The sequence below is a fragment of the Crocodylus siamensis genome, chromosome 10 (assembly GCF_052110815.1).
Source record: "Crocodylus siamensis isolate JL-2025a chromosome 10, ASM5211081v1, whole genome shotgun sequence".
Taxonomy (NCBI): domain Eukaryota; kingdom Metazoa; phylum Chordata; order Crocodylia; family Crocodylidae; genus Crocodylus; species Crocodylus siamensis.
In genome coordinates, this window is record NC_143404.1 from 7,174,564 (window position 1) to 8,292,851 (window position 1,118,288).

General features: G+C 43.2%; 3 protein-coding genes and 1 non-coding gene across 6 annotated transcripts; 3 read left to right on the forward strand and 1 right to left on the reverse strand.

The window, feature by feature from the left end:
* Nucleotides 1-60,366: 60,366 nt before the first annotated feature.
* SPOCK1 (SPARC (osteonectin), cwcv and kazal like domains proteoglycan 1) lies at nt 60,367-564,236 on the reverse strand. 2 transcript variants are annotated; one of them, XM_090064910.1, is made up of 12 exons: nt 564,132-564,236; nt 563,814-563,981; nt 374,320-374,365; nt 269,649-269,763; nt 232,171-232,303; nt 168,845-168,959; nt 103,039-103,059; nt 88,401-88,517; nt 80,332-80,553; nt 78,897-78,959; nt 69,927-70,064; nt 60,367-66,949 (listed from the first exon to the last, which is right to left on the reverse strand). In XM_090064910.1, exons 2-12 carry the CDS (start codon nt 563,979-563,981, stop codon nt 66,759-66,761), a joined length of 1,329 nt encoding a protein of 442 aa, XP_089921036.1. In that variant the 5' UTR covers nt 564,132-564,236; the 3' UTR covers nt 60,367-66,758. The 2 variants fall into 2 exon arrangements, with proteins under 2 accessions (XP_089921036.1, XP_089921037.1); XM_090064911.1 differs by lacking the exon at nt 103,039-103,059.
* A 247,695-nt stretch (nt 564,237-811,931) lies between these two features.
* Nucleotides 811,932-812,003, forward strand: TRNAC-GCA (transfer RNA cysteine (anticodon GCA)). Its single transcript has one exon. It is a non-coding gene; the product is annotated as a tRNA-Cys (tRNA).
* Nucleotides 812,004-896,268: 84,265 nt separating this feature from the next.
* Nucleotides 896,269-1,017,774, forward strand: TRPC7 (transient receptor potential cation channel subfamily C member 7). 2 transcript variants are annotated; one of them, XM_090064574.1, is made up of 12 exons: nt 896,269-897,039; nt 934,878-935,060; nt 958,047-958,211; nt 968,035-968,251; nt 981,260-981,493; nt 986,848-987,112; nt 1,000,454-1,000,649; nt 1,005,792-1,006,013; nt 1,009,640-1,009,720; nt 1,013,816-1,013,869; nt 1,016,261-1,016,336; nt 1,017,293-1,017,774. In XM_090064574.1, the coding sequence occupies exons 1-12, from the start codon at nt 896,287-896,289 to the stop codon at nt 1,017,433-1,017,435; spliced, it is 2,589 nt and encodes an 862-aa protein (XP_089920700.1). In that variant the 5' UTR covers nt 896,269-896,286; the 3' UTR covers nt 1,017,436-1,017,774. The 2 variants fall into 2 exon arrangements, with proteins under 2 accessions (XP_089920700.1, XP_089920701.1); XM_090064575.1 differs by lacking the exon at nt 1,013,816-1,013,869.
* Nucleotides 1,017,775-1,097,292: 79,518 nt separating this feature from the next.
* Nucleotides 1,097,293-1,098,884, forward strand: SMIM32 (small integral membrane protein 32). Its single transcript, XM_090064949.1, has one exon. The coding sequence runs from the start codon at nt 1,098,354-1,098,356 to the stop codon at nt 1,098,672-1,098,674; it is 321 nt and encodes a 106-aa protein (XP_089921075.1). The 5' UTR covers nt 1,097,293-1,098,353; the 3' UTR covers nt 1,098,675-1,098,884.
* The last annotated feature ends 19,404 nt before the right edge of the window (nt 1,098,885-1,118,288 follow it).

The following is a 1,118,288-nucleotide window of genomic DNA, read 5'->3' on the forward strand; positions in this document are numbered from 1 at the left end:
AAGGCTTTGCTGAACAACTTGCTGAAGCCAAATCACTCTCACTCAGCAAAAAACCAAAATTCCTTCAATAATTCTAGTAGTGTCACTCAATAAAATACCCCTGTACATAAAATAGGTGAACAGAGATCATCCGTTGTCCCCTCAAAAACAAATGTTGCTTAAAAGTTACCCATCTTATCAACCAGCATTGACTTCCTTGCCAAACCCTCCTCAAATAGAAACATAAGAGAAACCAGCATTGACGTACCCTTAGACCCCATAGATGTCCCTCCTTTTTTCTCCTGTTTACTCTCAAAAGATCTGAAGAACATTTCTCCTCCTCCTCCTCCAGAGTTGCCAGGAATCCCTAAAGCACTTCTTGCTCACCCTCGGACCAGAAAAGACCCTCAGTGCCCTTTATCTTTTTGTTCTGTTTTATAGCTCCCAGGCTGTCAGGTATTCTTAGGGGACCTTTTCCTTTCTCAGTCCCCTTTCATTCAAGGTCTGAAGTGCCCCTTTCTCTTTCCCAGCCCCCTGTTTATTTCTTGACTATGCTCTTCTGGTCTGATAATGACCCTCCGCACTTCGCTTTGAGTGGCTGCTTCAGGCTCTTCCGAGTTAAAGAACAGCAAAAAGAAACGACATCTGCTTCATGTGCGGTGGCTGTATGCTAATAGCGTACCTGGCTCCAGAGTCAATGACTTCAGAGAGGGGCATCAATCAGGAACCTGTGCCTAGTCCTATCTGTCTTGACCAGTTTAAGAGACCTCTCAGCAAGGGCATTCTGTTGGACTGAACTGTGAAGAAGAAAACCAGCTTCTCTCCCTCCTTTGTGCCAATGAACAATCAGTGTCCCAGTGCAACTGAGAGACATGGCTGGGTCATGAAAGAGCTGCGCTAGGATTCATTTCCCTGCCAGAACAATGCTCAAGCTTGCTCCACTCCCTCCCCCCCCACGTCCTTAAGCCCTCTCTAGCAAAAGCCCTTGTGAACACTTGCAGACAGGCAGTCCTTGACTTACAACATTTCGAGTTACAACGTTTCTAAATTGACACCGTTTCAACTTTCTGACGTCAGTTTCAACTTTACAACGCTTGATCTGATGCCACGGCACACCAGCGAACAAGTCTGCTGCATCGCCCATCTCCCTGGAGAACATCTGTCCAAACTTCCTTGGACGCTTTCTTTAAAAAAGCAGACCAGACTCCAGAAAAACCTGCAGCCAAGACTCCAGCCAAGAACCCTTCAAAAAGTCCAGCAATGTCACCTCAAAGAAGTCCTTCCAAATCAATATGATTGCTATTTACAATATAAATACATTAATGTAGCTGTATTACTCATCTATAATTGATCGAGTACAAAATTCTGGGGTATTTTTGGTGGAAATAGGGTATTGGGCCTTGGTTCAGGAACCAATCCCCCGTTTATGACATTGTTTCTTATGAGAAAATTGGTTCCAAGTTACAACGTTTCAACTTAAGGTGTGGTTTTCAGGAACCAGTTGTGTCATAAGCCCAAGGACTGCCTGTATGCAGCTTGCGGTTTCATGAGCCCCTCTCAACACAGGGCCTAGCACTAGGAGTTCTGCCTTGGACCATCCCGACCCTGCTCCAGTACTAGTCTTCAGTTCAGTGTCATTAGGAGCCTTGTGAGAAAACTAAGAATCATAGCAAAGTAGGGCTGGAAGGGATCTCAGGGGATCATCTGCTCCAACCCCCTGCTCAAAGTGCAATTGTTTCTATCTAAGCCATCCTAGATAAGTTTGTCTAACCTATTCTTTAAAACTTAACAAACAACGCCTGCTCACTGCTACCAGGGATAGAGCCCAAAATATGGAAAAGGACCCTTGAACTTGCTACAGGTAAAGCAGAGGAATGGGGACACTGTCCCACCACTGCAAGGACAGGAGGGATAACATCCTTTTTCTGTGGAAATCTCTAAATATCCTTTCCCAGGGCACTTGAAAATGAGTGTTTCTGGGAATGCAGAAAAAGACTTTAGTAGTGAAAAGCATTATGCTAGTTGAATTTAATTAGGAAAACCATTAGGGCTGTGAAATAGGTCTCACCTCTCCTGGTAAATATGCACTGCACAGGGTCATTTATAGCAGTGTATTTGGAAAGCCAGCTGAAATAAATCTTACTGGCAAGATTCAGACTTTTACCAGAGAATGTGCAATGGGCAAGTGAAGGTATTCATGGGAAAGTGGGGCTTTGCCTGCATGCTACCACAGAAGTTGCGCTGAATGCTGTGTGTGCGTGTGCGCACGCGTGTTCAGTAGTTTTGAAAAAGCAATTCAGATTACAGTCGGTTCCTGGTATTTTAAAGATTCTGCTTCTGTCCTCCTCTGCAATCGAATTACAACAGGAATTTTATCTCATCTGTTTTTTTAAGGGCTGTGAAGCCCTTTGCTCCCCACATCAGCAGCAGGGCTGTGAAAGCCAGCACTGTTCCTGGAGCCCTCTTTGCTTTCAGGATGGGTAAGCAAGAGAAGCTGGCCGTCTCACCCCATATGCCCTAGAGCCCCGGCTGGTTAGCTAGACAGCTGGCAGGAAATCCCTGCTGCCCTTTGTGCATTTGGCTCTCCCTCTGGCTGCGGGGTGGGATGTGCTTTGGGAGAGGATGATGCAGGCTACAGGAGAGGGCACATGCCATCACTGCAAGGATAGAGCAGGGTGAAAGTCCAGCATGCGCCTGGCAGAGAGAGGCCAATGGAGCAGCCTGAGCTGGCAGTGCCTGTGAACATCTCTCATCTTTTCTCCAAAAGGAAAGAGGAGCTTTAATGTAGGAGTTGAGGCTGGAGGGGCATTTGAAATAGAGCCGGATAGATGTGGAATTCCTCTTGGATATCTGGGATTTATGCTGTGTCCCCAGTGAGTGCTCTGCACTGACATGAAGGTGCTGTGTGTGTTTGTACATGGGCTAGGCCCAGGGATGGAGTGATTCCAAAGTGAATTCCCCAAAGGCCTTAAGAGGCTGAAGCAAGCTAAAAGGGAAACCCAAACTGCATAGCCAAGAGGACGAGCTGGACAACTGGTTCCTAGTACTGTTCATTAAACAGCTCTGGTGGTTTGATCCCATGTTTGTGCCCTGTTCTTTTTCCTACAGGCATTTCTGAGCAATGGCTATGTGGTCTCATGACTGTGCAGGGAGGAGGGGAATGGGCTGCTCCATGGAAATTAATCTGGATGTGTACAAACATGACGGAGTCGCAGATCCTGGCTGACCCACTCTTGTGTATATTGGCTTCATGGGCTGAGACAGACCAGGAGCTGTATGTGCAGCAGTGAGGAGGAAGACCAAGGGGAGGGATCCGGAGGATGTTTGAACAGCAGAACAATTGCACATCTGCTACTGATGGGGAAGACGGTGCAGGTTGTGTTTAGAACGCAGTCGGAAGCAATTGCAGAACCATTTGCATTTCTGGATGCACATGTTGTCCTCTGGCCAAGTGGTTGCTTGCTATGCTGCCAGAGAAGGGCTGCTGGAAAGAAAGGGCTATTGACTTCCTGCCATTTCAGGAGGGGATGGGAAATAGAAAGCATCCACCTGAGTCAGCAAGGAAGTGAAACCACAGCTGCAGCGTTGAGGTGGCCAACAAGCTACGAGGTGTTATCCAGACCTGGTTGGGAAATGGCTTGCTTATCTCATGCAAGGTTTTAACAACTTGGAAATAAATGTTATCTGAATTGGGATGAAAAGTTGAAATGGAAAGTTGGATTGGGCCAGTGATTTTGCTGAAGTCATTTTGGAATAATTTAAAGCTAATTAAGGCCACTTAAATTTGAATGGGTGCCTGCACAGATGTGTGGTAAATAAATTGCTTACAACAAACTGTTCAAACAGCTCTACCATTTGGGAAGCTAAACTGGGAATGACAGGGAATTTAAGGAATTTAGAATATAGCTTGTAGACAGTGATTCACAAAATGTGTAATTTTTGCGATCTCCTTTCCAAAATGAATTTGTAAATATTTTTTTTGCTCTCCCTGCGATCATAGAATCCCGTGAAAAATAATCCCTTTATATTTTATGTCTGAGTTTTTTGTGACACAAAATACAATGATAGATTAGATTGGTATGAAAAAATGCAAGATGTTCAAAATACGATGACGTGTAATGGGTTCTCTCCCCCACCAAATCTGAATAGCTGTGGAAGGAGTGCAGTATTTGGGGATGTACATGCTGTGCGTGATAGTTTCATAGTTTCATAGTAGCTAGAGTCGGAAGGGACCTAGGTAGATCATCTAGTCCGACCCCCTGCCTTAGCAGGAAAGAGCACCGGGGTCAGATGACCCCGGCAAGGTGCTCATCTAACTTCCTTTTAAAAATCCCCAGGCTAGGAGCCTGCACCACTTCCCCTGGAAGCTGGTTCCAGGCCCTAGCCGCCCTGACTGTGAAGTAGCGCCTCCTAATATCTAATCTAAACTTACCCTCCGCCAGTTTGTGACCGTTATTCCTGGTCACTCCTGGCAGCGCACGGGGGAACAGGGACTCCCCCAATACCTGCTGATCCCCCCTGACCAGTTTGTAGCAGGCCACAAGGTCCCCCCTTAACCTTCTCTTGTGGAGGCTAAACAGATTCAGGTCCCGTAGCCTCTCCTCATAAGGCCTGCCCTGCTGACCCCTGATCATACGAGTGGCCCTCCTCTGAACTCTTTCCATATTGTCCACGTCCCTCTTGAAGTGTGGCGCCCAGAACTGGACGCAGTACTCCAGCTGCGGCCTGACCAGTGCCGCATAGAGGGGGAGGATCACCTCCCTGGACCTGCTCGAGATGCATCTGTGGATGCATGACAGGGTACGATTGGCCTTCTTGACTGCCTCCCCACACTGCCGGCCCATGTTCATCGTGGAGTCAATGACGACTCCAAGATCCTTTTCCGTCTCCGTGCTGGCAAGAGGGGAGTTCCCCAACCTGTAAGTGTGGTGCCGGTTCTTCCTCCCCATGTGCAACACCTTGCACTTATCAGTGTTAAACCCCATCCTATTCTCATCCGCCCACCATTGCAACCTGTCAAGGTCAGCTTGTAGCCTATTGCACCCTTCTAGTGCGCCCACATCCCCCCACATCTTAGTGTCATCAGCAAACTTGAACAGGGTGCTTTCTACCCCGTCATCCAAGTCACTGATGAAGATGTTGAACAGCGCGGGCCCGAGGACCGAGCCCTGCGGAACCCCACTGCCCACATCCTTCCAGGTCGAGAAGAACCCATCCACTACCACCCTCTGGGTGCGGCCCTCTAACCAGTTGGCGACCCATTTGACCGTGTGGGCATCGACACCACAGTCTCCCAGCTTTTTGATGAGGACAGGGTGAGAGACAGTGTCGAAAGCCTTCCGGAAGTCCAAAAAGACTACATCCACAGCAACCCCTGCGTCTAATGATTTGGTGACCTGATCGTAAAAGGCCACCAGGTTGGTCTGACAAGACCTGCCACTGATGAACCCATGTTGGTTGCCCCTGAGCATGCATTCCCCGGCAAGGCCCTCCTGGATGTGTGCCAGGATAATTTTTTCAAAGAGCTTACCCGGGATTGAGGTAAGACTAACTGGCCTGTGATTTCCCGGGTCCTCTTTTTTTCCCTTTTTGAAGATAGGGACCACATTGGCCCTCTTCCAGTCCTCCGGCACCTCGCCAGAGCACCACGAGTGCTCATAGAGCCGCGCCAGGGGTCCCGCAATGACCTCGGCCAGTTCCTGTAGAACCCTAGGGTGAAGATCGTCCGGACCAGCGGACTTGAACACGTCCAGCCTCTCCAGAAGTACCCTAACTAACTCCTCGCTAACCCCTGGCCCAGGCGTGTCTCTCTCGGGGCCCGAGGGGGGCCCAGCAGGGAGGTGGCTGAACTGGTCCCTACTTAGGAAGACAGAGGCAAAGAAATCGTTAAATATGTTAGCTTTGCCATCTGGCGTGATGACTAAGTTGCCCATCGTGTCCTGCAGGGGCCCCACATTACCCGGGACCCTCTTTTTACCCCCTATGTATTTGAAGAAGGACTTCTTATTGTCCTTAATCCGGGAAGCTAGTCCTATCTCCAACTCTGCCTTGGCCTTCCTGACTGCCCCCCTACATCCTCGGGCGACTGTAACATAGTCCTTCTTGGTGATGACCCCATCTCTCCATTGGGTATATGCCTCCCTTTTAGCAAGGAGACATTCCCGGATGCTCTTAGTGAGCCATGGGGGTTTATGTGCCCTCCTGCTCCCTTTGACCCTTGTTGGGATTACCTCCCTTTGGGCATGGAGGATCGTCTCCTTAAGGAGCAACCACTCACCTTCGACATCTGATTCCCTTCCCCTCTGGGGCCTCAGCGCTTCCCCAACGATCCTCCTTAGCTTGTTGAAGTCAGCCCCCCTAAAGTCTAGGGCTGTTGCCTTGCTGCAGCCCTTTGCCACCTTACGCTGGATGGTGAATTCCAGCAAGCGATGATCACTGTCTCCCAGGTGGCCCATCACCCGCAGCCCCCTCACCAGGTCATCACCCGTGGCCAGCACCAGGTCCAACAAGGCGTCTCCCCTGGTGGGACTGTGCACCTCCTGGGTTAGCTGGAGGTCCTGCACTCTGGCTAAGAACCGACGTGAGCGATCAGACTTGGCTGACTGCTCCTCCCAGCAGATGTCTGGGAAGTTCAGGTCCCCCATGATGACCACATCCTTAGCCCTCGCTGCCTCTGTAAGCTGACCTAAGAATTCCTGGTCGAGCTCTTCTCCCTGGTTGGGAGGTCTATAGTAGACTCCCACCGTTAAGTCTCTCTCCCCTGGACTGCCTTTTACTCTAACCCAGAGCACCTCAGAGTGCCCCCCCTCTACCCCCTTGCTAATTAACGAGGAAGTATATTCCTCCTTGATGTAGAGTGCTACTCCTCCACCTTTCCTTCCTATCCTGTCCTTCCTGTATAGCCTATAGCCCTTGACACTCACCGCCCAGTCATGCGATGAGTCCCACCACGTTTCTGTGATCCCTACTATGTCAGGGCTGGTGACAGCTAGGAGGAGGGCGAGTTCCTCCTGCTTCTTCCCCATACTTCGAGCATTCGTGTAGAGGCATTTGAGGCCTCCAACGGTTGTGCCCACTGACCCCCTAGTCTCAGCAATGCCCCGTCCCCCATCGCTTACCTGTTTCTCCCTTTTGACCATTGGTCTGGGCTCGCTGGCTGTTGCTGGGCCTGAAAAAAATGATCTAACGTAACCGCTCGCTTCTCTGTTGTTTTCGGTAATAGAACTACTTTATACCTTGTTTCTCCCATCTCTGTACCTTTCTTGGCTGAGCTACCTTTATATAGTCTTTTTCTTCATGTCTCAGCAGCAAAGAGAAGTCTTCCAGTGCAGGTATTTACACCACATTTCTACCTTCTGGTTTTTGAGTACTGCACTAAAAATGCTCAAAAATTAGTTCCTGTGGAGTTCTCTCTATCTACATTGAACTAATGGCTTTGTTGCTGTCCTCAGCATCTCAACTTTCCCCCATTTAATGCTTCTGTTTTTGCTTTCTTTCCAGAATTACTGGAGGGACTGGAAGTCATTCAGACTTAATGGTCCAAAGGAATTTGTGTGTGTTGGAAAATCCTACTTGCAATTGTATCTCAACTTCTGTAATGTTTACTTTTTCACTGAAATCTTACACACCTCTTGTTTTGCATAACAGTAAAACGTTCTTGCCCGTGTATTTTGGCATTGGTTTCAAACATACGGGAGGTTCATAACTTGTTGTGGAGGGTACGTGATCCTAAATAAAAAGAGCGTTGTCAGCCATTACTCAACCCTGTGATTTCTCCTTTAACTCAAAAAATGATTTTTCCCCCCCTACATTAGGTAGTACATTTTGTGCATTTTTTCTTCTTGTTTTCTGGCTCTCTTGAGCATAAAATGTATTCTGGGAAATAATAAATGAAAAGATAAAGAGTTGATTTAGTGTTGAGCAAATATTGGAAGGTGATTTGTGCACGTGATTGGAATTTATTTGTTCTGCTGTTATGTAACAGAAGAGGATTTGATGTCATGGCTAAGAATATATGTGGAAGAACTTACTGATAATGATTTTTAATGTCAATGGAACATGAATTAAAAATTGGCAAGTGCAAGGCAGATTTATGGTGGTGGCGGTGGGGAGAAATTTGTCATTCTCTGGAGGTCGCTCCCCTTAGGAGGCACAGGAGTTATGGTGTGGGTTGTTGCAAACAACCAAGTGCCAAAAATGAGGCAAGTTGGACAACGGAGAAAGGAAATGAAAAAAATAATGCTGTTTTCCTGTGAAAAAGGTCTGTCTTTTGCCTATCAATGAAGCTCTTGCTTTTTTTCTTAATTTTAATACAAAAGTAAACTTTTTAATATGAAAAAATAATACAGCCCAGACAGGTGAGGGGAAAAGTTTTGTTCAGCAGTCTTGCCTCTATTCCTGGCTCTACCTCTGACCTTACGGGCTCCACTTCACCTCACTGTTCCCCAGTTTTCCTATTGATCCAGTTGGGTTGATGATATTTCCCAAGAAAAGCTCTCAGCACATCCATTAAATATAGGCTTTTCCCTCCCTCCTTTCTTCATGGGTCTCTGAAAATGTTATTAGGTTTCGTGTGATTAACTGAGGCCTGCCATGCATTTCCTTTTATCTACAGCGGCAGATGATATTATTAGTTTCCACTGGAAAATAGGGAATAAGTGAAAGTGAAGAAGGCTTGTGTGTTGGGGGTGTAAGACACAGAATAAGAGGGTTAGAATAGGATTAAAAGGGAAGAGGCACGCTTTGATGTACTTTTCAGGGAAGATATTTGGGGAACATGAACCAGGCCAAATTTTCTTGACAGTTACAGCCTTTTCCCAAGTTGAATAGTGACCTAATACGGATACGAGCAGAGAATCCCCACTTGTGGGAAACTCCTCACTGGTGGTAGCATGGTGAATCAAGGGCCTTGGGTTTGCTCCCCACTCTCCCCCCGTGTGTCAGGGCAAGCAGAGAGTCGAAAGGAAGAGTTGCATTGTACCAGAGCTCTGTCACTGAAGTGTTTGTTAAAGAATTTGGACCAGAAATCCCACTTACAGCACCTGACTGCTTGAAGTCACGAGAAGTCAGAATCAAGGAGATGTTGCCAGATAGGTCCTCCCCGTAAGCTCTGGTTAAAGAGAGACTCTGGCCCAGTGTATGCTGGATTTGTGTGTGTATATCACAGGGTAATTAGAGGGAAAACATAGTTGCTTTGATGACTACCTAACAGCATGTGTAGGTGGGGAGGCAGCCTTATTAGTAGGACAGGAATGGAAGTATGAGAAATGGAAAAAGGAAGGAAGTCAAGAAAGGTTAAGAAAGGAGGATAAAAAAACAGGGCTTGAAAAAAATAAATCAAGGATTCCAGGTGGGAGCATCTGTTGATGTCCAAATGAGTCCAAGTGAAAATAAAACTGTTTCGCTTGTCTTCTCTGTTTTATTAATACTGAAGTATGTTTGGACCAAATCCCAAAATGGCTCATTAGACAGGAAAACGGAGAACAAACTTGGATTGGGCTTTGAAATTAAAATGGAGAAAATTTGGAGAGTGCTAAAAAAAAGAAAGAGTGCACATAATTCAAGAGGGAGAGGCACAAAGCTGTGAGTCAGCAAATCGCTTCGGCCCATACTTCCATTTGCCTGACTTTGGTGAATAGGGACAGATCTAATGTGTTTGAAATTAAGTGCTTTGCTGAATCAGGCCCTATCAGGCCTGCTGAAAACCAGTGAAATGGAGCAAGGAGCTGAGGGGTGCCAGTGAGGTGGTGAACACATTTCATTTCCACTGACCTTCAGGGCAGTGGAGGTGGCTCACCACCTTGCAGGATTAGTTCCTAAGTGAGTTTTCTGTGCTTCCAAAGTTGATGGTAGATATGAACACAGGCCACTGCTCTAAAAGTTACAAACATAAGAAAAAAACAAGTAAATCAGAAACTGGAGGAAAGTCCCAGAGGAATGAAATTAGCAATTTTTTTTTTTTTTTTTTATGATAAGGAAGGCATAAGGTAATGAGAAATTTAATAAAAATATCGCATTGAACATTTATATTCAACCCTGTTTTTTATATATAGAAGAGATGTAGATGAAATACAGGATATTTAATATCAAGATTTATGTATGGGGTGGAAGATACTATAACAAGCTAGTTGAACTGTCAGACCTAAGGAGGGTCATCACTTTGGTAGGAACTGGAAAAAGTCAATAGAAGCAATTGATTTCTGGATGAATCAAAATGTGTCAAAAGATGTCAACTCTTGAGGACAGAAAAAGGCCTCTTGGCAAGAGTCACCTATGCTTTCCTCTTGATAAAAGTCTGTTGAAATTATTGATAATGAACTGTTGGTAAATTTGCAATGAAGCTTTAAAATTATAATTTAAGGATAGAGTGATTATTTTGGGGGATAAAAGAGTTGTCAAGTTAAGGGAAATATAAATAAATGGTCAATGTTTAGCAATGTGGTGCTGCTTGGGAAAGAACGTGTCTACTTAACACAAAAAGTTGGGGGATTTTTTAATTTGGTGTAAAGTATATGTTGAACTTCAAAGAAAAGAAAGATCATGCTTTTAAAAATGTGTGTGAAGCCCTATAATAGATTTGTGTGTAGGAAAGTTACTACACTATACTATATACAGAGTTAGATTAGCAATAACTCATAAGCAATAAAAAAGAAAATTGGAAGTTTGGGAAAGCACTTCATGTTTCAGGCTGTTACTGGTTCTTAAGAAGCAGCTTTCTGTGGGCTATTGAGAGTTGAGGATTTTTTTGCATCTTCATTTGGATCTGTAGTACTGTGGAAGAGAGGATTTTGGATTAGGTGGATCACTGGTCTGATTCATTAAGCCAATTCTTATGCTCCAGATTTACCCTTGGCTCAGTTTTCTTAAAGTTAATAAGGTAAAATGTATGGCTTGCCCTGCTCCCAGTAAATTCAATGGAACTATTAAACGAATAAGGTACTAAGGGTGGAAGAATCCTGCCCAATGTGATTTATGAAGCTCATGAAAGTTTTAAGAAGATTGAATTATACTGGAATTGTACATCTTATTCTTGGGTGAAAAATTAAGATATATTAGTATGATTTAAATCCCTAGATTTTCACTAAATTTGAATTATGATTGAGCTATCCATCTCAGCAGTGCTCTTTCTGTCATGAGGCCTTGGTGAGGATGGATAGATAGGAAGAAACTGTCAGGTTGTTTAAGTGCCTTAGGAGCAATTAGTTGAAAACCAAATAAATACAGATGTGTGGAACTTGCGGATCTGCAGTCTTCCTCTATAAAAGAAATGGAATTTGATAGCATGGCAAGGCCTGAAGTTAGGAGAAACAAAGGTGGGACGGCTAGGTCTATAAAGGAGATTGTGTTTAAGGCTGAGAAAAGTTTTTGGATTTTTTTTTAATTGTGGGGACAGAGGTTAGGTAAATTATAAAATAAAAGAGAAAACCTGAAGATGACTTTTCTGAAAAATTAAAGTCTATTGTTCACCACAGTTCAGAAGTGGACATTACACACGTGGTAGAAAGGGGAAAACTACGGGTATTCTAGTAACCAGCAAGAGCTGGCCAACACTTAAGAAACCAAGGCCAATATTTCATGCAAAGAAACTATACCTAATACTAAAACCATGCAAAGCTTCGGGTGCTGATTCAATTTGGAGGAGATTCAGCCCAATTCGGTGGTCAAATATCTGAATCTGAATCCAAATTGAATTGGGAGACCAATAAAAAAGTCTGAATTGATTTGGAGAGCTTCGGAGAGATTTGGAGATTCGGGCAGTCCCTGCTCGCTGCCGCAGGGAGCTGGACCCAGACTCCATGCTGGTAAGTAGGGTGTGGGGGAAGGGGACAATGGGGGGGCCCCCTGCCAGGCCCCATCCCCTGCCTGCTCCCCCAGCTGCCCCACATGGCCTCAGTGCCCTGGCTCTTAAAAAAACAAACAAACAAACAAACAAAAAGACCCACACTCACTGTCAGGGCTTTTGGGGGCTCATGGCAGAGCCCCCCAGGCAGTGTGGGGTGGCGGGGAGCAGTGGGGATCACCTCCCCCCTCCCAGCCTGGCAGGAGCTGGTGAGTGTGGGTTTTTTTGTTTTTTGTTTTTTTTAAGAGCTGGGACTCTGGGGCTGGGTGGGGCAGCCATCGATGGGGCTGGGAGAGCGGGCGGGGGATAGGACCTGTTTTGATTCAGAGGTTCAGCTGATTTGGTGGTGGCCAAATCTCCCAATCAGATTCAGTTGAATCAATTCAGGTCAGTGATTCGAATCGCCAGATTGAATCTCTGTCCCCTGAATTGTCTGAATCCGAATCTGAAGCGAATACTAACCACTTTGCACAGGCCTAGTTTACACCACTCTTGAGCAAAGTAGTAATGGTAAACAGAGGTTAGCTTAAACAAATTGTAATTTTGGTGTGCTTTTGGTGTCCTATATGGTGGTTTTCATGACTCACTGGAATTCTTGCCTTTACAGTTCAGTTTGTCTTTATAGTCATAACATATAGAAGCAAAGGACTATTCATTTTTAAGGTTTTTCATGCTGAGGGTTCTTCGATGAGACATCCTATTGGTGATAATGTAAGTTTTTTATCTGCTTTGACTCCACCAGCTCATTAACCCAGGCCACCAGAAAGTCTTTTAGTGGCCATATGGATGAACTGTCACACTACTGACCTAAGTTTTCGTATTTTTTAATGAAAGAGAAACAAGAAGTTTAAAAGCAAAACTAAATTTTCATGAAAAAGTTCAATGCTTTGAAATGGATCCATAATCCATTAAAAAATTTTGCAAATTTTATACCTAGAATTTGTACCATACCAAAAATATAAAACATTGACAAATCTGCATTTACTAAACGCATCATTTTTGGCATAGCTATGCAGGTGGATAAACAAACAAACCCATGGATAGTTTCAATGAGAGTTTTAGTTTAAAGTTTTGGGAAGCTTTGCGAAACCCTGAAAAAGTTGATTGTGTCAGCCATGTTGTGAATCGAGTTACAGTTAAAGAGCTGGTCTCTTTGAAAGAAAAAAAAAGTGCAAGAATGTTTGATCATCCGTGTTTACAAGCTTCTCGTGCTGAGGTGCAAAAGGAAACAGAAATGGTGCCAGGGTAAGGATATAAGGTTCTGCACTGGGTGGAAATGAATCTGTCTCTAATCTGACTCAAGAGCAACTGGGTTAAAGAAAGGATCTAGGAAGAGAGTCAGTGCATTTGTATCAAAGTGAATTACTATGCAATACGTGCTATGTACATGCATTCTGCTTTGACCTTGGTTTTGCTGCTGAAGTTTGATCCTGTACCACTTAACCCAGTGGGTACAAGCTCAGTAATCTGGCAGTTGAAGGGTATTGCACGTCTTACTACAGATTTAGATTCTCTTATGTTCCCTCTCGAGAACCTCCTTTTTACAGGATGCTTATCTGCACAGGAGCAAGCCCAAGGTCTAAAATAGAACAACCACTTGAAAATGCCATGCAAAACTACTGTACAAATTACCAATTCAAAGGTTATGAGTAGAAGGGAGCTGTTCAAGGGAAAGCTGTATCGTATTTGAAATCTAGACTGACTACATGGCTTAAGGGGGCAAAATTTAATTAAATGCCTAGAGCCAGCCTGAATTGTCAGGGGTAAATCTAAATTAAATATGATTATGAAGTGATCTAATAGAATAAGATAAGTTTTATATAAATTAGACATAGCCTGCATGAGGGGAGCGAATCAGCTGAAAGTCCTTGGTACATATCAGTCTTTGTGGTACAAAACAAAAAACATGCCCAATGTTTGATTAGACAGGTGAAAGAGGCCAATAAAAATGATTAAGAGAGCCCACCAACAAAAATTTAAGCTATTGAGACTTGGGTACTAGATCATATGGAGGTAGGGAGAGGGTTCCTGTGTAATGTGACCTTAGCTATGGAGATGATATGAATTATTTCAATGACTAGATCGGGGTGGGCAAAATGTGGCCCGCAAGCTGGATGTGGCCTGATAGGCCCTTCTATCTGGCCTGCAGGGCCCCTAAAAATTAAGAAAATGTATATTTATCTGCCCCGGTGGCCTGTCATGCAGCGCTCAATGGCTTGCCAAAACTCAGTAAGTGGCCCCCGCCCGAAATAATTGCCCACCCCTGGACTAGATTATACATTAGTTCTTTTCATTGCAGAAGCGATATGCCTGAAAGAAGACCGAGGTGGTTACTTTAGTGGTGTTATTTTGAAGTCAAGCAGAAGTTATGGCAGGGTGGCAACTCGGATGACATAGGCTGTTGCCTATGCAAGCACATACCTCTCTGAATGAGTTAGTTTCTAAGATGCCATACTTTCTGACTAAAAAGAAGAGAATTTGATGCAGAATTTTAGTTTCCACCCCAAAGTAAATGTAATGGCCACATCTGGATTCCCACTGAAAGACGTCACTTGTGATCACAGACGATGGGAGGGATGGGGGGAGCTGTCTCTATTAAACCAGAATGCTCCTTATGATTAAGCCAGGTGTCAGATCAACACAATAATCCAAGGTTTTGATCGTTGTTAAAAAATCATTTCAAAACACTTTGTGTGCTGCAGAGAGCAAAATGTAATTACCCTGTGGCCACTGTTTGAGTCAAGCCAGTAACTAAATTAAGATAAAGTTGGACTCTTAACAGAACATTAAAACTAGCACCACGAGTAGGCAAATCAAATCAAAAAAGGCATCACTTGGATGAGAGCATGAGTGTTGTTATGGTTGGTATCACAGATGCGGCAGCCAGTGCTCTTCTAATTAAAAGAGCTTTGTGGAGGAGTCCAAAACGTCTTCCATGATATAAAATAACCTTAGAAAAAAACTAAATGTGTACAGAGAAAATGAATTTTTTCCCCTCAGCCAAGTGCCCTTTGAATCATAGTGCATGTGTTGCTTATTGTACAAGTGATAGATATCAGCTCTGGTGTTAAGAAAAATATATCAAGAAGAGTTCCAGTGAAGAAAGGAAAGAAACCACCTTGGATATATAAAATGATATATTGTACCAGTCTTTCAGGAGAAAAACACATGAAGGAAGTCTCTTATTGGAGGCTGAGTGAGTCAGAGGACTAGTAAAGAGTATAAAGCTTTTCCAGTTTCAGGCGGCCAACTTAATTCCAGTCCAGACTGCTGAGACTAAAATTGTTACTGGGGATTCAAAGGAAAAAGTTTTGTGGTCTCAGCCCAGTAAGACAGACAAATCATTGCACAATTTTCAGATCAGAATAAAAGCGTTGGTGACTGGCTTGTTGGTGGGCTTAGGAGCAATTCCAGAAATGGAAGGATCTGGCGTTTCATATAGCTAAACACAGTCCTTCCAGGTGAGCATTTATGCACGTTGGTTATCAGCATAGGAAAGCTTGCACAGCCGCTGCCTGGACTGCATGTGTTCCATGGTTGAAGAGAGACTTTCATCCTCCCTGATGACGTGAACATGCATCTATTGCTGTGTACAAATGGGAATACTTCCACGCGAGAAATGACTTCACATCGTCAAAAAGGAACTTTTATCTAGGTTGGCTGCACAGGGAGTCATGCCACTGAATTTCACAGATAAGTGAAAATCAAGTGGTAAGAAATCATTTGATCCAGCATGGGAATAGAGTTTGGAATTAAATCATTTTGAAAATGGGTCACCACAGTGTTGGAGGTCACGAATGGCAAGAAAAAAGACTGAGACAGGAGAGAGAAACAGAAAAAACAGTTTATTTCCTGCCCCTCCTAGCCTCCACTAAGAGGAGAAGAAAGTATCAGTGTTTTGGCAGTTCTCTCTTCTTGTTTAAGAAGATGTACTGTTTTGGGCACTTATTCCTCAGCTACCATTTTTTTCTTGGAGAGTATTTCCCATTGTGCTCCCCCTCTAGCTCCCTGAAACTACGGTGAAACAGAATCATGCCAGTAGATGTTACTGGTAGCTGAAGGAGCCCAAGGCTGAGCCTGTGTCTAAAAAGTCCTGTCTTGCAGTTCAGCATGTTCTCTGCAGAAAGAAGATTTCAGGAAGATGGGCTGATGGCAGCAACTTGGTTGACTTGGTCACTACATTTCAACATGCTTCTCCCCTAACCCAGTCTCCCCAGAGCAGCTTCTGCCAACAGCTGTGCGCCAGGGGATGTCGGCTGTGACATGGCTCCTTGTGGGGGCAGGACAGTGGCTGGGCAGGGACAAGCCTGAGCCTGCTACTTATACCTTGCAGCACCCTTATTTATTTATTCAGTGACTGCAAATTTGCGAAGCCAAGCAACAGCCACCTCACAAATTTGTGAAGCCAAGCAACAGCTGCCTTTGAACTTAGCTGAGTTCAAAGTTATTAATCCACCTCTTAGTTTGTAGAGGGGACACTCCTTGGTGATGTGCGGCACTGTGTGCATCTCTCCACAAGTGCACAGTGGGATAGCACTGAGGCCTTGGTGGTGAAGCTTAGCTATGCAGGGGCCTCGGCCTGTTCTGAACCTGTCTAGCAGGGACCACTCTTACCGTGGTAGTTCAGTGCCAGCGGGTTGTCGAGTGGGGTTTGTCACGAGGAACTTGTTTGTGACTTCTCGTGATTCCCATTCCTGGATCCAGAGGTCTTCTTCAGACAGATCCCGGGGTCAGGGAGGTTGCTCCATAAGGGGCGTCGTGAAGGAGGGTGGGCCTTGGATGGATTAATCAGGTCATTGTAGAGTAGTAAGTAGGTGCAACATGAATAGTTTCAACCAACTTTTGGGTCGTCATCAGTCAACGGATGTGTGGGGGAAGATGTTTGCAAGGGTGGGAAGCCAGGGGAGGGGAGTTGAGCAGAGGGTTCCAGTTAGGATGTGCGTGGTTGCATTCAGCTGAGTGTCAACAAGATGTACGTGCGATGACTGTTGCCAGACAAGTGCACAATACTCTGCGGCTGAGTATGATGGGGCAAGAGCTAAGGTCCAGAGTGGTGTGGCTTCAGCTCCCATGTTGATCCAGCAAGCTTGGCTAGCAAGTTGTTTCAGGATTTGATTCATTGCTGTTTTCTTTAGATGTTTTTGGAAAGTCAGAGTTCTGTCTCAAGACACTCCCAAATATGTTGGGCAGGGATCACGCTTCAGTCTCTGGCCACCTATATAGAAGTTAAGTTCTTTTTTGGCACTGGTGTTGTGGGGATGAAATACACTGGATAAGGTTTTGGCAGGACTCGGCGTGAGCCATCACGTGGTGCAGTAGTCTGCCAGCTTTGTCGCATCTTTGTTCAGGGTCCGGTCCAGAGTGCAGAAAGATGGCGCTCGAGTGGCGCAGCAGATGTCATCAGCATAGATGAACTTGCGAGATGTCTGTTGATATATCATTTATGTATAAAACGAACAGGGTTGGGGCCCGCACTGAGCCCTGTGGAAGTCCACTGGCCTGTCCCCCTCCATGTGCTTATCCCCTGCCCAAGGTGGACTCTGAATCATCTGTTTATGGAGGAGTGTTTTGGCGACTGTATCAATCCAGCTTGGAAGTACTCTTGACAGCTTTAGAAGTAGGCCAGTGTGCCGTACTGTATCGTGGGCGGCTGTGAGGTTCGGTAGCACTACACCCTTTAAAAGATATCACAGCATCCTGGTTGAGAATCACTGATCTGGGTAAAGCTACTAGGGTCATCTCTGTATAAAGCATGCACTATAAATACAGGGCAGGGTGTGGGGAGGGCAGAATGCCAGTTGGCCAGGCTTGCTATCCCAGCTGAAGGCAGATGGGCACTATTCATGATTGGAGGAGGCAGTGAAATCCATTACTGAGATTTAGAACCATTTCCCTCTTAAGACATCAGCACCCCCCTCCACCCGCACTACCTCCAATAACTAGAAGTCACTGGTGAATTTAACTATCTTTAATTCAAATGGCTGTTTAAGAAGTTGAAGAAAAACAAGATAAGTAATTGTAACTGGTTGGCCTCTTAATTTTGTAAAGAGAAATTTGCTTCTTTAGCTCATTCATTTGAGTTGCTTGGCTCATGGATCTCCTAATTACTTTATTTGATGGCCTTACCCTATGCTGTAATTGTTCTGTAGCTTCATTAAAGGGCATAGGACATCTAGTTAAATCAATTAGCCTTGCCTCTGAGTTCCAGAAGAAGAATTTCTTGCTGTAAAGAGAAAATCCATTTGTTGTTTAGTTGTGTATTGGCAGGTTTCACCCACGCTTTGTAAACTCTATTTGAAGTCCAAAAGAAACCTCACTCCCTGGGATGCCATTGTGGCAGCTAGCATAGAGATGAATTCATATTTTGTTGGAAGATGCTGTGTCAATCAAAAGTGGTAGGGCTGGGCAGAAGTTGTGCAACATCTACCCAGCACCCAACAGTTGGAAACCACATACATGTAGGGCTCAACTCTATGAAATGCCAAGCAAATGCTCTGAAGTTCTTATCTTCACTTGCTCAGTGCCTGGTAGGATCAAACCCTTAAATAATACAGTGATAGATGCCTTGATTAGAGTAGGCAAAAATGCTCAAATTCCAGGGAGGTGAGCGCATTTTTGCCTTTCCCTGGATCAAGCCTGGTGCTGGCAGTTGACATGGCCGTGCACTTGATTTCCATTTTTATTGCTACTGTGCTAAAAAAATGTACTTGTATCTCTGTTGGCATTCTCATCCCCATTGTTAGCCATGACCTACAATGCCACATTTTGCTGCTGCAGCACCCCACTGAAATTGCATTTCTTAATAAGGAGCTCCAGCTATGTGGAGTTTGGAAGGTACACTACAAAAATGTAATAACCGCTTGTTCACCTGTCAAAATGAGAAGTTAGCGTAGTTGTTGCTTCAAGCTTGAGTTTTTGCTGCTTCTCTGACATATTAGACTCAGACTTAATGTTAAATAAATCAGAATTCATGAAAAAGGGCTGGTGCTTTTTATAGCATTAAATGGATTTTGAATACTGCAGTGAACTGACAAAAATGGCACTTGAGGCAATGTCTGCACTGACTACAGACCTTTAGACGTAGCACTTGAGCAGATTTCAATACATTTGCAAGTTGGCTTTTCAAATATCTTTATATTTCTTTCCCCGAAAAGATCATGAATGCAATTTCCAGTCATTTGAAAAAGACCAAGCATAAATACATGCAACTATTAAAACTAAAGTGATTTTGTAAAATGTTTCGTACATAGCTTGTAACATGTTGTTACCCCTTTATTGTTTGTAAAGCTCTTGTAGAAGCACAAAAATATAATTTTCCCCTGTCATCCATTAGTGCCCTTTTCTGTTCAAAGATTGATTTTTTTTTTTTTCTCTCCTTGTGCTTCTAATGAAACCTTCAATTAACACAGCTGGGATGATAATTAAATACAAATGATCTTAAAGCTGGCCTTTTTAATAGTCAGTTCTTGACGTGTAGGCATATATTTTATATTTATACAATAACAGCTGAAGAAAACAAGTGCAATTACGTATTTTCAACAATATTAGCTGAAAAAGAGGTTTTGGCACTGTAAAACCATTTATATTATATTAATTACAGGAATCCAATTATTCAAGGTATTCTCTCACTGGAAATCTCTGTAGTCTTATTGGTGACCCTGCCATAGGTGGATTTGGCCTTTTAAGAAATCTGAGGAGGTAAGGCTGCTCCCAACTGCTCAGTCAGGATTGCCCAGCAGAGATGCAAGAAGCTTCTTACTTCGAAGGTATAAGACTGCTGTTATCCTGCCACGCAGTACAAGGCCTTCTTAGCAGGAAAAGTTATGATGAGTGAGACTGTGAGCTGAAAGCTAATAAATCTCTTGTGCCAAATGATGCACAAGTGTTTTTAGAAGAGACCTTCCATGTATTAGGAAAAAACCTCTCCTCTTCTCCCCTGCATTGAAACCATGCGTGCCACATTGGGCTGGTAAAGTCATTAGAAATGTCTTAGAAGAAATTAAACAATTGATTCCCTGGGTCGCTGCTCATAGTGTAAGTGTAGGATTTGCCCTTGCCTCCAACTATTCTAAACCTAGGAAAAGATAAAAGAGTGGCAAAGAGTGAGGGGTGACTACCTGACCTCTACACACCTGGGGGGGACGCAAGACGTGTTATAGGAAATTTGAAACGCCTCCGTCATCCGTTCAGCTCGGCTTCCTCAGCCCTCTGGAAAAAGACTGCAGCTTGTCCAGTTGCTTTGTTTCTATCACATAACAATCTTCCTTCTCATACATGAGAAATCCTTCGATCTTTTCCATAATAACATTTGTATCTTCCCAACTCTCTGCTGCGCGTGAAACTCTACTCCAGCCAATCACAGCACGGGCTGCCTGTTTCCACAGCAACCATCAGAAATGGATTCATTTGAACCAGTTTTGGAAGGCAGAAGGAAACTAAATACAAACCGGAAGTCCTTTTGCTTTTCGGTCATAAAATGATATAAAGTGTGCGTGTGCTGCCTCTGTATTTATGTACGTGCACAGATTTCTATCGGCAGAGAAAGAGCCGTCAGCGGAGCACAGGAATCTTATGAAAGATGTGTAGCCACAAAAAGGAAAAGCAGATACACAGAATAGTTATTACACTGAAAAATTACAGTGACACACTATCTCTCAGGCTGGGTGTCAGAACTTGGATAGAATAGTGATGATAACTAGTGGACCCTTAGACATCTGGGATTACTGTTGAGCTCTCATTGGTTTGCTAGCCATCATATCATACATAATACAACTACAGAAAACCTAAACCTTTAGGAAAGCCAGATTTAAACTTGGAGTTGGTTCCTAATGTCCTAGCTACTGTCCAGATTAACAGAGGTGCTGGTCCACTATTTGAATAAATGCTTTAAATGGAATGGATCATGAGTTTTGGGCACTGGAAAGTGAATCCATTTTGAGCAAAGTGTTCTTACCCAGAGAAAGCTGTCATGTTACAGCCAAGCTCTCTGATACCGGCAAATTTTCACCGAGGAGAATGCCCACGATTGCTGCTTCACAAATCTCGAACGGGCCTTCATTCAGCAAGGACACTCCTCCAGAGAGATTGATCGCACTTTTGAAAGAGCCACCCAGAGACCATGTGAAGATTTGCTGCAGTACAAAAAGAAAATCCCCACAAATCATTAGTTACGACCTATCACCCTTCCCTGGAACCTGCACGGAAAATCCTCAAACACTTGCAACCCGTACTAGAAGAAGACACCAATTCTTAAAGAGATCTTCCCAGAACCACCCATGCTAGCTTTTAAACAAGCACTGAACCCCACTAACCTCATCACCAGAAGCAAACTCTCTATGACCCGAACCACACTGAATGGATCCAGACCACGCCAGGACAAGAAATGCAAAATCTCCCAACACATCTCCACCACCCCCACAATAACTACCCTCCACAACAAAACCATCATCATTCCTGGATCCTACAGCTGCACCTCCAGAAACGTTATACATCTCATCCAGTGTATTAAATGCCCTGATGGAAAACATGTTGGATAAACCAAACAAGAACCGTGCACCAGGATGAACGCACACTGGAAATCTCTCAAAGACAAGAATACCCAACCACCCATGGGTGTACATTTCTCACAGGACAATCACTCCCTCTCTGATCTCTCAGCTCTAATCCTTAAAGGGAATGTACAAAACCCCTTTCGCAGACAAGCCCATGAACTTCACTTCATAAATCTACTGGATACAAATAATCGTGGACTCAATATAGACGTTGGGTTTATGACGCATTACAACCTGCCTGACATCTGATTCACCAGGTGCCTGACCTTGCCTTTTACACTTTTCACCCCTTTTTCCTAATTTCCAGCAATTTTCTTTTTCTTTTTGCCTCTTTGCTGTAGAGTCTCCTTTACTCACCTTTTGGGTCCCCTCTCCCCTCCCCACCCCGCTTTCTTCCCTCCTCCCTTTCCTGCTCTACCTTTTTGTTCTCCTAATTTCTACCTATTTACCTATTTAATCTCAGTTCTTGAAGTCTCAGAACAGCAGAGACTCCCTGAGCCTGAAGAAAGGTGATTGTGCCCGAAAGCTTGCTAAGAACTTTTTTGCAGCTACTCAGTTGGTCTAATAAAAGATACCGCATCTACTCAAAAAGTTTTGTCTGCCTTGCCCAAAGAATGTTTTCTGTAGGTCCAGGTCCAGCCTGAGGTTAGTCGGTGGGAAAACAGCTTCTGTATTGATGTACCTGTCCTCTTGAGAGCCTCCAAGATCTCAGATACAATGGAGACAATAGTGGGTGAGAGCGCACTTAGCACCCCTCTGTGCTGATGATATGGATGTGATGCTGGTGGTGGTACGTGAAGAACTCCAGCTGCTCCCACTCATCACAGTGTGAAGGTGGTAGGTGTGTGCTTCTCTCAAGGACCCTTTGAAAAAGAGAGGAGGGTTTGACAAAACTAAGTCAGTCGAGATACTCAATATATCTGAGATAACAATATGTTCATGAACGTTTCTCCTATTCTTCCCCTCATCCTTTGGGTATGAGTCTCATAGTGGATGGATACAGGACTTAAAATAATAGTGTTTTGTAAAAGAGGCTTTAAAGAAAAAGTGGACCTGTGGAATAACAGAGCCATATTCCCCATGGCAGCGAGTCACATCAGGAGGTCATTGATACGTTTATCTGGTGACTGACACACTGATCCCGAGTCCCCGTTCCCCACAGCCACCCTGCTCTGGTTTATTGGTTTATTCTGTGTCAATGACAAGCTGACACTAAGCTAATTGCTAGCTGAATCTATCCTTCGCTCATGCAAGCGGGGATGTCTAACATGACCCAGCAACTTCAGTACAGTGTATTGCCCCAGGGCAACTGTGTGCTATACTGTTCAGCTGGAGGGAATCCCATTGACCTTGTGAAGGGTCAGCTTTAATTAGGCAGTAATCTTCAGGTGGTTTATATACGATGCTGACTGCTGCGTTGCATGTACTGTATACCCCTGGTGAAGGTCACTGTGGCCAAAACACTGCATTGATTTTACAGCTGTATTTTGAATAAAGGTTAAAAAAAGTGTCGTACAATATGAAGTGATTATTGATTTTTCTGGAAGGCAAGTGAGAACTGCAGAATGGCTATCCTATCGCTCACTGAGACGGGGTTTCTTTCTTTAACTTTTTTTTTTTAAATAGGCCAGCATGTTTCTACGAACAAGCACTTTGCGGTCATTATTGGTTAAGCAATTACCTCGGGTTATGTGACTGGGTTTAAACTGCAGTTTTATTTTGACATTCTCCACAGCACCACCCACCAGATCTGTATCTTCAACTTTTGACCAGCTCTACAATGCAATAATATGAAATGTAATAATTCAATAATAAACCGAGACGAGTGCAAAGCGAGTGAGATCATGCCTCGCTGTCATTCAGAAAGTAAAATTACAAGATGCATCATTCAAAGTCAGTTCTTTTTTTTTGAACTCTGGATGCAAAAATATATGTGCATAATTTGTGTATTTAAATGCTCTTATTGTGTGCACTAGCACAGTAATTGCATATGCCGATAACCAGCCAGCCACCTAGCTGTGGACACCTAATTACTATGATTACACACACACACACTTACAGTAGTTTTGAGAGTAAAAGAAAATAATTCATTTGTGGGCCTGCAGTCCTGCAAATCATTTCCCCACATGACACTATCAAACCTGCAGAATTTCATAATTAAGCAACAGTTATAGAGGCAAAAGAAGCACAAACCAACCTCCAATGTTGACAGCTAGTGATGCCCAAGCTCCAATACTCTTGACAGATAAAAAAAAAAAAAAAAATCCAGTAATGCTTTATTTTAGGTTGACTTATAGTTATGTGAACTCTGTGACACTATTCCTTTTTTTTTTTAAAAAAAGCCTTACTTAACACATTCTTGGTAATTATGCTGCTAGCACATATTCTAGACTATTTCTTAATAATGATGATTTGAAGATATCCAAATCTTTAGCAGAGCCTTGCAAGCTTATCCTGAAAAAATGTATTGCCTCGGCTGCAAAATTTTCACGCTATCCTTCAGTTTGATCATTATTGTCGAAGGAAAAAAAAATATTGGTAATATGTTTCCATAAAACATTGCTAACTAGTGTGAGTGGGGAGTGGAATTTTGCAAGGCTGACTTGTTTGCTGGTTTCAAAGACAGAAATAATCCCATATTTACAAAGTAATTACATGGTCCTTCATGTGTAATAGCTAGTCTGCCTTTGGAAGGTATTCATCATATAATTAAATGAACAGTTACCCTTTACAATACTCCTTTCAGCAGGTAAAGAGTACTTGAAATTTGCGCACTGTTAAATACCCAAATTCCAAGTCTGGTTAAAGTGACAAACAGCTTTGCTATGTCACAATTACGTATTCTCTCCATCTGTTTTTCTTTGAAATAAAATTAAGGTGCATGAGTATTTAACTAGACTTTGTTTTCTTTTCTCGTTAACCGATGTGCAAAGGAGGAGTTATTTCTCAATCCAAGGATTACAAAAGAATATTGCAAGCTCCTGAAGTGTGTGCCTCACTGGTGTACTTGCTCTAGAATACCCCAAACCTTTGCTCCCTGTTTAGAAGATTCATAATAATGATGATGAGTTTTCATTCATTTAGTAAAAGGAGGAGGGAGAAAATGAGGCTAGAAACTGAAATGACCTTTTGTGGTAAGCAGAAATGTGCCAGCATTGAAACACAATTATCTGAAGTGCCTGTGGGTACCAGCTTCCTGTTGATAACCTGTTGTTCTAATTATCTGCAGAAATTCATGGCAGATGTTTGTGACTTGAATTAATTGGCACTCAAGAAAGATTAATCAAAGGGGAAAAAATGGATCGGTAAACCCTAAGAAAAGCCCATGATGAAAATGGAACCAAAACCGGCCAGTCTTCTCCACTCTTGCCATGAAAACTGTATTTATATGTGAATGCTTCAACTTTTCTTAAAGTTACTGTGTTTTATTGCATTCATTTAACCTTTTCAGTGATCAGAAATGCAGTTGGTTCACACTTCCACCTCTTAATCTGTTTATAGCCCCACAGACCTGTGGGGAAGGAGTAGTGGCCAGTTAATCAAAATACAATGCACTGAAAAGGTCAAAATAGTCCAGCATACTCAATATATTTTTTCCCAGAATGGGGAGCATTAGCATTCTGTGTCCTCATGGACCACAGTGTAATGTCAAGGACTATAACATCTGAACAGAAAATAGTAATAGGCAATAGATTCTCTTGACAAAGATTTTAATTAGAATGAGTAATGGTAGAAAACTAACTAGTTTTCTTATTGGTCTCATTGTGGAAGATGCATTGTTCTGTTAAGTGGCTCAGGGTGCTCAGTTTTGTGCAAAACAAATGGTTTGTGTTATGCATAGAATTAGCAGCTCATCTGGGGAAAAAATGGTGAACGTCTATGGATTTCAGAGAAGTGGGGTAGCTTAGCTTCCTTCCAAAGAGTAGGCTCTGTAGTCAAGGCTAGACACGGGCATTGGTGAACTGGGAGGCTGCCCAGGGCTCGGACAGAAAGGGGACCTGCAAATGGTAATTTTTTTTCTGTTGTCTGATTATTTATTATCATTATCTCTGGCAAAGGGGAGCCCAATGCTAAAAGTTTGCTCGGGGCCACCAAGAGTCTAGGTACCGTGCTGTCAGTAGTGGTTCTGGTCATATGCCGTAGTTACAAGTCAACTATGTCTGACATAATTTTGTGGCCAGGTTAATGATGAAATGCCCTCTTAGGCTCAGATTAAAAAAAGAAAAAATCCAGTACCCTCAATAGGGTACTTCTGTAAGAGTTCAGTGCCTGTGTAGCCACAAAAGTGTCCAGGCTTTCAAAAGAGCTCATAATGGCCACTGCCCCTAGCTATAGGAGCCCAAACTGGGATAGCAGGGGGCTGAGCACCAGCCTCCATTGAGATGCCTAAAGGGACCTCAGAAGATCATTGCCCTTGCACCAGGCAGGAAAGGCAACTGGGGTCAGGTGACCCCAGCAAGGCAACTGCCCAGTCTCCCCTCGAAGATTTTGAGGGTAGGTGATTGTACCGCCTCTGGAGGGAGCTTATTCCACAGTCTGGACACCCTAGCTGTGAAGAAGTTTTTCCTAATGTTGAGCTTAAAATGGTCTTCCAGGAATTTATGGCCACTACTCCTGAGTTCCCCCAAAGGTGAAATGCGAGTTGTTCACCAAGCGTTGATGTACACCCCTGATGTAGCAGCAAGTCCCCTCTCAGCTTTCTCTGTTTCAGGCTGAAGAGTCCCGGATTCCTCAGCCTGTATGGCTTGCCATGCAAGTCTCTGATCATATGGGTGGCCCTTCTCTGGACTTTCAGCTTTACCACCTCCTTGTTGAAGTGTGGCGCCCAGTACTAGACACAGTACTCCAGCTGTGGTCTCAGCAGCGCTGAGTAGTGGAAGAATCGCTTCCCTAGTTTTGTTTTGGAGGTGCATCAGTTGATACATGCCAGGGTATTATTTGGCCTGTTGCCTACAGCGTCGCACTGCCAGCTCATATTCATACTGTGGTCTATTACCCCCAGGTCCCTTTCAGTCATGGTGCTGGTCAGTTTGGCATTGCCAAGCCTGCAGGAGTGTAGGGGTTTTTTTTGTCCCCACATGGAGCACTTTACATTTCTCGATGTTGAACTTAATTTGATTCCGATCCACCCAACTTGCTAGTCTGTCTAGATCTGTAGCCTATCTTCAAGCCTGACCACGCTTTCCCATAACTTGGTGTCATCCGCAAACTTGGCCAGTGAGCTCTTCACCCCCACATCCAAATAACTGATAAAGATGTTTGGCACCAAGTTCTATCTTCAGGCCCTTGAATGAATGGTTTGAGTTCCAGAAGGGTCAATCCACCCTAGCTTCCATCATGAATCTGAAGTTACATAAACACAAAAGAAGAAATAATAATAAAATTAGACTATCTGTTTAGGTTTCTTCCATATGGCTAATTTAAGGCATGTTGGTTTTAACATTTTCTTCTAAATGACTTGTCTAAAGTTATATAATTAGTCAGCGTTAGGGCGGGATGAGGACTCGGGGACTCCTGATTCGTAGTTTAATGGTTCTCTACTTTGTGCAACAGGAAGTTCAATTGCAAAAATAAGTATTATCTTATTTTGTATCCCAGTTTGTGTATTGAATGACCCATTCCTCCTTATTAGGGATGCAGCTGGTGAAACAGTAGTCGGAAATAAGTACTGACCTTTTTCGTTCTGTCCTGCTGACCGACGTTCCCTGCAGACGTCTCAAAATACTGTCATTTTCCTCTGTCTCTTTTTTTTTCTTCTGGGTGTCGTTTTATTGATTAGTTGTTCAGCTACCAGTTAAATCTGAGGCTGAAGTAATTACTGTGTCTTTGTCTCATAAAGTCCTGGGACCCAATATATTTTAATGACTTTTTCCGCCCCCTCAATGGATATCAAATGACTTGGTGATGTTGGCCAGTTCTCCTATGTGATGCTAGAGACTGGTTACAACTTGTTCAGACAATATAGGGCAAACAGGCCTTTTACAGGTAATTAACATTCATAAAGATCAGTTACCCTTGCAGTTCAGTTTTGCATGCTGATATTCAGCTGGAAGAAAGAGGATCTAACAGTCCTTGTATTACAAATGCCGAATTAAAACACTAAGCCCAGCTCAATCTGTTTGTAACAAACCTATGTAGATTTACTTTGCACCATGCATGAATGTTGAGGTTAGATATCTTGAGTTATTTTATTTCTGTCACCAGTAAACTATGACTTTAATTTAGTTCTGGCAAAATATGTCTACAGATGTCTGCAAAGCTCAGTTGTCTATTGTTGGCTCCTATATCTCAGTTTAAGAACTGATACCTTGATCATACCTAGGGCAGCTGAGCTTGTGTCCAAAAAACATCATCAAACATCCAGGTGTGACTTTTGCATGCCAGACGCATGGACTTGACCCTGTTGTTCATCTTAGTCTATCCCTCCGCTCCATTCCAGAGGAAATGAGACCCTGCCTGTACTGCACATTCATCAGCAGTGCCTCTGCTTGTTCTGAACATGATTTATAGGAAACCTATACCCATAGGAAACATTTTGAAGGTGTAATGGGAAGAATCTTTCCAGTGTGTTGGGACAAACTATGGGACAATAGTTAGTTCAGTTTCTTCAGTGTGGTTTCTTCAGTCAGATTTCTTTGTGTGACCAATATTTGAGCTATACCCTCATGTACCAAAATCAGGACAGCACTTATGCATAGGCTTAAGCAATTTGAAGAGCTGGAGCCTTTTAAAAGTAAGATATAAAATCCTCAGCTATATTGTATCATATATATTATGAGTTCCTAAATATATTTAAGAAATTGCAGAGCATCAAGATGATGATTAGATTGTTTTCAGACTTTTCTCTCCATTGGCTGAAGGTAGTGTCTTGGACTCTCGATTACAAAATTAAGTAAGACAGATAAAAAATTGGAACGAAACCTTTGAATTAAATATATTATATATAATATATAACTATTGTATATAATGTGAAGGTGAAGCAGGTCTAAGACTATGCAGACAAAGCAGCTTTTATGAACATATGATTGATTACAGACCTAGGGAGGCATCCCAAATAAAATGGCCTATTTGAAGACAAAACCTAAAGCTTCTTCCAAATGCAAATCCTCCCTCAAAATGAACTGGAATCAGGAATTTGGACCTGAGCTAGCCTCATCTGGCAGACAAACGTTTCCTGGCGTTGGTTGCAAGAGCAAATCATTAAGGACAATTCTTGTTGTTTTGTTATTCAAAGAAACTCATTTATTGGTATGTTAATTTCTGCAAATAAATAAATCTGTTGGGTACAGACTGTGTGCAACTGTTTTGTGAAGTAATGACCATCCTCATGGGTCAAGTTAGATCTGGGAAAATAGTGGGAAGATTTAAGTGCGAACATATTAACTAAATCTCATTAGTTATCAGATATCCTAGTGGTAATTAGGTACCATTATATCTGTGTTCTGGTCCTTTCACTTTGCAATGAAGGTTCTGGAGATTGTTTTTCATTTGCATTTTCTTTTATTTTCTGTGATAAGGAGGGTATGTGTAGGAAGCAAACAATACCAATAGTATCAAAAGAGACATCTTTTTTTTAAAAAAAAACCTACAGAGGGACCAGGGACCTCTTTCTGCTTTTGGATTTTTAACACATTGCCTGGGAAAGTTGTTAGCAGGCTAATGGATATTTTTCACATTGATAAATGCTTTTTAAGTGGTTGAATTTGCTTTTGTAAGAACTGGTGAATAAATAAGGACATAGGAAGGACAAAAGTCTTTCCACCAGAAAAAAATGACTTTCACCCTTTTTATCACTAAAATAATCTAAAGGTGAGAAACATGACCAAAGTAGAGTGTTTATTTTCTGGAAGAAAGATGTGCATCCATGGATTGTGCAAAGGACTTTGTTATTGGTCTTCTGGAGAAAGTGCTAGGTCAGGCTTTAGCTTAAAACCCTAGTGGTAGTGAGGCTCTGCAGCAGTTAGCATGGCAGTGCCTGACTCAGGGGTGTCCTTGCGCTAAATGGAATCCTTAGCACTGAGTCTCTCTACAGGGAAAGTTAGACATCCAAAGAAAGGATCCTCAAAAACCTGCTCAGTGGGCAGTTGCTTAAACTAGGAAAGTAAACAGTGCACAGGAAAGGGGCAGGGCTTATGTGCTTGACCGAGGACACCTAGGAAGAGCAGGCATGTTGCTCCTACATGGCCATGGGTGTCTGGTGCCCCCTGAGTCAGGGAGGGGCACATGCCCCTCCAACACCAGTCAGCAACCGGGGGGGGGGCGGGTCTCCTAGTAGCTGATCCAGCTGACCAGGGGAGGGGGGAATCTCACTCACCATAAAAGTGGCTGCGTCGCTTCTGCAACTCCTGTGGCCGCTTCTGGAAGCGGCGTGGCTGTCTTTGCTCTGCTCCCCTGCTGACGCTGTCAGGGGAGGGGGCACAGGTGCTCCCACCTGCCCCCGTACCAAACAGGGAGTGTGGCCTGACAGGGGGTGCACATGCACCCCCTATGTATCACCCCTGCACGTGGTATCCTAAGCTGTGAAACCTCTCCAGGTGCTAGAACCTGAATCAGGTGAGCAATTTAGGTAGCCGGTGTCTTCTTGTCTTATCCCATTTATGATGAAGCTGAGAGCAAGGCTTCAGGACAGTCAAAGGCCTAATGGTTGCCGACCTCGTCTGTGAGGTTGGAACCTTTTTTGCCTATCACAGCTCTGCCCTGTTCCCCAGTGCCCCACTGGAGTGCCCTGGCCAGCAGGCTATCAGTAGGAATCTACTTAAGTTGCAGTGAGGATCTTTTTGGCTGGTCGCTCATGGAGCTGATTTCAGGGCCTTTTCACTGTGATCCTGCTACTCACCACTGACTAGACAAGGGGCCCCAGTAGCCATGGTCCCCACCAATTATTGGTCGAGAGGGCTGTCCATCATGTGGCCTTTCCTCTCACTGCTGATTGGCCAAGAGACCTGTCCCATTGTGTGACTCCACCCCTTGCCGTTGGTTGGAGAAGGTCAGGGCCATGTGACAGGTAGCACTCTCAGCCAATCATTGGCAAAGGGTGGAGGGGGCAGCTGCCATCTTGGCTGCTCCCCTTCCTGCTGGTGGTTCCCCGCTGCCCCTCGTGGATTTTACAGACAATGCCCAATTTTGCAGTTTCCACAAAATCACAAATTAAGTAGGTCCTTAGCTATTGGCTGCTCTATGGTGCTTCTTTCCTGACCTTTTCTGTTGGCGATGACCCACTTTCTATAATTGCCTATTGACTGTGTCAGAGACATGGCAGTTATCATTGATGTGAGTTCAATTTCCTTAAGCACTAAATAATTATCTGTTGCAAAATGGAACAGCTCTAATGGAAGAGACTGAGAGAGAGCTCATAACTCTTGACTTGGCTCACTCAGCCTGGAGTGAGATGCCAGACTGGGGGCCTCTCCTTAAGCCACGTGCCTGTCCTTGACATTCTCTCAGGCAGCTCTGCCCAGCATGCTGGCTCCCAGACATTTCATTCTTATGCACCTAATTCCTAATCCCCCAACCCTGTTGTTTATACAGGGGGCCTACCTCTGTATTCAGCCAGGCAACAGGGCACCTAAGAAATAGATGCTGTGAGGTTAAACACAAATCCCCTTTGTGTCTGTGTTCCTGGACACAAATACAAATACGTATCCCACTGGGACCTTAGGTAAGCCCAGTATAGATACCAACCCACCAACTGTTTGACCTGACCTAGTAAAGGGGCACCTGGAGGGGTTGAATGTATTTAAGTCAACAGGTCCTGAAGATCTTCATGCTAGGCTACTTAGGGAATTAGCTGGAGTCATAGCGGAGCTGCTATGTTTGAGTACTGTTTGAGCACTTGCGGTACTCAGGATGGGTCCTGGAGGATTGGAAAAGGGCCAATGTGGTCCCTGTTTTCAAAAAGGGGAGGAAGCAGGAAGCGGGTAACTATAGGCTGGTTAGTCTCACCTCTGTCCTTGGCAAGACCTTTGAGAAACTCGTTAAGGACTATGTTTGTGGGGGACCAGCAGGTAAAATGATGCTAAGGGGCAATCAGCATGTGGCTGTAGCAGGCAGATCTTGCCTGACTAACCTGGTTTCATTTTACAACAGGGTCACAAAATGTTTGGATGAAGGAATAGAGGTAGATGTTATTTACTTATATTTTTAAAAGGCTTTTGACACAGTGTCACACCCAATTCTTATAAATCAACTGAACAGTTGCAATGCAAATTATTACACAGTCCAGTGGGTACAAAATTGGCTTATGGGATGCACCCAGAGAACGGTGGTGAACGGGTTGGTTTCTACCTGGAGAAATGTGGGCTGCTCTGTCCTGGGACCGGTACTATTCAATATCTTCATTAGTGACTTGGACGAGGGAGTAGAAAGCACCCTGTCCAAGTTTGCTGATGATACCGAACTATGGTGGGGGAGGTACACAAACTAGACGGCAGGGAGTGAATCCAGACGCATTAGGCCAGGCTAGGAAAATGGGCCAAACAGAATAGGGCTCTCTGAGTCGTAGTGGACTCCAAAATGAACATAAGTCACCACTGTAATGAGGTAATAAGTAAAGCTAACTGCACCCTTTCTTGCATAAGTAGGTGCATCACAAACAGGTCCAGGGCGGTGATGCTCCCCCTCTATGTGGCACTGGTTAAGCCACAGCTGGAGTACTGCATCCAGTTTTGGGTGCTGCACTTTGGGAGGGATGTGGATGGCCTGGAGAGGGTTCAGAGGAGGGCCACTCATCTGGTTAAAGGCCTACAGAAAAAACCCCATGTGGACTGATTGGGAGACCTGAACCTCTTCAGCCTCCACAACAGGAGGCTGAGAGGTGATCTCATGGCTGCCTACAAACTCATGGTGGGGGGGAGCAGCAAGAAATAGGGGATACAGCGTTTACCAGGGCACCTGTTGGGGTAACTAGAAATAATGGCTACAAACTGGAAGAGAGAAAATTCAGATTGGACATCAGGAAAAAATTCTTTACAGTGAGGGTTGCCAAAATATGGACTACGCTTTCAAGGGAGGTGGTGCTGTCCCCTTCCTTGGAGGTGTTTAAAAGGAGATTGGACAAACACCTGGCTGGGGTCATTTGACCCCAGCACTCATTCCTGCCCAGGGCAGGGGGTTGGACTCAATGATTTAATAGGTCCCTTCCAACCCTAACATCTATGAAACTATGACATAACTTTCAGTGACTACCTTAAGAGCTGCCAGTATTAAATCCTAAGATACAGAAACAGGTTTTGCTCTCGCTAAACTGAACAAGCCAATGAAGGATACAGACTCTTTTGTTAATGCACAAATGCAGGAAATATGTTCCTCTTATCTCACTAATGGCTAATCGATGTGCTCCCCATCTTCCAAAATGTTTGAGGTTAGTAGTGAAACTGCAACAAGCAGCAAGCTTGCTTTGCACTCCAAATCCTGCAGTGCATTTCCTCCATCTCCTCCCCAAATTGTGTGTTTATTGAATTGTTACTTTTTTGACATGAACAGATGGTTCCAACTGGCTGGCATCTGCAGAATTTGGGAACAGATTGATGAAATTGATAATGACCAGTTTCGGCAGCAGATGGCTTATAGACAGATTTCTGTGTAAACTGACAATGTTGCATTTAAAGAGAAGGTTCCAATGAACCCACACATTACAGCTATGATTACAACATCATTTAGACCCTGAAAAATGGATCTAAGCTTAGCATAAGCATTATGTAGTGTCTAAGGCAAAGGTTAAGAAAGATTGATTAGATAATTAGCATTGCTTTATTAGCTTTCCACCACATCTGCACGATGTTCTTACATAAACATTCCCTGCCTAAAATTGCAATGATGATAGTTTAATATTTATTATTCAGATAGGACAGCGCTCAGTTCATATTATAAAACATAGTTCTTTCAGATTTTAGAAGGCTCATTTAATAGAAAATTATACACAGTAAAATCATGAAATACTGAGAGGGGGGAACATCCCCATGCTGGGAAAAGGATCAGCTGGACTACACAGCGAGGGTTTTCAAACATGCTTCTGCTTGTTCAGATTTAACAGCACTTCAGGTTCCAATATTGACTGAGATTTTCACAAGATAACGGTGCTTCTACAAGCATGGAGAAGGCTATCCGCCTGCCATCCAGCAGGGTTGAGTGTAGGCTCTGAACATAGGTTAGTGTAGTGTTCTCCTACTGGTAGCATGCTGAGTCCGTTGTTGCTGTATATTGTACCTTTAAATCTCCAAGAGTTTGTTTACAGAGATTTGCTCGAGTTTAACTAAAATGAGCTAACCGCGCTCTCCCCCCCACAAACTATTAAGACTGGTGCAAAACAGCTTTAAGGACACTCATTTCAATACGCTTTGATTGATATAGATTAAGCTAGTTCTTACTGATTTAAGCTAAATTAGCTGTGACTGCAGAGTGGCTGCACTGATTTTAAGTAAATTAAAAATACGTGTTTGTTTAAACCAGTGCAACTTGTTTAAACCAGTGCAATGAAGCCTTATGAGTGCTGTTAACTGGATGTTTTGCTTTGGTGTGCAGAGTCCTGGAAGCAGAGGCAGATTAAGGCTTATTAGGGCCCTGGGCAAAGAAAAAATTGGGCCCCCCTCCTGCCACGGTTGCCTGACTCCGGGGGGGAGGGGTTACTTCCCCTCCTGGTGCTGCCACTGCCAAGGGCAGGGTAGGTCTCCCTGCCTCGTGGGGGAGGCTAGGTGGACCCAGCTGGGCCGGACTGGGGTTGGGGGAGGCACATACCCACCTCCTCCCTGTCTCCCTCCCTCCGACCAGACATGGACATACATACACAAACACCCACACACTACTCTCACTCACTGCCTCCCATGCACATGGCCACAAATACAGACGGATGCAAACACTCTCTCTCTCTCTACCATGAAAACACACTCACACTCTCTCTCTCTCTCTCCTGTCACTCATTCTCTGCACATGGACACACACACACACACTATCCCTGCCATGAACACACACACACACTTTCTTCTCACAGGACCTTCCCGCTGGCCAATCCCTCTGGGGACGCTTTTCCTCCCCTCTGCTGTGCCTCCAGCCCTGAGTCTTCCCCAGGAGGCAGCACATGGGGGCAGCAGGGAGCAGAACCTGGGGCACAGGGGCATGGCAGCAGGGTGTGGGGGCAGCGCAGAGGCAGCAGGCACCCCCCTCTGCCCTGCACCTGCTGGATGGGCTGCCCATGGCTCCATCTCGCTCCCTGCCACAGCCCTGGATCCTCCAGCCCCTGCCCCACTCCCTCCCTCACCGTGCAGACTTTGATCTGCACCCTGATGCCCCCCCATTAGACTTACCTGCACAATGCTGCCTGGCTGTGTTCCTGGCCATGCCCCAAGTGGGACTCCTTGCAGGACAGACTGCTGCCAGTAGCCCACCTGCAAGTGAAAACCTGTTTCCAAGGAAATCTAGGGATGGTGGGTGGGAGGGAGAGAAACCCAGGCAGGTGGGCCTTTTGATTGGCAGGGGCCCCTCAGCCCAGGCCCATGCATTAATCTGCCTATGCCTGGGAGGGCCGAGGAGATGATGTGGCAGGAATACTGGCACTGCAGACACCTTCAAGATCTTCAAAACTACTTTCAGCATCGGTGCTACAAAGTTCTTGCCCTCCCTTTTAGAGGTAGATGTTATGATTGATGTGCAATTTTCATGGGATTAGAGTATATCTAACCATTTGATACCAAACCGAAATTGCAATGGTAGATACAGAATTGAATCCTGCTGCAGCAATTTGTGGCTGAAACCAGCCTGCGGAAAATAATTGTTCATTGAAAGAAAAGGAAATATTCAAATTCCTGAGACTTTAATCCATAAAGTCTCATAAATATTGGGTTGAATTGCTGCATGAGAGGCTCTTTAAGCATAGAAAAGAGCCCAGCATCCTGCACAATAAAAACTGTATCAAAATGCTAAGTCTAGTTTATTTACATAAAGCATTTCTATTGCAATTTACTCTGGATTACTTTCCAACACAAATCACCTTTGCTTGCTTATGCAGCCTTTGTAATAACATAAAGGTTCTTGCGGCTTTTGTTTTAGGCATGATCTGCTTCCATAGTAATGCTCAGAGAAACCTACCTTCCTAGTCACTGCTGCAATGGCAGTTTCTTTGCTTCTTTCCTAGTGCCAGGAATTATGCAGTAATCCTGTTTCACTTTTATCTATCTGGATTTATTCAACTAGGTAAGCATAGACAGGCATCACCTCCACTGGATTCAGTATTGGTTGCTACAAGTGAGAGGCGGTAGAAATAAGTGAACTGTAGGGTTCACATCTAAACTTCCAAAAGGGATTTACCTGCAGTGGACTGAAGGTATAGTTCAGTGCACTGTACAGAAAGGAACCAGCTGAGTGTAGGTCCTGGCATGTTAGATCAGAGGTCTCACAGAGCTATATAGGCTACATGCATGCCCTGCACTGAGTCAGTATTGAACTGGTGTGCTGTAGTACTTGGACATGCTCGAAGTGTCATACCCCTCTTCGTTGCCGTGGTGTTTCTGGAGAGCACAGTATGGATCTAGAGCTTGAACACTTTGAAAGCACTGGGCTGTTCAGATCAGGAATCCTGGTTTTTGCCTGTTACAGGGACATGCTATTTGGCTTGACTATGCTGTAAATTTACTGCAGGTAGTATGCAGGTAGTAAATTTACTGCGCAGTAAACTAATTGACCACATAGTGTATGTGTCTACATGTGCATTTATGCTGGTTTGAATTCACTTCACAGTAAGTTACTGTGCAATAAACAGGAATAGGCCGGCGTCTACACGTGCGGGTGTTAAAGCACATTAATGCTGTATGTGGACTGACTTAGGACTAACATTAGTCCCAAGTCAGTCCACACATGGAGCGTTATTGCGTGGTAAAGTGTTTACACATGCATTCCAGCACAGTAACTAATCAGATGTAAATTTGATACCTTCATGGTGCAAGTATCAAATTTATGTTCAAGTCAGTGCAAGTCACAATATTTACTGCGCAGTATGGGTGTGCATGTGGGGACATGAGCCAGTACGGCACAGTAATTTCAGTTACTGCACAGTAAATGCACACATATAGACGCACCCAGTTAGCGCCTGAATGTGTAGACGGTGATGCTTTACTGTGCAATAGATTAGTCTAGACTAATTTACTGTGCAGTAAAGCATCTTGTGTAGACAGCCACGGTATTATTGGTCAGCTGCAAAATTCAGGCTGGGATCCTGTTACCCCACCCTTGACTTCTAAGTTGTTTCAGTCTGGGCTCACCCTGAACTTCTCTTTGTTACGGTTCCCCACACGCCTGGTCTCATCTCTGCCAGGATTACTTCCAGCACTGATACAACCTCATCAGTGTTATATCTGCTGAGCTTTGTGGCATATGCACAGTATTACTGGACATTTCTTGGGGTGGCTGGAGATGGAAAGGAGTATAATTAACATGGACTTATGGGCAGAGTTGTGCGTGCTGACCTTCCCACTGTTCCATAATGTATGTGCAGTAACACTTACTGCCAAAAGAGCACGTGCCTTTTATGCACGCACATTTAGCAGTCCAAAAAAGCTGTGATGTGTGCTGAATTCCAGTTCGAGTCCCCAATAGACAAGCTAAATATTAACATTTCATAGAGATCTATAAAAGGACAGTCAGGCCTGTGCTACTTTTTTTTTTTTTTTAGCAGGCACATCAAGGCTTATTTTATGGCCATTATAATAAACAAAGCCAATAAAATATTCTTCCTCTCTTCCTGTTTGCTTTTTCCCCTAACCTACTGAATCCCCGGAGCGCTGTGAAATCGAAGTTCATCTGTGATTGATATCGACAAGAAGGAAACTAAAAATCCTTTTATGCTGCTTTACTGGTGGTGTTGGACCGTGTCGTAAGATTTATCAGTTAAAGAAAGGAACATTGCTTTTAATAAATACATGCAAAGCAGCAGCGCAGAGCAGCTCCACAAAAGAGATGGAGCCTTGTTGGAAGTTTTGCTCGTCTTTGAACTGCTGCCTCCAGTCGAGAAAGAGCAGAAGCCGATCAGCCATTTACAGTTGTTCTTGTTTTGGTCTTCATATTGGACTGAGTCCCCCAAACAAAGTTTTCAGGAACACGCTTCATCTTAAAGGCGGCAGTGTTTAACATCATGACGGTTCTCTGGTACTGCGCCTGACGCTGTGGTGTACCTCAGGATCATAGGGAGAGGGGAGGCGGGGCCAACTAAGAACCTAGTCCATGGACCACGAAACAGGAGCCTTGCAAAAAACAGGAGTCTCATTGCTGAGTCTCTAAACTAACTGGTTGCGCGCCAGTGCTTTTTCATCTCTTGTCCTTGGTGGAGCCCTGTAGACAAAAGGGCTCCGTAATGGCAACCGATTACTGTCGTTCCATTTTCTAGCTTACAAATACCAGGCATACAGCTCCTTGAAGAAGCAAGTTTACAGGAAAAATAGGTGCATTCCAAGTTCAAATGCTTGCTATACACATAATCAATAAAAAAATATTGGTTGCACTTTAAGCATCTCAAATAAGGGTTTAATTTAGATTTATTAGGGCAGGTGTTATTTAATTAGCCATTGATTGTGAAGGGGGTGTAGTCATGTGGAACACCTACTTAATAAGATATATAAGCAGTTTGGAAGGGGAGCAAGGAGTTGAGCTTAGAAGCTTTTTTTTTTTTTTTTTTTTTAAAAGAGCTCATTGGAAGAAGTGTCAGTGTTTCTCCAGAGAAGTCCTTTGTTGTTTTGCAAGAAAAGTGGTGTGAAGATTTCATAATGAATACATTGGCTAGCAGGAGGAACATGAGAGAGTTTGGACCCTGGGCTCAGTGTTCTCTTTACCACTCCACTGGCCCGTTTTTTGGCTTGATTATGGGAGGTGCTAACCACACAAACAGAATGACCAGGTTCAAAGACCTTCATTGGCTGTATATGTCTGCATCCTTGCTCACTGGTGCAGTTTAAAGGCACTTGGCATTTATTACACAGGCTGTGGCTATAAATGCTGTGGCTGCCCATGCCTTCAGCTTGCATGGACTTCAGTTAGGATTAAAGGTGTTGGTCCTTTTGCAAATGGTGTTCAGCAGCTGCCAGGCTCTGAGGATCTGGCTCGATCTTTTCTGCACTGAAGTCAATATTGGCAGCTTTGCTTTTGATTTTTCTGGAAGCAGGATTTGCCCCTTAAGCCCTGGGAAACATCACCTTATTGAGTGCCAGCCTGGCTTTGTTGAGGCTTCTGGGTGTTCCCGCACTGACTTCACAGGGACCAGCTTCCATACCCCATATCACAGTTCATTGGTTTTTAAATGAGTAGAATATCACTTAGGCCAGTGTGGCAGGGCAACCTCTAGGGGTGCCGTGACCTCCCCTAGCGCCCCCTACCAAATCGTGCCAGATCAAGTTTTATGCACCCTCGATCTCACCCACCACATCTTTGATATTAATATGTTGAAGGGAGGCTGCCCTTTTCCCCTTCCTTGGCACGGTGTCCGTCTTGCTGTACCGGGGCTCTGTTCAATTGCCTGCCTGCGCCCTCACGGGCGCCCCCTCGCGGCCCTTGCCGCACCAGGGCCCATCTCCCGGGCTCTCGTAGCCTGCACCGGGGCCTTGCCCTTATACCGCCGCCCTCCTGGGGCTCCTCAATAAGCTCGCCCCCTCCCGGGGCTTCTCCCATACAGACAGTGCCGCACTGGGGGCCTTGCTTGCGCTTCTCGCACTCCCCGCCCGCACTGGGGGCCTTCTCACAATGGGGCTCAGGCGGCCTCAGCCTTACCTGGCCCCAGAACCCTTTCCTGGGTCTTACGCCCACTGGGCTCCTCACAACAGGGCTCAGGCGGCCTCAGCATTACCTGGCCCCAGACCCACCTTCTCAGGTCCTATGCCCCACTGGGGCTTCTTCCCAACTGGGGCTCAGGCGGCCTCAGCCTTACCTGGCCCCCAGACCCTTTTCCCTGGTCCCATGCCCCACTGGGGCTCCTCCTGATAATTCCCCACACTGAGGCCAGGGTCAGGACACCCCAAAACACAGCACCCTCTGCAGCACCAGGAACCCCCCCTCCCCCCTTCTACTGGGGGAGCTCCCTTGAGGCCTCCTCCACCCCTACAGCCTCACCCGGTCCTCCGGTTGTAACGACAACAACAAAACCAAAACTCCCACCCCTGGGTTCCAACATCAGTTCCACGCCAACCTGGCTCCCTCTCACGTATATCCTTACCAGGGTCTCCTCCACCCACAGCTGTCAAGCCACTGCTCTCCAGCCATCAGGCTTCTCTATTATACTCTGCTCCAACAGAACTCCCTCTTCCTCATAGGCTGCCAGCAGAGGAACTGACTCTGGCCTTGGCCTTCGCTGTTTATAAAGGCCAGGCCCTGCCCCCTTCTGGTCAGCTGACCCACTTGGTTGTCTTAGCAACCGCCACCTGTGCTGCCCTGGTGAGTGGCAGCTGAGTCCATATCCCCTTATCCAGTAGCAGGTACCCTAGTGCCCTGCTACAGCCAGATACAGGCATTGCACTTTTACCAGTAGAAGAGAGAAGAAACTGGTCTATACCCATAATGGAACAGAGGTTCAGCCCGCATAGATTGGGTTAAAAATGGCAGCACCTGGTCTAAGATTTGTCCACCACCAAAGGGGAAATGCATGTGCTGTTCACTACCGATCTAAACTTACAGAAAACCCTCCTAACTTGGATCAATTCTGTCGTGGGCTTTTTGAATGCCTGTACCTAGCCTTAGTAGCCATGTAGGATTTGTTAGCTGGTGTTCATGAAAAACTTTTGCTCCGCAAGGTATGCAAATGCTCAGCGTACCATTTTCTATCCTTTCTCGCTGACTTGCTTTTGAAATCGTGCTGGCTTACACCTTCAGGTGGCAAGGAGGTTATTGGGACCTTCTTCCATCACAGCATCCCTCAGTGAGAGTTTGCTGCTCCCGGGGACAGAAATATCTCCCAGGCATACACCCCCCGCCACACACACACCCTCCAGTGCAGTCCCAAAGAATAAATGAGGACACCGTGGTGTATGGCAAGTGGGAGCAGACTACCTGGAGGACACACTACGCAGGGGTCTTGTCCTTCTCTGGGCCATTCAGACACAGCCCTAAAAGGTCCGTGCACCAGAAACCAGCTCCTGGAGTCCCGGGATGATGTTAGAAGTTTTATCTTCAGCTAATCTATCGCTGATTTGAGAGTGAGCTTCAATGACTGAAATGACTTATTGTTTTTCCCCTGCTGGGGGGGGGAGGGAACATCGTGCAGGATTTAAAAACATCAGTATGAGCCTTACCGTTGACTCGGGAGAATGCCCCCAACTCCTTTGTGTAATATGGGCTATAGGGTCTAGTATACGGTAATCGTGGTAGGCCAACGAGGCTGTTGAAGGCAAGTGGACCTTGGACTTGCTAAAGCTTGTCGACTGCCTGCCTCCCAGATATTGCAATAATATTGCTGGGTAATGCTTTTATGGGCCACGATATCTCAAAGAGTTTTGCCTGAATTGCCGCATGTCTAACCAGCCTGTGCTTTCCTAACCTTACAATGGTTATCCGCAGCTCATTGCCTCATTTTTGACTCTTTCCTCCCCTTGTCTCAGTACTTCTGCTCTCATGCTGCTTACTGTAATAATTGTTATTCTTCAGCTGCATAATCATCTCCTACGTCACTGTTACATTCAACCCCCCGTAGCGTCTTGCACCTTTTCCCAGAAGATACATGCTTGGCTCCTTCAGTACATGTGTTCATCTCCACTGAGGCTCCATTATTTTGTCGCTCTGTGCTGCATGTAGTGCTGTCCTGCTTCTTTTCCTTTATGTTCCCTGTATCCCGAACTGCGCAGTATATCACAGCATATCACGCTGTCACCCCTTGCTATACCCATTTGCCGCGGCCCCTGCTCCAAGACACTATTCCACCTAAACCATCAGGTTGATAAATTATCAGGCGTCCTCGCATTGCACCTCGCATGATCCATAGACCATTCAGCAATTCACATTTTCCCTGAACATGAAACCATCTTTTTCCACTACAGACTGGTATAATAAAAGATGTGTTTAAAATGGAGAGGGTTTTCAGTGACAAAAAGCCAGAAATGATTTACTCACACAACCTAGTCTTATTTATAACTAGAGGTGTCTTTTCTTGTGGGGTGGGGGGGGGGGCTGTGGAGGAGGGAGTGGGCATGCTAATACTTAAGATTTCGAGGTTGGGGAGTGGAGGGTCAAAAACTAGTTTGACTTCACAATCCAATGACCTGAAGTAACCTGAGGAGGATGCAGGAAGCAAATGACAAATTACCCTTTGAAACGTGTGCATATGTCACTGCGATTAAATTGGGCTCGGAAATTGATTTCATGGTATTTGCCTCCTATGTCTAGGTAACGGGCTCAGCTTATTCAGCTTGTCAGCAATTTGGGGCAGGTGCCTTTCTTCCTAGATGGTTTTGGGTGCTACGTCAGCCACAGTTTCTAATAACCAAGTGCTAATAAGCTCATTGTTAATAGTGATCAATCATATTGTTAACAAGGGGCAAAGAGATGTGTTATTACATAAACCAGTTCCACAATCGCAGAATCCACCAACATGTTTGATGCAGCTAAATTATGAACATTTAGCTTTGCTTTGCAGACCTAAGTGCTCTGCATTTGAAAAGGTTTTGGTTTTTTTAGTGATCAGGGCTGCAGATTTGGCACCTGCTGGTGACGAATGGGTAGGGTTCCCACGTTTCAGACAGGCTCAAATTTCCACCTTTCGCTACAGCCAGGCAAGGTCAGAGGAATGAACAGGGCAACACGGGAATATCTCAGGGCAGAATTTGGCCCACTGTTTCAGCCTGCCTGCTTGTAGACTCCAGGTGGCAACAGTACATCAGTTATTCTCTTTGCTACCTTTCCTAGAGCTGACTCCTTTTTCTGTAGAGTCCCGTGGTAGGACTTCAGCGAGTCCAAGCTGGGATCAGAGACATCGCTGCCAAAAAGTGAGCCTGTAGACAAGATCCGGTAGTTCCTCCTTTGCTGTCTCCCCATGTCCCTACTGGGCTCTGTCTCCAGGCAAAATGTCTTGTCCTTCTAAGTGTGTAATCCTCTTGGCCAGAAGAGACAGCACAGGGACTAGCAGGAGGAAAGGAGAACAAAAGCTTGTTTTGGGCAGCAGTAGATACATGGCTTGATCCAAATTTCCCTGTAGTTGAAGGGGATCTCTGTAATGACTTCAGTGAGCTGAGACTCCAATCCATAAGCACAGATCATCATATTGGCTCCAGAAGAACATGCCATTTTCCTATCACCTCAATGAACCTTATTAGGTTTCTGCATTCCTTGTTGGGATACTTTCCCCCTTTTGTTAGCATTACTAAGCACTCGCACACTTACAACTGGATCCTGCCTATGTACCCGGTCTTTTAGATAATAACAGAGGCTGGGAAATACCTGATATGGGGGCTCTGAGAAATTGTGTATTATTATGGAAGTATTTCTCCCCCATAAGTTGTTTCTAAGCAATTTACAGGGGCTTAGTTCTGATGCTGGATATATCTTCCCTTCTCTTCACTTTCAAGACTTAATTAAATTCCCAGAGTCAGGAAAACAGACTTCATCATTATTAATCATATTGTCCTTTCCCTGTCTTATATATAAAGTGATTTTTGTTTTATAACAATGCCATGGGGTCATGGTTTATGTGCAATATTAGCATCCGGTGCAAAACATGCTTGGGCTGTTGATGGAAGTAACATTTTCATTACAGAAATCACATCACAGTAGCAACTGCCCTGTGTCAGGATATATATAAACCTCTCAATAAATTCCGTGTCTCCATGATTAATATCACCTAACCAGAGCCCGTGTGATATAAATGGATGCCACAGCAAACCTACCTAGTTAATAGGTTCCTTTAAGCAGTTAAAATAGGTCTTATACTTTTATTTGGTAAAGGGTGTTTTCATTTATTAGATGAATTCCCCTGTTTCAGCTATTTAAGAGGATTTTCATTGTACAAACAGGATTCTAATAAGCGTACACGCTATGAATGTTATCCTTGTAACCTTAATAAAATATTCATTTCAGCGGGCTTAACATATAGGGATTAAGCTGTTGTTTAGCGAGGTGATAAGTACAAAATCTGCTCATTTTTCACAAAATAGGTCAAACATATCAAAAACAGCCCTAACATTGCTTAATCTTAACTTCTCCGTATTAATATCCTGCTTTCCTTGGGAAAACTGCTTTGGAAAGAAAAAGTTTTGCAGCATGAAATTGATGTTTCACGAGCCATGGTTCATTACACACCAATGCAGAAAGCCCTGTAGCTCCACTCCAGCGCGGACGGCAACGGCGCATGTGATATCCGTGTCCCGGGAGCTGCTGCTTCTTGCTGACAGAACAAACAAGTTTGCTCCTGGCTCACGGCTCCGGTTGAGGAGTAACACAACTTCGGGGCCGGGCCCAGTGACAACACCGAAGCAAAAAGCCCTCAAAATAGGCCAGCTGTGGCTGATAGTGCTGCAGAGTCACCGGGTCAAAAAGAAATGACGGTGATTAGGGACCTACCTAAATTTTCGTGGCGATTGCAAAAACCAGTGGTTTCCGTGATCACTGGAAAAACTGGCGTTTCCTATGATTTTGTGCGGAATCGTGCTGCCCCCCCCCCCGCCCAATAAAAGGTTTCTGGGATATGAAGAAAGTGGGGCAATACCTGCAGCCGTAAAGCACGTAGTTTGAGAAAGATCTACTGAGAGGCTGAAATAGTGATGCCGAATCAGCGAAGGCGCCAATCAGGAAAGTGAAAGGGTTTCAGCGCCATCTTTTAAGAAGCAAGATGCAATGCTGCAGCAATTCTGCAGTACGGAGAGGGATGATTTGCTTCTTGTTCAATTAGTGGTGTGGAGCAGGGCTTCTGGGGCCCCTTGGTCAATCAATGGTGGTGGTGGTGGTGGCGGGGGGGGGGGGCGCGCGCCCTGTGAAAAGGCTGCAACATTGGCTCTGTGTGCTGCGAGTGGCCTGCAAAGATCCCGTTGTCTTGCTCTGAGTTGGGTAGATCCCTAATGATGACCCTGATGCAGTACAGGAGTCAGGTACTGGTGCAATGCTGCAACTGCTTTCAGGATTGAATTAAAGCTGTTTAGAGCCCTGAGGCTTACGGTGCTACAGGCCCCTTTCCTGCCTCAGTGGTACTGCCTCTTGGCCTGCCCTGAAGTGTTTGTAGCAGGGGCAAAGCCCCTCACACCAGAACAGCAGCAATCTCACCCACCCCAGGAGCTTCAGGAGTCATAGCAGGGATCAGCTCTGCTTGCCAAGGAAATGGATATTGCATCCGATTCAACCTTTAGCACTTCCCCAGGCAATTGAGGGCCTCTGCTCTCCTTTTTATTTTATTTTATTTTTTTGCTACACTCTACCATTGGGCGTTTGCAGGGCAGTGAGATGCATGTGACCATTCATACCACTGGGGGCCATTGTCTAAGGCCCACTCCAGCCTCAGGCTGGTGCCTCAGCGCCAGTTCTGCCAAACCACCTGTTCAAACTAGAGATGAATTTGCTAAAGATGAAACTTGCAACATCACCCCAGGACTCCAGGAGCAGGTTTCCTGGTGCACAGACCTTTTAGGGCTGTCAGAGTGGCCCAGAGAAGGACAAGAGCTCTGTGTAGCCTATGTGGCCCGTTCCCACTTGCCCTACACTGTGCTGTCCTCATGTCTTTGGGACTGCACTGGAGGACCTCAATGTGGAGGGGCCTGATGGCCATTGTCATCTTCCCCTGCCTGGTGCAGCCCAAAATGTGGCTCTGGCATCGCTCTCTGCCGCACTGCATCTTACAATCACTTGCTAAACCTATTGCAGACATGATCAGGGTCTCAGCTTTGATGCTGCCATTGCTTGGGTTCCCTTCTCTTCCCCTGCCTGCTTCAGGATCTTACAGATAAATTACTTCGGGGAGAGCTTTTTCCTTCTCTGGATCATTTGGCTTCATTAAGTGACTGTAAATGTCATAACATCTCCAGATAGCAATGCAGCCACCTGCCCAGAAACTCAGCTAGCGCGTCACCTTTGCTCACCATCACTCATGCAGCACTTCCTCAGTCATCTTGATGACCCTGTTTTCGGCAAGAGGAAGTCTCAGAAATGACTGGCTAATCCCTTTTGCTCAGCAAAACGTGGCCGAGACGCCCCTCTACCTTCCCCTTGACATTACCCGGAGAACATTCATTAATGCCCTTGCTGCAAAAGCCACCAGCCATCATCAAACACTGAGCAGCTCCTAATAATAAAATCATTTATTCATCAATCAAAAGTGCAGTGCTTCTAAAAATCTTTTCAGCCATAATACCAGGAGTTACCTACGGACCCAATGAGGGCTCAGGGAGAGGCCTAAAATGTGCCAGCATTTATAATGCTGGCGTCTTGCCACATCTGTACGGGTGACATCATTCCTGGGCATCAACTTTTTGCCAGCTTTCTGCAAATCTCCCGGCAGTCATCTCCGTTTTCATTTATCATCAGACTCTAGTAACTGAAACAATCTAATCGCTCCTGGGTCTCCCTGTCAGCAACGATGCCTGCGGAGATGTGATACTCGCCTATTAACAGGACCACGTCCTTTGGGAGGTGGCAATAAAGGCTGAAATTGCCATTAGCTGTAATTATTCCAGCAAAAAGATTCTACTAGGCTGCGCTGTGGACTCACGCTGAGTGATGTGTGCCCAACCAGCTTGTTGTCCTACAGCACCTGGGGACACCAAAAGCACCGGTTGCGTGAGACTGCAGCGCTACCAGGTGCCTGATCCCTCTAATCCCACACTATCCAGTTGCATTTTATATTTTCAGCTACTTCTGCATTTGTTCTTTCCACGTGAACTGCTGCTGTATTCTGGTGGGCTGACATAAAACCCTGTATTTCTCTGTGTTTGTTTCAGGCTTTGAGTGGGGCCGGTTGCTCCATCCAAGTTGTTGCATCGATTATCGTGGTATTTTATACCCTGTTGGATTGATATGGACTGGAGGGAGGTGGCAGGGGGAGAAGGGCTGCTTTCCTCTGTGCCTGGGATCTCTCAAGTATGAAAATAACCTTTGCAGCAGCAGGATGTTGGCTGCCATGTTCCCCCTGCTGTACTGGTGGTAGGTTAAGGTCTTACGTCTTGAATTTCATGTCAGGGTTGTTTTGCTAAGAGGTTAGACAATAGATGCGTAAAGAATGGTTTGGATAGGCGTGATCCCGCCACAGGCAGGGGGTTGCACTAGATGACCTCTAGCGGTCCTTTCCAGCCCTACTTCTCCAGGATACCCAGGGAATGGCAGCTCTGGCAGGCCTTGATGAAGTGAATCACTTAAGCACATGCTTAATATTGAGCATGGAGGGAATCCCATCGACTCTAAAAGGGTTAGCCATGCGCTTAAAAACACTCAGCTGCAGAAACGGCTAGAAAGGAGACCAAGAACCAGGGTTTGCTTTGTGATACCTATGAATTTCCTGCCTAATTGCAGTAGTTGTACAGGTTTTCTTGTATTGCCCTTCCTGTTCTGGAAGCAAGCTCTCGAGCTGATTTGTTTTAATGAGCTTCAACCTCGATTTCCATGTCAAGAGTGCAATTATTCTCTGCCCAGCAGTAGTGCTCTTAGTGCTTCTATGGTTACAGTGATGATAGGTGGATCCAGAACTGTCTGATTTGCAGAGGCAAAATCATGCCCTTATTGGAGCACTGGAGAATATCCTTGGAAGTCAGGCTCCTTCTTATCACCATTGAGTTTTACCAAATCGGGCAAACAAGACAAGGGAGCATGATTCTTTGCTTTGCATGATTCCAAATTTCAAGGGATAGTGTAATGAAAATCAAGTATGTGAACAGAAGGTGTGAGCAGCACAGGCTTGCCTGACGCAATCACCTGTCAGGAGTGGGTTTAGCGTCTTAGGGAAACTGCTGTACTGGCTCAGGAGGAGCTTCTTCCCTTGCTGTCCCAGGAAAAGTGTCTGAACTTGAATCTGTTCGAACCTCATAGCCATAGGCTCCCTACACTGAAATGAATTCAGCTGGACCCCTTGGCTAGGTACAGATCTTCAAAAAGCCCAAGATGGGATTGATCTCAATTACGTAGTTTTCTGGAAATGGCGTAGACTGGGTTTTGCCATTTTTAAGCCAGTCTGGGTGTGCCGAACCTCTGTTGTGTTATGGCTATAAACCAGTTTCCAATCACTTAAACCAGTAAAAGTGTAATGTCTAGCCCTCATGGTTCTGGGAACAGAAATGTTGGATAGTAGTGCACCAGAAGCTAAGTATCACCTTGATTCACAGGCAGAAAAATGTTCCTGGATTTTGTAACAGCCACTTCTCCCATCTGGTTTGTCATATAAGTAGCTGCTGAAAAGTAGCAAGAGCATGCAGGGGATAAATATATGTGAATTTAGCAATTAAGTTTGTATTCCCTTCCTGCATGCTCTCCCACAAACTGAACTGATCTGTTTCCTTTACATGTTAAGGGAAGCATGAAACAAATTATTTTATGGCGAAAGTTTGTAGCTGAACCTTGAGGGACTACTAATTAGTGAGTTAATATGTACTTTCCTGATGTCTAGGTAAACACTTTTTTTGTTATTTGTAAGAGCTCCCATCACATTTATTCAGCTAATTACAAAAAAATCCCTTGCAGGAACCATTTATTCCAATATTTTTTGATAATTCAAAAGCAGTTCCCCAACTATTCGTAAGGAAGTAGAAATGTAATCTATTTATTAGCACATTGAAGGGCTGGTTGGAAACGAGGCATGGACTGTGGAGTCATGCTGAAAATAGAAAACAGAGATATACTGTGCAGAAAGCTGGGAAGGGTAGGGGTAGGGAAAGAAGCATCTTGAAAAATTGTACTAAAAAGTCATTTGTAAAGTTCAAGGATTAAATACCGGATTGCATGCGTCGTATGAACACTCGCACCCTGGTGAGACCCTTTTAATGCCATTAGCAGAGGGCCATGGATGTGCATTAGCCCAAAATAAGTTCTCAATAATTGCTGTTTTTCAATAGGCTTGAATCAACTCCCATCACTGTCAATGGCAAACCTCTCCATTGGCTGGGCGGTAGAGCAGCCATATTGAAAACGTCCCACTGTAGGCCTGATTTTCATTCAAGACAGGAAAGAGGTCATAATGTGTCAGAGCTTTGCTGTGAGAGATGATCACTGCATCCAAAAATGCCCCCAACTCTCATGCCGAGTCTGCTGTAAGTGGTTGGTGTTCTTTCGTTCCCTTTCCAGGGGAGCGATCTCACAGCCCTTTTTTTTACCTGTAGGAGAGACCGATGCTGCACTTGACTTTCCCTCTTAAGAAAGGACAAGAGGAAGGGGGGCAATGGGAAAGATGGGAATTCCCCTGTTTTGGACCCCTTCTGTTCCAAAATAATAGGCTGGATCCTCAACAGGTTTAAATTGCATCCATCCATTTGGTTCATAGGCACTGCGTTTAAGGCTCAAGAAACCCACTTGTTCAGTCCTTGGGAGTATAGAGTTTTTATTTACTATATGCAACCTAGGAATTAAGCAGCCAGGTTGATCTTTATGGTGAACCTGCTGTTATAGGATAGTTAATTCTTTCATATACAATTGATTCACTTTTATTATACAAAACTGCATCTTTAAGATGTATATAACTACCTCTATGAAAAGAGATGATGCTATTAGTTACATTGATATGTATAAAGTCCTAAAAATTTGCTTCTAACTCCCAATTTCCTATACCCCAAACTACAATTTAAAGCCACATAAAGATAGTTTATAGTACTCTTAGTGAAATGTTCTTCTTTTTCTACATAAGTACTTGTAGAAATGTGACTGTTACTCAGTCTTTCATCCCCCAAATATTTATTTAAGCATACTTTCACCAATACAGTCTCAACCTTCAGCAATGAATTGCTACATAAAATGGGTTTTCAGGCTGTGAATAAAGCATAGGTCAGAAAACATGAAACATTTTCTAGCATTGAAATACTGGCCATCTTATAAAGTCTTCTAAAGCAGACATGTATATTTTTAATGGCATACACTCAGAAGACCCACCTCATTATTGGATTTTATTTGACAAATCATGTTGCTAACAACTGGGAAAAGGTTCCTGAAAGCACCTTGCTTGTCTTATCTGTCTCTGGTATAATATAGTCTGGTCACAGCAGTATTCGACACCTTGCAGTCTTAAATATCTTTGTCTTCGCAGCACCCTTGTGAAGTAGGGAAGTGTTGCTTTTCCCAAGCTGCAGATGGAGATTCAAGTCCTAGTGAAAGACAAAGGCTTCGTCTCTCAAGGTACACATCTAATTCTGAGCTGGAGGGAGACACTCGTATCTTTTCAGGCTTCTCAGCTGTGAACTCTGTCCCGAAAGGAGGTGGACAGACAGGAGGATGGACTTACATTGTAAACTAGCCCACGGGTCAAGACTGGGCAAATTAGGCAGTTCTGGGGGAAAGTCCCTCTTAATATAACAGTTCTTTTGCAATATGGTGGTCTATTTATCAGAGGCTTGTGCTCTCATGATTGCTATTGTAGATCTGTGGTTCAAACAGTGGGTGGATGTAGGGCTCAAGGACTGGACTCTTAAGTCAGCTCAAGCCCCATCAATGAGCTGTGGTAGAGTTCATTCTTGAATTGAGGGACTGTCGATGAAGATGACTATTGTAGATGGTGGTCTTGTGGTGGCAGTAGAGTTCTTAAGCACATACCGGTTTGTGTACTCCAGGTCAAAACCTGAAGGACCTTCTGCACACTACCCTGCCTTAGCAACCATATATGGAACCAGGGAGTCTTGCATGGGAAAAGACAAATTAGCTAAGTAACTCAATAAAAGCAAATTGTGAGCTTCCCAAAGCACAGAAGATTAGATGACTGTACTGCACAGAAAGGTTTGGCCTTTTAAATGATCAGATACATCCTGAAGATATGATTCTCCCATCTCATTGAGTGCTGTATTGACCAAGAGCTAAGGAGTAATATTGCTGGAACCTAACAAACAATTTGTCATTGTTAGCAGCAAAGAAAAGGTCAGTTCTGTGGGCCCACTTGAAATCCAAGGCTGCGCTTCATTTTAATTATCAAAAGGAGGCTTTTTCACGACCGGTTTTAAAAGAGAAGGTACACAACCAAACACGGCAACACAAAGGCAAGGCAAGGCTGTTTAAAGTACCTATTCAGGCTAATTATATTTAATAAGAACATTGCGTCTTAGTTCTGCCTGATCTAACAAAACTCAAAGCCTCCTGTGGACCTTTCAGAGGTCTAAAATGTGAAGAAAGTATTGGTTTTGCAACCTGAAAAGAAGCAGAGACACTGCGAAGTGAGCTGTTTTCTAGGAGAAGCCTTTAGGGAAAATACACCTAATTTCTAACGCAACTCAACCTGGGAGAAGTATAACCGCATCTATAGCTGAACCAACAGTGGGATCAATGAATAGGCCAGAGAATGCCCCAAATATTACACGTTATTTGTATTTTTTACATGCTATGAAAATCTCAAAGGAAAAAGTGTCCCAGAATTTTGGGTTTGAGCTTGGAGACACTGGCTGCATCTACGTGTGGCTGTACAGCACTTTGGAAGCCCTAAATGACGGCAAAATAAGAGCCTGTACTGTGCTATGCTGGCCGCACACTTATTTCGTTTCTATGTTGCCCTAGTGATGTGCTATAACAGGGGAATGCATCGCTACGATGACATAGCTGCAGCATTGCTATTCGTGACCACCGATGTGACATCACCATAGTGCGTTGCTATGGCAGTGAAGCGTCTTGTGTAGACGCGCTCACTGTGAACTTAAAATTCTCTGCGAACATGAAAACAAATCATGCTGTCAAAGATCATGTATTGGAAACAAATTATGCTCCCCAAATGTGGTTTGGCAGTATAATTGATACACTGTGAGTGTGCAAAATAACTGGGAAAAAAAGCAGAGGGGGAACTCACAGGATAAATTATTAAAATTGGAAAATAATGAACACGTGTAAATAACACACACCAACAATACAGATAAATTACTGTGTGATAAACTGTAAATAATCAGAACATTTCAGGCCTGACATGGGATTCCTCTTCAGGGAGCAGTTGTGTTGACAAATCTGGAACAGGCTGAGGAAGGGAAACGAGGCGGAGAGGAGGTTCCTCTGGAATGCTGAAGATGTCAAGAGCAATGAATTCAACTCTGGGATTCTTTGCTCACAGAACATAACTTGCATAGGGAAGGAAAGTGTGTGGCAAACTGTAACAGGGGGAGGATTAACCCTGTTCCTAAGAGGAGGTTGAAGGGGCTCGGAAGACAAGCAGTAAAGTGAACATGGGTCAAAGACGGGGCAATGGCAAGTACTCGCAGGGTTTGGCTGAGGTGGTAGCACACTGGGAAATGATTAGAACTTCGTGATCGACCTGATGGCTGGCGACAAATAAGAGGACTAGGAGGGAGGCAGTCCCTTGCCCCCTGGGGCACCATGAGAGACAGAAAGGAATGGCAAGGGAAGCTGGCGCAGAGAAAAGAGACGGCAGATAAACCACTGGATGGATAAATGCCAGAGTTGGGCCCATCAGGTGAGTATATAACCATGGTGAGACCCACTCATAAAGAGGTGAGGAAAGAGAGGTACTTACCTTCATAGAGGCCACCAGGTAGACTGGTTCCTAGAGGAGGGACGTTCGGACGACCTGTAGAGAAAAGAAAGTTATTAAGGAGCTGACCTACAGGCAGGGAGCCTAAGGGAACAGGGAGTTAGTTATCTAGTTGCCGCTACAGATTTATGGGGAGCACCACAATAAACCACTTCACTTTTACTTTCTGTGCAGGGTGATTGGCTAACCTATATCTTGTTGGGGAATTTACTTTCTCATTTTTCCATCAAATCAAGGCGTGGCAGGAGAGTCCCCCAAGGAGAGAGTTCGTTAATCACTCGGAACCCCGCCACAGAAACCTGCTTTTGGTTTGCAATATGGCCTCTGCCCTAGTTAAATGCAGGGGAGGTGCCAGCACTGTTTAACATCCCCATGTAGATCAAATGACTGATCTAATAGGGCTAGGCATTAAATGCTGTTCTACACATGAAGTTGTAGCCCTTTCATGAAACTGGGTAAGCCTCCAGCAGGTTGTAATCATACTAATAGCATTTCCTGTGTGGCAAGAAGAATATAGAACAGGCTTGTTAGTATGCAAGTGATTGTGTCAGTATAACTATACATTATATTATACACATAAAAGAAAGTCATAGTTATCTCACTAGAACAATCTGGCTGTGGCCCAGGCCTCATTCATACAGAGGTACAGAAAAAGTGACATGGTGCTTATGTCTATTTGACAAACCCCATTTTTATGTAGGATTCTGGTTGTGATTTGGGTTAGGTGAGAGGTTTAAGGCTTACAAGTCTAGCCCCTTTAGGGTGCATGCAGATGAGTGCACATGTGCGGTTTGTGGTGCTGCAAACCCATTTGCGGCATCACAAACTACATGGCACACATGCACACATTTGCCTTGCTGCTAATTTGCAGCACAGTGGGGTTTTTTTACATTGGGATCCCCTGGTGTCCAAAAAAACCTGCCAGTAAAAAGCAGGGTGGCACGCATGGCAGCAGTGTGTGGTGCCTGAAACCAGAGCCTGGGTAGCCAGACCCACACTCTGGCTACTGGCCAGGCTCTGTGCACCTGGATTGCTGCTGCTGCAGCCTCAGGAGGCCCCCAGGAGCCCAGGTAAGGGTGCTGGGGTCATCCCAGGTGCTGGTCACAGACTCCTCTACCCCGCCCAGGGTAATTTGCTGCACGCCAGAGCACATGTACAGGGTTGTTCCCTAGGGACAAGTAGCAGTGGTACAAATATGTGCCACTGCTATTTGTCCCTAGGGAAATGCATGCTCCCACTCATGGGGACGTGCCTTTAGCATCCTTGCCTCTCTGTGAAGATAAAATGGGCCCTGTAGGCAGAAAGCACAATCTCTGGAAAGATGAGACATTTATACCAGTGGGACTTGCATTGCTCTGTGCACACTGGCATAAATGGCACTGGCATTCACAGTGGACCAAAGAGCAGTTTATTCCAGGAGGTGTCAGTAAAGCCTGTTTGCCCTGAGCAAGTGGCTATGCCAGAATAAGCTGCATACACGACACCTATTATGAGAGAGTTTTACTCCTGATTCTTTCCAGGGAAATTCTATACCAGATTAGGCTAAGGTACCCCTGTGTTGGGGTTCATGTTGTCTCTCTGCTCCCTGTTTTATACCAATGTCAAAGTCAGTTACCCAGGTGGAAATAAACTGGGTGTCCAGACCCTCAGAGTAGAGATAAGACAGCTCCTCAGTTGCTACAAACTGGCAGTGCTCCATTAGGTCTATGGAGGAACACTGATTTACAAGCTCCAACCTGACACCAGTTCCATGTGCGTAATGCCCAGTGAAATAGGTGGGTCTCATATACAAAACTTGAAGGCAGCATGAGGCTCCAATAATTTTTCTCCCAAATGCCTTTGTGGCTTAGAAATTCATAGAGCTCTTGACAGCCCATCTCTATTGGTGAGCTCGCAAATGGTGTCCGCATTATGTGGCTGACAATCCCAGGTATAAATCTCCTGTCTGAAGCAGAGCAATTTCTCCACCTCCCAAATTTTAAACGCTCGCTTTTAATTTATCCTGCTGAACAGCAAAAAAGAATGGCTCTGTTCACCTACCTTTCACAGCTAGAATAAACTTCTTGAGGGAAGTTTGGAACCCGCCCCCCCCCAACACACACACACACACACACGCGCGCGCGCGTGCGCGTGCTTGAGCATCACATGAGACTTTCCAGAAGAGATCATCATTTATAGGCTGCTATTCACACACTCATCCTCACAACATCCCCCTTGGGCACAGCAGTGCTATCATCATTTTTCAGAAGTGCGATCATCTTCATTTTACAGATGGAAAAACTGAGGCATACAGAGAGGAAGTGGTTGGCTAAAGACTTCACAGAAGTCAGAGGGATTTCATTAGCTCCAGGCTAGTGCTTCCGTTCAAGGATAAGCTGTCTTCTCTGGTAAGCATGCAGCTGCTGAAGAAAGGTATGATATGAGGGGGGATTAGTGCCTCACTAGTATTAACAGTCCCAAGGAAAGATAATGCAAGAGAAATCACTGCAGTATTCCACTTAGTGGAAGATCATCTGGAAAGCACACCCAAGGGTTGTTTCTAAGTATAAGATTGTATTGATCTATCCTTCTTTTGGGATGCAGACAACACAGTAGAAATATATTGTACTTCCTGTCAGTGGTGATGCATAAGGGGTGCAGGGGGGTGCACGTGCACCCCCTGACAGGCTGTGCTCCCCACTTAGGTGATGGGCGGGGGGGCTGGTAGGAGTGCCAGTGCCCCCCTGGCAAGTGCCAGCTGGGGAGTGGGAGCACTGGATGTAGCGCCGTGGCCACTTCCGGGAGTGCTGCAGCTGCTTCCAGGAGCATCGTGGTCACTTCCCAATTGGTGCGATCAGCCATGGGGGACCCCTGCCCCATTCAGTGGGATTGGCCATGGGGGCACTGTCCCCCCAGTTGGTGAGACTGGGGGGACCCCCCCGCTCACTGCGGGGCATATGCCCCCCCCGGCTAAGATGGCACCAGTCACCCATGCTTCATCTCAGGATAAAATGGGAACAGAAAATGACATTAAAATGCAAGCTATCGTCAGTGATTTTTTTCATGGATAATCCTCTTCAGTCAAACAGCACAGTATCCATCAAGCTATGCCCAATTTCCACTGTGATTGTTCCCAAGGAAAGACTTTAGGTCATATTGAGCATAAAACACGTTAGGTGCCTTTGAGAAGAGCAGACTGTGCAGTTTTCTGCAGGTGTCTAAGATGGACCTGCAGATTCTGTAGTGTATTCACCTTGTCTTGGCATTTACACTTGGGCAAAGTTGATAGAAATTGCAACCATATCAGTTAGGCTGTGACTGTATGCACACTTTGTAAAAGCGTAAACGAGCGGGCACTTGGAACCAGGTCTGATGTTTCCCAGCAGGAGGAGAAGTGGCAAAGGCTGGTGGTCTTAAGCTCAGCAAATATCTGGCTGGAAGCAGAACAAAGGACCACCCAAACACACACGATCTCCAGAAGTTTCACAGAACACAGTCTTTAGGACCTGAAGGCCTAGACTTAACCCCAATAGGCAGTGGGTTGTGATACTGCCTTACTCCATTTTAAAAGAGGATTTCAAGAGACTCAATTAGCATGGCCATTAATTAATCAATTATATAAAATAGATGAGCAATCAGATCTCTTCTTAAGTGATGCTATTCATTGTTAAAAGTTTAATTAACTTGCAGGCTCCTGGAGGGGGAAAAATAGGCATTTGAGATTCAGTTAAGAAACAATGATCTTGAAGTAGGATGAAAAATTGACGTGAGCCCAAAAGAGGAAGCCATCTTAGCGCTGAAAGGACACACTTGCCATCATGTGGAGGTGAACCAAAAAAACTCCAGATTTACTCTTGAACACTGCAGACTCTGAACTGACCAGTTCACCAGTGTAAAGACAAAGTCCACCTCTATAATGGAGCATATCACTGCTGTTCCTTGAGAGCCTGGTGAGAGCTCGCTCGCCATGCGTTGCAGAACAATGTCATGGGCTAAGGAATAATACAGCAGCACTTCTGCTTATGAGCTGTACTTGAATTATGGTAACATCAAGTGTTCCACTAGGAAATTGCTGCTGTTAGCTGAACATGCATCTTTAGAAAGGCTAATTTATAACCACCCAAGTACATAATGGTTTGGGGAAAGTCTTTTGAATTGGATCAAAAGATACTTGAATATTGATCTTAGCTCTGGAATGGGACTTGTAGCTCAGCATATGCGCTGTAGTTTGTGGAGACAGACACCTGATTAAAGGCTCACAAATTTATTTAATTTTACCTTTGCCTAGTGCTTTTTTGGATCAGTTTCATGATTTGCCTACAAAGTCTGTTGAGCTGGTTGGCCGGGTCATTTGTGGAAGTTTAAATCCATATTCATGCCTCTAGTTTGCATATTTGGGCATTTATCCATATTTGTGATTTGCATGGAAAACCAGAACGAAGAGAGCCGGATTACAAAACAGCCAAGTTTCTTCTGACACACCTTCCGATCCAGAGATGCCAGCTTAACAGAAGGGTGTGAACTGAAGGAGTTAGAATAATTATTTAGCAGATTACATGGGATTAGTGGGGGGGGGGTGCAGTTTAAGGAACTACGAGGCTAAATATCAGAGGAGACCTGGCCGGGGAAGCAGAGAGCTACTGAAAACGAGAGTGAACTAGTCCGAGGGATGTACCTGAAAGGTAACGCCCTTCTTCTGGTCCCTGCATACTGCAGCTTTGCAAGTGCCTGTGTCTCTTGTAATAGCCAGTCTGTTTTCAGTTCAGATGCAGCCTGTTACAAGGTGAGGGCACGGACAGATGAACGCATAGTGGGTGCATCTACATGAGGTGTTTACTGCAGAGCTGGCTAATGAGCTGTGCAGGAAAATGTTAGCGTTTACATGTGCACCCCTATTAGGGTGCACTAAACTAATAAACACTGCCATAGGATGGTATTGCTCAGCATAGTTAGCGTACAGTGGTGTTATTTACTGTGCAGCAATGCATGCATAGAGGATGATAGGAGCATGCGGGGGTTTCAGTGCAGGGGCTGCCTGCTGGCTAGCTCTTCACTGTAGCACCGTTATCCCCAGCCAGGCCCTCTGCAGCACAATGAGCCAGATCAGAGCAGCCCTGGGCTGGCAGGCTGCCCCCACTCCCGCGTCCCCTGCCAGCTGGGGCTGCGTCACCCTGGCTCAGTGTGCTGCGGTCCTAGGTGCACATGCACATTGGCAATGCGTAGGGGATGCACATGGGTGCACATGCACCCCCTGGGATTGGCTGTGCACCCCCTGGTAGAGCCAGCCATGGTGGTGGTCCTGGGCTTGGAGATCAGTGCTTGGGCTTTCCCTGCCCCCACACCTCCCCCCTGCGTTGGCTGCTGGGGGACCCCCCACCCTCCTTCACCCTCCCCCCCCATTGGTGATCTGGTGCACTCAGGAGGCACCAGTCACCCATGCACATGCAAATGGTGCACCCAGGAGCAATAAACTCTAGCATGAACTGCACCAGAGTTTATTCAGGCACACTAATTGCACGTGTAGATGCACCCCGTGTTCACTTTTCCTGGCTCCCGAAGAGACAGGGATTTTCTTTGCATTCTGGGCATGGGAAAGGAGCAGGGGTGGTTGGATTTTTGTTTCTGTTTTGTTTTCCTTAATCTGAAATAAAAATGAGGAAGACTGGAAAACACACAGGCTTTCGTTTAGATGTAGAAAACCTAATATAAAGCCATGTGAATCGTGCTCTGCCTGCTTGATAGGTATGATGCCATCTTGTCCCTATAGGCCTATGCCTCTGGGTCAAAATCAGAAGCCTTCATTGACATTTTACTTTATTTGCCCCTTGTCAGAATTTCAAGGCTTACTTCTTGGCAGCAATAGCAGGGAGAAGTGAGTGTATTTATAGGATGCAAAACAAGGTGCTAGAGGTGAGCAATTTGGGACTTTTTGGTAGGAAAAAAACAAAACAAAACACAGACTAAAGGAATCCAGAAAAGTTTGCAGACTCTGAACTGGCTTTTCTACCCAGTCAAAAATCCTGCTAATAGCTCAAGTGTTTCCCCATGGGTCAAGTTTTTCTTTTTCCCCTTTTTCCCTTATAGCACTTTAACATTATTGGATCACATGTCTACCATGTGGGAATCATTTAGAATAAAGGATCGAACATTTTAGACAGTTTTGGAGGGGTTTGGTTAAGGATCTGCTCACTTGTGCTCGGGGTCAGGTAATTTAACATCCTGCCCGTCACTTTGTCACCATCAGCTGAAGTACAAGCAAAGCAGGTGACTGACGTAGCATCATTTTCAAGCTAATTCTTAGCAAGTTCCTGACCCCTCATGTCTCATTTCCCTCTTGTGATTTGAGTTACACTTCGCAAAAAATACTTGCGACGCAGGGCAAGGTGGCTGCCTGTGATTTCCTGTATTTGGGATTTGCTAAAAAAAGATGCAATTACATGTTAATCTGATATATATAGAATGAGAGATAAAGGCGTCTCTAGGTTCTGTGCATTAGCTGAGTTTCTCCTTCCACTTGCCTGTCAAGCTATTGCGCTTGAATTGCTGGATATCCTGGTGTATATCTTGACTCAAGTCAATTTTATACTGGAAAAAATTGCTTTAGTCAGGTCTAACAATTTTCTACCCATCCCCTGAGAGTAAATAAATAACAAGCCAAAAGGGACTGTAGTTTCTGTGAAGATAAAAGACAAGATATTAAAAAATAGATCAGGTGCACTACAGTGGGCCTGGCTTGTGCGCGCGGTGGTGAGGATAGCCTTGGCCATGCTGTGTCCTGGATGACCCTTGACTGTAAACTTGAAGGAGTCAGGGCTTTCTTCTTATTGGCCTGTCTAGGGCTTAGCACAGTGGCAGAGGGCTATCGCTTGATAATACAAATCATACATTCTCCTCTTCAAGGTTTCTCAACAATTTCTCTCTGCTATTATTGCCCTCCTTGTTGCCTACCTTTCCTCCATACTTACTTTTGCTCCTGTTCACTCTGTCAGCTCTGCAGCTCCTCCTCAAACTCACTTTGTCTTACCTATGACTCCACCACCACCAAAAAACAATCTCTCCATATGCTCTCTTCACTGGACTGAGACCTTTCCTCTTGCCTTGTCCGCGGAGATCAATGTCTTTACTCTCTTTGTAGTAAACTATATGCATTTATGGTGTTAGAGAGAGAAAGGATGGTTCGATAAGTAGGTGCTGCTGGCATAGGTGTGACTTGCGGGGGCTGAAGTTACTTACTTGATCGGCTGTTGGGATCACGAGTAACTCTAGGTGAGTCACGTGGGATCACTCTGCGAAAGGCTTTTGGTACTTCCGTGATGCCTCACTCTCACTAAATCTGAAACAGCAATCTGCCAAACACCCCTGCTCAGCTGCTGCCTAGCTTTGAATGAGTCTGAATGCCCTGCGCACCTGGTTTGGATATTAAAATGATCTAGGACCCGGAAGCACCGTATCTCAGCATGCTAGAAGCACCTGGGGTTATACAGCATTGAGCCACTGAGCACCTAGGTTGGGCAATAGCCGTGTGGAAATGCGGAGTCTTAACCCAGCGGTTTAAAGCATTCACTTGGGATGTTGGAAGACTGAAGCCTAAAATGCAAAGGGATCCTGAAGCCTCCCACATCTTGAGTTACTGGGTTAAACCACAGAGCTCTACTGTTTAGCCCGAGAGCTACTGGCTGAACAGTAGCAGACATGCTATACCATGGCTCTGTGAAAGGAAGGAATGACACCTGCGAAGACCTTGCTTCCTTTAAAAAAAAAGGGGGGATATTGGTGCCTAAACTCTCGAGAGGACTGAGATTTAGGGCACAGCCATCCAGTCAGGGCTTAGTGACCACTGCAGTTTTTCTGGGCCTCAGTTCTTGATCTGGAAAATGGAGATAAGAGTACTGTCAACCCTCAGGCATTAAAGGTGCGGTGGTGCTCAGATAACATGGTAAGAGAAGGCCATGCATAAATGGCTAAGATAGCAGACAGGAAGCCAATTTGGTAGGGCCAGCCTCGGGTAAGTCCTCTTTACAGTCCCTTTATGCTGATGAAGATGTATGGAAATACAGTAGAAAAGAGATGGGGAAACTATTTTCCATGGACTCATTTTATACTTTTACTGTTGAGGGCTTAAAGTCAACACAGTCTTATAGTGAAAATAAGCTTCACTGGATGATATTAATTGATTTAATGACTCAGTCATGCACACACAACAGATATTTATACAATTATGAATTATAAATGGGTTTTGTTGTTTTTCCTCATTGTATATTCATTTAATTTTAGCTTGATTTATATTGTAGATAATGATGTTAAAATGCCTCTCTTTACAGCGTAGCCACGTAGTCTCTTCAGGAGAGACTTATTCAATAGAAGCTCCTGATTTGCAAACTTAATTAGGGAGGAAACAAGATTGGAAAAAATACTAAGTTAATTAGTTTCTTTAAAAAAATCAGTTTTTAATACACCCAGTTTTTGGTTTTTGCTTGAAAGTACAGATTTCTAAAGACATGACATTAACTTCACAGATTAACAGCCAACATTGGACAGAGGTACAGGTATAAAACTGAAATATAACATACACCATCCACTTCAGCACATGATTAAAATGCTGACTCAACACACTGCAGTACTTTGAATCCCCATAATTTAATAAAACAAAAGGCAGGCAATAAGGAATGGCAGACAAATTAAAATTTATTGAGACAGACAGAAATGCAGCTATTTAGGACTACAGTTAAGCATTTACAGGTAACCAAAGAGGTTAGCAAAATATTCACATTCCATTTAACTCCGTATGGAAAAAAGCATTCAGAATTTACTATGCTATTCTAATTTACTATGAGAGTCTACATTCCGGTTACAGTAGGGACATCAAACTTAAACACGTAATATTTGGATCTCTCCTTACAGTGCTACACATTTAACAGTAACGGACATCAGCAGCATTGAGAAAAGTATAAAAAGACCAAAAATCACCTACTGTAGAAAGGGCTCTTTGATGTGGAGTATAGTATCTGTACAAAGCAGTCTATGTATTAAAGAAACTTGAATGGCATACAGAAGGGACTGCAATGAAAGCCAGAGAGTGGAAGAAGCTAAGCTTGAGAGATCTGCGGGTGGGTAGCATTTGCTACTCTCAGATCTGGTGTCGTTTGCTGCTCGGGGGGGGAAAGGATGCTACAAAACTTCTAATATCAACATATTCCCATGCCAGAAATGTACATTGAGACTACAGACTAGGCTGAATAGGTAAAGAGAGCATTCACTAACAAACCGTGTGGTCTTTAAATATAAACTTTACATTTGAAATAGAAACTGTAGAATAAATATTAAATAAATGCTTCCAATGGTTTAAATAATAGCCCTCTCCTCCTTCCCCCCGCCCTCCCCCAAATAAAATTCACATCCTTGTAGTGTTGACAGAAAAGGCTGAAAGCAACAGCAGAAAAACTGCGCTGGCAAGTAAACTCGACTTGGGCCGTCCCTCAGCCGTAATGAAAAACCCACCTAACGCTGTGGAACGGAGCGGGACTCGGGAGTGCTCATCGCGTAAATCATCGGCATCCTTAGTGCCTGTTCCCATCTCTCCCTTTTGGAGGGTCAGTGTTTGGAGGCAAATGGACTATTTGACTTTGCAACAAAAACGGAAATTGAAAGCAACCCGGGAGCATCTTAACTACCTCTTACACGTCCCGGTTGTCACTCAGGACAAACACGAGAAAAGGGAGGCTTTATCGGCTGCACTTTGCCATGGCCGCTGGCTCTGGGAACTGTGCACTAAATGCCTCATTTTTTTTAAGGACTGGCAAAGGACTTTGGGTAGTGCCTCTTCTAAACTTTGTAGGAAAAAGCAATCGAAAGAAAGAACTCTGCTTTGTCATCACTCAGTTGAGAGCTTGATGGAGCCTGAACCATGGCTGTACTTTGAAACTATTCACATTAAGGTGCCGGCAAGTTACCGACTGGGCGTACTGCTGCATTTTCCAGGAAACAGGGTGACTGACAACGTTAAAAAGTTATGATGAGTCAAGCTGGTAGACCTTTAATCTCCACCGGATGGTTTTCTACAGACTTCAGTGGAGTTTTACCCCAGCTTGGACCTTCATTGGAGTACCCCCAGCCAAATATAGTTTTAACTTCCTCTTCAAGGCAAAATAGCTCTATATACCATGCTGAGCAGAATACAAGGCCTTGTTTTTTTTAATATATGTGGAATAGTTTCTTTAAATGATACATGGTATGCTTTGCTAAAATAGGTCAGTGAAGTTGCTTTCCTTGAATTATGGCCCAGAACAGAAAAGTGCTTAAGCACGTTCTTCAAGTTAAGTGTAATTAAATAGTTTCTTGAATAGTCCTGAACCTTGAATAGACCTGTGAGCCTAACAACAGCAAACGGCCTGTTTGCAGAAGTCTCCAGCAAATGGGATCACACAGGGTGCTCTAGCAGCAGCTACCCAAGGCCAAACTCAGCCTCCAGTTTGTGTGCAGACAATTCTGTTGATAATTGCTTGACTTTGTGCAGGTACATCTGTGCACAAGTCTCAAACAGTAATATATTCAGTTTTGCTATGTTAGTTAGTTAATGCTTTTTCTGAATATAAACACAGCTGCCTGTGCCTGAGAGACTCAGGTGATTAGCAACTGCAGTTTCAGGCCATATGCTAGGGAGACCGGAGATGCAGACTTAAGGGCAGTGGAGTGGCAGAAGGACTTGTTCAATGAAGCCGCAAGGCTGTGCCTGCCCCCCGGTGTAAGTAGTACGAGGCGGTCACTACTCCCCTGCATTTCTCGGCAGGGTTCCTGATCACGCAAGGTGTGTATGAGGGGATTTGATCCCCCTTGGGGCTTTAAATGATGCATAGTAGTTTGTCAGTCTGCTGCATAGCTGCAATGCTCGGAGGATATTGGGGTGCTGTCAGTTTGCTCAAGGGACCGTTGTGTGGGGTTAAGACCGTTTTTTGTGACAGGAAGTAGCCTTCTGATTTTATGTTAAGTTGGAAGCTCCTCCCACTTTGACAGTGAGGCCAAGTGCAGGTGATCTTGAAGTCCCGCACCGCAGGGCTCATGGGCCAAAGGCAGAGACAATTTATCTGGTTAAAATAAACCCCAGCATGAAGACAGCCATGACATGCAAGATGCAAAAATCCTGGATATCAAAAAAGGCAAGTCGAAAAAAATGCTGGATAAATTCCAGACATTTCCAAAAGTGGTTTTTCAAGAGCTAGAAGCAGGAGAAAGGGATTCAAAGCTAAGTTTCTCGAGACAGTTACCACTCGTTGGCACCCGCAGGACTTCTGTGGTTGACCTCTCAGCGGTTCTTCAACCAGTCTAACTCCAGTGAAATCAATGGCATCACTCCAGGTTAACAACAATGAACGAGCTCATGATCTTGACTGTTTTGCTGCTTTTGCCGCTCATTATAATGACAACACAGAATGGTGCTGCTGGGTCAGATACAGTTTAGTCCCATCAATGCCTTGACAGGCCTTACGTGGCGTATGAATATCTAAAGGGTCAGGAGAAATTAAAATTCGCCACGCTCCTCCAGTCCTAAAGTGCAGTAGGTTCCCAAGTTGAAGCAATGCCAACTACAAAGTTCCCCAGGTGGCTGCACTTAGATGCCCAACTTTCACCTACGCTTTGTTGTGACGGGGATTGGTACGAGGTGTTTCAGCACCAAATGGTGGGTACCTACAAGACTTAGCCCGATCTGGCCCATTGGCGCTCTCTCTATAGCACTCAAAGGATGGTGTACAAACATAAAAAGTCAACGCTAAAAGCAGACTTACCAGTTTCACAGAGGAGAGCCAAATAATCACCTGGACCATGCAAAACAGTGGCTGTATTTATGATGTTCACCTGCACGCTCTCCCCACAACTTCAGTGGAACCAGGCATTCATTATCGAGCCTGAACCAGCATGCAGAGGTGATTTCATGCTGTCTGATTTGAGCTAAATAGTAGGCCCTGACACACAGAGGAGGAAGAGGGCGAGAACAGCAATGAGCTTATGAACTGCCTCATCCTCGCAGGTACGTGGCTCTCGGCCCAGTGGCAGGATGGGGCTGTACACAGCCAGCACACAAGAAGGACTGGTAGAGTTGAAAAATGGTGAAGAACAGGTGGGATCATGGCTCCATCTCTGTGGAGGGAATATGGAGGCACAATGCCTTCCTAAGGTTGCTCCTGGGGTAGAAAGGCGGTGTGTTATCTCCTATCCAAAGCTGACCCAAATCTTGCCTAAAAAACCAACTGCCATGAATATTGTAGGCCTTGTAGTAAACCTTTAAGGCCAATAGTTTTTGTTAAGAGCCGAGCCCTTGTAGCATATTTGCAGGTACAAGCTAGTTGTTATATGTCTTTCCTGATGATGTTTGCTGCATACACGATTCCTACTCTCGTGTCGTTTTCCTGGTTTGTTGCATCACTGTACCGGCAAATCCCTTGAAAATGGATGTGAATGGTGCCTCATTCTGCTCAGCTATACAAATTATCACTACCTTGATGATCGGAGCAAAAAATGATTCATCTCCTCAGACAGGCTCCTTTTGTAATGACCAGATTTTCTTTCTGTAAATGAAATAGCAGGCAAAGGCTTTGCAACAACTCTTTAACCATAAATCCAGCTTTTGTGGGGGTAATTATCATCAGCTGGAGCCTCTGTGTATTTCTGCTCTGTGTATTTATACACACGCAGCCCCAGGCCAAATACATAAATTGCACAGCTTAAAATGTTTTAAATCTCAGCTAGCAGCACCCCATGCCTGTGAAACAATATCAGAGTCCATTACTATGTCGGTATAATAAGATCACTTTAATGCAGTAGCTTTTCCAACATGAAGCCATAGGGCTGGAGCCTGAAAGTCCTCAGCTGTGTAAGCACTTGCAGTGAAAAGGAAGCGTCTTCAGGCCTTTATATGGAAACCTTTAAACAACAGTTTTATCCTCGATCATCAGAGCCCCAGGATAAGCATAAGTGGGACACACAGACCAGAAAAAATGACCTGGGACTCAGCTTTCATAAGAAAAGTGAATTCAGGCTCCTGGCCTAGGGTGATGGGTGAAACATGCCGCTTGCTATATGAAATCTGGCATTTACAGTGGCAGGTTTCATTTAGCAAACTGGACCTTGAAGTGATATTTAAACCCCCCCAAAACTAATCGTGGAAGAAGCAAGATAGATAAGCAGGCAAAATACTGCTTACATAGAGCAATGGCCTGGGGTTAAACTATATTGCACAGCTGCTTTGAAAATGTAAGTCAGTGAGTTTGCAGTAAAGAGAAGACTGTTGAATGGAAAGCTGAAGTTGTACTCTGAAACGCTACTGGCCTAATTCGTTTCTGGTATAATAATACCACTGGCATCAGTGGAACTACTCATGTGTTAGGGCTACAGGAATTAAAACCTCTCGTGGAGCATTTTTGTCCTCTTAAGTGCAAAAATGAATTTGCAACAGAAATATATTTCCTCCCTTAACTATTCGTACATACTGTGTTTTCTGATCATCTGCACTAAACAGCAATGACAGAAGACGTGATAAGGTGCATTCACTTTATCAATGAATTACAACAGGAAAGGACAGGAAAGAATGTCACTGCAGCATGCTGAGCTGCCGCGGGAGAGATATGAATGAATGGGAGATATTTAATGAATTACAGGTTTCATTTTGATAATGTTCTTTTCTTTTATAGATATGTATGAGAACCTCATATTAAGCAGAAGAGATGTTCGTCTGAAATATCCCTGCCTAAGGTAGTTTCTAAACAGATCAAATAAATATTAACTATTTAAAATAAAGCAAAGGACAGCTTATTACTTTTGATGCTTAGTGCCTTTGACAGCTTCATTGCATTTGAATGGGGAATCACTTAAGAATAAATGGAGCAAAGGCAGATCTACTGGCCCGTTGTTCAGGAAACAGAGGCCGCTCACATGAAATAAGTGCAAACCGGTCCCAAAACAGAAGTGCAAGATCTGCTGGTTGGGAACTGGTCACAATGATCTAGAGATGCAAAGCAGTCTCTACTCAGGCCCTTAGAAAGGGGGATGTAATCCCATCCTCCTCCTACATGGTCTGAACTCGGCTGTAGCCACAGGGATGTAGCGTGTTTAAGGGGCAAGACCACATTGTGGTGAACAGGGAAACTTGTTTTCTCACTAAACGATCTGATCCTGCACCTTTCAACCACCTGGAGTTTTGCCATTGACTTCAGCGAGGGCTGGACTAATCATTCTTAGGAGAAAATCTCATAAACAGGTTGCTTTCTGATGTTAACCCACTAGCAGTAGGGGAGTAGGGAGGGATGGCTTACTGTACAGAGGTGACTTGCTCTTTAACGGAAAATGCCGAACGGAGGAAAGAAACCGAGCCACCTGCTTTTCCATACATCCTACCATTTTAAAGCAAAGCAGTTGCTTAGAGCATGATCAGAAAGATTCAGTTAAGAAATTCAGTTTTGACAAAACCTCTCTGATGTTGATAATATAAAGAGGGCTTCTAACACCTGCATTGGTTTGCCGAGCCCCTTCTGCCTTTTGTTTTTATTTCATAAGATATGTTGAACAAGCTTTGCAGATGGGGGTTAACCTATGAAATTGTTGTTGAAACAAAACTTATTGCCCTGGCGATGGACCAGAAAAAAAAAAAAGGGAATAAAACGTATTGAAAACAGTAGCTAGTTGGAAAAAAACCCCCATCTCCGAAATTATATATACTGTACAAAATTAAACAGTGGAGCAAGAATATTTTGTGCCTGGTATTTTTAGATACAATTGCAGAGATATGAAGTGACTTGCAATATTGTGCAAACGTGAGTCCTCCGAACTGTGGGAACTACCATATATAACCAATTTCATCATCCTTATCATCATCTTCATCTTCATCATCCTCATTAGCCGCTCTTACATGAATCTTCAATTTCCCTTCTTTGTCCTTTTTTGCTGCTTCATGTTCCTCTTCAAGATCATCCAGCAATACGACAGAACCACCGCTGCCAAAATCCCCTGAGGTTTCTTGTTCTTCTTCTGAAATAGGTAAGAGTTAAAGGTCATTCTTTTACCCAGCACCTCCAAAGACTTTTGAATCAACATTTGTTAGTATCCCTATTATTCAAGCTACTTCAGTTTTGGCACTAAACTGATTTTTAAAGCAGGAAATTTTGCAAAGTACTGCACAAGTGCATATAAAAACAAGCATTCATCTACTGTGTGTACAAAGCCACATGATTGGAAAGGAATGAATGGAATTTGATAACAGGATTAAGAGTGAGATACAGAGCTTTGGATCACGAGATTTCTGGTTGACATCTGTCTAAGGAAAATGATTATTATCTGATAATTATTTGGAGGTATATATGGAGCGAAAAAAGCCTGTGTTTTGTTACTGAAAATCCACGGTATGTGAGAGACGTAGTTTCCTTTCACCTGAAAAGTTCTGAAATTCAAAAAAAGTCATCCTGGTTCAGGATGAAACTTTATATTTCCAAAAATGGAATGAAAGGAATTCAAAAAATGTCAACACGCTGCAGACTGAAAAGCGACAGGAGAGGGTCCAGTTAGTCAATCCAAGTGTTTTATTCTGCCCATTTTAAAATGCTTTGTTTCATTTTAAAGTATTAATTGAAACATACTTTTATACTAGATTAAATTTAAAAAATGAAAACTTATCCTGAATAAGAAAACTGACATTTTGCATTTGAAAATATTGAGATGAAACCTTTCCAAATGTGTCAACCCCCAAATGTGGGGTTCTGTTTCTGGCTGGGGAAATATAGGAATAAATCCCTGGAAAGAGGGAATCCCCACCAGGGAGCAGGGGCTCCCTTCATCTTCCCCCACGCCCTCCTCTGGGGTGCCTGCACCATATATTTTGTGAACCTGAGCCTCATATTTTCTTGTTCATTTGTCTCTGCCCAAAGTGTATGTTTGTCTTTGCCCTTACTGAATCCCCTCTTGCCCCCTGGACCCCCTCCACAGGTACCCAGGGGTGTGTACCTTATTTACCTCGGATCCCCAACCTCTCCTGCACATGCGCTATACCCCAATCCAGTTCTTCCCTTATTAAATTGCGTATGGTCCAGTTCTCACTGGTGTTTCAGCTCTACTCTATAGGGGAACAGGAGGAGAGCTGCTTCCCCATAAGCGGTTACCCTTCCCATAGTGCACCCACTAAATCCCTTCAGTTGGAGAGGGGTACCACCCAGGTTACACCTGACATAACACAGACCTAAGACCACCAGTAAAGCAGGGGAACCAGGGCAGCCAATGTCTTGCTTCTCTAAAACGTTGCCAATATACCTCAAGAGGTCCCTAAGCCACCTACTACAGAGGAAAGCAAAATCCTCCACTATCCACACCAATCTGACATGGGGTAAAATTCCTTCCTGACCCCAAATATGGTGATCGGTCTGACCCTGAGCGGAGGGGCAAGACTGTCTAGCCAGAAACCTCCAGTTTGCTCCTAGCAGGACAGTCAACACACCCCAGCTGAAGTCCCCAGCCTTAAGTGCTAGTGCGTGCTGCAGGCACACTGGTGGACAAAGGTATGCAAGAGTGGTCCTCCTTCTACATCTGAACCAGGCCACTAGATAAATTTAGGCTGATCTGCATCTTCTCGCGCATGGCTGCTGCCTGCCTGCTTGGAGTACATGTCTAGTTGGTGTGGGGACAAGCTGGCAAGCAGGACTCTGTATGCTTGGTTTTGTAACCACAGATGGAAACACCTCCCATATGCTCATGTGTCTACTGTAATTATTTAATTGTATTTGCATAGTAGTCCATGCACCTACTGACTCTGGCACAGCGACTTCCAGTATCATGTTGTTTTTAGATCTTCAGAAGGTTTGCTTTCTCTGCTGTTGCTGGAAGCAGAGCAGCCAAACCTACCCCCATAGAGACCCACTGAAGAAACTCCACTTAAATCTTGTTTGCCTAGTTATAGGGCAGTGTGAGCATAAGGCCCCTGGCAGACATTACACTTAAGACACAATTAACCACTTAATTGCATTTTAAAGTGTAACCTGGCTACACGTTCATGCCTTTAATGGCACAACAGAAAGCAAAACCAGCTACCAATTCATTACATAAAACAGGTGAAATCATTTTGTGCCTGGCTTCCATCACACTTTAAAATGAATGTGAGGTCAGGTGGACTGCTTTGGGTCACAAATGGGTCCCGGTGCGGTCCCTTGCAACTGCCAATCAGCTGATGTCCAGCAGGATCAGGACCACATTGGGGCCCAAACCCAGGTGCGATCTTTGTCAGCTGCTGATCATCAATGAAAATAGTTCTGTGTCTATTGTACTGACAATTTTAGCATGCATTCACAGTCTTATAAATATGTCTGTCATGCCTGGCACCATAACTTCCAATATCACCATGTTGCTGGCTCTGGGTCTGATCCTGGCACTGACAAATAGGGCAAGATTTGGGTCTGATCCTGAATCTTGCAATCACATATCCTGGCATGCGGGAGGTGCAACTGTTGGGATTGTGGATCAGATCCCATCGCGCCTGTAGCTGAACATCTGTCAGCAGCCTAACTGTACTGCAGCGCTGACAGTTTTAAAGGACTTGGTTGTTATTTTATAAAATTTCCCATAGTTACACTTTGCGTTCTTAAGGAAGCTCTTATTTATGAAGCTTCTACAAGAGTGTATGCTGCTGAATAAGGAACAATACAGGTAACAGCCATGCACGACAACCTCGCATCCTTATTTTAATAACAGTTACTATATTTCCAAGCTGGTAGCAAAACCTTTTCTCATTTATTGTTGTTCCCAATTTCATACTTTAACACCTGACAGTCTTTTGGAATGAAAGTACATGAACGTGCAGCCACCTTTGGACTGTGAACAGGAAAATGTGTGACTGCTTTTGAACACTGGTAATTATGCTTCCTACACTGTCACCTTTTTGTTATCATAGTTCATCTTACCGCCGTGGCAGGCCTTACAACAAAGTTAATTTCTCTGTTATCTTAGAAAGGGTGCCGTTACTTACCACAGCTGACTGTCCCTTGTTTTCTTGAGCCGGCTATCTCATTTCCATACTTATCAACGCACCAGCACTGCCCTGTACTTCCATGGCATTGTGTTGCTTTGTAATAGCCTTCTTCGTTGCATCGCGGAATGAAAGCACCTAAATAAAGCAAACCACATCGTTTTTATAGGGGCAAGGGAGACAGTAGACCATTGTGGACTCATTTCTCATTTATACTGAGGCATTTAGCACTGCTGTGGTAGTATGAAGCGGCCACACAGTACACTTAAGTGAGGATTTAGCATTATTAGCGAAATCCAGAGTTGGGCCAATCTGTAGGGGTTTTAGCTCAAATAACAGGCTCTTTGGGCCTCAGCTCCTGCTTTAACCTGTAACAAGCAACAAATAAAGTCAAACCATAAAAAAAAAATGTTGACAAACACACTTGAACTGGAAGCCTTTGTATTAGCTCCAATTCCAAACATGCTTCTGCTTTCTGAAAAGTGCAGAGGATTTTCTTCTTTATGCTTGAAATGCAAATGCATGTTCTGAAGTAAGGGCCTCCTAACGTATTACTGGGTGGTTTTGTTTCCTGTGGGAAATGTCTTCTTTCCAGATGCTCCACCTCATGGCTGGTAAAAGTGCAGGGCCCCCATCTTCCTTAACGGTGGTAATATTTTGCCGTGCTATAGCACTGTTTTTCCAAGGGTCTCAAAGACATCGGTGGAGTTAGCGTCACAACACCCCTGTGAGCTGTGTAAATGTTATTATCATCTTCACTTTGGCTAAGTGCAGGCAGTCAAAAAGCCCAAGGCTGAATCGAGTCAGTCTGTGCGGGTTAGTCTAAGCTGTGTAGATTGAACTGATAGGCAAGTGAACAGACATTCACTTCTGATTCCAGAAATGCAGCCGCATGCCTGCAGTGGCCCAGGCCAGAAGCAGGGGGTGGGGGTGGGGGGCAAGCCGACTAATGGCTGCAATGTTCCAAGCTGCAACACTGCAAACCAACATCGGGATGCAGTTTAGTTTGCAATGGTGCAAACTCATTTAAACCCCCAAAACTCATATACGTGTAATGTGTGATGCCATTAAGCCACACAAAGGGAAATTTCTGTCACGTGTACGTCATGACATCATCATGTGTACAAGTGCCCTCTGATATACTACATTCAGCAAGGTTTCTCTGAAACCAGTTTTGGCCATTTTGAAAGCAGTGTATGTGCGCTGAACTTCTGTTCTGTTGCAGGCTTAAGCTGGTCTCAGATCACTTACACCAGTTGATGTGTAACTTCTGTCCCTAGCCTTTATGAGCAAATCTGTTGTCTGTTCCTGGTCATTGTGTAGGCAGAGGCAGCAGCTATATCTGTGAGGTCACTTATTCTCTACGACTTCTTCCCTGAGCTCTGCTCGTCGGTAAAGTTGAACGTCTTTAATGTGGGAAGAACTAAAAAAAATCACTGTTGTCCAAACCCAGATAAATTCAGCGAAGAGTTATTCAAGAGAAAGTGGAGGGGAGAATCTAAGGCACACATGTGCTTTAGGTTTCAGCTCTCATTGAGCGCTATTGGTCTGTCGAACGCCTGCTGGGCGACAAGAATTTGATTTAGGATCAGGTGCTCTTTATTCACAGGTGACTCTGGGAGGATGTGGTTCTGATGTGGACAAATGATGAGAACGGGCATGTTCTACAGCGCAAGGCCGCTTGTGGGAGACCGAACCGATTACCCCCTTGGACACAGCCATGAGTGATGGGTGGTGCATTAGCTTCTGTGCCTCAGGTACAGTCCCTGTTAGAGTAGTTCCTCAGATACCCATCAGACACACCCGGCCTTTTCTGTTTCTTTTGTTGTATGCTGTATCAACCCTTCAAAAAGTGCAGTGTATGCCCCCCATATCCTGTCCAACTACTGCCAGTATTTAGCCAAGGTTAGGGCATAGCTCTACACCCTCACTGATCTTCCCTGCCAGATTGTCACAATTAATTTTGCTGTGTTGAGGACCTGATCCTGAATCCAGATAGTCCTTATGCAACCCCATGGACTGAGGATTCACTGCTCTCTGTTTGCATCTCAGAACCGGTACAACTCATCACTGATTTAACTTCTCTGTAGATCTCCTTTTGGCCTTAAAATGCAGTTTCCTTCCAACTAGAGCCATAGCCAGCCCAAAATTAATTCCAAATTTCATTTTAATTTAAGGCCTTTCAACTGTTTATCAGATCAGTCTTTGTGTACCACGATAATGAACTCTGGAAGGTATCTGCCATCTGCTTGCTATTTAATTCGTAACAAATTGAAGCACAAGTCCAGACTTATGACAAGTTGCCATGTATAAAAGAAACTCTAATGCTTTTCAGGGATTGGAAGCTGAACAATACAATAGTTTTAAAATTTTTCGTCTAACAAAGCCCTTATGCATCAGCCTGTGAGAGAGTGCTGCATTCTTGAGCCTGCAGACAGGCAAGCTCTCAAGAGAAGCCTCTTTCATTGTTCGCACCACTTTCAGCAGCTATAGTGCAAATGTGCTTCAGTATGAAAAAAACTCACTTGCCCTTAGAGATCAGTTAGCTCTGTTCCCCAGAGAGATCTGCATAGTCTCTTTCCATTCTTTGCCGGTTGCTTCAGTTTCAAGCACCGAAAAACAACCTCTATTGTCTCAAATGATTTTTGAGAAAGTAGCTTTTCCCTTTGTCAGAGATGCCAGTGATTTACTGGTTCCACAATGCTTTCTTTTAACTAGTTCCACGTATACAGCATCTCTGCATATTGTTCGTGTGCGTCAAAAAGGCTATTTCCACTGTATTGGCCATTGAAGAGGAATGAATCAGGAAGCACTGCCCAAATGCCATGCAATTACTTATATAAAAGACATACAAATGGGAAGCCAGTCACATATATTATGCATCCACGAGTTTCCCCATCTAATCCCACTGCAGCTATTAAAGCGGATGTCCAATTTTTAAATGTCAGAAATGTAGTTCTGAAACATGCGAGCATTTATCTTTTTCTCTCTGACCTGATTTTAGTGAACATTTTAACACTTATTAACAGTGCTGTTTCAACCAGCCCAAGCAGTGGTCTTAGCACGTTTGGATAGAGATGCCATTGGTGTGTTCATATACGAGCAGAACTGCAAAGAGGATGAATATTCCTGATGATCAAAGGCTCGTTTGCTTTATTATTCACATTCTAATAATAGAGTGAGTGTGCTCAGCCATACTGCTTCCGAAGCTCAAATTCACTGTTAAGTCACTTAATTCAATATTTACCCAGAAAGACTTTCCAAATTCATGCCTATTCCTCTTCTTATTTAAACACTATAGGCTCCTATACATGTGCAGGGAGGCTGCGCTGATGTGGTATAATTACAGTGCCTCAGAGCAGACTTGATTAATCGAGTCTGCTGGAGCGTTGTAATTACCGCACTTCAGCAGACTCCAGCATCACGTGTATCAGTGTCCTTGTGCTGAAAATGGTGGCAGGGCACCACCACCATTTTTCAGTGCAGGGATGCTGATACACGCGACTCTCTGGGCACTTCTAATTAGTGCGGCTTTCAGAGATGCACTAATTAAAGCACCCCAGCCGCCCCTCTGGAGCACATGTATAAATCCCCTGAGACCTAGAGAAGTTTATGTAGCTTAGATCTTCCCCTGGTATAAAATGACATAACTGGAAGCAATGGAGTTATATTAATTTACATCAACCGATGATCTGGCTCCAAGTACTGATTAATGCACGAGTCTAAATGACGTGATAAGGGGAGCTAGTACTTCTACATTTAGATTTCCTAACATAGTATATTACAAATGAGTCTCAGAATTTATTTTTTCCAGAAGCTTAATTACATCTGTTCTTTGCATCAAACCTGGATATTCACGACGACGGGCACTCAAAAAGCATCAAAAATGCTTTGCATTTGTTGCAAGTGACACAGGGCGCATCTACATGAGACACCACGTTGCCATAGTGACGAGCTACGTGACTGTAGCTCGGTGCTACAGTGACGTAGCATCACCGGGCATGAACCATGACTTGCTTAAGCAAGTATTAAATAACTGTGTAGTAACAACCGCGCAGTCTGCTGCACATGTAGACGTGCCCACAGTGTAGAAAAGCAAGGGCCCCAGCTCTCTTTGTGCACAAGTGAATGAGACGCCACTAACTTCAAGAGTCTCACCGTTGGTGCATTTAGGCCTGTTTACCTAGGGCTCAAAGCAGGTCAGGGGATGATGCATAGGAGAAGGGGAATTTCCCTTCTGCAAGTGGAATGTAGGTCCCCAAGGCCCTGGCTACATGCTGATTGGTTAATCCCGCAATAAATTTAGACCAGCCACATGGAAAGCAATCACATGACAAAAATGACTATCCGGCTATCAAAAGAGCCAACCAGCTATAAAGTTAGTGCTTGAAAATGTGTAACAACTCTATAGCTGGTTTCTACCCAGCTTTGATTTGAATGGGTAGCAGGGCCCTGATTTCTATGTGCTTTTACACTGAGCCTTTCAATATCTAATTAAGAAGCTAGAGATGGGGCAAGCCTGCTGATGTGAGGTTGCATATGTGAGGTTTGAATGCTGCAGTCAGTGTACTGACCAAGCGGCTGAGTACCGAGATTAGCACACACACTCCCTAAATTCATCTGCTGGAGACAGTGTCACCAAGACGGTACATATCTATGAAACAAAAATGCCTCTAGAGGAATCAGTTACGTAGTGACAGAGACATACCAGAGCCGTACCCTATGACTTTCACACACCTCACATCATATGAATATTTTGATCCCAGGTTTTAGTTTGGCCCAACATAAAAAGAGCAGTGTCAATCCTCAGTTCTGTGTTTATGTAGCACTCATCCCTGGAGGATCGGCATGCTTGCCTGAAGGCCCGAGCCCTCACAGCGGGGGGTTTGGGAGGGAGCCATCTCACTGGCTATACCGTTCATTAAAAAAAAGCTGCCAATCATTTGCCAATCAAATGAGTCACAGTTTGGTTTCAAAACTCCTGCCCCTCCCAACTGTTTCCTCCTTTGTGTCTGCCCCTGTTTGGCTCCTGCTCACCCTCTCAGCTTCCAACCTTATTACGTGCTTCCTTTTGGCTTGGCTCGACCTCTCATTCGCCCTTCCACCCTTCTGCTTCAAACCTGCTCCATTCCCACGGCATCTCTGGTTCTCCTTGCATTTGAACTCTCTTCCTATATCTGAATTGGAGACTAGCCTTCCCAGAGCGCGGAGTTTGCCACTGGAGCGTTCTGCAGTGTCCGGCCCGAGTTTCCATCATCATTCTTGAAATGATTCTCACCCACCGAACTGGGAGAGAATTGTGCCTATGCCGCTGCCATTGCTTCCCAGGATTGAAAATGAGCAATCATGAACCAGCCTGGCATGCGTACGGCATACAGAAAAGAAAGTATAGGCTGCTCAGGATACTTTGACGAGCGCTAGCTGAGACTATGGGAGACGCTGGTTTATTTTCTGCTTTGTCACAAACATCTTGTGTGCTCCGGACAAAGCACTTAGAATCAGAGCGACAAAAGGGCTTGTGGGCTTAACCAATGCGTTAGGTGCTTAAGTCCAAAATGCTGATCTTTAAAAGCCTCACTGCCTAACCCTTAAGGTGCCAGAAGTTTGTGGGTGCCCGAGTTTCCAATTCTGCTCCTGGGCGTGCCTGTACAGGGCTTAGCACTGAGCTGCGGATGCGACATCATCCAATGACTTGTCTATCTCAGGCTGCGTGCTAGTGAGCTTCAAAGATGCGGTCCTTTGCCTAGGTCACCTGTTGAGCATCCTGGTAGGCATTCTCAGAAGACAAACCCAGCCTGGATGCACTGGGGGCTCTCCCATTGCATCCAGTACCTCTGTGGCTGAAGCCACACGTAGGCTGTAGGCAGAAGACATGGGCTCCCTTGAGTCACGAGGCCTGAGGGTATTGTGGGGTGGAGTAAGAGTGGCACTCTCAATTCCTCCTGTTGCCACTTCCCGTTTTATTATATTTGGTTTTCAGCAGACCAGAGAGTAGAACTGAGATATTTCTTCTCCCATTTGAGTGCCTTAACCAATAAGCTATAGCATCCTACTTGATTTCTCTTTTTTTCCAATCCATTGACTATTTACTTACGTCATGCAAACTGGAGCAGCATTGCAACAGCTAAGTCTCCTTTGTGGATTTAGCGCTAAGACTTTCTCTGCCTCAGTTTCCTGTCTGTAAAATGGGTCCTTTCTTCACAAGAGTATAATGAAGATAAATGTGTTAAAGATGATAAGGAGCCCAGCTAAGTACCCAAGATTGACAGAATTTCCTGCTGAGCAAAATGGTAGTGTGCCTATCTCTGCGTTAGCTGTTACCCCAACTAAAATTGCTTGGATAGGCTGCTGATGGAAGTAGAGGTTTATTACCTTGGTGATTCAGGAGAAGTATTATCAGGCTGCACAGACACACTCTTTAAAAGTACCGTCTCTACAGTTAATTGTACCCTAGATATATCTGGTAGGTGCAGATGCATAGGGCTGTTTACTTTTTAATTCAGTCCCCTGGGAAGACGGATTGGATTTGAAAGCCTCCAAATTCAACATACCTAATGGCAATGGCTTTGAAGTATTCTGTTGCAATTGTCATCTGTTTTGTAAAGCATCAAGGAAAAAAATGCCCAAAGACCTCGTTTTTCCTCAATGAGCACAAGTTTACAAAAGTCTTCCTTATACACAGTGTCTGGAATATAAATATTTCACTTAGCGTGTCAGAAAGAGAGCAGGAAAGAGAATAATTAAAAGGGTAGCCTCTCTGATAGTACTCATATCTTATTTTTATCTTCATTGCTGCTACAAGCAGCATTTTTGTTTTCCATTCGCATGCTTTTTTGCAACGGAGGCAAGGGAAAAAAACATTGTTCTGCTCTGTCTAAATAGCAATGTGATCAGATAAGCAGCTCACAGAAGGGTGTCATTATGCAGGCATACTTTCAAGGTACTAGCTGAAGCAAACAGTTCCTTTCTGTATTTGCTTGTAGCCTGTACAGCTCTATATGACATATGCCTGCTGATTTGCTAAACTTAGTTGATTTTATTCTTTTCTTCAATCCAGTGGTCTTTGGGTATTGGGGCTAAGTGAACATTATACACTGGTTTTATTTTGCCTGCTCCTGTGATATGATCACTGCAATGCAATGTTCTATATTAAATAGTCATTATTTCTCCCCACATCAGAACAAGTCATCTATTGCTCAGCCTGGACAAGAGTTATTTCATTTTGTAAAGAACAACAAAGGAGGAAGAAGCAGAGGGCTGGATTCTAAAACCGAGTGGTTATCGACGCTCTGTTCCCATTAGAAACGATTAGGAGTTGGGATGCCCAATGTCTGAGGTGGCTTTGGACATCACAGCCATAAAGCCTCCACAAGAGACGGGGAGAACAACACAGCGACTTCCTCTGCAACAGCCTGTGCCTGACCTGGTGCGTGCAGAAAACCGAATGACGTGTTTTTGTTCCATAGCCATGAAAGTGCGGGTGTCTTAGCTTTGACACGGGCTGGTCGTAACCGTGATGCAAATACATTATGGCTGAGTGACAGGGCTGAACTGGATACCAGTTGGCCTCTAGGAAAGTTTCAGGTTCCCAGGTTGACAACCAAGTATAATGGCATGCGTCTGTCTCGAAACGGACCTGAATCAGGACCCAGAGTTTCAACGTTACAGGATTCTGGGAAATCTTAGATTTACTGGAAATGTTTCCCCACCTTTTTACCCCCTCGTCCAAGTTAACTGAGTCGGCCGGAGCATGGAAACTGATGCACTCTGCACCATCTGTATCAGCATCCTCACATGTCTCCATGCTGAAAAAAAGGGCGGTGGGGCGGTTTGAAATACAAGACATTTGATGAGCTTTAGTTCAAAGTGCCCTGCTGCCATTTTTTCAGCACGGGGACACACAAGAATGCTGATAAATGTGACGTGCAGATGCTTTTCATTAGCACGGCTTGCTAATTAAAGCAATGGCGCCACATCCTGGAGCATGTGTAAAAACGCCCAGTATCTTCAATGGGGGAAATTCTGCATTTAGGAGGAAAAGAGCTGGAAGGGGCGTCATTTAGTCCCGAATATAAGCATCTTGCTGTTTCATTTCTTGGCATAAAAGGCCTATCGCCTCCTACTCTGGAGGGTTATTTCACTTGTCTTCATGGCCCCTAAAATTTTCAGAGTACGCTGACCTTGGGCAACTGTGTGTAAATGGACATGGGTGGCTAATCTGCCTCTGCGGGTGTCAGATGGGGGTATGTAACAGCGCTGCACTGAACACAGAGCCAGCTTGCGTGTTGTGCATTTTGCCTAATTATACCTGGTTAAATATTTACGGACCAAATCTTAAGTCAGGCAAACTCCCAATGACATCTCTGTCCTTACTGTAACCAAGTGCACTTTAACTGGCACCAAATCACCTTCACTGAAATGTACACGTTTGGGCAGAAAATATACTAAAATAACGGCGAATAGACAGAGCAATAACATTCAACATTAGTGACACAGCACTACTAATTTAACCATGTGGCTGTTCAGATTTTAAAAAACCACACGCTACTGTTTTATACAGGGTTCTGAGGCTAGAAAAAGCTTATTGCAGCAAAAGATTTAAACGTACAATTAGAATAAAATGTAACTCGCAAAAAGTACTTCTTATCTTGTGTCTGGAGGAATCTGAACTCTTCTTGACTACATACAAAGCCACTTTTAACCAGTCCTAGGATGTTTGAATAAAAATACATATGCTTGCAGTTGTATCCTCCAGGCGTACTGATGTAGTCGCCATCATAACACCTGCTACAAGTGTTGCTGTCTCACTACACGTTTAATTTCATGAAGTGCCAAGAACACGCTGTAGTGTGGTAGTCCCACCTCAAAGCATTAGTTTCTAATTGCAAAAGTATTACTGCATGTAAAATTAACAATAATCGCTGAAGCTTGAATGAGTTATTTAAATGAATGGCAAATAATCGAACTTACCCAACAGACTCTTCCCTCTACTTAGCTTTTGAATCCTGTTCATTTCATTCTGGCACGGAAGACCTAAATAGAAAGCACGAGAGTCACTTTCCAGACGGTCCAGGACAGGCTCTTTAATGACTGCCTTTGCTGCTGACACGAAATACAGGCTGCTGCACACCTGAGAACGAGGGAGCCTCATATGCTCTTACTGTACAGCAAAACAAATTTATGTCATTAGCTCTACTAATTAAAAAATGCACACCACGCTATACTTGCAAATAGTGTATGGGGGCCATTTTGGTTGTCAAACAGGTTTTCCTTCTCTTCAGTGAGCTGAAATAAGGTCAGGTTTCTAATTTATGGTTTGTAATAAGCTAATTTCCACATTAATACGAAAACAAGTTCATCTGGTTTCTGTTAGCAATAAAACACATTCCTAGATTTTGAGTGCTAGCAATTTAATTTGCTGCTTTTTTTTTTTTTTTTTTGGTTTCAGCACTGCAACTCATTTAGTCAGGGAGCACTGATAATATTCATCCACGATATTTGCCATCGTTATACTATAGTCTTTTTTTTCATGAGGGGTACATATTTTGTTTAATGCAATGGAAGATGAACTTCCAATTTGACATGACTGGCAGGCCAGTCAAGGCAACAGAAAGAGGAAGAGACCTAGGGAAAGATATTAAAAAAACCCCCCAACAATACTATTTAAATGTTAAAAAAAAGAGAGTGAGAGAAACCAGAAATGGTTCCTCATTAAAGAGAGTTGCAAGGCATTAAACCACGTGGTATTATTTTGTAATATTAATCTGACTGAAGGGTATAACAGAGTGACAGGGAACAGATTCTACAATAACCTTATAGGAGATCATTATAAACAGCAATTTTCCCCAGTGCTTATATCACAGCCATCTATGTCGTTCTCTGTAGCTATAAGAACACGTCACAAAGATGGGTAAACGTTGCTAATTCCACTTTCCAGATGCCTACACTGAGCCACGGGAAGAACGAAGACAACGTTTGCAAACTTGCTTAGCTAAATTAAGTGCCTAATTCCAGATTTGGGCACAGACATGCAGGGGCTGAGCTTCAAAAGTATGAAGCAGCCGGAAATCCCACAGATCTCATGACCAGACATGGCTTCCTCATTATTTCTTAAAAATCAGCCCTATCTTATTGAGGCATCTTATCATGGCATCCAAGTTTGGGAATGTGTTGCCTGAGGCTTCCTGACATCCTGTCTAGTCCTCTGAATCATGCATGGGGAGGACGGGCACCCCAGGTAGTAAGTTGATATCTGTCTTATCTAATCATTACTAACACCACCAGTAATAAAGGTAGAGTGTCTAAAGATCTGATGCCTTTACTGGATGGCATTTGCTGCACTGTTTCAGCATCCATACTTGATGTGGTCTACATCAGTTGTACACCATAAAACCAAACGCCTTACCTCCTGGCTTCTGGAAGCAGTAGCACCATTCGTTGTTTGAAAGCTTTCCGTCTTTGAAGGAGTCGCAGGAGTTGAAGAGGGGCTTAATGCACGGCTCGTACTTATCAAGATAAATGGCATTGATCTCCGAGTGATCCAGCAAGAGGTCATAGTTCATATCGAGTTTGTTGAACATCCAGCCTAACGAATCCTTACAGATGGGTAGTATGCTGGTGTCAAACCCTAGGAGAGCACAGATAAACAACCCCCTGCTGAGTCACAACACACACCCTCCTTCATGCATCATTTGGAAATTACAGCATTATTTCTCTTGCCGGGTCTTTTAATTGGAATATGGAGCAAATGTCTTCTCAGATTAACCCTTTCTTACCCAGCAGCACCGATCCGATGCAAAGTAAGAATGAACGAACTGGTTGAATCAAGTCAAAGCGGACGGGAGCCTGATCCGAGTTCTGGGGCAGAATGCCACTGGCGTGTTGCAGGGGGAAAGAGGTTGGGCATCCCCAAGCCTTACTCAACATTAACCCAAGCCGTTGTTTCCTGTGTCCCACCCCGCACTCCCCCTCATTTGCAAGTGGATGTAATGTGTTTGCTTCAAGCAGGTAGAGCTGCAGATGCCCCATGAGAGAGGCTGCATGCACTGTGTTTGTGAACTGGTTTGACTCACAAAGTGTAGGAATCTCGAGGCACAAAGTCCATGTCCAGGAGATTACCAGGCCCATTTCTCACTCCCTTACCACATTATTTCATAGCTTCCTTTCATCTGCTATGTCCCATCCAATCTTCCTCCATCAAGGCCCCACCCAGATCTGCTCTTGCCCACATGGCTACCCTAATTGCCTGCCGGCCTCTTGTAATCTATGCTCCTCATTGATTGGGTGGCCAAGACTGATCGGCTGGTCCTCTTTTGTTTGAACTGCTCTGAAAACATCACGATGCTTTGGAGCCCTGGCGTGTGATGGTTTTTCTAACTCCACAAAAGCAAACCAGCTGAAAAGGCTGTACATCTGCACCCCTGCCTGCTCCTGTCTACTCCCGTCTGCCGTAACCAGCACCACAGAGAGAGAGTACAAGTGTATTTACAGTGCATGCTTGTACTGCATGCCTGTGTAGTTCTGCAGGGCTTGGAGAGACAGCATTTTAGACGCTCTTGGAGAACATTTTAATCATCCAAATGCCAACCTGGGATTTTTTAAGCCAAGTCTTTAACAGGTCTCATTTCACTTCCTTTTTCAAGGCTTGGCACACAGTTAATTAACCCTCACAGTATCCCGAGGGTGCAGGGCAATATACTGGCAAGCTATAGGTAAGAGAACAAGTGAAATAGAGAAACACGATGTTCCAGCTTATGAAGTCTCCCACAACACACAGATGCTAATGAGGGCTGTGCAGGCCCACAATGCTCCCTAGAGGACATACACGGGGCACCTTGCACACGCACTCCAGTATACAACCAACTGTGTGTAAGTGGTAAATCAGTGCCTGCCTTTCGGTGACGTTACTTTCCATGCAAAATGATGATTTTTTATTCCCTTCATCTACTTAAAAACCATCAGCTACTCTAGGCACCATTTGGAGACCACTCAGCTAGACACCATCTGAAGTGCACTTAACTGTGCTTGCCTTGCGCTGCCCTACTAAGCATGTTCAATAGACCGCACTGTGGCGGTATGAGTGTCTGGGGTAACACAATTGCTCAGGCGTGCATGTTAATCCTACAGGAAAAAAACACAAGTAGCTGGCACGGGTAGAAGAGGCCTTGCATTCAACTATCTAGTCATTAGACTACTTGCCCACAGGAGGGTTTGAATCTACATGTTCCTGTTTCCAACCTAACTCGTCTAACATGCAGACTACAGACTAGGCACTTCCCAAAGCTTCCTCCAGCCCTTCTTTTGAAGTGGCTCGCTGGGCAGCCAGGTGGGGAAAGCATGTGAATCCAGGAGAAACAGAGGAAGGGTGCCTCAGGAGGCTGAAACTGCGTCCTAAACAAGAGATGGTGGTGGGTTTTAGACTAGGTCTCCCACATTCCTGGAGGGTAAAATTAGCTAGCAATAATTTGCTTTATTCACTGATAAAGTCCACAAGTGGCTTCAAGACAAGGGCTAGGGAGTCATTGAAGCAATACTCATTCATGCCATGGTGGTTAGCTTGGAGGTGGGTAATGCATCACTACTCTACCTTCCCCATCATTGGGGCAGGGGGGGGGTGCAGAAGGGAGGGCAGGCCTAGACCATAGCTCTCCTTCTCCTTGGGCGAGCACCCAAACCACTGGGATAGAAGAGGTGCTGGTGTAAGCAATCCTCCTACTCCATATAATTTGCAGCAGGTATGTGTGTAAGGTGCACCTGTTCTGCCACTGCTGGAAACAGAATCCAAAGTGTGTGTCTGGAGCCACAGCTTGACCTCCTCAGCAAGGCCAGTAGGACTACCCCTTCCTGCTCTGGATGGAGGGGGAGGGAAGAGCAGGGGGTTAAGTGCCATGTTGGGGTGTTCCTATTGCTCAGGGAAGCATTTATAAGGTGTGCTGCATACCTTGTCTAGACTGTTCACCAGTCTATCCAGCTGCTTTCTACCAGGGCCCACCCTCCACGTGTGTAAGGGAGAGCTTGCCCTTAGCTGGGGACAAAGCCAATGGCCTGGCAGGACCAGATGCCAGCATCTCATACTCCTTCACTTGCTCCCTGATGATATTCATGTATTATTTCTATGACTTTGCTCTCTTCCCTCTTGTATGGCCTTTATCTTTCCGTGTAACGTGTACTCAGGGACACAGCAGCAGCAACAGCACGTGGGTGACAATGCTAAGCTGAATGAGCAGATTGTAAGATAATGACTAATACGGATAAGAAGCTGCTTTGTGACACATCAGAGATGCAATTATGGAAGGTCACTTATGAAGAAAGTTAATTATATTAGTTTAAGGAACACTCTTCTGTTGGAATTTTATATAAACAAGGGCGCTCTCCCAGGCTTTACAAGTTAACATTTCTTATGGGGTCTCCTCTAATAAACAGTGCAGCTTATAAGCGAGAGAGGGGATATTGTAAGCGTTTAGATATTAGAGTGATAGATGCTCTGGAAAACCCTTGGATAGATGGCTATTACTAGTGAAAAGGTTAATACTACAATGGCCTTTCAGGATGTGGATGAAAGTGAGATGCAACAGCAGTTTCAATCTCCACTTCAAATTGCCTCTTGATAAAAGTTACTTCCAATAAATCACTTGTTTTGTTGCTAATTCTGTAGCTGCAGTCAAAACCAAAGAAGCTGAAACCCAAACCTGTTCCTCCCAAGAGGCTCTTGCAGGAATTCAAGTGGACTCTGAGTAAAGTACATGGGGTTCACAATGTAAGACGCGCATCTAATGAGGCAGATCCACCACCCTGCTGTGGGGATGCCTTCAGCACCTTGCAGGAAACTGTTCACAGTACTCCATTGCTTTTACAGAGCAATCACTGCTTGGGCCTACAAGCCTTTGGGCTCCATAATCCATTTTCACTTCCCGCAGCGTAAGATTAGGCAGCTTAAGGTCTTAGGGTAAATTTGCTTATAAAGATGTAGCATGCCAGACAGATGGTTTATTGGCTTCTGTAGTGACTCTAGTTTTCATTTAATGCTCTAGACCAGTTGGTTTTCAGTGGTCTGTGGATGTCAAAGGGGTCCATGAAAGATGTGAATACCCACACTTACAATTCAAAGGGGTCTGCACCCCCATTCAAAATTTCCAAGGGGGTCTGCAAATGAAAGAAAAGCTGAAAACCAGTAGTCTAGACTCAGCTCTGGAGACCAACGCAATAGATTGGCGGTTCTTGACCTTTGAAGCTCCAGGCAACTCTCTTTAGATTCAAAGCAGCCCTCAGAAAATGCCAGTGCTCAGTTTTCAGTTGTTTTTTCTGACTACAGAAAAACACTAGAGCAATTTTTCAGTGGCAAAGAACTCGGCAAGATCACAACAGGGCAGAATGTTTGTCATATTATGGATGCCAATTTGAAATCTGTGGGTTTATCCTGTGAACCATGCTTGCACACCTACCAGTGCTAACACTGTGTACTCAGGGCACCCTTGAAAGGATCTCAGAGCACCTTGTGGCATCCTGGTTGTGAATCCCTACAACAGGCAGAAGCAGCTATGTGAATTTTTTTTCATGCCCTCCTACCTGTGTCTCAACCCTGACCTGCAATGGTCGCTATGCAGGCTGGAGAGAATAGCACCGACTTCATATTCATTCAGTTCTTGGCTCCTCTGCACATACTGCCAAGAAGGATGCCAATTAGTGTCAATCGTGGCAGTGGTTCTTCTGATTTGGACACCTGTTCACTAGGAGCTGGATTGAGACCATTACATTTTACACTCCATCTGACAGCTGTTCGAAGAACTAACAACTTTCGTTCACTGCAAACCTGGAAGGGATTCAAACAGGCGACCTCCATGTGAAAGGCTCCATATTCCGTTAATATCTAAAGCAAGCCGTCTCCTCAGAATAATAATATTAAAAAAAAAAAAAATCCTTTAAGTGAAATTCCTAATTAAAAATAAATACACCTTCTGGCACATAAATTGCTTTTCTTCCTCCAAGAAGTGACTTATCTGAGCCAAGTTTACTTTATTAAACTATACTACAATTAAATTAACACAGGGAATAATTAACCAAGTTTCCATTATCATTAAAAAAAAAAAGAAGAAAAAGTAGAATTCCTCAGCCAGGCTCTTTTCTATTGCATCAAGCTTTGCTGACTGTAAAGGAAGAACAACTCCCATTCCTACCAACAGACCAGCTGAGCGGGTATCTGGAATACAGGAACTTTACAAATTAGCAACAGCCCCACGGGCAATTTGCATCTGATCCTAGTGTCTAATTAGTTTTATTATTTCCTTATTTCAGTGCATGTCTGCAAGGTGCTCATATTAATATTATTTATGGAGGTGATGCCAGCTGTACAGAGAAGAAGACAGTCCCTAACACAAAGGGTTTAGTTTAAGTCACAAAGGGCTTGTCTACACGTACTCTGTGCTACGGTGACATGGCGATCACGCGGGTCTACACATCATTGGCAGCTACATTGCCCGCTAGCAGTGCGCTCCCCCGTTGTAATGTGCCGCTACGACAACGTAGCAGTGAAATCTAACCATGCGCCATGTGCACGGTGCAGCAGGGGCACTTACTGTGCTGTCCAACAGGAAGTACTAAAGCACAGCGCCACAGCAATGTTGCCATACGGTGATGTGTAGACATGCCCAAAGGCAGATATTACCTTGCATGAAGGCCTATTTTTTGAAACAGCACAGTTACCCACCTCTTTTCCTTTCACGAAAGGAAAAAAAAAATAGGAGTGAATGTTTCCTCCCCACCCGCTTCACCCGAGGGTGATTTTAATGCATTCAAAGAGCTTATTCTCCCTCACAGTAGCATCTTGAAAATTTAATGTAGCACAGAGAAATCTCCGCTGGAAGCACCTTTTCTAGACAGCTGATATGTCCAAGGCATCTTAGTCATCTCTTCCCACCATCTGTTCCTTCTGCTGCCACGGGGGCATACCCAAAATGGATTACTTTGAAGATACACATGCTTTTTAAATCTCCACGTGCATAAACAAACTGGTTCAATTTAGTGCAGTGATCAGGCTGTGGAAGGGGAAGGACCATAAACAGGGGAATAAAATGGATTGTGCATACATCAGGAAAGTAGTGCAGGGTTTCCAGTGCTTCACATGTTGGCATGAATTTAGGTCAAGACTTGCTTCCATTTTGGTCTGTGGGGAGTATGTAGACCCCCCTGACTTTTGCTTTGGATGTTGAGAACCATTTTAGATTCTCTCTATTCTCAGAAATGTTTGAAGTTAACATTAGATGAGGCAAAATCCAGATGCCTTTACTTTACGGGCACACCTGAACATCCCCCTATGTCACAGTAGAGGTGCGCTACATCACCGTATGACATGCTGTGGCAATGTAGTGATCACATGAGCCCGTGATTGACACCTACTTTGCTGTAACGGTGTGCTCCCCCATTTTACTGCTCCCACTGTGGTGAAAACTAACTGTGTGCCACATGCACGGTGCAGTACAGGTTCCAAAAGGAACTACTAAAAACAGCACTGTAACAACAGTGCCGCAGGGCAACATGTAGACTTGCCTTATGTGTATTTTCCGTGCAACCAGGGAAAATCAGTGGTGTAGAATTTGGCCTGTATAAGGATTAAGTTGCAGATAAATAGAAAAGGTTCACTTTTTGTGGCTTGCCATAAAGATTTAGGCGTGCCAGTTCTTAAGCAGTTTGTATAATAAGCACAAGAAGAAAAATAATATAAGGAACAATATCTGGAAAATACGCCAAATTTGTAGGTCATTAGTGTACCAATGAATGGCTGTTTAGATGAACCAGGAGATGACCAAGGCAACCTCTGACATACAAGCTCTGTGGAAGCAAACTAAATGAACACAAGATGACAAAAGGTTTTCCCTACTGAAATTGCTTTGAGGCATCCAAACTTAAGCATCTTGAGGAACCAGTTTGGTCTTTAGCCCATGGCACCTGTTTATGCAGAGCTCTAAAGTCATCTATGCAGAGAGTGTCCTTCAGTATCTTAATAAAGCAAGATTTAGAGCCTTGGTCTAGTTCTGGGCCCTAAGGGCTTCAGGAGAAAGCTTATGTCCTTGGATCTTTATACCCTTGGACCTGATGTAAATTCATTTCCTCAAGCCATTACAAGATTCATTCCAAACTGCCTCTCTGCACAACTGTTTGGCTACATTTCCATAATAAATTCATTACTTTGCCATGCTCTTTAAGAAATAAGAAGCTCACAGTGTTTTAAAGCTACATGCATGGCCATTTATGTGTAACTGTAAATAAGCTGGAAATGTATGGAAATGCACGGACATAGGAGTTATCAAGAGAGCTTATTCGTGCATTTGGCTTGTATCGCACAAATTTGATATAATTATTCTGCATTATACAAACTCTGTTTGCAGTTTGGAGCACTCTGCTGCAGGCTAGACAGGCTCACCAGAGTAAGAGGCAGCAGAATGGTGTGCAACTCTTGCTGCCATCACGAGATAGGGTGGTGAGAGGACCCAGCAGTGAACTGGCACTATCTCTGCCCTTTCTCACCACCCATTCTTGCAGAATTGTGGTGGGTGGAGGGACTGAAGTAAGCAGAGTTTCTTAACCCATGCCTGCAATCCAAAAACCATCAGGATTTTATACCTTTTTTGCTCATAACATTTATCCTCACCGTGACAGACCTAAGAGGAGACAAGCTCATTTCAGCTGTTTAATGAGCATGACCTCCTTTGCTAACCACTGCGAGAGTCTTTCCCTCTCTGGTGGGTAAAGCACATCAAAATCAGTCATGTTGGTTTTGCCCATAGGGAATAAACATCCTTGCAATTATTCATTTTGCTTCATTTCTTTAAAAGGAGCCGATGCGAAGAAGGTGGACTAAGGACCTGAGCAATGTCTGCTAACATCTTTTCCCAGCACATGCAATATTCAGATTTTCCTGCCTTCCATCAGCTAGTCTCTCCAGCTCCGTGCTTGTCCTTTAGATACTTCCACCCCATTGTCATTTCTGTGAGGTACGCCTAACCGGGTACAGCAAAATGAAGCTTAAACAATTTTAAAGCCCTGGTATAACTTCCTTTATGTTGTATTTTAACTAAATCCTTATTGCTTCTATACTGCATGTTGGCTCTGATCAGACAATGTGAAGAAAAAGTGTTGTCATCTGCTTGACTAGTACCTGAATAGTCTGTGGACTTAACAGCAGATTGACCAACTAAACCATGATGTTTGCTTTTAAAACCGTATAGGCCAAGAGTACAGTGACCAATTGTAACTCTCTTTGAGATCAACAGGAGCTGCAGATGTTCAGCATCTCTCAGGACAAGGCCCTTTATATGATGTTACCACACTTGCTTCTTAGTGCTTGTTTCGATGTTAGTCTGCTTGCCTCTGGGTCCTTGACACTATATGTCAAGACCAGCGACTGCAACAACTGCTCTGCCCTGTGAATGGCGACAGACGGTGCGAGCTTGCCCAGAGCTTTAGAAAGTGTTTTCTTACTGCCTTGCGCCGTGTCTGAGCTGGTTGGCTTGATGACGCGGTTGGCATCCTCGTGAAGTGCTCCGAACCAGTCCTTTAGTCGGGAAGCAAGATTCCTTAGCTCCTTGTCTGTGCAAGCTATTAAAAGAACAAAGATACAAGTTGAATCCTGTAAGCTGACTTTAATGAAAAAGCAACTGTTATTTGTTTTCAGTAGCACAGCCCCTGCCTCTTAGAGTCTCGATGTAAAAGACAAAGGGAACGCGAGACAATATGTAAAAGAAATATAAATCACACTGAAAAGTTTCAACAAGACCGTTATATCCTCTTTAGTGCTAAACATGCTTGGTGAGCTAAGATCCAACCGACACATCCATCTCTCCACAAGTTCTCAATCAGATGTATGCAAGTATTTAAATAAGGGTGTCACGTCTCAGGGTTTTACAGAGGAACATTAGTCCACCATAAATGAAGAGAGTCTTGCCTAGAAGTACTTTTAGAAAGGGAAACGAATGGAAATACTGGTAAGCACTGTCTCTTTCCTTTGAGTGCTCATTTATCTGGTTAGTCCAGTGGAGATGGTACCAAAGCAGAGCCCACTCTACCTGGAGATGTGTCTTAGATGAAAAGTGACTGGAGGACTACTTCTCTAGAGGGAGCCCCCCACCACTGGAGAGTCAAGCACAGCTAAGTCTTAGGCTTGGGAGTGGGAGCTGACCCCATCAGTCAAGGCAGTAAACCTGAAATCCAGCCTCATACTCCTCTTTATTTTTTCCCCAGGGAAGTGAACTACTTACAAACAAGGCACTTCCCTGGAGGTCGACACGCCCTTGAATAACAGAGGCACTTAAATACTCACCAACCACAACATAGTGCCACACAGAGATATCACAAGGTAGCTGAGAATACCCTAAATCATGCGCCGGAGTTTCAAGGTGCAAGGCAGTGCCATGTGTGACTCCCGCAAGCTAGCTCTGCACATAGCAGCTCCAGAAATGGGAGTGCTACAGGTGAATTGGCATGATGCTCTGTTAGGGCTAATAAGCCCTACTTCTCAGCACAGCCATGGGGGAGGCCTGGATTAGTACAGCCACATATGCAGAGCTAGCTCAGGTATCTCTTCACAATGCAAGGTGGACGTAGCTTTAAACCAGGCAGCATGGGGAAAGTTGTATTAGTAGAGGGTAGAGGGAGGGAGCCTGACTGAAGTGAAGGGAAACATGAAGCCTTGCTCTACAAGAGAAGCCCCATGGCTAAGACCAGGGGAGTGTCTGGTCTCCCAAAAAAGACTTCTGAGAGCACTTTTAGGCCAAAAACCACAGCCTGGATCACTGCAGAAGCTCCACCATGAGCCATGGGATTGAGAAGGGAATGTGCTTTGCCTTTTATGCCTTCGGCACAGAACAGAGGAGATGCAGAACATGTGTGCGCCACGGCAAAATTGTTTCCAAGCTCAAGGACTTGAGTACGTGCGTACCCATGGCAGAACATGTGCATGGACAAGCACCTGAAAGAGAACAGGATGCTGGGGATAATTTAAAACTCATGTTTCATTTAGTTTGAGGCTATTGTCACAACATCAGGAAATCTGTTCCTTAAAGAAACCTGCCATGTGCTTCCAATCTACCGCAAATAAGACTTGCTACCTCCATAGGTTGTCATAATTTCTTTTTGTTAGCTAGATAAAAGGATCTAATGCTTGCTTCCCTTATGAATTTTTACTGAGAAACATCTAATTTTTCCATAAATTTCAGTCAGGAGATTAACGTCCAGCCAAAGCCAATATTTCTTAGGAAAAAAAGCTACATGAGACACCACTTTCTGTCAGAAAAAATATTCCTGCTTCTGCATCATCTTCAGTACTTGAATTCACAGATTCAGACCATTTTATCATTCTTGCCAGGAACTCATTCTAAATTTTAAAGAACATTTCTTAGAATACAAAACAAGATTTTATGCAATAGAAGCAGACATCCTTCACGGAGTAACCACAATATGTCCTCTCCAATTCACTGCATATTTTAATATTCCTCCCACTGACTTAGTTAAGAATGAGTCCACTGCTTTCTTTCCCTTGTTAAACTCACTGCTTTGGTAGCTACATTACTCTGCTATTCTAAGTAGTTAGAAAGAGTACAAGTGGGCGCATCTACACAAGATGCATAATGCGCAGTAGCCTAATTCTACTGCACATTAGTGCGTCACAGCAGAAGCCGTGCTAATGTGCTAGTGTGCAGAATTAGTCTGTGGTGCATTAAGTGTCACAAAAAGACCATGTGCCTTTGCCACTGTGCAGTAGCACTGGCTATTGCACGTTTATGTAGCACTTCATATTAGAGGTACTAAATTTAATGCACGGTAGCAAAGGTGCATTAATGCATGTGTAGACGCGCCCAGTGTACCATTTTTTTTTTTTTGCTTCGTAACTGCTCTCCCCACAGTGCATTTGGAACATAATCTTCTCCTTGTTTCCAGGCAGGTATGACTACTTAAGAATGTAAATTTAGGGGGTGAAATGTAAAGTTTTAAATTTTAGTATGGTTTTTTTTCCTATGCATCTACAACTATAGATGGATTTTCTTTACATTCCTAATAAAGACAGAACACAGACCTCACCAGTGCACTGAGGTTGAATTGAGGCAGGAAAGGGTAAGCTCCAAAGAAGAAATGTTTTCTGAAGGCAATGAATGTGTAGACACAGCGGCCTGTCATGGAAGACGATGCAACTTTTAGGCATACTGCAGCTTTTATTACTTCAGAGGCTTATATTTGATCCCCTTTCATTTTATAACACACTTATATTTAAGCTTCTATTTTATTCAGCACATACTACTTCCTTTTTGAAAGGAGAAGCAGCAGTCCTTGACAGTTGAGATGTCTGAGATCTGTCTTTCATTTTTCCTGTAAAGGGCAGAACTAGTCAAGGTAAACGGATTTCCCATTTTGGACACTGCACATAATACTAGTGAAAGGTGCTGGTTTGCTGCCAGAACCTGAGAGAGGTCCTCCATCACAGAAGAAATATAGCACAGAAGCAGCAGAACAAGCTCCACAATCAAAAGACATCTTGGCAGTATGCAACCATGACTACAACAGTCCACCTCTAAAGGTGAAAGAGAATAGAAGAAAACTATATTTTACACATAGTGAGTATCTAGAACAGTGGTTCTCAACCTTTGTAGATTTGAGGCATCTCTTGTGAGACACGAGGCACCCTTCAGAACAGGCCAGATCTTGGTTTTTTGACTATGGGAAAATAAAAGAGAGTTTTTTTCTGTTGCACAGAATTCAGAAAGATCACAACAGATCAAAATCTGGGGGTTGGACCTGATGATCTGTTTAGGTCCCTTCCGACCCTAAGCACTATGATACGAAAATGGGCACTTTTACTTGTGCTGGGGGGGAGGAGAGGGGAGCGGCCAGGTGTCGTTAGAGTGATTCTGAAAGCCACTTTAATTAATGTGCCACCCTGTCTCCTGTATCAGTGTCCCTGTGCTTAAAAATGGCAGCAGGAGTGCTTGAACTAAAGCTTGTTTGACGAGCTTTAGATCAAGTGCCCCCACTGCCATTTTTACGTGCAGAGACACTGATACACGAGATGCAGGAGGATGCAGGAAGGCAGCAATTGCCATGCTCCAGCAGATTCGATTAAGTGAGTCTGCTCTGTCACACTGGAATTCCAGCACATCAGAGCAGTCCCGGCACTCGGGTAGAGGCGCCCAATGTTTTTATCATTATAAACTTGTTTTTAGACTTTGAGAGCTGCTCCCTAACAAGTGCAAAGACATTATGTGAGGTTAGGGCTAGAGTCCATGAATTTCCTCTTTAGGCAGAAGACGGAGTAGATTTACATCTTAGGCCCCCTCTACATGTTATAGCTATTGCACAACTAACTAGTTAATTGTGCAATTACCTTGAGACCAACGACACATACAAAGTTCCTATTACACCATAAAAAGCTCCAACAACCAGCTATAAAGTTAGACCTCAAAAATATGTACTACCTTTATAGCTGGTTGCTATTGTACTTTAATTTGCACATGTAGCAGGGGAGTATCATGGCCAGCCGGGGCTGGGAGCCCGATAACTGAGGGGACTCTCAGACCCAGCAGCTGCTGACTGTGGGTCCTAGCAGCATACTTCCGAGTGCTAGGACCCAGCTGGATCCCAGCAGCCATGAGGGGCAGCCGAGATCTCCCAGCCCTGGGGATGTGTAGAGCCCTCAGGGGTGGGAATCTCCCAGCCCTGGAAGTCTGTAAAACCCCTGGGGCTGGGAGATCGTGGAAGCTGTTATATTTGCCATTGCAGGGGGAACCTGGGATTGGGCTTCCCCAGCACTGGCAATAAGGCATGATGGGATCTAATGCATAATTGCAAAATCATGCTGCCTGCCATGCATGTGTGCAGAGGGGCCCTTATAGACTAACTAAATAAGAGATGTGTAGGTTGGTCGAAACCAGGGACGGGCAATTATTTCGGGCCAAGGGCCGCTTACTGAGTTTCAGCAAGCCATCGAAGGCTGCATGACAGGCAGCCAGGGGCAGATATATATTAATCTTCTAAATTTTTTAGGGGCCCACAGGCCAGATAGAATGGCCTGGTGGGCCACATCTGGCCCACGAGCCGCATTTTGCCCACCCCGGTCTAAACCATGGGAATGGGTGCTTATCCCATTCCCTAGATTAGCTTTTCTAAGCCCTGTGTCCTTCAATGGGATAACTGCTTTATTTCTTGCCTCTCTCAGCAGTGCCCCCTTTTTTGCCTCCCCTCCCCTGCGCTTTTCATTCGAATCCCTGCTTTACATTGAGAAGCCCTGCTTCCTGCAGTCCCTTCACAGTATTGGATGAAACAGACCTGCTGCTTACAAAAGCTTGTGCTTACACATCTCTGATTTAGTTAGTATGTAAGGTACAACTTTATCCTGCTTTTTACCTGACTTCAGAAGAACATGGCTAACTTACTCTCAGCTGTTTAGACCACTGAAGTCTCAATGATTTCAACTGGAGACAGGCACTCGAAGAAAACAGGCACTCAAACGTCAGCCTTCAGCCCTGAGCCCATCAAAAATGCAGTGGGGTTTTTCCCAGTATAGAATGATGTGGGTCAGTGCAGGTTGGCAGACCTCACTGCTGTCCTTCAGCCCCATCACTGGAAGTGCCGCATAAGTTACGGTGCCAGGAGATCCTTGTAGGCTGTTTCCCTCGGTGCTCTTAAGGACAATACTAAAACGAGGAGGAGGACACGGTAGGCAAGTTGATGATGCTAAAGGGATCAGCATTCACTTACTCATAGCTGATCCTCAAGTTTCTAAGGGAAATGAAGGAGCAACCACACTCTCATCCCCCTCCCTACCCCCATGCAGCACTGATAGAGATTGTGTCCATGGACTAGCAGAACGCTGCTGCTGCTGCGGCTCTCTCCCCTTTTGTGCGTCTCCAGGCCATATCCACCAGATCTGTCTTCTCCTAAACACCCATGAAGAGGAAATACTTGATTTTCGCCAGATACAGCATGTCCCGAGATGAGATGCACGCCTTGCTTTTTAATAGCAGAATGAAGAAAAAAAGATTTTTCCTTGAAAATACCGGGAAGCAGCAGTAAGTAGCAGCTTCTGTAACAGAAGCCTCTGCCGGGGAGGGAGAAAGTGTCTGCAGCCAGCAAGTAGAAAGCCCTGCACGTTCGATGTGCTGCCCTCAGCAAAGGCAGAAACAGCTATTACTGTATTTCCTTGCTCATAATGCACATTCCAATTACCAGCAGCTGAATTTTTGGGAAAAGGGATGTGTTGTATGTGAGAAAATACAGTACGGCTGTCATTTTTTTGTCCAGGCATTTCTGGCTCTGGTAGGAAGGTGGGAACTGACAATAAACTCATAGCTTTTTTTATTTTTAATCACCCAAGAGTTCCAATTACAAATGCAGAAAGTTATTGTGCTTTGCCACCCGGGCTGTAGACGCTTCACAACTCAGATGAATAGCTGCTTTTCCATTCTTAACAAGGATTCACCAGTACGCTAATGGCACTTCAGCTTGCAGAGTCAGTTTTGAAGAGGAATGATTAGAAATCAGGGATAGATAGTTAGTGATGTGTAGCTAGAACATAACAGAGCTATATCTGTAGAGTACTTCCCACAGGCCTCTCTATCCTAAACCATGCATATAAATACGGCCTTGACTACTGATTGCATTAAGGAAGGACGATTCAGTAGTCTAGAAAGGAGTAATCAAACCCAATGGCACAAACCTGAAGCTTATGAAATATTTATTTTGTCAGGGCAGCTTCAGGAAACCTAGGCTGGAAGTCTGGATGACTCAGTGCATATCACTATGCCTCTCTGACATCTTCAGTGCCAGCTATGTAGGTAGAAAGAGCTTCATGGACTTTAATTCAATAAGTTACAGGGAAAAAAATCAAAGAAAATATCCTGTAGGGATATTTCACTTATTCAGATTTGTGTACTTTCAACTACAAAGACAACTTTACACACCAGAGAATTAGTTGGTGAGTCAAACAGACTGAGGGCAGTTGCATTAAGTGAGCTGTCATATGCAGAGTACCGCCCTGCAGGTGCTAAGCCCCTGATGGGAGCTGGGGGCTCGGAGAGCGTTTCTCCCGAGGCGCTCAGCAATATGCAGAATTAAGGCCCAATTGCACAGCAATTGCTCAGCTTTGGCAGAGAAAGAAGAGTTCTGAACATGTTTAACTAAATGGGCACCTGGTCTGAGGCATGTCAGCTGCTGGCCTGGGAATCTCTGTCATTAAATGGCAGCATGCAACAGGGTCCAATAGGCAATATAAATGGGACAAATCGAATAGTGACTGATAGGTCAGGCTGGGAACATTTCATGGGTATGGCTCCTGCTTCTCAGACACTGGGGTCCTTTGGCTCTGAGCTGCTTCAGTTTTCCTTGCAAAAAATCTATCCCAACCTCTAAAATTAATACTCTGGAATATTCTAGGGGCCAGTTTTTGCCTTGTGGTGCACACGGTCCCCATGACATCGGTGCACTAGCACCGCGTGGCTGCTTCTACCGTTTTGCTGAATTAGCTCAAAAACCTCCTTTGGCTTCTGAAAATAGCACATAACGAGGAATTGGGAGCCTCTAGTGTTACGAAAAGCGCTCAGGGATGTCTAAGGACTGCTCAGCTTCCTCATGAAATCAGCAGCGAAGTCTGACCCAGGACTTAGCACGGTTGAGGAGTACCCCGTCATCTCTCAGCGATGTCAATCAGTGTCTTGCACAACTGGACCCTTAATGAAATGCCTTGCTCTTTGACAAGCCTCTCAAATGTTATGACCTTTGCTACTTTCTTTTGGTGCCCGGGGAAAAGGCACTTCTAAACACGACTTGACAGGAAGCCCAAAACAGAACCTTTGTACATGAAACTTGGCCTTATGTGACATTTTGAATACGTGTCCTGATATTGTGAGACTTTTTTTTTGGGTATGCTTCTCATGGATCAAGGAATATGATATCATGTGTCTCCTGTGGGACTACAATGGTTAGAAGCATAACCCTTTGGTGAGGAAGAAATATAAGCTCAAGGTCCTGGTAATCTGTAGTCCTCAGACATCCCTGGGCACTCTTCATCAGATCAGAGGTGCAAATCCCAAAGTCCTGATGCCCTCAGAGGGAATTTCATGCTGCCAGCCTAACCTTTTCCTGAACTTTCAATCAGTCATCGGATTCTTTTTTGTTTCCTGCTTTAAATTGTTTTGTAGTGTTACTGTGCACTATTAATCAAAAGAGTTTTGCATTTTAGCCCAGCTGTATCCGCAATTGAGTGGATAGACATTGTTTTCTGGTATCTGGCATCTATTTGCTTCAGAAGAGAAGGAGTTGGCTTCAAATAATCCCCTATCTATTCTGAAAGCAACACCATATGATCCTACTTCACTTCCTATCTTTACAAGAAAATATGGTAGCGGCATGCTTTTGAACCAAAACACAGCGGAGGTGCTTTAGTTCAAAAGTTCACCACTGCCATTTTCCGCATGCTGACAGGTATTTCGTTGCAGCACAGTGTGGTGTGCATCAGCTCACGTGCGAAGCAGACTCGGTTAATTGAGTCTGCTCCAAAGTGGCGGACTTTCGGTGCATCGTAGACAAAGAGGTATATGTATAAATGCCCACATAGCCTAAAATAGCCATTTTTAAGCTGCATTAAGGGCGTGCATGTGTAGACACATGCCTCTAATGCAGTTTAAATTGGGCTAATCTGCATTTAATTTATGCATTAAATGACCATGTGTAGACATGCCCACTTAAACTGTAGGGACATACCTCTCTTTTTAGCCTTAACTTCCACTTACCATGGGGTAAGAGTGTGCCCGGGGGCAGCTACCAGAGAGAAGCTGACACACATTAAAACCCCACATTTATATCCCTTGCGAAGTTGTGTGTTTCTAAGCATGCTTAACCAACAGGAGATGTCTGTATAATTATTCCCATTTTTACCTACTGTGAGATTGAGAGAGAGAGTTTAAGGGCCAGATTCTGGCATCTCTACTCAGAGTGAGAAGTCTTGGCAATGGGACTCCTTGTGAGTGCAGTGGAAAACTGTGATCGGGGTCCAGGCTATCGTCTGTGCAGAAAGCAGGGATATGTAGCACGTGAGTTCAGAATGACCGTGGTCAGATTAATAGACATCACGCATCACAGAGTCATCACTCAGACCATGATTTTAAAATAAGCACCGAAACTCTTGCTTTATTCCTCAGGGTAAGACAATTTAAATATTGGCTCGGCATCTATTAATTCTTAACAAATTGAAAACGTTGCTGTCAGACACCTATCTTCCCCCAAATAGAAATCATTAATCCGGCCTCCTAATGGAATGCCTTTAGCCTGCTCTAACTCAGTTGGGCTCAGGTTTTTTTAGAGGACTGCTTCCATTAGAGAGTTTTTCAACTCCACATCACTAATCCAGGAATGGTGCTGAAGATAAACAGCCTGGCAATTGCATTTTATTCTTTTAGAGGAGGACTTTCAGAAATGCTGTTAGGGAAGTCAATGTGGAACTTGAACTGGGAATTCAAAAATACAGCATCAGGCCAACAAGGAGCGCTTGTGAATATCTCCCCTGTGAAGAAAACCTTTAGTAACATGATTATACAATTCCAATCCAACAAAGCAACTTATGAAATTAATAAATGCTGACTAAAATGTTTCTAATTCACATGCCCATTAACGCCGAGCCAACCCAGGAAAAGTTTCCGTTCCAGTGCTCTACCATTTCCAGCAGGAGGATTTCACCTTGACACATAATTCTGATTTTACAAGACAATGGAAGCAATCTCCAGTGCCTGAAAAATGCCTGAAGTAATTTGAAGCAGTGGTTCCATAATGGGGAAATTATCTAGTTCTGATTTATAAAATGTGCGCATAATCAGATATGTGCCATATGGTCTCCCCAGTTAAGCGTTGATCTATACAGCTCACTTGGCTTTTTAAAAATAATACATTTTTGCTAATTGCTAACTGCTGTACAAGCTGGTCAGATGGAAAGAGTTGTTGCTTTATAACATTCAATGAGAGTCTTGGACAAAGATTCAAAAAACCAGTTCTTTACTGTCTGAAATCCCAATCTAAGCAAGCTCGTCTGCAAACTTTCTCTGGGCTAGTTTCAGGTGGCTTTGTACCGGGGAAGAGAGAGAACAGCAGACATGGAGAAGCGAGGAATGAAAAATAAATGCTGTGAGAAACATTTATGTTTCTTCTGTGCCAAGATTATAAAACTGCAATCACAGAATCCAGGTAGGGAAACCGCCCTCTACAAGGTGGAGCAAAATATGCTACAGGAAAGATATACACTAAAATATTTCCAGCAGTTTAAATGTACTTTTCTGTATTCTTTATATCAGACCTAAACTCAGTTTCATAGTTGCCCTTTTTTACCTAGCTCTTCTCTTCAGGAATATACTGCATTCGGTTTCATGACAGCTGTGTTTACTGCCTCTCTTTACAGCAAAAGCTAAATTCAGTCTGGCAGATAAATATGACTTGGTGAGGCGGTCAAAGATCGTCTTTACGTTAATGCTGGCACCATTCTCATTTAGACAGAGGGCTAGACAAAAGGACCTACTATGTCTCGCTCCTACCTGGTCTAAGAGTGATCTCACAGCAGTTTTAACTTGGTATAAATCCCTGTCCCCAAACTCTTATAATCTCAGCAAGTGACAAGAGACAAGAGCAAATAAAGTCAGACAAATGGGGGGCGGGTGTTAGGTCAACTGGACGACAAGATACAAAGGAAAACACGTGCCTGTATAATTGGCAGCCATGCTAGTGCATCATTGGGAGCCTTGCCACTACTCTGGTTGATTCTGGGGACCATGGCAGCTTCCATGCGTCATGGTGAAAAAAAAAATTCCTGGACCCAGGGGTCCAGCTGGGAACTTAGGCACACACCCAGGCTCGAACTTACAACTCTACAGCCCCAGAGGGGGCACATTCCCCTCCAGGGCAAACAACCAGGTCAAAATGAAAGTCTCTCCCATGTCTTTGCCTTCCCCAGCCCCACAGTCACATACGTACATTCACCCACCTCCAGTCACACACCTTGAAATGTCACTCTCCTTAAGACATCCAATTAGCTAATAGAAACAATACCAGGTGACCCAGCTAATATGCAATCAGGAAGCACAACTATACTTCATAATTGAGGTGACCAGTTGCTTAAAGTGAATCACGAGTGGTCAATATTCATAGAGAACTTTTCTTCACCGGCTGGCTGAAAATGAGTCTGCCGAACTATTCAGCAAATTCCCACATGTAACAAGAAAAAACTCCTTTTGATCTGCCATTGATTCACAGGCAGAAAAAAGAACTGTATTTATTAGAAATACCATCCATAACCAACAGTTTGATCATTTGTACATCATTTCTACAAGAAGCACTAAGAGCACTGCTATTTAATTTCAGTGACAATGCGATACAGCAAAAATTCATGCCGAACTGTTCAGGGTTCGTACCTTTGTTGATTTGTCTAGGTGGAAATATGACATATGCGGTTTTAACCATTCAAACTGGAAAAAAAGAAAGAGAAAAACTCTGTCTTTCTCTTCTGTTCCTCAAGAATACTTAAAACAATAATCAGGTGCTGAGTAACATATTTTAATGGCAAAATGTGTACAAGTGCACACCATTTAAATAGTGAGATATAAAAACCGTCTTCTCATTGTCTGGGTCTTGACAAAATATAAGCCTGAGCTTTTACATTAAATGGTAATTTGAATATGCTCATTTTCCAAATGAGAGGAAAATGCTATTTTAGTACAACACCCACTAAAACCTGTATTATCTCTTCCAGATGTGTCAACAATTTCTCCTGCTTGTACTGGAGCTGCATTGGCACAATTGACTTCAGAAGAAAAGAAAAACATATTTTAGTCTTTCCATTTGAGACTATGGTTTTGCTGCCAACGACACAGCCCCACTATGTCTGGCATACTGTGAAATTAGCTAATGCTCACGTCACATATGGTGTCTGATTTCAAAAGACACAAGCAGATACCAACTCCAATTTCTTCCTATGCCAAATGGCTTATGTGGCTTTTCCTTGAAAGAAAGATCTGGCCTGTCCTCTACCTTATTTTAAATGCCAAATGAAGGGATAAAGATGAATTTACAACTCCTCTTGCAGGTCAGAAATTACATATAGTATAACCAGTATAAGTGACCGGAAACTGGTTCAGATCTGTAACACAACAGAAGTTCAGGGCACATAAACCACTTTCAAAATGGCCAAAACTGATTTAAGATAAACCTAGATGGATGTAATATCAGACTTAACTGATTTAGGTTAAATCAGTTTATTTAACTTCTTTCCCACATCCCCTTCAGGTTCAAGTTAACTCACAGTCCCCCAGCATCCCAGGATGCTTTACCTCTCCCCTACAAACCCTTCCTCGCAAAGTGGGCTAGCCTTGGCCCAAGCTATCTGCTTCAGCTGAGCAGGAAGATGTACTCTAGCGCCCCCCAGCTTCTGGCCTGGGTCACTGCAGGCATGTGGCTGCATTTCTGGAATCAACATGTCTGTTCACTTGCTTATTGGTTCAAGATACTCAGCTTAGACTAACTTGTGAAGATTGAATTGATTCAGCCTCAGGCTTTTTGACTGTCTGTGCTTAGCCTGTGTGTGTATGTGCATGCACCATAAATGCTAATAGTACCATAAAAGTGCACCATAAATTATGAGAACTGCTCCAGAAGTTTCTACTAGAATGACTCTGATAGAAAAATGCTCTTGCCATAGGACTATTTCAGCTTTGTCAAAATGTTTGTTTGGATTTTCCTTTGGGAAATCTGTAAAGAAATTCGAGTTAGTATGACGTTAAACTTTGCCTGCTTTGCGGGGTCTGGTGCCTCATAGATGTTTCAGTTTGGATGGTTCATGCAATAAGTCTCTTCCATGGGCCCTGCTCGTTGGCCCCACACTACATCTTCCAGAATACATTTTCCATGACAAATCAGACAGCTCACCCAAAGTTCAACATTTTCATATAGTGTCATTTATATGCCTATTTTGGACCAATATTGACATACTGGAATTTCCTCAATTCTAGAAATTACGCACCTGCACTAATAAGATAATTACCTTCAAAATTATCCAATCGCTGTTGGCTGGGATATAAGGAAGCCCCAGTGTATTTATGACAAAAATCCTAGTTAGCTGCGAATTTTCTATTGCCTTTTAAGTAGCAAACATTTTTTAGTGTGTGAGTGGAAAGAGAAGTATTATGGCTATCTTTTCCATGGGGAATAAGGGTATCATACCAGTACCTTAAGGACAAGTTATTTGTTCCATTGGAAACATACTTTGCCAATCCAATACATGAAAGAGTTTTATTTAAAATCCCTACTGTGACCCTGTGACATTTCATGCCATAGTTGTCCTCAGATATATTTGTCATACAGCATTCTCTGGATTCAGTGGCTATCCTTCCACGAAGATGACACCTATCTTGATAACCACCTCTGATCCTCCTGTCACTTATTATGCCTAGTAGAGTAAATAAATCAGAAGACGCCAAGATATTGTAGCTGGAGCTATGAGATGAATGCACGAGCAGCTAGGTTATTGTGCACAGGAAATAGGCTTTGATTTCAAGTTTACATAGAAATGGTGCGTTCAAGAGACAAAGCTCAGATAAATCAGTATAGACAAAGATCGAGGGCTGTGCTTTCAAAACTAGAACGTGAAGCACTGCAATATTTTCAGCTTCTCCATTTTCCTAGCTCTTAATTTTAGATGCCTTTGTGCTAGTGTTAGTTAATAGTTAGTTGTGCCAGTTAATTATGTGGGCATGTTTAAAGTTCAGCTCAGCCAGACACTCAAAGAACCTGGATGTTTATCTGAAGCTCACTGGCAACGCATAGGGGGTGCACACAGGTGCATGGGCACCCCTTGAGCGTGGCGGTGTACCCCCTGAGAAAAGGCGCTGCTGACACTGCTGGCAGCGCCTGTGGGCATTCGCCACTCGCCACCACCCCTCCCGCCCCCTGCCGACAGTGCCGTGGCCACCTGTGGGAGCTCCCCACTTGCTGCTGCCACCATCCTGCCACCGACGGCACTGCCACCACCTGAGGGAGCTCGCCATGCCCCCCCAGCCTCCAGGGGCCTGCGGCATTCATGCTGAAGCTCATATAAACTCTATGAATATCCAGGCCTTGTGAGATGCTGGCTGTTATTAGTGCTGTCACAAGGATGCTAGCTTCTGGGTTTGGCTTGGCCTTTCAAGACTCAAACGCTGGGCTGCCCTATTCTTTTCTCATTTAAATCCTTCCCACAAAGTCCCTTCTGCCAGACAAAGGCAACCCCCCGCCTATTTTCACTGCTGTCAAGCCTAAACCAAATAGACCCATCCACATGTGAATGTGGTGCTCACTAACTGTTTGACCTTATTCATGTAACCATATTCTTTCCCTACTGCCCCTTTTTGTCCACTACCTTCACATATTGACTCAGCTCTGAATACAGGACCCAGTCTCACAGAGACTCAGGCCCGTGCTTAACGTTATGTACTGTGGATAGTCTTATTGAAGCGAGAAAAGCTAATGGGATTGTTCTTTTATGCTGATAGGCTCACCTCTTGTACCCACAGTCCTCGAGTTTTCCATTATTAAAGCATTTTCTCTGGTGGTTCCAAACTTAAGTATCAAAGAGTTAAAAAGACCTGCTGAACTTGTCCCCAACCTCAGGAGATTGTTTTGCTTCACTTTTGTCAACGGCACAGAAAGAAATTTTAGATTTTGATCTTCAATAGCAATGTTCTGAATCACAATACTTGGAAATAACTTGGGTACTTGAAGATAAGGACGGTTTCTGGTTTGCACAGAGCATCCTGTGATGAAAATGGCCTTAAGCTTGAGAAAGCATAATTCAAGTAGTAACATTTGTATTTATACAGTGTTTGAGGAGATGTGGGAAATGCCAAGTGTTTTTCATTTTGAGTGGAAAGGCCACAGCCAACAGCATAAATACATATAGAGAAAACAAGAAAAACAGCAGATAATTATAGAGAATTTGTAAAAATTGCCCATGTTAAAGTCTAAAGTCTATAAAATTTCTTTAAAAAATTAAAAAGTGCCTCTTATTCACTGAAAAAATAACGTACAAAAGAAAAGAAATGAAATACAGAGAAAATGTACTCACTAAAGTTCCTTTTCCGTGTCCCTGTAAATACAAGTTGGGCAAAAAGCAATTAAAAAAAAGAAATAAACTATGAAAACAACCCATTATCATGAAGTTCCAAGGCAAGGCATGATACTGTTTTTATAAATTTAATATTGCTTATTCCAATTAGTAAATTCTGGAACGTTTAACAGACTAAAATTGCCTCTTTTAAGCAGGGACTTGTTCATCCTCACACATAAGTTTTTCAGCATCTGAAATTAATGAGACCCCAGATGGTCAGCGTTTTTATTTTTATTTTGCAAAAACAATGTTTTTGTAATTTGTTCCCTTTATTTCCTGCCCATGGGAAATTTAGGAAATAAAAGTAAGGTGCTGTCTTCAGTGAGTACTTAACTAAATAATAAAATATTAATTCTACCTATAAAGAACAAAATAATTTATTTTAATGTGAGCTGTTTCTTTTATGTGATATTTGCATCACTTAACAATGCTTTGCCAACAGATTATATGCATTAGCTTTCAGTCCACACTGAACACAGCAACCTAGTATAATACCATACATACCTCTAGCCACAGCACCATTTAGTTTTCTAAGCCTTATGTGCACACGGGCTGCCTATACATGTGCTTGGGGTTGGGGGGTGTTTTAATTAGAACAGTTCCCAAGAGTCGCTCTAATTAAAACGCCTCATCATCATGTCTAGTAACCCCCCTCATGCTTAAAAATGGCTGTGGGCTGCTTTAGCTAAACCTTATTGAATGAGGTTTAGCTAAAGCACCCCACGGCCATTTTAAAATGCACGGAGGCTTAATAGATGTGACAATGACGCAATGCTAGAGCATCTTAATTAGAACATGGAGCAGACTCAATTAACTGATTAATCGAGTCTGCTCCAACACGTTTCAATTAAAATGCAAATAAGCATTTGTATAGGCGATTTCTAAGGAAGCAACAGATCCATGGGAGTGTTCAGGGGGACAAAGTCAAGAAACTGAATAAAAGATGAAGACTAAGACAGGAAATTAAAGGTGAAATGGAATATATGAGATTTCAAATAGGAAATGTTAAAAAAGCCCAGAAAGATTGCACTGCAAAAAAATTTTGCTTTCTGAATCCTACACTCACTATATAAATCTGAGAAAATTACCAACTGCAATGGATTTATCTGAAAGTAGGTGCTGCAGAATAAACTAACTAATATAAATAATTAAAAACAAAAACAGGTTTATTCTTTAAAAGTCCTTAAAAGCAGGGGACAGACTAGTCCACAAATGAAGCAGTACTGTTGGTGGATCTTCTTCTTCCACATGCCCCCCCCCCGCCTTCTGGAGGGAACACCTCAATCATATTACTCTTCATGCCTCATAAAATTATGACTAAGGCTTTTAAATGATTCTCCCCAGTTATTATGGTAATTTTGTTACTATGTTTTGCACAGTACTATGGTTACTTACCTTACTTGCATTCCCCTATAACACGGGGATTCTCAAGAAGCAAGGCCTATTATAGAATATACGTACTCCAAAAATCAGTATGCTTAATAGTTATAGCCTCTGTAGTCATCATTTGAAGAAAAATGATGATTTTTTCTTGCTTTTGAACTCCCAGAATTCCTTTTTAGACTAATTAGACTGCCTGTTACCCTGGACTGGATTTGAGCCAGTGGGTTGGGATTCTGTGACGTTACCGGTGCGTAACTGTATAGCTGTTTTGCAGTGTGCGCTGTGATGCAACAGGTCTTGGATTTTCTTAATCACTCTCATGTTCTGAATATCCCTATGTTACGTGAGGCCTCGTATGTGATTCACAGTCATCATCTGCATGTGGCAGTTTTCAGCAGGGCTTGAAAAATTCCAACAGCTCTGGCCCTAGGACAGTGCCTAGCAGCCCTGCTCGAGAACAAAAATGTGACCACAGCTCCCAAAGCCACACCTCCAAACTCATCTGTTTTGCAGCTGAATTCATTCCCTCCCTCTGAATAAATCCAGTCAGTGGCCCACTCAGTTCTGCTCCTGCAACTCTATCAACTCTAGGCTGCTTAGTCCAACCAGTCCTCCTCCTTCCCAATTAATTCTATCAAGAGTCCAGATCAATCAACTGTCCCATCCCACCTCCTTTCTCTGCTCCTGGGTCCTTGAGTTAATCAGTGAAGTGTCTCAGAGCACCCCTTCCCTTAACCCAGGGAAGGAATCCATGGCCCCTTTCTCCTATTAACTTCACCCAGGGGAGTGAGCATTTCAAGCCATGCATACAGCTACAATTCAATAACTGTTTCCCGAGTTTGCTGTTTGCTCTTCCAATTACTTTGATCCCTCTGTAGTGCACCAGAACATCAGACCATGATGCTTCTACACTGAAATAAAACTGTGCTTTGAACTCTGAGTGGCTGCCCTGCATATTTCAATCATTAGCACATTTCTCAAAGAAGATACTAGGGTTGCTTTAGCCTTGGCAGGGCAGTCCATGACTCTTTCTGAAGGATCTGCATTAGCTAGTCTGTAGCAAAGTCTCATGCAGCTAGTAATACAGCCAACAATTTCAGAGTAGAAACATGATGGGATTTTCATCCTTTCTGCGTAAGGTACAAATGCTTAGCCCTGTCAAGGCAGAAAGGCAGTAGTGCACACTTTCTGCACACTGCATGTATGCACTTTAATCTCCCCTCTACCAGAGTGTGGCTCAGGGACAGACTGACTTGATTTAGATGAAAACCAGAAACTTACCCAGCCTTCCATCAGTGCTTATTGCAACCAAAAAGCACAGTTGAAATGGACAGTTGAAAGAGAGATCAAGTAGCTAGGGGCTCAAAGAGTAGATTATTCATTCTCTAAATACAATATTTATATCTCAGGGAAGCACAGATTTATTAAGGCGGGAATAAACCCTGATGTGCCCCCTTCAGGGATCTTAGCATTGTGGCATGGGGAAAAACATAGAATTCCTTTAATTGGAGGGTGATTAAATGAAATGGGGGCTAAGTGGGTCCTCAGGGAACTCATGGCCAGCCCTGCACTCTTTAGTGATAATAGGTATTCCTGGATGTCTGAGGTATAACAGATGTAGCCCAGATAATAAACCTTCTCCATTTTACCAGCAGGTTGGTTGGGTGGAGTTATTTCCATGCTTAATAATAATAATAATCTGTTTAATAATAATAATTATAGGAATCACAGAAAAATAGGGCTGGAAAAGACATCACAAGGTCATCGAGTCTAGGCAGGATCATCCCTAACTAAATCATCTCAGCCAAAGGTCTGTCTAATCTGCTCTTGAAAGCTTCCAGGGGTGGAGATTCCAGTTTCTCTAGGTAGCCTGCTTCAATTGTTGACCACCCTTAATGTCAGAAAGTTCCCCCTAATCTCCAACCTAAAGTTCCTCTCCTGCAGCTTGAGGCCATTACTGCTAGTCCTGTTCCCTACAGCCATAGAGAAAGCCCATGTCTATCCTCTCTATAATTGCCCTTCAGGTATTTAAAGATGCATCAAATCCTCCTTTAATCTTGTCTTCTCCAGACTAATTAACCCTAATAATGGTCAGCTTCTCTCCAATGCTGGCATCACTTGATAATCCATGTATTGTACAGCAAGCAAAGAAACTGGACTTAGATGGATGATCTAGCCCTTCCTTTGAGATCGCAGGTGTGACAGGTGTAGCTAGATCATGAACCAAACCGAGAGTTTCATGAGGTTGGAGGAGTAAACTGCATTAGTCAAGCCAGTGCCACCACGATCATTATCATTGGCTGATTTTTGATTACTCTTGAGACTAGAGGAATTGCAGGATACATGCAAGACAAGGAAATCAAGGGTCCATATTTTATGAGACCTTCAGTCTAGATCTCCACTGAGGCAAGACTTGTGACATTTCTCATTGTTTACTGTTACAAATGGGTATCTAAAACACCAGGAAATGATAGTGAGGTGGCTCTCTACTTGTCAGAAGCTGAGGAAAAGTACTTCTCAGTTAGAGGACCTGATATGGCTAGGATCTTGGGCCTTCCTTCAGTGACAACTCTAGTTGGTACTCTAGATATGCTCAGTAATGAGGCCAGTGAAGCAACCCAGGACAGCAGGGCACCTCGCTAGCAACAGACAGTCCAGTAACAATGAGAGAAGTCTTTCAGTACTGCATGTGCCCCAGTCTGGTATCCTGCACTTTCTCACTGGCAGTCATCTTATATATACTGAGGAGGATGACACTGAGGTTTAGCGACTGAGCTTGAGGAGGTTACACGTGGGCTCTTTTCTGGCCTTTTGGTTCCTTGTATAACACTGAAAGGGACTATCATGGGGCTTTTTTTTTTTTTAGATAAATCAGAGGAAGAAGCTCTAGTTCACTTCCTCTTACTACCAGGATGCTCCTTTCTCCCCCAGCTCTGAGAGCCATTACTAGCTGAGGAGGAAGAACACTTAAAGTCCACATCAGAGGAGCAGGTTGATGATGTGACAGGAGCACGTTTAGATGATAATTGTCAGTTTTCCAACCTGAGTAATTTGGGCTTGAAAAAGTATGTGTGGATTTCTTCATCAAAATCATTTTCAGACATGCCTCCTTCAAGTTTAACATTTTCTCTGAGATCCACTTCCAACCTGAGCACCTGCCAATCCTGTCCGAGACCCAGGAGACAGTTGAAGTGTCCCTTGAGAGGCATTACAGCATTTGAACTGCAGAGATATCTGCTCAACAAAGCAGGCAGGACTGGTACTGGGTTGTCTCTCAGCAAAAACACATTCTCAAAATAAAGGGATGAAAAAGAAAGGGGGAGGGTGGAGAGGGGAATAAAACACAGAATTTTTTATTAAATTAATAATGACCTACCTATAATTATTTACAAGCAATAGGTGAATAAACAGATTTGGACACTGCAGAGTTCCACCTCCAACTTGAGCGTATGGAGGCTGTGCAGGAAGAAAGGAGTCCTGGTGGTGTTATGCGTCATACGTCACCTGTTGGAGTCATGAGGACACTCAGCCTAAGTGCAGACGTTCGGGGGGGGGGGTAGGAGGAGGTTAGATTGCATTAAAAATGGCCATCTGGTCTAAGCTAAGTTGGGATGGGAGGGTTGGGGGGGGACAAGCAGGCTCAGGGCAGGAGTTTGTGGGAGGCTGGAGGGGCAGGCGGTCCCTGTGAGGGGATGGGGGGACTGGCAGTGTCTGTAGGAGGGATGAGGGGGAAGGTGGGATCTATCGGGGGATGGGGGAGCAGTTAGGATACACAAAGGGATGGGGCAGGCAGGATCTGGGGCGGGGATAGGGGGTAGGCAGCATCTGTGGGAGCATTTGGGGGACAGGCACAATTTGTGGGGGAGTGCTGGGGGACAGGAGGTTTTGGTGGGATAAGGAGAGCTCGTGGGGTCCATGGGGAGGGTTGAGGGGGCAGGGACTATTTTTAGTCCTCCAACCCCTTCAGCAGAACTACCCCCCAGCCTTCCCACCTCCCCCCCACCAATACTTATTTGCTCAGCTCCAGGCAGTGGGAATACTGATACAACCGGTGGCACCTGGAGTGGCTTGTGGGATGGGGGGCATTGGGAAGGGCTACTTGGTTTGTGGGACCAGGGGGTGCTAAAAATAGCCTGATGCTAGGTGGAGGTAGGAAAATTGCAGGGCTTTTCTAGTGGCTGGGCTTTCTCAGCCCTAAGGCTGCACACGTAACTGTACAGAAGTTCCATTCACTGGTCTAACCTAGAGCAATTCAGTTTGAGTGTACATCGGTATAGGTCTATCTGAGACTGGTCTGTGTCCATGGAACGTCGGTATTGTACGAGCGCTGAGACCAAGTCTAAGTGTAAGGTTCACATCGGGGTGAACTAAGTTAAATTGGGTGGTCATTTAAAATCCAATCTAACCTCCCCAACCTCCACAAACATTTGCACTTAGCCTCAAGGTGGAGAGGTCTTCAAGAGAATCCAAGCACTGGCATCCTAGATGGACAGGTAACACTAGTAGAATCCACATACTATTCCCACAAGGGCTCCAAAGACCAGCTGGGTCAAGGTAAGTACCATACTAGGTCCTTCCCCGATAGTCATAAGAGACATTGCTTAAATGTTCCAAGTTTGACCCAGAGATGTGAGCTCTCAAAAAGTATTAGACATGCATTTCTGAGCTGTACATCTGCCTGGTGACATATCCCCCATACTGAGCACAAGAAGCAAACAGGGAGATTCACCTCAGTTTTACATTAACCCACCATCTTTATTTTTTTTCTCAGAGATCCTTGCGAAGTGACACACAAATACAATTTGTGCATGAGCAAGATGGAGAGACAATTGCAAGTCAGCATATGTGGCTAGAAACTATTTTGCTCCTCTATTAGCTATTTACAGCACACCCAGCTGATTTTTATTTTACACTGTTCATATCCATGTGTTTATTTTCTGTGTTTCTTGCTGAATGCTAGCACATTGGCTAGCACCAGGGCTTCATTAAGATAAAACATAGTCATGCAATGAACTATTCTAAAATGCGAAAACAGGCAAGTCTAGAAAGGGAAAATGAGGAGTAACTAGGCACCATAGGGCGCAGAGTGCTTGGAGATGTCCCACAGGAGCTTCCTGCGCAAGTTGTTAGGAAACCTGATAGAAATGTAATGAGAAAACACAAATGAGACAAGACAGATCCCCAGTGGATTGCACTGGTCCCCTGGAAGATGACCAGAAATCTCTAGGCAGCTCTAAACCTTCCACCATCAAGTAACATATGAAGCAAGGAAGGAAATATATAGTGGCGATGCAGTATAGATCACAATGCATTGGAATAAACTGATTTAGTAAAATTTAGGAAGTAAATAAAGAGCATGAAACTAGATGGGATCTAAGACCTGAACCTGACCTTATTTCCATCACATTCATAGCTGTAAAGCTCCCTTAATTTTACTGGCATTACTTCTGATTGACACCACTTAGAAATCAGAATCAAATGCCTGGATTCAAATTCTAAGGTCCTGAACTATGACGTTGTCACTACAAGGCCATTTACCTGGCTGGTCAGACCAGCTTTTTACAATTTTTTTCTACCCTTATGCAGGCCTAGTGGTGCACAGATGCAGCAAACTGGTGTAGAAGGGAGGCAGGTGGTATCTGGAGGTCATATTCAGTACCCAAATTACTGCGCAGTACAGGTGTGCGTACACATGCATGCATGCCTGTACTGTGCAGTAAATATGCTGACTTATGCTGAGTTGGGCTTAAATTTGATACCTTCATCATGCAGGTATCAAATTTATGCCTGATTAGTTACTGTGCATTAACACATGTGTAGATGCCTTACTGTGCAGTAACACTGTGCGCGCACTGACTTGGGACTAACTTGGGACTAACTGTCCGAAGTCAGTCCACACACAGCATTAATGCACTTGAATGTTTGCACATGTAGATGCTCGCCTATTCCTGCTTACTGTGCAGTAAATTCAAGCTGGCATAAATGCACATGTAGACATGCCCACTGCTGATCTATGTCCTGCTATATGTACTACTATCCTTTATCTACTCAACTCAATTTAACAAGGTGCAGAAAAGCATGAACCCATCATACTAGTGAGCACCTGGCCTTTTAGATACTGGGATGATCAATAACTTTTTCAGCATGGAGCTGGAAAAAAAATCCTCTCACAGCAGTTCTGTGAAGAAACCCTTATAGAGATGACAGTGATTTTCCTATCCTTTTCTGGGTATTTGTTTATTTTTAATGTCCTTTAGAAAAAGATTGGATTGGTTTTGTGTACTCATGGACATCATCATTTATTGATGATTTTTTAATTTAAATATTAAAATATTTAACAACCAAAATAAAAGGAAAGGAGAGATCAAATCTATGCGGTGATACTGAAAAGATAAAGGAAGTTTTTGTGAGACAGGAGTTTGTTTGGAACTGCAGAAGAGAAGATTTTGAAAGCAGCCAGACTACCAGAGCAGTATTTTAGGGTAGTTGTAAGCCTCTGTATGAGCAATTATTCTGATCTTTCCTTAGCTCAGACACATATTTGAGTGAAAGAGAAAAGAAAAGAAAGAAAAAAAAAAGAGAAGGGGCTAGGGGACAGGGAATTGAGGGGAAAAAAAATCCCTTTCAGATGCTTAGTTTATGATAGTTTAAGATAAAGTGAAACCAAGCTGAATCTAATTTAAACTGTAGTAACTCTAAAGAAAATTAAATGGCTGGAACTGTACCCACTGAAAGAAAAAGCAAGGGAAGAGCAATACGTTGGGAGCTGGCCAGCAGCCCTCATTTAAATGGAGATCTTGTGCGGTTCTTTCAAACCAATCTCCTGTCAGTCCTCATAGGTGCTGTTCAGAATAATTATTTAATCAGAGTGGCCATGGATCAATGCACTCGAAGTGTTTGCAATTAACAAATTTTGTAAAAGGTCTAGCCAGGCATTCTTTATAACTAAGGCTTCGGCGCTCCAGATAAAACTTTTATATTATGCATACCTCATCAGCTTTACAGTGAAGCCCATCTCATTGTGAACAGTTTAGTGACATGCAGTCACTACCAGATTTCCTGGTTGTATATAGGAATTCATTGCATATTGAAACAGCTATTATGCCTAGGTTATTTCCATTATTTTGCGTTTGTCTGATATTCCACAGTTTAGGAATTGTCTAAGGTACTTTAGACCTCATTCTTTTGTCACTGTCGATGACTTCGCATGAGTACAGCCCATTCAAGGTGAACCTCAGGTGCAGCCGGGGTGGCACCAGCCTCTTCCTGGTGGGTGGCCTGAGGTGGGTTAGATAGAAATTTTTTTTGGGGGGGGGGCTGCGCTGCACTATACAAAGGTGGGACATGGGCACTGCGGCCAGGCTGCACCGAGAGCACTGCGCCTCTGCGGGCGGGAGTGAGATGAGCTCAGTGGGGTGGGTGGTGGTGGCCCAGGGGGACGGTGTGGGGCTCGGACATGGGCAGTGCTGGGAGGGGTGGATATGGAGGGACTAAGGCAAATTTTGGGGTGGCTAGACCCCCCCCAGCCCTCCCCAGCACCGCCCCTGGGTGCAGCAGACAGAAAACTACACACGGTGTGTTTCCTAGGGCTCCAGGGAAATTCACACCACCTTCAGAAGGCAAATCTTGGAACCAAAGTTTAAAATTCATAATGCTAGTTGCCTCTGGACAAAAAATGTATAAGCTGACTAGACACTGAAAATCAAGGACTGAACACCAACACTCACGTCATGGCTCATTATAATCTACTTGCTACCTGCTAGTCTCACTTCCCTTCACAGGTGTTATCAATTCTCTCCCCTTTTTAATGGCTTCAATCTTCCACTGATCAAGCTCTCCTGAAGAAGAATCCCTACATCCAAAAGCTTGTCTAAATCTATCCTGACCATACAGTTGATCCATTTAAAGATATCTCCCACAAAAATCCTGGCCTCTTGCATATCTCCTGGACCATCATGGCTACATCATTTGAACACTATCCTTTCTTCTGCAATTTTCTCTTCTCTTAGCTAGTACTGGGAATGTCTAGAGGCCTGAAGACTGCTTTCAGCCTTGGCTGTGCCTGCTCTTTCCTCAGACCCAAAGAAGAATGCACCACATTGGAAAGCTTGCTTAAGACTTTCCCGACTATTCAGTTGGTCTGATAAAAGGTATCACACACAAAAGTCCTTGTCTCTCACCTATTTCCTGGACATCACTCAGGTACTACCACAATCATTTATCTAGTCTTCAGAAAACCTAATTTTGTGCTCTCTGAATACCAAGACTCCCAATATTTTGAAAATATTCTGTTAAAGAGTTAATGATCTCTTTTCACTTGTTCTTTTAATGCCTTTCTGCACTTGGTTAAGGGACTGGCATCTACTTTTTCTATCTATTATGAGGTTTTAAGACACCATCACCCCAGCTCTGAGGACAGAACAACATTTGCTATGACTGTTATCTTCAGCAAACATGGCCACTGCCTACAAGGAATGGAGTCCTGTTCTTCTGTTGTCTGCTATAAACAGCCTTGGTGTTTTTGGCATGCTAGACTCATTCCAGTGACTTTAGACATTTAAAGGCATGAAAAAAATTTTCTGACTAAGATAAGGTAAGGAAATCATGATTACCATACCTCACCCTGCACATCTGCGTATCATCCAAGAGTTAGAAACTATATGTATTTTCATTCTGCAGAAGACAATATGCCAAGCTGTTCTCATCTACTCCTCCGTTGACCCATGTGGTCACACAGGTATGGCTGACAGCAGATTGGTGCTGCCCAGTGATTGTCCTATGTGGATAACAGTGAAAACTATTATTGTTTGGATGGTAAGTTTGGTCCCAAAATGAGTCAGCAGGCTTGACAATCCAACCTTGTTTAAAATGCAATTTGTGCAATGGCTTAAAATACTGACATTATATTCAGAGGGAGATGAGTACGGCTAATTAATGGTACAACCTACATGTTAAGATGGATACATTTACCTATTAAACCAATTAAGGCGATCCTGGGTAAGTTGATTTGAGGAAGCTTTTATGTTTCCCTTGATTCTAATGATAATCTTTCATCTGGAAAAAGAAACACATTAGAAGTTGTACATTTGTAATATGCATTAACTGAACAATGCCTTTTGCAGAGTAATCTGAGGTGGTTTGGCTTGCTAAATGGAATAAGCATTTTCATAGTGATGCCAAATTATCTGTTTCATTTCTGATAACTGCCTAGATAAAACCTTACAATTATTTCTTGCTCTAAAGAGTATAGATTGCTCCTTTCACCACTCATTAATCCCCATCATGCCCTCTGGCTATAAGCAGTACCCATATAACTGATAGGTCCATGCTTTTAGCATGGTGTTATGAATGACTTGGGATTTCAGACCATGTACAAAGAGATGCTTTGTAGCGTATGGAAGTAAAAAGGCAATTCTGCTTCTGATCTGCAGTTGGGAAATGACAAACAACAATGAACGGAAGATGTATTTGTACAAAAAGTACCTATTAATAGGAAAGAAGGGCATTATTTCAGGAAATAGTTTACTCAATTTTACATACAAGTTGCTTTTGTTATCGAGGACTACTCTAAATAGGAATAAAAGCAATGTTTCATTGAGAGGATGGATAACTTTTTCTAAGGCAGAGAAAAAGGGAAGGAAGCCATCTTAGGATAATCTATAAAAATACATGTAGTTAAATAATTAACAGACTCTTATTAAATATGTGCAGTTAAGGCAAAGGACAAAATTGGGAATAATCACTTAAGATTCCATGAAAGTCTTTGGCATGATTTCACCTGATGTTCTGCTGAAGTATAAGTATTTGGGGAATTTGCTCTTGGCAGCAGATTTGGCATTATGAGCTATATCTGGGTCCAGAAATGTGTTTGGGAATATAAAAGTACATGTTAATAAAATGGAGTTTGACAAGTTATTTTTATCATTACTTTTGCTTTCTTGGTGCCCATCTAAAACACTAACTGGATAGGGAGATTAAATTGCTAAAATGCAAAGAGGTCTCAGCTGACATATATATATATATATTCTACTTCTTGGAGTGCCTCCTATACCACAAAGGGAGCTCATATCACAAATGCAATGAATTTGCCATTGACTCCAAAGGGATCACTAAGATCTTGTCTTATCTCTCGCATGATGACCCTTGAATTCTTATCTGTTTAAATACCTATTAAGCCACTAGTACAATATTCCAGATACACCACATATGAAGGCTTGCACAAATATATGATGAATGTGGCATCATATAGGTGACATTCAGACTTTTGTGAAAATGAAAATCCTCCCAACTATCTACGAAAGTGCAAAACTTCTATAGACTTTTTAACCATTAAAATGCACCCCAAGCATTCAAATCTAAAGTGAATCAATGCTATCTTTGGCTGTGTAAATAAATTAACCGGAAGAAAAAAAATGAGCATTTTCGTCAATTAGTAAAGACAATGTTAAGCTGTCATGCAACAATTGATTGCAGAATATACTGCTGCACATCTGTAGAAGAAAATGTGTCATTTAAGTTTACAGCAAACATAACTGATGTTTAAAATTGGATATAAAATTAGACTTCTAAGAGCAAATGGAGCTTTGGCTTGACTGGGAAAAATGGCTGGTTTAATACATATATAAATTTTAGAAATAGGTACAGTAATTATTTCCTTTTAATTTATGCATGCACTCAAACATAGATGCAAGGCATGTATATAAGCCTCTGGATAACAACACTTGCTGGTTAAAAGAGTTGTTCAATTTTACTGCAAAGGTGAGGAACTTATTAACTACTGAATAGTTATTATTCTAAGTAAATGGCTCTGGAGGATCTCTAGATCTAGTCCTGCAAGCCATGTGTGTGCCTTTACAGAAGGGGTCCCTGGATGGATGCTGTATGATTTGATTATCTCTTATTCCAAATCTTTCTTTTTCTCCCTTTAACAAAGCCTAGGAAATTAAATTAAAATAAAAAGAAATGGCTAGCAGCAATGCAAATGTTACTCAAGCATTCAAAAGCCAGAACATACCAAAAAAGCTTGGTCTGTCAGTGTTTGTTTGGCTACTTTGTGCCTTTGATGCATTTTCTTTTGTTTCTCTTGTTAAATATAAACCTCCATATCTATCATTTTTAATAATCCAGAAAATAAAACACTCAGCACAGCCAAGCAGGCCACGGTAACAATCCAGGACAAAAACCAACCCTTAACATTGGCATTGCTTAGACTTTTGGGTGATTGATTTTGCAAACTTGGTTGAATTGGCCTTGCTTTTTTGGTTTTATTTTTTGATTAATCTGATTTTGATGTTAGTGTGACAATTTAATAACCTTAAATTGCCCATATTTCCATTCACAGATATACTGACAATCACATTTCTATTACGCCACGTCTACCTGGATGTTATCATTTTCTAAGTGCTTATACTGCCCCATCAGTGTAGAGTCAGAGCAGTGGTAGGGTTTTGGTTTTTGTTTTTTTAACTGTAAAAGGTAACACTCCTGGTACAAGTGCAGCAGTCACCTCATGTCAGGGGAAGCATGATTCACAGGTAATGTATTTTCAATAACAGCCACAAGGTCTCTTCCAAACCTCCTGCTACTATCTTTTCTTCTCCTTGTGGCTCTTTTTCTTATTAACCCATTCTAAGATTTCATCTGGAATAAATTAAGTAGAGAAAATATAATTAAAAATATGTCAGCTAGTTAATGACATTCTTTCAATCAGGCTCCATGGAAGTCAAAGGAGTATACAGAACTAACACAGATAAAATTAGCTTTGGCTTCCAAGCTTATTCCAATTCATGGCCCACAATAAGAGGCTTATCTACAGGTGCATGTGTGAAATTGGCCAATCCATTAGACCAATAATTGCTTATTGTCATAAAGAGTCGCGCTATATATCCTTTCATAGTGGGCATGTTGATAAGTACTAAGTACTTATCAACTAAGTACAGCACAGAGAAAAAACAGATCCTGAGAAAGGCACTGTTAATGTGGCAACAACCTGCACCTCCTTTGATGATCATTTTTTATCTGTGAATATGTGTGCACTATGGACAAGTCCTTTATGAAGCTTCTCAGTGTTAAATCTTGCCCAACTGATCCCTTCCAAGGACTACTAAGAAACTGGTCCACAGAGACCCCCGCAAAAGGAAGGCTTTCTCAAAACTACCCCTTGCAACACCTTCCTTTTAAGAATTAGATCCCTACCCCTCCCTTTGGGAGCAGACTCTGGAAAACAGATTTTGGATTCTGCAGTGTCACCCCAGCTGGGAGCTCAGTACAAATCTTATGGCATGTATTTCCTTATCTTCCATTCTTTGTCCCACAGGGATTCATGATTAATGTGATGCTAATGAAGTACATTTGTGTTGGTGGAGCCATCTCCTAGTCATTTCAGAACTTGTAAAAGGGGTGAATTCAGCAGTGTCAGCTGGTTAACTGGCCAGTGATCAGTGATGATGCCTTGTCCCCAACCCCCAAAGCAACATGGATTTTTCCTCGCATTAGTTTTAGAATTGGAAGTTAACTAAGTACAAATTATGCTAACTTTCTTTGATGAAGCAAAATACAGTATTATCATGCAAATGTCAGTCTGGAGATGCATTTGCTTCATTAACCATTAATTTCCTATGTAGCAAAACCCCCAGTTTTTCTTTTTTTAAATTTTATTTTAAAACGCATTCTTCCCCGTCCCCAACCATTTCTGACTTTTTCTCTCCCTCTCTATTCCCTATAGATAAGTATAAGTGAGCTCAGACTTAGGATAAGCTTTAAACATTTTTATTTTGGTAGCAAGTTTTTGGTTTTGGATATCCACTGTTTTATATTGTATTAGGTGTGTATTGATTCTTACTGTTGTATATTGTATTATTATCATTTTCTTATTGATTGTTATTGTTTTATGTGGATATTGTATGGTTTAGGCCTGTGTTTATAGTGAACCAAAGTCATGTCAAGTTTCCATTTTATATGTCAAGCTGCCATCTTCTGTCCTCTGTCTGGGCATCCCATGTTGCAACTGTAGGAGTCATGTATCCCTCCCATGTAAATTGGTTCTCGGATGAATGAGAATGATTGGGAATGATTGAGATACAATGGTAGCAGGCCTCTATTGAACAGCCTGTAATGACTGGGCCATCACCTTGCATTGATTCACCCAGGAACCACAGACCTCACCCAGGAACAGAGACAAGACCAGCATTTGAAAGACAAGAGACCCTGCAGAACCAGTAACTTTCACCATTACAGACACCCGAAACTGCACATCCCTGCATGAAGCACACACGGTCAGTATGCCAGGGGCTGACCCTTGCTTGGGTATGCCTCCTGTCACTAGGGTCACACAAGCTCTGCCCCTATAAAAAGAGGCAGTGAAGACAGACCCAGTGGGACACCCTCTCCATCTGGACCAGCGCCATGCTACACCACCTATCCACCCAGAGGCCCTGCCAATGACCCCCCTCTGGACACCTCCTAGTGGACAAGGACCCCTTTCCAGCCTGGATAGGTAGATATTACCCGCATACCTCCTCCTACAATTTGGACTCTCTCTCTCTCTCTCCTCCTGGACTTCAGTAGACTTCAGCCCCTGCACCAAGCCTCTCTAACCCCTGCTGCTATTGCGTGTGTGTGTGTGGGTGGGTGCAAGGGAACCAATAAGACATTGTGTCACCATCTCCCCTGTTCAATAAAACCACTGTCATTTGCAACCCTGAGTTGGGTCATGTTTTACTAAATCCCATTCCCTTCCTTATCTTAAATTCCAGCCTCATTCTCTCTCTCAGCTCTAGCCCCCATCCCTCTCCACTAGTTTCTTGATCTCCTCTCAATTCCTACTGCCTTTTCCCTGTGACTTTCTGCTGCCTTTCTCTGCTTTCCTGTTGCCCCTGCTGCCTTTCAGTCTCTCCTGCTGCTTTTCCTGTGATTTTCTGCTGTCCCTCTCTGTTTTCAGACTTCCCCCACACCTTTTGTAGTCATCCCCTCCCCAAAGCTTCCCAGCTCCTCGTGGCTGTCCTGCAGTTTTCTCCAGCAGCTGGAGCCTTTCTCCAGCTCCCAGCACCTACTGCCGCTCCCTGCAACTTCTCTAGCTTCCCCAGAGCCATCCTCTGGCTCCCCACATCTACAGCCCCTCTTTAACACCCACACTTTCCCTAAGTCCCATTTTCCCTCTCCCCACTTACCTTTTCAGCTCGCCCGTAGCTCTGGCTCCAGTCTCAGCCTCTGTGCCGGCATCGCTTCCCTGTTCTGCAGGCTTTGGGCCGTTGTCTCTTAATCAATAAAGATCAGTTAACCTAAAGTTACCCCCCAGCTTCAGTTCTTCAGCCCAGGCCCCTCTAGTTTACCAGTTCTAATCCTGGTTCCGGTGATTTTCATTTCCAACAACTTTCACTCCCTATACTTCTACTTTCTTACCTTAACCTGTCCCCAGCTATCCCAAGTACACCAAGCACATACATACATATCACAATACCCAACTTAGAAACTCACTTGTATGTGTAGGTGGGTGGTATGTGTGTAAATTAGTGAATACACATATATATATACATATATAGATATCACTGTTTGTGTGGTATATAAATTAGTAATCCACATATGTGTATTGAATGTGAAGGTGTTGGTAACTGATTCTGTCTAAAGTTGGTGTGTGTAGCGTGTATGGGCTCAAACTCGTGATAGGTGTGCATGAACCTAGACTAGTGATTTTGAACGTGTGTGTATCTGAGTTGCTAGTGTGTATATATATATCTAATGCACACAATGCCATATATATATGGCATTGTGTGCATGATATATGAATTGGTGATCTGTGTCTAACTTCTGGGGTATATAGTGTATGTGCTTGAACTGGTGATAGGTATCCATGTGCCTAGGCTGGTTTGGATGTGTATGTGCCTGAGCTGGTAGCGTGCATGTGTATGCACCTAACTGATTTGTGTGTTTGTATATATGCAATTGTGTCACACCCTCCTGTCTAACAGCGCAATATTGAGATCCTGAACGTTGGCCTGACCCCACAGGCCTACACCTAGACCATACAAGAACCATGTATGCTTTTGTAGCAGTCCTGTAACTGCAGATAGAATTACAACCATATTTTCTTTTCTATTATCCCAGCTCATTCCTTGTGCATGCTCATGCATCTGACCTTGAAATTCAGTTTTTTGGAAATGTTTGGACTCTTATATTGCTGGGATCCTTTGACCATAGCTGACTTTCTGACCCTGGGGCAGGGGCTGGACTTGATGATCTTCTGGGTTCCTTCCAGCACTATGTCTATGAAGTCTATGAAATGGTTGTGCCGGTTTGCTATGATGTTTTCAGAAACAGGACAAAAGAGTCACAAGAATATCTTAAGCAAATCCATTAAAAATTCAAATGAGGGGTTTATATAGATTTTTCCCCCTATTCTCCAAGCTATCCCTACAACATGCATTGAAGCCAATCATCTCCCTTAGAATGCCTGAATTTGATCAAGACATGCAGATGAATGAAAGGTGGATACAGAATCATGAAAGGAAGACGAGAGCCAATGAGATCTACTCATCATCCCCCAAATAATAGCTAATTGAAGGCAGAGAAGCATCTTTCAGTTGGTATGTGTGCATCCTCCACTTCATTCTAGTCTCCCTTAAGAGATGGAAGAGGACACTCTTCGGGAAAGATCTGGGCATCTGGGATCTCTCTAAAATGTAGTTGAGGGATTTGAAATGTCTCATAGGGAAACTAAGGGGAAAAGCACCTGGTGATTCATCTGTCTAGGGAAAACACTGCCTCCAGCTAATGTATAACTAGTGACCAAAAATGAGGACATGGGTAAATCACAATGAGAGAACTTAAAGTGTTTTAGAAGTGTCACGGAGCTTATAGTAAATAATGCTTTTAAAGAAAAAGGTAATCACACAGCACTGAAAGCTTCTCATCTTGCCACCTTTCCTTTAGATCATATTAGCGCTGTGCATCACTACAAGAAAGAGCTCTTTGAAGCATGTGTACTCTATCTCCACTCTATTCATCATAAATGCTTTTTTTTTTTTTTTTAAAGAAAAGCTCACTTTACCACCACACACAATTTTTTTTCTTTGTGAGATTTAATTCGTTTCCTATAGAAACATCAGGCTGCAATCTGTCTTACCAATTCAGGTTCACACGCCTTGCTGTGTTTAGCAATGATATACTGACACTTGTAAGATCACAGAAAATAAAAGAATGTTATTACTAAGAACAGCATTTTGCATTTCTGAAGGTACATATGAAAAAAGACCCATAATCTTCCTTTAGTAAGAAGAAGATAGTGCTGGCTACAATTAGGTTTCAACTTCCATTCTAGTTCCTTCTTTGAGCTTATATATAAATTTCTTAAGTAAATTCTGAAAATTCGGAATTTTTTCTATATTTGGTTTCATCCAAAAGTTTCTTTTTTACTGTAAAAAGAAAATCACTTGAGAGATTTTGAAGTTACGCCAGCATGAAAATCTGCTCCCCCACTTTGTATTTTCTTATTCATCATTATACCATGATGATTACCATGACACTTGAGTGTGTTGCCACATTCAAATGTTTTCAGACTAGGAACTTTAAGCTTGGATTATTTAATAGACTCATTTAATGAGATTTAACCACAGGGTGCAAAAATAGATCAGCAGTTTAAATGAATGATATTTAACTTTAAGGCTTCTACACATCTCCATATGATCCATCTTTCTGTTCTTTGATGGAATTAAGGGGACTGACAAAAACAAAACAAAAAAAACAACCAACCAAAAAACCAAAAAAACCCAGCACTTGGAAGCGTTACAGGTGGAATATCCCTTCCATCTATGCTTAAAACTGTTACACTTAAACTATGCTTAAAATTATTGTACAGAGACACACTGTACAAATGAGAAACAAGGAAACACAAGAGGTTGACACCATTTTAAAAGATATTTTAGGTGGGAGACTTCAGTTTTTTTGCCAAGAAAGACCTAGCTAACCCGTTCTAAATCACAGATACCAGTGAATGCCCCAGTTGTGCTGTCAGATTTGCCCATTCTGAGATGAATGATGGTGTGAACTCTCTCCTGGGGAAGTCCTTCCTTGAGACCCTGCACACGTGAAAAGACTGACTTATGCTGAGCTCCTACTGAAGTCAGGGAGGTAGCATGTCACTGTAGTCTGCCCATTGGATTTGACTACTGGCGTAGGACCTCAATTACAATATATTACTGTGCAACTTATTAGACCATCAGTTTCATGCTTGATGACTTTACCTTTTGGTTTTTAAATAAAGAAAGATCTAACATCCACTTAATTAGAAGAAAAGTATCTAATTCAGTTAAACAGTTGAACCATTAAAAAACAAAGGTGGGCCAAATTATTTACAATGTAAATGGTGCAGCCACCGAAATGCAAATTCATTTACATTCCGATTAATTCAAGATGGTTCTGCAATTATGTTCAATCACAGTCCGTCAATACAGTTTTTTATCAATTGTCCCCTTAGATTAAGTAAAAGGGGTTCTCTTGCACGTGTGCTGTAAACGGACTGTCGCATGAATCAATGTTACGTGTTACTCAGGGACAAAAATAGCAGCAAGAGGGTGAAAATGAAAGAATTAAATGGAAATGGCAGATTTAGGGTGAGAGCTGATTTCCATGTTGGATGGATCTGGAGGAAAATTGGTCATGATTTAGGTTGCAGTCCTTCTTCTCTTTCGCAAAACCTAAGAAATTAAAAAAAAAATCTATCTATCTATCTATCTCACCTTCAGCAGGTGAGGGGTGTGTGGGTGTGTGTATATATATACACACTCCCACACCCACATACATACACATATACACACACATACACACCTCATCTGCTGAAGTCAACGGTTCCATGAAAAGGATGGCAAAGTGCATCTTAAAAAAAGTACTGTGTGGTCTAGGGATATCCTCTGAGATTGGAAGAGCCACGTTGGCCATGTCCACATGAGTGTGGACATTTGTTTCCCTGGGGACAAGAAGCAGTGACACAAGTTACTCCGGGTGGGGTAGGGGAGGTTGGGGCCTGCAACTGTGCTGGCCCCAGAAGCCGTACCTGGGTCCTGGGGCTCTCAGGGAGTGGCAACCACAGCCCAGTTGTGCAAACCCATACACAGTAATAGTGAAGGAGAGAGGTTCTGTTCGGCGCCTCTTTAGAGCAAAGTGACAATGCTCTGCTTATTCCTGATGGGATTCTTTGGCAAAATATGGGAAAATAAATGATTATTGCAGATTTCAAATGTGGAAGTGAGAAATATTTAACAAAACTCACAAGCATAAGTCGTGTTTATTTAAAAAAAAAAAAATGCCTGCTGGAGCAGGATGTGATATTTCTGTAGCATTCCATGCACAAAATAGCTCCTCTTCACAGCTACATCATTCACATCCTGCACAATATCATCCCCTTCCTGGCAATTAGTCTGCAGTTAAGTGAATGTAACTGAGAGCAGAAGTTGGCCCCAAGTCTTTGTAACCCAAATTAAAGCAGAGAAAAACCCTCTGATGAATTCAATTATGCTATATTGTACTGTCAATATAATAAAGTGAAAATGTTATCTCAGCCTACAAACCCTTCAACTGTATGAGAGTATTGCAGGAATTAATTTCTTTATCACAAATATCCTTAATTTAGATTTTTTTTAAAAGGCCAAAGCATTATACTCCCATATATCAGAAGCGTGTTTAACAGGAAGACGGTGAAGTACAAAAGGATACACTAGCGTATGCTTACACTAATGAGCAGGCACAAGATAGCAGCCTAAAGCACTGCATAGGAATCCTTAAAAGCACTACAGGGGTATAAGTTATGTATCAGCTGTAATCAGGAGACAGATATACGCGGCAAAGCAGCGTAACATACACCAATCTGGTATTCAGTGGGAACTAAGGGCACTTGCAGAAGTTACATTTTTTTGTGTGGTAAGGCCCCTGAAAGTGCTTTACAGCCATAATGCAACAGAAGTGCACAGCTGCAGAGCACTTTTGAAATGCCTGTTGCGTGAAAATTTAACCCTTGTTAAATCAGCTATTGCTCGAATGTGCTCCAGGGTAGAAAGCCTTAGGGAACTCCTGTTCAGGTTCCCTGAAAGGGTTAATTCGGGTGATTCCTCCTGCATCTCATGTGCCTTTGTGGGGCTGGGCTGGTGCTCATGTGGCCTGGTGCTCAGGTGGGCCTGCCACAGAGAGGACACTCCCTGAGCCACAGGGGAGGGTGTGGAAGGGGGAGGGTCAGGGTGGGGAAAGGTTGAGGACTATTGTCAACATGCTCGCATCAGGCGCTGGGTTAGGGGGTAATCTGAGCCCCCCTGTCATGCAGGAACAGTCCAGTTACCCCTGCTTGGGTCTTGGGGGGTAGTTGGTCCAGGCCTGCAAGGTGGGGGGCTCAGATTCCCCCCACCTTGGTCCCAGCTCCCAGGATGAGTGTTTTGACAGCATCCCTCAAACTTCCCTCACCCTCTCTCTCCCCCATCCCCATCCCACTGCTCTGCTGGCCAGAACAAGCAGGGCTCAGCCACTCTCCCCCACCACCCCATACCTCCTAGACCTTGCATTTGCTGACTCTCAGCCAGCTCTGCCTCCTGGGTGGGGGTATCTCCCTGCAGAGACCCACTCCCCACCTGGAGGAAGCCCAGAGAGAGCAACCACTCTGCCAGCTGAAACCCACAGGGCCCAGCCACTCCCCACCACAGCTCGCTTTGCGACAGCACCCTGTCTCCTGGGCTCGGCCAGTGCAGGGAGGAGATGAGCACCCCCCGCCCCCCCAAAACACCCAACATCTGTTGAACTTAGGGTGCAGATTTTCCTCCTCGGTTCACTCCTCTAGGGCAGTTAGACTAGTTTTTAATTATCCCTGTGTATATGGGAGCAGAGCAGGGTGAGTTGCGTCAGCTTGAGTCCTGACTTTGGCTCAGCAAGAGTGGGAGACAGGGCAGGACTCAGTTATTGTCCTGAGACGGCTGGCTATATCTTTGCAATATGATACAATCTCTCATTGGTCTCTCCGTTACTGCCCTCCTGTTCCTAAGCTGAAACGATACAATTTTTCCAACCTGAAATCAGATCGGTACTTTCTGTTTCCTTAAAAACAGATATTAATCAATAACCCTTGTACCCCATTATCTAAAACAACACATAAGGTATATCATGAACAATTAAAACTTCTATTTGAACAGATGCATCTATCAACAGCTCAACAGACATAACAAGGTTAGCCCTTTATGAGCTAAGATAAAACAAAGACAGAAAAGGATGAAATAAAATAAGCTATTGCAGTACAGCTTCAGGTTGAGCATTCACATATATTTTCAAGGGATGTGCTGCAGAGCTGAATATCTTTGGCTATCAATCTGTAATCACATTTTCCATAATTGAATTTCCTATTATCCTGGTTTCAACAAGCTGCTTTTCTGCTAGACACTTTTATAGCAGTTGCATTTGTTATGCATGCTTATATTTTACAATGCTCAAAAAAAAAAAAAGAATCAATTGCTGCAGAGTTGAATTGGAAAATAATTATTCCAGTTGTTTAGAAAATGACCAGATGCCAGGTCTAACTTACCCCTTCCACACACTGCTCAGAGGAACACTTAAAAATAATTTAGTGTATTTAAATTAGCCAAAGAAATACATATTTCATTAGCTAGCATTGCCTGTCTGAACTCTACAGATGTTCCCAAATCTCTATGTTGCTAGCCTTTTAAACACAACGACCAATGCCATGAAGGAGAGGTTTTGCATAAACCTCTGCAAAAGCATATCCACAGCTTATTCCTGTGACCAGGTTCCCCATCACTGTTTGCATTCCTTCACTGGCTCCTCCTGTCTCCTTTGCATCAACCATAAAGCTACTAGTCAGTGATTTTAAGACTTCTTTATGGCTTATCACCCCAGTCCCATCATCCCTCATATGCTTCAGCCTTTTCTCTGCAAATGAGTAGTTCCTTCATCATCCGCTCATCACATTTTCAAACTTTTTTCAAGCTCTCTGCCATGCTGCCCCTCCTGTTTGAGAAGCTCTAGGTAAATGACCCCCCTCCCCCCCCCCTCAAATCTCATTGCTCCTCTTAAAATTTGTTTTTACCCTGGAAAAAAAAACACCAAAGAGAAAACAACCCCCCACCTCACCACGCTGCAAAACGCAAACACTTTGGACAATGGCTAGGCATTGGACAATGGCTGCTGCTATGCTGTGACCTTGTCTGCCGCTCTGCTCAGCCCTATAATCTCATTGTTTTTCTGTATTCCACTGTTTCCATTCTCCTGCTTATATACTCAGATGTTAAGTTGTTTGCACAGAAAGTATCTTTCCGTTCTGTGTTTCTATACTGTCTAGCACAAGGAGCATCCTGTTCCACGTCAGGAGCTTCCAGGTGTTGCTGTAATATGAATAGATAATAAGACTCATTCAATGAAGAAAGATGTCTCTGAAAATGATGAATATGATGTTTAGTTACTTTTTGAAAGGGATACACATATTCTATGGGTGTGACAATATAGTATAATCTATTTCTCAAGGGATGCATCTACACATTCCAATTTAAGGTGCTTTAGCCCGATTTAAGGTGCATTAAAGGCATACGTCTACATGCGAGCGACCTTAATACACTTAAAAATGGTGATTTTAGGGTATTCGCGCAGAAGCAGGTGTCAAATTTAGGCGCAAATAGCTAAAGCTTATTAATACATGTGTAGATCTGTTAACACGCATTAATGCTGTGTATAGACTGACCTGGGGCTAACTTTCCCACGCCAGTCCATGCACATGGCGATAATGAGCTTTAACGTGTGCATGTGTAGACGTGAGCCTAAACTGCCTTAATGAGCATGAAGCTAATGCACATTAAATTTAGGTGCATCTAAATACATGTGTAGACACACCCAAGATGACATAAAAGAGTGCAAGTCGTCAGGGGCATAGACGAAACACAGAACTCCTGAAGCTGTAATCTAGATTAAATCTAGCAAAGTCAGCAAAGTAACTCTATATATGTATAGGTATAGTTAAGAGCAGAATTTGGTCCAACGTCGCTTTATAGGGTATAATTCAGCACAGAATGTGACCCATATTTACTTAGAAAGGTGATGATACTATTGCCACATGAAGTGTCAGTGCAGACATTATTGGATGTGTACACATTTAAATGATCTGGGAGAATTCTCTCAGGTTTGTTCTCCTGGTAGAAAAGCCTATCAAGAGACACCTGAATGGACATTTGAATACTGAGCCCCTGAAGAGTAGAGAGCATGTTGTATTGACATTGCACAGCCATGGGGCCTCTGTACCCATATCTCAGGGGGTGCAGTCTGCTTAGAGACAGAATGGCAGCAGTGTATGGGACATCCCTGATCAGCTGACCCAGATTTTTGAGGGTCAGCCTGTGCCTCCCTGCAGCAGTGTAGGGACTCTGCTAAGCTGGAGCAGTAGAGTCCAGAGACTAATATGCTGTCTCCTGGGGTGGGGGGTAGGAGCAAAGTACCCTGGGATGCTGGAGGACTGTGTTGTGGCTTCTCTGAGAAGAGACCATGTATATACACATCTGCTCTTCCAGGAGTGATTTAACTCTCCTCTTTCCCAGGTTATTTTTTCTTCTGGCATGGCCATTTTTGCTTTGAGAGAAAAATCTTGAACATCTATACACTTCTAATGGACTCTCCCAGGAGAAGCTAAATATCTGTATATGACCATGGTCTCTGTCCTAGAGGACACATTATTGGTTAAGCCTACTTTCTCAGTTTATTCTCTCTCCCAGTTATCTCAGACTGATTTCAAATTATAACCAAAACCTACATCTTTTGGAGAACTACCTTTAATTACTGCTCTTTTCCTATTTTGTACAAGAACATCTACTCTTCCAGGGAGAAGACCTGTGCAAAGGAATGATAACTATCTCCAAATAGAAAAAAAAGAAAAAATATCCCTCCATCATTTTGCAGTTAAATGAAGAAAAATACAAAGTAACTTGTATAGGTTTTTTTCAATTTTAAACTACAGTTTTTTGATGAGTTGTCAGTTTCAGGACACTGGAGGCCTTTTGCCCCTCTCTGTGAGTGTTGCAATGCAGAACAGTTGAGGTATTTAACATTGCATTAGGGCTGTATGAAGCTTTGGGTGCTGATTCAATTTGGAGGAGATGCAGCCCGATTTGGCGGCCGAACCTCCAAATCCAAATTGAATCAGGAAACCAATAAAAAGGTCCAAATAAATTTGAAGCTCTCCGAATTGATTCTGAAAAGATTTGGAGAGCTTCAGACAGCTTCAGAGGTTTGGGCAGTCCCCACTCGCCGCCGCAGGGAGCTGGACCTAGATTCCGTTCTGGTAAGTAGGAGGTGAAGGGGGATGGGTGTCTGGATGAAGGGGGAGGGGACCATGGTAGGACCCCTGCCAGGCCCCATCCCCTCCCTGTTCCCCCAGCCCCGTGACTGCCCACCAACCTCCGCCTGCTTCCCCAGCACTGTCAATGGCTGTCTTGCTCGGCCCTGCAAAAAAAAAAGCCCCACACTCACCAGCTCCTGCCAGATGTGGGGGGGGTAATCCCTGCTGCCCCCCACTACACTGCACTGCATGGGGGGCTCTTCCATGAGCCCGCATCCCCTGCTCGCTCTCCCAGTCCCATCAATGGCTGCCCTGCCCAGCCCAGTCCCAGTGTCCCAAAAAAAGCCCCACACTCACCGGCTGCTGCAGCGGTCATCAGAGCTTCTGGGGGCTCACGGCAGACCCCCCCCCATGCAGCACTGGGCAGTGGGGAGCATCAGGGATTGCTCCCCCCATGTCTGGCAGCAGCCAGTGAGTGCGAGATGCTTTTTTTTCTTTCTTTCTTTTTTTTTTTTTTTAAAGAGCCAGGATGCTGGAGTCAGGCAGGGCAGCCATTGATAGGGATGGGAGAGCAGGCAGGGGATGGGGCCTGTTTGATTCGGAGATACAGCTGATTCAGTGGTGGCCAAATCTTTGAATCAGATTTGGCCAAATCAATTTGGGACAGTGATTTGAATCACCAAATTGAATCACTGTCCCCCAAATCGGCTGAATCCAAAGTGAAAACTAGCTGCTTTGCACAGGCCCACATAGCACCATGGCAGCAACACAGAAGAACTGTCAGGTCTTAGCTGTCTTAAATGATCTTCTTCCATTTGTTTTCTTTGTCTTTTGGATGCATCAGTAAAAGCAGATCTGAATAAATTTACATTTGTATATCCAGAAGGGACTACAGCTAAGCATGGGCAGCCTCATACAGAACACTGCTACCAGGGAATTACAGTGACAATGCAAATAATGGCAGTAAAGCCCATTTAACCATAACATGGGACATAATGAACAATTGACAGCAATTGTCTTCAATAAAGTGCTCCTGACCTGCTTCACAATTCCATCCTTCTTCTCTAATCATTTGTTTGAGAAAGTTTTGCAGTTGATTTCTTAACAGCCACACAGGCATTTAACAGTTTATATTTCCCATTAATTTCATATGTAATAATAAGCATCACTTCTCTCTGAAACAGAAGAGCTGTTGTTTTTTTTTAATAAATGATGAGAAAGCAAACTTTCTGACTTTGTGTTCAGCAGAGCTCAACAATCTCATGGACCTTTACTTTGATAAGACTCTGGCACAGAATGAGGGAAGGCAGTGAAGTATGGTAGCTGTAATTAAAATTGTGTTATGCTGCTGATCCAGAGGCAGATAAATTCTATAAGCATTAAATTGCATCAGTGTGTTAAAAAAAAGCATATTTGACTGTTCATTTCCTGGTAAGAACTACATCACTGTAACGATGGGGAAACCTATGAATCTGAAATGCATTGCAGGAGTTCACAAGTCACTTAAAATAAATAGGGGTCTAGATGCCTCCCTACCAAGAGACCTAAAGCTTTATGTAGAAAGCAGTGAACCAGTTTAATAACAATTACAAGCAGAGATGATTCACACACTTGCAGACTGCTTGATTGGGACAGTGTTAATCCATGTTGTTCCATCCAAAGTGCGGAAACACCAAGGTTTTCTAAGGAGGAAGGCCACAGGCTCAAGTCAAAATGTTTTGAATGCCATTTTTCAAAAAAAGATTGTCATTCGTTGAACAAATTAGACTAAGTGAAAATGAAGCTTGTATCAAATGTCACCATGTGGGCAGGTTCCTCTCTTTGTTCTGACTTGAAATAAAAATACCTGGCTGTCCTCCTGGTGCATTAATCAAAAACATTTCATCATCGTTAAGAGTCTAATAACAATAAGTTCCACATGGCCTATTATAAATCAAGAGCCCTGTTTACTTGTCAAATGTATTTGCAAGTCCAAATTGGCTGGCATTTTATGTGAAAGCTACCCTTTCATCATATTTATCAGCCCATGAAAATCAGAATAAAAAGTAATCTGTTGCGATCTCATCTAACAACACATTCTTACCCAAACACTACCAATTAGTCACAGGGCTGGAAAGGTAATGTGAAGAGACTAATTAAAATGGCTTTACAGAGGAAAGCACGTTCTTGCATTAATAATAAACTGCAATCGCACCATGTTTCAACCCAAATCGGAGTCAAGAGTTTGTATATAATGCAAATGCTGTCTATTGGTTACATTTCTGAACAGAAGGGATGAGAAAAAGTAAATTCACATCACCATGCCTTTCTTATTCAGGCACATGTGTTCATTTTTATCAAGAAATTGCATGTTGCCTCATTTACTCCTGAAAATTATTTGGCATTAAAACAGCATGGCACATCCCAGAGAGCTTACAGACAGGACTGAACTCAAAATACTTCAGTTGCATGATCGAGGATACACCTGCCTTAGAAAGTACAGGAAAGAATGGAGAAGAGAAGAGGCACAAGTGTCTTCATTTTCCCCCCCATCAGCTCCACAACTGGGGGAGCTATGAGGGAAAGTTATTCCTCCCTTCCCCTTAATCATGCCTTACCTGCTCTCTGACTCCCCCAAACCTACCTCCTTTTGTACAGGGTCAGCTAAGGCCAACTTTTGAAAAAAGCCCAGAACAGGCTTTGACCTGACAACTCCAGACAAAAAGCAACACCTCAACCATTCTGCTGCCATGGCCATTTGCTGGAAACTGGAAGAGGACACACCTCAGAAGGTGGAAGAGAAGGGGTAGGCCACAGAGTAAGTTGCTTACGTTGCAGAGAGGCAGGTGGTACGCAAACATTTTCTAGGGAGAGCCTGTTCGGGCGCATGTACATGTGCGCCCTGCTATGCAGGTGTTACTGTGCAGTCATTTAGTACTTGCTTGAGCTTTAGTACTAAATGACTATGCAATACCTGCTGGTACTCGGCAGTCCTGGCGGTACGCAGGTCATTTCTGACGCTACCGCGCAGTAACAAGGAGCTACTGCAAAGTAGCGGCAGCATCACAGTTAGTGCCCACTGAAGCTATGTTGCTGTATCTATGAGTTACATTGCCATAGCAATGAGTTACCTCACTACAGCTCATTGCTAAGGTGATGTAGCATCTCCTCTAGACATGTAGCATCTTGTGGAGCATCCCATGTAGGACACGTGTGAGAGAACTAGGTCAGGGAATCTTCATGCGTGTAAGCAAATGGCTTTGGGGAGAGGAAGAAGATGCCTACACATATATTATGGCTGAGCCCACTGGATGCAAGGTCTTATGAGGAGTGAAGCGAAGATTTGAGCTAGTGAGCATACGTTATGTTATATATGTTATGTTTTACGTTGTCCCTGGGCAAGACAACCAACACTTCAAAAATGTTTTCTTTTGTTGAGGCCAACAGAAGTTTCTTTAGCTAAAAGTTACTCTGAAAACACAGACATGGAACGTCTTAATGTGGAGATTCTCAGTGAAAAATGTTGCATTGTTCAATTCCAGTGCTCTACCTCTGGCATCTTTTAATTTCTTTCCTGAAAATTAGAAATTTCAACAGACGTTTAATTTTGAAGCTTGCATGTATGCTTTGACAATATATGCATCTCCAGACTTTTGCATATTCAGTGAAGCTTATGAAAGGGAATAATATACAAGTCTTCCTTTCACCATTATCTTTCATTTGTGCTGCAGTTTGTGCGTCTCCTGGCAGATAATTTTCATTTTGTAGGTATTTTTTCTACTGTTAAGATTCTTTTTTAAAAATATATTCTTTCTGAACAGTCTACTTTTAATTTCACCTTGAAAAGTTTCCTCTTACAGAATTTCCTGAAAGGTACCAGTAATGGTTTGTCGGCACATGGAACTATTCAGAAATGCCTGTTCAGTAACACACATATGTCATCCCTCTACCTTTCAGGAGTAACTCTACATGCTCATGCTATTCACAGACTTCTCTTATAGTTAGAAGATTAAGTGTGAAAAAGCATTTTGGGGAAATTTAATCTATTTCATTAATTTTTAATTAATCTACTGTTTACAAACTTCAGATTTAGACTCAGCTGATAGTCAACTATTCACTGTCATCTACCTGTGATACTCCTGATGAATCTGATCATTTCTAGATGAACAGGTTCATTTTCCCAGATTCAATTCAGGAAGAAAAAACAAAACAAAACAAAAGAGTGGCGTACAAGGCATACACTTTTACAAGGCAGCAAAGAACTGAGTGACTGGCTTCCCTAACTCTGCCATGTATTGTCAAGCCACCCTTCAAAAAGGTTGAATGTTTCAGATATTAGAATATAGACTCATAGAAGATTAGGGTTGGAAAGGACCTCAGGTGGTCATCTAATCCAGCCTCCTGGTCAAAGCAGGACCATCCTCACCTAGATCATTCCAGCCAGAGCTTTAAGTCAGGCCTTAAAAACCTCCAAGGATGAAGATTGCACCACCTCCCTAGATAACCCCATCCAGTGCTTCACTAGCCTTCTAGTGAGAAGGGTTTTCCTAATATCCAACCTAAACCTCCCTTGCTTCAATTTGAGACTATTGCTCCTTGTTCTGAAACTAGACAGAGGAACATGTTATCCCAAGATAACATTAAGCAAAGCAAGATAATATTAAACCACTCCTGTAATATTAAAATTAATTTCTGGGTTAGCCCCTCTAAACTTAGTGGGTTCAAGCTCAGATTTCAGTCTTCATTGTAAACCTAGCTGTAATTTATGTGCATTGAAGCTTAAGGGAAGAGGAGTTTCAGTTCCTTCAGTAGTGAGCGTTCAGCCCTGATACGAATGTGAAGCAGGCCATGTGATTACAATTTGGGGAATGTTGCAAGGGTAGGTTCAGTGTAACAGGTAATAGTTGTATCATTTTTCCATTCTTGCCACAATCATTAACACAAAATCAATGTATGTTGTGACATTTTCAGTTCTCATTATGATCTCTGTCACAAGAGGGAGGTTTTTAATCCCTCTATAAATTCGGAGAGAGACAGACGCATAATATGTACTAAATACATTATACATTCTGTAACGTGACCTTTTCACGGTTCTACAGTTTGACTGTCTGGTCACTCCTGTTCTTTCACTGCCTTGACAACCTGAGAGAAACAGCTGGAATAGCACATAATCAAAATACTGAATCTTTAAAAGGTTAACTTCATACTGCAAGTGACTCTCTTTCCCAGGCTCTGCATATAGAGTATTTCTATTCCGGGGATTCAATTTTTGGACACGGGGTGAAACGAAAAAGAAAGGGCACAATGTGACTTTGTTCTTGCAATGGTGATGGAAGTCATAGGGAAGAAGGAATGAAGATTGATGGCTGCTTGCGGAGGGCATGAGACAATAATCAGAAAGCCCGAGGACCAATCTGGATCTACCGCTGCTTCACTGTGTATCCCAGAGCAAGTCACAACTTCTCCATGCCTCACTTCCTCCCCACCACAGAAGTGCTGGAAGCTTTTCTTGAGGCTCCCAGAGGTATTGATCTTGAGCATGTCCCACTCACCTGCTCCTGCTTAGTGAAACGCAGACATGAGGCAGTGGACCCATGCTGTGGATAGTCCTCTGACTGCTCTTGGCTACTCAGGAGACGGAAAGTGCTGGGAAAATTGCATACATATACCCTTAGACAATCATGACCTTTAAAGTGTTTGAGAGCCTCTGATGGAGCCTGGTTCTGAAGTACGAAGTGCACTATAATAAAATGTCATTTACTCCCCAAACATTTGTTGTTAGAAACTGTGAAAGCACAAGTAAAAGTAATCCTTCAAAATGGCCAGTACGACATAAAAATCCTAGTATCATAAGGAAGCTACTGTCCCCTCATTAGTCTCGTTTGTAGTTCTAATTAAAAACATTTGCATGCCATCTAGCACATCACAAGGTAAGCTTTAAGACCCATGACTGAGCTCTTCAGCCATGAGATAAATGCAATAATCAAACAGAAATTCCTACAACACCAGAAAAAGAGGGCAGAAATTCAGGTTATAATGTAACATACTTATGAAGAATTTAAGGATATATTTTTCACAGTGAGATGAGATGGAGGAAGAATTTAAATTTCACCTGATTATGTGCACATCAGTCATTCAAGGATCATGGTCTTTGCAAAGAAGTACCTGACTCCTTTGGAGGAAATTTTCATTCATGAGATATAGGTCCTAGATTGGTTATACCAGTAGTTCCCAGGTGTGGTGTGCTTCCCCATGAGCAGGGGAAGGGCTATTATGTGGGAAACTAGTCATCACTATTCCAGTACAGTGACTTCCTGCCATCTGAAGCCAAAATTAAGACCCCTGAAGGATTTTTCAAGCACAGAGGGCCGCTCATTTGCTTTTTTCTGGTATTGGGTAAGTCCTTATTATACTCCCATTTGTGGATGATGTCAAAATTGGAGAGGAGAAAATATACACAAGCACAGAAACACTGCTCCAAGACTGGAAAGGAAGAGGAAAGTATGGATTGCAAGCCATGCCAGAAAAACATCAGGAATAACCAACATTTCCAGGAGAACTGAGTGGTGTGCAAAGAATACCAGAAACGCAACCAAACATCTGCACCCACTGCATTTAACATGGTGTATTTTCCTTTTGTCTGCTTGGTGATCTCTTGACATTGTTTTTCCATGTAGCCAAACACCATAATTATCACAAGAGATGGAACCAGATGACTGAGGCTGGGAAGGAAGATGAGTTCTCTAGAGAATTTATGTCTTGAGAAGCAGTCGCTAGCAGGAGAAAAGTTTAAGCTGTGTTGGCCTATAAGGGGGAGAGGAGCCCTACATGGGGGTTTCTTCTTTGGTAAAAAAAAGGTATATTATGTATATCACACAGATGTATAATAACTATATGATACATGTATATATATACATATGTGCACTGGGGATATTGGGGTAAGTTTCAAGACAGTTCATTCCTGCTTCACAACTGTGAAACACTCGCTTAGATTACATTCTCCCAGGAGAAAGCACACATCAGAGGGAACCAGCATAAGGACAAAACAGTGCAGTGTGAATCTCTGAGATTTCCTAACAACTGAACAGCTTTGGAGAATTGCAGATCTGGAGGTCATGAATTTTGGCTGTCAACAAGGGAAGGCCACGTGAATATATGGAATTAACACCTGCTCAACCATTGCACAGACACCTACAGCCTGTGCACGGGAAAGTGACTCTCTCTTGGCTCCCCCTAGTCCTGCTACAAAACTCCTGGAGAACGTCCCCTGTGTGCAGCCCAAGTGGAATTGCTTCTGGGTGATGTATGGGGGAGGGACAATGACCAAGAAGTGGTCATTCCCCAGTTCTGGGCAGAAAGGTGAGCAGTCGCCACATGAGCACTGTGGACCCAGTCAGAAATCTTGGCTCTGAAGTGCCTGTACAAGGCTCTAAAGTTGCCTCTCCCAGTTACCCCTCAAGTTATTCTTGTTCATGAAGAGGGACATGGGATTTTACAACTAGTTGCAGTTTGTGAATAAATTAACTTTATGCTCATATGCCTAAATGAGACTTTCAGGGGAATCCTCCCCCTCCCCCCCAAAGAAGCCTCTCTTTTGTTTCTTATTAAGTCAGCAATAATCTCAATTGTTTTGTAGTCCACAAAGCAATAAATAGCTGCCGAGATTAATTAAACACTGAGGAGAGGGTGAAGTGTTTAATCAATCACAAACATTGTTTACTGGGGCAGGAGAGATTGTTGCTGCTTCAAACCAATCCTTGAACTTCAGCATTATTTGTCTTCACTAGAAAGCTTCAAGAGAACATTGACAAACTTTGTATAGAGGGAAGGCATCCAATCATACGGGGAAGCACTCCTACTACCCACCTACCGGCCCTACCCCACTCCCCTCCACCTTCTGGCATTATTTGGCCTCACTATAAAGCTTCAAGATAGCACTGGCAAACTTTGTATAGGGGGAGGGCATCCAATCATACGGGGAAGTGTTTCTACTACCCACCTACCTGCCCTACCCTACTCCCTTCCACTTTCTGGCACCTGTCAGCCTGCAACATGGTTCATGAACCTCTGAGATGCTCAGGAGTTCCAGCCTTTCTGTTAGGAAATTCACAGAGCTCATCCAGATTCATGGTTATCACCAGCAGCCACTTTCCCAGAGAGGGTCTTATCCTTGCCCATATTCTCTCCAGGGAGGTGACCTCTCTCTTACCCAGCACCTTGATTCTAGAGGAAGACAACAGAGAATGTTCCTAAGTCTTTTTGCAACAGAATGTAGGTAGGTAGGCAGGTTGCTCAAAGCTCATGATCTAGGACAAACACAGCTACACACAAAGAGCTATGCTAAAACATCACAAAGGGCTCATGTGTACACCACGATTTTTGCCCTTTCATGTGCTGCAACTGTGTGTCTATTTGTCTGAGTGGGACTTCCTGATACTTAAAAAATCTTCCTTGTGCATTAAACTAAAACTCCCCAGATATAGTTTAGTTTGGCTTGCTGGGAATTAAAGCGTTGTGTCAATGGATTCATTATGTGCAAACACAGAGGCACCCAAAGATGAGTAATGAACCTATTTGTCCACCAGATGATGCTGTGACTTTTTTGTAATTCACTCCTTCAAATTGCTGACAGTTCTGAATTGCTTCTACTTTTTTTTCTTGTGTGGTTTGCTAGCTCCCTGCTTCCACAGCTGTATGGCAGGACATGGGCATGGGGTGGGTGGGGGGCCCCGGGTTGTGGGGGGCAGCACTAGCCTGTCCCACTCTCTTGCTGTCCAGGGACCTGGCTTAATTTGTTTGAAAACCTAGTGTGTGTAAACACAGATGTGATGCTCCAAAATAAACTAGCTTAAATTTTATAAACTTATTTAATTTAATGAGGGTTAAAACCCATGGTGTGTACAGGCACCCAAAGGATGTGAAACCAAGCTCACAAAAATTATTGAAAGCCAGAGTCAATGCTATATCTGTTCTCTAGCTCACAACATAGCATAGACAAACCTACCTGAACTCATTTTCAGTGAGCTAGTTTGGGTAGCAGATGTACTGGAATTGCAACAGCTGTGCCATGTTCTTGAAATGGGTCAGCAACCATTTGAGAATTGAATGTAACAACCAAGGCTTCTTAAAAATACATGCAATAAACTTGGTACACAACCTTCCTGGAAAAATGCTGTGGACATACAAACAAAGTCTCTGTGGGGCTTAATCATGGTGATTACATTGTACATAAATGGAGAAAACCAAGGGTTACTTCCAAAGTGATAACTATGGCTGTTGTCACTGTGAATGCAACACAGGCAGCAATATGTATTTTTCATTTCTATTTATTGAAAAATGTGATCATGGGATCTTGATATGATTTAAATGGGCAGCATTCAGTTTAGAGATGGAAGGAGAAACACAACAGATCTTTAAGGTAACTGGGTGGCAGGAAGGGAATTCAGCAGCATATACAACTCATTTAGTATCATTCTCACTTGCAGAAGTCCCCATTTCCTGAATTGTAAGTACCACATACTACATACACCTTTCCCCCCAAAAATTAGCCACAAAATCTGGGTGTGTATCTTATGCAGGGAAACTGATTTGCTGCCCAGAAGAGAAGCCCCCAGCTTTGAATCTTGCTCCACAATGCAGAAGCAGTGGCATTACTATTCAGGCAGTTAAGGGAGTTAATTGACTTAATAGCTCATTGTTCTTCATTCCACAGTTATTAATGTTAATTTTCCTTTTAAATGGTCTCAATGTTCCACTAAGCAAGCTAACCTCTTTTAGGGAAATGTTGCTGTCTGCTACCTGCTCCTTGTTTCTCTCCCCTTATTTCATAGTCCTAGAGACTCTACCTCTTTTCAAAGTCATATAGCCACCCACAGAGACAGCCTTTAGCAGAATTTTGTTATTCAGGAAAGGGTCAGCTGAAGATCAGGTTCTGTTCCTGTTCTATGGCACTGTAACTCTGGTAATTGTGCCCCCCTTCATTTTACCTTCTCAAAAACAAGGTATCTTATTTGGGGGGATGTTATATGTGAGGAAATATGGTATATACTTTGAGAGTGGGTAGGGTCCCTGTCTTTGTGAAGATGCATGAGTTGAATGGCTTTAGCATCATGTTCTGTCCATTAAAAGTTGCCGGGGTAAATGGCAACTGACAACTATCCCCGTTTTACAGTACAATGGGCTTTCATTATATCCTAGCCCTCAATGGCTACAGAGGTACAATACAAATCCTTAACAAAGACACCAATAACCAAAGGCATTGCCCAGCTGAGTAGCTGCGATACCTTTAGTGGGATTATTTCCCTGTACCCAGGTTCCCATACTGGACCTATAAACTGAACCAAACCATCAGCAGTGTAACAAAACAGAGGGCCTTATCATACTTTTACAAAGAATTGAAAAGAATAGAGAAATGTATATGGAAAAGAGAGCTCAAGCCATTCTGATGTAAAAGTGTTAAAAACACAGATAACTGCTAAGAGATTTCTACATGGTAATGTAGGAAGATGAAAAATCATTGCTAAAGACAGTAAAAAAACTCAACAACCCAGCTAGTTTACTGATCATAAATCATCTCAGTTCACTCAGCCAGTGAAAACACAACAATATTATAGGAATGATTTTCCTCTCGCAATGGTTTTGCCAGAAGTGCAACTTAATTGACTTGATTTACACTGATGTAAGAGGAGAATTAGGTTCCCAGTGTGTGAAAGTCTCTAATTTGTGAATTACCTAACACTGCATCAAACAAAGTGCACCACAGCCACATAGGAACAGAATGCCCATAAGCAACAAATATAAAGACAGCCTTCCACAGAAATGCCACAGAGCCTTAGGAATTGCCTGCCTCAATAAAAGTACAAGGCAAAACCAATCCGTACAGAACAATGTAATGGTGGACAATACCAGGTTATCCATCAAAGCCCCAGACTCTGCACTCTGCAGGTTTTTCTTAATGAAAGGTGAGAAGACAAGCATTTTCATGCAGAGGGAAAAACTGTGAAAGAAAGAAAAAATACCGTCTGCTTTTAATCATTGTAATACTGGGCACCTACTGTATATAGCACAATCCATATTCAAGGCACTGCATGCAAACATTAACAGTTTTTCATACTGTCATCACAGTGTGGCTCTTAGGACATGCAAACAAAGCCTCAATGGGGCTCATTCAGACTGATTCTCTCCATTTAAAAACATGGTAATCAGGTGTTATTTCAAAAGCTGTAGGCAAAGGCTGCTTGTTTGCTGCTGCAGGAAAAAGGGGAGGGGGCATTCAGGAGCTGGTTAGAGCTCCCTGGGTGCAGCTACATGAGACGTTTACAGCAGAGCCACCCAATAAGCTCTGCAGTAAAATCTTTGCGTCTACACGTGCAGCCCTATTAGGTTGAAGTAAAGTAAAAAATGCTATCATAGGTTAGTACTTGTAAACAGAAGTACTATTCTGCAGCAGCAGTGTTATTTACTGTGCAGCACCACACATGGAGATGCTGATGGGCCTGGCTGGGGCACAAGGGTACAGAAACCCTAGCAAGTATGGCAGAAGACCAGCTTGGCTTCCCAGGGAACACTTCACTAAGCTAAAACACAAAAAGGAAGCTTATAAGGAGTGGAAGCTTGCACATACAACTAAGAAGGCATATAAGAGTATGGTTCAGGCATGCAGGGATGAAATCAGGAAGGCCAAAGCACAACTGGAGTTGTAGCTAGCAAGGGATGTGAAGGGTAACAAGAAGGGTTTCTACAAGTTTGTCAAGCAACAAGAGGAGGATCAGGGAAAATGTAGGTCCTTTACTAAATAGGGGAGGCAACCTGGTGAGAAAGGATGTAAAAATAGCTGAAGTACTCAATGCCTTTTTCACCCCAGTCCACATAGGCAAGGTCAGCTCCCAGAGTACTGCACCTGGCAGCACAGCTTGTGGAAAAGGTAAACAGCCAAGAGTGGCAAGAGAACAGGTTAGGGACTATTTAGAAAAACTGGACATATACAAGTCCACTGGACCAGATGGGATGCACCCAAGGATGCTAAGGGAGTTGGCTGACATGACTGCAGAACTGCTGCCTGTCATCATTGAAAACTCATGGACACTGGGAGAGGTCCTGGATGATTGGAAAAGGATAAATATAGTACCCAACTTTAAGAAGGGGAAGAAGATGGATCCAGGGAACTACAAACCAATCGGCCTCACCTCAGTTTCTGGAAAAATCATGGAGTAGACCCTCAAGGATCCGTTTCTAAGCACTTAGAGGAGAAGGTGGTGACTAAGAACATTCAGCGTGGATTCACCAAAGGGAAGTCATGGCTGACCAACCTGACTGCTTTCTGTGATGAGATGACTGGCTCTGTGGATGGGGGGAGACCACTAGATGTGATATACCGTGACTTTAGCAAGGCTTTTGATATGGTCTCCCACAACATTCTTGCAAGCAAGCTAAGGAAGTATGGGTTAGATGAATAAACTGTAAGGTGGATAGAAAATTGCTGGATGAGCAGGCTCAAAGTGTAGTAGTCAATGGCTTAATTTCTAGTTGGCAGCTGGTATCAAGTGGAGTGCCTCACGGGTTGGTGTTGGGGCCTATTTTGTTCAATGGACCTGGAAGATGGCAGAGTGCACCCTCAGCAAGTTTACAGATGACACAAAGCTGGGGGAAGTAGTAGGTACAGTGGAGGGTAGGGCTAAGATTCAGAGAGACCTCAACAAATTGGAGGATTAGACCAAAAGAAATTTCCTGGGGCGCATCCAGATGGGCACAGACATGCAGTATGTGGCGCTGCAGATGGCAGGCATTCCCTGTGTTGCTACTTTTCAGGGAGATCCCAAAGTAAAAAAAACACATGCCAACAAAAAGCAGGTCAGTGCATGTGGCAGCAGCACATGCCACCCAAAACCAGAGATGGGCTGGCTGAAGCCACTCTCTGGCTCCTGGCCAGGCTTTCTGCCACAGCTGCAGCCCCAGGAGACCCCCCAGAACCCCAAGGAAGGCTGCTGGGGCCAGCACAGTTGCTAACTTCAGTCTCCCCTACCTCACCTGCCAAGTGCCAGAGTGGCCATGGTACAGGCGTTCCCCAGGGAGAAAAAGCAAAGGCATAAGGTATTCCCCTCTTACTTGTCCCTGGGGAAACAACTATTCATACTCATCTGGACATGCCAATAAGGTTCAATATGTACAAGTGCAAAGGCCTGCACTTAGGACAGAATAAACCCATGCACCCCAGCTGCAGGCGAGGGACCGACTGGTTAAGCAGCAGCTCTGCAGACGAGGACCTGGAGGTTACAGTGGTAAGTGTGAGAGAGAGAAGAAGCCACCGGGCTCCAAAGCACACGGGCTAAACAAAGGCTCAGCGGCCCCAGGTCCGCAGCCCCAAGGAGCCCAGCAGAAATCTCCCTTACCGGGGTGTTTCGGGAAGGGAGGGGCAGAGAACTCCCATGCCAGTATAAAGAAGAGCCTGGACAGGAAAGCAGGGGGAGCGCAGAACTGGAAAGAGGAGGAGGAGGAGGAGGAGGAGGTGGGGGAGCGAGCCGGAACACACTGTGAGCAACTCTGAAAGTGATGCTGAGTGCTGGTAGGAGATTCTTGCACAGAGTAAAACCCACAGCGGGGACTTAGAGCCAAGTCTACTGACCCTGGGGGGGGCAGAACTGTTTGTTTACCTGCTGGGAGCTGGTGGAGCCCAGCAGGGAGAGTGGTACTGTAATAACCCTAATAGAGGGGCACTATAGACTTTCGCAGTACTGTAATGCACGTAAAAGTGGCACAAGACAATAAGATGGTGTTATAGATGGACTCAAGGTGCTAAAAGAAGTCGTGGCAACCTCCAGAAGAGGCTCTGAGAGAGAGACAGAGCCACCAAAGAGGGACTGACCACATGAAGGTCAATTTTGGTTTAGATATTGGCTGCAAACAGCAGGAACAGGGACACAGGCCAGGAAAGCCTTCTCTGTTTTCTTGTTTTCTTTTTGGTCTTTTGCTGGTTGTTTGATTGGAACCGAGGACACGTGGCAGGACCAACTGGCTGGTCAGACCCCGGTGGAACGGGCGAGGGTGTAGGGCGGAGCCCTCAGGAACGCAGGACCCCGTGGGATGACAGTGAGACTACTAATTGGACTACACGTACAGATGATGAACCAACTCCATTAACATCAAGTCGTGGCAGATGAAATGTAGGCATGTAGATCATCAATCAGAATCAATATCATCCTAGTCGAGTGGCAGACGGTGTCCTACAGGCCTGCAAGGGACTGCAATACTTGACAGTAAGTAAGCTGAATATAAGCCAACAGTGTGCCCTTGTTGCCAAGAAAACTAATGGCATCCTGGTCTGCATTAGTAAGCATGTTGTTAGCAGATCAAGAGAAATGATTTTCCCTCTCTATTCAGCACTGGCGAGGCCACATCTGGAGTACTGTGTCCACTTCTGGGCCCCCTATTGTAGAAAAGATGTAAATAGCCTGGAGAGAGTCCAGTGGAGGGCAACAAAAATGGTTAGGGGGCTGAGGCACATGACTTAATGAGGAGAAGTTGAGGGAACTGGGCTTATTTAGTCTAGAGAAGAGAAGACAGAGGGGATTTAATAGCAGCCTTCAACTACCTGAAGCGTGGTTCCACAGAATATGGAACTGACTAGGAGGATAGTAAAATACTGGAACAGGTTACCCAGAAAAACCTCTATCCTTGCAGGTTTTTAAGACCTGGCTCGACAAAGCCCTACACTATGCTAGTGGAATTGAAGTGTAGTAGAGTTCCACCTTGCCAAGTTACCTCCCTTCTCAGGCACTTTCCCTGTGCTGGCAGTGCAGGAGTTAGCTGGGAGAGGAGCTGCCTCTATGTAAGGAAAAGGTTCTTCTACTTCAGAAGAGCTCCCTGTTGGCCAGTTCTGGTTAGGTTCATCCTTCCCTGAATTGCCTGAACAGTGCAAAAGGAACTAGGGCTCTGAGAAGGCAGCCTGCTATGATCCAGGTAGCAAGGTTCAGGGCCCTTGGAGTGAGTTGGATGCACACTGGCAGGTAACTACTAATGTACTGACCTAAGAGTGAGGCAGGTACAGTGGCCATTGGAGCACTTAGTTTTTTTGGCCTAAAGGTACAGTGTGAGGAGGGTCACAAATATGGCCTGGAATTTCCAAACATCAAAAGCTCAAAGTAAATGTCCTGCTTTTTCCTTCAGAGGAAAATTGGGAAATTCTTTGCTTCAAAAATTGGGAAATTCTAATTTTTGAAAATGGTTTATTTTCTTTTTTTGAAAAGCCACGAACAGAATTGCATGGTTCTGTCTGAATGAAACCTTTTGGCTGATCTATGAAGCTATTTTTAGATTTTTTTTTTTGTTTCACCAAGAAAACCAAAATATTGCCCCCAAATTAAATCTTCTTCTGGGTTTCCAGCTCAGCCAGCAAACTGAAACCTTAATGGGCATGTCTACATGTTCATTAATGCACTTTAGGTAATGCGCATTGACTCTAGTGCCTCCACTGTGAAGTACTAGAAAAAGGCACATTAGCCTATTTTAATGTGCATTACCTAAAGAACATTTTTGTGAAGCTTTAATAACCATTAAAATAAGCTAATGCGCATTAAAGCACACATGTATTTGAGCATCATTTGCATCTAGACATGGGGTGAGAGACCAGCAAAGAGGATGAGAATGCATGGAAATAAGCAGGCAGTTTGAAGGAGGGCAAGGAAAGCAGATAACCAGGGAATCAAATCAGTATTAAAATGCTCCGAATGCTCATCTGTAGGTATCAACCCCCCTGAAAAGACTGAAAGTTATTCTTCTACATGTGGAGTTACCAAGCTGTAGCAAGAAGGAGTTTAGTTGCAGGTCACAAAGCTAGTAGGTGACATGCTAGGAAGAGAACATGAATACTCTGGATCCTGAGAAGAAGGGATAGTTTGTCATGCAGAATATTAACTGGCTATTGGCTGGAGACAGTCATTAAAAAAAGAAATAAAAGCTGATCTCACAAATTCAAAAGGGGTAGAGGACATGTGGATAACACAAAAGTCCCTGAGGCAAGGTAGCAGGCTGAAAAGGAAAAGAGCATGAACAGAAACTAAAAAAGCCCAAAGGAAATTTCTTGGTGCCAAGAAAAGGAACAGTGTGGTAGGAGGAAGCACGCCCATTAGTTAAAGCCTGGGACTAGTAGCAGCTCTGGGTTCTGGTCCATGCTCTGGTGGAAGCTAGCTGGGTGAAGTTAGCTGAACTGCCTAACCAATCAGTTCCTTCATTTCACTCGCCCATCCAAAATAGAAGTAATACCTACTTCTCAGCAGGCAGCAGTAATTAATATTAGCAAAGGGCAGGAGACTCCCAGATGAAAGGCACTAGCAAAGTGCAAAGTATTATTATTTCTAATAAAGGCGAGGGAGTTCACTTGTAAGGAGAGCAAAAGGAGCTGGACGTATTAAACACAATAGGCTTAGGAAAGAAATACCAGAGGGAACAAATACGACATAAAAAATGGGGGCGTCGTTCAGGACCTTCTGTGGTTAAGGCCGCGTGGCACCTTTCCAACTTAATTTCTTTATGCAAAATGACTCATTTTTGCATAGATTTGCATGTTGCTAACATGAGACGGCACTTAATTAACAGAACAAATTACGTCTCACTTAGATTTCAATTATTATCCCGAATTAGCTGGTAAGCAAGTATTCTTGCTCCTTATCTCTGTGCAGGCCTTTGTACCATGCTCATCACCAGGGTGTCCAGGCAACTCTTTTCATCCTCACTTGGATGCCGAGAATCTGGGTTTGCAAACAGCTGTCTGGAGGGGGGGAGGAGGCTTTGTCTGAGGACTGTGAAGGGGGGAGGAAAGTCCTGAGCAGAAAACAGAGCCATGGCTTCCTCGCATGATGGCTTCCAAATCGCATCTCGGGGCGTGTGTAGACGAAACTGGGGGGGATGTGTGCACAACTCTTTAAAGCAGGTTAAATGCTTTTGCACTGCTTTAGCGGTGTTGGTGTTTGCATGTGTCGGCGGTGTACTGCGCATTACTTCCAGCCACCATAGCACATTCAGTGGCGTAATGCTGAATGACTTTGCCCTAAATCGAAGTGGTGTTTTTAAAAACCCACCGCTTCAATTTTGGGCCCCCGTTTTGTCTACACACTCACTACTATGTTAACTGGTCTAAACTAAGGCTTCAAGGCTGAGACTGCAATGAGGTTTGGGCTTCTAATTCCCTTAGGCTCTTCTGTAAATGCTAGGACTAGGCCCCCTTGTAGCCTGTTTAACAACCCAGTCACAAGACCATCCGGCCGGCTCCGGCTCTTCCGGCTCCGTTCTCTCGCATTCACTCATTCGCTTTCGTTGTGACCGACAGCGTGGGACCCATGGCAAAGCCTCGTATAATCTTGTTAAAAGCTGGCGTACTTGACTTCCCAGACTGAAACCTGCGCTTGTCTCCTCAGGGAAACAAACGCTTTTAAAGAAGCTTTGGACTTGTAAAATGACTTAAACAACTGTAACAGCCAGGCTAGTAGTCAAAGAATCGGTTTCCTACCTCCCACCAAAATGACTAGAATGGGGGGTTATGTTTTTATGTGCCCTTATACAAACCCATCTACAGCTTTATTTCTTTATTGCCGACACGTTCTCAAGGGAAGCCTATTTCTCTTTCAAGGAGCCGCGACTTTAGTAAGTCAAAGTATCCAATTGCTAAAGGAGGCTTTGCTTCACCTTTCATCATTGCGATCCTGCTGTGGAAGGCTAGCTGTTTTCAAAGGAGCAGCGAGGTGAAGGACAAAAACAAATGGCAATTATTCCGAGACTGCGAAGAGCTTGGAGGCTGGTTTTCTCTCACATGCGAATTACGGTAAGAAAACAGAGTGGTCAATATGTTGCTAAGCAAAACACGATAGTGCTCAAGACACTAAATTCTGTGCTGCCTTTGTCTGCCGTACTGTGAGCTACAGTGAGGAAGACTGCCACGGTTTTGTTAGCTGGTTGCTAGGGAATATTGTCTGAGAACGTATCCACAGTCTGTACTGGTGTCATACTTAAAAATACTCATTATTTCACGATTAATAAAAACACTAATGCTGTTTCTGTCCTTACCATTCCTCTGAAATCAGCCTCTGAACTACCCCTTACTAACAGCTTGGCTACTTAGCTAAAATTGGAGACATCCCCCCCATCTGCTATTCAGCCTACGTTTATGCAGAATCTCTCAGCGATTACTGCTGGGTCCAAACTATAACCCATTTAGCTCTTGGTGTACTTCCCAGGCCCGAACAATATAAGAGTGTGAATATCATCCCCAGTGCTTCCAGAGATTCATATATAGAGCTGGAAGGGACCCAATGGATCATCGTATCTGACCCCTGCCCCGGCAGGAAAGAGGACCGAGGTCAGATGACCCCAGCCAGGTGACTGTCAAGCCTTCTCTTGAAGACCTCCGGGTTAGGTGACAGGACCACCTCTCTTGGAAGCCCATTCCAGATTCTGGCCACCCTTGCTGTAAAAAATTTCTTCCTAATGTGCAACCTAAATCTGCTCTCCTCTAGTCTGCACCCATTATTCTGAGATATACTGCTTATACTGTTAGCCTGTACCATTATGTATAAGAACAACTCTGCTGCATTAGAACTGGTCATGTGTTAACTCATCAATGGATTTTACTGAAAACAAAATCATTTGAATACCTTCAGAAGTCACCAAACAAGTGAAATTAAATGGCTGGTGGTAAGATTCAACTCGCATGGGGCTGGGCAGGGGGAATACTGCTGAATAAAAAACAAAACAAAAAACAAAAAAACATTCAACTTCATTCACAAGTTATCTATATCCTTCTCGGTCCTTCCTTGCCTTTGTTTGGTAAAAATTCTGGGATTAGTCTTAGAAGGATGCTTTACACCACTGCCTTGAGATGAAGGTTTTTAAGAACATAATTACACTGTGTTGATAAAATCTGTTCTGTAGCTTTGTTGTGATACAAGAAATAAATAATCTCGCTAAGCAGTGAATTCATTCTGGATCAGCAGTAGCTACTCAATGACCTTCACCAGCTTTTAGAGAATGAAACACCACCCCGGGCTTGTTTAAACATGAGATAGTGTAACATTTTTTACTTTTCCAGGGTAGGTAGGTGAAGTCTAAAGAGTGCAAGACACTTGCTTTTCACAGCCATGCCCTCCAATATCATACGGACTTTCACCAAGGTCTGAATTTCTTTTGAAATATAGAGACCTCACACAAGAACAAATCTCCTCCTGTGCAGCTTAATATCCTGTCTTCACTTGCATCTTTTGTACTGCCATTCTCTTTATCCTATACTTCAATTGCACATACCGTCTTCCCTTTATTGAGGGTTGCAGTTAATCACCTGGTCCCATAAAGTACCACATCAATTCTGTTGTGTGCATTCTCGGTGTCACAAATATAGCCAAGTACCTTGTGCCCAGAGACTCGGCAATAACACATCACCTTTATACAGCCTAGCAAAACTGTCATGAAAATTATGCCAACCCAAGAAAAGAATCTATTCAATCACTCTTTACCACGGTAGTGCTGGTAATGAAAAAATAAAATACCTGCGTCTTCCAGACTGATTCAAAAGAAAAAGAAAATCCCATTACTTTGAGCATAAGAGTGAGTACGATTTTGCATGGCTGCCTTTGCAAGGCTGCCTTTCCAAACCTTTCAAAAGCAGCAGCTGGCTTTTGCCTTCTTAGATTCCTAGTTTATTTTATGCCCACAAACTACCTGGATAATAAAGGGTCTATAAAATGTTGTGGGAAAACAGACTCTGTTTTTCTCTTAACGAACGCTGAATAATGTGCCCTTAAAACCATATTTATACAATCAGCTGAATCTTGATAGCACGAAACATCTCTTCGTAATGGGTCTTCCTATAACATTCATACCCTTTACTGTCATTGTAACTGTTTGGGCCCAAGTCTGTCTGTTCGCCCTATGTTTAAACAGTGTCAAGTACAGCAGGAATCCTGATCTCTCAGTCGCACTACAGCTGAGCCAAACTTTTTAAAGAAAGTTGTAAATTCTCCCCCCAAAGTGGTTTTGGTTGTTTCAAAGCTTTTCATAGATTTCATAGACATTAGGGCTGGAAGGGACCGCGGAAGATCATCGAGTCCAGCCCTTTGCCCCAGGGGCAGGAAGTCAGAAGGGGTCATAGTATCCCAGCAAGATAAACATCCAAATGTGTCTTGAAGGTGTTCAAAGTGGGTGCCTGAACCACCTCCGATGGCAGGCTGTTCCAGACCTTGGGGGCTCGGACAGGAAAGAAATTCTTCCTTATGTCCAGCCTGAAATGGTTGCAGAAGAGTTTGTGACCGTAGGGAAGTACAACTGGAAGGACCCTGTGGCCACGTCCCCACAAGAGGAAACGTGTGCTTTGCAGTGCCTGAAAAGCTTTTGAGGCACCACAAAATGCACACAGTCCATGTGATTTCATTGTCAGCGTGGGGCCAAAATACCAGGAAATCCCAGTATTTTAAAGAAGTGTGGAGAAAAAAAATAGCATGATGCATGTGGCAACATGTGCTGCTCAAAACCGGAGTCTGGCTGGCCTGAACCACACTCTGGCTGCTGGCTAGCCTCCGTGAACTCAGATGACTGCTGCCACAGCCCTGGGAGGCCTCCAGGACCCCAGGTAAGGCTGCTGGGGCCAGCCCAGGTGCTGACTCCACCCTCCCCTACTCCACCTGGGGCAATTTGCTGTATTCCAGAGCATGCATGCAGGGGGGCGTTCCCCGGGAACAACTAGCAGTGGCACAGATATGAGTCTCTGCTAGCTGTCCAGGGGGAAATACACATGCACACTTGTGGGGACAAGCAGGGATGGCCCCATAAGGCCATCTTATACAGTCCACTGTTCAAGGCAGGACCATCCCTGCCTATACTGGCCTGGTCAAACGTCTGTCCAACCTGCTCTTGAAAAATTCAAGGGACGGCGATTCCACAAGCTCTCTAGGTAGCTTGTACCAATGCTTGACCACCTTCCTGGTCAGAAAGATCTTTCTAATCTACAACCTAAATTTCTTCCTAATCTACAACCTAAATCTGCTGAAGTTTAAGGCCATTGAGGGATATCAATCCACATCTTATAACTATGGGCTATAATCCCAGAGTGACTGGACAAAAAGGGCTAATGACATAATGCCTTCTTCTTGGGTAGTTTTGTGAATCTAGTTCTTCACTTCCTTTACTTTTCTTGCACGCGCATGAAACAAGGCATTTCATGTAGTATAAATATGATTTTTTTCAGTTTTTGTTTTACCAATAAACATTAACTCCCCTCCTTCCCCCTTGCCCTCCTCCCCCAAAATAAAACACAACCAAATCCCAGAATACAAGTTTGATTTGATCCAAACAAAGTTTTTAAAATTTATTTTTGGGTCAACTACTGAACTGAAAAAACAGTTATTCACACTGATAAGCACCATATTACTATTACTGCTACTGCTTTTTGATTGCATTTCAATTTCCATGGCTACTCAAAAATAAAGATTTCCAAGTTATGATTCCTTTTATCTATGGTCAATTCTGTCTAGTTTTCTAAGACTATGACAAAATTAAAGCCCAAATCAGACTTGTTTATATTTATGATGGTAACTTCATTCCCTGACGTCCCTGAGTGTAGTGAAACTCCTTGTGTGGCATGCTTTAAATCAGGGGCAGGCAATTATTTTGGCTGGAAGGCCACTTAATGAGTTTTGGGAAGCTGTCGAGGGCCGCATGGGTAGTCCCGCCCCCTCTCTGCTGCTGTCACCACTGCCTCTGGGCTGCCCCATGGGGCGATGGTGGCAGTGCAAGGGAGCCACAGGGCAGCCCAGAGTGGGCTCTGGGCAGCTGCAGCAGGGAGCACTGAGCAGCGGTGAGGGGCCACTTTTCCCCCACTCGGAGCAGCAGTTTCTGTCTGGCCAGTGCTGCTGCCTCCACTGTTTAGCATGAGCAGGCAAGTCTGGAGCAGGCGCAGAGCCGGGCTGTGGTGTGGGTCCCCACTGGTCCAACAGTGGTGGCAAATGGAAGAAGCTGCCACTGCCTGGTCTGCTTAGAAAGACAGTCCAGCCATGGAGCCACCCCAACCCTGCTGTGTGCTCATGGGACAGCAGGATGCGCCATGGCTGGACAGTGCCTTGACCAGGCAGGGCTGAGGTACCCGCTGTGGGCTGGACAAAGCCCCTCCATGGGCCGAATCTGGCCCAGAGGCTGTATTTTGCCCACTTTTTCTTCAAATGCTGCTCTCAGGATAAATACACTCACTACAGGCAGAAAAAATATGTATTAGTTTATAAATTTGACTGTTGAAACTACAAAAGTAACTTTTAAAAGAAATGCGATATACTGCAAAGTACAAAATTAGTACATCCCTGTTTTTGCACTGAGCTTTGCATTCTCTTCATCAAAAAGCAACCTGAACGGATAAGGCTTCCACCCCACTCTCTGTTCTACTTAAAAATGTGGTTTAATTATGCATTTCCTCCTGGATACTAATGTTGTCTAGAGTATCTACTGTATATTCTGTAGAGCATCCCCCATATGTCTTTAGTGATAATCCATTCCAAAGAACCAGATCATTTTTTGAAATATGCTTAGGATGAAAACAAATTTTCCCCCCAAAATTGTTGGACAAAATACAAGAAAAATAAATGTCATTTTCCCTTCTAATTGTAATGTTACATGAATAGGTTGCTTTGTGGGGGCACAGTCAGCAATGACTTAACTTTCAAAGGTGATGAAGAATATGACAGCATCTTACAAATACCCAGAGCAATGCTGCAAAAATGCAAAATGAAGGGAAATCCCATGCATATTTCATATCACGGTACAGATTTTTGTGTTCTGGCATTCTTCCCCAGTTTTCATGCCTCCTAGGTAACTCTCAACAATTAGACATCCACGAGTTATTTCTCCTAGTCCCTTTCCAGCTCGTCAGGCCCTGAAGAAAGGAAATTCACTCAAAAATAATGACAGATTTCACAGCATCACTTAAAGCCCACCTGACTGCAGCTGCCTTGGAAACTTCTGAGTATGATCATTTATTTTGATTCAAGCCTGCATGAGCCTAATGCTGAACAGGGTCTGCCGGACAGAAGCACCGGGAACGAAGCAGAGTCAGCTGAAGTGTCATTCCAAATGCCATGAATCCAGTGCCAGAAGCTAAAGCTTAGGGCCTCACATTACGAGGGGCCTCTAAGCCAGCACCCGGGCCGCCAAGGGTTGGCTGCTGGATTGGAAGTGACTGCGGACCGGCAAACCGCGGCCCCGTAGAGCTGGGCGGACAGGCCGCGACTGCTCCTGCAGGGCCTGTGGCAGACACGGTTGAGGTTTGCACCCCCCTGCCCAGGGTGGGGAAGTAATTTTACCTGTGTTCAGGCTGTAAATTCTGGCTGTGGGGCTCTGCACACCGGTCCGCAGTTTGCTGGGCCGCAGCATGGAAAGGCTGGGAACCCCTAGCTTAGGGCTCCAGCATGTCATAATCAGGCCCTGCATGAATTGGCTTTGGTTTAGGTCTGACCACATGTGTGAGTTAGGAGGATGAAGTAATGCACTGATGTTGCAATCACTGTGACTACTAGCCTCCACACCTGTGCCTGCTGGTACCTCAGTCTCCCACCCACTTCTTTCCTGGCTACCTGTTATCCCAACATAGCAAGTTGCCCTAAGTTCCTGAATCCGGGAATGGAGACTGGGTTTTATTTGCCCGTGCTGTACAGAACAATGGGGTTGTGCTCCTCAGGTGGGAGCTAGGGACTGGACAGTGATAAAAATAATAAATAAGAATTCCAAAGCAGTGCTTTCTCCTTCTCTTCAGAGAGATTTAAGCCACTTCATCAAGCATGACAAACAGTAGGAAGAGAAAAAGAAAGGAGAGACATAGCAAGGCACAGCAGAAGACAAAGCCACCAGGGCCATGGTCTGACAGAGCAATGAAGCATACATACGACTTTGGTCATGGGAACAGTTCCACTAAAACAAAAAAGAAGCACGGTTTACTTTACATGTGATGCTTCTTTAGTGAACAGATACCTCCTGACCGTTTTCTTCTCTAGGGGAATGACTGGGAGTAGAAGCAGTGCTCTTCCATTCACTAGCAGATGCCTTCCCAAAAGACACCCTTGAACAAGCCTGTTCAGCAGTTGCTTGGTAGCAGATGGGGGGAAGCTACGAATATCCATTTTCATCAGCATCTGTCCATCTGCAAACCTGCAATGCATCTTAGCAATAGCCAGCCCCTTCCTCCAGCTAGGAATCAGCACTCCAAACGGTGTTGGAAATCACAAACAAAAAAGGAGACATGGTGGACCCCAGAATCCATGGAGAGAGAACAATAACTAAGAAACAACCGTAAATGAGGTATTTCCTTCTTTCCATTGTAAAAGCCATTAAACAGTTGGGGTCTGACTCCCATTTACACATCTGTGGCTGAAAAATGGCCCTCTGAATTCTGTTCCACAGCTTCTATCATTTATATATAAAATTCATGCCATGGATTGAGTTACTTTCCTTATAGCCATCCACCACATGGACCTATGTGGCTAACAAAGCCTGTGTCACATAACAGCATTAGAATATTTCATATGCACACTGGCTGGTCCTATTTGGGGACAATGGCCATTTGGAGTCATTTCTTAACACACAATCCACAGAAAACAAAATGCACTTGTTTTGTCTTTTCATGCAAAAAAAAGAAGGTGCCTATTTATTATGAAGTCACACTTGCTCTTAGGACAAGCTTTTATCTGGTAAACTGCCCTGCGGTTGTCTCTCTTATAGCATGAAGGAGACTGCCTCACTTAGATGATATTCCTTCTATTTTCTGTATGCGCAGGACACAGCGACAATATTTGCAGCTTGTATAAGAAGTAAACAGCCCAAACCTGAACTTAAAATCACGAAAGATCAATGCAGCATTTGCAACCTGCAATCTGCCGCATGAAATGTGATTTAGTTTGACTCGGTCTTAATTTTTCCTATTGACAAGGATTGTCTGATAAGTCCAGACTTGCTGTTATGGGTTATGCTTATAATTTGGACAATAGCAAAGCTGCCCGGTTGCGTGTGCCTGATAATTCCTCGGCCCCGACTAGCTCTGTAAACAAATTGAAAAAAGACAATAAGAAGATACATAAAATTACCTTCAGCTAAAGGAGATTGAATTGAGGCCGTGGTTTACTAAATCTGAGCATAAAGAAGGTTTCATTGTGTGAACTCTATGTTTATGAATTAATCCAAAATGCCATTCCACATTCACCTTTTTTTTACTGATTAATCCCTACATTCTGGTCCCTACACTGTAACACAAAAGTATACCCTAACTTACTTGATGGAGAATTAGTAGGGGGGTGGTGAGCTTCCTGGACAGCTCAGTCAGCTTGGTTTTTAGAGAGGCCTGATACCTGCAGTTTCCAATTGAACTGTGAACCAGTTGAGGCTACTTGGGGAGCGGACTGGCAAGCAAATATACCATTTTAATGGGTGGAATCTAGGGGCGACCACTCATTAGAGTGCTTCATTTGATCCACTCTTATTTTCTTATCTTGCACCCCTGTCCTGCAATATGTAAAGTTATACAATGCTAACTTAACCCTGATTTTTTCAGGGATGAACTGACCCAGTTTCGCTTCTATTTACCCGAGGCCAGACAAAACAGTTACAGCAGACTCAGCTGAACGGCAGTAAATCGCTCCCAGAAAACAAAGTAAAAAAAAAGACTCATAATTCACTGGGAGAGAGTGCATGGCTGCCCATATAAAACCATGAACTACCAGGAATCAATTTACTGGGACCAAATTCTGTGTTTGTTTACAGTGCTGTAAACTTGGAGTAACTGCACGAAGGTCAATAGAGTCAATGACTTAGTTGGAGCTACTTCCTCCAGGTTGATAGTGGAGTAACTAAGAACAGAATTTTGCCCCTTTTGGAAAAAAGGAAAAGAAAAGGATTTTTTTTAAAATGGTAGTATATTTTTCCTTTATTTTACTGGAATCATTTGATTTTTGGTCAGCTCACTAGAAAAACACAGAACTGATAAGCACTATAATTTATTTCACAGTTGGGTTCTACAGATTCAACAAAATTTTGTCTTGTATTAAATGGTGGTGAAACACACACAAACCTACTGAAATCAATTGCCCTGAGAAAGAAAGCTATCAGAAATCAGCCTTATTTATTTGTTTTTGCTCATTACATGAGAGATTTTAGTGCTGTAATTATCATTATCAGTACCAAAACACCTGCTGGTTCAAGCTGATGCTTCCATTAACACACTGTGCTACTTCACTAGTTTCCTGTTGGTAATCCAAAATCAAATTACTTCCTGTCTGAAAATTATTGTAAGTTGTGGGTGCTAAGTGTGTATCATCTATGTGTATCATCTTCTAGGCTCTTCTTTACAGAAAGGGGGAAAAAAATCAATAGCCATTTTAGCATTTTGCTTAATAAGTGTTTACAAGGCTCTGATTACCATCTAGCTGTCTGAGAACACCCTCACAGTGTGATGTGGGTTTCCATTCCCAAAGGATGCTTGTATTGTGTGCGCGTTAAAGCAGAAAGGTATTTGCAAGTTCAACACTGCAGAGCAAAACAGTTTAAAGAGAGGACTGAGCCAGCCTGCCTGTCCTCTGCTCTAACAATGTCAGGAAAATTGTTCTGACTGCATCAATTACTAATGGGATGCTAGATTATTTCCCTGTAGAAATCAACACTAAAATGCAAATCCGCTGGTAGGGAGCTAAAATCATTTCTCTTCTTAACCATGAGCTTGAAGAAAGATTTAGAAGGGGCATGGCTGCCTAAACTAGTAAATGACCCAGGAGGCACAACATGGTAAAGGTAACCATGGAGGCCCAACTCCTCCACCAAGCCGTCCACTTCCCAGGTTGCTTCTGGCAGCATGTCTCCCTAGAAAGTCATGGGCTCCAAGCAGTTCCTACTGATTTGTGACCAAGAAGAAGGTTCACTGAGCAGACAGTGCTTATCCAGGAGACAATCTCTTATTTGGGTAATCCTGTTGGGATTACATAAACACCACACATGGCTCTCTGCCATGTAATGCCAGTAACCTACCTATAAAGAGATCTCACCTGGAAAGGGGGAGGAGACAGAGGAGAATGCCTGCAGTATTTACGTAATGCAGTTAAAAAAGGTTTAAAATATATATACAGGCAGTCCTCGACTTACAACATTTAAAAATTGACCACGTTTCAACTTTCTGATGTCAGTTTCGACTTACAACGCTTGATCCGATGTGACACCACGCCAGCGAACAAGTTTGCTGTGTCACACATCTCCCTGGAGAACATCTGTCCAAACCTGCTTGGACACTTGCTTTAGGGAAGCAGACAAGGCTCCAGAAAAACTTGCAGCTGAGACTCCTGAGAAGACTCCAGCCAAGGACCCTTCAAAATGTCCAGCAAAGTCACCTCAAAGAAGTCCTTCCAAATCAACATAAGTGCTATTTACAATATAAATACATTAATGTAGCTATATTACTCATCTATAATTGATCAAGTACAAAATTCTGGGATTATTTTTGGTGAAAACAGGGTATCAGGCCTTGGTTCAGGAACCAATCCCCCATTTATAACATTGTTTCTTATGAGAAAATTGGTTCTGAGTTATGTTTTGACTCTTAAGATGTGGTCTTCAGGAACCAATTGTGTCGTAAGTCCGTGGACTGCCTGTATACGTATATACATACATATATATACATACATATATATAATTTATTTATTTTTTTACAAGAGTGGGGGAAACCTTAATTACTGTTGGGATTGAGTCTGCATCAAACACATCAAGGCATGTCATTGTCTTAAATGAGTACCATGGTCTACCACATCCAGATGTTTAAAAACTACAGGCAAAGGTCAAGATGCATACTTGGGAATCTCTCAGACATCTCTACAGAACTTTAAGCTGCCAGCTCAAAGCAGAAAGAGACAAAAACAGGAGACAAAAGGACCAGAGATTGATTTGGGGAAGATGCAAGGCTCTGCCTAGGATGGGCAGAAAAGATGCTGTAAATCACATGTGAAGAGGAATTAATGTGCCTAAACTGGTACAAGTCATGGCCTAGGGCAGCAGACAGCAACTATTTCAAGTCATAACCCATCTCTGGTCCAATGTGGGCTGGGGGGCTTGGGGGCTTGGGTGGTGCTTCAGCAGCAGGGGGCTTTCTTTGCACCTGCATTGGGCCAGGCAGATGGGAGCTATGCCTGTGCCACCACTGCTTCTCCCAGCCAGGGCACGAGCACAGTTTCCAGCCAGTGGGGGCTGCACCAAGGCTGGTCAGCTGGAAGTGGCTCCACAGGCCGGATCCAATCTGCGGGTCACATGTTGCTGACCCTTGGCCTAGGGTTATGGCAGCAACCTTTACTTGATCATATGCTTTCTTATACTTTCCTTACCAAAGCAGGTAAGGCTTTTTGCTGTTCCAACCAGAACTGAATTTGACTCTCAAAACTGGGTGCCATTGTTATACAAACAATCCCCAATATTAAAAGGTAGACAGAGTCAGTGCCAAAGCTGCATGGGGAAGCAGAGGTTCCTACGCGTTTGAACAGTTATCAATCTAGTGCAGTCCAACTGAGGACAATACACATGAGCTGAGGATCTGTCCCAAAGCCTCAAACAGGAAGGGGCTTCCACAGAAGTAAAAGCATCTTTTTAAGTTTCCTTCGAGTGTTTGGAAGAGGTGTTTCTTAGCCTTCAGATGGTAATACAATGATATTGGAAGCACCATACCCTGCTGGCCCTATTCCCACTGTGGCCTGTTATCGGTTTTTATTGGTGCAGGTGAGTTATGTCCTATGTTTGGTACCTACATCTGAGCAGGGTTGGAGGCTATATTGCTGTAGCTCTTCCCATATCTTCTTAAAGGGATGTATCTTTATTAAAAAGGGCAAATCCTGTCGACAGTGATGTTGCCACCACCATTAACATCACTTCCATTCACTAAGTGACTGAGAAAAGCCAAGTGAGCAGTACTGTGCACTTTGATGGTTCTTTTCTCACCCCTCGCAGCTTGCCTGTCGTTTTCACCTCTGAAGTACAGAGTGAAGTTGTCTGCTATATTTGGGAAGCTGCTGTGGTTTGATCACATCAGAAGCAGAATGTGCGGTCAAAGTGACAGTTAGTCAATGGATGGCATCGTCCCCAACTTGTTATCTGTCTAGGGCCTGGTATGATCAATGTTTCTGTGCTTAGTTTCAAAACATTTAAGCCAGAGCTAAATGCAAAGCAGTTCCCGTGGAGGACATTTCTTTCTCCACTGCAAGCTCATGTCAAAGTGGGCTCCATTCCTACACACCAAAGCAGCTCCTTTGAGTGATTGTTGAAAGTAAACAAAATATTTTAATTTATTCTCTTTGGTTAAATATTTATAACCTAGTGGGGGAAAAAAACATTCAGGTAACACAGGATCAATTCTGAGTTTATACTTCAAACCTCATAAAGAATAGAACAGCCAGGCCGGAAAATAGTTAGAAAAATGTATTTGCTTTCATTTATGTAAATCAGTGATATTGCTGATATTATTTTTTTCCTTGCTTAATGTATGCAGCACTGAGCAAGGAAAAAGGCAGGGCAGAGTGAATAGGGAGGGAAAAAAATCCCTGAATATTTGCTCAAATTGGAAAATGAATTTTGATTTGCTGTGTTTACAATCTTTTTGTATTCATGCTCTGTTAACACTTGAGCACTTGAGCTTTACCATTATGAATATTCTCTCACACACACTCAAAATATGCTCAAATATTTGCAAAAAGCACATTCAGAATTGTATTGCTTAACCAATTAACCATTCAGACTAGGCTAGTTAATTATATAGGCATCCAATCTGGTGCTGGCAGGCAACAGAAACAGCATATCACAGATAACTTAACTTATCCAGGGCCTCATTTTGCAAATATTTCTCCCATTATCTTTATTCAGATGACCAGCCCATTGAAGACAATGAGTCTACTAACCTGAGCAGTTAAGACTACTAAACCAGCTAATGTTGAAAAATGGTTGGGTGTGTCCTTAAGGCCTGATCTTGGTAGGTGCTCTGTGCCACCATTCAACTCCCATTCAAATCTTTGAGAGTTGACGGTCCATTGAACTTGTATCAACTTGCATCCGGATTAGAACGAGGCAATAAATTGCACACACGGAGCCAAAATATGTCTTTCATTTGTTTCACACAGATGTTTGTGAAGGGACCTTATAGAATAACGTGGACTAGTCTAGATGATTTGAGGGAGCTCTTTCTTCCCTTTAGAGAATCCCTGCAATTTTTACACAATAAAGTTGTTGCTCCAAGGCCTGCCATAATTAGCCAGCAAAAACATCAAGGTTTATGTCAACTTTGACCATTCCAGCTTATGGCTTTTCCATTTCATATTGTGGAAATTCTTTCTGTCCCACTTCTGAGATACAGCAGAGTCCTCCGCTGCATTCTGGATGGTCTCAAGGTGAAATAACATTGATTAAAGATGTTTTATTGAATTTGAAGGGAGACAGTAATTGCTATTGATCACCTTGTTAAATGCAGCTGGCCTACAAATCAATGCCAAAAGATATATGATTTGATGTGAAGGAGACAGATATCATTTCAGAGTGATCTGAATGGCAGTGGGGCAAGTTCCATGCCTGCCGCTTGCCTGTACTGTGGATAGGTTTGGGCGATCAGATTTTGAAAATGGAAAAGTGGGGGTTTGCCATACGGGCACTGGCTGTCAGGGCATGTGGTGGGAAGAACCCACATACTGTGCCGTTGCTGTGGGTGTCGTGGAGGGGCACTCAGAATAGCTTTTAAGCTGAGGTGAAGGGTCTTCTCTGGTAGCTCGCTCCAAATGTCCATCTTCTGCTTTTGGGGCAACGGGCTTTGCAGAATTCTTGGTGGCTGTCACATAAGCTTGGACTTCATTGCATCTGCTTGACTTTTGTCAAACTTATTACAATAAAATGAATTTTCCTGCAGATGACAGAAAATTTAAGGCCAGGGTTGGATACGATGACTCATTCCATGGATCTTACTGAAAACTGCTACTTATATCACAAGATAAAGGCATCAGAATTTGACCCCATGGCTGAGGCAGGGGCCCCGTGTTCTGGGTACCAGCAGGAGATGGGTCCCCAAAATGGTCAGCCTCTACAGAAGAACGAGAGTCATCTCTGCGGAGGCCATGAGCCTCCAAACTGCCTTGTGGCTTTTGCAAAAGCTGCTTTCCCACTGGTATTTTTGATTGCTCCTGTTTCCCACATGCCACATCTAGGCATGGCTCAAACTGCTATGTACGAACCATCACAAATCTGAAATCTTCATGGGAATCAGGGGCAGGAGATAGGATCATGCTGTAGAGCACAGCCTTCCCCAAAACTACCCTGCTTGATATAGGCCACCTGCTTGAGGGCTGAGCTATAAAGGGGAAACATGCCAAGGAGACAGTACTTATTCCTCTGCATCTTAGAGACACTTGGTTTCTATTTGTCATGGAAATGAGAGGGTGGGCATCACCTGGTCCATGAAGAGTAAAAAAAAAAAAAAAAATTCTCATCTGCTTTTTGCTTTATTTTAATTAAATATTAATTGCGAAAACTTACTTCGTTACCCACAGACAATATCCGGCAGAAATGAAAAAAGTTAATCTTCCATGCTTTTCAGGAAGGGAATAATAAAGACTGATTTTCTTGTGTGAAAGCTCTTAGGCAAATAATAATAAAAAAAATTTGTACAGATGCTACACAATTCAAATTTGCTTAGCTAAGGGCATTTCAAGTAACAAATTAAAAAGTGTAAACTGCATGTTAATGTAGTGGACAATTTTTGTTTTTTGCTTTTCATTAACTTGCGGATCTGAGCAAACTACAATTTAAAAAGTTTTGAATGATAACAATCATGTGTCCCTGGTAGAAAGCCGGATCCAAAGCCAAGTGAAATCACAGAGAATCTTTTCCTCAAGGGTGTTTGCATCCAACAAAACACTTGGTATCCAAAGATCTGAAAATGATTTGCCAACAATTATAGAAAATTCACAGCCTTCTCAGGAAGTCAGTATTATGACACCTTCTTTATTTTTATTGATACACACACACACACACACACACCTCTATGAGACAGACCATGAGGTATAAAGGCCAAAATGTTCAGAAAGGCATGCCTAAAATTAGGCAGACACCTCAAAAGGAGGTTACCAAAGCTGGAGGAAGCTGCCAATAGCTAACACCTCTGAAAATAAACCCACTGACTGAGCTAAGCAAGCATGACTGCCTGCATTTAAACACCTTAAGCTTAACAACATTGGCCATAATGGCTTGGCAACAATCCATGAAAGGTGTCAGAAATGAAACCTGGGAGTCTAGACCAGGGGCAGGCAATTATTTTGGGCGGAGGCCTGCTTACCTAGTTTTGGCAGGCTGTCGAGGACCGCATGGGTAGCCCCACCCCTTGACAGGTGCCCCGCCCCCTGGTCACCATCTTGGGACCAATGGCTCAAGGCCAGCACTGGTGGGGCCCAGAGCAGGGCACAGGCCGGCAAGGGTCTGTGGAGCCAGGCTGGGCTGCACCAGCAGGGAGGAGGGAGCTGGTCTGCTCCATAGAGCCCCTGCTGGCTGGGACCCCACACTCCTGCCACACTGCCCTGGGCCCAGGACACTGGTGCAGGTCCTGTGCACCCACTGGCACTCAGTGCCCCCCAGCCCCACAGTATAGGCAGGGACAGCGGCTCAGCCCTGACTCCCTGCTCACCAGCAGAGAAGAAGCTGGTGCTGAGTGCAGGGAAACGCAGCCCCTCGCCTGCCCCATGGCCAGTGTCCTGTGTTGCAGGCACTCGCAGCCCACGCGGGGCTGTCTGGAGCAGGCACAAGCAGCCTCATGCAGGCTGCAGGTGGCTGCATTGTGGGGTGCTGGTTATGGGGTAGGCGAGGGGCCACTTTTCCCTGTGCTCAGCACCAGCTTGTAACCCTCCCCACTGCCAGCCTGGGAGTGGGGCCAGGTTACAAGGTGGTGCTGAGCACAGGGCGGGAGGGGGAGAAAGCAGCCCCTCCCAGCTCCATGCCTGGCACCCCCTGCTGCAGCTGCTCACGGCCTGCCTGGTGCTGCCTGTGACTGCTCCAGACAGCCCTGTGCAGGCTGCAAGTGCCTGCAGCATGGGGCTCAAGCCATGGGGCGGGTGAGGGGCTGCTTTTCTCTATGCAGGGAAGGAGCACAGGGAAAAGCTGAGCATGGGGGGGAAGCAGCCTCTCCCCACCCCATGCCCGGCACTCTGTGCTGCAGGTGCTTGCAGCCCACGTGGGGCTGTCCGGAGAGGGCACAGGCAGCCTCACGAGGGCTGCAAGCAGCTTCAGTGCGGGGTGCCGGGCGTGGGTGAGGAGGGTCCACTTCCCCCCGGGTTCCTTCCCTGTTCGGGGTCCCCCCCACCCCCACTTACCTGAGCTTCCTGTGCCAGGGCAGCCACATGCTCCCAGCCCACAAACCCCTGCTGGGGCTTCTGTCTGGGGGGCAGGGCCGGGCAGGCCCCACTATTGTTGGAGCCCACCAGGCTTCCCCTGGGTCCTACTCCCCTTGGTTCCTGTCATTTTTGACAGGAACCAAAGGTAGAGAAATATTAATTTTCTAAATTTTTTTTAGGGGCCCCACAGGCCGGATAGAAAGGCCTTGCGGGCCGGATCTGACCCACAGGCCATATTTTGCCCACCTCGGTCTAGACTAGTGTCCTGGTTGCACCGCCACCTTACAATCGTCAAGAAACTTTAGTTCACCAAAATTAGCTTCTCAAGTGTAAAAATAAAATAATAAAAAAAAATGACCAGAAGTTTACTGTCTAACTCTTCCAGAATACATGTTATTAAATGGGTCAAATTTTAAATACTTTGCCACTGCATATGGGTCCTAAGGTTGGTGGCTTTCCAATAACTAAATAGTTAGAAATAATTTCCAGGTGATAACTAACACCTGAAACCAGTGATTCACAACTGTGGCACTCTGGGGTACCATGAGATCCTTTTAAGGGTGCTGCAGGGTGCTTGCTACACAATCACAGCACCGGTAAATGTGCAAACACTTATATAATTCACAGGATAAACCAGAGATTTCAAATAGGAACCCATAGCATCACAACCATTCTGATCTGTTGTCGGCTTTCTAAGTTATTTTCAAGAGAATAATTGCTCTCTTATTTTTCTGTAGTAAAAAAATGAGTGAAAACTAAGAGCTAGTGTTTTCAAGGGGAGTCTTTAGTCAAACTGGGGGTGCCTTCAAGCTACAAAGGTAGAGAACCACTGCCTGAAACCCATGAAGGAGAGACAATGGAAAGGAATTTCATATATAAAGAAAGGACCACAGCCAAAGAATTACCTTGCATGCTAATTAAATGAATCGTGTTGCATATTAATTCAAATTTAGGAACTAACTCTAATTCAACCACAGTAGCAAATCAGCTTTCATTTTCAAAGGCTTTTAAGTGATCCACTTTAATGGGCATGGGTACTTAAAAAAGTACATTTTAAGGTCAACTATTTGCTGAAAACGCAGTTAGAATGTATATTCAGTTACAATATTTCAAATTCTGAACATATCACTGAGTTGCAAGAGTTATTCACAATCGTGTAAAAGAAATAACACAGGGCTTCCGGATCAACCATGACTTCTATGAAAGAGACTGAAGGATGAGCTTCCTGGCGTTCCCTCTGAACACCCCCTCTTCCCCCATCAGGACTGATGGATAAATGCCACAGTTTAGACTCTCAGCTATAGAGGTTGAGAACACAGGCACTTGATTCATTTCACCAAGACTTATTTCCTATCACTTGAACTGTTCTCTCAGCTCCCCTTAGCCCCTTCTGGTAACAACATAAGTGAATATAACTTTCTTCTGCCCACTGACCTTACATTTCCCTCACCAAGACAACAGCATTTCCCTTCTACGTTGCCTGGAGCATTTTTGCAAGGTCAGAAAGACTTAATATACTGATAGCGTGCATAAAGGGATGAACCTAGTTTGAATTATTGCATCTCTTCACGCTTCACTGGATCTGCAAACCTGATGGAAACAAATCAAAACCGGTATGCTGGGAATACAGTACTATACTTCCTCAAAAACATGAAAAGAGGACAAAGTCAGCAAGAGATGCACGGGGACTTTAAATATTTACCATCCTGCTGAGGCTGCTGTACTGTTAATGTGTAGGGTGACCATATTATTTGGAAGGAAACCTGGGCTGGGGGGTGCCACACACACACGCACACACACGCATGCACATCTCCCCTTCCTCCCTCGACTCTGTGCAGCTCAGCAGGGTAGGACCGAGGTCTGCGGCCAGGCTCCATCCCCTGTGTGCAGAGGCTGGACCCGGCTGGGAGCAATTCTGTGCAGTGCACCCTGGACTCTACCAGCCCCTCCTGCGTGGCCAGACGGCACCTCTCCCCTACCACTGGCAGCTGCCTGGGGCCAACACATGCAGTCTAGGCCTTGGCAACAGCCTCAGCAGCAGGGCATGAGATGGCCATCCCAGCCTGCCCCACATGGGTGCCTTAGCCCCGGCCCTGGCCCCCTCCCCCGGTCCAACCTGCTCTGGCCAATCTCCGCCCCAGGCAGGAGGGGTGGTGCTCAGCCCAGCCTGCCCCACCAGCCTCGAGCTGCTGCTCAAGAGGAGCCAGGTCAGGCACGTGCAGGCAGGGTGGTGCCACCAATCTGCGACTTTTGCTTCAATTTTAGCCAACCGGCCAGGATGCCAGGACAGCCTATGAAATCTGGGACCGTCCTAGCCAAATCAGGATGTACGGTCACCTTATTAATGTATAAAAGTACTGTAATAGAAGTTGTTCATATAAATAAGCAGCAGGTAGATTCTAGAGCAGAAGAATTGCAATTAAGTATTCGTATCTGCCAACAGAGAGCATAGCCATCACCTTAGGTTGACTTTTTAATGAGAAATCTTGCATGTTCAGCTCGGGATTCCTGTCTCTGTAGGGTCAGAAGAACTAAAGCATATGGAAGAATAAAACTGGTATGGCTGTTTCTTTTCTGAAGTTCTTTGTTAATGTGGGGAGCTAGTAACTTTTGTTAACATTAACTGAAAGTAGCCTTAATTATTATACAAATAGTTCTAGGTGAGGTATACACAAGACCTACAAGTATGGGGAGATTTAACATCTTAAGTAAAAGCTGTCAACATGGATGGCACTAAGAACTGTATCTACTTATTTTGCTAAAATATTGCCTATATTCATTTCATAGTGTTAGACAACATGGAAAGTGCTCTCTGAAAGGGCAGTAAACTTCAGTGCAGAGCACAAATGAACCTCTCTCTCTAAGTAACTGAGTTGGAAATTAGCGGTGATCATAGATGTATATTGTAAGGTTTAACATGGTTGTGAATAATGAAGCACTGCTCGTGTTTTGATAAACGTCAGAGGTGTAAATGGGCCTGAGAAAGAAGGAGGGGGAAAGCATTTGTACTGGCTCACACTTTTGAAATATTCCATTAGTAATTCAATAGAACCAGGACTGCTCCAACTCTCAGAGGAACAAGTAAAATTCAATTTAAAAAAATGAAGCGTATGGTTCTGCTGTCTCTTCAAGGATTTAAGTTTATAGCGCAGAGCTATATCCTGGGTATTTGTCATTAAAGATAATCAGCCTGGCGCAGTTTTTCTTCCATCTTGTGTTATTTTATTAACTCCTCTGTAATAACAGTTACTACTGTAAAACAAGATGCACTATTAATTATTAGCCCTGAATTTCATTTTCTAAGTGGAGTTGTTTTAGAAGGAGCACGGTGGAAGGATAGGGAAAAATGACTCAGACACTGCAGTCAATTGTTACCTCCGAGCACATACACTTAGATTGCTTTCCTTTGATGCTGCTGCCAAATTCATTCACAAGCGTATATAAAAAAAAAGGTCATGACATTTAGAATAACAGTAGTCTGGAAATTAAATGTTCCTTTACATTTTTAATTTCTGAAAGTAATTTATTATGGAATAATATTTTAATATGATTGAATGGATGTGTAAAGATTAATGCAAACTGTGTTTAAACTGGAAGTTCACAAGCACATATATTTAACCTTGTTGTATAATAGGCATAAAAAAGTTAATGCAGGAGCTCAAGGATCTAAATTTCCATTTTGCTGGAAGCCCTTGCACTGAGAGTCTCTAGTATTTTTCCACTGATATTCCTGGTAAGGTATCAGCTCCCCATCTTTTTCTCCTTAACATTACGCTCATGTCTGACTGGATTTCACAAAACCACTGTCTAATAAGGGATGGAACTAGGGTACGATCTTTCAGGTTGAAAAAAACCTGCTGATCCAAGAATTTTTCTACTGTGTATATCAATTCAGCAGGATAATGCTAATTACACACTTACGCTATATAAGGGAAACGAAAATGGGGGCCTTTTATACAAGAGTTTCTTCAAAGAAAGATAATATCTTGGAAAAAGCAAAGACGACTTCTTGATATGACTAGGGATGGGGGAAATAAAACAGTAACAATCAACCAGAACCTTAACTGATAACTCAGACTGAGGCCTTTTGGAGGTTTGAAAACATGCATTCATCTAGAGAAAACAAAAGTTCAGTTTTTTTGCACTCTGCTGATTTTGTGACCAGACAGACTGTGTCATGGCCATGTAGATCTCTCAGCTGTCTGCTTGAATACAACTCAGGGAATAGTCCTTCAAAAACACATAACTGTCGGTTGAGGTTAAAAGATAACCTTCAGGAAATGTAACAGTACTCAGATTTACTTTTTTGGGGATCAGTAGTTAAAAAGTAATATAATCACATGAACCTGAGTGGGTCTGACTAACCTCCAGCCAAGGATTTGGGTAGGGGGACAATGCAAACTTTTTTTTTTTTTTTTAATTAATTCTACTGAAGTTGCAGACACAGACTGATATATGGGTTTTAGTAACATTCCTAGGGAAAACCTGCGGGAGCTCTTTGCTTAAAGATTGAGAGCACCTCAATGTTTGGTCTAAGATTCTTGTACATGCAAGAGGCCAAGTGCAAAGGTCATGTCAAGAGCCCGAGTATAAGTCAGTCCAAGGAAGACTTAATTGGTATATAACAGGCATGTTGACGGGTTCAGAAGAACACGTAAGATACACAAACTTAGCCCGTACCCTTTGACATTTGATCATTTGAGCTTTGGAGCCAAATTCTTTTGGGGGTATATATCTAATAAAGTCCATGGAGCTTAGCCTCCTAACCATTTATGGACATGCTCTGGGTGGGGGGAAGGGGAGAGGAGCTGCTCTAATTAAATCGCCTGGAGAGCCACGTGTATCAGCATCCCCGTGCTGAAAAAATGGGTGTGGGGGCACTTTAAATAAAGCTCATTGAATGACCTTTAGTTAAGGCATTGATGCCACCATTTTTCAGAGCAGGGACGCTGATACACGTGATGCTGGAGTGCAGTAATGATCACATTCCAGCAGACTTGATTAATCTGTAACAGCGCGTCGGAGCAGCCTCTTTGCATGTTGCCCAGGAGGCGCCCAGGAGTTTATAAACACATGGCCAGATTCTGCCCCCATTTTGCTTATCGAATGCACAACGAAGGTCTGTGTATTGAGTGGCTGCAGAATCAGGAACCTCGGACAGTAAAGACCAGCAGTGTAGGCAGCTATGACTGGCAAGGCACCACCTAGAGTGTCGTCTCTACTAGCTAATTTTCAGAGCTCATGTCAGCTTAAGAGGAAAGCATCTGTTTAACCTCTCACCCAAAGATATCGTGATCTAGTAGCAGCTGTCACAGAGTACTGTATAATCTTTCATTCAAATTATGATGCCAGTGGTGACTCTCATGGAGAATTCTGCCTGTGTCTTTAGCTGGAGCAAATTTTTCATGTCCCTTCAGGACCTGTTTTTTTGCGAATGTACAAAGGGCATGCTTACAATACTAAACAACTGCTCAGCAAATTACATAAGACTGGGCAGGGTCAAAAGCTGGCCTATGCAGAAAACATGACTTCAGCACTTATGCCCACAAACCAATGGGTGTTGACACAGCAAAATTTAGCATTTACACACAAATATCTTGCCTGAACCAGGCTTAACCAGAGAGCCAGAAGACGCCCTTTGTTCTTACCACTATCTCCAATTCACCAGTTCAAATGCAGGAGCACCATGAAGCTCAAATTTGCCATCAGGAAGCACCATCCAGGAAAGCAGTTGCACTGGGTTACCCAATCCCAAAAGATAATGCTTTGCATGGTGCAGTTAAAAAAAAAAAGGAGTCAAAACAAGAGCCTGGGCTTCAGAATATGTCCATCCTGTCAACTTGGATTGATCAAGATAAGGGTTATTAGAATTTTTTGGTTGTTTGAATGAAATTGAAAGCCTAAAATGTCACTGACGATTTATTAATTTGATACTACATTTGATAAGGGCAACAAAGAGGTCATATAGGGAGCAGATTATGAAAAGAAAAGTATGTGGGTGGGTGTGTCTGAGTGAGAGTGAAATTGTGAATAGACAATTTATCATGAAAAGATACCAACCGCCTTGTAAAGTAATATTAAAGCCATACACAATATTACAGACCCTTGCTATCGAAACTTCTTCCTCTAAGTTTGATCATCTAAGTCATATTGATGACTTCCAGAAGAGGGAACAATGCTAGACTGTCAAAATCCTAGCTAGAGAATGTTGCTTCTCTGTTCTAGATGGAAAATAAATCTTTCTAGATCATTTCATTTTTATTTTACAATATTGAAAGAATGTCGACACATTAAAAAACCCTTCACAAATAGGAATTTTATTAAGGAGTGCAATTCCAGTGAAATGACACCAGTTTTATGTGACAAATTCTATAGTGTTTGGAAACAAAACTCCCACTGACTTCAAACAGGGTCAGCCTGGGTAAGAGAAAATACTTTAGGATCTGATTGTCTGGCATTTTTCTTGAGGAAATGTTGGGGTGGAATGGATATAGTGAGGATACATCTTGGTGATATATAGTGGGCATGTCTACATGAGAAGCTAACTGCACAGAAGCCTAATAATACTGCACGTCACACCATAAACAGTGCTAATACGCTACTGCACAGTATTATTAGGCTCCTGTGCAGTAGTGTGCAGTAATTTAGTACTTGAACTTAATGCACACTAACTGTGGTGCATTAATGAACGTGTAGACATGCCCACTGAGATCTAATACTACCAGGTCTCATGCATATAAACCCACCAAAGCCAAGCTGCTCTATATCACACGAGCTCTTGTTGTGAGAAGCATGGAAGCTCTAATGCTGGTCCTGCTGTGGCCACTTCTCAGTGGTTTTTCAGAGGTGTGGTATGAATAGAGCATCAAGAGTCCAAAATCTAGTATCTACCATACAGGTGCATGAACCACGTCTGGGTTCCTTGTTAGCGATCACAGCAAAGGCACTATGGGTTAGAGAGACCTTATCTAGACTATGCATTGGCCCCTTCCTGTTCCACAGTTACAAAGATGGTTTCAAATTCTTTTTGCAAGTGCAACTTTCCTTCATACTAGGTCGTTTCTAGGTGGCTCAGGATTGTTACCATGGGTAAATAGAGGGCTTAATTAGCTCGTGCGGATCCCTTCAAACCTACATACAGATCTCACATAAGCAGTCAGAGGAGAGGAGATTCTTCCTGGTTTTTTATCTATGGGCATTCAGTATCAGTCTTTTATTCTACTGGAATATCATCCGCCAAACTTCAAATGCTTGCTTCCACATTCAATACTTCATACCTCTTTTCTGAATATATCAATATAACTCACTCAGCAACTAGTACTGCTAGGAAGGGAGATTGTCTTTAGAAAGCAATAGTCTCACATAGTTTATCATTTTTATATCTTCAAATAAGATTGGCCAATGTTTTAACTTAATATTTTTAGTATTTTCACTCAACAATAAGATCGGCTACAGCACAATTCCCCAACAGTAGCCACAATGTGGGTGTTAGTTTTACTGCAGCTAAGATTTTTGAAGGTTCACTTAGAAAGCAACTTAGAATTTGTAGTGATTATTCATGAACTAGTAAACTAACTAACTTCCTTAACACTCCCTCAAACAAGAACTTTGTCCAAAATGCTTCAGATAAGCAAACTTCTTTCCTGAGATTTCCAGAAAGCCAAGAAATAAACAGAAAATCAGAAAATCAGACAATGGCTGAACTCACCTGCCTTCTCAGCCTTGTGCTTTGGACGGTCCTGTCCTGGAAGGCACGGGCAGGGCCCCTCACATCGTGCTGAGATAGTTTTGCCAGAAGTACATGCGTGGAACTCCAGCTTGCACTGTAATTGCAAGAAAGAAAGAACGGGCATTCAGCACTTCAAAGGAAGCATATAGCCTCTGAAGCCAATAGATAAAGTCCTGCAGTATGGAGACTTCACTGCTCCTATGAGGGAGTTTTAGTAATTCATTTTACATTTCATGAAAATTACTGCAGATTCCCTTACTTGTTGTTTAAAATTACTATCCACAAACACTGAGTAACCATCCAGCCTGTAACCCAACCCAGAAATGGAATAACTTTATTAGACAAGCAAGTCTTAAATATCATAAAGTACTTTTCTCTATTCCCTTCAAAACTTCCCTGGAAACTTGCACTGATGGGGTTATAGGTTGTCTTTGGCTAGGGACAGAAATTACACATGAACTGGTATAAGTGATCAGAAACCAGTTCAAATCTGTAACACAACAGAAGTTCAGTGCACGTAAACCACTTTTAAAATGGCCACAACTGGTTTAAGATAAACCTGGATGATACAGTGTCAGACTTACCTGATTTAGCTTTGATCGATTCATTTAACTTCTGTCCCAGATCCCCTCCAGATTCAAGTTAACTCACAGTCTGCCAGCATCCCAGGATGCTTTGCACTTCCTCTGCAAGCCCCCCTTTGCGGGTGGGCGGGCTAGTGCCAGTGTTCCCTCTAAGCTGTGTGTCGTGCACGGCCATGCAGGCGCACCTGGCTGCATGGCATGAGTGCACCAGCACGGCTAGGCAGTTAGAGGGAACGCTGGTTAGTGCTCCCTGCCCTCCGCTCCCCGCCCCCTGCCCCCACACTTCTGACCTGGGCTACTGCAGGCATGTGGCCGCATTTCTGGAATCAAAAGTGAATGTCTGTTCACTTGCTTAGTGGTTCAATCTATGCAGCTTAGATGAACTTGGAAAGACAGAACCAGTTCAGCCTCAGGCTTTTTGGCTATCTGCATTTAGCCTTTAAGGTCAAAATTCAACTTCTTTAGGGCAAGGAGACTTGTTCAAGATTTGGCATTAAGTGGGGGAAGATGGAGAAATTATTGTTCCAAAAAATAGATGCGCCCTTGCTCTATCATAATAATGAAAATAGTCCAATTCTTGCTTTTGGGGCCATTAAAAGAGTAATAGGGCAGGGGTTGTATTGTATTTTACTCCATGAACACATACTATATTTCATGAGTGATTTCCTTCTAAGAGAGTGTCTTTACTATTGTCCTCCCTCTGTAGTTTTTTTTTTTTTTGAGGATATGTTGAGCATGGCATCAGGAAGAAGTGTCCTGTCACACGCACAATATACCTCACTGGGAGGAGGTATGAGGAAAAGGCCTCAAATTTATCAGACAGCACTACTGCTGGAGGGAAGGGCGGGGGGGGGGTGTTGATTACTTTATTATAGTTACAAATAAGCAACTTTGGAAAGCAGAAATTAACCAGCTTGGAGCACTGTTTCACTCAGAAATCGAAATGCTAAACTCAGCCACTTTCCTCGAGCAATTTTACCGGAATAGGAGCTGTAAGATTTCACGCAGGGGGAGGTTTTGCCTCTGGGTCACCAGTGTCTGCATCTCCATCTTCCAAGCTGTGCAGGCTGTAAACAGTGTCACAGAGGCAAAACCTCTCTCGTACATTTGGATTTTATTTCAGAACTCGTCTCCTTTTAAAAGGCAGACCTATCTGCAGAGACATGCTATGGTTTGAAATGTGTAGACATATCAAAAGGCTTAAGGATGTGACACCATAAGGCAGTAACACTAACCAGTCAGAATGCAGTGGCCCACTGTAGCTCCTGGAGCTACCCCCATTGAACAAAATGACAGCACATTCGTCTAATATTTTGGTACAATGAAAGCAGAGAGAATGAAACAGGATGTTATTGCAAGATAAATGCCTCCTCCTTTGAAAGTACTGTAATGTCTTGGCTTTGCCTCTGTTTATTTTGGTTAAAAGAGCTCAGCTTTGCCTAGGCTTTAATCTAGCAGCAGGAGACCATTATCCTGCAACTGCATCCTATTCTGTTGACATTATCTCCCTGGCCCATTCTGAACGTCAATGCGTCCTGGTGGTTGTGCGCCCTGTGTGATGTTCTACCCTTCTGATTTAGAAAATGCACGGACACACACAGGCAGGCGGCTTAGCTCAGCTTGCGGTTTCCTCTGCCGGGTTTGCGAATGACTGTGGGAACTGGATGTGCCTATTTTTCATCTTTACAAAAAAGACGTAAACACAATTGCTTTATCTCAGACGTTTCTCCAGAATACACAACAACGAAGCTAGCAGCCTAGCGGGAAAAGGAAGAGTCCTTGATTCAATTTCCTTGTCTCCCATCTTCAAGATGCTACTGAGAATACAGTAATAAATCTTTCCTCTGCAGCTGGGGTTGATGATTTAATCCATTACAAAACATCAATTAATTACATATTTTATTATGTATAATAAATGTAAATGATGTGTCTTAGCATTAGCAATTATAATTCAAGTACTTATTTATCCTTAAGATGCTGAGACCCATTTCAAACCCATTATCTCACTTAGTTAAAGAAAGAAAGATAGCTTCATTTAGGGAAACTTTTGTGGGGTTGTCTTACCCACCAGCAGAAATGGCAACCCAGCATCTTAATGAGCAAACCGCAGGTGGATTAAAATAGGGAAGGTCTATAATAGAAACGTACTCAGTAAGGATAAGGCAGCTGCTGGTGAAGTCCCCAATCCTGCAAACACTTAAACATGTGAGTAACTTCCTTGCATGATTAGCTATTCTTGTACAAAGTTACCTACCTGCATGATGGGGTAGGTGGAGGGAAGAGGGGAAATGTAAGAATTGCTATATTCTAAATACAGAAAAGAGTCAAGTAGCTGAACTAACTGGGACCAGAACAGGATCGTAAATTCAGCGTTCAGTTAATATAACACAATATAACTCATTTAGATGCATAATGTACACAAACACAAACAGTTTGTGTCCTTCTAGTCACCAAGCTTTCACTACTACCACATATCACACGGCTGGCGACATGTCCTGCATTTGGGTAATGACGTTTGGATAACTGACTCTCTCTGACATTCAGCTAGAATGGTACCAGTTACAGCATGGGGCTTTGCAGTACAGGGCTCTGCCAGTCCTTTTACACATTTTCATCTTTCTCAAGAAAACCATGGAAACATTTTATTTGCCTTGAGTTTTCCTTTTGTCTTACTTGGATCACTGCCTTATTCTTCATCTAGAAGCAGCTACCTTTTAAGGGCGCTACCTATATCGAAATGGGTGGAGTGCACAGATAGACTGGTCAGACAGGACCTCACATGGAGAAAAAATACAGTCTACAATTGCCCTACTACTGCGTCTCAAGCACCTACTCTGGACATGTTCAAGAAGCGTTTGGATGATCATCCTGCTGGGGTCACTGGACCCCAGCTGACTTCCTGTCCCTCGGGCAGGGTGCTGGACCTGATGGTCTTGCAAGGTCCCTTCCTGCCCTAATGTCTACGAAATCCATGAAATCAAATCCAGGAGTACCTCATGGAGATATCTCAAACTTCCCCAAACTTGAGAGCCTGCATCATTATTTTACTGCTCTTTGTTGTGATTCTCCTTTGGTACCACATACCGGTTGTACACGATACACTGCGTTTCCTTTTAACTTTGTGTATGAAGCTACAGTTGTCTAGAACGATCCCCAAGGCCCAGAGAACTGCTCTTTTACTGCAGATGGGATCGGCTCTGTTATTTCTTGCTAAACGTGTGTAGATATCAACAAAGCACACAAGGGGGAAAAATGGTAAAACTTATTCATGGGAAGTTCATCAGTTAATTTATTCAACTCAGAAGTGGGAAATTATTACAGAGAGTATTTTGGTTCAAGTGTTCCTGTGAGAATCCTCTACCCGACTTGCGTGATGATTCCATTTTTATTGTCAGCAAACTTAAAGCCACGTGTTTTGCATAAGCACTCATATTTTAGGGGGAAAACAATCAAATGGCTGCATACAATTTATTCTTACCTATTATATACTTTGCTACATTAGCCTAAATTCTTGCTTGTAGGCCTCTGTCTCCTGCCTCCTACCAGAAGAAACCATCCAATATGTTCTTTCAAGCAAACAAAGTGTCCCTGTTTCTCAGCTTTGGGCTCTTGAAGGCCAGATTCTGATCTCTCTGACACCCTTGTAACATCACTGAAGAGGTACTCTGATCTCATTTTGCACTGTTGTATCTCTGATTAGCTCATCTGACTGCTGGCATTAATCTTGATTTATCTGAAGTAAAGGAGATCTGAACCGAACTCCTCAAGTCAGAAAGGGTATGGGTATATTACCACCTTGCTGATCCCTTGGAAACTTTACCTTATTTGCCTTGTGAGTTGAAATGCAGGTTCTGAATGAGAGGAGATGAATGCCAAGATGCTTTGGGTGAAAGCAGACAGAGCGAATGCAGTAAACAGAGCAAACGACCATGAAGTCACTCCTTTAAAATACTGGTGCTGACTTTGAATGTGATGTTACATTTTATAGGTGCCTATTTACATGTCATTATAAAAAGCTGAGCGCTGAATCCTGCTAGACGAGGTGTGTTAAAACTCTGCAGTTTGGCAGCGTTCAAGCTAAGCACACACCGAGTGTTCGTGTAACACCCTTCACCTTCTTTCTTTCCTGCAGAGAATTACTTCACCGTTGCCTTTGTTTTACGGAAAATCTTTTGTTCACTCCCAATGCGTCTCTTCTAAACTCCAGATATACATAACAAAAGCTCATTATTTTCTGCCTTATCTTTTGCTTACTACCTGCCACAGGCAGAAACTAAAACTTTTGAAAATTACAGCATGCATATATATTTTAATCCAAGGTTTCTTTATATCAATATTTTTTTGCCTTCCGTATCTGTCTGAAAAGATAATTACAATCCGCTGAAATTCAGACACCCCTTCGAGAAAGGGTTGTTTGTTTCCATGCATTTAAGCAATGTCTGCTGTTGCTGCTATAGCTATGGTCCTATCAGTATTTCCATCAGAAACCCCTATCTCCTAATGTCTCGCTTACTGAAGAAAAAAAAGAGTCATTATATGTTACGCTGAAAATACGGTGACTCGGCCCAAAGGCCATGTACTTTCTTTTCTTCTTAAACTGGCCTGGTAGAAAATAGTTCTTTTTTTTTATTTGGGAAAAAAATATTATTTGTTGAGATGAGGTCCCCTCTTCTATCTCCATCTGACACAGACATTGGAATAATATACTTTACCTGAGAGTCTGCAAGCTTTTAGGATTCAGGCCCTGGTTCTGCAAAAAACCCACTGACTACACATGCATAAGTGTTTGCAGACTTCAGTGGAGTTAAAGCTGATTTCTGTACATCAGCTCAAGGAAGAGCAGAATATGGCCCAGATGCCTTCTGCTGACCACTGATGTTGCACTGTCCTCCCCATCTGTCTGTCTCCACTTATCATCTCTTTTCTCATACTTAAATAGCAAGAGCTTTGGGGCAAAGTCTGCCTTTTTCTCTTGCATTTGTACTTCACTCAGCACCCCTGGATTCTGGGGTGTTAATGCAATAGGAAAAGGAACAGGGAGGTTGGTAAAAAAGCCATTTCTTTTTTATATAAAGATGGCTGCCCCAGACACGCATGATAATTTACCCTGCCAAAATGATCATATAAAGGATTTGTCACAATCAAGTCACTGATTAAGAGCTCCATTCTCCTAATCAGTGTACACAGGCCCCATTAATATTAATACGAGCTAAACATGTGTATCAGTGGTAGAATAGCCCCCTAATTACCACAAGCAATCTATTGGGTAAATATGTATTTAGCCATTTTTTAAATGTGTCTTATTCGCGGTTTTGAAGGAGATGTTACAGCTAGCTGGGTCAGAAATCCTGTTTGTTTTAGGGGCTGTGTATAGATTGACAGGGAGGGCCATTATTATGTGCCAAGTCAACAAATACCCATTCTAAAAAGTCTCTCTTGCTCCATATTTCTGCAACGGACTGGGGATTCATAACCTACTAGAAAGAGAGACCAGGTTTCTAAGAGGCCCTTATTAAAACAGCCTGAACACTTACTTTATACAGCTGAGTATAATGACTCCCAGGTAGTTCAGTTACCAGTAGCAATGAATACAGGGCAGAGGAGATGTCAGTGCAGGCTGTACACGTCTGCCAGAGCTTTGGGTTGCTGGCAGATGCTGAAGTCCCGACCGCTGTATCTTCACTGATATTATTACCCAGCAGCAACCACACCTTCAGCTGTGGCACACACATATGGTAAGAGGCAAAGGCAGATCTGTTTCCATATGTCAGGTCTGTTTCCATATATTTCCCGCAGAAGGACTGTGTATTTATCTTACAAGCTGGTAAGTGGATTGACATAAAGCAATAGGTTTATAGTTAAATGCTATCCTGCTGGTAAGAAATAAGTGAAGGAGAAGAAACTGTAGACTTAAGAAGACTTAAGACTCCACTGAATTTCCCAAGTGGAGTAATTTTTGAAGAAGCAGTAAAGCTACCGCTGGCAGTCATGTTGAACTGTTTCAATGTTCCAGTGGCAGAGCTGGAAACCAAGGAGATAATCATGTACTACTGGAAAACTGCTCAGCTGAACAGAGCAAAATCAGCTCATTTTGGCTCCTCCGGACAGATCATCCAAGTAAAAAATTCTGATTTAATACAAAATAAATTGCCCTGAGAAACAGCTAGATATCAGGTCACTCAGTGTGAAAGAGGAGTGTTAAAACATATAGTTAATTGTATCAGTCTGAAGACAGGGCATGTAAAGGAACAGCCAGGATGCATCAGTCTAAAGGAGCTTAGAAGACCCAGGGTACTTCTAGACGAGCGTGCACATGTGGTACGTGGTGCTGAAGAGCCATCTGTGGCACCATACACAGCACACGTAGGCATTTCCCATGCTCCTAATTTGCAGTGGGGGGGAGGGGGGGGAAGGGAGGCTGACACTGGGAGATCCCGTTGCCAAAAAACCCATGCTAGAAAAAAGCAGGGTGGTGCACATGACAGCAGCATGTGCCACCTGAAATTTGAGCCTGGCTGGCCGTCAGTCAGGCTCCCTGCTCCCGGAGGCCCCCAGGAGCCTAGGTAAGGCTGCCATGTGCCGGCCCCAGCCTACCCTACCCAACCCCACCTGGGGCAGCTTGCTGTATGCCAGAGCACGTGTGCAAGTACAGTCCTGGGGACGAGTAGCAGTGCCGCTGCTACTTGTCCCTGGGGAAATGCACATGCGTGCTCACGTGGGCGTGCCCCCAGAGCCCACTGTAAGCCTTATGAATGCAGTGTGAAAATACACACTCATGCACTACTCCCAAAACAGACCAGTGCTTTAAGTTACCACACTGCAGCCTGATGCATGGTAGATGAACAAAGTGTTTTATTAACAATGGGAGGATCTGTTCTTGACAACATGTAAGTCTTGTCTTCACACTGACCAGGTCAGAATACACCTTCTTCCTGGTGAAGATACATCCTTCTGGTTAAGTTTTGCCCCCCCTGAAATGAATGGGGGTCCTGACAGGTCTAGAACATTGCACCTAAATGGCAAATACAGTTATTGCTTCCATGAGTTGTCCTATTGCTTTCATTCATAGTATGTGCTACTCTGCTTGGTAATGCTTTCAAGAAATAGTCCATCAGCAGAGCTATTTTAAAACAAACTTATCCTATTCTCCCAATTGCATAATGCTTCTTACATGCACAATGAACCTGCAGGAGTAACGCTTCCTGGTTGCAAATGTCTAACAGATTCCTTTCTGCGGGATCCACGTAATAACCCCTTCAGCAAGCTGCATATGTGAGTTCTCACCTATTAATACATTTAACTTCCACACTCCCAAAAGAGTAATTACTTTAACTCACCTCACTATTGCACTTAGTTTCCTTCCTTTAAATATTTTCTTTAAATTGCTTTTGCTCCTATCAAACCTCTCTCTATTTTTAACTATTCATAATTAGAAGCTGACAGTTCCCAGCTAATCGTGTTATTCAAAGTTGAAGCAGGCTGCTTATAATTCCTGTCTAAAGTAACACTGTCTTAGCATTAATAAAAGGAAAATCACAGCAACATGCCTGAGTAGAAAACAATTGATGCTGCCTGATATCCACTGCCATGTAATTGAGATACACTCCCATGCGATTGCCACTTACCAATCAAAATGAGAACAATGATTTGTCATTTTTACTTGTTTCAAATGACTAAAGGAAATCTAATTTCTCTCATGGAGACAAGGCATCGGATAATGTGAAGATAATCAAGGAGTAACGATCTGTGGCTCGGCACGCATTCCAAAGCTCCAACCATCAGCGAAATGACTGCGCCCATACGACATAGGGAAGGCATGCCATGACCTTCAGCTTCCACCAATGCAGGGAAGTATTTGATTCAGATTTGGCCAATTCAGAGGTCAGTGATTCGACTCAGAGGTTCAGATCACTGTCCCGAATTCGTTCAGCCGAATTGGCTTCAGAAGATTTGGCGCTGATTCAGAGAGGTTTACTGATTTGGATCAGCTGGGGAGAGGCAGGAACAGCCAGGCAGGTACAGGTTCTCGCGCAGCTCCTCCGGGTGTACCTGCTTCTCCCCGGGTAGGGGGAGCTGTGGGAGAAACCTCCATGGCTGCCCTGCCTGGCCCCACCCCTGCCCAGTCCCAGCACTTTAAAAAATAAAAAAAAAAGCCCCACACTCACCGGCTGCAGCAACAGTGATCAGGGCCTCTGGGCACTCATAACAGAGCCCCCCCCACACAGCACAGGGCAGTGGGGGGCAGCAGGGATTGCCTCCCCGCTTGGGAGCTGCCCCATGGCAGGGTAAAGTGGGGCCCAGCATAGTAGAAACCCTGCTTCCAGAGCTGCTGTGGCTGCATCCTGCAGCCCCTGTCCTTCTCCCCAAGTAACAAGCCCCTCCCACCCCGGCTGGGTGGCTTGTCCCAGCCCCAGCCCCAATCCCTCCCTACCCCCGCCCCCAACCCCAACAGATTTACCAGCTGGAGGTATCTGTGTCAGCTGGCTGTTTAGTATATCTACAAAGCCGCTAAATCTACAAATCTACCTTTTCCAAAGCTTTTCTGAATCTATTCAGAGCTTTTAATCGGTCTCCCGATTCGACTGAGATTTTGAGATTCACCCCGAATTGGGCCGAATCTCCTCCGAATTGAATCAGCTACTGAAGCTTCATGCAGCCCTAGCTGGTACCTCTTCAGGATTTTGTCAGACCCATCACCATGGCATCTGAGTATCTACAGTACTTCACATACAAATCTCCCCTCCCCACTGTAGCTCAGGAGACCTGTGTAATCCCTGAAGGATTCTTCAATTAGGAATATTGCTTCTAAAGAGACCTGGAGAAGTTTCATAGGTCTGGATACTTGTACATTGCTGTGATGGATTTGGAGTTGCTTCCATGTGCACAGTATACTTGTCTGATAAACAGTGAGGGTGCACATCCTGCACGCCTGGGGTGTTGGGGGATGTCACAGGTCAGTGCTTGATGAAGCACTGACTCTGAGCACACAAATAAGTTTTTGTGATGTAAACAAGGGTGGGGGCTTATAGCGTGTCAGCTGTAAGCTGACCATTGCTTGCCCTTGTTCCACTGAAGGGGAGCTGGCATTTGCCCTGGGGCAGGAAGGTACACAAAGGCAGTTACCTTGGAGTGCCAGCCTCATTTACCTTGCAAATAGTAATGAACCAAACAAAAAGGAGTTTTAGGATTTTAGGATTACTGTTGGTTGGCAGTGAGAACCTGGAAGAAGAGCCAGAGTGACCACAAACGGATTCACTTTAAATTAAAAGGAAGGATAAAGAAAAACAGGTCTACATCTAAGGTTTGCTATTTCCAAAGGCCAGACTTTGAAAAATTAAAGGAACTAATGAATGCAATCAACTGGACTGAAGAGCACAGGGACTCTAGCATTGGAGAAGGCTTGCATTTTCTTTCAATTAAAGATGCAAAGACTGCCTGCAACTGAAGCAAGAGTAAAAAACTTGTAAAGAATCATGCACTGCACCCATCTAACAACTTCAGAAGTGGGGATCAGTAGTCAGCAGAAAGCATGTCAAGCATGGCATCAGTAAATTGGTCAGTGAAGAAAGCTGCCTTGGAGGTCAGAAACATAGGGATCAAGTGAAAATTGCTAAAAGTCAAGTTGAGTTATCCTTGCAAAGAGCCTTAAAATACATAGTAAAAGGTGCTTTAGCCATAAAAATAAAAGGAGAAGAGGAAAAAAGTAAGGCTGCTGTGCAGTGAGAATGGGGTTGAGATTAAAGATAGCCTACATAAGGCCCCAAACCTAGATGAATAGCCTCAGTTTTCAATAAAGACAAGGAAGTTGAATACAGCAACAAAAGCATAATGGAGGGTATCAACATGGAAATGAGCACATCCAAGGTGAAAACAGAAATGTGCTCAAGCCAAGGGGACTGGATAACTACCATCTCTGGATTCTGAAAGAAGTGGTAGATGAAACTGCAAGGACTTGTAATGAATCTATCAAATCAGGGGTAGTATTCTATGCCTAGAGAACAGCAAACATAGTGCATATATTGAAAAAAAAGTGGGATAAAGTGAAAAGAATCTACATGCAATAGTATTCCAGATTTTGAAACAAATTTTGAACTAAAGAATAATTTAGAACAGTGGTTTTCAACCTTGTTTCATTTGTGAACCCCTTTGGAAATTTCAAATGGAGGTGCAGGTCCCTTTGAATTGTAAGTGTGGGTATTCTCATACTTTTGATTGATCATAGTCGTCTTTCATGGATCTCAGACATAGTCTGTGGACCCCCCGTGGTCTGTGGACCACACTTTGAAAACCGCTGCTCTGCAAGATGGAAGTTAGTGGACACTGGGACAAAAGTGAGCAATATGAGTTTACCAACGATAGACTGTACAGGACTAAGCTCACATCTCTCTCTGCTCACTGAATTTTTAGGCAGGAAAAATGTGATAGCTATAATCTACCAAGACTTCAATAAAGCATTTAATGAGGTGCCACAAAAGAAATTATTTACTATGTGGAAGAAAGCATGAATACTAGAACTGTCACGCGAGTCAAGAACTGGCAAAAGGGAAATGACAAATGGGTTGACAACAGGGGAATACTGCCCAGGATGGAGGTTGTGTGTGGATGTCCTCGAGAATCAGCCTTGTGCCTGATTTTATTTAATATTTTCAGCAGTGACACTAGCACAAAAATTAGTCAAGACTATTTTGTGGGGGAAGAAACCCAAAGATTAGACCATTCGCTGCCGCAAGTACAAAGACTCCCACCTTTTCAGTCAGGTAAGTTGTGCCATAACCACGAACAAGCTGTCGGGAGAAGGTCCAGATTGTGGTGTTAAAAATATAGGCAGTCAGGATACACTCATAGCTGCACAGAAAAGTTCAGTTAGTTTTCCACTTCCTGTGAAGGGCAGTCCTGTGGGTAGCCAGACCTTCACCCAACATTTCTGCATCTTCACTGCTGTGCTCAACTCTTTCCTGAACAAGCAAAGCAAACATGGCAGTCAATGACCTACAAGAAAAGGTTGATCTACAAGTCAGAAGACAGTAGGGCGCCCTTGTGGTATGGGAAGGCATTCAAATTTATGACTTTAACCCTGGAAGCTGTACCAGCAGATAGGTTTACATTGCTTGAAATGTCCTGATCCCATGTCACTCTTTGTCAGTTTTTAAACGGAGTTATAGCTCTGCCATACCTGCCAAGCTAGCATGAGATTTGAAGGTTTTTCTCTTTTCACACTTCTTCACCAGTAATAAAATGCAGCAGGTCAACTTGGCCCTCAGTAATACCTTGGGGCGATCTCATTCCTCTCAAATTATGTCTGTCCAAGCCTCCTAGCTTACAGAGGGTTTGCTCAGATGTCACTGAGGGCATCATTTGGCACTCAGAGTCTTTTATTTTACTTGAAAAATAAAGAATACATTAGACTTTCAGAACCCAGAGGAGTTTGCAACGAAAAAGATGCTTTTTTTTGTTGTTTGTAATTGGAGCAAATGTGATAGGGAACTCATATAAAAATGGCACTCGGAGTTCCATATTTCCTGCTGAGTAGCATCAAAATATAAAAGCGGAGACTGTACTTTTAATCAACTTCTCAGAATTTGTAAAGAATAAAGCAAAGCAAAAACCAAACCTAAATGCATCAATTGTGGGGAAAGACAAACACCCAGAGAAACAAAACAGTTGGCAGTTATTAGTGAAGATGCTCGGAGAATATATTTTGGAACTTAGCAACCAATAAAGACTAAGCTGACTTCAGCTTTGAAGTTAAAGCTTGTAGCATTGTTTCTGATTTCTAAAAAAAGGACAATAGCAACAAACAAACAAAACTGAAGAGGGGAAAAAACAGCCAACCCCGTTCTGGGCCTGGTTTCAAGGCTCACTGAATGGACTTGCTTGAAAAATGCCCATATAAATAAGTTGCGTTAGTCTGTTTGCTCAAAAATCATAAAACTGCAGCTAATCCTTTTGCAGTGTTGCTCAGTTTTGGCCTTTTAATAAATCTGCCTTAAATGAAAGATGAACCCAGGCAGCAAAACACCTCTTTGGATGTTTTCAATGGTTCAAATATGCCATTTGCCAGGACAAGCTCCAGTGGTAAACTGAATATATAGAAACTTGGAAAATAACAATCATCCTCCATAGGCTGTATTTAGAGGCAGGCAGTTGGCATCGTCAGGAATTGACTTATGCCGATGACGATAACGTTCAGACAACCTGAACCCCAGGCACGAGGGAAGGCGCTCCAGACTGCAAGTCTCCTATGAGATGCAGATGGGTCTTTTCCTTTAATGCATTGAGGGCCTATATCAAATTATCAGGAAGCTGCATCTGCTTAAGTAAATCAGTGCAGTTTCTCAAGTGTTGAAACAAGCCATTTAACTCCTTCTTTGGGGAGTCTGATCTTCAGAATTTGTGCCTCGTAGATATGACTCATAATATGCACGGTAGTCGTGATCCCTGCTTAACTGCATTCTGTGGTGCAATTCAAAAAGAACAAAAACACCGACAAACTGGCTTGAAACCTACCCTTTACATAAGACGTCCTCACATTAACGAGGGCAGAACAATTTTAGTCACCGACAAGCCCACGCAAACCTGATGCTATCAGAAGAAACCACAGAATGACACTCATTAAGGAAACTGCTCCCACTTCAATAGATCAGGGTGTCTGAAGCTCCTGGTGCCTAACCTCTGCCCCTGCATCCCCTTCCGTTTAAACTGGCAGTGGCAGCTGTCACTCTAATCAAGTCAGAACAGGAGCATTGTTACCATCCTCATCAAAACCATGCAAAGTTTCTAAAGAGAACCCTGTGGGCATCTAGACACGTGCTCTGTGGTGTGTGTGTGTGGGGGGGGGGGGAGGGAGCACTTTAATTAGGGTGCTCTAATTAAAGCACTCACAGCAACACGTGCATTCAGTGTCCCTTGCTTCAGAATGGCAGTGGGGGCACTTTACCTAAAGCTCGTTTCACGAGGTTTAGTCAAAGCAGCCCCGCTGTCACTTTGAACATGGGGATGCTGAATACACATGACACGGTGGGCTGGTGCTGAGCATGCTCCAGCAGACTCGCAGCGGACTCTAATTAGTACACGACAGAGCAGGTCTCCATCGTGTGTATACATGCCCTCTATGTACAACCATCATCTGCTGTTGTCTCTACTGTTTTTAAGTACAAGACTGTTTTTCTTTTCAGTACAAATTTATCATTAGGCAGGGCAGAGCAAGGAGCAGCCAAGTGTTCTCCGAAGTCCCAAACTGTTCAAATATTATTTTCTCTAGGCTGATCACACCCTTGGGAGGGTGCTCTAAAGGGAGGAAAACTGATCTCCTCTTCTGTGGGTTATTCTGTCGTCACTATTTCTGCTACTAGTGCCATAGCAAGTGGGGGTTGGGAGTGAGTGGGGCGATCACCCTGGGCACTGAAGCAAAGGGGCACCAATAGGCGCTGCCCAGCCGGCGCGGGTTCAGGATGGAGCCACAAGTGGCTTGTTTGGGAGTTGTGGCGATGGGGGAGGGCAGCTCCCACCAGTCCATGCACTCCCGGGCAAGCCCCCCGGATCTGTGCGCAGGGCATGGGCGGGTTGCCATTGCGGGCTTTGCCCTGGGCACCAAACTTCCTTGCCATGATACTGCCTGCTACTGGGCCATCTCATACCATTGGAGCTATGCTGCTGGACAATTCTGACACGGTTTTGTGGGCCCTTCCAGTGCTCATCTTCAAATGGGATTCCATGGCCGACCAAGGAAATGAGGGAAAAATTAATTCAGCCTCAAGAGTCCCTAAGTTTGCGCTCATTCTCCTCCCCTGGACTCCTGCCACAGGTCCCTGATGCTGCACAGCGGGGGCCACGTTTGGGATGTTGTTGTGCAGATGTATGATGTCTCCTGTTTTCTCCACAGCCCAGGAAGAAAAGGGTCCCCAGCATGCTGATCATCTGTGCAATCTTCACAGTGTGTGTGTGTGATGGGAAATAATTCAGTATGGGACATCTCTCGTGGCTCTCAGCTCAGCTCTTGGTGGTATATGGGTCGGATACTGCCCGCAATACGAACTTAAAAGTGTAAACGGTGCTGCTAGAAGAAGCACGGGGGCAGAATTTGGTCCTAGTACTGGAATGTTCAAATCCTGATAGGTTTGTGGTGCAAAATGTATTTAATGGGTACATCTACAAGTCACGCAGAGAGATTAGTGGTTCTGCTGGTCTTCAGTATAAGTCCGGCAAATCTCAGATTATTAGGATATTTCAAAGGGGAACGGATGTTTTAAATTCAACCGTTACCGGCTCCCCCCCTGCAAGAATGGCACAAAGTACAAAGGAGAAAACAGGTTTTCCAGAGACCTGCCAAATTTCAGCATCTAAGCAAGCATCTCCACACAGCTCTTCTTATACACTGCTTCTGAGCCACAAATCCCCTGTCCCAAGCTTCCCTTGAAGACAGCACTAATTGAGCCTGCTACATGAAAGTGATTTGAAGCGATATAAGATATGAATGAAGACAAACTCATTTTTCTGTCATTGAAGTCAGGATTAAAACCTGAGGCTCTGGAGATGAAAGGTTAGCATGTTTATGTTTCATGTGCAATGTCATTTACTACTTAATTGCTTTGATCAGCTGAAAAAAAAATCACGGAGGAGGGGAAAAATGTACAGCTTATGTTTAATATTAAAACATTTTAGATTTTTTTTAAGCTTGACTATGCAGCGCATATTCTTTTGGAGAACTATGTAGTCAAAAGGTGAGAAAAATCATATTTTTCTGATGAGAGGGTTTGAAAGAAAGCTTTCTTTTACCATTGCATCTTCTTCTTCTGTCTGCTATAGAAAGCAAAGGCCTCTAGCACTGGTGTAAGCAAAACTATTGGGCAAACTTTTTTGTGGCTTTGTGGTAGAAACAATATAAAAAATGAGGGTCATGTATTAGCTGGGTTCCTTTTAGATCTTTACTTTCTTAGTGAGAGGCTAGTGCATTTCTAGGTATATGTGAATGCACACGTGCACTTTAGATGTTTTACCCTGTTCAGAATTACTACTGCCCATCTCTATCATGGGGAAACCTGGCAACTTTTGTCAGGGCTGCATGAAACACTTTGGTAGTTCATGGTGCTCCTCGAGGAAGCTGACATGGAAACGACAAATGCTCGTTTTACAATCTCTTGTTTAACGAGCTGAATAGCTGGGAAGAAAAAAAATCCCCATTTATAACACAGTTTTGTTTTCAATTTGATTACTTCAATGAACTTGCCAGATTCTCTGAACTGTGCAAGACTTTGTCCGTGAGTCATTGGAGGAAAAGGTCAGGGATCCTTGGGGAATATGTAGGCCCCCAAAAGTTTGAACAGCTGTAGCGTTCTAATACTGTATTCTGCAGCAGGCGTGCTTCCTAAAGAAAAGGCTTTTCCAATTTTCATTTTCAGTGCCCTCCCTCTCACTCAGGGTCAAGGCACTAAATTTCTCAGGAGAGAATATACCCTAAGGGCATTTCTAATGAGAACTTGTTACAATCTTGGTGCAACACAAGGTAAGGCTATAAATGAATACATGTGTTCAAGCAGAGTTTGTAAGGCAATTATTGTATGTTCAATAAACACTAGCCAGCTATCAGAATATTTCCTAATCCTCAATAAAAACATTTTAATTAACTGGTATTAAAGTAATATAACTATCCTATTAAATACGTCTTTTATATATTCAGGAGGACAACTGTGCAATGATATTTGCATTTATATGGTTCCTTTCATCCACAAAGGAGTCAAAGTCTTTTTACAACTACTGCACAAGTACTGAAATGCAGCCAACTTTGCAGTAGAAAATATCAGACATAACACACCAGTGTTATGACATACTGGTTATGGCAAGGAAGGGCAGATCATTTATAGTCCAGGGCTAGCTAGATTACAGTATTTAATATGCACACTATAACCATGCTATAAGGATTAATGTCTCTGTCCTTTGACACAACATCTGATGAAGTGAGCTTCAGTTCAAGAAAGATTGTGTTACACACACACACACACACACACACACGTTTGTTAGCCTGCAAGTCTACCCTGCCTTTTGCAGAATCATCAACCAAAATATCAGAGAGAGACAATTACCACATTTTAAAATGATATATTGAGGTCAGGTATAAGCATTACATATTTACTGCTATAAGTGATAGGAAACCGGTTTATAACTGTAACAGAACAGAAGTTCGGCACACAGACTGGTTTAAAAATGGCAGAACCTGGTCTGAGATTTCCCTCCCAACCAAAGGTCAAATGTGTGTTTGGTTCACTACCGATCTAAACTACACCACTTACAGAAAACTGCGTAACTTAGATCGATTCTGCCTTGACGTTTTTGAATGTCTGTACCTAGCCTGAGATATAGACTGCTTTTATTGACTCAAGGTGATATTGAAGCAGATGAGTCAGAGACGGTCTGATCCAGATGTTTAAAACTCTCCCTCTCTCATGCAGAACGCATTAGGACACTAGCACGGAGCACTTCGATCAGGAAAAATTCTATGAACAACACGTCCTGTAGAGAGTTTAGACAGAAGTCCATGGTTTTGTTTTTGCCATGGTATATTTTCCATTGTCTGAAATTGATTTCCGGTTGTTTTTTCAGAAGTGACAATTTCTTTTTCATGAACTTCTGATCATAGCTACATAATTAGAGATATATAAATTGGTAAAATCAATTCAGTCTCACTCTATTTGGCATCCTTCCAAAAACAAGTTGGAATCATGAAAATTGTACAAATGCATATTCGGGACCCGTAGGGTAGTCTGGACACTACCATAGCAGCAGAATTAATAATTCTTGAAATTAATATATTCCTGGTCACCAAAAGGTCACTCTGTATGTGAGGTTTGTGACATATATCCCATTACTCTGCACTATAAAGCCATCAGGTATTAGTGAAAGTTATTAGTAAAACTTAGGTGCTATCTCTTGAAAAACTCCAAGGTTCAGAAGGTTAAAAGTGTTTCATTGCAATAAGACGTACTATGACCTTATAAATATTAATAGATCCTTTGAACTGGAAAATGTCTCCTATTCAGGCTTTGATGTAACACTACACTAACAAACTAAATGAAATACAAGAAAATTCTTAAAATATTTTCCACCCTAAAAACCCCAATAAACAAGTGTTTGCAAGCCATAACTGCATGCTTCAAAAATCCATGACGAGCAGTTGGAGAGTTTATCTACACGTGCAAAGTCTATTCAGCCTGTTAGGCTGGGATTATTTTTTTCCTAAACAAAATAGAATAGTTTTGTAGTTGAAAGCTACACCTGGTTAATAAGTTACTATGGTTCAAATAACAGTCATTAAATAGCCACTACTGTATGGGGAGCATCCAGTTCAGCACCTGCAGTGAGAGATTTATTAGTGACAGTTCCACCATTTTCTTTCAAAAAGGTATTTCATGATGTACAAAATATTAAGGCTCATATGTTACTGTTACACATTCAGTTGTCCCATTAGACATCCATCCATTTATCTGCATGTGCAGTTACCGTGATTTAATATGTATGCTGTACATTACATTTTTTCCAAATGGCTGAGCCCAAAGCATGCAGTAGCAGTTAGCTTTGCTGCTCCTAAGCTATGACTGCCTTTATGGCACTGATCATAGCTCTTAAACATATATGTTCATTCTTGAAAATAAGCAGTGCCTTTTTAGAAGAGCCCCATTTTATGATCACATGGTAGATCACATGGTTGATCCCAAATGACAGCATATCACCTGCTGCCTGAGACAGCTGTTTAAATTAATATTGTAAATTAATACTTAAAGACTTCCAAAGTTACTCCTAAAATTCATCGGAGGTTGCTTTTAGGAAGGGTTGTTTTTGGGGGGCGGTAAGACTATTTTATTAAACTGCTAATGATTTCAGCCTTTCAGCTGAAACAGGGTTGGATGCAGCTTCTACAATAGTTTGGAAATGTAGTACCTGAATTTCCTAAAGGGGCTTGTTTGTTAGATGCATGGAGCTCAACTCCAGGCTTATGCGTTTGTTAGGATATACAGAGTTTGCACTGGTCAGTACTTTGAGAAGAGACTTCTGAAGAAAATCTGTGTCCTCCAGGAAGTGGTATTATTGACTGAATCATGCGGCAGTCTTCCCTCAGACTATGAAAGCATGCTTTGTGCTGTATTATGGGTAAGTCAAGTTATTCACCACTCTGGGACATGGAAGGCCTCAGAAAACTTTTCAGGAGAGTTAACTTGAGAACCCTGACTCCATTCCACCTTGGATAACTATCCTAGCATTTCCTGTGTAACTCCATTGAATCGCGGGGGGGGGGAGGGGGTGTGTGATTATTTATTTCCTGTGCTGAACAGTGATATATTTTTGCTGTGTCCAGCTAAATAATTGCTGACTTTCCCAGGCCTGGTTGAAGGGATTCCTCTATATTCAGTTAATGCAGGTTATAACCTGCTTGGGGGTCAGTCTAGAGGAAAGAGGATTTAGAATCATAACAGTCCAAACCCACCCATGGTGTAAGGTTGTCCGTCCCAAGCATAAATCCTGGCCAACAGTATCACTATTTATGTTCCCTCTATAGAGGAACATGCTGTCTGTGCAGCACTGAGACCAAGTGACCAAGGTAGAAGACAGATTAGTGCTCTTAGATATAGCATGATCGACTCCATCATCTGTACTTACGACTGTACTTAGGTATCCAGTCTGGCTGTACTGTAATAATCTCTGCCACTGTATTATTTTGGTGAAATGATCTTGATATAGCTGAGGAGATTGAGAGATTTTCCCTAATACCAGGAGGCAGAACATGCTGAAACTCATCAAGATGAAGTGCAAGAAAAAGATACAATGCTTGGAAAAACACTATGCAGTGTGTGTGTGTGTGTGTGTGTGTGCATGTGGGGGGGTACAGTCAAACACCAGAAAATTCCTTGGGCAGTGGGCTACTATGGCCTAAATTAACGCAGCTGCCTAGATCACCTATGCTTCAAATGACTCTGCTCCTTAAGCCATGACTAGACCATAAAAACACATCTTTAAATCCTGAGGAAGGGAATGACACATGCAAAAGAACATTTTAGACCAAGGGCAAGAATTGTAAAGATTTGTAGGGGCCTAACTCCCTTTGAAATCTGGGGGCAATACCGTTACAAATCTGGTGGTATGCTTACCCACAGCACATTTACTCCATGGTGCTGGCACTGGATTTACAAACCAGTCCTGTTACCTTGTTCCAGGCCAGCACAACCTTTCTGAATGAGACTGACCATGACCCCTTCCATTCAATAATAGGCTAATTTTAGTGATACACAGTGATAGCAGATAAGACTAATGAAAGCAAGCAAAATAACTACATAATCCTACTTATCTGCCAGTTCTAGGGTTTCACAAGGAGATGGTACATCCAACCAGTATGCAAGCACCACCTCATGGTTCTTACTTGAGTCAGGATGTCAGCAGCCTTGAAGGTTGGGGGTCAATACCCACCCTGCTTGACAGGAGGGGCAAGGTGGGTCAGTGGTACACCCGCTGCCCCTGGTGGTCTCGAGATCCAACCTTTTATATTTTTTTCTCTGGATGACTCTTCATTTCCAGGGACTGTTGATTGGTTTCCCTGTGGTTGTCATGCTGTTTATGTTCTGCCCTGTCAGCATAAACCTTGTTTCTCAAACACATTGCATGCACACATCTTAATTTGGTCATTTGCTGGTGTCTTAATTTTGGGTATTTCTGGTCTCCTAATGCAGTCTTTCCACCAAAACTGGGATCCTAGGAGCTGTTTGCCAAGTTACAGCAGATCACAGTGACCTGATGCTAATTCTGCATGTTCCTGTCTTGTTAGGAGTTTCAAGGGAACAAAGTGCTTGTTTTGCTGCTGCATGTTTTCAATTGACCAGGATGTATGTGCCTGCCTGTCTGCTAGCTTCAGACTCTTGGATGCTAAAATGCTGAGAACATGAATCTTCACTACAAACAGACTTCAGAAACCAATTAACTGTTGCCATTCCCCTGGACCATTGTTCTAATGCATGCTAATTTCTAAAAGCAAATCTCTAAACCTTGTTCTCAAGCCATCACATGGTAAAACAACGTTCCTTTGTAGCATCCCAGTGAGGGGAACACATGATATAGAGCCTGATGCTGAGGTAGGTCATTTCACTCCATGGTAAAGCTGCCCCTCAAAAAGTGAGTAACTGTATAGAATGTAGGCACAGTGTACAATGGCTTCTCCCACAGTACACCTCATCTTGGGGTATCTCTTTGCTCAACAAAAACTGCCTCTTCATTCACCTAGCAGCCTAACACTGTAATTGTAACTGGGGGTAGGTAGTTTGGGAAAGTTGGTCATTTGCCTGCTACTAACTGGGTGCATCTACATGTGCAATTAGTGCAAAGGGATAAATTTTGGAGCAGTTACAGCCAGAGTATACTGCTCCAGGTTGCAGTGTCTACATATGTGCCCAGGACAGCAGCAATTTGAGCTGGGGTGAGGCAGTCCTGGGTTGGCAGCAGGCATGGGACAGGAGGGTCAGCCCTGGACTCTGGGTGGTGGCATCGGGTAGCAGATGGGCTGGTTGGGGCACAAGGGTGCTGAAAGTGTGGAGCCATGTGGCTAGGCATCAGGCAGGAGTTTGGCCCCCAGCTGGCTGGGCTGACCAGGTGCAATTTATGCCTGTGGTCACTGTCCACGTGTCTGGTTCATCACAGTTAATTACTCCACTGTAAGATACTACTATCTTATGGCAGAGTTCATTTACTGTACCTTAATACCAGTGCATATATAGATGGTGATGTTTTACTGTGGAGCTAATTAGTCTACTCTGCAATAAAGCGCACGTGTAAATGCATCCACTATGGCATACATTTACCACGGAGCATAATATGAGTCAATTTACCACATACTAATCACAGTATACACCTGTACCCTTAGTAGACCACGTCTTTAATGCCCACTATGCTGCTAAGGCTGAATAATATTAACTTTTAGGACTGAAACCTGAGTGGGATATGATCTGGACTGCCTGACTTGCAGACACTTAATGGTTTATAACAGATAAGGAGTGCTTAGATCTGGCTCTTTGTCAGCATCTACATTGATCTTGTACTTTATAGAGTATATGCTATATTTTTGCAGCTCTGTAAGCTTCCTTTGATGAGAGCTGATAGAGTTCCTGTGGCACTGAAAAGGTTAAATATCTCATTTCACAAGAATGGCTTCTGCTGAGTGAGATTACTAGCTATGAAACAAACATTGGTGCTTTTATTGATGAACACTTCGAGTTCTTAGAGAATAGAAGAGGAAAGTGCTATTCATTTCAGCTGACATCCCACTCACTGCTCACACAGATAGTTTATGGTGTATACATGCCTTTAAAAAAAAGTGATTTTATTGAAATTCTGAAAATAAATATATAATTCAAGTTTAAGTAGGAGCCAGCATTTCCTTTCATCATGTGCCCTGCCTGGTAGATGAATTACTGAACATAGTGCTGAATCCTAGGCATTTGGGTTGAAGAGTTGTCATGGCTCAGACCAATATATTTGGGAGACTGAGGAGGATCTCCTGGTGAATTTTCCTTCAGGAGAACTGCCTGATCCTACAAATCCCCCACTACTGTGTAATAAACATTGGTTCAGTCCCAGCAACATCAGGTCTCGCTGAGATATGTGCAGATCATGAAGGATATATAAATTGAAAAGAATGACCTTCCTCCTCTATAGCTCTAAGGCTGCTTTTGTTCAGACCATTTGGGCTAAGTACAGATAGTCAAAAAGCCCATGCTGAATTGACTCAATTGTTGCAGGTTAGTCTAAGCTGTGTAGATTAACCAATATGCAGGTGAACAGACATTCACTTTTGATTCTGAAAATGCAGCCAAATGCCTGTACTGGCTCAGGACAGAAGTCAGGGGGCACTGGAACACACCTTCCTTCTCAACTGGAGCAGACAGCTTGGGCCAAGGCTAGCCTACCCACCCCATGAGAGGGAGTTTGCAGGGCAAGTGCAAAGTATCCTGGGATGTTGGAGGACTGCAAGTTAACTTAAATTTGGAGGGGTTCTGGGACACAAGTTCAGTAAACCAATTTAACCTGAATCAGTTAAGTCTGATACAACATTATCTAGGTTTATCTCAAACTGGTTTTGGCTGTTTTGAAAATAGTTTACACGCACTTAACGTCTGTTGTGTTACAGATTTGAACCAGTTTCCAATTCCCTTATACCAGTTTATGTGTAATTTCTGTCCCTACCCACAAACTAGAGAGAAAACTAGAGAGAAAACAAAATGTATCTTCTTCATTCATGAATTACATCACATAACCTAAAACTTGATATTAAGCAAACTATAACTCTACAGTAATTTCATAGAATCAATGAGTCAGAAGGACCTAGACAGATCATCTAGTCTGACCCCCTGCCATGGGCAGGAAGGAGCACTGGGGGTGGCAGGGGTCATAAGACCCTAGCCAGGTGCCTATCCAGTCTCCTCTAATTTGAAAGCCGCCTCTAAAAAATACAAGGTTACTAGCAGATATTGGGATATAATTCAACATTAGTGTTTATCAAACCTTCTAGGTTTTTAATTTATATATTTCTTTTACAGACAGAGAAACTATGAGCTTTCCTTGAAGTACTCACAATTTAAGGCAAACTTCTCCTTTTCTCTCACACACCTTTGAAGAGCCAATGACAGACACTTCTGAGCTAAAACTGAAAAACTATATTATTTAGAAGCTGCTTTGCTCCTACATTTCAAACCAATGACTTTTCTTTTCCAAGGTCCATTAACTGTCTTGTGACTTAAACAGGGATAATTAAGTGTTTTCATTCCTACATTTTTGTTGTAGCAGACCCTTATGGAGACATGAGTTCTATGCTTCTGGTAAGTTCAGAAGCCACTCTTAGAATCATAGAAAATTACGGTTGGAAGGGACCACAGGAGGCCATCTAGTTCAACCTCCTGCTAAAAGCAGGGCCCATCCCTCATTACAGCCAGGACTTGCTCAAGCCAGGCCTTAAACACCTCGAAGGATGGAGATTGCACCACCTGCCTAGGTAGAGAGGTTCCAGTGCTTCACCACCACTTGCTGCTTTTGCAACATGATCCAAAAAGGGTTATGGCACCCCTTCTCATAGACACTGAGTATGTGGGAACTCGAGGGCCCTAGCTTCCCCTTCCCCCCGGAAAATGGTAGGGTGACCTTAATTGGGTGGGACAGTTCCAAAATGGGAATATCAAGTCCCGGTTCTGGGCTGCATGACTCTGCTATAATGTTTGTCCTGAATTCCCACTATTGTACAGGGATTCAAGTTTTCCATTCACTGCAGAAAAACATGGGAAACTGGTAGAGTTCCAGCCTGCAAGGGGGCTGCATGGAGTAGGATGCAGGGGCCTCCACATGCATGTGCGTGTGTGCACATGGACAGAAATACAATGCCAGTCAGTAGTGGAGAGCAGCTCCCCCAGCTGCCTACAGTCAATTGCGGGGGGGAAGGGGTGTGTGCAGATTGAGGTCCCCAGGGTGAGGGAGGAAGTGGGGCAGGGACTGAAGCTGGAGGCACTGCCTAGCCAGGGCAGTGCATGGGGCCCAGGGCTGGGGTGGGGAGTAGCACAGAGCCACAGGTGGCTCACCCAGGGTGGTGAGGGGGGTAGCTCCCTGCTGCTGCATGCATTCCTAGGGAAGGGGGCATGGGAGGGCATGTGCTCTCCCAGACCTGTGCGTGGGGTGTGGGTGGATGTGGGCTACCCACTGTGGGCTCGGAGCTCCTTGTCCTGCTGCCCTCCCCCAAGGAGCCCCACACCACCATGGGGAGGTGCCCCTGGCCTGCTTGACAGCAGTGGGGATGGCAGTGCAGAATTGGGTCCACCACTGCTGCAGGGCAGGCAGAGTACTTTGCATGACAGCGCAGCCAGTGTGGGGATCCCAGAGGAAGAGCAGCAGGGTAGGGAGCCCGAATCTGCAGTGGGCAGTCCACATCTGCCCCTGCCCTTCCACGGGCTCTGCTTAGCTGTGCTCTGGCTAAGCCGCTGGAGGAGAGAGGCATCATCTTAGGTCCACCTGGCAAAAATAAAAGTTGGCACCTATGACTCCCCTGGATCTGCTAGTGCACAGGCACAATGATTAAGTGAGTGGATCTGCTCTAACTGAGTGCTCCTAGGCTCCTCAAGGATGGCTGGAAGAGTTAGCATTCTGTTGGGTGAATGTGTGTGGCTTCCCTGCCATTGATATCACAACATCTAGATGCCTACGAGGTCACAGATGGCATTGCACAGATATGCCCAATAGTATCTCCCACTGGGGTAAAGCACCCCTCATCTATCTTTTAAGATATGAACACACAACACATTTAAACTAGTGTAGTTTCCATGAGTATACTGACCCAAAGTTAATTACATCATGACCAAGAAGCAGCTATTCCAGGATCGCTGTTCACAACAGGCTGTATCGCCACTAGTTAAAAGAAGCAGGGAATAGATGCTTTGCCCACAGTAAACAGCTTTGCAGGGATAATTCTGGACATTTGACCCAGTGTAACTTACACTGGTTAATTTTGCCCCTGATTTTCCCCACCAGATTCAAGTAAATTACATTGGTGTGACACTGTACCTCTCTTATCAGCTCCTTGGTTACAGTGGTGTGAAGACTGATCACACCAGAGTAAACCAGTGGTGTGTCCAAGCCTGAATTTAATTGTAGACTCCCACAATGTTTTGATTATTTTTCATCCTAAGGAAATAGAGCAAAACCTTCTAGAAGATAGCCAGAAGGTACAGCTGAGAAATTGAGCATGATATCACATGCAATTGGAAGGGCGGAGGTGAGCCCAAACAAGACAACCAAACAAAGAAGACCAAAAATGGAGCAGGAGTCTCAGATTAGTATTCAAGCTAAATGCAACCAGATTTAGACTATGCTTCTAAATTTAAGGAAAGGTGTAATCTTTAAATTACTGCATTGGAATTTACTGTCTGGAAATGAAAGGCCATTCGGCACCCCATCAAGGACTTATATAATGCAGAAGAGTTTTCTTTGCTCGATTTTGTCAGCGAAAGATATATTTAAGTAATAAAACACACTTCCAGTATTAACTCTCCTAAAGAGACGCTATGATGATAGATCTTAGTTTTGAAAAAATAGAGAGGTCTGGGTACAGGCTTCCATTTCTCTTCTGTTTCCATTACTGAGGGATTTTTTTTTTTTTAAGAAACAGAAATGTTTTGATACCAACTTCTTCAGGGCTTGATGAAGTGCAGTCTACAATTGCCAGGTCTGTTCTTGAGCACAACCCAGCTATACTCCATTCCAGTGCAGTGCATCAACTCAAATGGCTTTTCATTTCAGTTTCCCTGTGATCTAAATTGGCTATGTATGACCTGCAAATGTGCCCAATCTTCAGGCTTCAGACTGTATTCTACAGTACTTAACCTCCTTGGAGGCAAGATACTCTTCTATGTCTCTTTCTCTCTCAAGGATGTTAAACAAAGATTTTAAAATAGGAATTTATGTCTGTACGGCCGGATATTCTTAAAATAATTTAGGATCTGAAATTAATAGGGTTGAGTCCATTGACAATTTGAAGCCACAATCTACAGGAGGCATTGAGCACTCGATCTAATATAATTTGTGTTTAATATGACAGAGGGTTCCCCCCCCCCCCACAGCACAACACTGCAATCAGTCGTAGGAACCCCTGTGAATGAGATTAGTTAGTACAGTGGTACTGTGCATTCTGCAATGTGTAGTTTAATATCTCTGGGTATTCTATATTTGAAACTAATAAATAGCACCAGTGTTGCTTTTCCCTTGTAATCATGTCATTTCCACAGATAATTAATCTCATCAATTATTTCCCTCTATTTGCAGCTTTTCAAAGAAGCCATCTGTAAAGCAGTTAAGGAGAGTAATGGCAATAACTTAGGGCATTTTTGAGTTACTAACTTTCACTTATGGCCATGTTATGAGTAGGTCAAAAGCAAAAGACTGTCCATGAAAGGCCAATGGGCAGTTGATTAGGATGTAGGTTGAGAAGTCCTCTTTAAAGGAAGTTATTTATAGACCCAACGATCAGGGGTTAAGTACATGTTGAGCCACATCTGGCCCCTTTTCTCTATTTTCTCTTGTCAGGTCTATCTGTCAAATAGGTTTACTGAGGCAATTGCCCCTGTGTTAGAGGGGGAAGAAGGGGCTGGGCATCGCCTCACTGGGATGTCTATAGGAAAAATGCCAGAAAAAAGGGCAGTTCCTCTTAGAGTTCCTGCAGAAGACAGCTCTTGCGCTACTGCTGCTGCTACTACTAAGAAGAATGGCATTATGTATTGCCCTTTTTACCATAATTCCTTATAAAATACTCCTCAAATCATATTGTATGCACAGTGATGAAAATCATACACCCTCGGTGATGATGATAATGCCATGTGGTATTTTCCATCATATGTTCTGGACTAGTGTCCAGAAAATGAGAGCCTAGATGCCACATTATGAACTATGCTGGGCCTATGCCTGGCATGGGGAAACAGCAGAAGTTGAAATTTCTGGTGCTTCCTTCCCCTTTTCTGCGCCCATAAAAGGGACTGGGCATAACGGGTGCTTGTACACGTGACAGGGCTTTAGTCCTTGTTGCTTTCTGTGCCCTCTACATTGAAATGTTGACTTTTTAATTGAAATGAGTTTTATTTTTCCATCACTGTGTATACGTTATTGTCTTCATAGCAGTAGGCACCTACTGAGGGCAGAAGCAGGGAGGGGCCCTATCCAGCAAGGGGCCTGATACTCTTTTTTTTTTTTGGGGGTGGAGCCTGCCCACCTCTCCCATGGCCAGGGTCCCATTAATCGGTCAGCTCATCCCCCGGCTATAGGAGAGGCAGGCAGGCTCTGCAGAGAAAAGGGACTGGGCCCCTCACCGCTTCTGCCTTCAGCAGGCTCCTACAGCTGCAGGCCTCCTGGGGCCTCCTGGGAACAGGCTGGTTTGCCCCATGGGCAGTGTGGGGGAGGTGGCTGGTGGGTGGCCGGGTGTGGTGGCAGCTGGAGAAGGCAGTGGGGATCGTGCATGGGGTGCTGGAAGCCCGGGCATGCTCGGGGAAGCTAGCAGCCTGCTCAAGCAGCCCCCTGCCAGCCTCCTGCTGCCTCTCTGCACTGCCCACAGGGGAAGCCAGCCCATTCCTGGGTGGCCCCAGGCATTCTGCCAGCTGCAGGAGCCTGCTGAAGGCAGAAGCGGGGCAGGGTGTGATTCTTTTTTTCGGTGGAGCCTGCCTGCCTCTCCCACAGCCAGGGGGCGAGCTGAATAAGGGCTGCAACATCCTAAGTTGCAATATTGCAAACTAAACTACATTTGGATGTAGTTTCGTTTGCAATGCTGCAAACTCATTCAACCCCCCCCAAACTGACGTACATGTAATGTGTGATGTCATTAATCCACACAAATGGAAATTTTTGTCACATGTACAAGCACAACAATAACACCAACAATGTGGCCTCTTGGGGTACTCAACAAAATATTTATTGTCACCGCCCTCTGGTTTCATTTAGGGCTCATCTTGCTCCACACGAGCTGTTCCCCATTAGAAAAGGAATGGCTCCCATTGTTTCAGTAGGGAGCAACACAAACACCACTTCAACCATTTGCATCAGCCTACCAGCAAGGGCAGCTAAAGCTGAAGTGTTAAAGTGGATTTCTGATAGACATTTGACAGGGTCAATAGCATGGGTCAATACAGAAATAAATCCTACAGGTGAGCTAGACCCTTTTTTTCTTGGTAACTTGAATTTCAACTTTAGGGTCAAGAATAACTACTGCTTGAAGACATTTCAGAGAGATAGAGGATGAAAATGAATGACACTCCAGTGGATAACAATTTAGCTTCAGTAATAGCCCAGTTACCATGTGGAACCATGCTTGAAACTTTTTCTGGCTTCTGCCTCTCCTGCAATTGTTTCCAGTATTTACAGAAAATGATCCTATTTGCAAGCTTTGTTCTTTTAAGGCCATTCTCTTAATTATTTTTGCATTATGTTCTCCTGGAGCAATAATGGAAACAGAAGATGACATTGAACCAAAAAAATGGCTGATGTTACAATGCTGTTTTGAATCAACTGACTTAAAAATATATATCTTTTAAAAAAAACAACCCACACAGAAAAATGGAGTAAGTTTCCTTTGATGTCTAGAGAGGCAAGTAAGCTTGTGAGAGTCCTGGATTTTTTAAGTGGAAGAATGACCCTTTGGGACACATTTATTTGCCAAAACAAATGCAGGTTTGCTGAAAATAGGTGTTTAAACAAAATGGCTTTTTTTCAAGGGAGCCGGGGGGAGAGGAAAATAGGCCCTCATTAGAAGTCTGTCAAGGTACTGAAATAGTTTTTAAACAAGACAGGTCAATTTGGTGAATTACACTAGCTAAAAAATAAGAATACACTCGACATGTCAGGGCTGGTGATGGTGACAGTTATGGGCTCTGACTCATGGTCAGGGTGCCAAGCAAATGGTCAGGAGCATAAGGCAGATCCAGGGCAATAGGCCAACATCAAGGGACAAAGGTCAATAATATGGACATCAAGTCCAAGGATGACAGCCACAGATGGGGGCCAGGAATTAGGAAACAGGGTTAAACCAAAACCTGAGTCTGGAGATTTCAGATCAGAGGCTGAGGCTGCACAAAGGGGTAAGAACTTGGGAGTCCTAATTCTGTTCCTAAATTTGGCCGGTCATACTAGCTCTACTCCATCTAGGATTTTCTCTGTGCTAAGAGCATCCCCAGTTGGCTGTTGAAGCCAGCAATAGCAGGGGGCCCAAGATTAAGTCCTGCGTCTTTTGAATGTCTGTAATACTGTTAGTACGTGCTGGGAGCATTTTTGCTATAAAGCACTAACATAATCATCAGAGGTGGTTGGAAAACAGAAATTCTGACATTCTGAAATTGGCTGCACTGAAACGATGTAATTTCTTGCAAAACAATGATTAGAAAAATCAATTCCTAGACATTGAAATGTTTCACTTTGATAATGTTGAGACATTTTAATATAACACACAAGATTGTATGTATAACAGAATATTAAAATCACTATTGAAATCAAAGTAGTGCATGCATAGGCAACCCATCAGGAAGTGGGGGGGGATGTGTCCCCCCCAGATTTTTGTGCTGAAAAATCTGCATGGGCTTGCAGCTTGGCCAGAGCCAAGGCCTGGCAGCAGTGGTGGTGCTGCAATTTCTCAGTCAATGGGGTGGGGTGCGTGGCTGCAGACTGGCTGGACCTAACGCCAGGCAGCAGCGGGGATGGTTCCGGGGGTGGCAGCGCAGAGTTGTTCCCCCCACCCACACCCACTGTCAGCACTTACACTTACTCACTGTCAGCCTATGAATACAAGAACATGGAAAGAATTCACTTAACTGCTTTTCCACTGAAAATTCTGGAAATCATCACTTTCCCATGAAATGTTTCAATTTCAACAAAACTGTCTTTTCCAATGGAAATGACAATTTTTTTTTGTCTTTTGTGGGGGGTAGGGGTAGCTACCTCAGGTGAATAGCAGCAGTGGGTAGATGCTATGCAAGCTTCTTCAGAGAGCTCTACTAATGCACCACAGGCCTGCCCTTTTAACATCCTGCTTATTTAGCACTGAACCTCTGTGCAGAAATGACCCACTGTGCCAAATTATGCCATATTACAGAGCTAATGGAACAGCGAGAATGACATCCTGCTTTCCCATCCTCTTAAATATCCATCGCAGCAAGGAAACCACAGTATCGCCAACAACAGGAGAGTCCAACTTTTAACTCAATTTTCAAGATAAAATGTAAGTAACTTATTTTTTCTGTTGCCTGATGTATAGTAGCAGCAATGATCAGTGGATCAGGGAGCTCCTGGAAATTAATGACGGGCTGGTATAGGAGCCCTTGGCTTTAAGTTAAGACCCCAACTACTTGGACTATCAGTCACTGTCAGGAAATAATCTCTGTTGAGCATCATTCCTTAAGTTAGTGCTGTGGATATATACTGGGAACTAGACTGAGACCATCACACTCATTTCATTACAGAGTAGAAGGAGCTTTGAGCTTAGGTGAGAACCAAGTATATAATCAGTCCCTTTAACACTGTGGGTGCTGGTGCTCTTTAAAAAAAGAAAAGACAAAGAAAATGTACATTTCAACAGATAAAGAATCCTTAGTAAAAAAGGACTTGGGTATGTAGTAAAAAAGGACTTGGGTATGGCGAGAGGCTGAGTGCTCTGACCTTGTTCAGCAAAGCACTTCAGCATACCCTCCCATTTACAAGCACAGATATTCCCATTAACCTTAATTAGATCCCATGCTTGGGAGTCCAGGTGTTCAGCACCAGAAGCCCTGAAAAATACTGCTTTTGTTTTGGGCTGTAATTAAGGTCTCTGAATCTATTATTCCTAATTTAGGGACTGCAGGAGAACGAAAGCTGCATTAGCATTTTTAGGTGATGAAAATACTTGTCATCATCTTGTATCATTTGAGGTAGGCAGAGAGTGAGCGAGCTCTGGAAGAGAAGACCGCTGTCCTGGGTAGCGGAGGCAGCCTGGCCCACAGAAACCTCGATTTCAGTTCTCCAGTTAACCAGGGCCAACCCACCCTTCCTGCTAGCCCCTATAATGCTCCTGGGAAAGAGTAGAATAATCCTAATGTAAAACAGAAGATTTGAAAGGAAAAGATTCAGTTACAGGGAAGGCATGTGCTGTGAAGGATATATTCATAGCCATAAGCGAACACAGATTATGAAATCATTTGGCTCCAGGTCTAGAACAGTATATCCCAGTATGAAACATCAAAACTAGAACCCAAGTTCAGGATGCATCTGATTTCATGGCCAGTCAAACTTATAAGGAGAGAGCAAAACATTCAGATGTTGATATATTATTTACAAAATACATAAGAACGGTCATTTTCTGAGTCAGACCAGAGGTCCAGCTAACCCAGCGGCCTGTCTCGCACATTGGCAGAGAGAGGATGCTGAAGGGGAGGGTGAACAGGGCACAGACAGATTTTCCCACCCCCCTGCTCGTCTCCTGTTGCAGCTTCCAGCATTTGCATTAAACTGTGAATCTCTAATGTGAAATATTCCCTGGAACAGTCCGCAAACATGTTGCTTTTGCTGGGAGCAGATGTAATCTGCAGAAGACCAGGCAGTCAGATCATGGCAAGTCTGCATTAGAAGCTGCAGAGTCTGGCCCTTTGGCACCACCAGCCTGAAGTCCATTTGCAGAGGTGCTACTTCACTGTGTGAAAGATGTTGTTGTTGGGGACACCAGATCTGTGTGGGGTGCAGCCTCTGAGCACTGCCTCGTCTCTCTGCCTCTTCACATTGATGCAGAAATTGAAGCAGCCGTCTGAGCTTGGCACTGGCTAAGTGCAATGCCACTTCTGAAAGCGCTGGCCTTTCTATTAATATTTCCCTACATGTTGGGACTTCAGATGATGAAATGTAAATGCAAACAATGCTACATCTAGGCCACAGTTTGAGACAAGATGTCCAGTTCCCTCAAGTACTAAAGTTGCCCTTATCTCTTCTGCGCTTTACACTCTCCATGGTACCTCAGAAAACTTTTCTTGAAAAGACATTTTAGCACTTTTTCCCCTGCTCACTTATTTTCTAAAAATTTCTTTGACCTGATAACACGGGTCACTAAAATTCTTTTGAGATGTCTGCACAATCAATCTGCAGAAATTCATACCAAGATCTTACGAACTCCAGTATTGAAACTTCAACTTGGAAACTTCCTTCTTCCTTTATTTTCCTGTCTTTTCATCAGCATTTTGTGAGAATAAAAGAATTCAAGCAGCTAGCCCCCAAATGACCCTTTCTAGATCCTTGTCTCAGTCTACACATATAACAACAATGAAAGACAGGCAGTTGCATTGAGAAGATGATACCCTCCAGTCTTAACTTTGCAAATATATATATATATATAGAGAGAGAGAGAGAGAGAGAGTCTTTGCTGAAGGAACGATGTTTCCTATAGTTTCTCCCAGAAGAAAACCAAGTAATAGATATATCATATATATGCATACGAATTGAATCAAGAGACCCTTTAATTTCTCCAAATCGAACTGGAACTCTCCGAATCCATTTGGAGAGATTTGGAAAGATTCGGACATAGACACAGCTTTAAATGTTTTTTCTACATACCTCTAGGTACCAGGTGGCTCATGAATACTGCAATGCTGGGGCAGATGGAGCATCCCACAGGCACGGAGGGGGCTCCCCAGCATGTTCGGCAGCAGACCCAGAAGTGGACCAGAAGCACTTCCACTCCACTACTGGGTCCACCGCCACGCATGTGGAGGGCCCCCCCTGTGCTCCTGTGGGACTCTCCATGTGCACCAGTATCACAGTGTTCGTGAGTCATGCCTGGTACCTGGAGGTATGTAGAAAAGACATGTAAAGCTGTGTCTGTGTCCGAATTGCTGATTCTCCAAATCAGCATTGAATCTTCAGATTCGGATTCGGCCGAATCAAACCAGGGACAGTGATTCAAATCAACAAATCGAATCACTGTCCCTGATTCAGGCCGAATCTGAATTGAATAGGGTGCATTCCTAGTGTGTGTGGGTGTGTGTGTGCATGTGTGCATACATGCATAAACTTGGTTTTTTTCTGGGAGAAAGTATAGGAACCATTCCTTCCGCAAAGACCTTCCTTTTACTGAGATTAGATTTTTTAACAGACTGGAGCAGACTTCTACACGTGAAATCTGCTATTTACTTGTGACTAATTATGTTCTTTACTCCAATTTATTTTTTCTTATAGCTCATAAACTAAAATGTGTCAAATAAAGTGCACATGTCATTTAAGAACCTTTTGGGCTATATCCCTTGGGTTCTATCAAACAAAAAGCATACAGATAGTAACTGTGAAAACTGTTATGTATTTTGCAATGATCAAGTGACCACTGATGAAAATGTCAGGAGAAGGGTAGCTGAAGTGTTACTTTCAGAAAGGAATCCCTCCATGGTACAGGGATTTATCGATACAGATCTTCATACAGCCACTGTAATTGATTGATCACCCCAAAAAAAGGAGTAACAATGTTTTTCTCCTTTTCCAGACGTGGAGAAATAGTTTTACTTATGTATTTTCTGTGTGAGAGCGTGTGCATGTGTATGCAAGAGAAATTACTGAGAAGCACTTAAAGGGAAGAAGTGTTATTTGCATTTAGTTCTGGGTAGAAGATGCAAGTTTCCCTCGCTTTGTGTGGGTACTGTATATGCGAACTTGCTCTTATGCGATGACACTTTTTATACCAAAAATGAGTTATATGCCAGGTAAATTCACTCTTATGTGACTGGTGTGGTGGAAACCCCCAGTCAACTGCTTTGTGCGGTGCATTGTGGGAGTGACACACACCAAAATATAGGAATGCTCGTTGTCTGCGACATGTAGTTTTGTAGTTGGCATCCCCATTATGGCTTCTAAGCAGCTTGCTAGCTTATCAGTGAGTACCAAAATTGTGTTGTAAAAGTAGTAGAAATGGGTCTGGGGGTCAGTATAGTTGAGGTCTTGGAATGTATCCCTATTTGTTACATTGTAAAATGGCTTCCCTTTATGCGAATTTGAGTTATGCGCCATTTTCCAGGAACGCATGTACAGCAAAAAGAGAGGGAAACCTGTATTAACGGTCATTCTTATCTCTGCTGCTGCTAAGGTCCATCATTTTGGTTCAGCTGCTGGGAGAGTTTATTTTTACTGTGCACACAAATGTCCTTCTATTGTTCAACAGTCTTATGGCTTCTAAAATGTAGTTGTTGTGGAAAATTAGGTAATGCATGAGGAAGTAACTACAGACAATCTTATCAGAGGCTTTGAATATCAGCTTAGAGAGCAAAACTGGGCTCTTCACTGAAGGGGTAACTTTGCAGAGCCATGACACCATATTAGTGGCAACCTGTGTAAATATACAGACAGGAGACTGCGTTTTAGGCTGGTCAGAGCTCTTTGTGGGGTTGTACTTTTATTTTCACATATGCCTTCATCAGAATGATCAGGTCTGTCTCTGTTAGGTGGAAAGTGCTTTTTCTCCCTTTACCAACAAGGGAAATGAGGTAGAGAGAAGGTAAGTGACTCAGTCAAGGCCACAAGATAATGGCAAAGTCCATCAAGGTTACAAGATAATCAATGGCAAAGTCTAAAATGGGTCCTGGTCACCAGTCCACTGACCAGCAGAACTAGAGATAAGTCATAGACAAACCTAGCTTTGGAGACTGGGGGTTTTGCCTTCACTTGAGTCAGTGACAAAATGATTAACGGCTTCGCTCTTCAAAATGGAAAGGCATCGATTAAATCAGAGTAACTGCCGATCATAACTTTGCCAAAGTTCTCCAGCAACTTTCAGGGGTCGCTCCTCACCTGCTAACACTTCTGCCAGCATCCTAGGGTAAATTCATCTTCTAGAAATACTTAAGGAGCTGGAATCAAAGCTCTTCTTATTACCTGATGGGGCCCATAGTTAGGAAGAAGAGGCCTGACATCAATCACTACAGTCCTGAAACTGTTTGGGCTTTTGTTGAGGAAAACCGATCCACCCCAAGACACTACACTGTCTGTGACAACAGGGGCTACATTCTGCAGCCAGGTGCCCAGGTTCCAAGGCAATGGTAATATTTTCAAGGTATTCCATTGGCATTTATGTAGAAGAATCAAATAACGACTAAAATGGAGGTTTATGGCATTTGGAAAAGACTGAGAGGTGGTTTTGGGGTTGAAAGCTAAGCTCTGGGGGCTGCCCCCCCAGATCTGGGGGAACGTTTGTTCACCAGAGCACCCCAAAGGATGACAAGGCCTAACAGTTATAAACTCCTGCAAGACCATTTCAGGCTGGACATAACGAAGAATTTCTTTACTGTCCAAGCCCCCAAGGTCTGGAATAGCTTGCCATTGGAGGTGGTTCAAGCACCTACTCTGAATGCCTTCAAGAGAAAATTGGATGTTTATCTTCCTGGGATCCTGTGACCCCAGCTGACTTCCCACCCCTGGGGCAGGGGGCTGGACCCAGTGATCTTCCGAGGTCCCTTCCAGCCCTAATGTCTATGAAATCATGAGCTGGGTGCTTCTGTTAACATGACTAATAAGAAATAGTTGCCACTGTTGACAACTGAATTGCCATCCTTTCATAGTCAACATCCTATTAAGATGACAAAAATAGTTCGCAACTCTCAGAACTACAGTTTTAGTGTCTCTGTCAAGCCAGGAAGACAATAAAAATTTAACTCTGCACATAGTTCATGTTTTGAAGATTCTCTCTGGAACCACAAGGGCTAGAAGCATTTTTTCTAAATAAAAGATGAGGATTTTTTTTTAACACAAGTGTGTGGTAAAGGGAACTTAGTGGGTAATTCCCAGGCCACAGAATAACAGAACAAATGAGACTCTGAATGGACATCAGAATGAACTTTCTACAGGTCTGTCATTCAGATCACAGTGGTGTATTTCTGATGTATTTGAGTAGCTGAGAGTAGGTTGGCCTTGTCTTTGAGACCAACATTTACAAGGTAAATCTTCACTTGACTTAAATGGACCTATGATAATCAATACCCGTTTGTGAGCTGCCTCATGAGCATCCAAAGTAAGCCCCAAATTCTGCTACCATTCGGTCATCACCAAAGCTCAGCAGCATAAAAACTTGGAAGGTTTTTTCACACCCTTTCTTACACTTCCAACCGTAACCAAAAAAAGGTTGTCAGCCCTGTCTTGATTCTCCATCCACAACTTATTTTCTTTAATGAGGCCATTAGTCCCACTTGTTTGCTCCAGAAGATTTTCATTCATATATGCTTATTGGTCCACTTCATTAACTACTGATACTCATTTATCAGATTTTCCAATGAGTACAAAAATTGCACTCTCGTTAGACTATCTAGTTAATTGTTTCTGAAAAGTGCTTCATCTCAGAGATCAGACCTTGAGCCCAAATGACCCTGGATGCAGTGAGTAACTTTCATTATTCATTTTTCTATTTATAGTGTTCCTGACATAGCAATCTAGGTTAATCACACAATGCGCATTAAAAACACTCAATTCAGATTGACATATCAGGAAAAAGGGTAATGAGAAAGATTGCCACTACCCACAAGGGGATGAAGAGGATGTTGTGAGAGCAAGGCAGCCCTCACTCAAAGAAAACCAAGGTTAATACACAGCCTGGGACAGGAATAGATTGTTGGTAACTTTGGGAAGAGCCATTTTCCTTGAGTGGAAATCCTAGTACAGGGGACATCAGCAGGGGGACAAAAGACATATGGCTGGTTCCTGAAGAGGGAGAAGCCTCCAGCAGACCTTGGATTCAATACAAGTTCATCAAACATAAAATGGAAACATTTGGGTCTCGATGAACTGGCATGTTTAAAATAAAACTTTAAATCATCAATTTCTGATCAATTCTACTCTCAACCACCCCCACTCTCACCTCCGTCCAGATTACCCAAAATAATATCAATCCATATTATTTTACTTTTTTCTTGTTCCTTAAATCTATTAATTTCATGTAACCAATTTGTGCATTACTAATGCAAGCCAACTTTGCTGATTTGTGCATATATATCACACAGTATTTAACATAGGAGACATGCATGTGTCCCCTGCCTCCACTGTGGCTTCTTGTCACAGTTTGACAACTCACAGAGAAATATCAATCTCCAGATGCATTTTATTGTCCAATTATACTGTGGGGGCACATTTGAGCACAATGATGATGCATCAAAAATGCACACACTGTTCCCGTTATTGGTTAATGGAAACTGTATGTGTGCTACCCCTCCCACACAGTGTTTCAAAACTGTGCCCCACAGTATCATTTTAAATAACTCATGTATTCTACATGGTATAACCCAGTTATTTAAAATCATTCTTTTACCTCGTGTGTTACAAAGGAGCAAAAGATAGTTTACAAAGAACAAATCTTATGGCTTCAGTCCCTTTGCATTTCAGTCTTTTCTTTGGCATACTAAAAATGTAAAGCAGTATGTATCATTCAAATAATCTAATTTTCCAATCTACCTTTGTTAACATTGCTGGCTGCAGCCAATTACAAATGCCTTAAGGCCCACAGCCTCATAATCATAGTGCGACAGGTCAAATTTTATTGTTTGCTCCATTCATCATAGCTGACACACTAATTCAAAGTACACAAGACACACGGTATACTCACTACTTCTTGCTGCTCCCTGCACACCTGTTGTAATTTTAATGCAGAAGGTTATTAAAAAGCGCATTGTCTGCTGTCATTTCAGATTGCTCTTCTTCCATGCATTTCAAAACACTGCCCATAACTATGCTTTTCCTCCTACTGTAGCTAACTTTTTTTACTGCAGTTTAGGCAAACACATCCGAAGAAGTCACCACTGCTGAAGTTTTCAAGCAACAGACATTTTTCTTTTAATCTGTTGTAATATAGTAATAGGTATTCAAAAGCTCGACACAAATGGTTATGGTGCACTATGGTGTTCACCTGCTCTGCAAAATGATGATCGTAGGCCATTATTTTTGACTTATATGCCTGAAGCTGGGCACTTAAATCCATATGTAGGCATGCTTTTAGTTCATATTTATGCTGTTTGCTGAATTATATTTAGATCCCAGGTCAGGACAACTGCTAATGACTTGGATCCGATGGTGTTGGAGGATGGTACTTAAGCACGGGCTTACTGAATTCCATAGGGTTTCAGCAAATGCTTGAGAGCGCTTAATTACTGAATTGTAACTGAATTTACAGAAGTACTAAGCATCCAAGAACTCCAGTGCGGTAGAAAGTATAGTAGACATACTGCCTAGAATAGTGAATTTACCAAGTAGATATGGTCTAAGTGACTTGATTTGACAACAAAAAGTTTGCCCCTTGAAACTCAATCTTCTCCTCAAGCCATTCAATGACAAATCTCCTTGACTGGAAATCTGGAGGATGTTCTATTCTGTTCTATTGTGCTCCTTTATAGGTTCCTATTCTGCCCTCCTCACTATTGTATTTGTATATCATCTTTGCATTTACATATTGCAAAGTTATTCAGGGGAAAATTCAAGTTACACTTTGTATGTATCATATTTTCTTGTATACAACATGCACTTTTCCCTCCGCCAAACCATGTCCCCCTCCCCCCCCCCCCCCAAAAAAAAGCTGCAAGAAACTGCAGTGTGAATTATATGTGAGAAATATGGTAAAAGCAATTTCTGTCACTTACCAGGCAAAAGCAAAACTAAAATCTGCATGTGATTCACCTGGAGTAGAACATTGAGCAGGCTCAGCTTCCTGTTGCTACTCAGTTACTTATTACAAGGAAAGATCTTTTTTCTTCTTTCTGCCTTTTCAAAACAAGGTGCATATCTTTTTCTGTGGTGTGTTGCATGTGAGATAATATGGTACTCATAATAACCAAAACAGCAGGCCAATAACTTACTAATTATAGTAACAAGCATAAAAGAGACACCATACTGTAATGTCCCTGAAATACTATTTTCTTGAGTTGACAAATAAAACCTTTCAACTCTGAATAACAAGAGCAATATAAAAATAACAGGTTCAGGAATAAAAATATGGAGCTAGAAACTGACCAAACACATTAATCACAAAGGAGCCTGGCTGTGACGGACCATGCTCCTAACAGCATAGAAACAATTTGTAAATTGTTTCGGATGGAACAATACAAAGGGGAATGGAAACAAACTAAAAATACACCTTCCCTGCTAGATGACATTATAGAGAGGGGATAAATATTCCTGTGTCACTGCCAGCTTTTAGCACATGGCACAGCAAAACTTAAATCAGGCTTCCAGCAAATACTTTAAAGGTAAATTGTCAAATCTGATCCCTCCATCCCTCCTTATATCTGGTTTTAACTCCTTATGTCTCTTGTCTTTCCACCAGAATGGCTTGACTTAACAATCATTTGATAACTGAGAGCAGCTGCATATGGCAAAGAAGGGTGCAGAAGTAATGGGAAGAGCAAACTTTAACAGTTTCATTTTTTTTTAAACCCGTAACAGGGCATTGAAAGAGAACGAATGCCTTAAAATTTGTTAAAATTGATGTCTTAAAAACTGATGCACAAAAACTGATGTCTTAAAGAAATTATGAAGGATACCTAGACAATTTCTTACCCTTTGAAACATATCTGCATCTGATCATCGTTACTGCGTAAGCTACCTGAGGCAAATCTATTTGGTTCTGTCCTAATCTACCAATATTTTAATTGTCAAACTGATTAATTTGATCACTCTTCCTCTGTTCTAATGCATTCTCAGGCTCAGGATGAGTAATAATTCTGCTTCTTCACAGAAGAGGTGGACTGTACAGGAAAGACACAGCCGTGAACATTACTGAGTAAGTTTAAGCTTAATTTGCAAACTTTCACATGTGTTCCCTTTAAGTCCCACCTTGACCTGACCTCTTCCCTGTGATTTCTGCTATTTTTAGGTGCCATATATTCCATCAATAGTAAGACTGAAATTTAGAGAGCAGGATCTGAATGGCTACGCACTGAACAAAGCAGAAATGACACTCAGGTGTGAACAAAAGAAAGCATTTTAAAGCTAGCACCTCACATCCCAAAGACCTTAGTTCAATATTATTTCTACTGTGGCACAACCCAAAGGAGGCAGTATTGTGCTATGCCCTAGTACAAAGACATAACATGACACAACCTCTGCTCCAAGGATCTAATCATTTAATTTAAATCCAGAGGTCTGATTTGTTGGGTGAGTTGAGAGTGGTGGCCCTATGGATTCGTAGATGCCAGGGTCAGAAGGGACCTCAAAGGATCATCGAGTCCAAACCCCTGCCAGTGGAAGGAAAAAGTGCTGGGGTCATGTGACCCCAGACAGGTGCCTGCCCAGTCTCCTCTTGAAGACCCCCAAGGTAGGGGAGAGAACCACCTCCCTTGGAAGCCCGTTCCAGATTCTGGCAATCCTACCTGTGAATAAGTTTTTTCTGACATCCAAAGTAAACCTACTCTCCATCAGCTTGTGGCCATTGTTCTGGTTATTCCAAGGGGTGCTCTGGTAAACAGAGCTTATCCTATTCCCTGCTGCCCTCCCCCACCAGTGAATGTATATACTGCCACAAGATCCCCCCCTCAGCCTTCTCTTGTGGAGGCTGAAAAGGTCCAGGTCCCTCAGTCTTTCCTTGTAAGGCCTTCCCTGCAGGCCTCTAACCATATGAATGGCCCTCCTCTGGACCCACTCGAGGTTGCCCACATCCTTCTTGAATTGCAGCACCTAGAATTGGACGCAGTACTCTAGTGCCATATAGAGGGGGCACATCACCTCCCTGGACATGTTCGTGATGCACCTACTAATGCATGACAAAATGTGGTTAGCTCTGCTAATTGCTTCCTTACATTGATGATTCATATTCATCTTGGAGTCAACAGTGACTCGGAGATCTCTTTCTGCCACTTTGCTGCTGTGGTCATCCCCCAGCCTATAGGTGTGCTAGTGATTCCTTCTCCCTAGCTGCAGCACCTTGCACTTGTCCTTGTTAAGCTGCATCCTACTGTTCTCTGCCCACTTCTCTAACCTGTCCAGGTCCACCTGGATTTGGTTTCTTCCCATCAGTGTGTTTACTTTGCCCCAAAGTTTGGTGTCACCTGTGAACCTGAACACAGTGCTTTCCACACCCTCATTCAGGTTGCTGATGAAGATATTGAACAGTACTGGCCAAAGGACTGAACCTTGGAGGACCCCACTGCTCATATCTTTCCAGGTCGATACTGACCCATCCACCACCACTCTCTGGGTATGACCCTTAAGCCAATTTACCACCACATGATTGCGTAATCGTCTATGGCACAGCCGTTTAATTTGTTTATAAGAATAAGATTGGTCAAAGGCATTCTTAAAGTCTGAGTAGGTGATGTCTACCTTGACACCTGCATCTAAGCTTTTAATGACCTGGTCATAGAAAGAAACAAGGTTAGTTAGACAGGATCTACCTGCTATGAGTGAACTCATGCTGGTTGCCCTTCAACATCATATTACCTGCTGGACTCCTACAAATGTAATCCTTCATCATTTTTTCAAGGGTTTTCCCAAGAATAGAGGTGAGACTAACCAGTCTATAGTTATTTGGAACTAGATGTAGATTCATATTCTGTAGCCAGTGTTGTAAGCAAAAGACAAAGTGGCACACAATCTGTTCAGACTCCCATCTGATGTTCCACCAGTAGAGAATTAAGTGAATAAGAGGCCCCATCACACCCAGTCCTCACCTGGTCCATACTGGCCTGGAGAGTCTCCCTTTCTTTCCAATGCCAGAAGCAGTAGAGCCAGCACTCCCCGCCTTCCAACACTGGAGAATAACCTTAGCAAAACAAAAACAAAGCTGCTTCTTCTATGAGCGGGGGGCATGTCTACATATGCATTTACTGAGCAGTAACTTACTGTGCAGTAACCAGTTTTTAGGCCAGCATCTACATGTGCAGCCATTAAAGCACAGTTACACTGTGTGTAGACTGACTTGGGACTGAAGTTAGTCCCAAGTCAGTCCATACACACGGTGTTACTGTGCAGTAACGTGTCTACACATGCACTACCACACAGTAACTAATTGGGCATTACGCAGGTATCAAATTTACACCCAAGTTACTGTGCAATTACAGGTGTGCATTGTATATGCATGCTTACTGCACAGTAATTTTCTGTTACTGCACAGTAACCTAAATTACTGCACAGCAAATGTGCATGTGTAGATGTGCCCAGAGTGCTCTAAATGGAAGTAGGGTCCATGGTGGAAGAAGTCAAATGATTTTCTTTGTGCAGACGAAAAGGATTCAATAAACGCCTGCGTTTTCAGACAAAATGGTAAATAACATTACTGTTGACCATGGCAAGTTCTTTCCCCCCCAGAACAAAGTGACATTAACAAGCACATTGCTGGACAGAGCATTGTGCTTCAATCCACATTAATTTCTGATGAATTAACAGCACTGACAGGCTCTTGCAATATGACAGAGTAGGAGTTGCCCAGTGAAAAATAGCTCGGTTTTTCTGTTTGTTCATTGATTGCACATGCCTCCTGGGTAAGGAAAGCAACTGTGTTGACTCTAAAAGAAACAGTCTGTTTTTCTTTTAAAAAGACTGCTCTAACACTTCAACTCTTTTTTGTAAGGCCACAGAGATGCCAGATGATACTGGACATTAGCACACCTCAACACATGTCCTTTTTTAAATACATAGGGGGCAAAAAGAAAGTTCCGGGTAATGTGGGGCCCCTGCAGGACACGCTAGGAAATTTGGTCGTCACACCAGACGAGAAAGCCAACATATTTAATGATTTCTTTGCCTCCATTTTCCTGAGCAGGGACCAGAACAGTCACTCCCCTTCTGGGCCCCCCTTAGATCCCAGGGGAGGTGCATCTAGGCCAAAGGTTAGTGAGGAACTAGTTAGGGAACTTCTGGAAGGACTGGATGTATTCAGATCATCTAGTCTGGACGATCTCCACCCTAGAGTACTGAGGGAATTGGCTGAGGTCATTGTGGGACCCCTGGCATGGCTTTATGAGCACTCGTGGTGCTCTGGTGTGGTGCCAGAGGACTGGAAGAGGGCCAATGTTGTTCCCATCTTCAAAAGGGGGAGGAAGGAGGACCCGGGAAACTATAGGCCAGTTAGTCTTACCTCGATTCTGGGCAAGCTTTTTCAGAAAATTATTCTGGCGCATATCCACGAGGGGCCAGCAGGGGAGATTAGATCAGGGGCAACCAACACGGGTTCATTAGTGGCAGGTCCTGTCAGATCAACCTGGTGACCTTCTATGAGCAGATCACCAAATCCTTAGATGAGGGGTAGCAGTGGACACAGTCTTTCTGGACTTTCGGAAGGCCTTTGACACTGTCTCTCACCCCGTTCTCATTAGGAAACTGGGGGATTGTGGTGCCGACACCCACACAGTCAAATGGGTCACCAACTGGCTGGTGGGCCGCACCCAGAAAGTGGTGATGGATAGGTCATTTTCAACCTGGAGGGATGTGGGCAGTGGGGTCCCCCAGGGCTCGCTCCTTGGGCCCACACTGTTCAACATCTTCATCAGTGACTTGGACGAGGGGTAAATAGCACCCTGTTCAAACTTGCTGATGACACTAAGATGTGGAGGATGTAGGTACGCTGGAAGGAAGGAATAGGCTACAATTGGACCTAGACAGGTTACAAGGGTGGGCAGAGGAGAACAGGATGGGATTCAACACTGACAAGTGCAAGGTGCTGCATGTGGGGAGGAAGAACCAGCACCATACCTACAGGCTGGGGAACTCCCTTCTCATCAGTACAGAGGCAGAAAAGGATCTTGGAGTCATCATTGACTCCAAGATGAACATGGGCCGACAGTGTGGGGATACGGTCAGGAAGGCCAACCGCACCTTGTCATGCATCCACAGATGCATCTCGAGCAGGTCCAAGGAGGTGATCCTCCCCTTCTATGCGGCACTGGTCAGGTTGCAGCTGGAGTACTGCATCCAGTTCTGTGTGCTGCACTTCAAGAGGGATGTGAACAACATGGAGAGGGTCCAGAGGAGGCCACTTGCATGATTGGGGGGCAGCAGGGCAGGCCCTACGAGGAGAGGCTACGGGACCTGAACCTGTTCAGCCTCCACAAGAGAAGGCTGAGGGGGATCTAGTGGCCTGTTACAAACTAGTCAGAGGGGACCAGCAGGCACTGGGGGAGTCCCTGTTTCCCCGAGCACTACCAGGAGTGACCAGGAATAACGGTCACAAGCTGGTAGAGGGTAGATTCAGGCTAGATATCAGGAGGCGCTACTTCATGGTCAGGGCAGCTAGGGTCTGGAACCAACTTCCAAGTGAAGTGGTGCTGGCTCCTACCCTGGGGGTCTTTAAAAGAAGGTTAGATGTACACCTTGCCGGGGTCATTTGACCCCAGTACTCCTTCCTGCCATGGCAGGGGGTCAGACTCGATGATCTGCTCAGGTCCCTTCCGACCCTAGAAACTATGAAACTATCAAGACAACAGCCCTCTGGAAGTAGTAAAGCTTATAGATCTTCTGAATACTACTGACCGCCTACATCTCTTTATCTGCTCATACAATAGAGAGTATACTGGCTGACAAATGCCTTTGTAGTTATGGGGCCCAGTAGGGAGGTAGGCAGAGGAATATGTACATTGGCATGACTGTGGCAACCATCTTGGTGAAAAAAAATGGCTGCTCCCAGGAATCACATGATTGCAACCACGATGGCGGCATGCTGGCAAGTGGAATTTGCTGCTTTCCCTGTGTCCCCAGTGACCAGCCATGTCACTATGCTCCTCATTACATACAGCTAGTCTCTTTTTATGACCAGGTTACAAAACGCCTCGACGCAGGAGGAGGGATGGATGTCGTATACTTGGACTTCAGGAAGGCCTTTGATACGGTATCCCACCCCATACTGGTGAACAAGTTAAGGGGCTGTGACTTGGATGACTGCACAGTCCGGTGGGTGGAGAATTGGCTGGAGGGTCGCACCCAAAGAGTCATGGTGGATGGGTCGGTTTCGACCTGGAGGGGTGTGGGCAGTGGGGTCCCGCAGGGCTCGGTCCTTGGACCGATACTCTTTAATGTCTTCATCAGCGACTTGGATGAGGGAGTGAAATGTACTCTGTCCAAGTTTGCAGATGACACTAAGCTATGGGGCGAAGTGGACACGCTGGAGGGCAGGGAGCAGCTGCAAGCAGACCTGGACAGGTTAGACAAGCGGGCAGAAAACAACAGAATGCAGTTCAACAAGGAAAAATGCAAAGTGCTGCATCTAGGGAGGAAAAATGTCCAGCACACCTACAGCCTAGGAAATGACCTGCTGGGTGGCACGGAAGTGGAAAGGGATCTTGGAGTCCTAGTGGACTCCAAGATGAACATGAGTCGGCAGTGTGACGAAACCATCAGAAAAGCCAATGGCACTTTATCGTGCATCAGCAGATGCATGACAAATAGGTCCAAGGAGGTGATACTTCCCCTCTATCGGGCGCTGGTCAGACCGCAGCTGGAGTACTGCGTGCAATTCTGGGCGCCGCACTTCATGAAGGATGCGGATAATCTGGAGAGGGTCCAGAGAAGGGCCACTCGTATGGTTAAGGGCCTGCAGGCCAAGCCCTACGAGGAGAGACTAGAGAAACTGGACCTTTTCAGCCTCCGCAAGAGAAGGTTGAGAGGCGACCTGGTGGCTGCCTATAAGTTCATCAGGGGGGCACAGAAGGGAATTGGTGAGTATTTATTCACCAAGGCCCCCCCGGGGGTTACAAGAAATAATGGCCACAAGCTAGAAGAGAGCAGATTTAGATTGGATATTAGGAGGAACTTCTTCACAGTTCGAGTGGCCAAGGTCTGGAACGGGCTCCCAAGGGAGGTGGTGCTCTCCCCTACCCTGGGGGTCTTCAAGCGAAGGCTAGATGTGCATCTAGCTGGGGTAATGTAGGCCCAGCACTCTTTCCTGCTTATGCAGGGGGTCGGACTCAACGATCTATTGAGGTCCCTTCCGACCCTAGCATCTATGAATCTATGAATCTATGAACTTACAGTTCATAAAGGGCCCAATTTGTGGGAGTTGTTCAAAGCCAATATAAAGAGGATTTGGGAAGGGAAGGTTTTCAATTGTTTTTCAGGTAACAGGCAAAATCATTGTGGGTGCAAAGGGAATAAAACCTATTCCAACAGCATTCAGTAGCAGAAAAAAATGAACCACTAGGATTTGCAATAAGGCTGTGGTATTTGTTGAGCTACAGTGAGGTTGTATGCATGATTAAAAAGTCACTTGCCACCTGATTAAGAAGTCAAAGTTTCACAGATTTCATTGTCTCAGAGAGCTTCCTTAGCCTAAAATAAACTCCAGCACCCTGTAAATTGTGGCTCTGCATGAAGGGCAGAGGTGATAGAAGGCCAGTTTTGATACAATAAGTGGCATAAAGACAATCCTATTTTATAATCCTGGTATTGTAAATGCATGGGAGAGAATATCCCTCAGAAATTATGACACAGAAGGTCACACCATGGGTTCTTGGGAATGCAGCGTTCCCTTGACTCTCAGTAAAAAAATTTCAGATTTCTTTTAGCACTTGAATGGTGCAAATGTTTGTCCTCAACTATGACATGAATGAATGCTGAATACAGACAGCAGGGTTTATCCCAGAAAAGTGTGTTTACATTGATTTCTAGTATTTAAATTAATACATTTTTTAAATAAACTCTGGCTTCATGTTAACATTGCAATAGGCAAACTCTGGTCTCTGCCACAAATCCATAAATCTGGAGTAACTATAGAAAAAGGAGAGGGGCAGTCCTGAATTTACACCTGTGTAAGATTAGAATCTGGCCTCTTAACTCGGAAAAGGTGCTGCGTACAAACTGGCTTCAGCAGTAAGAAAAATAGCTGGGAGGCAACCCTGGCTAATGTGCAGGATTTAGCCTCTTGTATAAATGAAGATATAGGAAACAACATCGATAGTGACATTTGTTTATGGTATAAAATGTAACAATGCATATTTTATTACTGTCTGAGTCAACATTTTTCTAAACACTTGCCCTTTGCATGCTTTACATAGAGTTGTCTTTGATCGTAAATGAACAATTTGCTAGCAGCACTGCTGAAGAGACAAAGGAAACTATTATATGCTAGTCACTCAGGTATGGCCAGGAACAAAGAGATAAAAGAGAAGAAACATTGCATAGATTAATTCTTGGAGCCGGGGCTTTCTTGTCTCTTAACAGACTTGGGCCTGGAGGTCTCTAACCTTGCTTAACAACTTAAATTAAAATGCACCTTCCAAAGCCCCTTGGAAGCCCAACAAGCTAGAACTAAAATATGCCTCGCAGAAAAGCAAGGTATCCAAGCCTAGTAAATGCTGAGCTGGTGCAGGAATAAAGCCGTAAAACCTGCCAAACAAACATCGGATACTGTAACAATTTAGGGAAAATGAAACACTCCGCTACCGATCACATCTAAACAGGGCCTAAGTTTGTGCATAGCACCACGCGGATATAATTCACTTTGACCTCTCCCCACACTGAGACATAAGGGTTTCCTCAGCCACTTCAGTGGCAGGGGAATTCTGACCAAGAGGTAAGGGATGAATTTTCAAAATCGCAGACGGCACTTAAGTACCATCTGTGCTTTTTGAAATCCATCCCTGAGCCTCTTGCCTATGGTCACCCGATCTCTGCTGGAATGAAAAATCCAGCACGCCGTGTTTCTCAGTTCTTTACTCATTCTGTTAAATCACTGGTTCCCACACTGGGGTGTGCAATCCACTGAGGATCCACATGGGCACAATAAGTGCTCTGTGGATCATGCTGTCCTTGCCCCCTCACCTCTTTTCAACTGAATTTTTAAGAATGATATTGTATGGCAGTCCATGAGCAATGCCTTGGGTTGACACCAGTCCAGAGGCACAGCTGGTGCTCAGGAATGGCGGCTGTAGACCACTCTGAGAGAAATGCTCTTGGACTTAGTTTAACTCGGCTTCAATTCACACGTTAGAGTTGTGTGTTGCTAAAAAAATCCATCCTGAATTTATCACTAGGGTAAATGGATGCAACACCCATTAAGAAGGAGAGAGGGTGGTGTCCAGTTATTCCAGGACTGAAGCTGGCCCAGTCACTGCTGAATAGGGCCTTCTTAGCTCATCAGAAACATGACATAACACATGTTAATGTTAGCGGATAAAATCCCATAGAAATGTGGCGGAGGAAACAGAATTGGGTCTATTTGAGCACATGTTATAACCCAAATGTCAGATCATGCAAAACCCTCCCTGGGTTATCCAGTGTAGTCTTGGAGTCATGTCCGTACTTAGACAACACTCCCATGGCAAGCCAATAGGGATATTGCTTACCATGGAATACTATCAAGTATTTTAGGACATTATCAACATCATGACTGATTTTACAATGTGATGTAAGACATAGCCTTTTGAGAGAGCTTTCTTTCCCACTCTTCCTGCGGCTTTTTGTGGGAACTATCTGAAAGCTGGGAATGGTGAAGCTAGAACTGGTCAAAAAAGGATTTCCATCCTACAAGGAAAGCTGACATTTTAAAAGAAATAACTTCAATCCAAAGTATAATGACTATCAAACACATTGTGTAAATAATGCTGGCCAGTTTTGATGAAGTTGTGCTGCTTTGAACAGGCAAACCATTTAATGTGGACTTCATTACATTCATTTGCACTCATATAATATTGAAATACTAACACTGACGTTATATACAACCATTGTAGGTTGTTATTATGTATTATAAAATAAAAGTCCAAAGGAAATGAGTTAAAACAACAAGTCAGAAAGAAATGCTTGATGGACTGAAAGGACACATTTCAACCTTATCAAAATGAAATGAGAGGGTTTCAGTAGTTCATTAAGACTTTCCCTGAGAGAAAATGTCCTCAAAATCAAAGCGTTCTTGGCCAAACATATGGATCTCAATAAAACTGTTTTCCCCCAGTGTTAAATTGTTTAATTGAAATTTTTGGCCAGCTGCAGGGGAGGAGCAGAAGACTGCACATAGGACAGTCCAATTACTGCTATGCAGATCTGGACTGCCTTAAATACTCTACTGTGAACTACGGGGGGGGGGGGTGGGGGGGGAGATCACCTGGATTTATAATTTTATGCTTTTTTTTATTAGCAAATCTCAAAGCACTTTATCCTTCATTTGCAGATGGGGGAACAGAGAGGTGTGAAATGCATGAAAGTGGCAGGGAGGAATTGAACGGTATCTCTCTGCTGGGCCATGAGAGATAGCGCTGGTCTTGATATCTGGTGAATACTGGTCATTCAGAAGGCAGATTCTAAGCTCAGGAGAACAGAGCATGCACATTAAAATAATAATAAAAAAAGAACAGACGAAGAGAGACAATTTGTTCCTCTGCTGCCCACCAACAAATCTCATTTTAACTAAAAGAAACTAAATCATAGGGGATCTCTGCTATATCCCCAGTTTTTTTTTATTGTTCTTCACTTGTTTTTCAACACACCTATTCATCCTCTTTCCCAGATCCCTTATTATCTTCTCTTCTGTTATCAGCATTTATAACAACAACATCATTCTGGACAGATAACTCCCTCCATTTCTTAGTACAGTGAAGTCCTTGCTCCTAACGCTCGCCATAGTGCTCATGTTTTAGAGGTACTGCATTTAGGGTTAGCGACACTGGGTGCATCTGTACATGTTTCTATACGTGCAATTACGGCGCCTGAATAAACTGCAGAGCTTCTTCCTCCAGAGTTAATTTCTCCGAGTCCCAGGTGTGCTGTTTGAACGTGCACCCAGGGGCAATAAGCTCTGCAGTTTATTCAGGCAAAGCATGTGGATCCTGGGCAAATCAGCCTCAGCTGGCAAGGGGCCCAGGCGGTCAGCCTGCCAGCCTGGGGTTGCTGCCCCCCGCTCAATGTGCTCCAGAGGGGCTGGCTGGGGCATGAGGGAGCTCCACTGCAAGGTTAATCAGCAGGCAGTCCCCACGCTGAAGCACCCTCGAGCCCCAGCCAGCCCCATCAACGTCTACATGTGCGCCGCTGCGGAGTTGTTTACTCTGCAGTAGGATAATACTTACATTTACAAGTGTTATCCTGATGTAGAGTAAATTAGTGTAACCAGCTTAATAGGGGCACACGTGTAGATGCTAAGACGTTTACTGTGTGGCTGATTAGTCAACTGCATGGTAAACATCTTGTGTAGGCACTCCCAATAAGAAGTTAGTTAGAAAATGCCCATTCACTGGTTAAGTAAGGCCAGTAATGGAGAAAACTGTGACAAAGAAAAACTAGATACCAGCACCAGAGGCCTACACGACATCTTACAGTTAGATGGGATATGAAACTCTAAGTTATGCTGTTATAAATACCAAACATTTGGAATCTTGGCAAATACCGACTTACTGGCTTTCTGAATGTGGAGGTTGCCTTCATGGAGAACGTTCCTTTAAATATTGAATTTAGCAAAAAACATAAAGCTGAGTTATTTGAGCCAATGCTGTTTCTCTGTCACAACATGGTTTCTCTCTTGTTTCCCTTAATATCAAATCTGTTACCTACTGCTATGATAACGGTAGGTAATTTTTCCATTTTCAAACAAAAGAGACATGATCACAGGCTTAATTAGTTTGCAATGATTTAATTAAAATTTGCAGAACAACAATGTACCTAATTACAAGCATAATAATTATTCCAATGTACCTTTCAATCTTTTAAGGGACTGTTAGTTATTGAGGTGGTGTGTTTTGTAATTTAAGTTCACCCCTATTTTCATTTTCTGATTAGTTAAGTGCACTCATCGTCATGTTCAGGTAATTGCTTTATTAACTAGCTTAATTAAACTTCCTGTAAAAGTGACAGCTATGCAGTTATTCTTCTTAATGTGTTGCTGACAAAAGTGCTAACTAATTATGTAGCATTCTTTATACAGTTTAGCTACCTTGCTGGCTTAATTCATTACTATTTGCAAAAGGCCCTTACAACCTTTATTGGAAGGTGCTGCAGAAGGACTAAATATTGTTAGAGCATAAGAAAGAGAAGCTGGTATCCAGGGAACAGGAGCCTTTCTTTACAAAGAAAATGTAATAGTGAGGGAGAAATACTGCATATTTCAAACCTCTGCACTTCAAATAATAACTATACTGTCTATTTTTCAAGGTTTTAGCTTTTTAAAATTAATTAAAAGACCAAGGATTGAGGGGTGTTCTTTAGTTGCCAGAAAGTTTATATTCTGATATGATTATGCCATTCCAAGCAGTGAGACAATCCACCGAAACCATCCGAGGTGCACACTGAGGTGTGGAATGGCAGCCTCAGGTGCCTCTTGTATTTGAAATTAGCTTGCCCTAGTGAAGGATGATTTCCAAGAAGTTGCAAAATATATTGGGAACAGAGCTTCCCGGCTCACTGTCTGCAAAAATAGCAGATTATGTTCACTTGGATCTTCGCAGTAGGGTTGGTGGACAGAGCAAGGACCACAACTCTAGTTCATCATGGAGTCAGGGGAAGAACAGAGAGTGGGGAGAGCAAATTGTCAAAACTGCTCAGGGAAAAATTGACAGATGCTTAAAATGGGCAATTTGGGTCAGATTTTCAATAATGCTCAAATCTCACCAACTCCCACTGGGGCCATATTTTCAAAAGATTTCACTACTAGAACTGGGCAGGAAACTGGTCAAGACTTCAAATATTTTTCCATCCTGCACTTGGATAAAACACAATCTTTTGAAAATATTCATAGAACACGAGTGTGTGTGCTACCCAGGGGTGGATCTAGTGGGGTGTAGTGTGAAGTTACACCCCCCACTTTCATTCTTGATCTACTCAGACTTTAAAATCAACTGTCAGGGTGGAGGAGAGGGGGGAGATAGTGGCATTTCTATTCTGGCAGCATTGAGGGATTCAACTGACTTCATAGCTCCCTGATTTCTGCTAATCTCTCTCCACTCCATAGATGTCGATGATCCTCTCCCCTTTCTGGGGGCCTAGATGTACTACTATTCAAACTATCCTTTCTTCTGCAATTTTGCTGTCTGATAGCCATTCCTGGTAATGTCTCTTCTATTTCACAGTCCTGTAGATTCTTTGCAGTTCTAGCTAAAAGGCATAGAAATAAATGACAGTGAAGTACTGGAGGCACTGTCAAGACCTTCAAGTAGACTAGATTTTGTTCTATGAATGTAAGAATGTAAATTTAACTAGAATGACAAAGGGACTAATGAAATAATATCTTTATACTATTTTGGCCATTTTTGCCTAGTTTCTTGTGTTTTTTAAACTTAATATTTTATCCAGCAAATTAGTGAATATTCTAATAAAGCTGTGTTTGTTTTGATCTTAAATGGAATAATATAGGACTAGGCCCCTGGCATGTTAGTAAAGCTTCTAGTTTCTTTCTAACTGGAGAAAAATATATGTCATGTTATATGTGATATGTTATATATATGTCATACGTTATAACATATACCATGTGTTATAACATATATACGTTATATACCATGTTATAACATATATGTCATGTTATATATTTCATCGTTTCTAGGGTCGGAAGGGACCTGAGCAGATCATCTAGTCCGACCCCCTGCCATGGCAGGAAAGAGTACTGCGGTCAAATGACCCCAGCAAGATGTGCATCCAACCTCCTCTTAAACACCCCCAGGGTAGGAGCCTGCACCACTTCTCTTGGAAGTTGGTTCCAGACCCTAGCCGCCCTGACCGTGAAGTAGCACCTCCTGATATCTAACCTAAACCTACCCTCTGCCAGCTTGTGACTGTTATTCCTGGTCACTCCTGTCGGTGCTCGGGGGAACAGGGACTCCTCCAATGCTTGCTGATCCCCCCGACTAGTTTATAACAGGCCACAAGATCCCCCCTCAGCCTTCTCTTTTGGAGGCTGAACAGGTTCAGGTCCCGTAGCCTCTCCTCATAGGGCCTGCCCTGTTGTCCCCTGATCATGCGAGTGGCCCCCTCTGGACCCTCTCCATGCTGTCGACATCCCTCTTGAAGTGTGGCGCCCAGAACTGGACGCAGTACTCCAGCTGCGGCCTGACCAGCGCCGCGTAGAGGGGGAGGATCACCTCCCTGGACCTGCTCGAGATGCATCTGTGGATGCACGACAAGGTGCGGTTGGCCTTCCTGACTGCCTCCCCACACTGCCGGCCCATGTTCATCTTGGAGTCAGTGATGACCCCCAGATCCTTTTCTGCCTCCGTGCTGACAAGAGGGGACTTCCCTAACCTGTAGGTACGGTGCCGGTTGTTCCTCCCGAGGTGAATCACCTTGCACTTGTCTGTGTTGAAACCCATCCTGTTCTCGTCCGCCCACCCTTGTAACCTGTCTAGGTCTGATTGTAGCCTGTTGCATCCTTCCAGTGTGCCCACGTCCCCCGCCATCTTAGTGTCATCAGCAAATTTGAACAGGGTGCTGACACCAGCCTGGACATAGTGGGGATTACGGAAACGTGGTGGGACGCAACGCATGATTGGGCCGTGAATGTCAAGGGCTATAGGCTGTACAGGAGGGACAGAACAGGAAAGAGAGTTGGGGGTGTGGCACTCTATATTAAGGAGGAATACACATCCTCGTAAATTAGCAAGGAGTCAGGGGAGGGGCACTCTGAAGTGCTTTGTGTTAACGTACAAGGCGGTCAAGGGGAAAGATTATATTATATACAATCTTATAAATATTATATATATATGTCATGTTATATGTTATATATTTCCATGAAACCATGAAAAATATATGTTATGTTACATGTGATGATGTGCCACACTACCTGCACCCCTCTTTCAAAATCCTAGGTCCTCCCATGGTACTATTCCTACAGAAACAGGAGTGCAGTGGCTAAGGCACTGGCATGTTCTGTGTAGTTCAGACCAATATCTTGAATGTCATCTATTATACCCCACCATTGGGCTCTTAATTATTTGAGCGTCCCTCTTTGTCTTCTGTTTGACCCAAAATTCCTTCCTGGACTTGAGAAACCCTCCCTCAGGGTGAATATTTAATTGGATCTGGTCACGAGGACTTTGTTTCAACATAGTGCCTTTTTGCCAAAAATTCCCAAACTGCTCTAATCATTGCCTACTTGCTGAATTCTTGGGAATACCAGGCCATGCTCATTTCCGAATTAGCCTTAGTGACCTTTCCGCCCTTCTCCAGGTGATCCTTTACTCTCAAGTGCAATGGGGTGCTAAATCACAGTTTCATCTTACATCAGTGACTCTCAGACAAAGTTAGTGTATGTAAATAGCTAACATATAAAATGCCAGTAGATGGTGCTCACGAATATACAGCAGTTACTTCGTTTTATACGACCAATAAAATTTCTTCTTCTTGTGCTCTGCAAATGGCTTCTTGTGAGCTTCTTTCTATCCATAGCTTAACCTTCATGATCAGTGTGTAAACATACACTCTCTCCCAGGAATTAACAGCACTGTAATTAACGGGAGGAAAATTATTCCTTTCCCATTTAGATGTCTGTAAAAAATAGCAGCTAGCTGCACAGAACTTGGAGCAGGTTAAAGCGCTATCAAAGTTGTAAGTAGGATTGTATATAGCAAAATAATAAGATGCCAGCATCTTTAAATATTTTGCAATCCAGTTTGCATCAGTGGAAGGTTTTATTAGTCAGACAAGATTGAAAGCCTTGCATTTAAAAACAGCAAAATTAAAAAAGATATGTTCCAGTTAATATACTGGCACTAACATCCTGAGTGTCTTGCCATTTCTACACAGCATTTCTACTTACCAATAGAAAAACCCCCCCTCAGGAGTTTTCTGAAATACATCTCTCTAAGGGCATAATGCCTCAGAACAATTCCTATTGTCTTACTTGTATATCAGCATCTGAAAATTTGGAAGTATAGAAACTAAACAACCCAGGAATTGTGCAGACAATTTTGCTAAAACAGCCCCTGATGAAATTCACTGAAAAAGGGAGGTTCAATGTGAGTAAATGTTGGATGGAAAATTAATGTTAAGATGCTGTTTCATGAGCGATAATGCTGCAACTGGGGGGAAGTATGCTAGTGGCATTAACCCTCAGTCTGAAGACACACGATAATGATCCAGCTTTTCTTTAATATCATTTCCTTTTAATTCATTTTCCCCTCAACTGACAGTTCAAAGAGAAGGAATCAACAATTCCCAATACAAACATAAGAGTTTTTAATGATACCCCCAAAGTCCCCATAAACTCGGCCAGGGCGGATTCCAATACAGGTAAATAGAGATCAGCTATAAAAATCAATAACTTACGTGCATCACACTTCATGCATGGTTTTAGGACCAGATGACCACTACATGTATTCAACTGTTCTGACAAGCTGTAGATACTTTCAGTGCTTCCTATATGAATTTGGAAACAACCTTCTCATTTGTCAGGCACACTGTTATGTTTGTGTGAATTAGCTGGTGAAGAGGCAGAACACATGCTGCCCTCCTAAGTACGCATTTCATACATGCATAAGCTAAATAGTACAGTACTTGCACACTTTACATCGGGGTGCATTTCACAAGAATTTGTCACTACCCACACAACCTGAAATAATCCTTGAAAATAACATTGCACTGGAAAGAAAAAACCAACAAAGAACATCAAGCTTTTAGTGACCTGGGGGTGAGAAGGTTTACAGGAGCAATGACAGTAAAAGCTTTCCATGAAACCCTCAGGCCAGTTCTAAGAAAGGAGCTCTAACTCCTTTATTCATCAAAGTTATCAGAAAGCCCTGATAACTACTGACAATAATCATTTTATTTGTTAAGATGTAAAAATGTACCATTTCATTTTTGTAGCAGTCATCTGGAACCATTACAATCATATGGAAAATAAAGTCATTTGCAAGGGCCAGAAGACAGAATAAAGGCCAAACTTACAAAAGCAGCTCATACTAACATAAATTTACATGAAAGCAAAAATATATACATAAGCAAAATGTCAGTTGGGTGATATTTCACAGCTGCTGGTCATGCCTTACCAAGGACTTACAAAATCTGAATTCTGAACACTATGGGCAGGCTGCTAAGTGCCCAGGTGCTGTCCCAGCTCAAAGGAAGTACCCGCCGGATCCAACTCTTCCTTGAGCCCTCTGGGGCTTCCAGCGCCACGTGCACTGTTCCTGCTGCCTTCTCCACCCACCAGCACACCCAGCTGCCCTCTCACTGCCTCTCTGCACTGCCCCAGGAGCAAGCCAGGCTGTTTCTGGGCAGTTCCAGGCCATGGGAAGGCAGCGGGGATGGTGCATGCGGTGCTAGGAGCCCTGAAGGGCTCTGGGAAGAGTAGGATCCAGCGGGTCCTGCCTCCAAGCTTGGGCAGCACTTGTGTAGCTAGCAGCCTGCCCAGGTGGCCCTAGGGGGGCCACTGCCGTGGAGGTAAGAACCAGGCCCCACTGCAGCAAGGGGCTGCACAGCCCACCTGCAGCTTGCGCAGGCAGGCTCTACTGGGAAAAAAAAGCAGGGACCTGATTCCTTTTTTTTTTTTTTTGTGGAGCCTGCCTGCCTCTCCCATGCTCAAGGGGGGTGAGCTGCAGGAGGCAGCACCCAGCCCAGTCCAACTGTTCTCCAAGCTTGAGCTGGGGCATCACCCACCTCTCAGCAGCTTGGGAAGGAAAAGGGCCCCTGCAGCTGAGGGTCCGCTTGGTCTCCTGGCAGCTCACTCCCTGGCTGCAAGAGATGCAGGAGGGCTCCGCAGAGAAAAAAAAAAAAGGATTGGGTCCCTCACCACTTCTCCCTTCAGCCTACCTCTCTTGCGGCGGAGGCGTGAGCTGTCAAAAGACGGCAATGTTAGAAGTAGCTACGTTGCAAACAAAGCTACATGCGGATGTGGTTTAATTTGCAACGCAACTAACTCATTTAAATCACAAATAAAACGCTGTACATGTACAGCTTGACGCAATGAAACCACAAAAACAGGCAATTTTTGTCACATATACAGGCGCCCTATTTTGCCATGTATGAAGCCATTGAAAAGAGCGCTCAGGATATTAGACTGTTTCTTCTCATCCTGATACACAATAGGAAATGGCTCTAAGCAGTAAGATTTTAAGTGACAGTTCTGGCTTCTAAAGAAGAGAGGTATTGTTTAGACTGCCAATTGAGTCTAACTACAATTAGAGAGCCTATAGAAAGGAGATAGAAGGTACAGATGCTGAGCAAGCCAACTGACTTCAAAGATACGAACTTGCAAGAGAAGCTGCAACTTCTGTATAAATCACCAGAAGAGAAATTAAAAAAGTGAAATTACCATTTTTTGTGGTGGTTTGATTTATGCTGCTTAAAGAAAACAAAACCATCTATGAAGTGGATGTTTTACAAAGCCAGAAAAAAGTGTACAGCCCTCTCTGTGGTAGGCGTTAAAGGAGAACAAATGAAGGCAGCTGGGAAAACTAACAGGACTATTTCCAGCTCCAGAACAAGTATCCATTGCAGATTTTCCCAATCCAGACTTCTACTGTCTTTAGTAAATGCCGGAAAAGCTTTCTTTCTTGGAAGAATTTTATGCCAGTGTGATGGTGCTCACGTCCTTCAGACACCGTTTCATTTTCAAACCACCACGCTATAAAATCCCAAACAGCACAGAAACAAATACAACTAATAAAAAACTCCTCTCTTAGTAACTTGATGTACTTGAAAAATATATACTTGAAAACCAAATCCTACCCACCCAGGCAGCCAGTTTTCCCCCATAAAATAAGACACGTGCAAGAGACTCCATGACTAGGGTATCAGCTGCCTATGCAAGTTGCTCAGATACTGGAAAGATGGGAAGCACATTAAAGCCTATGATTTCTAAGATTAAGTACAAACATTCAAAATGCCCCTGGAAGAAGTGCTAACTGTTGTGCTTTACTTAAAGCGCTGTATGTTAAGAGTGCGAGTGAACCGAACAGATGTTCGCTGTTCAGTGGCAGGGGCTCAGGGCCTGTCCACACTGGCCACTGGGGGTGCTCGGACAGGCCCCCCAGAAGGCTGCTGAAGTGGCCTCTCCCCCCCCGATGATTGTCAGCAGCAGGTGGGAGGGAGAAACCCTGGACCCCTTTTCCCCACCCCAGGCTCCCTGGCTGGGCATCCCTGCCCAGGCTGCATTGTGCCACAGTGGCAGCGCTGCTGTGGGGGCAGAGACCCTAGACCCCTTCCCCTATGGCCCCATGGCTTGGCTGCAGCATGCCCTGGGGCTGGGACAGCTGTGGAGAGAGAGACCCCCACTTCGTCCCCCCTGGCCCCTGTCTGGCTGCAGCTGACAGCCGGCCAGAGGAAGGAAGGGGGAACGGGATCAGAGGTTATCAGATTGACAGCCAAGGGGGTGGGGCAGGGCCAGATGGCATTTGGGCAGAACAAATGACCTCTGCCAGAGGCTAGGGCACAGCCCTGTGCAATACCACCTCGGATGGTGGCCATCGCATTCTAAGTTAACCCTTGATGTGATCTGGCACAAACTTTTGATAAAGCGCTCTAACAGAAAGCGCTTTACTCTAATACCTCATCTATCCAGGGTTAACTTACAGCGCGATCTGCCATTTTCAGGTCGCTCTAAGAGCTGTGAACTTCTGTTCACTTATGGCTTTAGAGTGGTTTCTGCATGCTTAAAGCACGATAGGTGCAATGTCTGTACACAGTCCTTAAGGCTACTTTGCAATATAGGATTATGCATTTCAAACTCCTTTGTTCCCATGTGTGGAGAACCCTAAATAAAAACAGCCACCTAGTATGGTGATGGCCCGAATAGCAGAGAGAGCAAATCTCGTTTGTCAGTCATGGCCTGATTGCAGAGGTGCTGAGCACTGAGGAATCCTATTAGAGAGACTGTGGGTGAACTGAGCTTGGCATTTTTGAAAATCAAGTCAAAGTTTAAGTCCAAGGTGCTTTGCGTTTCAGTAGCAGTGTGAGAAGGCTGCCCTGACATTACAACCTGAGAGGAGGTTTTACATATGGATATTCTCTACAAGTATGATGGTACCAATTTTTTTTAAATAAATTCAGATAGTTTAAGGCTAGAAAGTATAATTATGATAATCCAGTCTGACCTTCTGCTTTATTAGACAACCTCACCCAGAAATTCCTGCACCAAGCCCATAACTCCTGTCTGTGCCACAGCATAAAAAGAAATATATTCCATTTTGAACTGAAGACTTCTTTCTCAGGAACTCCACAACACTGGACATAGGCCTCTTAGGTCATCCATTCCAGTTCTCTGCAGTGCTGCAACATTTATCTAAGTAGTTTGATTTATTTGCCCAATACTCCTCCTGGAAGGCTGTTTCAAAATCTTACTCGCAAGTGCTTTCTTCTAATCATCAGGTGAGTAACATTCTGGCAAACCTTTCTTTTAGCTCTGAAGACTGAAATCATGTAGGGATTTTCTACTTTTTTTCTTGATGAAAAATTAAGTTAGTGCAAACTCAAATTTTCCTATGGGAGAATTTCAATTTTACTATTTTTTGTTAATTTTCTATTAGGACCATTGAAACAAAAGGGTTTGCTTTGGGTGACACCACCTTGGACCTAAATTATTTCATATTTTTTTCAAACAAAATTAAAATGCTTAATTTTGACTTGCTTCAGCATCAGTCCTTTTTGCCAGACCTCCTGCTTCACCTGGCTTGGGGCACTCAAACTACCTAATTCTCCTCTATAGGCTGGACTACATCTGTCACGGTGTACTGCACTCTACCCTCTAACTGAAGTATTCCAGTGCATGCTGGGAACCATATGACTGTGGTGCATTACAGGAGACAGCTAGAGAGCCCTAGGTACCAGGGCCATAGGGCACTAGGGCTGTGTGAAGCTTTTGGTGCTGATTCGATTCAGCCCAGTTCGTGGCTGAATCTCTGAATCTGAATCAGAGGACCAATTAAAAGATCCAAATCCAATTGATTCAGCAAAGATTCGGAGAGCTTTGGCAATTTGGGCAGTCCCTAGTGGCTGCAGCAAGGAGCTGGACCTGGACTTCATGCTGGTAAGTAAGGGGCAGGGGAGGGGGACACCTACCAGGTCCCATTCCTTGCTGCTCCCCCAGCCCCCCCGATCCCTGCCTGTTCTCCCAACCCGCCCCCATGGCTGCCCCACCCGCCCCAGCTCTCATTTTTTTAAAAAAAAAGCCAGGTGCTGCCAGGCAGGAGGGGTGATCTCTGCTACCCCCCCCACTGCCCTACACCACGTGGGGGGCTCTGCCATGAACCCCTCCATAGCTTCCCTGCCCACCCCAGCTTTCAGTCCTTTAAGAAAAAAAGCCCAGACTCACCGGCTGCTGCAACAGCCTTGGGGCTTCTGAGGGCTCGTGAAAGAGTCCCCCATGCAGCACGGAGTAGTGGGAGGCAGCGGAGATCACCTGTCGTCCACTAGGCAGGAGTCAGTGAGTCAGGGTTTTTTATTTTTTTTTAAGGGGCTAGGAGCTGGGGTGGGTGAGGCAGCTGGGGGGGGGCAGTGGTCAGGGGGCTTATGGCAGAGCCCCCCATGTGGCATAGGGCACTGGATGGCAGCAAGGATTGCCCCCCTGCCTCCTGGCAGCAGCAGGTGAGTGGGGGCTTTTTTTTTCCCCCAAGAGCTGGGAGCTGGGAGCTGGGGCTGGTGGGGCAGCCACTGAGAGCAGGCAGGGGATGGGGCCTGTGTGATTTGGAGATTCAGCTGATTCAGCTGTGGCTGAATCTCCAAATCAAATTTGGCCAAACTGATTCAGGAAAGTGATTCGAATCACTGAATCGAATCATTGTCTCCCGAATCGGACAAATTTGAAGTGAATACTAGCCACTTTGCACAGGCCTAATAAGCACCAGGACCATAATTCTCTTGAAATACTGTGAGGGGGACATAGGCTAATGTCAAACAGAGTTGAAAAACAATGTTTCTGCATTTTCTGATACTTTTTTCCAAAACTTTCTACCATCTATTTTGATATTCTCTTTTTTATCATGAATCTGAATGAAAACAGATGTCAAAATATCAGAATTTCCCCCAGGATGGAAAATCTAATTTTCCGCTTGCTCTTTTTAACAGTTTGACATTTATTTGCCAAAAGTTGTCCTTGAAAAAAAGGGCAACAAAGCAGAACTTTTAAAGGACACTCCTAGTGAACCCAAAATGCTTTGTGGCCTACTATAATTGTATGCATCATGTCAGAAGATGTATTACAGCTATATACTGTTGCAGCGTATTGCAAAGAGCTACTCAGTAAAGAGCTGCTACAATGGATCTTCTTCCTGATGAATAAAGGTCAAACCCATATGCATTTGGTTGATAGGACTGACATGGCTGTGGAGGGATTTTGGATTGTGGCACAGGAGATTTCAGTCCAAAGCCAAATTATAGAACAACAACCATATGTACAATATATGAAAAATATGAGGTTTCTGTGATGCGGTATATAATGCAAGCTATCACAATTACTATTCTACTGTTTCTCTGGAAATGGCAGGAAATATGGACAATGACTAGAAAAACGATGCAACTTTTTAACAGAGCTGTATACCATACGTAGTTGGTTCATTTGAAAAGTCTGACAAAAACGTAGCTATGTATCTTCCAATGGCAGAGACAAGAGCAACTGGTAACTAAACAGACAATAGATAAAGATGAGTTAGAGGTGTTTATGCACAAGTCTGATACCTATCAACCAACGCAACAAAAGAAGTCTTGTGAGAGGTATGTCTTTCACAGAACAACATGTCAACAAGAGATGTCATTTGACAGTCTCATTACAGCTGTTAGACTCCCAGCTTAGTCACAACAGTTAAGAGAATCTACGACTTTGGCAGTTTTGTATCAAAAAATGTTTGGAGCTAATGATAAAAGATAATCAGAAGAGCAAATAAAAGATCCAGAGCACTGGCTGAGAGATATAGCTAAGCCAGCAAAAACAGTATGAATGCATATACAACGAAAGACGAGGTTCTTTTGGTAGATGTGGTATCTTTTATTAGACCAACTAAATAGTTGGAAATTTTGCTCTTTGCAAGCTTTTGGGTGCAAACACCCTTCTTCGGGCATAGGGGGAGTCTGTTGGTGTTAAAAATGGTATTTACTAGAGACTTCTCAAGTAAATCCACCATTACATGATCCAGTCCCAAATATCAGGGAGTCATGTACAGCTTTGACAGCACTATCCTACCCCACCCAACTAATGATGAAAGTTTCTATGTGATGCCTAAGGTGGGTTACCAATTTTAGCTTGTCATTTCAAGCACTTTGTTCAGCAGGCAGGTCAGAGCATTCATTCTGTCTGCATATATGATTGCAAATCACACTGGATCAAGATAGAAAGGAGAGTTTCTGCCTTTGGCCATATAGCTTGTTGTGCTTGAGATGCCCAAGCCATGGTGCATGCTATTATCTGTAACTGTGTATATTAAAGGATGTAACACTTCACCCTTGGTGCTACAGAGAGAATACAAGCTGTAGTTTCACTGATCTATACTACTATGCCCTGTTTTCCTTTGCTACACTTCAAGCATTTCTGCTTGATTTTCTGATTTTCTTATTTTGGGGGTCATCTTGAACATTTAAAGGTTGGCCTACCGGCTGTCAAGACTCACTCTGGTAGTTAGGAGAGAAGGATCTGTCCCCAAAGATGTTAGAGCCATTCCCCAGACATAATTTGCAGTGCCTGGAGCATGATGTATAAACATAGGACACTGCACTATATGAAACGCAGGAAGCTTAATTCTGACAATGTGAGCTTTGGACTGCTGAATTAAATATGGCTGTGGCGCTGGCTTCTTTTATTGAATCAACCCCTAAGGCAATCGTATTTTCAATATACCACAGGGTCAATTTAAAGCCACTGAGGTATGGAAGTATCTTGTTTAAGGTATAATGTATGCTGTATATTGAACACAAGAGTATTAATACTGGGACTTAAATAGACTGCAATACATTATCCATGCAATGAGAAATCAGTCAGAAAATGATGTTATTACCAAATTACATTGCCGTTCCAAGGACAAATCTGGCAATGAATACTATACCGAAGCTTAGTAACTACTATGCTATTAACCCATAAAATGCTATACTTGCAAGTCCATATTTCCCTGCCAATTTTTAAAGAATTTTACTACACTGGAGGGAAGTTAAAACGTAAGAGGAGCATAAATTAAGAGGTTCCTGAAATGGTACATTCAATTAGAGGTTGCTGTTTTCCAGAAGTATTTGAAGTGTAAAGTTATCAGCATATGCTTATATTCAGAAATACATCATTTGAAATCAAACACTGGTATCTAAAATTCCTTTATAACTACTTATTTGCTAAAACTGTGATTTCTCTGAGTGGTAACTTGGCTGATCACCCAGTTTCTATTTGCAAAAAGGATTTACCTTGGCAGTGTATGTATGTCCATCAGAACCACAGACAGGGCTGCCATGCATCGCTGGACACGGCTTGCATTTGGCTATATTAGCTGGTCCAATCCAATGTTTCTGGGCCAGATTTCCTTTCTTTTGCCGAAGGCTGGAAAATAAAACACACCTATTGTTGGAACATGCCTATATAAAACAGGAGTGCAAGCTTGGCTTTTATTTCCTATATTAATTTAACATTTTGAAAGTTGAATATAGTCTCTAACTATATATGCTTCTATCCCAGAACAGGATCTATTCTAGGAGACACTTTACAATGCTTAGATAATTCTCTCTAAGTCTCATGTATTGTACTGAATGAATAACACTTGGCAACTACATTTTTTTCACGTCAAACAACTTTATTTATAGGTATCACACAATCCTCACAACATTCTTGGAAAGGAGGAAAATAAATCCTGTCATATCTATCTTATAAATTGAAGAAATGGAGGAACAGTGCCTGATATTCAGTCCTGCCTTGTCTTGTGCCTAAAAAAGGTGCTGGTTCAAGGGAAGATTTAGATGTCCTTCTGCACCTGGCTACACTTGCAAATCAGGCAGGTGGACATCTAAACAGAACCCACTCGGTCTGCAAAAGTGTTTACAAAAACAGCTAGGTTTTCAGAATCTCTTGTAGACCGGATAAATAACTTACACAAAGCCATCTATAGTCAGATGAGGCCGACGTGATTATATAAAGCTGAAGCTATTAGACACTTCTTAAATATGACTCTAATGACAGAATTAAGGTTGAGAGTATATGGCTAATAGGGCTGTGTGAAGGGGGCAATATTTGATTTGGATTCAGCCTGATTTGGGAAAGAGGGATTTGATTCGCTGATTCGGATCACTGTCCCAATTCGATTTGGCCAAATGTGAATTTGAAGATTCGATTCTGATTCAGAGAATCAGTGATTCGGCCATAGACACAGGTTTATATATTTTTTCTATGTACCTTGAGGTACCAGGCACAGATCATGAAGGCTGAGATGGTGGGGCAGATGGAGCATCCCCATGCATTTGCTGGCAGACCCAGACCACTTCTGGGTCCACTGCTAAGCATGTGGGGAACCCTCTCGCAGACCTTGGCTCGGCAATCAGCCATGGGGGGACCCGAGGTGCCCCCCCCCCCCCCACAGACCCAGGAGGTGTGAATTGCTAAGCCGTGGGAAGGGCAGGTCTCCCATCAAGCACATGGAGGACACCCCTCCTTGCCGCGCAACGCTTCATCTGCCCCACCATCTCAGTGTTCATAAGCTGTGCCTGGTAACTCGAGGTACGTAGAAAAAACATATAAAACTGTGTCTATAGCTGTCAAATCTCTCCGAGTCTCTCCAAATTGAATCAGAGGCTTTCAATTCAATTTGGAGAGATTAATGGGTCTCCTGATTTGATTAGGATTTGGAGATTCAGCTGCCAAATTGGGCCAAATCTCCTCTGGATCGAATCAGTGACCAAAGTTTTGCACAGCCCTGCTGGCTAAATACAGACAATCAAAAAGCCTAAGGCTGAATCGATTCAATATTTGCAGGTTAGTTTAAGCTGTGTAAATTGAACCAATAACCAAGTGAACACACATCCACTGGAAATGCAGCCACATGGTCAGGTCAGAAGCTGGTGGAGAAGACAGACTGGGCCAAGGCTAGCCTACCTGCCCTATGAGGGGGGTGTGCAGGGGAGGTGCAAGGCATCCTGGGATGCTAGGGGATTGTGAGTTAACTTAAATCTGGAGGGGATCTGGGACAGAAGTTCAATAAACTGATTTAACCTAATCAGTTAAGTCCGATACTACATCCATCCAGGTTTACCTTATGGTTACTGGTTTTGGCCATTTTGCAAGTGGTTTATGTGCACTGAACATCTGTTGTGTTACAGATCTGAACCAGTTTACGATCACATATACCGGTTTATGTGTAATTTCTGTCCCAAGCCTATTAGAACAATTGTAAGGCAAAACACTTTGAAAACAAATACTCATATCTTAAACTGGGCTAAATCTCAGGGTCCTGGCTACATGTGATATTGTCAGGACATTTTCATTGGCTGAACATCCTACTTACATCTGATTTGTTTGACCCTTCAATATTCTGTTGGGTGTGGACTCCTCTGTGACATGAAGACAAGTTTCCTACTTCTTGTGTAGCTTGAATTCAGCTCTTAATAACAGCAGTCACTTTCCTAATTTCCCTTTGGCTTGCAGAACTTGATTATTAGAGAAGAGAGGTATACTTTTGCAGCTACTTCTGCATGCTCATTTACCTCACATGGGAATAATAAAAAAGATGCTTTACTTGAACATGTTGGTGACCAGCTGATTATTTAGCCTTATTTTGCTCCCACAAAACACCACAACGTTGCATCTTCTAGAGTAAGGCAAGTACAGAGTGCCTCAAAACCCTAGCCCTCATTGCCTGGTGGCTGGAGAAAGTCTAAGAGCCATCACCCTGATAGAAACACACCCTTGCTGAGGCATTAGGCAGTCAGCAGCCATTATCTGTTGCTCTCTGGCAGAGGCTATAACCATTGAGGCACTGAATGTCTGAATTCAGTTTGGCCTTTTGATTTTGTCTTGATGGTTTAAACGAGGGGTGGTAGGTCATGGCCAGCCTTCATGCCTCCAGACTCTTGCCAAGGTGTATGTGTCAAAGGTCTTGGCGACTAGGCCTCTTACACATACACTATGATCCAGTGGATTGACGATTGCCTACTATACAAATCCATGGCTACTGTATATATATGTAAGTATGAACTCAAAAGGAGACTTAGGTGTGCATGTAAAATCAGGTGTGAAATTTGGGGTTCATATTATGGAAAAAAAAATCCAGCTACAGTACAGCAACTCAACTTATCACTGTCATCACAGAACCCATACCCTGGGGACACTGTGAGCATTCCCAAGCCTCGTCAGTGTTTCAAGAATTGTATTAAATCACTAAAGAACACAAAATTGTTGCTGTGCACTGTATGAAGTACTTATCAGAAGTATACAGTTGTAAGCCAATGAAATGCTTCCCTCATAAACAACAAACAAGGGTTGTTATCAATGAAGCAGACATGTTTTGGCCACACATACTCATCTTTAACATGTCAAAATAGCTTAGGTAAGGGCAAGGGATTGGTTTCATTGCAGACATGAAGGAAAATAACCACCATCAGGCCACCTTGTTTCTGCACCATCATATAAAACACATCAAAGAACAGCTGAACTAGAAATGCATTTCAAGGCATCACTGAAAGACTTTATCACAGTTTTAGAAAAATATATATGGCTACATTTTTAAAGCAATTTCACTGTGGTTTGCAATTTGCTACTCAATCCAGACTCTGATATAATGTCACACACAGCCCTTAAAATAATAAAAATTCTATTCTTTCATTTTGGCTCAAGTTTTCTTCTAAACTAACCTTTGTCACAGTGATAAATAGTACTATTAGGAAGTTTGTGTCCACAGAAAGAACCTCGTCACAGTATCATAAACTACCAAAATGAAAGCCTACAGTCAAAGTCAGAATTCCCTTGTTATCTTGAAGGTCTCACAAACGACTTCAATCACTTTAACACTGCATTCAAATACCCATCATGTCTGCTGGAGTTGCCATTACTAATTACCAGAGATGGGCTAGATTCTTCAAATGCAGGCACCCCTAGGTTGTACGCTGGTTTCGTTCTGAATTCCCAGGTCCAAACCAGTCTGGACCCTAGATCTGTGTGTGCTGGGAAAAGATGTGAAGAGTAGGAATGGAAGATAAACAGGTGGTACAATCTCCTCTCCTTTGAGCAGCTTTAGTGCTCCCTGCCTGCTTCTACTAGTCTGCAGTCTGAACTGGACAGAGTTAAGGCTGAGGAATGACTCATTCCCTGCCAGCTATAGCCTTTCACTTAGCTTCCATCCATCTTCTCCCTGGAGGCAATTAATTCATACATTGGATCAGATGCTCTTTCTACACCCCCATGAACGTGCACAACTTGTCAGAAGTAAAACTGTGCTTGCTTAGGAGCGACTCCCACTTGCGTTCTGTAGCTGGGATTAGCTTCTAATTCTCTTTCAGGTGTAATATAAAACTCTACTGAATTTAGAGCTACCTACCTTAGATACGTCCTCCTTTCTAGGATCTAGCAGCCAAGGTGACTTGAGGTACCTGAGCCACCAACTTTCAGGTTGAAAGAGAATGCCAGATATTTTCTATAGCAGGTTCACATTTTTGAACCCCCAGAAATATCTGATATCTTTGATTCATAAAAGTCCAAAATGTGTTGGATCTTTGGGACACACTTCAAAGTCCATTTAGTCTCCTTAATTCTTCCTGGACACATGTATGCACAGGGTGTGCATACTGAATAGTTAGGGAGTTAATGAGAATGAATCTTCTTACTTTGATTGAACTGTATGTCAGGAGACATGTTAAGTTGTGAACAGTCATGGGCAACTGGTGCCCCCTGAGTCTGGGGGGGGGTGGTGGGCAGCATCCACAGAAACCAGCGTCGGCATCAGGGATGGGGCTGGCAAGCACCCACAGAAGCCACTGGCAGCATCAGTGGTGGGGACAGGGCTGGCGAGCACCCGCAAACACCACCGGCTGTGGCAGCAGTGGGGGATGGCCCTGTCAGGAGGGGCATGTGCCCCCCCATGCTCCCCCTATCAGTCACCTATGTGAACAGTGGTCTGGATTTTTTCTGGATGTGGTGGTAGAGGCACAATGTTGTTCTTCAGTTAAATTTATGATTGAGACTGAAATTTTCAATAGGAATTTGTCATCCAGCTGCTGCTGAAAATCTCAGCTTTAAAATGTTAAAAAAGACTTAATTCAATTCTTATTCAAGCAAATGAAGCCAATATAAAAATTTTGACTAAGTTTTGGCTTATGATCCAATATGAATTTTGCCTTCCAAGGTTCAAACTAGGTATGACTTAACTTCTTTTATTTTATATCAGCAGTTTCACCTTGGAATCTCCAAATTAAGGAAATGTTAAAGCTGCATGGAGAGTCTGTGGCAGTTTTTAACTAAAATTATTGTGTACAGTTCTTTCACTTGTAATTTCAAAGAAAACAGTGAAACTTAGTGGAAATGTAGGTAATTTTATCACTTGTGGTTCAAGATTATATTAATTTAAATTTAATACTTATTTCTATTAGAATTAGTATTTCGTCATTTAGTGACTTGCTGTTAACAATTACCCTGTTCTACACAAAAATTAAGTAGCATGTATCATGCTCTATCAACTTCAAAAGTGTCATGAATATCTCATTTTCTGGAGCTGTTTCCGTTACAAAGATTTTTGTCTTTTCAGTTTTACAAGAAACCCCATTCATTTACCTTTATCTAGCAACCCTGCCCAATTCCAGTTGCATACAAATTCAGAGTCAAAATATGATCCGTCAGAAAGCAGAACCTACAGAAAAAAAAGGTTTTCTTTCCTTTATGTCTGTCTATTTGGGGATGTTATCTCATATGTGACATTTATATTATCTCATGGGGTTAAAAAGACTAGCTTTTGAACACCCACAGGAAGCTTCCTATGGTATTTTGCTATACTTCTTGCTGAATAGAAACTTTTCAAGGTAATGTCTACTTCTGGAGTAAATGGAATTCATAAATGACAGCTGAAAAAGCTTGAATACTAATATCCCATGATTTTTTATTTATGAATTTTCATACTACTGACTACATTATTTTTCAAAAACCCATTTTGCTACTCTATTGCATAGTCTTCAGGAACACCCTTGAAGGCCATACACGCATTGCAGGCCCTTGCAGCAGGTGCTATGGGTAACAGGCTATGTGTTACAACCTGACCTACACTAGACCTATGTAGCAATGACGTAGGTAAAGCATGCACTGTAGACAGTGATTGATAAGGTGTATTAACAAAACATAAGGAAGCAAAAAAGGACTGGCAAAGCCTCAAAGCATAACCAAATATAGGAAAATTCTTGTGTTAAGCATAAAGTCTGGTTTGGACTTTTCCAAAGCTCAGCAAAAAAGAGGAACCAAAACAGCACAAGTCCCCCAGGGCACAGAGAAGCCTGACCAGTGGACCTTTTCCCCCCTTGAATCCAAGGCTACGTAAGCACTGTCTTTATTAATACAAATACGTTTTTGCTATTATGTTTCCTAATAAAGTTTTTGAGTTGTGACTGGAATAGTCTCACTGGTCATTAGTCTCACTCTCAGCCCCAGTTAAAATTTAGAGTAACACCCTGATCCTGATTCTGCAAAGCCTTCCAACATGGGCCTGATGTTATTACTGTGAGCAGTCCATATGGGTCAATTTATGGTAGCAACTGGAGACTTGCATAATTATTTGCAGGATTAACACTTTATGTTCCATTCTAGCAAAACTATTAAGCACATGTTCAATATTACACTTCAACCTGTTGGGGTTAGAGAGGTAATTCAATTGCTTAAACAGTCTTAAATATTTTGCTAGGCTGGAGTCTAATGAACCCAGATGTTTTTGAATGCAGGGTACTAAAAATCTGATTTTGGTCCACCAATGCCATTCCAAAGGTGGTCATGAGACATCTCTGGAAGATCAAGAGGTTTCAAGAACATCTGCTTGTCCCTTTTTTGCCTGGCTTCCCTGCACACCCCACTCCATTCCTCATCTCTGACATAGTTCAGATTTTAAGGTCAGTTTCTAAAGTAAGATTTCCTCTGGGGCTAATAATATTCTCTGCCCTCTCATCCTCAATCAGAAAAAGAGATAATTTAATTTGTTCATTCATTTTAAGTCACTTCAGCAGCTCACTGAGTCCAGGGGTTTTTTCTCCCAGTTTACTGAGAATGATAGAAACTCATATAGCCTTAGGGTCAAATTCTGCTCTCTGCAGAACTGCCTTGAAGTCACTGACAATTCTTGTGTGTGAAAGCAAGAGTAGGCTTTTATCCTATCCACTGTAATGACTATTAGTGTGTAGCTGATTTTGAACTACTTTTATTTAGATCTGTAGCCTTCCCCTGTATTCCTTTACGATAGCTCATTTTCAGGTTAGGTCCATATTCCTGAAGATTCCCTTTCTTCTGATGTTGAGACCATTTTTACTCTCTCATTGAGAGAGTTTTAGGAATAGAGGAATCTCCAAGCCTTTCATTGTTTCACACAGCAAATGCAACTTAGCATTTTAATAGCAATTTGTTTAACATGCATAATGAAGAGGTGGCTGCACACAGGAAATTTCCTGGGCTGCTTGCTGCTGCAGTTGTGGCTCAGTTCATGGTACAGCTGCAGCATTCTCACTTGTAGGGGTTAATGTGTGTTTCAAAAACAAATATATTATTTAAAAAGTAAGGTTTTGTCAGAAGCAATAGCATGCAATGTCATTCTACTTGAGGAAAGTCAAATTCATTTTAGTCAGTAGCTCAACCAAAGAGCAGAAGCTGATATTCTGAAATGACTGTAACTCAGTCCGTCTCATGTTTACATCAAAATGGCAGTAACTACTCACTTCCTAAAGATAGGACATATCCTTCAAAAGTAAGCGGATGTTTTTCAGTGGTGATTCTTGGAAACGCTTGATAAGATTCTTGGATGTTTTTCAATTCTATAACCCCTAAGAACACATCAAATATCCAAACAAACGAATTAAAACCCAGACAAGAATATTGGCTACCGTGAACTGGCAGACTGCAAATCTTTTCTTAGCGGAAGGGCTTATACACAAACACTGGGAATAAGTATTGCCACACCAATCATTCTGCCTATGGACAAATGTGCTGGCTATTCCTTTCTGCTGAAAACTTAATTGATTCTAATCAGCTTTAAGATTCACAGCTGAATGGGCCTACTGCTAATCATTAGGGGAAGAAAACAGCAACCTGGGAACAGAGAACCTAGAAACCAGTGGGAGCACTGGTGTAAAGTTTTGGAGCATCACAAGGAAAACACACGCAAGTCAATCCAATTGTCTACTACAAACAGCAAAAGGGAACAGAAACGTAATTGTCCGACCAGTTCTACTATGGACAGGATCAGTCTAAATAGACATCACCCTTCATTAAGCTTCAAAAAACAGATTTCACCAACTACTACAATGTGGAGGGTACAGAAGACGTTGTGGAGCGGTCTCCACAAAATGTGGTAGAGAGTCTGGAGTATCTTTATGTGCAGAATAAATATGGAAGATTCTAGTAATCTCTAACCCCTTGAATAAAAATCATTTCCTGTTCGTTTTTTTATTTATCAGGCAGAGGACAAGAATCGGAGCCACGTTTTGGTGTCACCAGTTCCCTACGGTTGGAGTCTCCATGGAAAGTTGCCATGAAATGAACTGTGATGTACTTGAGAGACAACCTTGTTTAGAAAAGCACAAAATTTAAAACCTTGTAATATGTAATGAGAAAATAAAAAAATATAAGAGTTTAATGTCGAGACGACAGCCTATCAGAGAACATGGACTTACGCTTTAACTAGCTGTATAATTTTGCTGCATAATATAATTACTTGAATAACTTGGAAAAACAACAAAGAAATCATTTTAAGTGGGAAATGGTATCAATAGACAACATGATTTCCCATTTCAATTAATATTAATCAAAGCAAGGTTGGTTCAAAATAACTAACATGTCAATAGTATTACATAAGCCACCAAGTTCACGTTTTTATGTTATTGCATTTGTTTTTACAGCAGCAAATTCAAGTCTGCTTCCAAAGGAACACTAATGTTAATAAAGAAACAAACAGCAAAATGCATGTAGTTCAGACTGACTATACATAAGGTCTAACGTCACAATAGCATTCATCCTATGATATTTTTAGCCTTTAAAATAAAATATTCGTTAAAAAATGGTGCATAAAATACTATAGAGAAATACCTCTCTCCTCTTCAAACATGAAATAAGATTATGAACCTGAGATTTCTACTATAAATCCATGAGGTTTTTTTATGAATGTAGTTACAGCGATCCTTTTTTAAAACAACCAAACCAGTTCATTTAAAATGTGCAGTCTCTTGTATGTGAAGTAGTTTGTGTTTAACTAATAATTTGCATTAGTTAATAAAAATGTTTATAATCTGCCTATTTTTGCTACCAGATAATGGACTCGGTCAAAGTGGAACACTACGTCTTGAGAGACCAGTTCTCTTTCTGCGGGTTGCATCTTTGTCTCAGTTCCAGACTCAAGCCTTCATGAAAGCACAGGTCAAATGCAAAAATGTTGTATCCCTCAAATAGCCAGGAAATTCAGCCTTGAGGTTAAATTTACAGAAAGCCTATATATTTAATATTGTAAAAGTCCCAGTTAAGGTACTCAACCTTCTGCCAAAATGAAATATGGTGAAGACGCAAGAAATCAGTAGTCACTCACATTTCTAGAGGATATGATTTGGTGGTCTAAGTTTAATTTGAAGTGGACCTTCACCAAGACACGAAAGCAAGTAACCAGGGCCATAGACTGAATGGGCCACATAAACTACATTACTCTTTTCCTTCTAGAAATAAGACACCCCAAACCAAGCCAAGGACACATTGTAGGGAACCCCTGTAAAGACACAGCAACTACTATTCCTAGTCTATAGATGAAGAGAGAACCTCAGTCTTCTGGTTAACAAATGAAGGACCTAGTTCACTGAAAAGGAAACAAAAAATATTCTACCTAGTCAAACATTCAATGGAGTACAGGGGAAGAGCACAGCAATCACTCTGTAAGCACACAAGTATTAAAATGGATATAGGGCTGGGGAGCATGATTTACGAGGGATCTGAGCTTATTTAGTTTGGAGAAGAGAAGACTGAGGGGGGATTTGATAGCAGTCTTCAACTCCCTGGGGGGGGGCAGGACGTTCAAAAGAGGATGGAGCTGGACTGTCCTCAATGACGGCAGACAACAGAACAAGGAGCAATGGTTTCAAGCTGCAGCAAGGGAAGTTTAGGTTAGATATTAGGAAAAACTCTCTCACCAAGAAGCTGGTAAAGCACTGGAACAGGTTACCCAGAGAGGAGGTGGAATCGTCATTCATAGAAGTTATTAAGACTCAGGCAGACAAAGCCTTGGCTGGGAAGATCTAGCTGGGGATGGTCATGCTTTAAGCAGGGGGTTGGATACTAGATGGCCTCCTGAGGTCCTTTCAAACCCTAATTTTCTATGAGTCTACAATTCCACTAGAATCATGTTTTCAAGGAAACCAGGCAACAAAAAAAGAACCTGATTCCATCAAACACTTTTCTACTGACTAAATAATGCACTCCATAGTACTGGGTGTGTAGCAGCATTTATTGGTATTACGACCAAACCCAAAAGAACCAACTGGAGTTGAAGCTTCTTGGTGGGAATGTATCCATGTGTGTGCTCTGGCAACGTGGGGCCCTGAAAGCCTTGGGTAGCAGCCGTGCTCTTTTGGTTTGGCTGCTAATTTAGCAGTACTAAGAGAATTTCCAAAAGAAAGCAAACAGGAAGTCAATGGTGTTTTTCAAGAGTTTATAACTCAGTTAACCTGGGATGGAACAAGGTTTTATGGCATCTTTAGCTGAGGACTTTCTCCCTGTGGAATTTCGAAGGTCAGCTGCAAATAAAGGCAGAGCGTTTAAAAAAAAAATCATAAGGATCACAAGTTAAAAGACAAGGGTTGGTATCAGTTCTCCTTCTTGTGAAATATATACTTTCCAGGGGTGCCACATAAGCACAACAGCAGCAGAGTTTAGCGCAAAGTGTTACTGCAGCTTGCATAAGAAGTGTACCTCTTCACACTGCTGCAAAGATGACAGCCGCCCAGCTAAGATTCTTACCTGGCTCCCAAGAGTTCAAGGCTGGTTGGAAAAATTTGGACAGATTCGCTTCCTAGTGGACGATGGACTCGAGTTGATAGTAAAAGCCTTGGCAAAATGGTATGAATTTTGCTTGCATTTCATTTCAGAGAAGTGAGGGAGGGGGTGCAATGCTTTGCGAATGTTAAAATTCCTCATTTGGTCCCTTGCAGAGTGAAATGTCTTGGGTTTTCATTTTTTAAATCACTGCACTTTTCACTCAGTCACAGAAATTATATGCAGAATAGAAAATGAAAATATTAGCTTTCAAACATACTTAGGTGCTTTTGAAAATCTCCCCTATAGTTCACAGATATATAGTCTGTGGAAATGGGACTCAGGAGCAATAATCACTGGCTAGGGGCAGAAGTTACACACACACTGGTTTCTGGAATGGACCTAACTGCCTCCCCTCCTCCTTTCTGAACCCCGCAGGAAAGCTTCCCGACCAGTGGGAGCCCAAACATAGTCTTCTTGAACCACAGGACAAACTCCATCATTTCTTCCTTCGAAACCAGTGTTTACTGCCAGCCAACATGCATGAGCTCCATGTCAAACAGGTGATCAATATTACTAAGAAACTGAGCTTTGTTCAAATAGTAAAAAAAAAGGAAAAAAAAAGGCTGGATGGACAATGGTCCCAGATTTTTTTCTTCCAGAAGGATTTACTTCTACTGAAAAGTTAGACAAAGTTTTGAGAGTTAAGACAGACTTAAGCATATTGCACATGTGAAGTGATGCATTGTTAGAAGGAGCCAGTCTGAAATGAAGGATCTGTCCTTTCTCTGTCCCATTAAGGAAGTGTATCATTATAAAGATAGACCCAGCAGTCCTTGGCCTGTTTCTGTCTTCCCACTCCGTAAGTAAGTGGTTTCTCATAGTTTTGAGGTAGAGAATGACAGATTTGGAATTCGCCAGTATAAATGCCAATGCTATGTTCTCTCTTTATATCATTTTTGTTGTACTGGAGCTCAGAGCTAAGACTCATTTCTACAACCTTTTAAAATTTTTTATGAGTACAGCTTATACCTTGAGCCACCACCAGAATCATTTAATCATATTTCAGTTGTGGGAAGAAAATAGTCTACTTGTATTATATTGATAAAAAGGATACTATGCCTTTGAATTAGACGCAATCTCTTCATTTAATACAAACATTGTAAAATGACTGTAGACATAAAGAAGTCATTTCTTCACCTGGATTTTATGCTCTCTTGTACAAAGAATAATAATGTGTAGATCTGTGCGATCTTTCAGCACCATCCCACTGAACGGGGATTGGGAGCTGACAGGATTGCATGAGGAGCAATGACTCAGTTATCTGAGGCCAGAGGGGTTTTGTGATATGTTTTAATGGACAAACTGTGTAGCTGGCAGAGAAGTTTGACAAATGTGGGGGCGCACAGTGTCTGTCCTCAGGTCTGAAAGAGACACAGACATAGCTTGAGCTAAATAGCTTCCTATACGTTTGTGGACCATCCCAACTGGAGCACTGTAACTCCATCACTTCATTATCTGAGCGGGCAGTGGCTATTAGCATCTTACTGTTGCTTCTTGCACAATTATCTCCATGCAGGTCAGGCCTGACGCAGCAACTGAAAAAATGGCCATCATATCCAGGACTGTCCATATATATGTGAAGATACACAGTGGTACATTGTGCTGACCAGAGCCCCTTCCTAGCAGTGCAAGTACTACTCACAAGTTGCTTCTACAACAAATAGCTTGTGGCAGAAAATGCTAATAGGATTTCCAGTTGCTTCTGAACTTCAAACCAATGATGCCAAAGGAGTCATACCAGAGGCAAATTTGGTACCACATATGAAACCCCAGTCAGGAAACCAATTCTAAATTAACCTTGCTCCTGCCTCCTCAGAAAAGTGGAAAAGACCTATTTTTTATCAAGGTTTAGGAGGGAGGGAGAAGACTCTCCAATTTCCGGCTACAGGAGATGGGAGCAGGTACCTTAAACGGCAGAATGTGGCAGCTGGAAATAGGAAATGGTGCATCTGTGGGTATAGGAACTTGTTTGGTAGGAAAAAAGACTCTTGGAAAAGTCATGGACGGTCCTCTAGTAGATTCACTGGTAGAAGCTAAGAGCCATGGCTTAAAACTACTATCTTTAGTGGGCAGGTAGGCTTCAAAACTACTGTTCCTACAAGACGAAACACTCCAATGACATGCACCGGGATTTCCACTGGGGAGGGGGACGGTGCTGAAGGTGGAAGTCCGAAATACAGGAGAGCCTGAGGTATTTGGGGAATCCCTACAGAATATAGGAACAGCTACCGTTGAAAGTGCATAGGCCCAAACTACCTTGAAAAGATAACGGGCAAGCCAATGATTGTGGAATATGCCACAACCTCCGAAAGGTTTTATACTATAACATGTGATCTCCAGGATCCAGCAGAATAAATTCTGGTTGAGTCAGACTTCCCTGAAGAGTGATGCCTTCTCATGTGGCCCTTAAATATAGGCACTGTACCCATCTAACCTATTTATAGCATTAGTCACAGTTGAAGTTTGGCACTGAATTCTCATTGTAGGGTTCACTGGCTCTGCAACAGCGAAGGATCTTTTTTTCAGTGCCGACATCCTTTTAAGGTGTTATAACTTGGTCTTAATACTTCTTCCTGGCCTGAATCTAAGCAGACTGAGAACTGCTGGAGGTTGTTAGTGCGGTATGTGGATTTCTGCCTCTGGATACTTCAGAAGATATAAAATCCAATTTAAAAAGGCCACCTTGCTTTGTTACGAAGAACACATTCTTGTGCTTGCAGGCCATTTATTTTTCAATCACAATTGCTTTATGATTGGCAACTTTTGGACCTATTGCGTACACTTTAGCACTGCACAGGCATGAAAACGGGCAAGGTGCTCCGAGAGAAAAAATAACCTGCTCTTTTTTAAAGACAATTTTGTCTGCTGAGTAAACCCCACAGATTCTAAACATTTCCATAAGAGATTTATTTTTCTTTTTATCATTATTTTTATATTAACACGAAAGAAAATTTCAGACATAAAGCTATGAAAAATAACATGAAGAGTCTGACATTTCCAGGGAGGTGGAAAGACATCAGGGAGTCCATAACTGCAGCTGAAACCCTCTCTCTAGTAGGCAATGTTTTTGGGATGGAGTGCTGAAAAAACCACAATGTCTACCTCGGAAGATGCCGGAGTGCCGACATGCCAGAGCCCGGAGCAGTTGTTTGCAGCCTCCCAGCAGCAGCCGGCCCACGGAGCCCAGTCTGCTTGCAGCAGGGCTTGCAGCCTCTCAGCCACCTGCTGGGAGCAGCCTGGGCTCCGTGGCTGGCAGCAGCTGCTTAACAGCCCGTGCCACTTAAGAGCCGGTGTGCTGAGCAAAATGGCCTCGCGGGCCGTGCTCAGGATACGTGCTGGGGGTTGCTGACTCCTGCCTGAGTCCCTCAGTTTGTAGTGCTCTCCGTTAGGGCAGCTCAGAATAGTGCATGTTGCACGGCCCAGGAGCTGCAATAGCTTGGAACAGTCGGCCACGCAGTGTCACATGAAGCAAACTCAATGCAGTGTTGGTGCTTGTTTTTTCAATCCTTGGTAATAAAAGGATGGTCTATAGTTTCTTCTGTGCTTTCAACAGCCATCCCTTGTGTGGAATATAGACTGCTGAGCTTATAAGTGCATAATTCTTTTTTTTTTTTAATCAAGGTGACTTGCAAGTCTGCCAAATCTATAGAAAAAGCCTTTTTCCTGTCTACTTTGCTTGCCTTCTACCACTTTATTCTCTTCTCTTCAGAGTCAAGTACTGTTTTTCCAACAGGGGTTTTAGTGAGTTGCTTGCACCATTTGAGTTCAACAAGAGACGTTGTGAGGTAGCAAACACAGAGGAAAGTACTACAGGACTTGAAGGAGGCTGCAGCTTCTTTCTGAGACTCCTAAGTGACAGGAGAATGACACCACTGCCAGGGTACTATTGGTGAAACTCCTGACACCACTACCAGGATACTAGTGAAGATCTCTAAAACTCAGCCCTGTGTTGCTTAGGAGGTATGAAGAAGGAGGATGTACTTGCTACTCAATGGGCATGTCTACTTGTGTATTTATATGCGTCTAAACTTAATGCACCTTTGCTTAAGGTGATTTAGGCACGTGTGTACATGTGGACACACTAATGCCTACTGAGGCCATTAAATATAGGCATGAATTGCTAAGTTGTATTAGGACATGTGCAGAAGCGCTAATATGAATTAACATGGTGTTTATCCATTGACCCGCACCGAATTAATGCGCATTAGTGTGTCTACAGATTCACTAATGTGACTTAGCAAATTACACATAAATTTGATAGCTGCTTTATGCAGCTATCAAATTTAGGCTCGTATAGCCTAAAATCATCATTTTTAAGGCACATTAAGGGCGTACACATGTAGATGCACGTTTTTAATTCTCCCAAACCTGGGCTAATGCATATTAAGTGCGCACATGTAGACATGCCCAATGTTCCTAAATCTTGGGCTTTTCTGCTGCATCTGATACCAGCAGTGGTTGAAGATATTGGCCCCACCTCCAAGCAGCAATTTCTGGAAACAGTCATTTTTCTTCAAGCAAGCACAGAGAGGCATCGCAGGCAACTGTTTCTCTATCCTCAAAGTCCTCCCATAAATCTCCACCGCTCCTCCATAGTACTTAACCTGTACATGAAGATGCTGAAAATTGGGAATGGCTTGAAATGCCAGAAGAATGTGGCTCACACCTACCTAGCTCTGCATCATCTCAACATCCTTTTAATTTCACAAAAATGTTTGTAGCTGAACTAACTCCACTGCTGGAATGAACAATGACTGATTACAGACAACACATTCCTTGTTCGTATACTTGATGGAACCTCATCCCTTTAAAGTATGGGGCCTCACACAAAGCTCTAAAGCCCGTTTGCAACTTCAGCCAAAAAACAGCATCCTTAGACATTCAGCTCCACCATGTTCTGCTTCATTATGTTGATTGTTCTCTTCCTACGGCGAATAATAAGCAATCTTCACGGAAACTGACATATTGCTGGTAGTGACAAGAAAGCAAATGCATTTTTTATAAAATAATAATAATTCATTGCCCTTAAGGCACTAAACCAAATGTTTCTTTTTTAAAATTACTGCACAGTACTTCTGGCTTGCATACACACAGTACTGTGGTACAAACAATTAGTTACAAGCTGTGCTAGCAAAATGCTTGCCCCTTCTGACACCTTTTATTAAGAGGGAGGCTTATTAAATTCTCAAGAAGGCAACACCAGATTCAGCTATAGGGAATTTTACAATTAGTGCCCATTGCCACATAATTCATATATGATTTCTGTACAGAGAGAGACTTATCCAGCCTGTCAAAACAATAGAGCATAGAAAAATAATCAATTTTCCCCTAGAGTGCAGTCACAATATGATGTTAAAGGTTAGGTTGGGGGAAAAAAATTGAGAAAGCAGTTTTCCACATCAGAATAAAATGAATGTTAGCAACATATGGTAATCACATCCACTGTAAATGTTACAAAGAGCAGAGTAAGTTTAAAATCTGATTCTTTTTAGCAGCAAACCAGGCTAATGGTCCTGTTGCTTATTCAGCACTCTTGATTTACAGAGCTCAGTTCCAATATCATGGGTGCTGGAGCATTCCACTGGCGTTTTAAACATAATCACTGGTGCCTGGCCATCTGATACTAGAACTGAGCTACCTCATTCCCAGTCTCCAAATGAGACCTTCAAGGACATTAACTAACTTGTTGCTGGTTACTTCTAATGCGAGGTAATGACAGCTGTGGAATGCCCTAAGCCAACAGGCTGAATTTAACTAATCCCATTAGCCCCTAGTACTGAGTTGACACAATCCTATCTAGCACGCTTGTCCAAAACAGCTAGTATTCACTTCGGATTCAGCCAATTTGGGGGACAGTGATTCGAATCACCAAATTGAATCACTGTCCTCCAAATCGATTCGGCTGCCACTGAATTGGCCGAATCTCTAAATGAAACAGGCCTGATCCCCCACCCATCCTTCTAGCTGTGTCAGTGGCTGCCCTGCCTGGCCCCAGCATCCAAGCTCTTTAAAAAAAAAAAGAAAAAAAAAAGACCCCATTCACTGGCTCCTGCCAGGAAGGGGGGCAGTCCCCACTGCCATGGGCCCCCACCCACTCTCCCAGCCCTGTCAATGGCTGCCCCACCTGGCCTCAATGTCTGAGCTCTTTAAAAAAAAAACAAAAAACCTGGCACTCACTACCACCAGGTAGGTCATGATCCCTGCTGCACTCCATCGGCCCATGCTGCATGGGGGTCTTTGCCATGAGCCCCCAGAAACCCAGATAGTAGCTGCAGCATCCAGTGAGTGTGGGGCTTTTTTTTTTTTTAAAGAGCTTGGATGCTGGGGCCTGGTGGGGCAGCCATTGAAGGGGCTGGGAGAGTGGGAGGGGGATGAGGGCTTGTGACAGAGTCCCCCACATAGCGCGGGAACATGGAGATTGCCCCCACCCCCACCTGGCAGGACCCGGTGAATGTGGGGCTTTTTCTATTTTTTTCATAGAGCAGGCAGCCATTGATGGGGCTGGGATAGTGGGCGGGGGTCAGGAGGCGCTCAGGGGATCAGGCAGGGGATGGGGACCTTCGAATCAATTTAGACCTTTTTATTGTTCTCCCAATTTGATTTGGATTTGGAGGTTTGGCCGTTGAATCAGACTGAATCTCCTCTGAATCGAATCAGCACCTGAAGCTTCGCACAACCCTACTGTCTTGTGATAGTAAGTGGCAAAATTGCTTAGTGATAACATCATCCTCAAATACCTCAGAAGCTGTAGACAAACACACCAACTGCAGGGGGAAAAAAGAATCCTGATATAATCCTAAAGTATTAAAATTTCTCTTTCCTGTGACCTTGAATCATGATGTCTGGCCAACAAAGTTATGCAGCACCCTTTCCATATTCTTCAGATATGCTGCTCCAGATGTTACCCTAACTATGGAGACTCATGCTGCCACTAAAATGCAGTATTGCCATATATTCATGCTTTTGAAAGTGTCAGCATTTTATGGCAGCTTCTACAAAGGCATATTTTATTATGTGAAAAAGCAGTGGGACTCAGCCAGTGATATATTTAGAGATAGTATAAATAACTGGAGTGCATTACAGGTTTTGAAAAAATTATATTTTGAACACCTCTTTTTGATAAATCAGAGATTTTATAAGAAACAGGCAATGCTCTAAGGAGAGGAAAAGTAAATTGAAAAAGTAGGGTCCCTCACCATTTCCAAACCAAGCCTTCCCCCGCTTGAATTGCACTCCATTACTATTTCCCCTTCTTCTTCATATTCCCACTATCTTCCATGCACCTGATTCCTCATCTATGCTTTCCTATGATTTTGACACTCCCACTGTCTTCTGCCTCTCAATCTCCTACTCTTGCCCATGGTGACTTCCACTCATGTTGTTGTTCAGCCAATCCTTTAGTGTCCCACTTCATCTGTCACTCGGGGCCTAATCCTGAGTCAACTCTCATCCATAAACACTGAAAGGATGACCACTCTTCAGGCCTTGTGAACCCTGTACCTTGCTGCTTCTTAGTGAGCTCGCAGTTGCATAACTCCCACTTTCTGATTAGCATTTCTCAGTGCAGTGCTCTTCTGCTCATCAACTCCCTCCCTTCCAACCTTCTCCCCCTTCCACACACACTCTATTCCTGGTTCACTGCTTCTGGTTCACCACACCCTTTCCCCCCAATCTTTTCCCATGCTGTTGGATATCTCTGAAAACAGGGAACCATGCCAGTCTCCTCCACTATAAAATGATGCTCTTCTCTTTCAACTTTGCCATCTTTCTTCCTGAAGAATGTTACTTCTCTTCCCTACCTGATCCCAGTGTCTGCAAACTTCCACCCGATCGCCACCTTTGACTTCTTTCCTCAAGCCTTCTCCTCCCACATGTGATCCAAAATCCTGTTGACTTATTCAAGAATTTCATAAAACTGCCACCACTTTCTTGCCTCTTCTTTTCCCATGGCCAAAAATGAGCTCACAATCTTTCCTTTCAGCTGCTGTCCCAGTAACAGCTGTGCCCACTAATGGGGACAGCTGTGTACAAATGAGTTTTCAAAAATTTTAAAGGTTGTGTTATTTGTTCATGGCTTACACACACATAGACACTTCAAAAATTAGGACAGTTTGGCTTGCCATAGGGTAGCATGTTCCTGTGTCTCTGACCTGGACTCTTTAATTTGAATTTTACCATAAAGTTCTAAACTTTTAGGTAAAAAGAAAACACAGGAGATGGAAGATTTAAGTATGGATACACTGCTAACGGCAATCACCAAATAATTAAGCTCCATATTTTTGGGATGGAAGATGTTAGACTATTACCTACTCCAAAACTACTCTTTTCTGGTCAACTAGGTTAGTCAAGACTACAGAAGTCTCTGAGGAACTTGAGGAGGACTTAACATAAGGTAAATGAAATGCACAATGGTAGATAAAATTTGCCACTGAGAAATGGAAGGAGATGCATAATGAAATGACTAACTTGAACTATTTATACAACTTAACTTACTATAACCTGAGACAAAAACTGCCTTTGTTCACAATGTAATACCCAGCAAAAAGGCAAATACAGAGTTAGGATATACAAGGAATAGGCAGAAAGTCATACAGAAAATAGAGAATTTCATTAATCTTATGATACATCTAGTTATTGCCAGGTCAAAGGATGGATATTAGACTGAAGGGTAGGACTGGTACGTTTTTGTCATTTTTCTGATTGCAAAGTAACCATAGTCTCTTAATGTCTTGCCAAAGCGAGTAAACAAGTAAAATTTGAACCATTCAACATTCTGCTTTACTACCAAAGCTAATTAGTCTTTTGTAGCTGGTGCTAACTGCTGATAACAGCCAATTAATTAGACATTTTTATTTTACTTAATGAAAGAAGATGGGTTGAGTGGTAATCAAAGCTGGAAGATGGAGGTCAGGTAAATTAACAAGACAACATTCCCAGCTGTCATCCTCAACACAGAACATATTTATTAACATTGTCTTATGGATAATATCATGATAGAGCTGTGACAGGCTATGGAAACAAAAGTGTCATGACTAGAAATTACCCTGGTCTGCTAAGCACTATAAAGTATGATTCTGGATGAGAAGTTCATTATCTTTTTAATAGCTACATAAATGCAATATAGTGTTGCAATAAGCCATAACAGAGTATGCATCAGCAGGCACCTGATATGCACTGTAGGTGGCCTGTGAGACACAAGGTAGTCAAGCAGTCAAGGAGTTCACCGGCAGCCTACTAATACATATCCCAGATTGGCTCTTTATTTATAACGACCCTCTTTTTTAACAATATCCAATATATCTTTAGCTTAAGGACCATAGTCCACTTGAACAGGAAGGAAAACAAGTTAAAGGTCATAAATGTCATACTTTGTACTGACCATATTTTTTAAAATTAATTCCCCAGCCTGCTTACTCCTCCTACACTAGTCATAGCCCTGAACCCTGATTGTCAGCAGCACTTTGGGGCCAGTAGAATCTTTCTGTTCAGTTTCTGAACTTACTGGATATGATCCAATGAAATGTTCATTTCATTTCAAACGTTAACTTATTTAATGCTAAAAACTGTTTTGATTTTTTTTTTTTTTTTAAAGAAACAAAGTCAGACTCAACACTACATATTCTAGAACTACTGCACCAAAAAGTTTTGCTGGACCCAAATTACATTCCTTTTTTTTTTTGGTTTGTCAGGACACAAAAATGTTCCCTTTTGGACTGGGAACTCCATTTCAGGATGGGAAAATTGTTTGAAATCTCCAGGATGAAAGAGCAATTTCCCACCGACACACAAAACCAGCACACCTCAGCTAGTTTAGTAAAAGCAGATGGGCCAGTATCATGGAGGCACCTACATTTTTGCGGAACCTTTCTTCTACTGATGAATTGTGAAACCTGAGTTTGAAGGGACTAGCAAGCCACAAATTACAGCCTACAGAACAGTCCAACTCTTGGAGCAAGATGGGAGGAGAAACAGAAAAATGGCCCAAATTTGCTACACATGTTCCCGTTTTTGGACTATTCTTCCTTACAGCCCCCCTACACTTTCAGTTAAAGCTTTACTTTAAAACAGAACTGGGGAAATAAATATTGCCTGGAGGTTTACCTCCTTAAAAATGAAGTGGCTGAGAACCGTCTAAAGCACAATGTTCTAACCAACTTGGAATGATCTTACAAAAGGGAAAAAAATGGATTTCTTTCTTCACATGCCATCTCAAAAATGATACAGAGAAACACGGGCAAGAGATTTGGGTACAACTGGTTCCATCTGGGTCAGATTTGGGGTTACAATAGAAAGCTGGTATAGTCCTAAACATAAATGTCAGGAGACTATCATCCATCTAAAATACAGCACTGCAGTCAAGTATGAGGGAAGTAAAGAGGTAAGAATATCTTTTTTCCCAGTGCAGGAATGACAAATACACACATTTTTCAACAATAAATAAAATATAAGCTATATTATGCAGGTGAAAATAATTGGGATTGCAATGAACTGCACTGTAATGCTTCAGCCCTTCGGGCTATTTTTCTTTTTGATCAAGTTGTACTGGTTTGAAACTGCACAAGGCTGTGAGAGCCGCAAGCTGAAGAAGTTGTTCTTTATTTTAAAACCGTGTCAGATTGGACAGGGCCATGTTGACTCAAATGTGAGAGATAACACAAGCCCTGACTAAGGGGACATAATCATTTCTTTTCAAAGCGTGCATCTTCTGGGCAGGCTGGACAGGAGGAAAACACGGGGGCTTTCAGAGAGCTGTCAGAGAGTATTTATTCTGAGGAGTGTAAATTTTGCCGCTAGAGTCAACACACGGCATAGCCAAAATATTAGGATGCCCAGAGTGATCACATCACTAACTATTCCCAGGATTTGGGGACATTTGTTCTAGGTGCTGTGGAGCCAGTAACTGCTACAATAAACAGTTTTAAGCATTTGCTTTTTCTCTGAAAAGACCAAAGTTGATAAATAAGCATAGAAATTGCTTCTTGCTCAGGATATAAAGGAAGTGGTCTAACAAAAAGGAAATTCTGAGTGGCTGTGATGCTACTGCTAATGACCTCTAGAAAAAGACCTCAATCCTGGTCCATTTGATGTCCTGACACGGTGGTGATGGACACAATGGAAAATCAGAGAATAAGGAAAACAAGAAGTTTTGTAGCTGGCTTCAGTGGAAGTCAGAAAGGGCCAAGAAAGAGGACTCCATCTCCTAGACCGACGAGCCAGTATGCTTCATCGATATCCCCACTTGAAACACGGGATATATTTTTCAGATAAAATAACAAACTATGAAAGCAGCAATGCCATTTCAATTCTGAATAATGAACGCTGAAGAGAAAATGTCCCCTGATACTTTACCACGAACGAAAGCATATTTAGTCTCTCGAGACAGTTGTGGAAGAAAACAATGTCTTATTTTCTCTACTTATAATTTTATAATTGAACATTCAAGTCACTTGGAGCTAGCTACATGCTGGAAACAGTTTGCACGCCCCTAATATAAAATGAACTTGTCATATTATCAACACAAGTAGCCAATCCTCTGATCCAGTCAGTCATAATTTACTCCACTCTCACAGACTGCCCACTGGAGAGTCATAACAGTAGACCAAGGTTACTCTTCCTTTCAGATGAAAAGGAAGTGCTGTATTATGACATAACCATGCTGGGCAGTAAAAGGTTTTGCCACCACACCAATGTTTGAGATTTCAAAAATGTTCCCATTCTGCCTCCTGGTGAAAGCAAGACTTTGCAAAGTATTTCTGGGAAAACCAGAGGTGCATACATGCCTCATCCCAGTAGAGCCAAGTGATTATACTAGGGGCATAGGAAATCATGGTTTAAGATATTGTTCCACTGAATTGAGATAAGAATTTGAACCTTGGAGGCCATCAGACTATTCCTATTCCAGATGGGTTTTTCTTCCTCTCTTCTATCTTTCAACATCTCAGATGAGTGCCATAATCACCAGGATATAGGGAGTTAATCTCTATCTTGCTCTTTCCCACTAGAGTTGTTCTATATTATATAATTAATCGAATACACACTGGACCAGAGACAGAGATACTTATTCTATAGCCCAATGACTAGCGTTACGATGTGGGGACCAACAGTCAAATTCTCACCCTGTTGAAGGTTTAACTCTTTACCAAAAGTACAATAGCTCCAACAAGGAATTCACTCTGGGAAAACCAACAACGCACTTGTCAGGGCGCTCTCCTGAGAGGGGAACATCAAGTTTGAAGTCTGAATCAGAATTTACCCCTTTGTCTCTTACATCCGAGTCCATCCTATTGCTCGATAACAGGCTCCTCTAAGGTGAGGAAGGGCCCTTCTCACCGACCAGGACTTCCATCCTTCCTACAAAACAGATACTTGTACTCCCACAAGTTTCAGTTGCTGATGAAAAGCCATTCTGTCAGAAAATCCCAAATCAGTTCTGATCAATAGTTAAAGCTGAAAGATGATTTCTATTCTAAGCCCTAAATCTGATTACTGTTGCTCTCTCATGTGACATGCAAATGTGATAGGTCAGAAGAGGGCTTTATTTGCACGTACACAGATGTCAGGTTAACCAAGCAGGCTGCAATGATTGTGCAGAAATGATGATCAAGTAAAACCTAATCAAAGAATGAAAAGAGACTATCCAGTATGTGATACACCATCTTGGGTCAAAAATGTACATTTCAAGTATGGTACCTAGTTACAGTGATTGATATAATTGACAGAAGTTACCTGTTAAGTACCACTATATGTTCCCTCCATGCTCCTTAGCATGGAAAATAACTCTGAGGCGTCTGCTGGAAATGTTGATTTTTTTACATTGCAAGCATCATGCATTATGCAGTTACCTGCCATGAATCTTTTATGATCTAACAGTTAAACTGCAGCATGTAAATCCAATGAATTATAGCATAATGAATGCTTGATAATTCTCATTTTGCTAATCTGCAAACTTGATAACCCTCCCCAGAAACCCCAGGATTATTTCCCCTGTCCTTCTCCCATTATTCAGTAAAGATTTAATAGCAGAGATCTGTAGCCAAGTCTCTGGTTAATTATGCTTCATTAATGTTACAGAGGCTCCCACGGTACATTTGCTATTGTTTGTTTATTCTAGATGGTTCAAAAATGCACCCAGTTATACAACTATTGCCTTAAGTGAAAAAAAACAGGAAAATAACAAAAACGCAAAGCAAAGCAAAGCACAAAACTCCCAGCACATGAGTCACAGAAGAAAAGGAAAGAAAATGTTGTCCCCTGAAGAAAACAAATACCATAGGCTTCCCTCTCTGAGCCTGGAAAAATGAGACAGGTTTTACAATAGGTCACAAGAAAAAAATTCATGTGCCTTGTTGGAGCAATAGTGCAACAAATTCTATAATCCAAGGCCCTCCACTAACCTTTCTGACCACAAGTGTCCGGCCCATGAAATCAAGCATGCCGAATCCTAAGAGCTAGAGGACTGGGAAATCATGCAACTCTCACTGGCTTCAACAATGGCTGTAGTGCTTTGCTACTGCTGAACTAATCTTTGTTCTCTCCCTTTCTAGGTTTCCAAATTCATGTGGATGACCTGCATTGTACAGACATCTCTGTGAACTGGGCAGGTTACGTAGGAACTGAACACGCAAGCTCAGAGCTGTCAATGTGATGCATATATGTAAAGCCATTCATTCTGCAGGGGTGGCCTTTTGGCAGCTAATTTATAACTGAAATGGTGCCACTTTTGTAGGCATATTTAAGGAAGCAAAACATTTTGGGTTAATTTCAGACTGGCATTAGTAATCCACATGTCCAGAGCTCGAAACAGACTGTACTTTGGTGGCTCATGTCCATAAATAATGTCATTCACGGTTCATTGGTTGAATTAATCTGATATAAAATGACTAAATTGAAAATCTGTAGGTTGAGCTCTTGATGAGTTCTGGCAGAACACTAAGCAGGCAATCGAAGGCTTATTAATGAAAAAGGAGAATGATGGAAATTGAAAAATTAAAGCGGTGGGAAGCAAGAGATTGAAAGTTAAATATGATAACATAACTTTCACCAAGGAAGAAAATGATTGATATAGTAGGTTTCCTTTTTATTCTCTATTCCGTAACATGGTATATTTCCTTAAAAAGAGCTCCTTGGGATTTAATTACACTGCTCTGAAGGGGTCAATTTTAGGCTGGGTTGAAATGTCCTATGCTAAAGTCCTGTTCACACCACTGGGACTACCCAAGTCTTAGACCTCCGAAGGCAGGAACCAGGGCACTGTGGTGAAAGCCTCCTGTGGCCTCTGCTCCAGGAATGGGCAGACAGTATTCCCTGAGACAGCCCCATGGATGGGCATTTGTGGCTCTAAGGACCAGGGCCTACCTAGCTGGGTACTGACTCAGTGTCTCTCCTAGGGAGATGATAGGTGTAGACAGCTGTTCACATACCCCAGTGAGATTTGCACTGGGTTTGTATACTCATGTACGATATGATAGGATCAGGAAACAGACAGGCGCATACATGTCCAGAGACAGCTGGTGCTATTACAGTGCCTTATCTCTAGGTTAGGAGTGAATAAAAACCACTCTGTATTTAGTAAACTGCACGTAGGAAGACAGACAAAACCCAAACTGCTGTAATCTATGCTGGCAGTGTTTTACTCCCAGTTCATTTACCAGTATGGGCAAAGTGACCCTGATTTAGGCCCTGATAATGTTTGCCTGCTGCTTTTTTATCCCAGCATAATGCTGATTATGCCGGTGTAAATGTTTCATCTGTCCATGCCCCGCGTTGGACTATTCATGGATGGGAGATAACGTTTCTTCCGCAGAGGTCTGGAAAACGAAGCTACCACTGTCCATGGTGCTCGAGCCCTTTCCATGGCAAAGCTGGCTGTGCAGTTAGGTTGGTATGTGGTACACCCCTTCCTGTTTACAGAGGATGAAATTTGGTTGATAACCTAAATTCAGGCTCCAAATGATCAATAGCCCCCCAGTGACTCTTGAAAGAGTTTGTAAGAGATAAATAGCAGATGAACTGTGGGAAATGTAAGGGTAAAATGCATACTATTATTATGCAAAATGAAGATACAATTCCATCTGATCGGTTTAAAACTGATATAATGCTGTGATACGGATATTGCTCATCCTTAACAGATACAGAGCTGTAAACAAAGGATTTAACATACTGACCAGCACCAAATGAAATCAATTTATATGAAGGCCTGATCTGCAAATTTTGCATGATATATATTGTTCATAGTACACACTGCAACTAGACTTTGTAATACTGTTTATCAAAAAGCAGATTTTAAAGAGCTGAACATTTAATACTTTTTCCAATATAGTGGGATGTTGGAAATTGAAGAAAGGCTTTAATAAAACCCCTTCCCTGTAAACATCAATCCCAATCTTATAAAAACATGCCTTTTATTAGAACTAAACAGACTTTTCTACTCAACGCATTCGTGTCCTGGGGCCTCTACAGCAAAAAACCCAGCAATACATTTAGAATCTCTAGTAAGTAGATTATTGTATAAATAGAGAATAATTTACACAGCATTGCTGGTCATTTGTAAGCATTAAATAATCATTTCTGGCTGAATGGATTGCTTAACATATTTTAGATGTGGGCAAACAGCAAAAATATAGAAATATACTAAACATTATTATAAGATGCTCACAGAAATTCCATGGTTAAGAGTCCTCTGACACCGTGGAAAACACAGGGGGCTTTATAGGAAATATATCCTTAACCTAGTGGCCCACAGCAAAACCAGGAAAGACTGACGATTCTGGTTCCCCTGCTTAGCCACAGGGAGAGTCGACTAGCAGCTAAAGGCAATAACAAATGAAAAGCTACAAAGCCAGAGGTCAAAAGTGGTGGGAGTGATGGGTAAGGGAACAGACTGCCTTAGTCTTCTCTTGTGGCTCTACATTTTGATTTGACAACTTAAAACCCTCGATCCTGCTATGTAATCCAGCATCTCTTGGCAATTGGCAATGTAAAACTGAACTATCATAATTATTTTTTCCGTAATATTTGTCTAGGAAGCTTAGACTTTGACTATATATTATTTCATGCCTTTGTCCCTATTGGCTTAATTTGACAGTAAAACAGTTTTCATTTGAGACGTAATCTTGTAGAAAGGAGGACCTTTTCTGACATCCTGAGAGGCAGAAACAGAAGTGAGTTTATACCTAAGTACAAACGTAAGGACAAAAGGTGCTATGATCTCCTTTCCCCAAATATTACAGAAGGGGGTTGGGGTGGGCATGACAGCAGATAGACAAGAAATAAAATCCTGACCCTGCTACAATCAAATACGAGTTTTATCATTGACTTCACTGCGACCAGAATTTCACTCAACATAAAAAAGAATAAGAATCTATGACAGGCAATATTAATGGATGAGAAGGAAAGACATGTTGGCTATTATACATCTCTTGTAGGGATCTATTCAGGAACTGACTTCAAAACAAGGAAGTGATTAAACAGAAACCGAAAAATGAATACATGATAAAGGATAAATGAAACAGATTGTGTTTGGGAAAGAGCTGGATTACTTCAGCACTTTGTATTGCTTCTTTAATCATAATATGGAGGATTAGGTTAAAAATATGTCACTCAAAGTTGGAGGCTGTATCTAACTGTGAAGTTCTGCAAACAACGACAGTGAAGAAAAAGAGGAATGGACATAGAGATATTAGAAATATTCCAGAAATGTTGATAAAGAAAAGGAAGTTAACATTTTTAACATAAAGAAGAAATCATCTGAAAGCTATTAAAGGCATTTGTAAATGTAGGAATGACCTGGAGATAATTGCAAGTGGCAAATCGATTCTTGGTTACATACACAGGATACGCAGAATCTGCAGAACCATTCTCTATAAAGCTTTTGCAAGAGCCCAGCTGGAAGAGTTTGTTTTGTGGTTGGTACTTCAAAGCTACAGAGGTTCACAGAAAGGCAACCAAAAGAATTTGCAGGCTGGGGATCAGGAGGGTTTGATTTAGGAACCAATCTGAAAAGAGACTAAATAAGTGATGACTCCGATGGGGACACTTTATCTACAAATATCAGGAGAGTGTAAGTGTCTAGACAAGAACAAGATTAATTAGCCCAGTTCTCGGTACAATTGTGTTCACCCATATTCAAGAAAGATGAACTCCAAGTGGAACAGCTGCAGAGGAGAATGGCTAGGATGATGAGGGGAATGAATAGCCTGCCTTACAAGGGGAGACAAGAAGAGGCTGTCTAGTCTAGCATAATAAATGCTGAGAGGGAATATGATTGCTGTCTATAAATACATCGGGGGTAAACACCAGGGAGGGAGAAGAGCTTTTTAAACTGGAGGACAGTGTTGGCACAGGAACAAATTTGTATAAACGGCCCATGAATAAATGTAGGTTGGAAATTTCAAACCATCCGGTGAAGCTGTGCAACAGTTTTCCAATATGTGCAACATGGGGCAAATATCCAACTTTAAAATCAAAGGATTGATAATCCATTAAAATGAGGATTGAGAAGCTCACGAGAGGGATAATATGAGGTGTTTGGCTGCAATAGCAGGCAACTGGACTCAAAAACTGAGCATTTCCCAGGGGAAATAGTCAGATAAAATTAAGAGAATAAAATGTTAAGGAACTTGCCCTGCAGTATGTCCCTTTCTATTTAAAACAAAGAAATTAAATTATTTATGAATTTAAAATACGTGTATGATGCAAAAAGGGACAGACCTTTCCTCATTCTATTCAATGCACTGTCTTTTTATTTTACTATCAAGTTTGCCACTTCTTTGGAAAGAAAATAGAAATGGAGTTTTGCATCGTTTTTAATGAGCATGATGATAAAGGGCTAAAAGGAATGGTGTAACTGGAGAATATCTGAATAGCCATTTTATTTCTCTCGGTGCCTACAGCTTCCTCATAGTAAAAGACAGCACAATGGCTGGCAGCTACAAAATCAAAGACAATGACCTTAACAGTAAGATATTCACCTGGGGGGTGAGGTGTTTGGTGTCTGTGAATAAAATACAGCAAGTCCCCTGTTGATAGTCAGCTGAGTCCATCTTTTGCTGATTTGAAAACAGAAATACTTTGTTGTAAAATACACTGTAAAAAAGGCAACATGATACGTTTTTGGCAAGTCTAATATTCAAACATGACACTGTCATTTGAGTGCTCATTGTGCAGCTTTAATGAGTCCTAAAACTGGCATAGGGATATTTAATATTAACTGCTGGACAAATGCCCACAGATAATTAGCAATGGGTTAACCAGGCAAGGGGGAAATGAAGTCTGCTCTGAAGTGGTGGATTGGTAATAGGATATAGAGCACTTAATTTCTAAGTAACCAGTAAATATCCTTCTTCCAACTTCAGCATGTGCTGATACCTTTCATGGGAGACATCTGCACTCCATTTCAAAATACTTTTTGCACGGCTACATTTTTTGTCTGGAAATTTAAAAGTAGATTTAAAAGAAATACTGTGGGGGACAGAACTGTAGTGAATCTGATCTTCCCAAATAACTAATTTTAGGAGTGAGTTGACCCCTAAATCCAGGTCTTCTGAATGACAGTTTTTATTATCAAATTGATAGCCAATGTATGTGAGTTGAATTACCTGGCAGTGCAAAGGGGGTGCTGTTTGGTGATCACATGTACAAGGTGATCATACTGGAGATGTAAAGCCATTAGGGCACATGCCGAATAAACTGTGGAGCAATACCTATTCTGTACGTGGTACGTATATAGGGGTATGGCATTGACTACAAACCCTTGCGTTCGTGTAGTGATAAATAAACCATTTTGGGGATGACTTGGTGAGGAAGTCCAGCTAAAAACATGGCTTAGTACTGGAAACCAAGGAAAATAAGAATGCCAAAAATCTGCTCTTTTTCAAAGTTGGTGAAAGTACGGGGGCCAATCTATTAACTCTGAATTTTACATATGTTAAAAGAAATACATCTGCTTTTGGGGTAAACATTTTTTTTTTCTAGGGGCCCTGCTACATGTTCAAATTAAAGCTGGATAGAAACCAGCTATAGAGTTGTTACATATTTTCAAGCACTAATGTTGTAGCTGGTTGGCTCTTTTTATAGCTGGACAGTCATTATTATGGTGTGGTAATTACTTTGCATGTGGGGCTGGTCTAAATTTATTGCACAATTAAACCGTTAATGACTTTGCACTTGTGGCCTATCTTATTTTGCACGTGTGGCTGGTCTAAATTTACTGTGCAATTACCCAGATTTTTCATAGAGTTCATAGACATCAGGGCTGGAAGGGACCTCGGGAGATCATCGAGTCCAGCCCCCCGCCCAAAGGGCAGGAAGTCAGCTGGGCTCATAGGATCCCAGCAAGATAAGCATCCAATTTGCTCTTGAAGGTGTTCAATGTAGGTGCTTGAACCACCTCCGCTGGCAGACTGTTCCAGCCCTTGGGGGCTCGGACAGGAAAGAAATTCTTCCTTATGTCCAGCCTGAAACGGTCTTGCAGGAGTTTGTGACCGTTCGACCTCATCATCCCTTGGGGCGCTCTGGTGAACAGACGTTCCCCCAGATCCTGGTGGTCACCCCTGATAAACTTATAGGTGGCCATCAGATCACCCCTGAGGCTGTGCTCTTCCAGATAATCACATACGACACGTAATGGGTAGCAGGGGCCTATGTGACAGATGACACTGGCTTACCAAAAAATAGCGATGTGGAGGCAAGTCTGTACACACGCTCCAAGACTGAAGTGCGGCAACACCGACGAAGCCAAGAACCGGGTCTTGTACCTATATTAACTCCTTCCCTCACACTGAGGAAAACCTTTGGTCTGTTTAGGCAAAGTGCTTTGTCTTAGGCCAGTGTAAGTGCTGAGAAATGGACCCTTATGGCGACCCTCATGCCATTTTTAGCTCATTGTTAGGTGAATCAAAGATCCCTTTCAAAAACCGAGTGAGCTGCTCCAAGAAGAGATGCCCTTGAAATGAACTCTCGACCATTAATGCCAGAGGTAGGCTTGGAGAAACCTTTCAGCGTTCAGGAGTTCAGGCTAAACTCTCACATTTTTAAAACTGGAAATAGAGGATAACACCCAAGAACTCCCATGAAGCATGTACAGATTGAGGGCAGTTTACATGGTCATCTCATGAAAGGTATCTTAGCCCATGCACAGAAAAAACAAGCATTTTTTTCCCCCCTTTTCTCTATTATTTCGCTGGAAAAAAACCTCCTGATTTTACCACAGAGTAGTAAAAACCCTAGCATGGTTGGAAGACAAAGCGGACAAAACACTTCTAAACAAGCTTTCACCTTCTCTCCAAGGACTAGGTATTATATGTTGTGTGATGTACATTGCTCTGACCTCAAGGGCTCACTCCCTGCTTGGGCTCTCATAAAAAGGTGTTAGGCACTTCCCTCCCAGACACACAGCATGAGCTATGGTTAAATGGCATAATGTACCACTAATGAATAGATATGAGAAAGACTGATGTGACAATTTACAAATTATGCAAAAAATGAATACCCTACCTCCGTTTAGAACTGGCATTCATACATGATGATGCTAACTCTCGAGATTGTGTAGAGGGTAGAATAAGCCCAAATTTTGACAATGTCCCCCCTTACAATATGTTTATTAAAAACAAAGTCAATACAAATCCAGTTTGTGCATGTGTGTGTGTAAGCATGTACTTCATCGCTTTTTTCTCTAAAGCATAAAGCTAACATAAAAGAGACCAGTGCTTAGTGCCAGAGCTGGGTGCAATTTTTAACACAATTTACTACCATTTTTCAGTTAAACAAGCAGATCTGGTAGCCCAGAAACCTTCTGTAAGCATACACCCCTTTTGTTGAAGTTCTTATATACAAATTCATTTTCAAGGATTAAAGCTCATTTCTTGTGTTTGCTGCGAACCACCGACCAAAGTTCTCCAAGGTGCTGAAACTGCCGACCCGACGAACTCCGTTTTCCCCAGCTCTACCTGACTCTTATAGGTAACCCTGCAACAACAAACTGGTGGGTAATTCACCTTTTCTGAGAAACCCCGGTACAATAAACCACAATAACTTTGCAAGTGTCTGGCACATGTAGACATTAACTATTTAATCTTAATAACACTAGCAAAATCACTGGGTGTGTAATAGTATCCAAACCTATTGTACGAGGCTAAGGCAATCATAAGTTACTGAGCTATTAAGAGCCTTGCCCTTTGAGAAAGAACTGACATTCTCTGCACGGATGCTAGCCATACTGCAGCTGGTCTATCTTTTAGATGGAGAAAGAACGCCTTTCTGCAACCTTAACTGCCATTAAACATGGCTTTATTAAGATTAAAATAGAAGTAATAGAAATAACTAATCTTTCCCTGCAGAATTGGGCAATATTTTTCACGGTGCTCCAGTGTCTCTCCTAGGGAAAAATGGCTTCCTGTTCCTGTTGAGAGATGGAGTAAAACTCTCCCTACTAAGCAGGCATGGCTTTTACCAATTTTTATGGTAAACAGAAGGATAAAATGGACTTTGTAGATAAGGTAGAGCACTCAACAATGTCTTTGAAACTTGAATAAATAAGCAAGAGTAATATGTTGGGTGGTTCCTTATTCTTGATAGAGAGAAGGAAAAGAAATTTTAAAAAAACCCACAACAGAATAACAGTGTCCTATCACTTGTCGTGCTTGGTTGACCTTTGTAGACAATGGCCAATAAAATAGATAGCATAGTAAAACAAATACAATTAACTCAGCAGTACCCTGATAAATCTACCCAATTTTAGTAGGCTAAGCTGAGCAATTTTATTTTTCAGTTCCCAGTGGGACACTGTTTTTCTAAATCCCACCTTCAAAACCAGGTATTTTCTGTGTCAAAACAAGAGAAAGAGCAAGGAAGAGAGAGGGAAAGAAAAAAGAACTGCAAAACACTGTCAAACTAATTAAGGAACAAACCAGTGCTATTCCTATATCTACAGCTAATGACTATCACCTTTTTTTGTATTAAAAGATAAGACATCAAAATATCAACGGCTTGTGTATTCAAGCTTGCATATACAATAGCTTTGAGGAACTGCCCCGTGTAAATCACTGAGAATTAAACAACAGACGGCCCAAGAAACAAATACTCGCTCACACTGGTCAGGCCACTAAAATGTAGGGTTCAGGTGTTCATCACAGGAAGAAATTACCCCCAAAGGAGTGCTTGGATTTATGCCAACACCTCATTAGCATTTCGCACTACTGGCATCACATGAAAACAAGCAAGAGAAAACAGACATGCAAGAGATACGGGGGAAATTAAAACAACGGTGTCAAGGTTTATGGTTAACACATCTAACACACATTTTTAAAAAAGGCAAGTGTTTGTTTAATGCAGAAACAAAAATAAAAGTGGCAATTTTATTAAAAGCCTGGCTCCTTTTCTGGGTGAAGTTTCAGAAAAGCCCAAAGAGACTTTCTTTATACAACAGCCTTCTCTCCATGAAACCAGGCTGGGCACCAGCTTTCTTGCAATGATCAACCTCTTCCCTTCCCTGAATTTGCTTTCCAATGCAATGTAAGCCAAAAAATAAGTAGGCAGATCAGTCCTGGTAGAAATATGCACAGGCTCACATACCTGTTGGGATGGTTTTGCAGCCTTATTTGTCATGGGGCCATCACTAACAGAAAATAAGGTTTTTTGGGTGGTATACACCCTGGATAGTTTACGGCTGGAAATGGGGATTAGTTCACTCATGGTGAATAGATGTAGTTGTCAACACTGCCTCCTTGGTCAGACTAGCCCTCTGATGTGTAATTTAGAAGGACAGATGTTTTATCTGGGAACTTGTCCAAATCTTTAAAAAAATAATTAGTGAGGCACTCAGCACTGGCTTCTTTTGTCGGCAACAATGGCACCGGCAGCACTGAAGAGGAATGCTGAGTAAACATCTGGACTTCTAAATCTCAGTACAGAAGTAGATACAGGGTATGGACAGATGAACAAATTATACTGATTTAAAAGGCCAGGGAGGGGAGAGGGGGTTACTTACCATGCATCAGCTGCTCTGCAGTAACTGTTCTGGGTTTCCACTCCTATCTTGCCTTATGTGGAAGTTAACTGCGGTAATTTATCCGTCTTTAATTTAGGGGTAAGTGGTCCCAGTTCAGCTTTCATTTATTGAGAGACAGGAGCAGGCATGCGGAGCAACTTCTCTGTAGCAAGTCCTCCCTCCCCTTTCCTTTTAACTCAATATCACTTGTTCATCTGTCCAAGCTCAAAACATTTGGAGTTTTGCTGTGCAAGTCTGACCAACTCTGGGATGACAAACTAACTGGAAATCACCAGCGATTTAGATGCATTAAAACAATTGTCCCAGTTATGTTAATGCCTGCTCTTTTTTCACTAATTCCTTTGCTTTCTCTGCTGTTCTCAAGGGAAAATAAAGGAAAAAATGTCCTCCTTGTACGAACATGGGAAGCAAAGAAGTCTTGACGAGGCACTTTGCAAGGCTTCAGAAATTGGGTTCAAAAAGAGAAATTTGAATGGATAAATTATGTCCAATTTACAAGAAAACTTGCTCCACTCTAGAGCATGCCAGAAGGCCCTTTTATGAGCGGTGTGCCTCTTAAATATGCAAGGTATGTCCTTCAGGTCTCTGGCAGACCTTACGCTTAACCAGTTAATCAAAGTTTAATTAGTAACCTGCCCACACCTTCATGCAATTAGTGGTGCAAAAGGACAGGGAATAGGCCACAATGTTATTACACACAATATGCTCCCATCATACCTAAAATTAAACAAGTAGCCAGGCCAATAGGCTGATAGGCGCTCCCAGCCTCAGGGGTGCATCGGAGCCCTTGAGCTGATTGCCTTGCTGCTTGCCGGTGCAGGGGGAGCCCTAGATCATGATCCTGGGATCTGCTGCTCTGCAAGTGCAGCACGGCAAGAGGTTACATTGTACCTTTAACTGAACGTCTGCCAGAGGCTCCAGATTCATCTCTTCCCAGTATGTTTTTGGTCATGGATCCAACCTGACCCAACCTTTGCTTCTGCCAGGCCTGCCTAATTTGCACCGTAAACACCTCAAAGCAAAGAGCTTTCCAACTTGTGTGTCTGTTAAATACTCGACATCCTTCCAGTGTCATTCACAATGGATAAGAAGTTCTAGGGCCAGATTCCTGATGTCCATGAAAGTCCGTTTTATCCGCCATTGTCATGTCCCTGCCCCAGCTTACAAAGTGCGCACCTCAGCACAAAGAAAATAAAACAGCTACGTCTTGTGCTGCTGTTGGTGGTTTGAAAATTAGCTACATTATTCATGGAATAAGCACGCTTTCACTGTGCCGTAACTACTCAACAGGCCAGTTAATCAGCTGCTGCAAATCAGTGTAGCTCTACTTGGGAGCCTCAGCGGTGACATTTGATGTTGCTCTGTTGTTTGCTTGTTTTCTTTTTGCTGAGCTTACGTGCTTTGTAAAGCTGCTGCAGCAAGTTGATAATGATGCACGAAATGGAAAATCCTTTTGAGTGCACACAAACACACACAGAGGGGTGTGCAATGCAATCACTGTGGTGCTGTGTTATTTGATGCTTCTGACTTTACATATACAGATCTGCAGGACATATACAGATCTGCTCTGATCTTGGTTACCCCAAGGAAAGACCAATGTAACTTGATAGAGTGCAGTGGAGTTACTCCTGATATAACTGAGAGTGGAGTCAGACAAACAGGATTCAGGCCAGGCACTGAAGAACGAACACATCCTTGCAAAATGAGCACCAAATTCTCTATTGAAACAACACCATCATTTCTAGTCAACAGAGAATTTGGGCTGGCAACTTTCTTTATTGGTATATCTACCCTCTGAGGCAATTATAGCTAGCTAGAGACTTTGAGAGTAAAAGTCCTTTGGAGAGATACGCACTAGTATCTTGCATGAAGAGTAATTTTCAAAGCACTCCAAAGCTGGCTGGAAAATGGCTGGAGACTTTTCAAAGTAAGTTTTTAATTCTTTTTTTCTGTCACGGTGTTGCCCAAAGTCTATGTGAAACAGCTGCAGGCAGTGCAAAAGTCCTAGAGAGATTGCATTAACTGCCATTACTTCTGTTCTACTTTGGTCAAGTAGTTTGATTGCTTTTAATATACTGGATGTGGAAACAGTCCCAAGAGTATTTGCCTTAGTATGTGCAACATTTATTCACGTTATGATAGATCAGTTCTTTCTGAATGGGAAAGAGAAACTACATAACCTGCAAAACATCATGGTACTATTAAGTACTTCATGTAACCATACACACAACATCACTCTCTAGTTCATTTTATGCTGAAAGCCGTAGTATACAAATGCTTTAAAAAAAAAACAAAACTTTCTGCCATATGGCAGAATATATTTCAGAAAAAAAATGTGGTCCAAGTCACGAGATGTCACCTGAATTCAACTGGATGAGGCTCTCCCCTCAAAGAAGGATTTTTTTTTTTTTCCTATGAAAGTTAATGATTGCAAAATTGATCCCAGAAGTTCAAGACCTATTTGTGTGAATGTACATGTGAGTAGCTCTATTGATTTCAAAAGGATTACTTGGGTGAGTTAAGTTGCTTATTAAAAGCTTAGACATGGTGCTGCTCCAGATTAATTCAGGGACACCCATCATCGTTTTATGCTTTCTCACCATGCCAGTTTAATCCCATTTCTCTGCAGGAAAAATCCTCAGGAATGAAGTTTTGATTATGACAAGTGAGTTTTACATGGAAAGCTCTCAACTCAGAGGCAGCAGGATCAGATTGGGGCAGTCAACAGCCTCCCAAGGACTCCAACAGTGTCACATGTTTGTCCTACTTTAAAGTTTCCAGAAAGTTCACACTGATTTTTGAAGTCCTTTCCCTGATGCTTAAGACTTTGTTGACTCCATTTGATTTTTCTGAACATCTTTCAGTTTCAATCTTTCATTTCCAAATGGTTCCTTTTGGGTGATGTTTTCCAGGGGAGCTGGAGAGATTTAGTCACCTGAGCTGAAGGCACAAGGTGCATATATCACTTGTGCTTTTCTTCCAGCTCCAAAGCTCAGGCTTTAACGCTGCCACAGCTGCTGCTGAACTAGCAGCAGTTTTCAGCAGTAGGTGTGACAGCATTAAAGCCTGAGCTTCAGATCTGGAAGAAAACAGGGAATGATACTCAGAACCCAATTGCATCCCTCCACTTAGTAAGGCGGCATAGCCTCCAGCAGCCACGGCAATGTTCCCATTCCTCCATTCCAGTGTGGAAATCATCTTCTTCGCTTAAAACATACGGCCCAATTTAGGATGCCTAACTTTTGGAAAAAAAGGTTTATGCCAGTAAATATGGTAACATATTTTATCATGGAAGTGCATTGAGACTCTCTTCATATTTCATGGAGTCCCATAGCTACAGTTGTCTAAACAACCCCTTTGCAGTGCTGGTAGGATGGATGTTGTACAGCGCTCTTCTCCTTAGGGGGCCCCATGTTCCAGCTGATCTTTCTGGACTAGTTCCAAACCCTTGCTGGCCTTGATGATTATAAATAGCAAAAGATATTTTTGGCCATGGAAGGAAATGCCATTTAAGTATGAAAAACATGTCCCGAGACTTTTTTTAAATGTTAAGTTTCAAGTTCATTAGGGTTGGTTGTCCTCATTTTATTGTAGCTCATGAAACTGCAGAGACTTAATGGAATGTAACTGGCAGCACGCCCTTACCTGTGTACCAGCTGCTTGCGGCTTACACAAATAGCAGTTTCATAGTCGTGAGTGACGCACACTTTATGTGGGCTGCACTTCACCTTCAGACATGGATCTTTGGATGGATCAAGAGCTATTAAAGACAAAATTAAAAATAGGAGAGTTAGAAATGAAAGTGAAGTGCTCTGCCTGCTCGTTAATTCAAAATAAAGGATATGCAACTAGTAGGAATTCATGCTCCCACACCATTTAAATATATATCTCTACACGGTGCAGTGTAGGCTGTTGCTGTTAGCAAGATACATATAGAACTGGGGTGCATACGGGAGGCTTAATGGTTAAAGGTTGTCATTTAAGGTGTATAACATGATTATTAAAGATGGAGAGCTCACACTGTGTTAGAGTCACATTGTGCATGGCTCTTCATTATACCACAGTTAACAGAATCAGGTCCTATATCAAGTACAGCGTCTACCCTTATAACTTGCCTTTTCAGAAGCTGCTGTTTTATTGGACTTGATAAATTCCATCTATACCATAAGACAACAAGGTAGATAGGAGAGGGATATTACTGCAACTTATATGGGTTATCTCATCTGGAGGTTTGGGGTAGCGTAAAATACACCCAGAAAAAGAAAAAAAGAAAAGGTTAAATACAATATTAAAAGCTTCTTATGTAGAAGAAACCTCCCCTCCCACACTTTTTTAGAAATGTAAATCTAAAGGCTTAAAAACCTCATTAGATGAATTCAATCAAATGTCAGCCTGATGCAAAAATGCCGAAGCAGAAGGGCAGTCATAATAATAAAACCATTGTACATGTATACAGCACCCTGCCTCACAAAGGAAACAAAAAACTTCACCAGAAACACAAGACTTACTTCATAAAGCATGTAAATATGGTCACATCTGGCTGAAATCCCACCACTGTTTGATGGTGCACAGCCATGCCACAAAATAGTGCAGGACTTGAAGAAACGGATGGTAGAGGCCCTAATGAAAACACAGGGGGATTTTAGGGATTGTCAACAGAAAGTAATTACCAAAGCTGGCATGGGGCCAAGACGCAAGGATTAAAACCCCTGCTCATCTGAAAAGGATCTTCCGAGACTATGAATGGCTGAGCGGCCCAATGTTTTAACAAGGGGCTCCTTAAAAAGCCAAAAATCGTCTTTGATAGACCATTTGTCCCAGGGGTGAGGTGCAAATGCAGTTAGGAGGGGTGACCTATTAATTTGTTTTCTGATTTACATACAAAATGCCTTGCCGTAATTCCAATCAAGGAAACAGGCAAGACGTGTATATTATACTGAACTTTACCAGAAAGCGTTTATCCTTTTTCGCTGTAACAAACCGTGCGTGGCATGTGCGTGTGCACGTGTGTGTGCGTAGGTCTTAGGAGCATCCTCTGAAGAGATGCCTTTTTAAAATACATCGGTGGAGTCAAGCCACCATTCGAAAGGGTTCTTCCAAAGCAGGCTTATGAGGCTCAGGAATAAGCCATGTCTGGAGAGGGCTAATTCATCCTTTCCAGACATGGCTTTCCAGGAGGCGTGTGTAGATGAAATGGGGGCCCTAAATTGAAGTGGTGGGTTTTTAAAAACACTGCTTCAACTTAGGGGCCTTTAAACCCTTGTGTCATGTACACACCCACTTACCTGCCTCTGTGACGGCGGGGGGGGGGGCGGGCGAGCTGCTGGCTGGCCGAGCAGTCCCTGGGCCGCAGGGGGGCTGGTGTTTCCCTCCATGGCAGCGGTGGGCCCCCCCCAGGTGGCACCCGCCCGCAGGCACCCAGCTCGGGCAGTTCTGGGGGGGCACCGCAGCTGCAGAGGGAAGCACCAGGCCCCCGTGCAGTTCAGGCAGGCCCTGGGGAAGGGTGTTGGGGAGTTCAGGCTCGCCGCTTTTTTTTCCCCTCTCTGGGGTGGAGCTGCCTTTCCAGGCTGCTGACAGGCTGCCTGCAGGGCTTCCTGCAGAGCCCCTGCGCTGCACAGAGCCCGGTGCTTCGCTCTGTGGCTGCAGAGGCAGCAAACTCCTTAGAGAAGTTTTAGTTTGCTGCACCCCAAATCATTTAAGGCGCATTGTGCTGCCGAATTTGCTACAGTGAGTGGAATGTATGTGCCATACACCACCAAGGCGTGCAAACACCAACATCATTAAAGTGGTGCAAACCCATTTAGCCTGCTTTAAAGTGATGTGCACACATGCCCCCCGTTTCATCTACACATGGCCTGTGACTGTCAGAGGGAGGGAAATCACCTCCAACTCCCCTTCGGTTTTGTGGTAGTATGCTAATAAGTGATCTCTGGAGGCACCAAAGGAACTTCCTCCAGCACGTGGACGACATTGTCCAGACCTGGACTTTGGGTCACACCCAACAGACCAACAAGATTGCCTCTGCACACAACTAAACAATTTTATATTCATTTTAGGCACACTTCCATTTCATCATGAGGTCCCCATTGGCTTCCTCCAGAAGATCCCCCCCGGATTCCTGCTTCTTTCCTCCCTCACTACTTAACTGAAGCATTTGTGTTTTCATTTTCAAACTCTGTTTGTGCATTTCATTATCCAGATCGCTTTCCCCATTCTTGGTAAATGCCCAGGGAATTCCCTAAAATGGCATTACTTAAGGGAAAAAAAAAGAAGAAAGAAAGAAAGGGAAAAAGCTAAGTTATTTTTAAGTTCCAACTCAATTACCACTGACATTTTCCACATAGAAGAGAACGTATTTCTAACAACTAGAGGGTTTCTTTGCTCTCCTGCAGAGTTAAAGTGCTGCAGCTGTTCTACTTTGGTTTAAGTAGTCAGAGCTACAAGCGCTCACCACATTAACACCCATTACAGATTTGTGATGGGCAATTGAGCACAATAGTACATACGTATTTAGTAGAATGCCTTCAGTGCAAGATGCTGGAATTCTTAAAAACAAAACAAAAGCATTAAAAGCTTTTGCTTCTAACACAATTACATTGACGGAAAAGGTAAAATGAGGGGGAAAGGTCATAAGTTTTCTGCACTATTGTTAGCAAATATCAACATCCAATGACACTTAGCCAAATAAATACACAAGGTTTGATGGTCATGCCAATGCCAGTCTAGCTAGGTCAAAAGGAAAAATCTCGCTGGGATTTTTGGTTTTGCTTCCTGGTTCTCTCCTTTCCGAATAAAGGCAAGCATCAGCGTGTTGCTGGAACACATACACGCTTGGATGTTGTTGCTGGTGCCACATGTCCTCATTGCAAGGGGTTGTATCAACAGAAGACAATGAGCACCTTGTATATGAGCTGAGGGCTTATGGTTGCCAAGATTGTTATGTTGCTGGAGCGCATTCTCACTGGCATTGTGTCGGAGGCCGTATGTTGGCTGAAGACCTGCATGTTTGGGGAGATGGGTTTATTCAGGTGACAGAAAGACTGGATTTTGCCAGTTTAAATCAGATCTGTATATGGAAACATGCACCAGAAAGCAACTTCTGTGAAGAAAACTTTGCCAAATTCCCTTTAAAGTCCTGCAAGTAGGGCCTGTGGACTAAATTCAACTCAATTTATGAAAGATATAAGTTTGGCATTTGGGGGAAAATTCAGCTCCACTTCTCCATAGTAATCAGTTGTGGTCTGGCATGAATAAGGGGAGCACAGTTTGGGCCATTATGAAGAATGAGGTAACAAATGTGCCTTCTTTTAAAAGTCCTTTTTTTTAATTGAAGAATTCTAGCCCAACTACTTGGCTTTCCAAGATACACTTAGCACTGCATGCGAGGCCTAAGGCCCGGGATAAAAGAAATGATGCAATTGTACACTAAGCTAGCTGCAAAACACAAAACATATGTTTTAACGTGAATTAAACAAAATGGATGAAATATTCTGCACCAAAATTCACAAGTATTCTGTAGGCCTGGAAAGCTGATTTGGCATAACTGGCAATGGGCAAGGTAAGCCCTGACAATTGCCACACATCATCCCTCCACAGGTGAATGCACCCCACTTGGTATTAAGAAGAATAGAGTCTCATCTTATACCTGGACTGTTGATAATTTATACGCCTGAAAGCCTTGGAATGACTGATGACATCTCTTTTTGCTCTCCATAAGCAAAATTGCAAGCAAAATATGCACAGAGCCAGCTTAGGTACAAAGTTAAAGTAAATGACCATGGCAGGCAAAACAATGTTCATTTTTGTAGACTGTTGGAAAACAAGACAGAATAAAGAAGCATGCCAAGGCCAGATTGGCTCCATCTGCAAAACAAGCCCAAGGATAACTTAGTAGGGCAGAAGTAAGTTTGGAAAGAAACAGGTTGGAGGTGACAGACTGATGCTGTGAAAGGTAACTGGTGAGGATTTCTAGCAGGACCATATGTGGAATATACAGAAGAGGGCTGTAATAGGATATAAAAGTCTAAAGAAAAAACTCCAGTTTGGGGAGCTGTCATTAAGGTAGAGGAGACCACACTGGTCAACAAGGTGACCCCCAGTGCCATGAGGATACCTGATCAGCTGAGTCATTGTGCATCATTAGGAAGGCATAAGAATGCCTTTACAGACTGACTGAGTAGTGCTATTACTTATATGTTCAATCAAGTTGGATTTGGGACTGGAATAGGACTACTGATCATTTCATTCCATCCATGCCACCCCTTGATCAAAACTGAATGTAACATACCCCATTACATGGTACAGGTATGGCACCGAGTACACATGGAAAAATTGGAAATTATCTGAATGGTTGTTTGGTTGAGATACAAGAATAGAGAAGACGTGGAATTAAATGTTGGCCATGTCCAAGCTGGCTTCCATTTCACACCCAAGGCTCACAACTTCTCTGGACTTCTCATCTTTAAAATATGAATGATTAATAATAATAGTTGCAGTACTTCATAGAGGTGTTGTGAGCCTTAATTCATGAATGCTTCAAAAGTACCTGAAAACCCTTCAATGGAAAAAATTCTAGAAGGTGTTGTTATAATGTACTAGAACTAGTACTGAAACAAAATGTGTTGGGCTGATTTTTTGACAATTTTGCTGGGAATGCAGAATGTGGACTCTATGTCTGAAATACGAGGCCACAAACATGATGCAAATTCTGAGAAGGTCCTTCATGCAGTAAGAAAGTTGGGGATGCTATGCTAGTATTAAGCAAGGCAGGCTCTAAAGACAGAACCCAAGATAAGCAATAATTTCTGAAATGTGCTAATCAAAGATCATGCTTTGTTAATCAGGTTTCTACATGACTAAGAGCAGATGCTCATCATCTGCAGAAGCCCCTTGAGAATACAATGAAACATAAAAACTGTACTTCTCATTACAGCGTTGTGTCCTAAAGCAATGAGTGTCAAGGCTATGAAACGAAGAGCTAAAAATACAAACAAATAAATGAAGGTAAGGGAAAGAGGACAGGAAAACAAGAAGAATTTTTTTTATGATGATCTTGTCCTATTGCTGAGTTCAGCTTCATTAAAAATCCACTACCATTAAAAGAAAACTGCAACCATCCTCTTAACATACAGACTGGGATCAAGACATTCACTTTTCTACCCGTATTCCTTTTGGACTCTGAGCACACAATACCACTCTTGAGGCCAGCATTTATGGAACGGTTAATGGATGGGAGACTTCAGTGTCTTCTGCAGATGGTGGATTAGACTTGGCTGAAAACCTTATGCTGGCACATATGTCAGCTGGAAAATGCCGACACATCAGGACTGAAACATTTCATGGGATGCTACAGAATCAGTTGAATGTTTCAGTGCAAGTCTTCTCTCCTTAAATGGACTCCTGCCAGCTGGGCTCTCTCTTTTCCTGCCAGCAGCTCTCCCATGTGGCTTGACTCCCCCGGGCAGCTGGCTACCTGGGGAGTCCAGCAGGACCAGGAGGCCATAATGAAGTGAACAATTCCATCTCAGTTGTCCCAAAGTAAAAATGTTCAGATTTCCTTTTCTTCCTTTTGTGAAACTTTGGGATATTTAAATTTGTGCCCAATGACTCGAAGTATGTGCAGCACAGAAACTGCCAGGGTGCAAGGCTTTCATCCTAGGGTGCTTTTTCCATGCCCGAACCAAAGCCAATTTATTCCAGCTGTGAGCGTGGAACCAGAATTCCAGGCGTAGTCATTAAGGGGCAAAGTACACATGCACAGCAGTGCACGTGAGACTCCATTCTTCACCCAAACTTTATTATTCATACCAACCTCAGTACCTTATTAAATCTATAAATCCTCTGTGGTTCCTTCTTAGAGCTACCAAAATAATTGGGAAATAAACACTAGTGATTGCATCAGGACATTAACTGCCTCCTAAAACTACATTAGTATCTCTTTTCTACATGGCATTGATAAGGAAAGTATTACAAATACCTCCTCTCTGCTATCCAGAGAAGAGAACATTTTGTTATGAATAATACAAATTCTTCTCTCCCCTGCCCGTTCCCCGTCACAAATGGCTGCGAGTTACCATTATAAATCAATGTTGGACAAGAGTGAGATACTTTTCTATTACATTTTATGTTGTTATATATTGTTACCATAAAGGAAGACTTATGACTGCAAGGAAACTTTGGAGTTCAGAGCATGGATATACATACAGAGGGTTGTAATACAAGACCATATTGTAGCTGTGGGTCATGTGTTAATCACAACAGCGCAAATTTATTTTTCGCACATTTGAGTTTGGAAGGGGGATAACAAATATATACCCTCAAAGTATTGCAGCAATGGATGTGAAATCCTGCCAAAATTGTACAACTCATCCATAAAAAGATTTATGGGCTTGACTTTGTTTTTTAGGACCATTCATTTGGGAAATGGAGAAATTCCAACCCCAGGCCTATTTAGTAAGGCTGATATAAAAATAAGCCATGCAATCAAAGAAAAAATGGCAGTATGCAAACTTTTTTTTTAAAATCATTTTCAAAATTGCCCTGCAATAAGTACTATGATCACCTCAAAACAAAAAGACTTTTGGATAATGAAATGTCAAAAGCAGTTGCTTCACACAATCCCCTTGGAGCTGTTCTCAGTAGAAGAGAAAACAAGAACATCTGTTAAGAAAGGTAATATGAACTAGAAAATGGGACCTGCTGTCTACAATGCACACATTCTAGTGAGCTTGGTATCACGGAGAATGATAATAAAACACTGCATCTAGATTAGATGACGCACTGAAATGTAGATAAGCATTTTATGGGATTACATGCTATTTGTTTCTAGCAGTGCCCTACCAAGATACAGGGGCTCTACAACTTTGGAGAAAACCACAACCCCTGCTTGTACAAGCGAGCAATTAGGATGGAGTGAGAAGCCCCCTGCAGCTCTAGAGCTTGTGGAAAACCTGGGGTAAATGGAAAGTTCCTATTCATTATGCTAGAGTGCTCCCTGCCTAGCATGGAAGTATAACAGTGGCTGAGGCTGAAATTCAGACCCAGGGGGCAAGGTCTCAGGTTATTCCCTGACTGTCATTCATAGCTCAGCAGCCTAGCAAGTGGCCAGAGAAAGCAGGGATTAAGCAGCTCAGTACTGACGTGAAGAGGCGTTGGATACTTCCATGGGCAGGAAGACAACATGAAGCAGGTAGCCTTAGGCCGTGTGTAGACAAAACAAGAGGCGTGTGTGCACGACACTTTAAAGCGGGCTTAATGCTTTTGCACTGCTTTACTGGTGTCGGTGTTTGTACTTCTTGGCGGCGTACTGCGCATTAGTTCCAGCCACTGCAGGAAATTTGGCGGTGTAATGCACGTTAAATGATTTGGGGCGCAGCAAACTAAAACTCCTTCAAGGAGTTTTAATTTGCTGCCCCTACAGAGGCGGAGCGAAGCACCAGGCTCCGTAGGAAGCCCTGCAGGCAGCCTAGCAGCGGCCCGGGAAGGCAGGCTCCACCCCAGAAAAGCAGAGAGCTAGATCTATTTTTTTTCCATCCCTGGAGTCTGCCTGCCTGAGGTGCACGGGGGCCCAGTGCCTCCCTCCACGGATGCGGTGCCTCCTGGGACTGCCTGGGCCAGGCGCTGCCTGGGGATTGTGGGAGAACCGCTGCCGCAGAGGGAAGCACCAGCCCCCCGTGCAGTCCTGGGACTGCTCCACCTACCTGCAGCTTGCCATCTCCTCCCCATCGGAGAGGCAGGTAAGTCAGCGGGGTGTGTGCACAACACAGGGGTTCAATCAGGCCTAAATTGAAGCGATGTTTTTTTAAAACCCACCACTTCAATTTAGGGCCCCTGTTTTGTCTACACACATGCTTAGACTCCATACCCCACAATCACACACTGAATTCATAGGCCCAGCACTCATTAAGAAACAAATTATCTCTACTCTTTACTAGGGGCAAGGCACCAGAGAGGCACACCTTGGCTAACCCATGTTAAAAGTTTTACTGTAGCCAGACAAGTTCTAGTTTCAACGTATGGCAGCTGCTGGAGGTTATCTTGCCAGCAGGGTTTACCTTGACTATTGATTCGTTAAAGCAGGAACAGCCCAGTCTCCAATAGAGTATTAGCATATGGTAAGAAATGGACCTTCCTTACCAGCGTATGTGGACAACTATAGTCAGCTGTGTTCTGATCTTTTCTTCTTCACAACATGATAACTTCCAAAGCGTGTGAAGTAATATGTAACAGATGTGTGTACTGAGTGCATACAGCATTAAAGCTCCAAAAATCAGGAACCTTTATGATACCAGAATGAGCCTATGAGTCAATAGATTCCCGTTACAGGCCAAGCTGCTTTTTCTGGTCTACTTGATTTTAAAGTAGTTCAGTAAGGCACAGCAATGACTTGATAAGAACTGCTTTTGCTTACTGCGGCTGGGTGGAATCGTTGCTCTCATATTGTAATATTGTTAATACTCTTGTTTTTACAAAATACTATTTAAAAGAACAGATTAAGAAAAAATAAAAGTATCGTTCGCAAGTAATTACTAATGGGTTTTATTCCGCTCCTGCAAATCTCTGCATAAATCATTCTGCTTCGTTAGAGAGAAGATTGCAGCTACCCCTCCCCCAAATCTAGATGAGAGTATGTCTTCGATTAACACACTCAGATATTTAACTCACATTCTCTCTTTCCCCCCCCCTCTCTCTTTTCACATAATTATGCATAGTAATTTGCATACGGGAATCAATTCAGCTAAAAATTAATTACCACAGGCCTGAATGCTTCAAGCATGTATGTGAATTATTTTCAGTAAATGAACTTCACAATGCAAGAAAACAGCAACAACTCAAGCTGTCAGCATTTATTCAGTCGCTGCATTGGTTTTTGTTTTGGAGAAACTGTAACATTTGAGCAGTTGAAGATATCAGTATCATGGAAAGAAACATCTATTTTCATTTATAGAGGCACGTTCAAAAATCATTTCTCATAACCAACCTATAATTTCTTTTGACACTGCTGAGGGCCAGCCAAGCTAAAGATATTGTAAAGGACTGTGCTGATGTGCTTCCCAACTAACATGATAAGAACCTGAATAATAAAAGTTGGGTTGACAAATGTGTAGAAATGCAATGCAGTTAGTTATAATAGGCAGAGAGGGGAGAGGAAAGATAGGACTGGATGTCGGTAAGAAGCCTGCTGATGGTGGATATACTTTGCTGCATATTATCACATGAATATAAGTATTTTTATTTGCTCGACATATATTATCATTGAGATTTATAACACCCCCCCCACCCAAACCTGCATGCTCTTGGTATACTTGCAAAATGCAGATAGTCTCCGTGAAATACAAAGCACTCTCAGCTCTGAGGGAACTTATCTGAATGCCATGCACTTCCCTGGACTAAGGCTGCTGTAATGCCACATTGTTCCCTGAATCAATTTAACCAGCAAAAACTCAAGGCCTGGTTCTGCAAGGCCCTGAGCACCTTCACTTGTTTTAGAACAGCCTACAAATCACAGAATCAAGTAAAAGTAAAGTAAAGTAAAACTAAAGAATTGCCTTCACCCCTGCTCCCACACCTCCTGTCACAGCAAGTGTCATAGGAAACTATAGATACAGCAAGTTTTGCCATCAGAAAGCAATTTAAACTTAAACTGGATCAAATCCTACTATAGGAAATAAAATCATAAAAGAAAAGGGATTATTGGAAATTGAGTCAGAGTACTGGATACCTGTATTTTAGGATGAGAGAGATTTAGGATCAATAGCCTAGCATATTTACTTACACGGAGTAAGATTTGAATCCTAGATTTACCTGGGGACAGGATATAAATATTATGCTTACAGCTTTAAAATTTATCTTGATAAAGCAAGTGTGCAAAGGAAGAGGAAAAGCCATTAAAAACCGCTGCATGATTGCTTTGTTTTCCAGCTAAAAACAGGTGTGCCTTTCATGATCATGCCTGCAAGCAACCAGCAGATGCAAGCATACAGCACTCTTATTAGTCCAGTAAAGTGTAACCTGGCATCAATACCGCAGTGCTCCCATAAGTTTCAATTGCTTTCTCTGTGTGTTAATCTGTGCTTGGATGTGACTGTCTGTGGCAGCGCTGCCACATGTCCCGGAAAGATCAAGGCCAGACTGGGCTTAAAACACTGGTTAGACATAAGGACGCTGGTCTGGTTTTCCACTTGATCACTGGCATTAGCAAGTTCTGAGGGTACAGACAGGGCTGTGCGCCTGAGCTCCCCGTTTTCTATATGCTTTTGGCATAGGCATGTGGGTCCAGGTGTTATGGTCTTGTGCTCAGCGTCCCAGGGACTCTCTCTCTTTGATACGGCTTCAAGCTGCCTGCGATGTAAGCACCACAGGCCATAAAATGCAGAGAGCGACAGAAGTACAACTTCAGATTATGAAGTCCCGTGGCTGGTGGCTTATAAAAACACATGCAAACATCTGCCCACTCACATACCAAAAGCTGCCTTTGGGCATAATTTGTAGTAAAGGGAAGGTCATGGATCTGGAGAATGCCGAAGGTCCAACCTCAGCCGTATGCTCTCTTTCCAAACAGATCTATGCCTGGGTCAGGCTGCATCCCTCTCCTTCCCAAATCGTTCTTCTCCTCCTCCCAGCCATGTTCTATCTGCCTTTTTCCACGGCAATATCTTAAAGGGCCCAGCTATGAACTTGCTGATTCCAGCTACTTCTGCTTCTACTCTGCTCCAGGTGCAACTGTTCTGGATGCAGATATGTTGCACTTTCAGACTGAATTTTTAACATAGACTGTGTATGGCATGCTGGTTATAAAACTAATTGTGGGAAGGCAGGGAGACATCACTTTGGGTCCAAACGCTGCTAGAATGGTTCCTATGGGTAGCTTGGACTGGGTGAATGCAGAAGAACCGCATGGCCAAGAAAATGGCCCCCAAATCAGACAGTACATAGCTGGCAGCTATGTCCACTCCAGTGATTTGATCCTGAATCTTGTGATACTGGATGTTTCACATAAATCTCCAGCTCCTGGAGGCATGTCCTTACAGCAAAAGATCAGCTTTCATGTTAAACCAAAATAAACTTCCAGTCCTAAAGGCTCCAGAGAAAACCTTGAAAGCAGAAATGCTAACAACACAAAACCTAAAAGGCACAGGAAAACCTCCCGAATGACTATTTTTTAAACATTCTGATGAATCTAAAGTGAATCTCCTAATTTTTTACTGCTCAGGATCGGCAATATGGGTGCATCTATATGAGACATTTACTGTACGGTAGACTAATTAGCTGCACAGTAAATATCGTGTGTGTACACGTGTGGCCCAATTAGGCTGGAAAGTAAACTAATTTACTCCGTAGCAGGATAGTACTTGTAAACATGGGCTGCTGTGGAGTAAAAAACTCTGCAGCAGGATAGTACTTGTAAATACTACAAGTACAAATACTACAAGTACTATCCTGCTGCAGAGTTTTTTACTCCACAGCAGCCCATGTTTACAAGTACTATCCTGCTACGGAGTAAATTAGTTTACTTTCCAGCCTAATTGGGCCACACGTGTACACACACGATATTTACTGTGCAGCTAATTAGTCTACCGTACAGTAAATGTCTCATATAGATGCACCCATATTGCCGATCCTGAGCAGTAAAAAATTAGGAGATTCACTTTAGATTCATCAGAATGTTTAAAAAATAGTCATTCGGGAGGTTTTCCTGTGCCTTTTAGGTTTTGTGTTGTTAGCATTTCTGCTTTCAAGGTTTTCTCTGGAGCCTTTAGGACTGGAAGTTTATTTTGGTTTAACATGAAAGCTGAGCTGAGCAGCAGTGCACGTGTAGACGCTGCCCTAGCTGGCTGGGGCACAAAGGTGCTACAGTGCGGGGGCTGCCTGCTGTCTAGCCTCACACTGAAACACCACTGTGTCCCAGTCAGCCCCTCCGCAGCACGTTGAGCCAGGGGGGAGCAGCCCTCCAACCTCCTGCCAGCTGGGGCTGCTCCAATCCAGCTCAGTGTGCTGCAGTCCTGGGTGCACGTGCAAACAGTGAGCCTGGAGCAATAAACTCTGGAGCAATAAGAAGCAGAGTTTATTGCTTCACATTAATATGCATGTGTAGACATTCCAAGTGCGGTGACTGAGCTGAAAAATGTTCTTCTTCATATGAGCTCACACAGCCAAATTTAGCTCTTATTTAGACTAGGTAAGGCCACATAATTCAGGGGAATTCTATGGAGTTCCATAGATGTGAATGCATCTAGCCCACTGCCTACAGAAAAAGAAGCAGGCAATACTTTGTTCAGAAAACAATGTGTTAAAACAATCATCATCATAAATGATGCACCTTTTCCCATTTTAGATAGTTACAGACAAACATTATCAATGGCTTAGGGCAGAAAAGTTACGTGCCACACAGGTTTGTGACTTGTCATTAAGCAGTTGTGAGCTAAAACTTGACCTGAAAAAAAAGTATAATCATAGGGAAAAAAACCCAAGAATAAATTCAGTTGGTTTCCGATGCACAGAACTCTGTTGTAACTTTGATTAAAAGTAACAGTAAATTATGAGAGCACGAGCCATGGAAGCAGAAGGAAAAAAAACAAGCATAACTGAAGCAAAAATACCTCCGGAAATATAATTTTCCTCTTAATTTTTATATCCTTAAATCTCTGTTGATAATATGTGAACAAAATAAATCTATAATTGTTCAATTTGCAAGCATGTTGTATTTCAGAAACAAAAAACTCTTCATTGTTAATACTGAACACACTCTCAACTGGTAAAAATTAAGTACTGAATTATCAGGTTTTATATATATATATATATATGCACTTCAGCAAGAACAATATCTACTCCATTTCCAGGAAAACTGGTTACATGCTGTTAGCTGTGTATCACGAGCTTTGGAAATTAATATCCCAAAGGCTGAAGAGCCCTGTGTGCATGACTGCTTTGTGTGTTGACAGGCTGAATGCTAGCACTGTTACAGCTGTCGTAATTCCCAATCAGAAAGTCAGCCAGTCCTACGTATCCAGAAGAAAGACACGGTGATTGGGATTCTGTCCCTAATTACGATCATGTGATTTGAACGAAGCTCTATGATCTTAGTGAAGTTCCTCTGGATTTACACCCAAGAGAGGACAGCGTTGGGCCCTCTAATATATTCAGCCAGCGAATACAACCTATACGGGATTGTTTCATACTCGGTTAATGAAATACCATGGTAGGGTCTTCACACTCAGGAGGAAGCAAGGCAACCATGCATGAACTGCCATTAATTCTTCGGGTACTCCCTGCCCTTGGAGCTCAGCTAGTATGTGGCCAGTAGGTCCCAGTGTTGCCCAGTGATGAGGGGAGCAGAGAGAGAAATATTGTCTTCCTGATACCACCACTGACCGGTTTGTGACTTGAGCCACGCTGCGCCTTGCTTTTCCCACGTTTAACGTGGGCACAGTTATGCTCACCCACCTCTATGAGGCGCATGGAGATCCTCAAAGGCACTACACAACCGAAGCAAGGAGTCACTGTGAATGACACAGTCGCTGATTTATAAAGGGATTGCCATAGAAGAGCTAAAATCTGCAGAGCTAAGAGCCGTGTTCATTTATCACAGCAGCTGACTGTTGCCATGGAAACAGGTGCGAGCATTTTATTTCCGACATCAACAAATAAAGACTCGTTTCCATATTACATTAGTTATATCCCACTCCGAGCAAACCACACCACAAACATAACAGAGGACTTTTCAAAGACTGATCTGGCATCTGATACGTGGAAACTAAGTCTGTCATTTCAATTCTCTGGCGTGTGGAAGCAATTCATATCTGGGACACATATCTCAGTGTAAAGCGGGACAAGATAGGTGCCGCTCTGTTCTTTCGTACCTCTGGGAACCTAGGGGAGCTCCTCTGAAGTCAGTGGAGCTTCTCCACATTGAAGGTTGAATCCAGAGTGGTGCCAAACACCTCCTGCGGGGCCCTGCTGGAGTGCAGGTGAGCACAATATGCGTAGCTCACGTGACAATGCATTCGGGCCCTTGAATGATGGGACTCTTAACCAGAGGTAACAGCGTAATCTGATGTGAGGGTTGTTACGGGCACTGGTATCTCAAAAAGGTACAGGAAGAGATTTTTTTTCTTTATACATTCATTTTAAAAGCTAGCTATCCACAGCTCCAAGCTTCCTAGCATCACAAACAACACAGTAAATAAAACTAGTAAAGTTACCATTTCAGCAAGAGCTAAGCCAGATCAACACTTCAGATTGTCTTCTGCCCCTTCATTTTTATAGGAAACTGGTTTTTTGTTGCAAAACACAAATTAATAATGACACTGAAGAAATCAATTCCAGCTCCCTGAAAAAATTCATTACATTTGGGAAGTTTTGAATGAATCAACATTTTTCTAGGATGCCCTATTTAGGTAGTTCAGTTTAAGCAAACCTAGACATCCTTAGCTTAATTTTAGAAGTTGATTCACATTGATTAGGGGCTTTTTGGGATTCTTTGCATACAACATTATAGTATAAGGAGAAACCATTGGTATTACCCCCCTTTTTTGAGACTAGTGACACATAATCAAGGAACCCAAATAGGATAAAGCAAATGAACCATGTGTGAGATTGAACTAGTGATTGGCTAGTTGATAGATGTCATTTTCATCATATTCAAGAGGAATTGCTTTACTAAGAAAAAATGAAGATCCTGTATGGATAATCAGCTGGTATTATAATTGATAGGCTGGAAGCAGTTGGCCAGTGAACTAAATTAAAGAATCAATCAGAGCAATCAAGAGAGTTCATTTAAAGCATCTGAAGCAGAACCTGTGCTGGATGTTTTTAAAGTATATGAAATGTAATTATAGCATGAATTAATTCTAAATGTAGGTTATTGTTAACATGGGAAAGTGTTGTGAATATCTAATCCTATTACTTATTCAACAGCGCAACTGAGATTTTCCAATCTGAAACAAGTTACACAAAGACATTTTTTTCTTTAACTGTTCATTAAAAAAGATACCTACTGGAGGCTCCAAGCTTCCTAGTATTATAAGTAACACAGTAAATAAAAGTACAGTCAAGTTACCATTCCAGCAGGAATTAAGCCAGATCAACACCTAAGATGTTTTTCTGCCCCTTTAATTCCTTAAGGTAGGAAAATACTTTCTTTCATAAAATTCAGTTGCAGTCTTATTAAAGTTGTACTGAAGGCTGCACATTTCAAATCAAAGAGATTCTAAGAATAGTGAAATATCTGTAAGTCCAAACGTTGGGAAATTTGTGGCTCTTACGCACGGAGTGAAAATGAAGGGACAAGATAAACAGGTAATATTAACAGAAAGTGAAGACAGCAAATCTATGTTATAAAAAATGCCCTGTGCAATCAGCGCCTAAAAGACCAAATGTAGGTATTATGCAGTGCTTGCTCTTACAGTGGAGCTTAAAGCCAGCAACAGTGAATTCCACTTATATGTATACTAGGTAAGCATGTAATACCCTTAACTACATAACACAACGCAAGTCCCCATTTTTTCCCTATTGCTTACACTACACATTGCTTATCTGTATATTGGCCAAGTACAGAAATGGCTTGAGTAGACAGGAATGTTCGACCCCGCTCTTCACCTTGTAATGTAACTGAACTCAATCTCAGTGCCTCCAGAAATCATGCAGAGAAATCAGCTGTCAAAGAGCTATTAGAAGCCTCGACAATGGCAGGAGGTAGTCAGCTCCAGGACTGTTACCAGACAGCTGGAAAATGAGAACAGATAGCGACTACGAAACTTGCAACTGACTAGCTCTGCGCGGCTTCAGACTTCCAATAGCAGCCCTGAAACTGAGCAGATCCCTTGAAACTGAGCATTAGAGGCCTTGAAAACATCAGGAGCTAGTACTCAGTTTGGGGACTGTGCCGTGTACTTAATCAGCACGGCTTCTAGTTCGGACAAGTGCATATTCAAGGTAAGTAGAAACCTTCTTTCCAAGCCCAAAGCTACGCGCTTAGAAACAGTTATATACACACACTAGCCAATTGCCCGTCAAGAATGATGGGGTTGGGGGCAGGGTGTAGAAGAGGGTTTCACCCCTGCACTCTGGGTCTGCCAAGCCCATGTCCACCTGCTTCCCCCCCAGCTGTTGGCAGGGCCTGGCGGTGGCATCACTATGCCCCCTCCTCCCCATCCCTGCTGACTTCTGCTGGGGCCCGGTGGAGGCAGTGGAGCACTCCCCAGCATCATGGTGGGCAGGGATGGAGTCCTGCATTTAGCCCTGCCCCAGCTTTTGATTCAGTCAGGGGCAGGGATGAACGGGCTTGCTCCCCCCACCCTCGCCCCTACCACTTCAGGCCTGGGCCCGATTCTCCCCCCCTCCCTGCCAGGGAGGGGCTCTTGTTGGGGTGTGGTGGCAGCAGCAGGGCACTGCCACTGTGCCCCCGCTGCTGCTCGCCTCCCTCCCTCCCCCCACTCCCTGCCAGCTTTTGTCAAGGCCCAGTGGCTCTGCATCCCCCCGTGTCCAGCCCTGCCCCCGCCTCTCACCCTCGGCATCACTTGTAGGTAGCATGATGGTGGAGGCGAGGCCAGCACTGCTGCTCTCGTCTCCTGCAGACTCCAAACGGTCCTCCCTGCCACTGAGTCATTTTGGTGGTGCTCCACTGCGCCATCTCCTGTTGAACGTTTGTGGAGCACTCTGATTGGCTGTTTCAGGCAACCAATCAGAGTGCAAATAAAGCATTATGGACAGACAGACTAAGGTTTTTATAATATTAGAAAAAAAATATATAAAACGATAAAAAACAAATACCACCACCAAGTGCAGGCCAGTATTATGGAACATTATGGAGAGTGTGAGGGAAAGAGATGCCCCTTTTTCAGATACTTTTCTTTGCCAAATTTTATAACTTACAAAAGCAAAACTTTGAGACAAACTATTTACTTCTAATGGTTTGATGCCACAATTTTCACTGAACAGCAGTTGAGTATTGGGCTTCAAAAGTCATTATCAAATCTGGGTATTCTGTAACATCCTCCACTCCTCACAGTTTGTTTCAAATACATATCAGTCCAAAACTGCAGCATTCACTGCAATCAAGTGCCTTTCCTGAACAGGTGAATATTTCACTTTTTGTTTTTTTTGGATTTGGACAATCAGCATCTAGTAGGAACGAGATTGAGAACATCTGCAGCTTAATTACAATGCTGGGCGTTTTTGTTCAAAACTATAATTTTGAAAAGATACTGTTGTAATAAAAGAGACATATTTATCTGGCAAACCATCTAATTAAAACAATCCTGAAGAACTAATCCTGTTACGGAAAAACATCTGAGCTTGGAGCAGTTGTTTGTGGACACTTGAATAACTATCTGGAATAAGTAACATGTTGTTATGCCCCCTCCCTACAGCGAAAGCCCAAGTTGCCTCAGGCAATACAAGAACAAATTCTGTAACTCTGCACTCCGCACGGTAGCTAAAATATCCTTGCACTACAGAGAAACAACTGTTCATAAGAGAATAGCCTGATTTCTGGTACACCTGGCTAAGGCATGGCATCAAAACAGCAAGCTTTGTCAAGTAACTAAGCAACACAGAATTATTTAGGGATTCCTAATACACACAGTTCCTTTTGAATAAAATAGGAATAAAATATAAAGAGAGTAATAACGGAAATGCAATGGAAATAATGGAAGCTAGATATGCTTTGCTTCCTTCAGGTGAATTTATACTGCCCTCCCAGGCTCCATGCACCTGATCTTTCTCACGCTGGAATGCAAGGGAGTTATCACATTGCCTTTAATGGGACTGGTGTTGTGCTCAATATTTGACAAGAGAGAGGTAATGTAAAGGGAAAGGAATGGCATGCTCTGAACTTTAAGGGCTTATTTCTTACATTGGTTAGGGACTATCATTCATAAGGAAGCCTGTGTATAATTCCAAATGAATCTTGTTCACCTCTGGCATGAAAAGATGGAAGAGGGAAGTATAAAGTGCATGTTCCTTCTAGACCTCACTATTCTCTGTGACCAGAGGGAAACGTAAAAGGTCAGTAAGGCATCTTATGATACAAAGGAAAACTAAGCAATGCTAGAGTGGATGCTTTTTGCTTTTGAGCAAGTCCCTACCTGGAAATGAAGATAAGAGGAAAGCAACAAAGTAGCTGTGACCTTCACATTCAGCCTAGAAAGGCATGTTGTTATCTGTACAAGTGCTATGAAGTCCAGGGAACTGAAGAGTTCCTTCAAAGTAATTTATGCATTTTATTCTTTCAAACACATAAAAGTGTTTATAGGGAAGTGGAAATGTCATTGTTTCAAGGAAGGGTGGTAGAGGCTGTCTTGTACCCCCAAATAAAACCCTTGCTGGGCACATATACACGTGATGCTTACTGTGGAGTTGACTAATTAGCTCCACAGTAAAGTCCTAAAGTGTCTACATGTGCAGCCCTATTAGGCCATAATAAATTAATAAATGCCACTGTAGGTTAATATTTGTAAACGCAAATCCTATCCTGTGGTGGTGTTATTTACTGTGCTGCAACGCACATATAGGTGCTAACGGGGCTAGCTGGGGCATAAGGGTGCTTCAGTGTGGGGCTGCTTGCTGGCTAGGGCATCTCCGGAGCACCTTTTGCCCCAGCCAGCCCCTCCGCAGCACGTTGAGGCGGGTCAGAGCAGACTACCCCAGGTCCCCTTCCAGCTAGGGCTGCTGCAACCCAGCTGAACATGCTATGGTCCAGGGTGCATATGCAGACACGGTGCCTGGGAGCAATAAAGTGTACTGTGAAATGTGCCAGAGTTTCTTCGGTCAAATTCATTCTACATGTAGACGCAGACACTGTGGAGCATTTCTGTTCTTTCTCTGACTCCTCCAGCTTTCCCCTGTCGAGTTACCAGTGCTTAGCTGAACTGCTTTAGATATAACTTGGCCGGGAAAATTTACTTAGCTTTATTTGACTATGGTAGAAGCTCATTAAAACTTCTTCAGCCTATAACCATTCAGCCATCAGACATCCTGTCTGCTTTTTGTATTTATAATTGGAATAGGGTTAATTCCATGTCAGTAGATCTCTGCATGGCACATAACAAGGTCTGAAGCGGGGAAGATATAAAGAAACACTTGAGGAAGGATTTGGATCATAGAACATGAACAGCTCTAGAAGTAAGAAGAATGATTTTGAGGTGTGGAGAAAGAGGGCAGCGGTACAGCTGGCAGCGTTAAGCTCTGTTCATGTCCCGATCTCCTGATCCAATGGGGCTGGCATAAATTGTCTTGTTTCCATTGACCTCAATGGAGCGGAGAGCTGGTAGGCTATTTTGGCAGCATAAGAAACAGCCAGTGCCACCTCCAGCTAAGCATTAGGTCCTCTCCATGGAGCCAAACGTGTTGTTCGATACCAGAAAATCATGAATCACAAAATAAGAAGTCACTACTTTAAGGTCTAAAGTATAGGAATGGGGTTTTGGGTTTACTGTTTCAGGTTGGACTATTTCATTTTTAAGCCTACAATGTTCTGTAAATATACACAAAGTGAAGAAATTCATTAAACATAATTAAAGGAAATGTATCTTTTAAATGTATTATTCCAAGTGGATGCATACCGTTAATGTGCTATGAAAACACATTGAAAGAACCCAGATGAAACACTAGCAATAGGTTTTGCTCCAGCATGCAGGACCTAATGAGGGGATTCCTTCCTCTGTTCCTCATACAGTATCAATTTCATGCCCTATAGTTTTTAAAATAGCCCACAAATCTCCTTGATTTGTTTTTTTCTCTGAAGGATGATTACAATATCGGGTGATTTTAATGTGCAGCGAATAGCCAACAAGGGCAAAAGGCATTTAGTAAGCATAATTATATCCTTCATCTTAGAAGTATATGTGGGGATATGACAAATTGTGAAGGTACAGCTTCTGTATTATTGGGAGTCGATACTTTCAACCTGGAGGCAGCTATGCACAGATGTTAATGCTTGTGGGTTTTTTTTCTTTAAGGTTGACAAACATTTCAAAACAACACAGCAATGAAGTATCAGCATCATTGTTTCAGAAGAGAGATTCATATTTCCTCTTTTCAGTGGACTGTCTCATTATCCTCCCTTTGAAGTTTTGTATCAAGCTAATTAATTTAGCAGTCTCCCAGGCTGAGGGGATGATTTTGAAACTCAGCGTGCACTGCAAGTGGTGATTTGTTAGTGTGTCTACATTTTACATCACTAAACTGCTTCTTTCAGGTGTTGTTTTCATATCATCTGGAACTACAGAAGAGGAAGAAGCAGCCACAAGGCTGGGCTATAATGATTTTACCAGCATCTGCCATTTAAATGCAGACTAAGAAAGACAATAGACTGGAAGGGCATCCTGCAGCTTTATAACTATTCATAGTGAGGAGTGCTGATCATGTTTAGTGGTTGTGAAATGTTTGATTTTGGGATGATAAACTTCCCTGCAGATCACCCCAAATAGGTTTTCAGCCTTTTTAAAACTGCAGCGGATTACTGCCTGTACTTTCCGACCCCATAAAATTCTGAACACCCCAAAACTCCCGCTAACAACACTTGCAAAATCAAATGCACATCTTAACACCTCTACATAGCTACTGCCATATAGAAAGGATTAAATCCCTGAAACAGAGAACTATTAAATCCACAAATATCCATACTTCCATTTATTACAGTGGAAGTCTGGATTACATCCTGGCCCACTGAAATCCATAAGAATTTGGCATGTGAATGGGACCAGAAATTTCCCTGTTGACTTTTAAACTGGCCTTTCAGGGTGAATCACAAGATACAGCCAAGGAGGAGCAACCAAAGGACGGAAAAAAAAACACTGCACACTTAAATGGAGAGTTTACTTTCATGGAGGATTAAAACATTCATATTCTATCGATCCAGAAAAATAAAACCAAACAGAAAGAAAAAAAAAATCAATTCGGCCACCAGGCAAACGTTTGTTGTGTTCTGGCCGTGGTAGATCACCTTGCACGCTTTAATGTGCATACTGCCACCAGCGACATCTATGTATGACAATGCCGACTGTGGGAAAAATTGGGGAAAGGCAAGCACTAGGAAGAGCTTGATTCACTGCACTCCTAAAAGAGAGGCTTACAGGATGCGGAAGCAGGGGACGGCCACCAAGGAACAGTACACCTGCTTGGCTCGTGCTTGCAGGGAAGCAGTGAGGAAGGCCGAAGCAGATACTGAACTCAAGTTGGCAACAAAGATTAAAAGTAACAAAAAGTCCTCCTTTAAGTACATAAGGAGACTCGTGGGACATCTTTAAAAAAAGATCTGTTCTCCAACTGTTAAAAAAAAAAACCCCTCACTAACAACAAGTTGTAAAAAGTCCATGAAAACAATCACTTACCATTTCAGTTATCCCACATTGACTCCTTGGTATGTGATGTGAGGCATTGCTAAAAGCTTCCTAGATGAGTAGATTAATTAGTCCTCAATTTCCAGTGGTAAATAAAACGTTCAGACCATTTTAAGGTAAAATAAGCAAAGAAAAAAAGAAAAGGTTCCCAGTCCCAAATCTACTGTGTTGTGATTCTCTTTCAAAGTCTCCTTTCACAGCCCAAGTTGCTGCTGCCTGCAGTGGCAGATTAAGATTTGCTGGGGCCCTGGGCAAACAGAAAATTGGAGGTCCCCCACCAGGCGAGGGCAGGCCCCCCCCGCACGTGCCAGGTGGCTGGGGCTGGGCCCATCTGGCCTCCTCGACGTGTGTGGGGCGAGCCGGGGACAGCAGCACCTCTGAGGTGAAGGCCACCGCAGCCCCAACCCAGCCCTTCCACCCGGCAGGCGCTGCACAGCCAGGGCTGCCGTCCCCCAGTGTCACGGGATGAATCAGGCCCAGGGGCGGCTTGGTGAGGGGGCACAAACTCTGCCACCGCCTGCCCCTCTGCTGACCCAGGTGGGGCAGGATAGGGCTGTCCCACCCTGTCCCAGCGGTGCCGGTGCCAGCGACCACCCGCAGGTGTCAGGCAGCAGGAATGGGGGCTGCCCATGGGGCCTCCTGAGAACAGACTGCCTTAGGGAGCTGCAGCTGCCTGCAGGGAGCCCTGCGCTCCCCACCCCACCCTTTGGCCTTGGCCTTGGCCCTGGCCCTGGCCAGAGGGGAGAAGGCACGTGCTGTCCACCCCAGACGCTGGGGGCCATGCTGCTTCTGGCACCCCAGGGGGCCCTGATTGTCAGGGCCCCTGGGGCTGGGCCCCATGGGCCCATGCATTAATCCACCCCTGGCTGCCTGCAACTATACTTCTGCTGTAAACGTTCCTCTACTGCCATCTCACCCCCTTCTTTATTCCCTTAATAACCTATGAAGGTTACTGATGCAGACACACACATGCACTCCTCTCAGCCAAAACATTCATGCAATCATTATGCTGTAATGGACCCTTAAGGATGGCTATTGCAGCAGACGAAATTCAGAACAGTCCTGAGTCTCCTCTGAGTTGATCATGTGTCCCCTGCCATCGCAAAATGTTGTATTATTTGGCCCATAACTTGGTGGTCTCATAATTTTCCTATGGCATACCTTGCTTATTAGCAGTATAGTTTCCTGTACTGTACAGATACTGTATGGATGCTGTTAAAAACAGTCCTTTCAAGATCATGAACCTAAATGCATGTACTTCAGTGCTGTTCTCTCAAATGATAGCATAAAGAGAATAATTTTCCATATAATGATTCCCTCCTGCTGCCTTTATCACCAGCTCCCAGAGCTCCCTAGAAAAATAAGTCTCACACAGTCATTGGAATGAAATAAGAAAGCCATCCTCTCATTACAGTGTCATGTACTTCCAAAGAATCATTGTCTATAAAATATTACCAGATACACACACAGTAGCGAATGAGATCAGATACCGATCAAAACTCATTTGCACGCTTTCTTAGAAATACAGCTCTTATATTTAAGAGATGAAAGAAATTAACTTTTAACAAATGTTTTCCCCTTTATTTGCGTCTTAGATACCACGCCTTGTAAGAGTATCACATAAGTGATTGTGAGCCCCTTGCTTGCCCAGTTCTCCAGATCTCAAGACATAAATGAAGAACAAGTGATTGTGTAAATTGTTTAGGACTGTATCGGTTGATTTTCAAGCTATTCAGATTCAGTATTATAGGCAGGCAAAAAGCAGGCCCTAAATAGCTGTACAGTATTTTTAAACTAAAATAAAATATTTTTAGAACAGAGAACTACAAGCTTTCCCTTTGCCCCATTTCTGGTCCTTGAAAAATTTTGTTTTCAAATTTTATTAAAAATAAAAGGGGCTAGGCAAACAACGATTCACCAAAACACCCTAGGGGAAAACCAGGAGCAATGGTCATAAATTCCTAGAGGAAGGTTTCAGGTTGGATATAAAGAAAATCTCCTTCATGGTTCATGTGACCAGACTCTGGAATAAACTCCCAGCAGGGATGGTGCAGGCATCTACCCTGCAGATCTTCAAAAGGAGATTGGACACACACGTTGCTGAGGTTATTTGTCCACTGCGGTCTTTCATGTCTGGAGCAGGGGGTCTGGGCCCGATGATCTCACAAGGCCCCTTCCAGCTCTATACTTCTGTGAATCTGTGAAAATGATCATCTTCTCTTGCCTATTTTGAACATATCGAATTCTTTGGAAGTATCCTGCAGTAAATTTTAATCCCGCATTCATATTAGAGACAGGCAAAACCTCTTTTACCCCTTTTCTTTCATGAACGTGACCTGCTGCAAGATGTATTCATTTACAATACCAAGCTACCCACAGAAAGATGTGTAACACTACTTCTATGCAGTATTATATATAACACAATTGTTAGGCTGTCTATACACGTGATGATTTTCACCATTTATAGAGTTCTGAAGCCATCACTGAATACACGTGGGCAACTTTACAAAGTTTTTTAAATGGCGGAAGTCACCTTAATTAAACCTTATTTTATATGTTTTACATGTAAGGCAAACTGAGGTAATGCATCTGAACCTGCTTAGTTCACCTTTTTTGCATGAGTATTTAATAGGGGCTTTTCCAAGTGGTCATTACTAATTGCTACCACCATGTGTAGCTAGCTAGCTCTGGAGCCTGGTATCAGCATGCCTCAAAGCAATCTGCTTTGCGTAGTTTAAAAAATACAAAACAAAAATAAATTATCACCTTTGTTGGTGTTGTTAGTTATTTACTCAACACGCACCTCCCGGGGTAAAGAGGGTGTTCAGATCACACTCGGGGGGTATGTCCAGATGCGCGCACATGTGCAGTTTGCAGTTTTGACCCATCCCAGTGTCAAAAAACCCACATGTGAAAACAGCAGGGTGACGCATGTGGCGGCAGTGTGCACCACCCAAAACTGGGGCCTGGCTGGCTGGAGCCATGCTTCGGCTGCCAGCCAGGCTCCATGCACCAGATCACCTCTGCTGGAACCCCAAGAGACCCCCAGGACCCCAGGTGCTGTCCCCGGCCTCCCCTACCGCACCCAGAGCAACTTGCTGCACACTAGAGCATGCATGAACAGACATTCCCTGGGGACAAGTAGCAGTGGCACAACTATGTGCCACTGCTATTTGCCCTTGGGGAAATACATGTGCACGCTTGCCTGCATTATGCAGCATCCGATGGCCCCTGCCTCCTACTCTACAGAACTATAGCAAGACACAAAACTCACACCAAGCAGGGGAACATCTATTAAGTTGTAAGGCCCTGTACCTAAAGCACTTTAAATAAGTGCTTCATTCAGTCTGAGAATCCTCCTAGCCCAGTCCCACGAGTCTCCTAATTCCCACGTCAAATGTAAAAAGAAAATGTAAAAGGCACGTGAAAAGGAAGAACAAGAAAAGGATGAAAAAGAAGAGGAAAGAGACCTACTTTCAGACCTGTTTTGTGCATCAAAAAAAAGGGGAGAGAAGGGTACAAGGCATTTGCCCCCTCTACCCAGTATCACTGAAAGCAACCCAGGAGCTAACTGCAAGAACGCTGAGCTGGGTTAGCAAGTTAAAAAGAACGAGAAACAAAAGCAGGACAGTCAACGAAACAGAATGTGACTGAGCATCAAAGAGTGTGACAGCCTGTAGTGATCCTGAAACAAGGATGAAATAACTACTTTTCTCATAGGAATAACCCAAATTCTGGAGGCAAATCTCTAGCATGCAATTCAAAAAACAGCTAATTAAATAGCCCCCAGAGAATACTTTGTCTTATGTGAAGAACAAAGGGCCTCACATGCTGAATGCCACGTGCGTTCTTGGTGGATTACTCTTTTAAACCACAAAGACACTGAGATTGCTTTTATATCATCTGAACTTGAATAACTAGGACAGGTAACATTAGAAAGTCTTCTCAAGGGCCCCACCATTAATGGGTCCACTGACTCACGCACATCTCTCTCACACATGAACTACATGGTGGTTGACAACAGCAAGTGAAACATTATAATATCTATTTCAACACAGTGCTATTTATTGGTTCTAATGCTGTTTTACTGACGTACTTCCCATTCCCTACGCCATTCAGCTTGGTTACACAAATCAACCTCAAGACCTCTCACTGCAGTCTGCACCACTCCCTAACGCAAATCTCTGCCAACAAGCAACTCCAGTTCACAGAGACATCCCCAGCTGGCATCCTCTGGTGTGGTGAAAGGTGTGTTCACCACAGAGGGTGAGCAGTGCCATTGGAGGGTGACTAGTGGCTGAGGTTGACCAGTGGCATCCTTCAGGGGTCAGTACTTGGACCAGTCCTTTTCAACATGCTCATCAATGATTTGGATTTGGGAATTAAAAATGAATTAGTAAAGTACATTGACAATACCAAAGTATGGGGGAGTGTGGTCACACTCGAAGACAGGCTGGCAGTACAGGCTGACCTGGACAGGCTCGCGAGGTGGGCGGACCTCAACCTGATGTCATTTAATGCGGAGAAATGTAAAGTGCTCCATCTGGGGAGAAATAATCCACAACACACTTACAGGCTCTGTTTTGCTACACTTGCTACCACCACATGTGAACGAGACCTGGGTGTCATGATAGACAACAAAATGAACATGAGCCACCAATGTGATGCTGTAGCTGGCAGAGCTAATCAAACACTGGCATGCATTTACCGAGGCATCTCGAGTAAGGCAAAGGATGTCATCCTCCCTCTCTCCTAGGGCTTGGTGAGACCACAGCTGGAGTACTGCTTCCTGTTCTGGGTGCCACACTTCAGGAAGGATGTGGAGAAGCTCGAGAGAGTCCAAAGAAGGACCACGCGCATGATCAGAGGCCTAGAGACGAGGTTATATGAGGAGAGGCTAAAAAGCTTGGGACTGTTCAGCCTGGAGAAGAGAAGACTCAGAAGGGACGTGGTGGCAGCCTATAAGTATATCAAGGGCATACATCAGGGCCTGGGGGAGCATCTGTTCACCAAAGCCCACTGGGGAAGACAAGAAATAATGGCACAAGCCGATTGAAGATCGCTTCAGGCTAGACATAAGGAAAAACTTCTTTACAAGTCGAGTGCTAAGGGTTCGGAACAGGCTCCCCCGCAGAGGTGATACAGTCATCTACCCTGGCAATCTTCAAAAAGTGTCTTGATGCCCATCTTGCTGGTGTCATCTGATCCCAGCAGTCTTTCCTGCTCAAGTGCGGGGGGCTGGACCCAATGATCTGTAATGTCCCTTCCAGCCCCCAACAGCTATGAAACTATGAAATGACGCAGCAGAGGATTCAGTACACAATCAAACTTCTGAAAAGCAAGTTGCTCTATGAAACAGGCCAAATGCAGTGACCACATGCTAAATCTGCTTGTCACTAGGATATATATTTCTATAATTTGTATTGTATTGTGTCCACTATTGCCATGGAGAAATGAATTCTCTGTTGGTCTGGCACAACCTGTTTACACAAAATGCATTGTAAATGCTTCATTCCTAAGAGCAATGTCACAGCTGGGTCATGAGAGGCAAACACTGACTAATAGGAGAACCTGGTGTTTCACTTTCTTGAGGAAATTTAGTTAATTATATTGCTACTGAATAACCTGCCAACTGTGAACAAGTGTAATGGGTATAATGTTGCCTGAGTTGGCAAACAGATAGCTCAGGTGCAAAAACTAGTTGCTTGCATTCATCTCATTTGAATATTAACTTAATAGAGAACAATCTAAATATCAGCACTGTTAAGCATTGCACGTCTGGTTATTTTAGCAGAGGAATCCAGCTACAGTCCCACAGTACCTCTTGCAATGCTCAAGAGGCTGAAAGCCCCAGCTGTCCTTTACTCAGCTGACAAAGCTCTTAACTTTGACAGCTTTACAAATGGGCTTAACATACTGAGTCAGGTACCCAGGTTGTAGCCATATTAGTTTAGAGGCAAAAGGAATCAGAACTCATGGCAGAGGTGATATCTTTTATTAGACCAACTAGATCTTTGCAAAAAAATGTCTTTAATTGCAAGCTTTTGGGCACAAGCACCCTTCTTCAGGCAGAGGAGAAAGGATTGTAAAAGTTCTCCCAGGCAGAAATGAAAGTTCATAGTTCAGTTCACAGGAGAGTACAAGGTGTGGTAAAATCCCTTATTTGGCACATTTTTTACTTGCATATAAGGAACTATACCAAACAGGAGGTTTTACCACATCTTGAACTCTCCTGTGAAATATAAACTTTCGTTTCTACCTGGGAGAATTTTTACAATCTTTTCTCCTCTGCCTGAAGAAGGGTGCTTGTGAAATTAAAGACATTTCTCTTTCCAAAAATCTAGTTGGTCTAATAAAAGATCTCACCTCTACCACAAGTTCTGATTTCTGACATATTGAGTAATTCATACTTAGTGCTAGGCTAGAATGAATTTAGTTGCAAAGTAAACTACATAATGAATGCTTTCCTGATTTGCATTTGCTAATTCTCAGACTTAGGCCCACCTTTCTAAAGTTATCTGACACACAATTTAAGTTTGCATCAGAATGCAGGTCATGACTGTTGCAGAGTTCAAGGAACCAGATGATCATAATGACTTCTAGTAGCATGTCAACAAGAGAACAAAACCCTTATTACAGTAGCTAGAGCCAATGGAGATAATATGGTGTCTGCTTTCAGATATGGGTCTAAGATTTGTGCTGATAGTGTTAGTACAGTAACTACGGTGTACACTGTAGATACAATATACTCTATTCTAGTCTGATATGTAGGAAAAGTTGGTCACCCGATGTATAAGAAAAATGGATCTTGAATCTCGTTCAAAATGTGAGCGACTCCCAGATCTGTGCGAGTCCAGTATCTTAGAAAATGATTGATTAGAAAGTAAAAGGGAAAGAATAAAGAAGGCAGGTCTGTTACACCGTCTCCAGAATGAAAAGTGATAAAATGGCAGGAAGAAACTGTGATGATGATGGGAAGGTAGAACTTGGATGCAAGGATGCGGTGACAGCTGTAATTGGGGGAAGAAGCTGGAAAAGGGGAAACATTAAAAGGCTGGCTGCTTTGCAAAGCAGGCATCAAATGCAGAAGCACGGTACTGCCATTTGACTGGCAGACAAAGACAGACTGCTATTTTGAGAGCCTTTAAATGCCGACGTTCCTACCTTTAGTCTAATCGATGAATATATAGTTTATCATCTTGATGTACTGCACAAAGAACAATTTTCCTCATTAATATAAATTGAACTTTCCATTCCAAGCAACTCACCAACAAATTTGAAAGGACTCTAACAACATCCAACACCAGCTAAAGTAATTGAGTTGATCTAGTCAGCACCTTCTAGGACTTAGCCCTAATTAATATGCTTGCAATAATTTTCTTTCTATCATACATTGCAGGATTTTGCATTTCAAATACATCATGAAAAGGTTTTAAGTATTCTAGATAACTTTGTCTGAAGCATAAAGGCTCAGATACAGTTAAAAATTAAAAATCCTAGGATTTATGAAGAACTGACATGCACTTTAGAACTTTATGTGCGGTAAGAAATATGTTCATCTGCATCATAATTTTTTACCATTAGATTACACTTTATTAATGAGATTAATACGTTGCTCTCATTACCCATATGAAAATTTAATCAGACTGCAGAAGTTACTTTTTGCAAATGGTGCCTGACTTGATGGTATTTTTATGGTTGTGCACTAACAGTTGCAATGGGGATCCCAGATACTGAGCCGGGGGGGGAGCATGGTCGGTAAGGGGGGAATAGGCACCCAAACTTTGCAAGTCTTTTATATTTGCTTTTCCAAGTTATGTCCTGAAGCAATACAAAGCAGCATATTGTTACAGCTTTTGACAAGAGACTTTCAACTCCTTTTTAATTATTAATTAATTAATTCAGTTGTCATACTGCAGTTAAATGCCATTAAAAGGATAAAAAAAATATCCTCTAAAAAAGAGAGAGCTCTAGAATTAGAAAAAATATAATTAATGTTGACTGGCTAAAGAACAGAAAACTCCATTCAGTTGACCACTCTTGATTTCAAACACTTACTGGTCCTGAACAATGTAAAAATGTTTTTATATCAAGGTTTGGGTAAACCAACCATTTCAACTTTCAATTTTATATTATTTCATGTGGACACCAAAACATGGAGACACAATGGTGATGCTTTTGACCACAATGGGCATACAAAGAGCGAAATCTTGAGGAATGATGAGCATGTTTGAGGACTTATCCCCACATATTTTGTTTTTACAGAGGGTTGGACTAGAAGGCTTTTGTCCCTATAATCCCATGCTTGCAATTCAATGATTCTATTGTTCTTCATATAGGTATTAGGCGCATCATTTTAAATCCATACATCAAAGTCCAAAAGGGACTTCTATGTACAGGATTAAGTCAGTATTTATGTATACAGATATCAATATATGTATTCATCAGTTATTTATTGGGTTCAGCCCTGTATGTGTTCTTAAAATCTGACTCTGTATCTCTCTCTAGATACAGGGTACCTAAAGGATATTGTAGGAACAGGACCTCAGTAAGTCTAAGTACTAAAGGAATCCTAGTTTTATACCTTGTAAATGTCCATGCCATTCTCAACCAGCACTTTTACCCTTAGCTGTGAGGCCTGGTTGCTTGTTCTCATTTTATATGGACTAAAGTTACTAGCATCTTCAAAAATTTTATACTTATTGGTAATAATCAAAACCCCTTGTAAAATTTTATTAGCCACATTTTACCACGGGGAGAAAAGAAAGTTCGCCTTAGCTACTGTAGTAAGGCATAAAAGGTTAACTGAGGACTCTGGAATCTATGACTATTGGTCCTATGCTCAGCCCATTAAGATACACCTCTCTATCAACATGAATTATCCAGATTATATGGTCGACTTCCATGGGCTGGAAATTTCTGGATGTGAGTTTATAGGCACTTTTAGAAATATTGCACAGTGGCCTCTACTGACTGCGTGAAGGCCTGGGATTAACAGGCCACATTTACACAAGACACTGACTGTGTAGTTGTTACTGCACAGTCATTTACTACTTACGTAAGCACTGGAAATGAACTGCGATGCGATGCGATGCTACTGTGCGGTTGTAATGAGCTACTGCACAATAAGCATCACTAGGCAGCTGCTCTGGGACACTACTGCGCAGTCGTTTAGTACTTATACACAAAGAGGATTATTTTGGCCATGATGGGCATGCCCACACGAGATGCTAAATGTGCAGTAGACTAATTCTACTGCACATTAGTGCATCACAGCAAAAGCCATACTATTGTGCTAATGCACAGTAGAATTAGTCTACTGTGCATTAGCATCACTAAAAAGGTGCACGCTGGCATAGGGCCTGTTACTGTGCATTCAATTAGTGCCTGTTATTACAGGTACTAAATTTAATACGCAGTAACTATGGCACACTAATGCACGTGTAGACATGCCTGCTGTGTACAAGAAAATTCCCTGTACATTCACAGAGATGTGAACAGACCTCTGAATGTGACACAGTAAATCTTACAGGGGATGCTACCTAAACTCCTCAGCTCTGCCAATTAATTACAGATGTACTGGATGCATCTGCATGAGACACTGACTGACTGACTGTGCAGTCATTACTGTACAGTCATTTAGTACTTATTTATACACAGAACTTGTTTATACAAGTACTAAATGACTGCGCAGTCAGCATCTCGTGTAGACATGGCCAGTACATCTGTAATTAATTAGCAGAGCTGAGGAGGTTAAGTAGCATCCCCTCTAAGATTTACTGTGTCACATTCAGAGCTCTAGTCACATCTCGGTAAATATACAGGGCCTTTTTTTGTACACAGCAGGCATGTCTACATGTGTACTAATGCAGTGTAGTTAATGCACATTAAGTTTAGTACCCTTAATAACAAGTACTAACTGAATGCACAGTAACCAGCGCTACTGCGCAGTAAACTAATTGTACTGCACAGAAGCACTGTCAGCCAGTGTTCCCAGGTGGGGGGGGGGAGGGGAGGGCGGGCAGGCAACAGTGCGAGTGCCCCCCACTGAGACTGCCAGATGGAAACTATGTCAGGAGAAGCGGTCCCACAACAACGACTGATCCCGCTGACCTGGACCCGGAACTGTCAGCAGCGCACTGCTGCCCCTTGTGGGTCAGCAGGATTGGCTGCGGGCAACCGACCTGCCAGTCACTGACTGTCCAGTTGGGGGGAGGAGGGGCAAGTGCCCCCTGTGATTCAGGAGGCACCAATCGCTTATGCATTAGCAAAATAGAACTTGTATAAACTCAAGTAGTACATGTATAAACAAGTACTAAATGGCTATGCTGTAACCTGAGTTACTGACAAACTCCTTTTTTGTGAGGCTACTGCACAGTAGCCAAATATTACTGCACAGTAGCGTTGAATCATAGTTTTTACCGTGCGATGTTACTGTGCAGTAGTATTGGGCTACCGCGTAGTCAGCATCTTGTGTAGATATGGTCACTGCATTGTAATTTCAGAGCATACGCTGTGTCTTGCAGTGTCAGCCAAGCCATGAGTTCTATAGTGTCCACCAGATAACACTGGGGGTGAGGAAGAAACCACCAGGGCAAAAGATTTCCTGGAACATTAACATTTGGAGGGGTTTTGTGGGGAAATCCCTACTGTAACAGAGAGCCCTAGGCTCTCTGTTCCTTTGGGAGAAGAAGCAGCCTAGCCAGGGAGCTCTGCAGGCTGGGCAGGGTACAGCAACTGCAGGTCATCAGAGCAACAGGCTAATGGAACAATTAGCAGTCACCTATAAGCAGTCAGCTGATTGGATGTAGGCAGGACCCTGAGAACTTATAAGCCCAAGGCTGGCAAGGGAGTCCTTCCCTGGCTGTCACAGGGGAAGGAGCTCCTGTCCAGGAGACCTGCTTAGGGATGCTGGGCCCACTGCTTTGCTGCCCCCAGGAACAGTGAGGCTCAGGGAGCTTACAAGGTACCTAGGCTAGGAGGAATGCTGTACTAGAGAAGAAAGGGTTGCTTTCTTAAAGGGACAGAGAGCTATGTTATGTTATAGCCCAGGGAATTATGTTTACATGTTGTTTATACTGGTGGTTTGGGTTGGGACTGTAGGGGAGCTGTACGGAGGTCCCATTATTGCTCACAGGGCACATAACCACCTTGAGCCCTGACAGGGGCAGGCTCAAAGCTCCAGGGAGTATTGAGCCCAGAGAAGGCATAGTGCGAGGCACAGAGACAGAGGCCTGGGGCCCGGTGCCAGAGAGAGGCACAGACACACAGAGGCCTGGCAGGCAGGGGCCCAGTGATAGTAGGGACAAATACAAGCTAGAGCCTCAAAGCCAGGTCCAACACAGTGGGCTTAGGCTAGAAGACCTAGTCAGATTAAAGGGGCAGAGGCCGGGAAGGCTGGAGCCCCAACCATGATTACAAGTAACACTTGCAAGGCATGGGGCATGGTATAAGGGAGGATTTGGAGCCACACAATTAGCCTTAAGGTTTTGTGCGTCCTTCCAGGCACAGGTGACTATAGAGGTCCAGCCAGGGGCCTAGGATTAATGACAACTAGTAGGGTGCTGGCGACCCTAGTGGGGGTTCAGTGAAACCAAAGCTACACAGAAATCCATGGGCAGCCTCCCTATTTATCATTATACCATCAAGACATGGCAGGCGAGATGGGAAGGCACCCTAGGAGCAGACGGGGCACAGCTGCCGAGCCTGCAGGGGGCATCACAGCCACCCCTAGGACTGATGTATTACACCTACCCACATTAAAAAAAACACAACAAAAACCAGAGTGTGTTTGAAGAAAAGAAGTGCTATCGAGAAGCAACCCACTGTATGACATTAACAGTACTTTAACAATAGAATCTCAGGCTATATACCACTACATACTGCTGGACACTTGCTGTAGGAAAAAGAGTGAAGTGGATGTATTTTACTGAAGCTCTATAAAGAGAATTCATGCTACCATGAGGACTGCACACTAGGCATATCTAACACTAGAGATGGGCTTATGCTGCAAACCTATAAAAAAATGGGCTGTTCACAAAATGCACACTTTAAATCAGGTTCAAAATTCAAATGTCCACCCCCCTTTGTCACAAAGCTCTGAGAAGACCATCCTTTCTCTTAACAGAATAGCTCAGAATCCTTTCCTTATTTAAGTTTGGACAGGGAAAAGTAATTCATAAAAGGAGTCCAAAATGTTATGGAAGCTGACAAAATAAAAAGGAATTCATTTTTTCTATTTTATTTATGTCCTTGTTTTACATATAGATAGTTTTCAAAGCTGCAAACCAATCCTTTTAGAAAAACAAATGGTTTAAGCAAAACATAGAATGAGTTTAATTTATTACGGACAGTAACATCAAAAATTCAATTCCTGCTGGAAGAGATGTGTGTTGTCAGGTATATTTTTAATGGTTAGGCAAATACCCTGAGGATCATGTTTCTTCCCGCCATTGAGGGCAAGTATAAATGGAAAAATGAGTCTACGCTCCCACTGTATCAGCTTGTCAAGTAGAGTACTGAAGTAAAGGCACCTGAAGAGCACGAAGTGTGAGGGACAAAGCAGAAACCCTCAAGACCACTAGAAGTTTCTTGTACTAGCACACAGAGAGTATCCAGCAGTGGCTTTAGTTACAGGGTTAAAAGAGTTGAAACCAGGGTTACCAATGCGGCAATGAAAAATGTCACTTTGTGTGAACACTGCTTTCAGGATGCTCTTTAATCTTCTGAGATGTGTATGTGATAGATGATCGTAACACAAGTTTTGCAAGACACCATGCAGGAGGTTTTGCTGCTGTGTTGCATCAGTTCTTTTGGTGGACTTCATATTGATTTACAATGGGGAATGCAATGTGGTCCTCCTGATGGCAGATATTCAGGTGCTGGGTGAACAATTCTTTCCTTTTTATTTGGATTATCAAGCACCTCTTTTCCCTTGCACTGCTGTTCAGTTCCATTACATCTCTGCAGTCATCTATAACAATTGAGTCTGAAGTGAAGCTATTAAGAAGAGACAAAAGCATCCTGCTTCATAACTCTCTATAAATGAAAAACATATTCCTAATTTCACATTGGTATTTCATTTATTTCAGGCTTATGAAAGCTCTTGTTCTCTGATCATATAAATGAATAATACCTTTCCATTTCCATTAAGCTTCTAATGTCAACTTTTCCTTCAATATTTGGACTGGAATTTCTGGTTATTTTCTCATATTTTCTATTAAGGATATTTGCTCTTTTATTTGTAAATAAATGTAACAATAAGCAGGACGATGATGATAGTTGATAAAATGAAAAGTCTTCCTAGCCACAGGGTTGTCTCACAGAACATTTAGATTCTACCAAAGTAAACCTTGAAAGGTTATAATTGAAAGGCGCTACACCCCTGACAGGCTTTACAGTGATAAAAAGGGCATGATAATTAATCACTTGCCTTATTAGAAAGATACGTTTCTTCACAATGATTAAAAATGACTACAAGAGCTGATAACCTGTTAACTCCTTAGGAAGACAGCTCTGCAAATGTAAGAGACAATAACTGCAAGTTATGCCACTGACAGAATACAAATGAACTGCAGGAAAAGACATAAGGCCAATGGGAGAGATTATTCTAATAAAACATGCTTTGAAACTACTTCGGTCTGAAGCAGAGGAACACTGTAATGATGCACATTAGCAGCTGGAGAGAAAACCTCAGCAAAGCATCTATGGGCACTTCCAGAGACCTCTTCTCCTTTCAGTGCCATCCCACTACTCCAAATGTTGACAGGTTTCCAGGAGTTCAAAAGAACAAGTGAGAAAAAACAGTTAAGGACTACATACCATTTAAAGTCATTTTTTTCTGCTCCCCATAGAAGTACCAGCAGAGTGGCAGAATGGAAGAGTGGCAGTGCCTCTGTCTTCCTAAGTAGGGACCAGAACAGCCACCTCCCTGCTGGGCCCCCCTTGAGCCCCAGGGGAGGCACACCTGGGCCAAAGGTTAGCGTGGAACTAGTTAGGGGGCTTCTGGAGGGGCTGGACGTGTTTAAGTCAGCCAGACCGGACGATCTCCACCCTAGAGTCCTAAAGGAATTGGCCGAGGTCATTGCAGGACCCCTGGCATGGCTCTACGAGCACTCGTGGTGCTCTGGTGTGGTCCCAGAGGACTGGAAGAGGGGCAACGTGGTTCCCATCTTCAAAAATGGGAGGAAGGAGGACCCAGGAAACTATAGGCCAGTCAGTCTTACCTCGATCCTAGGCAAGCTGTTTGAGAAAATTATGCTGGCACACATCCATGAGGGGCCAGCTGGGGACTGCATGCTTAGGGGCAACCAACACGGGTTCATCAGTGGCAGGTCCTGTCAGACCAACCTGGTGGCCTTCTATGATCAGATTACCAGATTATGAGATGCAGGGGTAGCAGTGGATATAGTCTTCCTGGACTTCCGGAAGGCTTTTGACACAGTCTCTCACCCCGTTCTCATTAAGAACTGGGGGACTGTGGTGTCGACGCCCACACAGTCAATTGGGTCGCCAACTGGCTGGAGGGCTGCACCCAGAGAGTGGTAGTGGATGGGTCCTTCTCAACCTGGAAGGACGTGGGCAGTGGGGTTCCGCAGGGCTCGGTCCTCGGGCCCGCACTGTTCAACATCTTTATCAGTGATTTGGATGAGGGGGTAAAAAGCACCCTGTTCAGATTTGCTGATGACACTAAGATGTGGGGGGATGTGGGCACACTAGAAGGAAGCATCAGGTTTCAATCAGACCTAGACAGGCTACATAGGTGGGCGGATGTGAATAGGACGGGATTCAACACAGACAAGTGCAAGGTGATGCACCTCGGGAAGAACAACCGGCACCATACCTACAGGTTGGGGAACTCCCCTCTTGTCAGCACAGAGGTGGAAAAGGATCTTGGAGTCATCATTGACTCCAAGATGAACATGGGCCGGCAGTGTGGGGAGGCAGTCAGGAAGGCCAACCGCACCTTGTCATGCATCCACAGATGCATCTCGAGCAGGTCCAAAGAGGTGAACCTCCCCCTCTATGTGGCACTGGTCAGGCCGCAGCTGGAGTACTGTGTCCAATTCTGGGCGCTGCACTTCAAAAGGGACGTGGACAACATGGAGAGGGTCCAGAGGAGGCCACTCACATGATCAGGGGACAGCAGGGCAGGCCCTATGAGGAGAGGCTATGGGACCTGAACCTGTTCAGCCTCCAAAAGAGAAGGCTGAGGGGGGATCTAGTGGCCTGTTATAAATTAGTCAGGGGGGACCAGCGGGCATTGGGGGAGTCACTGTTCCCCTGTGCACTGCCGGGAGTGACCAGGAATAACGGTCACAAGCTGGCAGAGGGCAGGTTTAGGGTAGATATCAGGAAGCGCTACTTCATGGTCAGGGCGGCTAGGATCTGGAACCAACTTCCAAGAGAGGTGGTCCTGGCTCCTACCCTGGGGGTTTTTAAGAGGAGGTTGGATGAACATCTTGCTGGTGTCATCTGACCCCAGTATTATTTCCTGCCATGGCAGGGGGGTTGGACTAGATGATCTACTCAGGTCCCTTCCGACCCTAGAAACTATGAAACTATGAAAAAGATGGAGAGAGAGGAGATGGTAAGGGTGGAACTGTAAGTGAGCTTGTATATATGACATAGGTGTAGGTTGTAGCCGTGTCAGTCTAAGGACATAGGCAGACAAAGTTTTTCTGGGTAAATCCAATGTCTTTTATTAGACTAACTCAGATAATTGGAAAAACTCTTCTTAGCAAACTTTTGGGCACAAATACCCTTCGTCAGGCTGACGAAGCATCTGCAGATGGTCTGTGCTGTTCCTGGATGGTGTGGTAAAGCAGCCAAAGAATTTTTTCCCACCATGTGAGTTGGTCTAATAAAAGTTATCGGACTTACCCAAAGAACCTTGTCTGCCTATATGGGAAAGAGACATACAACAACTGATTGCATTATTAGGGCAAAATTCAACCCTGTGCGGAGTGTCCTCTTAAATTCTTAAAACCAGCCTGAAGTGGGACTGAGGTAGGACCTAGAACCTGTGCTGACACTCTGAATAGGAATCAATATAAATTAATTTGATTGTGTTAGCTTGGGGAGAACCCAGCAATTTAAAGTGCCTAGCTGCTTATTGTATAATCAAACTAAGCTGCATTCTTCGTTTCCATGAGATCCTGACATGATGAAACTCAGATTCAGCAGAAGTGTTGATGACAGAGATTTCTGAGCTTGGTCTACGTTACATGCATGATCGAGAGGAATGCACATAACTCCCAAAGACTTTTCCCAGCACTGGAGAGATCTGCTATCAACCTTGAGTCTGACACTATGGGGCAATGTCTTCTTTGGTCATACTAAAGTCCACGTACAGAACATAAAGGGGTTTTCCTCAGGATATTCTTAATGACAAAATACTTTACTTAGCTGGAACAAGAATTGTGGCATCTCTAGTTCTTTTCTTATTTTATACCATATCTGAGACCAGGTAGGTGCCCAAACACTGAGATTGAGCCCAGCACTTCATGAGCAAAAATTCTCTCATAGCAAGATCTTGTGAAATGCATTTAGCCTGTCTTCACTGTGCTGAGGTCTGATCCAGGGATTCATACTTTTATTCACAGTGAGCATGATTCACTGGCCTTCTCCTTTCCCATGTTACCGCCTAAAAAAATTCTTATTATCTTCTTTGTCAAAATATGCAAGTTTGCAATGCTGTAAAAGTGTCTATTAAACAGTACTACTGGGTGCATCTACATGTGTGCTTAACTGTGCAGTAGACTAATTTGCTGAAGTGTAAAGCATCACAGTCTACATGTGCAATGCTGTTAGACCACAGTAAAATAATTTTCACTGCTATAAGATATTACTGTTGGGGACAGTAGTATATTATGGTGGCAACAATAACTGCACCTAAATGTTCATGTAAACACTAGCCAAGGCGTAAATTGTGCCCAGTCAGCCCAGGCAGCTGGGGGGCCAGACCCTTGCCAGCTGCCTAGCCACACAGCTCTGCTCTTTGGGCACTCATGCCCCAGCTAGCCCCTCCACCATCCAATGCTGTGCCCCAGAGCTCAGGGCTGACCGCCCAAGCCTGTTGCCAGCCTAGGGTTGCTCTACTCCAGTTTAAACTGCTGCGCTCCTGGATGCACATGTAGACACTGTGCCTGGGAACCATTAAGTCCAGTGTGAGCTGCACTGGAGTTTATCACGCCACACTAATTGAATGTGTAGGTGCACCCACAGTGACAAAATTCAAGCCTCCAAAAAAATTCTAGCTTTGTCTCTGGATCAATACAATCAACAAAGTATGGCAATAGACGCAGCATCCAGGAGAACTGTGTGTACACTTGTACACTGCCATTGATTGGGCTGGAAGCATTTAAGGACCCAACTCTGTGGTTACAAAAATGATATAGCATGGGGGAAAGGCTGCAGGTGTAAAAAGTAATGAACCATACATACCACAAGTCACGCTGTTGAGCCTTTGTTCAGATGTAGGATATACAGTTTCCAAACTGCCTCTCTGGTTCTCGTTTCTATTCTGAACTGACAACTCCGGTGCCTTTGTTAAGGCACAGTCGTAATGAATGCAGAGAAATTAGGAAACAGGAAGCATGCCACTAGGAAAAGGCACCGATGCCATTAAACAGCACCACTATTATCACCAAAATTAAGGGTTTGCTCTACAGCAAACTCTAGGGTGGCAAACTAACAGATGCTTCTCAGCAAAATATCTCCTCAGCAACACAGACTGCTATGACCCCATCAAACTTGCTCTCTACTCTCATATTACCCACTCTCTACCTGCTGGGAGCTTTCACCTTTTTGGCTTCCTGACTTTTGGCAAGCCATCGAGGGCCGCATGACAGGCAGCCAGGGACAGCTAAATATTAATTTTCTAAAATTTTTAGGGGACCTGCAGGCTGGACAGACTTGCCTGGCAGGCCGCATTTTGCCTACCCCTCGTCTAGTGCATAAGGACGGCTTTCTATCCACATTCCCAGAATCTGGCCATCCAGCAAGTTAAAATCAAGGAGTTATGTAGCAAATACTTACAACCACATGTGTGTAACAGTTGGCCCATCTGCAGTGCAAACCATGTGCCAGTTATTTTGGATTCATTGGATTAAACAGGGACACATTTGATGTCCATAGTTAGTGTTAATAAACATTTTCTTCTCCTTTAATCGCCTCTTCTTTCCATTTGGGGATGCTCTGCTGAAAGAGATGCTGATGTAGCCTTAGACACAAATAATGCTACGGTGGCTTAAATATAATCCTCAAAGTAGTTTAAAGAAATGACTTGCCTGTGGGATTTTTTTTTTAACCTGTTCAGTTAAGTTAATATTGGTAGGCAGAGTATTTAAACAAAACAGCCTCTTTTGATGTGCAGACTGGCAGACTGAGGAAATGTAATCACTGACCTAATCTCAGAAAAGCACTGCAGCATGCACTCATTAGAGCAGTATTTCTAAACCCATGGGTTGGGACCCAAAAGTGGGTTGCAAGAATATATGAAAAAGTCACGAACAAACTTTAAAAAGTGATTCTCCTTTAAAGGAGAAAAACGTGGGCAACCGTGAGTTTCCCTTGCAGGCTGGCAGTGTTCCAGCCTGCAAGGGGCTGCTCGGGCTCCCTGCCATACCTCCAACACTGCACCCCCCTGCTCCCTGCCATACCTCCAACACCCCCCCCCAGCTCCCTGCTATACCTCCAACACCCCCCCCAGCTCCCTGCTATACCTCCAACACTGCCCCCCCCGGCCACACACACCCACCACCTGCCCCGCACACTGGGCGGCGGGGGCCTGGGGATGGGGGGACAGCAGTCAGGAGCAAGGGGCACTGGCAGGGCCAGGGGGCTGTTTTCTACTTAAAGTATTTACCGGGTTGGGACTGGCCATTGATGTTTACAGATGGGTCCTGGTACAAAAAAGGTTGAGAACTGCTGTATTATTACAGCACAATCTTGAGGCTTATTGAGCCTCTGAGTAAACTTTATAAAGCAAAATAAGTAGAGTTAATGTGAGAGAACTCAATGACTGGGATGTCTGGGCACGTGTACTTCCATCGTGATTTCAACTGTACACTACAGAACTTTGATTAGCTTAAGGAACTGGGAAACTTGAGAGAGTGATAAATAATGAACACAAAAAGCAAATAATTGAGGATCATGGGCAACAAACAATCTAGTGTGCTGTTCAGTTGTATTTATTAATTGATGATTATGCATCCAATATCCTGGAGTCCAAATGTCACTGAGAAATTTCAACTTTAGGGCCTCATAATGCAAAAAAATGCTAAGATCAAGATATGTGGATTTTATATGGCTCCTCCAGTTAAAAATATCAATAAATAACTACATTTATTTAGCAATATATTGAGCAATAAATCAAAGGTTAAGTGTAAGTTAAAATACGATTCAAGTAAACCAGGGCCTCACAAATGAGCATGATTTATGTAGTGAATCAAAACCCCTGAGACACTGCCTGGGAGAAGCTCCACACTCTGTGGCCCACGACCACAGAGTTTTACATGGAGGTGGCTTTGAAACAGAAGCATGATTTTTTCACAGGTTGAAGTTAGAGACGCATACACACACATTTCCTCCCCCCACCCATCCCCTGCCCCAAAACTGCATAATCTCAAGCAACATTTCCGCCATATGTGCTTGAAGACCATATGCGCTTTTCGTCTGTCGTGTCTATTTACATCCTAAAAGGCAAACAAAGGCCCAGTTAAAGCACTTTGCCTTCACTCAAATCCACCCTCACCCCAGAAAAGTGACAGGTCTTACTTGAACATCGGCAAGCACACGGTGACCCCGTGCTTCTACTCCAGCTCGGCCCTCTTCATCCCCTCAGCTTCATGATAGCATCGCTCCTGTGGCCACTACTGCTGCAGGACCCCAGAGTGACCAAACACATAACCTAAGACACCTGCCCAATCTTATTTATCTGACGCCCACAGGTCTGGAAGGAAGAAAATCTGGACCTTCCTGTTACGTACCCAGGTATCCAGCCTGCTCTGTCTCACAAAGCAGACCTCCAGACTTAAGTCCTGTGTGCAAATGAACTTCCTTTCTATGAGGGAAGGAATCAGGACCATGCAAACAGAAAACCCTCTGCTCACCGACCTAGCAGGTATAAATTAGGAGCGAGAGCTTGTTGAGCTCTGTTAGAAGTTAGTTGAGTTGCAGGAGCCAAATACTTTCCACGATTTGGCCCCAGGTACATAATGTGGAAGGGAGAGATGCTGCATGTAATATGCTGTGGTATTATATCACCCTCTTGGCTTCTTTAAAGGGTTTAAGACCGCTGTGAGATGCCACACAAGTGGCCCTAGACCTCTGTTACTATAGGCTGTAATGTTACATTATCTAATGGTAACTAGAAATATTTTTGCTGTGATTTGGTATTTCAGGGTCAGCTTCCTGGTCAAATGAGAAGCTGTATCTTTTTCACTGGTGCTGCAAGTATTTGTTCAAGTAATTTCCTGCCCTGAAAGATGAGATGATTAAAAAAAAGCTAGTTAAAAATGGCAAAGCAAAGAAGGCTGCAACGCCCAACAGCCAGTGAGGGGACAAACACAGAAAAAAAGAAGTTATCTTGAGTAACACTTATGAAACAGAGCCACCATGAAATGAAAACTTGGGAGTAATAAATGGAAAAAAAACAAGACCAAATAAATGCTCAGTAAACTCCTTGTGCAAATGCAGAGTGTATGTGAGATTTTGCCAACTGAATGAGTTCTTACAGCTCTGGATAATTGTGATAATTTAAGACTATAATGGTTGGGTGGTTGCCTGGTTGGCTCTTTCTAGTCTTACCAGGCTCATATCCATGAAACCCCCCACTTCCATTATACTTCACAGTCAGGTATAGCCATACATATACAATGAAGAAGCAATTTAAAAAGTTTTTGCAGCTGATGCATCTGGCTGCATGGTCTTTTTTATTAAGCACTGCAATGGAGAGGAAATAGAATCAGTTCCACATTTTACAGAGATACTTGGAAAAATTAGAAATGATTTTATACTTCAAGCTCCACTCGGGTAGAATTATGATGAGGCCTCTGACTAACCAGAATGTCAAACTGCCAGTTGTTGCCTCTTCCAAGATGCTCCCATGCTTGTGCATAAATTATACTAATGTACGTGCATGCTTTTTAAATTTAATGATACACTCAAAGGACTTCTAGCCAGGTTGTATGCATCAGTTTAAAGAAAGAAAAAAAGAGAGCGCTACCATCTTAGTGCTCTAAGACCATGGCAGTGCTAAACAACCTTTCAGGTAGGCATAATCTGGACAACTAGGGCCAAGAGATTTCTAACTGGATGCCTAGAGCATCATGCTTTTTAATTTTTAAACCCATTTTCTGTTAATACTCTATGTGAACAAAGCAAAAGTCTCCTGGCCCCACTCATAGCCTCCCTCCTCACACTTTCTGTTCCTGGTCTCATAGGACTACATTTTTGGATCTTTATTGGCTACTGAAAAAAGAAAAGTTCCACTGGTGTTTTGGATGGCTGATTTCTTGGTGAAAGCAGCTCTCATATTAATTCTGCAATGCTTTAAAAAACCTCTAAGGGTGCCCAGAGCTGACAACAGCCATGTGAAAGAGAGGCAGGGTTATATTTCTTGACACACAGGACAGCTTTATCTAACACATGGAAAATTCATAGATAATTGGTGCCCAAAGTACACATTCATTTTCTTTATCCACTTAGAAAAATTAAACTGCAAGCTTTAAAGCCACAAAGCACTTTCAAATAAAAGAGGTGTGTTGGTGTGCATGCGTGTGATGGTATAGAGAACAGCAACCCTTCCTTTTACTGGAGATAGCAGTCTATCATATCATTTCTTGTTCCTCCTGCCTCTTTGGGTTCAAAGGTATTACACACTTGTTCCACTCCACTCATTTCACATTTTTTCACTCTGCAACAGAGGCCCTTCTCTCAAAGAAATCTTGCATGGGGTGACAAACATCCATCTCTAGAAGGCTGGCTCTGTCACCATGAGAATGAAATGTCAGGGAGTCTCATGCTCCCCTAGCATATCTTGAGCAGATGGCATAACATCAGTCCCACTGCAAAGAACTGGGGTGAAATGGCCACCTTAATTATTCTGATTGGGGGAGTCTCTCTTTTTAGTTAAGGAAATAGAAGTGGGTGGATCAGTAACATTAGTACGACTTCTGTACAACAGTTCAATGACAGTATCCTCTTGCACATAAATTATTGAGCTCTCTATTTTATCATTATCATTAGAAAATACTCTCTACATAGTATAGGGCATACACTATTCTATATATAAATACTAACTAAGATTAAGAGTGCATTGCTACATTGAGGGATATTGGGGCAGATGGACCTGTTAAAGGATAGATGGTGAATGTGGAGAAATTCTGTAATATTGTTATGACAAATATGCCTGGTTCATTTTATTCATCCACTGTTGTAACCTATTAGAACTAAAGTCATTCATTTCTTCTCTGAGCCCAAGGAGTAAGAGGTCAATAGTAGTCACAGCAGCTGAACTATTAAAAACCTATAAATGGACTGACATGGGAGATGCAACAACTGGAGGACCAAGAGCTGGATGTTAGTTTTTAATGACTGCCACTCAACAGAGGGAGAAGGTAAAAAATATTATTGCAAATTGGAACAAAGAACAGAGGTGTCAGGACACTGTACAAAGAGTTTGGGTCGTCTGGAAAATCCACCACTTGGGTCAAAGAAACAAACCATGCTGACAGTGTGAACTGGTGCGGTAAGTGTTGTTTTCCCATTGTAACCTAAAGGTCCCAAGCTACAGGATTTCACACAACTAAATGCTGGATTGTTTGGAGAAGGTTATGTAGATGCAAAACATCTGCATGGCTTACACGAGGGGGATGCATGGCAGGATGTCTGTGTCCTTTTGAACTCTGCTGGATGAATTGTGGTGAGAAATGGGTGCTGAAGCCATGGCTCAGCCTCTGGATATTAGAGTGTGGGGGCTCATCATAAAAAATGTAGAGGGCTGGGGTGTCATGCTGAAAAGCTCCACTCGGTGAGGGACTTTATGAAAGCTGGAGTCGAAGCACACCCCGTGGAATGGGGACTTTTACCCAACCTGGTGAGATCAATAGAACAAGTCAACTGGCATCTGTTAACCCCTGGCTCTTACCTCTGCGATTAGAGAGATATAGTTTGCTGTGTTAGTCTGAAGTCAAGTAGAAGGCAGGGTAGATTTGCACCTTATGGTCTAGCTGAAGTAATACAGACAGACAAATAAACCACAAGCTTTCACGGCCTGAAAGTTGCATCTGATGAAGTGACCTTCAGCCCACAAAAGCTTGGGCTATATACATGCATAGATACATACATACATACTTTGTTTAGTCTATAAGGTGCACATCTACCCTGTCTTCTACCTCATCTGTATGTCAGAGAAGGTTTGCAAATGAGGTGATGAGCTCCATGATGGGGAGAATTCAACTACTGCACATGTGCGTTACAAAACAAAGAATGATGAAACTGGTGATACGTGCCAGCCGGGGGCCTGGTCCCCCCCTGACTCTGCTCACGCAGCTCAGCAGGTTGCATCCACAGAAATTAGACCCAGCATGAACTAGATGATGCTCTGTTCCACATGGTGAAGACAATAGTACACTGTGGTACCATTCAACCTAGTCCCAATGTATCAGTAACACCTATAATCCCAAAGGGCTTATAGCGCTGATTCAATTAACCCTAGCAAGAAACCCAAACTGGGACAAAGCCTAGTTGACTGCTGTTTTCAAAAAGAAAAGAGGCAGGATTTTATTGGAATCAACAGCATATGATCCCAAATTATTAATCAAGTAAGAAAGGAAGTTATATTTCATTCACATATATATAGGCATAATTAAAATAAATTACACTTTGACTGAGAATAGCAAACTACAGTACGCCATCTAGAATAATGAATGATACAAGTTGAACTTTGGTTCAAGAGCAATATTTAGATGAATACAGATTAAGCAAACTGCCCCCAAAATCGGCTTTTTCTCTCTCGATACTCCCCAAAATAACAGCTCTTGGAAAACATGCACAAGGTATCAATTTGTGTTTGAAAAAACAGAGGGCAGCGCCTAAAAATCTGTTCCTTGATGCCTGTGGATGCCAAAAAGTTGATTATAACTATGAATATGGAAAGGTTTCAATACTTCATAACTTGGCAGACAGAATCAGAGCTATACAGGCTCCCACGAGGCAACTAAACATTTTCAATTCCCACTGGCTTCAGTGGGAGTTAAGGGCACTTAGCACTTCATGGGAGATCTTCAGCGCTTTGCAGTATCAAGTCCTAGGAGAGTGATTAATTATAATCAGAATTTCTAATATTTGGTTAAGCTTAATGGCAGTGTAGCTGTAACCCACCAATCACCACCCACCTGGAATAGAAGACAACGTTTTATGTACAGCAAGTCCCAAATCCACAACACTATAAATGACGTTATATGTTTCTCGGCAACGTAGAAAATAAGAAGGGGCCCAGTAACCTGTCCATCTGTACCATCACCAAGCTGTTGCTTTCCCCCATCTCTACTGTTATATGCTACTGACAGGACTGGCACATCAAACCAGCTTGTCTGTCAATGAGCTTTTCTTAAATGCAGAATTTGGTTAACTTTTCTTTAAGAGCAGTTATTTCTGACTGTAGTTGCGAACATGGATGACTGGAAGCCAAGGCATCACAAATCTCAAATGAAGTCACATATCAAACTTTTTCAGAGATTCCTTGTGAGATAGAAATACAGCTTTGTGCCAAAGGAAGTCACTGGAGATTGCCAGTCAGGGCAAACAAAGACTAGAGCAGGTTGTTCACCCATTGCAGAGAAAAGCACATCTGTCCCCTTCCTTCATTGGTGCAGAGAGACCGGTGGCAGTGGGGGGGCTGGACCCAACGAGGGGGGCTGGTCCCAACTGTGGGGCTGGACCCGATTATCTTGTAAGGTCCCTTCCAGCCTGTAACATCTAACATCTCTGAAAAGGTGCAGCTCTCTCCTCTGTAGAGGTGGAAGGGCAGGATTCAACAGTCTGTGCAGGAAATATACTTCTTCTCCATTGCCTGAAGCTTTGCTCCGTGTGGATTCTGTGTGCATCAGGGGGATGCAGGGACCTTGGGGGCGAGCTGGTGGGTCCGTGGTAAAATATTATAGCAGAATGGACTTCAGATGTCGCCCCAGCCCTTTGGAACTTTTCCCGTATCCTTTTGCATCTCAGCAGCATTCAGCTCAGTTACCCAGGCTACACACTCAGGCATTTCAATGCACAATGACCTGAGTGTACCCCTATGTAGGAAGTCGCAGTGACTGGCATTAAACAAGTAGTAATGAGAAGGGGGGCAGGGGAGATAGAGTGGGCGAGTGAGAGAGAAGTCTCAAATAAATACTTTAGCAGGAAAAGTTATCGTAATTACCAAGGCATTAAGAACATAATTTGTTTCTGTCTTATGGAATCCCACTCCTTGATATGTGTTTATGTAATGCATCCTGGTTGGAAGAATTTGTCTCCAGAGATGAACCACATCAGAAGTGTTATCTGCAGTGCATATCTGATTAACGTAACGTTTTTAAGGTAGACTGATAATTGTATTTTCAAAACAGGCTTCAATACCGGCAGGAGCGCAGGCACGTGCTACCCTTGAAAGCATGTGAGCAACTCCACACGAAACAGTGGCCAATTATTCTCATCTTCTGCAATACTGAACTTCTTATTCAGAACCAATTCCCACTGAACTTAAAATGTTGGGTTCATCCCAGCTGTAAATCTGGTGCTTTCACCAGGGATGTGCTCGGCCTGGAGAATTATGCTCACGAAAAGACTGCAAAGTTGGCCGCAAACGGATCTTGCCAATGTAGCTGTTTAAGCAGCATACGTAAAGTCTGGGAGTGGGAGGAATAAACACACATGCGCGCGCGCACACACACACACACACACACACACAAATGCACACACGTAGCTAGGAAACAAAGCAACTCAAAAAGATGCTATATGTAGAATCACAACCTAGTCCACCATTCAGGAAAAAAAAAAAGGATATTTCCTGGATGTGTTTATTGATAATGCACGCAGGGCAGAATAGCAACAGAACTAAGGTAGAAATGGAAAGACAGAGCACCAATGAACAGCAAACCCAGAAGCCTTTGGGAATTAAAGGAATGATCAATAAAAAACACAGCATTTTAAGTTCCCTTTTAAAGTTAGGTTTGTCACTTGAATAACCCAAATATTTACTGACATCTTTTAAAGGATGGTTTCATGGTTGAGAAGTTGGGGCTCAAGAAGTCTCAGTTCTCCTCTGAGAGATGTTACAGATGTGCAGGTAGGGCCTTCGTGTCTCAGTGACCTGCACAGCTCACAGAAATGCAGTATGGATAGATAAAAGACTGAGTGTCTGTAAAGCACTTGAGTATGATAGTAGCAAGCGCTAATGTTCTCTCTTTGGGCCTAAGTGCTAGTTATCAAAATCTGGCATCTTGCTGGTTGTTGGTTTTGGTTTTTTTTAAATCAGGAATAGAAACTGGTAACAGTCCTGGATTTCTCTGACATAGTCCTGTTTATCTACAAAGAACGGAAGCAAAGACCTCTTCCCCCAAGGAATCAGGAGACAGTTACCATGGTCAATATTCCAAGTCTGTATTTCCAACCAGCACTCTATTCATAAAGCTCTCTTCCCTTTCTTGCAGGGTTATGCAGTCAGTTTTTTCTCTGCCTCTGTGTGCCTGCATCCAGTTCACATTTTTGCCAACATACGTGTACTACTCCCTGAAGTGTAACTAGCAATTTTGTTGGTGCCCTGGGCAGAGATGCTTTCTACTACCAGAAGTGGGATGGGGCAGAGGGACAGGAGATCAGGTATACCAGAGATTTTGGACAGGAAGCCACAACGATAAAAGCATCCTGACCTGTTGGAGTCTTTGAGTGCTCTGCAGCAGAAGAATTGCTCTGTATTTTTCCCGTAGTCAATAAAACAAGCAAAAACTAAGAGCTGGTATTTTCCAATGCGTGCCTGGAGTCTAATGAAGGATGCCATGAGAATCAAGGGATGTCTTGAGTCTTCAAGGTTGATAACTGCTAGTCTGAGAAGTTATGTTGTTACTCAGTTATCCAGTTTCTTAATACATTATTTATGGAGGGCATGTTTCCTGTTCAGTTTATTTTTTTCCATTGACTAGAAGGGTTACACTTTCAAAAGCTAGCCTCTACAGCAGGTATTTCTTCATTGGATGTAACATTATAGACTGATTAGATTATGAAGAAGGTTGCTCAGATTCAGGACTATGAGAGAATGGGCAAGTAACGGTGTCCATTGCTTAGGTTCATCAGGACATGGTCTTAAACTAAGAATTCATGTGTCTGAGCATTTCATTTCCACTCCACGCCTATTGAAACACCCCTATAACACAAGCAAGAATATCTTATTTTCTTTTTCTATAGAGCAAACATTTTAAGAAAAAATTTACAGTGCCCAGACTTTGAGGAGTCCACTGCACTGGTATGACCTCATGTCTGTCCGATTCCAGTTTCAAGCCTCCCTCTCCCACTCCCTCCCCCAGCCCCCCCCCAATGCAAAACCCCACCCATTATCCCCCCTTTGGGATCTACTCACTGAATGAATTTAATTTTAGTCTGTGGAGGGACAGCTGTGATATCACTTGAGCTTGGCTCTGCTGCTTTCCTGAATCAAATCTGCACTTTTTCATGACATGCTATGTTCTGTAACTTAACAGGATAAACAGGAAGCTGCAGAATGCCATTCCTGATGAAAGAATTATCTATAATTCAGAAACCTCAAGCAACTGAATACCAGGCAGCGTCTAACTCTTTTCTCTTCTGGGTTTCTCTGCTTTGTCGAACTTTTTAGCTAAGAAAATGTTTTAGGAGATAAGCAGCTGAACAACACACATTTGTGCATGTTGTAGGTACAATAAATATCACGAAACACAGTCACCCTATAGGAGTGACAGGGGAAAAAAGGGCCAGGTCACTCAATCCGTGAGCCTGAAATGAATGCATACAGTCTAACAAAAGGTGGAGATCTTGAAGCTGAAATGCTCAAGATGAGTGTAGCTGAGGCTGAGTGGCGATGTTTGGAATTACTCAGCTAGTCATGCTAAAAACTAGTCCCAAAATTAAAAACATCCAAGTAAATAATTACTGCATATATCTATGCTCTGTACCATCTTCTAATATTCATTCAGAGCTCGCACTCATTTCAAGCACTACGTTATGGGAGTAGAGGGAACAAATTCTGATTCCAAAGTCAAAGTCTCTCGTAATAGTTAACAGAAGTGTTCATCATCTCTATTTTCCATTCCTATTTTCTTTACAGACTCTTCATGTAAATTAGGCCCACCGTAAATGTAAAGTTTGCCTCCACTTAAAATTTGCACTTTCCATTTATCTGACAAGAAAACCCCTCAAAACTGCTCTCCAGTATTCCCACCCCCACCAAAGTTAAAGCTAAACACTTCAGCTGTAATTGTTCTATGCCCAAGAGATGTATATGATTGTAATAAATTTTGGAGATGTCTTTCTCCCATAGTTACTGTCACTATTTACCTCTCTCTGGGCACGTTTACACAAGATGCTTCACTGTGCCATAGCATAGTTACTGTGCAGTAACGCAAGTGTAGGTGTGACCCAGGGGCAAATTTGCTCCCAGGTCAGCCCTGCCCCTAGGGGACTGGCCTGAGGCTACCCCTGCCCCAGGGTTGAGCTGCCTCTATGGCAGCCCCTGCCTCAGGTCTTTAAAAGCTTGCAGGCATTTTGAGCCCTGGGGCATACCAGCAGGCAGCCTGAGGTGACTCCAGGGCAATGTGCCCTGCAGTGCCATACAGCTGCCAGGCCCATGGCATCCAGGCCAGCAGGCTGCTGCAGCCTCCTGCCAGGTCCCAGGCCCAACTGCAGGCAGCTTCTGGCCAGCACGGCCAGCTCCACCTGCCCACCGCCCATGCCCAGCAGCCTGCCCAGAGCCTGAAGGTGTTGTAGGGCATTGCCTCCACCACATGGCTGTCAGTCCAATGCTGTGCCCCTGCACTAGGCACTGCAGGCAGTTGCCCAGGCCTGTCAGCACAGGGACAACTGCATGGAGGCCCAGAAAACTGGTGGAGGACCCCTGATGGCATTGTCCTTGCCAATGCCTATGCCCATGTCCACCACTTGGGATCCCCCAACTGAAGAGAGGTGCCGACTGCTGGCAGCTGCAGCCAGAGCCTGGAGCTCCCCCCAGGAGCAGCAGGGGCCCACTGCAGGGCCCCAGGAAGCAAGAGCAGATTGGCAGGTTACAGGGGTGGGCGGATAAGAACAGGATGGGTTTCAACACTGACAAGTGCAAGGTGCTGCACATGGGGAGGAAGAACCAGCACCATACCTACAGGCTGGGGAACTCCCTTCTCATCAGTGCAGAGGCAGAAAAGGATCTTGGAGTAGTCATTGATGCCAAGAAGAACATGGGCCGGCAGTGTGGGGATGCAGTCAGGAAGGCCAACTGCACCTTGTCATGCATCCGCAGATGCATCTCGAGCAGGTCCAAGGAGGTGATCTGTGCAACACTGGTCAGGCCGCAGTTGGAGTACCGCGTCCAGTTCTGGGTGCCGCACTTTAGGAGGGATGCGGACAACATGGAGAGGGTCTAGAGGAGTCTACTCGCATAATCGGGGGCAGCAGGGCAGGCCCTATGAGGAGAGCCTACAGGACCTGAGCCTGCTCAGCCTCCACAAGAGAAGGCTGAGGGGGGATCTAGTGGCCTGTTACAAACTAGTCAGAGGGGACCAGCAGGTATTGGGGGAGTCCCTGTTGCCCCGAGCACGACCAGGAGTGACTAGGAATAACGGTCACAAGCTGGCAGAGGGTAAATTCAGACTAGACATCAGGAGGTGCTACTTCACTGTCAGGGTGGCTAGGATCTGGAACCAACTTCCAAGCAAAGTGGTGCTGGCTCCTACCCTGGGGGTCTTTAAGAGGAAGATGAACTAACACCTTGCTGGGGTCGTTTGACCCCCGTACTCTTTCCTGCCATGGCAGGGGGTTGGACTTGATGATCTGCTCAGGTCCCTTCCGACCCTACAAACTATGAAACTACGCTCCCACTTCCCTGCACATGTAGACGTGTGCCCAGAATCATTTACTTGCGAGTAATTTGCTCCCGAGTAAACTGATGCCACATCAAATGCATGAGTAGATGAACCCTCTGTAGTGAAGGACACTTCCTATGTAGCAGAATAAGATACAAAGACATTTTTCTGAGCTATAGTTTTCTTGCCAAGATTTTACAAAGACACTTTGGGAAAACATATAAAGGACTAATTGGATTTGAGATCTTATACACCCATCACAGACCCATGTCTGTTACAATTCAAACAAGGGATCTACAGAAGTTTGTTTTGTCTCATAAAAGATAGAAAATAGTATTCTTTTGTCTTAAAAAAAAAATCACAGCTGATAGCAAAGAAAAAAATAAATCAAGCATAGCATTAATCAAACAGGGGATCTTTAATGTATACTGGCTGAAACTGTCCTTTGACTTCAGAGCCTGGCTATAAAGCACAAATGTGTGGAGAAAAGGGCAGGGAAGCAGAGAGGCTACTTCAGGACTCTCAGCAGCTTCATGCATGACCCAGCTCTGACCTTTGTGATTTGACCACTAAGTAGAGTATAACCTAGTACAGCGGTGTCCAACTGGCTGCCCGTGGGCCACCTGCAGCCTGTGAGCGGTTAACTTGTGGCTTCCCAGGCTCTCACCCAGCTGCCACTCCCCGCATCACTCTGGACTTATGCTTTCCTTCCTCCAGTTGTTGCTTCCTGCCATTGTCCTAGTGGGCAGGGCTGTGCGACAACTGGGGGAGCTGAGCGTGAGTCCAGGCTGCGCATAGCAGGAGATTGCACCTGCACGAGACAGTGATGGGAGGGGACTCCCAGTACAGCAGTGGCGGGGATGCCCACAGGTGCATGCATTGCAGTGTGGAGGGAAATCACACCAATGTGCAGGGGTGCCAAGGAGTGCCCACACAGGCACTCGGCCCAGTGGCCTGTAGCTCACTTGGGCTTAGAAGTCAGACAGCCCAGACTTACTAGATAAGGTTAAATTGAACAGAAGAGAACTTGATTCACATTAGAAACTCGTATAGACATCTATCAATGAGCTCCATAAAGTACAATCACCACTAAAGGCATCTAAATCTTCATAGGGTTCACTGCCTACAACTATTTCCCCTTAATTAATAATGTAACTGAAACTGAAACTCCGTTAATAAAATCTGGTACCCCTAATGAATTACAGGCGACCCTCACCATTCGTGGGGGATGTGTTCTCATATCCCCCACAAATGGTAAAATCCCTGGCAACTGGGGGTGGGGGGTGGCACAGCTGCTCTGGCGACAGCGGGAGCCCGGTGGCGGCAAGTGCGGAGCTCCCGAGGAGCTCCTTTAAGTGCATCTAAGAAGCAGGTTCAGCATTCAGCAATCACGAATGCCAAACTGGTGAAAAGTGAGGGTTTCCTGTATACAAATAGACTTTCAAAGAGGTCTTCTCTCCACTGGTGAGATCACCAGAATGGTTACCTACAGGATGAGTATCTCTGATTTCAATCTTTCAGAAATCAAAATACAAAGGAATAATAATATACAAAAGAAAAACCATTTTGGCTGTCTGGAAACAAAATGAGGCTTCAGGTCAGCTTTGTTTTATCTTCTAAATTCAGACATTGAAAAACAGAAGTTTCAACATGAAAAAATTGGCGTCAAAGCAAAACATTTTGATGTTTTCATATTTTGGGGAGGATTTTTTGTTTGATTAAGGCAAATTCAGAAGGAATATGCAGTTTTTAAATCTTTCAACCCAAATACGTACTTTTCAGTGAAAACATCTTTGCCTAAATAAAAAAAATCTCTTGTTCTACATGTAACCTCTTTGGGAAAATTATTTCAGTCTGAGATTTCCTCCGGTTTGCAGGCTGCTAGACTTCAATCATACGGTAAATATGTTGTTCAGTGGCTCTTCTACGGGAAAGCAGCACAGACTTGATTGGTAAGTAAGTTATAGAGCCTAAGGGGTTTAATGAGCAAGACAACAAAGCACGGTCAGACAGGATCTTCATAATTCTAGCAAAGCTAATGTCGGTAATGAATACTTGAAGCAAAATATTGAGACATCACTAAGGTTCTCATAAACACACCCCAAAGAAAAGACGTGTGCAGTAAGTCCAGACATACTTATCAGTGTTATATACCATTAATGAGGTCCCCCGCTGTTTCTGAATTAACTTCACGTGCCCTTTTCTGTAATGTTTGTTTATCAAAAATGCAATGCTATAGTGTTTCAATTTATTTTTATGGGAATTTTAATATTTCCCTAGTTAATTCACTAAGCTTTGTTGAAAAACATCCCAGAGAGCTATGTTAGGCTGAGGTCCAAATGCTGCTGCTAAATTCTGTTTATCACTTCAAATTTCAGGCTTTTACAGTTTGATTCTGATGACTGTAGTGTTCTGTGTTTGGGAAAAAATAGTGATTATTGTTGTGATATCACAACTGAGATACGCAGGAATAAAAACACTCAGTTCAAAACGGTATAGTTAGAATCAATTTGAGGAAGGCAAAACTGTAGGTTTGCCATTACTTAATGCCTGCCCTTACATAAGGGTTTACATTTTTGAAGTACTGTACAAAGATTAGAATCCCTCCGAGATGCAGCACATATAATTACCCCTTTCTTGCACATGAAGTTGAGCCACAGCGTGTCTTTCTGAGTACTCGTATACAGTTCACTTCATTCTGACATTAGTTAGCTAATCATCAAGGTCAACTTCTTCAGGAGCCTGGGCTGGCACAAGTGGCCAGTTGAGCACCCAAACGCGGCAGAAACGCATGCTCTGCTATTCACAGGACTTCACAAGGGGAGTTGAGATGTGCCCCAAGTGTTTAAATGTGGTGCTGGGGGAAGCATAAAGAGATTCGTTATTCAGCAACTTGGTTATTTTCCCCCCATAGTGCTCTGAAACCCCATCCTGTTCATATGAGAGAAGGATTAAGCTCAAATGTGCACATCTCTACAGACCACACATGCTAATCTACTTTGATCCTAAAAAAACCACCTGATTCAGATCCAAACCTCCTGCCTGAATATCAGCTCTTGTTTAAGGCAGACTCTCAATAAAAATGACTGTAAGATACTCAAAGACTGGAACTTCATAGAGGCCTTCATTTGGAGCATCTTAGAAAGACAGGAAACCAAAAAAAACCCTTACAAACTATTCATTCCCTCGAAGTAGGTAGCTGGCCACAGACAGCTAGCTCAGAGAAAGGTGTGTAAGGCCCAGGCAGGAGAGGCGATCTGGTTTATAAATAAATGAATGCATGAATATTCATGAGCTGTAAACCTTTTAAACTTGCTGGACAAGTGGTTTAATGATAAAGTATATCTGTTGATCTGAAGATTTTTTTTTTTTCAGGAATCTCATACATATTCAGTAGCTGGATGTTCCTTAATCAACTAATCAACGCACTCAACTAATTGGAAGTTGATTGCTTGCTGTAGTGAGGTGGAAGTCAGCTCTCTCAGCTTTTGCTGGAGTTATTCTAAGAATGGATGATACCTCGGTTTTATAGCCGTCTTGCTCTTAATGAGTATGTTATTGCCCCTACTAAAACTTCATACCAGCCTACTGATTACTGCAGTTTGACAGGTAGCAGCTGGCTCTATCTCAGGTGGTTTAATATAAACTTCAAGCCTTTTTCTGGGTTAAAAATGACAGGGCAGATTATTACATGTGGCTCCGGATGAAACAGCTACTCAGGGATCCTGTTCCTGGATTACCAAGAAAGCGAAAACATTTAGGAGCTGATCATGCAAGACTTTCTCAGGCAAAATTGCTATTAATGCTAAACTGAGCTCTCTGTTCAAAAGAGCATTTGAGATCAAGATACACATATCCAATCTCAACCGTTTTGTGCCCGGCTCTTGCAACAAGAGGTTTCGCCTCAATGCTGGGGGTGGGTGGAAGGAGGCGTTTGTTTGATTTCACATTTGATTTGCTGGGCATGTTTTTCTTATTGCCATATAAACATTTCGTCTTGAATTGGGCAGCCAAAGTAAATGAGAAGATACTTCTGTGCTTCACCCTCGTGACCAAAAATGTTACAGTTCATAGCTTCTGATGCGTTTCAGTTTTTCTTACTGAGCTCTCTTGTCAACCGTTAGACATAGCAGAAAGCTTTCATTTCAATGAACTACTATAATACCGCATATATAAACAGGAAAGCATTTCACTTGGATTTGAGGAATCAGCTTGAATGCTAAACACTCTCTCCTTAAGTTATTGATCTGAATGACAGTTTAGGGGAGGAAAATTAAATAAAAACTTCCGTAGAAGACATGAGTCTAAAATTCATACATTACTTATTTAGGAGATGTAGTTCAAAGTGAAAGGGAGTCATGTGCTGCCTTTCATTACTGCTCTCCGACGAGTCCTGCTGTCAGAGTATGAAATGGAGTTAAAGGATCCCGTCACTTCGTAACGTATAAACTTCCTCCAGGATCCAACTCTTATTGTTTTTCTTCTGAATTTAAGATTCATGAAAAATGCTGAACTGAACTGACAGCCTTAGAAATTGAAACAGTTTGTGGGTCTACCCCAGAAAACCTACACAGCAGAGAGAGGGCACAGATTGCTTCCTGAGAGGGGCCCCGATTTGGGAATATTACCTCGGCAGATGAGGGAATAGCGGTTCTTGCGCTCATTCAAATTCCAGGGGTTTCTTTTGGGACTGTCAAGACTGCTAATTCATGATGGAGCTTTTTGTATTATGGCTAGTCTAGCCACTAACACCACCAATTTAGGTTCCCGTTCCTGCAGAAACTTATGTAGCTCTAAACCCATCTTCCATGCTCTATGGGCAAATCTTTCCAGAAATGGAGCCGTATGTCCCACAGGCTGTGGAACAGCCAGCTGGCAGTAGAAACTTTTCCTTATGGCCAATTAGAATTGAATAGAAAGTGGTGCTCAAATATCATTACCAGTTGGCCATTCCTATTTGGGCGCAATGAAGCCCTCCATATTTGTACTAATATCATACATTGCCGGGGTGTCTTCTAGGGATCAAATAACTTAAAATATTAACGGTAATATTTACGTTAAATATGAAGTTAAGTAAATATGCCATAAATGAACGAGGTAAAGTACAATGAGTAAATACATGCAGTGGTGCAATTCAACGTGTATATCATAAGAAAAACTGCAAGCATTTGAAGCGACACAGATATACCAAGATGGAGAATTCCTGCTTGATCTGTACTGAGCTTAGAGTGTTTTAAATGAAAGGAGGCTGCTGAGTAGCTGAAAAGAAAGACGGACCTCAGAAGTTGATTTTTGCATAGTTATGTTGTCATTTGTACATGTCCTTGATTTTAGGGGCATGTTGAAGGTAAGCATGTCTAAACTCAACTGTTCAACCAAATTACTTTTACTTTATCAAGTCACAGATGAAAAGCTGTTGCCACATTTGCACTCCTTGACTGCAGCACACCAAGAACTGGGAACAGGATTACACAACCTGGCAGAAGCGTAGCTCTGCATTGTCCCCAGTGCAGGGCTACGCCTTAAAACACACAGCTCAATAATTAAATACATATTATCATTTTCTAATTACAAAACGCATGGGGAAAAAACCCATACATTTTAAGAGAGGCAGCACCTTCATATGCTGTATACTCATGCAGGACAAGAAACCAATGCAAATGCTTTGAGAGCATGTACAATCATGCATCACACCCAGTCCATGTTCACAAGACTTACTTTGGCTCGCTTATACATAGACTGGGAGCAGACACTTGCCAGTCCCAGAAGCTGAGCGGAGAACTCGATGCAAGTAACGGCCGGGGGGAGGCTAACAGGTCTACAGGGTGGGGGTGAGAGTCAGGGGTCTAAAATTACCTGGTCAGGTTGGCAGATGTAGGAACAGCACAGCCCCGAGGGCTTTCCCAACTCTGGGGCTGCACAGTGAAGGCCTTTGGATAGATATTTGGGAGATCGGATGAACCCTTTCCTAGATTGGGTTAACCTGGTCTCGATCTAGTTAATGCAACTCTTTAGAGCCACCTTCAGTTGGGCATGCCATTTTTTGGGCTATTTTAGCACTCTGAATGCTTGCATGATTGGGCAGGTTTAGGTCAATCTAAATGTTAACACCTGTACATACCCTGAACCTGTGACTCTGCTATTTGTGGAGCGGAGCTTTGGATGAGCCTGTAATTTGAAGTCAGCTTGAAAATTGCTCATATTTTGAAAACTGTTTACAAAGTCAGCCTCATAAACCTGGAGAGCGTTTTCTAAGCAAGACCGTACCGCAGCAGGAACAGTAGGAATATGTCCACATTCTCTCCTCTCTAACTAAAACTGCGCAGCTGAACATATAATTTATTGCTACCCTGGGGTTGTAATTTTATTTGTACCATTCTACAAAATTCCAGGGATAGCTTTCTCCTTTCATTTACGCTAAAAGCCAGAACAGCTTTCTGCTCTCTGTTACTCCACTGTAAATCGAAAGCAAAGCCTGGGAAGCCCACTGCATTACCGTGGATTTACTGTGTTGTAACTAAGAGCAAAAAGTCGCCCTAAATATTCTTGGTTATTATGGAATAGGTTTGTAGGAGGGAAAGATATTATGCTAAGGCTAGAACAGGGAAATTAATCAAAAGGGATTAAAGTCAGAAAAATCTGACACTTCCAATCACTTAAACTGAACAAGCAGAAAATCGACACGTCTTACCATGGCTACATTTGCCCTAATCCATTTTTTCAGCAAGAAGAGGTGTAAAGTAATTGCAAAGCTATCTAGCTCCCACAAGTGTGCTGTTGAACAAGAATTAAAATCTGCCAATAATTTCTAAGTTTTTGAGAACAAAACTTGCTACGACAAAAAAGTACTCGTTCTCGTGTTAGTAAATGTCTCCCTTTTTACAGCACCATGTTGGACTCTTTTTTTCCCTAGTTTTGTTGCTATTATTATTTTTTCCTAATTGCTAATTCACTTTACAGCTCAAATAGCTTTACAGTTCATTTCTTTCCTATCTGCCACAGCCCATCACGGTACAGTTTCTAGGTTGCTTTTCAACTGATTGATTAGCTTTCACCTTTCAGGAAACATTGTTTGCATGGGATGGTTACTGTCCAAAACTGCAACATTTAGAAACCTGAACAAGAATATCCTGTCTTTTAGGGAAAGGAAAATAATTAAGATGTGCTCAAATGTTATTACACTCCCTGGAGATTTTTCCTAGGCTTCCAAAGCTTGCATCTATGTATGCTGGCATTGCATACGTATGGATGATTACCTAAGATACATTAACAAAAAGCCTGTGGGGTGTACTCTAAAGAGTTTTTGGTGCAGTCTATGTGCGTTTCCGGAAATGAAAAAGGATCATAAGAAACTGCCTCACATTTCACAGGAACTGTTTGCTCCATTCAGAGACATCTTGGATAACTGCCCAATTCACTTAATTGAAAACCCTTACTTTCCCAATTCTTATTGCTTGCTTATATTGTAACAAATATCAGTTATCTGCACGACAGTTAAGTAAATGTTTGTGTGCAGAGGAGCTCTTCAACTCCATTCTCTACATTGCAACTTAACTGTACTCCTTTTGACCGCATAATTGCTGAAGCTGACCAGGAGCTGTCAATGTTAAGGCTGCTATTAGAAGCATAAAGGTACCCTGTGAAATAAAATAAGGATCCTTAATGAGGTATGAAAAGTTTAGGGCAAGTTCTGAGCATTTGCTTGCATGGAGTTTTTTTAAGTGCACAGGTTTTGGGTTGGTTTTTTTTTAAGTCCCAAGACTATGTGTTAAACAAAGTGTAGTGCAGTTTCAAAGAGGAGCTGTGATTGTAAGAGATGGGCTCTTTCCTTCCAGCTTAAACTATTTAAGGTGTATGAAAGTGCCCAAGGTGCAATGTTAGTGAAGATGGAACTCTATGCAAAAGTCAGAAATAGGTTGTTGAAAGAAGCGGTATCCTCATTCTTACGTGGCCCTTGAGTTTTCAGGCAACAGAGCCAACAAGAATGACAATCAGTGCTATCTGCTCTGGGTAAGGAGATCCAAGTCCTTGAAAACTGCAGGGAGACCACTGAAGCACACCTTGCAAAGGCCACAGTATCCACAAAACCAGTAATTCTAGGCCACTATTAGGCCTTAACATAGTAACACACCATCCAGCACTTTTCAAGCCACAACAGTTCTCGTATGCAGTTGAAACTAAAAACCACATTGTCATAAACCAGTTCTCCTGCAATTCATATAACGATGACACTGTACAAGTATGTTCGTCTGCTAACAAACCACTGCCCCGTTGACCTTATTATTCACAGCCTTTAGGATAAAAAAAAAAGAGGGATGAAAGACCATAGCTACAAAAAAACCATGACAACACCAGCTTTGGGTATTGTAAGACCTCTTTTCTTGTGTGTTGTCAGGTTAATGGATTTATCATTGATAGACATGGCCCCACAGATCATTCTATTAACATTCTAGCCCCTGGAAAGTGCAGAGCCAAATGCTTCACTTCTCATAGTCTTCTTAGTAAAATGCGCTAACAATAGTCAGAGTTACTCATAACAAAATGTACAGACAGTAAATGCACATTTTAAAAGCAAATGTTGGCAAAAATCTTCACGTATTGCAGAAAATTGGAAGCAGTATTGTATAACTTGAGATTGAAAACCGTGAATTTAACACTTTGAAATGTAAAGAAATGTCTCCTCTTCTGTCTTTACTCAAAGTGATAGAGGCACTCTAAATTTACTTAACAGAAGTAGGAAGTGAAGAACATTACCACAGGCAGGAAATATAAAACCATTTTCATAACAATTTGTTTAGCCAAGTATCAAGAGACTCTTTATTCCCAGCTTGTGAAATAGATTACAAACCACTGGGTTTGATTGAATCTGACTAAATGCATATTGCCTTACTGTACATAACATATAAAATGACTTTAGAGAGCTTAATGTGGATGTCAGTCAAAGCAGAGGCAAAAATATAAATATTATGAAAGATTAGCATAATCACAGAAGTCACAACATGCAAACAAAACCTGAATTTCCATTAATCAATGTACTTGTCATTTGGTTGTCGCTATAATCAAACAACATGAATGCTGCAACAAAAAAGGCACTTGCAGGTATATCTAAGACATAATAACATGCATCATAAAAAGACCTAAAAATACAAAAGCATTAATTGTAGTGTGTCAAATCTAAATTTTTCTGCTCTGCATTTAATGTTAACACATTACAATTTCAGCTACTCAGATGTATGATTTCTGTTTGATCCTTCCTGTAATTTGCCAGCAAAACTTCAGTGTGAAAATTGATTTGATGCTACTTTTTCATTTCAGAACTAGTATCTGGAGCACCATCAGTCTAAACATATTATTACCAACAGGGACATGATTTTTCTGCCTTGCTTTTCCTCCCTGTTGTCTTCAGTATGCAGCTAGAAAAAAAAATTCTCAAAAAAAAAAAAGTTAACTGAAAGGGCTTCAAATTTAAGTTGTAGACCAGCTGAAATACATCAATTGTGGTGTCATATTTTCAAGTGACCAGGTCCAGATATCCTTAAAATTGCAACTTATTTATTGCGAATTATAGGTGCTATAACATGATTCTGAGTTATAATATCACACAGTTCTACAGTACCTTTCATATGAAATTATTTGCAAGTTAAAGTCCCAGTCCTCAAGACATTTATAACCTGCCATTGGTCTCAGTCTGGCAAGGCAATTTGCCCAGACAAGTTTTCTGTCTATAAATTGCTTTGCAGAATTGGGACTACAGCGGTCGCTCACAGATTACAGTTGGACCACACCGTGTAAATAAATACCAGTGTCGGAAGCTAAGGCCTGGGGACTTATGCAGTAAAGTACCAGGAAAGTGCAGTCATCTGGGCAATGCAATAGGGAATAGCAGCCAAGTGGATACAAGCTGCACAACAGTAGGAATACTATGAGAATCACAGTTCTTCTCTGCTCCCTTTTCTGGTGAGACCAGGAAAAGTTGCAACTCCCTTTTCAGGATGTGGCTTTTTTCTCCCTTACAGCTCTGCTGGGTGGCATGGACTGGTTGTAACTTTGGCTAACATGCCACTCAGAACTTTCCAGCTCACTCGTTCTCAAGGAAGGAGGAACAGTCCTGAAGCCTGATCTTCCCTAACCAGGCCCAACCCATGATGATCGAAGTAGAAGCTCTGAAGCTTTGCTGGGAGGCCACAGCAAAGTGACCCATCTGGGTGCATGTGGCTGTCACTAGGAGCTGCCTTTTCTTGCTGTCCCTCCCCCATGAGTCGGCACTCAGGACAGTCACCTTGTTCAACTCGCCCAAGTTGCATCTCTGCTGGGAGTGAATAAGGGGGTCTCATTTTCCCTTGTTCCATTGCACAGCCGCCCAGACTCCAATCTCATCCATAACAAATACTGGACACAACAGTCCTGTAGTGTTAGATGCTACACTACCAGTTATTTATAACTCAGAGCGTGCGCGCCAAAGCCCTCTGAACAATACATGATTTGGGGTACCTCGGCAATGTTCATACATAAGAAGATAAAGAGCAAAGGAAGGGCAACACTCAAGCTTTACTCATGTCTCCCCATGGGCAGTCTTCTCTCATCTAGCAATTCCTGGAAGCAGAGTTCTCCAAATTCTTGGGCATTACCCTGTACATCAAGGTAATAAGAAACTATCATACTGCAACACCCTCTATTGGGAAGTGATCTATCGTAAGGCATCTCATGATGACAAGAGATGGTCTTGCATTTGGCAGTTTTGATGGTATGCTTTAAAAATTCATTTTGATTTTTAGGATTAAAAAAATCCACTCCATTATGTATTTGCTGCTCTCCAACCTGAGCCCCTGCCATGCCCTTCTAATCAAGTTGCAGAGGGGCGTGTTTCATTGCCCTTCATCGCCTTTTGCCATCCACCGCTACATTATTGGTTCAGCACATGCAGCTTGCTTCCAAGTATGTGGTTTATCCTTAGGAAATAATTTGGTCCTGACAGGGTTTCTGGGTTGTAGTTCTGGGCAGCTGTTACTTTGTCAATCAGAGTTGGCTCTGGCCTTTGTGCATATCTCTTCTTATTTTAATTTGTTACTTGTTTCATTGTTGCTGGTTCTAGTAACTCCAGGGCTCTAAGGGTGTTTATACACATGCTCTGGGAGTGGGGCAGGGCCACTTTAATTAGAGTGGCTCTGAGAGCTGCTCTAATTAAAGCGCCTGGAGCATCTTGTGTATCAGTGTCCCCATGCTTCAAAATGGTGGCGGGGTGCCTTATCTAAAGCTTGTTGAATGAGCTTTACATAAAGTGCCCCTGCCACCATTTTGAAGTGTGGAGATGCTGATACATGAGAAGCTGAAGACTGCTGGAATGGGGTCACTACCGAGATTAATCAAGTCTGCCCCGATGCACTGTAATTACAGCATGTCGGAGCAGACTTGCTGCTTGTGTATAGGTGCCCTATGTATCCAGATCCACATACAACTTTGCACCAAGTGTTACACCAGGTGGCTATAAAGGCCTCCTTTAGAAGCAGACAAGGTTCTTTGTATGAATCTGATATCTTTTATTAGACCAACTTAAATAGATGGAAAACAATTATTAAGCAAGCTTTCGGGTTCAAAAACCCTTCATCAGGCTAAGGAAGTTTCAGCAGTCAGTGTGTGCTCTTCCTGGGTGGAATGAAAGTAAGGAAGCCAGAGGGTGGCCTGGTCTGCATACAAGACAGGTAGCCAGTGCAAATGTAGACTGAGAAGTCAATGGGTGAGAGACAGGTGGGGGGGGGGGAGGAAGAGAGAGAAGGGGGATGAATAGCGGAGAGATACCTAGGGAGTCAGATGTCAGGCAGGTTATAATGTGTCGTAAATCCAATGTCTGTATTTAGCCCATGATTTTTAGTGTCCAGGAGACTGATGAAGTGGAGTTCATAGGTTCGTCTCTGGGAAGTGTGTTGTAACACTTGCTTAATAATTGTTTTCCAACTATTTAAGTTGGTCTAATAAAAGATATCAGATTCACACAAAGAACCTTGTCTGCCTGTGTCCTTAGACCAACACGGCTACAACCTACACTCCTTTAGAAGCATATTTCTATCCAAGAGTAATTTGCCTTCCCCCCACCCCTAACTTTCTTGAATAGTCTTTCCAGTTTTCACTGATGATTCAGCTTTCCCACGCAACTGAACACGATGTGACAGAAGTCCAATTCCTGTCTAACTTGTACGAGTTCACAAATTGGGGCCTACTGTCGGAAATGATAACATTTGGGGTCCCAGGCCTGATTAAATGCTTCCTAACTTTGCCTACCTCATTTCTAGGTTAGCTAAAGATGCTGTGTACTTTCACTGTCACTTCTTACTGCTTGGCCTGCGTTTAGCCATATGTAGCACGGGCATATTTTACCAGTATATATCATCTTTGACTTTTTGGATACAAGCTTCAATTTCAAAATGATTCTGATGCTTTCTCGAGGCAGCTTCTGTCCTCAGTAAACTGGCTATTATGATTCAGCTGCTTTCCAATAGGCTGGGACTCGGTATATTCAACTCCTATCAATACTTCCAGTACTCTGAAGAGGCAGGTGGAGCTTCTCCTTTTGTGCCTGGCCATCCTGACAGAATGATGGATGCGAGCTCTTTTAAATCTTTGTCTCACATGCTTTGTTCTTGAACTCTTACAGACTTTGTCTTAAAACTGGCTCACAAGTGGATCCGTTGATGCTCTCTATATCTTTTCACATTTTCCATCAAGTAGAAGATCTCAGCCCTGTTTGGTTATCATACTTTTTTGTTGAAAGGTTGCTCTGGATAGAGTCACCTATGCATATTTTCAGTTCTTTTCTTGTGGCATCTATCTATGAGCACGTGTACACGGCTCAGGGCTGAGTGAGCTAGGCTGGGTACCAAAAGAAGTACAGCACAGCACTTTGCTTGGACTAAAATACCTTGCTTCTCAACTGTATTTCTTTCTCCTCTATACAGTCTTCTCTCATTAAGGACTTCCTGAACACAGTGCGATTAACAGGACTTTATACAGAAACATCATTCCCTTATGCCCCCTATTGGTTTGTTGAGCATTGTCTCACAGAGTTGGGGACAAAATGGCCATCTATTATAACAGTTAGGACATGGGAACACAGGATTGTAAAGGGCTTTCTGGGTCATTGTGGCTAGTCCTCTGCATTTGTAGGCAACCACTTATCAAAGGATGCCCCAAAATTGCTGCTTCAAACCCTCACATGCAACATGAAGGCACAAACCAGCAGCGAGCATCCTATACCTAGGGACGCCAACTCTATTTCAATCTATTCTGGCAGGTTTCTGGAATGCCAGTGGGCTTCCCTGCTTGCGTATATAGTGCCAATGTCCTGCCAGTCTAGTCCTTTAAGAAAGCATGTCAATAGAAAAAACTTGGCGGTGAACAAGTCTTTGACACCCAGCTGAACCCAAGAATATTGCTATGTAGTCTCGATCAGCAGCTCTTGGCACTTAATTTGTTAATTAGCCATCACCATACTCATAGGTACACAGAAGATTCGTCATTCCTCCAGTACACATTTTTTGGCTGTTTCAGGAGTTCCTCCACTACACATTACTCTGGAGGTTTTGTGAGTAGCAATGGAAATATCCAAGAGTCCCAACACCCCTCTCTTACCTTTGTCAAGGTAGCAGACTATTACTTATGGTCTGAAAAGGTAATTATAAATCAATTTCTTCACATACTGCTCATCATCCACTTATTAAAGCAACACATCAGAGAGGGGCGTGCAACAGGTACTTTTAAAAATAAATTAGAAAATGCAAGTAGGTTAGGTAATACACAACAAAAGAAACACACTGAGGTGGCAACTACTAAATATTTATATGTACAGCCTTAATGATGTTACAATCTACCATGACGCTGTCAGTAAAATGTCATTTGATTCACTGCTGACTGCTCATCTCTATATGTGAACAAAGGAAAACCTTGACTAAAAGACATAAAAGTTACCAAGCAAACTGACTATATTAACTGGAGATCAATGAAAAAATATAGAAAGAATTATAAAGGCATATTCAACCCCCCCAAAGAGAATCTGAATAATCCATCTCTAACCCCCGAATCTGGATATAAGCTAGATGTGCTATACACGGTGCCTTGCAAGCAACAACATTTGGAACCAGTTCCACTGATAGGTTTTGATTAATTTTCTTTGGAGTTTACAATGCTAATGTGGTTTATATAAGCTTATTGGTACTGGCAGATTTGTCTGTGTGTAGAGCCTTATGCTTAAATTTCATTAAGGATCCCATTGTCACAATGATCTGCGATGGCCAATAAAATACAAAGTGACAGATGTATTTATTTCCTTATGCTTTATAATTCTCAGTCTTTTAAAGGTATTTCAAACAGATGCAAACAATGACCCCTCTAAGAACTAGAGAGAATACTAAACCTACGATGACTAAAGGCATTCTGCTGATGGTTTAGCTACCATCTGCAAATATGCAACATCATAGGAACAATGCTTAAGACCCTTATACACAAATGCTCATCTTCTTAGATGAGAGGAAAACTCTCAATAGCTCAGTTCAGTCAGGCTGAGCCTTTTACTGGGTGTACTTATAGCCAACCCAGACTAGTGGAAGTGGAGGTAAGGTCTCCGACTCAAGCAAATGAGAGGTCCACAAGGCAACAGCCTTTGCCCACTTTACTCAAAGCTCAACCAGACTATCTGAGAGTTAAGCCCACTTGGAAGGCCAGAACAAGGAGACCAACCTCCACATGTAGCTGCAGTCATGCACAAAAGACTGAATTTGGCTGTAATGAAGCGCAATCTATACTTCAGTGACACACTAAAACAAATTAATCCCCTAAGAGTCATTTTTTTTCAGTACCACTAGATTAAGGGTAAATTTTTCAGAAGTATATTAGTCCCACTTCTGAAAGGAACCTAAGCCTCGCTTAAGGATCTGTAAAGGGATTTAGATGACTAAAGCTGTGGCAAAGCACCGAAACTCAGCATTTTGGGGAGCTTAAATACTTTTGGGTCTTATGTACCCTTAATGGGATGTGGTTTCCCAAGTTACTCACTACATTTGAAAATGTCACTCTTTATCTCTCTCTCTCTAAAAGGATTTATAAACTAATTTTTCAGCTTGGGTTGCATCAACCGGGGTGTAATCCAGCCACCCGTTCTCTCTTCCTAGGGCAGTCATTAGAAGTAAACTCCAAGAATTAAGTCTGTTTGATGCAAAGCTTTCCGTTGCACCACATTACCAAGCAGCCCTTAGAAACTGAAGATAAGCAACAAACTTGCCTACAGGAAAACCTTTCATCATCCTAACAACTTGTCTGGCAATCTGTTTACATAAAATATGCTTTTTTATGGGAACAAGGCTAGTAATGTTCAAGTTATAAAATCATTCATTCCTAATTATTTGCACAGTGGTGGGTATTCAGAGTTTTTGCAATACAAATCAGGAAAGAACTCTCCATGAATATTAACAAGAAGTTCTGTAAGGAGGAAATGTGTGAGGCATGATTGGGGAATAGATGGTACAGGATATTCAAAATGTCCTCAATAGTCTACATTTGGTGTTAAAAGTTCAAACTGTAACTAAAAGCTAAAATGTCAATAATTAGATGGAACTTGTAAATATTTTAAAAAGTGTTTTTTTTCCCCAAAGGGCTTTTTTTAAAATATCCATACAGTCGAAGTAGCGCTATTTGAATGAGGATGTTAAAAGCTACTCAGAGGATCTAAGCAGAGTGCATATCTAACATAGCTCTGTATAACGAGACAACATAATGCATCATTTAAGCAAAGTCCTAAATGTGTAAAAAGGACAAACGTGATTCTCCTTTGCCTAAACACTTGTGCAGTCATTGACACCTGTGCAAAGTGGGTGTGAAAAAGAGAATCACCACCATATGACTCTTCCACAGCTATTTTGCCCAGGTGCAAACAGCAACACAAGGCAGTGAAAAATGTAGCCCAATTATTTTTTTTTCCCCCAACAAAAATAGAAACAGCCCTGCAGAAACAGTTTTGTTCTCTCACTGCTTTAATTGGCCTGGCTGTACGTGGGCCCTGAGCTGGGTAAGTGTTGAGCAGCTTCTATAAGAAGTTCTCTATTCTGGTTGATTTGATTCAACGAGAGTTGATGGCACTCAAACCAACATGTGGTCTTAGCACCTCACCGCATCAGGTACTTAGGCAGCGCAGAGGAGTGAAATCCCTTATACCTTGTAGCCTAGCTAGTCTAATTACGTATGCTTCTGTTAAACCTTTGTATATAAAAGTAGTAAGCACTTTTTGTACAATATGTGAAAGAATAACTTGAGGATTTGCTAGCAACAGCTTTTAAAGAAAACCTGGCAACTCCCACTGGTCACCCTGTACTTTCTCAGCCCCATTCACAATACGGGCCTTTGGAATTTAAGGAAAGATCCAGCATCTCAGTCAGAGAATATTCACATTGCCCAAGTATCAACTCCCCTGAAAAAGCTACTTTGGAAAAGAGAGAAGAAAAATCTTGTTATTTTAGATGCTTGTCTGATCCAATGCTCATTTAAACCAATCCTCTATTTCAATGAGAATAGGAGAAAAAGAAATCAAACCTGCTGACCTCCATATCAGATGAAGAAAATTATATATTAATATAACCCCCAGTAGTAAGCCAAGATGCAGGGAAAACTGAATTGGGGTCACACCATCTGGGCAGGTAAAGATAAACCACAAAAGTCCGGATCTGAAAAATGTTCCTTTGGATCTTAACGGCTTTCTGTTGGAAACCCTGTTTACCAACCTGCTGCTGCAGAATTTTATAAACTCCACAGAAGTCCGGGTTCACAAGCCTCTATTTGTTCTTGAAAGGCACATAAGCTCAGTAGGTTCCTTAGACTGAGTTAGTTTCTACTTTCATGGCCTAGATTGCTTTGCAGATCTCAGTTCCTATAGCCTGCTGATCCTGCTGCTTGTCTTTTTGGTCCTGGGACTTAAAATCCTGCATGCTCCTCACTATGTCCTTACTCCTGGGGAGTTTATGGAGCCCACAGAATTAAACACACTTATCAGATTTAGGAAGTTTAAATTTATAAACTATAAATCAAAGAGATGTAGGACCTAGTGGTCCTCAAACACAGAGGTCCTCTCGGCATATAGTGAGTGGCATGATACCAAAGTCCTGTAGCACTTCCAGTCTCACGGTTTTCTTTGCACCAAAGGACTTTATCATTTTAATCCTGGCAACTTTCTTTGATGCAGAAGAGTTTAAGATGGGGTGATACTCTAAATGCGACAGCTGGTTTGGATGGCCATCAAAGCTATTGTAGATGAGACCTCTCAATCTCACAGTCTAGGACAAAGTTTATAAACCCTGACTGAGAATCTGAAGACTTTGTAAACTATATTAGAAGTAAAAGGGGTTCACAGAGATATTAAAAGAAAAATAATATTAAATAACTGTTCACTTAACCATCCAGACATGACCGAAGTACTTGAGATACTGCTACCAAACAAGGAAAAAATAAAATAAATCTCTGTGGAGGCACGTACCTTAAACTGTTCCAAAGATAACACTAGGTATGTCACTTTTACTTAAGTAACATGCTCTATCTCTATTCTTTCAGACTCTCATATCTCGCAAACAACGGGTTTAATTTCCCTTAAACTTCCCAGCTTTTTTTTCCTCTGCCAAAGAGTAATCATGAGAATTCAGATGGAACGGGTTTGCTTTGGAGGCAGCCAAAAATGAAATTACACAGAATTAGATGTAACCTTTTTTTTAAAAATCGCTACTGTAACTCCATCATTTTCCTCGCTTACTACTAAAACAGTTTGTTCAGACTTTTTAATCTTTCATGTAGCTGAAAAAAAGATTTTCCCTTCATAGAATAAATTCATACAATGTTGAATGCAAGAGGTCAAAATGCGCCGTGTTATTCTCCTAGTCGGATGATGCCTATTAATTGAATTATCCCATGTCATTGTCTACATTGTTTACAAAAACTAGAGGCATCTCTAATGCTTCTTTTTCTTCTTCAAATTCAGTGCATTTATGTTTTCTCTATTTTTTCATTCACTCAATCAAATCAGAGGAAGCCCAAGGGAACAGGAGCCCGATTCACCTTGTCATTTAAGCAACACTTTTATGGCAGCTTTGGAGGAGATCCTCTACAAACTCAATACCGCCATGTAAAATGTATTATGGAAATTACACCTCTCTTTCAGTAGAAGGATTCAATGAGAAATAAAACTGTGTTAAAACAGGGTGCTGCTATATCTCTGTTTCCTTCAGCTGCTTTCAAGGCCTGTAGCCATTATTTGCAAATAATAACAAATGATTTTCATTATATTAAACAATTGTTAATACAGCAAGTGTTTGTATGGTCTATGGAGCAGTCAACAGGCAGTAAGAAAGCAAAAACCCAGGATTTCTCAAAAGGAAAGAAAAGCAAGTAGGTGCCCATCTCAGCAAGTATTGGTAGAACAGGGAAGTTAATTTCCCTGGGCCCTCTGGAAAATCAAGACTTAAAGTGCTTTCACTGAGGGCAACAGATCTTCTCTATTAATCGCGGGCTGTTAACACCTGCTACAAGTGTTTAGGAGTCATTTTATCTTCAATTCCCAATTCTCAGCCTTAAGAGCCAAGCAAAACAAATTGCCATGTCCTTATTCCGAAAATCAAGGAGGCATCTCTGAAACATTCAAAAGCAGGTCAGGGTAAAAAAAAAACCCAAACAAGCCAACCTATAAAGCCCAATCTCAAAGCATCTGTAAAGTTGGTGGTGCTGGTTTTATTTCATCATTTAAATTGAATTTAATTCACCTTTAAAAGTGCATCACTTCAGCTACCAACCGAGAGCTTTTTTGCCCCATCTCACTGTAACTTCCACCCGCAGACTCTCGAAAATGAAGCCGCAAGGGATGCTCTAGGAGCACAATCTGCTTCGCGAGGGCAAAAGCTGCTTACGGAGCAGAGGTGCTACAGGAGAAAGAACACAGGAAGTGGGTCAGAAGTTCAACCGATCCCACAAAAACTGTTCTACCAACACAGCCTCCAGGTAGGGTGAGCACAAAAAGGGAACCAGCTGGTCACACAGACAGAAGAGAAACTAAAGATCTCTGTATTTAGTTCCTTCAATCCGGGGGAGGGGGGGGTGCTGCTGGGCTGAGCATCGCTCCTCCTGCCCGAGGTGGGATCAGCTGGGGTGGGACAGGCTCGGGGAGGAGGAGCTTGGGCACTTGTACAGGGTGAACCAGGATGGCTACCCACTGCCGGCAGCCCTGCCATTGCAGCCACTGCTAAGGCCTGGGCTGTGCGTGGCAGTCCTACACAGTTGCTGGTGGCAGCAGGGAGTGGGCTGGTGGGGCCCAAGGGTGCTGCACTGGTGCAAGGTCCTGGGTGGATTGAGGGCAATCAAATCAAAGCAGAGTTGCTAGCTCCTCTCCCTGTCCCCCTTCCCCACCTCCCTGCTTGAGCCCCAAGCAGTGGCTGCAGGCAACAGGCACATGGTCCCATAAGCGAGGCTGCAAACAGCCTAGGGCATCTGTGCCCCACAGGGGCTACACCAGGCTCAGTCCCTCTGGGCTCCCACCCAGCTGCCCATATTATCGCCCCTGCCCCCAGCCCTGCTGTGCTGCTTTCTGCCCACTCATGCCTCTGAGATGATGACTGCCTTGGGATGAGTGCCCCAAGTTTTGCCCTAGCACTGCAGGGGAGAGAACAAGCCCCCATGGGTCACTGCAGTGCATGCTGCTTTTTGAGTACAGCCTGACAGCCGTGGGGGCACCACTAGGACTCAGCCTCCACTTGCCTCACTCTTGCAGCGCCATCAGCTCCTTCCTACATGCACAGCTTGTGCAGCTTTGGGATCCCCGCCTCTCCTTGCAGAGTGAGTGAGTGAGTATTGCAGTATGTGGTTGTTGGGTGGCTGGTGGGTATGTGTGTGTGGGACCCCTGTCCTGGATTTCCTTCAAAATAATAGGGCCAGCCTATGTAAAAACCACCATTAAGAGAACCAATTCAATCCCAGCACAAAAGTGAAATGGGCATGTACATCTTGGAGAGTTAACAAAACCACTTCAGCATAAGCAAATCCCCCAAAATACAATTTCCCAAAATTCTTAGTATATATATATATTTAAATGTAAGCAGGAGTAGCATGAACTCAGTTTCCAGAAGATGACTCCCTCTTTCTCATGCCACGAACAAATTAATGATGGATTAAAAAAGCAATAATGAGGATTTGGAAAGAACAACATTGAGACATACAAACACTGATGATAAAGTCAGAAGCATTAACAAAGGCTTAAAAATATTGGTGTACTGAGACCTTGTAAAGCAGAAGCAACATCTACTCCCTCTAATAAACATTTACTATCTGATCCTGGGCTTGTTCTTAAACAAAACTGAAAAAAAATTAGAGCTGCCTGTTTAATAAAATGAGGAAACCTCCTTTGAGGGTCTGAAGCTAATATGAGATCTCAGATGACTGGATGGTTATTTGCACACATCATCAAACCCGACTGAACATTGCACAAAAGCAATTAACAATCACTTCACCATATTCCCTGTAGGAGTGACCTCCAACAGAAAGGTGGCAACGGCATTATTTCAGCCATGTCCCTGAACCCATTGGCTAACAAATTTACTCCAGCGCCTTATACAAAAGCTGAGGGTTGCACTGACACAATCAGTATTGCTCAATATTATTAATGCCTCATGTTTCTGGCCTCTGGTGTATCTTAATCAGAAAGCTGTAAAAGCAAAAACATTCTGCAATTAAGAGTTGGCAGTTTCAAGGGCTGTATTTCAAATGATCTAAGCTCAAGAAACTAATTCACTTTCTTCCAGTTTTTCCCAATTGTATCCCAATCTCAAACCTTTGTTAACAAACAAACAACCCTGGCTGTAAATTCCTGTAATCTAGCATACGGTTTTGGAAAATCTTTTGGATCTAGAGACTCAGAGCACCTGTTCATCCAACACTTGACTAGCATGGCACTGTTAAAGCATATTCTGGTACTAGCTAAAAAAGAACGAAGGTAGGTTCCTTCAGGCTATATTAGTGTTTCTGCATTGTAAGGAAAAGCCTCGCAAAAGCAGAGGATAATGATTACAGTGGACCACGGACTGAACTTTATAGGAAGACTAGTCAATCCCTAGCAAAGACAGTTTGCCTTTTAAAGATCACTGCTATGGCTGATTAAGAAGTGAGGATGGGCACTTAAAGAATCCACCATTTCGAGAATCCCTGAACAGGTGACTGTAGCAAGGTTTTTATTTTTTCAAAGTGAAGACCTCATTTAAAATCAATTGGTGAAGTCAAGGGGCAGAACTCTTGTCAGCTCTAGATTTTAATCAATGAGTTTTTAAGGTATTTAGCTGTAGATAACAGGTAGAAGGACAAGACAACTCAAGTACTCAAGGATAAGCAGAGACTATTCACCACGCTCTCTCTTACACGGGGACTTAACACCATCATGGTTAGGGACAGACATTCAAAAAGCCTGAGCCTTTGCAGGTTACTCTAACCTGCCTAGGTTGAACTGGTTTGCAAGTGCACAGACATTCCCTCTGGACTGAGGAAATGCAGGCACATGCTTGCAGTGGCTCAGGCCAGAAGCTGGGGGGCACTAGAGCAGCCCTCCCTCCCCTTCCACAATGCTGAGCTGAGGGGGGAGGGCATGGCCAGGCCCAGCAGAACCCTTTGATTAGGGAGGGGTTTAAACCCTGACCCTACCTGCACAGTCCCAGGCTTTTCCCTTCTTGCTGTTCAAGGGGTGGGACAGTTGCCAGCCCCCAGCTAGCACTCTGAGGCAGAGCGGGGTGTGCAGTGCCTGAATCTATTGATATACTGAGCTTTTCAATCTCCCTCTCCCTGCTTCTTCATACCATCTACAAACATGACAGGCAAGGGAGCCAGTAGGGTGCTGATAACACAGCATTTAGCAGCCCATCGAGAAAACAAAAGCCTTTCTCATTAATTCAAGCTCATCTTAAACAGCTTTTTCCAAAGAAAGAATGGAGAGACATTACCAGCTGACCTGTTGATTAGCTCCAAAAACCCCTAAGTGGACACTGTCCTGTCTGCCTTTGTCCTGTTCCAGTGAAATTTGAGACACACACACACACACACACACACACACAGACACCTCTTAGCATTAGCTAGCATACCACGTACTGGCTATGGTCAATGGGGCTGGGGTCCGTGCTGTGGGAGATGGGAGGGAAGGAAGGGGGAGATCCCTGCTTGAGCAGCAAGTGGTGAGAGGAGGTGGGGCAGGGGAATCGAGGCAGACCCTGCTGTGCCTGCAGTCTCTGCTGGAGCTCTAGCTAAGGAGCAGAGGGGTGGGGCCAGCCCTGCTCTCTAGAGCACCTGGGATGCTGGGGGACTCTGGTTTAACTTAAAGCAGGAAGGGGTCTGGGACAGACATTGCATAAACTGGTTTGACCCAAAGCAGTTAAGTCTGATACTACGTTCAACCAGGTTTATCTTAAACCAGATTCAGCCATTTTGAAATTGGTTTATGTGCCCTGAACTTATGTTTTGTTACAGTTTGAATTAGTTTCTGATCATTTAAACTGATTTACATGTTCTCTGTCCCTAGCCCAAAGGTCTAAAATTCAGAGATCTTACAGGGAAATCAGGAAAATAAGCAAGACAGGTACTTCAGTCAGCCTTATTTCATAACAGTTACAAGTGACAATTACTCTTGATGCTATGGCTAGGAAAGATGAACACAGTGGTACTACTTTATTCACCTTTTTTAAGAAATGCAAATTGTTCCATGCATGAAACTCCCACCGAGTTATGAAGATTTGTGCATACAAGAGAGCTGCAGGACTGAACCAGAAAGCATCCCTGAACTTAAACTAACAAGAAGGGAATGGGCAGTTTAAGAAGCTAATTGAATGAGGAAAGACATCTATTTCCTTATATACTTTTTTGTAATCATGTCCTCATAGCCAAGCCCATCAAAATCAATGGGAGTCTTTTTACTGACTTCAGTGGACTTTTCAATAGACTCACAGAATAGCTTATTTGGACCAAGATACTAAACCAATTTAAAGGTTAATTTATACCCAACATTTTCCAAACCTATATATTGTACTGTATTCACAGCAATAAAGTGTGGGGTATTTATAAAGCAATACAAACTATCCCATTTTCAGAGGTATTACCAATTCCAATGATATTCCTGCAGCTTAAAATGTAGAACTGGCAATAACCTGAAAATAGGAATCCACTTTCTAAGTGCAGCCACTGTAACAGTTATCTTGCATTATCAATATAAAATGCTATGATCTGTTTTGCTAGACAGGGGTAAACACAGCCAGCTGGAGCTGGAAGGGACTCAGAGGCATTTAGATGATAGGATGTACCTTCCTATATGTGCTTTATCTGATTCCAAGTCACATTCTGTCCCTTTCCATAGGCAAAAATGTAGGCTACTCCACAAAGTGCCTCAAAACGAAATACCCAGCAATGTCTATAGATTGAAGAACAAACAACAGAAAAATGCAAGGTAAGAATTAAGACAGTGCTGAAAGAGAACTAAAATGAGAAATGATGAGGATTTCTTGAGACAAGCCTATCAGTGGCTGCACACATTTCTGTTCAATTATGCCGACTTTACTTCAGACTTAATATAATTCTACAGCATAATGCTTTTTTATGGAGATTGATGGACATGTTTCATGCTAATTCTTTTTGGAGTTAGTAAGCCTTATTTGCCATGTCAAGGAAAAAATGATGGCAGGCAGCCTAGCAGAAATGCCATTGCATACTTTAAAATGTCATTAAGTTGCAGACCAAATTAAACTATTGACCAAATTAAACTGTTTACCACACACTCATGCCAGTACTTGCTATCCCTGCCTTTAGGGATAAAATGACACCATGCGTGTATCAACATTTATTTTGGATCAACATTTATTTATAATCAATGATACTTAGGCTGCAAGCTAACAATGAACACTAAAGATCATGAATGTAAGATGCAAGAGAGCTTTAAAAACTGCTGCCCCAGTAACCTACTAGACAAGAATAATGGGGAGATGAAGGGGCAGGAAAGGAAATAATATGGGCATAAATCTAATAAACCTTAAGGGGTGCATGTTTGAGCTGATTTAGCCTGATTCTTGCGTCCGCCTCGGCTCCTTTGACTTGCTTTGATTTGCTGGCATGAAGTGACTGTCCAACCAACGGGTCTGCTTGTGCTGAACAGGATGGTCTTGGCTGTGGCAGAAGCCAAAGCGCTTGCCTCAGATCACTACTTAATTGCAGCCTCCAGTATGGGTGGTTGGCTGGAATATCACTATACTCTGCTTTTCAGAGCAGCTTTTGGAGCTGTGGGCAGCTGGGCGTAAGTTTAACTCATGCTAGGGCTCAAGACAGACCTCAGTTGGCCTTTGAACAAGAGTCTCAAAAAAGCTGCCATCTTTGGCATGGGTCATGAGACAAATGCAGTTGAAAGCCTCAGGATATGCCTACAGAGCTTCCCAATGGTCTCGAGTGCATGGCTGCGAAAGCATGGCCCTGTCCACTCTGATCCCAACCCTACCGCTTGGATGCTTCCGTGCAGAGAGCAAAGACAGTTCTCTTCCAATTCTGTGACAGCGAGGTGAAAAAGTCATCCAGCAGTCAACATGGACATGATGGCACTATTGTAAGGTGAAAGGCAAATCCCAAATAAAGAGGAATGCTTATTTCTTCCTTCTGTGCCTGCTGCAAAAATCCTCTAATGATAATGGCATTCTCTCTCTCCTCATTTATCTTGAGTTCATAAAACAAACAAACCAAAAAAGGAAACAAAGGAAAACACAATCAAGGAAACGCAATCAAACTAACTGCCCCCCGCCCCAACACCTCCACAAATATTTTTTTTCCATGTTAGCTCTTAGTTCATGAGGTTCTTGGATTAGGTTCTGACACTACCAGCAGGTAGACACCTTATTCCATGATAGTGAGCACTGAATGCTCTTGTGCTTTGATTTCCATGCTAATCATGCAGGCAAAATACAGCAAATATGATCCTTGATCCAGTGCACTTATTCCTATGCTTCTTTTAAGCTGAAACATCTGTTATTCTCTTATGGATTGTTGGGCAACCTCCGCTACACGCAAGGCTGAATCTGCATAGAATCAATGGAGAGATTTCCCCATTAGCATTTGGATGATTTATAGCAGCTATAAAAATGGCATAAAGCAATCTAATGTGAATAGCTTGGGGGGGGAGAGGAGGGGGAGTAGAGTAAAATTAACAAATTTGGGTTATTTGTCTCCAATCTGAATAATGGGATAGAAAGAATGTAAAATTTACAGATGACATCGGTCTTGGTGGGGTTGCGGGCACCTTGGAGGTTAGAATTAAAATTCAAAATGATCTCAATAAATTTCAGATACTGTTTAAGACCAACCAGAAGATGAAATGAAATGAATCCAAGGATGATAACAGACCACAAACTAAACACAAGTTCACAATGTGAGGTTTTTCAAAAAAAGACAAATCTCAGCCTGGGTTATATTAGCAGGAGATTCATAGATATTACTCTGCTCAGCAATAGCAAGGCCTCAGCTGGAGTACAGTGTCCAGCTTTGGGCAGCACATTTTAAGAAGGAACTAGACAAAATGGAGAGCAATAACAATGAGACGAGATCTAATAAGCAGAAACTATTAGGGAAGGTTGAAAGAACTGGGTACATTTAATTTTTAAAAGGGGAGTCTGAAGGGGGAAATGATAACAGTCTTCATATGTGTAAAAGGTTATTAGAAAAGAGGACCATGATGAATAGCTCTCCAACTGCACTGGACATGTTAATTGGCTTAATAAACACAATTTATTGTTGGTATTAGGAAAAGCTTGCTCATTAAAGGTATAGTAAATGTGGTGTACAGTACCTGTGTGTGGGTAGGTTTTATTTACAGATATTCACAGTTCCAGTACTGTATATATTTTTTTATTGTCACTCCAATACCAGAAACTACTCCAAGCCTTTTTGGCTTATTTCACTAATCACCTGTTTACAGTGAGATGGAATAGTGGGTAGAGGGTTACATTTGTTAAAGCCACGATAGCTAATAACCAGGGATCCTGGTTTTCTCTGTTTAAAAATCTCAAATTCTCTGACAAAATTCTCTTATTAAAACCCCCCAAATTCACATTTTTCGGTTATTAAAATGTGATGCTACTATGTATACAGGTATTAGTTGAATACAATGTTTAATTGATATGTTTACAATTTTAAAGCACTTTGGAAGCCTAACAGCATCTCAATCGTTATAATAAAATAAATTCTAAATACCTATATATTTTGGCATTTGATGTTTTTTTTTTATCATGGAAAATCAGAGCTCCCTCTGCGTTTACCAGAACGTGGGGTCAGCTGTGGCAGCCCCGCTGCTTTGTGGTGCTGAGCAGCCCTGAAATGCTGGTGCCCTGTGCCTGTCCTCTGCAGTCCAGCGAACAAGATCCAGCACAGGAGGGCCGAGAGGCTTGGTGCTGCCACCACTGCTGGGAGCCCCATGCCAGCCACACCACCATGGCGAGGAGCCCCTGCCCACCTGGCAGCAGCAGGGAGCAAAACGTGGGCAGGCAGAGGGCACCCTCCACAGCAGCATGGATGGCACAGGGCTCCCCAGCAGCAATGGTGGCAGCACCGAGTCTCTCCACACTCCTGCACTGGGTTCTGCCTGCTGGGGGGCCACGGGAGCCCTCAGGGGAAGAACAGCAGGACAGGAATCCCTGAGCCCTGCAGCAGGCAACCCACATCTACCTCCCTCCTATGCACAAATTTGGAGGGGCATGGGCCCCTTCCACAGCACCTCCCTGGGAGTGTGCACAATAGCAGGGTGCCAGCCCTCCTCTGCTGCCCCCCCAGAAGAGCTACCTGTGGCTTTGTCCTGTTCCCTGGTTGGGCCCTGTGGCTGTGCATTCCCACCCCAGCCCCAGCCACCAACCCTGACCCTCTCACCATGGGGGCCTCAATCTGCTCCCTCTGCCACCCCCCAAATCGCCTGTGCCCATCCCCCCTACCCACAGACTTATCTGCAGGAAGCCGGGAGAGCTGCTCTCCGCTGCTGCCTGGCTGTATTGCTTGCCAAGTGCATGTGCACATATGCACGTGGCGCCCCTTGCATCACACTCCGGCCAGCCCCAACCAGCCCCACGCAGGCTCGAATGCTTCCAGCCCGCAAGGGGAAACCCACTGCTTCCCAAGCTTTTTTCCTTTAAAGGAGAAAATAAACATTTTTCTGTAGCAAACAGAAAACCTGGACCCTGCTAATAACTATACATTTTCATTAGTGGAAATAATGAGACTATGATCACCCTATTCCTTTACAGACAATGTAAGCTAATGGCAGTTCTAGCAGAAATATACATATTTTCTTTTATATGGCCTTTTGAGAAACCCATAATACAGTAGAAAAGAAAGAAAAATTTGAGCTAAAATGGCACAACTTTGTCACTGAAAGAACATATTAACATGATGAATTCTTTTGTCCACTATACTGCTCTTTATTATGGATGCATAAAAATAAAGCAGACTGAAAAAACTGAACAAACCCACCAGGAGGCTCTGGAAAGACATAAATTAGATTAAATTGCTCTTGTCTTTGTGTTTGAACACAGAAGCAATAAAAAGTAATTTTGGTTCAGAAAAGCTTAAGGTAAACAATAGTAATCTTGGGTTTCCTTTTCATTCTAGCAGGTCTTTTTATCGATGGCTTGTTCTTAATTGCTTTTCTAGTTATCTAGTTGAGTGTAACTGGATGTGAAGCACTCTCACTTAGTTTTATTAATATCTATAAGGCCAATCCTATTTTTGGCAGTGCACTGTGTATTTCTGATTTCCAGGTCCAAAAGGTCAATGCTCCAATTAGTTGCCTCGTATCGTATTGCAAACCTGTGTAGCACTCTGTACCTCCTAACGAATTACCATCAATTACTATGATTATTTATTGTCACCATTAAAAAATTAATATTTGATTGCTCCTTTTGTTCATCTTCCTAAACACCTCTGATGGGACAAATGTTGCCTTATGAGCACATCCCAACACTTTGCTTTGATGCCTTTAAGTCCTGCAGGCTAAAACACTGATAACATAGCTCCCATACAACTGGGGCGGCTCTGATCCATCAGATCGCACGTTCCTCTCCTCCCTGCTCCACCCACCAAATACTGGCTGAAATACCAAAGTACAGATGACAGGGAGAAGTTGGCCATCACACCAAAGCCACACTCAGGACTTATGATGTGAATGAGATAGAAGTGAAACAAAAAGGCAACTGAGGAGTATAGGTGGACTAAACACAGCAAAGAGAAACAAAGCAAAAGGAGAGGAATTCTGCATTCATTTCTACTTGGATTCCTTGTGCAAATTGGGTTTGGAGGTGGGAATGATGCATATCCCCAGATCATGTCCCCACTGTCCTTATGTATAGACTAAACCCTGCGAAGAACTCTTCAGAGTGTCCAGAAACATAAGAAATGTTCCTGCACACCAACCACAACAAGTAGCAAAAGGGTAAGACCTGCACATGGAGGGTCTCCCATGGCGATGCAAACCACTAATTCTTTTTATTGATCCTTTTTTTGTCCTTGTTTTCTCTATGGTGTTTTTTTATGCCCTTCAGATAACAAAGGGGGAGCACTGAGATCGCTGTGTAACATAAATTGTAACACAGCATGGGTTTTACTTGAGGCATTAGTGATAAATAATTTGTATGCAGTCGTAAATAAATCCTTCTTCAACAGAAACTGCTGGGAAGATAAATCGTTCCAAGAAATAGAGGGAAAGTACAACGATGCCTAGCATTACTGAAGGACCCTATATCCCTCTACTGAAGCATCCAAACTGTATGGTACTCCATGGTACATTCAATCAGTACTTGACTTGAATTCTTTAACCAGGAATAGCTTAATAGAGAAGTTGTGATCAAAGTATACAAATACTCATTAGTAGAAGTAGAGAGAACTGAAATATTCTCTATCATACCAGACATCGGCTAGTTGCATAAACGACTCCACACATTCAAAGTTACTTCTCAGCATGACCTAAGAATTTTGATATTCAATTATTTTTAATTTAATTTGATTATGAAGGAAACTAAGCCTTTTTAGACTAAACAAAACAGGCCAGGCAACCAAATCAGAAACCAGAAATGTCATCCGGTGCTTCAGGGAGAGCATTAGATGCCGCTATCCTGCGCACAAATCTGGGGGGCATGTGCCATGGCACCTGGGGGAGCTTGTACCATACACAGGTAAAACAAATAAGGTTGATATCACAGAGGTTAAAGGAGTTTTTGGCTATGCATAATACTTTAAAGTTCAAAATGTAATTTACAGAGGCTAAACCCTTTCTGGTAATCCGCAATTTTTTCCTATATTTATCTACTGTCATATGTTAAAGGAACTCTTCTTTCATAAAATGCCATAATTTAATGCACTGATGGTGATGCTGATTCAATTTTCTGCTTGCATAAATATCTCCTAAATCCCTTATTATGAAAGAACACGGTTGGCCTTAGGTGTAAGATCTCTACATATAATCACTGAGGCAGCCAGAACTAATGATCCAGTAATAACTCTTGTCATTTGATAAACTGATCAATCTGACCTCATACACGGCACCATAACATTCTATATGCACCCATTAGTAAAAGCATTAAAAGAGAAAAGATCTCATGGTTCTGAACATGAATTAAAGGATTATTTAACCGGATGAAAGCAATGAGGGTGAAATTATTTCAAACAATGTGGAAACACTGCTTGCTTCAAGCTGAAAGCTAGAGAATCTGGTAAACAGTCTGATGAAGGCAATTGCTGGATTGTGTTATTTATGGCAGATAAAACCCTAGCAGAAATCAAAAGTGCATGAAAGAGATGCCTAATTCTGTTTCATTGCATGTGCAGTAAAGTTTGCATTTGAGGAGAGAGGCAATATTTATTTTTGTTCAAATATGCACTATAAGGCAAGCACGAGTATAGATGTCTACATTAGGGCTGCGCGAAACAGCACCATTTTGCCTCGACTTCTGTTTTGACATTTTGATGGAACAGTGTGTGGTTTTGAATTTAGTTTAGTTTTGAAAGCACCGTTCTGTTTCGTTTTGTCGAACTGGCGCCCAGTGGCTCGCTGCCCAGTGGAGAGAGGTGGCGTGCCACGTCGGTGCTGCACTCCACCTCCCTCCACTGAGCTCAGGGCCCAGTGGCTTGCAGCCCCGTGGAACTCAGCTCTGTGGCAGGAGGCAGAGCGCAGCGCTGGCTATGCCCAACTCCCGCCACCAGGCTGCTTTCCATGGGGCAGGTGGAGCCGACTGGAGGGCGCCCCGGCATCAGGAGGTGGGCAGATGCTCCCATCGGCCACCAGCCCCATGGAAAGCAGCCCAGCAGTGGGAGGCAGAGAGAGCCAGGGCTGGGCTCCCTGCCGGGCTGAGCCACATGGGGCTGCAGAACCGCTTGGAGCACAGCCCTGGCTCTCCCCTGCCTCCCACTATCTGGCTGCTGCTTTGAAACTCTAAATGTTTTGAAAGTTTTGAAACATTTCTATTGGCCTCGTTTTATTTTGAGACTGTTTTGAAGCCCTTCGTTTCATTTTGATTTTGCTGTTTCGAGCTCGAAACAACTTCAAACAGTGTCAAAATGAAACAGCCAGTAAACTCTATTCGCACAACCCTAGTCTACATATCAGCTAAATACAATGTTACCAGTTAAGCACAACTCATATTCTAGCACATTGTTTATGACTTATTACTTGGTACATACTTGATTTGCTATTAGGCTGGTTCAGGAAAACATGCCAATGACCTTCTATCGGCTCATGCTTCAAACTCTACCTAACTTCACAAGGAGTTGTAGACATGAAATGATGCCAGGACTGGACTTGGATGTGAATAAGTCACTGCATTGCAGGTTCCCACCAGCTTATACCTTTAAAATGTTGAAGTGCTTATATGTAGGGAGAAAGGAAGAAATGATGAATGGGAGGAAGCAGAAGAAAAGACCAGGACAAATTCAGTATGTTGTAGATGTCAAGGCCTGGGCTTAAGACTCGCAGAAAGCCACTGGGGATAGAAACCTAGTAGTAAGGAGCCTTTGTGTCTGCAACAACATCCTCATATACAGTTTCCTCATGCCCTAATTTTTGGCCTAACTCTTTCCTATATCAGGAGTCTCTTAGGTCCTGATGTATTTTACTGCCCAGAGCCTACAATTTTACTGCCCAGAGCCATACTTTCCCACTCCTGAGTTCTGAGTAGGGAAGAGCCTGGCTGGTTGAGACCCATAATGGGAATGTAGTGGATCCTACTTTCCACCTTATTCTGAAGGGCAGGCTTTGTGAACTTTGGACTAAGCAGACATGGGAGATGGACAGTTGACAAGACCATGGTGAAACAACCTTGGGCTAATCAATGATCAATCCAGCCAGGAAAGGAAAAACTAGACTGGTGTGATAACTGGCTAGACTGTGAATGCAAAGGAAGGACAGTGATGGTCATATAAAAGATCTCTCATAAGGAGCTGGTTACCTGTTCTTCCCAAGGCAGGTACTGGTCATCTTCACCAGCAACAGAGTTACTCCTTTACTAACGTTCACCGTAGGAGAGGACACAGGTCCAACAGACTACCAGAGACACTTAGTATTCCTAACACCTCCAGCATCTCAGTGAGCAACTCATGTAGACTTAGAGAGAAAACCTAGCCTTCTAGAAAATTGAACCCAAATCCACTGGACTGTACCCTTCAAGAAACACAATGTGTTACTTCCTGAAAGCATGTATGAACTTGGTGATGGGGGTTAGTATTAGAGGGATGTGCAAGAATCACCTCACTAGCGTGTTCAACCCAAACAATACAGAGCTGAGGTTAAATTGAGTTTGGTTTGAGCTCAGGGAGAGCCTGGGAGTAAGGGAGAAAAAAAAAAGGATACTTTTAAAGAATTGCTGTGATGGGCTTCTTACTATTCTACCTGACTTATATTTATCAGATGTTTCTTCAGTATTTACAAGTTTAATAGCATTTCAGTTCCTCCTTGCCCCCCAGACACACAAAAGAAACCAAAGGAATTAATGAATTAAGATTTAATGCATAATTTTAATCTCCAAACCAATGCAATAATATTATAATTCATTGAAATGAATTTACTGCACATCTATACAATGGTAGGCTCTTTAGATTGTTTGGAAACATCATGTAAATTTACTCCACTCAATGGAAAACACAAACTATTATTAATTTTTATTAAATACTAGTTAATTTACAACCACCATAATTAATATACAAGACAAAAACATTGTTATTAGATTGCTATTATATACCATAAAAGATTTTAATGCATTTTTAATTTAGTCAGCATGCTCCAAATTAATTCCTCTGAATAACTGTTCTTAGCAAAGAAGAAATTGCACACTTTTAAGGCTATCCTTTTATAATTATTCAATGTCTTCTAAAGCCATGCTTATGAATATTTTAACCCTTAATTTTTAAGAAGCTCTTTGGAAAGTGTTACTGTACCAGTTATCTGGGCAAATATTTAGCAAGAGGGACACAAAGGGAATTTAACACGTCCCCAGGTCCTGTCCCCAAACCTTAATATATATACACACACAGATTAATATACTAACTGGATGTGGGTTGAGTTGAAAACTTTGTATTCAGAGCTGACAACTTCTCCAAAGTTTGGAGGTTTAGATCCAGGGTTTTGGTCTAAACACTAATAAATCATAGAAAAGCTGCACAGAAGAGCTGGGAAAATCCAACTACTTCAAAGCTGTGAACAAAGGACTCTTTTCTTCACAGGAATAGCATAATTCAGACAGCACAATAATGCACAGGCACATTAGAAAACTGGCGTGCAGAGGATCCAACGCTGAAATGCTTGACTCTTATCCAAGGCCCTATTCTATTAAGATTTTTTTCTTTTACATACTTTATTTCCACTCCTCTGTTCAGAGATGACTGCTCCCCACCCCCCAACTCCTCCTCACAGCAATACACCTGTCTTGTGCTGCTTGCTCTGCCATCATCACCGAATGCCTATATATATTTCCTCCCTGAACCTCTGATGTTCTGCTAGATTATTAGCAGGATATATGTGCAAATGCTCTTGGGTCCCACTAAGATGAAACAAGCACTCAGATGTCGACAGGCCAAAGGAAGAAAGATGGATCATGGGAGTGACTTCAGGATACAGAGAAAGGAGAATCGCACTTGCTGTGAGCAGCAGTTTCAGAGTCATTTAGTGACACATGTGCATTATGAGTTACATTTTTTATTTCTTGGTGTTGTGAGGTTATTGCCGCTGGGAGAGAGGCTCACAATGCGAATAACTCTTAGTTCTTTCTGGTTGCAAGGCTAACGTTACCATCATATTGTTCTTAACACACCTGCTCTCTCTATGCGAACCCACTGCCTCGTAAGACTCATCTTATCATTGGTTACCACCAGAGATCCTGGTTTTCTCTGATTTTAAAAAAATCCCGAATTTTTGGTTAAAAAAGAAGTAACCCCAAATCCACATTTTTCAGTGATTTAAATGAAACACTAACAAACTAAGATATGGATATACCTAGATCTAGATCAATCTAAATGTAGATCTCTCTCTCTCTCTCTGAATATATATGAGAGAGAGACAGAGACAGAGACAGAGACAGAGACAGAGAGAGATTTACATTTAGATTGATCTAGATCTAGGTATATCCATATCTTAGTTTGTTAGTGTTTCATTTAAATCACTGAAAAATGTGGATTTGGGGTTACTTCTTTTTTAACCAAAAATTCGGGATTTTTTTAAAATCAGAGAAAACCAGGATCTCTGGTGATCACGCTGAGACCAGTTAGAATTCCTCAGCATCTTTTAAGCCCAGGTATACCCATGGGCTGCTAGAACTGCTCTTAAAGGGCGGCTTCTCACTGTGACAATGGCCAAGAGGAAAAGACACCCCAGAGCTGGGTTGTGTTAGCTGTCTCACAGGCTACGTGGGACGTGTCAGAGAACTCTGGGGTTACAACTCATTCTCCCTCAGACCTATGGTCCATGCCTGATCTGGGCTTCCAGCCCCACAGAGCACCTTCATGAGGTCTGCAGGAGTCCTACCCTTGTGCTGCTAATCTGGTTTATCTTCAAGTGGCATGTGATGAAGGATGTTGTTGCCCATGAAAGTCATGCCTCTGAAACAGTCTCTAAGGGTGCCTACAGATGAGCAGGGAGGTTGCTCCAACGCCATTATTGAGTCTGCTGGAGCATGGCAATTACTGCGCTCCAAGAGCCCCCTATGTCTCGTGTACCAGTGTCCCTGTGCTTAAAAACGGTGGCAGGGGTGCTTTATCTAAAGCCATTTTGAAGTGCGGCGATGCCGATACACGGGAAGCTCTGGGGGCTTTAATTAAGAGCGGCTCTCGGAGCCACTCTAATTAAATCTCCCCCGCCCCACTTCTGGAGCATGTGTATGAATGCTCTAAGAGCCGTGTGGGAGTAGAGAGGCTGGGTGTGTGGAGGGTCCCATTCTGTGTGTAGATCCCGTGGATGCGATCTGTCCCACAGTGCTTAGTTTAAAAGAACAATACTGAATAGAATTTATGTTTTGTGAAATAATTCTGTCAACCCGGCAAAAAATATTACCCTTCAGCATACCCCTTCTCTGAGGATCAGGCCTGTTTTTCCATTGGACCACTTGCCCAATCTGTCTTCCTTCATCTCTAACCCTTTTTTCCATTTGGGAGCCGGAGTTCTTGATTGACTGATACAAAAAAAAATATCCTATTTTCAAATCAGATAAACAGCTGCATCTATCAAAAGTTCATCTTCAATGCAATTTCAAAAGCCAACATAGGAGTTTGTAGCAATAGGTCCATATATCAAGCATGTGGCTGTAGCATGCCACATGGCATTCTAACAGGCAATGCAACTTCCTATACAAATTCAAGGGAAAGCACAGTAACGGGGGCTGAAAGAAGATGAAATGTGTCACAGGCAGTGAACCTCAGCTGACAGCAATTTCTCTTTTAAGCTGCAGTATATTTAATTTATTTATAGGCAATGGAAAAATGTTATTGGTACAGCACCATGTATGAAAATACACTAAAGATGTTACTTCTGTGGGAAAGATGGTGAAGGAGAGGATTATGAACAATGCTTGCACAGAAAATGGTCCATATTTTTCATGATAAGAAGATGGAGTGGCCAGAAAAAATTATGAAATTAGAAATTAAAATTAAGTCCAATATATTTTCACAGCCTCCAAGAACATCTTTATTTCGTATTTGTATTGTACTGATTCCCATCCTTCCACGCCATAAAACAGGATCCCACTGAGCTGCCTGAATTACAAATATAGAGCATGAAGACAGTCCCTTTCCCACACAGCTGTAGGTAACCAGTATTTGAAGGCCTGATTTATTTAATTGCCAGAAACTGCATTTAAAAGGATATTCAATCATCTTTTTCATTCTTGCTCCAACTGTACACTAGAAGGCATAGTACACCAGGCCAGTGAAATAACATTTTCAGGCATAATGGGTCTCGTTCCATACACATAACCCTTACACAGCATACTGGATGTGCAAACTGGGTAACTGCCCACACAAATTACCCAGTCCTCATATATACATTTCTGTTTCCATCTATTTCTATAGAGTTGCAAACCTCTGAAAATTAAACCCGAATTTGAAAGCGTTTCTGCTCATGAAAAGCACTGGCTTACCATAGCCATGTAAAATTCACAATGGAGTACTTGACCCGTGTTTCATATGCTTCGTCTCTAAAAGCATCTTTGTACAATGATTTGCAGTTGTTCCAACTACTGCTTAAATTAAAATGGACTGCACTGCATTACGGCAGCACCTGGAAGTGTCATAACAGTTATGGGGCTGTTGGTGTTTTCATGACAGACTTTAGCTTTTCATGGCTTTCCTTGGACATTTCAAATTGCTTCAGCCTGCAACTTATAAAAGCTGTCAGCCCAAGTGTGCACTGGGTTGTTGTTTTTTTTAAAGCTCAATTGTTCATGCCTGGCTCAGAAGAACAAGGAAGAAAAGCCTGACTTTCAGGAGCATAGGGATTTTTTTTCCTTCTAAGCACCAACAGAGAGGGAGATTTAATTACTGAAAATGGAGCTTTTTTGGGTATATGTAACATAAACCTGAAGTTGTGAGCTGGACTGCTCCTGGCATCCTGTGAAGTAGGATAGAAAAACACAACTAGGCAGCTTCTTGCTTTATGTCCCATGCATAGAGAAGGCCTGCACACAGGTCAGTAGTAAAGGTGAGCTTCAGGTTCCTGATATTTCTATTGGATGTCTCTCTCTCTCCAAGTGAGGTTCCCAATCAAGAAATGAACTTTTATACACCCCCCCTTTTTTCTGTCCAGTCAAAACAGTTCATAGCCCAAATGCCAAACGCTTGAAGCCATCCAATAAGCATGTATAGAACAAGTACCAACAAATTCCAAACAAGCAACCCATTGATCAAAACTACAATTGGAGGCCAATTTATGAACAGACAAAAAAGCTAAAATTTGACAAATGGGATATTTTCTGCAAGAAGCACATCCACATTAGGCTTGGTAGCTATACAACTGTTTTTGGTCCTCACTGAATACTGTCTCACAAGGTGCTTTGGTGGGACTGAAGTCCCTGAACTCTTAGGCACACTCTCAGTTCATCGGTGATGCACTTCAACTGAGACTCCCTGCTTGGGTGGTGCTTTAGGGATAATTTGCAATGTATATGAATTATGATGATTACAGATGTGTCCGCTTAGGGACTGCCAGCCTATGCACAAGAGAAATGAAAATTCCCAGTACCATATCTTCTTAACTTGCTCATCAGCTTCTTAAAGAGTGCATATAAAATTAAATTAAAGATTAATTACAGGCACTTGGCATCAATTTCTGCTAGTACTTCATCACAGTTATCTGTGTAGTCTTAGCTATATAAACAGAACCAGTTACTTTCAAAAGAAGAAATAAAGCATTGGTTCAATAACAATTTCTGACTAATTACCAATTCTAAGCCATTTTCAGTGAACTTACAACAGAGAAACCTTATTTCATTTTTATTTATTCTAAGTGACTAATATCAAATCACATACTCAATACTCCCTTGTGTATACACATAGAAGTTAGGCCTGTGCGAACCAGCTAGCATTCATTTTGGATTTGGATTCGGCCAATTCAGGGGACAGTGATTTGATTCAGAGATTCGAATCACTGTCCTGAATTGATTCAGCTGAAACTGATTCTGAGATTCGCTTGCTGCCAAATCAGCCAAATCTCTGAATCACACAGGCCCATCTTCCACCCGCTCTCTCAGTCCTGGCAATGGCTGTCCCGCCTGGCCGCAGCATCCTCGTTCTGAAAAAAAAAAAAGCCTCAAATGACTGGGAACTGCCAGGTGGGGGGGTGATCCCTGCTGCCCCTCACTGCCCCATGGCACATGAAGGGTCTGCCACAAGCCCCATGACCCCCGCTCACTCTCCCAGGCCCCCATGGCTGCCCCACCAGCCCCGGCTCTGGCCCTTTAAAAAAACCAAAAAACCAAAAGTATGGCACTCACCAGCTGCTGTCCAGTGGGGGTGCGATCCCCGCTGTTCTCCACTGTCCTGTGCTGCTTGGGGGGGCTCTGCACAAGCCCCCAGACACCCCATGTTTCCTTCAGGAGCCAGGGAGCCCGGGGGATTTTTGCATTTTTTTCTTAAAAGGCCGGAGCTAGGGCAAGCAGGGCAGCCATGGGGGGGCTGGAAAAGTGGGCTGGGGTCAGGGGCTCGTAGTAGAGCCCTCCATGCAGTGGGGGGCAGTGGAGGGTAACAAGGATTGCCCCTCTGCCCAGCAGCACCCGTTGAGTAGGGGCTTTTTATTTAAATGGCTGGGAGCTGGGGCAGGCGGGGCAGCCATGGGGGTGCTGGGGGAGCAGGCAGGGGATGGGGCCTAGCCAGGGTCTCCCCACAGTCCCCTCCCCCATCCTCCAGACACTCCTCCCCTGCCCCTTACTTAAAAGCTCAGAGTCTGAGTCCAGCTCCCTGCTGCAGCAGGAGGGGACTGCCCAAATCACTGAAGCTCCTTGAATCTTTTCCAAATCAATTTGGAGAGCTTCAAATCGATTCAAACCTTTTAATTGGTCCCCTGATTCGATTCAGATTCAGAGATTCTGCCACCAAATTGGGCTGATTCTCCTCTGAATCGAATCAGCACCTGAAGCTTTGCACAGCCCTAATAGAAGCGTTCTTCTCAGTATTACAGGCAGAGACAATCCGAGCAGGGTGTGGGGCCCAAGGGAAATTGGCCTGTGTGGGGTCCTGCCCCCGGATGTGAGGAAGCTGGCGGCAGATTCAGCGGCAGAGGGGGGGTGGCGAGTGGCCAGATGCACCATCTTCAGCAGCAGATTCGTCAATGGAGGCTGGGGGCATGCTGAGGAGCTGAACATGAAGCTGGTGGCAGTGCAGCATTGCTGCGCTGCTCTGCCTGGCTCTATGCGGCCCCCTCAAAGCACGGGACCCAGGGTGGTCGCCCCGGTTGGGCCCCCCGCTAGAGACAGCCCTCATTACAGGGCAGATCTTTGAAAGAAAAAAATATTTAACTACCATTGATACTACTTAACTTTAACCTATGGAAACAGTACTCCTGATTATTAAAAAAGTGGAAGGAATAATTTAGGTCATTAATTCCTGGAAAGTGATTTGAAATCAGTCAGTTATTGTGGCTATCAAACTAATATTGTGTTTTAAATATCAGTTATGTGTTCACAATAACAGAATATAAAGAGTATTAATATCTAAGGCAGTGGTTTTCACCTTTTTTCATTTGCAGACCCCTAAACATTTTTGCATGGAGGTGCAGACCCCTTTGAATTGTAAGTATGGGCATTCACATTCTTCTGATTGATCATCATCTTCTTTCACAGAACCCTTAGACATAGTCTGCAGACCTGCAGGGGGTCTAGGGACCACAGGTTGCAAAACGGGAATGTAAGCAATAGCAATCTAGGGTTGGCTAAAGAATGAGAACTCTACTTCACAAAAAATGGTGAGCAGTCATCAGTATTGATGCTTATTCTACATTAGGACAAAGCTAGGACACTTTGATTTTTTTTTGGCCTTTAACTACAGCTCAAAAAACAATGTGACCCATCTTAGAACAACCAATTGTCCATCTGCCTGCAATGTGGCAGATCCATGTTGAAGATCTCTGCCCTAACAGCATAAAGCAGGGGCTTGAACCTAAGGGCACATTTACACTGCATATGCACTTTATTGGGCAACAACACCCTCAAACACACCACACTGCTGTGTGGCATGGTAAGTCTGTGGTGTAGACTTGCCTGGAGTGTTACTCTTCCAGGTCAGTGTCCTAACCACCAGACAGGGTTGGGGATCTCTCACTTCTTCTCACCAGTAGTTCCGTTGTGGACCCGAGAATCCACTTATGATTAATGTTCAGTCAGAATGATATGTTATAAAAGGTTTTGGCATTGAGGAAATGGCATTCAAAAGAAAAGGAAAAAAAAAAAGGTTTAGTAAAAAAAGTTACCAAGCAGGTAGCACAGAAAAGCTATAATCACTGAGTTATCTGTAAACTTAACTGTTATAATAAAAAACGTTGTACTTCTGCGCTGATTCACTTGAGACTCTTCTATTAAAAAATCCCAAACATAGAGATTAAGCCTCCTGTGTTTAATTAACTAAGACAATAACACTTAGCAAACTTAGTAAAGCACAGTGTTGGCAACTCCTTGATGGTCAAATGGTGGACTAAGTGAATGGGTTTCTGTATTTCATGAGTTTGATACCATCATATGGAACATGCGATGAATAAGGAACAAGAATAGTGCTTGCAAAAATGCCTTCTATATTCTTTCAGCAGCTCTCGCTTGTAGAAAATTACATTTGAGGACACACCAGAGATTACTAAAATGTTACAAACGGTTGATCCTCCTGTATGGCTGTGAAAGCTGGACACTTAAAAAGATTCACACCCATTAGGGTATTTGAATTTTCATTCTATAGAAGAAGGTTAAAAATCAGAGGGATAATCAAAATCACAAATCAAGAGACATTGACAAGGGTGAATTTAGAAGGAATATGGCTACTTTTAATACTAAAATAAAAACTAAACCAAATAGAACCAGGAAGAAAGAGAACGCCAGCTCCATCAGAAACACTTTAAAATGCACGATGCAAAAGCGGATGGGGAATGGACATTTTAAAGCTCTGCTGTGAAGTGAAAGATGGAAGAAAGTGATCAGCCACTTCCAAGTTTCAGACATGAGTTGAAACAGCAGCACTTATTATTTTGTACTCCTCTGAGATAACCAACTATCAGAATCTTTATTTTATGGCCTGATTGAGGAAGAGGTATTGTGGGTTATACACCCAATCATTGGCAGAGTTAGCAAAAGAAGATGAGTCAAATTTCTCTCTTTTTATGCCACTAGACAACACTCCCTCCTGATATAGCGTAGCAATGCAGGTTAAGCACAAAAATGTACAAACTTTACTGATATTTGTGTGTTTGATATTATACAAATTTGTGGTTCTTTGCATCTTAAATTTGAATGTGCAAGCAGAATATATAACAGTGCAACTATAACATCCACAGCACAGTGCCCACACATTTAGAAAATGTATCAGCATGACCACCTCGTCCCAAAGTATTTTGATTACATCTATTTGAAGGCAAGAACATAGTAGACAGCAGTGGACTTGCCTTCACAATCTCTCTGGCTTGGTTCTAGTCTAATAGTGGTCTATGGAATACAATTAGAGAATTTGTTTTAAAGTTCTGGTCCCTCATAGAATATGTTCTCAGATGTACATAAAGCAATTAATTTTCCAAGAATTTGAAAGAAAGAATAACAACCTCAACTCACAGAAGTGTCATACTACAATCATTACACAAGTGTTCATTTGCACTGTATTAATAAGACTGGTATAATGTGAAATGAGCCCTAGGATTATTTATACATTCCTTTATCGTAGTTGTGATTATCCAATACTAAAGCCCCTGCCACGTTACCCCTGAGATATAATTAAACAGTTAATCAAGTTGTGACCCAGCCACACATTAAAGGAATTAATGGCATCATAAAAAAAGGAACCAGCCACAAACACTATTTCACAAAAAATGTGTAATAACTTTGTGGCTGGTTCCTATCATGACATTAATTGAACATATGGCCAGGTGCACCCCTGCGGCTGGGATCCCACAGCTGATGGGGCTCTGGCTGCCAGCTTCAGGGACACATCATGTGCCCCTGTGGCTGGAAACCAAGATCAGCTGACAGGGTTTCCAGCCAGAGGAGCACGTGGTGCCAGCAATAAGGCATGATGGGATCTGAGGCTCTATCCCATGATCATGCCTCCTGCCATGAACATGTGGCATGGCAGGAAATACGATCATGTGGATTGCACATCCCATCATAACTTTACCTGCACATCTAGCCAGGGCCTACGGATCTGATTGGAGAGAGGGGAATAAGTGACTTAACCGCTGGTCTCAAATTAAAGTCCAGGGAGAACTTCAACATACACAGCACAGTTGATTCTGCTCTCGTGCTCCTTGATGATAGAGAACACATGTAAGAGCCTCCCTTCAAGCAATACATCCTACCATGTACCACACATCCCTCCAGGGTCAGTACCTAGGTGTCAGGAGGCCCGCCAATTCCTCAGCGACAGAAGACGATTTTTTACACACGTTGTACAACAGAACAGCATTACTTATCAGCTTCGGGTAGGTACGTTTCATGAGTGATGGTTGGAACCAGGACTGGGATATCAATGCTCCCCAGATGCATCTTTCTTCCCAACCTTGGGTGTAACAGTACAATGGAAACTCGATCACTGAGTTGAATGACATTTTCAAAATACTTGCTGACAACAGGAAGATAGTTATCAAATGAAAGGCAAGATTCACTGATAGGCCATAGTCACAGAAAGAAGAAGAAAAGACAAGTGTAGAGAGATTGAACTTTATTTACTAAAGCAACATTAAAATACCTTGGTGTATTTACTTTGATCAAAAGTAAACTGAAGTGTAAGAAAATGTGAAAGAAATGAGGTGTTGTACATAAGACACCTTCTTAGCAGAGCCTTAAACCTTTCACTGTAAGTGAACTTTATTATGCTGAATGAATTCTGAAAAATTTGCCTACTTATGCTTCCATTTTAATTTGAGATAGTACAATTACACTTCTTTTATGACAATGACGGTAACATAAAAATGTTAGAGTTTTTAATGGCCTTATTACACATCACTGCAACTCCATTTTTCTAAATTAAAAAAACCCCCTCCCAAATGATAGAGAACTTCGAAGTTGTCAGATAATTATTCAGATTAGCTTTTATTATTATGGTTTTATACAAATCTGTTTTATTAGATGGAATAATAATGGAAAGAAAAATAACTGTGATCCAATTAGTATTTTACTGACCTAGGTATTTAGGTTTATTGGAGATGAATATTTAATTAATTCACAAATACACATGTATTGGCATCTATGGATTTTTTTATCTACTGATTGTGAAAAGTTGTTTTAACTTTGACCCCAGCCTTCAGCCTAAGTGGAGGATAGGACTCCAATTAGCTCCTATCCGAATAAAAAAATAAATAAATCTCTAGGCATATCAACTTTTCTTGCATGTCATTTATTATGATTGACACCATGAAACAGATGCAAAAAAGTAGTTAAGAGACAAAGGACCAAATTCGGCCAGTCCTTCTGTATGTCCACAGAGTTGTATGGCTTTAACAGCAAAGGGTATTCTTAGGAAAAAAGAGTTGACTATTTTGCCTGAGATCCTACATGCTGGATTGCAGCAAAAAGAATGAAGGATCCTGCATTCTTTTGGCATCAGTGGAAACAACATCAAGTCCCATGACATTCTCAAAACCCTAATAACTTTGATGGGAACAAGGTGGGAACCATATGTAGCATGGACTGACCTTTAAAAATCTGTGAATGCTAGTTTCATGGTCACTGAAGTCAGAGATGCTAAAAGAAAAATCAGTAACATTATTGACAAAACTAACAAGAGACCTCTTAACGCCTCCCAAAGTGCTAATGAAATTCTAGACAGAGCAACCTATCGATCACCATCTTCAGTCAAGTGCATTAGCCACAGTACCATCACTGAGAGGGATGCCAACTCATCACCTTTAATGTGGCATTTTATTATAAAGTTGGTTGCATGCAAACCCAGTAGAGAAGGTAGTATTTTTCTTGTAATACAAGACAACCACATACAGTTTGCCTGTGTGGCTGCTGTGGAACAGGAAGTACAATAGCTGCTCAGAATATATTTGATGTCAGGCAGTTTGTTTCATGTGTAATACTTGCGATAATTGTTCTCTGTTGATTTAGTCCACGTCTTAAAACAGTGCTGATTAATTGATGATTTACACACACAATTCATGCACAATTTTCCTATAAAAACAAGTACAATCACAGTCCAAAAAGAAACAGCGATACAAGTATTCAATAGAGATCACCCCGTGAAGCAAACTAATAGAAAAGATTCCATATAATACTAACATATTTATGTGCAGAGACAGGCAGGTACGGCACTGAACAATCTCTTGCAAATAGATTTATTTAGGCTGTTTCGAAAGAACATCTTAATCAAGGCTAACAGAAAATTGCAGGTTCAAAAATAATTGAAGGTTCTGTGATTTTCAGCCTGCCTTGCAATTTTTCCATTACCTATCTATCTATTTTTTTTTTTTTTGGAATGCTTATTAATTCTAGGCTACCTCTGCTTTCCAGTGCTGTGGACAGCTGGAGTCTGAATTTAGCTGGAAAAAAGACAGGTACAATTCACTGAAGAGGAGGCGGCAGTATGAACACAGATACATACATTCGTATACACGAGGTTCTACTGGGCACAAATTCGACCTCGACAGAGCTGCTGGAGTGTGACGCTCCCAGGTTATATATCGCTACGGGCTGGAATCTGTTCTGAACTGGTTGTTTCCTCCTCCGAAGAGTTGACATGTTCAGAGGTTTAATTTGCTGTTGCTGCTTAGCTCAGGGGTATTTTGGGGAATGGGGATGCACCTGAAATCAGTAGCGTCACTCCAGTCTACCTAAGTATATCTGAGAGCAGAGGGTAAACCATAGTTATCTGCAACACGTAAAGAGCCTTACCATCTAGCTTGTTAAAGACAGCTACAGAAAAGTTGGAGTTTTATTGTAGGGCTGGAGTGTCTCTGTACAGTTGGAGTGTTGCCTAGAGACAGCTGACAGTTTTTGAAATAACGTGGACTCCTTATGGATGATTCTGGAAATACTCAACCTCTAAGTATGAGCAAGGGTTTCTCCTCTTATTGTGTCCTTCTGTTGGGTTGTTATCCGGAATAATAATGGTGATTCGGTAGTCCTAACATTTTGAATTCAGAGCATATGTATCTGCAGTACAAAAGTGCATCCCATTATTTCCACAGTTCCTATCTTTTGGGTAATGATGCTTTAAGAATGCCATACGGTAAACACATTGCACACTGTTCCACATTCTTTCCAAAAACTTTAAACCTATCAAAACTTTATTTTGAATTTGTGCATATTTCCAGAAAAATTAATAACATCTGTTTGCCTACTTAGGAATTTAGCATAGCTATTAAAGATAGAAGTGGCTCCCAGCAGAAATTAAAAATAAGGCTTCCTGGGATTGAGTCTATTTTTTTATTATTTAACAGCTTTCACTCATAATATTGGATAAACTCTTAATGAGTTAATTTATTGGCATATTTAATGAGATGTCCATTGTTAGTTATGTTTAATTGTTATGCCAAAACCTTTTAAATAAGAGCATTATGCTAAAAAAAACCCCAAAACGATTCCTTCCCACTGCACACACAAGAATACTGTAAAAACACGTTAAGTCAGATCTGTCAGCTACTTAAGAACTCTCAAATGACCTTGTCAAAAAAAAAATCTTTGATTTATTTTTTAAAAATCCTAACCAAACCTGCCCCTTATACTACCTTTCTTCCTACCTTCTGCATCTTTGACAGACTCCAGTTCAATAATAATGACTACCAATCATTTCTGGGCTATAGGCTCCCCTGCTCTCTGCAGTTCTAATGGGTTGTTAGTACAGCTCAGCTGGCAGCGCTCTCACCTTTGTATTGGATTCTCATAGGTTCAAGGCAAATACAAGAAACCGGGCAGGTTGAGGAGCTAAAAATAAATGAAGTAGAAGAATTCCACTAGATGCTGCCAAACTGTTATAGTTGCCTTCCTTGAGATAGCATGTTAAGCAAAGGTACCTTGTCTCAGTCTCCAGGGACTGCCGTCGCCAAAGTTAGTAGCAATGTGTTTACTTGTAATATAATTTACTTGTCCAATGTGAGAGGAAAAAAATCTGCTTTTTTTCCTCTGAACTACAACCATTAGAAAACACAGATAGAAAAAAACGACCTAAAAAATGTAATTAGATATGCTCATCAAATTTAAATAAGGAAGACTGGTTCAGAAAAGAGCCAGGTGCCCTGCTCAGTCTCCCGTCAACCAAAAATGCTTGAAATACTGACCAGTCAATGGAGTAATGCTGATTTATGTCACTCTAGCTAACTAATAAGGCTGGATCCTCCACATGCCTTCATTAGGCTAAGTCCTGAGTGATAGTGCAGTCTTGCTACTAGGCCCAAGTTCCTGACCTAATAGTCACATGATTCCAAAGTCAGCCTTATCGTTGCTTCAAGATAAAAAACTCTGTAATGGGAATTTGATTAAGAAATCGATGATATGCATGTTAGAATGGAGTGTAGGCCAGTCTCAAAATATGTTTCCAAATGATTCATTTCTTATTGAAACAAATGGCACAACTCCCACAAACATCATTGGAAGGAGACGGGGGTTCCTTTATCAAGCAATCTGATTATGCTATTTGGACCCAAGAATTGGAGAATTCCCCAACCCCCCAACGCATGAATAATGGAAGCTTTTCTAAAGGCAAAGTTAAAGTAGACTGGGTCCTGCCCCTGGGATTATGAGAAGCAATTAACACTGGAAGGTGAAAATGAACTGCATGGAGCTTAATTTCAGGAGGGAAAAGATTAAAAAGAAATAATTTTTTAAAATAAATTATTTTACTGTTGGTAGTGTCCCTAAGAGCTCTAGAATAAGTTCTTCCTACTGTTCCATTTTCTTTATTTGGAAACTGCTAGATAACAAGGCTATTATGGATTATGTGGAAATGAAATGGGAGCAAGCATTCCTTTCCTTTTGTCTCAACATTTGCTCTTTAAATATATAACTGAGGTTTAATTTTCACAAAATCCAAATTTTACACTTCAAGGCTGTACAAACTTTATGTTTTTGTTTTCACGAAAGGTCATCTGTTTCTCAGTGGCCCACTGACTATGAGGTTGCATGCAACAGCACTGAGGCTCATGTTGCATTTTTTATTGTTAAATTGAACTATACTCCTAGCAGGTAAATTAATTTCTTATCTGGGTAAAAAGACAGTAACTTTGGACTAAAGGTACATGGACCTGAACTAAGCAACTCTAGTTTTTCTTTTTATTTCTAGAATCCCTATTTTTTGCACAAGAAATTTTTAGAATATGAAATAATAACTCATTATAAGAGCTCTTTCAGGGTGAATTTTGCTGATGTACAGAAAGGCAACAAAAGGTCATGTAAATCCTGATCTGATTAGAATACTTATGATGGCTTTAACTGGTGCACGGTTATTTGTGGGAAGGGTGAATAACCACCCCCCACTACCCCTTGAGGAGCTTTGTTCAGTCACTCCTTCTAAAGATAGACCTTTCCATGGTCTAGAAACAAAGACTGCACAATAAAAGTAAAAACCAAGCCCTTTCTTTCTAAAGGGACAGCTTATGTTGATAGGTATCCTCATGTAATTTTAGATTTTCTAACACAATTTGTACTTTTTGCCCAGAGTCAGAAAAATCAACAACACTGTGAATAATCTTAGAGCAAGACTGTTCAAGATCTGAGTGGTGATTTTATTTTATTTTTCTCTTGAGAAGATCAAAAGGGTCACAAAAGGGGAAATTTTCAAGAGCACCTGACAGATTTAAGAACACGAGTCCCATTTGAAGTCAACGAGTTTTGTGCCTCCAAATCCCTTAGGTGCTTTTGAAAATCTCCCCCAAAGACTCTTATAAAGCTTGAGTTACAGACACACAGTTTGACAAAAGCATCATCTTTCCCTGTTTTCCCACATGGAAATTCCATTCCCCTTCTGTTCTGTTTTCTCTTTCTCTCTCATACACACTTACTGCACATATACAAGTGCACACAGATATAGGGAAGAGATGAGATGCTCAAATTACCATAAAAGACTTTAAAGATTGTCAGAGACCCTTGAGCTCCTAAAACATAGGAGCTGTTCTGAGGATCCCAACTCCAGCTGTCCAGACTATCTGCAACATTCCTTTTTTTTTCTTCTGTACATAAAACAAATGCCAATGCTCAAGTCTGAAATACAACCAATGTTTCATTTCCCTCACCTCTTGCTCTAGGCCAGGGGTAGGCAACCCAGGCACACATGCCAGAGAGTGGCATGTGAAGGCACTCTGCTTGGCATGTGCACCTTGGGGTGGATAGAAAGGGAGGAGCAAGGGGTGCTTTACCACAACAAGGATCGGGCCCCTCATGGCTCCCCCGCTGTCCACCCCGAGCACACAAACATTTCACAAGTCGAGGTTGTGAGTGAGTGATGCCTATAAAATGATATTTAGAGGTTTGTTTTTAGGAATTAGCTTGTGGGTAGAGAAAATATTGCATTTGAACAATGGTTCAGGGGAATGGCAATGGTTAGTTGCTTTCTAAAAGTCTGTTCGTGATAAAGTTTCACGTTGTTAGACTGTGTCTGAAGCTAGCAGACAAGCATCCCGAGAAACTGAAGATATGCAACACACTGTTCCCTAAAAACCTATAATAAAGATAAGGGACTCTGCAGTGTTGGCATTAGCTCACAGTGACCAACTGCAAAGCCCCTGGAATTTCTAGTTTTGGTAAAATGATCCAATTAGGAGGCTGGGCATGCCCAAATTAAGACACTGGTAAATGACCAAATTAAGATATATGCATGTAATGGGTTTGTGGAAACATATGCTTTTGACCACAGGGTCAATCAGTGGTACCCGGAAATGAAGAGTCATCAGAGGAGAAAGAATGCAAAAGGAGAGATTTCAGAGCAGCAGGGGGGCTCCCAGGGGGGAACCCAAGGCCACCATGGACAGCAGGTGCACTACTATGCTATCTCACCCACCCCACTGGGTGGGGGGGGAGGGCCCTTGGCCCTCAACCTTCAAGGCTGCTGACACCTGTCATTCAAGTAAGAACCACAGGGTAGAATTCTTGTACTAGCCAGGTGTACCATTCTCCTAGTGAAGCCTTAGGAACTGGTAGCTAAGTAGAATCAGGGTGGTTATTCTGTTCACTTTGTCTGTACTACTCCTATCTGTTATCACCATGTACCAATAAAATGCGCCTATTATCAAATGGAAGACGTTGTGGTGGTCTGAGGGCTTGGGTCCACTCAGAACAAGTTATCTGGGTCATAAATCCAGTGACAAGTGTGTGTGTTTTTAGCAGTGTCCCCCAAAACTTTGCCCACTCCTGCTCTAGGCTTTTACTTGGTACTCCCTGTCATGTCATATCCCTTCTGCTTCCTCCATCATTACTGATTCTTTCTTCTCATTCATTCTGTTACTCACACCTATTACTTCTTTTCTACAACCTATTCCATACACTCCCATATTCATTTGTGCTAAAAGTGGAAGACAGACGGGCAGAGGGAGAGCAAGAAACAAGATGAAGGAAAGGCAGTCATCCCAAGTCCATCTATGAGAAGGGGAAGCTTTGGTGGTCCCCTTACTGCAGGCACTGCTCAAAGCTACTTAGATGGGGATCATGGCTTTCTTGTTCTGACACAGACCTACATCAATGGCTGAATTTTGTTCTCACTTATGCTGGTGTGAGTCTGGAGTAACTTCATGGAAATCGGTAGAGTTATCCTGGATAAAACCAGTATAACTGGCACTGGAGCTCTGTACAATGCACATATGCATTTTCTTGCCAGCAGGGTCTTTATTCAGAATACACTTTGCATAGAATTGCATACCATGTGTACATCAATTTTATCTCTTGGGTTAATTGTGCTCGTGCCCCTTTTCTAATCAATTGCGAAAATTTGGTTACACAAATTACAGCAGTGTTCTAAGGCATGCACCAACTTCCCATCCTTCCCTGTGTTTTAACAATTTATGGTGATGGTTTTAAGAGTTATAGAATAAATCTCCACATGATATAAGGCCTCATTACCTTAGGGACTGTCTTTTATCCTGTGCAATTTTGTGGCACTGAGATCACTGAAAGCACTCCAGCCACTATCCAATGGTTTAAATCACAAAACTACAGGAGGCTGGTCATTCTCAGAGGCAGTCATATGATTCACAATTCATTTTTGTTTCAGTTCATTACAATGTCAATCAACTATCAGGTCGTACTTCTGTGTTTATTTGTTTTGTTCTCTGTTCTTACCCGTGGGAGAGGAATATTATGACATGATTTGCTGGGAAAGATTCATGACTGGGAATCCAGTGGCTGAAGGGAGAATTCTTGCATTTGTATGTTGGGTATCCAAAAAAAAAAAATGTTGATCTTAAAATATTTTTCTATAGAGCCAGAGTACTAGATGGATGCATTTTAATAAATAATTTGAAATTGAGAATGATGCAATACTTCACTCATTTCTGACTACTGAAGGCTCATCACAAACATGTTAGATTAGGATAGGGAGTCTACATGCATTTTCCTTTTCTGTTAGAGGCCATCACACACTCATTCAAAGGTAACAACCTACAGGCATACCACGCACATTCTGGCCAGGAGTAAATGGACTGCTGCTAACTGTCAGACTGTTTGTGACGAAGTTATCAGTTCCTATCACTGTACTACTCTATCAATAATTTCAAACATACATGCTTATTGTAAGGCGAATATAATAACTATCTAGTTTGAATTCTCTGGAAAAGAAATGCAGAGTCACTTGAAAAGCCTTGCAAGGAGACATGGCAGTCACAGTAGGATCAGAAAGATTAGCAATTTGAAAGCAAGGCAATTACAAATAAGAAACGGGAAAACAGACATAATTAAAATTCTAAAAAAATCAAAGACATTAGTGTTTCAGGAAATGCAAGATAATAAACAGCCACAAGTAATACCAAGTATAAACAGAGGCATATGGAATATTTATTTAACATCAAGTTACATGTAAATACAGAATTAAAAAAAACAAAACTATACGATGGCTATTTTTTAATTTAATTTTTTTTTTTTAACATGCGGAGTTCAATAATATGCCTGCCTACTTTCCTCAAACCCCATTACTGAACATGAAAGCACAATTAACATCCAAGGAATTACTTTACCATCTAACTGGTCATTTTAATCAGGGTGAGTGACATTCACCCTCCTCCAAGAGTCAAGCAAAAAGCTAACATATCCCAAATCTGAAGTCTTTTTCCAAAGAGTACTTAAGAGGTGGCGTAAAGCCCCGTGCTGAATTATTTCCATGGAAATGAATTTTATGTTAATTGTTTTGACTGGTATAATTATGTATTTCTGAATATCTGACCACAGGGCCGCATCTAGAAAGAAACTGATGACAAATTCTATGAGACACAAGGATAGTAGGTATCACAAAGGTACTGTTTCAATTGAAATACTATGCTTCTGGCAGCTCTAGAATTTGAGACTTGACATGAATGAACCAATACTAGTCAGAGAAACCTGGGATCATATAGCCAATAAAGTGCTCTAAGCTGTGAAATAGGTTAATGATCTATCTGACATTTGCTGGATATAATCCACTAGTTTCAACTGTCCTAACAGGCATTTTGTGCACTACAATTAAAAAAAGATTTGTTGCACTGCACACCAGGAAAGTATCCAAAAGACAGAGATGCTGTTGGTCCAGTCTTTTTGCAATGCACATGAGTATATGCAAAATGGGCAAAAATTGTGTCCTGTGAAGCAAAACACAGGATGAAGCTATTCTAAAAATATATATTTTTGTCAAGAATCAATGAATAGCACCCTCCCCTCCCCCCAGGACTTCATCCCTTTGAGAGCACACCATGGTATAGCTGCGCATCCCAGAGCACAACTACTCTACATTTCTGAATATGGATTACCATGGTAAAATGGCGCATTCAGATTTAAGACCTTATAATGGCCTATCATCTTTTGCATTGCTTTCATGACTGCCTTTCCGGTAAAATGCACTGCCATGGTTTTCTTTATTTCCACCATTCCTTATTGAACTGACATCAACTGTCAAGCATGACACAGGTAACAATATCAGGGCTTTCACTGCGTCCACTGACATTTGGCTGTGATCTCCAGGACAAATTAATTCTGCTACCCAGTCCAAAAAGTGTATTATGTTCTCTAAATGTCAATATATCATCTGTAAGACCTCTCTGTTCACCACTGCTCTCCACATAGCCACTTAGCAGGACCTACAGGTTTCTTGTCTTGCCATACCTGTTGTTTCCAGTCTGTTATCCTGGCTAGGTCATAGACAGCGTTCTGTTTCGTGACCCTGCTCTTGGTTGCAGGGATACTCTGGTACACTAGACTCCTTAGACTGCTGACTACCTTTGCTTAAGGCTGCAAAGTTTGTGCAGGCAGTTTCATTTGTGCAATACACTTTGTGACTGCTCTATCAGTGTCCTACTGCCAAAACTGACATTACTGTGCATTAGCCAGCTCTTTGCAATCTTCCTGATTGTCTCAACACGTCAGGGAGTAGTTTTATGCAGGTCGAATCCTTTCACTTGAGAACATTTTCTCTGTATATTCTTTGCCTCTACAAACTTCGGGGCACTCAAGAGTATGCTCAGGTTCCACATGTCATATTTTAAACAACCTGTGTAATGCCAATTTGATTCAGTTGCTAACATGCACCTTTGAATTATGGGTCCTGGTTTCAGATCTCAGTGCAAGATATTTGTGCACAAACATTGCTGAAAACTGCAGTGAAGTATATTAACCGAATGATAAATTGCTGGAGGCATCTTCTATCAATTAAGACACTGCTTCCACAAGTAAACATTTTATTACATAACTTATTTGTCACAGTATTATTAGAAGTGAACAACATTTGACAGAACAGCAAAGTATGCCTTCAACTTTTTCCCTCTTAAGCACCATATTTTCCAGATTCAATAAATCATCTAGGTCTACTTGTTTGTGCTTTATGTATCGTGCATTATTTTTCATTTGACTCGTCTACACAGGGAAATGTAACAATGTAGATAGGAATGACATGACCATGCCAGTATATTTCTACATTAAAGTGTACTTCCACAGATACTGGTATAATTCTATAAAATTAGCAAATTTTCCCAGGTAGACAAGTCCTAATAGATGATAGGAGTATCCCCAAATTTGACAATCAATAGGGATAAGGAAAGTACCCAACGTCTTAAGTGTCCTTGTTAGTATCAAATACGAAATCAGACATACAGCTGCATTTTGACGTCTCAACCGATCCTTAGTGCATCTCTGAGAAAACTGCCACTGATTTCAAATAACATACACTTGATTGTTAGACAATAAAAACAATAAAATAGTCATTTAACAGGACAACGAAAGTATGCTAAATTACTCATTTTAGTTTGCATGCTAGATCTTTCCCAATTAAAAAGAACTTTTTACGCATGTAGTTTACCACCAACCACAAATAGGACTGAAAGATCATTAAAAAAAATAGCGATCAGCCAACTCCTCTGATTCAAACCACCCCAGAATGTGAACAAATTAGACACAGGAACTACACACTGATTAGTAAGAGAGAGAGCGAGAGAGACAAGACACAGAGAGAATGTGCATATCATGAAATATTTTTTAAAAAGAGCATAGTCAATAAAATTACTACCTTTACCTTGATCAAAGGGCTTGTTTGGATTCCAGTTTCTGAAATAATCATCCTGAATGGGGGAGAAAGTATAACATTTAGAAAATACTTATACAATCTTCCCATTACAATCTTGGAAAAACAGACTAATCCTGCTACTGCCTTCTTGTTTTCTAAGAAAAGCCTCCCACCCCCATATAAGATAAAAAAACCACTAGCAGGATAATGTTCTAACAGTTAATTAACAACTTTAAAAACTTCTGATAAGGGAGGGTTCCAGGGTTGAGCAGTTTAGTCAAATCCTCTCTCAAGGCTGCATTTTCATTAAATAATTTCTATAAACCCCACTTCGTTTCATAGCGTCTCACAATGGGAAGCGACCACGTATGGTAATAATGCAAACATTGTGTTGCTTGGAGAAAGTAATCAATGCCAAACTGGAGTGCTATGGTAACAACATGCAAGTGTAAGCCTTCCTTCCCCCCCCCAAACCTTTGAGCTCAGGGAAACTCCTCCAGATTTACAGTGGTATAATGCAGCACAATTAGGGTGCCTACAGACATGGACCCCACCCCCACCAGCAGCGCTTTATTTTCAGCTCGGCATGCCCCTGCATCAAGTGCAGCACACACCCAGAAGAGGAATTGTATCAGTTTGACCCAGTTTGCCCAGCACCTGGATAGGCTGCACGCTTCAGGGGGGCTTTTTAGCACTTTTATCTAATAGCTGATTCAGACACCGTGGAGCCGGGTCAGTCTGACACCATTCTTCTTTTGGTAATGCGCTGTGGGGGGGAGGCGGGGTTCCACATCTCTCAGCATCCTAAGTTCTAAACTTTAACTATAGCAACCCTTAGTAGCACTGATGTAAGTCTGTATTTCTGCCAGTATTCAGATATGAAATCCCATCTTCTTTTGCAGTTGATAAATCAGCTGTGCAAACATGTGGCTCTGTGTTTTCTCTTTTTTAAAAATCAACTTCTATTCTCCCATAGTTTAGAGCAGAGAACATAGGACCTGACTTAGGAGACAAAGTTGCTAGTGGGTCTGAACCTGTTTCCAAACAAAAGGTTGTAAAAATCTCTTGGCAGAAAGCACAGAAAATCCTGTCGTGCGTTTGACCAATTTGTATTCTGTACACCTAGCAAATGTTTGTATAATGGGTACATCTCTCTCACTCCAGCAGGCCACCAACTTGGGACCCAAAGTATATGGATTCAAGCACAAGCCCCTATAACCGGTTTTTACTATACTCAGGATAGCTTCCTCCATCTTTTTGAGGGGAAGTGATCAAAGCCGAACAAGCTATTTGAGGTGAAGATGCACCTGCATTTGTACAAATGACATTACAATTTCTTGGCATGCTATTCCTGGTCCTTCTTAATTCAGCCATTTTTCTATGTGCATTTTTGACAAGTGCTGATCCTAGATGTCTTTATAAAGCTGCTTCAAAAAATGCCTAGATATTTTTGTTCCCCCCGAGAAGGTAATTCAGAATCCATCAGCATGAATAAGCAGTTTAACTTATTTCTTCCATAGAATCTCTCCTTCCCTTTGCCTCCAGGACAGTGAATGCCATCTCCCCTCCTGTTACCCAATCGCCGAGTTTTATTTGCTCATGCTGGTGATCCTCTTTGCTTTATATTAACTTAAATCATTCTGTGCAATGGGGAGCTGATAGTATAGCTCACCCCATGGACCAGATAGCATCCATTAGACTTAGCCTACAGAACTACTGAAGGAGAGGGCAGATCTGGGAGTTCCCAGAGTCATTCTTCTTCAACGTACCCGGATCCTCCCCTGGAATGCCTACGCAGTCAAGGGGAAGCATCGGCTGTTACGGGGAGCGAAGACAGCTTGCAGTCATGGCCTCTTGCCAAGCAATTGTAAGTTTATTGTTTTGAGCATCCTTTGGGGGGCTTCACCTACTCTAAAAGGGGGGTAGTTGGGTTGCTCCACTGAGTCCTGGGAGAGCAAAATCAGCCTGATACTGCCACAGTAAATGGGGAATTTGTTTTCTTGTGACATCCCCCTTGCTCCTGCATTACAAATAAGGAAACTTGCCCAGCGAGACACCTTGGCCAGTTATGATGTTCAAAGCTAACACTAAAGATGATTATTTACCATTCATTTTATGCACATCAGGAAAGCATTTTAATTGTTTACTTCTAGAGGGCAGGATTGGGTACCCATGACTGAGTCTCATCCTTGCTTTTGACTTGCTTAGCTTTGTTAAGTTGAAAGTCTCATTTTGATACAAGGTAGGGGGCACATCTAGACGTGCGTTTTACTGCCAGGTTGACTAATTAGCTCCACAGTAAAGCATCGGTCAACACATCCATCTGTATTAGGGCACAGTAAACTAATTAACTCCACTGTAGGACAGTAATGTCTGGGACAAGTACTATCCTACAGTGGAGTAATTATGTACACTCAAATGGCCATAGAGACTGCAGCTGGGTCTGGCTGAGGCACAAAGGTGCTACACTGTACAGGGCTGCCTGCTGCCTAGCCCCACACTGTAGCACCCTCATGTACTGGGCAGCCCCTCCGCTGCCTGACACTGCCACCTGAAACCCAGGGCTCACCTCCTGGGCTCCCCTCCCAGTGCAGGGCTGCTCCACAGTGGCTCAAATTGCTGCAGTCCCACGTGCATGTGAAGATAGTGCACCTGGGAAGCATGAACTGCGCCAAAGGTTTTTCAGCTGCATTAATAGCATGTGTAGACAAGCCCAGTGTGTAACCGTAACCAGCAAGAACTGCACCCACCTTACTGCTAAATGTATTGATTATTAATCACTTTTGATATGTTTTTTTTACCTTAGTCATTTTTTTGGTAGCAAAATATTCCTTTACCTACTTAAATATTCTAGGTGTTCATTTTACTGCTGGAATTTTAGTAACAGAAACTGTTAAATAATTCAAATCCCAAGGAAGATTTCTATGTTGCTGGCATATGGAGGAGGGTTTGAAATCAGGATTAGAGGATAAGCTTGATGTATGAAATATGCAGGCACTTGAGAGGAGAGCTATCTTTAATTCAGTGTCAAAGGATCATTTTAAGACAAACACACCTTGCTCTTAAAAAGGGCCAAATGTACCTACTTTTTGCCCTGCATCTATTTCTGCTATTCCTGTTCTACTTCTTTCTTTTTAAAAAGAAGCAGAATAACCATATTGCCTTTAGAACATGCACAAACAGTAACCCACAATAACATATGAAAATAAGTATGAAAAATAAGAAAAACATCTACAAAAACGAAGAAAATGTATTTTATATATACAGTTCATAGCTATATATACATGCACACAAGACACATGATTTAATAGACTGCATTAAGCTCTTCCTTATTAAACTATACTAAAATATGACTTTTTTAAGTGTATACATTATGAAAAACCTTATTTTTTCTAAGCACAAAGAATTTCAACACTCATAGCTACATAATCTTGTTATAGTGATATAAGGGATTACAAAGCAGTTGGACGAAAGAAAACAGGGCTGTCAGAGCTGTAACTGGGTGGATGGTACAACCGGGCTGCTGGTGGCTGCTATTTTTGCTACCTGCCATCTCCACCCTTCCCTGTATCAGCACCTTGGGCTGATGTCCCAGTCCCTACCCCAAAATTACGCTACTGTAGGTGAAATGTTTTGGTGTCCTAAAGGTGCAACTTACCCAGTTATTCCTGTACAAAAGGTCAGACAGAAAGTCAATTGTGTATTTAAGTCCTACTTAAAACTCTGGTTTCAGTGATGTATTGGTGTTGTGTTAGCTCCCTGCAGAGGGGCAAGCAAACTGCAGTGCCGACACAGCTCTTGTTGTCCTTAAAAAGTGTTTGCATAGAATGGCACCAGGATTGCGACCACTGTGGCAAGCAGTAGACATTTACCAGGTAAAAGGCAGAACTGAAAGCGTAAGTCTTTACAACTTGAGCTAAAAAGCCAGGGTTTGTAGCTGGGGTTTGTAACAGGGATTTGTGTCTTTAAGATTAGGCACGGAGGACACAAGATACACTGGAAGTGTCTACACATTCATGAATACACTTTTGCTATTGCACATTAAATTGAGTACCTCTAATGTAAGGTATTAAATAAATGTGCATTAGGCTGCTCTAATGCACAGTAGCGAAAGTGCACACTTTTTTAGTGATACTTAATGCACAGTAGCCTGTTTTTATTGCGCATTAGCATATTAGCATGGCTTTTGATACAACACTCTAAGGTGCAGTAAAATAGTTTTCTGTGCATTAAAGTGCATGTTAAGATGCACCTACTGACCAGCAGATTACATTAGAAGCTATCTACCCATTTCTGAATTTAGCTTAATCCATCATTCCATACAACTGCATGAACAGCACAGGTTTAACCTGTCATCAACCCTCTAATGCCCAGTGGCTTAGGGATGTAACTAAAGTAAATATGTGGCCAAATTCTTGAGCCCCAATGGATACATGAGTATCTGGCTGGGTTGTAGACATTCCTAACAGAAAGTGTAAGTACACGACACTTAGTTGGTCTCATGAACTAGGACCCTGGGCTGCATCTTTGCAAACAAAAAAAGTTTTAGGGTGAACCTTAAGTTTGTCTCTGGACTGCCACATGGAAATCTGCCTTGCAGGCAGAAGTGGATGCATCTGTTTCCCCTTTCTGTCAGGCAGGGTTGAATTTTTCCCCAAGTCAGCAGCATAGCTGATGGGAGAAATGAACTCAGCTCGTGGACAATTAGGTAGAATTCCCCCCCTTCTTCGTTCATCAACATCTCCAAAATGTCTTGGGCCTGTTCAGCACCTTTCCATATCACTAACAAAATGATATCAGTTTATTGTATGCACTTTTAAAACTCAATGAAGTAATTCTAAAATAAATCACAACTATTCATATTACAAACAAACCAGTCACTAAATCTATCCTGCAGTCCTTCGGACAAGATTTCTGGTATTATAAGATTGATTTAGAATTTACTTTAACCTTTATCCAAATAATTCATCAAGAAAACGTAAGTAATAACTGAAAGTTAAGCTTGTATTACACCTAAATGAACAAACTTCAAATAATAAATATACGCGTTTGATAAACCATTCAGATGCACTAGATAAACCAAATCTATGAGATGCATAATAGAAAAAAAGGGGGGCTTTGCAGGATTGGAAATAAAATATATGTTAATAATGGATATTAAGAGTTTAGAATGTAATATACATTATATTGCAAATGCTATTATTTTATTTACAGTTTAAAAGTGAAAACCTACCTCAACTTCCTGAGTACGTGAGCATTACAAATGAGAAAAGAAAAAAAAGAATGAAATCAAACAATAAAAAAGAATGTTAATATTTTCCATTTTTTCCTCTCAGCAAATTTTTAAAAGCATAATCACTAGACTCAGAAGACCTTACCCTTCAAAGTACATCTCTATAGTTTATTATTTTGATGAGCTACTAACATCCATTTTCAGTCATAATTTAGTTATTTCATCAGCTGGATTACACAGCCAAATGCCAATTTGTAGTCACTTTTGTGTCCACAGAAAATATGGGATCCTAAAGGGCTGTTCATTTCCTCTTGGCTTTTAAAAATTTCCTTTGGCTGGAAATGTAAAGTCCTCTTCCACCCCACCGCACACCTAATCAAATAGATTTTTTAAACAGCTTTTATTTCCTCAAGTGCCTGAAGAATTTAAAATAGATTTGTTCAACTGAGTTTTGGTAGTGAAAGTAAAACTGAGCAGGTTTCCCCCTCTATTTCTTTAAGTGATTATGTATGATATGAAGTTAAACACAGGCTTCTGTTTGATCTGTTATTTAACTTAAGTTGTACCTGTTTCTTTCCTAGACCTAGAAAGTTTGTCTAACATCTCAAGAGTTGGTTTAATAAAAGATACCACCAAAGCTTCTTGCATATCACCTGGACCATTAGAGATACAACACCATTGAAACCCTACTACTACATGCCTCCTCCCAGAACTCTGAGACTACAATCCTACGGTAGATGACATAGTTTTTTAAAATAATTTTAAAAATAAAATGGCAATTCTTTGCTGACAGCCTGGACCTATTTCAGCATTTACCACACAAGGAATTTCCATCAAGAGGTATTTTCCTACGAGATCAATGGTAGGCTAGGAGCATAAATCAATTCCTTAATTATATGAGGACTAGGGCTGTGCAAAGTTTCAGTCCCTGATTTGATTTGGTGGAGGTCTGGCCCAATTTGGTGATCCAAATCGAATCAGGAGACCCTTTAATCTCTCTAAATCAAATCGGAACCCTCCAAATCAATTCAGAGATATTCAGAAAGTTTCAGAGATTTGGACATAGACATGGCTTTAAATGTTTTTTCTACATACCTTGAGATACCAGGCGGCTCGTGAATGCTGCGATGCTGGGGTGGATGGACTGTCTGACAGGAGTGAGGGGGACTCCCCAGCATGCGCGGTAGCGGATCCAGAAGTGGACCCGAAGCACTTCGGGTCCACTTCTGGGTCCGCTAGGGAGCACACAGGGGGTCCATCCTGCACCCTCCCGGCTTGGTGACTGGTGCCTCCTGGGTCGGGGGGGGGGGCACCCAGGATCCCCCTGCAGTCAATCAGCGAGCCAGGAGTTGTGGGGGGAGGGGCCAGGGCACTCTCCGGTGGAGAAGAGGTGGAGAAGTACTTCCAGTCGACTTCTGGGTTCACCACCAAGCATGCAGGGGCCCCCTCACACTCCAGTAGGACGCTCCATCCACAGCAGCATCACAGCATTCACAAGATGCCTGGTATCTCAAGTAAGTAGAAAAGACATTTAAAGCTGTGTCTGTGTCCGAATCGCTGATTCTCTGAATCAGCACTGAATCTTCAGATTTGGATTTGGCTGAATCAAATCGGGGACAGCAATCTGAATTGACAAATCGAATCACTGTCCCCAATTTGGGTCAAATCCATATTGAATATGGCCCGTTTTGCACACCCCTAATAAGGATAGTGATTCCCAAAGGGCAAGCTGCTGCCAAATTCCCAAGGCCCATGGGGTGGGATCAGGCTTATGGATTAGATCCATAGATCCATCCTATGGACAGACCTGGCACCATTCATCTGGCCTATGGGACCAAAAGGTTGGGCACCACTTCGTAAGTCTTACACATACACACTTTTTCGGGTGTAAGAGTGAAATGTACTGTCAATTTTATCCAGAAAAGAAAGGGTGCCCAGGTACTAAAAGTTCTTATAAGGAAATGTTATATTAGGGTGAGATTAATTTCCTTTCCAAGGGCCTGGCTAAGGTCCGTGCACTACTAACATAATGTGTAAAGGCTTGAAGAAGAACTCAAATGGTGCATTAGACTTCTGCAGGCTCTCCACATAAGGATATATTTCATTCCTTAACACATGCTCATTCGCATGGGGGAGTGCCACAGACGGACTTGCATGTACATTCAAATACTCTAGACTAGATTCTGCTATCCTTGTTCATATTGAATAGTATCATTTTGTTCAGCACTACTCGTGCAAGAAAGTTTCATACAGTGTGAACAAAGGAATGAAAAGTATATCTTAAGTCAGAGTTTTTGCTTACAACACTTTGAGGTTAATTTTAGGCAAAAGCAGCAGTAACTGAAGATCCAGCAAAACACACTATTTTGTACCCATATCACAAATCCCCAAACCACAGGATGTATTAGAACAGTAACATTCAGGAACTCAGGTATAAAAATGTAGAGGTTGCTTTTGAAAGTTTGGAACTTCCCAAAATACCCAAAATTTACCTTCTACCTGCTTAAGCTTATCGTATGATTTTTAAACTCTTCATATGGATATGGAGAGAAACAGATAAGAGAGGTATACTTTAAAATATGAATATTTTTGGCGGTTTTGACTCAGCTTTTCTGGGGAGTTCAACAAAATGTGGAATAAAGGGCCCCGTGGTTAGTTCAGTCAATAACATGGCAATATGGACATAAGCATATGGTTACAAATGGGTCAAGCTTTTCAATATAGATCATTAAGAAGCATATGAAATACCCTCAGTTCCTTCATGCCAACTCTCAATAAAACGTGATGCTCTTTGTTCATTGGGACAGGCAGGAAAGAGAAATATCCGTGATCCATACAAAACGGACATTCCCTGGGCCACAGGGACTTCTGTGGCGCTCCTGAAAGTGCTGCTGAAAAGCCCACCTTTGCCCGCTCTTGTCAAACCACTGCTCTGAGGATGTCCCCTGATGGATGCTGCAGACAGATCTTGTAAAGTGGGGGCGAGCAGCTGGGGTGCGCTTATCAGCAGGACTTCCACAAAAGCAATAGATATGCCTTTATTCTGGCTCCGACGGCTATTCAAGCCACACAGAATGCTTTCATTCCCTGTGCACTTTTTTTAAGTACTGATCACAGTGAGAACAAGATGCAACCCTTTCAGTGGCTTCCTTCCCCTCTCCTCGCAAACCCAGTATCAGCCTGTGGATGATACCAAGCAAGGCAGCTGCAGTGGGCCTGTCCCACGCATACGTAGAAAGACTCAGCACTGAACGACAACAGTTAACACCTGCAAACATATTTACACTGTAAGCAATTTGGGAAGAGCCAGTCTTTTTCAGCTTATTTTTTTTATCCAGGCAGTACCTAGCACAGTGAGGATATGGTCCGTGACACAAACTCCTAGGCAATGCGATCGGGCTAATAATAACACTGCAACATCACACTGAGACTCATGGAAAGCAAGTATGCATTGCAGAGCTCTTGCCTTACTTCTCTATTGGATTTTTACTACTTTGATTTGGGTAATCAAAAGATGAGATGAAACACATTTTAAGATGATTTACAGCCCTTTCACTGTATCTCACATACAGTTTTTTTTTTTGCTAACAAAAGCAAAATCTTCTTTTATTATTCAGAATTCATGTGTCAAACCTAGCCAGCTCAGATTGATACCGCCATCAACAAAGTCAATCTAATGAATAACCAACCGTATGTTAAATTAAGGACTGAAAAGGCATATTTAAAAAGTGCTAGTTCAAGAAGCTGGTATTAACACTCACAAAAGCCTCAGCATCCATGGCTTTACCCAGTTTCTTACACATATCCTTCGAGGCCCCATCCATTTTTATCAGGACTTAACCCAAGGACACAGGAATACACATGACAATCCAGCCTTAAAGTTGTGTACAAGCTGTGTTTGTACACTGACTGGATTCAAGGCAGCTCCTTAGATGTTTTCCCTGGAGCACAGACAATTATTTTCAGTCAGACAGCGCATAATGAAGTCATCTCAGGAAAGACCAAATATATTGTGGCAAAATGAATTTATCCCCTCTCCTAAAAGGGAGGATATGGAAATCGCCTGCTATTTCATCATCCATCTAGATGATATGTGAAAACTGACAACCAAAAATATGACGGAGGCAGAACTTTTCAGAAATCTCATCAGCCGGGTTTTGATTTGCAAAAAAACAAACCTTGAGTCAGAGGCGGTCCTAATGTACTTTCCAATTAGTCAAATCTGAAAACCCAATGATGGGACCCACCTCTGAAGACAAACCCACTTCCAGGCACTGCAGGAAGTAACATGGTTAAATCAGGAGATGGCAGTCCCCGACTTGTACCCCCTGCTTTACTTCTCTCCTCTACACAATGCGATGAGTGCGGCTTTTCAAAAGGAAGACCCAAAGTAAAAGATACACGAGTGACTTCAGCCATCGTCTCTGGCTTAACAAGGCAGCAATGAACAATCCAGCTGGCACTCAGCTCCCCCAAAGTTTGAGCATTTCCAGAGGAACTCCCACCGAGCTGCCCCCTGTTATTTTTTAGTTTAGTTATTCCCAAACACTTGACATTTGCAGAGAGTTAATGAAGCACAGCTGAGTTAATGCAGAGGCGCCTTCTATACATATTTTGCTCACTTGTCAAAAAGCAGCTTTCACAAGATGCTTTTGTTTGTAACTAGCAAGAAACATCATCTCAATGGGTGTATAAATATTTATGTTTTGTCACATTAATTGCACTTATCAGTTATTTGTATGAACTTCCTATAGATGAGATGTTGACAGAAATAACTCCACAGGAAATCCTCCTCCATCTGCAGCATTCATGCATTTGGGGGAACTGGGATGCTCATTTGAGGCTCGGTATGGCCTCTCCCCCCTGGAGGCCTAGGGAAAGCATACTGGGAAAGCACAGCAATCGGTAAAGCACAACCACAGCTACTCATCTGGAAAACCATCAGATAAACGGGCCTGACCCCGAGAAGTGCTGGATACTCCTTGTGAGGTAGCTCACACTAGGAGGAGGAGGAGATAAGAATCCTAAGTACCCCTCCAAGAGACTTTAGCAACATTGGATTGCAGCCTGGCTAGCATTTTTCTCTTTCATCCTAGGTCTATGATTAAACCTCTTACCCTCATAAAGAGCAGCTGGGAAGGGTAGTAATTACTATCTCATTGCTCTTTTAAAATTAGCTCCAGAAAGATGCAGCTGCATTTTTTTTTTGCCTCCCTCTACCTCGCAGTACAGATGATCCCTCCAACATCCGAGCAGTGTGAAAGCACCAGCTGCTGCTTGCTGAAGTCAATCTAGCCTAGATCATAAACATCTCCCCGAGGCCTATTGCCCATTTTAAGCAAATAGTTTGTGTCAGCAAATTATACACTATTTACTTACTTCAGAGGAAGAGAAAGTATTTTACCTCTCTAGTACTTCTGCGAATAGAGACTTCCCAACAGTGACTATTACCTGGTGTCTGCCATAGTGCCAACATGCTTAAGAGTTGAAGGTCGGCTGGGAAGACGCCTCTGAACATCTCCTGGGAAAGAGGGGACTGGGCATATATCCAGGATGATTTCACAAGCAAATGAGTAGCATATTCCACTGTGATTTTTTTTCATTTCAACTCCGGTAGAAGAAACCTTTGGAAACTTCAGTGATAAATTTCCAAGAAAGGCTGGACATGTAGGAGAATCTACTTTGGGATCCAGTAGCATTAAGCAATAAAAACACAAGAGGCATTTTTTTTCAGGGCGGAAGGGCACTCCAACTGCCATCTCCCAACATATATACCATCACGTCAACACGGGCCCTTTCGGATGCAAACTTTTCAGATGCGTGTTTATGGGCATTTCTTGTTCAGCTGCAAGTGACTGCAAAGGATCTGTTTTCTTAAAATGGGTTTGTGCCTTATTTTGTTTCCTGATGAATAAAGATTACCTGACAAGTTTTGGTTTTTCCTTTAAGAAGACACCTTTTGCAGTCCTTTGCGTTACTAGAGGAGATATAAGTTGTCGTCTCTGGACTCTCTAGTCTGAGTTCTACCACTTTCATTGCAAGGATAAGGTTACTGCAATGTGAGCACAGGTTTCTTTTTACCAAAATATACATATTTTGTTGGTATTAAGTATAAAAAAAAATCTCTGCACACACAAAGCTAACAACAAAGTTAACCTATTTAATGACTTAACAGTGTGCTGAAGGAGATAGCACAGACGACAAAGGAGACAGTACCAGATGACAAATCTAACCTATCTAATGACTTCTTTGCCTCCATTTTCCTGAGCAGGGACTGGATCAGCCCCCCCGACCAAGCCCCCCTCAAGCCCCAGGGGAGGCGCACCTAGGCCATAGGTCAGGGAGGATCTCATCAGGGAACTTCTGGAGGGACTGGATGTATTTAAAATCAGCTGGTCCAGACGATCTCCAACCCCGAGTCCTGAGGGAATTAGCTGAGGTCATTGCGGTACCCCTGGCATGGCTGTACGCTCGAGCACTCGTGGTGCTCTGGTGAGGTGCCAGAGGACTGGAAGAGGGCCAATGTGGTTCCTATTTTCAAAAAAGGGAGGAAGGAGGACCCAGGGAACTATAGGCCAGTTAGTCTTATCTCGATTCTGGGTAAGCTTTATGAGGGAATCATCCTGGCACATGTCCACGAGGGGCCAGCGGGGGAGGTTATGCTTAGGGGCAACCAACATAGGTTCATTAGCGGCAGGTCTTGTCAGACCAACCTGGTGGCCTTCTGTGACCAGGTCACCAAATCCTTAGACGCAGGAGCAGCAGTGGACTTTCTGGACTTTCGGAAAGCCTTCAACACCCTCACCCCATCCTCATTAAAAAAGAGGGGGACTGTGGTGTCGACACCCACACAGCCAAATGTGTCACCAACTGGCTGGAGGGCCACACCCAGAGGGTGGTGGTCGACAGGTCATGTTCGGCCTGGAAGGACGTGGGCAGTGGGGTCCCCCAGGGCTCGGTCCTCGGGCCTGCACTGTCCAACATCTTCATCAGTGATTTGCACGAGGGGGTAAAAAGCACCCTGTTCAAATTTGCTGAAGACACTAATATGTAGGGGGATGTGGGCACAGTAGAAGGGAGGGAAAGGCTGCAATTGGACCTAGACAGGTTACAGGGGTGAGTGGATGAGAATAGTATGCGATTCAACACTGACAAGTGCAAGGTGCTGCATGTGGGGAGGAAGAACCAGCACCATACCTACAGGCTGGGGAACTCCCTTCTCGTCAGGGCAGAGGCAGAAAAGGATCTTGGAGTCATCATTGATGCCAAGATGAACGTGGGCCGGCAGTGTGGGGTTGCAGTCAGGAAGGCCATCCATACCTTGTCATGCATCCACAGATGCATCTTGAGCAGGTCCGAGGAGGTGATCCTCCCCCCCATGCGGCACTGGTCAGGCCGCAGCTGGAGTACTGCGTCCAGCTCTGGGCACCGCACTGCACGAGGGATGTGGACAACATGGAGAGGGTCCAGAGGAGGCCACTCGTATGCTCAGGGGACAGCAGGGCAGGCCCTATGAGGAGAGGCTACAGGACCTGAACCCATTCAGCCTCCACAAGAGAAAGCTGAGGGGGGATCTAGTGGCCTGTTACAAACTAGTCAGAGGGGACCAGCAGGTATTGGGAGAGTCTCTGTGCCCCCAAGCACGACCAGGAATGACTAGAAATATTGGTCACAAGCTGGCAGAGGGTAAATTCAGATTAGACATCAGGAGGCGCTACTTCACGGTCAGGGCGGCTAGGATCCGGAACTAACTTCCCAGAGAAGTGGTGCAGGCTCCTACCCTGGGGGTGTTTAAGAGGAGGTTAGATGCACATCTTGCTGGGGTCGTTTGACCACAGTACTCTTTCCTGCCCTGGCAGGGGGTCGGACTAGATGATCTGCTCAGGTCCCTTCTGACCCTAGAAACTATGAAACTATGAAAGAACTAAAGACTCCAATCTGATTAAATCCTTCCCCCCCTACACACAGTTACTCAGCTTACAGGGTTTGGGCTCCACAGTCACATTCACAAACCCTCCAGTCTTCAGACAGTTACAACATTTCCACTATAAAAACATAAACTCTTAAAAAAACCCACCTCCATTATAAGAAACTTTCCACTCTTTGTTTATAAAGAAGTGAAAAAGTACAAAAGCTCAATTTTATTTTTTTTAGTACAGCAGCTTAGAAAGCATTTTCTCTTATTCCAGTCTGAATTTTTCATCTAATTAGCCAATGTTAGAAGGGCCTAGTTTCTCTCTCGAAAATGAACATTCCCATTAACATCATTTATCCCAGCAGTCTTAATACCTTGCCAGGCCCTGCAGCCGCAACAGCTGTGACTCCATCAACTCTCATATGACTAGGAAGGTTAGACCAGAGAAGCATTTGCTAGTACCCCCAAAATGAGGGATTCCAGGAAGCGGGTCCTTCTATTAGGCGCCATCACAGCGGTGATGAAGAGGAAGCACACCCTATTACTGGAGGTGCCACCTTTTAGAGCAGGCAGGAAAGCAAAGCTTTACAAGATATGCAAGAGCACACTATTGATCTTTCCTACTTATGATGTAAATAAGGAGACACATTTTAGACACTCCTCCATAACCCCAGAGGGTTTGTCATCCTCAGTAGAACTGATAACTCAGATTAGCTGAATTTCTCTCTGGCCAGAAAGATGAAACCCAGCTAACAGGACTCCTAAAGTGCTGCTGGAGTGGAAGATATTGGATGGAAAAGCGTTGGGCTCGCATACAAAATGCGTGCCCTTGTAGCTCCTTCCTTCACCTAGAAGTACTGGTATATATTTCCATGTGTGTCCTTTCCATCAGCCTCACAAGGGGCCTGCATATAGGTTGGGCTTGCTGGCTGCACACAGGTAGGGGGGCTGAAGACTACTTTTAACTGGCCTCACTGCTAATGACTGGCTTAATGATCATTTACTCCTCTCTACCAAATTTCCTCAGACAATCAGATCCTGAGAGAATCAGTATAAGGCTACTGGGCAGTTACCAGCTTCCTCAAACTAGTAATGTCGGGGACTTCTGGCTCCTGCTAACTGAGGGATTTTGTTTTGTATGATCACGCTCCTCTTCCACGTCCCACACAGCAGACACGGCTGGTTCAGCTTCTGACCTTCAGTCACTCGGTTATTCAGAAATGATCATGTCGGAGGGGAAGAGAGCACTGGTGGTAAACAGGAGAACGACATAAGGAAGACGAGGGGAAAGAAGTGGGGAATGAAGTGCCTGGAAATTCCCAATTGTGATACGGAGGCAGACAGATTCGGCTATTAATGCGCCCGTCCATTGTCGGCACGTTAATGGGAATGCCAAGCGCAGCTGCCAGTCCAGAGCAGAGGTGGTATACAACAACCAAGCAGAAGGCACGCACGGGAGAAGAGAGAACATGTTTCAGTACAATAAACTGAAGAAAACTCCCTGTTAAAACATTAAATAAGCATATTCTGGAGCACAATTCGTCTGATAAAGATAGCTCCCTTCTGCCTAGGAATTTATATAGCCCCATTAGAATGGCGTCTCAGGAAAAAGAAATCTCCCCCATAACTATTAAAGCCAATTGAGTTACGCTCGTCTGTGGTGCTCACGTAAGATTAGAATCAGAGCCAAAAGGCTTCTGATTAGTTAGGAAGGAGAAGCACAGATTCTCCAGTCTCTTAAAGCAACTTTGCATTGCTCTCCCTGGGCAGAGCTTCCGTGAAACCATGAACTGGCCAGTGAAGAAATCCTCGCATCGTGCAGCGATTCTTGTGCTAGCCTTCCACTAACCTCTGGTGCCAAGTCAAGAAGCGTCTCAGGAACAGCAGGGGTAACTAGGGCTAGCGTATGTAACGTCAAGTAGCTTTCAGGCCCTAAAGGGAGTGAGGGGATGATGTGGGGACCACAGTGCTTAATGCAGCATCACCTCAGCTCCCACCTCTGGTTTGTGGCATGTGCAAGTTAGCCAAGGCTGCGAATGCAACCCAGCATTGAATGCTAGTACTTTCAGCAAGGTTTGATCCAAAAACGTGTGCTGGATAAGGGGCACGGGATGGGGCTGCAGGACCTATCAGGCCCACACACTAGCCTTGCACTTGGATCCAGCACGCCAGGCCAGGCGGGCGTGGGTGCTGCATGCAGCATGCATCCTGGACTGGCCCCATGTGCTGTGTGCAGCAGACGTGCCCGCTTCACCCCCACAGACCACGTGCAGCAGGGCCGGCCTGAGACCCACCGGCAGCAACACGGACTATATCACAGGACTCCGTGGGCTCGATCTTTGGCACCTTGGTTTAATCCAATCTTACTTCATACAAATCTGACCCCAGCGCTCTTTCCTGCCCAGGGCAGGGGGTCGGACTTGAAGAGCTCCCTTCTGACCCTAAAAATCCAGGAAATCTTTGAAATAATACCACCAGCAGCTGGTGTACATTGAAGTCAATGGGGCAACACAGATGTAGACCAGCTGAACATTTGGACCACAGTTATTTCCTCGTGCAATCATTTGACATACAAGCTCATTTTTCATGTATCAAAACCCTTGCCTTTACATTTCTTTAAATACTTGGGAGAAGATGTTGGTAGATTATGGCCATATAGAGACTCCCTCTAAAGAGATACTGTGAATAAGTCAAATTCTCAGAGTCTTCAATAAGTCTGATACTTAAGACATCCATCCAAATGAAAGCTATTACACACTTTCCAGTTCTTAATTCTTATTCAAAGAATTCAGTGATATACCTCGAATGTGACTGTTTTGAGATTGCTGAAATACCAAAGCAGTATATTAGGAGGTTATGTAAGCTACTGGGAAGATGACTTCATTTTAGATATCCTTGTTGCTTTGAGAATGCGTTTGCTGTAACTGTATGTGACAGATTCACCAGTGCTTTATATCTGAAAATATTTCTGCTGTATTTGGAGAACTGCACACCCATTTAAAAATAAAAAGGAAAGAAACTGCCTCCGCAGTAAATGTGAGGCAATACATTGCTCTCAGTAGTGAAATACATAGATTCATTTTGTATTATTAAGAAAACTAACAAACCAGCCCCCACAAGACACCCCCTCCCCCAACAATCTTCGAAGTGCTTAGCTTGAATTGGTTTGGTTTTTATATTTTGTAGGAGTAATGAGAGTATCAGGTAAAAGGAGCGTTCTCCAAATAGTCAAGTTCTCTGGATGTTAAATTATGAAGAAAATTATAATTATGTTCCCCAGAGATTTACAAATACCATTTGGTTAGCAATAGGGAGAAAAATAGCAGCTGAATAAAAACAGCTGTCTCCCTTTGATGTTCAGTGATATAAAGTTTTGAGAACTAAGGAAACAGTTAAAATAGTTACGATGTTCTCAATCTTTAGACTGGCTTCTTCAAATGAAAAGCTGACTGGCAAAAGACCATCAGCATACTGCTTAAGTCATGGGAGAAGCACACACACATCACCCATTTAATTAAGTTGCATCCATGGGCAAGCTGGGATTAAAACCCAATTTTGGTGAAAGGAGTCTTCATTCAAAAATAAAAAGACAGTCAAATATTTATCCCCTCTTGTTAAAATGCCCCCACAGTTTAACATCTCCTGACTTCAGCTGCTATATGTAGTTTTATAGGGCTGAATGAATAAGGAACAAAATGATATGGTCAACTAATCCATGAAATAACTGGTTATTGAGTAAGAGACATTTCTAGACTTTTTCAGATGTAAACATCAGAAACTCTCTGAGCTGTTACAAATTCCTGGTTTCCATTCTGTTAATTGGTCTTGACACTTTACTCATTTTAAATAAGGAAAAAAAAATGACAGAAATTACTGACAGGCAAAACTGACAGTAGACTTAATGGAAACAACGCATCTAATGTATTTGCATAAAACTCCCAAGAATTGCCATGCTATTCAAATCTTGCTATAAAACAAAAAGTTTCATTCTTACTTTTGCAAACAGTCTCAGTGACTTCAAAACAGAGGAACTCACTCAAATGAACTCAGTCAGTTCATTAGTTATATGACGTGTTGATCAATTTACGGAAGGGATGCCGTTGCTTGTGATAGTAGGAGACTGGAGTTGACAACCCAGGAAATCCCTGTTAGTTCCATTTTCTGAATGATGTAATTGAGTTACCACAGTTCATTAGAGATTCACAAAAACTGCATAATCATATGAATAAACATAATCAATATTACCTCACTTGTCTATTAATTCATGTGAACTAGGGACAAAGTGCTACAGATCATTATGTCCATTCAACAATAAAACGTTCATGCAGTGCCAGGCGAGCTGAAATATGAACTGAGTAGATCCCAGCTTTGTTCAATTCTGTTTTTAAACCCTACCCACTGTTATTTATCAAACCTGTCCAGTCCTATAGTATTATACATTGTACAGAATAGTAATGAATATGCACCAAAACTTTTCTCCCAAGCTGAAATGTCTACAAAAGATTTTTTCTTTCTGTGCCTGTATGAAATCTTCAAGTTTCCTTTGCGTAGAAGTTGGCTATGCAAATAAAAAGCAAACTAGATGCTCTTATTTATGAGAGTCACAGTAGGATAACATATTCCACAAATCTTTCACTCTGTCTTACAGAGTTAATACAACTGGATGAGGATGGAAAATACAGAAACAAAGTGATCAGCAAAATCAAAGTTAGGTCAGTGGTGACCAAAAAAACAAACAAACCTCCAAACCATATGGTGAGACTGCTGAGAGGCATACACTGTATGTGGAATGAGAAATACATCACAAAACCCATCATCACCGTTGTCTCTAAGCTGTGATTCAAGTTACGGTTCCTTCTGCTGGGACTGAAGTGAAGTGGCAGGCCAATACAAAGATATTTGCATTGTCGTTACTGTAACTAGCCTATGAATGGACTGGAGACTTTGATACTCACGACACGTAATGCATTGCACTCAATTCACGATATTTATGAAGAGTAATCCATCTGACAACCCAGACTTCTGCCTAAACCTTCCACTTACATCACATCCTTCTAGAAAGACCTTGCAATGTATTACTCAGGATGCAAGACAACCAGTACAATGACGATCAACACAAAGTAAACACTAGCCATAGTTCCCATAATAGCCCCTGAAAATCTGCAGTTATTTCCCCATTATCACAGTGTAAGGAAAAACTGCAACATCGCAGATAATTTTCAGTAGATGGTGACATTTTAAGTAGAGATTATTGGAAATTTATGATAATAGCGGACCTACCACTGAACTCCATTTAGTGGCCAATCTTTTTGTCTATCAGTTGTCTTTAACGTCAAGATCTGGAATCAGCAATTCACCCCACTTTCTAAAGAATCCCATGTTCAAATAGCTCCTGCTACTAAATACCCAATCCTCTGTGGCAGCATAATAATACACACAAAATAACAGGTTCAGTTAAGGGAAGCCTCCATGGCTAGGAAAAGACATTCAAAAAGCCTCAGCCTGAACTGATTCAATCTTTGCAGGTTAGGCTAGGCTGAACCAGTTTGCAACTGTACAAACATCCCCTCTGGACTGAAGAAAAGGAGGCACATGCCTGCAGTGGCTCAGGCTAGAAGCCAGGGGGTGCTAGAGCAGCCCTCCCTTCCCTTCTACAGTGCTGAGCTGAGGGGGGCATGGCCAGGCCCCATCAGGATGCTCTGATTAGGGAAGGGTCCCCTCCTTCCCTCACTGCTCCTGACCAGTGAGGGAGCCAGCAGCGAGTTGATAACAGCATTTAGTTGCACAGCAGGGAGTTACACAGGGAGTTGATAGCATTTAGCATCCATCAAAACAAAAGAAAAACTTCTCTCATTAGTTCAAGCTCTTCTTAAACAGCTTTTTCCAAAGAAGGAACGGAGGGACATTACCAGCTGAGCTGTTGATTAGCTCCAAAAATCCTTAAACGGACACTGTCCTGTCTGCCTTACACAGACACCTCTCAGCATTCGCTACCATACCACATACTGGCTATGTCTGTGCTGTGGGAGAGGGGGGAATCCATGCTTGAGCAGGGAGAGGTGAGGAGTGGGAGGCCAGGGGGAAGCCAGGCAGATGTTGCTCTATCTGCATTCTCCCCTGGAGCTCCAGCCAGGGAGCAGAGGCGTGGGGCCATCCCTGCTCTGGAGCAGACAGCCCTACCAGAGCTGCAAAGCAGCTGGGATGCTGGAGGACTCTGGTTTAAGTTAAACCAACGAGAGGCAAAGCACCGCTTGACCTGGTACTGGCTATTGGGGATGACCTAATCGGCAACCTAGTGATCAATGGGAAGCTTGGTAACAGAAAACATGAGCTGATCACCTTCGCCACCTGCCGTTAAGCTGGAAAGTCAGTCAGCAACATGGAAGTCCTTGACTTCAGGAAAGCCGACTTTGACAAGCTCAGGAGGCTTGTCAGTCAGGCTCTAAGGGACCACGATCCTAGGGAGAGGGGAGTTCAAGAAGAGTGGTTGCTCCTCAAGGGAGTGATCCTCAATGCACAAGCTAAGTCTATTCCATCTCAGAGGAAAGGCAACAAGAGGGGACAGCAGCCCCCCTGGCTCTCCAGGGACCTAGCAGACCTCCTGAGACTAAAAAGAAAGGCCTACAAAGGATGGAGGATGGGATTCACCTCCAAGGATTATTGTGCACTGGTCTGGTCCTGCAGGGAGCAAACCAGGAAAACTAAGGCTGCAACTGAACTCCAACTAGCTTCGAGCATCAAGGACAATAAAAAGTCCTTTTTCAGATGTGTAGGGAGCCACAGGAAAAGCAAGGGCAACATTGGACCCCTGCTGAACCAGACGGGTAACTGACAACAGACGTCCAGGAAAAAGCCAACCTATTAAATGGGTACTGTGCATCGGTCTTTCATCAGTCCCATGGGATGCTTATGCCCGCTACGGGACAGGGAGGTCCGGGTGAGGGAGATCCCCTGCCCTCCATTAATGCCAACCTCATGAAAGAACTTCTTGAGAAGCTAGATACCTTCAAGTCAGCCAGCACTGACAATCTACACTCCAGGGTACTCAAGGAGCTGGCAAGCATCATAGCCCAGCCCCTGGCATGGATCTTTGAAAGCTCCTGGCACTCTGGTGTACTGCCCGAAGACTGGAAGAAGGCCAATGTGGTGCCAATCTTCAAGAAAGGGAGAAAAGTGGATCTGGCTAACTACAGGCCCATTAGCCTGACTTCTATCCTGGGGAAGATCTTAGAAAAGTTTATAAAAGAGGCCATACTTATTGGACTGGCCGAGGCCAACATCCTAAGGGATAGCCAGCATGGGTTTGTTGCGGGTAGGTCTTGCTTGACCAATCTCATTTCCTTCTATGACCAGGTGACCTATCACCTGGACAAGGGAGAAGAGATTGATGTCATATATCTTGACTTCAAAAAGGCCTTTGATCTGGTATCCCATGATCACCTCTTGGCAAAACTGGCCAATTGTGATCTTGGGTCCACCACAATCTGCTGGCTGGGAAATTGGCTCTGTGGTCAGACCCAGAGGGTTGTAATTGATGGAAGTCACACATCATGGTGTCCTGTGACCAGCGGGGTCCCACAAGGCTCTGCCCTTGGACCCATATTGTTCAACATCTTCATTAATGGTGTGGACACTGGAGTCAGGAGTGGACTGGCCAAGTTCGCCGATGACACCAAACTTTGGGACAAAGCATCCACACCTGAAGACAGGTGGGTGATCCAGGCTGACCTGGACAGGCTCAGCACATGGGTGGATGAGAACCTGATGGTGTTTAACACTGAAAAATGCAAGGTTCTCCACCTTGGGAAGGAAACTCTGTAATATCCTTATAGGCTCGGCAGTGCTACGCTGGCTAGCACTACGGAAGAAAGAGACTTGCGGGTCATCACTGACCACAAGATGAACATGAGGCTGCAATGCGATGCTGCGGCTAGTAAAGTGACCAAAACGCTGGCTTGCATCCATAGATGCTTCTCAAGCAAATCCCGGGATGTCATTCTCCCCTTGTACTCGGCCTTGGTGAGGCCGCAGCTGGAGTACTGCGACCAGTTTTGGGCTCCACAATTCAAAAAGGATGTGGAGAAGCTTGAGAGAGTCCAGAGGAGAGCCACATGCATAATCAGAGGTCAGGAAAACAGACCTTATGACGACAGGCTGAGAGCCATGGTGCTCTTTAGCCTGGAAAAGCGCAGGCTCAGGGGTGATCTTATGGCCACCTATAAGTTTATCAGGGGTGACCACCAGGATCTGGGGGAATGTCTGTTCACCACAGCGCCCCAAGGGATGACGAGGTTGAATGGTCATAAACTATTGCAAGACTGTTTCAAGCTGGACATAAGGAAGAATTTCTTTACTGTCCGAGCCCCCAAGGTCTGGAACAGCCTGCCATCAGAGGTGGTTCAAGCACCTACATTGAACACCTTCAAGAGTAAATTGGATGCTTATCTTGCTGGGATCCTATGACCCCAGCTGACTTCCTGCCCTTTGGGCAGGGGCTGGACTCGATCTTCCAAGGTCCCTTGCAGCCCTGATGTCTATGAAATCTATGAAACCAGGAAGGGGTCTGGGACAGACATTGCATAAACTGGTTTGACCCAAATCAATTAAATCTGATACTACATTCAGCCAGGTTTATTCCAACTGGTTTCTGCCATTTTCAAACTGGTTTACACGCATTGAATGTCTGTTCTGTTACAGGTTTAAACCAGTTCCTGTTCACTTAAACTGGTTTATATATAACGTCCATCTCTAGCTCATTAATACACAATCTATTTCATCTTCTGTAAGACATTCTAAATTTTCCATATGGATTTCCTTGGATTGGAAAAACCTCCTTTAACACTTTCAGCCCCAACTAGATTCAAACAGAAGTAGTCTGACAAGATCATCTATGACCTTCTTCCATTTTTGCATAGACACCTTAGACCTTCAGCTTTACTGAGAGTTGCTAGGCAAAGGCAAACAGCACAAAATAGTCACAGTCTCTAAGGAGTGGAGGGCATAGCAGTGGAAGTAGAAATGCCTGCAAAAAGTGCCACTACTAACACAGTTGCCATCTGATTAGGAAAGCAATAGCCACATGATGAGAGATTTTTCTGAAATGAGGTGGCTTTGTAAGTTATTGACAGGAGTTCGTCCAAGGACTGTGCGTAATGACGCTCAAATGCTGTGATGCTTCTCGCTGCACAGTTCCTGTGTTGGATGCCCCAGAACACCACAAATCATGAGGTAATGGAAATGGAGTGCCTAGATTTACTTTTCAGTAGTATACATTGTCAGAGAGATCCAAACACTACACATCTCTGACATGTACTCAGTGTCTCAGCTTTTAGAAGAGCTTATAATGATATCAATCTAAAGGGAACAACTAATAGCACAACAGTGTAAAGAAATAGGGTGAACGTAGGCTGGCACAATGTATCAATGATGTTGGAGATCTGAAAGCCAAATGGCATTACCCAAGTTCCTCTGTTCTTCTCAAAAGCTGAAAGGTTCTTACACCAGGGCTTGGTGTAACAGGATATTAAAAACAACTACCACCTTTAGTTCACTCTATGCTCTGCATGGCTTTACAGAAGAAGAGACTTGGGGGTCTTAAGTGTGTGCCCATGTGCATGTGTGTGTACGTGTGTGTGTGTGTCTGCAAACCCACTGAAACCCCAGGATAATATATTGGGGCTTTATTAATATAGCTATGCATGTATATACAGATATCTATCTAAACATTCAATGTGGAAAATTACTAAGAACCATGTTGCTCGTGTCTATCGGTGTGGGAAGACTAGCAACAAATGACAAAAAGTTAATAGCCTATAAAAAATTGCTACCTGCCATCTATGCAAGGCGATTATATTTCAAAGATAAACATTTTTTCTTGGAATAGTGGTTGAAAAGATGCAGGTCAAATAATCAATAAAAAAGGAAATAAAATAAGATAAAAAGGCCAAAAAAACAATATTCTGGTTCAGAGAATGGATTCCTAAACTATAATAATGGCCCCAGTGGGAATTAAATGCTAAGGCTGTTAGTGTCCACAGTACAAAATTTCCATAAGGATTGATTCTATTTTATTTTAGCACAAGGCTGAATCTGACTGCCCAATTTTAGCATAATTTGTTCTCCTCGAGAGCTCCATACTATATTGCACAAAGGCAAATTTAGTTCAATGCTCAACCTTTTAAGCTGGATAAATCAGGCTACAGCTCCACTTGCATATGCAATGAACTAGTCAGGGCTGTCCAAGTGGCAGACTGCAGGCTGCATGCAGCTGCTGACGGGTTAGCACATATCCTGTGGGCTCCTGCCTGTCTGCCATTCCCCCTCCCATTTGCTCCTGATGCCCTAGTCAGAGGGGGCTGAACAGCCTGAACTGCACATGTGGCAAAAAAAAGGAGCCTGCCCATACTGCAGGTAAGTTGTGTGTGTAGCTGGGAAGGGAAGTTGGGGGAGCTGTCAGGCTGTGCATGCAACAGTGTGATGGAAGGAGTGCCAGGTTGCTTGGTTTCCACCTTCTTCCAGAGAGGCATGCAGCAACCCCCTTCCATCTATGCAGAGGGAGCTGGGCTGCCTGTGCTACAAAGCTGCTGGTGCAAAATGAAGAACAGAAAGAGCACTGAACAGCTCAACCCCTCCTCTTCTCCTGCCCAGCTGGATGCACCATGTGGGGAGTGGAGGGAGCTAGGCTTCCCAGTGCCTCCACCAGCAGCATGGGCAACTCTGTAGCACAGGAAGCTTGGCTCACCCCATCTCCCAGCCAAGGGCAGCCAGATTGCCTGTTGACTGGGGGGGGGGAAGGGGGTGCAACAGGGCAGCCCAGGTGGTGGCGGCACCCATGTGGCATGTGGACCTGGGGTCTTTGGTCTGTGTGGTATGTGGCTCTCAACTGCCCAGATGTTGGACAGCTCTGGATTAGCTAACAGTTTAATTTGTACAATCTATATTTGCAGTGTCCCCAGCCAGTGGGGGGGAGGGGCAGGAGTGCGGCAGTGGTGGGAGCCTGGCAGCAGCAAGCACAGAGCTCCTGAGGAGTTCCTGTAAGTGTATAAAGTGTATATAAAATGCGGGTTTGGCGTTCACAAATATTTGAAACCGCGAATGCCGAACCTGTGAATAGCGAGGGTTTCCTGTTATCCTAAATGGCCAACATCTGGCACTCAGATCACTTCAGTACCTTGTCCTGCCCTGCCCAAAGCTTCATCTAAAAGTAGCTGGATTTTGTGATGCTGGGAATGGGGAAACTCTGCCTCATGGGCTCTTAAGGCCTAGGCTCCTAAGTCTGCAACAAGGAGCCTGCAAGTCCTGAGAGAATTTCCTTTCATAATACATTTGTAATTCTCATTGAAAAATAAAGGGCAAGCTTGTGGGAATGGCTGCCCTCTGGAATGGAAATCGAGAGCTTAGATCAGTTCCAGCTTCAATGTCACAATGGACTGGGCTCTTTAACAAGAAAAAGGTGTTGATTCCCCTTCAATGTGTATATGTGGAACTAGTCATGTATACAAGAAAAGAAAAAAATACATATCATCTATCCAGAGCTGGATTAGGGCGGCCAAAGTATATCTGCATATATTTAGGGTATATTCTAAGCATACTCTATGCAAGAGTCCATGGCTTCACCTGCATGATCTGAATCTGTTCCTCGTGGAGTGGGAATGTCCATGACTAAGGTATCTGCTGGGACAGTGCAAGGTTTACCATCTCACCTTGGGGAAGGACAAACTTCCCCATACTACTGCTCCCTCTCTCTTTAGGTATAGGGAAAGGACTCAGTTTTCACTTATATCTATATCTCAGAGATCCTGTTAAAACCACCCCAACACAGACGGTGGCAACCAGAGCCACACACAGGTTTCTCTGCAGGTTGTGTTGGTAGGAAGTGTCCAGAGTAGTTTCAGAGTTAACATCTCACTGCTATGAATAAGGTACTTTATGGTTTAATAGCTATTTTTTTTGCAAGTGCACATTGAACATCAATGCATGTTTCACACGGGCCGTATTTTAAAAGTTTCCTTCACAACCACGAGGCTAAGAACAATTAAAAAAATAAAATGATGGCTGAAACCTGGTGTCATTATGGACACCACTTAGCTGGGGCTCTTAGTCATGGATCCATTGTGCTTCTGCATAAGTCTGATGCTAACTGCACCAGTTAAACTATTAGATATGTAGATAAAGAGACTGAGCCAACATACTTTGCAGGACCAATAGTCAATATGAAAAAACATAATCAACTAATAGTTTCGGTTCAAAACTGCTCAGCTGGACTAAGCTAGAATGAAATATCTACAGGCACACAACCCCTGTACTACACTGAGCTTTCATATATCTGCTAATGGTAACAAAGCTTCAAAGGCTAAGTACAGACTGAAAAATCCCAAGGCAGAATCAATCCAATGTACACAGGCTTCTCCAAGCTGTGTAGACTGGATCATGAGCAAAGGGAACTCACATTCATCTCCAGTGGCAGAAGGCATACAAATGCCTGCAGTGGCTGAGGCCAGAAGCTGGGAGGGGGGCACCCCCACATGTCTCCCAGCATGCCAAAGACTGTAGCGGGCAGATGAGTGGGGGCCACCCTGTCTGACTGCCAGCCACACCCCCCCACAACCCCCACGGCCAGCCCCAGGCGAGTCCCAGAGGGGGACACCATAGCATGCCCTGCCTGCCACCACGGGTCAGGCTGCCAAATGTACAACAGTGAGCCCCCAGGGATGCCACCCAAAGACAAGGACTGGGCATGGGGGAGGGCCCGCAGCAACAGCAGGGGCCTGAAGGCATGTGCCTGACAGCTTGTCAGGGGTGACCCAACTCTATAAAATGAAGGAGCGACCAGGCTCTGAGGGGCCTACTCCTTCTCTCTACAAGTGCGTCTGTCCCCGCTGCCCAGTGCATCTTGCCAGCTGCTGCTGGTGCCAGGCTCTGGCAGAATGCTCATGGTGGCCTGCACCAGGCAGCAGGGATGGGAACGCTCCATAGAGGGAAGGAACAGGCCCCACCACCTGGCGTGGCCTCCTGGGATGCCCAGCACATTTTGCTGGAGCCCAGCTCAGACACGCTGGGCAGCCTGGGAGGCCTGCATAGGGCAGCACGCTCCACTGAAGGAAGGATCAGGCTCTGCCACCTGGCACAAGCCCTCCAGGTCACCTAGCACATCCCACCAGAGCCTGACACCAGCCATAGCCAGCAGGAATTAATGGGCAGCCCAGGGGCCTTGCGTTGGGCAGCAAGGATGAAAGAGCTCCATAGAGGATCAGGCTCTGCCACCTGGCACAAGCCCCTTGGACTGCCCAGCATGTCCTAGTAGCTGCTGTTGGTGCTGGGCTCCACCAAGACATGCCAGACAGCTCAGGAGGCCCACATTGGGTGGCAGGGCCTGATCCTTCCTTGTCTGAAGTGCTTCCATCCCTGCCACCTGGCTCAAGTCTGAGCTGTCTGGCACATCCCACCAGAGCTCAGCACCAGCAGCAGCTGGCAAAATACACCAGGCAGCCTGGTGGTGGGGGGGCTTGCACCAGGTGGCAGGGACAAGAGCGTATCATAAAAGGGGGGGAAGCTCCCATCCCATGCGGCCGCCCCCCATACTGGCTTTGAGCTGGGCAGTGTGGTGGGGGGCTCTGTTCCGCCCACCCAGCCAAGCAGGCAGGAGATGTCTATGACAGCCCAGAGGTGGGGCTGGCCCAGCAGACAGGAACTGCCCAAGGCTAGCATACCACCTTGTGAAGGATGCCAGACTAAGGTGATTTGCTACTGGATTTGGGACGGAAGTTTGATACACCAGTCTAACCTAAACTGATTAAATCTGATACTATGTCCATCGAGCCTATCTTAAACTGGGTTCCTCCCTTCTGAAACTGGTCTGTGGTCTACTGAGCTTCTGTTTTGTTACAGGCTTAGACTGGTTTTCAATCACTTATACCAGTTTATATATAATTTCTGTCCCTAGCCCAACAGTTTAAATCTGTCCAAATTGAAAGAAAAACTACTTAACCTTTTTTTTTTTTAACTGACACACTTTCTTGGATCAAGGACAAACATCTGAAGGAGACTGCTGTAGGGAAATGTAATGCACTCTTGAACTTGCCAGATCATGTGCTTTTATGCTTCAACAATAAAATGTCAATACGTGGTATTGCACAGGATGGGATGGGATGGGAATGACACAAAAAAAACGGATGTAATAAAAAATTATTTAACCATCTCAGAACCTTGCTAACCAAGCACCGATGACTCGAGAGAATAGCTGACTTCCAGTCCTTTCCAAGATGGTTCTGAATAGCTCTGTTGTAAACAGAAATTTGCTTCTGATCTCTAGACCTAACAGTTGCTCCCTGTTAAAAGGGATTTAATCATGAAATGTGTCAAAAACAAACCAGAAAACATGTTTACAAAGAAGAAAAACCAACAGCATGATAGTTAATGTCATCTAGAAATCAGCAAAGGTCATGAAAGTCCTACCGAGTCAGAAGGAAAGATTCGAATTCTGATTGGGGTATGACCTTCTACTAAGGTTCTGTTAAGATCTAGTTATTTAATTTTAGCAACTGAAAAATAGCATAAATGTGGAATAGCCCATTTTCAAACCTGTATAGATAGCCCTTTAAAAGCAGGGGACACATATGTTTTAAGTAGTTACTGTACCTTCAAAATATTGGATGATTAAGTCATGATACCAGGAATGCACTGGAAGATTACATAAAACATTGCTACTACCATGAATAAGATTCGGTCAGGTTACTAAAACTGCAGCATCTACAAGCATTATAATTACTTCCTTCTTTATCTAATATTCTCTTCTTTATTCTGTTTCCCTAAAACATGACTCTTAGGTGAACTCCCTTCTTAGAGTCCCCATACACCCTGACAAATTAGAAAAAGAAACGAAAAAGTAATGTGCAATGACATAACCAGAAAGGGGAGAAGAGGAGCCCTAATACTAGCAATGTAGCATACCAAGTGGCTCTGTCCTCCAGAGGTGCAACATAAAACTTCACTTTTTATCTCCCTGGAAACATCTTGAGCCTTCATCTCTCAGCAACAGGGCAGCTTCTGGCTGACCAGAGACCAATCTTATGCCTCCAGCACTCACTCCTGCATAGAGAAGGTGACTGCCAAAGTGGCATTTGATGCTTCTCCTCTGATCCAAGACAAACTCAACTTACCAGAAAGAATGCCACTTTGCAGCCTGGCTCTCAACCTTGGACAGCCCTGGGCGAATTTTGGGGGTAAAGGCCTTGCAGTTGCTGTAGCTGTATGGCACTTCTACAGTACCATGCATCTTTGCTTCCTTATGTCCTCACTTCACTTAGCAAACATCAGTCTTGAGTATTTAGTGTATTATAAATGTGTGTGGGAATGAGAATTTGCATGTAGTGAACTTATAGCCTGCAGTTTGTCCATGACCATCCCAAGCAATAAATGTTTCCAAGTGAATCAGTGGCATAAAAGAGTCTCTTAGTCAGGACTGCCGTCTTGAGACCTTTAATTGAAAAGAACAGCATGAAAATTTCAAATCTGGATCTTGATAAGTTTTTGAAATTTTAGGAGTCTGGGTTCAGGCTTCTCTTTATTGAACATATTGAAGAAATTTGAGGGGAGAAATGCTGCTGGGGCTATTCTGGTGGTCACCCTGACTTTCAGTTATCCTAGCTGAGTCTTTCAGAGAACATTGAAAATGTAGTTTTAAAATATCTTGACAAATAATGGTCTTTTAAAATTAGGACATTACAAACACGACTAGCTATAAAATACTAAGTTCCCTGGCACTACGGAATCATTACTATAACACATGGGGATTAGGGCAGAGGCTTTAGTACTGCAGTTAATATTTTTCTACATTAAATCCAAAATACCCATTTGTACATCTCACTGAACAGCTTTAACAGCTAATAAAACCCCAAATTAGGAAAGTACGTTTCCAAGAGTTGTGATATCACAAATCCCCCAAAGCACAAACCTTCATCTCCACAATCGATTCAAAGTTGCTGCCTTGCATGCATTCAATATTTTTGGAGAGCTAGACAGCAGCAAGATGCAGGTAAATGTGTGCAACTCCTGTACAGGGGCCCGACACAGGTCATATCAAGCAACTTTCAGCTTGAGTGACAACAGTGGTCCATTCCTCTAAATGAGATCGTATTGGCTGTGAGGTCCAAGGACTTTAAAATGTTGATTAAAACATTTAACTTTAGTATTCACGTTAGTTCTCTGAGCGATTAGAGATTAATGTGATTCATATTCTTTGTGTTATCCCAGTCTGCATGAAACACTTTGAAAATGCATTGCATTTATTATAAAATATAAGCTAACAATGATATGCAAAACAGCACTATAATCAACACAGCAGCACAAGGCAGAAGCTGTTATGAATATTGTCAAACCACCAACTGCATATTTTGACAGGGCTTGCTGTCAGGTAGTTAGTCAGCCCAGTCAAAGGCATTATGAACCAGGAAACTATTTTGAGAGAAGTGGTCTCATTTTTATTACTGTGTCTTCTAACAAATAGCGGCAAAGAAAACTGTAACATGAAATCAATAGAGACAAATCTGGCCTAATGCTAATAGACTGGAGAATTTAAACATTACCATGAGGAGAAGACAAATACTCCTTATGGTATGGTCTCCTTAATCTCCCAATTTGTTCAGGCCTGTGTGTATTTCGTAATTTAGAGTTGGTCTCTCTCAAGCACTAGGGTTGCCAAAGACTTACAGGAGATGCTTAAGAGGAAGTTTTACCCTTAGAATGAGAGACCGAAGGCTGACATGCATTTCACATTACAACCCTGAAAGGGATCCACTGTAAGGTAGATAGCAAGGTGGCTGGATTGTTGGACTCAAAGGGTAGTGATCAAGGACTCTATATCTGGTTGGCAGTTGGTATCGAGTGCCGTGCCCCAGGGGTCTGTCCTGAGGCCAATGCTGTTCAATATCCCCATTAACAATCTGGAAGATGGGATGGAGCATACCCTTAGCAAGTTCATGGATGGCACCAAGCTATGGGGAGTAGTAGATATGCTGGAGGGTAGGACTAGGATTTTTAAAGGGCACATCTACATGTGACATTATGTCACCGCAGCAATGTGCTATGGCAACGTAGCATCTGCGGGCAAAAACCACGCTGCCACCGCTATGTCACCCTAGCAATGTGCTCCCTCATTATAGTGCATTGCTATGGCGACACGGGGGCTAAAATAACTGAATGCCACTGGCATGGCACAGTATGAGCTGTTACTGCACTATCCGTTAGCACTTCTGAAAGGAAGTACTAAATGGCAGCACAGTAAGAACGGCACTCTAGGGGCACGTGTAGATCTGGCCAGAGTGACCTAGATGAATTAGAGGACTGGACAAAAAGAAATCCCATGAGGTTCAAAAAGGACAAGTGCAAAGTCCTGCACTTAGGACGGAGCAATCCCATGCACCAGTACAGGCTGGGGACCAACTGGCTAAGCAGCAGCTCTAAAGAAAAGGACCTGGGGTTGACAACAGACAATAAGATGGATACGAGTCAGCAGTGTGCCGTGTTGCCAAGAAGGCTAACAGCATACTGGGTTGCATTAGTGGAAGAGTTGCCAGCAGACCAAGGAAAGTAATTACTCTTCTCTATTCTGCACTGGTGTGGCCACATCTAGAGTACTGTGTCCAGTTTTGGGCCTCCCACTATAGAAAGGATGTGGACAAATTGGAGAGAGTCCAGTGGAGGGCAACAAAAATGGGTTGGGGGCTGAAGCACATGACTTATGAGGAGAGGGTAGGGAAACTGGGCTTAATTAGGCTGCAGAAGAGATGATTGGGGGTGGGGGTGGGGGAGGGGAATTTAATAGCAGCCTTTAACTACCTGCAGGGGGGTTCCAAAGAGGATGGGGCTGGATTGTCCTCAGGTGGGGCAGATGACAGAACAAGGAGCAATGGGATCAAGTTGCAGCAAGAGAGGTTCAGTTTGGATATTAGGAGAAACTCTCTCACTAGGAGGGTGGTGAAGCACTGGAACAGGTTTCCTAGAGAGGTGGTGCAGTCTCCATCCTTGGAGGTTTTTAAGGCCTGGCTTGAGAAGGCCCCAGCTGGAATGATCTAGTTGGGGCTTGTCCTGCTTTGAGCAGGGGGTTGGATTAGATGACCTCCTGAGGTCCCTTCCAAACCTAATTTTCTATGATTCTATGATTTAAAAAAATGTAAATAAAATTTTCTGAGTTCTGGTCTAATGATAATGGATCGATAATGGCTTTTGGCTCAAAACCTCCACTGCATGCATCAGTGGAAGCACTGGGCCACAGCTATTCAATTTACACAACCAGTTGTGTGGATGGATACTACCAAAGAGAACAGATCATTGTGAGGAGGTAGAGAAAAAAAAAAAATCGAAAATGGTCTTCTTCACTTTCTTCCCTACTTTTTCTCTCAAGCAGTCTTTTCCCCTTGCCTCAGGCTTGCTGTTTTCAGCCCCTCTACATATTGTCTCTACATTATTTTAAAGAACATTAGGGCCCAAGCACCTACGAGCAATCCTATCAAAATACCAGCTCATGAAGAGAAGCTGTTAGGATCGCAGGGTTGGCACTCTGGACGGGGTTGTAGTGAGGACTTAGGGGAGCAGCTGTTGGATACTGGCATTTGAATGTATCCAAAGCAGTGTGAAATGGAGTTGGAAAAGCAAATGAAGGAGAAGCAGTACGGTGAGTGAGACAGCAGCAGCAAGACAGGCAGCTGCATCAGAAGAAGAACAGACAGAAGAGCATGGTTCTCAGTTTTCAAATTCCCCTCTCCTTTACACCAGAGCCAGCCTTGGGATTATATCTGGAGCAGCCATTTCTCAGAGAGTCAGGTAGATCCTGGAAGGCATCTTTACATATCTGTAACTTTCAACAAATCAAGAGATACTAATCATGAGATGAGCCAAAAGAACTTAAGGAGTAAGGCCACCCTGAGTTTCACATTTACCCTGAAAGGTGAATGTGTGTGTACCCCATATCAATGCCCTTGCACAATCAAGTGCTACCTCATATATTGCATCTGTGACATGTATGTTACAAAACCAAACTTGCATAAATAGCAAATTCTTCCCCCAAATAACAACCAAGAACAATAAAAGTATATAGGAAAGACTGCTGCTAAGTGCAAGTGGATACAGTGGATGGAGAGAACTTTGTAGAGGCAAAAAGCAGAGTTAAGCAGCCACGTCCTATTGAAAAAACTGGGACAGACCACCAAATTACCCTCCCTTCGTTCTGAAAGTCAGCTTTCTATTTTTGGCTGTATGTCATGCAAAGGCTAGGCTAGGACCAAGAGGAGGAAAGAATAGGGATCTCTGGAAAACTATTTTAACAAATGAAGTCCAGGGTATCTACCAAAATGCCACGTCACTAGTGGCAATGAAAGGAAGGGAATGATCTCAATATATGCAACTGCAATGTCTACATGCATGAGTATTTAACTCTTTGAAAAACAGACAGCAAATGGTCCCCATCTTTCTGCATGATTTGGAAAAATGCTTAGTTTTGCTTCTAATTTCTTTCATTTCATAGTCCATTCGCTATAGATGCAGCATGAAATCCGAAGGGTTGTTTGTTTTTAAAGATGCAATTATGGTAATCATTTACTCAGCTTCTTCATGTATGTGCTGGAGATTTGGAATAGGTATCTTCTGAATTCAGATTTAACGCTAATCTTTTAGGCTGCTTATACACGTGCTCATTGGTGTTCGGATTAGAACACTGCAGTGTTCCTGCAGCCATGTATTAAGCCCCCACACATTTCAAAGATGTCATGGGGTGATTTATCTAAACTTCACTGAATGAGGTTTAAGGCATCCTGCAGCCATTTTTAAACATGCAGGGGCTTAATACAGGTGATGCTGCAGCATTTTGCCTAGAGCAGCTACCTGGGAACAGCTCTAATTAAGACACCCCACCACCACCACCACCACCATCTCTGAACATGCGTACAGGCAGCCTTAGACTCTCTCCTTTCCATTCTCATTGGGAACCAAATCCAAAATCAACTAAAATCAGTAAGATTCTTTGTGGTGGCTTCAGGAGACTTGCATTGACTTCTGGCACTGGGCAAGGGAGCACAAGTGACTGGCGTCTCCTGAATCTGGAGGGGTACCCGCAGAAGCCGCCGATGGCGGCAGCCCACTCAGGGAGGGCACCAGCCGTACCAACAGCATCAGTGGCGGCCATTGCGGGGGCACCAGCCCCTGTGGGGTGGGGCATGTGCACCCCCCTGCACCTGCTACCAGTTGCCTATGCAAGGGAGCTCTTTGACTAAACAGAACTAAACAAAAGTAGCTAGACTATTTTAAATAGCATTGACGTGGTTTTTTTTAAATCCAGAGGATGAACGACAACAATCTATGTGAAATTCAAGTGTTAAGAGACCAAGACAATGTTATCATCTCAATCAGCAAGATCCTGTAATTACATGAGAAAAATACCAAGCTCAAGTCAAACTTGCCCAGTGAAAAGCTCTATTATACATTTGCATGCATTCCCTTCTCTTTAGTTTCACAACCAGTTCCTATTTTCTCAATTGCTGGTTGTAAGGCCCAAAAAGTAGGCTCGTGGGAATAGGACAGAAGTGTAGTATGTAAGGCATGGGAGGGAATTACACTGCATCAGAGCTTGGCTCTGATGAGGTTTCAGCTGGAATGCTGTGTCCACGTATGGACACACCCTTTCAAGAAGAACCGAGACAAACTGAAGAAAGTCTAGAGGGATACAAGAAGAATGAGAAGAGGTTTGGAAAATGTGATCTATGACAAAAGGCTGAAGGAATTATATGGAAGGCTTGTGTTGTCTGGAGAAGAGAAGACTGACGGGCAGGCCTAATAATAGCCTTCAAATATGTAAAGGTTGTTAAAAAGAATCAGTGATCACTTTTGTTTCCTCTATGTCCATGCCATGGTATGATGGGTTAATCTTCAGTGAGGGATATTTAGTCTAAATATAAAAAACCCACTTGTTTTTCTATAATAGCTGAGCAGCGGTACAAGTTTCCTAGAGAAGGCTCCCCATCCCTGAAGGTTTTGCAGAACAGGTTATGCAAACATCTTTCAGGATAATCTAGATTTATTGAGTCTTGCCTTACCACCAGGGGTGACTTAGATAACTACTACTTCCCTGTCCTATAATACAGGGATTTTTCTGATGCCCATCACCTGTTCCCATCGGAAATGACTGCATTTGACTCTAGGAGAAGCAAGTTCAGAATTGTGTTATTGGGTTTTTTTATTTGCTTTCCTCACTTCACTAGAGTGGCACAACTAAAAAAAAAGCAGAGAAAGATCCACTACTGCTGTGGATATTGCGAAGCTCTGCACCTACTGAATGCAGTATTTTATAAATTCAGTGCTACAAGCTGTTCCTATCAGTCCCACTCTTCCTCGCCACTTATTTCAATATTTTTGGTTCTGCAGTTACGGGCACAACAGATGGATGCTCAGCTCTCCAGATAGCAAGACAACAAATAAAAATGAAGAAATGGGTTTCACAAAATTTAAAATGATCCCATATCAGGTGGCAGAGCTGCTGTTACCTTCACAGTTATATCTTACTAAGATCTACTGTGGAGACTTAAATAAGAGAGAATAAACCCACAGTCAGCAATGAAAAACAATGTCCAATGCACTGTATCACAATCACAGGAACTCTAATGAGAGGACAGGATGCTGCATTATAGTGACTGCATCAATTCTATACATTGAGAAGCAGGTCCAGAAATAATTGGGGCCACACAGCAAAACTTCAGGGAATACAAGACAAACTCATCTCAGCTATTTGCTGTTACAATACAACCTAAGAGAAAACCAACTTGCAACCAGAGGTACCTTGACTGCTTCCACAAGTGGCGCTGGAACTAACCCCATACCTACAAAATTCCTTCAGCAGAGAAAGTTTTATACAATGTTTTCAAGTTAGTTCTCAATTTCCATTCATAGAGACAAAGGACTGAAGGAAGCTGCCTGGGCCTTTAAGTCCAAGCAACTATTTTGTCAAACAGACCAAGAAGGTCTGCTTGGCACTCTGCGTCTAACAGCCACAAAGATCTCACCCTCCTTCCACCCCGCCCCCCCCGGGTCTGCAGTGTACTACAGGAAGAAATAAGGACCTTCTAACTTCACCACTGTTCCAGCTGTGTAGGATTTTGAATCACAGTTGCCACACATCTAGTTAGTGTTGCTTCTATGCAGAAGGGATGGTAAAGTCTGTGACTATGGCTTTTATGAACTATACCCAATACTCCAACCACTACAGGAAACTCTAACAGGAAAACCATTACAAAAAACCATTACAGGAAAAAGCTTACTGCTTGTAGACCTTCCCATCCGTGGTCAACGCACATCAATATCTTTTAGAACCATATCAAATTGAATCAAATTTCTACACCATGACTTTCCATTAAATGAATCTGTATTATTACAGCTAAATTGAATAAAGAGAATGCCCTGGTTCCAAGTTCAAAATTGTACATCAACTGAGATCTCAGGAAAAGTGAGTAAGGTCAGCGTAGTTTTGCCCTAGCCTTTATCTATGCAGGCTGCCATGCAGCTTCTGCTGAAACTGAAAGTCACTTTGTGGTCTCATCCTAGATGCTATTTCTCTAAAATCCCCTATTTTAATGTGGCAGCAACGCTACAGGTAATGCTGTACTTTATGCTTTAATGGACTCTCTTCCTAAGTGCCGTAACATTCACATGCTTACTCAGATTGTCTTGAAAACCGCTGTGCTCCTGTGGTTCTGGAGAGGTTAGTAGTCTGCATCTGAAAACATTTGAGTAAGATGCTCTGAAGATACAGGCTTTCTAAAATCAGGTGACATTAACATTTCATGTGTCTTTATTATTACTGTTATTTTGCGTGTACTCAGGAATCAAAGTATGGCTCTGATCCTACCCAGACCAATTCCACTGGCTGGGGCTGATCTGGCGCTTGCTGCCTTTTTGAGGAAGCAATATTTTAAAAAAAAGTTCAAGATAAAAATCAAAACTCCAGCATGTCTTGGGCTACACAATGATGAGCCAGAAAAAAATCCTTCACACAAAACAGCAGCCTGGAGAGCTCTATTGTAAGGTGCAGAATTTATAGGCAACCAAATGTTAGGGTGAGGTCTGGCCTACCCTAGAAACTTTTGACGGCATAGCAGTGTAACCACCAGAGGTGGGTGTGCTAGTATAGCTATAACAGCATTTTGTATACAAGACCTAACTGGGTAGCTGAAGGTGATATGCTGTGGATATGTTTACTAAGCATGAACATCCCCGGTTATGTGCATCAGGGTATGGGGCCCCTTATAAAAGTTTTCCTCTGAGAACAGAACAAAGTTAATGCTGTGACTTGCAGTCAGCTGGCCCCAGGTTTCCTCAGGTGCAGTCCACCCTATGGGGGTTGATGTTTAATGGTAAAACTTGTCTCTTCACTCTTCTCAATGTTGCTGTGTCAAGCTACAGTCACTTTCCTGGAGTGTTCCGATTTATCCTATTGAAATGAATGAGCTACTCCGATCCCCCCATGCCATCCATCTCTACTAATCCCTGACGTGTATTGTAGTCTGTGGCTTCTCTTCACTGTCCCTTGCTGACTTGAGCTAAAAGATGAGCTCCTGGTAGTTCACAACTTAGTAACATTTTTCCTTCTCTATGGCCCCTCCATCCCTACTGCAGGTAGCTGACTGGCAGGTAGGTGTGCCTATCGGCTAAGTAGAGAGTCAAAAAGCCTGAGGCTGATTCAGCTTTTGCTGGTTAGTTTAAGCTGCAAAGATTGAACCAATAAGCAAATGAACAGACATTCACTTAATTCAGGCAGGAAATGCAGCCAGATGCCTTCAGTGGTTCAAGCCAGACGCTGGAGGGCACTACAGCCTGGCTCTCTGGCACGTAGCCAGCATGGACTGTGTGTTCGCTTCCTCTTCCTGCTGCCCCTCAGGTCTCTGGGATTTTCAGTACACAATCACACCGGCAGGACACTGCAGGGCTGCTCATCACTTTCTCATCTTGCTTCCAGGTGCCTCTGGGATTTGTGGTCCAGTCACAGCCAGCAGTAGGTAAGGCAGCAGGACAGGGCAGCTCTGTGCTCAAGAGAAGGTGAATTTAACACCCCCCCCCAGCCCCAGACCCCATCTGGGGTTTGCCTGGGGGGGGCGCTGAGCCAGCTAGTGAGGCCAGCGAGCCAGCCCTCACTGCTCCATCTAGGGAGCAGGTGCGGGGCCAGCCCTGTTCTCTGGAGCAGGCAGCACAGCCCAGCCTAGGGCTGCAAAGCATGCTGGGGCACTCTGATTTAACTTGAACCAGGAAGGGGTCTGGGACAGATGTTTCATGAACCAGTTTGATCTAAATCTGTTAAGTCTGATACTACATTCAACCAGGTTTATCTTAAACCAGTTCCAGCCATTTTGAAACTGGTTTACGTGCGCCGAGTTTCTGTTCTATTACAGGTTTAAACCAGTTTCTGATCACTTAAACCAGTTTGTAACTTCTGTCCCTAGCCATCATGTCTATGTGCATCCCTATAAATACCTGCCATGGTGCCCTGCCCAGAACTGCCACTCCCTTGGAAAATACAGGAAATTCTCTGCCCCAAAAGCCCATGTAATGTTGAACTAAGGACTCAGGAAAAGGAAAAGCTCGTCTGCAGTTGTCAAAAAGTTTGCTTCTGAATCAGCCACTACTCTAGCAGACTGAATAAACAAATCCAGGCATCCATCCTCTCTCTACTGGCTTACTACGCAACCTTGCAGTGATTTCTGCTACTATCCCTATACTTTCGTAGTCAATTCATCTCGTTTCCTTTGGTATCTCCTATAATGCTTGTGCTGTTCCTGGTATAGCAGGGTGACAAACTATGATCTCTGATTGATGTAGCTCTGCTAAAAGAAGCCCCCAAGGTAGATATAGCCATATATGCTAAAGTATGCATACTGTTTTTGGTAGGTAGGGCAAACTGGAATAAGCTACGCCAGTCAAAATCCTAACTAACGGCAAACCAGTACAAGCTGTATCCATGCCAGATTCAGTTTGCTGATATAGTTTCCTGGTCTAGATACCCCAAACAAAATCTTCCAAATGTAGCTGTTCATCTCCTCTTAAAATTGCATCCACCTGGTAGCCCAAAGCTCGCAGCACAAAGTTCTGCATGGTTAGCCAAACTTTTCCTTCTCAGAAAATCATTAAAATATCTCAAACTTAGTACCTTGCAACGATGAGGGGAGGCCGAGCCATTATTTGTAAACCTTCATGACTCTAGATTTTATGACCTTTAACATTTTGAGTGTTTTTCTGAATTTAGTGGTTTTTTTTTCCCCTGGAGGTTTGTTTTAACAGTACAGAGAACTAGACAATTACCTGTATATCTTTTATCTCTCCCTGCAAGGTTCAGTAGCTCTATGTTTTACAAACATCATAAAGATTCCTCTGCAAATGATGATTCCAGCCACAGAATCAGTGTTTACTGGCGATCTTGGCAACTGGCTTTTTCATGTCTATTCTTCTGCCTTCTGCTCCAGTCTGCAAACATTTCTTATATCTCTTCACCTTACTCCAGGTCTTCCTTCTCAGCCTTATGACTATACATCCAACTTAACCTACTGAATTTTCTGTTCTTACTTGCCTATTAAATTCCTTTCCTTTCCACATTGATTTTTATACCTGCAATACATCCACAATTATTAGGCTTAAGCATTTGTTCAGCTAATTTGAGGAAAACAAATTCTGTCATCTCTTCTGAGCCATTTGATGGATTCTCTTTACTCCTTCTGTCTTCCATACGCCCTTGATCTTTAATTACCTGTTTCTGTCGGTTTGCTTTATACACACCATTAAACAATCTGTTTTCAGCTACGCCCACATGAATTGGGGGTAAGTAGACTGGAGTCAGTGGATTTACACTGTGTAGAACTGGTGGAAATCACACCAGAATTTAAGCTAAGAGATTAACTCTGGATGTATCAAGGAGTGTTTCAATCTTTTTTACCACGCTTAGACAAATCCCAACTGGGGACCTTTTTCTGCTGTTGAGCACCAGCAACAGAGCCTTTGGAAAAGCACTGGTTCATGAAGCACTTGTACCCCACAGAAGTAAATACAAGTATGTCACAAAAGCACCCACTCACTCATCTTCTATGTAACACAGCAATGAAGGTGGGCTTTTCAAAAGCGTCAGAGAGCTCAGCATGACACTCCCATTGAGAGTCAAAGTCTTAAGCTTCCTAGCCACCTATTTCAAGCTTTTCCTATTTCAATGACCTAGTTTCCCTGCATAAGAATTTTCAGATACGTTTTAATACCACCCCAATTTCAGATGTATTTATTATTCAGGATAACAGTGCACACAGCCTTTCCTTTCCACAGTTCTGATACTTTAATATTCTCTGTGCTTATCCCCTCTGCAATACAGTGTTCCTGCTATTCTGATCCACATTGGTTACTGAGACCCTTCAACATACCAGACTTCATTAAACGAGACAATATACTCTTTCATAGTTTAATTTCTAAAAGCACAGGCTGCTGGATCCTGATGCCAGCCCAAACCAGGCTATACATATATTTTTTTCTTGTAGATTTACATCTGTAGCAGCTCTGTTTGCTCTCTGAATGTTTCCTTCAAACTGAAGGATTTATCCTGTAAAGGCTGAGTCAATCCATGTAACCTTGTAAGTGTAACTCAATGCTCTATTACCAGTGAGCTCAGATGGTAGTCCCATTTTTGTTTTGTTTGTATCCCAACACAGTTCCACGTGTATATCCAATACAACTCGAGCTCTAGGATTCCCATCTTGTATAGATTATAATCCCCTGCCGATTCATTCCAGTGAAACGTGGATCAGAGTATTGCAACCAATGAGGGATTCTTCTGCTGGTACAGCTGCTCCTTAATCACAGACAACTTATTTAAGCTGTCAGTTCCCTTTCTTTATGGGAAAGGGATCTCTAAAACACTTTCCCCTCTATTATTGTTGCTGCTTTGTATTCTCAGAGTTTTGTTTGCCACGGGATCTTTACAGCCATGTCACACAGCTGTGATCCTACCCCTCATTTTGCAAAGCTGCCTTGTCCAGCTGCGATTGCTGGACGAGGCAGCAATCACAGCTGGACAATTTCATTTATTCAAAATTTAATTTAAATTGAATGCATTTCAAATTGACCGATTCCATAAAAGACAGCAGCAGTATGACTTGATTGTCTAAATCTACCTGCCTGGTGGCAACACTGCTTTTACAACTTTCATTTCCACCTTTTCACAGATGACAGAGCCAACATTCTCCTCATTCCCACATGAACAAACTTTGCTTGCTCTGGCAATTAACTAGTTTAATCTCTAGGCTGCCACCTGCATTTTTATAGGTGCGCAAAGTCACTTTTTGCCTTGTTTTGCTACATACCAAGAACCTGAATTAAAAAAAAATAGTTAATATCACTATTAAATACCATGCAGCTCATTATTGTTTCCAACCATACACATGCAACTGTATCCACGTTCACCTATTGCTCACATGGTGAAGGTTATTCATGTAATATAATTGCATAAGTTGCAAGCAAATCTTTCTGTCCCAATGCATTTCCAAAGACTACATAAACATGCAATCTCTTCCTCTCTTTTCCTATCGCAACATTTCACTGGGATGTTTCTGATTAGCTGTTCCCTGCTGCTGCAGTAAAATACTGCAGAGTGTCTGATGGATGTATACAGGGTGTGAATAAAGACAGTTTCTGCAGCCATCCATAAACCTGACTCATTTAAATTACTAGCTGTCTGCTACCTGAAAGAAGGGAAAGGGGTAAAAAAGCTGCTTTAAGAAATAATTAAAAAAAAGAAAGAAAGACAGGATGAACTTTGGCTGCATTGGTTGGAATTTGAAACGGCATTACTCTGTCCTAATGTATCAGCTCTGATTAAGGCATACTTTTTACCCCTTGTAGTTCATTTCCCAGTGAAATTTTTAAAAAATGAATTAAAGTATGTAACAACATCAGGTTTTCTTTACTTTTGGTGCATTTTTGAGGTACCTACCCAAGATACAATTTTTTTTCATGATTGCTCAACACAGAAAGAAATCCTCAGAAAATGATCTCTGCTCAATATAAAGACATAACAGCAGGAAAGATAGTGAGAATATGGCACTGAAGTGCAGGGCAAGGATCTAGAAGAGACCTAGGAACCCTGCTACTGAAATTCAGCCACCCATATGAAGAGATCCTGTGCTGTTAACTATCCAGCTAAGGACGTGCTCCTTGGCTGGATGACTGACTCTGAGCTCTACCTTTCTCTGATGTCTGCCAGAGATGCCATAAAAAAAGTGTTCTCATGGACAAATGCTTGCCTTGAGAACAGACCAGATTGTAACAGATGCATTATGAACCAATACTTTCTTCAGTTCTTCAGACATGGTATCCTCTTCCCTTTTACAAGATCTTCATGCCAGCTCTAACTTCTGACACTGGACTACCCTATCAGTACAGTCTTTCCCATACGACGTACAGGTTTCCCTTACTTTAGGCTGTACATGCGTTCCTGGAAAATGGTGCATAACTCAAATTCGCGTAAAGGAAACCCACTTTACAATGTCACAAATAGGGATGCGTTCCAAGACCTTGACTGTACTGACCCCCAGACCCATTTCAACCACTTTTAAGGCAAAGTTTGGTACTCACCAACAGCAGACAGTACACAAGCACAGGGTGGCGCTGAATGCAGGGGCGACACGTAGCGGGGGCACGTGCACCCCTTGAGCATGGCAGTGCACCCCCTATAAAAGGTGCTGCCAGCAATGTCAGCAGCGCCTGCAGGTGGTTGCCAGTTGCCACCCCACCACCAACACCGCCGGCGGTGTCTACTGCTGCTACTGGCGGCATCTGTGGGCACTCATGCCGCCACCCCCCCCCCAACAGTGCTGCCGGTGGGTGTGGGAGCCCCCGCTTACCGCCGCCATGTTCCTGCATGCTTCCTGGGGGAGCAGAAAGAGGGCAGTCAGGCAGGGGGTGCCATGTGCAATGTATAGTCACATGGCCACCAGGCAGCCTAGAGAGCAGCTCTTGCAGGTAAGTTGGGGAGGGGGGAGATTGAGGCGCCCATAGGCAGGGAATTTGGTGGAGCTGAGGCTGCTGCCCAGCCAGACAGTGTGTGGGGTTTGGGGCTCAGGGCCGCAATGTTTGGCCACAGGGCCCTGACCGGAAGTGGGAGTGGGTTGCAGGTGGCTCATCCAGGGGGCAGGGTGGAGGTCTAGCTCCGTGCCGCTCTGTGCACTCCGGGGGGGCAGGGGAGACCTGTGGCCACCAGATCTGTGCACAGGGCAGGGACAGGCATGGTCTGCCTGCCCCACTGCCCTTCCCCTGGGGCCTCGACAGCCTAGCAGGTGTGACTAAGCACTGCAGGGAACAGTGGAGCCACGCAGGGATCTCCTTCCCACTGCTAGCTCTGCACTGCCCTGACAACGTGTCCCCTGCCCATGTGGCAGTAGTGGGGGGGTACAACCATGCGCTGCTGCCCCCGCTGCTGCTGTGCAAGCAGGGGATACATTGCTAGGGCAACACAGAGCTCACAGAGGCAAGGAAATCCCTGCATGGCCCTGCCCTGCCCTGCATGCCCGGGCGGGGGGAGTGAGGGGCCTTTCATTTTAATCATGGATTTGGGGGACTTTGTCAGAGAATGTATTTTTTAAATCAGAGAATTTGTGATATTTTTTTTTAATTGGGAAAACCCAGGATCACTGGTAATCAAGGAACAATATGCCATAAATCTAGAAACAAAAGGGATGAATGCATAGGAGGGGAAAAAATGGAAAGGTATGTGTAGCCAGATGCGTTTTTTTGAAGATATGAAATGACCCTGGTGCTGGATTACTTATATATATATTTTCTCTCTCTTTTTTTTTTTTTGGGGGGGGGGAGGGGGCAGAGGAAGTAGTTTTCTCTCTCTCTCTCTCTCACGATCTTTTTTGGGGGGATAAGGCTTGTTTGGTTGCTTTTCTGTTCCAATTGGTATTTTTATCCTGTACTTTTGGTGCCAGTTGGTACTTTTACCTCAGGAGAATATAAAAACATCAGTGACATCAAAAGGCAAATGGCAAAATAAAGGGTTTTTTCTCTTTTTTACCCACTAAAGAGAAAGAAACAACGGGCAGGAGTGGCACGGTCTTGCAGTGGTTCCTAAACCCAGAAGAAAGGGAAGAGAGTCCATGAAGTCCAACAGAGACTTGTACATGATGCTGCAGCATTAGGCGGTGACATAAACCCTAAGATTGATCTTCTAAATCTGGTATGAATTAACTATTGATAAAGAATGGGAAAGATTAAACCTCTGGGGTCTACTGCAATACAACCAGATAAATCCAGACACAATACATAAAAAAGTAACAGATGAGAGGGCAGTATCTTATAGGACACTCCTGTAAAGGTCATATTCAGGAAGTCCTATTACATGGTTATAATAGTCTCTTCTGACATTAAAAAATAATGAATATTGGAATGGACTGAAAAAAGGGACAAATTTCTCAAAAGAAATGTGTGAAATGTTTCATTTTCTTTCACTAAAAGCTTCAATATTTCAAACAAATCCAATGAACTCTACACTCTATTCATGTCATAGAAAAACAAGAGTTTCCTCGGGCTATAAAATACACCTTTTAACTGAACCAGAGTCTTTACTTCTCCATCTAAAAGTTTAGCAATATCAGTTATTTTGCTATTAAAACAGTCAGTGCCCATATCTATCTATCTAAAGGAAAATCCTAGCAACATCTTCATCAAGCTCATGACTTCTGTTTGTGCTGCATCGTAATCTTGAAAGACTTCACATGACAAAAAATCCACCACAGAAAATCCAGCCACAGTTGTTCCACTGGTAAAATAGATTTTATGAAAAATCATGCCTTATTTGATTATCTGAATATGTCTCCAACTTTGCCTTCCAACCACTAACTCTAGCAACAAAACTATGAGCTCTTATTATAAAGCAAACATTGGCAAAAGAAACGATTGACACATTTTTCACTGCGGATCTGACAATATGAAATGCTGGCAAAATATTAATCTTTTGGGATTCTAAACAACCTGCAGGACTATGAGTAAAAACGTAGACTCATCAGCTTTGCCATATGTGAATTTGGCTGGTTGATTCAATCAAATATAAAAGCTCTAGGAAGAGAATCCTCAGACTAAAACTCAAATCTTATCCTTCACAAAGAGTTTCTGACCTAAAAAAATCAATTTATTATTATTATCACTTTCAGTTGTTATATGCCAGCATATGTGCACTGCAGTTATTGCTTCTAAATGACAGTAAATTCTATCAATGGCCAGATCCTCAGACGATGCATTAAGTGAAGGGTTTTTTTGTGTTAATAAGGATAGGCGGCTACACGTTTTCATTTGAAATGGGTCTGTTTCTGACTAAGGTTTATTTTTTTAGTTTTTGTCAAAAATGTTCTCAGGAAACAAGAAACATTGCACTTAAAGAAGAATGTTCATCATCACAGTCAGGGCCATAATCAGTATCAGGAGATAGAGTTACCAAAATAATATGACCTGTATGTATTATTTTGGATTAGCTTATACACATAATGTCACCAACCAACTGCCCTGCCCTCTCCCCGACCCCCCCCAACCCCCTGCCACCCAGAGTGAGGGATGAACTCAGCATAAAATCTCTGGTAAAGTGCTTCTTAGCACGACTGATGCATGGCCCTGGCAGCTGGGGGGGCACAGCAGCAGCAGCGGGAGCGTGGCGGCGGTAAGTGGGGGAGCTCCTGCAGACACCGCTGGCGCCGTCAGCGGCACGGGATGGGGGTGGTGGTGAGCGCCAACCAGGGGTTGGTGACCACCTGCAGACGCTGCTGGCAGTGTCGGTGGCAGGGCAATAAGCGGTGACTGCCCACAGGTGCTGCTGAGTGTCGGCAGTGCCTTTTTGTAGGGGGTGTACTGCCACGCTCAGGGGGCGCACATGCACCCGTGTGCACCCCCTACGCATCACCCCTGCTTCTTAGAGACTACTTCCTGAGGTCTATCCCAGAGTCCCACATTGCCCCAAGTGCAGCAAAGATCAGGCCCTTATTCTTCAAGAGTTTTGCTTTTCCTGGGTCCCAAGTTTGCTGGAAAGGATATTAGGTAAGCCTAAAGAGAAAATACAAAATGGGCAAGAGACAGTGACTTCTGCATACTATGTATGGATCCACTGAAGGGCTTTACTTGCGCCTGGTGCCTCAGATAAACGTGATGTTGTTCCTTTTAAAGATCAGATAATTCCAAAAAAGCCCATCTGTACTTCTGTTTAACCTGGTAAGTGAACATACAAGTTGTCTACACTGGCAATTTTGTGTGCAGTAAGTTAGTCCAAATTCAGTAAAAGGTTACATGTGAAGAAACAAATACTGAAACGTTTTCTAATTTCAATTACATTTATGCCACATAATTAAAATATATGGGCATTTATAGACATGCTTTATGAGGCGGGAGGTGCTAATTAAAAGCGCTCAGAGCATCATAAGTATCAGTGTCCCCACACTGAAAAATGACAGCACGGGTGCTTGAACTAAAGCTTGTCAAATGAGCTTTAGTTTAAAGCGCCCCACCACCACTGAGAGATGCTGATACATGTGACGCTGGATCTGCTGGATGGTGGCAATTACCTTGTTCCAGCAGACTCGACTAACTGAGCTTGAATCCAGCACATCCCCATTAAGAAAATGTTTTGGTATCTCTTTCTTCAACTGTAGCCTATTAATGACTTTACACAAACTTACTGTAATTACAGTGCATTGGAGCAGCCTCCCTGCACATGCGTAGGAGCCCTATGGGGCCTTATGTATGTGACTGAAAGTAGAATTTGGCCTGCTTCCCTTCCATCAACAGCTATTTTTAGGTCAAAGCCAAATTACATGGCTTTAGTGCATTCCATCATAAAATTTAATTGTCTGCCTCTCTCTCCCTTTCATCTGTTACACAGAATAAAGATCAATGTTTTTTTTGTTTGTTTTTGTGTGTCCTTTGGACCGACTGAGCACGGATGAACATATTGAACATCAGGCCTGTTGTCCTGGTGAGAGAGAAAGGATCATTTTCTTTGCTTCTTCTGGCCCGCTGTATAAATCTATAGTGCATTAATCATTTCAGAGCTCAATCCCACTGTGAGGTGGGAACATAGAGTAATTTACTGTGCTCGCATTAGTTTTTTCTCTCATCAGCCTTTTATACAGCTCAGTGGCTGAAAACACTTCTCTAAACTTAACAGGAATGTACCTCTGCTGAGGTTACATTACTACTAGCAAGATGTGAAAATTAATAATTAAGTTCCTATTAAGTGAACATTTATCATATAATAAATCCTGAATTAATTCATGCCATAAATTAAACTACAGATCTTCTTTCCAAAAAAGAGCCAGTACACATACAGGTACTGAGGTGATGAGGCCAATATATGTGCCTAAACAGATTAAGTAAATTAGACAAACAGATATAGGGATATATTTACTGGGGGAACTGGAAGGAGGGATATACATACGGTAGCTTTTAGAAGAAAATCATTCTCCTATTTAGTCATGATGCATTTTTATATAAAACATGGATCTCTCAAATTCATGCCTCTGGACCATACTGACCCTAACTGCCTGCTGCAGACATGGTGCTATTAACCCTTCACAGTATGTTCAATTGCATTGTAACAATCAGTGCAGAAAGTCCTCTTTATCATAATGTTAAGTTGTCTCATTTTGACATGCCCTCCAACTAGTAGGGCAGCAAATGAAGAGGTAGAAGGAAGGTAAAAGAAGTTCTGCCTATGGATGTGCTGGACTCAATACATGTAGGATGCTGCTATCTCCTTCAATTTCTATAAAAGCGTATCAGAATATGTTGTATATTTACTGGCTTGTGCACCACAGAAGCAGACTCTGGGAAGAGAATGCCAGCCTTGGTATTTTCTTATTCTTACCAGAATCAGAGGGCAGTGTTGATTGCTAGTGGCATATACTAACATTTGCTCTCCCAGAAGAAACTCTCCTGGGAGTGGTTTTCACATCTTGCTAGGAGTAATGTAACCTCAGCAAAGGTACATTCATGTTAAGTTTAGAGAAGTGTTTTCAGCCACTGACCTGTATAAAAGGCTGATGAGAGTTCATCTTGGAGTCATCATTGACTCCAAGATGAACATGGGCCGGCAGTGTGGGGAGGCAGTCAGGAAGGCCAACTGCACCTTGTCATGCATCCACAAATGCATCTCCAGCAGGTCCAAGGAGGTGATCCTCCCCCTCTATGCGGCACTGGTCAGGCCGCAGCTGGAGTACTGCGTCCAGTTCTGGGCGCTGCACTTCAAGAGGGATGTGGACAACATGGAGAGGGTCCAGAGGAGGGCCACTCACATGATCAGGGGGCAGCAGGGCAGGCCTTATGAGGAGAGGCTACAGGACCTGAACCTGTTCAGCCTCCATCGGAGAAGGCTGAGGGGGGATCTAGTGGCCTGTTACAAACTAGTCAGGGGGGACCAGCAGGCACTGGGGAAGTCCCTGTTCCCCCAAGCACTGCCAGGAGTGACCAGGAATAATGGTCACAAGCTGGCAGAGGGTAGATTTAGGGTAGATATCAGGAGGCGCTACTTCATGGTCAGGGTGGCTAGGATCTGGAACCAACTTCCAAGAGAAGTGGTGCTGGCTCCTACCCTGGGGGTCTTTAAGAGGAGGTTAGATGTATACCTTGCTGGGGTTGTTTGACCCCAGTACTCTTTCCTGCCATGGCAGGGGGTCGGACTAGATGATCTACTCAGGTCCCTTCCGACCCTAGAAACTATGAAACTATGAAACCCTGGTTATTCCCAGGTTATTTTTCTCTGGAGTGGCCGTTTTTGTTCTGGGGAAAAAAGCCTGAACATCTGTAGACTCATAGTTTATTCTGGGAGAGCAGCAACTTTCCAAGGACAATCTGGATGTCTGTACAAAGCCTAGGAGAGTTGCCTTTCTTTATATCTATATAAGGTACTTGGGAACCACAAGTACCTTTTGTATAGATCCACAAAAGGACACACAAGCCCAACTGTTTACATGCTGAGCACTTATGCAGCTAGTTCAAGCCTCTGCTTTGTCAAGGTCTACAAACCAGGCATTCCTCTGCAGGACCAGATCTGGCTGGCAATGGCAAAGCTCTTCACATAAACGGCTGGAGAAGCAGCTGTGCCTATTCCGCACCCATCCTTGCTCCCCATCCACCCAATAATTCAATAGTTAGAGCAATTCACGAAGTTGTGGGAGGTCTGAATGCAGTTCCCCCCTCCAAACCACATCTCCTACCACCTAGTGAAGCACTATGAACATCAAGTTACCTATTACTGGCGGAGGAAGGCAGGCATATCTCTCTCTCTCTTACATTCACGACTTAGAGTCATATGGCTGAAGGACCCAGACACACAAAAGGCCATGCATCTCTAGTGGACTAGTGATGCAGTTCTTTCTTCTCTTGTGATGAATAACTCCCTTCTCTGTACAGAAAATATAAATAAAGGTCCAGTAGGTTGTTATTTATGTATCTATGTACCTAATAGGCCAGAATCACCACTGTACTCCAGCTGTTCAGTTATGCAAAGCAGATGTAAACAAAGCTTAAGTGGCCAATTAAGAGACGCTAACAGCTGCTTTGTGTTACTAGAGCAGGCCAAAGTAGCTGGAGCAAGCTGGTGAATCTGGCCCATTAAATGTGCATACCCCCAAAGAACCCCAATGGATGCATCATCACATACACAAATTTGCACACTGTAGTTACTATATGCATATTTTGTTCATGTTGGTCTTTGTCCCTTCAGTTCTATCCCATGTCTTCACATGGCAGGAAATGCATTTTGATTCAAGTTTATGATGCAATCTATGGCTAGGAACAGATGTTGCATTTATACCTGGGTAAGTTGTATCTGTGTTTATTCCACAACAAAAATATCATGGGACTGGTGCATACTCACATCACCCTTCTAATCAGGGTGTAGTGGGCAGCTGAAAATGCTGCAACTTTTCAGCCATTGATTTGATGATACAATCTCAGGATAACTGTACTATATAGACTTACCTTGCAATACCCTGGGATAAATTGTTACTATTTCTTACCCAGGAAACATTTTTAGAATTTATCCTGGGACAACGAACATGGATGTCTGCATGGTGGCACTTCATCTCAAGGTAAAAGGGTGCATCTCAACAGAAATTTGACATCTGTTTGTAGCTTATGAGATCTGCAATGGAAATGAAGCGCTGACATATATTTTCTTCCTGCTGCATCACTAGAGCAGACAAACTTTGGCAGTACCTATGTAGACTGGTTACATGGCATGCAGCATCTATGTGATATGGGCAAGAATAAAGGAAAGCAGCAAGATTTCTGTGGTATTGCACACTGAAAATGTATCAGTCTTATTTCAGGTGACTTCAAGCCTTTGTCATTTTGTTCCTCTTCGAAATGTCAGTGCAATGGATATTTTCTGCAAGCAAGAGAACCATTTTACAAAGGGTCACGTCATGCTAACAGAATGTCAAGTGGGAGTGGGGTAACCAGAATCTTTGACATTTTTCTTCAGATGGAAGGAGATGTTTAAGACAAACTGAATGAGCCACATGTTAGGGTCTTATGAGGCCAGGCAAGCCCACTAAGGAAGAGGTAGTGATGTAGTACCACAACACTTTCCACGAATCTCCGGGAAGTTGGGATCAGGAGAACCAAAAGAAAGAATGGAACCAGAGCAACTATATCTGCTGAGAGTTTTCATCTTCTTTGTATGCATAAACTGAACACAAATGTTGAACAGCTCAGAATATTTGCAGACCCTTGGGGGCATAACCTACTGATAATGCCTAGGATGGGGCTCAGTTTGTAAATAAATCCTTCTTCTCCACCACTAATGATTTCCAATTGTGGTGTTTTCTCTGCCTTGCTCATTGCCTATACTTGGGCAGTTCCGTGGAGAAATAGTGATATGCGGTCCACGGTTTAGCTGCAGACAGTTGCCTAGTGATTTATATTGGAATGTCTGTATATTCGCAAGAGAAAAAGGAATAAATCCATTTTATTTTAACTGAAAGTATAGACTTTGCAGAAGGCACAATTTGTACACAACAGCTCCACACTCCTGCATTTGCTGTTGTTTTCCATGCCCACAATTTTTTCCTTTGTCTGGGACTTAATGCAGGGTTTGTTTGCTTTTGTTGTGAGAGAATATGCAATGATGCTTCAAAAGGGTAAGGACTTCAGTACTCTCTTCTAAAATTATTTGAAGATTCTAACCAAACACATTCAAAAGGCATCTCTCAAGTGCCTATAATTACCCTCCCTTCCCCCAAACCATAAGGGTTCCTTTTTATGCCAAGTTTCAAACTTCAGCAATGTTTGCTGCAGCTCTGTTCAAAAAAGCTTAGAATAGTTCCAGAAGGGGAACTCTGCATATTTTACCCTTTCCCATAACTAAGAAACAGGCAAAAGAATGTCACTCAAACTTTTTTGTTTTTGTTTTTTTAAATCATGGTTGGGCAGAGAACAACCGTAAAAAGTTGCAGCCTGATTTAAATGTCATAGAAATTTGGGTAAAGATGGGGATCGGGCTGTAATGTTCACTGTAACACATATTTGTCTATCTTTTGCACACAAGTGAGGGTTTACATAAAAGTGAGGACACTAGTTTATAAATATTTTGTACTCTTGCTGCACTTCACTTCTACCAAGAGATGCCTGTCAGGTGCTAGTGCTAATAGATTACCAGTACGCTAGATTGTACTTGAGTACAGCTTTGGGAATAGAGAAGCAAGAATATATTCAACCACTGAAACATCACAAACATATCGCAACTGAGCCATGCTACAGTATCCATTATGTATCACTTGTATTTAGGAATGTAATAATGAGTCACACATTACTTAATCACCTATTCTAAATGTAGCATCTTCTTGTCACTTTCCCGCTCTTTTTATAGTAATCATCTTTTATTTAAAATGCTAAATGCAATCAAAACAAGCGTATGCATGACAGAAAACAAACAATGGCACTTCCAAACATTAATATGCACCAGCAAACACATAACTGTAATAATAGATGCATAATCTATTCCTAATGTCTCTTATTAATCAAACCCTGTTTATATTAGGAAATCACTGTATTCAAATTAACTTGCCAATATTATAGGTATTATTTATAATCTGAAATTAGGACACATGACATACAGTTATGTTACAAACATGGTATCAGTACAAATAATCTTATTAGAGAAAACATGACTAGGATAAGGATGAAGGTGGAAATAGAATTCACTCCACATACTGGAAGCAAACATTTTTCAAAGTCAAAGTAATTTTTTTTAGTCCAACCCACCACATAATTACCATTGGAGACAGTGAGGACCTGTCTGCTGTGAATACACCCCCTGATTTCAACCAGTTGGCGGCCCTGGTTAAAGCAGAATGGTTACAGGCCCCTAGCATACAGTAAGCTACAATTATCTGTGATTTGCATTGATAACTGTTTACTCTGGTTTGAAGCCGAATGAAGCTGCAGTGATGCAAATAATGACTTTGTCTGTCTGTGATGCAGCTACAGGCGTGACTGATGTGGGGACAAATCCCCAGTGTAGACAGTTCCCCAATTCTACATACGGTAACAGATCCAACAATTGACAATTGTGGTGCCAGAGCATAACCTGGACCTGAAAGTACCAGATATAAGTCTGTGATTATGTTCCAAGGCCTTACTGATAAAGGCTGGGAAAGGATGCCAGATGATTAAAACAATGATTATACGCACAACAACATTTAGGGTGTATACAACACTCTCCAACTTCTCTCTATCAAGTACTGACATGACTCTCACCAAGCAATTTCAAAATGCTCTCAGCATCTTCACAATGCTTCAGAAATAGTATCTCATTTATTCTTGTAATTCCTTTTGGGAGTAAACATAATTATTTCAGGTAGGGATATAGGGATGTTATAAGCCCTTTTGTGCTACCATCATCTCTAGTGAGTAAAGGGGAACAGAATTTGGCCTAAGTTATGAGGTTGTTTAGAGTAATCCAAACCATGACTAGCAAAAGCTAGATTTCGTGGGACACATACTACCAGTAGGGGATGCCTCTAATCACACATTTATCATCATTTATACAGGTGCAGCAGAAAAGAATGGGTGATTATAATAGCAATGGCAATATCCTATCAGTCCTAGATATTAGACATTGAACCCCTATAGATAGCTGACTCAATCTCAAAATGATAAGCCATGTCAAGAAAGGTATGAAAATCATTTCTTTCCTTCAAAGTAAATTGAAGATGTGATTTTAAAATGGTCTTGCATTGGGTATATGAGCAGAATTCTTATTATTCACCTGTCAAAGAAACCATATTATTTAGGAAATACTTGAAGGCAAAACAAACTATAAACTTTTTAACGACACAGAAATAACAAAGGTGACGGCACATCAAAGTAGCCTATTAAAGGTTAGATGTGGCCAACACGGGACACTTAAGTGCTGTGCACTCCAAGTAATGTTAGCAGGACTGGGCTGCAAATGAGCATAATATAGTAAAACATCCTACAAAAGATGACATTACGGACATGCTATGATAATAATTATGCCTGTGTAGATAACTGGTTTTGGTTCAGCAGCCAAGCCAAAATTAAAAAAAAAAAAAAAATCATTTAATCATTTTGGATCTAACTTCCCATGGATCCATGCGGCACCTAACCACAATAATTTTTTTTCGATAGAGCTTTCCTAGTGAAAAACAAAAAAATGCTGCAAATTATCGTTACCATGGCAACAACATTGGTATAACTAAAGCCGATGTCTCATTATTTGTTTTATAGCATTGGTATTTAAAAAACCAACAACATAATTTACCAGTTTGAATCCTAAAACTATAAGCTGAGTCTACCCGCTTATAACTTTTAAGCACAATCCGTGATGGAAACTGCTGTATCAGTCTTTTAGCGGTTTTAATATACTTGTTGAAATGTTAAATCTTAGAGGTCAAACAGAGTTGAAATCTCCAGAGAAGCCTTATTTCAGTAATAGGAACTTTTCTCCTGAAAGACACTGTCTTGCATCTGGCTTAAACATTGCAGTTGTTTAGCTGCACATTTTAAGTTTCACTGATGAATTCTTTAGGCTAGTTCCATTAAATTTTATCTGATATTTTATTGTTATTTTCCATTAATGAGCACTAGCTGGTTTATTCTCTCTCAAGAAAACACCTTCCATCTCAATCAGCTCTTGCTATTCTCCGAGGAAAATGTAAAAACAAACAGAGAAAAAAAGATGAATTTAAAACAAAGAACAAACCTGAACTTTTTTTATCCCCCAGATATGTATATAAATCCCTTGTAAATAAATTAAAAATTGCATTGTACTTCAGATATAGCTAGCATATTTAAAAATACATATTCATGAAAACTATATCCCATTCTCAGTACAGACAAAAGGGAGCATTGGAGTTGGCAGGTCTCATTGTATCATGGATAGGAGTACTGTGGTCTAAATACATGGCTTGGAGCTGAAAAGCTTTAGTCCTGACCGTGGAGCTCCTCACACACCGATTGTCCTTGTTGCCTTGCTATGCTCTACTGCCTATTGGGCTAAGTACAGACAGTCAAAAAGTCTGAGGCTGAATCAATTCAGTCTTCACAGGTTAGTCTAAACTTTGAATATTAAACCAATAACCAAGTGAACAAACATTTACCTTTGATTCTGGAAATACAGCAACATGCCTGCAGTGGCCCAAGCCAAAAGCTGGGTGGCGCTAGAGTACACCTCCCTGCTCTGCTGGAGCAGACAGCTTGGACCAAGCTTAGCTTGCCTACCCTAGAAGGGGGAGTTGGTGGGGGAGGTGCAAAGCATCCTGGGATACTGGGGGACTGTGAGTTAACTTAAATGTGGAGGAGATAAGGGACAGAAGTTCAATAAATCAATTTAACCTAAATCAGTTCAGTCTGATACTACATCATCCATGTTAATCTTAAACTGGTTTTGGCCATTTTGAAAGTGGTTTACGTGCCCTGAACTTCTGTTGTGTTACAGACCTGAACCGGTTTCCAATCATTTATACTTGTTAATGTGTAATTTCTGTCCCTAGCCCTGCAGTCAATGGAAAGGCTTCCATTGACGCACCAATACCAAACATACTGTTAATACTGCTGTTCTTGATATGGCTGCATCTCCCCTTCCAGTATAGTGCTGACGTGCTCTAGGCCTACATACTCTTCTATGTATTTGCAACCCAGTGAGGCAGGGATCATGAGAAAGGTGAAGGAATGGACCACTGTGGCTACAGCAAGCTACAAGTCCTTAGCCACTTGCTACAAAAGTAGCTGAGGTATTAATGAGTACTGATCCTTCTACAAGCTTCCAGTTTTGTCAGAGAGCTAGGCAAACACTTGGTCCAAACTTCTTTCTTTACCAACTAAGAAAACAGTTATTCTACAGTGTCCTACAGGAAGCAAAATTGTGGCATGTAGAGGTGACATCTAAAACACATTAGAGCGTAATATTAGAATGATTTACATGAAGCAGGTTTCAGGCCTTGCTTCTTCTGAAGCCAATCAAAGAATGAGATGTAGATGGCATTATGAGTTGCAAGTTTAAACATAACCATTCAATGGCCAAGTCTACATGAGATGCTGACTGCACAGTTGTTGCTGCACAGTCATTTAGTATTTGCATGCCCAAGTACTAAATGACCATGCAGTAACCAGTAGCATCCATGCACAGCTTCCTGGTGATGCTGACTGCACAGTAGCTCATTACTACCACACAGTAGTATAGCATCACGGTTTGTGCCACGTGACACTACCATGCAGTAGTAACGAGCTACTGTGCATTAGGCATTTCGCGTAGGCGCAGCCACTAAACACTAGTCTGCAACACTGCAAGCATGGCTCTCCATTGTACCATAATTGTTAGAATCAGGACCCATATCAACTAGAGCATCTGTCTTTAGCCTGTCTTTCCCAAAGCTGCTGTTTTATTTGACTTAATAAATTCTATCTACACCATAAAACAATTAGGTATGTAGGAGAGGGATACTACTGCAGCTAGAATTATGTTTAATATCCATTGGAGCACGGCAGGGAAAATTCAGGCACAGAGAATTGATCAAACTAATTCATAAAGAACTTCCAGTAATCAATTGTCGCTAAACTCTGTCAGCTGGGACTTCAGTAAAATGACTGTAAAATTCACACTCTTTTGTAACTCCAGAGAGCAAGTATTTTATTTATAGGTTCCTGGAAAATTCTCCAGGAAAGTCCACTGTTGTACATTTCCCCTTCTTTCTAAGAGCAGCCTCTCAAAACCAAAGCAATTGATTCTGCTTGCCTAGATGCTCCTGGCAGTTAGGTGACACACACTACACTTCTGTGCCTCTTTTCAGGGAACTACATTGTGCTCAGCCAGGACTTCTCTATAGCCAGGACTTCAACAGCTCCAACCTAGACCATGCATCAAACTTTTATTATTTTTTGATCATGAAATCTTATTGTGAGGATTAATGTTTGGAAAATGCTTGGAGGCCCACGGATGAAGCATGCTGGATGGAAAGAAGTAGCAGCATTTATTTCTGTGACTGTTTTAGATGTCTATAAAATCATGACACACGCCACAATTTGTTAGTTTTCTTGGTCACTGTAAACAAGATCTGTAAAACCCCTGTTAATAAAGCAGAAGAAACCAGATGAAAGGCTTTTCAAGGCAAGACTTGCTTTTCTGCGGTAGAAAATATTTTTTCTTCTTCCCTGTTCTTCTGACGCCTCTGTTTTTTCTTGCTGCTTTATTCAGTATGGGTCAACTGCTCTGAATAGAGCCATTACAGTATCTTGCTGTGAATCCAGAGACCTGTCTCTGAGCCTACCTTCAGACTCATGCTGAAGACAATGCCTCATCAGCTGGGTTTAGGAAGCAAATGTGAGATGCAGTGCTGGCCATGCCACTCCCTTGTTGGGCTAGGGAAGTGGATGTACCTTTATCACACCAGCCTGATGTACCATCCAGGATCAGGATGAACCTGCTCCCTTGGAAGAGTAATCCAAATGGGTGTCCTGTGCTGCACACTGAACTGCATTAGACTTGAATTATAGCAAGAAATTCTATGGTGAGGCAGAGTCTGTGCTGGGATATTTTGCAGCCACGATTTAGCATCCATCAATGCAGAAGAAATAGCAGTTTTTGCCCTCCATTATCAAGCAGCAAGAGAAACATGTTGATGGACTTAAATGACTGAAGGTAAATATTAATGTAACCAAGCAACATGTTTCATGTTAAAGAAACTGTCTAATAAATACTGAGACAAGCAACATTATATGCTCCACCAGACTAATGTGCAAGACAGGGTCCATTCCTTCAGCCATCGAAACCAATGGGGTTTTTTGTATCAATTAGGAGCGGGAATAGTCTTTGTAAGATACCTGACTGATTGTGTCGATTCTTGTCTCTTCTGTCCCCTGGCTCTTCTTTCAGTGCTGGAAAGGCATTTCTTCATTGCCGAAGCTACACAATCCAGTTGTAGCAGAGAATACAATATGCTATTTCACAATGATTGCCCATCTTTCTGAATTAACAGCAGGCATTACTGCTGCAGATTCTTGCTGATGCAGAATTTCACAAGACAATATGGGTTTGATTCCCTTTTTCCTTATACTGGTTTAACTTTATTTTCTTTAGTGGAGTTGCTCTTGATTTACTGAAGGTGAATGCAAACAGAATCAAACCATAAGTGTCCTATCAGTGTCCTTAGTGCCACTAACATGTGTTGAAGTAAATATGCTGTATTCAGTTCTGGTCACCTTGTCTGCAAAAGGATGCACCAGAAGTGGAAAGGGTTCAGAAATAGGTAACACATGCAAAAGAATGCAGAGAAAGACTTATTGGAGAGGATATTTAAACAGTTAAAATAAGGTAGTTGAGAGGAGGTGAAGAAGTGATATGACAGAGGCATCCAGAAGTATAGAAAATAAATAGATGTTATAGAGAAGGTCCATCCTAGTTGTTATTGCTCATAAAGGCAAGGGAATAAGAAATGAGGTCCAAAGATGACAACTTCAAAACGGACAAAGGAAAATACTCCACAGGGAGAATATTGAACTATATGGACCATTGGTCTGACCCAGTGTAGCATGATGTTGTTATACTATTAAACTATCAAGACTGGAGATTGGAAACAAGTGGAGCTTAAAGTTGAGCATCACTAAATCAGTATCATCGCTCTTTCCACCTGGACTATTATCAGGCCCGGAGCATTCTGAATATCAGAGTAGGCAACCATATCTGTCCCCCTGGGCACATTTCAACCTACCTAGGACTCACATTAGACCATTCCCTGACTTAGAAACATCACATTTGGAAGGTCAGCAGTGAAATTTCTGCATGGGTAGCTGCCTTAAGAAGGTTAGCCAGCACGACATGGGGTGGCAACTTCAAAATGCTCAGAACCACTGCACTTGCAATGGTATACACCCCAGCAGATTACTGTGCTCCTGTATGGTCCAGAAGTTGTCACACTAAAAAGCTTGACACCATACTTAACAGTGCACTGAGACTCATAACAGGCTGCACAACTTACATACACACAGATGTACGCCATATATTTTTGGGCACTAGACCAAGTGATATAAGAAGACAGACCCTAACATCATCACTGGCAATAGAGGCAAGAGATTATGAAAATCACCTGCTCCTTCAACTGTTAACTGAAGACCCAAACAGATGGAGGCTTAAGAGGCTTGAAAAATCATAAACTGTTTATACATCAAGCCCACAAGCTCCTGGAAGAGATCGGGGATGCTGAACCAAACCTATGGGCAGTAGCAGAGTGAGTTGGCCACTGGGAAGTCAGACCTATTGCTACAGGGTTTTATACCAACAGCAAATGAGTTCCCCACTAGGCACAACCTTGACAGATAAGTGTGAGTCAAGCTGAACAGCCTGAGATCTGGATATAGACACTTCAAAAAAACACTTCACAAGATAAGCATCTTGGGCAGCTCCCTGTGTGAACGTGGAGTCTGCACATTAAGTGATAATACCAGAGCGTGGCTTCTAGATTTGGAAGTTGGTATCTGACACCATATGAAAGAAGACAACTATTGAACTCTCAGTTGAAATGTAAAATAGTTTTCACTCTCTTCAGAACAAATGCAAGTTTAAATACTTGGCCAGGCACCAATGACAGTGGCAACTCTGGCCCCAGTCGTGGACTGGGGCAGATGGTGGCTGCAGCTCCAGCTCTAAGGCTGGCTGAAGGCCAGAGCCATGATATAGGTAGCCTGTGCAAGGGAATAAGAGAGCACTTTATACGTCCTTACACCCATGAGCCTGCCAACAATCTGGCTCTGAGCCCATAAGGTTTTCTACTTCAATAGGTTACAACTAGGAGGGGGGTAAACCTGCTTTCTTTATCTCATAATGCTGTCATTTCTCCAAATTGAAGGTGACTTTGAATTAAAATGACCCCCAAGTAATTAGATTCAATACGTGGAAAACTAAACATTTGCTATAATTTTCCATGTATAGAATATAATACTTGGAGAGTCATCTTAAATTTGTCCCCCCTCCCCCACTGCTGTGGTGGGGAAAGCGGCAGGAGGGGTGCAAGCAGAGGTGGGGGGCAGGCATTCTGACCTCTTCCCCTTGCCCCTTCCCCATCTTAATCCCTGTCCACCTGCTGTCTGCGCTGCCCACAAGCTCCCTGTCCCCACCGCTACAGCTTGCCCTATGTGGCAGCTCCGACTTGGAGCATGGAGTACCTGGTGGCTTCCTCGTGCTGCACACGGCATTCCTGACGATTCCCAATTCCTTTCTGCAATACTATCTAAAGAGTCTAGCCCTGAGCTCTTTAACCCAAGAAAGAGAGGCAGCCATTCACTATATCCTTCTGCATTCAAAAAGTTAAAGGTTCATATTTTAGTCGCGCAAAGGGAACCTGCCCGGCTGCTCTCTCCCTGGCTAAGAAGAACGGCCTTCAGCGCTGAACCTGAATTTGTTCATTTGTGTCACGTGCAAATCACAACTTAAAGGCACACTGTCGAGGCCGGCAGGCCAAAGAATTGACCTGCTGTGCCTGCTGCGATTTTGATCTCATACTTGTGCATTCACAGTTTCTTCCTACTCTGCAAGTTTGCCTCATTCTTTCATCCTTTCCAATAATATGAACTGTATAAGAATAATGCCCTCTGGGGCACACAAAATGTAGGTTTATTGTCAACTTCGATGGACTGCTGTGCCTGCATACAGAAACCAGAAAGAGCCCCGGGAGCCGGGACTAGAATCCAGAATGCCTAGCGAGTGCCATAACCACCCGGCTGGAGACTCGTGCTCCCTTTTGAGCTTTCTCTCCAGTCTATGGAAACTAGAATTCTTTTCTATATGGGATAGAGGGGCAGAGTTCCCTGCCAACACACGCACGTGTGCACCCGACAGCCCTCAGATAGTAGTATGAACCCAAGTCTCCCCATTTTGGGGTGAGATCTTTAGCCACTTGGCAAAATATATAAGAGCAGCTGGCACCACACATAGCAGCTCAGTTGTTTGAAAGAAACTGCATGAATTCCTATACTCTGCAGGGCAGCTAAACCTGAGAGGGAAAAGGTACCCCCAGGTAGACCCTAGTCAGGTGTTCGATGATGCCACCCTCATCAGCGTTGGCAAGCTCCAAGCAACTCCTGAATGTAGGAGGCTCAGCGTGCGGGCTCCTTTGAATCCCATTCCAAGGCACTTCATGCACCGTACAGAGATCTTCAGGGTTTTCAATTCTTCTCCAAGCCCAGCCACCTAAAAATGCTTAATTTCTAGATGGTTCAGTCCTTATTGGATTTTGCCTTTCATTCATCAAGTTGCACTAGCAAATGCTAAGCAGCCTGTTTTTATTAATTATAAAAAGTACATATCCTAATGGGAACATGTAAAATGAAAGGTGTTTCCACCTTGAACTGCTCTCTGAGAAGTAAGTCCTATTAAGTGTTTGGTACATTCTCCTGGGGCTATGGCTGTCCTGCAGAGAATATGATATTAGAAAGGAAAATAACATGCTTCACCACAATCTCAAAGACTTGAGGGCACTTAAGAATTTCATCATATATTATTCCTTTCCTTAGACTTCACTCTGAAGTGCAGTTACTTTGCTGCTCACAAACCAGCACTTCTAACTGTAAAGTTCACTTTTAGCAATAAACCTTTTTCTCACAAAAAAACCACAAAACCTTATATGTGACTTAGTTTAAACTAACTGAGATTGCACCTGAATGATTTATCATCCTCTAATAGAAGGCAACACCTGCCTTATCAGTATAGCTTGGGTATCCACAGTTCAATTAGAATAGTAGGTAGCTGGCTTTTTCTCTGAAGCTAGCTGACCCAAGGTCATTATTGACTGCATATCTATTGATGTGGATTTTTTCCTTGAGAGGTTTATAGCAACACAGAGAAAAACAGATAACACTATATAGTTATACTAGTTACTACTATATAGTCATACTATATATTGCTGTTTTTCTCTGTGTTGCCATAAACCCCTCTCTCTATAGACACACAGACATATATACACATACACACACACCCCTCTATCTCTAGTGTTATCCGTTTATACACACACACAATGCATTTAAGAAAGAGGAAACGCAATAGCAGTTCTGAATGGGGAATTATTTGCTAAAATCCCATCTGTCATATTATGTTGTCCCATCTTTGGGGGCTGAATCTTGCTCACATTGAAATGAATGACCAATTACATACTTTTTACATTATAATTCATACTAGATGTATATGGTAGCTTTGTCTAACTTCCAAAGCACTCTCTTCTCTGATCCCTCTTCTTAAAAGCCCCACAAAAGGAATTTCAATTATCTTAACATAGTAATGCTTCTGATTCTGTAGGGCAGACATTTTTCAGATATGCCAGAAGAATTTTGATAGCCTCTGCTGACATTCTCAGCCCTGAAGGAAGCTGAAGCCTATTGCTTCAAAATCAATTTTTAAAAGAAGACTGGGCTCCTGCCATTAGAAATTCGTGTGACAAGTGACACATGCAGGGGTGTCTGGTGTTTCAATGACCATCTTACTGGAAAGCAGGAATCCTTAACTTCAAATAAAGTGTATATAATGTATATCCTGATCTCCTTCTTGCTTTAGCACATCTGCTTCTTCTCTGGAAGAGACTTAGATCCACCAACTTCAGAAGCACAAAATGCTTTGTTTATCTTTATTTACTTATTGATTTATGTGTCTAGCCTTGAAATTCCTGCCACACCCAGCACAGCTAAGGAAGTGTGAGCCTGTTTCTATTACATTTTATACCATGCCCAAAGAATCAAAAAGTAGATGGAACAAATAATGGGATACAAATCTGCCAAACTCCAATATGGTATTTAAACTCAGAAGTTCCTTGTATTTGCGACTTCCAAAAGTGGCCTTTGGGATTTTGTACATGCATAGTTCTAGTGCTTTAAACACAGTGATAGATACAGCATGGACTCAGAGATAACAGTATTACTTACTTATAACAGTATAACTTATTTATTTCTGGAAAAGGGAGTAAGATGCACCTGTACAAGAAGCTTCCATTCTAATAGAGCTGTGCCACTACTAGGAACTTAAAAGTGCCACCTACAAGCAAAACAGTTATGGTGGGAGGAGGAAGAAACTGTTGTAGACTGGATTTTATGGAGTGTTAGAAAACCTAACTCCCTTTTGAAACTTAAGAACAAGCAGCTGCTTTATTTTTGTAGCCTTTCCTATTTAAACAGTCACCAGAAAAGGAATTCATGCTGGCTCCCAATGCACTGTTTAGTCATTATCTTTTATAAATTTCAAACCACCACTTGAAAGTGAAATCAAAGCATCATATGTGTTTCATTTAACTAAGATTCTCTACTTCCCCTAAGATTTCTGATAAGCAGTGGACACTTCTTTTAAAAAGTGATTAAAATCTATTCTGATCCTTAATTCCTGCAGTTGATATAACCAGTAATACATTTAAACATTTTGGTTTCAAAAGAATATTTTAATTTATGGATCAGACTCACTCTTACTTCAGGTTACATTCAGATTTCTTGGGTAGGGGCTCTCTACACATCACTGTACGATGACATTGCTATGGCACTGTGCTTTAGTACTTCCCCTTGGAAGTACCAAAGCAAGGCGCAGTATGGGTGATTACTGTGTCATGTGGGTGGCGCAAGCTTAGGATTTCCTGGCTTTATCACTATAGCTTGGGAGCTTGCTGCTACGGGGACATTGCTGATGATCATGTGTAGACCCACGACTGCTATGCTGCTGTAGTGCACCATATGGTGGTGTTGCGTGTCGTTACATCACCATAGGGCAATGTGTAGACGCACCCTTTCTAGCTTAACACCTAACAAAGGTTACTTTGGAATTTCATACCAGGACTCCCCTCCTCCTCCCTTTGAGTATCCTTTACCACTTTATCATTACAAAGCCACGATGATTTGCTGCAAACAAGTTTTTCCACTGAGTTAGGGTAAGCTTTTCATTAGAATACCATCAAGTCCAGGAAAACATACAAAAAACTAGAACTCTTCGTTCCAAAATGATACCTTTTATTAGACCAAGTGACATCAAGTCTAGGAGTTTCTCTATTTCTCCTTCAAGCTATTTGTCTCTTTCAAGGGACAACTAAGAGGAATGGTGTGTAACTATTAACAGGCCCTACATAAGCATAGGCACTACAACATCAGGGCCAGGTACAGACATTTCACTTCTACTGGTATAAGTGCTTGGAAACTGGTCTAAATCCGTAACAGTACAGAAGTATGGTGCACATAGACTGGTTTAAAAGTGGCAGAACCTGGTCTAAGATGGACCTGGATAAATATGCGCTCAAACTTAATCAATTAAGGTTACACTGATGCACTGAATTTCCATACCAGATCCCCTATCGATTCAAGTTAGGTCACCGTCAGCTGGCATCCCAGGTGCCTTTGTGGCCCTGCACAAGCCTCTCTTTGCAGGGAGCTGTGCTAGCACTCACCCTGTGCTCAGGTGCTCTGGCCCAGAGCCCAGCTCCGGCTCTCAGAGCAAGAAGTTTGTGGCTGATGATAACAGTAGAGGAGAGGAGGGGTGCTTGGCTATGGCCTGCAGCCTGGTCACACTCCCTGGGGCTGTTCCCACTTGCAGGAGGTCTGGGGGTCCCTGGGGAAGTGTTCAGGAGCCCACTCAGGGACTCTCCAACGCCTCCATGAGCAGGTGCAGCCCCAGGGATCACAACTGGGCTGCAGGGGATGGGAAAGTAGGGTTGCTTTTGATGCCTGCCCGATGCCTGTGGCTGACAATGATGGGGAAGAGGGGTACTCAGCCATGCCTGGCAGCCAGTCAGGGGTGGCCCAGCTGCTCTTAGCAGTCTCTGGCAGCCCAGGGAACCTGCAGGAACACTCTCTGCCAGTGCAGGCAGCCTGCAAGCCCCCTCCCAGCCTCAAGGGTGAACATGTACTCTGTTCACTCCCAAACTAACTTACGTCGCTTACCGAAACCCATGTAAGTTTGACTGCTTTTTGAACATTTGTTCTAAGTCCAGGAAAGCATGATTTGTAATTCACACAAACACACAGACATTTGATCTAGATTGCCAGCACATGCCTATTCCTGTGGTCATTCCTGCTCCTTATATTGATCCCTTTTTATTATGAAAAATAATCACCCACATAAAGATCCAGATAATGGCCTTGTTGCATAAACCGTTTGATAGAAATGATACAATTACCCAGAACTAATGAGGGTTTCCTGAAGTAAAAAAACCCACCACACACAAAAGCAATGTCCTCTGCATGCTGGCAGGCTCTAAAAACAGGCATCTGAGGTCTTATGACTAACTAAATCTCCCTGCACATCCCATGACAGAGGAAGCATGTTCATTATTATATAACATTAAGCGTAGTTTGCTGGTACCCTTCTGGAGACTGAATCTGAGGAGTGGGAGAGGAGACTAGGAGCATGGACCTCACTCTTTCCTCACTCCTTTGCATCAACACATGCCTTTGGGTACCTGCTCTGCTGCCTTGAGTTAGGGGCAAAAATTCTTCCTGGCCCTTTGTGCTGGCTGTGGCAGGAAAAGAAGCTTCCCACTTTGCACACTGCTTTTATGTAAGGACTACAGGCAGGATCTGAACCCCCATTATTGTCCACTGTCTCTAACTAAAAGATTAAGAGTTTACGATCCATATGGAGGTATTGTCTCAGAGAAAGTATAACAGGGAGGCTGTGCAGCTCATGAGGCAGAGAATTAAACTATTCTTAGTCCTGGTCCCAGCACTTCCACTGTCCAGGCTGTGACCTCTGGCAAGTCAGCTCTCTTCCTGCTCCTCAGTTTTCCAGCCTGCACAAATTAGGGTGATGATTCTTACCTCTTTTGTCAGGTGCTTTAAAATCCTATATATGAGCCAGATATTGGTATGATGCTCCAGGAAAGGAACTAGTTGTGAATGTGGGACCCAGGCCAAGGCCCACAGTTTCCCTTTGGCTACAACAGGCATTTCCTCAAGTTCACCATGCATAAGTTTACACTTGTTATGTATTTAACTCCATCTTGTTCTGTATTTCTGAATTGACTTTTTATGAACCTTAAATGTCTTTTTGGTGCACTTGACAGCTACAATATATTTAAACTTAAAGTTTAGGAAAACAATTGTACATTGTTGCTTCTACAACATGACGATGCAACAGCATATAGTACTGATGTTTTGTAAAGGAAAACACAGTAGCTTCCTGTTTAAATCTCTCTCAAAAACAAATAACACTGACTTGGCTAATTGTTAAGACCAGTGATTTCAATATAATTGAATGGAAAGAATGCAGTTAAGCATTTAAGACTTCAATAACCTTCCTAAAAAAATCAATGCTTCTTTTAAACTAGTCTCCCAGGCCTAAGAATTCACTAAAAAGTATTACTCTGCCACATTTTGCATATTTGTTCCCTTCACACAGATTACTTATAGATTAAAAAAAAGAAGTTGTTAAAAAGGATATATTAGGAAAATTCTCTATACAAAGTCCAAAATCAATATTCCTCTGGGGAACAGAATGCAAGATATGATTAGTGCTGGCTTGCATGTGTGTGGCTGTCAATGTAGGATTGATTGCTTGGATGTCTGATGGTAAAGATCAATAGTTTCTTTAAAAAAAAGAAAGAAGCTGAATTCATGGAAGGTACTGGATCTAAATAGTTTATTGGCTTGAATTCTCTCTTTTGGCTAATGGCAGTTCTCATTCACCTGTGCAGTTAATTTGTAAGTTGATTTTCAGGTATCCACTTCCAGAAACAGATTTTTCCCAGGTCTGTTGAAAATTAAAAACCAAAAACACTCTTCTTGGATAATTGTACACGCTTCAGCATATGAAGCCAGTGGTTAATTGGACTTGTGCTATAAAGAACATTGCAATTACTTTCAGTCTTAACTACCTGTAGAAAATAAACTAGATTTGTGCTGCTGATTTTTTCATTTGAAAAGCAGGAACTCCGTATCAGCTCAGATAATCATCCAAGGATCCTGTGGATCATCTCAAGCTATTGGAGTATCTAAACCTCCTATGCTAATCAACACTGGTTTGGATATCTACGGGTGCATCTACACGAGACACATTAACGTGCATTAGCCTAATTTCATGTGCATTATGGATGCGTGTCTACAAGTGTGTGCCTTTAATGTGCATTAAAATGACAGATTTAAGCTAATCACACTTAAACTTGATACCTGCAAATGTAGGTATCAGATTTAGGCATGATTAGTTAAAGCACATGAATGCACATGTAGAGGTGACCCGGCTCTAAGTTTAGTGCCAGGTCTCCCCAGCCACTAGGGGCACATGGGGGGACTACAGGGACTTGGCACTAACTTTAGTGCCAAGTCCCTGCACATGAAGACACCTGCCATAAATCACTTAACACGCATTAAATTTTGTCATGCTTAAATGCACATGTGGACATGCCCTATGTTTACCTAGCCTTACTGTTATCAGTGGAGCTGTCAATAACCCTTACTATACTCCAGAGTCAACACAACTGTGATACCAATATAGCAGTTTATAACGCTCCCATAGCTGTGCTTTCTGGCTGCTGGCCAACTCAGACATCAGTTTAGATTCTGTTGCTATTCTGAAGGTTTCATATGCAATAACTAGCTAAAGAAAATTTCCTTGTGAAAGCTTTCATTCTGAGCTGCTGCAGAAAAAAAGTGGTGGCTACTTGAGACACTGTAAGCCTGCCTCCTTGAAGCTAGATATTAGTATATTCAATCACCTGTCAGGTTAAATATACATACTAGGCCACATTCTACTAACATGTACACTGACACACCACCAGCAACCTCCAAGTCTGGCCTCCTGTGTGCATCTTACTCACGCACAAATAGGAGAACCTGTCACCTGTTATTACAGTTATTTACGGAAAACACTAAATATGGGACTGCACTGATGAGGCCTTAGCAGTCCTCAGGCTTCCAGACTGCATCGTCCACTATAAAAATGTATTGCTTCCCATACAAGTTGCCAAAACCAGTGAAAGCCTTGAAGTCTGATTTCCTGACAAGTTTCCCTCGCATTTATAACTACATCTCAGAAACATAAGATACACAGTACTCATTAAAATAGGACCAGATCTATATATAGTACACAGAGCACTGCTGCAGATTCTTGGCTGCTGGGACTCTGGTATCATGACCTGAGAACACGGTGATTGGTTGACAGACAGGTTTGTATTTCAACAATAAATTTTTAGTTTGTTGGGAAAGAAACAGGCAGATGCAAATACTCGGCTTAGTCTCTATGCATTCGTCACATATGAAAATAGATGGTAGAGAAAGGAGAGACTATCAACTCACAGATCTCCAGAAAGCAACATCAATTTACAGCCAGATTTTCTGTCCTTATCTGCTTGAGGAACCGTGCATATACCCTGCTGCCAACACATCGAACACCTTGAACTGGTCACCATGGTAAAACTGTCGGTCACTTCCTCTGCCCAGTTATTTGGCTCAGTTGTCTGTAAGAATCACCTCTGAGATGGGGCTCAGAGGGTCCACTAGGTCAAACAGGTGAGTAGCCTGCCACATCTTTCACCGCTTTTGCAACAAAAAAGAAAGCGCAACCGCAAAGCACAGAACGTGGTTGTAGAAACTGCAGTGCGCATGATATTAGCATGAGCCACACGAAGACAACGAAGGTAGGCAACATACCTAGCTTACCCAGTTTATAAACGTGCTGCTTTCAACTTTCCTCAAATTTCTGAATGAGTTTGAACAGAAGCTAATATAAAATGTTTAACCACAGACTACTCTGCAGACTGTGGACGCTCTTCCACTCTCCTACGAACATTACAACTACAGCCCCTTTTCTTTTTTTTCCAAAGTCTTCCTTAAGACATCTTTTTTCCCCCACAGATTACTCCAATACTCATCACTGATCCACACTGCCTCTAATATGTACTATTTACTCCATGTATTCTGGTTCCTTGCCTTTTCTTTTTTGGGTACTGTGGAAAGCACCCTTGCAATGCTCTACAGCAGTAGTCTCCAAACTTTTTTGATCGCGAACCCCATCAGTAAAAAGTTTTTGAGCACACCCCCCCAAGATATGTATATTTATTTATTTATAAATTATATACATTTACTACTCATGTACCGTACGTGACACGTGACCATCTGACATATGGACCAAGTGAGGGCGCCAGTGTCAATCTGTGTATTAAATATTAGTAAAGCTTAGAAAGCTTTCTTTCTTATTTTTTTAGACAAAAAATAAATATAAATAGAAGTTCTAATATTTTCTTCCCGCACCCCAATGGATCGTCTTGCACACCCCACTTTGGAGACCACTGCTCTACAGTAGCAACAATGCAGCTACTTCGCTACGAGTCTTAATGTTAGCCTTTGTTGTAAAATCAAATCCATTGTGAAGTGTCACTGTGCAATGGAAACCAAAAAGTTGGCTTGTATTGTAAGCTCTACCATATCATTGCCATATAAATGCCAGATAAATAAGACATATTAGGCTAAATTCTGCACTCAATTCTACCATTACATAATAGCAATGACTTGTCATTTTCCTTGTTTTAAATTAAGTCCTAAAAGACATGTATACTACACCATTATCTTACTAGCGGGTAAGTGGTTTCACTAATTCAGTCCTTCATTGTTCAAAACCAACGCCGTTTTTCATTAAATAAAATGTTGTCACACGTACAAAGCAGCTGTATATTAAACCGAATGTCTCTAATGGAAAAGCTGCAACATCTGTCCACTTGGCTGCCATGCAAGCCAGTTTTTTTTAATTTTAATATTATCTGAGTAACATCATTTTCTTAATTATTTCTTAGATAAAATTGCTTTCAAATTACTTCTTACCGGGGAGACATCTCATGCCTTAGGAGAAAGCTGCACCAGAATTAGACTGCCTGTGCTTAACATGGACTGAGAAGGAAGAAAAAGAAAAAAGAAAAAAACTTTACTTTTACTACAGCGAATGGTGATACACCTTTCTGAGAAACATGGAACGATACCATGACTGTGAAGGTAGACAAGATCCTACCCGTGCACCTTAAACTCTTTGGGGCAATTGTTGTGCCTTATTTTGTATTTCTACAGCATCTAAAAGACTACTGGCACTACCAATAATAATCAAATAACTAGCAATATTATAATTCAGATTAATACCTTCCACTTTACAAGCATGTTTCCGCTGAGACTCTTGAAGTGTTTTATGAATGTTAATTAAGCCTAAGAGACAGAGAAGTATTAGAGTAAAATAAACAGAATTAAGGAGATGCCATTTCCAGGGGCCAGTTTTAAACACAAGATTTCAATTTCAGTTTTATTATGCTTAGTGTTCTGGTCTGCAAGAACAGCAGTGCAATGTTCATAATTATTCTCTTTACGGTATAGAATTTTTAAACACGCTTATGGAAAAATTACCATAAGATTCTTGGCAAATGAACCTCTTAGATAGTTGTATTATACTTGTATTTTGCTTATAATTCAAAAGTCAATCAGCAGTTTGTCCATGGAAAAATAAATGCAGTGCCTTCCTGAAACGAGGCAGACTACCAGGGTAGTCCATCATTATATTACAGTAAATGGCATATTGGCACCATTCTTAGGTGCTCTTGCTATGCCTGGACCAAATACATTTCTCATCAGATTAGAACAATCAGAGATAGGGGAAAAAAGCAAAGCATATTAAAACAATGCCAAATATCCCTGACCAATTGCCAATGACCAGCTTTATTATCTGTGCAACCAGAAATGCAAACAGCTGCCAGGCAAAAAATGCAGATGTCCTGTAAGAAGAGCACCTTCAATTAGTCATCCAGTTTTGTTAGATAAGCTGTTCCAGATAGTTATCTCCAAGACAATGCCTTCTCCTAAAGACAAAGGCTGGGAAAATGGCAAGGAAATACTGGGAAGGAAGTGATCTTTGCTTCTGGTTCATCTCTATTGTTGAGTGCCTTTCAAGTTAGGCTGTTTAAAGGTGACCTCCAAGAGGGAATAAAACATCTCTTTGTGTGCTCCTCTTTTGTTTCTTTCTAATAGCCTAAGAGTGCTTTGCTCCTAAAGATATTTCCCTTCCTGCCCCCAACAAACCAACAACGTCATTGCTATCACTTTCCTACTTTCGAAGACCGTGGTAATTGGAAAGCAAAGGAAATTCTAGCACTACGAGAACCAACAGTCCATGTCTATAAAAACAAAAGATGGGTATATGTACCTGTCAAGGACACGCTTTTAAATGCACCATTCAGCCTCAGAACACCCTGTCAGACTTTCAGCTGAGCCTTTTCCCTTTGTGCACAGAACTGAAGGGTGCTTTGGGCCTGAAATCTTGTCCAACAGGTCTCCTAAGTAAACCTTTGGTCTAATAAAAATATCACAAAAAACACCTGTGTCTCGAGATGCTACATGACTATAGTGACAGCCTAGGAGCCATAGAGATGCTTGTGATGAATGCATTTCAGTGCTAGGAAAAACCCCCAGACAAACGTACAACATCTCTTCACCCGCAAAACCCAGCAATTAGGCAATTAGGCCCTCAACCACATCAGCCATTCCAGGGATTTCAGTACTCCCAAATCCTTCTTCCTTTTTTGGCAGCAGAGCATATCCAATTGGCCAGGCTTAAAGCTTGAAGCCCTTTGCGGGTATATGGAAGAAAACGGGAATTGGTTCTAAGCTCATTTCATTGTGGTAGGAAGAAAGGTGAAGACTGCCTTTCAGTGGGCATTGAGCAACTTGGAAATCACTCTCCTCAAACAGCAGGAAAGATACACTGTATAAACAGGAAAAGAGTGGAATAGTTCCATGACATCAGCTTCGATATCCAATTATCTCTACCCACCTATTTACCTGGGTACAGTGACAGACCACTTAGTTGAAACCCCTCAGATGATCAATACTCATCTTCTTACACTGCAATCTATAGCAACAGCAGAACATTTTCTTACTTTACATTGAATTGAACTAGTTACCCCAATAGAGGATTTCTATCGGAGTAATTCTTTGGTTTGCTGTCAAACTTAGAGGCTTTGATAGATAGAATGGCAGACACAGAGGTACTGGAGCGCGCAAGACTGATACACTTAGAAACCACTATCAAGAAAAAGAGCTTGCAATGGATTAGACGCATCAGGAAAATGAGAGGAGACTGTATCCCCAAGAATATTTTGCACACTGAGATTCGAGACAGCTCTAGAAAGCAGGGTTGGCCTCTATGGTGGTACCACAATGTGTGCAAAAATGATGTGAAGTCATTCAGCATCAACATAGAAAGCTGGGAGGAGCGCACAGAATCCCATCCAATCTGGAGGGAACATCTGGCACCGGGTGCAGCTCAACAGGAAGTGGCTTTGATCCAGAGGATGGAAGCAAAGCGAGTCGTAAACTTGGACTCCAACTCAGACAACATGGATCTGTGAGACTTGTAACAAGCTGTGTCACTCTCGGGTTGGGCTCGTCAGCCACGCGTGGACTCATCAGGCATCTGACTAGACCTCTTAGGCATGATCCAGAGGATCGACGGTTGCCTATTAGAGGCTTTGATATGGAAACCCATTTTATATTTATCGGATGTCTCCTTCTTGGGCCTGAATCCTAAAAAATATTCAAGTGCTCCTAGAAAAAGCTGCTTGCTTAGTGGGATTGCCAAGAGTAGGTACCTAACAGGCATGGATTTCATATAAAATATCCAGTGAAAATGAGCTAATCATTGGAACTGCAGGGGGAAATGAATCCAAGAAATGAAGTGGATTTCAGTGAGACCTCGCTCTTTTAAAAATCCCAGTAGGTGCCCACCTACTCCTTCAGGCACCTAAAGACATTTAAAGCCTTGCCTTCAAATCTTACTAAGAAATCAGCAGTGACTAGATAATCCACCAAAGGAAAACACTCACTCCCATTTACCTCTCTTTCAGTCATCTAATAAGGTGGTGGGAAAAAATGAAAATATAATAGTGATTTTTAAAGTATATCCCCTTGCAAATGACTAGCAGGCATAGCAGGTGCTAATGGAAAGAAAAGCATTTCTAGACCACAGCGGCAATCAATTGATCATCTGTCTAGCAGCTTACTTTACATTTTCCCTGGGTAGCCTTGGTAGTATCATGCACATACCGTTTCTCAGTGTGTATATGAGGAAGACTGCATCCATTTAGATCTGTTTGCAAGGAGTGGTTTTAATTACATGTTGAGTAACAAATTGGGGAAACTGGGGCACAGAGAAGGCAGTAACTGGCCGGGGGTTTTGTGCCTGTCTCTACCTGTATTGCTATCAAAAGATACTGATACAAGCTGTTACTATGCGGCAATTTCATGTGCGTGATTCTGTGACAATACAAACGGCAAAACAGCAGTCCAACTTTAACCCTGTTTCATTCAAAGTTAGGGCAATTTATCTCCTTGTACTACCACAGGATCAAGCACATTAACAGTTAAAATGTAACAGCTGCTGCAGGCTCTGAAGCAGCAGTCCACCCTCCCATTTTAAAGCAGTTTGTACATACCCCAAGGTCACTCAGCTGACTGGTGGCACGGTTGGGAATAGAGCCTACATCTCCTAAATCCTAATCCACCCACCGTACAGGCCTCCTCTGCACAACCTCACTAGCTCTCTTTTTCAGTTGATCTTCCTCCTGACATTTTATCCAACAACCTGCAAATGTTACAACCTACATAATTCTGCCTTACACTTCCAGCACCAGGTTAAACTAATTGTGATGGATTGAAACTCTGACACCTTCACAGAAATGGCCCTGTGCAAACAATGCACCCAATACTTGTGAATCCATGTCAGTCTCAGAGGAATGGAAGAAATGATAGCCGATGAACAGTTCGAAAGGTTAACACATCCAGTCTCTTTCCAATCAAGACAGAACAGAGCTACAGAAAACAGATGAAAAATACCTGGGGACTGGCTCTCGCTCCTTTTTAAAGCAAGGTGACTTAACTCTAGCCCTTTCAGAGAGCACAATTGCAGCAGTGTCTCAGAACAAAGGCAGTTATTTAATTAGGCATGTTCCAACACATTTAGGGCTTTATAGGTCGAAATCAAAACCTTGAACTGCACCAGAAAGCCAATGAACGCTATGGAGAGTTGCAACTAAATCATGCAGGCAGTTGCATTTTGCAACTTTTGCCTGGTTCCAAGGTACAGAACCAAGTAAAGTGTGTTGCAGTGGTTTCATTTCCAGTTGCAACGACCAGGACTCCTTGTCCTGATTATAATCCTAGAAGAACCACCTCTTGTCATCCTTACCTAGCCTCAAGTTTTTTGGGGAGCACAGCAGCTGCAGGAAAACCGATGCCTAACGTTCAGATACAGTATACAAAAAAGGAGTATGCACCCTTCTTAGCTGAGTCAGTTGGCCGACATAAGGGAAGTTGAATACTTTTTGGACATTTAAAAAAAAAAAATCATGATTTGCTTGCACCCTTGATCGCTTGCAAATCCCAGAGAACAAGGAACAGCTGGGTTCAGTTCCTGGAATCAAGAGGAGGGCTTTGGAAAGTGATCTTAAAAAATGTGAAAAGGTTTCTCGGACAGCAGCACTTAAACCCAAAAAGCAGAATTGAATGATTTTGCTAAATTTTCCAAATTCTCACATTTTAACACATTTTATTATCCCTAATCTATATGCCTGTTAGCAATTCCAAGATGTTGACCTGTGATTGTAATTTAGAGCTTATCACCAAAATCTTTCTTGGATTTACTCACAGAAGCAAAATGATGTTCTAAATTAGTCAGTCTAAGTGGAACAGCATCTAATTTAGAATCAAATGAATCAAATTTGGTTTGCAGAGACTCATTTGCAGTAAATATAGTGGGAACCACTCTGATTTAAATCCATCCAGCAAAACACCACTGAATTAAGTGGATTTACCCCAGATTTACATCAGTATGACTAGAGTCAGCAACAGCATTAAAAGAAATCTGCAGAAGCAGCAGTAGGTACAGACTTACAAGTAAGCTCTTTTCCAACTGATCATATTCCCTCCCTAACAGAGATGGACAGAAGTGCACATGTGAAGGGTAAAAATGAGATTAAGATTTCCACCGTTTGGAAATATCCGTTTCCTTATATCAGCTGATGAGACACCCCACCCTTTAAACCACCTTTCCTCGATGCATTATGTAGATGGAAGTAAGCAGGAAAAAAGCCAAATTTTGTAGTTGCAAAGTTGCTGGGATAAAAAAAGGCTGAAAAGAAAGGAAAAAGAAAGGCAATATTAAAATGTCTTCAGTGGATTGCATTATGGTAAACCCAACAAGTCAATTATCAGTTTACAAGGAGCCACTGAACAGGGCATCAGTGTCCTCCCGTGCACAGAGCTAAAATGAGGATTCAAACAGGAAACAATGACTAGGAAACAGGGAGGGCATGGGCGCATATTTTAAATGCACTGGAAGTGTAATGGAAAACAGAGCTTTATCTCCACTCACTGCACTCTCAGTACCCAACTACAACAACCTTGGGGATCCCACAAAGTGGTCAACAGTTTTCTTGAAGATCCTGGCATATGCCTCAAATTCAGGCAGACGTCTCGCATGATATACCAGGATCAACAGGCTCTCTCAGGGTGAGGCCTGTGCCTTGCACTCTGGGCAGGCTGACCCCTGAGTTTCCCAAATGCGGGAAATATGACTACACAATACTGTGCCAATGGGGAATTGCATTTGCGCTTTCCCTCCAGCTTACTCCAGCCTTTTGGCTAAGAGCAAGTGTGACCAAGGGACATCTGAACTCCAAAAACTTTGGGTTTGGGGCCTGCACATTGGAATGCCTGCCAGGGATTTGGGGAGTATCCGAAGTCTTGGACCGAGAAGACTTGCCCAGTGGTACAGCCACACAGACTAGAACGATTGAGCTTGGCTCAGCTGATTTGGAATTCGAACCCAATACCAAAAAAGTTATATAAATCTTACCGTCTCTACTGAAAAATCATAGAGGATATCAAAAATCCCTACTGGTGTGGTAAATAAAAAGTAGTAAAATAAGAAAGAACATATCCTTTATCCCTTGGTACAAGTCCCATGCATTAATAATCAAAGAAATTTTAAAAGTAGAAAAGACCTAATAGATCATCTAATTTATTCCCTCCAAGATTGTTCCCTGCAGCACTTTCATTATTCAGTTCTTTGTTCAGTCCAGTTTTCAATGACTCAAGTGATGGAGCTTTGGTCCTGGGAGACAATTCTGTGTTCTTATAGGAACACTGCCCTAATATTTTACAAGCAGTCCTATTCTGTTTCATGCTCTTTCTACTAATTATATTTCCTTTTTGGTATTTATATCTTTCATCGCTGCTAGACTCTTGGCCCCTGTAGCTGCTGGACAAACCATATATATTTACTTCTTTTAGGCTAAATTAAGCCCATAAGAACCTTTTTAATTTTTATTGCTTCTCTTTTAATATCCTCCAATTTGTCTATACCTGACAGGTTTTAAGTGTTACACACATGGCGTTTGAAGCGCAGCTCTGAAAGGCATGATTATGTCTTTGATCTAACAGATAGCGAACCAACACCTTCATAGATTTTTATTTCTGCCATTTCTCATACCTCATTTGCTAACCACTAGCATCAGGATTGCTGCTTTTCATCTAGCTCCTTCACACTGAATTGCTGTATTTAAGAGTATTCTGCTGCATATGTATTAGATTGCATTCCTCCAGGATATCCAGGTTGTAGCTGGATTGGTCTAAGGGCAAAAGGAATCAGAACTTGTGGCAGAGGAGATATCTTTTATTAGACAAACTAGATAGTTGAAAAAAAAAATCTTCATTTTCAAGGTTTTGGGCACAGGTATCCTTCTTTGGGCATAGGAGAGTGCAAAGATTGTAAAATCTCTCCTAGGTGGAAATGAAAATTCATACTGGCTCTTACTTTGTTATTCCTTACCTGTAATCTGAACTCCTGTTGGTCTTTATTTATTCTTATGTGCATGGCCTCAATCACATTTGCAATTCCTTCCAGCCCAATGTAATCTGTGAAATGTATGAGCAGGCTCTGCACCCATTTCCAGATTTCAAGTTAATCTGGGCCTCATACCAGTCCATCCTACTCCACATGTCACAGGACACCAAGCTAAAACCAACTTCCTGGTGCTCCATCCAAACCATCCTGAACAGTTTTCTCATATGATTTTTGAGGGACAATAAATCAAATACTTTGCTGGATTTTTTTTTTTTTTTGTGTCTGCCAAAGTATGAATTGATAATGCATCCATCATTGCACTGCCAGGCACCAATTACAGATATAAGTAGAAACAACTTTACTGCCAGCTACAACAGTATTCTGTGTTCCTCCTGATGATAAGCTTCATTTCTATATGATGAGTTCCAGAGATGGATTACAGTGCAGAGCAAGAAGAAATGTCATTTTATGGCCTCTTTTCCTATGGGAAAATCTGGGCAAAGACACGTATACTATGACCTAACATGACAGGATTTTAACTCAGCCTGGAAGCAGAGTGACTTTTCCAGAGAACATTCAAACCCTCGTTTCCAGTTGTTTCATGCATGATTCTAACAATCAAATTATTGTAGCGGGGAAAGGAGGAATAGACTCTTGAAAGGATTCAAAACGGACTGTATTTCAACATTTTATGGCTGTTACTTTCAGAAATTCTCTGTTGAACTTTTGATTAAACTTAAAATTGTTGGTAACCGCTTTGATAATATTTTAATCAAGTGTTTAATTTACCTAAAATAATAATAATAAGCCAGATTTGGGGAACAAAAGTAAATTCTGGTATCTCTCCTTCTACCTGATTTTAACCTAAAATTCTGTCCCTTCCTGAAAAACGGTTTCACTGAAATTGATGCATCGTTGCAATACGTTTTGGTTTTAATGAATAAACCCTTTCCAATAAGAAAACATTTAATTACAAATTTCCCAACTTTTACCTGTATATACCTTTCTTTCTCTTTTCTTTCTTAAACTCATGTTGTTGTTCCATCCAAACCTTAACTCTTTCTTATAGAGAGGGGTAGTTACTGGTGTTAGTCTGACTTTAGGCAGAAAGCAGAGCAGTGTGGCACTTTATAGACTAAGGCCCCTCTACCAATGTCATACATGTCATCACAAGCTTATAATGAGCCTGCATGGGTCAGACAGAACAATCTCTACATGAACCAAGAAATGGACACCAATCTGACATGAATACTAGAAAGGCACAAAAACCTGTGGCAGGATATTTTAACCTCCCACGACTCCATCACGGACCTCAGAGTTGCTGTTCTCTGCTGTGTCTGCTTCTCTCCCAAAGACCTGAGAAGGGTACCATAGTCCCTAAAAGCTTATTTAAGAATGCAAACATAACACTTAAACAGTTTTAAATGCTGTTTAAACCACACACGTCTGGGCATACAAACCAATTCAGAATGGTTTAAATATCCTAGAATGTTCACAATTATACCAGGATAATTAGGTATTATCTTGAAATGGTCCTCCTTGAACTACTTCAGTGTTATAGGTGGACACCAGCCTGTAACTAGCGTTTGGTCAGTCCTCCAGGCACTCACACCGCACTGCTCTTTGCCCCCATCCTCCCCAATCCCTGTACAGCAACTGGCATCCCAGAATCCTGAAGGAACTGGCAGAAGAAATCTCGGAGCTAGGGTCTCTTACAGTATCAACAAATGTCCAGGATTTTGCTCGATGTCCACTCAGCACTGAAGCTTTTCCTGGCACTTCCACAGCAAGCTGCTGCTTGGGGCTGGGGGGAGGGGAGCAGGGTGACTGGAAGCAGGGATTACATTTGGGTTTGCTCATGTACCCTGGCAGCTGCAGGCAGGTAAGTCAGGCAGGTAAGTCCAAGGCTTGGGGACTGGGGGAGGAGGGAAGTAAGTGAATGTGTGAGTGTGGCATCAGCAGGGACAGGGGGGCTGCAGGTTGGGAGTGAGGGGCACCAGCATGGTCTGGGGGGTGAGGTACTATGGATCGGGAGTGAGGGGCAGGGCACAGGCATATCACGGCCCGCCCCCCCCATAGGTGTCCTCTTTTTTTAAATTGGAAATATGGTAACTCTATATGGAGCCCTTGTCAATGAGCTTCATGAACTCATGGGAGATGGGGCCTTTGGAAAGCCTAAGGAAAGGCATTTGCAAGCACCTGGAAGAAGAAAGGCTGATCACAGAATTCATAGCTGCTTACAGACATTAGCGAAACCTGAACAAAACAAAATGGTGTTTTACGTTAAACTCAGTGTGCTACCACATCAAGCCCAGCACATGCCCAGAAGAGGGAGTGCATTAGTTCCCTGTAGCCCCTGCCTCTCACTCCTGAGCCACAGCCCCCCAGCTCCCCTCACTCCTGATAGAATAAGCTACTAGATAAAAGTGCCAAAGAGCCCCACTGAAGTGCCTGATCTGTACAGACAGACACTTCAGAGCCAGGTTGAACTAATGAGCTGCTTCTTCCAATAAAGCGCAGTTTGTTTGTTTTTTTAATGTTTGTAAGCAGCCCTATAAAAAACAAATTATATCGAACAAAACCTGATCTCTTTATTTGACAAAGTAACTACTAGGGGTGTACCGATAAAGATTTTTTTGGCTGGTACTGATGGCCAGTATTAACCAGCCATATCTATCAAAACCAATCCAATATGCAGCCCGGCAGCTTGGAGAGCAGTGTGCGGCCAGTAAGTCTGTGGGGAGGAAGGGGGAAAGGGTTGGGGCGAGGGAAGGCGTGTGTGGGGAGGTAGTTTGAGGCCCCCAGGGTGAGGGAGACAGTAGGAGTGGGGCTGGAGCAGAGCTACCCAGCTGGGATAGGACAGGGCAGGGCACAGGATGGAGCTGTGGGTGGCTTGTCCAGGGGACACAGGAGGGGTGGGGAGGCGGGGGTGGCTCCCTGCCATACGTGCACCCCTGGGGGGGCATGTGAGACATGTGCCCCCTGGATTTGTGTGGGGTGAGGGTGGGCTGCCCACTGCAGGCTCAGGGCCAGGGGCTGTGCTGGCCTTTTCCTGGCAGGTGAGCTGAGCTGGGACAGTGCTTGGAGAGGGCAGGGGCAGCGGCAGCACTGGGAGGAGTGGCTATGAGGGGGCTACAGGGAATATTAGGGTGGCTGTAGCCCACCCCATAGCCACCCTTCCTATGGGTGCAGCCATGCCAAAATTCCCCGTAGCCCCCCCCCATAGCCATTCCTCCCCATGCCACTGCTGCCTACCCTGAGCACAGCCCCAGCCCAACCCCCCCTACTGGGAAGAGGCCAGGACAGCCCCTGGCCTACACCAGCAGTGGGCAGCCAGAGGGCACATGCCCCCCATGCCTCCCCCAGAAGTGAGCACTGTGGTAGGAGCCACCCTCCCTTCCTGCCCCCCACCCTGGACAAGCCACCCACAGCTCCATCCTGTGCCCCACCCCAGCTGAACAGCACCTGCCCCTGCCCATTCCCTCCCTCTCCATGGGGGCCTCAATTACCCACTCCAAGCCCGTTTCCTCCCCCATGCTCCATTCCTCTCACAGACTTACTGACTGGATGCTGCTCTCCACACTGCCGGGCTCTATTTCTGGTGGCATGCATGGAAGCGGAATTTATTGGTAACATTATTGGCTATGCCAGCCAAAAAGTTGATTGCTGATAACATCAGTTTTCCTTTTATTGGTGCCGATTCAATATGGATGGATATATTGGTGTACTAACTACTTGGGTGGATGAAGGGAATGCTGTGGATATAGTGCATCTGGACTTTAACAAGTCTTTTGAGAAGGTGCCACACAACCTTCTCATAAACTTTCTCATAAACAAGTTGGAGAAATGTGGGCTGGATAAAACCACTAGAAGGTGGATAGATAATTGGCTCAATAGCCATAAGAAAAGGGTAATTATTAATGGTCCATGCCAGAATGGTAGGAGGTTTTCAGTCCTATAGGGATCTATTTTGGGCCCAATGCTGGTCAATGTGCTTATTATTTGGATGCAGTCATAGAAAGTTTCTTGAGCAAGTCTGCGGATGACATAAAACTGGGATATTAGAGGATGCAAAAGCAGTTCAAAAGGATCTCAACAGATTGGAAAGCTGGGCTAAAGCTAACAGGATGGAGTTCAATGTGGACAAATGCACGGTGCTATACCTCGGAAGGAATAATCAAAAACACAAATACAAAATGGGGGACACCTGGCTGAATGGCAGTTCAATGGAAAAAGAATTTGGGAGTCTTTGTATACCACAGATTCAGTACCAGTCTGCAGTGTGATGCAGCCACACAAAAGGTGAATGTGAGTTTGGGATACATCAACAGAAGCATTAGGTGCAAGATACGGGAGGGGATTCTCTTTCTAGGAGCAAAGCTGGAGGTTCCTGGCTGGAGGGTCTTGCTCCTCTGTTCAGGGTCAGACTTATTGCAATATCTGAGGTCAGGAAGGAATTTTACCCCATGGTCAGGTTCGCATGGACTGTAGGGGTTTTTGTCTTATTCTGTAGTGGGGGCTGTGGCCCTCTACCTGGAACCTCTTGAGCGTATATTGACATCTTATAGGAAGACACTGGCTACCATGGTTTCTCTGCTTTATTTGGAGCAGGGTAGAGTGTAAATCTGTGTTGTCTCAGGGTGAAGGGTAGTCTTATTCAGAGTTGAAATTATGGTTGTATGGGGTGATTTGAATAGGGTCGATCCTACCTCAAGCAGGTGGTTGGGCTAGATCAGCGTTTCTCAACCCATGGGATGCGATCCAAAAATGATTTGCAAGAATATATGAAACAGACTGCTTGGGGCTCCCCATGTCCCATGCATGCCCAACCCAGCCCCACACTGACCCCACACATGGGAGGGCTGGGGCAGGGGGCAGTGGGTCAGGAGTGAGAGGCACTAGGTCGGGCCAACGTTTACAAATGGGTCCTGGTACAAAAAAGGTTGAGAACCACTGGACTAGATGACCTCCTGAGGTCTCTTCCAGACCGACTTCTGCTCTGGTGTGCAGTCAGAACTCTGCTGCCGCAAACTATATCACCAGCATTTGACCCAATCCCTGCCATCCCAGGATGAGTCAGGTCCACTGAGCGGGTTCTGGGTCCCACGCTGGGGAGCTGCCCAATATCTCTGCGGCTTAAAACAGCACTTTCCCCCCAAGCTGCTTGTCAATTTAATTCCACATGTGTGTGCTGACCAGGCTTCAGGGTGTCCCAGGCATTTAGGCCAGGGGTTGAGGGGGGTTACTAGATGGGTAAATGGGGTACCCCTGCTTCTGCATTCCTGGAGGGCTGCCCAGGGTCTCTACAGCTTTCAAACAGTGGGTAAAAAACTTACAGTACTGTCCTTTCTTTGACCAGATTCTGCTTTTTTAGATTAGATGACTTTTTTTTAATAATTCTTTCAACTTTAGAACAAGCATTCACTGATATTTTTATCACAACATTTCAATGTGGCTAAGTATAGCCGCAACTGGTAAAAAAAAAAAAAGCGTTTCTTTGATTTGCTTTCTATATGTTATTACATATCAGAGTTTGAGATTCCTTTGCAGACCCTTTCATGAAACTTTGCTAAGGTAGATTAAACACTTAAAATGTAGGTTTCCCTATACCTCCTGGCTAAAATTTCAAGAGTTTTAGGATCAAATCAAGAACATAGGTACTTTGAGTTTCAATTTAATAGGCACTCAGTGACAGCAGAGAAAGAACTAACTTATCACAAACCCTACAGTACAAGATAATAGTAGACTACTTCTTAAGGTATCATTTCTGGAACTGAAGGTTAAAAATTGTCTGTCACAGACAGTTAGTCTCAAAGGAAGGCTATATAAACCTAACCCATTAGGGAGTCTGTAGGAGCAGACATATTAGAAATAATCACTGGGGAGATGGGTGTATATGAAGTTAAACTTTTTTGTTGTTAATAAGTAGAACATATAAATCTGTGGAGGGAAAAAAAACCCATCTCTTTTTACAGCAATGATGCTTTTTTAGAAAGCTGCTTTATATATTTGCTTTCCTTTATTAGACTGTGTCAGCTCATGAATTGCGGAGGGGTATAAACAAAATGACACATGTTGCAAGTGTTTGAAAATGATGAGAGAGTGCAAGGGAAGAGAGAGGAATTGGACTGGGAAAACTGTGTGTGTGGGTGGAACGTATCAATTTTTTTTTTTGGCATCTCCTCTTCTTCTCTACCTTCCCTCCCCCCCCAAACAAGTGCATTGAGTTATGTGTGACCTTCTCAGAATACATTTTTCTGAGGTTCTACCCTGTTTATAGAAAACAGAATAAATAGATTTTTGTCCAGTGCAGTTCACTGGAAAAAAAAAACTCAATACAAACGCATTTCTGATTATATATTTCTGTGGAAAATTTCCATTTTCTATGAGGCCTCTGTCTGTGCTTCACAGCATATTAAGGAATGGAGTGGACATAATGGGCATGAAGCTTTCTAGTGCAATCTTCCCCTTGTGTAGCATTCAACAGAGACTTAGTAACAGTATGCAAACAGCCTGACAGCTGCTCTAAATGTCACTGGAGAGAGGGCTTGCTTAGAATGAAGGAGTTTTAGCCAACGGCCTGAAACCCTACTCCTACACAAAGGTTCAGGTGCAGAAGAGCATCTATCCCTTTTATCTTTAGACATGTTTCTTTATCTGGTATTCTAGAGCTGCAAACACTTCCCCTTAGGTAGCAGTGCTCGGATAACATACAAAACAGACCTCCGTGTCATTAGCATTCCCTGGAAAGTATAGGGATTGAATTACTGCAACAAATAGCATGAACATGTCCAGTACAGTCTTTTGTCTATTATTTTGGGGAACTCTAGATACTAGGGTTGATTGCTTATGTACTTATGATGGATGTTTTGCAGCTCGCAAACTTGTTCCCAAAAGCACCAGCCTGAGGGACTGTGTCTCAAAAAAAAAACAAAAAAAGGGAAAGTCAAATATGGTGGTGTCCATAGATATTCAAAATGTTATATGAGCAGGAATAAAGTATCATACTCAGGGGTCTGTTTTCTCTTCAATGCATGCACTTAAAGCTCTCGGCTTTAATGAGAATCATGTATCATGTCACAAGGGGGAAAGCGGACCCCTAGGCTCAAGTTTATGAACCTCAACAAATCGTCACACAGCATCTAAAATCTTCTGAAGAAGATGCACGTGTCTCTTATAGCCCTCAGTTGGGCTGAACACAGATCTCTACGTTTCTGTATTGCTTTGAAGAAGAAAAAACAAAACACGTGCCATTTTGTCATTGCTTCTCTTTAAAGAACTCTGCACTTTATTAATCTCTGTCAAACGTTTGGAAGCAGGCACTCACCCTTCCCAACAAACCAATCCAACGCGGCAGGCAGCGCCGATTCTTCTCCAACCCAAGGGTGACATGCTACACTGCTCATAGGTCATCTAATCAGCAGTGAAATAAACAACTGCCAGACCTGATAAAATTTAAGCAACCCACCTGAATGAAGCACGCTGTGCACACCATTGGAAACTGGTGCACTAAACACGCACTGTAGCATTTAAAAGCCTGGCTTTATACTCATATTAACTTAAAGGCTTCCATTTCAATGAAGTTATTTCTGTCTAAATGGAACAGCTTTGCTCTAGGATCATTCTTCAGCCTCAGCAAAGATGTAGTCTTAGGCAAACAAGGATTTATAGTCATCACTGTAACCTGAGGGAAGGAATATTTCTATAAGGTTACAGTCTGCTCTCAGATGTGTGTGTGTGTATTTCCTGTTTGCTGTAGGTTTAAAATACTTGTGGGCTTCAGTGGGCAGGTGGGGAGCCTAGAGTCACAATGTGCAAATGAAAACAACCCGGAGCTAACTCTGAACTTCTCTTTTGGCACAGAACAGGCAAGGACATTGGTGACGTGGAGGGGGTGCAAGCAGGTGCATGTGCACCCCCTGGAAGCACCAGCCGTGAAACCAGAAGTACACCCCCGCTTCAGCATCTTCAACAGCTAGCACTGAAAAGCACAAGAAAGGACTGACCTGTAGCTGCTCTCTGTTTATTTGCTTATATTGGCTCTTCCTAATTGTATTGACTGTTACTTCTTTACCCAGTGGCCCAGAGAGATCTAGGATGAAATTTAAATATGATCTCGAGGGTTTCTGTCCATTTTTAAAATCAGTGCACCTCTTACCCCTTAGCCCCTACACATTGTACCAAGATAGGCTCCCTTTGAGCAGTGCCCACTTATCAGGCTACATTTCTCATTCCCACCTCTAATATTACACACTGTGCCACCAGTTCTCTTCCACAGAGAGTATGTCTGATATAAAGGGTTGAAACTGTGATCCACTTTCAACCAGTCTTCTGAATCATGTGGCTTGCCTTGCATCTTATATTCTGCTGTGCAGCTTAGGGAACACCTTGTAACTCCTTTTAGGGTACAAGCATTATGTTTAGATTGACCTAACCAAGTTAGATTAATTTAAATGACCAGGCATGCAGACATTCACAGAACTTAAACTGTCCTAAAAGTGGTGCACTCACTGTAAAATTAGTTCATCTCAGGAGATGAGGTGGCTTAATCTGGTCTAGCGAAGGCCTGTACACATTCACAACAGAGCCCCACGGCTGTGAAAGCCTAGCCACTCACCCCAGGCCCAGAGCTGTGCTGTTCCTATCACCTCAATCTGACCCAGCTATTTTTAGGCCCCAACTACCTCCCCAGACTTGGCAGCCAGTCCTGCAGACCTGCCAACCTGCCCTGCAGACCCATGCCCCCACCCCCCCCAATACCACCATTCACCCCCTCCCCACCCTCGGGCTCGGGCTGCCCATGCCACTCCCAACAATGGCAAATGCCTGAACGCACCCTATCCGGTGTAGGTTTAACTGCCTTTAAGCCACCTAAACTGAACTCGGGTCTTGCAAGTGCTTATTTGCACCTTTAGTTATACAACACAGAATTGTCATGGTAAGATGAACAGACAACAAAACAGCCGGCTCAGTCTGGATTATCAAAATAGCAAAGCACATGAGCATAGCTGGAGTTTGCTTTTTTTTCTTTTATTTTACAAGTCAGTACTTGTAATTTTTAGTATTTATTCTTTTTTTTACCAAGTCAGTACTTTTCCATGGAGCTTGTTTACCAAGCAAAACTTTAGAAGCGTTTTTTCAATAGTTCACATAGAAGCTTACACATAAAACTCCCATTAGCCGGAGGACAGGTGCCTGCATAATTCTAGCCAGCTTGAAAAGCACAATAAGCCCTAGGTGTTATCCTAGCCATCTGCACAAATGCAGGTTTCTCCTTGTTGTTGACAATTGCTGCATTAGCATTGGCTAGTTTAATGTCTGACACTTAGGTTTACAAGTGGAATTAAACAATTTAGGAGGAAAAGCTATGATTTGGTTAGATATGCAGGTATGCAGCTTTGCTGCATTTTTACATTGGAAATTCAGTAAAGCTGTTGCACTCTTGTTGAATTCCTTTTACGTGAGGTCCATTAGAGAATGCCAGCTTGTCCACATCATTGAGCCTACTCCCTGTTGTAAAACAGACTGAAACCCCTCAATCCTCAGGTGCAGCACAGACACTAAAGCAGGTCCTTTACAAATTGAATGCCCATGTAAGAGGCAGAGGCTAGGAGAAAGGGATATGGCCCCACCAATATCTGGCTGCTGGAATGGCCCCTGAGCTGGTGCAAATTAAAGCAGCCATCAGGTTTTAGGAAGCAATCCAGGATTTGGCCTATTAGCTGCAGATACAGGGACCAGTTTTAATTAGCTCTTGGTTCTCAATTGAGAGCACATTGTATCAAATACTTCCACTAGATTTGAAAGCACCAAGCACCCAGCAGGATTAAGCTTTTATGTCACTGTTCTTAAATGAGAGTAACCTCCCCACCCAAAGTCAGTGGCCTTACTCCAGATTTACACTCCTGCATTTCTTAAAACAGGGGTTTCCAACCTTTTTCGGTTGGTGTATCCCTGGCAGACGGTCAAGAAGCAAAGTCTGCCAGCCAGTCAACAAGAGGGGGGGCATGGCGCAAAACCAGAAGCGCATGCTTCACCGCGTTGCTGCTGTGTACCCCCCGGGGCCTTCCCAAGTTCCCCCTGGGGTATATGTACCCCTGGTTGACAACCCCCGTCTTAAAACATTTTGGCACGCTGGGCCCAATCCTCAGCTTCCTTTGCTGCTAACTGGCATAAATCCACTAAAGTCAATCTGTGACTGGCCCATTGCAAACATAGGGCTTTGGCTCTTACCCTGATTTTCATTGACTAGGAGCCTCTTCTGCTTGAAGGCGACATGCACATACTGTTCACAATCCTACCCCACACTTTATTTATGCAATTTGAGGCAACTCCTGGATTTCTAGTTACATGAAGGCATGGGTGAGTTTAGAAATTTGAAAAGGAGGTGCACATGGTGAGATGCATCATTACACAAAGCCAGACATATTTCTTCACTAGTTAAAAATAAACTAAAAGCTCTACTAATACACTAGGGGCTTAGAGTTGTAATAGTTTAAGACTGAAGCAAAAAAACATATATAACTTCATTAGAATGAGTTAAAAACAATCTGCAGGGCTTTGAAAAAAGAGCTTCGTAACCAGGAGCAGCTAATTTACAGCAGAATTACAGAACAAAGGATAGCTTGACTGGTGGAACAGGAAGAACATTTGGAAGAAACAAAGGGTCATTAAATCCTATGGGATGAAGAGCTTAGAAAGGAGCAGGTAGATTACAGTAAGCCACGAAGTCAATTAGCTCCCTCAGCACTGCCTGACTAGAAACACTGCTGCCACTGCCACCCAGTTTGTTTTAAACTTTGGGTGGAGCAGGAATCAAAGGGAGGTGCAAATCCACCAGTGCACCTCCGCCTCCTCCCTCCCGGATCCATCCTGGCATGAAGGAATGCTTCCAGCGGGCCTGCCAGGACAAGATGCGCAGTATTTGGATGGAGAACTTCCACTGCCTCCAGTATTTCCTCACGCCTTTCAAAAGTCTTACACAGGAGGATGTTAGATTTTAGGATGAATGTTGTAAAAATCGCTCTCAAGCTTAACGTTTACCATATGTAAAGCATGCGCAATAACTGTTATTCATGCAATCAGAAATGTTTTCCTGGATCAATTTATGCAGTTTTCAAACATATATTATAGATGACCTTATTAAATATGCTGAAGCACCACTTACACAAAATCACACAAAAGCACAGTTCCTAGACTGAACCTTCAAGCCGCACTTACAAGCATGAATCACTGCTAATTGCTTCATATTTAGCATTGGAAAAAAAAAAATCACAGCATGGGCAGACATCTCGCACAAACAGCTGTGTAGGTCACAGCTTGGCAAAACTCAGCCACAAAAACAATCACGAAGAGAAGCTTCAACAACTGAAAATAGCAAGCAATCTATTAAACATGGTATTGATAGATCTTCACCCATTTAACATATCCAAAGCAGAGCATTAAAACTTCCTTTTCTTTGTCTTGAACTAGGAGAATTCAGGAATTAATTTAACAACAATGAGATTATGCAGAACATCATGTTCTGTTGTACATTCTGCGTGACAGTCAAATAAATATGAATAAATATATTTGTGAAACAACTTGTGGAGGCTGTGAAGAATTATCCCAGTTGTGTCAATGAACAGGAACAGTCCCTCCTCATGACTTCCACAAAGAAACGCTTTCATCAAATCACATTGCTGTCTGGAAACCTGAAAATAAATTCCCTAAGTTAAAGTGGGTAAAAAATGGCACATGCTGGATCATGCATATTAATAAAAAATATTTATTCATGTAGTTTTGAGATGTTCTGGAGTTTGTTTCTTACCTTGTGCTTATATCTTGTACAGGTAAAAATGAAGCAATTCACAGCCAACTTGGGACAGGGCTGCTTCTAGAACTGCTTGGATAAAAGTTATATCTTCTTTTAAACGGGGAGGGGGCAGAGAGAAGGGGACGACAAATTGTCCACAACACAATTTTGTGCGAGATGCATCCCTTTTTCTGAACAGCTCTAGCCAGGAATAAACAAAAAGGATCTGATTTGCCACAGCCTTCCTACTGTGGATATATATTGCTGCCACGCCAACGTGATAGTATTTCTAACCCATCCACACAAATGCAAAGTGGCTCAATCTGAGGCAGGGAAGTAGAGAATAAAAGCTCAATAGATTTGGGCCTTCAAATTTATTTCTATAAGTTCTAACCATTAAGGACACTTGTACACACCACAAAATTGGTCCTTCAAGTGGCTTAATGCCCTTTTGCACTGCCTTAATGGCACAACTGTTTAAAATGTATGTTTAAACTGCCTGGGCCAGGCTGTTAGCGAGTGCTTATTGGTTTAGCTATATAAACAGAGCTCCACTAGGGACTGGCTCCCCTGAATTCTTCTGTCAAAATGTGAACAGTTGGATGCTACTTAAGAAATGTTTCAGGTCTGTGCTGTTGGGATTTTTATCTGTACTATCAATACCAGATATTGGATCTTTCCAATCATGCACATCATGGTCATCATCTCATCTCAGCAACTGGACAGGAGCTAGGCACAATCAAAAGACCCCAAATATCGTCTCAGGAATTTTCACAGGGATAAGCCAAAGTACCAGGGAGGAGCCAGTCTGCCATTTCCAGAATAGGTCTAATTTTCCTGAGCCCCTGCAGCTTCCTGTGCTCGTAGCTGTTACGTGCCCAGCATCTCTGTACCTGTGAAGGTATACAGAGCTTTTGATAAATCTGCTTGCCTTGGGTAAAACAAAGCATGGTCCCCAGACTGGCGCTTGGACAGAGCAGGGAGCCTGTAATAGAGACACTCAGACCTATTACCTCTAGGAATCCATCAATCGTTAATCCCCACCTAGAATTTTAGAAATCACTGCCTTTTGGTTGATCCTCAACTTCTGCTGCTTGACAGAGCAAAGTAGAAGCTGGCACAACAGAAAAGCAGCCTAGAGGAGTTTATTGGCACTGTCCAGCCAGGTCGGGTGCAGGTGACTGATGTGATAGCGAAGTTTAACGGAGAAAATTAACCTTTTCACTTGTGTTTCGTTAAGTCTCTATTTATGTGCCTTCCACCACTCCCTTCCCTACTCTTCGTTTTTCCTTCAGCATCACTATGTCCTTTTGGTCTGCCTGCTTGAATATTCATAGTCTTTTGTTGGATTCATCTCTTTCAAACTACTTTTCTTTTGTATTTCTTTAGAAACTCACTGGACACAAGAGTCATGGCCTAGCACGCTAAAAAAACCCCCAATTAGCATCTATTTATCATATTAAAATGAATTGATATTTTATCTGAAGACAAAAGTGGGGTTAGGAACCACAGATTTCTTATATATTTGAAGGTGAACTGCACTAGTGGCATCTCAGAGCTACCATGCACTCACGTTAAGTGAACACCTGTTTCCATAAATAGCTCCATTAGATTCCAGTGGGGCTGCTCACATGATTAATGATTGGTGCCTCTTAGCTGTCGCGCATCAGCATTACATAGCACAAAACACACTCACCCTTAAACTACTGATCAAAAAGCCACTATTCTACTTTGTGGGGAAAAAAAAATTAGGATTTTCATCCTGATGTAAAGCCTATATGAAACTTGAATTTTGCCTCTGTTTTTCTTTTTTAATGAAAACTTTCCCATCTCACACTAGCCAATATGAAGGGATTTAGGGACACTCACCTATGATGTGACAGATAGTCTCTTCATACTTAAGTATGTAAATCAGAAACAACTTCTTGAAAGACAGTGAAGTTACACTGGTGCAAAGATTGTGTGGAAGCGAGATCAAGTCTCTGTCTACTTGGAAGTCTTGTCATCACTGAGTTCTGTTACTAGGGAAAAACTATAGTAGGATTAACTACATCATACCTCCCCTCCTCAGATCTCAAAAGAGATGAAATGGGATAAAGAAGTCTATAAGAACTCTCAAGTGGTTTGAGCCTGATGAGATATGAATAAAGTACTCAAAGGGTAAGGTACTCAAACAATCATGCCATTGTTTTAAAACAGAAATCACTATAGAGAGTGACCTGCTAGAAAAAGTGCCAGGTTCAGAAGCCCCCTGTCCAAGTCCTGGTTTTGCTAGTAATGGCTAGGAAAACTTGGGCAACATTCAACCTGCCCCTTTATATACCTCAGTTTCCCCATCTGTAAAATGGGGACAAGGCAACCCAATTCCTTTGTAAAGCACTTTAAAAAAGTATAAAAATGAAGTTTCATTATTCTGCTAAAAATAATGGCACATATGACTCTAAATGAAATCTTATGAACAGAATTATGAACACTATCACATTATTTGGATATAACATATACAATATGCAAACCTCCTCACTGATGGAAAAAGGAATCATCTAAATATATTTATCATCAAACACTTTTATTCCAAGCCATAACGCTGAAGTGAAATACTCAGGGTAATAAAAACAGGATGTGTATGGAGGGGTATCACTGAGCTGTCCCTTTCAAACGACTCAATCAAAGCTGAACCCAAAGAGTTTCTCTTGAGTGATTTAGTCATGTTATTTTTAAATTTGGAGAGTACTGAAAATTGCATGAACAAAGGCTAATAAAGCTAAACAGTAATGGGAAGGCAAGAGGGGAAGGATAAGAACAGCACATTACAAGCAAGAGAGTCAAAAAGGAGTGAACCAAAAGGCAAAACGGTTTTTAAAAACATTCAAATGGAAAAGAATTCTGCTCTGAAATGTCTGCTCTGCTCAATGGCACTTGCTCAATAAAAAACACGCCAGTATAATATGCTGCAGTAATAAAGACACCCGAGTTCCTAACATGCATCTTTCTTGGCATTTAGTTGAAATGGTAAAGTCACCAGTGCATTAAAAGAGGCTTCAAATGAAAGATATCATCTTTCTCCATCATATATAAAGCCATTATATTCTTTTCTGTAATAATGAAATTCCTCTCATAATGATTTTTTCCTCTTGAAAACATAATTTCTATGTATGAAATGTTTCCCTGAAGCAACTTAACCAAAGTGGAGTTTCTGGCTTAGTTACTTCTGTCAGCACATTTACCTTTGTATTATTTTACTAGGAAAGTTCATTTTAGATTATGTTGATAACCATAAACACTTGTCAACTGTATTCAATCTTTCAGCAACATGAAGGGAATGTAATAAGCTGCCTTCAAAGTTTGCTGGCTCAAGTTCAAACTGCAGACAACAATGTGCTGTGCTATCATATGAGTAGCAGGATTAGTTTTAAACTTTCTATAAACAATTTTGGATGAAAAATTATTTTTGACCAAAAAAATAATAATTTTTGCTTAGGGTTTTTCTGACATCATCTTTTTAAATGTTTGCGTTTTAGCAGCTCTGGGCCAAAATGCTTCTTTATGTTTCTGGAAGTCAAACAAAGTCTGGCTTCCAGCAGAAACAGTTTTCCTACCAGTTCCAACACTTCATAAAAAATACTGTCCGAATGAAGCAAAACTTGCAATATAAAGGGAAATAAGAAAATCTCTTCAGGATATTATAGAAGTCTGAGGGCCTGATTATGTAGTACGGGGGGTTTCAACCTTTTTGGATCAGTGTACCCTCAGCTGGGGGGGTGGGGAGGCGGTGGCACGCAGTATTGCAGAGTGGCGGCAGCCGCTGTGTGCGAGCTTCCCGTGTTCCCTGCATCCAGCTGGGTCGGCGGCGCCTGCACGGGATGGTGCATGGTAGGTGCTCCATCCCTGCCCACCCATGCATACCCCCTGGGGCCTTCTTAAATACTCCCAAGGGTACACGTACACCCAGTTGACAACCCCTGATGAGCACATGTTCAGGCAAAGTTTCCAAGGGTTCCTTAAAGTGTAGCTCAGAGATAGAGAAAGCGTAGAGATGGATATAAGGCTTTTTTTTTTTGTTGTTGTTGAAAACTGGCTTCCCGCCCCACCCCCCAAAAAATAGATTACTGGTATTCAAGTCCTCAGTTTCTTGTGGAGCAAGAGGTTATCTTTTTCAAATAAGAGCTGGTCTCAGAGATGCTGTGAGCATTTTTTAAAGGTAATTTTTTGTCTAGTGTTAATACCAGAGTACTGATCCGTGCTCCCATTGTAAACAATAAGAGACATGCTAGCCATTTCAGTAGGAACAGAACAGGGATGGATACTTCGAGCAAGAATGGCATTTGAATAATTTATGGGTTAAATTAAAAACCCTAAGGAAACGATTGACAACATAACGACTTTCCAGAGGTTCCCACTAGGTCTGGCAAAGCAGCTAGTATTCGCTTCAGATTTGGCCGATTCAGGGGAACAGTGATTCGAATCACTGTCCTGAATCAATTGGGCCAAAACCGATTCAGAGGTTTGGCTGCTGTCGAATCTCTGAATCACCCAGGCCCATCTCCTGCCTGCTCTCCCAGCCCTGGCAATGGCTGCCCTGCCCGGCCTAGCTCCGGCACTTTGAAAAAGAAAGCCCTGACTCACTGGGAGCTGCCAGGTTGGGGGTGATCTCTGCTGCCTCCCATTGCTCCACGCTGCATGGAGGGGCTCTGCATGAGCCACCCAACCCCGCCCCCCACTGTCCCAGCCCCCTCCATCGCTGCTCTGTGCACCCAGCTCCGGCCCTTTAAGAAAAAAACCCCCAGAAGCCCCTGACGCACTGGGTGCTGCCAGGCAGGGGGGCAATCCCTGATGCTTGCCACTGCCTGGGGGACTCTGCAGAGGCCCCCCGAAGCCCTAAGGCCACTGCCGGAGCTGCTGAGTTTGGCTTTTTTTTAGTTTTTCTTCAAGGGCCAGCGCTAGGGTGGGGGGGGGGCAGGGGAAGGGCAGCCATGGGAGGGGCTCATGATGCGGGGAAGGGGGAGGCTCATGACAGAGCTTCCCCATGCAGTGGGGGGCAGCAGGGATCACCCCCCACCAGGCAGCACCCAGTGAGTCAGGGCTTTTTCTTAAAGGCCCAGGAACTGGGGCAGGTGGGGCAGCCATGGTGGGGGGTGCTGGAATAGCAGGCAGGGGTCAGGGTTGCTTGAGGGGTGCTGGTGGCGCAGGCAGGGGTCCCCCCATGGTGCCCCCCCACACTATTTACTAGCTCCAAGTCCAGCTCCAGTTTCCTGCTGCAGCAGGAAGGGACTGCCTGAATTGCCGAAGCTCTCCGTATCATTTCTGAATAGATTCAGACCTTTTTATTGGTCCCCTGATTCGATCCAGATTCCACCAAATCGAGCCGACTCTCCTCTGAATCAAATCCGCATCCAAAGATTTGCACAGCCCTAGTTCCCACCTTATTGGTTCTCCTTGAGCCCCACTAAAATGAAATGTTTTTTTTTTTCCAAAATGATGCCTGGACAGAAGCAGCTCATTTGGAAGTCTAGATCCTTGCTTAGTATTTGTACTTGTTTTAGTAGTATCAGGAGGCACAACCAAAACCCAGGTCCCGTGAGGCTAAGCACTGTGCAGAAAGATAACTGGAGAAAATGGTTGCCCAAATAGTCTATAAGGTGAATACACAGGATAAACATGGGTTGTAACAGGGAAGACAGAGAAAAGTGAAGTGACTTGCCTTTGCAAAATTACTTATGGCGCCCCCTTAAGGAGAAAACTCTTTACAATAGTAGAAATAACATTAACAGCCTTTTTCACACTTGACATAAACAGTGTTTGATTTAGGTAATGGGGAACATTGGATTGTCTAATGTAAATCTATTTAAAGAGCAGACAATATGAAAACCAGAATTTATTCTTAAAGCCTGCAATGAACAGGATATCATCCATCAAGACACCATCTGAGAAACTATATAGTGTTTCTTTGGGATAACTCATGAACCATAATGGCAGAAAGCCAGGAGAAAACAGAATACTACTGGAAATTGCACAAATCTGACAGACAACATAACAGCAGGAAAATGAAGGAGGAAATAGTAAGGGGAGAAAAAAAGACCTGTCTAACCATTTAAAAGGATTCTGTGCAACAGTTGAGTAAACTTAACATTGTGGATGGCTTTTTCAACAAGGCTCAATTAGCCTGATTGACTCTTTGTGGTCAATAGGGATAGCATTGATTTTAGGAGGACTAAAGCTAAGTTAATGGCAAATAACTCTGGAAATAGGTGTAAAAGCATAAGTAATATGCTTCTTTACAACAATGCAAGACAGATCCCCAGCTGGTCATAGTGTCATAGCTCCACTGACATCATTGGAGAATCTGTTGCCAAAAATTAGCATGGCACTGTGAGCTGCAAACATGTTACCTGCTAAAGCAAAGCCCTCCTTCCTTCTCCCTCACATGTGGTTTCATACCTAACACTGGCCTTCTGGGTACAGATCAAGTCCCAGTCAATTTTTTGCCTAAACTACACTAAGATTTTCCATCATTCATTTGGAAAAAAATATACAAGTTTAGCTCTAAATTGTAAACGCATTTAAAACTAAGTGAAAGGGCCGTTTGGGATGCAGAGTGCTGCATCACAGGCATGTTGCATGGCAGTGACAATGGGCACAAAACAGCTTGCCATTGACTTTGATAGGCTTTTTTTCCCTTTAATTTTTATCAAAATAGATGTTGGCTGGCCCATGATAGCAGACTCACATTCAGCTCGAGACTTGGCATGCACAGGAATGTTTTTGATGCAAGAGACGATGTAATAATGAATTAAGCCAAGAACAATAATGATCATAGCCCAATTTGAAATGCAGCCTGACAAGCTTGGTATAACAAGGTCATTGCTTAAGCTCCCACTGTCCCCTGCCTTCACCCTTTTAATATCCAAGTTACAAATTTTGGAAAGGGAAATATATCTGAAGAAAAACCTTCCCTTCACATTCATGATTTTCATTTTCACAATTACCTCTAAGTTGATATTTTGCTAATATGTAGATAAAGTATACCTAAAGAGGAGATCAAAAGAGGATAGAGCTGGACTGCTCTCAGTGGTGGCAGATGACAGAAGGAGCAATGGGCTCAAGTTGCAGCAAGAGAAGTTGAGGTTAGATATTAAAAACAATTTTCTTACTAGGAGGGTAGTAAAACACTGAAACAGGTTACCCATGGGGGTGGTGGAAGCTCCATTCTTGCAGGTTTTCAAAATCTGGCTAGACAAAGCTTTGGCTGTGATGATCTAACTGGGGCTGGTCCTGCTTTGAGCAGGGGGTTGGATTAGATGCGACCTCCCGAGGTCCCTTCCAACCCTAACTTTCTACAATCCTATACTGCTGGATAAAGCTACCATCTGAAATAAGGAGATCTAGCTTTCCTGTACATACAGTTAGCCCAATAATCAGTCAGATGAAGGAAAACTCCATACGTTTGCATTCACAATTTCCATGGACTCTGGACAGACTAAAGGTTAAGGCACAGCTAGTGGTTGTGAGAATCCCAACTCCTGCAGGACTTTGGGCAAGTACCTTCAGGAAGGTCTGTATCCTTTCCTTCCAGACTCCAAGGCCCAGAGCTGACTCAATAAGCCCTCCCCAGTCACTTCTGCTGGGACAATACAGCGCTGTACACTGCTCAAGAATGGCCCCAAGTGGCTCAGAGTGGGCCACATCATGACTGCCAGGGAGCCTCAGCATTGTCCTGGGATGAGCACTCTGGGTGATCAAAGCCATCCACTTTGTCTAGGTGCTTGTCCCTGGTATGGCCACTAGGAACAAGTGGGTGAGGGGCTCATTTTATCAACAGCAATCCAGGGGTCACAAAGGAACCCATACAAGCAGGACTTTAGACTGCCTCCGTTTGCCACCTGTGAACAGTGATAACAGCACTTCCCAACCACAGAGGGATGTTGTGAGGACAGTTATGTGCACGCTGAAGACTCTGAGCCCTCTCTCCGCTGCTATAGTGATGGGGGCCAGACAAGTACTTAAGACAGAGAAGTTCTGCCTCATTTCCATGAGAAAAAGAGATTCACCAACCTATAAACAGTAACAAATTCAAGGTAACCAATGATACCAATGGTAACCAATGAAGAAACAGGCCACTGATGTAGAGGGCTTGTGCCTTTGTGCTGCCACCACTAGGCCTTCCTGTCTCTGTAACAATATGGTTCCTGGGCGCACACATATAGCTGTTACTCACTTCACTGGTGGCTGGCTTAAATGAAGGGAAGGTATGGGTACATTAATTCTGTCTTCACTCTCTCTCATTTACAGTCATCTGTCACTTTGCAAATCACCGAACCTGTCCTCCATGGGGGGATTGTGGATGGGCTTCTCAAAGTTCAAGGTTCTTCTAAAGGATGAACAATACTTGGAATGCTAAGCAGCAGCCTTCCACACTTCCATTATATCCCAGTATGGATGCCTCAGAGCTCTGGTTGCTTAAGGAAACTACTCTGAAAAGCTGGAACTTTTACATCAAGTGAGTCACATGCATGGATTCCAGCAAGAGACTTGACCAGCTGACGTCACCAAAGAAGATTCCCTGTAGTGCTTTATTAGTCTATGCTCGGGTTTGCATAAAAAATAAGAGGAAGATGTGTTTTCCGTCCCAGAGGCTTACAACCTCCATCATACAATACTCAACCAACTATTATGAACGTGCATCTCTAAAGGCTGGAATTCTTACTACATAAATTTTATGTTGTGGCATTCACTAGATCTCAAAGGGGTACAGTGAGAATCCCGGCCAGCAAATGAGGTTACTGGCCAACCAATACACTTGCTGATCAAGTCAGATCCATGGTTTCTTGAGGGTACAAGTCTATTAACGCAAGCCCTCTCTGCACAGCCAGAGTTGATCTCAGGCAGGTGACTTAAGGAATGCAGAGACTTCAGCCCCACATAACCATTCACCAAGTGCAAAGCCCAACCATAGCAGCAACACAAAGTGGGCTCTACACATAAGGAAGCAGCAGAGCAAGTCTCCCTATCATCATCCCCCTGCCTCCCAGTGGGGGTTAAATGTAAATTAATGCTGCCACCCCTGCTTCTTCAAAGCACTGTCTGAAGGAGCAACTCCTCAGGGAGCCATGTTGTCATGCATATAGTGGAGAGGTGCAGAAGTACTCTTCTTCTGATCTGTTTAACTGGACCTTATCTAATAATGTATAGACCTATAGCCTTGTCTACTCTGACGGAAACCTTCCAATGTTACAAGGAAACACTACGTACCAAAAACTCGCAGTTTCATATCCCACAGGTAGATTTCCTTGCATTTTGGATATTCTAAAGACACATACATAAAAGACTTTAATAAAGGCTCCTTGAGATCTCCAGGAGTTTTCCCTGAGTAAGGAAATGCAATGTTAAAATCCAAAGTCTGTAACATAATACTTGTTGTGGGGCAGGGGCAGATCTTTCAACACAAAGTCAGACCAAAAGCATGGCTGAACTGCCTTAAATTCATGAGTGCTCTTATTTTGCAGTCATCAGTAGGAAGCTAATATCAGCCTTTCATCACAACAAAGATGCACCACGCATTTGAAGAGATTTTCATTATCCTGAATATACGTTAATCTCCTTAAACATAAAATAGATCAAGCAAATACAGATTCATCCTTACCTCAAAGAAAAAGAACTCCCAGACTATAAGGGAATGCGTTTCCAAGGCTTTAACATACAAGAAGGGGTATTTAGTGTTCAAAATATGCTGTCAAAATAGCAATATCTTTTTATGTTTACTTTTTGCAAGGCAGTTTGCAGGGGTGCAAAGCTTTCATTGTAATAAGTCCTAACAGGTTGGGGATCTTTCACACCTGAATAACACTAGAGAAAGAAGTCATTTTACGATTTTTTTTCCTTTTCTTCATTTTAGTAACAATCAGTCATCTATTATGCATGCAGCTAGTGCAGGAACCCCATTTAGAAAGCCAAATTAAGCCAAAGAATTCTTACAGACAGACTTATATGTCACTGCTGCCAGAAAGACATTTCGAATGGTATGGCTCCTTTGAAGTTTTTGCCTTGAAAAGGGTCAGTAAGTGAATATGTTTTCAAAACTATTCAAGATCTTATTAATGGTGGTTTAACCAGTGCAAAGCAAAACAGTACTAAAAAAAAAAAAAGACAATTCCCTTTTGTAAAATGAATCAAACAGACTACTAGCACTACTTTCTGCAGCTTGAAAATTGGAAAGTTGAAGAACTGAGTTTTGATTCATCTTCCTGAGCAATTCTAGTATATTGTTTCAGAAAAATGCATAAATCTTTGTTACCACAATCAGGTTAGATCACTTTTTAATTCTGCTTGGGTACATTAGACATTGTGATATTTGGTACTACTGGTGCAAAAAAAAGGCAAAGCCAAGGTATCCTTGGGCAATTCAAAACTCTCACAGATGCTAAGGAGAGGTTGGTGTTGCACACTGAAGGCATTTTTTACATGTGGTCCAGGGTTGGGGAGGGGGTGTTTTAATTAGAGTGGCTCCAAGAGCCACTCTAATTAAAATGCCCACAGTGTCTTCTGTATCAGTGACCCCATGCTTCAAAATGGCAGCAGGGGCAATTTAACTAAAGCATATTTGACACAGGGATGCTGATACACAAGACGCAGAAGATGCTGGAGTGTCCTAATTAATTACACCACAGTGAAGCAGCCACCCTGCATGTCTAGACTTCTTTCATGCTACCCAAAGATAGAATCTGTGAATGTGCTGAAGTTGGGGTAGTTTGTTTCCCAAGGGAAATTTCAGCACTTTCATCTTTGCCCCGGGCAGGGAGGAAGTGAAGCTCACCTGCCTCATGAAGAGCAACAGGGTGCACGGGGTTCAGATGGACATCATATCATCTCTTCCAGTGCCTACAGTCGGCACAGGAAGGGAGTGGGTAAAGGTCAAAATTCAGCACAATAATACATTTCTTTACAAATCAAAACTATGATTCTTATTTGTATTGCAGGTGTGTTAGAATCAACGTGAAATCTGCTGCTCTCCTCTGATCAGGTTATAGAACTGCTCAAAATTTCCCAAAGATTTGAAATTTCCCTGAAAGTTATGACTGTAAAAATTATTCTTTTTGTTTTCACCAGCTCCTGTAATAATGGTGCAGACATGCTCTATAAACTACATACTGATTTACTGATAACAGATATATAAATTAAAAAAAAAAAAAAACAACCCTAAAAGGCACAAAACAGTGAGAGCCTCTAGGTTTCCTTTGTCTAGGTTCTTACAGCATTCCCATTTGTGCAGCATCCTCTCTTAAGGGACCAGATGCCATCTTCCTACAATCCCCCCGACTTCTCCCCCACAATATCTCCAGTACCGCCAAGTATTTGGTCCTTAGCATATCTCCTTAGCACTCAGAAAACTGACGCTAGTAAAAGGGATTTGTATATAGGCACACGAGCAGGGGGAAGGGTGAACAGTAATAGCCCAAGATCAACCAATCAAGCTGAAATGGCTTCCAGGTGCAAATCCATATTAACCCATGAGCCAATCATCTGAGATGCCAAAGTCAAAGAGCTTAAAGCCACTGACAGGGGTGGCTTCAGCCTACACAAGCCTGCCTTAATCTACATTGCTTCATTCAGAGCAAAGCAGCTCTGTGTACCTGCCAGGTTCAGCTAACAGGCAGAGAGAAAAAGGAGAAAAGAAACGAGCAGGCCTTCTTGTGTATGCAAGCAGTCACAATGAAACACAAATGAGCTGGAGGGAAAGAGAATGAGTAAATATGGGCAAGAAAAACCATACAGGAAGCCTAAACCGATACGTCCAATACGGAGCCGACCTCTATGCCAAGCAATATCTATCAGCTGCTAACATCTACGCCAAACAATTCCAGGGCCACAGCCCAAAGCCACAATCTTTGCCACTGGTCCATTTGCTTTTGCTCAAAGAGCCCTGGCCAAAAGTGCAGCTACCAGCATCAATGATCTGCCTGCCAAGATCACACGTGCCAACATCGGCACTCAGTCTGCTACGGCTACAGCTATTATTCAGATCTCTTTCGCACAGTAAATACGCAATGAACTGCAATTCAAATCTCCAGTAAAAAGAAAACTCAGAGATTTATTTTCTTTCTTTTTTTGTTCTTCCTTGTTTCCTTTACATTGAGATGTGACCCTCTGAAGCTCTCTCTATGCAAGTTTGGTACATAGTAGTAACTTTAATTTCTTAAGCACCGTGCACTGACAGAGAATCTTTTCCCTTATAGGAAATTATTTTGCAGTTAAGCCACAACAAGTAATTCTGCTGGGAAAAAGAATAACTACTTTGTAGTAAATTTATGGCTCACAAGGATACATACCTAACTACACACCTAACTACTCTGCTGCTAGCATCCTCCTGTTCCTATTCCATACTGCAGTGCCTCCCAGGTAGATTGGTCTGTCCGTGTACTTAGGTGCCCTCCCATGCTCTGGGATCAGCTGGGGAAATTATCATCTCTCCATTGAAATGCTACCTGAAGAATCACCAATGATGCAAAGCAATTCAACTCACCTAGGAGGGCGGTTACTGTATCTCAAGTGCCCCAAGACTCAGGAACTGACTTGACTTGACATTGAAATGCTAGCGGGCAGCCAAGATGGTCTCTTTTTCATATTAGTAAATTCAGTACCCAGTAGCAGAGTATCAGAGCCACACATACTGTGCTTCTAAACATGCAGAGCTCCCAGACTCCCAAATCCTCTTTAGACAGCTGCATGTCCACTCCCACCTGAAGAACTGTTGTCCCACAGATGCCTACAAGATACTGTCAAATCAAATGAAGAAGGGGCTTGGTCCCAGGGTAGATCACATCAAGCCAACGCAAGGGAGCTCCCATGGAATTATGCAAGTGAAAAAGGACCAACACAGGACCTCCAGGAATGCTGCAGGAAACTGGACCAGTGGTGAGCAATGCCATAGAAAATACAAAGGTGACATGGCTCATGTTCTCCACAAGACACTCAAGACTGCACAGCTGATACTCATAGCCAAATCTGGATCAGACAATTGTTGGCTTTCCTTTCCTTGGCCACCATGGTCTAGAGGAGGCCAGTGGAGCTTTTAGTGGGTTTCCAAGTCAAGTATCCTACCAGAATATTCATACTGAAGCTGTTGTATCAGCAGCCAGCCTGAAAATGCTGTGGAAGGGGGCTGTAATAACTATTATGCACTATTTCACTATAGCTGCAGAGGGAGATTTAAACTGCTTTTTCCACAATACTGAGTTCAATTCTCTACCCCTTTACTATTCAACACCCCATTTAAGTAGGCTGAAAATGGTGTTCATGCTAGGACTTTTAAAGCCTTAACATTTTATTTCCCAACAGCATCGTAACCCACAACCACTGGCCACACAAGCTACCCAAGAACCACACTTCCAGGCTGCTTTTTGTCCCAAGATTTTCCCATATATCCACTACATACTCCCCTACCTCACCCCCCCAGGATGAAAATAAAGCAAATGCACTGAAAAAACTGTAGCAGCAGACACACAAACAAACAGAAAACATGCATATCATCTCCCAGTGCCATTACTGCTCTCAGCTGTTAGGTAAAGCTGAGATTTCATGAGGTTAAATGGCCAAATCAGGTTACTGAGATGTTTCAAAATGCAAAGATATTTTAAGTCATCACAAGACATCTGGTTTTACAGCAAATTACTGCACATTTCTATTAATTTTATGTGTACCTTCTGCTAATCTGTAGGAATCATAAAAGAAAATATAAAGGAAACTTTATGCTTTATTTTGGTATGCACACTGCAAAGAAAAACCTCTGTTAAAGCTTGCCATATTGTTAGTATCTCCTTTCCGTTGCTGCATCAGCCACAGGGAGAGGGAGGGAAGTATCCTGGTAAACAATACTGCTACACCTCTTCATTGTCTTTTTGATGCAGACCCCTAGAACTTGCCTCAAGGTAACATCCTCCAATAAAAGGATAGCTTGCAGAGATATGCAAGCAAGTAGGAACCTACTGACTGGTGCCATCCATGCATCTGAAACCTGAAAAGTCACCCAAACATGGCTTATGCCACGCATGGGTTTGAAAACCATTTTATCGTTTGTTAGACAGGGTAGCACTTCAGAAACTAACTGGCTCAGAGGCAAAGGTGGAGGAAACAAGGGTGCAGTGGTACAGCTGACCCCCTGCTTTCAGTCGACCATGCCACAGAAGCACTTGGGGACCTTTTTTAAGTCCTTCAAGTAAGAATCCCCCTTTCCCTTCTCTATAGCAACACATTCCTGCTTCTCCCCTTCCCTTCCCTCATCTGCTGCCCACCACTGCCACTATCTCTGGCTGCCCCAGGAACATAGGCAGGGAAGCTAGGGGAGCTCCAGAGCCAATCCTGCCTGCTCCAGCTGTTCTCTGCACAGAGCTGGGCTCATCCAGGTACAGTGCCAGCAGCTGGAAGGTCCTTCCTCCCTGCCTGGCCCTCCTGGTGTTCTCTGCCAGCCCAGCAACAGGCACAAGGGGAAGGGAACCTGCCTGCTGCTGCTGCAGTCTGTAGCTGAGCCTTGCTCCATGCAAAGCCTGGTGGCAGCAGGGCAGCAGCAGCGCTGAATCACTCTGGCCCCAGCATCCCTGGCTCAGCTATGGACAGTGGCAGCAGTTATTGGTTGGGGTGGGGGTGGATTGTGGGGTAGGGAGAGGGGAGAAGAGGGATGTGCTGCTTAGCAGAGGGGAAGGGAGAAGGGAGGGAAGATTAAGTTTCTCAAGCAAGTAAGAAAGTCCCCCTGCGAAAGTCAGCTCACCCTGGTGTTGGAAGGGGGAGGCTGGAAGCTGAGGTGCAGACATCCCGGCAGGGCAGGTCACTGCTCCCTCAGCCCTCTTCTGAAATCCTGGATCTGCCCCTGAAGAAAGGCACAAGCTTTTGTGGGCAACAGTCTACTTGGTCAGATGCTATGAATGGACTTCTAAGGTGCCACTGCCTCATCTTCTGCCTTCATCTTTAATGATAAGCTAAACATTAGTCTTTTAAATGCTTTCTCTATGCTTCCATTGGGTATGTATGGTCATTCCTTATTAATGACTTTCCTGATATTCCATACCAGGGGTGGCTAATCTGTGGCATGCATGCCACAAGTGGCAGGGCAGCCTTTGTGTGTGGTACAGAGCAGATAGAGCAGGGAAAAGAAAGCAGAGCAGCAGACAGGGCAGTAGGATCAGCATGGCACTTGAGGAAACTATGGGGCATAATTTGTGGTATGCCTGCTAAAATGACTGCCCCCCCTGCTGTTGTATCCCATTGCTACTTATACAAAAGGGGGTTTTTGGGAGGGGGTTGTTGTTTTTTTAAGTGAGAAGGAAAGGGCTTTGTTTTTTACAGAAATATCACATTGCTTCAAACCCACTCAGGCTCTGTTTTACAACCACATTTTTAAGGTCTGTTGTTATATTTTCCTTTTGAAGCCCTAAAAAAAAAAAAGATGTTCAAAGAGCAGAACTTCAGAGGATCGTGGCGAGCTGTTCAGTAGTGGACATGTGCTGAAGTCTGCTTTGTAATTTTTCTGTCTGCTCACGCTTTACTCCTCAGCCCTAAAGTGGGAATACTCTGCAGGCTGCACAGCATGTGGTTATAGACTTACACTTTGCCGGCAGCTTTCTAAATTGCACACTCAACAATACACAACAAGGTTGTTTCACGCATTGTATGTAGCAGAGACTAATTATACCAACATGTTATGTTTAATTAGAAAACAGTATAAATACAAATTTCGGAAGTAGTGTACGCTAGTTAAAAAGGCATACCCTGTTGCAAGAACTAAGCTAACGTATTTCAGCTCTCCCACTGGACTATAATGGCTTTCATATTTTTAAAAAGTTGCTGCTTCATGAGTTTCCCTTGCAAGGACTTCAGGTCTAATCTGATGCACACAATTTCACATTTTATTCTCATTCTTGTTGTCCTTACAGACAGTCATGAATGTCTTGGTCTCTTTGGGGATGAAAATGGGCTAGTAAGTCCCATTCAGTTCAAATATTTCTTCCGAAGTAGTATTCAGAATCCCCTGAAGACTAGTAGAAATGCAGGCAATGAGGTCTAGAAACTTGTCCACTTTGCTGCATCAGCTAAATTCAAAGTTCACACTATCTTTCTTTATTGCATCAAAATACAGAACAAAAGAGATTTGCTACTGGCCATTTATCAACACACACAAGTTAGTTAACCGGATATGATTTATCTCAATATATCCAGGCACCACAGTTTAAGTTTACCTGGTTCTGAACTGTCCAAACTTCTCTCCAGATACTGAAAACGACTTCAATTGTAAAGTAGTTTAACATTAGCTTCCTTTAAACAGAATCATTCACCTCTTGTCAGTAGCCAATGATCAAAAACACGTTTTTTAAAATTCTCTCCAAAAGCCAGGAGCATTTCTTGGTAACAGTGAATGAAGATTCAGTACTGTAGAACCTCCATCCAAAGAGAAGGCAATCCTGTGATGATACATTTATCCAATGAGAATATGTAGTTCTTCCTGTTTTCCATTACACACTTGGTATTAAATAGGATAAGCCTCACTGAACAAAGTATTTGAGAGAAATAATGAAAATGACAGCGATTCAACAGAACACTTTTGTTTTGGGGTTTTGTACAATAAGCTACACTTCCCCCCCCCCCATTTTTGCCTTCTTTTACTCAGTGAGCATATCATTTTTCAGAACAAATTTTACTATTGATCAGTAAATGATCTGTGGCTCACAGTGAATAATGCAGTAAAGGTTGCCTATCAGTACTTCAAATTCTCTACTTCTTAGAATTTCTCATTCTCTTTTGAACCAAATCTCCTTTTTATCCGCCCCTAAATTCAAAAAGTGTTCTATAATGCCTATAGAAACTAAAGGGACGAATCCCATTTAGCCTGAACGTGCCTAAATACGATTTAGACTAAATTGAAGTATCTAATTCCTAAAGACAGGTCTAGTTTGTTCCTACCCAACAAGAAATAAAACCCTATAGGTGCCCAAGATCAGACGGCACAATCTTTTTAGATAGCAAAATCCTTTGTATGGCTCTGTTTGGTACTTATGGACATACCCCATACAAACTCATGGGGGAGGAGGCAGCAGGAAATAGGGGCTATGATGTTTACTAGGGTGCCCATCAGGTTAACTAGAAACAATGGCCACAAACTGAAGGAGAGCAAATTCAGACTGGATGTCAGGAAAAACATGCTTTATAGTGAGGGTTGCCAAAATACGGAATATGCTTCCAGGGGAGGTGGCGCTTTCCCTTTCCTTGGAGGTGTTTAAGAGGAGACTGGACAGACATCTGGTTAGGGTCATCTGAGCCCAGCATTCTTTCCTGCTCAGGGCAGGGGGTTGGACTCAGTGATTTAATAGGTCCCTTCTGGCCCTAAAATCTATAAAATACCTAGAAATGATCCAGTTCTATCACCTAGGCACCTACCACTTACCTAAACTCTACTGCTTGCTATGGGGAACACGCTCAAGTCCCTGGAGAAACACCGTTCATCACTTGACTCTTAACACGCATCAGTTAATCCATTCATCTGCTCCAATGAAGGATCAACTATATCTAGTAACTACCTATTTGGTACCTTAGGAACCTTAATTCACCTTAATTGTTGTGAATTAACCTATCAGGTAAAGGTTAATTCACAACACAAACAAACAAACAGGATTTTATCTCCTTTTCATCCCAGCAGTCAAATGCAGGGCATGAGAAACCAATGTGAGGGAAAAAGAAAAGGTCTTATAGAACTTTTAATAATCTATTAAATGGTATTTCTCAGATTCTGAGCCAACTTGTCTCTAAAATGAAAGCTCTATTTAAGCGTTTGGTTGTCTGGCTATAAAATGCCTCCATTTGACCTTATTATTTCAATATTAGATGGGAAGAGAAAAAAGACTTCAGAAAGTTCACCATATAATTTGCTTTTTTCTTCTTATAAGATTTAGCCAATGAGAAAATGAAAGATTAAGAAAAAACTTAGCCTATATAGAGCTGATAGAGCTTAAAATACCCAAAAGAGGTGCTCTCATGTGATGAATTTATGAACTTATTGAATATGAACTTACCAAATCCAAAATCTGATAAAATAATCACCAACATAAGGCTTCACAGTAACGTAAAGAATGTAAAGATTTTGGGCAGCTTTCTTGTTTTCCTACACTGGTGACATAAAAAACTATTCCCATTCAAAACAGTACTGGCGAGAGCTGACAAGGTAAATGGCACCCATACCCCAAACTATTTTAGAGGTTTTGGTATCTTGGGTTTGGTCTTCACACTGCCTTTAGTGAGCTTTTTAATTTACAGCATTGCTTCTCTTTTCCACCATCCAATTTTATTTTAAACAAGAGTTTAAGAGAACTGAATATCTCATCCTATTGACCATGCAAGGCTTGCAGCTGCGATACCAAAAAAAGAGACTGTAACGGGAAAAAACTCATTTGCTACTGATAATTCACTTGTCATTGTACATAGCACTTTTTTTTTTTTTTTTTTTTTATAAATTGATATAATTATGGTAGAAAGGAAAATAGGACAACTGCACACAGCACTTAGGGACATATCGAAAGCCTATTCAAGGCATTTATAAAGAACTGCACGAGGTACTTTAAATAATTAAAAAAAATACTCTCACAATTCCTCAGACCAAAATCTTTCCTTATTCTGTTCCCTGTAACTGCTTGTGCCCACTATTTTGCTTTTGTGCAGTTGTTTGCACGTCCAAGAGTACTACTTTAAAAAAAAAATAAAGAAAGAAAACTGAAGTGTTTGTTTTAGATGATAAACAAAAAAGTAATACATGGACTTTCCAAAGGAATTAAGGGGCAAAAATAATTAAAAGTGTTGACCAGAAGTTTTGAATAAAGTTGCTCAAATAATTTTTTTCCTTTAAAAAGTTTCTTTTAAAAAAAATAAAATATAAGGCTCTATATCATCTACTTCTAATCCAATTAGAACTCAGGTTTCTGAGAACACACACCATAGTTACTTGGGTGTAAGTTGTAGCTGTGTTGGTCTAAGGACAGAAGAGGTTCTTTGGGTGAATCTGATATCTTTTATTAGACCAACTTAAATAGTTGGGGGAAAAAAGTTAGCAAGTGTTTGGGTTTAAATACCCTTCATCAGGCTGAAGATGTCTCTCCAGCTGGTTTTAGTTGGTCTAAGATATCAGATCCTTGTCCATCATGGTTACTGAAATTCTGGCTGGCCTGCTACACCTGTGCTACCAGTGTGCTACCAGGATCCAAGGACTGACATATAAAGAACAGAAATTCCAGATGGGATTCAACCAAAAGAACAGTGCAGGACACTTCATAATACAAACCATGCTGTTTTTCAAGGAAGAGAACCTCCTTCAGAGAGTCTCACTTAAGCTGAGCTGGCAGCAAGGAGAGAGATTTCTTTTTGCAGTTCCCGTTATAGGGCTTGGTTCCTGATGCCTGCACATACCTTGAAACCAGCACAGCTTTCAAGGAATCTTACTCATTCTCTTTGGAGCTCTCGTGCTTCTAACACTCCCTTATGGCCCTCAGAGGGAGTGTTAGAGCAGGGTCCTGCTATGGAAACTATACTTCCAGTTTTTTCAGATCACAGTTGTTCCCAGCTCTCCAAAGGTGGTTCATTGTATGGTAGCAAATGTAATGCTCGCTAGATTATCATTATCTTGCACCAGAATCCCTTGTGGGCTTAGTAGTGGGACAGGGAGATGGTGCCAAATGAAGCTTTCCCCAGACAACCTCCTCCATATAAGACATCTGCTCAGCAGCTTTTACCAAGGACCAAGAAGCATTAGGAGCCGTTTTATGTTTCTGCATGCAGTCATATTGCCAATCCTGAACATTCAGAAAGCAGAAGTCAAGTCATGAAAAGAAAAGAAAAGAAATCATAGCATTGACTAAAAATCATGAGATTTTGAAAAACAGATTTGTCATTTGTAGGTTCATATTTGCAAGTTTTCCCCACAAAATAAAAACTGAGATTTCATTGTAAGCACGTGACTCCAGAAAGCTGGGTATTTAAGACCACCAGAAAGTATCAAGAGTCGCAGTAGCATCTCAGGAGCTGGCCATGAATGCACTTTTAACATTAACTATATTAGATGCGTGCAGATGTGTCTTTTATACATAACTCCCATACCAGGAATAATGCTACAAAGGCCTTTCCTGTGTCTCCTATGCTAGGGATAGAAGTTACATATAAGCCGCTTAAGTGTACAGAAACTGGTTTAAACCCGTGCCAGAACACAAGTTCAGTGCACATAAACCAGTTTTAAAATGGCCAAAACCAGTTTAGTATCACACTTAACTGATTTAGGTTTATGGAACTCCTGTCCCAGACCCCTTTCTGGTTTAAGATAATTAAGAGTCCCCCAGCATGCTCTGAAGCCCTGGGCTGGGCTGGAGAGGCAAGCAGAGTTGGCCCCAACCCCCTGCTCCCTAGCCAGAGCACTGTCACTGCTCTGGCTGGCTGAGAAGGGGGTGGGGGTGCAAATCTCTGCTCTGGAGTGCAGCCAGGTTTGCCTGGAATTGGGGCAGCAGCCCTTGCCAGGCATCCTCAGACCCTGCATTCCCCATCGCTGCTCCACCGGCAGGAGCAAGTGTGTGGCCAGACCCCAGTAGCCCGATGGGAAGGTGGAGTTAATCCCCACCACTGCAGGGCTGGGGGAGGGCGGCATGGACACCGACAGGCTCTGCTCGTGCACCTAGGGCCACAGCAGCCAGATGCCAGCAGCCTGAAGGGAAGTGGGGGGGTGTTTAATCCCCCATTGCAAAGAGCAGCGGTGCAGGCACCGACATGGCACTGACTCTATCCCACACTAAAGATCCCCTCAGGCAAGGCCCATGCTGTATGTAGCACCTGGGCCAAGTCTCTTTGAGAAGCAGCCAGCAGTGCCCAAGGCCAAGGCAGGTCCAGCTGAGGGGAGGGGGTGGAGGAAGAGGGATAGGACCTGACTGCAGATGTGGAGGTGGATGTGGAGGGGAGCTGAGGCTAATTGCAGAGCTTGATTCACTGCTGCCTCCTGCTGTAGCAGCATGGCTTGGGCTGGGGTGACCCTAGGGGGTGGGGGTCAGTACCTGCTACCTCCCGCCTCCAGCCCTATATGGAGGTCATGGTATACAGGTAGACCACAGCTGGAGCATAGATCCTTGCCCCCCTCTCTCTTCTGGCAGCAGAGCAAACAATTGTGGCGGGTGAAGGTGGGGCCCTTGTCACCCACTGCCTGCTTGCAGCAACTCAAGTAGCTTCATAGAATCATAGACTCAATGAGTTGGAAGGGACCTAGACAGATCATCGAGTCTGACCCCCTGCCAGGGGCAGGAAGGAGCTCTGAGGATGGGAGGGGTCATAAGACCGCAGCCAGGTGCCTGTCCAGTCTCTTCTTGAAGATCTCCAGGGAAGGTGAGAGCACCACCTCTCTGGGAAGCCTATTCCAGGCTCTGGCCACCCTTACAGTGAAGTAGTTTTTCCTAATATCTAACCTAAACCTCTCCTCCCTCAGCTTGTGGCCGTTGTTCCTGGTGACTCCAAGGGGGGCCCTGGTGAACTGACTTTCCCCAAGTCCCTGCTGCTGGCCCCTGATAAGGTTGTAGGCGGCCACAAGATCCCCCCTCAGCCTCCCCTTGCAGAGACTGATGAGGTTCAGGTCCTGCAGCCTCTTCTCACAGGGCTGGCCACGGAGGCCCCCAGCCATACGAGTGGTTCTCCTCTGGACCCACTCCAGGTTCTCCACATCCTTCTTGAAGCTTGGGGTGAGCTGCTGCAAGCCAATCACTGCCCCCGGGCCAGACTGGCCTGCAGCAGACCACTGCCTCTCCCCGCCACTGCCCATGCCCCTGGTCCATGGCGACTTGCCCCCAACACCTGGCATTCCTCCATCCCCCTCCATACACACTCCAGCTGGGGTCCCTGCCAGCCACAGTGGGGATTTAAACCCCTCCGCACTCATACTTAGGCCTGCTGGGGCCTGGCCATGCCCCACTCCAGCATAGCTTCCCTGCAGCCCAGGACTGGCTCTAGCACCCCATGGCTTCTAGACTAAGCCCCTGCAGGCATGTGCCTGCATTTCCAGAATCAAAAGTGAATGTTCATTCACTTGCAAATTGGTTCAACCTAGCCAAGTTAAACTAACCCGCAAGGATTGAATCAATTCAGGCTCAGGTTTTTTGAATGTCTGTCCCTTGCCCTAGAGAAAAGGCACTGGATCTGTATTCCAGTGCTCACAGAAGCAGTGAGGATGATCCAGCCATTTGACTGATTAATTTTAACAAGCTACATGTGACTGTCCAAGTTTCCTGACTGTACATGTCTTGGAAGGGTTCGTGGTTAAGTGTCAAATGAAGGATTTCTTTTGAAAGTCAGTTGCAGGCCGAACGATTTAGGGCATGAAATTCCTGTAAGTCAAAGATGAGTTCATGGACTAGACAACATAGAGCTGTCACACAGCAGTCACTTAGCTACACATTAAAAAGTAAATGACTTGATTACCCTGCTGTAGGAATTTTGACAGCTCCTAACTTTACCATCATCAAAAACTGTAACACGCACTCAAGGCAGTTCACAGTTTTCAGTGGAATGTAAAATGGTAAATATTGAACATTAATTCACAGTTAAACTGCAAACAAATATTGTTAATTGCATTGCCATGGCGATTGAAAGCTCTTGGCATGGAGGGAGGAGAGGGGGTTTTTGCTAGGTGCTATGTACACACAAAAATGAGCTCTACCTCAGAAGAACTTACCATCTCAAAATAAAAGAAGAGACAGTGGATAGAGGCAGGCAGACAGCAGAGAGAAGGGGAATAAAAAGAAGAAACAATAAGACAATACTGGTCACTGCAAGAGACATGAAAACTTGTCTTTTTTTTTTTTTTTAAACAGACATCCCAGGAAAGGAGAGTTAAGGGGTATTTTACATTAAAGTTACAATACTAGAAAGCATCAGTTTTAACAGGGGCAATATTCCTTTGATTAACAGAAGAACATGGAAATATGTGATGCCTCCATGCAATGCTTGCTGTATCAACAAAATGGAGATTTGAGGAAATAAATATTTTCAAAAATGCACTGTAAATAATTGGTCCTAGATAAAACACAATCCTGTTGTTACTGTCAAAATCTGTTGTTCTTTATAGAAGGAATTTGAAGAGGATCCAGGTAATTTGTTTAACAACATATGCTGCCTGTAATAATGGAAAGAACTTCTCAGCTGTCATGACTGCACAGCATTAAAGAGTCTGCAACTCCAGAAACCATAACGAAATGCTTGGATCCAGAGGATTTGACTGCACAATGCTTGACCACAAAACTCTTTACTTTATAGGAAAAATTGTGGGCTCAGCAGATTCACAAAATTTACCTTGGAGTCCATTGTATCAGAAAATAGCTCTGCCTGAAGGAGTCTGTCAGCATAACTTTGCTTTTAAAATGAAGAAAATGCAAAAATAATGATTTTTCCTTTCTAGGTTACTAAGGCATAGACCGTTGTAGCAATACAGAACAAAACCATAACATGATGTTTTCAAAGAAAGAGGACAAAAAAAGCTTATAACATTAATGAATTTTACTTTCCCCTACCATCATTTTTTAACATGGAAGATATATTTTCCCTGACACAGCTCCTCACTTCTGAGCCATTCCTTTAATTCTTCTTGAATTCATAAAATCGTCAGATGCCCAGCTTTTTTTTTTTTCCAAATGACATTACCATATAAATGAGGAAAAGTCAGCAGGTATAATCTTTGGCTTTAGAACTATTCTGCTTTTAGAATGAAATGAAACATTATCTAAACTAAATTCTCAATTAATGTGCACTGTAAGTAGTCTGATTATTATGGACAGTATCTTCATATTAACAATTAAGAGGGGCTTAAATGAAAAAGTGGCACAAAATAAGCATTTGGCCAGGGAAGAGATATATGGCCTTGACGTTTCACCCCCATGCATTAAAAAAAACCAGTAGGTCAAAACCTTCAGCATATTCACTTTACATATCTTGGGCTGAATTCACCCCCAAGATTCCTGCCTACTTCTTGTACTCTTTCTTCATACTAGAAAGAGACCGTATTCTTAAAGAGATCTTCCCAGAGCCACCCATCCTAGCCTTCAAACAAGCACCGAACCTCTCTAACCCCATCACTGGAAGCAAACTTCCTCAGACCCAGAACACACCAAATGGATCCAGGTCATGCCATGACAAGAAATTCAAAACCTGCCAACACATCTCCACCCCTCCCCACCCCCCCCAATCACTACACCCCACAACAGAGCCAGAGCCAGCATTTCCAGATCTTACAGCTGCACCTCCAGAAATGTGATACATCTCATCCACTGCACTAAATGCCCTGATGGAAAATACGGAGGACAGACCAAACAACAACTGCAAACCAGAATGAACGCACAGGGATACCCAATTACCTGTGGGGGCCCATTTCTCACAACAAAACCACTGTCTCCAACCTCTCGGTCCTGATCCTCAAAGGAAACTTGCACAGCACTTTCCAGAGATGAGCCTATGAACTCCACTTCATCAACCTCCTGGATACTAAAAATCATAGACTAAATCTAGACATTGGATTTATGACGTATTGTAACCTGCCTGACCTCTGACTTCCCAGGTCCTTCTCCACTATTCATCCCCCTTCTTTCCCCCCACCCAGCTTGTCTCTCACCCATTAACACCTCAATCTACATCTTCACTGACTGCCTGTCTCGTATGCAGACTTTTCATTCCACCCAGGCAAAGCACACACCAACTGCAGAAACGTCCTTAGCCTGACAAAGAATTTTTGAACCCGAAAGCTTGCTTAAAAATTGTTTTCCAACTATTTAAGTTGGTTTAATAAAAGAGATCAGGTTCCCCCAAAGAACTGTGTCTGCCTACTTCTTGTAACGGCTTTCTCCTGCACCCGACTAGCTTCTCTCCACCCCCTTAGTAAGGTAGCTTTAAAAGGAACATTGCTATCTCTGTCTTGCTCTCTAACATCTCAGGGCTGGCTGGGCACACACAGGACTTGCTCCTGCTCCAGGCTTAGGAATAAGCCTCTCTGAGCAAGAGCTGGGGTTACAACATAGCAATACTGTTCTTCCTATCATTAATATCTGACTACTGTCCACTGAAAGCCTCTTCCATTTCTGCTACAAGACAGAAATATAACTATGTTTTTGCATGCATAAGCTCCTGCATAAATTTCCCATTGGAAAACCCACAGGTTTCCAGAGCACCATGCAGAGGAGAAGACGTCCTTCCTGCTCTGGTCTTCTGTCTCCCGCATAACTCTTTCTTGACCCACAGCTCCCTGCCTCTGTGGCACAGTTGTAGAGGATCTCTGTAGATTGCTGGAGAAAAAGGAGTATGCAAGAGAGTTCTCATTCCTTCTCTCACCTCCCTGTTTGCTCGCTTCTGCCAGCATAACTGGAGAACCCCAGTATTTCTTTTCCAAACTTCAGATTGCAACAGCATGTTAAATATCTAGATTTACTATGATCATAACCTATCAGCAGCCTCTTTTGTGCTACTGATTGCCTTTTGAGAAGAACAACTGTATTCATTTATGGTCTACAATATCTGTGCATCTTTAACCGCTCCAGGTAGTAATACTTATCTTTAAGGATCCTGTGTACACCAGCTCCTGTTTGTAAACATTGTTCCAACCATGCCTTTTTCAAGATGCGCATTATAAAGCTTCCCCATTTTCAGAGCTCCAAGGGCTGAAAGCTTTCTGACCTATACTTATCCTGAAACAATGCTGGGATGATGTCAGCTTCATGTACAATGCATCTAAGCATGGGAATTAAGATGCCAGAGGTGCATGGAAAACGAAAGAGGGAAAAGATAATAAGAAAAAAAAGCAACCTGTTAACACAAAAGAAATTAAAAAACAATTCAGAAAAATCTATGGAAAAGACCTGATAGGAAAAGCAAGAATAAAAAAGATACAGCTTGGATGTAACCAATGGCTGATGGGTTGTAGCTCTGTTAGATGTCTTGTAACTGGGAGCCCTGCCTCTGCTTTGCAGGCTGGCGGTAATTAAGCAGAGCACTTAACCACAAAAACACAACCCTACTCAGCAAATCACTCAGGGAAATTTTCAAAGGCACAAATAAAGCGTGAAGTTACATGTTACACTTAGACCACACTTAGTCTGTGGACTGTTAAGCAGTGTTAAAACTACAATGTGCTGTGAGGAGTTGCACAATAAGGGTTAAAATCATTTTTTGCCTGCACAGCTCTTACTTGCTACCAGAGAGCTGGTGAGCAGGGGTGTGGTTAAGAGCAAAAATACCTGGGATCTACCCCTGCTTTGGGTTGGGAGGAAGGGAGTTGTAAGCTGTGCATCCTGGGATACTGGAGGACTGCAAATAGGTCTTTTCATCACTGTGGAGCAGACTGAAGTCACCCCAACACTAACAACCCAGAGGGAACACTTACCTGAAGTGGCATATCTTTGAGATGTTTCAGAGGGCACTTAGCACAAAAGTTAATGAGCTTTAATGTGTGGACACTCACATTTTAAAGTGCCCTTAGTATGGTCTAAGTGTAACATGCAACTTCAAGCTAAGAATTAGTTACCCAGATGCTATTGCCTTTCATTAGTTGGGGCATAAATGAAAATCCCTCCTTTCTGTATGTACTTCATGCTGAACACATTTTCTATTTCATCTTAGAAAGCATGAGCCAAAGAACATGGAAGTCACTGGAAAGACTCCACTAATTGTGCTAGGCACTGGATTTTAATCCCAATATGAAGGGTTTCCTACTTGCAAAGCTCTTTCAAAACCCGTTTTTAAAAAGACTCATTTTTACAGCATGTACTAAAAAGGTTTGGACAGTTTATAATGAGCCTTGGAGAGGTACCCTGGTGAGTATGAAAATGGATGGCTGCTACTTTACCAACAGCATTTTTAATAATCCATTTTAAGAATATGGCTTTAATCTGAGGGAAGCCCTAAAAGCACTAGGTATTAGGGCTGTGTGAAATTTCGCTGGGTGTTTCGTTTCAATGCTGTTTCAAGCTTGAAACAGCAAAATCAAACCAAAATGAAAGGCTTCAAAGCAGCCTCAAAAAGAAACGAGAGCAGTCAAAAAGTTTTGAGTTTCAAAGCTGGCTTTGCTTGCAGAAACTGAAACGGAGAGCGAGGGGGAAGAGGGAGGAAGGACTGCTCTGATATTGACTGTGTAGCTGGCCAGTCACTGTGATCCTCCCCTGAGGTCCCTTCCTATCCCATTGCTCTGGGGGAGGGGCGGAAAAATAGCTGCACCATAACACACATACACGTCACAAGTTCTGCTTGTCAGCACCTTGAGGTGCATTTTCCCAGAAACCCCTGCACCTATCTCCTTGAAACCTGGCAGGCTTTGTGGCCTCAGAAGGGGCTACGATGCCTGCAGTTTTCATCCAAATCTGCCAAGAAAGGACAAAGTTATAGGCAGTTTCATGCTTCCCCATTATAGCATATGGGTAAAATGTCAAAACAGCGTCAAAACAGTGAAACAGTTTCGACAAAATGAAACGGAACAGTGCTTTGAAACAAAATAAAAAACTTTAAATGAAACACTGTCCCATCAAAACACTAAAGTGGAAATCTAAATGAAACGGTGCCATTTCACACAGCCCTACTAGGTATCATACCAGGACCAAAGAGAGGCCCAATTTAGACTACCGGCTTCCCCATAAGGAAGGTGCAAGCCTAAATGCCACCAGATAATGGTTTAAAACCTGCCAAGGTAACTTTGGCATCATTTCATATATTTGTTACTGTATCATATTGCAAAATATAAAAATTAGTCACAACTGTATCTCTAATTTCACTATACAGTGGCTGGACTGGACCTTGTTCTAGTATTGAAACAACACCAACTAGAAAACTACCTCTTACAGATATATACATAAATATATAAAAAAAATTCCATAAATATAAAAACAGTTATTGATTAAGAAATAAAATTACATCAGTACCAATGATCTAATCTGAGAATACAGTAGATTAGCAACATTTCAGGTTTGTTTTCTGGATGATATTATCATAAATTCTTGATCAGTAACGGAATAACAAAAGCAAAAATTAAAATTTACAGTATGTATTCATATTCAAGAAAGAATTACAAGACAAATGCATTTTACAGAATATTTGTATGCTGAAATTACTGAGGGTTCTTCCTACTCTTTGCGTTCATCTACATATGGTGACATGACAATGTGCTATGTCGCTGTACTGTGTGCTACAGCAATGTAGTGATCACATGCGTCTACATGCGATTGCCTGCTACATTGCCATAGCGGCACACTCCCCAGCTATAACATGCCACTACGGCAATGTAGCTGCAAAATCTGTGTGTGCACGGCTCACATGGCGCAGTAGCAGTCTGTACCGTGATGTGTTTTAGTACTTCCAAAAGGAAGTACTACAGTATGGTGCCACAGCAACATCACCATACAGCCATATGTAGACATGCCCTGTATTGTATTTATTCTCACCACAGCTCTCGAGTTACAGAAATACTATTACACTACTCCCATTTTATAGACAATTAACTCAGTCTAAAAACAGATTTTGGATTTCTTCTAGGACAAAGTCTTTTAATCTTGGAATTCTACAGACAGTCAACCCTACTGTCCCATGTTAAGTACCTGTGAAGTATGCAAATTAATTCTTTGCCCTGGGACAGTGGCTGATTCAAGTTAATCACTATTCAAGTTGCACATCTCCTGGCCTTTTTTTTATGAGTCAAATCTGCCCCAGATTAAACTCCACCCTCTGTTTTTAGCCTTCTGAGCACCGCCTCCACCCACCCTGCCCCCACTGACCCCAAGCACAGTCTCGGTATAGTCTTCCCCGACCAGGAATAGGTTGATGCAACCCATGGCCCCAAGCCTGCCCTCGCCCCAAGCAGAAATCTGGGGGGCACATGATCTAACAAGGTACCTTCCAGTCCTAATGCTTATGTCGCCCCTGCCTCCCCCAGGGTGTTCACAGTGGTGGGGAAATGCACCCCTTCCCCGACGAGCCACCTGAAGCTCTGTCCCACGCCCCACCCCAGGTGGGCTATGGCTGTCCCTGCCCCAGACCCACTCCCTCCCTCACTGCGGGGGGGGCTTCATCTGCACCCCCAGGTCCCTTCCTTGTCACAGACTTACCAGCTAGACACTGCTCTCCAAGCTGCCGGGCTGCATATTGGCTATCGGATCGGTATTGGCTGAAATAGCCGATTAATAATCAGCCATCAGTATCAGCCAAAAAAATCTTTATCAGCACACCCATAATGGAGGCACACTCAAAACAAGGAGGCTCTTCTCCACCCAACTTCTCTAAGCGGCTAGTAGGAAAAGGCATTAATCATCTACTCCCCTTTTTTCTCATCTCTATCATATCCTGCCAGGAGACAGGACAACTAATAAGCCTGTATTTTACTTACCATACGTCTCAAAGGGCAACAGTCCAGAATCACCAATAGTTTATCTAGGCCATTCTCACCAATTAGAGACAAGTGGCCTACCCCACCCTACTTGTGGCATGCCAGTTTCAGGGCCTAAATCCAGGACCCTAAGGGGTTTCCCAGACAAGTCTGGAACTGCTTCCTCGCATACCAGTGAGCATCAACTAATTCACAGGTATTTTTATAGGCAAACCTAGCATTAGTAGCATTGGCCATAAATGATTCTCCTGGGAATCTCAGAAAATCAGTATACCTTATTGCCCTCAGATTTTCATCCAACAGCATGCTGCTTCCAAGACATCAATAGTGGAACTGGCAATTTGTATTAAAAATGCCTGTGAAATCATAAGTGATAAATAAAAATAGAAAATTGAAGGGGGAGGGGGAGACACCAAGCCCATCAATCTGAACATCCAGACTGTGATCAATGTTGATTACATCACTGTACTTGTTTCTCAGAAAAAAGCAGAAGTAGTCCATATCTGAAGAACATAAGAGAGCCTAATCTCCCTGCAACTTATGCATCATCTGCATAAGAATAAATAATGCTCAATGGATGGATTTCCTGGGGAGACAAAGATAAAGTTATTAAATTGTTAGTTTGAATCTTACGTTTAGGCATTCACAGATTTACATTTTTCAGCTTCAACTTTCTATTTTTTGCGAAGACTGAAATTAAAAATGACAAATTGTGGGATTACTTATGAAACACACCAATTAAGAGCTCTTTGCCAGTTCCTCCTTGTCACATGCTTAAGACTTGAACCTCCTGTCATTTGCACTAGTATAACTCGGGAGTAAATTCATTAGAGTCAATAGAGATACGCCATGGTAGCTGAGATGATAATCAGACTCAAGGGAAAAAAAGATGCAGTATCCGTGGAAGCTACCCAGACTATTACTGTATACACAATGGGTGCATCCAGACATGCGTGGCATTTAGTTCCCCGGGGGCAAGTAGCAGCAGTGCACCTTGCACCACTGCTTCTTGTCCCTGCAGAATGCCTGTGCCACATGCTTTGGCACACAGCAAGTTGCCCCATGTGGCTTAGGGGGCCAGCAATATGCTGGCCCCAGCAGCCTTACCTGGTGTTCTGGGAGCCTCTCAGAGCTGCAGCTGTAGCAACCCTGCCAAGCAGAGCCTAGCCAGCAGCTGCAGCATGGCTCTGAGTGGCCTGGTTCCACTTTTTAGCAGCACATGCTACCTGAGCACGCACGGCTTCGGGATTTTTTTTCTGTGGTTTTTTCCGACCCCTGGATATCTAGGAGTAAAAAAACAAAACAAACAAACAAAACAAACAAAAACACAAGTTTGCAGCACCACATAACGCACAACTGCACTCATCTGGATGTGCCCAATGAGTACAATAGGACTAACCCCAGTGAGTTTCTTTGAAGGGAAAGAAGGATCACAGCTAGTTCAGGGTGTAAAACATTACTGTATATGAATATAATAAAACTAAAATGAGTTCATATCTCTTGCAAATACATATTGTAATTATGTATTACAAGAGTGCAATGCAGCTATTCAGTCAGCACTTTTAAATGTTACTTTTTAGTGACAGCCATCTGGACCAAGAAGGAGTTTACTATTCTACTGTCCTTTGGAGTCCAGAAACATTATGCATTATTGTAAGTTTTGCTGCAGTTATCACAAAATTATCTTCTAATATCTATCCACTGAATGGAAATTAAACAGCTATGACTGTGACAGCAGAAATTCTGAGCGTTACTTGAGTGCCTTTAGAGCAGCCTATTAATTATCACTGCTGCAATGAAATGCCGGGAAGCACATGTTCCACAAAATGACATCCCCAAAATCAAGAAGTCAACTAAGCCTTGTCACTGCTTGATTTCACCACTTTAAGGAATATATCTAAAGGAAGAAAGCTATGGAGGGGCCAGAGCAGGGTCTCATTTCAAACCAGAAGAGTACTTGAACTGCAGCAAAATAATGCCTGTCTATGTCCAGTTCCTGTGGAAGACTAAAAAGAAATCTCTCACAAATGAAGACAGGTCCAAGACCTGCATCTCAAAAGGTCACATTTCTTCATGCCAATAATCTCTGTACTCTGGCACAGTCAGTTTAATATTGCAATATCATGCTACTTAAATTCTACAATTGCTATGGTAAAATGTTTGCATGCACCATATATGCAAACACGTAATGAGTAAACGTTGCAGTGGCAGAAAGGCGTTGGGCATTGCTGCAAAATTATACCAGTGTAACCTCCATCAAAACTGAAGTACAGAACTGGAGAGAGGAGAGGTGGGTAAGTTGTGATAAGTGAAGTGCTTGCTATGCGTTTATTTATTTTCATGAAGAAACAGAGACTGATCTCTCTGTACAGCACCTGATAGAGTTGGTCCCTGATCCATTGACTGGGACTACTATAATAAGTAAAAAGAACCGAACAGAAGCACAATCCCATGATTAGCTGGTAGTCACAACAATAATGCAATCCTTATACACACACCCTGAACTCCCAACCCCCAATTAAAGTTAGGCTCCGGAACGGTGAGACACGCATGGGTGAAAGCCCGCCACGCTCCCGCTCCCCTGAAGCACCCCAGATACTCCCCAGCAGCCACAGAGCCCTCCGCTGATCCCCAGCACAGCCGGAGGCAAGCAGGGTTCATGGTGGTGGGTTAACTCCTCGCTGAATGGGAGGAGGTGGCTGAGTGGAGCCGGGCCAGGTCAAGCCCCGCCCAGGCCCCTACTTGGCCCAGCCCCCCCAGGGAGAGAGAGAGGTAGGAGGGGGTACTCACCAGTCCCCCTCCAGTAGGGCAGGGCCCCCCCTTGCCCAAGAGCAGCTTTCCTGATGGCGGGCCCACTGCGCATGTGTGCAGTTTAAAAGGCCCGCTAACAGCAAAAAAATCCCCAGTTAGGCTCCGGAGTGGCGAGAGATGCGTGGGTAAAAGCCCGCCACAACCCCGCTCCCCCGAAGCCCCCCAGAAGCCCGCCAGCAGCCGCAAAGCCCCCCGCCAACCCCCAGCACAGCCGGAGGCAAGCGGGGCCCATGTGGGAGGAGGTTAACCCCTCACTGAGGGGGAGGAGGCGGCTGAGTGAAGACTGGCTGACCTGCTTCACCGGGCTTTGAACTAAGTCAGTTGGGGGACGGGGGGAACGGGGGGTAGTACCGCCACTGCTGGCCCACTGAGCAACCCTTGCAAAGCCAGTGGGCCAAAGAGCTTAAAGGGAGCCCACCCCTGCCCCAGCCCTAGTACAATCTGTGGGCAAGCCAAGAGCCCCTAAGGGGACACTTGCCTGCCTGTACACTAATGCCAGGAGCTTAGAGAATAAGCAGGAGGAGCTCATCCTCCTGCTCAGTGCAAATAATTATGACATCATAGGGATAACAGAGACCTGGTGGGACTCCACCCATGACTGGACCTCGGGTATAGATGGCTATACCCTGTACAGGACGGATCGTGTAGATAAAAGGAGTGGGGGTGTAATTCTCTATGTTAAGGAAAGCTATGCATCCATGCAAGCTGATGCTGGCAACCAGGGTGGACAACTGGAGACCCTCTGGGTTAAAATCTGTGGGGAACACAGCACAGGGGACACAATGGTGGGAGTCTACTACAGACCTCCCACCCAAAGTCCTGAGCTTGACCAGGAGTTCACCCGGGAGCTGGCTGAAGCCACGTGCTCCAGGACCATGGTTGTCATGGGTGACTCCAATTACCTGGACATCTCATGGGAGCAAAATCTGAGCGGTCGAAAGGCATCCTCTCGTGCTTGGATGACCTCTACCTGACTCAAGAAGTCTATGGGCCAACAAGAGGCAAAGCGCTGCTCTTCCTGGTACTGGCTACTAGGGATGACCTAATTGGCAACCTAGTGATTGATGGGAAGCTGGGTGACAGCAACTATAAGCTGATCACCTTCACCATCCGCCATAAAGCTGGAAAGTCAGTCAGCAACACGGAAGTTCTTGACTTCAGGAAAGCCGACTTGGACAAGCTCAGGAAGCTTGTCAGTCAGGCCCTAAGAGACCATGACCCCAGGGAGAGGAGAGTTCAAGAAGAGTGGTTGCTCCACAAGAGAGCGATCCTCAATGCACAAGCTAAGTCTATTCCATCTCAGATGAAAGGAAGCAAGAGGGCACAGCAGCCCCCCTGGCGCTCCAGGGACCTAGCAGACCTCCTGAGGCTAAAAAGAAAGGCCTACAAAGGATGGAGGATGGGATTCACCTCCAAGGAGGATTATTCTGCACTGGTCTGGTCCTGCAGGGAGCAAACCAGGAAAGCCAAGGCTGCAACTGAACTCCAAATAGCTTTGAGCATCAAGGACAATAAGAAGTCCTTTTTCAGATATGTGGGGAGCCAGAGGAAAAGCAAGGGCAACACTGGACCCCTGCTGAACTAGACGGGGCAACTGACAACTGATGCCCAGGAAAAAGCCAATCTATTAAATGGGTACTTTGCATCAGTCTTTCATCAGTCCCATGGGATGCCTATGCCCACTACAGGACAGGGAGGTCCAGGTGAGGGAGATCCCCTGCCCTCTATAAATGCTGACCTCGTGAAGGAACACCTTGAGAAGCTGGATACCTTCAAGTCAGCCGGCCCTGACAATCTACACCCCAGGGTACTCAAGGAGCTGGCAAGCATCATAGCCCAGCCTCTGGCACGGATCTTTGAAAACTCCTGGCACTCTGGCCTTCTTCCAGTCTTTGGGCACCACACCAATGTGGTGCCTATCTTCAAGAAACGGAGGAAAGTGGATCCAGCAAACTATAGGCCCATCAGCCTGACCTCTATCCCAGGGAAGATCTTAGAAAAGTTTGTTAAAGAGGCCATCCTTGATGGACTGGCCCAGGCCAACATCCTAAGGGATAGCCAGCATGGGTTTGTTGTGGGTAGGTCTTGCTTGACCAATCTCATTTCCTTCTACGACCAGGTGACCTATCGCCTGGACAAGGGAAATGAGATTGATGTCATTATCTTGACTTCAAAAAAGCCTTCAATCTGGTATCCCATGATCACCTCTTGGCAAAACTAGCCAACTGTGGCCTTGGGTCCACCATGATCCGCTGGCTGGGAAATTGGCTCCGTGGTCAGACCCAGAGGGTAGTAATTGATGGCAGTCACTCATCATGGTGTCCTGTGACCAGTGGGGTCCTTCAAGGCTCTGTCCTTGGACTGACAACTTATTGTTCAACATCTTCATTAATGATGTGGATATTGGAGTCAGGAGCGGACTGGCCAAGTTCGCCAATGATACCAAACTTTGGGGCAAAGCATCCACGCAAGGTGAAAGGCGGGTGATCCAGGCTGACCTGGACAGGCTCAGCAAATGGGCAGATGAGAACCTGATGGTGTTTAACACTAAAAAATGCAAGGTTCTCCACCTTGGGAAGAAAAACCTGCAGCATCCTTATAGGCTCAACAGTGCTACGCTAGCTAACACTATGGAAGAAAGAGACTTGGGGGTCATCACTGACCACAAGATGAACACGAGCCTGCAATGCGATGCTACAGCTAGTAAAGTGACCAAAACGCTGGCTTGCATCTACAGATGCTTCTCAAGCAAACCCCAGGATGTCCTTCTCCCTTTGTACTTGGCCTTGGTGAGGCCGCAGCTGGAGTACTGCGACCAGTTTTGGGCTCCACAATTCAAAAAGGATGTGGAGAAGCTTGAGAGAGTCCAGAGGAGAGCCATGCGCATGATCAGAGGTCAGGAAAACAGATCTTACGATGACAGGCTGAGAGCCATGGGACTCTTTAGCCTGGAAAAGCGCAGGCTCAGGGGTGATCTGATGGCCACCTGTAAGTTTATCGGGGTGACCACCAGTATCTGGGGGAACGTTTCTTCACCAGAGCACCCCAAGGGATGACAAGGTCAATAAAATAAACTACTACAAGACAGCTTCAGGCAGGACATAAGGAAGAATTTCTTTACTGTCCGAGCCCCCAAGGTGCGGAACAGCCTGCCATCGGAGGTGGTTCAAGCACCTATACTGAACACCTTCAAGAGCAAATTGGACGCTTATCTCGCTGGGATCCTATGACCCCAGCTAACTTCCTGCTCTTTGGGCAGGGGGCTGGACTCAATGATCTTCCAAGGTCCCTTCCAGCCCTAATGCCTATGAAATCTATGAAATACTACAAAATGAATTTATGCACTTTCAGCTAACGGATTTTGGCTTTTGAGAGCACAAAATGCTTTTATCAACCCCTCCCTGTGGAACTGAGTGGGAGGGGAAATGCTGGCTGGGAAACCATATAAAAAGGTTCAACTCTACATTCAGAGTAATGAAAAACGTTTGTAGGCTCAAGGAGGCAGCAGGAGAATGGCTCAGGGCCAGGCTACCACTGATAACAGCACCTGTCCTCTCTTCCTGTCACTCTCCTTGAGGAAGAAGTAGGGGGAAAGAGGTGTGCCATTGCCAATCTAAACCCCAGGAGAATTTCCAAAAGAAAAAGAAAAAGAAACATGGCAAGTTTGTCACAGGATATACTCCCCTTGCTTTCCTACCAACATGCCAAACCTTGACCTTTTACCTGCTCTCCTACACACAGTAATGGCAGCCCTGATTATAGCCAGAAAACCACTCCTCTGGTCACCACACCTACAAAAACAGGAGGCACAAAGCATTGCATTTATGTACATACAAGTGGCTTCAGAGAAGCTTAACTCCTGACAAATTCAGTGCAGAAAACAGGATTAAGTCACCTCATCAAAGACCACTGCAGTATGGATAGACTACTGCACCCTGGGCACTGTTACACTAGTTATCACCATGTACACTGGCAGTGCCCCAATGGAGAATGGTGGAGTAGACATTATTTCTGTAGTTAGCCTTGCTCAAAAGCAAGCCTAATGCAAATGCTGGTTCTTACACTACTGAGAAAACAACTATACATAAGCATGAAATGTGCATCAGGAATTCTACAAATTGGACAGCATGATGGCAAATATCTCTAATGGAAAATGAGACTAAATGACTGCATCCATACTGGCAATAATAGCAGAAAATGGCTCAAAGAACCAATGGATGATTCCCATTGCCCCATCCTGACCAATAGTACCCATAAAATAAGAATTTTCTCCTTCCTTAGTTGAAAGAGACATCACAGTTTACAGGTGACTTTGCCCTGCTGAGTCAACACATGCCATTTAATTTATCATGGCAGGCATATCTATGGATCTGGAGATTATTTTTTTTCACTATGAAATTCTAAATAAGGGCAGAAAACATGGCAGGTAGGGTAAGAAGGGTCTGACCTTATTTTAGTCCTGTGCAACTGTGAGCTTAATTTACAGAGAACCTGAGTTTGTCTGTAGAAGGCAAGATTCACTCGTGGCATGGGAAGTGAACAGAAAGTCCCCTGTGTCTTATGTGTCCGAAATATTTGGTGCCTCATTAAATATTTGCAAAGTCTCACAGTGTTAAATGGATTTAGCTTAAACAGAAGGCAGGGCAGTCCTTGCAAGGCAAACAAATGTTAGTTCCACTTAAAAAAAAAAAAAAAAAAAAAAGTACAAATGGAAAAAGTAAGGGATAAAAAGATCATGCTACTTGCTCAAGGCCACAAATGAAGCTTCTGAAGGCGGGTCTTTCACATCTCAGATATATGCCCTCCCAACAGGATCACAATTTTTGTCCCACTTAGGGTTACATTTGGTCTCATCACTACCCTGGCACAACAGATGTGCCTGTCCACTATATATTCATCTTGAAAGAGTCTCTAAAAGACCTGATAAGACAGGCTGCAGTGACGCACATGATCTGCACCTTTGCCGACACAGTGGCCTTAACCCACAGTCCAAATGGTATGGCAAGTCTTCAGTTGCCAATCCAATCCTTGGGGTGTGAACGTGTGATGCACAGAGGCTGTGCATCAGTCAAACCAATCCAACCCTTATAGATCCAATTCCCCAACCCAGCCAGAGTTCTGCAAACAGGCTGATCAGTCAGGCTGTATGTGGGAGAAACGGGTTTTACTTAGATAGAAAACTCAACAACACAGTAGCAGCTGTGTTGTACATAAAACAGCATGACTAGTCATGCATCTGTGGATACATATGAGCCAAACAGTGCTCTTTAGCCTACACTATACAAACCAAACCCAAGGAAATCAAGAATGCATGAACAACTTTCAGCCAAAAGCATTTCAGCACTAATGACAGCTCATGATGCTACATCAGATAAAGCAAGAGATAAATGAAAATTCAGAAAAGAATCAAACTTTCATTTTCCCTTCTTTTAATTATTTTCCCCAGTCAGAAACAGAGTGGTCAGAGGAGACAAGACCCTGTCTGATAAGAACTCCAGTTTTATTTTAATTTTGAAAAAAATAACTTAAATATTTTCTCATCTGATTTAGGCAAAACCTTTAAAAAATAAGCTGCAAAAGAAGAGAGAATACGCTTTGTTTTGCTTCAGTAAAATGATAAAAGTCTGAAACTGTCCCCCCCCCACCAAAATATCTGTATAATTTCCATCACCTTTAAGGGTATCTAGAATGCCAAGCTGTCATTTCTTTTTTTTTTTTCTGGTCATCTTTTAAAGAGATTCAGGTTTGTATTTGGAGCAAATGGAATAAAGGAACACAGATTTTTCCCGAACAGATTTTCTACTCTTCTAAATGTTTACAGGGCATGAGCTGATTGGTGGAGTTAACAATTAACTACATTTTTAAACATCCTGAATGAGCATTACTTCTCAGGATCATAACATATTTAAGATGCTCAAGTTTAACATGTGAGTAGAGCCACTGACTACTAAAATTCTCTTAAGTGCTTTGATGGATCAGAGCCTTTGTCAGGTTTCATTAACAAGGCTGATGCAATGTTGTAGCATAAACCTAATCCTAATTTTTCCAGTCATTCACGGAGTTTTCCAAGAAACACTCCTATATTGGAATGCATACAAAACACCAGATCTATCCCATCTGCTTATTACCAAGTATATCTAACTGAACAGTTGTGCATCTTCCCTTCCTGAGCTTGTGAGCAGCTGATACTGGAGTGACCAACAGTCCTATAACAAATATCTTTATTAACAAAGCGAGACAAATATTACGGACAAACCTGTTAAAATAACAGTTTATGTACATGGGTATACTCATCTAATATTACGTTTCGCTGCTTCCCTCTTGAGTTACATAAATGGAACAGACTCAACTTGCATTCTTCTAGGAAGCCCAGGAGATGCAGGAATCTAGCCTGATCTTCCAGTTTTCTTCCACAGAATCTGTTGCCCAGTCTTCTCCTTCCTCTTTCCCAAAATCCAACACTCCCAATCTATGCATTAAACTAATTACCATTTACTCAATATCCTTTGTTACAGATAGTGGTTAGGTACAATTTTTTTTTGCCTCAGACAGTTTATTATTCCTCATTGTGCCAACCACACCAATCCCAATGAATGGCCTTGTGAAGATAGCTTCATTATTAGACAGAGAGGTATTCCAGCCTCAGAAACCTTCAGTCATGGGACTTGCAACTAGGAGGTAGAGTAAGCTACCCTTGCTGACGTTCCCAACACAAAACATCATCCCATATCCTATACCTATAACATGTTGGGGTGAAGAATGCTCGAGAAAATCCATTCCACAGAAGCTTTTTTTTCAAAATCCGATTTCATGGAAAGATCTGATTTTCAATTCTTCCCTCTTCTGCATGAGAAAGAGTGACCAGACGACTCTGGATTTCCAAAGTCTTTAAAAAAATTTGTAAGAAAATCATTAAGTTTCTGTGAAATGTTTTCAGATTCAAACCAGGCACTTCTACATTCCTCATGGATGGAATATATGAAAATGAAGAAGACTGATAATACTGGTTCCCTAAACCATTCAGTGTCATTTTAAATTGCTAAAGAAAATATTTAAGTTGAGTTAGTTAAAAAGTAAAAAAAAATCTAAAATTGCCATCCTCACAGAAGTGCATGTCTTGAGGGTATTAGGTGAAGTGCCTAGTCCTGGTCCACCCAAAAAACAATTCTAAAGGATTAAAGGTCTTACCTTTTTCTTTCCAGAACCAAGGTAATTGTTTCTTGGTTGAGAACTACTATACTGTTCTAGAAAAATGATTTTGGCAGGGTGTCTTTCTTCCTTAGTCATTCTAGATCTGATTCTCATTTATACTACACACTCCTTAATGCTCCTTTACGCCGCCAGAGCATCCTAAAGGAGTCTTAAAATAAATAAGAATGAGGCCCTACGTAATTTTTATTTCCTTGTTTTACTTCAGTGCACTCTGACTCTTCATTCTGCAAACATTATTGCCTATCCAAGTGTTTGGCTTTTTATCCCTTTATTACCATGCTCTTGATATTCTGCTTTCACAGACACTTAATCAGAATGATTTTATGTTTTAAGGTAAACTATCTATCTATCAGCTGCTGTGTGCTCTTCAGATCACACAGAGCACAACCAGTTTTCCCTGATGTTTTCAGTGCTCTTTCATACATATCCTTGGCTTAAACTTCCTTTCTGAATAATAGGTCCTTTAAAAAAAACCCAAACCTTTGGATGTCAGAGCAAATTTTAACAGTATTTAAAACCATCATAGCTATCATGAAATCAAACTTCTCTCTAGTTGTTATGAGCAACAGGTACAAAAGAGTAGTTGATGGGTAAAGATGATAGGTGATTTTCATAAGCGTTGTATATAAACCTCCTCATATTTTCTTATGTTCTGATAAGGTTTTTCATCAGTCAGCTTCAACAGTGTTGAACTTCAATCAGGATATTGCCTAAGTAGGATTGCAAGATTTGCTCCATTGTCTACTCTGAATATTCACATCTATTTTAAATTTACTGGAGAACAAGCACACAAAGAGAAATTTAGCTCTATATTCCTGAAATGTTTCACTTACCTTCATGTAGTCCAGAACTAGACCAAAAGGAAGAGAGAAACATGTATTGCACTGATTTATAAGTTGCAGCAAGTTTTTTGATGGAATTTTTTTATGTATAGACAGCTATTAATTATCATCAGGTTGAAACAATAGTATTTGGGAACTAAAAGTGGAACAATTAAAAACACTTAGTATGAATTCCATTACTAGATGTCATCTAAAGTTCCAAGGTAAATGCAACATGATCAGAGAATTTTATGAAAAAGGATATTACTTGGCTTACTGTTACACAACTACAATACACCAAACTCAGCTGCAATTACATAAAAGTACACCTAAAATATATTTCCTGTATAATTTGTACATTATCTTCTAATAACCTACCAAAATACTTGATGCACCAGAGAAAGCAGCTAACTTTGTCTTTTCTTTACAATGTCCAAACTTTGAAATACTTAGGGCCACATACACTGATTTAACTACAGTTATTTCATTAATAGAAGCATGAGGCATCCTGCTCCCTGCAGTATTTAGAATCCACAAGTACCTTAAGAGAGAACAGTTACCACCTGTGAAGGCACTAAATCATTCCAAACCTTACATTTTGCCTAGAGACAGAAATTACACATAAGTGATTGGAAACCAGTTCAAGTCTGTACCCCAACAGAAGTTTAGTGGACAGAAACCACTTTCAAAATGGCCAAAACTGGTTTAAGATAAACCTGGATGGATGCAGCATTAGACTTATCTGATGCAGGTTAAATCACTTTATTAAGTGTCTGTCCCTGAGCCCCTCCAGATTCAAGTGAACTCACAATCCCCCAGCATCCCAGGATGCTTTGCACCTCCCCCACAAACTGCCCCCTTGCAGGGTGGGTGGGCTAGCCCTGGCCCAAGGTATTTGCTCCAGCTGAGCAGGGAGGCATGCTCTAACATCGCCCCTCCTCCCTGGCTCCTGGCCTGGGCTGCTGCAGACATGTAACTGCATTTCCAGAATTAAAAGTGAACATCTGTTCATTTGCTTACCAGTTCAATTTACATATCTTAAAATTATCCTGTGAAGACTGAATCAATCCAGCCTTGGGCTTTTTGACTGTCTGTACTTAGCCATAGTGTATGTGGGCTGTTTAAAACCAACATCAATACAGTAGATATACCTGGCACTAAGGCTTTACAATCACAATTCAATCACCAGACAAGTCCTCAAGGCAAGGTTTTCAAGAACCTCTCTCTAATGAAGGCACTTAAACATACATCCAGAATTTCAAACAAGAGATGGGACCCTAATATCTAATAAGAATTCCTGGGCATTGAACATTTTTGAATCTGCTCATTTTGTTTGGGTGTCTTTTTGAGAGCTGGCCTTAAGAGTTCAATACCAGAAGCCCAAATATGAGCCCAGTGGCCCCTTTCCTACCATCTGAACTCTAGCTTTCTAGCAGAGAAAAGGCAGTGTTCAGACTCCTTTATTTCATACCTATCTTTAAAGACCATCTCTACAGATTAGTCACCCAGCCTGTATTCTCATAACTGGGTTTCAGGAAGGAAGATAACTCCCATCAGGTTTTAACAGTAACAGGAGCAGGAGTCCATTCAGAATAATCTTGCCTTTACAATACATTATTGCATTAACACACATTAAAACAGACGGACGTTCTGCCAAACATAAGGGCCTAGTCTGGGCACCGAACTATGCAAGACATACTGAAAGACAGCAAACCCCTGTACCTTACCATTCCCACTCACATCTTCCACATAGCCAATACACTACAAAAGGCAACAATTCCCACCGGGCCCTATTTGTGCATGTAAGTTGAGAACTCCTTTCCAGACTTCGTGCCAGCCATATCACTGTCTTCACTCACCCAAGATCAAGAAAGGTAGGTGAAGAGGAACTGTTCTGATGCTGGTCAGTTCTACTGACCCCTACACCACGCTGTATCTCCTCCAGTTGCAGCTGTGGCAGTGATCTCACCCTACCAGCATCCCACTGAGTCCAATAGGTACTAGACATCAAAGTACCCGTTTGGCCTTTGACAGGCCCAAGTGAGATGGGACCCTTCAAACTGACAGAGGAGAAATAAAAAAGGGAAAGGGCAATGCTGGTAAGGGTGAGGCATTTTTACATTTCCAACTAGTTCAATAAGATAAAAAGACAAAAAAACCCAAGAAAACAACCCCCCTAAAAATCACTAGACTCCACTCTAAATCTCCCTTCTTTTTAGTTTATAGCTTTGAACTTACTGTAACTTGAAGGAGCTCTTGGCTTGGTGTTTAACTGGCCATCTCCTAATCTCATGAACAGAGTGAGGGGCTATTATTTTTTAATATCTACTTAGAATTCAGGTAGACATTCCTCAGCACACTTTTGAGAATCAGAGAGGAAAATTCAAGCCTGAACGTATGTGACAGAATCTTTAGAATTCCTTCCATAGCCAACCTTTTCTTCTTTTTCTTTCCATTGTTGAATGTGAACCTGAAATGACTATATACAGAATGTGATGTTCCATAAATCTCAAGAATATTAGCTAAAAAATCCTTAAGGAGAGGCATATTTTGCATAGCATCAAGCTTGGAAAATGACAGCAGCATTTACTTAAAAGGAACACCATGTCCCAACTCCCACAGAGTGTAGCTCAGCAGGAGACGCATGCATCACAGCTGTTCAAGCAATCACTCAATGAAGGCAGCAATTGCAAATATAATACGCCATCAATACCTGGGGGGAGGGAGGGTGGGGAGAGAACCTAAGCCAGACAAGGAGTCACCAGCCAATACGTCTTCTACATCCTTCTAACTATATGAATACAGGTCATGGCAAATATATCTTTTTCATTAATGGAAATTCTACTTATATTAAATCCTGTATGAAAGGGTCAACATTAAAAATATGCACAAACAAAGGTGGGCAGATAATGAACCTCTCAGACAACTTGAACTGAAAAACATAATCAAGAAAAGATTTTGCTTGGGTCAAAAAGAATTGACCTAGGTGTTAAGCATAATGAAAAACATATTTTGAATCAGCCCAAACCATGGCATTTGACCCCAAACAAAATATTCTGTTTCATTTTTTTCCATTCCTGAAACATTTTACACAATTTTTAGACTTTTAAGTTAGATAAATTCTTAAACAAAAATATGAAGAGTGAAAATATTTCCCCCCAAACTTGTCAAAACAAGAATGGTTCACGAATTCTGAAATGACACATTTCAGTTTGAAAACATCTGAACTAAATGTTATGATATTTTAAAAAGCTTCCCTCCTCATCTTGGCTGAAAATATTAAACCAATTCAACCTGCCTTGTTTAACAGTTTGTTCCCCATCAAAAAACACATATTTTGGCAAATTTCTCTCAGCTTTGCACACTATCCATATAAAAGTTTGTTTTCCTGCTGCCTTAACAGTCTTTGAAGGTAACTTTGGCTCTCTACTTTGGTTATAGCACGAAGAACAGAAGGGATACAATGGCTTACTCTACATGGTTTTAAAACATGTGCATAATAAGCTAAAGCTTCAGTAAAGTTACACTGGGATGATACTGTCCTGTAGGAGTGTGCGAACCAGGCCCTATTTGATTCAGATTTGGATTCGGCCTGAATCAGGGACAGTGATTTGATTCATTGAATCAGATCACTGTCCCCGATTCGATTCAGCCGAATCCAAATCCAAAGATTCAATACTAATTCGGAGAATCAGTGATTCAGCCATAAACACAGCTTTAAAAAAATATTTCGACATACCTTGAGGTAACAGGCACGGCTCGTGATCGCTGTGATGCTGGGGCACACAGAGCATCCCACAGGAGTGGGGGGGACCTCCACGTGCTTGGTAGGGAACCTAGAAGTGGTCCACTTCCAGGTCTGCCAGAGAGCATGCCAGGGGCACCCCCGTCCCTCCCCCCAAGCTTAGGAATCGGCCACAGGGGGACTCAGGAGGCATCCCCCCGCACTCCCTGGGGGACCCAGAAGTGGACTGGAAGTGCTTCTGGTCCACTTCTGGGTCTGCTGCCAAGTGCATTGGGGAGCTTCTGTAGGATACTCCATGTGCCCAGCATTCACAAGCCACCTGCTACCTAGAGGCATGTAGAAAAAACATTTAAAGCTGAGTCTATGTCCAAATCTCCAATTCTTTCCAAATCTCTCCAAATTGATTCGGAGCGATTAAAGGGTCCTCTGATTCGATTCAGAGTTGGAAATCTGGCCACTGAATCAGGCCACATCTCTGCCAAACAGAATCAGGGACCAAAGCTTCGCACCGCCCTGCTGTCCTTCTCAAAAGCACTGAATTTCAGGTCCGACATGGAGCACTGGAAGAGAAACAAATTGTCAAGTGATATACAGGAAATGGATTTGTTATAATCAAACCAACACCACATAACTGATCTTAAGCCAGCTCTTATTTTCTAAGTAGAAATAAAACTTTATTTAATTCTTCCATTTCTCAGAAGCTTAGAGACTTCTCTTTAATAGTCACATACACAGCAATTTCTCATCTGACTTTGAAAGAAACTGAAAAAAAAAATCAATCATAAATTCTCCACATAGTCTTGATCTGTGTTTTATTTTATTATATAGTTCATGCTAGAGAATATGAAAAGTTAAAAAAATGACAACAAAAATTGTTGTGGTGCTTCATAGATGCTGGGTCGGGAGGGACCTCAACAGATCGTCAAGTCCAACCCCCTGCCTGGGCAGAAAAGAGTGATGGGGTCAGATGACTCCAGCCAGCTGCCTATCCAGCCTTCTCTTAAAGATCTCCAAGGTAGGGGAAAGCACTACCTCCCTTGGAAGCCCATTTCAAACTTTGGCCACCCATACCATGAAGTTTTTCCTGGTGTCTAACTTAAATCTGCTCTCTGTCAATTTGTGAACATTGTTCCTTGTTACCCCAAGAGGCACACTGGTGAAGAGAGTATCTCCGATTCCCTGATGTGCCCCCCTAATGAATTTTTAGGCAGCCACAAGATCACCTCTCAGCCTTCTCTTGCAGAAGCTGAAGAAGTTCAGGTCCCTTAGTCTGTCCTCATAGGGCTTGCCCTGTAAACCCTTAACTATATGAGTGGCCCTCCTCTGAACCTTCTCAAGGTTATCCACATCCTTCTTAATGTACAGTGCCCAAAACTGGACACAGTACTCCAACTGCAGTCTGACCAATGCCGCATAGAGGGGAAGTATCACCTCCTTGGTTCTATTTGTCATGCATCAGCAGATGCAGTGTGGTTAGCTCTGCTGATGATTTTGGCACACTGACGACTCATGTTCATACTTCCTTTGGCCTGAAACACAAATAGTAGCCTCCCCAGGTTAGCTGAACCAAGGGGCCACAAAGGCATGCCTCTTATCCCTCTCCCAATGAGTCCACCACATTTGGTACAATGGGGAACTTTATTGCTTACAGAAAGGAGGCTTTGGGGAGGAGTCAGGATAGGGAGGAATCACAAAATAACCCTAGAGCAAACAGTGTGGGTAGGTAGCCACTGGATATGCATCTGCTGTACTGCAAGCTATATATCTAGATAAGTTTCAAGTAGCTTACTCACAAGTATCATCCAGAGGCTGGTTGAGCTCTCCTCTGGAGGCAGCCAGTTCAATGTGTGTCCAGTTTCAAGAAACTCTTTCTGTCTGGTCAGTTGCTCCCATGCTGTCCAAGATGGCTCTACCCACCCTCCCACCCCCAGAAAGAAGGGATCTTAAATACATTTTCGTGACTTCATCACTAAGATCCCACCAGGAGCAGCCCCATTAGTTGCTGACTGGTACCTTCAGATGACCTGAGACTGACCAGGTGAGAAAGTTAGTCACCTGACCTGCAAGGGCAGGAAATTTGAGATAAAGGGAGCAGGTCCCCTCCTTCTCCCACCCAACCCCCCAAGAATGTCTCCAGCTCAGGTTACCACCCAAGGTTACATGACACAGATGGGGGGAAAGCTGCCTGCCCACCACAGTAACCATGGCAACCCAATTGACAGACAAGTGATAAACTAATGGCAGGGAGAAACCTGATAAGAGTGAGAAGAGACAAAGATGGCACTTTGCAACAGTCCCTAACATGCAAAAACTGGGTTTATGGAGAGCACGCACCAAGTGAGAAAATTTTTGCCCTTGAGCAGCACTTTTGTGCAGAAATAGTTAACTGTTCCGGTATGGGCCATTATATCTGAAAGTGAAATCACTGTGTTACCAAGTGTATGGGGGTGGGGGGGGATGGTTTCTAGGGGATCCCAGGAAAGTGCACCTTTTTGTGGATGCCACTGATTGTGTACTACTTTGGAAATGTGGCAGCATCCAGGGTATGCAAGAGATGCCAGTATGTAGGACTTTGAAGACTTACGTTAATTTGTTTCTAAATATTTGGGCAGATCATTCCCTGTACAATCCTTTTGCAGGAGCCAGGAAACACCATTCATTTCTTCAAAGGGAAAGGCTTCCCACCATCCCACAGGGCTAGGTTTATCTGAATGCTGGTGTCCTGTGCGGAGAACCCTTCTGAGCTATCTTCCTAATTACTAACACTAGTCTCCCTCCTCAAGAGAGCTGTGTTCTGCATGCGGAGACCTTTCCATGCTAACAGCCCCTAGAGCACAGCTAACCCTGAAGGTGGTAAGAAAACGTACCAACCTTCTTTTACACAAGCTAGTTGAACAGACCAGATTGCCAGGGAGGAAATGTCCAGAAGCCATTAAGTTTACTAAGACACAGTGAGTGCATCTACACATTAATACACCATAGTTACTGCGCATTAAGTTTAGTACTTGGATAACCAAGTACTAAATCAATGTGCAGTAACTACAGATACTGAGCAGCAGTGTCAGCACATGGGTTTTTATGGACACTAACTGCACAGTAGCATACTAGCATGGGTTTTGCCCAGCACACTACTGCAGTGTTACTAGGCTACTATGCAGTTAGCACTTGTACAGATGTTACCAGCATCACAGAGAACTCCTTCAACATGAGCCTTAGCTTTGCTACTACTATCCAGTCCTCAGTATTGACTGCAGAGTATTTCATTAAGGCCAGTAATAGCATCTTCCAAAGTTAAGTTGCTACATCTTGGGGGAATTACTGTATTGATTGGTCCATAATGCTTTCCTATGACCAATAGTTTAAACAACACTTCATTTAGATGTAACATAATGGATTACTTCACCAAGGAGAGTAACATTTATTACTAATGCTTCTATTGATCTAGATTTCTGTTATTTGTCTGAATTCTGTTCAGACCACTGTCTAGTGAAACAGGCTAACATTTGGAGTCTGCCAAAAAAAATTAAGCATAAATCTTAACTTACTATATCACATCACCTGTTCTGATCAATGCTTTCTTTCTAGAGTCTATCACTCCTATTAGCCACTGTGAGAAACAGAGTGAAATTTAACTTTTAGAAATCATGCCACATTTCAGGTAAGGATTGCAGGCTAGACTCTTACAGGTACCCTGCAGAACAAGCTAATGTCCATCTTGCAGTACATAGTCACTTTTCCCCCAGAATTCCAAGGTTTTAACATTATTCCCTGCACAACGCCATATATGGGGGGGGGGGGGGGCGCTCACACCTAGTTTATGCTAACAAGAGCCCTGTGCTAACCCAAAAGGCATAACACAAAGGTCTTTCAAGGAAAAGTTTCTACTTGTCTCATCATTTTGCCCTTTGCAGAAGCATTTGGGAAATAACTAGGGCTTTACAGTCATAGAATGGTAATTTTTAAATCAGGGAATGATTTACTCCAGAACACAGGCCTATTTAGCTATATATTAATGATAGCTGTTTCATCTAAGATCTTCTGTTTACTTCTATACTAATGATATTGACTTGATACTACAAAGTTATTAGCAGGATTAACACCATAATTAAAGCTTGCAGAAATTGGTTTTAACTGATATTAACTAGACACAAAAAAGCGTTTACTTTAGGGACTTGTCTGAGCATTAATGGCACACAGAAGTGACAGAGAGGACAGCCACAATGAGAATCCAATGAAAACACAACACAAAAAACATATTAGCCAGAGATTACACTAAATACTTTTGTGTTTTGTTTGTAAATATTATGTGGAACAGATTCTGGCATGTTCTATATCTAGATGAGGTTACATCCACTAACAATGTTCCTGAATGCTGTAAAAGCAGTAACACTCGCATCTCAGAAAGTTGGAAAGTTAATTTAATATAAAAAAGTAGAACAGCGGATAGCTCATGCATAGAGCGCATACGGTTTGGACACATTTGCTGATTAATCTAGTTTGTCAAGTGGCTGATGTCCCAGGCATCCAACAATCAGAAATCTATGGTGGGGCATCAATCTAGGCTGCCAGGAGATTGTACCCTGCAGAATTCGATCCCTTCAGCATCACTGCCACCACTCCCACAGGCTTCTCAAGGAAGAGGAAGAAAAGCCAAAAGTAGCTGGTATCATTGTACTGGGATAGCAAAAGGCCTCAGGAAGGACTCAGATTAAGACTTTTTAAAAATTACTGTAGCTTTCACATGCTCCATTACAGAAGCCATTGTGGTTGTGAGCCAGAAGTTAATGGGGTCTTCTATCGATGTCTCATCTACATAGGTCATATGCATGCACGTACAATCCAACACTCCCAGATTTAACAGAAGACCTAACTACCTTTAATGGGTACCATCTTAGAAGCAGAATGTAAAAAACTGTCTCTTGCTGTGCATGGATACAGCAACTAGCACAAGAGAACCCAGCGTATTTTGGTATGTATTTATAACAGACATACAAAGCCCACTCTCCCAAGTGGTTTGTCATCCTGGAAAACTAATTTCTTTCATATTAAGCTCAAATTTGAGGTTGGTTCTTAATTGGTATGTATATTCAGTGTTTTGGATATTGAGAACAGAGAGATATTTATGCTATTTATGTGCTAAAGCTAAAACAAAAAAAATCCCGCTGTAAAATATTAAGTCAATTAAACAAGTTCTTATGCTAAATGATCTATTAAAAACAGGTATCAATGCAAAAATATTACAAACTAACCATTCAAATTCCAGAAATTCAGAAAGACAGACACTTTTCAGAAATTCTGTCTGCAGAATAATTCGTAGCTGCTCTATAAAAAAAAAAAATCCACACAGAATTAAGTAACTAAGTGGCCTTCTAAAAAACACCTAACCGTTAGTTTACAAGTGGCTAGTCAAATCCTAACTACCTATATACAGAAGGAAAATTCTGACTAGTGCCCACCGTTGGACTCACTGTTGGGTCCCAGTTGTACTGTGTAGTTAATATCGACCAATGGAAAGAGATGGGAATCTGTTGGGTTTGTTACATTGGTAGGGACTGCTACCAATGTACATCTGGGCCACTATCCAATGCCAAGCACCAACTAGCTTTATTGTCCTTTATCCAACTACACATTAACGTGAAACTACCATATTTAGTCAAACATAAAGTGATCCCCAATAATTAGATTCTCTATGTAGAAAATTTATAAATGTTACAATTTTCCAAGTATAGAAGTTAATTATTGGGGGATTTTCTTGGGATTTGCTAAATTCTTTTTAACCCAGCCATGGTGATCCCCACAGCTCAGCACTGCTAAATATTCATGTGTAGTCCAGATACCCCACCCCTCAAAGGATCCATATGCTAATTAGCCACCCACTCATGATTGTACCTGGGTGTTCCTGTCACGAGTCCTGGGATCCTCCAAAACTTTATATGCAGATGACAACCTGGTCCAGCTCCACCTCATGGAGAGCAGGGACACACTGATTATATATGACAGCCTGAGAGAAGAGGTGACAGAGGGATTCCGGGTAAACTGTTTGGGGCCCCACTTGATGATGTGTGCCAGACATTCAAGTCTGGTAAAGAAACCAGAATCATTGAGGGGCAGGGGGGAAGCATAGCTCAGCTGTGAGAGTGAAAAGGAAATTGAAATGTATTAAATGTAGTGGCTCACCATGATACAGTAAGCCACTAGGGTGAGCCAAAAAGATTTGGTGCTGGAGACTGAATGCAGTGGGCACTAACATATGGGCTGCATTGACCTGGGGAGGACAATGGTGAAGATGGCAATGATGGTGACTGAAAAGACTGGACAAATAGGAGAAGGATTTGGGAGAGGGGAAGCAGGGGGAACTGTGCGTCTTTTATGTAATTGTGATGTTTTCAAAGGGATGGTTATGGGTGCCTGGACACATGGGAGCACAGGTGTCTAGTGCTAACTTTGTAACAGGACTAAAATAGTTTGTGTGTGTTTTGGGGCTTTCAAATGAACCACTGCAGTCACATGACAGGTTGTCAGCGGTATAGTTTATCTATATAGCTAGTTGTTTATATATAAATATACTTACTTTGTTGCAAAAAAACAAAACAAACAAACAAACAAAAAAACCAGCATTTTTTGGTGGGGGGGGAGGGGTTGAGCTTGCTCCAACTGCTCTGAGCACCAGCCAGGTACTACAGTACCTCCAGGCCAGTCCTTGCTACCTCTTGGGGGAGTAACTGCCTTTTGGGATGGGGGGCAGGGGTGGGGAGGCTACACAACAAAAAAAAAGTTCCCATCAGTATGCTTGCCCAATATGGGTCATGTTTTTTGGTTATGCTCAGTGTTGGCTGCATTTAATCAACTTCATAGTTGGTTTCCATTACTGAGAACATGCTGCTTTCGGTAGCAGTTTAATGATGGACAGTGTATTTATTGAAGTTTCTTTATATGCAACTATAAGATGAAGAACTTTTTTCCCCTTGCACTGATTGGGGAAAAACACCTTGTCTTATATTCAAGTAAGTATGTTATTTATTAACCCGTCCTTCCCTGCAAGTGTAGAACATATGGCAACTTGATGTTTCACTTTTGTTCACAAGTCATAAAAGTTTATTTAACATCATGATGGTCTATGATGATATCTAAGTCTAACGCGATCTTTTTAAGTACCAATGTAAAATTAGTATCTAATCAGACAGATGCTTTCTGTTACAGTCTGCCCCAATGAACTACAGCTGAGCTTTGAACATTTCTGTCCTAATTTTCATAAGTTGGTCAGCCTCCTCACATCCACACACAAACAGCATATTCTTTTGATTCTTAAGTCGAGTAATTTGGCGCACACTTCACGCACCTTAATTTTTCATTACAACTCAGGATTTGTCAATAAAAGCTTGATAGATATAGCACTTCTGATAGGCACCACAGAGCTTCTGCCACCCAGCAGAACTCCCATATAAAGGTTAAGATGCAAATAAAATGATCTGTGTTGCCAGAAGCTGCATGAATTTACTTTTTGAACAAGACTTTTCACCACCTAAAGAACATGCATGTAATCCAGATATAGCTGGAGAATCTCTAAATTACTCTGCATTATGGTCAGGATGGTCCCAATTAGCAAATGGCTCAAAGATTTTCATAATGGGTGCGTCTACACGTGTTATTAAATTTGAAGTAGGCTTATTGCACAGTAAAAATACTGTGCAGGAAGCCTAACTGGGAAGCACATCAACATGTGCTCCCTCTTGGGAGCAGATTTGCTCCCAATGGGAGGAGCCTGGAAAGAGCTGCTCCTACCCTGCTCCGGCCCCCTGCAGCCAAAGAGAGCTCCAGGCTCCCCCTGGGTGCTAAGCCAGGGGATGGCAGGGAGCACAGGCCAAGTCCAATGCTCATGGGGCCAGCAGATAGCTGCTGCTGCTAGCTGCTGCTGCAGAGCTCTCCTGTCCCATGCACATGGAAATAAATCCTGTGCCCAGGGGGCCTTCCCAGCACAGCCCAGGGATGCCCAGGACATCTGAGGCAGGACCCAGCCAGCTCCAGGCTACATAAAGACTGCTCTGTGCAGCCCAGGGCTAGCTAGGACCTGTCCCAGTCTGAGGCAGGTCTCAGCCAGCTCCTGGCTTTGTATCACGCAGGCCAAAGCTGGCTGCTAGCAGCCCCACCAAGAATCAGAGCAGGCAGCTGGGAAGAGTCCCCTCCCCCACAGCTGTTTCTTAGCCCTGTTCCCTCATTGCCTGACCAGGGTATGGGGCTGGGAAAAGGTTGCAGGGGAGGGGCAGGTCCTGGCTTCCTACCCTGATCCTCCAGTGGGGCGGCTGGCAGCAAGCCCTCAGCTTGGTGAGGATTCTCCACCCAGCTGGAAGCTGTCCCAACAGCGGGGCAGGTAGCTGTAGGCATGTCTACACATGCTTCTACACACATCTAAACTTAATGTGTGTTATCCTAATGCACATTAAAGCAAGTTAGGTGCACATCCACATGTGCACGCACTAATGCACATTAATGCGAGTATGTAGACTGACTTGGGACTAAAGTTAGACACACACCGTGTTAATGCACATTAGCTAATGCAATTTAACTATTCATACATAAATTTGATACCTGTTTTATGGGGATCTCTGCTGAGCTGAGAACTTGCTGCTGCCTGCCCCACTGGTGGGACAGCTCCCAGCTGCTCCGGCTGACCCCAGCTGAGCAGGGATTCCCTGCCCAACCACGGCTCACTGCTAGCTGCCCCACCAGTAGCTCCCCAGTCCTGGCGCTGCTCAACTCCCCACTTCTGTGTGAAGCCAGGAGCCTCACAGCACCAGGATGGGACAGCGGGGCAAAGAGGGGCCTGGTCTCCTGCTGATTAGCTCCCAGCTCCTGAGGGAGCCCAGAGCTTAGCAGCACCAGGACCAGGCCCCCTGTTGGTGTGGCTGACTGGGAGCAAATGTGTTCCTGGTCAGCATCCACACAAGTATTTACACGTACCAACTAATTCAGCAGTAGACTAATTTACTGCACAGTATTTTATTAGCACGGTTACTTTGTGACAATTTACTGCACAATAGAGTAGTCTACGGTGCAGTAAAGCATCTTGTGTAGACTAACCCAATGTTGCCTAATGGTTAGAACACAGGTAGAGCTCAAGAGACCAGGATTCTTGTTCTTGTTGCACCTTTGCCATGGTGAGTATCCCGAGCAAGCCATTTTAGTTTTCCCCATTGGTAAAATTGAGTTAATGTTACCATGCTCCTTTGTAAAGCACTCCGACGTCTACTGATGTACAGTGCCATGCAAGAGCTAGGTATCATCATCATCATCATTTTGGCCTCAACTGCTCTGACTTTATAAAGAGGCCTTCAAGAGGATGCAGATGTACATTTACCCTACTCTGGCCATGTTCAGGCACGGAGAGCAGTGGCCAAGAAGCTCAGGGAGAGCTTGACAACAGCACATAAATCAACTTCCCACTGATGCAACTGCCTGATTCTAATGGGAACTTAAGCACTTAAACATCATTGTGGAGCCATGGAAAGAGGAATCAGGCTCTTCTCTTGGAATTTTATGCAACCTTTTTTACTAAAAAAAAAAAATCTTCTTTTTAAATTAAAATACTTCTTATGCCCAGAATTAAACTAGCCTGATTATATGCTCACCAGTTATCTTCCCTCTATCCTAGGTACTTTCTTAGAAGCTGTGACTCTTCTCAACTTTCCCACTCCCACAATTTTACACTCCAGCTGCTCTCTGGTGATGCACAGTAATCACTCAGAGTCAAGAGTCTGACAGAGGTCTGCTCCATTCAGTGTGCAATGTAATGAAGCAACCCAGTGTAGAACGAGCCCCTTGCACAACATGACAGTCACACTGTAAAAGAAAGGAATGACCCCTGCTGAATTCCTGGAAGAAAGGTTATAAATGGCAACATTTAGGAGTTGGTCTAATAAAAGATATAGGATTTACCCAAAGAACCTTGTCAACATTTACAAGTTCCTCAATGCTGAATGAAGGGAGGGTCTTTTCTGTGTTGCTTAAATCCCACTCCTCTGAAACTTAGAGGCCTGCCTGCCTGCAGGCCACATTGCTCAGAAGCTAGCTCTAGACAGCTATCTCCCTGAGCAACATGTGAATTGTCTGGATTCTTGTCCCGAGGTGCTCCTCTCTTCACACTACAATACTGACCACTACAAGGCCTCAGACTTATCTCACCATTACTGTTTTTATTGTAAATGCCAATAAAGTTCATGGCAAAAACAGATGACTTCACAAACCAATGGCTTAAGGATGGGGCTACAGTGCTTTGGCCTTAAATCCAACTCTGCTTATAACCAATGCAAACTCATCCCTTTCACATGCCCAAGGTGCAGCTAGTAGGGAGTTGCCCCTACAATAACAGTACTGGAAAAGGTTAGAGAAAGCCACACACCATAAACCGGGCCTTATATAATGGAAAGAGGTCTCTAAAAGACAGCAACATGAAACAAAAAAGTATCTTGTGTCAGAAAGAGCTATCAGAAAGGTGAACCTACAGCAAAAAATAATTCAATTGGAGTCCAATTATAGAAAATTATTTGGAAGTTCTAATAGCTATAAGTGAGGAAACAATTCATGACAGAAATTCCAATTACAAAAAGAAATTATCTGTTCTGCAACAGCGATTTTAGTGACATTTATAATACACAAGAAATCATGAAGCTTAATTATTTGAATTTACTGGTGCTACAGATGCTGCACTGAAATCTAATTAAATAGATCCGATAGGGCTTGCAGGCTGCAGGCAACAAATGGGGACTGTGTTGATCCGTGTATTGTTTTAAAAGCAGTTCTTGATGACCTCTAAATAGAAGGGGCGGGGAGGGGGGACGGGAAAAATCGACCTTTACTTAATATAATGGGTTAAATAAAATATCTGCTCACTTTCAAGGAAAAAGAAACAAAATCCAAGTCATGTCTGCTGATGGAGTATCCTAGCAGGTTTGCAAAATTTCTTTAGCTTAATCTTGATTAAAATGGGAGGTATTCTTGGACTCAGAATACAATAGTGCCAGTTCTAGTCTTCCTTTTTTTTTTTAAAAGTATGCTTAAGTGAGAATGTCATAAATACCTCTTTTATGTGAAGGCTAGGACCTGATGGTTTTTCCTTATTCTTCTGACACTTGTAGGTTTTCCTCTATATTCATAAAGTCAGAATATCTAAGCAGCTACAAGTGAGGCTCAATCAAAACAGGAAACCATGTGTATGTCAAAGATTATGATGGCATCTGACCTCCCCTTCAGCCCAGAAGTTGTGGAGGCCACCAGGGTGGCAGAGAAAGATTTTGAATTAGGAGGGAAGCCCCAGTGAAGTCTGAGAAGAACTTGGACTTTGAATACAGGAAGGGAAGGGTCTAGCCATATGATTCTTAGCATTTCCGTTAAGTTCCCAAAGCTGGAATTCTCCACATTAGAAACCAGCTGGTTATCGAGTGGCCCCTTCTCACCAAAAAGATATTAAATTCTGAAGAACCCACTTTGTGTACACTCCTCCATCACTGGGAGACTCCACTCTCGATATGTGCAGATGGACTGAAACATAGATAATGCTCACTATTGCTCCTTTACTACAGCTTGCAGTAAACATGCTTTCTAGTAGATAATGTAAAAAAAATCCACTTCATAGTGGTTGCATCCAGCTTTATCACTGACTACAGAAAAAATCCCGAATAGGGGTCTTCTGTTTGTTATGCACTCAATCCAACTAGGACTCAAAACGGAGGTCTCACTGGAAAAAGGAGATGTGAGTGGCAGATTTCAAACCCTGACTGACAGAAGCCCCTGCCTAAGCAACTCCCAACACCAGAGTGGGATTGTGTGAATACAGATTACAAATTGAGTATTTGTTCTCTTGTTCTTGAATGCATGTTTAAAATGCTGTCACTTATCCAAAAGCCTTTCAAAATGAAGGTAACTTTGTGGGGCCTTGTAGTTTAATGTATTGATCTGATCAGTTCAGCATTGTGCCTGGTTAATTTGTACTTGCTTCAAAAAATTATCACAGTTTTATTTATCCTGTTAGAGTGCTATAAACCAGGAGAACTCCTGCTGCATTGCCAATTTGATAAGTATTTCTGTTCAGCTCCAGCTGATTGATGAGTTTATCTGGAGGTTTATATATATATATTTCAAATGTATTTGCAATGCCTGATTTTACAGTCCCACATATAATATGAATTCTGAAAAACTGCAGTTTGGCCAGGTCTCTATGATGAATGAGATGTTTGGTTTTTTTGGTGACACCTAGATAAAGTTTTCATTCATAATAATTAGCTAGAGGTGAAACTAATATTTGGTGCCTCTAAGGTGGATGCACCTAATCTTTGGGACAGTTCAGAATAAGATCCTGATTTGAACTTGGGGGTGGAGGCTCAGAGCTGCAAATGTCTTTAGGCCATCATGGCCCAGCTATGGAATAAGGAAATACGGCCAAGGATTTCATTATACACTACAGACCCCTGGGTGCCCACCGGGTCTTCTGACAGCCAATGCAAGGTAAAGCAACCTTGAGGCCCCTAGTGGTATATAAAGGGCATCATTTGGTTTTAACCTGTCTCACCTACACTGAACAGCACTTGGGATCTGTTGCTTCTCCATCTGCTCCTGCTCTTCTCATTAATTTAATTAAAACCCGACTTTGAATTGAGTGGTTAGTAAATCTTTCTAATTGCATAACAATAACAGACTAGTTCTTTGGGCATTGTTATTCTATATTACAAAATAGCACATAAGTGGCACATGCAACAGCTTCCACATTAAGATTCAGAGTGCCCAAGTGCTTATTTGACATTGAGGATCTCCAGTGGTTATTCTGGATTCAAGTTAAAATTCATTACCCTCTTGACAATTAAATGGAATTTCCCTGCATATGTCCCATTTTCTGCTTCAGGGTGATCTATGAGAACAGACATAAAAGGGCATCTCTTTTGTGGACAAGTAATGCAAAACACAGGCAAATATAAAACCCAAATGAGCCACCATCCACACATCACTCACAAGAAAAGGAAAATGAGAAAAGATATTCCCTGCAAAGGATACTGTTTCCTTAAGCAGGCCTGTAGGTCAGCAAAGGGGACAAAAGGAAGGGGGACAGGAATCCTTATCAAGAACATCTTGCCAGACATCCCTTCCCACATTCTAAGAGGCCTCTCTACTGAACACTGCTGATACTTCCAGTTCCGGTGGTATGTCAAAGGGAGAGAGAGGCATTATCTCCAAGGCTAGGGACAGACATTCAAAAAGCCTGAGCCTGAATTGATTCAATCTTCACAGGTTAGTCTAACCTGCCGAGGTTGAACTGGTTTCCAAGTTCACAGACATTTCCTCTGGACTGAGGAAATGCAGGCACATGCTTGCAGGGGCTCAGGCTAGAAGCCAGGGGGCACTAGAGTAGCCCTTCCTTCCCTTCCACAATGCTGAGCTGAAGGAGTGGGGGGTGCAGTCAGGCCCTGGCAGGATGCTCCTGTTAGGGAAGGGTTTAAACCCCACCCTGCCTGCAGTCCCAGGCTTTTTACCGCTTGCTGCTCAAGGGGCAAGAGTGTTACCATACCCCAGCCAGCACTCTGAGGGAAAGTGCGGTGTGCTGTGCATACATCTGTTGATGATACAGAGCTTTTCAAACTCCCTCTCCCTGCCTCTTCATACTGTCTGCAAACCTTACAGGTGTGGGAGACAGCAGGGAGCTGGTAACACAGCATTTAGCAGCCCATCAAGAAAACAAAAGCCTCTCTCATTAGTTCAAGATTTCTTAAACAGCATTTTCCAAGGAAAAAATGGAGGGAGATTACCAACTGACCTGTTGATTAGCTCCAAAAAGCCCTAAGTGGACACTGTTCTGTCCCCCTGTCCCAGTGAATTTGGAGACACATACACACAGATACCTCTCAGCATTAGCTAATATACCACATGCCTAGGGTCCATGGGGCTTCGGTCTTTGCTGTGGGAAATGGGAAAGGGCAGGGGGGATCCCTAGTTGAGCAGTGAGTGACAAGGGGAAGGGCGGGGCAGGGGAAGCCAGGCAGACCCTCCTGTGCCACCAATCTCTGCTGGAGCTCTGGGTAGGGAGCAGAGGGGTGGGGACAGCTCTGTTCTCTGCAGCAGCCCAGCCCAGGGCTGCAAAGCATCTGAGACACTAGGTGACTCTGCTTTAAGATAAAGCAGAAAGGGGTCTGGGACAGACATTTCAGAAACCGGTTTAACCCAAATCAGGTAAGTCTGATATTACAGTCAACCAGGTTGTCCTTAAACCAGTTTCAGCCATTTTAAAACTGGTTTATGTGCACTGAACTTACGTTCTGTTACAGGTTTAAACCAGTTTCTGATCACTTAAATGGGTTTATGTGTAATGTCTCTCCCTAGCCCAATAGGCAAAGCTAATGCAGTCAGGGTCTTAGAAATCAAACACATGCCTTAAAACTCCACCAAAAAAGTGTACAAGCACCTAGCACGAATCGCAAGGGGGCAATATCCCTGAGGCAAGGGATTTTGTTAACCATAGGGCTTCAGCATCAAATGGCTCCAGATGTAGAGCTCAGTACAATAAGCTGCAACTGCATGAATCAGGTGGCAAGACCCGCCTTGGAGAGAAAAGACTTTCTAGCTGCATACAAACAAACCACAGGCTCTTTTCTGAAGGGTTCCCGTGGTTCTGGAAGCTCCTGCCCAGTGTTTTCACTTTGGCAAGTATTCCCTGGCAAAAGGCAAAAGCATTTCTACCCTCTCAGTCTGCAAGGAACTCCCCAGTGCAATGCTTAGCTACTCAGGCAGTGTGCTGTAACTAGGAGGCTGGCCCTTGGGGAAAACAATTCACACCCAGCAAGGATTCAATTTAAACACTGCAAAAATTAAACATTTTCCTTCTACCCTGTTATTTCCAGAGGATTACCCTGTCCACACTCAGTCTGAGTTGTACCCATTTGGCATGGCCTCCCTAAGAATTTACAAATACATTTTGTGTCTTGAAGACAGGCTCTCTATAGATGCTATGCTGGTATTAAGATGTGTGCCAAAGACAACAGCTTCTTTAATATCTTCACAGTGCCTAGCACAGTTGTTACTACTTAAACAAACAGAAAAACATTAATTCTGCAGGCAGTTATGGCTTGATACTGCACCATGGAAATCCATGAAAGATGTCACCTGACTCTAAGGATGAGGCCATTAAGTTCTTAAAGCAGATAGAACCCTTTCAGCACTTTGTAAAACAAGTAGAAGATGCTATATTCAAACCAGCCTCTTGCAGAGAGGTGTAAATTGCACCTCTCTGTGCCAGCTGATTCCCATTCTCCCCAGGCAGGACTAACACCAAAATATGTCAAGTCAGGTGTTGCCACTTCCTTTTCTTATGAGTTTACAATCTGTGGAGTACAGCTTTCACTGATGGCTGGGGATCCTCAGGATTGTTAGTGGGCTGCTTAAGACACTGCTGAAAACACTTTCTCTGATGAAAAGAGGCCTAGAAAAAGACAGACAGAACACTCTAGCGCATGGTTTTTGTTTGTTTTTAAGGCTAAATACAGACAGCCAAAAAGCCGGAGGCTGAACTGATTCAATCTTCACAGCTTTCATAGTAGTTTGGGGTCAGAAGCAACCTAAATAGATCATCTAGTCTAACCCCCTGCCACTGGTTGGAGCACAGGCTGGGATCACACAAGCCCAGACAAGTGTTCATCCAACCTCTTTTTGAATTTACCCAAGGTAGGAGCGAGGACCACTTCCCTAGGAAGTTGGTTCCAGACCCTAGCTACCCTAACAGGGAAACAGTGCCTGCTAATCTCTAACCTGAACCTATTCTCCAGCAGCTTCTGGCCATTGTTCCTCATCACCACAGGTGCTGCTGGGGGGAATAGGACCCTTTCTATTTGCTGCTCATCTCCCCTAATGAGTTTGTAGGCAGCCACCAAATCCCCCCTCAGCCTCTGCTTGCTGAGGCTGAACAGGGTCAGGTCCCTCAGCCTCTCCTCACAGGGCCTGCCCTGTTGCCCTCCAACCAAGCGGGTGGCCCTCCTCTGAACCCTCTCAAGGCAGACCACATCCTTCTTAAAGTGTGGTGCCCAGAAATGGATGCCAACTGAAGCTGGACCAATGTCGCGTAGAGGGGGAGTATCACCTTTCTGGACCGGCTTGAGATGCATCAGGTGCAGTTGGCTTTGCTGGCTCATGTTCACCTTGGAGTCAATAATGACTCACAAGGGCTCACAAGGGGAAAGCTCCCGAGCTTGTACATATGCTGTGGATTCCTTCTTCCCAGGTGCAGCACCCTGCATTTATCAACATTGAAGCCCATCCTATTACCATCCACCCACTTCTGTAGTCTGTCTAAATCTAATTGCAGCCTCTCTCTCCCTTTGAGCATGCCTACCTCTCCCCACATCTTGGTGCCATCAGCAAACTTGGACACCCCTTCATCCAAATCGCTGATGAAGATGTTGAACAGTGTAGGCCCCAGGACCGAGCCCTGGGGGACCCCACTGTTCACATCCCACCAGGTCAAGCACAACCCATCCACCACCACTCTCCGTGGTGCGCCCCATCAGCCAATTTTTAACCCATCCAGCTGTGTAGGCATCAATGCCACAGTTGCTCAATTTATTAATGGGGTGAGAGACAACGTCAAAGGCCTTCTTAAAAGTCCAGAAAGACTACATCTACAGCAACACCATCATCCAGGGATTTAGTTACCTGGTCATAAAAGGCCATCAGGTTGGTCTGGCAGGACCTGCCTTTGATGAACCCATGTTGAGGTCCCCCAGGCATGATCTACCCTGCTGGCCCCTCACAGATGTGATCCTTGATAATTTTTTCAAGGATTTTCCCCAAGACTGATGTGAGGTTTATAGGCCTATAGTTTCTTGGGTCCTCCTTTCTCCCTCTCTCCTGGACGGGGACCACACTAGCTAGTTTCCAATCTCCAGGCACCTGGCCCATGGACCACGATCACTCACACAGCCAGGCCAAGGGCACAGCAATGACCCCCGCCAGATCCCTCAACACCCATGGGTGGAGGGCATCAGGGCCCGCAAATTTAAAAAGGTTAGTCTAAGCCTCATAGACTGAACTAATAAACAAGTGAACAGATATTCACTTTTGATTCCAGAAATGTGATTCCAGAAATGAGAGAAGTTCAATAAACTGATTTAACCTAAATCAGTTGAGTCTGATACTACATCCACCCAGTTTATCTTAAACTGCTTTTGGCCATTTTGAAAGCAATTTATGTGCATCGAACTTCTGTTGTGTTACAGACTTGAATTGGCTTCTGGTCACTTATACCAGTTTATGTGCAAATTCTGTCCTTAGCCTAAGAGTTAGTAACCAGATCTGTGGCTACCAAGGAAATCCTAGCCATTGTGTTGGTTCAGGCTGCATAACTTCTTTGTCTGCTTTTGCAGTTCTCCCATTTGAAGAAAAGTTCAGTCTTCTTTGGTTAGCAGCTTTGCAAGCCCAATGCATCACAGAGATGGGCAGATCTAATTATTTCAAGGATGATGGAAATGACACACAAACACTAGTTTAGTCTTCAGACATTTGTAGATAGTAGGATATAAAAACCATGACCAAATGTCATAATTCTCATCACTACCTCCTTTGACATGTTGCAGCACTACCAGTTAGAAGTCATGATGAAAAAAAAACAAACCTCTCTTTCGCAGAAGAATACAAACCAGAAAACAAACACAAGGCATAATTTTCTTACCATCTCCTACTTGACTGTGGCTAGGGACAGACGTTACACAAAAACAAGTTTGTGTGATCAGAAATTGGTTTAAACCTATAACAGAGCAGATGTTCAGTGTACATAAACCGGTTTGAAAATGGCTGAAACCAGTTTGAAATAAACCAGGTTGAATATAGTATCAGACTTAATTGATTTGGGTCAAACAGGTTTAATGCAATGTCTGTCCCAGACCCCTTGCTGGTTTAAGTTAAATCAGAGTTCCCCAGCATCCTGGCATGCCCTCTGGGCTAGGCAGAGCTCTCCACTCCACTCCACATCAGGGCTTCGTCCCCCATACACCCCTGCTCCCTGGCTGGAGTTCAGCACAGACTTGCAGGCAGGGCAGGGTCTGCTGGCTTCCCTGTACTCCCCAATCCCATCCCCCTCACCACTAACCGCTTAAACACAGATCCCTTCCTCCTCTCTGACATAGCGCAAACCATAGCCAGCATGTGATATGCTAGTTAATGTGGTGCAAGGCTCCTTGCAGACACAGCAAGTTATGCCTGGCTTCCTCCTGTCCTCCCCCCATCCCCCCCGCTCACTGCTCAAGCAGGAAATTGACCCCTCCTTCCCATTTCCCACAGCATAGACCCCCAGCCCCACAGACCCTAGGCATGTGGTATGCTAGCTAATGCTGAGAGATGTCTGTCTGTGTGCGTCTCTCTCCAATTTCACTAGGGCAGGCAGACAGAACAGTGACTGCTTAGGGCTGTTTGGAGCTAATCAACAGGTTAGCTGCTTAAGAAGTTTCACGTAATGGAGACAGGCTATTGTTTTGCTAATCAGGTGATAAAGACTGTTAACACTATCAGCCCCCAGCTGGCTTGCTTGCCTGTCAGTTTGCTGCAGACAGTATAACAAAGCAGGGAGGGAGTTTGAAAAGCTCTGTATTATTAACAGCTGCATGCACTGCACACCCCACCTTGCCTCAGAGTGCTAGCCCAGGGCTAGGGGGTGACAACACCCCCGCCCCTTGAGCAGGAAGTGGAGAAAAGCCTGGGACCATGCAGGCAGCCCTCCCTAATGAGAGAGTTCTGACCTGCAGGGCCTGGCCATGCCCCCTCAGCTCAGCTCCCTGCAGAAGGGAAGAGAGGGCTGCCCTAGCACCCTCCGGCTTCTAGCCTGAGCCACTGCAGGCGTATGCCTGAACTTCCTCGGTCCAGAGGGGATGTCTGTTAGGTTTCAAACCAGTTCAGTCTAGCCGGGTTAGACTAACCTGCAAAGATTGAATCAATTCAGGCTCAAGCTTTTTGAATGTCTGTCCCTAGCCTGTAGGACTTCTGCTATACTGTGCAAGTTGAATGGATGGTAGTTAACAACAGGTTTGCAGACCCCGTTTTAACCTTAGGTTCAATCCAAATATATTAAAGTAGCTACATTTTATAGCATAGGGATCACTGGTACATTAATAATTGCTCCCGACAGCAAGTTACTTCCACTATCACCCAAAGTAATGCATCAACAAATATCACGAAGCAGCCTTCATGACACAAGAAAATCCATGAGAAGATCCTTTCAAATGAAGGAAATGTTTTCTTGTGACAGCCCAACAGCTCATAATGAAAACTGTCAGTCATGCCTTCTTATGTTTAACACTTATCTATTTTACACCAAGAAACAAGCTCGCTCCATTGCAAGATGACCAAGAACAGGTGTAAAACAACTCAACAGCAACCTAAAAATTCCAAGAACAATGACATGGAAGAGAAAATAGACTTCAAAATGTCATGGCTTCGTTCATTAATATCAATGAATGTACAGCACATTGTTGGAAAAAAATATTCACTCCTCCTCTTACCAATGAGTAAAGAATGATACTGTAAGTTAGTGACTCAAACTAGCACATACCTAGCTCAAGTTGCAGAGGTAGAACTAGACAAGAATTATAAGTGAGGAATTGCTATTGATGTAGTTTCACCACAACCAAATTCTCATTTTAAAAAACAATTATTTTTCTCTAGGGCTGCTGGTTTGGAGGCACCTACTGGATTGGATTGTATTATACAGTCAAAGACTCTTGAGCAACTTACCAGGGTAAGCTACTGTGTTAAATTAACACACATACTGAGAGAAAGACTGATATTTTCCTATTAGTTTCTTCCTACTCCCAGGAGCAGGACAGTGTACAGGTTGACCCAAATGGCAGAGGTACCACTAAATTCTTTCAATGAATTGCTGCATCCTGATTTCATGACATCATAGCGCATATTACTTTGTTACAGTGCTGAAACCATATGACATGCCATTTGTCAAATTACAGCAATTGCAGCCACACTTGGCTCTTTCCATGCAATCTCTCCCTACCGTGGATAAAACAACATACAGTCCATTACAAAGCTCCAGGGAGGGCTTTGTATCTAAACACAGATAAACAGAACTAATTATTGGGGTTCCTAGGACGTAGCAGAAAACTGAAAATTAGTTGGTTGTTAGGCTTTATCTTTTGATGAGCTTTTCAATAAGATAAAAGCAGTCATGTTTAAATACATGGTTGATAATATATTTCAGCCCTCAAAAATGCAGAATTATAACCCATTTCCTCTGAGTCTGAGCACTTGAAAGATATTTCTTTACATGCATATGCTTATTACCCAGACATGTATTATCCTCACAAGTTTAATAGGGCTAAAAAGCACAGTCATGCTGTATTACCAGTGAACATTCATGTGCTTTTAAAGAAAATGTAGCATTTGATCTTTTGGTTTCTCACTGATTTTCTTTTCCTTTAGATAATCGGTCTGTTATGAGTAGAATCTCAGCAATTAAATCCAGCAAGGTGATGCAATTACTCTATTGCAAAGAAAAGAAACACAAAGTACCGTAGCCACTCTGTCAGAAGCTTTCTAAAGAGTATTAGCTAGGGCACTGAGCAATCTTTCAAACCAAAAAGTATATACAGGTCATTCCAGAGAAAATGATGCATTTGGGATCAAAAGACTCACCCTAAGCAAAGCATCAGACCCACACACTCTTTCATGTTATATATGGTACAACACCAGCTTTCGCTGAAAGGACAGGGGACCTTTAGAACTTCTTTTTGTATATACAACATATGGACTTGATATAAAAAGGGTATGAATGAATCAAACTAAATTATACATGCAGGCACTGAGGGCTCCATCTTGTCGGGCAGGGGCATCAAACGTGCCCCACAGGCTGAATTGGGCCTATACAAAGCACAGCAAGATTGTGGTGCTTGGCCTGACACTGTATGATGGTCCTGAACCATTATCACTCAGTTTAATCACATACTTGAGCAATACAATGATAAAATATTTGCACCAACCTGTCAATTATGGGACTCATAGTATGTAGATTTCAATGTAGATTTTAAACACGTACAATTTCTCTGATACATTTTTATACAAAATAATCTATGCAACTATACTGCATACATGGATAAAACAATGCAATAACAAATCAAGAGATCATGGTATTGCTGAGTTCAAATCCAAACCTGAACCCTAGCCTGATTGTCCTGGAGCTTTAAAACATCTCTGAAAATAGTGCAGGAAGGAGATGCACACAAATATATACAATACAGTGAAACATACAGACACCACCCTTACTTAACAAATTTTAGATATGACCCAAAGTGCATCGATAGCTTCTGCTGATGTTTTTTTAGAACACGGCTACTAAGTCATCAATTAAGTTCTATTTCAGTGTAATCCAGTGGATGTTATTGCAGGAAGGTTGCTAAAAACAATAATACTAAGGTATTACATTCCCAGGCACTTAGTATGCAAACCGGAGCAGTGCAAAGTACAACATTTGGGGTACAGCTTAGGTATGCTGTCAGATGAAACATTAACAATAAAAATTTCTGTATCAAATAGAGTAGAATAAAAGCAATCGAAGACTGCCTATATCTGAAATTAGTTTGAACTACAGCACTGGAAAACACACATACAAATTGACTGAGCAGAAATCCCCTGGTGCTTTTAGGCTTGACCGACACATTTAAAAGGATTAAAACTGCTAAAGCATAGAGTAGGTAACAACTCCCCTATAAAATTATAGTCAAAGGAATATAGTTGTTACATATCATGACCAATCTGAATCGGTGTGCTACGAGAGGATTTATAGTTGGTATGCAGAGTAAACCAAAGAAAACAACTTGAACCAGTCAATTGCCTTCCTATTATTATTTAGAAGACAGTTGCTATTTCTAAAATAATTTTCACACAGCTACAAATTTAGGAACTAGGTCACTAAATGTACAAGTCTACAACTTAACTTGTCATAATGCCCTGTTAATCTACAGTTTGTTAGATTGTGGTGCAAACTTTTAGCTGACAACCAGCTGGCCACAGTACTCTATGCATTAATGCCCTCTGGCTTTCATTCCTGTAACTTGATGAACCTACACAACTGTGTTGAAGAAAAAGACATGAGGAAGACAAACAGAAGGAAAGAAAAAAAAATGAAGATGCAAGAAAGACTTAAGTCAAAAGATGAAGCTGAAGGACAGAAGGGAGAAAACAGTCATGTGTTTGCTTTCAACACCACAGCTGTGAAAAAATCAATAAAGTGGACAGAATCATAGATTAGATAGACAAATAGACACTACTTTTATAAAGGTTGCACTCATAAATGCAGACAATAGGTGCCATCTTCCAGGAGGTTATTTACTTCTGTTTATTTTTACAAAGGGAAATAAAGAAAAAGGGCAAAAGACAAAAATCAGAAAACACCAGACAAGATGCAGAAAATACAAGACGTATGTATAAGACATACTGCAGCAAAGTCAACCAATGATTTGCCCCCAGCATAAGCCCAAGGCCTTTGACAAGCACTATAGTAATAAAATCAAAGCATGTGACCTGGAAATGTAAATTCTCTCTCCCACCAAATGCAAACTGCCATTTGCAGTTTCCTGCACCAGAGATCTTCCTCTTGTGCTCATGGAAAAAAATGTTAGGACCCAGAGGAGTTTTGACATTCAAAAACTTCCCAAGCTGGAGCGCAACAATAAAGAAGGGGGCCAAAGCTAGCCCTTCTCCCAGTTGAAAAAAAAAAATCAGTGGCACTCCACAGACAACTGAGATCTCAGTAACAAAAAGTTTAAGTGCTGAGAAAAATCATTCCAATTTTAATTGGTGTTTGCCTGTGACCTACCATTAATTCTCCTGGAAAAATAAGTGCTGTGGTCTGTTCAGTGTTGACAGCATTCCAAAAAAGATATTTTCAATTAAATAATATGAAATTCAGCTCTGGTGTATTGTGACAACTCCAGCAAGCCAGCTGGTGGGGGCAGGAGGGAGGGAGAAATCAAGGAGACAAAGAGAGAGGGAAGAGCAAAATAGGAAAAGAAAAAAACAAACTAGTGAGGGATGAGGGAGGAAGGGTATTAGAAGGAAAGTGACAAGCCAAGGGTGAGAGGGACAGATAAATGGTTAAGGAAAGAAATTAAATAAATCCAATGGGGAGAATTAAATAAGACTAAAAGCAAAGAAGATAAAGGGAACAGTATCATATTCATAGAGAAGGGAAAACTGGAAAAACTAAGGTAAATTCAGACTTAACAGAAAAGAAATAAAAACCAAAGCCCTCCTGCACAAAAAGGAAGGAAAGCTTATTATTATGGGGACGCTCCTTAATATTATTCTGTAAAATGAAATGCTTCCAGTTGTTGGGCCTTTTCATTTGGGTAGGAATCTGAAGTTACAGTCAAATGCTATGCAGTAGAAAGCCAAGTTCCTGTCTGCTAAGGAATCTTACATGTACCTAAAAAAAAATTAACCCTTAACTCAACACTGCTGTGCCACTCCACATTAATATGTGAACTCATCAGGGCCAAATGTACCAACTGTGCTGAAATAATAATATTCAGTGGATAAGAGGCTTCTGAATGTTTATGATCGATAGGAATAAAGAGAGGTGGTTGATTATACCCTGAATATACCCTAATACCATGCTGAACATGCCTGTTGTCATATTTATGCACAGAAATTAAAAACATACATCTTTTGCAGGATGCTAAGCTGCTGTCTTCCTGTCTCAGAAGTACAGGCAGCTGCACATCCATAAACAAGGCAGGAAGGAGCTTGGGGAACTTCATCTGCAACAGCACCAAAATAATTTTGGGAACAGCATTATCGCTTGTTGACTGGTCACTGTGGAATTTCTTTCCTGCCTGAAGAGTCTCTCTAAACTCAGTCTTCCTAGTCCAAAAAAAGTGCCCAAATATCTTCTCAGTCATATGCAGCCTGTAATTCCAGGTCTTAAATATACTGGACTCTGGTCAGCTGTCAAAGCACAACTGGAGACATGGTCCTGTGGCACAGCTGATTGCTAAAGGTGCTGATAACAGATAAGTAGCAGAAATGCAAACGCTCAGGGTAGGGACAGAAGTTGTACATAAATCAGTTTAAGTGATCAGAAACTGGTTTAAACCTGTTACACAACAAAAGTTCAGTGCACATAAACCAGTTTCAAAATGGCTAAAACTAGTTTAAGATAAACCTGGTTGAATGTAGTATCAGACTTAACTGATTTAGGTCAAACCAGTTTATGAAACTTCTGTCCCAGATCCCTTCCTGGTTCAAGTTAAATCAGTGTCCCCCAGCATCCCAGCATGCTTTGCAGCCCTAGGCTGTGCTGTGCTGTGCTCCAGAGAGCAGGGCTGGCCCCACCCTTCTGCTCCCTAGCTGGAGCAGTGAGAGCTGACTCACTGGCCGGCTCACGCCCCCGCCCCCCCCTCCAGGCAAACCCCGGCTGGGCTCTGCAGCCAGGGAGAGGGGTCAAACTCACCTTCTCCTGAGTACAGAGCTTCCCCTGCTGGCTTAATTAGTGCTGCCTGCAGCTGTGGACTACAAATCCCAGAGGCACCTGGAAGCAGGACGAGACAGGGATGAGCTGTCCTGCAGAGTCCTGCTGCTGTGATTGTGGACTGCAAATACCAGAGACTTTAGGGGCAGCAGGAAGAGGAAACAAACACACAGCCCATGCTGGCTATATGCCAGAGAACCACACTATAATGCCCTCTACTTCTGGCTTGAGCCACTGCAGGCATGTGGCTGCATTTTCTGATTTAAAAGTATATGTCTGTTCATTTGCTTACAGTTCAATCTCTGTAGCTTAGACTACCCTGCAAAAGCTGAATCAGCCACAGGCTTTTTGACTGTCTGTACGTAGCTTCAATGGACAAAGAAATATAGCTTATAAGGGGCTTTTCACATTGCTAATCAAGAAAGGTAGGTAGGGGGAGAAGACCAGTAGAAACACTGAGGTATCAAGCTCCATGTTTGGCCCAAGCACATCTAAAATCACTGTTGCTGTAAACATTGTAAATAATAGCCTCAGCTTTAAACCTCCTTTCCCTTCAAAATCTCCTAAAAGTAGCAGCAGTAATCGTAGTAGATGTGGTGCTTTTTGTCCTAAAGCAATGTTAGTCTTTTTAAGTGACTACAGCAAAGGACAGCAGATTGCACAAGCAGTTGTTGAAATAGGGTGCAGTAGTCACAGAAACTTCTCACAAAGCCTCATTCCAGTTTTGCCACCATATAATTTGTAAAGGACATTTTTGAATATTTCCTTCATGTTCTGGTTTGAAATTATTCACCCTGAGCTCAACATCTGCCTGTTCTAGCTGAGACAACACCTGGCTTTTCTATGTATATATAGCAAAACAGAGGCAATGTGCTGAATAAAATTAGACTTTGCATGAGATTAGAGCCTTTTCCCTGATGAAGACAAGAAAATAAAAAGTCACAGGAGCAAACAATCATGCACAATCAAGAGTCTGACCCCAGTGAAGTCAGTGGCAAAAATCTCATTAATATCCTGGCTCTGCTAAAGCCATTCTTGAAATTATGTATTTTTTTTTCTATTTTAATGATATGAGTAATATGTGAAATTGTGGCTGTACACTGTAACTGGGTGGAGAAAGAGCTAATCAAGGAGTATAGAAGGGTTCAGGAATGAGAATAAGGGAATCAGAGAATTAGGCTTTGTTAAAGAACTGAGGTAGAAGAACTAGAGCTGGGGCACAAAGGAATGATATGAATGTGGTTCTTGGTTAGGGAAAAGGGATAAGGTTAAGCTTTAACCTCAAAAGATGCCTGCCCCTTAATAATATGTTTCACAAGGTAATATAACAGCCATCTTGGTCTGCTCTTTTACAAGTTTTTAAAAAGACAGGATGACAGTCATCTTGTTCTTTCAAAACTGATTTATAAGCAAAAGCATAAAAGTGGATTTGTGTCTAGGGTATTTTTTGGTATGTATTCAAATCTATGGGGAAGCCTGAGAATGAGCCCAAAATGCCTTGTGAAATCACACAAAGTACACCGTCTGAAATCAAGCTCCAGTCCTATTTAAGCATCTTATTTATTTGGAAACGCTCAGTGGTCTGCCTGCAGACACAGACTCGGATTGCGATCCGGACAGATTAAGTAAAAAAGGATCAGGTTAGGTCAACTTGTGCATGTAAGGCCAGCTGCTACATTTTACCCCAAAGGTGGCTGCATTTTAGTACTAGGCTAAATGTGTGATGAGTATAAACATCCATCTTGCCATGAACATTTTCTTGGATGAGGTACACGAGACAGACAGGTTTGTTAACCCACTGGAAAGCCCTTGACTTATGTGGGTTTTTTTTGGTAAATGCACAATATAAATATAAGGTTACCTTTATCAATACAAGAACTTAACAAAGCTTCCTTCAGTTTTATTTTCATAAAATAAAGAGCATTCCCAAAGGCAACAAACAGATGAGTTTGGAATGCACCCACCATCTAAAATATGAATTGAGCCCCAGCTTTAATACTTAGGGGCCTAAATACAAACACAGGGGATACATCTACATGTTCATTAAATTAATGCGCCGTTATTACAGCACATTAAGTTTAGTACCTGTAATAATGCTAATTGGTGCTACTGCACATTAGCATACATAAACGCTTTTTGTGACACTTAATGCACATTAGACTAAGTCTGCTGCATGTTAGAGTATTAGCACGCTGTCTGCGCGACATGCTAACGCACAGTGGAATTAGTCTAACGAGCATTTAGCATCTTGTGTAGATGCGCCCAGGTTTAGGTCATGCAAATTCTTAACTTTGAGCTTCCAAGCAGTCCCACTGAATTTACTAGGATGTCTGTATATTTGAGCATTTGTTTAAAGTATCTGTAGGGTTGGAATTCTGGCCGGCTTTTTTAACAAAATGGGTTAGCATTCTTGAGCAGGCCATTTGCTTGCTACAATTATAGGAGGTGTTCTGTACTAACATGGTCATCATTTAAAGGCGTTTACAAATGAAAGGAACAAAACCAAAAGACAACAAAAACGATATTCCCTCTGACCTGCTGCATGGGGTGCATTCAACTGTAGAGGGAAACCTGTTTTTTCATATCACAGGTTGCCGAGTCCTCACTTTGGAAGACGGTAGTAGGAATACAAGATTATTAGCAATGAACATCCAAGTATCACCCTTTTGCTTTGCATACAATGTTGAATACAATGTCCCCTGAAGCCCGCCTTCCCCACCCCACCCACTGTCAGTGACTCCAGAGGATTTTTTTTTAAAACAGGGGAAAAAAAACACCATCTTTCAAGTTGTTGACTGCTCTAAATCAACCCAATAGAATGTGGTTTCTTCAAGACATGAGGGTTGTCAGGCAGGTAAGGCAAGCAGCTGTTAAGGATTATCCAGTGGTGGTATAGATCGTTAGATGACACCATCTATAAAAGATGGCAGCCCCAAAAATAAAATCAAGAAGAAATAATAGCATCAGAGGGCAGCAAAACTGCAAGACCATTTGTTGCCTCTGAGCAGATAGAGACAAACTACAAAGTGAACGGAAAAATCTAAGCCCTTAACAAAACCCATAGATATTATAGATATTATTTGGGATCATGCAAAGACAAATGCATGCCCTTAAATATACAAGTGTGATAGTCTCCTTGGCTTCAGTAAGACTTCTGGAACATCCTGATCAGGAAAGTACATGAAGTCAGATGAGCACTTAAGTACCTTGTTGAAATGGGACTTCCGATTCGTCCCATTAGCCACATATGAGCACTCCTCACTATATGTAAAGTTAAGCATATGACTAAGTCTTTTAGGTTTGAGGCCTTAATGATTTTTAATTAAAATAATTATTGTCATCACTCTTTGGCTTTTCATCAACTATAGAAGGTCTGAGAAAAATCAGTATACCACTGTGTCATGAAAATTTACATAATGGCTAGTCTGGTATTAAAAAAGTTATAATTAAGTTATTTAATTTAAAAACTTCAAATTTCAGGGAAGTGTATGAAATTCCCATGTTCTCTAGGATGGGATTCCTAATTATTTTGCTTAGGAAATGAGCTATTTAAGTATGTCAAAATGACTCTACACAACCAGCAACCCCCATTAGATTTTCTTTCATGGGAAAAATAGGATTTCAAAGAGGAAGAGATATACAACTACAGCTCCCAGCTTTCAAGAAGATTCTGTTTTGGCATGTAAGTGGCCAGATAAACAGAAACTATGCATCTCCAGACAGAAGATAAGAGCACCTATGGGGGATTACTACTGAATTTCTGAAATATACTGAAACAATATCTTAAAATCTAAACATGATAAAGCTTTATCAGGGTGAGCACTTCACAACTTCATTATAAATAGCAATTGGTCTAGGCTTCAGGTGAAACATACTGTTCCAAGGCTGAACAGTAAATAATTGCAGCTTACGGAGTTAAGTTACACAATTCCGATTTAATCAAGAGTATATTTTAATTCCATTAAATTTTACATAGTATGGCATATTTATATCATTTTTCCTGATGGAGAGTTTGACTTTTACTAATGAAATTTATTCTTGGAACCCAATATCAAGTGCTACATATCTTCAGCCAAAAGCATTAACCGTAGGTTTTGAAAGACAATTTTACACAATGAATCTTGTGATATATAACAAGCATTCATTTCCTGAATTAAATTAGTATATCTGCTTTCTCTTAGCATCCATTCTTTGTTCAATGATCCAAGACAGGTCTGTTCAATTTATTTTCAGAGCATATAAAATTATGCTTGTTAATGAGTTCCTGTCCAACAGGTAAATGAATGGCTTTAGTTAAGTTTCAAACTTACTGAAAAGACTGCACTAATTTGATATTTCCACATATACATTACTAATGCTAAGCATTTATTTAGCACCATAATTGTACATACAATCCACCCAACACTAATATACTTGGCACTTGACTAATGCACGGAAAGGACATTGTCTTTTCCCCAAAGAACCAACAGCCTAATAGAGAAAAAGAGGAAAGAAGTCATGGACGCAGCAAAGATGGAATGGTCACAGTGAAAAGGGGGATGTTTGAGAAGGGGAAGGAAAATACCAAGAACTTGAAGACAACTGTGGAGTCATGTTAATAAATAAGATGAGGTTGAGTTAAGGCAACACAGGGCATTGGTTTATGTCATACCGAGATCAGGTCAGATCAACAGAGAGAAAAAGCAAGGATGCAGATAGCCCAATGGAGGGAAAGGTGATGCTGGAGATATGAGAGGGCTACAGTAGTTGGGCAATACAGGTCATTGGAGGAATGTGGCCAAGTCTATAAAAACTTATCACTGGCCACGTCTACACATGCATTTTACTATGGAGTGCACTAATTAGCTGTGCAGTAAAGTGTCACCATCTACATGAACCTGTGATCAGAGAGATAATACAGCTTCTTTAAAATAAGATATTTTTATTTATAGGTAGGAACAAAGCATGAGAAAATGGAAGATTGCAGAACAGCCTGTCTCTCTCTTATCTAAAGAACTGCTACCTCATAACTGTGATCTAGACAGGCTTAGTTTCTTCACATACCACTTGCATCTCCATGCCTCACAGTCTGCCTACACAGCAAACTGCCTCATAGTTTAGGGATACCTGACGCAGTTACCAATGAGCTAGTTCAGGTATCAGTCTAGCTGCAGCAACACAGAAGTCAATATGGGCAAGTTACCATGCCTCCAACAGCATGGTTCAGTATCCTCTCCCTTCACTACCAGACTAACTGGTAAACAGAACTAGCTTAAGCATTTCTATGCTAAGCTGGAAACTTCAGTGTATACAAACTTTACTCCACTATCCCCCAGAGCTGTGGTTCTCAACCTTTTTCCTACCACGATCCGTTTGCAAAGATCTGTGGCCTGTCCTGACCCCTGGCCCTGTCAGTGCCCAACCCTCAGCCCCCTGCCCCCCTGGGCCATGTTGGTGTCCCTCACTCCTGACCCGCAGCCCCTTGACCCCACCCCCCAGCTCTGCCAGAGGGGCCCCCAGCTTCCCTGGTCCTGCTCAGGCCAGAGCACATTGGCTGCAGTGGCTCCAGCTCATGTGGGTGGCAGCAAAGCAAATCCAGCCCAGGCACAGGCTGGAGGAAGGAGGAAGAGAGGTGCTGCACCAGACACCCGGTCCATAGCCCCTCCCACCCCCTGAGTTGCATCTCTCAGCCACCCCGCCCCACAAGCATGGGCACCAGCCCCAGTGCCGCCAGCCTAGATACACAGATCCCTGTTGCCCCCTTCCCCTGCTGGACAGGGCAGGCACCTTTCCACCACCCCTCTGCCCTGCTGTAGCTCACAACCCTTTGAAATATTCTTGTGACCCACTTTTGGGTCACGACCCACGGGTTGAGAAACACAGCCCTAGAGGTCCTGAGTGCTCATCCTCTGAAGCCTTGAAAGCATCCTTTCTTTCCCAGGAGACTTTTTCACATGTTTCTAGGCTCTGCCCCATTTCAAGTCAAACCAGCTGTATGAGGGATCAAGCCAGAAATCATAAGAAACTGTTGCAACATTTTCTTAACCAATTTTCAGTGGAAGTGCCTCTGTGGCCCATCTTGAGCAGTCTCTTCCCAAAAGAACTTATGTTGGGTAATACTTTAAACTGCATTATAGGACACTTTGATATTGGTCATGTAATGTAACAATTTCAGTACCTTGATCCAACAACCAAACTACCCTGAAATAGAGGTTGCAAATATGGTTGAAGTAATCTCCATGACTATTCTAACACCTGCTTCTACAAAGTCAATATTACAGAGGAGGAGGAAACCCTGTGATGAACCTTTAGGGAAAGGTTGTCTTTGTTAAATAAGGTGAACAATATTCACACTGGTTTCCCAGTGTCAGTGATTCTTGCTTAACTTCCTAGTGATAAAAATGGATTCTAACAAGATCAGTAAAACTGTAGGTCAGCACAGACCATGTTACAAGTGACAAAATGCAATGAGTAAGCATGAGAATTACTGGAGAAACAGTCGCATCATGCAAGTCAGACTTGGACACAGTAGAGAGTGAAAGCCAAAAACAACTTCAATATTCGGTCCCCACTCCCTTGGCTTTTTCTGAATCAGTTATTTTGCCTCTGTTGTCTTGACTATTTCTCCAGGTGTGCTGTTTGCATCTACGTTGACGTTCTAACACTTGAAAGTTGATCGCTCACACATGTGTGTACCCCTACGTCATCCCACTTGGTTTTTGTTCACTGTCAATGCCAACACAAGCTACTCATGTCATGGTATTTGCCTCCCACCCAGATTCCTTCAGGTATACTGTCAACACATTCCCTGGGGGGTAAAATAGAAGACTGACCCCTAGTTGACATGGAGTAGAGAAACCTGAAGTTTCCCTCTGGTGCAGACTCCCTAAAATATCCAGGTGTCATCAGAAGCACATTACTTGCTGAGATTCAACTCTTCCCAGAAGAGAAATACACTGCTTGGCTTGAGCCCATAAGCAATACTTTTTTTTCCCCAGCCTGACTGACCAGAGCTATTTTTCTTTTTCAGATGGAACCTAATATGGGACCCCTCAGCAAGCATGCAATTAAACCAGCTGCACACAAGGGAAAGGACACTGAACCAAAAAAAGAAGAGAGAGATCCCAAGAGCTTATCTACATCTAACCACAACAGTTTGAAAAGGAAAGTAGTGCCAACCAGACATGTATGCGCTTCAAGAGGCAGCTCTTATTTCTTAAGCACTGACATCTGGAGAGGACACTGGCCTACAGTGATACTGCACAGACAGAAGGGAAGGAGAACGAAAAGATAAGCTGTTTTGGAAAGGAGATGTGGAGGAGAATTTGGAGAAAGATGACAAGAAAGAAAGAAGACAGAGAGAAGGACTACAAGAAGTGGTACAAACCTGACAGCAAAGGAAGGAAGTATACAAAAAAGAGTAAGAGTGCAACAGAAGATAAATCCATTAAGCCTGGAAGATCCTGAAGTTCACTGCAACACAGGGCCGGCCCTGAGCTGGTGAGATGTAAGACTGCCCGATGCCTGGGCCTGGCAGGAAGAGCGCATGTCCCCATCTTTACACTTCCCAGCCCAGTGTGCCAGGCCAGAGCACAGGGCTCCTCAAGGGAAGGTGGAGTACACGTGCACCTGGGGCCAGGCAGGAACACATGCACACCTGCAGAGAACACGACAAGGATCTGCAAGACAAATACTGCTCTGCGGTAGGGCCACTAGTACTTTTCCCCCACGCACATTTTTTCAGTAGGACAGTACGCCACTGTCATTGTAACTCACAGCCCTGGTGTCATTTTCAGCAGCGAAGGAGAAAAAGCCCTTTCCCTCACTTGACTGGTGAGTCAAGTATTATAAAAATACAGCCAAATGAACAACAGCTCTTTGGCTCATCTTTACACTTAATGACAGCTGCTTGCATGACTCAGAGGGATGATTCAACTGGTGTTGCCCTCTCCACTCAAACTGAAGTGGAGAGAGAGAAAAAAAGAGAAAGGGAGAGAGATATTTATATTTAAATAAGGTCTTACTAAACATATTTTAGTGAGAAATCTTTTCAAATATTTTCTTTCCTTCACAGCCAGCTTCTTTCCTATTTAAAGCCAACTTCAGATAAAAAAGAACAACCAGCTTTCAGGGAATCTGGAGACAAAGCAAGAAGTCTTAAAGGAGAGAGAAAGAGGAGGTTTTAAAATGTGAAGTGTATTGCTGCTTTGTCATATCTGGGTAACTTATGCTTTCAATAAAAGCAGAGGTCTCCATTCCCCATTATTGTTGGACATTGGTATACCAACTCCAGATATCCAGCAAGCCCTAAAGTTGTTTTAACCAAATAATGCTGAATGATGTGGGTAGTAAACAGCAGCTTCTGTGCTCTATAGGCCCCAGAAGCGACCAAATTACAGCAGCCCTACAACTGCTCTGACAAACACAAAGAACAGCTTCAGGGGAACTTGCTCAGCTACGTCAAGAAGTTTCAGGCCCGTGGTGCCATATTTTCTAACATACAACGTGCCCTGGAATACCAGGCACCGCATTTTTGAAAGGCAGAATGAAGGAAAAAAAGTTACTTCCTTGTACTAAGTACTTGAGTACCCGCAATGAGGAAGCAAAGCCTGCTTGCTCACTGTTCTGCTCCTTGAGAGTCCCATGAAGACTTTATTTCATTTTCCCCCATAAGCAGAAATGGCCTTTACCTGATTTTTGCATATAAATGTGCACTACAATTTCTAGCAGCTGTTTTCTGGGGGGAGAGTGCGTGTTATATGTAAGAAAGTATGGTACCATGCTCAGACCAGCTTGTCAACCCAAGATTAAATTATCATCTTGTCAAGAAGGCATAAAATGTTAACTGCATATCTGTGGGACCTAATCTAGTTTGCATTAAAATCTTACAATTATTTTGGCTGGAGGTGAACTAGGCTAAAAGGCCTTGATCCTGCCAGCACTTGCATGCTTGATGTGCGTGGGCGTGGGCTGTAGGTGGGAAATCATCACTAATTCAGATAATAAAGAAAGCACAGTGATAAGCAGGCTTGAAGTACTGCAATGAGTTATCCGTGTTTTAAAATCTGTGTTGAATATCAATTTATAGTGGAAATGTTAAAATACTTTGTATTTTACACAGCTGCATTTTTAGATCCATAAGATGCAACTAAAAAGCAGCACGCAGAGAGAAAAAGCTTTGCCTTTTCTAAATGCAAAGGCTATGACAAAGGCTTTTCTAAACACAATGGCTATGACATTTATGCAGCCAAGAATTACAGTTTGACTTGTGAAGAATTACTCAGTTTTATTTCACTTTGCAGGCCTGGCAGTCTCTAATCACTGCTTATATCAGCCAGACCTCTGCAATTACAGGTTATTCTGAATATGCAATCACAGATTCCAACACAATAAAAAAAGTTACATCATTTTTTGACACAAGGTTTCATAATTCTGCTCCATTTCAAAGGGCCAGATTCTGAACCCTGGCAAGCAGTTACCTGTGTGATTAGCTCTAGTGAAATTAACTACTTTCTTCAGTAAGTTCTCACCAGTTTGAGCCAGGACTCCTAGTCCTAGGTCCCAGAAATTACACCCGGGACTGTAAAAAGGCGCTGTTTGTTATACACAAAAAAGTAACTTTTAAAGGCTACTGTTCCCTCTCCCCCCATTTTCAAGTAAAGTGGTATTGAGTTGTAGATAAATCTTCCTGTGCCTGGCACTAATATTTTGGATGGAGTTCTTCTCTTGGAAGGACATTATACTTCCACAGATTCGGTGTGCATTCCAAATCTGGAATGACACTAGACAACAGCAAATTTCGTGAAAGGCACAAGTACTGAACAAAAAACACAAAATTCAGGCCATAAGACAATGGTAATGAAAACATTCCTTTTAGATATGTCAAGTGTCAGATGGTAAAGAAAGCAGCAAGACAGTGAAACCCGGGAGTCCTGGCTTTCAGTCTGTCTGAACAGCCAGTAGGCCATACTTCACTCTTTGAGGGAAAGGGAATACTTCCCACCTGTAGTGTTTCTCAGCTAGAGCAGCATGTAGTATACCAAAGCACCTGTCTGCACAAAGAGCTACAGTAACTGAGGACTATCATTATCCCATACAAAGTTGCACATGACCTTCTTACAAAGAAACTAGAGAAACCTGTGCTAGACAAAACTACTATCAGGTGGATAGACAATTGGCTCAATAGCCACAATAAAGAGTAATTATAAATGGACCCATGCCAGAACAGCAGGAGGTTACAAATGGAGTCTCAAACCAGTCTGTCCTGGACCCAGTGCTGTTCAACATGCTTATTAAGGATTTGGATACTGGAATAGAAAACTTCTTGAGCAAATTTGCAGATGGCATGAAACTGAGAAGGACGGTGAACGCCCTGGAGGACAGGAGTGCAATTTAGAAAGATCCTGACAGACTTGAAAATGGGACAGGAGTTACTAATACGAAACTCAATGCTGACAAATGCAAAGTGTTACACCTTGGGAAGAATAATCAAAAACACAAATATAAAACTAGGTGATGCCTGGCTGGAGCACAACACTCCAGAACAGGATCTTGGAGTCTTGGAGCATCACAAACTCAAAATGAGTCTGCAGCGTGATGTAGCTGCACAAAAGGCTACATCAGTAAGCGCATTCGGGGCAAGAGCTAATGAGCCTATTGATGGGAAGGGATTTCTTAGCATGGTTAGGACACCTCTTGAGTATTAGGTACAAGTTTTGGGCTCCACATTTTCAAAAGGACCTGGAAAAGTTAAAGAGGGTCCAGAGGCAAGTGACAAAAATGATGAAGGGCCTGGAAGGCAAGTCATATAAGGAAGGGCTGGAGGAAATAGGTGTGCTCAGTTTGTGGAAAAGGCACTTAAGAGAAGATATGATAGCAGTCTTCAAATATCTGAAGGGCTGCCATAAAAAAAGAGGGACATCTTTACTCTCTTGCTGCAAAGAGCAAAATGTGGACCAATGGCTTGAAATTACAAAGTAGGTTTAGATTGTGTATAAGAAAAAGCTTCTTCACTGTTAGAACCGTAAGGCAATGGAACAAACTTGCTAAGGAAATTGTGGAATCTCCATCTAAGAAGAAGTTCAACAGGCATGGACCAGTGCCTTGGACACTGTCTCTCACCCTGTTCTCATTAAGAAACTGGGAGACTGTGGTGTCAACACCCACACAGTCAACTGGGTTGCCAACTGGCTGGAGGGCCACACCCAGAGAGTGGTGGTGGATGGGTCATTTTCAGCCTGGAGGGGTGTGGGCAGTGGGGTTCCACAGGGCTCGGTCCTTGGGCCTGCACTGTTCAACATCTTCATCAGCAACTTGGACGAGGGGCTAAAAAGCACCCTGTTCCAATTTGCTGATTACACTAAGATGTGGGGGGATGTGGGCACTCTAGAAGGGAGCAATAGGCTACAGTCGGACCTAGACAGGTTACAAGGGTGGGCGGATGAGAACAGGATGGGATTCAACACCGACAAGTGCAAAGTGATGCACCTCGGGAGGAACAACCGGCACCGTACCTACAGGTTGGGGAACTCCATTCTTGTCAGTACAGAGGCAGAAAAGAATCTTGGAGTCATCATTGACTCCAAGATGAACATGGGTCGGCAGTGTGGGGATGCAGTCAGGAAGGCCAACTGCACCTTGTCGTGCATCCACAGATGCATCTCAAACAGGTCCAAGGAGGTGATCCTCCCCCTCTATGTGGCATTGGTCAGGCCGCAGCTGGAGTATTGCATCCAGTTCTGGGTGCCGCACTTCAAGAGGGATGTGGACAACATGGAGAGGGTCCAGAGGAGGGCCACTCGCATGATCAAGGGGCAGCAGGGCAGGCCTTATGAGGAGAGGCTATGGGACCCGAACCTGTTCAGCCTCCACGAAAGAAGGCTGAGGGGGGATCTAGTGGCCTGTTACAAACTAGTCAGGGGGGATCAGCAGGCGCTGGGGAAGTCCCTGTTCCCCCAAGCACTACCAGGAGTGACCAGGAATAACGGTCACAAGCTGGCAGAGGGTAGATTTAGGCTAGATATCAGGAAGTGCTACTTCACGGTCAGGGCGGCTAGGGTCTGGAACCAACTTCTAAGAGAAGTGGTGCTGGCCCCTACCCTGGGGGTTTAAGAGGAGGTTAGATGTACACCTTGCTGGGGTTGTTTGACCCCAGGAATCCTTCCTGCCATGGTGGGCAGGGGGGGAGGGGGCGTTGGACTAGATGATCTACTCAGGTCCCTTCCGACCCTAGAATCTATGAAACTATGATAATCTAGGAATAACCATACCTATGCTCTACTATCAGTATTTCCCTTTGCTGGTTGCTGCATGGAGCTGGAAAGGATTTTTTCCCCCCCTCCTGTTGCTACAGGTGTCAGGGCTCCCCCCTGCACACATGCACACACTGACGCACCCTTGGAAGCACTGGGTGTTGACTGCAGCCAGGGCTAGGAAACTTGACTGGGGTGTGCCAATGCTCCTGCTCGAAACAGACCAGGAATTTCCTGGCTAGAGGGTCTCATCCCTCTACTTAGGGTCAGACTTATCACCATAACTAGGGTTAGAAAGGAAATATGACCTCATGGTCAGAACGGCATAGACTGTGAGAGCTTTTGCCTTCCTCTGTAGTGGCATGCGGCCCTCTTGCTTGGATCACAAGTGTATGTTAACAACTCTCACAGAAGCTGGACAATAGCCACTCTTGTCCCCCTGACTTGCCCATGGCCGATTAGGATGTTAAGCCTTGTGGTTGTAACAGGGTTAACTGTATAGGTTAGACAATGGTATAAAATAGTCTAGATAAGGATGCTCCTGCCTCTGGCACTAGCTTGAACTAGATGACCTCTGAAGGTCTTTTCTAGCCCTACTTTTCTATTACCATAGGAGATTTCTGCAACACTATTCACATTGAAAATGACTACAGGCAAGATTCTTTCTGCTGGGAGAATGAAAGCGGATTCAAGCTCTCTTTCTAAATGACTAATTGGGCATGTCTACATGTGCACAGTTACTGTGCAGTAACTGAAAATTACTGTGGAATATGGGCACGTGTCTGCATATGCGCGCCCATAATGTGCAGTAACTACGGAGACTCATGCCAACTTGGGCGTAGATTTACTACCTGCATGATGCGGGTAGCAGATTTATGCCCGAGTAGTTACTGCACAGTAAGACACATGAAGACAGCTTACTGCACAGTCACCCTGTGTGTGTGGACTAACTTTAGTCCCAAGTCAGTCCACCCACAGCATTACTGCGCTGTTACGCCTCCATGTGTAGACACTGGCATAAAACCCGCTTACTGCACAGTAAATGCAAGCATAGACATGCCCATTAAGATGGTCAGTATCTGTTGTAGCTGCTTTGCACTGATGAAAAAGGGGGCAGAAGCAGTTTGCCCCAGACTTGCATATACTTAGTTGAGTATATACTTCATTGAGTAGCTCAAGAAAAAGCACATACCTGACATAAATACTTTCATAAATGCTGGTGTTAACATGAGTTCTTGCACGTATCTAAAATGTTACACATACATTGAAGAATGTTATAGATTTCTCCATAAGAAGAAATAAAAGTTATCCAAACACTATAGTTGTACTGGTACTGACAATTTTCATGAGCAGAGAACTGCAGAAGCTACAACAGTGTCTGAAAACTCTGGGTAAAGCTCAGCAAAGACCAGGACTACAATTTTCAAAAGTCTAAAGCCCATCTTCAAAAGTGACTTTGAAGCCCAGCCTCCTGGCTTTCAATGATACACATCCTTGAATACCAAAATCACCAATGAAAATAACTACTTAGATAACAATCTTAGTTTTTGTAGCAACAAAAATACAGTTTACATATACAATTATTCCTGTTCAGGGTTTCTATATTTGATTTTTAGCCTGATTAGTAGGGAGGCTACCTAGGGCTTTGGACTTGGCTTTTTTTTTTTTTTTTTTACTGTTTTTTATTATTACTTAAGAACCATAAAAGTTACTTTTGGTACCTAAATGTTTATATGTGAAAAATCGTGACTTCTTATAGCTCGATTCAAACACTATTAGGAGCAACTCCCTTTGAATTCGGAAGGATGATCAGGTTGGGAATTCATAGCCTGAAGGATTTAAAAAGATGTTTGGTTATATGTCTTTTGGCACAGGAAGAATGAGAAAAGAAACAAGCACTAACGCATGTACCTCAAAGCATACTAAGTAAAGGGCACTCATCACAGGAGCAAAATCCCCTCTTTCAGACCTTTCTATTTGCTGTGCAGGTGACACAAGTTAACGAAAGGCATTGAACAAAACACAAGATTGATCAGGGTCAGGTTCACAGGGAATGATGAATTGAAGATGCTCAGGAAAGGCCAGGCTGTCACTCGGTGCTATGCAGGTCCACAAGAGAAGTCACTGATAACCTCCTTTCATGTGTCCCTGGGCACAGTGGGAGTTCCTGTGCTAAGGAAGCACTGAGACGGTGAGCGGCTGAAGCTGCTGTTGATGACAGCTTGTGCTAAGAGGCTGAGAAGAGGCAGGGCTAGCACAGCCATCTGAGCACAGTAGGGTGCAAGCATTGTACAGTTTAAGTGCAGGATAGCATTTACCTTGCCTACGGTGTCTCCTAAAGTAGACACTTATGCTGGACACAAAGCAGTTCAGAGTGAAAACAGGGAAAAATTTGCATGTTTAGAAGTGAAATGGGCCGTTCTGTAACAATGTCAAGAAAAATAAGATTACTGGGGTTGCATGTCAAGTTCCCTCGTCACTTTATACTTCTTAAGTTACTTTTCTGGTCATTCCTCACTTCATCCTTCCCACCCCCAAGGTCAGTAACAATGAGCCTTTTATTTGGAAACACACCTAACATTGTCATCAAGCGTTGACTTGTATAGTCAAGTACATAATTATGCCTAATAAAAGTAGGTACATAACTATACGACTCCAAGCACAGCCCTGGGACACACTGCTTCAAGATCGAAATTCCTTCCATTCCTTCTGCCTGCTCGGGAAAAAGTCATTTAAGCAACCTATGAAAAAGTGCCATCCAGTTGTCTCCCACAAGGGAGTGGTAGTGGTTCAGCATCAGGAGCACACACTCTTTTCTGCTCTCAAGATCTGAATAACACTCACCCGACTATACAGCAAGGCTGCAGTCAAGGGGAGGTAAGGGTGTGCTAAGTCTCCTGAAAGAGTCAAATTAATGCTTGTTAACAATGCATCTTGAAAGGAACAATCCTATACCTTAGCAGGGTTTGGTATGCCAGTTATCAGAGGAACTACTATGCAATTCTGCTTTTCAGATCCATTGAGGTTAGAATAACAGCAGCTGTGACAGTCTTAGACTCCGGGGAATTAGGTCGTTTTGTCTTGTTATCTCATACTTCCAGCAATTAAGAAATATCTGCTTAAGGAGCTCTGTGTTGCACTTCCTGGCTTGATGTGCAGGAATCACGCGAGGTGTGGGCATTTTATTTATTTATTTTTATTCAGAGCCCCGTGCCAAGAGTTCTTGCATAGCAAAACATAAGGCCCTACTCAGACCCCCTGTTCCCACTGCAGAACAAGACAGGCTAATATGATGTTCAGGGAGAATGAACAACCCACCTTATGAGAGGACACTGGAAAGGTCTTAGGAGCAGTTACATCAGAGAGTAAAAAGTGCTACTTAGAGCTATTTAAGCTAAAGGACAAAAGTTGGCACAAGAACAAATACAAGCCAACTTCTTACGAATAAATTTGGGCTTTTAAGGCATTTGAAAGGATCCCCCATGTACCTCACTGCTCTAATGGTAACCATTCTTGCTCTAATTGCAATACTGGAACCAAGGACTAACTAACTATTGAGCTGGAACATGATCGTTACATGAAGGGGATTATATGAAATGGTTGCCTGCAGTAGCAGGAGGCTGCTCTCAGCCACCCAAGAAATCCCTCCTAATTCAACGTTCCTAGCACAGAATTCATTATGCTGCATCACTGCATATAATCTTCCTTCACTCTCAGCTATGGCTTTAGGCCCCTTCCCCACAACTTCTCTCCCCACCCCTCCATGTTCCCAACCACTTATCAAAAAGTAAAGCAAGGGGCAGTTTTATAACTCGGTATAGTACCTACAGAGTTTGTACAGTTCTGCTGCATCCTAAAGTATTTTTCCCCATATGCTAGAAAGAGATGATGTGCAACAACTTCCCTTAGAAATTCATTTTCTTTATCATTAAAGAGAAAAGGCACTTATAAAATTCACTGGTTTCATCCCAAAAAAAACCTGGGGAAGGGAGGATCTGATCTGGGCAAAGTTCCTTGCATGACTCATAGATCAATTGGCTCAAGCGGTTTTAACAGGCTTTAAATAAAAGATGTGACAGCTGTTTGGTCAAGGAGGTACATCTGACAAAGTTCTAATTGCCTCAGGCTTAATGCAAAGGGATGGATAAAGCCACTGAAATGAAATTACCCTTGCATATCTTCGAAAGCTCCCGAAACAGCTGTTGGATGAAATTGTGAGAATGCTCTTGCTTAAGAACATGCTGACAGTAATAGAGACAAACACTAACTTTAAAATACCTGATTCAGGAGGTAATTTGAAGTTGGCTGTTGGCCATACAGGAGTTTAAACTAACTTTATATGAAGTATCTAAGGCAGGAGGACGGCAAGAGAAAGAGAGAGAGGGATGTTGTCCAACTGAAGGATGTTGCCTCAGCGCATGCACACGTGCACACACACTTGCCAGCTTTCAGAAAAATATTCTTGGACCACAGTGGGAGGAGGGGGAAGGTGTTGCACAAAAGGTAACGTGGTCAATGAGAAAAGATGGTCTAAGAATCAAGAGTCTAGAGCTCTATTCCTAGCTAGCTCTGTGACAATGCCTATTAGCAGCAAAATATTAATTTATTAATATCACAGAAGTGCCTGCAGCCGCAGCTAAGATCAGCTCCCTGATGTATTAGCTTCTGTATAGTCAAGTACATAATTAGACCATTCCGACACCACAGAGTTTACATTCGAAAGATGCTCAAAATTTAGACAAGGACTAGCCAAATGCTATTTCAGTTATAGGTAGGTACAACCTGCCTTTTGTTCATTTTTTACAACAAAGTAATAGGTTCATTGTATTGTATTCACTGTAATAGGTTCACCGTAGTTGTGGTTGGTAAGAATACATAAGCTTCAGTTTTCTCATGCAAGAAGAAAGCCCCAGAAAAACATAAACAAACCTTAAACTGAGTTTTGTTATATTCCAAATCGGGGCTTACAAAAGTTGTCCAGGCAAATATAAAATTGTTTAAAACCGATTATCTGGTGTGCTGTTGTGAGTAGACACAGGAAGCTTACAGTGAAGTAGCAAAATGAAGTCTACAGTATATATCATTAAAATGTATAGTTTATAGTATGGAGGAGAAAAAGGTGCTATGAAAGATGACTACATTAGGTATTACAGATACTGTCCAAAATATATAGAAGCAGTAACAATTCCATACATCTAGGAAATGTCACCACTGCTTTGGCAGACATATTTTTAAATCTATATCCTTAGAGGGTATAGTGGACATACAGCATAAAAAACAGTTTCTGACTACCAGAATATCCAATTTGCTGTGACTGGATGGGAAACACAGGTCATCTCACACAGATAAGCATCTCAATGGCAGCTTATCTTTCCTAAAAAAAACCCAAAAAACCGAAATCGTCTAATCTTGACTGTATCAGACAGGCTGCAATAATCCTTCCAGACTTACTGGGAAAGAAATAACACACTGGTTAGACTAGGGATGAACACTATTTTTGAAACAGCCTCTTGCTTCTCCTCCTCCCAAGCCCCACTCAGTTACTCCCTTTCCCCCCCCCCCCACCAAAGAAAGAAATAAATGTTTTCATGTTTAGATTTGAAAATGGGGGCCCTCGCAACTCGTCAGGAGTCTGCTTTCACATCCCAGATCTCGTCCTCCTGAACATTACCTCATACAAACCTCTGTGATTGTGTTCCTCAGGGCTACAACTGCTATCTAAAGAGATTACATGGACAAAAAGAAACCACTTTGCTTTGCCCTCTGGCTTTCTATGTGAAACAAGTGTCATGGTGATATGCTGACAAAATCCTCTCTTATGTTTTCTCACTTTGAGAAGCTACAGTGCAAGGCCATTGTTGGAATGGAAAAAGCACAATCTTAACAGAGCTGGAATTTTAGAAATGGCAGCACATGATTCACCGGACTGTGAAAGAGCGGATCATTTCCTTCTTCTCTACTAAGACGGTGAGTGCGCGGAAAGGGAAAGCGGTACTCAGATGTTATATTTGTAGCAGTGCTAGGTAGCATAGCATACTGTACAGCAAGAGGCTTTTTCTATGCTAATCAAAGCTAGATGAAATTCACCTGAACAGCACAAGGTTTATGGATCATTCAATCTCTATTTTGAGAGCTTAAATGGTGTACAGACTTTGTGCTTCTTCTTTGCATCACAGTGGTGAATTTTTACCTCTCTTTTCCCCTGCCAGACTCCCCATACCAGTGTATTCAGTAAAGCACAAACCCAGCAAACAGAAGCAAATTCCTTTCCAAAAGAATCAGCGGCAGCATCAGGTCTTTTAGTGAATGTTCTGCTTCAACCAAGCTTTTTCCCATCTGTTCCTCCTCCGGTTATAAATGTTACAGATATTTGCAATTACATGAGAAAAAAAAAGAGTGATTAAAATGTATGTGTATTTCCATAGGACATCTGTGATGCTTTTCACACATTAAGATCAATACCACCCGCTATGCAACATGGGTTGCACAATGACAAGACCTCATGGGTGGCTGTTCCCAGTTCCTCCTCTGGCAGCAAGCCAGGAATGGTATGCATGGAAGCCAAAGTGGGCTGGATATGCATGGCAAGATGGTTTCAGCACTGCTGCATTATGAGCGTGGAGGGCCCGGAGGATCTGCATTCGACCTTACAGTCACCTTGTCTTCCTAGGCCTATGAGTTGCAGACCCAGATTGCCCTGGTGGTGGGAAAGCACTGGGTCACAGATGCCCTGGCCTTCTTGTTTATCAATCCTAAATATGAAGACAGCTCCCAGGTACAGATGGCCTTTTCCAATTTTTCAACCCAAAACATGTGTTTTTTTCCCAACCAACTTCCCACGTTTTATCTCAGCAACCAGATAAACGTCACATCTACAGCGGGTAATGTAGTTTGCCACATTTTTTATTCTGCATGGCTCCTTCTGTGGGATTAGGTTTAACTACATCTTGATGATACAAAGAAATTATTCCCATTGAGGTTTTTGCAATCCAAATTTGCTGCTAAAGAGGTAGGTTTCATTTGATCACCTGATAGGTCTTTGCAAAAGCATGGAAACACCAGTTCCCAGGTAGGACGAATCACCTGCTCCAGTATGTGTGGTCAGTATGTCTGGTCCTGCAATGACAGAGCCTAGTTTGGCTAAGACTTCCTGCCTGAAGTTTGGCTATAGTTTTTATTAGCAATAAAAACTATCTGAAATTGTATCATATTAATCTTTATTTGTACTCTGCCCCTCTACAATACTAGGACAATTTGTCATCTTGATTATATAGGGTCATATCCTACTATTGATCCATGTGCTGAATATCTCAATTAAAGTCAATGGAGAGTTCTGTGTTTATAAAAAAACAAATAAAAATTGATATCAGGATATGGCCCTCCAGGGGGGTTTTAGTGTGTGTGTGTGTGTGTGTGTGTGTGTGTGTGTGTGTGTGTGTGTGTACACACACACACACACACACACACACACACACACACACACACACACATGTATTTAATGGCAGACATATCTGTAGAATTAGAAGCATCATTGTATTTCTAGAGTGGCTCTAAAATGTCTCATCTTACCTCTATAAAGCCATGCATCTTACAGATCAAGAAAAGCCTGCCCCTGCCTACTAAAGTTCCTCCCTCTTTTTCTATATCTTAAAATCTCTGTGTTTGATGTCACACAGGTTGTAACGAGTCATAAATCCAATGTCTATATTAAGTCCATAGTTTTTTGCATCCAGTAGATCTATGAAGTAGAGTTCTTGGCTCATTTACAAAAGGTGTTCTAGAAGTTCCCTTTGAGGATTAGAACGGAGCTATCAGAGAGGGAGTGACTGCCTTGTGAGAAGTGGGCACCCACAGGTAACTGGACATTTTTGTCTTTGATGGATTTTTGATGAGCATTCACCAAACAACAACTGCGTACCAGAATGAACAAACACCAAAAATCCATCAAAGACAAAAATATACAATTACCCATGGGTGCCCACTTCTCACAAGACAATCACTCCCTCTTCAGTCTCACAGTTCTAATCCTCAAAGGGAATTCACAAAACACCTTTCGTAGACAAGTCTACAAACTTCACTTCATAAATCTACTGGATACAAAAAAAAAATCATGAACTCAATATAGACACTGGATTTATGACATATTACAACCTGCCTAACATCCAACACACCAGGTAACTTGCCTGTTAGCTGACCACTGGTTTTGCTTCACACTTTTCCCTCCCCTCCTATCTCTACACTTCGTCTTCCAAACTTCCACTCATTTGCATCTTCACAGACTTCTTGCTTAACTTAGTTTTTTTTCTACCTTGGAGAACTCATAACATCAGTCTCCCACTGCCTGAAGAAGGGTGTTTGTGCCTGAAAACTTGTTTTCCAACTATTTAGTTGGTCTAATAAAAAATACCAAATCTACCAAAAGAACCTTGCCTGCTTATATCCTTGGACCAACACAGCTACAACCAACAACTTGGTATATTGAAAAGCATTTTAAATGGTGACCAGTTAATCATTTTGATCCTAATGTGAATTACTAAAAAAAGTACTCTCTTCTCCATCCATCAAGGCAAGTCAAAAGGACAACTAGACTTTAATAACTCACCAACAGTAAGTTGTTTCACAAGATGCAATTAAATAGGAGGGTATAACAAAATAGCAGAGGCAGGAATTATGCACAGGGCGCAAATCACAGTTGTAGCTCTATTTTTCTATTGAAAGATCCTACCCTGATACTGATATGCTATTACACTAATGGTGTGTGTGTGTCTGTGCATGTGCACACACACAGTATGGTGAAACAGAAAGATATATACCAGCCTATGTCTGGTGTTTGGCTTCACCTAAAAACTGTGAGGGTGGGGGGCGGAAATCCTGGATGGTAATTTTAATGATTTCCACAGAATCACACCAGTGAAGAATCTGACCAAATACATTATGCTAGATATATCTCTGAGATTATCTGACATGGGAGAATATAGGCCTATTCATTTAAAGCATATCTGTGTTTTGAGATCGCATGTGGTATAGTGTACCTCCAGAAGGCCTGGATGTTATTCCTGACCTTCCATTAGCTTGATTGATTAGTTCAAGCAAGCCCCTTTCCTGTGTCACAGTTTTCACTCCTGCAATAGGAAGCTACAAAACTTGTCTTTTTGTGTAAAATGCTTTGAGATCTTATGAAAAGTGATTTACAAGAAGTGAGGCACTGTTACAAAACATAATCATCCCCAGAAATTAATTCAGCACTGGACAGCAACTTCAGAGAAAAAGCCAGATTAAGCTCTGACCAGTTCCATTAAGGAAAACAGCAAATAAGCCAGTTTGCTGCTCCTCCGCTGGAGTGGAGATTATTGAAAAGGACTGCAGTCCACTTAGTAGATGTAAAGGAGCCCTCTGTGTTGAATGGAAGCATGGAAGGAATCCATGTCTCTGGGCATAGGAGGGTGGGCACCTCCAGACATCTATGGCTGTTCCTATAAATATATGGTTTATTATTTACTCAATATAAAGTTGCAAATTAAATAGGAACCTAAGAGTTTAATTTCAGAGGATGGGAGTTATTGAGAAAAATATGTTGGTCTTGAAATATCTGAAGAATCAACTCTTCTATATTGACTTAGTGCATGAAACTTGACTAAGTTTTAAAAATGAATATTTATAAGTTTATGACTAGGATTACAGTATGCATTTGCCTTGAAGTAGTGGGCTGAACTTGACTCAGTAGGTCCTTTGCCTCTGTATTGTATGCTCCTCAACTGACTAGCAATAGGTCTGTTGGACAGAATAAGGTTTCTTGAGTAACTTTAATGTGTTTAAGTTTTCTGTGTTACCCTGAATTTTAGTCAGGGTCAGAGAAATCTAACACAATGCACTTCTAGAATGTATACTATTAAGATATTTGAGAATGTTTTGATGTTTGTCAAATGTTTACCAAATATGAACAAAAACCAAGAAGTTTTCTTCACTAACATACACTGACAGAAAATCAGCTACTCACACTTATCACCGATTCAGAACAGTCTCTTCCACAGATGTCGCAACACACAAGCAGTTCAGAAGCACCATGACTGTGATTTGAGCACTTAACTCTGGTAAGCCTCTTAGAAAAATCCCAAACTAGTTTGTCCACTTTACAGATGGGAAACTCAAGTACTCGGGGTTCAGAATACACTTTTGAACACAAATCTTAGTCACCCACAAGCCTCCATCCCATTAAAAAAATTATTTAAAAAGTTAAGTTACATTGAAATCAATAGGACTTGCATTTTAATGAGGATAGTGCGTTGCTGAAAAAAAAAAATCATCCCATTGACTTCTACACTGATTCTTTTGAAAGTGTGCCACTGGAAGCTTTCTAGGGCAGAGACTGTATTACTGTTTTTAACAGTGCAGAGCACAAGTCCTTAGTCTTGGCCATTTCTGAGTGACACCACAATCTGGAGAAGAGAGAAACACACTCGGCCATGTCCAGATGAGAATGGCTGTGCGATATGTGGCACCGCAGACCCGTCTGTAGCACCACACAAGGGCTGTGTGTGCCATCCAAAACAAGAGGCTACACGGCCAAAGCCACACACCAGCTGCTGGTCAGCTCTGAACAGCAGCATTGCTACAGCTGCAACCCTGGGAGGACCCAGTAGTAAGGTGTCTGGGGCCAGCACAGTTGCTGGCCCCAGCTGCCCCTACCCTACCCCTACCCAAAGTAGCCTGCCACATGTCAGAAGGTGCGTGGCACAGGCATTCCCCAGGGACAAGTAGCAGCAGCACAAGGTGTGCTGTTACTTCTTATCCCCAGGGAAATAAACATCCTTGCTGGTGTGGATATAGCCACCATTTCCCAAAAAGTCTACTAGAAAGCTTTTTTTCCCCAAAAGCCTTGGTATGGGATAAAACACCCAAATCAAAAAACATCTACAGAAATAATATTCCACAGGACTGAAAATTATCCCACACATCCTTACCTTTAGAAAGAATCACTCTTCTCTATTTTATGATTATTACCCATAACCAGATCAAGTGTTTGCATGTCATATTCAACAAGCTTAGCTAAGCTGCAATAAAAAAATAAATAAATAAAAACTCAAGGGACTGAATACCTGCAATATATCAAATCTTGGTACATACAGGAGCACTAGGAGAATAATAGAATTTTTCCAAGTCTGAGGGTTCAGTGACTAGACTCCAAAGCGATGGTCATAGCTATGTTATAATATCATGGCTGTAGGGTTTTACACGTAGGGCTTAAACATTTTCAGATGTTTACAGGGAACACTGGTCTAATGTGGAAAACTGGGTGATGAAGTTCTAATGTTGAACTAATGTGGATAGATAGCTCATGAATGGAAAATTGGGTGATGAAGTTCAATGGAGAATTTTTAGCAAGCCAGAGTTCACAGAAGAGAGTTCTGTAGAATCAATCCTTCCCTGTGAAAGGACAAGGGCATAAAGGGAGGACAGCTTTGTTGCCAATGCATTTTAGGAAACTCGGAGCTAAAACAGCTAGTCCATGCACAGAAACGCCCAGATGGTAAGACCTTATATCTATCTCACAACAGAAATAAATAGCATACACTACTTAAGAGATGTACCCTAGATCTCCACAGGATCAAGCATTTATCTGACTATTTTTACTTAGACAGTACATGAGATGGGAGGTGTTCAGTGTAACTGGTTGAGAGCTATGTTTTTCCTTGTCTTGCATCTCAAACTCACATCATAGGCAACACATTCTACATTTAAATAAAGATGATGATACTGCTGGCAATATCCATAGCTACGTGATTACATAGCATACTGATAATATCGCATTGGTTATTTTGGAAGAAGCATTTGTTTTGGTATCAGGAAGCACTTCTATACAATGAAAATGAAGTTAGCTCCTGCACTCTTCTCAGTGACTTTAGTAGTGGTAAAAAAGGACTTTCCTGGTCTTTACACAGCAACACAGTTCCAGCTGAAAAACTAACAGGATAGCACACAGTTTGGACAAGGGGGCATAGGCAGCTCTCCCAACCAGAGATATAAACTAGTAAGAGGTGGACAATATGCCCTTACAAATAAGAAGCTGCATGCATCCAACTGCATTTTCCATTAGCCACTCTCATAGAATCCTTCCATGACTCACAGATATCAGCACCACATTTCCTATTTTTTAGGGGACAACTGTTCTGTTGACCAGAATAAATCGAAAGTCCTCTCTTGAAAACCAGATTTATACTTTAGACCTGGGTCGTCATTACAATTTTTTTCTGCCAATCCTGGACAGAGGACACTGTGAAGTGGATTTATGATAAAGTTCATTAGACAGAGAGAGAACAAAGACCACAGAAGTTATTTAAGTCCACTTGTACCATTTAATAAGAATGATTTTCTGTTCCCCTAGATTACCATGAGGTGGCACCTAAATGACTGATCTACTCCCTGCCAAAACCTCTGTTCAGTAACATAGCAATTATTTTACCCGCAAACTGCATTTTGAAACATATCATGCCCTTGAAACTCATTATATACTAGGTGTTTGGGTCAAATGAGCAATTCAGCTTTTAGCTGCCAGCCTGCCACAACAGATCCATGGATGAGATGACCAATGATCTCCGCTCAGTAGAAATTAAGACTGGAGCACATCAATAATTTAGTGGAAAATATACCCCGCAAGAAAGCTGAATAATTATAAATACAAGAGAAGTATTATAAATAGAAAAGAAACCCCTCAAAGTTAATAAGATTTGAAAGTATACAGAAGGTACCAAAATCACCTTAACAATACTACTGACATGGTCCTTAACATTCCCATGTTCCCCTCTGACTTCGTAAGACACATAAAGCACCATCACCTGCCCCCGGAGCACATGTAAAAGTGCTGTAACTAGGTCAGGTCTAATTAAAGTGCCACAGTGTTTTGTGTATCAGTGTCCCCGTGCTTCAAAATGGCAGTGGGGTGCTTGAACTAATGCTCGTTCAATTAGCTTTGGTTTAAGTTCTCCCTGCCGCCATTTTGAAGTGCACAGATGCTAATGCACAAAACGCGAGAGGCTGCTAAAGAGCAGTAATTGCCACACTCCAGCAGACTCAATTAATCAAGTCTACTCCAATGCACTGTAATTACAGTGCATCAGAGCAGCCTCCATTCTTGTGTACAGGCACCCATTGTTTTTAGATCATGGGCATGATCCTCAGTTGCTTCAACATCATTGGCTTCCATGGAACTACACCAACTTACAGCAAGTTTAGAAACAGCACCATAAGTTTCTTTTAGTCACATGGCACCTATAAAAGCTCAGTCCATCCTAAAAATCTATTAAACTTTAACACAGAGTAACTGGCTGGATTTCAATGAAGCTCAAAATTTCATCCTAGGTCTAGTGGAGACACCATATAAAGAGAAGTTCATACAAACTATCCCAAATTCAGAACCAAGAAAAAAAACACCCCGCATACTTCAATCCACAGAAACGTATGCAAAATGTGGTATGGAAGTGACCTTTAAAAAGAGGATGTTAGAGGCAGTGGGTGGATCAAAATCAGGCAAGTCTCAACCTTATTTGGTGATCATGTTATACAGTTTTGGTGGTCTGATTAACAAGTACACATTTCAAAAAGCAGATAAATGATGAATATTTATTCTACACATCCAACTGTATGCACTTTCCAGGAAGACTATTAGAGAAATAATTGCCACAATTACTCTCTCAGGTTGAAAGCAAAAAAAAAAAAGCAAGCAACTGACATCCAAGCTTGTATTTTAAGCAAATTTGGACCAAAAATTGTGAATCAGAATCTCGTTTACCTAAAATCGGGGGGCGGACCCAAAGAAGTCCTGCAAAAGTAAAACAGATCAATAAAACTGATCTGAATGACATGTATTAAAACAAAGACTCATCTGTCCAGACTTACAACTGTGATCACTGTGTATCAGAATAACCTGACATGCCTACTTTGTTTTATACTTGTCCTGTAGTGAATATCTAGCTAGTGATGCAAGGACAAATAATGCTCTCAGCTGCACCAATTCAACTATTGCTAAGATTTCACCAGTGTTGCTGACAGTGTGAAGTAGCCCATGTCTGTTTTACAAGAATTGAGTTTTAATGAATGCAAGAAGTCACCTCCCTCCTCTACATCCACTGCCAAGCACACATGCATAGGTTTTGATTTGCCCACCTTTTTCCATACAGGGAGACTTAATCATTGCTTGTCATATACTAGCACTTGTGATTCTACCTTCTGTCTTCATTTCTTGACCTTTTATTCACCAAAAACAAAAAAAAGTGTTTCTGTCCCTCTAAAGGCACAGCTTATCCTCCACATCATTATACTTCCTATAGCTCCCCATGCAACTCTTAAAACTGTAGAGCCTACATCCAGAAACATAATAAAAGACTCACCTTTCAGGGATCTGACAAAGATACCGTTTAAATTTGTAATAAAACCAACCCCTATGGAAAAAAAAAGAATCCTATAAAATTTAATAGGGAAAAAGCCAATAGAGTCCTATGCAGCTTGCTTTAAAAACCTGTAGGATTTATTAGAGAAAATTTTAAACCTATGGAATTCTATGGCAGGAATATAACTTGTGATTAAGTTCTACAGGACTTTTCCACTAGGGAAGGAGTCATTCAAGCCAGAGTCCCAAATCACAGCTTTATTTCCATATGACATGAAAGCTAACACTTTGCTTTTCTAGTGACCCATTTAGCACTGGAGTTTCAGTTCATTCATAAGCAAGCTAGATAAATGTCAGTTAACTAAGCACTATGGAGCATCTGTACTTTTTGATTTAATTATTGGAAAGTTAAGTAACATAATCTTTCTCCTTGTTCACAGCAGAAAGAAAAAAACTGTCCAGTTCAAGAGGGACATATTTAGTGGGTTTTCTCTTGAAAAACAATTATGAATTTAGTCAGATCCAGGTCTTACACCTTCCTTGCTGTCATTCAAGCTTCCCTAGATTGCTTTGATAGCTCACCTCAGATTTGTTTGGCCCCATGTATATTCCAGTCCAGTCTCTGTGCCAAGTAGAAACAGCCGTCTATGCCAGACTGCCAGTGTACCTGGACAGCTTTACACAGCCCAGTTCATCCCTGCTGTCAGAAGATGTAGATTCAGCAGACTTGGTACCAAAAAGCATGGGCTAAAACAACTCATTCTTAAGTTGTTACTTCAGGACTCCCAAGACTGGCCTAAAATTCAAGGCTCCTGAAGCAAGGCTCAGGTCTTTATATCCCACGATGATGCATTTTTTTGGCTGGTTTGATGCCTCTCTTACACAGCATAATTATGGGCCAGGTTATTCTTTATAGATCTTTGCATGCAGCTCCATACATGAATCTCCCCACTTCAACAAAGCAAGGTGAAGGAGATCTAGCTACTGTCCCTACCAGCTTCTGAATCCCAAGGAGTCCTGCACACAGCATCAGGAATGCAGGTGGGAAGGAGCACAGAGAGAAAAGTAAGAGTGCACATCAGTCCCCTTCTACTCTGTGGAAGTCAGGGCAAAAAAGACACAAGCACCTGAGACTGCATCTTCCACATACAGGCTCGCTGGAATTCCTGGGTGCAGTTGCAGGGGAAACCATGGTAGCATGGCTCCTCAGAGCACTTCATAATAGAGCAGAGACTGTATGAGGGCCCCAGGCCTAGAGATGGCAGATCCCTCTGAATTATTTACTTGCATAACTGAATTCAGGGTACCGATGTACTCGGCCCTATACAAACAAAGTGACAACAATCCAAATACATAAAATATCTAAAAGAATCTGCAACATAAGCAGATAAGACAGACATAGAGGGCAGCCATGGATGTCACATCTAGCCTTCTGATATAGGCAGGCACACCAGAGAATCCATGTCACATGTTCCATCTTAAAACTAGCTGCTTTGTGACCACTGCTGCTATCGGAGGAAGGGTTCTCCCAGAACCTTGTTCCTTATCATTTCCAAGCTATTTTTGACCAGTGCATATCTATTCACTCATGAGTCAACATCAGCCTTTCACCTATATAGCTCTTTACCTTCCTGTTCCCCACCACCAACTTTGCACTAGAGAGAGCAATCAGCCCTTCTCAGCCTCCATTCTGACAGGCAAAACAAGGCAAACACTTCTAGTCTCCTCTCCTTAGACAGGCTCCCATTTCCCTATTCATCTCACTGGCCCTTCTCTGCTGTTTCTATTTGAATTAATCTTTTCATGAAAATTGGGAGGAGAAATAGTATATAGTATTCCTGAGGACTTCTTACCAGTACCTTGTACTAGATATACCTCACCTAATGTGACCCTAAAATGTATTAGTCTCTCTCACAAACACATTACACTGTTTGCTCAGTCATCCTATGATCAACTAACATACCCGGGTCTCTCAGTTGTTTCTGGATGATGCATTTTTAGTAGATGCTAGAAATTCTTCTCTCTCTCTAAGTGCATGACCTTGTGCTTCTTACGTTGAAGTTTCATCTCATTTCTATTACTCCAGACTTCAAGGTGATCCAGCTCTTCCCACAGGATCTCCCACTCCTCATCTGTATTGAGCATACCTCTCAACTTTCTGGCATCAGCAAATCTCATTACCACACTGCTATTTTTGTGTGTTAAGGGGGCTCATTAAAATATTAAATAAGACACATTTGGGGAAACAGAGGCACAAAAGACATAAAACGACCCACCCAAGACCAGACAACAAGTCAACGGCAAAGATGGGAATAAAATGCAGGTTTCTCTGGCTCCTACTTCAGTGCCTGATTCACTAAATCATACTGCTCATCTCAATAGGTTTGAGGATGGGCCCAAAGTCTAAGCAGGAGGATATATAGGAATAACTATTAATCAGTTCTTGAAAAGACTTCCTCCTTTAATGCCCGGCATTCCAAATCTCTCCAGAAACGACAAGTGTAGACTACAGTTACTTCGGGAAAGCAATCTATTTAAACAAACTATTTTTTTTATGATGCTCATGTTGAATGAGTCTGAGGAATTGGTTACTACACACATACAGTGTATATCAAATCATGCCTTGTTTATTCTGCATATGCAGGCCATTTACACCAAATTTATCACCACCATACAGCATGATGCTATTAGGGACATTAATACAGCTTCAACTTATAGCTATAAGGAAGAAAATTCAAGAAGAAAAATTAGCTGGTAAACAAAACTTGCTCTGTGGCCCAATACCCTACCATGAATGAGCACATTAAAATAAGATTTCAAGCCAAGATGTCTAGCTTTTTTGCTGAAGTTCCTTATCGGGGTTATATTGGGTCCTTTACTCTCATTTAACATTTCTGCCATTTATTCTAGCTAGTTGAACCTATTACCTTTTATATATAGGAGGTATTAATATATAATGTAATAGACACGATTTCCAAGTAGAAGTAACAGAATTAGTTCATCCATATACGTTTGATTAAGGAAAGATTTAATATTAGGGGAAAAAATTATGCTGTGCCTGTGTGCCAAGCCTCCATGAACACCTTGAAATGTTGCAGTCTGACTTATTATTCACAATAATGCAAATGGCTATTCACATACCAAATGCTCTCTCAGGCTCATAAAAATTCACTTCACATTTAATCCTCAAACTTCTGCTCAGGTTCACCATGCAGATTTGACTGCCGGATCAAGGCCTTAAAATGAGGGGTCTAATTCAGCCTTTCCATACTCATTGCCAGCTGTCTTTTACGCTATGCACTGGGAGCGCTCAGCTACTATTTTAAGGGAATTATTTTTCTCTGACACAAAAATACTGTGGACCTTATTTTTCACAAAGCGCCAGATGTTTCTAACAGTTTTCCAACACTAATTATGCAGGCACAATTGATATTACTTACACAACTAAATGCCTGATGACTGACTGATACTGGAAGTTGAGATAGTTACTGACAACATTTCATTTATTCTGGTTTCTTATATAATGCACATTATCAAAGCACCTGTGTGCTTCCCTATTGTCAACTTAGCTATCATTGCAACACACTGGTGAGAAAAGGAAATACTATTATCCCCTCTTTATAAATGAGGTGCACCCACCCAGAAAGGTCAAGTACCTTACCCAGAGTTTTTTGCAGGAAGTTGGTAGCAAATCAAAAAATTGAATCTTGGGCCCTTAGATCCCCAGCTAATGCCCTAATGACTGGAACTGTGCCTATAAGTTTGCCCTTTTTCAAAACCTGACCAGGTATATAGGTGCAAAGTAAGAATACAGTGAATTGGGGGGGAAAGTCTCTTTCTTCCTTAAGATATTGAGACTGGGCCAAAACTTGAGGCCTAGTGTAACATCAGTGACAGAACCAGTTATACCAGGACAGAGATTGGCTCTGTGTAAACAAGCTTGGTGACAGCATGTAAATTAAATTGACCTCTATCCTGTCTCAGCAAATCCATCATGTTCACAACCATCAGGACCTACTCCATGCATGTTGCAGCTCTGGAAAGGCCAGCCCAGCGCTCTTCTCTAGAGGCACCAGAGCAGGTTACAGTTTACAAATGGAAAAATCAAGCAACTCTTAGAAAGGAAAATACGTACATCTTCTGAAGAAAATATACTGAGACAGGCTTTTCTTAGCTATGATTCCTTTGAGAAAGTCAGCACAGCCAGATCAGTATTTCAGGGAGGTCTTTTTTCTTTTTTTTTGGTGGGAAGGAGGGCATTAGAGTCTAAAAAACAACATGTTTAAAATGTTTTCAACTATTTTCAAATAATTGTATATATTTTTCAAGAAAACAAAGCAGAAATTTTATTATAAGAGAGAGAGAGTTTTTATCCGGTTCTTCCAAAGCTTTCTAATGGTGTTCAAAGGTCACCAATTCCATGCTATTAAAGTTCAGACTGCCTTAAAAAATTAACCTGATTATGCGTCTATAATGCAGACTTCAAAGGAGGTGCACTTCTATGCTCTTTTCTCATGGAAGAGTAATGACTATTAGACGGTTACATGCAACCATCCTGCTGTCTTTGCCCAAAAGAAAAATGGATCATACTAAAAAGCCAATCAATAGCTATCTTCCCAGAGCACATTGTGCTGGACCATTGCTTCATAAGGAGGTAGCAGCAATTCATTTCTAAGGAACTGCAAGAGATGAAGGAAGCTTGATTTAAACTTTCAGGTTTAATTATATGCTGAATGCAAAGTCAATGTTAATTCAACATAACAACTGAGATTTATATATGCATAAAAGGACAATAAGTTCAAAGCTACCATTTCCAAAGCAACCATATCTAAGGTCTCTTCTGTGTATGTTAGTCTCAGTTGCCATATACCTTTGTACCCATGCAAACGTCTCTGCAGGCGAGTAATTTTACCTAATTTTCTGAAGTCACGGCTATTACCAAAATCAGGCTTCTGTTGACTTCAGTGGTATAGGATCAGACCCTCTGCCCAGCACAGATTGCAGGAACAGGCCCTGTGGTGTTACTGCAATCCCCATGTGAAGCTCTGTATCCAGCAATGCTGTATGTGGTAGAAGGGCAGAAGAAAGACTTTTCCCCTTTCAGTCCAACAATGGGACATGGAGAACTTGCTTATTCCCCGCATGGTAGTTATTACTATGCAGGTAGGACCACAGCTCACTAGAAGGTTTTGATAGAAAAAGATAGGGATGTTAGCCTGAAGAAATTGTTTTTAAAACCTTGTAACCTAGAAAAAAAAATTTAAGTTCAACACACACTGCTAATATGAGCCATCAGTTTAAAGGGGAAGACTAGAATTCAAAATCTTGGGAGCCCCTTATTAAAGTTTCATTCCTAAATTAAAGGGGGTTGGATTGATTCACCAGCCTTCCGCAGTATTCACTGACCTCTGATACAGCTAACGTGAGACTGGAACTACCAGGGGAAACTCTACAGCCAGGAGACTAAGCCAAATGGTCACAATAGTCCTTTCTGACTGTACAGATCTACTATTGCATATACACACATGCACTAAAATAGTGGCTACCGTATTCATACAGCTTTATCCAAAATTCTGCCATGGAAGAACAACTTTGTCAGTCTCAATAAACACGCATTCCCTCCAAGAGTGTTCATGGACTTGCATCCTGACATATTAAACAGATATCAGTGTCAAGGCAATACTATTTGAACTCCGGATGATAGTGCAATACTGTTACCCATGCGCTTACTGAGAGGACAGTGACTCCACAAAAAGAAGTCACTTAAGTGCAAACAAAAAAATAAACAGAATAACAAGGGGTCTCTTAAGGAAAAAAAATTAGCTAAGCAACCTGCCTACGACACTAGTACAAAAACCCACAAGGAGTTTCACAGTTAAGATTTAGTCTACGGAAAAAACAACCAAACCACACCCCCCCGCCCCCAACCATAGCTAAATGCCATTTTAATTATTGCCTCACTTTTTTTTTTTTTTTTGCAGAGGCAGACAATGTGAAGAAAACAGCACAAAGGCAAAATGTTTGATCCCAAAATTTAAGTTTTTTGTTTTTGTTTTTTTAAATGCAATGCACTGTGGCAAAATCTTCTTAATCTTCCTCCCATATTACAATGGCCAGATGGCTACACTCCTTCATTTTGCACTTACAGGCTCACACTGCAGACATAATGCACAAGTCATGTGCAGCAAAAAAACCCAAGAAAAGATATTTAAGCAGTGAGCTAACCATAAGCAGTCATGTTTTCCCTGTTCCCTCCTGGATAGATTCAAGTGACCTCTTAATGTTACCCCCCAAAAGCTGTGTCAGCACATGACACCGGTACCAAAAGGAGCACAACAAGCATTGCACTGTATCTTCCAGTGCATTACATTAACGGTGCCTCAGCGTATGTCAACTAAGGGAATTCAACACTCAAGTCTTGGAGGGAGGGTGGAGATCGGCTACAAACAAAACAGCACAAAGTGCTGGCACCAAAATAGACTGCAGGCAGTTCGTGTCGCTTTTTGCAATTAACTCAAAAGCGGTTTCCTCGATTTGTCAACCCACAGGAAAGTCCAAGGGCTGAACCGCTGATCAAGTCACCAGTTTTCTAGTACCGCTGGGTAGACAGGAGAGCATCAGTATTTATCACTGTGTGGCGTGAATCGGTAAGCCCCCCCCCCATCCCCATCCAGACACTTCATTTCACAGAAATCAGAGAAAACGAGGGCTGGAAGGGACCTCGGGAGGTCACCTCTAGTGCAACCCCCCTGCTCCGAGCAGGACCAGCCCCAGCTACATCACCCCGACAGAATCATTTCCCTGAGCTCTACAGCCACAGAAACTTCTCTCGAAGTTACTCCCCTAAGGGACAACTGGACACCGTGCACCTACACCGGGGGAGGCCTCTCGCTCCCAAAGGTGGTGGCTGCACCGGGCAACTTGGGCTGCCTCCTCTGGAGGCTGGACCACCTCCCCTCACCGGGCACATTGGTGGCAAAAGGTTGCCCCGACTGCAGCGACCCCCTCCAGCCCCCCAAACTCTGCCCAGCAGGGAGAAAAGAGGAGGAGAAGGTAGCGGCCCACCTCCAAGAAGTACTTACATCCCTGAACTTGTTCCAGTATTTGTCTTTCTCGTACTGGGAGACGGTGCTCAGCCACTGGTCATTGTCCAAGAAATTGCCGCCCCGGGCACTGCCGCCCGGAGGCTCGGGATGCCTGCCTTCCCCTTGCAGGAAACACCACGCCACGAGGACCACTATCCTGGACATCTGCGGGGAGAGGGGGAGCAGGGAGTGAGCAGGGCACGGCCGCTGGCAGGGCCAGGGATGCACCCGGGCAGGGCAGCGCTGACATGGGGGGACGCGGGGCTGAAGTTGGGTGCAAGAAGTTGCCCCGGAGCAGGGAGCCCGGCGGCTTACCTGTGCGGGCGGGAGGAGCGCGGCGGCGGCGGCGGCGGCTGCTGCTGCTGCGGGTCGGAGCCGCTTTGTGCGGGCGAGCGCGGAGCGCGGCTGTGCGCGCCGCCCCGCCGCCCCGCCGCCGCCGGCGAACAGCGCCACCTGCCGGCCCGCGCTGTCGGCTGTAGCCGTTGGGGGCTGAGGTGAGGAGGGACTCGCTGCTGGGAGGACGCGGCCCCCCGCCTTGAGGGAGCAGGGGAAGAATGCACCCCTCTGCCCCGAGGGAAGGGGGGAAACGAACCCTCTGCCCCGAGGGAAGGGGAGAAATGCACCCCTCTGCCCTGAGAGAAATGCGCAAATGCACCCCTGTGCTCTGAGGGAAGGGGGGAAATGCACCCCTGTCCCTCGAGGGAAGCGGGGAATGTACCCCTCTGCCTTGGGGAGAAGAGGGGAGGAATGCACCCCTCTGCCTTGAGGGAAGGGGCGGCTCCCCACAAGCCGATGAAGGGAGCTGGGCAGGCTGAGGGCATGGGGCACAGCCCCTGAGGAGGGACGTGGCCCCGCACCCCCACATCTGCTGCAGGCTGAGGTGCTCTGACCCCAACAAAAAGCAAGCCCTGCTGCCAAACCCAGCCCCTGCCCTCACAAAGTCACAGAGAAGAAGGGCTGGAAGGGACCTCAGGAGGTCCTGTCTAGTCGAGCCCCTGCTCAAGGCAGGACCGGCCCCAACTACATCATCCCAGCCAGGGCTTTGTCTAGCCCGGTTTTGCCCCCTCGCCTCACCCAGTGACAAGGCTTGAGAGCACACAGCGATTTATAATGTATGGGGGAGAACAGACCCCATCACCCCCGGGGGCAGACAGTAGCCACCCCCAGCAGAGAGAAGGGAAATAGAGGCACCACCAGCTGTCACTTTTTCCTGCTTTCAGGGGGGAGCAGGTGGGCACTGGGCTAACTCCTTGCCCTTGGGACCCTGCAATGAAACGGGGAGAGCGGCCACCCATTTGCTACTCCCTTAGGAGGGCAGGAGCTGGTGGAGGTAACAGCTACACCCTCGCAGCTGTTGGCCCCGTCACTTGTGAGCAGCACTGTTGTTACATCTGCCCAGGCCTCGTGTTGTGTCAGGGCTGACGGTAGTTTTACGACAAGTTTAAGCGATGGGTGGTGTAGGACAGTTTGGATAGGGATGATCCTGCCTCTGGCAAGGGTTTAGACTAGGTGACCTCTGGGGGTGCCTTCTAGCCCCACTGCTCTGTGCCCTGGGATTACATCAGGAGCAGTGCCTAGGTTATTACAGACCATGGCAAGGTCTTGGGTCTTGTGTCTAACCTTGCGTCTAGGTTATTACAGAGCGGGGCAAGGTCTCATTGTAGACATCCACATCACAAGGACAATCCACCATCTTCATTCTCAGGGGACGGGAGGAGAGGGGAGCTTGCTCTTCACTAGTTATGTGCCATCCCTAAGCAGGGGCCGTTTTTTCAACTCACCAGCTGTCACAAGCATAGCTGTAAACCCTGTTTTGTGCAGCCATTCCAGTCTTGAAATAGCTGGTTACAGCGGGAAGACCCTCCTTTCCTGTACAATTGATGCAGGGTGAATAGCCACTCTCTGACCCAGTTGCACCTTAGATTTTTGTCACCGGGGAGGTCCAGTTTACTAACTCCAAGTGCTGCACCCATGTCATGACCTCAGTACCATGTTAAAATGCTGGTACTAGCTTTGTGGTTAATACAGCCCCCAATTTTTTGCATCAAAACAATAAAAACCTTTGAGACCATGAAACAATGAGGTTTTACTAATTTTAACTGAGAAAGAAGTTTATACTCACATAAGTACCAATGATTATATTCTCCCCTTGATACACATAGAAGTTAATAGCAGTTACATATTTGCAGCAGGACAAAATTATAGCCCAATAAAAGGTAATAAGAAGAGAGGAGGCCAAACCGAAGTCCTACAGAGTTTGGATCTAAATCCAAATCCAAGCATCATACTTTAATCTTTGTACAGAACTGCCCCACCCTCATCTTCTATCACAATTCAAATCAGGAGGCCTCCACATTTTTAAGATGCTCAGATCTGGTCTCTTTTAATAAATAGCTTCTAAGTCTCATGTGTTTTTTCTGATCAGTCACCTCAAGACTTTGGACTAGCCTCGCAGACTTAGGATGCCCTCTAAAAATAGGACTGAAACAGGGTTACAGTTGCAAGCAGTAGCCTTTTTCTCTAGCTCTAGTGTCAAGAAATCTTACCAACCTAGTCTCTCCACATCATGTAGACAACCCCATCAATTGTTCAAGATTTATGCATCTCTTCATCCCAGTAGGGCAAATGTAACCCTTTCGACTGCCTACTTCGATAGACAGAGCACTAAACACAAGACTCTTAATAACTGAAATTCTCTCCACTCTTCATGGACATCTTTTCCATTATTTATTTCCCCAAGTGGCTCTGTCTGTCCTCTGCCCTGGAGATGATTAAAACATATTGTCATGCACACACCCCCTGCCCCCCACACAATTTGTGAAATAGTTGGGGGGTGGGAAGGCAGTCAAGTAAAAAAGACTACACAAATATCTATTGTTATAAGGTATATTAGCTCTTACATGCTGTCTCCCTTTAGAATAGAATCAAATGTATATTATATTTTATTTCAACTGTTTCTTCAACCCAGGATCGGATTTTCATTTCTGGCCTATCTCCTCCCCCACTGGAGTCAGTGGGCCATTTACTTTCAATGACAGCAGTGAAGCCAATATCGAGCTAGTTTGAATATCATACCCTACTATGAAATGCATTTGTCAATACCACAGTGAGCCAAATTCAGTCTCCCAGTCAAACCTCCAGCGATTTCAATACAGTTAAATTCACTCGGTGTAAATTTGGCCTGATAAGTCTACTGGGCAAAGATTCCAATGAGAAGTTATAAAAGTTAAACACTCTATATTACTTTTTATATAAGTAACATTTACCTAATTACGGCTTAATCCCATATTGAAAATGTTATTAATCTTTCTTGATCCTGCAAAGTGTAGACTCTGTTTAATCTAGGGAGCAATCTATATCATTCAACAGCTGCAGCACATCACCCATGTGTTGTTTATCATTCATGACAAGAATTGAAATACCTAAGTCTGCTGGCTTTTATCACTAGGCAATGCTATAATTGCTTCTAATTGTGATTTAGGGATATAATGCTACATCTTTCCATAAGGGTGGAGGGAATTAGGCCACTGTAGTGGCAGAGCAGGGGAGATGTCTCATTGTGGCAAGAGATCACGGTCTGCACTGGACTTAGGCAAATGACCATCCCTACTTGACCCAGATGCAAATGAAAACCTGATCATACAGGTCAGAGTCAAAGGTCATACATGCTGCTCCCTTGGTACCACTGCTCATAGAACCTGTTGTGTCTTCACCATGTGAACGCCGCGAGCCATTTAGGCTCACGTGGACCTCTCACCTTGTACTAGGTTGTCAGCTCACACAAGTCACTGCATCCTGGTATAGGATTCCCTTGGCTGGGGGGGTTAGACATTTTCAAGTTGTTTGTTAGTTTTTCATCCAAATCTGGTATGTTTTACAGTTGAGAAGTATCATGCAAATGATCTCTAATGTTGATAAGTATGTGCAATAAAGTTGCCTGATTTGATTGCCATGCACAATTCATTGTAACCATGAAAGTCCCATTCTATAAGCTCTCCGGTATGCTGTCCTGGAACTCAGGATTTATATCTGAATCTACAATGCCTTGGTTTAGACTGTTTGCCATTGAAAAACAGAGCGCCAAATCCTGAGTCCAGACCAAGTTTCCTTTATGCAGAAGAAACAACGTATTTAATAAGGCACCTGGTGATTCCTATGTACTAGAGAAAGTCTCTCAGGAACACATCTATACTATCAGAGAGCAGGAGATACAGCTGAAGTATACTGCATTCCTCCTAGGCCAGCAGACAGTTGCTCGGAGAACTTTTCCAGCTGGTGATATTTAAAGACAACTTTGCTTTGCTTTTGGCTGCACAGAACATAAAATCATAACTAGCTACTAGTTGTAGGACTAAGAGCTGATGTTCAGAGCCTTAAAAAGGTACTTAGGGACTTTGTTTCTTTTGTTTTGGACCTGGATTATTATACAAGGGTCTACCTTCCTAGGGGGGGCAAGTGATCCAAGGTTGTAGCTGTTGTCTAAGCAAGCCATGTGATACCACAACAGAAAAAGCTGGAAGGAAAATATTGCCCTCTGGTAGCAGAAGGTAAAGCATGATGATCCCAGCACGTAGAAACAGAGGCTGAGGGGCTCTCATCATTCTCCTCCAACACACATATTTGTAGAGGCCCTTCTCTCATAATCCTCTCTCAGGATTTAGGTGTCATGATCAGGTACACAGCATGCCAGAGGCACCAGTTCCCTAGACCTTGACAGAGAGTTGGCATTAACCACTCTCCTTGCCTGAATCAAACCTGTCTCTTGCAGTTTTTGAAGCAGTGGCTGCTGGCTATTGTGTAACCCCTGAAGAGATATTAGGTGGGTTTTTACTGGCTTATTTCCCCTTTTGTGCTGCCCCTTTCCTCTCTTTTCTAAACCTGCCTACAACAGAGTATCTTTGAAACCATGAATCTTTAAAACGTAGTGAGGAAAAAGTACATTTCTGAACCACACTGAACCCCTTCCACTGGAGACAGAGTAAGTTCTTACATTTTATTGGTATTAAAAAAAAAACCTAGCAGGGAAAGATAAATAAGAGATCATGCTATTACATATACGACCCCTGTGTATCTTGCACATACCACTCTAACTCCCTGCAATTTCCAGGACTGCAGGTTAGTTTTGTTAGCTCTACCGTACAATAGTGCAGAAAAGCTAATTTAACCTCTGCTGGAAAGGATTATCCAATTGTGAAAAGATCCCAAGATATTCTTCCACATTACAGCAAGTCACATTTCATTTTGTAGCTCTTCCTCCCACCCCACATTTAAAAATTCAGCAGAGATTGTCTCCAACTTTATTTGCAACTCCCCCTTTCCATGCCATACAGCAAAACAGTGATATTTGTTTTACTGTAGTAGAATCTGGATCTTCTCAATTTTGCTGTATCCACACAATTACAAGCCCAGAAAAGAAACAGGGCATGTAGCAATAAAAACAATATGTTACTTACAGAGGAAAACGGCACCAGTTATTTTGTAAGTTTTACAGATACTCCAATACACAGGCTTAAGAAATCCTCTCCCTTTGAAATGGTCTAATTTTTCCCCAGTGATTTGAATAAAGGGGGGGGGGGCATGATACTTCCTTTGGCTTTAATAGGAGCCAGATCTGCTTCTACTAAATTGGCTGTCCTAATTCACTGTAATACTGGACTATTCACTAGTCCTAATTCATTGTAATACTGGCATAAATAAATTTAAGATCTTATCTTGGTCTGCAGCTGCTATGTTCATTTGGAGACCAACACAGCTTTTGACCAGGCATGCCATGGGGAAAGACTAAAGAAACCCAAGCAAAAGGGAAAATGTCAGATTATTAATAATTTACCATGAGAACCTGGGGACAGATTTCTGTGTAACATTTTTCCCCCTTTGGCAAAAGACAGCTCACCCACAGATCTCTAGAAGAGGGAAGAGAGAAAAACAATTTTAAAACATAAAAGGCTTGTGTTAGAAAAGACATAGTAAAAGACCAACCTTGCCTTTTATTTTAAACATAACCCTTAGGATCAGCAGACTGATACATGCAAAAACACTCACATGAGACATCCTAGTCAAGTGAATGAGAATGGATATAAACATCAACTGCAGTTGACTGTAGTGATGTGAGCAAGTGGGGAGAAATTCAAAAGGTGTAAGTCCTACATCTTTGACAGATTGTTTATTTGCTAGTCTGTACCTATTTGTCTTGCCTTTTTTGTGTGTGAAAGCTCTTCAAGGCATTGGTCTCATATGGGGTGTCTAAGCACAATGGTGACCCTAATGTAGGGGAGGTCCTTACTTGCTGCTGGAACATAATTAAATACCAAAATCTTAAGACCTTTAAGGCTGTAAAGTGAGAGACTCAACAGATAGAAAATGCTAGTATTAATGTTGCCTGTGCATATGCCTTCATTCAACATTATATCCTACCTTCACTATCAGATGTTATTTTTCCACAGGGTCCCTGCCTCGCCTCTTTCTTTGCACCAGCAATTTGTTCTTACTTTTAGTCTCCTTACAATACTTACCAGCAGGAGCCTTCTCCCTCTCTCTGGCTGTTTGACTTATTTCCCACTTGTCTCCCGCTCCTTCTCTAACCTTGATGTTCTCTAATCCCAGCCAAATAGCTCCCGGTTCATCCCCCGCCTTACCCACATTCTTTACTCAATCAGGCCCAGGACAATGTTCACTAAACTTATTCACAGAATTCAACAGCTTTGACTACAAAACTTAATTTTTTTTCTAACCTTTTTTAATGTAAAGGAGCTTTAAGTTACGTTAGCATCAGACCAGGCTCACCCTCCCATTCGTTCTGCCCATTGCCTTACCATTCTCTCTCTCCCATTCCTACCTTTACTCATCTCCTCTTTGCTACATCATTTGCTCTCTCCCCACCACGCTGTTATACCCCTTCAAGATCATGGTCATTTTCTGCCTTCCATGATGCCTTTTACACTTCCACCTTCTGTCCATACTTCCTCTTTTTCTTTCTTTCCTCCATCACCCTTCTTTTGCTCATTTGCACATATATTAGAATCGTTGCCAGACAAACGACTTTCACAGAGATTATTATACAAGTCAGGAAGCATCACTGTCTGATGGACAGAGCATTCCCAAAGCACCTTTCAGCTTCAGAGGCCAGGCCGGCCCTGGCATCAGCTCAGATGCATATATTTAAAACAACAGAGCTGAAGTTGCTGAGCAGCGTGAAAACAGCAGGAGCTAGGGTTTTGTTGTGCCAAACAATGTTCTGGGCACCTTGCTCAACTTCTCATTAAAAATGAAAACAAAACAAAACACAAAAAAAGTATTGATGTATAAAAATTAAAAATAATGCAGATGAGTCATAGAGGAACTATAATTGCTTGCATCTCTACCAGCCTTTCCAGATCCTTTCTTCCTAGACATTTTCCAGCGGGGGATGATTATAACAATGTGCTAGAATGTAATACTCTCAGTTAATTTAGAAGAGCAATCTTTTGTTTTTGCTTTTTTCCCCCCTTTAAAATGTTTCCCTGCAATAGCGAATACTGATGGTAAAGAGATGAAAGAAAAGATGAGAACAATCCCTGGAGTTTGGAGTCCTCAAGGAAATTACCAAATGTATTTCTCCACCAGCTTAATTCAGTACAGAAAGGCACCGGTTCTTTTGTGCTGTATTGAACATGATAATCCACAATCAAGGGGAGGTGTGAATACAGACTGGACTGGATTCTTTCCCGTACGAGAGTGGGCAGCAAGAGGGCTCTCACTACCTACTCCTCTAGACTAGCTCCAGCTCTGATAAACATTAAGGCAGCTCCTGATCAATTAAGATTGGCAACTGGCATTGATGATATCCCACTGGAGGACTTTCTGAGCAGGGCAAATTTTCCTCACCAAACTACATAGGTGTGGGCATGAGAAGACTTGGGACCCAGCATGTTTAGTTCAGAAACATGCTCAGAGCTCAAAGTCAGAGTCTACAAAAAAAGCATGTAAAGCCACAAATGCTGTGGCAAGATACCAAACCAATGCCTGGCATTTGGGATATAATGCAAAAACGGCAAATCGATCACATCATTTTGCAAAAGTTAGCGAAGCATTGATATCATCAGCAGAGGAAGACAACATATGTGGTAGCTTTGACAGATTCTTAACACAAATCACTGACAGTGCTCAGGAGAAAATGAATGGACTGGGGGAAGAAACCTCTTTATAACAGTCATGTATAGAGGGCCAAGTACAATTTTCTTAATAACACTCCTGAGAGGGGGCAGAAGGAGACCATCTATTCAGTAGCATAGTGTGGGGTGTACAAGTGGGGCACATGTGCCAGGTGCCACTCCAGGACAGGGGTGCTAGAAGGATGAGGAAAGCATGCCTTACCCTGGGGCTACTCACTACAACCTACTTTGCTGATGCCTATATGCAGTCTTGCCTCGCTGTGTGGGCACTTCCTAACACCAGGAAACAGCCACTGCAGGCAATGATTGTCAGACAGTACACAGCATTCTGGGAACTGTAGTGTTGTAGAGTAGCAGTAGAGTTTACTGCTCTTGGGGAAAAAATGACCTCCATATTTTGCAACAAAATTCAGCATTTTTTTTTGCCCCCTGTACATGGGCTCTGATAGCAAAAAATGGGGTGAAAGTTTTCCTTGGCACGCCACTGCTAGTCTAGAGAACTACCATTCCCAGAATACCTTCTACTCTGATCCTGAGCCTGAAATTGAGAGGATTTGGGGGTGGGGGAGATGTTTATCCAGGGTGCATTTTTCCAAGCTATACCTCTGCCTCTGTCTAACACTCCTAGACTATTATTCTCACTTTCCTACCATAGTATTACTAGAAAACACCACAGCTAGAGAAGTGATGGTGCATATCAAATTCATTTTGTTCATGGTTTAGTGTGAATGAATTTAAGCCATTTGCAGTGAAGTATTTATTTAGACATACTTACTAATAGTCATTATCTCCAATCCCATACATTTGTGGAAAATGGTGTCAAAATAATAAAGCACCTACTAAAATGGCAGTGAGCCCTTTCAGCATTCTGCATTATTATATTGCAGAATCGCATCAATGAAACATGGACTACCCTCGATGATATTTTAGTTCAATAGAAAAACTGAAATCAAAAGGCCTGCACTGTTAAACCGACATCAGAGTCACTGGAAAGTTGCACATAAATGACGATGCAGACAAGGTGAAGCAAAAAAACCCCTTAGTCTGGTTGGGCTCCCAGTCCAGTTTGAACTCTTACAATTTCTTCAGAATGATGTTGTTCATGATATACACAATGGGAAATAAGTTACAAACAGCACTGGTGTTACAAGAACAAGCCTGGAAGGTGGTACAGGGTGGTTATTCCAGACAGACCCAGAATGAGGGGGAGAAGACACATATTCCATGGGTGATTTTCCTAGGGAGGGAAGGAAGGTTACCAAGTCCATTCTCAGACAGGGTTCTGGCAGCCTCCAAGGGATTACAGATTACCACAAATATAGGAGTGCAATTTGACCCAAGGGATCCAGAAGTTAAGAGTCTTTGTCTCTCGCTTTCTATGTATAGGTTGATCTCTACTAGGAAACAGGAAAAAAAGCTGAAATGCACAAAACCACAGCAGGGGGAAAGAGAATGAGCAAGCATACAGCCAAGATAATGTCTCACTTTCACATAGTTATCTCAGTTCAGAAAGAGAAAGCCCTAAGATAATGCATTTGTCCCAACATCAAATGGAAAAAACACCCCCTTCCTTTAACTTTCAAATGTCATGCTTTTTGAAATTGGGATAAATTGCTGTCATAGTATTAAGCAGTCTGTTATCCCAGAAAAGACACAATGCATTTTTTGCTTATAAATGAAGAGACTGAGAGAAGAGCTGTAAAATAAAAGGAAGAAACAAGGCAGCATCTTTATCATAACAGTAGAGAGATAAATACCATTCAAAATTAGAGGCTCAATCTCATAACTAGAATAAATGCACCTCCTTTGCACCTTTAAATGCTAGGTCTTTATTTTTATTTAATTAGGCAATTTTATGGTAAAGACCCTTTGCTTTTATGGGAAAAAAAGAGTTTAAAGGAATATAGAAGTAGCATACTGGATAAGAACTACAGAAATACATGCTGACAGAGTTAAAGAATAAGGAAGTAGTTTTGTAGCACTGTATGCAGTGGCCTGAAAGTGTCTGGTATTAATTTATGACTTCACATATAAAATTTTGTACAGCTATTTGCCTCATCATTGAGAAAAAAGTTTCACACTCTCTCTCATGCTGGCAACAGCAAATAGACCCAGAGTGATTGGAACGGGGGGTTCATCCTAGTCCATCTTGCAAATGGCCTGTATTTTGCCTGCTCATGCAAGTTTTTCTTAATTGTCCCCAGCCAAGCAAAAATATCTGTTATTTATCAGCTAAGTGATGAGGCCATTGGGAGAACATGCTGGGAGGAAAGCAGCATAAAGGTATCCGTAATACGAGAGAGATGTTCATGGTAAGTTGTGGGCGTGACATAGGTTTTTGATCTGTGTTTGCATGTAATAGGTGGATGAGTGGAAAAGTAAATAAGATTAACACTTGTACTAAAGTCACTGAGTCTTCAGACTATAGCAACCATACATGCAACACCCCCATGTTCTCTATTCTGATATGTACATTGGTCCATGGGATAGTTCATAGATATCAAAGAGATTGCTTCTGCCTCTGTATCCATGACTATGTTTTTCTATAGCCATGTCATGGCCAATAAGCATGGACTTGGATGAACAAGGGAGACCGAACTTTTCTGTTCGGGCAAAGTAGGATGCTGACGTTTGGTCCCTGGAAGCAAAAGAACGACCTCTAAGCTCAGAAAGAGCAGGCAAAGTCATCTCTTCCATTTCTGCCTCAGTAAGGTTTTCACACTCGCTGATTCTTACAAAAGAAAAGAGGGTTTTTTCTGTAGGCGAAAATTGTTAACAATTGAGAAAGAGGGCTTGTTATGGTTATTTATATACTTGCTGGCATTCAGGTACCCTGGTGCCAATTGCATCATAAGTACATGGAGACAGAATGGCAGCTAGAGTCAGAGGCAGCATCATTTAATAAAGAATAAATCTTGCCAGACATAAGTGGAAAGAGGAAATGCAGTATATGCAATATATTTACACTTTAGTCAGGCATTTGTTAGACTGTCCTGCGAAGTCTGAATTGTAGGGGAGCCTGTTAGGGTAGTCTTACTTAACATGTTCATCAATTACCTGGAAAAGGAAGCAAGCAGCAGAGCACTGAAATTTGTAGCAGATGTTACACTGGGAGGAGTCAGGATGGAGAAAAATGCAGAACCCGGGGAGATGAAATTCTGCGCTGATGAAGGAGATAGAAATCAACAAGATGTATACAAGCTGAGAGTATGCAATTTTAAGTTTACTCTGCAAAGAGCCCCTTAGGGCAGTAATATATACATTACATTTTCTATTCATTTTAATAATTCATCTCTAGACACGGAGTACAGGTTCTTGATTTTTTGCTGAAGGGATACAGCTCCTACCATGGTATAATACAGAAAAAAAAATCTCTGATGAAAATAAATGTGCCTTGTAGATAAGTCACAAGAGATATTAACAATTAGCCATTTACTGGAAATCAAGGTATGTACATTCAATTCAAATCCTCCAAGTTTTCATTCAAAAATGTCATTCACAGAGACAAGTCTGGGTGGAATTTAGTATTTTTAACTCCAGCCATATTCAAATCCAACAGGGATCTGATTTTCAGAGGTCCTGAGAACCTATAAATCGTATTGAAGTTGATGGGAGCTACAGAGATTCTGTACCTTTGAAGCATTTAGAGCCTTATTTTTAAGAGGTTATAACTATAGGCCTTTCATTCTTATGCTTAGATAGTGGAGAAAGAAGCTTTACCCATCCGGTGACTAGAGTGTTAGAAATCAGGATATTTTGGTTCTTTGCTGACTTCAACTATCAATTGCCAGTATGATCTTGGCCAAATCACAAGCAGGTTTTCAAATGGCAGTTGGGTGCCTCTGAAAATCCTGTGATTTACCATCTGCATCTTAAGGCACCTAAATACCTTTTAAAACCTTGGTATCTCAGTTCCCCAACTTTTAAAGCAGGAATTGGAAATGCATCTTTTCTTCCATCTCACCTGCTTAGATTGTAAATTCTTTAGAGACTACGACTTCCCACAGTGGTACCCTATCCTCAGTTGAATCTCCAAGGAATATTAAAATATAAATATCTATAAATACAGTTCATATGGGAATGATTTCTCTTAATACTGCTTGTTGATAGATTTGAATAGATCGTATGTGTGAGACCCTCCTCTCCCTCCCCCCACCACCCTAACACATTAAACCAATAAGTTATAAAGGTGTTTTATAAGCAAGATACTAATGTGGAATCCAATATCTACATTGGACGGATGATAATACAGAGTCAAAATCTACACTATTTGCAGTGAGACAATGTGCAACATCCAAAATAGCAGTAGATCCTGAAAGGAACTGACATCCTCCTAGAAGAAATGTTTTAATCATTGCCATAGCAAGTACCCATTACCTTTTCTCAAAATCAGAAATTTATATCATTGAATAGATTTGCTAGAGGATTAACTCATGGCATCAAGTTAAGATTCCTTTCATAGTTAGTAAAAGTCTGCAACATTATATGCATTTCCCTATCATTAATTACAAAAGCAAAGTTTGATTATGCATTTGTTTTTATGAACAGATAATACAATTTCATTTCCTATTTAGATGTCGACTCAGAGTACTATCCCTATTTAATGGACATGCCTAAATCCCAGGAAATCCAAGAAAGTTTCTAAACATATGAGGATAATTGGTGTCCTAAATAAGGCTGAACTTAATACATGCATTACAGCTCCCCTGACTCGTGGCTTTAGAGGCAGGAGATGTTTAACCACTCAGTGCTCCCTAGTCCAGGGGAGGGCAAACTATAGACTGAGGACCAGGTCTGGCCCACCAAGGGATTTTGTCTGGCCTGTGTGGATCCTTTGGTCCTACCTGGCCCAAGCACAGGGGGCAGCCCAAGCCGTGCCGCGCGTGGCCGGTCCCGCCACCCCTAGGTGCACAGCAGGGCTGGGCAGAGCGGCAGCTGGACCCGCTTCCCAGCAGCCCCAGTGGTGGCTGCTCCTTCTCACTGCTGATGCCACCACTGGACCCAGCTTCACCACCCAGGCACCCCAGTGAGTCTGCCTCGTACTCACTGCCAGGGGTGAGACCTGCACAGGCAGGGTGCACAGCCAAGCAGCCAGGAGCAGGCAGGGAGCAGTGTTCAGGAGTGTGATGGGTGGCCAAGACTGGAATCAGGTCAGGATTATAGGGCAGTGACAGTGCAGGACCAGGGTTGAGCTGTCCTCTGTCCTCACGGCCCTACAATGGGCATAGCTTCTATGGGCAGGGTTGTATGGGGAGTGGCTTGCAGCTCTGCCCTGAGTCCCGGCCTCACATTGTCACCACCTTAAGGTCCTGGCCCTAGACGCAGATCCCAGTCCACCTGGCCACATCCCCTACATGAGTGGGTCCCAGGCAGCCTCCATGGAGACCCCAAGATTGTTGGGTGGTGACAACACAGGGCCAGGGCCCAGGGCAGAGCCATAATCCACTCACTGCACACCCCTGCCTGCAGAACTGGCACCTGCCGCAGGGATCACAGCCCTGCCCTGGGCCCAATCTCCATGCATTTACCACCCCACAGTCTCACCCCGACCCCATGTACCCATCCCACTCCTGGATGTCACTTCCCACCCACCTGTGATCCCATCCCAATCACATGTCCAAGTACAAAGCACAGCCACTTAGGGATTTTGGGTGAACTGTTGTGTGTGTTGGGGGGTGCTGACCTGGTCTTTAACAGCTCATCAAAACTCCCTATGTGGCCAAAATAATTACCCACCCCTACCCTAGCCTGACAAGGTACTTGTTTTGATAGAAGTTTCTGTAAGAGACGTAATGACCACATCACAAAAACCTTGAGAAATTAAGGATAGTTGTCTTGTGCTATCACTATTGCGATGGTTTAAGGAAAAGAGAGGAGTATGGACTGAGAAATATAGTCTGAATATGAATAAATACTGCCTAGCACAAAGATCTAATATACTGTGGAATAAACTCCTGATGGAGGTATCGATAGCCTTGTTACTTGAGACTCATAAGACTGGACTGATTACAGCACTGAAGAATAAACTCCAGGGAGCTATTCTGTAATGGCAGGGGGATGGACTAGAAGACAAAATAGGTAATTTCCAGCAACTTCTAAGCATGGAATGACATTTCTAGCAGCCATTCTGAAAACTCAAGAGATGCAAGGCTGTTTTCAACATACATAACGTTTCTGTACAGGAATCAGAAAAACTCTTGTATGCCGCATATAAATGCACATAGCTGTATGACCTTAATGCAGAATATGATCAGCAATCACAATGATGCTTATAAGACACACACACAGTCACTGCCATGATATTGCCCTTAATATATCTGAATACAAAATGGGATGCTCCTATTTTAGACTACATTCCCTTTGCTTTTTGCTTTCCCCCACCCCCCATGCTATTCAATGGTTAATCAACTTTAAAAAAAAAAATTAAATAGCAGTATCATGGATGGATTTACATCCAATCCTTAATCCAAATCGACTTCCCTAGCAATTAAAAATTGGTGTATAAATATTGTGACATCCAAAAAGCAACCAAAGGTTTACAGTGATTAAAAGTAGAAGGGGGAAATAATGTATTATTCAAGCTTTAGAGCTGCTTAATGCAAGATCAATTTTATTAAGTGTTGCTTAGCAATGGATTAAGAGCACAGATCCTGCATATTAATGCAGGGTGGGGATAGCAGAATCTCCTGTGGAAATACACATTTTTAGGCTTTCCTTGGTCACAGGCAAATGTCTGCAGGGAACTCAAGCCAGCTGGGTACGAACATTCAGCTTGTATGTTGTTCTTAATACTTACATTTCCAATGAATTCTCTGCATACTGGGGTTCTGCACCTGATCCAAATGAAGCAAGCAACAAGCTACCAGTGACGTCACAACAGAGGCAAAATCAAGTCCTCGGCAACATTCAGTTTCAATGAAAACATAATGCTGATACAGGCTGTGAAACTTTCTAATCATGTCATTGTTACATGGATGTGTAACCATTATTTCCATTCAGGAAGGGATGGTAGATATCTGCTCCCAGGTGGCTCACCAGGATCTTCATTGTTTCAAATGTAGCTTCCTCCATTATAAATGGACTTTAAGTCACTTAGTGCAGAAGGCTCTGAATCTCATGTCACCCCTCCCAGCCTGGTGTGTCTGGTGTTGATGCCATGCAGTAGAATAGCCTAGTGTTTCCCAATCAGCGTGCCGTGACACAAAAGTGTGCCATCAAAAATGAACAGGCATGCCACAGAATTTTGCCATGGCAATAAGCTCCAATAGGTATGAGGATGGGGAATGCCTTAATAGGTGCGCCATGGAAATTTTTTATAAATGCAAGTGTGCCATGGGCTGGAAAAGGGCGATTCCAGTGTTTCCCAACCATGCAAGCATTCAGGGTTGTGATAGGAGTGGGTTATTTGATGCAAAAGACACAAAGGTGCTATGAATGCACTGAGGCTGCATTTTCCGAAATGAAGGGAGGAGTATGGGTACAATGAAATAGGATGTTTCTGCATGCGGGGGTCGGTCAGTGATGCGCTAGAGAAGTTTGAACTGAGAATCTTTTCCAAAAGCACTGAAAACACTTCACTGTTCATAGCAGTCCAAGGCCCTCTGTATTTAAATTAAAAACAGTGATGCAACCTTAAACTGCAGCTTTGGAGGGCCACCTCTGAAGACCATAAAAGTATCATTTTGGCCTTCCCTGTATGAAATATAATCTCTGTTGTTTTTTGAAGTTCTTGCTTGCTTGAATTTCCGGTCTTTTCAGGGCAGAAAGGAAAGCACTGTTACGATTTTATATTAGACACTATCTTGGTAAAGACTCTGACTACTTTCTTTCAGCCTGGACTTTTATTACGAGCTAAGATTTTTCTAGCACCTTACTTCCTTGCTCATATAGGACACAGTAGGCATTAGGACTATTGGTTGGAAAGCTACCAAATGCACTGTGTTTTTCCTTGTGCATCTAGACCATTCTTGTGGGACTGAGGTGAATTGGCCAAGACTAGATTACAGCATTAAGAGAGGTAGAACAGTGTACGGATTTGACTCTTTTTTTGGTTATTATCCATTTTACGCATGCAGGTTCTGCCCAACTCAAATATTTCTTAATAGCTGTTCAGTTTTATTTCTTCCTAATCCCCCATTTTCCACCCAGCTTGGGACACCTTTCAGTTTCTGATCCATCATTCTTTTCCCAGGAGTCTTTCTCTATATCATTTTCCTTGCATCTAATTTTAAACAAAATATGTGCAAAACCAGTCTGTACCTCACTGGGGAACTGAGAAGACACACATAGATGCAGAAGTACAATTGCTGATATTTAAACACCAATAATAGTTCAAACTAGTAGACTCTTCAGGACAGTAAGCATCTCTTAGTCTAATATTTCTTAGCACAAAGGGATCCTGTTCTCAGCAGACTCCTGTGCTGTACTATAAACATTATATAGGATAATTATTAGTTGCGGTAATGTTACAGTAACAGCCAGGGGTTCCATTGTGTTGGGTATTCATATGCAAGTTTAGAGTCTTCGCCATAGAAAGGTTACAAGGTGGGGCCTTAAGTCATCAAGCTGATTAAACATAAAAATACCTATACATAAGTAGCCCTATTGCTGTCAGATTACTAAAATAAGTAGTGTTAGATTCAAATTTTTTGCTCCAAAACTCTTCGCTTGGCAGCAGACAGTTATAGGAAAAGGAGTGGACGAACAAAGAGATTAAGGTGACAGTGAAGGGAATACCAATTACAGAGACTCGTCTTTGAAATTGGTGTAGGTCCTAAGTAGGAAACTGCTCTATTTATCTTAAGATTTTGGTAACATTTCATTAAAGGTTGAACACAAAGCCAGTTCAGCATAGTATCTTAATAATACTTTGCTCCTTCTGAATCGTGCTGCTAAGCTGAAATATCTTGATTAGCAATTCACAATCAAAATGCATTTAAACTCTGGGCCACAACAGTTCAGAGACATCTTATTAGTCATGATAGCATCTTCTTCATAGTCTGACCACTCGAGTCTTGAATAACCATCAGGGCTGTTTCTCCATGCACTTGTCTTGATTGGTTAGGCTAGATTAGCACTTCTTTCATGCACTTAAGCATAGATTTATTTTTGGGACCAGCATGTTTCTTTCAATTTATTTCTATTTCATTCTATTCTATCATAGCTTACTATGCTCATCCATCTTGTGGTATGAGACAGCAAATACTGTAAGGAATTGGCTATGTATTGGCTGTGTAACATTAGTCTCTGCAAACAAAATCCAAATTGTCCAATTGCATCAGTCCTATAAAAAGAGAACAACAATTTGGGAGTGATTCTCCTTTAGTTCAAGAGGTAGCACCTTCCTTTTTGGGACAGGATCGACTGAGTTCTATCATTTCCAGACATGGGCATTGGTGTCAGGTGGTGATAACTGATGTCAGAAGTGGCAATGGGTCGCTTACAGTGTATTTAATGAAGATGTATGAAGTATCTGCAATGAAAGCTTTTTCACTTTTTTACCCCCCTTACTAACTTGTTCACTTCCACAGACCTTGTGAAAGATTCTAACCTCTGAATTCCAGGGAAAAGAGAATACTAGACTATTTTCTCCTCTTAAAGATTCAAGGTATTAAGTAGATACTTACAAAGTCTTCATATCTAGTTCTACCTTTGCCACCGACTAGGACTTCACTAGAACTCCAACTAGCTTCCAGCATCCAGGACAATAAAAAAAGTCCTTTTTCAGATATGTGGGGATCCAGAGGAAAAGCAAGGGCAACACTGGACCCCTGCTGAACCAGATGGGGCAACAGCTGACACCCAGGAAAAAGCCAACCTATTAAATGGGTACTTTGCATCAGTCTTTCATCAGTCCCATGGGACGCCCATGCCCGCTACGGGACAAGGAGGTCCGGGTGGGGGAGATCCCCTGTCCTCCATAAATGCTGACCTTGTGAAGGAACACCTTGAGAAGCTGGATACCTTCAGGGCAGGCAGCCCTGACAATCTGCACCCCAGGGTACTCAAGGAGCTGGCGAGTGTCATAGCCCAGCCCCTGGCATGGATCTTTGAAAACTCCTGGCGCTCTGGTGTAGTGCCAGAAGACTGGAAAAAGGCCAATGTGGTGCCTATCTTCAAGAAAGGGAGGAAAGTGGATCCAGCTAACTATAGGCTCATCAACCTGACTTCTATCCTGGGGAAGATCTTAGAAAAGTTTATTAAGGAGGCCATCCTTGAGGGACTGGCCCAGGCCAACATCCTAAGGGATACCCAGCACGGGTTTGTTGTGGGTAGGTCTTGTTTGACCAATTTCATTTCCTTCTACGACCAGGTGACCTATCACCTGGACAAGGGAGAAGAGATTGATGTCATATATCTTGACTTCAAAAAAAGCCTTCGATCTGGTATCCCATGATCACCTCTTGGCCAAACTAGCCAACTGTGGCCTTGGGTCCACCATGATCTGCTGGCTGGGAAATTGGCTCTGTGGTCACACCCAGAGGGTTGTAATTGATGGCAGTCACTCATCGTGGTGCCCTGTGACCAGTGGGGTCCCTCAAGGCTCTGTCCTTGGACCCATATTGTTCAATATCTTCATTAATGATGTGGACATTGGAGTCAGGAGCAGACTGGCCAAGTTCGCTGATGACACCAAACTTTGGGGCAAAGCATCCACGCAAGGTGAAAGGCAGGTGATCCAGGCTGACCTGGACAGGCTCAGCAAATGTGTGTATGAGAACCTGATGGGGTTTAAACACTGAAAAATGCAAGGTTCTCCACCTTGGGAAGAAAAACCTGCAGCATCCTTATAGGCTCAACAGTGCTACGCTAGCTAGCACTATGGAAGAAAGAGACTTGGGGGTCATCATTGACCACAAGATGAACACGAGCCTGCAATGCGATGCTGCAGCTAGTAAAGCAACCAAAATGCTGGCTTGCATCCATAGATGCTTCTCAAGCAAATCCCGGGAATGTCATTCTCTCCTTGTACTCGGCTTTGGTGAGGCCGCAGCTGGAGTACTGCGTCCAGTTTTGGGCTCCACAATTCAAAAAGGATGTGGAGAAGCTTGAGAGAGTCCAGAGAAGAGCCACGCGTATGATCAGGGGTCAGGAAAACAGACCTTACGATGACAGGCTGAGAGCCATGGTGCTCTTTAGCCTGGAAAAGCGCAGGCTCAAGGGTGATCTGATGGCCACCTATAAATTTATCAGGGGGACCACCAGGATCTGGGGGAATGTTTGTTCACCAGAGTGCCCCAAGGGGTGACGAGGTCGAATTGTCATAAACTACTGCGAGACCATTTCAGGCTGGACATAAAAGAAGAATTTCTTTACTGTCCGAGACCTAAGGTCTGGAACAGTCTGCCATCGGAGGTGGTTCAAGCACCTACTCTGAACACCTTCAAGAGCAAGTTGGATGCTTATCTTGCTGGGATCCTATGACCCCAGCTGACTTCCTGCCCTTTTTGGCAGGGGGCTGGACTCGATCTTCCGAGGTCCCTTACAGCCCTAATGTCTATGAAATCTTTTTATGATATTTTATGTATGGTAATAAGTAAATAACACCCCTCGCCTCTTACAAAAGGGCGTGATGGGGTGTGTATGGGAGGAAAGACTCAGAGAAATGAAACAATGTGATCAAGGTCAGAAAGTGATACAGTGGCTTTGTACACATGCTCAAATGATTGGGGAGAGTTCTCCAAAGTTTGTTTACCTGGTAGAGAAAAGGATTCAGAGATACCCAAACAAACATACGTATGCTGAGAGCCTGGAGTGCTGACACTAGGTAGCCAGGAGGACCCTGTAAATACATTTCAGCTGCTCTGAAGGCTCTCTCAGTCCACTTGGAGACAAACGGTAGCAACTGCACAGACCAGCCCTGACTGGATGACCCAGACTGCTCAGGGGCAGCCTGCTTCTTTGTAGGACAGTAAGGCGATCGTGAAGGGGGTGTGCCCTGCTGTCTGCTCAGGTGGAGCAGTAGAGTCCATGAAGTGGACCAATAGTGTCCATTCAGTGACTCACTGTTTCCTGGAAAGGGGGTGGGGGTTGAGAGCAGACTGCTAGAGGACTGTACTGTAGCTTCCTCTCACAAGAGAATGTGTAAAGGACATTCTCTTTGCAAGAAGAAACTCTCCCAGGAGTAATTTAACCCCAATTGTTTCCAGGCTATTTTTCTCCTCGAGCGGCCATTTTTGCCCTGTAACTGTTACACCTGCATGATTCTGTAGTGCTATAAGTGTAGCAAAGCAAATTACAAGTTTAACCGTGCTCCATTCAGGGCCAAAATTACAGTGAGTTCAGCTACATTATATTGCTAGAACAGGGGCAGACAAAAATGGTGGATCTGGCCAATAGCCAGACTCCATTTTCCAGCAGCCCCTGCCTACATCACTGCAGCAGCTCTCCATGGAGACCCCAGGAGCAACAGGGCTGTGGCAGCCCAGGGCCAGGGTCTCCATGCAGACTGACCCAAGTAGTACTGGCAGGAAGCTGCTCCAGGGCCTGGGCCGGGATCTTGTGGTAGTGACAGCATGGGCTGGAGCAGAGTCAATTGACAAAGAATCAGAGGAAGGGCACTCTGAAGTACTTTGGGTTAGATTACAAGGCAGTCAAGGAGAAAGAAACTTAACAGTGGGGGTCTACTACAGACCTCCCAACCGGGGGAAGAGCTTGACCGGGAATTCTTAGGTCAGCTCACGGAGGTAGTGAAGTCTAAGGATGTGGTAGTCATGGGGGACCTGAACTTCCTGGACATCTGCTGGGAAGAGCAGTCAGCCAGGTCTGACCGCTCACGTAGGTTCTTAGCCAGAATGCAGGACCTCCACCTAACCCAGGAGGTGCACAGCCCCACCAGGGGAGATGCCTTGTTGGACCTGGTGCTGGCCATGGGAGATGACCTGGTGAGGGGGCTGTGGGTGCTTGACCACCTGGGCGACAGTGATCATCGCCTGCTGGAATTCACCATCCAGCGCAAGGTGGCAAAGGCCTGCAGCAAGGCAAAGCCCTAGATTTCAGGAGGGCAAACTTCAATGAGCTAAGGAGAATAGTCAGGGAAGCACTGAGGTCCCAGAGGGGAGGGGAGCCAGGTGTCCAAGGAGAATCGTCACTCCTTAAGGAGATGATCCTCCAAGCCTAAAGGGAGGTAATCCCAACACGGATCAAAGGGAGCAGGAGGGCACAAAAGCCCCCATGGCTCACCAAAAGCATCCAGGAATGTCTCCTAGCTAAAAGGGAGGCGCACGCCCAATGGAAAAGAGGGGACATCACCAGGGATGACTATACTGCAGTTGCTCGGGGATGTAGAGGGCAGTCAGGAAGGCCAAGGCTGAGATTGAACTGGGGCTAGCTTCCCAGATTAAGGACAATAAGAAGTCCTTTAAATACATAGGGGGTAAAAAGAAGGCTCTGGGTAATGTGGGGTCCCTGCAGGACACGTTAGGAAATTTGGTCATGTCACCAGATGACAAAGCCAACATGTTTAATGATTTCTTTGCCTCCATCCTCCTAAGCAGGGACCGGAACAACCACCCCCTCGCTGGGCCCCCCTCAGGCCTCAGCGGAGGCACACCTAGGCCAAGGGTTAGTAAGGAACTAGTTAGGGAGCTTATGGAGGGACTGGACATATTCAAGTCAGCCGGTCCCGATGATCTCCACCCTAGAGTACTAAAGGAATTGGCTGAGGTCATTGCAAGATCCCTGGCACGGCTTTACGAGCACTCGTGGTGCTCTGGTGTGGTGCCAGAGGACTGGAAGAGGGCCATCGTGGTTCCCATCTTCAAAAAGGGGAAGGAGGAGGACCCGGGAGGCCAGTTAGTCTTACCTCGATCCTAGGCAAGCTGTTTGAGAAAATTATTCTGGCACACATCCACATGGGGCCAGCAGGGGATTTCATGCTTAGGAGCAACCAACACGGGTTCGTCAGTGGCAGGTCCTGTCAGACCAACCTGGTGGCCTTCTATGATCAGATCACCAAATCATTAGATGCAAAGGTAGCAGTGGACATAGTCTTCCTGGACTTCCTTCAACACTGTCTCTTGCCCTGTTCTCATTAAGAAACTGGGGGACTGTGGTATCGACACTCACACAGTCAATTGGGTCACCAACTGGCTGGAGGGCTGCACCCAGAGAGTGGTGGTGGATGGGTCATTTTTCGACCTGGAGGGCTGTGGGCAGTGGGGTCCCCCAGGGCTCGGTCCTCAGGCCCACACTGTTCAACATCTTCATCAGTTACTTGGACGAGGGGGTAAAAAGCACCCTGTTCAAATTTGCTGATGACACTAAGATGTGGGGAGGGATGTGGGCACACTAGAAGGGAGCAATAGACTACAATCAGACCTAGACAGGTTACAAGGGTGGGCGGATGAGACTAGGATGGGATTCAACACCGACAAGTGCAAAGTGATGCACCTCAGGAGGAACAACCAGCACTATACCTACAGGCTGGGGAACTCCATTCTTGTCAGTGCAGAGGCAGAAAAGGATCTTGGAGTCATCATTGACTCCAAGATGAACATGGGTCAGCAGTGTGGGGATGCAGTCAGGAAGGCCAACTGTACCTTGTCATGCATCCATAGATGCATCTCAAGCAGGTCCAAGGAGGTGATCCTCCCCCTCTACTGGTCAGCACTGGTCAGGCTGCAGATGGAGGGATGTGGACAACATGGAGAGGGTTCAGAGGAGGCCACTCGTATGATCAGGGGGCAGCAGGGCAGGCCTTATGAGGAGAGGCTACGGGACTTGAACCTGTTCAGCCTGCACAAGAGAAGGCTGAGGGGGGATCTTGTGGCCTGTTACAAACTAGTCAGGGGGGAACAGCAAGCACTGGGGAAGTCCAAGTTCCCTCGAGCACTGCCAGGAGTGACCAGGAATAACGGTCACAAGCTGGTAGAGGGTAGATTTAGGCTAGATATCAGGAGGCGCTACTTCACGGTCAGGGCGGCTAGGATCTGGAACCAACTTCCAAGAGAAGTGGTGCTGGCTCCTACCCTGGGGGTCTTTAAGAGGAGGTTAGACAAACACCTTGCTGGGGTCGTTTGACCCCCGTACTCTTTCCTGCCATGGCAGGGGGTTGGACTAGATGATCTACTCAGGTCCCTTCTGACCTTACCAACTATGAAACTATAAGAGTTGCAATATGCTGCCTGCACGCCCCTGGGGTAGCGGATGTCGGCTCTGCCCCGCGCTGTCCTGCTGCCAGATCCTGGTCCCAGAGCAGCTCCCTGCCCAGCTGCGTGCCCTGCTAGTGCCTTTTGGGTCAGGCTCCATAGAGACCCTGGGGGCACAGCACCATCATGGCCCCACCTTGTCATGACCCTGCCACTCCTGGGGTTTACATGGTGACCAGCTAGAGTGATGCAGGCAGGGGCTGCTGGAAAATGGAGCCCACAACACCGAATATTGCCCACCCCTGTGTTAGAAGATCATACAGACATAGCAGTGACATTTTAACAGCTGATGCACACTCCTGAATGATAGCCTGCCCTCCCTTTCTAGAGTGGTTAGAAGATGTATTGGTTGAAACCCTCATTCTGCTCAGCCAAAGTGCCTCCTTAGCAAGTCAATTATTTTCTCAGCTCTAGTTGGGGAATTCATATGATGGAATGGACTATAGTTGATACCTTTATTCTAAATATATTGGATTTTAACCTGCAGTAAATATTTCATCCACTACCTGACCACTGTTTCTCCTGACATGTTTATATAATCTGACTCCTGGGATCACTCCCCCACATATGCACTCAACCCCTCTGCTTCTCATACCCTACCACCCCTCTTCCCACACACGTACTGTGCCCTGCAGTGTCAGGTGTAATTTTTACAAAAGATTAACACAAAAAAGTTGTGTTAATTTCAAAGCTCTACTAGGCATCTATCATTCATCATCCTTTCCACCCACACTACTGCTACTCACTGTCTGTGATGCTAGATAAATTCTATTAAATTTAATATTTCTGTGCACAAAGCTGGATGTGTCATTTGATTATTAGCATGGCTATGCATTTGCAGGGGGAAAATACCCCACACAAAAATACAGGCCTCATTCTGGAACCTGTTCCCACACTGAGTATTACTTATTCACGCTTTCAGGCTCACTGAAAGTCAGTAGTTGTACTCAGAATGTATTATTCAACAAACGAATTGCAATATTACTTCTCGAATATAACTGTTTGCCTTGATAACTGTCACACAGAAACTAATGGCAAAAGAACTTAAGATTGCAAAATCGAGTACTTGCAAATTCAGAAATGCCAGAATTAGGGTTGGCTATGCATCTTAGTTTGGCTCGAGCATATTCACTTTGATGAAGTCTATAATTTCCATGATGCTAAATGATTTCAGAGAAATCTTAATCAGTATGTGGGATGCACAGCCATATTTAGGACTTGATTTACACCACTTGCATTGACTAGCATTTACTTGCCCATTAAAGAGAGACAAGCCCATACCAAAATCCTGACACTGCACCTTGAAGTTCAGTGAAGTTAGGATCTAGGTTGAAGCTCAATGGATTATGCCAGTCTCTAGATTTACCTATAAGCCATTTATAGCCTTAATTCCTCTTTAATAACATTGTTTATCTGGAAGGCAAGATTAAATTTTACTTTTCTGTTTGGCATTTCCTATGTAGATTATATTTCACTGAACATTTCATGGTCGTACACTGGCTTCCGACAAAGGCCATTCTTGCACACAAGATTTCTCCCTTGTGGGATAAAGTTCCATTGAGTTTGAAGAGCAACATCATCCATGCTAGCTTTCATCCTAGACTTGAGATCCTGAGATAAGCCACTGAATATCTTGATGATAAAGACTAGGACCTTGAACTTTATTAGACTAACAAAGCCCCTACTATATTGAAGAAAATAAGTAAAAAAAACCAAAAATGAACCCTTCACTTGTTCATTCTATTGCCTTAATCCACTGTGAGAAAAAGCCTGATCCAAAGACCAGTGAACTGGATAGACATCTTTGGATCAAGCCCCAAAAATAAGTGAAGTAGATAAGAGTTATTATGCTAGATAGCGATTCTAGCACTAACAGGTATTCATTTAGGGAAAACCTCCCATGGACCACAGACAATGTTGCTACTTCCACTAAAAAGACAGGCTTTAGGAAATAAGATATATGCAAATCTGTACTCCGGGTCAGATCATCTGCTGATGTAAACAGGCACAACATACTTTATTGAAGTCAGCGTTATGATGATTTACACCAGCTGAAGATCTGACTCTCTGCTCCAAGCATCTGAACCCCAAGTGGAACAAGAGACAATTTAGATAAGAACAACAGATTTCACCAAAGGGGCTGGAGGAATTGATTTCTAAGAAATAGATGCACTTAGCTTGCCTAAGAGCTGACTCAGGGCCCATCCTGAGATGTGCTGAGGATTGACTTCCATTGACTACAAGGCATAGAATATGATAGGAAATCCACGACTCTGCCTTACGTGCATTTGTCTCTCAAGGAAGGAGAAGAATCAAAGGGAATATAGGAGAGCTGGGATTCAGCAACAGGATGAAATTAAGGAAAAGAAAGCCAAGGTTGAATACCAGAAAATCTCTCTGAAAGGCAAGGTGTAATAGAACGTGGAATACTTTCCCCAAGGGTAGTGATGAAAGGTCTCTAGCTAGGATAATTTAAAGCTAGATTCAGAAGATTCATAGCAAAATATTTTATATACATTAAACTTTAATAGATAGTTCAGCCTTTCGTTTTCATATCAGAGTTATGTACAACATTGTATATAACTTATATTGTATTTTTTTCCAGCTTATGTAGCCAAAGGACCTTTTGTACAGTTCACTTTAAAGCTCAGATTTATATATTTGCAGGGGGCAAACTTACACTGGGGATAGATTACCATGACCAACAGGCTATTTCCATCTCCATTTCCTATTAATCCCTCACCCTCATGCACGGACTGGTACATACCTCACTACTGAAAGAATCTCTTCCCCCCCCCACCCAAGGTGAGCAGAACACGTTATATTGCATAACGTAGCTTCATAAGCCAATGGGCAAAGGTCTTTCAGTAGACATCTATAATACTGTATAGTTCACCCTAATGAACTCATGCAAAACAAAAATATATAAAAATAAGAAGCTATTTTTGCTGCATGGCAAAGAAGGTAAAGCAGGGTGAAGAAAGGAGACTACATTTCTTTTGCATCCATTCCTGCAGTTACAACTACGTTCTTCCATTTTCAGAAGCCAAGAGAAGAGAAATTGAAAGTGACAAATTATGTGGTTTCTTGAAAGTCCCTTTCTCTTAATGTTATTTCTCCCCTAAGAATGCAGCATAGGTGGGAGTGATCTGAAAGAGGCGATAAAAAGCCTGAACATTCTGATTAGACAATCAACACGGCAAACAAACAGGAGACACGGGGAGCTCTGAGGATTGAAATTTCGTTGCACTGAGCAAGGTGTTAAAACACAAAAGACCTATTATTATGGAGAGAGAGCGCACACTTTACGGAAAGGGGGGGGGAAAAAATGTAAAACTATAAATTCTGGTGGTAATAAAAATTATGGTGAAAAAGTAAAATACAGGGTTGGCTGTATCAATGCAATACTTACCGAAAGTCGAGTTTTATAACTGGAAACGTTTTATTAAAAACTGGATTTTTAATCTAAAAGAAGGTTACTTATTAAGGATGACTTCCTAAAAAGACTGAAGTGTTCTTTGTCCATAGAAGCTGTATTCCAAGGTTACCGAAAGGAACTACTGCTACCAGCTGAACTCAGTTAGGGGTCCCCCCTCCCTCTCCCTTTAGTTTTTTTGGGGGAAGGGAGGGAACGTTTTGTTTTTTTGCTTGTGCGTGTTGATGTTGGAAGCAAAGAAAACCTGTGTGTGTTCTGAATGTAAAATGAAAGCTCGTTAAAGATCTAGCAAGCAGTAACTATAGCTGCACAATACCACCACAGCTATCCAGGAGAAGACGACCTATTTGTGTCTATCTGAACTTTGTATTCATCCTTTGATCACAAGAAGAGAAACCTGAAGCAAAACACGAAAAAGACTGTAAGGAACCGAGGCCCTGTATAATTTAATTATGCTTATAAGCTGTTGGACATAAGATTTGTGACAGTGAAATGAAACGTTTTCTTCCCAGCATAAAATCCTTTAACAAAGAAAAGAAAACATGGTGCATGTCCAAGAGATTTTAAGTCATGCTGTATGATCAAGGACTGCTCAGCCACTGCTGACAAGGTGGTCAGTAGGGCTGCCTATTGTAATGCAGATTTCACTGTTCTGAGCCAGATTTTTCCAAAAGAAAAAGGTACTTTTATTTTCATATGAACCTGCTCATAGTATCTGCATGAGAAGAACTGTACTTCAATCTATACTCTGATATCTTTTGCAAAAGCAAATGTTTTGTCATTTCCCCATCTCAGGTATTTATAAAGATCATTCTTGATGCATCTGAGAGCACCCGTTTTCATGCTTTCACTTACAGGCCCATTAATCCACATCTGGGTTGTTTAACACATGCAGGTCAGAAGAGGATCTTAAATTATAGAATGATTACTGAACTGTGAGACTAGACTTATAGTACAGCTATAGTAATGCAAGGTCATCCCATCACTTCTCTTGCACTGATTGGAGTAGTTTGTTTATACAGAGGTAAATGTCCTGACATGTTCAACCTCATTCATGCGTATTGTCCATCATAAACATTACCCTTTAGACATTGGTAAACACTTTAGGAATTGAGACCAGGCTATGCTATATAGACCTAATTCTGACTAAGGCGGTTTTTCCAATATTGAAAAGCATGTTTTTAAATTTACCTTTTCACAATCTGTTTTCCAGGTGTCATTAGCATAGTAAGGCTATTGTTTGCCTGTCGCTGAATGGTTATTACAGTTCATGTCCCCAAGGGCTCCTGTGTGATAAGCGGTCAGTGAAGACCTTCAACTAAAGCCTTAGCCACCACACTCAATTTGTAGGAACATGCCATTTCAACTCAAGATCACCTTTACAGCTACTGCGTCTCACGCAGGAGCCCTTGGGAGCACAAACTAAGTGATTGAAGGGTTTGGCCAACCTCCCAGTCATCAATTGCTTGGTTTGGCAGGGTCCAAAGCTCTTATTACAATCACAATGCCTATCCACCTGTACCTCATTCATAAACCCAAAGAAACTCAGCATTAGACAATCAGATCCTAGGCAGCTGCTCCCAGAGTGTCCAGTAAAAAAAAAAAGGCACCACCATCATCATGTCCTATAGATACTGCTTGGTCTAGATCTACATTGCCAGAAGTTCCTGCTCAGTTGCTACCCAGACTGGTCCCAGGAAGACTGCATTAGCAGCTCAGCTATTGCTAGAGTAAATTCCTATTCTATCAGGCCTGGTCTACAGATGCAAACTCTGCAAACTCAGACTCTGGGTCTGAATTTCTTAGTAAGAAGCACAGGCAGTGCTGTAGCAAAGCGGGGGGGGAGGAGCGCAAGTGGGGTGACCACCCTGGACACTGAAGTAAAGGGGTGCTAACAAGTGCTGCCCAGCTGGGGCAGTGTGGAATGGAGCCTCAAGCAGCACCCCCCACCCCCCAAATCTGTGCACGGGGCAAGGGTGGACTGCCCCTGCAGGCTTTGCTCTGAGCGCCAAACTTCCTTGCCACAAACCAAGGCTCCAGATTTTTTTTGTCTCCCAATCAGAGTGTGTCCGTCTGTCACACACTCACTAACTGAATTTGTGCTCTCTGCATGGAGACCATAACTATGCAATTCAGGGTGACCCACTTTCCTATGACTACAGCTTTCATAATTTACATTCACCATCATTAAAAAGAGAAAATAAAGTAAAACATACCACAAAGATCCCAAACATGACTTGAGTTCCAGTATAGCAACATTATAATAAGTTATGGGTACCAGAACTGGACTTTCCCCTTTCTCTACAGGAGAAACAGAAAACTGCTTTTCCTTTTAGACTTTTTAGCTCTGCATTATCCCCTGAACTACAAGCCAGAGACAGTGCAGTCTTTGAAGCAGAATGCAGAGATAGCTCAATCAAGTAATTACCAATTCTCTGTTTATTATGAAAAGAACACCATATAACTACAAATTATTCATGTTTAAAAACTATTCAAGCATAATGATGTAGAGTGAACAAAAAGATGTTGTATTGTAATAATCTATAGTAATATTGTAGAAATGCCTCCATGTTCTATTTTACGCTACCAGGGCTAAAATATTTTCTGTACAGATAGCAAAAGCAAGATCACGTCACTATTTGAATCAACCCGGAAACTGAAACCATGTTTTGATTTTAGTGGTCTGTGCCTTTGTTTTTAAACACATGAAATTGTTCTGGATCATAGAATTCCTCTGTCTTCTTGGAAATGTAATCGTATATCTCCCCCCTGTGCATTAAGGGTGTGTGAAGCAGGCCCTATTTGATTCGAATTAGGCCCGAATCAGGGACAGTGATTCGATTAATTGATTTGGATCACTGTCCCCGATATGATTCAGTCAAAACTGAATCTGAAGATTCGATGCCAATTTGCAGAATAATGCTTTGTTTATGTCTGAATCACTGAAAAGATTTTTCTACGTACCTCAAGGTGCATGGCTTATGAATGCTGCAATGCTGGGGTGCATGGAGCACCCCACAGGAGCACAGGGGGGCCCTCCACATGCTCAGCGGCAAACCCAGAAGTGTTTGCAAAAACACTGATGGGTCAGCTGGGGAGCATGCTGGGAGGCCCCCCCCGGGTTGGTGATCAGCCACGGGGGACCCCAGTTGCCCCCCCCACAACTGAGGAGGCACCAGTCACTGTGCTGTAGCACGGGGGGGGGGGGGCACCAAAATGCTTCTGATCAACTTCCAGATCTGCTGCTGAGTGTGCTGGGGAGCCCCCGCTCCATGCTTCTGTGGGATACTTCATGTGCCCCAGCATTCATGAGGCCCTACTACCTAGAGGTATGTAGAAACAACATTTAAAGCTGTCTCTATGTCTGAATTGATCTGAGGGGATTAAAGGGTCCCCTGATCCGATTCAGATTCAGAGATTTGGTCACCAAATCCAATTATGCATGCATATCTGACAGCGAGAGAAAAGAAAGTATGTGCTAGTATTTCAGGTTCTCCATTCACTAAACTCAACAACTTGGAGACAAGACTGTACAGGGAGAAAAAGAAGTTGAACAGCTAAGAATTTTCAGCGACAACAATTATAGCCACCTGGGGGTTTACCAAACATTGGACAGGAAATCAAGTCTCTTCAAAAACCAAGTCCATAAAAAAGAATCAGGGCAGTAGATAGAAAGACTCCATCAACAGCCAGCAGCTTATCTCCACCAGAACCAGAAGGAAATGCTGGGCATATCTGGGGCTTGTCAATACACATGTCAACACGCAGAAATACCAAGTAAAAGCTAAGCAGGTTGAAGAAACAAAGGCATCTAGGAGAATCACAAATAACATCGTTTCTGTCTTCTGGGCATTACTGTGTTTTTAAGTAACAATAATGGCAGGATTTGGAGTCATTAACAACAAAAGAGTTCCTGTTTTAAAATATTCATGGTCTGGATTATGTCAACGTGTTTACATACTGTTGTTTCTTAGACACTGTCTTTCAACAGAGGGGGAAGGGCATTGGGGCAAGTCATTCTCAGCACCTATGTGCCCAAGGGAGCCTCTGTGTACAGCCTGCATATCTGTGGGACTATCTGTTGTAGCATACAGGTAATCCTCACCTAACAAAACAATGTTAACTGGGACGACATTATTACATTGCTGATCTGTTAGAGAACATACCCATTTGAAGTTGTGCAATGTTTGGTTACAAAGTTGTCTGGCTGCCGCTGCTAGTAGGTAACTACTGTGATGTAATTGGATTATCTTAACATTGTTTTGCTTAAAGTCCCATTTTTCAAGGGTGTAACTATAGGAGTAGCTGTACAGAGCTTGTGGCGGTGAAGCCCTCAACACTGAAGTGGATTTCCACATTGAAAGAAACTGGGCTACCACTGTAAGCAAGGGGGACTGGCAGCCAAATGTCAAGAACTCGACTGGAAATACATTAAAAATAAATCCATTCTCTGGCTGTGTATAGTTTGGAGTCTGGGAAGGAATGACAAATGTTAGTAATGCAGCAGAAACCCAAGCAGCCCAAGTGCATTTTTTGGAGAGGTAAAAATCCACATTATAGAAAAGTCTTATTCCCTGTATGGCTGACTAAATGAAGAACCAACTCGTACACATGTTCCAACTATTTAGTACCTTCCAGATACCTTGTGACAAGCGTCAGCCTTTTTTAAAGTATGATGAACTGGGAGTTGCTGGAAAAGCTGTGTATGCATATATTGCAAAAGCATCAAGAAGAAAAAAGGGTTGGGCATTATTTCTCACTGCTGCATCACTTACATGAGAGGTCCGTGGAATTAGAGCCCGACTTCACAATCAAAAGACTTTCAGACACTGGTATAAACAAATGCTTTCATCTAGCCTGTAATTCATTTTTCTCTTACCTTGATACAGAGTTTTCTTTAATCTCCTAACATGATGGGGATGTCAGTAGAATCAGTGAATCTGTTTTCATGGCCTTGAAAAAGACCAGCAATAGCATGTCCATCTGAAAAAGGAAAGAAGTGGAGGGTGATATTTTGGGTTTGGTCTTTTTTCCTTCTGAGATGAAAGATTCCCACCCCCCCATTTTCCTCAGGCACCTAGCACCCCAACATCATGTCATTACTGCTCCTATTTTGCTCCTATTTTTCTCCTAACCAGTAGTGACATAGGAACATACAGAAACAGCTCCTGAAGCTTTGCATCTGGTAGAAAGTGAATTAAATCAGCTACTAGAACCAGTTACCTACTCTTTTACTATAATTGCCCCATGCTTGATATCCAGCTCAGTAGGGTTTGCAACTGCCCTCATCTCCTGCATGGAAATGTGGCATGTTGGCAGAGTTCCAGTCCAGTGCTGGTTTAATACCCAAATAGGGGAAATCTGCATACCCCTGGTTTATACCCAGTTGTCCCCCATCCTCTAATTTTGTTCATCTTTCCTCATTTTGCAACACTTGGATTGTATTTTTTTTTCTTCCTAAGCAAACTGGCTTTGTTCATGAAGAACTTCAGCGTGGAGATTAGAAGGTTTCCAGACATCAGAGCAATGAGACTTTGGAATAGCCTTCTAATAGGAATAGTAAGGGGGAAGAAACTTAGCCGCTTTTAATTCAGAGATTGATTAGTTTACAAAAGCAGGTCCCCAAGAGGCATCTCCTAGGGTCACCTACAATAACAGTAAATTGGACTCAATTACCTTGAAGAAACTTTCCAGGCTGTGTTCCCCAGATGGACAGGGGCTGTGTTCTCACGTCCATGCAGTGTATAGGGCAAAACACCAGTAGCACTGCTGACCACGAACAAGCCTGGAAATAGTTTCCTAAGCTCAGAATAGTTTCATGTGTGGAGAGGAGCTAACAGACTTGTTTGTTTGCTGGCAGCTGGAAAGAGTCAAAGCATTTGCTTTGAGTCAAGCAAAATACTTCAATTAGAAATCAAAATGTGTAGGTAGGACTTTGACATATCTTAAGCATTTTGAATTCTTTTCTTTTATATAATGCTAGAAACAATATTTAAACCATTTTAAAAAAAATAAGACAGTGCCACATACTGAAAAAGGAATGCTTTGCTAAAATCAGGAATTCAGCAGTTGAAATGAAGTGTTAAAGTATTAATTTTATGTAACATGCCATCTCTCCCTCTTTCAGATTATCCAAAGCTGCATATCTAGTTTATACATTTGTCTTTTTATATATGGCAGTTTCAAACATTTTCCTAATAGATAATGATGCATAAAGTGAGTGATGGCTTTGCTGAATTACTGGGAAGCCCTATCTCAGAATATATAAAGGAAAACAAGATCCTCTCCTGTTTCTTTATGTTGTTTCCAAGGACAAATCCCCAGTTAGCTATTTTCATTTTTTATCTGTGGATATTGAAATTTTGATCAAATGAGCAGCCTTTCCAGCAGGCCCAGTTAATCAGGTTGTCAGCTGTAGCAAACAATATTTTTGTTGCATTATTTTATGGTAGTAATGGAATAACAATTTTGTGATAGCATGTGTTTATTTTTGGGGTGGGGGGCAGAGGTAGGTCTGATAGGACAATAAGTTTGCAATCTTTGGATACAGTGTGCCTGATTCTATAAATGCCCTTTCTTCCAATGCAAATAGAACGCAAGATAAGAAGTTACAAGATAATAGAAAGATGAAGCCCCTTATCTCCAGGCCTGCATGAAGCAGGTCAAAGACATACAAATTAGTGGGATCTTTTGCCTGTCTGTGTTGTTCTGTGTTAACAGAGAATTAGAACCGTGCATTGCGTTTGTAATTCTTGGAACTGCCAGCAAATTAAGGGGAATGCAATTACAGAGGCTAGTTGGCTGATGCAAAGGTTTCACACTGAAGAGTAAAACAGTAAAATAAATTGTAGTATCCCTTTACCACATGGGAACATAAGAGTCTGTCCAGAGTGGGTTATTCCAGTAGAATTCCAGAAAAACAAAGTCAGTAAGTTACTCTGAATTTATATCAATTAAAAAAAGGCAATGTCTGGCCATGCGGAACGGCATTTGAGTATTGCGTAATACCAGTTTCCTTGCTTATTCTTATTTATTCTTGCAGTCGTCATAAGACACAATCTCTACCAAGAGACAAAGCTACTTTTGCCCCCAGTAAGGACACAACTAGGGAGCGAGGCAGGACTGTGATGTCCTTGAGCAGTGCAGCAGTATCATGCCCAAATGAGGAGTGTGTTCATATTATTGAATAGAGCTAAGGAATACAATCAAAGAAAGCTTGAGTTGAAGAGGGGGAACTGTCGGAGGCTTATCCAGTCCTCTAAACTCCTAACTTCCTGATCTCTCCCTTTGAGGCCAAGCATGGTTGAATTCTTGGGAGAGAGAGTCTTAACCAGACCTACTCCATCATTAGTTGATTCTTTCAATTCTGGGGCATTGTCCTAAAAATTATTACCTGAAATGATTTTGTGCACAAAGCTTAAAGCAGGTATACTTGGGTAATTCTGCCATCAGCTATATACTAAATATGTGCTGGCCACTTCATGACGTACAAAATTTGTTTAAGAATTGTCAACCTCTCTTAAAACTACAAGAAATTTTACAATGCTGGGATTGCAGTGCACACACATATTGCAGAGTAAGGCACATTAAACTGTACTTTTATGCAGAGAAGTGAGTTTCAAGTTCTAGTCCCTAGAAACATATGGCTTGGAAAGGACCTCAACTTTCATCTAGTCCACTGGGGACCAACCTTTTTGGCAGGTGTGGCACAAATTAGTCCTGCACTCCCCCTATGTTCAGCCCCACCTGCCCCCTCCATGGATTTGCCATATGCCACATGCAGAGGCTGCCCATGCCACTTTGTGCAGGGGGCTGGACTAGATGAGGGGTGGCCAGACAGCTCTGGCTGGCTGGCCACCCCTCATCTAGTCCAGCCCCCTGCACAAACACAGAATCAGCTATTCCTAAATCATCCTATAAGTTTATCAGGGGTGACCACCAGGATCTGGGGGAACAGTTGTTCACCACAGCGCCCCAAGGGATGACGAGGTTGAACGGTCACAAACTCCTGCAGGACCGTTTCAGGCTGGACATAAGGAAGAATTTCTTTACTGTCCGAGCCCCCAAGGTCTGGAACAGTCTGCCAGCGGAGGTGGTTCAGGCACCTGCATTGAACATCTTCAAGAGCAAATTGGATGCTTATCTTGCTGGGATCCTATGACCCCAGCTGACTTCCTGCCCTTTGGGCAGGGGGCTGGACTCGATGATCTCCCAAGGTCCCTTCCAGCGCTAATGTCTATGAAATCTATGAAATCCCAGACTTTACATAGGGTAGTTCCTTAGAGGTGAATATGGACTTTAAAAATATACACTCTGCTGTCTAAGGGAGAAGCTCAGTGATCAAGATTAGCAACCTGGGATTTTGTAGTTAAATCAGTCCTGTTTTGAACAGGGATTGAATTAACAGGTATTTTTATAGGTAGTTAAGTGGGGAAAATACTACCCGTCCAGAAAATAGCTAGTTGTCTTTGTCTTTCTTCATTTATTAAAAATTACTACTTCAGCTTCATGCTTACAACTTGGTGGGATGATGTTTCAGATGTTGATATCTCTTGTAAAAATAAAACTACAGCATTCATATCAATTAGTCCTTCAAGGGGAGTAAAACAATTAATTGGACCGAGCTACATTAATACAGACATTTGAGTTTAACGGTTCCGGTTTAGTCTCGGTTCTAAAGACTGCTGTACAATGAAATGCAGAAGGACCAATAAATCCCCAGTTCTCACTGTTAAGTTTCCCCCTACATTTCTCTGTTCAACTAAGCTTTTATTTAATTGTTCAAATTAGCATGGATTCAGTTGCAATATTCATAAAATTATACATACATTTTGAATTTATGATGGGTTCTTCAGAAAACACCACTTGTTTTTCACTAGCCTCCACAAGTAATACAGGCTTTCAACCACGGTCTACTGATTTCAGTTGGGTTTAGATCGCATCATAAGGAATGATGTGCAACACCCTAAATTCCACAGTGCACTTAACCCCATTCTGAAGCCTATCAACATTGCAAAAAAATTAGTGTTAATGAAGCAAGAGGCATCTGAGTAACAGTAGCAGCAAGTCAGACGCACAGTATTTTCCCTCACCGGGCAGATCAACACATATATAGAGTTCTGGGGGGTGCGATCATACCTCAGTGCATATTTGATAGCATCACTGGGAGCTACAGACTTGCACTAAAAGAGGGAAATCTGTAAGTATCTTTATTGAAATGAGCTGTGGTCTTCTTGTTAGCGTAGATAACTAGTCAGGTCCTGTACTCTTTTACAAGGTGTGTAAAGTGTACCTGGAGCCTTGGATAAGCACCCCTGTGGCATACTTTCTTCTGCACTAAACTTAACCCACACACATTCAAAGCTTCTGATGCAAGAATGCGATTACTTCTAGATCACGGTTAAATGTTGAGTCTTGCTGAACTGTGCATTTCTTTGAACTTGACAGGAAATATCTGTCATAAGGGAAATACAAAATTGATTCATGATGCCCTTAGCTGTTTATTTGCTATCATTAAGTGAAGTGATGAGTAACTAGATTTTCACTTTAAGGGTTTTCTTCTAAAAGCTCTTTCTGCTGTAGGAATAATGTTGAGTGCAAGTGATACAACAGTAGTTACAATACATCCCTGTTATAATTCCAGACCCCTGAGTCTCTTCATGGGCATCTCTTACAAGTGGCAGTCCAGGATCTGGGCTTTTCCAAGGTGGGATCCCACAATTCACTTTGCATTTAGATGGAGTTGCCAGATCACTGTACCTTTATTCCCCAACTATGCACTTAGCAAGTTAATCTAGGCCTTATAACCTTCTGTAGCCTTTCCATCAGGAACCCACAATGGATATAAAAAAAACAAAAAACCCCTCCACAGTGCAACAAAGCAGGTTCCTCCAAACTGAGCACCATTTATACTGGATATTTAAAGAAAGAAGAAAGTGGTTAAAACAACAGAAGTCTTGATTGCTGGTAAATGTAGAACCACTGGACCCTGATGAGAATGAGCCCTGACGGAGGCTCTCTGACCCTCAAGCTGCTACCAAGTTTCACAGCCTTTCAGTATCGAATTCCTTCATCGAATCTGGTTTATGCTTCTGCCCCAGGGAGGCCTGATTATTGGATTAACTCAATTGCCAGAATTTCATTGACAAAGACACAGACACCTTCCTGGGGAGAACTCACCCCCCTAGGGTTGCATTAGTTCTTTGCCCCCACCTGGCAGACAGCTTGATAGTAACCATATGGACAGACTGTACAACATTCATAAAAAGCAATAACACACAGATATCTCCCATGCTCTTCCCAAACTAAGACAGCTACAGTATCAGTAGCACCACTTGACCTTTGCCTCGTCTTACCTTCTCTTTTAAAAAATCTGCCCTGACATCTAATACACTGGATGCCAGTCGAGATAAACTCATCACATCAAATCTTAACTCTCCTTCCAAAAGTGAGGGATTGCAGGCTCTCGCAACTGTGCAAACCCATATAGCTGTGCTGACAATGGAGTACATAATTAACAGAAGAAATAAAACAGAAGAAATCAGGCTGTCAGCCTTCTCCAGAAACATCTCAACACATTAAAAGGTGTTGATCTTACTGAGGAAGTTTAAGTCAGTTCCACTAACCACCTAGGGGGGCAATTTGTAGCTTCGCCTGGATATGAAGGACGAGGGAAGTGGCTCTGTAGAGCGAGATTCTAGGGTGCGGGCTGAAAAGTCCTAAGAGAGGACTTCTGTGAGCACCCAACGCTGCTGAGAAGGGAGGAAGGAAAACTTGGACTTTAAGTTCCATTTCTCTTTGCACCCATAAACAAGGTCAGCTTTGGCTTAGCAAAGAATCAGCTCTTATTGCTGCACCACTTTAGCTTTCAGCAATACTTGCAAATTTACACTATAAAATGCCTTTTTTCCCCCTTCCCCCCCAACTCTTTTTTATAGAACCAGCAAAAAAGCACAATTCATCAATTTCAAGCTTTTTACACAGACCCCATTACCACGTTTAGGAATAATTGCTGTTCTTTGAGGGGACTGTAAATAGGAATACTTGTTGCCTGGGAGAGAATTTTTTAGCAAATTTATTCCACGGAAGCTGCAACCAAGAAAACACTATAGCTATCAAGAAGTCAAAAAAGACAAGTAATAAAGCATGTAAATTACAAATTGCAACTATAGAGATTTTTATTTCCAAGACACTAGATGCTTTGAATCACTTACTAGTCCCATATGGGATATTCACATTTCTAACAAATATCAGATGTCCAGTACCCATGCGATTGGGAACTGGAAAGATACTAGGAGAAACTAGACCACTGAATTTTGGTTTTAAAAACTGCCCCCGTCTCAGAGAAAGTAAGCTCTTGAGCTTCGATAGCATGAACCAGAGCTTTCAAGAGATTTTATTAGTTCAGAACAGGGTTTTTCAACCCTTTTGAATCATTGTACTCCCCACCCCCCCCAGTGGCTGGATGAGAAGCAGTGTACCCTGGCCAGAGCTGGGGAGGGGTGCAAGGTCCACCGCTGAGTGGAGGGGGTGGCATGTGGTTGGATGCTGAGCTGGGGGCGGGCAGAGGTGCGGTGGTGAACGGCTAGATGTGGACTGGCAGCAGCTGCCCTGTGCAAGCTTCCCCCACGTCAGGAAGTGGGGAGCGCCTGTGCAGCAGTGCTCTGTCCCCACCTGCCCAGGCATAGCCCCTAGGGCTGTCTCAAGTACCCCTGGTTGACAACCCCAGATCTAGAGTGTAGGAGGTCCCCAGATTTGCATCCTGAACAGGTTTAAGGAATTATTATTGGTTATAGGGTTATTATGAGCACACACAAGTGCCTGCGAGTTATTCTTATACAGTTTCAGTCTTAAAATGGGGCAGGACTGGGAGAGGACATCAGCTGCCTATGGCCAGATTTCCACCAGCTTGAATTCTGAGTATTATTCAAAGATCCCAGCTGCATTTCAAAGCAAAATAATAAAATAAATTGTTTCCAGTTTGTAACTGACCTAGGGACAAAAGCTATATGGGAAGGTTCAAATCTTGGTGTTTCAATCTGATGGCACCTTTCCCTGGCCTTGCCGCCTCCCCTCTCCAAAAAGAAAAAGGTGGTGGGAAGGATTGGGTTCAAGTATTTTGTTTCATTCCTTCTTCTGCGTTTTCCTTTCTTTAAGCAGGACATTATTCAGAAAACATTTATGTGGGTTAAGGCTTTCAAACATTCCTTTTCTGGCCTGCAAAGATTTTACCTAATTATTTGTGAAAGAAGCTTTTCTGCTTCACTTCTTTCAAACTAGTTCTTTTCAGCAAGGAAGTTTCAAAAAAAGAAAGAAAAAGAAAAAAAGAAGAAAAAAAAGAGAGAACAAATACATAGTTTCCAATTTTGCTCCAATTTGCCAGCAATCTTCACTATTTGTATAAAAGTCCAGAGAAAGCAACAATACTTCCAAAAAGGCTTTCAAAAAACAGCTATAAGGGAGAATGAGATAATTGGGCAGCCTGCTTTCCTGAACATGGTGTGTGGGAAAATCATTAAAGTCAGTCAAGTAGAGACCACGTAACATTAAAACCACCACCAAAAAGAATCAAAGTGATCCCCTTGTGGTTTCATTGGAAAGTTTGCCACAGTTAATCCTATTTAAAGCCCTATTTTGCTATATAAATAAAAAGGGATATTTTGTCTGCTGGGTAAGTGAGACATAGGGGGCATCTACACAGAGACCCTGGCATCTACTGTTGAGCCCAAATCCACCAGTTACCCACCCTGTAATATCAACCCCTGCCAATACTGTCACCTCAGTTTGCACTGTTGAGCAGTGGTGCACAAGAGCAGGTTGGACTCAGAGCTTATTCCCTCCCTAGTGTAGATGAGACAGATCCATGAGCTGATTGTCAGGCTTCCCTCACATGCACCAATCTCACAATTCCTTCCTGTGCATTACAGCTCGTCTCCACCACTTCTCTACTCTTTATTGTTATGAAGGCAGAGACTGCTCTTTGACCCCCTGCGCTGGTTAACATCTCATATTCCATCAGGTCCACCCAAAACTAGTGTTTATTGACCTATATCAGGGGTGGCCAACCTGCAGCCCTGGAGCCACATGTGGCTCTTCAGAAGTGAATACACATCTCCTTGAATCTTTGCACAAGCACACGATGGCCAGCTTCCATAGCCATTGCGTCACGTTGCGTGCTTGTGCTAAGATTCAAGGAGACACATATTCACTTCTGAAGAGCCAGAAGTGGCTCTGGGGCTGCAGGTTGGCCACCCCTGACCTATATCAACCGTGGTCCCCTGTTATCCAGGAGTCATATCTGTAATGGCTTGGATCTGGAAATAATATGCCATGACTTCAGCAAAACACAAAGCACATCCATCACTATGACACCATCTCCCAGCCACTAACTGCTCTCGGCATGCAGCTCACCAGGCTATATTACCAGGACTGTTGCAAGTGCATGGAGCACTAATACCACCAGCCAAAGGAGAGAAAGAAGTGCTTTGGCACCAGCACACTGTTTCTGCTACAACACATTCAACAAAGCACTTGGTATTTCCCCCACGGTATAGCCTTCCACTCTTACAAACCAAGGGGAAGAGAAGAATTAAACAGTCCCAGAGGACGTAGAGCAGTCACCTGCTAGCTCAGCTCCCAGAGCAGACAAAACCCCAGAGGAATTCCCTTTCCTGAACACCATTCCCACTAATCTTCTCAAAGCAGTGGCAACAAGGAGTTCGATGCAGCCTAATTATCCAAATAAGCAGATTTTACAGTCAGCACGTAGTTCTCTGCTGCTGTGGCTACACTGCAACCAGTACCAGAGCTGGCACGTTTCAAGCTTGCTTGGGTATATTTGTACTACATGGTAGTGTGTACATACCCTTGCTGAACTTGCCAGAGAGCACTCTGATCCTTTCATTCAAATCCCGATTAAGCCAGCTCCGTAGGTTGACTCTTCTACCCTCGCTGAACTCCACTGATATTAATAGGATATTTCTACTCCAAGCATAAAGAGTGCTTTTCAGAACCTGGGCCCTCAATCTGCTACTTTCTACCAATCCTAATGCAGATTTTATGAAACTCAGAAAGCTGACAGACTTGCCTCCCATGGGGTCCAGTCTAAAGACAGAGAGTCAATTTTTTCTTGAAGAAATAATACTGAGAGCACAAATGTGAGCTCTCTTTAAAGGAAGGGGATAGGAAGCATAGCTAAATCATGAGCTTTTCAGTGACATTAAAACTTAGAAAGGAATCTTACAAGTGGAAGCTTGGCCATATTACTGAGGAGGAATGAGAGTACAGTGTGCATTTAAGGACACAATCAGAAAGGCCACGGCATAAATGGGGAGGCAGCTAGAACAGGTAGAAAAAAATATTTCTGTAAGTATGTTAGGTATAGGAGGAAAACCAAGGACAATGTAGGACCCTTACTTAATCAAGAAGGGGAGGGCGACTCAGAATGGACAATGAAGAAAAGGATGAATTATTTAATGACTTTTCTTTTTTCACTTCAGTTTTGTTTTACTTCATTAGCAAAAATTGCAAAAAATGTAAAGCTATATTGTTGCAAAACAAGCTACTAGCATACTGACATGCAGAAGCATCACAGATGTGTGTAGGAAAGGGATTTTTCCACCCTGTTCAGCAGTACTGAGGCCTCACCTGCAGCTCTGTATCAGCATTTGCACTCCACACTTCAATAAAGATGTGAACAAACTGAAGAGAGGCCCGAGCGAGGAAAAAAAAAAAAAGATTACAGGTCTAGAAAACCTCTGTGACATATGATGGAAGGCCGGATGATTTGGATTATTTCATCGAAAGAAGAGACTGAAAGGGAATTTGATACCCATCTTCAAATAAATACAGGGTTGTTACAAAGAAAGAAGCAATCAACTATTCTCCGTTCAGAGGGAAGAGGACAAGTGGGCTTAAAATTGCAACATGGAAAAGCTTGGTTAGATACGAGGAAGATCTTTCTAATTGTGCGCTGGTTGAGCACCGAGCAGATTATCTAGAGATTGTAGAACCTCCATCACTGGAAATGATTAAGTGGAAAATGTGGCTAGATAAGTGGCTGATAAATGCAGTTAGATAAGTGTTTCTTTAGGAAGAGATGATCATGCCTGGCGCAGAGGACTGGATGAGAGAGGAGGAAAAAAAGGAGAGAGAGCCTACTCTCTTCAGATGAGGCCCGCTATCATTTTCACAATGGCAGAGCTAGAGCAACAGCTCTTTATGGCAAAATGGCACTACCCCTTTTTGGATGGAGAAGGGCCTGGGAGAACTGAAGCTCAGCTAAGGATTTAACTCTTCCCAGTAGTAGCATTCGGTACAGGTGTCACCGATAGAATGGAGATCCAGACCAAAGCAAAAAAAAGGAGGGAGAAAAAATAGTTCTAAGTGGTTTATTGCCACCAAAGGACTTACTAACACACAACTTTGAATTTTAACAGAGTCTAGAATGAGGTAACAGCAAGAAGGTCATTTCAATAAACTCGGGACAATCATTGATATATTAGCACAATGATATTTACCTAGGAAAATTAGCAGGCGAATTTAAAATACAGATTATTTGGAATGAGTTGGGCTGAAATAGAGTCTTTTTATTATTGCCGTGACAGGACTTCCTGTTCTGCACAGATGGCTTTGTCAGTCATACTCTAACAGAGCTTTTCTTATAGCTCTCTAGCAGCCCATCTGCTAGGGTTATTATTCTTTTGTCACAAAGGAAATAACAATTCTTTCTAAGGCACAAGGAAGGATGAAGGTGGCGTTTTTTAATATATTTTTTTAAAGCTGGCTCCTCATTTTTAATTACATTATATTTCCTAGCCTAATACAGCAGAAATTCTGCAGGTGTAAAGAAAGATAATACAGGCCCACACACAGTGTGTGTACATGTGCATTGTTCGTTCAATATTAGTATTGGAGCACAAATCCAAAGCCACCCTGAGAAAGAAGAACGACTTTTTAAAAAAATATATATATATCTCCTTTTTCAGCTAGGAATATTACATTTATTAGGAAATCATAGTTCTCGTGTGTAAAAAAACCCCCAAAACTTCTCAGGTGATTTTTTTCCTTCCATATTGTGCTAATGCTAACACCTTATAAGAAAATATTTGAATGCCTTCATGGGATTCTTTTTTTCTCCTACATTATGTATTAAGTTTTCAAACAAAGCATAAAACAGAGTAAAACAATAAACTCTAACTACAGCAACATTACCAGCTGGAACATACAATTACAGCATTTGGAAGCTGCAGCTAAAACTCGTTGCTTCCTACTGCAATCTACGGGAAACAGCGCAAAAAATAGTGGTCATAGAAGACAATCACATTTACTCTGGGATGGGAGCCCAGTTTGGCAATGCATGGTCATTGTGTGAGTCAAAGACATCCTGTAGTGAGGTTTGGGAAAGAGGGGGAAGCTAATTTACTTGAGTCATGGAACATGCAAATAGGTGAGTTATTCAAGGTTCTTCCACATGGGAGCTCTTCTCTGCATAGGATAGAAAGAGGGGTATATACAGTTTACAGCATCCTGATATAGGGGATAGGCCCGCCACAGTTTATATCAGCCACTTGTCGACTTTAAGTTGTGCTATTATAATAGTTAAGCACTGGAACAGCTTACCTTGAGAGATTGTAAAGACTCCATCATTGGTGTAAGAGCTTATGAGCACCCCCTTTTATTCCTGGCTCTTCCCCTTCCATAGGACAGGGTCTGCTGTTAGCCTGCGTATGCCACCTAAGAATGCCCCTTGGTTTGCATCACACCCCCAGTCCTTTCATCACCCACAGCCCATTTTATCTGTGTGACCTAGGGTCTTACCCTAAACCACAGGCCTGAATGCCCAAGTTCGGGTAAGTAATCTAGAATTTACTAGCCCTTGTTCCACCATTTTCTCTGGGCCTTAGATTAGGGTCCTTTTCTTAACCAGCACAAATCCACAATGCTCCTTCCTTGCTTGGCAAGCTCCCTCTCCACATTGCTCTTTCCAAAACACCTTAGTCTGTGCCTCAGTTGTCTCTACCTGCTGCCTGATTCAGTCTAGGCTACAGCTGTTGCTAGCTGGGTGCTTGGTCACAGCTGGGGGAAGTCATATGGCCCTGCAGCAAGCTTTCCCAGGATGTTACTATGGGGATTATATAATCCAGTACTCCCTCCAATAGAAAGATTCTCTGCTGGGCATCTTTAGCCAAATTATTTTCCCTTTGCGTTATCTGATGAGTGCAAAAGTGCCATAATTATGTATAGACCCAAGGGCCTAAATGGAACAACCCCCCTAAACTAATGGTTCTCAACCTTCTTGGAATTGACACACCCGTCCTTAACATTTGTGATCCAATTTCAAAAACTAATTTACGTATTTCAGTGCTTACCTTCTTGCAGAGGGGATGCATAGTGGGCGAGGAAGGGGTCATTCAGGCTAGGGCAAGCCTGAGCCTGCATTTATCTACTTATCTCCTCATACCTTGTGGCATTTCTCAAAAGATCTGGCACCACCCCAGGGTGCCCAGGTACCCTGGTTGAGAATCACTACCCCCAAGAAATGGTGAATGTGGCAAGAAAATAAAACTCATAGTAAACTGGGAAAAAACCCAAGCCCCATTACATGTCTAATATGTCATAGATTTCATAGATTTTCATAGACATCAGGGCTGGAAGGGACCTCGAGAGATCGAGTCCAGCCCCCTGCCCAAAGGGCAGGAAGTCAGCTGGGGTCATAGGATCCCAGCAAGATAAGCATCCAATTTGCTCTTGAAGGTGTTCAATGTAGGTGCTTGAACCACCTCCGCTGGCAGGCTGTTCCAGACCTTGGGGGTCGGACAGTAAAGAAATTCTTCCTTATGTCCAGCCTGAAACGGTCTTGCAGGAGTTTGTGACCGTTCAACCTCGTCATCCCTTGGGGCGCTCTGGTGAACAGACGTTCCCCCAGATCCTGGTGGTCACCCCTGAGAAACTTATAGGTGGCCATCAGATCACCCCTGAGCCTGCGCTTTTCCAGGCTAAAGAGTCCCATGGCTCAGCCTGTCATCGTAAGATCTGTTTTCCTGACCTCTGATCATGCGCGTGGCTCTCCTCTGGACTCTCTCAAGCTTCTCCACATCCTTTTTGAATCGTGGAGCTCAAGACTGGACGCAGTAATCCAGCTGCAGCCTCACCAAGGCCAAGTACAAGGGGAGAATGACGTCCCGGGATTTGCTCGAGAAGCATCTATGGATGCAAGCCAGCGTTTTGGTCGCTTTACTAGCCGCAGCATCGCATTGCAGGCTCATGTTCATCTTGTGGTCAATGATGACCCCCAAGTCTCTTTCTTCTGTAGTGCTATCCAACGTAGCACTGCCGAGCCTATAAGGCTGCTGCAGGTTTTTCCTCCCAAGGTGGAGAACCTTGCATTTTTCGGTGTTAAACACCATCAGGTTCTTGTCCGCCCATTTGCTGAGCTTGTCCAGGTCAGCCTGGATCACCCGCCTGTCTTCTGGCGTGGATGCTTTGCCCCAAAGTTCGGTCTCATCGGCGAACTTGGCCAGTCCACTCCTGACTCCAATGTCCACATCATTAATGAAGATGTTGAACAGGATGGGTCCCAGGCAGAGCCTTGAGGGACCCCACTGGTCACAGGGCACCACGATGAGTGACTGCCATCAATTACAACCCTCTGGGTCTGACCACGGAGCCAATTTCCCAGCCAGCGGATCGTGGTGGAGTCAACGCCACAACTGGCCAGTTTGGCCAAGAGGTGATCATGGGATACCAGATCAAAGGCTTTTTTGAAGTCAAGATATATGACATCAATCTCATCTCCCTCGTCCAGGTGATAGGTCACCTGGTCATGGAAGGAAATGAGATTGGTCAAACAAGACCTACCCGCAACAAACCTGTGCTGGCTATCCCTTAGGATGTTAGCCTGGGCCAGTCCCTCAAGGATGGGCTCCTTAATTAACTTTTCTAAGATCTTCCCCAGGATAGAAGTCAGGCTAATGGGCCTGTAGTTAGCCGGATCCGCTCTCCTCCCTTTCTTGAAGATCGGCACCACATTGGCCTTCTTCCAGTCTTCGGGCACTACACCAGAGTGCCAGGAGTTTTCAAAGATCCGTGCCAGGGGCTGGGCTATGACGCTCGCCAGCTCCTTGAGTACCCTGGGGTGCAGGTTGTCAGGGCCGGCTGACTTGAAGGTATCCAGCTTCTCAAGGTGTTCCTTCACGAGGTCAGCATTGATGGAGGGTAAGGGATCCCCATCACCCGGATCTCCCTGTCCCACAGCAGGCATGGGCGCCCCATGGGACTGATGAAAGACTGACGCAAAGTACCTATTTAATAGGTTGGCTTTTTCCTGGGTGTCAGTTGTCAGTTGCCCCATCTGGTTTAGCAGGGGTCCAACGTTGCCCTTGCTTTTCCTCCGGCTCCCCACATATCTGAAAAAGGACTTTTTGTTGTCCTTGATGCTTGAAGCTAGTTGGAGTTCAGTTGCAGCCTTGGCTTTCCTGGTTTGCTCCCTGCAGGACCGGACCAGATTCTCCTTGGAGGTGAATCCCGTCCTCCATCCTTTGTAGGCTTTCCTTTTTAGCCGCAGGAGGTCTGCTAGGTCCCTGGAGAGCCAGGAGGGCTGCTATGCCTTCTTGCTGCCTTTCCTCTGTGTTGGAATAGATTTAGCTTGTGCATTGAGGATCGCTTCCTTGAGAAGCAACCACTCTTCTTGAACTCCCTGGGGTCATGGTCCCAGAGGGCCTGACCGACAAGCCTCTTGAGCTTGTCAAAGTCGGCTTTTCTGAAGTCAAGGACTTCTGTGTTGCTGACTGACTTGCCAGCTTTACGGCAGATGGTGACGGTGATCAGCTCGTGGTCGCTGTCACTCAGCTTCCCATCGATCACTAGGTCACTGATTAGGTCGTCCCCCGTAGCCAGTACCAGGTCAAGCAGCGCTTTGCCTCTCGTTGGCCCATAGACTTCTTGAGTCAGGTAGAGGTCATCCACGCACGAGAGAAAGCTTTGCGACCACTCAGATTTTGCTGAGTGATCTTCCCACAAGATCTCTGGGTAATTGAAGTCACCCGTGACAACCAAGGTCCTGGAGCAAGCGGCCTCAATCAGTTCTCGGGTGAACTCCTGGTCAAGCTCAGGACTTTGAGTGGGAGGTCTGTAGTAGACTCCCACCGTTGTGTCCCCTGTGCCATTTTTCCCACAAATTTTTACCCAGAGGGTCTCTAGCTGTCCATGCCGGTCACCAACATCAGCTTGCAGGGACATGTAGCTTTCCTTCACATAGAGAGCTACCCCCCCCGCCCCTTTTATCAACACGATCCCTCCTGTACAGGGTATAGCCCTCTATGCCCTTGGTCCAGTCATGGGTGGAGTCCCACCAGGTGTCCGTTATCCCATTGATGTCATAATTCTTTGCACTGAGCAGGAGGACAAGCTCCTCCTGCTTGTTGCCCAGGCTCCTGGCATTAGTGTACAGGCAGGCAAGTGTGCCCTTGGGGGCTCTTGCCTTGCCCACAGATTGTGCCAGGGCTGGGGCAGGGGTGGGCTCCCTTAAGTGCCTTGGTCTGCTGGCTTTGCAAGGGTTGCTCAGTGGGCCAGCAGTGGCAGTAGTCCCCCCATCACCCCAGCGGGCTTAGTTTAAAGCCCGGTGGAGCAGGTCAGCCAGCCTGGCTGAGAAGAGCCTCCTCCCCAGGGGGGAGAGGTGGAGGCCATCTCTTCCCAGCAGCTCGCTGCCTCTCTCGCCAAAGAGCGGGCTGTGGTCATGGAAGCCAAAGCCTTCCTGATGACACCAGCTCCACAGTCTTTGATTCACTGCGTGGATCCTCCTCTCCCTCCTCAGCCCATAGCCCGAGCCTGGGAGGAGCGACAAAAACACCACCTGAGCTCCCAGACCCCTAAGCCCCGCTCCCAATTCCCTGTAGTGCCTCATGACCTGGCTGGGGGTGCTCTGAGCCATCTCATTGGTGCCCACGTGAATAAGGAGTATGGGGTAGTGGTCTGTGGGCTGGAGGAACTGTGGGATCCTCTCCGCAATGTCTTGGATGTGGGCCCCCGAGAAGCAGCAGGCTACAGGGTCGAGGCGGCAGATTGCCCCCTCAGTGCCCCACAGGATGGAGTCTCCCACAACAAACACCTTTCGTTTTGTCTTGGGGAGAGCAGGGGCAGTAGCTGCGGTTGAGCCTGGGTTGCCTGCGGGAGCTGGCAACTGAGCAGGCTCTGCTGGGGCTGCAAGAGGTGCGAACCTGTTGCAAAGCTCCGGCGAGGGAGGGGCCTTGGTGCGGCGGGCCTTAGGGCCCTTGACCACCTTGGTCCATGCCCCTGACTGGGCAGAGCAGGAGGTCCCAGAGTCCTCCTTAGCCCTGGAGGGAGACGGTGCTCTCCTCTGTGGCTCCCGGGGGAGAAGGGCCTGGCAGTAGGAGTCTATCTCCTGCTCGCAGTCCCTGATGGCACGCAGTCTCTGGACTGTGGCCTGGAGCTCCTCCAGCTGGCGTGCCAGAGACCCCAGTAGGGAGCAGACCCGGCAAGGGGAGGTGGCATGCTCCTGGGCCCCAGAGCCTGAAAAAGGGACAGGCATCCCCTGCAGCCAAGAGCCAGGGGCTCCGTCTGCGTGGAGCCCGGAACCATAGGCTCCGTCTGGGCGGCCATCTCTGAGGTGCCTGATGGGGGGGCTGCAGAGCCCGAGGGGACCCTCGGGGTGTGGCGCGTGCCCATCCGTGTCATGCCTCTGGTAGGCTGACTATGGCTGGGGCTGACTACTCTGGGGGGTCACAGGCAGGGTCTCGTGCCCTCCCGCGCCCTCTCCTGTGCAAACTCTGCGCTAACTCGAGCGCCTGTTTACGCAGCCTGTTCACGCGGCTCTGGTCGCGTGGCTCCCTGGGGGGCTGGGCCTAGTAGGGTCCTGAGCGGGGGCTTGACCCGGCCAGCTCCACGCAGCCGGCCTCCTCCCAGGGAGCGAGGAGTTAACCCCTTCCCACCACGAGCCCGCTTACCTGCGGCTGTGCTGGGGGTCGGCAGGGGGCTCTGCGGCTGCTGAGGGGGTGTCTGGGGGCTTCGGGGGAGCGGGGGCACAGCAGGCTTCACCCGCGTGTCTCTCACCGCTCCGGAGCCTAACTGAGCTTTTTTCCCCTGTTCGGCAGGCCCTTTTAAACTGCGTGCATGTGCAGTGGGCCTGCTGTCAGGGAAAGCTGGTTTCACAGGTTTGGGGGGGCCCTGCTCGGGATTTGGGGGCCCTGCCCTACAGGAGGGGGACTGGTGAATATGTTTAGTGAACAAACTCATGGTGTACAACAGGTATATCTGCCTGTCTGGAATTGGCATCCAGTGTCTACAACCTGCAGAAACAAATTCTTAAGATTCATAACTTCAGAAATCTCAGCTGTGACATATCCTCTGGGCAAGATTAAAGAGAAACAGCGTGGTCTAATATTTGCTGCAGCAAGAAGTTCTGCTTGGTATTATGTACTGCTCAATTGCTGTCCTCATTAGATAAATGGGAACAGAGGTACAGATCTCAACTCTAATTCAAGGCACCAAGAGGGCAGATTCTTCAGTTCAATGAGAAATGAACAGTGACCTGAAAAGATACCTTGCAGTGATTTTTTTTCTCCATGCCAACACAGCTTCAAAGGCGACAGACCTAAGTACACCAGCACAGAAAGTGAGAGAGGTCAAAATGTTTCACTTGCAGATGAAAGTAATCTTTAGTGGGCCAGTCATATTTAGTAGGCAATTTATAAACTAAATATAAACTAAGATATCACAGTTCAAGTATCTACTGAAAATGTACTGCAGTCTTTTACTGCTGCTGGTCTAATTTAGGGTAAGTCTTGTTAGCAGGGAAATAGAGGACATCTCTGCTAGAATCCATACTCCTACCCCAACTTTTTGTACCATAACTATTGGGAATGGAAAAGCTGATTTAACCTGCAGGGCCAAATCCTTCAGGTTATGCTCATAAAAATTTGCATGTACATAAATTCCATTATGCATCTGAGTAAAATGGCAGGATTTAGTCCCTAGTCTTCTATAAAGAGAAAGGAAGCCATTGAAGTTTTCTGAAAGATACTGAGCACTATTACTAGCTCTAAATACAAATTGCTTACCAAAATATCCTGTTTTAAAGTAGTGCATTGAAATTCAAAATCTGTTTGAATTGAGCTTTTAAGTATTGCTCAGTCTCTAATATGATCTCTGTGATTTCTCTCAGGTACTTATGTATGGTTCCTATTTTACTAGAGTTTCGGAGAACCTTACTAGCTTTAGAAAAACATATTTATCATCACAATATGTCTGTGAGATAGGGAAGTGCTATTATCCTCAAAGAAATGGAATAGGTTAAAAATATTTGTTCCCTAAAGATGCAGATTTTCCCAAAAGGATATTCTAAAACAAGTACCTGCCTAAGGTACATATGAAATCCTACTAATCCAGGTTTTTAAGTCCTGTGCTAGTGTTTTAACCAGTGAAACATCTTTGCACATGTAGTTCAACCACAGTTTAGTAAGAATAAGGAGACTAATATGTGAATAACTACTGTATTTCCTCAAAGATAAGACAATCTTGAATATAAGACAACCCCACACTACTTAGATTCTGTATATGGAAAATTTATAAATTTGTTATAGTTGTACAGTTATAGAATCTAATTCTTGGAAGTTTGCCTTAAATTTCTCCCCCTCCCACTACTGCAGTAGGGAATCTGGGGGATCAGGAAACCCCCTTATCCTCTGTCTCCTCTTCTTCCTCTTGCAGCCCCTTCCCCTGACCCTTACTGTCAGACCATGCTCTCCCTGAGCACAAGGAAGTGAGGAGCAAATTTGAAAACATGGGCTATGTACTATGGGTACCTATAGATTTAGTTCATCCAGAACTGACATGTTTTACCTTTTTTGAAACTGCTTCAAGTTTTAGCACAGGTACTCTATGAACACACTTTTAAGTAGCACTTTTGTGCCTACTTATACATAGGAAAACTATGCACACTCTTAGTCTAAAGCCAAAAGACATGAAGATTTAAAGTTCTTTGGTCTGGGCCCCAGCAGAGTAAAGAGCATCTCAAGCCATGATGACCCCACAGCTATCAATGTCAAAGCAGCCATAACTGCAACTATGGTATGATTGCATAGAGGCTTCAATTTTTAGAGAGAAGACTGGAAAGGCACAGGGCAACCCAGTCCAGCTCCACCTTCTGGAGGGCAGGGCCACACTAATCATATGTGACAGGCTGAGAGAAGGGGCAGCAGAGAGATTCTAGGTGAACTGTCTGGGGCCTTTTTTTGTGATGTTTTCCATACATATAAGGCTTGCAAAGAAACAGGAATAATTGGAAATGGGAAAAAAAAGGCACAGCTCAGCTGTGAGAGTGAAGAGGAAATCAAAAGGTATGACAAGTAGTGGCTCACCATGACTTGAAAAAGAGTCTGAGCGCAATGGGCACTACTACATATCTTATTCAGATAGGCAGCACCCACCTCTCTTTGTGCTAGGCTTCCATCAGTATGTTTGGCTAAAATGGGCCATGTTTTATAGTCATAGTTATAGTTGGTTGCATTTAATCAAGGTTTCTGTTACCGAGCATATGCTGCTTTTGGTAGCAGTTTACTGATAGACAATGTATTTAATGATGTTTCCTTATATGTAAATGTAAGACTAGGATCTTTTTTCTCCATGCTGATGGGGTGGGGGGAAACCTTGTCTTATATTTGTATAAATATGGTACTAATTCCCACTACTCCACTGGATAAAACTGCATTATTATGTGAGAGATCAGGCAGAGTAGACATTTCTCACTTTAAAACCTATGAATTACTTTTAAAAGCTATTAATATTTTAACACCTCAGTGTTATGATCTAGAGGGTTGGGGATCCTGTCTAAGTTGGGACCTATTTTGTGATTTGAAGAAAAAGTTCACCTATGTAGCTGCCTACATAGTTGTGTTGATTCTGGATTTGGCTTTGAGCTCCCTCTTCAGAATAGAGTGATTGAATATAATATAATTTTGCTAACTAATGAAAATGAATGGAACTTAATGGAGTTTTACTTTTTAGTAGCTCAGAGCAAGTCCTGCAATGTCTTGATCTATACTTTTTTGTTGCTAAAGCTTGCAAGTGAAATATATCCTTTGCCAGTACAGTGCATCCTCTTGAACTTGGTGTCTCAGAGCATTGCTCTTGTCTGCCGCAATGGGTGTTTGTACTGCTAAACAGGCAAAAAGCCCTTTTGCTTTAGGACACAACTATTTCCATTTGCTTGGTGGCACTATAAGGTGCAGCGGGTGACAGCCTTTCTTTGCATCTGAGAAATATTTTGTGAAAACAGAGTTCCACAAGGAAAATTCAGCTGCCAAAAATCCCATAAAACAAGACAGTCTTTAACAATTTACAGATCCACCCAAATAGAGACTAAGCTGTTAAAGAATATGAAGTGGATGCTCTGTGCGCATCGATAAAAGCATTAACTTCCTGGACTATTATTTGGGATAGGAAGAGTTCTGATATTGTGGTCATCTATCTCTCCCAAGCCAAGCTCTTATAAATGCTGTATTTCTTGTTGAGACATAAGGAGTGCTGCAAGCAAAATATACAAGTAAAATAAAAAATATCATTGCACTAATGTCATCTTTAGGAATTTAATATAGAGAAAAGAATGGAATGAAATGCTCTGAAAGTCTCCTGTGAAACAGTCACCTCACGGGCCAAAACCTGGAAGCATTTTGAGCATTCTGATTTACTAAGATTCTCCTACTGATTCAATGTCTTGTTAATTTACTTGAAGGTGCATACTCTTATTTTTAAAAAAGATGTAAACACACACATACACTGTGCTTCACGGGGAGGCCTGGGGAAAGGGGAGTGAGGGTCTATCCAAATTTACAAGAATTACAGCGTGAATTGTAATTAGCTATCTTTCTATTGCTCTAGTTCCTGAGAGTTTCACTTTTCTTGGTCCTTAAAGAATGATCTGGTCTTTCTGTACTGGAAGTTCCCTACTTTGACAAGGCAAGGAGAAAAATTGAATGCCACCATTAACAGCCTTTTGCACAGATGTGTGTCAGGTTGAACTTTGGTGTCTCATCAAAACCTTTTCCACCATCTGCCAGTAATGGTTGTGGAACTCCATAAACCTTTCAACATTTCCTATTTACATATATGCAGCACTGAAACGCCAACTTCCAGAGTTGCATCCTGGCAACTAACCTACTTTTCGTTTGTCAGTGCCCTTGTTCTTTCTTCTTCTCCATTCCCACAGTTTGCAGCAACAATTCACTTTTTTTCACATATGTAGGTCCTCTAGTCTGCTGAACTCCAACTTGCATTTCAGAACTAATAGAAGATCAGTGTGTGAAACTAAAGCTTGGTGCTCAAAATGATCTCTAGCTGCCTACTCAGCACTGATGTCTCGAACTCCTTATTGCTGCTTGAAAGGACAGAAAGCACCTGAGTGATTACAGCTAGGAATTAGGGTTCCTTTCTGAGGAATTTCATATCTTGAGGTTTTAAAAACAGATTGGGGCTAGTATATGTCACTCAGTATCACATCTTTCCCTGTTCATGGATATTACACAGTGAGCGGAGTTGTTAAGGAGCCTCATCAGGATTCAGCACTGACTGATGATGTTTTTTACTGGTATTTCAAGATAACAGTCATTCTGGGAGTTGAAGGAAAGCAGAATATAAGCCCAGCCATTTTCCCAATGTGGAGAGAGACCTGGGAGATGAGAGTCTTTACTGGGCAGCCTCAAACCTAGTTGCTGTTTGTAACTGAGTTCACGCTTCAGGGGTGGGTGGCACACCACCTGTTAGCCACCTAACCCTTACCCTGCTCAAACTCTAGGGCACCCTCCCTTTCTCACCTTGGTGGGCACTTGGCCCCAATCCAATACTAGGCCACCTCAGGCCATCACAGCCTCAGCCCCTTTTCGCTTGCTGCTTGCCTTAGCCTTGGCCTGGTGTGTCAGGCCTATCTTCTGGGTACTAGCTGGAGTCACTCTTTCAGCAAACAAAACGCTGGCTTGCATCCATAGATGCTTCTCAAGAAAATCCTGGGACATCATTCTCCCCTTGTACTCGGCCTTGGTGAGGCCGCAGCTGGAGTACTGCGACCAGTTTTGGGCTCCACAATTCAAAAGGGATGTGGAGAAGCTTGAGAGAGTCCAGAGGAGAGCCATGCGCATGATCAGAGGTCAGGAAAGCAGACCTTACGATGATAGGCTGAGAGCCATGGGACTCTTTAGCCTGGAAAAGCGCAGGCTCAGGGGTGATCTGATGGCCACCTATAAGTTTCTCAGGGGTGACCACCAGGATCTGGGGGAACGTCTGTTCACCAGAGCGCCCCAAGGGATGACGGGGTCGAATGGTCACAAACTCCTGCAAGACCGTTTCAGGCTGGACATAAGGAAGAATTTCTTTACTGTCCGAGCCCCCAAGGTCTGGAACAGTCTGCCAACGGAGGTGGTTCAAGCACCTACATTGAACACCTTCAAGAGTAAATTGGACGCTTATCTTGCTGGGATCCTATGACCCCAGCTGACTTCCTGCCCTTTGGGCAGGGGGCTGGACTCGATGATCTCCCAAGGTCCCTTCCAGCCCTGATGTCTATGAAATCTATGAATTGTGCCCTGCCTGTGCTCCCAGCCACTGGTCCCAATCTCACCCCTCTGTCTCTGCCTTGTTGTGGGCACTGAGTCTGCTTGGGCTCCATCTGCCCCTTGGCCCTGGTGTCTTTTGCTCTGGGCCTCTGGCCCCTATCTACATCCCTCTCTTGCACACAACCATTCCCCCCTGGCCCTGGCTCTGCCCTCCCCTGGCACTGGGCCCCCTGGCCCTTGTCCAGTTCCTGTCCAAGGAAGGCTTCAGCCTTTCTCTCTCTCTCTCTCTCTAGGCTTGGATCTCCCCCTCAGGTCTAAGCCCCAAATCAAGCCCCCTGGCTGCAGTCAAAACACTGGCATGCCCCTCAGGCACCCCCACCATGGGTTAAACCCCCAGGTGCCCCTCAGATGACCTATCGGGGCCTCCACTCACTCGCCTTTCAGCCACTTCCAAACTACTGATTGAAATTGTAACGCAAAAGTCAACCTTCTGGCAAACACAACTAAATAAACCCCTCCTGGGTCCAAACAAAAACAGTGGCAACTTGCCTGCATAACAAGGCTCCCCTTTGCCCCAGGTAATGCTTCCTCAAGCAAGCCAGCCCCAGTGCCGGCTAGCAGAGCTCCTACGTTGCCCTTGCTCTGGAGCTTGGCCCCAGGAAATAGCGCTGTTCCGTTTCAACTTCCTTTTTGACATTTTGACAGAATAGTGCTTCATTTCAAGTTTCATTTCATTTTGAAAACGCTGTTCTGCTTCGTTTCATCAAAACTGTTTTGCTGTTTTGACATTTTGCCCATAGGCTATAATGGAGAAGCACAAAACTGCCTATAACTTTGTCATGTCTTGCCTGATTTGGATGCAACTTGCAGGGATGGTAGGCTCTTCTGAGGTTATAGAGCCTGCCAACTTTCAAGGAGATAGGTTTGGGGTTTCTGGGAAACTGCACCTCAGGCTACCAACAAGCAAAACTCATGACATGGGTGACACTATGTGGGTGTTAAGGTGAGCCCTCACTGGTGCCGGGGCATCTACACAACATGGTAGTGTGCTGCAATGAGGCCTCCCACTCCACAGGTTGCATCCCAGTCCACCACTTTAAATGACAACAGGTAAAATGATAACTTAGTGAGCAGCAGCACAGTAGCATCAGCAGCATCTCAGGCAGGCAAACTGTGACAGAGCCCTGCTTTCCGCTCCTGCAGGAACTTCTTCTCCAGCAGCTGCCAAATAACTCTCCCTGCCAGCCCCAGCCCTGGGGCTTAGATGCGCCTAGGGCCCTGTGTCCTTCTGGTCAGGTAGTAGGGGTGGTGGTCTAAGGACATGGCACTAGCAGACAAGGTCCTTTCCTTTGTGTCAATCGAATCTGGTACCTTTTAGCAGACCAAATGAATAGTTAGAGAAATATATCTTAGCAAGCTTTCAAGTTGAAAAACCCTTTGTCAGGCTGAGGAAGCACTTGCAGTTGGTGTGCGTGTGCGCTGTTCCGGATGGAAGAAATAGTAAAGAAGCCAGAGACTTGCACGCAATGCAGGCAAGAAAGCCAGTCAGTGAAAATGGAAATGGAGGCGTCAGGGGGTGAGGCGCAGGCTGGGGTTGTGGGGGAAAGGGGGATGTAGCAGTGCAGGTAAAAGTGCCGAGGTACCTGGGGAGTCAGATGTCCAGCAGGTTGTAGTGTGTCATAAATCCAGTGTCTTTATTTAGTCCATGAATTTTTGTACCTAGGAGATTTTGTGTTTTGAGCTGTAAGGAGTTGGCTTCTTGTGATGGGGTTAGGTTAGCAAGGTTCAGCGCTTGTTTGAATTTACAAACCACTTTTCACAGCCGGGCCTATGAACTTCACTTCATCAGCCTCCTACGTAGTAGGTACAGAAACTCATGGACTTAAGAAAGGTTCCACCTGCAGCTTGCAAAGCAGGCAAGGGAGAGTCTGCTGGTGTTATGTGTGACTCTCTCTCTGCCTGAAGAAGGGCGTTTGTGCCCGAAAACTTGCAAAGAACAATTTTTCCAACTATTTAGTTGGTCTAATGAAAGATATCCCATTTACCCAAAGAACCTTGCCTGCCTGTGTCCTTAGAGCAACACAGCTACACCAATAACCCTGTAGCTTACATGCACAGGGATCCTGGGGAGCATCCAGCTGGGACAGCTCAAGTAGAGCTGACAGCATAATTACAAATAGATCAAATGCAGTTATGTAGGATTAGAGGATTAACATCTTCAATGAAGGGATCCAGGGGACCCTGGTGGGAATAGCTGTTAGCAGGGAATACCAGTGTTTTGATACAAGCTGTTTCCCCTCAGAACAAAAAGCCAAAATCCCAAGGTTTCTCTTTCAAAAATCCCAAAATAAAACAAAGCAACAAACCAACAAAAACAGCAAAACATACAGAGGAGTCTCAAAATCTATTCCGCCAATATGAATTACGTCTACAGAGAAAAAGGTCTAGCAGAAAATCAAACCAGTGTTTATACTTTGTTAGAACAAATGCTTTCAAGTCTCCTGCCCCCCTGCCACCCCTTTGGCCCTCAAATCTTTTCCTCCCCGCCCCCCCGGCAAAAGTGATTGAAATGGACTCATCACTGAGAAGTGTTTTGCGTTCTACAAAACTGCACTTTTTGACAGAAAGCTGTTCTGTTGATTTTCTTTCAATTAGTTCTTCAGCACAGCAATGAGGAGAAAAAAGCCCTGACAGCAGTACAACTTAATATGACATTAATTGGCTAATTGACAAACAAAGTACAGAAGGTTTGGGGCTCTTTTTTTTTTTCCTGATGGAGGAATTGTACAAATGCTGCTATGAAAAAAGGCTGTATTTTATGTCTAAACTAATTGCATATGTTTCCTAGGTTTCACTCATGGAATAATTCACTCATGAATTACTTAGCCATTCTGGGAAACTGATTTTTAAAAAATAATGAACACTTCCTGAGCAATTAATCATTCACATGACATAAGCTGTCATAGTACAACCATGTTTGCTGGGTAAATACCTGGAAGCATTATTTTGTCTTCTTTCTGTTCAGCGTGCTCACTGAAGGGCCTGTCTTCTCTGCTCCTACTGAAAAGTAGGTATAAGACATACCTTTACTTCCTTGTGTTGGTGTCCCATGCTGCTTCCTACTTACTTCATGCATGGAAAGATGATAGGACATCAATTGCACTGTCAAGATATGTGGTGACCTAGTTACATTCATGTGTCAGGCAGTCAAATTCCTCCCAAGGACAGTGCAAATTCCTCCCAAGGACAGTGCAAACACCAGAATGGGTTCCCAAGTGAGGTGGTGCTCTCACTTACCTTGGGGGTCTTCAAGAGAAGGCTGAACAGATATTTGGCTGGGGTGATATAATCCCAACATCTCTTCCTGCCCGGGGCAGGGGTTGGACCTGATGATCTGTTTAGGTCCCTTCCGACCCAAAGCACTATGATACTATGATAAAGTGAGCGAACCATAATCCCCCTACAAAACTGTTCCAGGAGTAGTGAAGGTATGCTTCAGACAACCATAATAATTCAGAGGAAAATACTACTGTCTGAGGAAAGGAAAACAGAATTTGGCCCCAAGGAAGGTGAGCATCGTCTCCACTTCCCATGGGGAATATAGAGAAGGGCACAGACTAGCATAAGATCACACGAGTCCGCATCAGTCAGGGAGACACTTCCTGACTCCCATCCAGGACTAGGCCTTTTGAAAGAATATTACAATAGGAGTCATGTTCTTTTGGGGAAAGAACAAAAATGGCTTTTCTCTGTTACGGAAACCAAAGTTAATCTCAACAGGAATCAAACACTAAACAACAGACGTGTTAGCCAACTGTTAGATCTCCACGGTAGCTGATATACTCAATTTAAAAGGGCATTTGGTAGAGACCTGATCTTGTTCTCTCTATATCAATTTGACAGTGGTGCAAGTACATTAACTTCAATGGAATTAGTCTAGGTGTACTCTGGGGTAACAAAGAGAAAAAAATACTGGTAGCCACTTATATTGCTTACATAATATTGCACTTGGGGATATTACATAGAGGATATCTCAGCTGGAAGAGACCTCACTCATTACACAATTAAACTTGCAACATTCTTGTCTTGTCTCCAGCTGGTCACTTCAAATATTTATTATTTTTTCTGGTTGTTGAAGGCAGCTGAGGAATTGATGTAGTCAAAAATGAGGGGGAGCAATGGTGATGACTGTATCTTCATTTGAAGCATTCCAGCAGATTTTCAGCAGGCCTGAATTTTATTTGCAACAAATGAATTGGAAATTGCAATGTGCCAAGTGACGCCTGGCAGTGGTACAATTGTTAACATAAAGGCGGCATATCAAAGGAACTCATTTTGGAGGGGGATTTGGGGATTAAAGAAATTTGGCAATCCCAAGCTTATTTCAACATTAAAATACATGAATAATTTACTCTTATGGTGCTCTGGGCCATACAGAGTCTATATAATCCTACAAGTGACAGTGGTGTGGAAGTGAAGACCTTTCCGTTACCTTCACACGTCTTAGTTCTTCTCTGTCAACCCAGAAACTTCCTGGCAAAGAAGACAGGTCTTTCACCTGAAGACTGACAAATTCAGGCCTGACTAAATTATTTCCATACTAAGGAAGTCTGAAATTCAATATCCCTCATTGAGTAAATATACAAATGATCATATCAACCCCAAACTAACTTATATGGCATGTAACTCTGAACATGGGTCAGCATTAGCAGTTTTTCACTAGCTATGCACAGGTATCATCCAAGGAGATTTTTTTACTATTATAATAGCTGAGCAAAGAAACTTCTCCTTGAGTACTGTTACAATCCTGCAGTCTTAAGTGCCAAGAAGGAGACAGAGCATTCATCCGAGGAAAATATTTTCATATCTCTTCTCCCAACCATGCAGAAATGAAAAAGCAATCGTTTTAAATTCTTTTGTAAAATGTCATGAATTTTTGCTTGTGTTGAGAGTCTTTGTTTCTTTTGGTATGAAGTATAATGCACTTTGAGATCCCTTGACTGTGAAAAGCTCGGTTGATTCAGTTGTTCGAACTATATAAATCACTGCTTCGGGTACCCGTGGCTTAGGTTTACCAAAAGAATTAAAATGAAAAGTATAAATTGGCAAAGTAGGCATTACTAAAAGATGCTACAGAAACAGTAGCAACCATATAATTCAAAAAACTATTTCCATAATATCTAGGAAATATGCTTTTCCAGGTACAGTGATTACCTGTATAGCAAAATGTTTGCATTCTTACCCGCTCTTAGTAACATCATTAAGAGCGGGTAAGTCTAATACTGTATAAAATCTTTCCCAATATAATGTTGTAAAAAATAATTGTCTCTTCTGCTTAAGCTGTGGCACCTAAGGATGAATTAAGTTATATGGAGTAATACAAAAACACTGCAGAGGAATTAGTGAGAAATAATTCCACTGGCGGCATTTACCATCATAAAATGTCTCAATGCAACCCATTTTCTACTCACAAGGCTCCCAACCAATGTTACGTTTCAAATAAGGAGAACAATTAGGATGGGAAATGTTCTAATCTGCATTTGGTACATTTTGCAGCTATTAATGCTGCTATCGGGGGAAAAAAAAGATTTTAGTACCATGAGCCATGTTTCCATATGCATCTATTGTGGATGGAAATGAAAGCACTTTAGGAAAAAGAGTCACTACAAATCATTTTGCCCTTAAATTGTCTCTAGTCACAATATCAGCAGAGTTCCTGCTCCAGACACCTCTGAAGGTTTTCCTAACCCCCCCAACCTCTAATTAATCTTACATTCTCCTTCTCCCCCCAGGAAGAAACTGCGGGCAGAGAGAGGGTCAGATCCCAACTAGGGTCATCTACACCAGCTGAGGATCTGATTAAAAAGCCAAAATGGAAAATTCATTTCTTTCATCCTGGCGGCTGCTTTTTGCTGAGCTCACCCAACACCTGCCGCATAAGAAGGAGGTGCAGCAGTGTCACCTCCCAGGACATTTCAGGATGTCATAACCCCCATCAATGAACTAGATTTGGGCTGTATCTGTGATGTTTTATTTGTCCTTTAAATGAACTCCAGTATTTGCCCTCTGTGTCTTAGTATATAAACTATGAATGAATGCATGTTTTGTCATAGGGGATTGCAAAAAGCATATTGTTTCAGCCCATTGACGTATGAAGCATAGCTCTGTGACATTAACTTCAGACTATGGAGTAAGAGCCGGCAAGTGTGGTGGACAGGATCACTAATGCCACACAATGAATTTCAGTGAGATTTAACAATCTGACAGCCGCCAAAAGACCTGCTTGAGAAATGAAGCAGATCCCAAAGTACTAATAAGTGACACAGCGAATAAAGGCCATAGGCCTGCACTCAATTGGGCAGCAATGAGAATGAAGAATTTCAGTTTGCTACTGTTTTGATTAGTCAATCAGTGATGTATTTCAGGATAGAAATGAGAACTCAGGGGCTTTCTCCTTGGAAGTTTCTTAGCATGGTATTCCCCTCTTAAAGCAATTTAATTCACGAACCTCCCGTACATCCCCTCTCAAAAGGGCACATGTTCATACTTCACTTGTCTCCAATTGCTCTACTCTATTCTTTCTTCAGATGACCCAAACTGCAATAATGAACACAAAAGCAACTGCATGATGAAATAACCATTTTATTTACCGTAAGAGACTTTTCAAGACGCGTTTTTATCCTTACAGCAGGAAAACGTGCATGTGTTGTTTGGCTATGGTTAGAGATTATCTTTGCTCACCTGTTTTTTCCTGGAACAAAACCTGAGGAATAAAGCAAGTGTCCTTCAACAAAGACATTTGGGCTGGAACACCGCATTAGGACTCAACCACAAGAGACGGCCTGAGTGGCCTCCTTTCTAGTCCCATCTGCTTCCTAATATCTCATAGCACAACCTTGCCGTCTGTACCGGGGAACATCCCAAGACGAAAGTAAACAGCAGAAGAGTGATGCCACCTTTCCAAAGTGCCCGTAGCATTCAGAAGCCTTGAAAAACTTGCCTGCTGAGCAACATCCAGATTGTTCTCAGACAGTTTGGCAATGGTGCTGATGACACACTCAGTCGTCTCCTGTCAGCCCTGTACTGAGAATACTTCAAATTCAGATTTGCTTGGAGCATTAAATTGGCCTTGAGATGAAGTGGCTGGATGTGTTTCCTTGGAAGAAGGCCAGGTTAGTATTAAGGGAGGCATTGGCTAGCTTAGTAATATCCCTGATCTTGTCCTGTCCACCCAGCATCCCATGACATCAGCAACGAATTGCTTCTAGACTACAGTATTTTTGCAGTCTGTGACTATATTTGCTATGCTAGTTAAATGGGTTCCTCCTACTTTCCCAGCTAGATATATTTACAAAAAATAGTGTAAAAAATCCCTGGGTTTTGCTCCTCTCTCCATCTGTAGCTGTATCACATAGATTTTAAGTGAAATATCAGGGCTATGTGCAGGTGAATGCTCAGTCACAAATACACAAACACTCCAGCAATGAAATTATGGACAAAAGAAGAAATTGGCTTATCTCCTATTTCAGGAGCATTTTAGCCCTCCACATTTTCTGTTTAAAATAGCTCTCCACTCTCTTATCTATAGTAATCCAGGTTGCCTTTGGAACTAGTTGACGGTACTTTAGACTGACTCTTATTCTGTCAGAATACGTGGTTCTGTCTGAATATCTGGATCAAAACCCTTGGTAAAAATGGGTGGGTTTAGGTGGGAATTTCTTTTAAAAATAGATTATTTATTTACAAATTTCAAGTAGAAACTTCAGAATATCAGTATTGCCAACGCTTTGAGTGACCAGACATGAACCATTGGGCGTGTTCCTTTCCAATATTATGAAATCTTCAGATTTTGCTTACAAGGTTCTTTGGGTAAATGTGATATCTTTTATTTGACCAATTAAATTTTGCTTGGCTTTGTAATAAAACTTGACCTCAGACTCCTAAATGGGATTACATTTGCCCTCTTCATACATATATTGTGACTACTTTTTAAAAGAGTTACCTGCAGTAGAAAGATTTTTTTGAAGACAGCAAGGTAGAACTAATATGGAAATACCATTTTTTACTGTTATATACCCATGGCAAAACAATACATCTCTCAACAGTTCACAAGCTCACTATTTCACAACGTCAAAATGTAGAGATTAACAGTCTTGGTTAGTGCACAGTGCCTCCTCTGGGGCTCATGTACAATTATATATTGGTACTGCCATGAGCTGAAAGTTTGATACTGTGATGGAAATTTTAACCTTTCAAATGAAAAAAAAAAGGCTTCCACTTGCCCTAAATACACACTTAGTCTTATTTTGAAATTCAACAGCTTTCTAAAGTGATAATGATAATCCAGTTTCCAGCAATAGAAAGGAATGGATTGTTTTAACCTTTAAAAAAGTGAGCTGGAAGGGTGATTAACTTATAAGATTTAAGGTTAAGGCTGAAATCCAGACTAGTATGAAAAGTTATAGGTAGATTCTTATTGACATTAGTGCAGCTCGCCCCAAGTTCTGCTTTCCTCTGTCGCCTGCTTAAAGGTACTGAGTCTGTCACCGCTCAAATATTCCCATAGAAAAATGGGATCAATAATGACATGCCGTTGCAAGTTAAGGGCTTGATGCAACAGGCCCTTATACCCTGCCCCCCACTTTATACCCCCCCACACTTCCCCCCCCCCCAGGAGGTCAGGCTACATTATTACGTTTCTCCCTTCTGGCCTAATGAATACACAGGGACATGTCCATAAAGGAGCCTCTGGAGGGTTTGAGTACAAATAATATTGAGTTCCTATCATGACAGAGAAAAGAATATGTAAATACATGCTTTGAAAGCTCGGTTGCAATACATGTTTTTAATACCCCACCAAACAACACTGCATTGATTTAGCTGCTGATTTAGTGAAAATAGACTTTGGCAATCCTCTTAGACTATTTTACTTTTTAGCAAGTGGTGTTGTGGTTGTGCTGACTTGAAATGGTCTGTGCTCTGAGTTTCACTTCTGTCTATGTGTTACAAAGATATTTTTATGCAGCCTTGAGCTAAGAAGAAAGACATCCTGAAGAGGGCTCGAGGGAACTTTTCAGAACTGAAATCCTTGCACCTACTGCTAGTCAGAGCATTTGGGGTTTAGCCCTGGAGAGAACAGGGGGGGTTGAGTTACCAAGAGCCCAATTCTCTCTTTCCTCGTGTCTCCCCAATATTGTTTTGCTGTATTGAAGTTACAGAATGAAACAGGAAAAAAACCCCCAAAGTAACCCCCCTGGACACACACGATCATATGACAGAGAAGAGCTTTGGCCTTCTTCTATGGTCTCTGGTACATGCAAGATAGAAGCACTGTTGCAGGCCAGATTCACCACATGTTTCTGGTTTTTATTAGGTGAAGTCTCTAATTTGTGGGTTTTTTCAGTGAAGCCATTCCACAGCATATAGGATCCAGGTCCCAATCCTTTTTCCACTGAAGCATATGAACTTTTTTTTAACTTGGATTTTAAAGACAGCAAGATTGAGCCCTAATGTTCAGAGGGAAAGATTTTTTTTTCACAGGAGAAGTCAGCTTCCTGAAGATGCTTTATGAACGTCTCTAAGATTTTGAAATATTGCCTTGAATAAAATTGTGCATCTCCTTCATTTTAGATGTATGCCTTGCCTCCACATTTCCTGTGATCCTCTGTAATGTGTCTGGCTTGAGAGGAGGAGAAGGCATATTTCAATGACTGCACTCACTTAAAGGAATTGTCCACATTTTTCATTTTTGGGTGGGTTCTTTTTTTTTGGTGTTGTTATCTGAGAAGGCAGAAAACAGATGGAGTGAAATAATATATGAAGTTGAGAAACTCTTGCCTAGAATGGGAGCTAGTGAGTAGAGGAACCATTCTGTGTGTAGGAGTAGAAGCTAAAGATGGACAATATTCTTGCATTGCAATGCAGTACACAATTTACACACATTTTGCTAGTAACCAAGGAACCATAGCAACCTCTATATCACTTATACCAAGTTAAACAACCATATATAGTCACTGCTGTTCTAGACACTGCAAGGTTTTTTTTTTTTCTTTTTAAGGTGACTCACCTCAAAAGTTTACAAGCACAACATGGTAAATGCATAATAAATGTCAAAAAAACTTAAGACATTTCCCTCAAAAACATTAAGGGGTTTTTTCTACTTTTCTACTAATCTTTGGAAGTGGTTCTCCAGAACTCAAAAATACATGATCCCACTCCATCATCCATCCTCGGCATCTCTACTGGGGCACGGTTCCCTTGCTTTTAATCCATACCTTAGTTGCTTGAAAGTACCCTATTGGAGGTAGGTAGCTGATATAATTTAGAGCAGCTTTCAGGCTCCGCTAATGATGGGAACTAAGGCAACTTCAAGATGAATGAGAGAAAATATGACTAAAAGCCACTTATGAATCACCATCCTTTCCAGAGTTTTGCTGAGGGTATCTTGGATGCATTAGTGGTTCTCAAACTGTGGCCCATGGGCCGCATATGGCCCAGCCCATGGGACAACTGTTAAAAAAAGGAAGACATTTGACAGTGTAGAAATGAGAGGTATTACACAATATTGATTTGTATTGCATTACTGTGAGATAAGAGATACAAAACATTTTTAAATTGATACACAGGATTAAGTTGCATGCGTGGGGCCCACAACACATTGAGAGCTGCAACTGTGGCTCTCTATGGCAGATAGATTGAGAACCACTGCATTAGGGATTTGAGGGCACTTCCCTCTAGCCCTGGAGATTTTATTCCTTTAATAAAATTAAATACAGAATAATTTTAACTGAAGTGGGGAAAAAATCGAATCAAGATCATAAATAGAGACCCTATACTTCTAAGTTTGTGAAGTTTAGTTTTGGAGCTCACGTCCACCCATATCTTGGAGCTTTCTTTAGGATTTAACCAACATGTTGCTGGTGAATGCAGTCTCACCCATTTTACCTGAGTGTGCAGAATTCTTCTACTTCAGTGGAAGGTTAAATCCGAAAGCAAGGCGGGGAAGGGAGACATAATTAGAAATAGACTATTTCCTATGTATTACAGCTCCAGATTGAGGAAAGCAGTGTTGGCTCATTAATTCATAACTGCAATGCTTACCCCATGCTCTCTAATCCCACTCTTGTCCCATTGAACACTGGCTTTCAGGTCCTTCCTGCCTTTTTTTGGAATTCTGCTGCTCTCTAGCATCCAAACGTTTCTCCTCTAGTATCAGCCGCTCTAAAGAAGCAGTCTATTTCTCCATGTACTAACAGATTTCATTTCTAAATTAGGCACTATTAGCTACTTCTGACCCGGACTTGCATTACGTCTTTTTTGGAAGGTTAGATTACACCAAGTTCCAGTTTCAGAATACACTGATTTACCCCATCCATCACCAGAGGAAGAATAATTAAAAAACAGAACAAAAGCATCTGCTTGACAGAAGGTAAAGATATAGAGGAGAGATGAATGCATCACCTGGGATGTGTTTGCAGATGTTATGCACCCGATTCTCAAAGCTGCAGAGGTCAAAGCTCACATGCCAATAGACTATATATATAAAATCCATTTAGGTGTATTGGGCATTTATTCAAAGAAGTGGTCTTTGATTTGTGATAAGGCCTTTTGTAATGACTATTACCATTGAATTTATGTCAGAAACTCAGATGGCCATTGGCCCAAACAGCTTTTAACACTGCCCACTTATGCAAAATCCACTTTTAGATGGGGAAACATTTGTGAAAGGACTTAGACTTCAGGGATTTTTAAAAACAAGCCCCTATATGGTTATATACAAAGGGTGTGAGAAACAGGCCATCTTTTATTCAGATTCGGCCCGAATCGGGGACAGTGCTTGGATTAGTTGATTTGGATCACTGCCCCGATTCAATTTGGCCGAATCTGAATCTGAAGATTCAGTGCTGATTCAGAGAATCAGCAATTCAGCCATAGACACAGCTTTAAATGTTTTTTCTACGTACCCCAAGCAACCAGGTGGCTCGTGAATGCTGAGATGCTAGGGCAGATACAGCATCCCATGGGAGTGCAGGGGGGAGTCCCCAGTGCACTCGGCAGTGGATCCAGAAGTGGACCAGAAACACTTCTTCAGTAATCTTCCTGAATCTTTCCAAATTAATTTGGAGGGTTCTGATTTGATTCAGAGAGATTAAAAGGTCTTCTGATTCGATTTGGATTTGGAGATTCAGCCGCTGAATCAGGCTGAATTTCTGCCGAATCGAATTGGTGACCGAAGCTTTGCACAGCCCTATTATGTACCCAAATGCTCTAATTTGTATGGACAAATCCCTTTCATAATGCTAAGAACAGAAACCCACCTTAAGTCAGCTTATCCAAATTAACTGCATGAGTCTGTGCTGTGGAGCTTCACATGTTGCTGTTTTAAGTTATACATAGAAATAAAGTGTTTTAACAATATGCAGGCATGTCTGTTGTGCTGATCGCTACACCATCCCATATAGTACAAAATGATTGAAATATTTAGGCAGGAGCATTATACAACAGAACAGCTAACAAGGCTTCCTGCTGTTGTCCGTTCTGGAGGTGTCAATGGAGACATCTTCTGTGGATAGCATTAATGCATTCAAGGTGGATAATGAAGCTGACCACGAGGAGAAGAGAAGCAAGACCATTCAGCCTGCTCAGAAAGATGATACTATATGGTAGAAGTAGTTGTGTTATCACATCGGCTAACAAAAGGAAGCATAGCACTAGAGTTAGGATAAGAGAACAGAAATATAGTCATAGACTATAGATTACCATGCAAAATAAACGAGGGGACTGTTAAAGAGTCAGGAGATAGAGGGAGCTATCCTGGAGCTTTTATAAGGGCTTCACCTGAGCCCCTGGAGACATTCGCATCATTCTTACATGACCGCCCACTGGAGTAAATCAATGATATCATTAAGGAAAGTCAGTTGTTTAAGCAGCAATACGAGCCGCCGGATGTACTAAAGATGCTAAACTGGCTTCATAATCCTTTGAGGAGTCCAGGTCAGGGATTTCACATCATGATAAAAATACAGCTGCTGGTAAATGGTTCTTTTAACATAGTATTTGTATGAACAAGATCTGGGGTTAGGTCATTTTCGAAGAGGTACATTTTAGTGTGGCATGCAGGGACAGAGCTATGAGACTCATTATGATAATAGGAACCATGCAGTGCTATTCCCCCTGCATGCCTGCTGCAGTGTACCCCTCAGCGACCCAACATATTCAGAGTTGAAGTGATGATTTGGAATTCACGAAAGAGCTAAAGGGATTTTGTGAATGAAAAAGAGACTTCAAAGTCTATGCCCTTTATACACTTGGATGTGTCACCAAGGGAAAGTCCTTTTGATCTTAATCACTCAAAGCAAGGACTTTTGCTGACATTTCCTTCTAGACATGATTCCAAGAAAAGCTCTGAATTCGCCCTGGTCATCCCAGTGTATTCCTTCTGGCTGAGGTCCTTTATTTGAATGACCACTGAGGGGCACACGGAGCTCTCACAAGCCAACTGTAAAGGTGTAAGACAGGACCAGGGTCCAATCCACTATTGAATGTGTATTTAGAGCCAGGAAAAGAGGCCCAAATGCCTACTTCTGCCAGACCCCTACATTTTAGATATCTTCCTTCCTCTTGGAATCCACAACGGATGGGGAGAATTAGAGGTATTAGAACAGGGTTTACAAATGTGTGGGCTGAAAACCATATGGCTTAGTGGTTAGCCTACCAACTTGAGTCACAAGTACAAGTTCCCCAAGGCAAAAGAAGGAATTGAACTTGGGTGTCTGTGACCTGGAGGAGTGCCCTAAAAGGTTGAGATAAGTCAGGTCAGTGCCTTTTTTGTCTCTGTTTGAGACAGGAGAGTTGGCCTGTTCTGAGAATATCTGCCAGATTGAACCCCATAAGCAAAAATGGTCTGTAAATCCTGACAGGTTTATGGCATAAGCACCTAGCAGTAGCTATATGAAGGTAACCACATTGCAGCCATTCTGTCAGAAACCCATACTCCCTGGTTCTTAGGTGCCACTGGGCAGAGATGGCTGGCAAGTAGGAGCTCGGCGGATCTGGATGTCCATTCAATCACATAATTTCATTTGTTCATCTAATCCTCAGACACCATGACAATGGACAGGGTATCAGAACTTAGAACAAGATGAGTCAGAATCCAGGACTCTGAACATCTGTCACTTTTCCTTTCTGTGACTAAAGTCAGTGGACAATCAAGTACATTAAGTTTTAAAGACAAATTGTGAGTTTTGCTGAGTATTCAGAGAAAGTATTTGCTATCCTCCAGCTAGTTGTGACCAGTTAGAAACCCTCATTTTTTTAAAGTGTATCTGAAAAAGAAAGCCTTGCATTTGAAAGCTTGTCTATCTCTATCCCAACTATACAGTTGGTCCAATGAACGATATCACTCTAAGAAATAATTTTGAACCTCGAGTCATCTGTGTGTCAGCAGTGCCCTCTGCTGATTTCTTTCCTCACTTTGTTCTGTTAAAAACAGACATTTCAAAACGGTGGGCCATAAACACAATGCCTTTTAAGACTACTTTATCACTCTTCTTAAGCATGATATTGCAGGGGTCATTAAGCATCAATTTTGCAAAATAAGCATTCTTCAATTGGTTGTCAAAATTGCCATGATTCCATTTACCATCAGGGATATGAATAGCTAGAAGAATATAGGGAAATGTGTTCAAATGAAACAAGCAATTGGCACCATCTGAGGCTTTGTGCTGGAGTCAGAGCAGTTAGCTGTACAGCTATGAGCTTTTAAATTATTCTTTTAAGTACCATAAAACCAACATCCGAAACAACCCCAAATTAACTACGTTTTTTTCTTCCTGATATTCAAAAAATGCTTACTTTGCTCCACTTGCAATTACCCAAGCACTTCAGCTCTGTTGGCTATAACAACCCTTCTTAAGCAAAGCTGTCGCATACAGCTACTACCAGACAGCTCTGATGACCAATTAAGTCATGCCTGCGTGTAAAGATTCACTGTTAAGAAAGGAGCAATGTTTTTTAATGTCACTATATTTTTGGAATTTTTTCCCATGTAGTCCGTTAGCTCCTGCTATTAAAAAAATGCACCAAGTCCTCCTTTTTCTAGGTGATTTTACTGGCTAAAAATCCTAACCCTAATCAAATGGAATATGCTGAAACTTGATGTGTGCTTTTGCTCAGTGGTGTAATGACAGGGGGTAAAGGCATCTTGCCAGAGCTCTGGAGGTATGGGAATTGAGTTGTACTCATTAAAGTAATTTGAGGATCCTTCAGTGGGCCTATTCCCCAATTCCTACATACAGCAGACTGCCCCACTGAAAGGGCCTCCAGGTTGTGTGTGTTCCTGGTCACTCTGAAAGGATGTTGTTATTCCACTTTGAAGTTTAAACTTCGCCCTATGCTGGGTTGCAGCAGAAGTGTTTGTATGTAGGCTTCAGGCACCTTTTCTTTTCCCTGCCCTGTCTGACTGACAGCATTAAAAGTCTGTGGCCTCACTACGCTAACCTGAGTAGAATTTGTCCTTATACATCAATAGTGGTGTTAATTTCTGCAACAGTGCAGTTCACCCAGAAGGGAGCTGTACCCATTTGAGACAAAACAGCAGGTGTCTTACACATGTACACTGAGTAGATGGGTTCTAACAGCCTTCTGTAATCAACGTCTGGGTACTTTGGGCTACCCACTCATGATAAGTCTCCCATAACTATCCTGCCATGTCTTGATCTCAGAAAGAAGAAATAAAGAAAAGGGAGGTTCCTGTGCCGGTAAAGACTATTGCAAGCATGTTCCCATCGATGGTGTTCCTTGGGACTCAGCCTCCCCTACACCCTATCTACTCTCCAACTCAGATTAGGATGGATCTAGTTGTTGCAAATTGTGAGGAGGCAGTATCTGGTTCTTCCTTTGCCCTTAATTTTCTCTCAGTCCCTTTCGTGTCGGGGGGAAAGAGTATACTGGGTGCTTGATGGCTTAGTTCATCCTATGCCTAGAAGTAGTTCTGAATTGCCCTGCTCACTTAATTAATTCATCACCATGCAAATAAAATTGCAATCAATTTATAGGCGATACAATAAATAAGAATCCCAACTGAAAATTCAACGATCAATTCATCAGCTTCCTTGCTTCTGTCAACTACGCCCACAGCACGGGGTTGTCTCTCTTTATCTTCAATTGTCCTACTTTGTTTAATTTAGGAGATCTCGCTTGTCCCAAGAGCTGGTACTTCTACCCCACATTTTTCCCACTTTTTCTTTGGTTTTTCTTTACTTTATCTTTCTGTGGAGTGTTTGTCCTCTGGACTTTAGCATGAGGATTTCCCCATGTCCTCTTCTGGGATCTTCATCTTCTGACCCCTGGGCACGGGCTTCCGTGCAGAGTTTTCTGCTTTCTCGTCTCGAACCATCAGATGGCTAGAGACCCAGCACAGCTACTTACCCTGCTCCCTGCTAGGGTAAGTATTGCTCTCTCCTCCTCAGCTGACCAGTGTTCCTGATCCTTTAAGCTCCAGCAGTGGGCTTATGACATCACAACCCACCTGCTTCTTAATCTCCAGTGCGCAGGTGCTCACAAAGCGTGGCATTGGTGCGCACACTGCTCCACTCCACTCCTTCTGGCTTCATGCTACCTGGTGAGAACTGGCCCTTCCCTGCCCTTGCTGGGTAAAAAAGTACATGGTCGATGTCTTGGCTGAACTGCCTAGCTCCCCATCACTGCCGCTACACATTTGCTTGGTCACTCAGCAGCAGGAACTCTGTGAACTTTTATGGCATCCCAAGTTTGGGGAGAATCTAGGGATCATCTGCTTGGGTGTTAGCCACCCCTAGAGACACTCCAAGTGTATGCTCTGAAATAGGTTTGCTCCTGCAGCTACAAGATAGCCTCCAACCAGAACCTGAAGTTGCTATAAGAGCTGAAGTCATGAACTACTGTCACTTGATAACCTGGAAGCTGAGCCTTAGAAGATGGCTATTTGCATAAGTTGCTTTTTTATAGTCAGTGATTTTATTTATTTTCAAGTTAGAGAGATTGACTAAAGACAGCTGAACTTACACTTCCCCTTTAAGCACAGAATTTTAATTTCAGGGAAAAAAAACGTAATTGTGCATTCAGTGTCAGTTAAGCGCTCCTACAGCACAACCTCGCAGTTCTAAAAGATCACACAGCTTAATTAATCACGGTGACAATGGATAGCCCTGTCAAACTGTCAAGCGATTGCATTGATCTTGAATATAAGTTCAATGTAAGGGAAAGAGCAACAAAATAATTTGCAGACTGTGACAGAACAGCTGCTAATGATGAGTAATAATCATGGAAAGAGACAGATAATGCACCACCATTAAAGATTAAAAAATAAAGTGTGATGGGGTGTGAATATTCTTGAGTGGGAAATAACAGCAATTTTGTCATTTGTTTTCAAATTAAGAAAGCTTGCTGCAAGTCTGTAACATCCTTGTTTTGGCCATGAGTATTCAATTAATCCAACCCCCAGTCTAGAAGTTAAAGGAAAGGTAAAAATAGAGAATGGAAGAGTTGTTTGGGAATGCTCCAGTCCTGAGTTTAGGACTGCAAGACTGAATTTTTGGGTTTGGTAGGAAAAAAAAATGGGGGCCATTTGAAAAGGGGGGCCATTGACTCACTTGGCCATTGATTGACTGGTAATTTTCTGTTTATTTCTTCAGATTTTTGTTCTTGTTCCTTGATGCCTTGCTGTAGAAGACCACAAGTCACTCCCAGTTGGTGGAGAAAGTTCATCGTCAGCGTGAACAGAGTGAGTCTGGATGATGCTGATGGGGAAAAAATGTGATACATTTAGAGCATACTCAGGATGAGAGTTTTTCCATTGTCTGGCATGCCAGCATGATGTAGCCGGACCTCCTTGCATAAAGGATAAGAGGCAAGTAGGTTGGCAGTATTGCTTCTAAGCCCCTGAAAACTGCGCTTCATTTTAAGTCTTTAAAATCCAAGGAGACTTAGAACAAGGGAAAAAGCAAATTTGGCAGCAGGAAATGCTACTTCTACATTAGCTGCTAGCCTAGCTTTTCAGAATTGTGTGATAAAAAATGCAATTTTGTTTTTTCTCTAGAAATCAGAACAACTAAATTCAAGATATCTTGAGAATGGATATACATAGGAAAACAGAGTTTGTTTTAGGATTAACCTGAAGCGGTGTATTAAGCTGATGACCAATACAGCTCTCTGCCCTATCGCATTGAACTAAAATCTGTCACAGGAAAATAAGGCCTTATAAACAACTTCATACTGTTTTCAATGAAAACTCCATGTTGACTTAAAGGTTCTTTTGATCCACTCAACTGTCCCCGGGGGAATGAATAGCAGGGACACCTCACAAGCCCAAACAAATATTAAACCTATAACTCTCAGTCCCCTTCTCCCTCTCTCTTCGCAGGGTTATCAAGGGAGCTGCCAGATAATTTGGCTGTCTACATCGAAGCCTGCAGAGGTACCTGCGCAGCCTTAGACCGAGTCACTGCAGAACGCCAACGGGTTTGTCGTTGCCGCACCTCACACTCCAATCGCATCTTGTGGCTGATTTTGCACAACGCTGTCGGGGTGATTTTGTGAGCGAGACACAGAAGCTGCAGAGCAGTCTCTGTAGTTTACTAGTCTGCAAAAAGAATGAGGTATTTTCCAAGGCTCTTACCTTAGAGATAATTTAGCCTACATGGATCAGGTCAACTCTAAAGGGCCTCAAGGACCTGCTTATTTCCTCTCTTAGGGGTTACACCTGGGTGTTCAGGCTGTTCCTTGTCATAGAGGTGGGATTATGAAAATAAGTGATAAGCTTTTTTTTTTTTGGAGAGCCGTAGGGCGCATAAGAGTTTGCAAATTTAGTCTCTAATTATTCTTTGCAGGGTCATGTAGTGCTGAAATTTTCTGCTTGTCCTTAAATACTCTGTCATGGCACCTAGAGGGTCCTGCTCCAAGGGGTTTAAAAAGAAAACCCTTTCTATCACCCCTCCGGCTACAGGGACCGTGACTATATATGTGTAAATAGGTGATTCTTATTCTTTCGTAAAACTGCTTTGTCTTAATCAACACGACCAAACATGAATTAAGAATCACTTAAGTACTTTACTATTAAGTACTTTACTCCTGTCCAATTAGGTTAACTTTACATTTATCTTGCCTAAAAAAATAGTTACTTATAAAGACACTGGGTTAGTATGGCACAATCTACCTCTGGCAAACCAATAGCATACCTCATGTCACTTTTTATCTCCATATTTTTAATTTTTCTGATCTTAGTCTGTTGGGTATTACATCTAGGAATAGCCGAACTGCAACTTCAAGTTTGCTCCTTCTCTGAGCCACTTGCTATTGCCGACAGTGGCAGAGCTGAAATATCTCTCATGGCAGCAGCAGGAGAAAGACCAGCAGCCCCGTCTGTGGGAAGGACCATGACAAAGATCCGCAGTGCATGCATACTCATAAATGCCAGCACAAACTGAAGCAGGAGCCTGTGATTTCCAGGGATATACGTACAGGCATGGCTTACCAAGACAGAGTCAGGCAGGCTTGTTTCCTCTTCCCAAATTCCATGGCTGTCATGGGAATAAAAGATATTGGCTTCATTAGTGGTGGAAAGCAGCAGCTTGGACTTGGCTTCTCTCTTTTCCACAATGAGAAGGGTTCCCTACTATTCAGAGGCCATGTCTATATGAGATGCTGACTACACAGTTGTTACTCCACAGTCATTTGCACTTGCACACACAAGTACTAAATGACTGCGCAGTAACTGGAGTTACTGCACAGTAAGAGTGTGTGAAGTGGGCCCTATTTGATCTGGATTTGGCCCAAATCAGGGACAGTGATCGATTTCTTGATGTGGATCACTGTCCCCAATTCAGTTCAGCTGAATCTAAAGATTTGATGCTGATTTGGAGAATCCTGGGTCTCGGGGCAGGGCGGGGGGGGCACCTGGGGTCCCCCCGTGGCTGATCGCCGAGCTGAGTCACCCAGCACACTCCCCAGCAGACCCGGAAGTGGACTGGAAGTGCTTCGGGTCCACTTCTGGGTCTGCTGCCAAGTGTGCTGGGGAGCTCCCCATGCTCCTGTGGGACGCTTCATGTGCCCCAGCATTGCAGCGTTCACGAGCTGCCTGGTACCTAGAGGTATGCAGAAAAAACATTTAAAGCTATGTCTATGTCTGACTCTCCCAGTCTTTCCAAATCTCTCTGAATTAATGTGGAGGGTTCCAGTTCAATTCGGAGAGATTAAAGGGTTCTCTGATTTGATTCGGATTCGGAGATTCGGCTGCTGAATCTTTGACAAATGAAATCAGGGACCAAAACTTTGCACAGCCTTACTGCACAGTAGCATCACCAAATGGCTTTTAGGGGATGCCGACTGCACAGTAGCTCCTTACTATTTACGCAGTAGCGTCTTGCCATGCTTCATGCCATGCGATGCTACTGTGCAGTAGTAACGACTCGAGCTACTGCACAGTCGGTGTTTCATGTAGATGTGGCCAGAGCTGTTGAAACCTGCCCCCTGACATCCAGTTTTGAGCTCACCGACACAAAGCAGAAGAAACCCCACTGAAGCCAGTAGAGCCCATTACTATAAAATCAGCACAACTTTAGAAACAAGCTGATAGCATCTGTGCAATCCATCCCAGACTTGCTTCCTTTATCAGACGCTAGCAACTTGCAATATGACAAAATGTGGGTGAGGTGTCATTCATGGCAGACCAAACACGTAGAGATGCATCTAGGGACTGGAGAAGTAAAAATAAGCTAATGTTCCAGGGAGCAGCTTTCACATCAAGAAGTAGAGTTATTTTTAGTGCCAAGTGTTTACTAGTTAGATGGTGATTTTGGAGGGGGTGCCTTTTGGAAGGGGCACCACATGACCAGTTGAAAGCCAGACGCTGTTTCTGTAATGTTATCTTTCTCACCATGTGTCACAAATGAAAGTGGTAGACTAAAAATAGGTGGGGTTTTTATTAAATTGCAGAGCTAATGGAAAAGTCCAAATGACTTAAATAGAAACCAGCTTATTTTCTGTAGGGCCTTTGAGCAATCCTATAAAAGTTAATAGAAAATTAAGTCCTGAAGTTCTGTAGGATCAGAGGAATGTCACAGATGTTCTGAGGATACCTAGGACTTGTTCAGTGGGGCATATATATTGTGGGGATAAAGAACCAATATACCCTGGAAAGTTTCTGACCTTGGCTGTATTTAAACTCGGTGCAGATAGTGCTAACAAGAGGAACTGGATCTCATATTCAAGAGGAGTTGGCTATGAGATGCAACAGGTTCCCAATGACGTTATTGTGCACGAAGGACTCTTGATTATGAGTGTGACCTATGCATTGAAACGGAGGCTCCCAATTAAATGATGGTGTCCGAAGAAATCTTGATGATGAGCATGACCTATGCATTGATACTGGCTCAAAGAATTTCAAGGTGGTCACCGTGCAGATGATGAACACCTAACCCCTCCCTACCTGCCAGTTAAAGAAGGCTGTTTTAGGCTAAAAAACTAGCATTTCAGGAGTTTTGTCTTGTGGACAAGAAGTGAAACACATCACAGGAGTCAATTTATCTTGGGCAGCTTGTCAAGGACTCAAGAGTTACCCATAGTTTTCATATACTTAGCTTCATTATGAATCAAAAGGCACCACCAGGTCCTTGCCGATGGTTCTCTGTCTTTTATCAAAGAAGACAAATCACTTGTTTGTTAACTTCATCAATTGTAAACCTTTTTCGAGATATGAACTTTATTCTTACCCTGGACTTACAGGGAGTGAGGCCTGGGGCCACCACTGGGCATCTCTGGTTTAACCAGTGTAAAACCTCTCTCCATAATGAGAGCTCTCTAGCCTTAGGTTCATGACACCAGAGGGCAGCAAAGCCATGTGGAAAACTAGTATTAGTTCCCAGACTATACTCGGTGGGACTCCAATTTAGAGTTACAGAAAATAAAAGGTAAACACCACAAATTGGCCATGATGTGTTTTGAAGCTGCAATATTTTTTGTTTTAAAAAAGGGAATTATAATAGAAAGTACAAAGAAGGAACTTGTAAATCAAAGCCTTTTGGTTTACATAGATATAGTCAAAACCCAGTGGAAATGAGGGATGAAAATGCACACTGTGTCAGAATGAAGAAAACCAGAAAATTCACAAGCCCTTTGAGGAAAGATAGGGTGTGAAAGCAGAAATATGTATTGGTACGTCCTAAAGCATAAATTTCAACTTCTTTGGCTTGACACAATTTATTGAGCTATGACTGTTCTGCATAATAAATATACTCTGGAAAAAAACAATTAGTATGTGAACTACTCAAGGTACTTAAGCATTGGAACAATATTTGAGGACTTGAAATGTGAACCAACCGGGTATTTTGTTTTATCTTTTGTTAGCCAAAGAGAAGGGAATTTGCCACGGCTCACTTCTACTTAATACAGTAAGCCCCATGAGGCTTATTCCAGTCTTACAATCAGCCCACCAACCCAGTTCTGTCTTGCTTCTGGCTCATGCAGGACCAACTAACCAGCTCGGGAAAGTTGTGTTCATACTGGAAAGGTGAAATCATCCCTTCAGTTATTCACAATACAATGGAAAGTTACAGATGATGTGATCTTATTAGCTATTGACCTTATATTGAAGAGCATGAGTTGAAAATGAGGATTGTATTCGGAGCCTGCAATGTCAATTAACATTTGAAACTTGTGTTGACTTAAATCTATGACTGCATGGTTGGAAAGTTAATTCCCACTCCCACTTCTTCAAAACCCTATCTCCTGGCCAGTTGAGACTAGCATTAGATGCTATAAACTAGCTAATGGTAATGACCTTTTTAGCTGCTGAATTTGAAAGCTTAAGTAAGAACTTTCAGAGTAGGATACAATGATGTTTCAATTACTCTTCAAACATCTAATACATGCAATAAACCAACATACTCTGAAGTAGAGCAAACAACTTATTTTACGTCCCCTTGTACCTAAAAGACTAACATGCTTCCAATCCATAAAGACTTCTGTAGCTTACATTCTTATTCATCAGTTCAGGGCAATGTTTTCCACAAGTAATCCTGCTGCCCTGAGAACAGGCTACATCCTCAAAAAGGGTTGATTATGTTTATTTGGTGATTACAAATCATTTTATGGAAGGAAAATTATATGTGCATAAATAAACCAGGTCAGATATTCTGAACAACATTTTGATTTCACTTCTTTGAATTGGACTTGCCCATGATTTCCCATTAAGTTCAAGAAATACTTTTACCATGTTCCAATCAATGCCCTGTGGCAGCTTGCAGATGCTATCAGCTACAGGGATGGGACAGAAGGAATGATGTTTGTCTAATTATTTGAATTATTTCTGAAATGCTTGCATAAAAGGTGACTGAATTCTATTATGTGAGACAATGTTCTGTTTCTCTGTATTCACTGAACACTCCACTTCAACATCAAGCACCATTAATATTCTATGTGAATAAGAGCATTTTTAATAATTCACTAAATTATTCTTCAAGGCCCGTTGAAAGCTCACAGCTTGTATAAGGGGTTTCTTTAATGTGAATTTACCCAAAGAAGTGCTGTGATTGCCTACTTACATGTTCTGATTAGCTCCCCGAGTTTTACCTAAATGAGACACTTCCACTTAATGACCAGAAGCTAAACAGTGACCTCAGTTATTAGGGCTGCGCGAAATTTCTCCAAGTGTTTCGTTTTGAAGCTGTTTCGGTACAGTTTGAGCTCGAAACGGTGAACTTGAAATGAAACAAAAAGCTTCAAAACAGCCTCAAAATGAAATGAGGGCACACGAAACGTTTCAAAAGTTTTGAAACATTTTGGAGCTCAGCTCAACAGGGAGCGCAGCCCTGGTTCTGTCTGTCTTCTGCCGTCAGGCTGTGCTCCGTTGGGCTGGTGGAGCCAATCAAAGCACAGCCCCAGCTCTGCCCACCCCCCACTGCCAGGCTGTGCTCCATGGGGCTGCAAACCCCTCAGAGTGCACCCCAGTGGCAGGAGGTGGGAAGAGCCAGGGCTGCGCTTTGCCTCCTGCCGCGGGGCTGACCTCCATGGGGCTGCGAAGCCGCTCAGAGTGCAGCCTGGCAGCAGAAGGTAGGGAGAGCTAGGGCTGTGCTCCACCTCCCACCACTGGGGTTGAGCTCTATGGAGCCCAGCGCTGGGCACAGGTTGCACCCAGTACCAGGCAACAGGAGCAGCCTCCTGTCATCCGGCACAGATCCAGGGGCCCGCACCCCCAGGAGGGGTCTGACACAGCCCTGCAGCCCTCTGGGCCCCCGGATCTGTGCACTGGATAACAGAAGGCTGCTGGCAAGTGTCATGAATTTTGCTTTCAACACTTTGAGGTGGAGTTTCTGAGAAACCTCTCCTTGAAACTTGGCAGGCTTCATGCCCTCAGAAGGGGCTACCATCCCTGCAATTTGCATCTGGATCAGACAACAAATGACAACATGTAAGGCATTTTCATGATTCCCCATTATAGCCTATGGGCGAAATGTTGAAACAGGCCAAAACAGCGAAACAGTTTTGACAAAACAAAATGGGACAGTGCTTCGAAACAAAATGAAATTAAACACTGTCCCTTCAAAATTGTGAAACAAAAGTCGAAACAAAATGCTGGTGTTTAGCACAGTTCTTTCAGTTATGCTAGTCCATGGGTACATCTATACATGCACTTTACTGCTCAGTAAACTAGCTCTGCAGTAAAGTGTCACTGTCTACACATATGCCAGTATTAGGGTGCAGTAAATTAATTAACTCCTCTGTAAGATAGTACCATCGGGGACCGTATTAATTAACCACAATGAAACAAATGAGTGGACAGTGACCACAGGCATAAATTGTGCCCAGTCAGCCCAAGCAGCAGGAGTCCAGATTGCTTTCTGCCACCTAGTCACATGGCTGTGCACTTTTGGCACTTTGTGCCACAGCCAGCCCTTCTGCTGCCCGCTGCCACCACCTGGAGCCCAGTGCTGACCCTCCCAAGCCTGCTGCCAGCCCAGGCCTGCTCCACCCTGACTCACGTGGCTGCTTTTCTGGGTGTATGTGTAGACACGGTGCCCAGGAGCAGCATAGTCTGGCTCAAGCAGCTCTGGAGGGTTTCCCTTTGCATTGACTGCGCATGTAGATGCACCTAGTATGTGTTGTAAATCTGGAAAATCTTTGACTGGAACTGAAATTGCAGCTGGGCCTTTTGTAGCATGCCCCTTGGGTTAATCGAAGCAAGAGAGGGCCTCAGAGACGCAAACACATGCAGAATTATAAATGAACAGCACAGTTTGGTTCCCCTCAATAAGGACCTCAGTCCTTTGTGAATAGACTCATAGACTGGTTTTGGGTTTCCAGGAAGTTTTCAGAACCTAAGAACAGAAGAAGCACCAGCGTAGGGCAGATCAATGGTTCCTCTGGTCCAGTCCCCTGTCTCTGAGGGTGGCAGTGGTGGATTTTTTAGATGGAGAGTATATGAACAGGGTATATTTAGAGCAGTGATTCTCAATGAGGGTGCTGCAGCACCCTGGGGTGCCTTGACATCCATTCATGGGTGCCATGGGATGGCATGCAGTGCCACTGTTAGGTGGGCAAACATTTCACAAGAGTAACCCAGAGATTTTAAATAGGAATCCATAGTCTTAAAAGCATTCGGACCTGCTGTCTCTCCATGTTCTTTGCAAAAGGAACTGATCTATTATTTTTCTGTAGTCAAAAAACCCAATGAAACCTAAGAGTTGGCAATTTCTGATGGGTGCCTTAAACCTGAAAAGGCTGAGAACCACTGATCTAGAGTAATCTATCCCCTGTCATATGCTCCCTGGTGTCTATGAAACATTATTTTTGAGGCAAATTCAGGTTTTTTTGTATCTGTAACTAATAATAAAAGACTTTAAATATATTTATATTTTTTCTGTACTCACCTGCTCTTCACATCCCTTGTTTATTAAGACCCAGGGCCACACAAGGAAACTCCCCTGGATGCCTGACATTTGTAGCAAAGGATATCTGTGTATTTGTGTAGAACAAGCACAGTGAGGGGGTCAGTTGTGAATCACAATATTATTAATAATAATGATTTTTTTGCTTGTGTTTAAACAAAAAATTCCAAGTTCTTTTCGTTTCCAATAAGATTTCCCGTCTTTGGGTCAGTAGTAATATAAAATCATCCATTTTGTGCTGGTCTCCACCCTAAACCAGAAAGGTAGCAAGTATGCTTTAAAGCTGCCCAAGAGTCACTAAACAGCTGGCACCAATTTTTGGTCTACCCTTCCACTGAACTGAGACAAAATTTCCCCTTTGCACACTTGCCCATTCGGTGTTTGCCGTGTACCAGGGTCCAGACTTGGTTAAAAAGAAACCTGCCATGTGCCTAATGATTAAAAGAGGAAAATACCATTTTCCCCAAAGGCTCAGAGAAGAAAGTAGTCACTCACACTACCCCTGTTCCAGCAGTCTCTGCCTGCCCTGAGGCTTATTTGTACTTCAGGGAAAAATCTTTCAGTACAGAAAGGATGGCAGTCTTGTCATTAGCAGCTCGAAAGCTGACAGATCAGTACACCTGATGTTGGTCAAGTTGCTCTTCTTAATTTTACAGTACATTTTGTCTGGGATCCTCTTCTATACAGTCGCACAGTTCTCAAACAAAAAGTGCAAATCTCGGTGTTTGCACCACGAATGTGCCATGTCACGAGCTCAGAACAGACATCAAAAATCCTTGCACAGTGGTTTTTTTCAGCAGTCGGTCCACACCCGGCAAAACCAGTTTGCAACAGTGTGTGAAACGCGCTGCATCATTTCTGAATAATTCACGGATCGCAGTAGTAATAAATGTAGTCATTTGTTGCAGAGTAATTAGAGGTCAATTTGGGGGACAAAAGGCCTTGTTATACAGCGTTTAGCACAGTCCTATCAGTTATGCTAGTCAGTGGGTGCATCTGACAGGCCTTGTATAAAGGCCTTGTTATACGGTTATTTTGAGTGGCTCCTGGAGCTCTTAACACTTGGACTGTCTGTACATTAACACTTGAAACTGGTTTTGAGCATTCGTTATGCAGCTCAAGGGGATGCCACTGCAGAGCAGGATTCTTTCTGATCCATGTTACCCAGTATGTGTTACACTGAAGTGGAGCCACTCTAGGCTAGTGTAAGCACTAGGCTTGGTGTAAACTAAGTGTAAAACTTAGTGTAAAAACCCCATCTGTCCCCTCTCCCCCACTGGCCTGGATTAGGCCCAATGTTCCCTTCCCCTGACCCTGCCCTTTCCAGCTCCCCAGATCCCTGCTCCCTGCCCCCTGCCTCACCTTCTTACCTTTCAATCCTCCAGATTCCTGCTGGCCTGATTGTGCGACAGCTCCAAACTCGAGCTAGCACCAACACTGATCAGGAACCCACGTTTGTGCAGCTCACAAGGCACATCTACACATCGCCCCACGGTGACATAGCAATGTGCTGCATCTCCATATAGTGCACTATGGCAATGTAGTGATCACGTGTCTACACGTGATCACCAGCTACGTTGCTGTAGTGGTACACTCCCTGGGTATAGCACACTGCTACAGCATGGTAGCAGGGAAATTTAACCATTTAACAACTCATACTGCACCATGCCTTAGTACTCCAAAAGGAAATACTAAAACATAGCACCGAACGGAGACATAATAGACATACCCAAAGTGTAATGTGTAATATGACCCTATATGTCATGAATATGCCCAAGGCACCCAATATGGTGCCTTATTAGTGTATATGCATATTATTCAGTATTGAAGATTCATAGATTCATAGACAGTCGGGCTGGAAGGGACCTTGGAAGGTCATCGAGTCCAGCCCCCCCCCCCAGGGGCAGGAAGTCCGTAGGGATCACAGGATGTTGAATGAAGATGATGAATGAAAGAGGATAAATGAAAAAAAGACTGAAGTTCACCAATACTGGGATATGTCAGTTTGCATTAGTGGCAATTTGATTTAATCAGATGTGCCCGGTTGATTATAAAAATGACGCACATCAGGAGAAAACCTAAAGCTCCTTCAATTTTATTATGTTTTACCCAAACTCACCAAATTCAAGCATCTCATCCTCTTTATATTACTGGATCGCACCATTCTTTGCTTGCATCCTTTTCAGTGGGCACACATTTCTAAATTATGCTGCTGCTTCTACATGCACATTAACTCCAGCTCATTTACAATGAGTACCTGCAGCTAAAATACTACTAACAAATCTTCACATTTTTAAAAAGTATATCAATATCATCTGCAAGGCATCTGGTTCAATTGGTTGTTGCAAATAATTCCTCTAACAAAAACACTTCCGTTCCTTGTTCATGAAGTAACCAAAAATCATGATTATTGTGGTTTTTAAAAATATTTCACCTGTTCAAATGCTAGTGTTCAAACACATTATTGTCTAACATCAGTTTGCACAAAGTGGCTGATATGAATATTTGTATCCTGTGACTGAGCATGCAAGTCCCCTGGTATTGTTTTCTTATTATCTGACTTTAATAAATACTAATCTTTTGTTTGTTTTGCAAACAGTTCAGGACTGTTGAACAAATCTATTGGGCAAATAATAAAAGAGGCCTCTCAAAAACTGGGGGGAACACCTTCACTGTGAAAATTTGGAACACTTTTAAATATTAATTAATTTTAAGTAATTATTACAGGGGAATAAAGACTCAGTGGCATGCAAATAGTGAGCAAAAGAACTATTAGCAAGAATATCCTTGAGTAGCTTTTTTCTGTAGCTACTCATCCCTGTTAACATAGCCACAACAGCTGCTAACAATATGGTATCATAAAGCACTCAAGCATATTTGGAGAAAGGAAAGCTTCTTCAAATTTTTTACACAATTATTTTTGGTACTCGTAGCCATTTAAACCTCCATAATCTTTTACCAGACTTCAAAGACATGCTCAAGGAAATCATTTGAAATATAAATGGTCCTCAGCTCACCTTGTAAAAAAAAATGGGCAGATTAGATGGGAAGAGCATGCAGATAAGAATGACGGCTGTGGTGCTAGTAGCTTGCTGCCCGACTGACCCATGGCAATGTAAAGATATTGTGAAGTCTTGTTTTATAGATAAGACCAGGTGTCTTTGCCTAAACCAGGAGTGGCCAACCGGTGCCACAAGTGGCACGGGCAGTCTCTGTGTGGGGCACACAGCAGACCAGGGAGAGGACAGGCAGACGGGGCAGAAAGCAGAGCAGCAGATCAGGCAGAAAGCACAGGACAGGAAGCAGAGCAGGGTATTTGGCAGGAAAAGGGCATGGGATCGGCATTCGGCGAGAGCGTGGCACACCTGCCAAAAAGATTGTCCTTCACTGCCTTAAACCATGGCTGAAACAGCAGAACTGTCCTGCTAAAAGACCCAGTAAATCAGAGGCCTCTCTACTCATTAGCAAAGCTGATGCTTTCTTACGGTGAGAAATTTGCCTATTTCTTTTGAGATAAGTTTGTGTAGATCAGGTGTCGTGTGCTTTCGCAGTGACCGTGTGATACGTGCAGGGGTTGATTCCAAGGTCGATTCCCTGCCCCTCAGTGGTGGCCCCTTGCTCTATTTCTGCACAGTGGATTTGCGTTATTTACCCTTTAGGTTTCATAATACTTTGGCTGTATGTGCAAGCACCTATGCCCCTGGATAGGCGTTGCATTGCTGTGCCACCTTGGGTGGAAATATTACATTCATTTCAGAACAATAAGAATAAAGTTGCTTCTCTGGGGTTTTGCTGATTACCTAGGCTTTTGCATTGAATAGATTGAAGAATAAATGTTTTCGCTCGATCTGAGCCTTCAAGAGGCCGAGAAGCGATCTTCTCCTGGATCTACTCAAAGCCAGATGACAGAGCTCTGTATGTCCCACAGCTAACTCTGTCCATACACATTTTCAGAATTTTTAAAATTTAATTCCAGTTTTGAGCTGGCCTTTCATTCCTGCTCCTTCCTGCCTGTAGGGTCTTTGTGGACTTGTCGGGTTACCACTGCTATTTGCTTTAGCTATATTGTAATTATTTCCTTCCTCATCATACTTTTATAGACTGCAAAGGCTTTCTTCTGTTCGGCGTCAGTTAAAGTGAAATGACATGACAGGATTGTTATTGAGCAACGTTTGTTAGGGCATGACAGCACGGAGCAACTCCAGGCCAAAATAGCCATAAAGATTCTGGAGCAATGTTACCCTAAAGCCTCAGCCCTAAGTCCTAACAGAAACTGTCCTACCAGAAAGATGATCAATACTTAATTGAAAGGGGAGTAAAACTAATGAAGATAAAATAATGGGAAGACTTGCAGATGAAGGATCAGGATGCAAAGCTTTATAAGTTTATAAACCAGGCAGGACTTTGCATCGGGGTTTAGAATATTACATGTAATTCGGTGCATCTACATGAGACACTTACTGTGCATTCGCCTAATAGTACTGCGCAGTAGCGTGGTGGTTAAAACCATGCTACTCGCTGACTGCACAGTGTTATTAGGCTAATGTGCAGTAAGCATCACGATATAACTGTGCACTGGCACTACTGCGCAGTAACTCTGATTACTGTGCATTCAGAAAGTACCGTATTAAGCAAGGACTAAACAAAATGCGCAGTTTCTAAGGTGCATTAATGAACATGTAGATGCGCCCAGCATGCAGATACAACTCAAGCTATTACTGGCTGTCATAGTATCACGGCTTCAGTAGCGTACATAAAAAATCAAACTCATTTTTTCCATTTCTGCTACTTCGTTATGGCTGGCCTGTTGCTCCTTCTCAAAAATTTATACAGCTACCAGCACATGCAAGGTCTGAACAAGAATGCCTCTGTCATTTTCCAGGAAGTGTCACAGAGATATTACCTTGTCTTTCAATAACTCTAGAGGTAAGAAGCTTGGTTCCAATTCAAAGGTAAAACTGATCTTGTGTGGTACAGAGGGCATATGAGGGAGAGGAGGACAGGGGGAAAAAACAGGAGGATTTAGTGCAGCATGACCTAATGTACGTCAGCTAATGAACAAAAAACAGAACATTTTCTGAAATGTGCCTGATTTTCCTCTCCTCTATAAACCTGATGTAGCTCAACTGAGAGAACATTGAGGTCCAAGGTGTGAAAATAGTTCTTCAGCCTATCTTAATTTCATTGCCTCCCACTAATGGAAAAGAGAACCCAGGCTCCTACTAATTGAAGTGAGATATTATCCTTCCAGAGAATGAATCCATAATCATTTTCCCTAACTGTGTTTGGACCAAATTAATCTCTGTCTTATTAAGCATGCATGTGTGTATTAATTGTAGGCATTTGCAACTTTTTAAAACAGAGTTTGTAAATACGTGGTACCTTCTGTGTATATAAGCATGGGCAAGCTATGGAATAGGTTTAATACAATTTAAGCTGATTGTAAGGCGCTGGAAATGAATATTAAAGAGATCTGAGACATAAGAAATGAAAAGGTGACTGAGTAATAAGACATGCAAGCACGTTAGCTGTCTGCAGAATGGCATTTTTAGATGGAAGGTGAGCCTGACAAGGCAGACTTGCAAGTGAAGCAAAGTACAGCCATTACAAAACAAAAGATAGCTGGCGATCAACTGGGACAAGTAATTTTAGCCTATTAGACAAGTGAATATCCCGACAAGAAAAATTTGCATGCAGAGTTTTGCAGCAAAACGAAGGTAATTAACCTTTGAAACGGATTGCCAAGGAAAGTGGTAATATTCTCCATCATTTGAAGTCTTAAGTAAATCCACGAGTGCCTGTCCAAAAATGTGCTCGTTATTATGATTTACTTGCATTACAGTAGCAAGCAGGAACCCTCGTCACGGATTGGGGCCGTATTGGGCAAGACTGTAAAAACACAGAAAAAAGAAGGAAATCCTTATCCTGAGAAGTTTACTATCTAGACACAGAACGCAAGACAACGAGTGGATGCAGGCATACAAGGCAACAATGAGAGAAAACCCAAGCCAGTAATTACGAGATGAGTGTACGTCATGTGCCTTATGCTGGATGTCATACTAAGTCATCACAATGCCTCCCCTTTTTGGCTTTAAAATCTAGGATTGCTAGTAAAGAGGATAAGATTCCAGGGTGATCATGTAAATCCTGTCTTTGATTTCCTGGAGGAAACAACAATTTGCTCAGGTTTTGCTGTAAGTATCTTGAAACTAGAAATGGGTGAATATTCACAACCGGTACTTGCATATGAGGAACTTCATCTTTTCCTGTCCCATTCATAAACTGTCCATGAGTGGACTCTACTGGGGGATCCTCAGCCTCATTAATCATTTGGTATGCATTAGTTTGTGTTCAAGGTGAAAACCAGTTTCCAAAATCAGGGGAAAAGTTGTCTGCCATTTGTTGCCGAATGGAAGGCTGGCCCTAATGTTGCATAAAAATGGGGCAGCTCTGCAAGCCCCCCATATACCATATTTACTCACATATCACACAGACTTTCCCCAAAAAACAGCCCCTCCGATACTGGGGTGCATCTAAAGCAGGAAAGCTGATTTGTCTTTGCTGGAATCGAAGCAAGCATGGAGACATGGCGCCAAGAGGGATGCCATGCATCTTCTGCCAGGCTCTGGGAGGGAGAGGGTGACGTTCACCCTTCAGATGCAGAGTTACAGTATTAATCCTCTCGCAGCCACAGCTGCCGCAGTCAAGATCCCCCGCAGTCAGCCTTCTGCTGTAACTAGAAAAGCCTTTTTCCCTCTTCATTCTGCTTTCAGAAAAACAAGGTCATATGCGGGAATGCGGGGCATGTGAGAAAGTGCATAAGATCAGGAAGATGCATGGCATGGTGGTCCCAGGAGGCCCCAAGTCTGTTAAAATGATGCGAGCTGTGGCCTGTATTTGGCCACCCGTCTATCCCAGTGTTTTCAGTCTCTGATAGCAGATGATTTAGAAATGCAAATCTTCATGGTTCAGATCCTTTTAATGAACTTCCTTTCCCCGGCACTAGTGGTACAACGGTCTGGGGGAGTGCGCAATCTTTCTGAAGTGTGTGTTAGACATATTCAAAAGTCACTACTGGGGGAAGGGCGGCTTTCCATAAAGAGATTGCCACATTTAGGACTTCTTCGCTTTCTGAACTGTTCAGTCTGGGTCAGGTTTGCATAGTGTGGGAGGCTTGTCTCTGAAGCAATCAATAAATGGCTCTCTGGAAAGTTTTTCGCAGTAAAATCACTGTTTACTCTGACTGCCCATGCCTATCTCTTTATTACAGTTGTAACATCCATTATCGTTCCAGAAAGGGCATGTGAACTGCACTGGAGGAAAGCAGCTAGAGGTTTTGAATCTAGATGGAGTGGTTGAAAGGGGGTTTTTTCCCCCTCCCTCTCTGTACTGCTGACTGGGAATTTGACTCATAAAGCCTTGTTAGAAAATGCAGAGTGAATGGCCAGGCTGATACCTTGTTAAGACAGAGACAAGTGGATGGCATTTAGATAAGATTCAAAATGAGCCTGTTCTGAGATGGTTCACTGACAGTAGTGGCAGGAAATTATTGTAAGTAAGTCAGCTGTGGGAAATGCCGGGTTTATCTCACAACCAGGGCCTTCCACAAATTGCTTTCCTATGTGGCTGTGAGCAAATCCGCGGAAAATGCCACGTGTATGCGTGTTTACAGACACGAAGGACTGATGACTGGAGGGATGCCGCCTTTTTTGATCTCCTCGTGTACAGGAGAGGGGAGGGTACTCGGCATCTACTGCCGTTGCAGGCCTGTGGGAGGGTGGGCGGAAAGGTCCTGCCAGTCCTTGTATTCTCAGCAGTAGCCAGCACTGTTCCTCTGGGGAAAGAGCAAGTTTAAGGTCAGCAGGAGCAGTTTAAGAGCTTAGGTCTCTGCCCAGGGTGAGCTTATTAGCCGATGCTCAGTGCCCCTGCAGGGTGGCAACACTGACCCATTTCCATGACTTAGGACATATTGAGCAGGAGCCTGGGGTAAGAACGTGCTTCGTGGGCAACGTGAACTAGCTGCAAGGATGGAGGTTTTCCACTGCCCTCCCCCTGCAAGGTCATCAGAGCTGTGGCACCTTTCACGTGGAAAAGGAGGCGAATTTCCAGCCTGGTGCTTCTCCCTAGGTTTGGTGTCAGCCCAGGGGGACCCAACAACCTTTTGGCATATCCCTTGACCCCAAGTCTGGCAGGGTTGAGCACTAGTAGAGACAAAAGGGCTTTGGAAATCACCCACTGGCAAATTAGATTGTCCATAGGAGATCGCTATGCTGGTACCAGAGACCACAGTGTTGTCTGCGTTTTATATCCACCTTGTTTTAGTTGTACTGAAAACAGCTTGCAAACCGGTTCTGTCTTTAGCCTGGCTGAATGGTATCAAGCAGCCAAGTCCCATCGCTCACTTCAGATCCCACAGAGTACTTTATTTTGCCCTAGCCAAAAGCACGCTCTCAGCTCGTCATCCAACAGGTGATATTTCAAACTGCACAGTGTTCCTCTGAAGCCGAGAAAGTGATAATGATATCTGGGACTTTTCTCCTGTGGCAGGCTCAGCTTGAAGAGGTGCTTACAGCTCTTTGTTCATTAGCTGCTCTTGCACTTGTGGGCTTTGAATAGTTCCAGCACCTGGCTTCTTTGAAGGTACCCCATCTGCTCATTACCCAAAATACAGGGTCACTTGTACGCTGCTCATCGGAGGGTAAGTAAGCAGCGATTGAGCAAATGGAGATGAGAAACCTTGCACATGCTTCTAAAGCCTTCCTCCTTTGATCCAATTCCTCCTCTGGACAACTGCCAAGGTGCTAAAAAAAAACACAGAAGCATGTGAAGAGTGAAGGGGGAAAAAAAAAAGGGAAGCCAACACAAAGCGAACGTTATTGGATTTCCACGTGAAGGATCACTGCCTGCTGTTGTATGCGGACTGACAGAATAGACGCCGAGAGAATTAGCAGACGTGACTGCATCTCCCGCCCCCGCTCTTGAAGGATGCTGATGAGTGTTTTTGTGATGAACAAATCTGGAGCCTCAGCCGAATTAGATTAATGTGTTTTACATTAATTATCTAACTTCTCCCCCTTGCCCCCTGCAACTCACGGGTGCCCCCATTCAACTAGGGGATTAAGCACGTGAGCAGATTCACTGATTTCATTGGAGCAACGTGCCTGGTAAAAATGAGATGCACGGTTAAGTGTCGCAACGAGTCTGTCTCTGAAGCAATTCTGGTTTTTCTATTCAGTGCTTGCTGCTTTTTTTTAACCTTAACTTGACCTTTCCTTTTCCCATCATGTTTTACCACCTGCAATTCCACAATCACTTTTCAAACGTCAGCTGCTTAACGCCTTGTGAAATGGCTGGTAGGACATGATAGGAGAAATTGGCTCTTCATTCCAGTGACAGAAGGACATGCTTTTGGTGCAGGAGAAACTGAGCCCTCATGCCACTGCTTTAAAAGACCATTATGATACCAGCTGCACGCTCTCTCTTGACTTTTTCCATAGCTATCTAGACTTTATTTCTTTAGTCCTTTCCCTCTTTGTAATTGGATTCTGACATGCCCAACTGCTAGCAGCAGATTAAAGTGCTCACAGATACTGTCCTCTACGATTTACCATACCATGCTTTTATTTAAGAAACCTACTAAACAACCATTTGGCACTGCACTTTGGCACGCTTACACGTAGCTGCCGCAAAAGATCAATAGTTGCTAACCTGCAGCATACACTTGTAGCGTGTGGCATTTTAATATGGGACAAAATGTGCTGTTAAAATAGATGGCGCTGTTTAAAATTGCATTCGTGGGTTTTAATTTACTTTCTGCAGGGTGATATTTCCTAGCTCCAGAAAGTGAACGTCACAGTCAGTGAGAGCTGTGCGCATCACTTCTTTCTTTTGGTGCAGTTTTTCTAATCAAATCTATAAGTGAAATAAAGAACCACCATGAAATGGGTTTATTAATCATTTAATTGGTTTTCAACAAAAGCTTCTTTTATTAGGCTTTATATCCCTATAAACAAAAGTAATTAAATCTACCGACAGCTAAACATTGTATATTTCAATTAAACTCTTTCCTTTGATCCTAGGATTTACCTATAAAGATAAGATTTTTGCGTGGCAATAGATCAACTTCTACACAATTTTTTTTCCTGGGAGATGTCTCAGGTCCATGATGATAGTGCTGATCAAAACAAGTAAGAGAGACTGCCCCATACCATGGTTAGGACACCCAGTTGGGCACCGCCAGGCTTTTGTTTTGTTGTTGCAAAACAGACACGTGAATTGGGACTTCCTCTTCCCAGTTAAGTGCTGTAACTGCTGGGCTATTGAGTCAATATATCTCACTCTGGCCAAAGATATAGTTACATGTATTTATGCAAAATGGAACAGCTCCAGTAGAAGTTTTAAGTATATTAGAATAGCTAGCAGGGCAGCGGTTAGAGCATCCCTTAAAGACCCAGGTTCAAATCTTCTCTCTGAATTAAGCCAAGTAGGCACTTGAACTTCTGGTTCCCCACACACCAAATGACTCCCCTAATGAGTGGAATAAAATTCCATGGGCAAAATAAATCCCCAAACCTGGAGATATTTTGCAAAATAAAAGTTTGGGTTTTTTTTCTGGCTCACCCTACTGTGGAGGAAATAATGTAAGAGCAGTTCTGATATAATATGAACTATATTCCTGTGAAATATATAGCACAATCCCCAGCACACCTCCAGGTTGGGGGATGACCTCACCTCCAGGTTGGGGGATGACCTCCTCAGCAGCTCAGAGACTAAGAGAGATCTTGGGAGTCATAGTTGACCAACTGGCGGCTGTAGGAATGGTGCTTCGAGGAGGGCTTTGGCTTCCTCAGCCATGACCGGCACATCATGACAAGAGACATGCTGGGATGGGATGGGCTCCACCTTTCCCCTAAAGGTAAGCGTGTGTTCTCTTCTAGGTTGGCTGACCTCCTCCGGTGGGCTTTAAACTAGGCTCGTCGGGGGAAGGGGATGATGAGGGCGGAGGAAACATCAGAGTGCCAGACCAAACAGCACACACAACTACAGCCCAGCCCAGACCAACGAGCGAAGCGAATAAACAGGTAAGAGATAGGGGCCAGGGTAATGCTGGGACTAGGGGGTCAGTACACACATCCATGGGAGGCCTCAAATGCCTCTACACAAATGCTTGTAGTATGGGAAACAAGCAGGAGGAACTCACCCTCCTGCTGGCTGACGCCAGCCCGGACATAGTGGGGATTACAGAAACATGGTGGGACTCAACGCATGATTGGGCGGTGAGTGTCAAGCGCTATAGGTTGTACAGGAAGGACAGGATAGGAAAGAGAGGTGTGGGCGTGGCACTCTATATTAAGGAGGAATACACATCCTTGTCAATTAGCAAGGAGTCAGGGGAGGGGCACTCTGAAGAGCTTTGTGTTAGAGTACAAGGCAGTCGAGGGGAAAGAGACTTAATGCTGGGAGTCTACTACAGACCTCCCAACCAGGGAGAAGAGCTTGACCAGGAATTCTTGGGTCAGCTCACGGAGGTAGTGAAGGCTAAGGATGTGGTAGTCATGGGGGACCTGAACTTCCCGGACGTCTGCTGGGAAGAGCAGTCAGCCAGGTCTGAACGCTCCCGCAGGTTCTTGGCCAGAGTGCAGGACCTCCATCTAACCCAGGAGGTGCCCAGCCCCACCAGGGGAGATGCCTTGTTGGACCTGGTGCTGGTCACAGGTGACGACCTGGTGAGGGGGCTGCGGGTGCTCGACCACCTGGGCGACAGCGATCATCGCCTGCTGGAATTCACCATCCAGCGCAAGGTGGCAAAGGCATGCAGCAAGGCAGCGGCCCTAGATTTTAGGAGGGCAGACTTCAATGAGCTAAGGAGGATAGTTGGAGAAGGGCTGAGGTCCCAGAGGGGAGGGGAGCTAGGTGTCCAAGTAGAGTGGTCGCTCCTTAAGGAGACGATCCTCCAAGCCTGAAGGAAGGTAATCCCAATGAGGATCAAAGGGAGCAGGAGAGCACACAAGCCTCCGTGGCTCACCAAAAGCATCCGGGAATGTCTCCTTGCTAAAAAGGAGGCATACACCCGATGGAAAGAAGGGGTCATCACCAGGGAGGACTATTTTGTAGTTGCTCAGGGATGTAGGGGGGTAGTCAGGAAGGCCAAGGCAGAGATGGAACTGGGACGAGCTTCCCAGATTAAGGACAATAAGAAGTCCTTCTTTAAACACATAGGGGGTAAAAAGAAGGTCCCGGGTAATGTGGGGCCCTTGCAAGACGCGATGGGAAACTTGGTCGTCAACACCAGACAGCAAATCTAACATGTTCAATGATTTCTTCGCCTCCGTCTTCTTAAGTAGGGACCAGAACAGCCACCTCCCCGCTGGGCCCCCCTTGGGCCCCAGGGGAGGCACACCTGGGTCACGGGTTAGCGAGGATTTAGTTAGGGAGCTTCTGGAGGGGTTGGACATATTCAAGTCAGCCGGCCCGGACGATCTCCACCCTAGGGTTCTAAAGGAACTGGCCGAGGTCATTGCAAGACCCCTGGCACGGCTTTACGAGCTCTCGTGGTGCTTTGGTGAGGTACCGGAGGACTGGAAGAGGGCCAACGTGGTCCCCATCTTCAAAAAAGGCAGGAAAGAGGACCTGGGAACCTATAGGCTGGTTAGTCTTACCTCGATCCTAGGCAAGCTGTTCGAGAAAATTATGCTGGCACACATCCACATGGGGCCAGCAGGGGACTGCATGCTTAGGGGCAACCAACACGGGTTCATCGGTGGCAGGTCCTGCCAGACCAACCTGGTGGCCTTTTATGATCAGATCACCAGATCATTAGATGCAGGGGGAGCTGTGGACATCGTCTTCCTGGACTTCAGGAAGGCTTTTGACACCGTCTCTCACCCCGTTCTCATTAAGAAACTGGGGGGCTGTGGGTCGGCAGGGTGGAGAGGCAGTCACGAAGGCCAACTGCACCTTGTCATGCATCCACAGATGCATCTCGAGCAGGTCCAGGGAGGTGATCCCCCCCTCTATGTGGCACTGGTCAGGCCGCAGCTGGAGTACCGCGTCCAGTTCTGGGTGCCGCACTTCAAGAGGGATGTCGACAGCATGGAGAGGGTCCAGAGGACGCCACTCACAGGGATTTGGAGATCTGCTGTTTACCAGAACACCCCAGGGAGTAACTAGCTATAATGGGTGCAAGCTAGTGGAGAGTAGATTTAGGTTAGACATTAGGAAGACTTTTTTTTACAGCAAGGGTGGCCAGAGTCTGGAATGGGCTGCCAAGAGAGGTGGTCCTGTCACCTAACCCAGAGGTCTTCAAGAGGAGGCTTGACAGTCACCTGGCTGGGGTCGTCTGACCTCGGTCCTCTTTCCTGCCAGGGGCAGGGGGTCAGACACGATGATCCATTGGGTCTCTCCCAACTCTCTGATCTATGAATCTATGAATATTCCCTCACTTGTATAGTCTTTTTAATACAAAGTGCAGCTAGAAGCTGAGCTGCAAAGACATCATGGATTTCTACATAAAATGCCAACTTTCTGAATCTGGGAGAACTTTTACATTAGACCGATTTCAGAATGGCTCAGCATGCCTCGGCTTCAGTGCTGACAAAAGATCTGGTATTTTCACATTATACTTTCGGAGTAAACAAAGTCTTTAAAATTATCACCCTAAATTCTGGGGACAAATCATTAACTGGTGTAAATTGTCATGGCTTCATTAACTTCAGCAGAGCTACAACAGTTTTCACAAATGGAGAATCTGACCCCTGACATTTCATTTCATGTTAATGACCGTGGGCTGTGATTTTATAATCTATCTGCACTTTGACCATGTGCCTCTTGTAATAGAAATGGCCCTAAATTCAGCAGTGAAGCTTTCCCTAATGTTGCAGTCCCCAGGGCATCTCTTTCCAGCAGAGAATCAAGCTATAAACATGGTTTTCTGTGAGAATGAAGAGAGAAATATCAGCAAGTACAAATCCTGTTGTCTGAGCCCCAGACATACCCTATCTTCTATTTATGAACTGAATGCTATTATAATCAATATGAGTAAAACCCTAACAGGAGCCAGGCACCTAAATGCTTTCAGCGGTTCTGGCTCTTAGTGGCCTCATGTACACGAGAGGTCGACTGCGCAGTTGTTAGCACGCAGTCACGTAGTACTTGCAAATACAAGTACTAAACGTCTGCACAGTAACGGGAGTTACTGTGCTCAGCAGCATCACCGAATGGCTTTTTTGTGACACTGACTGAGCAGTAGCTCATTCCTGCTGTGCGTTGTGCGTTATGCCATGCAACGCTACTGTGTAGTAACAAGAAGCTACTGTGCAGTCAGCATCTCGTGTAGATGCTCCCAGTACCTGGCCCAGCAAAATAGACTAATAGCAGCCAACTTTTAAATTCCCATGTTTTCTTTAAATGAAACATGCCACAGTTTCTCCCTTGGCCACTTCCTCGTGTGTTAAATGGAAAGCATTCTTATTAGGCTAAGGCAGGGGGGTTGTAGACATTAAAAGACACAAAACTTCAAACAAGCATCATAAGGTTCTTGGTTTACCAATTACCTTTTTCAGCTTCTCTTAGGCAGTTGGTTAGTTCTTTCCTTTGGATAAAGCTTGTTGTTGGATTGGTACCGATGGGTTGGTGTTGTCTTCCTGAATGATCAACTAGTTTATCCCAGTTGAGAACCTGACTTTATGATCAGTACTAGCAAACACATGTCCCATTGCAGATACTTCTGCAGCTGAGGTTATCAACACCAGTGATCTAACCTCCATGGCTTTCACGGGTAACCATTATTGAGACATATTTTAGGGCCCATCAGAAACGTGAATAAAAACTGCTCTGATTTCACAGGTACATTTTCTGTTTGTAGCACTGTACTTGGAGGTGAAGTACCACTATCTCTGTGTTATCAAAGGGAGGAAATGTGGCTTGGGGATAAGGTAGTAACTAAGGCAGTGGTTCTCAACTTTTTATTAGACTTGAGGTATGCCTTGATACACTCAGAAAACGCCAGCTCTTCACACACACTCATTTATTGAGTGCAGAAAGTAATAGAACAATTCTTCTCCTGTGAAGAACTCAGGAAGATGATAACAAGTCAAAATGTTTTTGGCATTATGGATTCCTATGTGAAATTGCTGGGTTTCTCTTGTGAATCATGTGTGTTTGCACATCTAATATTGCATGGCATCCCATGCCATTCTTAAAAGGATCTCATGGCAGCCCAGGGTGGTACAGCACCCTTTTTGAGGATCACTGACCTAAGGAGTGAGAAGCCCTGTGTTCAATTCATGGTGTCACCTATAGCTTGTGATATGATCAGTGCCTTATTTCAAATTTGTGGCTAATACAGCCCAGAGTTAATCTTTATTTGAATTTTGTCTTATGGCAGCTCTAGGTCTACTAGCAAACTTTATGATTTGTATTCAAGGCCCTGTACACTTTTTTCTCTGGTATAGTCATCAAAGACATACTTAGTGACAGAAAAGACTTTCTTTTCTTGTGCATACAAATTAACATCCTTTACATAGCAATTGTTCAGTACTCTGCATTATGTCCTTCGGCACTGGAAGCTGGCTTCAGAGGCAGGTTTCTAAAACCTCCAGAAAGTATAAACACTCGTTTTTTGTAAATGTGTGACGAGGCTGTTGATTAGTATAGACGCCTTTGGAAGAGCTGTTAATAGAAACAAGATAGTAGCTCGAAATAGAACAGTAGCATATACAAGCAAATCTACTTTTCCTAAGAACAAAACCATCGTAGTAATGTAGATGGCTAGGTATAAATTAATGTGTTAAAGCATAATCTGGTCATCGCTATGTGTGTGATTCCATAGCCTGGTTCGCGAATATTGGTCTGTCTGCAAAATGGAGCATTGCCTTAATTACCAAGGAAATGGAGCATTGCCTTTTTAATTACCAAGGAAAGACTTTATATGGAGTTTATATGGAGCGTGCAGGGATTAAAAGAGGAGGCAAGAAGTAGGGGGACCAAAGGAAAATGGAACGTTGTTCTCCCTCAGTGAGCATAGAGATAATCGATAGGGAGGCAAAAGTCTCTTTCCTATGTGTGCCTTAGCAGATGGTAGCCCAGTGATTCTCCACCAGGAAGCTGAGGCACCCGGGGGTGCACCAAGATCCTTAGAAGTGCACTGAAGGAAAGAATAGAGGTAGGAGAAGATAAACAGATAAAGGTGGGCTCAGGCTCTCCTAACTGATCCATTTCCTTGCCCCCCATTGTCCAGAACCTGGGCAAAGAGGTAAGCATTTGATAAATGAATTCACTTTCAAAATGGGGTGCGCTCAATTCACAAAAATTCTGGAGGGGTGCCTTGAGTGAGTCTAATGAGGGGTTTCACAAGTCTAAAAATATTGAGAACCATTGTGGCAGCCTGACCTAAAGGGAAGTTGCTTAAAGGCAAAGTTATTGCATTGCTACTCCATAATAACGGGGTCTTTTCCACTTAAGAAGAGCTAATACTTCAGGGTTTAGTCCCTCAGATCCTAGAATTCGTCTTGGAAGACAAGCCCTCCCATACCATGTCCAACGCAAACCAAGCCTTAGAAACCATGATGTGGCCTAAAAATCTTGCTTTCTAAATACATATGACTCAGTCAAATCAGTCAGTATCATATTTCAATCAGGGTCTTATATAGTTTGGTTTGTAGGATCATATTTATTTTATTTCTGGATTCTTGTATACAGACCACTGTAGCACCTGAGCACTAGAGATGGCTGGAAATGTGGCATTTCCAGCCATGTTCAGGCAGCACATTTGGACTTCTCATTCTAATCGGGGAAAAAAAAATTAAATAGTTGTCAAAACGCCTGAATGGTTTGTTTTCTCTTTTAACAAAGTGAGTGCATCTATATGTATAGTAGTACGATGCAATAAACCCCTGGGAGTTTGTATCGGAGTTCATTGTTCCCGGGCACCACGTTTACATGTGCTCCCAGGACCACAGCAAGTTGATCTGGGTCACAGCAGCCCTGGCTGGCAGGGGTCCCAGAGGGTCAGCCTGCCAGCCTGGGGCTGCTCCAGCCCAGCACGTGTGCTGCGGAGGGGCTGGCTGGGGCATGACGGTGCTGCAGTGCTGGGCTAACCAGCAGGCAGCTCCCATACTGAAGCACCATTGTGCCCTAGCTAGCCCCATCAGCATCTACACATGCATTGCTGTGCACTAAATAACATCACCACAGGAGAGTCCTTGTATTTACAAGTACTAACTTACGGCGACATTTATTAGTTCACTGCAGCCTAATAAGGCCTTGTGTCAAGACGCTGAGATTTTACTGCAGAGCTAATTACTTTACTCCGCAGTAAACATCTTGTGCAGATGCACCCAGTATGTAATACAAACAGAAAAAAATTTAAATGATAGAATAAATAAATAGCAATGATATAAGTCAAAACCAATTGTTTTTATGTTATCAGAAGAAAACACTTAGATGTTAGAGAAATGTGGAAATTGAAATGAATTGGTTTCAACATTTTTCTGCCAAAAACGATGTCAAAATTGATACATTTCCACAAAACAGTTTAATTTTGACATCAAATGTGCTTTCTAAGAAGAAAAGCTTTCTGTCTGTTTGTCTCTATTGGCAGTTATTACAGTTGTGTTATAATTCTGTTTATTTCTTCAGCAGTAAACCGAATGTTGTAGAAGGTCTGAAAACCTAGTCATTAAAGGACTTACAGTCCAAACAATATCAGTCAAGGTGCTTTTGAATTATGGAATGAAATCATAGTTTCACTGAAGTCAATGGGCAGTTTGCCACTGACTTACAGAAGCCAAGATTTTACTCATAGTGGTAAGCACGTAGGGTAAGAAACCGTCTTTTTTTTTATTGTGATATGCCTTATACCTAAATCTCAAAAGAAGCTGGATAAAATATGCTAAACTTTCACTGATAGCAACTAGCCATTGCCATTGAGGCTAGGCACAGTAGTTACACATCATTTGGTTTAAGTGATCAGAAACTAGTTTAAACCTGTAACAGAACAGAAGTTCAGTGCACATAAACTAGTTTTAAAATGGCTGAAACCAGTTTAAGATGAACTTGATTGAATGTAGTATCAGACTTAACTGAGGTAGGTCAAACCAGTTTATGAAACTTCTGTCCCAGGCTTCAGCGGTTGTCATAAAAGATACAAGACAGACAATGCCCTCTTGATGGCCCTAGGTGTTGAATGCTACCTGCACATTCTGGCCAGTCCCTGCTCCCATGATGGGACACATCAGTAGTTGCCTTCCATGATGAATTCAGATCATCAGTGGATTTTTTGGGGGGGTTTCTCACTTTTGTCAGACACAACGATTTTTCTTTGGAGGATTTGTAAATAACACTGTTCTGATGCCCCTTTTTTAGAACGGTGAGAGAAGCAACTGGTTTATTGCACAGCTCAGACTACATTTGTCAAAGATGTTTGCCAAGGCTCATGAACCTTTCAAGCAATGCCAGGCTGATTAATGGTCTGCTATCAAAATAAAGTTACATTTCAAGGCTTCATGTAGTTTCTTGTGGATGTGTAGCTAATGGAACTCATCAGTTTTAACTAAAGTTGGTTTAGATTCATTTGAACTTGGAATTTACAAAATGTATGAATATTGTCTGGATCTCTATGATGGGATCAAACGAAATAGTCGCTCAACTCCCTCCTGAACCTTGCATATCTTTTCTCTTACTCATTTTCAGATTCCCTTTAATGCCCCGAAATGATTGCTCATTTATAACACAGCACACCAAGATACCACATAAAGCTTATTACAAGTACAACACGGTCATTCAGTTAGGCAGAGTTCTGAGTTCCTCACCCTCTCCCCATCTCCTCTCTGAGTTTGACTTCCCCCATGTGAGTAAGTGCAGGGTAACGCTATCGGCTTCACTGAAATTACACTGGTGTTTTCAGGATCAGAATAATATGAAATATTTACAGGTAGATTTAGGTTCTTGCTTTTAAAGGGAAAAAAAAGAGAACCCGTCATTTGGTATACAGGCAGCTACGCATAGCTATCTACACTGAACATCCTCAGCACTGTTAATAATTCAACAGCATGATCAGAGGCTGCTATTTTTGCACCTTCTCATTATTACTATGAACCTTTTTTCCCCTATAACAAGCAGGTCCCTTCTACCGTCACAATGAACATCCCCCTGAATTCGTTCTATGAGACACTGCTTTCCCTCCCCTCCACTATCTCTGAGATCCAGTTACACAGATAAATTAACTGGAAAGGAGTGAAAGAAGGGGAGGAATATTGTAAGAGATATACGTCCACCATACATTGTTTTTAGAGTGCGCAAACTTTTGCCAGATAGCCACAAAAGGTAAAGTTTTCAAAACGAGTTGAGAGCCTAAGTTGTGTCCCATGCCTTAGGGCAAGATTTGCAAAGGTATATAGGCATTTAAGACACACAGAGGTGCCTACTGCGATTTGCAAAAGTGCCTAAGTAATTTAGGTATCTAACTCCTTGATTTCTATGGCCCTGTCTACATGTTTAGGTAAAGGCACAATTACCTAATGCTCTATCTACACCAGTGGTTTCCAACCTTTTTATGGTGAAGATCTCTTTTTGGCACCCAAGGATCTACGGCCCCCCACCTGCCCCACCCCGCCCACCCCCTGGACAAGCTGCCCGGCTCTGGCCCCGCTCACCCAGCCCAGCCCGGGTGGCAGGGGGCATGGCTCAGCCCAGCCACGTGCGTCCTGCCACTCCCAATTGTGGCACCTCTGACAGACTGAGATTGACTGTCAGAGGCTGGTGACCACTGATCTACACAATGATGCCTCTGGCCATGCCACATGTGCATGGCAGGAGTTGTGACTGTGGGATCACACATTAGATGTGGGCTCCCCCTGCAATCTTGGGCTCCCCCTGCATTGACAAGAAGCAGGCTTCAGCGGCTGGGAGCCCCTTTGCTGACAGGTCTTCCAGCTATGGGGACTATGTGCAGCCAGGACTGAGAGCCCCATCAGGTGTGGGGATTTTTGGTCCTGGCTGTGCATGGGGCACAGGACTCTCTGTCTCCATTGTGGTCTCCCAGAAGCAGGGGTGCAGGGGGCACTCCCACAGCTCTGATATTGTAATGGCTAGGAGATCGCCGGAGCTGCAATCTCCCAACTGCTGCCTGGAGCATCCTCACAACCCTACGGCTGGGAGACCACATTGGCTGCAATGGACTGTCTACACATGCAAATTAAAGCTGGAGAAAATCAGCTATAAAGTTATTACACATTTCTGAGCGATACCTTTATAGCTGGTTGGGCCTTTTTAAGGCATGGTGGTTAATTTGCACATGGAGCCAGTATAAGTCTATTGTGTAGTTAACAAGGTAATTGCACAATAGCTATAATGTGTAGATAGGGGCCAAGTATCAAACTGGTTCCTTACAAAACAAAATGAGGATATTTTAATCTAGACAAGACAATGAGATGTTTCAGTAAACAGTAAGTAGCACCTCTCGCTTATGATTTTAAAAATAAAATAGAGAGAAAATATTTCAAAAAGTATGACATTAAAATATATGAGTAACAATAGGTCTTTTACATTATAAAATATAAAGAGTAATACATGAATGACGTAAAGCTTGAAATATTTTAAAATTATAAAATTGTCAAAAAGTTAAATTAGCTGAAAAGAATATTTCAGAATGGCTTTCTGTGAGTATTCCCATTGAAATTCATGAGTTCATGAAAATTGGTAAGTTTGTTAAAGCAGGTTTTTCCAATAAAGTAGTTGCTATGATGACAACCTTCCCAAATATCCTAATTATAATATGCATAAATTGAGACTATCCTAATTATAATATATACAAATTAAGATAAGGCAATTTTTGGGTCAGGGGGCTATATGATCCTTGTCTGTATTTTGAACTAACATACCTCCAGGGATTATAATAAAATCATTAAAAAATGATGAGCTTTATTATTCTGTTTTGTTTGAAGGGTTTCTTCTAGCTTTGTTGTCTGCTTATACAACTTGAAGTGAAGATGGAAGGGTTTTTTTATTTGTTCATTTTGCATTTGTAACCTGAAAAAACCTAAAAAATATAATAAAGGAAAGACCACCCCCGCACAGTTTTTTACATGCTATGTTATGCCTTTAGAAGAAAGTAATTAGGGTGAACTATGAAGAAAGTGAGAAATATGTAGGCTGAATTTGTGATAGGAATAGTAGTTATATGATAGACACAACAGGCTGGAGGGCATTCTATTGCTTTATTTACTTCACTAACTGAAAAAGCTTATAAAAATGAAATAATACTGGAAAACATTTTTTATATTAGCAAATGGCTACTGAACTAAATAAATGGATAATACATCAAGTGTGTGCTTATTATGCTTGCCATAGCCTATACTCAGCTGAGAAAAAGTGTGCATATCATTCATTTAAAAGCACTTTTTAGATGTTGACTTGCTAAATCAGTGCATTACATAATTTAACCTTTAGTTCCAGAAGTCCCCTGGCATCCTATTAAAGTAAAGTTCATTGGGAGCCGTGTTTAAGAACCAGGAATGTATTTTTTATGATGATACATCTTAATAAGTGTAACTGTATGGAGGAAATTTGTTAGGCTGCCTGGATGCTGAGGGCTAGATTGAGAATAGCCTGGCTAAGGTGTGTAATGAGGTGCTACAGGCTCCAAGGAGACTCCTTTAATTGATTCAGGCCAGAAGAAATGACCTGATCACATAGTTTAATTTCCTGGGTACCACAAGCCATTACATTTCACAAGCTTACCCAGGTATGAGTCCAGTAACTCATGTGAGGCTGAAACCGAATTCGAGTTTTGTCTAATGCACCCAGTTCTGATTTGGTGACCTCAAGAGGTGGTCTATAATATGAGCTTTTCTGGCATTAATTTTGGGTTGTCGCTTTCTTTCCCACTAAATGAGAGCCCTTTAGCAGCCACCGTTTTTAATCTGGAGAAGAACTGATGACCTATGATCAAGTCGCCTCTCAATCTTCTCTTTGATAAGCCACAGAAGGTTGAGATCTTGAAATGTCTCATTGTTGGGCCTTTTCACCAACTAATTTGGAGGCTTTTTTTCTGCATATTCCTCAATTTCTTATTATTCTTTTTAACATGTGAGCACAAGGGACTACAACCTGTTTCATGTATGTGCTCCAAAGACGAACAGTTCGATACAATTCTTGGATATTTGTGCCTAGCAGCGTATATAAGTGCACAACCAACATTGCAATCTGAGTTTCTTCCTTACCACAGACACACTTGTCCAAGTTCTGATCTCAATTCCATTGTGTAAATGTGAATTTACAGTGGAGTGCAAGTGGAGCTCCACCTGATCTTTGCTCCAATATAACTACGCTTTAGACTCCTGTCATTATAACCAAATCTCCCAGTTATGAAGATAAATGCACGAATAAGTGCGCAGTGTGGCTGGAGGCTAATCTTCAATGCAAAGAAACTGCAGACATTTTCTCTTGGTATCTTTTAAATTACTCATCTTAGTATTTTCTCTTAGTAACTTTCAAATCACTCATTCTTCATGCTCAGGGATCCATGCCAGCTTAAAAAATATCACTCTAAAGAAGCAAAATGTGAATTCAAGTCATTGGTTTGAAGCCGTCTTGGAACATTATAAAAACCATGCAAGTGGGTAGTTTGTCAGTCTCCCTTGCAAAGGCAATGCACAGTGTGAGAGAGTGCTGAATGCATTAACACTCACAGGCTCAGTACTCGGATAGAGTTTGGGGAGACTAATGAACCAGGAAATGCTGCATATGTGCTTTGTGAAGTAAAGAGGGGTTGCAGTATGAGAAGAAGAGAATCAAATCACTGTTATAAGGGTGACTTAGACTGTAGTATGGGCCAAATGTTCAAAAGTATTTAAGTACCTAAAGATGCATGCAGAAACATAATGTGATTTTCAAAAGAGCTCAGCGTTCATTAGGGTCATCAATTTTGATAATCAAGCCCAATAAACATCTCTTTGCATCTTTAGGTATCTACATACCTTTGAAAACTGACTTAGTATGCCTTTATCTCCCTTCAATAAGCTTTTAATGACAGACTTACTAGAACTTAGTGAAGCAGGCGGTGCTAGCTTTACCTCATGTTAGGGTGGGGAGGCTGCAGAAGGAACAGCAAGAAGGATTTGGACGCACTAAGCTAGAATTTATCCTGGGGGTTGAGGGTCAGCACTGATAACTTTCCAAAAGGGGAAGAACACACTTCCTAACCTATGGGGAGGCCCTGTAGCTGGTCAATGCAGAGAACGGCAAAGCTGTGATTTTTTGTTGCCTTGGAAGGTTTGGCAGTTAATATCATTCAGAGTAAGGTCACCATGTGTCTAGATTAAGCCTAAACCAGAAAAAATGAACATTGAGGAAAGGCTCCCCTTCTTCCTACTCCACTTTCCAATGCAAGGCCATGCAAAATCTAGTTCCTACCATTCATTTTCTGATGGCCTATTATAAGGCCTATTCTCAAACTCAAGGTATAAAAGTTCAGGTACAACAAATTACTGTCTAGACAGATTGATTAAACTACTTTATAAAAACCTATTCTAAACTGTATAAGAGGTAACAGAGATTGGATTCATGATATTCTGGCCAATTACATGCACATTCACTGAGGTTAGCAAGAAAAGGACTGATTTCAGGACTTGTGGCCTCTTGCCAACTGTCTGTGAACTGCTGGAGGTGGTGATAATACACAAGCACTGTTTTTCATATCACATTTGGCCACATCGTCCAGTGTCTTTGGCAGTGAATGATGCCTGCCTTTTATACAGCACTGTTCATCCATAGGTCTTGAAGAAGGTGATCATCTTCTTCAGTGGTGCCTGTGGATAGTGCTGAAGAACAGCTTACTCCTAGGTCATGAGTTCTCCTGAGTGGGCAGGGTCTTCATCCTTTGTATTTGTACAGTGCTAATGACATTGGATTCCAGATCACTGTTCGGGGCTTCTAGCTAGACAGAAATAATAAATAACAGTATTAGAGGGACCAGGTAATACAACTACAGCACAATCTGCCCAGGCTGAAATTCTTGCCTCTGCCACTTACATTGCTAATTCTAGTTAGTTCATTCCTTCCTTCCTTCCTCCCTCTTTCCCTCCCAGTATGGTCACGTAAAATGAAACAGTGCAAACAAACTGTGTGCCACACATGAAGCAATACAGTCCATTTCCAGGCCATTACTGAGCAGCAAGAAACTTGAAACCTCACTCTCCTGGAATTACTTTAAAAGGTCAGGAACAATGAAAAGATTCCTATGTTCCTTATCTCAAAGCTATTTCGGTCCATGATCCAGGCTGCAGATGTTGTGCACCTCCCAGGCATTTCCACATTTTGTGAAGAGCTGGATGGTAGCTATTTATTCCCCAGATTAATAATGAGTTTTTTGTTACGGCAGAAGAAGCCCTTTGAAGGGATGACTCTTATATCTGGCCTACTCTAAATGTTATCTCAGCGAATTTCCAGTTTCATGATAAAGTACTCCCTGAGTCAATTCCTTCCTAAACATTTTAGAGCGTCTGATGAGAAGTTGGACCACAATTAGCAAATAGCCTGCATATGTGGGAGAAGAGCACAATTAACCCTAGGACTGGGGGTGGGCAGAGGCAATGGTGAAGTCCAAATAGGCTGAGCAAAAAGGCAAATGACTGGTGGCCTTCTGAGGGAAGAGAGCCCCATAGCAGTAGCGCTGTGCAAAGAAAATGATTGGGAACACCCCAGACTGTTTCTTTTACTTTTAGTTCACATTGCTTTTCCTTATGCATGCCACAAATTCAGCAGGATTATCGACCGTTCCTGAGTGCAGCCCATTAAGTGCATACAGGGAGACAGACCGATCCATCCTCACCATTAGACAACCATGACTGGTGACATCATCTGGGTGAGCAATGGACCAGGGTGTAGGGGTGGAGAAGCCCTGGACAAAATACTTTCTGTGGTCAGTGGAGAATTGATGGACTATAGAGCACAGAACCAAGGAGGAGATCCCCCAGAGGAAAGTCCTCCCGGGACACATTTTTCCCCAGTCTCCAAAAAAAATCCATGAAGGCATGTCAGGCAAGATATACATCATCAGGGAGAAGTGCTGACCTGAGATTGGAAGCTAAACCAGGCCCAACCGCAGTCTGTCACAGCCCCCTCTACCACTTCACTTACCCTTGACTTGGATGCTTCTGGTAGAACCCTAAGGCCCTAATGAGAATCACAGTCCCAGGTGCAAGGGGCTATCGGCAGCGAACCTGTCAGGGGGTACAATTTAATTTCAGGGTCATTTCTCTAGTTTCATTTCCTTCACTCAGCTGTGGATTAAAATCCCTTCTCCCACCGCTGCCCATCTAATTTCTTCTTTGGTTGCTTCCCCTTTGGTCTGTTCACTGCGAATGGAAATGGATATGAAACAACTAATAAAATACCCCTAGATGTCAGGAAAATTCAGATCTGAAGCTACCTTCAGTCTTCCTATATATGTAAATGCTTCTTGTTACAAGTAGTATGCTGAAGACTGAAATCCCCAGATATACGATTGGCTTGATCACAACTCCTGCTGAACAGAGCTATAAATATTACTGTAAATATTCATGAGGTTCATGTAAATAACATCTCCCACAGAGATGCTGCTGCTGCTGCTGGGGTGGAATGGATAGAGAGAGAGATTATTTCTTTGTAGGGGGTGATCCACTTCTCTACGCCAGAGAAGGAGATACATATAAATATAAATGCAGGGAATCCGAGGAACAGCCTAATCTGAGAAGGCATGGCCTGGGTTTCCAATAAACCCAAATCCTGCAGCTGTGGAGAGGCTGATCATGTACAACATGTGCTGCATTCGTTAGAGAGGCACAAGAATGCCGGCTTACTCCAGAGGAATGCAAAAATCTAGAACTCTTGGTTCAGAGATGATACATTTTATTTGACCACCTGAGAAACTGCAAAAAAAATAAGTATATTTTGCTGCAAGCTTTCCGGATCACATGCCCTTCATCAGGTTCAGGGAAAGTTAAAGCTGGTAAAAAGTCCCCATATATAGGAAATAAACTTTATTTTTGCACAGAGGAAGCTGAAGCTGGAAATCTGTCCCTCTGGGTCCATGGAAGTGTCTTTGTGACACTTACTCCAGATGCTGTTTCACTTATAGGGAAATGCCAATGGCTCCTCCAGTCAATGTCTCTAACAATCAGAGAATCATATAAAATGAGGGTTGGAAGGAACCTCAGGAGATCCCTCAAAGCAGGACCAGCCCCAACTAGATCACCCCAGTCAAGGCTTTGTCTAGTTGTGTCTTTAAAAAAACCCTAAGGATAGAGAGTCCATAACCTCTCTGGGTAACCTGTTCCAGTGCTTTACTAAACTAAGGGACAACTCATGGTGTAATAGTCACAATTATATTGAGCAAAAAAATACACACACAAAGGAAGGAGGGGGCGCGATACAGTCTTTGCAGTCTGAGCAGCTCTTTAAGCACCAGTCCACCTGGCTGAGTAACTATCATGTCAAAATACTATTTTGTCAGAGTTGAACCAAAGAGTTGAATTACTACTAGTCTGTCCAGGATTGGCACCTTCATCTCATGGCCTAGGTCTGAGTCTCTGTGCCAGTCTTAGAGTGATTTTGACAATTCTAGGAGATATAAACTCTACCTTACCTACCTCCTTGTCCTGAATGGTCCAATAAGTTTACTGCTTCTGCTATCAGTAAAATGACCTTGCTGAGAAGGAATACATTTCTCTTCAGTTTTATATCTTAGGTATCCAAACATCTGATATGTTCACTACCAAAGGCCGGAGGGTTAAAGATAAAATGTCCTTGTTTGCTAACAATGAGCAAGCCAAGAATTTCGTGTCATTCCACTTACAGCACAAGGATGCCTTGGCTCCAACCAAAAAAAAGGGAGAGAATAATAAGACAGTGATAAAGGACTCAGTCTTACATGAGCATGATGGATAATATGGATTTTTTATTTTTATTAGATGGAAAAGGGGTTTTGGAAAGGGAGTTTATGGCAGTACTCTTGGATAATTAAATGTTAATACGCTAATCTTGGAACATCAGTAATTAATGGCTCCATTTACTTTCCCATGCCTCCCAGCCCTGGGAGGGTAGAAGACAACTGAGAACAAAAAGCCTAAAATCCCTAAAATTACTTTCTAAGCTTTATGCACACACCTGAGACTTGGAAGAATTTTTGCACGTAGACAGACGTGTGTGTGTGTGTGTGGGGGGGGTGTTGGTTTTGTTTTTAAAATACTGGGTTTTTTGGAGCCATTTTATCATGTAATACACAAGTGAGAATTTTCTGAATAACATGCAAGTCCCAAGCCTCTGCTATGGTACACTTTGTGGCTAGACTAAAAAGCTATATACTTGTCTATTTCTATGTTGCACAGCTCTGTATGTGTGCATCACTGACCACCCCGCATCTGTGCGCATAGTTGTAGCAATCACCCTACGTTGAAGGCAGCACTTGTAACCCAACGTCATAATTTCATAGTTTCACGGTTTGTTGGGCCGGAAGGGACCTGAGCAGATCATCAAGTCTGACCCCCTGCCATGACAGAAAAAAAGTACTGGGGAGTCAAATGACCCCAGCAAGGTGTTCATCCAGCCTCCTCTTAAAGACCCCCAGGGCAGGAGCCAGCACCACTTCTCCTGGAAGCTGGTCCCAGACCCTAGCCGCCCTGACCGTGAAGTGGCACCTCCTGATACCTAGTCTGAATCTGCCCTCTGCCAGCTTGTGACCGTTATTTCTAGTCACTCCTGGCAGTGCTCGGGGGAACAGGGACTCCCCCAGTGCCTGCTGGTCCCCCCTGACTAGTTTGTAACAGGCCACTAGATCCCCCCTCAGCCTTCTCTTGTGGAGGCTGAATAGGTTCAGGTCCTGTAGTCTCTCCTCGTAGGGCCTGCCCTGCTGCCCCCTGGTCATGTGAGTGGCCTCCTCTGGACCCTCTCCATGCTGTCCACGTCCCTCTTGAAGTGCGGCGCCCAGAACTGGACGCAGTCCTCCAGCTGCGGCCTGACCAGTGCCGCATGGAGAGGGAGTATCACCTCCCTGGACCTGCTCGAGATGCATCTGTGGATGCATGACAGGGTACGGTTGGCCTTCCTGACTGCCTCCCCACACTGCCGGCCCATGTTCATCTTGGCATCAATAGTGACTCCAAGATCCTTTTCTGCCTCTGCACTGACCAGAAGGGAGTTCCCCAGCCTGTAGGTATTTTTCCTCCCCAGGCGCAGCACCTTGCACTTGTCAGTGTTGAGTCCCATCCTGTTCTCGTCCGCCCGCCCCGTGACCTGTCTCGGAATTCCAATTGTCGTCAGCAAATCTGAACAGGGGCTTTTTACCCCCTTGTCCACGTCACTGATGAAGATGTTGAACAGTGCGGGCCCGAGGACCGAGCCCTGCAGAACCCCATCCCCATGTCTCAATTTCTTAAAGAATCTTTTCGGATGTAGGAGCTGAAGCTAAATGTTGTCTTGCCTCATTCTTACTCAATACCCTTGAATTAGCCCTGGTTAACAAAAATAGTGATACATAATACAAGTGCAGTATGTAACTTTAAAAACCAGATACCATCCTGTGAGTGTAACTCTCACCTTACACATGCCCTCCACTCCCACCACCAGTTATCAGTGGGAGTTGGATGTAGCATGATAGGGCTCTGCAGGGAGAAGTCTGTCCTGAATTCAAGGCAGTTTATGGGCCTTCATGCTATGATTTCTTTTTTTATCTGCTCCTATTAAGAGAGGATCCATGCTGTGAAAATAAGCTTTCCCCAGGGGACATAGAAAAAGTAAGGGAATTTGTGAGAGTCTCAATAATAGCTTACACTGACAGCCTATATGGAATCACCCTCACCTAAGGGAGAGCAACGGATACAAGGACACTGCCATTTGTGGCCTTTTTTCTAAAAAAGGGAAAGAGTGATACCAAAAAAGAGGTCTTATCAGCAGTAAATGGACCAAACCTGATGCGTTTATACCAATTGTTTCTAAAAATTAAAGTTTCCTCTGTTTTTAGCTCACAGTTTTGTAGTACTCGAAATTCAGACTTCCAGGTCAGAGGCTGTTCCAAACCCACCCACTCGTGTGTGGTTTCTCTGACAATAGAAAACACATGGCTCTCGCTGAATGGGTTGCAGACGCTGTAGCATGTCAGTTGTTTGTGAGCATTTGTAATTGATCTCTACTACAACATTCATGAGCAGGCCAGAGGCAGGTCACATTCAGTCATGTGACTCCTATGAACAGAAATGAACTGCTTCATTTTGAAATAACAGGAGACCATATGTGCTCTGAGGAGAATCAACAGTTAGCACCCACTTTGCCAGGCAACATAGATTCATAGCTGTAGGGTCAGAAGAGACCTTGTAGGTCTTCTGGTTTGACCCGCTGCCCTGGGCAGGAGAGAGGAGCCAGCACCACTTCCCTTGGAAGCTGGTTCCAGACCCTGGCCGCCCTGACTGCTCAAACAAGAAAGCAGAACATGACCTGGGGTATCTCAGGTTAAGTTAAAAGATCAAAACAGTGAATTTTGCTTCGCATGGATCTGGTGTGGGTTGTAGGAAGTCAAGAACATCTTCTGGTGAGGACTGCATGATGTCTGACCCTTGGCAGTTGCATGTCACTTATGAGTGCGCACGAGAGAGCATTTTAGCTTGAATCTTTATTACTTTTCTTTCTTTCGACATCTTTCTCGAGGCACTGCTTCTTCCTTGTTCAGCTTTTTCTTAAAACAAAGCATGACGTATTTTTGCCTACTGTCCAGCACAGAAGAGGAGCAGAGCTTTGCGCCCTGGCCCCCACCCCTTTTACAACACCGTTGTTCCCTGGGGACCACAGAATCAGAAAATGAGAGTTGGAAGGGACCTCAGGAAGTCATTTAGTCCAATCCCCTGCTCAAAGCAGGACCATCTCTAACCAGATCATCCCAGCCAGGGCTTTGTTGAGCCAGGCCTTAAAAACCTCCAAGGATGGAGACTCTGCCACCTCCCTGGGTAATCTGTTCCAGTGCTTCACCACCCTCCTAATGAGAAATATTTTCCTGTCTAAACCTGCTTTGCTGCAACTTGAGCCCATTGCTCCTTGTTCTGTCATCTGGCACCACTGAGAACAGCCCAGCTCCGTCCACTTCGCAACCCCCCTGCAGGTAGTTAAAGGTTGCTATTAAATCCCCCCCCAGTCTTCTCTTCTCCAAACTAAATAAACCCGTTCCCTCAGCCTCTCCTCACAAGTCACATGCCCCATTATGATCCTTGAATGATGGCCATGGGATCGTAGTAAGCATTTCCCAGGTGAGCATTCAGCATACTACATTTTAAAACTTGGTGCTGCAAGATGCATGTAAGAAAGTTAGGCTGGGAAATTTGTTTTACTTTCTAACAAGCCCACAGCATAGTTCACAAAATTCAACTCAGTCCTGAAAGCCATCTCTTCACAATTCTGGTTAGGGGTGAGTGAAAGAAGAGGAAGATCAAGAAAACTGTCCTGGAGAAAATCAGAGAAAACTGAAGCACAAAACTGAAAGAGAAAGGAAGCGCAGTCTGAGAAAAGGCATTGGAGAAGAGGAGAGAAAGAAATTGGCACAGGAAAAAATAAATGTAAGATCAAGCCTCTCTTCACTATTGAAGTCCATTATCTCTTCTGCAGCTTCTAGGCTGCCCTATTTACCAGTCTCTGCTTTTTTCAGAGTCGGTTCTTTTTATCCTTGCCACAAATCACTACTCTTATCCTAACTAAGCTACCTTTGCTTCTGTGCCTGCACTACAGCCAATGGACTGTCTTTGAAGCTGTATTACCCACGCAAACACTGTCTTAAGCGGCAATATAGGCTTTTCTCAAGTTAGAAAACCATGTCAAATTGGAATTTGAAAAAGTGACTCCTAAACAAACTACATCGGCTGATGAAAGCTTCACAAATTTGAGCTACGCTAATTTGCAGGGCTCAAAGTTCAGCCCAGAGTTTTGCAAACTCTAAAGACTGCTGGGGATGAACACTTGGTAGCAAAGACTCGATAAAAGGAAAATACTAATAAAATCTAGCAAGAGAAATCATCACCAGTGCAGTCCTTGCTGTTAATTGAGTTTGGCCTTTCTATTGATTTCAGCTAGTTGCTGAAGTCAGACCCCAATGTGGTGAAGATTTTCACTTTGAGAACATAACAGTTTAAAGATGCACGTTTGGAAAAAAAATCACAAGTCATTCATGAAGATTTCCATGTACGGAGAAAATAGTGGAACTGATTGAAATAATTCTCTTTAAATGATTCTCTGCTCTAATGTGGATCAAGAATTGCAGGTTTTTGCCCCGAGGGAACAATTCCAGTAACTCTTCTAATATGAATGATAAAAGAAAAGCTTTATTCAAATGCCACATCAGAAAATACCACTGAGGTAGATTGATGAACTCTCTGATTAATGTCAGTCAAACTGAGTGCTTCTCCAGAAAGTTCAGTGAAACTTGCCATCCTTTTAACATATTACTCTTTAAAAAAAAAGTCAGAGAGAGTAAAAAATAGCCCAGAATAACAATCTCAAACTCCATCTCCTCGCGATGTGGAAATACACATACACAGACTTTCTTCTCTGCCTGGCCCGAGCCCTTGTCTCATCCTGTGCGAAAGGAAAGATGCGCAGACTTAAATTCATAGGGCCAGACCCTAGGCCACCTATTAATGGCCAAAGTGCTCTTAGACACCTAAATCTTATCTTATTCCACCTAAAAAAACCCAGGAACACATCTGCTTTTGTAATATACCATCACCTGAGCCTTAAGACTGTGACAATGCAGCAAGCTGAAGCATGAACCACCTACCTTCTGCATTAGCTGTTTTTCAGGGAGTGAAGCAGAGTGGAATACATTCATGCATAATCACTGGATAGATGGAATAAGATCTGACTGGTTTTCCTTGGATACAGCTACTCCAGGCTCGGAAGCTCTTTCCTTTCACCAATATACATGAGGGCAGTTGAATACAGTGATAAATTCTCCAGCTAACCTGTTAGCCTTTTATGGCTGAACAAGATTGGACCTCAAGATCAATAAAGTCAGACAGAGTAAGCTAAACCAGTTGTCCAATTTTGCCCCAATCACATCTCTTTCATTTAATACTTGGGCAGAAAGGAATGCTAGCCCTGGCTTGCTCTCAATCTCCTCTCTTTCAAACAGCAGCCTCTTTCAGCTTCCTTGCTCCAGTTTCTGATGTTGCTTTATTCAGGAAGGATAAGATTTCATCTTGGTCAATCTGGGCTCTCAAGTTGTTTTCCCTATAACCAACACCCTGGTTATAATTTTAAGGGGAGAACCACTAGAAATAATACCCGCAGCTCTACCTGCATCTGGATTGCAAAGATTCAGAGCAAAGCCATATAGAGCCATTAGATATCAAATCTGACCTCTAAAGTGCTTCTTCATAATGGTGCATGTGGGCACATCTACATGAGACACTTAATTGTGCATTGACCTAAAAACACTGCTCACTAGAGCGTCAGAGCCCAAACCATGCTAATAGTCTCCTGCACAGTGTTATTAGGCTAATGCATAGTAATTGTCTCTAATTCACCACGTGCTGGTGCTAATGCACAGTAACTTTAGGTACAGCACATTTAGTTCATCCTTTATTAGGGAAGTAGTAAACTAAATGCGCAGTATCTATGGTGCATTAATGGATGTGTAGATGCACCTCATTAGTTATATAAAGAGTCCCTATGAAATTAGGACTCACTGACACACCACAGTGGACTAAGTTCCACAGCTGGGCATTTTTCTGTCCTGTTTCCCCTCATTGCACTAATAAATGCCAATCCAATCTATTCCTACCACCAGCGAGGGACTGCAGATTTGCAGTGACTGATGATTTGTATGTTCAGCACTAAATAAAAATCCCCTGCTAGAGTGGAATGTGTTATAGGATTTCAGACTGGTTTACTCTCTAATTTATATCAACAGCATGTATCACCTTTTATGACAGTGGGAGAAAACTGAACTGCCTTTGTAAGCAAAATACTTATGAAGCACTGTTGTGATTCTTCATGGTGATAAAAGAGTGCGGAAGATAAAGATAGGCTGATGGAAGATGATCCATTATGCACCACTGCCCCTTGAAGGAGGCGCTGATGCAAAACAGTCAGCTTGTAACCACTTCTACAGTCATTTCTTAATAACCACTCTTGGAGTCCATTCGCTACATGTAGGAATGATTTTTGAAGCAATATGTTCAAAGTGAATAAAATAGACAATCACAAAAGAAGTGAAGGGACCTTACATTGACTTCACCTAGCACTGCCTGCTGTTCTGACATAGTTATGACTCTACATTGTTTATGAAGTAAAATGGGGCATTTATTTTCAGGCTATGAAAAAGATTGTAGGGTTCTGGGAAGACTAAAGCATTTCCTGAAAATCCTGTGAATCTGTATTCAATAATAACGATTATAGCATTTTGACGTATGGGTCTCCTGACATGTATAATTTACTGCCGGCTGGATTATGTTATCCTTTCTATTTCTGAGTAGTACCATCCACATCTAGAAGGCTGCAAAAAATGGACTATTTGCCAATTAAGATATTAATCAATGTGTGTAAGGGCAGTATATTCTGGCTATCTATGATCATTTTGTCAAGAGACTATGAATTAAGTCATGGGTTTCCTTTTTTTCTCTTCTGCTAAATTAAGATCATTAACTTATTCTTTTTCTGCTTCTGTTTTCTGAAACTGTTTTGAGAAGTACAAGGTAAAATCTATATAAAAAGCCCAAAGTTTATTATTAGATTTCTATTTTTTTTTTTAAATCTTGAGGGGAAAAAAAGGTTTATTAACTAGATACTTAGAAACACATCACTAGTTTGTATTTTCCTGACTGGTAATGGATGCTTTATTTACATATTCCCACTCCTTCCTGGGGAAACCCCCCAGTTTTTTTTAAATTCATATTTAGAGTAGCCAGGCTCAGTGACTCAATTGGTATGCATCCTGCATTTCATGTCCAGGTGAAATAAAATTATCCAATGTGAAGTTTTATTACCCAGAAAAGAAACTATTATCAATTTTGAATGCATGAATTAATTATATACACCCATTAGAGTTTTACCATTTCTCTGTCCAAAGCTAGTTTAACTCCAGAGTCTATAGTCTAAATGAAGAACAGACAAAATAGCTAGCGGTGCAGGTCCATGGTATTACTGATTGACTTACCTGGATGATTCACTATGACTTTATTCTTTTCGTCCTTTACTTTTCCTCTCTCTATTTTAGGTAAATTACCAACTGTAATTTGGGCTTCTTTGAATTCCTCTGTATCATTTTTCAATTCATTATACTGCTGAATGACCACCCAAAATGAAAAAGCATGCATAAAGTTATGGGAGAGTCCCAAGAGCATTCTGCAGCACCGTGCATAAGAGGTGGATGATGCCTTGGGCAGGTACAAATATTTTTTAAAATGAATCAGCCTGTAATGATATTCATGTTTGGAAATCATTATTCAGAATTCACAGGACCTTCATCTGTGAGTAGTCCCATTGATTTAACTTGTGCAAAAAGAAGAGTGCTAAGTCCACTGGGTTTTGTAAATTAGTTTAGAATCAAACACACAGTCACTTCCACGTGTTGTCTTCTATTGCAACATGAAGAATACAATCTAAAATATAAAATTCCAGGGAGTCAAAACAGAATACTCACTCTATCAGTGAACATAAGATTGAGCTTAAATAAGCACCTCATATATTAACCTCTGGCTTTGTGGAGCTATTTTGGAAACCCTGACTTCAAAGTAAAAACTACTGCACAATATTGAAGGAAATTCAGCTTCTAAGAACAAATTTCTTCTTACTTCAGTGGGTAGATTTTGACTCCGCTATTTTAGTAAGCCCTTAGAGCTAAAGAACACTTTGAACTTTTGGAAGCAGAAATTTTAACTGAAACCATTTACAGGGATCCAAGAAAGGAATTTTCTCCAAATTGAATTTGTTTTCAAAATATCTGGTTAGGTCAGCTCTTAATTGCAGCCAATTTTTGTATATGTTGAGGCAGCATTATTGCATTCTATATATAAAAAGAGCAGTGCAGTTGATGGAGGCTGTGACTGTATATATCTTTTTTATGTTTGCCTTGGTAAGGAGGAGATCACTGGATATTCTAAGCAGTGGTAGCTTTAGGATACCCAAGACAAATGACACTCTTTTGTTAAATGCACCTAGACTGGATTCCAGGCTTTCTGAGGTCCTGAAGCCGGAAAGTATTTAAAAGTCCTTCAGCTAGTCATATACCCATGTGAAGAATTCATTCCATTCAGTGTTAAAGCCTTCAAGTCCACTCTACCATCCTAAACATGCTGTGCTACCAGAAAGCAATTCCTTGTAGAACTAAAATTTGTGGCCGCAGCACAGGAGTTGCTGTAGGAACTGGGGACCCAGTGCAGGAATTGAATTCATGGTAGCAACTGTTGCAGCATTAGGACAATTCCAGCTGATATCTGTCATAGTGTGACTGGTTCCAGGGACTGGAAGCCCCATGGGATGGATTGCCCAGTAAGGGCGAGAACCAAAAAATACTTACTTGATGTAGGTGCAGGAATGGTGGGGGTCACAGAGCAGCGAGCGGCTTTTAAGTACCTGCTCGCTGAAGTTGGAAGGGTGTGGAGGCATGATATCAGATGCCTGGGAAGTGGCTACAAGAGCCTGCAGAGAGCAGCATGGGGAGAGAGTAGGCAGCACCACCGGATGGGGTGTAGGGATTGAGGAGCCCCAAGAAACACCTACATTGAGTGTGCCCTAGGGTGGTCTACAACATACTAGGAACTTCCCTGATTTATCCTTAAGATCAAGATGTGGTGAGCAAGCAGGGGGAGACCTCCCAAGGACAAGATGTTCATCATACCAGTGTGTCAGCCCAGACAGGGGCCCAAGCCTTGATAGCATGGTCCTGAGCCACCCAGCATTTACTGGTCTGGCACAAATGGACACAATGTCCATATGTGTTAGAAGCAGATTTGCTTTTTCTAGCTTAAGTATAAGCTCAGCTGGATCCGGATCAGGCTCCTGGGTGCCAGGGTATTGCTTAGATCACTCATTTTCTTCTATACATCGCCAGTGAGTTGCTTCTTGGACTCACAGGCTGCATCCCTATGAGCAGCAGACTATGCAGCAGTTATTGTGTAGTACCATCCCCACATGGTTTTTTCCAATGCTCCTGAGCAGTAGCATCGAGCTACTGCACAGAGGTATCATGTCATGGTTAGTGCCTGGCAATGCTACTGCATGGTAGCAATGAGCTATGGTGCATTGCTGCTGTATAGTAGCATCTCATTTAGATGCACCCACAGTAACCTACTGTCTTACAAAGCTGGCTGTGGCCCCCCTACTTTACCTGTGGCAGGTTACAGTGTTATATCTTGTGTTTTGTCTGGGTTGATGGTATATTTACTAAGAGGTTAGATTCTGGGTTTAGTTTGAATAGGGATGATTCTGCCTCAGAGCAGGGGGTTGGACTAGATGACCTGTAGAGGTCCCTTCCATCCCTGCTTCTTTATAATTCTATAAAGCTATTACAGTATTATCATTCTTATCATTATACATTGTATGTATTACACTAGAACACATTGCGCCAGTTGTAGATCAGAGCTCAGTAGGCATGGTTTATAACAAGAGATGGGCTCTGCTACAAAAAGCTCACTATCTAACAGGAAAGAGGTGATGGATATACAGACAGACACAATTAGTACTGGAAATCGAGATTGTTGAGCTTTATAGCATTGGGAATCCCTACTGCTATAAAGTATGATAAGCAGAATATTAATCCTTAGATCAGAAAGGGAAGAAGACGTTGATGTGGAAATCTATATAGGTACTTGGTTTTGAGACTTCTCCAAGTTCAGAACAAGGTTTGGCTTCAGGTCCACGTCAATTTGTTCCATTTTCCCTTCATCAGTATGATGGTAATGTAAAAATACAATAAACTTGAACTGTTACTCACCTGGGATTTACTGTAATAAGCATAAACACACCTAACCTTTACCCCGTAATTACATTATTTTCCTGCATTAGTGCTTCTGAGTATTTGCATCTTACTTCTTCAGGGGAAAAACAAATGTCACCCAGTCAGGTGTGTATGTGCCAGAAAGGAAGGGGTGAGGTTTGGGGGGGTGGGGGGGAGGAAGTTCACATACTCTTGTTGGTTGATGCTCTGGCTTGATCCAAATTATTGAGAATACATTTTTACCCCCGTAAACCTTTTGCTACTGTCAAAACTTATTTTAATAAAAAGTACCAACAAGGAACTCGTTGAGCATTCAGCATACAGAGTAAGACTAAACTAATATATTATGTACTAGGTTTAACAGGGTAAGAGGAAAGCAAATTGGGTGACAGTTTACCTAACAGGCTAGGAAATTAGGTTCTGTTTTATTTGTATGGGGTAATTGACAGTTAGGATGTGTAAGCGATGATGTAATTTAGCTGGTCTGGGGACAACGTTCTGTTCAGCTTTATGATAATATTCTCGATCATGGTGTGGCAGCTGCCCCAAAGCAGCTATAATCTAGTCTGAAATAAGACATGACAAGTGAGTGCAATTTTTTTTTATGCCCTCTAGGTAAGCAGCAGGGTGCATCATTTCACCTTTTATCTTGTAAAAGCTGATGCTGAATTCTTTAAACCCTGATGCTTGGATTCCACTTTCTACAGCCCCTCCAAAAGCAGCTGATTTGCTATTTTCAAGGAAGGAAATCAACTAGCTCGGGCACATAACTGCAAAAATGCTACCTAGAGCTCAGCTATGTGCTTGTGCAGAAGGCAAATGGAAAGAAAAATGAAGCTGTATGCAGTCAGTGTGAGGTGAGCAATGATTTACAATCCTGACTTTGCTACTAGGAGATACAGGAATCACAAGCTATTTAAGAGTATGTTGAAATTGTGATATTGTGAAAACATTGTAATGAATGCTGCAATGGAAATGCACTGAATCCCTCCCTTGTTTAAGCAGCCCAAGAAGCATTTTCAGGTGGTCTGCACTACTACTGTGCTTTCATGGCACAACTTATTCTGATTCATTGTAACTCATTGCTTTGTTAACACATTGCAATTAATGCTATAAAGTTAAATGAGGAATTCAAAGCCCCATCAGAGTGAGTAACATGTACCAAGCTGGAGTACATAAATGTAATTGGTGTCATCATCTTCCTACCAGGAAGATGTAAAATTTATTAACTCTCTTATAATAGCTCTAAGAAGCTCTTGCTTATCACTTCCGAAAATTAAACACAAACAGCCTGCTCAATTAGAGGGGAAATACCAGCAGAACGGTTTGACAAAAAGTGTACTATGAAATTCTTCATTATCCATAAGATTCAGATACAATTTTTAATCCAGCTTTGTTACAACATTATTGGCTTCTTAATATGGGGACATTGTTACATTCTTATCGAGCCAGCTGAGTATAGCATGAATAAAAATGCAAATCTAACTATTTAATCCATGGCACTGTTAGGAACGTGTTGCTGAGCTCTAGAAAGGGCCACTCAGGCTGGTTACGAATTCCCTGGCCCACAACCTGGGCTACTGATACGGTAACTTTAGAAGATGGCAACCAGAGGGGAGGTCACCTGAGTGCAAGGTAATCAAATAGAAACACAGAAAATTGGAAAAGATGTCAGGAGGTAATCCAGTCTAACCCCCTGCTCCAAGCAGGACCAGCCCCAACTAAGTCATTCCAGCCAAGGCTTTGTCAAGCTGGGTATTAAAACCCTCCAAGGATGGAGAGTTCACAACCTCCCTGGGTAACCTGTTCTAGTGCTTTACTACCCTCCTAGTGAGAGAGTTTTTCCTAATCTCCAACCTTAATTTCCCTTCCTGCAACTTGAGACCATTGCTTCTTGTTGTTTCATCTGCCACTTGTGGTGGTAAAGAAGGAGGGAAGAATATCTTGCGGAGAAGTGGCCGATGTAGACTACCATTGGGACTGTTAAGCAGCCATATCCAATTACAGCCACCTTTAGGATGCTTTAACATATATTGAAAGGACTGATCTAGGATTGAAAGAGGAATAATATTGCCTAAGGTCACTTTTGTTAACTCCTCTTGCTTTGCAGTTCACACAGATCTGATACTACAGAGCTGGGAATGTGTTTACACTTGAAGTGCCTTCTTCAACATTCACTCAGGAAATTTTATAGGCCTTTCAAAACCACAGAAGTATTTTTCTGCAAAGCCATCAATGCCATCTTCCAGTTTAGCCTCATGCACTGATGAGTTGGCAGAAAAAGGAACATATATTGCATCAGTCATGTACGTAGCTCTACTTTGTTTGTTGGAAAACAGGCATCAAGGGTAACATCAATTGAGTTTTTTGTTGAAAAAAAGACTAACAATAGCAGCATTAAATTTTATTGATATGCATTTACTATTTAGGCTTGTTACAGTTCGGAAGTGTGCTAGAAGAAAGGCTTCAAGTTCTAAATCAAGTGATTTTTGGAGGACTGTTATCTCGTAAAAGGGCTTATTTCTGGCCAGAACAAGGGAAGACAGTGAAGTGCTCATCTTTTTGTTGTGATGCTTGTAAAGTGCTGTAAATGAGTCCAAAGATTGTGATGGTGATATTTTATAAGTGTGTGGATAAACATTTATGTTCTGTGTGTGTGTGTGTGTGTGTGTGTGTGTTTGTACAAAAGTATAAAAGGCAGCAGTCAGTCCTAAAATGTCCCAGTTTTATTTAGCAAACTGCTGTTGTTAACAGCACCACAGCATCTGCAGTAGTCTCTGCTCCGACTGCCAGGCATTCTGCAAACACTGCAATAACACTCTTCAATTTTCTCTCGAAATGAACACGGTTTTGAAAGCCAACCATGATAAAGACAAAAGGGCAGGACAAAAGAACGGATGGGCAAAAAGGGGGAAGTCGCAGAAGGCAAGGAGAAGGAAAAAAGGAGAAAACAGAGAAGAAAAGTGTAAGTTTGAGAGAAGGAAACACGAATGAAGCTAGGGCCAAAGTTTTCTTAAGCGAGTTTTTGGTGTTGGCCAGTTGCCTGCTCTAATTACTGGCTCTACGAGTGACTGGGCATGCCTAATGTGCCGGGGTGTTGTATTAGCTTTCTCTCATGTTCTCCCTAAGGGTCACTGGTGCAGATTCCCGTCTCTGCTCCTCTCACTGTGCATGTATGGGTCAGGTGGTGTGACACCACCAGAGGCTACCCTGTCTCTTCCAGGTAGATTTCCAAAGCAAGAAGAGTGCCCACTGGGCACAGAGCACCAGCATTGCCCAATCTCCCTTACACTATTGAGATGGTGCATCTGAGTAGCTGGGATGTGCTGTGTTGTCCCACTACACAGCTCGCAAAGGATCCCTCTTTGACTTAGGTTAACACAGTCCAGCTGGGAAGGGAATAAACTTATGGAGCCATAGCGATCAGCCATCCCCAACATCCATCTGGCTTCACCGCTCATTGCTCCTGCTTGTGCAAAGCAGACGCACGAACCTCCTGCATCCAGCGTTAGCAGGATCAGATGTATGTTCATGGGACAGAAGTAGCAGGTCGCTTCCCAGGTGTTCCACCGAGCAGCCACTGTTACCAGGCTGGCTGGAGGCTCATCTGCCTCTGACAGCTCTGGTTACACTGAATCACCGGTGATGCTATAAGAGGAGAAAAACGCAGCACTGCAAGGCATAACTGTGGAGCAGCACACTAGGCTTTTAATCATGTCTCTCCCACTGATGTCAGAAGAAATTACATGGTGAAATCCCTGCAGGCGGCCTTGGATATCTGTCCCAAGAAGCTGATTTTACAGTTATCACTGGGGAAGATAAATATTATTCCACATTGGCATGTGTAGTGACTGAGAGCTGGGACAGAGGAAAGAAAATAACTAGTGACGGAAAAGCCTTGGTGATTTCCCGGCAGGCTCATTAAGCGCCTGGCCTCTGCTATGCCTGTGTCCCCCAGCGTCTGTTTAATGTCATGCAGCTCGTATCACCTGTCTGTGAGGGTGTGAGCACTGGAGATGCTGCAGGGAAATTCTTCACAGGGAGACTTCATTGCCCATGAGCCAGTGCAACTGTTTGTTGTCACAGTCAGTAATTGCCTTTGCAGACAGTACGATGTCACTCGTTGATCTAATCCTCCCTGGCAGAAGTATTAGCATATCTTTTGGCGCATCCACACTGTGGCTAGTCCATCTTCCTTTTATTCTCCTCCCTTCAGCAAAGCCAACCTGCCCTACTGGTTTTGCTGGTGCGTGTATATCGGAAGCCCTTGTTGGGACACCATCAAAGCACCAGGGAGGGAGTGGCAGGATTTCTCGAGAGTGGAGGGATTGCAATGGAGCCAAGTCTTCTGCTGTGTAAGACATGGTAGTTATGACCCCTTACTCTGTCCTATTAGAATCTGCTGGTCAAGCACAATAAATACTAAATCAAATCTGATATTTAGTGAGTGGATGTAGGCTGTAGCCATGGTGGTCTAAGGAAATAGGCAGACAGAGGTCTTTGGGTGAATCTGATATCTTTTATTAGACCAACCTAAAAAATCTGATATCATTTATTAGACCAACTGTTGGGTTTTTAAACCCGAAATCTTGTTAAATTTTTTTTTCAACTATTAAAGTTGGTCTAATAAAAGATATTAGATTCACCCAAAGAATGTTGTCTGTATGTTTAGTGAATGGTATCTTACCAGCCTTGATGTAAATTAAAAAAAAAGTCCAGAAACTACTAGGATCTCTTTTGCTCCTCTGCAAGGTTTAATCCTTGGTCAGTATTTACCATGCAGCGAGGAAGGAAATATGAAGAGAACATACCAGTAGGGTAAAGCCACCTAAGTTGTCCTCCTCTCCACATACTAGATAGGCTCATGACTTTTGAATCTATCCAAACCTGCAATATAAATCCAAATGGTGCAGCTGCTTGGCACTGTTAAACACAAGAATTGGAGATGCAGCTGTTTAGAAGAGGCATTTGGTGGTACCTCAGATGGGAACCGAAGTTCTCCCTCCACCTATTTCCTTCCCCCTTGCCCCCACAAAAGAAAAGACTTGTTATTCAGGTGTGGGTTTTTTTTCCCTTACTAAACTCCGAAGAACCGTTCCCCATAATGGATGCTTTTGGCAATACGAGTAGCGAATATAGCCTCGGGCACTCCTGTCACTGTCACTGCAGAAAACTGCACTCTGACCCAGGAGACTTTGACGGAGGAGACAGTAGAGGAATTTTGTGCTGAGCATCCAGATAAACAGTGTCCCCCAGGGAAGGTGTCTTTCAAAATAAAATTATTTGAAAATGGCCAAATGTCACTAGATACAGTAAGGAAAGGAAGGGTGAAGGCCAGATTTGCTGAGGGTCAGAGTGCAGCAGTCTAAGGGACAGGGGAATACCGCCTTCTACAACAGGCTGAGCAACCCCAGAGAAGCCTCCTGCCTTAAAGTCAACGGCAAAATTCCCATTGGCTTCAATGGTTGCTGCTTTAATTTTGCAGTGGCTGCGAGAAGCCGATGCCGCTGGCTTCAGCTGCACAGTTTTGGAGCACCAGGGGGATTGATATGTGGTGGGTATAATGTTATCCCCATACCCAGGTGTGCAATGCAGATATAAAGGTATCTTCAGGATAGACTGGGGTGAGGTAGAATAAAATGATGGCCTTTCATCCCAGGCATGTCTGCTATCACAAAATAACAATATGCAGAACAATGCATAATCCAAATCATAGGCTAGACCAGGGGTGGTCAAAATGCAGCCTGTGTGGGCCGGATGCGGCCTGCCAACCATTCTAACCAGGCCACGGGGCCCCTAAACAATTTAGAAAATTAATATTAATGTGCCCTGGGCTGCCTGTCATGCGGCCCTCGATGGCTTGCCAAAACTCAGTAAGCGGCCCTCTGCCCGAAATAATTGCCCGCCCCTAGGCTAGAACCTTATCTGGTGCAAGCTGATTCCATATCACTTACCAAGTTTGAGGATCTATGCTATTACACCTCTTTATGCCAGATTAGCATCCAGCCCATGGATTTCTATTGAAACAAAACTTAGTTACCGTGCCAGTCAGACTACATTATTCTCCACTGGACACTAATGTACGATGAAGAGTATGAGATTAGTGTGGCACACGTTCATTTTGGTAGTCGCGGCTTATTTTTGTTGCGGCTTGTTCAGGCTAGAGCAGGGAAGGGGAAAGTGTGGAAATGATGCTAGTGAAAAGAAAACACAACAAAAGGCTTTGGCTTTACTATGCATAACAGATAAATAAATGAAAGGGGACTTTGTTATTATAGGGAATTGTTACGTGAGCTCCAATGAATGATGAAGCGAAGCAGGAGTTTTGTTGATACAGAGCAGCAACGAACAGGTTATCCCACTATTCAGTCCGGAAGACTGTCACGTGATACGTAGTCTGCATTGCTTCAAGGTTAATTTAGTTTCTCCTATATGAAAGATGACATTAAGCATATCTCAGAGCATCATGAGGAAGGGCTCTAATCTCACTCCTCTAAAACATCAAGCACTCATAAAATGAACAGACACTTCATTAATTAACATGCAAGTGGAAGGCAACCGGCAAAGCAATGCCCTTATGCTTTACAGCTGCTCTGATTGGAGAGAGCAGGCTCTGTTTACCAAATCCACCCTATCACAGGTGGGATTCATGGGCTCACTCTTCACATATGCAAACCACAGGCCTGCAACTGGTGAGGGAGTTGGCCGGGGGGGGGTCAGTGTTGGAGAAGTGCTAACGTATGAAAGATTTTATCTGCCTCCTTCCTGCAAAGGGGCAGATTCTACTTTAAATTAGCCTGGAATTTAATCCATACTAATCCAGGTTTGAAAGCTACGTCAGAAGTGCAAGGGAGAGGTAAAACCCAGGAAAGAGCTCGGGTCAAGTGTGCAGTGAAGACATTTCCAAACAGTTGTTTTATATTTTATAAATATTTATAAGTATTTTATAAATAAATCCCCTGAGTGATTGAATATGTGACGTTTCCGACACCCTTTGAGAAATATGATTTGATGAAAAACAACAGTCTTTCCAAGAGCCCCATCCTGATCTCATGGCAGCTAATGGTCATATTTGCACTGACGATAGGAACAGAAAAATTGGGTGAAAACGATGACTGAACACCTGACATTTTAATTTCCATCCTTAAATCTTTTAAACTAATTCAGGTCTGGACTCATTCACATGCTTCCTAACCAGTAGCTCAGTGTTTGGAAAGTGGATACATTTTCCTTACCAAATCTTAAAGAAATACATGTATTTTATGGTTGCAATGTATATGTTAGGGGTTTTTTTACATTATGCACCAGGCCAGGCATGTAGGTTGTCTTGTCAGTCACAAAAAGAAGTGGCAAATCAATTCTCTGTTGTTCCAACATTTTTAGAGTTTTAATGTGAAAGAGGAGATATTGTTTCATTGTTGTAGGTGTAAATTGGTTGGAGCGAGGGATGCATGTTGTGACAGATTTGAGCAATTCACAGTTATGAAACTGATAACCCATTTTACATAAGCAGGCTCATATAATGCACCCATAATGCTATAAGAGTTGAAGAGAAGCTCAAATAATAGATGAAAATTTGCCATTATCATAGACTCAAAACAGCTCACGGGGGTGTGTGCTGTTTTCAGTGGCTGTGCTTTCTTCTATGTCTCCAACAGGTATGCCATTTCTAAAGCTTTGATGGAGCAAATCATATGCTTCTCTCTTACATCTTTAAAGTTAAGCAGATGCTTAGTCATTTTGCTAGATGAAAATCTGAATCAATCGTATTAGCTAAATTATTTCCCAAAGTGTGTGTTGCATGACTTCCTTAAGACATCAATCTTTTGTCAGGGACAAGGTCACAATACAGCAAATACATGTTGAATTTAGGAACTATAAAATCTGCCAAGAAGTTTAGAGCATTTATTTTTCTCATAAAAAAAATAAAAATCTCATACAAGTGAAAACACTGTGGTTGTGACACTGATATGTGCAGAACGGAAAGATTATTTATTCTCTGTCAAACTGAATTTTCTGGGCATTGAATTAGTTCAGGCTCCAAATTAACTCAAATCTCTGGAGCTGAAATTGTTAACTCTTAATATGAAGATGCGGTCACAGTTTGTTTGATGCCTGGTTTCTTTAAAGATGTTAACTATGATGCCTCAAAGGAGTGGGAGGTAAGCCAAGAGCAACAGTTTTTGCAGGGCTGTGGAATGGTTTTGTGGCTGGTTTCCATCGCACCTTAAATAGAAAATGGGGGACGGTAGCTCTGCCATGCAGCCAACCAGCCAGGTTTGCCTGTGCCCAGCTGGCCTGCTGGGCATGGATTAGGGTTAAATTTCATGGTAGCAGGAGCTCCTCGGCTCCCTTGGATGGAAACCTTGCTAACCCCAGCTGGGTTGCAAGGTTCCCATTAAAATAAGGACGTGACTGGGTTTGTCCCTGATTCCAAAAGCAGAGCATGCCACGTGCCTGCAGCTTAGTAGGACACATGACTGTCAGGATTGGGGATCAGATCCCATCATGCTGTTATTTGAATGTCTGCCAGGGATCCTGAACATTATGTTATTTAATATTAAAGTACTAACTGAACATTTTTTGATAATGAATTCAAGTTGTGGTGATGACAGCCACATAATACCATGGTGTGAAATAGCCCTGATAAAGGAAGCCTGCATGAGTTCTCACGCTATCTTCCTGTATCCCAGATCCTATCCCCTGACTGTAATATTCCTAGTTGTACCATTTATACTCATGAACATTGCATTTTTCTTGAAATGCTAGCCTTGATAAGTGGTTGATTCTGACCCCTGTGCACCTGTGCTAGATCGTTCTACTGTAAGGCCGAACTTTTATCCCAACAGGATCATCCTATTTTCTTCACATAGGGGACAAACATAACTGTCACCAGAAAAATGTGGCCAGATATTTGCTGTGGGTCTTTTGGTGTCGGGCCAGATAGCACAGCCACAACCCTACATCACTATTTTCTCATGTCAGGTTCATGTATCCACACTCAAAGTGCATCATCACTCTTATTGCAAAAAAAATGCACTGAACTGCTGCTTCTGTCTACTTTTAAAGGGAATTTGCAAACAAAGCCCTTTGTGGTCTTCTAAGATAAGAACAAGCAAAGTCTTGCATGGAGGAGCTCAGTGGTCTCACTCTCCCATCCCCTAAAAAACCTCTCTACACAAGCAACATTTGGACAGGAAAATGTGTGGCTTTGCAAACTTGCTTGAAAGAAACATGGACACCACGAGGCTCAGCTCCAGAGATAAATGAGGTTTTCAGAGGCCTTGCCAACAAAGGTGATTGACATTACTGGGTTGGCAGAAGAAAACGAAACACGCCAGCAATTCTGAAGCTGACGTACTAGCGTTAATTTTCATTTGCCAGTACCATGACCAACCAAGGACTGGCATAGCAAAAGGATTTCCCTTTTTTTGCTACCAGAAAGCAATTACATCTTGCGTATCAGAAATGAAGAGGTTCTGTAGTATCTTCTCTTCTGCAAAGCAAATGTATTAGGGGATTTTGTGCTTCTGTAAACATGCAGACTTCCCAGCATTTACAGACACACAAAGACAACACTGAATACTGATAGATCTATATATAAAATGAGTAACTCAACACATTTGTCTCCTACTGATCTGTAGAAAAACAAATCATTTAGGTGCGACTATGTACAGTTCACATGATATTCATATGGGTGAAATCAGTGCCTGGATCAGATCGTTAAGAAGGTAAGATTTCCAGTTATGCTAAGCCATAGTTATACTAAGCTATAGTTAAGCTAAGGCACCAAAAAGAAGCTTGGGGAAAACAGGCCTTGCTGACTTTTGGATGACTCAAGAAGTAATGTAAAAATTAATTCATGAGAAAAATAAAATAAATAAGGGTGCCAAGGTAAGAACAGAAGATGTCAGCTATATGAAGTCTGCAAAAAACAAAAACTAGACAACCATCAAATAAAAATGAATATCTGAACCAAAAGATAAGTAAGCATTGGCGTATTTTGGTGTCTGAATAGGAGCATTGCATTAGTTGTTTCTTTGTGGCACTCAAGGAGATCCCAGTTAATGAACAATGTTGCTACCATCATCCAGCTGTTTTACTAAATTGGCCTGACTACCAGACCACCCAGTGTACTAAGTGACAATGAACTTCTCTGAGCTGTCGCCACCAAGCATGAATTTGAGTCATTCTCTGAGCTGCGCCTGCAGAAGAAGGCCACTTCCTAGTATTGACTTTCAAAAGCAACCAGACCCCAGCAGTCTAAATACCAAACGTCACAGCAAGGAAGAGGCTGCCCAAACACCACATGCCTCAGAACAACAGCAGGTTCCTTGGCAATGAAGATTTTATAGCTTCATGGATTTCTACCCTAGTGATTGCAGACATGATTTCATTGTCAGATCAAGCCTCTGCAATAGTAAATGCTAAATTAGATCTTCTTATAAAAATACAGAGTTTACTGTTTTCTTTCACCTGCACTTTGAAACTCATTTCTGTGGGTTACATTAGCTTGAAAACACGTTACTAGGTAACTAGTTAATGACCAGATGATTTTAGCTATTAAAATCAATCCTGCAATTCCTGCAAAGACTCGCATGGGCTTAATATGCACTGATAGTAGCCCATAGAAGTCAGCACGCACGTGAATAACATTTACTGTTATTCTCCACGTACTTGCAGAATCAGCTCCCAAGGAAAAAAAAATCTGAAAAAACCCAAAGAAAATGTGTTTTTTTTCCTACTTGCTAAAGGCAATTGGCAAATTAGGTGCTGTCAAAGCTGTTTCTCTAACTAGTTCATTAGTACACAGACACTATCACAGAAATTGTTTTAATTGGTTTTGCACAAAGGTAGTATCAGACCTAAATATGAGTAATATGAGCTTTAAAATCTTTTTTTTTGTGTCGCGTGGTGATGGAGGGAGCTGGAGAAGAGCATGTTTTATTCTTCAGTCATTTTGAAATGATGGCTTTTTAGGTGAACAGAACAATATTTACTTCTGCTGCTGTTTATACTGATTAGCCCAAATAACACAGAACACGAAAAAAATCTGAGTTAATGCTTTTCCAGCACTCAGTCCTGAAACCCTTTAATTAATTATCCTCCAGGGCTCAATATCACATTACATTAATAAGCATTTGACTTCATCCAGAACTAATCACTGAACATGCGTATTGGATTTAGCATCTCTATCTTGTAGACCTGGTTTTACCATAGACTTTATGAGAAGTTTGGTAACATTATCCCTACTTGGGCAATACACATATCATGCGAAAGGGAGGAATTTCGACACCAGTACTCTATTAATTAGGTAGGAAGCTCTCTTTAAAGAAAAAAACAATGCTTTTAAAAGAAAGCTGAGGATCTAAAAAAGGAATGAAAGCTTCTGTTCTTTGATTGAAGGATAAACCAGAAGGCTGTATGGTCTTCCTCATGGACAAGGATTTTACTATGAGGTTTTTTCGCAGTGTAAATGCCTAGCAAAGGAAAATCAGTCATACAATCATTATATCACACCTTATAGGGCAGATTCATTCGAGGTCTTAGGAGTCACAGGGCTCAGCATTTCGTGCCTATGTTTCAGGTGTTCTGCTGCCTCTTAGGTCCCAAGCCCTGAAGTAGGCCCTAGCTTTCTATAGCACAAAGGGGGAAAAGTCAGCACAGCACAATTAAGAAAATACAGCAGGCTGTATAGGAAGTTGCCTATGCCAGCAGGCAATACTCAGGAGAGGAGTGGGGCTTACACCCCCTCCCTCCAGCAGAAGTAGGTGCCCAACTCAAGGGGGAAGGAGGTGTTTTCTGCCACTCGAACGTCTCAACAATAAAGTCTTTTTTAGAGGTAGACATCTAGGCCAACCCTCTCTCACAAAGGAGACGGTGCTCTCTCTGTAGCCTGGGTTACAATAATTGTAACAAATCAAAAGTAGTCCCTTCTTCAATTATTTATTAACAGAGTATATCAAGTCAAACAAGTTTGACAGAACTAGAGAGATTCAGCCCAGAAAACTGAATAGCTGGTAGAGAGGCAGAGTCAAGTGTCCTTGGGCAAAGCATGGATTTACACAATTTCCACATATACCACTAGGCTACTTGGTACCTGGGTATGCTTTTTTCCCCTGCCCATGTTCAACATGGCAATATGGCCATGTATTCGTTGCATGGAAGATATTATCCTACTGATGGACTATCTCCAGTTGAGACAGAATTGAAGAGGCTGGGCATTATAGCGTAAGTCTTCTGCCGAAGGGATGCTTCCCTATTTCCTTTCATAGGGGATAGGCTGGAGCAGAGTAATTGGACACGTTTGAGGCTACAGGGAATTACAAATGGAACAGCTGAACATATAAGTGGTGGTAATTGGTGGCTAATTATCTTAAACTAGAAAATGGCCATCAGGTGTGCTAAACCACACAAAAAGGGAGGGTAGGCAGTGTTATGCCGGTGTTCGGCTTATAAAACCGTCACAAAATCATGCTCCTGGAACAGATGGTGGAACCCAAGAGAAACGGCTGCTTTGTACGGATCGTGTTTTTCCTTCTTAAAAGTGGTGTAGCCTGACAGATGGGGCAGGAATCAACAAAGCACAACAGTTGAACTCTCGAATTTGGAAAGCTGCATGTTCCTGAGATCTACCAGAAGACCCCCTTTAAAAAGTTGGCTTGATTTGGGTCTCTGCATCACATGAGGCACTGGTGAGCATAAGATTCACCTCTGCGAAATGCAGTGGTTTATGTACTGCGCACCCGTATGATCCAACCCAGTGGTGTGACCAGAACGTTATGCTCTGTGGGTGGCAGTGGTGATGGGTGGGCCAGGGATGGTGGCTGCAGCGGCTGGCTCAGGAGTGCTGGCAGCTCCATTTGTATGCCCCCTCTAAATCAGTGCCTAGGGCTCATGCCCAGTTGCGACCCATAGTTAGGCTACTGGGGTAATCACTGTGAACAGTTAGTATTCAGTGGTATTTTGATGGTACCACCTTATGCTGATGTAAGTCATTCCTGTTACCCATTTAGGGACTGCCGTGTTGAAGCCAAGACAAATCTGACCCCCTGCAGGCTCTCTGCTCTTTTGTTAGCAACTAGCAGACAGAAGCTCCTTCTGACTTATTGGTTTATAGAGCTGCTGCGCAGTTGGGAGAAACCAGAGAGGCAAACACAGCATGCCGGTCACACTACAAATGAGTGTAAATTCTCTTTGACATATTTCAGTTAGTCTGCAACGATTCTTCTATGCTTGAGAGAAAACGATCGTGTCTCAACGCAAGACCTACAGCCGAGCAGTGGGCCACTAGGGGCATCATTTTCTTTTCTAACAGGGAATGTTTTCTGGTCATAACCTAAGGGTTGGGGTTTCTTTAAGAACTTTAGTTTTCCCATGCGGATATTACATTGCAAACCAAGCCTGGCATTGACATTTCCCTGTTAGCATTTGAAATCTGCTAACACACGGAAGTGGGAGCTTCAGGAGGAGAATTCTAAGTGACAAGGCAGACATATTACTCCTAAACGGTAAAGATCCTTTTTTTTCCAAAGATGAGCCTTCAGTGCTACAACTTCATTCCAAGGTCTCACAGCATCAGCTGGTGAAGCGTCAGCATGCTGGAGTGTAAATCCATGATGCTCTACCCTCTGCTATTGCATTCATTGCCTCGTCCTTCCAAAAACATCATTATCTTTGACTACAAAGCACATTAACAGATTATACAGCAAACTGGAAATAAACTAGCCTTTTTGGTATGATTATAGGGTCGTAGTCTTTTTTAAAAAGGATGTCTTTGTAACAATAAAAACATTAAGTGGCGTGAAGCTGGAGTGCTTTGTACATATCATTAAAAGCAGAAGATGCAAATTGAGTCATAATGATTCAGCAAGGAAGAAATAGAGACAGATTTTTGCTTGTGTATATATTAGCAAGGGCTTTGATATTTCCTGGAAATTGTATTAAAAAATATGCTTTAGTAACACCCGCTCCCACCCTCCCTCCATTGTCATCAAACAGCTCATTTATATTTATATATATATCTGGGTAAAAAAGAGTGGTAGGTGGCAGGAGATCCCACAGGGTGGAGCAAAAATAGGTGAACGAAAATATTAAATTACACAGGGAAAAAAAAAGCAGAGGGAATGAATGGCACGTTCAAGCCTTCCTGTTCCATCCAATTGGTTGTGATGACTGTTTGTCATGTAATATCACATAACGTCAGAACCGCAAAACTCTTCATTGGTTGTTAACCAGGAATATGTTATGTCTTTTTATGGATCACAATACCAGTGGCAGACTATTGTGTAGCCCACACTGGAGCATGGGGAAAGGTCATCAGCAGGTCCAATGATGCCTCCATGCACGGTTGAGTTACCGAAGAAGAAAATGTCAGTCTTGATGGCGCTTGATGCTGCTGTTTTAAGAAACACTCTCTGTTCAGGCATAAAGGGAACCGTTTCTATATTTATTGGTTATTCTTTGGTGCTACTCATTAAGCTAACCATTGGCTGTTATCCTACATAGGTCCCATTGAATGCAGGATAGTACAAAGAGCAACAGGAGCTCCTCAAGGAGTCAAAAGCACTGCTCAGAAGTCACTGCTTATTCTTTGGGAGCATGGGGAAGTCACCTGCTCGGTTGCGGAGCCATAGAGGTGGAGCTATGGAGTAACCGGCTTACTTGGCCTGTTCTCAGGCAACACCAATATGAACAGCACTGGGACAGGCAGCTGAACCAAGATTTCCTACAGCAACTCTAATTTTCACTTCAACTTGGAGCCTCTCTGCGGAGGCTGGGGGGTAGGGCACACTGCAAAGCACGTGGGGCTTATGAGGGACTCACACAACCATGAGTGAGGAGGAATCTGGAGAGGAAGGCAACGAGGCTTGTGGTGTTATCTATGCTGTTATACAGTGTGTTACCTAGTACTTACTTCTGCTATAAAATAGCCTTTTGTATTCTCGTTTCCGAATCTTGTTTCTTATGTGTGAGGATACAGGGACAGTTTCGTGGAGGTTTTTCAGTGAAAGCAGATACATTGCCTTATCAAGTAGGTTTGACCAATGGGCAGCATGTCAGGCTCTGTGCCCAAACTACAAAGGGGATGGGTTTGTTAAACCTCTCAGTTTGAAAGAATTCATTCAGTAGCACAAGGTATAGGCTTTCAGTTCTTGAGGTTCCTGGTTTAACTCTTATGTTCTGGCATAGCGGCACATATGGGCGCATCTACACGTCACCCTGCGTCACTGTAGTGATGCGCCACATCGCCGTATGATGCGATGCAGTGATGTAGCGATCACATGAGACTGTCAGCTACTTTGCTGTAGCGGAGCTGCTGTGTGGCAAAGTAGCAGCTAAAAGGAACGACACACTGCTCGCATGGTGCAGCACGGACAGTTACGGCACTTTGCTTTAGTACTTCCAGAAGGAAGAGCTAAAGCATGGTGCAGTAATAACATTGCTGTAGGGCAACGTGTAGATGTGTCCTAGGAGTACTAAACTTTAGCTCAGCTCTTTATATGGTAATGTGGCAGGTATTATATTCGAAAACCATGTAGAACTTGAACTGATGAAGCTCACAAAATTAAGCCCCAAACAATAGGGAAAGATTATTAGACTTCCCATGGGAAATCCTGTTTCAAGCTGGGACGGGTACGTGCCAGAAGAAGTCCGCAGTCGCCAAAGCTTAACTGAAAGTAACTTGCATGTCAATGTAGCGTGATACTGGTGAGTTGCCAGAAATACTAGAACTGTTAGACTTTCTGCTGCTCTTTAGGGTAAATATTTTTTTCTCACCTTTTAATGAGAGATGTCAAGTGCCAAAATCAGGTGATTACTGGTTTTGAGACTACTAGCCTGGAAAAATGTCACTTTTTGTTAGTAGCACATGTTGTTAAATGATTCCCTTTCAGAACAATCGTTCGTCATCATCCAGAAATGGTCCTCGTTACTTGAAACAAAGCCTACATCTTTTATATTGATCAGGAGTGAAAGCCTCCCATAACGATAAAGGTATTTTAATCTGGGAATGCTCTGTTGTATGACTTTTGCTTTTCAAACACCATATGCTATCATGTATTGGTGGGATATGAATACCAGAGTTGAGGGTAGGAAGAGAGGGAAATACTCATATGTAAAGGAAAAGATACTGATAAAAAATATATAGGTAGTTGATAGGAAAAAAAAGAAGAGTGAATTTTTTTTTCCTGGCTTTCTCTTAACATCCTTTACAGTTTCCTTCGTACATTGTAGGCATATGCATTCCCCAGGACTCACTTTACCTTCCATTGAAATGTAGTCACCCTTTGAGAGGAATATCTGACTGCTGTTTAACAATGCATGGCGATACAAAACAGTTTGAGGGCCTGGAGGGAATAATACTATGTTTTCCAATGCTGTTGGCATTGCTTGAGAACTGATAATAAAGACTTGATATATACAAGCCTTGTTTTGTTCATGTTTCAATAAGCATGCACATTTAATTGAAAATAAGGGTTCTTTTGTTGTTTCAATGTAAATTGAAATTACTAACTGCAGCTAAGTCTATTGCATGAACAATATTTGACTAGTGTGACACACAGAAAGAAGACCTACTGCCAATAGAATGAATTATTTAGCTGTTGGGATATAGTACACATTTATTAGATTGTAATTGGCTTGCTCTCTGCCAAAAGGAAGCTGTTTGTCATGATCACCTCAGCACTAGCAAGGTTCAGGACACTGGAGGGCTCTGACAAAAAACGACTTGTCTGTTTTCATCTGCCTGTTGTCTTTGCTGATCTAATTTTTCTTGAAAGACTGAAAACTATGCAGTAGGCCTTTGCCCCATCAGCTATAAATAACAGAACTTTAAAGAAGTAGTTATCGTTTAAACATCACAATAAAACTATTTCACAGCAGCCAACTAATTTTCTATTTTCAGTAAGAAAACCAAAGTTAACGGTGTTTCCCATGCTGCCAATACTGAGATACCTTACTGCTGGCATGTTTAAGAATGGGCGTAGGAGGTACCTTGGGAGTGGATTAATTCTCTCATTTCTCTTCTATCATATCTGAGTAGCAGGTTTGAGTCCTAGGGGTAGCTATGACATCTTCTGGCGGCCTCACAACTCCTGCCCTGCTTTGGCTCTCTGGGTACCCTCCCTTTTGGCTCTCTCACTTGCCGTGCTTTACTGGTATTATTTTATTGAGTGAAAGGGAGGCTGCCCAGGGACCCAGCGTGAGCCCTGGTCTACTGTGGGGTCCTCCCAAACCCCGCTGATCCCTGTCCTGCCCTCAGGCACTAGATGGGACCCTCCTAGCTTGTCTGTGCTGTAGTGCGTTCATTGCCTTAAAGACTAAGCAAGACGTGCCTCATGGATGGGACTGTTAATATCCACGAGGCACCTTGCCCCAAGACAATATCAGGTCTTCTCAGGCCTCTACATCACTGTTCAGGCCTCGGCCTTCCCCTGTCCTCTAGCTGGGTCCTTTAGCCTAGGCCTATACTGGAGCTGACTTCTGGGCTCCAGCCCCTGTCTCAGCCCGCTTGGTCCCTGGCCCCAGGTTTTCACTCGTCTTGGGTCCTGCCCCTAGCCTTCCCAGCTGCAGGTGGCCTCTACTGGCTTTCCTAATGCAGACCTTAGTAGCCTAGACCTTGCCTGCTTGCCTCCTGAGCCCAGCCCCTGGCAGAACTCAAAACCACATGTGGCCCTTGGGCACCAAAGTGGTCTCTTTATCACCCTTCTAGCCACATCCAGTCGACGGGTATAAAACTAGAACATAAACCCACGGCCAGGTAACAAAACTCTCCCCATACTGGGTCATATTTCCCTGCAAGCTACAGACGCCCTGCTTGCAGTTCTTAGGGCAGCTTAGGTGTTAGCCAGTCAATCTCCTGCCACCATCCTGTTCAGGAGCTCCTCTCTCTACAGCCAGCAGGGCCAGATTGCCTCCCTGCACTCAGGCATTGGCTTTATGTCTCCCCTAAGCCCTACCCCTTCCTGTCAGGTGACTTTCCAGCCACCCACAGGTGTTTCCATTCTGGGCCTTATGACCAGGCTGCCTTCAGGACAGCTTACTGCTGCTACCCTTGCTGTCTTAGGAGAGACCCAACTGCTGAAGCAGGGCTTTGCCCTATCATACTATTGCTGAACAGCTAGCTCTGCAATAGGCACTTGCAGCCTATGAGTACCCCTGCAGCCTGTCCAAAACATTCAGTCTCATCCCCTACTGATGCCTCTGCCTTCAAGTAACAGGAGCCTCTGGCTCCCTGTTACAGAGTGAATGGATGCATCATGCTTGAGACCAAGACCCCCCAAGAGAGCCAAGGATATTGTATAGCTAGAACCCAAGCCTCAGTTTGTTTGTGTAAGTCCGTGGCCTTCCTTTCCTTTCCTAGCTTGGTTTGACCTACTTGATGGAAAACCTCTTTTAGACAGATGCTTTTGAACTGAAACAATGGGATATAGAGTAGACAACTGATGCTCTTCATTACTGTAATTTCCAACCTGTCTGACAGCAATAGGAATTCAATTACAGTACTCCAGCAGCAATAACTTGTACACTAGATCTTAATTGTTCAGACATTAGGTTGCAATTTGCATTTGTACTATAGTGACAGCTGATCGTTTCTAGCAGTGCTGGAGACTGATATTCACTGACAAGTAAATGTACAAATACGTATCATTCTGCAGGGATACTTTATGAAATTATCAGGAAACGAAGAATGAATAGCTTCTTAGCCTACCAGCTGATCTGAAATATTACATTCATTTCCAACTCCAGATTCCAACAGCCTGCCTTGGCTGAGCTAACTTCTCCCACAGTCACAGAGAAGCAAAAACCTGCATCATGAGTGGTATAAATATTTAGGTTGCAAATCATACATATTTACCATGCTAAGCAGAAAATTAGATCCCTTCAATGGTTTTGAAACAAAAAAGCAAATCTTTTCATACGACTATAGCCAGGATCTAAAAAGAATGATACCTTTGCAGCAGAGCATACATATGAGTGAGTCTGTGCCTAGGTATGTGCACGCAAATTCCTTATCTTATGTGTGCATGAGCTCATGCAACTAAGAGGTACACAATTGCAAACCGGTGAATACCTGTACTCTCCTGAGTATCTGAAGTCTGGTTTTGCAATTGTGCCAGTAAAAATGACTAGTCCAAATTCTGGAGGGAGAGAGGCTGCAAATAACCCAGGAGGTGTTTGTGAACAATATCAGCCAAAAAGCTGGTCATTGGAAATAGGATTTTTCTTATAATTTCTGGCAAACCAGAAGCTCCCAGGTCCTGCAGCTCTTGAACTTGCATTCTTGTCGAGAAGATCAGTTTTACTGAGTGGCCACAAGAGGCTCCAAAGTTCCCAGTCCTGGTGAAGTCCCATTAAAGGGCTGCCCTATTCTGTAGCTAGGTGGACCTACCAGGAATCCAGGCACGGTTCTCATGCCAGAGGACAAGTCTGCAGTATGGAGCTCCTGTTGACTTAGTTATGCCAGCAAATCTATGGCTCATAGAAATACGACATATGCTTGAACATGGAGCTTTTATGCCAGCCTAGCCAGACCTGGAAGGGTAAAAGCTGAGCCAATGCAAGCACTTGCCTGTCAGCGTCAAGGGTTTTGCCAGCACTGCTCTATCAGAAGAGTTATGTGATTGGTTTTTTCAGTTGTCTGCCAATATAACTATACCAGCAGAACTTCATTGCGTAGGTCAAGGCTGAGGCTTGGCAAATAGTCATCAAACCTGAGACATAACATTTCCTGCCCAACATAAGGACATTTTCAATAACACTTGTTTCATTGGAACAATTTCTGATTAGCTGTGTGTGTCAAACAAGGGACATTTCCTCTCATATCTGGACTGTTGGCATCTAGGTGTTTAATTGTCATATATCATTAATCATATTCAAGCTGTGCACGAACAGTAATCTGTATTTCGCTGGGATAAAACAATCACAATACTTGGGCCCAATAGCATTTGTCTGCACCGCATGAGGTGGAGACCAACCTCTATTTGTGATTACAAGACATCAGCCTGTCTGGCACTATGCAAAGAATCTGGGGTATACTGAGGAGCTCCAATGAGGACTACCTGGGATGGCTGGCTGCTCCCCAAAAGACTTTTAACAGCGTACTATGATGCTCTGACCATGATAGGTCGATGTGCTTTGTAACCGGAGAACCTGCTGGTGAATGCTTTCCATCCCATGTCTCAAACTATTTCTTGGGCTTTTCCCACTGAGTAGATGGCATCCTGTCATCACAATGGTGACTCTCCCTTGGTTGACCCTTCTCTTTAATCCTAGCCCTTTAATTACAGGCTATACCTGTAAGTTTGGGCAGGTTGCCAGAGAATGAACTGTAAAAGGAAGCATGTATCACTGTGTCTCCTATCCAAGTATGTCCTCTAACACAAAAGGAAATGCAACCTAGGTTTTCAGGTGGAGGTTAGCAGAACCTGAAAAGAAAACACCAGGGCTTTGTATTAGGACATATTGAGAATGAAAACAGCAAAGGTTGTTTCACATCAGGGTTAAAAAGCTCCAGCTGAGCTCTATGAGGAAGTGTGAAAAATGCCTGCCAGTACATTGAAGTGGCAACTGGCATTGGTCCTTAGCTTCCTCTTTTTAAACAAAATTTGTTACTAAGAAGATCTGGGGAAATCAATGACAATTTGATACTGTGGTTCTGGAAGCAGCTGCCTGTCACTGATGAATTGCTGCCTCTCTGTCCAGAAATCACTCAGACAGGCAGGGAGAACAATAGGCTTGTGTTTCTAGGAGGAGACATCCCAGAATTTTCTGGCTGGTGCTGCAGTCCTTTCCCTTTCATGAAAGTGATGCAGCCTGACAAGCACAGGCTTTGGATGTATTCCAATGCACACTCTTCATCTGAGGATCCAAGGACTTCTGGGGGATTCCTAAATTAAGCATTTCAGAAATGAGGCTGTTGATGATGCAGCTCCTTGGATGTAAGTTTTGTCTGGTATCCGTGTCTTATTTCCCAGTGCAGACATTATTTAAATTGCTCTAATACTGTCAAATAATTTCTGTGGTACCCTAGCTCTGACCTGAATCTGTGTCTGCCGTAGCCCTTGAGGTAACAATGAGCACTAGAATTTGAGTACTTCACACATTGCCCTCCACCGGGACTTCCTGTCTAGACTACATCTTTCATGATGTTGTCAGTGGTGCATCCAGGAGTGACTGGATAGGAACTGAAGGTTGACCTTGAGTGGGAAACCTGTCACCTTATGGAGGACTCGGGAAGATTTTGTTTCACTATGGGACTTCTGAATTTGGCTTTTGATACCCTAAAGCATCTCGGGAGCTGAATTAGCCATAAATTTGAATTACTATCCACCAGAGAAGAAGCTTAATTTTCAAGGAAGCTCTTCATCCATGAAAAATGAAGCCCAGACATGCATCATAGGACATAATCCTGGATCCTCTTTCAGTTCACACATCAACACCTCAGCTCATTGGTACAGATGTACTACCCCTGCACCTAGGCGCAGAGTGACCAAAGCCCTCTAAAGAGCATGAAGAAAACTAAAATGTAATAAAATAAAATATTCCAATAATCCATGACTATAGGATCTGGCTGTAGCAGGGAGCCAAGATTTGGTCCTGCTACACTCACCCCTATGGACGAGGCAACACCGAAAGTCTGGTGGCAAAGCGGTACCACCACAGGTGCAGGCCCTTTAACATCAGCATTTTCCTGTTCCATGGGAGAAAAGCAGTGCCCCAGAAAACGCCAGGAGTTCTGGGTCACTGGGAGGTGGAGGCACCCATGAGGACACAGGAAGAAAACAATCCCCTGGAATGGGGAATACTGACCAGGAGACTTACCTGGACCCAGCACGGAGGTGCTTACAGACCGCACAGGAGATAGAGGTGGGGAATCCACGGCAGCCAGGAGGGAGAAGGCATTGTGTGTTGCCACTGTCGCTGACTGTGGGAGTCTGGCAAGGCTGCTGCTCCTGCAAAGAAAGAGAAGAGGACTGAGACAAAGGACCCATGAGTAACAAATGGGTACCCAGTTAAGAGGAGGGAGAATTGACCCCTTTCAAGGCAATGAGAGACCAACCCCTGTAGCTGGATAGCTGGAAGAATGCAGTCTGTGCCTGAATTAGATCAATGCCCCTAGCACACAGGGCTAGCTGAGATCAATCAGAAGGCATCTCCAGATGCCAGGTCTGGAGAGTGAAGGACTCTGAACTCTGTAAGTTGACGGGCATCTGCATGGCCAGCAAGCCAATTGCCCTGAGTGTGAGCTGCCTGGAGGGAAGGTGGCTTGTAATTAGTAAGAAGCCTTGAGTACCAGTGAAAATGGATGATTCAACGTGGGACTGGGTGAACAAAGGCAACAATGAAGCCCAAATAGGTTGGAGGATAAGCCAAGTGGTGGCTAGTTCTCTGAGAGTAAGAGAGCCCATGTAAAGGGAGAGCATATGAGGAAGATGACTGGGCATATGCTAGACTGTTTCTTTTGCTTTGTAGTTGCGTCAGCTTATTATTTATGAGCAGAACAAACCAAATGATACTAGCAACTGTCCCTGCTCATGGTACACTGAGTGCACACAGTGAGGCAAACTATTTTCCTTATTGAACTACCAGTACTGACAGGGACATGTGGGTGAGTGATGGATGGGGGTGTAGGGGTGCAGGAGCCCTGGACAAGATCCATTCCAGGATTGGTGGAGAATTTATGGACTGTAGAGTCAGAGAGAAGATTAGTCATAGAAGATTTCCCAGGGCATATTTTCCCCTGGTCCCCAGTATATCTATCAAGACGTGGCAGGAGAGATTTCCATTGACGGGGAAGTTTTGACCCAAAGTATGGAATTAAACCCAGGCCTAACAGTGCCCTGTCACACTGGCCCACAGGCCATTAATGTTCTTTCCAGTCCTTCTAGAAGAAAGGAATAATATCAGCATAAATCTTTATAATGCATGATCTTCCAGGACAGAAAAATCAGATACAGTGCAAACATTACATAAGTGCCTTGAATGGGAAAGTCACTGCTTTGTTCTACATAATCACTTTGAAAAAGGTGAATGCTCTTCAGAGAGGGGAGCACACAGAGCTTGGCAAGCACATGCCAAATGTTATTGTCATCTCTCAGATTTACCTTTTCTTGTCTTGATATTAGCAGGCAGTTGTAATGAGCCTACTGGCAACAACACAATGAGCAATAACTGCTGAACAATCAATGGACCATGTACCCTTCAGGCCTTTTCCATTGCCATTGCATGATTTTTCAAATGTTATTTCAATTTCTTGCCTAGTGTTTATTTTGTATTGATTTTGTTTTGGTACAGCTCCAACCTTTTTCTAGCTCTTACTTTTATATGTATTTTAAAATGTATTTATATAATACACTTTATATAATAAATTATACGTTTTAATTGTGCTGGCTAAATTACACCTTTTCTCTGCCATATTCTGCATGATTACTTAACTGCCACCCTTAAAGTTAACAGTTTTTAATTGAGAAGGAAATATTCAACAGTTCTTTAAGAACACAGAGCCACCTCAGTATTAATGAACTATTGGATAATTGAACATCTAGTGTATATTCCAGTTAAGAATGACACAAATGAATACCCTTCAACAAAAAGAGTTGTGTAACTTGGCATGTCTTCTGACTGTAAATAACCTATTTACTCTGTTTATCCAGTTTTATAAAATATTGCAAAATATGGGGGAAGTGCTATTTTTTATATTCTAAAATCGTGTTTTCTGCTTTGCCGCTTTTAACATTTCTAGAGGCATTGTAGCAATGGGGAATTCAACTGTCTGAAAATAATTAGGCAAATACCTCCTCTGTTTACATCACACTCAAATTGTCAAGGTAGTCTTTTCTCACAGTAATATGGGTGAAAAAAACCCATGAGGAATGATGATAATAGTATGACCTTCAGGTATGGTTTACAGTCCCAGTCTTATCACCCTCCTTCCCACAGAACAGATCTTTATAGAACAGAGGTTGCCTCTTGTGACATCCTAAGAGGAATACCTGCAGCCTGCATTCCCTGGGACCATTAAAAGATAAGTAAGCTTCTTAAGTTAGTCAAAGTCTTATTTAAATTGACCTGAAGTCAACAGTAATGTGCTCTTTAAATTGTTAATATTGTTTCAGTTGCCTCATTAGAATAGGCGCCAGAGTTTGGCAGTGTTTCCCACAGTGGCTGAGGCTTCAGTGCAGTCATATCCCCTACCAGGTGCTGAGGCTGAAATTGGATCCACAGGCGGTTGCTTACTTCTTCCAGGCAACTTGCCAGCATCCCAGAGCTATGTTAATGAAGAAGGAGACAGCTCAGGCACTTTGATAGGATGCTTATATGTGATATTTTTTCTTTATGTATAGGGCAAATCTTGAAACCATCACTCCAACTTCCAGTTGAGTTCACTAAGGATGTCAGAATGCTTAAGTATCCTATATTTAAAAGCAAGAACGGAAGCAATACAAGAGCAAGACAGACATCTGGATCAAAAGTAATTGCCACCTATTTCTTCATCAGCATACCGCTGGTATGCTGGCAAGGTACCAGGAAGGAGAGAGCAGCTGCTGATCGATCCTATTGCAATTTATACACTCACAACCTGGATGAGGACAGAAATGAAAATGTTTATGGCGGAGCTCCAAGTGCATGCCCCCAAGCCCAACCTGTCACAATGCAATTGAAATATTTCAGCTAAATGAAAGAGCAAGAGCATGGACAAACCACTTATAGTTTAAACTTAATACTTTGCACTTCATAACTCAATCACTTTTCTTTAAAGGACAGGACAGACATAAGTGACTTCCACAGGAGTGTGGTTTGAATCAGAGATGAAATAATATGGAGGCTTGGTTGGGTTCATTTTGCAGACAGTGTCTGTTCTCTCCTGCCCCATTTGGGAAGGAAACGATGGAGAGAAGAATCCATGTAGTTTCCATCAGATCTCCCCACTAGAGAAAGGGAATATGGTCTATGACCATGGGAGAGGAGGGGATTTTTCCACCAAATCATGCTGATCTACAGAGCAATGTAACCTAAGCAGAGGCCTTCTACTTCTGCAAGTGTCTTAGGGACCCGAATGGGCAGCTCCAGTTGCACGATTTCTAAGATCCTGGAACACGCCTACAGCGAAGCTTCCACAGTGCAGAAGGGCTTTGCTTAGCACACTTGATGTGAAGTAAGCTACAATTTTCTGTAATCAAGAGGAAGAATCATGTGGAGTGCTGGGACTATAATGAGAAATCTGTGGCTTTAAGAGCAGCCTGTTTCCCTCCAGTATCAAGAAGACTAAGAATTTAAATTTAACGATATACATGGATATCCTTGCCTGTTATAAAGCTGGACACAAACAATTGCACTCGTTTCATTTCATATATGCCATCAAAATTGTAATTATCTAGGGGCAGTAATGAGAAACTCAAGCGTTCTAATTCATGAGTGAGGCCTAAACAGTATGAGATTACTTTAAAAATAACAATCACATTTTAAAAATACCAAATTTGGGGTGGTTCTAAACCTCTTTTCAGCGTCTGATCTTTTAATCTTCACTCAGGTCAGGTTTTGATGCATTTCTCTAGAGCGGTAAGTTGTAGAAAATTAATTTTAAAAATAAATTGTGAATTATTCTGTAATCCCTTAACCCCGTAAGCAGGGCTTTACATCTCTTCATGATAAAAATCAAGATTGTGATTAAAGATGCTTTCTGTATGTTCAGTAAAAGGCAGTTTTAATGATCAGGGATCACTCTGGCAGAGTTTTCCCTAAAACCAACTGATTATAGGATTTTCCTTATACTGTACTGAAAAAAAAAATCACTTGTGTCTGAATGAAAACAAGGATTCAGGGTGAGATGGAGATACATGTTTTTTATATGGCAGAAAGAGAGATTGTCATAAATTACAGGATGTTGATGACAGCAAAAACACCGCCCCCCCCCGCCATTCTTATAGAGATCGTCCCAGAACCACTCATCCTAGCCTTTAAACAAGCACTGAACCTCGCTAACCTCATCACCAGAAACAAACTCCCTATGACACAAACCACACCAAATGGATCCAGATCATGCCTGGACAAGAAATGAAAAACCTGCCAACATCTCTCCACCACCCCCACAATAACTACCATCACCATGCCTGGATCTTATACCTGCACCTCCAGAAATGTTACAGAGCTCATCCAGGGCACCAAATGCCCTGACAGAAAATATTAAAACAAACTACAACTGCACACTAGAATGAAAATGGGGGTCCAGGAAGGGTAGCCATTGCTCAAGGAAGTGATCCTTTGGGTGCAGAAGGAGGCAAACCCACTGTGTAGAAAAGGGGGCAAAGGGGTCAAGAAGCCCTCTTGAATAAACAGGTAAATCCAGGAAAGCCTAAGAGCAAAAAAAGGGGGGCATACAGGCTGTCGAAGAGGGGGTAGCCACCAAGGAGGAGTATACCTCTTTGGCTTGCATTTGCAAGGAATCAGTTAGCAAGGCCAAAGCGACAAAAATTAAGGAAAACAAAAAGTCCTTCTTCAGGTATATAAGGAGCAAAAAGAAGGTGCAGGGCAGCATAGGACCCTTGCAGGATAGACAAGGGCAGTTGGTGACAAAGAGGAGGGACAAACCAGAGCTCATTAAAGAGTTCTTTGCTTCTGTATTCTTGAACATGGATCTAGATAAATCTTCCAAATGCATTACTGACAGAAGCAGGAGGAACACCAGCCCACCAACTGTCACTGCCGACCTAGTAAAGAAACACTCCCAGCTCCTCTAAGTGTCTAAGTCAGTGGGACCGGATGAGCTCCATCCAAGGGTACTGAAATAATTAGCCAGTGTCATAGCAGAGCCACTGGCATGACTGTTTGAGTACTTGCGGTGCTCAGGTCAGGTCCCAGAGGACTAGAAAAGGGCCAGTGTGGTTCCCTATTTTCAAGAAGGGGAGAAAGGAGGATCTGGGTAAAAATAGACCAGTTAGTCTCACCTCTATCCTTGGGAAAACCCTTGAAAAAATTGTTAAGGATCACATTTGTAGCAGTCTAGCGGGTAATATAATGCTGAAGGGCAACCAGCACAGGTTCACAGCAGGCAGATTCTGCTTGACTACCTTTGTTTCTTTCTATGCCCAGGTCACTAAATGCTTAAATGCAGGAGTCGAGGTAGGTGTCATCTACTTGGACTTTAAGAAGGCCTTTGACATGGTATCCCATCCTATTCTCATAAACAAATTGAACAGCTGTGCCACAGACAATTACATAGTCATGTGGGTGGAAAAATTGGCTTAAGGGTCATACCCAGAGAGTGGTGGTGGATGAGTTGGTATCGACCTGGAAAGATGTGGGCAGTGGGGTCCCCCAAGGCTCGGTCCTTGGGCCAGTGCTGTTCAATATCTTTATTAGTGACCTGGATGAGGGTGTGGAAAGCACTCTGTTCAAGTTCACAGACGACACCAAACTTTGGGGCAAAGTAAACACACTGATAGGAAGAAACTGAATCCAGGCAGACCTGGACAGAGAGCAATAGGATGAAGTTCAACAAGAACAAGTGAAAAGTGCTGCACCTAGGGAGAGGGAATTGCCAGCACACCTATAGGCTGGGGGATGACCTTCTCAGCAGCACAGCAGCGGAAAGAGATCTTGGAGTCGTTGTCAACTCCAAAATGAATATGAGTGGTCAATGTGATGAAGTAATTGGCAGAGCTAACCGCGCTTTGTTATGCATTAGTAGGTGCATCACGAACTGGTCCAGGGAGGTGATGCTTCCCCTCTATGTGGCACTGATCAGGTCACAGCTGGAATACTGCATCCAATTTTGGGCACCACCATTCAGGGGGATATGGACAACCTCAAGATGGTCCAGAGGAGGACCACTCATATGGTTAGAGGACTGCAGGGAAGGCCCTATGAGGAAAGGCTGTGGGACCTTGATCTTTTCAGCCTCCACAAGAGAAGGCTGAGGGGAGATCTTGTGGCAGTACATAAATTCACCAGTGGGGGAGGGCAGCAGGGAATAGGAGGTGCTTTGTTTACCAGAGCACCCCTTGGAATAACCAGGAACAATGGCCATAAGCTGATAGAGAGTAGACTTAGGTTGGACATCAGAAATAACTTCTTCATGGTGAGGGTTGCCAGAATCTGGAATGGGCTTCCAAGGGAGGTGGTGCTTTCCCCTACCTTGGGGGTCTTCAAGGGGAGACTGGACAAGCACCTGGCTGGGGTCACATGACCCCATCACTTTTTCCTGCCACTGGCAGGGGGTTTGATGATCCATTGAGGTCTGTTCTGACTCTAGCATCTATAAAACTATGAACACACACTGGAAATCTATCAAAGAAAATACCCAACTACCTGTGGGGACACACCTCTCACAAGACAGTCACTCCCTCTCTGGTCTCTCGGTTCTAATCCTCAACGGAAACTTACAAAGCACCCTTTGTAGATGAGCCTATGAACTTCACTTCCTAAATCTACTGGATACAAATTCTCATGGACACAATATAGACATTAGATTTATGACATGTTACAAGCTGCCTGACATCTGATTCACTAGGTACCTGCCAAACCTGACCTCTTACATTTTTTTTCTCCCCCACCTTTCTCCCCCCCTTACTTTTCTGTCCTTTGTCTTCCTAATTTCCAGCTATTTCCTTTTTTCACAGACAGCCTCTTTTCTACCTTGAATTACTGCTACTGTAGAGTCTCCCTTACTCACCTTTGGCTTCTCCACCTCCTAACCTAAATCAGTTAAGTGTGATACTACATCCATCTAGGTTTATTTTAAACCAGTTTGGGCTATTTTGAAAGCAGTTTGTGTGCAATGAACTTTTGTTGTGTTACAGCTTTGAACCACGTTCCAATCAATTCTATCGGTTTATGTAATTTCTGTCCCTAGCCCAGTGGATCAGGAGTGAAAGCAAGAGCAAAAAAATAACAAAATAAGATTTAACATGGAAAATACAACAGTTGTAATCCCAAGGTTTCAGTGGTGGGGCAGGGAGACTTTGGACTCAGTAAGGGAGAGGGCTAGGTAATCAGGTCTTTAGAATGCAACATGGCCACAGCAGTGAAGTACTGCTTTGGGTTGAATATAAGACCACAATATATGTTATAATAATATTTTATAAGTGTATATAGTCCACTCTTGGCAAGAAAACTTGTCAAGGCAAGAAAAACATTGAATAAGATCTAGTGGTTACAGGAGACATACAGGAGAATGACTCAGAGTTAGTTAATTAGGATGTTCTGTATAACTTGGGGCACTTTTCCAGTTTCAAAGGTAGTCACTGAAACCCACTCAAAAAGGGATTCAGAGTAAATGGAAGTTCAGAGCAGCTCAGTAAGGAAAAAATAACCTTGAGCCTCTAGAGAAGATGGGGAGCACAAAGAGATATTACTGTAAATTTTCAGTGTTGTTGCATTTCATGTCTGCTTGGTTTAACAAGTGTTCCTTCTACATTTCTCCCTGCTCCCCCTTCCAGTCACAGGGCAACATACACTGAAAACTCATGTCCTTGATAAGTAAGGTATAAATGCCACTTCTATTGGTGAAGATTCATCTCATTAGCCAAAAAGATTGACAAACTGGAGGGAGTTAACAAGAGATCAAAGAAAATTAACAGACAGATGGAAGGGGCCGATTTATCAGAAGAGATTAAAAGAGCTATATCTGTGTAGCGTGGCTTATTGATGACTACACAACGTATAAAAAATTCAAGGGTATAAAAATAAAAGGAAGAAGATAAATTCTGCATAGCAAAAAAGGAGATAGAAGGAGGAGAAGTGAAAGGGTAAAAGAAGCAAGCTGTCATTTAAAATTATACTAGACAAAGAGCTATGTTTAATCTGGCATAATTTTAACGACTATGGTGGAGTTGCACAGGGGTAAATTTGGGCCTTGGAGATGCACTTAGAGGACAGTCCTGCTCTGGCAGTGAGGTGCCCTACATGAACTAATTGGTCATGGCCTATTTTTTTGAAGTTGTAGTGCAACTCTGCTTTTAACATACAAATGGAGGAGTCTTTAATGGAATACAATGGAACTGTGGAATACAATGGAACAATCAGTCTGTGGCAGAATCTTACTGGATTTATTTTTAAACTTTCTATCAGTATTAATGATTAGTGCACCTATATCTTTTAAGAACATTAGTGCTACCAGTGCATGGATATTTTGCACAGAAGACTTGCTTGTTTTTTTTCCATTTACACAAAGATTCCATTCATTGGTTGTTTAGCATGTACGCGGCTTTCAAAATTTCCAGTGACCAAATATTGTTTATAGATGTAATCAAATGAGACTCAGAGCCCCACTAAAATCCCATCGTTTTCTCTTTGCAGAAGCCTGAACGAATAGATAAACTGAATTCATGAGACAGATGAGACTGGATAAAAACTAAAATTATGACACTTAACAGTGAAAATGAGTTTTAATTTATTTTTTTAAATCCATATATTCAGTGTGATTAAAGAAAAAGGAGATGTGTTATTTTCCATCATTTTAAATTCAATATGTTCTGCATATCATCAGGACATGTTTGTGGATTGCAGACTTTTATACACAGGGAAAAAATAACGCTGGTGATGCTACAGGGAAATAGTTGAAGGCGAACTTTTACTACTTAAACAGAAAAATCCTTCAGGGAAATAGGGAGGTAAGCACTGGAGAGAAAGAAAAAAAATCTTACTTTGGGATTTAAGTTAAAATAAGCTTGTAAAATACAAATTCAGACTCTTTTCTTTTATATGCTAGCTCAAGATGTAACAAAAAGAGCCTTTTTTCATGATAAATCTAAGTGCTAAACATCTAAAAGTTCCAATCTTAAAAAAAGAATTGTCCTTAAAAATGTGCAAAAGTCTGGGGAGATGGCTTTTTTTTATATTTTCTGAACATCTTGGGGAAAAGTGCTTATATATTTCCCAGCTTTTGCAATATACAGTGGGCACATCTACACATGCCACTATGGTGATGTTCTTACTGCGCCATTTTTTAGCACTTCTGGAAGTACGACATCACAGCACAGTAACAGCTTGTACTGTGCCGTACGTGTGGTGCATGGTTATTTTTAGCAGCTACTTTGCCGTAGCAGCATGCTATACTGGGGGAGCGCGTTGCTACAGCAATGTAGCTGCTGGTCACATGTAGATGCCTGCAGACGCTACGTCACCATAGCACATTGCTACAGCAATGTAGCAGCCCATGTAGATGAGCCCTGTGTGTAGCAAATATCAAATAAATTTTATACAACTGTATGGAGCCAGTTTATCAATTCATTAATTATCAATTAACTAATTATTCATTCATTTTATAGTTATTCTACTGTGCCCAAGGGATAAAGTAATAAGCATTTAAAAAAAAAAGTTGTGGCATTTAAGGAAACAAGCACAGATTGATTCTTGCATCAAATCATCAATAAAACAAAATGAATTTAATTTGGGTCTTGGCATGGCTAAGTGTGGCCTCACATCCATTGGACTACTTTATATCCTTAGATCATTTCAGTCTCTTCAGCTTCTTAATTGCTTTATCTGCAATGAATATTACTCAAGTGAAAGGATTAACATCTGACATTAGATAGTGCTGAATTGTAAAGCTGAGATTTGCTTATCTGAAGATGCATCTACACGAGATGCTTTACTGTGCAGTAGCAGTTTACTATGCAGTAAGCATGTGCATCTACACATGCACATGCTTATTGTGCAGTAAACTTCACTAATCAAGAGTAAATTTTCTACCTGCAAATGCAAGTAGCAAATTTACTTGTGATTACTTAGTGTGCAGTAGCACTCACGTAGACACCTGGCCGGGAGCAAATCTATTCCCAGTCATCGGCCACCAGGGGGCAGGATATTGCTCCCTGCTCCCAGGAGCCGCCTGCTGCTGGGCTGGCTCCTCCACTGGAGCTCAGGCAGGGACTATGAGCCCTACTCCTGCAGCAGGGAGCTCCAAGGCCCTTGTTCCCTCCTCTGAGATCACAGTCAGGGAGTGGGGGCTGGGAGATCCTTATCTCATAGCCTGAGCCCTACGGTTGTGGCGGTGGTGCTGGAGGCTCCCTGTTGGCAGGGGCTGGGGAACCTGTTCCCTGATCATTTTTGTGATCATGGAGCAGGGTGAGAAACAGGCTGAGGAGCCTGTTCTCCACTCAGCTCTGAAATTGTGGAGCTGAGCAGGGAACAGGCTCTCCAACCCCTGCTCTGTGATCATGGAGTAGGGGCTAGGAACTGTCTCAGGCAGAGGCAGATCCTAGCTCTGTGCCCCAATCAAGTGATCAAGGCATGGGACTTGGAAAGCGCTGCAGGGGTGAGGTAGGTCCTAACCCCCTACCCTGATGCACTAGTGGGGTGACATGCCATTTTTCCCATGCAAAGGGAGGACAATGATGAAAGGCATGAAGGAGGGAAGTGTGGGGAGATAAGAGATGAGAACAACTTCCCTGCAAAACAAATTTCCAAATTACTCAGTTTTTGAATTTTCATTGGAAAATAGAAACATTTGCATGGAAACTTTTGAAAAAAATATTTTTTCTATACCATTTTTGACTAATTCTGATAAATATTGCCTGGCTGATATCTTCTTTGCACCTGGAATTTTGGTGCTGTTTGTGTGTAAGTTTATAAAGGCATTTTTTCTGGGGTTTGTACTGTTGTTCTTTAAAGAGGGAGGCAGACTCCAGAGGAAACAGCTTAGAGAAGTTTCACTACACAGCTGGAGATCATTTCTAGACCATGTTAACTCATATAGACTTCACTGGAGTTTTTGTGGGCTATAGCTTGAATCAATTTTTCTCTACATTTTTTATACATATTTGGACTGAATTTCTCAGTCATTTCACTTATAACCTTCACTTTTATTCTCTCTCTTTCCTTTCCATTTGTATTTTTCCTTTCATATTCTACAGTTCTTCATTTATAACCCTCCTGAGTTATTTTATTAACAAAATATTTGGTCATTTTATCATTGTGTCAGCATTTAGAAGGTAATGATATATTTTCTCTTGTGTCCCACTGCCTGATAACATTAAAGATTCCAAGATGGATTGCCATGAGATTTTATGAACTTTACCTTCTATAAACCAAAATTGTTAATAAACTCATAGATTTTAAAGCCAGAAGGGAAAGTTAGGACTATTTTTTCCATTATTTCTCAATCTATCTCAATTTGCATAGCTCATTAGTAACCTTGTTGAATAGCAGATTCTAAACTTCTTACTGTCTTAAATTTCCAAGCAGAAAAATCCCCATCCAACATGCCTGGTACTCGTGCAAACTTAATTATATTATGGAAGTGATTGCTTAGAAATTGATTGCTTGAAAGAATTCTCTCTCATACTAGTTTGAACAGCTAGTGTTTTAAATTGTAAAATTAATAACTCAGTATTGTCTTTATAATTTAAGCAAATAAATCCTTCTCCCCCAACCTCTGCCCCACGCACCTCTTTCCCTCATCCTGGTTTCATAGGTTCTAGGGTCAGAAGGGACCTGAACAGATCATCATGTCTGACTCCCTGCCCTGGGCAGGAATGCGTGCTAGGATCATAATACCCCACTCAGATATCTATCTAACCTCCTCTTGAAGACCCCCAAGGTAGGGGACAGCATCGCCTCCATTGGGAGCCCATTCCAGAGCCTGGCAGCCCTAACTGTAAAGTAATGCCTCTTGATATCAAGCCTGAACCTGCTCTCAATCAATCTGTAGCTGTTATTCTGTGTTATCCCAGGTGGTGCCAGGAGGAACAGAGCCTCACCTGTTTTCTGCTGGCCCCCCCTGGTGAGTTTATAGATGGCCACCAGATCCCCTCTCAGTCTTCTCTTGTGGAGGCTGAATAGAGTCAGGCCCTTTAGTCTATCTTCATAGGGTCTGGCCTGCTGCCCCCTGACCATGTGAATGGCCCTCCTCTGGACCCTCTCAAGGTTAGTCACACCCCTTTGAAGTGCGGCACCCAGAACTGGATGCAGTACTCCAACTGCAGCCTGACCAGTGCCACATAGAAAGGAAGGATCACCTCCCTGGACCTGCTTGTGATGCATCTGTAGATGCAGGACAAGGTGCAGTTAGTCTTACTGACCGCATCCTCACATTGGCAGCTGATGTCCAAACTGGAGTCAACAATGACTCCAAGGTCCCATTCAGCCACTGTGTTGCTGAGAAGGGTGTTCCCCAGCCTATAGGTATGCTGCAGGTTCCTTCTCCCTAGATGCGGCACCTTGTACTTGTCTGTGTTGAATTCCATCCTATACTCACCCACCCACCTCTGTAACCTGTCTAGATTTAGTTGGGAGTCTAGTGACTTCCTATGAGCTATCACAAAACTGCAATGGTCTGCTTTGTTTGAATGGTAATAGAGAACCCCATGTGTAGACAGCAGGTGTAGTGATGCATCCCTTATGTACGTTCACTTTTAAAGTTGCTAATTGTGACTCTAGTACAGTGGTTCTCAACCTGTGGTTCATGGACCACTGGGGGTCTGCAGACTATGCCTAAGAGGTCCCTGAATGATGACTATGATCAATCAAAAGTATATGAATACCCACATTCACAATTCAAAGGGGTCCACACCTCAATTAAAAAAAAATTAGGGGTCTGCAAATGAAAAAAAGGTTGAAAACCACTGCTCTAGTTCTAGTAAGTCCCTTGAAACCCACTTAGATTTACACACGTAGATTATAGATCTATGTATTTTTCAGCTTGCTGAACATAGATTTCTTTTGACCACCAAAATGGAAGACATAACTAGCTGAAAGAGGATTGTGAAAAGTACAAACTTGTTGTGGGCAAAATTTTGCATACATGTGGTTACCTGCGTCTCCTACTGAAATCAGTTTACTACCTCCATATAGACAAATATAATAAAGTTAAATCTTGGCTTCACTGAAGTCAATGAGAATCATGACATTAATTTCATAGTTTCATAGTTAGTAGGGTTGGAAGTGACCTGAGCAGATCATCAAGTCCGACCCCCTGCCATGGCAGGAAAGAGTACTGGGGTCAAATGACTCCAGCGAGGTGACTGTCAAGCCTTGTCTTAGAGGGTAGGAGCCAGCACCACTTCGCTTGGAAGTTGGTTCCAGATCCTAGCCACCCTGACTGTGAAGTAGCGCCTCCTGATATCTAATCTGAATTTACCCTCTGTCAGCTTGTGACCGTTATTTCTAGTCACTCCTGGTAGTGCTTGGGGAAACAGGGACTCCCCCAGTGCCTGCTGGTCCCCATGACTATTTTGTAACAGGCCACTAGATCCCCCCTCAACCTTCTCTTGTGGAGGCTGAACAGGTTCAGGTCCTGTAGCCTCTCCTCATAGGGCCTGCCCTGCTGCCCCTGATCATGCGAGTGGCCTCCTCTGGACCCTCTCCATGTTGTCCACATCCCTCTTGAAGTGCAGCACCCAGAACTGGACGCAGTACTCCAGCTGCGGCCTTACCAGTGCCACATCACCTCCTTGGACCTGCTCGAGATGCATCTGTGAATGCATGACAAGGTGCGGTTGGCCTTCCTGACTGCAACCCCACACTGCTGGCCCATGTTCGTCTTGGAGTCAAAGATGACTCCAAGATCCTTTTCTGCCTCTGCACTGGTGAGAAGGGAGTTCCCCAGCCTGTAGGTATGCTGCTGGTTCTTCCTCCCCAGATGCAGCACCTTGAACTTGTCAGTGTTGAATCCCATCCTCTTCTTGTCTGCCCACCCCTGTAACCTGTCTAGATCCGATTGTAGCCTATTCCTCCCTTCTAACGTACCCACATCCTCCCACATCTTAGTGTCATCAGCAAACTTGAACAGGGTGCTTTTTACCCTCTCATCCAAGTCACTGATGAAGATGTTGAACAGTGCGGGCCCGAGGACCGAGCCCAGAGGAACCTCCCTGCCCACATCACTCTAGGTCAAAAATGACCTGTCCACCACCACTCTCTGGGTGTGGCCCTCCAGCCAGTTGGTGACCCGTTTGATTGTGTGAGTGTTGACACCACAGCCCCCCAGTTTCTTAATGAGAACGGGGTGAGAGACAGTGTCGAAGGCCTTCCAAAAGTCCAGAAAGACTATGTCCACTGCTACCCCTGCATCTAAGGATTTGGTGACCTGGTCATAGAAGGCCACCAGGTTGGTCTGACAGGAGCTGCCTCTAATGAACCTGTTGATTTAAAAGGCGTTGATTTGACTTCAAAGTTTAAAGAGCCTCAGGCCAGTTTCTGAAATGGGACCATTCCTGTGAGCCAGTGACAATCCATGGGAATAAGCCTGGGAGGATGATTTCCTATTGAATGCAAGATCCAGTTCTTCTGCAATACAGCAAACACAGCTACCTGCAAGTGACCTATAAATAACACTACAGTGATGTGGATGAACAACAGAAAGTGCTATCCTTCCCCCTGGCCTCCTCATTTCATTTATGACTTGAAGACAAAGCATGTAATTATACAGTGTTTTGCAGGAATAAAAGCTCCCTTGAGTATGTTTGTTAATGCAGTAGGAGGAAGAACGTCTACAAAAGGTACTCAGCTGCTTTTCCCATATGGCTGTCACTTGAAAGTTACTGCACAAACTGTAGCAAAGCTACAATAGAGAACACACCAGGTGTGAAAACAAAAGGAACTTCATTCCAACTTAAATCCTGTCTTTGAGTTATTTATTGTACCTTAGGGCCTGATTTTGTAGACATGTATGTATTGCAAGCAGTTCTTACTTTTAGACTGATCCAAAATCTAAGTCAATGTGAACAGTTACACTGGTTTCATGGGGCTTTGTAAGAAGATCTGCGATAGCAGGAATTGTTGGACAACTTGTGGAACTTAGGGTTGCAACACAGGGCCTCAAATATTAATTTAAGGCTGGGTGGTTTGCTATAACAGGGAACCTTAGCTCTATTACTAGAAAGCAGGGTGGCCCATTTAAGGATAGATTTTTTGGAGCACAGCCTGTGGGCAGAAAAGAGGTGAAAAAGTAGCCCTGCAGGCTGGTCAGCTGACTGGGGCTATCACATGACCAGAACAGAGCTCAGGCCAGAGCTATATAAGCCCTGGGTTGAGCTAGCTAGGGCAGCCCTGGCTGTGGTGGAGTGAGGTGCTCCTGAATGCCAAGGAGACTTGAAGAAAACAGCTCTGAAGCCTGGGGGACAGCACAGAGTGACCCAGAGAGAAAGAGGTGCTTGGAAAGCAGACACACTGACTGTATTGTTTTCCTTGTTATATTATTGCCCAGGGGCTTAGTGTTTATGTTGTGGTTTAAACCGGTGGTTTGGACTGGGACTGTGAGGAGTGGTATAAGGATGTCCCATTAGTGCATGTGGGGTATAGATTAATAAATTCATAGATGTTAAGGACTGGAAGGGACCTCTCAAAATCAGCAGGTCCAACTCCCCTGCACTTGGGAAGGAAAGACTGCTGGGGTCAGATGACTCCAGCAAGGTGAGTGTCTAGACATTTTTTGAAGATATCCAGAGTAGTTGATTGTACCATGTCTGGAGAAAGTCTGTTCCAGACCCTGGACACTTGAGTTATTGGGGCATGTAATACCTTTGAGCTCTACCAGAGACAGGTTCAAGGCCTATGTGGACAGAGGGCACAAGGCGCAGTGAGAGACAGTGGCTGGGGCCCAGAAGCCAAGCTTGGAGAAGTTGGCTGGGGCTCTGGGACCAGCTAGTATAGAGGTGTGGAAGCCAGGAAGGCTAAAGCCCTGACAAAAAGGAAAAGAAAAGTCCTAGAGTGGCCTGGAGATTCCAAGACAAGCATCCCATCCAATTGGAGATTTGAAATCTGCGAGGCATGGGGCATGGTGTAGGGATGGTATGAAGACATGCAATTAGCCCTTAAAGCAGGAGCTCCACATCTTTGGGCGTTCTCAGGAGGGAAACCAGGTCTGGGAAGCCCTGGGGCAGCCTCCCCTTTGAGGACCAGAAAGAACAGCAAGACGTGGCAGGAGAGTGAAGGGGAGACTCTTCCCAGAGTGAGTCAGAAAAAAAAGGGGGACTCTTTGGTGCCTCTGGGGTTTTTTGACTACTCTGGAGATGGTGCCCTGTTACACTTGCCCTTTGTTGTGATTTTCAAAAGCATAATGCAATTAAACTAAGCAGGGGTGTTAAAAGGTACAACCACACCCAAATTTGAATGTAAATAAAAACATTCAAGCTTACTTAGAAAGGCCTCTATAACTAAGTGACACCTTTCTAAAGAATAAGCTGGCCTGATCATTCATTTACAACTGTAAACCACCAGATGGCTCAAGAAAATGAATAATTCTGCAAAGATTCCCCTTTCCTGGTTGGGGAGGGTCAGACGTGGTGCTTATTCTACAGCAAATCAAGAAATGAAAGCCATTTTTAAACTTAGCCCTGCTTCAGTCAAACAACAATGTGCTTGATGAATATTTGTGCTGCATTAAAAAGAACAAATGTAGAATGTCCATTGATAGGGCATTGTTCATTTGACATTTCTATTTGCTTTTTTTTTTTTTTTTGACAGTGCTCTTATATGACCTTATCATGGATCTGGAGGAGATTTCATAAAAGGAACATAGCTATTTTACTCCTCCTCCCTGTGAGAGTTACCTTAAGCATTGAACAAATAATTAATTCTGCACATGATTTATTCTTACAGTCTAATAAGACCCAATTAGCAGAAATAGAGGAAAATCTTGCATACATTTAGAGTTGCACTTTTCTCAGACAAAAATGGTATGCTTTGTAAGTATCCTCTAGAAAGCAATTTAGGCAGATTCATAACAAATTCTCTTTTCATTTCCAGCAGCTGTCATTAATTTTTGAAGAATGAGACTTGAGTATCAGATGGCAAAACAAATATTCTGAAAAGCAAATAATGAAAAATACTGCAAAAAGGCCTATGCCTCAAAAGCAATTTTTAAAAAAGTGCTGTTATACTTCATTTTTTCCTTTTCTTTGCAGAACTAGCCAGTATAACTGTTTAATTAAACCAGTATGGGCCAAACGTTTTGGCAGGTATGCCACAAATTAACCTCATGTTCTCCCCTACTGCCACTTCTATCCTTATCCTCTGCCAGATTAGCTGCTCTGCTTTCTGCTTCCTGCCCTTTGTACCCTGAACAATCGATCTGCTGCTCTGTTTTCTGCACATGGCCCTCTCCACCACAGTGCTGCCTGTCTATTCCTGGGTCTGCCATGTGCCACAGCTTGGCCACTCCTGAATTAAACAAGAATAATGGATTGCGTGAATCCACGTTTGAGGTATCGCCTACAAAGAAAACAGAAGATGGAAAATGGCTGTAAAAGGTATGTGGAGAGGAGAGCGCATTTTGGTTTTTCAGTGTTTCTTAGTCTGTCGATAGTGAAATCCTTTACTCATTTTCCAGTGAAGATTACATTTAAAATAACAAGAAATCCTTTAACTTTTTGTGTAGCATTTAAAAATTTAGAATATGCAATAGGTTCCATTATGCATACAGTATAACCTCATGGATCTGGCATGTGCAGGACTGAGCACCTGCTAGAAATTTGAAAATTCCATATTTTTGAAACCGGAGTGGTGGCCAGTTGTGGAGTGGGAGGTGGAGTGGGGACAGGGAGGGGGTAGCGGCAGCTGGTCCCACAGCAGCGACCACATGTGGAGCAGCAGCACAGGATGGTGGATGGCATCGGTAATTGCTGTGTGCAAGCTCCCTGCTCCACTGCTCCAGGACCAGCTGCCGCTACTCGCCTGATGTGCTGGATTTTTGAGAATTCCAGATGTTTGATATCCAGATTTACGAGGTTATCCCGTACTAGAAAAAGTGCCGGTGAATATTCAGTATAAACAATCCTGCGGTGACAGAAGCATGGACACATTGTTCTTGGAGACCTTTTCCATGGTTACATTCTGTAATTCTGCACAATTCAGCAGGACCTGAAGATAAAGATGAAAGTTATTGAACAATTGCTGGAACTCTTACTGACTTTAACAAAGTCAGAATTCCATGCATATTTTTCACGTCTCTGGTGATACAAGAAACTCCAAGTCTTTGACAATATCAGATATCAATTTAAATATGTTGCATTGATTACTTAAAGGTCTATTCCTGTATTTATTTTCTCATTCATCTCACCCCTCTCCCCTAGACATGAGTCCTTCCTTCGGCATTTCTGTCAACAATGCCTTCAATTAATCTGTGAAAGAAAGTGGAAACATAGACGTTGTGGGAAGATGATGTTGATGTGGATTTATGAATTGCAAATAAATTTCTCCAAGTTTTCCTGCCTTTGATTCCTTTTTTTTTTTGTGGTAAACTGTAGCTAGTTGAGAGTCAATCATCATTTCCTTAGAACTCAGGTTTCACCTTTGTATGATCTTTCATCATTTGACAGGCGCATATGATAGGGTGGCCAATTTTTTTCCTAAACATTTTCCACAAGAAATATTAAGTGTGAATAAGGTTGGCTTCAGAGCATTTCTTTTAATTTTTATCTCCTTAATGGAACTGCCACTGCATAGCTATAATTAATTAGTTTACATTTGTACAGTGCTTTGATGATGTAAAGCACTGTATGGTCTAATTTTCAACATGTCAGGTGCTCATTTGCCATGGTGGTACATAGAAATTGGATACATATAGATCAGAATTGCAGTCTGCCTATATTTTCTGGGTGCATGAAGGGTACATTGTGGCACTGTCACAGGATGGGGGTCCTTAAGGATGGCCGTGTTCTCCTAAGGCCCCTTGACCGTGTCAATTTGGCCTGATGGGCACCCTCAGTTCTTGCCTGCCACGTCTTTGATGAAAAACATGAAAATAGGGAGGCTGCCTTTAAGTCCTTTTGGACACAGTTTGATGGACTTGCTGAACCCCGTGGGTTCCCGGACCCCTTGTGGGTCTCGTTTCACAATGGGTGCTTTGGGTGCACCCTAGCCTTATGGGCTATATGCATAGCTCAAACTCTCCTTTACTATACCCCAAACTTTGCAGATGGTACTGGCGTTGTCTTGCCTTGGCCTTGTTATAATTTTGCATCTTGTCCTCACTGGGCTCTCCGCAGCCCCGTCTCTGTGTCCCTCAGTGCTGGGCTCTCCACAGCCTTGCTTCTGCTCCCTCACTGGCACTGGGGTCCGTGCACCGCAAAATGCCGCACCCTCTCTGGTGCTGGGATCTCTGCACCCCAAAATGCCATCCCCTCTCTGGCGCTAGGGTCTTTGCACCCCAAATGCTGTGCTCACTCTGGTGCCGGGGTCTCCACTCTGTAGTGAGCCCCACTGAGGCCCCCTCCTTCCCCAGATAGCCTCATCCAAACCACCAGTCTTATAAAATTATAAACAAAACATACACCCCCCGGGCTATAACTTAACATAGGCTACCAAAGGTGTGCTCTGCCCCTTTTCCATTACGTGGAGCAGAGTTTAGTCAGGCCTCTTTCCCTTCTCATTCTAAGACGGCTCCTTCCCCCTTAGCTGCCCGCAGAGACCTGCCTCCCTTAGTTTCAGCCTGGGGTTTATACGGGCCCAAGGCCCTGCCCCTTCCTGCCAGCTGACCAGGCACAGGTGCTGACTAATTTCTGTCTTATCTGGTTGCCATGGCAACCTGCACCTGGGCTCCTGCCTGGCTGTTTGGGTTCTCTGCAGGCCATTCCTGCTCTTCTAGGAGCAGGGCACCTTAGTGCCCTGCGACAGGCACGCACAACCATGTGTCTAACTGCTTGAAAATCAAACTCATGAATGAGTGTTATGACTTATTTAAGGGTGAGATTCGTACTTTTAGCCATAAACTCAGAATAGGGAGCGGCAGAGAACCACCTTCTCTCAGAAAAAAACGCAAGGATTATGCTGCCTGAGCCATAGTCTTCCCCACAGCTTTTCCCCAGGCATGTGGGTGTAATATTTTTGCACTAGCCATGACTGGTGTAGGTTGCTTTCCTGTTACATCAAGTTAATCAGTGGGCTGCTGTAGAGGGAATAATGAGACCTTGGTTGATTTTTTTTTCTTGCATCTTTTGGCTAATTTGCCCACGTTAGTAGACATGTTCTAGGGTTCCCATAATATCAGCAGTGAGCATCTTGAGGCCTCATGATGGAGCTCCATAGAAGCTATGGGACAGGACTGAATTAATTTTGTCATAAGGGGGTGTTTGATCTAAATTAGTCTTCTTCAGGGTATGAACATCCTGAATTAATTTTGTTGGAGAGCTTGGGATATGCCTGCACTTTCCCCAACTCTTTCACCTGACCCTGAACTCTGGAGGAAAACCAAGCAGGAACCCTCTCTTGAAACCAACCAGTTCCTGAGAAACATGTGGAAGAACTCTTTTTCAACTGCCCCTCAATACATATCCCATAACAGGATTTGCTTATTAAATTTTTACTATGAAGAACATTCTTAAAATCGTATTTTTAAGTGAAAGAAGTAGTATAATCTATTAATTATGGCATAATGTATGCTACAGTATGGATGATTCATATTTTGAGCAATTGTCCCACAACAACTTGTGACACACATTAACTGTGAATTGAACTTGGCCTCTTAAGTGCCTACGTGTCTCTTAAGAATGGCACTCAGGCTCATAATTTAAGGTGCTTGTGAAAAAGTTGATCAATAATTAAGAAATTTAAATCCCCCTAAAAATCCTCCAGCTATTTTTCTGTCACTGACTTCTATGCATCATGATCACAACATTGAGAACTGCTTTCAATGTGTCAATGGTCACAGTGCTTTCAATGAGTCATAGCTATGGGGTACGTTAATAAACAAATAATTTCATAACTATGCATATGAGGCATCAATGGGATATTGTCATGTCAAAGAGTGCCAGTGGTAGCCATCAGGAAATTAGAGAGCTATTTATCACACTGAATAAGGAAGAAGTAGCTAAGGAAGGAAGATTGTTCTCTCTATGTCCATTGCCCAGGGCAGAAAACAGCTGATATAAAATGTGACAGATGAATTGCTCCTCATGTCATCTTTGTCTATTCTGTCAATTATAAAGTACCCCAGAGTGTTCAGCCAGCAATCAGACTGCTCCATGGGCTGCAGTTCTGACACCTGTCTTTAGGAAAAAGTTGGCATCTCCTCTCAGGAAATGTCTGACAGATTAATCCTTTTGAGGGAGGGGTCATATTTGTGCTTGATTTCATTTCCAGTGTGAAGAAGCTCCTAGGTTTTATTGAACCTCATTTTGGCCTCTAGCACTACTAGACATAAACTGCTACATAAGATCAGACACGGGTCATTTCTGGAAACAATAGGCTTTTTGATCACTTAAGATCTAGTTCAGTTCCCATTATCACTTAAGATCTAGTTCAGTTCCCATTAAATTCTGTTATTAGCTTTAATTAAAGCTGATGTGTGTCTAGACTCAGTGACCCTTGTTGCACTCCCTAGAAGATGGCCTGAACAGTCACGAGATTATATTTGTCATTTTTAAAATATATTTTTGAGTCTTTAAGAGGAATTTAAGTCATGTTTTCAAGACAACCAGGACTAGAAATATACTTTAATAAAACCCCTGAAAGTTGAGATTAGTAACCATATCAGATGTTTTCAGGAGCTGAGGCCGTAGGAGAAACCTTAATACTTCACAGGACTCCTGATACACTCACAAGGCTTGGCACATTTTATATACCAGTCTAGAAACATATGCCTTTCAGCATGTGTGCCAAAACATGAAGAAAGAAAGAAGAAAAACAAACATTAACTTCAGGTGAATCTTGGGATTTCTGAGACACAGGAGGTTTTGCTGCATTTGAATTCAAATTTTAAATAGAAAGATCCATTGAATTTGCCAGATTTACAAGGTTACATGAAGGATCAAGAAATTTATTGGGTGTACGATTACTTTATATTTGCACAGAATTTATCTAGGATGTCTTTTTTCTGTCATAGCTATAGGGCCTAAATTATAGCAAAAGGTAATGGTGGCCTTGTAAAACATTTGATAGATGAAAACATATAAAACATTTGACAGCTGGCTAACAATCCTTTTCAAGTGCCTTAACATTGTATCATTCACCAGCTGCTTTGTCAAGCAGATTTCAGAAACTATGTGTTGCAAATATGATAATGCTTCTCAGGCAGTTAACTCTTTAATGCATTAGTATGAAGCTTCATTGATGAATGCTGCTGAATGTTGGAGACCAGTAAGATGATGCTAAAACATTCTGCTTATTGCTCTTTTGGCATTGGTTTGTAATTCAAATGCAGGAACTTTGTTGAAATTGATTTTAACACTATCTTGCTTACACTGAGTCCAAATGAGTATCTCAACCACTTTTCAGGACTTCTTATCCAATCACTGGAACATAGGACTGGCAGAGATTGCTAGGATCCATGGATAGAAAGTTCTTACTCTTTATCTCTGGATCTGAGTTGCAGTCTGCCTCCCCACAGTCACTGACCACAGCTTGATAGAAAAGAAAAGGGAAGCTAGTTGTCAACAAGATAACAAGAACTGTAAACTTATCCTCATTACAGGGCTCCACCTCCCCTATACCCCGTCCTCCCCACCCCATATGGTGAAACTAGGATCTTTCACACCCTGGCCCCTGAGTAATAGACTCAGGGCAAGTCCTGGCCATCTGGCCACATTCCCTCCTGGGCTTCACTCCTCTTCCTCAGTCACTACTTCAATTAATTATGTGAGTGTGACTCTCCTTTGACCCCTTACTTTCTCTCAGTTGGCCACAGGTAATTCCTTCTCAGGGCTTCTCCAAACCAGAACACAAACAAGTTTACCTTGAGTCCAGGACCAAAACCCAGTTCTAAAGATCAATGTCCCATATGCCAGCTGCCTTCCATCAGCTGACCAAAATTTCAATTCCAAAGCCTCTTCAGCTTGATATACTTCTTTGATGGGCCTCAGTCATTGAGCCACATAGCTCAGAGGTTCCCAGTGCCAAGCCTATCTCCATGCCTCCGCCCTATTCTGCATCACTCCTGGCTAAGACATAGAGTTCTCAATACCCTCTCCAGGGAATAAGGACATTCAGCCTCTTACTTTTGGGCTGGCCTGCTCTCCTAGAAGGTCCAATCCCCTTTGGTTCCTTCCTCCACATGACTCTTTGTAGCCAGGAAATTCCCAGTCCCAGGACTTCTGCAGTTGCCTATTTGGCATACCAAGAGCAGCCAAAGGCCTCTTGGAGCTAGGAGCAAGCCTGGCTGATCTCTAGTACCCCTTGCCTGTCCTTTCAGGCGGGCCAGCTCTCTGCCTTATTATGGTAAGTCTCCCAGTTGGGGGCCAGGAAATGGCTGCCTGTTACATGGTCATTGAGTCTTGCCTTGTGCGAAGGCAGGCAGCTATGTCCTATCTTTTCTTTTATACACAGTCTTAAATTTCTTCCTATTGAGAGGCTATTTATAAGGTATCACGGATCTGAGGGTTAGGGAAATCTCTTCTAATTTCCAATCATTTATTCCAAGCCAATGTATTCACAGTCAGTTTACACTGTCTGGGGGCTAAAAAGATTTCTTACTAGAAATTCCCATTAGAGAATATTGGACACACTCCAGGCTGCATCCCTGACCTGACTTTCAAGTTGTAGTCACCTTTACACCACTCACAGGGGATACTCCTGTTTTTCAATAAGTGATGAATCCAGGAGACAGGATTTGGGGTTTACTTCAGTTTGAACCCTGTGTTTGACAGCATGAGGTAGATGTGAAACGTGGCATCACGCAACCTTCACAGGATAAGTGCATTCTCTACATCCTCAGTGTGACACTTAAGAGACTTTGACCATGAAATGGTCAAGCTAACAACAGCATCCTTGCTTTGCTTTGCAGATGCACATCAGTCAAACTCCCTGCAAAATTTCCTGCACATACTATATATGAACTAATATGTGTATATGCTGTCAGGGTGACAACATGAAAAGTATCAGTAACACCCATCCCAGATTGACTTACGGTACCCACACAGGCTCTATTAATGGTGCATTACACAGAAAAGAGACCCTTTTACTTCCCTTTCTTTCACGTAACTGCTTATTCTCCAATACAATAAAATCTCCAAAAGACATAATGGTAAAAAAAGTAAATAATTATTTTGGCAAGATGCAGCACATCTGTGTCACCTTTTAATCTGAGTGCAAAATGAGGGGGTCAGTTACATGCATGTGATGAAATTCATTCCAGAGTTTGGAGCTCTTGTAAATTAAATTATATATTATATAGAGGGGTGGAGAATACAGTTTACTTGTCTAATGCTGAAAGAATTATTTACACTCAAGGTCATAGGTAAGCAGAGCCTTTCTGAACCTGGAACATTGATTTCATGCTAGCAACTCTCTGAAAAATGTCTCTTGAAAAGGCTGATGCACAGCCTTGATGAAAATGCCACTTCTATTAGTTTTACAGTTGCTCTTATGGTAAGCAAAACAATTAAAATACAACTGAAAAAAACTGAATAAATGTCAACTACTCTTGTTAATGCCTTGTCTATGTATAACAGGGATATTACCTCAGCTGTCATCTGTGCCAAATACTCATCTAAGTAGTGTAATTTGCCTTTTCTATATATCCATGTGATTATTCTTTCCTTTTTATGTTGTTTACCATTTTACCTTACCTACAGAAAGCACCCTCCTATCTCAGGGAACATAGCTTCCTGTATGGAAAACGCCACTGCACTCCCACAATCATCTGACTCATGTTATGATTTGGGCAGTAAATGAGTAACCATTCTTAAATTTCATTGCGAGACACCCAGCTTTTCAGATTAAAAAAAACAAAACAACTTTTTGAATTTCAATTATTTTGCATATGTAGCAAGAAGCTGAGATCCTTTCTTGTAATATTGGACCCTGTGCACCTTTATCCCTAGACCAAGAACAATTTCTCTTAAAATCCAAAGTACTGGGGAAATGCAACAAAGAGCCTACGTGCTAATATGTTGTACTTCGTTCTTATATATAAGATATCTATACTTATATCTATACTTACATCTTATATTGATATTGATATCTATACTTCCTTTATATTTCCAATATTTTCCATTAATTACAATGAAAATATAAAGGGCCCTTCCTGAAAATGACAAACTGACCCTCTCCTTTCCTGTTTTTCCAGCCATACAAAATATGACTTCTACGATAGCTCATGGTATGAAGGCTTGATTAAGAGCCCCTGTGGTCTCACCAGATTTGGTTGTTGCCTACTAACTCCTGATTTTCTGTCTGAACCTCAGCCATGATTCTGAGTCAATTGCAATGAAGCACTTTAACTATTACTTTTGTATGTTAGCACTATCTTCTTAAAATAGCTATTGTATTTTGTGAAAATACCTATTGAGAATGACCCTACACTTACTCAGGTGGTTGGCTGAGGTAATCAGATGTAAATAAAACATTTTCAGCCATGCTGATTATTGAAGCAAAGGGGCTAGCTTTTCTAAAAATCAGGCCATTTTGATTCAGGTGTATAAACTAGGATTTAGAGCCTGATTTAAGGCACCCCTGTTTGAAAATGTTGGCTACTGAGTATTTAGGCCAGATGTCATCAAATGTGTTGTATTGATCTAATATTGGGACACTATAAAAGACAAGACAATTTAATTTTGATTAAATTTGACCCACCAACAATTTGGTATTGTGCCTGACTTGGAGAAGCCCAAAGAACAAGTGGAAGGCTGAAAGGTATTTTATACTTTATCCCTCAAATCCCTCTACTGTCCAGCAAGCTGGTTCAAACGCTTCAAGTGTCAGAAGAGCAGATATAGAGACTCCTTTGTTCCTGTTTTCTTATTTAAGGCTTTATTTCATTTGTTAGAAATCATACATTTATTAGCAGAGCCTTAATGCAAGCCTTGACCTGAACTAAGCTGGCCTCATACATTTTCACCCACTTCAAATATTCATAATGATTGAAGAATTTGGTAATTGGAGTTGATGATGACCACCCTGTATCGCTTCTTTGATTTTATCACATACATTTTTTCAATATTCGTTTTCCCTCCCAAAATGTTAAGACTGTAGAAGAGGAATATAGTCCAAATAGTAAGCAAGACTAAAAATGATTCAAACTTTTTGATTTTCTGAACTATCCTCTTGTGGCCCATTAAGAATGTGTAAAATGCAATAATTAAACAGTTAATGTTTATGACCTGTTGGAGAGAATGTAATGTTTATGATCTGTTAGAGAGACACTAAGTTTCAAGAAATGCAATTTTTATATTGTTGAGAATGCATCAAGTTATATAATAATATTATATAATGTTGTACCTCTAATTTTTCACTAAAAGTGAAAGGATTCTACTTGAAATGAATGCAGCAATAGGACCCACTGCTGGTGTGTATTACATAACATTAAATATTCAATTTTTTCAGTCTAAGGATATGTAAAACTATTTCCCATTCTTTCCAAATGAAAAGCTTTACTTCAGAATTGGTTATTCAGCCATCAGAATGGGCATCTCATATTTTTATTGCCTTCAAAATATTTCTACGCAAGTTTTCTTTCATGAGTCAGCTTCTGAGGAGTCTACTAGCAATGCGGTTAATGGAATTTCCTAAAAAAAGATGTGTGTTCTTTTAAGAATATTGTGCTTTTAGCTTTATTTTAAGGTGTCAGAAATCATATGCTTTATGAATCATTGGAAAATTCCTAGAGATTTCTATTGAGATATCCTAGTGGTATACCAGTGCATTCTATTGAGTATATATATTTCTGTGTGTGTGTGTGTGTGTGTGTGTGTGTGTGTGTGCGCGCACATGAGTCTATAATGCTTAATTCTGTTAAGATTCAGAACAGACAGCAGTAAAGTGTCGAACAGCTTGCTCACAGGGCTGTCTTCTCAGAGGAAGATATACTTGAACTTCAGGAAGTTCAGGTTCCCCTGACACAGGAGATGAAGTAATTAAATATATAACGAACACAAAACCATCACTAGTAGAGCATTTTAAGCTTTATCTCCAAACTCCACTAAATCAGTCATCTAAAGCTAGAGAGTTATTGGTGCCTCAGAGAAATCTTTATAGTAAAATACAACATAATATAAGCTGATAATGACAATTGCATGATGACCTTTTAATGAAAACAACATGACAATATCACAGCTTACTAACACAGCATAACATATGCCAATGGATCTCTCCCCCCAAAATTAAGTGTTGTGCATTACTCTTTCAAATATGTCAAGGAGATATCAGGTCTAATGGTAAGCTCTTGTGATTTTTGTGTGCTTATTTTTAAGGCCTTATGAGAGGGGAAAACGCTGTTTGGAGTCTGGTATGTGCATGGAATACATTTCTATGTATTGTGAAACAGCATGCTTTATATAACCAGGATAACTGTATGGTGGGAAATTGCTCAAGTAGCTGTAGAAAGAAAAGAAAAGAAGAAGTGCAGGGCCTATTTAAGCAATGCCCTGCACTGAAATCCCGTGCTCAAGTTAAGCACATGCACGAGTGCCTTGTGAAATTGGGATCATGGCAGGTTTTCCTTTTGATGCAAAATGGGACTGTGTTCTGGGGAAAAGGGTATATATCAAGGACACCTTCTTAGACTTTTTGCTTGTTTGGAAACCTATAACAAAGCCATACCGGAAAAAAAACAACCCACGATAGAATGATTTAATGAAGTTTTCAGTACCACAGGTGAAATGCACTCGAAAAGGATTTCCCCACTGAGCGGGCTGCATGTTGGAAAATTGTAACACCACTTTCTATTTCATTGCCTATTGAAGCAGACCAAGATTTCAAGTTGCAGGTTTTCTTCACACTGTGTACTCCAGTACTGATAATACCATAGAAGCACTCAGTCACTCACTGGCACGTAGAGCACTAAAAGCTCCAGCTCACTCTGCATCTAGCCCGCTGGCAGGCATAGTGAAACCTGTAGGGTTTGTACTTTCCTGATACACAATTAGAGCCAGCAGGCTGGAAACAGATGGCCAGGCCATGTTTATTTAAGCATTTGAATAAGAAAGATGTAAACAATTTCCACCCAAGATCAATTTTACTTCTGTCAACTAAGTCACAGGGAACAACTGGGCTCTTGCCAAAAACACTGTATGTCAGACTTCACTTGAAGTTCCTGCGTACAACATTTGCAGGGAGTTTTTTTTTCATCAGTGCACTCCCTAAAGCGTCACAATCCAATGTCGGAAAAGCAATGCTCGGTTGAACCATGATGCAGTTATGCCGAAACAAGTTTAAATACTACAGACAGTGTGGGGTTAGGAGACACCAGCTCTAGGACAGTGCCTATTCCGTTTTTGAAATTGAACATTTGACATCCAACCACAGGGTTGAAACCTGATCTGATTAGGAAGCTTGAAATACTCTTCTAAATTATCAGGCTGTATGGCTTGTAATGAATCATAAGATAAATTGTTATTACCAAAATATTAGTGGTTGTACCCTAGCTACATACAGAAATAAAATATGCACAATACCATCACATTCAGAAATGACATCTGTCTCAGATATGACTCTCTGAATTCTGAAAAGCTTTCCAGTTGGTCAACTTTTGATTACTGCTTCTTTAATTATCCTAATTGGGCTCTTTTTCTCGGGTATATATTGGTTTCCTTCCTAGCTGTCAGAAAAAGAACAGCTTGTCATTTTTGCTTGTATAAATGTTTTATCTTGGGGTGCCCAGAACACCATATTCTTGTCTAATGTTTCATCTTCTCATTTTTCTCCGAATGATCTGTCTTGGGTTTGTTGATTATTTTGTGCTTTCTTTTACTACCTAGGGTATAGGGATATGCCAACACCCTGGATGTCAGCCATTCATGTATTATGAAAGCAAATCCACTGTAGCTTGACATTAAAAATACAAAGTATTTTTTTCCAATAAATGGATATCCTCTTTATGAAGTTAGACCCTGAATTAAGAAGTGAAGTAGTCTAGGATTCTGGGTGCTATTGTTAAGAAAATATGACAGTGAGTGGTTCCGTTCGAAGATCAGATTTTTATAGAAAAGAAATGTTATTGTCTCAAAATCTCAGTTATAAAGAAAATGGTTCCCAAATTCTTTAAAGTAACTTCCGCAATAATAGTAGAACAATGAATTGATGTACCAAATGGCCCTGAGTTTAAGGTGAATAGCATGCCAATATCGTTAAACTGGTGCTAATATACTGAACTAGTGCATTATATTTCAAACAGATACATATTGAAGCTGACCAAACGAATAGGTCAGGAATTACATCTGAAAAATGCACATGAACACATTAAAGACAAGGGCTGAAAAAAGACCACAAGAAGTACAACTATAAGTCTAGTAATAAAGGTACATTTCCTAGGGTTTTTTTTAAAATCTAAGACTCAAAACTTTAAATCTTTGTCTGGCATATTATTTTACCAGATTCATTATATCGCTTCATAGCAGGATAAATAAGCAACCTTTTCTACTCTAGCCTACTATATTTTGGTGCAGTTTCTGAGAAACGTCTAATCCCTTGAAATTGTTTTCTGAAACCTATCCAAATCTGTAGGTGTTTAAAGCCTCTAATTAAAAATAAAAGCTTTCCTCTTAAAACAAGGGAATACTGAAGTTCTGTAATAATATTATTTTACTTCAGCATGACATCTTTACTGCCTTTGTTTTCATTATTCGTGGAGCTGCGTGGGCCCACTTCAAGTAGCAGGAAACATGCTAAAAGATAATTTCCTTTATTGAGTATATTGTTCTAAACAGGGCATATTTCTTGTATTTACTCTATGAAGAACATGTGATAATTTCTGGCCCTTTATAATACCTCTTTTTAAATCCTCTTCCCTAATTTCCCATGTGGGCGAATCTTCATAAAAGTTCATAGACACGTTATCTCAACAGTATTAAAAATAAAGAAATCGTCCGCTTGAGTTGCATGCCTGACATAATGTTGCCTAATCATCTGGCTTTAAAAGTTGGCAACTGAAAAGGAAAAACTATTCATGTGGTAGGTTACTATCTAAAACTGGTCATATTCATTATATCTAACCATTCTCCATCTAAATATACCAAGTATTGACTTTTAGCTTTTATATTTGCCATTTTCAGTTCATCAAACTTCCCGGTTTTTTATTGTCCTTTTATTGCCCTATTTTCTTGATATAGAATACAGAATAAATGCATCATCCATCTGCTCTACACAGACTCCAGTCAGTCTCATATTCTGCAAACGCAGTTATTGCATCCTGAAGTGAGAAAGCTTATTGCGGAGTAATGTGTGCTGCTGAACTGAGAGTTGAGAACTGCGCTGGTCACCGGGCAAAAAGTTTCCCCTTAAGGTTAAAACTCCAGTAGCGTTTTTCTGCAAAAGCTGTGCCTTCTTCTTGGAGTTCTGTGCCTGCAAGTACAGAGATGGACGTGTTCTCAGCCTAACCCCCTGAGCACCTGGGAAGCTAAAGGGTGAAGTGCAATTATATCACTGCATCCCACAATACTCCTCTTATGGATGATTTTTGTTTCAGGAGCAGGGTAGCTCCTGACTGAACTCACCTTTCCCTACTTTCCCTCTCAGATTATTCGCAACACCTTCACTTTGCAATGCACCATTATCCATGGACAGTACAGCACTCCCTCTTGGCTTCTCCGTGCTCTCTTGTTCTCTTGAATCCCCTGAGGCTTCTACCAGATTTCATAAAACAGAGGCAAAGTCATTTATTTTGATGTGCCATCAGCTCTCTATTTCCCCATGTCTCCTCCCTTATAAAATCATTTCCCTTTAATGGTTTGGGGATGGTCCTGCTTTGAGCAGCGGGTTGGATTAATGACCTCCTGGGCTACGGACAGACATTACACATAAACTGGTTTAAGTTATCAGAAACTGGTTTAAACCTGTAGCAGAAGAGATGTTCAATGCACATAAACCAGTTTGAAAATTGCTGAAACCTGTTCGACATAAACCTGGTTGAATGTAGTATCAGACTTAACTAATCTGGCTCAAACCGGTTTATGCAATGTCTGTCCCAGACCACTTGCTGGTTTAAGCTAAACCAGACTTCCCCAGCATCCTGGCATGCTCTCCGGGCTGGGTGGGGATCCCTGCTCCACAGCAGAGCTGGCCCCTCCCCTCTGCTTCCTGGCTGGAGCTCGGCAGGGACTGAAGGCATCTGTCTGGCTCCCCCCTGCTCCCTCCCCCCACCTTCTGCCTCACACAGACACCTCTCAGCATTGGCTAACAGACCACATGCTGGCTACAGTCCCTGCTGTAGCAGACAGGACACAGGCAGAATCAGCAGGTAGCTGGTAATGTCCCTCTGTTTGTTTCTTGATGGGGTGATAAACACTTTGTTATCAATTCCCTGCTGAGCTGATCAGGAGCAGGGAACCCCTCCTTAATCAGAGCATCCTGCCAGGGCCTGGCCATGCGCCTCCTCAGCTCAGCACTGACGAAGGGAAGAGAGGGCTGCTCTAGCACACCCCGGCTTCTAGCCTGAGCCACTGGAGGCATGTGCCTACATTTCTGGGATGTCTGTATGATTACAAATTGATTTAGCCTAGCCAGGTTAAACTAACCTGCAAAGATTGAATCAGTTTAGGCTCAGGATTTTTTAATGTCTGTCCCTAGCCCTGAGGTCTCTTCCAACCCTAACTTTCTATGATTCTATGAATTTCTAAACATGGTGAGGCTTTTTGGATTGCCACTTAAGATCCCTTTCTATCCCTACATTTTTATGATTCATGCTTTTTTACATGACAAGATGCACGTCTAATGTGACAGTCTATTGTGAGACTGTGTCATGGCATTTTCAGATATCAGGTTTGCTTGGTTAATAAGAAAATAGAAAAATGCTATGCTTCCAACAACAGCTTATAGCAGATCTCTTCGTACATCCGCTTATGAAGGTATCCGACTGCAAGCCTTAATTAAAAATTGGCTGCTGTCATGGCTGGACCATGTTCCAGAGCTAAACTGTGCTCCAGGATAAGAGCAAGCTTCTAAACTACAGGGAGCTCCTGGACTAGGCCATTCTTTCCAGTCAGATACAAGTCTTTACAGATGGAGAAATTTCTAAGAAAACTAGGCTCCTAAACTAGAGTCACCTTCACAGTGGGAAAGGCTTCTGTCTAGATGGCTTCCCTCTCAATTCAGATAAGCCCGTCAGAGCTAGGACACTCCACCACACATAAAAATCCCAAAATAGAAAGAGCCTAGTCAGCTGGGATCAGGCTTTGCAGGTACTTGGCCTGCCCCTTACTAAGTTCTAGACAATCAGCTCCCTACACCTGACTCAAAATGGAGTTTCACAGCTGGAGACAAACAGTACTGCTTCTCTCATCTTCACAAACTTGTTAATATGTTCTATCCAGGTAAAAGTCTGCTTTGCCTTATTTATAAACCAATAAAGTGTGGTTCTGTAGAGGATGCATGTAATGGGGCTTTTGCCTTCCCATTTCTCCCTGAGGCTTCTAAAAGCTCTTGTTATAAATCACACATTATCCATTCACCCTTTTGCAAGCCAGTCTACTGGGTATCTGTACTTTCTGTGATGAATCACTCTGTCACACAAGTATTTGAAAGCTCTTTTTTGGCCACAGGCATGGAGATCATGGCTGATAATCTAGATCTTCTGTTGTATAGTTGTGTACTTTTAAAAAAATAGCAGATACATTTCTCATTATCAACTGCTGGTAGGGAAATACATAGTAGGGGGAACAGCTGCAACCATTTTTGTGGTGCATTAGATTTGTGGTGAGTGTGCCTTCCTAATGCTTGTGAATGCTAGGTTTTGCAGTAGAGCCTCTGGTTCTGGTGAAAGAGATTAAATCGCATAAAGGAAGCTAGCCTCTGTTAACAACTCTTAGTATTGTAACCTCCAAGTCCTCTTTGGGGTCTAGAGCTTCTGCATCCCCATACCTCATCTGGAGAATATGGGATATACAGTTCTTCCCTACTTCACTGAAATGATGTGAAAAAAAATACACTAGTGGTTATGAAAGGCTCTGGTATGAAGGTATCGGGGTATCCAAAAAACAAATGAGTATTAGTCAGAAAAAAACCATAGTAGCCTATCAAATGGAACAGGCAGCATGAGTTTAAAAAAAGGTGTAAGATGGGTAAAAAAAACCTATATAAAAATACAGTCTGCTGAGCAAAAGCAAACCAGGGGATATATCATGGATAGTGGTTAGGCATAACACTCTTGTAAAATGACTCTTTTGTTAGTCATTAATATAAAAGGTTTTTTTCCCTTAAAACAACCTATAATAAAATAAATTGAAGAACTATAGACTTAAACCAAACTATTTTCTTTCCCTCTGCTTGCTGTTCCCATATCAGCAGTGAAGTACATGCCGTTACACAAATATAAGATGCATGCCTGTCAAGTGGTAGAGTCACTGGATGGCGTCAGTAGCTTTGACCAGAGAGTTAGGGTTGGAACATGCAGAATGGTTTTGAGGGCTTAGATATGACAATATGGAGTAAAATGCTAAGTATTTTCTGACCGACTTCACTCAGGTTTTAAAATGATAATTCTAAATGGCACTTTTTTCTTCCATGAAACGAGAGGAGGGCAGATTTCGTAAGCCCATAAGCAGCATAAAATAAGCTATAGTCTGGGTGTAAACGCCCAACAAAGAATCCTGTAGCTCAAGAAAAGTTTCTTCTGGGAGCCTGCACATCAAATCCTAGTTGCTGCTAATGCCAGCTCTCTCTCAGGTGAAGGGGGTAGAAGTGGTAATTGAGGCAGAACAGAGGCATGACCTAGTACTCTTGAGTTGGCCACCGTCCTTGAGTCACGCTGAGGCTGTGAACTGATTGTCCAACTCAGGGGTCTGTCTTTAGTGGTCCTAACCCTTTCTATTCTGAGCAGAGTTGGGGGCCAGGAGAGAATATTGCCCACAGTATTTTGTGTCATTGAGTATTATTCATCATTGCATTCGTTAAAATTAGAGCTGACAAAAAGCAATGACACATTCTGGAGCAACCGTGAATTCATGCTCCAGTGGAAGCGCGGAGCCTCTGACCTAAGAACTGACAAGCTTTTCTTGCTTCAGACTCTTCCAATGTTGTCATACAAACTACTATGCCACAGAAACTTCTGAAAGGCTTGTTTTCAAGCTTTAAGAAAGATGGGCAGGTGAAAGAAGGAACGATTAAAAGATGAGGCCTAAAGAGGGATGTACTAATTAAAAATCTGAGGAATTATTTCAGTTGATGTGCATTTGTACAGAGAAACAAGTATTCTCTTAGGGGAACTGATTAGCTTCTAGATAGCAATATGGCTCACAATGTCTTTTGGGGGGGATTATTACACATTTCAGCTCAGAAGCAAAAAAGGCAAAATCAATGGAAAAAAATCATACCCATCAATCATATCCATGAAGGGCCAAATTTATGTTGCCTGTATAGAAACAGGCTTTGAGGGCTCCTGTAGCTGAAGACTAGAATCTATAGGGACAGGACTGATGAAAGTTTGCAAGACCTCTTGTGTCTTTATAGAAGTGGAACTGTGGTCTCTCCAAACTAGCCCTCACCGAGGCCTTCCCTGCAAGACCAAGCATAGCTGGTTGGAAGGCCTTTGCTACAATGAGTATATGTGCATAGGCTGCCCTTCTGCACGGCTTAAATGGTATCATGAACACCGTGTATCCCCGGAGGCTGAGGAGGCATGGCAAGATCCCATGGGTGGTGATGGCACTGTTGGCGGGGGGGGGGGGGTGCTGGTGAGCTCCAACCAGTGGTCGGTGACCACCCGCAGACATCGCCAGCAGCGACTACCTGCAGATGCCACTGCTGGTGTTGGTAGCGAGGGGGGAGGCGAGCGGCAACTGCCCGTAGGCACCACTGACAGTGTGAGTGGAGCCTTTTCACAAGGGGTGCCCCCCCATGCTCAGGGGGTGCACATGCACCCGCGTGCACTCCCTACATGTTGCCAATGAATGGTATAGACCCATAGGAGCCAACGTGTTTGGCAGGCATGCCACTGAGCCCCACACCCTCCCTGAGTACCATTCAATCCCTTTCCAGGCCTGATTTGTTGCCCTGCTTTCTGCTTAGTGCCTTATGCTCCATGCTCAATCTGTTGCTCTGCTTTTTGCTCCCTGACCTGTCTGTTCCTGTGTGCCCTGCTCCTTCCCTGATCTGCTGCATACCATGTGTGGCACATGTGCATGCATTGGCCACCACTGGTATAGGTGACCCTTATGCAGAGGAATTTTACCCTTTATGGCTAAAATTTCTCAACTTACCATAGCCTGATTAACATATCTGCTCCTAAACAGACAAGTAAAATTTCTCTCTAGGAGAGATCACCTCTTCTAGAAGAAGACATAAGCTGTGTGCTATGTGCAAGGGCCACACAGCAACAAAAGGCAGTGGAGCTGGTAGTGGCAGAGTCCCACTTATCTCCAAGGTTAATGATATTTCCTCTGGTATTAAAGGATGGTTTGTGCATATGGACTCTCTGGCCACTGCCTTTTACAGTGCAGAACTGCCAAAGTCAATAATTGTGCAGCACAAGGAACTGATCCTGTGAAATGGAGGCCTTGGCTGGTCTGTGGGGGCTGTATCTGAGCAATGTTTTGTTATTTTTTATCCAACACAATCATAGATGAAATAATATGCTGCTTCTCCTTTACACATTGATTATGGATAATGGCAAGAAAAATACAGCTCCTGGAATAGTTCTGTGGGAGGCTGCGGCCATTTGATTGACAGGGCTATTCACTGACAGCAAAAATTATGTACCGCAAATGAGTTTTTCGTCCAGCGTTGCATATCACTGGAGCAGTTATTCACTGCGTAAAAGAAATCACAATGTGCAGGTACCAAGATCAAAGCAGAACACTTTTGGAGCCACAGAAATGTGGAACAGTTTTGAATGTAGATTGTCAGAGCTCCATGGCACTTTTGCTTAATGCTGTATCTCTCTTCCTCAAAGCAGTATGGCATATTTGGTGCATATTATAAGCTGATAAAATGTAACCACCATGATAATCATTATCCATTGCATCTTAAACCAGGCTGCATACTCAGGTCTATAAGGATTTTCAGTATGTTGCTTGCTTTATGGGAGGACTGACGTAAACAAGCGGTGTTTGCAATAAAAGGGCAGGATTGTAAGAGTGCTGGGAGCATAAATGGCACCAAGCTCAAAGCCAGGAGTCATCTGATTGGATCTGGCTGTGCTTGGCTTGCCTAATTGGCTGCAGGCAGCTGAGCTTCAGGGTATAAGCCCTCTACTTGCACAAGAGTTTTGGTTGCTTGATGCTTTGCATCCCTTAAGGTCCACCTGGGTTTCCCGAATGCTTTATTGCCTAGCTCCTTGTTGCCTTCCTTTTCTGTTCCTGCTGCCATAGACCTTGGATACTGAACCATTTTGTAACCGAAGCTGCCTTTCTTTCCCTTCCCTTCTCTCATCTCTTTCCCCTTACCTTAGAGCCCTGCTCTCCAGATCTGATCTGCCCTTAACCATTAGGGAAGATCATGTGGTTCCCGATGCAGTTTGGCAACCGTTGATCCTTCCGGATCATGGTGTATGCATGAGAGGTCACCCAGACCTTCGATGCATGGGACTATGCAGGAGTTTTTGAAGGAATGGAGGCTCCAGCACAGTTACTGAAAAATGAAATGGCCTATTTTAGTGATGAAAAGGGTGGTGAGGACCATTGATTTCTAAGTTCTCTTCATGGCATTCTGATTAATGCATGGCACTGGACAAATCACTTATTTTTTTTCAGTAGAGATGTTCAGGAAGATGCCTAGAGTAGATTATCATCAAGCCAGCATGTGGTCCTGTATTTAATTAATTCTTGTCCTTTTTTTTTTTAAAGGGTAAAAGTGGCACTTATTTTGCAAAGGTCAATATTGCTTGTCAATAACTTGTAAGTCCATTTAGAAGAAGGAGATTGAGGTTGATCAATGATGAGGACCCAACTACTACCAAGAAATGGTGGAGGGGGGCACAGTTTGATAACACTGAAATAAAGAATGAATTGTATAACTACCAGAGGCAAAGAGAAAAGACCTCGGCTCAGGCAGTGTGGGCGAGGGAGAACTAACTTTCTACTTCTCTACCTACCACTGTGGGAAGAAGGAGAAATGCAATGAACACATAATTAACTGGCAGTGTTTGACTCTCTTACTCAGCACAGAGTATGCCAACAAAATCAATAATTATTATGGTAGCTCATATATCATTAGTTACAAATGTATCAGTACCACAGTGTAAGGTTGTGTTGCACTTGATCATTTATTGCATAGGGACAGAACTTTTTTAACACCCCCACACAGTTAACCAGCTCTTTCTGTGGCACAAAAAAAATCGCTGCAGTTGCAGTAGCTATGAGGCTATAAAGAATTAAGCTGTTAGATGTCCAGTCTAGCCAGATGTGGATGTGTCAGATCATCAGTTAGTGCAGGATGGTGTACAACTACCAAATTGTGCTTCCGCTTGTTCCATCCCTTTGGCCCAATGAATCTTGAAGTCTTTGCCGTGCCGAGTGGAACAAGAGAGTGGCCTACATATAACAACCTATTAGAGCGCTGACCCGAGAGAGGAGACATGTGGGCTTTGCCTAATTTCTGGATCCCAGTGAAGTTCAGGGAAAGTCTTGGGGCAAAAGCAGAACTCTGCGCAGTAGTTGCACAGGTGTTGCTTGAATTACCTTGGATTTAGGTGCTTTGATTCCACCCTAGCCATCTACCCGGTCCTTAAGAACTTAACTGAACCTATGTTAAGCTATGCTATCTGCCCCTAAATTTACAGAACGTTTATGGCACTCTACATGAACTGTCAGTACCTGATGTTGATATTATAGTCATTGTTCTCCTTTTTTTGCTTATCAGATTTCCTCTTTTGTAAATAAAATCATGCCCCTTAAAAAAGGAAGGATGATATGGATGTTAAATTATAGTGGTATGTATGTGTTTTCTTTCTTCCTTTTCATTTTTTTTTCCCCTCAAGTCCCAAGGCATATTCAGAAAATGCTGTATCTGTTTCTCTATAATTCCCTTAATGCATGCATCTGTAATTCCAGATTAGGAATCTATATTTCCTTCATGACAAGTATTGCTGCAAACAATGCTTACCCTTGGATTCCTCTTTTGATGATCATGTCCCTTTTTTATATAGATGAATATCTGGATTGTAAAGAATCCCCAACTCTCTTTGCTATGAGAGTGAAAACTTCTTTGGGTAGTGGAAGAAAGGTTTTTTCTTTCCTAAAACCAGGGGAAGAAACAAGACAAAAACAAACTCAGCTTGACATTTGTGCTTTGTCATGGGTTGTGCTTTGTACTGGATGAATGTGCGGCTAAGATTCCCCCCATGCTCCTATTTAGATAAAGGGATTTGCCTTCTCAGCAGACATCTACATGCTTGTAACAAGTAGCCTAGTTTAATGGCAGTGATCCTTCTTTTCTGAGATTTCTTTTTGCTTTTCTTTTTCATATATTGTTTAGTTGGGAGAAATAATTAGATAGCATGGAGCTGGTGTGGATTTTTTCTACAAGTTCTCAGAGTGAGCAATGAACAAGGGGGAGGGAAACTGTTGGCCTGTGCCTGTGTGTCGATGCATTATGACTGCGGGAACACTCCCTGCAACCTTGTGTAAATGGTGGGTGGGAATCTTATGCCTGAGCCAAACTGCAGCATAAAGAAGCCTTGTTTGGCTGTTGATCCTTCTGGATCATGTTGTATGCATGAGTGGTCACCCAGACCTTCAATGCATACACCTACGCAGGAGTTTTGGAGGACCAGAGGCAGCCCCAACCTCCCATCCCCACTTTAGGCCACTGGGAATCCAAAGACCAGACTGAGTCCAGATGTTTGGTGCCTCCATGGCTGTAGTTGTATAAGCATCTGGTAAGTAAACCCGGGTGTCCTTGTGGCAGACAAGGATTCTACCACTGAACCACAGGGGACTCCAAGGGAGCCTTGTATGTGGTGCAAAACCTCGTCTTGCTTTGTCTCCACACGTGCATGTTTGCACACGCACAATCTTATGTTGAGCATGACTCAATTGGACTGAGGATTTTGCTTTGCAAATCATAGGAGTTGTATGATGTTAGTTCTCTTTTCAGTATTTTCTGGTGCAGACTAGGAACTACTGCCAAAAAAAACAAAAACACAAAACAAAAAAAGCCCTCCTTCATGGTTGTTTGTTGTAGCTTTTGGTCCTGAACTGAAGAGGAAATCAAGGTCCCTTGGTATTTGTTATGCTGTAGACATGGGCAGATCTAGGATTTTGAAAAAGGGGGATGCAGGCAACAAGGTACATTACCACATGCAAAACAACAGACATATTTCTCCAGGTAAAAAGAAACTAGCAGCTTTACTACTATGGTAGGGGCTATATTATGAACTTTTAAAATTGAAGCAAAAAATAAATACAACTTTATTGGAATATGCATTAATTTGCTGTATGTAGTTTGCTACATTTTGTGTTAATAACACAACAAATGTGGAAAAAATATGCAAGAGGTGTTGTATCTTTAGTCCTATTGTCATTAGAATTAAGTGCACATCTCTTTCAGACTCATAAAACCCCCCCAGGTCCCCTTCCAGACTCTCCAAACAAGGATAACCCACCTTGTTGTGGGGGCTAGGGGTTAAGGTGCCCCAACCCACCTTTCACTGGGATGGTAGCTGGCCTGGCATTTCCTGGGGGCTTCCACACCACTGAGAGCCCCACCAGGCCACCCACTCTCAGCAGGGTGCAGTTTTGGACCAGGAGCCTCCTTACCATCCACTGCAGCTCCTCCCTTACCTCCAGATGATACTAGCAGCCCTCCAACCAGGCAACATTGCTACCTCACCTCCAGCAGCAGAGCCGCCCTGTTTATATGGGCAGCCCCTGATTCAAAATGGCTGCTCTCATCAGGCACCTGGCAGCTGCCAGCTCCAACCCTTAAAGTGGCAGGCACAAATAGTGCCCTGCCAGAGACCGTATCAAAAGCTGTGCTAAAGTCAAGGTATAGCATGTCCACACAACATGTTTTTTTCCTTATTCAGTAAAGCTGTTTGGACTGCAAAGTGGATTTTTTTTCCTATGGTAACTTAGTTCAGATAATATCCAAATATCTCTCCTTCATGTGGAAGGATCTGAATTAATCTATCTACTGATTAAGCCCCACCTTCTTCAAAGTATTCCTGCTTGTGCCTAACTTAAGCATGTGAGTAGTCCTGATTCATTTGGTGCTTGTGTAGATTTCAGCAGTGGAGGTTAAATAAAGGACTTCCCTTATTCTCAGCAGCTGGCAATACTTGTGCTAGAAAAAATATACACTTCAAGTATTATGAATGAATTGCTCAGTTGCACAGTGTGGAAGATGAAGTCTTGTTTGCAGTTTTGAAGAAAGAAGTGGCTGTAATGTGGTCCAGATGCCACCTCCTTGTTTAAAATACTGGAGGAGTATTAAATTGTCATTTTCTCCTGCTGGGTCAGTACAACATTGTTTAGCCAAGATGTTTTGGTAATTGTGATATATTGAGAAAACTTCCAGGGCTCAATGATCCAGGAAATCAGTGCATCACCTTGGTAATATAATGGTTTATTGTTACTGCTGTGGGTCAGGCTGGAACAAATCTTTGACTGTAGAAGCCTCTGCCTCTACCCATACAGACATTTTTCTTTTCAAACTTCTCAGTATTTTCTTGCTATTAGGCAGATTATTTTTAAAGGGCCTCTTTCTCCCCAGGTTTAGATTATTCTGATTTAACAACTATACAAAGAATCTTTTCTGATTGAGAAAGGAATTGGTCTGTACATTGACCAATTATGACTAATTTTTCTGATTAAAAATAGTACTGGGGACCAGCTGGAATACAGAACTTTAACTTCATGTCTGCTGGTTCATGCTGACTGCAGATCAGTCATGGTTAAAGGAACAGCAACAATGACATCTGTGATAGAGGACTGGTCGGTTCTTAAATGTGATCCATTTCCCAAAATGGTGGTACCTGGACCACATTACAGTGAATAGCACTAATTGATGCGTTTGTTGGGAGTTGTACCCACAGCAAATTTGTTCTCCCATTGCTTTTGTCTTGTTAAAGTGCATACATTTCATATTGACTTTTAAGAGGTTTGACAGCTTAACCCCCCTGCAGGTCCCTGAAAGATTCATTTTTTGCCCGTATTCTACAACATTTTACTGATAGCTTGTACTTGTCCCTTGTTCTTCATTTATTACAATTCTTTTACAAAACACACCACTATTTCCAGAGTGACAGAAAGTACTGTGTTTCTAAGATAGCTGTACATTGGAATTGGGGATGATTTACAGTCTCGTATTTCTTTAGAGGGTTAAGTAGGCCCAGTGAGATGTCTGGATTTATTTTAAAAGGACTGATATTAAGAGTTAGTGATCAGCTATTGTAGGATTAGATTGCATCTGTCAGGTAGAATGAAACCTATGGAAGATACTGAGATGCAGTAATAATCCAGACTGATTGTAACAATGGAAGGAGGAAAGAAAAATAAAGTTTGTAGCACAAATAGCCAAAATGCTAATTCACAGAGCTTTCTTTTATAATCTTAGTTCGTATGAATGTTATGGTATGAACCAAAAAGGGCCCAATTCTTAGCTATTATAGACTATTAAAACTCCATTCATTTTACCAGCTATGAAACTAGTTCCATGACATGGGGCCAACATTTTGATTTTCGGTTCAATAGCTGATTATTCAAGTTGCCTCTCTATCTGCCTTTTCTTGTCAGTTGAAACATGGTACTTTCCTGATTTTGTTGATTGAATATTAATATTTTTATGTCCAAGGGCAGAATGAGAGCATTTTTCTACTACTATTTTGTTGATGAAAAGAAAACAAGTGGAATGTAGTGGACAAAGTCAAATGCTATGTGGAATGGTGGATACAGTAGGAGCACATCTACACATGCTACTGATGCTATAAAGGCTTACTCCGCAGTAAAATACTGCACACTAAGCCTTCCCCAGGAGCATGTCTACATGTGTTTCCTGTTGGAAGCAAATCAGATCCCAAAGGAAGCAGCCCAATATAGTGCTGCTCCTACCCTCTTCTCGTCCCCTGCAGCAGGGGGATAGCATTGGTTCCCCTGGGGAATAGCATTGGTGCTGGCAGGGAGCACAGGGACCATCCCCATGTGCATGGGGCCAAGAGAGCTGTGCTGGCTGCTGCAGCAGCTGTCTCCTTGCCCCATACATATCGGGAGGAGTCCTTATGTCCACAGGGCTGGGAGACAGCTGCTGCTGCAGAGCTCTCCTGGCCCCACGCACAGGGGGGTCAAGCCCTGTGCCCAGTGGGACTTCCCTGTGCAACCCACTGCTGGCTGATAGCTGTCCTACTTCTGAGGTAGCTCCCAGCCAGCTCCAGGGTGTGTGGGGATTTTCCTGAGCAGCCCAGAGCTTGCTGGGAACTGCCTCTTTTCTGGGGCAGCTGCCAGCCAGCTCTAGACTGCACAGGGATTTCCCCAAGCAGCTGGGGGACCTGTCCCTTCTGGGGCTTCCCAGAATGTTCCCTAGAAAGGGGACAGTTCCCAGCCAGCCTTGGGATACTGAGGGAAATCCCTGCACAGCCTGGAGCTGGCTGAGAGCTGCCCCAGAAATGGGACAGCTCTCCGGCAGCTCCTGGCTGCCTGGGGAAGCAGGGAGCCTGCAAGTCCCAGTATTGCTTGGCTCCTGTGGGGAGCTGGGAACTGAGCAGTGCCAGGACAGAAGCAAGTGGGGTGGGCAGGGAAAGGTGGGCAGAAAGCTACCTCATCTGGGTGCTGCTGGGCTCCCACCTTCTGGAGGGAGCTGGGAGCCAAGTAGCACCAGGAGCAGGGAAGTTCCCCAGCCTCTGTGGCCCCTAGCGTTGGGTTGTCCAGGAGCAAACTTGCTCCCAGTCGGCATCTGCACATGCGCTACTGTATATACTATAAATATAGTTTCCTACCTGTATTTATGGGTAGTAGTTAACTGCACAGTAGACTAATTTACTGCACTGTAAATAGTGTGCATGTGTAGATGCTGATACTTTACTGCGCAGCAGATTAATCTGCTGCACAGTAAAGCATCTCATGTAGACACCCTAAGAGTTGCATCTCATCCTGCTACGATGAAAGGTATGCAAGATTTCAGAGTGTTTTTACTCTGGCTTCCCTGCTTCTTTAAACTGGGAGTGACAGTCTCCATTATGGTATATTAGGGAAACTACCACTGCAATTTATTTTTCATGTTGATTGTTACAACAGCTGACACACACAAAACCTAGATCAAGAGGAGGGGGAAAGGCAGCATTATAGCATAGTGTCTAGGAAGTAGTTTTCAAGAAAACATTACATTTTGGAAAAGTTTTTGCTGCAAACAAAGTATTTGTAGGACAAATATGTAAATCTTATTCAGTGAGTGCCTTTATGTTATAGGTAGGAATAAAAATTGATGCAGCTGTTAATTTTAAAGCCAATGGCATTATAATAATTATTAAAAAATAAGGGAATGGAAAGCCATCTGTGTTTTTTTCTTTTGAAATTTTCAGTTTCAAACTGCTACTGAGAGGGCACATCTACATGTGCAATTAGAGTGGCTGAATAAACTCCAGCACAGTTCAGAGAATAAGAATGAGATGCGGAAGAGAAGAAATAATAATGAATTGTAGGAGACTTTGAAGAACTAAGCATAGTAAGTGTAGCAAAATCCCAGCAGCTGAGGTGAGCAAAGCAGGTTGTTAGGATGACAGAAGACAGACCTGCTAAATGTCTCCTGGGAAGCTGCTCTGCAGTGTTTGACCTTGAGGATAACCAAGGACAAAGGAGAGAGAATATTGAGTACCATTTAGGATGCCTTAATGTGTATTACTGGCTATGAGTAAAAAATGCCCTTGACAGAAAGAGAAAGAGGTAAATTATAAGAGTGGCCAAGTCCTTCAGGGACATACAGAATGAGTGAGCAGGTGAGCTAACATAGTCTTTGGTGATTACCAATGAGTTTTGACACTAATGCATGAAGGCAGCTAGGCCATATTTCTCTGATATTGTTATATTCTGTGTATCAGCACTTAGTTTAATGAGTATTTCTGGGCTACTTTGTGACTGGTCCATCATAATTGTAGCAGGGATAGCTTTTTCCACGTTCTTTTGAAAGGAGTCGGGAAGAAAGGACCGGAGGCCCACTACACTGTGAGAGGGACATCTGAAGGCACAATCTCTTGCTGAGCTTTTCATGGGATGGCTCCCTTAGCACCCTACCCTACTGAGGGCTGTTTTTGAGGTCTCCAGAAACACTAGGAGGGTACGCTTAACCATATATTGTGAGATTATATATATGGGAATGCATAGCTGAAATATACCTCTAGACAATATCTAGAATTGATTTTAGGATTAGGATGACAAGACATTAGGGCTGAAATGTCCCAGGGTTGTGATGTCAAAATAATCATTCCTTTTGAATGGCACCAATGGAAACATTTCCTACAACATTCCCCTCTTCCTCTTCCTCCTCCCCGCACTAGAGAAAGCTGTTTTGTGAAAATCAAGACCTTCTGTCAGAATGTATCAATATCAGCATTTTTGAAGGAAAAAAACCCAATTCCAAGTATTGGACTGGAATGTTCCTCTTTTGGGTTTTTTAATATTTCCTTATTCCAAATGACTCCTCCGACTTTCAGAAGTGTCCAGCAGGCTCCTAATAAGGAGTCTGATGTGCACTGGGCATTTCTGAAAATAGGACCCCTAATTTGAAAAGCTAGATAAGAAGAGTAATAGGTTTTGCTTCTCTAGTTTCAATGGGGGTGTTTTATGAGATGGACCTCAGTGTTCGGCTTGTCATGGCATTTTATTTCAGTTCCTGCCTCTCCTCTTTTTTTTTTTTAAATTTGGGGAAAACATAGATTTTATTGTTGGAAGATCAGATCTAATGAAAAGAAAGATTCATCGATTGTGAACTGATGGCTAGTAGGAACCCAGGAAACATCAGACAGCTCAGAGTAAGGTTTATTCCTTTAATTATAGATCTCTCATTATTTTGGCAGTAAGACACAATGCTGACATGCTCTGTATTCTGATCCTTCCTGGTTTTGGAAATTGCTTATGGAGCTTTTATAGTCTATCAATTAAGTTTATTGAACTGCTTATTCTTTTTTTCCTCTGTTTCTCCTTTTGGTACAATTTGTCTTCTTTCTCTTCTTCTGTTCTGCCTTGCCACCTCCTACCCATCCACACATAAGCCCTTTTTTCCCTTTTTTCCAATTCCATTCTCTTCTTCATGCAGCACTAACAGTACTTCATTAATAAATGTTCCACTCTCTTATCCTCCTCTCCACCTTCCTCCCACAATATAACATTATTATTAATCAGGCTCTCATGCTGTTCATTATTCACAAACAGATGCATGTCACAGCACTGAAAACAGACTATCTGTCTTACTTAAGACTACCTATGTCTGAAATAAAAGAGAGATAAACGTGCCACATACTCAGAGTTACAACAGGCAAGGGAAAAAATACCATTGCATGCACTAGTTTTTTTTTTCCATTTAGAAGCTTTATCTCTGCATGTCCTTATCTGCCATCACTGAGAGCAGAAGCACAGAGAAAAATCTCCTCCTCCTCTTGAAATGTGCCATGCTTTCCCTTCACGTGTCTTCAAGCACAATTTATGAATAAAAATTGTAATTGTCTAGAATGAAAAAGTGTGTGTGTGTGCAAAGCAAAGCAGATAAAATGATCCTGTTTGTACAGAAGGAGAAGGAAATGAAAGCCACTTTGAGAACTTCTCCCAAGAGCAGTTTTCTGCTTTTTTCTTTCATTTAGCCATCTCTCAACAATGTTTCCATGTCTCTTGAGAAGCTTTTATAACCAAGAAGCAGGCAGAAACTTAACTCGGCTGGCAGTGACATTGCTATCAAAAAGGGACTTCTCTTACAGAAGCAACCTTTTTTCAAAGGGTGGAGTGATCTTGACAGTGTCATGGATTCCAACGGCATTTTTTAATAAAGAATTGAATGTTATTTAAAAACACTGGGGTTCACTCTGCCTGCTCTCGTTTTTCCTGAAAAGCCTGATCAGGAGTCTTCCGAAGTCAACTGACCGGATCTCTGGTGTCTTCACTGAGCTTTGGAACAGGCTCCCATTTTCATATTGCTGGGGTGCCTAAAGTTGGTAGACTATTTAAGGGCTATAATTACACTGAGCCTTTTAGTATACTCTTTTGAGGTTGTCTCTTATTAACACACTGATAATGTAACTGCTAGTTATTGGCCACATCTACATGAACAGCTGACTGAATGGCTGCGACTGTGCAGTCATTTAGTACTTGCTTAACCAAGTACTAAATGATGGCAGTAACTCGCGCTCCTGCCCAATATTGTCCCCGGAAGGGGGCGGGGGGGCGGTTCTGATGCTACCACGCAGCAGCATCTCATGTAGACACGTCCGTAATGTGGAAGCCAGTTATCTTGCAGGCTAGTGAAACTAGCTTTCATTTGCTCTACTATTGGCTTAGAAAGGAAATAAAATACCAATTCTGTTTGCTTTCGACTGCAACTTTGGACACAGGGAAAACAGTAACCAACTAAATCAGAGCGGACAAGTTAAAGTAAAGTAGCCCTAGTCCTTGATACCCTTGCTTTTGTAGGGGCAATGACTTGAGTGCTGGCCTAGGACACATGCAAGCTATTGCTGCTGGTTCAGCTATTCTGTCCAGCAAATGGGAAGTCAATGTCTTATCCACTCCCTGACTCCTCCAACCCACGTGGTCTGGGAAGAGACAGTGAAGTATGGAGCTGTTCCCCCTCCTCTACTCCAGGAACCAAGGTCTGGTTAGTTCATGGTGTGATAAAAGGAATGCATAACCTGACTTAAATTCTCTCTCTTCTTTGAGTGACACTAGAAAGACATTTCTGAAGAAACTAAATATATGCTGGCAACTGAAGAGCGATACCCAGGGATTCAGGTTTGGCTTGATGGGTTTAACCTAATTTATTACTGATTGATGAAGATTGAGTTACAGTAACTAAGATGTATTTGCTTTCTTTAAGTGTATTTGTTTTAATTAAAGCAGCTGGGGTAAAGGAGGCTTTTAATTATCATCAAAAGACAGATGGGAACTGGAAAACTTTGCAGCAAAGCAAATTAGTATGATGTAATTCTAATTTTACTTCAGTTATTTCATTAATAGCTGTGTATATGTAAAAATGGCATTTACCATAGCATGGTATGTGATCCTTGGTAAGGAAACCAGCTGAATAATGTAAACTGAATTGAATGCCTTGTTAACAAATGAATCTGCGTTATCACCTGTCAGGCTGTGTTTTGTTAGAGCATAGGTATACAGGTTTCCAAGAGGTAAGTGGGGGCAGAATTTTTCTCTGCATCAGCTGGTCCATTATAATTACCTATGGGTATGCTCTTGGCCTGTGAGAAGCACAACGTACCTCTCTCTTATGGGGGGAGGTATTTCATAATATTGGGTTGAACAGTCATATTATATTTTGAATCTCCTGCTTTTAAAAAAAGAAAAGAAAAAATGAAAATAGTTTAAATGAACATTTTCCCTGCGGAGAAGAATTGGATTTGAAAATCAATTGGTGCAAAAAAATGGGACCAACAGTGCAAAACGTGGATGGACACTTCTTGAAATAATACCACCTTGAATAAGATGCTTTCCAACAAAATGTTACAGTTGCATATCTGGAATAGCTCCACTGAATGACTCTAACTTGATATCAGTGGAACTAAAATCAGAATCTGGCTCGTGTGTGTACCTTGGCACTCAATTATTGTTGCTAAGAGCAATGCCATCTAGATCACACAGCTTTAGAACGACGTCTGCAATGAAATGATTAGTTTCAGAAGATTGATGGCCTGCTGCCATCTGGGGCTGGTTCCTGTCCTTATTACAATAAACAGGAAAAAAAATCCCATTGACTTCATTGCACTCTGGACTGTGCTGTTAATTATGAGGGATGAAGAAAAAGATGGTCTTGCGATTTAAGCACAGGAATGCATGATAAATTCATCTCCCACAACTTCCTCTGCGATCACAGACTTGTCACTTATTCTCAAATTTTATACGTGACTAAAAATTGTAGGCACCTTAATACGGGGATCTAAGGACTTGTTTTCGGTATTCATAACTAGCCGAGGGCAGTGAGAGGTGCAGGCATCTGAAACTGGATTCCTTGAATGACAGTTTTGAGAATTCCTCTCAATCTTTCTCCACATCTGTTTCTTCATATGAAAAATGAAAACAATGCCTGCCTCCAAGAGGACTAGCGAGGGTAATTCATTAATGCTTTGAAACATGTTGATGGAAGAGGCATATTCACATGGGACCACACATCATGTCGTACATCATATAGTATAGTATAGAAATCAGTGATTTCTGTAGTGTGTTAATCATGCGATGTTCCCCCATTTAACCACAAATTGTTAAATTTTTCACTCATGAGTTCTGAACTCCACTTGTCATTTTCCCTATTGGGCTATTTGATGAGATAAATTCACCACTGTTTTCTGTTAATTAGTATGCTTCATAAATTATTAACATCATTAAACAAGGAAGCGTTGCTTTCATTGTCATCTTCATAGCAATCTGTACTGATGAAGTGAATCTAGCAATGAGTCTTGTGGATTTTATCTTTTAAGATATTAGTTATGAAAATTTTCCTACTGGTCAGTCTCTCTTTTTCTCGTTGCTCATCAGTTTTCATTCTGGCTATTTCCCCCACCCTAAATTCACCCTATCGTTATCAGATAGTCGCCTGATTGAAAAACCTGTCATCACATGCTGCCAGTAAAGTCTCAGTATTTGATTTAAACCTTGTCCTCTTGGCAATGGCCTCTCTTCAAGTTATTTCAATTAATGAAAGCTAACAACCTTCTTGTGAAAATCATAGGACCTGGCCTCATAATGGCCACACGCTGTCAAATGTTCTTCCTTTCAATTTTTCAAAGTTTTCTAGGAACTGTTCTCATACCTGAGGTTCCAGTTACTCATCTGCAGTTCCTTTTAAACTTTCCTATTGCACTAAATCATCTATCTCGATTAACTACTACCTCATGCTGCTTATCCATGTCGGCACTAACAATACTGCCAAGTATTGGCCCTGAACAGATCAAAAGTGACTATACAGCTCTGGAAATGAGTGGAAAAGAGGCAGAACCTCAAGTTTGTTCTCATTTAATACCTTTTGGTAAAGGAAAGATCTGGGCCAGGACAGCTGCATCCTGGAGATCAATGTGTAGCTGTGCAGATGAAGCCACCTGTAAGATTTTGAATTCTTTGACCATTGTGGTGGGGGTCCAAGAAAGCAGCCAGATCAGTTAGGATTCAGTTGGAACAACAGATTTGTTCTCTTTTATTCGGAGTAACAGTAGTTCAAGCAACTAGTCCATAGCTTAGTCAGGAAGGGCAGGCTGGTTAAGTTAGATATTAAATACTTTTAGGTGTAGACAGAAGTGCAGCTCCCTGCTGTAACTGAAAACGCTTTGCAGGGAGCATTCTGAGTTGCAACAATCCCCCGAATCAAACAGAAGTTCACCGTTGGGTCCAGGTGGGAGGGGACTCTAGCCGTTGGCTTCGAGTCTGCAGCCAGTTTCCCCTAGGAACAACCCCTCCTCCCTGCCCCCTGGGCTGTTTTCAGAAGGGGAGGTGGGGAAATGAAGCAGAGGGAGCTCATTCTAGGGGTTTCCCCACTGGAGGGTGGGATGGGTTCCCCCCAACCTTGGGGGGACACCAGTAGACCCGCCCCACTCTCCAGCGGGGGCTGAAAAAAACCCCAGACCAAACTCCCTCTGCTCCCTTCCTCTCCCATTCTGAAAACAGCTTGGAGTTGGCAGGGAAGATGCTGTTTTGAAATGTCTTCATCCGAACCCTTATTCAATGAAGCTTCAGATTTTCACCCAGTTGGCCCTTTTTGAACCAGTCTGCAGCCAGGCACATCTGTTTGGTCACAGCTATAAACTGCTTCCTTGGCCAGAGCAGGCAAAAAATGTCACTTCTGTCTGTGCCCTTTAATTTCAAGGGCAGCAAAACATTACAACACATTGCCCACAAAGGCTGTCGAATCTCCATCGCTGATGGTCCTGAAATTCAGGTTAGACAAGTGTTTGTCTAGGATGCTTTAGATGGAGACAATTCTGTCTTCAGGAGAGGGCTGGCCTGGACAACCTCTTGGAGTCCTTTTAATCAATTTTCTACCCACAAAAAATGGTAAATCAGGAAATGGAGCAAGCCAGCACAGACCCTTTACCATCAGTCCATGCTGTAAGAACTGCACTTAACTGGGTATTAGCTTCATATCTCTATTTTAATCAACCTTGACTAAGCAATCCTTTCATATTCTTTGGGTAGTACATATGAGCATTGAGAGATACTAACTAAGAAGTTATCCAAGCCATTTCCTTAGCAAAGGTGGTCTTAATTCCTTCTTAAGAGCAAGTACTGTTGATATAATTGTCCTTAGTTGGATATCTGAATGTTTTGCACTACTTGCCTCTTTCCACTGCTAAGTCACAAAGGCATTTCACACTTTTTAAAATGCTTGCTAGCTGCTTTAACCTGATTTTTTTTCCCTCTGAATGGTAAAAAATGTCTACCAGGCTTTTGTCAGGTTGAACAGAACTCCTGCCTATCACAGGAGGCAGAAAAAAGAAACTCAGTCGAGTGAACCTTTGGATGTTCCAGGGATTTTTTTCCATGAGGGATGACAACAATTAGACCTATGATTTGGTATCACAGTTTCTAGCTACTGAGCAATTCTTAAAAAGGAGATACCATATTTACTTGAATCTAAGTCGACCCTGAATTTAAGATGACCCCCTAATAAATTAGATTCTACATATGGAAAATATAACAATCTGTTATAATTTTCCAAGTACAGAATCTAAGTATTGGAGGATTGTTTTGAATTTAACCCTCTGCCCTCCCACTACACCAGGAAAAGCAGGGCGTGGGGTAGGGCTTAGGTGGCCCACTTGCCTTCTATCCCCCCACTTCTTCGCCCTGCAGCCTTCCTGGGCCCCCATGCCACTTGACTCCCCCACTCCCCCAAGCTCTCCACAGCCTTCCCCTGCCCCAATCAGATGCTGCTCAGGCTTTGTTCCCTGCCTCACAGCACATGGAAGCGCAGGCCCTACCAGCCATGCAGCAGTGTCATTGCTGCTGACTGGTTGGGCAGGCAATGCAGTAGTGTCAGCACTGCTGATTATCTGGAATGGGGATGGAGTTTCCCTGTGCTCCATGCCCAGGAGCGAGTCTAGTCTGAGCTGGAGCTGAGCTGCACCTCACCGTACGAGGAGGAAAGGGAGCAAGAGGGCAAGCCAGGGAGAGTGGTGGGGCAGGAGGCTGCTGTGGGTCTGAGTCTGGCCCCGACATGGGCTCAGGAGCAGGGTCAGAGCTGCAGTGGCTGCTGGCCCCCACCTTTACATGCAAATCTATGTCAGGGGGCTCTCTCCCTTATGTTGACTGGAGGAAGGGGATGGGATCTTGTCTTAGTTTTGAGTAAAGATGGCATTAATATAGTAAGAAAAGACATGTTATCAACTGCAAGGTTTTGTATCTAAATAATTTAAAAGGATGAGGGATGTTAGTCTCCATGCCTCAAATGGAAGAGAAGAATAAACTTAATTCTAGGCTGAAACTAGGCTCCCTCAGCAGTTCCTACTAACAGACTCTTAAGAGTGGTGCGTGCCGGATTTTCTTCCAGTACGGTCTGTCAATCTGTGCAAACGGTTTCTTTCTGTAGGATGATGTCAAACTCCCCCTTGGGTTATGCACATGCTGTTGGATGCCTTCCATGGCTTGTCTTGCTAGGACTTTCACATCCCAGAAAAGATGAGGAGAGGATACGGCTCGAAAACCCCGTATGCCTTCTCTTTCCTGCTAAACTGTTAAAATACTAACAGCAAAAAATGGATGAGCTAAGTTTCGTTTGAAATGTCAAAGTACTCAGAACCCCATGGCGTTCTCGCAGAAGACACGGCCACAGCAGAGGCTTGTTTTGCCAAAGGACTCCTGCTATGTGAAGTCTGCAGCTAGGCTTTGTGAAGAGTACAGTTAAAATCAGCACAATTCAGCGTGTCGGTCCACTCACAAGGCATTAAGAGGTTAGCAGAGGATGCTGAGCTGTTGCCATATAGTCCTAGAAGTGTGCTTTTAAAATTAATTTGTTTAATCACCCAGAAATAGCCTGAGTTTGTTTTGGGATGCACAGACTGTGTTTATATGAGAGCATCTGTTTGATAGGGAATCGGGTCTCTGCCTTGAAAATAAGCCTAGTGAAAACTCCTGTTTAGCAGCCTGGCTAGGCACCAGTAATCAAATCATCGCTCTATTTCAGCTCGAGCTGCGGGACCTTTTCATAAAAGAGTGGGGATATTCACTACGCTCCTCATGGTTCCCACAGCCTTTTGAATGATGGGCATTCCCTACAGCAACGTTTGCATAAGGCCGATCTTAGGTAGTCGTAGTTGCCTTTAGATAATCAGAGCACAGGGTTTCCTCAAAACTTCACCAAACTTACTGTACTGCCTCGAACCCATTCTAGTGCCCAGCTGTCAGAAAGTTCAGCATCTAAATGAGTCAAATGGCAAATGCCTCCCTGATATTAGATGTCATTATTGCAAATCTGTCCCAAGGCGTGTAATACAGATTGCTTGACATAAAGGGAGAGCACAGATCCGGCTCAGCATAAACTAAACTGCCATAGACATAATGAGTCAAATTCATCCCTGCCGTGGCTTCATGGAGTTTCACCAAAATTGGGTTATCTTAGCTTGTCTTACATTAGAAGGACAGGTAGAGAAGCTAGGCTTCAGATCAGCTAGGCCAGCTTGTACATGGATAATCAAACCTTTATATTTGGATGAACACACTGTAGCTGTGATATAACGAGAAAAATATTATTCAGGAGTGAATCCATTACTCCTCACTAGAGGGCATCATTACAAACTAATAACTTAAGGCATTTTCACAAAAGTGCCTTAGGTATTAAAGAACATTAGGAAATAAGACCATGATCTTCATTCAGCCTTAAATGGAGAGTAGGAAATACTTCCTATAAAGTATTCCAAATTCTGAAAGGCATTAATAAGATAAGATCCTACATGTCTTCCAAACTTATTCCAAACTTAAAAACAAAGGGATGACAGCCTTTGCTGGCTGTATTTGCTGGCCATTAAAACATATTCTCTCTCTGCCAATTTTTATTCGGAGAAATTACAAATCATATTAAGAGATGATCTACAAAGAAGGTATTAATGTATACCTATCAGCTGGATAAAATATCTGGAACTATCAAGCTGCCTCAGGTTACACAAAAGGGGCAGAAATTGCTGATTTCGTTGGGTTAATTTTAAACAAAACCGAGGTCTGCCTTTTATATTGCTGCTATTCGCTCCCACAGTAAAAGGACATGAGCAAGTCAGAAGACTTGCATTTCTAATGACCTGCATTTAGGTATGCAATTGCTAAGATATGTACTAGTGTGGAAAGCTGGGCACAAACTGCATGCCCAAATCAATACAGCTATTCTGAATATGTGACCTGATTTACGTCTTCCTGCAAACTTGTGTAGCCATCTGGAGATGGGAGACTTATTTTTCTGGCTTTCCCTTTGAGGCCTGTTTTCTCTACATCATGGTTTTAAATGAAATATTTAGGACTAGAATGTACTCGCTTAAGTGACATGATCCAGTGACTACAGTGCATTGAGTATTTATAGGTATAAGAACTCAGGTTCAGCCCAGCTCAGTTTTTAAGACACAGGTGGCATATTTAACGAGACATGCTATAAATTCAGAAAAGAGGAACTTGACTAGCGTGTCCTGTTTTTGAAGTTTGAGTAAGGGAAACAACTTGAAATGCAGACAGGGATGGCACAGACAACAAAGGCTGGGGGCATTACCTGTGGCAGAATGAATAGCAAAATGTGCTGAGATCATTCTGATATCTCTGATGCTGTGGATAATTTGAAAGAACTCGGTAGCATACTGCCACTTTGATCTTTGCAGAAATAATTAAAACAGTTTATACCTTGAATTTGCTGCAGAAGCAGCCATGGCTCTGAGCAGTGCAAGCATTGCAGATGTTGATTTGCTCTCTGAACCCATCCTGTCTTAATTTCTTCTGCAGTGGATCCCAGAAATGCATCTTCACTGTTTCTACTCTGAAGCTCTTTACATTTTAGAGGGAACCCTCTGACCTTGATCAAATCAGAGTCTTTTATTTTCTTTAGCTGTGGCTGGTTGGTTGTTATATGTAATAATCCATTGTAGTTCTGATTTTTGATTCTCTCCATTTAATATTTAGAAGAATATTGGTTGATCCTTTTCAAGCAGATAGGAAAGGTCTATATTATTTATAGAAATGTATTAACTTGATACGTTTGAAGGAGTAACGTCTTTTTCCATGAGCTGGCTCTAGAAACCTGTAGAAGAGCATACCCTCTGCTGTACAAATCTAGGCAGAAGCCTGAACAGCTCCGGTCCTTTAGCTGATCTCTGGTTGTGACGCTGGTTGGAGCTGGGACTCCAGATTTGAAAGACCACCACTGAAAGATGGATAATGCATACATCTATGTCAACATATGCATTATGGAGTGAATAGAAAATGTGCTACTTGGTTTCCTCGTCCTCTTGCTTGACTTTCCTGCAGTTACCTGCCTTATAGTCTGGAGAAAACTATTACAGGCTTTTATTCCCCTTCAAACTGATTCCTTTTCCTCATAATCCCACAGAGCCGAGAAGAACTATGAGGAAAGCCTCTTCTTTTTCACGTATAGCTAGGCCAAACAGATAATCTTGGAGTTGTCCTTTTCATTCAAGGAACAGGTACAAGAGAGGTGTTGCAATGAGGACTGAGATATCATCTCAGCAACACAGCCAGCCAAATTCAAGTCTTAAATGCATGCTCTTTTGCAAGCACAGGTAATATTTTGGGTTATTTTTATCAGACCCATGGGCCCTGGAATACAGTGAATAATATGCACAAGGCTCTTCAGTCATTCAGGAACTTAAAGGAGGGGTGAAAGAGTGCATAGCTAAGGGTTTTGTTGCACAGTAACTTTAGGTGGCTTCTAGAGATCTTAACCCCTGGACTGGCTGCACATTAACAACTTCTAAATGACTTAACGTGCTCGTTATTTGGCTTCATAGGATGCCACTCCAAGGCAGGATTATCACTGATCTGCCTAAGTTTGCTCCTGTTCCAATAACTTGTGGCCAGTCTGCACAGCTTCCCCACCCAGGTTGAAGTCTTCCAGCATCCCAGGAGGCAGTTGGCCTTTCTGAATCAGAGTGGGTGGGGATGAAGGGGCAGAGTGGGCCCAGGCGCCAGCGGGAGGCATTGTGGCTGCCAGGCACTCCAAGGCTGCAACGCTTGCTGTGCTCGGTGGGAGCAGTGAGCCTGTCCTTCCCCCAGCTCCCAGCCCTGCCCCCGCTCACCAACCCTCTAGCGGCAGGTCGCCCCCAGGCATGTGAGGAACAGTCGGAGCAGGTTTTTTGCTGTAAGTGCCGTGACCACTTCCCTAAGCCCAACAACACTAAGCTGATTTAAAGTTTGTGCGGCTTTCAACGTAAGATGTAACAAGGCCCTAAGGTTGTCTTTATGTATGCATGAGGAAAGCTCTGCCATCGTAGGGAACGGTCAAGTTTCCGTATTTGCTTCTGGCCTACAATAAGGCAGCTGGGCTCTAAAGGGTGCAGAGAAAAGAGAGCGCCAGATTTCCCAACAGCCAAACTTAGGACTGCTTTGGAGTTTCCTACTAACTCATTCAACTCATCTCTATCGGGTCAGATTATGGCCCTTTTTGACATTCCTCTAGCTTAAGAAAAGTTCATTACTTACATGACTGGAAGAAGCCTCCAGCTATCACCAGAACAAATTTCTCTTAACTTCATACCTTTGCTTCAGGCAGTACTGAAAAGGAACTATTTTTGTGTGCCTGCGTGGCTTCAATTTTGCATTCAAGGAAGACTCAATCCCAGACTTCTTTCTTGCTTGCAGAAGGAATGACTCTGACATGAAAATATGATGTGCAGAGAGAAAGACGGAGAAATTGCTACTTCACTCTTTCTAGTTACAAGGGTGTCAAAACTTGGCGCCACTGAGAGTGATGTTGGCACCTTGCCCAGAGCTTAGGGCCCGTGCCTAATTTGGATAAAATGGAGCAGATTGCAGTTGCTCTTCTCTTGAATACAGAAACACAGCCTGTGCAGAGTACAGGTCCCAGCATGTAGTTCTCTGTCTTGATCCAAACAATCTTAATGTGCCACCAGTGTGACTTCTCCCAAATTAATTCATTCCTCTCACAGGAGAGCTGGTTTTGAGGAAGCTGTGAAATTTTTAATGAAGAAGGAATGGAATAAGTGCATAGCTATGAATGTTAAAAATATATGTATATAAATATGGTATAAACAGGCCAGGGTGCAGCCAGAAAACTCTGAGCAACCTGAAGTACTCGACAGGCTGTTTTCAAGAAGGAAAATTCTGCCTTGATGATGGACAAACAGAGATTGCATTTAGATGGGAGAATCACCTTAGATTTCATTGCTTCTCCAAAGTCGTTTGAGCTTGGTGCTCTCAATTTTTTCTGGAAAACTCCTGAAGACAGGCTGTCTCATGAGCTTTCTATTTTTTTGTCTTTTAAGAAGACTGGGAACGCTAAGAGAACTGGTTTTTGTTCTTTTTTGCTGTTCTTGTTTGTGATTGCAACCAGAATGCAGCTTGAGACCAGATGCAAAAATGCCAAATCTGTAAAATCAGCTACCTTTTTTTCAAAATTCAAAGGCTCAGCTCATGTGGATTTATTTGTGTTGGGGTTCTTAGATTCTTTTAAATTGGAATTCATTCACCTGTGCTAAGGTACATGCTTCAAGTGCTGGGTTTTCAGAAATGGTCAGTATTGGTTTCAGTCTGCATCCACTCCAGGTCAGTGGTAAAATTCCCCTGGGAACTAATGAGACTAGCATGACACCACAATGCAGATTTTGAAAATCTTACTCTGTGTTTTGGCAGCTATATTCTTGATTGAAGTAGCAATCTTCACCGTAAGAGTCTCCCCATCCACTGTGCCCAAGGCAGTAAGTCCTGATGTTAACCAAGGAATCTTCCCAATATTGCCTGCAACATGACCTGATCCTTAACAGGCATGACTCCTCCATATAGATAGTCAAGTTTTTTACCATCTATAGGTCCATCATCTCATTTCCTATCTAGCAAACAGTTTTTTCCCCCACGCTGTAGCTGAAAATCTGCAACACTAGTGTCTTTCAGGTGAAGCTGTAGTTGTTCAGCACCTTAAAACAATGCCAGCCATCACCAACCTGCTCAGAAATAAATACTAATTATGTTGCCAGGGCAGAAAAAGAATCGCACAATGCCTGATCTGTTGACCTCTGCTTTAATGAGAACTGGGAGGATACCTGCTCGAATAGTTTATTTGACAGGTAGCGCACAGTTGTTGAATAAACTCTTTGAATATTGTTCTTCAGTTCTTTATGAGGCCATGCTCCTTCCCACACATCCCATGTCCTGGCATTTATAGCACCCATACTGCATAATGGTTTACTTGAAGGACTTTTGCTCAAATTTAGAAGACAAATTACTTTATTGCTGCATGCAGTCGAGGAATGCTCAGTCTTATGGCATTCAGGCAGCATGGCTCAAACAGGAAAAACATTCAGGGCAATGAACAATAGCCATGAGTGGGTGAGACGTAGCTGTGTTTCGATGCAAGAATCTATATGGATGCCATAAACTGGGGTAGGGCCAATGCCTTTATACCAGCTGCACATTTATTCATGTGTTTCTCAAGAGCCAATTCCAGGGACTTAGTTATGGAAGGTTTCCTCCACAGAGGATCTAGGGGTTTCACTCCCTCCTCTTCAGCTCCAGGAAGAAATGCTTGAGTGAATCATAACGGGCTCTCTCAAGGTACCGCTGGGAAAGCAGTGCTCGGATATATCAGTCTGCCTTGTATGAAAATAATTCCAACAGAAATATCAGAAGGCTTAATGACAGAAAAGTGATCATGGATTTCCCCTGTTTAATTGCTATCACAGCATAGATAATAACATGTTTATTAGGTTTAACCCAGAAGATGGTATTTAGAGCAGTCTATGAAATCATCAAGTTTTGCAATTTTTTCTTCGTTGTCTTTGCAAGGTGAAGAGAATCTTTTTCTTTTTTTCCCCTGTGCTGTTCACCAGGAACAGGTATGGGGAATGGTGAGAAGCATTTTGGGGATCAAATTATATAAAAAGCATGACAAAAGTGGTTTTCATCTGAGTCTGGCAAGCATTAAGTGCATGTTGTCAGTAAGTGGGGGGAAAAGTATATAGGTTGAAACAAAGTAAAGCCAAATTAGACACTAGATTGATACTAAGTTGCTATGAAATGCCATTGATTTCAGGGCTGTCTTCATTAACAAAGAAGCCCCCCCCCCAAACAAGTGGCATATGGATCAAGATATTTGTTCTTACATTAGAGGGAGATTTTAGCTCAAGGATAATTTTTCATCAATTCAACACTACTGTGTAACAATAAAGAGTCACCTTTGTATGGTGACTCAGCTATCGTATTAAAAGAACAGATTTGGAGTGATAAGAGATGAAAGCTTTTACAGCCAATCCAGACTTAAATGATTTAAATGAATTGAATGTGGAAAAAAATTATGATCTGAAAACAAAATCAAGAAGTCAAGGGAAAGGACGTGGAGAAACAATTCAGACATTGACATTATCTGACTCTTGTAAGGCAATAAAACCTCTTGAATAATAGATAAAAGTCACTGAACATTCTTCGGCTTGCTTACCTGCTCACATTTCACACAAAGGGTGAATGCATGCAATGTTCATCTCTAATGGGAAGAGATGCTATGTTTCCCCCATTAAAATACCTTAATGGAGGTACCTCTAATTGAACGGATTGGTGTTACATCATTTCTTTTTTAATTTTCCTTTGCAAAATAGGCCAGATCTTCAGCCGGGTACATCAACAGAATTCTATTTCAGTTGCTCGAGTTTTGTCAACTCAAACTATCCAAGGATCTGACTTGCATTTTTTTTTTGGTAATGATCTTATTCTGTTCCAATATAGGCAGTGCCATCTATTAAGGTCATATTGCACTTCTAATTATAACTCTGTTTTTTCAGTTACTTATAACTTTGCATAGAAGTGGTTACTCACAAGTTAAGCAGAAGGTAGGGCAAGGTGGTACCTCAGAGGGTGAAGTTGCACATTACGTGTAGACCATCCTAAATCTGTGGCATGTTACTCTCAACAAAGTGTCAAAGTTAGGATGTGCTGTGAACAGTCGCACGTTCAGGGTTAATACCATTTCTTGCCTGCACAGCTCTGACTTGCTGCTAGAGCTGGTGGGCAGGGGTGGGACTAGGTGCCAGGATGCCAGGGCACTATCTCTGCTCTGGGCAGGGTTGGGGGCTGGAAGCAGTGCATCTTGGGATGCTGGAGGACTTCATATTGCTTGTTTTATCTCCACGGAGCAGACTGAAGTTACCCTAACATATGCTAGGTAGTATGGCCCAGAGTTAACCCTCGCCTCAAGTAGCGTAACTTTTGAGAGGGTACTTAGTGTGAGCATTTAACGCAGCGGTTCCCAACCTCGGGTCACGACCCAAATGAGGGCTCGGGGGCAATGCCGGTGGTGCCGCACACAAAGGATGAGCTGCACCTTGTGCCAGGAGCTCCCCCGCCCCTGCCCCTGGGCCACTGCTGCTGCTGCACTCCGCTCCCAGTAGACTCGTTGGAAACCGTTGAGTTAATGTGTGGATCCTTGTGTTTCAAGTGGCCTTAGTATGGTCTCAGTGTAACATGTAAACTTCACGCTTCAGAAAGGCACGGGCATGGATAGGCAACCACCTACTTTGTCAGCTTCTTTGCCAAACATTACCCATGTCGACTGAAATTTCCCATCCTTCACGATTCCCTCAGGCCAAATCTTTTTCGTTCAGTTCCTTCCAAAGACAAGGAAAATATGTTTTTTCTTAAATAATAACAACAACTCTGGCAAGCTTTGCTTTGAGCAAATCTAGAAACCTTGTGTTTTAGAACAGGGACTTGAACTCAGGCAGATGATCAGGGATGCATCCTTTCACGTCCCCATGAAAATACATGGTAATTTGGCTCGGCTGCAAGACACTGGGCAGTTACCCTGTCCATATCCTCATCAGAAACACTTATTATTGCAACTAAAATCTCCCAAGGTTCCCTTTTTGCTGGACATGCTCAAGCCTTTCACAGCTCCTAGTACTGCAGGCAGGTCATCCCTACAAAGCAAATGAGTCAAAGTTATTCCTTCTCAGTTTCCTGCCTTGTAAAATGGCCTATTCCTATGTCTTTTCTTCCTTGGATTTTTGGGAGGATAAATTAATGTTTATAAAGCATTTGGATAATATAATGATTAGCGACACAGAGAAGCCTCTGAGGAATGAATAATTCTGTCTTGAATGGAGGCTTTGAGTAGCGTGCAGTAAATATGGCCCAGAGCCACATGTGGAACAAAGAGGAGAAAACAAAGCGTAGCTGCTCATTATGTCAGCCGTTTAACCTATGCACTGGATGAAGCGGGGAAGCTGGAGGAAAGACTGTGACGTGTAAACTGCATTTTAATGTGTATGCATGAGGAAGGGGCAAATAAAGGTGGTACGGGCAGCCCTAAATCTGGCACAGCCTGATGTCTGAGGGCTTGACTCGGCGACTTTGATTTTCTTTATATGCAACCACACCTGAAAGAATTCCCTTAATTTTACACTGTGCTCTTCATTGTAATACCTGGGACCTTTGAAGTGTACATTAAGCAATGTGGTTAACATCTCTCACTGGTGGTCTAGACAGTGATGATCTAAGTGTCCTATATCTCCTGGTGAAAAGACAATTCAGTTGTTATGCCCATCCCTCAGCTTCTGCCTTGCCTGTGAAGATAACAAGAAAGTCAACGCCTAAAATGATCACGGTTCTTGCACTGCAGGCGCCTGTCCACTAAGGTCCAGATCCAGACTACAGAACGTGCGTCTTAGTGAAATTATACCATATAGTACGCGGTCAAGAGAACCGATCATCTTCTATTATTCAGTTAAAGCTTTAAGTGAGGAAACACGGGACATTTTCCCTGCAACGTACATGTCTGGAACTGTTAATAATGTGTTTCTCAAATGTCTCTGTTACTGGATTACATAGCTATATCTATATGTCTATAGATATGTAATTTGACCAAATCTGACCTCAGTATGAAATAAAAAAAAGGAATATATATATATATAATTTCATGCTGAGGTCAGATTTGGCCTTTGAGGTGCATGGCTTGTCCCAACTTCAACACAAGTTCCCTAGGATGGAGCTGTGTGCTGTAGTTAGTAAAAGGACTCTTGTGAATATGTACGTTAAATATTAATGTTATGACTGCTATAAAATGAAGGCAGGGAGTTTCAGAGGATCCTAAAAAGAAAAAAAAAAAAGTGTGGGATTTTTCAAGTGACGTCTGTATCTATTGACATTTATTTTCCTAACTGGCCTTTTTGGTGAGGCAGTTTTTAAACATTTTTTCCCCTTCTCCATAGAGTCATCTTTTTCAGGAGGTAGTTATTCCCAGAAATGCTGATTCACTTTGGCAATGGAATAAGAAGCTTGGAAAGATTTATATGAGAATTTCCAGGTAGAAGAGCCTGACAAATGAGGTAAGGTCAGAGCGGCAAAATATACGTCTTTCCACCTAGAACTTGCATTTGTGCTACAAGCTTCATTTTCCTACTTAATTAGATTGATTACATGGGGAAGAATACAGAAGAGAAATGAAATATTTCTGGCAGCCTTCTAATTATTGACTATAAATTTGTTGCTGTGGATGATCGTTTGCATTTATTGGGATCAGTTTAGCTTCTCTCAATCACACCAGTGTCCTTGGGTTTTTTCCAAAGCAAATGTGCTAGGCTGGGCAAAATTTGCCTTGGAAAATTTCCAGGCACATTTCCTGTCTTACATACTTGTGTGCACACACACTTTCTTGAAAAGCTGGCAATTCTCCTTTGGCTATAATATTTGTTGGTTGGTTCCAGCAGATCACATCACAATATCTCATCTTTGAGATCATCCCATTATTTTGTACAGAAAGCTAGTTTTGTCCATTTTAAGGGTTTCAAAATTGCAGAGTTGCTTTTCTCTCTCCTTCCAAAGCCCATAACGTTGTCGAAAAACAGATCAGTATTTTAGAGGGTGACATGCAAGAGTTAGAACAGCTAAAAAATTAGTTTTCTAAAACAGCTCTGCTTCTCTTTTTTTTTTTTTACAGGTAATATAAACAAAATACATTGCACAGTGTCTTGTGGAGGTTTTTATTGGGGCTGCTTTGGGATGAATGCACTGCTCATAGCGACCTAGTACTTGCTAAAAATCGGCCGTTAACAAATGCTGTTTTAATACCATGTTGTCCCATCACTTGATTCCACCTTTCCTTTCAATAAAATTCTTTACCTCCCTGCATTTGGTATTTGATTTATGCTGTTTGATCTTACACTGTGCTAAACTGTAACCTAATCCCAGAGTGGGGAGAAGAGTCTAATCCCAGTATGGCAGTTCTTAAACATGCGCTTCACTTTAAGCACTTGAATTCTCTTTGATTTCACTGGGATTTGTGCTTCACTATAGTACCTGCTCATGGCCAGGGGTCTTGCACTTTGAAGTCTCAAGCCCTATATCCATGGATATGTCCGGCATGAACCTTCAATTCAGGTGTACCGACTTTCGCTTTAAAAGCAGCTGCCGAATGCAATGGATTCAGTATTTTTAAGCTGCTTTCAATAATTTTCAGATGTTCCACTGCAATTTTGCTGAGAAGAAATGCATTTTGTTACAGCAGAGGGAAAGGGCACGTGAATTTACTCAAGCACAGCTTCAAAGAGTGCAAATGTCAAAACAGAAGTAGGAAGAGGTAAAATTTAAGACCAGCTCAAAGAAACCAGGCCATGGTAACGGTGCACAGCCAAACGTACTCCGCAAACACTATTAACTTCTGGAGTGATCTCTCTAGGCATTTGATAATGATACTCTTGTATGTTGCTCCAACTCTTTCATACTCATTGAAAATGAAAACTGGAGAACAGAATTTGCTTACCAATGTTTCTATTAGTTTTCTGTATGTTTTATGTGGCTAAGAGAGTTCACTGATATCTGATCTAATCTCTTTCTCTTTGGAAGCTGGGCACAATAATATGCAGCAAAGGATGTGACACAAGCTACTGTACTGACAAGCATTAAAAATGGCTTTTTCCAAAATCCTGTTCAACTGTGGCTATCAAGTAGTCATTCTGGGTCCTCGTATTGTGAAATCTTCACTGTATTTTTGTTAAAATCACATTTTCTAATCTCTGGCTAAGTGTTTTGGCTCTGACAAAGGCTAGAGTGTGTGGCTAATTACCGGAGTTTGTATATTTCACTGAAAAAATAATAAGCAGTGTATAATTTTCCATTTAAGCAGAGATCTTTTATTCCTTAAAATCTATAATTTCAGCTTCTTTTCAAATGAGTTGAATGGGTAGTTGTTGGTGTGCACTTGTCTTAAAAGCAGAGATCTTGCTTTAGTCATTAAAATTTGAAGTGGTTTTTGAACAGTACGTGGACAAATCTAACACAAAATGTTATAAAGATAGTAATTTACTCTTCCAATAAGCAGCCCAAGCTGAATTACTTACTATAAGCACTATAGTTACTACCAGCCAATAGGATTATTAGCACAACTCCACTGAAGAGACTGTCTCAACCATGACAGGCTGATGCTGGACTATTGAAACCTTTTTGGTCTATTAACGCACCGATTCACAATGTGCATTACTTGTTGGGTTCCCCCCTGCCCATTTGTCATCCCCTGCCCAGAAGAAAACAGCTTCTTTCTTTGATACCTCTTCATGGATCTTTAATCATCACCAAATTCAACATGGCTAAAACAGAGCTCTTGATCCTCTTCCCATGCCATCCTTGCTAACTCCTTTCACAGTCTCATATTGGGTCCCATCTTTGACTCTGGTACCATCTTTCACTCTGACCTCGGCCTTCATATCCAGAATACAGCTAAATCTTGCAGATTATTTTTGTATAATCTCTCCAGGATGCCTCCTTTCAGATCTTTCCACATGGCTAAAACTCCTGTCCAGACTCTTATTCTCTCAGATCTTGATTACTGAAATATCCTTTTTTCTGCCCTTGAAAAAATTCAGTTTTACCTCAGTTCTATCCATCTAGAAGTGTAGTGGAAATTCACTTCCCTAGCCATTTCTCTTCCTCTGTCAACCTCTCTCTGCATCTCTGTGGTATGCTGTTTTCTGTTATAAGCTGCTTTTCCCTTTCAGCGCTCTTCACAGCCTATCTCTACCTTACTTGTATCCTCTTCAGCATCAAGAAGTTAACTTCCACCCCTGATTTGCTTTATTATGCCCATCTCAGTAGCCAACTTGTTAAATGGGCTAACAAGTCCCTTAATGCTATCCTTGTGCTCCATTAGGAGCTCTGCAGAAACAACAACCAAGCAACCTTATGCTCCTTGAAATCCCTCGTTCAAGTCTCTGTGATGCCTACAAACATTTTTTAAAAACTTAAGACCCCTGATGTGTTATGACGGATGGCCATTACTCTCTTATGGTTTCCTTGTGCTCCCAGGTCTGCCTGCAGCCGTCTGTTCCTTGCTTTATACTTAGCTCTTGCTCCAAGGACTGTACATACTACTTATTCTGTGTATTCATGATGCCTGGAACATGACTCTTAAAGTGTTGCAATAATACTAATAATAATGGACTTCAGGATGTTGTCTCTTATTCGAGCGCCTGGGGCCAAAGCTACATCAAATGAGCCAGTGCAAGATGACAGACAGCTTGCTTGTCAGAGATTCAACTGTTACAATGTGTACTGAACATGCCCTTTGTGATACTGCACATAGTTTACCCATGGCAGTATTAGAACTTACATTGATAGATATTTTATTTGCTATCAACTCCTCTTGGTTTCAAAATAACAGCCTGGTTTAGTGTCCATATCACTCACTGGGCAATCACACCGTACTTAGGCTCTCATGGGGATATGCATTCAAGGGTAGAATATGACCCTTGCATCTACACTTCAGCAGCCCAGTTTATTCCATGTTTCAACACATGCCAGTGCTTTGCATTTCCTTTTAGATATTATTCACCTTCACAACACCATCCCAACTAGGCAGTTGGTCCAATAAAAGATATTACCCAAAGAAACCCTGGCCTCTCACATCATTCTTGGACCATCTTGGCTCGAACATCACACTAACACTATTCTCCATTGAAACTAATAGAGCCTCATGCTGAACTTCGGTCTACTTACTGTTCGTTGATTTGACCTTAAAAGCCTGAACACTTCAGAGCTGCTTGGTTTGATGCTTGATGCCTGTTTTACTGCACGTACAGTGGACATGCTCAACTTTCAAATTACTCAACTTTGCTTTGTTGCCCAGCAGGCCAAAAATAATGTATGAAAGGTGTTATACTTTTATCATAAACACATAGTTAAGACCTTTGGTTTTCCAGTATAAAGCTAGTATTTTAGAACAACAGTGAAAATGAATGCAGAGAGAAGTAAGGGCTGAGCAACCATATGAAAAACTAGATCAATGAACTGCTGAAGAATAACAAATCAGTTTTAACCCACACTTCACAGTAGAGTGAAAACCAGTTTTACCTTCGGTCTCATGATATTATTAAGGTGTCAGAGGCAGAGAAAACATGCATGTGTCCTACTCTGCACAAATGAAAGCTGAACTAGGTAACTCTATTTCAAAAACTGAGCAAGAGACTATTTTTCTTCTCCAACATGTGAAAATGTGAAGTAGTTTATCAAACTGGTTATCAACAACCTGAGCTAAATTGAAGTATTTCGTGGAAGATAATTTATAGAAGGGAAGCATGGGCATTTGAGACCTCTAGGGACTATCATTCAATCTCCTATTGCTGGGGAAAAAAACCTATTCAGATTGCAAATATGATAGCTCTGGACAAAGGAGCGTGCCATTCAAATATAAGACATGCCAGGTATATTTTCAGCACTGTGTGATCAGGCAGATAGTCCAACAACAGTTTAAAAATAACCTGTTTGTATTGTCTCTTTGTGTTTTGTTAAAGATTTAGTGATAGTCACAGAGTAGTTACCTGTACAGCATTGCTGGTATTGTTAGATTAAAAGTTCACTGATCCCAGAGAGGTTTAAGCATGAAATCCAATTCAATATAAAACTTGGCACTCTCACAACCAGCAGGAGAGAGGCACTTCGGTACTCTTACCCCCTCCCCTCAAAAAAGTTTATTTTCCACCTCATACTGCATAAGTCACTATCCCTTCAGCTTTTTACATACAGAAGAATTCACATCACCCGGTTTCTTTTTGATTCTTTTGAGCAGAACGGGGATTGAAGGGTATTGAAGAGTAACTTCCATGATCTCTTCTTAAAAATCAGTAGATTAGATCCTGTAGCCTTGCAGCTGCTCCCACTCAAAACTCACAGGTCTTGCTTCAAGCCCTTTTGTCAACAGCACAGGGTCAAGAAGGGTTGCATATTAGTTTGCCGAGTCCCTCAGAAGTCCTACTAGAAAGGTCTTCCTTCCTAACCTCTCCTTTAACTTTTGTAGTTGATTGGGGTCAAGGCCTGTTTTGCCTTTGCAGTTAACAAGTTAAAGGGGGATCAGAGGAAAGAAACACAGGAGGCAGGAGGAATAACATCATCTTTAAGAGCCATCCAGTGGTCACTGATTTCAGTGGTGCGGGATCAAGCCACAAGTGAACGACAGGTGACTGGTTCAGCTAAGTTATAGTTTAGGTTTAGGCTAGGAAAAGATCCTGGACAATAATATATACCTACTTATGGAAGGATGTGCTAGTTTTACTTTAGCTTACCCAAAGGATGGTGCGGGACACTTTTCACCTGGTGTGTTTTAAAGCTGCACCAGATGACATAGTCGCAAATCTCCAATATTGGCTAATCCTATGTTGCCGGAGTGAGAGATGCCGTCTCTCAGTCTGAAGGATTTGCTGGCAGGGCTGTTTAAGTACCAGTACCCTAATACAGCATTTCACATCCTTAATTTTTATCTGATTCAAGGGTGCAACCACATGTTTTTTGTGGCTGTCGATTGAGGGATACATTTTTCTGAAGGATTCAAGTATGGGCTCCCTGTCACTGGGTTTAAACTTGCTACTATTTCCCCCCTATTAATTGGCAACAAATCAGAATATTTATCCATCTGATAGTCTGTTTGGGGCAGAATTGTGCTAAGCCAGAGCCCTGGTTGCTCAGATCAACTAGTCAATCGCTAGCCAAATGCAGGTGCAATAAAGCTGTTGTGAATTTTATAGATGCAAATTGTATCTGCAGAAGGAAAACATATTCCTGAAAATTTCCTGTTACATGTCCTTGGTGGAGAAGTATTTCATTTTCCGTGATCCCTTTTCTGGGGACCTAGCTTTTATTTATTACAAAATGAGTATGTCTGATGAAGAAGGCTCTAGCAGATTCTCTTTCGAGTTAAGCCTTCCAGTACTGCAATCTCTACCAGGCCCAACTCAGCCCGACTTCAAGCTACACACAGACCGGACTTTCCATTTGAAGCGCAAGTCCATTATTGTTGTCTGCCCCCGCCCTTTCTGAATTGGAATGAAAATAAAAAGTCTAAAAGTACAAAACTGGCTTCCCCACCCAAAATCCCATTGGGTTGATGGAAACATAGCTTTCCAATTTTTATTCATTTTTTTATGATAACATACATTTCTAAACTTCTAGTTTAAAAATGAAAGATGGATTCATATAATTTAAAAATGCCAAACCAGACTCTTTAATCTCACCCCCCACCCTCAATTTTCTCTTAATTTAAATGATACTGGCCCTGCTTGACTTTTGATTGTTTCACATTTCTTCGATCAAAATTGTTCCCTTGCTTGTTAAGCTGGGCATTGTGAGTAGTGCCATTGCATTGCCACCTGAATTAGCACACCAGAGGTAGCTGTTTGTCACAGTTCAGTGTAGCAGTTCAATGAGTATTGCCCTACTCCCATTTACTACCTGCTCTGCCGCATGGATGGTTTTAGTCCCTAGCTGCTGCTGTTTGTTTTGACACGTTTTTATACAATATCTTCTTATTTCTATTCCATGCACCAGAGATTTGTCTTGCAGTGGGTGAAAGCCTGGAGTCACTACAAGATCTGACCCTGTGCAGTAAGTCTTGACAGAAATTTTTCAAAATAAATTTCCTAGATTGTAACCCATAGTACAGTCTGCCCTTTTTCAAGACTATACTTCAATCTGTCCTATTAAATTGAGCCTCTGTAAGCGGCTAGCATTTGAGTTGTCATCTGCCCTGGACATTTTTATACATCGCAACAGAGTTAGTAGCAGTAGTCAGAATGCTTTTGATTTAACATCTCATTGGTGGCAGTGTACAGTATGGTAATCAGGTGAAAGGAAAAGCCCATTCAACAAGGACTGTTGTATGGGTTCAAACAAATGGATATGGCTACATTATTTATATGCCTTGTGTATAAATGCAGCACTTGACAGTTTTTAGGTTTAGGCTGAAAACGAGAACTATATATGGATAGGGTATTGCTCCTATAATTTGATACCGTCTAGGATATAAAATTTATATTGCCATAGAGATGTATTGCAACATTAAAATGATTGAATAAAGGAATAAATATTGACTTGAAAGCAATGGAAAAGAGTGGGAGAAGCAAGCTGAGTGGTTCAGAGCATTCTGCAAGGCAAGAACCCTAGGATTAATACACTGTTGTGCCCCAGACCTTTATTGTGATCTTATGTAAATGGCCATGTCATAGTCTAGCCTTTGTAAAAGTAATGTAATCAGGGAACTGTGAAGCACTCAAATACTGTGCTCATAATGGACATGTCAGTAACTTGGAACCAATGGGGTATTTCTACAGTCTTTTCTAGTCCTGGACACAAAATCCTGAGTATCAAAGGACAGAATTTAATACTGCATGAATGACTCAGCCTTTATCTTTAGCTAAACTTGTAAGGATCTTTATGTTCTGGGATAACCCTGGATATCTTGCGATTGTGTGGTTAGCATTTCCAGAAGAGAGCCAGTGTGTGTGGTTGGCATGTCTTGAAGAAAAAAAAAAATGCCACATTGTAAAAGTCATGTTTGTGATCTGTTCATCATTTACTTCACTACTTCATTTAAGCTTTGTTTTATCAATTAAGGTGGTATCTGTGTTCCTAGTGTGGGAGTGTGAACACTGACATTTAAATGAGATCTAGAGAGACATTTGGGCTGTTGCAGACAAGCATAGTGTCAGGCCATGACCTCAAACCCAGGGCCTCAGCCTGTCTAGCATGGCCACTCCTCCCAGTCTGCTACCTCCTGAGCTAAGCACCTAACAGGGATACCAAAGGTCAGATCCTTCCATCAGGGCCTAGCCATCTACCCACACTGCCACTGGAGTGGCTGGCCAGGGTGAGCTGAAACTTCATCTTTTCCTACAAAACCTCTTGACTTAGAGGAACAGTCTGGGCAACAGACTTCAATCTGGACCTAGGTTGCTTTGCCCTTGGCTTATGTCTCTACTGGCTGCCCAACAGATTCTGCAGCTACCCAATCCAGCTTACTCATGGACCCCATGTTTGTTTTGACCCTTTGGCTCTCTAGCCCAGCTCCAGATTTGATCTCTTGATTAACCAGCCTGGCCGGCCTTCTGACTTTGATTTCTGCGTCACTCTCTGGATCTCTGACCTGGCTCCTCTGAAAGACCTCATGGCTTCTAGCTTCCTAGCTCCCTTACGCTCAGACTCCGTGTACTCCTTCTTATCCTAGGTGCTTCCCCAGACCCTGGGTGACTCTGAGACCTGGCTGCATACATTCTGGCATGACAAAAAAAGCCAAAACACAACAAAATGCACACCAACCAAAGGAAAACAAAAGACCCCCCCCACAAGCAACTCCAGAAAAACCACTCCTTTAATTTTCTAATTTTTTGGTGAAGAATTTTTCAAAACTTCCCCCCACACCATTTATTTCCCCCATTTAGCTTTGCCATACTTCTTGGTTAAGTACAGACAATCCAAAAAACCCAGGGCTGAAATCAATTCAGTCTTCACAGATTAGTCCAAGATGTGAATATTGAACCAATAAACAAGTGAACAGACATTCACTTTTTATTCAGGAAATGCAGCCACATGCCTGCAGTGGGCCAAGCCAGAAGCTGGGGGTGGAAGGCAGGGAAGCTCTAGAGCATGCCTCCCTGCTCCACTGGAGTGGACAGCTTAGGCCAAGGCTAGCCCACCCACTCCATGAGGGGGGATTGCAGGGGGTGCAAAGCATCCTGGGATGCTGGAAAAGTGTATGATACATCAGGGTCCCAGGGTGGCTGTGACTCCACAACCATGCCCTGCTCTGCCCCCAAGGCACCCCCTGTCTTTCCTGCCACACCTTGATAAATTATAGGTTAATAGGGAGGCTGCCCCTAGACCTTTGCTAGGCCTTGGTCCCTCTGTTTCCCAGGCCTCTGCAATCTCAAGCCCCTGGCTGGGCCCCTGCATCAACTTATGGGCTAATTGCATGGCTTCAAAAAATTTCCCCTTACCACACCCCATGTCTCACAAGTGTTACTAGTATATTCCCCCTGTTGGGGCCTTGACTTCCACCCCTTTAATGTATTGGACATGGCTTTGAGGCACTAGCTTCCCTCATCCCTTCTAGGCACTGAGCCCCTGGCTCCTCTGTGGCTGCACCCTTGCTGGCACCGGGCCCCTGGCCCCTCTGTGTTCACTAAACTTTTGAGTCCTGAGCATGCCCCCAGGAGAGCTTAAACAGACAAATGCCTACCCCCCACCCCAACACTAGCAAGGCCTCCACCTCCCCTATAGCCTCATCTGCAACCCCACCCCCCATTAATAGAGCATAAACACAAGCCCCTGGGCTACAAAAAAAACAACAACCCCAACAACAACATGTAGCAGCCTTCCATCCCTGCAGCTGTATAAGCCCCCACTAACCAAGTATCCTGGACAAGAACTCCTATCCTGGTGGCAACCAGGGAAAGATTGCCATACTGGCCCCAGTCTGGAGCTGATATGCAGACTGGGCCCTGCCTGCATCCAGTCATCCTACTGCCTGCAGGTGCTGGCTAATTATCCCATTAGCCAGTTGCCCTGGCGACCTGCAGCTGCAGCACCTTGCCTGCCTGCAGAGCTCCCTGGCTGGGCTGCTTTTCCTCTTTAAGTAACAGAGAGCACTGGGCTCTCTGTTACAGTGTGTCAGTTAATTTGAATCTGGAGGGGATCTGCCACAGAAGTTCAATAGACTAATTTAACCTAAATCAGTTAAGTCTGATACTATATCCATCCAGGTTTACCTTAAACTGGTTTTGGCCATTTTAAAAGCAGTTTATGTGCACTGAACATCTGCTGTGTTGCAGATTTGAACCAGTTTACGATCACTGATATTGATGTATGTGTAATTTCTGTCCCTAGCCCTTGCAGAATTGCAAATGGCAATTCTGGTTTCCCACCCTGTCTGATTTTTTTCCCTGTCTCCCTTCCCACCTGCTTCCCTGGTATTTCTGATGCTCTTCTTCCTGTAAATCTGTAGTCTCTTTGGACTGGTAATGATTTGGAAGAAATCCTGAGTATCAGTCACTGCTTCCTGATTAAATGTCATTTGAAATCTGTAGGATTTGCTGTATTGACTTTGGCCATTCAATTGTCCCCCAAAGTGCAATATATACAAGGTCAAATCTAGCAGCTGATTATGACAACTAAGTTACAGCTGTTTTAGGGGATCATGGATGAGTGGTGGGCTGTGTTATGCTCCATTTTGAGCATGCCCTAAAGCAATCCAGAAGCAGTATTATAAACCTGCTTCTATTCCTCCCTTTTCCCTACCTTTGATTGTTAAGACCACAGGCATGGGCAGCAAGTCATAGGGCAACTAGAGCATGAAACTGTATGGAAATTCATATTTTTACTTATAGGAATCTTATCCCTAATGTAAGATTGCTTTGTGGATCCAATAGTATCTCCATCTATCACTAGTATTTTTTAAGCAGTGCTGACAATCAATCCAGCTGGAAAGTATAAGAGTCCTTGAAATGGAATTTCAATATACAAAAGTGAGCTGGGTCAGGGGGAAGATTGCTTTTTGTGCCTCTAGCTGTTTCATTGTGTTTTTAACAGCCATTTTCAGCATGTTTGCAGCTCTGAAATCTATTCAGTTGTTTGATATGGGGTAGGATTTGGTTCATTAAAAAGTTTAACTTGTGCGTAGAGCTGCAGATGCAATAAAAAAAATCAATTTTCTAAAGTTGTGTGTGGGATTCCACATGCTGAAAGCCTAGACACAGGGCTCATTGAACTATATCTTAATGCAGATTAAAGATGCAGAATAATTATCGTGTGTCATATTTTCTCCTCTGTTGCTTCTCCTGATCTAGAAGGGAAATAAGGGCAGCATGCCACTTTGAGGCATCTGCCTTTTTCCTTCAAACTCCAGAGGAGTTGCTTTGTGGGCAAAGATTTCAGACTCCAGGAATGGGTGGACAAGGGCCAGTGGCCCAGAGAGATCTTCCAGAAATGCACTTACATGATTCACACCTGATGCATTAGGAGTGGACCTCTGTTTAGATGCCACTTGATCTCACTTGTGAGAAGAAGAGAGACCAACTGTGCTTGGTCACTGAATACCCTGTGGGCAAATCCTGATGGCGTGGTGTCAGAGGGAGCTTTGCAAGCTAAAACGGTAATAAGATCTGGTTCCTGCAGATATAAAATACCTGAAGAACTCAGGAGCTGAGGGGTAGACCCTGATGAACAGCTGTCCTAAAGTGACAGTGTTGTTTAATTTTTGTCCCTTCCTTCAAAGTATCAGTTTCTAGTCACTGGAGCTGGGAAGGAAGTGCTTTTTCCATCTGGCGAACATTTTCAGGTTTAAAAAAAAAATATCCTGTGCTGCTGTGGCGAATAAAAAGACGGTGAAAAAACATTGTCATGCATGCAAGAAAGAGAGAGACCTACCTATCTAGCACAGAAGGACATCCTTCTGTGATATGGGAGGCTCCTCATCCAAATTTTACAGAACATGAACTTGAGCCAGGGCTTCCTGTATCCTAGATGTGTGCCCTAGCTCCCAAGATATTGCGTTTTCTGGGTCACACATATTCATTTTGATTTTGAACATAAATTACATCCTGGATGGGAACCTCTTTCTCATTGAGACTGTTGCTGATCTTCATGTAATTCTCTGAAAAATTCAATTCATGGGAAATAAGGATTTTCTAATGTAAAATCATGTTGCTGGAAAATGCAGGCCAGCCAGCCAGATGCATGTAATCTGAACCAAGATTATTTTGTGCTAATCGCACGTGTTTGTCACGTGCTTGGAAAGCTACACGTGGAATGTAAAATTGTGATTTTATTTTTGACAAAATCAGGCAATATTTTTAGCATTTATGTTACAGGAACAACCTAAACCATGGTCTCTGTCTAATCATAGCTGCTAATGAAGTTTAGATTTAGTTTAAGTATCAGTGTCTTAAATCTGTTTAACTGGGGGGTTGTGTGTGTGTGTGTGTGTGTGTGTGTGTGTCTATCCCAGTAATCCTCGGAGGAGGGGAAAACAGGATTGCAGTCATTCTCCTTAAACTCCCCAGAAATGTGATTAGCCCAAGCTTCTTCCCATCTTTGTGATGGCTCTTTGGTTCCACCTTGTATTCTGTAGCAGTTCTTGTCTTTTAGCCGGTGTCTAGTCCATGTGATCGTATTCACATCTTAACCAAAATAAATAAAACTTTCAAAGGAGACTTCATGACATGTTGTATCAAAATTCAACATCTGTTAGGCAATAAGAAGCGATACGCAGGGAACATCACTGCAGTTCTTGCCTTCGTGCCAGCACATCATGTTAAGTACTTCAGCCCATCTCGGGCAATTTGTTATGCTGCTACAACATAATGGAATGGCTGCTTGTGTCCTGCACATCATATAGGAAAACTAATTAGGGTATCTCGAAGAAGAGAGATGGCATGGTGGGAACTGGAAGAATAACTAAAAGAACTACATAAATCTATGAAAAATCAATTCTCTTAAGTTTTCTGACTCTGGCTTTACAAAGTACTTGCTGACTTTCAGCTTGCAAGGCCAAATTATCTCAGCAGAACTGCTGTAGGTGGTTATTCTATACCTGGATCGGCCAAAGTGATCTCCTGTACAGATGTGGAATCTGGGAGAGGCAAGAGTAGATCCCACAGTGGGATCAGGGCCATAGAAAAGAGCATTGAGATTCCCTCAAACTATATTTATCTGGGCACCGAAGTTAGGTATAAGAAACTACATAAACCAAACTATGTACTGGTAAGCATCAAAAGCAAAGTGAAAAAAGCAATGGGGGTGGGGGAGGGCACAGGACAGTGGATACCTGTAACAAAACTTAGAAAGCTCCACTCCATTGTTCGGCGTTGCTCATTTATTTTAAGACGCTTCGGAAGTCTGTCAGCTAAACTTAACATGCAGGTCACCTTTTCAGACAAAGAGAGGAATTTTCCATTGTCAGAGCGCTGGGAGAGCAGATGGCTGAAACTCAGGGGGAAAGACTGCTGCTCGTGCATGCAGCAGGGGAAAGAGGAGAGTGCAGAAAGGTCCCCAAAGCGAAAAACAACTTTGGGGATGGTGAGCTGTGCTTGGCTTCTGCTTGGCTAATGCTTAATAAATAGGTTGGGCAGCCTTGGAAAAGGTTCAGTAGTGCTTTTAAGATGCAGAGCGGCATTTTCGGTTTAGTGCTAATTGTATATAATCGGTCACCCTGGAAAATGTCATCATTAGTGGCACTAAGTCAGATTTTTAGGTGGGCCATACTCATTTGCTCTAGCTTTATGCAGGTTCATTAATGAAGGACACTTCTGAAAGTCCTCCCTGTGGCTGCGAGGCTAGTCAATTAAGTCCTGCTCAAAATGGTGCATAAACTGAGCTTGATGGAGGTAACTGTAACATTACTCTGATTTAATGTATTCATTTTCTGGAGTAGAATAGTAACTTAGTAGCAGAACTGTCATTAAACGGAGCTAATTTTGCAGCCTACGTGCTAGAGGTGGGTGAATAATGGATTATTTTTGGCCCAGGGCCTTAAAAAGAAATAAAAGGGGGAAAAAATCAGATGGTGGCCAAATAAAGTGTTTTTGGCAAAGGAAGAGCCTGAAATATTTTCTTCTGGGTCAACCCAAGACACCTTGTTTGACATGAAGCAAAGCATTTTGTTTCTGTTTGAGCATGTTCAGTGCTTTTGTTTTACCTTCTAAAACTTGGCTTTTAAAAGAAGCAAAAGAAATGCCATTTTGAAATGAAAAGTCAGCATTTTGTAGTTTGAAAATGTTTTTCAATTTGGAAAGGGCATATACACTGTTTTTCACCGCTTGGTTTGTCAATGCAATACTTGGATGTTTTCGACAAAAAATTTCTGCCCCTTTATTTAGCTGAAATGATTAGTCCTGCATTCCCAAATAGTTTTGGGCTCTCCAGAACTAGGTCTGGGTAAGTCAATTCATCAGAAAAGTATTCACCTATTACACACTCATGTATGTGAGAGGAAACCATCCCTATGATGGCTCAATGAATGCTGGCAACAGCCAAGGTTAAAACCTGATTACTCAGATCACTAACATGAATATTGTTTTATCATTAAGAAACAGACTTGTTAAAGCACGCAGCAGATTACCCTCCCCTTACGATCTACTCTGTTTGACTCAAGTGTCTCTAGGACCGGAGAAGCAGAGAGCGGATGAATCCCTTCACAGAGCACATCAAACCCACAGCTCTACAAGGCACAAGGAGATTTGTGGCCTAGCTCTACCTGACGGTGCCTGCAGTTCCCAACTAGATAATCAACAGCATCTGATAAGTAGATGCAGGGAATCCTTCAAATGTTTTAAAATGTCAACAACAAAAAAACAACTTAAGTATAATAATAATTCCACCAATAATTCAAAGGTAGGTTTTTGGTTTTCACTATAGCAGAGGAAAGAGATGCAAAGGGCAAATTTAGTTTCAGGACCACCAGAATGTGATCAAAAGTTGAGGGTGGTTGTGGGGAAGGAAAAGAAGGATACACGGGAGAAAATCATTCAAATAATACCGAATGCCTGCACACTTTGGCCTGGTAACAGGGACGGAAATCAAAACCTCCACAGGAGTCATGGATATTGATGTCAAGCAGGTTCTTATACCATAGCATAAACAGTTCCTAAAGTGCAGTTTATTAAAGGAGAACACTATTGGTGGGAAAATATCAAAATACGATTAATTTCTCTAAGTTTTTGGGATATCCTAGAGTTTCTCAGCTGCATCCTTAAAACCACACCCCAAAGCAAGCCCGTAAAACCACAGCCCATTGCAGCTAATTCGACACACTTCTCAGATAAGACTATCACCATATGTCGTTTCAGCCCAGCTCCTTCTCCTGTCTGTGAGCCAATACGCAGCTATTTGTCCATGTGATTTGATACTAATATTATTGCAACTGGGGGAAAAGATCATCACCAAGAGGGTTTTCAAGAAGCTGAAAAAAAGGCATTTCTGTTAAAGAGCCATGAGATGTAACATAGGGTTTAATGGTTTCTCCAGATTTCAAAGTTCCTAGAAGCTTTTTAAAAATTATGATTATTGACAGATTGACAGATTCACAGAAGCTTAGGGCTGGAAGGGACCTTGCGACATCCTTAGGTCCAGTCCCCCTGCTCTGGGAAGAAAATACTGCTGGGGTCAAATAACCCAGCAAGGTGTGCATCCAGTCTTCTTTTGAAGATCTCTGGGGGGATGCTTACACCACCCCCGCTGGGAGTCTGTTCCAGAGTCTGGTCACACAAACCATGAAGAAGTTTTTCCTTATATCCAGTCTGAAACCTGCTTTTAGGAGTTTATGACCATTGCTGCTGGTTTTCCCTTGGGGTGCTTTGCTAAATAGTTGTTCACCTAGCCCCTGTTGCTCGCCCCGATATATTTGTAAGCTGCCACCAAATCCCCCCACAAAGTCTTCTCTTTTCTAGGATGAACAGTCCCATATCTGTCAGCCTTTCCTTGTATGACTTGCTCTTCAGGCCTCTAATCGTGCATGTGGCTCCTCTCTGGACCCCTCAAGCTTCTCCACACCCTTCTTGAAGTGCAGCGCCCAGAACTGGATGCAGTGCTCCAGCTATGGCCTCACCAATGCCAAGTAGTGCAGGAGAACAACTTCCTTAGTTTTGCTTGAGATGCATCTCTTGATGCATGCCAGCATATTATTCAAAGAATTACACAATATATCTTCGGGGGATTTGGAAAGTGGTTACACTAAGTCCTACTGATGCTTCTTATCAAGGTGTCTTTACGGCTTTGAGCTCAAACAAGCAGCTAAAGGTATTCCAGCACACCGTGTCTTCTTGTGCTGGTGGGACCTGACAATGCCAAATAACAGCACGTATGCAATGATTCTTATATTTTTTTAAGTTATTATTTTTTTTAAGTTTTAAAACATTTCATTACTGTCTAGCTCCACATTCCTGCACAGCATCCTCATAAGCAGCTGAAGGGTGCGTGTGTTTCACAGCACTGATACAATTTTGCATAATTCATATAAACGGTCTTGCAAATATTAGTCCATTTGCCATGTACAGAATACAAATGAAACGGGAACGAGCAGATCTATATGAATTCACCTACTGCATGTGATGAACTTTGACATATCAACGCAGCTTGGAATACACAAGCTATGGATCATTTGCTACCAGGGAATGCTGGAGTGGTTACTTCATTACCTACTCAGGCTTTACTCAAACTGTGCCTGGGTAGTTATTGGAAAACACCTTTTTGACCCTATGTTTGAGACAAGAATCAGCATTCATGAACAACACTGGTACTAAAGTCTGTGTCAAGAAAAAAAAAATGTGCAAAAGAATGGAAAAATATGCCCCCTTTCCTAATGATCCTGTTCTGAGAAAGAGCAGCACGTGCTGTTTGAATCTCCTAAACCCTTATCTGGCTGCTAAAAGTATTGTTGCAAACCTGGCGCCTGTCTCTGTACTTTAATGACTCAATCCATTACAACACACCATTATATTATTTTTTGAAGCCTTGCACGTAATTCAATTAAATGGTAAAATATGCAACGAGTGTCTAGCTCGAGAGAAAACCTATTTTCCCCAAAGTGGGTGGCTCTGCACTTTTTCTCCCCCCGCAACTTAGGGGAGAAATGGGAGTGAAAGCCAAGTTGCTTTATGAGCAGCCAAAGAAACAGAAGGTCAAAAAGAATTGCTCTGGCTTACAACAAGGTGTGCTTTGTGGGAGTAATATTGTCTTCTGATCAGCTTGTTCAGACTTACTGGGCAGAGCCTACAGCAGGAGAGAGAGAGCATGGGTGGGTGTCTTGAAATTCAGGAGGAAAAAAGGAGTTTTGGAAAAAGTTGTTTTCAAACTCATCTTCCATTTTCCTTTCTTTGCTGGGAGAAAATACGGAAAATTCAATTTGTTTGGGGAAAAACATAAAATGTTGGGATAAAGGTAGCTCTGATTGCCCTACTTTGCCTTACTGTCTGGAGGCAATATATATATTTTAACCTACTACTCACACAGTCAATTGAAATAGGAATTGCAGAGAAACCTCACCATCTTGCTTTGATGGGAGGGTGTTTTTTTAATGAGAGCATCTCTATGAGTATTTCCTCAAAAGTAAGGTTTTACCCTTCTTATCCCACTGGCAGATGCATGGTATCCTTTGAAACTTGGTTGACTGCAGCGGTGTCTTCCTCTGGGATGGGTTGATGAGAATGCTGTGGGCTGACTAAGATGCCGACATACTTGCCTCTCTGAAATCACCCGATTTACCCTGCTGGTAGGTCATGGAGTAGAGTGAAAAAGTGCACTTGGGGAAAACTTCTTGCTTTGGGAAAAGAGGGATGAAACAGGAAGCAAATGGAAGGATGCCTAAGCCTCTTTTGGCAAACCAAAATCCTTTAAGCTGGGTGTGGCACTTGTGAGTTTTAGGTCTTACCACCTATCTCCGCTTCTTAAAAGAAGACAACACAGCATATGGATCACTTCCATCATGTCCAGACACAACTCTTCTCTAGGAATACTGCAGTGATCCTTAAGTTTGGATCTGTATCGATATACAGCTAGTAAGCAAGCTATAAATATTAGGCCTGCTGTTGCATCCCTTTCATAGGCATACACTGCAGTCTGCTGCGTGCTTTGATTTTGTCGACGACATTCCTAAAACACCATGGAAACCATTCTCGTTGGAAACCATCTTCCTTGTGCGCCCTCTAAAATAAAATCAATCCCTCATTTGACAATACCATGAACATTTCCATCCAGCCAAGGGCTTTGCTTTCTAAAGAGTTCATATGAGCTTCCTGTCATGCCCGGCCTGAAGTCCCAGCCGTCTATTCAGCTACACAGGTGGTTTCTGTGGAGATAAACGTGCCCTCGGAAGATGAAAAAAACAGCTGGAACATCAGAACTCGGAAGGAGAGAAAATCTGGGATCCACGAGTAATAGGTAACACAAAGTCCGACTCATCAACAGTTTCTAAATGCAAGAGTCACCTGACTGTTTATTGAGGTCTTTAGGTCCTCATTCTGGCTTTAACACGCTACTTTCCATTAACATAAAGAAATATCGGGGTTTTTTGTGTAATAGTCTTTAGGGGTGCCTTGCTCATTCTTCAACGTGAGCTTAGTATAAGCTGACTTCAGAACGGTTTCCTTTCCCTACTGCAACAGGTCTGCATAACATTGGCCAGGCAGTTACATTTACCCTTCTAATTTACTCGCTTTCCTCCATGTCTCTATCCCTCTCTCCAGTTATTTTCCTACACCCCCCTCTGAAGTGCCATGCTTATCTCAAAAGCGAAATGAACTCATACTGATTCCTTTTCCTTGATCTCTTTCCTTGAAGTTATTGTAGCGAGTGCTCAAATTGGATGGGCATCAGCACACTCGGCTGTTTTCAAGTTGTAGAGAACTGCCAGTGTTTGATACAGGTTCATTTAGTGTTTCTCATGCTCTGTTCCACCTTGTTTGGCATGGATGCACTTTGTAAAAGTGACAGTTAATTTCATGTTGATTGTTGCATTTTAGCATCGTCCTTCTCCTTTTCACTTGAGCTGTTCATTTTAATAGCTGCTGACATATAAACTGTGATAAGAGGGATTCCTAGCCCATTAATTTTTCTCCACGGTAGGTTGCAGTCTAATAAGTGTTATAACTGGCGCATGTAGCCCTACTTATAGGTAAGGTTGCGTGACACTTTCCAGTATCAAACCTTGTGTCATTGGCTTTGTAACTTTGCTGAACTTTAGCTAATTAGGCTGCAATTTTTCCCTGCTGGGTATTTTGCTCAAGCTGAATTAGAACTGGTTATGACTTTTTTTCAGTAAAAATGCGTTTTTGTCAGGCAAGTGCCATTTTTGTCAATACTGAGACATGTTACAGAAATATATTTGTTTCAGTGACTCTTCCACGGGGGGAAGCTTTCTCGGGGATAGGAGAGAATTTCTGGTCAAAGCAGGAAAGAGGCGGATGAGCCAGTACGTCCTGGGATTGAGGCCCTCACCTTCGAATGTGGGAAATTCCCTTTTTCAGACTGACAAAATGGATATCCCTAACATTAGGGCAAGCAATGGACCAGATTTCACATTCCCACTTCAGTGCCTGTTTCTCCTATACCTTTGCTGGTTCCCCCTTCTTAAACTGGTGCCTGGATGGAAAGCAGAAATAAGAAGGCAGCCTGACTTGAATGTTGACTACAGAGAGATGAAGATCGGTGTTGTTAGAGATGGGCTCAGGGAGATGCAGGGACCAGAGACATCCACTTGCCATTGCTCTCTGGTTCCCAGGGATTGTGGGTTTTTTTCCTTGGCTCATTCTCTTTGCTTCCCACCAGTCAGTCTCTCCTTCCCTAGTGTAGTTGAGCCACAACATTTACAGTGCACTTGGTATTCAGCAGCTGCGCAGGGGAGCTGCAAGATTTGGCCCTTAGGGCTCTGAAAAAGGCTCTAACAAAGTAATTGAGTTCCATTGCTTTATGCCATCTAATGAGCTGTATGTCTGGGGAAAAAATGCACACTTCGGGCATAATAATTCAATGAGTACTGGTATTTTCATTTCCTTTTTAATAAATGAAATAGGTTCCCCAGCATTCACAATTGTGATGCTAAAGCAGGAGGAAGAATATTAACAAATATCAAATAAAAAGGTGCTGGGTTTTATAGTACAGGAAAAATACAGCCAGCAGCAAAATCCATAAGAAAGAGCCCTTTAGGCCCACCTGTCTGCCAGCATAAGTCTAACAGCTGAAAGAAACCTGAGTGAATTACAGCCTGTATTATAATGCCCTCATAGCTATTGTCCAACACAACTGGGATAAACACAAGTAATTCTCTTTCCAATTAATGGCTGTCAGATTGAATTTACGTTGTGAAGGAAGGCAGTTGCTGGCTTAAGTAAAACATTACTGTATATATTACTTGGGAAAGGAAGTCTTCTGGGTTCAGGTCAAACATCACTCCTTTGCCCTGAAGAGATATTTGATTGCACTGATTGGAAATGTATTCTGTGTTTTGATAGCTGATGTGATTTTTTGTGTGATTATCTATAGAATTCAGCTCTGCTCAATGCTTTTAGTTCACCTCAATTTATGTCTGGAAACTTGTGTTCATATTAAACTTTTGCTTTATCCTTAATAAATTGCTGTGTCTTGATCTTGGACCTACTGAAGTCAAAAGAAAAATGCCACTGGATTTAGGGGGGAGGAAGGGGAGATGAAAACGTTTCATTTGAGAACACATCTAGGGAACAGGCAAAAGAAGAGAAAACAGAAACAGGCCTTGTAGGGCACGTTATAGGGGCTGGAAACCCGAAGAAGGTACACTTTCAGGCATCTTCTTATTATCATTCTCTCCTGAAAAATGCATGGAGCACTATGAATGCTTGATAAATAATGAAGCTAAAATAATGGGGTTGTGTGTGAGGAGTGAAATGTATAATGCACCATTTTGTGAAATGGTTGGAGAAATGAGAAAGAATTTCTGGAGACGGTGCTCTACGTTCCCAGGTGGGAGAAGTGAAGATTAAAGATTTGGCACTTAGGAAGACTCTAAAAATAGAAAGTATGGTAGGCAGGAATAGAAGTTTTGTTCAGGAATAGGATAAGCTGATACAGAATCATAGAAAATGAGGGTTGGAAGGAACCTTAGGAGGTCCCATCTAGTCCAACCCCCCCAGCTCAAAGCAGGGCCATCCCCAACTAGACCATCCCAGCCAAGGCTTTGTCTAGCCGGGTCTTTAAAACCTCCAAGGATGGAGAACGCACAAGCTCTCTGGGTAGCCTGTTTTAGTGTTTGACTATATGTGGTGGGGATGGCGGTTTGAAGGTGAGAAAAGACAGTTATAGGCATTAAAAATACATATATATGCCATAAGTGAACAACAAAGGAGAAATACCTTCACAAGATATGACCTGAAGTGTGTTAGAAAGCAAAAGTATCCTAAATGACATAAGCTGGAGTTTTGGGTCCTTTTCTTTTGAAATTATTCCTTTGGGAGTCTTAGGGCACTGGGACATTACATTTTTGTCCCTGGAAGTGCTCTACAGCCATGGCATAATGTGTGCCTGGCTTCAGAGTGCTTTTAAACCGGCCAATCATGTGAAAAATTAACCCTTGATAAGCTACAGAACAAAGCACCTTAAGGAATGAGTGTCCCCTCGAGGGTTCATTTTCCACACCTTTACAGGGCTGTCAGCGGCAGAGGGAGGGAAAGGGAGAAGAAGCAACACAAAGCTGCTGGCTGGGCTTTGCCTGGCTGGAGGTGGGGGGGATGGAGCTTCCTTACCTTGCAGCCCTGCCCCCCTGCCCCCCTCCCCAGCTACCCCAGCTGGTGAGGCCGGGCCAGGCCTGAGAGCGAAGGGGCTCTGTTCCACCTCACCCCCCCCCAGCAAAGCTGAGCCAGCAGCTGCTGCTGCCACTGTCGAGACCCCGGTGGAGGGTGGGGGAAGGGACCTTTCCCTTGCCTCATGGGCTCAGCTTGGCTCCCCCCAATACCCCAGCTGGGGTTGTTGTGGGGGGTGGGGAGCTGGCAAGGTGAGGGGGCTTTGCTCTACCCTGCCCTCCCACCTCCAGCTCCAGCCAGACAAAACTCACCCAGCAGCTGTGTGCTGCCCACTCCCCTCTAGCCCCTGCTAACAGCCTAGGGGGTGGCTGGAGCTGCACAAGGAGGGGTGGGTAGTGGGGAGGGAGGGAACTGGGGCGAGGAACAGTTCAGCGGCCTCCTTGGAAGCTGCTGGAGCACCCTGTCTGCTGGCCAGGGCTGGTGTTGGCAGGCTCGATTCTCCCCCAGCCAACTAACTCGTGGCGCTTTGAAAGCCCTTGATTTGGGTTGTCAATGGTAACTGCTTTGCAGAACATTTTCCAGAAGGATGGCACATAACATTTCACAAGATATAGTAATAAAGTTAAATTACCTTCATTCCTAACCTGGGATGAACAGGTATGCTCATCTGCCTCTTTTGTTTGCCTATGCAAAAAAAAAAAAAAAAAAGATTAAATCTGGCTTAAGTATTCAGATACACCATGGTCACTCACTCTTTTATTTTATAATCGAATTCCCCGAGGATGCATTTTAAATCTTCATTAACACAATGAAAATTAAGAAGAATTAATGTTAATATAGAATAAGCTGGAGGGTAAATAATTTGCTTGTAACTTTTTGCTGTAATTAGTTTTGGACCTCTCTTATAACCGGTCGATACAATGGGCAATTTTTTCCCCTGTACAGCTAGAGTGATTGGGGCCAGGTATTGGATGGGGGAAACAGAGAAATTGGGATTTATTTCCAGCTCAGTTTTTCCAGTTGCTGAACTCATTTTGATTTGGGTATGAGCTGTGGGTGCTTAACACTTCTGAAAACTAGACCTTGAGGACTCTCACTCTGCACTCTCAAAAAATGACACATTTCACACCTAGTGGATACTCCACAGATTTTGGCTTTAAACTTCTGCTTATATGCATCTTTAAAAGGAGATAAGGGATCTCATTTTCTAACGTCATGACCTTGAAACTTTGTCCCTCCAGACTAAAGGTACCTTTCACTTTTAGCAGCCTAAATATACCTGTTAGTCTCTCGGCTTTTTTCTAAGACACTTTACTTAAAAGTGGCTCAAAGTGAAGAGTTGCTCTTTCCACAAAGCAGGAAAAATATGAAAATGCCTTATGTTTGTAGAAGCTGCTCTGGACAGGATCTGTCCAGCCACCCAATATTTATTACAGTGCACATTCATCTCATTTAAAAAAAAAAAATCTTTTCTCAATCCCTGAAAATGAACATTAAACAAACAAACCAGTGAAGGGGGTCCCAGTCTGTCGCTTTAGGTTTAGTTTTCATTAAATCCAGTGGTTGGTATGGAAAGCCAGGGTACTTCGGTGTATCAGAGAGGGTGAAGCAAAATAGTCAGTCTATATGACAGTAACAGATCCATGCCTTCAAGCATGCATCCAAAGGGAAACCATGAAGCCATCTGTGTCCAGTACTATTCTATGCAAGTGTAGACATCCCACCTTTACTTCGAGCTCTTCCTTATGCTACAGGTAGTTTTGCCACTGATCATCAAAGAACTCAGCCCGGGAAGGGAAATCTCACTTCCCTCAGAATCAGTCTGGAGATTTTCCCAGATGAGGCATCTGCTCCTTTGAATTTACTACTCTGTGAAATTATTAAAACTGGAATAAAGAGTGAGAATCCTAAATCTTGCTCCTGGCACAGGAGAACACTGATGTATAAATGACTTCAAACAGTGATCGTGTACATTATAATCAGATCCGAAGCAGCAGCTGATCAAATATGATGGCTGCCAGTCAATATTATGTTAGGGCGAGTGCCTTATTCCGTGTTTTTTTTCTTTTGAAATATGGAACTTTATCAGTGCTACATGGGAGCTGGCTAATTAAATTCAGTGGGAAAGTACTCTGTCGTTTGATAGGAGGTTACTTCTTTAGCTCTTCTTTTGCATTTTACTTTCAACTTGGCCCTATGTGAGCTGAATACTTCCAGGGGCTGCTTTTAGGTGTTCTCTGATGTCAGTCGTACTGTGGGTACTCAGCAGGACCTCTGAAAATGAGGCCCCAAGGGTACCTGAGGCGAGCAGGATTTGACCAACTGTAGATGAACACATTTTACGTTCTAAAACAAACCTGGGCTTTCTTTCAAGCCTCTTTCCAACCTCAGACTTATTTTTTCTGTCTTCTTTTCATCTCCTCAAATATAATCTGGCTTTACCGAGTGGAGCGATTGTTTTCTTTTTTGTATTTTTCTAGCCTAATTTAGGCTGGGTTATATGGGCGGTGTGAGCAGGTCCACATGAATCGTGCATGAGGGCAAATAGCAGTGGCACATAGTTGTGCTGCCACTGCTCGTCCCCAGGGAACGTTCATGAACACGTTCTGGTGTGCAGCAAATTGCCCTGGGTGCGGTGAGGGGGGCTGGGGCCAGCACCTGGGCTGGTTCTAGCAGCCTTACCTGGAGTCCTAGGGGCTTCCTGGGGCTCCAGCACTGGCAATCTTGCACGTGGAGCCTGGCTGACAGCTGGAGCATGGCTCTGGCTGGCCACGCCCTGGTTTTAGGCGCTGTATGCCGTTGCCTCATGTACCATGCTGCTTTTTAAAGTGTGGGGTTTTTTGACACCGAGATCTCCTGGTGTCAAAAAACCCTGCTGCACCACTAATTAGCAGTGTAGGGAACACCTGCATATGCAGCATGTGGGGTTTGTGGTGCCACAAACAGATCTGCGGCGCTCTCTAACATGCATGTGTGCTCATCTGGAGGTGTCCGGTATGTCCAGTGTCTGTGGCAAAAAGTAACTTGTAGCATTTTTCACTTACAAAGGGCTTGAAAGCTTGAAGCTTTGATTGAAAAACCATGTACTTACTTTGTGCAACAGACGCATAAAATCCAGGTTGCAAATACCTTTCTGGTCAATCGTTAGAGAATAGAAGTGGGTTTATTTTAAACAGGCTCTGAAACCCAACAGTCCATTACTTGCTACTGATTCTCAAGAGCCTTTAGTAAAACAAATTGTTGTTATGGTCTCATTTATTTCTAAGCACCAACCTTAAAAGATATTTTAAAAGAAATTGGTGTCAGCTAAAGTGTATTAAGACATTTAAGAGATCCCCATAGTTTTTGATTTTGGTGTTCTTTTCTCAGGTTCCTGCCCACTCATGGATTTGGGGAAAATATATATATTTTTTGTATTTAAAGTTTTGACTCAAAGCCATAACATTTTCACTGAGTGATTTTTCCCCCCACCCACTGAGAACTTAGCTTGGTTGCTTTTTGTCCAGCCTGGTGAAGAAACTGCCTATTGCCTATATATGACTGGGAAAAGGAGAAGACTGATGACAGCTGTTTTCATATCGCTGACTGATAAACACATCAATAAGGAAAGGAATTGGCTCCCATGTGCTGCTCCTGAAGACAGAAAAAAAATGTAAGACATCAAAGAACTTTTTCTAGCTGAGCCTAGTCTAGCGTAGATCCTACTGGTATGATCAGAGAGACTGTCTCATGGCTCAGGTAGTTGATTTATTGACTATAGCCCAGGGGTGGGCAAAATGCGGCCCATGGGCCAGATGCGGCCCGCCAGACCATTCTATTCGGCCCGCAGGACCCCTAACACATTTAGAAAATTAATATTTATCTGCCCCTGGCTGCCTGTCATGCAGCCCTCGATGGCTTGCCAAAACTCAGTAAGCAGCCCTTCACCCGAAATAATTGCTTGCCCCTGCTATAGCCCATGCAGGTTCAGAAAGGAATTTGACCTGCTGATATTTAGACCCACAGCAAATTTGGACATGGGATGGAAGGAAAATGTTGCTAATTCAGTCTACTAATTAATTGATTCATACATACATTTTAAGAATGTAAGAGAATCACTAGTGTTATGGGCACCTCTCTAGTAGAAACACTAGCTGTTCCAAGTTTTGTGAGTCTGGCAGAAACTGAAACTCCAGCTAAGCTGAAATCCCAAGATGTTATCCCAAAAGAGGTGGGGTGAAAAGTAAGGGTAGGAGTCCTTTAATATCTTGCTGTAAGGGCCCTGCTACATGTTCACTGGATAGTCAATTTTATTGTGCGATAATTACTTTGCATGTGTGGTCAGTCTAAAAATATTGTGCGATTAACCAGTCAGGTGCTTAATATATGTAATGAGCAGCAGGGGCCCTTACATATCATGGAAGCCTGGATCTGAGCAATAACTCAATAAAAGTGTAAGTTCAACTCTCTTAGCTGAAGTACACATGGAGGTACCAGATTATGTACTGGATGCTGCTTTTATAATTAAGTGCGTTATAAACTGGCCAGAAAAATAGACTCTATTTTAGTGTTGGTTCCTTTCATATAACACCTCATTTTGATTTGCAAATTCACCAGAAACAAATCAAGCATGCATGATATAGTGCAAGGTATATAGTAAGTAAGAGAAGAGCAAGATGTGCAAAGCAGAAATAGAAAGGAGTAAGGTAAAATCCATATTCACATAATTTGACCTTCAGCAATCATGCCTGGGGAGAAATCACAAGGACATTGCTTCTGCTATCCCAATTTGTTCGGCAGATAGTCAAAAAAGATGCATTTTGGACATACTGTGCTGTTCCATACTTCTCTGCACTCTCCTTCTGCACACTCATCGTCTTGCCTGTCACACAGCTTATTTACAAGTGCAGCTGCTGCTGTCAGCTTTAATGTAATCATGGAGGCAAATTAGTATTGCAGTAGGCGTGCCCTCAGCTTCTTCCCACAAACCAGGTCCCCTAACAGCATTATGCAGTTGTCTGAAACAGGGAAATTTAATCTCATTTTCCCTATTTGTGCCTTTTTGTGTTGTGAGGTGTGGCTTGCTGGTTACTCTCACATAACCTAGTTTCTGAACATGAAAGTACATCTAAGCCATTTTCCACTGCAACAGCCCTGAAGAGTCAAAGCATTTCAGGGGGAACCCAATTAGCTTTGTCCAACAGAAGTATAGCTTTTCTTCTTTGCTTGTCCTGGGAAATGTTGACCCAACAGCGAGTTGTAGGTCTCAGTGGACAAGGAACGGGCATAGAGCAACAGGAAGGAAATATGCTGACTTGCCAGCTCCGGAAACAAAAAAAAAATTCTGTATTCCCCTTCTTTGCTATTCAAGTAACAATGCTGAGTCTTAAAATTGTTTCTGTCCTTTCTTTTCTTGCCACTTTAATTTATAAATCCAGGGCTACGTTATTTCTTGTCGAAGTGCCGTGGTGCAGACATACAGGGAACAGGACTCTCCATTCATACTGCTGTGCAAGCTACCTATGTCTTGCATCCAAACACAGCATGTTGGTGCGCGCGATGCTTCGGTCGGTCCCTGATTCAATTTGGTGGAGATTCGGCCTAATTCGGTGGCTGAATCCAAATGGAATCAGAGGACCCTTTAATCTCTCTAAATCAATCAGAACCCTCTGAATTGATTTGGAAAGATTCAGCGATTTGGACATAGAGACAGCTTGAAATGTTTTTGTCTATATACCCCTCAGTAGCAGGCAACTCGTGAATGCTGCGATGCTGGGGCCCATGGAGCGTCCCACAGAAGCACAGGAAGCTTGCCAGCGTGCTCAGCAGCAGACCTGAAAGTGGACTAGAAGCACTTCTGGTCCACTTCTGGGTCTGCCGGGGAGCTCACAGGGGGCCCCCCGCACCTCCCCGGCTCGGTGACTGGTGCCTCCTGGGTCTAGGGGGTGCACCCAGGGTCCGTCCCCCTGTGTCTGATCATCGAAATCAGGGGGCATGGGGAGGGCCCCCTGTGTGCTCCCTGCCAGGCCCAGAAGCAGACCAAAAGTACTTCTGGTCCACTTCCGGGGTCACTGCCGAGAACGTGGAGGGCTCCACCGCACTCCTGTGGGACGCTCCATCCGCCCCAGCATTGCAGCAATCACAAGCCTCGCCTGCTACCTCAAGGTAAGTAGAAAAACTTTTAAAGCTGTGTCTATGTCTGAATCACTGATTCTCCGAATCAGGATTGAATTGGGTCTAGTGAACCAAATCAACGAATTGAATCACTGTCCCTGATTCGGGCCAAATCTGAATCGAATAGGGCCTGCTTCACACGCCCCTAGTGTACATCTGTTGGTGTACACACCAACAAATGTATGTTGTGCACGTGAGAGTGAAGGAATGGAAATGTCTAGCCTTTTCGGGGGCTATCTGATATAGCAAGCCTAAAGGCTATAGCACTAGTCAAAGCCCTGCTAATGGGGAGCTGGAGCTGAACCAGAGTCTGGGAGCCAGGGCTCCCCACTTTGCACCTCCCTGTTAGAAAGCGTCTCCAGGTTCAGACTGCATATTTTGCAAAGCACAGAACGGGTCTGTGGTGCAGAGACAACGTTACTTCACACAGACCTCAAAAGCAACTTACTGCTCTATTAACAGCAATACAGATACTCTTCAGAGGAATAATGTTTTCCACTGCAACTACTAACCTCTTTAATTTTGTCAAAATTCCCTGGAGAAATGCATCTTCAAAAATAAGTAAGAATTTAAAAATAATAATAATAATAATAAAGAAATATAAACTATAAAATAAAACCAACAAATATAAAAACTAAATATAATCAAAATAAAAAAGATAAAAAATAACATACAAAATTAATGTAGCCTGGATTTGTCACCCTGGATTTGTAAATTAGGATGTTCTTCCCTAGAGAAGTAGACCATGGGATTTCTGGGGACAATATGAAGGCAGAGCAGGTGTGATCGAGAGACTGCCATACTATTTACTTAGTAGAATAAATTTTACTAGTGTCTGGCATGTTCTTTTGATACGAATTTTACAGTTTGCTTTATTTTTTGGTTTATTGAATTTGTGTTTTTGAGATTTATCCTCAAATGCTGCTTCTTCTGCTCCTGTCTCATTTTCACATGCCTGCTTCCTATGGGAATGCTTCTTGCAGCTGTAGCTACAGCTGGAACTGTGAATGAAAACCAGATTGAATGTGGCTGCTTTCCTGTGTCTACAGCTGTGGGAGAGATTGGACAGGGGTGATGTGACTTAAATTGCCACATTCAGAGCATTTTTGTTTTCTTGACTCTAGGATGTGCTACTTCTATTATCACGTTTCTGCTTAGATGACAGGAAGATTGATACTAAGGTGAAAAATGGAAGCATTGGGGGTGGCATGTTTAGAAAGTAGGCAGTCCATTGACCAAATCACGTCGTGACTGGGTGGCTTCATTTTAAGTCCCAAAGAAATAGAAAGCTAATGCTAAAAGCAAGCAGCAATGACTATACTGTCTGAAAAAAAGGTAATCGCTGAGTAAGACATTTCCTTTTTTATGTAGCTGTCTGGTTCAATGTAAGTGTTGTATGTGGGACTGAATTCTTTACAGTCGTCAGTAGTCCCTCATACCATTTTGTAAGTCTGTTGCACATCACGTTAAGTGCCACATTGCTAGACAGCTGGAAATGAGAAAGAAACCACCCTATATTGTTTCTCAGTGTGGGACAATTTTTCCAAACCTTTGTATTGATTACAATTGCTTTGAAAATCAACATTAGGGAAAACGAGCAAAATACTTATTAGGTTTATAAGTACAAAACCATGAGACAAACGTAACTTGAAAAATATCAATACCCTTCCTTACATTTCTCTTCTCCTACCGCGCTTACGGATCTTGGATTTTACCCTGACTGCCCGAACAATGACCTTGCATTTGCCTAGCTCAGCAAGAGCATAATTTAGCAGGTGTTTGGGGTCGTCGATCAAACAAAGGATACATGTTGGAATAGAGCTGGATGAATTCTCTTCAGAATGTAATTTATTCATACCGAGTGCTGTTTTGACTGGAATTTTCTTTTTCAGCAAGGTTGAAACTGCTTAACTATGCCTGAGATTAAACTCTTAGATTTTGGGAGTGGGACTGTAAAGGGACTTCCTTGAAACACCACAGGGTTACTGTCCCCCAAGATGCTGTATAGACATCTAGGAGTAAGGAAACTCAGGTGCGAGATGGAAACCTTGGGCGTTTCACTCCCTGCTCTGAATCTGACCGAGTAGGAACGAATCCAGGTCTCTCACCTCTTTGAGTGAGTGCCCTAATCATCACTCAACGTAATTACAGTGCAGTAACACTCTTGCTGGAACAGCTTCAATAGGCAACATAAAGAGATCTGCCCAGAAAACCACGTGGCCCAGTGCCTATGGCACTCTCTCGGGAGGGTTGTGACCCAAGCTCAAGCCCCTGCTTCCGATCACATCATATAATCCTGTCTTTCCCACCTCCCAGGTGTTATATGCCCAGATGCTGGACCTATATAAGAGTTCCTAAGGGGGCTAAAATCACTTGCACATTGAAACTTATTCTATGAATAGTGCTGAAATCTCTGTGAATCTTCCCTTTTGTTCCTAAATTTTCTGTGCTTTCTTTCTGTTCTTTTTTTTTGTGAAGAAAGTGGTAAAAATGTCCTAACTCAAAATCCAGCTTTTCAAATGGGGATGGAAAAAAACATTTTGTTGAACTCAAAAGACATTTTTTGTTCTTTTATTTGCTGATAGAATTGAAAAATATTCATTTGGGGTTGATCAGAAACATCCCCCCCCCAAGTTTGGTCACTGAACCAACAAATCATTTATTCACACGGCATTGTGGAAGAGGCTTACGAGCCTGAACTAGAATGTACGTCTTCGCATCAATTTTTTTTCTTGGCTGCTTTCCAGGACTGTCAAGGGTAGCTGGAAGGTTTCAGTAAATAAAGAGCAAGCACATGAAGAGGAAGGAGGAGAGGAAGGCAACATCAGGAACAGAGCCAAGGAATAGCTGAATTACTTCTAGCTGATCTAGGAGTGATTTCTTTAAAAAAAAAAAAAGAGAAAAAGTGTCATTGTCTGCAGTAAAGTATATAACAGAGGCACACATGCAACAGATCATATTCTCTGGGTTTTCATTATCATAGATGGTCAGGAATTTTTTTTTTTTTTTTTGGTAAATTCTTTCCTAAGAAGAAAGCAAGACTTCACTTGAATGCATCTATTTTGCTAAGTAGGTTTCTCAGGTCCAGTGTGGGTTTTCTGGTAGAAAGAGACCCCAGAGTATTGGCTAATACAAGGGAGCAGAGTTAGGAGCAGTTCCAAGTCTTTGTTGCACTGGATTCAGAGCCGGGACTTAAATTTAAGTCTTTCCTATGTCAGATGTGTGCCTGGACTATCAAGTGATTGGCTCCTCTGTGTTGGGTCTCTGGCATCTACATGTGTGTTTTACTGTGGAGTTGACTAATTAGTTCTGCAGTGAAGTGTCACCATCTACATGTGTGCTGTTATTAGGGTGCAGTAGATTAATTAAGTGTGCCCTAAGATAGTACTATAGTGTTACAGTGCAGTAATACTCTTGCTGGAACAGCCACAATAGGCAACATGAAGAGATCAGCCCAGAAAACCGTGTGGCCCAGTGCCTATGGCACTCTCTTGGGCGGGTTGTGACCCAAGCTCAAGATAGTACTATCTTAGGGGCACAGTTGCTTACTGTGCTGATGGACACATGTAAATGGTGACCAGGGCTGGCTGGGGCATGAGAATATAAAAGTGTGGGGGCTGCCTGCCACACAGCCCCGCATTTTAGCACCCTTGTGCCCCAGCCAACCCCTTCGCCTCCTGACGCTGGCTCCCGGAGCCCAGGGCTGCCCTGCTGAGACCCTACTAGCCCGGGGCCATTCTGCCCCCGGTTAAACTACTGCAGTCCCAGGCACAACCTATGCGTGCATGCCTTGGACCACAGCAGTTTGGCATTTACACATGCCATTAAAGCATCATGATAAACTCCGAAGCAAACTGCGCTGAAGTTTATCACGTCACCTTAATGGCATGTGTTGTCGTGTGTCTCATTTTGAAGCTGTTTCACTTCCTATGAAGAGTTGATGGTTCATTCAGAGATACAAACCTGACTTTACAAACTGGCAAGCTGGTCATTCATCTGAGAGATGAGAGGTCAAAGTTCAAGTTCCTACACTTTATCAGGCACACCAGGGACTGGAACCTGGATTTCCAAAGAGCCAGTGAGTGCCCTAACACAGGTCCCCTAGCTAATCTTGGATTGCCTTCTCCTTTGTGTAAAAAAATGTGGACATTCTCATTTCCATCTAAATATGGAAGTAAACCAGCTGCTGTAACCAAACTCAATGCTTTTCATGGAACTCTTGTTCTCCAGCCAACCAGATCGCTTACTGATTCTGTGTTTTTGTTGCCCTCACTTGCATATCTCAGACCCGTGTGTTGCTTTGAAATATTCCCAGCGAGTGTCTCCTCTGGCACCACTCAGGTTTTCATTAAAAACCAAACAGTAAGATATTGGGGAGGGGGAGAGGGAGTGAGCAGTCTCACTTTTGGGGCTCTTTGTTCATTGTAGATATTGTGGGACGCTCTCGTACATGAACAATAAGGCTGTGCATTGTTCTGTGTATTGTGCAACGGAGTGCTCTTCTCTAGTGAGGGCACAATTTCCATACAAACAAAAAGCTGAGCATTCAGTAGCTCTTCCACATGGTTTTTCTGTCATTCCTTCAGTATGTAAAAAAAACCTCCCAAAATTCTTATTGTTGCAAAGCATTGGTTTAATTCTTTTTGTTATTCCTCAGAAACAAGTAAATTGGTAACATGAAGCCAGCTTGGATCAGTCACATTGCCCATCCATGAGTATTTTGTCTGAACATAAGGCTAATGGTACATCTGTATCAGGATCACTGAAGGCATGTAAAGGCATATATGACTGGAAGGGGCCTCTTGGGTCATCAAGTGCAGTCCTCCACAGGTCAAGGAATTCCCCAGATCACTCTCTCACACAGCTAAGAGAGGCAACGCCCCAAACACCAACCCCATCCTATAATGTACTATAAGACAAAGTAGAAGAGATGAGGGTATTGCCAACGTCCTGTCACTGCAATGACAGGAAAGCAATTAACTAATTTACGCTTGGAAGATCACATGAAAAGGACCATTCCCTAAGCTACAGAAGGAGGCAAAACTCCCCACAATACATGCCAATCTGATTTAGGAGCATAATTTCTCAAAATTTGGCAGTGGGTATGTCTCTGAGCAGAAGAGCAAAACTTTTTAGCCAGGAACCTCTGCAACCACTGCATCCCAGTCTAAAAACCTTCACTCTTAGCTGCTGTCAGTGTCCCATTGCTTCAGAAGAAGCAGAAAAATCTCCTAGTTGCCAGCGAGATCCATAAAAGAAAGGTTCCTAATTTTTTCTTGGTGGCAAAGATATCACTTCCAGCATAGAAAGCTATGACTTCATGTATGGGATTAATGGCCAGGCTGTGGGTCTCATCTCAGCATGTCCGTGTACACTGTGCATTTTGTAACACAGCTCTGTTGAGCTCTTCTAACAGTAAAGCAGCTTCCTAGGGTTGAAGGATGACTGTGGAGGCCTAAGGCCAATAAAACTAGATGCGGCCCATCCTGAGGTTGTACTCACAGCAATGGAGTTTCTCTGCAGCTTATTGGGAAGCCCACAGATTTCTCCAGTTAATGGGTCATTAATGGCTGTTCTCTGGGTTTAGGATTTAGCTCTGATCATAGAACTTCAATGGCTATAGATAGCAGCATGGATTATATGATAGCAGGATGCATGACAGGGATGATACAGGGGGTGGCTGCTGAATCAATGCATTGGGTAGCTATTGTCACAAAGATGGATATCTTTGGTGGTTAAGATTCAGCACTTCCATATCCTCAATACTTGACTCTCCGGATAGTGAGAAGTAGATGCCCAGGAAGTATGAGTCTATGCAGAGTTTAACCCAAATAAAATGGTTTTTCTTGGGAAAGTTTCTTTGCTGTTCATATTGATTTGGCTAAGGAGTCACTAATTTGTGAGGAAGGAGAGCATTTACTTCCAATGTAATCCACTGAGCACATTTTCAAAGGATGAACAAAGTCAAGATGAGATAAATTCTGGCATAAATCTGAAAGATCGCCATGGAATCCAAAGGAGGTACTTTTGGTTTTATACCAGTGTGTGGCAAAGTGGATATTCCCACTAGTCACAGGTAGCCCCCTACCTGCCTCTGCTGCCAGCCTGTCCTGCCCACCATGCCTTGTTGGAATAATGATATGCTCTTAAATAAGGTGGGAGGCTGCCCATACTGCACCCCCATATGTGGGGTGCCCACGGCTCCATAACTTCCCTACACTGCGGCCCGAGCCTCGCAGATGCCATCCAGTGTGCCAATGTCCCTGGCCTACAGCTGGAGCATGCTTAGCCATGCCATTAGGCCTTAGTCACACACACATTCATACTGCCTGCCTCTCACTTGGGCCTCACTCACTCCGCCCTCTCTCACAGGGTCTCTTTCTTGCATCGACAACTTATGCTGCCTTGCTCTCTCTTGAAGCGGGCACCCTTTGACCATAGGCTTAGCTAGTCCCTTCATTGGGGGGCAGACATACCATTTAGGGCCTCTCCCATGACCCTCACCAGGGTAGTGGCCAGCCAATTACCTGACCAGGTCTAAGCACACTCAGGCCCCTTTTGGGGTAACACTCAGTGTCTGTATGTGTACTCGGCCCTCAGCCCTCTAGTTCTTTTCCCCCCTCTACTCAGGGTCTCAGGGCTTCCCTCCTCAGGGCTTAGGTGGCTATGGCCGTGTCTGGCCCCCTCTACTCCATTGTCACCTGACCCACCTAAAGGTGGGAGCTGGGGTTAAGGGGCCCTGACCTGCCTGGCATTTCCTGGGGGCTCCTGTGCCACTGAGAGCCCCACCAGGCCACCCACTCCCAGCAGGCTGCAGTTTTAGGTCATGCCCAGGACCAGGAGCCTCCTAACCATCCCCTACAGCTCCTCCCTTACCTCGAGATGATACCAGCAGCCCTGCACCCAGGCAAAGTTTTTGCCTGGCCTTCAGCAGCAGAATGCCCTGTTTATATGAGCAGCCCTGAATCTAAAACGGCTGCCTTCATCAGGTACCTGCTGGCTGCTGGCTTCAGGCCCTTAAAGTGGCAGGCACAAACAGTGCCCTGCCAGACAGAGCAAATGAAATCAGAATCAGAACAGTGTTATCTGTGTGATCCCTGTAGCTGACACTTCCAGCATTAACCATTAAAATCCTTTATCTTGGTGATTCAATTGTGTACAGTTAGTTTAGGGCATAATGTCAGCATGTCATAATCCAGCACTATGTTCATTTTAAGAGACCCCATGCAATAAAAATAATCTACAAAATCTATGAAAATGGATTTTCATTACATTTTAAGATTATTGTTATTTCTGCACAAATTTATGAATTTAATATGAATAACAACTGTGGAGCCATATATATGTATATTTTTGTCATATTAGCAGAAAATTGTCCAGGTTTTTTTTCTTATTTAGTGGCCCCTCATATTGTGAGGCCCTAAACTGTAACTTAAATAGTTTAAGCCTAAATCCGGGACTGCAGTTAGATATGAGAAAGCAGGAAGACCTTTGTCACTGGCTTCACATTGGGTCTATTGGTGGAGGAGGATTCAATTTTTATTTCCTTTGTCTTAATCCTGTTTTCCATCTATAATTGATCTCTCCTTTCTCTGCCTGCACAAGGATTTATTTTTGATTTATACGTAGTGCCATCTCATGATATCCTGAGGAAAGAAATAAATACAGTCTCCCCAGACAATATGTCTTGTCTTCACATGTTATTGACTTAACTTCCATTTCATTTTCCCGAATCATTATGTAATGAACAACAATTTCAGGCTTCATGAGCAAAAAACATTTTTTTTAACTGCCCTTGTAAACCCATAAAATCTCAGAAAAAAAGAAGGAATGAGTTTTTAAAGCTACTTTGCTTAGCAGGTCTCTTGAAATCAGAAGGCCCTTTGCATCCTGATGGCCAAACTGAACTCTGAAAATTTTGTCCTCAGTTTTTTTCAGGTCATTCCTCTGAGCATCTAAGGAATACAAAGGCAGAATGAGGGGAGTGTCAGAATGCCAGTTCCTTGATATCATCTCTACCACATAAAACGACTTCTTCCTAAAAGGTCTAAGGGCATGTATGAAGGGGATGAGTCTGAGTAATGGGGCTTTGAAGAGAAAAACCACATTCACACAGGACTGCTAAAAGCAACATTACCCTGGGTGCTTTCCATATATTCATTGTGGAAACAAGAGCTGTTTCTAGGAGGAATGGAGGACATCAGCTGGTTTGCAGTTCCATCAAATGTGATGACAGAAGTCGAGAGAATTTAGACGTAACTCAGATTAAAGTTAATATGGAGACACAGGAAGGCCTGCATTTTTCAGGACATTGCCAAATCTGTTGGGTCCCCCCCACCGCCTATCCTTTCTCTTAGCAAAGGAGTCCCTGGTTAAGAAACAATCCTGAGAAGTCTGCATAATGTCCAGTCTCCTTGAATGGGCAGCTCCTGGGTTGTCTTTAATCTTTGGAAAGTTAATTCTGTAAATAGCCCTTTTCTGTTTTGGTAATTTTGTATCTTGGAAATTACTGACACCTAACGTCAACAGTAATTAATAAGACGCATGGCCAAAAAATATCTTTGTTTTAAGTACTTGTCAGTGAATATTTTTAAGTTACTTAAGGAGATCCTGTGCCCATGTACTTACCCTCAGCATTACTAATATCTTTTGGATGCAAGACCTTCTTTAGGTTGTCTAACTCTATCCCAGATATGCAGTTGGTTCACTAACAGATATCGTCCTAAGAAAACCCTGCCTCTCGCATGATTTCTGGACCATCATGGCTGCAAGATCATTCTTATACTACCATATTATTTAATGATGACACAACCATACAAGTGGGATCATTTTTCATTAAGCAATTTAGGAATGTCTAGTTGCTAAGATTAACATTTGCCTTCAAGGCCTCTGAAACTTTAGTACGAACAACAAATGTTGCAAGCCATTTTAAAATTAAATGACATGTTTCTTTGATCACATTAAAGGTAATGCATTTTAAGACTGTTCCTCCAGGAGTCTTTTCTCACCAGTGACAGCACTGATCAATTTTCCTCATCTTTCCCTCCAGAAGTAATCTCAGAGTCTCCTTGAGTCATCGGTTGATCAAAGTGCATTTGCAACTGAGTGATTTGAGTAGTCTGAGTCGTCATCCTAATGTAAAGGTCCTGAGGGGGTGAAAAAGAAAGAGAGAATCTGTTTATACATTGGACAATAAATTTTCTATACATACCCATACTTCTGTCCAGGTAGGAAAATGCGAAAAATAAAGGAGAGCTTTATTTTTGGAAAGATTTTCTTTTTCTTTAAGGAACAAGTCTGGGGAAGGCACTTCAGAAAAGCTCATGTATACTCCCTGCCAGAAAAAAAAATTATATACAACTGAAGGAGCTTGTGGTAGAAACTTGTCTAAGTTTTCCTTTCTTCACAGGCCAAAGAGAGGTCCTAAAACACAGCTGTCACAAGAGGAGTTGAAGATTGAACATGAGAGCATAACAAATAGGTTGAGAGATGAGATTTACTTTTTTGTGCATGCATCTCACCAGATCCACAAAGGGAGCTTCATTTCCCTACCTAGTGGGAACATCTATACATGAATATTAATGTGATGCAATAAGCTCCGGCGCATTTTGCATGGGAGTTTATTGCTCCCAAGTGCAGTGTTTACACATGCCTCTGAGGCTGCAACACGTAGAGTTGGGGTGACACAGCCCTGAGGTTCAGCCTGCCAGCCAAGGGCTGCTCTGACCCAGCTCAGTGTGCTGTGGAGGGGCTGGTTGGGGCACCAGGATGCTCCAGTGCAGGGCTAAACAGCAGGCAGCTCTTGCACTGTAGCACTTTGTGCCGTAGCCAGTCTCATCTGCATCTACAGGTGTGTTGTGACATAGTAAATAACTTTGCCATAAGATAGTACTTGTATTGGACAGTACTAACTAACCTACGGTGGAGTCAATTAGTTTAATAAACTTAAGAAGTTAATAGCTCCACACATGTAGAACAGTAATGCTTTACTGTGGAGTTAATTAGGCAACTCCACAGCAAGTGTCTTATGTAGATGCTCCACATGTGGACAAAAATAAGTCATGAAAGATGCAGGGAAATGTGGTTTTTGCCTTTAGGCTCAAGTCGGCAGAGATAGTTTGAATTTACATCAGTGCAACTGAACATAGAATTTAGCCCCACGAACTCTTTAAATTTCATAGCATTGAGGATCAGCACGTTTCTCCCCCAGGAGAATTCAAACACAGAACTAGGAGCGTAAAATAAAGGTAATCTCATAGGCATAGGATTTTAGAAAATCATTTGGTTCCATATAAATATACACTTTATGGGCAATGAAATTATCCCCTAGTAGAAAAGTGCTGAGTAGGCTTAAAAAGGTGGAGAAGGTTTTTTACAGTGGTTATAAAACATGTCATCCTCAATCCAAATTGGACCAGTGTTCTCTGGTTTTTGTTCAATGGTGCTTTGGGGATGTAATTATTTTTAAAGTTTGAAAAAATACTCATTCTCCAGGATGGGATTGAGGACAGGAAGTGGGGAAAGCAGGATATTTCAGTTTCTCACACTTCCACATTCACACACTAACTTTTTCAGGTTCTCCCCCATGCACACACAGAGCCAGGATGAAGTTCTGATGGAAGGCAGTTGCCGCTGGCTCTGAGCATCCCTATGCATGCTAAGAGCCAGGAGGAAGGATGAGGGCAGGCCCCTCATATCCCTGTCAATAGATGTAGCCAAGCCATGAGGCGAGATTCCTCTCCTTGTTCAAACATGTACCAGAAGTGCCACTGGCCAGTGCCTATGGGATGTTTTGCTTGAGTTAGTATTCATTCCTGCTGGGCATTGCAGCTGCCACTCCACCCTATCACACCTTTCAGACACACCTGTGTGTAAAACCTAACAGAGGATCTTCTACCCAGGTTTTCTGTGGAGGTTTGGGTTTCACGCCCCAAAGCGAATGGAAAGAAGCAAAATTAACAGCACTGAAGGTTAAAATATCACTGGGAGTTTTGATTCACAGCTGTGCTCTCATTACTTGAAGGCTAGGGATGAATGCATCCTATTAAAAAAACCCCAAAATGAATTACTAAGCACTAAATGGAGTGCCTGCCTTGTAAAATCAATAAGTCAGAAAATTTACCAATGGCCCAAGAATCATGATTCAATCTACAAAACAGAACAAGTTGGGGATCTTGTTGAAAATCTCAGATGTCCAGAAAAAGAAACCTAAGTGATGCATATGCAGAAAGTTTTTATACCTTCTTTCCTCTCTTAGGCTTCATCTTCACAAGTTAAAAAGCAAGATCATGGCAGAGTATATAGTTGGCACTTTTCTTGAGAAGAGGTGTAACATTTCTGAGGGATCTTTGGGTAGGGGTGTTGTCAGCACATAGTCCCGTTCTGTGAGGAATGAAGCTTGAAAGGGGACACAGGAAGGGATACTAAGATAATGTTTGAGGAACGGGGGTGGAGGGGGGGTAATGTTTGGTGCAGGCAACTTGCTGGGAGAGAGAGAAAGGAGAATGGGTGTTGACCTATTTTCAACTTCAAGTCAGGGGAGTGCTAGACTTGAGAATGACAGTCTTGTGTAGTTTTAATAGTACTCTGAATTCTTTTTTCATCCAGAGGTTCAGAAAGTGCCATGTTCCTTTCAGTTTTTATACTGCCATTTTTTAAACAAGTCTTATGTCTTTTTGAAGGTGCAATTTATGTAGATTACAGGCAGGTCTACAGTTTGCCTATGGCAGGTAAGCGGGGCAAACAGGGTAGTTATGATGGCCATTTCTGGATTAGATTTCCCTGTGGTTTCATCTTCCTTTCTCTGGAACTTTTAATTGGTTTACAGTACTTGTTGCGCCATGTTATATTGTACTTAATTATATCAAATTTAATCAATTAATTCTATGCTTCAGAGCTTCTGTTAATTGCCTGATGGGGCTTGGAAGAAATTTTTCTCTTCCACGAGTACATAATTGAGCTTCTGTTGTTTTAACCTTCTGAAGCATTAGACTGGCCACAACTAGAAGTGGGGATGGGGGTGCTGGTGGTGCTCCTGCTGGTACTGGCAACCTTTTTAGGTGCTTAGGCAGAGTCATGTCAACTACTAGATATAGGGCCAGGTCAAACTGTCGAGGATCACTGGGTTTTTTCTCTTCCTCTATGGTTTGCTTCCTAGGATCACATAGCCATATTTTACTTAAGAAGTTCTATGCAGTTGCACTCCCTTCAAGGCATTAATAGTGTCCCTGGGCACCAGGTGCTCTCTTTGGGCACCTGGTTATTTTTGAGGCCTTTGCTTTTTGTATGAAAGATCCAGCTGCATTTTTGGGTGTCTGGGGGTGGTTTGTGACTTGAGGTGTGGTGGAATGCATCTTCCTCTGAACTATTTTACATCTGGTACATGGTTGCTTGTGATTGTGGGAGACTGGAGTTGATGATTTAGTTGATGATGCAGCTCATGATAATCCTTTTTTCATGCCCTGTGTTTTTGGACTGAATTGGCCATTGAATTAGAAGGAACATCTCTTTATGAGTTTCAACAGGACTCATTGAAATCTAATGTTGCCTACACATCAGATCTAATAACACTACTCTTGTACTGTTGAGATACACAGATGCAAGCACAAGCACAGTAAATAAAATAAAACATAGCCCATGAACTGGCACCTCCTCTTTCTAGTGTAAGAAGTAAATTTAGATATTTCCAAAGGATTAAGTTAAACTGCATTTAATACAATAGGCATTTTTCAATTAAATTGTTGAGGAAACTTGATCTTGCACAAGTTTGTGTATAGGTATGAACACTTGACTCTGAATCTTATGTAGGTCAACATTCGTAGGTGGTCAAATCCAAGACTTTGATTTAGCACACCAAAGCTTTATCCATTCAGATGGGATGGAGGTATATCCATTTATACTGGATTCATTTATTCATCCATTAATCACCACAAGGGTATATGAGCACACAGGTCAAAGACCCTTATGACATATATTCTGGGTTCAAAAGATGAATGTTGCAGAGAAGGAGAATGTGAAGAGTAATGGGATTTTGGTATTGTCCTCTTTTTACAAGAATTGGATGGACCTAGTTCTTTTCTTACTTAAAATGGCTGAAATCCAGAGTAATTTCATAGGAATTGGATTCAGGTTTGGTTTTTGTTAATTATGCAGGGGAAATATCGCTTTCTCTGTGGGATTACTCATAGACATAAAGCGTATATTAGCTCAGGGCTCCATGCTTTGTCTGCAAGGTCAGTTGTCTGATTTTGTTTATCCTTGGTCTCCATTTAATTTGTGGATTCTTATTTATTGTGCATAATAACTTCCTGGCTGTTGAAAACTTCTGTAATCTTCCTTTTATATAAAAATCCTATAGTGAGATTTTGGTACAGCTAAATCACTTTCAGCATTCTTTTAGGCACTCACACAATCGTGTGTATTCAAATTTGGTTAATAATGTGGAGGCGGATTATGTTATTAACTCATGCTGAGTAACGCTTCATGCTGTGGATAGTCCCACTGGGGTCAATGAGAAGCAAAGCATTGTGAAGGCGCAGGACAGATGTTGGCCTCTGGAGGATAAAATAACTGTTGATATTTTTCCATTTATTTGTTTTTCGTTTATTATTTTTGAGACTTTTAATATAATTTTTAGATTACTATGAATCTGGAAGTTTCACTATACTATTGAAGCAAGCCCACTGTACATCAGATTCACAGTGGCTTGTCAAATATTTAAGTCTGGTTAAAATCATTCTTATTTTTGAAAATTAACCATAATTTATACCGACTCCCTTCATGTTGAAACTTGGACATAGTCAACATTTTTGTCTCCTTTTTAAATTAGTTTGCAACTTTTAGGTTGTAAAAAAGACTGGTTCTAGGTGATTTGTCAGTATTTAATAACTCAAATATATAATTTCTGGAAGTCTTTCATTTAAAAATGTTCTCTCATACCTTTGGTAGGAATGGGAGAACAGTGTCATTTACAAAGCAATAGTTTATTTTGCAGACAAAGCTCTTTTTCATTTATTTAAATAAAAACACAGTTAGTAACTTTCATTTGGGCGGAGACATAATGCCTGTGAAAAGCAGCCAAATAACAGCATAGTGATTTGGCACTGAAGTGCTCATAATTTTTCTTATCAGTTGACTGACTTTACATGACAAATATAATACTGCAAGAAATTGAACTGCTATTAGGAAAGGGCTCATTTTGAACTCTTTCAAGTAGGATGAATTTGAAAGTTCAGTTCCTACCCAAACATTATTAGATACAGTTTCTGCTTAAAAGGGACTGAATAAAGGAATTAGTGAGAATGAGAGAGAGAAATATCCAATGGGAAAACAGTATAGGCAGTAAAATGAAACGGGAATGTATTAGAGTGCAAAGTACCTATGCATACATGGAATAAAAAGGGAGTAGGGGTAGAAATATTTTAGAGAAAAACACGTAACAAAATACATTCTATATAAGGCTTTTAACTTCAATATTTGCTGGCTGTTTCCTATAGAAGAATAGGCCTCTGTTTAGAAAAAGTTTGTTAAAATTGGAGTCGCTAGGGAAGGAACGTTAACATTACAGCAGGGGAAAGCAACGTGTCTGAATTGGAGCTGGTAGCAGAGGACATCGAGATTTAAACCTTTGAATTCCTAGGCAGCTTCCCACGCCATCAGCCCATATTCCCCCACACAAACGGCTTAATACATTTTGCTGCTCATCATATTTTTCTGCCACAGGAGATGACCTCTTCTGCCAGTATTTTAAAGCCAGCTCCACAAAGTGATATTGTACACCCTAAAAAAGACGCACCTTCCCATAGTAACATATGGAGTCGGCAGTATCAAGAAATGGAGATTTTCTCCTGGTCTGGTGTGTGTTCCAGGTGAAACAGATGATCACAGTCTTGGAAACAGAAATATGGGACAACTGTGCCATAGTGTGTCTATGAAATTTCTAAATGTGCCCATTGAACAGACATGATAGAGTCACAAAGTTCTTTAGGAACTAACATGAGATTTCTCCCTCGGATGTCCGCCCCTAGAAAATGTTAAAACACCTCTATCCAAATGAAGAAACATTTCATATAATCACATTAAATTCTGCAACAGCAAATACATATTGTGCCATTCTTTTTCTCTAATACCTCCATTTCAGTAACTATGTATTTTTAATACATTTTTGGTTTAAGCACATTTCAAATTTAACCCAAGACGCTACTTAGCATATAGACAGTGTGTGCTGGAATCCAGGTTAGAAATCTCATCATCAGCCTAAATACAGAGCTTTTACTTATTCTGTGTCAGTATGCTAAGCATAAATAGATTATCAGACAACTTTTTATGGTCTTAGAGGCTGTTTAGGACAGATTGGTATAAGGTTGCTTGTGATCTAAAAACTGCTGTTGACTTGAATGTTTAGCTCCAGAAGCGTTCAGCTAAGCTTTGAATAAAATGCTGTTTTATTCTGTCGTATCTCCACACAAAGCTTGATATTATATAATCTGGGAGATTTTTTGAATAAAAAATTTAAGATTGAAATGACTCGATGCTTTCAGATATGTCAGTTTGATCAGATTTTAGTGTGTTAGATGTAACTTACCCTAACAATATATGCCACTGATGAGGGATTTATGGGTGTGGGCAACGAGCTGTTAAGAGCAAAGCCACAGGCCATCAGACTCATATAAGTAGCATGGTCAACTGAACTGAGTTAGTCTTTTTTCTACTATGCATGTCTGTTACCATATGGATTCTCTGAGAAATTAATGCTAATACATGAGTCTGTTGTCTCCCAAGTGCTGTATTCTGCATTTCAAAGTTTACAGCAAAGGTAGCCAGAAATGAAAATGAAGTTTACCAATCCTGTTCTATTATTGAAGGTTTAATAATGCTTAGCTAAAATAATCTTTCCTCTAGGCATAAGGTTTTCAGCTCTGCTGCCCTCAAAAGTGGCTTGGTACTTATAATATAAATAATAACTACCTTGCTAAACAAAGAATGATGTAGAAAGGCTATGTACAACTACATAAATTAATAGTTCCCATTAGCAATTTTCTCCCTTGAAAAATTCTGGTAAAAACAATTCGATTCCATTGAAATGGTTGGAGAAACTGTTTTTTGTTTGGTTTTTTTTGGTCAAAAACAAAATAAGAAATGTTTTCATTGTCTGCAAATCAGAACTCATCATTTTCCACCAAAACCTGCCAGTTCAGGAACAGTTGTCTGGAAAAAGAAATTCCTTGTATAATATTAATGGTTTTATAACACCCCATTTTTGTCATGGAAACTCTTGATGGCGTGTTTGAAACCATTCATCCAAAAGAATACTGTATTAAGGAGATCATCTGTTTTGGGTAGGTTTGGAGGAAAAGATCTGGAAACTTCTGAAGAAAGTTAAATATGCTTTCAGATCTTTTCAATAATTCCTGAACTGTGAGAGCAATGAAAGTGTTTGAAATCCCTATATATGAGAGAAATGATTTTACTTGGAAATGTCACTTTTTTCAGGACAATGTGCTTTCAGAATTCAAAAGGGAATAATTTAAAAGCTTTACATCAAAATATAAGACAGACAAGGACTTTTGTGGGTGATATCTTTTATTGGACCAACTGCATGTTTGGAAAAGACTTGGACAAGCTTTCAAGCTCAGTATATGCTTCTCAGGTTACTCTAGGCATATGTATTTCCCTAAAGCCCATTACATACCTATATGCACGTAGAATATAAGTCTTGGCCAAAAGAAGTAAATGATTTTCTGCTGTATTTTCTTGCTTTTTCATGTCCTTTGTTGATTTGAATGTTATTTTATGGATGTGTGTCTAGCTTTAGGCTCTGGCAATTTTTAAGTTTCTTCACAGAGAACTTTTTTACAGACAAAAGAAACCAAAATAAATAAAGTGGTATGAAGAACTGCAGGCACAGTCTCAATTATTGCAATATGAGAATCATTTGAATTACATATAGGTCATTGAAAGGTAGTTATAGATACAGTTTGCTATTTGCCCATGATTCTGAAACAGATCATGATTTATTTGTCTTCTTCATAGGTAATACATCATGGTATTTATATCAAATAACTAGAAAATTGCCCGTCAAGAATGTTGGTTGGGACAGAGGCCTGCGTCTAGTTCCCTCCCCCCCCGCCTGCCTTGGGTTGGGGTCACTCCCTGCCTCCCCCCGCCACTTCAGGCTGGGGCTGGGCCGGGGCCTGGGTCATTTCCCTGCTCCGCTTTGGGCAGGGGCCTGGGCTGTTCCCAGCTCCTGCTTTGGGCCAGGGCTGTTCTGCCCTCCTGCTTTTGGCCAGAGCTGGGGCCCTTTCCCCGCTCCCTTTCAGTCCAGGGCTGTTCCCTGCCTTCCCCCTGCCACTTTAGGCTAAGGCCAGGGCCTCTTCCAGTCTTCCCCTGCCACTTTGGGCCAGGCCCAGGGCCCATGACCATGGTGGCGGTCATGGCAGCAGTTGCAGCTGTGGCAGGGCACAGCCACTGGTAGGCTCCCCTCCCCCTCCACCCTCCTTCATCCTCCCCTATTCCCCACCACCTCCCCTCCCTGCCAGCTGTTGTTGGGGGGGGCATTGGCCCCTAGCTCCAAGAAGCAGACCCAAGGGGGAGAGGCCAGCGCCACCGGCCTCGACCTACCACTCCGTCCCCTCCATTATGGTGGTGCTCCAGTCCCCACTGTCCCTCTCTGCCTCCAAGGACAAGCTCTCCACTCCAGCCCCTGTCACCAGTGTCATGGCAGCACTCCGCCATCTGCCTCTACCTGTGTAGAGCACTCTGATTGGCTGCTGAGACAGCCAATCACAGTGCAAATTAAGCATTATAGACAGACAGACTAAGACTTTTATAATAGTCGAATTTTGGAGATTTTGCCAGTGGTGGTGCCACAATAATAAAGTATCTATAATTTAGATAATCAGGAAGCAACTGAATGACAAAAACAAATTCTACAAAAGCAATATTATTCTGCTAATAACTTCTGTATTGAATAAAGATACTTACTGGAACATCCTGGATGTTACTACAGTGTCTCTGATATACATATTGCAGAAACCACCATTACAAATATTCATCATGAATATGCTTTAAAATAGCTTCTAAATTCGCACACCTTATATTTTTTTCTCATACTCGTATGACTCTACATACATGCTAAGAATGTAACACCTTATAACACCTCTTAGGATGTGAAATAAGCCTTGAATAACAATGTTTATATTTTCCTTCTGCATTTATAGGAAATGTCACTGCAGCAGTGTAGTAACATTAAGGCTATCATTGACAGATGACAAGGATTTAAAATGTTAAACCTAAAGGTTGTTAGAAACTTTCTTCTTCAGCCCTTCCCTTCTGAAAATGGCTAGTTTCTTTGACAAAAAAAAATAGGCAATTGCATTTGTAATGATATATTAGCTATATGAGACTGCTACCAAAGATGATCTTGGTTTATTAGTTATTGATAAATATGTACATTATTTTAAAGAGTTAAATTTACCCAATAGATAGAACAGCTCATGCAGTAAAAACATACATATTTATGCCAAATGTTTTGCATAAATTAAGACTTTTAAAAACATACATGGGATGAGGGAGATGGGAGTGGGAGAGGGAGAGGGAGATAAGTGCCCTTGAATTCCAACATAGCTCTGTGTATTTCCTTGTGCGTGCTGGGTAAAACTCAGCTATTATTCATCTTGTCCAGAGCTGCTCAAACCAATACCCAAAATCACAGGAGTGGAAAGAGCCTGCATACTCCCATGTTTTGGACAACTTGGAGCAATTCAGATATGGGATTAATTATACTCTCAGGTCCTGGTTCAACAATGTATATAAGCACATGCTGAATGTTAGGTACCCCAATGATTCCACTGAAACAAGAATTTCTGTGATTAAATGTTTCTCATCCAATGAAAAAACCCCTGAATAAATAATAATAATAATAAAAGGAAAAACATTTTTCATCCCAAGTATGCTGTTTTTAATATCTTTGTGACTTACTCATTCCTCTTCATGCCTGCAAATCAAAGCACATGTCATACATTGATGGTTATTGGTATTTTGGGATTTGATAAAATAAACCCTTTAGCTTCCTCCAAAAAAATAAGAGGTGTTAAGAAACTGAAAGAGTGCTTCCCTAGATGTAAATATTGCAATGCTGGGGCTGCATTGCATATTGCAGCTACTCTAGGAACTGGCAATATTGCCAGCACAGGATTCAAGTAATTGCATTTTGAAGTTGTCTGCTTCCTATAAAGGCAGCCATGAGACACTTGTTTTCTCGGCTAGGGACAGACATTCAAAAAGCCTGAGCCTGAATTGATAGGTTAGTCGTACCTGGCTAGGCTTTGTAACTGCACAGACATCCCAGACATGCAGGCAAATTCCTGCGGTGGCTCAGGCTAAAAGCCAGAGGAAGCTAGAGCAGTCCTCCCTTCCCTTCCACAGTGCTGAACTGAGAGGGGTGTGGCCAGGCCCTGACAGGATGCTTTCATTAGGTAGGCTCCCCCTCCCCTTCTGACCAGTCCAGCAGGGATTTGATAAGACGGTGTTTATCAGCCCTAATTCAGTGTTTATCAGCCTATTAAGAAAACAACAGATGGACATTACCAGCTACCCGTTGATTCTACCGTTGTCCTGTCTGCTACAGCACAGACCATAGCCAGCATGTGGTCTGCTAGCTAGTGCTGTGTGTCTGTTTAAGGCAGGGGGGATGGAGAAGGGAGGAGGAGAGCAGGAGGAAGCCAGGCAGACACCTGCAGTCTCTGCCGAGCTCCAGCTAGGGAGCAAAGGGGAGGGGCCATGTCTGCTGTGAAGCAGAGAGCCCCACCCAGCCCAGAGAGCATGCCGGGATGCTGGGGGACTGTGATTTAACTTAAACAAGGACAGACATTGCATAAACTGGTTTGACCCAAATTAGTTAAGTCTGATACTACATTCAACCAGGTTTATCTCAAAGTGGTTTCAGCCATTTTCAAACTGGCTTATATCACTGAATATCTGTGCTGTTACAGGTTTGAATGAGTTTCTGATAACTTAAACTGGTTTATGTATAATATCTGTCCCTGATGATCTATTTGAACTTTTTAACACACTAGCCATTTAGAAAATAAAAAGTGAAAACAACATGAACAATCACCTATTCCTTCACATGGCAAAATGAGAGGAGTTGACCAATGAGATGTAACCTCATAGATTACATAGCTGTAACCTCAGAGGGGGTATAGCTCAGTGGTAGAGCATTTGACTGCAGATCAAGAGGTCCCTAGTTCAAACCTGGGTGCCCCCTTTCAGGGCTAACTTTTCTACAAACTGGTCAGGGGGGATCAGCAGGTATTGGGGGATTCCCTGTTCCCCTGTGTGCTGCCAGGAGTGACCAGGAATAACGGTCACAAGCTAGCGGAGGGTAGGTTTAGATTAGATATTAGGAGGCGCTACTTCACAGTCAGGGCGGCTAGGGCCTGGAACCGGCTTCCAGGGGAAGTGGTACAGGCTCCTAGCCTGGGGATTTTAAAAAGGAAGTTAGATGAGCACCTTGCCGGGGTCATCTGACCCCGGTGCTCTTTCCTGCCAAGGCAGGGGGTCGGACTAGATGATCTACCTAGGTCCCTTCCGACTCTAGCTACTATGAAACTATGAACCTGTAGGATGCTGAGATAATCCATGTATATATGCTGGGATCATGCCTGCAGTGCCGTTCCCTGAAGAATTCTCAGTGCCACATGTTGACTATAAAAGTCAATATTTCCTTTAAGTTGTATGTTATCCTTGATAGAAAAGTTTGAATTGGATTAGCCAAGAGTCCAACAGACATTCACTCTGTGAAATACACCCTAGTTCAGGGGGCTAATGGAAGTCTTTTAGCATATTTATGAACTAATTGTTTAATTTTTACTGCCTGTATTTAGAACTGAAGCTAAATAGTCCAGGTACCTTTATCTCTCATTTTTCTAAGGCTATCCACACTGGAGCATATGGAAGAGTTAAGATATTTCTACAGTATAACTTCCAGGGAGAATAAATATAATTCCAAATATTGTGACAGTCATATCTAAATGGTGTATTTTAATAGTGACAAGGCACGATGCATATTTCAGATCCAGTAGGAGTGAACAAACATCCATGTTTATAGGTAGGGGAAAAAAAGACCTATTGCTTGTTGTTTTCTGTTTATAAGGACTATTTTTGTACCATAATTAGAAAGCACATAAATAGCTTGTTTTGTTGTTTAATGTAGGAATAAGTGAAGATTGAAGATTGCAAAATAGTAAGAGTATGGTGGAAGACCTCTAAACTTGAATATAATTGCTTTTGATAATCTGATTTTGAGTTGGCTTTTATTCCCTGATTTTATTTACCGGTATGTAACATTGCTTTGCAATTGTTTGTATAATCAAAGGTAAGGTTTGTGATTTCTCTACAGATATCTCTGTTTTATAAAGTCTCTTTTAGCTGACCTGTACCCTCTCCTTATTTTCCAGACCACAGGGCTGAGAATGCTTTATCAGCAGTATTATAATTTACAAGTCCTAATAGCATTAATGAGAGTTCTCTGCTTCTGTTTCAAGTACAACAACAGAAGAGATGTATCCAGCATATTAAAATGTAAATCATCACTCGAGGTATATCAAGATTTTTTAAATGAAATAAATGTGCTGCAGGTTTTGCACTGAGACAGGCTTTTTAGCAAAAAAATGTACCTGTGCAGCAACACATTAAAAAAAAGGAAACATAGAGTTCCCATTCATGAGACCCCTCAGAACAAGTTTTGTATGTGCTGCTATACATTGGGATTGTTTTACTGGAATTGCAAGAATTTCAACCAAACCTTTTTTTTTTAGCCAAGAAAGAAGATTCAGTAATAAAATATCTCTCTATTTTGGTTTTGCTTCATCAAATTGCTCATATAGAAACAATAAATGTTTTTAAAAATATCAATGTTAATGAAACATTTTCAAAATGAAAGAATTTGATTCATTTTTTTATTCAGACTGACTTTATTTCATACGCAAACTGAAGAAATCCTGTCTCCATGAACTACAATAGGATGTAGGTACATAACTAGCTGTATAACTCTGCTCAAAAAGTAGTCATCCACAGCCCATTATCAAACTGGGAAGAGGTATCGGGTGGATTTCCCAAGAGGTCAGTTTGGGTCTATTACTGATCAATATCTTCATTAATTGCTTAAGAGGTGGTCTTGAATATATGCTTAGTAGATCTGCAGAAGATACCAAGCAGGGCTGGGTTCAAGACACTTGAGAACATAGGAGTAATATTCAAAACGATCTAAACCAAAATGATTAACTGGACAATTGGTCTGAATTAAAATACGATAAAGCTCAGTACAGAGAAACGCAAAGTAATATATTTAGGAAGAAACAACCAAATGCACAAATGTAGAATGGGGAACAACTAGCTTTGCTGCAGGTACTGCAAAAAAGGAGGAGTCTACATGGAAAATTGTTCCAGAAAGAAAAAAAGCCAGCAGTATAATGAAATATTGTGATGTTGTATGCAAGCAGCATGAATTGATTCTTCCACTCTGTTCAGTAGTGGTGATCAATTGTTCTCTGTGTTCACAGGGTTAGGGTAAGAAATATTGGGTTTGAATTGTAGCAGGGTTAGATAGCAGGAGGAACTTTCTATGACAGTGATTAAGTACCAGAAGAGGCTATATAAAGAAACCGTGGAGTCTCGGTCACTGAATGTGTTTGGGTGGAAGCCTGGAAATCAGACAAACATCTCTCTGAGACCTGTTTAAGCAGACCATCCTGCCTTAAGCAAGGAATTGTAGTTCATGACCTGTTGAAACCTCTTTTAGCCCTATATTTCTGTGCTTCTATGATTTTGAAATTTCTTTCCAATTATTTTTTAACAAGCAGAAGAAAAAGCTTATTGATCATAATCTTGATCATTGATCATTGATTATTGATCATAATCTTAATTCAGACTGAAATATGGGTTTTTTTCCAGTTTTGGTTTTGGTATTTTGGGGGTTGTCAGCAAGTCAAATTTTCAATTATTTAATAATTGAACTGTACAGCGAGATGGGGAAAGAAGGACTCGGATTGCAACATACATTTAAATAGAGTCTCCTTGTGTACAAACAGATAATCTCAGTTAACAATTATTTTCCAATAGAGGTTATCGAAGGTCATTGGAAAGACGGAAGCCTGATTAGTCACTGAAGAGAGACTTATGTTCTTTTCCTCCACCCATTTATCCTACCTGTGCATCACAGAGCAGGATTGTTATCCTTGTTTTTAAAGAATATGGTAGCTAGGTTTTATTTGAAGGTTCTGGGGGTCTTGGTGGATGACAGGTTCAACATGAATCGCACAAAGGAAGCAAATGTAATGTTGGGGTCCATTAACAGGTGTAAGCCATGGGAGGCAAGGCACTGGTTAGGCTTTAGCTAGAGTATTGTGTGGAGTGCTAGGCTCTACATTTTAGGAAGGACGTGGAGAAGGCTGTCCAAAGGCAGGCAGAAAAAGTGATAGAGGGATTTAGATGGTAAGACATATGAAGAAAGGCTGAGAGAGCTAGGTAAATGTAGCCTGGGCAAAAAGGAATTTAGGGGGGCATGATAGCAGGTTTCAAATATTTGAAATGCTACCATAAAGAAGAAGGAGAATAGTGGTTCTTCCTTGCTACAGAGGGCAGAAAATGAGGCAATAGTTTTAAATTTCAGCAAAGCAGATTTAGGTTAACTCAGGAAAAGTGGCCTTAACGTGCGAACAGTGAGGCAGTGGTACAGGCTGCCTAGGGAATTTGTAGAATCTCCTTCATTTAAGGTTTTCAAAAGGAAGGTGGAAGAGCATTTGACCGAGACAGTTTAGGAATAGCTTCCCTGAATTCATGCAGGTGTTCGGACAAGATGACTCTTGAGATCCGTCCCACCCTCCTGAAGCCCTCCTAGTTCTATGGGTCTCTGCGAGTCCCTTTCGTTCCACTGAAAATATGAATGCATCGTCTCCCATAACGATCAACCTTCTCCTCTTGGACAGTTGCAGATATAAACCTTTGCACTGAGATTTTCAAAGCTGCCTGTAGGATTTGGTCACCCGATTCCTGTTAAATTATACATGGAAACTGGACATCTAGGGCCCCTTGGGAGACTGAAAATTTCACTCTTCCCTAGTTATGTGCATCCACTGTCCCCATTTATCTAGAGTATCCTATTTCCAGGCAAAGGATAATCATTAGCTGTGTTTTCCATTGTGAAATATGTTACTTGAAGGCTCCCCCCACAACAAAAAAAAATTACTGTGCAATACATATAGCACAATACTGTGCAATACTAAGAAATGACTAGATTTTTTTTTATGTTGATTAAAAAAGAGCTAAACCAGACAAGGGTGCTAATCATTGTTGTTGGTATTATTTTTATAACAACTAGTACTACTGCCACCGTCGCCAACAACTTCCCCATTTCAGAGTGGTAACAAATCATCACAGCAGATGCTAAATTCATGTAGCAACTCTATCCTGTCAAGAAGCAAAAAGAAAGGTTTCCAAAGCATACTCTTAATAGCTTTCATTCCTTATTTTCTAGACACCATGATTGCAAATGGTCAATTATGCATTCACACAGCATACAGTCATTCACTGTAAGTAAAATTCATTAAGGAGAGGCTTATAAATATAGCCAGTGAAAATGGTGCCAGAACCCTTGCTTTCAATAACTAAATCTGGTCGCTCTGGTAGGCTTCCTATTAGCGCTGTAATATTTTATGATGAGACTAATGCTATTTACAGATAGTGTGAATGTTACATTATGTATCCGTTTGGGGAGATTTTATTTATAATTCAGCTTTTACTGTAGCATAGTCTATCACCCACTTACATATGCCTTACCCGGATCGTTCTTTTATCAAAAGGGAGTAAGAGAATGGTATCTGGTACAAATATTGCAGTTTGCACAGAAATTCCCTAAAACTGAGCTTCCACCACTGAAATACCGTCTCATACCGTAGATAAGTCTTTATGTATCAATTCATGTTTTTGTCCAGATGCTTGGAAGACAGAAAAATATTAATTTGTACCTACCCTGGGTCTAGGGTCAGATTCAACAGCAGCTGAAGTCAATGGGGAGCTTTCCCTGAGCCCTTACATTGTTAGGCTCTGAATATCCACACTTGCGGAGTTCAGGAGTGTTTAGAGTGGTAGTTTCAGTGTGAGGCAGCCTCTAAGTAGGACTTCTATTGCTTGAGTGCCAGCAGTGGCCATGATGGGCTTTCATTCCTACCACTGAAAATGTGTGAGAAATTTTCAGAAGCAGAAATCTTCACAGGAGAAAGAGCATACAGGCATTTCAGCCTGCAGCCAGGTACTCCCTCTCCCCTGCTCCCCATGCCTTCCCCATGGTGCATCCTAGTCTGGGGAAGGATGGGAGAGCAGCAGCAGATGGACTCTTCCAAATCACAGAAGAGTCAAGCGTCCAAGCATTCATCCTATCAAGAGAAACTCTTGCAGAAAAAATCTTCCAGATGTGAAGGTGGAAGATGTTTCTTGCCGATAGGACGTTTCCTCTTGAAGCAACTGACTTAACATCTGTATGCTGGCGATTTCTATTGGAAGAATAGCAGTTATCCCAGTAGAAATGTAATGCATGTATCTGGCTCGTGTATGCACTACTTGATGCTACGTACCCCCAAAAAAGACACAATTTAGAGGGTAAATAGTTCACATTAACTTCATTGTCTACTATAGTTTGTGGGTTAACATTAAAGGTCTTTAAAGAGGAATTTCAAAGAATCAAGCGTGATTGAGGTAGGAACAGGAAGGACAAATATACAGGAAGAAGGTGCAAAGGGGAGGTTAGGAGAAGGAGATAGGTAGACATATGTAGGTATATGTATGTGGTAGTCTTTGCGTAGATAAATATATGTTTTTTGTGTATGTGTGTATGTGGATATTCAGGGATGTCCAAGGTGGGGAGTGAATTGGGACAACCACCCTGGGCCCTGCACTTTGGGGTCCCGTGGAGCTGGGCGGAGTAGTGGTGGTGTGGCGTTGGGCACAGTAGCAACTCTGTGTCCAGCCACTTGCTACCCACCCCTGCCGCCACTGCCACAATGGCAGCAACAGCTTCTTCAGGTTCGGGGCCCGTGGGATTGGAGTGGGGGCAGGACCCCACATGAGCTGATTTGCCCCAGGCCCTGGGCCCCGCACCCTGCTCAGGCTGGCTCTGGGGATATGTAGACATATATGTATGTGTAGTATACAAGTGTTAACTGGCAGCAGTCTTTATTCCAAATCCATGCCAATTATTAAGCCTAATTTGAAGAAAAACGTGTTTTGCATGTACAGATTCGGATGGAAAGCTACCAAAAGAAAAGATTAAAATGGGAAGGAAAAAATTCACAGGTTTTCATATTTTTTCCCAATGAACTCTAATGTGAGCATCCAGTCTCAGATCATAGCAGTGGTTTCAAAAGAACAAAACTGTTTGGTGATGACTCATCAAATCCAGCCTTTTGCTTTCCTCACAGGTTTTTTTTTGATATTCTACCCACACATTCTTTATGTTACAGTGGGCCATGAGCCAGTGTGTGTGTGTGTGTATGTGTATGTGTGTGTATATATATATGTATAAAAAATCCCTCAGCCTTCAACATATATCATACTTCAGACATACAAGAACAAATCCAGGAAGACAGGTAGTTTATATCAAATGCCAGTCAGAGTTAAGGTTGTATAGTGAATTCATGTGCATTTCCATACTTTCAAATGATGAGTGCTTTTTGGAGTATAATATAATCTGTCCTGGGTTTCTGCTGGGTGCTTTTGTTTCAATGACAGCATTCAGTTATGCCCATTAAAAATCTTACATTTTGTGACCCTCAATTCCAGCATATTACTGATGTTGTGCCTAGGACCTGTTTGCTTGTTAAATTGCCAGGGTACTTTTTGTAAAGAAAAGATTCTAAATAGATATATTTTCAATTTTTTAAAATATAGCTTCTATGGACAATAGTGCCAGAATTCAGGACTAGCTCTTTTGGGTGGTAGTGAGGTGTAAACTTTTTACATAGACAAGGTAGAGAAGTGGGAGCCCCAACAACCGTCATAAGTAATGAATTATTTGAGTTTAAAGAAAATCCCTCGTGATTCATGAATCACGCATTATCCATACACAATTCTTTCTTTATGCGTGAAATATGTATTTTATGCTGCCAAAAAATATGTTCTGTCTTGTCTAATTGATGAAGAGACAAAATTTCATTGGTTAGAGTTCAATGAGGATGAAGTATACACAGTTTTCTGTGTTAGCAAAATGAACCAAGCGTTGTTTATCCTTCTGCAGAACGGTGGGATGAGGTACAGAGAAGCAAAATCACTTTACTTAAACAAGAGGTCAGTGGCAGAACCAAGTTTGTCCTTAAAATAAATAGGTAATATTACTTCCAGACAATTGCTCTGTAGAATAAATTGAATAAAATAGCTTGTATGTTTAATAATAAAATGTCTACAATGACTATATAATCCATTATTTGCAAGCCATAGTGGAGAATCAGGGATATAATGCAAAGCAGCTCAGTTGGGAAATTAATATTTATTACAAGATAAAGAAAGTTTGATTGAATACAAAATGTGGTTTCTCATATGCATTGTTCCAGATTAAAGAATAAAACACTCCAAAGTCTGCTTCACTGGCTTACTTCACATGCATTTATTGTTTTGGGGAAGAACATTTAAATAGCATTAGTGTCAGTAAAAGCAAGCTCCTACCATAAATTCAGCAGTAAGATGGAAGGAAGGATGAAACTTTTCTTAGCAGGCTGCAAATTAACTTTGGCAAATTCTGTAATTCAGCTTTTCAAGGGCATCTAACATTTTAGGGTATGAACTGAGGATTTATTCATTGTGGTTTAGGACCTTTTATTGCCCCTTGGGCATCATAAGTATAATTCAGTTAAAAAACTGGAATGAAAAAGCAACAACATTCACAATCCACTTTACTATTTTATATAATATAATAGGTTGTTAACCCCCCTCCCCCCTGAAAATAATTCTTATAATCAAGGGAAAATCCAAGAAAGAACCAGCAATTCCTTGTCATGGTCCTTTAGTGCAAAATATTTTGGGGGGTGTAGAATTAAGTGGAAAATCCATGCAAAATGCTTGGCTTGTTTCCACAAGTGTTGAATGCCAGTCCATTGGGGCTTTTCATGTAGGAGAAGCGACAGTGTCAGGGGTAGGGGCAAGGTTAAGTGATGCAAAGCAAGGTGGTTTTGCTAAAAGCATGTTGACGCTCACTGGGGACATTGGAGAAGGAAGAGGAAAAAGGGCTTGCAAAGATAAACAACCAACACAAAAAAATAAGTGCAGCCTGGGAAAGCCTGACAGAAGAGGCAGCAACATCCAGAACGCTGCAATTGCTTTTTGTTGCTGCATTGTTCTCGGGTCAGTCTAGTACACCTTATCCACTTACCACAAATGCTGATGATAGTTACCTGAATTTATGAATACTGGAGAGCTCAGCTCACTTGGAGGGGCCTTGGATGAGCATCACTTAATAAAATCTGCTTCCACGGTACTTTCTATTACATAGGAGGTGTAATATGTAATATAAAATGCATATTGAATTAGGTCCCTTGTGCTAGACACTATGCAGACTCTTAGCAAGAAACAATCCCTGTCCTACTGTTCTTAGAAGTTGATTTGACATAACAGTGTATGAGTAAATGAGTTTTATATAGTACTAGTAGTAGCAGTGATAATCCCCTTCATCATCATCATCACTCCATTTTCACAGGGTGGAAATTGAAGCAGAGATCAACAACTTTTCCGGTATCTTGATGTCCTCCAGGTAGCAAAGCTACCAAGTGGGAGATGAGGATTAATTTAGGCTTTGTGATGACTTAACACAAAGCAAAAAATATATTTTTATACATGAGCTTTGTTGCAAGCAATGGGATTTGACCCTCAATTATTGATGCACCTTCAGTATTAGAGCTGAGTTGACACCTAGTAAAAAATCTCTGCCATCAACAGAATACAAATGAACTAGAAGGATGGAGGATTATCTAAAGCTCAGCAGAAAAGATGTGGAAGAGAAGGTGGGTCCTATTTAAAGGGCAGACCTTTCGCATCTGGTGGCTCAGCAGCGTGAAAGACTTGAAGTGGAACGTCAGCCAAATGTTATGAATCTGAAACATAAAAGATCCTTTGAATAAGCAATAAGCTATTGAGCTTACTCTTGAATTTCAGAGAGAAGTTAGTTTGCTGAATGACAGTTTGCAACAAACAGTCAGCTAATGCGTTGTACAAGTTGGAGCTGTCCCTTCCAACTCACTGAACCCCGGCTGAGATCAAACGGCAAGTCATGTAATTAACCACCCGTGGAGCTGCTCCTGGAAGAGGGTGTCTTCCATTTTGTTCTGCTCTTCCCTTGGGCTTCTGAAGGTGCTGAATAATAGAGGACTTGGTGAGTTATCTGTCTTCTTATTGAATCCCAAACCAGTGAACCTCATTTTGGGAAACATTGCAGCTGCAGAGCCTGGTCCTCAATGTGCAAATTCTCTCCTGTCTTTTATTAGCTTGGTTTCTACTGGTACCTGTACGGGCTGATTCTGTGAAATGTCTCTTGCTACCAGTGGCTGACTGACTTCTCTTCTTTTTGGCTCGGGCCAAAGGACTCGGGCCTTGACTCATACACCTTCTATGGCAGGGACCTGTTATTTCTTCAGAATTGGCCTGCTGTTGTTCATCTAGTGAAAGCAATCTATTTCTGAGGTTGGATCCTCTGGCCAATCCAAAGTACTAAAAAGGGAGGATTTGGAGAGGGATTCCCAGGGGATATCTTTGGGCAATGTGGAGCTCAGAGCAATAAGGAGCAGAGGAGGATGAAGATCTGCACTAGGCCTGATAATTATTGTTGGTTGGTATTGACACATGGCTTTGTCCAGTTCTTCCACCAAGCTATAAGGATGAGAAGAGAACTGAAGTTGTGGCCAAAAGAGCTCCTGTGATGGAGAAGATCCTCCTTACTCTTCCAGACTGCCTTCTCACCCTATTCCTTATCCTCAACAGCTAAACTGGGAACTGAGGACAGAGGCTGGGCTTGATATAAGTAATTTACCTATTCTAATGACTCATATTAGCAAGGTAAATTTAATCACAAGAACAACATCTGTGGATGCCATCTTTTAGGGCTTTTGGTTTATGTTTTCCTTAGATTACCTGGGGAAAGAACAAATTATGACAAAACTTATCTGTCATCCTCCACTGCTTGCTTTTGCTCACGTGACAGATGTTTACAGCTTTGTATTCAAGGTATAAGCCTCACTTGAAAACAAGACTTGGCAACATACAATTGAGGGGAAAATGGTCCTGGAAGTCTTATGTCCTTCACCAAAGAGGAACGTAACACGATCTCCTATGTGTTAAGGTGGCCAGAATGTCAGCTGTTTTGCTGAGTCTTCATGAAGCTCAGATGCTAAAGCCTTGGTTTGACTAGCCAAGGTAATTCTTCTTGGTTAACGCTGGCACGTGGCTTTGGTTCAACAGTCACTAAAAGTCTCTCTGGCTGCCCTGTTACTAGCCTCCAAAAATTGAGGTGGTTTGGCAGCAGAGCCTTAAATATAGTGAGGCTCAAGGATGACTTTGTGCTATGATTATGGAAAGCTTATGTTTATGAGGAACAACAAACTCTGAACTTCATAGGAGGAGGGAAGCCAAAAACTTGAGACATCAGAGAATCATCTGTGTTTTCTGCTGAGGACACAGCAGAGACTTGGTGCCTTCACAGTTACAAATGCTGATATGAAAATGAGTTCTGGTCTCGTTACATACTTATCCAAGAATAGTTTAGATTTGGGTTCTTTTACATATTAGCCTTACCTCTGGAAAGAAGCCTGCTCCTTACTTCCAACTGACTGTTTTTTAGAGTTTGACCTTATTTTATAAAGCTCTTTGTCTTTGATGGGTCTATGTGACACGTAAAAAATATCTTGCTTGCTTCGAGTGTTAGAGAGAAGTTGCAGCCCTTCAAACCTTTGCTGTAATAGCAATGAGGGGTACCAGGTGTGGGGAATGAGCACTGCCAAGTCAGTGTATCCTTTCATTTGGCTTAACATGTACCACAACTGACTGAAACCAATTGAACTTCACTATTGGTCTGAGACTTCATTATATTTACAATTGTCCCTTTGTGGTGCTAGAGAGTTACAATAATTTGATGTCTTTTCTTGCCAGCGTGGGATAGTTTCTCTCTTCTTGCAATTAATCTTATAACAAAACAAGCAACAACACAAAATTAATCAACTGCTGTGACAAAAAGATTGTGATAGAAAGAGGAATGTTTTTTCTGTCTTTCTGTTTTCTGGAGTGACAGTGGAAGTTTAAACAAGCTGAGGATGTGGGACAAGATTCATCTCACTTTAAGAGAGAAGTTTAAATGACAAATGAAATGGCACATTCATATGAATCATTTTAAAAAAATGTGACCCTCCTTAAACCATGGGCTAGCAGCCTTCAGCTGGTGACCTGGATCTGGCTTACAGAGCCACTGGATCCAGCCTGCGGAGCTAGGGCTTTGGCAGTGTTCAGCTGGGTGGCAGAGAGCAGTGGTGGTAAGGAGAAATGGCAGCAGAGGCCGTGTCCTGGAGCCAACACGAGCTGGGTCATTTTGGCCTTCCACCGAGCTTGCCAAGCCCTGCCTTAGACCATTGCACCAATGTTTTCTCCCTTCCTGCTTCCCTGCTCTTTTAACCCCAGTCCCATTTCCAGAGCAAGAGAGGGAAGGAAGGAAGGAAGGAAGGAAGAGAAGTGAAGGGGATAAAGGAAGGAAGAGAAGTGTCCAGCTTTCCCATTGGAGGATTCTTTGGTAGTTTTGCCCTATTTAGTTTAGGGCTTGCCTTTGAAAGTGGGCTGCATATTATACTGTGAAGAAATGATGGGTTGCAGTGACAATAGCCTGACTTCTTGTACTTCCAAAGGTATCTCTGTGATATAAATTACCCTGTTGGCAACACAGCGTCTCCTCTCTCTCTGTTCTAAACTTTCTGTATGTTAGACTCATCCCCTGAATGCTGAACAAATAGAATAAGGGTAAAGCTGGAAGTGATTTACTCTTCAGGCAATAATAATGCAATTGCCTTAAGGGTACCTTGCTGTAGGACTAGCTCACACAAATACAAGGGGTATTTCTGGGTGATTGATGAGCCTGTATTATCTGGGGGACTGATGAGCCCATGGTCCTACTTGTATGAAAAAAAGTAGGCTGAGAAGCTTTTACATTAGGATGAAGCAAAAGAGCTTGACTAGGCCAGAGATCTGCATTAACACTTAACACACAGAGATGACATCTTTTTTTCTTTGGTAATCCAGTCTTCTGGGCTCCAGAGGACCATAGGATTCACTGATAGGTAGTTTAGTAGAAATCATAAAAAGTGATGGGTTTGATTAGTTGATTTGTTGTCTAAAACCATTTTTGATCAGTGCTGAAATGCTTTTGACTCGGTGGGGCCACTCCTGAGTTCTGTGTAGCATCAGTGAAATCAGAATCACTCTGTGTATTCTCATCCTACTGAGAAAAAAACCTGCGAGGAACCTGTAATTTATTTTTTTTAATTAGTGGTATAACTTCTTTCCTTGGTTGAATCTATACTACCCCTTTGAACGATGGTTTCAAACAGCACAGGATGATCTCTCTCATCTCAAGTGGAGAGCTACTCTATTATTCTTGATTTTAAATGTCCCTGCATAGGAGTCCTGCATTGGAGGGGAGGTTCAACTGTAAACTACCCAAACATAGGCAATAAATGGTTTTGGTTTGGAGGTTTTTTTGTTGGAGCACTTTTTTCAACACTGTAGTCTCTTTTCAACTAGTGTGAATGCTTTAATTTGAAAGGTTTTGCAAAGAAAAGCAAACCAAGACCTGAACAGGCTAGGATAGGATCCTGAACCAAGAGCCTACCATGCCCTCTTGTATCAACTTACCCAGTAAGAGGGCGCATCTACATGAGATGCTTTGAACGCAGCAGACTAATTCTACTGCGCATTACCACAGTGGGCAAAACTCAGGCTAATGCGCAATACAATTAGTCTGCTGCACATTCGCAGCACCAAAAAAGTATGTGCTGGCACTAATAAGCAGACGTGTCAATTATGACACATTAACACAGGTACTAAACTTAATGAGCCGTAACTACGGTGCATTAATGAACATATAGAGGCACCCAAAGTGTCTTAGCACAACCATGAGTAGTACATGGCTACAACAGCTCTGAGGTCCTCTGTCTTTGACACATTTTTTGTGGTGCACTGAGGGTGTACTACCTAACTATACTGCTTAATTTACTATGTACTGAAGTGGGGGTAGGGTGTTTTTCTCAGCGGTGCCCGTAGGCTTACTGCTGAGGCCTGCCCTAAGAATACCAGTTGGTACAAACGTCCAGATCCTGGATTTCAAAGAGAAACATTTTTGGTTGAAATTTTTTTTGAACACGAAAAGGTTCTGGACTCCGATTTTATCAAAAGGAATAAACATTTGAGCATATACACTTTTTTTTAACGTTTGCAACAAAATAACTGGTGTTTTTGCTAAGTTCCAATATTTCCTCAATAAATAATGACTCAGGAATCAGTTTTCCAAAAATCTCAAGACTTTTTTAGGTGCAAGTATTATGTCTTTATGTCTTTGAGGTGTAAATGTTTTAGGCTTTCTCCATTTCAGATCTACTTTGTAGGTGAGTCTTATTTCTAGTCATGCCACTTAGAATAATATGGCATAAAGACAGCATTTTTTTAAGAAACAGGAAACTTACTTTTTAGTTGATTATAATTGCAGAAAAATGCACTCGGTTGGCTGCGGCGCTTCATAATTAAGCCTGCTTCTAGGCTCTCTCAGCATAAATAACCTGGTTTGAGAACTGCAGCACAACATGTTCCTCTGCCTACGTATCTCATAGCTTGAGCAGCTGTACAGTGACATCTGCAGCTAACGTTGCCATTCTGTGCACTGAGGGAAACGGTTGCAAAGTACGGAGGGGACATTTTTGAAAGTACCCATCAGTCCTGTCAAAATATCTCGCTTCAGTGAAGGAGCTCCATGGCTGCAAAGATGTGGGTATTCTCTAAAGAGGTTTAATCGGAGCAGAGGAAAAGAGAAAGAGCGGGACATAGACATTGTGAAGCTTAAAACATCAGCCAAGTGTAGAAACCGAAAAAGTAGAGTGGAAAGAACCTGCTAGTCCATCTAGAAAGCTACTCAACTTTCAGTTGAGGTAGTTAAAGCCCTCATGCTTCCTCCAGCTTTGTATTGCTTACGTTTTCACGTGACATGATCATCCTTTTGAAAAAGGAGTGCTGAATGAACATACGTGCCAACTGCATCAGTGGCATTGCTCCACTGAATGGGAGACTTGCTCTTTAGTGATTCAACACGGCTGGCCCCGTAAAAGCCAAGCATGCAACCCCTACAGCAGCTCTTTGGCAAGTGTAATATTGAGTTTTTGAGCAAATTATGGAGTCTGGGTTTTACTGACGGTTTTTCAGTGATGTATGAAAAATGAGCTGTGATCTTCTACGACTCGCTGGCCTGGTGTTAACATCATTGCTACCTCCTTGTTGGCAGGTTCAGCAGAAGTTGCTGTTGTTGCAATAGAAATGGTTGCAATAGAAATGATCATGGGACAGGTGTCATTGTCACTGCCTGGTCTTTCAGCGCATGGAAGGATGCACTTCCAGGGCAGAGAGTCTGATGCCTTTCATCAGCTCTGGATTCACTGGTAAATCAAGTCCTTGGATAGAGTTCTTCCAGGGCTTGTACCGCACTGACATTAATGAAGCTTGCACAGGGTGCCAGCCAGAATAATGCTTGGACTGTACTTTTAAATCCTGAACTCACCAAGAGAGGGAGCGAAACAGCTCTCTAACTCTTCCCATCCCCTCGCAGAGGAAGCTTTGGGTTTTCCTGGTTTAAGTAGCATTAACAGGTGACACTGAGTTTTGCCTTCCTTCCTGGACCCTTAAAAAGTGCACCGGTTCTCATCCACACAATCCTTTTATATATTATTTTCACACTCTCCTCCATCTACCCCCTAATGTCAGCTTGTCAGTTGAGGAAGATCTTTCTTATTCTCACTAATTATTGCTGACAAGCAGTTCAATCTTTCCATGGCATTCTAGGTCATCTTCACCCTGTGGAAGGTTACTGAGAATATAATTATAAAATAGGTAACTAAATCCAAAGTGCAGAACTATTCCCCTAATGGGAGTTTGTCTAGCAAAGAGCTTCAGGATCTGGCCTTTTATCAGAGTCTTTTCTTTGCATGTTTTTGCTCTGTCACCAACACACCGAGACTCTGAATTAGTTTCTTTGGGGTGCTCCTACAAGCAATATATCTTTTCCCTTTAACTGGTAGCTTAAGTGAGACTGAGAGCATCGGTGGCCATAAGGGTGGTTTTGCATGTAGTGCACCGCTGATATAATTGTGAATTGTACCTCTGTGTGAGATCCTGTGTTATACGTTATCTCTGACTTCAAACCCTGCTTGTGAGAATGGATGAACTGTGCTGGAAAGTGTTGTCAGCTCTACAAAACTGGTTGAAAAGATTCTGTGCTGTTTTCACAGGTTTTAATGTAATTTTTAAACCAAGAAAAACTGAAAAAAAAATGGAGCAAACCACAGGAACAAAATATCCTGTGCACTTCAGGTTCATTTAGATCATGATTGGATTTCAGAAGTTCAGGCCCTTTGCCATTCAAAGTAAAATTATGCTGTAAGAGTGCAGGAGAAGCTATACAAGCTGTTATGTCCCCCCTCCCCACTACCACTTCATTGCCTCTTGATATATTCACCATTTTTTCCCTCCTCTTCATTTTAGCTCACACAGCTTCCTTTCACTGTAGAAAAATGGCATCCTCAATGAAAGATATCAAGCACTAGCTTTTATGGACTGTCTTCAGTGTTATGCATTAGCTTTTCAACAACTTTTCAACTCTATTAGATTTGACCCCTAGCTTGGATAGTGAAAGCCCGCTCGGGGCATCTGGCCCCCTGTTAAATGTCTTTGTCTCAGTTCGTGTTTAAGGAAGATATGGTGAATTAATCTGGTTATTCTTTTGAAGCCATTACTTGGTACCAGCCGGTCAGAGGAACCACCAAAGTCTTGTAACCAACTATCCATTCCAGGACCAAAACCACCTGGAAGGTGCTGGCAGGCAGATATCAAGAATCCTTGAGACTACCAGTATTCTTGCGGTTTAAAAAATTGGGGTGTCCAACCAACCTTGCAGTAGTAGAGAAGGGACTTCAGCCAATGCTGATTGTCAGCATCAGCAATGTGGTTTATCACACTCTGCTGCTGATCTCAATAGAAAACCTTTGGTGTAAAAAAGCCTTTTGTTTTTCAGGGAGCTTCCAGAGAGGCATAATAGACAGTTGTTCTCCATCCTCTATGACCCTCACATGTAGATTCCCATAGGATTCAATCCTTTCCCCTCTTCTTCAAATACAGAAACCCCTCAGGTTTCCAGTGCTACTGGTGTGCTGCAGACACCCAGCCATACCGCCCTAGTCTGTGTGATCACCCAGTTGTCCCAGTGCTCCGGGGACCTAAGAACTGATAGATAAAAGCAGCTGGTTGAAGTTTAACTCAGAAATGTTGCTGATGGGGAGAGGGTCATGCCCAAGGAGAACATGGGAGATAGGATGCACCGTCCCGGTGGCACATGGTTATTTGTAGCAGCTATGTCATTGTAGCAACACACTTAGTGAGGTAGTTTGTCACTATGCTGACATAGCGCCGGCATCATGGTTTGTGCCTGCTGACACTAGGTCACTGTAGCGATGAGCTACATTGTCATAGTGCATTGCTACGGCAATGTAGTACCATGTGTAGATGCACCCAGTGTGGATTAACCTTCCAACATTTAGGGTCTTAGGGGATGCGTACATCACCACTGGGTAGTGTGTGATGGGACGTTGTATTCAAGCCTGCTTGGCACATGCTAAACCTGTAGATAAGTTCAGCTCTTAAAAGTTACCTTAGAGAGTCCCTAGGCAGCACCAATATGCTTTGTGCCTCAAGCGTGCCCATTGATACATGGTTGGGTTCAAAGTCCCACCTTAACGTGGCACCAGTTAGAGATTTAATGTTCAGGGCTTCATTGTGGTGCCCCTGGAGTTGTCCAGAAGTTGTGTAGCCATGCCCTGGGAATCTGTATAAAGGTTAGAGGTTGCCTTGTCCTTAGGCTCTTGGCCTCCACTTTTAGCGAGAAAAAGATTCACAGATCTAGCAGACTGAGCCTGAGTTCTGGCATCATCTGCACTATAGCTTGGCACCCAACGAAACCCAAAAGACCTTCAATTTCTTTCAGAAATTTGACCCCTTTGGGAACCTGGCAAACATTCATAGCATCACAGGACAACTTTTATCAGTCAAACATTGTAAAGTATGGAAAATCAAAGCTGATAAGGTCAGAATGGATAATCAAAGCTGATAATCACACCAGTATCACCTGAGTAGAGCCCAAAGCCTCCATGTTTCCATCTCTCCTTGCTCTAGGCAGCAGAAGGCTTTTATCGTGATATCCTGACACGGTCACATGTTTTCCTGCCTCCCTTTTTTTTTGAAGATCTTGTTACACTGTTCTTGTATATTCTGCTTGTATTGGGTGCCCATGATTCATGTCTGATCATTGGGCATCTGCTGTACCTTGGAGGTAACTCTAGTTATACATTGACTTAAGCCAAGTGGGAAAGGATTCCCAGAAAAATTTGAAATGTCAAAAAAAATACGTTATTCCACTATAGGACAAAATTTGCTGAAATTTTGGGTTTTTTTAAAGAAAAAAAGAGAGATGATCACCTCTGACCCTCAGAGCACCCAATACTTGGAGGTGAGGAATGCAATTCATATAAATGCCCGGAGCACCAAGGTACGGGCTATTTTGGTGGTGCTTTACCTCTTCCTGGTTTTGATCATAAATTCCCTCTTGGTTCTTAACAGCCTTTCTTGACAATCATTTCACTCGAATGAATACATTCCAACAAATAATTTTAGTTACAATAAATTTATATCTTCTGCTGTGGCTGAAAAGCGCTCCTCTCCCTCTAAATGGTGAAAGTTCATTCATATTAAGTCAGACATGCCTATGTTACCAGTACCCGACTCTTATTACTCATGTCTTCAGTCAATATTAAAAAAAGAGTGAGGAAACAGAGTTGCCCATGGTCTCCATGAGCATGTGCGCGCAAATACATATTCTCATGTGCTGGAAAATAGTTGCATTTATAAATATCAATCCTAGACTATATAGGGCTATGAGACAGAGTTTTGGGAGGTGTGTTGTATTTTTGTTTGGAGGTAAAAGGGCCTGAGGTTTTTTACTTTCACATAACAATCAGCTTCACATTAGTGGAGAGGACAGGCCTAGAAAGCAGAAAGGCACTCCTTACACTGAGTAAGGAGAGGAAAGTTTATCAGAAGCAATCAAAGGATCTCTTGGGCTAGCGCTTCTTATTACCTTCATAGAAGGCATGAGAAAGGCTTGGGATCTTCAAGGGGAGAGAAGTGTTTATACTTTTTTCAAGGTTAGTGATTTCTTTGCTATATCTGGAAGGCTGTAATAAAACAGAAAAGTTATTTGGTCTGTGCAGACTACAGTGGGAATTCTCTTCACTAACTGCTCATGTAATATTTAGGGGAGAAGATATATGGTATGAAGAGTTGGAAGAAAGCCACAAAGTTCAGGGCAAGATTCATTGCTGAATGCTCTCCATATTTTTGCAGTCTTCGATTTGCAAAGTTAAAATTTTAACCGTAACTGAGCGAGAAAAGGTGCAGCTCCAGATTTAATTCAGCCAGTTCCAAGCCTTCTTACAGCTGGAGAGAATTTGGATTTTTCTCAAGAACTCATCTAACCACAAATGTTTCTTTCATACGACAAACCTCTCCATGCAGACCCTGCTTTGAAATCCTGTTGTGAACCAAAATCACCAGGTCTTTAGTAATGAAAAAGCAGGTGCAGTGCTGCTCTTTCTACACAGAGGCAATGCAAAGGCCCGGTATTTGCTTAAGCAGCAAGCCAGTCGGTGTGTATTGCAGGCTTTTCATTTATGTTACGTGCAATTGTAAATGAATGTGCAGCTTCATGACACCCAGACACACATATTTTCCTTAAGTAACGCTTCCTGATTCCCATATCTAGCATATTAGTTATAATTCCTGATCAAATCTCATTTTTGTTTGCTTTTTTGTTTTTCACGTCATCATGCATCCTTCAGCTTTTTTTCCATTAGGGTGCGTTTTGACCGTATGGTTCAGCAAAAGGAGATTTCTATGCTCCTTTTTTCTTCCCCTAACTGGTAGGCTCTGCTTTTTAGGCAAAGTAGATGGCTTAATTTTGAAGCTTTCTCATCTTGTAATAAGCTGCAACTTCAGCTTTTGTTCATTAGTCTGCTATTGTTACCTTTCTTTTGCCATACTTCCTCCCCAGCTGACCGCTGCATAGGACTATGTGACTAGTGCTACTGCTGCTCTTTCTAAGCTTGGAGTTAGCTAAAAATACCCATACTCTCACTGACTCAGTCTTCCAAGGGGTGGGTAGTTGGTATAAGTACTGTATTTATAAAATAGTTATCTTTTTAGCCAGGTGATGGGATTTTTATGTCTGGTGTTGGCTTATGGAAGTTATATTTGTTAGCATCCTCCACGCTTGTAAGACAAAAATATCTTGAAGTCAAATGGCAGCTGACCAAGAGTTAATATTTTTAAGAAAGATATTTTATAGTTGAAAGCTTGTCCACAATCTCACCCAACTATACAGTTTGTCCAATAAAAGATACCACAAATACCCCTTGCCTCTCATTAAAAATAAATAAATATATAAAAATAAGGATTTTTTTTTTATATACACAGAAACCTTTTCCTGTATTATTTCATATCTCCTTATCTGTTCACTGAGCTCTACAAATTCCTTTTGAACCAGGCACTTTTTTTTTTTATAACTTAACAGCAGAACCAGAGCCCTAATATATGGGGTTCTTCAATACTTCTTTTGAAAAGATAATACACTGTAAGCCTTCATATCTATACAATAATTAAGAGCTAAGTCTTAATGCCCTTTCTCCTATCTGTAATCCTAGCGAGGTGGATAGAACTACTGATATGAGTAAGGATTTAAGGATCAAGGTCTAATCCCGTTTAGAAACCCTTTTTAAAACTGTCCTGGACAAATTGTTAAAGGCTTGCAATATAGATCTAACTGAATTGAACACTATATGCTGCAAAAGTAATTTGTGAGAGGATAAAGTACTGCTCAAGATAAGTTTTTCAATGTGTTGAGAGGTGTCAATTTTGACCACTTAGTAACTTTTCCTTGGATAGGTACCTCCAAGATTAATGCTACAAAAACCCCAACGATGGTTACACGTGATCCTTCTGTCCAGGGAAATAACTCCTACAGACTTTTTAATAGTCGAGATGTTTGTTCAACACAGGTGCTTTTGTTCAGTCTACCACACTGATGAATGAACATCTGCCCATTTTGGATGTCTTACGGTACAGATGGTCACCACACTTGTCGCTCTGTCAAAGGAGGATACCAACATAAACTGGTTCATGACTCTGTAATGACACAAGTGTAGCAAAACTGTTACAACTTTAACCCTGCTTCATCCAGGGTCAAAATCAGGGTGATTTGGCTAATTAATGTCACAACAGTGACCTCTCACATGTAACAATTACAGCATTACAGCTGATGCACACTCCCTAGCAGCAGCTTTCCTTTCCCTTTTAAAGCAAAGACAGTGCCTGCCCATGCCCTTGGGTGCTGACACTTCAGAATTTGTCCATAAGGGTCTTTTGCTCTCCACAGTAATGCCAGCAAGTCACTGAGGATGCAATTTGTCCTTGTGCAAAAGGCCCATGAAAGACTTAGGCCTTTCATCAATGCCTCCAATTGAAGGCCTCGAAGTCCTAAACTTTATGCTGGCTCTCAGAAGAGAGGTGAGGCTTAGAATAAGTATAGTTTATTGTGAAGTTAGGAGTAATTCTCAGTCTCTTAGGAAACTGGAGAAAATCACGGCATGACATTTCAGTAGGCAAGCTACAGCAATTGAAATAATAAAGGAACTCCCTTATTAAGGAAGATAAAGGAATCTTTTTTAATTATTATTTCATCCCCTGTATTTTTATGACTTAAGTTGCTTCTTCAAGCAAACTGTAAACTGAATTGGATTTAACCCAAATGAGGTTAAAAATGGAGAGAAAGCTGATTCATCAAAAGATGGATGTTCTGGCTATGATGAGAAGTATAACTCGGCAGTTCTTTCAAGACATGGTTTCAAGTGGGAGAAGCTACCATTGTATAGATTCTGTATCAGTAATCGAAAATAAATTGAAATGCAAGCAGAAGAGAATAATTGTTTCTGTTCCTGTTTTAGGCAGGGTATAATGCAGCAGGCTGATCTCACTGAGTTGTGACCAATGTTGTACAGTCATTTAAACGTTGCACTTGTTCATCAGCCCACCAGACTGTTCCATCTGCTGGCCCATGGTATGTCGATCATGTTCTTTCTGACAGTGCCAGATTACCATACTAAGTAGGTCTGTGTGTTATCAGAAATCAACGTTCTCTTCAAAACAATGATCTTTTCAATTACTTCTATGTAAGAGGAAAAAAGTTATATGTTCCCAATCTATTTCTCAAATCGCTTGCCTTTTATGCACAAAGTGCTTGTAAGGAAAGGAATCATTAACACACTATTAAAGCATCCAAGTAAAAAAGTAACCGGCTCTCAAAGCAGGGTGGCTGTTCAATAAACAATTCATTTAATGTTAGCTACCTTTTCCTTCAGATGAAAAGCATTAAAAATACCCGCCAAAGAACCTAATCACTGCAGAATCTCTTCCCAACAGACAGTCTAATAGAAAGAGATTTTCTAGGACAAAGGATTGAAAGAAGCATCTCTCCTCTCTCTCGCTCTTTTGTTGAGAGAACAAAGATAAATGTATTGCAACCAGACAATTTTAATGAACAATCCAGTTGTTTGGCCTAGATACCACAACCCCAGATGCAGTCTTTGGAAATGATTAAGTGTGAATCAGTTCATTTTTTTTACTCACCTTGCAAGCAAGTATTGTGATCTATACAGGGATCCCAGAGATTACAGTGACCAGGGCCACTCTGACCCCCATTAAAGCACTCACTGGGATGGGACCTGGAAGACCCAGGTTCAAATCCTGCTTCTGGCTGGTCTTGGAGCTCGTACCCAAACCTTCCACTTCTCAAGCAAATACTGTAGCTTCAAAGGGAGGAAGATTATTGAAGAAGCACCACTTTTTTCTCCAAATTTCATGTTTTCATGAGAAAGGACCTGGATCTCTTCAGCCTCTACAGAAGAAGGATGAGAAGTGATCTGGTGGCTGTCTACAAATTTGTCGAGGAGGGGAGAAGCAAGGAATAGGTGATACTCTGTTTATGCCTGAGAGTAACTAGACACAATGGCCACACACTGACAGACAGCAGATTTAGATTAGATATTAGGAACAATTTCTTTACAGTAAAGGTTACCAGAATCTGGAATGGGCTTCCAAGTGCTGTGGTGCTCTTCCCTACCTTGGAGGTCTTTAAGAGGAGAATGGACAAGCACCTGGCTGTGGTTGTCTGACCCCAGTGCTCTTTCCTGCCCATGGCAGGGGGGCAGACTCGATGATCTATTGAGGTCCATTCCAACCCTAAAAATCTATGAAATCTATGAAATTTATGAAGTGTTTGCAGGGACCATGAATTTGAAGAGCAAAGCATACAAGAGGAATTTGATTCCTTTCTATATGTAACTTTTTCTCACTTGTATGAGGAACCTACCTTGTTCCTCTTTGTGAAATATAGTTTTACTCATCCTGTAGCCTAACAGAATCATCATATGTTTTTCTTTACATGAGTCTTAATCTTGATTTCCACTCTTTAAAGTTCCCACTCACCGGTATCTTGAAAGGAAAAAAAATGATTCCCAACTAGTAAACTCTGTGGACCAATGTGTGACATTCTATTGGTAGAGCAATCAGCGGCAATTAAAGAAAAAATATAAGTCATGAATAAAAAATGCAGGAATCAAACTTTATTATTAAAAGAAGATTTTATGCATTTTTGTCTGCCTATCAAAATGGTAATGTTTTGTCTAACTGGTAGTGTTAATTGCCCTTTTGAAAATCAAGAGTACGTCTGTATGTGCATAACACAACTTTTGTTGATGGCATCTGACTAGGTATTCAAATGAAATGGTTTGTGCATGTATGTGTAAAATGATACACAGGTCTAAATTCAGCCGTAGTATTACTAGCCCCATAGCCCAGATCTAGTCTAATGACTTCTCTAGCTGTACTGTTTAAAATCTGCTTTACAACTTCCCTTGTTTGTTGAACTCCTAAGGGCATAGTTCTTGAGCACACAGCTCTCCCACTGAAGGCACTGGGTGTTTTCACTTTAGATTGTCTACAGGTTGTGCTCTAAAAAATGAACATCTAGTAATATCTAACTAAGGCCTACCTACCTGGCCTACCACTGAACAGTGTTTATGTGCAGTAATGTATTATTGATATTTAATTTATATATTTACAGTAGTATCAGGATATTATTCTAGGTACCACAGAATTAGAATAAGAAGGCCGTATGAGCATAAGAGAAGAAACAACAGATGGCGAGTACAAGTAGATAATGAAAAATATTAGTTAGGATGATAGCGGGTAGTCTCAGGACACCAGTGACTCAACTGCTGTCAGGATTTTGTGGGTATCACAGCAAAAGAAGGAATTAAAGGAGACCAACAAGGTAGCTAGGCAGATGTCTAGATGATCTCTTCCCAGATGTGAGGGGGAGCCCGAGAGGAAACCTGAAAGATGTTTAAACATTTGACAAGTAGCTAATGAGAGCTGATGTCATGGACTGATCTGAGCTGGGTATTGACCTCTAGGGCTAAGTACAGACAGTCAAAAAGCCCAAGGCTGAATTGATTCATTCTTCACAAGTTAGTCTAAACTGTGTAGACTGAACCGATAAGCAAGTGAACAGACATTCACTTTTGATTCCAGAAATGCAGCCACATGCCTGCAGTGGCCCAGGCCAGATGCTGGGGGGTGCTAGAGCACACCTCCCTGCTGGGTTGGAGCAGGCAGCTTGGGCCCAATCTGCCAGTGGATGAGTCTTGCAGGGGGGGTGCAAAACACCCTGGGAGACTGGAGAATTGTGAATTAACTTGAATCTGGAGGGGATCTGGGACAGAAGTCCTTTAAACTGATTTAATCTAAATTAGTAAAGTCTGATACTACATCCCTCCAGGTTTATCTTAAATTGGTTTGGGCTATTTTGAAAGTGGTTTATGTGCACTGAACTTCTGTTGTATTACAGATTTGAACCGGTTTCCAATCACTTATACCGGTTTATGTATAGCTTCTGTCCCTAGCCTAGATGCTCAATAACGAGAGAACAAAGTGGGCTGGAAAGGGCTTCAAACGTGAAGAAAGCAGATTATGCTCAATAGAGTAAGATGGCGCCAGTGAAAGGATTAAAGGAAAGGGGTGATATTGTCAAGGAGGTATAATAAGAAAAATATCTGCAGCAGCATGCTATATGGATAAGACCAGGGCAAAATTGTATGCACTAAGAATGCAGAAAAGAGTGTTGCAAGTAATTCAGGTACAAGAGCCTCAGTGAGAGTTTTAGCTGTGTAGCCGGATACAGAAAGTCTAGTGATTTTTTTTTTTTTCAGAAAAAATCTGTACAACAGACATAGCTTTAGACATATAAGGACCTAGAATGAGGTCAAACAGTCTGCCAAGGTCATGGGCTTGAGTGACAGGCAGGGTTTTGGTAACATTCATAATGACTGACAAAGGATGTAGGGGAAGGGTTAGCGGGGACTATTAAGAGCAGTTTGAGCCACGTTGCGCTTCAGCGGATGGCTTGGCAAGAGAAAATGTCCAAGAGGCAAGCTGAGATTTCATTCTGGACAGAAGACTACGGAGTACAGAGGAGATACAAGAGGGCGATACAAGAGTCATCTGCAGAGAGGGGAGAATTAGTTTGGTGTTTGAGAATGGGCTTATTCAGGGGTAAGGTGTAAAGGGAGAAGAGATGGTGACCAAGAGGGCCCTGTGAGATCTCCCTGCAGAAAGCTGGAGAGGGATGTGGAAGATCCTGTAAAAGATCTGAAGGAACAATTACTTGGCACTAAAGCATCAGGCTAGTATGACATGGCTTCTTAGCTGAGCATTTGTTATTTTCATTTACTGTACCACTGTGCAAGCCATCTGATTTTATGGCTGTCAACAGTTGTGAAAACATGGCCCTATTGCCTTACACTATGGTTACACACTGTGATTTTAGGATCTGAGAAGCGGCAGTTAAGGCATTGTGGTTTTTAACTTTGATTTAACTTTGCAAACACAATGATATGAAATGTCAGCATGACCTTTTCAGATGCAATAGTTTTCATGAGTATTGTACAAGTATTAGAAGCTTCATCTCTGATTACAGTTAAAGGTTTAGGTAGGTTTTACCTGGCAGATATTGATTGCAGACTATTATTGATTATTGACAGGACTCTGATGTGTGACTCCATGTTCTTCAGAAGAATAACAGTGCTCAGTGAAGTGATCCCATTTCTTTTTTTTAATTGTCCTCTCTTTAGGTCCCTGCTTGGTGACTTGGAAAATATATCTAGCGTTTCATGAATGCAATGGGAAAGTCAGTTTTAATTTCTTTCTTTTTTGTCAAGTTATACAACCTGTTACTGTACCTGCAAGAAACAGAGGTAAGCCATTTTAATTTTATCTTATGTCCTCTGTAGGAATTGCATGGATCTGAATGGATACTCAAACTAGCTGTATCACCAGCTACTTTGAGTAGCTGTCATAGATAAGCATGCCTGCTGACACCTTGCAGTTATTCTTGTGCTGTTTTGCTTTTAGTAGATTAAGTTGGCACAGTATTGATCTCCCCCCATGAACACTGGATCCAGATTTCACCTCTACATACGGGTGTCCCAGGGCTGGTCGGGGGGTGGAGTTACTTCCCAGTACTTTCAGCCATTTCCCCGGAGGAAGTCAATGGGAGCACCAGTAACAATCTGTAACTCAGTGAGACATTGTTTTATGTTAGGAATAAAATGAATACCTAAACCTTTAATAAAATAAATGCAAGAAAATGAGCAAGAAAACTTGCTGTGGTATTTGGAGAGGCAACTGGGAAACGACTTAAACAAAATGTAGAAAACAACCAAATCACCAAGGTCCTCCCACTCGGTGTAGCTGGAAGCACTTTCTTCCACTGCAGAAGGGCTATTGCTATTTGCTGCGTGCGCAAGGTACAACTAGCTCCCTAGTTTGTCAGTCAACGTTGCCTCTTCCTGCAGCATGACCTATAGAATTGCTTTCTTTACACCAACTAACTAAACATTTCTTTCAATGTATGTCAAATGAAAGGCAATATTAGAGTTATTGTTCCCTACAGGAAACCAAGATATTTGTGTGACCTCTCCAATAGCCTAATACGTTTTAGCATCTTCTGGAATTCTCATATTTGTTGGATAAATCTGTAGCTCTGTCACTGATGTTAACAGACTGGCAGTAAGCTCATAAGGACTTGGCTTCTGGGGATTTCAGTTCTCTAACGGATCTCAGTCTATTTTTCATCCTTCTAGTAAGGTTTTCAATTTCTATTTTAAGACAGTTTTAATTTCCTTCTTGGCTATATTTAAAGGAAATCTATTAATGCAATCTGTTTCCCAAGTGAACGGTGATGTGTATAGCTTTTGTGACATTGTATAAATTACGTAGAAATATTTCCCCTTTAATAGTCTGTGTAGCTGCTTCACTTGTTAACTTTGATTTGGGGGGAAAAAACGGGTTTCAATTTCTTTCAGATTTTTTTTCGTCTTGCAATTAATATGCCATGTGATGTCTTGCTTTATTAGCTCCAGAGTTAGTATTAGGTTTGAAAGGGAGGAAATTAACTCTAAAGCAAAATTAATGCACAGAAGACTATTTCATTGAGGGAAAGACATGGAGAAGTCTTACTGGGTGTCGCAGGAGTTCCAGCGACTTGCTTTTGGTTTCTAATTTCAGCTTTGTGCTTCCTTGTTGGTTTTGAATGATTACTTAACATTTTAACAGTGGAGAGAGGTAGTTAGCCAAGGTAGTCTGAAGTCAGGCAGAAGGCAGGGCAGATAAGGTGTCGTTCATTTTAACAGTAGTTAGAATACTTCTTATTTGTTTCTATTAGGAGTCTTATAAGGTAAGTGAATTATCACCCTTTTTTTGTAATATAACCCAAGTGAATAATTTGAAATCTTTGGATATTTTGCATTAAGGCTCAGACCTAGAGGCCCCCAAAATAAAGTAAGCTCAATAGAGTAGTAGTAGCAATAGCTGCCACCTTCCACCATCGGCGCTGGGTTTGCATCCCAGAGAGGGCCATAAATTCTAGTAGCAGCTTTTGCACTGACTAGTATTAATTCTCTCCACCTCACAGTGTATACAGCTTTAGAAAAGCTGACAAGTAGAGGGAGAATGGTCCCATAATTAAGGCAGTTGCAAAGGACAGTTTGGCAGGAGACTTCCACTGTAACCTCTGTAACTTTGCTAAGGCACTTTAGAGCGGATCTATGGGATCTATGGGAAGTGACCTGGAGGAAGCACAAGGAGGAAGGGGCAACAGGGCCTCCACATTCTTACTGAGAAAGTAGGGCAATTAGGACAGTTAGCTAACTATCTCAGGTGTCTGTATACAAACGCATGGAACCTGGGAAACAAGCAGGAAGAATTGGAAGTCCTCACACAATCAAGGAACTATCGCATAATTGGAATAACAGAGACTTGGTGGGATAGCTCACATTACTGGAGTGCTGTCATGCACGAGTACAAACTGGTCAGGAAGGACAGGCAGGGGCAAAGAGGAGGAGGAGTTGTGCTGTATGTAAAAGATCTGTATGGTTGCTCAGACCTCCAGTATGAAACTGGAGATAGGCCTGTCGAAAGTCTCTGAGTTAAAGTTAGAGGGGAAAGCAACAAGGGTGATGTTGTGGTGGGTCTGTGCTATAGACCACCAGACCAGGAGGATGAGGTAAATGAGGCTTTCTTCAGACAGTGACAGGAAGCTTCCAGATCAGAGGTCCTGGTTCTAATGGGGGACGTCAGTCACCCTGACATCTGCTGGTAGGACAACACAGCAGTGCACAGGCAATCCAGGAAGTGTTTGGGCAGTGTTGGGGACAACTTCCTGGTGCAAGTGTTAAAGAGACCAACTTGGGGCCATGCTCTTCTTGACCTGCTGCTCACAAACAGGGAAGAATTGGTTGGAGATGTAGAAATGGATGGCAATTTGGGCACCAGTGACCACAAGATAATTGAGTTCAGGATCTTGACAAAAGGAAGGAAGGAGAGCAGTCTGGATTTCAGAAAAGGAGACTTTGACTCCATCAGGGAACTGATAGGCAGGATCCCCTGGGAGACCAGTCTGAGAGAAAACCAGAAGAGTTTGTCGTATTTTAAAGAAATCTTACTGAGGGTTCAGGAACAAACCATCCCTATATACAGGAAGAATAGCAAATAAGGCAGACACCCAGCTTGGCTTAGCAGAGAACTATTGAGTGAACTTAAACATAAAAAGGAAGCTTATAAGAAGTGGAAGTTTGGATAGATGCTTAGGGAGGGATATAAGAATATTGCTTGGGATGAAATCAGGAAAGCCAAACCTCATTTAGAGTTGCAGTTAGCAAGGGACATGAAGGTTAACAAGAAGGGTTTCTACAAGCATTTTAGCAATAAGGGGAGGGTCAGAGAAAGTTTGAGTCCCTTACTAAATGCAGGAGGCAACCTAGTGTCAGATGATAAGGAAAAGGCCAAAGTACTCAGTGTCTTTTTTACCTTAATCTTCACAGGCAAGGTCAACTCCTAGACTACTGCACTGGACAGCACAGTTTGCAGAAAAGGTAAGCAGCCAACTGTGGCAAAAAAACAGGTTAGGGACTGCTTGGTGTGTACAAGTCCATGGGGCTGGATGGGATGCACCCAAGGGTGCTGAGGGAGTTGGCCAATGTGATTACAGAGCCATTACCTTTGAAAACTCATGGTAATCAGGGGAGGTCCCGAATGATTGGAAACGGGCAAAGGGCCCATCTTTAAGAAAATGAAGGAGGATGATCTGGGGGACTACAGACCAGTCAGCCTCACTTCAGTCCCTGAAAAAATGATGGAGCAGGTCCTCAAGGAATCCATTTCTAAGCACTTGGAGGAAAAGAAATTGATGAGGAACAGTCAGTATGGATTGACCAAAGGCAAGTCACGTCTGACCAACCTGACTGCTTTCTATGATGAGATGACTGTCTCTGTGGATGCAGAGAAAGCAGCAGGTGTGTTATACCTTGACTTTAGCAAGGCTTTTGACACAGTCTCCCACAGCATTCTTGCAAGCAAGCTAAGGAAGTACGCGCTGGATGAGTGGACTGTAAGGTGGATACAAAGCTGGCTGGATCATCGGGATCCATAGATAGTGATCAATGGCTCGATGTCTAGTTGGCAGCTGATACCAAGTAGAGCCCCCCAGAGCTTGGTCCTGGGGGCAGTTTTGTTCAATATTATAGAATCATACGAAACTCAGGTAGGCTCTGGAGCGGTGAGAGACGCGCGGGTGAAGCCCGCTGCACCCCCACTCCCCCAAAGCCCCCCAGACACCCTCTCAGCAGCCGACGAGCCCCCTGCCGACCCCCAGCACAGCCGGAGGTAAGCGGGCTTGTGGTGGGAAGGGGTTAACTCCTCGCTTGCTGGGAGGAGGCCGCTGCCTGGTGCTGGGCCGGGTCAAGCCCCCGCCCAGGCCCCTACTTGGGCCAGCCCCCCAGGGAGAGAGGAGTGAAGGAGGGGGTACTCACCAGTCCCCCTCCTGTAGGGCAGGGCCCCCCAAATCCCGGGCAGGGCCCCCCTGGCCTGAGAAGCCAGCGTTCCCCGACAGCAGGCCCACTGCGCATGCACGTAGTTTAAAAGGGCCCGCCAAACAGGGGGATAAAAAAAAACAAAAACCCACACTCAGGTAGGCTCTGGAGTGGTGAGAGACGCGCGGGTGAAGCCCGCTGCGCCCCCACTCCCCCGAAGCCCCCCAGACACCCCCTCAGCAGCTGCCGAGCCCCCTGCCGACCCCCAGCACAGCCGGAGGTAAGCGGGCTCATGGTGGGAAGGGGTTAACTCCTCGCTTGCTGGGAGGAGGCCGCTGCCTGGTGCTGGGCCGGGTCAAGCCCCTGCCCAGGCCCCTACTTGGCCCAGCCCCCCAGGGAGCCCCACGACTGGAGCCGCGCAAACAGGCTGCATAAACAGGCACTTGAGTTAGCGCAGAGTTCGCGCAGGGGAGGGCGTGGGAGGGCACAAGACCCTGCCTGCAACCCCCCCAGAGTAGTCAGCCCCAGCCGTAGCCAGCCTACCAGAGGCATGACACGGATGGGCACGCGCCGCACCCCGAGGGTCCCCTCGGGCTCTGCGGCCCCCCCATTGGGCACCTCAGAGACGGCCACCCAGACGGAGCCCATGGTTCCGGGCTCCACGCAGAAGGAGCCCCTGGCTCTTGGCTGCGGGGGCTGCCTGTCCCTTTTTCAGGCTCTGGGGCCTGGGAGCATGGCCACCTCCCCTTGCAGGGTCTGCTCCCTACTGGGGTCTCTGGCACACCAGCTGGAAGAGCTCCAGGCCACAGTCCAGAGACTGGGTGCCATCAGGGACTGCGAGCAGGAGATAGACTCCTACTGCCAGGCCCTTCTCCCCCGGGAGCCGCAGGGGAGAGCTCCGTCTCCCTCCGCGACTAAGGAGGACTCTGGGACCTCCCGCTCTGCCCAGTCAGGGGCATGGACCAAGGTGGTCAAGGGCCCCAAGGCCCGCCGCACCAAGGCCCCTGCCCCGCCGGAGCTTAGCAACAGGTTCGCACCTCTTGCAGCCCCAGCAGAGCCCACGCAGTTGCCAGCTCCTGCAGGCAACCCAGGCTCGACTGCAGCTACTGGCCCCGCTCTCCCCAAGACAAAGCGAAAGGTGTTTGTTGTGGGAGACTCCATCCTGCGGGGCACTGAGGGGGCAATCTGCCGCCCCGACCCCTTAGCCCGGGAAGTCTGCTGCTTCCCGGGGGCCCGCATCCGAGACATTGCGGAGAGGATCCCGCAGCTCCTCCGGCCTACAAACCACTACCCCATGCTCCTGATTCATGTGGGCACCAATGACACGGCTCGGAGCACCCCCAGCCAGGTCATGAGGCGCTACAGGGAGTTGGGAGCGGGGCTTAGGGGTCTGGGAGCTCAGGTGGTGTTTTCATTGATCCTCCCAGTCTCAGGCTATGGGCTGAGGAGGGAGAGGAGGATCCATGCGGTGAACCAAAGACTGCGGCGCTGGTGTTATCGGGAAGGCTTTGGCTTCCATGACCACAGCCCGCTCTTTGGAGAGAGAGGCAGCGAGCTGCTGGGAAGAGATGGCCTCCACCTCTCTCCCCTGGGGAGCAGGCTCTTCTCAGCCAGGCTGGCTGACCTGCTCCACCGGGCTTTAAACTAAGCCTGCTGGGGGATGGGGGGACTACTGCCCCTGCTGGCCCGCTGAATGGCCCTTGCAAAGCCAGCGGACCAAGGCACTTAAAGGGGCACTTAAGGGAGCCCACCCCTGCCCCAGCCCTGGTACAATCTGTGGGCAAGGCAAGAGCCCCCAAGGGCACACTTGCCTGCCTGTATACTAATGCCAGGAGCCTGGGCAACAAGCAGGACGAGCTCGTCCTCCTGCTCAGTGCAAAGAAATATGATGTTATTGGGATAACGGAGACCTGGTGGGACTCCACCCATGACTGGACCATGGGTATAGAGGGCTAGTACAGGAGGGATCGTGTTGAAAAAAGGGGAGGGGGTGTAGCTCTCTATGTGAAGGAAAGCTACATGTCCCTGCAAGCTGATGTTGGCGACCGGCATGGACAGCTAGAGACCCTCTGGGTAAAAATTCGTGGGGAATTCGGCACAGGGGACACAACGGTGGGAGTCTACTACAGACCTCCCACTCAAAGTCCCGAGCTTGACCAGGAGTTCGCCCAGGAACTGGCTGAGGCCGCTTGTTCCAGGACCTTGGTTGTCATGGGTGACTTCAATTACCCGGACATCTCCTGGGAAGATCACTCAGCTAAATCTGAGCGGGCGCAAAGCTTTCTCTCCTGTGTGGATGACCTCTACCTGACTCAAGAAGGCTATGGGCCAAAGAGAGGCAAAGCGCTGCTCGACCTGGTACTGGCTACGGGGGACGACCTAATCGGCGACCTAGTGATTGATGGGAAGTTGGGTGACAGCAACCACAAGCTGATCACCTTCACCATCCACCGTAAAGCTGGCAAGTCAGTCAGCAACACAGAAGTCCTTGACTTCAGAAAAGCCGACTTTGACAAGCTCAAGAGGCTAGTCAGTCAGGCCCTCAGGGACCATGACCCCAGGGAGTTGGGAGTTCAAGAAGAGTGGTTGCTTCTCAAGGAAGCGATCCTCAGTGCACAAGCTAAATCTATTCCAACACGGAGGAAAGGCAGCAAGAAGGCACAGCAGCCCCCCTGGCTCTCCAGAGACCTAGCGGACCTACTGTGGCTAAAAAGGAAAGCCTACAAAGGATGGAGGATGGGATTCACCTCCAAGGAGGATTACTCCGTGCTGGTCCGGTCCTGCAGGGAGCAAACCAGGAAAGCCAAGGCTGCAACTGAACTCCAACTAGCTTCAGGTATCAAGGACAACAAAAAGTCCTTTTTCAGATATGTGGGGAGCCGGAGGAAAAGCAAGGGCAATGTTGGACCCCTGCTAAACCAGATGGGGCAACTGACAACTGACGCCCAGGAAAAAGCCAACCTATTAAATAGGTACTTTGCGTCAGTCTTTCATCAGTCACACGGGATGCCCATGCCTGCTATGGGACAGGGAAATCTGGGTGAGGGGGATCCCCTACCCTCCATCAATGCTGACCTCGTGAAGGAACATCTTGAGAAGCTGGATACCTTCAAGTCAGCTGGCCCTGACAACCTGCACCCCAGGGTACTCAAGGAGCTGGCGAGCGTCATAGCCCAGCCCCTGGCATGGATCTTTGAAAACTCCTGGCGCTCTGGTGTAGTGCCCGAAGACTGGAAGAAGGCCAATGTGGTGCCGATCTTCAAGAAAGGGAGGAGAGTGGATCCGGCTAACTACAGGCCCATTAGCCTGACTTCTATCCTGGGGAAGATCTTAGAAAAGTTTATTAAGGAGGTCATCCTTGAGGGACTGGCCCAGGCTAACATTCTAAGGGACAGCCAGCATGGGTTTGTTGCGGGTAGGTCTTGTTTGACCAATCTCATTTCCTTCTATGACCAGGTGACCTATCACCTAGACAAGGGAGAAGAGATTGATGTCATATATCTTGACTTCAAAAAAGCTTTTGATCTGGTATCCCATGATCACCTCTTGGCCAAACTGGCCGGTTGTGGCTTTGGCTCCACCACGATCCGCTGGCTGGGAAACTGGCTTCATGGTCGGACCCAGAGGGTTGTGATTGATGGCAGTCACTCATCGTGGTGCCCTGTGACCAGTGGGGTCCCTCAAGGCTCTGTCCTGGGACCCATACTGTTCAACATCTTCATTAACGATGTGGACATTGGAGTCAGGAGTGGACTGGCCAAGTTCGCCGATGACACCAAACTCTGGGGCAAAGCATCCACGCCAGAAGATAGGCGGGTGATCCAGGCTGACCTGGACAAGCTCAGCAAATGGGCAGACGAGAACCTCATGGTGTTTAACACCGAAAAATGCAAGGTTCTCCACCTTGGGAGGAAAAACCTGCAGCACCCTTATAGGCTCGGCAGTGCTACGTTGGTTAGCACTACAGAAGAAAAAGACTTGGGGGTCATCATTGACCACAAGATGAACATGAGCCTCCAATGCGATGCTGTGGCTAGTAAAGCGACCAATATGCTGGCATGCATCCATAGATGCTTCTCGAGCAAATCCCGGGACGTCATTCTCCCCTTGTACTCGGCCTTAGTGAGGCCGCAGCTGGAGTACTGCGTCCAGTTTTGGGCTCCACAATTTAAAAAGGATGTGGAGAAGCTTGAGAGAGTCCAGAGGAGAGCCATGCGCATGATCAGAGATCAGGAAAACAGATCTTACGATGACAGGCTGAGAGCCATGGGACTCTTTAGCCTGGAAAAGCATAGGCTCAGGGGTGATCTGATGGCCACCTACAAGTTTATCAGGGGTGACCACCAGGATCTGGGGGAACATCTGTTCACCAGAGCGCCCCATGGGACGACGAGGTCGAACGGTCACAAACTCCTGCAAGACCGTTTCAGGCTGGACACAAGGAAGAATTTCTTTACTGTCCGAGCCCCCAAGGTCTGGAACAGTCTGCTAGCAGAGGTGGTTCAAGCGCCTACATTGAACACCTTCAGGAGTAAATTGGATGCTTATCTTGCTGGGATCCTATGACCCCAGCTGACTTCCTGCCCTTTGGGCAGGGGGCTGGACTCGATGATCTCCCGAGGTCCCTTCCAGCCCTAATGTCTATGAAATCTATGAAATTATTAGAATGTTTCCTTTCGCTTTAAGGTGGATAGGTCAGACATCCCCCCCGCCCACTCCACAAAGTAATCATCATACAAGTAATTGTTGATACAGCCATGCAGGCATTTGGTATGTAAGGCATGACCCTAACAACTGTTTTTTTTTACAGGAGTAGCATGCTCTCAGATATGTCAGAGTAAAAATCAAAGCCCCTGCTATTAGAATCTCACAGAATTAGTTTTCAATTTAAAATAAGGCATAGTAACTATGATATAACTTTGACTTTCAGGAATCAAATTTCTTATATTGTACTCTCCGTTAGGAATCCCAGGCCAGAGTATTCGCTCATAACTGATGTAATGCTTAATTGATGTAATGAATGTATGAAAAAGAGAAAATGATCAGCAAACAGTATAATTAAAACAGCTAGTTCTTAGAGATTTTGAAACAACCTTTTAAAAAGCATTTATTATTGGCAGACATTGCCCAGCAGGGCTGAAACAACTATGGATGTTTTAGCTCATCAGCTAAAACATCATCCAAAGAATAAAATACCAGCATGATTGGAAGGATTGGATTTAAAAAAATATTTTTCGAAGTGAAAGGATTTTATGACTTTTTTTGTAATTTAAATTTTCTGCTAATGCTTCCTCTTTCTTCAGAAAATATTCTCATGTATCATAAAGATTTATTTTCCATGTGGGTAAAAGACCATGTTAGTCAGTGGCTTTCAGGAGATCTTAGTTGAGCATGAATAAAACATTGAGTTTTGTTTGTTGGTTTTTCTGGGTTTGTTTTCTGGTTTTGCATAATGACTATTCCTGGTTATTGTGACATTCTCCCAAGGCTCTGCTGTGATTCCCTATGGTTTTGTGCTGATTGTACTGTGAACACCTTCGTTGAGAATTAAATTCAATGCAAAATAGTAATGTAAATTGATCTCTATAACCTGCTCCCAGCTCTGCTCAATAGCTTTTTATGCTTAAACTGCCACAATTTACATTTGTGCCTGGGATGTTCACCTGCTTCCAATGAACGCCATAGCAAAAAATCATATCCCTCCTACCTCTCGTCTACCGTCTGCAACCACAACATCAGTTCCATCTGCATCAGTGGCAATGTGTAGAGAAGCCTAAAGAGAAATCCTGGGAATTATTGTATTGCAGGAAGGCTTCCTGGCCGTCCTTCATTGTGATTGCAGATGAAATGTGTGCGGGACAGGGAAGTGCAGGGAATCTTAGCAGACCATCTAATGGCTTCAGGAGAAACCAGGTGCACACGAGACAACGTACCAATAGCACAGTCCCTGGACAGGAGAATCCCGTCTTTTCTCACCCCTGTACCACACGAAGTATCTAGTGGTTCAAGCTGTGCTGTCAGGAACAAATGCCAGAGCATAAGACAGAAACTAGCTGGGGATTTTTCAGTGTGACACCTCTGTATCACTCCAACCACCCTCAACTTTGCATGGAAACACAGTGGTTTGAGCAACATGTTTATCAGGAAGTGTAAGGGGCACCAGGATAGCTCTCCGGTCCCTGTGCTATAATCTACCCAGGCACTTGCACTGACCAGGGGATTCACGTGGCTTTTTCCTCAAAAAACATCTGACCAGGAGCCCGGCTCAGTCAGCACTGATAGTCCTCTCTTCTCTGAGCCTGACTTCCCTTGCTGTACCCCTCCTGGAGGCCTGGCATTGGCTGCAAGCATACTGGGATGGGGCCAACTGAGTCCAGCAGCTCTTTAATTCTTTCCTCACTAGGGGATAGCTGGTCCACACCATCACAGGAGGGTTTTCAGACCCAGAATGTCTAGTCAAAACCAGAGACAGACCAATAGATCCAAGGGCACCTAATGGGGATGGGATAGGGCACCCAGTGGGCGTGTGAGAAATGCAGTGACTGGAAACTGGGTCATCTACTTCCTGGATGACATGTAGACTATAATGGACTGTTCCATAATACGGGATCTCCAGTGTCTGGACTATAGAGTTGATCTTTCTTCATCTTTGGGCCCATGAATATTTTAATGCCAAGTGGAATAGATTCAACAGGGAACACTGACCAATCTCAAGATTTCATGAAATATCTTAAAGATCTTGTTTCCATTGCCATGAGGATGGGAACTCCCCTTACCCCCAGCTCTAATCAGATCTCAAGGGCTACAGTTATGAATTGTGTCTGTTGTCTGTGTATGGCAAGACGCAGAAGGAGCCGGCAACAAAAGTGAAAGAAGGCTGTTATGCATCTGACCTAAAGCCAGGTATAAGCTCACTCTAGTTTCTGCAACTACTATACTCCCAAGCCCCTCTGCTAAGAGAAAAGTTTGTAAATGGAAACTTTTAATCTATAAGAATAATTAACTGAAACTAGCTGTAAAAGGCGATGAAATCCAATCATTTCTAAAGCTCCAGGTACTGTACCTGATATTAATACTATAAGTCAGTACTATGCAAGAAATCTCATTTCCAACTGCTAACGGTTTGTCCTTTAATAACACTGAAATGCGCCGTGGTGTTCTCTGGATTGTTCCCTTAGCATAGTATGGGGGAAAGTTGGAAAGGAAATGAAATGTTAATTATACCTAAAACTGGCTATATCTGTTCCATGTTCATAACCTAAATATACATGGCTGTCAATATAATGTCTAAACTCTAAGCAGGCAAGTCTAAGATGAAAATGGATGGCTCATTGGCTCCCTTTCAAGCTATCAATAGAGCACAAACTTCATTAGCCCAAACCTGAAATTGTGGTCTCCTGGGAAAAATCCTGTCCCTGAGGTCAATGGACCAGGTGCTGCCTAAGTATTTTGGTTATGACTCAAGTTCTGGCTATGTAATTTGCTCTGTAGTGGCCACCATGACCTAATCTCTTATAGCCTTGCTTATTTTTCTATTATAGAATATACATGGATAATTGGGGGAAAAAATCTGCAATTCACAGTTTATATAAACCATGCAAACATGTCAATTTTTGATACATAATCATCCCATTTCCATTTGTAACATCAAACCAGCTCCTGTTTTGACCTGTCTAATTTATTTTTAGAAACTTACTGATATTTTCAGTCAACAAATCATTGATACTGAGAGAGATTGTTGTTAAATGATATATATCTTTTCATTATTTTCTGGCATATTCTAGGGTTGCTGGTGCAATCAGAATCTTTTCCCATTATAAGCTTGCCTGATTCATGTTCTTAACTGCTCCTTGCTCTGACCTCAAGATAATATTTACTCACCCCTAGAACACCTTTCCCTTGGCGAGTGTTATTAAAACGCCAACATAGAGGGTGTGCTATCATCACAAAGATTTTTTTCATTCAGTTGCTTGATGTTCCCAAAGACTGTACAATTGAAAGCAAGCAGGTTTTGTTTTGTTGTCTTCAATCGCTGCCAGTGAAAGCCCCTTGGGCTTTCTTGTTGTGTACTCCCAGTGGAGATTAGCATCCATCATGGAGCCATGTATGTAGAAAGCATGCACATTTTCATGGCCAAAAGACTGACTCCAATGTTCAAATATAGCTGGTAATACTTGGTCTCATCTGTCACCTCTCAAATAGACCCAAATACTCCTGTTTTTACTGTTACAATTTTGAATGTGCATGGTATTGAGAAATTGCATGTCTAACTGCACTTGGTCTGTAGACACTATAGGATTTGTTTGTAGGGACAAGACAATCCCTGTTTACATTCTTGGTCATTCTTAGCTATTGTCCAGCAGCCCAATTAAGTCAGTTGAGGGCTATAGTCATTGTCCATCTTTTCTTTTCTAAGCTGCTCCCCAGCTTCTTCAGAGGCATCATAATGTTCAGCAATATTTGTGCTGAGAGTAGCACAAATAATATTCAAAATCCCTCCCCACAGTCCTTTGAGAGAGATTCTGCCTTCTTTGTCCAGATAATGACTCCAGCTTCTCCAGTTTAATTTGTTTTTTTCTTCTTGTATGCTATGGGCTTGCTTTACTGAGTCTGCATACAAGTGGTCTTGAATTTCCACCTGTAAATCTTGAAAATTTGGAAAATGAACCAAAGTACCGAAGGGAACAATTTTGCATCTCGCTGGCAACAATTATTTTGCCAGCTATATTTTATGTAGAACAGATTTCACCCAGCTCTGCTTGTAGAAAGCTGGAGCTGAGTGTCTTCCCCAAGAAGATACTGAGGTTTGCTTACCCCACCCCCCCACCCTCCGCTTTCTTTTCTTGTAGTCATTTTAGTGAGCTAAGTTTAGATTATTATATTGGCATCCTCAACTAATCTTTATCATTCCAGGCTTTGTGATTTCACAGGCTGGTTGGCCCTGCAGTTCTGGGCCGTATTGCCTGGTCACCACAAGTGGGACCGGTCCCAGTTGAGCTGCCGGGACTGCACTAAGCTTTGTCCAGGCAGCCTTCTGGCTGGGGCGTGGGCATCCTTTAGGTCTGGCTCCTGCTGGGCTACAGCAGGCCTGGGTAGCTTTTCCTGGCTCCCTGGCCAGCAGAGGTGGCAGCAGGGTGCTTCTGCGAGTGGGGAGCATGTCCTGTTACAGCTCCAGTGTCTGCACACTTCCCGCCCATCTTCCAGCCTCTGTACTACTTTTGTGCAGGCTCTGCACCAATCAGAGATGGATCCTTGGGCCGCAGTGCACCAGCTGTGCTGGTTGCAGCCTGGCCATCTGGGCTGCAGTGCCAAGGTAAGTAGGGCAGGGGCCTGTCACACATACATGTACTAACTAATATGGTGACTAGCATCCAGACCCAGTAAAGCATTTGAGCCAGGGCTCTATTTTACATTGATAGTCTCAGAGTGTGGATGGGTTGTATAGTGCCTGGACAAGCCTGTTTTCCCTAGCAACACCCACACTGCTATACCTATATTTAAAAGTTATACCTAATCTGGGCACTGGAATGGAGAGCAAGCAAGCTATATAATGCAGTTGCTTTTTACTGACACAATAGCACAAGTTGATGGCAGCAAAAACTTAGCTTGGGATTGTGTATTTATAAGGTTTTGCCTTTGATTTCACCTTGATTTTGTATTGACATAACCCCATTCCCCCCATGATCTAGCTAATTCCTCTGTATTCTTCCAAACAAAAATTGTATTTGTTCTTTTGCTGCCTCTTTGAAATGAATGAAAGGGAATAATTTGTTGGGCAGTAACATAGACACATGAAACAGAAATTGTCCTCTTTTCTTTCTGTTTCCAGTGTCAGCTAGAACAAGAGGTCCTCACCCCTTGTCATGACATTTAAAGAAGCAGACTGAAGAAGCAAAAGTAGACAGCATACTCACTTTGTGAATATTTAAAATGAGAAGAAAGGTACAAAATTGTCCTGGTGCTGTCTAGTTGTACAAATGATTCCGATTCATTTGAGGTGCCTAGCTCAGTGCGCACTCTATCTTCTTGAAAGGAAATAATTTTTAAAAACCTAAAGGCAGGAGCAAAATATTCCTGTGATTGAATAATGTGCAAAACTCCAGCTGCTCTATAGTCTGAAAAACTGCAAGAATGCACTTTAAAGTAGATATGAATGAGCACTATTACCTGCAAACAATTAATTCAGAGCATGGTTGAAAACATTTGCCAAATAAATAGCTCACTGAAGGTGCAGCCCCTGGTTGCTAGAGTAGAGCTCAGTGCAGAGGTGACTAAGGAGGAAGAGGTGGCCTGAGGACATTCTCATCTTCCCTAACGGGCTACCATTACAAATAATCTTCAGAGCCTGAAGACTGCTTTTCTGGGTACCTGAAAGGCCATTACTTTGGCAATGACTACTTAAATACAAAGAACTTAAAACTTTCCCGTCACAATCCACCGCTTTGCAGTTCATAACAAGAATGGACTGACAAAGAGCTAGCTCCACAGTGAAGGGCTTTGCTACATGTGGCCAATCTGCAAATGTTTTAAGGGCAGATACAAGGGACTCTGTTGTTCAAAAACATTCATTTGTTTCAGGAGTGTACCAAGCTGTTAGACTGTGGCCTTGAACCTGGGACCTCAGCCTGGCTACTCATCTAGGCCTTCCACCCCCTGGCTCCATACAGACTTGTGAAGGGGGAGGCAGGAGGCATTTGAGTATTATCTTTGTTATAGGAAAATTATTCAAAGAACAATCTCAGGAAGGGTACAGGTCATGTTTTGTTGTGGAAAATGCTGACTGTGTGCCTGACATAAGGCTCAGTGATGGAACTCGGTGGATGCTTAATCTTCTGTTTGAATGGGCTTTATATAAGGCCAATCCTGATTCTGTTTAAGTCAATAGGAACATCCTCATGGACTTCACTAGGACTGGTATGTAGTAAATACGGTATTTAGGCAAATCCATGATTTGCCACGAAAGCAGCCTTTTAAATTCTAAAGCAGGCAAGGAAATAAGGCCAGATTTGTATTAAAAGTTTGAAGAGGAAAGCTATTTCCACCCATTTTCTGCTTTATAGATCTCTCACAATTCCAGCAGCCTGCCCTTCGTGGTATTCCAATAGGACATTGAAAGACAACCATTTAGCATGAATCATTTCTTATTGACTACAGAGTCTATGTGTGTTTATGAAAGATAAGGTCTTTTTACCTGGATTTCAGGCTGGTTGCAGACTGAGTACGTAGACAGAACAGGAAGTGCTCTTTAGAGGATGGCGGTACTTTTAGCGCTTGGAGGGGCACGCATAATTTTTGAAGACAACATGGCAGCTCACTATAGAGGCTGAAATTAATTCCTTTTCCCCTCACTGTGGTAACAGGCACCTTGTTTTGAGTATCACAGAGCCTTTCCCAGAGTTTATTTCCTGGAGATACTGAGACAAACAGGCTTACGTAAATGCACAGACCGTGAACAGCTATGTTATTAAGAGATTAGAAAATAAGATCTGCCCAGATTGTTTTTTGCGAAGCACATTTTTGATGGCTGCAAATGTTGCACAAGGGAAAAATAACCCTGTTGTACGCAACACGTTTTCTCTGCTTGATTTACACGATGAATTGTATGCCCATACATTTCTTTTGAGAACATATGCTGAACTGGGCTCTGATGATGACTTCCATAAGACAAGTGGTTTGTTCCACTGGTGAATTCAGCCCATTAAAAAAGGGGCAGCCTCCACTTACCTCCCAAGTGACAACACAAAGCAGGTGGAACAGCATTCAAAGAGTTTATGTAATCAGTTGGTTTCTGTTACCTATGGAAACAATGGCTTTTCTTTATAGGCTGGAATTGAGGCCCATGAAGCTGAACACTAAATTTATACTTTCCATCAAGATGATCTATATACCGCCCGTGAGCTAATCCTGATGAAGCTGAAAAATGTAGCGACAATTAGAGTGTAATTTACCACACAGGCTAGCTGCAGATTCAGTGCCCAGCTAGACATTATTCTTAGAGCGAACATATATTATGGAGTAGGTTGAGACAATTATAAAGCAAGCAGGCTTTAGGTAGAGCCTTTAAGAGTCAGAGTTGGGTAACATTTTTTTCCCAAGTAAAGAAACAATATATTTCTAAGCGGGGGAGGAGGTAAAGTTTTAATTTGGCAAGTCACTTAAGTCAAAAAAAGGTTGGCGAAGAAATATGGAAATGCAGAAAACTTAATTATGAGTTTTTATGGACTTTTGATTTTGAAGAGGCTGCAGCAAAATGAAAACTTGGACTTATTTGTTTTGATCTCTTTTTTTTTTTAGAATTGACCTAAATTAAAAAAAATAAAAAGACTCTAAAAGAAAGGATGAAATAGCCCGAAAACAAACTCACTCTTGGGTTAAGTGATTTGAGTCAACATTTAGGGTTGACTCAGAATGGGTTTACTTTATTTATTGGGGAACTGGTTTATAGATACACATGAACTGAAATTTTCTATCTTGGCTGCATAAAGATGGGTGACTAAATAAGCATTTTGATTTTTTTTTTTCCCCCAGAGGTGGGTGAAGCATATTTCCCATTAAGGTCAGGCCCCTACCTGCCCTGGCAATATGGTGCAATGGGATGAGATGCAGGATCCCATAGTTGCACCTCCTGCCATACACATGTCAGGATGTGTGATTGTTGGGATCCTGCATCAGATCCCATCGCACCTTTACCTTAATGTCTGACAGGTGCCTCGGCGATGTAAGCTGTGCGGGGATCTAATGGTTTATGATTAGTTTTTGGTCCTCAAACCCATGAAGAGTTGCACTGATCTCAATTGAACTACTCAAATACGGAAAGGTAAATATGTATATGACTCATTTAGGAGCTTTAAGGTGCAAAATTATAATGATTGGTATCACGAAAAATCTCTGGTTATTTATTAGGCACCACATTTTGTAGTGGGAAAATAGGCCTCAGATCTTTGTTGTGGGCTTTTACTTAATGGGTTGTAAGAGGGGTAACCTTGAGCCAGCAACCCTAGAGGAGCTGGTGTGTCACCTAGATGTTCACGGGTGAGTCTCAGTGATCAGGTGAGTTTGAGCGGAGAAGGTGGGCATTTTGTGGAACGAGCTAATTTATTGGCAGCCAGACAGCAATTATCAGCCATGACTATGCCACACCCAGGTGAGAACAGTTTGGGATTTTCTAGAGGGGGTTAACTTCATTATCAGGACAAAGAGAGAGTTAGGACAGATCTGAGACCTTTTCTCAAGGTGACCATGAACAGGTTTGAAAAGCTGTAGCAACAGATAAAGCAGGGAGCCATTAAGCTTTGCTCTGCCAAAACCAAGTTAGAAGTTTTAAGAACTGGTAGTAGTTACATTTGTATGTATTGTGGACCTGACTTATTTGGAGAAGACGAGGAGCGCTCTTCCAGCTGAGGAGCAGATGCTTTTCCTAATGCCAGGGAATACTTAGCTATCTGGATGCAGGTACAGGTGCAGAGGCAGGCGGCCAAAATAAGGGAAGATACCTGCTTCATGAGGAGTCCTGTTCCATCTTAAATTGAAGCTGGAAGAAGACAGAAAAGGACAGTGTCCTTTGTAGCACCTGAGAGCAGATTTGGGGCTTCTACTGCTGGAAGTGAATAGAGGACCCCACCCGCAACCTTATTTCCCAGTCCTTTAATCCTCATACATGGAGGATGGGGAAAATGTTGTTTCAACAAGAGGCTAGAGATTATTTTCAGGGGTGAGGGAGTCATGGCAGCTTTTACCAATTAGCTGTAAATGACTGTCCAAGGAATGATACTCTTGCAGCATAAATCCCAGATGAGTTAACTTAATAACACCGTGGCTTAATTAAATTACGTCTTTTACATCTTGCCTGTCATTTTGCATGTCCAGCACAATAAAAGATGAGGGGAGAAAGTCCGTACGATTGGTAACGACATGTAAATGGCCTTATTTTCCCATGAATAGCAGCCAGCCATATGCTAATGAGGTCAGTGGCAATAAGAAAAGGCAAGAGAAATTTTCACCATTGGCGGCACTCTGTCCAACAGTGAGGGAGGGCAGCCTGGTCTGGGAAAATGTTACTTGTAATACTGTGAGTAGCCTAGAATCAGACAATAGCATTTAAAAATATAGAACCGAATGTGTTGGGACTATCAGCCTTGAGCTTCCTTGCCAGAAATTTAGAACGACCAAAGACACTTTGCATTGCAATGATCTCATTTCTCATTGGGACAGGATTGCAGTGAGTTATTCAGTGCTTTGTGGATATCTCTGTAGCGCATAAATGTCACTGGTGAGTTTTAGCATGTTGATTTAAGGAGATCCCAGATACCTGGGACATAAATGAGCAGGATCAAATGTAAATGCATGGGTGTTGCATAAAAGTGGCTAAACGTGCTCATTTCTCCTCTGAAAACTTATCAGTTGGTTAGTCCCAGACAACCGACCAACTATAACCTTTGACGTTCACCATTAGAAAGGCCACCAACTAGACCTGAAAGCAGATGAAACCAGCTGAGAAAGCGCTCTCTCCTCCTATCCTGAGCTTATCTATGTGTTTAGCCTTTTCCTTTTTGTGGGCAATCTTGAAAGACTGCAAAACAATGAAGTAATTGCTTTTATGTTTTGTTTCAGAGGAGTTGATGACCTTAATGGGTCCATGACCTTAAAGTCCAGCCTTCGAAGCAAAAAAGCGAAGTAGGGACAGAGGGAATCTGCATTGCACTGTTTTAGGAATAAGAATAAATTTTTCCTCAGACAAGCGCCTTGTTAACAATAAATAAGTTACTCTTCCTAAGCTGCTGCTGTCCCTTGGTGAGAAGCAGGGGTGATGCAGACTGTGGGCACACAAACAAGTCAATCTAGCAGGCCAGACTTTCCTTATTTTAAAATGCTGGGAACACATGCTGTACCCTCTAAAAGTGATGTGACTCCAGCCCCCAAAATAGCAAAGTCAGGGACAGTTTTCTCATACATTCAGATGACTTTAGTCAGGACAGAGCCTGCCTTGATCCTCCCTCTTCCGAATACCCGGCCTGCTCATTTGTGTGCAATTGCCATGGCATGACTTGCATCCAGGTTTGGACTTCCACCTCCTCGTCTTGGTTCAAATGCCTGTAGCTTCAGTGTTACCCAGACATCACATCACTGCACTCAGCTGTATTTAGGTGGCATGCTAGCTATTTCAGTAAAGGTAGAGAATTAATTGCTTCCTTGAGGACAGCCCTGTCAGACGTACATGGAGGTTCCTGACCTAATGATAATCATGAATTAACTGTTTTATATTTTATATTCCCCAAATGCTGCACACTATTTTTCTTTTCTACCAATATTTTTAATTCTTATTATCGTGCCTGTTAAATGTCTTCCTCACCACACGCACACACCCCCACACCCACACACATGCCCGCACACCAAGCACGGTTTAAGTGGAGTACAGTTTTATGCTAAGCGGAAGCAAGAGGAAATTAGAATGTGAAATATTTTTTATTCGGATATTTTTCTTTGCTCGTTCAAGTCTTTACAGCACATCTATACAGGCCCGTGAAGTCTTCTCGGTCTCTGCCTCATAAATTGAAAACCACAACCAGAGTGCAAACAAAGCATTATTTGTTGCTGCATGCATCTCAGACCACTCTGCCGTCAGTCGCTTTAAAGTGAAAAGGGAAAAAAGAAATGAGGTGAAATCGATAATAGGAGAGTGTCGCTGGGCACTTGCGTGCCCCGCTCCTGATGAAGGTTAAGAACTCAAGGGGGAAGGAGTGTAGCGGAGCACTAGGGTGCTCGCTACTAGTGATGGCGATGCGGGCTTGGCTGCCAATCAATAGGGCAGCACAGCCGGGGGTTGCCTAGGCAACTGAGTGGGTCAGCTGACTGCCAGGGGGCAGGGCCTAGCTTATATAAACACACAAGGCTGAGGCCTGATGCAGTTCCCCTCTGGTAGCCTGAGCGGCAGGAGCTCTGCTGAGGAGCTCTGGCAGACTAGGAGCCGAGCAGCCTGAGCATCGGCATGTGGATACAGGGTGGAGAGGACCCTGATAAGGAGATGATGGAAGGTTAGCTAGGTTGGCTTAAGGTTTTTGTTACAGCCGAGAGGCTCTGCGTTCAGTTGTGGTTTTGAAGTTGTTGTGGCCCCGGAGGGGGAGACTTTGGTTTTGTTATTATACTACCGGAGGACCGGGTGAGGCTGTAGGGGAAGGAGGAGGCCTCATTAGGAGCTCCCCAGTAGGGTGGGGGTGCTCCTAGCGTGGTAGGGAGCGCTGTGTTTGGGGGAGTGTCCCGACCCCAGCCCCAGTGGGGGTGACTATCGGGATAATCGGCGCAGTAGAGAGCGCTGCGTTTGGGGGGGGGGGTGTCCCGACCCCAACCCCAGTGGGGGTGACTATCAGGATAATCGGCACGGTAGAGAGCGCTGTGTCTGGGGGGGTGTCCCGACCCAACCCCAGCGGGGGTGACTATCAGGACAATTAGCGCAGTAGAGAGCACTGCGTTTGGGGGTGTCCTGACCCCAACCCCAGTGGGGGTGGCTATCGGGATAATTTCAGGGGAGCTACCCAATAGTGTGGGGGTTCCTGGTGATCCCGGCCCTGTGGGGCGGTATTTTGTGAGGCCCCAGTGCGGGCGAGAGAAGCGCGTGAAGCGCGAGCGAGGCCCCAGTGCGGGCGAGAGAAGCGCGTGAAGCACCTGAAGAAGGGCGATCACATGAGTAGAAGCCCGGAAAGGGCGAGACAGGGCTTGTGCCAGGAGCAACAGGGCGCCAGCCGAGTGTGCGAGTACAAGCCCGAGTGGGGTGAACGCACGTATAGAGGGTGCGCACGAGGGAGAACCCCGGGTAGGGCAGGGCGCGCGGGACAGAGCCCGGGGAGGGCGCATGCACGTTAGGAAGCTCAGAGAGGGCCCTCATCGGGGAGGTTCCTGTGTAAGGGTGCGTACTTAGAGCGCACCCAGAGACATAAGAACGTCTGGTACACCAGCGAGGCCTGGGGTGTGCTACAGGGGTGGTTGGAGGCATGCGTAGCCCATAAGGCTGAGATGCACCAGGGTACTCCTTATAGGTTAGGGGCCAATACAAAAGGTAACACCGTGTCTGTGGTAAGGCAGCCTCCCATTCATATTAAGACCATCAAAGTCATGGCGGGCGAGAAAGAGGGTGCGTTTGAGACCCAACTTGGCACGGTAGGGGCGCGAAGGGAGATCACGGCCGCTCCTGCGCCCCGCCCCGTGACAGAGAGGCCAGAAAGATTTGCCCAACTTATCAAGGCATGAAAAGGGGTTTTCTTATTTTTGCCATTTTGTGCTAATTTTGCGCAGATAAGCTTTCATTTTCGTTGTTAAATATTATTTCCTTGCATCTTTCGTCACTGAAAGGAGGCGTCTCAGCGACAGCTTTCTTCAGTGGATTACGGTGCTCGCCCTGACACAGAGGAATGAAAGACACGAATTCCCAGGCTCCCCGAGCTGACAGGATTGACATTCTGTTTCCATCATGCAACACAATGTGCGGCTCCTAAGATGTACGACTGCTGCTTCTCAAATACAAGTGCATTGTACAATTTGAAACACTCTAGAGGGTCATTCACAAAGCTCAGTAAATAAGAAATGTGTTCAGGGCAAATTAGCACCCTCCAGAGCACAACAGAGAGAGCGTATAGGAAGGCTTCTGCAATCACTGAAGTGTTGCTGATTTACACCAACGGATACTTTGGTACAGCATCATTTGTTAGATGTTGTTGACCTCTTGTCAGCCTGATGCCTAGACACTTCCTGCCAGATCTAAGCATCGAAGCCCCACATCATTAAATGGGCATTAAAATCTCTCTCTCTTTTCTTTTACTTGGATATGATGTAGGAGCAACCAAACTGTCAGCAATGCATGACTCAACACGAACCCTCAGCTGGGCTCTAGGGAGGTAAAGTGTCACAGCAAAAATTATTGGAAAAGGAGGGTGAAGAATGGTATCTTGTGTGTGAAGAGTCAGAACAAAATTTAAGCAACTTGCCTGCGAAAGGAATATGTGACCAGTTGGATTGTGAACTGTTTTCACCCTTATCTAAATAAAGTTTTTATAATAATCTATGTTAAAACGAAATAGATTCAAACAATCTCCAAAGATAAAACACACAGCCTGGCTCTATCTTCATGGTATCAGCAATAGTAATTGTTTCATAATGAAAAAAGCACACTATATTTGAACATTTCTGATTTATTTTCTCCATTTTTTTGGCTGAAACTTGTCTTTAATTTTCTCTGAATAGTTGTAGATGCCCTGAAAAAATGCATTTCTTAGCAAGGAAATGATTTACTTATAGAAATTCCCCTTTTACAAATTCACATTTAATGAGGAAGGTTTGTCAGGAGGAATTCACTGAATAATCATTCATCCTGAAAATAAAATGTGTAATTCATATTGAGAATATCCTGAAGTTGAACATAAGCATTATCACATCTGTGTTTGCATAACAGTATTTCATATGAGGAGTGACTCCCATGCTAGTAACTTGATTCTCATCTTTAGAGTTATTAAATTGTTTCTCCATAGGCAATGGCACAGTACTTGTATTTTTTTTAATGTCCTGCTGGTTGCTACTGACAGGAAATGACTAACACCAATATTAGTTTATATATGTATGGGACATTAGCAGCCTAAAATATCTCATTAATTATTTCTCCTCCATCTGAAAATATAGTACATATTAAAGTAATATTTTAATAACTTCTATCATTCTGACTGTTTGGATTTATTGCACCAGGCATAAAAACAAGGGGAATAAAGTGCCTCTACCAGCCAACTAGTCCTAACACTTACATATGGAAGATACAAAATAAATTCTCAGTCTCCTGAAGGCTTTCAGTCAAATCTAGTTTTACTGAAATCAATAGCAAAACTCCTATTGACTTGGTCAGGAATTAACCCCCTTTTCTAAATTTACACTTACTTTGTTAGAAGTACATTTGGCCAGATATTAATATTATATGTTAAACGTATTACATCACTAAGATGTTATGATTTTCATTAAGTTTATGTATGAAATATGTTGTCCATTTCATGAAATGTTTTGAAAAACTGGAACTATCCCCTTTTGAAATCAGGATGAAAAAGTGAATTTTCGTGCATAGAAAATATGGGAGGGAGGAGGAAGAGGGGGTATAACTAGAGTTAATAGACATAGTTAAATGTAGATAATATTGAAACATTTTGTTTTAGTTTTGAAAGGCGTCTGAACTCAAATCCTGAAACTCTTTGTAAATGGCCCATTTCAACAATTTTAACCCTTTTTAAGAAAAAGAAAAATGAGCCCAGAGAATTATCCAAGCACCTTGGTTTAGTTGGATGAAATTGGCATTTCCTAGCAAAAGTGACTGTAAAGGTAAGAAACTGTAAAAGCCTGACAGTATAAGATGTGGGGTCCTAGCTTTACTAACTAACCTAGGACCTAATCTGGGTAGTATTAAAGGCTCAAGAAGTGCAGAAGACCATGCAGATTCCCATTCAGTTTAGTGGGATTATTTATTTCCACTCAATGTAGTGGGATTATTAATGGTTGACAACACTGCTCTTGATCCTATGAGCAGGGAGAGGTAGTTAGCCATGTTATAGAGACCTTCCTGTCAAGAAAATCCCACTGATCCATGGCTCAGGCTAGTCCATGTGTGAGCAGCTACCCTAAAAAGCCATTCTTGAGTTACTTAGCATCCTCACTGGGCCTGCCCTCATTTGTGAATGTTTCTAAAACCTCCAGAGTTTTAGTAACATTCACAAATGTTACCTGTCTTGTAGTCCTTTGTGCTGCAATAAGTTGAATCACTCTGATTCTTTCTGAGTGAATGATTTGTCCTGCATGTAAGCCAGGAGCCATGGGGAGAGGAGGGATGTGTGCACATGTGTGTCCTGCGTGCACGTGCGCCCCCTTACCAGACCCAAGGCAGAGGCGGAGGTGGACGCAGCAGCAACAGAGCCAGCAGCAGGAGGCAGCAGCAGCTGATCCCCCCTAAGGTAAGTGGGCAGAGGGACCAGATGCAGCTGAGTTGGATCTGGAGGGGAAGCCCCCTGGATCCCTCTTAGCTGAGTCGGTAGGGAGCCACACTCCCAAACTGCACCGGACAAACAGAGTGCACCGGCGTTTGCGTCGGCGGGCGAGCAGGAAGGGCTAGGAGGGAGACTCCTACTAGGGCAGGGCAAAGGCACTGCACTAAGCTACAAACAAGCAGCAACTCCTATGATGGTGTTGACGGGGAGTGCTGCCATGACCTCTGCTCGGGGGAGCAGCCTACCCGAGGCTTGTTTGAGGCCTCCGCCCATGGGGGAGCTGGTGTGCCCCCACCCCCTGGTCTGCGGGGTTGTCCAGCAAGGCCCGGGGGGGGGCAGGAATTGGGGACCCCACACCTGTCCTGCAGGCGCCCGCCTTAGGGCCCTGGAGGCTCAGGTGAGGGAGCTCCAGGAGGAGGTTAGCAGGCTGAGGGGAATCAGAGAGGTGGAGAAAGAAATTGATGGCTGTTTCCTTTTCCTGCAGGGCCACACACCCAAGGAAGGAGCACCTCGAGAAGTGCTCTCCACTGCAGAGTGGCAGACAGTCACCTCCAGAACCAGGGCTGCTCATAACACAGCAGTGCCAGTTCCTCCAGTCCGGCTGGAGAACAGATACGAGGCCCTGGCAACACTGGAGGAGAAGGAGGGAGAGGAGGCAACTGGAGAGGAGGCAACTCCACTCTCCGAACAGGCTGAAGGAGCTAAGCAGTCCCGGAGGAGAAAGCATCGAGTGATCGTCATAGGTGACTCCATCCTGAGAGGTACAGAGGCCCCATCTGTCGCCAGGACCCCTCGGCACGCAAGATCTACTGCCTATCCGGAGCAAAGATTCATGACATGACGCGGATGATCCAGGCTGTGATCCACCCCACCAATTACTACCCCAATGGTCCTAATCCATGTGGGTACTAATGATACAGCCAGGAGAATCCCTGATCATCTGATGGCTGACTTCCACACTCTGGGGTGCGTGCTGAAGGAGATAGGCTCACAGGTGGTATTCTCTTCTGTCCTACCAGTGAGCAGACATAGAAGATGGCATGAGACGTGCATCGCAGAGACCAACTGGCAGCTTTGGGAATGGTGTCTTGATGAGGGCTTTGGCTTCCTTGACAACAACCCGCACATCACGATGAGAGACATGCTTGGGTGGGATGGGCTCCACCTTTCCCCTAAAGGTAAGCATGTGTTCTCTTCTAGGTTGGCGGATCTCCTCCAGTGGGCTTTAAACTAGGCTCGTCAGGGGAAGGGGAAGATGAGGGAGGAGGAAGCTTTGGATCGCTAAACCAAGCAGCACTTGCAACTACAGCCCAGCTTAGACCGATGAGCGGAACATATACACAGGTAAGCAACAGCGGCCAGGGCAATGCTGTGATTAGGGGGCCAGTGCACACATCCACAGGTGGCCTCAAATGCCTCTACACAAATGCTCGTAGTATGGGAAACAAGCAGGAGGAACTCACCCTCCTGTTAGCTGACACCAACCCAGACATAGTGGGGCTCATTGAAATGTGGTGGGACCCAATGCTTGACTGGATGGTGAATATCAAGGGCTATAGGCTGTACAGGAGGGACAGGACAGGGAGGAAAGGCGGGGGTGTGGAGTTCTACATTATGGAGGAATACACATCTTCACCAGGTAGCACAGGGTCAGAGGAGGGTCACACAGAAGTGCTCTGCATTAGAATACAAGGCAGTCAAGGGGAAAGAGACTTAACGGTGGGGGTCTACTACAGACCCCCCAACCATGGGGAACAGCTAGACCAGGAATTCTTAAGTCAGCTCACAAAGGTAGTTAGGTCAAAGGACGTGGTCTTCATGGGTGACCTGAACTTTCCAGACATCTGCTGGGAAGAGCAGTCAGCCAGGTCTGACCGCTCACGTCGGTTCTTAGCCAGAGTGCAGGACCTCCATCTAACCCAGGAGGTGCATGGCCCCACCAGGGGAGACGCCTTGTTGGACCTGGTGCTGGCCATGGGTGATGACCTGGTGAGGGGGCTGTGGGTGCTCGACCACTTGGGCGACAGCGATCATTGCCTGCTGGAATTCACCATCCAGCGCAAGGTGGCAAAGGCCTGCAGCAAGACAGCAGCCCTAGATTTCAGGAGGGTGGACTTCAATGAGCTAAGGAGAATAGTCAGGGAAGCACTGAGGTCCCAGAGGGGAGGGGAGCCAGGTGTCCAAGAAGAGTGGTTGCTCCTTAAGGAGACGATCCTCCAAGCCCAAAGGGAGGTAATCCCAACACGGATCAAAGGGAGCAGGAGGGCACAAAAGCCCCCATAGCTCACCAAAAGCATCTGGGAATGTCTTCTAGCTAAAAGGGGGACGCACACCCAATGGAAGGGAGGGGCCATCACCAGACAGGATTATACTGTGGTTGCTCGGGGATGCAGGGGGGCAGTCAGGGAAGCCAAGGTTGAGATGGAAGTGGGACTAGCTTCCCGGATCAAGGACAACAAGAAGTCCTTTTTTAAATACATAAGGGGCAAAAACAAGGTACCGGGTAATGTGGGGCCCCTGCAAGACACGCTAGGAAATTTGGTCATCACACCAGATGACAAAGCTAACCTATTTAACGACTTCTTTGCCTCCATTTTTCTGAGCAGGGACTAGATCAGTCCCCCACCAGGCCCCACTTAGGCCCCAGGAAAGGTGCACCTAGGCCAAGGGTCAGGGAGGACCTAGTCAGGGGACTTCGGGAGGGACTGGATGTATTTAAATCAGCAGGTCCGGATGATCTCCACCCTAGAGTGCTGAGGGAATTAGCTGAGGTCATTGCGGGACCCCTGGCACAGCTTAACAAGCACTCGTGGTGCTCTGGTGTGGTACCAGAGGACTGGAAGAGGATCAATGTAGTTCCCATCTTCAAAAAAGGGAGGAAGAAGGACCCAGGGAACTATAGGCCAGTTAGTCTTACCTCGATCCTGGATACCCTTTTTGAGAGAATTATTCTGGCACATGTCCACGAGGGGCCAACAGAGGAGATTATGCTTAGAGGCAACCAACACAGGTTCATTAGAGTCAGGTCCTGTCAGACCAACCTGGTGGCCTTCTACGACCAGGTCACCAAATCCTTAGATGCAGGGGTAGCAGTGGACGTAGTCTTTCTGGACTTTCGGAAGGCCTTCGACACTATCTCTCACCCCATTCTCATTAAGAAACTGGGGGACTGTGGTGTCAACACCTACACAGTCAAATGGGTCACCAACTGGCTAGAGGGCTGCACCCAGAGAGTGGTGGTGGACGGGTCATTTTTGACCTGGAGGGGTGTGGGCAGGGGGGTCCCCCAGGGCTCGGTCCTCAGGCCTGCACTGTCCAACATCTTCATCAGTGACTTGGACAAGGGGGTAAAAAGCACTCTGTTCAAATTTGCTGATGACACTACGATGTGGGGGGATGTGGGCACGCTAGAAGGGAGGAATAGGCTACAATTGGACCTAGACAGGTTACAGGGGTGGGCGGACAAGAATAGGATGGGATTCAACACTGACAAGTGCAAGGTGCTGCACCTGGGGAGGAAGAACCAGCACCATACCTACAGGCTGGGGAACGCCCTTCTTGTCAGTACAGAGACAGAAAAGGATCTTGGAGTCATCATTGATGCCAAGATGAACATGGGCCGGCAGCGTGGGAACGCAGTCAGGAAGGCCATCCATACCTTGTCATGCATCCACAGATGCATCTCGAGCAGGTCCAAGGAGGTGATCCTCCCCATCTATGTGGCACTGGTCAGGCCTCAGCTGGAGGACTGAATCCAGTTCTGGGTGCTGCACTTCAGGAGGGATGTGGACAACATGGAGAGGGTGCAGAGGAGGCCACTCGCATGATCGGGGGCAGCAGGGCAAGCCCGGTGAGGAAGGGCTACAGGACGTGAACCTGTTCAGCCTCCACAAGAGAAGGCTGAGGGGGGATCTAGTGGCTGTTTACAGACTAGTCTGAGGGGACCAGCAGGCACTGGGGGAGTTCCTGTTTCCCCAAGCACTACCAGGAGTGACTAGAAATAATGGTGACAAGCTGGCAGAGGGTAAATTCAGATTAGACATCAGGAGGCGCTACTTCACAGTCAGGGCGGCTAGGATCTGGAACCAACTTCCAAAAGAAGTGCTGGCTCCTAACCTGGGGGTCTTTAAGACAAGGCTAGACAATCACTTTGCTGGGGTCGTTTGACCCCAGTACTCTTTCCTGCCATGGCAGGGGGTCAGACTTGATGATCTGCTCAGGTCCCTTCCAACCCTACCAACTATGTAAGGGGAAATCTGAAAAGTCTTTGGAGCATTATCAGTGCTCCACTACCTTGGCCTACCTTCTCTCTGCAAGGTGAGCAAGTTATCAATGACAGCAGCCCCTGAATAGTGACCTGTGTCCCATGTTGGACTGGGTAGCCTAGGCTGAACTCATGGACAAGATGGTGGGTTGGGGAAAAACCTGAGTTAATTCTAAAGTGAAGACATATTCTAGGTGGGGTATGCATGAGCAGCATGAACAAGTGGGAGAAGTCCCTAGAATGACATCTTTAGGTTTAGAGCAGTAATCGTCTGTGGGGTGAAGGTTCAGCCTCTTTTAGCCATATTCTCACAAAGCTCATGAAGTCAAATATTCCTAGAATATTAGCTTGGAAGGGCAGTAGAATCTCAAAAATAAATCGTATGCATTGCCTTGTGTTTTCTTTTTTGTTCTTTTTTCCTTGTCACCTTAATGATGCCTCTTATTTTCTCAGTGTAGAAAGTGCCAGGGAGCTATTAATGTAACTTTTTCCTTGAATCAGTACTTCATAGAGAACACCAATGCTTACCTTGCAGGTATACCACTGTCTGGCTATGGGACTACTTCCTATTTAGTTCAACATGTGCAGCAGTCTTTACAGCATTATCAAGCTTGCAGATACAGCATTGTCCTATTCTGGAAGTCCCTTGATGTTTGTAAAGAGCTTAAATGGGTGGTATCTTGGTGCTGCAGCTGTTACAATAAATGGTTGAGCCACTGCAGCTTAGCTTTGGTTGAATGGATCTGTTTGCCACACAGACTGTTTTTACCCACTTTTATCTGCTTTCAGTGCTTAAGGCTAAGAATCAGGATAAGGAAGTCTTGGGTACCATACAATGAACAATACTGTGTTGTTTCATCTTATCTAAGGAAAGTGGTTTGGGATAAAGGTAATCAGGAGGAAAGAATAAAGTAGAAGGGGACACATTAAACAACTGCAATGTCTAAAGCATGTTGATTTCAGGGTGACCTTTTCAACAGTGAACAAATCATTGTCTTCACAAAGACGGGCATCTACCAGATGATAGTGCAGTCGGTAGCAAAGACAGGGAAGAAAACAAATGCCTAAAGTAGTCAAAGAACAGGTTAGATGCTAGATACTTTCAGATCAGCAGAGCTGGAATGGATGCACCCTAGAGTATTGAAGCAATTTGCTCAGGTAATTTCAGAGTCATCCTCTTCGAGAATTCATGGAGGCTGGGTGATTGGAAAAGGCCAAATATAGTGCCCATCTTTATGAAAGGGAAGAAGGAGGATTTGAAGTATTACAAACCAATCCACCCCATCTTGATACCTGGAAAGATTGTGGCAGGTCTTCAAGGTTTCTATTTTGAAGCGCCTGGAGAAGAACAAGGTGATCGGGAACAGCCAGCATAGATTTGCCAAGAGCAAGTCAGACCTGACCAACCTAATCCCTTTCTACAATAAGGTGACAGGTTCTGCTGATAGTGGAAAAGCAGTGGATGTGATTATATCTTGGCTCTAATAAGGCTTTTGACACTGTCACCCACAACATTCTTGTTAACAAACTAAGAAAATACAGATTAGAGGAAAGAACTGTAAGGTGGATACATAAGCAGCTGGATCACCATGCTGTATGAGTAGTTTGCACTAACTCAATATCTAGTTGGGAGGAGGTATCAAGCAGGGGTTGCCCAGGGTTCTGCCCTACATCTGGTATGGTTCAACATCTTATTAATGACTTGGATGATGGCACTTAATAGATGCGTATCTAATTTGAGGATGACACCAGATTGGGTGGAGTTGCAGACACTCTGGAGGGCATAGCTAAAATCTAGAATGACCTGTATAGATTGGAAAATGGTCCACCATCAATCAGATGAGAGCCAGCTAGGACAAGTGCAAAGTCCTGCGCTTGGGATGAGATAATTGCACATGCAAATACAGACTGGGAAAGAAATGGCAAGGCTGCAATTTCTAGAGTTACAGTATCCCATAAACTGAATATATGACAACCATGTGTTCCTATCACCAGAAAAGCTGACAGCATAACTAGGCTGTATTAACAGAAGTGTCACTTGCAAGTCAAGGGGAGTGATTCTTTTACTCTATTAGGCCCTGGTGTGACCTCACTTGGACTACTGTGTTCAGTTTTGGGCCACACACTTCAGAAAGGATGTGGGCAGACTGGAAAGAGTCTAGAGAAGAGCAACATAAATGATTAGGGTCTTTGTGAAGCATGATTTATAAGGAAAAGTTGAAAGACCCAGTGTCAGTGGTGACATGGAAGGGGTGCAAAGGGGTGCACGTGCATCTCCTGAGAGCGCTGGTATATACCCTGATAGGCTGCCCTCCCTGCTTAGGCAATGGGCGGGAGGGGCAGCGGGAGTGCTGGTGCCCCACTTGAGCACTGACTGGGGAGTGGGAGTGCTATGGCCACTTCCAGAAGCCAGTGAGTGAGACTGGCTGTAGGCCCCCCCCCCCCCCAGTTGCTGACTGGTTGCTGGGGGAGCACGTGCCCCCCCAGGTAAGGTGGCACCAGTCACCCATGCCCAAAATTATTTAGTCTGAAGAAGAAAAGACCGAGGAGGAGGGGTTTTGATAACAGTCTTCAAATACCTAAACAGCAATTATAGAACAGATGGAGATGTCCTTTTATCTCTGGCTATAGGAGACAGGAGTAAAAGCAATGGCCTCAAGCTTCAGCAGAGAAAATTTAGGCTGAAGATTAAGAGGATCTTTCTGACTAGGAGGGTTTCAAACATTGGAACAGACCTAGAGAAACTGTGAAATCTTCATCCTTAGAAATGTTCATAAGTCACACCCGACAAAGAAATCTTACATTCAAAAGCTTCTCTAGCTCTATCCCAGCTATGCAGTTGGTCCAAGAAAATATATCACCCAAAGAAAGCCTTGCCTCTTGCAAAAGCAGGTTGTGCAAACACTTGGCTTGGTCCAGCATCTGGGCCTGAGTCTATGAAGTCACACATCTGAACCATAGCCTGCACATGTGCAATGGAAATTAGGTCAAGGAGTGAACTGTAGAAGACCTTAGTTGTAGTGTGCATGAGCAAAAGACTGGGATGCCCTAGAAGCTTGTTTGAGTGCTGAGTGCACCTGTTGAGAAATGAGTACAGTAAGGCTAGGTATCATTGTGCACCCTCCATAGAAAAGACACTGATGATTGACACTCAGTGACTGGCCACGTGAGTATGGGCTTGGCAGCATGTGACCGGGAGTGTGAGTGCAGGTGTGTCTGGGCTTGGGTGCTTGAGTGCTTTGGTGTGATTGGATTGAAGAGGCCTTTTGGATAGTGAGTACTATTGCATGGTTACTTGTTGTCTGGTGCTGTTGTCTGGCTGTTGCTGTGTATATATATAGAGGGATAGTGAGCAGCTGGAGCTGGAACAGCATTAGACCTGGAACCCTGAGTGAATTGTTCAAGACCTTATTGGCTCCCCTCATCACTGATCTTAGAGAAATGAAGCTGTGACTGAGTCGGCTCCCCAGACCTTTTCCCTGGGTGTGCTTTGCACAACAAGTAGCAGCTCACATAGTCTTGGGGAGTATCAGCCTTCCCAAGAGCACTTCTTACTGAGGAAAGAAGGGGATTTCTTCCTCCAGAGACCAGCACTGCACTGCTGTATAATAAAAACCCTCCACAATTTATTCTTCCCTGTTGAATAAATCTGTAATAATTGTGTAGTTGCGTTGTGTTCTTGTAATTGTATTATTGTTGTTACCTTACTGCAGCTTACCTTTAATAATAAATCAGTTAATTTGTGTCAGTTCCAACTTGTAAGTCCATCCTTAATTAGTTGTAATTAGCATTTTGTACAGGACTAGTAAGGATTTGATTAGATGGTCTGGCTAGTTCTCTAATTGGTTTCCTGGCCCAAGAATCATTTAGACTGTGGAAACTTTCATTAATTCATTAGAGAATAAATTGGCCGTTTTGATTGAGTGATTTGGGTCCAACACAGTAGCATCCTTTGGGTGGGCTGATTAACTTGAATATTTGAACAACTGTATTTTCATGGTCTAACAGGCTGGGATGGTTTTAGTCAGGGGGCTGTACTAGATGACCTTGTGAGGTCCATTCTTGGCTCCTCTTCCCTATGATCCTATTGTCTGTTTGGGCAGTAACACAAATAGTACCTCGTTCATGATGCTAATTGTGAAAGTATACATGCAGTATATGCAACTGGTGCACACAGCCAATGTGTCCTTAACTTGGACCATGCATGAGTCCTTTCTTTCCATTTCCTACACCGTGCTGTGAAAGTGAAGCATCCTTCTAGAGGAAGGAGTTCCTAAGGGGAAATCTTTACCCTTGCTAGGAGTCAGGTATTGAAGAATGTGTTGGGTGCTCAGGCAGTTAGAGTGACTATTGCCATCCCATTTAATGCTTTTCTGACACATTTCCAATATTACCTTATTAGAGGTCACCTCTACTTCTGGCTTACCTTATTAACCCCTACCAAACCTGAGAAATGAATGTGCTGTCTCCTTGTATCCTTTTGCAGAAGCTCTAAAGAGAACAGGCCTTATGAAGAGAGGCCAAGAGCCATGGGACTCTTCAGCCTGGAAAAGCACAGGCTTAGGAGTGACCCGGTGGCTGCCTCTAAGTACATCAGGGGTGTGCATCAAGATCTGGGAGAATGCCTGTTCACCAGACCACCCCAGGAGATGCCAAGGCCCAATGGTGCCAAACAGCTCCAAGACCGTTTTAGGCTGGACATAAGGAAAAACTTCTTTACTATTCCCTAAGGCCTGGAATAGACTCCCCCCAGAGGTGGTGCAAGCACCTACACTGGACTCTTTTAAGAAATGTTTGGACGTTTATCTTACTGGGATCCTTTGACTCTAGCTGACTTCCTGCCCCTTGGCTGGACTCAGTGATCTTATGAGGTTCCTTCCAGCCCTAGTGTCTATGAAGGCTATAAAACACACTTACGTGTTACAGGCTGTTCTGAATGTGTGGACTAATTCCTCTGCTTTTGTAAACAGAAATTGAAGTGGGGTGAACTTGTAAGCAGTTAGGTTGAAAAGTATGAGGCCAACTTCATGACAGCCCAAGGGTTTGCAAAAGGGGCCCTTTAAAGTTATCTGAAGACAATACCTAAAGATTTTCCTAGTGGAGTCAGGGGGGTTGGGACACATGCACCTTCTTTATTTATGGGCTAAGAATCTCTTGACAGTATTGAGTCACTGATGCCAACGACAGCCACAAAAATATGCAAATGTCATTTATAAGATGTGAAATGATATAGCGTATGATTTAATGAAAGAGGGCAACTTAAATAATAGCACAAGAGGTGGCTATATATGTATGGAATAAAAATATGCCTATTAAGTTGGATGATGCATATAGAATAGGGCATTTCTTACAGTAGTGCTCTCTTCATTTTTGCTTTCAATTCATCTGATTCCATCTTGTATCATAAGAAAGCATCTGGAAATGTGTAAAGTTGAGGCTTAAATACATTGGGATTTTTTTTATCTTTTGTAATTTAGCATTTCATTTTTCTTCTCCCATGACTAGGGATCTCATAATATCTGCAAGTGAGGTAATAGTCACAAATGATTAAATATGGAAAGGGAACAAAGTTTGAAAATAGAAAGGAAAAAATAAGTTAAGGGAATTAACAAGGAAAACAATGGCAGAAGTTGTTCTAGGTGTCCAAGCTCTTTAAAGATTGTGTAAATGTTACAGGAAGAACCCAAGTGGCCTGACTTGGCCCTTGCCAATACCCATTGCATATTTTCATTTTTCTTGCAAATATTAGTGTTGCAATTCATATTGACATATTTTTAACCTCAGAGTTAACTTTCTGAATCCATAGCTTTATGCAAATGGGTGTGGCTCTTGTCTTGTTAACTTTCATATTTCTATATAATCAGTAATGTTGGTATATCTGCAGGGTTTGGCAGACTGTCCTTTTATTTCCTTGGCACTCTTTCTACCTAGAATGCACACCACAGCACTTCTGGGGGGGGTTTCCATTGTATGTGTTTGTGTGCGTAGTGGATATGTCATAGTGATTCAGTAATAGTTTCATAGGTTGTAAGGCCAGAAGGGACCTTGCAAGATCACCAGGTCCAGCCCCCTGCACCAAGCAGGAAAGACAACTGGGGTCAGGTGACCCCAGCAAGGTGACTGTCTAGTCTCCTCTTGAAGATTTCCAGGGTAGGTGATTGCACCGCCTCTGGAGGGAGCTTATTCCACAGTCTGGACACCCTGACTGTGAAGAAGTTTTTCCTGGAATTGAGTCTGAATCAATCTTCCAGGAGTTTGTGGCCATTACTCCTGGTTTTCCCCTCGGGTGCCCTGGTGAACATTTACTCACCAAGCCCTTGTGTAGTGATAAGCTCCCCTACTGTAGCGGTAAGCTGCTACCAGGACCCCTCTCAGCCTTCTTTTCGGCTGAAGAGTCCCAGATCCCTCAGCCTTTTCTCATATGGCTTGCCTTTTAAGACTCTGATCATGGCAGTGGTGTCCCTCAGGGGTCTGTGTTTGGACCAATGCTGTTCAACATCTTTATCAATGGTGTGGATGGGGGAGTGAAAAGCACGTTGGCCAAGTTTGCGGATGACACCAAGTTATGGGGGAGTGTGGTCAGGCTGGAAGGTAGGTTGCAGACACAGGTGGACCGGGACAGGCTGGAGAGTTGGGCGGACTGGAACCAGATGAAGTTTAACACTCAGAAGTGTAAGGTGCTCCATCTGGGGGCAAACAATCCCCAACATACCTACAGGCTTGGTGATGACACTTTGATTTGCACCACGGCCAAAAGGGACCTAGAGGTAGTGACCGACCATCGCGTGACCATGAGCCAGCAGTGCGATGCTGTGGCCAGCAGGGCAGACAACATGCTGGCCTGCATTAGCCATTGCATCTCATGCAAAACTAAGGAAGTGTTAGTCTCACTGTACTCCGCACTGATGAGACCACAGTTTGAGTACTGCGTCCAGTTCTGGGTGTCCCACTTCGACAAGGATATGGAAAAATATGAGAAAGTCCAGAGAACAGCCATCTGTATGATCAGGTGCAAGACAAGCCCTACGAGGAGAGGCTGAGGGACATGGGTCTCTTCAGCCTACAAAAGAGAAGGAAGAGGGGGGACTTGGTAGCAGCTTACCACTACATCTGGGGAGTACATCAAGAACTCGGTGAATGACTGTTCACTAGGGCACCCCGGGGAGACCAGGAGCAATGGATACAAACTCCTGGAAAGTCACTTCAGGATGAATTCCAGGAAAACTCCTTCACAGCCAGGATGTCCAGACTGTGGAAGAAACTCCCTCCAGTGGTGGTGCAGTCACCTACCCTGGAAATCTTCAAAAGGAGACTGGACGGCCACCTCCTTGGGGTCACTTGACCCCAGTTGTCTTTTCCTGCCTAGTGCAGGGGGACTGGACCCGATGAGCTACAAGGCCCTTCTAGCCCCTAGCAATCTATGCATCTATGAATCATACGGGTGGCTCTTCTTTGGATTCTCTCAAGCTTGTTCCTGGTTGTATCTGAAAACACTGTAGTTGTAGGGTGAGGTAATTTTAGTTGGAGGCATACTTTAAAAAGAAAACACATTCTCCCGGCAAAATGACAAAACATCATAGTCTCAATCCTACTGTCTTTGTTTAGATAAGAAAGCCACAAAAATGATTTCTATAAGGAAAATTGTAGCTGGACAGGAAAAAAAAATAGTGTGCAGCATTCGTGTTGATATCCTACCTTGATGATAGGATTGATTGCACTAGGAGGTGAGCTGTTGTTCTGTAAACCACAGACTTTACTGAATAATTCAATCAAATACCATTTTTTAAAGGAGAAGTTCAGCCTATTATAAAGATACCTATTTAAAAAACCCCAAAACATACATACATAGAGCTCTTCTCCCTGGAGTGGCGCATTCCTCCGGTATAGTGCGCCGCTGTGGTGACATAGCAGTGAAATCGAACGGTGTACCACATGCACGGTGCAGTAGCCACCCATACAGTGTCATGCTTTAGTGCTTCAAAAAATACACTGCTGTACAGCACTGTGCAGATACGCCAGTTATTTATTATTCCGGCACACAATAGGTTCATTGCTTTAAAAACGGAGACGCTTGTAATGATATAATTGCTTGGGAAAAGCACATTGACAAAGGCATGTTCTGTCAAATATGGTCGGCATGTGTTTACCTTGTACTGAGTAACCGCTACCACATGAGAGCTACCCAAGACCTGGCCCTTGAATACTGTTATCTGTACAGCACAATTTACAAAGCATAATTGCTGCCAACTCTCGCTAGTGGTTATGTTTAACAGTATAACAGCTTTCTTCCTTGGGATTCACCTCCTGGAAGATACATGAACTTTAAATATAAGGGATATTACAGGCATGCTTTCCCAGTAACTCTACAGGTTCTTGGAGCTGGAGGGCCAAAAAATCTTCAGGTTCACCAGAATATTGTATAACATCTTTAATCTTCCAGGTCTTTAATACACAAGTATATTGTAAAATATCATCCTCTACCTGCAAAAGCTAGCGACACAAGTCCAGACTGAAAGTATGCTTTCCTATGATGACCTGAAAAGCAGGACAAATAGTTCTGCAAAAATTAAATGGAATCTCAAATCAAGGGCCAAACTTTTTGCATTTACTTTTTAATTAGATCTGTAGAGGGCCTGACAAACTAATTTCCTACTGGTTTTCAGCATAGTAGCCATGATACAGGTTTATATCTCCTCTGCCACAGCTCAGTTAATATCTTCCTGTTCACTTTATAGTGAATGTTATAATATTTCTAGCTTCTAGCCATCTTGTCCGTCTCTAAAACAACCAGCGTGTTATATAGTCTGATTGTCACCTGGTATATTCGTGCCTCCATTAAAATTCCCTAGTCTTTTGAAGGCCATTAAAAGGATCACTCACAGGTTTTTATGTATTTTATGGCAGCAAGAACCAGGAAGCACTGTATTTAATTTCCATCAGAAAAATTGTGCTTAAATGATTTGCGAAGTTTGCAAAGAAATAGGGGATAGATCAGCTCCAATGTGCAATCGGGTTTCTGAATGTGTATCTGAGTTAAACTTCTTAACTATCTAACCCTCCCGTGTTACCATGAGCTGTTCAAACATATGAAAAGAGGGCTGTGGAGGTGTAATGATGATTGTTTATTCAAATGTGGGTCTATTGCCTACGGGTAAGTCTTGCCTGTTGTGAATAAACAAGTCATCGCACCTCGCAGTCACCTGGTGCACGCTGGAGAGCAGTGAGTTTCTACAGATTAAAATGGTCATCTCAGATTAAGCTTTCACACAGCTAGAATGGGCAGACAGCTCACTCGCACTTCAACCAGCCTAGTCCTGAAGTCTCTCAGGTGAAACAAGAGGCTTCGGGCTCAGCGTCCAAAATCTAGCAGAACTGGGCTAGTTGTGGGGCCTATTTTTCAGCCTTTCATGCTTTGTACTGCTTCAGAGGGACAAGGAGCTAGAAGGGGTTAGTTAAGAATTCCCGCTGAAAGAGGAAAATCCTTGCATGGAAAGGCAGCTTAGATTTACTTTCTTCCTAGTCTGGTTACTTCAGCTGCGTTGAGTGTCCGCATGACACAGCTGAGGGTTTGACCTGCTCTTCTTAAGAATCACATATCTATCCCTGAAGGTAGACAGCCTCATAAAATGTTATGTATAGTGATATAAAGTCTTGCTGTATAGGTGTTAGTGTTTTTATTTTGATTTATTGATTTTGTCTTGTGAAATAAGTGCTTGGAAGCTAAATCCATTCTTGATATTTAGAATCGGTGCCAACCTGACTTCAGTGTAGTAGCACACACAAAACACAGCATTGATAGGAGGCAATGGCATCCGTTTTGTTCACTTAAGTAATGCTTCTGACCTTGGGCACATCAAATGTAACACAAGGAAGAACCAGTATGAACAAAGTGGAAACATGGAAATAACTAATGGAGGAAAGACCACCTTTTTTTCTTTTTCCACCCCTTACTTTGAATTCCAGGTTTGCACTTATGCAGTTCTTTGTTAGTGACAACTTTAAAATTTATCTTGTGCTGCCAATGAATATTCCTCACCCATATTTTAATTTTTACCAGGAGCAATTTGGAAATGATAAATGTAGCTGTATTAGCATGGACTTCCATTGAGGGAATAGTTCATTTCTCACTGACACTTGGTAGAAATGGGGAGGTCCTCTTTCAGTGATCAAGCAGTATACAATCGCTTAAGGGCCGCTGTGCTGCAGCATGCATGTAATTTTTCTAAGCAATTTACTGTGGAAATTCCCTTTATAGCATCTGTTAAGTAGTAACACTTCTGGGTAATTGCAGCTACGAGAAAATCTTCCAATGAAATTCCAGTTCTTCAGAATCTAAATGTCCCGTGAGAAATGTCCGTTTTAAGAAAATTTAGTTGTTTCAGGTTTTCCTCGTGCAGTGACAGTTCATTTAGAAACGATGCTGATATAAAATAAAAAGCAAACTGATGCCTTTGCATTTTATTGGCTCTAAGTTCAAGCTGACCCCAAATGAAATTGGTTTAAAAATGCTGGTTCCGCTGAAATTCTGTCTTTTCTTTTTGTTCTGATTTGGTAGAAAAGCAAATTCTGAAATTGTCAATTTCCTATAAAATGGGTTGTTGGCATCACCCAAGATCTCATTCTTGGAGACGTTTGTCCTTTGTATGCTATTTTTGACCGCAGGAACTTGGCTTTGCTTTCTGATTTGAGAGCTGGCCTGTAGAGATATTGGTTAAAATCATGACTAATGAAGTTCTTTATTCATATGAATGAGAATTTAGTGCCTAAATTGCTATAGTGAATGAGATCTCATTCTGGACTTTTTTAAACTGCCCAACGCAGGGAGAACAATTGAATTTTCCATGAAGTTATATAATGGATCCAAAAAAATATCAAGAGAATGGAGATCTGCCCTTAACTTCAGTGAGGGCAGGATATTACCTTGCCAAAAACAAACAAACAAAAGGCAAAAATACCCAACTCCCCAGTACAAAATGCTTACAAATGGTAAACAAATAAAGTTATATACCTAAAAATGTCAGATTTACAATATTTTCTTGATGGTTTTCTCAATCCATATATAGAACTTAATGGAAAAGTAAATTGTTCTCCCTGCATTGGGCAGTTAACAAAAAATCTAGACTGAGATCTCATTCATTATAGTAATTTAGGCACTAAATTATCATTGATATGAATAAACACTGTGTTCCAGACGTCCTTATATGCTTTTGAAACTGTCACCATCTCCCCAGTGGTCCCTTTTTGCCAGACAGAAAAGGGGTTGGGTCATTACTTGGATCTTGATCTGAACACCCCTGCTGAGCTCTTTGGCTACAGTTTTGGTTTGCATGAATTTAGCTCTGCAGTCTTTAACATTGACTGATTGTTTTATACAAGTTGGGGTTTTTTTGCAACAAGCTGAACTGGACTTTTGTTACTTGGGACACTGTACTGTACAACCTCAGTATAACAGATCAGCTTCCAGGAAATTGAATTCTTTCTTCCTTAAATTTCTCCTTTCTTGTTTCAGTTGAACACTATTCTATGTGTCCTGTTTGTCATGTGAAACTGGTGTGTAGTACTGCTGTACTTTTGTGCTGGTGTTATACTTATTAGGCCTGTGCGAGTCAGCAGCAATCTGATCCAGCTTCGGATCCGGCTGCTTCGGATGGCCATGATTCAATCCAGAGCCCCAGACTGGGTTTTTATGGAATCAATGAAATATCTATAACTTAGCTGGTTTTTGTCCAGTTTGGATTAAACAAAGCCTGCCAAGTTTCAAGAAGATCGGTGCAGGTGTTTGGGGGGAACTGTACCCCAAATTCTTGCAAGCCAAACTCCTGTCATGGCTGTGTGTTACACTATAAGGGGGTCAGAACTGCAGGGGTGGTAGATCTTACTGAGGCCACAAAGCCTGTCAAGTTTCAAGAAGATCAGTGCAAGGGTTTGGGGGGAACTGCCCCTTAAGCTGTGGACAAGCAAAACTTGTGAGATGGGTGACACTGCAGGGATGGTGGCCCCTGCTCTGATGCCTGCCAGCTGTGGAGGAGATCAGTGCAGGGGGGTCTGGGGCCGACAGACAAAACTCCTGCTAAGACTGTCCGTCTTGGGGCAGTTGTTTGTCTGTATTGAGTCTTTCCTCTCCTTAGGCTGGTTTTGTGGCTGTTAATTGATGCTCATTAAGTCGTTATGTAGTAACTAGGTCCTCTGTATTGATCTGGGCCCTGAGTCCCTGGTCCCTGGGTGAATCATGACTGATTGATTGGTAACTGGGAGCACAGCAGCTCAGCAGCCAGGCCTGCAGTAGTCTCCCCTCCTGCCCCAAGACAGACACAGTCAGTCCCACAGCACCCATGGCACCAGGTCTGCTTGTCCGCAGCTTGAGGGGCAGTTCCCCCCAAAATCCTGCACCAATCTCCTTGAAACTTGGCGGGCTTTGTGGTCTCAGTAAGAGCTACCAGCCATTCAGTTTTCACCTCCCTGTGTTGTAACACCCAGACGTGACATCAGTTTTGCTTTCAAGGATTTGGGGTGCTGTTCCCCCCAACCCCTGCACCGATCTTCTTGAATCTTGGCAGTCGTCGTCCTCTCTTCAGAGTCTACCATCCCTAAAAATTTCATCCAGATTGGACAAAAAACCAACAAAGTCATAGATATTTTATTGTTTCCCCATTATACGCTATGGCTGGATCTCCGAGGCAGCTCCGAAGCTTTTCAGAAGCTCCGAACCGCTTCGAGGAGCCGAACGAGGCGGCGCCACGACCCGATGTGCTGATTCAGACCCCCGAAGCATCTGAAGCTTCTCCGGATCTGAAGCTCTGTCCAAAGCCTCCCACAGCCTTAATATTTATGTGTACTAGGCACACAGCCGTTGTACTTCCATAGTGTATGACATGACATCTCTCTCCCAACCCACGCTTACCTCAAAAGTGGCTGCCGGTGGATCGAACTAGCTTGCAAAACTTGTTTGAGGTTCTCAGATAGAGTACACAGGAGGGATCCATAATGTTTAGTAAAACACATTGGCTTAATTAAGGGGTATGATAAACCACTAGTGAGGTGCTGCCATCTGCTCCCCTGGGGCAAATGGGGGTCCCATGTGCATGTCTCCTGTCGTTGTACACCATTGCAGGGGTGCAGTAGAACCAGAGGCATTGCAAGTTATTATGAGATCTACAGTTAGTAGCTACACTGTATTAGTGAGTCTAGAAGTAGGCAAACTTGCCCTGGCAATATTACTAGCATTACAGTTGCATTTCCTTTCCCAACAGATCACTTTAAGTTTTCAGTGGGCGGTCAACCTCTTGCCCAGCAATGTTACTGGGGCCCTAGGGGACTCTCCCTCAGGCATAGGATGAGTTTTCTAGCTTACATTAAGCCTGACCCTGCAAGCACTTACATGCACAACTATCTTTCCTCACAAGCCCCCATTAGCTCCCGTGGCATTTTGAATTCATTAACATTTTGTTTTTCTGTACTGAGGTGAAGTAAAAAAATGGAAGAGGAAAAGCACAAGGGCATTTTGTATCCTTTGGGAAGTGTGTGGGGGCATATATTTATACAGATCTGATATGATTTAAAAGTCTTTCTCCATCTATTTCCTAGGAGCTTTTGTCAGTAACATAATCTGGGGAAGTGATCACAACTGTTCTGTTGGAAAATGTGCCTGTGGAAAAATGCAGATTCAGAAAGTTCTTGAGTTGTGTGTTTAATTCCTTTGGACATGTAATGGAAGCCAGGCAGGTTGGGTACCCTGTTTTTTTGGTCAGCCCCAACTGCTCCAAAAATGACAAGACAATAGCTTGGCCTTGATACCATCATCTGTGCAATGACCGGGTGTCTGGAGTGCTGGTTGAAAGACAATTCAAACCCTGGGCTATTTGGTTCCTGACATCCCCAGACAGCAGCACGGTGTTTTCTTACTCTGCATAGCTCAGCCAGAGCATCTTGCCTACTGGACCTATCTGTCTTGGCATTTAAAAAAAGAAAGTTAGAGGTGTCATATTGTTATCTAATAAGTATTAATTACAGTATTCATAGTATTAATTACATAGTATTAATGCATACATAAATGCATAGTATTCATTACAGTTCAACAAAATGTAGATGCTAAATTGTCATACATAGGTAGGTTAGCCAAAAGAATAAAGTCCCCCACCCATGGCTTAATTCATCTTAGTTTGGCTTTCAAAATATTGCTCTTCCACTTTTGATTTGGATACTTTAGGAAGGCAGAAATCGCCGTGTTGAGTCAGCTGATGGGTCCACCCAGCCCTGCATTTCACTGAACAGACTAGAAATCAAGTAACAGGGGAACTGTCCTTATTCGGTATTCCAAGCCTCTGTCCAGTCATCCTTTTTCTCCAAAAGAAGGAGCATTTTCTCCTTGCATTTTCATTCAGGGACATGCTCCAGTACTCCCTTTGCTGTCTTGTTGGCTTTCTTGTTGTCTTCCCTCTCTGCTCTCCACTTACAGATATCCAGGCCCACTTGCATCGTTTGCATGGAAGACAGACTCAGTTGTAGTCCCTGTGCTCTCCTCAGAAGCGAGCATGGAGAGAAGTAGCAGCACCATGATCCTGCCCCTAGCAACACTAACTGGCAAAGAAGTCCATCATGGTGGGGAACACACACTATACTGCCCTAAAGCATTAGCCAAGGGTACACTCTCTCCACACTCATGGGACCGGGAGGGAATCCTTGAGGCATAATATTTTCTGGTAGTTATTTTGAGGCAATGGCACTGGTCTGGTCTAGAGGGTTTGGAAAGGTGGTCACCCTCTTCCCCACTCAACAAATCACCTTTTCCTTCATGTTTGTTGTGTAAAATTATGCAAAGATTATTTTATGTAGACAAATGTCTACATGTGGACTGCTTACAGGCTGCTTTGGATAGTCAGCCTTTAGGGTCTTTTATCTCCAAAGTTTGGATGGACTATTTTTGTTCTCTGATTGTTGAAGTGTAACTAGTACAACCTTTATTCTGATTATTTTTGTGAATTCTTGCAACTATGAATAAAAAATTACCTCTCCCTGAATATCTCACATGATGCACTTGACTATTTTAAGGAACATTCTTAGTAAGCTTGCTCTGGAGAATATTGGCAGAAAGGTAACAAAAATGAAAAGAATGGGTGTAAATACTGTTTGCAGTAAAGTGCATTTTTGCAGCTTATGAGGTTCTTTTCCCATAAGTAGCTGTTCATTTTTCTGAAGTAGAAGAAGGCTTGGATCTTCCTCTAGGTAGAAGTTCTTATAAGTAGAATAAAATAACGCTTCCTCCAAAGTGCAGCAATTTACTCGAGAACAAAGGAGGAGTAAAGGATAGAGAAGCATTAAAATGATTTGAGAGAGATTGCGAAACCACTAGACCAGAAGAGAGTAACAGTTCTGCAAATGGGAGGATAAAATCTTGAATTTGCTCCTCAGGTTTTGCATTTCCTAATTTGGGCAATACAGCCATTGACTTCCAGAAGAATTTTGCTTGAGGAAAGAATTCAGGTTTTGGCCAATTACATAATATTTCTGAAGCCACTCTAGTGGAAACCATACTTAATTGAGATTTAAGCAATTCAGGAGTAGAAATGTTAAGGTTGAACACATTAGCAAAAATAAGATATACAGAGCAGCAATTAGGTATAATTAAAGTGAAACCTGAAAGGAGACGGGTACCATAGGGAAAAGATAGGTATGGAGTTTTTAGAAAAGCAGATTGTGAAAGAGTATAGGAAGTGTTGCATAAAATCAGATTAGAAAAGGCAATGGAGGGAAAGAATGTGGAGGGGAGATGGGAAATATTCAACACTAAATTAATATATGCTCAAGAGTGATAGTGACCATCTGGTAATTTATAGCGAATCCATATGCTGGGGGGGGAGGAAGCAACTGTTCAGAGACAGAAAATGATGGGGAAAAATAATACTAAAGAAAATAAAAACAAAAAAATATATATAAAGAAAATCATAGGAGCTCTGGAAAGGTGTCAAGAAAACCAAGTATGCTACAGCTAAATAAATAAAATGGTAGGGTGTAAAGAAAAAGAATGGAAAGAATAATACTGTGATAAGTTTAATAAGACATCTGTAAATACATGACTTGCAAAGAATACCACAGGTTATTTCTGCCCAGGTAAGCAACAGACATTGCTAAAAGGCCAAGTTACCACTTAGGGCAAAAAAAGGGGAAAAGAAATCCTTTGGGGGTTGGACTGGATGATCTTTTAAGGGTCCTTCCAACCCAAATATCTATGAATCTATGAGTCCCTCCTTTGTTGTAGAAGGCAATAGGACTGAGCCATGAGTCTAACCTATGGGAACCCAAGGAGCTGCGCAGATCGTGGGAGCTAAGAGAGACCAGTGATGCTGGTCAAAAAATGCTTTGACAAAGCATTTTTTCCATAAGAAAATGCCATGTGGAAGAAAACAAAATATTTCACAAAATCAATGTGAGGTGAGGACATTTCAACTAAAAGACCTTGTTGGGGGATGGGGTGGCAGTGAAAAATGTCAATTGGAATGATAAAGGGCATTCAGAAGATTTCATGTTCTCATTTCAAACTGACCTTCTCTTTAGAAATGACCTTGACTTTATATTTTAGGGGGGAGGGAAGGGGGGAAAAAAGGCCTAGAAAGAATTTTAAGAGTCTTTGGTTCATGGGGAAAAACTGAAAATGTTGGCTTTTCATGGCTAAAATTTTGAAATATGAAAATTGTTTTACAGGAAGGAAAACCTGGGGTTTGATCTGCTCCAATGGTCAGTGCTCTCTGACGGACCCTTGTGACTCCATGTTTCTTCTCTGTTATTGGCAGTCTCCCGCCAGATCCTTGGCAGGCAGATTCCAGTGGCTCTCTAGCCGAGGCAATACAGCCCTAACCAGGGTAACAATGTGTTGTCATCCTCAGGTTTGCTAAGCACACACTCGCTCCCATCATCCACTTCCTTAATGCATGTTAAACAATATTGAACATGCACCCTGGGAAGCCCCACCTGATACCACCTTCCAGCTAGACATTGAGCCTTTGATGACTGCACATTGAGCGTGATGATCCCACTACTTACGTATCCACTTTACTGTTCTTGCATTTATTCTGTATTTCTTTTCTGAATGAGAATTTCATATAAGACAGTGTCAAACGCCTTGCTAAAGTCAATGTATATCACATCCACTGCTCTCCCTTCATCCACAGAGCCTGTCACCTTATTGTAGAAGGAAATCAGGTTAGCCGGGCCTGACTTGCTCTTGGTGAATCTATGCTGGTTGCTCCTGATCACCTGACCATCCCCAGGGGCTACAAAATAGATTCCTTGAGGACCTGCTTCGTGAGCCATCATCTTTCCCTGTAATGCTTGTCCTGCTGCTACTGCCATAGCACTGAGGAGATGATGCCAATGGTTGGAGCTCTGTTCATGTCATCCTCTTTTACTGAAGTCTGTGTAGAGTTGAATACTGAACCCAGGATCTGGGGCAATATGAACAGGCCCCTTTTCCCTTAGAAAACCAGATAGGGTTGAAATGAAGCATGTGCTTCAGGTTACAGAAACACCCTGTTGCTTTGCTGAACTAGGGCCTAAGCAAGCATACAGAATCTGGGCTTGAAACTTACCTATTTGTAAAAGTTTTCCAGGCTATAGCACTGCTGTTTTTACTGGAACAGAGAGAACTACAATGAGATTTGCATGCCATTAAAGAACTTAAGTGAGGTGTCGATGCGCAATTCCAAAAGGAGAAATGCATGCATAGCTCTAAAAGCTGTAAACTCTGTTAATGTCTCGCACATCACCAAAGAGCTATTCAGTGTCTACAAAAGTGAACCAAAATACAGTGAAGCAACAGTGAAGACCAAAGCAATCGAGGCACATTACCCTTCATGTTCATAGAGACCAAAAATATATGAAAATGCCATTACCAATACTACCAAGAGACACCAACAGAGAGACTGTTAAAAAGAACGTAGGCAGCTAATTTGAAGCAAAAATGTCACGGAGTACACTAGTTAAGCCTTAAAAGGGAATAGGATTTACATATTTCTATTTTAAAATTCCCTAGGTTGTATCAAGAATTGCTTCATCACAAGCCAGTAAGTAATTTTTTTCATTCTTTCTGGTGTTAAGCCTATAACTGGACTACAGTTCTTTAAGCAATATGGTATTTTACTTGTGCACTACAGTATATTTTGTTCAAATGCTAACTGTCTTATTTATATGGGAAATGGGTTAACATCTAAGACTGACATAACTGACAGGAAAAAAATTGTACTACAGTTGGTTATTATATTAATTATGCCCTAACAAGAATAGCTTAGGGGTTCATTTTCCCTTTGCTGGCCATACCCAGTTAACTTAATTTCTCTACTATTCTTCTAATTTGAGGTGACCATTTATGGACGAATTTCATGCTCACATTATCAAATAGAATATATTAACTTGGTAAATTACTACACATTTGCTCTGAAATTTAAAGTGAATTAAAAGTGGTATGAACAAGTGGAACAGTCACTGAAGGGAATGGGACTACTCTCGAATATAATGGTTTCAGGTACAGCAAACAGTCAACAATCAAAATAGATTTGATTTTCTACGTTGACAAATGGGTGGACACTTCAGCATTTATTCTGTTTCTTTCAGATGGAATAACATTAAATCAGATTATACAGCCAATGCTGATTATTATTCATGAATATTTTTGTGAGCTGCCTATCATCATAACCAATTGTCCCGGAGAATGGATAATTCATGAGACTGTAATGTGAAAAGTGATATGGTGTTTTTATTTCTAGGCCGCCATTGGCTCAAAAGGGGCCCAGACCTGTAGCAATTAAAAAGTATTTACTTGAATTTCCCCCTGAAAAGGTGTGTTTTTGAAAAGGAAGTGTGTATGAGTCTTTATAGCAAGGCTGCGTGCTTATGTCTAGTGGTCTATAATAGCACTATTAGTCCTGCTGGTCATGTAATTCACTGAACTTACTGTAACAATTACATTTCCACTGTTTTGCTGTTTCACTTGCTTGAAATGTTCATAGTTAATGTTATATATATTTGAAGCAAGGGTCAAGTCAAAGTCACCAGTAACTCTAAATAAAGTCCCTGGGCCAGGGCTGGCAGCAACTAGAAGAGTTTGTCAAGATAAATTTTTGTTCCTGACAAACTGATGAAATCTTGGCATAACTTCCCTTGCTCCTCTGGCTGGTATTGGTTATGACAGGAGGAAAAGAGTTGAATGGTTTAATACAAATGTTGGCTAACAGGGAGAGTAAGAAGAGCTCTGCAAAATAACAGAAGATTGGTCTGCTGGAAAAAGAAAGCAGAAGTTTACTGCTACATTTTAGGTTCCTCTTGATCCACTGTCACCTCTTTTCTTTTCCGGTAGTGATCTCTTTTCTGTGTCTTTTCTTGGGCAGCATAGATAGTTTTCCTTAACATTAACAGACTGTCCAAAGTCAAGTCTCTAAATCAAGTTCAGATACTTTTCCCTGCTGTTTGTTATCTGTTTTGCAATGTCTCCATCACCAAAATGACCATCTATTTAGAACGGACATGGACCTTAATACTGAACTCGGAGGATTTCAACAGCTTCTAAAAAGCCAAGACTGGACATCAGGCTTCCCACAGTGTGGTCGCGCAGGGCTTTTCTTAGGAAGTTGTGGTAGGTAGAACAAAACTGTGTCTTGACTTCTAATGTCTGTTAATTAATGTCTTGGTTTTGTATTTGTGGTACGCATCTATCATAATGATGATTTAGGCAACACGCTCTTTAGTGCAGTGTGATGCAGGATTCTGGAAATCAACAAGTAAAAACATTTAGTTGTAAGAGAAGCCCTTTAATTATGAAGCAATAGCAGGGTCCGCACAGCTTCAGCATACCTTGCAAGAAGGACTTCCTCATTGTTGTTCACCAGGAGGTCAAATTCTGTGCATGTGCTTTTTCAAAGGGACAAGCTTTCCTGTAATTTCATGATCCATAAGGTCTAAGTCAAACAAGAGGAGGGTATTTTATCATATTCCAAAACAACAGCTGCCTGATTGCTCATGTAAGTGGCATATTGCTCTAACAAAATCTACAGCAAAGCAATGCACTTGATCAATGGGAATTATACAATTTAGCACTTGCAGAACTTTCTGGCATACCCGGGAAGGGAAAGCCACATCACCTGCCGACTGTTCAGTGGTAGCCATCCAGCAATACTAGGATATTCTATAAATGAAACCTAAAGCTATGCTGTGAAATGGTTTTCACTCCACTGCAAAAAATGCCACGGACCATAGAATTGTACAATCGCTTCTATCTTTCACAGACAATTTTCTATTCCATCCTGTCCTTTCACACATGGCAAGCTGAAATAATTAGTTTCAATTGAGAATATTGTCAGTTTTTTATCAGCTACAGATGAAAACGACATTTATGGAACAGTGTAAACTGTTTATTAATTTCTGGATACAAATTCTCCAGGGAGATCTATTTGATATCCCTGAGTGCTGGATATTGTTTGTATCTCCTCCACCAAATGGAGGTGTGTTTATTAAAAAATAAAATAAAATAAAAAGACCATGAGGTGAGAGCTCCCTATCTGTATTATAACCAGAAAGGTCAAGAGAGTAATTATAACTCAGAAGGGAATTGAAATAACTGCTCAATACATTGTGTCTGCATCTGTATCTTTTCTGGCAACACAATAGGGAAAAAATGTCCTGTATTTGGTCAAACCAATCACACATTCCTTCCATAATTAATACTTTTTCTGATGATCTTCTAGTATTGATTATTAATAAGGGAAGAAAAAATAGGCTTTATACATTCTGCTTCATGTCCTCATTGAACAGATTTGAACAATGTAAAATAAAGGATTTTTGCATATATCACCATGATTAAGTACTTCTAACTCCTTATATGGTAATGGTGACTAGTGTTGTTTTTATACCATATTCCTTTAAGTGGATTTTCCATACAAAATGTTCCCTAGTTTAGGTTGGAACAATGAAAGGCAGCTACAGGTTGGCATAAAATTACATTGATTGCAGTCAGGGAAGCTCACAGAGTACATAAAGCTATGAATATCTGATTATTTTGTCTAAAGAAAAAAAGTTAACAGTATGGGCTGCTGACGGTTCCCCAGTCATGTAATGTGTTTACCAGCACCCTAGCTTGGAGAGAAGCTCTCTTACATTGAAGGGCTCCTGGAAGTGAGTTTGAAATGTGATGTTGAGTCTGTTTTTAAAGTGTTAGTGTAGAATCAGGTGGGAAATTAGAGCTGGGGTGGGGGGGGGGGGGCCCTACCTGCGTTCTTGGAAGTACTTTCTCTGGTCCCCCTTCATCCTATGCAGTCAGGACTTGTGCTGGTTATAACTTCACAGCACAAACTATTGGCTTGTACCAAGACTTATTCAGCTCTTCCTTGGTGTGTGAATCCAAGCCCATTGGATGCTCTGCAGATTTCACAAAGGGGCAGCATGGCATGAAAGGATACAATCTGTACATTCAGAAAGGAGTTTTTAACTATAGTCACTTTGTGTCGGGACAGTATGGTGGGTCCCATTAATACTGTAGGCAAGAGCAGGCTATTCCTACAGTGAACCTCTTTCAGAGAACGTGTGCTTCCATATCGGAGATCTCCTCTCATTTACTATCACCTGCCCCATCCAACCACTCCCCTTCTCCCCTCCTCACTGAAGAGAAAGCTTCTTTGTGCTTGCCATAGGCAAAGGCTGGCAATGGCACTTCGGCTTTATGCAGTGCTTGTTGGAAGAGCTGATCTGAGGCACCTTAGATTTGTGATAGGAAACTTTCGGGGCCAGCAAATCAGGTCCCAGCCCCACATGTGTCCAGACATACCCATATGTGTAGATGTATACATGTGTGTGTATATGCACATATAAAAACATAGACATATCTGTCTATAAATTGTGTGTGTGTACTAACATACACACATATATACATGCATGACTAGATCTCTGTAAAGTGGGTGTGTACTAACATACACAACGAGGTACACATAGTACACACACTTACAGCTGTGTGTACCTCCTTGTGTATGTCAGTACACACACTTACAGACAGAGCTCTCTGTGTATATATTTTTGCGCGTGAGCACACACACATAGAGATCTAACATACACCAATGCATGCACATAGATCTCTATATGTGTGTACTAACACACACAAATGCATACACATGGATCTCTCCCTCTCTGTGTACTACCATACACAAATATATACACAGATGTCTACATATGTGTACTAACACACAGATATAAATATACACACATAGATCTGTTCACTGAGTGTGTACTAACACACAAATATAAATACATACACAGATCTCTATTGTGTGTGTACTAACACACACACACATGCATACATAGATATCTATCTAAAAAGTGTGTGTAGCTACGTGTCTGCGTGTGATATATACCACCTACATGTATCCGTGCCCTGTGAATCTGAATCCTACGTCTCCCAGGTCTCCTATGCTTCATCCTAGGTCTTTAAATCTAAGGAAGCCTCCAAGACTGCGGGGCAAATGATCCTTCCCTCCTGTTACACGGGTCTCTGCAAGCCGGATCGACTCCCGGCGGACAGGGACACATTTCCAAGCAGCTCAGCTGTGGCAGAAAGCCTCTGCCAAGCAGCTGACTGGCGGAGAGCAGGGTGGGGGGCGCCCCGCTCCGCCTGGCCCGACAGAGACCCCGCTCCGCTGCCTGCCGGCGGGCGCTGCCCGGTGCTCGCCAGCCCGGGCTATAAAGCGGGGGCTGCCTCCTGCCTCCAAACTCCGGGAAGCCCGGAGCGCCGGGGCTGGCTGCACCACCGCGCGCGGGAGCAGCTCGGCGTCTTCCTCCCCAGCTCCGGGCGAGCGACGCCGCAGGGACGGGCGCGGAGCCCCGGATCGGCGCCGCGGGACCGCGGCCGGAGCCCGGACGCGCCCCGGCAGCTGCGCCCCCGCCCGCGGCCGGGGGGCGCGCGGGGGTCCTCCGGCGGCCCCCTGGCGGCCCGCCCGCGGCCGCGCGGAGCTGAGCGCCATGGCGCGGCGCCGCGCGGGCGCAGCCCCCGCCGCCAGCACCGCGGACAGCGCCGCGCCGCCCGCCGCCGCCCGCCGCTGAGCGAGGGCCACCCGCCTCCACCTCCAGCACCGCGGACAGCGCCGCGCCGCCAGCATGGGCCGGCCCCGCGCCCCCGCCGCCTAGAGCCGCCCCGCCGCGGCCCGCCAGGGTAAGGCCCTCGGGCTCCGCGCCCGCGCCCGCGCCCGCGCCCGGGCGCTTCGAGCCGAGCAGGGGCTGCGGCAGCGGCCCGAGCCCGCTCGCCTGGCGGGGCTGAAAGCAAAGGGTCTCTCCTACGGGGAAGGCGTGGGGGCAGGTGTAGCTAGCAGGTTAGCTCTGGGGTCCCGATGTCTCCGCGGCTTGTTTGGGGTTTTCTTTCTTTTTCTTCTTTTAAGTTGGAGGATATTCGTGAAGGGATGCTGTCCGTTCAAAAGTGTGTTATGTGTGTCTGAGTTGGGGCGGGCGGGGGGGCAGGAGGGAAATCAGGTATTCAGAGGTTTCCCGTTTCTTTCCAGTTTTGTTCTGTGTCGAAAGTGGGACTGCGGGGCGGGGGGGGGGGGGTCGAAAGTCAGTTTTCTGCTGCCACCGTCTGGCAAGCGAAGAAAACCGTTGTAGTGGCTGCCTTCGAAACTGAAATTTATGAATGGACACGGATGATGTATTATCCTCTGGAGTTTTATCTCATTCTCGGTGCGCTTACACCGCCCATAAGGAGTAAGCATCTTTGAGATTAGGCTTCACAGTGATGTCGGCATTATTATATTGCAAAACGTTCACGATAACTTGGTTGGACAAACATGTTCAGCGATTGGTAATAGGAAGACAGTGGTACCTACAGCCTGTTAATAGACAAATAAATGTATGTGTGAGGTCTCATATTTCTACAGCTATGCACTCCCTGATTTAAGAAATCTTGCAATATGTGTGTGTGTGTGTGTGTGTGTGTGTGTCCTTTAGTCATCCTTATAGCTTTAGATTCGTGAGTGGGGAGGGTTGGGGAAGGGGATTTAATAATCATGAGTCAAAAGAAAAAATAATAAATTAATTCAGGGACTGATAGAATGATGTTACAATATCTATCTCTCTCTCTCTATTAGATAGATATCTAATAGAGAGAGAGAGAGAGAGAGAGAGATATTGTAACATCATTCTATTGTATATTAGATAGATAGATAGATAGATAGATAGATAGATAGATAGATAGATAGATAGATAGATAACCAGTAGGGCATGTATCCTGGGGTGGAATTGGATTATAGTGGTAAATGAACCATTTCTGCTTTTGCTTTATAAGGTAAAAAGACAAAGGAAGCAAAAGAAAAATCCAGTCCCTGTAGATTTAGCGGGGTGGGGTGGGCAGGGGTGGGGGAAATCATAGGGCATCTTAATAAAGTCATTATTTTCACCAACTACCAAAATATTCCAGAAGTTTCAACAAATGACCAAAATGTAGCAGTTTTGTGAGCCCTCATAGCATGTTGCCTTCACAGGGATAGACTCTGCAAGGGTCTGTTTTTCACTCCAGCTCAGTAGTTGGTTTAAAATAGCTGGGCCACAGCTTTCAATCAAGTTTTCTTTGTGTAAGAGCTACAGATTGTGGCTTTCAGTGAAGTACATACAATTCTGACAGTGCCACACTGATGACTTGCATCCCAGCAGCAATGCTATGATCATCCAATCACTAACTGCCTCCAGAATAATATCACCTGGAGATTACAGACGGGTTTTTTTGGAAGACAGAATCCACCTTCTTACTCAAGCAAATAGATAACCTTTCTCTCCATAACCTCTTGCTTCTTCTCCACCACAGACATTTAGGGGTGATCAAAATCCCTAGACTTCCAGGAAAGACTAGTGGTTCCTTGAACTGTTTCAGCTAGGTCTCAAACAGGACCCCGACCCATATAACAGCCAGGGTGAGCCCCCTAAGTCCTGGGAGATCCTCTCCCCAGCCATACCTGGGGTAATACATTACATGAAACACCTTGCTTTTACCTCTGAGGTTGAATGCATTTCACCATTACATTTTTCAAATGAATCAGGCTTGACCTCCAGCTTTTACCCTTGTATTTTTTGTTTGCAATGCCAGGGCAAGATATTTTGCAACCCGCTCAATGAACTGCAGATACAGGCTGGAGCATTAGCACTTCTGGGATGTGTCTACACAAGATATTTACTGCAGAGCTGACTAATTAGATGCACAGTAAAATGTCACCATCTACATATGTGTTGCTATTAGGACAGAGTAAACTAATTAACTCTGCCACAGGATAGTACTGCCAGACACAGATACCATCCTATGGTGGAGTTATTTGCTACACTACAATGCATGTGTAGACATTGACGGGGATGGCTGCGGCACCTGGGTGCTTCAGTGTGGTCATTGCCTGCCAGCTAGCCCTGCACTGGAGCACCCTCGTGCCCCAGCCAGCCCCTCTGCAGCACATTGAGGTGGGTTGGAGTAGCCCCAGGCTGGCAGGCTGACCCCCAGGACTCCCTGACAGCTGATCTGCCTCAGCTCAATTTGCTGTAGTCCCAGGCACATGCGCAAACACTGCCCCGGAGCAATACACTCTGAGTTTCTTAAGTTGCCTTAATAGCATGTGTAAATGCACCCCTGCCATGTAGTTTGCATTTGCTATTGGGTTATTGGAGATGCTAGGACACAGAATAATGTTGGCAATGCCTTTTCCAAACACACAGCTTACCCATGCTGATCACATCCAAAAATGGGAAGTAGCCGAGCGGACCTGGAGCAATCATGTTCCTTTACCTCGAGCCTGTGAGGGAATACCTCTTGCCACAGTTATTTCACAGGACTGCTATAAGAATTAAGCAGTGCTCTAGGCATGCAAAACCAGTGCTCAGATTATTACCCAGTGTCATTTGTCATCCATGTAACTTTATAACACTTAGCTGAACCCGCAGACTACATTTGAGGCTGGATTGCCTAGTCTGACTTCAAGATTAGCATTGTTTATATATTTTAAAATACTGGGACTTAAGGGCACTTACACACGTGCAGGGAGCCTGCTTTGACACGCTGGAAGTCCAGTGTGACAGAGCAGACTCAATTAATTGAGTACGCTGGAGTATGTAAATTGACGTGCTCTGGCAGCCTCATGTGTCATGTGTATCTGCGGCGCAGTGCATCTCCGTGCTGAGAAAACGGCGGTGGTGCACTTTGAACTAAAACCGTTTGATGTGCTTCAGTGCTGCCATTTTCTCAGTGTGGAGGTGCACTGTCCCGCTGATACACATGACGCACAGGGGCTTTTAATTAGTGCAACTCGGTAATTAAAAGTGCCTGGCGCTGCCTCAGAAACAGGCAAAAATGCCCTAAGATTGACCATCTGGATGATACTAGAGCTATAAATAGGAAGTAACTGAATATGACTCCATTAAAGCTTTTATCTAAGTTCGGCTGGTGTTTGAAAAATGTTTGCTCCCTTGCTTGTAAGTGAAATACCTTTTAAAAAGCCTTTTTTGCCTATGTGACTAGTAGAAGAAATGCCCCGCGAGAGCTAATAACATGGACCAAACATGAATCTAGCATAGCTGTGCAGCCTATCAGGTTAAGTACCTATGAGCTTTTGTAAATCTAAGTGAGCATATGTCCACATCTTTGAGTATCTATGTTCCTTTAAAAACATTGGCTCTAAGCTATTTCTGAAAATGGGATTTAGGCTCCTAGGTCACTTAGGGACTTGTTAAAATTGTACCCTGAGTCTAGATGACTCCCTTGCCTCTGCAGAGGCAATCCTGCACTGTGCAAGAGAAGCAAGGAAAGGGGGTCCAGAATGGGCATGTGTCTTGCATGGCACGGTGTTAGTTGAGTTCTGCATGACACCTTGTGTAGCAGCAACCAGGGGGTGGGTTGTGGGTAGGGCCCTGGTTTGCAAGCTTAGGCAACTGGTCTGTGGGAGGGGATTCTATTCTAGTATTGTAGACTAAGCACCCAGACAAGCTAACCCAGTTCACCTAAGGTTTTTAACCTAGTTAAGCACCCTTATCTCACCACAGAAAATGAAACTCTGTCAAGCTTTAGGAACAAGTTCTGCGAAGTGCGGCGACCACGTGTCCTGTGACACGTCCTCTAGTTAGTATGTTCGTTCCTGAGAACTTCACTAGAAGTTGGTATGCAGAAGTTCACAACAGTGGATCTATCCTCAGGAGAGAGTCCCCTGAGGTCAGGCTATGGCCCATGGTTTTGCCTCTTATCAAAACACTTCTTCCTGATGACTTTGCAGGCCTTGACATTCTTTCCTAGAAAAGCACAATATTTTAATTACAATGCCTGATGAGTTTGATCACTAGCTGTCTCAATAAAATATGCAAATGCATAGTCATTTAAATGCAAAGCACCTTTAAACAAAAATGTTAAGATAAGTGCAATCAAGTTACAATTACATTTTTTAGGAGAGTGCATTAGACAATCTCGGTACATATGATTAATGCTGAGACTGCCTGTACAAATAGAGTACAGTACAGTATCAAGCAGAATCGTGACACACGAGTATGCCTGAGTATCCACAATCCTCTGCATTGTCACTGCTTTGTTGTAACTCATTACTACGGCCAAGCATGTTTTTGAGAACATGAATTAATCACTGAATATTTCTTATGGAAATAGTCAAAGTTAAGGTTAGAGTTTTCTGCATCTTCCTCTCTCTTTAAAAGACGACAAAATACTGTGGCTGAGCTAGTGATTTTCCCTCATCATGACCAAGTCTAGGAGCTGTCATTCATCAGAGGAACATCTTTCTCTATAAGCTATGAGGCTCTTGCACTCCCCTTCTCCCCAGCACATAGTAGAGATTAAATTTAGTTTGCTCTGCTCGTTCTTCAGTAGAACATACATAAGTGCTTACATTTTTATGTTAGTCACACTTTGGTGGGCAGGTTCAGGTGAACAGCATCTTTCTGCCTCTTTTTACTCTTGCTGTTGATGCTAGAATGAAGTGAGACATCTGTGTTCACTGTGGGGGGCGGGGAGGGGGAAACCCAAAATGATAGATCAACCTTTTGGTGAGCTGCTTATACCTGCAAGTAGTTACTACGTTCATATATGTGGATCTTTGGACCAAACTGTCTTCTCAAGCAACATTTCTAAAACTGGGTCCATTTCATTTTGCTCCATGCCTGTTTTGCCCAAGTCTGGGGGCAAGGGAAGTGCGTGGGTATGGCTTCATATTGCTTTTGTATTGATGGAAAAAGAAGCCAATTGTGTTGTGTTCATTAATGCATACTCTCTGATCTCCTATGTCCTTTTGGTGCCAATCTCTAGCATTCTTTCAAGCTCACATTGCAGTGGTATTTCTGCAGTGATGCATCTACTTTTCCTAGGCTGAAGGTCATTATCAAAATGGGGAGCAGATGGAGCACATGGAGATAAACCCTGTGCCGCCCACAGAGCAGCACCACCTGCTAATTTTTTATTGCTGCCTGTTATGTCGTGGGTAAAATTTTCAAAAGCACCTGAGAACGTAAGACTTTTAGTCGTGTATAAAGGCCTTTGTCACTGCTGACAGCAGAACCTCTGCTCTCAAATCACTAAAGTACAGGTATAGGGACAGCACTGATGCTAATGGAGTTGTGATTTGGTTGCTGTGCTATTGGAATATAAATAATACAACTTGAAGGGTGTTTATTGGGTACAAATTCAGATAAATGCACAGCCCTTTACGGGTTTCATTAATAAGAACAGTGATTCTAGTCATAGTAATGGGAGTTGGGTGTCCAAATCTCCTAGGATGAGTTAAGAAATCGGAGCCCGGTACAGCATAAGTACTCGGACTCAGGAAAGAGAGATCCCTTTGACAGTCTCTGTAAGAGAAAGAGGCAAAGAGTTAAAGACATTCCTGTCTCTGCCCCATCAACGTGTTAGACTAACAGAGTAGTTTTCCCAATGACAAGCTGTGAGGTATCTGGGTGAGTATGGATCTGACTTTTGATCAACTTGCTCCTTTGCTCTCTGCTCAATGTTGCATCTATCTCTGTTGCCTGATATTCCCTCTAGCTTTCAGAAAAGCTGCTAATTGGAGCGTGACACAACACCAAATCAGAAGGTATGACCTAGGTTTTTAGGAGAGGCGTCTAATTTTAGGCACCTACCTTTAGACACCTGGCAACAGAATTTGAGCAAGAAAATGAGGCACTTGCTCCTTAAATTGTTCTGGGTCAGGAAACAAAAGAGCTGCCCTACATAACATGAAAGAGGGAACCGAATGGATGCCTGTTTGTTTGTTTCTTTGTATCAGGTAGGATTTAGCAGAACAGACAATATGCTCAGTCTTGGCCTATATATAGCAGAGCTTTTTCTGCACATGTGAGTATTCTGTTGCCACTCGATATGGAAAGACAGGGGGGGTAATTGCTCTCCCTCTGTCTTTTTACCTGCTTTATAAGAAACAGGATACTTCCTAAGTGAAGACGTTCCCCCTGAATGAGCAACAACCTTCCACTAAAATGGACTATTGCGGTTTTCTGGAGCTTCTGTTATCAAGAACAAGTTTCTGTTATCACATAAACATATGGAAACATCTGAAGTCTTATCACATGCAGAATAATTATATTTAAATAATAATTGCATTCTACAAAGAGGGGGTCTTTGGCATGCAATAGTCCATAAATCAATAGTTTCAGTGGCATAGGCTATGATGTGCATAGGATTTCTGTCTCTCTCCGGTGGAACAGAAAATAGCAGTAAATTGTCTTGAAAATGTGATTCTTGTCAAGAGGATCCACTGTAATTTTCTGAAGTTTTAACGTACCAAAGCTATAGCTGATTGCACCGGCAATTTCCATCTGTTGCTGCCGAGGCCAAGATTGAGTAGATACATTACCACATGCCTCACTTTAACCCCACTGGAACTGTACCTAAATGATTACATTTAGGTATGAGCTTAACTATCCTGCTGACTCAGAGCCTGATGTAAAACCCATTGGAATAGATAGACTTGTGTTGACTTCAATTTGCTTTGGGTTGGGTCTGTAATGACTAAAACAAAGGCTGCCATATGAAATCCAAATGGTTCAACTGCGCTGGGAGTGGTGGAAATCATTCAGCAGTCATTGCAAAAGTGAAATTTCATTGAAAGTAGAATTCAGATGCTGTGTATTTTTCAGCTAGGTCTTGTTTTACTATTGGAGAATCCCATAGTGACTTGTATGTTGGGCTTCATAGCTGAAATCCCCAAGGCTAGAAGTCAAGAAAGTATTTGGCTATGGCTCAGTAAGCCAATCCAGAATGTATCCTAACTGTATTATGGCAGAATAAATGCGAGAGCTTAAATTAATAGAATGTTTCCTACCTTATATGAGATTATAGGAGATCTAAAACAAAGTCATTGAGAAAGTAATGGAGCTTCCTTGCTGTCTTTGCACAGGTTGAGAAACAGCAGTTCTGAAAACATGAATCGAAGGCACACAACCCTTCGGGAGAAGGGCCGGAGGCAGGCTATCCGGGGCCCGGCCTACATGTTCAATGAGAAGGGCACCAGCCTGACCACCGAGGAAGAGCGCTTTTTGGATTCTGCGGAATATGGCAATATCCCGGTTGTGCGGAAAATGCTGGAGGAATCCAAAACTTTGAACTTTAATTGCGTTGATTACATGGGACAAAATGCCCTGCAGTTAGCAGTGGGGAATGAGCATTTGGAGGTAACTGAACTCCTTCTGAAAAAGGAGAATCTGGCACGCGTTGGGGATGCGCTGTTGTTAGCCATCAGTAAAGGATACGTCCGCATTGTGGAAGCAATATTGAACCACCCGGCCTTTGCACAAGGGCAGCGCCTGACACTTAGTCCTCTCGAACAGGAACTACGCGATGACGATTTTTATGCTTACGATGAAGACGGAACTCGATTTTCCCATGACATCACTCCCATAATACTCGCTGCCCACTGCCAGGAGTATGAAATTGTTCACATTTTGCTCCTGAAGGGCGCACGGATAGAAAGGCCCCATGATTACTTCTGCAAGTGCAACGAATGTGTGGAAAAACAGAGGAAAGATTCCTTTAGTCACTCTCGATCAAGAATGAACGCCTACAAAGGATTAGCAAGTGCTGCTTATTTGTCTCTTTCCAGTGAAGACCCTGTTCTAACGGCTTTAGAGCTAAGCAATGAATTAGCAAGACTAGCCAACATTGAAACAGAATTTAAGGTAACTTGACATAAAACCTCTTCCTGTGGCTGAATGTGGTGCTATATGTTTTCCATGTGAAAGAGTGTTGGTCAATAATTCAGGGTTCAAAAAAGAAAGCTTCATTATAGGTCGTCATCCTCAATTGCAAAATGCAGATGAAGGGGGGCCTCAGTCAGTATTTAGATTCAATTTGAGTGTTAATCTAAAATATGAATGGTACGTGCTTCCTAGAAAGGAGGCTGGGGGGGAGTGGGGGTGGGGGGCACTTCCAGTCTTTCTACTACTATAAAAATCCCTCAGATTCAGATTTTTTCCCCCATTCTTATAAATGACCATTCATTAGAAATGAAGAACATCTTTTTCACTGTGAAATCTAGGCTTTCTAAATCAAGGACTGATATACCCAATTTACTATATTAGAAAGAAGAACAGGAGAACCAAAAGGCTTATCCTCCTCTCCACCCATGACCACCATTTTGGATGTACAAGAGGGAGCAAAGCTTTCATTTTAAATCCCCGAGGAAAAGTCATGCTATCCCATAACCTTAAAATTCGGGGGTAACTGATGAGGGAAGTTAAGAACACATGCATATGTTTAACGCTTTTGCTCTCCAAACCTTGTGTCTTTTTTTCTTCAGAGCAGCCTTTTTCAACTCTTAAATTGCCAATCTGTACCTGTTTGTCTGGGATAGGCTTTGAAAGTGCTGAATACTAGAGCGTGGAGACATGAATGCAATTGAAATGCTTTGGATAATAACTATGTACAGCTTGTATGGTACCAGATCCAAAATTCATACACATCTCACTCTGAAAGATAAACTGATGTAATCCCTCACTTTTAACGTATAGTAGCAAAACTCTAAAATACGAGAACTCGCGGGGCACACATGGGACGTCAGAGTGGTGCGGTAGGGACAAAAAGGGTAGGTTCTCTTTTTTCAAGTGTTAAGGCTCCTGCCTCTTCTCTGTGAGCTTGTTTGGAGCTGTGGTTCCCAAGAGGAGATGGCATCGTGTTTGGTTCCTTGCATTAAGTCCTCTGTAACCAGTCTGATTAAAACGAGGAGGGTAATCCATTAAATGCTTTCTCTCCTCAAATGTGGCAAGCTGAATCTTAAAATGCTGTAACTCCGTTTAGAGAAGCAGTGCTCAGAGGAAGGAATAATAATAAAAGCATAAGGAAGTAGTTGTGAAAGGTCCACTAAGGCTTCTATGTTACTCATCACAGTAAACTTGACAACTGTCTCACACAAATTATTCAGGATTAATATTAGGCTGAGTTTGTAAATGTCCAATGCCACTTGCAACATTTCTGCAGTCATTAGCATAACCCCAAAGATATTAGTCATAAAAATCCAATTTCAGCAGCTCAGCCGTCAGCTTATGAAAAGTTGCGAGACATGAGTATTGTGTAGCTGTATCTCTGATCAGTAACATAAGTGCAAGAAAAGCCCAGGTTGTCAGTAAATGGGGGTAGGATGGCTGTCAGGAATCCCATTATTTTTTAATTTGAAAAACTATTCAAGTGTTCAAGTATCCTTTTCAGAATTTCTCAGCGTACATATTCTGATTTGGAGGTGACATGAATCCTATATCTTCTCAAACAGTTGCCTTCTAAATGAACTAGAAATATTATTATAAAAGAAAGTGATCTCTTCGGAAAAAAATTAAGGGCCAGATCTAGTGGATTCTTTTGCACACGGGAATCATGCTTTGCAGGATCTGGTTCCAATAGCAGTCATGTAAAACGGGAGTTGTATGTGTGTGGAGTCTAACCTTGCAACACTTGCTCCCGGGACCAGTCAAGCACAAGCAGTCCGATTGACTGCCTGCCTGGCTGTGCCAGTGAGGAAGAGGTGTCATATTGGATCCACGGTTATCACTATTAGAGATCATTAACGCTCCAGTTTCTGTTCAGCAGAGAAGAAGGTCATGTGAGGAGTATCAAGAGCTTTCACCTTCGCACGGCTGCCAGCCCTGATAACTGTCTCTCTGCACCACTACAAGTACATGTCTGCATTTCCACTCTTGTTTCTGAAGCTGCCATCTCTGGTTCTTGCCTAGGCCAAATCTACCCTATGAAAGGAATACTGCTGACGTTAACAGGAAAAAGGAGATGAAATGCTATGGTGACAGATGCCATATAAATATCTGACATTCTTAGATGGCCTTAAGTAGTTAGGTAGAAAGACAGGGATAAAGAATCTCTCTGCTCTCTCTCCTCTCTTATATTTGCATGTTATAGTTGGCCCATTCCCATAATTTTGTCATAGGCCCTAGGTAACATTTTTCTTTACGTGTTAGCAATCTAGAGATGCAGTTAAAATCTTACTGATACATTATTTAATATGATCCATAATCTTTAATGGGTTAGTCTTCAGTGTCTTCAGAAGCATGCAAGGTCTGAAGAAATGTAATGTATTACTTATGTAGACAAATACAATTGTTCACACGGTATTTCATTATCTTAACCTAATAGGTGGAACACGCAGACAGGCACTAAGTATTTATTTGCAATTTTTACAAGGGAGTAAATCAACCCCCGTTCTTCTTCCATTTTGTGAGATGTACTCCCATGAAGAGTTTGAGATTTAAAATGCACTCCAGAAACTCACAAAATAATGATCAATTTGCAAAATCTAAGGGCATCCAGCTAATTTTAGATGGTGCTTTCAGTCTTGAAAAGAAGAACAGTGGAATTTGGACTCAACTTTTGGTTTGGGTTGCTGAGAGTGAGTCACTCAGTGTAAAATTCAGAATTACCCTACAGACTGTTTTGTTAGGGTTACATCAACAGCATGCCAGTAACACACTGGCACTAGATGGAAATGCTGCCTCTAGTGGGAATACCTCATTTCAGTGTTAATGATGGTAGCAGGCATGAAAAAATGTGTAACATGAGTTTTCACTGCAACTTGTTGCACTCTCCGAGGGTGCATCTACATGAGATGCTTACTGTGGAGTTGTCTAATTAGTTCTGCAGCAAAGGTCTCAGCATCTACACATGCAGCTCTATTAGGCCCCAGGAAACTAATAAATGTTGCAGCATGTTAGCACTTGTAAATGCAAGTACTATCCTGCTGTGGAGTTTTTTCACACATAGCAATGCATGGGTAGATGCTGACCTGGCTGGGTAGGGCATGAGGGTGCTTCAGTGTGGGCTACCTGCCAGCTAGCCCTGCACGGGATCACACTTGTGCCCCAGCTAGCCCCTCCGCAGCATGTTGAGCTGGGTCGGAGCAGCCCTGGGCTGGCAAGCTGATCCCCCAGGTCCTCTGCCAGCTGGGGCTGGTCTAACCTGTCTTAACACGGTGCAGTCCTGGGCGCACATGTAAACACAGTGCCCAGGAGCAGTAAACTCTGGCACAATATGGGCTGGAATTGGTTGTGCTCCATTAATTTCATGCATAGATGTACCTACAGTGTATCAAATCACAGTCACTTAACATCTACATTGAAAAGCAAGCCTGCATATCCCTCGATGGCTGATCTGTGGGAGCACAGCCCCTCGTTTGAGAAGACATACGTGAATATTTGTGAGAGGGAAAGTTAAGGTTTTCATTTTTTGCCACTTAGCCTTGGAGGCCACAAGTGAATTTGGTAAGACCTGGACAGCCTGCTATGATCTTGATTCTGAAGTACTGGGATGAAGTGTCAGAAAGGAGTCTTGGAGGTCTGAGAGACAGAAACTCAGTGTCAATCAGTAATACATAGACTTGGCCAGATATTCACTTGGTGTAAATCAGTATAGCTTCATTCACAGCAGCGACGGATCTGGGCCCCTAATTAGAATACATGCATGGAGGCAGGATGCAGTTCTTCAGACAGTGTGGAATGTGAGTATTTGTCTTTGAGAATAAGATCAGATTTGGTGTGAAAAGAAAAGCTCTGAAAAGTGTGGGGTAGGGTTATGTGCCATAGAAGTGGGGTTTTTTTCCCCAGGTCTTTCCTTTTAAGCTTCTGATGTCTTACAATGTCTTACACAGAAAGCTCCCCTATTAATGCTAGAATCGAATGAGGCTGCAGCAGTCTGGTTCTAAAATGAAACTTTTCAATAAAAGGCAAAACCCAAAATATACGGAAGGGAAAATACTCAACTCGCCATTTGTACAAGAAATTCTCTCATCTGCCTTTAGCACAGTCGTAACACGGTCCCATTAAATTACTTGGCAACTAGCCTGAATAAGGGGAAAAGTCATGACAAAAGTAGATTTTTTGAAAGTTTACCAAAAAAAAGAAGGAGCAAGAGTTTGAGTCATACAGATTCATTGGCAATTTATGCATGATTTGCACACCAGGAACTCAAGGGTAAAATATAGTGTTTTCCAGACAAAAGTGCACTCTTGCCTTCCACAAGTTAGCTATGTAATACTTCAGGGCAACTCAGGGCACCTACCACCTGATCTGATTCTGATCTCGTGGTAAACTGGGGGATAAGTTGTGAAGTTGGAGCGGCAACACTTCATTGTTTTGTGACTCCTGATGTCAAGGAAAATATAAGAGCAGCAGATCTTACACCAGATTGTATATTAAAAGTAGGGGCTTGTTTAGACAATGTACTACTAGCTTTGCCAACTCTGTATTGCCCTCCTCTTGCGGCTTCCCATATGGAGGGCACGGTCGAGTGGACGCGTGTGTAGCAGAAGTAGTTGTGTTCTTGGCAGTCTTTACTGACACAGCGGTTCTTATGGGGCACCGCAACCAGGCATATCTAAGAGCATCTCCAAGGTTGCTCTGATCTATACCAAGTGGGGGGGAAAGCCATAGCCAGCTCTAGAAAAATGAGTGGGGCAATTTTTTGCTAGCCCCTTGCTTGCATATTGATGGCACTTCACAATGCCTCTTTCATCAGGCCACTCTTTAACATGAGAACCGCCCTCCAAGCAAAACATTTGATCTTTGTCTTACTTTTAAAATGTTGTTGAAGCCTCGTGGTAGGTAACAAGTCATAAATGAGCACCCTAAGCAAATGGTGAGAGGGGTCATAAATTATGCAGCAACGTGCAACTGCAGCTTAGAAAACACTGCAAAAAGAAGCCCTAAAAACATCAGGAATGAAAAATCTTCATAAGAAATTAAAAATGCTGGCTTACAACTACAGCTAGTTGGGGGGTCTTCAGATAATTTCTTTTCCCACTGATTTGCTGCCCCCAAATTAAACATTTTTTGGGGGGAATGGGTCATTTTCAACAAAGTGTTTGTCCAGCAGACAAAAGTCCCCTGTTCCAGGATGGACTAGATGGGGGCAGAGGGGCGGGAATCCACTGTAACAGAGATGACGGTCCAGTGGCGGGACACTTACCAGGGACATACGAGATCCATCCCTTCAAGACTTTGCTCTGCTAGATCCAATCCAAGGGTTTGAACTTTTGTCTCGCACATCCCTGCACTATTTTGGGGGTGAGAAACTGATTCTGTAGCACAATGCTTATGGGAGGTGCCTGGATGTCAAGACCTGTGTTCAAGTCTATGCTGCTCCATATCCATACTCAGGTGGCTAATTAGTGGCTCGTGTCTTTCTCATTCTCTCACTGAAGCAGGGAGTTGAACTGCCATCTACCACACCTCAGTGTAGTGCCCCAGCCCTACACTGGGGTGGGCGGATGGGTCTCTTTTCTTTCCCTCTATTAAAAATGCTAACAAGGCTTGATAAAGTACAGGCAAATATTCGAATCTCACAGACAAAAAGTCCCAAAACAAGAAATATATTTCCCAACTATCTTTACTTACAGCCCAGAGAGTAAAATGATATAGTGAGATCCAGCCCAAAATTCCGATACGCTTAAATTTTGACTCTGATCCCATCCAGACTATATTTAAACCTTATTTAAGTTTTCGTAGATCTATATTATATTTCACAGCAGTCAGCTATGAAAGAATGCGCAGCCCTAAACCGACGAGCTACCTTCTCTGCAGCGCATTCAAGTACTTTTCTTCAAGTTGAGAAATACTTTATGAATATTCCCCGTTTAGATGGAAGAATCTCTCTTCCAAGCATAAAAGGAGAAAACAATCTGCCTGTATTCTCTTCCTCCTACTCATGTTGCTCTTGCAGTTTCAGTCACTTGTAGCAGGGATACAAGAAACCAGACTTGTGCCACAATCTAGATGGGTCAACAGTATTTACGCGTCTTTAACTGCAAACAGAACATGGCCCATAGGATGCAGCCTCCTTAGAGGTGTAACCTTCGGGTGATACAATATGCAGATCTCTTCACAGGCATCATCTGCACACAACCAGGTGACTCATTTCTTAGATTGGGATGTCACAGAGCAGAGGCAGTATTATAAAAAAATGGCTGTGTGCCTATTGACCTTCTTAGGTGGTTGCATTTTTAGCAGGTGACTGGATGGGGCAATGCCCTTGTGACATATATAACAGAAATGTCAGGCTAAATTGAAAGCTATACTAGGGATGTTCGAAAATGGTGAGTGAAATGCAGCCTATTAGCTCTGCTCGCTCTTTATTCTCTGGGATTACCCTCTTTCCTTCTGTTAAGGTCTACAATGTACAGGTCTCTGTAAGGCCATTGCTGTCACCTTAAATACATGCCTCAGGATCACGACATGTCCTTGTGACAAAGAGAAGGCTCCACTCAGCAGTCAAAGCAAATTTCATACAGAATTGCAAAGGAGGAGATGTAAAGAACTTGCCAATCAGAAGCAGTGTAATAAGATCTTTATTCAGGCTGGTTCAAATGTTACTGCAGAAATGATCAAAGCCACCACCATGCCCTCCATATGGGAAGGCATATGGCGGTGGATGATCCTTGCTTATTAATCCTATCAGCATTGTTTGTCCCTCTATACCAACCTTTGTTTTCCCGTTCCCTGCTGGTCCCCCTGTTGCTATTGTTGCTCTACCTGTTGCCGTCCATATTAATCAATCCCTCTCTAAAATATTAGGGGAGGACCTAGACTCACCCTCTAACATTGTACCTGGTCAATCGTTTGCCTGCACAAATAGCTAGATCCAGACGGCTGATGTGTCAGAAACACCAGTATTTGCAAGGGCAATCAAGTAATTTGAAGCCCACGACAAAATCCTTAGCTGGTGTAAATCAGCTGTCATTTCAGTGGGGCTACACTCATTTTCCATCAGCAGAAGATCTTTCCCCTAACATGCTCATTCATAATGAAAGCCCCCATCGGGCCTCTAGCAAAAGGACATGGCAAATTGCACATGCGATGATACAGTAAGGCCACCTCCCATGGTTTAACCTAATGGTTTAACCAGTTGTTCTCAACCTTTTTAGACTCTCAGCCCTTGTTACACTTAAGATACCCCTTGGAAAATGCCATCTCTTAGGTATCATGCATTTTTTAAGTGCCAAAAAATAATAGAGCAATGCTTCTGTTGAAAAAGACTTGGAAAGCACATGTCAGGAAGTCTCCTGACACTGTGGATTTATATATGTATTTCCTCTGGGTATATTTGCGAATCATGCGTAGGTGCTTGCACACCTAACAATACTAATACTGTGAAAGGACCCTTTAAAAGAGTCTCACAGCACTCCAGGAAGCCATGGCATCTGGTAGAGAATCACTGCTTTAACAAGATTTGTCTTATTGCTATTTCCCCCCTCATCTACTGGGTACTGGTAAACTTCATGTAAGATATTTGATGAAAATCTGTTAATGGAAGTGCCATTGCAAGCTCCCTCTATGACCAGATTTATATGACACATATGAGGACCTGGGTTGACAATGTGACAGGACCATGTTACTGCTAGTGCAAAGTGGCTTTTAAGCTGGTATATCTGGAGCTGATCTATCTGGAGCTGGAGATGTAGGCATCGCAACTCTTTTACTCACCCTGACTGGTAGCACAGCTGGTAACTAGTGGCTGGGACAATCTCTGGTGGCTCCTGGAGACCTTTAGTATTTGATATAAATTTAGAGCAGTTGCCAAGCTGCTCCATCTGATTCTGATTGGACTGGCTCAGCATCTAATGAGACCCAGGTTGGGGTAGCACAAAAATGCCCCTTTGCCCATTGCCTCCTGAAATCATGCCAGATGTTTCCCAGTTGTTGTGGAGATTGTGCGCCCGGGAACACTGGGCTGTGTCTAGAGCAGCCACATGAGCTGAGAGGCTTCTTTATTGAAAAGTGAGAGATCATTATCTCAGTCTTCTGGCCGAGTCTCCCTCCCTGTGGGATCTGACCCTGTCCCTGGTGATCTAGAAGCACCTGTGGGGTGTTCCTGAAGAGGAAGATAGCATATGAATATCTGGCCTGCGCCAGATTATTTGCCCATCTCTTTCCAAAGGCCAAACGCGAACTATGATCGTGAATGTAAGTTTTCAAAAAATAAAAACAATTAAAAAATCACAGCATTTTAATGCAGCCTCAGAGATGGCTTGGCACTATGTTACAGTGCTAATAGAAACCTGGTGGCTGCAAGAGAAATACAGCTCACAGCGGATGCATTAGAAACAGATGAGACACAAAATATTTCACCATTAAATCTAGTGCTTGGGAAAGGTCCCATGTTAAGACCCAGGGGAAATGAGCTTCTCTGTTAATCCACAGAATAGACAGAGCTGAGGGAGCATTGAGAAATGGTCTCTGTAATGATGCTGCCCTAGCCGTGCACCTCAGCTCTGCTTTGGAGGAAGGGAGGGTACCATTGCGATGCCCAGCGAGTCCATGGTACCCTTCCAGAGGCTGCAAAGAAGATGTCTGTTAGCATTTGGGAGACCTGCATTCAGTCCCCTGTTTGGTCACAAACTTCCCACCTGGCCCTGGGGATCTCAGTCAGGGCTACACCCAATAAAAGACCTCAGGGTTTAGACGTTAAGCAGAATTTCAAGTTAAGAAAGAAATCTCCTTATGCAGTGCCTGGGGAAAATTAGTCATTCAACTCAATTCAGTTTATCTTGTGTTAAGCACTGAGCTGCTCAGACCTGTCAAGACTAGGATATTTTTTAACATGTTCAGAGGTGCAACTGTCCAGAAGGGACTTTAAAGTAAGACACTAAGGTACCTATGGGCTTTAGGGACAGGCTGAGTGGGCGTTTTCAATACTGGCATTTTGGACTTGGTACTTGATTCTGTGGAAATGATAGTAGCTACAGTAAACCAGCAGAAGTAAATGCAGTAGAACCTACTGTTCAAAAAAATAACTAATAGTTTTTATATTTAAGCGAGATAGAATTTGGGAAGCAAGTGCTTTTAATTGTGTTTGGAAGCTGGAGACAAAAACATAATTGTGATTGCATGAGCTGAGCTCCGTAGACACATGTCTGGGAATAATTTGATGTGAAAAATGCATGATACACACTGATAAAATAGAATTAGGCTGTTGCTGTCTCTTGAAAATGATGGTAAGAAAAGAGGTACGGACAACAGTGACTGGGAAACAGGGGCCTAGGAGGGAAAACTGCTGCTATTTATTTTCACAGGCATGATTTTGAAAATGTAGATCGTTTCTTAAAAGAACATCAGGATAAGAAACAGCAACAATATAATCTGAAAATTGTAAGGGAGAACTATTTCCTGGGAAATACTCAATCAGAAGGCAGCAGTTATAAAAACAAGTGAAAGGCATTTAAGGAGAAAAAAACAACCAGAACAGAAACTGAATCAAGCAGAAGTGTAGGGTTTTCGCGGGGAAAAGGTAGTACTGAACTAATAATGGTAACAGCGTGGCATTTGAGAGACTGAACCGAGGGCATTTTGATTAATAGAGAAATTGTTCTTTCTTGCGCTATTGCTGCACAGGACATGATATCAGTGTAACCCACTCGCATGCCTGCTGGAGCACGGTATGAATTTACACTTCATCAGGACTGTCCTGAAGATCCTCAGCATGACATCTCCTAGCATCGACATTGCTATGGAAGGCACAAAGGCCAAGATTGTTAGAGCAGCATAGGCAGCTTACTCCCGCTGAAATCAGAGGCCTCTAGGAGCTGCAAAAAACATAACAATACGGCCAAAACATCTCAGACCTATCATAGCTATCTTACAATTAGGTGCAGAAGTGTTAGAGGTCCCACAAGGGCACAGTACCGCTCCTTGCCTGTTAGAGAGAGTATCCGGGACAGTCCCTCCATGGGAATGTGTATGAGCACGATGGGTTGCAGACAGTCCAGGGAAGTGACGGGGGCTGCTGACTCTGAGCTGCATGGCAGGAGATGTAGTTAAAGAGAGGCTCTGGGCTAAAGAAGCCCAATATGCTCCCTTTGGGATAGTAGGGGCAGGGTGTCCCTTTCTGGGGTCCCTACAAAGGATGAGTAGCAGGTGCCCTAGTTGTTACTAGAAAGCCATACTACTTGTAGCCTTGGGATGGACAGGTGCTAACCAGTTTCAGAGCTGCTAACTCAGCAGGAACCAGGGACCGGAATAGGATCCTGTGGATTTGCACAGTTTGCTCTGCCCTGACACTGGGCCTGGGGAGGAGGATTTTCCTACCCAATGCCACTTTTCATTGTCTCTGTGTCTGGGGGGCTGGGTCTCGCTCTTAGGTGCTGGAGCCTCTCCGGCAGCATTAGTGAATTGGCTGCAGTTTTCCCTGCCAAACTCCATCCCAGACTAGGATTTTAAAGTAGCAGGCAAGCTTCATTCTCCTGGATCGTGGTGTGCACCTAAGCGGTCTAGTCAGGTGTCTGATGAATCTATTTGTACAGAGCCCTGCAACCATCACACCAAGCCTTTCCATATATATACCTAGGAAGAGTATGGAGGAGTGGAGCCTGCCCAAGACCTACCATCCCCCCTTTCGACCGTTGAGATGGAGTCCAAAATCCAGACAGTCTAGGCTTTCAGTGCCTTGATGGCTGTAGCTTTTGCCACAGAGCAATAGAGGATTTGAAAGTAACCACCTAAAAGACACCCAGATTGGCAATTTTACAAGGTGATTTTCATGAACGATGCATGCCCCCGGGAGGCTGGGGGGCACGGCGACTGGCCACAAGCGGGGGGGCAGGAGTGGTGGCGTGGCGGTGGTGAGCAGGGGTGGGGGTGGCGAGCACCGACTGGCAATCAGTGACCACCCGCAGACCAGCAGCAATGGGCGACCGCCCGCAGGCACCACCAGCGGTGTCAGCGGCGAGGTGGGGGTGGAGAGCAGCAGCCACCCGCAGGTGCCACCAGCAGTGTCAGTGGCACTTCTGTCACAGGGTGCGCTGCCAATCTCAGGGGGTGCATGTGCACCCGTGTACACCCCCTACACATCGCCAATGGTGATTTTTGTTCTTGTGATTTGTAGAGAGGGGATGTATCTATATTACCCTCGGGAGCTCAGTTGGTTAAGTCCTCTGGGCATCTTTGACTATCTCCATCCCCATATATAGGCTTGCCAGACACTTTTGAGATAAAGTAGGGGAAGGATCTTTTACATTCCCATTTCTATTAGAGCTCACATAAAGATTCCCATTGGCTTTGGGGGACGTTGCTTCAGGATCCTGTGTAAAATTCTTTCCATTTTCCATTCTCTTTTATCCATGAGGGACATATAAAAATCAGCTGTAGTTAAAGTTAAAGCTGATGAACTGTTTAGAAAAGCAACATAGCATGTGAAGCAAGCTTTGGATTTAATTCGTGTTATGTTTATTTGCAATAACTTTATTTGATTGTATTTTCCCCTGCAGTCAATATGAACGCAGAATACCTGTAACCTGCTGTTAAATATACAGTGGTTTATTCTGTGCCTCTGTTGCACACAAAAATCCCATGGACATCAATGGAGTTTACACTTAGGCACAGGGAGAGAATCAAAACCTCTAGAGAAATTCTGTATTTATAAGACTCTGTCATTTATAAGGTGCTTAATTGAATTATGGAGTGCTTTGGCCTACTCGAAAAGAGCTGAGTGCTGTTTTCTCCATAGGTCAGAGCCTGAAATATGTGTCTCTCTGGGCATCTGCAGACTTTCCAATCTTACCATAAAGCAGTTTTGGGAAATAGGAATTGGATGGGTTTTGTTTAGAAAATGTTAAGTGCTTGATAGCATAAAGAGGTTCAGGGGACATGAAAATGCCCAGCATTCATCTGTATAGAGAAGAGAAGACTGAAAGGGGATTTAATAGCAGCCTTCAGCTACTTGGAGGGTGGTTCAAAAGCAGATGGAGCTGGGCTGCTTGCAGTTGTGGCAGATAACAGAACAAGGAGCAACGGGCTCGCATTGCAGCAAGGGAGGTTTAGGTTGGATATCAGGAAGAACTTTCTTCCTAGGAGGGTGGTAAGACACTGGAACAAGTTACCCAGAGAGCTTGTGCACTCTCCATCCTTGGAGGTTTTTAAGACCTGGCTAGACAAAGCCTTGGCTGGGATGGTCTAGCTGGAGATATTCCTGCTTTGATCAGCGGGTGGGACTAGATGTGGCCTCCTGAGGTCCCTTCCAACCCTAATTTTCTATGATTCTAAGTTACTCCTGGGAGAGTTTGTCCTGGGAGACTGAATGTCTGTGTGCTTTCCCTGACTTAACTCATCCTGAGGACCAGGAGGAACAGAGCCAGGGAAAGGCTTCTCTGCTTTCCAGAGGCATCCCGCACTCTGAAGAAGGCTCAGGGAGCAATTGTTCCTGCTCTCGCCAGAGAGACCGCGGGAGCGGGAGGGGAGAAACAGCCACCAGGTGCTTCCTGCCTGCTTCTCACCCTAGAGTGCCCAGTGCCAGAAGCAAAGAGGGGCTTTGTCCCTCTGCTCCAATCCTTCTGGGAACAGGAGGACTGGAGCAGCCCACCCCTTCTTCAGACTGGGATCACCCTGGTCTCAGGAAGGCACAGGAGCAGGGTAGAGGGGGCGGCTGCAGACTGAATGTCTGTACTTCTCTTCTCCTGGATTCATTTCTAGCAATGGACTGCTAGAACTGAACATTTTTACACAGCCATTGTTGGCTTAGTGTCTCCCTGAACAGCTGGATGAGGAAGGACAGTGAAGAGTCAAATGCGTGCGCAACCACCATTGTTGCCCAGAGCAGCTGAGCCAGCATGAGGTCAGACGTGATGGAGTAATCTCCGCTTGATAGAGGCATATAGTATGCTATTACCCCTCGGGAAGACTTAATAATGCTTACCCTGGGATATTTGTGAGGCTGAGTACCCGTGTGCTCATCACCAAACCTAGCTCTAAACCTTGATGCCTTTGCTCTGCTCTGTCCTTTCCCACAGAGACTAGACCACAGTGGAATCAAATGTCTTATGAAACAGAGCTGAACACATAGCAGGGCTGTATCTCTGCAAACGTTGATTTGGGTTTGGGAATAAATAGTGACTTCATTGAAGGGGTTGAGATCCTTTTGTGTAATGTTCCCCAAATATACCAGATGTTTTGTGAGTGGTAAGTAACATCTTTCCACCCAATAATTTGCTTACTGCTTTTGGGGGTTTGGGGATATTCGTTTAGCTCTGGAGCTGGTCAATACTTTTTTAGCAAATAGATGATGAGATGTGTATTGCTTAAACCACATACAATAGTGGGCCAAATTGGGTGTAAATCACCTGGTACCAATATTCCTCCACCTGCAGCTGTGAAGGCCTGGTTCACTGGGTTCAGTGACTACTTTGCTGTGTTTGGGCCATTCAGACTGATGTAGTCCCTAATTGTGGAGATGATGTTTTATTCCGAAAGCCATTCACCATTTATGTATTCAAACTCATTATTTCGGTACTTGGATCAGATGTGAAAATATGACAGCCCATTAAATGCTCTTCATCTCATGCTAAGCATTTCTTCAAAAGCACAATTTAATGGTTTTAGGAGTGTTTGAAATTTTATAGCGCAAGTTGTACACCAGAGTAATTAACACTTTTTTTTCAATGTGGAGTTTTAATATTTATTGGAATTGAAGTACAAAGACCACGAGAAAAAAAGAACTTGATCTTGCCCAGGTGGTTGATTCTGCTGTAGCCCTCATGCTACTGCCACCACCCTCTTTTTTTAAAATATAACTCATTCACTACCTCATTTTTTTCTCCCAGCCTTGTTTCTATTGTTATAAAATCTCCAGTCCACACAGCAGGATATTCTATTCTATCCAGAATTGATGATGAATCACAGCGCTTGATGGATGGAGATGATGATACTCTTTTTAGGTATTATTCTAAAAAGAGTAAAACTTGATGATGGTGAAAGTAGAGTAATAGTTTCCATTCTAACACTGTTTTTATACCCAACGTGTTAAAGATATACCCATATTAGGTAAGAGACCATAAAGTCCCAAGAAAATATTTTCCATTAACAAAAAATATTTTTTAGTTGTGGAACAATTTTAGCACTAAAATGACTTGGAATGGGAAGTTAAAAATGGCTCCGTGGTAGGAAAATGTATTTAAGTGTTCTGGTAACATTTGAGGTTGGTTGATTTAGCATGGTGCACGTTGCACAAACACTGCGTGTTCCTCTCATTTCTCATTTGCAACCCCAACGAAGGTTGAAGCTCACTGGCATTGATGCTAAACTAGCTAAGCCATGAAAGATTTGTGTAAGGGTGTTCAGCAAGTGGGCTTGTACAGATGGAAAACTTTCTGCATTCTCAATGCTGAGAATCCTTTCTGTTCTGGCCTCAAAAGCTGTGATTTTGTGAATTAATGTTTGTGGTGAGCAACAAAACTCAAAAGTAGCCTCTTCATTTTAAGTACTGTTATTAGCAAGTACCCTTTCTGCTGCTCTGTGCGTAAAACATTTTTTCACATTATCTGTCTGGAACATTTGAAAAATAAAGTGCTTTTTAAAATGTTGCTGGAGGAAAGGTTTTGCCTTAGCAGGGAAGCCAAACTAGTGGTGCCTGAAAATTGATGTGAAAAATGTGCTTATATATGTGAACTAGAAGGTACCATTTTCCCCATGTACTTTGGAAATGTTTGTGCCCATCTAAATCAACCCGCATTGGCACATACCCTGGTAATGGTAGTAATAGTGATAGCGGAGCTGATTACTTTACAGGGCCTCAGCTGTACTAGGATAGCTGGAAACTATAATTTAAGAGAAGTACAGTTCCATCAGTGGTACCAGTGTAGAAGCTATACGTTAAGGAGGATTGTGTTTTTTCACCACCAAACAACAGATTTGACCATGTTTCAATGACACGGTTGAAAATCTAGGAGGAGGAATTGATAGCAAATTTTCTGTTGGGAAATGGTGTTGTCTCATAACAACAAGAAGCAGCAGCAGCAGAAGAAATCCAAAGGAACATGCTGAATTGAGTGAAATTTTAAGAAACAAAATATAAAAATGTATACTTCTATCACATTAATGAAGCCAAATCAAAACACAAGGCTTGCACAGTGTCCAAATGGTATTGGTCAACAGATCTCCCATTTTGTCTTCCCCCAAACTAGCATTAGACACAATTTTTTTTTAATGTCTTCAATCTTAATTTGTGCAACGTCAAATTGCCTTTATTCCCCGTCGAACGGTGTTTCAGCCAAACCAGGTCTTCATCGTCCACAGGGGCTACCTCCCCTGGAGATTTTGGGATGCTACATTTTTCTGTGTAGACCAATCCCTTTTGCCATGTTTCGTACCTGCGCAGTTCTTCTAGCAGCAAATCCTAGTCATAACCAACAGGACACAGCAGAATCCCAGTGATGGTGATTACTGCTATTTATGATTTTCTGACAAGTCCCAGAGGGAATTAGGAACCCTGTGTAGCATCATACATGACAAGAAGAAATGTCTGCTCCCCGTCACCATGCGAGAGTGCTGTGGGAGCCAGCAAATGGATACGACAAGCACTGGAGAGGGCACCATGTAATACTGAGGGAATTATGATTAGTATGATAAGCGACAGTCTTAGCACTCCAGCTGCTAGGCCTTTGTTGAGGATTTTGGGAGCATCATGCTGGAGGTGAGTTTTAGAGAGGACAATGGGGATTTATAGATTTTACCCAGGCAAAAAAACAAAAAAAATGAGTGCAAAAAATTGCAGCTTGCTTGGCTAGGAATTGAGCCTCACTCAGCTGATTGGAAAGCCATTATGCTTTCTGCAATGCAACACATGTCTTAAAGATAAACTCAGATTTCAAGGCTGCATTTTCAAAAGAGTTACAAAATATAGTGATTAGAAACATTTGAAGAGATTTTTAAGGAGAAGTGGAGGCTGGAGCAGCATATGTGAGCACAGGGACTCTTGCACACGTACGAATAAGGCAGCTGGGGGCAGGGTAGCACTTGGCTTTGGGGGAATAAACAGCATTAATGGACACATTCCTTCTATGACAGAGAATCTGAGGGTTCAATATTGCAATAAATAGCTCCACTCAGCATGACAATGATTGTGCAGAGCTCTCTGCACGCTTTCTTTCTACACTGGGTAGCTGGCGATTTTGCTTTCCCCATTCCTTTCCAGCTTGCCGTAATGATTTCATGACATCAGATCACATTTGTAACATTAAGTCCCAATGAAGAGAGAATCAAGAGGGGCTTTTTGGGCAATTGTTCTGTAACATCAAGGCATAATAAGCCCCTGTTTTATTTCATGACATAATTTAATAGACCAATCATTTTCTGGTAATAGATGTTGCTGGGCCTGAGTCTGTTGCATCTTCTAACACAACGGTATGCTGGAAGGCAGAAAATAAGGAGATATATCAAAAGGTTTTATTTTTATTTCTGCTCATTGGCTGCCATTGGTCAGCTCATTGCCTCAGTTTCTCCATCGCTAACCAGATCTTGTAAAACTCCAGCACCTATTTTATGATCAGTCTGAAATGGAGGAAGAGATGATGCTCAGATATTCAGGTTAAAATCTTGACTCCTTTGCAGTCAGCTGATTGGCTCTCATTGTTTTGACTAGAGCCAGATCCTCCCCACCACTCCCTTCTTTTAAAGAGTCTTTCAAAGTGGCGTTTTGAGGGTAATTGGGGCGGGGCAAGACTATGTGTGACCTCATCTGAGGATGTGCCTCTGTGCTTGGTAGTGGCTGACTTCTGACAAACAACCTGCCATGCTTCTGATTAACACACACATCACAGCAAACTAATCAATCCGGCTGTGGCATTAGACTTCAGCTGCTGCCACAAGGTGCAAGGTGATTAATGTAAGGAGCTTAAGGAGAGTAGATTTAATAGCCAGGCAAAGAACATCAGTTATTGGAAATTCATTACCTTTCTGATGTCATTTATCTGGAATACAAGCTCTTTTGTTCCAATGCAAATGTATGGATTTGGGTTTGTAATTCAGCAGTTAAAGCACTCTTTAATTACACTGGGGTGTGACAGAGGTATAATTTATTCTCTTTTCTTGGCCTTGTTCACAGGCTTGCTCTCATTAGCCTCTCCCTGGAGTGCCCACAGTAAGAGCCCAATTGTTTTGTGTTTCTTTGGTCTCTAAAGGGGGAAGGGGGTGGCAAACCCTTTCTCTCTCCCTCAGAGGTAAGCAAGACTGAGACCTGTAGAGGCCCAGCGGAGGTTCCCCAGGCCATTCTGCCTACAAAAGGCTGGTGGAAATTGGATGGCTGCAGAGTCCGGAGGGATTGCACATGCCTGTGGCCTTGGCTGTTCCTTCAGGAGGGAATAACACTGCACCCTTTCTGAGGTTGCCACTGGGTGCAACCAGAAGTGCAAGCCATGGGGACAGGTCCAGCGATTACCTTTGCTTCCTTGATCATCTCTTCTCCTGATCCTCCTCCCAGCCTAGGCCCAATGCCCCACTGTGCTAGGTTGGCTATGGCATACTAGTTTCAATAGCCAGTGGCTCAACAGGGAGTAATGTGGCTAGCAGCTGCCTTTGACTCTCCAAGCTGAACAACCAACAAGGTATCCATTTACAGCACTTACACCATTCACAGTTACCTGGGGGCTGCCTTCAACACAGAATCTGAGCAAGATGCTTTGAACACTGTCACGATGCCCTGGTACCTTGCCTAATACAACAAAAAAAATATATTACCTATATTCTAGCAATGGTGGAGCTACTCAGTGCTGTGGACTCGATTTAGGGCTTTTGCAATAGGCTGCTTGGCCAAAACTCTCAATCCCCCTCTGCACTTGCAGTTGTACCATCACTGGGATCTGTATTGTTGAATGAGGCTCCTGGATGGGAAAATGAGAACAAGAGGAACAACCTGTGTCTGCCATCTTCCCTTCCTAGTGTACCAGTGCAAGAGGCCAGAGTCTGTGTAGCTTTGAAAAAGTTTTTATTGGAGCAGCTTCACAGCAGTCTGCCTTCCTAAGAGTGCTTTAGTGGGATACAATAAAGTGCTAATATAATTGCCCTTCTGTTCTTCTCAGCAATAAACAGATACCTGCAACTGAATAAGCTACAAAGCCAAAGGCCAAGTGATTTGTCAGAATGAGGGAATCAAATTATAGCAAAGGAAGACAGAGAGGAAATGGTATTATTGCTATTAGCATTCCAGTTTAATACAATATTGATAAGCTTCATTTTTAATTAATAGCACCAGATGATGAGCCCATGTTTTCAGCTGATATTATCATTGGCAGTTTAGGGTTAGCTGGGAGTTCTGGGTATTCAACTCAAGTATTTCCTTGTGGGTGAGATGACTCAAATTCAACAGCAGCTGTCACACACTCTGATTGGGCAAGAATATCTACTGGCATTATAAGTGAGTATAAGCCAAGCTATTGCTCTGCACCAAATAACATTATTAGTTCAAGCAGAGGGAGGAGAGAATGGAGAGAGGTATGCTTATCCCAGGCACTGGGAGATTTAAAATTGTATTACTGGAAGCAAACAAAAGGACTCTGTTTAGAGGATCTGGAATTCAACCTAGAAGTGAATGTAGATAGGAAATTATTAGTTATATTAATAGTTGTATTGCTCATTGTTTCTGTTGCAGATAACTCTAATGAACCTATTCCCATAGTTTCTAGGCAGCTTATACACTTGATCAGGGATAAACATGGATAGTGTACAAACTGTTTTTCATTGCTAAGGAAGAAGCCCTTGGTACTTTAACCTTTATGTTATAATTGGGACTCTGGTTTCTGGCATTTACTTGAGGAAAAATGGCAATTTCCTAGAATGTAATTTTCTACAGAGAATTTTCACCATTGCAGTGTGGAAACTACTCACAATTACTGCCAAATCTGTTGTTTCGCCACTGTCAGAGCCTCAGGAATTGGACTTGTTTCAGAACAGGGAAACATAATTATGCACATTTTTTTCGTATTGGAACATTTATATTTTAGTAAGTACCGTGGCATATTTTAAAGTCTTCTCAATTTCTCCAGCAGTTCTAACAATATAGCCAAAGGGCCCCGGGGCTCAATTTTCAAGGGCACAGCACCTACAACTGAGACCAGATTTCCAAAAGCTGAACCTGCTGAGCATATTTGAAAAATCTGGGTCTTTGGACCTTGATCTAGAGCAGGGGCTGTCAACCGGGGGTACAGCTACCCCTCGGGGTACTTTGGAAGGCCCCAGGGGGTAGAACCCCTGATCTAGAGAGTTCTTCCCTTTCTATATAGATATGAATAATCCCATTTATTTCCATGGGATTCCTCACATCTGTGATTAATATTGAGCACATGTAAATGCATGAGAAGTGGGGCTGTATTTGAATATCCCACGGGGAAGCGTAAGCTCTCCTGGAAATCTGACTTCTCCTCTCCCCTAGTTTAGTCCCACTGCTGAAACAAATTATTGTTTATTTGCCCAGCCCTAATTAGTGGCAATGAGGAAGGTTTCCTGTCTCCCACATCTGCATCGCTCTCCTATAGCACTGCTATCTTCTTGCCAGGCTACCCAGGGATTTATATGTAGTCCTGTGAATCATAAAATAAAATATTGGATGATGAATGTTGGGGCTGCATTTTCTTCCCCAGTCTCTAACCAGCCTGGTAAGAATTGGTTTGAATCATTGCAGAAACTTCAAGGGGCACAGAAATAACACACCTGCCATGGGGGAGGAGATGATGATGACTGCATGAGCTCTACTTCCACTTAGTTCTGCCACCCTTGGTTATGGAGATATTTGGCTGGCGGGGGTTGGGAGAGGGAGGATGGGAACTGGAATAGCAAATGTTGTGACTGAGGTTTGGTAGCCAGCTACTTTTCTGCTGAACAGATTGGCCTCTCTCCAGGTCAATAGCTCTTCCTTTTCCAACAGCCTGAAACGAATCAGAGACATGCTCAGTTATACTGAGTCTCCTATTAATATACACCCGTAAGTGGCAGTGAATATATTTGAACTTAAATAGCTGCCTGAAAATAATAGACTGCTGGTGAGGACCAAGAACTGAAATACCTGGCATTTGACGAATCACGGCAGTTCTAAAGTAGGAAGGGAGAATTCAATTATTTTATCGGTTGGTGAACCTCTCAGTTCCTAGAACGTAGAAATACTCCATGTCCGTGAAGCAGCACAGCTTAAGGACCACGTGAAGCACATTCAGTGGAAGCAGCGTATTTTTTAACCGTGTGCGTCTGATGAACTTTTGGACTCCGTTCAAGCCAAATGAACCGGCCGAATGTGTTAGAAGAAGGGAAAAGAGATACTAACACATGGGACCAAGGCAGCTATCTATGTGGTCTGGACCTGCATTTGAGTAGCAAGAACTACAGGCTTCTTCAAAACTCCAAATACAGGATAATGACTCCACTGAGGAAGTTTGTTTCTAGTGTCTAGATTGTTAGTTTATAAAACCTGAGGATTTCTCTCTCGTAGAAAGCTCTCCTTTGCTCTGTTGTGCTTTATCTGTGGAAGTATGCACCTCTTTTTGGATGCCCATGAAGTTTTTGGTCTAATAAGACTTGTCAGCAGTGAGCTCCACACACTCACTCTGTGTTTTGTTCAATAAAATATTTACCGTCAGCAGAGGCTAAGTTTGTTAGCTTTCACATTGGATTGAGAACAGGATCTTTTTCCTTCTACATTAATAAAGTTTGAGGCCAAGACTTGGAGGACATATAAGAAAAAAGGACATGAAGGAGTGGGGGTCATAGGCGACTGGTAGGGAGTGCACGGGGGTGTACGTGCCCTCCCAATGGGGCTGGTGCCCGCCCCAATGGCCAACACTGATGCTGTCATAGGGCTGGTGCCCCCCCAACAGGGCTGCTGCTGTTGTCAGCTTATGTGGGTGCCCCCCCAGATTCAGGAGGCACCAGTCGCCCATGGTGGGGGTTGAACCAAATGACCCCTGAGGTCCTTTCCAACCCTATGACTCAGAGCACAAAGAATTGCACATCACAGAATCAGTCACCAAGCTGGGAATGCTAGGTCGAGTTATGCTCAGGGGAAGTGAGGACCTGGATGTGTTTGCAACCAACTGCTTTTGATTTAAATGCTGTTACCTTCTGGTTTTAATCAGTCTCATCTTGTGGCAGTCTACCACTACATGGGTGTTTTCAAAGCAGCTTGTCCCCAGGGAGAAAAAAAACAAGGCAACATTGAAGGCAAAGTGATAAAATATTTACAACAACAAAACCACTTAGTCTAGTTTAAGGACACGGATGGAGCTGTCCTCTTCCAGTAGCAAAAGACCACAAGTAACAAGCTAGAGGAGATGTGACAGACATATCCGGGAGGAAATGTGAAATGAAAGGTGTTTGAGTCCTGGGTCTAATCTTTTCCAGTTGATTCTTGTGTCTTGGTTCATGTCTTTATCACCTCCCTGCTGAGCCTGGGACTGCTCCGGACAAACAGATAGGCAGAGCCGAGGGTTTAAAAGCATCCTAAGTCGTATTCAGAAGAGGTACACAGCCTGAGAGGAACGTTATGGCGCTATACATAGGGCCTTACTCGGTCTCACAGACAAACAACACATTTACATAGATTTACTGCATAGTCTTCTGTAGCCTACAGACAACCCAGAGATTTGTCTGACAGGACAGACTGAATGATACACAAACTCCCAGGGCACCACAATACTGCGATGTATTCCTACCATTGTGTGGGGCGTTTGGGATATACACTGGACTGGATTTTTAACATTAATCTGAGCCATTAATATAAATATTCCATTACATCCACATGGATCCCTTAAGAGATGGTAGACTTCTCTTTAAAAGTAGCACCTCTCAACAGACTGCACCCTCACGCAATGCAAATATTTGCTGCTGATGTAGCCAAGTGGCGGCGTTAGGCTGCATGAAGATAAACCTCCTTTTGCCTGCAAATCAGAAGTCCTTCTTCCCCAGGAGCATTAGCAGAGTATTCTTTTGAAATACATTATTTGTATTTAAAAAAAAGAGAGAAGCCATTGACAGGGTGGGAGGTGGGGGAGAATTTGCTCCTTTTCACTGATTCTATGCGTTCGCTTGCAACGTGCCTACCGAAGAATTGTGCGATCTATTCTGCTAAAGGGTGATATCCAGGGACTCGATATTTTATCTTGTGGAAACAGGTGTGTCAGCATAAAGATTCAAATGAGCTTGAGAAAATCTGCAAGAAGTGGGGGTGGAAAACGTTTTAATTAGTCTAGGAATCCAAAGCATGTGGCTTGCTTGTAATGCAAGCTTGAAAACCGGCTGCGATTATAAGGAAAGAACATTAACAAACAAGCACCTTCCTAAACCGAAAAACTGCCATGCCATGCCTGAGGTTTCAAATATGCTCATTTAAAAACTATTGTCAGGCAATGTCATTTCTGTTCTAAATGTGAATAGTTAAACCTTCGTATAGAATCGGATTGTGGCATTATTTCTATGCTGAATGGCATTGTGGTGTTTTAATACATGCTTGTACTGATTAAGCCCTAAATGGTAGAGCGAACCCAACAAATACACAAGGAGGGTGCGTGGGTTTCTGAAATTCACAGTGAAAGCTAACATGCTTCATAAGAATGTGAGGAAGGGATGTTTTAGGGCTGGAAGGGACCTCGGGAGATCATCGAGTCCAGCCCCCCGCCTGAGGGGCAGGAAGTCAGCTGGGGTCATAGGATCCCAGCAGGAGAAGCATCTAATTTTCTCTTGAAGGTGTTCAATGTAGGTGCTTGCCAAAAGCTCCATGGAAATACTCTGCATTTAATAAAAAGTTCAAGGAACATCCGAGTCCCGTCCTCACTGGGAAACTGAAGTGGTTTTCTTGACCAGCCATGCTTACGTGAAGTCAAGAAGCCTTTAAATAAACTTCCTTGAAAATCATTCTTGGAAACGGGATGATCTGAAACTGCACAAGATCAGAATGTAAAATGCGTTCACAGGTGTCGTGATTTCCCAAAGCAGATGAAACAGTAGAGTAGAGAGAGAGTCAGGTTTAGTTCTTAAACCTCTCAAACAGCACGAAGGTTTTCTACTTTAAAAACATCCAGGGCTGACAATTGTTTCTACTTGCGTTTCAATGGAACGGCATTTCATTTCGAGTTCCGTTTCATTTCGAAACCACTGTTCCCTTTCGTTTTGTTGAAACTATTCACTGCTTTGACACTGTTTCAACGTTTTGCCCATAAGCTATAATGGGGAAGCACAAAACTGCCTATAAGTGCATATATAGATGCACCCACTAACTAGCATAATTGATAGGGCTGTGTTAAACACCATTGTTTCATTTCAACTTAGGTTTTGCCATTACAAAGGGATAGCGTTTCATTTCATTTTGTTTTAAAGCACCGTCCCATTTCGTTTTGTCAAAACTCTTTTGCTGTTTTGGCCCATTTTGACATTTTGCCCATAGTCTATCATGGGGAATCATGAAATTTCTGAAAGTGTTGTAATTTCATGCCTGATTCAGATGAAACTTGCAGGAATGGTAGCTCCTTCTGAGGCCATGAGGCCTGCCAAGTTTCAAGGAGATAGGTGCAGGGGTTTCTGGGAAACTTCACCTCAAAGTCTTGAAAGCAAAACGCATGTCACGTGTGTGTTAAGGCACAGTGACGTGAAAACTGCAGGGATGGTAGCCCCCGTTGAGGACAAGAAGGTTGTCAAGTTTCAAGGAGGTAGGTTTAGGGGGTTCTGGGAAACTGCACTTCAGGCTGCTGACAACAGAAACTCATAACATGTTTGACCATGTGTGTGTTTTCCATTCCTCCCCTGGAGCACTGGGATTGGCAGGGACTTCAGGGAAGGGTGACACTTCACTGGCCAGCTACACAGTCAATATGAGAGCAGTCCTTCCCTCCTCTTCCCCCTCCCTCTCCTTACTTTTTGTTTCCCTGCAGGTAAAACTTTTGAAACATTTCGACTGGCCACCTTTCGTTTCAAGGCTGTTTCAAAATCCATCGTTTCATTTTGATTTTGCTGTTTCGAGCTCAAAACCTGTCAAGACAGCATCAAAAAGAAACACCTGACAAAATTTTACACAGGCCTACCTGACATAGCCATGCCATGATTCAACCCATTCATTCTAAGGAATCTCAATCACAGGACAATAAGCCTAGATTCATTTTTCATTTAAACAGAAAAAGGGTTGGTCAAATCCCAAAGTTTTCCACTTTCCCTCTCCACTATTACTCTGTGAATAATTGATTTTTTTGGTTTCTCTGGACAAAAAATGTAGCTGCATTTAGTCTGAGAACATTGTTTTGAAATAGGGGGGAAATGATAGTGCTTTGTTTACCAAATGGCAAAATTAAATAGGTCACCTTTTCTTAAAAAAAACAAAACAAATGTTTTCAGCTAAAGTAATTTACCAATCTCCACCTGAATCTTCACAAATAGTTTTTAGGCACCCCTGAAACCATACCTTTTGGTGAGTAAATTATTCTCTAGAAGCATTTCAGTCACCTCTTTTCTGAATTCTGTCTCCCATGCTGCTTTTGACAGTCCATTAAATGAATGGAAAACTTAGAGGTACCTGACACATTCAGCAATGAACAGAATGGCTTTTATTCATACCCAGTAATTATGTGTCATAATGATTTTTACTGTGCATTCAATATTGTGAATCAATAATCAGTGAAGATATTACATTATGTGATAGGGCCATATTAAATGTAAATACACATGACTCAACATTCAGATGAACACATTCAGAGCTCTACTTGTATAACACAGATGTTGTGAAACTATTAGACACTATTCACACTGCCAGTCCTGTAGAGGATTCCAGGAAAGTGCACTTAGGCAATTCATTTAAACTTTGGTCCATAAAGGATACCATACTATAGCTCTGTTACCTGAAAATTATTTTTTTTCCTCTTTAGTTCTTGCTGGACAGAAAAAAATGTAAATACTAACTAAAATAAAAGTACGTTATAAAATATGAAGACTCAAAGTTACATTTTTGAGGATTAAAACTTCCTAACTTGACTAAAAATCTGGTATAGCATGGTTGCCATTCTGCTGAATACACCAACAAAACTTAGCATTAGTGGGTGTGTCTACTCGTGTCCCTGGCTGCGCAGTTCGTAATGCACAGTCATTTAGTACTTGCTAAATTGGCAACGTACTGCACAGTCCCGGTGGTGCACAGGTCGTTTTAGACCCTACTACTCGGTAGCAGTAGCTCATTGCTGTTGCACAGTAGTGGTGCATCGTGGTTAGTGCCTGCCGATGTTATGTCACTGTAGTGTCTCATGTAGATGTGCCCAGTTAGTAGCAAAGTAGGTATGGTGAAATACCAGCTTACATGGAGGTCTAGCTCCTTCATGGAAGGAAGTGATGCATCATGGCAGTCACGTGACCACAGTATATGAGACAATAAATACCATCTGGAGAATCAGCTGGTATAGGAAAATGGGAATAGGGAATTGTCACGGAGTGGGGCCTGCGAGCGGCCGTGAGCTCGTAGCGCCCCCTGCCGTGTCAATTAAGGTGATCCAGCACCCTCTTCTCACCTGCCACGTCTTTGTTCTTATAAAGTTCAGTAAGGGAGGCTGCCTACTTTCACCTTGACACTGCGCTGGTATTACCTCCGTTCCAAGTGGGGTGCTCCAACACCCCCAGCCTTATGGGCAATGCGGGCCTCCTACCTCCCCTTCAGCATCCCCCGAGCCTCGCAGCTCTTCCTGGATGATATCTGGTCCTTCTTTCTTACTGTGCCCTCTCTGGCGTCCTTGGGCCTGTCTTGCAACCAGCACCCCTTGTCTGGCACCTCTGGGCTTGTCTCACACCCAACTGGGCCAGCTTCCTAAGCCTTTACTGGCCCCTCTGAAGTCAGTTAATGGTGGATACCAGATTAGGCTCAGGCGACCTGAGCCTTACCTGGCCTGCCTGACCCTTCCGGGTCCTGTCAATCCTTGGCGTCCGCTTAGGCTCAGGCGACCGAAGCCTTACCTGGCCTTTTAGGCCCCTTGGGGTCCCCAATACTAAGGAACCCCTCTAGGATCCTTTTTAGTCTCCCCCCTACGGGGTTTCTAACAATCAGAAATGCCCTGCCTACTCCTGAGGCCTCTCTTGGTACCCGCACCCTCTCCTGGAGCACCTCTCAACGAACGCTCCTGCTCCTGGGGCTTCCCTCGGTGCACTCACCCTCTTCTAGGGTTCTTCCTAGTGTACTCGCCCACTCCCGAAGCTTCCTCGTTGCACCCTCGCACTCCTGGCGCTTCTCCTGGTACATCTGCCCCCCCCAGGCTGGGGTTCACCCCCACATTACCGCACCACTGATGCGAACTACTGTGCCAGCTCAGGCACCATTCTCTGTGCCCTTGCTGGGTACCAGGAACCCCAAAACTACTGGGGAGCCCCCATGAGGCCTCCTCATGCCCCTACAGCCTCATCCAGTCCTCCGGTATAATGATCACCACAACCAACCAAAGTCTCCCCCTCCGGAGTCACAACAACTTCAAAACCATAACAGAACACAGAGCCTCTCGGCTGTAACATAAACCTTAAGCCAACCTGGCTAACCTTCCGTCATTTCCTTATCAGGGTCTTCTCCACCCTGTATCTGCATGCCAACGCTCAGGCTGCTCAGCTCCTAGTCTTCTCCGCTCTGCTCCTCAGCAGAGCTCCTGCCGCTTAGACTGCCAGAGGGGAACTGCTGGTGAGGCTCTGGCCTGGGCTATTTATACAGGCCTGGCTCTGCCCCCTTCCGGTCACATGGCCACCTGGTTGCCGCAGCGACCGGCACCTGAGCTGCCCCTGGGGATTGGCAGCTCCCCTTCTCCACTCCTTAGGAACAGGGCACCTAAGTGCCCTCTGACAGGAATGCAGTTTTGTTTGGACTGCTTTTGATCACCTGTATTACTTATAGACTAATAGATGTAGGGTCAGAAGGGACCTCAACAGATCATTTAGTCTGACCCCCTGCCCTCGGCAGGAAAGAGCGCTGGGGTCAGATGACCCCAGTCAGATGCCTATCCAGTCTTCTCTTAAAGACCCCCAAGGTAGGGGAGAGCACTACCTCCCTTGGAAGCCCATTCCAAATTCTGGCCACCCTTACCATGAAGAAGTTCTTCCTTATGGCATAAGAAACCACTAAAGAGGCTGAAATAATTCAAGGCTGAATCTTTTCATGGTGCAGTAGGAGACTCAAGTGTATTTTGGTCTCCTGCTGAATTCAGATATCAGTCCACACCATATATTATTCCCAGGCTGAAGAAGAGACAGCATTATCACCTTTGTCCTCCGGCTGTTTCACTGAATGACTTTCATTGTCTACTGATGCTTCCTCATATTTTATTTTTTTCTAAAAATGTCATCTTCAAAAAGCATTTTTCCTCGACCGAGCCTGACTGCAACGTTGCGCTCCCCAGAGGATGAATAAGTTCCATGTTTTCCTCGACTCTGCTTCCAAGGGTCCAAGAAATCCAGAAAGGAACAGAGCCCCATTTTTAACATGTGAAAAATATGCATTCAAACAGCTTGTTTCTTCTACCTTGCTCATCGGGGTGAAGAAGTCAAGATATGGAACATTGAAAAAAGGACTGGAGACCTCCGTTGGCAGGTCTAAGAGTATGCGGTGATGCACGACTGTGTGGTGAAAGGTTTAAAATGCTCACAGACTTTACTTTTATAAACACGTCTAGTGAATATTAAGCAAACACCTGAAGTTCCTGAGCTCTCTGATTTGTTAGCATGCAAGGGAGAAAGGCAATGAAGAAAAAAACCAATCCCCTTGACATGCTATTCTGTAAACGAAGAGACAAAAATAAATGCATCATCGTCAACTTGAACCAGCAGGGGTTCTACCGGAGGCCTTCCATCTGGAAGTTAGAGAGATCCACTTAAATCTGTTCCCAAGTAGTCACAGCTATGAAAACAGATGACAAAACTCAGCACATCTCACTGCAAGGAGGAAGGCCATTAATGAGCATCGCATGGCTAGGTCCCAGCAGGTGTCGAGAGTGTGTTGAGTCTCTCATAGCCTTGAAGAAGCTCAGAATATAATAGAATTTTATAGAGGAGCAGCCCCTTTCTCAGTTGCTTTTCTTTTCTCCTTCCCCTCCCCGCACATCCAATACCTGCCTCATGTGTCAAACATATGCCACAGTATAAATATGCAGAAGGAAATCTGATTTGGCCAGCATGTACTATACTGAATCAAACACATTTTGTCTGAAGTCTGCTTGGAAAATATTTATAAGCACTATAAGTACTTGAAATGATGATTTCTTTGAAGGCTGGATCTGAAATCTAGGGTATAAATCTACCTTTTCTTTTCCCCTCTTGCTTTTCTCTTTCTAGGTTTTTTACTTCTGTGATTTTCTGCTTATCTATACAGACTTCCTTTTTTTTAATCTGTCTTGTTTCTCTTGTCATTGCGCGTTACAGCCAGTCTGTGAATGCCATGCCTTACTTTAAAGTCACATTTAGTGGGCAGATACGTAGATGAATCCTAAAAGTGTGAAAGATAGAAATCTTTGCAGAATATCCTTACATTTTAGATAAAAAGCCCTCCGTTGTACTAGAGGGGTCTGTGGCTTTTTTGATTCTGAGATAAAGTAAATTCAGTTATGAAACTTGCTTTTCATCATCATAACTCTGCCCTGATATAGTCAGAAGATGCTTAGGATTGCACACTCAAGCCCGTGAATTGCTGTGTTCTCTTGTGCAGCTGTGGAAAACCTCAACTTCCAGTAAAGTATTTGTAAATAGAGGCTATTTAGTACCCTTTGGGACAGTTCATAACAGGTGAAGGTCAAAAAAAAGATGTTGAGTCCTAAGCAGAAACATTCCTGAAGGAATAAAGCACAGCCTTTTAGAGCTGCTTGCTAAGATGGCCTTCATTCAATTGCTGACTGTAATTGGTTTTGAAATTAAGTTATTTCAGGGTAGTTTCACTGCTCTTCGTTTCTTCCTTTTTTTTTTTTTTTTTTTACTTTAACTACGACTCTGTCCCTTTGACCTGAAAGAGCTCCTTTCCGAAGAAATCTGGGTGGTTTTGAACAGATGCAGAGACATGACAGAGTTCATTTAGAACATAATCAACAGATAATAACAGGGTACTCAGAGAAATTGCAGTGAATGACAAGTACCATCAGCCTTTTCAAAACAGCAGAATTAGACATTTTTATCTCTACATGCACAACAGGGTCAGAAGCAGCAGGAAATGACTAATTTAGAGGCCTTTTATTATATTCTAGTTTTTTTAAATGATATTGTCAAAGTTTTAAAACATTTATTCTGATCTCTTCTGATGTACTGTGCCTGTCTATAGGAGATACAGTATTCCCCTATCCATATCGCCCAACTTAAACTGAACCAGTTTTATACCTCCAAACAGGCTGATAGTTTTCCCAGGGGTTCAATCCTGCAAGAGACTGAGTGGGCGCATCTGTACCTGCATTAATACGCCAGTGCTACTGCACGTTTAGTGCCTTTAATATGAGGTACAAATAAATGCGCAGTAGCTGGTGCTAATGCACAGTAACAACAACGCACAGTCTTTTGTGATGCTTAATGCACAGTAGACTAATTCTACTGAGCATTAGCATGGTTTTTGCCACAGCCCACCAATGTGCAGTGGAATTAGTCTACTGCGCATTAAGCGTCTCATGTAGATGCACCCAGCATCACTGGAAAAGCTGTCAACCTCCATCTTCTGCACTGAGAAGTGCACTAATACTAGGAGGATTCAGGGCAATCTACAGACCATGGATTTTTCACTGCTAAAGCAGGGTGACCATATGTCCCAGTTAGCCCGGGATAAACCTGAATTTCTGAGGCTGGTCCCAGCCAGCAGGCGAAAATTAAAATGAGCGTCCCAAGCACAGGGCAGGGAGGCAAAGTGGCACAAGCTGTGAAATAGGAAGCCCTAAAATAGGTTAGCTTGATTACTGAAATGGTCATTAAAAAAGGGAGATGATTGTTCTTACCTATGAAGTAAAGAAAAACAGGTCATTAATGGGCCACTGACTCCCTTAACTTCCTAAATAGTAATACCAGAGCTGCACCACACCACCCAGCCCCTCTGCCTGCGGCAGCATGGCTGATTTGCAAGGGAGAAGGGCGGGGGGGGGGGCATGTCCCATATTTCACATTATCCCATATGGTCATGTTTTAGGTTTTCTTGTCCGAAAAGTTCCTAGAATATTGTATTTGATCAAGGCACTTAAAGCCAAGGATTTGATTTAACCATGTTTTGTGGTGGGAGGGGCCAGGGGAAGCAATAGTGATGCGAAAAATTTGGGCATGCTTGTTTCATACATAGAAAAGCTCAATAATAACCCTATCGCATACATTTCTGTATTAGGAACCATTGCCTCCCGGGACGTGTAGTTTAGAGGGCTGAGATACTCATTTTTTTCCTATAGGCTAACACCCCACAGCAGAACTGGTTCCCAGGATCCCGTGCTCTCTCACCTCTGATTGAGCAACAGGGTGCATTATTCTGAATCGGGGCTTCCAAAGCCTCTGTGCCTGCCAAACCAAAACCATAGTCTCATGAGCAAACGACTCAGGAAATGACCATCCTTTGTTTAAACAGAGTGGTAGGTACAGCAGAACAGATCTAGCTTGCTTTGCTCCCTTCCTGGCTCTCTCTTGTTTTTGGCTTCAGTGGCTATGCTGCTGCATTATGGTGACAGCTGAAAATATTGTCCTGGCATACTGCACCTTTCAAATGCATGGGGAATAAATAGCTTTTTTATAGCATAGATGGTATAAGCGTATCCCAGCTAATAATATTGTTAATGTACTTTCCATACTGCTCATGACCCTTCTGCCTTCTTAATGTCATTTTGGTCTAGTATTTTATATATTTTATATATAGATCTCTTTCTCCAAAACTTTTGATGCCTGGGGTGCACTGTTTCTGGACTAAAACTGGCAATATGCTGCCCTCTTACACCTGAAAAGAAGTAAAGGCTGGAGGGCTGGTGCAGCTGGGGCCTGGAAATTTGGAGGTGGGGGAGCAATGGCAGTGTTAATTGCCTTGCTCTCCCACCACCATATTTTCAGATGTAAGTTGACGTGGGCTTGCGGGCTGGTTTTGATACTGATAAAGTGTCATTTTTCACGGCACTTTTCTGCACAGCCTTTGGGAATCACTGATATAGATGCTTAGTTACCCTATTTGTATCTGTCATCTTCAAAGCTTAAAAGAGCCTGCTGGAAATGGGCTATTTGGCCACCTGAGATGCACAGTATTCACTCTTTTTAGTTAAAAATACAAATAAAGATACATATTGTGGGCAGCCCAAAAATGATACCAAAAAGTTGTGAATAAGTGTCTACTTTGATAAAAGTATAAGCACTAACCAGCCCATCCTGCCTTATGGAAGCATGAGGATCATTGAGCCCTGAGTTCTCACTCAGTGATTATCAAGGATCTGAAAGCAGGTTGTCAAGTGATCTGGTTGGAGAAGTTGCCACAGTCAAAGAGCCTCAAAGCCTACATGAATGCCCATAAAGGCTATCTTGACATGAGCAGGCTGTTATCCCGCGTGATGGCATGTTGTCTAGTGCATTGTCTGGTTGGGTTTTGGATACAGCTTTGTGATGTTGTCCGACTATCCCTAGGACTTTTCTCTTGTCCATTTAAACAAAGGGAACAATTGTCCTGACCATAAAATTAACCTGTCCTGGGTCAAAGAGTGCGATGGAGTTGTTCACCTGAAGTGGAAACAGGGTGCTAGCGAGAGGTGTGATCCAGGTTAGCATCTTCTGAGCTCACTGGTGGAAGCAGCATGACACATTTAGAGTATTGCCGCTTTAGGGATACTTATGTAGATTCGCACAGCTTGTTCCCTCCTTAAGAAAACTAAGAGGAAAAAGGTTTTTAGGCTGACACGTATTATTGTTGGTCAGATGACATGGTGCTGGTGACAGAGCAGCTTCAAAGGCACTAAGGGTGACGGTTTGCGAATCTTGCAAGAAATTTATAAATAGAGGGTTTTATTAAAGCTTAGCAAAGTTCTCACACATGCCAAGCTTAATCGGCTCCATTGCTTGGGGGCAGTTTGACATTTCATGCCCCTCCTTCTATATTTGCTGCCTCTGTTTCTTGTTAATTTCAAGAGCAGATTCTGTCTGCAGCTATATTTTTTCAGTGACCTACAAGATCCCTAGTTACTGGAATCTATGTCTGTGTAACAACGACTAAAGCATAAAGAGATCCTCTAATCTATCAGGGTGGATAGTTGTGCTGGAAACCTCAGTGGACACATCTACATGAAATGACTTTACTGCTCAGTACGGCAAATTACTGTGTAGTAAGCATCTGCGTCCACATGTGCAGACCATTACTGCGCAGTAATTTGCTCTATTTGGCAAATTACGTGCAAATGAAAGTAGCAGATTAACTGCCAAGTAATTACTGCACAGGAAGGCATGTGTAGATGGCTGACCAGGAGTAAATTTGCTCCTGGCAAGCTGAGCAGCTGGGGGCAGAAGATTGCTCCCTGCCCCCAGGAGATGCCTGCTGCCAAGGTGGGCTCTGGTTGAGGTGGCCACTGGAGCCTGGGCATGGACAATGTCCCCTGATCCAGCAGCAGGAAGCATCCAGCTTCCACCCCACGATTGTGATTGTGATTGGATTGTGGAGCTGGGGCAAGTTGCTCCCTGCATGGGAAGAGTTTCACACCCAGCTTGGAGCTGGTGGGACCTGCCTCTGACTGGGACAGTTCTCAGCCAGCCCTGGACTGCACGGGGAGGTCTGCACATGCAGCCTGGAGCTGGCTGATGATTGCCCAAAATGGGACAGTCCTCAGCCAGCTCCAGGCTGCATGTGGAGACTTTCCTATGCAGCCTGGGGCTGGCCAGGAACAGTCCCAGTCAGGGGCAAGTCCCAGCCCTGTGCTCTGATCAGGTGCCATCATCTGTTGGTGGAGCAGCTATCAGAGAGCCCCCAGCTGGGTAGGGAATCCAGCTGGGGCAGTGACAACATGTAGGGGGTGCACAGGGGTGCACGTGCACCTCCTGAGAGCACCTCCTGACAGGCACTACTCCCCACTTAGGTGATGGGCAGGGAGGGTAGGCGGGAGCACCGGTCCGTCCCCCCCCGTGAGCATTGACCAGAGAGTGAGGGCAGCAGGAGAAGCACCGCTGGCACTTCCAGGAGCTCCGCTTGCACTTCCAGGTGGGTGTGATTGGCTGCAGGGGACTTCTTTCCCTACAGTCAGATTGGCTGTGGGGAGACCCCCCCCCACGGTCACTGACTGGCCGCTGGGGTTGGGGGGCACATGACCCACCTGACTCAGGAGGCATCAGTCGTCCATGAGCTGGGGGCTCACTGCTAGCAGCCCCACTAGTGGACTGGGGCAAGGGGCTGGGACCTGCCCCTCCCTGCATCTTTTTCCAAGCTCCCTGCCCCCAGTCAGAGGCCCAGAGCTAGATGCTTCCTGCTGCTGGGGCAGAGGGACATAGTCCCCACCCAAGCTTCAACAGCAGAGCCCGCCCCAGGAGCAGGCATCTCCTGGGGGCAGGGAGCAATCTCTCAGTCCCCACCAGGAGACTACTGCCTCCTAGGCCCATGCTCCCTGCTACCCTGAGGGGCAGCTGGTGCAGGGCCAGAGGGGGCAAGAGCAGACTGCTGCCAGGAACAGCAAATCTGCTCCCAAATGAATGCACATGTAGATGCCTGCCCAGGGTGTGTTTACGCCAGAGTAAGTTACTCTGATGTAAACCCATCCAGCAGCATTTGCACCTGTAGACATACCCAATGAGAGCGTTTTTCCTCCCAGAAAGATCTTAACCTTCCCACTGCTGCTTTATTTGACAGAATCCTACATATATGCTTTCTGGGCTATATCCACTAAAGGACCTTTCTATTCCTAAATGCAGAATTTAGATCATTCAATTCCTGCCCAGCCTCAGCCTGCAGGTACCTACGTTTCTCTTTCTGAGTGTGTTTACAAGCACCCAAGTGGTGAAAGAGCTGAGCACTGTCAAGATTCCCAAGCCAAGTCTTCATCTGTCTTTCTTGCCTCCAGGCCTCAGGTTGGTAGAGCAAATTTAGGCTTGCCCCTGCCTGGCTAAACCCTCACCCCCACTGCAAGAAAGTAAGCAATGTAATATATACATTAGCTTTTTAAATGGAGTGCCACTTAATTCACCAAAGCTATGCTTTGAGTCCCTTGAGAGGCGTCTTGAAGGTTGAGAACCTTCTTGCCTGGCATAGTCTGGTGTGGGGATTTCTTAATCTCTGCTAATGAAGCCATTTCCCTTTTCAAAAACACTTAAAGTATTCACTGGACCACAGACTGAAAACATGGTCTAGCCCCTTTGAGGTGAGTGCTCTAATAATTAAACTAGGAGGTAACTTTCTGCTTCTCTTCCCTCTCGCTCTCTTTGTGTCCTGTATGACTTTTGCCACATTCATGTAGCCATGTGAACATAGAGCAGGAGCAGGGTGTACAGCCATTTGCCAGTGCCAGGACCTACATGGGGAACCTGTGAAAGTGAATTGGGGCTGGGGGAGAGGTACAGTTTGGGGTGAGGAGGGATGGGGAGGACTAGCGCATCTGTGGAGGGGGTTTGTGGGTCTGTGATGGGGGTTGTCCATCTGGGGGGAGAGGGATCAGGAGGCTAAAAATAACCTGGTCAAGGTGAGAGTGGGTAAGAAGAACACAGCCAGGCCTAGGGTGAGTGGCTAGGCTTTCCCTGGGTCCTAGAGCAGTGATCAGATACATCCAGACGTTCAACAGATCGGGTTAATTCTTTCGTGGTCTAAGTTAGTTCAGCACCTCAGGCATCAGTAATCACATTTTCCATTCCTCTTAATGTGGATCACCTGCATGTCGTATTCCTGTAGGACTGGGTTCCATCTCACCAACTTGGCACTGATATCTTTCAGCAACAAACGCTTCACAAGGGTTTGGTGGTTTGTTTGCACCTAAGCCCAGAGCTCCCGCCTTCCCACGTCAGCCATCTGTCCCATCAACTACGGGTGATGCCCAGGCTCGGTGAATCAAGTCTAACCTTATAACTCATAAGAGTGTATGATGATACAATCTTTTATTTTGATTTGTTCTGAAAAAAAATCATTAAAAATCATCAAAATATATTTTTTTCAGGATTTTTTTTTTTCAGTTTCAATGAAGTGATATTTTTTGGCCAAAAAAATTGTGGAAATTTTTTCAAGAAACCCTAATAATAATACCATCTGTTTCATGTGGTGCTTTTTGGTCTTGTCAATTAATGTCTGTATAGTGCCTGAAAGTCTATGGCTAAAAAAATTTACCAAACAGTGACATGTTACTGGTTTTGAATGTTAATAATATAAAGTAAGGGTTTCTGGGGGTTTTTCACTTGTATCATTCCATCAAAGACAGGTTTAAATGTCTTATATTTTGGTTGATTGCCTAATTAGGTGAGCCAATGAATTGAATTAATTCATCAAAACTAATTTGAAAAGATCTCTCCAGGCTGTAAGAGCTTGTGGTGTGCTTCTTATTCGTATTAGTTGCTTTGAGTCTGTGCATCATAGTTTTGTTATTATATTAACATTAGCCTTAATCTTGTTTAAATGCCATTGTGTTTTTTTCAGTTTCAGTCATGGTGTTCTCATTATTTTTTATGCCAATGTGCAAGAATCAATCACCGATTAATCGTTGGTTTTTTGGGGGGGAGCGGGGGAAGCTTTAGGTGAAACAATTTTTATAGAGTTAAATATGTATCACTTTTTTAATGTTTGCTGGAGGACTATTACAATGAATGTTATGTTTTGGAAGCCCTTCTAGAGCCATTTCAATGTATTTATCCTATTATCTGGGCAAAATGAAATTAAGCATCATTTTGATCTTATATGGGAAAATAAACAAAGAAATGCATTTAAGCAATGCAATAAAGTTGGCCTTTCCATTGCAATTCAACTGATAGCTCAGTGCTTATTGCACATTCTGGTGCTAATATTTTTTATTTCCTTTTAAAGGACTCAACATTTTAAAAATTTGCTGACTTTCAGCACATTAAGATGATAAATTAGAACATAAGAAATTGACCTTTATTTAAGTACCTCTTGATGTCTGGAATACCAATTATGACTGAAACATCAGTACTGAAGGATAGGTCCTGTTCAGGAAAGACAGAAATAAATGTAGAGATGGTAGAGTGGTATATTTATGATCTGAAAGATTATGAAGAAATAAGAAAAATACAGATGAAGTGGGATTTGGGAGTCACGATCCCTTTGGGGAAGGATGACAGCAAGAACTCTGTTGAGAAAGAGCTGAGAATTTGCTACATATCCAGATCAGATGTTGCTGTGAACTGTGGCTCTGTAATGTCAGACAGATAGACACTATGGGGAATTGTGTCATGGGAAATTTTCACTTCCCAGAATTATGTAGGATTCTGCTTGAGGAAGATGCATTGAAGCTAGAACAGGTGCAGAGAAGGGCCATTAGGTTATTAGGAAATGAGACTATCAAACCAGACAGACTAAAGAGTTTGGCTGTGTGGCCTGGAAAAATGGAGGTGAGAGGGGATATGATTGCTGTGTATAAATACATCAGAGGAGAAACACCTGGGAGGGAAAAGACCAATTCAAGCTACCAGATGATGCCCGCAGAAGAACGCGGAGGTATAAGCCAGCCGCAAATAAAGTTAGGCTGAAAATTAGAGGAAGGTTCTTAACTATTAGAGAAGAAAGCTCTGAGCATTGGAGAAATAGGGTGGAGGATCTACCCTATTAAGATGGAGCCCAAAAAGCTTATACAAGGGATTAAATGACATGTTTGCTTGTAAAACCAGACATCCCAGGAGGTCCTTTCCCAGATCTCTGCTTCTCTATTCTAAAATACGGAAGTGATAAGTATTACACCGAGGTGTGGCGCTTGCCTAAGCATTTCTCTGATCTCCAAACACAGAGTGACATTTTAATACAGCTCACAATCATTTTAGTTTTCCTTCCAGTCCGGCTGTTGCATCTGTCATTCTCTTCAAAGCCAAGTCAACGCTTGGGCTCCCTTAATAAAAATAAAAAGCATATTCCTCTAAGCAATGCTTTTGCTTCCTGTTGTCATTCCAATAGAGCATATTTCCTCCACACATGGATTGTGTGTGTGTGTGTGTGTGTGAGAGAGTTTATATGTACAAAAATCATGTAAATATATTGCCTATTGTACACATAAAAAAATCTCATGGGTTACAAGTGTGTAAGACCAATGTAATAACAGTGTTTAAACATTTAAGTATTTAATAAAAGATCCACCAGTTTGATCAGCATATTTTCACATGGTATGTGAAATAACTTTGTCCGTGTGATTTAAAAATGTTTTCAGTTCAGTTTTAATAGTAGAGAGCTGTTTAATAATGGCAGAGATGTTTCTCTCCTCCTCTCAGGATATAACAGAGGTAGGGAATGGAAACACATGTATTGTGGAATTTGGAGAAAGTCAAATTTTGTCGGGTGAAAGAAAAGAGAATGATCAGAAGTGTGTAATTGTCATCACTCCCTAAAAGTTCAGGCTTTGCAGTCATTAAAGGCAAATCCATGGCACCTCGTGGCAACAACTTATCATTCAGCACACATCACCATGCAATCTGAACAAGGAGGGCTAAAGTTTTTCCCTATATCCCACAAAATAGTGCATTAAGTGGTGGAGAAGGCAATGGCTTATTATTCATGGAATAATCTTCCTCAAATCAAACCTGGCAGTTTCACACGGCTTCTGCGAGCCCTAAATTTCACACGGATAAGTGTCACTACACAAAGTAGGGCATCAAATGACATTTGTTTCTCTTTGTCTCAGAACGATTACAGGAAGTTATCTATGCAATGCAAGGACTTTGTTGTGGGTGTGCTGGATCTCTGCAGGGATACGGAAGAAGTAGAAGCTATTCTGAATGGAGATGTGAACATACAAGTCTGCTCTGAGCATCATCGCCCAAGCCTGAGCAGAATTAAGCTTGCCATTAAATATGAAGTCAAAAAGGTAAGATTTCCCTTGAGTTACTTTGTCAATACAGATGCATTTTGCAAGCCAGATCCTGCTTTCCTTGAAATCAGTGGTTGAACCCCACCCCCCGTGACCATGTTTAACCCCTGAAAGTGAACATTTCCATGGACTTATGTGTATTCCTTGTACATTTGAATGGAAACGTTTATTTGAAAATGATTATTATGCTGCTGATTTTAAAATGAAGAAGGGAGGAATGTCCAGGCATTCAACAGACTTGTAATATTGTGTAGTGCCCCTAGGGTAGGTCACCGGTATGGATATGGTAATTTTTGTAGTGACTAAAAGTCATGGCTGCTGCCAGTTTCTTGCCTCGATGAAATAAATTGTTCGTGTACATCTGGGTGTTCAGAGGCAACATTTTTTTTTTTATTGATTTTTTTTTTCTGTTGAATTTTCATTGAAATCAATATGTTCCTATGCAGCGCTTCTATTTTGGAAAATAGGCATCTTTTAATGGGGGAGAACACATCCCATCAGTAAACCTGATCCACTTCTAAGTTTGACACGAGGACGTACTTGTCTCATAGGTATATCTGAAAGCACATCACAGCTATGCAGACCTGAAGTTGCATGCACAAGACATCAGAGATGCATTCAGTGGTTCTCTCTCCAATTCTCTGATTCTTAGATTAACAGACCAAATTGTTATTACCTTATTTACTCAGTCCAGGACAAGGTTTCCCCACCTCTTCAGCACTGTGTGTGTATGGGAGGGGGAGATGAATTTAAGATGACCCACCATAATTAGATCATCAAAATAATAATACATCAAATAATACATCAAAATAATAATACATCAAAATAATAACAGCGTTATATATTTTACATGTATAGATTCTATGCGGGGGGAATCTTAAATTCTGAGTCATTTTGGATTTGTGTAAGTATGGTAGTATTCTTGCCAGTTTGCACTAGAAAATGTACACTTTTCCCACAATTGTGGCAGCTATGGTCACCATATCATAAATTAACTTCACTTCCTAGTAAAAAGGGAGCAGACATTTGGCGCACAGCTTTAAACCTTGATAAGTCATCCTACTTCCGCCTCAGAAAGTCAAGAGACACTATATACTAGTGGGAGTTATGGTTATAGCACCTCCTGCAGGCAGCCGGCCTGGGGAGATGGTGGTCCCTCCGTTCCTCCCGTACTGGTGCTCTGACTGTAAAGACCATCCCTAGAAGGCAAGAAGAGCGAGAAGAACGGTTTCCACTTCAGCAGGACTTTCGAAACGTTCTGGTTCGTGGAACCATGCTCTGGGAATGGGAATTTAGTCTGGCAAATACTGGGTCTGGGTGGTTCAGATTAATTACTCCTACAATGTGTTTTGATGGAAGTAGAGTTCCCGCAACTGGGCTGTAGAAGCAGTCCAATTTTTCAGCTAACATCTGCTCTCTCCTTCCCCTTATGAACCCGCCACCTGCTTCTTTCTGCCTCTCGACATCGCTGCTGTGTTGGCCAAAGAAAGTCTCTTCCTGTTACAAACACCATCGATTAAACAGAACCTTTCATTCTCGGAGCTAAAGCTTGCAGCTAGAAGCTCTCCGTTAAAATAAATTGCTTTCATAAGTGGTGCAGAGCTAGTCTGTATTATAGAAATGCGTGCACGGGTGGATCTTGGAAGGCAGCAGCCCATACTCGGAGCCCATCCTGGGTGAAATCCACTTCAACCTGTTGCATCATGTTCAGCCAGTTGAGCCAGTGCCAGCTCATTGACTTCTGCAGGCTGCTGTAACAGGGGAAAGAATTTGCTCTTTTAGAAACCCAAATGCCCTCATGCTGCATCATCAAAGCATGATGGATGGCAGGTTTATAAGGTGTTCACGAGACGCTCGTGAGAACTGCGGACACTTTGCTGAATGCTCAAAATCTCGCTTTCTTTCATTCTTTGTTTCTTCTTGTAAGATCTGTAGTCGTCCTGTTGGCACTGGGAGCTTCGAAACCCCAGGCTTGTCTCAACCCAGCCGAACGGCTGTGTCAGTTATTGCGTGGCTTTCAGCCTATGCTTTGCATCAGCTCTTTAGCTAGCTCATTTGAAAAGACACATCTCTAGTGACTGTGTTACTTCAGAAGGCATGACCAACTGCTTCCTATTGACTCGTCTCTTTTGTAGTGGCAGGCACATCCAAAAAAATGGGCTGTTTTGTGTCGCATGAAGCAAAGATCAAGTCTGTCATTTTTCTTAATGTAACAACATGCATTCAGCAAAAACCAGTTTCCTTTCAGATCAGGCTATTCTCTTGAACATGTTTAATAACTACTAGGCTAAGTGCAAGAAGTGTAACGGCTGTCCTTGGTAAATCTCCTCCTAGGCCTTTCTCCAGCGGCTTGTAGAACATGCTTTCCAGAAGGCAATGCATATCTAAACAAAGTTGGGCATTTAAGAGATAATTGTAAACCATGATAGCTCCACGCCCGGGAGGCAGAGAGGTATGGAGATAAACATAAATAGCTTTGGTTATTGGCAGTGACTTATGATAAGAGACTGATATTTCTCATACACTACTGGCTTGCTAAACAAATGAGCAACTTGATAGATAAATATTCTGTGATGGTACTACACGGATAACGATTGCCCAGAGTGGAAACATACAGAGGTATGGATTTCATGTATGTTTTAAGGGAGATGTGTGTGCACACAAACTCATGGACAGATTGCTAAAATGATGTCAATTCGGACTAATGCCCTCGAAGCCAATGTGTTTAGATCGATGCAAGTCAGGTCAGGATCCAGCCCCCAAAATATTTAAGGGCAGCTTCAAGAAGGAGCACTTGATGACCTCCTCACCCAGAACACCAAAATCTTTAGCCTTACCAGTGGGGCAAGCTTGCCAACTGGCTGATTTATCCCTGGGTTGTTCTTGCCCCAGTCAAATTACAGGGGCCAATTGTCTTCTGAGTTATAGGATAGTTGGCTCCTACCTGGGCTGCTGCAGGAGAACCAGAAATCATCAGCTTTCGTCTATGGTCTGGTCATGAAATGCCCACGTGTATACACGGCCAAAGGGGAATCCCTGTTGTCAAGGTGCGTAATATTTCAGCAGTTTTAGTCTGGCTGAATGGCACTACCATTGGAAAATTCATTATTCAGACTCCTACCCAGCAGCTACCCAGGCATGCTGTTTGCTACTAGAAAATTGTGTCTCCCGACTCCCACGAAGCCTTCTGTTTCCAACATCCTGGGCCAAAGTCTGCACTGGTTTATACCCTATGCAAACCTTCATTGTTGCCCTCTTATTCACCAATAAAATGCTGCAAAGGAACCTGGCGTTTATATGACACAAAAAAATACAGGATAGGTCAGATCCTGCTAGAAATTCATGTTGTGTCATGTGACTTTCCTAGAGTCACGTTTATTTATACAGTTGATGATCTGCCCCGTTAAAATTAGCACACTGAAATGTGTGCTGATGGTTTTGTATTCTCCAGCTCGCCTGGCTATATGCATTAGAGAGAAATAAATATATTTTTACCTGGGTCCACATAGATAAGGAGAGAGCCTGAATGATTTCATACTCTGCATTTTCAATGGATAAGGATCTTTGCTACTGAAACATCCCTTAGGGAACTAAATATGGAATGGCACAATGAAACTTAATACAAAATATCACAATTTCTTTCTTTTTCATTGAATCAGAGTTTCCACAGTAAATACTCAGGGATTCAGAGTTTTAATAAATATTTGATATTTAATCTTATTCAACCATTACATTTCTCCATTACCATGTTTTTATTAGCCATGCTCCTGCCTAAAGTAGATTTTTCTTGCTGAAAATTCTAATTTATAGATATTTTTTTCCATATAAAATTTTCATTTTTATGGGCAATCTTTATTTAGTGCTTGTTGCTTAATTTTTTCCAGGCACTGTTTACCATCTCCTCCTTTCTGTAGTCTGGAAAATGCCAACTGTTCCTATAATAAAGCAGAACAGTAGGCCTGTTTCCAGGACTTCACTTCACATTTAGGGTGTAGACCGATATAACACTTAAAATGTTCTAAATAAACGTTTAAACCCCAAAGGTCTCGACATAAGTGCCAGTTAAGATCAGCAAAAGCTTCCTGGAATGCTTCAAAACTACCCCAGAAAAATCAAGTACTATTTTGAACCAGTCCTCCCCAACAGTTCTCATCATGGGGTCCAGGCCACCCCTACCCCAACCCCCCTACACTGTACACCTGTCCATCCAGTCACGTAGCACCAGATAAATGTTGTAAAGTTCTTTATTAAACATAATCCATCATTTTTAATTATTTTTTCTTGATAAGGGAGAGAATAAATTGCATTTGGGGATTATGACCTCTTCCCCTTTCTTGGCAGCCAGCCAAATTGGGTCTTTCTGCCCCTCTAGCTGAATCCTGGGGAAACTCCAGGATTGGGAAGGCTTGATGGTCTGGATACTCTGCGACCCACTGGTGGCATTTTGGCAGCAGTGTCATCCTTAGAAGGTGACTTTTCTACTTGGAACCCTTAGCAGTGTATATGTGAATATTTCTGTCCTGGGACAAATGGGAACCAGGTCCCAATCAGTGATATCCTTGGAGCAGGTTAAGTTTGAAATCTGTCCATGACCTTAGAAAAACTTTCATAGATTTCATAGCCATTAGGGCTGGAAGGGACCTCGGGAGATCATCGAGTCCAGCCCCCTGCCCAAAGGGAAGGAAGTCAGCTGGGGTCATAGGATCCCAGCAAGATAAGCATCCAATTTACTCTTGAAGGTGTTCAATGTAGGTGCTTGAACCACCTCCGATGGCAGGCTGTTCCAGACCTTGGGGGCTTGGACAGTAAAGAAATTCTTCCTTATGTCCAGCCTGAAACGGTCTTGCAGGAGTTTGTGACCATTCGACCCCGTCATCCCTTGGGGCGCTCTGGTGAACAAACGTTCCCCCAGATCCTGGTGGTCACCCCTGAGAAACTTATAGGTGGCCATCAGATCACCCCTGAGCCTGTGCTCTTCCAGGCTAAAGAGTGCCATGGCTCTCAGCCTGTCATCGTAAGATCTGTTTTCTTTAATCCATCTCTTTTTGTTCTTTCCTACTTATTTATTCCTGTTATATCACAGCTCCTCTCACAATACAGCCCCCAACTTGGCAAAAAAGAGCTGTTGAAAATATTTTTCTCTTTAATTGTTACAGCTAAACAATCAGCCCTTCCCACCATAAAGACTTCCGGAAGAATGCAGAAGATAGAGATGCTATTATCTTGAAATGGAAGATGACATACGATATTTTATTCTGTAAGGAACCCTAAAGCAGCCAGGAACCATAAAAGGTGCTGCCAAAACAAACTCTTTTCTTTGAGATTTACAAATTTTAAAACAGCTTAGTTATCTTACCCTCCTTCCTCAGGATATTTATAGGGAACTATTTAATCCTACACACAGTTTAAAAGCTCCTGGACCTGATGTGGTATCTTTGTAACCCTAAATTCTCCTTCAAATTGTGTTTCTTAAGAAGCCATAGCCATGAATAGGGCTAGCCAAACTTCTGGTATGTCAGTTTTCTGTGGCCATTTTGGGAACATAATCACAACCCTCGATGAGAGTCTTCTCCATTAACTTTAGTGGGCTTAGGTTCAGATCCTCAGTCAATCTTTGTTTTTCCTGCTCAGTCCTTCGCCATGGGAGACTCCATTCACTTCACCCATTTCTTACTCCAGAAAAAAGCAATTCAGAGTTCAGTTGAGAGGATGCAGTTGTATTGATGAACCTTGGAAACTGTGTAGGTGAAGCATTGGCCATTGCATAATGGTTTTATGTTTTTGAGGATTTTTTAATATAGAAGAAAATGAGCTATTTCATTTACGCTGGCAAGAAACCATGACAGTTGAACTTTCTGCAACATAATGAAATGCCTAATATAGCAAGTCATTACAGAATTAAAAGCTCTGTTCAGTATATACACTACAGCCAGAAGGAAGTGCAAATTACACCAGTTACAGAAAATGATTACAGCAAACAGTTCCTTGAAACACTAACCAGCTATAATTCTCTTCCTCCCTTTACTTTCCCAAAGGACTTAATACAAGCATTAGGTCCCCCAAGGGCTGCCACAGCTCCATAATAGTATACTCCTCATTCGTGGTCCCCAGAATCGTAGGACTTCAAATTGTTCCATTGGTAATAGATTCCTGATAATGGTTCTGAGAACTACAATCCAAATATTTTATCTAGGAGTGAAGAAAATGAAGTTGCCTGAACAGAGAAAAACTTAATGCGTGCTTCTTAATATCACCAAAGCTCTGGGGGCCTTCCCAGAGGTGGACTTTTAGCACGTCACAAACCTCTAGTGAAGTTGCTTTCATGTTCTGTGGTGTGCATTAGCTATGATTAGCACTGTAATGCATTATGAGTAGATCAATTTTTATTTGCCCTAACAGTGGGGGAACCCATTACAAAAGGAACTAGTGTAGTTTTGGTGCACATGGGGTTGAGTATATAGGGATAGGAAGGGCAAGTATATAAAGGCATAGGATGTATGTAGAAAACCTCTTTGAATGATCCTAGCATTACAGAAAAGTTTGGTTGGGTGCACCTTGGGAGGATATCCTGTCTAACCCTTTGCTCAGGGCTCAAGGCATAATCATTGCTGTCCAAACAATTGTAGAAAATGTTCAGTCTTTGTGGATAGGGGAAGGATGAGACCAAGACCCATCTGTGTGTTCAGTTGAATAAAAAGAACCACAGATTTGGCTGGCTCCAATCTCCCTTTCTAATATGAGTGTGAGACATTTTTGCACCAGTTGAGCAGATTTGGTTTATAACTGGCAGATTATCTGAGAATGCCTACTTCATCCCGAGCATGCTGCCCATCTACAACTTGGTCAACAAGTGTTTACCACCTTCACTTGTCTTGCTGTGAGCAACTATACAACACTAGTACGTGTAATGTAAAATATTCTGTTTGTGTGGTACCTTAGGAAAGGTTCATGTTAAATGGGAAGGTTTAAACCAGGGTTGTCAAACTCATCTGGCCCTATGAGCCAGATGAGTGACATGGGGGCCAATTTGTGGGATGGATCAGGCCCTCAGACCCTTTCCCATCACCCGGCAGTTCGGGGCCTGTGCTGTACATAATACCTACTCAAACCCAGGGGGAACCACTTGGGCTGGATGGTTAGACTCCATGGGCCAAATCTGGCTCAAAGGATGCATGTTTGATACCCCTGGTTTGAAGCATCATTAAAATAATGCATAATGCTAATATTTCTAGAAGATCCTCATGAATGAAGAACTTATCTCAAAAGTTGATTGAGCTGATAAATTTGAGTTCAATTTCTCATTCAAAGATCTTCTCTAACTTGGTACATTACTTAAGAAGAAAATAAAGCCAAGCAACTAAAAAGCAAATGCTAATATAATTAAAAATAAACAGGCAGATATAAATGCAAAAGCTTTTGGGGATAAAGATTGCTGCTTATCTTTACAGATCCAGTCATAGCATAAGGTGAGAACAAATCCAATAAAATCATTTCTGCTTCTGGTCTTGGCTAGAAATAGCACCAGAGCCCTCAGTCCTGCAGCCCTGTGTAGTCTGATTTCCATCAGATACCGAGCATACAAAGGTTGCCCACAAATGATCATCAGAGCAGATCTATTCCTAAAGCAGCAAAACACATAAGGGATGGAAAGTAGAGTAGCAGGAAGGGCTCTTACTCCCCATGCATAAATTCAGCTTGCCGAGGGACTCTTCTCTGCCAGGGTGTTAATGTCAAGTTTTGTCAGAACCGCTCCCACCCGGCAGAGGAACCGCAGTGAGGTAACGAACACTTTTTGATGTATTGCCTTCAAACCGTTTTGCTTATTAATCAACCCCCCAGCTCTACACAACTTTACGGAGTTTGTCAGTTCTTCATGCTCTCCTTACTGTCATGCTTTCCCCCCGCTTCTCCTTTAATGTTGGCAGGGGGCTCATATACCGCCGTTTACCTTCAGGTCTGCAGCCAGTGTCTCTCTGTGGGAGGTGACATTCATCTTTTTTCCCTCCAAATGTAGGCTGCATCATCACACTTTTCTCTTTAATTGCAAGTGTCTAGTGCCTGGCTCCATTTTCCCAGTTGGCAGCACAGTTCAGGGTCTCCCCAAAGCCAGAACATCTCTCTCTTTCACAAGTTTTAATTGAACGAACAGTAAGATGCAAAAATTGTGTTTGAAAAACAATTAATAAGAATTAAACAGAACACCAGATGGCTGTGGAAATTCTGTTTAATGCAGGGATGGTACAGGGACTGTTCTCATAATTGCATCATTAATAATTAACATATGGAAGATGCTCCAAACAGAGTACTGGCTGCTGCATTCAATTATAATTCTGCACTGCATTGGTCACACGACACACGTACCCAAAGGCACATGAAACCTAGATCTTGGTAACGGCTGAAATAATCTGAGATCTTCAATCGTATATAAAGAGGATACTGTTAAATTTTGCGTGCTCTCTCTTTCAAACTGCATCCCAAACTGCTTCACGGAGTTCAAGGGAAAGACAGCTATGGAAATGAAACAAAAGATTTATATGAGTGATTATACATTACATTTAGACCATACTAAGGGCACTTGAAATGTGAGTATCTACATGTGAGAGCTAATTAAATACCCGCTAACCATCTCAAACAAACTGTTTACACAGAGTCACTTCAGGCATGGGTCAACTCTGGGCTCAGATTCCTAGCTCATGTTAGGCTAACTTCTGTCTGTGCCACAGATATATAAAATGAGCAAGTTGCAGTCCTCCCGCATCCCAGAATGCACTGCTTCCTACTTCCCAGCCGTAGAGTTCTGGCTCCTAACCACACCCATGTTTGCCTGCCCTCTAGTGGCATGTCTGGGCTGTGCAGGCAAGAAATGATATTAACCTTTAACATGCGACAGCTCACAGCATGCTCTAACTTCAACACCACTTCACGCTCCACAGCTTCAGTTTGGTCTAAGTGTAACTTGTAACTTTGCCCATAGGTTAGGTCAAACTTGATGAACACGATGGGCTGCTGTTCCCTTCAGCGTAACTCAGGAAATAATTAAATGCCATTTTGTTTATTCATAGATGAAACCAGAGCTGACCCGAGCAGGATGCAGGGCCCAGGGCAAATCAGCCCATGAGGAGCCCCGACCCCTCTCTGATCCCATGGGCCCCGGACCTGAAAAAGCTGTTGCTGCCATTGGCGGTGGTGGTGGCAGTGGTAGCAGCAGCAGGGGGTGGGTGGGGGGCAGAGGGGTGGTAGTGAGCAACTGGATGTGGAGCTGCTGCTCCACCCAGCTCCATGCTGACCGCTGCTTTGCCCAGCTCTGCGGGGCCCCCCAAAGCACCAGGACTGGTGGTCACCCCAATTTGTCCCCCCCCGGATGGCCCTGGCTGAAACTATTCAAAACATAGCCCTACTTGTAAAAGGTTGAGTAGAAACTATGCTATGCTCTCAAAGGAGTGTCTCAGGGACCAATATATTGCCCTCAGGAAGAAGGGCACTCTTTGGGTGCAGCTTGTGTGTCTCTCTGTGAAATGGGGAAGAAAAAGCTGAGGACATAAGACAAGTACTGAAAAAAACTTCAAGGTATTTCTCCATTTCTGCCCCCTATGTTCCCCTGGGGCAGAAACACTAATTTCCAACCATCTCTAAAGATCTTAAGTACTGATTTGAGTAGGGATTGACTGAGACTGTACCTTGAAAAGCACCCAGAGAGGGACCTTGTTAAGGACAATAGTTCCTGTGAAAGGGCTTTGTGCCACAGGGCCTTGTGTAAGCCTGCTGGGGCTTTAGGAAAGTTGGCTTCCTTCTCTTCTTGTCTTTTTGCTAATTTTTTATCAGATAAATATCAGGGTTATGAAGTGTGACCATTTATGGTCTTTATGAGGGTCTCAGAGATGTTTCTTAGCAGCTTCCACTTGATTCATTGCCCAAATGCAACTTTTAAAATTCCTTATATATCAACCAATCAATCAATCAATCCCCAAAGCACCGTGATCACTTTTGGACTTTAGACTATGTTCATATTATCTTCATCTTTGAAGAGCCCCAGTGGGGTGCTTGAGGTCTGTGGTCGCCAAAGATGGAAAGGAAAGAACCGTCACTTCTCTTCCAGAGGATATGCATGAAAATTTCGTTGCTTATCTTATGCCAGACAAACATTGCAAATCCTTGTGGATATTTTGCTACTGTGCCTTAGCAGCTCTAGGCCTTTTTCAGTATCGCTGCTCTCTAGGTTCCTCCCTCCCAATAAATATCTGTGGTTCTGATTACTTGCCCTCTCCCAGATGTATTAGCTTGGATTTTCCAAGCCGAATCTCATTTTGCTATTTCCTGTCCAACATTCATTCTCTCTAGGCTTTGGTGAATTATTTCTTTTTCTTGACTGGTATATATATCCTTCCCAATTTGGTGTAATCTGCAGATATAATTATTTTCATTTGCAGAATGCCACTGGGTCTTAAATTTCAATCTGGACAACTGCCAGGGAGAACAGGGGAAAGATTCAAAACCTTTGTGTGAAGCCCAGTACAGAAAGAAAAGGCTAATAAAGCCCCTTTATGAAATTTCAAATTCTTTCTTTTAGAGGTCAATTAATATGTTCTGCTATAATTCTGACCTTGAATGCTCCCAATTTTGGCTTCGTCTATCTCTCTAGAAGCAGTAGGTATTAATATGTGTGTTTGTGTATGATGTTAGCGTGAGGCGGGTACAAAAACTCAGGGAAAAAAACCTCTCTTGCCACTTGCAATTGGGATGAGAGATTTCCAAGAGGATTCAGTTTTCCATAGAGAGCAAAAATATATTTTGTTTTCCCTAGCCCCAAATGGAATCAGAGCTGGGACTTCCAATTTGCAAGCTTGTTTTCTGGTAAATAATTAAGTGATAAGGATTTATCTGTCCATGTACACAGAGAGGAAGAGAAACATTAACAGCAAAGCGCTTCATAAAAGGGCATCCCATTAAAATAAAGCACCAGAGTTCCTTTAAAGGTAGCAAGCCACCTCTGCCAACAGTTTGTTGGGAAGTGTGCAGCATACAAAGAAAATCAGATTTCAAGACCTTTGGCCCATTGTTATGTTTGCAGTGCTACAAGCTCTGTAGCGTTACAAAAATAAGTGCTAAGGACAGGAACACAGATACAGCTTGGTATCACAAATTTGGCACCGACTGGTCGGCCATTTTTTCAGTGTGACAAACAGAATGAACAGCATCAGCTTGGTACAACAGCTTGGTACAACAGCTTGGTTTGCAACAGCTCGGTACAATAAATTTGTCACCGACTAGCCATTTCTGCAGAAAATCAGCCATTTTTTTAGTGTGACAAACAGAACGAACATGTGCCTGTTGTTTTCTGCTGCACTAAAAGAGCTGACGAGGTGGGACAAATGTAACGCCTGTTTTACGTCCTGAAGAAACCATCTCAAGGATCCCATGCCTACCCCCAGTGAAGTACAAGTCCACTGAGAAGTAAACAAGAAATAATCATTTACGTTCACTACACGGGCTACAGAGTTCATAGCAAATCTCTAGCTTTTCAATTAAAGAATATCAGGCTTCATTTAATATTACCCTGTGAATATAAAAAGAAGCAAGCAAATAATGCATCACTCCTTCCACTGATAAAATAATTATGAAGTCGATGGTTTTTGCATGAGGCAAGAGTGAATCAAGCTGCAGAACAATAGGCAAATTGCTTTGAAATAGATTTGCCTCGGTTTTGTTTTCTGTTTTACCAATTTAGATTAAAAAAAGAAAAGCATATTACCCAGTCCTGTTTGTTTTGTACCTATTTTACTTTCTGCGGCCTGGCTGAATCACTCTTCATTTGCTTTGCTTCTTTTTGAAGAGAACCCTTTATTTGGGGGTGGAAAATGCATCAAAGACATTGGGTTTTATTAGTGGCAGTAAGTGAATGCCAGGCCTTCCAACACCAATCTCCACTCCCCAAGTGTGCGTATGACGTTTGTAATACATATGATGCACACACAGTTTCATTATCTACAGTACCAATTCATAGAGAGCAAAGCAAATGCATCATGCGAACACTGATATACCACTAAAAACAATACAGAATAGATATACAGGAGACAGGATTCCAAGACAGACAACCACCCAGATACCTGTACTATCCCAACATTTGGAAAAACCCACTGGAAAGAGACCACTGGGTTATTTCTTTTAAAGTATATAACCAATGCACAGGCATATTTAACATGAACTGAAGATGGCATGAGCAGTGCAGCAGTCTGGCAAGAAAGGGACTGCAAGCTTCATGAAATTCAGCAGAATAAAAATGGCGGTTACTAAACATTTTTATCATCTACCAACTTCAATCCAAGAATACCAAAGCACTCAAAAAGAGTAATTACAATTGACAAGGACCTATATGGTAAGCATGTTCCAATATAAACAGTTTACAGATGAGAAAGCTAATCGACAGAAATAAAGCCAACTTGTATAGTGCTCACTGCCAGTTGGTGGTAAAGCGGGAAAGGAAACCAGGCGTGAAATCCTGGCTATCTTGCACTTAATGGGAATTCTGCCATTGACTTCAGCTGAGCCAGAATTTCACCCCAGAAGTCAACTAATACATGTCTGGCAGTACTGCATTTTTGAATCCTTGTCAAGGTCTTGAATTATTAGGAAAGGGACAATCATTAAGGCTTAGTTTTCAGGAATGCCCATCTAACTTTTGAAAAGAATGAATGAACAAATGAAAAAAAACCCACAGAGGAAATCACCTACAGCAGTTTATGCTAGAGCTAAATGCATGCCTTTCACAACATCAGTATTGAATAATTTTGCCAGGAATGGTTTTTTTGCAGGGAAACTGTGCAGTTATGGCTCTGCCTTTATGCTTCACACCAAATTCCCAGAAAACAAAACTCAGGTTTGCCCTTAATGTTTATGTCATGGTTTATATTTTGAAAACACCTTACACATATCACTGGCTTTGCATTCAAGAGGAGGGCCTTCTTTGCAGGGCAGCAAAGGAGAATTACAGTCCTTGTGTCTAGGGAAATGGAGGAGCTACCACATCTAAGAAAGTCCAGACATTTACTCTACCTCTAAGAATATTAGAAAATGTGGGGGCACGGTCATACTTCCTAGGTGCTTGGGGCAGATTGTTCTGCTTTGTGTTTTTGGTGACCCTATTCACTGCTGAAATGGGGCTAGAGGTGGAATAAGACTCTTTACCGTAGAATTTCAGTGAGTTTACAGCCCACCCTGGATAATGCACCAGTTCTTCGTGGATAAATATAGGCATGAAAATCACTTGGAACCTTGTGTTTCCTTTGCCGTTTACAGCGCGCTCATCCACATGAGTCATAAGAGCAGTCCTGCCACCAGTAATAAGATCCCCAGCATTTTCAGTGCCAGGCATCTGAGGTCGGGTTTCCGGCAGCAGATGAAACATGATGAAAATGAGTTAGTCAAAGCTACTGTATTTCTTCACATAGCACCTGCCACCCTCCTCCCCCAAATAAGATGCTCAACTTGTTTCGGGAAGGCAGAATGAGTTTTAAAAAGATATTTCCAGAGTTTGGGCTGAATCCCTGCGGGGGATCCTGACCACATGGCGGGGGTCTGTCACTTCTCAGCCAAAGCTAGTTTTAACCCTCTCCGTGCCAAAAGCGACCACCTCCTATCTATGAAAAGTAACTGTGATATTGCAGACTGTACTTTGCCCCTCCTCTTCTGCGGCGACAGAGCGAAGCAGAGCCCTGGCAGCCCTTACCTCGTCCCTATGCGTCTAGTCCAGGGCAGAAATCAGCTTCCCCAGTTAGGACCCCCATACTAATTATGGAAGGATGATTTGGGGGGAAAGGGTGTGTATGGTACCCAGGTAAACTTGGTAACAGCAAGTGAAGAGAAGCAGCGAGCTAACTGAAAAGATGGATACTTGATAATGAGCACTTAAAGGTACAAGCACACTCTTGAAATCTAAGGGGAAATGCCCTTCCACCTTGCAGTGTCTTTGGGCTTTGTGAATGTTGTCCTCTGAAAATCTACTTAAAAACCTTCTTCTCAGGGATTGTCCCTGATGGGTCAAGAGGCCAGTCTTCCAGTCGTGTGTGCCTCTCATTAATTCATTAAACGGTTCATTTTTAAACCGAAATATACATTTTTTTTCTGTTGATTTCTGCCGATGCTTGCCAGAAGGCTTATAACCGGGGTTATTTTTAGGAGACATGACAGAGTCACTTAGTCATAAGTGTAGGGTTTTACTTTCAGTGTCAATTTTTTCAAAGAGCCTTAACATTTCATTGGTGAGTGCTGGAATCTTGGCTTCCGTCCTTGGTTATTTAGTGCCATTAGCAAAGCAAGATAATCCAGCCTGAGAGGATAATTCCTTTGCACATTGAGGTAGATTTGTACAGTCATAAGGGAATTATCATTTATCTGAGCTGGCACAGCGCTCCCGTTTTTCTGCCTAAAAGATTCCAATAATCTACTGCCGATTTCTGCTTTTACCTATGTCATCACAGAAGGTCTCGGTCCTATTTCAGATCTATGGCTCTCTATTGGTAACATAAAATAGATTTTTTTCATAGGCTCTCCATTTTGTGGGCATTTCTTTACGCTCTGCTGAATGTCCTAGATTCTTTTCAGCTTGAAAATGCATCATCACTGCCTCATGTAATATGTATATCAGATATTGAGGGTGCTATGTTGGACAAGGGTCATTTTCTTTGTACAGTACTATGGGTGTCTAGCCTATGATCAGAGCTTCTAGGCCCTATTTCAATGAAACCAACATATCATACAGAATCGAACTGTGGATCCAGATACCCCCAAATAACCAATAGCAAATAAAAATGGTCTTTATATTAAAATCTTCTGCAACTGCAAGAAAAATGGCAAGATTGCAGTTTAGACATCTAAAAGAACATTGCATCATACACTGCAAATGACAATAAAGAGAAATTTTGACTAGTGTATTGGGAAAAGCCTTGTAGTCAGTTGTGAAGACTGTAAAATACCCATACCCTTATCTCACACACACATAATTTGCTAGGATAAATGTCTGCTCTGTATCAAATTATACAGAAATTTAGGAACGCTGCTATCCAATCTCATACATCATTTTAACAATCCTCCAGCAATCCTGACTTTTCATTCCTGAGTGAAAAATTGTTCCTTTGAGCCTCATTCAATACTTGTTGAAGACAGCGGGAGTCATTCAATGCGCTTCAGTGGGAGTTCAGTAGAGACCCTTAGATGCATCTCCTGTGGCATTTAAAAATATAATTTTGGGACCCTCAGTGCTTCAGTCCCCTTCCTTTGGCAGCCCTCAAGACTGCAACCTTTGGCAGTCTTGATGCAATGGTGGGCATAGGGGCTTTGCCCCTATCCAGTTTGGCATTCTGATTGTAGACCTGAGCTCTGGGAAGGCATGTGGCATTAATAGGTGCCACTTGGTGACAGATCAGGCTGTGATACGATAAGAACAGGAAGAAGATTCCTGCAGGAGTTTCAAAAACTTGTAGACTCAGGGCCAGCTGGCATAAAGATGTGTAGTTCCAAAGACTGACCTTGATAGCAGTGAACCAGTTGACAAGAGTGGAGGGTCTGACCCAGGGGTTGGCAACCCCTTGGCACATGTGCCAGAGCATGGCATATGAGGTCATTTTACTCCACACACCACAGCCGGCCCAGGCTCTGGACAGATGCCACTGGCCATGGAGCTTGGGTTGCTCATAGCAGGTGGCCGGGAGGCTACAAGCCCTCCTGCAAGCAGCTCGGGCTCTGTGGCTGGCAGCAGCTGCCCAGAGCCCAGGCCAGCTGCAGCCGGGAGGCTCCAAACAACTGTACCGGGCTTCAGAGCCCCAGCCATGCTCTGTGGTAGTGGCGGGTGGCCAGACCCCTCCCCTGCTGTCTGCCCGGAGGCATGTATCTACATGATCAGGCTCTGGGCAGCTGCAGCAGGCAATGGGCAGGCTGGAAACAGCTGCACTCTGGTAGCAACTGCATGCATGCCTAGGGGCCCAGGGTGGGGAAGGGGCTGGGGCAGCATAACCCCGGCCCCTCCCCCACCATCTGCCCAGAGGCACATGTGTTGCCACTGCCAGCAACAAGTATTGGGCCCCTCTTGGCTGCCCTACGTTCTGCCCCTGGCATGCCGAGTCAAAGCATGGATCGGGGTTGGAGTGTTTTTGTCACTCCAGCCAAAAATGTTGTCGATCCCTGATCTGGCCTGTTATATCTCTGTTGGCTCTAAGGAGAAGATGCAAGCTGGAGACACTCTATGCCTTTATGCGTTTCTAGCTAGGATTTTAACCTCATGCAGCTCTGCTGACACACTGAAGGTGTAGGCAAATGGCTGCCCAACATTCATGACTTCTTCCTTCCCTCTTTTATTCCATCCCCTCCATTCTCCCTGACCTTTCACCTCTGGGGGGGTGGAGAAGTCTCCTTGAACCCATTCCCTCCTCTAGTGAAAGATCAAATACATCTTAGTCTGAAAGTCTACAGGCCTGATTCTGCAACCCTTCACTAAGAAAAGTGAGACCAGTGGGACTTTTGCTCCAAAAACCTCTGCAGAACTTGGCCCTACAGACTGGAATCTCCTTTACTGCCATTCCTCATTCACAGCATCTTCTGTACAAGGAAATCATGCTTGTATTTGTCCATTATTTTCTGTGTCTAAGATAATAAACCAACCTTTAGTATCATACTTTGGGGCCCTTGCCAATTCCCAGGGAGGAAGGAAAGTAAAATAAATCCATCATATCAGTTGTTCATATGAATCAAAGATCGATTTATGAAAATGCGATCAAAATAGAGAAAGTCAGCATTGTTCAAGGGTCACTGGGCCATTAATATTTGATGGAAGCAAGCATAATGAGAAACTGTACAGATTGCTTCAAGCAAGTAAGAGATTGAATGAATTCTAATCCCTTATCTTCCTTGTCTTGATTTTATTTTTCTCTCATTCTTCGTGTTAGTCAGAGAAAGATGAGCAACATCAAAACTTTATGGCATATTGCCAATCTTCATTGTAAAGTAGAAAATAAATTATTCCAATAAACTGAGCTTCATAGCAATTCCTTCTTACCTGCCTCATATTTGTACTTCTTTGGGTGATGGTTCACAGGCATGGTGAAACAACAAGCAGGTTCAAGTGTCAGATGAATTCTTGAGAATGCTAAAGAGTATTTGTCTTGCTATCTAGGTGTCATAAATGTCTTCATTTGAATCGATTCTTACAATAAAGTAAGATTAATCCTTATACAGATTAACCCAGATCAATACAATATGATAAACAGATTAATTGTTTGTTACCAGTAAAGAAGAAAGTTTGGTTTTTACACAGGGCCTTCAGCACATCAAGTCAACTGTCTGTAACTGCAGTCATCTGTTTCATTAGATCCCTGCAATTGCTATTGACTTAATCATGTCATAATATAAAATATGCAAAGCAATTAGTCCGTTTCAGCTTCTCTCTTGGAGAAAATACTTTGTTCACTTACTAGAAAGGTTATAGTCCTAATAATAACAGTATGAATGCAAACACTGAACGTCCACTGATTCCTAATCACATAGCCAAAGTTACGCATTTGGATTAGATCTGGATTAATCAAATGAACTACTGACCAGCAGTTTTGTTGACGTTTCATTGCCAATAATTTGAAAAATCATCAATTCAGCAGCACTGCAAACTTTGCTAAATAGAAAAGCGGCAACATTTGTTTGGTCAGATGAATGGTTATTTGCTCAGCTTTTCACAGAAGCAACTATAAATCCCATTATTTTATTCGTTTATTTATTTGCAAATTCAGGTGCAAAGGTATGTTTATCTGGAGCTGCGCAGTTAAAATCCCCAACCAGATGATCTTCCAAAACAGAAAGCTGTATTTCATCATAATCTTAATTTGCTTGTTATTTTGTAATTTTATTTTGGGTGGTGCAAAGGATAAAGGAAACAATAAAAATCCGCCTTAGCTAGTATGTCGCAGTCCTTTATCTAAGTAACTAGTAACGTGGAAATCGCTTTTTGATGTGCTAGTTGTTACAAAGATCGTTAATATGAAGGAACCAGTTGGAGTTACTGGTACTTTTCAGCTGCGCATGTCTTTTGATTACAAAACCCTTTTGATCTGGCCACTTCTTTATCTGCTAAAACAGAGGGAAGAGTGCGGATATTAAATTATCTCTCTGAAGAACATGCAATCCCTTTCAAAACCACAAATGGACCCCTGCTTTCTATTAATGCAATCAACTGCAATAACATATTTCCTCTTAACTGTCCTTTTAGTTATCTGGGTCTTTCATTGCAAAGAAAGGTAATTAAAAAGCAGCCAAATTATACATTTGTTCTAAATTCAGTCACTCTGGGGAAAGATATGAAATAAAGAAGCTTAATTTTTTATAATAAGACCTATCAGTGAGACCCACTGGTGCCAAGGTCTGTCATTAGGAAAGAGCCTGTGAATTTTCTGATACCAAGCCTCTCTCTTCTCGGCAGCCTGACTGAAGAAGCAGCCGAGTTAAGAAACACGTGCGGTGTAAACAGGAGAAGCGGCGCTCTCTCCTGCGGTCTGGGATGTCGTAGTCTATTTTTCAGATTGGTGAATAACAATGTGCCATTTCTTTTCAAGAGAATCAGGGATTGGAAGGGCAAGGTTGCTAATTGCAAACTGTCAGCCAGCCATTTTGCAGCTGAGTGGACCAGCAGAACCATGCTCATGGACAAACTCGTCCTTGAGTCTACGGACGGTCTGTGCAAACGAAGCACTTTGCCATTTGTGCCGAGTCAGGGGTCCTGTGGAGTTACACGGCATTTTATGCATAGCAACAGATTGCAGCTTCTTTCTGGTCCAGCACTATGATCCGTCTCAGGTTCCTTTTTTGAGGGTTAAATTAGACCAGGGCAGGCAATTATTTTGGGTGGAGGGCCACTTACTGAGTTTTGGCAAGTCATTGAGGGCTGCATGACAGGCAGCCAGGGGCAGATAAATATTAACTTTCTAAATTTTTTAGGGGGCCTGAGGGCTGGAGAGAATGGCCTGGCAGGCTGCATTTCGCCCACCCCTGAATTAGACAATATTGGATGCTCTCCAAGGCAAGATTGCTTTTTTCTTCCTTCTGGAAATGTGAATATTGACTTGACTTTTCAAAAATAATAATTAGCAAATTGCCTTGCACAAAATTCTTTGGACCATGCATTTGCCTTTAGCAAAGATATTATTAAAAATCTTTTTATGTATTTATTTATGTATTGCCTCCTTGCAATCTGGGGGATGGGGGGACTACTGCCACTGCTGGCCCACTGAGCGACCCTTGCAAAGCCAGCAGACCAAGGCACTTAAGGGAGCCCACCCCTGCCCCAGCCCTGGCACAATCTGTGGGCAAGGCAAGACCCTCAAGGGGACACTTGCCTGCCTGTACACTAATGCCAGGAGCCTGGGCAACAAGCAGGAGGAGCTCGTCCTCCTGCTCAGTGCAAAGAATTATGACGTCATTGGGATAACGGAGACCTGGTGGGACTCCACCCATGACTGCACCACGGGGATAGAGGGCTATACCCTGTACAGGAGGGATCATGTTGACAAAAGGGGCGGGGGGGTAGCTCTCTTTGTGAAGGAAAGCTACATGTCCCTGCAAGCTGATGTTGGAGACCAGCATGGACAGCTAGAGACCCTCTGGGTAAAAATTCATGGGGAATACGGCACCGGGGACACAACGGTGGGAGTCTACTACAGACCTCCCACTCAAAGTCCTGAGCTTGACCAGGAGTTTGCCCAGGAACTGACTGAGGCCGCTTGCTCCAGGACCTTGGTTGTCATGGGTGACTTCAATTACCCGGACATCTCGTGGGAAGATCACTCAGCAAAATCTGAGCAGTTGCAAAGCTTTCTCTCATGTGTGGATGACCTCTACCTGACTCAAGAAGTCTATGGGCCAACGAGAGGCAAAGCGCTGCTCGACCTGGTACTGGCTAGGGGGGACAACCTAATCGGCGACCTAGTGATTGATGGGAAGCTGGGTGACAGCGACCACGAGCTGATCACCTTCACCATCCACCATAAAGCTGGCAAGTCAGTCAGCAACACAGAAGTCCTTGACTTCAGAAAAGCCGACTTTGACAAGCTCAAGAGGCTTGTCGGTCAGGCCCTCAGGGACCATGACCCCAGGGAGAGGGGAGTTCAAGAAGAGTGGTTGCTTTTCAAGGAAGTGATCCTCAATGCACAAGCTAAATCTATTCCAACACGGAGGAAAGGCAGCAAGAAGGCACAGCAGCCCTCCTGGCTCTCCAGGGACCTAGCGGACCTCCTGCGGCTAAAAAGGAAAGCCTACAAAGGATGGAGGATGGGATTCACCTCCAAGGAGAATTATTCTGCACTGGTCCGGTCCTGCAGGGAGCAAACCAGGAAAGCCAAGGCTGCAACTGAACTCCAACTAGCTTCAAGCATCAAGGACAACAAAAAGTCCTTTTTCAGACATGTGGGGAGCCGGAGGAAAAGCAAGGGCAATGTTGGACCCCTGCTAAACCAGATGGGGCAACTGACAACTGATGCCCAGGAAAAAGCCAACCTATTAAATAGGTACTTTGCGTCAGTCTTTCATCAGTCCCATGGGGCGCCCATGCCTGCTATGGGACAGGGAGATCCGGGTGATGGGGATCCCCTACCCTCCATCAATGCTGACCTCGTGAAGGAACACTTTGAGAAGCTGGATACCTTCAAGTCAGCCGGCCCTGACAATCTGCACCCCAGGGTACTCAAGGAGCTGGCGAGCGTCATAGCCCAGCCCCTGGCACGGATCTTTGAAAACTCCTGGCGCTCTGGTGTAGTGCCCAAAGACTGGAAGAAGGCCAATGTGGTGCTGATCTTCAAGAAAGGGAGGAGAGTGGATCCGGCTAACTACAGGCCCATTAGCCTGACTTCTATCCTGGGGAAGATCTTAGAAAAGTTTATTAAGGAGGCCATCCTTGATGGACTGGCCCAGGCTAACATCCTAAGGGATAGCCAGCACGGGTTTGTTGCGGGTAGGTCTTGTTTGACCAATCTCATTTCCTTCTATGACCAGGTGACCTATCACCTGGACAGGGGAGAAGAGATTGATGTCATATATCTTGACTTAAAAAATGCTTTTGATCTGGTATCCCATGATCACCTCTTGGCCAAACTGGCCAGTTGTGGCCTTGGGTCCACCACGATCCGCTGGCTGGGAAACTGGCTCCGTGGTCAGACCCAGAGGGTTGTGATTGATGGCAGTCACTCATCGTGGTGCCCTGTGACCAGTGGGGTCCCTCAAGGCTCTGTCCTGGGACCCATCCTGTTCAACATCTTCATTAATGATGTGGACATTGGAGTCAGGAGTGGACTGGCCAAGTTCGCCGATGACACCGAACTTTGGGGCAAAGCATCCACGGCAGAAGATAGGCGGGTGATCCAGGCTGACCTGGACAAGCTCAGCAAATGGGCAGATGAGAACCTGATGGTGTTTAACACCGAAAAATGCAAGGTTCTCCACCTTGGGAGGAAAAACCTGCAGCTTCCTTATAGGCTCGGCAGTGCTACGTTGGATAGCACTACAGAAGAAAGAGACTTGGGGGTCATCATTGACCACAAGATGAACATGAGCCTGCAATGCGATGCTGCGGCTAGTAAAGCGACCAAAATGCTGGCGTGCATCCATAGATGCTTCTCGAGCAAATCCCGGGACGTCATTCTCCCCTTGTACTCGGCCTTGGTGAGGCCGCAGCTGGAGTACTGTGTCCAGTTTTGGGCTCCACAATTCAAAAAGGATGTGGAGAAGCTTGAGAGAGTCCAGAGGAGAGCCACGCGCATGATCAGAGGTCAGGAAAACAGATCTTACGATGACAGGCTGAGAGCCATGGGACTCTTTAGCCTGGAAAAGCGTAGGCTCAGGGGTGATCTGATGGCCACCTATAAGTTTCTCAGGGGTGACCACCAGGATCTGGGGGAACATTTATTCACCAGAGCGCCCCAAGGGATGACAAGGTTGAACGGTCACAAACTCCTGCAAGACCGTTTCAGGCTGGACATAAGGAAGAATTTCTTTCCTGTCCGAGCCCCCAAGGTCTGGAACAGTCTGCCAGCGGAGGTGGTTCAAGCACCTACATTGAACACCTTCAAGAGTAAATTGGATGCTTATCTTGCTGGGATCCTATGACCCCAGCTGACTTCCTGCCCTTTGGGCAGGGGGCTGGACTCGATCTCCCGAGGTCCCTTCCAGCCCTGATGTCTATGAAATCCCTCTTAACAAACCGATGAAGAGCAGGCAAAGTTCCTAGGAGGTTCATAACCATGAAAAATGACAGGAGGATGAACGGTGAACTGGGGATCCATATTCCTAAAATAAATCCTGCACCCTCACACCCCATTATAGAGCATGCATTAAAAAAACCAGAGTGAAGTCTTTATCTGTCCTTTAGTATATGTAACTATTATATTTTACACATATTTAGACATTTGTTATTTCTTATTTGATTTATATTTATAAATATTATATTTTAGTTGTCCTTTATTATATGTAACTATTATATTTGCAATTATTATATGTAGCTATTATATGATGGCACTATAATTGTAAAGCATGTAGACAACACTCTTTCCAGCTGTGCCAAATCCACAGGTTTTCCTGCAGCTGCAGGTTCAGATTCAGCCCCTCGCATCAGATTTGTTTTGGCCACTCTGAGAGCCAGGATTTTCCATTAGACACATCACTGGCCTGATCTGGGACACCCATATGCATTCCTAGAAGGGAGGGGAAACAGAAGATAGTGACTAAACACGTGGTGCTGGTGACTGCCAGCTGTGAGAGACTGATTTACAATTGTCTAAACAGCCGTGGCATAAACTGTGGCTGATTAAACAGAATGAATCGTGTCTGGCTCTGGTAGGCAGAGAAATGAGGTAAAACCCACAGCGCGTCTCTACCCCACATAGCAGCCCCCTCCTGAAGTCTCCTAATCATCAGGCACAGCTATCAGTGATTTTATTAATTCATTATTTTTTTTCTTTACAGTTTGTCGCTCATCCCAATTGCCAGCAGCAGTTGCTCACCCTGTGGTACGAAAACCTCTCAGGCTTACGGCAGCAGTCAATCGCTGTGAAATTCCTGGCGGTCTTCGGAGTCTCCATCGGCCTGCCTTTCCTTGCCATAGCGTACTGGATTGCTCCCTGCAGTAAGGTACAGACTGGCTAAGGTGCATCTTGCCTATGGTGATTAAAGCCCGGTGTCTTGGACTGAAGACAAAACTGTTTCTTCCTCCTAAACTAATGTGGTTTTTCCACATTAAAACTCCGGGAGAGTTTTAACTGAAGTGCTAGGGCAGTAAGAGGGAGTCTTTTGCAGTTTGTCTTTTAAGAGTAATAAAGATGGGGAAGGAGATTAGAAAATATAAGAAGGCATGAACGGAACTAGGTTGCAGTGGGAAGGATGTGAGAAAGTATGAGTGAGATGGAGAAAAAGAGGAGAAAACGTAGGTCAATGAAGGGAAAAGATCCTTTCAGTATTGTTTTCTCTTTCCATTTTGTATTGGGTGTGGATGGGCATGGGGAGGGGTTCCTCCTCTCTGCATTGGACCTTTCTGGCTTCTCTTTGTTTCTCTTGTCTTTATTTGTAGCTAGCGGGCATCATGGGAGGCAGGGAAAATGAAGTAGAGATTCAACCCGTAGCTTGTCAAGATGAAGAATAAAGCGAGTCATGATACCCAATAGCAAAATACAGCCCAGTCTCCAAATCATGGGGGCAAAGTTTAAACAACATTAAAAGTTGCTCCATTTCCATTATGGCCATTGGGTGACTGACAGGGTTAAGTGCTGCTAAGACTTAGAGATGAAGGGACCAGAGCCAGCCATTGGGAGGCCAGTAACACTAACAATTGTCTGCTGTAACAATTCTCTGGTAGGTTTCCATCCTAAGAGAAAGTGCTCAGAGGGGTGGAAATAAATGGCTATTTGGTGAGGAATAAATAACGTTTTTTCCACTGCTCCGGACAAAAAATAGAACAATTTCTTCGTGAACAGCAGTCGCCCATATTATCCATTAGGCAGCGTCTTTAACAAAGTGATTATGAAATGCACAAAAAAGTGACAGGAATGACCCCTGGATTGCTAGCTTACTCAGTCCTCAAAGCATTTTGTCTCATATGCTTTAAATGTCTGTAAAGAATCCTTCCTAAATTTGCTAAACCCAAGAAATGACTGACCCATTGGTGTGCATTAAGGAGAGACTATAATTTGAAAAGATTAATTTTAAGACTAATCGTCTAGAAAACAGATGGGCTTCTAGAATAGATGAGATTATAAGTGATGTTTAAAACCCAGCATCCTTCAAAATAACCAAGACTAGCCTCTATTTCTCAAGTTAATTGAAAATGGGAATCTTATTTTTTCAAGGGTTCAGCTTATAATGACTCATTAGCATCCATTAGAACAACTTTCCTTTAGAGCCTTAATTTATAATGGTGCTTCCCTGCATGTTAAAAGAAAATAAAACATTTCAAGAGCAAATGGGTAACTGGAATGATTGTGCCCCAATCCAAAAGGAACACCTGAGCTTGCTTTAAAAATATGCAGTTAATTTTACAGCTATTGCATTGAATGGAGCTACTGACCCCTGGGTGCATCTATACATGTACATTTAGTGCCCAGTAACCAATATTACTGCGCAGTATGCGTGCATGTCTACGTGTGCATGCCTGTACTATACAGTAAATATGGCAACTTATACTGACTTCAGTGGAAAATTCATACCTGCATCTTGCATGTATCTAATTTACACCAGATTAGTTACTGTGTTGAAATGCACATGTAGACACCTTATTGCATCCATCATAAATGCATGTGTAGGTGCTTGCCCTCTGTAAACTTAAGGATATGCTTCAGTTTTTGCAAAAACAGAGGATCGCTTTGTATATTCTTGGTTATAAACAGGCAGAGGCTGGCAACTTATAATAGCAGATAGATCAATTATTTCTATAAATAACATATGTATGCAGACATTTAAAATACAGTTTTTAAAAGTGAAATGAAGCTGAGAGCATGACTTCAAAACAGAGGCTAATTTTAAAATAGAAATAGGGCATAGGCAATCATTTAAAAGTGATGGCTACTGTATAAAGTATGCTTGAGCCCGTGTATTTCATTGAAAAAGGGGAGGGGAACTGAATATGGCTACCTTTTAACTGGAGTGTCTACACATTCATTAATGTGCTTTTGATACTGAACATTAAATTTGGTTCATCCATTGTGAGGTTACTAGAAAAAGCCGCATTAGTCTATTTTAATGTGCATTCGTGAAAGCGCATAGTTTTTCCTGATGCTTTAACGTGCATTAAAATAGGATAATACACATTAAAGTACAAGTGTAGACACACCCACTGGGCACATCTACATGAGCATTAATGACCTTTTCTAATGCACATTTTATTTAGTACCTCCAATGTGAGGTACTAAATTAATGTCCATTAGGTTGCACTACTGTGCTGTAGTGCATTTGCACACTTTTTTAGTGATGCTTAATGTACAGTAGACTATTTTACTGAGAATTAGAGTAAGGTCACAGACAGTTTTTTACATGATGCTTTAATTTTGAGTAAGATAGTCTACCACGTATTAAAATGCATATGTAAATGCAACCACTGATTTCAGAATTACTACATAAGGCACTAACTACTCCAGGCAATCTCACTCTCTTATCACAGACACCTTAGTTCTTCCTCCCCTCTCTTCATCCTAGAGTTTGCCAGATTCACATGCTGCATCATATCACAAATTTAAACTGTGAGACTCTGCAGGCAGGGATTTGTTTTAATTGTGTTTTTTTGATGAAGGGATTAGCACTGCTTTTTGCCAAGGCCCTCTGCATGGTTCCATAACACACATAAATAGATGAATCTAATGCACATAATTTCTAACTGTTCTTCCACACCACCCAAAATTATGGCTGTTAGATCCAAGATCTGGTTCTTGGCACTCATGCCTCCCATCACATCACAGATGGTCAGTGTCCTTGTGGACTTCGAGACAATCATAGTACCCACTAAGGAGATGGAGAGATTTGGGCAGGTTCCTAGGTGGTGCTCAGGTGCTCTGAGAAATCCGGCAATGCTCTTCATCTTGTGAAAAGGACTTGTTAGCTAGGTCAGAGTTATACCTGAATCTTCCCTCTGTAGTAGATGCTTAGAGGCATGGGCAACTGATGCCTCCTGAGTCTGGGGGGGCACCTGCAGAAGCTGATGGCAATGCCAGGGGTGGGGACGGGACTGGAGAGCACCCACAGGTGCTGCCGGTGGCATCAGGGACAGGATTTGTCAAGCACCCACAGATGCCGCTGGCAGCGGTGAAGACAGGACTGGTGAGCAGCCGCAGATGCCACAGGCAGCATCAGCAGTGGGGATAGGGCTGGTGAGCACTGCAGATTCTGGTAGTGATGGCAGGGACAGCCTTGTTGGGGGGGCATGTGCCCCCCCACCAGTTGCCTATGCTTAGAGGCACAACTGAAGGAAAGCTGGACTCTGGGACTCAGGAACACCAAGGAAGCATAGTGGTGTCCTGATGGCTCCTGAATGATTTTGCCTGCAGTTGCAGAGACTCATTACTCTGAAAAGGAAGCTTGGACAAGGAAAGTAGCTCAGCTCTATGATGCCTCTGCAAGGCATAAGGACCCCTGAAGGCTCAAGTTGTGCCCTCCTTCCTTAATCCCTTAACCTTCCCTCAGCAGGTGCTTAATGCAGTCCCTGAAGGGACCAGAACCTTTGGAGGTCTCTGTTTTTGAACTAACCATCTCCACGATGGCTCAGAACTCTCTTCCACAGGCTGAAAGGGTTTTGTTCCTCATAGAATTTTTACCTGGAGCTAAAAACTTGGGGAAATAAGAACTGAAGTTGTGCTCCAGTAACTATTCTTCCTCTTCTATTTTGCTGCTGTGACAGAAAAGAGGAGCTATAGCTGGCTGTAGCTGTATCTGTAGCTTGCTGCAGTTGTAGCTGGATCCCTTACTATTAAGGAAATAGTAAGTAGAATTAGAGCTTATTGTTTTGCATTTCCCTTTCTGCTCATCAGGGTTGAATAAACCTTGACTCCCATATGAACATGACTCCTGTAGGGGGGTATTGCAAAAAATACTGCCAAACTTTACAAATCTGGAAAGACTTACTGTTATATAGCAGGGCTAGAGTATTGTCAGCGCCATGACAGTCCAGGAAATGTACAAGAAGGATGGGCTTGTTATGTTATCTTTTATTAGGCCAGCTGTATCTAGTTAGTTCTGACAAGCAATGAAGATAATTTCTACTCCACGTGTCTTAAAATGTATCAGCTAAATTTTGCAGTCTTTACATACACGCAAATGCCATTCACTAGAGATCTAGAGAAATTCTTCTGCAGGTGTATCCTGAACAGGATCTGTCTGTAGCTTAGAACCCCCCAGTGGGAATTCTGCTCTGATGTATTTGGTTCCTCCATGATTTACAGCTATCAGCTCTTGAGTTGTTTCCATTCACTTCCAAATCATGTTGACTGTCCCAGTTTGAAAAGCCACAATATATGCTATAAGTTAGCAACTTAACTTTGAAAATTTCTCTTGTATTCAGCTACATGCATCTTTTGGCACCAAAAGTCATTTGAATATGAACTGTTTACTCAGTCACCTCTATGAAAGAGGAGCAGACTATTGGCTTTTGGTAGACAAAGAGGCCAGAGACAAAAAATGAGGCTTTCTTGCTCTGCAGTTTTCCAAATCAGTAAATATTGAGGCCTGGAGAAGCCAATGTTTTTGGTTCAGAAAGCTGGGTACTGATCGATATGTCTCAATGAGATATTGTTACAAAAATCTGATGCTAATTCAGGATGCATCTACTTTACTTGCGAGTCGATTAATTAGCTCCATGGTAAAGCATCACAGTCTACACATGGGCCAGTATTATGGCACAGTAAATTAATTAACTCAGTCATAGGATAGTAATGTCAAGGGCTGTATTATCCTATCATGGGGTAATTTACTCCACCAAAATGCACATGTAGAAGGTGACAGGTGCTGGATGGGACACAAGGGTGCTACAGTGCAGGGGCTGCCTGCCACCTAGCTCTACACTGTAGCACCCTCGCGCCCTAGCCAGCCACTCTGCTACCTGCCACCACTATCCGGAGCCCAGAGCTGACCTTCCAGACCCTCTGCCAGCTTGGGGCAGCTCCACTGTGGCTCAGATTGCTGCGGACCTGGCTGCACGTGTAAATGCTGTGCCCAGGAGCAGCTGACTGCGGGGCAAATTGAGCAAGAGTTTATTGCATCACAATAATAGCATGTGTAGTGGCACCTCATAAGTCAAAATTACTGAACATTTGAAGATCTAAGGAAGTGAAAGACCAGAGGCCAGATGGATGAAAATTAAGACATACTTATTTTGATGTCACTGTGAGCAGGAGGACAGTGGGCTGCGTGCAAGGCTTATGTAAGTAAGGTCATTCCTTTGTTCCTAGCAGAACAGAGGTGGCACCTAACTCAATTCTGAACGTTACCATGGCTAATTTAGAAACTCCTTCCCTTGTACAGAGAGCGACATGCTTTTCACACACTCTGCATTGTAAATGAAGGCCCACACCCTCAGTCACCGGCATCCTGACTGTGGTCCAGCTTAGTGTTTTTATTCTAGGGAGTCTTATTCTTCTCCTGATGACCACACCTGCTCTTGTTCAATTAGTTTCCTAGTAACGCTGGAAAAAGAAGAATAGTCTACACGGGAAGGGTGTCAAATTTGCCCTACCCCTCCGGCTGCATCTGGAACATTTTGCTCCTCGCAGGCCAGATTCAGATGTGGTGGCAGCAGCAGGGCAAGTGGCAGTGGGACTCCGTGCCAGGGATTTCAGTGTTGAGCCCTTTCCTCTCTCTCCCTGCCTCTGAGTTCCTGGCCCTTTTACAAGCCCCATGGATCAGACATTTAACATCCCTCACCTACATTTTCCTTAAACTGTTTCTTCCTTCCTTGATTCAGATGAATTTCTATCTTGAAACCCTTCCTTTCTCCTATGGCCTTTTTATGGTTTGTTTTTGCTCGTATGCCTGCTTGCTTTATTCTTTTTCAGTAATACATAAGGTATGTTGGATCCTGAAACAACCTTTTCTTTTAAAAATGGATCTTTGCTGTTTGTAGGCTGTAATTGTTACTGTCATGTTATCAATCACTATCAAGCATTGCTTTGCCTTCTTTTTTAGATGACACATACTATTGTGAATTATTTAGGTAGTTGTCAAATAGTATGCGCAAGCAGCTATGCACCCAGGTGTAATTAGAACATAATTTAAGAAAATAAAACAAAAAAAAATCATCTTTTATTGTCATACGGCAGTATGTTATCTGAAAGAACCGATGCTTCATTAATTTTTCACAAAATCTCCCAGTCACTGCTTTCAGCACTTAGTTAAAAATTAGATTTCGGTGAAGATCAGAAAAATAAGAAATAAATGCTAAGCTCTCCTGAGGAACATCAGATGTTACAGTGTGATACCATTGCCAGGCGCTAACTGTGACGCGATGCTACTGCACAGTAGTAATGAGCTACTGCGCCGTAGCTTGTTGCTGTTGTGCAGTAGCGTTGGGGAAAAAAATGTTTGGCGACGGTACTGCACAGTAACTCGGGTTACCGCACAGTCATTTAGTATTTGCATAAGCAAGTAACAACTATGCAGTCTGCCGCAAGTATAGACATGGCCACAGAGGATAAAGTATGGATGTAACGCTGAGCAAATACAGAATTTATGATATCGGGAGAGAACAAAATGATAATATCCATAGAGTTCGTCTGCTTCTGTAATAGCTCAGGGTTGTTTCTGTGATCATCCAGACTATGCAACTTGAATCTTATAAATTACAGGTCTCTATTATATAAAGTATAAATTGACAGAAAAGAGCACCTATGCCTTAGGTAGTATTATAGTGATGTTGTGTCTGTGATGGTCCAAGAAATATGTGTGAGGCAAGGATTTTTGTGGGTGATACCTTTTATTGTCTAAATCTATCCCAGCCATGCAGTTGGTCCAATAAAATATATCACCCACAAAAATCCTGGCCTCCAGCAGCTAGGTAGCAATCAATAGTCCACTGAAGCTTTCTTTTCCCCATGGAATGAATTCAGAATAGAACTGGGCATGTATAAGTTTAAAATACGTTTTCTTAACAACTTCTAGGCAATGACCCATATGTCCATAGTTACCTGAAGGCTTCACTCATTCTTAATTACAGTTTCCTTAACTTAATGGCATCAGTATGGAAAGTTACAGCCTGTATTAGAAAAATGTCCAAGGACAATAGTGGGACTGATAATGCAGACAAAGCTTCATACTAAACCCTTGTACAACACGTCTGCATGGTACCATCAGTAGAACTTCAGCCTTCTCTACACTCCCTGCATAGGGCAGAAGAACCAGTAGAAGAAATGATGGGATTGTTTTAAAAAGACGCCTTCACTTACAAAGCTATATTTTTCTGTAGTAATTCAGGCCTCAGTTCAACAAAGCGCTGAAGTATTTAAGCATTTTTCATTCACTTCACTGGGACTTATGAATATATCTAAGTGCTTCACCGGTTTGAGGCTCAGACATGGATCATAGTTTCCCACTTACACATAGTGAAAAATTTTCTAGGAATTTCTCTCACCTAAGTTTTCCAGTAAGCTTAACTGCTCTAGCAATTGTAAAAGATTTCCCATTTTAAAAAAATCAGACAAAAAATAGACAAAAAGCAAAATCATGTGTTGCCCAGTAAATTTCTTTTAGAAATTTGATACAGAAGGAAGAAGTAGGTAGGCTTAAACTCTTTTTTCAAAGAGGTAGGTCTTTCTTGAGGAGCTGATTAATTGATAGCAATGGGGAACCTGAACCTTTCCTCCATATATTTTTGTTTCAATTAATCAAAGCATTGGATACATAGGAAGGGTTGGAGCATAAGTCATCATGTGTGAGAGTCACTGATGGGTAAGACCACACTATGGATGTTTCTAATGCATGGGAGGCCTTATACATGAGAAGAAAGCATTTGTGGAATGGGTTACCCTCCATGATGGCATTGATCCAAAAGAAAATAAAAACTCTGACAACTCTGTCATATTCTTTAAGAATAATGTATTCTTAAATCAGGGAAAATACATAATGAGATAAGGAGCATTTAATTTAACAGCTAAGCAGTGCTTCTGAATAGGGATAAGACAAATGCTGCAAGAAGAGAGCATAGCTCAGATCAGCCCTCTATCACTTATGGATGTATTGCTTTGAAGTCCTTACGTTTTACTGGGTAACTTTGTAGCTGCTCTAGTAATTGCACTAGATAATTATCAGACTGATCTGTATTAAGAGAGCATTACTAAAGAAGCTTTTAAATAAAATATGTCAAACAAGCTATTAATGAGGGATTTGCTAGATAACCAGTAGGCCTGTGCAAGTAGGGGAGTATGCAATTTGGATTTGGATTCAGCCAATTCAGAAGACAGTGATTCGATTTGGAGATTCAGATCATTGTCTTGAATCAATTCGGCTGAATCAGCTTCAGAAGATTCGGTGCTGATTAGGAGAGATTTGGTGATTCAGACTGCCTGGGGAGAGGCAGGCACAGCTGGGCAGCTGCAGGTTCTCCCATGGCTCCTGCAGCTGTGCTTGCATCTCTCAAGGTTGGGGGAACCATGGGAGAAGCCTCCATGGCTACCCTGCCCGACCCCATCCCCTGCCCAGCCCCAGCCTCCCAGCACTTAAAAAAAGAAAAGAAAAGCTCTGCACTCTCTGGCTACAGCAGCAGGGATCAGGGCCTCTGGGTACTCATGGCAGAGCTCCCTCATGCAGTGGGAGGGTAGTGGGGGGCAGCATGGATCGCCCTCCCCACCTGGCACCTGTGCGGCAGATGACCCATGGCATGGTTGCAGTGCTGCTTGGCAGGACGCTGTGCGCTGCCTTGGAGCTGGGGCTGCTGGGGATGAGCCCTGCCAAGCTGCAGCTGACAGGTGGAGCCACCCCAGCTACCAGACAGTGTGCGGCACCCTGATGAGCCATGTTGCACCCCCGCAATGTGACAGCTGCTGCGTGCATGCCAGGCGGGGGGGGCAATCCCTGCTGCCCCGTGCTGCATGGGGGGACTCTGCCACAAGCCCTAAGAGGTCCTGATCCCTTGCCCCCTTCTCCCTGGAGTAAGCCATGTTCACATCCCCCGCCCACCCCACCCCAGCTGGACAAATGGCAGCAGGGCAGACCCCTGCTCCCAGTGCTGCTGCGCCCGCATCCCATTCCCTGCCCCCCTCCCCAAGGAACGCAACCCCCTGCCCCAACTGGGCAGCTTGTCCCAACCCCAATCCCTCCTTCCCTGCTCTCCCAGCCCCAACAGACTTACCAGCTGGAGGCAGCTGGCAGCTGCCTGTTTAGTCTATGGCCGAATCTCTGAAGTGGCCAAATCTTTTCTAAAGCTTTTCCAAATTGATTCAGATGCTTCAAATTGATTTGGAGCTTTTAATTGTCTCCTGATTCGATTCAGATTCAGAGATTCAGTCTCCGAATTGGGCCAAGTCTCCTCCGAATCGAATCAGCTGTGGAAGCTTCCCAGAGCCCTAAAAACAAAGTAGCAGAATTTTATGCTAATGTCATCACTGCTGTATGCCAATTTAGACTGGTATATGGGAGAAGAGGGAATCAGGGGCCCATAATATCCTAAATTTCACTAGTCATACTTTTACCACTTCTTTCATCTCTGATAGCGCAAACATGAAAATGCCATGTCACACAAGCATCGGTGGGTGGTAAGAGAAGCATTTAGCATCCCAATGCTGGCAGAAAACACATGAAAGGACCCTTATTTTTTTAACTGAACAAGTGCAAACCTGCTGTAGCACCTGAGCTGTAGTGATGTCCCAGAGTAATCAGTGACATTACCAGGTGTAAACGAGCTCATCTTTTTTAGAGTAAAATGCTAGGGAATATGATAAATGGACCAGAAAATAAAAATAACTGTGTCTTACGTATGCTTCATTTTCAGCTGGGACGGACACTCCGAAGTCCTTTCATGAAATTTGTGGCACATGCAGTTTCTTTCACAATCTTCCTTGGACTGTTAGTAGTGAATGCCTCAGATCGATTTGAAGGGGTCAAAAACCTTCCAAATGAGACCATCACGGACCATCCCAAACAAATATTTAGAGTGAAAACAACTCAGTTCTCCTGGACAGAACTGCTTATCATGAAGTGGGTATTAGGTAAGCAAAACCAAAATGTCTGTTAACATAACGGAGAAGTGCAAAATAACTGGAGATACATGAAACATTATAGGTGCCGATCAGCCAAAGATTAAAAAAAAGATGGAGCCTGATTTGGGGCCCATTGAATGCAAAAACAGCATTTACTTCATAGATTTCATAGATATTAGGGCTGGAAGGACCTCGGAAGATCATCGAGTCCAGCCCCCCGTCCAAAGGGAAGGAAGTCAGCTGGGGTCTGGAGATAAGGGCTGTAAAGGATGTTCTGATTCAACTCCCAGAGCACTTGTTGAATGCTTTCCCTTATAAGAAAAAAAAAAGGTATGTTTAATAGAAAATTCCAACTTCTATACACAGTTTTCTGGGCTGCTCTGCAGCATTTAATATGAAATTACTCATCTTCTATAACATTCAATGAGATGACTCAAAAGAAAAATAGCCCTGTAGAAAAGTTAGCAGTTACCAATAATTCTCTGGGTTGTACAGTAATTTCTGTAGAACCCTATTAGTTTGAGTCCTACTAAATTGAAGGAAGGTACTGCCCTGGTGGACAGCGCATTACATCTGCACTCAGGAGTGCTATTCCTGATTGAACCTGCTGGGTGAGTCCCTCCAAGGGCATAATTAGGAATTTTGGCACCCAGGGGTGGCAGGTAATGAGGCCTGGAGGCTGGGGAGTAGTTCTGGAGAGTCTTAACACCTTGCACATGGGCCGCCACCATAGCATGGGCTCCCTCAAGGGCTTCCATTGTGGCTCTCTGTTCACCCACGCCTAGTTACACTACTGAGTCCCTCCACCTCTCTGTATCTGTTTCCTCATCTCCAGGATGGAGATGATGATGCTTAGCTCTTCCTAAAGTTCCTTGCAATTTAATGTTGAGAAGAGCTAGACAGAAACTGGGAGTGATTTTTAATTTTCCTAGGAGTTTTCCAGTGGGGAAGAGCATCCCAGCAGTATGAAAGAAATGACGGGTGAAGGTTTGCAATAGGATGCATCTGAAACAAAGAAATTAGCTGAGCTCTTGATGATTGCTGATAAGCACTGATATTGGGGAACACATGGGCACAAAGTAGACAGACTAGAAGTTTTAAGGACATTCCAAGTCCTGCAGACAAAACCTACCACATAGGGATAACTGGCAAGCCAGTTACCTTGGACCACTAATCCTAATTAGCTGTAAAGATCTCCTGAAAGCAAAATGCATCAAAGCTGCCAAATCTTTATCAGGCTTCAAAGGTCCTATTTTATTCCACACAGTCTTTCACATCAGGACAAATGGCTCCAGAGCAGCATGTAAGTAAATGGAATTACAGCAACCTAGGAGTTGGATGATGCCTGCTATATTGAGTGACCTTTTGGTTTCCACTTCCATTTTTTTTTCTGGCTTTCAAATAAGCAGAATCACATACAGAAAAAAAAAGAATAGATGGGAAAGTAGATGGAATAATATGTGAGGGGGTTTTTTGGGGCCGGGGGGGGGGGGGGTTGAAGCAATATTAAAACAGTTTGGAGGAGATGATTTGGTTTTGGCCATGAGATTCTTTTTTTGTAGGCTGCAGGTGGCTGGCAGCCCGAGTGAGTTCTTGAGGGAGGAAGAAGAAAGCATTAGTGTAAGGCAAATTATTTCAGGTTTCAAGAAGAAAGAAAGATGGCTCATTGTACAGGCTTCAGCGTATAATGAGATTTTCTGATTGCAACTTTGCCCTCTCAAAATCACTGCTTGCTAGCCGTCTGCTTCTTCTCTGGCAAGCTTACCTAAAAACTATATCATAGTGCTTCAGTAGGAATAGTAAGGTGATATACAACAAAACTACCCTCATCCTACACCCCATAACAACAAGATTGTTTTTAAAAGAACAGGGCTGAGTGGAAATGAGGGCATCAAGAAGCAACCATGACTCTATTATTAAGATTTTTCTGGCTAGTACTATTTGAGTGGTGTTAGTGTCGTTTGCCTGGAAATTTTTAGGTCTGGACACTCTACTCTTCTGGTACTAGCTCCAGTGAGCAGGTTTTTAACCCTGTTGAATGACTGTCATACAACACGCTTATACTCTATACTCCCATTAACATTTGCAATCGGGCCCATTTTCTGAAAATTGTGGACAATTCATCTATAATGAGCCTGTGATGGCAACCGACTTCTCTAGCAGCTCCTTTTCATTGAACCGAAGAACCACCTCTTGTCAAGTCACAACACACAGCAAAGCAGAAGACTGTGAATAAAAGTATACGTTTCACCCAACTCTTCAATATGGACTTGGCCCCAAGCCCACCGAAGAGAAGAGGAGTCTCGACAGGATTTGTCTTTGGTGGGCTCTGGATCAGAAAGGCCCCATGTACCAAAGTGCATGCACACCATGACCTAAGTTATTTGCATTTTATCCCTTTCTCCATTTCACTGTCCTCATTTCCTGGACAACCAGTTGGGAGGAAAGAATCCAGTTTCCCCTGAAAAAGAAAGCCCAGATCACAAAACATAACCAAACTGTCTGGCCATGCTAATATAGCTTCACTCCCACCAACTCTGCATATACAACAATTACCTTTAAAAATATTTTATTTTAGCTATCTTAACATCTGCAGCTAATGTTATGACAGAGAATAAAAATTGAGGTGGAGCTATTCGTATATCAAAGGTAGTATCTCAAATGATAGCCTGAATTTTTAAGAGAACTGTTGTAATATAATAATTAGAGATAGGTGGGATTTTTCTATCCATTTTTCTCCAGCGAGATGTTGAGCTTTTGACTACATGAAGTTTATTTTTGTAGCATGCCTGATTTCTTGTCATTTTTTCAATTTTTTTGCAGCGTCTGAAAGCAGTTTTAGTTGTTTCTCAAAATATCCCGGGTGACCTCTGAAATATTTGTGTTCATTAGTTTTCAACCGTAAATTTTTTGGTGTTTCCAACACTTTACTTTTTTTGTTTGAAAACATTCTTGCTATTGGCTGCCAAGAACTGCATGTATATTTGGTCTTTTGTTGAGAAGTCGACATTTCCCACTGGTGTCGAGGGAGAGTTTTCATAGAAATTTTTCCTGGGTAAAAAACATTTTTTGGCTATTTATAATGATATTATCCAAAGCTCACAGGGGCATGATATTGTACTTTTTCACTGATTTAATTTTATCTCGTCACAGGATCATTATCCGTCAAAATACTGCTACCCAGGCTGTGTAGATGTACCCTAGTAGAAACTGTTTTTATAATTGCCAGCCTTATTTTAATTTGATCTGAGGAACTTCCAGGTGTTCCAGTATATGGGGAGACAGCTGGCAGTGCCCCCTTGATCATGGCCAAAAGTAACAGTCATCCACCCAGCGGTTAGACGGAAATCTGAGGAGTGTAAAAATGTTGTATCAAGAACTATGAAATATGGTGGATGGTTCATTTCTAAGGCTGCCCTGCCCTGTCTCCTGCCTCTTTATGTGAAACTGTTTCACAGATTTCATAGACATTAGGGCTGGAAGGGACCTTGCAAGATCATCGGATCCAGCCATCTGCCCAAGGGGAAGGAAGTCTGATGGGGTCAAATGATCCCGGCAAGAAAGGCATCCAAGTATTTTTTTAAAGTGTCCAGAGTAGGTGCTTGCACCATTTCTGGGGGGAGTGTATTCCAGGCCCTGGGGACTCGGACAGTAAAGAAGTTTTTCTTTACGTCCAGCCTAGAACGGTCTTCCAGGAGTCTGTGACCATTAGACCTTGTCTTCCCTTGCAGTGCCCTGGTGAACAGATGTTCTCCCAGTTCCCAATGCACACCCTTTATATACTTATAGGCTGCCACCAAGTCTCCCCTGAACCTTCTCTTCTCCAGGCTGAAGACTCCCATACCTCTCAGCTTCTCCTCATAGGCCTGCTCTCTTGTCCCCTGATCATGCGCATGGCTCTCCTCTGGACTCTCTCAAGCTTCTCCACATCCTTTCTAAAGTTCAGAGCTCAGAACTGGATGCAGCCTCACCAAGGCCAAGTAAAGCAGGAGGATGACTTCCTGGGTTTTGCTTGAGATGCATTGATAGATGTAAGCCGGGGTATCAGCTGTGGCATCGCATTGGTGGCTCATGTCCGTCTTGTGATCAGTCATGACCCCCATGTCTCTTTTGGTCATGGTGCTAGTGAGTGTAGCATTGCTGAGCCTATAAGTATGGTGTGTGGTTTTTTCCCCCGAGGTGGAGGACCTTGTATGCCATCAGGTTTTGATTCACCCACCTGTCCAGGGTGGCCTATCCTCTAGTGTGACCATAAAATGCAGTCTAGCAAATAAATTAGGTCATGGTGTGCCTGTGCTTTGGTACATGGGGCCTTTCTGATCCAAAGTCCACCAAAGACAAATCCTGCTGAGACTCCTCTTCTCTTCCCCATAAGTATGGATAAAGAGCCCATATACAGGAACACATAAAATAAAAACACTTGCTGAAAAAGGAAAGCAAGCAGGACTGCCAAGGTGTATTTTAACTTCAGTACCTAGGTATTAAATATGAGCATCTGTATGAATGGTCCCACACCATCATCTGCATTAAATTCATTCTGCAATTACTCTACCCAGAGTGAGACATGGAGGCATGCAACAGAAATAAGATTCACAGTACAATTAAGGAGGTGGATATTACTTCTCGCTGCTCTGCTTTTAACTCTTCTCCTCACATTTTTATTTTTCCCCATTCTTCCTCATTCTCTGGCAGTGAGGATGGATGCTGATGATGCATAACTGGTTCCAACTTCAGCCAATCATTTTAAGGTAATTAGTTTACCGGTCCCCTGGCCTTAAATCTTTCTGGGAAATTGGCTGATGGAGTTACCTGGCTGCCAACCAGTACAGTAATGAGGAGTCTTAAAATGTAGCATTATCCCATGATTATATGACACTGTTAATTTATTATATCATGGCCAAGAGAGAATATGGGCTGGGATATCATGACCGCAATGAAAACTTCCTGCAGATATGAAATCCACACCATATTTTGTTTCAGACATACACATATTGAAGGCAAAATACCCTGTAGGAAATTTCAGGTTCAAGTTGGGCAAAGGCGGTAGTTCCATGTTGCCTCCCCAATTATCAACAGCTAGGGTGAACTTTATAGCCCCACATGATGCCACCGTTACTGTCGAAATATGACAGTGTAACTGTGGGAAGTGAGAACGAGAGAGAGGGTTTTGACAGGTTACCACTTCCTTTGAATGAAATTGCGCTCAGAAATTCACGCAAAGGGCGGGCTTTCCCATTCCCTGGCTTGGACAGAAATCATTGCTGTCAGTGTGGAGTCAGTTCAAAGTGGGTGAGTAAAACACCAGTGGATCAAAACAGTGTTTTCCACCCAGTTTGCACGGCTGCGAATTAAAGCACAAGGTGTAGTTTTAGTGTAATGGGACACTGGTCCCAAGTGTTTTCTGACTGCGGTTAAATGTTCCTCTTCGATCAGGGGGTGTCAATATTTATTTGGCTTCCCCGGGCCAGATCGGCACCAACCTGCAGCGGTGGGTGTGCAGCAGTGCTATGAACCGCCACTGTGTCTGTTTGAGGAGTCAAGTGGCTTGGCACAGCCATCACTTGAATCCCTCACAGGTCTCTGTACCCCAGAACTCAGCGAGCGGATCCACCCCTTACATTTCTGGTCCCTCCAAGAGCCGTGTGGGCTGGATCCAGCCTGCAGGCGATGCGTTTAATCCCCCCATCCTAGATGACTGGGAGTTTCACGTGTCTAGGAAGAACAGACACACAGAGCTAATAAGCAGTCAGCTGAACTAAAGGCCGGGGCTTTTTTTTCCCCCAAGGCTATTATTTTACACAACATTCAGACAAACCCAAAATTATTAAAAGAAAAGCAAATGAAACACAAACAGTTCCTACCAGCTCTAATGGTAGGTTCTTCCCTATTCTCATGCGGACCATCTTGCTGAGCTTGCTTTGTCTTTCACCCTCCCGTTTTCCATAGCCTGAATCTGTAGATCTGATTTCATTCGTCTAAAACATTTTTATTGACAACAATGGCTTGGTTCCACCCATAAGAATATACATATCATTACACACCAATGTTTCTGCAGCAGCTCTTCTGTCTTGCACGGACTTTCTGCAATTGCAGTTATAAAAAAAATGATCAGCTGCCAAGTTGGCCAATAGGGGCTGGTTCGAAACACAGTTTTCACATGCTCTAACATAACCACTGTGGTTCGGGTTTTAACTGTACTCAGCCTCCTTGATTTTGAACATTTTTCTTTGCATTACATATTCCAGCTGCAAATCCCTGCAGCTCATTGTAATGTAATCAATCTAGTCCAGAAATAAATTATGATGGCTTAGTCAATATTTAAACCAGATTTATATAGGTGTGTGTCAGTAAAGAAAATAATCTGGTTGCCCATACCCATAAAAATATTTCCTGATATTCGTCAGTGACCAACCCCTTCTCCCCAGAAAAATGGATCAGTCTAAATATTGGCACACAACAATTACTGGGGACAAAAGGGGGTTGCTTTTATATTTGCTTCGTTTTTTTTCCCTGTGGATCAGATGCAAATCTCATTATTCAGGAATCAGTTTTGCTACCCTCTTCTATGAGGTTATTTGCTACTAAATGGGCACATCTACATGTGACACTTCATGCCCATTGGACTAATTCTACTGCACATTAGCACAGCTGGCAAAAACTGCTCTAATGTGCGGTAGGTTAGCCCAGTGGATGTTAAGCGTCACATAAAAAGCATTCATCGGTGCTAATGCACAGTAGTGCCAATTACAGCGCATTAAATTAGTAGCTGTTATTACAGGTAAAGCACCATAATTTCAGCACGTTAATGGACATGTAGACGTAGCCAACTGTGAATATGGTCTGCAACTTCCATTGATTTCAACAGATCTGTTGTGTGAAAGTGGAAAAGGAAGGCTAAGTCATTGCCTTCTGAAGCAGATGAGGAGGCTTCTTTCCGCACACACGTCTGCTGGCACCAACAAAAGGCATTGTGCCGCATGGAGGGAGAGAATGGGAAGCAAGTGGAGAGGACGGAGCAGTGAAAGGGAGATTGCATACGGTCTACTTGTGCACCCCGTGGAGGTTTCCCCTTAGCATGTTACTTAAGCCAGAGGCAACTGCTTCTTAGCCATGGGGAGGAGTATTAAATGCCATCGTCAGATGTGGCCCTGATCATGCACTTTGCCTTCTTTGAGGATCTGAGCCACAACCACATGGGGTCCAGGCCACTGCTGAGACACAGGTTTTCACTCTACCAAAGATCCCAAAGGGTTTTCACTCTACCAAAGATCCCTGAAGATATTCAAGTAGCTGCCAGGTCGATAGGTCATACCTTCCCTGCCTTCTGCCAACAAATGATAGAGGAACAGGGAGAAGAAAACTCTCAAAAGGGAAACTAACAGCCTTCTTGCCTGTTCCTAACCCTACCAGAAGACAACCTGGATCTCAGTGTGGGACTCTCGGTTTGCCCAGTACAAGGAAAAAGCATCAGGGAAATGAAGCATCTCAAAATGAGCAAGCAGTGTGCTGACAGACTCCTGAGTACACTAGCTGTGTCTGACTCATGCCAGTAGTACTAATTATTATCCTTTGTTTATTAAGTTGAAACATGCATTTTATTCCTGAAAGGAGGAGTCTTGATTGTGTTGGCTAAAGCCTGTATAGTGTTAAACCTCTCCAGGCACCTGTGATACTGTAGCTGATTAGTTGTGTTGCATTGTTGGCACACTTCTGCCTTTTCATGCCAAGTTGTGTAGGCACCTGTTACCCACACTATAGAAACCAATGGGCATTTGATATGGAGAGAGAGCTGAACCTTCATTTCCAGAGGTCACTGACTGGGTACCTTAACCTAAGATGTTAGCTCAGTTTTGATTTTCCACCTCTCAAGCGTGCATGCACAGACTGGCAGTTCTCCAATTCTCCACCTGAGGAAAGATTCACAGTGATTTGATTTCTCTCTGAAAATTTCATCTTCAGCCTTTGCCTTCTGAGGCAGTCCATTATACACATGGACGAGGCTCTGGAGGCGTAGCCAGTGAAATGCACCTACATGTTGCATCACAAAAACTTCTAGCAAAGAGAAAGAGTTGGAAAAAAAAGACAAAAATCAAAGAAGGGCACCTGGAAACCGATATATCCTGCTCCAGCTTTTCCTGAATTAAGCATTAATTTTACCATTGCCATGGGAACAGGACTGGACACAAAACATGTCTGTAACTTTGATGCAGTTAGGAAAATATTTACAGCTCTTCTTAGGATGGTAAACAATCTTTGTAGATATCCCAAGGGACCTACAAGTCCCTTCACTGACCTTACCAGCTGAAATTTGGCCAGGGGTTAGTGGAGTATCTGAACTAAGCTGTTAGTATAACGAAGGGTGGACAAGAAGGAGCATTCACCCTGGGTGCCAGGTTGGGAGGGGGTGCCAGAATTGCACCCCCCCCCTCAAGTCTGCGCCCTGAAAGCATTGCTATGCAGGGAACTCCGAGACAGTTTCTGACTGCTGCGGCTTTAAGAGCAACAGCCAGTACATACGCCAGGCGCAGCTCAGCCAGGACTGTATAAGTCCTGTCATGGCTAAGGTTTCTGCCCACCCCACAGTCTCAGAGCCCGCAGTCCCCTGCATCCAGTCTAGAACTACACACCAACTCCCTCCCCTCCCCCTGCTTGTCCTAGGTGTCAGCCCTGTTAGTTATGTCACGGATCCAAACACAGTTATAATTGTGTTCTAGTCAGAACTCAGACCTATCTCTAATTCTGATTTGCTAAACACCACCAACACAGTTATCACTGGGCATGTCTACATGTGCATTTAAGCCACCTTAAATTTACTGCTCAGTAAGTCACTGCACGGTAAGTGGGAATAGGCCAGCATCTACATGTGGAGGCATTAAAGAGCATTAACACTGTGTGTGGACTGACTTGGGGCTAAAGTTAGGCATCTACACTGACCAGTAAAGCGTCTACACATGCATTACTGCACAGTAACTAATAGGGTATAAATTTGATACCAGCATAATGCCTCTGTACAAGTTTCATAGTTTCATAGTAGCTAGAGTCGGAAGGGACCTAGGTAGATCATCTAGTCCGACCCCCTGCCTTGGCAGGAAAGAGCACCGGGGTCAGATGACCCCGGCAAGGTGCTCATCTAACTTCCTTTTAAAAATCCCCAGGCTAGGAGCCTGCACCACTTCCCCTGGAAGCTGGTTCCAGGCCCTAGCCGCCCTGACTGTGAAGTCGCGCCTCCTAATATCTAATCTAAACCTACCCTCCACCAGCTTGTGACCGTTATTCCTGGTCACTCCTGGCAGCGCACAGGGGAACAGGGACTCCCCCAATACCTGCTGATCCCCCCTGACCAGTTTGTAGCAGGCCACAAGGTCCCCCCTTAACCTTCTCTTGTGGAGGCTAAACAGGTTCAGGTCCCGTAGCCTCTCCTCATAAGGCTTGCCCTGCTGACCCCTGATCATACGAGTGGCCCTCCTCTGAACTCTTTCCATATCGTCCACGTCCCTCTTGAAGTGTGGCGCCCAGAACTGGACGCAGTACTCCAGCTGCGGCCTGACCAGTGCCGCATAGAGGGGGAGGATCACCTCCCTGGACCTGCTCGAGATGCATCTGTGGATGCATGACAGGGTACGGTTGGCCTTCTTGACTGGCTCCCCACACTGCCGGCCCATGTTCATCGTGGAGTCAATGACGACTCCAAGATCCTTTTCCGTCTCCGTGCTGGCAAGAGGGGAGTTCCCCAACCTGTAAGTGTGGTGCCGGTTCTTCCTCCCCATGTGCAACATCTTGCACTTATCAGTGTTAAACCCCATCCTATTCTTATCCACCCACCGTTGCAACCTGTCAAGGTCAGCTTGTAGCCTATTGCGCCCTTCTAGTGCACCCACATCCCCCCACATCTTAGTGTCATCAGCAAACTTGAACAGGGTGCTTTCTACCCCCTCATCCAAGTCACTGATGAAGATGTTGAACAGTGCGGGCCCGAGGACCGAGCCCTGCGGAACCCCACTGCCCACGTCCTTCCGGGTCGAGAAGAACCCATCCACTACCACCCTCTGGGTGCGGCCCTCCAACCAGTTGGCGACCCATTTGACTGTGTGGGCATCGACACCACAGTCTCCCAGCTTTTTAATGAGGACAGGGTGAGAGACAGTGTCGAAAGCCTTCCGGAAGTCCAGAAAGACTACATCCACAGCAACCCCTGCGTCTAATGATTTGGTGACCTGATCGTAAAAGGCCACCAGGCTGGTCTGACAAGACCTGCCACTGATGAACCCATGTTGGTTGCCCCTGAGCATGCATTCCCCCGCAAGGCCCTCCTGGATGTGTGCCAGGATAATTTTTTCAAAGAGCTTACCCGGGATTGAGGTCAGACTAACTGGCCTGTAATTTCCCGGGTCCTCTTTTTTTCCCTTTTTGAAGATAGGGACCACATTGGCCCTCTTCCAGTCCTCCGGTACCTCACCAGAGCACCACGAGTGCTCATAGAGCCGCGCCAGGGGTCCCTCAATGACCTCGGCCAGTTCCTGTAGAACCCTAGGGTGAAGATCGTCCGGACCAGTGGACTTGAACACGTCCAGCCTCTCCAGAAGTACCCTAACTAACTCCTTGCTAACCCCTGGCCCAGGCGTGTCTCTCCCGGGGCCCGAGGGGGGCCCAGCAGGAAGGTGGCTGAACTGGTCCCTACTTAGGAAGACAGAGGCAAAGAAATCGTTAAATATGTTAGCTTTGTCATCTGGCGTGATGACTAAGTTGCCCATCGTGTCCTGCAGGGGCCCCACATTACCCGGGACCCTCTTTTTACCCCCTATGTATTTGAGGAAGGACTTCTTATTGTCCTTAATCCGGGAAGCTAGTCCTATCTCCATCTCTGTCTTGGCCTTCCTGACTGCCCTCCTACATCCTCGGGCGACTGTAACATAGTCCTTCTTGGTGATGACCCCATCCCTCCATTAGGTGTATGCCTCCCTTTTAGCAAGGAGACATTCCCGGATGCTCCTAGTGAGCCGTGGGGGTTTATGTGCCCTCCTGCTCCCTTTGACCCTTGTTGGGATTACCTCCCTTTGGGCATGGAGGATCGTCTCCTTAAGGAGCAACCACTCACCTTGGACACCTGGCTCCCTTCCCCTCTGGGTCCTCAGCGCTTCCCCAACGATCCTCCTTAGCTTGTTGAAGTCAGCCCTCCTAAAGTCTAGGGCTGTTGCCTTGCTGCAGCCCTTTGCCACCTTACGCTGGATGGTGAATTCCAGCAAGCGACGATCACTGTCTCCCAGGTGGCCCATCACCCACAGCCCCCTCACCAGGTCGTCACCCGTGGCCAGCACCAGGTCCAACAAGGCGTCTCCCCTGGTGGGGCTGTGCACCTCCTGGATTAGATGGAGGTCCTGCACTCTGGCTAAGAACCGACGTGAGCGGTCAGACTTGGCTGACTGCTCTTCCCAGCAGATGTCTGGGAAGTTCAGGTCCCCCATGATGACCACATCCTTAGCCCTCACTGCCTCTGTGAGCTAACCTAAGAATTCCTGGTCGAGCTCTTCTCCCTGGTTGGGAGGTCTATAGTAGACTCCCACCGTTAAGTCTCTATCCCCTGGACTGCCTTTTACTCTAACCCAGAGCACCTCAGAGTGCCCCCCCTCTACCCCCTTGCTAATTGATGAGGAAGTATATTCCTCCTTGATGTAGAGTGCTACTCCTCCACCTTTCCTTCCTATCCTGTCCCTCCTGTATAGCCTATAGCCCTTGACACTCACCGCCCAGTCATGCGATGAGTCCCACCACGTTTCTGTGATCCCCACTATGTCAGGGCTGGTGACAGCTAGGAGGAGGGCGAGTTCCTCCTGCTTCTTCCCCATACTTTGAGCATTCATGTAGAGGCATTTGAGGCCTCCAAAGGTTGTGCCCACTGACCCCCTAGTCTCAGCAATGCCCCGTCCCCCATCACTTACCTGTTTCTCCCTTTTGACCATTGGTCTGGGCTCGCTGGCTGTTGCTGGGCCTGGTAGTTCATCGTCTCCTCCGCCCTCATCTTCCCCCTCCCCCGACGAGCCTAGTTTACACAGGTATCAAATTTACACTCAAGTTGGTGTGAGTCGCCATGTTTACTGTGCAGGATGGGTGTGCACATGCAGACAGGCACCCGTACTGCGCAGTAATTTGGGTTACTGCACAGTAAATGCACACATGTAAACATGCCCGCTGTGTCCCCAATCCACCTGCAAGTCACCTGTACTTGTGGAAGTGATGGATAAGTGCTCAAATGTGTAGAAGTTATTCAAACTTTTTTAGTATACACAATTTAGCAGAAAAAAGGAACAGACTCCATTGCAATCTGTCTGGCACTTCTTGATTCTGATTATACCACAAATTCTAGATATAACTTTCATGCATTATTAGGGCAGATTCTGCTTCCATTTCCCAAATGGAATCTAGGTGTGCTGAAATCACCAAAATGTGTGTGTGTGTGCGCGCGCGCGTGCATGCCCGCTTTCTTAGATGAGTATAAGAGAGGATTATAAAGGGAACATTTGAAAACCATCCAAAAGGGTGGCTTTGGGTTCATCGTAGAAATGGTTTGGAATTTCATAACTTTTCCAAAAACAGTTGTCTTATTTCAATGGGTTTGCTACAGGTATAATATTCAGATGTGCTGAGAGGTCTTCTTAAGTCTGCCTCCATTGAAATTAGGTGCCATTTCACTATTAAGTGAATGGAGCCAACTTAGGTTAAGACCTTTTGAAAAGTCTACCCTATATGGACAAAGGGGTCTGTAAGGCACCAGACTGTGTATTTTTCAGAGTAGGTTTACCTTTCTACAACTGGCTTATGGCCAAAAATAATTGCCTTGACACTATTAGATTAATTTGGAGTCAGCAAACAAGATTTAAAGAGTATTGTTTGAGGTTCTTATGAGTGCCTCCACCCTGATCACACTCCATTTCCAGCCGCACTTCTCCTAAAGCAAACACACAGACAATATTACGAACATCTGATGTCCAAATATCCTGTGTTAACATCTATTTTCCCCAGGGATGATATGGTCAGAATGCAAAGAAATCTGGGAAGAAGGGCCTCGGGAGTATGTCCTGCATCTTTGGAACCTGCTGGATTTCGGAATGCTCTCCATCTTTGTGGCATCATTTACTGCAAGGTTCATGGCTTTTCTCAAAGCCACCGAAGCACAACAATACGTAGATCAGTACGTTCCGGATGATGACCTCAATAATGTCACCCTTCCCCCTGAAGTTGCTTACTTTACTTATGGTAAGATGTTTTTTGCTCTTTAATGCTCCATGTTCTTTAAGGGTAACATGCGGAAAGCACCAGCTTCCCTTTTTAACCTTCTCGAAGCTTTCTCAGATTAAAGCGGATTATTCTCCTCAGATCTATCCGTTACAGCCATGTTGGTAAACAGCTACCTCATGCTAAAAAGGAATGGAGATCTAAGCCTCGCTCAGTCTCTGAACATGTACTGAGGCCAGACTCAGCCCAATCGCATGTTGACAAGGCAACAACTAATCTTAAAACCAGAAGGGAACAGTTATATTTTAAAGTCAAGATAGAAGAATTCATTCTGTTCCCTCAAAGTAAAAGAGATGCAAGGCTACTAAATGTATCATCTAGAAGCAATGTGGTCTGGTGAGGTTGATGGACTTCTGTGAAATTGTCGGGGTTTGGCATGTGAAAACATGGGAGGACTGGGCTATCAGTATTAAAGAAGAAACCACCTCTTGAGAAAAGCAACTATGAAATGACATTCCTGATTATTTTTAGTAAATCTAATATCTAATTTGTCTACAGCTGAGTGTTTGTTGCCACGACTTCATGCACCTTTGATTTTTTGTGGGGTCTGGGTAAGCCTTTGTCTTTTGTATCATAGTCTACAGCCGGGGCGGGCAATTATTTTGGTCAGAGGGCTGCTTACTGAGTTTCAGAAAGCCATCGAGGGCTGCATGATAGGCAACCCAGGGCAGATTAATATTAATTTTCTAAAATTTTTAGGGGCCCTGTGGGCCGGACATAATGGCCTGGCGGGCTGCATCTGGCCCCCGGGCAGCATTTTGCCCACCCTTGGTACACTGAGCAATTAGATTAGATGTATCCTGCCAGCATGCCACCTAATGACTTTGAGCTACATAGCCCCTTCCTAAGGAAAACAAAAAAATACAGAAGGGGAACTAAGAGAAGTGGAAAAAACTACAAATCTTGTGTCAGCTTCCTTTGTTCATCTTCAAAAGCATCAGGTTCTTACAACGGTCCACTATTTCCGTGCTTGAGAAGCTGCTTTTTGTTATATTGTGTATTGAGGATGACTACTGATTTCTGCAGTAGCTTGTTGCATTCATTGATAGATGATAAGCAGAAACAATTCTAGAACCACAGTTTTCTCAGACCGACACTCAGTGGGTGCATCTACATGTGCAGTTAGTGCAGCGCAATAAATTCTGGAGCAGTTCACGCCGGAGTCAGCTGCTCCTGGTGCAGTGTCTGCACACGTGCCCATGACTGCAGTACTTAGAGCCAGGGTGGAGCATCCCCCGGCTGGCAGGGAGCCCAGGGGATCAACCCCAGGCTCCAGGTGGTGGTGGATAGTGGAGGGTCTGGCGGGTACACAAGGGTGCTATAGTGTGGGGCTAGCCGGCAGGCAGCCCCCCCACACTTTCTCACTCTTGTGCCACAGCTAGACACTGTTACCATCTACACGTGCACTGTGCTGGAGTAAATTACTCTGCTGTAGAATAGTACCATCCTGGACAGTACTATGCTATGGCAGAGTTAATTAATTTGCTACACCCTAAAACGGGCACACACGTAGATGGTGATGCGTTACTGCGAAGCTCATTAGTCAACTCAACAGTAAAGCTCACATGTAGATGCACCCAGTGACATCTAAAGATGATTGGTACCCACAAAAGGGCTAGATCCAATAAAAGATATAAGTATCTGATCTGTAAGATGAAATCCAGAGTCCTAATTAGATACCTAGACTCCCTATAGACACCTAGGGGCCCCTGTACATGTGCAGGTAAAGGCGCCATGGGATCCAATATGCAATCCACACAGTTAAGCCTCCTGTCATGCCACATGTTTTGGGACTCCCAACCCTGGCTGCACATGGTTCAGCCCTGGGGTCGGGAGCCCAGGCAGCCGACCGGGCTCCCAGCCACTAGGAAGACACTGCTACTTGTGCAAATTAAAGCTGGATACCAACCCATTATAAAGGTAGTACACATTTTTTAGGTCTAACCATAGCTGGTTGGAGCATTGTATGGCATGATAGCAACTTCACACATGTAGCTGGTTTTAGTTAATTGTGCAATTAACCAGTTAATTGCACAATACCTGTAATGTGTCGAGGGGGCCCTAAGATTCAGAATGGGAATCTCAACAGCCAACACACTGAGCAGAAAACTGGCTAAGCTAGCCAATCGAAAATGTTGGGCACAGGGGTTGGAAATCCAGTTTGGCGGTGGGCGTCTCAGTCAACCTTGTGTGATAATGCTTCCATCCGTAACCCAGAGTTCACTCCTTAAATTGGGTGCCTACATATTTTTCTACAGAAATCATTATTCTTTTTTTCCATAAGAATGTTTGTCCTGGTGATACAGGAGCAATCGCACAGGAAGAGGGAAACCTGAGATCAGCTGAGAGGTTTCAAACCCACACCTCCCAGGAGAATGCTCTGCCCACCTGGCTACAAGTTAATCCAAGTGAGCAGTACCCTCCTCCCTTCCTCCTGAAGCTATAACTGAGTTCAGAAAATAGTTCAAGACTCACTGGGCCAGAAATGAAACAAAAGGCGGTCTCTATAGGCTAGTGGTTAGGGCATGCGTAATAGGAGGAATCAGGACAGAGGAAATGTTCAGTTCCCCACTGAGGATCTGAATGGTTGTGTGATGCAAAATGCATAACTAGTCCTGGGAAAGGGACTAGAACTGAGGTTTCCTTCTGCCCAGTGAGACTCCCAGGATTGCTAATCCAGAGGGTTTGCTTCCTTTCACTCTCTCTGCCCAATGAACCCTCTTGCTCTATATTGCCACAGCCATCAGTGAGGAAGGTCAGGAGTGCTTCTCCATCCAGAATAGCCTGGTGGTTGGGGCAATCTCCTGAAAGATGTGGGTTTGAACTCTCCTGGCTGAAGAAGGAACTGAATTTGAATCTTCCACTTCCTGGGTGAGCGCTCTCATCATTAGGCTTTTACGTGAAACATGGGTGGCAGTGACGCCATCGCAACCATCTCTTCCTGTACTTGTGTTTTAAGACAAAACAGCAGCTGCAACTGCATTTTGTACAGAGCCTGCTTCTGTGGTTAGACGTGGTCTGCAAACACCTGCTGCGCTGAGCTACTTGGAAGACTTGGGTCCTCATTTCTGGTTGGACTCAGTGGGTGTAAGTCAGGATAGTTCCTGGAGCGATTTGCTAGACGCCAGCTGAGCTTCAATGTGTGCAGTCATAATATTCACAAATAAGAATGTTTTTGGATACAATATGTGGCAACTGCTTCTCTTACTCACTGGACAAAAAATAATGGTGAGGCCTGAATCTGTTGTGTTGTGTTGTGTCTTCCTTCCGGTTTGCTTCTGGACTATGGAAAATATTTGCTTTTGGTTATATGGTAAGGAGTGCCCTCATGTGGAAGAACATTGTCATTTATAAATCCATGTCGTTTCTAACGTTAGGAAGAACCTGTAGGACAGGAAGTCTTGGGAAGCGGGGACGGAGGGATCCCAGAAAATGTGGCTGATATCAATCCACTTGTATTTTCTTATTGCACCTGGGAAGGGCTATTTATATTTTAAAAACTGCAAATAACAAAGTGTTCATTTGCTGATGGATTACATTTTTTCCTAAAAGCTCGTAAGCAAGGCAATGTTTTTCCCAGGCTTCTGGAAATTTAATTTGCAACAGAAAAAACGAGCATAAATTAAGCAAACCCCATACATAATGAAATTAGAAATATAATGCAAGATAATTAAAAGCATTTTGATACCTGAAGATACATTTTCTTTTTCTATTGTGACAAAAGCTGTAACTTATTCAGATGACAAAAAATAGGTTTTTTTAAGTAATTAAAGAAACTGGAAAAGTTGTCATTACGTATTGAACTGCAGTGCTTGCTGATGGAGTTTGGGTTTTATTTGCTGCCCAGCAGTTTACAGCGCAACCTTTATAAATTGATTTTTCTTGCCATTTTGTTTTAGGCCGCTTCATAAAATTCAGTGTAGCACTCTAGCCATACCCATTTTCAAGTGTAGCCCCTGTCAAAATAAATGAAAATGAACAAACTTAGAAATAATTATATGATCATTTAACTTCAGAAAAGAGCAAGATATTAAAATCCACTGGGTTTATCAGGGAAACCAAAGGTGTTACATTCTTTTTGAAGCCTATTATACCAAGCAAATGAATAGCAGAAAATCAGAGCATACTGAATATTGTCCCCATAAGGAAAGCTGCTTGCTTTGGCATGGTTAGGTTGGTTTTTTTTTTTCCTTTTGCTTTTTCTATTTATAGACTATGAGTGAAATAGTGAATTGCAAAAATTCTCACTTGACTTCAGTGGAGCCAGAATTTTACTCTACTAGTTCTTCATTCCAGAGTCATGTCATTGTATTAAAAGTCAGCTGCTTTTATTTCAATTGCTTGGCCAAGAGGGAAACAATTTATTGGGAACTGATACAGAATGAATAGCAAAGAGATCTGAAAACTAGTTTTCTTCCTAGATTGGTAAGGCATAAACATGCCATTAAACTGGCATTGTGGCAGCCTTCCGTTCAAGATACCTTCCAGTCTGCTACTTTTCAAACAGTCTAGGTTCACGCTAATAATACTTTAATTTACTGCCATGCCATTAGATATGTATTTATGTCACTTCTGAGTCAGAATCCCCACCCCCTTTTTCCATTTTGAATCTCAATTCATGCAAAAGCACCTAGATACGATAGTAACAAGAGGGAAATCAACTTTTGGGTAGAGTAGATAGATGACGTGCATATAGATAATACCAGGAAGAACATCAAGAACAGAAGCAAGAGACCACATTTCTCAGAATTGTTTTCAGTTGGAGCAGTCAACACAAGCTGGAGAGATCAAGTGGTATGGAGGCTCCATTTTTTTTTTACAGGAATAAATCCAAACCTCTGTGGTCTAATGGTTGGGCTGAATTCCAGTGAGTTTCTTTTCATGTTTTTGTGGTGCCCTTCATTCAAAGCAAATAATCCCAAATTAGCAATTACCTTCTTCCTGTTTGCATTTGAAATTGCACCATGACACAACTTTTATGATCTGCAACTGTAACTGAAGCAAATATAGCCAATAAGGCCACGGCCAGGAAGTAAGGGAGCAGGGGTTCTGTTCCTGTCTCTGTCGGTGAGTTGCTATGTGGCCGTGGGCAAATCATAAGTAACCTTCCCATGCCTCCAATTCTCCAAATGTGGCTAATAATTCCTACCCATTTTGGAAAAGCATTGTGAAACCCACAGCTACTAGGACATTATACTTCTCCTTCCAGTCCTGGTCACAATGACCCAGAATCTATATCACAGGTGATTTATGTTACAGATTTCTTTCCCAAGCTCTTCCCATTACTAACACTTTATGCACATGTATTGTTTTAGCCAGGAACAAGTGGCTTCCCTCGGATCCTCAGATCATATCAGAAGGACTATATGCAATAGCCGTAGTACTCAGCTTCTCCCGCATTGCTTACATTCTTCCAGCGAACGAAAGCTTTGGCCCCCTTCAGATCTCTTTGGGAAGGACCGTGAAGGATATCTTCAAGTTCATGGTCATCTTCATCATGGTGTTTGTTGCCTTCATGATTGGAATGTTCAACCTTTACTCTTACTATCTTGGTGCAAAATATAACCCAGCGTTTACAACGTGAGTACCTAGGAAAGACGACTACAGTGAGTATTGTCTGAGGCATAACAACATTCCTTTCTAGGCTGCCTCCTGGGTAACTTTGCATGCCTTTATGTGACCAATGCAGTTTACTCTTTATAGCTGAAACATACATTCAATTATTCGAAGCAGCGTAGAGGTTTCTCATTGCACGAGCCCATCAAAGACAAAAAGACATGCTTGGCTAAAAAATTCTGCATGGTTTAATAGGCATTATGGTTTAATGCTTAGCTATCCTCAGGCTAAGTGCTCTTCCAGAAGTCTCTCTTAGTATCACAGAAAAGTAGGGCTAGAAGGGACCTTAAGAGATCACCTAGTTTGTCCCCCTGAGGCAGGATGAAGCATGCCCTGACCATACCCAACAGATTCTCCCTCCATCATCTCTTCCACTTCCATGTCATCACTCACCATCCCTCCTGTGGACTCAGCCACCTTCATTCTCCCTTCCTGAGCAGCTGCTTCTCATCCTGATTTTTGGGGTCCCTCTTGCCTCTTGTCAGAGCAGCCTAGTCACTCAGTCATTCTTCTCTTTTTCAGTAAGCATTCTGCTATCTTTGATCTCATTAAATGCACTGCAAGGCCTTTTCTAGCTCACAAGTTCATGGTGAGAGCTCAGTATCTGCCAACTGCCTCCAGTTTTACATGCTTTGGATTTTCCTTGGGTCAGAGATGTCCCAGAATACTCTGTAGGCATCAAACCTCCATGCCTCAGTCATATTATCTCTGGCTTGCATTGAATGGCTTGCCAGCACAACAACTGAATGAGACCTGGGTGTCATGATTGGCAACAAAATGAACATGAGCCACCAATGTGATGCTGTAGCTGGCAGAGCTAATCAAACACTGGCATGCATCTACCAAGGCATCTTGAGCAAGACTAAGGATGTCACCCTCCCTCTGTACTCGGCCTTGGTGAGACTGCACCTGGAGTACTGTGTCCACTTCTGGGTGCCGCACTTCAGGAAAGATGTGGAGAAGCTCGAGAGGATCCAAAGGAGGGCCACACACATGATTAGAGGCCTAGAGACCAGGTCATACCAGGAGAATCTGAAAGACTTGGGACTGTTCAGCCTGGAGAAGAGAAGACTCAGAGGGGACTTGGTGACAGCCTATAAGTATATCAGGGGTGTGCATCAGGGTTTGGGGGAGCATCTATTCACCAAGGTCCACCAGGGAAGGACACGAAATAATTGGCAGAAGCTGAGCGAGGATCACTGCAGGCTAGACATAAGGGAAAATGTCTTTATAAGTCGAGTACCGAGGTTTTAGAACAGGCTGCCTCAAAAGCCACCCACCCTGGCAAGCTTCAAAAAGTGTCTTGACATCCATCTTGCTCAGATCATAAGATCCCAGCAGTCTTTCCTGTCCGAGTGCAAAGGGGCCGGACCCAGTGATCTGTAAGGTCCTTTCCAGCCCCCAACAACTATGAAATTATGAATGGGAAGGTAATGTTGAATCTTTGATTAGAAAGCTTGCGGTCTCCCATTTTGATGTTAGATCCCAAGTCTTCTGGAGAATGTGGAATCAACAGGGACAGAAGCCTGGTAAGTTAGAAATTCTTTTTTCTGGAGGAAAATAGTAAAAAAAAGAACAAGCAAGAAAGGGCTTTTTATGGGATGAGTGAACATGAAACAAAAATTTTCATAATGTTATCTCTGAAAATAGCAGTGGGGAACCCTCTTATAAATCACTTTAAAAAAAAGAGAACAGAGCAGGTTAAGTATATGATTTTGTTAGGCATGTATGACGTGGCAAATATTTGCTTCGGATTTGGATTTGGCTGATTTGGAGGGACGGTGATTTGATTCGGAGATTCAAATCACTGTCCTGATTTGATTCAGCCAAATTGGATCCAAAGATGTGGCACCGCTTCAGAGTTTAGGCCATAGACTAAACAGGCAGCAGTCCTCACCACACTGGACACAGCTGCCTCCAGCTGGTAAGCCTGTTGTGGTGGGTGGAGCGGGGAGGGCACTGGTGTGGGAGGGCAGATCAATGCCCCCAGAGCGAGGGAGGGATTAGAGCTGGGGCTGAAACATGCTGCCCAGTGGAGGGGGGAGGGCACGGGACTCAGAGAGGGTGGTGGGAGGGCACCGAACTTGGAGAAGGGGGTGGGGGGCACAGGATGCAGGTGTGGCAGCACTAGGAGTGGGGGCTATGCCCTGCTGCCACTTATCCAGACGGGGTGGGGAGGAGGCACAATACAGGCACAGCTTGCTCTGGGCAGAAGGGGGCAAGTGGCAGCAGGGCATAGCCCAGCCAGGGTGGGGGGCACAGGACGCGGGCATGACAGCACTGGGAGTGGGGGCTATGCCCTGCTGCTGCTTGCCTCCTTCTGCCTGGAGCAAGCCATGGCTGTATTGTGCCCTTGCCCTCCTTCTCTGGCTGGGCAAGTGGCAGCAGGACATAGCCCCTGCTCCCAGTGCTGCCATGCCTGCATCCCGCGCCTCTCCACCCCGTCCCCAAGTCCCACACCGTCCCCCACCCCAGCTGGACAGCTTGTCCCAGCCCTAGCCCCAATCCGTCCCTCGCTGTGGGAGCATTGATCTGCCCCCCCTTCCCTCCCCCCTGTGCTCACCACAACAGACTTACCAGCTGGAGGCAGCTTTGTTCAGAGTGGTGAGGACTGCTGCCTGTTTAATCTATGGCCGAATCTTTTCCAAACTGATTCAGAGGCTTCTGATTTGATTCTGACCTTTTAATTGGTCTCCTGATTCGATTCGGATTTGGAGATTCAGCTGCTGAATCAAGCTGAATCTCCTCTGAATCCGATCAGCTGCCAAAGCTTCTCACAGCCCTAATTTATGTTCCTAGACTGTAAGCTACTTGCACCGAAGTGTAGGTACAACAAGGGGGAAGTTCAATTACTCATGCAGCTGAAATCCCACAGCTGAATGCAGCTGCTCTGCCAGGCATTGCATATTCAGAGACAAATATTTAGGAAGTGTTACTGAGGAATTTCTCCAAAAAGAAAGAAAAACAATCCCCAAAACTCAACATAATAAATCGTTCAGAGAGAAGCAGAAATAGCACAGGGGTAGGAGCAGGAATTGCATTCCTTCAGTCAAGAACGTGGTTTTCTTAACAGAGCACACACTGAAGGCTATAACATGCAAGGAAAGCTGGAGACTAAGCATCTCTTGATCTCCCTCTAGTGACAATCCAATAAATCAGCAAAATCCATGAAAAGGTGGAGATTGTCTGCGCTTCTTGATGTTGGGTGTGTGTTGCTTGCATTCTGCCACAAACCTTTAATTAAATACTGTACTTGTTGAATGGCAGGAAAAATTACCACTGGAGAATATTCAAGGGGCTCCACCCTATCTGCAAAGACTGAACAATTGGAGTATACCTGAGAAATGGGACCTCAGAATTAAAAAATCGATATGACGATTAGGCATGCAGGCTAAATTCACATTTGCTGCCATCAGACTAGATATGGGACAACCCACCCGTACTCCTGCACGCTGGTCTGTAATAGATCTGGACCACACATAGTCCCTTTCACATCTAAAATAGCAGGAAGGGTTAGGAAAACCCCAGAGCAATGAAGACGTTGAGTTTCAGATGAATGCCTTGTTCAAACAGAAGAGTGTGGAGCTTTGCAGAAGCAGTTTGAGGTGCACACTAGAAACCTCAAGGACATATTTTGCACTTGAGGCCCAGGGCAGAATGGGAACTGACCTTTCCACACATCTCTCTGCGTATGCATCAGCATGGATCCCTTAGGAGTTGTGCTGCTATTAACCCTCCGCTGCTGTACCTGTGCTGTGGTTCAGCTGTAATCAAATATATTGTGCTGTTTCACTCGGGAGGCCACCAGCCTCCCAAAGGAGTATTATTTCCTGGCTCCTCTGTGAAAGGTCCATGAATGGCAATTCTGATATCAGCCAGAGTTTTGCTACTGACTTCAATACAGCAAGGAATTCACCTCTGGAGTCAGTAGGTTGTGGAAATGCGTTTGTGGATTCTGGGCATGCACGGGGTGATGGGGGGGTCCTATGCCCCAGGCTAGCAGGGGGCAGATGTTCTGGTCAACCCTTGATAGGGAAAAAAAATGAAATAAATAAAGCTACCTGGGTAAAATTTAAGGACACTGCAGCTTCCCCCCTGCACAGGAGAGGAATTAAACAATAGATCCACAACCTCCTTTCTGATGCAAGACAGAGAAGAGTATGAGCCATATTATATAACAATTTCCCCCTTATGGATCTAATCTAAGCCAACCCCTACCATGGCATTTAAGGGTTAAGTGAGTTGATACTACAGCATCAACATAAGACAGAGTAGGCAGGAACTGGCATTTTGATGTGTCATTCATGTAACCCATTCCACAGTGGGAAATAGGCTCTGCTGTTAGCCCTGCTACGAGGAACTGACCTTCCCAGTTTAATATCTGTCTTATCTGAGTGACTGTTTCTCCCCCAACACGTAGGAGCCAATGCTATTACTTTAGCATCTAGTATAACATGTGCTTTATAAAGTTGATTTAAAATTTTCTAATCAAGGAAAATGTGCCTCATAGCGTTCCTCTGCCACCTCAGGATACATTTTAATGGAGGGGTTTACAGGGACAAAATGCAATTACATTGATCTGTTTTCCATAACAAGGTAAGAGAGAATTGAAGACACAGGGAGCGACTCACTTATCGTTTGAATAGAAGAATATGCCCTTGAAGCACAGGAGTTAATCAACAGCTGAGTGAATACCTCCCTCCCTTTCGGGGATCATAGCCATCAGTTATGGTATTCCATTGGCGCATGTTTCCAAAAGAGTTGGCTAATGAATTTTTGACATTCTCTGATGCAGTGCTATCGTGAAGCAATTTACTGAAGAGCTTAGTTAATGATCAGGTTCCCTTTATGCCTGCTAGTCTCACTTGAGGTAAATGGGAAACAGCTTGGACTGAAATGGTGATAACTTCCTAGAGGTGCGGTAGGATTACCTGTGAATAAGGGTTGAAAGATGAGGCTGTACCTGGGATTTGTCGGTGATAGGGAGATGCCCTTTTAAAGAGGAATTAAAAGGCTCTTCTTTCCTCCGCTCAAATCTTTTGAATACTCTGAACAATAACTATGTACCTTCAAGGGACTGTAAGGAGTTTGTGTTGTTAGTAATGGCCTACTGGATGAACACAAATCATGTACAAAATTAAAAGAAAGGTCAACAGTTAAATTAGGATGTAAAATTCTCCAGCTAGTGACATGAGACAGCAGTCTGTTATGTTGCTACCAAGTGTCCTGACAGCAGAGTATGGGTGGAGGCTGCCTGAAGAGCAGATCAAGCCATTAGAAGTAGTGAGTTGGAACATTTGGCCTCAATCCCAGAGTATGATCCGTTCCAAGAGCTGGAATCTCATATGGATAAGCCTCATGCTGAAGTTAATGAGGCTTCATGCCAGTTAAGGTGCCCCGCAGATTGCAGGATCAGCAACCCTGTCACCTTGCAATTACTGGGGTTAGAAATAGTCACTCTGGTCCAAATATGCAACAATAGACAGTCCACACTTTGGCTTTGCTGTTCTTTGTAGGAATCAATATCAAGGTGCCCAGAGGCTGTGCCCTTTCCTAGTAATATATATATATACACACACACACACAGAGAGAACAGATCAGGTCCATCTTGTGCTCTTCTTGAACTGAAACCTCAGAACCTTAATCAATATAGTAAATCTACAGTATCTGTGTACTTTTTTACACACTGGGCATGTTTACACGTGCATTTACTCCAGGCTAGATTTACTGTGCAGTAAAATAATGTGGAGTAAGGGTTTTGGGGTAGGTGTCTACATATACAGAGATTAGGGAGAAAATTTGCTTCCAATTCCGTGCAGCCCTGCAATGGGTCCCTGCTGCCACCTGTGGGAGCCCCAGGTCCCCCCGGGTGCTAGCCCAAGGACTGGCAGGGAGCGCTAGGCCAGGAGACAGCTGCCTCCTGGCTCCGGAGGGATGCCTGCTGTTGGGGCAGGGACAGTGTTTCCCTGCCCTGGCAGCATAGAGCTCCTGGCCCTGGCTCCCTCAGCAGAGGCATGGGGCTTAGAAAAAGCTGCAGGGGAGGGGCAGGTCCCAGTCCCCTGCCCTGATCCACCATGGGATAGCTAGCAGTTAGTTCGTTGCTAGGTGCCCCACCAGTAGATCAAGACAGGGGGCTGGGACCTACCACACCCCTGCAGCTCTTTCCAAGCCCTGTGCCTCAATCACCCAATCAGGGCACGGGGCTGGGACCTGCTCCTGACCGAGACAGTTCCCAGCCAGTCCTGGGCTGTACGGGGAAGTCTGTATGTGGAGCCCAGAGCTTGGTGGGGACTGCCCAAAACAGGACAGTCTGCAGCCACCTCCAAGCTTGACACGCTTCCCTGTACAGCCTGGGGTTGGCTGTGAACTGTGCTGCTCAGGGGCAGGTCTCAGCCAGCTCCAGGCTGGGCAGGGAATTGTCCCCTTGCAGGGAGCTGCCATCCCCTGCTCCACAATTGGAGCAAGGAGACATTGCCCCCAGACACACAGGACAGGTGCTGGGGAACTTGTTCCCCATGCAGCTTCATGATTTCAGAGCTGGAGGGGTGGGAGGAACAGGCTGGGGAGCTTCCCCTCACCCCCTGCCCAGCTCTGTGCTTGCAGAGTTGGGCAGGGAACAAGTTTCCCAGCCCCTGCCAGCGGGGAGCTCCCAGCACCAGCTCTGCAACCATGGGGCTGCTGCTGATCTCTCATCCTGAGTTCTGCCATCACAGAGACACTCCTGGGAGATGCTGATTTCTTAGGCAGTCATGGGGCTTGGGCTTGCAGACCCTTATCTCCCAGCCCACTCACAATCTGGGGGCAGGGGCATGGAGCTCTCTGCTGCCAGGGCAGGGGGCATAGACCCCACCTGGGCTCCTGTGCAGAGCCTGCCCTGGCAGCAGACAGGGAGCTAACTCCCGACTGACTGGAAGCAAACATTGCTCCTGCACCCCCCTCCCCCCGTCATCAGATATTGGTCCCAGTCAGGTGTCTACATGAGCGGTGCAGTGCCATTACTAATGCTAAGTAAATTAGCCACTTGCACTGGCAGGTAGAAAATGTACTTGGTATTAGAGAGGTTTGCTCGAAGTAAGCATGTGCATGTGTAGATGCATATGCTTACTTCCCAGTAAACGATGCTAATGCAAAGTTAAGCATCTCATGTAGATCTGCCCAAAGCGTAGTTAACTTATGGAACTCATTGTCACAGGAGGTGATGGGGACAGATAGCATAGCCAGGTTCCAAAAGGGACTGGATAAATTCATGGATGATAGATATATTAAAGGCTATTGAACAGAATGGTTGGAGATGTTTCCTGTGGCATCTCTCATAGTCTCATAGTTGGTTGGGTTGGAAGGGACCTGAGCAGATCATCAAGTCCGACCCCTTGCCACGGGCAGGAAAGGATGCTGGGGTCAAACAACCCCGGCAAGGGGTATCTAGCCTTCTTTTGAAGACCCCCAGGGTAGGAGTAAGCACCACTTCCCTTGGAAGTTGGTTCCAGATCCCAGCCACCCTGAAAAATGGTAGATACCAGGGGAAATACTGAATAGGGGATAGAACACTCTAGAAATATCTGGTTCAGTACTCTGCCTCTATCGCATTTCTACCACTGTTGGAGACAGATTTTGTTTATTAGTGCATGTTAAAAGGAAGTTATGAAGTTGAAGGGGTGGAAGGGGATATGTCAAACCCACACAAGAGTGGCTATAGGTATGGGGAGGGGGCGTGGGGAGGACACAACTACATTTCAGAGATAGTGTAGCCTACTTAGCCCAGAGGTGGGTTAAGGTGGGGGATAGGGAAGATAAAAGCACAGTGCCTATGGAGGGAAGGAGATACAAAGGTCCCACCACACAAGGAAGCCACGCTGCTGTAGATTTGTGGGTTCAAGTAACATCATGCAGAGGACGGTACACTTGGTCTTAGCCAAAAGGCCAAAAATACTGGGCTAGATGGACCACTGGTCTGAACCGGTATGGTTCTTCGTATGTTCTTGTGTACAAGTATCAAGACAGCTGCACATCATAAAAACATTTCCTCCTATAACACCCTGAACTGCCAGTGGGTTTTGTTCAGGTGTCTCAGGAAATCGCAAGCGGCACCAGCTAACTCATGAAGCGGAGGAGGAACTAATTATTACAGCAAGCAAATATTTCAAACAATTCCTGTGAAAATTCACCCAGGAGAAGAAACAAGTGAATTACCTTTTGCTGCAATCATAACTCATTTGTGATTGCTTTTTTGGGTTTTTTTGCAAAAATTCTACTGAATGCATTTCCTGGCTGGGGCATCTATGAATATGATTGTAACAAATATAATAAAAATGTACAGGAAAAAGTCCTGGAATTTGAAAATGCAAACGCTTGCACTGGAAACTGATTTAAAGAGATTCCTCACCCACTCACAACACAAAAAAAGGATTGCATGACTTTGTATCCACCTCGAATAGGCATTGCCTTCAGCCTGGATCATAACACAATGAATACTGGTTACCCACAAGGAAATCCTAACAGATAAACAACTATTCAGGGACATTTCTTGGTGAATAGTGCTAAAGGCTGGAAGCATTTGAGAATAATCAGAGCTTTCCAGGGGCAATCTGTAAGCAGAAAAAGAGGTTCAATTTGTCCAAACATGGTTGACTCTGAATAGTTTTCTTAGCTAGGCTCAGACCGGTTAGTAAATAGTGTGACTTACTGACTACCTGTGCTTTCCAAATCTCATGTGTTATGGCAGTGTGAGGAACTTAGTATATCACTGATTTATGAACCCCAGGTAGCGTGCAAAGCATGCTCTTGTCACTTGAATTTACATATGCCTTTTGCAGAAGAAACAAAGTGCATCTTGCTGCAAATTAATTTTAGACAGCTAAATACTGGCTTTGTTCAGCTAACTGACATCTAGCAATGCAGAAAGAAAGCTTGCTGGAAAGCATGCAACTTCCATGACAGTGGCAACAGTCCTTCATTGTGTTTATCTGTTTGTGTTCTGCTGTGTACAAAACTCAACTCTTGAAAAAGCCCATCATGAAGAACATGCTGTACAAATAAAATTGAACTGGAAGCAAGACTGACAACATTTGCCCTGCCTTCTGCATCACAAATCAGGTTGAAGTCTACGGCGTCTGTGAGGATTTTTTCCTCTACCTAAAAAGTACATGACATCCTTCACTTTCATCATTAGGAACAGTCTGGAACAGCCTGCCAGCGGAGGTGGTTCAAGCACCTACATTGAACACCTTCAAGAGCAAATCGGATGCTCATCTTGCTGGGATCCTATGACCCCAGCTGACTTCCTGCCCTTTGGGCAGGGGGCTGGACTCGATGATCTCCCGAGGTCCCTTCCAGCCCTGATGTCTATGAAATCTATGAAATTATTTGGAGATTTGGGTTTTTTGGGCTTTCTTTAAGTATTCCTTTTTATATATTATTTATTACATGCTATTTTGGAAGTGTTAAGTGCACCCAGTTTGTGGAGAAAGCTCAATTTGAAGGCATCGTCATCTATGATCATCAGCAGAGAAATAATAGAGGAGCGATTCCCATGAAGTCAGGGCTGCGTGATGATCTCTTCCGATTGAGAAGAAGTCAATATGCAGCTATATTATCTCACACGTTCTTTAGGCGTTCACTGCAAAAGCATCAAATTGTCTTATGGGAATGATGTGTGTACTGAGCGGGGACTAAATGTCTCCTGTGCATTCAAATCCTTTGTAACAAAGGAGACAGGGAGTAGTGAGGGAGCCGTACCAGGAGATGGCATCATCCAGGTTTCAGATCCTCTTTCCTCCAATCTTCACTGTGCCAGCCTGGATAAACTACATGGTGTTTTGGTTCTTTATTCATCTGTAAAATGGGTAAAACACTTCCCTGCCTCATGAGAAGGCAGGGTCCTGGAGCTACATTCACTGCTGGATATTGAAATCCCCAATCAATCGATAGCGAGGCTCACAGTTTTACCATGCTTTCATCTGGATACGGGATTACAACTCTTCCAGGAGTAGTCCCTCCAGAGTTTGTTTTTAGCCTTTCGGTGACCGATGCAAAATAATCTTGCTTTCTTACAACAGAGCCACAGGACATAACTTTTGAATAACTACAACTTTAAATGTCGTTCTCTCAGCATTCGCTATGGCCCAGATGCTTTAAGCTATTTATTCACCTCATACCAACTAATTTCAACTAAAGACCTTGACGATCAGGGCATTATGCCACAGGATCTGGTTTTCTCACATCTTGAATGTATTTATCCTCACAGTGTCCCCCAGACATAGGGAAGTAGGTACTTCCTACAGGTGGAAAAGTAAGGACTGGATTTTTAAAGCTATTTAAGGGCATAAAGATGCACTTTGGTGCAGAGGAGGATTTTTTAACAGCTTCTAAGTGCTAACTCCCAGGGATTTCAGAGGGTAAGGATTGCACGGGGGGAGAACGCTGGACCTCCTCAGGCACTGCTCAGGTCATGGAGAAAACCAGTGGCAGAACCAGACGCCAGACCTGAGTCTCCCAACTAGCATCAGCATCCCTTCCTCCCCGTTTCATAAAGGAATTGCTTGCACTCCAGTGCTCTCTGGAAACAGCTCTCCAGGTTGCATTGTTTCTTCCAGCTGTCCAAAATATTATTCAGCCAACTGGCTTTCCTCATCGCAGCACAGCGAACTGTTTCCCTTCTTTAGGTAGGTCCAAGATAGCACAGGCCCTTCTTGCATCCACTGGCTTCTGTTCCACCCAGAGGTTTAAAACAGGAGATTCAAATAACATCCTCGACATCAGTTCTGTTTCTTTCATCCCAGAACCAGCCACGAGGTGCAGCATCCAAAACGAGAAGGGGTTTAGCAGGTGACTCGAGGGGCAAGGAGGCAACCAAAGTGAAATCCACTTTCAATGAAAATGTGACATTGGATCAACAGAGCTGAGCCTCAGAAACTTTCAAAGCCTGGCCCCCAAGTCCCTCTTTCTAGTGATGTGTGCCCAAAATTGTAACAAAAATCATGTTCCCCTTAGCTTGTGGTAAGGAACTGTGCAATGTCCACACTATGCAGAGAGGCAATGGGCTTCCTGAGAAACAGGGATGTTATTCAGACCTTGTGATCAATTTAGTGGTAGAATATTCACAGAATCCTAGACAACGAGGGTTGAAGGGACCTCAGGAGGCCACATCTAGTCCAAGCCCCTGCTCAAGGCAGGACCAGCCCCAACTAGATCATCCCAGGCGAGGCTTTGTCTAGCCAGGTCTTAAAAACCTCCAAGGATGGAGATACCACCACCACTCTGGGTAACCTGTTCCAGGGTTTGACTGACTACCCTCCTAGTGAGAAAGTTTTTCCTAATATCTAACCTAAACTTCCCTTGCTGCAACTTGAGACCATGAAATGCACAGCTGGAATAAGTTGGTCTGTTTTCACCTTGGGAAAGGAAATCTCTGCTTTGCAAAGCACCTGTGCTGCCAGGGCCGTGGGCAGCTAGTAATTAAATTTTCAGAGAGAACATGGCAGCAATCCAGAACAGATGTGGGGGGGAAAGGAGCAGAGTTGACACGTTGTATTAAAAAATGCCTGGAGGGGAGAAAACAAATGGAGCCTTTCCAAATTAAAAGAGAAGGTTAATAGTAGGGTGCTGTAGGGATCAAGGTTGGTGGTTACAGCCTTTTATTAGCCTGATAAGTGACTTGGATGATGGGCCTCAAAGCCAATGATTTAAGATTTATAAATGTTATTTAAGTGGAAAGTACAATATTTAATGGACTATACATTCACCTGTATCGTTTAAGTACTTGGGCCTATGAATGGCAGTTACTATTCATTGTAGCTCGATGCAAAGAACAAAAGTGGGAGTATTTAAACAAGGGGAAATAGCTGCCAAAGGGAAAAGTGCTGTCTCCTGCTAGCTCAAAATGACGTGATAGCAAGAGTTGTCTGAGCCCGGAAACTCCGTCCCACGGGTACCTGAAGTCAATCCGTCTGATGACATCATTCCTAGGGTGGATATACAATGTAAAGGAAAAGAGTGACTGATGTGTATTGGCAAGCGACATGACCTCTTTGAGTAACATGGCAGCAGAACAGAAAAAGCAAGGCCCTCCGACTGAAGCGCTGACTGCTGTGTAACAGCTTCCAGAGACAAAATCATTGCTGGTGCAGAGTGAAGCCAGTGGAGTTGTAACTACAGGCAATGTCGCACATAAAGTGCATAAGTACCTTACTTGTGTATGCGAATGAGAGAAGCTGGTAAAATAGGTTATGGTAGAGATAATGCCCAGTTGCTGCTGCTGTAGGTAGTGTAATCACTGTCCAGTGGCTCTTCATTGTGCTTCAGATACTAGAAAGTAATGCCTTGTGCTGCTATAAAGGGTGGGACTGACAGCAGACAAAGCTCATGTACAAATTTACTGTTTCCTTAGGGCAACTTGTGGTAAGTCTCTCCTAGCCACCTTATCAATGGACTTGTCAGGACTAGGCCACAGTACCAATCGGAAACATGTAGCCAACCTCCCTTATAAGCACCACAGGGCGTGAAGACCTGGGCCTCTTCTCGTCATCCCCCCTTCCTTTGGATCCAGGCATGTTCTCCTTACCCCTTTGGCACTTCAGCTTTGTCTCCAGCTGACATCTCCCATCTCCTCCTCACAATTCCTCCTCTCCCTACACCGTTTTAGTCCATGTGTTCCCCCTCTCCTTCACATCTTCCTTTCCAAAGCATCTTTCTGGTCCACTTGTAATCAGTAAGCCCCAAACCGATCATTACAACAAGTCCATCTGAGCCTACCTTACCACTCTGAGTGATCTTTTGCCTCTAAACTCTTCCCACCACATTTCTTGCCATTCTTTGAACCCTGGGAAGCCAACCAGAAACAGGGCGTTTCTAATCAAGCATCTCCCTACCCATTCCTTTCCCTTTCCTAGGCATCCTATGCCCACCTGCTTTGGGGAGAATGTAAATGGGTAACTATTGTGCATAAGCCCTTCCATGCAAGTTCTCAAATTTTAGATGGTTCATTTCTCTCTGGTCATCTAGGGAGTTTCCAACCTCCTTCATGGATGGGGAGCACTTGTTACAGCCTACAGCCATAGGGAATAGGAAGGAGAAAAACAGATGGGGCAGATGAAGAGGTCTTATCATTGCATAGTTTTGTTAGGAAGTTATATATCTTTATCAGTTCAGGAAATATGAGTTGGCAGTCCACAGAGTGATGAATAATGATGGGCAATGACTACATGGAGATATCCTATTTATACTGGCAAAGTGCCACTTTCATTATTAACACTGAGCCTTGCTAATCTGGAGACAGTGCTGTGAAATGATTGTTTGCTTTATTTTTAGGGTAGAAGAAAGTTTTAAAACCTTATTCTGGTCAATATTTGGCTTGTCTGAAGTGATATCAGTGGTGCTGAAGTACGATCATAAGTTTATTGAAAATATTGGATATGTTCTCTATGGAGTTTATAACGTTACCATGGTGGTGGTGCTGCTTAATATGTTAATAGCCATGATCAACAACTCCTATCAGGAAATTGAGGTAAGATAAGCAATTTGATTACTCTCTATATATAGTTTTAATTGACTGTAATGTTATAAAAATCAGGAAGTGGAAGGGCCCAGCGTGTAAAATGTCAGAGTATAACAGAAGGCAATTGCTTTTAAAATTATGTGGCAACCAAAAAATCTCTCACCTGGTATTAGATGTAAGCAAATTATTCACAGTGACTTATTTAAATAAGGAATTCAATTTCCTTTTATTGGTTGAACATCTGTGACTGGATCACAATTTTCTTAGATTTGTACATTATTAAAGGTAGTTCACAATTTTTTTTTAATTCTCTCTGTTGGTCATAAGCACTTCTTGGACTATTGCCTTCAAAGCGTCTGTTGGTTAATTGTGATTAGTCAGATTGATCACATGGCATTTTTAACTTGTTTCTGGCTGGCTGAGTGCACAGGCCTATCTTCTTCCTATACTCTTCTATGCCAATTTAAAATTAAAGTTATATTCACAAAAGATAGGTGCGCAATCTTGACATTCATTTTCCGTGAACATTTGTGCCAGCGAAACACAGTTGTGTTTATGGTGACAAAAAGTGGACACAAAAGGGGCATGAGCACAATAATTATTAAAACCTATATCTATATTTATATCTAGATCACTATTGGAAGACATTTATTTGTGGTTTTCAACCAGCTCTGCCCAGTCTTGTTCATATTAGCAGACTGGATTTGCTTATTTGGATAAAAATAGAGAAAAACAGATTTTTGTTCAGATTAATAAAACAAGAAGAATGATTAATGCCTGGGCACTTGTCAGTGCTGATTCCTCTCTTTTTTGTCCCAGTTTCATGAATGTCAAGTTACTATAGTTGAATCTATATTAATTAGCTGCTCTAATCTTCCCTCAGAACCCAAATATGCAAAAGGCCAGGGCTGCATATATTTCCTTGGTGTAATGCTTGAGTACTTATGCACAGCAGTGAAAATATTACATGGATTCCTGTGTATGCTGCAATTAGGTTGAAATGTCAGAGCTACCTTACTTTTGTACCCTTTGCCCTGCATGCAGATGGCCCCATCAAGAAAATCATGCTAGCTGTCAGATAAGAGGAGCATTTTAATCAGTATATTATCAGTATCTCATTAAAAAAGATAAGAACCAAGGTTTTATCAGAAACAGCTCCAACATCGCCAATCAGAACCAACTCCAAAAGCCAAACGGCCAAAGTCAGCGTAGCTCCATTCAAGCCAACAGAAATGCACTGCTGTAAAGGAGGGGAGAATTAGGCTCAATGCCTCCATTTGTAACAGGCCCTTTTCTGCCAACGTAGTGGTTTCATCAGAGCTATACACTGATGAGAGAGCATGAATTATTCATGTTACCGTGGCACAGATGTATTGGCAAAACTCTTTTTCCCATTGATATTACTGTCTGCTTTATATACCACAATGAAAACAGCTGTAGAAAAGCTGCAAGATCATCCTCTCTTGCCCAGCAAATGATCCTGCTATGAGGTCCTGAGCATAGAAGAACTAAATACAGTTATAAATACCATTCAGATTCATACAGACTGCACTAACCTTGCATTTGCCCTCAGGAAATTCTTGATGTCTTGCCCCTTTTTGACAATCTAATAAGGGGATATCATCTTTACTGAAAAACAGATGTATTTATATGGTATGTGAGAGATCTGAACCAAAATATAATGGTACAGGACAAGGAATATCATTAGGACCAAAAAAGGAATCAGCTGGTATAGGCTATTATAGTTTTCATTTACTGGAAAACATGAGAAGCCTAAGCTGCTATTTGGGAATTTTTAGTGAATCAAACGATAGGTAGGTATTTAGGCATCAAATATCTCTGTACTTAAACTGAAGCATGAGTCATTATTAAATGGTAATGTCAAGATTGCTTCTTTGTTGCTTGGTACTGAAAATGTACCCATGTATTTGGCCAAGCTCAAAATATGGAACGTGTTTTATGGGTGCTTCATTTACTGAAGATGTCCTTGCCATCCAGAGAAAGAGGACCATGGTCCTGAATGGAAAAGGACAGAGGTATTTCACATCCTACATTTTTTACCAGAATTCCTGCCATCTCTTGGCATTCTGAATCTGCCCAACATGGCTTTTTTGGGTTGCATCGAAGTTATCAACAAGGTGGCTGTAGCCATGCTTCCAATATGCAAAGAGAAACAGAACACAGCGCCTATAGGCTGACCACAGCAAGCTCCTTTTCAGAAGACCCGGTACAGTAGTTGTTAGGGTCAAATGAATCCAAAATGTGACATATATAAGATATGTAAGGGTAGTCCCAACATGTCTATAACTAGGTCCCCCATTGCCCTATGGGAGTAATACAATAGGGAAGAAATAACAGCCTGGAAAATCTACCACACTCAACTACTCACCTGTTCTTCTCATTGCCGTCACAACCTGCTCTCTATATGCTGTTTCCCTGTAGTACAGTCCTTTCTTTTCTTTCATTTTTTGGCCACTCTCCTCTTTTTTTCTCACAGACATTCCTGCAAGGAAACTGCAGACACATTAACTGTTGAGTCTAGCTGATCTCTCCAACCTCTTTCTTAATTGGCACCTCCCACAACTTGCCCATTAGCCAACCTAGAAGGAAGGTGACATTCGATTCAGAAGGTCACTGAGTTTCATGCTCACCCTGGCAGGGTTGCCCAAGTGCTCTGTTTGAATCCTGCCAGCTCCAAAGGTGTTCTGAGGAGCTTGGGAGGTTTTCAAACAGCATCTCATTTAACTGGAAAAAAATCCATGAGGCCTGGTAGGAAGGATAGTTATCCAATATTTATATTTAGTTTCCCTGAGCTCTCTCTGAGAGATGGCAATAGGCCTGTCTAAGGCACCGGGCACAGGGGCCTTCCCCCTTTTTTTGGCAAACATCATCATCAAGAAGAAGGCTGGGTACATAGTATGGATACCTCCCGCTATACCGGGGTGGGCAAAATGTGGCCCACAAGCCAGATGCAGCCTACTTGGCCATTCTATCTGGTCTGCAGGACCCCTAAAAAATTTAGAAAATTAATATTCATCTTCCCTTGGCTGCCTGTCATACAGCCCTCAATGGCTTGCCAAAACTCAGTAAGCAAGCCTCCGCCCGAAATAATTGCCCACCCCTGCGCTACACCCTGAGCAGGACCCGCTGCTGCAGGTGGACATAGAGGATAAGTTGGTTCCTTCTCGGCTTCCTCTGCTGCACTAAGGCAGACCTGTCAGGGGTGCTGGACCCAGTGGCTTCTCCTTCCTTCCAACAGCTGTGCTGCTGAGAAGCAGCCCAGGAGAAAGCAGCTGCCTGACTTCATCATTCACTTGGCTCAGAAGCTCAGACTGTGGCCGTCTTCTTCCTCTGTCACTGTGTTGCCACTGGCTGTTGGCCTCTGTCTACTATGGTCCCACATATGCCCCACTTCACTTTCCCCCTTGAAGCCCCACTAAAAAACTCCCCACACTCCAGAAGAATATTATTTAAGTGCACAATATGTACATAACAATATAGACATAAGCAATAGGCCTGTGCGAGTCGGCAGCTATCCAGTCCGGCTTCAGATCAGCCGTTTTGGATGGCAGCGATCCGACCCGGAGCTCCAGACCGGGTTTCTGCTTCAGTCTGCCTGAAGCAGCTCCACAGCTTTGGATGCGCCTCGGAGATCCTACCATAGGGTATAATGGGGAATCAACAAAATATCTATAACTTTGTTGGTTTTTGTCTGACTTGGATGAAACTTGCAGGACTGGAGCTTATGTTGAGAGCATGAAGCCTGCCAAGTTTCAAGAAGATCAGTGCAGAGGTTTGGGGGTAAGTGTACCCCAAATTCTTGAAAGCCAAACTCATGTCTCTTCTGTGGGTTACACCACAGGGAGGGGAAAACTGCAGGGATGGCGGCCACAAAGTCTGCCAAGTTTCAAGGAGATAAGTGCAGGGGTTTGGGGGGAACTGCACCTCGAGCTGCAGACAAGCAAGACTTGTGACATGGGTGACATTGTGCGTGTTAAGGCGCAGTGGGGTGACAGCTGCAGGGGTGGTGGCCCCTGCTGAGGCCATGAAGCCTGCCAGATGCCAAGAAGGGGCGTTCTGGCTTCTGGGGCCCCACACCCCTAGCTGCTGATAGGCAAACCTCATGTCATGGGTGCTCCTGCAACTGACTGTCTGTGTCTGGGGCAGTTGATTGTCTGTATTGATTCTTTCCTCTCCTCAGTCTGTGGTTTTGTAGGTGCTAATTGATGGCAATCAACTGGTTACATTAGCCTGCAACTGTGTATTGAGCTGGCCCCTGAGTGACTCATGATTGATTAGTAACTGGTAACACAGTAGCTTAGCACCCAGGACTGCAGTAGTGTCTCCCACACCCAAAGACAGAGACAGGCAGTTGCACAAGCACCCTTGTCATGAGTTTTGCCCATCAGCAGCTAGAGGGGCAGGGCCCCAAAACCCCTCTGCACCTATCTCTTCTACAGTTGGCAGGTGTTGTGGCTGCAGTAGGGGCCATCATCCCTGCAGCTTTCACCCTGCTGCGCTTTAACACACGCAGTGTCACCCATGTCACGAGTTTTGCTTGTCCGCAGCTTGAGTGCAGTTCCCCCAAACCTCTGCATGTATCTTCTTGAAAACTGGCAGGCTTTGTGGCCTGCAGTTTTGACCCCCCTTTGTTGTAACATGTAGACGTTACAGGAGTTTTGCTTTCAAGAATTTGGGGTGCGGTTTCCCCCAAACCCCTGCACTGATCTTTGTGAGACATGGCAGATTTCATCCAAGTCAAACAAAAAAAAAATCTTTTATTGTTTCCCCATTGTACCCTATGGCCGGATCTCCAAGGCGGCTCCGAAGCTTTTCCGACACAGTTTCGAAGCTCCAAACTACTTCCAAAAGCCTAACAAAGCCAGCAGTTTGATCCAGACACGCTGCTTTGGATGCCGAAGCGTCCAAAGCTTCTCTGGATCCGAAGCATGGTCCAAGGCCTCGCACAGCCCTAGTAACCAATCTACTCACGTCAAAGTTGGAGCAGGGAGAAGGACCTTGGGAGACCAGACTCGTACTCAGTCCATCGAAGCGGTCTCTGCTCCTTAGTCCTCACTGCCACCGGAACAATGTTGGCATATTCCTACCTCAGTACTGATGCTGCTCTTGTTTTTATTTCCCCCCTCTCAGGAGGATGCAGATGTGGAGTGGAAGTTTGCGCGTGCCAAACTATGGCTCTCATACTTTGACGAAGGAAGGACTCTACCTGCTCCTTTCAACCTAGTGCCAAGCCCTAAATCCTTTTATTATCTCATAATGAGAATCAAAATGTGCCTCATAAAACTCTGCAAATCCAAGGCCAAAAACTGTGAAAATGATCTCGAGATGGGCATGCTCAATTCCAACCACCGGGTAAGGCACTCACCTCTTTGCTGTTCATGGTCTTTGACGATGGACCGTGGCATTCTCCAGTGATAATAGGGGAAGGATCCTTAACTCAAAAGGGCTGCATGGCATTTTAGTCAAAGCTATTTTTCTGTATTATTTGTATGACAGCAACCCCCAGAGGCCCAACCAAAATTGGGACCTCTTTTTACAAGCACCTGCTAAAATACTTGCGATCTATATAAACTCTGATAGGAAACTGGTGAAGTGACGTATTCAAAGGCCCACGCAGCAAGTCAGCGGTGGAACAAAGCCTAGAAGCCAGGTCCCTTCACTTTAATCCACCAGCAGACCATGCTGCCTCTTTTATGTCCAGCTTCCTTTCACCATTGCCCTAAATCAGTTTTATAGTCTTTATGTGAAAATCAGCATTTCCCTGCCGAGTCTGATTGCACCTTTGTTGGGAGCCACAGTCTGGATGGGGACTATTAATTTCTCCTGAGGACCTGAAGCTGCAATTACTGACTTCTCCCCACCTTCATGTCTCACAGAAACAGATAGGTCCTTCCTCACCTGCCATCTGTTCACTGTTTTGGAATAGAGGGGTGCTTTGGGAAAGCACTAATATGCCGCCTGCCAAATGGCACATTTCAGAGAGGTGAAGGAGCCTCCTCCCAAGCACCAAGGAGCTTCCGCATGACAAAACGGGACACTTGGTCTTAGAAATCAGATGCTCTCCAGCAGAACTGGCTTGCCTTGCCCCTGAAAAAAAAAAGTGTCAGTGTAATCAGAGAGCACTCTCTCCCATGGAAATGATTATTTTCAGGAACTGTTCCTAGGGTCATTGGGACAAAATGTTCCTGGCAAGTTGATTGGAATTACAAAAAAGAAAAAGAAAAGAAAAAAGAAAAACCCACCAAAGTAAATCTGTTCCTTCCCCTCGTGGCATTTCTCTTGCTTCACAGTGAAATGCCTGAAGCTTTTCAACACACAGTTCAGCTGCAGCTGCTCTACCCTGGCCATCAAATCCAGCAAACAGAAGCAGGCAGTGAGACAGCTTTGTTTAAGCTGTACTAGCCGTGGCTTTCATTTCCCCTGCTCAAACGGGGAGAGGAGATGGGGAAGTGGTCCCTGGAAAGGTGCGTTTTAGGGTTTGGCAGGAGCGGGGAGGAAGGGGTAACATCACTTCCCATGCTGGAGGCTCAAGTGATGTTCCTCAGCAGCGCTGCCAGCAGTGTCTAAGGGGGTTGTTAATATTCACGAGGCATGTTCGAGGGCACATCAGACCAGGATTTTAAATTTTAATCCGAGTATAGCTGCACATTTTTTTCAGGTCATTTGAACTCAAGCCTGTTAGCGGCTTCTGCGTCTTCACAGAGCCTAAACTGGCTAGAAGGAGCAGCTGGGTAGAGCAAAAGAGAGACCACCAACCTGTCCCATGGGGACCAAGCAAATGAATGGTGGGGCAAAATAAGGCACAGAGGAGAGGGGGTGGAAAAACAAGGGGGAGAGCAGAAGAAAATGTTTGAGATCAAGGAATATGCAGAAAAGAGGTAGAGAAAACCCCACCGGGGACACTGATGTACCGTGAGGTCCTCCCAGGAGAGGTGACACCCCGAGAGGGAAACAGAGAGACCGCCTGAAGAGGAAATGCCGAACAAATAAAAGCATAGACACAGGCAGGGGCGCACGTGCCAGTGGGACGCAGAGGAGGACTCTGCTTGGCTTGCCTCTGTGGACTGCAGTCTGCCCTCGGGGTAGCCTGGAGCTGTTACGAGCTCAGTGAAAGCACAGGAACCAGTCCCGTTGTCCCATAATAACGGTACTGCTGAGAGATGACCCGGTGCTTGTTGGGAGTGCATTTCCCCTAGGCAAGTTTAAGAGAGCATGCTTACATAGGATGGGCATTCAATCACCTGCCAAGGTACGGCTAGAGAAGCTAAAAATACCTAAGTTGCGCAGGCCCTGGTTTTAATTGCCAAGACCAACTGATTTACTTCTTAAACTGCCTGCTGCCCAGGTAGACGGACATGTTGGGGCCACTGAAGTCTAGGAGATCAGCTTTCCTCTTCATTTTTTGTCTAAACAATCCTGTATTTTAGGAATGGGAAAGGAAATAACCAGAAGGACTGGTGACTTAAAAGATAGTGAAGGAATGCCCTAACCCACCATTAATATCTATTAATCAAGGGTGAACATTTTCAGCACCTAAGTCGCTTAGAAAATGGGACTTCAGCTTTTAAAATCATTTTGGTACGTCTCATAATATAACCCCAAGGTCGACTTCTAGGCTTCGTATTCCAAGATTTGAGCACACCCTTTTGCTCTCCATGTCTAGGCAGCTGCCAGCTAAGCTTGCTGACGTGAATGGTTTCCAGCTCACTGCAGTGGCCATTTCAGAGCCCGTTCTGAGCTGCCCGTCTTTTTCCATGCACTGTAGAGGGAACCTGGGTGCCTAGCACAGGGGTCTGGGTCTGGTGCTGTCTCCTACCCTGGGGGTCTTTAAGAGGAGGCTTGACGTTTACCTGGCTGGGGTCATTTGAGCCCAGTTTTGCTCCTGCCCAGGGCAGGGGGTCAGACTAGAAGATCTACAAGGTCCCTTCCGACCCTACACCTATGAATCTATGAGTCTATTCTGCTCTGGAGACCAGATTTGGCCCTTTGAGACCGCTTAGCTGCAAATGTCTTATATGGATCATGCATTTGAATAGCAAGACGGTACAAATATTGTGGACAGACAGAGTTAGCCAAGTCTCTTGATATCTTATCCCTAGTGGGGACTGCAAAACCAATCTCTAGCTTCCAAAATCGAGAGCTTCACTGTGATTACAGAACATATACTACTTAGCTGCAAGAATACTACCTTTTTTTTTGCTGGATCACCAATAACAAATTGTGTTTGGATTTGAACCATCTCCTCCGTAGGAGATTTCCATGCAGGCTTTCATGACTCTCATTAATACCCGCTGAGTCAGATTGCTAATTTTTCTTTTCTTTCTCTTTTTCTAAAAGTTATTTTCAAAAGTTGGTCCCAATGACCAAAACTATCGGAATAATTAACACTGCCTTTTAACACTGAGTGGTTCAAAAGATCATAGTTACATTGCCCCAGCCTAGTACTAGGGGGAGAGCGGCCGTGAGCTACACCAGACTCACCCTGCATGCACCACCTCTCAGCTGAAAGTGGTGTAGCGGGCTTTTTGTGGTAGTTGGATGTACAACATTTCCAAAGCTTATGGGTGCTCACCAGTGCCACACTACACCAGTTACACCACTATTGCTGGGGGACAGAGTGCATGTGGGTGGGTGGACCGTGTCTTGATGCAGCAGTGTGCACATGCTCAAAGGGGCATGTCGTGTACACAATCAAAGCACTCTTTGTTTGGACGATGTAAGGACCAGTAACTCACCCAGTAATTTTTCTCTGCATAGGAAATCAGAGGGTCATCTCCCTCTACTCCCCCCACCCCTTCCCTAATCAACCTATTAATTGGATGTCGGAGATGCTGGTTTAATTATTCCACAGGACCTTCAAGTTGTCTACAATGAAGCATTTCCTAACACTTTGGGGAAGCCCTTTTTTTAAGTCTGGTGTGTTTGGGGGCAGAGAAGCTGTCAGTACTCTAATACTTTACCATGTTTTATACTTTCAGAAAATTCGTTTTCTGTCTAGCACACGAAACACAGAAAATTTTTCTGGGAAGAATGCTTATAACAAGCCCACAAGATATCAGGTAATAATAGTAAGAGCAAGAGCAAAGCTAAAGGTCTGGCGGTGAAAAGGGCTTGTTGGCAAAGATCAAATCTGCTGACTTAACAGCGAGCTCCCATCTTGTGACTGGCCAAGCAATGACCAGTGCCAAATCAGAGGGAATGAAGGGCAAATAGCACTGGTGGGATTGTGCCCAAAATACTTCATGGTAGCTTAAGAGAACCTGGTGGTATATTGGCTGCATTTAACACTAACACAGTTGCCATGTTAAATCCAGGCAGCAGCATTGAACCTAATGCAAGAAATACTCCACATAGCGTCGTTGCCCTAGACTCACATTGGCAGCATTTCATTTTGTCATGACACAATGTCATCTCTCTCTTTCTCTCTCTATGCCTTTGCCACCACGCTCATGTGTTTTCTCTAGCAATGTGTTGTCCCACTGAGTGGAGCATGCAATGTGATGTGTTACAAGAAGAACTGAGAGGGGTGATAGCAGGGGTGACTCTTCCCACGCCAGGACTAATACCATTGTTGTTTTTTTGTACTGCCCTGAGTATTAATGCTACTGGGGCACTTATTTTCTGAAGACTCCCAGTGGATTTTGCACGTGCACGACTCCGCCAGCCAAATCTCCACCTTAATTTTTCTTTGATTGCCCAACTAAACAAATATGTATGAATGATCTGAAAGATACTTGAGGACGTAGACATTTAAAGAAGGTCAACACAGGCAGTAGGCCTGTGTGAATAGGGAACTATTCGATTCGGGTTCAGATTCGGCCGATTTGGGTGCCAGAGATTCAGTTCAGAGCTCCGAATTGGTTTTCCCTTCAGTTTGGCTGAATTGGCTCTGCAGCTTCGATTCGGAAAAGATTAGGAGATTCAGCCATAGGGTATAGTGAGGAATCAATGAAATAGCTATAACAAAGTTATATCCTAAAGCTTCCAGTAATTCAACTCGGATTCGTAGATTCGGTCTCCGAATCATCCCTGAATCTGAATAGTGATCTGATGCTTTGCACAGCCCTAGCAGGCAGTTGTCTGGCAGGATAGCAATGGATAAATAACTGTGATTGTAGTATATTCAGCACTGGGGCAGGGCCTGGCTTTTTTTCTCAGTTTGTACAGCATGAGTCACTGTGGCCTCCTAGGGGCACTATAGATAATCAATAGGGCCTTGTGTTCAAAGGTGACTTTAATTGTCTGCACCATGTATGGAAGAGCTACTCCCATGCACACCCACCCATCTGCTCCCACACACACATACCAAACCTGGAAACATGGTAGTGCAGCAGCTCCTGAGACCACTCTGGCACAGTGGAGGAAAACAAGCCTTGAGAGTAACTATGGGAGAAACACCTCCAGAGCACCCTAAGCACTGCCACTTGGGGTTTGGCGTGCGAGTGGGATGGAAGGTACAAGGTTTCCTCTGGGAACAACCCAAACACACTGTGGACACGGTGCAGACGTGCCTGTAAGCCCTTAGCCCCAGACCCTAAAAGGCATTTAGGTCCCTAACTCCCATAGGTTTAAGAGTCCAACTCCAATAGATACTGAAGTTTTTTGGTAAACTAGGCACCTAAATTTTGGACCATAAGTACCCAACAACCAGATTGTTGAAGTATTATGGCATTACTAGGCCTACACAGTTTAGGTGGCTAAGTTCCACTTTTACAAATGACTTAGACTGTTAAATCACTGAGGGTGTGAACAGACATTGTCTTAAAGGAGGAGGCTTCGGAGTCCTATCAGCTGTTCCACTGCAGCCATTTCATTTGTCCCCCCTATCCTGGAGTATGTAAAGATAAGCGTCCCTGTTTCATTCAGGAATAACCTGCCCTCTTTTAACTCCCAGTTACAATGAGATAGGAGTGGACAGATGAAACACTTATAGTAGATTAATCTGAACTGTGGTAACACCCCTCCTCTCCTTTAAAACAGTGTAATGGTTCCTTTGTCTATACTGTTTGCCATTGATGACATGCTTGCCATAATTTAAAAAACTTGGTGAAAATAGAAAAAAAAACAAAAACAAGTCAAATTCTGCCAGTTACACAACTTCTCTAGGGTTTCAACAACAGAAGCTATTATTTTCAAATTAGAATGACAAAGGGTCATGCCAGGTCAGGGCCCACCTCTATCAGGCAACTCTCTACTAAGGCCAAAGGCATCATTGAAAAACTGATCCATTTTATAAAGAGAGGTTTTATATGTGTGTGTGTATGTGCGTGCATATATGTGTGTGTGTGCATATATATACAATATATATATATAATATATATACATATATTTAATACACACACACGCACACGCACACACACACACAGTCTCTACCAGACTTGTCCTCAAAGGACATTGCTGAAAGTGTCTGAAGTTTGAGGAAAGAATTGTCAAAATAATAAAAGGGCGGGGGGAGGGGAGGCAATGGCATAGATTACAGAGGGAACAAACAGTACAGATCAGTTCAGTAATCAAGCCAGCAGATAACGGCTTTGTGCACCTGGGAGAATGTCTAATGCAGTGGCTGCTCTCCTGGCCATTTCATATGGCTAGATATTTAATGCGATATTTCTATACTGCAGATACCATTATAAGTGCAGTTTTCTGGAAAATTTCTGAAAATACAGAGGCCCTTAATGCTGTGACAATGTAAAATGGGCAAGGCATGCAGAACGAGAAGTGCGAGACCTCCAGTGACAGGACTGTGACTTGCAAAGCTCAGGTGATGGACGTAGGAGCTTTGTCAGAAAAGTACAGGACAGATTTGTGCTGGGTATAAAACACCCATCTTGCTCTAAGCCTGTTTGTGGGTGTGATGATCAGGGTGACAAGATGGGGCCCTTAAATTGACAATGAATTAGGCAAAGTGGGTTGATATGCTGAGCTGAGACCCCTTAACTAACATCTGAACCTCCATCAGATGGTAACAACCTCTGGTTATTCTTGACCTGGAGTAAGCAGTGTCTCAATTGAGATCCATCATATCTGGGCATATCTGAAACACTTAATTTAATCTTACCAGCCCCCTGTGATGTGTGACAGTATTACCATCCCCATTTTACAGATGGAGAACTGAGGCCCAGCAAAAGTTAAAAAGCATTTAGGATATCATTGACAAATCTCAGTCTCCTGATACAAGATTCATTCTCATTCCCAGCATGCCAAGCTCTACAAAAAGTACTAGAGTAGCTGGTGGTACAGAGAGTACTTGAAGGTTGGGCCAATATGTACATAAAGGAGACTGATTTCAGAAAAGAAGGTAGTGATTTACAAGTAGTTCATCACCTTGCCTAATCACAAACAGTCAAAAAACCTGAGGCTGAATTGATTCAAACTTCATAGGCCTGTCTAAGCTGTGTAGATTGAACCAATAAGCAAATGAACAGACATTCACTTTTCATTCCAGAAATGTAGCTATACGCCTGAAGTGCATCAGGCCAGAAGCTGGCGGAAGGGGGGTTACTGGAGGTTTTTTAACTGCAAAGTGTGGCCCTTTCTGAAGGCCTTAAGTCACCTCAAACCAAGCACCCCAAATCAATAGGTACTTCTGGAAATTTTAGCCAAGTTTTTTTTAATTTCACTGTGCCAGGAACTGTGTTATGGAGAAACCATTTCACTTACAGTAGCACAAAAGGAAAAGAAAAAGTAGCAGAGTTGAAGGAAAGTGGGCATGCAAAATTAAAGGGCTACAATACACCAATAAGGCAAAAATGCAGTTAAATGTTTCAAAGCCCAGAGAGCGATCTTCCCCTAACACAATCTTGGCCAAAATGTATCGCGTTCTTGGTTTTCAACATCCACGGACAAACCTTACTACAGCACATGTACTGTGTAGCTGATGCCATGCCAGTCTTGCCCCTTGCCGCTTGAAACTGAACTTTACCACATTATTGGGAGCATTTCCCGTTGCAAATACAGGCACACCAGCAAATATTGTGGTCACTGCAGGTAAATGCTTTGCTATGGTAAATGCCAAGAAAATAGCATGAATTCTGTGTTGATTCCTTGTTTTTCTGTGACTTCCCTATTTCCATCTCCTATTTTTAAAGTTATTTCTTTTGGATCCAGCATTTCCCCACTTTCCCCAAAATGTTCCTCCATTTATGTTTTCTCAGGTGGCAACACTACCTCCCTCTGGATTCTACTACCTTGGCCATCTCCAGCATACAGTACGTGCACTGTGGCTCATGTATACTTTCCTTAATCCACCTGGTTAGCCAGATCTCTCTCCTGGTAGGAAGACACAGTCCTTAAATATTTCACTTTTCGTTACTTCAAAGCATATATATGAGTAACCAGATATTTATTAGTCATTCACATGCCTTATGTTACTATAGAATATAGTTCTCATGAGGGAAGCCAAGATTTTTGGATGTTTTGGAGACTTTGGAAAGTTTCATAGTTTCTAGGGTCAGAAGGGACCTGAACAGATCATCAAGTTCCGACCCCCTGCCATGATACTAAGTTTCTTAGTAACATCTAAAGCAAAATGTGAGCCTGGACCAGAGAGAAAGTTTTCCCTCCATAGTCACTGGATGCTCAGTAAGTAGCAGTCAGGGCAGGTATTCTTGAAGGTTAATGGTAAATCGTTCTCAGTTAATCTCAGGAAAGGTTCAGGATCGAGAAAACCTAGAGAAAGAGAAGAAAAATATTGAATGGACTCAATCATGTCATTTGGACCCTGTATCCTGTTCCAGCTGGTGGTGAGCTTCACTTCACCATCAGTGGAGGAATTGAAAGGAACAAAGCAAGAGGGGGTCTGATCATGTCCCTTCACTCCACATTGCATTAGAGTATTCCTTCCAAGTGGATATCTATACATCTCCAATCTGTCTGAGCCTTTCAAAACTTGATTGAGTATATTAACCAAGCGCTTTATGCAAAGCCATAATTTAGGTGTCTAGAACAGATTTAGATGCCTCACTTTGGAGAAGTTGGTTTCATTTACTCCTTTTGATGTATTTCCATTCTTTAGGTTATTTTTAGTTTAGTTTATTAATGTCTTTTGCATAGTAAAGATCTGAAAACAACACAAGACTCTGAGTGTATCCTAGGAAAGAGACTGTCCTCCTTTTTTATTCTATGGATAAATCTGCAGGCCTTCTGAGTTTTTGCAACAGCATCACATTGCAAGCTCATAATTACAAACATTGCATATCATACTCATATATTTCTTTATTTCTTTTTAACCAGCAAACTCCTCTTTCATATTTCTATGTAGTATTTTTTTTCCTTGGACGTAATCAATTCATACTATTTTTCTAAGCTAATTCTTATTCATTTTAATCCATTTCTCTAACTGTGTTCCATTTTTCTGAGGGTCCTTCACTGAGGGCCCTCTACACAATACATTTATGCTGCAGCTAACACATTTATCACAACATAAATGGCAAGGATGCTACACATGCACCCAATTTAAGGTGCCATAAAATGGCAAACCATCCATAAAAGCCTTTGTCATATAATGTAGAACATCCTTATGGCTGGTTTGTAAGGTGCCTTCAATTGAAAATGTGATGTGTCCACACATCAGGGCTCTTTGAGGCTGATGCTTAATAATCAGCTGATTGTCAAAATCAGCACTGGATATCCCCAGTCTCCAACCTGCCCGCTGACAATGTTGTCGGCACCAGCCTAAGGTTTCCAGCTGCCCCGGGCCTAGTGTTAACAATCATCTGACAATTGACTGTTTTTTCACTCCTGGCCCAGACAACCCGCAATCTTGAACTAGATTTTGGGCTCTCCAGGGCTGAGGCCAGCTGATGGTCCTCTTTGGCCCCAGGATGGTACTGAGTTATGTTGGGCTACAGGCACCTGACTTTCAATTTGCCAGTGCAGAGAAGGCCCTGGATCATGATTCCCAGCTTCTTCTGCACTGGCAAGATGAAATGATGTAACTGGGATTTGATCAGTGATTTCACAATTGTGCTTCCTGCCATGCATATGTGGTATGACAGGAGGCACAATCATTGGGATCAAGGGTGAGCCCATGGTCCTTTGAATTAATGTGTGCCAAGGGCCTGAGTTTCCTATTTCTCCTTAAAGCCTTATCCAAAGCTTACTGGAGAAAATGACTCTTTTTACTGAAACTGATGAACTTTGGATCAGGTACATGGTCCGTTGCCATAAGTAGTTGCATTCTAAGTCATTAATGAAACTTTTTTCTCTCTCTCAAGATTCTTTTCTGCAAATATTTGAAACAGCAACATGCCTAGCCAAGACCCCCAGAAACCTATACCAGACCTTATGTGTAGCTTTCTCTTGAATCGTATCTGTTTACTTTTTGAGTAGAGGCTCCCAAATGCACGTGTCCTACAATAGGCTATAATAAGACTTTCATTTAGGATCCTTACTTGTGCACAGCCCATTACTATAACATGAAGTGCATTATGGAAGAAGAAAAACCTGGATACTGACAAAGTCAACTGCAAAACCTGACTTCAGTGGAGCCAGGATTTGTCTCACAGTGAATTCAGTTGCTTAAACAGTGTTTAACAGATGTAGAACACAGAGATGTGGGCAAGTCTATTCCCATTTAACCATCTTGATTCATTTTTCAGAAAATAATGAAGCGTCTTATTAAGCGGTATGTACTGAAGGCTCAGGTGGATCGAGAAAATGACGAAGTCAATGAAGGTAAGTGGTTTGTACTATTGCTAATGGTATAACCACTGTGAGAAGCATGTCACATGATAGTGTTGTTAAGTTACAAACTGCTGTGGCCAGAGACTGTTAGCTGGAGCTCCCGGAGACACCTTCTCAGTGGTAAGATGGAGATGGGTGGCTTCAAACCACCTGTGTGCACTTGGAATCCAAGTTTCTCTGGCAGCCAAGGATAACTGCCCTGCTGTACATATAGATCCACCCACTCCAACCTCATAGTCTCAGGTACATCCCCTCCATGGGACCTTATAAAGGGACTTGTATACGGGAAACTTATGACTGCCCTGTACAGTATCTGCACTGGTGGACTTCTTCTCCTAGACTCTTGTACATCTCCATAGTGTCATACAAGGGATACAGTGGAGGAAAGGCTTCCTTCTAGTCTCTGTAATATGCTAAGCCTTCTACATTTCATAACATGATCCCTTTCTTTATTGGCCTGGAATATGGGTTTTTCAAGTACATCCATATTTCTTAATGGCATGTTAGTGCCTCCCTAGGGGTCTTTGAAGGTCCCTTGTCAAAACCTTGGTCTGAATCATCTTCAGGTAGAGAGGATATATAGTTTCCTATTCACAATTAGGAGAGTGCTATATAGCACAGGCTCAAAGCATCATTTCTCTGAATCCCCAAAAAGGCTCCAATGTAGACCAGAGACTTCTAAGTGAAACAGTAGAGGTTTTACAAAGAACAGGAACTTTCTACATATGACTGTTGTCAGCGATATGATTAATTCTGCAGTTCAGTATGTTGCCGTGTGGTTCTGAGTAGCTACTATTGGAGTTGGAACGCCAGCTCAGTTCCAACACAACGTATTCCACTCCCATAGGTTATGCTCCTAAATTAACTTGTTCTCAGGAATTAACTATACCAGGACTGGTATAATTCAACCTTATTAACAAGATGACATATATCTTTTTTTCTTTTAGGAGAACTTAAAGAGATTAAGCAAGATATTTCCAGTCTCCGCTATGAACTTTTGGAAGAAAAATCACAAGCCACTGGAGAGCTGGCAAGACTAATACAACAGCTGAGTGAAAAGTTTGGGAAGAACTTAAATAAGGACATTTGAGGGTAAAGAGAGGGAAAGCTGACTAGTTTTCTAAACATTTATTTGATATTTCAACCAGCATTTTAAGAGAGCAAAAACACTGCAAGAGATGAGTACTGAACACTCAATTTTTTGCAAAGTAACAAATATTGGTAGGGGCACTGTGCATTAGACTGTGGTATTGGATGAAGCCAATGTTCATACATATCCTTTATGATATAAAGGGGACACATCTGTATAAAAATGAGCCCATTGACATCAGATGTAGATGCACCATCTCCAAAAGATAATCATGGTTATTCTAGAGACCCAAAGCACCTTTTACAAAGGCAAAGGGCCAAATGCTCACCTGGTATAAACTGACATAGCTCCAATGAAGCTATGCTGATTTATACCACCTGGGGATCTGACTCACCAACACTTGGGTTTAGAGCTGGGTGAAGCCTGCTGAAAAGCGTTCCATGAATACCCATTCCTCTTTTCAAACATAGTCACATTCCCGTATGTGTGCACACTTCTTTTCTGTTTGCCTTTCATGGTTGTCAGTAAAATTGAATTTGAATAGCGCTGTAGTTAATGAAAAGCAAATGTAAAGTCACGCACTAAAATACGGTCATCTCGATTACTCTTCCCAGGAGTATTTGTCATAGAGATTTAATGGGAAGAGTTAACTCATCCAATTCAAAGAGGAGCAACAACACTATGTGACCATTCATAATGAAGCAACTGAGCTCAAATTTGAGATGTCAAATGGCAAGCCACGAGTAAATGAAATTTACGGGCACACGGTTGGGTCGTTTCAAACCATAAATGCGTTAATTTAAAGAAAAAAAAATCTCACCGACTAAGGACATCCCATCAGCGCAAAGGGGTATTTGCCAACTGAATGGGTTGCTGTGAGTTGTGTGTTCAGCTCAAAAACAAGGAGAAATTAAAACCAGTGACTCAAAGTGATTGCAGATTGTGCGCTCTTGCAGGTGAAAAGCGATCAGTCTGCACAACACAGCTGAATATTCAGTTGCTTCTCGTTTAGTTGATGTTATGGGTTTCAGCTGTTGAAAGCACACCTTACTACTCTGGAACCACTAAACTGGATTATTTGTTTACAAGGCGCACCTATAGGCTGACCATTACATTTAGATATCAGCTCAGAAAAATAAGCAGGACCAGAAGGTGACCTGTGACCAGATCTTAAGTGCCAGATGAGAACACAGATAGCCTAATAGAATAATAGTTATATTTGTAAAAAAAAAATAAATAAAAATAAATAAAAAGTGTACTGTAGGTAGATCTGTTTAGAGAAAAAAACCCAACAAAATAATGTATTTTTACCTTTAATAAGATTATCTTGTATACTGTCATATTTTTACCTAAAAATGGAAAACAAAATAAAATTACCTCATAATATTTTGTTGTACCATGTGTGAAATGTTTGCCTGATCTTTTAAACATCCAGCACACAGAACATGTCATTGTCCTTGTACAATTGTGAGCAGGTAGAGCATCTGAGGACAGAATAAGGACTCAGCAGCAAGTCTGAAAGCAACAAAGTGAAATTAAAGGCGGCTTTCTGCAAACCATCAACACCCAGGCACTAAGTAAATCCATAGGGGAGATGTTTAGCTGGAAATATGTGTACCACGATTGATCCACGAGCACATGTAAAATGTAACCAAGATAGTTGAGTAACATGGGGACCGACCTTTTTGGCAAGCATGCCACAAATTTACTCCACACCCTGCCCCAGGGTGTGCCAGTCAAACCCCTTCTCGATCTGCTGCTCGGTTTTCTGCCCTCAGGCCTGTGCTCCCTCTCTGACTTGCTGCTCTGCTTTCTGCTCCCTGCCCTATGTGCCACCACGTTTCATGCTCCCTCCTTGATCTACCAGATGCCACACTGAGAGGTGGCCCTGACTTAGCATTATCATTTGTGCTACTAAACTTCTGAGTCAGAAATAAAATGCTGACAGTAGTTGACTCGTGTTTAGAAAACTCAGCTGATGAGACAACTGAAGTCTTGCTCCCCATGTGTAACACCCGTCCTAGAGGTGATGTGACATGTTAGAGTGCACCAGGGTTTTCCTATTATTTCCAGTAGCGGAAAATTGGCTTTGTCTTATGATCGGCTGCACTGCAATATCGTGATCAAGGGCTGTTTCACCAAGAAAGCCTCACATGGTAACAGCGCATGGTGGATATTCTTACATTGCACATTTACAGAGGTTTTTTTCCCTCCCTTTGAAAGAATGAACCCCATACACAGTAGTCACTTTGCGCTATCTTGCTCTGTTTAAACCAGGAAATTCTGTTGAATTAAAGGGCCTGACTTGCACTTTGAAAACTGCACGGGTTTTACCAGGCCATGGTTATCAAGAGAAATGCTCTCCGAAAGATCTTGGCAACAATGAGGCATTAGCCTTCTGTGTTATTGCGAGCAGAGGTGTCACTACCAGGCCGGTACCTGGGAGGTGGCAGCGTCAGGGGCTGGTAGCAGTAGTAGCTGCTACTTTTGTGCCCCGTCTAAGCAGCTGGTGCCCTCTTTGCCCACCCCTCGCTAGGCTACTGATCGTACATACAGATCACTTTCAGGCACCACACTCTTCATTTCCGGCACACACGGGGGTTCCTGGTGGGGTATCCTTATCCGTTTGTCAGTCTGAGACCCCTTCCCGCGAGACACTTCCTTAGGCACTGCCCTTCCCCCGTCACAAACCTTCTGTTCAAGCAGCTGACCGCAGCATTCATTTCTTTTTATGATGGGAACCTGTTATCAATCTGTTCTTAACTGAACCTCTTGGTTACGCTCTCCTCCGTGCCCCCCCGGCTCCCCCCCCGGCTGTCGAGTCCCAGAGAACAGCCAGGAGGCTTGGCACCCGCAGCCCTGCAGTGCCATAGAAGCAGCTTCTTTAAAATGAAAGTAGGTTTATTTTGCCTGAGGACACAAGACATTCAGACAAGGATTGAGCCTTATGCACGCACAACCTTCCCTACATTTGCCATTCCCCTCAGGCATCTAAGGAGACGTGACTTAGCCTTGGTGTCCTTGGTTCTCTTGGGGACCAAGTCAAAGCCTGCCTTTGGCAAATCCTGCCGCTCAGTCTTGCTCTGCCAATCTGTTGAAGTGGAAAGTTCTCCCCCTTCCTGACATTGGCCGAATAGCTCTCACCGGGTTGCAACTGAAGATTTGCCTTTTCATAGCTAAATATGTTGCTACCATGTCTACAGTGATGTTCCTTATCTTGGTATTCTTGTATTGTCTCATGCCTGCTTTCCTCACGGCCAGTTTTGCTCTAACTTGGCTCTATTCCCAAGGGCTCTATTGCACGGATACAGAGCAGGGCGTAAGATGTTTCCATAATACCAGCATTCCCCCAGTTCTCCACAGCTGTCATTGTCATGGGCAAAGACACATGCCAACAAATGCAGACTGAACAGGTCAACTGCATTGCCACTCCATAGTTAAATCACACAGTTTTAGTTGGGAAATAATGAAAAGCCCGCTAATGTCAACAGAAGTGCTTCAATTGACTTGGATGGTTCAGCTCTAAGTGGTGAAAATTGCAGTTGGTAAACGTTCTGATAAGCATGATTAGTACTCCAATCTGAATAGAGTTATTGAATTTTTTTTCCTTATATGCCTTAGATTATGTATATCCATTCAGCTACCACCTGCTTTTCCAACACATACCTGTAGCACCACAGTCAGGTCAGGACCAGGTAGTCAAACCCATTGTTCGGCATACAGTAATTTATTGTGACTGAATGTAAACTTTCTCTAGGTTTCAAGATGAAGATAAAAGAAGAGCAGGGAAAGCACTATAAAAATACAACCGAAAGCCTCCAATCCGAAAGCCTCCAATCCAAAATTAAAAACAGATTTGCCATAGCCATAATTGCTTCTCTTTTGAGGTACTTTGAGATACTTTGGTAAGAAGAGGACAAGTTTCTTCTAAGCTCTGACCCAGAGCCTTGACAATGAGACAGTGCAAGAAGATCTTAATCTGAGGTCATCATTTTTTTTTATAAAGAAGCTTTAAAAGTGTTTGCCTTACCTAAACATTATAATTTTTCCAAAGAAATAACTATTTTATTTGGAATTCTTTCCCAATTGACATAAAACAAAAGAAATCCTTCTTTGACTTGAATGGAGTTAATCCTTTTTATTCTCACTTGTCTAGTATTTTTTCCCATTGATTCAGAGTGAAGTGTTCTCTCTGCAAACTTTGGTCAAAAAATATGGAAGTGGGGGAAATCAAGCAAGGGAAAATTTGCAATCCCAAATGTTAAGGTGAGCAGATATGTTTGTGTCTCCTGATCTTAAGAGACAGAAATGCTTCTGGGCTCCTGACCACAATCAGTGTGTTCAAGCTGATCATACACCAGCTGCAGGTTTTTAAACCTGAAAGCTTGCTTAAACTTGTTTTCCAACTATTTAAGTTGGTCTAATAAAAGAGATCAGACTCACCCAAAGAACCTTGTCTGCCTGTGTCCTTAGACCAACACGGCTACAACTTGCACCCCTTCAAACGGATCAGTGATTTGCCCATATAGGGTAGTATAGGCAGCTATGACCTTCTCTGGGGAGGCAGACAACAGAAGATGAAATTCAGTCTATAAGAGTAATGTGAAGTTATATACACAATGATGCATAGTTTGTTCCTTCCCTGCTGCAGGTTGCTAACTCGGGTCTGCAGGGAAGACAAGCCAGGAATGAAATGCTCCAACTGCGCAGGAGAAAACAAAAGTATTATTTTAACTTTCACAAACTACCCAATTATTGGATTAGCGGATTGCCTTATATCTGGCAAAGAACAAAATAGCAATGGGCCATTAATGAAAACTAAGGCAAAACCGGCAGTCTACTCGTTCTTTAAACAGCCAGATTAACGGGGATGGAGCAAATTTTGACCAGAGCTGGAAATCTGAAATGAAGGAGCAAATTAAACGTGAAAGTGAAACGAATAAATACAGGAGGCCACGAGAGGGCACTGCAGGATGAGCATTGAAGGACCCAGTTCTGTATCCTTGAAGTCAAACGGGTTTTGCTGTTGCTTTCAGTGGTTCACCATGCAGAATTAAGGACTTCAAGCGAGGCTGGAGAAAGGGCACCTTTATATTTCAGCTGTATTTGGAGATTAATTCAGATCTGATCCAGGACCAGCCTCGGCTGCGACAGCCTCTGCCTGAAGCATCCTGTATGGGGAAACAAAAGAAACAACAGTGGCAGGAAATCCTGCCCCAAAAGGACAGCTGCATGTCAATTAAAATTTAACAGCATGTAAAATTGCTAGAGCCTGGCTTTACTTTACATTCAACTACTTGAGAAATGCACCTTCTGTCCTCCAAAAGAGACCTGCCAAATTAAAAGATATAAGAGATTAAGGCAGGCACGGGGCTTGAACACAGGAAATCAGAAAGTCTATTAATGAATTCACGCAGGGAGGGAAGGCAGCTGCTTTCAAGGGATTTTAAACAAGTCAATAAATGCCGTATGTGGCGACTCATGGAGCAGTGGCTGACAAAAAGCAGTTCCTGCAGCTCACAGAAGGTGGTGGTCCTCATATGGGGAGCAATCAGCAGACATCCCCATGAAGCCCATGGAGGAGGAGACGGCCCAGAGACCATTGGTTTTGCTTAGCTGTTTCATGCAAGTAGCGGAGAATTTGGGGGGGCAGTTTTGTTATTTCAGGCAAGGAGCCTGTCACTACCCTGCCCTGGCCTGAAGGCATTAAAGAGCCAGAGCCAATTAGACGCTGAACTGCATGCCTAGAAAGCAATTATGTGTCAGAGACAATGCAATGGCACTAAGAACCTGTTTAAGTTTTTTTTCACCTCTTCCCTCACCTTGACTCGCATTCACCTCTCTGACTAATCAGCAGCTGAGGAACAACAGACTCCACAGGGTAGTTAAGGTTAATAAACCCACCCTGTAAAAAGCCTTTCAGATTGCGACAAATTCTACCATTCTGAGTGTAACTTTGTGCTTTAGTCAAATCTTTCCAGGGCTCTGGCCACAAAACTCTACCAGCTGTATAGGAAGTGACATCAGGCATGAGGTCAACCTTCTCATGCTTAACCTTCTCCTCCCCACCCACTTTCTAGTTTCATTCACCTGTTATTAATCCAAAGATTAAGATTGGTTGGACAAAGCACTTAGCACAACGGAGCCCTAACTCATAAATGAGGTGTTACTGGAAGAGAAGTCTGTAATGATGATGACAATCACAAATACAACAACAGCAGCAACATATTTTTATAAAACCGTAAGTCAAAATGGCCATACAAGGTTGTTCTTCTCAGTCCAATTAAACTTCATTTACCTTCTTCCGACTTTCCAGTTCCTCCCACACAAGCCAGCCCTGGATACAGCAAAGGTTAAATAGAGCTGTCATGAAAGAAGCAATCACCGAGTCTCTCTCAGAGATTGTGTTGTTGCACTTCTGTGGAATACACTGAAAACAGCCTTCCATAGGTTCTGAATGGCTGTGATAGCATTGAAAAATAGCATCCGTTGTCTGGTTTTACAATACGTGCATATGAACGGAAAATGCTTGAATTCAAACCTTGTGGCTCCCAAATAATGGCTGCAGTAGAAGCAATACCAAAAAAGATGAAAGTTGGAGGACTCGAAGACCCAGTCAAGCCAGGCCTCCTTCACCAGCACCTCAATGAACAACTGGTGAATTCCAGTCATCAACGACATTGGGAGAATGTCGGCAGTGCTTGGGGAGCCTTCAAGTCCTCTGTCATCAGCGCCTTGGAAGAGACACTTGGATTCTCCACCAGGAAACGTTAAGACTGATTTGATGAGAATGACCAGGAGATCCTAGAGCTGATTGATTGCAAATGCAAGGTATTTTGTGCTTGGCAGAACAACATCAATTCCAAGGCAAAGAAACTGAATCGCCAACTAGACAAGACAGAGGCCCAAAGGAGGACCCATCATATGAAGAACAAATGGTGGGAAGGCAAGGCAAAGTATATTCAACATCTCACTGACATCCACAATATATAGAGTTTTTTTTCAGTACCACCAAAGCCATCTACAGTGCAAACACTCAGGTACCAATCCCTTTGAGACTTAAGGATGGAGGAAACTGGAAAGGGGAGCCATCAAGTACCCTTAAAGGAGCTTTTTGAAGACTTTCTCAGTTGAGACCCTATTGCTGAGTTCCACCTTGCCACACCCAGTCAGAGGCAATATAGGAATCGTTCTAATCCTTGATGAGGTAAGGAAAGCCATCAAGCAGATGAAGAAAAATAAAGCATCTGGAGTTGATGGAATCTGCACTGAAATCTTCAAGCAGGAGCTACAGGAGCTCACTTCAAAGCTCCATGTCCTAATCTTAAGGATCTGGAAGGATGTGGAAATCCTAAATGACCTTACAGATGCCATGACTGTGACAATCTTCAAGAAAATGAGACTGACACTTAATGTTCAGAACACTAAGGTCCTCCATCAACAAGCTCTTAATGAGCAGTCCCAAGCTCCAGTAATTCATATTTACAGTGTGACTCTGGAGAACATTGATATTTCCCATACCTCAGAGGCCATCTCTTGCAGATGGCTGATATCAGTGAAGAAACCCAACATCACCTTAAAAGTGCAAGAGCAGCCTTTCGACACCTAAGGAAATGTGCGTTTCATTAAGAGACACCTCAAGTCACTGGTACAATACCATCCATGTTGCCTGAGGAAAATCCTTTGAATACAATGGAAAGGCAGATGCACCAACATTAGCATCCTCTTGTAAGCGGACACCACAAGCATCGAGGCAACGATTATCTTACATCAACTTCGCTGAGCTGGCTACATTATCCGGGTGTCCAAGTCCTGACTCCCAAAGCAAGTTTTATTCTCCCATCTTAGTCAAGGTGTATGCTCAAGAGGAGGGCAGAGAAAGACCTTCAAGGACATCCTCAAGGCCAACTTGAAAACATGCAGCATTGACATCAACTCATGGGAGACCATCACTCAAGACCACCCCAAATGGAGGAAGAGTCTTCTGCAAGGATCTTAGTACTTTGATATCTTATGAGGACACCAGGAGATGAAAAAACAGGAGTGGGAGAAACAGCACGTCATGGACCAAATTAAGAATCCAGAGTCACCCACCCCTCATGGGAAATTGTCCCCGAGTCTGTCAAACCCAAAATCAACCTCATCAGCCATCTCAGACCCATAGATAAAGCGAGCATGGAAGGCAATCATCCTCAACTGTGAGGGTTTGCTGATATATACATGTACATGGCAAGATAGTCCTGCCCCAAAGAGTTTACAGCATTAATAGGACAGACAGACACAGAGCAGAGGAAATGGAATATTGTTATGTCTGTTCTATAGGAGGTGGGACTAGGAACTGAATTCAAGCCTTTTGAGGTAGGAGCCAATCTAATCCAATCCACTACTTATAAGGCAAGCCATCCCCACTTCCCATGCATCACACATACATTTTGGAGGTAGTACATCCAGCCATCTTGTCCAGTGCAGATAACAGGAAGGTTTCAGGCAAGAACACGAACATAAATAAATTTGCATATGTTCTTTTGAGAAGAACAACCCTAGTACCTTCATATAAATACCTAGACAAATCTTCTGTATGGTTTAATTAAAATGTAAAGCCAAACAAGAAGGGGGAAATAATGTCCAAAGGGAACAAAATTAATAAGGCCGTTGAAGAACTATAGCTCCTTTATAATAAGCATTTGCTTAAGTGTATTTGTCAAGGCTCCATGAGAGAGTTTGAGTAGAATCCCTCAATAGGATAAAGAGGGATTTGAGAGATTTTAAAATATTAATGAATAAATAACAAGTCTGTTAATACTTTTGACTAATCATTCTATTGCTAATAATTCTTTCTGCAGCTGGAAGGGCTTAACTGGGGCTCCCATGGTGTCTGTGACCTTGAATTTCATCCTCAATGACTGTGGACTGGTTTCCAAGCAGTACTCTGGCCACTATCCCTTCCCCATCGATTCCAAATGGTCCCCCACCTAGTAGATTCTTCTCCTGGAGGATCTTCATTTTGTACGTGGTTCCTTGACAATCACGCTCCCAACCAGCAGAAGAAGGGCATGGCTGGAATCAAAAGGGGCATGACTGGGTTCCTCTTTTCCATGCTTGTTGTGACAGTCCCCTGTGCTGGGGAACAGGTCTGACCAAGGCTATAGGCACCAATGTCCATATCAGCTCCTGAATTCATAGGATACCATCAGGCATTGGCGTTTATTGTCAAAGTTTCTAGTCCTCACAACAGAAAAGAAAAGCTTAAAGATCTAACTCAAATGTCGGAGTGATATCTGCCAGAGTCTGCCTATGATAACAGCCCTGCTAACACTGCTCAGCAAAGGCTACTGTATGCAGCAAGTGGAAAAGAATACAGCAGTCTCTGCTCACTCACCATAAGCCAGTGACTGCAGCTGCTACAGTCTGCATATCATGGGTGGGGACACTGTACAACTTCCCAAATGGCTCTAGAAAAGGGTAGATTCCCCTTCCCATCATGACTTCAAAAAAGGTGGGGCTAAGGTGCAGATCCCCAACTGTAGAGTCATAAAAGGTCCCCATATTGTGGTGCATCTAGTGGTCTGGAGGATATCGACATTGCTTCTCGACCTAATCACCAGAGGGCAGCCTCAGAATCAGTGTGGAGCCAGCCCCGTCTTCTCCTGACCTTTCTCAGATATGGCCCTTGACTACCATTGATGGTCTAGAATCATGACCTTAGACAGCTAAGGGCAGCTGATGCCATGCCCTTGGGTACCAGTTCAAGAAATCTGATGTTCAGTTTGTTTTATAGCTATAAAAGTCGCAGCATTTCTAAAATACTTAATCTCACTGCAGAGAAGATGAATGGGGGGTAGTTAGTTCCTTTAGGCAGAGACTTCCCCTTTTGTTCTCTAATGAGCCCAACACAACAAAGCCCTAAGCCATGACCAGGCTCCCTAGACACTACCACAATGCAAATCATAAATAAAAATAATAAAAATACAGCTTAAAAGGTGCATGTATGCACACACACACACGCACACACTCACACACAGAGGCAAATGTAACTATTTCTGTACCCCTCTTCTGTCCCAGACTATTCACCTGGAAAGCACTTTAAGTCACCCTTCTCTCTCCTTGGATTGTGAAATTGCACTTTTTGCTTATATTCAGCTTCATTTTCAAGTCACCAGGGCCACAAGGCTGGGACTATGACACTGCAGGAAGGAGAGGGGGTTTGTTTAAAGACAAAAAAAAAAAAAATCCTATTAGAAAAACAGTTCTTTGTTGGTTTTAGGATCTGCAAAGCCAGCTTCTAAAAAATCTTAAGATTTCTGGCCAAATTTGAGTGGCCACATCCTGCCTTCATAACCAAAGCTATTCTGTCCATGTCTTTGAGTGAGTATGTTTAAGAGAGGAGCTACGTGGCTTTGTCAATCAGCTCTCAGGCCAGCCAAGGAAGACCAAAAATGTACTCCAAAAAGCTATGAATAAAATCCATACTCATCTCCAGTAACAGACAGCTCAAGTGAAGATCTCACCTATTTGCATTTTTCAGATCGTTCGGTGAGCTCGCTGCTCAGTGACTTTCATTTGGTATATTGATTTTGTTAAGCTCCAAAACGTTGCCACAAGCACAGAGAGCAATCAAAAGCAAAGCATGCTGGTTAGATGACATTGGAGTATAACATTATCTAGAGTGAGGCCATTAATTTCTTTCCTTGACATCACAGCATGAGCCTAAGGGTAGCATGCTCAGCATATGCTTTCCTGGCAATACTTAACTCCTGGAAAGTAGTGTTACTGAAGGCTGACAAAGGATAGGAGTGATCAAATAGCAGCTGCCTCCTCGAGAGCAGCAATCACAGCAGGGAAGATGCACAAACAGAAAAAGAGACTTTGGCAGCAACAGAACAGGCTTAATTGTACGCAGCCTACCTAATAAGAGTGACTAAAGTATGTGTGTTAAGCTAATAATTAAGTCATTAATGAAAACCCGCAAAAGCTTTAGCAAAACAAAAAGTTTAAACAGAAAAATCTCTCTTCAGTGTGTCTCTAAGTGTCACTCAAGTTGGTGCTGCTTAAAATCCGGGTTTCTTTTCCACGGACAATTCAGCTTTCTGGTTAAAAAACAAACAAAAAATCAAGAACAAAGTTTTCAGACTTAAATGAGTCAGTTGCTTCTCCGAATGGAAAACTGGGTCAGACACAGCCTTGTGGGACCCCCTGCAAGTTGCTGGCTCATGACCCCACCATTGTCCTCCGCAGACCACACATTCCTGCCTGGACTGTCTTTCATGATAAAGCATGGCCTTTGTTCTGGCTGAGCTGAGGTGCATCATGGGAATCCCTAGCTTAACATGGGTAGTTCATCACAGGAACACAGACCACGGAGAAAAGGGAAGGTCTGAGGCAGAGCAGGCTTTGCAAGCCCGAAGTTGCGACAGCTGAGCATATGGCACTGGAGACCAAACCAGGGAACCCAGCAAGACCAGGTAGCACAGGATGGGAGCCCATGGATGGAGGCCGGGTTTGAATTATGGGGAAGCTCGGGGGGGCTGAGCCCCCCCCCCCCAATATGAGATGAGAGCAAGATTTGAAAATCATAGCCGGGGAAGGGGGTCCTCCAATTTTATTAGGGAATCGTGATGGGCAGCCCTTTTTTTTGCAGCAGACCCCGCTCTGCCAAGACTCAGAGTGTAATTTGCACTATAGATGGAGGTGATCCTCCATGGGACCAACCTGTCTGACAGCTCTGGCATTCACCCAAGTCTGGCAGTGAGGTTCAGCAGGGTGAGAGGCTTAAACATAGCCAAGCCACTGTGTGATACCCACCTCGGCAGAGGGGTCTACTGGCAAGGTCAGAGGGCTGGCAAAGCTAGTTTCAGAAAAAAAAAAAGCCTAGCCCTAGACCTTCAGGAAGTGTCACATGGGGGGTGGCTAGTTTCATCCAAGTGAATGGATTCATCTACCACTCGAGTGTAGTTGAGCAGTCCATTGGCACAGGAAGCTCACTCAGTACCTGGACTCGGGGGAAGGTGTGCAAACCGGTGTAGATGGGGGGAGACTCTGACCTGCACGCTGAAAGCAGATGATATTGCTTCTGTAGCAGCAGGGGCTCAGGCAGCAGCAGCCCAATGGCGCAGGCTCCCTGGAACCGGTGCCTGGAGCCCCATTTGCTCCCCTACCCACAACATGCTATTGCTCGCTTTCCCCCCAACCCTAGTTATGACTTTAAAGGGAAGGAGGGGCTGACAGAGCTTGAAGAACTTGCTTCTGTGCTTGGTCTGTCGCACCCCAAATGTGTGGCTCTTGGCAGTAAGTGATGGTGTGGGAGTCTAGTATTGGCTCCACAGGATGGTCTATTGTTTTGCTGTATTACAGAGAGATGGATTTATAGGGTGGGATTTTTCAAATGTGCCTCACTGACACAGGAGCAGTTGTGCCTGTTGTGTACACTCCCTTGTCACTTAGGGATATTCAAAAATCCTGCCCTAGTTTAAATAGATTGACTTGAAACTGGGTTCAGCTGGCCATGTGCAATGCATGGTGTCTTTGGGGCTCCTGCATCGATCAAATATACTAATATGAAAAGGTTTCAGAAGGAGGAAGATAGGATTTAGCTGGGGAAGTACAGAGCGGAGGGGAAACCGTAGGTGTTCAAATGCACAGGCTCATTCTTGCTCAGTTGCTGTCAAAGCCAACAGGCTGTGCTCATGAACCGATAATCTAGCTGCGATGCAGCTTTGCTGCCTGTCCTTACGATGCTCTATTAAAGGTAAACTAGCCCTATGGAAAACATTTCCCCCCCACCCCCCACAATCTGCTCTTGTAGGGTTATTCTGGCTAATTATAGCAACTTTCAAGCATGCTTTAACAGTATGTGAAGCTTTACGACTCTGACCACTAATTAAGCTGTCTTTTCAACATCAAGCAATTAGAAGACTTCAAAGTGCCTCCTTGCTGGAAATGGAGATGTCATTGCTTCATTTGTCTCTGGTGCAAACTCAAGCGGCTTTTCTTCCTTCCGCCTTTCTATTACTCACTCCTTCAGTGGATGGCGAAGCTGCGCCCTTAACCCACTGAGCCTGATCCTTCAGCACCCTGCATTTTGTGTTATCTTTATACTTGCACAGATTGTGGCAAACGCTTACAAATCAGAATTCTTTAGTCACATGCATGGTAGTTGCTCCCACCAGTTACAGACCCAGGTTGCCCAGGTGTAAAATTGCTACTCCAGGTTTCAATGGTTACCCCAGGTTATACAGACTTGTTGGCAAAATGTCTGGGGTTTGACTTGCTTCTCACTCCGGGGCAAATCAGGCAGTGAATGTCAGCAAATTCTCGCCTCTGGCCCTTGGTACTTCCCATAACAAAGAGATTTTCTTGGACCAAATAGCCCACCTGGTCCTCTTTGACACGGGTTGAATCAGGACTGCATGCCTGCTTCTCATATGGGAGATGGGGTTTTCAAAGGCTTTTATCCTTTAACGCCCTGCATTTTGTGTTCTCTTTATACTTGCACAGATTGTGGCAAACACTTAGTGCTATGGGTCTCATGCACCGTACTCATTTAGTCTCTTGTCTCCTCTTCTCTCTAGCCTTCTCTCTGGAGGTCTCCCACACATGCATTCCTCAAAGAGCTGAAACCTGGTCTTCAGAGCTGGAATCTGTAATCTTCCTAGGCATACTTTGATTAAAAGTAATACTTTGGTAATAAATGTAATGTCCCTCAATATAAGTAATGCAGGCAGCCCTTTCTATTCCTTTTGTATGAGGTGGGAGTCAGAAATCTTAGCTCGCTGATAGTGTAAACCAATGAACCCTCCCCTATAAACTCTAATTAAAAAAACAAGCCATGCATAATATCTGGAGAAGAGGCGAGCATGTCTCTCCTCGGCTGAACTAAGGGGAGCCTCACTCAGGATTTCCATTTACATCTCCAATAATAAAAATAACGTAGCAGGAATGAGAGGACCATTCTGAGAACTGGATGAAAGATTTAAATAATGTGGTACTGTCAGGATAATTAAACCAGGGCACTTTTCATCACTCGAAAGAGGGCTTCCTAGTAAAAACCATGGTTTTCTCCAAAAGATTAGCTCAGTGGCTTCTGGATCAAAAGGGAAGGCAAAGCAAAAGTTAAGTAAGTAACATTTGTGAACTTAACACCACCAGGTACTGAAGATCTGGACACAACACATTTACTGTGGAATAAACTGATTCTGGGGGAGAGGGGGGACATTATACCCCTCTCCCCCAGAAATTACCCCCCTCTCCCCCCAAAATACGAGGAGTAGTATACACCAGTATAAATGACATGGGGGTGGGGGGGTCTGCTCCCAGGGTGAATTTGATCCATAGGATCGGCCATTATTTTAATGAAAACCTGCTGCTTTGTTTCACTGGCCAGGTGCAATAGCAATCACTCCTACCAGGCAGATGGGGCAAGCTGGTCATGGGTCCACTCGTTACTACAAAATAAATGTACTAAAGAGTAATATCTGGGAACAAATTGTTCCACAGGAATCACGTCACACATCTCTATCCGCGGCCTCGCTGCTTCCTGCCGTCTTCACCTACAGATTCTCCTTTTTTGTTTCAGAGTTGGGAAAAAACCCAACCCTTTAAGACTTTTCCATGTGTAACAGCTAAATCTGACACACAAACAGAGCACTGTCAGCTCTACCTTATTCATGCTGAAATAAGGACAACACTTGGAATCACATTATTATTGCTCAAGACATCCTACTAAACTATTAAACTGTAGCAATTTGCTTTAAATTGCCACTCGCATTCTGTAAAAAAATCAACCTGCAGACATTAGCTATACCTAGAAGATCTGAACATCTTTCTTGAGAGCTTCTAGCAGGTTTAGTCTACTGCCATGCTATCATGTTCCCTCTGATTCATAAAGGATTCAGATTTCTTTTTTCCGGTTTGGGAGAAAAGTGCATTTCACAGATAATCAAGAATAATTGGAGACAAGAAAATATCCTGTCTTGAGCAAAGTGCTGGACTAGATGACCTCCTGAGGTTCCTCCAAGCCCTACGTTTCCATGACTCTAATAACGGTATTCAAAATAAAAGCCTAATTAAAAAAAATGTCCTTGCTCATTCCAGACTGCATTCATTTTTTATACCAACTCAGAAATAAGCATGCATAGCAAATAAAATGTAAAGTCTACTGTTTTCCCATTTTTTGCTTTCCAACATTTTCAAGCAGAAGCCATGCAAAAAATTCATGAAAGAAATGTGGCCTAAACTCAATCGTCTTGTGGATAGTTCAGTGAACTATGGATGTTTTCATAGTCAAGAGTATATGAAGGTAAGCCCTGAGGGACCTAGGACAGGAAGCAGTGCAGAAGTCATACAGTGAGCCCCTTACCAGTTTTATTATCTGTAGCTTTTATCTTTATGGTAGGGCTGTAGTGCTGCTGTAGATATGATGGTTCCAGAAATGTATGAGAAGCAAGATTTTTATGTCATGTGCTGATTCAACTCCTCCACATCCATGCAAGAGGTCCCCTTCTATAGGTTTTGCACATTAACAGCTACTGTGCATACCTCTGGCCTCTAACAGGCATTTCAGTGAAAATGCAAAAATTTGGTTTGTTATTTGGGCAAACCCATGATTGTACATGCAGTCACAGCAATGGGCTGGTATTTCTGCTCTCTGTGTTACAGGATCTCATTCAGCAGACTTTTTCTCTTTCTTTTTTTTTTTTTTTTTTGCATACAAAGGTGTGGAAAGGTCAGACCTCAGGTCAGGCCTACTGCTAATGTGGGCAATAAGAAGAGTTAAGGTGGAGGAAGGGAGTGCAGCATTTGTTTGGTGCTTCTGATCTGACTGGCCATATCAGCCCGTAACAGGCGACTAATGCAGGAAAACTGCACTTGTTCCTAGGATGATGCATTCAAAATAGGCCTTACTTCCTAAGTGAACTAGGTCCTCCCTTCAGGTGATCTGGAGCATTTGTTTTACAAAGAGATTTGGAAATGTGGAGTTTTTCTTGTTATTACCTGGTATGTCCTCAATGCACACTGAGCCTGAGCTTGCTCTTGGGTACCGCCATCCCCTCCTGACCATAACTTCTCTCTCCTATACTTCCCAAAGTGACGATCTTTAGGGAGGGAAGTGCTGGGTGATTTGGGGGGTCATAAACCTAGGTTTCCCCTATAACACTAGCCTGCCACCCCATCTAATTTTTTTTTTAATCATATAAGCACAATTTGCCTAAGATTGCATTAGAGCCACACCACAGCTGTATGCTTCGCATTGATGGCAGCTGAAATGGCCGTTCCTCAGCTGATCAGCCCTTCCTGGAAGTACTGTTTTCAGCCCAATTTTCTAGGCTCGGTCACCACTAAGAGCAACAGAGGTTTTGAGAAAAGAGAAAGTCTGAAATGAATCTGTGTGTCCAACTTGGAGCATGAGATCTGTGTGCATGTGTGCTCATGAGGGGAAGAAGCCCAATTTCATTCACCTGCCTGCACCCTCCAGAGCTGGAAGGAGGTAGTGAAGCCACCCTGAAGACAATCCCTTCACCATTACCCTCCAGCTCTCTGTCTCTGGCCTATCTGACAGTGGCATTAAGCAGGTGACATGCATCAGGACAGCTTAACCCTTTTCCTTTGGGGCTGGTGTGCATGGAGTGGGTAGACAGGTCTTGTTCCTTGGTGGCACTCTCAAAGGCACCGCAGTCACAAAATAGGGGGCTCCTCCTTGCCTTCAATCCCTTAATCAAACAGGCCTTCACAGCCCCGACTGACCTCCCTCACCCCACCCATGCTACGTGGAGTACCGCCTCCCGTGTCTGAGCCGAGCCTTCCTGTTTAGAAAGCATCTCTGGCTATCATTATTGCACAACGGAAAGAACAAAGGCGGTTTTAATCACGCATTCATTATCTTTTTTTCCTGCCTTGAGGTTGGCTTTTCCCAGAGTGGCAGCAACTGTTCTAATCCCCAGGTGGCACAGATAAATATGGGAATTGGTGGCTTAATACCAAGTTGCCTGTGGCTCCTGCTCCCTAAATAGCTAATAATAGAACAACACTACAAAATATAGCCATGATCCTACCACTGCAAGCTACCTATTAATCAACTCAAGACGGGCAAGCGACCACTGCTAGTGCCCTTGAAATCAGTCAATCATCTAATGCTCTCACATCTGCAGGATTACAGATTTCATGCATTTCCTCAATGCCTCACAGAGCTGAGATGGAAGTGTGTGTTTTTAACAGGGCATCAAAAATCATCGTTCCCTGGACCAGGCTGGAACCTTTTAAATTGTCAGATTTCACAGCACGGAAGGCATGACAATTTGCAGGGGTTTTATAATCTTGCCGTGTCAGGAACTCACAGGGCTGTTTATAATTTGATCTGCAGAAGAATATCTAGTTGAGGAAAAATAAGCAAGGCCATCATTTACTATATTTCAATTGCCAATCTTTTAAAATGTGTAGCAAGGTAGAAAATAGATGGGTATCCTGAAGCCCTAGGATTTGGCTTCCTCAATCCTGAAGGCAGTCACTCAACATCTATTACAGATGTTAGCAAGACATACCAGTTTCTCTCCAGTTTTGTTTTTTAATAAAGAAACAGAACTGCATTAAAAAAAGAAAGCTTGATGCCAGGAGTTGGCAATGATGACTCATATTTGTTACATAAAAGACAAACTGTAAAACCAAAAGAGCAATCTAAAGGAAGACCTTCCAGCTCTGCATGCACATGGCTATATAGCTTTCTGCAGGACCTAGGGACCAGGTCCACAGCTGGAGCAAGTTGGTAAGGCAAATCAGTGCAGCCATTTACATCAGCTGAGGTTCTTGCCTTGCTCTATATTTTCCTTCCTGCCTCTAGGCTGATGCTAGAGGTTGTCAGATCACTTTTGTGGAGGTGTTGAAAGGTACTATCTGCTAACTCTAAGCTTCTAGTTTTTCCTTAACCCTTCTGAAACAATATGTCTTGACAACAACAGCTTTTCAGGGCTGACTTCAGGAGCACAGCCTGCCTTTACTAGTCCAGTGCTTGGTATTATTCACCTGGCCCTACAGCCTTGGGATTTTAACAGTGCAGCAGCTTTAATTCACTTGGATGCCATAAAGAAGTGTCCTGGGTATCTCCAACTGCCCTGACTTATGGAAATAGGTGCTTTCTCAGCCAAAACACACAGGAAAAGGATGTGGATCACCTACTATAATCTTGACTCTTCCTGCAACTGTCATGTAAGACTTCAAAATGGCAGTTCTTTGAGTGTGCACACTCCTCTCTCCCTATTCCCCCTTGTGCTAAGCTAAACCTGTCCCATGGAGTGGTCACTTGTATCTGTCACCCTCTTCTGTCCCTGTAGCTCTCCCTTTATCCCTCTTTAAAGTCTCTCTATTACCTGCATTCCTTCACTAAAACCTGAACAAAACTGCATTTCTTCTGCACTTATGTCAAGTTTCCCCTACCACTTCATTACTGCTCTCCTGCATTTCTTGGTGCTATTTTGAATATCCTGGGAAGCAAAAGACAGCAACTAAGGCTGTGCAAAGCTTTGGGTGATGAATCAGTTTGGCCTGACTTGGTGGCCAAATCAAACTGGGGGCCAATTTAAAGGTCCCAAATTGATTCAAAGACCTCCGACTCTTTGGAAAAGATTCAGAGAGCTTTGATTTGGGCAGTCCCTGGTGGCTGCAGCACTCTGAGCTGGTAAATACTAGGGGCAGGGGAAGGGACCATGGTGGGGATCCCTGCCATCTTCCCAACCCCCTCTACTCTTTCCCTCCCCCCCCCCCCGCATGCTCCCCCAGCCCCTCCCCATGGCTGCTCCCATCTGCTTCAGCTTGGTACTTTTTTTTAAAAGCCCCAGTGTTCACTGGGTGTTGCCGGGTGCGGGGGTGATCCCCACTGCCCCATGCTGCATGAGCCCCCAGACCCCCTATGGGTGCTCCACCCAGGCCAGCTCCAGCCCTGTAAGAAAATAAAATCTCCAAATTGGATTTGGCTGAATCAAACTGGGACAGAGATTCAAATCGCCAAACTGAATCACTGTCCCCCAAATCAGCCAGATCCGAAGCAAATACTAGCCACTTTGCACAAGCCTAACAGCTACCACTAAACTGATTTCACTGGTGCTCACCCTCAAATTTCCTCCACACCTGGCCTCATCTCTCACTTTCTTCCTCTTTGATTACACTTTTGAGCAGGTATCTTCTGTCTCGGGGACATCAGGTGCATCAATCCATGGGCTTGCTGGCAGAGCTATCTTTCCCCCAGCTAATTGTGAAGTTCCTCAGTGGGTATCTTCCTCATGGCAACAGACTTATGACTTTATGCCTCCAGATCAGCTGGCTAGGCTTTCTGGTGGTGGCTGAAATCGGTAGGTCAAAAAACCCAAAATCTCCATGCGGGACAGAAATGGAGGTTGGATGATCACAGATTTTTTTTTTTTTTTTTTGTCAGACCAGAAAACATTAGTATGAGCAGGATGGTTTTGAAGCTGTTGTTTGCAAAGGAAGCGTCTCTGACTCGAAGCTCTCTTTCTGCTGAGAGAGAGGATATGAAATGCTGCCTTTCCTGGGGTCCTTCAGCTCACTTGGGTCCTGGGGCAGATACTCGGGGCTAGACGCTCTATGGAGCCAAACCAGGATTTCGGATGATGAAGCTGGGTGAGAGAGGGCTTTTGATCCCAATTAGAGCTAGGTCTGATTTGGAGTCCCTGCTGTAAAGATGTTTCCTCCTGAAGTCTGCTGTTGCTAGATGGAGAAACAGAGGAAGAAAATGTTCAGTCAACCATGGCCCACTAATTCTATACAAGGGAAAAAATTATGCTGAGTAACATCTGGATTGAGGATGATAGCCTCAAAAGAAAATATGTTCACTAGATCATTAAAGATGCCAGTTATTCTACCACACATCGCTGCACACTCATGCAGTTGGCATGAAGATAAAGTGCAGTGGGAATTAAATATTTATGACAGAAAAGAAACTGCTAGTAATTTAGAAATCTATTGAGTTTTATAATCAAAATTAGTATTTGGAAATGACCCCCCCACCCCTCCCTGCTCTAGGCAGGAAGACGACTGGGGTTAGGTGACCCCCTAGGACTAATCGAGAAGCAGTTTTCCTCTCCTGCAAAACTTTGAGCTTTCAAATTTTTTCCCATTTCCCTTTGGGTTGAAAGCCCTGCTGGATAGCGGTGAACTACTAGTTTTTAAATGTCCCGGAAAATATTTGTGCCTCTAACTGGTTGCATGAACGAGCCGGATGTCTCTGTGAGAATCTAAAATATAAAGACAACACACTCCTACAAGAGTTTGATCCTGGAGACTCTGAGTAATTGCACTTGACTTCTCTTTAGAAGAGAAAGCTACTTCAGTTGTAGGCCTGAGGTGGCTGCTGTTCCACTCGCGGGTGGCAAACCCTGTGAAGAAATGGATGGGAGGACTCTGATACCTGCTTTTCTGACTCCCTTCTCCCAGGCTGACAGACCCCTCCTGGTTGCAGTTCCAGGAGCCTGGGACTCCAGATCCCAGATCTGCAGTACCAGGGCAGGGAGTGGGGCTAAATAGGTGCCCAACTCCTGTACTCAGTGGGGTCCTCTTGACCCTTGGGTGATTTGGTTGCCAGAAAGCCTTGTAGATATTGCAACCAGAAGCCAGTACTGGTCCTCTACTTGGGGGGTGAAAAGGATGCTGCACAACTGAGGACATTAAGAAAATGGCAAGACAGCTCTCAAGGGAACCATCTTTCCATGGGGGGAAGAAGACTGTATCCATCACCCAGCCCACAAACCCTAAGGGGCCCAAAGTTGGGCATTGTCCACTCTGCAGATCTTCAAACCTTGCGGCCTTATCAGAAAGTCCTGTTTCCCCACCTCCTGAGGGTATTTCGCTGAGAAAAAACAATCCAACCTTTTCATCTTTAGTAAGAGGGAGATCTCTTACACTGGTTCACTGTATTTTCCCCATGGCAGGCCACCCCTATGCCACAACTCACATCCCTTTGTTTTCTTTTAGGGTCTCTTAAAAGCTGACCTGCCTTACCGAAACAGCTGATAAAAAAGCCAGGCCAGATATTATCTGTTGTCTCCTCTCCCCACTTCCCCAGTGACTTGGACACTTGAGATGTTCAAACAGTGAATAATTGATACTTGATTCCAAACCCTGAAAACCTGATATTTGACCTGGAGGGATGTTAATTACCACCCAAGAAAGCAAATGCAGCCTACAAAATCCAAAGACTTTTCTGTTCCTGATTTATGCTTGCCTTTTAAATGGTTCAAAGGGCTTGTTCCAAAAGCACTCTGGCAATATCTGATGGACTTGCCTGTTTAAGAAAATTAACTCCAGGTATCAATAAAGCAGGCAGCAGTGGAGAGAAGGGGAACGATTCAAGTTAACAAGGTTTATTCATCCGCTGAATAGTATGAGCTCATCCACTAGACTTTCCTCATTCAAATGCAACGCATTAGTCCTGGTGCCCTTAGAATTTTACATCTGCTGCCAGGGAGTTCCTGTTCTGCAGGGAGAATTAAATTGACATAATTAAGTGCAAAGAAAAGAGATGCTTGTTTGCAGCAGTGTAGGTGGGAAATCAAAGGGTTGGGTCTGTTGTCTAGTAAACAGTGATGAAAGGAAGAACCCCATGTCAGGAAAAAAGGAGGTGCCTTTTTTGCCTCAATGAACCCGTGATATGAAATGCATATCAGTTCATTTCAGATGGGTGAGCCAAAAAGGGCTTTTGAAGTGAGAAGAGTTTTTGAAGCACAGGTCCCGAGACGCAGCTATCAGAGGAGATTACCTTCTTTTGTGAGCAGAGTGTATGCTTTTCAATGTTCTCACCCAATATTCATTCTCAGGTGGATGAGCTCATACAAATAAGAGGAGATGCAACTCTAATACCTCCTGGCAGGTGCAGATCATTAGGCAGAGGGTGCATTTACTGGTATTCACACCCACAAATCATTTTGTGAGCACAAAAACATGGGTACAAATTGTCTGACAAACAGGAAGAATGGGTCTTGGCTCCAACTGAAAATGAAACGGCATAATTGGATTAATGCAACAGTATCTCTATTACTAGCAACACCCACTGCATGTGTAGGTCACATCTACCATGTGAGGATCCAGGGCTAGTAGCAGAAAAGAAGGTATGCTGTGCATCTGTACAGAAATAAAATAATCCCCGATGCTCTCTCTGCAGGCTCATCTGTCCACCGTTCCCGTATCCAGAAATACAGTCTCTACAGGATTCAATATTTCCCATCCACTAGTTCAGCTGAAATGGTGCTTGAACCATGCACTTTTGTTCCTGGAGAATCCTATCCAATAGGTTGATGAGACCATTTGGATTGACTTCAACGGATTTTGGTTGAGAGCCATAGAAAACGGAGAAGTTGGCACCTCATGTCAAATAGTTTTAACAAAGCTGTTTTTTTAGTAGGGGCTCTGTGAAGCGGAGTTTAAAACTCACCTGTTCTCTCTAGCCACCATGGCCCATAGCTCCTCTCCGTTCCAGCCTGCCTACTTGTGCTTTTCTTCTGACTTGGCTGTCCCATAGCCTCATGAGAAAGGAGTGAGGACACGCTCAAAGACCGTACCATTAAGCGGCGCTTGTTCCTGATGGCAACGGTTCTCAACCTTTTGCACCTTGCGTCCCACCAACCATTTGGTCAAAAAAAACCTGGTCCCCCAGGATAAAAAGAAAACCCCACAAAGTTGCACTGTTCAAAATATCTGAGTCATCTATTTGAAGTGCAAACAACTTATTTTTTTCAATTGGGCAATGATTCGAAGTCCCACCTATATGACCTTCGCATCCTGTCCCCCTGGTTGAGAAACACTGCCTTATGGTACTTATCATGCCGCATTGAAGAGTGGACAACGTGGCCCTCTGCACCATTCCCAAGGGGATTTATCTTGCCAGCCATCCTACTGCAAGACAGAACAATGAGATGGGAGTGAGCAGGGTGGTATTTCTTCTCAGTATCATTCCCTGCTGTTGTCAACAAACATTTAAAGCAAGCAAGGGGCTAGCTTATTCAGTAAGTCTGAAGTAATTCCATTGTCTTCTGTAGATCTAGGTCAATAAACTTGACCTCAAAATTTGACCCTCAAGGAGTAGATATTTTATGCTGGCAATAGCGAAAGGCAGGCAGCTTAAAATATGCCTATTATTCATAGAGTTTTCTCCAGGTCCCAATAGTTGGTTTCTGAATGTGCAAAAAATGATATTAAAAAATAAAAATGCAGATGCTGTCAATTTGTCATGAAATAATAATGAACATGACTCCTATTGAATACGACTTGAAAACAGGAAATACCCAGTATTTTAGAATAATGTCAATCCAGCTGGGTTCATAGTATACAAGATGGCTGAACATTAAAGATTCAAAGTTATAACGAAGAACAGGAGCACGTTATTTGGAACACCTGTTTCGAGCAGATAAAATTGTCCAAAGGCTGGCAGTTTTTAAACACTGGATTTCTGAGTCACAACTTAAACTATGTCTTATCCCTGCCTATTGTCAGCCAACAAGACAAGAGTGTTAAGATAACAATAAGGGGGCAATTCAAAAAAAATCACAGTTACTGGACTTTGCCATTGTCAGTATAATATATATAAAATAGATTTGAGGCAAACAATTAATGTGAGCCCTCAAGCCCTGTAGCCTGCTGAATTCAAGTAATTTCCTTTGCATATGTCGATTAAACTGATTGCGCGTGTGCATGCGCATGTGCGCGCGCGCAAGCCCATGTAACATTTTGCCTCGGTTACCTGAAATTATGGGTCCCTATGCACATGCTCTAGGGCAGGGGGAGCATTTTAATTAAAGTGGCTCTCGGGAGCTGCTCTAATTTAAATGCCTGAAGCATCTCGTGTACTCAGCGGCCTGTGTTTCCAAATGGTGGTGGGGCGCTTTAACTAAAGCTTGTCTGATAAGCTTTCACTAAACCCCCCGCTGCCATTTTGAAGTATGGGACGCTGCGTACATAAGATGCTGCGGCACACTGGAGCTTTCTGATCAGAATACTCCAGCAGATTTGATTAATCGAGTCTGCTCTGATCAGGGCCAGATTAACACATAGGCCAACTAGGCACATAGCTAGGGGCCCTGAGTTGCGGGGACCCCTGGCCTTCCCTCTGCAGCGGCAGTGCAAATGGCCCCATCCGCCTCCCTTCCCTTTCCTTCCCCTCCCCTCCACTGGCCTCACCACCGCAGCGGCTGCTCCTAGCTATGGCTCTGAGCCCCACTGCCAGCAGGGCACAGCGCCAGGCTGGGGATGGGCAGCATTGACTAGCCCAGGGCCCATAAGTTTGTTTGCCTAGGGCCTGCTAGGGGTTTGATGCAGCCCTGGCTCTGATGCATTTGAATCAGAACACATTGGAGCACGTTTTGGGTTCCCTGTGCGGCTATATATAACATTTTACACAGGTGGCACATATGAGGAGTAGGAATGCTCCGTGTAGTGAGACACGGACCTTAAGTCAAAACCATGTGGTTTATTGAGGAAGTTTTAGAGAGCACGTATTTGTGAGAAAACAGCCACATATTTTAGCTTATTATGTAGTGAATTAATTTTTTTTATCATTTTGCATATAGAAAATTATGCAAAGTGTCAGTTGGCTGGATTTGGGGCAACACTGCAAAAATGCAAGTGCATGCGTTCATTAAACTGCTTAACCTGTCTGGGCTAAAGGTGTTTGCACGTGCGTTGCATTTGGTTTCATTGGCCTGTTTAATGAACATGTTATGTGCTGGATTGCTCCTCAAATCAGGGTATTTCAAATCATCACTACAAAATGGATCCTCAGGGGCAAACTCTGCACCTCTAAGAGGTCCCTCTGCTGAAAAGCAGGCCAGCAAAATGACGCTGCATCAAAATGCCTAACTTAGCAGACAAGAAAGAGAGGGAGATTTTGTTGGTGGCTTCTCCTGGGCTGTTCTCAACCCTGGTAGGTGTGACAACATCATGCCCCCAGTCACTCCTACTCCTAAGCTAAGTAGCATCAGTAATACCACCCACTCCTTGCTTCACACATTCAGTCCTTATCTAAATCTTACCACTTCTTTGAGCACTCCCAAAATTTAGCCTTTTCTTTCTCATCTTGCCGTTTGTCCTGTTTATTTAAAGGGTGAGCACGTTGTTTCTTACCATGAATTCGAACAGGGAATTCCTTGTTCATGACTGAGACTTGTGTGCGCTACTTTAATACACAACTACCCGTGCCATTAATGTGCAGCAACAAACTTCAGAGCTTATTGTTCTGGAGGTTATTGCTCCTGGGAAGCACCCAGGCATGCCATTTGTACACGTGCCCAAACTGCAGCACACTGAGCTGGGTGCGAGGAGCCTGGGCTGGTCAGCCTGCTACCTTGGGGCAGCTCCGACCCAACTCAGCGTGCTGTGGAGGGGCTGTCTGGGACATAAGAGTGTTTCAGTGTGGGGTAGCTGGGCAGGCAGCCCCTGCACTGAAGCACCCTCGTGCCCCAACCAGCTGGGCAGTGTCTACATGTCTGCTGCTGTGCATGAAAAATCTCCACAGCAGGGTAGTACTTACATTGAGTTTAGTTTACTGCATCCTAATAGGGGCACACGTGTAGATGCTGACACGTTTACTGCAGAGGTAATTAGTAGGGCTGGGCGAAGCCTCGGTTTCTGATTCGATTCAGCAGAAATTCAGCCTGATTCAGGGGCCAAATCTCTGAATCCAAATCAAATCTGAGAACACTTTAATCTCTCTGAATCAAATCAGAACCCTCCAAATCAATCTGGAGAGATTCAGAAAGATTCGGCGATTCGGACATAGACACAGCTTTACATGTTTTTTCCATATACCTCTAGATAGCAGGCAGCTTGTGAGTGCTGCGATGCTGGGGCCCACGGAGCATCCCACAGGAATGCAGGGGGCTCTCCAGGGCACGCAGCAGCAGACCCAGAAGCGGACCACTTCCAGATCTGCTGGGGAGTGCTCAAGGGGTCCCCTGCACCCCACCTCCAGCTTGGGGCCCCCCAGCATGCAACCTGGCAGACCAAGAAGTGGACTGGAAGTACTTCTGGTCCACTTCTGAGTTCACTGCCAAGCATGTGGAGACCCTTACCCCCCCATGCTCCTGTGGGATGCTCCATGCGCCCCAGCATCACAGCAATCACAAGCCGTGCTGGTACCTCAAGGTATGTAGAAAAAACAGTTAAAGCTGTGTCTGTGTCCAAATTGCTGATTCTCTGAAACAGCATTGAATCGTCAGATTCGGATTTGGCCGAATTGAATCAGACACAGTGAGCCAAATCAACTAATCGAATCACTGTCCCTGATTCGGCCTGAATCCGAATCCAAATCTAATAGGGACTGCTTTGCACACCCCTACTAATTAGCCAACTCTGCAGTAAACCTCTTGTGTAGATGCACCCTATTTGTATCAATGATCATGATGGATTGCATTACTTTCCATTACTACAGCTTCAGGAGCCATTGTGCTCCCATTATAGTCTGTAGAAACTACTTGGGAAGCACTTGAAATCAGGCAATTATAAACACATCCATCACAATTTATTCAGGATTAGCAGCAATTAACTCATTTGGTGCAAGACCATTACCAACCAGGTGGTTCTCCCTCTTCATTGCTGCCGTGTTCCTGTGCCACTCTTCTCTTTGGTTCAATAGCATCTCACAACAAGAGATCATCTGGAGGAGCAGTGCATGGGGAACTTCAGAAGTGTGAAGTAGTGTCTATAGGGAAAACAGTCCATTTTTGTTGGTGTTGGCGGGGGGAGTTGTACTGCGGGTTATTTTGTATTGAAATTAAAAAGGGATGTTGTGGTATGAAGATAAGAGGTTCAAAGGTTTTCTTTACTGTAACTACAATTATTTTGCCCATGACATTTTTGGTATGACAAAACCTTTTCCTCACCTCAATCTCTGCCCACCTACCATCCACACCTGTCTGGAGGGAGAAATTTCTCTGAGTCCCTGGCAGAGTCCCTGCTATGTGGTTTCATCAAAGATGGGTTTGCTCTTCTTCTTCCCTGTGGAAAATGGTACAAGTCCATCTCCAAGCCTAGTGGATCCTAAGGAATCGTTCAGAACTTTCTGTAGAGAACCCTTGCATTACTGCAACAGTCCTGGGCTGTGGTGTATCCCCCAGACTATCGGGTTGCCGTCTGCTTGGAGATCCAGCTAGGGACACTTCGGGGCTTGTAATTCTCAACGGGAAAAAAAGATTATTCAGGAAGTAAGCCATGCATCTGCTCCAATCCTACCCCTGCCGATCTACGCCGTATTCCAGATCATACCCTTTCCTCTGGTCAGGCTTCTGGATGTGCTAAGCAAGGAGGTTACAGTCACAGAGATGACCGACTCCACCTCCTGATGGAGGAAATTGGCAGCACTGGTGTTTATCTGGGTGGATAAATTGATCCAATCTCTCTCTCTCCCTCTCTCAATACTGTTGCCATAATTAAGTTCTCAAATTTACCTGTGCCACTAGGGAACATATACCAAGCCTGAAGTACTGGATACTGATTTCACCAGGAACACAGGGTTCAGAGGCCAGGGCTGCTACTATTGAAACCTACAGTCCAGATTGTTTTTCATCCCTGGTTTGTGCTGTACTTTGTTTTCCGGGGTAGGATGCATTAGAGTGGACTTTTCTTAGCTCCCATCTGCTGTGTAGTTTGTCTAGCCAGGCAGGAATAGCATCCATTGGAGGAGTTGTTTATAAACATTACCCACATGGCAGCACTAACAAATTATGTTAACCTTGAAGGGGGAGGCTATTTTTGTCTCTGGATACGTGAAACCGCCACAGCAGACAAGAATACAGAAAGCTACAGAAGGAGGTGTAAAGTAGTATATTTCTGACTGCTTCCAATAGCTTTCTAGTGGCAGGCAGAACAAGTCTTCCCTGATGGTCCTTCTGTGACCACCTCGCAACACTGAGATTCATCAGCATCTGCAAAGATCAAAAGTTTGTAGGAGGCAACTTTTTCTGACTCAAAATACAACAAGCATTACTCAAGTCTTGGTGGCTGATTGCAGGTTTCACACAGTTTGTGTCAAGACTATGCGGCCAAGAAACCCTTTGCAAGTGGTCTCAGGCTAGCTACTCGAGAACAGACTTCCTCCCATGCGGTCTTGTCCTACGTCTTCAATCAAGGTGAGCTCTAACCTTGTGCAAAGACATTTACTAAAACATTCCTACCCAGGAGGGCTTTGATCTTGCAACTTCAACATCGTACGCATCTGAGGTTTTGGATTTCCCAACTTCTGGAGAAGTATAAAACAAAAGGAAATTCCAGAGTGATGCAGCTTGAGGGGCTTACCCGCTTTGGCTTCACTAGTAAATCTTGTAATGCATGCGATTCAGAAGGACTCCATTTTAGGGATTATTTCATTGATCCGTGAAAAACGTCTTTTGTGACATGTTCAAAAATGTCTCATTTTAAAGCTTTATAGAGGATTGACAGCTTCAGAGATTCACCCATGCAAACCTACTTAACTGATTTTTGTCAAGCTTGGCTCAGTCTTTCAGAGCTGGTGTGGGCTACAAAGCAAGTGGAGTCTGTGGGAACTCCATTTGATGGCTTTTAAATTATTCCAGTGAAAATTTTCTAATAAGAACACTTTAATGTTGTAGACCTTGATAATTGAAGTTTGAGATCTAAGGACCAATTCAGTAGCATATTGAAGCAGATCTGTAACTTCTGATGAGGGGGTTTAGTGCCTTGGTGAATTAGAGTCTTATGGAGGTGCTAGATTTAATGTGCATTAACTCAGTTGCATTAATGCACATCTAGACGCACCCTTTAGTTCTCTTCATATCGTTGAATTACGGCCATCTTCTTTTAACACTTGCATACTTGTATATATATATGCAAACAGGGTTTTGTTCCCGAGAACAATGTTTGTATTTTTAATCAGCATGACGCATCGTTTGTGGGTCATTTAAGTGATTCTTTTCACACCACTTTTTCAGGCTATCAGCTTCTCTTTATAAGGAAGATATCAAAGTCTCTTGCTGAAATACCAGGATTCCCTCATCATCCTTATGACAAAAAGGGAGAAATTTTCAAACCTGCTATCAAATTCAGTTTGAACGATAGATTTTCCTCCCCAGCAAGACTGGCCGGTTTTGTAATCGCTGTGGAGAAACAAATACAGCAAATAAATCACTTCCCTGGGACTCTGATGCTTTTGAATGTTTCATTCTTCCTCTTGCAGTCATTTTTCTGTTGCTGCCTGGGCATTTTGGATACATACCATGCTGGTATGTAGGAGCACATGACAAATCATAGACTCATAGAAAGTTTATCCTAATATCCAACCTAAACTTCCCTTGTTGCAACTTGAAGCCATTGCTCCTTGTCCTGTCATCTGCCACCAATGAGACTAGTCCAGCTCCATCCTCTTTGTAATCACCCTTGAGGTAGTTAAAGGCTGTTATCAAATCCCCCCTCAGTCTTGTCTTCTGCTGAATAAGCCCAGTTCCCTCAGCCCCTCCTCAGAAGGCATGTGCCTCGGCCTCTAACCATTTTTGTTGCCCTCCACTGCACTCTCTCCAACTTGTCCACATCCTTTCTGTAGTGGAGAGCCCCAAACTGGACACACTACTCCAGATGTGGCCTCACCAGTGCAGAATAGAGTGGCATAATTACTTCCTTTGATCTGCTGGCAACACACCTACTATCGCAGCCCAATATACTGTTAGACTGGTTGACAACAAGGGTACTCTGCTGACCCATACCCATCTTATCATCCACTGTAGCCCTCCGATCCTTTTCTGCAGAGCTGCTGATTAGTCAGTTGGTCCCAAGTGTGTAGCGGTGCATGGGATTGTTCCATCTTAAGTGCAGGACTTCACACTTGTCCTTGGTGAACCTCATGAGATTATGTTTGGCCCAGCCCCTCACTTTGTCTAGGTCACTCTGAGTCCTAGCCCTGCCCTCCAACACATCAAGTAGTCCCCCTCCCACCCAGCTTTGTGTCATCTGTGAACTGGCTTAGGGTGCACTCCATCCCAACTTGCAGATCATTAATGAAGATACTGAACAAAATGGGCCCCAGGACTGAGTCCTGGGATGCTCCACTTGATAACAGCTACCAGCTAGACATTCAGCCATTGATCACTACCTGCTGAGCCCAAAGATCCAGCCAGCTTTCTATCTACCTTACAGTCCCTTCATCCAATCAACCCATACTTCTTTAGCTTGCTTGCGAGAATGCTGCGGGAGACTGTTGCTAAAGGCAAGGTATATCACATCCACTACTTTCCCCACATCTACAGAGCCAGTTATCTCAACATAGAAAGCAGTTAGGTTGGTCAGGCATGCCTTGCCCTCGGTGGATTCATGCTGACTATTCGTAATCACCTCCTTCCCCGCCAAGTGCTTAGAAATTGATTCCTTCATGATTGTTCCAGGGACTGAGGTAAGGCTGACCTGTCTGTAGTTCCCTGAATGCTGCTTCTTCCCTTTCTTAAAGATGGGCACTATATTTGCCCTTTTCCAACTGACCGGGACCTCCACCAATTGCGGCAAGTTCTCTAAGATGATGGCCAATGGCTCTACAATCACATCAGCCAACTCCCTCAGTAAAGTTGAATGCATTGCATCGGGCCCCGTGGATTTATGTGTCCAGCTTTTCTAAATACTCCCTAACCTGTTCTTTCACCACAGAGGGCTGCTTACCTCCTCCCCAAACTGTACTGCCTGATGCAATAGTGAAGAGCTAAGTAAAAAAGTACTTCAGTCTTTTTCTCCTTATCTGTCACTAGGTGGCCTCCCCCACTCAGTAAGGGACCCACACTTCCCCTGACCTTCCTTTTGTTGCAAGCATACTTGTAGAAACTCTTCCTGATACCCTTCGTGTCCCTTGCTAGCTGCAACTCCAGTTGCGCTTTGGCCTTCCCGACTTCATCCCTGCATGCCTGAGCAATGCTTTTGTACTCCTCCCTAGTCATCTGTCCAAGCTTCCACTTCTTGTAATCTTCCTTTTTGTGTTTAAGCTCACTGAAGAGCTAAGTCCAGCGAGCCCCGAGCCAGATCCAGATGTCATTGGTGCAAAAGGGAGTCTTGACTTCAATGGGCTTTGAATCAGTCCCATACTGATTTCCCTGCAAACTTTGAGCACAGATCCAGGGAGTCTTTTTCTTTTGTTTGTAAAAGGTGGTGAATACAATGCACCCCTTTAGGGGGGCCCTAGGCATTAATACCTAAATAGATTTTGTCTCCACATAGCAGCCAAGAACATGTTGGTGGCTTCCTGTTGTTTTAAAAGCAAACTGTCCTAAAAGAGCAACGGCTGCTGCTTCCCCACTCCCTGGCAATCAAATGCTACAAAACATTCACTGGTGAGTTGACAGAGACCTTCTTGATGTTCACAAGTGACAAGAAACCCCTTTCTCCTACCAGCACATAGGCATCTCTATATCCCACCTTTATAATGTGCATCTTCACTGCTCTCTCATAGGCAGTGCATGTGCATAGCTCAGGACAGATTCTCCCACCTTTTACAAAGGGTAGGGATGAGGGAAACTCCTTACATCTTCCCCATCCCCTTCTCATTTATCTTCCCCAACAAGCAACATTTGTAAAAGTCTTTCCCGTGTCAAGCACTAATGACAAACCTGCTTTCCCTTCCTCACTGTACAGCCAACCTCCCCCCCCCCCCAAATTTAAGAAGTTTAAATGCACAAACTAAAACATAGGAGCAAACTGCTGTTGCTATTAGAAACAGCTGCTCAATGTCTATAGCAGATCCTAGTTGCCTAGGAAACTAATATGGGGTCTTATTCTGCAGCACTGCAATAGGAATGGATAGAGCACAGCTCTGCAAAAGAGGTGCTGAGCCTTTCTATAAATTGAGCCCATTGAAAAACAGTTGGTGAATGTTGACTCTGTATTTACACAACAAAATGGCATGAATGAATGAACTGTATTGCTCAGCCAAATACCAACAGGAAACCGGAGAGTCGGTAGCCACAAATGTGCTGTGCAGGAGCTGTGCATTTGTGCTGATGATTTTATTAGACTCTGTGATTCCATCTTTTCATTACTGGTGTCCATTAGCTTCACATACAAAGCAGGGAGCCCCACTTGGGTGAAAGAGCAATATAGTAGTTAGCTAAATAAAAGGTACTGAGTAGGCATCTCTCTCTGAGATGCTTTTCTATAGATGCTTTCCTTGATATGCTAAGGGGAATTCCAGGATAATATACATTTGAAGAAAAAGTGCTCTAAACACCACCCTTCTGTTAAACTTAAAGCAAATTTAGTAAGTTTACATGCAAACTTACATTACAATCTTTTTGGGCAGGAAGAACTCCCAGGCAAGGCAACAGCGGACTAAGGAGGTTGGAGAATGGACAAGAATTTGCCAAACTAAGTTGGTTGTATTCATCTATGAGGTTTCCTATTAGCTCAGGGGACTCCAACTACCAGAGCAGGTCAGATGTGTCATGTAGCCCAGAGCTCTGCCAGTGAAAAACAGGGCAGGATCCAGTCCAACAAAGTGTAATTAGCTGGCAACAATGTAAGAGGAAGAAGAAAATGCATTAGTCTCTATCCTGAATGTGTGAACCAAAGAGTACGGTAACTCCATAGAAATGGTTGCTGCCGTGCGAAGTACCTCAAAGACGGGCCAAAGGCCTTGTGACAACAGACAATAGAGCCTGGGAAGGATCCTCATTAGATCTGTGGAACTCAGCCAGGCATCCAGACTTCCCTCCAGGCCTTTGGAGGCTCCCACATCATTAACTGAACACATACAATGGTGATGATGAATGACAGTTTTTTGCTGTGTCTGTTTCTATGGGCCAGGGCTTGTATTTATTTGCTTCCTCTGGCAGCAGGCCTAGCAGCAGAACAAATGTTACCTCAAAGGGAAAGAGATGAATTCAGCTAGAAGGCTCCAAATGAATAGGTGAAACCTGGGAGGTGTGAAATATCCCACTGCCTCGGTGCCAGGAAGGGCCCCCGACCCAGATCCAGGAACAATTACACCTTTTGCTTTCAGAGCAGAAGACTGTGACCCAGAGTTGGCCAAGGCCATCCCAACTGGGGAAGCAGCTGCTTGTGGGATGGCTCGAGCTGACAGAGCAAAATCTTGCCCCAGTGATTCATACCAGGACACCGTACTGTGGTAACCCAATTAACTGGACTGTCTGGCTCTGGGTTCACTCCACAGTTTAAAGGCAGCCAAGTTTCGCAGGCAATTGGTTTATATCTTTGTGTTAGTCTCTCCCTTCTACTTGGCCATGGAAAACAACACAAGAAAAAAAACCCACCTAGAGCTACCTGTATATCAAAGCAAGCAGTTTAGCCTTTGTATTGACTTGGTTTAGGCTGCTCACATAAGACGGTGCAAAAAGCACAGTTTCTTGTCAAAGGCTTTGCAAGCACTTTTTTGCTCCCAACAGCTCAGCTCAGCATGGGCACACACAATATAGTATTGTCTAGCAACTTCCTATGCCTCTCTCTAAAGGGAAAAAATGCACCAGAGTCTGAGTACAATTCAACCTTCTTAGTCCCTACATGAGAATGCCATTGCTGAGTACCAGACCACCAGATCCTTTGCTCATTAATCAGTGGAAAATTCCTAGTAGCCTCTCTGGTGCAATTTCAAGCCCCTAGTGCGCTCTTCAGCTTCACTGGTTTCTCTCTTTTTCTACAGAGATAGATAAAAGAAATGTTATCCTTCATTTCCCCCTCCTTGCTTTCTGTGTCACTGTCCAGGTCAGCATGACCTGGCATAGCATTATACAAGAGGCATGGCTTTCTGCTGAGACTTGAACTAAATGTGCGAAATAGGGTAACATCCAGGGGGAATAGATGAGGCACAGCACAAAACAAAGGAGACTTCACAAAAACATCTTATCAGAAAATGATTCCCTGCAGAGTCACTGAATTGGGCTTTGCAGAGGGAATGTTATGGGCTGACACTGATGAATTTTTGTCTCAAAGGAATAGCATTGAGACATCTCAAAGGAAGAAAAAGGAACAACTGGAAACAGATAGTGATGACTGGACAGAAAGTGAAAACAAGGCACAAAATCAGTCACTGTGTCAACCCAGACCATCTCCTCCACCTCTGCCTCCCCTCGAGAACATAAAAGAAGGTTGGCACTGGAACCTGAGTACCACAGAATACTAGTGTTAGAAATCTTTACTGGATATCACTAGTTGCAGAAACTGAATACATAAGGCAGTAAAAGATGCACGGTGACACTGAAATCGTGTGCATTTCACACTTCCCCACCATTAATGGTAATACAAATTATGTTGATCTGAGTCAGCAGCTGCCTGGCTCTTGGGAGCATGTTCCACATCCAGAAACACAATGTGGTCGTGTGTCCAAAACACAAAATGTTCTGGGATTATCAACGAAATCAAATTTTTAACAAAGAACTGAAAATCCTCCTTTTCAGCCAAGGGTACTGGAGATCAGCTTTTGGAGCTGTTCAAACCAAATGCAACTCATTTTGGGTGCTAACAGACATGCGGCTCCCTGCTCTAACTTATGGTGCTTTACAGAAAGTGCCACGAGCTCGACCAACCCTCCTGACTCAACAGACACTTGCTGTTGTGTCCGGGGGGGAGCAGGGGGGTGTAAGGGATCGAGCTCCATTTGGAGCTGATCCAGCTGAGGAGCTGTGTGTCTGCAGCTTCTCTCCTTTAGCCCCGTCCCCTCCTTCCTTGCCCCCTCCCATCTGCGTGATGGGAGGGGGGGATAAGGGAGGGGGAGGCCTCCAATCCACCCCGCCCCTCTAATTCAGGCTGAGCAACCCCCAGCCAGCCTGAGCTCCCTTCTCCCCCCAGTCCCATCTTGCAGACAGCACTGAGGAGAGGGCTGGGCTGGGCTGAATCAGCCCAGCTTCCCGATCAGACAGAAGTTAATGAAGATCCTTCATTTTGAAGTGCCGGTATATTTGAGGGCTAATTTGTCACAAAATTTGGGAATTTTAAAGTGTTCTCCAGCCGTGTACTTCTGTCAGGGTATGGCTGTAAAGGGATTTCAAGAGGCCAATCATGCAATAAATGTAACTTCTGTCTGCACACTTGATGTTTGTTTTTCTTAATAACCCATTTAAAAAAAATGGTATTTGGACATTCAAAGTCTTTAAAAGCTCATAACCAGCTCCCAATAGCCATAGAGCCCTTCTGGAAAATTGGGACACACTGGTAAGACAGAAAAAGTGGTATTTTGGCTTTCCAAAGTGTTTATTCTAATGATGCAAGACTAACAGTGAAATCCTGACTACAGGAAAGTTCATGGCAAAACTCCTACTGATGTCCCTGGGGCCAAAATTTCATTGTAGCATGCAAAAACTTTGCATGGGTACAAGGAGACCTTTGTGTTGGCAGAAAGTTCATTACAGGATCCAAGGGTGTTGCGTAGAACATAAGGCTATGTTAAGCAAGTCAGCCTTAGACATGGATGGGCTGCCTGGAAGAGAGTTTATAGTCAAAGCATGTGAGACTGAAAGGTTTAATAAAAAGGGGTGGGGAAAGGGAACTGACCTTCTGCTCATTGTGACTGGAGATGTCTAATCTCCTTGCTTCTTCCTTGATGTGTTACTCCTCTCTTTTTTGATACCGTCTCAGCCAGTTAGTTGGGTTTTGCGTGTCTTCAATAGCTTTGTGCTGCTCCTTTCTTCTTCTTTTTCCCCCCTAGTTTCAGACATTGTTGTATTTTTTTTCTTGTCCAGACTAAGTTGAGGCTTGTTCTCTCTTTCCCCCAATACACTCTTTCTTTTGCTGGCTACTAGGTATGGCACTAGATTGAGAAAAGCAATCCTGGCTTGAAAGCTTCTTGGAACTCCATTTTCCTTCCTGGAAAGAATCCTGAAAGCAAGTCAAAAATGTTCCCTTTAATTAGAGAGCGACCACTGGCCTAGCATAAAAATTACCTTCTGCTGGCAGGCTGTACTTAACTGACTGTTGATCTGTGCAGGCAACAGGGCTGCTGGGTTCTTTCAAGAAGGGAAAACTGGCACAACAGACCTTGTTTTGCATGTAAACAGCATCCATAATTATGGCAACATCTCTGTAGTTAAAGTTATGTCAGTGTTTCTGTTCACAACCCATTATTTTCAGGGTTTCTCATTTTGCAATAATGGGAGGTGTAACATTGAAATTCCTCTGGTCTGCTATCCCTCCAGCTCTGGAAGCCTGTCTCATCAGTATTAGCATTCCAGAAACGAATGCATTTGCTAAGCCAGCCCCAACTTCCTGGGCAACTGGGGTAATTTCCTAAGTCCTTGTGACAATAGGCTCTGAGTAACAATTACAATTACTATCCCTCCAGACTTGAGTATAAGTATCGGGTGGTATGTTCAAAGACTCATCTACTCTTCATGGAAGTTAATGGCTGTCCTTCCTCATAAACCATGGGTTACTTGCCCACAGTGAAGGCACTGAGTCTTTGCGAGTTATGTAGAGTTTTGCTTGATGCCTCAATGACAATAATATACAATATTAACCAAAACTAATCAGAGGATGGATGACTTCTTGAGGGAAATTAAGAATAGAGGCTGTTGTTCCCTTTCCCCACCCCTTCTCATTAAACGTTTCGGTCTCACATGCTTTGACTATAAACTCTCTTCCAGGCAGCCCATCCATGTCTAAGGTTGACTTGCTTAAGGCTGACTTGCTGGTGGGTGTGCAACAGTATCCGACCATGCTGTCCCTGCTACTTCCTGGCAGTAGCTCACATTTGTATTCCCTTCAAGTCAGTAACATGTGTGGCTCCATTACTAAGTAGGTGACCTTGACCAGGAAGTTTGTCAGAAGTGAAGGTTTCAGCCCGAAGATGCCCGACTCCAGTAGGGTTACAGAGAGCCTTGCTGGTTTCCTGAGTGAAAGGCAGGTTTAAACACATCCGTCAGGAATACCACTCGATATTCTCATGGCTTGGAGCACAGTGGGTACAAACAAGGGATGCCACTACCAATTTTTAAGACTGAAAAACATGTTTCTTGTGCACTGCTCTTGGTGCACTGACTGGCACACCTTAATGCATTTGCCTAGGAAAGAATGGGATCGAATGTTAAAGGGATTTGTTTAAGAAGATTAATTTTCAGTTAGGGTTGTTGGTTGTAACCATGTTGGTCTAAGGATACAGGCAGACAAGGTTCTTTGGGTGGATGTGATATCTTTAATTAGACCAACTAAATAGTTGGAAAATTTGTTCTTTGCAAGCTTTCAGGCACAAACACTCTTCTTCAGTCATAGGGAATTTTTCAATAGAATTTGTCACCTGATGGCATAATATTAATTTTCAGCACAATCCAGTGGGGAAAACTACATCTAAATTACTGTAATTTTTTCACGTAGTGAAAAAGCCACAGGTTTGAGCCTGGGCTGCTTCTCCCAGGATACAGAAATGTTCCCAGTGCTGTTTGTTTTAGAAACAAAATGTAAGCAGTCAGCTTCAAAGAGAGAGCTGAGGTGGGGGGATGAGTAATGCCTAGTTTTTAGTCTGGCAGCTAGAGCCCTTATAGTTTCATAGTTTCATAGTAGCTAGAGTCGGAAGGGACCTAGGTAGATCATCTAGTCCGACCCCCTGCCTTAGCAGGAAAGAGCACCGGGGTCAGATGACCCCGGCAAGGTGCTCATCTAACTTCCTTTTAAAAATCCCCAGGCTAGGAGCCTGCACCACTTCCCCTGGAAGCTGGTTCCAGGCCCTAGCCACCCTGACTGTGAAGTAGCGCCTCCTAATATCTAATCTAAACTTACCCTCCGCCAGTTTGTGACCGTTATTCCTGGTCACTCCTGGCAGCGCACGGGGGAACAGGGACTCCCCCAATACCTGCTGATCCCCCCTGACCAGTTTGTAGCAGGCCACAAGGTCCCCCCTTAGCCTTCTCTTGTGGAGGCTAAACAGGTTCAGGTCCCGTAGCCTATCCTCATAAGGCCTGCCCTGCTGACCCCTGATCATACGAGTGGCCCTCCTCTGAACTCTTTCCATATTGTCCACGTCCCTCTTGAAGTGTGGCGCCCAGAACTGGACGCAGTACTCCAGCTGCGGCCTGACCAGTGCCGCATAGAGGGGGAGGATCACCTCCCTGGACCTGCTCGAGATGCATCTGTGGATGCATGATAGGGTACGATTGGCCTTCTTGACTGCCTCCCCACACTGCCGGCCCATGTTCATCGTGGAGTCAATGACGACTCCAAGATCCTTTTCCGTCTCCGTGCTGGCAAGAGGAGAGTTCCCCAACCTGTAAGTGTGGTGCCGGTTCTTCCTCCCCATGTGCAACACCTTGCACTTATCAGTGTTAAACCCCATCCTATTCTCATCCGCCCACCGTTGCAACCTGTCAAGGTCAGCTTGTAGCCTATTGCACCCTTCTAGTGCACCCACATCCCCCCACATCTTAGTGTCATCAGCAAACTTGAACAGGGTGCTTTCTACCCCCTCATCCAAGTCACTGATGAAGATGTTGAACAGTGCAGGCCCGAGGACCGAGCCCTGCGGAACCCCACTGCCCACATCCTTCCAGGTCGAGAAGAACCCATCCACTACCACCCTCTGGGTGCAGCCCTCCAGCCAGCTGGCGACCCATTTGACCGTGTGGGCATCGACACCACAGTCTCTCAGCTTTTTGATGAGAACAGGGTGAGAGACAGTGTCGAAAGCCTTCCGGAAGTCCAAAAAGACTACATCCACAGCAACCCCTGCGTCTAATGATTTGGTGACCTGATCGTAAAAGGCCACCAGGTTGGTCTGACAAGACCTGCCACTGATAAACCCATGTTGGTTGCCCCTGAGCATGCATTCCCCCGCAAGGCCCTCCTGGACGTGTGCCAGGATAATTTTTTCAAAGAGCTTCCCCGGGATTGAGGTCAGACTAACTGGCCTGTAATTTCCCGGGTCCTCTTTTTTTCCCTTTTTGAAGATAGGGACCACATTGGCCCTCTTCCAGTCCTCCGGCACCTCGCCAGAGCACCACGAGTGCTCATAGAGCCGTGCCAGGGGTCCCGCAATGACCTCAGCCAGTTCCTGTAGAACCCTAGGGTGAAGATCGTCCGGACCAGCGGACTTGAACACGTCCAGCTTCTCCAGAAGTACCCTAACTAACTCCTCGCTAACCCTTGGCCCAGGCGTGTCTCTCTCGGGGCCCGAGGGGGGCCCAGCAGGGAGGTGGCTGAACTGGTCCCTACTTAGGAAGACAGAGGCAAAGAAATCGTTAAATATGTTAGCTTTGTCATCTGGCGTGATGACTAAGTTGCCCATCGTGTCCTGCAGGGGCCCCACATTACCCGGGACCCTCTTTTTACCCCCTATGTATTTGAAGAAGGACTTCTTATTGTCCTTAATCCGGGAAGCTAGTCCTATCTCCAACTCTGCCTTGGCCCTCCTGACTGCCCCCCTACATCCTCGGGCGACTATAACATAGTCCTTCTTGGCGATGACCCCATCTCTCCATTGGGTATATGCCTCCCTTTTAGCAAGGAGACATTCCCGGATGCTCTTAGTGAGCCATGGGGGTTTATGTGCCCTCCTGCTCCCTTTGACCCTTGTTGGGATTACCTCCCTTTGGGCATGGAGGATCGTCTCCTTAAGGAGCAACCACTCACCTTCGACATCTGATTCCCTTCCCCTCTGGGTCCTCAGTGCTTCCCCAACTATCCTCCTTAGCTTGTTGAAGTCAGCCCTCCTAAAGTCTAGGGCTGTTGCCTTGCTGCAGCCCTTTGCCACCTTACGCTGGATGGTGAATTCCAGCAAGCGATGATCACTGTCTCCCAGGTGGCCCATCACCCGCAGCCCCCTCACCAGGTCCTCACCCGTGGCCAGCACTAGGTCCAACAAGGCGTCTCCCCTGGTGGGACTGTGCACCTCCTGGGTTAGATGGAGGTCCTGCAGTCTGGCTAAGAACCGACGTGAGCGATCAGACTTGGCTGACTGCTCCTCCCAGCAGATGTCTGGGAAGTTTAGGTCCCCCATGATGACCACATCCTTAGCCCTCACTGCCTCTGTAAGCTGACCTAAGAATTCCAGGTCGAGCTCTTCTCCCTGGTTGGGAGGTCTGTAGTAGACTCCCACCGTTAAGTCTCTCTCCCCTGGACTGCCTTTTACTCTAACCCAGAGCACCTCAGAGTGCCCCCCTTCTACCCCCATGCTAATTAACGAGGAAGTATATTCCTCCTTGATGTAGAGTGCTACTCCTCCACCTTTCCTTCCTATCCTGTCCCTCCTGTATAGCCTATAGCCCTTGACACTCACCGCCCAGTCATGCGATGAGTCCCACCACGTTTCTGTGATCCCTACTATGTCAGGGCTGGTGACAGCTAGGAGGAGGGCGAGTTCCTCCTGCTTCTTCCCCATACTTCGAGCATTCGTGTAGAGGCATTTGAGGCCTTCAGCGGTTGTGCCCACTGACCCCCTAGTCTCAGCAATGCCCCGTCCCCTATCGCTTACCTGTTTCTCCGTTATGACCATTGGTCTGGGCTCGCTGGCTGTTGCTGGGCCTGGTATCTCATCGTCTCCTCCGCCCTCATCTTCCCCCTCCCCCGACGAGCCTAGTTTAAAGCCCGCCGAAGGAGGTTCACCAACCTGGAAGAGAACACACGCTTACCTTTAGGGGAAAGGTGGAGCCCATCCCATCCCAGCATGTCTCTCATCACGATGTGCCGGTCATGGCTGAGGAAGCCAAAGCCCGCCTCGAAGCACCATTCCTGTAGCCTCCAGTTGGTCTCCGCAATGCACATCTCGTGACGTCTGCCGCGTCCGCTCACTGGCAGGATGGAAGAGAAGACCGCCTGTGCGCCCATCTCCCTCAGCACGCCTCCCAGAGCATGGTAGTCCTCCATCAGGCGATCAGGGGCTCTCCTGGCCGCATCGTTAGTACCCACATGGACAAGGACCATGGGGTAATAATCGGAGGGCTGGATGATGGACTGGAGCATCCCCTTCACATCCTGAATCTTCGCTCCGGGCAGGCAGTATACCTCACGTGCTGAGGGATCCTGGCGACAGATGGGGCCCTCCGTACCTCTCAGGATGGAGTCACCAATCACGATGACGCGACGCTTCCTCCTCTTAGGCCTCTTGACTCCCGCCGCCCGCACAGGACATTGTGTGCACAAAGTCTCCCCTTGGCTGGGATCTGGGAGACAGCTTTCACCCAGTGGGAGGTCGAACCTATATCTGAACTGGTTCAGGTTGATAGCTGTCTCCTGGATCCCTAGCTTCAGTTGACCCATGTCTGTTGTGCCTGTGGACAAAGGCTGGAGGTATCTCAATCATCACACTGCTGCAGAAAGCAAGGGCACTTCTGCCGACTGCCCAAGGTTGGTAGGAGCATGGTTCTTGCACGCAAACCGTGTCAAAGTGATCTGGGCAATAGGGCTGAGCCCACTGTAGTGGTGAAGCGTATTACATAGGAAAGGAGGGAGAGAGGAGTTATAGTGAATGCTCATAGTGATTGTTCAAGGCACTGACACCAACAGTCAGGTCACGTTCCGACATGGATTGAAAACGGGGTAAAAATTCCTGATTTCACAGCGGGAGACTTGTTGCTGTGAAATATCACATGACTTTTGCTTCTATGCCCTTTAACAAGCCTAGGGCTGTGGAGTCCAGTTTAGACCCTATAGATTTGGGCAAAGGAGGACTAAGTGAGGTATAGGATCACTATGATCATGCCCTCTGTTACTTCAGCCCACCCTTGACAAACCCTACACCAGGGACGTCTGTGAGTTCTTTGCAAGCATCCTTCCAGATCTGGAAGAAAGTACATTTGGGGAGTTTGGAGGTAAAGGGTTGCTGGGCGTCTACTGGAGGTAATAATTCCAGCTCTATCACTCAGAAACCTTTCATGAGGAATGCTTGCATTTTGAAATACAAAAGAAGGGATAATGCAACCCTAAAAACACAGACCAAGGAAGAGGGAAAAGGGAATAGCCAGGCTAGCAGAAAAAAATGCCAGGTTACCCAGATTTAAGAGAGCAAATTGCTTTGCAAGCTGATTCAGCTTGTATCCAATTACCCAAGTGACTTTCCCTCCCAACTAGTTAAATGAACAACCTATGCTTTCTTTGAGAAAGCTGAATGGAAATAATGAACTAGTGTATGTTTGGACTAGAAGCTATGACACATTATGCAGTCCAAAGTACTTATGTAAGCACTACTTTCTTTAATACAGTTTTAGAGGAAAAGCTTTAAGAAGCTTTATCAGCATAAAACATATTTTGAAATTCATGAAAATTAATCATTGGACTAGCAAAGTCAAATTCCATCTTAGTGGAATGACCTAACCCGTGTGGACAGTGCTTTTTTTTTTTTTAAACACACTATAATGGCTCATCTGTAAGTTTAGGGAGCAAAATTCTCTTCTGAAGTTAAATCTCCCACAGACAAAGAAGGATAGCTCCCATGATTTTATATGAATCCAATCAAGTGGTAAAATCAGTCATACAGCTCCCATTCTCAAACGGCCAAACTATCAATTACAAAAATAGACGAAGTTAAGGTGATCGGACAAGTATAGTGCTAAGCTAAGCTCTGGGTTTTCATCTGGCCCAATGCAATACCTAATGAAATGAAAGAAAGGACTTCCAGCGACTTCCTGGTCTTGAATCGGGCTCTGCGGAGCTGGGCATGATTTCTACAAACAGCGATTCCACTTTCACATCCATTGGCATTGACTGGTTCCATATCCCCTCTGTGCTTCATGCACACAAATATTTTAGTTAAGACTCTCCGACATGGTAAAGTGTTAAGCCCGGACTTTTTAAGGGAAGTTGGGTGTCTAAGTCTCTTAGGCTCCTTCGAAAATCCTATGGCAAGCAAATGCAAGACCCATTATCATGGCTGTTTAATGGCAGTCCTGATTTTTCAGAACAGTGCAACGAACAAAACACAGCATGCAACTTAAGCCCGGTCAGAGCAATTTTGCAACAAAAGAGCCACAGTGAATTGCTCACAGACAGGCAACTGGCCCAAGAACTGTTCTCAGAATCCAGGCAAATGAAAGCAAGTGAATAAATTCCAGGAAATCACACGTGGTGGTTTATGGATAAGTCACAAACAGAAAAAATAATGGGAACTATACACTGACTAAGGTATTCAGTACAGATAATCTGCCAGGACATAAACCTATTGCAGGAATCACCTAGTTCCCCACACACCCCTTTTGCACATTAGGAACTGCTGTTAGCAGGGCGTAAAAGGGCTGCTGCAGATGAGGAGGTCTGAGCAGAGCATCCCCAGTCTCCTCTGCACTGCCAGCGCTGCCCTGTGGGGCAGTGCGGGGGCAGCGGTGATGGCAGAGATGCAGGGCAGCCCAGCACAGGCTCTGGGCAGCTGTAGCAGGGAGCGCCAGGCAGTGGCAAGGGGAAGGGACCACTCCTCCCTGTGCTGAGCACCAGTTTCTGCCTGGCTGCCGCAGCCGCTGCCGCTCTTTAGCACGAGCAGGCGAGTCTGGAGCAGGCACAGGGCATGCCGGATCAGGGCTGTGGTGCAGGTCCCCACTGGTACTGCAGGGCTGGGGCCAGCAGTGGTGGCAGAGAGAAGAGCCGCCCCAACCGTGCTGCGTGCTCGGGGGGCAGCAGGACGCACCACGGCCGGACGATTCCTGGGCCAGGCAGGCCCGAGGGACCTGCGACGGGCCAGACGAAGCCCTTCTGCGAGCCAGATCTGGCCCGCGGGCCATATTTTGCCCACCCCTGCATTAACATCTATGAACTGTCCTAAATTCTGTTTCTCATCTCCACGCCTGCCGTTCCTCTTGGGAGCTCCGTTTAATGAAACGCGGTTTAATGAAACGCGACTTAACCTCTTGTTATTATTCCCATCGCATCTAACCAAGGAGGCTGTCGCCTATGAACACTTATGCCTCTCTGAGCCAATCTCTCTCCTGAGTGCCACCTTGCCATGCCTTCTGCCTCTTATTTGCGCGTATTTGGGAGACCTTTCGGAAGGGCTGAAAGGAATCCTCAAGTGCCACCTGCTGGTGAACGGGCGGAAAGCCGATTTAATATCAACTCCCCGGTTCAGCCCTTCACCTTGATTTTCAGGCTGTGGTTTTGTGGCCTTCCCCTGACAGATTTGCGAAGAGCCAGCCAGTTTGGGTCGCAGAGCTTTTCCTGAACTCTCTCTCCAGCCCCAGGTTTGATTAACACCTGGAATTTTTTAGTTTTACGCAGAAAAAGAACACGAATCCCCCAAGCCGAAAGAGCAGCTGAGTTTCAAATGAAAGCCACAGGGAATCCCAAAATCACGGGGGGCTTGGCACTTTTGAGGGGATTTTTGGAGTCTATCGAAGCCCAGAACGCACATGAGAATCAGAGGGGTTGCAACCTCTCATCCGTCTCTTCACCCACACAGACTGAAACCACTGCTTTTCACATGGCTGCAATCCACACAAGTTAGTCCCATCTTTTTGTCTCAAATGGTCTTTACTAGATATATCCTCTGCCTTATTGTTAGAAGCCTACCAAGTCTGAAAAATACTACCCACTCTTCTGCTTCCTGCACTGGAGGAATAGATAGCGTTCTTTCTCGGATAATTTAGCATTACATTCCTGCCTTTAAAAACTCAACGTGTTCTTTATTCAGTGCTGCATTTGTATAGCTCCAGCTACAATGGGAATCTGGTCCAAAAACAGGGTGCCGACCTAATATAATTTCAGGGGTGTGCTTGGAGACCTACTGTAGTAAGACACATCTATACTAATCTCTAGTAATTTTTGTTGCATGTTGTCCTGTGTTTGTATGCTGTCTCCTTATGTTCTAAGCTCCTTAACTGCATTGTGATTTCACATTTAACATATCTATTATTCTATTGGTTTCCTGTGATGCCCATAGCTAAGTATTTCCTGGCAATGTGGACTTGCACTGTGAACTTCGTGGAGTGTATTATCAGATGGCCGCTATGTCCATGGAGATCCCTGTTAATACCCGTCATGTGTCCCATCCCTGTGTTTTCTCCATCGCCCCAGTTCCACGTGCTGCAAGCAAGCTAGGAAACACACAGCGTGCTTTTTGGGGAAAGGCCTGTAGCTCTTGCTGCTGTCGATGGGCACTGTCTGGTAGAGAGAAGCAGAGAGATGGGATTAGCCCATTTTTGTACTGAATGGAGAAACGGCCTAAGGAGTTTCTAAAGTCTGGTCTGTACTGTCACACTCATCCTCCACTCTGTCCTACTCCCCCGATGAAAAATCCTTTTCCAGTAGAAATGTCTTCCCCTACCCCCTTGTTAGCACCTACCAAGCCTACTTCTGCGATTCTTAATAAATACAAAGGCATACAAAAATAGAAGCCATCCTCGCCTGCATGAGCCAACCACTTCCAGGACACATCCCACCTAGACAGCATGGCTATGCATTTGCATTTCCCCATCTCTTTTGCTGATCCTTCATCTCAGCCTTTATCTCCCATTGCCTTGCAGTCGTCATTCCATCTGTGCCACCTCATGCTATTTCCATTTCAGGCATTCACATTTCAGAATAAACAGCACAAGCTAATACGAGGCTCTGCTTGCTTACTATTTAGCTCCTTGCTATTTATCGTCTTCATCTCATTCCATCTGCCACCTCTCTGTTTGTCCAGCCCACCGTGTTCCCAAATGTATAGCACTTGCAATTCAAAATTATTATATGCAACCAAAACAAATCAGATCTTCCAACCAAAGTCTCTAGCATCTGTTTCATAGTCTGTCTCAAGTGGGGCTGCTCAGTCTTCTCTCCAGTTTCAACTTTTGTATTATTATGCACATTAAGTGAAATGTATAATAATTAACTGATAATCAATTTGGGTGCACAGGCAACCTAGCTGCATCAGCTCCTGTGGCAGCACCAGCAATGAGCAAAATTATATTCTAATATTCCTCTGTGTTAAAAAATTAATAGGGACACCAAGTTTTAATCATCTTTTTAATATTATTTTGGCATTATATGAATTACAGTAACAGCTAGAGGTCCCGTTTGAGACTGGAAAGCACTTTACAGATATATAGGAAGAGGAAATCTGTGCTGTGGAGAACATAAAGTATAAAGTAGGCAGGCAATGTGACAGGGGCGGAGGAAGGGGGTGAGGAGGGAGAAAGGCAGGGCAGAATGGGGCGAGGGGAGAAATTTTTTCCTTCAATTGTTAGAGAAAGTACTCTATGGTACACCCAAATTTGAATCCCAATTTCCTGAAGCCCATTTCTCCTTCCCCATCTGCTACTCTACCTCTGACTATTGAAGCCATTTTATGCATTTTTTTTAAATAATGCTATTCAAGTAACCAAGACAATATCAGGAAAAAAAGATGTCTGCACCTGTTCAGTTTCTCCATTCTCCAAACTCGATTTCTATCCAAGATTGCATTTGTCCAGCTTCAAAGAAAAAGTATTGCAAAATGGTAACAGTGAAGCCCAAGTCCATAAAGGTAGGGAGGCACTGCTGTCATTTCTTACAATATCAATGCAAATTGATACTTAAATATATCAGAAGATATGGCCCTTCATATCTAGTAATATTAGGTTGATCTTGTGCCTGCTCATCATTTATCTTCCGTAGATTTCATAGACATCAGGGCTGGAAGGGACCTCAGGAGATCATCAAGTCCAGCCCCCGGCCCAAAGGGCAGGAAGTCAGCTGGGGTCATAGGATCCCAGCAAGATAAGCATCCAATTTACTCTTGAAGGTGTTCAATGTAGGTGCTTGAACCACCTCCGCTGGCAGGCTGTTCCAGACCTTGGGGGCTCGGACAGTAAAGAAATTCTTCCTTATGTCCAGCCTGAAACGGTCTTGCAGGAGTTTGTGACCGTTCGACCTCGTCATCCCTTGGGGCGCTCTGGTGAACAGACGTTCCCCCAGATCCTGGTGGTCACCCCTGAGAAACTTATAGGTGGCCATCAGGTCACCCCTGAGCCTGCGCTTTTCCAGGCTAAAGAGTCCCATGGCTCAGCCTGTCATCGTAAGATCTGTTTTCCTGACCTCTGACCATGCGCGTCTTCCCTAGACTCTCTCAAGCTTCTCCACATCCTTTTGGAATTGTGGAGCCCAAAACTGGACGCAGTACTCCAGCTGCGGCCTCACCAAGGCCGAGTACAAGGGGAGAATGACATCCCGGGATATGCTCGAGCAGCATCTATGGATGCAAGTCAGCGTTGTGGTCGCTTTACTAGCTGCAGCATTGCATTGCAGGCTCGTGTTCATCGTGTGGTCAATGATGACCCCCAAGTCTCTTTCTTCCGCAGTGCTAGCCAGCGTAGCACTGCTGAGCCTATAAGGATGCTGCAGGTTTTTTTTCTCCAAGGTGGAGAACCTTGCATTTTTCGGTGTTAAACACCATCGGGTTCTCGTCTGCCCATGCGCTGAGCCTGTCCAGGTCAGCCTGGATCACTCACCTGTCTTCTGGTGTGGATGATTTGCCCCAAAGTTTGGTATCATTGGTGAACTTGGCCAGTCCACTCCTAACTCCAATGTCCACATCATTAATGAAGATGTTGAACAGGATGGGTCCAAGGACAGAGCCTTGAGGAACCCCACTGGTCACAGGCACCCTGATGAGTGACTGGCATCAATTACAACCCTCTGGGTCCGACCACGGAGCCAATTTCCCAGCCAGTGGATCATGGTGGACCCAAGGCCACAATTGGCCAGTTTTGCCAAGAGGTGATCATGGGATACCAAATCAAAGGCTTTTTTGAAGTCAACATATATGACATCCATCTCTTCTCCCTTGTCCAGGCAATAGGTCACCTGGTCGTAGAAGGAAATGAGATTGGTCAAGCAAGACCTACCCGCAAGAAACCTGTGCTGGCTATCCCTTAGGATGCTGGCATCGGCCAGTCCATTAAGGATGGTCTCCTTAATAAACTTTTCTAAGATCTTCCCCGGGATAGAGGTCAGGCTGATGGGCCTATAGTTAGCCAGATCCACTTTCCTCACTTTTTCGAAGATAGACACCACATTGGGCTTCTTCCAGTCCTTGGGCACTGCACCAGAGCGCCAGGAGTTTTCAAAGATCCGTGCCAGGGGCTGGGCTATGACGCTCGCCAGCTCCTTGAGTACCCTGGGGTGCAGATTGTCAGGGCCGGCTGACCTGAAGGTATCCAGCTTCTCAAGGTGTTCCTTCATGAGTCTGCATTAATGGAGGGCAGGGGATCTCCCTCACCCAGACCTTCTTGTCCCATAGTGGGCATGGGCATCCCATGGGACTGATGAAAGACTGACACAAAGTACCCATTTAATAGGTTGGCTTTTTCCTGGGCATCAGTTGTCAGTTGTCCCATCTGGTTCAGCAGGGGTCCAACGTTGTCCTTGCTTTTCCTCTGACTCCCCACATATCTGAAAAAGGACTTTTTATTGTCCTTGATGCTCGAAGCTAGTTGGAGTTCAGTTGCAGATTTGGCTTTCCTGGTTTGCTCCCTGCAGGACCGGACCAGTGCAGAATATTCCTCCTTGGAGGTAAATCCCATCCTCCATCCTTTGTAGGCCTTTCTTTTTAGCCTCAGGAGGTCTGCTAGGTCCCTGGAGAGCCAGGAGGGCTGCTGTGCCCTCTTGCTGCCTTTCCTCCGAGATGGAATAGACTTAGTTTGTGCATCGAGGATCGCTCCCTTGAGGAGCAACCACTCTACTTGAACTCCCCTCTCCCTGTGGTCATGGTCTTTCACATGCCCTAATGATGTAAGTACGCCTGTTGATGATCTCTTCAAACATCATCGTATGCATTCTCTCTCTCGATATTATCACTCATCAGATGATGTATTACCCTCTTCGTCATCTCACACCCTTGGCAGTCCTTGTCTTTCTGTAAGAGCTGAGCTGCCAAGGCCTGTCCTCTGCTGCTTTTCTGTTTGATCATCTTCAGCTGCGTTCAGGTTGAGGTATCTGCTGCTACCATCAAGAGAGACAGGCTCATGACACATTGCTCTTCTAGTTGGCTTTGTTGCCACAGTCTTCAAACTTTTATCTAATTCATACCATCCACAATCTCAGACTAGAATATAGACTGACACGCTTCACTTTCTGAGCTTCCAAATCCCAGTTCCTCGGCTTCTTTCTACCTTTTCCTCTATGACAAAAATCTCTGTCTACGCTTCACATGTGTGCATGTCCTTTAACATCTTTCGTATCAGCTACTGGGAGCCATTCGAGTGACCTGAGCCAACAGACTTTCAAACTAACAATAGTCTTTCCATTAACTTTAGCAGGCTTTTGGTCAGGCCCTTCATTTACCAGTTTATGTTGATTCCCACTTCTCCTTTCTTTTATATTCCTTAAACCATAATACTGCATCCCCAGGCACCCACTTGTTTGTTCCTCATTTGGTTCTGCAGACCCCAGCTGTTTTAGCTCTATCCTTCATTTGTTTTCACTGAGGCCCTAATAATTTAGCTGTATGCTTAACTGTGGAACAAAGCAGTCATTTATTTGTGCACAACTAAGCCTGGTGTGTTTTACAGAAGATAATTAATGAGCCTCAAGTTCATAGGGTAGGGAAGTGAACAGGGTAGAACAGTCTCTGTTCAACAGAAATATATCTAATAATAATAATGACCTAGAAGGGGTTAGATGCTTCATCTGCAGCTGTGTTTAAATTCTTCCCTAAGCAAAAAATTCCAAAAAACAAAGCAGTGCATAAATTGAAAATAAGGCTAGCAGGACAATCAGTGCAAGCTATACACTTTATCTTCTTCCCAATATGAAAGTAATGAGTATATGCAAAATATATAGTTCTGGAAGAAGAAAAACTGCATACAATGGCTATAACACTTAAATAGTTTCTGCAAAATGTCTTTCCAGTAATTTATTCTCCCATTGGCTACAACAAATTAAATGTCAAAGTGTGTTTATCTTATGAATTTTCAAGACAAGTAGCAAGCCTATTTCTGCTTAAATAATGCTTCTGGCAAGATATCTTTTGATGGACTGTAAATAAAGTATCAGCTGCAAAGATATAGACAAGCAAGAATACTTCTTTTTTTAATTAATTTACCAAAAGAGGGATCTGAATAGCGTGATAGAGTTTCTTTTAAAGAATAAACTGCTTGAGGTAGGTGATTCCCCAACAAAACTGTATGAAATATGAACCAGTTCATGATGAATAGCCTCACTTTATTCATACCCTGCCAAAGAACTTCCTTTGCCATTTTACCTATATGGAGTAGGAAAAACTGGAAAGGGAACAAAGATATAGAAATTACTAGAACTGAGGACAATCATGTAAGGCCATTTGGTCTTATTATTTCAGGGTGGCTCTTCCTCTGCCTTTTATATTGAAGCTGTTTCAAATATACTCGTGACCAAGTCAGGCAACAAAATCTGTATAATCAGAAAGGAAGTGACCCCAAGTCCATTATCCAGGCCCCCAGCTGGTGCTACAGAGGGTGCAACAAGGGTACAGATAATAGCCTTAAATTACACTTTGTATATTCATGCTTCCCCGTAACGAAATTACTTGCTCCCAAGTCACAAATGGGCTAAGCCTTGCAAGGCCCTTTTTTTTATCTGCACAGCCACCGTATGTTAATTTTGCAAGCGAATTACAACCATTTACCCCTGATGAGACTTAAAAAGAATAAGAAAAAAAACCCTCAGTTTTTAAAAATTCCAGTGATGCTGCCAGCAGCTCATATCACTTGTACAGCAAAGGCACAAGTTTGGTTATTCTCTCAATTTCTCGAACCGCACCGTCAAAACAAGATTATATGCTGCTCCACAAAACCCCTAGAGTCACAATCCACCTGCTGCCAGCGATTAGTCTACCAAGGATAGGCACATGCTTTATTGTACTGAGACATTTGTAAGGAGGCCAGAGACATGTTCCTACATTTCCTCTGTTCCTACATTTCCTCTGACTCTTAACAGACTTTTCAAATTGTCAAAGCTAGGGAAGGAGAGGAGCTATTTAGAGCTAAACCACCATGCTGCTTTACTCCCTGTATTATTGTAGGGCATTATTCCTTGAAGTGTCCTTTCCTTTCCTTTCCACAAGTCCATGTTGATGCCCACAGAGTATTCCAAGAGAAGCCAGAAAGCCACATTCACCATTGTGTAACTCTAGATGTACTTTGGTACCACTAAAAAACTTGACAATACAAATGGAGAAAAGCTGAACTAAGCCTGGAACTTAGATGATATGTATTGGTGCAGCACTCTACAGGAGGCATTCATCTGGTTTCCTACGACGTAAATGTTCAACTGTTAAGGCAGGGGAAGTGGAAGAAAGGAGATTGAAAGGGAACTGGAGACTCAGTCTGTTAGTCCTCAGAGTAATGAACACAGTAGCGAAAAAAGACATGAGTTTGCCCAGTTGGCATTGTTGCCAGAAGGCACTGTTATGTTCGTCCTTTAAAAGAATGGAAGCAACAGAGATGTCATACCTTGAATTACTCCACTGCAACGTGCGTATAGACAAACTCTCCATCACAACGCCCTTCTAGAGCTCTTACAGAGAAGCACAACTAAATCCTATCCTTCATACAAGGATGACCATAAATTCTTAACTCATATTAAAAAATACAAAAAGCCATCCTGGGCTTCTGGCCCTTGATCATTTTAAAAAGTCTTTACGTTATGCTCCAGTGAGGAGGTTTTAGGTTCTTTGAATTTAAATGGCATCTTGGGGTGTCTTTACAGGTGCTCCAGGGGTGGGAGCATTTTAATTAGAGCAGCTCCAAGAGCCACTCTAACTAAAGTGCCAGCAACATCTTGTGTATTCAGCATCCCATGCTTCAAAATGGCAGCAGGGCCACTTTAGCTAAAGCTCATTTGACAAGCTTTAGTTAAAGCACCCCGCCACCATTTTGAAGTGTGGGGATGCTGAATACATGAGCCACCGAGGCTGCTATAGCACCATAATTAGCACACTGTAATTACAGTGTGTCCAGGCAACATCCCCACACATGTACAGGCACCCTTAGGTTTATTTTCCCTTATCAACAGAGGTCTCATACATGAGAGTTTTGATAAAAACGTTATACTCTGAAAATACTACTTCAAATAAAAGTTTAATGTAAAGCGTTCCCAGTGAACACGCCATGCATATAAAACAGTGTAATTTATGTTGACTAAAGTGTACAAACACAATTTAGTAACAAAGCTGGAAAGAAAATAAGTGAACCAGAATAGCTCTCACATGCCTCTCTACTAGCTGCATGCACAAAAAGTCTTCCTTGGGTAAATAAGCAATTTTATTAAGACTTGTTTCTCACTTGGTAACATTTAACAAATTGAATTTTAAGCTCCCCTGGAGCTTTTTCCCGTTGCCAAAGTTCCAACTGTGAAAGAAATCTCTTCTAATTGAGAGAAAGGGAAAGTTTCCTTTGCTTTGCTTTGCTCTCTATTTGTGTAGATTTCCAAACTTCATCCTAGTTGTTTGTATTTATCTTAGCCTAGTATTTCTCTGCTTTACAGCCTTTCAGGAAGTTAATGGGTAACGGGAATCTAAAAACTAGGGAAGTAGCTATGTTGTTGAGCTCCCTAAAGATACCACGGGAACAAGAAGTATTTATGGGCGCCCATTGCCTGGACCCTATCAAAGATTATAAAATGCTTGGGTTGACGGTGGTCTTTAACTACCAACCCCCTGATGAATAGAGAACATGGCTACTTAGAGGCCCATGAAGACTCCAGGGAGGCAAAGAGTAGGATAGAAAGTTGGTCAAACAAACTGCTCCTCAGAAGACACCTTAGGTAAGATGTCATGGCTTAGGATCACCACCTCTTGAGAGGACATCTGTGGAACGTCCTAGGGTTTCATGACCTACCTTGAAGTCTGTAAGCCTTGCTGCAACCCAGACCCACTCTCATGGCAGAGGGAGTGAATGCTCTAAGCACATCTCTCGCACAACCCCACTGATGGATCTTCTCCCTACTGAAATGGGAAAGTAAAATATGAACACCAGCCTCTCAACACAAACTTCTGTTCTTTTGTAAACTTGCCCTGTCACAATCAATTAATTACTTGCTTAAACTCTTCCCTCCACAGCTCTAGAGAAACAATATAATTTCAAATGCCAAGTGTTGCTTAGGGGCTAAACACTTTCTTTGCCAAGGGGAAAAAAATATAATATATATGCTAAGAGGCTGGTAGATTGGAGCTCCCCTCTTGTGAATGCTCTCAATAAGGAAGTTAGGACAAAGAGTATGCTATAACATACCTTCTTCAATTTTGCTCTGATTGAATCCTTCAGCACAAATAATTATCACTTTTTTGTGACAGATACAGTTGAAAGTCACTGTTCCTGTGAATTACTGCTTCATTTTGTCTCTAAAGAATTCCCCAGGAATACAACTGTAGACCTATAGCTTAGGCTAACGCCGGGTAACCTGAATACCAGAATATTCTGTGTTGTGCGCCCTACAAAGTGAAAAAACAAAAAATGTTCCATCCATTGCATAATGAGAGCCTCCATTCATCATGAGTCACTCATCGTTTTTATAACGCACATCCTTCTAGCAGCAGATCTATGTGGTTTTCCCCAAGCAAGAGGCTTGAATTTAAATAGAATGGAATCCAAGTGGAATGAAACTGGAGTTAAGCAAAATGCTGCAAAAGATGCGTCTTCGGTGTGGTTTTCAAGTGAATCCGTCCGGGTCCAAATGCCTGTTCAATCGCTTGATACCAACGTTGAGAAATTAAGTTTTGTCTGTCAAACCAAACTGTCATTTTGTGTCCTCAAGTTAATTCTGCCTATTCCATGACAAAATATAAATAATCATGTACGCCTTATCTGATCAGCCGCAAGTAAGATAAGAAAATGGTAATCTGCTTGTGAAGACTGCATGAACAGAAAAAGAGGCTCAATTCATCATATAGTTGAGAATCAGTCACTTGGCTTTAGGCATCATATTTAACCAAAGATCTGCAGAGTCCCATTGAAACACTTGATCTTCTCTTTGGCTTTTCTAATGAGGGACTTGGACCCAAAAGAGCATTGGAAACAGAATGACCTATTTCTGTAAAGGTTTTTGGGGGAGATGTGATACCTTTTATTAGGCCAACTGAGTAGCTGGAAAAAAGTTCTTAGCAAGCTTTTGGGCACAAGCACCCTTCTTCAGGCATAGGGAGACTCTGCTCTTCTGAAACTCCAAAAAAAGAGAGAAGCTAAAGGTGTGGCAGGATGTCAGTGCAAATGTAACTAGGTAGAAATTTCTGTATTTCCTAGTTCTGTAAAAAAAGTTTGAAACACTGTTTCAGAGCGGAAGTTACTCCTACCTGTATCTGGCCCACCATGTTCCCTGCATATGGAAGAATCAAGATGGTTGGACACTCGTGTTTTTACGTAGGGCGCAGATGATTTCCTGAGCAACAAAAAGATATGGGGCTTTCCATGTTAGTGTAAAACAAACCATTTGTACACTAAATAGAAGTGACCACTTAGCCCTCAATGAAAGTACATGGGTAGTTACATGGAGTCCCCCCACCTTTTACCTTACAGTGACTTTTGCTTGTGTGTCCATACTCACCTAAAAAGCACATGTCTCAAACACAAAGAGGAGCACTCGGCTATATTGTGTAAATCTGTAGGAGCGCGTCAGGGAGGTAAAACACCATCAGATGCTGGCACCCTGGGAGAAATTTCATCTTTTTTCCCCATATGTCACATGACAGTTTAAGTGGAGCTATCCTCCTGTTTTTATTCAAATCACCACTCTAAAATTACAAAAGATAAGTACCACCTTTCAGCATGAATAAACTCTAATACAGTCTAAAAATAATTCTGCATTAACTTTTCTGGTTTCAGGCTTCTGCAGAGAGTAAATGGTTCTAGCTTTCTATTACACACTTTGCAAAATCAAATGTCAAAAGCATCAGTAAAATGAAAATTGCATATCCAAGGTGTGAATCTGCAGCACTCCAAGGTACAAAAGGTATCTACATTAAAATATTTTTAGAAGTCAGGGTCTCAGTCCTAAAGAAAATCCAGCCTTTTGAGATGGCAATGGGCAAATGACAATGGCCTTGCAATCAGTAGATGAAATTCCTTTTTCAGAGAGGGATCACTCGGGTTGATATGAGGGATGCAGTTCTCTCATATGAAGTTGAAGACATGAGTGTGACCACCTATAGAGTTGTTGGCTGTAGCCATGTTGGCCTACAGCCAGAGGCAGGCAAGTTTCTTTGGGTAGATGTGATATCTTTGTTTAGAGCAACTAAATAGTTGGACAAAATGTTTTGCAAGCTTTTGGGCATAAACACCCTCCTTCAGGCATAGGGAGACTCTGCTGGTGTTATATGTTTAGCTTCTTTACTACCTTGGAGGACACATTACACCAGCAGAGTCTCCTATGCCTGAAGAAGGGTGTTTCTGCCCAAAAGCTTGCAAAGAACAGTTTTTTTCCAACTATTTAGTTGTTGTAATAAAAGATATCACATCTACCCAAAGAATCTTGCCTGCCTACCACCTGTAGAGTGCAGACCAATACAAAGTGAGCATGGAAAACAGAGTTGATAGTCTACAATATGGAGAAATTGTGATTCTGATCAGGTCCTCATGGCATTAACCTGTTTGCCCCTTTCTTTCCTCTTTAAAACTCGCAGGGTGAAGCAAGCGCATTTTGGTACAGGCACATGAATGGAAGACTCCTGCTTGAAACAGAAGTGGACAGGCTTTATTCCAGCACTAAATTACTACCCTCTAGCACACTACTTCAGCTATTCCTGGCAAGGCTCCACACCCTATTTTCACCTCATTCACTGGCAATTTACTGCTTACCTATCCCACTGGTGCATCTCCTTGGGGAACACAGAAATAAGAGATGAGTGGTGCTTCAGAGCTCTTTCTGTCAGGGCATCTTGGTGATTTTCCTGGATTGGGGCAGTTTATTTGCTTGTCTGGTCCCCAGAGGCTTCATTTCACAGTTACAGTGAAAGTGGCCACCACCAAAAAATGTTCATCATATGACAATAGCTCTAGTATTGACATATGATTTCTGAGGGCCACCACTGAAGTGAGAAGGCAAACCCACAACACTTCTTAGAATCAAATAATCATTTAGAGTTACTTTTTTTTCTCTCCCCAATTTTTGGAGCAGGTTTTCACCCCTGAACCACCTTATTATTCTCAAGGAGCTTGTCTGTAAAGGGTTTCCAAATGAACTGGAAAGTGAAGATAATAAAAGCATTTATTAAAATTGAGCACAGCAGATTAAGGTATTTAATTCCTAAAGGAAGTACAGGAGAGCCAGCTTTTTTCTACATGCAAGACTGACTTTGACAAATCCCAAGATGAGCAATATGGTAAGAAGTAGGCAAAGCATAAGACAAAAATGAAATCATAAGCACCAAGTAAAGAAAGTTAGGGAATTAGTGCAAAGCCTGGCTCCAGTTAGTTTGAAACAATATAATTTAAGTCAAAATGATAGAATACAGAGTACTGTGAAAAAAATGTAATACGTTATTAAGCAATCAAAAGGCAACCTCTCCCCCCCCACCCCCCAAAAAAAAAATCAAAACAAAAAACTTTTAACCTTAACTCTGCTCTTTTTTTGTACAGGTATTCTTTAATTACGTAATGATATACTGCTTTCAAATAATACTATATCACACAATATATTCTACCCCTTTAAAAATATACTCTTTCAAGTCTAAGAGCACATGAATGTATAATTAAAGACATTATGGTCATACATGTGCACAAGGATCCATATAGCAAACCTGCCCACAGCCACCTGTGACAGCTAGACTCCGCTGACATAATTAACTTTTGGAATAGCTTCTGAAAAGAAGTCATAATTTCATCATCATTTGGAGTCCTAAAGCATTATCAGATGTCTTTTAAAAGATATGCAATAGGAACACCACCTCCTGGATCCAATTCTATCACCTACTTACCAAGGAAGACAATTCCTCCCAGTGCATGAGTCACTACTTCTCTGGTACATGTCATCAGGAGATCACACTAGACAGTTCACAGATTTGTAAAATTATAAAAGCTGCCTACATACATACAGATGTGCTGGGGGCGTTAATTAGAGTGGTTCCTGGGCAGCCACTCTAATTACAATGGCTCACCCTTACATGTATTAACCCCACCCCCGCAACACACACACACACACACACACACACACACACACACACTTACTTCAAAATGGCCATGGAGCACTTTAACTAAAGCTCATTTGACAAGATTTAATTAAAGTGTCCCCATAGCCATTTTGAAACATTGGGGGTGGGGGGGCTTGGTCACGTTCTAATGAAAATATAAACGAGCACATCTGTAGGCAGCCAAAGAGACCATCAGGCCATCCAGTCTGACACCAGCTGCTGCATTTCATCAATGGACTTTATGTATAAATTTCATAACCCGTTATTGTAAGTGTGCAAGTGATCAAGACTCTTTAAGCTCTCAGCACTTTTGCAAGTGAGTGCCACAACACCCTTTAAAGCCAAATAGCTGAGCCTGTATTTGAAGAATAGTACTGAAAAATCTACTTCCCAGTCCTCAAGAGAGCTCAGCAACTGCATGTCAGCTCAGATTAGCAGTACTCCACCATGAGAATTGCAGGATAGCGGGCACCTCTGCCAACGTGGCCCACCTAGCTCAGTCTGCTACGGGCCTGATTCAACTTCCGCTAGCATCAGCCGGAGCTGGTTGGGGCCCTGTGGGAGTTAAAGGCAAACACCCATTTGAAAAGCCCACGAGAGCTTTAGACAACCTCCTGTAGCTAGAAGGTGTATTTTGCATGTCATGGTAATGGCCGAAGATATCCAACTCCTGCAACTGCACTTGACCCTACGGATTTCAGCTCCAGACAAGTATGGTATTTGTCACTTTCTGACCCAAAAAAATGCATCACTTTATCGGTAAGATTTTTAAAAGTGCACAGAATTGGATTAATTGTGTCCACTGAGATTAACTGGAAATCTCTCTGATTTCAATGGGAACAGAGTTAGGCCAATGCTGAGCTGCTTTAGAAGGATCAAAGCCTATATAGCAACATTTCTCATGGTTGGCTATTGCTTTAACTAAGGCTGTTCCTACTGCAAATTTCTTTTCTTCTGGCAATACATTCCTTGTGAGATGATATCTTAACCATGCAAAGTTTCACATTTAACGGATGCTTCAAATGCTGCGTAGCTCTTATCATACAAAGCACTTTAATTCCCCCAAATAGGTTTCCTGCATCCTCTTCAGCAGTGTGAATGTCTCTAAAAAAATTCCAAAAACAGTCAAAGATTTCCTTATAATGGAAAGCCACTTTCCATCACACAGCAGCAAAGTCTTGTGCCTCAGATAATACTGAATGGGCAATCAGTAAAAGTACTGGTTTGCATCTATTGGTGGTTAATCTACAATGCCCTGCTTCTCTCTAACCATGTCTATGCTACAAAGTTTTGGCAGCTGGTGGTGGGGAGATGGAGGGGAGGGGAAGGAAGGCAAGAGATGTATGCAAAACAACAGCTCTACCCCGTGGCTGACAGAGTTGTACTGGGAATATACTGAGGACAAAACAATGGGTTTTTTGGTATATCTTGGTAACGTTAGAGTAATGTTGTAGCCATGATGGTCTAAGCATTATGCAAGTGGCAAGGATTTCTTAGGGTGATATCTTTTTTTGGACCAACTATATAGTTGGCATAGAGTTAGACAAGCTTTCCAATACATGCCGTTCTTCATTAGGTACATCTTGTCATTTGAGGAGATGGGGTAGCCAGACTGTCTTTCAACATAGCTGCATCTCTTATCAGGAGGCTCTGCTGCTACAGCTATAGTTATGGAAGCTATTCTAGTGTGAACAACCCTTTTGTAAAATCAAGATCCAACTCAGCTTGGATGCAATAACAGGGTTCAATTATTAACCCAAAACATCTCTAGGTTCCAAAGTAACATTTTGTTTTAAAAGCAAAATTTGTCAGGAAGAAACAATTTGCCTTAGACTCAAGTATTTCAAAACACTCAGCCCCATATTTGAGAGGTCTCTGGCAATGAAAGGAGAGAGTCAAAGCTGGGTTTAGGATGCTGCTGCTCAATCTGGGTGATTAAACAGGAAGCCCATTTATTTTATTTTACCAATCTTTTTTGTACAAAATAGTCTGGTTGGCTTTAAAATTTTTTTAAAAATCATAGTGTTGGATTCCTAAAACTCACAGTGAGGTCTGGAGAGAATTGGACATTGAAGCTCCTTTTTATGATTGGCATGGCACTTTAATTAGAGCTAACCACAACTTTGCCAGCAAAACATTTTTAATTAAAAGACAGAATTTTGTGAAAACTGCAGGTGTCCTTTTCCGGAGTCCCTCTATTCATAGAGTTTCTGAAAGATGTATCCAAATATTTTAGACATCCTGTTGCAACAGTGTTAAAAAGAAAAAAAAGTTACATTCTCATTAAAAAAAAACTTTCCATCTCAAAAGTGAATATATTTATATTTAAAAGGACAAAAAGACAAAGGACCAAATACAGTATTTAGGAATCATTGAAAGAAAACATTTGATCTTCCGCATTTTTTAAATCAGATTATTGGTTCACATTTTTGTTTCTGAGGTTTTTGACATTTTGTCCCATTTTGGGATAGGAAAAACATTTGAAATCTTTTAAACTCTCAAGGCAGGGGAAAACCATGCCTTACTCGGCCTTACTCCTGATAATGAGGGGAAAATAAAAGGGTTATATGAATTAGTTCTGTGACTCAGAGACAAGGAAGGGAGCAAAAGGTAAATCTGTGAAAAGACAAGATATTGAAACATGTTGCTGGTAGTGATACAACATCTGACAAAATCATTCACAAGGGAAACAATTACAGAAGAGTTCCTCTCTGATGGAGACCTTTCTCGTCAAGATCCGGAGGCGAAGAATTCCCGAGGCTCTGGTAGTCGTGAGCTTGCGGGGAGGTAACAAGAGAAATATTTGTGAGCAAACAAAGAACTAGGTCACAACTCAGCAGGAGAGGAAGACTGTCAAATTAAACTATGGAGATGTGCATTGGAGATCTTTGGAGGGGGGTTTTCAGTTATTCTGTTTAGTCAAGTGGAATCCATATTTTAAGCAAAGCAAGGTGCAAATAATTCATGGCTCAGCCCAGTGTTTTTAGCCTGGCTGTTCTGAAACAGGGAGGTGATTTTACCTAGATAGAACAGGTTCATTTTGTCGTAGTTTTCTTCCCCAAATGCAAGAATTGGGAGATACTTTATAAAGTACAATATCTTGCAGAACAGGTACTTCTGGCAGGAGGCCTTGCTGATCAAGCCACACCAAAGTCTACCTCAACTCCATCGAACAGATGGTGAATTTCAAGCGGTCACCATTAATTTTTTTTGTCTCTATTGTGTTCTGTATCGAACACACATGTACCCATGTGTGTATGGGAATATATCTACAAACATCTACATCAGTGATTCTCAACTAGGTTGCCACACCATATTACCACTGCTAGGTATGCAAACACCTCTCCCATGATACCCAAGATAAATCCAGAGATTTCAAATAGGAATCCATGGTGACAAAAACGTTCTGACCCCTTGTGGTCTTTCTGAGTTCTCTGCAGCGGAAATGCTCTATTACTTTTCTGTAGTCAAAAAAGAGTGAAATCTAAGAGTTGGTATTTTTCAGGGGATGCCTTGAATCGAACAAGAGGTGCTTTAAGTCTAAAAAGGTTGAGAACCATTGATTTACATATAATGCAAGAACAAGGAGCAACGGTTTCAAGTTGCAGCAAGGGAAGGTTAGGTTACATATTAGGAAAAACGTTCTTACTAGAAGGGTAGCAAAACACTGGAACAGGTCACCCAGAGAGGTGGTGCAATCTCCATCCTTGGAGGTTTTTAAGACCTGGCTAGACAAAGCCTTGGCTGGGAAGATCTAGTTGAGATGGGTCCTGCTTGGAGCAGGGGGTTGAACTAGGTAACTTCCTGAGGTCCCTTTGAACTCGCATTTTCTATGATTCTAATGTAACAGATGCTGTGGACATGTTCTTTTTTCAAGATCTCTATATTTAAAGTATATGTTCTTTACAATTGTCCGAACAGCTGTTGAAAGATTTGCTCGCTTAGGGCTGGATTAGGGTTACCGTACATCCAGGTTTCCCAGACATGTCTTCCCAACTCTGCCCAGGCAGTTTTTTAAAATATCAACAAGTGTCCAGGATTTTGTTCGGCCTCTGCTTAGCACTGAACCTTTGCCCAGTGCTTCCCATTTTGTCTTAACAAATTGCTCCCTGGAGCTAGGGGCAGCGGAGGAGGGCAACTGGAGGCAGGGTCATCATGTGCATCTCACACATGCCCCAGCAGCTGCAGGCAGGTAAGCCTATGGGGAGTGGGGGTTAGAGGGCCAGGGCTGGGGACTGAGTGTGTGTGAGGGTGTATGGGGGGTGGGTGCCTCCTGGCGCTGGGGAAAGCTGTCTGGGCACTGGGGCAAGACTGGGGGTGGGGGGCTGTGGCTTGGGAGTGAGCACCGAGGGAGGCGGGGTGCACAAGCAGGGCCAGGGGCCTGTGAGTTGGGAGTGAAGGGTATCAGCAGGGACTGGGGGGGAGCAATGGGTTGAGAGTGAGCAGCACCAGCATAATCTGGGGGGGCAGGGTACTATGGGTAAGGAGTGAGGGCCAGCAGCAGGGCTGGGGGGCTATGGCTTGGGAGTGAGGGGCAGGGGCAAGGCACAGGCATATCATTGCCTGCTCCCTTCCCCTGACAGGTGTCCTATTTTTGGAAACTAGAAATATAGTAACCCTAAGCTGGATCCTAATTACAATCTCAAGAGATCTTTGGCCCCCATTCTCATGTTCATACCTCACAACATCCGTTACTTTCATCCCCAATTTACAAATGGGGAACTGCGGTAGGCTTACATCGAGAAACTGACCCAGAGAGCTATGACAGAATAAGGTTTGGTCACCCCAATGAGATCCTATTCTATCCCATGTAAGTCCCTGGCAACTCATGAAACACCCCTTAGCCTTACAACTAAATAACAAAACTGCTGTGAGGAACATAAGAACTAATCCAAGGTTTGAGTAAATGCAATATCTTTTACTAGACCACATGCAAAATAACCAGCTAAAGTTAGCTGGTCTAATAAAAGATTAACACATTTACCCAAAGAACCTCATCTGCCTATGTTCTTAGACCAACATTGCTACCACCAACATCCCTAAAGCTTAGTTTGTATGAACAGGTTTTCAAGACAAGGTGGAATAAGTTCACACTTGAGGCACTAACAAGTGCAGTAGCATCATGAGTGTCTGGATACGTTCAGCCAAAATATCATCAGAAATAACGTACGGAATTTAACGGAAAACAGCCAGCATTTTCAAAAGAGCATACTGAAAACTTTAGACAACAAAATGCTGTGATTTTCTCTTATTTTTAACAGCACAAAATCCTTGAATAGTCAACAGAGAACAGGCCTCAGGACTCACCAAGAAATGCGCTAGGATTTGCGGTATCAGTGCTCTGAGCCAACACCACACCTGTGCCAGGGAAAGGAATGGCTCAGGCTGGATGCTGACACTTGGAAATGTAGGAAGGATTAAAGTTATGGAAATCAGAGCAGTGGGTTACTTGAATAGTCAAGCGTGATAATATTAAGACAGATAAAGTAATTTATTCCAGAGCAACTGATTACATAGATAAGAAATCCATCCTATCACAGCCGGAAAGGAGGGGTGGCCTTATTTTCTTTCATCTGCACATGACTTCGATGGTGTCACTGAGACAGCGTGTGGGTGAATGTGTGGATTTCTGTCTGAGGAACAAGGCACAAGTGAAAAGATTAGCACAGCATCAATCAGGACCTCTTTAATTAGGCTCACACCTGGGTGTGAAGAGGATGGCCTGCAAGGCGAGTTCCCTCACAGTGTGGGAATGGTGCATTCAGAGGGGTCAGAGAAAGACGGCACAAAACCTCTTGGCCTTTAAAGAGCTGTGGAAGAGCAATCAATTGGGCAGTAATTCTGCTGACATGTTGGATACATCTGACCCCGCTTTTCTTTCTTTTTAATTACTTGCATGAAAACAGGTTCTTTGTTGCTTAGGAAACCATCAGCTCCTCACACTCATCTGAAGTCCTGCTCCAGTTTTTACACTATCACCTTTGTTCATACAATGTCTTAAAACAGACAGTAGAGGCTCTGGGTGGGGAGTAGGCAGCGGTGGGAGTCCACAGCCATAAGGTGCTCAGTCGCAGACAAATATAACGGGAAGAACAAAAGAAAGGACAAATTAAAAGGAAAATTAAGATTCTTTATAGATGGAGAATTAATTCTCAATAGTGTTATTTTAATCTTCCTCAGCAGAGCACTCAGCAGTTCTTCTAGCCTTGGAAGTCTTTTAGTTCCAGCATTTCTCATTATGCCCGTGTCAAAACTGTTCTTGTACGTGGGTCTGTGAAGGGCCAATAGGCTCACAAAAGTTTTTCCAAATACCAGGGGGAAGTCAGCATGTTTAAGCTAGAATCAGGGGGATGATCTATTTGAACCATGTGCATCTATTAGAGGAACCCGTCCACAGCTAAAATTCTGAGTGCCCAGTAGATGGCCCTCAGTTTCAATGAATGTACATCAGAGAGCTGTCTTAATATTCTTGTTGAGGTCACGTTAAAGGAAGCCTGGGACTTTGTGGAGATGCTGGAGTGTAAATTAAGAACAAAGAGATGCTCCCAGGTGTATGGACAGTTCTAGGAATCCTTCATACAGCTCTCTTGAACTTCACACTTCTCATCCAACTTTCATATTCTGACTGAAAAAGCTACAGATGCACAAAGAACAACCTGCAGCATGTCCTATTGGGTTGTAGGAAGGAAAGCAATATTCAGGAGTTCAGATGCCATTGGAGAGGCATCCTATAACAACCTAGACAGACAAACACTAGGGCTGTGCGAAGGAGCACAATTTCATTTCAACTTCTGTTTCACCGTTTTGATGGGACAGTGTTTCGTTTCGAGTTTTGTTTTGTTTCAAAGCACCGTTCCGTCTTGTTTCTTTGAAATTGTTTCACTGTTTCAATGCTGTTTTGATGTTTTGCCCATAGTCTATAATGGGGAACCACAGAACTGCCTGTAATTGTCATTTCTTGCCTGATTTGGATGAAAACAGCAAGGATGGTAGCCCCTTCTGAGGGCATGAAGCCTGCCAGCTTTCAAGGAGATAGGTGCAGGGATTTCTCAGAAACTGCACCTCAAGTTGCTGATAAGCAAAACTCGTGCCATGTGACTGTGTGGGTGTGTTAAGGCACGCCCACACTGGCACTGGGGCCTCTACATGATGTGGTAGTGTGCCCCAACGAGGCCTTCTCCTCCTCCCCTACAGCCTCAGTCCAGTCTATCACTTTAAATGACAACAGGTGAAATAACTTAGTGAGCAGCAGCACAGTAGCACCAAAAACATCTCAGGCAGGCAAACTGTGACAGAGCCCTGCTTTCCTCTTCTGCAGGAGCTTCTTCTCCAGCGGGTGTGTTAAGGTGCACACTCACTGTGTCCTTCCCCCTCCCTCTCCTTTCTTTCCGTTTCCCTGCAGGCAAGCCTAGCTTCGGCTTCAAAACTTGGAAACATTTTGAAACATTTTGCCTGCCCTTGTTTCATTTGGAGGCTGTTTTGAAATCCTTTGTTTCATTTCGATTTCGCTGTTGCAAACTTGAAACAAACCAATACAGCATCGAAACAAAACAGCCGGCAAAATTTCACACAGCCCTAACAAGCACCACTTTGTCGAATGTCAATATTGTACTGTCCAGTTCCAGTTAGTTGCCACCCTATCACTCTGGTGTCCAAGCACCATCCAATGAGCCCTTAAGCAACTAGAAGTGGATCCAGAGTAACACTCCAGGTGTTAGGAATCTGACCAAGAGCCCAACTCCGTGACAGGCCTGTTTCTAAATTCAGCTCAGACAAATTTGCAGGTCTGAACACAGCAAACTTGTAAAGTGGACACATCAGGTCCTTCTCTAGATTGTGGTCTCTTACCTTGTGGTACTGCTTTGAGGTTTAATCCGTGATTCTTCTTCATCGCTGGGGTTTTTTTAGAAATCACCCAGAGTCAAGGAATCAAACAGGAGTTCTGGTTCCCCCAGGGAACTGAACCGCATCATATAATATGAACTGCTTTCACAGCAGCACAGCCCACTCCAGTTTGTTCTTATGGAAGTCTTTCAAGGGTGAGCTCTCCATAATCCTCTCCCACCGCTCCTGAATCTCTTTCAAAATAGCCCTATGGTCAACATCCTTCAGATACACTAGTATCGTAAACATAGGAATGGCCATACTGGACCAGATAGGGGTCTATTTTGTCCATCAACCTTTCCCTTACAATGAACCAGATGTTTTCAAGGCCTGGTAACCTCACCTAGGAAAAATTTATTCCTAATAAATGTTGTCCTCAGCCCTAACGCATGAGTGTGTATCTCCTTTTTCACCAGCAGCATTACATAGTAACAAAGCCTTCTGCATGGGGTAAGTTAATGTTCTATTAAGACTTTTAAGAAGCAAAATGACAGATAGAGTAGGCCTAATTTGCCTTACGTGTCTTGTTTCAAAATGTGTCAAAACCATGCACAGAGTTGTACAAGCCTGACAAGCACCTCAGGAGTTGTACAGACAAGTAGAAAGATCCAAAACATAATTCTATTAGAATAGAGCAGTGTGATAACCTTCAAGGGTAAGAAATAGCTTCAGGTAGCTCTGAATTACTTCAGGATCTAATTGGCAGAAGTAATTGGCAATACTATTTGGGAGCCAGGTAGGCAATTATTTCTTTAATGAAGCAAAAGGAGCTGAAAGGCACATGGAAGTCAAGGCTTGAACAGCACAGGAGAACATCGGTACAGATACAGATGCGTATTCTTGTTGAAACTGCCATAAAACTGCCAAGGATACCTGTGGGGTGTATTGCAGGAATAGCTGAGCACTTCAGTTTTTAATGTATCCATCCTCATAATAGCTCTGCAAGGGAGGGCAAAGGGGCCTAGATTCTTAAAGATGTACAGGTATTTACCTCCCATTGATTTCAATACCTCAAAGGCATTTAGATAGCCAGTCCAGAGAGAATGGAATGCAATAAAATACAGAGATACCTGAACTAGCTTTAAACCAGTTACTTTGGGTACATCTACATGTGCAATTAATGTTCCTGAATTTTCTGTGCAGAAAATTCAAGCGGCCTCTGGCTGCTTTACCACTCCAACCAGGAAGATCACAGATCATCTGCAGATGCTTCCTCTGGTAGAAATAGTCACATAAATCATAAGCCCCTAGGCTGTAACATAAACAACAATTGAAGCACCCCTCTGTCCCTTTAAGAGGGCAAACCTTTACCCCAATATAGCATGCCTCCCTATTCCTGTAAGCAGCACACAGGCAGCACAGCATGAATGACTGGTGCCTCATGGACTGCCCAGTGGGGGCAGCGGGGCGGTGAGAAGCAAGCAGGGACTGCCCACAGATGCCGGTGGCCATGTTGACTACTAGGGTGGGAGGTGGTAAGTGGGGACTGCCTGCAGATGCCAGTAGCTGCATTGATGGCAAGGGGAGGGTAGGTAGCAAGCAGCGACTGCCTGCAGAAGCTGGTAGCGGCTTTGGCAGTGACCAATCTCGGGGGGGGGGGGGGGCACATGCCCCCCATGTCCCCCTACATGTCACCTATGCAGCCCAGCATTCCTGGGTGGCTTTCCTGGACAGGAGCTTCTTCCCCTGCAGCAGCCAGGGGGAGACACCTCTGCTAGCCCCAGCCTTGGGCTTATATGCACCCAGAGCCCTGCCTACATCCGGTCAACTGACCACTTGCAGGCATCTGCTGACTGCCTCATTTTGCCCTCTTGCCCTGGCAGCTACTGCACTATGCCTGTCCTGCAGTGCTCCCTGGCTGGGCTGCCTTTATCTTACATTGCCCCACTAGAACCATCTCCAAAATATCTGAGGGAAAAAAATTCCTAATGAAAACCTCCCCGATCAGTGGACTATATTAGCTGAAGTAACCCTAGAAAAGCTTGCATTTCCCCCTTCCTTTCCACGTCTCAGGTGGGCATCAATACTAAAGAGCCTGTTCAGAATGCAACAGCAGTCTTATAAACCTTTGCAAGAGTGTCAGGGTTTTCACATTTTCAAGAATATGGAGCCAACTAAGCACTGTTACCTCTTACTTTAGCAGAGACGACTTAAAAAATATGGAAGGACTTAGTTTCAGAGGTGGGTTCTGAAACCATTTGAATCATCTCATGAGGTATCCTGAGCATTGTTGCAATTCCTATGCATCTGTTTAAGGAATGCAGTACAAATACCACGTCATGGTAGGCTAAGAACAGGACTAGGCCGTTCTGCTCCTTCTGAAATCAGTGGCACAACTCTAATTAGATTCAGTGAGAGCAGGAGTGAATCCATTAGTACATACCCTTGTAAAACAGAGTACCAGGCTTGCAGAGCCATGGTTTGGTCCCAGGATATGAATCAGAAGACTGGTAAGGATGGTTCCATGTAATTAAACTGAAAAAGGAATGATTTAGTCTTGGTTTATGTTCTAGAAAGTCCACACAAAAAGGATTAATAAGAACATCATGGCAAACTTTTCTGACTCCTCCTATTAATTTTCACACCTTTAATATCAGAGGGCATTTTGCCTATTACAATTCCTAGAGAAGTCCCTGTTAAACCAATCAGTCTGGGGTCTTTTAAGCCAGATGTGATTTATCCTTCCTTTGTCAGCAACAGCAATATAAATTGTTGTGCAGCAACAGAAGAAATCAATGTCCTTATCTTGAAGCTGCATTCATTAGCTAGTCACAACTTGTCCTGACAATCCATCAGAACAGACGCTCGTCCACTACCGAGAGCGGATGGCGGACGTACACTTCATCAACCGACTTCCTGATTTATCACTGTGGATGTTTAAATAAATAAGCCCTTTTCATTTCCAAACAACGGTATGCAAAGCAGATTATCTGTTCTGAACTGCCTCATAAATACTGAATATCTGAAACCAAAGTCAACCACATGAGCTCATGACACTTTACTGGTGAAATATCAGAACTACAGGCTCAATTGGGCTAATAATAATAATAATTTATTATTGTGTAATAATAATTTTCCCTTGAATACTTTTCAGGTTCCTGACTGCTCATAAAATAATTCCCAGCAAAGTGAACAGGAGATCATCCTAAAACACCATTATAGTTTTCCAATGAAACAAAAAAAATGACATGAAAATTCTGAGCTTGATTTGTGTGAAAAGGAATTAATGGAATTTTCTCAAGTTGATCTCTTGAAGAACAAACTTTCATAACCTTGTTAAAATGGACAATGATCATTTGAGTATATGGCCCGTGAAGGTTAGGGAAAAAAAATCAACATACTATACATTGTATGTCTTACTCCCCTAATTTATTGGGAACTTCAATTTAAGAGGTTTTTCTGGCTGACATAACACTTTAAAGTTAAATGGGTATTTATAATTAGTGAACCGTTTTATACAGTCTACAGAGAGAAACACATTTTAGGATGACGACAACCTTTCCCTTCACACAACCTATTTAAAAGTTTAGAGATGGGTTATGTGATGGCTATAGTTCAGTTATTCTACTATTAACCAAAGTTAATAGTCCCATGGCTGGCAGTTCTCAGAGATAGTGCAGGGTTTTTCTATTATACAGTAAGAATTTTAATAACAGTGCAGTGCTGTATTCCCCAGAAGCATAGTCTCGAAAATTATTATGATTAAAAACTGAAAATCATTTGCCTAAAAATAGGAAAATGTTTCTCCTTACTAAGAGACGTTACTTTACTTGCTGCACAGCCCCCAAAGAGCCTACAGTATACTTATTAGTCTTCTTTGTTTCATCAGAATTTAACATCAAATGGAATTTTACTAAGCGGGGGCATTAATGGCAAATATTTCAAGGGGCTGAGAGGGCATTAGCCTGGCATTACATTTCATACAGTTTGATTTCATACACTTTTCAGTTTATGACCACTAATATAAGCGTGAATGGGCTAATGACGTTATCTTAATATCACTCATTCTGCTTTTGGGATTCATTTCCATGAAATTGAATGCAGAATGAATGTGCTCCGTGAAAGGACAGACATTCAAGAAGTGATAAGTTTCTAGATTATTGTAGCAATCACTATTGCATGTTCATAGATTTTCCTTCTATATAAATGCAGTCAATTAACATACAATTCATGCCACCTCTGCCAAGAGCATTTTATAATTTCTTTTTTTTAGCTGGTGGCCAGTGAATATCACCTTGTGCATAATCACAACCACTACCATGGACGAACCAATGGATTGGCCTCTCAAAATGGGCCAGCCCCATTTACGTTGAAAAGTGTCATGCTAGGTGAATATCGACACTTCGTTATGTGCACGATGGGGAACCGGAAGAGCAGAACTTCCATCTCACCGCCTCCTGGAGGCTTTTATTTAAAAAAAAAAAAAAAGTAAAAAAATCTAATTCTTTTTTCTTAAAAAAATATAAGTGAAAAGCTTCTGTCCGCTCTGTTTAGATCTCTTTTAGATATCGTGCTTCATTTTGGCATCTTGAAATTCAGTGCTCGGAAGAACTGAGATTGTTTTGTCTGAGGAAGAAAAGACTAAGGGGGAATTTTAACACTCTTCAAATACAAACAGGCATGTTATAATGGCAACCCATCGTTTTCAGCGTCCACAAGAGATGAGAGAAATTGGAAAAAAGGAAATTTAGGTTAAAAAGGAGGAAGACATTTCTAAGCAGGAAGGTGATTAGGCATTGCAACAGGATACCGAGAGAGGGTGTGGAATCCCCATCGCTGTCTGGTTTTAAGCACAGGTTAGAGAAGCATGTCGGGGATGGTTTAGACAGGAATGATCCTACCCTGAGTAAGTCCTGGACTAGATGACTCCTATGGTCCCAGCCAGCCCTGTTTTACTATCACTCTAGGAGCTCCTTAGCTCTTAAACCTTAACTCCATTCATGCTTTAAAAGACCAAGGTAACCTTGCCTTCCACGTATGTGGGATGCAGCTACTTCTCAGAAATCATCTTTTTGTGATGTGCAAGACTCATCTCCAATACTGAAAATATCTTTAAGGAAAAAGAAAACGACACAGCTATATTTAATTTGTTTGGATCTCAAGCCTTGCAGATGATGAATTGTTTTATAATTTCTCGTTTATCTTCACCAAGCAACAGACAAACAATTAAACTTGGGATATCTTCCTTTAGCCTGCAGAAGAATATCACGTTCAATTTTCTCCTCATTTTTCTCCAGTCATAGATAAAAAACAGGCCTTAAGTGGTTACCAAGCCCATATAACATTTTGTAATCTCTCTCAAATAAGGTTTATCTTAAACTTCTCTCAGACTAAATAGACAACCCCGCCTCTCCTTGATTAGATTTACTGCTGCTGTCACCTAGATACAGATAGTATCCAAAAATTAGCATCTTTCATACCTAACACTGTCGCCTGGCATGTGCCTGTCCTACAAATGTGTTTCTCTCATGCTGATAATCAATAGTAAGCCACTGACTGCTGGCATTCAGTTTTGGGGGATATTTTAACTTTTTCAAATGGAAAAGCTTTTGTGCCATTTCCAGTACTGTGTTTGTTATTTTTGTAAATTTAAAAGAATTTGCTAAATAGTCAAGACATGTTCTTCTATAAGAATGGGGATTCTTGCTTTCGTAGAAGGCTTGCAGCCGTGACCCTGGCTCGAAGGGGAGAGGAGAGAAATACACATCCCACATACATGTGCATGCAAACACTCACAGGCAATCAATCAATCAATCAATGCAGCAATGATTAAGATCCTAGGTCAGGTGTCCTCAGCCTGGGTTTGGGCCTCTACCAGAACTTTTAGATGCTGAATATTAAGCAACATCGTTGAGTTGTCACGTGTTCACAGGTCACACAATATTGTTTTTGTTTCCCCATTGGATGGCCATAATGCCTATAATTAGGGCATTATGAAAAGCCCCCATTTCTTTGAACCTCCCTCCAGCTTAAGGAAAAGCCATATAACCAGATTAAGGAATGATAGAAAATGTTTAACCTTTTCATTCTGGACTAGATATGGTTTCTTCGAGGCTTCCTCTATAGAAAAACTAGGTTAGTGTCAATGTCATAGGTAGGGTGAAGAGACTTATTTTCTTTTCATTCCCCTCACAGTATGTAGAGGACCATTTGGTGAGATCCCACCTGGCTTGTTCGGTTGTCTTCACACTCAAGTTTCATCAAAAGAACCGCGTCAGAATATACCGCTGAGGTCCAAGGACCAGAGCATTCATCTTTCCTATTCATTTAACTCACGTGAATTCTCACATATAATGAGATCACATGAATGTTTGCCACAAACAAACGCAAGGAGGAAAGCCAGTACAACCAGAGAGGATTCATTTCTCCATTCAAGCAAAGGTCTGCAGAATTCATTTTATGCTGCATGCAACAAGTCTGCCCATCCAGTTCAGCATGCTGTATGTGGCAGACTTCATCTCTCTGTCTGGCATAATTGGCTTCCTTTTTCATGTCCTTGTAACGAGGTACTTAGAGTTCGCAGGTTCATTGGACTCTAACCGGGCCATACTCTGAGCACTTCTACTAGACCCTTGAACTTGCAACCTCTGGGCTGCATCGTTAGCACCCAAACAATCCCAGCTGCCATAAAATCTGCTTGCCGAGAGGAACACTTGGGTTCAAAACCACCACTTAAGAAGTGAATCTTCCTTAGCCTATAAGTGACAATGCACCTGTAGCATCAGGCTGTCACAGTCTTAGTAGTCCACCATGCCGGGAGCTCATCAGCCTGCCCTGTTCCAGTCCCATCCCATCCCATCCCACTGGATCTAGGTATTTTTAGCTCCTGTGGGTTTTCATCTCGTCCGTCTCTTGCTATGCCTACAGACTTCATTGATAGTGAGTCAGCCTCACCCTTCACAGCACAGTAGGTTAGCCACACCTGCTCTCAGACCTGCAGTGTTTGGGGCACCCTGACTTCCAAAAGCCACTCTTCGCTTTAACTACCACAGCAAACACACAGCCCTAAACCAAGCAATAAGTACCTACATGCCCTTTCCTGCTTCAGTTTCCTCACCATTTTCTAAAGAGCTTTGGGCTTAGGTTAGAGGAAGCTAAAGAGTCTAAGACTCTTTTTTCTCCACCTGGCTTCCTCCATACGATTTCTCCTCCTGAATGTACCTGTGGTTTTGCAACCAGTTTCTTTCTACACACTCCCTCTCAAATGCTGGTGGGAAACTTTCTAATCTCCACTCACCAGGGCCAGACACAGGCATGGGCAAACTGGGTGGCCACTGGGGATCTGGACAAAAAGGGACCTGAAAATGGTAATTTTTGTATTATTATTATTACCATTATCTCTGGTGAAGAGGGGGCAATACTAAAACTTTGCCCAGGGCCACCAGGAGTCTAAGCACAGTGCTGCCACTTACCTTTGTTGGGCGATCTCTTCAGCTTCATTAAGCTAGCAAGTCCACCATGGATGAATCATAATCTAGTAAGCACTGTCTTAGAGTTCAGACCAGGGCAGGGGGTTGGACTCAATGACTTACTGAGGTCCCTTCCGACCCTAACATCTATGAATCCATAACATCTAAAACCAGTTTGCCCAAAGGCCAACTCTTAGTGAGGGTGTCTTTGAGAATAGACAGTCATCGAGGTTAAGTGCCTTACCATTGTTTGCCTTGAGACACCACCTCCTGGAATTTCAGTCCAGAACACGGCTTTAACGAGTAAAGGCAGGATTCACCGTTCCAAGATGAAGCTTGCAGTCTGATAGAAAGTCCTGGAAGGTCCTCATTACCAAGCAGAATCCATAAGATGTGCATAAATTCTACAAATTGCTGCACTTTCCTATAACAGTACCAAAGATCTGACCATCAGAAGGATGGCATAGACAACCAGGAAGTCCCAGAAGAAAGGCAAGCATTTTTGATGCACAAATCCTGTGTTGATTTGTACAGCTTTACCTAAATACTCATCACATTCCCAACTTCCTAATGCTGGCGCGCTAGGATGAAAAATCTGGGACAGTAGGAAAGGAAATCATCACATATTGTCTCGAATGATAATGGCCTGGTGAGCAAAATGTCTCAGTCCCTACTCCCCTAGTGATCTGAATTCCCAACAAAGAACCAAGCACATATCCTATAATTATGATGAATGCTTGAAAGTGTAAGTAAAGATGCGTTCCATTTAGGCTAGGCAGCTTTTGTGCAGTAGTACAGGAACAAGAATGTCTATTTTTGTCTGAAAAGGAGCATGATGCAGAGAAAAATTAATCTGAATGCTGTCTACACACCCATGCTGACACCAAACTCCTTTACCAGCTATGTGATATGTTAAAGGTAACCTTAGCACCGTCCTGAATTAGCTGCTATATAATTTGGGGATCAGCTGGAAGGGGTCAGCAGGGTCTGAGAGGCTGATGGGATGAATCAGGAAGGTGGGAGAAGATGTGGGGTCAGAGGGCTTGGGGAACAGCATGGGGTCTGGGGTCTGTAGCATCTGGGTCCAAGGGTGTTAGCGTTAGGTGGATTTCCTTCACCTGCTCAGCTGCAAAGTTCCCAGTTTTTCCATCCCCCTAACTGTCAGAAGAAGAGGCCTGCTGTGTCTCAGGCTGCAGCAGTAGAGTGCAGCCCCAGTCACAGAGTATCTTCCTGCAGGAGTGGGAGGTACTTGCAAGCAATGCATGCTGGGATGCTGAAGGGTATCATAACAGCTGTAATTGATTGGGGAATGTATGCAAGTGTTTATTCAAATACATGCACCCCAATCGATTAACAATTCAACCTCGATCAATAGGGCAGCGAACTCTACCACATCAGCCATTTTAGAGGGTTGAAGTGCTTTGAATGCTTGCACATGCTGCATTTCAATTGCAATGAATTCTGCCAGATTAAATGTTACGCTTGTACATGCCAGAAGGGACGGCATTCAAATGCAACACTTAACAGTGAGAAACAGCATATCTTTCACTGCTTTCTTCATTGACATTATAGGATCATAGGAAAGTCAAGCTGGTGGCTCCTAGGCTCCTAGTTACTTTTATCACTCTGCACTCAACTCTGTCAAATCTACTCACTTTCTTTTTTAAGCGAGGGGCCCAAAACTAGACACAGTACTCCAGGTGAGGCCTCAACAGTGCTGAATAGAGGGAAGAAACATTTCTTTTGATTTGAAAGAGATCCCCCTGTTAATACCACCCAGTGTGTTGTTGATTTTTTAAACTGCAGCTATTTTCTATAGCTTTGGCATCAGATATTAGGATTGTAGAAATTGCCTACGGCAGATTAGACCAAAGACCCATCTAGATCAGGTACCCCATTTTTGACCATTACTAGATGCTTCCAAGGGAGGCAGAAGAAATCCTATAAAGGACAAAGAAAACTGAAGAGGAAGTTTCATAGATTCATAGATTGTAGTGTCAGAAGGGACCCAGAAGGATCATTGTGTTTGACCCCCTGCCCCAGGCAGCAAAGAGGACCAAAGTCAGATGACCCCAGCCAGGTGCCTATCTAGTCTCCTCTTGAAGACCTTCAAGCTGGGTGATAGCACCACCTCTCTTTTCTGCCTAATTCCTGGTATAGGATCCAAAGCAGAGTGGTAAAAGTATAAAGGTGCATAACCTATCAACTTCACCTCCAAAATGTAACTGTTTTACACAACCATACCCCCAAGTAAATGTGCTGCACGTGGGAAGTCACTATTGGGGAGAAAATAAAGAAGTTCAATATATAGCTGGTCCCCGCACAAAATATTTCCACTGCAAAACCTCTCTGCTGAGGGTCAAACTCATTGTGGTTCAAAAGCTCCACACAAGACTCTGTCACCAACCAGCTTCTGCAGCTGTGGAGAGGGAGATGTGGGAGGGAAGCATCCCACCTTGAAGCAGAAATAGGACATCACTCTTCAGGCAGTACACAGAGCACTAGCTTAAATATCCTCTCCACTTCATCGTAGAAGAGTAAAACTGGAAGGGACCTCAAGAGATCATCTAGCCCAGCTGCAGATAGACCCTCTGACCTCGGTGTTATTAGGACCACACTCTAACCAACTGAGCTAATGGCCACTTACTCCTGCCTGGGCTGGGGAGAAGCAGGGGATCTTCATTATTATTTATCGCAGGAATGCAGAGCTCCTCCAGTATTTTTTTGCAACGTTTGCCCTTCTACTTCAGAGACATTGTTCAATTGGACCCAGGGGATCTTTGCAGATATGGAGAAAGGGAAAAGATTGATCAGGTCATGGGACTATTGCAGTGGGACAGACTTCATTCCTGATGGAATATGCTAAAATCTTCCCAGCTAGGTGAACACATTTTGACGGAAAATTGTAAAATATCTGAGACATCAGGAGTGAAGACGTGTCTAGTGAAGGTCACACTAGAGCCAAGTTCTAAGCACCACATGCCAAATATTTCATTGACAATGAATTTCTATCTTCTAATCTCATATTTAGGTCACCATTTTAGGCATCTAACACCATTTATAGGCACTTAAATCAAAGTGGGCCCCTAATCAGACAAAACTGGTGCTAGACACCTCGTCTTAGGCACCTACATTAGAAAAAACAGGCCATGAAGTTTGAAAGTAAATGCTGATGCCTGGAAAACAGAGTGATTCTTATCAGGAAAAAAAATGTTGCGAGTATTTTCTAGTTTTCTTTCCTTTATGGCATTTTGAAGCTTTAGGGCAGCTTTTATTGTGCTAGAAGATTACAACATATGATTTCTTACATTTAAGTCTGCTAATAGAAACAATTCCCCTGGACTGCAGTTTACTCTTAAGAGCAGAAGGATTGTAATACAGATTGTAAATGGTTACGTTACTGAAAAATATTATGTCTCTTCCCTCTTTAATTTCCCTCAGCTGACATTTATCTTGGTGGGGGTTGGATAAGCACGTAAGGGATGGATCTTGTATTATTTACCAGTCTGTCACAATAGGACCATACCCGAAATGACTGTTACCCACCGTGATCATGTCCTGTTTATGCATAATGTGGTTGAATGACTGCTAAAGCAAATATTATTACTCTGTCAGACTGTACAGCACTCAGCCAGCCCTTGGTGCGGTGCACAAATAACAAACAACAACAGTAGCTATTTTCCATTTCTTAATCTGTGAAAACTTTATTTCAATATTTATTTAATACCAGGGCAAGACTAGACCAGGAGCCAGAAGACTTGGGTTCTTGCCTCTGAGCTGCCACGGAGACAGCCGGGTGCTGGGCAGATTGCTTAGGGCCAGATCCTTGAGGCCTTTGATCCCACTGATGAACTGCTACTTACATGAGTGGCCCCACTGATTTTTGAATGGATGACCTGTGTAGGTATCTGCTTACCAAAAGGAGTAGGGTGTCTGAAATCCAGTCCCTCAGAGCTGCCTCTGTCATCTGAATCATGCTAAGAAGCAACATGTGTGAAAGTCATGTCTGTGCCTTGCTGCAGGATAAATAGCCCAGGCACAAATTGCTATCTCGTCCTCTGCTACTGATCAAGCACCTACATTGAACACCTTCAAGAGCAAATTGGATGCTCATCTTGTTGGGATCCTATGACCCCAGCTGACTTCCTGCCCTTTGGGCAGGGGGCTGGACTCGATGATCTCTTGAGGTCCCTTCCAGCCCTGATGTCTATGAAATCTATGAAATCTGGGCAGAAAGCAGTAGGTGGATAGGGGAGCTTTTTTACTTTAGGGACAGGAAGACAGTAGGTGGGGAGTCAAGTTCCAGGTCATCGTTGGCAATCTATCAATTCAAGGATGATCATGACCATGGCTCATTGATGGGTTTTGTGGTGACATAAAAATTTCCATCATTGAGCCACAGACCTGTCTGCAGAAGTTGCAGGTTTTTCTGCAGGGGAGGGTAGGCTGCAGGCTCTCCTTCCTCTGCTCCAAGGGCAAGATGCTTTACTTCAAAATGGGATGCTGCTTGGCTGAGGTTGCAGCGCCATTGGAGTCGGTTGGCTGTTGGCTCCTCCCAGCTTTTGATGCTGGTATCCGTTTTCTTGAGGTAGACCTTTAATGGGTCTTTGTAGCATTTCCTCTGGCCACCACAGGATCTCAGACCATTACGAAATTGGGAGTAGGTCAAGTTTAGGGTAGGTCAGGCAGGCAGGTTCAACTTCTCACAACCTGGCATGGACATGTAGGCCTATTCACAACGTTACCCTTACTCTCCTGTATCCTTGTTTCCCCAGTTATTTAAAATGGGTCAGTGTTACTTATTCTTCAGAAAATTCTTTGAATTTTACAGATAAAGAAGAAAGATGACAACATAAACCTCCAGGGATGTAAGAGACCAGCCCCTTGGCTTATATCTGCATCTTTTCCAGAGCACAAAAATACCCTGCTTAAACAAATCGTTAAATAATGACAATTCAAAACTCCCAAACTGAGATGAGTTAATGGCAAAAAAAAATGCAAGTCACTTAAGCTTTTCAATGAGACGCTCTACATGAAGGAAAATAAAGAAAAAGGCTCAATTCTTATTTTTGTAATTAAGGTATTACTTACGGCAAATTAGCCATTAGAAGATTAAGCCTGAATTGAACAGCCATGGCCCAAAACACAACCAGCTTACTCCCAGGGCTTCCCATCAGCTCTTCTGTCAGATTCAGCCAGCCAAAATGGAAGCAGAAAGCAGCAAATGGGTACTAGAGGATCAGCACACACTGGTGCTCATAAACACACGGAGCATCCACTGCAAACATCTAATAAGTTGTCTGGCACTCGCAATCCCAGTTGAGAGCTGTACTGGTATATCTGTAAGAGAAAGAAAAAACAATCTTCCAAGAGCTTATGATACAGTGTTGGAGGAGGCAAATGAAAGATGTTAGCCTGCTTTGTAGATGGGCAGGAAAAGTGGGAAAAACTAGTCCGCCTACTCAATTCTCAAATCTTAGAGCTCATCTACACCCACCTTCCTGCAACTCCCACACCTGCAGTCCCCCTCTTTCCATGCCTGTGACACCCCTTGGGATCCAACTCAGAACGGTTCTCACCAAAGTTTGGACAGATTTGCCCCATGCTTAGTTCTGCACATGCTACTCTGCCCCCCTGAATCACTGAGTCTCGGCACAGACACCATAGACCTCCCTGTTGCAAAGATACTGCTGACCCTTCGCTGCAAGCCCACAGTGCTCCCCACAGCCCTTCAGAGATACTTGTGAGGATCATGAACCCCTTCCTCTCCTACCATGAGACCCCTCAAGGGAAAAGTAGATGGACTAGTCCCACTGCCTGCACCCACTCCCCAGTTTAACAAAAAGCAGCAAAAAGCAGAACCCTTAAGAACTAGCCAAGAACTCGCCCTTTGGAACTGAACTAAAATGCATCAGTTCCTTGTTTTTCCAATATTATGACATTTATATACATCGCGGTTGTGGTGCTTTTTTCCCCAAAGGCTTTGTAATTTTTGCAAAGAAACTATTTATAGCCAACTTTTCTAAACAACCTGAAGCATTAAGAAACCCTTGTCCCTGCTATAACTCAGTTCCCAGGCTGCTTTTTTTTTTTTTTTTTTTTTACAGCCTTGTGTATATATAGTTAAAATGATAATAATAAGGATGCCTGGGCAGTGTTGAGTCAGCCTTGGAAAACATCTGGGAAGGAGAAAGTTGAGGAGAGGTCACTCTCTCAGGACTGTACATGAGAAGCTACACATGGACCTTAAATATAGGCCTCGCTCATGCTGCTTGTATGGGCGCTTGGGAGAGATGCATCCTTAAGGTCTCATTATCAAAGAGCAATAAAGTATGCAGGGAATCAGTAGATAATTACTACACTCCTTCCAAGGGGCTTTTCTAATTTAGCACCTGCAGACTCTTCAGCCATCACTGGGGTCCTTTAGCACCTAGCTCTACAGATCTGGCAGGTGAAATATGAAAGACATGGGTGTGAAGACAGGAGGAACCTGTGGGCAATTTAGCCCCAGAGGCCCTGTCGCGGGCTCCTACACGGCAAACATAAAGAGAGAGAGACTTCCTCTGTTTTAAAACAAGAAATCAAGGGCCATGAACCACACCAAAGAGTAAAGAAGCATATGCAAACACCGCGGCGTAGAACGAGCCGCGGGTAGAGCGGTGGGTCCCAGTGAAATCAGTAGGACTTAAGCACATGCTTAAAGTTAAGCATGCACTTGGAGTCGGCGCTGGAGAGAGGCAAAGAGCTGAGCGAGGGCCAGAAGGAAGGGCTGACGGATCCAGTCATACAAAGAACTAGAACTCTTGATTCCAAAATGAAAATTGCCCTTTTCTTCCTTGAGATTTCCCAGTTGGTCTAATAAAAGGTATCATTTTGGAACCAAGAGTTCTAGTTTTTGTATGTCTTCTTGTCTCACCCAACACGGCTACCAAGTACAGTCCTGGATGTAGTCAGGATCTTTAGGCCTGGCAAGCATCTCAGTGCCAAGCCAAATGGTGCCTAGAATTTTTTTGTTCGCTTCTTGGAGGAAAAACTTCATTAATTTTTTTCTTAAATCTCTTTGAATGTAAGATTCTTCTCCCCCTCACCCCATTAAGGCAGAATTATTTTATGATGTTAATTAAAATGCTTATCCAGGCAGGACATTGGGTGCGATGGCTTGTCGTAAGAAGCCTTAATGTTGACTTGTGTCCGAGCCCTGACAGAACAGAGAAAATGTTTCATGCTTTCCTCTGTCAAGCTACCAAATGTTACCTTCCTCCCCCGCCCCTTTTGGAGTAGCAATGTGTTAAAATAAAGTATTAACCATGCTTATCTGATGTATTGGAGTGAGGGACTGCGAAAGAGAGCTGGCAGAGAGCCAGCGGCTAATAGCACCGTAAAAGCAATTTGATGAAAAAGAATTAACATGCTAATTGTCAGGCTGCAGAGGGTGCTGGGGGCTACATAGGGGAGAAGAAAAAAAAAGACGTTTTCTGTTTACCCTGGAGAGACCCATTTTAATAAGAAAAGTCTACGGTAGAAAGAAAGACTCCAATGCAATTTGCTTGTGCTCTTTGTCTCCCCCCACCTCCCTTATCACCGACTCTCAACCCAGAGCCTCGAACACTCGTGAGGATTTATGATGAGATCGCTTCCTTTTTAGCATCAAGTCGCTGCAAGATATCACAGGCTCCAGAAACATTCAGCACCACGGTGTAATTCTTTCCTTCACAGTGCAGCAAGTGATGCTGGGGGGAAGCTTCTGTTTCAAGGGAAAAGTCACATTTTACAAATCTTTATGCTCAGATCCCAGCCCCAGGTCACAGCTGGGGTGAACTGGAATCAGGGACAAGGCTTCAAAAGAACTTAAGAGGAAAAAGCACCCAGCAAACATTTGAAACAAAGGAAACTTTGAAGCGGTTATTTTTTTTTTTTTTTTTTTTAAGGCAAGTGAAAGAAGTGCCTGACAAGGGGATCTGGAAAGCAAAGCCGTCTTAGTGCCAGCTGCACAGCGCACAATTAACAGGGATCAAGAAAGTCAACTAACGCTTCACAGGACCCGCCGTTGCAGTGAGGAGTACCCTAAGGGAGGGAATTGCTGCTGGGAATTCAGCCTGATGTCAGAGAAATCACTGCTGCTTTTGGTGGCTCTGGATCCTATTTAATGCTGGATTTGCACGCATCACCCTGGGGGGAAAAAAAAAATCACCTGGAAATCTGTTGTGCCTTCCTTTCTCTGAAGCGGTCGGTCCTCTTTGTCTGGTTTACAGTACGGGGTTGCATTAAAGAGGGAGACTCTCTTCTGCTATGCACGTGAGGCTGCCACGCTACTCTTCCAAGAAAATTCAGGCAACCTTATAAACTCATCCCAAGTGACCGGCTCGGTTTGCACAGATGACCCATTGTGCTGAGTAAGCTCAGGTGAACTGGGAGAGCAAGTGCCAGAACAAGAGGTATCTGTCTCGTTTTCTGCTTACTGTTTGTGGGGGAAATGGTGTAAATGCGATCTAGGAAGCCTGAAAGAAGCACATTTACTGAGCCACGCGAGTGAATTGAATTAGCTGCTTTTCCCTCCGCACAGAATGCAGCTGGGTTTCAGCCTGTTACAAATGGGAACGGTCCCTTTCCCCACCAGGGATTGACTGCTGTTGGCTCTTTTCTATTACACCTACCGTGGAGGAAATTTAAGCAAGAACATGTATAGTGAATTGTTAAATTCAACCAGCGCCACCGAAGCCCACCTAATCATTCAGACAAACACCCCCTACCTGAGCAGCACGCAGAGACCAGTGAGCTCCTCAGCCTTTTACATGTCAACTGCCAGGGTCTTAAAAGAAGGGGAAATAAATAAGCCAGATCTGGTGACTTACTTAGTTCTGTTTTTCTTCCTGCTCTTGACTGTGACAATAATTGTGCTTTTTATTAACTGTCAGCTGAAAAATTCTTTCTTTGCGACTCTGCCTTATGACAGATCACTCAGAGAAGCAAGGAGTCCGTGGAAAACGCAAGCTGTCTAATACTAGAAGGGGGAAGCATTGTCAAACGCAGCTCTGCTTTTATAGTAGCATGAACCTGCAAATCTGTGCAATACAATGCTATCTCCTTCCATCACTGGGTGTGCGCAACCCCCCTTAAATAATAGTCTGTGTCTTGGGAGGAAAAAAACAAAGTTTTGGCAGGAAAAGAAAGAAATACAAAAAAAAAAAAAAGTTGTACGTTTATACATGTGGAGGTGAATAAAGGCATAATATGGATACAAAAGATAACGCGTTATTTATGTTGAATTTATGTATGGAGAAGCATACCCCCCAAAAAGCCCTCCTCCCTGTTCCATACAGTAGAAACCGCTGTTTAACTCTCTATGTATGCAAATTTCATCAACGGACCCATTCAGTCGCTATGCAAGGGTCCTTGCATTGACAATCATCTCTAATTCGTGCATCTGGTGAAGCCTCCAGCCTGTGTTTGCAAAATTCTGGCATAAAAATGTACAAAAAAAAGTTAATATATTTACTTAACTGCTCCACTCCGAAGAAAACAGTTTACTTTACAGGCTCATTTCTCCTCATTGTTACTAGAAACGTGCCAATGTCATGGAAGATAAGTCTGATAAAGGGGGAAAAAACCAAACATGTTTACAGTTGTATTTATTTAGTCTCTTCCAGTGACGTTTGGCTAGCCAGCATTCTTGATGCTCTGTGTACCTCAGTCTGGTTTTAAGTCGACAGTTCTGCTATATGAACCACTTAAGATGGTTACAGAACTTGGGATAAACTTTCCAGAGCAACAAAAGCCAGCTGTTGTAACCAAGGTATCAAGCCAAAGGAATCATTTAGGGGGCTGGAAAAAGGAAAAGGTTAGAAAGGCATGGAAACTTAGGATGGGAGAACAACGTACGGCAGCTAGAAGTCGTAATTATATAAGGACTGCTACTTTCAGGCTATTATGGTTTTCCTTTGTTCACCGAATACGTCTGGAAAGAAACAGAAGCATGTATCGTTTCATAAGAAGGGCGGCATTGTTTAATCCCACACTCGCTGCTGGTGCCAAAATTGAAATGTCAAATTAGTTATCAATTAGAATTTATCATAAAAAAGAGCTACCTGAAATGATCGAATGGCCTAAACATGACAACTGACTCGGTTCTTTTCATGTACATCAATATATCCTACTACAGCTCTACCAACTTTAATATCAAAATGCCAATTTTGCAGAAGAACAGCTGAACATTGACTAGCACTCATTACCACTCTAATAAGCAAGGAACCTCTTTTACCCAGTGGTGTGTCCAGGTCCAGACTGTAGGTATGGATAGATGTGTAAGTGCACCTAGACATAAGGCCAAATTCTGCTTTCCTCTGCAGGTGGAACATCAATGCAAATAGCTGGGTCCAGCTGGTGTCACATTTAACTGGAGGACCAGAGTTTCAGTAGATTAACAAGCAGACTGCAGAGGGTACATGGTGTATGGGTAGCTTCCTTTACATCAAAAAGGAAAGCTCTTGCACACAGGTCAAATATATGTAATGTAGGTAGATATGCGCACAAGCCAAGCGGGTGAGGAACCTGTTCAAAAGTTTTGTTACCTTAAAAGAAACATCCCTATTGAGGAGTCACTTACACTTCCATGCTACTCAAGTAGTTAACACCTCATCTTTTCATCAGACAGATAAGCCGTGCTATTACATACCTAAAGCTGACCTTTTTGTCAAGGGGACCATTCTGATCTCACTGAACTGTGTTTCACAATGGTACAATTCCAATGACTTTTATTCAAACAGGAATACAGAGCACTGTTTAAGAGCTGTCTTTAGCTTGGCACAGCTGAACGTAAATCAGGTCTGACGATCAAGTAATCAAACGAGGCAATAAATGTTTTTTAAATAAGGAGAGCTTAGCTTAAAATACAGAGTCTGGGCTAAGAGTTTCTATTAACAGAACGATTAAATCTTTGGAGATGTGTGATGCATTGTATTGTACTTCACTTGTATTAAACTATTCCATCGAGCAAGAATAACAATGGTAGAATTCTGTTTTTTAAAAGGCAGATGCCAAGAGGTGTTACCCCACATGACTGGCACACGTATGAGATAGCACTTAGCAAAAGCAACAGCTGGCTGAACTCCTGCAGCCTTTCATCAGCTCCCAGCGATGGCTTGTGTTTCACAAGTTCTATTAATGACATTTTAACAAAGGCACGGAAAAGATCATGTATGTCCTCTTTTGATCAGGCCCACAATTTTTGGCAGGCAGTTCACAGAAAAGGGATAACCTAGGTTCAGAGAGAGGCTTTCCTGACCATAAATTCAGTTTTCTTATGTTAGCAGACAACCCCCTCTATGTATGCGAGTGACTGTACCGTGAGCAAATTTTTCATTAAGGAACATTACGCATTTCAGTGACTGTCCAGAAAGGCCTGCATACAACGTGCATGTGTACAATGGCCTCCTATACGATTGCTTAACAAAAGCCACTTTAACCCAGCAAAAAGATTCAGTATCAGGGCGCTACAGCGCAAAGGAAAAGTGACACCATGTGTTTAAAAAAGTACCAGAAATCCAGCACGCAAAAACACAGCATGGCATAGCTTGGATTCAGAAATGCTTTTAAGTACCTGCTTAGCTTGAAGGAGGGAAAGTCCCTGCTTGGAGCTAATTGTATTTAATGCTAATCATAGAATCATCGAAAATTAGGGCTGGAAGGGACCTCGGTAGGTTGTCTAGTCCAACCCTCTGCTCAAAGCAGGACCAGCCCCAACTATTTCCTCCCAGCCAAAGCTTTGTCTACCCAGGTCTTCAAGGCCCGTAGGGATGGAGATTCCACCTCTCCGAGTTGCCTTTTCCACTACTTTACTACCCTCCCTGGGAAGTTTTTCCTAGTAACTAACTGAAACTTCCCCTTGCTGCAGCTTGAGCCCATTGCTCCTTGTCCTGTCACCACTGAGAAGTCCAGCTCCAGCCCCTTTGTCATCACGCCGCAGGTAACTGAAGGCTGCTATTAAATCCTCCCCTCCCTTAGCATCTCCACAAAAGGCATGTCCCCCAGTCCTCAAACCTCATGCCTCCTTGTTTGCGGTCATTATTTTGACTTTACACATGGCAGGATGAGTGTGACCTTATTTCTCTGATGCCACAAATTATCAATGCCATTGTCACCACAAAATTAAATTGCTCTTCCTGAGGCCGTACCTTATGACTATTCAAAAAGCTGCCACTAATAAGCAGGCTAAAGTACACTGGAAACTTTAGATCAACACTGTGATCTGCACTGATTTCTACTAAGTGCTTGGCTTAATGCTAAGCTATTGGTTCTGAACCTACATGGCCCTCACTAGTTTGGCACCTGGTTAAATGAGCAGCCGCCTTTCATACCATGATGTCGGGTCACATCTGAGGCCAGCAGTGGCCCAACTTGGGGTGGATAATAAGGGGGTGCTTTTGCAAGAGATCTTTGATTACGGTGCTTGCTCCTAGAAGTGCCCATAGTGGCTATTTCAAGCATGCTGCAACGTCCATCTCCCTTCCCTGGTTTCTAAGACTCTTAAGCCCGGGGACTGGGGTGGGCATATTTATGGACAGGCTGTTTGCATTGCTGTCTGATTGCGATTCACAGACTCAGCGCCCACTGCACAGCCTGGACACCAACAGCAACAATTTGAGAGACTTCTTAGTGATGCCGAATTACGAAGAAGCCCGGGAGCAGTTCAGTGTTTGTGTTAAAGTTCATCTCACACAAACACCGTTGTCCACCCCCTCCTCCCCGCATACGCACATTTTTTAAAAAGCAAAATCAAAAGAAAACATGTAGAGTATTTGCTAATTATAGCGTAAAAATGCTGATTGGCCATGATGCTTGACACCTGGAGAGAAGCGAGTCTTCCAGAGAATTCGTGGGTCTGTCATTAAAGTAAGATACATAGCAAGGCAGCAGGTGGGAGATAAAAAGACAACTGCTAAATATTTCAGTTCTATAGAAGTCTCCGGCTGCTGGATGCAGCGTGCCTGTTTATGAAGTCTGAAGCAAAATTGCATTTGGTGATCACGCTCTCCAAATTGCTGTCAGACTGAAACTGCCTCAGCAATTTGTAATCGCCCTTATTCTTATGGGGGTACATCTGATAGCGCCTTGAAAAGGAAATGAAAAATCACTATTCTGAGACAGCACTTCAAAATGGAAATCAGCAAGATCAAGTCTATGCCACAATTTAAATTTCCATGAAAAGAAAAAAAGAGAGAGGACTTTTGCAAACAGTTTAGTGAATGTTAAAAATAGCAAAGTTTAGCCACTTGCGAATTATGTCACTTCTGGATTGTTTCTGGCCTTGCCAATTTACAAAGGCTGATTTCACTGAATAGCAGCTGGAGCGACTGAGTAGGACGAGTGCCCCGATTTCCAACTGTGATGTATTGTACAGTGGGACCTGGTATTTATATAGGAGTGGGTGGGTTGATCTGGACACAATTGAAATGTTGGTGGGAGACGTTTAGTTTTGTTCCATCACTACACCCAGCAGTGTCCCTTGAATGCAGCTCTGACTCAAGCCTTCGTTTTCCTGAACCTTTAGAAACCCAGTACCTTAAGATACCTGATATTTGGAAATGCATTCAAGCTTTGAAACATCAGCAAATAAAATAAAACTGAAAAGGTGAAAGGGAAACACTACTGGAATCGGTACACGAGTTGGGGTTGTCATCTTCTTATTTCCCCCTTTCTGAAATTAACTCACCCATCACTGTAGACTGCATAGTAAATTAATAAGACAGCTTTATAAAAAGTTGGGTTAAGATGCATAATCATAAACAGACATGCAAAGATATGGCATCTATGTGCACTACCTCTTAAGGGAGAGACAAGCAGCTTTATCTTCCATTGCAACTGTTCTTCTCCACTATTATTTATTTATTGTACCGTCTTTGACATGGCAGGGATTTCTGTGCTGCCCAGCAGGTAAGTAGGAAGTGGCTTTGGTAAAATATCATTAGCAAATCTCAGTCCATGACCATTAGCAAATCTCAGTCTATGAACACCGTCTGTTTATTCCAAAGGGTACATTTTTCTTAGTGTTTAGTGAAACTGTAACCATCTCTCTGGCTCTAATCTGTTGGAAGTGTAATGAGATTTCTTCCCCTAGCCGCTCTGTAATAAGATCATTTTTAGCGCTGCAACAAACTGTTCACTAGAGACTCGAAATCTGCCAAACAGGCCCGGAGACATAACTCTCAGTTTGGCTTTGGTGTCTGCTTTATTTTACCTTGTCGTTACTTTCCAGTCTCTCCGTTCCAAGTTTCTCGCTGGCTAATCCTCCCACGCTAGTGCTTTCTTGAGATGCTCATGACTTTCCTGAGAGTTTTTGGGTTTGGAGAAACCTTAGGAAGAGAAATGTCATGAGAGTGGTTAGATGACACAGTATTCAGCTTGCTTTTAGCCCTCAGATAGCTCTGCAACTTCAAGAGGGGAATAGCAAACATGAGTTTATAATGCTTCAGAACAAAAATACTTGGTAACCAGAAATGACAAAAACCATGAGTTTTAAAGGAAAACTACCACCTGTCTCTCTCGGACCCTGCCAGCCCTGTGGCACCCCAGGTGAGGACAAGGAGCAATGGCCATAAACTGTTAGAGGATGGTTTCAGGTTGGATGCAAGGAAGAACTAAGGGTGAACAGAATCTGGACTAGACTTCCCAAGGAGGTGGTGCCATCCCCAACCTTGGAAGTCTTCAAGAGGAGACTGGACAGACGCCTTGGTGGGATCGTTTGATCTCAGCAGGATTCCTGCCCAGAGCAGGGGGGTTGGACTCAATGGTCTTTCAAGGTCCCTTCCAGCCCTTCATTTCTATGATTCTACGAACATCAGCATTTCCTTCCCCTACCTCCTGAAATCGGAGTTTACAGCTGTGCATTCTTCATGCCATGCTAGTGACAACATGAATAATGCTGAAAACGTATCAACTAGTAAAGCTGTCTGCTCCACTTTAAATATTAGTGAAGCCAATGAGCAGCAGAAAAACAGCACCTGAAACTGGAACCTTCTAGGGAAGAAGCTGTGCAAGTTACCACTCCCAGAGAAGGTTTAAAGTGAGCAATGAAGGCACCTGGTCACGTCCTCAGTCACTTCTGGGTAGATCAACAGGTCATCCACGTGTGATTCTTGCAGCTCTGCCCAGGGCCCGATAGCCATGCTATGTGCAGAACAGGAGCAAAAGGGCAAGACCTGATTCTCAGTAGTGATCCCAGGTTTGGCTAGAGAACAGAATTGAAATACCCCACGGCCATGTCCAAATGAGCAAAGGTGTGCATTTGCAGAGGTACAAATTTGTGCAGGTACTTTGTGTTGCAGCTCACGCCCCTGCATGTGCTCTTTGCTGCGGGCTGTGCCCGCTCCTCCTGGCTACCAGCTGGGCATCATGTGCTGTAGGGTGGGAGAGGAAGGGGGAGATGATTGGGGCACAAGGTGCATCAGCGCAGGGATAGTTGGCAGGCAGCCCCCACGCTGAGGCAGCCAGCACCCCAGCCATCCAAGGAGTGGTACATGGAGACACGGCACGTAGAGACGGTCTCTCTGCACTGCAGAGCCCTTGGAAATCCCAGCAGCAAATTTTGCCCCCACACTGCAAATTAGCAGCACTGTGCTGATTTAACGTGCAACACATGCAGTTTGTTGCACCACAAACTGCCCATGCCTGCACATCTGGACGTGCCCTATGAGTATGACACCCGTTCTGGCCGCTACTCCCCAGAGAGCCACACTGGTCCACAGCCTCTCAAGGCCTTTTCAGACAGAGCAAAAATACAGGGTGACTATAACAGATACTAGTTTGTTCCAACTGAAATATAAGCTGGGAGGAACAAACCCAAATATCACATGCTCACCTTTACCAAATTCTTTGAAGTCTTTTCCTTTTTACAGGAAGAACGATCACTTGGCTCTTGCCTTTACTCGGGAGTGTTGACTGAAAAGTTAACCAAGTAAAATCCCAGAGGAGGCAGACCTTGCAGTTTCCACACAACCTAGGAGGTCAACTTAAAGACTATGAGCGAACCAGAGTCTTTCTGTGACCTGCTAATGCATGCAAAAACTGCAAATGGCCCATCTTCATTAGGAGGTTACTTCTGCCAGGTCAGTCCACTCATGTTTGCTAGTAGGAGGTCAGAAGATGCCTCGAAGAGAGCTTGGAAATGCCAGTAAACAGGAGTTTCACCTGAGCACGTATGATCAGCATGTAACTTCTCTTTTTTTTCCCTGAATAATAGAAATTAACTCTTGCTTACACTTCAGATGAGTTAGAGATTGTATTTTAATTTGAGAAGAAAGCTTGGGTGTAGCCCCATTTGACAAACAGTTTAACCTCTACCTGGGGAATGGGAAATATTCCTCCTGTAGACAAAGTTGGTAAGGGTGATATTTTGATTTCATAGACATCAGGGCTGGAAGGGACCTCAGAAGATCATCGAGTCCAGCCCTCCACCCGAATGGCAGGAAGTCAGCTGGGGTCATAAGATCCCAGCAAAATAAGCATCTAATTTACTCTTGAGGTGTTCAGTGTAGGTGCTTGAACCACCTCCGATGGCAGGCTGTTCCAGACCTTGGGGGCTCGGACAGTAAAGAAATTCTTCCTTATGTCCAGCCTGAAACGGTCTTGTAGTAGTTTATGGCCATTCGACCTTGTCATCGCTTGGGGCGCTCTGGGGAACAGACGTTCCCCCAGATCCTGGTGGTCACCCCTGATAAACTTACAGGTGGCCATCAGATTGGTGGTAGGCAGGCCCCAAAACACACTCTCAAAAGTCAGGGTCCAGTTGTACTGGGGGCTATGCAAAAATGAAGACGCGACCTCTCCAGCTCAGTTAGCGTGTGTCAGAAATATAATCTGAACATAAACTCTATTCTGCCATTTACATGTATCCTTCACGTGTCCCACTGCTTCTCCAGATAGCAGTAATAGAGACCGACTGAAAGATGGCCACACACGTTCCAAGCAGAGTGTATCTGTCTCTTCACGGCATTAAAGTTAGTTGTATTTTTACATTACAGTGACCCTGTTGATATGAAATCCTAGTCATAATTGACAGAATTTTTTCCTCTGTTGCTGCGGTCAAGCCTAATCCAACCACCAGGGATTTAACTTGCTTAGCTACATCAAGGTAAAGACCTCAGGCCTTGAACTTCAAAGGCATTTAGCGAATAACATTCACTGAAACTTAAATACCTTGGAGTGTTGCAAAACAAGATTAGAGAAAGCTATAATGCCTTGTCGCCATGTGGGTTTTATACCGGAGCTAACTCAAGATAGTTATCATGATTAAAACACACACCTTGCTATGCAGGGAAGGAAGAGTTTTAAATAACTCTGCGGTAAAATCTCCTGTGCGTAGTCTGTAGTAACACTGAGTAGTCTATGGTAGCACATGAGCCCACATTGCAGTATGTGACTTCTGATCATGGGAATCAGCAGTTGGCAGTATTCAGTATGTTGCATTAGATTTCAGTATTAGCAAAAACCCAGAGAGCGACTTGCACACAGATTTACCTGAAACCATGAGATATCTTTGGTCTTGAAGGCATCTGGAGTAAGAAATATTAAATAACCCAAGAAAGCATTTTAAGACTTCTACTATATGTAACATACACTATATTTGGTCTGGGTAACAAGACTAGTTCTCTTCCCATCCTGGTTTCTGAGTGCAATCAGCTCTGGTGTCAGGGCTTATGCCTTTATCACTGCCAGGGTGGAAGCTTGAAGTGGGAAGCCTCTGAGTGTTGGATACTGCTAGGAAGTAGTATGCTGTGCATCCAACTTTGCAGAGGTCAGCACCTGAAAATCTTCGTAAGTGACCAGATTTTAACAGTAGCCATAAAACCATTAGAGAAAAAGAAGTAAAAACAGAAATTAGTCTGCATGCATGCCTATCTTCCTTAATGGCCTACCAGACCAAGGGGACAGACTGAAGCAGGCCTACTTCCTTCAGACACCTCTGCATCAGTCTGGCGTCCTCAAACAGCAATCTTCCTCTTTAAAAGAGGCCCTTATATTCCAGCCAGAGTGCCTTTGTCCTTGTAAGTTCTGGGGCTGTTGTCTTGTTCATCAGAACCAGCTGATTTCATCAGAGCCAAAGTCAGATCAACATTCAATATTCAGTAATTAATACAGAACAGTTCCAGCTCCAACACGTGTGTTACCCAACTCCCTCCATTGTTGGTTACTTCCCTATGATCACATACTTAATACACAGAGAGAGAGAGAGAGAGAATATACACGCACACGCACAAGAAAAGTGCACAAGCACTGTGCATGTAACGCAAAACTCTGGATGCAGAATGATAGATCAGCCTCCCCTCCCCATCCTGCATTCAGTGTTTTAGGCCCATCTGTTCATTTTGCAGTAAATTGACCACTTTATTATTATTTTACATGTTTCAGAGCAGAGTTCCTTAATAGCTAGTTGATCATAGCACAGGACTATATTGCCTTTTTTGATTCTTGTTAATTACTGCCTATTGCCACACAGTTGCAAAATCCATTTTCGTTAAAGAATAAAGAAGCTGATGTTATTGGCATTTTCCACAAGGTGATGCCTTTAAACAAATTTCATTTAGAAAGCAAGGACTGTACCATAAGCAAAACATGTGCATTTCATAGTATTTTTCTATATATATATAGACAGCATTAATCTTTCCAGATCAGCTTCTCCATAAATTGGTGATTCAATAGAGCTCAACACACATTGCTATGCTATTTTCATCATTTTGAAACTTCATTTTTTAAAATCACCTCTTTCATGGAAGAAGAAATACGGCATCTTACAAAAGTAATCAGAAGTCTGTAAAAATCAATATTAGAAATGAAGAGTGTATTTTGTACAGTGGAAACCCAGTTTTATAACTGAGAAGATTCCGTCATTCCCAAATAGTCTCAGATACAATAGAAATTGTTTTAACTTAGGGGGAAGACGCACAAAAAATAAGAGAAATTACATTTCAAAATATCTGTATAAAGAAAGATACCTTACCTCGTTCTTATAGCACATACTAATATTACAAAGCACCTAACACAATGGGATTCTAATTCACAAATTCTTACAAATACAACCATGACCCCACTGAAGTCAATAATAAAACTTCCATCCACTTCAAGGGCTAAATACAGACCATCAAAAAGCCCAAGGCTGAATCGATTCAATCTTTGCAAGTTAGACTAAACTGAGTAGACTGAACCAAGTGAACGGACATTTACTTTTGATTCTGGACGTGTAGCCACATGCCTGCATAGGCTCAGGCCAGAAGCTGAGGAGCACTAGAGCACACCTCCCTGGTGGCCTGGAGTAGACAGCTTGGGCCATGGCTATACCCCCCAACCTGCAAAGGGGGATTTGCAAGGCAGGTGAAAAGCATCCTGGGATGCTGGCAGACTGTGAGCTAACTTGAATCTGGAGGGAATATGGGACAGAAGTTAAATCAGTTTATTGAACTTAAATCTGTGAAGTCTGATACTACATCAATGCAGGTTTATCTTAAACCGGATTTGGCCATTTTCAAAGCACTCTATGTGCACTGAACTTCTGTTGTGTTACAGATTCGAACTGGTTTCCAACCACTTATACCAGTTTGTGTGTAATTTCTGTTGCTAGCCAAGCAGATGAGGATGTCATTCTCCCGATTCTAGGCATAAGGCTGCTTCTGAAGGTTGTGTTTGTCAGAAGCCTCCCTGCAAGTAGGTTATACCTGTCTACAGCAGGGTGTCTCATACCTTCTCCTACAGAGAGCATTTGGTATCAACTTCCCAGAGCATGTCTGCACTCTGCCCCCTGGGGAGGGAGCATGCTCTCAAGTGTGCCTTCTCCTGCTCTTGGGTGCTAAACCTGGAAGATGCATAGTTTCATAGTAGGTTGGGTTGGAAGGGACCCGAGCAGATCATCAAGTCTGACCCCCTGCCATGGGCAGGAAAGAGTACTGGGGTCAAATGACCCTGGCAAGGTGTCTATCTAGCCTCCTTTTAAAGACCCCCAAGATAGGAGCGAGCACCACTTCCCTTGGAAGTTGGTTCCAGATCCTAGCCACCCTGACTGTGAAGTAGCGCCTCCTGATATCTAGCCTGAATCTTCTCTCCATCAGCTTATGGCTGTTATTCCTTGTTACTCCTAGTAGTGCTCAGGGGAACAGGGACTCTCCCATTGCCTGCTGGTCTCCCTTGGCCAGTTTATAAACAGCCACCAGATCCCCCCTCAGCCTTCTCCTGTGGAGGCTGAACAGGTTCAGGTCCCACAGCCTCTCCTCGTAGGGCCTGTCCTGCTGCCCCCTGATCATACGAGTGGCCCTCCTCTGGACCCTCTCAGTGTTGGCCACATCCCTCCTGAAGTGCGGTGCCCAGAACTGGATGCAGCCTGACCAATGTCATTTAGAGGGGGAGGATCACCTCCTTGGACCTGCTCAAGATGCATCTGTGGATGCATGACAAGCTGCGGTTATCCTGTGGATGCAGTTGGTAAAGTCGTTCTGCGCATATCGTCACTGGCTGCTTTCAAGCACAGCTGAGACTGAAATTTCAAAATGTAACCTAGGAGTGCATCCACACTGCACACGAGGACTCCAGTGAAGTATAAACACACTCAGTTTAGGTGCTGCTAGTCCTGTGCAACAGTAGCAGAGCTCAGTGCAGCCAGCTCCCCAGGGACTAGCTGCCTAATTATGCTAGCTGTCAAGGGCTGCAGGTTCTATCGTTTTGGCATTATGTCTTTGTGCTTGGACCAGATCTTTATTTTTTTTACAAATCAAGGGACCAACAACACTTAAGTGCTAGGGTTTGTCCTTTCTCCCTTTCTTGAGAGACAACTTGGCATTTGTACTCAAGGAACTATTGGCTAAGCTCTCTTAGAGAAGAGATCACTGACTGAAGTAGTCTTTGGATCAAATACAGGGAAAGCTTTTTTAGGGAGTGAAAACAGACAGTGGGTATGGCTACGAATAAAAGGGAGCCCAAAAGAACACCGTTTAAATATAAAGGTACAAACCAGAAATCGTGAAGGCCACAAAACAATCGTGAAGGCCACAAAACAACCATCAATAAGATCAAACAGGTGGCCGAGGGAAGGGAGACCATCTGCAGATGCAAGTCTACAGTATGGCAGACATGGGACTATGGGAATATTAGGATAGGACTGCATAACAGTTGCTTCACATGGGGGCTGCAGTTAGCTGTGCTGGGTTATTTTCCTTTGAAAAGACTCAAAGAATTGCCTTTCAGTTCAGGTGTTTTCCGAGTCTTGAGCCAGCAGGAGATTTCACAAGACTTACACCACGTTCTCTAGAGCAGCTTCTGACTACGCTGGCTTGCTTCCAGCTGTGCTCCAAATGATTTATTTTTCAGGAGCCACCTTCTAAGTTTTGCATAGTGGCATAGTTGGAGTGGGGAATTCATGATGTATAACCAAAAGGAAAGACATTTTGCTGTCCGAGTTGTACACTATGGAACACAGGAAGATAAATGTATTGCTCCGAGCCCCTATTTGCATATTCATGCAATTGCTACAATGCTTTGCTTTCTGCTACACATTATATTGCTGCCCCATCCAGAACTGTTCCTGTCGGCCTACTGTCGAAAGAGCCACACACCAACAAACAATAAGCCTGGCACACTAGTTCATTAGAACTGTAATCACACAGATAATTTAAGGACACGCAAGCTGAAATTGAGTGGATTAGAGTTTCCAGTATTTTGGATTGTACCGGAATCATTTTTAACAGACAAAAGCGGGTGTCTTGCTTTGCATCACAAGTCAGAAGATTAACATTGTTTTAAGATTTAAATGGGATATCACAGCTAGTGGCACAGCTGAGTGCAGTCCAATGATTTTTCATGCCAGCAGTGTCTCAAAAGGATGCCAAGGAATTTCTCTAAGCCTTCTGCAATGAAACCTACTTTGCTTTCTGCAACTGAACACACCAGGTTTCCCATGATAACTGATCCCAGCTTTAGAAATCACGGAAAGCAGAATAAATCAGAATCCATCATATTCTGAAATCAGATCCAATATGCTTTTTGCCACCCTGCATGCCCAGTAGTTGCCTTCAGAAACCAAGTCTCGAGGTGTGACCACGCATCCCACACCAATTTTGAGTAAAGCAGGGAGTTCAGCAATTTAAGTAGGCTATTAACTAGATTAGGCGTCATGAGTTCATTGACTTCATGAATTATTTAGATGCTTTTGCAGCTTGAGCCTGGTGCATAAAAAAAAAAAAACTCTGTAAATATTTTGTCAATTGAGCCCTAAATCATACAGGCTGAAATATTGAAGTTGGCAGGTTAAATGGAAGATGCAGTATTTGTCACAAACTGTGATCTTTGTGAAAGCAGTTCTAACACACCCAAGTGAATGCAGACTCAACATGCTAGAGTAGACTGAGGCATATACCAACCTGCTGAATGGATCTACATATGAATGTCACCGTCCATCAGGTCAGAAGTCATGAAGGCTGTGAAAGCAACTTTACAATTCTTGCTTACCTTTTCAAGATTGCTTTTCCCTAGGTGAGTGGGATCTCTGAATACAGCAGTAAGAAAAAGCAACATCTTTTACTAGGACATCCCTGAGGTATGCTCTTAGACATAAACCAAGAAAATAGATTAATGACTCATTGGGCGCATCTACATGAGACTTTAAAAGGCGCAGTAGACTAATTCTAATGATCTATTGCATTACCACATTAATATGGCTTTTGCTGTGACGCACTAATGCACAATAGAATTAGTCTACAGGGCACTAGCGGCACCTAAAAGACATGCGCCAGCGCTACTGTGCAGTAGTGCCAATTATGGCGCATTGTTAGTACTTATTACAGGTACTAATCTTAATGTGCCATAATTATGGCACATTACTGCATGTGTAGACATGCCCACTAAGGCATGCCTTGAGTGCCCTAACTTGTTGGCAGTATGGATCAGGTACTATCATTGCCTTAAAAAGCTTCAATATCAACACTCTCTGTGGGCACAAAACTACAACGTCCCCTGCACCCTGGGTGCAAGCAGGAATACATGTACAAACGCCCCCTATATAAAATGCAATGAAGAGTTTGGTGGGTGCTGCCAGAGGAGGGGACAAGTGGAAATGGGTTAACAGCAGGCACCTGAGCAGAAAGAGGCAGGCACAACCTTTTGTACAATGACTTAGATAAAGCCTCAATCATGCAAAGATTTAACCTGCAAGCTGATCAACAGGATTTCTTAAAACACCACGTGTGCGCAAACTTTTGCAGAGCAGCGGCCCAACGACACTGTGAGCAAGATAAAGTTTCGACAAGGACCAGATAGGAAGCACAAGCAAAGAAAATTGCTTCAACGACTTTCGTTAGAAGATGGGGGAAGATGAGAACAAACAGCAATACCAAAGCATTTGCTTTGAGGAATATGGAGGAGGGGGGAGATCATTTAGAAACGATTAGAATGAGCCTGTCGGCACATCTACACTTTTTTTTTCTTGGAGCAGGGCCACAGAACTAATTACTTGCTAATGGCATGATTAGCATATGCCAACATGAAAGAGGTGGCATGGCCACACTGCTCTGTATGAGGGCGGCACAGAGTTTGTAAAACAGGCATACCCTGGACTACTGCATAATAAAGTTCAACAGTACAGTACAGTGTTGCTCAGCTGCAGGGTACCACTCAATTGTAGCAGTTAGGTGTGCAAACACTTAACACATGATTCACAAGATAAACCCAGAGATTTCAAAGGGAATCCATAGCATGTAAAAAATTCTGGCCTGTTGTGGTCTTTCTTTGTTCTTTATCACAGAAACCTTGCTCTGTTTGGGTTTTTTTGACTACAGAAAAAATAGTGAAAGCCAAGAGTTGAGATACTTTCCGAGCGGTGCCTTGAGCAGCAGGCACCATAGACAGGGCATTTACATTTACAAGAAGACTGCCGCAACTATACTATGCTGGACTAAACGGCAATAATTCATTCCAGATTAACCCCATGTTCGAAGCAAAGCAAATAGCTCAATGTGCAGGTAGATAAAGGCACAGGTTCCTTGTATGTTCCTCTCACCAGTTTTCAGTAGGGAGCCCAGAGGGCCAACGCAGCTGCTTATTTTACTCGTTTGCATCTTCACTGCTTAAAACGTGTTTCTTGTCTGAAGTAGCTAACACACGAGCCAGTGCCGAAGGGAATTCACAGTAATGATGCAAAGCTCTTACCTTGTGGTACGCACTTCATTTAGATCTGTTCGTTCCTGAGGTGAATTAAAGAGCATTTTTGTTGCATTTAACCGCTTTTTTGCTCCTCCAAAGCAGTGAAGATTAAAAACAGCCTTTTAGCACTTTAATCCTCCAGCTTATGTTGGCAAACTGTCACGCACACTCAGGGGAAGGGTATAGCTAATAGGGCTGCGCGAGGCTTTGGTCCCTGATTGGATTCGGAGGAGCTTCGGCCAGATTTGTTGGCTGAATCTCCAAATCAAATCAGAGGACCCTTAATCTCTCCAAATCACATCAGAACCCTTTAAATCAGTTTGGAAAGATTCAGCAATTTGGACAGAGACAGCTTGAAACGTTTTTTCTATATACCCTAGGTACCAGCCGGCTGGTGAATGCTGCGATGCTGGGATGCATGGAGCGTCCCACAGGAGCAAGGGGGGGGGTTCCCAGTCACTCGGCAGCAAACGCAGAAGTGGACCATAAGTACTTCTGGTCCACTTCTGGCAGGGGCGGCACGTAGGGGATGCATGGGGATGAGAGCGCCAGTGCACCCCGTCGGGAGGCGTGCTCCCCGTGTAGACAGGCTCCAGAGATAGGCATGATCCAGGCTGAGATCCAGAGTACCTCCAGGAAATCACAATTCAATCGCTCCTGGGATGAAGCAGAAACGCTGGGCATAGGACTTCCAAAGCAGGCCTTTACGACTCGAACAGTTTTCGGATAGGGGTGCCTAGAAATTTTTTAGGAGTCTAAATTCCCCCGTGGAGTACCACGGAAGCATTAGTCAAAAGAAATATGGGTGAAAATAAGATTACTTTGTCTTTTGCTCACTGGATCCAATTTTAAGTCCCTCACACAACTGCTGACTCTCTTTCCAGTTTGTTCTCAGGAGCACTCATAGCATCACACCCAGTATTTCTTTTTATTAGTTGCTACTTTGGAAAAAGCACTTTTGAGTTTCTGAAGCCTCTGTAATAACAACTTCAGACGTGTGCTTTTCTATTGGTATTTCAGGAATGACTGGAACTGCTCACCACGGGCACGATTTTCAAACTCCTATGAGAAAGTAAAATTTCAACAGATCGTAGTATCTAAAAAAAATGGTCATGTTTATAAAAAAAAATAATTAAAATGCCTTTTAATGAAGGTGGATATTTGTGCCTTCGCTGCTGAATGAAGCTATTGAAATCAATGAGCATAAATTCTGTTAGCACTACATAACACACTGAACATTTTCCTGCTAGAAGTTTCTCTAGTTAACCTAACAACAGATGTTAAATATTTTTTCGTATACACATTAAACTCAAACTACAAAATACCACAACGGGCCATTTTAGCTTGAGCTCATATATTTTCTTGCTTCAGATCATAACTGAAGTTATATGCATTTAGAAAAAAAAAGATATGATAAGCTTCAGATACATAATAGCATCCATTTGTAGCTCAACTTATTTTGTATGCCAAGTGGAAATCTGCTTAGCCTTCTGCACAGTCTATACTCCACTCCATGTGCAATGTATGCTTTTCTGTTTAAAGCATTTTATCTTCCAAGTGAATCATGTTAATGTTTAGTTGGGATATTTATAAATAATTCGGTATGAATTGTACTTTTTGTGTAAAAAAAAAAAAAAAAAAAAAAAAAAAAAAGCTTCATAATTTCTGCACAGGGAAGAACAGACTAACAAGTCATTTACATTCTGGTCTACAAAATGTAATTTTAATTGAGTCATATTAGTTGTAGAATTATTTTATTGAAGCCAATATTGAATTTCCAGACAAAACATTTTAAAGCCGTGTTCAGTTTGAGAAAACAGAGCAAATAAAGGGTAAAGAAACTTTACAAGATGGTGGCAATTAGTAGGAAAAGCATTCTTAAAATCCCCCAGGCTTTAACACTTGGGTTAAAAGTAACCCAAATATCTCAACTGATAGTGATGAGTTATTGTATGAGAAAGTTGCCGCAGATGGAAATTGAATTCTGACCTTCCAAAAAGACCTTAAAAAAGATCTAGAAAGCAGTTGCTAATTCCAGCAAGAAATAGACTAGAGATTTTATTTTTGCATGCCAGCTTGGGTTTTCATTCAACATCCTTTGATACACTCCAGCCCAGAAGGACCATTATGATGTTGCTAATTTGAGAAGCTATTCAGTTGCAAATAAGCTCTCCCCGTCTCCAAAATGATTCCATGTAGTAGGATCTCATTAAATCACATTTGAGCTTTTTATGACTAGAAACAGACATTGGCAGATGAAGCGGATCAGCCGTGGGACAACAGGCAATGCGTTTTCCTGGGCCGGTCCCGAGTACCCTGGGAATTCCCCCGTAGAATCGGGCCCCTCAAACCCTTGGAGCACCAGCCTGGTTTCCCTGGCTTAGGGAGATATGTCCCTGTGATCTCTGAGGCAAATCTGGGTAGGTGAGGGAGGCCAGGCAGGGTCTCCCAGAGTTTGAGGGACCCGATACTACGCAAGAATTCCTGGGATTCGTAGGATCAGGCTCCTCAAGCCTTTTGAGTCTCTACTCAGGGTGGATGGAGAGCACAGACAGCTTCAGGCTGTCTGCACTCTCACGCTACAAAGCAAATAGTCATCTGCTGCTACAAAAAGGCACAATTTATTACTACCTTCTGTCACGGCCACATATTTGGGCATTTGCGGCGAGACGAGAGATATGGGCGTCTATTTGTTCTCATTTTGTGCCACCATAAAAAGGCTTTCCTACCCTAATGTGTAAACCTCTTGTTACTGGCAGTACGGCAGACCTGTGTTTTTGGAAAAGCAATACATTTTCTAGGATACAAAGTCTGCGAGAATCAAGTACAAGAAGCTTGGCTGCCAGCCAGAGTCCTTTTCAGTACTTCCTGCTTAAATTGAGCAGTGCCATCACCTGCATTTCAGCTTTGTACCAACTCAAATGACTGGTCTTCCCTGTCATGCTTACACAGGGGCTGTCACAATTATGAAATAAACTTTGTACCTATGCTGACAGCCTGCACAATCTATTATTTCCTGTAAAATATCAGACATTTCTCACATGGGAATAGAATCGCAAAGGATGTTGTTGTGGCAAAAACATAGATTTCATAGATTTTAGGCTTGGAAGGGACCTATTAGATCGAGTCCAACCCCCTGCCTGGGCAGGAAAGAGTGCTGGGGTCAGATGACCCCAGCCAGATGTTGGTTCAATCTCCTTTTAAACACCTCCAAGGAAGGGGACAGCACACTTCCCTTGGAGGCGTATTCCGTATTTTGGCAACCCCCACTGTAAAGATTTTTCCTGATGTCCAATCTGAATTTGCTCTCCTTCAGTTTGTGGCCATTCCTACTAATTACCCCAATGGGCGCCCTGGTAAAGATCGTATCCCCCATTTCCTGCTGCCCCCCCCCCCCCACCAAATGAGTTTGTAGACAGCCACGAGATCACCTCTCAGCCTTCTCTTGAGGAAGCTGAAGAGATTCAGGTCCCTCAATTGGTCCTTGTAGGGTTTTCCCTGTAGGCCTTTAACCAGACAGGTGGCCCTCCTCTTGAAGTCTTTCCAGGTTATCTACATCCCTCCTGAAGTGCGGTTCCCAAAACTGGATGCAGTACTCCAGCTGCGGCCTGACCAGTGCCACACAGAAGGGAAGTATTGCCTCCCTGGACCTGTTTGTGATGCACCTACTTATGCAAGAAAGGGTGCGCTTAGCTTTACTTATTACCTCATCACATCGGTGACTCACGTTCGTTTTGGAGTCAACTACAACTCCGAGATCCTTCCCGCAGTTGTGCTACTTAGTGGTACCGCCCAGGCTATGGGAGTGTTGACCATTCTTCCTCCCCAGGTGCAACACAACACTTATGCTTGTTGAACTGCGTCCTATTCTGTTCCTCCCACTTCCCCAGTCGGTCCAAATCAGCCTGGATTCACTCCCCGCCCTCTAATTTGTGTACCTCTCCCCATAGTCTGGTGTTATCTGCAAACTTGGACAGAGTGCTTTCTACTCCTTTATCCAACTTACTCATGAAGATACTGAAGAGTACCTGTCCCGGGACAGTGCTCTGGAGGACCCTACTGCCTGCATTCCCCCCCCCACACCAAAGAAACCAACCCATCCACCATCATTCTTTTGGCGCATCCCATAAGCCAATTTTCTACCCACTGGACTGTGTAATAATCTACACTGCAACTGTTTACATTGCAGCGTTTAGATTCAAATGTAACTTTTAAAGACACATGTTTCAGATGTATTCAAATTCTGGATTTCCAGGTACTATCATTGATTTCTAGGTAAACCGAGTCACAGTTGGGATGAAAAAAAAATCACCATTTCAAGAAAAAAAGAATAAGTATTCTGAAAGCTGGTTTCCTTTGTTCAATAAGGATGTCAGTCCCTTCCCTCATAGTATTAACAAAAAAGATTCCCCAGTGACCATACAAGATCTTTTCTGTCAAAC

What these genes read in the sequence shown, in the direction of transcription:
- TRPC7 (XM_090064574.1), top strand. Translation starts at nt 896,287, where the DNA reads ATGAATCGAAGGCACACAACCCTTCGGGAGAAGGGCCGGAGGCAGGCT. An exon ending in ACTCCTATCAGGAAATTGAG is followed by an intron (nt 1,000,650 to 1,005,791) that starts GTAAGATAAGCA and finishes CCCCCCTCTCAG; the next exon opens with GAGGATGCAGATGTGGAGTG. An exon ending in ACAAGCCCACAAGATATCAG is followed by an intron (nt 1,009,721 to 1,013,815) that starts GTAATAATAGTA and finishes ATGTTTTCTCAG; the next exon opens with GTGGCAACACTACCTCCCTC.
- SPOCK1 (XM_090064910.1), bottom strand. Translation starts at nt 563,981, where the DNA reads ATGTCCAGGATAGTGGTCCTCGTGGCGTGGTGTTTCCTGCAAGGGGAA. An exon ending in GACACGGAAAAGGAACTTTA is followed by an intron (nt 88,518 to 103,038) that starts GTGAGTACATTT and finishes TTCTTTTAATAG; the next exon opens with CTTGCACAGACAAGGAGCTA. An exon ending in TAGAGGGAAGAGTCTGTTGG is followed by an intron (nt 70,065 to 78,896) that starts GTAAGTTCGATT and finishes TGCTTTATTTAG; the next exon opens with GTGCTTTCATTCCGCGATGC.
- SMIM32 (XM_090064949.1), top strand. Translation starts at nt 1,098,354, where the DNA reads ATGTATAGTGAATTGTTAAATTCAACCAGCGCCACCGAAGCCCACCTA.